Below are 1,125,929 nucleotides of genomic sequence, written 5' to 3'. Positions count from 1 at the left end.
TAGGGTGGTTTTGATTTGCATTTCTCTTATTACTAGAGATGTTGAACATTTTTCCATATGTTTGTTGATTGCTTGTAGATCTTCTTCTGTGAAGTGTCTATTCATTTCCTTAGCCCATTTGTTGACTGGACTGTTTGAATTCTTGGAGTAGAGTTTTTTGAGTTCTTTATAGATTCTGGAGATTAGTGCTCTATCTGAAGTATGATTGGCAAAGATATTCTCCCACTCTGTAGGCTCTTTCTTCGCATTGCTGATAGTTTCCTTTGCTGAGAGAAAGCTTTTTAGTTTGAATCTATCCCAGTGGTTGATTCTAGCTTTTATTTCTTGTGCTATGGGAGTCCTGTTAAGGAAGTCTGATCCTAGACCAACAAGGTGAAGATTTGGACCTACTTTTTCTTCTATAATCTGCAGGGTCTCTGGTCTGATTCCGAGGTCCTTAATCCATTTTGAGTTTAGTTTCGTGCATGGTGAGAGATATGGGTTTAGTTTCATTCTGTTGCATTTGGATTTCCAATTCTCCCAGCACCATTTGTTGAAGAGGCTATCTTTTCTCCAATGCATATTTTGGCCCCTTTGTCTAGTATGAGAAAATTGTATTTATTTGGGTTTGTGTCCGTGTCCTCTATTCTGTACCATTGATCTACCTTTCTATTTTGGTACCAATACCATGCCGTTTTTGTTACTATTGCTTTGTAGTAGAGTTGAAGATCTGGTATTGCAATACCCCCTGTTTCACTCTTCCTGCTAAGGATTGCTTTAGCTATTCTGGGTTTCTTATTCTTCCAGATGAATTTCATAATTGCCTGCTCTATTTCTGTAAGGTGCGTCATTGGGATTTTAATTGGAATTGCATTGAATTTGTATAGCACTTTAGGTAGTATGGCCATTTTGACAATATTAATTCTTCCTATCCAAGAACATGGAAGATCTTTCCATCTTCTAAGGTGTTCTTTAATTTCTTTCTTTAGTGTTGTATAGTTCTCATTGTAGAGGTCTTTCACCTCTTTTGTGAGATTGATTCCCAAGTATTTTATTTTTTTCGAGGCTATTGTGAATGGGGTAGTTTTCCTAATTTCTCTTTCTGAAGATTCATCACTTATGTATAAAAATGCGTTGGATTTATGGGCATTGATCTTATAACCTGCTACTTTACTGAAATCACTTATGAGTTCTAAGAGTTTTCTGGTGGAATTTCCAGGTTCCTCTAAATATATAATCATGTCATCAGCGAACAGGGATAGTTTGAGTTCTTCTTTTCCAATTCGTATCCCTTTAATTTCTTTGGTTTGTCTAATTGCTCTGGCCAGAGTCTCAAGAACGATGTTGAATAGAAGTGGTGAAAGAGGGCATCCCTGCCTTGTTCCAGTTTTCAGGGGGAATGCTTTCAGTTTTTCACCATTTAGAATGATATTAGCCATGGGCTTAGCATAAATGGCCTTTACAATATTAAGGAATGTTCCCACTATCCCTGTTTTTTCTAGTGTTTTGAGCATGAAGGGGTGCTATATTTTATCAAATGCTTTTTCTGCATCTATTGAAATAATCATGTGATTCTTGACTTTAAGTCTATTAATATGGTGAATTACGTTTATTGATTTCCTGATGTTGAACCAACCTTGCATCCCTGGGATAAAACCCACTTGATCATGGTGCACTATCTTTTTAATATGTTTTTGTATGCGATTTGCTAAAATTTTGTTGAGAATTTTTGCGTCGATGTTCATTAAGGATATTGGTCTGAAATTTTCTTTCCTTGATGAGTCTCTGTCTGGTTTAGGTATCAGTGTGATATTGGCTTCATAGAATGAGTTTGGGAGGGTTCCCTCCTCTTCTATTTTATGGAATACTTTGAGAAGTATTGGAATGAGCTCTTCCTTAAAGGTTTTGTAGAACTCGGCTGAGAACCCATCTGGTCCCGGACTTTTCTTTGTGGTAAGCTTTTGATGACTTCTTCTATTTCAGTACTTGAAATTGGTCTATTTAAATTGTTTATGTCCTCCTCATTCAGTTTAGGCAATTCATATGTCTCTAGAAACCTGTTGATGTCTTCGAAATTTTCTATTTTGTTGGAGTATAGATTTTCAAAATAGCTTCTAATTATGTTTTGTATTTCCATCCTGTCTGTTGTGATATTTCCTTGTTCATTCCGAATTTTAGTGATTTGGGTTTTCTCTCGTCTTCTCTTTGTTATTGTGGCTAAAGGTTTATCAATTTTGTTTATTTTTTCGAAGAACCAACTATTTATTTTGTCAATTTTTTGTATTGTTTCTTTTGTTTCAATTTCATTGATTTCAGCTCTGAGTTTAACTATTTCCTGTCTTCTACTACTTTTGGTGCTGTTCTGTTCTTCTTTTTCTAAGGCTTTGAGCTGTAGTGTTAGGTCGTTTATTTGTTGAGTTTTACTTCTTTTATTAAATGCGCTCCATGAAATAAATTTCCCTCTAAGTACTGCTTTCATAGTGTCCCAGAGATTTTGATATGTTGTTTCTTTGTTCTCATTTACCTCTAAGAATTTTTTAATTTCCTTCCTAATATCTTCTGTTATCCATTCATCATATAATAGCATATTGTTTAATCTCCAGATGTTGGAATAGTTTCTGTGTTTTACTCTTTCATTTATTTCTAACTTCAATCCATTATGATCTGATAGAATACATGCTAGTGTCTCTATCTTCTTGTATTTGCTAACATTAGCTTTGTGGCATAATATATGGTCTATTTTAGAGAAGGATCCATGTGCTGCTGAGAAGAAAGTGTATTCACTCTTGGTTGGATGGTATATTCTATAAATGTCCGTTAAGTCTAAATTATTGATTGTGTTGTTGAGTTCTATGGTTTCTTTGCTCAATTTTTGTCTGGAAGATCTGTCCAGTGGTGAGAGCGGCGTGTTAAAATCACCTAGTATTATTGTGTTGTGGTCTATTTGGTTTCTGAAATTGAGAAGGATTTGTTTGACATACATAGATGAGCCACTGTTTGGGGCATAGATGTTTATGATTGTTATATCTTGCTGATTTATGCTTCCCTTAAGCAGTATGAAATGACCTTCTTTATCCCTTCTGACTAACTTTGGCTTGAAGTCCACATTATCGGAAATGAGGATGGATACTCCAGCTTTTTTGCTGAGTCCATGTGCATGGTATGTTTTTCCCCATCCTTTCACCTTTAATCTATGGGTATCTTTTTCTATGAGGTGAGTCTCTTGCAGGCAACATATTGTTGGATCTTTCTTTTAATCCAGTCTGCCAGTCTATGTCTTTTGATTGATGAATTCAGGCCATTAACATTCAGGGTTATTATAGAGAAATGATTTGGTTTCCCGGTCATTTGGTTCATTTTTAAAATTTTGTTTATTTATTTGTTTGACACAACTTGTTTCCTCCTTTATTTGACAATTCCTTTAGGATAATTCCTCCCTTTGCTGATTTGCTTCTTTGTTTTTCATCTCTTCCTCATGGAATATTTGTTGAGAATGTTCTGTAATGCTGGCTTTCTTTTTGTAAATTCTTTTAGCTTTTGTTTATCATGGAAGGATTTTATTTCATCGTCAAATTTGAAGGTAAGTTTTGCTGGGTATAAGATTCTTGGTTGGCATCCATTTTCTTTCAGGGCTTGAAAAATGTTGTTCCAGGCCCTTCTAGCTTTTAGGGTCTGGATTGAAAAATCTGCTGATATGCGTATTGGTTTCCCCCTGAATGTAATTTGGTTCTTTTCTCTCACAGCCTTTAAAATTCTGTCTTTATTTTGTATGTTAGGTATTGTCATTATAATGTGCCTTGGTGTGGGTCTGTTGTAATTTTGTGTATTTGGAGTCCTGTAAGCCTCTTGAACTTGATTTTCCATTTCATTCTTCAGATTTGGGAAATTTTCTGATATTATTTCATTGAATAGGTTGTTCATTCCTTTGGCTTGTTTCTCTAGGCCTTCCTCAATCCCAATAATTCTTAAATTTGGCCTTTTCATGATATCCCATAGTTCTTGTAGATTCTGTTCATGATTTCTTACCATCTTCTCTGTTTGTTCAGCTTTGTTTTCAAGGTTAAATATTTTGTCTTCAATGTCTGAGGTTCTGTCTTCCAGGTGTTCTATCCTATTGGATATGCTTTCTATGGAGTTCTTAATTTGGTTTATTGTTTCCTTCATGTCAAGGATTTCTGTTTGGTTTTTTTTCAATATCTCTAACTCTTTATTGAAATGATCTTTTGCTTCCTGTATTTGCTCTTTTAACTGTCGATTGGTGCGATCAATCAATGCTTGCATTTGCTCTTTCATCTCATCATTCAATGCTTGCATTTGCTCTTTCATCTCCTCGTTTGCTTCTCTGATCATTTTAATTATGTACATTCTGAACTCCTTTTCTGTCATTTCTTCTGCCATGCTGTCATTGGGTTTTATTGATGTAACATCTAGATTTGTTTGCAGCATTTTCTTTCCTTGTTTTCTCATGTTGTTCAGATATCAGTGGACCGCTGAGATATTGCAGATTTCCTCTGTTGATTTACAATGACCCTGAAGATTTCTATATATATCCCCTCTTAGCCTTCAGTAGGCTGAAGTCTTGGAGGAGGTTGATAATGCGGTGCTCCACAAGGAAGCTGCCTCTCTAGGAGTGGTGGCCTTCAGGTGGGGTATATTCCCTGCTAGTGGGCAGAGGTGCCTCCACTTGTTGACCAATGGTCATCCAAAGGGGACCTAGGCTGTGGGCTGAGGCAAGGCCTGTTTGGGCCTGAGTCTCTGGTTTTACCGTCCTTGTGGGAAACCTCACCCAGCAGGGAAGACTCACCCGGTGGGGAGGTCTCGCTGGTCAGTTTCCTCCTAGAGGTTCCCCTGAATTTACAGCTACTGCCTGGGCTGGGCTGCCTTCGTCTGCAAAGTTTCCAGGGGCCCGGCCCTACCTCCTGGGCCTGGGAGCCTCACCCTTCGCAGATGAATCTCCTTAGGCTGCCCCTCCTCAGAGAATTTGCCCATAGGCCTGGAACCTTCGCTCCGCCCTAAGCCTGTCTCTGTGCGGCTCTTCCATCCAGAAGCCTCCTAGATCCTGGGACCCTGTTCTGCACCTAATCGCCTGGCTGCGTGGCCCCTCCTCTGAGCAGCCACCTGTGGCCCCGAACAATCGCTCTGAGTCCCAGAGACCCGCCACAGGCCTCTTCCTCCAGACAGCCGCCCAGTATGCCGGTGCGGTCACTAGGAGTCCACGAAACTCACTTCGTGCCTCCTCCTCCCACCAACCACCCGTAGCCCGGGGCAATCAATCACTCCGAGTCGAAGTGACCCTGCCCGTTCCTCCTCCTCCTCCAGATAACCCCCCGGGTGTTCAGGAGCAGTCCCTCTGAGTGGCTTTGAATCCACATGACCCGCTGCACGGGTCCTCTGGGCAACCGCCCGGAGCTCTGGTGTGGTCCCTCAAGACCAAGCGTCCCACCACGCTTCTCCTCCAGGCAGCCCCCCTGTGTTCAGGAGCTGTCACTTTAAGACCAAACAACTCACCACTCGCCTTCTCCTCTGAGCAGCCGCCTGGAGCGCTAATGCAGTCACTGCGAGTCCAAAGGACCCGCCGCGCTCCTTCTCCTCCTTCTCCTACTCCTCCGGGCAGGCCCCGGGGTTCAGAAGTGGTCAGGGTCCAAACAGCTCGCCACGCAGCCCCTTCTCTGGCAACCGCCTGTAGTTCCCGTATAGTCACCCGAATCCAAGCGGCTGCTCCTCTTCCTCCTTGTCCTCAGGGCAGGCCCCGGGGTTCAGAAGCGTCGTTCTGATTCCAAACAGCTCGCCGCGCGCGGCTTCTCCTCTGGCAACCGCCTGCAGCTCTGGCGCAGTCTCTCCGAATCCAAGTGGCCACGCTCCTCTCCTCCTCCTCAGGGCAGGCCCCGGTGTCCTGAGTCCACACAGTTCTCCCCGCCACTCCTCCCCCGGGCAGCCGCCGGAGCCCCAGTGGCTGCTCCGAGTCCCAGCGCTGTGCCGAGCGGCCTCCTCTATGGCGCTCCAGCGGGGGGAGGGGCGTCTCGCCGGCAGCGATTGAAGATTATTGAACAGTAGCAATGAAATGATTACTCCAGAGCAGACAGGGAAAAAAATATATTGTTTAGTTAAAAACTTGACAGAGTACTTTCAATCATCCATAATATTTCCATTTTCTGCTAATATTATGTTGCAATATAAGATCGCTTATTAAAATAAGATTAAATGCAGTTAATTCTCAGGCTATATAATATACATAATATAATTTTGTACTATCAGACTTCCAAAAGCTCTGTGACTATTTAAAAAATATTTCTTGTGTTATATGCATGAAATAAAATGATAGGTTTTTATTATCATAGAATTTAAAGTGTGTTTACTTCCTTTGCATTGCTCTATATGTATTTTGCCATATGTTTATTTATTTCATTCAGTGGTTATAGAATTTCAATCAGAAATGACCAACTTTATTTTATAGTATAACTTCAAGTCAATACAACACTACTTTGATCCTGTTCAACATTTTTAAATCTTAGAAGTCCGTGGAAGGTTTTTGTTACAGTGGCTCAGGCCACTCATCATAGGATTAGGGAGTGCTATTACTATGGTTTTTAAGATTTTTTTACAGGGGTTTAGTCTAAGGCCTGAATTGCTAGTTAAATGGTTTTATAAATAGATCTGAGAATGGGAACTAAATGGTGGGGGAATTATTTATTGAGGATCCTCTGTATGCTTGATCTTAGTGTATTATACTTGATTCTTAGTTCTCAAAACAGACTTTTGGAAATAGGTTAGTATCTGTATTTTGTAGAAATATAATTGAAGCCATGAGATTACTCCAGAAGCCCTAGTATTTCCATCATACCATTAGGTAAAAAGTATGTTTGTGTTTATGATGAGTAAAGAGAAAAGGCATTTACAAAAAGCAGTGTTTAGAATCAGCCAGTTGCAACAACTTTATTATGAGGTTAACTATCCCCTAGAAGTTTATGTCACCTTATAGAATCAAAAGTGATTACATCATATAAAGAGAGCTGTGGTCAGCAAACCATTATATGAAATAATTCCAGATAATCCTGATTTTAAACTATGCAGTTTCTGGTTATATGAACACCAAGTTAATTTCACTATCTACCAGTGCTTCTCATTCTTATTTAGAATAAAATCCAAATGACTATCATTTACTGTAAGGCTCAACTGTAAGGCTCAAATTTGCTCCTGTGTCTACTACAAGATAACAGACAAAAATCAATTTTACTTTTATGTACTAGCAATGAACACATGGAAACAAAATTAAAAATATAATACCAGTGATAGTTGCTCAACATCAAGACCAGTTAAGTGTAAATCTAGCAAAATATGTACAGTACTCTTGTTGAAAGCAACAAAATACTAATGAAAGAAATCACAAAAGATCTAAATAAATGATCATGTTCATGAATTGATAAACTCAACATGATACTGATATAAATTGAAGTATGGGCTTAATGCAATTATGGGGGAGGGGAAGAATTTGTTGATGGTATGAAAAGACAACCTACTGACTAGGAAGAAATATTTATATACCATATGTTTGATAAAGGATTTGTATCTCAAAGTACTCTCAAAAGTCAACACGGTAAAAGACTTGTACATTAAAGCACACTATCAAGAGGGTGGAAGGACAACCATGGAATAGGAAAAAATATTTGCAAAGCATGTATCTGCTAAGGGATCATACGGAATATATAAAGAACTCCTACGTTTACCAAAAACAAAACACCTCATTAAAAAATTGTCTAGAAACTTGAGTAGACACTCCACAGAAGATTTACAACATGAAGAGATGCTCAACATCTTACCTATTAGGGAGATATCAATCAAAACCACAGTGATATTCCACTTCTTATACATTGTAGTGACCTTTACTGCAAAACACAAAACAATGGAAAATTGTTTTGATATTTGATATAAATAGAAAATTGGCAAGGATGTGAAAAAATGCACTGTTGAGAATGTAAAATGGTGATGTTGCTGTAAAGCATGGTTGGATGGTTCATCAAAAGTTTAAACGAAGTTATCATATGATCCAGCAATTCCACTTGTAGGTACCCACCTCAGATGTTCATAGCAGCTTTATTTGTAATAACCCCAAACTGGAAACCAAAAGGGTTGTCAATAGGTAAATGCTAAACATGTTATTGGTGCATCCATAACATGGCAATAAAAAGAAACTATTAATAGTCACAACAACTTGTATAGAACTTACTACAGAATATCTCTCTGTTTTATATTTGCAACTTTGTGTGGATATAGGCCAAAGTAAAAGTCAAATATCCCACTCTTAACTTATATGTTATCTGTGTATGTAATTAGGTAACTCCACTGTGTCCTATTTTCTCCATCAAAACAAACCCCAGATCCTTAATATTTGGATACTATGATAGCTTTCAGTATCATGTTTCAAAAGGTAACATGTGAATCATGACTATTCATAGACAATGATCTGATTTCATAAAAATTCTAGCTCTTATGTAATTATAAATAAATGAAAAATAAGGTATGAATAAGTCAGAAATATTTCTAGATATTAAGCACAAAAACATAAAAAGTAGAGACTAATATACCAATTGGAGTTCTGTACAGTAAAGATTCCAACATGTTTGCACCTTGGGAATTGCTGCAAGAGATTCTTAGTAAGAAACTATCTCATCTGTGCTGCTATAACAAAATACAGGCTGGGTGACTTAAACAACAGAAATGTGTTTTTCCTCACTTTTGGAAGCTGGAAGTTCAAGATAAAGTTGAGAGAGGCCTCTTTCTGGCTTGCAGTGGACGCTTTCTTGCTGTGTCTTCACATAGCCTTTTTTATGTGGGTGCAAGGAGACAGAAGTCTCTCTGTGTATCCTTATAAGAATACCAGTCCTGTGGGATTAGGCCCCATCCTTATGACCTCATTAATCTTAATTAACCATCTTAAAGACTTTATATCCAAATATAGTCACAGGAAGGGTTAGGGATTCAGCATGTGAATTTTGGGGTTCTGTAATACAGTTTTGGGGTTCTGTATTACAGTTCGTTCTGTAATAGAAACCAAAAATTTCCCCCTGTGAACTATATTCTTGCTCTTATCTAAGAAAATCTCAGTTTTTCTCAATGGACCACCTAAAATTGAGGTGAGATTTGAACTTACTTTCCATTATGGTTTATATCTGAAATGTACCCAAAGGCTCATGTTTGAAGGCTTGGCTCCTAATGCTGCAGTGTCCCAAGGTGGGATTTTGTGTAGTGATTGGATCATGAGCGATCTGACTTCATCAGTGGGCTAATCCATTGATGGAGTCATAGTGTGATGGCATTATTGAGAAGTGGTGGTAACTGTAAGAGGTGGAATATAGTTGGAAGGAGGAGGTAATTGGGGTGTCATCTTGTTCCTAGTCTTACCCCACTCCTGTCCTTCCTGACTACCATGAGGTGAACAGCTTTTCTCTGCCATGAGTTAGCAAGGGGGAGATTTTTAAGACCTGAAGTCAAGTAGTGCAGATTGTTATAAACACTTCAGTTTATACCTCAAGTGATACACTTATTGGAGGGTTTGAGCAGAGGGGTGGCATGATTTGGCTTGATGACTTAAAAATATTAAGCCAATGCAATATTATAAAAGTCAATTCTTTCCCAAATTTTTCTTTTAAATTTAGTACAATAACAATACAAATGCTATCAGGTTCTTTTTTCCCCTTGGTGTTATAACCATCTTGAATGTACAATTCAAATTGGAAAAACAAAACAAGAATACCAAGGAAATTCTGAAAAAGAAGAGAGGAGAGCTAACTCTACCAGACATTAAAAAAGATACTCTAAAACTTACAATTTTGAAAAAATAACTCATTGTAACTTATAATTTGGAAAAATTTTGGTATTGGCACCTGAAAAGATACACAGAAAAGAATGGAACAGAATAGAAAATCTAGAAATTGACTCAATTACATAAGGGTATTTAGTATGTGATCTAAGGCATCTCAAATCATTGACCAGATGATGGGCTGTTAATAAGTGAGCAATTGGATAGCCACGTGAAGAAATAAAATAAAATTAGGTCCATTCTGGAATAAATTCCAAGTGGATTAGAAATTTAAATGGAAAAAATAAAACCATAAAAATAACAATATGGATGAATTTCTCTTTCTAGGACTCAGGAAATCTTGCCAAATAGGATTCAAAGTACAGATACATAAGGGAAAAATGAACAGTTTTGATTATGTGTAAAATAATTGGGGGAAGACGAAAAGTCACAAGATGACAAATTGAGAAAACAAATTTGCATGTTAATAACAGAAAAAGGGGTGTTGATAGTCCAAATGCATTGAGAGCCTCTGAAAATAGACTTCTGAAAGGCCAACAAACCCATTTAAAAATAGGCTAGAACAATATATGAAGAAATGTAAATGGCCCTTGGTCATATGAAAAGATGCTCACCATTTCTCTTGGAAGGACAAATGCAAATGAAAATCATGCTTAAATGTATCTCTCATGTATCAGATGAAAATTTCAACATTTGACAGCATAGTTTGGGTGAGATTGTGGAGAAACAGGCATTCTCATACATTGTTGATGGAAATGAAAAGGGTATAACCCATATCGATTTTATACCATTTTGGCAGTATAATAAAATTACATTCATTTATCCTTTTTATTTGGCAGTCTTACTCATAGGAATCTATCCCAAAAATGCACTTGTCAAAAACATTTACGTCTATAAATGCACAAGGCTATTGTAACACTCTTTGCAATAACAGAAGCCTTTTAAGTAATCCAAGTGCCCATCACTAGGGGACTGACTGAATTGGTACAATGGAGTACTCTATCACAAAAAAGAAAAAGAACAAAAAGGAGTCATCTTCAGAATGTATTGTTAATTTTGAAAAGCATGATAGAAAAAAAAAGTTGGTGTTTAAGCATGAACTGGGAATATACACATACACATATGTATAAGTAATGAAAGAATAAACCATATAGAATAGAGTGTGCAAAGAGGAAGAAGAGCTTAGAGAAGCTTTATTTGGAAATTTCTTGTCTTATATATTTGACTTTAGACCCATGTATATGTTTTACATAATTATAAAACAAAATGAAGTAAAAAGTAATTTCTAAAATAGAAAATGAAATAAATGAGTTTTATCTGTAATACTTTGTAACCATACAAAAGAAAATATTACAAGTGATTTTTAACACAGTAATTTGTACATCTCCAGTTGAATATACTCCAAGAGTAAAAGGAACCATAAAATATTGTAAACTTTTGGTACATTGTAATCATATTATTTGGGGGGAATATTTTATTTTGTGTACTGTAGGAAAAGCCTGTAATACATGAGTAATTATATGTGTGTGTGTGTGTGTGTGTACGCGCGCACGTGTGCGTGTATTTTGGGGTGGGTACTGGGGATTGAACTCAGGGGCACTCAACCACTGAGCCACATCCCCAGCCCTATTTTGTATTTTATTTAGAGACAGGATCTCACTGAGTCACTTAGTACCTCGCTTTTGCTGAGGCTGGCTTTGAACTCTGGATCCTCCTGCCTCAGCCTTCTGAGCCACTGGGATTACAGGCGTGCGCCACTGCACCTGGCCAGTAATTATATTTTTGATAACTGGAGATTTTCATGGTCTTTAAAAGAAAACAAACAGATTTATGGATAGTGAGGTTAAATAAAAATCCCGTTGTTTTGAATTTGAAGTATCAGTATGAATTTATGATGGATTTTATTTTTAAAATTTATCATCTATCTGCCAACTTCTGACTTAGCACTGGGTCAAAAATCAATAGAATCTCACTGATAAGCGGATGAGGACATATGGGGGGGGTAGGAGGGGTTAGTGTTAGGGTTAGGTTTAGGGTTAGGGATAAGGAGGGTGGTAAGAATGGAGGAAGAAAGGAATGTATAGAGGGAAAAGAGGGGTGGGAGGGGAGGGGGGAAGGGAAAAAAATAACAGAATGAATCAAACAACATTGCCCTATGTAAATTTATGATTTTTAATTAAAATAAAAAAAAATCAATGGAAATAAGGCAAATTTAGTAGTGCTCAGAATGCAGTCTTTACTAGATCTCACTAAAAAGAACAAGGATAATTTGGAGAAATAGCTTCTTCCAGAGGTGGAGCAGGATATATTGAAGAGGAACCTAGATCTAGAGATCAAAAAAGGCAATAAAGACTGTCAGGCTCATGTCAAAAGTATTCAGGAGTCAATTTGAATAAACTCACATTTAAAGATGGTAAAAGTTGAGTATCCGTGATATTAATATTATGGTTACATGCATTAATTCATAATAATTTTTTAAAACGCTTATTGATTCTCTCTGGAAGATTGATTCGTTTTAGAAAATTATGGAAAGGAAAGAACCAAGGTAAAATATCACCATTTCATAACTAATGAATTAGTGGATTATCCATGGTTGTTAAAAATCCCAAGAAGAGAGACATTTACACCTTACCTCCTAATGGAAGTACACAGTAAACCCATTAAATAATGTAGAAAATAAATACAAGGAAATCTGGCTCTGATGGAGCTTCTAGATCAACTGATCATTAATTAATGGAAATAAGAAGTAGAGAAACATGATGCCAAAAATGCTATAAAAAAATCCAAACTCTGGTAATCTACAGGATAAACAAGGAGATCAGTTAAATAACTTGTAATAATCCAGAAGATAATTGGTTGTGTCTTGGATCTGGGCTATTAATAGTAGAGATAGTGAGAAATATTAAGATTATGAGTATGTTTTGAAGGTAGCACTCACAAGATTTGTTAGATTGGATAAGGAGTGTGAGAGAAAAGAGAAGAATGACTCCGGAGCATTTTGCAAGATAAGTTTCCATGAACTGAGATGAAGAAGAGAACCAAAAAATGCATATTTAAGAGAGATAATCTTCACTGTTGACGTATTTAATTTGGGGTATCTACTAGACAATCAAGTGAAGATGTTAAATAGTTGAATGTGTGCATCTCAAGTACAGGGAAAGGTTAAGGCTAGAGACAAAATTCAAAAGTTATCAGCACATAGTGATATTTAAAGTATGAGGTGATTAAGACCTGTAAAGGAATTAGTGTAGATAGAAATAGAGTTATAGCTCTTAGTTGAACTCCATTAAGATATTCGGGAGATAAGGGTTATAGTCCATTCAGTGGACTATAACAAATGCCTTAGACTGGGTAGTTTATAAAAGACAAACTTCACACAGTTTAAGAGACTGGAATTCCAAGATCAGGGTACCAGCAGATTTAGTGTCCGGTAAGGGCTGTGTGTTTCAATGATGGTACTTTGTTTTGTACTCACATGGTAAAAGAAGATGGGCCTCCTTCAAGTCTCTTTTATAAGGGCTTTAATTCCAAGAGGGCAGAGCCCTCATGACCTAGTTGCTTCCAAAGGTCCCCCTCTTAATATCATCACCTTGGGGGTTAGGTTCCAAAATATAAATTTTGGAAGAGCACAACATTCAGACCATATCAAGGAGGACAAAAAGAAAAAAGTGTTCTGAAGCAGCAGCCACTGAGGTAGGAGGAACATGAAGAGCAAGTGATACTGTGAAGACATCTGAGGAAGACAGGTATCTGTGTCACATATTGCTAAATAGTCTAATAAAGTGAGGCTTGAGAATTGAACACTATTTAACAACATAAAGATGAGCAGTTGGATGGATAGATGAGTACTAAAGCTTAATTATAGGTGTCAGAGAAAATGGGAAAGAAATTGCAATCAATATAAATAACTAACTCAAGGAGATTTGACAAAGGCAGAGGGTAAAAATGGGTTGGTAGCCATAAAGTGAAGTGTAGGATCAAGACAAAGTTTTAACATAGGAGAAAAATCACGTTTGTTGGCTATTAGATAAAATATCTAGAAGAGAAGAAAAATTGCTGAGACAATACCCTTGAGTAAGTGAGAAAGGATGTAGTGCACAAGTGGAGGTTGGCTTTTGCTAGGGATATGAAGTTCACTCACAGTAACAGGAGAGAGAATAGTGCATGTAGATAGGCGAACATGGTTCTGAGAGTTTACAGAAGTTCTCTGATTCTGTTTTCTCAGTAAAATATAAAGGAAGAGTATCAGTTAAAAGTGAGACAGAAGAAGCAGTACAGATTTTAGGAGAAAGGTGAAGTTATGTCATAGTTGTTTGGGAGAATGGAAATACAGTCTGATTCCTACCCAGCATAAGGGCTTACTTGAAATTGGAGTGAAATGTTTGAGGCAAAATGTCTGCCTTGCATGGGGCACAGGTGGTACCTGAAGTCAGGAAGGTCCTGAAGTTATTAAGGCTCATTATTCATTACCTTTAATAGATATAATACAGAAATTATTTATACTATCTGTGATTTTTATTATCATGATGATTTCTTTCACAAAACTAGGCAAAAAGTTTTTGCCCTCTTGCCTGACAGGACTTTGAGGAGCAGTAGCATCTTTTTGACTTGTAAATGTTTACCTATTGTTAACATTCAAAACAAAATTTGAAACTTGAAAACTGATGCAAAAAATTCCCAAAGATCAAAGAAGTCATAACTTGCTGAACATGAATTCAAACAAAGAAATGATGGTGAGGACTCCAAACCTGAAAAAAATGGACATAATTGCTTATAGACATAGAAAAAAACTTATAGTTCCCTTAATGCTGCCTGAAATTATCAACATGTGACACAGGAAAAACATTGGGTAGGAATATTAATTTTGGGCCACTGTGTTGTTCAAATCACTTACCTGGACCAAATCTGTGTCCCCTCTTTACTCATAACAGGAGCTCAGAACTATCATATCTACTGCTGAATGTTGGGAGGTTTACAATTTTCTTGTTGGAGGCAACCAAGGCGTTGACTGGCTGGCAGAGGGGCTTGCTTGTAGGCACAGGAAGGTATAAGTGGGAATGAGGTGGAAAGCAAGAAATGTATTTGCTATGGCAAGGATTTTTTTTTTTTTTTTTTTGGAAGGACCACCAAAGCTCAGGAAACAGGCAGAAATAAACAAATGGGATTATATCAAGCTAAAAAGCTTTAACACAGCAAAGGAGACGATAGAGTGAAGAGACAAATTGCAGAATGGAAGAAAACATTTCACGCACTGTACATCCAATAATGGGTTGATATCCAAAATGTATAAGAAAACCAAACAACAACAAACAAGACCAAACATCCAATAAAAATGGGCAATAGATCTAAATAGACATTTTCAAAGGAAGACATAGAAATAGGCAATTAGGAATACGAAAAAATGCTTAACATCACTAATCATCAAGGATATGAAAATCAAAACCACAATGTGATATAGACTGACTTTAGTTAGAATGACTACCATCAAAAAGACAAGTATTGGTGAAGATTTGGAGAAATGGAAGGAACCCTTGCACCTTTTGGTGGGAATGTAAATGAGTACTGCATTATGGATAAGTGTGGAGGCTTCTCGAAAAATTGGAAAGACCCTAAGAGGTCTCTATGGCATGGGTGCCGTTTTACTTTTCGTGTGCTTGGGATGTTTATTGTCCTCATGTTTGCTAAAACATGAGGAAGGCTAGATTGGATAGTAGTGCAGAGTTTATGTATAGGTTTTAAAGATTTAGAAAGAGAGAAGGACATTATTATTTAACGTTTAAGTTCATTTTCATTAATTGTTTTATATTGATGCATGATATTTGTACATATCTCTGAGGTACAAAGTATTGTTTTGATTTCTGTATGCATTGAATAATGATCTAGGGTAATTAGCCTATCCATCACTATATGATTTCTTTACATTCAAAATTTCTATTTTGAGAAGTGCAGTGCATTTTCGTTAATTATATTCACTCTGCTATGGGTATTTTAAAGAAGTGTCTGTGTGGCAATTGATATGCAAGATATACTTCAGCCCAGCAGATTATAGAGAGAATAAGTCTAAGATCTGTAAAGGATTTTCTTATAAGAATAGATTAAAACATGCAAGGTGCATAGCCCAATGCTTGGCTGAAGTTGCATTTTCTTTCTTAAAAGTTTTTTGAGAAATTATCCTATTCTTGGGATGTCTTAAAGAAATAAAATAATGACTTCTGGTTGCAATAAATTTCTTTAGCTATTTACAAAAGCTACTTAATGTTGAGATAGCTGTATGCATCCTTTCCCCACCCTCTTTGAATCACAGTATATCTTCTCTACCCTGGACCCTTTCCTGCAGCCTCACTGACTCATTCTTTCAGGTTTCAGCTCAAATATTCCACCCTCTGGGGAAGCCTTACTTCATTAAATAGGCCAATTAGTTTATAAAATAACCTCAGAGATCCTATATTTCTCTCTGGGACTTATCACAAATATACTTTATTTCAGTAATTCTTAAATGTCTTTATTCTGCACTAGATGTAAGTTCTTTAAGGATGGGCATTATGTTTATATTCTCTCCTGCTCCTTACCCCGCACCCAGCACCCAGCACCCAGCACAGAACCTTTTAGTACTCAGGACTTAGCAATTATTAAATAGCCCATCTTAGTTCTAATAAAAATTCTTTGGGAATACACTGTTTAGATTTATAACTATATCTTTAAGAAGTGATTTTTTCATATATCTGTTGATTGTAGATCTTCTGCGAAGTGTCTGCTCATTTACTTAGACCATTTGTTGATTGGGTTATTTGTATTCTTGGTGTAAAGTTTTTGGAGTTCTTTATAGATTCTGGAGATTAGTGCTTTATCTGAAGTACGTGGCAAAGATTTTTTCCCACTCTGTAGGCTCTCTCTTCATATTGCTGATAGTTTCCTTTACTGAGAGAAAGCTTTTTAGATTGAATATATCCCATCCTGTTTTCATTTCTTGAACTTTGGGAGTCATGTTAAGGAAGTCTGCTCTTAAGTCGAAATGATGAAGATTTGGACCTACTTTTTCTTCTATAAGGTGCAGGGTCTCTGGTCTGATTCCAAGGTCCTTGATTCATTCTGAGTTGAGTTTTGTGCAGAGTGAGAGATAGGGGTTCAGTTTAATTCTGCTGCATGTGGATTTCCAGTTTTCCCAGCACCATTTGTTGAAGAGGCTGTCTTTTCTACATTGTATGTTTTTGGCACTTTTGTCTAGTACAAGAAAACCATATTTACTTGGGTTTCTCTCTGTGTCCTCTATTCTGTACCATTGATCTACTGTCTATTTTGGTGCCAATACCATGCTGTTTTTGTTACTATTGCTCTGTAGTATAGTTGAAGTTCTGGTATTGTGATACCCCCTGCTTCACTCTTCCTGCTAAGGATTGTTTTAGCTATTCTGGGTCTCTTATTCTTCCAAATGAATTTCTTGATTGCTTTCTCTATTTCTATGAGGTACATCATTGGGATTTTAATTGGAATTGCATTGAATTTGTATAGCACTTTTGGTAGTATGGCCATTTTGACAGTGTTAATTCTGCCTATTCAAGAACATGGGAGATCTTTCCATCTTCTAAGGTTTTCTTTAATTTCTTTCTTTAGTGTTCTGTGGTTCTCATCGTAGAGGTCTTTCACCTCTTTTGTTAGATTGATTTCCAAGTATTTTATTTTTTTGAAGCTATTGTTCAACATCTCTAGTAATAAGAGAAATGCAAATCAAAACTACCCTAAGATTTCATCTCACCCCAATTAGAATGGCAATTATCAAGAACACAAGCAACAATAGGTGTTGGCGAGGATGTGGGGAAAAAGGTACACTCATACGTTGCTGGTGGGGTTGCAAATTAGCGCAGCCACTCTGGAAAGCAGTGTGGAGATTCCTTAGAAAACTTGGAATGGACCCTCCATTTGACCCAGCTATCCCACTCCTTGGCCTATACCCAAAGGACTTAAAATCAACATACTACAGTGATGCAGCCACATCAATGTTCATAGCTGCTTAATTCACAATATCTAAATTGTGGAACCAACCTAGATACCCTTCATTTGATGAATGGATAAAGAAACTGTGGTATATATACACAATGGAATATTAGCCACAAAGAAGAATAAAATTATGGCATTTGCGGGCAAATGGATGAAGTTGGAGAATATCATGCTAAGCAAGATAAGCCAATCCCAAAAAGACAAAGGCCAAATGATCTCTCTGATAAGTGGATGATGATACATAATGGGGGGTGGGAAGGAGGCAAGAATGGAGGAAAGATGGATTGTATAGAGGAAAAAGAGGGGTGGGAAGGATGGGGGGAAGGAAAAATATCAGCATGAGACAAACATCATTACCCTATGTACATGTATGATTACACAAATGGTATGCCTCTACTTCATGTACAACCAGAGAAACAAGTCGTACCCCATTTGTTCACAATGAATCAAAATAAATAAGTTTTTTTTTTAAAAAAGTGATTTGATGGTAACTTGTTAGCATTATTATAAATTTTTAGGGCTTATGAATGTTAACTTTCTTTACTGTAAAAAATATATATGTAATACATATAATTGAGTGTTTTTTTTTTTTCCAGGCATGGATGAGTGAGGCTTACTTTTGCAATGTACATACCCTTGGCATATTTGGCACAGGAAAATCCTATTAAATTTTCACAGGTTGCCTTAATATAGTAAATATTTAGGTTGACTTTATGAGATTTTCAGATACTAAATTTGAGAAAATGAATAGTTGTCAGGATTTGCATGTGCTATCGTTTGGTGCTGAAAGTCTTCTAAGGTCCCATGTATTTAAGGCTTCATTCCTGGGTGGTGCTATTGGGAGGTGGGGGAACCAGTAGGAGGTGGGGCCTAATGGAAGGAAGTTAGGTCACTGGGGGCCTGCCTTTGAAGGGGACATTGACACCCAAGGGTGTCAATGTTGCTGGGAGGTAAATAGACCTCCTCTGTCATATGCTTCTACCATGACATACTGTAGCACCTTAAGCCAAGGCAACAGGGCCAAGCAACGATAGGTTGACATTTCTGAAATCATGAGTCAAAATAAAACTTTATTTTCTATAATTATTTTATTTCAGGAATTTTGTCACAGTGATGCAGAACTGACCTAACACAGCACACATGATCAAAATCAAATCAAAAGAAAACCAAAGAATAAAACTTTTATATTCTCCTAAATATAATAAATTGCAGTTTCTAATGAAACATTTATTCAAATTTTTTTCATTTTGATTTCCTATTTTCCATTTTATGTTTTTTTGACATTTTTTTCTTTTTGTACCAGGGTTTGAATCCAGGGGCGCTTAACCACTGAGCCACATCCTCAGTCCATTTTAAATTTTTATTTGAGGCAAGATCTCATTAACTTGTTCAGGGCCTTACTAAGCTGCTGAGGCTGACTTTGAACTTACCCTCCTGTCTCAGACTTCAGAGCTGCTGGAATTATCAGTGTGCACCACAATGCTTGGCTGACATTTTTTTTTCCTGAGTATACATTACAAATAATCTTTTGCATTATAGTCTTAATATCACAGTCATTGAGTTTTATCTTAGCTATATTTTTATCATTTAGAGTAGGATACACTTATTAACCCAGTTATAACTCCAGTAGTCTTGTGAATGAAAAACATTAGAGAATTAAGGACAAATAATAGAGTCATTATTTCATGAATCCTCATCTAATTTCAGGAAATTACTTACCTAAAGTAATTCTGCCTGAAAAATTCTTTCCTTGTCTTAAAAAAAAAAAAGAAAGAAAAGTGAAATTATGGGAAATCTATGATAGTTTGCCAATCCTTGTAAACTTTTTATAGCACATCACTGGTAATACTTGATGATAAAAGAGTAATGACAAATTTAAAAAAGTTTAAAAAGTCTAAAGTACATAAACAATTAGGGAAACTTGTGGAGAAGTTGACCAAGGGAAAACAAGTATTGATCTAAATTTTCTGTATTTATTTTTTGATACAATGTTTAAACTATTTAATATGTAATTTGTCACTTGTCACTTTTGAAGTCCTTCATTATAATGACTGTTCTTTTGTCTGATGACGAATTAGTAGCCACCATAATCATTCTGGAGCTCCACATTGAATAAATTCCACTTCTCAAATTCAAGTTTCCTTCTGGATTTCTGAGGCACTGTTTTTATTCTTTCTGTAATGTCTGGTGGACCTGGTGCGTCAGCAAATCTTCTGACTGACTTCCCTTAGGATGCTGAGAAATTGCAGATCTCCTTGCTGATGTCCAAATTTCTGATGCACTGGGTTCAGCAGTCAATGCTATTGATGGGGTATGTGGCTTAACTGCCTGAAGGATCCTGCTGGCAGATACTTTCTTGCTGCCCATCATGACCTCTGAGAAGGGACAGTTCAGTTGAAGAGTGTTTTTTTTTTTATGTTTATGTGGACTTTGTCAACCTATGGGTTATTAAAGATTTCAAAATGTTTTACTATCTTGTTTCTGAGGCTTCGTTCATCCTCAAAGGTATAACCAGGGAGAGGGAGAAAGGGAGAGAGGAAGAAAGGAAGGAAGAGGGAAAGAGAGGGAGGAACAGGGAGAGAGGGAGACTGGATGTGGTAGTCTATTATAAACTCTAATGTAGGGGAAATGTTTGTATCTTTGGATTGAGCTTCAGTCAGCTTCAGCTATGAGGCACTTTCATGTGTAGAACACTTTGGAGTATTTATTTAGCTCTAAAATGTAGGCTGTGGCGGTGGCAAACAAAGAACCAGAGAATTGGGAACAAAAGTCAGTTATCTTCCTGTGTTTTAATATGTTGTATACTTTTTCATTCTGAGTTGTAGATTAGTGAAGAAACATCTCTGATTTTTAAGACGGACTAAACTGGATTGACTACTTTTATTTGTGGCCTTGTATAAGTTATTTGAACTGCAGTATCTGCAAAATGAGGATGGTATTGACTTTTTCCCTAGAGATATTCTATAGGTTAAGAAAATCCAGTGTACATAATGTCCTTGACATCTATGGGCATGCAAGAATACAGCTATCCCTCTGTATCAGTAAAGGATTTGTTCTAAAATCTACAGGTGGTAAAGTTTCTTTCATAAAATGGCATAGTATTTGCACATCATCCTGTGTACTTAAATCACCTCTAGATTACTTCTAATTCCTAGTACAGTGCAAACACAAGGTAAATGGTTATACTGCATTGTTTAGGGAATAATAACAAGAAAAATGTCCATGCATAAAATGCAATGAAAACAATATTTTCAATCCACAGTTGGTTGAATCTACAGATGAAGGTCCCAAGTTCACAGAGGACTGACTGTATTTCTTATCAGTTGGTAGTTTGGTTAAGAAAAAACAGCAGTGTAGGATTTTATTGAACCACATCCTTGCACACTGTAGACCAGGTCCCTCCCTCCCACCCTCCTTCCCTTCCTTATTTTTTTCCCCCTATCTGAAAGGGTAAAGGTTATGGTTTGAATTTCATCTGTAATTATGAGGAAGATCATTAGGGATGAGGAAAATATACACTCTCCCATCTATCCATGTGTATATCTTGGATTGGTTTAGAAAGCTCAGAAAACCAGAGTTGCAATAAGCTTATTGAGAAGAAAATTTCTAGTAAAAACATTGAAGATACTTATGGGTTATTAAGTAAATGTATCATTATACTTGACTAAATAATTTATATGTGTTAATTACAGAGTTTCTGTGTTACAAAGAGGCCCACAAAAAGAGATGAATGGAATTGGCAGGAAAGCTAGAAATTAGTATTTTTTTGATTGGTTGTTTGAGATGAAAAGATAATGGGGGATTTTCATTTAAAGTTTGTAATAGGAACTGTGAATATAATTCACAAGTATATTGTCCCAAAGCTAAAGAAAGCCTGTCCTCTTTCAGTGGCATTTATAGCATAAAATCAGTAATATTATATTTATTTAACCCCTCGAATTTGTCTTAATGTATTTCCTTATTAAGTCCATTTTATTGTACTGGTCAAATTATCTGAAAATGATAACATCACAAGTATAAATTTATTCACTTTAGCTTCCAGTAGAGGCAAATTTTAGTTATTTAAATAATTTATTTGTTGTACTTCATGGTTTGTTTTCTTCTTCTTACTGATGATAGGTACTACAGTAATTTTAACTTCCTATAGATCATTGTGAGTTTAATAAAAGACCTTCATAGAAAGAAGTTTCAGCTGATCAGTAGGCAAAGGCTGCTTAATTAGGCATTACCTAATTCAGTTAAATTTTCATACTTGGATTCAATCTGGTTCAACCTCACAATTCAATTCTCCTACTCCAGTTCTCAGACTGTCAAATATTATTAATACTTAGACTTAAAACTAGACTAATTGGTTATACTACTAATTTTTATGCTCTCCACCCTTAGCTATGGCCTCATTGCTGTTAAGTTTTATATTCATCTTGAAATATTGCATTTCCCCCCAGCACTCAAGTACCCTATCCCTGCTTCTTCTTTGTAACATTCTTCATTCTTACCTCATCGAAAAGATTGAGAACTATCACATTGACTCCCTTAATTTCCCTTTGCTCCAATAGAAAACTAAGTTTCTGTATTATGTTTTTCTCCTTCTTGTTAATTCTGATGTTTGTGCCTTTTTTTTTTTTGGTACTGGGGATTTAAGCCAGGGGTGCTTTACCACTGAGCTACACCCCCAGTCCTTATTTTATTTATTTCTTAATATTATGATGGGGTCTCACTAAGTCACTTAGGGCCTCATTAAATAGCTGAGGCTGGCCTTGAACTTGCAATGCTCCTGTTTCAGCCTCCCAAGCTGCTGGAATTACAGGCATTAGCTACTTGCCCTTCTGTTTGTGCCTTGTATCCCTTCCCACCTGCTGTGACATTTTGCTTCATCAGCCATTTCTTTGCATCATCAATCTCTCTCCACTGTCTTGGTTTTGGTCAATAGACAGACATGCTCCTTCCTTCAGTCTTGTTATCATATCTATTTGCCCTTTTGGCTCTCATAGGACTTCAGCAACACTTTATAAAGTGACAGATTACACTGTCTAAATTGCATGAAAAAGAATGTTCACTTCTGGTGGTTCAGGAGTCATTCCTTATTGAGCCTTTGTGGGATTTTTTAATGCACTTTATATTATTGTTAGAGACAATTTGTGGAAAAAATCTATAAAATTGTTAAATTTTAGAAACATTAAGACATGTTATTTACTTCAGGCTGTCTATTCTGGGATTTTTATTAGAGATTCAGGCAGAGTTTGTCAGTTCTGGGATTTGATTCTGCCTTGCTTTCAAGATATAAGTTAGCCTTTTGCTGTTTCATCAACTGTTTATCCATGGCAATAGGAGACATGTGTCTTCTGCATCAGAGGAAACACTTTATTATTTATGGTACAGGAAGAAGCATAAGCATCAATGTTTGCATTGGTTCAGCTTTCCTCCCATTCCCTTGGGGTGGCGCAGAGGGCCACTGGGAGCCTGCACATGCAATAGCTTGTGTTACAGGAGAGCAATCCTGAACTTGAGATTCCGCTGCTTTTATAGCAGTCAGTAAGATGGCCTTTTTGATTCTTGAAGTTGCTAGTGAAATACTGATTCCAGAAATGGCCTGGGCAAGAAACGTTCAGGGCTTTGCATTCTTGTCATGTGCTGTAACAATTGCAAGATGCTAGGAGCCAATGGCAGATTGACTCTCCTAACAGGTTTCTTTAGTCTGGAATCTCTTTCTAACAATACCTAAGTAGAGAATCTCTTCACATTTGGATTTTTAAACACCACAAATATGTGTTTTCACATATAGTTGACTTATATACAGGTACATATAATTAATTTTAAGTTATTCACAAATAGGATACTTGAAAGCACCCAGAAACCACTCAGGATGTGGGAACTCACACAAGAGATTTTATTAAGCAGACAGGCAGAGTGTCTGCCCCTCCCTAGCTGCTGGGATTACAGGTGTGCTCCACCACACCTGGCTCCACTTCCTTCTTCTTTCTTTCTTTCTTTCTTTATTTTATTTATTTTTATTTTTTTTAAATTTTATTGTAAACCAATGGGATACATGTTGTTTCTCTGTTTGTACATGGCGTAAAGGCATACCATTTGTGTAATCATAAATTTACATAGAGTAATGTTGTTTGATTCATTCTGTTATTTTTTCCCTTCCCCCCACCCCTCCCACCCCTCTTTTCCTTCTATACAGAGCTTCCTTCCTCCATACTTGCCCCCCTCCCTAACCCTAACTCTAACCCTAACACTAACCCTTCCCTCCCCCCATTATGTGTCATCATCCACTTATTAGCAATATCATTCTTCCTTTGGCTTTTTGAGATTGGCTTATCTCACTTAGCATAATATTCTCCAATTTCATCCATTTGCCTGCAAATGCCATAATTTTATCATTCTTTATGGCTAAGTAATATTCCATTGTATATATACACCACAGCTTCTTTATCCACTCATCAATTGAAGGGCATCTAGGTTGGTTCCACAGTCTGGCTATTGTGAATTGAGCAGCTATGAACATTGATGTGGCTGTATCTCTGTAGTATGCTGATTTTAAGTCCTTTGGGTATAGGCCAAGGAGTTGGAGAGCTGGGTCAAATGGAGGGTCCATTCCAAGTTTTCTAAGGAATCTCCACACTGCTTTCCAGAGTGGCTGCACTAATTTGCAGTGCCACCAGCAATGTATGAGTTTACCTTTCTCCCCACATCCTCGCCAACACCTGTTGTTGCTCGTATTCTTGATAATCGCCATTCTAATTGGGGTGAGATGGAATCTTAGGGTAGTTTTGATTTGCATTTCTCTTATTACTAGAGATGTTGAGCATTTTTCCATATGTTTGTTGATTGCTTGTAGATCTTCTGTGAAGTGTCTATTCATTTCCTTAGCCCATTTGTCAACTGGATTATTTGAATTCTTGGAGTAAAGTTTTTTGAGTTCTTTATAGATTCTGGAGATTAGTGCTCTATCTGAAGTATGATTGGCAAAGATATTCTCCCATTCTGTAGGCTCTTCGCATTGCTGATAGTTTCCTTTGCTGAGAGAAAGCTTTTTAGTTTGAATCTATCCCAGTTATTGATTCTTGCTTTTATTTCTTGTGCTTCCACTTCCTTCTTAACAAGCTTTCATTTCTTTTTGGATCCAATCTATATTTTGTTTTTTAAAATCCTCCTTATCTTCTTTTGGAGGGTTCTAATCCCTTACAAATCTGTCATGGAATAATGGCACTCATATCAAAGGCCTTGTTACTATTTATAGAAATTTCTTTCTCTCTGCATCAGTAGCCCATAAATATATGTAATGATTTTCTATTGTGAGTGCTGGCACTTTGTTTTCTTTGATTTGCCTTGTTTTCTGCAGTGGCAGAGGCTATGGTTACTCTCTTTGTCGAGAAAAGCTGCTGCAGATTGATATCTAGACAGAAAGCAGAACTGCTATGAGCCACCATAAAGTTTTCTTGATAACATGGCCACCATAAAGTTTTCTTGATAACATTATTAGATAATCTTCCGTTTACCTGCATCGACTCTAAGGTTGTTGTTGTTTAATCATTTTATTCTCCATATTATGTGGATTGTAAAAAATCCATGGAAATATGATTTAGTATCCAACCTACAGATTTTAAATATGATTAAATATAATCTCAACACTCTTTTACTCTCCCAAATAATATTTTAGACAAAAATGTTAATCTAATTAGTGCTATTGGCAGTTGCTAGAGTTTTGTGTACCTCTTTTCTTTTTTTTTGCTTCTTCCTGTTTTTCTTTGTAAGAAAGCAGTAAGAAGGTGAAATAGCTTACATAATCTGTGATCACAGAAAAAAGAATCTTATCAAAACTCTTGCTAGTTTTCTTGAAACTCTAGTTTTATTTTATTATTTCAGAATTGATCATCTCATGCTCATTTTCAGGGCAGCACAGGGGACTATGCTTCGTGGAATATCAAAGGCTCATTACAATCTGAGAAATGGAGTAAAAATAATATGGAGATAGTTTTCTGTATTTTAAAAATTTCTCCTGCTATTAGTAACTCCCTAGATAAAAGTCACATGTATTTAGCAACTGCCTCAGCATTTTAAGACAATTTTGGTGCTAGTTAGTTAATTATACTTTCATCTTCCTAAAACAGCACCTGGATGGCCATTCCAATGGACAGGATAGTGTAACAAAGCAGTTCGACTTGGCATTAGGAACAACAGCTTAACTGGGAAATTAGATCAGCTGGGTTTCAAATTCAGTGCCACAATTTACTAGCTATGTGACTCTGGGGAAGTTATTCTCTAGGCTTCAGGCTTCTTACATATAAACTGCTAATAAACATAGAACATAGGGCTTTTGGGATGATTAAATGAGATAATCCTTGGGAGGAATTTAATGCAAATGCCTGACATATAATATTTACTCCATAAAGGATAGCTGTAATTGTTCCTTAGGATTATAACATATTAATAAAAGCAGTTTAATGAGTACTTACTCTGAGCTTGGCACTGTTTTAAGCATTTCCCCAAGCATTAACTTACTTAATCCTCAAGCAATCCTCTCAGTGATCTTAACACCAAAAATGGTACTGTCAAGTCACATGAAAATCAGAGATTTTACCCTGCACCAAACTTTGCTAATATTCCTAACAGGGAATCAGAGGGTATAGGCTTAGCAGGGAGAGTTCTAGACCTACCAGTGCTCTTCCTCATGTCCTTTCTTGCTGCATCAGAATTCACTCTGGCACAGATGAACATATGAAGTCTTTAAATAAGTAATGCATGGGCTATCTTACACACAAGGGAGCTTTTTCAGTAATGATACTTTTCCTTTTTAATGCTTGGTTGCTAGTTTACATACTTTCCAGGGCCACATTCAAAAATCCTAGATGCTAGGGTTGCATACCATGAGCCATACACACCAGGCACATCCTCTTGAAAGCTTTCTAAATACTAGAACTCTCTCCCTAGCAAACACAATTAATGTGTTGGCCAGAATATTTGTCATTAGAATGTTCATATTTAACTAGGTCACCTTTTTTCTTTCCCTAGGGCCTCCCTCAAGTAAAGATAAAGGACAGGTTTCAAGCATGCTGCTATACAGTTTCTTCTTAGATAGACAGTACACATTAGGGCACAGAGAGGTTAAGTTAGTTGTATAAAGAGGTTAAGTTAGTTGTAGCTAGTGAACAATGGAACCTAGATTTTTAAAAATTATGTTTTTTGAATACCAGTATAAATGAGGCACTAAGCAGCATAAAACACCCTCAACTGAACTCATGTTTAATATCTCAGTAGTTTAAAATTTGAAAGAAGATATTCTAAAATAAACATACACACATAAAGGAACACATTGAAATAAGGAAAACTACCCCATTCACAATACCTTCAAAAAAACAAAACAAAACAAAAACTTGGGAATCAATCCAACAAAAGAGGTGAAAGATCTCTATAATGAAAACTACAAAACAGTAAAGGAAGAAATTAAAGAAAACCTTAGAAGATGGAAAGATCTCCCATGTTCTTGAATAGGCAGAATTAACACTGTCAAAATGGCCATACTACCAAAAGCGCTATATAAAGTCAATGCAATTCCAATTAAAGTCCCAATGATGTACCTCATAGAAATAGAGAAAGCAATCAGGAAATTCATTTGGAAGAATAAGAGACCCAGAATAGCTAAAACAATCCTTAGCAGGAAGAGTGAAGCAGGGGGTATCACAATACCAGAACTTCAACTATACTACAGAGCAATAGTAACAAAAACAGCATGGTATTGGCACCAAAATAGACAGTAGATCAATGGTACGGAATAGAGGACACAGACAAACCCAAATAAATACATTTTTCTCGTACTAGACAAAGGTGCCAAAAACATAACAATGTAGACAAGATAGCCTCTTCAACAAATGGTGCTGGGAAAACTGGAAATCCACATGCAGCAGAATGAAACTAAATCCCTATCTCTCACCCTGCACAAAACTCAACTCAGAATGGATCAAGGACCTTGGAATCAGACCAGAGACCCTGCACCTTATAGAAGAAAAAGCAGGCCCAAATCTTCATTATGTTGACTTAGGAGCAGACTTCCTTAACTTGACTCCCAAAGCACAAGAAATAAAAGCAAGAATCAATAAATGGGATAGATTCAAACTAAAAAGCTTTTTCTCAGCAAGGGAAACAATCAACAATGTGAAGAGAGATGATATTATGTAAGTCTGGTTTTTATCGATAATTTCCTCTCAGGAATAACCACCCTACCATGGACTTAATGCAAACTAAAAACGTAGGAAATATCCCTGACACTTTTCCTTACCCCCACATTCAGTGCTTCGATATAAAAATCCTGTTTTCTCTACCTCCTAAATAATTTTGTGATTTAATTTGCTCCACCTTTCTCTCATTCCTTAGTCCAAGTACTATCATCCCAAACCTGAACTACTACATTAATTCCCAACTCAAAACATTGTGGTATCACATGCTTGTAATTAATCCAAGCTGCTTGGGAGGTTAAGGCAGGAAGATTACAAGTTCGAGGTCAGTCAACCTCAGCCATTTTGCAAGACCCTATTTCAAAATTAAAAATGACAAGGGTTGGGGCTGTAGCTCAGTGGTAAAGCACTCCTGCTTCAATCCCCAGTAGTAAAAAAATATTTAGGTCAGAAAATATCCTATACCAGCATACTCTTAAAATCTAAGTTCACTTAAAATCTATACCACTTGCAGAATGATGTTTTCAAAATGCAAATCTGACCATGTCATCTCCTAGTTAAATTGTGTTAAGGATTCTTAATGAGAACAGAAATCTTCCTGTCTATGAGGCACAGCATGGTCTCCAGCTCCTCACTCTTTCTACACTCAGTTCACGTGGTGCTGCTCCTTGTTCTCTGTACTCCAGCCACACTAGTCTTTTTGCAACTCATAATTTTAGTGCTTCCTCATTTCAAATGACCTTTACGTGTATTATTTCTTTGAAGTTCTTTCATTTTCCTTTTTCCCTGGTGGTTTGTATTCTTCTGGCCTCAATTCAGTTATTTTTTTCTTCAGTGAAGCCTCCCTTCACCTGCTGGATAGGCCAGATTCAGTTACAAGCGAACAACACATGGGCTGTAGGTAATTTCACTGAGAATCAGCTAACTGAGAGCCAATTCCACAAATGACCAATTTGCTGACAACAGTTTGGCAACAGACAATTTGCAGAAGATTAGTTCATCACCCTGATCTCGGATGGTTCTCTGCAGCTGTCTTTCTGGCAGTGTCAGAGATAGGCAGAAGCTGAAGTCTGAAGATGGCAAATTGCATTTAAGAGAACTCACCATTTGCTTTCATTGGAATCCTGTATCACTGGGCATTCAAGAAGGGCTTGGGATTTGAAATGTGAAAACATGAAATTGACATTCAGCCCCAGATAGTCGAATTTGACTGTCATGAAAGAATGCATCAAAACTTCTGAGAAATGAAGACTTTGAAACATTCACAATCATTCAGTGTATTGGTCATTTGGCAAAATGATGGTTTGGCAGACTGGTTTTCATCAAATTGATTTTCTAGAAATTGGCTTTTGGCAAACTACCTTCCAGTGAATTGTCTGTTAGGGAATTCAGTGAGTCAGTCATTTGGAAAATTGACTTTTGGCAAACTGGCTTTCTACAAACTAATTTTTGGTAAATTGGCCTCCTTATAGCATCATGTACCTCACCTTATAGCATTTTTATAGTTAATGTTTTCTATTTGTTTTATGATATTTGGATTTGTGGTACTTTCTCCCAGTATATGCTAGTACCAAAGGGGAAGGGTAATATCTATTTTTATTCACCATGTATTTTCAGCATCTAGCATAGCATCTGGCACATGGTAAGCACTTGATAAATATTTGTAGAATGAAAGAAAAAAATAACACTTTGGTACAGAACAAAATGGAATAAAAATTGATTTGGGGCACCACTGGGTGGGTCTTAAATGCTAAACATTTAAAGGACTGGAGCATAAGTATCCTGTATGGATCCTGCATCTATATAAGATGGTGCTATCTTAACTTAGTAATACCAACAACAACATCAGCAGCAATAATAATAGTTAACCTTTATATATCACTTGTGCCAGCTATTAACTAATTTAATCCTTGAAGCCCATGGATTAGATTATTGTTATCTTCATTTTACAGATGGAGAAGCTGAGGCATAAGGGATAAGAAATTTGCCAAGGTGATAGAGTTGCCTGAACACAGGCCAGTATATTGCAGACTTCTTAATTCAAGAAGAGTGAAATTTTAGTCAAAAAGAGATGGTTGGTCATGACAAGTTTATAACTTTCAATTTCTCTTAGGGTAGACATTATGGAGGAGGGCATAAGTTTTATATATATATATATGAGAAAGTAAGAATATAAGTATAGATACTAATTTAAGAATGCAGTTTTAAAGAGGATGTTGATCAATGATGGTCTAAAAGATTGCTGAAGGAGATGGGAGAAAGAGGGATTTTAAGGACTTTTATACCTTCAGCCTCCTGAAAAGCCGCTTTCAAGATGTACAATATAGGGGGTTTCAAGATGGCGGCCTAGAGGGTGGCTGCATTTCATGTTGCTCCAGGACTCAGGATTCAAAAGAGGAGATATTGAGAGACTTGGGACCAACTCAAAGCAGCCGGGTGAGTCTCTCCCATTGGGGAGGCGTCCTGGATGGGACGGTACTCCCGGAACGCAGGGAACTTTGTGAAGTAGAGCTGCCGGCAAGACGCCCCTCCCCCCACTGGAGCAGTGAACTCGGACAACTGGGAGCATCGGAGAGGAGGCCACTCAGCATAGCGCTGGGACTTGGAGCAACCACTGGGGCTCCGGTGGCTGCCCAGGGGAGGAGCGGCGAGGAGAGCTGTGTGGACTCAGAACACCGGGGCCTGCCCTGAGGAGGAGGAGGAGGAGCGTGGCCGCTTGGATTCGGAGTGACTGTACTGGAGCTGCAGGCGGTTGCCAGAGGAGAAGCCCCACGGCGAGCTGTTTGGACTCAGAGCGACTGCTTCTGAACACGGGGGCCGGCCCTGAGGACGAGGAGGAGGAGGAACGTGGCCACTTGGATTCGGAGTGGCTATACCAGAGCTACAGGCGGTTGCCAGAGGAGGGGCTGCGTGGCGAGCTGTTTGGACTCAGACCACTTCTGAACCCCGGGGCCTGCCCGGAGGAGTAGGAGGAGGAGGAGGAGGAGCGCGGCGGGTCGTGTGGACTCACAGTGACTGCATTAGAGCTCCAGGCAGCTGCTCAGAGGAGAAGGCGAGTGGTGAGTTGTTTGGACTTAAAGTGACCGCTCCTGAACACAGGGGGGCTGCCTGGAGGAGAAGCACGGTGGGTTGCTTGGTCTCAAGTGGCCGCACCAGAGCTCCGGGCGGTTGCCCAGAGGACGCGTGCAGCGGGTCACGTGGATTCAGAGCCACTCAGAGCGACTGCTCCTGAACAACCGGGAGGTTACCAGGAGGAGGAGGAGGAACGGGGAGGGTCATTTCGACTCGGAGTGATTGCCCAGGGCTATGGGTGGTTGGTGGGAGGAGGCACGCAGTGAGTTGCTTGGACTCCTAGTGACCGCACTGGAATACTGGGTGGCTGTCTGGAGGAAGAGGTGTGTGGCGGGTCTCTGGGACTCAGAGCGATTGTACGGGGCCCCAGGTGGCTGCTCAGAGGAGGGGCCGCATAGCCAGGCGATTAGGTGCAGAGCAGGGTCCCAGGATCTAGGAGGCTTCTTGGTGGAAGAGCCCCACAGAGACACGCTTAGGGGCGCAGCGAAGGTTCCAGGCTGCGGGCTGATTCTCTGAGGAGGGACAGCCTAAGGAGATTCATCTGCGAAGGGTGAGGCTCCCAGGCCCAGGAGGTAGGGCCAGGCCCCTGGGAACATTGCAGAGGAAGGCAGCCCAGCCCAGGTGGTAGCTGTAAATTGAGGGAACCTCTAGGAGGGAACTGACCAACGAGACCTCCCCACTGGTGAGTCTTCCCTGCCGGGTGAGGGTTCCCCACAAGGACGGTAAAACCAGAGACACAGGCCCAAACAGGCCTTGCCTCAGCCCGCAGACTAGTTCCCCTTTGGATGACCATTGGTCAACAAGTGGACGCACCTCTATCCACTAGCAGGGAATATACCCCACCTGAAGGCCACCACTCCTAGAGAGGCAGCTTCCTTGTGGAGCACCGCATTATCAACTTCCTCCAAGACTTCAGCCTACTGAAGGCTAAGAGGGGATATATATAGAAATCTTCAGGGACATTGTAAGTCAATAGAGGAAATCTACAATATCTCAGCGGTCCACTGATACCTGAACAATATGAGAAAACAAGGAAAGAAAATGCTGCAAACAAATCTAGATGTTACATCAATAAAACCCAATGACAGCATGGCAGAACAAATGACAGAAAAGGAGTTCAGAATGTACATAATTAAAATGATCAGGGAAGCAAACAATGAGATGAAAGAGCAAATGCACGCACTGAATGATGAGATGAAAGAGCAAATGCAGGCATTGAATGATCGCACCAATCGACAGTTAAAAGAGCAAATACAGAAGCAAAAGATCATTTCAATAAAGAGTTAGAGATATTGAAAAAAAACCAAACAGAAATCCTTGACATGAAGGAAACAATAAACCAAATTAAGAACTCCATAGAAAGCATATCCAGTAGGATAGAACACCTGTAAGACAGAACCTCAGACATTGAAGACAAAATATTTAACCTTGTAAACAAAGTTGACCAAACAGAGAAGATGATAAGAAATCATGAACAGAATCTACAAGAACTATGGGATATCATGAAAAGGCCAAATTTAAGAATTATTGGGATTGAGGAAGGCTTAGAGAAACAAACCAAAGGAATGAACAACCTATTCAATGAAATAATATCAGAAAATTTCCCAAATCTGAAGAATGAAATGGAAAATCAAGTTCAAGAGGCTTATAGGACTCCAAATACACAAAATTACAACAGACCCACACCAAGGCACATTATAATGAAAATACCTAACATACAAAATAAAGACAGAATTTTGAAGGCTGTGAGAGAAAAGAACCAAATTATATACAGGGGGAAACCAATACGCATATCAGCAGATTTTTCAATCCAGACCCTAAAAGCTAGAAGGGCCTGGAACAACATTTTTCAAGCCCTGAAAGAAAATGGATGCCAACCAAGAATCTTATACCCAGCAAAACTTACCTTCAAATTTGAAAATGAAATAAAATCCTTCCATGATAAACAAAAGCTAAAAGAATTTACAAAAAGAAAGCCAGCATTACAGAACATTCTCAGCAAAATATTCCATGAGGAAGAGATGAAAAACAAAGAAGCAAATCAGCAAAGGGTGGAATTATGCTAAAGGAATTGTCAAATAAAGGAGGAACCAAGTTGTGTCAAACAAATAAATAAAATTAAAAAAATGAACCAAATGACCGGGAAACCAAATCATATCTCAATAATAACCCTGAACGTTAATGGCTTGAATTCATCAATCAAAAGACATAGACTGGCAGACTGGATTAAAAAGAAAGATCCAACAATATGTTGCCTACAAGAGACTCACCTCATAGAAAAAGATACCCATAGACTAAAGGTGAAAGGATGGGGAAAAATATACCATGCACATGGACTCAGCAAAAAAGCTGGAGTATCCATCCTCATTTCAGACAATGTGGACTTCAAGCCAAAGTTAGTCAGAAGGGATAAAGAAGGTCATTTCATACTGCTTAAGGGAAGCATAAATCAGTAAGATATAACAATCATAAATATCTATGCCCCAAACAGTGGCTCATCCATGTATGTCAAACAAATCCTTCTCAATTTCAGAAACCAAATAGACCATAACACAATAATACTAGGTGATTTTAACATGCCTCTCTCACCACTGGACAGATCTTCCAGACAAAAATTGAACAAAGAAACCATAGATCTCAATAACACAATCAATAATTTAGACTTAACGGACATTTATAGAATATACCATCCAACCAAGAGCGAATACACTTTCTTCTCAGCAGCACATGGATCCTTCTCTAAAATAGACCATATATTATGCCACAAAGCTAATGTTAGCAAATACAAGAAGATAGAGACACTAGCATGTATTCTATCAGATCATAATGGATTGAAGTTAGAAATAAATGAAAGAGTAAAACACAGAAACTATTCCAACATCTGGAGATTAAACAATATGCTATTATATGATGAATGGATAACAGAAGATATTAGGAAGGAAATTAAAAAATTCTTAGAGGTAAATGAGAACAAAGAAACAACATATCAAAATCTCTGGGACACTATGAAAGCAGTACTTAGAGGGAAATTTATTTCATGGAGCGCATTCAATAAAAGAAGTAAAACTCAACAAATAAACGACCTAACACTACAGCTCAAAGCCCTAGAAAAAGAAGAACAGAACAGCACCAAAAGTAGTAGAAGACAGGAAATAGTGAAACTCAGAGCTGAAATCAATGAAATTGAAACAAAAGAAACAATACAAAAAATTGACAAAATAAATAGTTGGTTCTTCGAAAAAATAAACAAAATTGATAAACCTTTAGCCACACTAACAGAGAAGACGAGAGAAAACCCAAATCACTAAAATTCGGAATGAACAAGGAAATATCACAACAGACAGGATTGAAATACAAAACATAATTAGAAGCTATTTTGAAAATCTATACTCCAACAAAATAGAAAATTTCGAAGACATCAACAGGTTTCTAGAGACATATGAATTGCCTACACTGAACGAGGAGGACATAAACAATTTAAATAGACCAATTTCAAGTACTGAAATAGAAGAAGTCATCAAAAGCCTACCAAGAAAGAAAAGTCTGGGACCAGATGGGTTCTCAGCCAAGTTCTACAAAACCTTTAAAGAAGAGCTCATTCCAATACTTCGCAAAGTATTCCATAAAATAGAAGAGGAGGGAACCCTCCCAAACTCATTCTATGAAGCCAATATCACACTGATACCTAAACCAGACAGAGACTCATCAAGGAAAGAAAATTTCAGACCAATATCCTTAATAAACATCGACGCAAAAATTCTCAACAAAATTTTAGCATATCGCATACAAAAACATATTAAAAAGATAGTGCACCATGATGAAGTGGGTTTCATCCCAGGGATGCAAGGTTGGTTCAACATCAGGAAATCAATAAATGTAATTCACCATATCAATAGACTTAAAGTCAAGAATCACATGATTATTTCAATAGATGCAGAAAAAGCATTTGATAAAATATAGCACCCCTTCATGCTCAAAACACTAGAAAAAATAGGGATAGTAGGAACATTCCTTAACATTGTAAAGGCCATTTATGCTAAGCCCATGGCTAATATCATTCTAAATGGTGAAAAACTGAAAGCATTCCCCCTAAAAACTGGAACAAGGCAGGGATGCTCTCTTTCACCACTTCTATTTAACATCATTCTTGAGACTCTAGCCAGAGCAATTAGACAAACCAAAGAAATTAAAGGGATACGAATTGGAAAAGAAGAACTCAAACTATCCCTGTTCGCTGATGACATGATTATATATTTAGAGGAACCTGGAAATTCCACCAGAAAACTCTTAGAAGTCATAAGTGAATTTAGTAAAGTAGCAGATTACAAGATCAATGCTCATAAATCCAATGCAATTTTATACATAAGTGATGAATCTTCAGAAAGAGAAATTAGGAAAACTACTCCATTCACAATAGTGTTGAAAAAAGTAAAATACTTGGGAATCAATCTCACAAAAGAGGTGAAAGACCTCTACAATGAGAACTACAGAACACTAAAGAAAGAAATTAAAGAACACCTTAGAAGATGGAAAGATCTTCCATGTTCTTGGATAGGAAGAATTAATATTGTCAAAATGGCCATACTACCTAAAGTGCTATACAAATTCAATGCAATTCCAATTAAAATCCCAATGACGTACCTTACAGAAATAGAGCAAGCTATTATGAAATTCATCTGGAAGAATAAGAAACCCAGAATAGCTAAAGCAATCCTTAGCAGGAAGAGTGAAACAGGGGGTATTGCAACTTCAACTCTACTACAAAGCAATAGTAACAAAAACAGCATGGTATTGGTACCAAAATAGAAAGGTAGATCAATGGTACAGAATAGAGGACACAGACACAAACCCAAATAAATACAAATTTCTCATACTAGACATAGGGGCCAAAAATATGCAATGGAGAAAAGATAGCCTCTTCTCAAATGGTGCTGGGAGAATTGGAAATCCATATGCAACAGAATGAAACTAAACCCATATCTCTCACCATGCACGAAACTAAATTCATAATGGATTAAGGACCTCGGAATCAGACCAGAGACCCTGCAGATTATAGAAGAAAAAGTAGGTCCAAATCTTCACCTTGTTGTTCTAGGATCAGACTTCCTTAACAGGACTCCCATAGCACAAGAAACAAAAGCTAAAATCAACCACTGGGATAGATTCAAACTAAAAAGCTTTCTCTCAGCAAAGGAAACTATCAGCAATGCGAAGAAAGAGCCTACAGAGTGGGAGAATATCTTTGCCAATCATACTTCAGATAGAGCACTAATCTCCAGAATCTATAAAGAACTCAAAAAACTCTACTCCAAGAATTCAAATAATCCAGTTGACAAATGGGCCAAGGAAATGAATAGACACTTCACAGAAGATCTACAAGCAATCAACAAACATATGGAAAAATGCTCAACATCTCTAGTAATAAGAGAAATGCAAATCAAAACTACCCTAAGATTCCATCTCACCCCAATTAGAATGGCGATTATCAAGAATACGAGCAACAACAGGTGTTGGCGAGGATGTGGGGAGAAAGGTACACTCATACATTGCTGGCGGGGCTGCAAATTAGTGCAGCCCCTCTGGAAAGCAGTGTGGAGATTCCTTAGAAAACTTGGAATGGACCTACCATTTGACCCAGCTATCCAACTCCTTGGCCTATACCCAAAGGACTTAAAATCAGCATACTACAGAGACACAGCCACATCAATGTTCATAGCTGCTCAATTCACAATAGCCAGACTGTGGAACCAACCTAGATGCCCTTCAATTGATGAGTGGATAAAGAAACTGTGGTATATATATATACAATGGAATATTACTTAGCCATAAAGAATGATAAAATTATGGCATTTGCAGGCAAATGGATGAAATTGGAGAATATCATGCTAAGTGAGAGAAGCCAATCTCAAAAAGCCAAAAGACGAATGATATCGCTAATAAGTGGATGATGACACATAATGGGGGGAGGGAAGGGTTAGTGTTAGGGTTAGAGTTAGGGTTATGGAGGGGGGCAAGTATGGAGGAAGGAAGCACTGTATAGAGGGAAAAGAGGGGTGGGGGGAAGGGAAAAATGACAGAATGAATCAAACAACATTACTCTATGTAAATTTATGATTACACAAATGGTATGCCTTTATGCCATGTACAAACAGAGAAGCAACATGTATCCCATTTGTTTACAATAAAAAAAAAGATGTACAATATATATGAAAACAGAGTACTTGCTGTGCAAGCACAGCATCAGCACAAAGTTTCCTCTATTCATACTGAAAGTAAAAATAGTGCTTTTGTTGTGTAAGTTCAACTTTAAGACAGCTTTCTTTATGTCTTCCTACCGTATTGTTGCTTCAAGTTTGTTCTGCAATAGTCCTTCCCTATCCACGGTGGTTACCTCCAAGGTCCCAGTGGAAGCCTGAAACCATGGATAGTACTGAACTCTACATATACTATATTTTTTCATACAGAATTCTATGATAAAGTTTAATTTATAAATTAGGCATAGTAAGAGATTAACAATGAGAACTGATGGCAAATGGAACAATTATAACAATAGTATAATAAAAATTATGTGAATGTACTCTCCTTTTCTTAAAACATCTTATTGTATTATTCTCACCCTTTTTATGATGATGTGAGATGACACTTTAAAGGAAATACTTTGGCTTCCTTATGGCATATCTAAATTGTGAGTATCACTACTTTTGCACTGTAGGGCCATTATTTAGTAAAATAAGGGTTACTTAAATACATGTACTGCAATATTATGACAGTCTATCTAATAACTGAGACAGCTACTAAGTGACTTATGGGTGGGTAATGTATACAGCATGGATACACTGGACAAATGAATACTCACGTCTTATATAGAACAGGATGGCGCAAGATTTCATCATGCTACTCAGAACAGCACACAATTTAAAACTTACGAGTTATTTATTTCATGAATTTTTCCATTTAACATTTTCAGACCATGATTGACTGCAGGTAACTGAAACCAAGGAAAGCAAAACTTTAGATAAGGGAGTGGGTACTTCTATACAGACAGTCTCTGGTTTAATGATGGTTCAAGTTACTTTTTTTTACTTTATAATCATGTGAAAGCATACCCATACAACCATTTTGTTTAATACTTTTAGTATGGTATTCAAAATTATATGTTATTCAACATTTTATTATAAAACAGACTCGTGTTAGATGATTTTGCCATAAAGTAGGCGAATGTAAGGATTCTGAGCACATTTAAAGTAGGCTGTTGTGTTTGGTAAGGTTAGGTTTTTTGACTTACAATATTTTTGACGTATAATTTTCAGCATGAGATGGGTATATTGAGCGATAATCCCATTGTAAGTCAAGGGGCATCTGTACAAAAATTCTGGTGCTGACACCTGTTCTCATAAGGCCACCTGGGTGAGAATGAAAGTAAGAGGTGGGAAATGTGTCAGGGACAACTATAGAGAGTGGTAGACAATGATGTTAAACAGGGATTGGAGGCCTTGTTAAAATTAATAGAATAGTAGTGCAAAGCTTTACCTTTCTGCAACAAAGAGAACAAAAAGAGAAAGTGAGAACTGACTGCTTCATCATCAGCCTTTGTATGTATCATTCAGTGGGGAGAGGTTCACTGTATATGTACCATATTTAATTTTTACAACTTACAATTTAGATATTCTTTCTATTTTTCAGATAATGAATCAGAATCATTGTAAGTAATTTCCCCACAGCTCTATATCTAGTGAATGATCTTGTGATTCCAACCATGATCTTATTTTAAAGGCTATGCATTTTCTACTATACCACACTGCTCTTGTAGGATATTGTAAATGTTGGGAACAGTGATGGATAGTGTTGAAAATGGGACGTTTGTTCTCAAGAATATATTGCACAAAATGTGTAGAAAGTGAAGTTAGTGCTAAGAATTGACTGTTGGTGAAAGATGCAAAGGAAAGAGATGCCCGAGGTGAATGGAGCTTGTTTAACTAAATGGAGTGATATCTACCATAGCCATCTGTCAACCCAAAATGGCAGTGTATTAGCAACACAGGCATCTTTGGTTTGATGGGACTGACTGAGAGTTTGTTCTTCAGAAACTCCACTGAATTTCTCTCCCAAGGTTCAGCATGTACTCAAAAGGGACTCAATACATCAAGTTAAAGTTAAACTGCTTCTTGTAAAGTTTCTTTACAAGATGTGGAGCTGATTATTGCTAATTTTTTTCTGAAGAAAGTAATAGCTATAGACCCAAACTGGAAGGTTTAAAATTATATAGCAATCTTTCAGAAAACTTCATCAACAGTTCTTAATTGGTCTTGTGGAGGATTGTTAATTTCTCAAATTCTATAGAGGCAATAGGAATGAATTCTTGTAAACTTCTTTCATCACATTGTACTTGCTATTCTTCTGCTATTGGCACCTATGAGAAATGCAATTGTTAAGCTACAAATTAAATATATTATTAAGCAGATTCATTGTTAAAATTTATTTTGAGTTAAATACTAGGATTTTTCATAATGTACTTAAAAACCTGACAGTCATAAAAACAAGCATACTTTACATTTTTGTGTTTCTTTATTTCTGACAGAGCTAAGGAAATTATAGATTTTGGATTCAGATATTTTTAGGGAGAATCCAATGCATTATTTACTAACAAGTATTGTTTTGAAATAAGATACTTGCTTTTTTTTATTGTAAACAAATGGGATACATGTTGTTTGTCTGTTTGTACATGGGTTAAAGGCATACCATTTGTATAATCATAAATTTACATATGGTAATGTTATTTGATTCATTCTATTATTTTTTCCCTCCCCCCCACCCCTCCCACCCTTTTTTTCCCTCTAAACAGTCCTTTCTTCCTCCATTCTTGTCCCCCTCCCTAACTCTAACCCTAACCGTAACCCTAACCCTAACACTAACTCCCCCCACCCTCCAGGGAGAGACAATTTTGAAAACTACCCCTTTTAGAGTTGTCTTTAGTCTTTAGCCATTAAGAAACACATCTGAACAAGTTTCCTTTTAATGCATACACACAGTGACATAGATTTGTGATCAGGTTTGTTGTGATGATACAAGAATTCTGTATTGATGTACGTATTTTTTTGTAATAGTGGTAAAATTGTACATTTTCTTCTATTTCTGCATGAATAAGGCTGCTTCATTGATTTTGGAACTTCATCTGTGAAAGAACTAATCTGGATCTTTCAATCTTTATTTCTATAACTTTTTAATAACATAGCCTAAAATGGGATTATATGACAGATAAAATTACTTCCCATGAGAATAGCAATGAAGACATTAGTTATTCCATAAGGTATGTTGTATTGCAGAATCATTTCAATGCAAAGCTGATTCAACTATAAAAAATAAGGTGTTCTGAATGTTTTTTCTTTTAGATCTTTTAAGTTGAAAATAAAGTAACACTGCTTTATTTGTTTTTTAAAGGGTGAACACTATTTTTTGTCTGTTTGACTAAACATGTGAGTCAATAAATAATAGAGAAGATGCTGCCTTATGCAATTTTTTTCAGACCATGGTTTAAAAATTGGTTAAAGATTTTCTTATTTATACATTTTCAGGTTAATTCTTTTGCTTTGCTAAAACAGAAGAACCATTCCTTTTGAGTATTTTTCCAGTCTGAGTGATATAGATAGGGGAAGCCTAATTAGATTTTAAGCAAGACAAGACAAAATGTTCCTGGCAGAAGACTATTAGAAGTAAGCTAACATTTAATAGATCAACATTTATGTATACAAATGAAATTAGCTTTTATCATCCTATCAGATTAAGATAAATTCCCTTTTCATTTCTGCTGCAAGATTTTCTCCACTTTAGAATAGGAACATAGGATTCAGTGGTGTGATTTTGCTTTTTAGCTAGTTTTCTATAATATATCACATGATAACTATTTTACTAACATGATTTAAATTCACTCAGCATTTTTATAATTTAACACATTCTTTTTTAAAAATAATATAGCATCAACTAAATTTTATTTTCATGTGCATCCCTTTTTGCCCCCAAAGTTCTTCAGATTGATGACAATTCAGTTTTAAATACTTTTATCAAAAATTCGTAGCCAGACAGTGATGCATACCTCCAGATACTCTGGAGGCTGAGACAGGAGGACATAAGTTTGAGGCCAGCCTTGGTAGCTCTGGGAGACCTGTCTCAGAATAAAATTCAAAAGGCTGGGAATGTAGCTCAGTGGTGGACTCTGCCCCCTCCCCCCAAAAAATCAGTCCTACTCAGTTACTCTTATATTCTTTTAAAAAAAATTTTATTTTATCTTATGTTTTAACTTTTAAAGTACATTTTAGAATCCAGAGTATACAGTAACAATAATCAGAGGTGTTGCATGGGTTAACAAAAATCAAAGGATAGCCTTAAATCTCTTATACATTTATCAAACAGTGTTAATCATCAGAAATTGACTTAGTCAAAGCAAACAGATGTAAAACAGGTCTTCAAATGACAGTGTGGCCCTTCAATGCCGGATGTGATCTATAAAAGAGAGCACTTATTTGTTATCTTGCCAGTAAACTTACATAAACTTTCATTGTATAAACTTTTACATAACACTTAGACAAGGGTTAGAAAGATAGTTCTCAGATGCATCCATATACCTAGTAACATATATTTTGGTTATCAACAATATTGTTATAACCTAAATAATAGCCGTTTGTTTAACCAGTTACAAAGTAATCATTTAAGACTTTAAAACAGGTATAAAACCTACTTCCTTTAAGACTTAATTTCCCCAAGTAATAAAACCTAACAAATGCAAGAAAATTATTGGTAGATAAAGCAGATCAATGTTTCAGACTTTCCTTAATATCAGTATATTAAAGTTCAAATAAATTTAACCATACTAATTATATCCAATTTAATCACAAACACAAACTTTTGACATTTACCTTACATAAACCTTCTGTGACTTACTTAGACATTCACAAATTTACATCCTTAGTTTTGTCCTTTTTCATCTTGGACTTTAGCCCAAGAATATTACTTTACTATATACAAAATACTTTCTCATCAAGAAACATTTCTATTTTAATTTTTCATACTGTTTCCATACCTATAACTTTCTTTCATCTTTTTTTAGTTTCAGACACTTTCTTTTCTTTTTTTAGTTTGAATATCCACATATTTTTTACATATATATTCCTATGTATATTTATGTACATTCATATGAAATGAAGGAAACAATAAACCAAATTAAAAATTCAACAGAAAGCATCACCAACAGACTAGAACACTTGGAAGACAGAACCTCAGGCAGTGAAAATAGAGTTGACCATGGAGAGATGATATTAAGAAACTATGACCAGAACTTCCAAGAACTATGGAATAACATGAAAAGATCAAATTAAAGATTTATTGGGATAGATGAAGGCTAGAGATACAAACCAAAGGAATGCACCATCTTTTCAATCAGAAAATTTCAATCAGAAAATTTCCCAAATCTAAAGAATGAAATGGAAAATCAAATACAAGAGGCTTATAGGATCCCAAATATGCAAAATTACAACCGACATCAAGGCACATTATAATGAAAATGCCCAGCATAAAGAATAAGGATAGAATTTTAAAGGCTGTGAGAAAAAAATATCAGATTACACATAGGGGAAAACCAATATGACTCTCAACTGATTTCTCAACCCAGACCCTCAAAGATAGGACATTCTGGAATAACATATACCAATCTCTTAAAGAAAATGGATTTCGACCAAGAATGTCTTATATTCTTAATAGACTTCCTTTGGTATTGCAGATAGTTATCAAACTGGTATGGACAATCAACAAAGAATCAGGAACTGGGAGCTTGTAATAAATCTTAACCTCCACTTGCTTTGGGTAGGCCAAGCTTAGTGAATATAAATAATATTTGCTGGGGGGAAAGTTTGCCAATATTTGGGAAATGTGATATGTGTCTGAAAGTTGATTATATTGTCTTTGCTATTGACCTGATACAATTTCAGTAGATCCAAGTCAGGGATACTTTTTTCTCCCTCCATGTGTAAGCAAGAATCAATAAAATGTTTATTTCATAGATTTATGCCTTTCTATTCTATGTCAGTGTGTTTTAGATCAGATTTTTGGGCAGTGGTATAATGAATGGGCTGATAAGGGATGGGACTGGACATAAGGAGATAGTGCTCTTGCAGGAAAGTTAGAATGGAACCAAGAAAGGAATTAATGTAATACCAATGGGATGATGTTAACTAAATAATCTGTATATATTGAATACTTGCTGTGTGCTAGGCACAGTGCTATATATACCACGCATAAGGTATTTCACTGAATACTCAGTGGCATAGATGAGATTTGACTCTAGCCTAGGCGCTCAACTACCATACAACAGACAGAGCTGTTGAAGTGGCATAGCTGAGATTTGACTCTAGTCTGGGCACTCAACTACCACACAACAGATAGAAATATTTAAGAAGTAGAGTTTCGTGCCGGGTTGATAATGATTGAAACCTCAGGCATGGTGTGAAGAATTTTGCATTGGGCACCTGGTGAATGGTAACGCTTATCTCTGGGTCAAGAAATAGAGAAAAGGAACATATTTGGAGAATGAGAGAGTAATATATTTAATTCTGGGCATCTTGAATTTGAGGTACCTTTGAGAGGCACATGGGTATAGAGGTTCAATAGAGTACATGGGCTCAGAGCTCTGACAGGAGTTTGGAACAGAATTTTTTTTTTTTTTTTTTTTTTTTTTTTGTACCAGGCATTGAATCCAGGGGCACTTAACCACTGAGCCACATTCCCAGCCTTTTTATATTTTATTTTGAGACAGTGTCTCACTAAGTTGCTTAGAGCCTTGCTAAATTGCTGAGGCTGACTTTGAACTCTTGATTCTCCTGCCTCAGCCTCCCAAGCCACTGTGATTATAGGTGTGTGCTTTGCACAATTCTTTGCTCAGAATAACTCTCACTGAGAAGGAAAGAGAGAGAAGGGAAGAAAAAAAAGAATTCGTAATCATAAAAATATAGTTGGTAGTTGAGACGATAGGAGTTGATAATATTGCTCAGTGGCAATGAGTTGAAGGAAAAGATAGGAGAACCCAGAATGACTTAGCAGCACATCAGTGTTTAAGAGGCAGATAAAGGAAGAGGTGACAATGCAGGATAAGAACTTTAAAAGGCTATCACAGAAGCCAAGGGAATCGAGGGTTCAAGAAAGACATTACTAATAACATTAAGGGACAGAGTGTGGTTGGAGTGGTGTCATTTGATGGTGATGTTTAGACTGGTTAGGTTTTTACCCTTTCTGAGATGTTTCCTGTTCAGATCTTCTTTCATTCCAGGAGCTCGAATAAATTCTTTTTCTTTCCAAAATGTCTCTTGCTTAAATCATTTGTGATAAATAGTCTGTATGACAAAGTCTCTTAAAGGAACTGGAGGAATGAGGCATTGAGTAAACGGGTTTAGGATTCTGAGTCCAAATGGAGACATAAAAGGACTGCTTGGAAACACAAAGGCCCTTCACTGGTGAAGGGAAGTCATGTTTTCACTTGTAATTAGTTTTTTTCTCCCTTGTTTGTTTCCATCGTTACAATCTCTTACAAAATATGGCCTGTAGGGAATCAGGAGATAGCTCCTAAGAAACAGTTGTGCCAATTTTTTGAGGAGTTGCTTTTTGTAAGGTGCCTTAATAAGGAATAGTCTTTGAGGCAAGTTTTATTGTGTTATAATAAAAAAAATTAAACGACTTGTAAGAATTTTTAAGTTAATGATTCTCAGAGGGCATAATTAACGTTTGATTTACTTGGGAGTATTTAAACACTAAACAAAATCTTAACACTCAGTCAAATTCTTCATCAGAGGTCCTTCACACTGTTAAGGATATTTCTCCAAATAATTTATGAGTGCAAATGTGTACTGTAGGCATTCTCCAGAATTTCACATTTAAATGACTAGCTTATCAAAAATAGAATCTGACCCCTGCACATATTGCATTCAGACACATCATCAGTATGCAATTGTCATTTGTTGTTTGCCATTGCCCATAAATAAATTTTCATGATTTTGAAGGTTTTACAGCACATGCAACATTTTATTGTTGATAACTTTCCACATATTGTGAATTTGTAGTGAATTTTATGATTGACAATGTTATGGAACAGTAATAAATAAAAGTAGGTTAGCAAAATAGAAATAGGCTACTAGATGGTTTAATGAATATATTTTCCAATTTCACTTTGAACAGGATTAAATTTCAGGAAAAAAATTCATATTAGACACTTGAAAAAAATTCTTTAACTCCTAGAATTATATTTTTGATATTCTGGAATGTCTTTTTTGATATTGTATGGGATGAGAGACCATACACATAACATAGTCCACAATGGTCAACGTGGCAGGAAGTGTTAAGATGCTTCAGTACAGTCCTGATACATGATCAAAGGCATAGTTTTTCCAAGATGGTTTGTCAGACATCTTTTGATCCTTTTTATGTAAATACCCAGGTATGCCAAAGACATTTTACTCCTGCTCCAACGAAGTTGCCATGAAAACAAGAGAATGTGTCAAAGATGAGTAACAGTATAATAGAAAGACAAAGGCGTGATAGAAAAAAATAGTCATATGCCTACATGGAGGGTGAACCTGACAGTGATGTCTGTTAAACACCAGGCAGGTCTATAAGTGGAGAAAACTGTTCATCTACTGAAATTTTTAAATTATGGACTTCATTAATTCAAAGCAATGTGTTTATCTTGATTTGACTCTGAGTACAGCACTGAGAAGAGGAACAAGATGGTGTCATTTGCCAGCGTTGTTAGTTTTTTGTATCCATTTGCTTCAGAAATCAATAAAGTTGCAGTATTTAGAGGGAATGCATCAGAGATTGACATAGCAGGAGAAAAGAGATCTGTGTTTGCAGGAGGAGCTACCCTGATTCAGAAAATTTTGGAGGATGATATTATATAGATGTTTATGTAGCTGTTACAAAAATAATGCTTGAGCTTCATTAATTAAAGAAGCTGAACAGAAGTTTTCCAAAATTTATTGGAAATTCCATTGGTTAAGACCTTCTAAAATGTTTAAATATAGTTAGACATGAAATTAAGGTAAATGAAGAAAGGAAGAATTTCTTAAAGTCAAAGTAACCAAATAGCTGCCAATCTGCAAGTAGTTATTTATGAAGTTTGTAGTCACAGACCACTTGAGTTGGATGGATCCTTTTATGGTATATACTTTCTTTTGTAGCTCAACAAGTGAAGGTTTCTTTAACTAAAAATTGATCCAATGTTGCCTAAAGAAGTAGAAACAGAAGAACAAAACACAGAAGCTGCTAAAAGTGTTGAATTGTAAAATTATTTCCAGTGAATTCAGAGCCGAGTACAGTGGTGCATGCCTGTGATTTCAGTGACTCGCGAGGCTGAAGTAGGAGGCCAGCCTCAGTAACTTAGGAAGACCCTAAGCAACATAGTGAGAACTTGTCTCAAAATAAAAAAATAGTTCGTGTTCAAGCACCCCTGTATTAGATCCTCAATACCACCTCCCTCCCTGAAAAAAATCACAAGAGAAAATTTCTGTATTTTTTGTCTTGCTATTTCTTGATCAGCACACTTGAAAGTGAATATTTTTTATGTGACTATTTAATATTTATTGAAGTTAAAACCCTAAATATAGCAAAATGTTGGTATCCTTTTGGCCAAGGAAAAATAATGTTTTAAGTATTTCCCAAAGTATCTTTTTTTTTTTTATTAAAAATCATAAATTTACATAGGGCAATGTTGTTTGGTTCATTCTGTTATTTTTTTCCCTTCCCCCCACCCCTCCCACCCCTCTTTTCCCGCTGTACAGTCCTTCCTTCCTCCATTCTTACCACCTTCCTTATCCCTAACCCTACACCTAACCCTAACCCTAACGCTAACCCCTCCTACCCCCCATTATATGTCCTCATCCGCTTATCAGTGAGATCATTCGTCCTTTAGTTTTTTGAGATTGGCTTATCTCACTTAGCATGATATTCTCCAATTTCATCCATTTGCCTGCAAAATGCCATAATTTTATCATTCTTCATGGTGGAGTAATATTCCATTATATATATATGCCACAGTTTCTTTATCCATTCATCAGCTGAAGGACATCTAGGTTGGTTCCACAATCTGGCTATAGTGAACTGAGCAGCTATGAACATTGATGTGGCTGTATCTCTGTAGTATGCTGATTTTAAGTCCTTCGGGTATAGGCCAGGGCGTGGGATAGCTGGGTCAAATGGTGGTTCCATTCCAAGCTTTCTGAGGAATCTCCATACTGCTTTCCAGGGTGGCTGCTCTAATTTGCAGCCCCACCAGCAATGTATGAGTGTACCTTTTTCCCCACATCCTCGCCAACACCTATTGTTGCTTGTGTTCTTGATAATCGCCATTTTAATTGGGGTGAGATGAAATCTTAGGGTAGTTTTGATTTGCATTTCTCTTATTACTAGAGATGTTGAACATTTTTCCATATGTTTGTTGATTGCTTGTACATCTTCTTCTGTGAAGTGTCTGTTCATATCCTTAGCCCATTTGTTGATTGAATTATTTGTATTCTTGGTATAGAGTTTTTTGAGTTCTTTATAGATTCTGGAAATTAGCACTCTATCTGAAGTATGAGTGGCAAAGATTTTCTCCCACTCTATAGGCTCTCTCTTCACATTACTGATAGTTTCCTTTGCTGAGAGAAAGCTTTTTAGTTTGAATCTATCCCAGTTATTGATTCTTGCTTTTATTTCTTGGGCTATGGGAGGCCTATTAAGGAAGCCAACAAGTTGAAGGTTTGGACCTACTTTTTCTTCTGTAAGATGCAGGGTCTCTGGTCTGATTCCGAGGTTCTTGATCCATTTTGAGTTGAGTTTTGTGCAGGGTGAGAGATAGGGGTTTAATTTCATTCTGTTGCATATGGTTTTCCAGTTTTCCCAGCACCATTTGTTGAAGAGGCTATCTTTTCTCCATTGCATAGTTTAGGCACCTTTGTCTAGTATGAGAAATTTGTATTTATTTGGGTTTGTGTCCATGTCTTCTATTCTGTACCATTGATCTACCTGTCTATTTTGGTGCCAATACCATGCCGTTTTTGTTACTATTGCTTTGTAATAGAGTTGAAGATCTGGTATTGGGAAACCCCCTGCTTCTCTCTACTGAGGATTGCTTTAGCTATTCTGGGTTTCTTATTCTTCCAGATAAATTTCATAATTGCTTGTGCTATTTCTGTAAGGTACATCATTGAGATTTTAATTGGAATTGCATTGAATCTGTATAGCACTTTTGGTAGTATGGTCATTTTGACAATATTAATTCGGCCTATCCGAGAACATGGGAGATCTTTCCATCTTCTAAGGTTTTCTTTAATTTCTTTCTTTAGTGTTCTGTAGTTCTCATTGTAGAGGTCTTTCACCTCTTTTGTGAGATTGATTCCCAAGTATTTTATTTTTTTGGACACTATTGTGAATGGGGTAGTTTTCCTAATTTCTCTTTCTGAAGATTCATCACTTATGTATAAAAATGCATTGGATTTATGAGCATTGATCTTATAACCTGCTACTTTACTGAATTCACTTATGAGTTCTAAGAGTTTTCTGGTGGAATTTCGAGGTTCCTCTAAATATATAATCATGTCATCAGCGAACAGGGATAGTTTGAGTTCTTCTTTTCCAATTCGTATCCCTTTAATTTCTTTGGTTTGTCTAATTGCTCTGGCTAGAGTCTCAAGAACGATGTTGAATAGAAGTGGTGAAAGAGGGCATCCCTGCCTTGTTCCAGTTTTCAGGGGGAATGCTTTCAGTTTTTCACCATTTAGAATGATATTAGCCATGGGCTTAGCGTAGATGGCCTTTAAAATGTTAAGGAATGTTCCCACTACTACGATTTTTTCTACTGTTTTGAGCATGAAGGGATGCTGTATTTTATCGAATGCTTTTCTGCATCTATTGAAATAATCATGTGATTCTTTTTTTTTTTTTATTGTAAACAAATGGGATACATGTTGTTTCTCTGTACATGGCGTAAAGGCATACCATTTGTGTAATCATAAATTTACATAGAGCAATGTTGTTTGATTCATTCTGTTATTTTTTTCCCTTCCCCCCACCCCTCCCACCCCTCTTTACCCTCTATACAGTAGATCCTTCCTCCATACTTGCCCCCCTCCCTAACCCTAACTCTAACCCTTCCCTCCCCCCCATTATGTATCATCCTCCACTTATCAGCGATATCATTCGTCCTTTGGCTTTTTGAGATCGGCCTATCTCACTTAGCATGATATTCTCCAATTTCATCCATTTGCCTGCAAATGTCATAATTTTATCATTCTTTATGGCTGAGTAATATTCCATTGTATATATATACCACAGTTTCTTTATCCACTCATCAATTGAAGGGCATCTAGGTTGGTTCCACAGTCTGGCTATTGTGAATTGAGCAGCTATGAACATTGATGTGGCTGTATTTCTGTAGTATGCAGATTTTAAGTCCTTTGGGTATAGGCCAAGGAGTGGGATAGCTGGGTCAAATGGTGGTTCCATTCCAAGTTTTCTAAGGAATCTCCACACTGCTTTCCATAGTGGCTGCACTAATTTGCAGCCCCACCAGCAGTGTATGAGTGTACCTTTCTCCCCACATCCTCGCCAACACCTGTTGTTGCTCGTATTCTTGATAATCGCCATTCTAATTGGGGTGAGATGGAATCTTAGGGTGGTTTTGATTTGCATTTCTCTTATTACTAGAGATGTTGAACATTTTTCCATATGTTTGTTGATTGCTTGTAGATCTTCTTCTGTGAAGTGTCTATTCATTTCCTTAGCCCATTTGTTGACTGGACTGTTTGAATTCTTGGAGTAGAGTTTTTTGAGTTCTTTATAGATTCTGGAGATTAGTGCTCTATCTGAAGTATGATTGGCAAAGATATTCTCCCACTCTGTAGGCTCTTTCTTCGCATTGCTGATAGTTTCCTTTGCTGAGAGAAAGCTTTTTAGTTTGAATCTATCCCAGTGGTTGATTCTAGCTTTTATTTCTTGTGCTATGGGAGTCCTGTTAAGGAAGTCTGGTCCTAGACCAACAAGGTGAAGATTTGGACCTACTTTTTCTTCTATAATCTGCAGGGTCTCTGGTCTGATTCCGAGGTCCTTAATCCATTTTGAGTTTAGTTTCGTGCATGGTGAGAGATATGGGTTTAGTTTCATTCTGTTGCATATGGATTTCCAATTCTCCCAGCACCATTTGTTGAAGAGGCTATCTTTTCTCCATTGCATATTTTTGGCCCCTTTGTCTAGTATGAGAAAATTGTATTTATTTGGGTTTGTGTCCGTGTCCTCTATTCTGTACCATTGATCTACCTTTCTATTTTGGTACCAATACCATGCCGTTTTTGTTACTATTGCTTTGTAGTAGAGTTGAAGATCTGGTATTGCAATACCCCCTGTTTCACTCTTCCTGCTAAGGATTGCTTTAGCTATTCTGGGTTTCTTATTCTTCCAGATGAATTTCATAATTGCTTGCTCTATTTCTGTAAGGTACACAACTGGGATTTTAATTGGAATTGCATTGAATTTGTATAGCACTTTAGGTAGTATGGCCATTTTGACAATATTAATTCTTCCTATCCAAGAACATGGAAGATCTTTCCATCTTCTAAGGTGTTCTTTAATTTCTTTCTTTAGTGTTCTGTAGTTCTCATTGTAGAGGTCTTTCACCTCTTTTGTGAGATTGATTCCCAAGTATTTTATTTTTTTTGAGGCTATTGTGAATGGGGTAGTTTTCCTAATTTCTCTTTCTGAAGATTCATCACTTATGTATAAAAATGCGTTGGATTTATGGGCATTGATCTTGTAACCTGCTACTTTACTGAATTCACTTATGAGTTCTAAGAGTTTTCTGGTGGAATTTCGAGGTTCCTCTAAATATATAATCATGTCATCAGCGAACAGGGATAGTTTGAGTTCTTCTTTTCCAATTCGTATCCCTTTAATTTCTTTGGTTTGTCTAATTGCTCTGGCCAGAGTCTCAAGAACGATGTTGAATAGAAGTGGTGAAAGAGGGCATCCCTGCCTTGTTCCAGTTTTTAGGGGGAATGCTTTCAGTTTTTCACCATTTAGAATGATATTAGCCATGGGCTTAGCATAAATGGCCTTTACAATGTTAAGGAATGTTCCCACTATCCCTATTTTTTCTAGTGTTTTGAGCATGAAGGGGTGCTGTATTTTATCAAATGCTTTTTCTGCATCTATTGAAATAATCATGTGATTCTTGACTTTAAGTCTATTAATATGGTGAATTACGTTTATTGATTTCCTGATGTTGAACTAACCTTGCATCCCTGGGATGAAACCCACTTGATCATGGTGCACTATCTTTTTAATATGTTTTTGTATGGGATTTGCTAAAATTTTGTTGAGAATTTTTGCGTCGATGTTCATTAAGGATATTGGTCTGAAATTTTCTTTCCTTGATGAGTCTCTGTCTGGTTTAGGTATCAGTGTGATATTGGCTTCATAGAATGAGTTTGGGAGGGTTCCCTCCTCTTCTATTTCATGGAATACTTTGAGAAGTATTGGAATGAGCTCTTCCTTAAAGGTTTTGTAGAACTCGGCTGAGAACCCATCTGGTCCCGGACTTTTCTTTGTTGGTAAGCTTTTGATGACTTCTTCTATTTCAGTACTTGAAATTGGTCTATTTAAATTGTTTATGTCCTCCTCATTCAGTTTAGGCAATTCATATGTCTCTAGAAACCTGTTGATGTCTTCGAAATTTTCTATTTTGTTGGAGTATAGATTTTCAAAATAGCTTCTAATTATGTTTTGTATTTCAATCCTGTCTGTTGTGATATTTCCTTGTTCATTCCGAATTTTAGTGATTTGGGTTTTCTCTCGTCTTCTCTTTGTTAGTGTGGCTAAAGGTTTATCAATTTTGTTTATTTTTTCGAAGAACCAACTATTTATTTTGTCAATTTTTTGTATTGTTTCTTTTGTTTCAATTTCATTGATTTCAGCTCTGAGTTTCACTATTTCCTGTCTTCTACTACTTTTGGTGCTATTCTGTTCTTCTTTTTCTAGGGCTTTGAGCTGTAGTGTTAGGTTGTTTATTTGTTGAGTTTTACTTCTTTTATTAAATGCGCTCCATGAAATAAATTTCCCTCTAAGTACTGCTTTCATAGTGTCCCAGAGATTTTGATATGATGTTTCTTTGTTCTCATTTACCTCTAAGAATTTTTTAATTTCCTTCCTAATATCTTCTGTTATCCATTCATCATATAATAGCATATTGTTTAATCTCCAGATGTTGGAATAGTTTCTGTGTTTTACTCTTTCATTTATTTCTAACTTCAATCCATTATGATCTGATAGAATACATGCTAGTGTCTCTATCTTCTTGTATTTGCTAACATTAGCTTTGTGGCATAATATATGGTCTATTTTAGAGAAGGATCCATGTGCTGCTGAGAAGAAAGTGTATTCACTCTTGGTTGGATGGTATATTCTATAAATGTCTGTTAAGTCTAAATTATTGATTGTGTTGTTGAGTTCTATGGTTTCTTTGCTCAATTTTTGTCTGGAAGATCTGTCCAGTGGTGAGAGCGGCGTGTTAAAATCACCTAGTATTATTGTGTTGTGGTCTATTTGGTTTCTGAAATTGAGAAGGATTTGTTTGACATACATGGATGAGCCACTGTTTGGGGCATAGATGTTTATGATTGTTATATCTTGCTGATTTATGCTTCCCTTAAGCAGTATGAAATGACCTTCTTTATCCCTTCTGACTAACTTTGGCTTGAAGTCCACATTATCGGAAATGAGGATGGATACTCCAGCTTTTTTGCTGAGTCCATGTGCATGGTATGTTTTTCCCCATCCTTTCACCTTTAATCTATGGGTATCTTTTTCTATGAGGCGAGTCTCTTGCAGGCAACATATTTTTGGATCTTTCTTTTTAATCCAGTCTGCCAGTCTATGTCTTTTGATTGATGAATTCAGGCCATTAACATTCAGGGTTATTATAGAGAAATGATTTGGTTTCCCGGTCATTTGGTTCATTTTTAAAATTTTGTTTATTTATTTGTTTGACACAACTTGTTTCCTCCTTTATTTGACAATTCCTTTAGGATAATTCCTTCCTTTGCTGATTTGCTTCTTTGTTTTTCATCTCTTCCTCATGGAATATTTTGTTGAGAATGTTCTGTAATGCTGGCTTTCTTTTTGTAAATTCTTTTAGCTTTTGTTTATCATGGAAGGATTTTATTTCATCGTCAAATTTGAAGGTAAGTTTTGCTGGGTATAAGATTCTTGGTTGGCATCCATTTTCTTTCAGGGCTTGAAAAATGTTGTTCCAGGACCTTCTAGCTTTTAGGGTCTGAATTGAAAAATCTGCTGATATGCGTATTGGTTTCCCCCTGAATGTAATTTGGTTCTTTTCTCTCACAGCCTTTAAAATTCTGTCTTTATTTTGTATGTTAGGTATTGTCATTATAATGTGCCTTGGTGTGGGTCTGTTGTAATTTTGTGTATTTGGAGTCCTGTAAGCCTCTTGAACTTGATTTTCCATTTCATTCTTCAGATTTGGGAAATTTTCTGATATTATTTCATTGAATAGGTTGTTCATTCCTTTGGCTTGTTTCTCTAGACCTTCCTCAATCCCAATAATTCTTAAATTTGGCCTTTTCATGATATCCCATAGTTCTTGTAGATTCTGTTCATGATTTCTTACCATCTTCTCTGTTTGTTCAACTTTGTTTTCAATGTTAAATATTTTGTCTTCAATGTCTGAGGTTCTGTCTTCCAGGTGTTCTATCCTATTGGATATGCTTTCTATGGAGTTCTTAATTTGGTTTATTGTTTCCTTCATGTCAAGGATTTCTGTTTGGTTTTTTTTCAATATCTCTAACTCTTTATTGAAATGATCTTTTGCTTCCTGTATTTGCTCTTTTAACTGTCGATTGGTGCGATCATTCAATGCTTGCATTTGCTCTTGCATCTCGTCATTTGCTTCCCTGATCATTTTAATTATGTACATTCTGAACTCCTTTTCTGTCATTTCTTCTGCCATGCTGTCATTGGGTTTTATTGATGTAACATCTAGATTTGTTTGCAGCATTTTTCTTTCCTTGTTTTCTCATATTGTTCAGATATCAGTGGACCGCTGAGATATTGCAGATTTCCTCTGTTGATTTACAATGTCCCTGAAGATTTCTATATATATCCCCCCTTAGCCTTCAGTAGGCTGAAGTCTTGGAGGAAGTTGATAATGCGGTGCTCCACAAGGAAGCTGCCTCTCTAGGAGTGGTGGCCTTCAGGTGGGGTATAATCCCTGCTAGTGGGCAGAGGTGCCTCCACTTGTTAACCAATGGTTATCCAAAGGGGACCTAGGCTGTGGGCTGAGGCAAGGCCTGTTTGGGTCTGTGTCTCTGGTTTTACCGTCCTTGTGGGGAAACCTCACCAGGCAGGGAAGACTCACCCAGTGGGGAGGTCTCGCTGGTCAGTTTCCTCCTAGAGGTTCCCCTCAATTTACAGCTACTGCCTGGGCTGGGCTGCCTTCCTCTGCAAAGTTCCCAGGGGCCTGGCCCTACCTCCTGGGCCTGGGAGCCTCACCCTTCGCAGATGAATCTCCTTAGGCTGCCCCTCCTCAGAGAATTTGCCCACAGGCCTGGAACCTTCGCTTCGCCCTAAGCCTGTCTCTGTGCGGCTCTTCCACCCAGAAGCCTCCTAGATCCTGGGACCCTGTTCTGCACCTAATCGCCTGGCTGCGTGGCCCCTCCTCTGAGCAGCCACCTGTGGCCCCGAACAATCGCTCTGAGTCCCAGAGACCCGCCACAGGCCTCTTCCTCCAGACAGCCGCCCAGTATGCCGGTGCGGTCACTAGGAGTCCACGAAACTCACTTCGTGCCTCCTCCTCCCACCAACCACCCGTAGCCCGGGGCAATCAATCACTCCGAGTCGAAGTGACCCTCCCCGTTCCTCCTCCTTCTCCAGATAACCCCCCGGGTGTTCAGGAGCAGTCCCTCTGAGTGGCTCTGAATCCACGTGACCCGCTGCACGGGTCCTCTGGGCACCGCCCGGAGCTCAAGTGCGGCCACTCAAGACCAAGCGTCCCACCACGCTTCTCCTCCAGGCAGCCCCCCTGTGTTCAGGAGCTGTCACTTTAAGACCAAACAACTCACCACTCCCCTTCTCCTCTGAGCAGCCGCCTGGAGCGCTAATGCAGTCACTGCGAGTCCAAAGGACCCGCCGCGCTCCTTCTCCTCCTTCTCCTACTCCTCCGGGCAGGCCCCGGGGTTCAGAAGTGGTCAGAGTCCAAACAGCTCGCCACGCAGCCCCTTCTCTGGCAACCGCCTGTAGCTCTGGTGTAGTCACCCGAATCTAAGCGGCCGCTCCTCTTCCTCCTCGTCCTCAGGGCAGGCCCCGGGGTTTAGAAGCGTCGTTCTGATTCCAAACAGCTCGCCGCGCAGCTTCTCCTCTGGCAACCGCCTGTAGCTCTGGTGCAGTCTCTCCGAATCCAAGTGGCCACGCTCCTCTCCTCCTCCTCAGGGCAGGCCCCGGTGTCCTGAGTCCACACAGTTCTCCTCGCCACTCTTCCCCTGGGCAGCCGCCGGAGCCCCAGTGGCTGCTCCGAGTCCCAGCGCTGTGCCCAGCGGCCTCCTTTACGGCGCTCCCAGCTGTCCGCGTTCACTGCTCCAGCGGGGGGAGGGGCGTCTCGCCGGCAGTTCTACTTCACAAAGTTTCCTGCGTTCCGGGACCCCCGTCCCATCCGGGATGCCCCCCCAGGGGGTGAGAGTCACCCGGCTGCTTTGAGTTGGTCCCAAGTGTCTCAATATCTCCTCTTTTGAATCCTGAGTCCTGGAGCAACATGAAATGCAGCCACCCTCTAGGCCGCCATCTTGAAAACCCCCAATCATGTGATTCTTAACTTCTAGTCTGTTGATATGGTGAATGACATTTATTGATTTCCGGATGTCGAACCAACCTTGCATCCCTGGGATAAAACCCACTTGATCGTGGTGCACTATCTTTTAAATATATTTTTGTATGCGATTTGCTAAAATTTTGTTGAGAATTTTTGTGTCGATGTTCATTAAGGATATTGGTCTGAAATTTTCTTTCCTCGAAGTGTCTGGGTCTGGTTTAGGTATCAGGGTGATATTGGCTTCATAGAATGAGTTTGGGAGGGTTCCCTCCTCTTCTATTTCATGGAATACTTTGCGAAGTATTGGAATGAGCTCTTCTTTAAAGGTTTTGTAGAACTCGGCTGAGAACCCATCTGGTCCCGGACTTTTCTTTGTTGGTAGGCTTTTGATGACCTCTTCTATTTCGTTGCTTGAAATTGATTTATTTAAGTTGTGTATGTCCACCTGGTTCAGTTTAGGTAATTCATATGTCTCTAGAAACTTGTTGATGTCTTCGAGGTTTTCTGTTTTGTTGGTGTATAGATTTTCAAAATAGCTTCTAATTATGTTTTGTATTTCACTCGTGTCTGTTGTGATATTTCCTTGTTCATTCCGAATTTTAGTAATTTGAGTTTTCTCCCTCTTTCTCTTTGTTAGTGAGGCTAAGGGTTTATCAATTTTGTTTATTTTTTCAAAGAACCAACTATTTATTTTGTTAATTTTTCCAATTGTTTCTTTTGTTTCAGTTTCGTTGATTTCGGCTCTGATTTTAACTATTTCCTGTCTTCTACTACTTTTGGTGTTGGTCTGCTCTTCTTTTTCTAGGGCTTTGTGCTGTAATGTTAAGTCGTTTATTTGTTGATTTCTACTTCTTTTGTTGAATGCGCCCCATGAAATAAATCTTCCTCTAAGTACTGCTTTCGTAGTGTCCCAGAGGTTTTGATATGATGTGTCTTTGTTCTTGTTTACTTCTAAGAATTTTTTAATTTCCCTCCTGATGTCTTCTGTTATCCATTCATCATATAATAGTGTATTATTTAATCTCCAAGTATTGGAGAAGTTTCTGTTTTTTATTCTGTCATTTATTTCTAATTTCAATCCATTATGATCTGATAGAGTACAAGGTAGTATCTCTATCTTCTTGTATTTGCTAACAGTAGCTTTGTGGCATAAAACATGGTCTATTTTAGAGAAGGATCCATGTGCTGCTGAGAAGAAAGTGTATTCATTCTTTGTTGGATGGTATATGCTATATAAGTTGGTTAAGTCTAAACTGTTGATTGTGTTATTGAGATCTATGGTTTCTTTATTTAATTTTTGTTTGGACGATCTATCCAGCGGTGAGAGAGGTATGTTAAAATTGCCTAGTATTATTGTGTTGTGGTCTATTTGATTTCTGGAATTGAGAAGGATTTGTTTGACGTACATGGATGAGCCAATGTTTGGGGCATAGATATTTATGATTGTTATGTCTTGCTGATTTATGCTTCCCTTAAGCAGTATGTAATGTCCTTCTTTATCCCTTCTGACTAGTTTTGGCTTGAGGTCCACATTATCTGAAATGAGGATGGATACTCCAGCTTTTTTGCTGTGTCCGTGTGCATGGTATGTTTTTTCCCATCCTTTCACCTTTAGTCTGTGGGTATCTCTTTCTATGAGATGAGTCTCTCGCAGGCAGCATATTGTTGGATTTTTCTTTTTAATCCAATCTGCCAGTCTATGTCTTTTGATTGATGAGTTCAGGCCATTAACATTCAGGGTTATTATTGTGATATGATTTGTATTCCCAGTCATCTGAATCATTTTTGTTTTTTTGACATGATTTGGTTTCTCCTTTATTTGGCTATTCCTTTAGGCTAGTTCCTCCCGTTGTTGATTTACATCGTTGTTTTTCATCTCTTCCTCATGGAATATTTTGCTGAGAATGTTCTGTAATGCCGGCTTTCTTTTTGTAAATTCCTTTAGCTTTTGTTTATCATGGAAGGATCTTATTTCATTGTCAAATCTGAAAGTAAGTTTTCCTGGGTATAAGATTCTTGGTTGGCATCCGTTTTCTTTCAGGGCTTGGTAAATGTTGTTCCAGGCCCTTCTAGCTTTTAGGGTCTAGATTGAAAAATCTGCTGATATTCTTATTGATTTCCCCTGAATGTAATTTGATTCTTTTCTCTCGTGGCCTTTAAAATTTTGTCTTTATTTTGTATGTTAGGTATTTTCATAATAATGTGCCTTGGTGTGGGTCTGGTGTAATTTTGTATATTTGGAGTCCTATAAGCCTCTTGTAGTTGGTTTTCCATTTCATTTTTCAGATTTGGGAAATTTTCCGATATTATTTCATTGAATAGATTGTTCATTCCTTTGGTTTGTTTCTCTAAGCCTTCCTCAATCCCAATAATTCTTAAATTTGGCCTTTTCATGATATCCCATAATTCTTGTAGATTCTGTTCATGATTTCTTACCATCTTTTCTGTTTGGTCAACTTTGTTTTCAAGATTAAATATTTTGTCTTCAATATCTGAGGTTCTGTCTTCCAGATGTTCTATCCTATTGGTTATGCTTTCTATGGAGTTTTTAACTTGGTTTATTGTTTCCTTCATTTCAAGGGTTTCTGTTTGTTTTTTTTTTTAGTATCTCTAACTCTTTATTGAAATGATCTCTTGCTTTCCATATTTGCTCTTTTAACTGTTGATTGTTGCGATCATTTAATGCCTGCATTTGCTCTTTCATCTCCTCGTTTGCTTCCCTGATTGTTTTAATTATGTACATTCTGAACTCCCTTTCTGACATTTCTTCTGCTGTGCTGTCATTGGGTTTTATTGATATAGTATGTAGGTTTGTTTGGGACATTTTCTTCCCTTGTTTTCTTATATTCGTCAGATGTCAGTGGGACTCTGTGATATTGCAGATTTCCTCTATTGGCTCATAATGTCCCTGTAGATTTCCAGTGTATCACCTACCAGCCTTCAGTAGCCTGAAGTCTTGGAGTAACTTGATAATGCAGTGCTTCCGAAGAAAGCTGTCCCTAGCCCGCTACTGGTTTCAGGGCTTGGAGCTGGCTCTGTGTGTAAAGGCTCTCACTGGGGGGCCTGCTCCAAGAAGCTGGCCGTGTGGGAGGAGCCCACCGCTGGAGTGCCCAGGGCTGCCTGGAGAAGACTCTAGCTGCCTTGCCCTACTGTAATAAGCCGCCCGAATCTGGGCCTGCCACCCGGGCCCAGCTTCACCGGGTAGGGGAGACTCACCCTGTGGCTCTATTTTAGTCTGAGTCTTAATGCCTCCCCTTCTTGAATCCTGGGTTCTGGAGCGACTGGAGATGCAGTCACCCTCTAGTCCGCCATCTTGGATCGCCCCTGAAAATGAATTTTAACACTGAAAGATCTTATTAAAATAAGCAAACAAGGAAGGAAACTATTAATACAATCTTTGTTCTGGCAGTATGCTCTTAAGCCAATTATTTAACTCTCCAGTTTTTCATCTGTAAAATGGGATATTGGCACCTCATACTTTGATCATAAGTGTACAGTCTAAGTGACCCCAAGTAGAATATTCATATAAAATCACTTAAGCTTTTGTTATCCACTGTGAGAGTCCCTTGTCTCGTATCCTAAGAGATTGCCAGGGAAGCTTAAATTGTTTTAAAATACTTTTTCTGGAAGATCTCAGAGGTTCTTCAGGCATAATTTAATTTAATTATTATTTTATAATTAAATTCTTATTTATCAGACATGAATACACATTTTATCTCTCTCTTTCTTTCCATAAAGCTATACCATAACTTTTGGCTAAATGAGCAGTGATTATGTACATACTTTTAAATATTGTTCATAGTTAAGCAATACTTATATTTCCTTTCTTGTACAATTATTGTTTTCCTAGCTGGAAGCTGCTTCATTTTAAAACTTGCTTTGTTTTTATGTTCCTTTTATTAATTCAGCATAAAAAATCTGTGCTTTTCTTATTTTGTATTTTTAAATACTCTTGGTTTACCTGCTTATGATACTTTCTCTAGGTTATATGTTCACATTCATTTATTCCTTCAATGATATTTTAATTATCATTGAAGCCAGAAGGGCAAAAGACAAGCTTTGCCAACCTTTATCCCACTCGACATATGTTTATTGGGTATACCAAATATATAGGTATCTGATGGCCATTTGGATCTTAAATTTTCTCAAGTTTGTATACTGCTGCAGTTTTAGAGTTCTTAGAGCCTACTATGACTTCTGGTGTTTAAAGAATTAAAAACTTAACATTATAAATAACTTATAACTTATTTTTCACTCAAGTATTAGATTGTAAACAAAGCTATGAAACCAGAAAAAAAAAAAAACCGTTAAATAAATGCTGTGATCTAAATTTGTCTCCCATCGAAACTTCATAGCCAATATAATGGTCATAAGAGGTGGAACCTTTGGTACGTCATTAAGTCATGGCCTTCTACCTTCTGCCATGTGATAACATTTGTTCCCTCCAAAGGATACAACACCAAGATGCCATCTGGGTAGCAGACGCTGGGTTCTTACCCGACACCAAATCTGCCTGCACCTTGATCTTAGACTTCTAGTCTTCAGAACTGTGAGAAGTAAATTTTTGTTGTTTATAAATTCCCCAGTCTCAGATATTTGGTTATAGCAGCACAAATGAACTGAGACAATAAACATCTTTTGTAAATATATTTCTCAACTCTGAATTTGGAATATGTTGGCATATTAATTATTATTGTATAAATAAACTGCCACAAATATAGTATCCTAAAACAATAGTGATTTGTTTGCTTATGATTCTACGTGTTAGACTGGCAGTTTTCTTTGTCTTCTTGAGGCTCCTCATTTATCTGCAGTTACTGAGAAGTTTGGCTGAGGCCAGAAGGTACAAAATGGCATTGCTTTCATGTGTGGTGGTTGTCTAGGGTGGTTGGCAGGGCACCTTTATTCTTGTGCGCATGGTCTCCCCATTCAGATAGCCAGATTTTGATATGACAGTGGTAATGTTTCATGAGGGCAGGGTAGAGACTACAAAGTCTCTTGAGGATGATGCTTAGAAATCAAGCAACCTCACTTTTAGCACAATCTCTAGGTCACAGCAAGTGACCATGGATGGAAATTATTATGTGGAAGGTTAGGAATTCCTGTGGACAGATAATAATGCCAGGAATCAGGATTAGACAGAAGGAATGCTAAACTGCTTCAGTGAAGTAAAAGTGGAGTAAAAATGGGGTAGTATAAAGATAGGATGAGCTGGGGAGAAAAGACTGGACACAAATTTGTCAGTTACTAGATATGGGACTCTTAAGACAGATGACTTTGACCGAGGTAACTCTTTTTAGCTATGATCATTTCCAAAGGGGACTGTAGCATAGAGCTGTTTACCAGAGCAGTAGCCCCCAAAATGGGATAATAAATCTTTCATTTCAGATAGGGGATATGGATGGTGAAATACAGTGCCCACTACTGTAGAAAATTGAAGACCCTTTATTCAATTTCAGTAATCCAAGTTGCTTTTAGTCTAAGCTGTATCTATAAATTAGTTTGAGACAGACTTCTTTCTGAATGAAGCATCAGATGCTGCAGAAAAACACCCCCAAATTCTTAGCCATTTGTCTAACTGAGAGTCCACTGGGAATCATCTTAAATTCTTCTCAGGTCTTAGCCAGGCATGGTGGGCACATCTGTAATCCAGTGATTTGGGAGCCTGAGGCAGGAGGATCATAAGTTTGAAGCCAGCCTCATAAACTTAGTGAGATCTTTAGCAACTTAGCAAGACTCTGTCTCAAAAAAAAAAAAAAAAAAAAAAAAATTAAAAAGGAGTGAGATGTTGTTCAGTAGTAGAGTACTTGTCTAGCATGTGTGAAGCCCTGGGCTCAGTTCCCAGCACTGGGAAAAAAAAAATCTTTCTGAGGTCTTAGCAAACACCCTTGAGTCTTCCAACCCTGAGATCATTTTTTACTTTAAGAATTTTTGTCAGAAGAATGATGTATATATTTATATATGATGTGTCAAAATGCATTCTACTGTCATGTATAACTAATTTGAACAAATAAAAATTTACAAATTTTTTTTTTCCTAGTGAAGTTTGGGATAAGAAACAAGCAAGTCCCAAGTCCTCTATATTTGTGTATATTCTAGTTTTACACTGAGAAATTCCTTCTCTATCTAATCTCTCTTATACCTTATCATGCACAGCTCAGCAAGACAATTGACATTCCCAACTTGCTGCCTCATTAGCTGGATTTAAAAATTCATTAGATTTGTTATCTAGCTTCCAAGTTACTTTTTTTTCCTTGATATTGGGGATTGAACCCAGAGGTGCTTTACAACTGAGCCACATCCTCAGCCCTTTTTATTTTTGATTTTGAGACAGGGCCTTGCTAAGTTGCTGAGGTTGGACTTGAACTTGGATCTTCCTGGTATTATAGGAGTGTGCCACCTTGTCCAGCCCAAGTTACTTCTAATGTTTCACCAATTATTCTCCAATTACATACCATGAGTTTCCATTTTTTTAGACTCTAGTAACAATCATAACTATCTCTTAAGTCTTCTAATGGTTCATTTGCAATTATTCCAGTCATTTCTGCTGCTTTTGCAGCCTCAGTCAGCTTTCTGTTATGGTTTAGATACTTGGTCCCAAGTCCAATGAAGCATGTTTTATATTTCTGTTTAGTCTGGGTTCCAATTTCTGTATCAGTTGTTTTGATTGGTAACAAAGCACTCTCAAACTTAGTGGCTTAAAATCAGACCACACGAGTTTGCAGTTTGGTTGAGTTTATTTGGATGATTCTTCTGTTGATCTTTCTTGGAATGGATGTGACTGCAGTAATCTGATGCTCCCCTGGGTCTGTGTCTGTTAACTGGGGGAGTTGACTAGGGAATTTTTCTTGCCTACAAGTCCCCTCTTACAGGACAAATCTGTCTTTTCCTTTTTTTAAATATAGTGGTAATAGAGGTTCAAGAGGATGAGAACAGAGCTCTAAAGGTTGAGTTCAACAAATACAAATCATATGGTATTGCCACATGTTCTGTTGGTCAGAGCAAGTCTCAAGACCAGTCCTGATTCCTTTGGTTGGGAAATAGACTGCACTTCTTGATGAGGCAGTGGTGACCAGAATTAATCTTTGCATTGAAATATGAAATACAAGCTCTCTTTTTAGTTAGCTCTCTGTTATGGTTCAGATATGAGGCATTCCCCAAAAGCTTATATATGAAACCATACAAGAAACTCAGAGGTGAAATGTTTGAAAGTTATAACATAATCAGCAGATTAACTGGGTTTTAATTGTAGGCAAAGTGTAGCAAGGTTGGAGTCCCTTCAGGCTGCTCCCTGAGAGGGCGATGCATGAAGATGTGGGAAACCAGAGCTGCAGTGGTGACCTCTGAGATTAAGAGATGCCAATAATGTAGAATGTCTACGTAGAATGTCTAATGAGAAAAGTGGCAGAAATTGAGCAGAAACAGGCTGGGAGAGGCCATGAGGGCTACAACCAGCAAGGCCATGGGGTTTTCCTACCTAAGCCCTTTAGAGGGAACATTACAATGTCATGTGCCCCAGATGCTGGACTTATTTGCAATAGGACTTATTTGCTCAACTAGATTTTGGTCTTACTTTGATTCCATCCCTTCTTTCTGTGTCCCTGTTTCTCCCTGTGGAATGTAAACGTTACTCTGTGGCATTATATATTGAATATATGTAACCTGTTTTTGATTTTTACAGGGAAAATTTTCAAGAGTTTGCCTTGAGTCTCAGATGAGATTTTGGAATTGGACGTTTGAGAAATGCTAGAACTGCTGACTATGGGGACTCTTAAAAATGGACTAAATACTTTTGCATTGTGAGATGGGCATGAGGTTTGAGGGCCCAGGGGTGGAATGTTATAGTGAATATAAGTTATTCCCCCAAAATTCATGTGTGAGACAATGCATGAAGCTCAGAGGTGAAATGATTAGATAATGAGTTTTAACTTAATGAACCGACTGGGTGGTAGCTGTAGGCAGATAGGGTGTGACTGGAGGAAGTAGGTAACTGGGGGTGTGACTTTGGGGTTTACATTTTGTCCATGGTGAGTGAATTTCTCTCCTTGCTTCCTGGTTGTCACGTCCTGAGCAGCTTTCCTCTACCACATCCTTCCGCCATGATGTTCTGCCTCACTTGGGCCCAGAGCTATGAAGTCAGCTGACTGTAGACTGAACCTTGAAATCGTGAGCCCAAACAAACTTTTCTTCCTCCAAGCTAGCTGTTTTTGTCAGGTCTTTTGGTCACAGTGATGCAAAGCTAAGTAGAACACTCTCTTTTCATATCTTTCTCATTCAGTATCTCTCATATTCATTCTTTCTTTTGTTCACTTCTTTATTCAATGTCAATTTAGCAAATATTTGTAGGATACCTAAAATGTATTGTGCATTGGGATGAATCCTGGATACAAAGCACTAGAAACTGACAAAATTGTAAAATTTTTTTAAAAATTGTAAAATTCTTAGAGATACATATAATTTTTTCTTTCTGGAGTTTAAAATGTTTTATAATTATGAAAGCTTATACATTATGAGCGAATCAAACTACTTAATTGCAAACAAAACATACAAAAGCTGAACAAAATGTCAAGATGATCAATGGCATTTTGTGAATGAGTTTCCCAACTTCGTTTTCAGAATAGCTTACTTTCTGATCCATATAAATTAATAAAGAGAAAAGAAGATTTGTTTTTCTCCAAAAATGAGAAACTTTTGCTTGCTTACTTTGTTTTAAGGAGTGAGGGTTTTTTTTTTTTTTAATTGTGTTTTGTTTTTTAATGTTTCTGAGAAGTCTTATGAAAAGGTACCTTTATTTCCTCGATAGCTAGCATGGATGAGCCATGAAAGAGATTTTTCTCTCTCTGGGTGGAGAATTGTCACCAATCAAGAAAACTTCACTCTCATCTCAAAATATGATTTCTTTCAAAGGACAGCTTTGCAATTTCTTTGTTATTGTTTGGTTATGGGGGAAAAAAAAAACCCTCAAAAGCGAATATGTTGAAGGCTTGGTCCTCAGTGCATCAGAGATAAGAGGTGAGAACTTAGAAAGTGATTGGACCGAGAGAACTCTACCTCATCAGTGGGTCAACCCCTTGAAGGAGTCATGACTTCACGGGCTGTTGGGAGGTGGTGAAGACTTAAGAGACGATTCCTTGTTGGAATAAGTAGATCCCTGGGAGTTTACCTTTGAAGGCTGTATCTTGTCTCAGGTCCCTTCCTCTTTCTGTCTCTCTGTTTCCTGGCTGTCATGAGATGATCAGCTTGTTTCACTATGCACACCCCACCATGATGTTTTGCATCACCACAGGCCCAGAAACCATGGAGCTATCTGACCAGGGACTGATATTCTTGAAATTGTGAACCAACATAAACCTTTCATACTTTATTTTTTTTTCTCACATGCTTTATCATAGCAGTAGCAAGGTGACAATTCCCCTTCCTTTCCCCAGAAGTAATCTGCTCTTCTTTAGTATATTATACAAATCAGCATAGCACTCTGGTATGGCACATATGTCATGTTGTGAACTATTTGTTTGGCATATATAACTTCCTTCAACTATGATCTCAAAAGCAAGGATTTATCTTCTCTGGATCATAGTGCCTCACATATGATAAACATCTAATATCTTTGTTGAACACATGAATAAGTGATGTAATTGCTTGGCCTATATGAATTATGATGGATTTAGAAATTATTCCAATTGTCTTGTAAACTGCTAGAATGTCAGATCTGTTTGTTTATGTCACAGAAATTCAGAATTAGAAAAGATCTTTGTCTTAACCAGATTCATATTTTTCCTTCTCTAAATAGTTCAGTAAAAAGACAGTAGGTTTAAAATACTGCTGAGGTGACACATCTACTTAATTATAGAATAAGCACAAAGTCAGAGTCTTTGATCCTCAAGTGAGTGTACTTTTCACTATACCAATGTATTCCCTCATCCCAGGATCTCTAAATTTTAGGCCTGTCATTTTCAATTGGATAAGATCTCTCGGTTTGTCTAGGCTGATTATAACTTATTTACTTAGAGGAGCATGCGTATATTCTTGTCACCTGGACTTACCCTGATTGACTAATTATCTCCCCAAATCACCATTTTCAATTTAGAAAATCTGTTGTTTTTAGGGCAAGACTCCAGGTATTTAGTGTGATCTCTCTCTCCTATTCTGAACCCACTGTATTCTTGTTATACAGATATTGCTAAATAAATATATGTTGCCATATTTCTGTTATTGAAGTATCACTTGATTTTAAAAAACTAGAAGTAGAAGTGTGGAATTGAGAAGGGAGAAGATTTATACATGTGATTGCTCATTTGGAATGATGAGCAATAAGATTAGGATGGTGGCTATAACTGAATATTTGTGTCCCTCCTGTCATTCATAAGTTGAAGTTTTAACCTTCAATATGACAGGATTAGGAGATGGGGCATTGAGGGTAATTAGGTTTAGTTGAGTTCATGAGGGGTGAGTCTTTTCAATGGAATTAGTGTTCTTCTAATAAGCAGAGGAGGTCAAAATCTCTTCTGTTCTCCTTCCCACGCCTGTCTCTTTTTGCCATGTGAGTACATGGTGAGAGGGCTGCCATTTACAAATGAGGAGGAGGGCCCTCACTAAGAACCAAGTCTGCTGACACTTTAAACTTGTATTTATCAACTTCAGAACTATGAGAAATAAACATTTGTGGCTCAAGCTACCCAGTCTATGGTGTTTTGTTATAAGAGCCTAAGATAAGGCAAATGACATTGTGTCAGTTTCCTGTCACTGTGACAAAATATCCAAGATAATAACCTTAGTAAGGGAAAAGTTTGATTTTGGCTCATTATTTCAGATATCTCAGAGCATGGTTGCTTGAGGCTATTGCTTTGGGATGGTGGGAGCATGAGGCAGAGGAAAGCTCTTCATCTCATGGTGGCCAGGAAGAAAAGAGAGAGCCAAGAAGGACCTGGGGATTCCAATATCCTCTTTAAGGGAAGGTCCAAAATGACATAACATCCTCCCACTGAGCCCCATTCCTTAAAGGTTCCACCACCTCCAAATAGTACCATAGCCTGGCAACCAAGCCTTTAATGTGCGGACCTTCGGGAGACATTTCAGATCCAAACTGTAGCAGATGCAGAGCTAGCTCATGAAGAGCACTGAATGAAAGGAAAGTTGTTAGAACATTGATTGTCTTTGCTTATTATGATTGCTGTAGACTATTGTGCTCTTGGATAGGGTTAAAGAGAATTTTAAATTTTTCAAGAGGGATCATGTTATGATTTACATATGAGGTGTCCCCTGAAAGTACATGTGTGAGACAATGCAAGAATGTTCAGAGGCCAAATGATCAGATTATGAGAGGTATAACCTAATCAGTGGATTAATCCACTGATATGGATTAACTGGGTGATAACTCTAGGTAGGTAGGGGGTGACTGGAGGAAGTGGGTCACTTTGGATGTGACTTTGGGGTTTATATTTTGTCCTTGGTGATCAGAAAACTGTCTGCTTCCTGGTTGCCATGTGCTGAGCTGCCTTCCTTCACCATGCCCTTCTGCCTCCCTTGAGCCCAGAGATATGGAGTCAGCCACCTGTGGACTAAACCTCTGAAACCATGAGCCACAATAAACTTCTTTCTCTAAGTTGTTTGTGTCAGGTATTTTGGTCATAGCAGGACAAAGCTGACTAACACAGATTGGTAAAAGCAAAGTAATATTTCACTAAGGTCAATTGGACTATGTATGTAGAGAAACAGATATCAACACACACACAGGTACATGCATACACACAGTATACAAATATATGTGGTCTAAAATGTGGGTGTGAGGTAATGAAGAGAAAATCTAAGTAATAGGAACACAGGATAAGGCACAGATCTCAAAACTTAAGTACTTGAACAGATATTTTCTAGTTGCCCTTGTGTTTTTCAAAAAACTTCATTTTCTTGCTTTTCTTACTCCACTTTCCTTTAAATATCAGTCATTTCTGAGGCAATTATGACATTTGAAGGAAACTACTATCTATTCCAGTGTAGTAGAGGGGAAATGTGTATTGGAAGCCTTCCTATAGACGAAGTTGATTTAGATTTGCTTTATTATTATTGAATTTTGTCCATCTTCTCTCCTATACTAGACATCTTCGGAGATTTCCTAAGCCTTTTTGTCACAGGTATGTCCAGGTCCGTAAAGAATGAGAGAAGCATACTTTTCATCTGTATAATGCACACATATGTTATATATGTACATACATACATGTGAATATATGCATACAAAATTTTTTTGCCCAACTTCTATTTGTCACTAAAGTGAAAGTCCATCACAACACTTTTGACATCAGATGCGTAGGTTTTCCACACGTCACATTTCCCCATTCTTTGTGGACACCAGTTCAGTTCTTTCATTACCTAAGATTAGCACAAATCCCTCAGGTCAGGGGCTCCATTCTACAATACTGCTCCCCACTCAAGATGTCGGCTGCAAGTAGTAGGTCTCAAGGTTACGCACACTTCTGGCTGACTTGGCTATAAATCCTGGGTTTCCACAAGCTCCTTACCCACTGAAGATAAATTCTTCTGTTTCTCCATGGATATCTCCGGTGGTTTTTGTAATTGATGCTGATACTTGGAATCTAAGTTTCTTCCTCAATTTTATAGTTTTTCTACAGTTAATTTTGAGTGAGAGAACCAGCAGCTTATGCTAATTTGTCATATTGAAAAGTGTACTTTAAACTTAATGAGGTCAAAACCCATTTACTTTTTATAATTCTTGAATGATCAGAGTCATTCTTTTAAAGTGACCTTTATTTTGCTTCTGTCTTTGACCTAGGAAATAGTTCATTCATGTGACACAAAAACTCAGTGAAGCTTTCAGTTTAAAAACAGTTATTCACCAGCCTGTGAAATACCCTATCCTCTCTATTTCTTGGCTTTTATAAAGACAAATGTAGGCCTTTAAAAAATTGTTATAACTTTCTTGCTATACTGGTTAGGTAATCAGAAAACCAGGTTGAGTATCTACTGCTGTGACTTTCTATCTGTTTAATCTTGGACAGATCCCATAAACTTCTAGAACTAGGAATTTGTATCTAAAGATTGAAAGAGTTGACCCATCAGGTCTCTTTCTGCTACGTACTTTTATAACTATCATTTTGTGGAGTTTTCAATAAATTACTTAAGGTATATTCTTTAAAAAGTCTTACTGTATGAAATCCTTGTCAATCATTAATGAAAAGTCTTAGATTATAAAATTAAACATAAATAGTGTGATTGATGCCAATAAAAACAAACTACTAGCCTGCCAGATTAACAGTGAGGCTATAAAGGGAAGACATATGTTTATGAATCAAGAAGCAGGTCCTTACCAGACATGCTGTCTGCCAGCAACCTGCTCTGAATTTCCCTGCCTCCAGAACTGTGCACGCCCTATTTATTTTGTTTATAAATTACCAAGTCTAAGGTGTTTTTTGAATTTTGTTTTTGTTTTTTAGCAGCTCGAATGGACTAAGAGTAGGAGGTAATTAATGATTTAAGAGAAATGGTATTAGGGAAGGTGTCACTGAGAAAATGATATATGAACTTGTCTTGAAGATTTAGTAGGAATTTATGATATTAAAACATTAATTTTGGATATAATATTTCCACTCTGAAAAATGCTTTTAAAATCCAAGAATAAGGGCAACAACAAGGTCACTTTATGACTGAAAGGAGACGTAGTGATAAGATATTTATGACTTAATTAACTATTTTTATGTTTTGAAATTCTGCCACAAACAGAATAACAAAAAATAGCTAAGTATTAAAATAATATGACATAAAATTTAGGAGCTACAGTGATTCAGAGAAGAGGGATATTGATGTGGTGTGTAATGTTTTGAAAGACTTTAGAAGAAACGAAACCTGAAACAGCCTTGAAGATAAGGAAGATCTGGGGGTGTGGAGAAAGGATATTGATTATATTACTGCTGTGTTCCCAGTAAGAAAAGAACGTCAATAAGGAAGGAGAGAAGGGAGGAATGCCAGAATTAAATGTCATGGAGCTTGTACTTGCCAGGGTTCTTCAGAGGAACAAGAACCAGAAGGATCCGTCTATACGTATGTATATAGTCATGCACTGCATAATGACATTTCAGTCACTGACAGACCACATATATAACAATGATCCCATAAGAGTATATTTCCTGTTGGCACCATGGTCATCTTGGTTTTAGTACATTCTATGTTGTTTGCCAATGATGAAATCATCTAATAATGTATTTCTCTGAATGTCTTTCTGCCATTAAACAACACAAAATTGATTATGAGATTTATTATGAGAATTGACTCACATGAATTTGGAGGCCAAGAAGTCCCAATATATGCCTTCTGAAAGCTGGAAAACCAGGAAAGCAGAGGTATAATACAGTTTGAGTGTGAAGGCCAGAAAACCAGGATTCCAATGTCTGAGGAAAGAAGGCCTTGTCCCAGCACAAGAAGAAAAAGAATTTCTCTTTCCTCTATCCTTTATTCTACTTGGTCCGTTGATGGATAAGATTTGATGTAGTTTGATGAGGGCTTGATCTTCTTTGCTCAGATTTCCAATTAAAAAGCTAATCTCTAGGAACATCCTCACAGACAAACCTAGAAATAATATGTTATCAACTATCTAGACATCCCTTATTTCCATCAAGTTGACATATAAAATTAACCGTCACAAAACTCAAATGCGGTAAGGACTGAAAAGAGACCAGTCAGTAGGAAAGCACTGGTGATATTTCAGAGACAGTTTTGGATTGGGGGTACAGTGGATACTTGGGTGAGCAGATATGCAATGAATTAGGAAATAAATGGGAAGTAAAGATAGGAAGTGAGTGAAAAGCAGTAGTCTGCTGCATTTTGGATGACTTTGTTACTAAGGAACCATTGGTGTTAAGTGATAGATTAAGGAGGTGAGCGTTGAACAATGAAAGGAAAAACTGTGTTTTCTTTTTAATCAATAGAATTTTACAATTTGAGGAAACTTCATGATACTTTAGTCTTGAGATGCCTTTTAGCAGCTGATGGAGAGTTTTGACAGGGAATTTGAACTGTATGGAGGTACTAGAATGTCAGTATCAGTGACTGTCAAAGCTTTTGGACTGTGATATTTAGTAACAAGTAAATTTTATATTACAATCAATATACACATGTATGCACAAAATATAACTTGAGACAAAAGTTCAAAAAATTCTTTTTATATGAGAAACACTGATTTGTTTTCTCTTAATTTTGTTTCTAATAATTGATAATCATGACTTGTGTGTGCAGTATAATTCACTTGGTTTCTGTCACTTTGAATTTTGATAACCTATGACTGACTGTTTTTACATTTTTTTCATATGTTCTTTTTAGTCTATAACTGATTTTTGACTATGTAAAGGATTTTAGGTATTTCTAAAACTTCTATTAATTGTTCATTTAACTTACAACTTATTTGTAAAAAAGTTTAATTTACAACTTATTTATAAAAACTTCTAAATCTAATAATTTCTATGTAAAGTAAAATAATCATCTTTCAGAGGACTTTTGGTATTTGGCCATTCAATCCAGCTGAATAGACTAAACACACTTGAACAATAAATTCCACTTATAAACTTAACTCTATTTTCTGAAATATTCTAAACTACATTTAATATATTTGATTTTTATCTTAGGTGCTTCAGATGCTTGACTAGGCAAACTATGTCTTTAACAAGTAAAACTCCCATAAGAACTTCAGTCTTATAAATCTAATAAATTAACCTTAAATGGAGAAAAATCTCAGGTTTTTCTAAACATTCTTGTGATATGAAAAAATTAACTCTTAAACTTAGTAATGTAGTCTAATGACCTCTCTGGAAAACAGTTAACATTTCTGAGTAAATGCTTGAGCAATTTACCTGGTAGATTTAAAAGCCTCTTCTGGGTTACCCATCCTGACTGTCAATCATGGAGGACCCTAAGGACTTTGGACCAGGCTTGCAAGGAGTTTGATGATCTTTAATCAGCTATTCTTTCTCTTCTATCTAATCTCACAATGACTACCTAGCTATTCTTTTTTTAATCTTATAAAATTATCAGGACACTGGTATTTAAATTGGCACTTTTAAAAAATCTCTGTAGCAAATTTGAAGTAAATTTTATAATATAGGAATTTGTAGCTTGCTCATGTTAATGTATAATTTTTTTTAACAGAGGCAAAATCTTGTATAAATTTCAAACGAACATGTGTCAGGCATTTTATTTAATTAGTAAAGAAATTGGTAATATGTCAAACAAAAAAAAACATTTGGGACAACAAAGAGGTCCCAAATGAATTTGCTGATAGATTCAAAATAGGCATCTTCCTTGGAGTGGATATGATGGTAGTGGTAAAATCAGTGATACCTCTGCTGGACAAAATTTGTTTGCTTCTCTATAGATAAGACTAATTTTCATTGCTGGTATTTTTTTACAATTTACAGTTATATTGTAGCTCAACTAGAGATAATGAAAGAGGTGGACCCCTATACGATCAGGTAACATGAAAGCGTTCCATAGACAATGCCTGTCCCATTGAAAAGATAGCCCCTCAATTTTTTCCCATTTCAAAATCTTCTACAGTCTTTCCCTATAATTTATCTACCTGATAAAAATAACTTCAGAAATTACTTTTAAAAATTATACTTATTTTAAGTTGTCAGATAAAATTGTATCATGTACAACATTGAATTTTTAAATATATATATATGTAGAGAAATCTAGTGAATTAACAAATGTATTACCTCACATAGTTGTTATTTTTGCCATGAGAACATCAATCTACTATCTTTACATTTTTCCGAGAATATAATATATTGTCATTAATTTTAGTTATCATACTGTACAAAAGATCTCTTAAATTTATTTCTCTTATCTTGCTGTAATTACATATTCTTTGACCAACATCTTGTCACCCCCTCTTCCCCATACTTTACCCAGCCTGTGGTAACAGTCATTCTATTCTCAACCTCAGTGAGTTTGACATTTTAATATTATAAACATGACTGAGATTATGCAGAATTTGTCTTTCTGTGCCTGGCTTATTTTACTTAACATAATGTCCTCTGGGTCTATCTGTGTTGCAAAAGGCAGGACTTTGTCCTTTTTTATGGCTGGATAGTGTGTATTTGCCACATTTTCTTATTCATTATCTGCTGATGAACACTTGTGTAGATTCTGTGTCTCAGCTGTTGTGAAGAGTGCTATGGTGAACATGTCAGGTGTGTCACTGATGTATGACTTCATTTTCTTAGAACACATACCTGCTAGTGGGATTGCTAGATCATATGGTAATTCTCAATTTTAAATTTTAGAGGAAACTCCATACTGTTTTTCATAATGACTAATATACTAATTTACATTCCCACCAACATTGGGAATATCCTTCCCACTTTTAAAGAATCTTTTTGATAATAGCTATGCAAGTGGATGTGAGGTGATAGGTTTTTTTAATTTATTTTTATTGTAAACAAATGGGATGCATATTGTTTCTGTTTGTACATGGAGTGACAGCATACCATTTGCATATTCATACATTTACATAGAGTAATGATGTTTTTTTTTTTAAATTAAAGTGTTTAATTTTAACACAATATTATTATTAACAATTACAATTACACTATTTTTTCAGGCTGACTTACAATATGTAGACTAATTTTTATTTTATTTTATTTTATTTTTTTTTATTGTAAACAAATGGGATACATGTTGTTTCTCTGTTTGTACATGGCGTAAAGGCATACCATTTGTGTAATCATAAATTTACATAGAGTAATGTTGTTTGATTCATTGTTATTTTTTCCCTTCCCCCCACCCCTCCCACCCCTCTTTACCCTCTATACAGTAGTTCCTTCCTCCATACTTGCCCCCCTCCCTAACCCTAACTCTAACCCTAACACTAAACCTCCCCCCCCCATTATGTGTCATCCTCCACTTATTAGTGATATCATTTCGTCCTTTTTGAGATTGGCTTATCTCACTTAGCATGATATTCTCCAATTTCATCCATTTGCCTGCAAATGCCATAATTTTATCATTCTTTATGGCTGAGTAATATTCCATTATATATATATACCACAGTTTCTTTATCCACTCATCAATTGAAGGGCATCTAGGTTGGTTCCACAGTCTGGCTATTGTGAATTGAGCAGCTATGAACATTGATGTGGCTGTATCTCTGTAGTATGCTGATTTTAAGTCCTTTGGGTAATAGGCCAAGGAGTTGGATAGCTGGGGTCAAATGGAGGGTCCATTCCAAGTTTCTAAGGATCTCCACACTCCTTTCCAGAGTGGCTGCACTAATTTTGCAGCCCCCCAGCAATGTATGAGTTCACCTTTCTCCCCACATCCTCGCCAACACCTGTTGTTGCTCGTATTCTTGATAATCGCCATTCGAATTGGGGTGAGATGGAATCTTATGGTGGTTTTGATTTGCATTTCTCTTATTACTAGAGATATTGAACATTTTTCCATATGTTTGTTGATTGCTTGTAGATCTTCTTCTGTGAAGTGTCTATTCATTTCCTTAGCCCATTTGTCGACTGGATTATTTGAATTCTTGGAGTAGAGTTTTTTGAGTTCTTTATAGATTCTGGAGATTAGTGCTCTATCTGAAGTATGATTGGCAAAGATATTCTCCCACTCTGTAGGCTCTTTCTTCGCATTGCTGATAGTTTCCTTTGCTGAGAGAAAGCTTTTTTAGTTTGAATCTATCCCAGTGGTGGATTCTAGCTTTTATTTCTTGTGCTATGGAGTCCTGTTAAGGAAGTCTGGTCCTAGACCACAAGGTAAAGATTTGGACCTACTTTTTCTTCTATATACTGCAGGGTCTCTGGTCTGATTCCGAGGTCCTTAATCCATTTTGAGTTTAGTTTCGTGCATGGTCAGAGATATGGGTTTAGTTTCAGTCTGTTGCATATGGATTTCCAATTCTCCCAGCACCATTTGTTGAAGAGGCTATCTTTTCTCCATTGCATATTTTTGGACCCTTTGTCTAGTATGAGAAAATTGTATTTATTTGGGTTTGTATCCATGTCCTCTATTCTGTACCATTGATCTACCTTTCTATTTTGGTACCAATACCATGCCGTTTTTGTTACTATTGCTTTGTAGTAGAGTTGAAGATCTGGTATTGCAATACCCCCTGTTTCACTCTTCCTGCTAAGGATTGCTTTAGCTATTCTGGGTTTCTTATTCTTCCAGATGAATTTCATAATTGCTTGCTCTATTTCTGTAAGGTACGTCATTGGGATTTTAATTGGAATTGCATTGAATTTGTATAGCACTTTAGGTAGTATGGCCATTTTGACAATATTAATTCTTCCTATCCAAGAACATGGAAGATCTTTCCATCTTCTAAGGTGTTCTTTAATTTCTTTCTTTAGTGTTGTATAGTTCTCATTGTAGAGGTCTTTCACCTCTTTTGTGAGATTGATTCCCAAGTATTTTATTTTTTTTGAGGCTATTGTGAATGGGGTAGTTTTCCTAATTTCTCTTTCTGAAGATTCATCACTTATGTATAAAAATGCGTTGGATTTATGGGCATTGATCTTGTAACCTGCTACTTTACTGAATTCACTTATGAGTTCTAAGAGTTTTCTGGTGGAATTTCCAGGTTCCTCTAAATATATAATCATGTCATCAGCGAACAGGGATAGTTTGAGTTCTTCTTTTCCAATTCGTATCCCTTTAATTTCTTTGGTTTGTCTAATTGCTCTGGCCAGAGTCTCAAGAACGATGTTGAATAGAAGTGGTGAAAGAGGGCATCCCTGCCTTGTTCCAGTTTTTAGGGGGAATGCTTTCAGTTTTTCACCATTTAGAATGATATTAGCCGTGGTCTTAGCATAAATGGCCTTTACAATGTTAAGGAATGTTCCCACTATCCCTATTTTTTCTAGTGTTTTGAGCATGAAGGGGTGCTGTATTTTATCAAATGCTTTTTCTGCATCTGTTGAAATAATCATGTGATTCTTGACTTTAAGTCTATTGATATGGTGAATTACATTTATTGATTTCCTGATGTTGAACCAACCTTGCATTCCTGGGATGAAACCCACTGGATCATGGTGCACTATCTTTTTAATATGTTTTTGTATGGGATTTGCTAAAATTTTGTTGAGAATTTTTGCGTCGATGTTCATTAAGGATATTGGTCTGAAATTTTCTTTCCTTGATGAGTCTCTGTCTGGTTTAGGCATCAGTGTGATATTGGCTTCATAGAATGAGTTTGGGAGGGTTCCCTCCTCTTCTATTTTATGGAATACTTTGCGAAGTATTGGAATGAGCTCTTCTTTAAAGGTTTTGTAGAACTCGGCTGAGAACCCATCTGGTCCCAGACTTTTCTTTGTTGGTAAGCTTTTGATGACTTCTTCTATTTCAGTACTTGAAATTGGTCTATTTAAATTGTTTATGTCCTCCTCGTTCAGTTTAGGCAATTTATATGTCTCTAGAAACCTGTTGATGTCTTCGAAATTTTCTATTTTGTTGGAGTATAGATTTTCAAAATAGCTTCTAATTATGTTTTGTATTTCCATCCTGTCTGTTGTGATATTTCCTTGTTCATTCCGAATTTCAGTGATTTGGGTTTTCTCTCGTCTTCTCTTTGTTAGTGTGGCTAAAGGTTTATCAATTTTGTTTATTTTTTCGAAGAACCAACTATTTATTTTGTCAATTTTTTGTATTGTTTCTTTTGTTTCAATTTCATTGATTTCAGCTCTGAGTTTAACTATTTCCTGTCTTCTACTACTTTTGGTGCTGTTCTGTTCTTCTTTTTCTAGGGCTTTGAGCTGTAGTGTTAGGTTGTTTATTTGTTGAGTTTTACTTCTTTTATTAAATGCGCTCCATGAAATAAATTTCCCTCTAAGTACACCTTTCATAGTGTCCCAGAGATTTTGATATGATGTTTCTTTGTTCTCATTTACCTCTAAGAATTTTTTAATTTCCTTCCTAATATCTTCTGTTATCCATTCATCATATAATAGCATATTGTTTAATCTCCAGATGTTGGAATAGTTTCTGTGTTTTACTCTTTCATTTATTTCTAACTTCAATCCATTATGATCTGATAGAATACATGGTAGTGTCTCTATCTTCTTGTATTTGCTTACATTAGCTTTGTGGCATAATATATGGTCTATTTTAGAGAAGGATCCATGTGCTGCTGAGAAGAAAGTGTATTCGCTCTTGGTTGGATGGTATATTCTATAAATGTCCGTTAAGTCTAAATTATTGATTGTGTTATTGAGATCTATGGTTTCTTTGTTCAATTTTTGTCTGGAAGATCTGTCCAGTGGTGAGAGAGGCATGTTAAAATCACCTAGTATTATTGTGTTGTGGTCTATTTGGTTTCTGAAATTGAGAAGGATTTGTTTGACATACATGGATGAGCCACTGTTTGGGGCATAGATGTTTATGATTGTTATATCTTGCTGATTTATGCTTCCCTTAAGCAATATAAAATGACCTTCTTTATCCCTTCTGACTAACTTTGGCTTGAAGTCCACATTATCGGAAATGAGGATGGATACTCCAGCTTTTTTGCTGAGTCCATTTGCATGGTATGTTTTTCCCCATCCTTTCACCTTTAGTCTATGGGTATCTTTTTCAATGAGGTGAGTCTCTTGCAGACAACATATTGTTGGATCTTTCTTTTTAATCCAGTCTGCCAGTCTATGTCTTTTGATTGATGAATTCAGGCCATTAACATTCAGGGTTATTATAGAGAAATGATTTGGTTTCCCGGTCATTTGGTTCATTTTTAAAATTTTGTTTATTTATTTGTTTGACACAACTTGTTTCCTCCTTTATTTGACAATTCCTTTAGCATAATTCCTCCCTTTGCTGATTTGCTTCTTTGTTTTTCATCTCTTCCTCATGGAATATTTTGTTGAGAATGTTCTGTAATGCTGGCTTTCGTTTTGTAAATTCTTTTAGCTTTTGTTTATCATGGAAGGATTTTATTTCATTGTCAAATTTGAAGGTAAGTTTTGCTGGGTATAAGATTCTTGGTTGGCATTCATTTTCTTTCAGGACTTGAAAAATGTTGTTCCAGGCCCTTCTAGCTTTTAGGGTCTGGATTGAAAAATCTGCTGATATGCGTATTGGTTTCCCCCTGAATGTAATTTGGTTCTTTTCTCTCACAGCCTTTAAAATTCTGTCTTTATTTTGTATGTTCGGTATTTTCATTATAATGTGCCTTGGTGTGGGTCTGTTGTAATTTTGTGTATTTGGAGTCCTATAAGCCTCTTGAACTTGATTTTCCATTTCATTCTTCAGATTTGGGAAATTTTCTGATATTATTTCATTGAATAAATTGTTCATTCCTTTGGCTTATTTCTCTAGGCCTTCCTCAATCCCAATAATTCTTAAATTTGGCCTTTTCATGATATCCCATAGTTCTTGTAGATTCTGTTCATGATTTCTTACCATCTTCTCTGTTTGTTCAACTTTGTTTTCAAGGTTAAATATTTTGTCTTCAATGTCTGAGGTTCTGTCTTCCAGGTGTTCTATCCTATTGGATATGCTTTCTATGGAGTTCTTAATTTGGTTTATTGTTTCCTTCATGTCAAGGATTTCTGTTTGGTTTTTTTTCAATATCTCTAACTCTTTATTGAAATGATCTTTTGCTTCCTGTATTTGCTCTTTTAACTGTCGATTGGTGCGATCATTCAATGCTTGCATTTGCTCTTTCACCTCATCGTTTGCTTCTCTGATCATTTTAATTATGTACATTCTGAACTCCTTTTCTGTCATTTCTTCTGCCATGCTGTCATTGGGTTTTATTGATGTAACATCTAGATTTGTTTGCAGCATTTTCTTTCCTTGTTTTCTCATATTGTACAGGTATCAGTGGACTGCTGAGATATTGCATATTTCCTCTATTGACTTACAATGTCCCGGAAGATTTCTATATATATCCCCCCTTAGCCTTCAGTAGGCTGAAGTCTTGGAGGAAGTTGATAATGCGGTGCTCCACATGGAAGCTGCCTCTCTAGGAGTGGTGGCCTTCAGGTGGGGTATAATCCCTGCTAGTGGGCAGAGGTGCCTCCACTTGTTAACCAATGGTCATCCAAAGGGGACCTAGGCTGCGGGCTGAGGCAAGGCCTGTTTGGGCCTGAGTCTCTGGTTTTACCATCCTTGTGGGGAAACCTCACCCAGCAGGGAAGACTCACCCGGTGGGGAGGTCTCGCTGGTCAGTTCCCTCCTAGAGGTTTCCCTCAATTTACAGCTACCGCCTGGGCTGGGCTGCCTTCCTCTGCAAAGTTCCCAGGGGCCCGGCCCTACCTCCTGGGCCTGGGAGCCTCACCCTTCGCAGATGAATCTCCTTAGGCTGCCCCTCCTCAGAGAATCTGCCCACAGGCCTGGAACCTTCACTCCGCCCTAAGCCTGTCTCTGTGCGGCTCTTCCACCCAGAAGCCTCCTAGATCCTGGGACCCTGCTCTGCACCTAATCGCCTGGCTGCGTGGCCCCTCCTCTGAGCAGCCACCTGGGGCCCCGTACAATCGCTCTGAGTCCCAGAGACCCACCACAGGCCTCTTCCTCCAGACAGCCGCCCAGTATTCCGGTGCTGTCACTAGGAGTCCAAGAAACTCACTTCGTGCCTCCTCCTCCCACCAACCACCCGTAGCCCGGGGCAATTAATCAGTCCGAGTCGATGTGACCCTCCCCGTTCCTCCTCCTTCTCCAGATAACCCCCCGGGTGTTCAGGAGCAGTCGCTCTGAGTGGCTCTGAATCCACGTGACCCGCTGCACGGGTCCTCTGGGCAACCGCCCAGAGCTCTGGTGCGGCCACTCAAGACCAAGCGACCCACCACACTTCTCCTCCAGGCAGCCCCCTGTGTTCAGGCACTGTCACTTTAAGTCCAAACAACTCACCACTCGCCTTCTCCTCTGAGCAGCTGCCCTGGAGCTCTAATGCAGTCACTGCGAGTCCACACGATCCGCCGCGCTCCTCCTCCTCCTCCTCCTACTCCTCCGGGCAGGCCCCGGGGTTCAGAAGCGGTCTGAGTCCAAACAGCTCGCCGCGCAGCCCCTCCTCTGGCAACCGCCTGTAGCTGTGTTGTAGTCACCCGAATCCAAGCGGCCACGCTCCTCTTCCTGCTCCTCGTCCCCAGGGCAGGCCCTGGTGTTCAGAAGCGTCGTTCTGAGTCCAAACAGCTCACTGCACAGCTTCTCCTCTGGCAACCGCCTGCAGCTCTGGTGCAGTCACTCCGAATCCAAGTGGCCATGCTCCTCCGCCTCCTCCTCAGGGCAGGCCCCGGTGTTCTGAGTCCACACAGCTCTCCTCGCCACTCCTCATCTGGGCAGCCGCCGGAGCCCCAGTGGTGGCTCCGAGTCCCAGCGCTGTGCCGAGCGGCCTCCTTTACGGCGCTCCCAGCTGTCCGAGTTCACTGCTCCAGCGGGGGGAGGGGCGTCTCGCCGGCAGCCCTACTTCACAAAGTTTCCTGCGTTCCGGGACCACCGTCCCATCTGGGACGCCTTCCCAATGGGTGAGAGTCACCCGGCTGCTTTGAGTTGGTCCCAAGTGTCTCAATATCTCCTCTTTTGAATCCTGAGTCCTGGAGCAACATGAAATGCAGCCACCTTCTAGGCCGCCATCTTGAAACTGAGTAATGATGTTTGATTCATTCTGTTGTTTTTTCCTTCCCCCCCCACCCCTCCCCACCTCTCTTTTCCCTCTATACACTCCCTCCTTCCTTCATTCTTGCCCCCCTTCAACCCCCCATTACGTGTCATCATCTGCTTATCAGTGAGATCATTTGTCTTTTGGATTTTTGAGATTGGCTTATCTCACTTAACATGATATTCTCCAATTTCATCCATTTGCCTGCAAATGCCATAATTTATCATTCTTTATAGCTGAGTAATATTCCATTGTATATATATACCACAGTTTCTTTATCCATTCATCAATTGAAGGACATCTAGGTTGGTTCCATAGTCTGGCTATTGTGAATTGAGCAGCTATGAACTTTGATGTGGCTGTATCTCTGTAGTATGCTGATTTTAATTCCTTTGGGTATAGGCCAAGGAATGCGATAGCTGGGTTAAATGGTAGGTCCATTCCAAGTTTTCTAAGAAATCTCCTCACTGCTTTCCAGAGTGGCTGCACTAATTGCAGTCCCATCAGCAATTGTATGAGTGTACCTTTTTCCCCACATCCTCCGCCAACACCTATTGTTGCTTGTGTTCTTGATAATTGCCATTCTAATTGGGGTGAGATGGAATCTTAGTGTAGTTTTGATTTGCATTTCTCTTATTACTAAAGATGATGAACATATTTTCATATGTTTGTTGATTGCTTGTAGATCTTCTGTGAAGCGTCTGTTCATATCCTTAGCCCATTTGTTGATTGGGTTATTGTATTCTTGGTGTAGAGTTTTTTTGAGTTCTTTATATGATTCTGGAAATTAGTGCTCGAGGTGATAGTTTTGATCTGCATTTCCTGGATAACTAGTGATGTTGACCAGTTTTTCATATACCTGTTGGCTATTTATGTCTTCTTTTGAAAAATGACTATTCAGGTTTTATGCCCATTTTCTTCTTTTTTAAATCTATGCATTATAATTATACATTAGTGCCTTTGCCCACTTTTAAATCAGGTTATTTGTTATCTTACTATTGAATCATTTGAATTCCTTATATAGTTTGACTATTAATCCCTTATAAGATGTTGTTTCTTAATAGTTTCTCCCATTTTATGGGTTGTCATTTGCTCAAGTTGTTCTCTGCTTACAGAAACTTTTTAGTTTGATGTAATTGCATCTGTCTATTTTTGCTTTTTCTGCCTGTGCTTTTGAGATCACATCCAAAAAAACCCATTGCTCAGACAAATGTCAGGAAGCTTTCCCCCTGTGCTTTCTCTTAGTTGATTCATACTTTATGGACTTGCATTTGAGTACTTAATCTATTTTGAGTTGGTCTCTGTAAATAGTGAGAAAGGGGTCTGATTTCAATTCTCCTGCATATGAATATCTGTTTTCTCAAAAGATTTTATTGAACAGACTGTCCTTTCCCCATTGTATATTATTGGCATCTTTATAAAAATTCAGTTGGCTATAGCTGCATGAATTTATTTCTGGGTCCTCTATGCTCAAAGATTATTTATTTATCTATTTAAATTTTTGAGGCATGGTCTTACTATATAGCCTAGGTTGGTCTCAAACTCCTGTGCTCAAGTGATCCTGCTGTTTCAGAAGGTACCTGGCCTCAGAGATTTTTCTTAATCTCACACACATATAGGCTAGTCTCTTTGGGTTTAACCTAATTATTTACATAGGTGCAGCATAAGCATTAATAATATGTTCTTCCTTCATTTTGCTTTGCATATCTAAAATCCTGTCTCACATATGCAGAAAATGGAACATTGTAAGAGAATAATCTTTCAAAAAACTACAATAAAATTTCATATGTCAGTTCATTCACTTTTATGTATATCTTGTTTTTCTAGGTCTTGGGTTAGGAGTCTACTTCCATGAATTTATCTACTTCATAGGAAAAAATCCTGAAAATTCTGACTGTCCATTTGTAGTTATCTTAGCAATATCAGCTTGGAAACTCTACCAAGTGTCAGTTATTTGAAGTGTCAGTAGTTTAAAATATCTTACAATTCTTTTTTTTCTGAAGTTCTGAGGCTATCATTTGTCAATGAAGGCCTGGTGGATTTGTTCTTTGTGTGTTTTTCCTCTCTTAAATAATCAGCAATATATAATAAAGTCAACATAATCACAGAAAATTTTTCTGGTAAGAGGCAGAAGTCTATCTAGCACAACTTAATGTATTTAACATTCAATTTTTCATATTTCATATTTCATATTCTCAGATTTTTAGAAATATTTGATTTATGTAAGTGCCTATTTATCTCTATCAACTAGCCAAACAGATTCTTAAGAGGACTTCATATTCTAACTTACATGTTACCCTCCAGAGATATAATCGCTCAAGGAGGAATTAAATCCTTTGACCTAAGTTTAAATTCTCATACATTTCTACTTATAAAAACCTCACAAATCTAAAAATCAGTAATATGTTTTCCATTAGAATCACAAAACCCAATATATTACCTTCCCTAATAGTCCCAATTTCTTTTTTAAACATTATTACAAGAACTTTCTTGTGAATATTTCAGGTTATAGACATTTGAGGATGGAACTTGGGATCTGCTTTTCCCAATGGATAGGTATTTTTTCCACAGCAAACACATATGCCATACTCCTAAGAAAACAGGGTCCTCAAAGTCCACTCACTCTAGATGGGTCTGATTCACAAACATTTTTCCTGACTAAAGTTATACTTAAATTCTTTCTTTTAATTTGAAAAAGTGAGAGGTCTGCATGCCTACTAAGGCTACAGATAACTACTTTTACATCTTGATGGAATTCTGAATTTCTTGTATTATTAAAAAATATTTTAATTCATTTAAAGTATTTTATGATATTTAATCTGTTCTAAAGACATTTTATTGACCTTCTGTTGGAACTTAATTATATCACATATTTTTGACTGAGATAACTATAAATTAATTGAACCTTATATACCCTCACATCTTGGTATTTATAAAACCCAAAGCAGACACCAAAACCAACCCAACTCAACCATTCAAACACCAATAATGACAAAAACCTAATTGCAATAATTTATTGTTAAATGAACATGTCCTTTAAAGGTCTCATGTCTCACCAATATTCTGTTCAGAATATCTACACAAGAAGACTTCCTGAACTAGTCATGAAGTAGATATGATTTCATGAAGAGGGTAAGGTTTTCTGTATATTATTACAAAAAAAAATAACTATTACTTCTACATATCACTAAAATTATCAGAAAATTCTACCGGAAATGACACTCACTGCCAACATGATACACCTTTTAAATGAGAAACCTCAGAATGAAAAGCATGTGTAGCTGAAAGCTATGCCTTCATCAGATATTCTTGCTGTCTTCCCATTTCTATATCCTGCTCTACTTGGGCCCATTGTGGGTGTGTGTGTATGTGTGTAGTATATGCTTCTCCAACATAGTCTAGTCAAGCTCCGTTTCCACTTCCACGTTTTCTCTCAGAACCCACAGTGCCTTATAATCCTGCTTTAGATTTTCTGAACTCCACCTGTCCTTTCAGGTTCTGCTCAAGCCCTAATATAAGACTTCTTGGATTCCACCCAAGAGTGACTTCTGTCTCTGAGATCTTATGGCACGAATACTCCAACTTAGCACTAATGTTAAGAATGTTTATTTCTATTTCACCAACCAGAGTCAAATTCATTAGGTGCAGAACCTGGCATCATTAGTCCTGATTACCAGCAGGGCTCAGTATAGTGCTGAGGACATATAAGGATATAAAGGAGGCCCACTAGAATCAAAGCTCATCGGGATCTGGGCATGGTGGCACACACCTGTAATCCCATTACTCAGGAAGCTGAGGCAGGAGAACTGAAAGTTCTGGGCTAGCCTGAGAAACCTCATAAATCTAAGAAAAAAAAAAAAAAAAAGGCTGGGAATGTAGCTCAGTACACTCAGTAGAGTGTATTGTACACTCAGTAGATTGCTTGCCTAATATGGTGCAAGGCCCTGGTTACAAGGCCCGTTCCCCAGTTCCAGTAAAGGGAAAAAAAAGCCACTCAAGGAGCAGGAATTTTATCATTTTATTCATAGCACCTAGCACTGGATTTGACTATCATTAAGCATTTGTTGAATTTAACAAATGATTGTCAGTAAATAAACTCTCTAAAGATAATTTTGGGCTACTGTCTAAGTAAAAATATAGAGCAGAGGTCTGGAGGTAGGAAACCAGGGTCTAGTCTTGGCTCTTCCACTGACCCACTCATACTTTTGGACAAGTCAGCTTACTCTACAGGAGGGACTAGATTTCTTATACATTTCTTTTAGGTGCTAATATTCCAGAATTCCATGACTCTGTCTGTAGGCTTCTTTGTAGCTAGAAGGGACAAAAAACAGACACATGGTTATGATTCAATAAATACTAATTTATTGAGGTAAAAAATTTGAACCACATTATAACTTGATTTTCAGAAGAATGTGGTTTACAGCAAATTTGACCTTTCCGTAGAACCTCTATCAATTAACTGAAAGGAAGAAAAAACCAACTTAATATCCAATGAAAAGCTCACCTGAATTGATGACTTTAACTAGCTTTTCAAGCAGTAATTTAATACCATTGGGTTAAAAATGCTGAGCCTTACACTCATACATTGCTGGTGGAGTTGCAAATTGGTGTAGCCACTATGGAAAGCAGTATGGAGATTCCTCAGAAAACTTGGAAGGGAACCACCCTTTGACCCAGTTATCCCAATCTTCAGTTTATACTCAAAGGACTTAAAATTAGCATAATACAGTAATGCAGCCACATCACTGTTTATAGCTGCTCAATTCACATTAGCTAGATTGTGGAACCAACCTAGATGCCCTTCAATAGATGAATGGATAAACAAACTGTGGTATATATGCACAATGGAATATTACTCAGCCATACATAAAGAAGAATAAAATTATGGCATTTGCAGGTAAATGGATGGAGTTGGAGAATAGCATGCTAACTGAAATAAGCCAATCCCAAAAAACCAAAGGCCAAATGATCTCTCTGATAAATGGGGCGGGGGAATGGGGGTTAAGAGAAGAATGGAGGAACTTTGGATTGTGTAGAGGGAAATGGGGTGGGAGGGAGTAAGGGAAGGAAAGATAGTGGAGTGGGACAGACATTATTACCCTGTGTACATGTATGATTACACGAATGGTGTGAATCTACATTGTGCACAACCATAGAAATGAAAAGTTGTACCCATTTGTGTACAGAGAATCAAGTGCAGTCTGTAAAATAAATAAATAAAATAAAAAGTAAAAAGTAAATGCTGAGCCTTTCACACAACTTTTTCCTATTTCTCTTCTTTCTTCCGAAGACAGTGTCAGCATCTATAGAGATAGGGATGAGGATGGGGATAGGTGGGGGTTAAAACACCCTTATCAAGGTGGGGATATTCTGGAATCCGTAGGTGCATACCATTCTTGGCGTCCTCTCCTCTGGTGTCTCCTGGCTATATGCTCAGCCTCCCTGGGCCCAGCACGTGTTGCCGGCACTCAGGCTGATGTCTATGTCATTTCTTGCTTGGTTTGGTCAGGATCCACTTGCACTTCCTGAGTTATCCTCTGTCCTTTGAGCTCCTGCAAAGGCCCTTTCCTTTACAGTCCCCTTCTCCTATCTATTATTGCCTTTTCTTCTCTAGGTTCAAGCTTGGAAAGGAAAAATGGGAAAGCTTGTGCATGATTATGCTGTTTTCTTTATTCCCACAATTCTTTGGGCCAGAAGGGTAATCTGCTTTTCTTTTTTGTTTCTAGAGTTCCTTGGAGGAAATCAAAACTGTTCTAATTGTCTTAAGCTGAAGGGGGTCTCCTTATGCTCTTAGAGGATGCCATGAACAAAGCCTTCCACAATTAGCTTTTAATACTCTTAAAGGGGAGATAAAGGATTTTTGGAAATCGTTTCCCAAGCATATAGTCTTGCTTTTAAATCTGAGCTTCCAGTACATTATCATACTTTTGAAAGCCAGTTATAGAATATTAATTCAGTTCTTATTTTTTAATTTGTTCAACAAATTCTAATCTATATTAGGCAATCAGATAAGTAAATATTGTGAGCTCAAGGAAATACTTAAAATATACCATTATTGCATCTCATTCAGGTAGCTATTATAGTAATATTATTGTTCGCTTGTATATTCCCAGTGCCTTGGAAAGTAGTTGACCCATAGTAGGCTCTTTCCATAAATGTAAGGTGAGTGAATGGCTGAATATATTTATGCACGAATAAATGTGTGTGGCAGTGGAAATTTTCATAGGAACTTGCCTTGTAACATCACACTTATAAAAGCTTTTCTTCTCCAAGCTTCTGTTTGCTTAGATCCTGAGAGGTCTGTGTTATTTTTTGGGTCTTTTTGCTGTTTGCACTCACTGTCAGTTTTCCTCTGAGAGTTTTATGTCTTTTTTGGTTAAGCTACAGTCAAGCATTCTGCAAAGAATGTCTCAACTTAATTCACTGAATTACCCTCTCTCTTTTATTTTGTCAAACTATATTTTATTTCCTATTAGAAAATCAGAATTTCATTTGATATAGATCTCTCTAGGAATTACTTGATCTTTGGTAAGGAAGGTAAAAAGACATTATTTGTCTGTTAAAAGCCTATCACTTAACGTTTTGTGGTACTGAATTGAGATCAGGAAAACAAATAATAGCTGCAATTGTCATCATAATGTCTAATATTTACTATCTATTTTGGGCTGGATACTAGGCTAAAATCACTTTACTTACATTATAATATTTAAGTTTTACAGCAACCTAATGGTAGGTACTCGTATTGCTCCCCTTTATAGGTGAGGAAATTGATCCTCAGGTTAAATAACAATAATATGCCTGAGACCCACAGCAGTTGGTGGAGCCGGAATGAACCCATGCCTGTGAGATTCTGCAGTTCGTACTACAGATTCTAATATGTAGTCCTCGAACCATAACCATCATATTTTTCTAAAAATTATCTCAAAAATTAAAACCAGTTTCATGAAAAATTAAATGAAATGCTAAACATAGAAAACTTTAAAACAACCTAGTTAGTTTAAACAAATGAGTATGTAAGGTGAGTAGATAGGTTAACATTTTTGATGAAAATCCTTAGCACTGAGGATTGTTGAAGGGACCAGTGGAAGGCTTCTGAACTATTTAGTGGGTGGGAAAAGGATGAGATTATTTCACATCATCTAAACAGAACCAATTATGGTTAAGGTCCGGTGACTTAGAAGTATACAGCCAGCAAAGTCACCCAGAGAACTTGAATAAGAAAGAAAACTGATTTCCAGAAATTGTGAGTGGAGGTAAAGATAAGATGAAGACACCATAAAGGCAGGAATCACCAAGGGGCCTAGTTTATTGTCCAAGACCGTGTAGTTAGCAGCAGAACCAGGAAGAAAAGCAAAATAATACAATAACAATGGCAATATATTATACTGTTTCTTCTATATATTATTTATTTAGAGCTGGAAGTGAAAACTCAGTATTTATGTATTTGTATCAAGTCATACACACACACACACACACAATACATGCAATTACAAGGATTACAGTTGCATATAAATGGTGGACATTTGGGAATCTGGGAAACTACTTGCTAGACAAATAAGAATGCTCTTAAATTATGTTACTCAGACTTACATGGGCTGGGAATTATAAACACTTTTATAACGTTATCCTACAAAAGATTTCAACTTTTTTCTAAAAGAGTATCACAACAAAAAAATTAAAAAGCTTTAAAACCAATAGCATAACACACATACACACCCCTTGCCCCTAACCCACCCAATATCCACCATAGTAGATTTCTTAGTTCTTACACCTTGAGGTTTAATAACTAGCAACACTTTGAGATTCCCTATTCGTTCCCCACTTTTAGGCCTTCATTTTCCCAGTCATCCTTTAAATTAATCTATAGATATTCATGCTGACAACTTGCTAGAACATAGTATATTAGGCACTGATCCAATCTAGCTCTGCGGAAATATTAGGAGACCAAGAAACACTGAAATTAATCTTCATCCCTCAATTGTACTTCTTCCCTAATTTAGGCTTCTGAGCAAGGTGTCCTATATTGGGACACAGTATTGTCATTGTTTTTATCTTAAAGAAGTCTAATCATAAAATGGACTCTAACACATCTTCATTCCTTTAACAAAGAAAGACTTTAGCTTTCCTAGTAAAGGTGTGTGTGTGTCTGTGTGTGTGTGTGTGTGTGTGTGTGTTGATGTTGGGTAGTGGAAGAAGGGGGAGAATGTGGAACAGAGAGAGGTAGAGACAGACTAGGAAATATAGTTTGACTTTAGTGTCTAATATTTATGCAATTTCTTTATATATTTATATGATTTCTTTATAGTTATTATTAGTTGTCCTACTATAGGAATTGATTCTAGGAATATTTCTACCACCTACTGTGTCTATTAATCTGTTACGATATGAAGATGTAAGACCAGAGGTCTTTTTGTAATTTAAATGTGTTCTGTGGGGCCAGTAATGGAAGTAAATGGTTGGTGAATAAGAAACAAGGATTAAAATATATGGTACTAGAAGTCAGGAGCTAGTTTGTGGGAAAAAATTTCCAATCTTTTACAATGAATGAAACTTGATAGTTCTAAATTTGACAATAAATCCTAAAAATTTATAAGGCATTTCTAATAATGAATCGTGAGGCTAGAAGACAGTTTTCTAAACTAAAATACTTTTAAAACCAAATTACTTTCAATCATGCTAGAGGAAAGAATAGATTATTGTTTAATTTTTATATAATAGGATAAAATTTTTGTCATATGAGATATCAAAGAGAACACAACCAAAAAATGCAGGGTAAAAGCACTATAAAGGATGTTGGCAGTTAAATATATTTTTTAATAGTTTTTGAGAAGTTTGTAGTATTTTCAGCCTTTTAAAGTGATTTTTCTCATTCAAAATAATAGATATGAACCTAATATTTAAGATAACTTGTTTATATTTTTATTTTAAAAATAAGTCTATTACTATTATTAAAGTCAGAATTCTATAATTTTATGTAATAAAATGTTTTGATATGTGCATACAATAGCATAATGAAATAAAACTAATTAAAATATCCATCACCTGGATGACGTATCATTTTTTATTGAGACATTTGAATTTACATTTTTAGTTATTTTGAAATATATATTATTATTGACTGTAGTCACCTTGCTACGCACTAGATTTCAAAACCTATACCTCCTATTTGAAAATTTGTGTCCATAATTAACAACTCTCCATTCCTTCCTTGTCAAACCATGGAAGATCAGGAGGAGAAGATGGTCAGACTTATGCAGGATCTCCAGTCAAACGTAACTTCAGCTCTGGCTCCTATATCATTCCCTAAAATAGAGAGTTTAGATGATTATGAGAATATGTAGCAGGTTGATATGATTTAGTGTATGTGCGTGGATTTGAGCTGACAACTGGGAGACGATAATAATCCTCCAATTTTGTCTCCACTTGATTTTCAATAGATAGAAAAGTACATTAATTTTCTCATATTACATGTCAAGATATCTCTAATATTTCAAATACCTATGTGAACAGAAAAAAATATAAAATTATCATGCTATTCAATTACATTTTGTTTTAGGTGTAATAATGATGAGATATACCTGCAAATAGGAAACGAGTTCTTTCTATTATCTTGTCATTTAAAAAATAATTCTAGGCATGAATAATAAATAATCTGTCACTTGTTAATGGGGAGAAAGAAAAAATTTAGTTTTATATGTCATGAATATTTTTAGTAATGATGTCTTTGTTATGAAGTCAACCTAATATTTAATAATATGAGATCTAAAACTAATTCTGAACTATGTTCTACCCCAAAAATGAAGGAATGATTTTTAAAATTCCCAGGTGGAACTATATGTAGAGGTGTTGTAAGATTATAAATGCTGAAGTTCATAGGGAACTACAACTCTAGATCAGGATTTAATAATCTTTGATTCACAGGCCTAATCCTGCCCATTGTCTAGTTTTATAAATAAACTTTTTTTTTTTTTTTTTTTTTGTGAAGGGATATAGTTCAGTGGTAGAGCACATGCTCAGCGGCATGTATGAGGCCCTGGCTTCAATCCCCAGCACTCAATTAAAAAATAAAGTGAGTTTTATTGGGACACATATCAATTCATTTACATATTTTCTATAGCTGATTTTTGCTATGGGGTGGAATTAAGTAGTTGTGACTGAGACTGTATGTTCTATAGTTAAAATATTTACTGTCTGGTACCTAACAGAGAAAGTTTGTTATCTTTGTTTATGTGATATAAAAGGACAGGCCCAGAAAGTCCCTGACCTTCCCCAAATCTCAGAAAGGTAAAGTGATTATTGCTAGTGAGGACAAATTTGTAAAATTGAGCTCTCTGGGAATGAAAATTTACATTGAGCAGTAAATGAGCATGAGACCATTATGTACAATCGTTCCAAATAGCATCTGGAGATTTTTCACAAAACCATTTCTACTTCTGATTTGCATGGCAGTCAATGGCACTGCACAGTTAGCCAACCTGGAAACCTTGTTAATATCCTAAACTCCACTTATTCTTACCCTGATTTATCACCAATTCACATACATCTTCAGTCCTACTACCGTCACCCTGGGCCAGACCACGTGTAATTCTGCAGACCTGAGTGGAATCCTACAGATGTTTCCAACAGGCTTTCCCACCCCCAGACATTCCCAGTGGAATCTCTGTCACATAGGGTGACCTTTTAAAAGGTCCCCAGTTCCCTTCAGTGGGTTTCTGTTGCCTTTAGAAATAAGTCCAAACAGGAGCATAATTTGTGGAGTTCTTCATAAATACCTTATTTGACTAACTTCTCTTTATCCTTCAGTTCCCAACTCATCGATCACTTCTGGGGATCCTGCTCTGGCATTCAAGTGTGAATTAAGTCATTCTCCATCATTTTCCTAAGGCACTTTGTCATTTCTTGTTATGGAACGAGATGCATTGCATTGTAATTGTTTGTATAATTGTCTGCTGGGCAGTCTAACTTTGTGAGGCAAGGCCCCTGTCTTCATTAATTGGGGAAGGAAACAGACACAGTTCCTGTTGTAAAGACACATGCCTCATGGTATGTGAGACACATTTTTTCAAGTAATTACTCAAATATAAGCAGCAGGATTCTGTTTGGAGATTTTTAACTGAGGTTCCCATTCTTCTGTCCTGAAGTTATTCTTAATGTCTTATAGCTCTTTACCCATTTTGTGATTTGTGAAGAAGACAAAGACAGGTTAGAATAATGAGATCGCGCATAAGTTTTGAATTTAATAATTCCTCTTGGGATGATAGTCTTGAAGGATAGACTTTCAGTGGCAAGAGCTAGCTGCTTCAAGGAGAAAGAATTTAAAAAGATTTCCCTTAATACACAATACTCAGCTTGGAGGACTAGAGGAGACTAATTCTGTAACCTCTAGAGCAGGGAAGATGCAGGATATAATACACAGGATAAAGATACAGGCATGATCGAGGCAGAGAAACCTGGAATGGGAGGGAGAGGACAGAAAAAGAGAAATTTGTTACTGAGAGCTTTCCTATCTTTTCCCCTAGTTGATAAGTCTTTTAGGAACAACAGAAATGCTAAAAATGTCCTTGAAAAATCCTGCTCAGGACTTGTGCTTTGCTTCCCATTGTGTCACTTAGATAAGGTGAGAGCCTCTTAAAGAAGCCCTGAGTTTAGGTGCCTGAGCAACATGGCACCTTGTGGTTGAACACACTTGTGGAGGCAGGTAATGAGGTGAATGAGCTTGATACAGGGAAAGAAATTTCTATTAAAGGCTTGTCCTCAGAGTGGTGGTGTTGTGAACCTTTAAGAAGCTGAGCCTAATGGAACATCCCTTGCCCTAAATAGGGATTGTGGGACCCTGCCCATGGCCTCTCTTTATGACTCCTGACCTGAGACATAATTCACATGCACTCCTGCCATGGTGTGCTGACTTCACTAGAGGCCAGAACAAATGGGGCCTTCCAATCTTGGATTTGAACCTCCAAATTGTGATCTAAGTAAACCTTTCTCTTTGTAAGTTATTTATCTTATGTATTTTATTGTAGTAATGTGAAATAAACGGCTACAGAAGTCTATAGTTCCATAGTCCTTTTAGATTGAAAAAACTGATGGAAAATAAGACATGCAGTAGGAACTGACTGGTGTCTTGTTTATGATTATATCCCAAGCATTTAGTCTGGTTCACTGACATGTAATAGCAGTATATTTACTAAATTAATTGAATGAATGAGGAATGGAAGAATAAGGAGGGAGTGTTTTTATTTATTTATTTAGAAGAAATTGTAAAAGAAATTGTATTTGACATACAGTCTTTTAACTGGGAAATTGATCTTAATTCTTTAACTACAGGAGAGCAACTCTTTCAACTGTGATCTAAAGGAAGTCACAAAATCATAACCTTTGTTCATCTACATTGCTCCAGAATCCATTAATTGTCTTGATGAAACAATGACAGCTTGCTTGATCTAATCTTTCTCTAATCTGTTCCATTTCCTGTATCAATTTCTGGTACTACTATTACTATCTAATGTTTTAGCAGAACATGTAGTAGTACTTAGTGAGCACTCAACATGTATTTGCTGAATGAATTGTTGAAAAATGCACTAATGTCCAGATCTGAAAACTTTTGAGGAAAGAAAGATTCCCTGGTCTTTTAAATCATACCTGTACTAATTGTTTGCTTAGTATCTGGTGTAAAGTAGGCATTCAAAGATATTTGTTGAAGGAACTAAAGGAACAAAGAAGAAAATTTTAGATCATTGTATATTCCTATCAAAGAGATATATGTCAAGCTTATAATCTCTTTTCTTTCCATTCCCTTCAATATTATTTTGTCATGAAACCCTATGTTTAATTACATACTCATATAAGCATTATGGCAGGATATATTTTTAAAATAATTAGCTTTTCAAAATTTCTTCTTTTGTGCTTTTAAGGAAGATAGACTCTCAGGAAGAACATTTGTTTTGCTGAATGAGGCATGTAAGGGTATAAAGAGTAGAAGCAAGTGAAGACTTGTGTTCTGTATGTTAAGGGGTAGAGAGATACTGATGGGAGTAGATTCATGGAGTCTGCATTACATACCAGCTTTGGGGCAGGTAGTCCTCCTCCTTCAGTGTGGGTTGGTTGCTGTGCATTGAGACATACTTGATCTCTAATTTTTATGTTTGTTAGGATCCATCATTCACCTCTGTGCCTGGTAAGCTTGAACTTTACCCTCTTTCAGCATGGTCAAGATTTGTTCTTAATGGCCCTTTCTGTTGTCTTGGCCCCTCTTTAACCTTTCATAGTTCAGAGACCCTTTTGAGTGTCTGTTACATCCTCCATTTGAACTTGGTCAACAGGCAACAGAAGCAGTAGAAATCAGCTTTTTCTCTGCTGTGGCAATTGTCTTGTGGATTCTCATCTCAGCATCTCTGTCATGCAGGAACACGGGGGCAGTCTTCTCTGTCTGACTGTGCGCCGCACCCCATCTCAACCACACAGGTGTGGCCAGGTGTTGGTAAGGGTCACTCTTCATAATCCTCTCAGAGCCTGAAACAGGAAACACTTCTCCCAGCCAACCACATCCCCCTCCTCCCTTGAAACTTGCCCCCCTACCAAACTTCTGTTTCCCTTTTGTCCCCCAAGCAATCAAGTTAGAAAGAATGGGATTCTCATTGCCTCTTCTTCTTGTGTAATTAAATATTTTATATCACTTCCTTAACTTTCTCAAAACAAACAAAAATGTTTGGCCTCTCCTTTTTCTTAAAGTTACAATTGTGAGTGTAACTCAATTGTGAGCGTGAAACCTACTTACCAATAGGAAAAATACATAGGAACCTGTTTAAAATTTTTTTTTTTTTTTTTTTTTTTTTTTTGCAGTGCTGGGGATTGAACCCAGGGCCTTACACTTGTGAGGCAAGCACTCTACCAACTGAGCTATATCCCAAGCCCTAAAGATACTATTTTTGTTACACTCTGAAAATGGGTGATTTAGATGAAATCCAGATATTCTCAGGTTTCTGTGGGTTTGCTAGGTTAAGAAAATGTGTAGTACTTCCTCATGAAATGGCTGATTGGAAATTAATATTTAACCCAACTTCTTGGGATACACAATATCTTTTGTGATTAGAGTTATTATTATTCCTGGAAGTGGGAATTTACCAATTTTATTCTGAGTTCTTTGTTTAATAGCACTTAACTATTCCATGATAAAAGTCCATCTCTCCTTTAGATGTATATGAATTCAGAGCAGGGACCTTGTGTTTTCCTCACATTCTCTATCACTGCATCTTGAGAAGTTAACATAACACCTGCAGCACAGTAAATGCTCAAAAGTTAGTGAATAAAAAACACCTATAGTTAATACAGAGTATTTCAATTTTAAAATGGCAATATTATAAAAGGCCACAAGATGGGCTCATTTCACTGTGAAAGTTCAGGAAACACTCCTGCATATTAACATTTTTTTTTCCTGCAGAAAATGAGAAAGAATTTCATTTATGTTTCTGAAGCTTAAGGAAGAATTAAAATGCTTTTAGTGACAAATACTGGAGACAGCCATTTCTTTATTCATCTAGTTATATTAAAAGAAAAGTCATACTGTTACTTAATTATCATTCCCTCTTGTGGCTTTGAAAAACTTTAAGTTTTATCTTCATTGCTTTTTCCATATAATAAAACTGAAATGTATGTGTTGCTATTTATGAGATAACAAGTTACATATCTTATTCTTAGACCTCAAAATAGTGTTTGTTACTTTTTTCATTCAGAATATTAAGCTTCATTTAAATTGAATAGCCCTTTTCTCTAACCAGTGTTTTTTGAAAATTTACTCTGCCAGGCAGTGCTGACCATAATCCTGAAATGTCCAATGTCATAATTTTAAATGTTGAAATTCCCTAAATCACAATCTTGAAAGATTAAAATCCAGAATGTTGAAATACTGAAAGCCAAAATGCTGAAAACCACAACTCATCTTGTTGGGTGTCGTCAGGAGAAACTGTGTAAGAGGGGTAAAAGGCCAAATTCTAGGGAAAATTGGTATGAACATATTCTCAGAGATCATTGCTTAAAAGAAAAAGTGCAGCTAGTCATTGCAATGTAAGACTTCAAAATATGCTTAATGATCATTTAAGTTGGCCAACTCATGGAAACATCTGTGCAACTGTGTATAATGTATCCCTCTAATACCCTTTTATATGTGTTGAATTTTTTTAGTTTTTTGTCTTTTTTTAGTTTTTCGCACTATTTTAAATTGTCTATTATTTTTTACAATTCATAGTGCTATGTGTTTCACATTTGCATCATTTCTAATCTTGGAAGTATAAATTGTATAAAGAATTTTAGACCAAGAGTTCTAATTTGTCTTATGAGGTTTTTACATATTTGACTCCATGAAAGCAGATTTTCAAAATGTTGACTCTGTGTGTAAGCATTGTGTGTGCATGTAAAAAAGTTGAAACTCCCTCAATAAATAGAAAGATGTCTCCTTTTTGTACATTGGCATTTGAGAAAGATAAAATTTCTTGAGATCTTGGCTGTTTGGGCAACTGCATATGTGATAGTAACCCATCAGAATTTTTGATGGGTCTTATCAAAAGACTTGGGATGTCCATCGTGGTAGTTCAGATGACTAGTTATAAAACTGGGTGCACCCAATTACCAATCATAGTGATAAACATTAATGCATTTCACTTTTTGACCTGTTTCTTTATCAATACAGTTTGTTTGCTTGTAATTGTTACACCTGTGCTACTGTCATTAGTAGTCCTGGGGGTTTATGCTTTTGAAAATATGTATGTTATTAGTTATGTTGTTTTTTAAAGTGGTCTATGAAGTGTTCGTAGTGTTTTTATATGTTTCTCAAAAAATGCCCATTTAATATAAATAAATATTTTTTTTAACAAATTTTAAAAAACTATTCCCCCAGATTTATATTTTAAGAATTTTGATCTTTAGAGATTTTAGAGCTTAGGAATTTTTGATCTTTAAGAATTTCAAGGCATTCAGGACTGTGTCTTTTAGTAACATGGACCAAACTTAATACCTGGAAATTCTAGATTTTTGTTATTTCATTTGACATTTTTCAACTAGATAAGGAAAATGAGACTCAAAATATGATATTTGCCAAAGTTAGCTATGTAATTCATAGTAAAGATGGACTTTAGTTCAGTTCTCGACTACAGATCTCAACAGATTTGTTCCTTCTGCCAAACATTTAACATTTAGCAAATACCCTTCTGGGGCCTCTCATATTCTAGGGGCTCAGACATGGAACTTCATAGGGCACAGCCTCTGCCCTCCAGGGCCTTTAAGTCTATGAAGAAACTCTCCTGCAAACCAGAGAAGGCCTGATGGTGTGTGTAGTACCCCAGGGGTGTTGACAAAGCATGGGGGAGGGTTGGGCTGGGAGAAGAGCATTAGCTAACTGATCAGTCCCCTGTCCTTGTTTTCCTGGCTGGAACTGGGTTCCTGGATCTTTTCCAGGTATTTTAACAGTGTCTATTCCAACAGGTCCCACTAACTCACCTTTGACATGTTCCATTCATTTATTCAACAATATGTATTAAACATATACTATGTTCTAAAAGCTGAGGAAATGGAGGTAAAGAAGGCCTTCTTTTAAAAAGCCCCTTCTCTCTAAAAGCTAAATTTTGGTGGAAAGATAGATAATAATCAAGTAAACACAAAAGCAAAAACAAGGAAGCAAGAGAAAATAAGCTACTGATAAAACAGGGTGATGTGATAAGGAGCAAACAAGGTACAGCATTAGATTAGATGACCTCTTTGAGGAGAGGGCATTTAAGCTGGGCTGAGAATGATAAGTCTCGTAAAGTACGGGGGGAGATCATTCCAAGCAGAGAGAACAGTTGGCACAAAGGCCTGAGGGGGGAGGAGGTGATTGCTCTCAGTTTGGAAAGGAGACAGAAGCTGTGTGGCACTACACGATTCATCCAGTGTCACTATCATGTCTTTGCAACAGTTGATATTAGACATCTAATGTTCTGGCTTCCCTTGGAGATAAGCAGTCACTGGTGTGTGTCTTTATAACACCCACAAGGATTATTGCTCATTTTATGCGACTGGCATGCACTATCAGGCAGGAGGAGGAACTGTTCTGGAATTGACTGTTCTTCAGCTGAGGAATTTCAGGATTATAGTCTATTAGGATGACTCCAAGTGAAACAGGCCCTTGTTGAAGCCATGATGAAATGGAAATGTTCTTATTTCCATTATTTATTGTGTCAAGTGTCTACTGAGTGTAAAGCAGTAAACACAGTTCCTGTCTTCAAGGCGCTTACAGGTGATGACATTATGACCAGATGCTACAGAATGGCTTACGCAAGTTACACGTGGTTTAATCTGATTCTCTTCAGTCTGCCCAACACGTGGACATTCTTCTCCTAAGGACAGATCTGATTCTAATCGTTCCTACTTACAAAGATCCAGAGCATCACTTTTGTCATTGAAACCTGACAGAAGAAGTGGCTTATTTCTACAGTGCCAGTCTCCGGGTGGATTCAGACCTGTGCAGTGTTTCCTTGCCTCTTTCTGCCTTCTGTCTGTTAGAGCAGGGTGGTTTCCTTTTTGCTCCTGTTTGTATGAGAAGCAGGAGCATGCACACAATGGCTAAAATCTGAAATCAGTGGAGATCTAATTATTATAGGCTTAACTGACTCTTTTTGAAATCTTTTCATAATTTAGGCTGCCAGGAAAGAAAGGTCAGGAGAGAGAGGGTGTGTGTGTGTGTGTGTGTGTGTGTGTGTGTGTGTGTGTCTGTGGAGAGAGAGAGAGAGAGAGTGAGAGAGAGAGAGAGAGAGAGAGAGAACGAACTACATTTACACACTGAACTTTTGGCACAGGGCCCATGTTGCTTATCATAAATAAGTTGTCATTTTCACATCTTGCTCATTCTTTGGAAAATCCTCTAAATAGAATTTGAAACTCTCCTAGTATACTATTTTTCAATTTTTTTTCCTTGTCATTAGAAGCAAATAATGTTAACAGACTTCCTTACTGGTGAATTGTGTTAACTGAGTTCTATAAATAGTTACATGCCATCTTATGTTAGTTTTCTAAATGCTGTATTGGCAAATTATCCTAAACTTTGTGATATAAAACAACACGTATTTATCATCATACAGTGCTGTAGGCCAGAAGTCCAATGGTGGGTCTCGCTGTGTTGAAGTCAAGGTGTGTTCCTTTCTGAAAGCTCTAGGGGAGAATCTGATCCTTCCTCTTCAGGTGTCTAGAGAATATCCGTGCTGCCTACCTTCTGGTCCTCTTCTATCTTCCAAGCCAGCAACTTTCTATTTCCATGACTTTCTTTCATCAAGTCTTTATTTCATCAGTCAGGAGAGGTTCTTCACTTTCAAGTACTCATGGGATTAGATTTGGCATTTTCAAAGTCCCTTTTGCCACATAAAGTAATGTATTCATGGGTTTCAGGGATGAGAACATAAGGCATCTTTGGGGCCGTTATTTTGCCTACCACACTTTCTCTAAAAAAATGGGATGCACTAAAAATAGGGTGCACGTAGCTTCTGTACATCCCCAGCATCAAAATCCTGCTATTTCACTTGATATATATGTCTCTGTAAATAAAGGGGGGAAAGTTCTCACTTTGCACCACAAATAAAAGTGGAGAAAAAGCTTAATTTGAACTTTAAAACTCTTTTATTTTTTTGGGAAAGAAAGTAAGATGAGTATTATTGTGTCTACTAAGCTTCTCTTTTCCTGGTAACAAAAATGTTCCCTCTTAGTCTTCAGTGGGGGATATAGGTATTCTCTTAACATCCTTATTCTGATATTCTTGTAGCATTTTAATCTTAGAATTCCTCTACCTCCTTGTCTCAGGGCTGTGACCATGACCCAGTCCTATCATATTTTCCTGGTCATTGTGCTTGGTTCAGTAGTAGGCATTAATTCAAGTTGAACTAATCAGAATACTTCCTTGAGATATTTTCCTAAATGGCTCTATGGGGGAAATTTTCTTTGTTACAGGAAAGCTCAATATATGATTCAGAGCTGCTGGTTCAATGTCTCTCATCTCTTGAAGAAACTGAGAGACTGATGAAGGGCAGGAACAGACAATCCTGGTGAGTCGCTACTTGGGTGTTCAAAGCTTCTTTGGTTCCTCTTTGATTCTATGAGTTATGTAAATTTGTTTCTAAGAAATTCCCCTTTTGTTTAACCTAGTTTATTTTGAGGATTGCTTCTTGAATTTAAGAGTCTCAGTACAGGCGATTTTTCCTCTCCTAATGCCTATTTTCCCTGACTTTGTTATTTATCCTGTTAATTCATTAGGTTTAAAAACTAAATCTAAAGTCAGGGATGTCTCTCATGGAAAGAAACTCCAAGAAATAATCAGAGGAGATTCTGAAATGAGTCCACATGACAGTGCTTAAGTTAATTCTTAGGTCACAACTCTCTGGAAAAATTTGCTCCCTATTTTTGAGTTCATTTTGGATTATTCAGCTCATCTAATTAGAGAGGATTATGTATAGATGTCAGTAATCCTATTAATACAATGGCAGTAATATAAAAGTTTGAAAACTGAATACTTAATTTCTGTTTCTATTATCAAGTTTCCACAGTGAAATTAAAATCCTTAATACGAAATCTCCCTTCTCATTTCTTCTTATTTTGCTTCTGGAACTAATATATTCTCAACAAAATCTTCAAAGGCAAATTATTCTAAACCCAGATCTCTCATGTATCCCATTTTCCAAAGTTCAGTAGGTTATATAAGAACATTTCCACTTTAACTCTGTACTCAGAATGTTCTGACCCAAATAAAAGAATTGCCAATTTTGCTTTGTAATTTAGATCTTCTCAACAGCATAGTTCTGGGACTCAAAAAGTTGTTGCTTGATGTACATTCCTGATACACAGAGGCCCAACATGTACTTCTCAATGCATAGCGAAGTACAGTTCCAGAGGGAATTGGCGGTTAGGAGAATGGCCAACGAACGTGTGAAGTCAGCCAACTCACTTGCTGGTCAATTTCAGAATGGCCTCCTACTGGAGGAGCTTAACAATGCTTGCTGAACAGAACGTCTCTTCTGTATCTCCTGTGAGTGTGGATATCATTCCTCATCTCTAACCTAGGAAGGACCCCATCACAAAACAATTCAATGTGGTCCTCAGGAGGATGTGGTAGCTCTTGCACAGTTACTAAATTAAGGGGTTATCTAGCTTTCCCTGGACAACAGTCATCTTTCACATTTCCTGCAGTGACTCAGAACCACAACTACCTAGCCTCCCTAAGTGGGAATTGTGCATCTCAGCCCTGGGATTTTAATTAATTTATTTGTCTGATTGCTCCCATGCATTTGTTTAGCATAAACTAAAAATATAAAAAGCGACAAAACAGACCTGATTTCTGCTCTTGTTTAGCTCATCGTCTAGTGGGAAATGGATACTAAATAAGTGAAATTAAAATGAATTAAACATTATTTCATAAGCCAATCCCCCAAAACCAAAGATCAAATGTTTTCTCCGATATGTGGAAGCTAACCCACAATGGTGGGGGGATTGGAAGTTCAGTGGAGAAAACAAAGGGAATGAAGGGAAGGGAGGGAAGATAGGGAGAGAAAAGACAGTGGAATGAATCTGACATGAGTTTCCTGTGTTCACATATGAACACACCACAGTGAATCTCACCATTGTGTATATCCACAAGAGATTCATTTTAAAAATTCAACTATGGGTAAATGACAGAAAGATCAATAGAGGGAGGGAGCAGAGGGTGGGTGTAAGGGAGGGGAAGGAGAGGTACTGGGTACTGAATTAGAACAAGATATATTCCATGTTTTATAATTATGTCAAAATGGATTCTACTCTCATCTATAACTAAAAAGAACCAATAGAAATGTCTATAAAAAATTATTTCAAGTGTTATAAAGGAAAGGGGCAGCTTACTGAAAATAAGGTAAAGGGTATATTTTAAGTTGGGTAGCTAGGAAGACCTCTAGAAGATGTAGTCATTTAATCTGAGAAATGAATTCGAAGAATGAAAAAAAAAGGAGCCATTGTAGGGAAAGCTATAAGGAAGAAGGCACGAGGCAGTAAGAGGAGCTCTCTGGACTGAAGAAGAAACAGCCATCATGAAGTCCTGAGTCAACAAATAAGCTGTAGCTCTTAAGGTTATGTACACTGTGCTCTGGAGGTTGAGGGGTGAGGAAGAGAAGTAAGAGTGTAAGTATGTTTGAAGGAGGGGTAGTTAGGGCAAAAAAGTTATGCACGTCTTAATTTGCCTTAAACCAGATCAGTTTTGAAATTGAAAGAGTCATGATCTAATTTACATTTTAAAGAGATCACATATGCTCCTGTTTGGAGAATGGCCCCAGTCAAAGCAGGAAGACTAATCAGGAAATTATTACAGTATACTCCATGGGAGCTAACGTAGCCTAGACTAGAGACCTGCCAATGGAGATGAAGTAAATCAGATAGATTCCAGCTATATATTTGCAAGTACAATCAACAGATTTTAGTGATGGGTTGGATACAGGGAGTGTTGTCAAGACATTTACTTTGAGTAACTAGATAGGTAGTGGTGGCATTTAGTGAACTGGAAAAGACTTTTGGAAGAAGAGATTTTTTGAAGATTGGGCAAGAGTTTTATTTTACAAATGTTAAGCCTGAAACATCTATCATTTATCTATCTCATAAAGACAACAATTAGGCGACTGAATGTACTAGCCTAGAGTTCAGAAGCAAGGTTGGGGATAAAGATTTAAATTTGAGATCCAAAGCACATACAATCTCTCTTTTTAAACTTTTTGAAATACTTGCAGACGTACAAAAAAGTTAGGAAATAGTACAAATATCTGTGTACAACCAGATGCCCTAAGTGTTAATATCTTATATAGCTACAGTGCATTGATCTAAACTAGGAAACTGTCATTAAGAAGTACTACCTAATCTGCAAACATTATGCACATTTTGCTAGTTGTCCTTCTAATGTTCTTTTGTCATGAAGAATCTAAATCTAGGATCACATAGTGCATTTGGGTACCATGGCTCTTCAGTCTCCCTTAATCTGGAGTAATTCCTTTGTCTTTCATGACCATGATATATTCAAAGAGTTTTGACCAGCTGCATTGTACAATATACCTCAATTTGGGCTTGTATGAATATTTCTTTAAGCCTGAGCTAAAATTTCATGTTTTTTGGTAAGCAAGATGCTTCAGAAGCCAAGAGAAGAGAGAAATGCTTATGCTGCTGAAAGAGTGGGAAGATGTGATATGCAGCTTCTATCACTTGCTTAAAAGGAAACTGCTTGCCTTGGATGCTCTCCACTTCCTGCTCCCCCTCCCTGTGAGTTGGCATGCAGGCATGATGGTGACCAGCCAGGAGCATCACAATGAGAACAAAGCTCCTGAGGTAGGAGAGCAACCTGAGTCTTAGACAACCTCATGGAACTAAGCCATCTCACTAGCCTAGACGGCCTGCCTATCTCGGAGGGAGAATAAGCTTATATTTTATTTAGGTCACTGTATTTTAGGGATTATTTTTCATAGCATCGTGGACTGTACCTTGACTAATACACTGAGTCCAGTGCTAGCAGAGGAAAGCTTTCCTGCTCCTAACAATTAGAATTTTTTAACTACTAAACTAGTCAAGTAGGGAGGAGGTAAGAGGGCCAGGAATAGAGAATCAACTGACCACACCTCTCATATGCAAAACAGATTCCCCTTTTGAAGCAAGCCTGAACTGAGATTATGGATGCTTTTGAACCATGAGTGAATTTTAGAGTTTTAGCTATTACACTGGACCAAGTATTTTAATTATTGAAATTAGACTATTCTTGGAACTATAGTGACCTGAAGACTCTTATTATTTGAGGTGATGTTTCCATGATCTCAAAAGTCATCAGTCCAGTTATAAAACTAACTCTAAGGTCAGGAAAGAACCAGCTTAATAAAATGTCCATGGGCAAGAGGGAGCTACAATTACTTTTTATTATATTTCATTTTGTTTCTTCTTTAAATGTTATAGTAACATGTAAATTTGAAAATGAAAGATCAAAAAATAAGATAAATATTCAATTAAACATTTGAAAAAGACTAATAGTGTAATCCTAAAAGATATTAAAGAAAATAGAAGAAAATAAAAATCAAACAAATGATGTAAGATCAACTAAACCAAAAGCTAATGCTTGGAAAAGATATAAAACAGTAACTTCTTCCAAGATTGGACAAGATAAGAAAATGCAGAGAAATAGTCATACAATAGTAGAAATTAATATAGGTATAACAACTTGTAAACATGTTTAAACAAAAGGAAGAATACTATGAACAGATTCATGTTAGTGATTTGGGAAAAACTGAAACACCTTTCTAGAAAAAAAAAAGGTAATTCATCAAAATTGATTCCAAAGTAATTATAAAATTGGAAAAGACAAACACTAAAAAACCAAATGAATATTAAGATAGCTACATAGAAAAATGGCACCTGTCTCTGAAGTTTGTACAGATAAAGTTTTCAAAGAGAAAATTCTCCCAGACTTATAAAAACATGCTCATATAATAGTAAAAGAGGGCCTATAAGTCCAGGAAGTCTGATACACAAAATAGTTATTAAAAGAAATGCAAATTGGTCAGGCACAGTGGCACACGATTATAATTCCAGCAACTTGGGAGGCTGGAGGCAGGAAGATCCCAAGTTCAAAGTCAGTCTCAACAACTTAGTGAGGTCCTAAGCAAATTAGCAAGACCCTATCTTAAAATTTAAAAAGGGTAGGGGTGCTTAGTGGTTAAGCATCGTGGGTTCAATTCCTGGTACAGAAAACAAAAACAAAAAATGAAAATTATAAGCCATCCTCATTTATGAACATAGTTATAAAATCCTAAAAAGAATATTTCCTAACTAAATCTGCAACTGAACGAAAAATAAGATATCCAAGCATGAATCATCTCAAGAATGTAAGGTTAATTTATTAGCCAAAATTCTATAATTTATCATAATTATAGACTAAAGGAGGTTAAAACCCAATATAGCAGCCCCTGTAGCCTGTATTTCTTCTGTAAAGAAATTACCATAAATTTACTGACTTAAGCAACATAGATATTATCTTACTGTTCTGGGGATCAAAAGTCCAAAATCAATCTCAGTGTTCTAAAATCAAGGTGTGGACAGGGCTGCATTACTCCTGGAGGCTTTCAGGGAGAATTTGCTTTTTCTAGATTCTGGAGGATGCCCACGTTCCTTGACTGTGGCCCCATTCTGTATCTTTAAACCCAGCAGTGTTGCGTCTTCCAGTCTCTTTCTGACCCTGGCCCTCCTTCCTCCTTCTTGTAAGGAATGATGTAATTTCACTGGCTCATTCAGATAATCCAGCATATTCGCTCCATCTCAAAATTCTTGTTTACGGGCTGGGGAGATAGCTCAGCTGGTAGAGTGCTTGCCTTGCAAACACAAGGCCCTGAGTTTGATCCCCAGTACCGCAAGAAAAAAAAAAAAAAAAGAAAAATTGTTTACATTCAAAAAGTCATTTTTCCACTTAAAGCAACATATTTACAGGCTCTTGGGATTAGGACATAAATGTCTTTGGGAGCTATTATTCATCTTACTGCACTTTCAGAAAAATAACCTGATAAAAAGCTCGTATGTATCCATAATTTAAAAATGAACAACAGCAATAAAAGTTAGTAATAGGAAAAGGAAGATTTTTAATCTTTCTATTAAGGACTTTCTTTTAAAGTCAAGAACTACACAAAAATTCTCATTGTTATTGTTTCTACTCAATACTTGTGCTGAAGATCTTATCCAATGTAATAGGCAAAATAGATAAATAAGTGTTAAAGGACCAGAGACAAAAAATACTTTTAGATAAAGTGACTTTTCACATAGAAAATAAAATTTTACAAATAAATATTAGAACTAATATGAAAAATCAAGGTTATTAGATACAAATTAAATTTACTGACATTAATATTGTTTTTATATATATCAACAAAAAGCAAATAGAAAATATAAAATGTAATCTTAAAGAATTATTCAATTTCTATCTCACATACAGTTATTAATTCCAGGTAAATTAAGGACTTCAATGTTTAAGGAAAAGCTATGGAACTTTTAAAAGGCAATGTGGTAAGTTAAGTTTATAACATGGAATAGGGAAGGAGGTCCTAAATATGACCAAAAAATGCAACATAAAGAAACAGAAAAAAATTACTTTCAATGATGAACTTCTTTATCAAGAGAAACATAAAGAGAGTGAAAAGACAAGTCCCAAGTGGGAAGATATTTTGCAACAGTTGTAATTGAAAGAATTGGAAATACACAATGCTCTATTATGTACCAATGAAAAAGAAAACACCCAACAGAAAAATGGGTGAAAGGTTTGAACAGGTACTTCACACACACTCAAAAAGGAGATCCAAATGGCTAGTACACATTTAAAAATGTACTCAACTAAAAAAGTAAAATAAAATAAAGTACTCACCTTATGTAAATGAGGGAAACAGATGAAACTCACAATGAGATACCACTCTATACTCAACTTAGGAGCAAAAATGGAAAAGCCTTTTATATATGGGATGCAAGTATAGGTTCAACATATGTATATCAATTGACATGATATACCACATTAATAGAATAAAGAACCAAAAACATGATTACCTCAATAAATGCAGAAAAGGCATTTAGCAAAATTCAATATCTTTTCATGATAAAAACTCTTATCAAATTAGATATAGAAAGAATATATAAGAATAAAAGTCAGTTAATAAACATCACATATGATAAGCCTATAGCCAATACCACATTCAATGATAAAAAGTTGAAGTCTTTTCTTCTAAGATCAGGAATAAGACAAGGATGTTCAATCTTGCCACTTTTCAATACAGTACTGAAACTTCTAACCAGAGCAATTAGGCAACAGAAAGAAATAAGTCTTCCAAGTCAAAACAGAAGTTAATCTGTGTCTGTTTGCATACAATATGACTTTATGCATACATCTAAAGACGTCATCAAAAATTGTTAGAATTAATGACTAAGTTCAGTATCAGTAGCATTTGTATATGCTGACAGAATTATCTGAAAAGAAAACCAAGAAAAAAAAATCCCTTTTATAATAGCCACCAAAAACAAAACCACAAACCCTTGGGAATAGATATTTCCAAGAAAATAAAATATCTGTACACAAAAATTAACTCAAAATGGATCAAAGACTTAAAAATAAGAACCCAAACAATAAAAATACTAGATAAAATAAAGAGAAAACTTCATTATATTGATCTGAGTGATGATTTTTTGAAGTGAGTCCAAAAGTACTAGGACCAATGAAAATAAGAAGTAAACGAGACAGATAGGATCACTCCAAACTAAAAAATTTCTACACAGCAAAGGAAACAACCAAAAATGTGAGGAAACCATCTATAGAATGAGAGAAGATATTTGAAAACCATACACATGGTAAGTGTTTAATATCCAAAATATAAAAGGAAATCAGACAACTGAATAGTGAGAAAACAACCTGGCAGAGAACCTGAATAGGCATTTCTCAAAAGAAGACATACAGCTGACCAATAGATGTGAAAAAAAAATCACTAATTGTCATGTAAATATAAATTAAAAACCTCTGTGAGATATCATTTTACACTGGTTAGGATGGTTATTATAAAAAAGACAAAAGATACTACGTGTTGGTGGGACTGTAAGTTAGTACAGCCATTATGGAAAACAGTATGGCTGACCTAGATGTCCTTCAGTTGATGAATGGATACAGAAACTGTGGTATATATACACAATGGAATATTACTCAGCCATAAAGAATGATAAAATTATGACATTTGCAGGCAAATGGATGAAATTGGAGAATATCATGCTAAGTGAGATAAGCCAATATCAAAAACCAAAGGACGTATGATCTCGCTGATAAGTGGATGATGACACAAAATGGGGGGTGGGAGGGGTTGGTGTTAGGGTTAGGGTTAGGGAGGGTGGCAAGAATGGAGGAAGGAAGGACTGTATAGAGGGGAAAGAGGGGCGGGAGGAGTGGGGGGAGGAAAAAAATAACAATGAATCAAACCACATTACCCTATGTAAATTTATGATTACACAAATGGTATGCTTTTACTCCATGTACAAACAGAGAAACAACATGTATCCCATTTGTTTACAATTAAAAAAATTCCTTTGTAGGGCAAAAAAAAAAAAAAAAAAAGATTAAAAATGGAACTACCAGTAATCTCACTACTGTGTATATATTCAAAGGAACTGTATATTGAAAAGATATTTGCACTCCCATGTTCATTAGAGCATTAGTCACAAGAATCATGATATGAAATCAACCAAAGTGTTCATCAATGGATGAGTGAATGAAGAAAACGAGACGCGTGCACGCACACACACAAGCGGACACTATTCGGCCTTTAAAAAGAGGATAATCCTGTCATTTGTGACAACAGAGATGAACCTGGAGGACATTATGTAGTGAAATACACCAGGCATAGAAAGACACACATGGCAAGATCTCACTTACATGTGGTATCCAAAAAAGTCCCTCATAGAAGCAGAAAGTAGAATGGCAGTGACCAGAGGCTGGGCAGTGGGGGAGAGATTGGGGAGATCTTAGTCTAAGGACACAGGATTCATTCGGACAGGATGATATGTTCAGGAGGTCTCTTGTACATTACAGCAACTATAATTAATAACTGTATTGTACATTTGAAAAGTGATCAGAGTATATGTTAAGTATCCTCACAAAAGGTTAAGTTTGATACAATGCGTATGTTTAATAGATTGATTTAGTCATCTCACAATTATACATATGTCAGAATATTATGCTTTATGCCATGAATATGCCTAATTTTGACTTGTCAATTAAAAAACTAAAAGTTTGTGGATATAAAAATCTAGCCCTACACTGAGTGTTTTCAATAATGTGGAACAACAGAAACTCTCAGATAATGTTGGAGAGTATAATTTGGTGCATCACATTGGAAAACAGCTTTAAACTTGAAAATGAGGAGATACTATGATTCAGCATTTCCACTCTCAGGCCTAGCCCTTAGAAAAGCTAGTATATTTATAGAAGATACATGCATTAGCATTGTTCATAGCAGCATTGTTTGTAGTAGCCCCAAACTGAAAACAACCCAAATCGTCACCAATAATAGAAAAGATAAAATTTGCCAACTCATGTCAGGAAACACACTGTGAAAATGATTGAACAACCTGGCATGCCTCAATATGGCTGAATTGCATAAACATGTTTTGTTTTGTTTTTAAGGAGTTAAAATCATTGAATCTCATCAATGTATTGTTCATGGATAGGTGAAAATATTAAAGAAAAGCAATGGACTCTTTAATACACAATCTAAGTTAGAAGTCATAATGGTGGAGGAGGCAAGGGAATGAGATGAGAGAGGAAAACAAGATTCTGTGAGTTCTATTTCTTGAGGGGGAAGGAAGTAAAATGTTTTATATTACTGTTTTTAAAACTATGATGTTTCAAAGATCTTTGTATAATATATTTCTTCCTCTTTCTTTCACACCCACTCCCACACTTAAGGAATTGCATTCAGGTTAGCAATACAAACTGAAAGTTATTTAGGAATAAATCTACAAAAATATGCAAAACTTTATAAAGAAAATTCTGTAACTTTCTTGAAGGGCATACGATGACAAAATGATTGAGCAATGATGGCATTGGGTGAGTGAACTCAGAATTGGAAAGGTGATGACTCTTTTCAAATCACTTTACAGTTTAACACAATGTTCCCCCCGTCCCTTTTTTTTGGTAGATCTTGGAAAGCTGGACATAAATTTGAAGAGAAGGTAAAGGGTCCTAATTAGCCAAGATACATTTAAGGTACAAGAAAGAAGAAAAATTCACCTTACACCTTGTGGGGCCTACTGCTTCCTGTGAAATAGAGACAGCTCATGACTGAGATAAGGCTCGGGTGTTCTTAACTTTCCTAGTCATAAGAACAGAGCAAGGTGCTAGTTAAAACTGCAGAATCCCTTCTCACATCCCACACCCATTGAATCAGATTCTCTAAGGGCAGGGGTCTGGGGATCCACATTTTCAATAAACCCTTATGATTTGGCAACTTTTTAAACTAGTCACTTCTTTAAAGTATAATCATTAGAAATAAATGTCTGATAAGACACATTTTGTGAAGGTTTAAACATAACTTTAAAATAATAGTGATCATCTAGAAAATTTTTTTTTTTTTTTTTTTTTTTTTTTTTTGTGTGTGTGTGTGTGTGTGTGTGTGTGGATGAGAATTATTTCCACAGCAGTTTTGGGTCTGCTTCAGTTCCTAAATTACTCTTCAGGAAATACATTATAGATGTGCCTAACTTGCCAAGTTAAAAAAACCTTAAAAATATTTATTTATAAGGGCTCTAAATATTTAGTTCTATCAATTGGTTTCCATTTATGTGTGTGTATATGTATATATATATATATATGTATATATTTTCTACATTTTTCTATAGAAGAAAGAGGTACAGTACAAATTTGAGGGGTCTGTCCAACAAGACTGGTGATTCATCTCTTTGCATTTGTTGCAATTAAGACAGAAGCAGGTATAGGATGTGGCAAGTAATAATAAAAGTTTTCTAACTGCTCTGGATTCTTACAGTCCTCAATTTGTACCTTTTGGTCAAAGAGAGTTTTTGATTGTGTTTTTTAAAATCACACATGTAACACATGAATATATTCTTAATGTAATTGTTTCAAACAGTCCCAAAGATTAATAATGACTAACATAAATTTTGTGTGCCTACTTCTTGGAGTATTTTTTTTCCTGGTTTACTTAATTTAATTCTCAGAATTTTGTGACGTGTACCATAAATATTCTACAAAAAGGAAAACCTAGTTTAGTGCATCTGGAAAATAGCAAAACCAGAATTTGAATATATGTAGTTTGGCTCCAAAGCCCATACATACCCACCTCGCTCTCCAATCTGACCATCAACAACACAAGGAGAAAACTCAGTCTCCCTTCACTGCACCTTCTTTTCCTTTTGCAGAGATTAGCAGTCTTAGCAGCTTTGTGGTGTTTCTTTTTAGTTCCCCTTATGCTATTTGCATAAATGAACTACACGTTTTTTAGGATTTTTCTATTAGAGCATTATAATTACATGTAGTAGATGGATTCATTTTGACAAAATCATAAATGCAAGGAATTTGATTTCAATCCCTATTCGCCTCTTTTGCTCCCCTCTCCACTCCCACCATTCTCCTCCCTCTGCACTACTGGTCTTCCTTTGGCTCCTTTATTTATTTTTGATTGGCACTTTTTACATATACATAAAAGGGAAATTTCTTTTGGCATATTTAGATATAACATGATTTTGTTAAATTCATTCCATATTTCTTCCTCTTTCCCTTCCTTCCTTCCTTCCTTTCTCCCTCTTATTCTCCTTCTTCTACTCCACTGATCTTCCCAATATATTTATGATATCTGATCCCCCTTCCCCCAACATACTACCTTCTTTTTCTTATTTTACTTTAACTTCCACACGAGAGAAAACATTTGACCCTTGATTATCTGCGTCTGGCTTATTGCACTTAGCATGGTGTCCTCCATTTCCATCCATTTAGCAGCAAATGCCATTATTTCAATCTTCTTTATGGTTGAATAAAAATTCCATTATGAATAAATACATACCACATTTTCTTGATCCATTCATCTATTGATGGGCATCTGGGCTAACTTCATAATTTGGCTATTATGAGTTGTGCTGCTGTAAACCTGGATTTGGCTGTATTGCTATAGTAGTCTGATTTTAGTTGTTTTGGGTAAATACCAAGGTGTGGGATAGCCAGATCATATGGTAGTTCCATTTCTAAATTTTTGAGGAATTTCCACACTGTTTTACTAATTTGCTATTCTATCAACAATGTATCAGTGTACGTTTTTCCCCACTTTTTCACCAGCATTTATTATTTGTATTCTTTGAAAACTGCCATTCTGATGGGAGATGAAATTTCAGTGTAGGTTCGATTTGCATTTCCCTGATTGCTAGAGATGTTGAACATTTTTTCATATATTTGTTGGCTATTTATGTTTCTCCTTTAGAGAAGTTCTTTTGCCCATTTACTGATTGAGTTATTTGGGGTTCTTTTTTTTTTCTTTTTTGCATTGAGTTTGATTGATTGCATCAATTTCCTTATATAGTCTGGATATGAATCCCCTGACAGAGGAGTAGCTGGAAAAGATTTTTTACTGTTCTGTAGATTCTCTCTTAACACTCTTAATCCTCTCCCTTGCCTTTTAAATGTGATGCCATCCAATTTATGATTCTTGCTTTTATTTTTTTGAGCTTTAGGGGTCTTATTGAGGAATTGGGTGCCAAAGTGTTAACCCTATGTTTTCTTCTAGAAGTTGCAAGGTTCTGCTCTAATTTCTAAGTCTGTGATCCATTTTGATTTGACTTTTGTGCAGGATGAAAGTTAGGAATCTAATTTCATTCTTCTACATATGGATATCCAGTTTTCTCAGCACACCCATTGTTAAAAAGGTTATATTTTCTCCGATATATATCTTTGGCACCTATGTCAAGTATCAGAAGGCTGTAAGTATATGGATTTGTCTCAGTGTATTCTATTCTGTTCCATTGGTCTTCGTATCTACTTTGATGCCAATACCATACTGTTTTTGTTATTATGGCTCTGTAGTATAATTTGAGATTCGGTATTGTGAGGCCTCTTGCGTCACTTTTCTTGCTCTGAATTACTTTGGCTATTTTGGATCTCTTATTCTTCCAAATGAATTTAAGGACTGTTTTTTCTAATTCTGTGAATACTGTCACTGATATTTTGATTAAAAATTGCATTGACTTTGCTGCATATTGCTTTTAGTGGTATAGCCATTTTGACAACATTAATTTTGCTGATCCAAGAACATAGGAGGTCTTTTTATCTTCTAAAGTCTTCAATTTTTTATTGGCATTCTGTAAATTTTATTGTTGAGATCTTTCACCTTTTTGGTTAGATTAATTTCCAAATATTTTATTTTTGTTGAGGTTACTGTGAATGGAATGGTTTTCTTGATTTCTTCTTCAGCATACTCACTGTTGGACTATAGGAAGGCTATTGATATATGGGTGTTGATCTTGTTTCCTGCTACTTTTCTGAATTTACTGACTAGCTCTAGAAGATTTATGGTGGAGTTTTTTGGGTATTTTAGATATAAGAACATGTCATCATTAAACAGACATAGTTTGACTTTTCCTATTTTTAACCCTTTAATTTTCTTCTTGAATGATTTTTCTGGCTAATGTTTCAAGAACTGTATTGAATAGAAGTAGTAAGAATGGATGTGATTGTCTTGTGCCTGATTTTAGAGGAAATACTTTTGTTTTTTCCTCCATTCAACATGATACTGGCTTTATGTTTGTCACAGATATCCTTGATAATGTTCAGATAAGTTCCTTCTAGCCCTAGCTTTTCCAGCACTTTTAACATGAATGGTTACTCTATTTTATCAAAGGGCTTTTCTGCATCTGTTGAGATGATCATATGATTCTTGTTCTTAATTCTATTTAAGTGGTGAATTATATTTGTTAATTTTCATATATTGCACCAACCTTGCATCCTTGGGATGAAGCTCACTTCATCATGGTGTATTATCTTAACACATGTCTTTTGTTAAATACAAATTGTTTTGTACTTTGATGCATAATAACTCAGAGGTTTTAAAATTTCATTACAGGTACTACTTAATATGTATGATGCAAACTTTAAACTGTTACTATAGGAATGGACAGAACCTTTCCAACTTTCCCATTTGTAAACAATGTTTCATCGGCCATCCTTGTATATCTTTGTGCAAGGTATGAATATTCCTTTCTTTTTGCAGGGGTTGGGGGTGTACCAGGGATTGAGCTCAAGAGCACTCAACTTCTGAGCCAAATTTCCAGCCCTTTTTTGTATTTTATTTAGAGATAGGGTCTCATTGAGTTGCTTAGTGCCTCACTGTTGCTAAAGCTGACTTTGAACTCATGATCTTCCTGTCTCAGCCTCCTGAGCCGCTTGGGATTACAGGCCAGTGCTACTACGCATGGCCTGAATATTTCTTTAGGATTGACTCAGTGAAATGGAATTGCTCATAAAGATTATATGAGTAATTAAAATTTTGATACATATTGCTGATTTGCACTTCAAAATCTATGATAATTTACACTCCCAAACTTTTTGAGCATGTCCATTTTTCTTCATTCTACCAGTACTTAATATTCTCAATCTTTGTAAACTTTTGCCAATCTGATGGGTAAATTACTTTAATTATTCCTTCATTTTCTTTTTATGTATCCTGTTTACTGCTGTATTATTAGGGTCCATATTAGGAAAGTGCCTAACCTATAGTAAGAGTCCATAAATATTGTTGAATGAATGGAAGGGCAAATATATTAGTCATTTGTATTTCTCCTGTAACCTGTCTGTTCACATTGTTTTCCCATTTTTATGTTGCCTTACATTGTCTTCTCATGCTTAATAACTTTTAAAATATTCTCCACAGTCATCTTGTTATATATTATGCCAATATTTTTTCCTAGCTTGTTTCTTGTCTTTAAATTTGTTTATGGGAAATTTTTTTATGTACATTTTTTTTCTGATAATCTAATTTATTGGCATTCAACATATTTTTCTGGTAAGTTATATTGATTGGAACTAAAATGACCATTTCAAGATAAGTTATTTTTTTAAATTTTTTTTTTTATTTTTACAGACTGCATTTTGATTCATTGCACACACATGGGGTACATCTTTTCATTTCTATGGTTGTACATGATATAGATTCACACCATTCATGTGATCATACATGTACATAGGGTAATGATGTCTGTCTCATTCCACCATTTTTCACACCCCCGCCCCCTCCTCCCTCTCCTTTCTCTCTACATAATCTAAAGTTTCTCCATTCTTCTCTCATTCCCCCACCCCTCACCCCCATTATATATCATTGTCCACTTATTAGGGGATTTGATGTTTAAAATCTCAAATTTGAATATATTTCTTTATGGATAGGAAGTCCTTCCCTAGCACCAAAAATTACAAAAATATTCTCAAAAAAATTTTTCTAATAATTTACTTCTAGTGGTTTTGTTTTGCTCATAGTTTTAAAATTCATCTGACATATGTGTATGTGTATGTTGTGTGTGTGTTCAGATTAAGTTTCCCTCTATATTTTCCTAAATGGTGTCAATAGCTATCTCTTTGGGGGAAAAAAATGTCCATTCCTACACTGATTCCTAAATACAAACTTGTTTAACTTAAATTTCCCTGAATTCATGGTACTACATCTGTATTCTTATGGAATTTGTAATTTTCAAACTTCTATGTACTTATCTATCTTTGGATGTTATATATTTATTTAGGAAAAAAGACTAATTTTATTGAATACAGGGGTCCCATCTTATTCATTATTCATTTTACTGTGCTTCATAGGACAATGTCTAAGACATGGTGTGCTGTCAGCAAGTGGTTATTGAATGGATCACAGAAATAGACGAGGGAGCTGGGGATCATGGGGATCCTGTTTCCTTTTCTTTATTACAGGCCTCATCTGTTACTTGGTTGCTTTAGGGATCAAGAAACTGATGGATTGGACAAAGTCCTGTTGATTGATTAAAGAAGCCTTAAAAAGTTTGCCATACATCTGAAATTCTACTCCCTGGGCTAGTGCTCTATTTTTAGAAGACCCCTGCTTAATCTGCATTTGTTACTTGGAAGATATAAAATCTGACATTGTGTTGTCTTCTTACAAAAAGCAGATCTACCATGTCTGCCACCATATGAGATCTAAAGCTGTTTTTGAATAATACTTGATTCTCTACCTTCTTTCACAACAGTCATACATTTACCAGCAGTCTCATAAATCTAGGCCAAACTTACATCAGGCTTCTCCCTCTGACACGCCGCCATGGGCTTTGGCTATTTTACAGTGATAGCTTTAAAACATCCATCCCGCTCTTACTTTCGGTATCATTCCTTCACTGCAGTCTTACCAATGTTACATTCTGAAAGCAGCCTTTCAAGAACCCAACTGAAAAAATTTTGCTCAGATAGTGAAGACATAATGAGAAGGAAAGCAGACATTTAGAATAGTCAGGGGACCTTTAGTAAATCTTTTAAAATTTTTCATTGTGTTTCTATCTGTATGAGTACTTTAGTCCAGATTCTTGAAAATTTAGACATTTTATTACAGCCCCATGTGTTCTTTTAGAAGTGACAGAACTAAATTTTTGTTCATAAAGAAATCTATGTCTTGAGTTTCTAACTGCTTTCCTTCATCTCCATCTCAATTTGAAGCTTCTTTGTCCCAGTTGAAGGAGAATCTCTCCTCCCCTGGCTTTGGGCTTTTCCTGAATCAGTCTCTTTCCTTCTCTCCCTCCTTCTGCTTCTCTCTTTGCCTGGGGTTTCTTTTATTCACCCTGTTGCCTCTGAACCAGAGGCATGATCTCCCCTGGGACGGAGGGGAAAAGCAGAGGAGTTTATAGCTTGTTCATATTACTCGTGGTTTGATACTTGGGTTTCAGCTTCTCAGATTGGAGGAACATCCTACGAAAGGGAATTCAAACATTTTCTCTTGAAGGAAGCAGATTATGGGGTAATACACAACTGTTAGGTTATATATTTTTTAAAAAGCATGTGTAGTTAAAGATCATTAGGTTAATTACAAGATGACCATAAGCTGGGTGGTATTATATAATTTTTCAAAAGGAGTTTGAATCTTGTGACAATTTATCAGAAAACTGCTCCCTCATTGTGTCACAAATGTTAGGTACTTCCCAGAAGGTGCTTCTAATCACATAACAACTCAGAATTCTGCTCCAGTGGGGCAATTTTCTTTTCATTCTTTTTTCTCTTATTTTTTTATCAACAAATTATTTTTTAAAGATGCATCTTCATCTAGAAAAATTTTATCTCTGCATTTTTATCCAACTAGCAGGAATATTTGTGCTTATATGGTTTATTATTTCACTAAACCATCCTCTGGTTAATACTTCTGAAATCAGTGTATGTCTTACAAAGACTATATAAGTATTTACACACACACACACACACACACACACACACACACGCACACGCATATCCCCACCCCCCAATGCCCAATGAAGCCATTAATGTATTGATGATGTGTCCTAAGTACATTTAAAAGGTATGGTGTGTTAGTCAGCTTTTTATCATCATGACCAAAATATCTGACCAGAACAAATTAGAGGAGGAAATGTTTATTCTGGGCTCACAGTTTCAGAGTCTCCGTGAATGGTCAGCTGATTTGGGCCTGAGGTGAGGCAAAACATCATGGCAGAGGGCATGGAAGAGGAAAGCTGTCAGCTCATGGGAAGCAGAGGGAGAGAGAGTGTGCATGTGCATATGAAGCACCAGAAACAAAATGTAAATCCCAAAGACACTCACTAGTGGCCTACTTCCTATACCATATCCTACCTGACTATAGTTACCACTCAGTAACAAGTTATTAATTCATCAACTGGATTAATGTGTTGATTAGGCTACTGTTCTCACAATCAGATCCTTTCACCTCTGAACATTGCTGCATCATCTTAACATGAGCTTTCAGAAGACACCTCATATCCAGGCTGTGACAACTGGTCCATCTGATATGTAAAGCCTAATAAAGAGATTACACCGATGAAGAAACAAAAATGGCCAACTCTAAGGAAGCTAACTAGCAAAAGCTGTGTGGACCAGTTCGTATTAATCTGGTTGATGGATTTTTTTCCCCCTTAGGTGGAGAAACAGGGGTGGCTGTGTAGTCTGAACCACATAGAATCCCTTCCCCTCAGATGGGTGAATTCCTGGTTGCTTGGGAGTCTCTTCTCATTATGGAGCTTTCCCCATCCCTGTCTTGGATCTTGAATAGTTGTTAATAAATTGATTCTGTCTTTGGATGAGACTGCTTGAGTGTTCTTTTAATCTTGGGTGGAGGAAGGGAAATTGCTCTCATTAGTCTAGCCTGGTGGTAAAATATTCTGTAATAAAAATCAAGTTTTACTCTGCCAGTGATGATTGGTTCTTAGTAGTGGCCCTGGTGTTACTGTTAAATGACTCTCTCTTTTTTTCCTCCTATCTTAATTATATTGCAAAAGTTTGACTTCTGTAATGTAGTCCCCTGAGCACAGACCAGGTCCTTAGAAGAAGGAGATGAGGGCTGAATACAACCCCACAGTGCTACATAACTGTGCACCCTGAGTGTTTAACACAGTACTTGGCACATAGTGGCCACATTGTTTTGCTAGTGGTGGGTGCTTGTCAAAGTCCTGGCTGGTGAAAGGGCTTCTCCGCAATATCACTGCTGCCAGGAATGATCCCTCTACCTTGTAATTCTAGAAACAGAATTTCTCAGTATACTCAGAGATAATTATAAGCTCTGTTGCAGACTCATTGACTAAATTTTCATGATTTTGGTAGACAAATCACAAAGCAATCTTATTAATGCATAATGGAACACACTTGTTTGTAGTAACTGGAATATGCATAATCTACTCTCCTGGGTACCCTTCTTCCTACTATCGAGGAATCTCAAAGACTGAAGTATTCAGCCACTGCTGAGGCCAAAGCACAACGGATCCTGGTTGGCCTGGGCTTGGACCGTGAGATGCAGAATAGGCCCACACAGAAGTTCTCAGGGGGCTGGTGCATGCGTGTCTCTGTGGCCAGGGCTCTGTTCATGGAGCCTACACTGCTGATGTTGGATGAACCCACTAATCACCTGGACCTCAATGCTGTTATCTGGCTCAATAACTATCTTCAGGGCTGGCGGAAGACGTTGCTGATTGTCTCCCATGACCAGGGCTTCCAGGATGACGTGTGCACCGATATCATCCATCTTGTTGCCCAGCGGCTGCACTCCTACAGAGGCAATTACATGACCTTCAAGAAAATGTACCAGCAGAAGCAGAAAGAACTGCTGAAGCAGTATGAGAAGCAGGAAACAAAAGCTAAGGGAGCTAAAGGCTGGTGGCAAGTCCACCAAGCAGGCAGAAAAGCAAACAAAGGAAGCCCTGATTCGAAAACAGCAGAAATGCCGGCGGAAAAACCAGGCAGCCCCTGAACTCCTGAAGCGCCCAAAGGAGTACACCCTGCGCTTCGCTTTCCCAAGTCCCCGCCACTCAGCCCTCCTGTGCGGGTCTGTGTGGTGTGACACTTGGCCATGAGGGGCAGAAGCCACTCTTTAAGAATCTGGATTTTGGCATCGACACGGACTCAAGGATATGCATCGTGGGCCCTAATGGTGTGGGGAAAAGCACACTACTCCTGCTGCTGACCGGCAGGCTGACGCCGACACATGGGGGAATGAGGAAGAACCACCGATTGAAAACTGGCTTCTTCAACCAGCAGTATGCAGAGCTGCACATGGAGGAGACGCCCGCTGAGATCTGCAGCGGAGCTTCAACCTGGCCTACGAGGATGCGCGCAAGTGCCTGGGCCGCTTTGGCCTTGAGAGTCATGCACACACCATCCAGGTCTCCAAACTCTCTGGTGGGCAGAAAGCCCAAGTTATGTTTGCAGAGCTGGCCTGTCAGGAGCTTGATGTCCTCATCTTGGATGAGCCAAGCAATAACTTGGACATAGAGTCCATTGATGCTTTGGGAGAGGCCATCAATGAGTACAAGGGTGCTGTGGTTGTCTCAGCCATGATGCCGGACTCATCACAGAAACCAACTGCCAACTGTGGGTGGTGGAGGAGCAAAGTGTTAGCCAGATTGATGGGGACTTGGAGGACTACAAGCAGGAGGTGTTGGAGGCCCTGGGTGAAGTCATGGTCAACCGACCCCCGAGAATGAGCTTCCTCCTGGAAGTCTCCTGAGAGATAGGCTTATATAGCCTAGAAATAGCCTGTTGTCCCCCTTTCCTTGGAAGCCTGCCTCTGCCCTGCAGCTGACCCAGCAACCACTTGGGCACACTTAACACAAATATCCATTTGGACCTCAGAACTGGAGGCAAGTTTCTGAGGCCTGTGCTGTTATCTAGCCTAATATTTGGTGCCTGTGGTCACTTGTCCAGTTGGGGACTTGAGGACAGGAAAGGAAAGCTGTGGAACCTGGATTTCCTTTACAAGGGGAAGAAATAAAGGAAAGGAGTTGCTGCCACCTATCACTAGTGATTCCTGGGTGTTGGAACTGTTTTTACTCAATGTTGATTTACTTTATTTGGTTTCCTAGAAGTTTTTACTATCCCCCTTTCCCAGTAATACAGATGGCTCTATCTTGAAGTCTTTCTTCACTTAGAGTCTTGCTGTTTGAGGGTGCACCCTCCCTAACCACCTTCAGAAAAGACAAGCTTTGCCAGGCATGATAGTACATGCCTGTAATCCCAGCAACTAGAGACGGAGGCAGGAGGATCCCAAGTCCAGCCTGGGCAACTTAAGGTTGGAAATATAACTCGGTAATATACAGCACCTCTGGATTCAGTCCCTAGCACTAGAAGAAAACTGACAGTCTCTGCCTTTGTTGAATAGACTTGAAAAATAAATCATGGGCATTAAAAAAAAAAAAAAAAAAGACTGAAGTATTAATGGGAATATGGTTTGTGTACCTGGAATCAGAATGTAGAGTCAATGTTTGGAAGAAAATTTTTACCCAAGCTTTAGTAAATAAAAATTAAAATGTCTCCAGTATCCAGTAAGAAAATGTTCTTAATGATTGCAGTTGACTAAGAAGATTAGTCTTGAGAAAATTAAAAGTAGCCAGCAGATGAAAATGGTTTAAAAAGTAAACTTACAACTGAGAGAAAAATCATAAATGATAAATTTCATTCATGATTGAAATAAGAGTTCAAGATGTTTCTAAAAGCCCAAAGCAAAAAAAAAATATCATTTGGTAGTTGACTTTTAAAAAATCTTGCTGAGCCTTAGACTTAAAACTTATTAAAGAAGTAATTGGGAATAGAAATAAAATGTGACAAGAAACTACCTCTAAAGTATTAGAAATGCAAAGAATTTTAAAAAGTGGTCTGACTAAAAACCATGACAGATATAAAACTCTTTTATTATTACTTTTTTTGTTTCACAAAAATAGAGACTACTGCAAATTAATCTGTGCCAAATTTGTTTAAAACACCTACTTAAATAAGCAGGAATGTCAGTGTGCCTGTAATTACTGCCTCTGAATTTCCTATGGAGTCTATTTTGTGATACTTTTCTTGGAAGTCTTTTGCCAGTTTGCAGAGAGATGAGCAAAACAGTAAATAGGAATAAAAAAAGAAAATTAGAATATGGGAACTGAGTAGCTCAAATACTCCAGATCATTAACATATATACAAGTTCTGTGCCATCGAAGGTAATATCTGAGCAGATAAACAACACAATCTGTTTTCTTGTTTTGGTCTGGTCATGAAATCATCATGGAGTCTAATGAAGACAAACATTTAACCAAAATGTGTGGATCAAATAAAGAGGAAAGAAAAGCAAGACAAAAGGGAAAAATAAGATAAAAATGTGTGCCATAATCTTGGGAAAGAGAAGTTGTATAAACTCCAAAAAAGTTGAACATGCTATTACCTTGGTCTTTTAGACCAAAGGAGTAGTGAGTGAAACCCCTAGTTATCTTTGGTTCTTGTCTATAAAAATAGGAATAAGCATACTCTTGAGAAGTGGAGATTGTATCACATTCCACATTTTGTCCTAGACATCCAGAATAACACGTAGCACCAAGCAGGCCCTCTATAAATGTTTTTTAACTCAATGAATAAAGTTCTAGCAATGAGTCTCACCTGACATCTTCAGAAGTATAGCAGGATCATTATGCTGCATATGCCCAGAAGGATGTACAATTATCGAAATTATGTGAAGGAATTTAAAATATGCAAACAATATGCAAACGAGGAGCTCCATTAGAGATGAAGCCATGGTTCACCTGGAGGGGAAGTGGCTGTCAACACAGCACCAAGCTGAGTAGATCAGGAATTCTCTGTGATAAAAACGTCTGGGCGGGGAGGCCATTGGGGAGATCTTAGTAAACAGGTTCTAGTAGGACTAAATTGTGTTCATGCAGCGTGTAAGGACACTGCAGTGATTCTTTTGTTCTTCTGGGAGTAGAAATAGAGGCCAATAATCACTGCATCACTGTTTTAAAAAACTAAACATCGCTGTGTTTATGGATATCAAAGAAAAACTTCTATGTTTCTAAATTTTTGATTTTATTTTCACTACTCTAACACTGACAAACCTTACCACTTGTACTGGGTTGAAATAGTAATAAAACACAGCCAAAATAGTTTTATTTACTTATTTTGGGATGTATGCAAAGTATATTTTTAGCCTTAGTCAAGGACTAACTTAAAAGCATATTAGGGGGCTGGGGAGATAGCTCAGTTAGTAGAGTGCTTACCTTGTAAGCACAAGGCCCTGGGTTCCATCCCCAGCACCTAAAAAAAAAAAAAAAAAAAAAAAGCATATTAGTTGGTGTGGGGATGATTTGAAATGAAGAGAAAACTAAAGCTTCTGTTTGTTCAGTTAAGAATTAGGAACAGACAAAAATAAGTAACATATGTGTTACAGTTACAGCTTATGGAAATCTAAAAAGAAAATAAATATCCTGGGGGGCGGAAAAGAAAGAAGCTCCCTATGAAGCTGTGGGATGAGGAATAGGAATTTTTATGGCAGAGAGGACTTCCATTGTGCCCGGGCCTGGCTGACAGAGTTGCAGGCAGATCTGGCTGGCTAGACACGGGATGGGGAAGGTTGCCATGCCTCAAAGGACAGAAGCTATTCTGCACAGCTCCTGTGGTACCAGGTTCCTGTGGTACCAGGTTCCTGCGGGGCCAGGACCTGGTGTTGCCAGATCTTCAGTTTGTTTTCAGGCAGCACCTGAAATATGCAACATTCAATCTCACTTCTAAATGAGACATCTGTTTCAGATGTTTATGAAACCAAGAACTTTCTTTGAAAAATCTGTCTTTGAAAGTTGAATTCTATAAGGCAAAGAAAGATAAAAGTACAGGGATTCTGAGGAAAAAGGGGAAAGTGGAAGGCGTCTCGGCAGGGAGAAGTAGAAATGAGAAAGGTGGAGAGAGAGACTAATTCAGAAAAAAAAAAAAAAGAAAGAAAGAAAGAAAGAAAGAAAGAAATCCCTGTGTCTCTTGCCCACCTGGCCTAGTCTCCATTTTCAAGCACATGCTTAAAACCCTCGGTGAGTCCCGCCCTCTGGCTCCTTAGATCAGACCCAGCACCTTCTGCACCATGCTCTTGGGGGAGAATGTGCACCATGACCTTTTAGTGGTACCACCTGTTCCACAGGCAGCACCCAAAGACTCTGCTGATGGTTTTAGACAATCTTTCAAAAGTGCCACGCAATTTGCTTATGATCCGCCTAACTTCTGGGTGTACCTGATCTGACAACCTTCTTGGATTTCCTTGTTTTTTTTTCAAGCTAGCTTTCTCAGCCGTGAGATTCTTTCCTTTCTCTTCTTCCCTTCCGTCTTCCCCTCCATTTCCAGCTTTTCTTCTCTGCTTACTTCCTTCCTTCTTCCCTTCCTTCCTTCCTTTCCTTCCTTCCTTCTTCCCTTCCTTCCTTCCTTTCCTTCCTTCCTTCTTCCCCTCTTCCTTTATTTAAAAAAAAAAATCTTTCTCAATCAGCTCTCTTAAACTGGAAAAAAAAAATCAGCTTCCTCACTCCCCTGCCTGGGGACACACACACACACACACACACACACACACACACACACACACAGGTGTGCCATTTTAAATTTGACATACATTTATCTTGTATTTTCAATGAAGTGTTTACAAATGTTTTTTCAGCTTCCTGTGGGTTATTGAATTTTTTAATACTACCATTCAATTTTTCCCTAACTAATCTTTATAGATTTTTTTCATGCTTTTTCTCCCTAAAATTGAGTAACTGGGATGGCTTTTCCTTTCATTTTGCTTTCTGTCTTCCACTGTTATGCTCAATTTAATTGGCTTTATCACAAATATTTATCTAGGACCAATACTATAATGTATTGGGAACCCAAAGAAGAATATGGTATGGTTCATGTTCTCAGGTTGCTTATAATTGAGATGGGGGCAACAAGATACACATGAAAAGATAAATGACCATGAAAGGTTGTATACTAGGTTACAGAAAAGTAACATGAATAAACACCATAGGAACAGAATGATGGCTATATGCTATGGTTTGCATGTGTCCCCGCAAAGTTCACTTCTTGAAAACTTAATCCTCAAATTCACATGTTAATATTTTTGGAGGTGGAACCTTTTAGAGGTAACTAGATTAGATGAAGTCATGAGGGAAGAGTTCCCATGATGATATCAGTGCTTTTATATGAAGGGAAAAGAGAGACCCAAGCTGGCATGCTTGCTCTGTCTCACCATATGATGGTCTCCACCATGCTATGATGCAGCAAGAAGCCCTCACCAGATACTGACACTCTTGGGTGTCGTAGTCTCCAGGATCTTGAGTTTAATAAACTTCTGTTCTTTATAAACTACGTAGTCTGTGGTATTTAGTTATAGCAACAGAAAACAGACTAAGACAGAACTATTATTATGTCCTGGAATAATCAGAGAAGGAAGGGTAGAAGTGAATACTCATTAAGGGTTCTAAGCATTTCTCATGTGCTATTTACAATTATTTAAAGAAACTTATGTAGTTTATAATGGTACCTCCTTTTTAGGATGATGAATCTAAGATTCTGAGGTCTAAGTAACATTTCCAAGAATACAGAGTTAGTAAACTGCAGTTCCAGCATTTTAAATAGTCATGGTATGTTTGAGAGCTGGAAAGTCCAGAAGTGGAAGTTCTTCATGGAGAATAGTACAGAGAAAAATTTTAATTATAAAGACAGATTATACAATACTTCAAATGACAGCTTTGTAGTATGTACTTAGTGTATACTAGAAGACTGGTCTAATTTGGTGAAATATTATTACTTTAGAAAGGTAACATATCTACTAAAATGTCCCTATTTCAAACATGACAATTAGAAAATACCTCTGTGTGAGTCACTCTCTACCTAGCAATTCCCAGTTTACACACCTCCCCTGCAGAAATGTTACCAGGGTGCACAGAGAGGTATCTAGAAAGAGTTTACTGTAGTATTACTTTTAATAGGGAAAAAACATGGGATTAACTTATGTGACAGAGACTTACTAGGTGTTCATCAAGCCTGTTTCTACTTCCTGGCACAAACTCAACCACATTTCCAAAACCTGTTAGTGGGCACCATGACTAGTTCTTGCCAGTCATTAAGTGGATGTGTTTGACATTTTCTTTCTCTTCTTCATGTCTGCAGGGTAAACTTGAAGAAGAAATAAACCTGATCCCATGTGAAAGACAAACCCATTACTGACCTGGTGGACTGTAACCTTAGTTCACAACTAAATTTTATAGGACGTTTCAACCTTGTTATAATTCTTTTTTTTTTTTTTTTTTTTTTTTTTTGGTAGCAGAAATTGAATTCAGGGGTACTCCACCTCTGAGCCACATCCCCAGCCTATTTTGTATTTTATTTAGAGACAGGGTCTCACTGAGTTTCTTAGCACCTTGCTTTTGCTGAGGCTGGCTTTGAACTCATGATCCTCCTGTCTCAGCCTCCTGAGCCACTGGGATAACAGATGTGCACCACCAAGCCTGGCTTGTTATAACTCTTAACTAGTCTAATGAATGAAATCTGATATATATCTAAGGGAATGATAACTTGTACTTATATCCACATTATGGATTACTATGTGTTAGGATAAAATAACTGGGCAGATATTTGTTAGATTAATGGGAAAACTTTTCATGGAATAGTATATATATTGTCTATATAATGCCACGTCTATAAATTTCTGCCATCCCGAATTGTTTGTTTATGCATGTGCTCAAATGCAGGGGAAATTGTTGAAAAGATACTGGACTTGAACAAGGAGAACCTTCACATTTTGGTCTATGTACTGTATTATTTTAATTTTTAAAAATGAAAATTTATTATTTTTGACTATGATTTTTGTGGTTCTAGGGATTAAATTTAGGGTCTGGTATCTGCTAGCAAGCACTCTACCACTGAGCTATACACTTAGCCCTGAATTAGTTTTATAAATAAAAAGAAAAAATCTGTTCAGATATTTTTTACAGGCTTGTTGTAAGATTCAATTAACATAGTAACTGCAAAATTTCTTAGGAAAAGTGCTAAAAATCTTTGAGGTGATTTTGTTATGATAATGATTCCAAGTGTCTATTACTAAGATATCTATTTCAATAGCTGATCACACTCTATTTTTTTGTACCATAGGAACATTTGTCAAAGTTAAAGTTGCTGGGCCGCCTCAGCCGCTTAGTAAGAATCACAGTGGTTACAGTCTTAAATGTTTCATGTCCTCTCATGCTTCCTTTTTTGTCTCCCTCCTTCTCCTCTTCCACTCATTTCTTCCAGAGATCAAATTGTGGGAGTAGGGGAGAGTCCTCGTTCCTTTAAGAGTAGCAGAGGATATTTTTTTCTCAATTAAATGAAAAGATTCCCAAGTAGGGTGAAGAGGTGACCACGTGGCGGTGATTTCTGCTGTCTGCTTTGGGAATAGAGGTGGTAAGTAATGAGGACGTAAAGATGCCAGAAGGAGCAATAGACACTTCTCATTGATAAGGAGACATAAAGACAAATAGAGGTTGTCCCCATAATTAGCTTGGGTAGATAAATTCTCAGGCAATTTGTAAGTACGACAGAGTGAAGATATACACGAAAGTCTCTAAGGAGACGGAATCGGGAAGCAGTGTACCCTGGCATTGGGAACAGCCTCGGTGTGAATGTTGATTTAGCAAACTGCATCATATGCAATCTGACAGAAGGAGATGTTTTTCAGAATCCTAGGAAGTGTTTAATGCCTGTGAGGCACTCCACTGGTACTTTTAATAAGTGAATTTTGAAGACCACAGCTCTTAAAAATTATTTTTTATGTCACTGTTTAGCCACATTACATTGTTACACTGTGTATATGTATGAAGATGTAACAACACATCCCACCATTGTGTACAACTGTAATACACCAATTAAAAAAATGGAAAAAGGTTGTGTTTGTGAAGTTCATTCTATTGCATAGGAAATCTTAGGAACTAAGAGGGGGAACAGGGACAGTGGGAGATGGAGAAGTAGAGGAGGAGGAGTTGGAGGAAAAGAAAAAAATGGAGACAGAACAGAAGGAGGAGGGAGAGGGGAAGAAGAGGACAGACTCCAGTGGAGGAGGAGAAGCAGTAGAAACAAATGTGATTAAAGGCATTTTCCATTATGTGTCTAGATCACAAAAATGTTGGTTGAAATTAATGAGATAATCAGATACAAACCTTTCCTTTTTAGTGTAAATTTTTTTACCACTGTGATGGGCTGACATATTTGACTCCATGGAAATGTTACAGGTCAGGTTCTGTGGGCAATGACCAAACAGACTCCATTTTACCCTGAGACTCGATGTTATGTAGGAAATGCTTCTCCCGTGGGAACACCCCACCTCTGTACCCATAAACGGTTGCTTAGCACAGCATGTTTGGCAACACAAAATGGCAATTCTTATATAATGAAAAATTGTTCCCTTTTCTATTCTTATTTTTCCCAAACAATGTACAATGTTAACAGTGATGTCAACAGTGATTGTCTATATATTAGTAACCATTCTTTAACTTGTACCCAACTAAGGTCATTTTGACCCATGTCCCCCTTCTGCTAATGATTTTAGATCTCATGATGTTAGTTTGTAGTTTTGAATCATAGCAACAGTCACTTTGATTGATGTACTGACTTATGGTATAAAAATCTCTACAACCCTATTGTTGGGGCTATTCTCCCAATAGCCATTTTTGGGGCACTGTGTGTACGGCTAATAAAGATTCTCAAATTTGGACTTCTCAGTGGTGACTGGTCTGTTCTTAAGTTGCACCCCACAACACCAGTTCAGTAATTTCTGTAGTCCAATTAGTTGATAATTTGTCTCCAGAAAAAAACTATAAGTATTATTATCTTTAGTGCTACATATTTGAATAAAGTCTAAATCTTGCTTCGTTATTGTGGTTTTGATGTAATAATTCCATGTGTTGATTATTTTCTGCCAGAAAGTTTAGAAAAGCCGGGGTTGAAATGAATTAATACGTTGATAAATAGAAATTAGTTAAATTATTAAAAAATTAAGTCTAAATTTAAATCAGAGTAGTTTGTGATAAACTATATACATACATACACGGATTGTAGAGATCACTATGGGACTCCATGTTGTGCAATTGTAAATTGTGTTATTTTTCTTTGTTTTCTTTTTTTTTTTTTTAAATATATATTTATTTTATTAAAATGATTAGTTTGCATACTCCCTACGTACATTTCCTTTACAAACAGCTCAGTAATTCTCAGAAACTCTTTCTAGAGTGTTGTTGTAAAAGAAAGTGCACAACCAGAAAAGGAGAAAGCAAAAAAAAGTTTAAATCATGCACAATAACTAGCATATCAAATACACTTAATAAATTACAAATTCCATTGCAATATCAAGAATTCAAAGCAGAAATACTAACATTACATATAATGTACATATAATGTACTGATACATGTAATAAAATTATTATTTTTTTTAAATTGTAAACAAATGGGATACATGTTGTTTCTCTGTTTGTACATGGCACAAAGGCATACCATTTGTGTATTCATAAATTTACATAGAGTAATGTTGTTTGATTCATTCTGTTATTTTTTCCCTTCCCCCCACCCCTCCCACCCCTCTTTACCCTCTATACAGTACTTTCTTCCTCCATACTTGCCCCCCTCCCTAACCCTAACTCTAACCCTAACATTAACCCTTCCCTCCCCCCCTTTATGTGTCATCCTCCACTTATTAGCGATATCATTCTTCCTTTGGCTTTTTGAGATAGGCTTATCTCACTTAGCATGATATTCTCCAATTTCATCCATTTGCCTGCAAATGCCATAATTTTGTCATTCTTTATGGCTGAGTAATATTCCATTGTGTATATATACCACAGTTTCTTTATCCACTCATCAATTGAAGGGCATCTAGGTTGGTTCCATAGTCTGGCTATTGTGAATTGAGCAGCTATGAACATTGATGTGGCTGTATCTCTGTAGTATCAGCATACTAGTCCTTTGGGCATAGGCCAAGGAGTTGGATAGCTGGGTCAAATGGAGGGTCCATTCCGAGTTTTCTAAGGAACTCCACACTGCTTTCCAGAGTGGCTGCACTAATTTGCAGCCCCACCAGCAATGTATGAGTGTACCTTTCTCCCCACATCCTCGCCAACACCTGTTGCTTGTATTTTTCATAATCGCCATTCTAATTGGGGTGAGATGGAATCTTAGGGTGGTTTTGATTTGCATTTCTCTTATTACTAGAGATGTTGAATATTTTTTCATATGTTTATTGATTGCTTGTACATCTTCTTCTGTGAAGTGTCTGTTCATTTCCTTAGCCCATTTGTCGACTGGATTATTTGAATTCTTGGAGTAGGGTTTTTTGAGTTCTTTATAGATTCTGGAGATTAGCGCTCTATCTGAAGTATGATTGGCAAAGATATTCTCCCACTCTGTAGGCTCTTTCTTCACATTACTGATAGTTTCCTTTGCTGAGAGAAAGCTTTTTAGTTTGAATCTATCCCAGTTATTGATTCTTGCTTTTATTTCTTGTGCTATGGGAGTCCTGTTAAGGAAGTCTGGTCCTAGCCCGACATGTTGAAGATCGGGACCTACTTTTTCTTCTATAATCTGCAGAGTCTCTGGTCTGATTCCAAGGTCCTTAATCCATTTTGAGTTGAGTTTTGTGCAGGGTGAAAGATATGGGTTTAGTTTCATTCTGTTGCATATGGATTTCCAATTCTCCCAGCACCATTTGTTGAAGAGGCTATCTTTTCTCCATTGCATATTTTTGGCGCCTTTGTCTAGTATTAGAAAGTTGTATTTATTTGGGTTTGTGTCCGTGTCCTCTATTCTGTGCCATTGATCTACCTGTCTATTTTGGTACCAGTACCATGCCGTCTTTGTTACTATTGCTTTGTAATAAAGTTGAAGTTCGGGTATTGCGATACCCCCTGCTTCATTTTTCCTGCGAAGGATTGCTTTAGCTATTCTGGGTTTCTTATTCTTCCAGATGAATTTCATGATTGCTTGCTCTATTTCTGTAAGGTACGTCATTGGGATTTTCATTGGGATTGCATTGAATCTGTATAGCACTTTTGGTAGTATGGCCATTTTGACAATATTAATTCGGCCTATCCAAGAACATGGGAGATCTTTCCATCTTCTAAGGTTTTCTTTAATATCTTTCTTTAGTGTTCTGTAGTTCTCATTGTAGAGGTCTTTCACCTCTTTTGTGAGATTGATTCCCAAGTATTTTATTTTTTTTCGATGCTATGGTGAATGGGGTAGTTTTCCTAATTTCTCTTTCTGAGGATTCATCACTTATGTATAAAAATGCATTGGATTTATGAGCATTGATCTTGTAACCTGCCACTTTACTGAATTCACTTATGAGTTCTAACAGTTTTCTGGTGGAATTTCCTGGTTCCTCTAAGTATATAATCATATCATCCGCAAATAGGGATAGTTTGAGTTCTTCTTTTCCTATTCGTATTCCTTTAATTTCCTTGGTCTGTCTAATTGCTCTGGCTAGAGTCTCAAGAACGATATTGAATAGGAGTGGTGAAAGAGGGCATCCCTGTCTTGTTCCAGTTTTTAGGGGGAATGCTTTCAGTTTTTCACCATTTAGAATGATATTAGCCATGGGCTTAGCATAGATGGCCTTTACAATGTTAAGGAATGTTCCCACTATCCCTATTTTTTCTAGTGTTTTGAGCATGAAGGGGTGTTGTATTTTATCAAATGCTTTTTCTGCATCTATTGAAATAATCATGTGATTCTTGACTTTAAGTCTATTGATATGGTGAATTACATTTATTGATTTCTGGATGTTGAACCAACCTTGCATCCCTGGGATAAAACCCACTTGATCGTGGTGCACTATCTTTTTAATATATTTTTGTATGCGATTTGCTAAAATTTTGTTGAGAATTTTTGCGTCAATGTTCATTAATGATATTGGTCTGAAATTTTCTTTCCTCGATTTGTCTCTGTCTGGCTTGGGTATCAGGGTAATATTGGTTTCATAGAATGAGTTTGGGAGGGTACCCTCCTCTTCTATTTCATGGAATACTTTGAGAAGTATTGGAATGAGCTCTTCTTTAGAGATTTTGTAGAACTCGGATGAGAACCCATCTGGTCCTGGACTTTTCTTTGTTGGTAGGCTTTTGATGACCTCTTCTACTTCATTACTTGAAATTGTTCTATTTAAATTGTGTATGTCCTCCTCGTTCAATTTAGGCAATTCATATGTCTCTAGAAACCTGTTGATGTCTTCGAAATTTTCTATTTGGTTAGAATATAGATTTTCAAAATAGCTTCTTATTATGTTTTGTATTTCAATCGTGTCTGTTGTGATATTTCCTTGTTCATTCCGAATTTTGGTGATTTGGGTTTTCTCTCGTCTTCTCTTTGTTAGAGTGGCTAAGGGTTTATCAATTTTGTTTATTTTTTCAAAGAACCAACTATTTATTTTGTCAATTTTTTGTATACTTTCTTTTGTTTCAATTTTGTTGATTTCAGCTCTGAGTTTAACTATTTCCTGTCTTCTACTACTTTTGGTGTTGGTCTGTTCTTTTTCTAGGGCTTTGAGCTGTAGTGTTAGGTTGTTTATTTGTTGAGTTTTACTTCTTTTATTAAATGCGCTCCATGAAATAAATTTTCCTCTAAGTACTGCTTTCATAGTGTCCCAAAGATTTTGATATGATGTTTCTTTGTTCTCATTTACCTCTAAGAATTTTTTAATTTCCTTCCTAATATCTTCTGTTATCCATTCATCATGTAATAGCATATTGCTTAATCTCCAGGTGTTGGAGTAGCTTCTGTTTTTTACTCTTTCATTTATTTCTAACTTCAATCCATTATGATCTGATAGAATACAAGGTAGTGTCTCTATCTTCTTGTATTTGCTTACATTAGCTTTGTGGCATAATATATGGTCTATTTTAGAGAAGGATCCATGTGCTGCTGAGAAGAAAGTGTATTCGCTCTTGGTTGGATGGTATATTCTATAAATGTCCGTTAAGTCTAAATTATTGATTGTGTTATTGAGATCTATGGTTTCTTTGTTCAATTTTTGTCTGGAAGATTTGTCCAGTGGTGAGAGAGGCGTGTTAAAATCACCTAGTATTATTGTGTTATGGTCTATTTGGTTTCTGAAATTGAGAAGGATTTGTTTGACATACATGGATGAGCCACTGTTTGGGGCATAGATGTTTATGATTGTTATGTCTTGCTGATTTATGGTTTCCTTAAGCAGTATGTAATGTCCTTCTTTATCCCTTCTGACTAGTTTTGACTTGAAGTCCACATTATCTGAAATGAGGATGGATACCCCAGCTTTTTTGCTGAGTCCATGTGCATGGTATGTTTTCCCCCATCCTTTCACCTTTAGTCTATGGGTATCTCTTTGTATGAGGTGAGTCTCTTGCAGGCAACATATTGTTGGATCTTTCTTTTTGATCCAATCTGCCAGTTTATGTCTTTTGATTGGTAAGTTCAGGCCATTAACATTCAGGGTTATTATTGAGATATGATTAGTATTCCCGGTCATTTGGTTCATTGTATTCATTTATTTATTTATTTTGAGACGACTTGGTTCTTCCTTTATTTGACAATTCCTTTAGGATAGTTCCTCCCATTGCTGATTTGTTTCTTTGTTTTTCATCTCTTCCTCGTGGAATATTTTGCTGAGAATGTTCTGTAATGCTGGCTTTCTTTTTGTAAATTCTTTTAGCTTTTGTTTATCATGGAAGGATTTTATTTCATCATCAAATTTGAAGATAAGTTTTGCTGGGTATAAGATTCTTGGTTGGCATCCATTTTCTTTCAGGACTTGAAAAATGTTGTTCCAGGCCCTTCTAGCTTTTAGGGTCTGGATTGAAAAATCTGCTGATATCCGTATTGGTTTCCCCCTGAATGTAATTTGATTCCTCTCTCTTGCGGCCTTTAAAATTCTGTCTTTATTTTGTATGTTGGGCATTTTCATTATAATGTGCCTTGGTGTGGGTCTGTTGTAATTTTGTATATTTGGAGTCCTATAAGCCTCTTGTACTTGATCTTCCATTTCATTCTTCAGATTTGGGAAATTTTCTGATAGTATTTCATTGAATAGATTGTTCATTCCTTTGGTCTCTTTCTCTAAGCCTTCCTCAATCCCAATAATTCTTAAATTTGGCCTCTTCATGATATCCCATAGTTCTTGGAGATTCTGTTCATGATTTCTTACCATCTTCTCTGTTTGTTCAACTTTGTTTTCAAGGTTAAATATTTTATCTTCAATGTCTGAGGTTCTGTCTTCCAGGTGTTCTATTCTATTGGTTATGCTTTCTATGGAGTTCTTAATTTGGTTTATTGTTTCCTTCATTTCAAGGATTTCTGTTTGGTTTTTTGTCAATATGTGTAACTCTTTATTGAAATGATCTTTTGCTTCCTGTATTTGCTCTTTTAACTGTCGATTGGTGCGATCATTCAGTGCCTGCATTTGCTCTTGCATCTCGTCATTTGCTTCCCTGATCATTTTAATTATGTACATTCTGAACTCCCTTTCTGTCATTTCTTCTGCCATGCTGTCGTTGGGTTTCATTGATGTAACATCTAGATTTGTTTGCAGCATTTTCTTTCCTTGTTTTCTCATATTGTTCAGGTATCAGTTGACCGCTGTGATATTGCAGATTTCCTCTATTGTCTTATAATATCCCTGAAGATTTCTATTATATCCCCTCTTAGTCTTCAGTAGCCTGAAGTCTTGGAGGAAGTTGATAATGCAGTGCTCCACAAGGGAGCTGACTCCCTAGGGGTGGTGGCCTTCCGGTGGGGTATATTCCCTGCTAGTGTGCAGAGGTACCTTCACTTGCTGATGAATGGTCATCCAAAAGGGAAGTAGGATGTGGGCTGATGCAAGACCAGTTTGGGCCTGTGTCTCTGATTTTACAGTCCTTTTGGGAGAACCTCACCCGACAGGGAGGAGTCACCCAGTGGGGACGTCTCGCTGGTCAGTTTTCCTCCCAGATGTTCCGTTCAATTCACAACTACCGCCTGGGCTGGGCAGCCTTCTTCTGCAATGTTCCCAGGGACCCGGACCTACCTCCTGGGCCTGGAAGCCTCACCCTTCGCAAACGAATCTCCTTAGGCTGCCTCTCCTCAGAGAAGCTGCCTGCAGTCCTGGAGCCTTCGCTCCGCCCCTCATTTGTCTGTGGGGCTCTTCCACCAAGAAGCCGTCTAGGACCCTGCTCTGCACTTTTCGCCTGGCTATGGGGCCCCTCCTCTGAGCAGCCACCTGGAGCCCCTTACAATCGCTCCGAGTCCCAGTGACCCGCCACACACCTTTTCCTCCGGCAGCCACCTGTTGTTCCGTGCAGTCGCTCTAAGTCCAAGTGACCCACCACGCACCTCTTTCTCCACCAGGCAGTCACCCAGAGATCTGGTGCGTCACGAGTCCCAAGAACTCACTGTGCACCTTTCTGTCCTGACTGCCACCCGTAGCCCTGGTGCAGTCACTTCGAGCCCAAGCACCCCGCCGCACTCCTCCTCCTTCTCCAGACAACCCCCCTGTGTTCAGGAGCGGATGCTCTGGGACCAAACCACTCACCACGCTGTTCCACTGGATAGCCGCCCAGAGCCCTGGCGCAGCTGCTCCAATTCCAAGCGACGTGCCGAGCCCGTATTTCTCCTTCTCCTCTGGGCAGCCCCCTGTGTTCAGGGATGGTCGCTTTCAGTCCAAACAGCTCACCGAGCACCTTCTCCTTTGGGCAGCCTCCCAGAGCCCGGGTGGGTTGCGCCGAGTCCAAGCGCTGTGGTGAACAGCCACCTCTCCAATGCTCCCAGTTGTTTGCGATCACTGCTCCAGCGGGGGGAGGGGCGTCTCGCCGGCAGCTCTGCTTCAGAAAGTTCCCTGCTTTCGGGGCTACCGCCCCTTCCGGGACGCCTGCCCAGTGGGAAACACTCACCCAGCTGCTTTGAGTTGGTCCCAAGTCTCTCAATATCTCCTCTTCTTGTGTCCTGAGTCCACTCTGCTCCTCCGGATAGCCGCCCGGTGCCCTGGCGCAGCTGCTCCAATTCCAAGCGACGTGCCGAGCCCATATTTCTCCTTCTCCTCTGGGCAGCCCCCTGTGTTCAGGGGTGGTCGCTTTCAGTCCATACAGCTCACCAAGCACCTATTCCTTTGGGCAGCCTCCCAGAGCCCGGGTGGGTTGCGCCGAGTCCAAACGCTGTGGTGAACAGCCACCTCTCCAATGCTCCCAGCTGTCTGCGATCACTGCTCCAGCGGGGGGAGGGGCGCCTCGCCGGCAGTTCTACTTCACAAAGATCCCTGCTTTTGGGGCTACCGCCCCGTCCGGGACGCCTGCCCAGTGGGAGGCTCTCACCCAGCTGCTTTGAGTTGGTCCCAAGGCTCTTTATATCTCCTCTTCTTGAGTCCTGAGTCCTGGAGCAACACGAAATGCAGCCACCCTCTAGTCCGCCATCTTGAATCCCTCCTTTCTTTGTTTTCTTGATGCACTAGAATATACAAAGATCATTTTGTTGTGCATCAATAATTGTGTCATTTTGTTGCTACTTTTCAATTAATTGTTATAGAAATGTCTGTATACTGTTCAACTTGACTTTACAGGTAATGATTACTAGTGGATAGGTAAAGTTTGACTGTGTAACTTTTAAATCCTTTCCACATGTGTAAGAGAAGTATATACCGATTCTTAACTAGGATAGAGGAAGAAATATTAAAAGCGGTCACTTTTGAAGATAATGTAAATAAAGGGTGATTTAAAGAAGTAAATCTGTAAGTTCAGTTGGGGGGAGGGGACTCTTAGTAAGCTTCACTACCAGAAATTGTTTGGTGTGAAACTTAAACTTCTATCTTAGAGTCAGATAATTTCCTTGCTTAGAATGCATCTGCCGTATCACAGCCTGGTGTCTTTGGGCCAACTAGCATGTGGTAGAATAAGTACAGAAAAGGAAAATAACTACCATTCTCAGTTTCAGTTTTCTCCCTTGTAAAAGGAGGGTCATGGCATCAGCCATCTCAGTTATGGTGAAGTCGAGTAAGACACTGTGTGTGAAATTACTTTATAAATGCAAGACATTATTATAAGCATCGAAGAACAGGGGTGATGGAAGAAGTTTCAGAAGGCCTTTCTCCTAGGCTCTCTCTCACATCATGGAAATTGGATGCCTGGAAACTAAATTCTCAGAAGCCTGGGCAGCGGTCTCTGGGTTATATTCTATCAATGAGAAGCACCTGTATGTGATTTGAAAGACCCAAGAGAAGTTTCTGTTCTCTTGCTTCCTCTGCAGTAGTGGGCAGATGCAAGAAGAGCAATTTGAGATTTTGCCGAGGCCTCTAGGCATTTCCTTGAAAATCACCCCTCTTTGTGCAAGAGCAGCTGTGTTCATTGTCAGCTACATCCTGCAATGCCTGTAGCTTTCTCTTTTGGAAGCCACCACTGACCCGGACAGTTAGTTCTGGATTTTCTGACCTTCATTCTAACAATCCTGTCACTGAGATGGAATCAGACTAATTCTATTGACCTCCTACTAATTATAATCTTCTCATTGACTGTACATAACATCCTATTGCTTGAAACACAAAGAATGGATTCTACTTTTCTGACTGAACCCTGGATAATTGAGGAATGAAGCTTTAAGATCAAATGAAGAGCTATTTCATCCTGTTCTCTGAAGCTGTGTTTCAAATGATCACCGTCCCCCCCGCCCACAATCATCTATCCACTCTATCTTCCAGCATTGTCCTATCAATACAAGGCAGACAAAATATGGGTTATCTATAGTCAGACTTCATGGATATCTTCCCGTTTCTGTTTCTTCTTTTCCAAAGAGAACTGCCTTCATTTTTTTATACCAAAAGTGATTAACAATGAAGACGCCAAATATAATATTTGCTTTTTTATTTGGGAAATTGAGAAGTGGATCTCTTTCATAACAAACCTTCAAAAGTTTCCACAGATATTTTAAATGTCATTTCTGTTCAGTTAAACATTTTTATAATATCTAGAACTGGTTTTGTTGATTTTTTTTTCTTCTGATTTTGAGTCAAATATTCCTTCTTCTTTATACACCCAGGTTTTTTTTTATTATATGCTGAATATTGTAAATATCATGTTGACAGCCTAAATCATGCTGTATATACAGAATGTTGATTCTTTTGTCATTGTTGGCAGGAAGTAAATTTATTGATAATTTGGTTTTGTTTCTTTTGAAGCATCATTTCTAGGTTTGTTTACATGGCTAGATATGCTCTCAGTTGTGACCTTTCTAAGGTCACATAGAAAAATGGTTGAAAAGATATTGAATGCTTAGAAAGTTGTACAGGTGTATATGGTCAGAATCTCAGCATGCTGGGATCTACATTCAGCTCGCAGACTTTCAACAGTTGACTTCAGTCAGGGAATTTCACCCTGTGTTCATACAAATAAGGATTTAGCACGACTCAAGCTAACTCCTAATAGACTTCCTTCTCCCTGGCACCCAGGCTTGCAAATGCTTAGTGTCCCAGCAACTCTCAAGTCCAGCATTTATGTTACGCACTCAGTAAGACTGGCTCAGACTCTGCTTCTCCATGAGGCAGTTTGAAAGTGTGCATAGGACAAAAGCCAGGGTAAAGTAGAGCTTGCTTGATGAGTGTCCCTTGTTGTGAAGACCACAGTCCCATCTTTTCTGTTGAAAATTGCTTGAATATGTCCACATCATACATCTTTCCTGCTCTATCACAATTTATTACAGGAAGGTAAATCTGATACCTATTAACTCATGACTGAACTTCCGGAAACCTGCCAGGAGGGAGCCACTACTTTTCCTTGTGCCATTCTCATGTGTCAATGTGATTCAGGGAATTTCTGCATCTTGTTACTAACATGAAGAAGGCCCTAAACCCGGAAGAGGACAAGACCTACAGCAGCTGAGCTCAAGATAGACCTAGAGAACCCAGACAATGTTGATCAGCCCTACCCTGATAAATACTCTTTCTCTGGATTTCTATTATGTGATGATATAGAATTTTCATTGTTAAATTTAATTTGAATTACATTTTCTGATACTTAAAGGCAAACTGTTTAAATTGATAAAAGCCCATACATATGCTTTTCAACTTATATGTGAGATCATGTTATAATACATTGTGAAAAATACTGAAGTTTTTTATATTGAATCTTTTGATCTATCAAACAATATATGAAATAAATGTCCCATTGGTTGGGGCTAAATATGATAAAAGATTTTTCAAGAAATCACATTTTTACCTAATGAATTCCATAATACTTTTAACATTCCACAAATAATTAACACTCGCAAAACATTAGGGATACCATGGTGAAAAGGAGGGAAATAATGTATGAGTTTGTGTATGTGAGCACGTAAGTACATATCTACCTTGAGAAAGGTCTGAAAAGTTTGAAACAGAAGGTCAAAAGGAATTACTCTGGGTGGCAGGATTGTATATTATTTTCATTTTATCATTTTCTCTACAGAAACTACAACTGATACTAATCATACAATACTATGTTTCTGACACGGTGATGAATGACATGTTAATTTTCTATTTCAATTTTTTTAACAAAAGATAAGAATTACATTGTTCTCATTTTACAGATGGGGAATTGAAGCTTTGATTTAAGTAACTTGTCTAAGTTGAAATAGAAGATTTTACATACATAAATAGAAAACAAGAAAATTCTTAAAAATGTGATGTATAAATGTATTTAATAACATGGAAAAGAAGTTTTTGATATGTTAAGTAAAAAAAAAAACAACAGCTGGATTACAGTTGTCACACAAGACCCTGATAATATGCTGTTTAAAGACGGGAAAATTTTGACACTAGACATGTGTGACTCATCTTTCTTCTCCTGAGAAAAAATAGGGGAACAATAAATTGACACTAGCTTTCCTGGGCTCAGTACAACAGTTTAAGAGGACAAATAATCTTAAGACATGTATTAGAGCCCTTTGTTCTGGAATTATAGTTTATAGTTCTTTTGATGATTTTTATTACTGTTTTAACCAGTTTTTGCATAACTGTAACTGAAATAAATTAATAAGAATGACATAGAGGAGAAAAAGATTATTTTGTCTCATGGTGTCAGAGATTCAGTCCATGGTCAATTGACCCTATAGATCTGGGCCCATGAAGCAGAACATCAAGGCAGAAGGGCATGGTGGAGGAAGGTAGCTCAGGACAAGATCACCAGGAAGCAGAGAGAGCATTCTGTTCACCAGGGACAAAATAAAAACCCCAGAGGCATGCCCCCAATAACCCACCTCCAGCTACCGCTACCTGCCCTTTTATCACCCAGGTCATTCGCATTAGTGGTTACTCTGATGATTAGGTCACACCTCTTTTAATCTAATCACTTCACCTCTGAAATTTCTTGCACTGTCTCACAAAGGAGCTTTCAGGGACACTTCATATCTAAACCACAACAATTGGAACAGAATTCCCCCAAACCCAAAGAACAAAGAATGTCTCCCCAAACTGCTGCTCAGTGCTTCAGTAAAGAAGAAACGTTGTTGGATGGGAATTTTATTTTTCTTTGAAACGATCTCAAGGTTGTGTCTCCAAAAATTATAAGAAAACCCCTTTTTGCCCAAATAGTTATCCAAGAAATGGTTGCATATTTAAAATGGTCTCTAGCAGAAGATATCAGATGATACCAGAGCCATTCCCTACATGACCTTGGGTATAAAATAGATGAGTTAATTCTGATTGACTTTTGTCTCTCGGTGTCCTGACTTCTTTGTCCTATGTTTTGAAAATAATCTGTTAAATAAAAGATGGAATTGATTTTGGTAAGAGTCATGTTGTCTTATTTCTGCTAATCTCTGTTCACAATTTTTCTCTAATGAATGTATATTATGGATGTAATAAGAAAATGTTTTATTATTTAAAAATTAAAGTTATCGTATTAGATGTTACTAGTTCAAACTTCTTTTCCCTCTTATAGATGAGTACACTGAGGGTTATTGAGGGCAAAAGTCTGTTTTATCCAAACTGGTATAGTAGTACTAACTAGTAGTGCTTTGATAAAGGTTTTGATAAAGGTTTCTGCTGACATACTTTAACAATTCATTTATTACAGAGGATCTCTTTTGCATCCTGATTGGAAGGCTTCTTCAATTTTTTTTTTTTAAACATAGGAGGAATTTTTAAAACCCTATAGAAAAAGCATTTCATTTTTTTTAATACTAAGGAGATTACACTATCAGATATTTAACATGGGGTGTTATATTATTTTGTTCTTTCCATTTTAAAACATTGCTGCCATAGTTTTTGCATATCCAAAGATACATCTGACTTTTCCATTCTCGGAGAATGCACTGAAGAGCTCTTTCTGTTCTGCTTTGTGAATGAGATCTTGCAATATAAGAATTGTTTTCCTTTGAAAGAGGATTTATCTTCCTGGTTTACAAATTCTTAAAAAATTTGCAGATTCTGGCTTGTGAAGGTCAAGTACTCTTTGTAAAAATGGCAATTCACTGAGTGAGATCTCTGTTAATTTATTTTGTATTTCTCTTCCTTCAATTCCTCCCAGCAACTTGATCATAATACATAACATAGTTGTCTTCTCAGACCTAACTCACAGCATTCACATGTGGTTTCTTTTTTTAACTAAAGATTTTCTTAATTTAAAAAATCTTTGTTTCACTATCTGATTTTTCATCTTTTATATGTGTATTACTTAGGATTGAAAGAAACAAACAAAACTAGCTAAGGGTTACTTATAAAGTGGGTTTTGTCATAAGAAGAAATGCAGAGGAAATTGTCAGGCAAAACATTACATACTAAGGCTCTTTCTATATTTACATTTCATCAACATTGGTTAGTTGACTTTTTCCCCATGGTTGCATAATAATCATTGAATAAATTCCTGTTAAAAATCGAGCGAAGTTTTTAGATTCGCTCTTCCTTTAAAGAAACAATGAACTTTCAATGGAGTGTGAGTAGATTTCGGTGTTTAAGGGGCAAGAGATCGCTGAGAACCTTCCTCTTTCCTCCATCCGTCCTTTCACATTTTATTTCAAATTAAGTCTTGGACCCAAGTTTCCTATCCAAAAAGCGGTATGCTAACCTCTGGAATATTGATGTCCACTGCAAGGTTAGAAACAGTAATTTCAGTTCTGAATCAGCCATTAAATGGGGGCATGTGGGTTTACACTAGGTAATCACCAAAAGTAAATAAATAAAAATCCTATACTATGGAATACATCAGGAGGTCAATGAGAAAGCCAGCGTTTCTTACCTTTTCCCATTACAGCTGGAGAACATTGAATCATATGACTCTGAAAACTGCACTATGCTCATTAGAATTTCCTGACTCTGAACTAAGTGAATGCTGTTAAAGCTGATTAATTTGAAATCAGAAGAAAGAGATGTCATCCAATTTCTATTTTACTTTTGGAAAGATATGGATTAAATTTTGTAAAAGTTTTCACCTGGAATTGGAAAAGCAGCCACGAAAGAAGGAGAGTAAATCAATATTTATTTGGTTAGAGCATAGAAAAAAAATGACCAAAAGGAAGTGAAAAAAAAATCCTTAAATGGTAAAAAGAATTAAACTGCAAAATTACTAAAAGCACATAATGAGTCTGTGTTTTATTATCTTTCTATTCTTGCTCAAATGTTAATTTGTACCTTGAGTCATTAATACTCAATTTCCTCTGAATTATACTTATTAGATAATGTATCAAAGGTATTAATCTTATTTTTCACTTACATAAAAATCCATTTAGGGATATTAATATAAAAAACAGCATGCCAGGGTGTCATTAAAAGTGTATGATATGCAACAGATAGTACAAGAAGAGTTCTCATCAATTTTGCCAAGTATTTATAAAAACATTTTTTTAAAATGGTTTTTCCTCTAAATGCTGTGTGAATTTTCATTTCTCAGTTGAATATCACAAATTTAATTAAATCTACTTTCAATGCTATGAAAATTGTATGTGTGTGTGTGTGTGCATGTGTGTGTTTCACGGCCGAGCTCAAGCATTGTGGCATGATTACACCTTCTCATCTGAGCTTCCCCCTTGGAATTGACAATTACCTTATTTTTTGTACTGTATCACCTCCTTTCCTTTAAATGAAAAGCCAAGTATTTTTACATCCTCTAACAGCTCTGTAATATATCTCTGAATATCATTTTGTAAGCAGCCACACTTCTCAGATAATCTACCAGTAACTACCGCACCCCCTTTTATTTATTTTTTTAATGAGAGCATTCTTTTTCTTTTTTTTTTTTTAATTGTAAACAAATGGGATACATGTTGTTTCTGTTTGTACATGGCGTAAAGGCATACCATTTGTGTAATCATAAATTTACATAGAGCAATGTTGTTTGATTCATTCTGTTATTTTTTCCCTTCCCCCCACCCCTCCCACCCCTCTTTACCCTCTATACAGTACTTCCTTCCTCCATACTTGCCCCCCTCCCTAACCCTAACTCTATCCCTAATACTAACCCTTCCCTCCCCCCCATTATGTGTCATCCTCCACTTATTAGCGATATCATTCGTCCTTTGGCTTTTTGAGCATTCTTTCTGGGACCTTCGTCTTTCTTTTCCATGATGGTTTTCAGCGTAGGTTTTTTGCATCGCTGTCAATGTGGGATTTGCTTTCGACAAAAATTCACAGAAACATCTTTCAGCACTTTCCTTTATTGGGTCTTCTGTTTCCTGGATTCCGTGTCTTTTTTTTGCCCTGACACTTTGCTTTAGTGAAGCACCCCCTTCAGTAGCTTCCTAAGAAAAGGAGCCTGGGAAGTTCCTGGATTGGTGGAAATTGGTATAAGAAACATTTTAAGAATTCCTCAGCATCTGCTTGTTGGCATGTGTGTAGGTTAGGCAGTACCAGGTAGTGTATCAAGTTAAAAAAGAAAAGAAAAGAAAAACTAGTTCTTGTGTTCTTATTGCAGCCTAGCCAGTGATACATTTTTTTAAAAAAGAGGTTTAGTGGTATGTAAGTATGCCCAGTATATACAAGTAGTTATTAAATGAGATTGCATTTCATGACAATTTTACTTAACATTCTGTAGAAAGAAACTAATACTTATTTTGCTTATTTATGTATTGGACTTGAATAGAATATTTTCTGAGTAGAACACACATACTAGCAATGATAGATAAGAAATATATCGCTTGTGCCAGTTTTATAATTGTAATATCTCTCAGTCCAGCACAAAAGTAAATCATCAAAAATGACAAAGTAGTAATAAGGTCTCACACATCTGAGTGGCATTACAATAGAAAGAGTGAGTGGTGTTTGAAACCATACTTAAGGCAATGAAAAGTCCATTGCACTGATTAAAGGCTCATAGATGAAATATGATTAAAGGGAATGAACATTTTTGTCTTCATATCTGGATGGCAAAGGTAAGGACTCAATGTGAGTTCAAGTTATTAATATTAAATTCAATATTATTTCAAAGAGTCGCAAATAAAAAAAGTTTGCAAGGAGAAGAAATATCAGTTAGAATATAGTTCTTCAAAAATGAGCTGGAAAAATATGTCCCCAAATATCTGCTTGTGACAAGTTTAACTTCACTGACATTGCAATGGTGCCTGAACACTGATTCAGATATCTTATCCTCTCAATAATAGACATTCGTCTTAAATATTTATAACAATAAAAACTCAGGTGTTCTGCACAAGGTTTTGAAATAGTGTCATCTTTAAGCTTAGAAATCTGACATGTGATGCAAGTGGCAAAGAGAATTTGGGGTTGGAGTAAATACCTAGGTAATGTTATAAATATGCATAGAAGCAAATGGCTTAAGTACACTATGAGAAAGATTAAAATTAATATATTTTTGCTCTTTGAAGTAGCAAAGGACTTAGAAACTGAAGAAGATTATGGAATATGTTTGAATTTGGTTGTTTTTAGCATAAGCAAGTGATATGATACCCAATGATTAAATGTAAGGGAATAAAGTAATTTTGTTCCATAGATAAATGCCATACATGACTATTCGAGTCTCACCGCTAAATGCTACTTCTGGGAAGTAAGTACTGGTTAGGTTCTCAAAGAAGTGACATTGGCCCATCACAACAGCCTCAGGCTATTGTGGACAGTAATAGGATATTTATTTCCTATGTGGTTTTCCACAATAATTCGTTCACTGTAATTATACTTTGCTTGGAGTAATATTGCTGGTTGCAACATTTATTTGCTGATAGTTAATGAATTTTGGATGCTTTCTTGTTTATGAATGTCAAAGCAATGTAAAAATCCTATTTGTTCAGTCATCATTAGAAATATCAGGTTATCAAGAAATATTAAATTCTTCTTATCCACATTTTAAAAAATGTTTTCAGTATTTTTGTGCTGGGAGTGAAAAATATATTCACTTTCCTGAGTTAATGGGTTTTTGTATTCTGGTGATCAGCTCTGCACCCAATTCAGTAAGTGGGAACAAAGAGCTACCATATTGGATAATATTATGACACATTTTGTTTTTTGTATTTGTTTTTTTCAGCTAAGAATATCTCAGTGTCTCATTTTCTTTTCTTTATTGCTGCTTTGCATGGGGTGATTGTTCCAATGTTCCTTCCCACAACAACCACATCTTCTCCCTGTTCGCTGTGCTAGATGATTGTCCTCATTTGCACATATTTGTTAGCTTGATTTCTTGTTTCTGGACTAATTATTTTGCAAGGCACACTGGCAAATAGAAGAGACTGTTAGTCTAAACGTTTACCATAGGATCTGTTTTTCTTTCCTTTTCAACAACAACAAACACATTTACTTAAACAACAACAAAATCCAACAGAAGTTGTCAAATCGTATCACACATCTCCATGCTTGGAATATTTCAAACTATCTCTGTATTAACTATGTAGGCTTTGCAATGAAAACTTGTGGGATTGTCCGAGTCATTTGTCTTGGAGAACTCATGTCCCCTATTCACTCAGTCTCCCTGGTAATGAGAACAGCTATGTTAGTGCTGTAGGACTGACCTCCTCAAAGTCTCTCTAGGAATTCAAAATTGGTGTTAATTTTGGGTTTTCTTCTGGCTGGTCTTTTAAAATTTTAATTCTACTATAAGGTCACCCCCACCACCACCTTAGGTGTCAACATGGTGTTGGCCGAGCTTCTCTTCCTGATTTTACTCCTCATAACTTCTTCCCGCGATGTGAACTCGCACCCAATCAGCGCTCAACACCCTACCCAGACCAGCAACAAGGCTCACCCAATCAACTCTCACTCCGTTTCATGCCCCAACCAATCAGCCTCTTCCCGGCCCTACATAAGTGTGTGCATTTTTAAAATAAAACGGAACTTCTCCAGTGATTTGCTTTGGACTGTGGCTCTGTGCGCTTCTTTCATCTACCATTATAGTTGCCATGTTTTTTGCCTTACTGAATTAGAAAATCTGAGAGTCCTGGCCCCAGCAGTATAAAGAAGATAGCAACTAACTTACATTAGTGCTCAGAGGTAAAACATGAAAAAAGAGTCATCTAGGCATTTGATCCTGGTTTCCATCTGTCCTGAGGCCCAGCTGCATCTGTCTTTGAAGGCATTACATTCTTATTATACATACCTTTAAAAAAAAGTTATGCTACCCTCATTTGGGTTTTGTTAGTTGTTAACAAAAGAGTTCTAACCAATATATTTCTCAAGACCAAAGATATTTTTGTGTCACTTTTGTTTAAACTTCTCTCTATTCTTTCAAAACAAAATGAAATGTAAAAAATGTTGGTCTTTCTCTCTGTTGTTCAGTAAAAAAAGATTTTTCTGGGCTTTCAAACTTGTTAGGTGATATCAAACTAGGTTCCAAACCCTTGAAATTTGATAACCAGGTGACATTTATGTGATGACATAGTATTTATTTACCTGACATGTCAGAGATAACCCTTTTTATTATGTAGATAGACTATCCATATTTTATTTGTTCACAAAACATAATATTCACATAGGATGATATTTTCCTTTGATTTTTAAAAATATTTTGGCTGTCTAGTCTCAAGGAAAAAGAGCTACTTTATTTTTCAATATGTACGGATCTATGAAAACACACACATGTATGTGTGTATATGTAAGTATATATGTGTGATATGCATGTATTATGCATACATGTGACATACATATACATGTAATAAAGTTTAGTGAATTTAAAACTTGATCTTTATTACACTTATTTCATTTTATCCAATTTACCTTCATAAAGATGAGTCAAATAAAGTCTTCATCCATATCAAAAAGTTACATAGCCAGGTGCGATAGCACACGCCTGTAATCCCAGCAGCCCTGGAGGCTGAGGCAGGAGAATTGCAAGTTCAAAGCCAGCCTCAGCAAAAGCGAGGTGCTAAGCAACTTGGTGAGACCCTGTCTCTAGATAAAATACAAAATAAGACGGGGGATGCGGCTCAGTGGCCAAGTGCCCCTGAGTTCAATTTCTGGTGCCCCTCTCCCCCAAAAAAGTACGTGTAAATTAAAAGCCAACAAAAATTTTTATTTTATTTTGGTCCCCATTTTCCTCATAAGTCATGACATTTAAGCAGCCCTACAATTCTCCTCCATTCTCTCTCTATTTAATAGGATTCTAATTGAAAAGACTATATAACAATACTTTTCTAAAAACTTTCAGAAAATGTAAGACTTCCTGGATTTGTAATTAAAAGTAAGTTTTAGAGCGATATCACCAAGATGGTGGAATAGGAAGCCCCGACTCCTTCTACACCGTGATGCTCACCTAACAATACACAGACCAATATATGAGAAACCCAGAAACCTATTAAGCAGCCCCTGTACTCGGGTGAGTGCAAAATTAGCTGCATCAAATCCAGTAGGAAAGTTGTTGCAGCCACTGGCTGTAGGTCCCCACCTGGTTGGTGCAGCCCAACTGGTAGGAAAGGTCCATCCTCTTCCACATTGCCACACTAGGGACCCAGCTGCCGATATGTGAACCCCTGGGGGCAAACTCCATCCAAACCAGAGCAGGTTTCCCTAGTGAATTTTTCAGTCAATATTTACCATATTCTTTTTCTTTGAAGATTTATGTTTGATACCTCCATGTCAACATTCTCATTTTGATTATGCATTTCTTCTGTGCTCATTGAGCATCGTCCTGAGTTCTTTTGAATGCTCTCTCAGGTACATCATATATGTCTGCTTAGTCAGAGTTGGTTTCTGGAGATTTATCTCATTTTTGTTGTTGTTGTTTTAAAATCAGTTTCCTTTACTTTTTCTTTTCGTATCTGCACATTTGAAAAAAACACACCTGTCCCAGTCCTCACACTAGCTTTGAATGGAAGAAGACCATTGTCAGTCAGCCCAGCTAGAGATCTGGGAGCTTCTCAGATCTTCCCTGTGTAGGTATATTCTCTGGACTTGTGTGTAAAAGATCTCAACTGGAAAGATTTGCCAATTTCTTTTCAGGAGTTCATAACCTCTTGATCCTCCTGATGGGTCTCCTGATTCATCAATATGACCTGAGCTCTCCTTGCTTGTTTGTTTGTTTGTTTTTATTGTTTTCAGTCATCCAGTCGTCTAGAGTATGTGGGTATCCAACTTGGCACTTTAAGAGGTGAGTGGGAACGTCAAGAAGTGAGGTCTAGTGGGAGGTGCTTTAGTAATGCTGAAGGAAGTTAATGTACTAGGTTTTAGGTTATTGGGGGCATGCTGTTGAAGAGGATTGTGAGACCAAGATCTCTTCCTCTTCTGTTTCTTTTCTATTCTGACCGTGAGGTGAATAAGTTTTGTCACCCCACATGCTACCACCATGATGTGCTGCCTTACCCAAAAGTAACAGGACCCACCAAGCATGGACTGAAACTGCCAAAACTGTGAACCAAAATAAACCTTCCCCCTTATTAGTTTGATTATTTCAGGTATTTTGTTACAGTAATGGAATACTAAGTAGAACTAATATCTTCAAGCATTATACTGTCTGGCCTAATTCTGTATTAAATTCAAAGCTCTTGCATTTCTGACCATCCTCATAGTCCAATTCCAGGCAGGGCCTATGGTTGGAGAGTAGCAGCAAAAGACAAGATCCGCTATTTCACTGCAACCCCACCTTCCTCTATTTGCTATTCTTCACTCCACAGGTTTGGGATGAGTTTCAGGGGCCTAGAGGAGAGTGGTAAGTCTTCCAGCTTTACTGTTGCCATCAATATCTTTGTGGACCCCAGGCTGTAGGTGCTAATTCCCCAGAGCGCTGTGAGAACTTATCTGCCACCCTGGAAGCAGACCTGACTTCCCTAGGAGTCTTCAGGCAGCCCTCTCGAGGAATACCTTTAGGATCACAGCATGTTCTTGAAATGGCCATGTGCAGGCACCCTCTGCTGCTCCTTCCTTGCCAACTTCTCATCACCAACAGGGAATATGTGCCAGGTCTCCCAAGAGCTCTCGTCACAGTCCATTCTGCATTTGGCAGAACCACGTTTCATCTAGTCCATGCTAATCATGCAGATGCAGAAGGGAAGCCAATCTCCTCTTCTTTCTGGCGCAGCCCATCCCTGTGACTGGTTCTCCTGGAGACTCTCCTAGATCCAAGTGGGGAAATGGAGGAGGAGAAAACTCTCAAGACTCCCCATCTGCTGACAGCCCTCTCTGAGGTCAGTTCTCTATTAATTTTCCTTCACCATTGCTTTCTCTTTAAATCAGCTGGAGGTGGGAGGATGGGGATAAAGGGAACAGGTCTGATTTTTTATTTCATTTAATAAGCCCCAGAGTGGATATTTGGCAGTTCCTTGGTTATTCTCTTTAAAGTGCAGTTTCTTTGAACATTTACCCCAAATTCCCAGACCATGGAAAAGTGTAATTTAAAACTTCATTTCCTAAGTTTTCTATTTCTCAATTTTAATTTTAAAATATTTATTTTTTTTTAGATAATTATATATCATCTGTGTTTTTGATCCATCGCAATGTTACATAATTACTTAGTGGATTTAATGTATTTTCGTTTTAGTTCTTCACAATTGGCCCCTATAGCATAAGGAACTTGTGAAATGGGAATTTGGATGGCACAAGTCTGGGTCCAGCACTTCTATGTCACTGTGGCTTTGTTCTTCTCTACCTGTCCGCGATGACTCCGCAAGTGACGGAATGGGTTTCTTTAAGCGAAGCAGTCTTACGGGAAAGACAACTTTCACACACGTTGCAGCACAGCTCATTTACTGGGTGAGGATGTGCTGGGAGTCACGTGACCGCTTACTGAGGTGTGATTTAGAGGAAAACTGGGCTGACATCTAGGTCTTTGTCATTTTGGAGATTCATGGACACCACACACTCTAACCAGAGCAGAAGTCGCAGCTCTTCATCACATACACATTCATGTTCTTGGAGTCTCTCTTACACTTGCTGCTCTGGTCTGTACTTGGATATGCATGCTTTATTTTATTTGTTCATCTCAGAAGGTGTGTGTGCAACCTTTTCTAAGGATCAGCCTTGGTTTTCTGATCTACCAAGGTCTATATATTTTTTCACCAAACTCTTCAACCAGACATTTGTTTGACTTGCTTACTTATTTATTTCAAGTCTCTTTTCAAATGTCCTCTCTTCAGACTAACCTTCCATGACCTTTTGTTTTTTTCACCTGAAATGGCCATTCCTTCCTATCCTATTGTGACCCTTTATCTCTGTATAACACTATGACAAATGCTTATTTATGTATTTACTTATTTGTAGCCTTGCTAAAAGGTAAGTTCCTTATAGCCCCAGTGCCTGCAATGAGCTCAGGAATGTAATAGACCTTTGCCAAAGTATTTGTGAATAACGATTGAACCGAGTGAATGATTTTATGCATTTTGTTTTCCTAAGACTTTTCTGTTATTTTGATTTGATTTGAGTTTATTTATTTCCATTTTATGTAATAATCAGAGTATTTAATTAAAAATACAGTTTTGATTTTTCTGTTCAATCCGGGTCTTTAGTAAGGCACTTCAAAAAATTTTTTTCAAGTTATTTGGGTGTTTTTTGTTTAGTTTATTTTGTTGTTGTGAATTGCTAGTTTTTATTTTCAGTCAGAAAATGTGAATTGCGCAATGTGGTCCTTTCTGGCATTTATTGAGATTATCTTCACAAACCACTACATGTTTTTTGGGGAGTGAATGTTCTCTATAGAATAAAGTTTACTTTATCTAATAAATAACTTCATTAATTGTACTATTTAAAATTTTATGGGACTTTGGTCAATCTTTTTTTCTGTAAGAGTTTCAAATTCTTATGACAAAAATCATTTTTCTCTCATTACCTTTTATAGCATAGAAGTTCGTGACTGTTTTACTTTCACTTTGAGTTGTCACCAATTCAAATGACTAATTTTAAACATTCAATTTTATTTGTTTAAAACTAATGTTACTATTTGCTTTGTTTTGATCTGATTTTGCCTAGTAAATCTATTTTTTTGTTGTTGTTTTTAGCATTTTGATGTCTTTATTTTAGGTGTGAGAAGTTGGATATACTCAGATTTTTGTCTTAATAGGCAACTTCAGTTGTTTTATTTTTTGTCCAAACTCTTTTAGATTGTCTTACTTTTGCCATCAGTCTTTTTTATTTTAAATGTTTGTTGAATTTTTTTCCTTTTCCTTTTCCTAGTGACTGAAAGATAAAATCTTTCATTCTTTTAACTCTAAACAGAAATTAATTTTAAAAAATGCTTGAAACCAAATTTTCTCAAATTAAATAGATGAAAGAGTAAGACTTTTTGAATCCTATATCAAATAATTCAGCACATTTTCCTTTCCATCACCATATCTGGATCCCCTAATGTAATTTAGTTATAAATACGGATTATTATTTTCATGGGGTTAGAGATTTCAATTTTATGTTTCTCTTTCAAGTTTCTGCTTTGATTTTTTATTTTAATTTTGTCATCATATGTGGTGATGATAGTAGTTAGCAGACTGAATCGCAGGATCTGCTGTCCTCTCAGCTTTTTCTTTTTCTTTTACACAGGCCTCCACTGTGAGGCCGTTTAGTCAGCCAGGAGCTGTGGCTGGAGGAAAGACAGTACAGGGCAGAGAGTTACAGAGGAAATCAGATACAAGCCTCACAGACAGGCCAGGTCCCAGCACTGGGGATGACCGAGAACCTGCTCAAAGCAGGCAAGAACAGAAGACTCCATTACCTGGCCGCCCTCATACAGGCCTGGGGAGGAAGGAAGCTCAGCCACACTCTTCTCTGCTCCAGAGATATTCACGTCAAGTTGGTATTGCTAGGGGACAGACAAAAGAGGATGGTGGGAACACAGGTTAAGAGAATAATTCTATAAAATGGGCCCGCTCTGCTGACCCCCACATGCTTTCTTTTCCAGGAAGCAATTTACCTACCGCCCTGCCCAGTCTCAGTGAATAGGGTATGTCACCTTCCTCAGAAAACTACCTTCAGGCCAAAATAATGTTGATAAGAGGAACCCGAGTTACCCTGAAGGAGGAGACTTTCATGACCAGATCCTGAAACTCTGAGAGATAGGATAGTTCCTCCTTGTAAGGCAGCTTGGGACCCTTGGTGATTCTAGCCACCGCTGCACGCTCCCTCTGAACTGCCGCTCACTCGCTCGTCTCAGTTGCGGCTCGCCAATAGCTCCCAGAAAAATGCACCGTGGACATGAGGTCTCACACGAGAGACTTTATTATGTGGACGACTAACACGTCCGCTCCAGGGTGAAAAGAAAGGAAAAAAGAGAAGATATTGGAATCTCATGGGCTGGAAGGAACCAATAGTGGAGGAGAATACTTGCAAGCTGACTGATGAACCAATAGCTATCTAGCATGTTAGGACATAACGTGGGAAGCAGGAAAATGGCGGCAGCATAAGCTGGAAATTCCTGTAACATAAGAGGCAGGCAGAGCGCAGATTGACAGGTGGTTGGGAGGCAGGGTATCAGCTTTATATTACATTCCCCCATTTTTGATTTTTTTTATAAAAAAAAATCTTTTTGGGTACATGGATGAAGGTCAGTCTTCTGTAATTACTTACTGCTGAGTGTGGACGTAGAGCTGATTCGGGGGAGAGATCATTGTGGGAGGAAGAGTTGGGGACTTGATAGTTCGTCTGGGGGTACACCTGTAGCCGGGCTCCGATTTCTGTAAGATCCTGATATTTCTGTAATACAAGCTGATTAGGTGACATGGAAGTAAAAAGACAGGGGGCTCCCCTTTTTTGGCTGGCATTCTATTGGAAAAAAAATTCAGTGGTTAGGAAAATTACAAACAGGAATCCAGTCCTCATGGCTGGGCATGATTGTCTGGTGTTTTGATTCCCAATTTCTGGAAAGGGAGAAAGGGTGGAGGGCTTCATGATCTTCAGTCTGAGACGAAGGGGTCCCACAGGAGTAGCCGAGTATCAGTTAGAAGAAACCTGTGGGTTAGGAGCTGGAGAGGGGTTAGTGGACCGAGAATAGAGCTTAACCCGAGAAATGTGCAGCCATCCTGGTAGATCTTGTACCTTGACAGCTGTTGGGGGGGGGCAGGATCACTGTATGGGGTCCCTGCCACTTGAGAGATAGAGGGATTGTAGCTTCCTGAGGAGGAGAAATAAGAACTTGGTCTCATATTTGAAGAGGTTGGGTAAGGAGGCCAGATAAAGGTTTCGGTAGGGTGGAGTCAGCATAACCCCATAGAAATGCTTGAATGTGATTTAGGAGAGGAATGGATATTTGAGAAGGAAGAAGCGAAGGAAGAGGCACTATCCCAGGGGGCAGGATGGGACGACTGTACATTAGCTCAAAAGGGGAAATATTAGTTGGTTTCTTTGGGAGTGAGGGAAGAAGATCAAGGGGTAGGGGTTTAACCCAGTTGAGGTGAAGTTCCAAAGAGAGCTTGGTTAAAACATTTTTAAGAGTTCAGTTTGCTCTTTCTACTTTGCCTGATGACTTTGGGTGAAAGGGAATGTGGAAATGCCAAGGGACCCCGAGAGCCTTGGCAAGTTGTTGGGTGACTTGGGAAATGAATTCAGGTTCATTATCTGACTGGAAGGAAGTAGGCACTCTAAATTGAGGAATGATTTCATGAAGGATGAAGGTAGAGACAGTTATTGCCCTTTTGTTGGAGGTGGGGATGGCTTCGGTCCATCCCGAGAAGGTGTCTATCATAACCAATAGGTATTTAGATTTTCTTACTCTGGGCATGTGAGTGAAATCAAGTTGCCAGTCTACCCCTGGAATGGTGCCACAGGCTTGGTGAGTTGGAAAAAATGGGGGGCCTAACAGCTGTAGGATTTGTTCACAGGCAGACTTCACATGAGGAGGAGAGTTCCTTCAGAAATGAGATATCAGAGGACAGTTGCAGATGAGTTTTAGCAAATTGTAAGAGTGAAGAAAGGTTGGGGTGGAACAGATGATGGAAATAGGAAAGTATTTCCCTGTTGGGGGGTGGTGGAGGCAAAGGATTATGGAGAGCCATAATAGGGGCTGGCCTGGATGAGAGGGCAGCCCTTTTAGCCTCCTCATCTGCCTTGTTATTACCTGAAGAGATGAATGACTGATGTGTTTGATGGGTTCTGCAATGTACAAGGCCTATAGTTGCTGGGAGGCGAACAGCCTCAAGGAGTTTTAGAATGTAACTAGAGTTGGCGATGGAGTTTCCTTTTGTAGTAAGAAAGCCTCTCTCTTTCCAGATAGCACCATGAGAGAGGATAATGTGAAAAGCATATTTGGAGTTGGTGTAGACTGTGAGGGATTGTCCCTTTGTGAGGGTGAATGCGCGGGTAAGGGCAATTAGTTCTGCCTGTTGGTTGGTGTTGTTGGGTAGTGGTCCTGACTCTATCACTTTTTTAAGAGAGACAATGGCATATCCAGCTTGTTGGATCCCTTTATGGAGAAAAGAGCTTTCATCAGTGAACCATATGAAAGTAGGGTTGCATAGAGCCCCTTCCTGGACGTTAGAGGGGCAGGGGAGTAACTCCTCCAGGGTCTCAAGGCAGCTATGGGTTGAAAAAGCATATATGTTGGAAGGCAGGGGTAAGAGGGTGGCTGGATTTAAAGGAGAGCATGTTTTAAAGGAAATGGAAGAGTCCTCAATAAGAGCAGTTTGCAAGGCCAACACCCCACAGGGTGGTAGTGTTTGTAGACCTTTATAAGTAAGAAGCTCGGACAGATGATGAGATGAGAGCACTTCAGTGGGAGCCCAAAGGAAAGTTTCTTTGATTCCTGAATCAAAAGAAATGCTGCAGCTAATACTCTAAGACATGGCGCCCAGCCCCTTATAGTGGGGCCTAACCTCTTTGACAGGTATGCTATTGGTCCAAAAGTGGGACCAAACATGTGTCCTAAGACCCCAGGGCAAACCCTCTTTTCTCAGAGACAAACAGGTAGAATAGTTTGGTTAAGTCAGGGAGGTATAGGGCTGGGGCTTGAAGAAAGGCTTTCCTTAAGGTCTGGAAAGGGGCTTTCACTGTGTTGAGGAGAGATTCAGTGGGAGTACCCTTTGAAGCCTCATATAGGGGAGCTGCCAGGATGGAAAAATTGGGATCCAGGATTATAAATATCCTGCTAATCCCCAAAAGGAAAGGATTTCTTCCTTGGTGGATGGAGTGGGCATGTCCTGTATTAATGCTTTTCTCTCTACAGTGATGGCCTTAAATCCAGGTGAGAGGCTGGCACCTAAGTAAACAACCTGAGGCTGGGAAAGTTGCACTTTTGCTGGAGAAACCCTGTAACCCCTGTCAGCCAGAAAGTTTAAAAGCTTGTGTCCCTTTGGGAGTCCTCAAGAGAGGGACTACGTAGAGGAAGATCATCAACATACTGTAAGAGAAAGGAGGAAGCAAATGTGAGAGACACAAGATCCTGAGATAGTGTTTGGCCATAGAGATGGGGGCTGTCTCGGAAACTCTGTGGGAGAACTGTCCAGGTTAGCTGAGAAGAAACTAGAGTGAAAGGGTCAGTCCAAGTAAAAGCAAAGAGATCCTGTGAATTAGGGTGAAGTGGGACAGTAAAAAATGCATCATTCAAATCTAGCACTGAAAAGTATGTGGTGGAAGAAGGGATAGAATAAAGCAGGGTATAAGGATTGGACACAATGGGAAAGATGGGGACCACTGCGGTTAATGATGCGGAGGTCTTGCACTAGACGGTAAGATCCATTAGTCCCATCCAGGATGGGAGTGTTATAAGGTGAGTTGGCAGGGTGCAGGAAGCCTTTCTGCCTTAAATCCTGGATGATTGGTTGAAGTCCTATAAGGCTCCTTTGGGGAAGGGGATATTGGGCCTGGGCTGGGTAGGATGTTGGGTCCTTTAGATGAATGAGTACAGGTGAGCACTTAGCTACAGAGGGTGTATGAGTGTCCCAGACCTTGGGGTCAACCAGGGAGGGAGGAAGGGGATTTGAGGACTCTGTTTGAGCTGTATATTCCTGTAGAGTCATAAGGAGAGGAATAGCAGAGGAGTCTTGGCTGAGGCACATGGTGGGTGAGAAGGAAATAGAGGCACCCAATTTGGTTAGGATGTCCCTTCCCAGAAGGGGAATGGGACATGAAGGAATTATTAAAAAGGAATGTGTAAAGCCAATTTGTCCTATATGGCAGCTTATTTGAGGGGTTTGTAAGGGGTTATATGGTTTTCCCTCTACCCCAACAATAGAGGATTTGGCAGGGGAAGTAGGTCCCCCAAAACTCCCGCAGCACTAAAAAGGTGGCTCCAGTGTCTATAAGGAAAGGGATTTGCCTGCCTGCCACTGTAAGGGTCACCCGGGGCTCCTGAGTGGTGAAGGTCTTTGGGTGCAGAAGTCCCAGGCCCCTTCATTCATCCATTGCCAATCCCAGCAAGTTGCCGGAGGAAGGGGCCAAGGATGACCTGGCACTTCTCTGAGCACCAGGGCAATCCATTGGTGCTCAGAGAAGTTGGTGGCATTTTGGACAAGGACTTGGGGGCTGCTGGGGGTTGGGGCAGGCTCATGCCCAGTGGCCCTCTTGCCTGCACTTGAGGCATGGGCTTGGAGGTCTTCTGGGAGCTTGGGCGCCTCTAGCAGTGGACAGTTGGGCAGATCTAGCTGGCTGAAAGGCTTTGGCCAGCATTTGGTATTTTAATTTTTATTTTTTTTCCTTCCCTTCCGTTATAAACCTTGAATGCCACTGCTAAAACCTGTGGCTGTGGGGTAAGGGGCCTCCTATCCAACTGCCTCAATTTAACCTTTATGTCAGGGTAACTTTGGGAAAAGTAATAGGTCATAAGTAGCTGCCGTCCCTCTGGGGTTTCAGGATCCTGGTTAGTGTACCTGAGCATGGCCTCTGTGAGGCGACTCAGAAATGCTTACGGATTTTCATCTCTGTCCTGTATTACTTCTTGAAGTTTGTCATAGTTAATAGGTTTAATAGCAGCCTTTCATAGACCTGCAAGGACGTAGGTTTGAAACCTATCCTGCTGTAGACACCCAGCCTCGGTATTATAGTTCCATAGGGGCTCCCTATCTGGTACTGCTTCAGCCTCAATGGGGTGGGTTGGGGTTGATTTATGAATCTCATCTGCATAATTGCACGCCTGTTCCCAAACTCTCCTGCGCTCCTCAGGGGTTAGGGTGTTGGACATGATCACGTAAATGTCATGCCAGGTAAGGTTATAAGACTGGGTAAGGTACTGAAATTCCTTAATGAAGTCAGCAGGGTTGGAGGTGAAGGGACCTAGCCACTTCTCTATTTGAGACAGATCAGACAGTGAAAAGGGAACATGGACTCTGATTACTCCCTCTGAACCAGCCACCTCCTGTAAAGGAGCTAGGACATGTGCACGAGACAGTGTGGTGGGAGGACTTGGTGGGCTGAGTGGAAGAGCGGAAGGAGAAACAGAATGAGGCAAAGAAGAGGAATGGACAGGGGCTTCTGCAGTAGGAGGCCCGTAAGGAGATGGCTCATCAGCTGGATCGAACTCAGAAGAGAAAGGAGGGTTAAAAGGGGGAGGAGAAGCCAAGAGAACGTGTTCAGGTTTTTGAGGAGAGCAGAGATCAGGTTTAGTATGAAACGAAGGAAAAACATGAAGGGGAAAAGGTCTTTTTCCATTCACCAGGTCGCCCACATATGTACTTAATTATACCTAGTATAATTATGCATATAGTTATACCTAGTATAAAGCTAGAATTTAGGGTGTCATAAATAGACCATTCTGATTTACTATCTAAAGGACAGTTTGGCTCTAATTCAGGGAACAGGTGAAGGTGTTTGAGATTGTTTAATAAACATCTCAGGGGCGAGTTTGCCGGGGTGGAAGTCCTAGATCCCATGGTGAAGACTGAGAAGCACCTAAGTTAGTGATCGGGCGTTCCCACGACCACGTGTTCAGCAATGAGAAGGTAGTACACAGGTCTGGTTGTCACACAGTACCAGTGTCTACCAGGCAATAGCTGAGAGAGTTTGAGGACCTGGCCAGGATTTCGAGTACGATGAGAAAATTAAGCCTCAAACCCAGAGAGAGAATCTCGGCACCGTAAAATCAGGAATCCACCCGGCAGATAAGACTACTATAGAGACCAACCGTAACTTTGAAAGTCGTGGCTGGGGGTACCCCCACACCTCAGCAGCCTCGAGAGCCCTGGATACTCAACAGTTGCTTCTCAGGTCAGCAGAAGTGTGTTTAAGTGGTCTAGGGGACCTGCCTAAGGGGAACTCACCAATTTGGAGTCCAGTGTTGCATGCAGAAAACTGGGCGTCCAGGTAAATGGAAGGTGAGCCTGTGTCCGCGGGCACTGGGGCATTTGGATGGGATTCTGCTTGCTTAGTAAGCGGAAGGACCCATCCTGGGTTTTGGCACCAGATGTAAGGCAGCTTGGGATCCGTGACGATTCTAGCCACCGCTGCGCACTCCCTCTGAACTGCCGCCCGCTCGCTCCTCTTAGTTGCGGCTTGCCAATACCTCCCAGAAAAATACGCCATGGACACGAGGTCTCACACAAGAGACTTTATTATGCAGATGACTAACACGTCCGCTCAGGGTGAAAAGAAAGGAAAAAAGAGAAAGATGGCGTGTGCACTTCTCCCAGATATTGGAATCTCATGGACTAGAAGGAACCAATAGTGGAGGAGAATACTTGCAAGCTGATTGATGAACCAATAGCTATCTAGCATGTTAGGACATAACGTGGGAAGCAGGAAAATGGCGGCAGCGTAAGCCGGAAATTCCTGTAACATAAGAGGTGGGCAGAGCGCAGATTGACAAGTGGTTGGGAGGCGGGGTATCAGCTTTATATTACACTCCTCACCATAAATCTGTAAGAACATATGGTTAAGAATTCAAATAGAACCGGTCAGCATGGGCCAAGGTGACCTAGAGTTGCCATGATAGTGGGGACTTAAAAGTCTGTTGTCACCTTGCTGTTAGTCAAAAGTCAAGAGGTGGACTGGGTGTGACTCTCTCGAAACTTCCCTGGGATCCCCAATGAAACTACAGTGCAAGAGAGGCACATTGTACATCTCCTTTCTGAGAGAACCCACTCTCTCTCTTGAGAGCATCCCCTTTCCCTTTCCCTAGTCTTTCAATATACTCATTCTTGTTACTCTGAGTGACAGGTCTGAAATCTTTCTGACTTGACCACAAGAATCAGGGTTTGAAGAGGGAGTCTTTGCATTGCCACAGTTTTTCAGAAGACCCCAGCTCCATAACAGTAGGAAGGTAGATTTTATTTGAAGTCAGCTTTGGGGGAGGATAGAACAAACTTCATTGTTTCCAAAGTTCTTTTTTTTTTTTTTACCTTCTGTTTTTTTTTTTTTTTTTTTTTTGTAAACAAATGGGATACATGTTGTTTGTCTGTTTGTACGTGGGTTAAAGGCATACCATTTGTATAATCATTAATTTACATATGGTAACATTGTTTGATACATTCTATTATTTTTTCCCTCCCCCCCCACCGCTTCCACCCTTCTTTTCCCTCTAAACAGTCCTTTCTTCCCCCATTCTTGCCCCCATCCCTAACCCTAACCCTAACCCTAACCCTAACACTAACTCCTCCCACCCTCCCCGTTATGTGTCATCATCCACTTATCAGCGAGATCATTCATCCTTTAGTTTTTTGAGATTGGCTTATCTCACTTAGCATGATGATCTCCAATTTCATCCATTTGCCTGAAATCCCATAATTTTATCGTTCTTTATGGCAGAGTAATATTCCATTGTATATATATACCACAGTTTCTTTATCCACTCATCAATTGAAGGACATCTAGGTTGGTTCCACAATCTGGCTATTGTGAATTGAGCAGCTATCAACATTGATGTGGCTGTATCTCTGTAGTATGCTGATTTTAATTCCTTTGGGTATAGACGAAGGAGTGGGATAGCTGGGTCAAATGGTGGTTCCATTCCAAGTTTTCTAAGGAATCTCCACACTGCTTTCCAGAGTGGCTGCACTAATTTGCAGCCCCACCAGCAATGTATGAGTTTACCTTTCTCCCCACATCCTCGCCAACACCTGTTGCTTGTATTTTTGATAATCGCCTTTCTAATTGGGGTGAGACGGAATCTTAGGGTAGTTTTGATTTGCATTTCTCTTATTACTAGAGATGTTGAGCATTTTTCCATATGTTTGTTGATTGCTTGTTCATCTTCTTCTGTGAAGTGTCTGTTCATTTCCTTAGCCCATTTGTCGATTGGATTATTTGTATTCTTGGTGTAGAGTTTTTTGAGATCTTTATAGATTCGGGAGATTAGTGCTCTATCTGAAGTATGACTGGCAAAGATATTCTCCCACTCTCTAGGCTCTCTCTTCACATTACTGATAGTTTCCTTTGCTGAGAGAAAGTTTTTTAGTTTGAATCTATCCCAGTTATTGATTCTTGCTTTTATTTCTTGTGCTATGGGAGTCCTGTTGAGGAAGTCTGGTCCTAGGCCGACATGTTGAAGATCTGGACCTACTTTTTCTTCTATAATCTGCAGAGTCTCTGGTCTGATTCCAAGGTCCTTAATCCATTTTGAGTTGAGTTTTGTGCAGGGTGAGAGATATGGGTTTAGTTTCATTCTGTTGCATATGGATTTCCAATTCTCCCAGCCCCATTTGTTGAAGAGGCTATCTTTTCTCCATTGCATATTTTTGGCATCTTTGTCTAGTATTAGAAAGTTGTATTTATTTGGGTTTGTGTCCGTGTCCTCTATTCTATACCACTGATCTACCTGTCTATTTTGGTACCAATACCATGCCGTCTTTGTTACTATTGCTTTGTAATAAAGTTGAAGTTCGGGTATTGCAATACCCCCTGCTTCATTTTTCTTGCGAAGGATTGCTTTAGCTATTCTGGGTTTCTTATTCTTCCAGATGAATTTCATGATTGCTTGCTCTATTTCTGTAAGGTACATCATTGGGATTTTAATTGGAATTGCATTGAATCTGTATAGCACTTTTGGTAGTATGGCCATTTTGACAATATTAATTCGGCCTATCCAAGAACATGGGAGATCTTTCCATCTTCTAAGGTTTTCTTTAATTTCTTTCTTTAGTGTTCTGTAGTTCTCATTGTAGAGGTCTTTCACCTCTTTTGTGAGATTGATTCCCAAGTATTTTATCTTTTTCGATGCTATCGTGAATGGGGTAGTTTTCATAATTTCTCTTTCTGAGGATTCATCACTTATGTATAAAATTGCATTCGATTTATGAGCATTGATCTTGTCACCTGCTACTTTACTGAATTCACTTATGAGTTCTAAAATTTTTCTGGTGGAATTTCCTGGTTCCTCTAAGTATATAATCATATCATCCGCAAATAGGGATAGTTTGAGTTCTTCTTTTCCTATTCGTATTCCTTTAATTTCCTTGGTCTGTCTAATTGCTGTGGCTAGAGTCTCAAGAACGATATTGAATAGGAATGGTGAAAGAGGGCATCCCTGTCTTGTTCCAGTTTTTAGGGGGAATGCTTTCAGTTTTACACCATTTAGCATGATATTAGCCATGGGCTTAGCATAGATGGCCTTTACAATGTTAAGGAATGTTCCCATTATCCCTATTTTTTCTAGTGTTTTGAGCATGAAGGGGTGCTGTATTTTATCAAATGCTTTTTCTGCATCTATTGAAATAATCATGTGATTCTTGACTTTAAGTCTATTGGTATGGTGAATTACATTTATTGATTTCTGGATATTGAACCAACCTTGCATCCCTGGGATAAAACCCACTTGATCGTGGTGCACTATCTTTTTAATATATTTTTGTATGCGATTTGCTAAAATTTTGTTGAGAATTTTTGCATCAATGTTCATTAATGATATTGGTCTGAAATTTTCTTTCCTCGATGTGTCTCTGTCTGGTTTGGGTATCAGGGTGATATTGGCTTCATAGAATGAGTTTGGGAGGGTTCCCTCGTCTTCTATTTCATGGAATACTTTGAGAAGTATTGGAATGAGCTCTTCTTTAAAGGTTTTGTAGAACTCAGCTGAGAACCCATCTGGTCCTGGACTTTTCTTTGTTGGTAGGCTTTTGATGACCTCTTCTACTTCATTACTTGAATTTGGTCTATTTAAATTGTGTATGTCTTCCTCATTCAATTTAGGCAATTCATGTGTCTCTAGAAACCTGTTGATGTCTTCAAATTTTTCTATTTTTTGGAGTATAGATTTCCAAAATAGCTTCTAATTATGTTTTGTATTTCAATCGTGTCTGTTGTGATATTTCCTTGTTCATTCCCAATTTTAGTGATTTGGGTTTTCTCTCATCTTCTCCTTGTTAGACTGGCTAAGGATTTATCAATTTTGTTTATTTTTTCAAAGAACCAACTATTTATTTTGTCAACTTTTTGTATTGTTTCTTTTGTTTCAATTTCATTGATTTCTGCTCTGAGTTTAACTATTTCCTGTCTTCTACTACTTTTGGTGTTGGTTTGTTTTTTTCTAGGGCTTTGAGCTGTAGTGTTAGGTCATTTATTTTTTGAGTTTTACTTCTTTTATTGAATGCTCCATGAAATAAATTTTTCTCTAAGTACTGCTTTCATTGTGTCCCAAAGATTTTGATATGATGTTTCTTTGTTCTCATTTACCTCTAAGAATTTTTTAATTTCCTTCCTAATATCTTCTGTTATCCATCATCATGTAATAGCATATTGTTTAATCTCCAGGTGTTGGAGTAGCTTCTGTTTTTTACTCTTTCATTTATTTCTAATTTCAATCCATTATGATCTGATAGAATACAAGGTAGTGTCTCTATCTACTTGTATTTGCTTACATTACCTTTGTGGCATAATATATGGTCTATTTTAGAGAAGGATCCGTGTGCTGCTGAGAAGAAAGTGTATTTGCTCTTGGTTGGATGGTATGTTCTATAAATGTCCGTTAAGTCTAAATTATTGATTGTGTTATTGAGGTCTATGGTTTCTTTGTTCAATTTTTGTTTGTAAGATCTGTCCAGTGGTGAGAGAGGTGTGTTAAAATCACCTAGTATTATTGTGTTATGGTCTCTTTGGTTTCTGAAATTGAGAAGGATTTGTTTGACATAAATGGATGAGCCACTGTTGGGGCATAGATGTTTATGATTGTTATGTCTTGCTGACTTATGGTTCCCTTAAGCAATATGTAATGTCCTTCTTTGTCCCTTCTGACTAACTTTGACTTGAAGTCCACATTATCTGAAATGAGGATGGATACCCCAGCTTTTTTGCTGAGTCCATGTGCATGGTATGTTTTTCCCCATTCTTTCACCTTTAGTCTATGGGTATCTTTTTCTATGAGGTGAGTCTCTTGCGGGCAACATATTGTTGGATCTTTCTTTTTGATCCAATCTGCCAGTCTATGTCTTTTGATTGATGAGTTCAGGCCATTAACGTTCAGGGTTATTATTGAGATATGATTAGTATTCCCGGTCATTTGGTTCATTTTATTTATTTATTTATTTATTTTGACATGACTTGGTTCTTCCTTTATTTGACAATTCCTTTAGGATAGTTCCTCCCATTGCTGATTTGCTTCTTTGTTTTTTATCTCTTCCTCGTGGAATATTTTGCTGAGAATGTTCTGTAATGCTGGCTTTCTTTTTGTAAATTCTTTTAGCTTTTGTTTATCATGGAAGGATTTTATTTCATCTTCAAATTTGAAGGTAAGTTTTGCTGGGTATAAGATTCTTGGTTGGCATCCATTTTCTTCAGGGCTTGAAAAATGTTGTTCCAGGCCCTTCTAGCTTTTAGGGTCTGGATTAAAATATCTGATCTGCTGATATCTGTATTGGTTTCCCCCGAATGTAATTTGATTCCTCTCTCTTGCAGCCTTTAAAATTCTGTCTTTATTTTGTATCTTAGGTATTTTTCATTATAATGTGCCTTGGTGTCGGTCTGTTGTAATTTTGTATATTTGGAGTCCTATAAGCCTCTTGAACTTGATCTTCCATTTCATTCTTCAGATTTGGGAAATTTTCTGATAGTATTTCATTGAATAGATTGTTCATTCCTTTGGTCTGTTTCTCTAAGCCTTCCTCAATCCCAATAATTCTTAAATTTGGCCTTTTCATGATATCCCATAGTTCTTGGAGATTCTGTTCATGATTTCTTACCATCTTCTCTGTTTGTTCAACTTTGTTTTCAAGGTTAAATATTTTGTCTTCAATGTCTGAGGTTCTGTCTTCCAGGTGTTCTATCCTATTGGTTATGCTTTCTATGGAGTTCTTAATTTGGTTTATTGTTTCCTTCATTTCAAGGATTTCTGTTTGTTTTTTTTTCGATATCTCTATCTCTTTATTGAAATGATCTTTTGCTTCCTATATTTGCTCTTTTAACTGTCGATTGGTGCGATCATTCAGTGCCTGCATTTGCTCTTTCATCTAATTGTTTGCTTCCCTGATCATTTTAATTATGTACATTCTGAACTCCCTTTCTGTCATTTCTTCTGCCATGCTGTCGTTGGGTTTCATTGATGTAACATCTAGATTTGTTTGCAGCATTTTCTTTCCTTGTTTTCTCATATTGTTCAGGTATCAGTTGACCGCTGTGATATTGCAGATTTCCTCTATTGACTTATAATGTCCCTGAAGATTTCTAGTATATCCCCTCTTAGCCTTCAGTAGGCTGAAGTCTTGGAGGAAGTTGATAATGCGGTGCTCCACAAGGAAGCTGACTCCCTAGGGGTGGTGGCCTTCTGGTGGGTATATTTCCTGCTAGTGGGCAGAGGTACCTTCACTTGCTGACGAATGGTCATCCAAAGGGGAAGTAGGATGTGGGCTGATGCAAGGCCAGTTTGGGCCTGTGTCTCTGGTTTTACAGTCCTTGTGGGAGAACCTCACCTGGCAGGGTGGACTCACCCGGTGGGGAGGTCTCGCTGGTCAGTTCTCCTCCTAGAGGTTCCGTTCAATTCACAACTACCACCTGGGCTGGGCAGCCTTCTTCTGCAATGTTCCCAGGGACCCGGACCTACCTCCTGGGCCTGGAAGCCTCGACTTTTGCAGACGAATCTCCTTAGGCTGCCTCTCCTCAGAGAAGCTGCCAGCAGTCCTGGAGCCTTCGCTCCGCCCCTCAGTTTGTCTGTACAGCTCTTCCACCAAGAAGCCGCCTAGGCCCCGGGACCCTGCTCTGTACCTAATCGTCTGGCTATATGGGCCCTCCTCTGAGCAGCCACCTAGAGCCCCTTACGGTCGTTCCGAGTCCCAGTGACCCGCCACATGCCTCTTCCTCCGGCAGCCGCCTGGTGTTCCGTTCGGTCGGTCTAGGTCCAAGCGACCCACTGCGCACCTCCTTCTCCACCAGGCAGTCACCCAGAGATCTGGTGCGTTTGTCACGAGTCCCAGGAACTCACTGTGTACCTCCTCATCCCGACTGCCACCTGTAGCCCTGGTGCAGTCACTTCGAGCCCAAGCACCCCGCCGCACTCCTCCTCCTCCTCCAGACAACCCCCCTATGTTTAGGAGCAGTTGCTGTGAGTCCAAACCACTCACCACGCTGCTCCTCCGGATAGCCACCCGGAGCCCTGGTGCAGCTGCTCCAAGTTCAAGCAACGTGCCGAGCCCATGCTTCTCCTTCTCCTCTGGGCAGCCCCCTGTGTTCAGGGGTGGTCGCTTTCAGTCCAAACAGCTCACCGTGCACCCTCTCCTTTCAGCAGCCTCCCAGAGCCCAGGTGGGTTGCGCCGAGTCCAAGCGCTGTGCTGAGCAGCCTCCTCTCCGATGCTCCCAGTTGTCCGCGTTCACTGCTCCAGCGGGGGGAGGGGCGTCTCGCTGGGCAGCTCTACTTCACCAAGATCCCTGCATTCGGGGACTACTGCCCCATCCGGGACGCCTCCCCAACGGGAGAGACTCACCCGGCTTCTTTGAGTTGGTCCCAAGTCTCTCAATATCTCCTCTTCTTGAGTCCTGAGTCCTGGAGCAACACGAAAGGCAGCCACCCTCTAGTCCGCCATCTTGAATCCCCCCAAAGTTCTATTTTCAAAAATTCTGGGGGGAAGGGAACTATGAGGGGAATGGAATGCATTAGGACAAAAGACACAGGTTTTCACTTCCAGTAATTATGTAGGTTTCCACTCTGTCATGTCTACGGGCGTGAGACTTCTAGGGCCAGTGTCTGTGTCTTCCAGTTTCAGAGAGGGAGGGCTTCCCAGTTCAGTCTTTAAAAAACCTGGATTTTGTAAGGCCTCCACTGACCTCCCTAGGTGACCCCTCCAGTCTGTCCCAAATGTCTGTATTCTCTATCTTTCTAATAAACCCCAGCCTGCCTTATGTATAACTCCTTTGAAATTTTTCCTGTGAGATTGCAAAAACTGGTGACTGAGAACCACCAGGTCTTCTGGGCCAGGTCTCACTCTGCAACACCTCTACATGCAGTCTGAGTTTCAGTTGGTCACATTTCCACTTGTGGCCGAAAGCCCGGTTCAATTCAATAACGAGGACAAGGTTTGGAGAAAAAAGGAAAAAGAAGGTTTATTACTTTGCTAGCAAAGGAGAAACACAGCGGACTCCTGTCCCAGAGGCTATGATTCTGCCCATCAGCAGGAACAGGAAGAATTTAAAGGAGTTCTTCCAAGGCCACATCCCTAGTGTGCCCTGATGGGGGTCCCAGGAGAATGTTAACATTCACTTGTTAATTTGGGAGCCATTCACTTCCTAGATCCTCTGGCAGACATCTCCTTCCTGTGGAGCACAGGTAACTCAAGGTGATCTTGTTACAGGTCCCAGGTTAGGGAGGGGCAGAGGGAGAATAGGAAAAGGAAAACATGTCCCTTTTAAAAATAAGCCTCAGAGCTACATTCAGAAGGTGAAGTGAATCTCTGTTATATACTCAGCCAGGGACTCTAGTTCTTAATCCTCCCGGGGAGTTAGGTGAGGCCAGCTGACCAAGTTTTGTTCAATTGGATGTAAGCAAAGTGATGCCATATAATTTCCAGATCATTCTATAGAAGGAAATGGCAAGTTTTCACATCCTAGAAAGTGGACTTGCTATCCATGCTGGCTTTCACCATATGCACGAGGAGGACATACTAAGAGACAATTAAGCAATTCATGTGGTCCTGCTGGGCCATCTGTCTCTACTGCCTTTCCAGCTTCAGCCTCTTGAGAAGTAAACTGCAGTCTTGTTCAGTCACTGTATTTTGTTTTAGCTTCTTAACCTGTTCTCTGATGTTCCTTCTTTTCCAGTATATAATATTTTAGATTGTTCAACATAGTCCTTTTAAAACTCTAGTTCCTCATTCTTACTTTTCATTTGTCTCTCAATATTCTGAAGAAAAATTGTTGTTTGATTTTTCAGGTGGCTACACATGTATAGTACATTTGGTTGTATTATCTTGTCTGGATATAAAATATTTGTTGTATCTCTCTTCTTTCCAAATTCTGAAGACAATTCTGGTATTCTGGGTTCAGTGAGACAAACCCAGTTGTTTTTGATTCTCCAAAAGTAATCTATTATCTGCCCGCAGCTTTATAACATCTTACATTGGAATTAAAATTCTGTATGGTTTATATTTAATTTAGCCTATTTTATATTAATTTTGCCTAGAATTTGGTAAACTTTTTTGATCTATCATCATCTATGCTTTTATTATTTTTTTACTTCAGGGCATTAACTTTTCCTAATGAATCTTTATGTCTCCCAATTTCCTTCTCAGTGAGGTGATTATGCATATGCTGAATTTTCTCTTTCACTGTATCTATTTTCTTAAGAGAATTTCTCTAGGTTGTTACTGATGAAATTCTTTTGCAGTCTTAATTCTGTCATTTCCGTGCACCAATGATTATTTTAATTATTCTGTATTTTATGGTGCTGCATGTTTCTCTGTATTTTTTCTCTGCTAGCTAAACTTTCATCTTGTTTTATCTCTTACATCAGAGTCCATGGTTACTTATACTTCATTGATGTAAAAAACCAGAAAGAATATAAACTTTTATTTCTTAGATAAATATTATTGAGGGGTATACATCTCTGTTTTTAGGGAAATAGCTAAGTTATTTCTTACATATCACAGAGTTTTTTTTTATACCCACCCTTTTCCAATTTCTTAAACTTGAATAAGGAAATATTTCTCTGGGCCTGGTACTTGTCCAATAATGTGATAGTTTCATTCTCTTTCAGTTTTTATATTATCTACACTGTTATTGCTAAAATTCCCCTATCAGCTCTTAAGTTGGCAACCAACTTCAGGAGAACAACTTCCAGAAAATTCTTGCTGTCTAGCAGACATTCATTTAGGATGGCTTTGTTACATAGAGGGAGAAATTTCTTCTCAGTTCTTGATTCTTATAGAGTGAGGAGGTAAATTTATTTTGGACATTTTGAAAATTGGATAATATAGATAGTCTATAACCAGTGGATCCGTAAGAAGATGCTCCCCTTTGCTCTTACTGAAGGAAGAACCTACCACCAAGGAGCAACACACCAAGCCTGTCATGTACTCAGTATGCAGCACCAAACCTGACTGCTGCAGGAGAGGACATGGAAGGGGACGAGAGGAAGGTGATGAGACGATGCCCATTGCTAAGCACCTACTGCGCATGCCATGGTCTTCTTCCGTTCTTCTCCGGAAAGCTGAACTTCTTTTCTGAGATCTTGTCCATGAGTGTTTAATGACCTGTGGAAGCTGTAGTTGAGACAGATACTTGATTGACAATTGATTTTTTACTTGTTTCTATTTCTCTCAATAATTCTCATCATTTTTTCCTCTTTTTATTGGAACATAAGGACACGTATGTCAGTTTCAGTCAGCATCACGTGACCTAAATGTTTGTATATTTCACCTCAATTTTGTTTTAAGTCTCCTTATGCTTTGGGGAGAATACTTCTTTTATTGAATTAAACAAAAAATGAATAAATGTGAACTTTGGGCTCAAAATTGCACAGAACTGTCATTCCCAAAGGTGTTTAATTGCCTGTGGGAAAGACTTGTTTTGTTTGAAAATCCTCTGAGTGTTCATGAAAATTCATAGAAGTCTATTTTGTATCTCACTCTGAATGGTGGGACTAAGAGGTTATGCCTGAGAACTTTTGTGAAAAGGAAGTAATATGTGGAAATGGTCACTGAGTGTCTTTAAACAAATATTCCTACAGAGGCAAAAATGCATTAGAAGCTTGTGAAAAACATAAACATTTCAAGCAGCTTAATGCAAATCCATTATCTCCCTCAAACTTTAAAATGCATCTCTCACAACTGTTCTCAGGCATAACCTTTTACAGGATTTGCAGAAGGATTCCCAGGAACTGAGAAGGTGTATTTACCCTGACTTTGAATGTCACAGCTCATCTGATGAATCCAGTCAGCATTTTTCGGATGTGACTTCGGTTTTATAAGTCCTGGACTATCACCTTGTGGAACTGGTTTTCATGCTAGAAGGAAGTGCAGAGGTGTATCCAGTGACCTGGGTCTGGTTCCCCTCCTCATGCTGGTCTCACAGTCTCAGCTCCTGGTTAATCGTTGACAACCACATTCTGGATAAGCCCTAACTATTTATCTGGCTTCTGATCTCCAGTAACAATGTGGTTATCCATTTCCAGCTTCTTCTGGTACCTGACATCTAGCTTTTGTCAAAGCTACACTTTTGGCTGGCTGAGTTTGGTTTTCCTTTTGACTCTGTGATCTCCACTGCTGGAAGTTCTGAGATAACAAAATCATTGGTAAATTCACATTCAAGGTACACATATGTTTGGGCGTGTAAATATGAGTAGATCACAATTTAACAAAATGTAGATACTATAAAACTTCCTAAACTGTATCGGGGCGGGGGGGGGAACCAACAAAACTATTTAAATTAAACAACAGCAAACAGGAGTACTTCTCTGTCATGCTCTCCCCTTTGTGTCTTCCAAACACTCAGTAAATTCTTTAGAAACATGAGCCCTGGAGAGATTGTGTATTTATCAGAATATATCTTTGTTACGTTATGCTATCACTCCACCCATACAGCCTGCCAAGTCAATGAAAAGTATTCCCAAGTCGAGGGAGAAGGGGTGGGAAAGAAGAGGAACTGGCAGGAGTTACATTCATTCTTGGAAAACCAATGTCTTAAATAAGTTCTATTCTTACTGTGATAAGCCTCTTTCACTCTTTAAAATGAGAAGATAAACCCAGTTTAAATGGTCTCTGGAGACTAATGACAAAGTTCTTTTTAGATGACTTACTAATGATTTCTACCCTTCTGACATTTTTTTCAATTCTATAAAAATGTATAAAATCATTTCATCCTTGTATAGTCTCTTTTCTTTTGGAAATGTTGATAATCTAAAGAATAAATGAGTCATGAGTTATTAAATGAATTGACATTTAATAATCAGTGAACTTCATTGTGCATAGTCAGCATTAATCATAACTATAAGGAAAAATAGTCAGAATAGAACTTTAATATTCATGCCAGGGTAATAATGGCTGCTGGCTGATGATGAGTCTGTTATAAAGGGTAACTGTCACTGAGATTTTAATTTAAATGCACCTTAACATTTTTATAGAACGATTTTTGAATTGCTCTATGTTTTACTTTAAAAAAATCATCCTTTGTGTATATTAAAATACTTTAACTTTTTTTCAGAAATAGTAGTCTTCCTTATCTGTATCTGAAACTTCTTGGTGTTTTCTTTTGAAGGTTAGCTACTTTATGTTGGATCAGCTTTTAGCTATTTACATTATAAAATTATCATTTTTTGCTTTAGGGTGTTTTTTTTGTTGTTGTTGTTGTTGTTGTTGTTTTTGTTTTACTTACCTTGTCCTTTCCTTTACTCAGTTACTGTATTTTTATCTGTTTTATCTTTTCTCAGTTATTGCAATCTGATTTGTTTTAATTAATTCATCATTGATCTCCCAACTTTATTACCAGCATTAATTATTAATATGGTGCTGGAAATGCACCTTGTATATAGTCTGTAGTTGTTAAAATTAGATGGCCAAGTCGAGCCAGGTGGCACTTGTCTGTAATCCCAGTAGCTTGAAAGACTGAGGCAGGAGGATAGCAAGTTCAAAGCCAGCCTCAGCAACTCAGTGAGACCTTAAGTAACTCAGTGAGACCCTGTCTCTAAATGAAATATAAAAAGGGTCAGGGATGTGGCTCAGTGATTTACCACCCTTGGGATCCATCTCCAGAACAATAACAAAAATTAGATGGCTATAGCTGGGATAGAGCTTCCTACCTCAGAATGTGATGTTTCCATAGTACTTTGGGTACCCAAAGACTTTTGATAGTTTCTATTTAAGGAAGGTAAAAGGATTTCATGGTTGGGTATATGTTTGACTAGGTCACAGAAAACATCTTGGCATGGTAATAACACAGCCTGATTTTTATTTATTGTAGAGAAGAGGTGATGTAATGTCCTTTAAAGTTTTAGGTTAGTGTGCAAATGAAAGGTACAGGGAAATATATTCACAAAACCCATATATTTCCTCACCAATTAATAGGGTGGTCAAAAGAAAAATCATTATAGCTCAAAACTCCAGGGGCAGCTAGTAAGTGAAACATAATATCCAATTTGTAGAAAGCTTCCAAGCTTGCTTCTGTATACAGTAAAATGTTTTACTGAGCAAAGTAAATCAATAAGGATTATGAAACATAACATGAGATGGAATATATATACTTAAAATTCTTCTTTTCACCCACATGTGGTTTACCTGCTGAGTAAGATGTTCTTCAACATGCAACAGAATCAGACAAAACTGAAATGATCTAAATATATATTATTCTCTACAATATGTTTGAAAAAATTTAATTCAAATTTTGGTTCAGAATTGAATTAAGGTGTGTACACACAGCTCCAGTCTCAATATTCTCTTGAGAGAGCGAATAAAGTCACAAAATAAACCTACTGAGTTATCATTCAGCCAAGCTGTTGCCAAGCAATTTGGCTGAGCTCTTGACCTTCTTTAAGCAGCTGAAACCCTTGTAATTTCAAATCTAAGATTGAAAAAAAAATTTTGGAACTCTTCCTAGAGTGTGGACTTTCTTAGTGTTTTTCCCCATTATCTTTGCCCAGTGACCCTGTCCAGTTTGCTGCTGTAGTCTTGGGGCATGGCAGAGGAAGCCACTAAATCAAGGTCTAATCCTCGTTTTGTAATGAAGGTTGGTCCCCTAATCAGCTCATGTCTAGAAGATCACTGTATTTGCATAATAACTAATGATCTTTTTGTTCCATTCTCAACATAATGGTTTTCAATTTAATATATTCAACTCATAGTCATTTTAGAGGCTGTTAGTACAACAAAGGTGTTTGGGGAGCATAATTAAGCTCTGATTTAATCATATCATACTGTAATACATGCAGTGAAGGGTTGGGCACATTAAGTGGTTTCAGGAGCAAGAAGGGAGATGCATGGAACCTTCCATTCTTGTAAATTTAGGGAACATTTTTCTTTTGGCAAGATTTTGAATGAATTCATTAATTTCCTAATTCTAAGTGAATAGCCTTCAAGTTCCAGACTCCAAGCTTTATATAGGTCTTGCTCTTTGTGAGGGCTGTATGATTTTTCCTGGGCACGCCAGAAGCTCATCATTGACATAGTTCTTAGTTCCTGATATGACCCACTTTGACAGCTTGTAGTGTACAGGAAATTCTATCTGTCTATCTATCTATCTATCTATCTATCTATCTATCTATCTATCTATCTATCTATCTATCTATCTATCTATTCATCTATCTGTCTATCTTGCGTGTTAGGCATGGAACCCAGGGCCTTGCACATGCTAGGCAAGTGCTCTACCACTGAGAAATGTCCTCAGTCATATTTAATTGTTCACAGTGACACTGGCTTGAGCATTCATGTACCCAAGTTACTAGAATGTCTAGCATTTTATTCCTAAGTTTTCTCCCCTTCCACAAACTAAAAAGTTATTCATAACCCTCTGAGTGCTTACTTAGTTCAAAGGCATAGCCATGCTTCTAAACTCATGGAATAGATTTCATTTCTATCACTGCTACATGTTGCTGGAAAAAATGAAAAGACTTGCATTTTTTTTTTTTTTTTTTTTTGTCATTCAATTCACTGTTGCAGGGCCATCATTGCAGATCTAGTAGTAGTTCTCCATTGCAGGGAGAGTATGTTCCACAAGTTTCTCCCCATTCTGTTAAGCCCAATTGTGATTACATTGCAAGAGGCTCCTCATACCAATAATGTTCTTTAACCATGAGTAGTGGAGCTGATGCCAAGAGGCTACAGAGATTCTTTTAGAGGAAATGATCTCACTCTTTCAGTGTGATGTTTTGCAAATATGTTCCAGACTTGGGCTGCCAAGTTCAACTCTGCTTCACACTCACGTGCACAGCTTTTATGCTCAAACCTGGGCACCTCTCAGGGAGCTAGCTCAAGGCTGTCCATCCATGGTCCTAGCTGTGCTGCAAGAAGACTATTACCATGAGCATCTGTCCTGGCGCAGAGCACATTCACAGGCCCAGACGCCTTTCCCCAGTGGTGAAGTCCTCCTGGGGACTATTGTAAGTCATTTCTGCCAGTAGACTTATATTGATCAATAAGAATGTTTCTAATGCCAATAACCTAAAAAAAAAAAAAAAAATCAAGATCTCAATGTCTTTGTTCCCACAGGATTCTTTAACCTTGAACTCCTATGCAAATTCACTCACCTCCTCCATCAAGAACAGCTCTCCACACTAAGGGTGATTAGTAGGCACGGCTTTTATCTGGTCCCATAAATGTCATGCTGCATCCTTCCCCCAGGGCTTGGGGTACCTACTTGTCTTTCGTCTGCATTACTGAGAAGTTCACTCAGTAAAGAAGATATGTTCTAAGTCGGTTTATGTGCTTATTAAAAAGCAAATGTTTGCATTGGATTCAGTATTCAAAGAGTTCAAAATAACTTATTTTGAAAAGGAAATGTTCTTCTTATTCTATAACCTAGTTTGATAACCTAGTTCCCCTTCCCAGCAGTGTTTATTTTCTTTTATGGTATTATATGTATGCACACATGCACATACACTTATATTTAAACACATACTACCATCCTATGCATGCTTTGTTCACTGTGCAATATCTATACCAGTACATATGTGTGTGTATATATACATGCATATATATGTCTATATGTGTGTATATATATGTGTGTTTGTGTGTATGTGTATAACCTTGCTATTTTTAATTTTTTTTTGGTTGGGGGGGGTACCAAGGATTGAACTCAGGGGTACTGAACCACTGAGCCACATCCCCAACACTATTTTTGTATTTATCTTAGAGACAGGGTCTCACTGAGTTGCTTAACCCCTTGCTTTTGCTGAGGCTGGCTTTGAACTTGCTGTCCTCCTGCCTCAGCCTCCTGAGCAGCTGGGATTACAGGCGTGTGCCACCGCACCTGGCAGCCTTGCTGTTTTAAAGGTAGCATATACTCTATCATAATCATGAAGTATAGTTGGCTTATTCATCTATCAATAGGCATTTAAGTTATTGCCAATCTTTTGCTATAATAAACAGTACTGGGAATGTGTATCTTTTACACAAATCATTTAGTATATGTATACCATATGTAGGAAAAATTCCTAGAAGTGGAATAACGGGACCACAGGCTAACTCATTAATTGATTTGCAATTTTTTGTATAGATTGTGAACAGTTTCTTGGTAGCTGTTGAAGCAGTTCTCACTCTTATCCATGATACACAGAAGGGCCTGTTCCACCTTGTTTTACCAACCCCGTGGGTGGCAATTTTTTGGCAAAAATGAAATCTAATTATAGTTTTTGTGTTTCAGATTCTTAGAAGTGAAGCTTGGCATTTTCGCATATGTTTAAGAATCATTTGTACTTTTCTTTCTGTGAACTATGTTTATATTTGCCCAGTTTTTGAGTTATTGGTCTTTTCCCTGCTGGATTCGGATTTTTGGGTCTTTCATTCACTCTCTCTCACACAATCTTTTAAATGAATTATCCTTTTGTTTGTAACATAAGTAACAAATTGTTTTCTTCTTTATTTTTTAATTGTTTTGGGAGAACACAGAAAGATTTGCTTTCAAGATAATTGAATTTTTCAATATTTGCTTTCATGGCTGCTAACTTTGGTGTTATATTTAGAAAGTGTTTCCCCACTCTGGGTCCAGCATAGTCAAACACTGCACCTATTTAATTGTCTGATTGTAAGCCTCCATCCATTATTGGAAATAACATGAGTGAATTTCTGCTCCTCTTGCCCTAAATAGAATAGCACAAACTTGTGAGAGCAAGCCAGTCAATAGAACAGAAAGAAAATGTTAAGGTAAGTTGAATCATGATTTCCAGTTATGATAAAATCTTTAGGCAGGCAAAGGTCGTGTGAGGACTCAGAGCTGAGGTGCTACTTTTCTGAGCAAGTTTGGACTCAGAACTGAGGCTAGGACAAACTCTCACATGGTAATATCTCTGAAGCTGGGCAGTAATTGGGGGAAAATTGAAGGTTTAATTTGGGAAATGTTAACTTGGTATAATTTTTGTGTGCATTGTTTTATTAAGTTTCAGGAATTTAAAGAATTAGTTGTATTTGTATTTGATCTTTTAGAACTTATGAATTTATAAGAATTGAATAAAAAAGCAGTATGAATAAAATCAAAAAATATATTTGTTAGGATACATATCAGCTAAAGCTTTTCATATTGTAGTTACTAAGGTATAGAAGTCACTGAGTTTTTTTAATTTGTTGTTTGTTTTTGGGGGCACTGGGGATTGAATTTAGGGGCATTTGAACACTGAGCCACATCCCCATCCCTTTTTTGTATTTTGTTTAGAGTCAGGGTCTGACTGAGTTGCTTAGGGCCTTGATAAGTTGTTGAGATTGGCTTTGAACTTGTGATCCTCCTGCCTTAGCCTCCCCAGCCACTGGTATTATAGGTATGTGCTACTGGGCCTGGCTAGTCATTGAGTTTTTAAAAGTGAGATGTAGATTAGAAGAGAGAAGATTACACACTTAAAAATTATTATTGTTGAAAGTTTAGGAAATAGACAAAAACAGGGGGAAAACACAACACAGACCAGAGAGATCCACTCTGAGCATACATTTTTCCTTTCCCTCTTCCTCTGATTCAAATTATAGATTATACATACTGTTTGTTAAACTTCTCCCCCACCCTTAACACTAGATTAGGGACATCTTTCCATGTTACCGCATGTTACTCTAAAATGTTTGTCATTGTATTGTAGAGATGTACCATGCTTTATTCAACAAATTCCGTGTCATTGGAATCTTGAGTGTTGCCTAAATGATTAAGATAATAAATGATGGACTAAGGACTATCCTAGAACTAAATCTTCATGTGCACCTTTACTTTGTTAGGGTTCATCAGTAATGAGAATGATGAGTCTAGAGCCCTTTGATATTTATTGCCAAACCTGGATTCAGAGAGATTATTCCAATTTATACTTCCATCACAGCCTCACCAACACTGGATGTCTTATTTATAAATATCTATGTTAATTTGATATTCAGAAATAGTATCTCATTTTAATCTGAAATGTTTGATTTGCTACTGAGAGTAAACACCTTGTCACAAGTATCTTTGCCTTATTTCTGGGGGCAGCTTTTTAAAAGAGGCAAATCTTGAGTCAAGAGGTAGAGAAATAAGTATACTTTGTGGGCATTAAGTGAATTAAAAACTGTTTATCATGTTTCTACTCTGATAAACAATTTTTACTACTCTATCCCCCAAAATATTTCATAGAGATTAAAGAGCGGTTCAATTTTGGTACTTGATAGGTGGAGTATATGCCAGGTCTAAGCATCCACAGCCTCCCAGATGGAAAGAAGCCCCTTGTTCATGTTTTATAAGCTAGCCTGGTAGAGAATTCAGGGAGAAAGGAGGTGGTCCCGGACTCCTGATGCTTATATTCTATTAATGAAAATACATCCCTGTTAAACTTGGGTTTACTCATTTTATATAGAAATTTTAGGACATCCACTTTAGTTTGAGATCTCTTGATTGAACCAAAATACTACTGGCCATTCTGGTCTATAGGATCCTAGGAACAATAAATTCAACCAGGCTAGAAAGTAGGAAAAATGGATAGTCTAAGTCGCCTGTATCTAACTGGAGAAGACAGGTGGCAGGAGAGAGAGGGAGGGGGAGGACGGAGGGGGGAGGGAGAAAGAGAGAGAGAGATTTTATCTCCTAGATGTCCTTCATATTAAAGACTGCAATAGACCGAATCGTGTCTCCCCAAAATTTACATATTGAAGCTCTAACCCCCAGTGTGATGGTATTTTGAGATGAGTCCTTTGGGAGTTAAATTAGGTTTAGACAAAGAATAAGGTCTTCACAATGGGATTGGTGCCTTCAAAGGGGAGACACCAGAGAGTTTGCCCTCCTTTCCCTTAGCTCTCTGAGGACCCAGTGAGAGGAGAATGCATCGTCTGTGAGTCAGGAAAAGAGCCCTCACCAGAGCCCAACCCTGCTGGCACTGATCTGCAACTTCCGGCCACCAGAACTGTGAGAAAGTAAATTTTCTGACATTTAAATCACCCAGTCTACGGTATTTTGTTATGGAAACTTGAGCACAATAATATAAGGGTTGATTAAAAGTTGGCCACCTCTTGGGTCCTGCTCTGTAGAGAACCATAGTCATCTTCTGATACAAATTTGCAATTCATGCTGCTGAGGCTGATGCCTAAACTGACCTTGGAGAGGGCCATGGATGGCTGTTGCTTATTGAAAGGTAGTAAGGAGATAACAGAATACATTTCAGTCACTCCGTTGATAGTGAGCTTAACACTTCAAATCCTGAAAGATTTTATTGTTGTGGGAGTTTTGATGTTTAGTGTTTTCATGGTCTGATTGAGGTTAGAGGATCAACAGCGAGGACATAGTTAAGAAAGACTCATATTTGTCTTGGTTATTAAGATCATACTGCCGAGCTCCCCTAAAGTCATGGATATATTCCTGAGTAGAAAAAAAATCTAGGAGGAGTGCAAGGCAGCAGAATCTAAAATACAGAACTGTGAGGAAATGAGATGCTCATTCCTCACATTGAAGAAATGCTTTTAAAAGTGATTTTAAAAATGAAAATACTTGTGCATTGTCAATATTGCCTTAAATTGCTATTGATATCATCTTACTTTAGCTAAGTAAATATGTTTCATTTTTATAAAAATAAAAATTAGTAAGTTTAAACTTTTCTGAGAAAATCACTAGACCCATAGGAATATCACCCTTTATCCTCTGGGGTTTGTAAGCTTCCATTTGAGAAATAGTGATTGAAAATTGAAACCTGGCATGGTGGTGCATGTCTTTAATCGAGCGGCTTGGGAGGCTGAGTCAGGAGGAGCACAAATTCAAAGCCAGACTCAGCAACTTAGCACGAGCCCTAAGCAACTTATCAAGACCGTGTCTCAAAATAAAATAAATTAATTAATTAAAAAGGGCTAGAGATGTGTCTCAGTGCTTAAGCTCCCCTAAGTTCAATCCCTGGTACCAATAAATAAATAAATAAATAAATCTTTCTAATTCACTTTTAACATATGATATTCGACTTGTTGATTTTTAAAATTATTGTTCTCTTAAGAAACGATGAGTTTTAGCCAAGTTTACCACCCACGTTTCTTCCTGTACCCCTCAGATGCACCACCTTGGGATGGTATTTGGCATTGCTCTCTCCTCCCATCTTTGACCCATTTGACCAGAGACAGGACTAAAGGGAGTAAGCACAGTGGGTATTCAGGAGACTATTCCAAGTGCAACGTCAGGGGGGAGCACTGGCATTTTAAGGAAGAGCAGGCAGAAGGTGTGGCTGAGCTGAGAAGTGAGGTACCGAGGCAGGGAGTGAGACCTGTAGGGAACAGAGGGGAATACCATATGGGACCTCGTAGGCCTTCCGAGGGAATTTCCCTTTCACTATGAATAAAATGAGAAACCGTTGAAAGATTTGAAGCGGAGAAGTGATTGTGGGGGCAAAATTCCTCACGGATGCTTTACACTTCTGCACATCATCAAAGGTACTAACAGACAATTTGCTCTGAAATGTCTTTTTAATAATGTTTGCATAGCACGCAGCGTTGGATGACTGAGTTGCTTTCCTTCCTGGAGCAGATTTTCCCCCCCTGAAGAGGAATTAGATGGAGCTACCTCCACCTGGAGAGGAGGAGAGGCAGCGTGTTGCAGCTGCTTATGTTTGTGCAGGCTTCCTAACATTGGCTCCCTGTGTTCTGAGCACGCCAGCCTGGGCCAGCCACCCCTGGCCCTCCACCTTCTCCTGTGAGAACTGGGGCTTGGGGCAGTGGCACGACAAGGCTATGCTGACTGGCGGGGGCTGTCACTGGGAGTAAATAAGTATCTTTTGTCTCCTCCACTTGGTCTTTTCCTTCTGCGAATCTGAAACTGTTGCAGGCTAACTTAGTTACTTGCTACTGTGAGAAATTGCAAGTGGGACGGTCCATTGTCAGAATATCAGATTTAGCCTTACTTGGATCCAGTTGTAGCTATTTAATCATAGCTCTTCCCTTGCCTATCCCAATTTTAAAATTAGTTAATGGTGTAGATTGGAATCCCAAGCTCCTCCCGTCAGGGCTAAGGGCCGTGCTGGGTTAGGGATAAAAACAGGCCGATTACCTGCCCAGGCGTACCTTGCCTGGATCCCTTGGGCACACACCCTTCTGCAGAAGAACAATTTCTGCCGTGCTGACCCATTTCCTAGCATGTGTCTGATTTCTTGAGGCACTTTGGTATTTCTAACAGTACTCAGGTAAGTCCTCCCAGTGCCCACAGTTCCCGTCCTGACAGTGATCTGATCTTACTTGGATTTTAAGCACCTTCCTGATGTGTGGAAAATATAGTGAAAGAAGCAGGGGGCTGGCTGGCAGGCTCTTGCAGGAATCTTAAAGAGAAAAAACATGATGTCTTGAACCAGAGGAGACTGCATATAGACATATCTACAAAACAAAGTGGGGAACTGAATTGAGGGAGAAAGAGAAGTGCCAGAGTTGGTGGATCTCAAGGTTCTGAGCTGAAGGACTAGGAGGAATGGTGGGGAAGGCTGAATCTTGGGATGGGAATGGAGAATTTAAGAAATCTATTTTGGATATGTTAATTTTTAGAATGACAGACCTGTAATTAAAATGTAAGCATATTATTTTATATATTGTTAACCAGTAATCGAAATACAATAAGGAATGATATGCCATTTGGACACGGAGGTTGGAAGTCCAAAGGAAACTTTTTTCCCTAAGGGGGGAAAAAAGATCTATTTGGCAGTTATCCTTGGACAGGATACTTTTTAAAGCCAGGGGACTAGATGTTTTATCACCTTTGGAAGATAAAAGAGGGAAGAGGTCAGTGGATTGAGTCCTCAGACACTACAATATTATTAGGCTGGGGTGGGAAAAAAGCCAGAGACTCAACAGTGAAGCAGGAGAATCCTGGAAAAGTGTGCCCTGGAAGCCCTGTTAAGAAGTGTTTCAAGGCAATGGAATATTATTCAGCCATAAAGAAGAATAATATCATGGCATTTGCAAATAAATGGATGGAACTGGAAAATATCATGCTAAGTGAAATAAGCCAACCCCCCCCCCAAAAAAAAAAAACAAAGGCAAAATGTTTTCCCTAATAAGTGAGAATGAATATATGGGGGTAGGGTGTGGGGATTGAGAGAAGAATAGGGGAACTTTAGATTATGTAGAAGGAAATGAGAGGGAGGGGTATGAAAAATGGTGGAATGAGACAGACATCATTACCCTATGTACATGTATGGTTCCACAAATGGTATGAATCTACATCATGCACAACCATAGAAACAAAATGATGTACCCCATCTGTGTACAATGAATCAAAATGCAGTCTGTAAAAAATTAAAAGAAAAATTTTAAAGATTTTTTAAAAAGGAAAAGAAAAAAAGAAGTGTTTCAAGGGAAGTGGTCAATTGTGTCCAAGCTGATGACACTCAGGAGAAGAGGACTGGGAATGTACCACTGCATAGACTGGACAAAGACCAATTTTCAGGATGGAAGATTAAGTTGTCTCTAAAATGGAAGGGGAAAAAGACAAAAGAACTGAAGAAGAGTAGGGAAACAAGGTGTTTTTCCAAACAGCTTCTCTGTTACATTTATGTGCTAATGGTAATAATCTAGGAAAGAGGAAAATGTATAATGTTAAAAAGGGAGAAGGGATAGGCATTGAGCAAAAGAGAAGGGTCCTACCTGGGTGCCTGAGTCAGATTTTAGTAGCATAATGAAAGGTGGGAGTTTGGAAATTCTCCTTTTCTATTTCACCGACTTTAGCAAAACAGGAGTCAAGATCATCAGCTGAAAGTAGATGGCTCCACAATCTAGTTATTGTGAATTGAGCTGCTGTGAACATTGATGTGGCTGTATCTCTGTAGTATGCTGATTTTAAGTCCTTTGGGTATAGGCCAAGGAGTGGGATAGCTGGGTCAAATGGAGGTCCATTGCAGGTTTTTTGAGGAATCTCCACTCTGCTTTCCAGAGTGGCTGCACCAATTTGCAACCCCACCAGCAATGTATGGAGTGTACCTTTTTCCCCCACATCCTCGCCAACACCTATTGTTGCTTGTATTGCCCTTCAATAGATAAATGGATAAAGAAACTGTGGTATACATACACAATGGAATATTACTCAGTCATAAAGAAGAATAAAATTATGGCATTTGCAGGTAAATGGATGAAGTTGGAGAATATTATGCTAAGTGAGATAAGCCAATCCCAAAAAACCAAAGGTGAATGATTTCTCTCATAAATGGATTATGATACATAATGGGGGGTGAGGGGAGGCAAGAATGGAGGAAGGATGGATTGTATAGAGGGAAATGAAGGTTGGGGAGTGGGTGGGGGGAAAGAAAAACAATAGAATGAGAAAACATCATTACCCTATGTATGTGTATGATGACGCAATGGTGTGACTCTACTTTTTATACAACCAGAGAAATGAGAGTTGTACCCCATTTGTGTACAATGAATCAAAATTAAAAAGAAAGAAAGAAAGTAGATGGTTTGGAGATTGGAGGACAAAGGGCAGGAAATAATTATCTATGCAAATGTGAGAGTGAACAGACTAAGAAAAAAGAAGGGTTGCTGGGCACAGGCCCCTCTGAGGTTAGGAATTATGAGCTAAGAGGGAAGCAGGTGTGCGTGTTTGTGCCTTTTCTTTAGCTCAGCTGCAAGGTGAAAGGGCTGTGGAGTTGGGCTTAAGGGGTCTTAGGACTTAGCCAGGTGGGCACATGGGAGGGAGAGAGGGGAAGGGGCTGGTCTGCAATCAGAAGTGATTATGACTATGAAGTGTAGAATTTAGTTCGTGCAGGGAGAGAAGGGAGGCCTGGATGGAGACGAGGGGGAATGAAAGACATGTTGGCGTCCATGGATGATAGGCAAAGGATTGATGGCGCATCAGCCCAGGAGTGTGGGAATAAAAGACTGGAGATTTTGGTTGAAGAGTGGAAGGGATACACAGCCAAATGCAAGTCTGTTTTATTTAATTCATGCTTTTGATTCTATGTCCTGATCTTTTCATTTACATAGCCCAGTCTGGATACTTAATCATACCATGCTCATTTTTTTTTTTTTTTAAATCACCTTCTTTGTTTTGTAAACGCTGTCATTCACAGAGCAGTAGGAAGCATCTTTCTGAAGTTATTTGACCTGGATAGTAAAAATTTTAGAAATCTGTAATGATTTCAGTTCATTTTCAAATCAAAAGTTAATGTGCTTTATAAATAATATCCCCTATAGCTTCTTACTGTGACCATCTCTTCTCCATTAGATTTTCCCCATTTTATGCATATGAGTCCAGCCAATTTCCCAGGAATTCTTAAATGAAAGGAACAGCGTTCTCCACTCACCTCCCTCTGATTTCGTTGTTTCAAGGAGAAGGAGAAGCTTCGCCTCGTGGCTTTGTTTCTGCTGTTTCCTTCCTGGCTCTTTGCAGTGCCTTTTCATCACCTCTCCAGAGGGACCGCAACACAACCCCAGACCTTGATCTCTAAGTTCTGACTTATTTCCTTCTGTGATATCTTACAGACTCAAAGCCCAGGGAGTCGGGTTGCTTTTCATCCACACCTGTGGCAATCAGCACCGCGGTCTTCACCCACGGAGGGCCCGCGTCCTCTCCACTCCCTCTGGCTGCAGTTCCCTCAGGCGTGTTGCCAAGGAGTTCTGGATGCAACCAGAGCTCTGGCCTGCTCCTCACTGCACCTTGCTCCAGGCACACTCTTCCAATGGGTCTTTCTTTTTAAAACTACACGTATTAGGGACCTAAGCTATTATTATTTTTCCCTACCCATTGATTATTCCAAGTACCTAGTTCTCATTCTCAGTTAACTGGCCTCTTCTGCAGATAATTGGGACCTTGACTTTTTTTTAATTTATATACTGGATCTTGAATATCTTTTTTTTTTTCTTTCTCATGTCCACTCTCCATCAGTTCTTCAAGGTGTTGAGATGATCCTTCACTCTGCTTCCCATGATGGCTTACAAGGTATCTTCCCTGGTGTTTCTGGGGAGGAATGCAAGTCCAACAACGCTAAGTTCTGGTGGAAAAGGACACTTCTGAGCTTTGCAGGCTCCTCAGGAGGAAGCACCCAAGAGTCATAGGACTTTAGCTCCCTTATTTCCTTTTGGTGGGTATAGTAGTTTTATGCTTTGAAAAGAAAACAGAGAAATGTATTCCCTCACCGTTCTGGAGGCCAGAAGTCTAAAATCAGGATGTGGTCAGGGCTGTGGTGTTGGGGGCTGTGCCATGCAGACATTTTTAGAAGTCTGGCAATCAGCCAGAGGTTGTCGGCAGCGAGGAGGTTAATTGACATAAACACACTCAGGTGATTTATCGTCCACGCACACAATGCATGCGCATGTGTTCTTGAGCACTCCTAATCCTGCCTGCTCGGACATCTAGCGTCTTGCCTAATCTTTGCATAAGAGGTGTGGCTCTACCCTCCGCTTCCTGGAGGGACTATAAGCAGGCAGTAGGCGGAAGGAAAAAAGCAGCAGCTAGCAGAAAGAAGCAGAAAAGCCATTAGCAGAAAGGAAGAAGAAGCGGCAAGCAGATAGAAGCAGCGAGTAGGGGCAGCAGCGGAAGGCAGATCGTAGAGCAGAGAACTGAGAACACATCTTTAGGTTGCAGATCACAGATCGCAGTTTGCGGGATGCATCACTAAGAAGCACCTCAGATAGACGCACCCTTAGTTCACAGGATGCAGGACGCACCTTTAAGAAGAAGCAGCAGAACTAAGAAGATAAGATCTCTGAAAGTGTAGTCTCTGTCTCTGAAGCAAAGTCTCTTCCTCTCTTATGCAAAGCCTCTCTCTCTCTCTCCTCTCAAAGCAAGTAAGCCTCATTTCCTCTATCCTCTATAAACAAGCAAGCAAGGAAGGAAGCAGCTCAGAAATAGAAGTAGCTCAGTTTCCAGTCCACCACCCATAAAGACCTGCGCAAATTGTTGCTGCAGGCGGTGACAAATATCCGCGGATTTGGTACCACAAAGAGCCTGCGACACCGTGGTGCCTTGGCAGCCTGTCGGGGAGGACCTTACTTGCTCTTCCAGCTTCTGAGAACTCCAGGTGTTGGTTAGTTTCGACAGCATAACTCCAACCCCTGCCTCTGTTGTCAAGTGACAACATTCTTCTGCATTTGTCTGGTTTCCTCTGCTTTCTTTTCTCTTTCCTCTTCCCAGCCCTGTTGGGATGGCCCTGCTCCATTCCAGGACTTCTTAACCCTGTGCATTTGCAAAGACTTTATTTCCAAACGAGGTCACACACTGAAGTTCTCGGTGAACGTGCCTTCTGGTGGAGTGGGGAGAGGGAAGAGTAACATTTATCCCAGTACATCGAGCGTAGAAAAAAGATCTGTAAAAATCTCATAAGAGTCATTCTACAGGAAGGTGATAGCTTTGGGATGGTTCTGTCCAATTCAGAGCCTGTTATGGTTTGGATGTGAGGTGTCCCCCAAAAGCTCATGTGTGAGAAATGCAAGCAGGTTTGGAGGAGAAATGATGGGGTTATGAGAGTGTTAACCCAACCAGTGACCTTATTCCCTGCTGGAATTAACTGAAGGTAGGTAGGGTGTGGCTGGAGGAGGCAGGCCATTGGGGTGTGCCTTCGGGGCATGTATTTCCTATCCGTGGAGTCTCTTTCTCTGCTTGCTGATCACCCTGTGAGCTGCGTCCCTCTGCCACACTCTCCCGCCATGATGTTCTGCCTCACCTGGAACTCGGAGGAATGGAGTCGGCTGCTGGAATGAGCCCTCTGAAACCATGAACCCTAAAATAAACTTTTCATCCTCTACAGTTGTTCCGGTTGGGTCTTTTAGTCACAGCAGCAAAAAAGTTGACAGAACAGAGTCCCATCTACCACCCCCACCCCACTCACTCTTTCACCCGCGGGGATAGGGCTAAGGTCACCATTCAAGATGCTTTTCCCTGAAAACTTTCTCCAAACTCTAGGAAAACGAAGCTTTGACAAGAAAAACGGATGTGATAAAATAGGATCAAAGTGGAAATATGAGGAAATAACGCGCTTCGCTGGAGAAATGCCCTTTCCCTGTGAAGGAGAAGCAAACTCTGAGCGTTCCAGGTCCGATTGTGTTCCTCCCTCTTCCCCGAGTCCAGGCCCTAACCCACTGCTTCACTGGAGTGAACTCTCGCACCACTCAGAGCTGCCCTAGTTCTTCAAGCTCAAGCGCCCTTTCTCTCGTCTCCTTCCATGAGGATAGTGCCTCCTCCTGGCAGAGCTGATCTTTTCCTTGCCGTTGGTCTAATTCCCTTTGCTTCCTATGACTGCACTTTTTTCCTTTAAGTTGTCCTTCCCCTTGGTAAATGCAAGCTCTCTCTTTGCCAGGTCTCCTCCCCCTGTGGACAGACAGACTTGTCTGGCACACTGTCAATGCTGTTTTCCTTAGGTCCCAACTCTTTTTACTCTCTAGGTGGCCTTTGGCATCTTGACCTTGTCCTCTTTGAACTTGCCATTTCCCATCTTTCACTTCTTACCTTTCCTCTTCTCTTTCCTTCATAGGCTCCCTTCTCTCCTATTTTGTCTTAAAGGAGGAATTTCCTGAGGTTCTCTCTTCAAAACTTTTTCCTTTTCTTTGATAATTTCTTCAGCCCTCATATCTTCAATTTATATCTCTCAAACCCATATCTTTTGCTATCAGTTGGGTCTGTAATATTCCCAAAAGGCCAATATGTTGAAGGCTTGGCTCCCACACTGGTGCGATGGGGGGGTGGTGAAACCTTTGGGTAGGACCTAACAGGAAGTTAGTTCAACAGGGTCATATCCTTGAAGGGTATTTGGGACCTTGGTCCTTCCGTCTCTCTTTGTTTCCTGGCTGTCTTGAGGTGGGCATGCTCCTAGTATGATATATTGCCACACTGCAGTACCAAAGGCCACAGAGCCAAGTGACCATGGACTGACATCTTCAAAACCATGAGCCAAAATAAGCCTTTCCTTCTTAAAAGTTGAATATCTTGTGCATTTTGTTTTAGTGATGGAGAGCTGGCTAACACACTTCTTGTCCCTGTTTTTTTCCATAATGCCCAGGAGAAATAACAACAGCAGAGTTGACAATAGTACCAGCTACTGTTTAATAAGCATCTACTATGTGTTTTCCTTGGTGCTGGCTAGGTGCTTTTTCTTTTCTTTTTTCAAGATATTATCTTATTTGATTCTCACAAAAAGTCTATGGGTTGAATCTTATTTATTTATTTTTTTTTAGGAACATAAAAATTTATTACAAGAGCCTATACAAATCACATGTTGTAACTAATCTAGTTCCTCCACTATTTCTTTTTTTTTTAAATTTTTTTATTGTAAACAAATGGGATACATGTTGTTTCTCTGTACATGGCATAAAGGCATACCATTTGTGTAATCACAAATTTACATAGAGTAATGTTGTTTGAGAGTTGAATCTTATTAATCATAGTTTTTAGAGAACAGGTTTAGAGATATTAAGCTCCCTTCCCAAAGTCACACAGAAAGTCAGGGGTAATAATAGAGGCAGGGTTCTCTTTATAGATTCCAGAAACATCTCAGTGTGTCCATGCATGCTCCCTACCTCTTACTTTTGTTAAACCTGAGACCTGGCTCCTTATTCTGTTACTCTTAGAGCCTCTTCCCTCCATCTCATCTCCTCTTTCATATAATCACATAATTATTGACCAAGTTCTTCATGACATCTCGAATCCAGCCCTTCTTTTCCATTTTCAATGCTCTAACAGTAGCCCAAACCCACCTCTTGTCTATAACAAGTGTCCTCACTGCTCCTCTTCACACCATCTTTTACCCCCGCCACTAGCTACGTGCTTAGTCTTCCAGAAACCCAGGCAGAGAGTAGCACCACCTGCCTGCAGTTCGTCAACATTTCTATTGCCTTCCTAATTAGACACAGACTCCTCAGGGCAGAGGTGGTACATAGATAATTATTTTGTGGACAAATTGTGAAAATACAAATAAATCACTTAACAATATTTGCATGCAGAAAGAACCTAATAAACATTTTATAATTATAATAATTTGGTGCTCTTTGCAGTGTGGTCTAAACTTACTTTTACAGATTATGTGTTCCAAGGTCCTGCAACTCTACTCTCTTTTCCAACAGGACAAACTAACATGCGTCCACTTTTCTGCTTTAATTTATTTATACTATTTCTTTTCTTCTTATTTTTTTCTTGGAATGGTCCCTCTCCTTTCCTGTTAATGTTTATTTCTGTCTTTGAAATTCTGTCAATTACCGGTTGTTCTCAAAGGCCATGTTCAGGAAGAATTTTCTGATCAATTTCCTGGTTCAAGTTGATAGAATTATTGACCTGTGTAAGTCCAGAACACATTGCTTATAACTCTCAGATGACAAGCAATGTAGTCTATATGGTACTGGAGTTATGTGGATACCTGACTCATCTCTTCTTGATTATAAAGTTTCTGAGGACAGAACTTACCTCTAATTCTGCATCTTTCTAGAGCTTAAAACAGTAACTGGCCCAATATTTATGGTTCGTATGTTTGAATTTAATTTCTACTATCTTCTTTAAGTCTTTTAAGATAATGTTATGCTGCTACAACAAAAAGACTGAAAATTATTCTGACTCAAATGAAACAAAGTAATTGCCTTGAGAGAGGCATGGGATCCAGGAAGAGATACTGCCATCTGCTTCATGTTCTCAATACAGATTGTGAGAGGAAGAAAAGCAGTTTTCTTATAAAGAAGCACAACAGAAGGCACACAACAGATTTCCATTCATAATCAGTGACGAGAGTTTGGTCACATGGCCTCACTGAGCCACCAGGGAGGTGGGGACATGTAGCCTCTGGATACACATGCAGTCATATCCCCCAATACTCAGAACACTTCTATTCCCTAAAAGAAGACTCCATGAAGGAAAAGTGGGATAATTAGCATTCATTGCCACATCTTATGAAATGATTTGCAATGCTATATGTTGTCCTTACTTTGACTATTTTCTCATAACAAGATCACTTAGAGATTGAATCATTTCAAATAACGTGTTTCTTTGATAGCTGAGTAGGTATCTACCATGGCGCAAAAAGTTTTTATTTGGCTATTTTGAACAAAAATATTTTTGTATTGCCTCTTCAATTAAGTTATAGAGCCTTTGAAAATCATTTCTTACATATTCAGTCATCTTTATAAACATCACCTCTCATCACCCAGCTGGAGCAGAGTAACATGCTTGGACATGACAGTTCAGGTTCCTGTTGATAAACTTCCATGGCTGTGTTGTGATGTAATAGATTGACATCCTGGGACCTCACCAGGCTTCTTCCTATACTCAACTGGCTTAATTTCTTGTGTCTATTTTTCAATAAAACCTCTTGCCTTCTCAGGGACATCAGTAGCTCCACTGGCACTGCCATGCAATCGCCTGGAGAAACCCTTCTCCCTCTTCTTCCTTGCTGTTTATGTTTTAAAGGCTGAGAAATTAAACAAAAACCAGGTGCCCAGCACAGTTCTAAATGTTCTGCATATTTTAACTTGGTGATCCTCATAGCAACCATATAAGAGATATTCTTGTTTTCCCCATCTTGTGAGCAATTCAGCAGAGCAGGGCATTGAGGTAACTTGCCCAAGAGCTAGTGAACAGCAGAGTCAAAGATTCAACTCAGTCTAGCTCCAGAGCCTGTGTTCTCAATAATTACACTGCCTTGCCTTTAGGCTTCTTCAAATTCTCTTCGAACTAAGAATGAATATATTCTGAAAAGAAGAGAGAGGCAATCTTATATAAATAAGCATTTGTGGTCTTCAGAACCTTTTGTCTTTGCTCCTCAGCATACTGATTGAATTGCAAGACAGGCAAGTTCCGGAGAGGTGAGGTTTTGGCAGCTGTAGTTGTTCCAGCAGTTGCATCAGCAGTGGGAAAGCTAGTTCTGTGCTATGAAAATTAGGCACATTGCAAAGCAGGGGCTCAGAGGAGAATCCAAGAGTTCCTGATCCTACATCTGATGTCACTGTGATTGGTAGTCGATTGATTCTCTTTTCCACAGTGGGCAAATAGTAGCTCACTCATCGGCTTCTGATTTGGGATACACATAGATGGCTACTTCAACCATAATGGTTCATGTCTTTGGGATGTCAGAGGGAAAGTTTTCAAAGGAAAGTTTAGGAGGCCTACTAGTGTTTCTCTTTGCTTCTGTAACATAGAAGCTAGATACAGACATGACTGATTATAGAGAGAGAGTTGACTTTTGGTCAAGGAAAAGTGTCTGCCTAACTTGGAAAGTCGGACCTTTGGCAGGCAATATACATTTGAAAGAAATGCATTGTGTACTATCCAGACAGTGTCTCTAACTTAAAGAACAATTGCAGCATAGAGCATCTTAGTGCGAGAAGGTGCTATCTGGGAACAATGCCAAAACTCAAGAAAGTTAGTGAAGTGGAAAAAGATTCTGTAAATGCTGATGGTAGGAGAGGCTGTAAGGTTGTTATAACCTCTGCAAGGTGAATATTTTTCAAATGGCTTTGAGGCCTTGCTAGTTTGTTTTGATGACTAACATCAGTTTTTTGGAGTGTTTCTTGGGTGTCTGCTGATTTTTCTGCCTCAGAGACAACCCAGAGCCTTTTCTTTATAGCAGAGGTGACTCCCACTGATTGGAAAGCAAGGATTCTCTCCACTTATCTATGGCTGTGAGTGCTTTCATTATGAGACAACTGCATGTTTTGGAGGTCCACGATTTGGTTTATTACAAAACAAGTCTGATAGTAGAATTTTCTATAAAATTACATACTCCTAGCCTTTTGCACTCCTGCACCTCATTAGCCTGTCAGAATGAATAGCTACTTTCATTTTTTTTATATAACAACAACACATACAATTAGAAGTTATGCAACTCAGACTGAAGCGTGTAAAGGAAATAAACTAGGCTATAGAGCATCAAAATAGGTATGAAGGGTGTAGTGACCTACTAGTAAGAAATGCTGTATTTCTAGAACATGACATTGGGAGACATAAGTAAATAAATAAATAAATAAATAAATAAATAATTCTACTTGAACCATAAGACAGTCATCTCCTTCTACTGCCTCCTACTTCATGCATCCCTGAAAACACCAAGGAGGCCAAGGGAGAAAAAGGACTAGATTGACATTAGTTGTTCATGGGCTGCCAAAGAATCCCTTGTGAGAAAAGATTTTATTTTTGGTTGGCAGGAATTAGTTGTGCAAGTTAATGTGGTTTGGTGTGGTATTTCAACGTATTTCAACGCCTGTGTACAGTGTGCCTGGATCAAATCAAGTCTCCCTTGTCCCCCTCCCTTCGTCACCTGTGCAGACCTCCAGCAGATCCTATTCTACATTCAGGTCAACTTCTCTAATTTCCACATATGAGAGAGAACACGTGGCATCTGTTTCTCTAGCTCCCTTTGTTGGTTTTCTTTGCCTCACTCTTGTCCTCTTATTTTGCCTTGGCATTCTCCAGACTCCGTCTCTGTATTATAGAGTGTTCCCCCTTTCCTGCAACTTTCATTGGTATTCCAGGCCCTGGGGAGCTTAAATTCTACTCTAAGTACTGCTCATTATGTTTTTCCAGCAAAGAGAACTCTCTTCTTAGAACTACGGGGTCAGCTGTTAGACCTTTAAGTGTTCTATAGTGGGTAATGGCTTGGTGATTTTAATTGCTTTCCTCCTTTTATCTTTCTCTCCATTTCTTTTTTCCTTCCTTTTCCTTTCACTATGTTTTTGTCTTCCTCCATCCCGTCTTCTTTCCTTTCTTCCTTCCTACCTTGCACACCTGATGTGTGCTAAACATATTCTAGGCAAAGATAAGAAGGATGAAAAGAAAGATCCTTCCTTTCAGGAAGCATCACCAGCATAGAAGGGGAAACCAAAACACATACAATGTGGCAGGCAGACAGTCTGGGTTTAGGTCTAAAGGTCATTTCAAGGTTGGTAACTTGGAGGCTTGCCTTGATGGAAATGGCATTAACAGAAAACGCTAGAAGAGGAGTGGGTTTTAGGCAGACATGATACATTTGATTTTCAACTGGATGAAATTTTATGTACTGGCAAGACAACAGAGAAGAGAGAAATTTAGTTTGGAGCTCAGAAAAAAATTAAAACTGGACCATAATTTTAGGAGCCATCAGTATATATGGGTGAGAATGCCCAGGAAGGAAAAAGAGAAAAACCATAGAAAAGAGGGTTAAAAGGGAAATGATCTTCAATAACACCCACATTGTACAGGTAGTCAGGAGAAGCAGAGACTGAAAGGGAAAAGAAGAACAGTAACAGCAAAAAATTACATGGAGACTAACTCAGTTTGTTTAATCGCTTCATCTTCTTGTGCCCTTGCAGGACTAGGAAGCTGTTTTAATATTGCCCGTTTGAAAAGAACCATGAGACTTCCTCTTAGGACCATGAGACTGTGGACATCCTGCAAACAGAAGAATGATCAGCAAGGTAGGATAAGAGCAGAGAGTCTTGCTTCAGGACAGGGAGGAGGATGGTCATAAAGCTGGGAGTCGGGGACAGTGCGCAGTCTCAGAACATGAAGTTCCCTGACCCACAAGAGGTCACCGAGCATGCCTACGCCTATTTAAGTGCTGCAGTTGCGTACCATTCGTTCTTGGTCCATTTCCAGTGAAGATGGAGGGCACCTGGTCACTGTCTTGCCTTTCTTCTTGCCTTCTATTTTCTTCACTGTTTCCCATTCTGTTCCATTATTAAATATTATTCTGTGAACCTTCTCAAAAAATATATTTGTCTCTTTTTAACCTCTTTGAAGTTCCTATTGAAACTTTATGTTGACTGAGTTCCACTAATTCTACATTTAACCTGTTTGTTTCTATTAATTAGCTCCTAAATAACTCCTGCAAATTTAGAAACATGCCAAATGCCTGTGATCCCTAGATTTCTTTCTTTCTTTCTTTCTTTCTTTCTTTCTTTCTTTTTTTTTTACATTTCTACATTAGCCAAAGTTAGTAGAACTCAGTATGTTATCATAGCTACTGTTTTCAAACATGAAAAATATGGGAGACATGAAGTTTTTTGTTTGTTTGCATTTGGTTGTGGTGTGAGGGGCAGAGTGTGAGGAGATATGATTGAAAAGATAAAACAATTATTAAAAAGATTTTTCAGTTAAGAAAATCCACGCTGAAAGTTTTTATAAGCATAGTCAGTACTCAGTATTCTTTTCAAATGGGCAATAATAAAACGGCTTCCTAGCCCTGCAAGGGCACAAGAAGATGAAGCGATTAAACGCTTATAAACGGCAGAAAGTTGTTTTTTGCTTAAGTGATAAATTTCTTCGCATCTGACATCTCACAAAAAGTGATTTTATTCTTCTATTTTCTATAAAATATGTGATTGGTTTTATGATCATTTTACATTATTTTATTACTTTTATAAGGATCCTTGCAATAAATTTCAGTGTGTTTTTTACAAGGAGAACAAAAAGATAAAATTGTAATGGGGCTGAAATAATTCTTCTTACACCTAAACATTCATGTATATGAGTTTATGTAAAACTTTGTGAACACAGGGCCTAAACTTTGTAAGTACCAAGTTTAAAGATCTATTTGTATTTTATTTAAAAAAAATTGGGGGGGGGGGAATGTTATTTCTGTTTTTTTTCAAAATTGAATACCCAAGTTCCTAATACAGTGTTTGGGGCATAGGATGAGATGAAGATTTGCTCTTCTACTATTAATAGCAGAAGCCCTTGCTGATGAAAAAGGAAACACCCAGGAAATGCAGAGTAACAGATCCCTGCCATTTTATTTGAAGTAACACCCATAACAAATGCCATCATTTATTCACTCAACAGATATTTGTTGATAGTCTGCTATGTTTTCGGCAGTGTTCTAGGGATTAAAGTTACATCATGCACTAAATACTAAAAATTCTCTCATAGAGTTTACATTTTGATGAGTGGAGACAGACACTGAAGAGAATAAATAGGTAATTATTTGATATGAGTAATCAAATACTGTGAAGAAAAATAATGCATGTTGTGGGTGAAAGAAAGGTAGGTCTCAGTAAGAAGAGAGCACTTAAGGAAATATTTGAGAAAGATTGGGGAATGTGGAAATCTTGATAAGATTAACGCAGGCAGTGGGGACAGTGCCTGGGGGTGCTTTGCAGGAAGAGCAAGAAGACAAATGAGGCTGAAGCAAAGAGAGTGGAGCTCCAGGTAGCCGAGCAGAGCAGAAAGGTGATGGGGGTCCAGACCCTCAAAGGTCTTCTCTGCTGTTTTAAGGACTTTGGAATTATTCTGAGTGAGCTATTTATTCTGTGGGACCATTTGGCCATTCCTTAGTGGCTGTTGTTTAAGTGTGGCCATTCTATCTCTTGGTAGGGAATATACTAGAATGAGTGAGAGTGTTAAGTGGGAAGATCTGTCAACAAGATTCTTCAAATATCAAGACAATAGATGGCTATCGCTCAGCCAAACTATTTAAACTCCCTGAGTTCCAATTTCCCCACCTGTACAATTGTGCTGATGATGGGGCTGTTTCAGAGGGTGTGGGTACTTGGTGTGGGGGTAGGTACCAACCCGCATGCCCATTTCCTGTCCTAGCACTGTTCCTGTGCTAACCACTCAATGAAGTTTCACTGTTTTCCTATTATTAGTGACTGAGTCTTCAGCAGTGTTTGAGTTTGCTGCAAAATAATTAAAAGCAAATTAATATGTTACAACAGGTTCTTTTATGTTGGCTGAATTAAGAGCAAGACAAAGTATCTGGACGAAAATCTTTATATGTTGAGTTGTGTGTGTGTATGTGTGTGTGTGTGTGTGTGTGTGTATGTGTGTTCCTGACAGATGCCACATGGGAAGATATTTGGGTAGACCAAATGATGGGTAGACCTGCCTGATTATACCCTGGATACAAACTTGAGCATGCATAGAAGCTTCCCCATGACTGGAAGGTATTTTGGGTATAGTAGAGATGGAATAGAACAAAAGGGAAGCTACAATTAAAGAGAGACAACTTGGAATTCCTTTGTGAGAAGACTATAGTTTGTGTCTGGTGGGTGTTTACTGAATTGATAAGCTTTTATGAATGTTTATAGTGAATAAATATATAATTGTGAATTTATCTTGCCCCTGAAAATCCAACTCTTTGAAATTTTTGTCTGTACTTCAAATTTTGTCTGTACCTTTCCTTGCCTCAGTTACAGTGAATATTTGCCCATCTGTCTCTGAAGAAGTATTATAACTTTGCTCAAGGACAAAAGCTTCCCAGAAAACAAATAATAATGAACCTGGGAAAGTATGACATTATGGGCTCCTCCAGGAGCAATGGGCTAATGATCTCAGGGGTGTGATACTTAGAAGAGTCAATGGAAATTAACTAAGTGATTAAAAGAGTAAATATTTTATGTCTAAGGCAAATCAGATTTTAACAGTCATCGAGATTATGCAAGTGAAACAAATAATAAGGCAGTTCATTCATTACTCTGAGAGCAGAAGAACAGAAAGATTTCAGGATAAGTGAAATAGGTAGGGAACGGGAAAAACAGCTCATCAGAGTTAACTCTTCCTGAATCGTAGTAGATGATAAAACTGAATAGAGATGATAAAACTGATACGAACAAAATCTTGAAGCGATGGATAGGTATGAATTTAATTTTCTACAGACTTAGGAGTTAAAAAGTCTGATTTTATTTTTTTACAGTTGACATCATTTCTACCCCAACCCATTATGCCTTGTGGCACAAATGTAACTTTGACTCTCAAAGATAAATTTAGTCAAGTCAAGAATTCATTAAGTTGTTCATGATTTTTTTTCCTTCTCATTCCTTCCAGAGAGAGAGGAAAGGAGGGAGGGAGGGAGAGAAAGAGAGAGAGAGAGAGAAAGAGAAAGAGAGAGAGAGAGAGAGAGAGAGAGAGAAAGAGAGAGAGTGTGTGTGTGTGAGTCAGTGTGTGTGTGTGTGTGTGTGTGTGTGTGTATCAGTGTGTGTGTGTGTGTGTCTGTGTGTGTGTCTGTGTGTGTGTCTGTGAGAGTGTGTGTGTGTGTGTGTGTGTGTCTGTGTGTGTAACCTCCTCAGGGACTTCCTCCAGTGCCCAGCACCAGAGGGGCAGAGCATCTACTCAGTCATCACCTGTCCTTGCTGGCATCCGTTACCATCTCCTAGCAGCTGCTTCCAAGTTATTGGTATTCATCCTCAGGCGAGAGCTAAAATCTGACTCTCTCATTCTCCGTACGCTTTGTAATTCCTCTCCTGATGCAGTGTGTGCCACTGACTGGGTGAGGAATGGCTTGGTATAATAAGGAAATGATGGAGTATGACAACATGTCTCTAAGGGGGGTGGCATCCCTGTGTCCTTCCTTGTACATGCATACTATTCTCTCTGTAAGTGACAGTCTGTTTCACCCCTCGTTATGGTTTGGATATCAGGTGTCCCCCAGAGCTCCTGTTGATGCAGGATATTCAGAGGTAAAATGATTGGATTGAGTGTGGCTGGAGGAGGGGGATCCTAGGGGCCCTGGAGGGGTGCATCTACCCTGTGGCCCCTTCTCCCCACCCCCTGCTTTCTGACCTCACCATGAGTTGAGCATCTTCCCTCACTGGGAACTTCCCCCATGATATGCTGCCTCACCTTGGGCCCAGGGCAATGGAGTCAACCATCTGTGAACTGAGACCTCTGAAACTGTGAACCTCAAATAAACTTCCTCTCCTCTGTTGTTCTTGTCAGGTATTTTGGTTCTAGTGACAACAAAACTGACTAAAACATCCATCTTCCTTAATCTGGGTTGACCAGTTGGCTTGCCTGATCAATAAAACAGGCCTTAGTGATGTTCTAAGACTTCCAAGTCTTGGTCATGGGAAGTATAGGAGGTTTTGCCTGGACCTCTTGGAACGCTCACTTGGGAACACTTAACCACTGTGAAAGGAGTGATAGTTACTCCAAGACCACCATTCCAGTAAGCTGAGGCCTCAAGTGGGCATTCTGAACAGTTCCAGCTCAGCCCAGTCAGACTTTAGTCACCCCAGTGAGGGCATCAGACATGGAAGTGAAGCTGTCTTGGACTGTCCAGATGAGCACATTCACAATCTGAATACCACTAAGTTATGTGTGTTGATGTCACATGGAGCAGGAGATGCTCAGCTGAGCCCCCCACGCCCGAGTTCCTGAACCACAGAGTCATGAAAGGTAATAACAGATGGCCAGCACAGGAGTGGGGAAGTGCCTTAATTCACATTTCAGATCTTTATCCTACTACCTACCCAAATCAAGTCAGTAGTGTGACATTGATTTCTGGTTCCTTTGGGCATCGTGAAGTGGTCTTTCCTCTAGAGAATGGGGTCTGCTCTGTAACTGCACTTATCATTATCTTCTGCTTTCACATGTCCCTTTCTGTACTTTCCAAAAAGACTTTGTGGAGAAGCTTGCAACAGGGTTTTGGGTGAATATCCATTCTCTCTGCTTTGCATCCACCCCGTTTCTCTATACCTTTTGACTGTTAAGTATTTTAAATAGTATTTTCACTATCTCTTTTATTCTGTTTCTCAGGGCTCTGAAAATTTCTAAGTCATGTCTATGGGCATAAATCAAGTGGCCCTGTAAGTGGGCTTCTGATAATGGACTTTCTGTTCCATTCCATTGATCTATTTGTCTATCCTAGTGCCAAAACCACACTGAACTAATCCTACCCTTTCCATTCCTTTTTGATATGTAACTTCCTGATTGATTTTTTTAAAAATTGTTTTTGTTAAGTTATTGAAATGTAGCATACATACATGCATACGTACATACATAAATCTTTAGTGTTTTACTCTGAGTTTTCAAAATAAACACATCTGTGTAATTACCACCTAGATCAAGAAATGGAACATCTCATAGCACCAAGAAACCCTTCTTTTTCCAGGCCTCCATCACTAGCCCACAGTAACCAGCATATTGATTTTTTTAACCAATTAGTTTTGACTGTTTTGATCTTTTATGTCAATGGATTCATAAAGTATGTATCCTTTTGTGTTTGAATTCTTTCATTCAACTGTTTCAGATATTTATCTGTGTTGTACATGTGACAATTACTTGTTCATTTTAACTGTTGTACAGTATCCTACTGTATGAATACATCACAATTTATTTGTCCATACAATTACTCATGAACACTTCAACTGCATAGAGGCATCAAATATTAAGTATATCCAAATATGAATATTCAAGAGTGACATGTGCACATTTTTGTCTGGTAGATACCCTGAAGTGGACTCAAGGATCCTAAGATATGTGTACATGCACACATTCACCTTTTTTATTTGTTCTTTTCAGTTACACATGATAGTAGAATGTATTTTGACATATCATACATACATGGAATATAACTTCCTATTCTTGTGGTCATATATGATGTGGAGTTACAATAGTCATGTATTCATATATGAACAAAGGAGAGTTATGTCTGATTCATTCTACTGGCTTTCACATTCCTATTACCCCTTCCTTCTCCCCTACTTTCCCCCTGTCCAATTTGATGAACCTTCACTCCTCTCTCCCCACCGCTTATTGTGAGTCAGCATCCACATATCAGAGAGAACATTTGGCCTTTGACTTTTTGGGATTGGCTTATTTCACTTAGCGTGATATCCCTAGGTCTATCCATTTGCCAGAAAATGCCATAATTTCATTCTTCTTTATGGCTAGTAATATTCCATTGTGTATATGTACCACATTTTATTTATCCATTCATCAGTTGAAGGGTACCTAGGTTGGTTCCGTAGCTTACATTGTGAGTTGAGCTGCTATGAACATTGATGTGGCTGCACCACTATAATATGCTAATTTTAAGTCCTTTGGGTATATCCTGAGGAGTGGGATAGCTGGGTCAAGTGTTGGTTCCATTTCAAATTTTCTAAGGACTCTCCATACTGCTTTCTACAGTGGTTGCACCAATTTGCAGTCCCATCAGTAATGTGTTAGTGTGTCTTTTTTGCCACATCCTTGTCAGCATTTATTGTTACTTGTATTGTATTCTTGATAATTGTCATTCTGAGAGTGAGATGAAATCTCAATGTAGTTTCAATTTGCTTTTCATATATTTGTAGTGATGTTGTACATTTTTTCATATATTTGTGTTTCTTCTTTTGTGAAGTATCTGTTTAGTTCCTTTGTCCGTTTTTGGATTGGGTTATTTGGATTTTTGGTGTTAAGTTTTTTTAGTTCTTTATATATCCTGGAGATTAATTCTCTATCTGAGGTGCAGGTGGTAAAGATTTTCTCCCATTCTGTAGACTCTGTCTTCATGTTATTGATTATTTCCTTTGCTGTGAAGAGGCTTTTTAGTTTGATAAAATTCCATTTATTGATTCTTGATTTTACTTCTTGTACTTTAGGAATCTTGTTGAGGAATTTGGTCCCTAAGCCGACATGATGGAGATTTAGGCCTGCTTTTTCTTCTAGTAGGAGCAAGGTCTCTGGTCTAATGCCTAGGTCCTGGATCCACTTTGAGTTGAGTTTTGTGTAGGGTGAGAGATAGGGTTCTAATTTCATCTTATTACATGTGGATTTCCAGTTTTCCCAGCACCATCTGTTGAAGAGGCTATCTTTTCTCCAATGCATATTTATGGCACCTTTATCTATTATGAGATAACTATTTATGTGAGCTTGTCTCTGTGTCTTCTACTCTGGTGTACATTCATCTTTGATAGGTGTTCTCAAGATACTTTGAGAAGTAGTTGTGCCTATTTGCACACCAATCAGAGTTTATGAGAGTTCTTTCTATACTACAGCCTGACCACTATTTGATATAGTTTAAAAACAATCTGTTAGTTACGTACTAGATCCCTAGTGATTCTTTTGTTAGGGTTAATATTCATTTTTCCTGAAAGAATTAATGCTGTGAAACACCTACTCATGTGTTGGTAATTATTTGATATACTTTCTGTGAAGCTCCTGTGTAAATCTTTTCCCCGTTACAAGATTGAGTTGTCTATGTATTTCTCATTGATTTATAGTAATTTCTTCTAGAGTAGAATCCTTTATCCCTGGAGCATATGTTCTAAGACTTTCAGTGGGTGTCAATTGTGGATGGTACTAAAGACTGTGTTTACTATGTTTTTTCCTATGATGACTTTTTATTTATAAATTAGGTACAATAAGAAATTAACAATAATATCAAGTAATAAATTAGAAAAAAACTGAAACAGTATAATAAGTTATGAAAACTTACAAATTATTTTTGGAATTTTCCACAATATTTTTGAACCAGTCTTGACCTCAGGGACCTGAAAATGTAGAAAGCAAGACTATAGATAAAGGGAAACTATTGTATATTGTGAAATTGCATCCTTTCTTTGAATATGTTGTTGCACATATATATTTTCACACTTTATGGCTTGCCTTTTTACTCTCATGATGGTGATTTTGTTGAGCAAGAAGCTCATAGTTTTATTGAAGCCTAATTTATCAGTCCTTTCTAGTTGGTGCTTTTCTGGATTCTATTAAAGAAATCTTTGCATAAAAGTCATCGTATGCATTTTCTATTGCCATTAAACAAATTGATGGAGTATCAGGAGTCTGAGCATGAGCTTGAACCTCTCTGTTCAGGGTGTCACAAGGCTGAAATCAAGGTGTTGCTCAGGTCTACTTTAAGCTCACTTGGACCATTGGTAGAATTAATTTCTCTGTGTGTATATTGAGTGCTTGGGATTTCTGTTTGGTTTTGGCTGACAGCTACCCAGCAGTGGCTGAGGTCACTTGTAAAGACTTTCGCTCAAGTCAAATCCACATAGGATAACCTGTCTTTTGATAATAATTCTAAACTTACTTGAGAATTTAGTTACATTAGAAATTCCTTCACTTTGCCATATTCTACTGGTTAGAAGCAAGGCGTGGGTCACACTCAAAGGGAGTGGATTATGTATGAGGAGAACTCCTAGGGACATGAATCATGGGGACTGCTACAGAGTCTGACCCCACAGTCTGGAGGATTTTTTAAAATTGTATTCAAGTCTTACTATTGTATATTTCTCATTTAGTTTCACAATCTGTGTGGAATTGATCTTTTTGTGAAACAGAGATAAGATTCATTTTAATTTTATGTGAATGAACAACTGACCCAACACAGTTTGTTTGTCATAATCAAGTGAATTTATACGTTTGCTTCTTTTTCTAGATGCTGGTTTCTGTTCATTGTCCTATTTACCTCAACTGTACTAAAACCTCTTTTCCTCATTGCTTAGGATTATAGCATGTTTTGATAGCTGGGGAGCATGAACCCTCCAAATTTGTTCTTTAAAATTTGTTCTTGTTTTTTGTGTTCCACAGGAATTATAGAATTAGCTTGTAAATTTCTACCAAAATCTCGTGTGGGATTTTCATTGGTTTTCCATTATAGATATAGATCAATCTGGAGGAATTGATAATTTTCAAAGTGAACCTTCCAATTCATGGAAGTGTTCTCTCTTTCTTCTTTCCTTCCCTCTCCTCACTGCCTTTAAAAAATTTATCTCAGGACTGGGGCTGTGGCTTAGCGGTAAAGCATTCGCCTAGCATGCATGAGGCCCTGGGTTCAATCCTTAGCACCACATAAAAATAAAATAAAGGTACTGTGTCCACCTACAACTAAAAAAAAAAAATTATGACAAAAAATTAAAAATAAATTTATCTGAGTTGTGTGTTGTAGTTTTCTGTGTAGAAGCCTCAAATATTTTTTTTATTAGGTTAATTACTCTGGAAAATATACCAGCAATTCTTTATGAAGTTGGAGTTTCTCATTAATGTCAGAAGATTAAACATTGTTGAAGTAGGAGATAGGACTGAGGAAACCATAGCTTCCATAAATTCCTCAATCAGGAACTTAAAGTACAAGTTCATCAATACAAATTGTATATGCTCAGGAACTACAGAGTCTTATATTCAAAACTACAGATAGACTCAACACAGAGAGGTACTGAATTTCAAAACCAAATCTACTAGCAGTGACATTGACAGCAAGAGAATTTGCCTATTTAGAAGTCTGTCAGAATTTGTCAAACAATTTTGTAAAGGGCTAGATCATAAACATACAAAGGCTTTTTTGGCCATGAAATAAATTTTTTTGCTAGGACTTGTAGCATATATGCATTTATAGACAATATTGAAATGAATGAGCATGGCTATGCTCCAATAAAATTTTACTTACAAACAGGTGCTGCCTGGATTTGGCCCAGGAGCTATCATTTGCTGGCCTCATATTCTAGAGCAGTGTTTCGAAATTATTGCAATCTACTTGTAGTCAATCTAATTATGGTAAGGGATGATTAAATGGTGAACTTCCCAAGCCACTGCAATGAGGATGGATGTTTAATGTAGTTCAGAAAGTATAACTACGTCTACATCTCTGCCCAAGGGAGCAATCTGATTTCTGACTTCCTAGTGTTTGTGGTCTACTCTAAAAGAGAAAGAATTCAGGTCAAACAAAGATATTTCTTGGCACCAAAGATATTTCTTCCCACCAATGTGTTTTTACTGATTTTTTTTTTTAATTATAAGGGAAAGGAAACTGACATCCCTAACACACATGCATATTCATATAAAGATGTATATGTATGCATATGTTTGTGTTCACATTAATATGCAATAAAATTTCTCTTACATATTACATATCCTTTTGTTATTGCATTTGTGTAAATTCTTTTAGAGCAGGTTCTTCCCTTTGAATATAGCTCTGTGATGTACTTAAATTTAATTTTACTTAGTTGTGAATATAGATGCTATTCATCAGTATAAATTGAATTATAGGAGTTTTATTTACACATTTTTGGTGTGCAGTCTTTTAATATAATTACACCCAAAAGATACAAAGTTCTGAATTCAAAGGCTATTGATCTGAAACTCTTAAACAAAAGGACAACTTCATTAATTATTTAAAACGCTGTACATGTTTTAATAAGAGATGGATTTGAGTATGTGAAGTACATGTGAGGACGAACAGGTAAGCTAAGATTTCCTAAGAATTTCTAAAACTTTTGGCCATGATATTTGGACCAAAGGAACACATGGCCCAGCCTGTATATGGTGTAAGCTTATTTGATTAGCTAAGGAATCAGGAGTGCCATTTGTAATTTCTATATTTGGAACTAATTATTTTAACTTTAGCACCTTTCTTGACATATTGCGAAGCATTTTGCATAACATGAGCTGTTAATAGCTACAACAGAAAAAGTATTTGAGCTCAAATCAATATGGAATTCTCTGGATACCACCTCCCTCTGTTAGAGCTTTGCCATTTGCCTGGACTTTATAAAGACTTCTAGAAGGCTGGAACTTAAGAAATATGTTCATGCTTAGCCTAGATTTCTTCCAAACTTTTTGGATGATGAAGCAGTTTGATTCCCCTGCAGAACACTTACATTCTGAAGTGCTAGTGTTCCAAAGGAAAAATTTGGGAAACAGCTGTTTTAATCCATAATTTATTATCCTATTGTTTCCCAGAGCTGCTGCTTCTTGTTTCTGACATTTCTAATCAAAATAGTTATATTTGTTTCTGTCATTTCTTTTAGACTTCTAGAGCTGACTTTCCACTTCAGTAACTTGAAGAGAAAAATTTCTCTCTCTGCATGTTTATTCTTATTTAGTTGAAGACATTATAGGCAAGTTTTACTTTGTATTTTTTGTCAGCACTTTTACAAAGCATGTGACAGAGAAATGTATGTACATCATTCCAGTATATATAGTGATTATTAACAACTCATTTGTGTCATGTAGTACTTTTCATATTTATTGTGTTAAAAATTATACAAGTAATCTATGCTAATGCTCTCATTATTAAAAAAACATTTTTAGAATAAATAAAAATATCCTACTCCCTAAAGATTATCAGTGTGCATTCTGTGAAGACCTTTAAAAATACATTTAAAAGTTATGTACTTAGTAGCTTTTGAGTTCTATAAATGGAGAAATGCCTGCCTTATCCCATGGTGTTAAATAAAAACATCACTTACTTTCTCCTTGCATAGGGTGACCAGAAAATCTGGAAGCACAAGTAAATATGCATAATAAAGGTATATCAATATTCTATTAAGATACATATGTTTAATGACATACACGATGTGTTCCATGTGTTGTTCCAACGTGTGGCATTCAATTGGTGCCACAGAGTTCAATGCACTACAAAGTTACAATAAATGTGCATTGGCTCTGTTTCCGTTAGTCCCTGGGAGGGCACTGGTCTGTGACTTTATCTCAGAAGATGTTATCAAAGAGGTTCAGTTGTCTGTCACTCCATCACCAAATCACTCATGACCACTCTGATTTTGTAGAAAAACTTTTGAAAACAATTGTTTATTTCTTTAATCTTTCTAGAATTGAATTTTGTAGGTAGTGTGAAGATGGAATCTACGTTTTAATCCAAATGAATGGTTGGCCTTTCTAACACCCTCCATGAGGCAATTCATTTGGAGTTTATGTATGCCACTCTTTCTTAAAAATGTTGTATTTGTTCTTTTTAGATATACATGGCAGCAGAGCATATTTGACATATCACACATACATGGAGTATAACTTCCCATTCTTGTGGTTGCACATGATGTGGAGTTCCACTGGTCGAGTACTCATACATAAACATAGGGAAGTTATGTCCGATATTTTCTACAATCTTTCTTTTCCCTCTCCCTTCCTTTCATTTGCTTTTGTCTAGTCCAATGAATTTCTCACTCCCGCCATTGTGTGTTAGCCTCTGCATATCAGAGAGAACATTTGGACTGGCTTATTTCACTTAGCGTAATATTCTCCAGTTCTATTTACCTGCAAATGCCATAATTTCATTCTTCTTTATGACGCATGCAAGTCTTAAGATAGAAGGGAAAGATTTTTTAATCATCCACAAAGAGATGAAAATTGAAGATGCGAAGGAGATGGGTGACATCTTAGGGAAAAGAGTAGATATCGGGAAGAAAATCGGGCGTGCGGAACTTAAGGACCGATTCGCCCTTGGAGGAAGGGAGCAAGGAAAGGAGTCATCCAAGAGGTGGGATGAAGTGCTCAGGCCAGTGTCATGAGTTCTGGATGAGGGCAGTCAAGTGACATTTTTAAAACATTATAAAATGTCATTTTATTAACTTTTAATTTGTATAGCACATTTTAAAATATTTTCAGTGGAGATCCAGTGAACACACAACTGATGTAATGCAGATAAAGAAGCTTCTCAAAGAAACAATCTGTAAACATGAACGATGGGATTTGAACACATACTACGAGGTGCCATTCCTCGACCGCTGGCTTAAAACTCCGCGCATACCCATCGAGGCGTTTCTGCATCTCGTTTTCGGTCAGCATCACAATAATGCTACACCTGACATTTTAAGCTTGCTAATTTTATGTTTTAGAACCCAGTCATTTCTAACGCCTGTTCCTGGCTCACATTCTCCAGAGGTGGAAAGAAGTAGTGAATTTGTCCCGCTTTTCATTTGGACATGCTGCTGGATCTGCCTGTGGCCATGCGGCAAGGTGATAAACGCTATGAAAGTACTTAGCTACACAGCAGCACCACTCTCGCCTTTACCAGCTGCCCGGGAGAGCAGCCAGCCGGCGCACGTGAAGCTGTGCGCTCCTCTGCCTGGCTGCGCACTGGCAAGGATGGATAGCAGCAGGAACCCCCGGAGTGGCTGCCCCACAGCCGCATCCACCGAGGAGTCCATCTGGAAAGGTGGCTGGGACACCCGCTGAGCGGGCTGCTGGCAGTTGGTGATGAATGGGGGGGGGGGTCCTCTCAGTGGGTGGACATGGCATACGGCAGTGTGACAGGGGTGGCTCATTTTGATTCAAGGTATTGAGCAGCCTGTGAGACTAAGACAGTCAGCCTCAGTGACAGGCCTTACCTTAGTACCTGCAGTCAGAAAGCCAGGCTTGATGAAATTTTTGTTTAGGGCAGTCTGCAGGGTTTTTTTTTTTTTTTTTTTTTTTTTTTTTCTTTTTCTTTTTCTTTAAAGCTATGTCCATAAATTTGGAAAGTAACATTGCCAGCATCATTAAAATCATATGTGAAGGAAGATGATGCACATCCATAAATCATACTAATGAATGCCAGCTAATGGTGATGTGCTGGATGCTGTGTCGCATAAAAGTCTTCCAGTCATTCTCTGTCCTCTTAGCCTGATTTATTTTCTCCATAGCTCCGTCTTTGCCAGGTATTTTATTATATATATTTATTTCATTATAAATTGTTTCCTTCCTATCCCCTACCAGATGAAGGTTATGGAGGGGCACAGTCTTTGGTCTTGCTTTCTGCTGTATCCCTAGCATCAACCAGAGTGCCTGAACATAATAAGCCCTCAACATGTATTTGTAAGAGGGCAATGTGAAATTGGGTCTGGTGTACTTCTAATGACTTGACAGTACTAAAGAGGCTCATGGCATCAATTTAAAATACGAAATGTGCTCATTTAATGAACAGCAATTTCTTCAAGGAGATTCCCAAATAGTTCAATTTTATAATATTCAAAGTGTGTAATACCATATTATATATTGTCATATTTCCCTTCTCCCTTTTCCATTTCTCCCATCTTGCCCTGGAGAAGATGTCATAACAAAAGAACTTACCTCCAACTCACTGTGCATATATTGACAGCCAAAAACAAGACCTCTACTTCTTTTCCTTGACTGGGTGTGTCTGTGTGCAGAGGAGAGCAGTAAAGTGGTTTTCCTAGATAGAGAAAGCTTTGCTATGTAGAGAAAACAAGACATTAGGTGGACGTGACTTGGGCTCTTGGCTTAGACTTGTTCAAGCAGAGATGGGCTATTAGGGAAAGCGAGGCTACGACTGTTCCTAAACCATCCTGGCCATCAACATTGTCTTAGGAATGTTAATAAACATGCAAACAAGAAAACCAGGTTACAGCTGAGTGTGATGGTGCACGCTTGTAGTCCCAGCAACTGGGGAGGCTGAGGCAGGAGGATTGCAAGTTCAAAGCCAGCCTCAGCAAATTAGTGAGGCCCTGATAAAAATCATAAAAGGGCTGGAGGTGTGGCTCAGTGGTTAAGCACCCCTAGGTTCAATCCCTGGTACCCAAAACAAACAAACTAAAAAACCAAAACCAAGTTACCATTCCTTGGCTTTGTCAGGGTTCTCCAGAGAAACTGATAGAATATATAGAGACACATTGGAAGAGATTTGTTATTAGGGATGAGCTTGCTCAATGATGGAGGCTGAGAAGGCCCACAATATGTCATCTGCAAACTCCACAACCAGAAAAACCAGTAGTGCGGCTCAGTATTAGCTTGATGGCTGAAGAACCAGGAGTTTCACTCTCCCAGGGCAGGAAAAGGTAGATGTCTCAGCTCAAACAGAAAGAGTAAACTTGCTTTTCCTCCACCTTTTCATTTTATTCAGATCCTCAACAGATTGGATGATGGACCTCCTTGATTCAGTCTGATCAAATGCTGATCTCTTCCAGAGATGCCCTCGTGGACAACCCAGAAATAATATGGTATCAGCTATCTGGACATCCTTTAGCCCAGTCTAGTCGATACACAAAATTGACCACTGTACCCCTGTTCTGATTCAGTATCTGTGGAGGATGTATTGGACTCCATTCTGAAACAAAACCAAACAACACTCCAGTTCATTCTAATGCACATGAAGTATAAGGAATCATATAAGACTGAGATTCAGATTTTAGATAAAGTGGCACTGGATCAAACTTTCTCAGGTGTTCCCTGAGAACACAGGTAAGCAGTTAAGGCTTTTCATGCTGGGGATTCTAATTTAGTTACATTGAGTTGGAACCCAACAATATTCTTTTTCCAGTTCTTAATGTTTCAAAAAATTTTAACAAGATTCCCATTTATTCTTATTTTCAGGCACCTAGAGTAAACATCAATCTAGAAGACTCTGATGTCTGATACAGCCCTCAGATTCTATGATTATTCCAATAATTCTCTACTTTATCTGTGTGTAGACTGGTCTTAAATGATTTTTTTTTTATATTCTGGGAGTCATACAACTAAATTCATGGACAGTGGCTTATAAATTGGGAAGTTTATGCTTGACCTAAAAACACATGGGCAAATACAGAGGCCTCATTTCATGGAAACTCACTGTGGAATGACATGCCCTATGGATCACTGGGCTCGGTTACATCTTTCATTTGTTTGCAAGCATGCTCAATGGTCCTGCAGTCTCGAGTGTTCAAAGGTTAAACCCAACAGCTAGAAAAATGATGACAGTAACAAAGTTTAAATAACAAAAATCCTGGTGCATAAAAACCAATCTTCAAATCCTATAAAACTACCAGCACCAATTCCTCATTATATTTTTAACTACATCACGATTATACAACTTGAACTATCCTGCAAGTTGAAAAACAAATAGCCAGGGCTTGAAGCAGTACTTCCCAATGTTTGTTTTGCTTTGCATTTTCTATTTATTTATTTTTTATTACATATTTCAAGTGAATTAAATACAGAAGTTTAATTAAGAAAACAGTGTTCAGAGTCCTATTTGCTACTCAGATGCTGTATTCTATGGTCTACTGAGTACTTTAATGAGTTGTAACACTGCAAGATGTTCCTAGTGCCTGCACATCCTTACCTCCATCAGCATAAATTTCTGGGAGACTTTCAAAATGGATTGTTTTCCCCAAATGCATATATTTTTAAAAGAAGTTAGTGAATTTATTTTTTATTCTACTTTTTTTCAGGTGCCTAGTTTAAGGTATAAGCTATTCTTAACCCCAACTAGGATCAAACAGATTTTTCCTCTTGCTATTTTACATAGATATTCACACTGCAGAAGTCTTTGGACAACTAGTTTATCTTAGTTTCACATTTCCAAATACTGCCGACAATAATTACGGACGTATGAGATCTTGGAATTTAAAAGGGTATTCAAGATAATTTATCACAGCATTCTCAATTTTCAGAATGAGGAACAAAGTTCTAACAGCCAGAGTGACTCGCTCCACGCAGTTCCATTCCTGGAAAGCCTATTCTGGCTTCTGGGAATGTGGAGGCAGATTCTGAATCCTTCCCAGTCCTCACATTGGCTTTAATGCCCTCTTCCTAGCAAGACCCGTTGGCTCTGATTTACTCTTTCAAGCTATTAAATATGATGGTTATTGGTGATTCTGAATCAAAATAGTTCTCCTTACACACTATGAGCAATTCCATATTCTGTGCTTACATGTGGTAGTAATATGCATAGTAACACACTCATGTGGTAATAGATCGCCACTGCCAAGCCAGATTTAGAATTCATTTTGGGAAATAAGTGACTTTTGTGTTCTCTGCTTTCCTTTCTCTCCTCCTCCCCAATCCTTCCGTTTCATTTTGGGCTTCGCTTTCTTTGGGAACCTTCCTCTGTGTGCCCAGAGCAGGTCAGGAATGACTGCTGTACCCCCACGGAACCTTTGTCCTTGCATCGTGGCACTGCTAACAACTTTGATTTTGTGTTTATTGGCGTGATCACTTAATTAACGTCTGCCTCTCCCCAGTTCTGCATTGACTCTAACCAGGCGAAGACGGGGCCACCTGCCGTTGCTCATGGCTGCTGCCCCAGTGACTGGCTCAGTGCCTGAAGCACAGAACATTCTCAGTATTTGCAGAAGGAATGAGGAAATGAGTGGAATATCCTCTAACCTCAAATCTATCTGTAGTTGAGGTTTTTGATCTGATTTCTTTTCCTTCTAATATCACATTTATGAAGATTAACTTTGATTTGTAGTTCTTACTCCTTATTCTAAGCACTACCAGGTGTCCCCTGGCTGGGGCTCTCCAGGGCAGGATAATCTAATGTAATATCTAAGTCATCGTCCTGATATTTGGAAGCTAAACAGATGGAGGGAGGAGACCATGCTTGATGGCAGGAGTGAGATGCTCCACCACATGCACAGCAGAACTTAGCCAGCTCAACATGGTCTAGGGCAGATCTTCAACATTTCTCCTAATCTGGAAAGACTGCCCAACACCTGAAAATCAGAGTTCCTAAGGTTCTTCTTGCACACTTATGAAATGGATATGTCCACCATTTTGTCTTGGCTGAAGGGTGATGGCATTTCCTCAACAATTCTGAGATACTCCATGGAGCCTACGAAAACAAATCAGAGCAAACTCTTAAGCAGACTGAGAAAAGATATAAAGAAAGCAGCATGATAACTAGGTGATCAAGGCAGGCTGGAGGGCAGGGCTGGCTGTGGCCATGCACCTCTTTGAGGGTTGGCAGAGGATATCATTCTACACATCCTGGTCCCACGCCAAGGACCAGATGAAGGTCAGTGAGGAGTGTCCTAAGAAAAATTAGGAGACGTCCCCATTTTCTTGAGGGATTGAGAGAACTCTCCCTGATCAGATCCATGTGCACACACCCTGGAGTGCCAGGAAGAAGTGCCACCCGTGTTCTTCAGACTGCCATATTTTGGAGCCCTGCCCTGCATGCACATGCTCTGTAGATTAAAGACCAAGTTCATATATTGCAGGAGAAGATGAATGGAGGAGGGCAGCCATCTTTGCAAGGAATTTCAGAGATTTTACTGAGAAGATGACCCATGGCCAGGAAGGCAAGTAGGACTCTTCTTCATTCTGGGACTGTAAAATTTGGACCTGGATTTTTATAGCCTAGAACACAAGGTACTCCTGCCACATGGAGGCAGGGAAAGAGTCCCCTCAGGAGCTCGCTGACAACAGTGTTGGCATCACAAGGCTTGACGAGGGAGCTGGAGGACCCACTCCTAAGCATGCACAGAAACACCGAGATAAAACCAGATGAGCTCCAGAAGTCAGTCACTATGTGTGTATAATTAGGAATGTGGTGTGTCTGGGGGTCACTGTCTGGTAGAGAATAACATTCTACTTACATGTGAAGAGACTGGAGCTCAAAATATGAGTTTATTTGTCAGACACTTGGCATCAAAAGTCGGGTACTGCACCTCATTCCCAATAACTGAACACCTGCTATGTGCCAGGAAGTATTCTAATAGCTTCGTACACACCGTCTCATTTAATCATCACTACAATCTTACCGGGTTGGTACTTTCATTACCCCCACGCTGCAGATGGCTCTCTCCAAGCAAGTAAATGAGTGAATGGGTCAGGGAACCAGAATATGGACCCGGGGGGGGGGGGTGACGCCAGCATGGAGTCATTCCCTGTACTTTCCCTCTACACTGACCCTAATGTGACAGTGTAAGTTTCCTTCATGGACACAAGTGACATGCTCAGTTTGGGCTTGGGTGTTGATTCAAAAAGCCCACTCAAAACAGTCCTCCCTTTTGACATGCTGACACCGTTCAACATGCAGATAAATTCCCCATCCCAGGACGGTCGCTCTCACTATGTTAACTGCACGACTGCAGCACAGACCAGGCCGACCCCCATGTGTGTATGACAGGCGGGCGCACACCCTGCCTGTTCTTTATTTTCCAAACGTCCTGAAGATCCTTCTCACCCATCCTGGGTCCTCGGTCACAGATGATTCTCTGCCTCTGTTTTCTCAGTCACTTTTCTTCTCTCATGGGACTATTTTCTATTGAGAGTTCTTTTTTATATCGTTTTGCTGAATTTTATCAGTCCATTTCTCAGGCATCATGCCTTCCTCCTCTTTCTGCTTTCAGATGTTGGTGTCCCAGGGTTGTCTCCTTTCCAACTCTCTTGTCACTGTCTGCACTATCTTTGGGTGGTCCTCCAGGCTTCAGCCTCCAACAGGATGCTCACAAATCCCAGTTTTCTCTTCCTTCCCAGATCTTTTTCCTGTGCTGAGGTTTCTTGAAATTTTACCAAAAAGGATATACAAGATGTGCTTTTTTTCCTTCAAACTACTTGAACTTAGTTCCAATAAATTACTTATATTAATGGGAAACAAATATTGTCCTTAGATTCATCTTTAACTATTCAAAGTATTTTGATTTTTAGTTGAATTTAAAATGATAGCAAACATTTCATAGTATATTTAAATCATAATTATATGTTAGATATTTAATGTGCACATTTAATTTTTATTGGCAATAAAAATTATAATACTGAAGTAAGGATTAAAAGCTACTTAAGGGAATATAGAAATCTTAATTAATTATATTTTAGTTACTTACATTTTAATAGAATTTTTCTTTGAAATTACCTTGTCTCAAAAATGAAAGCATGAAATGAATTTATAGATATTCAGCTTTTAAAGCACTTTTATACATGGAAAAAATTTAGCCACTTACCTAGGACTAAACTTCATTTATGAGGAAAATAAATGTTTCCTTAGTAGCCATTCAAAGTGTAATTATCAATGAAAATGGAAAACTGCACTTTCCTTACTCTCTAGATATAACCAGAGGATATATTTTCTTTTTTTAAAAAAAAAATGTATAAAAATGAGTTAATGCCTTTAGTCCTTTTTGTGTTGCTGTAGCAGAATACCTGATGCTGGGAATGTATTTAAAAAAGAGGTGTATTTGACTCACAATTCCAGTGGCTGAAAAGATCAAATGGCACAGCCCTGCTGTCTGACTGTGTTACAATATGGTGGAGAAGCAGAAAGGGAACTGGCTGGGAGCAGCAGGGGCACCTGTGCCAGCCAGGTAGCAAGATACTGGGGAGGGGCCAGACTTCCTCTTTTACAAAACCCTGTTCTCAAGGGACAGGATCCAGTCCCACAAGACCTGGTTACTCCTGAGTGACAGCATGAATGCATTCAGAAGGGTGGAGGTCCCCTGACCTAATTACTGCCCATTAAGTCCCTCCTCTTAAATGTTCTGTTGCCTTTGACATTGCCACATTGGGGACAAAGCTTCCAACACATGAACCTTTGGGGCACAAACAGACCAGTTCAAACCACAGCAGTACACCTTAGGATGGCTGAAGATAGTCCGTCAGAGAAAAAGTGACTGTAATTATTCAGATAATTCAGGAAAGTCTTACCTTTCCATTCAAGGTATTTAGTTTAAACCATCCAAGTTTGGGTTTCCCCATTCCCCAGTACTTTAACCTTAATTTTATAAGAAAACAGATATCTACAGATGATTTGGGCACAGAAGATTACTCAAGGACAAGGCGCTGGACATAAGTCAATCGTTCTGAGTCAGCATCACCATCTGCTGAAACTGTAGGGTGACACGTCCTGAAACGCTCCAGTCCCCGTCGATGGCATCTTTATAAATTACGACAAATAAGACAACACTTAAGTATCAGGCAAATGTGCAAGATAGCGCTGTTCTGGCTCTCTGAATCAGTGAGGCAAGTCTGTCTGGCTCCAGGTGTCCACAGGATCGCAGCAACGGCCTTGTAAACAGATGGGGATGTGGGCAGAGCCATCTGTGTCGCGCTGCGATCTGCATGGAGGTCGACCCAAAGAGGAGCCGGAGGCAAGTCCACCGAGCATCAGCACATTCACAGGCTCGGCCTCAAGAGTTACATCTATCTGACACATCTGGATGCTTTTTTTAGTCGAATCTACAGGGAAATGGGTTCAGAGATGGTTAGCTGGCTCAGCTGCTTGGAGCAGCTGCAAACTCAGCTGTAACCAGGGAAGTCTGAGAGCATGCGTGGATATTGCCTAGGGGACCCAGACAGGATGATAACCTTATATGAATGGGCTGGTGGTTTATTCATGCAAGTACTGTCGTCATTGTTTGGCTGCGTATACCAAGGCTAGGAAAGAGAAAGAAGAGAGTAGGGAGAAAAAGCGAGACAGAAGTCACCCTAGAAGAGACAGGGAATACTCAATAGGGCAGGAATTCTAGGAAGCCAGAAGGGTAGAGAGAAGAAACCTTTCTGAAGCAGAGAAATGAAGCGGTAATGAACTTGGCATGTTAGTCTAGAGTGCCTGGTTGCAAATCCCAGTTCTACTGCTTACTGGCTAATGACCTTGGGGAAGTTACCAACCCTTTGCCTCAATGTCCTAATTCATAAAATGATGATAATAGCCCTTACCAACTAGGGTTGTTGTGGGGATTGAGTTAATTCATGTGCAGCCCTTAGTGCATTGTGCAGCACATGGTCAAGTATCTCTGGAAATTTTAGCCATTTTTAATCATCGTGATGACCAGCTTAGCATATCACTGCATCACACCGAACGTCAGTGACAGCACACAGTCATGAGGTGCAGAGTACAGGGACCTGCAATAGCCCTTGAAAGCATCTCTGTATTTGGGGAGATGACGCCCTAAAGGCAGCTCATCTTTCAGAGGATGCAAAACTGGGGACCTAGTTAGTGCAGGACTGTATACATCCTATACACTTTGGTAGCATTTTAGGGTATTTTGTGCAAAACACACACACACACACACACACACACACACACACAGAGTTAGCTCTAATTGCATAACATACATTTTGTTATATGTATAATTTCACTTACTCCTCACAGAATTTCTATGAGGCAAGCCCAATTATTATCTTCATTTTAAAAATAAAGACTCTGGGGTCTGTTATGTTAAGGTAACAGGTGATCAAACTGTTCAAAGTGAGAAAACCAAGGTTTGGGCTCAGGTCTGTCCAGGTCCAAAACCAAGGTTCTTAGCTATTTGCTCTGCTAAGGGATCCAGGAGACTGGCCAAAGGACAATTCAGGGCAGCCAAGAACTATCTATCACACTATGAGGAAACTACGACATTTTCTGTAGCATGTTAGCCTCATATTAAAAAGCCACATTCTTTATGTCAGAGAGTCTAAACTTGACAGTTACAAATAAAAGCATACAAACAGTGGAGATTTGTTTCCTGTATCTGAGCTCAATGTCCCTTCACCCCTGTTCCTGTTCCTGGCAGGAAGTGGTGACTAACTTGCCCTAGGAGCCACTCAGAATCTTCTCTTCTGTTGTACAGTCTTGCGTTTGGATATTTGTTTATTGCAAACCTCATACTACTTATAAAAGTTGGTTCCATCCTATTGAACATTTTCTCTTCCTTCTGCTCCATCAGACAGGAATCTCAGGTGTCCTTGGATGGCAAGGCAGTGGGCCCTTTGCTGGATGTTTCTGACTTGGATAGGTTGAGAAGTCTTCCTCTTGGCGTGACTAAGGCCCAAGCTCCCTGCTTGCTGACTGAGCCTCTTTGTTCATTCTCCTGATGTTACTGACCCTGTGTGGCATGGCCAGGGATACTGTTCAATCTCTGGACAGTTTTCCCAGGACACCTGCTCTCCAATGAACTTTGTTCTTCCAAGTGGGACACGTAACCCCTACCCCACAGCAAGTGTGTCAGTTAACATCCTAAGTGATGTTTTCCTTTCCTTGGGGTGCAGAAGCTTCTGCATCTTCTGTCCACCACAAGGACTATAGGAGCTTTCCTCAGCTACTGCCACATTGTGCTATGGAGTATGTGGGAAGATGCACCGCCAAGAAGCTAGGATTTCCCTGAGGGGCTTGTTCGCTGGGGAAACAAAGCTGCCTGCTACTCAGAAGTCCCTCAACTCATGTGAGGGTTTCAGCAACTCTCCCTGTATCCAAGGACTTTTTCTTTAGAGAGTAGGTAGTGAGTAGCGGCAGTGAGGGGGCAGGAAGTCCCTTCAAAATCATTCACCCAGCATTCCTCTCTCTTCTCTTCCTTTTCTTCAAAGGTAGGTTTAGCCTTTGGGAGGGAATTTTTCTTAGTATATATCTTGATTTTCTGCTTAATAATTTGCTAGGAGGTGCACACCTATCATCCTAGTGACTCAGGAGGCTAAGGCAGGAAGATCACAAATTCCAGGCTAGCCTGGGAAACTTAGTGAGACCTTGTCTCAAAATAATAAATAAATAAATAAATAAGTTAATTAATTAATTAAACAGAAGGCAAGGCTTGGAATGGAGTTCAGTTTAGAGTACCCCTGGGTTCAATCCCCAGTACCTCAAGAACAATTTGCTAGGTTAAAAAAAAAAAAAAAAAAAAAAAAAAAAAACCTCCAAACTTTGTTTCTTTATTTTGCTAGTTAAGCTTTTGAAAATTAAGGGATGTATCTGTGTGGCATGTGGGGAGAAAATACCTGGCTTAAATGAACAAGGTTTTGAGACTGTTTTCTCAGTATAATCTTAACATATCTGACTGAAGACTCAAATCTGGATAATTCCTTTTTCTAGGTATTATAGGTTCTTCCACTAAAGCAATGAAAGCCAGTGATTCAATGCCTGAGAAAGCCACAGGGAGTTAAAAATACATGGTTACAGTATTTTCAAAATATTATAGCCATTACACATGTATCTAGTTTAATGTTACTTTCTGAGTAGATTTCCCTTTTGTGATATTCAACTTTCATAAAATTTTTATTTGACTGTTTCAGTGTGATGTTTCCGCTGTGGTTTGGACTACTAGGTTTGGACCAGAGATGAAATAGGACATTATTTTAGGCCCCAGCCCAGGATAGTGGTAGCATTGGAATTAAGAAAAGAAGGAGATGATTCCAGGGAAAACAGATGTGGGGTGTGATGCACAGCTGCTAGACTTACACAGAGCACCTTCTTTTAACCCCAGTCTCGAATGTTCTGGGATTTATTTTGTTAATAAATGAGGTTATTTGTATCCAGAAAAGTTTAATGGCTGGCAATATTTTGACTGTTTTTCTGACTATGGAATGCAAATTATGCACTATTCCACACCATCTAGACTGTTGTTATAGAAGAGATTTCATAGGAAGGTTGATCCATCATGTGGGCATTCTACAGGATTTTAAATCTCATTATATTGTTAAAGGTGACATTTCATTGGAGTTTGTGCCTGGCATTCTGTTAAAAGTCAAACATTAACAAGAACTTGGAGAGAATTGTAGCCTGTTATGTTTGCAGAGGTATGTTTTTCTGATGATGAAAAGAAATTTAGAAACCTTCATGTAAGCAGTCTCCAAAATGCTATGGTTTGCATTTTGTAATGCGTTATGAGTGCTACTCTGCCTTACTCTACCTCCCTTGCTTATTTCCACTTTCCACCACTCCTGACATAGAAGGACAGTGGGTGGTATTGTTTTGGCCTTTTTACTTTGATCCAAACATAGACATACATAATTTCCCTCAATTTACCATAATGAGATGTGAAACAGCACTGACATAGGAATTTTCTCTGTACTAAAGCAGTGATTTACTGTATAAACTGTGCTTTCCTCATGCTCATCTTGGCTTCTGTTTCTTTGCCCTTTTTTGACAGCAATGATTAACAAGAAATCTTAGACTGGTTCTCCAATATAATGAGAGAACTTATTGAAACTGGTGGCAGCCAACCAGGACAGTTTCTGAGATATAGAAATAAATGCTAGAACACACCCATTACTTCACTTTAGCTGTATCTTTAAGGCTAATAGATGAGAATGGAGACAAGCAAGGACATCAAGGAGAAGAAAGGTTCCCAAGACAGAATGGAGTGTTAGAGAGGTTTAATGAAAAAGCAAACCAATAACCATGGGTGCGATGACATTCTGAAACCTTCATAATGCTTATAAATTTTGTTATTTCCTATGGTCCAACACAAGCCTACCTTTAGATCAGAAAGACCCAACATGGAACTAGAGCCAATAAATGTAAATTCTAGGACCTCTCTATGGTGTATGTTTAATGTTCAGATACCTTACTCTAGAAAAATTTTTATAGCTCTGTTCTCCGTTCATATCCTGATTCTACATTTATCTGAGGATGCACATTTAAATGAGGATACTACCTTATTTTCTATTTTGCTTCCTATATTCCTCTATTGAACCTGACAATAATAAGTGTAATTTATTCACTGTTCAAAGCTGGCTTGCCTTTGTTCTTGGATTATACTTATTTCTATCTGTATCAGTATCCAGCACAAGAGGTGGTTACTATCATGGATAGCTTTAGAGAGACTGCTTGGTTTATTTTCCCACTTTGACTTGGCAGTGAGCAAACTCAAAAACCTTCTTCACCTCTCTACATGAATTAGACAGGGTTCTATCAGGAAGAGGTAGCACATTTGATTTGACTAATTTGAGTGTCCTAATTTGCAAGGATGGATTCCGTTCTTCTCCTTAGTTCCTTTGGTGTGTAACTTTGCAGAATGTTTCTGTTTTAGGCAGGGTGGCCTTCCATACCTCCTCAACCTGCCTTTTGGCTCTGGGCTAAACTGTGAAACATGAGCAGAAAAGATACAAGCGGCAGCTAGGAGTGTGCTTGTGTTTGGGGGCTTCCTTTCTTTTGTTTCTACCAGCATTGTGGGAGCAGGTTTAGAATCACCCTCTGAAGGTGGAGATGCATGAGGAACAGAGCTGAGACTGTCTTAGATCATCTGTGTGATCTTGACCAAGGGTTGACTAGCTGAGCATCTATCCCATACTGGACATCAAGAAATATATGTTTATTATTGGGTGCTATTAATGTTTTGTGGGGTTTGCCAAATAGTATTGTGACAATAACATGAGAATTTAATTTGGGGGCTTTTTACAAAGGTGTGCTTGTATAAATGTGGGTATAGTTTAGGGAAATCAGAGTTCAGGAGTAGTAACGGCAGGGTGCGTTTACCATGCCTGTGCCTGAAGTGACAAAAGGAGACAGTGAATACTGGAACTTAGGGAAAAAGAAAAGCATTTGAGGACCAGAAAGGTGAACCTGAGTTAGGAGAGGGCCCTGTGGTCACACTGTGGGCTAAGGAGTTGGGAAAAATACACTAATCTCACTCTCCCCACTGGGCCAATTATTAGAAAAACTTGGGTCAAGACTTCACAAATACCCTGTCTGGACAGTGTGGTGTACAGTGGTTGGGCTTCAGCTAGTCAGAACCAAGTTCTAATAAGCTTCAGAAGGTCTTAGTGCGCAAACTGGTGAAATGGCCACAGGTCCCTCTGGAAGGCCACTGCCTTTGGCTGTGGTACATGGTCCTTTCTCAAGGGCTCTTGCATCTCCATCAGTCAAGAAAGAACCTATGGACTTGAACTGGATTAAGTATGGTTGAGTAAGCGACCACAGATCCCATTACAGTGAGTTGAATTTATGATTCCCAGATTTAGAATATTTTTGCTGATACATGCCTAGAAATAGTTTCATTTACAGCCCATCTGCTTCATTTATAGGGATCTTAGGATCAACTCACCATCCCCACAATCCCCTCTGGGCCAAAATCGTCTGGCTTCATTTTTCCCAGAGGTTTATTGTCGAGTTCAAACACCTTATCATTGATGGTTAAGTGCCAACATCTGGTCTCTAGCCCTCTGGGATTCCATTATTTCCGCTGAGATCCAAAAGCCACATTTGAATGCAGCCTCCTCCATCGTTATCTCTGGCTCACAGAGTGCAGCCAGCTCAGGGTGTCTCAATTGGCGCCCTTTGCATCAGTGCCCTGGTAAAGGAAGCGTTCTCTGGGTTGCCCGTGGCAGATGACTGGAAACAATGAGCAAATCACATGTGGATCCATTCCAACTTCCCCTTTACCATTAGTACTCCTTTCCCTCTAGCATTCCAGCATTTTGACCTCAGTGATGTAGATAGGGGTCAGCAAACTTTTCAGTAAAGGGTTGAACAGTAAATATCTTAGGCAATAAGGGCCATGTGGCTCTGTCTCAACTGCTCAGCTCTACCATTTTAGCTTGAAAGCAACTTCAGATAATAGTGAAATAAATAAATTCAGCTATGTTCCTCTAAATTTTATTTTTAGAAAAGTCAGATGGTAGGCCAGATTTGGCTCACAGGCCATAGCTGGCTAACCCCTGACATTGATAACATTCGGATCCTATTTCCATTAACCAACTTAGCAGACTAAACACCTCTGCCATGCTTATGAGCTCATTCTGAATCTTGAGTGAGCAGATTTGTCAGTCAGTTCAGCTAAGTCAAGTCATATGCTTCGTTCTTGATCTAATACTCTTAGAATCTACTTCCATATATGCTCCCAGCTCTATCTTTTTTAGTGTGTGGACTATCTCCTTTGGAGTTGACCTTGATTCAGTGTGGAATATGTAGAGCTCTTACTTTTGTTTAGGGTTCAAAGTCACTGAGGAGAGGTTGGGGTGAATCCTGAGAATACACATTAGTTTCTGAGGAGGAATCTCTCCCTAGTCAGTCATTGAAAGGTTTTTATTCAGAATTAAACCAGTTGCCTCAGAGGGAGAGTGGGAGGATGCTTTTGAAGAAAAGAGTTCCCTGAAATTTTTAAGGGATTTCTCTGAGGGTTGTGGGTTAAAAACCCCCAGCCTAACCTTTATCTGTTCAAATATCCTACCCCCTATCTGAGGGTCCCATCCCTTTCTCTTACATTATTAGGGCCTTACATTTGTAAGCATCACCATTTAATTACTACTGCAGTTCTGCTAACCAGCTTGGCAGAATTTTTCAAATTACAATAAGGTAGTTGGAAGAACATTTTAAAAAGGATTATCTGAAGATTGGGAAGGGTGTAGGGAAAATACTAATGATAGTGCACTATAAGGCTAATCACAAAAGAGACTTTTTCCCATTTTAGGCCTGTGGTGGTCAGGAGAGGGTGCAGAGAGAGAGTCACACAGTGATGGCCACCTGTGAGGAGCGGGGTCCTTTTGTTGAGGTGACATTCAGTGCACAGCAAACCAGCAGGGAAGGTTTCAGGGAGATAAATACCCAACCCAATTCTAACTGTCTTTTAAATCTTTAAAATGTTTTTCATTAAAATGAAATCAACTGTGAGCCAAACAGCAAGAAAATCCATCGATGGAATCCATTCATGTCAACTACTCAAGATCAATAGCAAAAAGACAGGTAGAGAATGGCTTTGGAAGAGCAAATGGAAGAATTCATTCGGCATGCTAAATTTCAGTTTTCAGGGGCTATAAAATGAGAATTATTGTGCCAACCTATTAAATTTGCTATAGAAATAAGTGTGTGGTAATGTGGATTTCTTAGGACAATGCTTGGCATAATAGCATTTTTTTTTATTACCCTGGATCTTTTCTTGTGCTCCATGTACTGCCCTAGTATCAGACTGTGAACTCTATATCAGACTGTGCTTCCATTTTGTCTCATGGGTTCCCCTTTGTGTTCACCAGCAGTAATTCATAGATTCTGCTCCCCTCAGTGAAAGAGTCTTCTGCATTAAGGAAGGAGAGGAGTACAAATACTAAGTCAATGGAGATAGTAACATCAAGGGACATGCTGGTGCTAAAGGACAGGAGAAGATTAACAGCACTGAAAAGTTGTCCTTGTCTGGGTCTTTTATATGTATGGGTTTTTGAGAAATGGGGAGAGAACGTACCAACTGGGAGGTTAGAGATGATGGTTGGATGTAATCAGGTACAGGTGGAGATTGCTCTAAAGACATATTTCAGAATACTTCTGGAGTCAGATGCAAACTAACAAAAAGCAGAACAGATTATTTATATAACTTCAAATATCATGAAAAATGTGTGAATTGTATAAGACACCCTGGTGTGCACTTGACTCTGACCCAGATTCATCAATGGTTTACATTGAGCCCCATCTTCCCTACCCTCTCTCTCATACACACACACACAAACACATTTTTTTATGAACCATTTGATATTAAGTTGAATCATTGCATTGCTGTATTTTGAACGAATTCAGTGTATATTTCCTAAGAAATAGAACATTTTCTTCATCTTTATTGTCAAAATCAAGAAACAATACAATTCTATTACCTAATCTACTGCCCATTCAGATTTCGTCAATTTCCCCATCCATCTCCTTTATAGTTTTTATTTTCCTCGTCTAGGATCTAACCTGGGACCATGGTAGTACCTCATCTCTAATTTTAATCCTTCTAGAGAGTTCTTCAGCCTGCCTTTGTTTGCCTTGACTTTGATAATTTTGTTATTTGGTAGAATGATATTTAATTTAGTTACTGAATTATTTTGTAAAATGGCATATAATTTGCTATATCTCATTTTTAGATATTTATTTTTGGCAAGAAAGTAAATAAAGAGATGCTGGCTGACTGGCTACTTCTTAAGCCATTGTACTCTGAACGTCATGTCAGTTTGTCCAAAACTGGTGATTAGAGTTTTTTCCACTGTAAATTTACTATTTTTTTGTAATTAAGTAATTGATAGGAAGATATTAAGTGAATATATAAAAATGTTCCCTAGGCAAATTTTCTCTTCCTTCTTTCAGCATCTATTGATAATTTTTACATTCTCTTTTTCTTTTTGCAGGTATCAGTTGTCATTCTGCTACAGGCTAATCCAAAAATCTAAAACCCAAAGCATTCAAACAGCTGAAACTTTTTGAGCACTAACGTGATACCACAACTGAAAAATTCCACATCTGACTTCATGTGATGGGTCAGAACACATTGTATAAAATTACCTTCAGGCTATGTATATAGATGTGTATAGATGAAATACAAATGAGTTTTACCTTTAGACTTGGGTCTCCAAGATATCTCATTCTGTATCTGCAAATATCCCAAAATCTGAAATCTGAAAAACTTAGATTGGTTGAGGTCTTGAGGTCAGGTGAAAACCCTCCTGAAGGATCAGAAGAATGAGGACTATTCTCAAAATGTGTTCAATAAAATTTTTGAAATGAGAAAAATAAATTCCTTTTAGAAAACCACTGATTTACAAAGTTAACCCTCATTTATTCCATTCTCTGCAGTTGATGATGTTCTGTTAACACAGGTCATTGGTATTGCTGCAACCAAGACACCCCAGATACATCAACTCCATCAAAAGAGAAGTTTATTTCTAATGTGATTATCCAGTGCTGAGGAGCACACTGCTAATACAAAAGACTCTTTCTTTCTTTTTTTTTCTTTTTTCTATTTTTATTGTAAACAAATTGGATACATGTTGTTTCTGGTTGTACATGGAGTAACAGCATACCCTTTGTGTAATCATACATTTACATAGGGTAATGGTGTTTGATTCATTCTGTTTTTTTTTCCTTCCCCCCATCCCTCCCACCCCTTTTCCCTCTATACAGTCCCTCCTTCCTCCATTCTTGCCCCCCTCCCACCCTTCATTATGTGTCATCATCCGCTTATGTGAGATCATTTGCCTGTTGGATTTCTGAGATTGGCTTATCTCACTTAGCATGATATTCTCCAATTTCATCCATTTGCCTGCAAATGCCATAATTTTATCATTCTTTATGGCTGAGTAATATTCCATTGTGTACATATACCACAGCTTCTTTATCCATTCATCAATTGAAGGGCATCTAGGTTGGTTCCACAGTCTGGCTATTGTGAATTGAGCAGCTATGAACATTGATGTGGCTGTATCTCTGAAGTATACTGATTTTAAGTCCTTTGGGTATAGGCCGAGGAGTGGGATAGCTGGGTCAAATGGTGGGTCCATTCCAAGTTTTCTAAGGGATCTCCACTCTGGATCTCCAGAGTGGCTGCACTAATTTGCAGCCCCACCAGCAATGTATGAGTGTACCTTTCTCCCCACATCCTCTCCAACACCTATTGTTGCTTATGTTCTTGATAATCGCCATTTTAATTGGGGTGAGATGGAATCTTAGGGTAGTTTTGATTTGCATTTCTCTTATTACTAAAGATGGTGAACATTTTTTCATATGTTTGTTGATTGCTTGTAGATCTTCTTCTGTGAAGCATCTGTTCATATCCTTAGCCCATTTGTTGATTGGGTTTTTTGTATTCTTCGTGTAGAGTTTTTTTAGTTCTTTATAGATTCTGGAAATTAGTTCTCTATCTGAAGTATGAGTGGCAAAGATATTCTCCCACTCTGTAGGCTCTCTCCTCACATTGCTAATAGTTTCCTTTGCTGAGAGAAAGCTTTTTAGTTTGAATCTATCCCAGTTGTTGATTCTTGCTTTTATTTCTTGTGCTATGGGAGTCCAAGGAAGTTAAGGAAGTCTGATCCTTAGCCAACAAGGTGAAGATCTGGACCTACTTTTTCTTCTATAATCTGCAGGGTCTCTGGTCTGATTCCAAGGTCCTTAATCCATTTTGAGTTTAGTTTCGTGCATGGTGAGAGATATGGGTTTAGTTTCATTCTGTTGCATATGGATTTCCAGTTTTCCCAGCACCATTTGTTGAAGAGGCTATCTTTTCTCCATTGCATATTTTTGGCCCCTTTGTCTAGTATAAGAAATTTGTATTTATTTTGCTTTGTGTCCGTGTCCTCTATTCTGTACCATTGATCTACCTGTCTATTTTGGTGCCAATACCATGCTGTTTTAGTTACTATTGCTTTGTAGCATAGATGTAGTTCTGGTTTCGTGATAACCCCTGCTTCATTCTTCCTGCTAATGATTGTTTTAGCTATTCTGGGTTTTTTATTCTTCCAGATGAATTTCATGATTGCTTGCTCTATTTCTGTAAGGTACGTCATTGGGATTTTAATTGGAATTGTACTGAATCTGTATAGCACTTTTGGTAGTATGGCCATTTTAACAATATTAATTCTGCCTATCCAAGAACATGGGAGATCTTTCCATCTTCTAAGGTCTTCCTCAATTTCTTTCTTCAATGTTTTGTAGTTTTCATTGGTTAGATTGATTCCCAAGTATTTTACTCTTTTTGAGGCTATTGCAAATGGAGTTGTTTTCCTCATTTCCCTTTCAGCTGTTTCATCGCTTGCATATAAAAATGCTGTAGATTTATGTGTATTGATTTTATAGCCTGCTATTTTGCTGAATTCATTGATGAGGTCTAGAAGTTTTCTGGAGGAGGTTTTTGGATCCTCTTAATATAGAATCATGTCATCAGCAAACAGTGACAGCTTAAGTTCCTCTTTTCCTATTCGTATCCCTTTAATTTCTTTAGTCTGCCTAATTGCTCTGGCTAGAGTTTCGAGGACAATGTTGAATAGAAGTGGAGAAAGAGGACATCCCTGTCTTGTTCACGTTTTTAAAGGGAATGGTTTCAGTTTTTCTCCATTAAGAATCATGTTGGCCATGGGCTTAGCATAAATAGCCTTTACAATGTCCAGCTATGTTCCTACTATCCCTATTTTTTCTAGTGTTTTGAGCACAAAGGGGTGTTGTATTTTGTTGATCGCTTTTTCTGCGTCGATTGAAATAACCATATGATTCTTATCCTTAAGTCTATTGACATGATGGATTATGTTTATTGATTTATGGATGTTAAACCATCCTTGCATTCCAGGGATGAACCCCACTTGATCGTGGTGCACGATTTTCTTAATATGCTTTTGGATACGGTTTGCCAATATTTTGTTAAGGATCTTAGCATCTATATTCATCAAGGATATTGGTCTAAAATTTTCTTTCCTTGATGTGTCTTTTTCTGGTTTGGGTATGAGGGTGATATTAGCTTCATAGAATGAGTTCGGTAGGGTACCCTCCTTTTCTATTTCCTGGAATACTTTGAGAAGTATTGGAATGGGTTCTTCTTTCAAGGTCTTGTAGAACTTGGCTGAGAATCCATCTGGTCCTGGGCTTTTCTTGGATAGTAGGTTTTTAATGGCTTCTTCTATTTCATTTCTTGATATTGATCTGTTTAAATTGTATATGTCCTCCTGGTTCAGTTTGGGAGGAGCATATGCCTCTAGAAATTTGTCAATGTCTTCAGTAGATTCTATTTTGTTGGAATACAGATTTTCAAAGTAGCTTCTAATTATGTTCTGTGTCTCAGTGGTGTCTGTTGTGATATTTCCTTTTTCATCGCGAATTTTAGTAATTTGAGTTTTCTCTCTCCTTCTCTTTGTTAGTGTGGCTAAGGGTTTGTCTATTTTGTTTACTTTCTCAAAGAACCAACTTTTTGTTTTGTCAATTTTTGAATTGTTTCTTTTGTTTCAATTTCGTTGATTTCAGCTCTGATTTTAATTATTTCCTGTCTTCTACTACTTTTCCTGTTATTCTGTTCTCCTTTTTCTAGGACTTTGAGCTGTAATGTTAGGTCATTTAGTTGTTGACTTTTCATTCTTTTCTGGAATGTGCTCCATGCAATGAATTTTCCTCTTAGTACTGCTTTCATAATGTCCCAGAGATTTTGATATGTTGTATCGTCATTCTCATTGACATCTAAGAATTTTTTATCTCTTCCTGATGCTTTCTGTTATCCGTGTTTCACTCAATAGCATGTTATTTAGTCTCCAGGTGTTGGAGTAATTTCTGTTTTTTATTTTGTCATTGATTTCTACTCTCAGTCCATTATGATCTGATAGAAAACAAGGCAGTATCTCTATTTTTCTGCATTTTGTAAGGGCTGCTTTGTGGCATAACATGTGGTCTATTTTTGAGAAGGTTCCATGTGCTGCTGAGAAGAAAGTGAATCCACTCGTTGATGAATGGAATATTCTATATATGTTTATTAAGTCTAGGTTATTGATTGTGTTATTGAGTTCTATGGTTTCTTTGGTTGGATTTTGTTTGGAAGATCTATCTAGTGGTGACAGTGGTGCATTAAAGTCACCCAGAATTATTGTGTTGTGGTCTATGTGCTTCTTGAAATTGGAAAGATTTGTTTGATGTACAGGGATGCACCATTGTTTCGGGCATAAATATTTACTATCGTTTTGTCTTCCTGATTTATGTTTCCCTTAAGTGGTATGAAATGTCCTTCTTTATCCCTTCTGACTAACTTTGACTTGAAGTCCACTTCATCTGATATAAGGATGGAAACCCCCGCTTTTTACTGAGTCCATGTGCGTAGTAGGTTTTTTCCCATCCTTTCACCTTTAGTCTGTGGATGTCTTTTTCTATGAGATGAGTCTCTTGCAGGCAGCATATTGTTGAGTCTTTCTTTTTAATCCATTCTGCCAGACTGTGTCTTTTGATTGATGAGTTTAGGCCATTAACATTCAGGATTATTATTGAGATATGATTTGTATACCCAGTCATTTGGCTTATTTTTGGTTTTTAAGTTGGCTTGGTTTCTCCTTTGAGTGGTTTTTCTCTAAGGTAGTTCCTCCCTTTGCTGACCTACATTGTTGTTTTTCATTTCCTCCTCATGGAATATTTTGTTGAGAACATTCTGTAGCACAGGCTTTCTATTTGTAAATTCTTTTAACTTTTGTTTATCATGGAAGGATTTTATTTCATCTTCAAATCTGAAGGTTAGTTTTGCTGGGTATAGGATTCTTGGTTGGCAACCATGTTCTTTCAGAGCTTGAAATATGTTGTTCCAGGCCCTTCTAGCTTTTAGAGTCTGGGTTGAGAAGTCAGCTGTTGTCCATATTGGTCTCCCCATATATGTAATCTGATGCTTTTTTCTCGCAGCCTTCAAAATCCTATCTTTATTTTGAATGTTAGGCATTTTCATTATAATGTGCCTTGGTGTGGATCTGTCATGTATTTGTGCATTTGGTGTTCTGTAAGCCTCTTGTATTTGATTTTCCATTTCATTCTTCAGGCTTGGGAAATTTTCTGATATTATTTCATTGAATAGGTTGTTCATTCCTTTGGTTTGTATCTCTATGCCTTCCTCAATCCCAGTAATTCTTAAATTTGGTATTTTCATGATGTCCCATAGTTCCTGGAGATTCTGTTCATGATTCCTTACCATCTTCTCTGTTTGGGCAACTTTATTTTCAAGATTAAATATTTTGTCTTCATTGTCTGAGGTTCTGTCTTCCAAGTGGTCTAGTCTTTTGGTGATGCTTTCCATTGAGTTTTTTATTTGGTTTATTGTTTCCTTTATTTCAAGGATTTCTGTTTTGGTTTTTTTTGTTTTTTTGTTTTTTTTTTTTTTGAGAATTTCTATCTCTTTGTTGAAATGATCTTTTGCTTCCTGCAGGTGCTCTTTCAGCTTATTGGTATTATCATTCATTGCCTGCATTTGCTCTCTTATCTCATTCTTTGCTTCGTGAATCATCTTAATCATGTATAATCTGAAGTCCTTTTCTGACATTTCTTCTAACATACTGTCATTGGATTCTATTAATATAGAATCTAGATTTGTTTGGATCATTTTTTTCCCTTGTTTTTTCATGTTGTTCATGTATCTACCCCTCTAGCAGTGCTGATCTGGGGTATTGCAGATTTCCCCCTATAGGCTTATAGTGGCCCTATAGGTTTCCAAAACCCTTTTTTTAAGGGGAGATCAATATTAGCAGTGCCCAATTCAGACACTATGCAATCCTAGACCAAATAGCCCCTATGAGGACAATAACAAAATTGTCATAATAAACAGAATGAGTTCAAATATTATCTTTAATAAGACAAACAGATTTGTAATAAAGTCTGCAGTTTTTTTTTATAATGAAAAGCTTTTTTTTAATTTTTATTGTAAACAAATGGGATACATGTTATTTCTCTGTTTGTACATGGCGTAAAGGCATACCATTTGTGTAATCATAAATTTACATAGAATAATGTTGTTTGATTCATTCTGTTATTTTTTCCCTTCCCCCCACCCCTCCCACCCCTCTTTACCCTCTATACAGTACTTCCTTCCTCTATACTTGCCCCCCTCCCCAACCCTAACTCTAACCCTAACATTAGCCCTTCCCTCCCCCCCATTATGTGTCATCCTCCACTTATTAGAGATATTATTTGTCCTTTGGCTTTTTGAGATTGGCTTATCTCACTTAGCATGATATTCTCCAATTTCATCCATTTGCCTGCAAATGTCATAATTTTATCATTCTTTATGGCTGAGTAATATTCCATTGTATATATATACCACAGTTTCTTTATCCACTCATCAATTGAAGGGCATCTAGGTTGGTTCCACAGTCTGGCTATTGTGAATTGAGCAGCTATGAACATTGATGTGGCTGTATCTCTGTAGTATGCTGATTTTAAGTCCTTTGGGTATAGGCCAAGGAGTGGGATAGCTGGGTCAAATGGAGGGTCCATTCCAAGTTTTCTAAGGAATCTCCACACTGCTTTCCAGAGTTGCTGCACTAATTTGCAGTGCCACCAGCAATGTATGAGTGTACCTTTCTCCCCACATCCTCGCCAACACCTGTTGTTGCTCGTATTCTTGATAATCGCCATTCTAATTGGGGTGAGATGGAATCTTAGGGTGGTTTTGATTTGCATTTCTCTTATTACTAGAGATGTTGAACATTTTTCCATATGTTTGTTGATTGCTTGTCGATCTTCTTCTGTGAAGTGTCTGTTCATTTCCTTAGCCCATTTGTCGACTGGATTATTTGAATTCTTGGAGTAGAGTTTTTTGAGTTCTTTATAGATTCTGGAGATTAGTGCTCTATCTGAAGTATGATTGGCAAAGATATTCTCCCACTCTGTAGGCTCTTTCTTCGCATTGCTGATAGTTTTCTTTGCTGAGAGAAAGCTTTTTAGTTTGAATCTATCCCAGTGGTTGATTCTAGCTTTTATTTCTTGTGCTATGGGAGTCCTGTTAAGGAAGTCTGATCCTAGACCAACAAGGGGAAGATTTGGACCTACTTTTTCTTCTATAATCTGCAGGGTCTCTGGTCTGATTCCGAGGTCCTTAATCCATTTTGAGTTTAGTTTCGTGCATGGTGAGAGATATGGGTTTAGTTTCATTCTGTTGCATATGGATTTCCAATTCTCCCAGCACCATTTGTTGAAGAGGCTATCTTTTCTCCATTGCATATTTTTGGCACCTTTGTCTAGTATGAGAAAATTGTATTTATTTGGATTTGTGTCCGTGTCCTCTATTCTGTACCATTGATCTACCTTTCTATTTTAGTACCAATACCATGCCGTTTTTGTTACTATTACTTTGTAGTAGAGTTGAAGATCTGGTATTGCAATACCCCCTGTTTCACTCTTCCTGCTAAGGATTGCTTTAGCTATTCTGGGTTTCTTATTCTTCCAGATGAATTTCATAATTGCTTGCTCTCTTTCTGTAAGGTACATCATTGGGATTTTAATTGGAATTGCATTGAATTTGTATAGCACTTTAGGTAGTATGGCCATTTTGACAATATTAATTCTTCCTATCCAAGAACATGGAAGATCTTTCCATCTTCTAAGGTGTTCTTTAATTTCTTTCTTTAGTGTTGTATAGTTCTCATTGTAGAGGTCTTTCACCTCTTTTGTGAGATTGATTCCCAAGTATTTTATTTTTTTCGACACTATTGTAAATGGAGTAGTTTTCCTAATTTCTCTTTCTGAAGATTCATCACTTATGTATAAAAATGCATTGGATTTATGAGCATTGATCTTGTAATCTGCTACTTTACTAAATTCACTTATGAGTTCTAAGAGTTTTGTGGTGGAATTTCCAGGTTCCTCTAAATATATAATCATGTCATCAGCGAACAGGGATAGTTTGAGTTCTTCTTTTCCAATTCGTATCCCTTTAATTTCTTTGGTTTGTCTAATTGCTCTGGCCAGAGTCTCAAGAACGATGTTGAATAGAAGTGGTGAAAGAGGGCATTACTGCCTTGTTCCAGTTTTTAGGGGGAATGCTTTCAGTTTTTCACCATTTAGAATGATATTAGCCATGGGCTTAGCATAAATGGCCTTTACAATGTTAAGGAATGTTCCCAATATCCCTATTTTTTCTAGTGTTTTGAGCATGAAGGGGTGCTGTATTTTATCAAATGCTTTTTCTGCATCTATTGAAATAATCATGTGATTCTTGACTTTAAGTCTATTAATATGGTTTAAGTCTATTAATATTACGTTTATGGATTTCCTGATGTTGAACCAACCTTGCATCCCTGGGATGAAACCCACTTGATCATGGTGCACTATCTTTTTAATATGTTTTTGTATGCGATTTGCTAAAATTTTGTTGAGAATTTTTGCGTCGATGTTCATTAAGGATATTGGTCTGAAATTTTCTTTCCTTGATGAGTCTCTGTCTGGTTTAGGTATCAGTGTGATTGGCTTCATAGAATGAGTTTGAGAGGGTTCCCTCCTCTTCTATTTTATGGAATACTTTGAGAAGTATTGGAATGAGCTCTTCTTTAAAGGTTTTGTAGATCTCGACTGAGAACCCATCTGGTCCCGGACTTTTCTTTCTTGGTAGGCTTTTGATGACTTCTTCTATTTCAGTACTTGAAATTGGTCTATTTAAATTGTTTATGTCCTCCTCGTTCAGTTTAGGCAATTCATATGTCTCTAGAAACCTGTTCATGTCTTTGAAATTTTCAAAGTCTGCAGTTTCTAATGGAGGACAAAGAGGATGCAGAGGGATGTAGAATGTGGCTGTTAACGGGATAAGAAAAGATTATACAGAAGTTCTAGATAATAGAAAGGGTGAGAGTGTAATCAAAAGAAATTGGATGTTAGCATGCAGAAAAGAGAGAAAGAGACTCTGAGGGAACAGAGTCTCTTTTCTATAAGGAGAAAAAAGAAAATCTACAGTATAACAGTCATATAGTAATGAAACCTCCCAGTGTTCAGTAGCCTGATGCATGAGAGGTATGTGACAATGAGCTTCAAGCCTCCAGCAGGTGTCTCAGGATGGGTTTTGCCCCATTTAAAGATCGGAGCTACGGCTTCCAGGATTATCCAAGATGGCCGCTCTGGCTTCGAAATGTGTTGGCAAATGGGGAGTTGCAGCTCAGGGTGTGGATGTGGTCAGCTGCAGGTCCTGGAGGCAGGATGTGGTTGGTCAGGCAGGGGTCCTGGAGGTCGAGTGTGTTTGGTGTGGTTGTGGGCTCCTGGAGGCTCCTGGGGTCCTGGTGATAGGGCGCTGTCAGTTGGTCTGGTGGTCCTGGTGGCAGGGAGCTGTCAGTCGATGTGAGGGCCCCAGAGGCAGGGAGTGATTGGTCGGGCTGAGGGATCCTGGGGCGGGGCTCAGTCGGTCTGGCCAGGGGTCCTATGGGGGTTGGCTTTTGTCTCAAAATGGCGGCAGCCACGTGTAATCAAACCTGCAGGTACTGTGAAAGAGAACTTTCAGGCAACAGCAGGCAGCAGGTGCTCCACTGGCAGTTGGCAATCAGTTAGCACACTGTTGTCGGACGATCGGGAGGTGAACCTTGTGCATTGGGTGATGGATAGGTGTAAGGCAGGCGATGGACAGGCGAGAGGCAGGCAAATGGCAGATGATAGGCGCCTGACAGTGAGCAATCTGCACTCAAAAAAGGCGTCAATATGCTGGCAGACTGCAGGTCATCACAGCAGACAAATGGGGTAAACCCCAGGGAATCGATAAGCAGCAAAAACTGCCTCACAAAGAAACAGATATCCTCTGCTTGAAACTGGAGTTACAGAGCGACAAGGAATGCAGCCTCCCTCTAGTCCGCCATCTTGGATTCCTCTCTATCTTTCTTAATCTGTGTCTTCCAACCTTGTCCAAGTTTTCTCAATCTCTAAGGAAATGAGGAGGGTAAGGAAGCTTTCCAGGGTGAGCAATACTGACTCTAAGGAGGTGAGTTGGATATTTCACTAATTACTTCTGTTCCAACCTCTTCAGCCTGTATTGCTGTTAGTCATGCCTCACTTCAAGGAGGCTAGGCAGATAGCTACTGTCTGGGTGGTTATGTGCTGAGCAGAAATTTTGTGGGTTTTATTACAAAAAAAAAGAAAAGGAGAACATAACACTGTGTAATAATTTTCTGTCGCTCTCTCAAATGAGATGTATTGGGTAGATATTCAGCACCAGTAAGCACAAATGGAAAATATCAGGTGATAACAGGGGACCCTGAATCTTGTATTCTTGGGAGGGTTGATTTGGAGGCTGAATTTGTAAGTTGATTCATGAATTCATTTGGCTTAGTATTTTGATGTGAATTTTAGATAACCTGGGGTACATTTATTGATCAGAAAAATTATGTAGTGAGTACTGCTCCTCAATTATTGAAGACCATTGTGACACTAATAATTTATTTTTCTTAATATGTGCTCTTGTCCAGTTATTATTTATTTCTGTGAGCTTATCTTACATGTATATTAGTCTTTTCAATTAAGATCTGCACTGATGAAAGCACAGAAATTCTAGAGAGTTATTGATATTCTAAGTGAATTTTATTTCTTTCCACATAGGTAATATTTTCAGGCTCTGAAAAGAACTTCATTATATACTTGTAAAGGTCTCAAAGCCCCATATTTTCCTTTAATCAAAGAATGGGGGAATGTATTTACTCCCCCATTCATACAAATCTAAATGCTATTGATGGCAATTCACAATAATTTGATAAGAATTTGAAATGAAGGCAATATTAAAAAATACAGTGTGCCCGATAATAAAACGTGCAATGGTGATTTTGACATTACCATTTCTGGCTAATGTTGGAATTGGTGCCAAAAAGAGATGATTTTGACACTTGAAATATTATTAGGATGATGAATTATATCTACTTGACATTATCATTTCTGATGATGCCTATCTTCCTTAATTTTAACTCTGGAGACTAAGAGAAAAGGTTGGTCTTTCATAGACGATTTAAACACATTTTTTAATCTTATTTTTCTAGGCTAAGTAAAGTGAAAAGTTGGGACATTCTGTGGAAAAGTCAACAATATTTTTGGACCACCGTGTATGAAGTGATACTTTATTTTCTTTTCACATGCTGTCTGGGGAGCATCATTATTACCATATCCAATTTACAAAGGGGTAAAGTGAGCTTTACAGATGTTAAGTAGAGGAGCTCATTCAGTACCAAACATTTACTTGGTAGAAAAACTAGTAATACACCAACTTCTGTTTCCAAATTTTGGGGTACTTTCTACCATCCCACATTGCCTCTCATTATAAGAAAAATAATCAAGGTAATTTGTGTTTAAAATGCAGTTACTTGGAATGGCTAAACCTACCAGTTTATTTTCTAGTGTCTGCTTCATAAAAGAGAGCTAGGAGTGTCAAGTTCTGAGATTTAGCTTCCTGTAATTGTTACAAAAGTGTGCATGCTCATAACTCATGTTGATTCTTTGCATTGTGTCTCCGGAGTTGAGTTTGGGGCAAAAATTATTATGCTCGAGAGTTGCAATGGAGGCCACTACAGGAGGGAGATTTCTCAAGCTGAGATATTTGTGTCAATGTGAGTATTCAACATGAGAAAGTGGGGCCTGCCTATTTTTGTTAAGTTAACAATAACTCATTATAATTAAAAATCAAATTTTAAAAATTGAAATTCAAAATAAAGCATATGATTTCTAAATTTATAAGTTTTATCCAAGTTTAAAGATCAGGTTGCTTTAATTTTTCCTAGAGTAACAATATCCAGTTCAATGATGAATAATTTGAGTTACTGACTTCTAACTTTTTTCCCCTTCTTTATTTCTATAGAAAACTCCAGCCTTCAGAAATATGTCAATAGCACTAGATATTCAGACCAAATGTGTATCCAGTGACTTCATAGAGTTTTCCTAGTGAAGACAACATTCAGAGCCACATCAGATGTGAAGTTATAAAGAGATCACTCTCAGAGGCTGGGAAATCTAGTGTGTCTTCTGTATTGGGAGTTAGAGGTCAGTAGACCTTTAAATGTACTCTCGACTTTCATTCAACTCTGTTCTGTTTCAGAATTTACATGTGGCAATAAAATATTTTGTGACATATAAAATATACCATCTATCTCTGTCACTTGGTGTGAAGAAAATCATCAAGTATCATAAGTGTTAAATTTGTTTTTGGGTGGGGGTAGTGGGGGACCAGGGATTGAACTCAGGCACTCAACTACTGAGCCACATCCCCAGCCTTATTTTTATTTTATTTAGAGACAGGGTCTCACTGAGTTGCCTAGTGCCTCGTTGTTGCTGAGACTGGCTTTGAACTTGGAATCATCCTGCTTCAGCCAAGCCAGTGGCTAGGACTACAGGTGTCCATCACCATGACCAGCCTAAATGTTAAATTCTTGGAGACAAACCATTTGTGCTCTCCCCCGCCCCCACTCTATTTTTCCCCTTAAGAGACCTTGGTATCTTGTCTTTAACTCTGTGTGGAGGAGTGGTCTCTTGTCTTTGCTGATGATTTCTTACGTAGTCTCTGTGCATTGCACACTGGTCTACATTTTGTTTCCTTAGCCCTTCTCTATGACACTTCAGTTTGATGAGCGGATTTTAATCTGGTGGGATTCTGAACAGACCTTTCCCCTCCAGGTGGTGTTTTTGGATCTTGTACAGAGGAATAAAGAAGATTAAATAGTTGGCCTTCTCTCCCATTCCAGTGGTGGGCTTCCACCTGCCTGGTTCTGATAAATCACTACTGCAGTGCTTACTGATCCTTAGCCTCTGGAGCTGATTTCATTCTGCCCATTCCCAAGCCTAATAGTTTGTCTTCCATTAATTCTGTGAGTTCTTATTACTATTCTAATAAGTTTACTTTTACTGAAGTCAGTCATATTGCTTTGGTTGTTTGTAGCTCAAGAAACTTGATCTATTATATTTAAAATGGCTGCTATTTTCCGCAAAACTGAATCAATCACAAAATAATTATAAGTAATGCAGGAGGTTTAACTGATATTTTGGTGCAAAAACTTATTATTACCTTTTTTGCTTCATAGCTACTGAGAGCTATTTAAGTACTGATTCTAACACATCAAGTCTACATTAAACCTCAAAAGAATTGTAGCTTAAGTTTTTGAAAAGGTCTTTTCTCCCATAGTATGAAATGTGTGTTAAATGTTGCAAGACATCAGACACTTACCCTTTATATATCATTCATTTTTATAATTTTTACTTGTTTAAATTGAGAACATTTTAATTACAATAGAATTTTTAAACTTGCCATCTTATAAGAAATGATTAATAATATATATCAATAATTTCATCCAAATGCAAGATAGGAGATATATATATATATATGTATATATATATATATATTTGTGATTCCATATATATTTGTAATTCAACATTTTGTACCATTGATACTATGGGACTCCCGCAAGTTCATTTGATAAAAGGAATTTGCCAATGATGTGTTGTTTTATTGTTGTCCTCATATTTTTCATTAACTTTGGAAACTTCTTGTCAACAATATGATTTGCATATTTCCACTGGAAGGTGTGCAATAATGAATAATGCTCCTGTAGTTTTCTCTTTTCTCCCTCATTAGTATTTAATATAACCAATTTTCTTCATGCAAATATTATTTTGTAATTGTTCTGAAAAAAAAAAAAAAAAAAAAAAAAAACCTATTGGTTCACAAAAAGACCCCTGTGCTTTGTCTGAAGCAGAAGTCTTGACAATGTTTCATAATTGAAATTGCCACTGGGACCAGAAGTAAGTGGATCAAAGGTCCAATAAAATCAGTATCCAAGTTTATACAAAATTATCACAGCTTGAAGATGCAATTGTTCCAATCTATTCAGCATATTCATAGTCATTACACGTCTATTGTATTATTCTAAATTGCAATATTTATGTTAATGTTTTCTTTAGCAAATATTCAGCTTTAATAAACCAACTCTAAAACTTAATCCCTGCTTCTGTTTGACTGAGAAACTTGTCATAAGACAATAGTAATGATAAAGTACACTTAAGCAATAAAAAGTCAATAAAAGCAAATGTAAGTAAAAAGCATGTGAAATGAAGACTCATTAGTTGAGTTTAATTGCATCCTGTGAACTGGATGTTAGCTGTGGTGAGGAATCCACGTCATCCTCATAGTGTATAGTCACACTTTGAGGGCATAATGATTGGTGAGAATTTAAAAGAATTCCCATAAAATTGATAGGTAATATTGCACTTGAGATCTGAGAAATTTTCACAAATAAATTTGTTTTATTGATTTCTTCTCTGATATCACCAAATAGCCTGAACATCATTTGGTAAGCCACAAGGGCATTTTGAAGACCATGTATTGAGAAATCCTAGGTAAGAACAGTGGTTTCCTTAGCCTTTTAAACATATACCTTTTCCAATGAAATCTCAATGTTTATCTATTCATGATACATTATATATATTAGCTTCTCCTCTAACATTTCATGTACATTCAAAACATACCTCAAAGTAAAATTTGAAAAGATAAAGACAAAGTAAATAATGCTTTAAAAATAATCTTATGTTCACACTACACAAAACTTACTTTCTAATGTTTATACATATGTATTCTTAGTTAAATCTGTATTTTTTAAAAATATTTTTTTAACGTAGATGAACACAATACCTTTATTTTATTTACTTACTTTTATGTGGAACTGAGGATCAAACCCAGTGCCTCCAAGTGCTAGGCAGGCGCTCCACCACTGAATCCCAGCCCCGGGCCCTACATCTGTATTTTCAAATATACTTCATTATCTTAAAAATATTGTTAATCCTTTGTGATACAGGGATTAAACAGATCATTCTAATTTCAGTGCACTTTGTTATAAATGGATTATTCTAACATTACAGAAATTGTTTCTTCACAAAAACATATTGATCCCAAAGGAGAAAGTACATCTTTGACCATAGTTAAACATTTTTATCAACATTTTCCATATCTGCCGGCCAAATATAATTGCTGGTTGTATAAAAAATGATTTTTGTTGCTATTTCTTTGTGCTTTCCTTATTATCATTGCCTTTAATCTATGGTTTCTTCCTAGGAATCTTTTCAAGAGATTTAATTGAGAAGAACAGTTTGGTTAGAATTATATAATCTGTGAATTCACTTACCCAGTCCCCCATGCAGTGCAGTGCATAGTGATACGCCAGAGTTCACTGAAGGTGCAAGTGAAGGTACGGGGTGGTTGCTTTACTCATTTCAGGAGATGACATGATTTGGAAACGAGTTAAGCCACATGTCCACTATCAGCAAAACTTACCGAGGCCATTCATTACATCAAGGTGCACCATGTTCAACCTGACAACTTGGTCATCGCGATCTGCTACTGAGATCAGTATTACAAATAAGCATGTCAGGATTAGCAATACCAAAGGAAGCTCTGGAGAAGAGGGCAAGATGGCAGAGTAGAGGAAAGAGGCACTTTCCACCTGTTCTGCTGATTGGAATTTGAAGGACAGGAATGCAGATTTATTACAAGGTGGGTGTCTGAAGAAACAGATTATATATCATTATTTGTCTGTTAGAGATTTGGAGAAACCGGGAGATACTGGAATAGTGAATGGGATGTAAGGAAATACAATCAAGCCCTGCAGGGTAAGTTTCCTTGTGTCACTGCAAGGTGGGGACAACACGGGGGGAAGAGAAACACAGCAGACAAACTTGGCACACAAAATGCACTTCATGTTTTTCAACCTTTAAGTGAAGAAGAGTGGGGGAGATCCTGCTTAAAGACTTTATGCTGAAACTTGTTCCTATGGGAACCTGAGAGTCCTTAGCACATAATTCCACTCTCTTTCAGCCCCAGCTTACTGCGTGACCTAAGGTGCACCTGGCAAATCATGATCCCAGAACAGTTATAGAGAATAGTAGATCCAGGGAGATTCAGGGCAGAGGTTCAGAGGAGCATGCAACCTGCTCTTCCTTTGAGCCCTGCAGTGTGTAAATGATCACTGGGAAAGAATTGGAGAAATTTTGTCCAGGTAGGCAGACATGAATACATTGGGGACAAGAATGCAAACTGATTTCCTTTTGAACTTTGTGGCATGAAGGACCAGCTGAGAAGGATTGGGGAGATAGATCAGGTGAGGGTGATTACATTTGGAAATTCATACTTGGGTGGCTGACAAGCTACAGGAAACCTGCCATGGACCATACACACAAGTTGGTCTGTCACCACGCTCCATGAATAGAACTCCGAGGAGATGCTCCAGAAACCCAGAGAATATTGTCCTCTGCTCAGCCATAAGGGTGCAAGGATTTAAGTAATAACCCAAAAGAAGGTCCAAGGTTCCATTTAAAACTCATCCCCAGCAACTGGAACTTCCCAGATAGATTTCTATATCACTTACAACCAGGAAGAGAAGCAATCTAAGACATCTGGACAAAATCCCAGTAAAAGGTACTTCCAATTACACTATCATAGAGGCTTCACAAGAATGAATTAAAACAGCAGTTCAAGACCAGCACATGGAATCTACAAACCTTAGAAGAGTGAACAATTTGTACACTTCAAACAGGTGACCTGAGCCCTGGGATTAGGAGTCTAGTTGACACTGGAAGGGCAGGGGGAGGGCAGAGTCCTGAGACCAATTAACATCAGGCCAAGTCTGATGAACTCTGAGTGATTTCTTCCAAGCCTGGAAAGTACTAGAGGATAGACTGATGCATTCCATTCTTCTCCCCTAGCACATAATCTGAGAATTCCAGAAAGGGTGGCATCAAAGCTGTCCAGCTCAGAAGGAGTGAAACTCTGCAGTGAAACTCTATACATGGACTACCCTTACAAGTTTGACCACTGTGGGCAGAGCTGAGAATAAACAAATTGCACAGTAACTGAAAGTCCAGAAAGAAAGCACCCTACTTCAAAACTCTGATCGAGAATAATAGCTTAGTAGGCTGCTGAAGATCTTTATTAATAAGTATTTTTAAGATTTATTAGTATATAAAAAAAACTAGTATAAAACATTGTTATGCAGTGGCTATAAGTAATGGGGATTAGTATCTCCTCTCAAATGTGGTGTTAGAGACTGGACATACCAACATGTTCAAACTAAGTAAAAATACTAACATGAAAACATTTGCCTAACCAAGGACACACAGTAAAGAGAAGGCAACTCACTAAAAATCCCTCATATAAAAGTAGAAGAGAGAATCATCCAAGAAAATGTGTAGAAATACTAACAATATGAAAAACCAGGGAAACAAGCCATCCCCAAAGATCACAACACAACTGACCCCATGAACACCACAGTAGAGGAAATACCAGAGAAAGAATTCTAAAAGTTCAAAATTAAAATATTTAATGAAGATCTAAGGAAAAAACTAAGAGAACATACAGGAGGTGAAGGACCATTTCAACAGAGATAGAGATTATGAAAAAGAAACAAATAATAATACTGGAAAAGAAAGGCTCAATAAATCAAATTAAAAATTCAGTTGAAAGCATCACCAATAGATTAGATAACTATGAAGGCAGATTCTCAGGCCCTGAAGACAAGTATATAACCTTGAAAATAAAGTTGAAAATAAAAATTAAAAAAAAGATGCTAAGAGACCAAGTTCTGAATATTCAAGAAATCCAGAATAACATTAAAAAATCAAATCTAAGAATCATTACCATACAAGAAAGAATGGAAATACAAACTAAAGGAATGCAAAATTTTTACAATGAAATATTAGAAAAATTTCCAAGTCTTAGGAATGTGATGGAAGTACAAATATAAGAACCATTTAGAACCCCAAATAGACAAGATAAAGATCCTCTCCAAGTCACATTATAATTAACATGCAGAACAAGAGGAAAATGGGAGGTCACATTTAGAGGTAAACCAATTACCATTTGTACTGATTTCTCAGCCCAGACCCTAAAAGTCAGAAGGACTTGAAATAATATATACTAAATCCTGAAAGAAAATGAGTGCCAACCAAGATTGCTATATTCAGCAAAACTATCCTTCAGAATTTAAGATGAAATAAAAAGTTTCCACAATAAGCAGAAAGCTAAAGAATTCATAACCACTATTCCAGCAAAACAAAACATACTCTATGAGATATTTTTGTGCAGAAGCAATGAAAAATAAATATCAGAGCCAGTTTATGGGTGAATCTTGCTAGGAAAAAATTACTTAAAGGAGAATCAAGTGCGGATGAAGCATCAGAAATAAATCAAAATGGTAGGAAACAAAAATCATCTTTCTATAATAATATTGAATGTAAAATGTCTAAACTCTCCAATAAAAAGACATAAATTGGCAGAATGGATAAAAAAAAAAAAAAAAAACAAGACCCACCATATGTTGTTTATAGGAGACTCACATTACAGGCAATAATATTCACAGGCCAAAGGTAAAAGGCTAGAAAAAGATATACTCTGCAAAAGAGATTGAAAGAAAGTAGGAGCAGCTACTCTCGTATCTGACAAAGTAAACTTCAAGCCAAAATTAATTAGAAGAGACAAAGAAGGTCACTTCATACTGGTTAAGGGAATGGAGCAACAAGAAGATACAATGATTGTAAATGCTTATGCCTCAAACAATGGTGTGCTATGTACATAAAACAAATCCTTCTCAATATAAAGAATCAAATAGACCCTAATACAGTAATACTGGGTGATTTCAACACAGTTCTCTCACCAGTAAATAGGTCATCCAGACATAAGCTAAGTAGAACTTTCAGAACTAAAAAACATTATTAATCAAATGAATGTAACAAACATCTATAGAATATTCCATCTGTCAATAACTGAATTCACTTTCTTCTCAGCTCCACATCTAAAAAGGATCATATTTTCAAATACAAAGCAAGACTTTGCAAATACAAAAAAATAGAGATAATTTCTTGCATCCTCTCAGATTATAAAGCAATAAAACTGGAAATTAATAACAAGGTAAAAATAATTTTAACACCTGGGGATTAAATAATACACTTCTATAGAGGAATGGATCATAGAAGACAGCAGGGGAGAAATGAAAAAAAAAAATCCTGGAAACAAATGAGAAGAGAGAAACAACATATCCAAACTTCTGGAATAGTATGAAGGCAATTCTAAGAGGAAAGTTCATAGCATTGAGTGCCTATATTAAAAAAAAAAAATAGAAAGATCCCAAACAAAAAATCTAATACTATTTAGAAAAACAGTAAACTTAGAAAAGGAAGCACAAACTAATTCAAACATCAATAGAATACAGAAAATAGTTGAGATCAGAGCTAAAAATAATGAAATAAGGAAGAAGAACAACAGAAGTATGAAGGATCAATGCAACAAAGAGTTGGTTCTTTGAAAAGACAAGATTGATAAACTCTTAGCCAAACTAACCAAAAGAAAAGACACAAATGAACAAAATCAGAGATGAAAAAGGAGCTATCACCACAGATACTTCTGAAATCCAGAGGATCGTTAGAAACTATTTTGAAAATCTATACTCCAATAAATAGTAAAAGTTAACATAAATTGACAAATTTCTAGACAAATATAACCTACCCAATTGAACCATAAAGGATATAGAAAACATACAAAATAAAGTCAATACCAAATAATGAGATTGAAACAGCATTTAAAGCCTCTCAACAAAGAAAACTCTAGGACCAGATGAATTCTCAGCTGAGTTCCACCAAACATTTAAATAAGAGTTAATGCCAATTTTCCTTAAATTATTCCATGAAATAAAAAGGGAAGGCACCTCCCAAACTCATTCAAAAAGTCAGGATCATTCTGATACCAAGACCAGACAAAAAAACACATGAAGAAAGCTATAGCTCCATATCCCTGATGAATATAGACAAAATTTCTTAATAAAATATTAGCAAACCACATTCAAAAACACATTCATAAGGTAGTACATTATGATCAAGTGGGTTGCATCCCAAGTGTGCAAGATTGATTCAACATGTGCAAATCAATAAATGTAAATGACCATGTAAGTAGAATTAAGAACAAGAATCACATAATTATCTCAAACATAAAACCAGCATTATGGAGAATGGAGAAAAACTGAGAGCATTTCCTCTAAAATCAGACATAAGACAAGCCCTCACTACTTCTATTCAATATAGTTCTCAAAACACTAGCCAGAGCAATCAGGCAGGGTTACAAATAGGAAAAGAAGAAATCAAACTATCTTTGTTTAATGATGACATGATCTTATATCTAAAAGACCCAAAAACTGCACCATAAAACTTATGGAGCTAATCAATGAATTCAGAAAAGTAGCAGGATACAAGATCAACACCCATAAATCAATAGTTTTCCTATACTCCAATAGTGATTCTGCTGAAGAAGGAATCAGGAAACCCATTCCATTCACAATAGCCTCAAAAAATATTTGGGAATTAATCTAAACAAAAAGGTGAAAGATCTCTTCAATAAAACTAAAGAACACTGAAGGATGAAATTGAAGACCTTAAAAGATGAAAAGATCTCCCATGTTCTTAGATAGGCAAAATTAATATTGTCAAAATGGACATCCTGCCAAAAACAATAGATTCAATGCAATCCCCATCAAAATACCAATGACATTTTTCACAGAATTAAAAAAAAATCAGTGCTTAAATTCATTTGTGAGAATAAAAGACCTAGAACAACCAAAACAGTACTGAGCAAGAAAAGCAATGCAGGAGGCATCACAATATCTGATCTGAAATTATACAGAGCTATAGTAATAAAAACAGAATGGTACTGGCAACAAAATAGGCATGAAGACCAATGGAACAGAATAGAAGACAGAGACAAACCCAAGAACTTACAGGTCTCAAAAAAATGTGTTCAAAAAAAGATAGCCTTTCAACAAGAGGTGCTGGGAAAACTGAATATCCTTATGTAGAAGAATGAAACTACATCTCTATCTTTCATGTTGTATAAAAGTCATAGCAAAGTGGATCAAAGATTTAGACCAGAAATTTTGCAATTGCTAGAAGAAAAGATAGGGTCAACATTCCAACATATTGGCAGAGGCACCAATGTCCTTACCCAGTTTTCTAAAGTTCAAGAAAGAAAACCAAGAATCAATATGGGGGACAGCATCAAATTAGAAGGCTTCTGCATAGCAAAGAAAATGATTAAAAGTTTGAAGAGAAAGCCTACAGAATGGGAGAAAATCTTTTCCAATCACTTCTCTGATAGGGAATTAATATCCAAAATACATAAAGCTTAACACCAAAGAAAACCATACCCATTAAATGGGCAAAACAAACAAAAAACCCAGACAGACATTTCTCAAAAGAAGAAATACAAATGTCCAACAAATTTATGAAAAAGTGTTCACTATCCTTGGCAATCTGGGAAATGCCAATCAAAACTACATTGAGAATTTTTCACCTCACTCCAGTTAGAATGATAGTCATCAATAATACAAATTATAATAAATAGTGGCAAGGATATGGGGGACAAGATACACTTATACTTCATTGGTGGTACTGAAAATTAGTGCAACCACTTTGGGAAGCAGTATGGAGCAGTAAGATCTAGGAATAGAACCACCATATGACCGGATGTCCCACCCTTTGGTATTTACCCCAAAGAATTAAAATCAGTATATTATAGTGATATAAGCACAGCAATATTTATAGTGGCATAATTCACAATATTCAAGTTATGGAACCATTCGAGATACCTGTCAAAAGATGAATGGATAAAGAAAATGTGGTATATGTACACAATGTTAATTTTACTTAGCTATAAAGAAGAATAAAATTGTGGCATTTGCTGATAAATGGATGGAACTGGAGAATATAATGCTTAATGAAATAAGCCAGACTTAGATAGTCAAGGGTTGAATGCTTTCTCTAATATGAGGAAGCTAGAGCAAAATAAGGGGTGGCGGGGGAGTGTGGGAACACCATGAAAATGGAAAGGAGATCAGAGAAATGGAGAAGGGGTGTCCAGGGGAGGGAGGAGGGATGGGAAAGGGGAGGAACAGCGGAATGAGGTTGACAAAATTATGCTGTGTGTACGTTTGAACATACCACAATGAATTCCACCTTTATGCTCCTATAAAATACCAGTTTATAAAAACAATAAATAGGTAGGGGGAAACCAGGGTTGTAGAGAAGGGGGAAAGTGGGGAGGGAGAAAAGGAGAGAGGAGGTATTGGGGACTGAAATGAAACAAATTATATTCCATGCATGTGTGATTATGTCAATATGAAGCCTACTGTTATGTATAGTTATACTAAAAAAATGAAAGCTTTGATTTATGTCAACTGCATCAATTTTAAAGGTTGGATGATTAAAAGAACTCATGAGGCACCTCATGGGATACTCACTAAGCTCTAATGAAGGTAAAGGAGATAGTATAACAGGAGAAGGACGACACAGACGTTCCAGAGGTACAAGACTTTCTGGTTCAGCTCCCGTGTTCCTTTCTCAGTTGCATAGAACTTGCTTTGTCCCTGAATTATAAAGTAGCTTAGATCTCAGGGAAACCATAGTTCCAAGTGGGGAGATGTCTTTTATATTGTTCTGGCCATGTTGCTCAAAACAAACGTTATGACAAGGCTCAAAAGCAGAAACCAAGAGAACCAACAGAAACCAGGTGCAAACCATCAATCTATACTTCTTCTATGAACAATGCTGATAAGCTGGCACAGGTTGCCCTTTGGACCGTTGGGGACCCTAGCTAGGACAACATTTACAACTAGTTAGTACATTTCATTCAAGTTTGGCCAAGGATCAGTAAAATGACTAAAAACATCTCTGAAGATAAATAAAGGGTTGCAACTGATCAGCTGGAATTAACTTTGTTCTACTATCCACTCCTCTGACCCTTAATTACAAATTTGTTTTCATTATTATTTTCTGCATTCTTATGACATTTATAAAGAAATAGCAGAAAGATAAATACCAAACTACTACTCATTTGTATCAATCAATGAGACATAGTGTTACTTTGAGGAAACATTTCAGCTTTTCGAAAATATTCCAGGATAAATTACTGTTCATCATCTCATATAAGTTTGACCTCCCCTCTCTTATCTAGCTATCTATCTGTCGCTTGTCGCTCTCTCTATCTCTATCTCCTACTGACAAATTTTCATGAGAAGAGTTTTACAGTATAGAGACTGGGGAAGTAAGGAAAAGTGCCAGGTCAGGGAAGTAGAGCAAACTCTAACATGTGAGTCCCCTAATAGATGACTGTCTGAAGAAGGTCAGGCGAGAACAATCAAGATTGGCTTGGCATAAGGGAGATGAGGAAGCAGGAGGGAGAAAGTTTCCACCTTGGATCCATAGTTCAGAGACAGTACCTCTTTTTCATAGAACCATTTTCAAGCAAGCAGAACCTCAGCAAATCAGGCACTACATCAAGATTCACTCATTTGAGTTTACATAAAGGGCTATGTACCTAGATCTCACCTAGGACACCAGAGATTTGATTAGTTCTTTCCTTTACTTGTTCATCCAGTTTCAGTCATTCAAATTGTAACTATCAAGTACCCACCATGTGCCAAAAATTAAGTGCAGAGGGGCTGAGGTTGTGGCTCAGTGATAGTGCACTTGCCTGGCATGTGCAAGGCACTGGGTTCCATCCTCAGTACCACATAAAAATAAATAAATAAAATGAAGATATGGTGTCCATCTACAACTAAAAGATATTTTTTTAAAAAATTAAGTGCAGAATACATAGGGCTGAACAAGACAGATGGAATTCATATTCCCACAATTTACTTTCTGCTATGTAACTAATGGAAAAATTACCTTGATTTTAGACTGGTGAATTCCTGATGTACAGCTTCTTTAATTCTTCCTAAATAGGAATAACACCGGTCCTATAGTAGGAAGGATGGTGAAAGAGAGGGCTAAGCATCCCTAACTTAGATGTGTGAGTGGAACACCCAGCAGATCATTTCATTGCCTACCTCTTCGGAACAGGGACTAAGAAATTGTATAATTTGTGTTGAAAATCTAAATTCCTATAGAAAACTCAGGCTCTCAAATCTTCTTTTATTGGCATTACAGCGTTGTGTCTTGATGTAACTAGCTATTTCAACATTCCACTTGACTTTGTTGTGATGGACTTAGATAGCATGAACCAGACTGAGAAAATGCATAAACCTCTGCTCTGCTGATGGTTGTTTTTTAAAGTAGGTGCTTAACAAATGCTGGCTCAAGCATGCAGATCCGCTGTCACAAACCTTAACGTGGTACTTGTGCCTCATCATTCAATATGATAAATACTTACTATAGTTAAGCTCTATGGGTTAAGAGATTTACACTTCAAGATAAATGTCTCCTATCAACTACAGAAATGTAGCTTTCATGCTATCTCACTTCCTGGGGCTTTCAGAAGCTGATTTATTTATTTCACTTTACCTTATATTTAATACTAACCCAGTGAGCACCAATACATGCCATTGCACTTGGAAACAGTAATATCAGAAACCTTACTACCCAAACTTCTTGTTGCTTAATGTTGAGGGAAAAAGCCTGTATTTCCATTTCATTAAAACTCTGACTGCTCCTTCACTCTCTTAAATAAAATAAAATTTCATGGAATTAGCGGGCAGTTTTTAAGACTCTTATGCAAATTGGTAGCAGAGCTTAAACAGTTATAAAAGAAGCTGATAACTATGGGAAATATGAAAAACGGGAGTGCTTTTTACTTATATACACACATGTGACTGCATTTAAAGGTCAAACATGAACTAATAGATTATTTTTAGAAGAAAATGAGGTTTCTGAAGTATGTGGAGTAAGCAGAATGAAATCAGAATATTTGGGAAGAAAATTTAAGTGGGGAAAAGGCCAAAGAAATATATTGGGGCCTGGGGGGGGGGAACTGGAGCAATAGATCATTGTATAATAATCAGAATATGAAGGATAAAAAAAGAAGGCAGCAAGTGAGAAACAGGTTACCCATGACAACTTGGATTGTTCCTGTTTTCCTTTGTTAGAGACGATCTCAGCACCAGGCTCAAATCTATAATAATAGCTCCTTGTCACAAGGAAGTCATTCTATCTATGTTTTAGAAATGGAGATCGTGTTCTCAAAAGCCATACTTAAATGGTATCTTGAAAAACAATGGTATATTTTAAGTTCAAAAGCACAAACAAATCAGAACTGTGCTGACTCTGGAAATCCTTGGCTTATTTTTCATTTGTTTCAATTATAGAACCTAATTAAACAACAAACCCTGCATATTTCATTGTAAGAATTACTGTGCAGCAGATGCCAAGGTTAATTATTGAACAATTGAGTCTGCCATGAGTGGGGAACGTTGAAATTAGGTTCATATACAAAAAAGTGTGAATTTGCACTTTTTGTGATGTGTGAAGACATATCAGAAGTGCATCTGGCTACGAATAAACAATGAGGAATGGGAATCTCTGCACTCAGTCTTCCTAGCAGGGCTTGGCCTGCTCCTGCTGTTTCCCAGGGAGAAAGCTTAGCTGGCTTGTCTCAATGCTAGGTTGAGGTCTACAGTTAGGGGTGGACTCTCGCTTCTAGATTAGAGGACAACAGTGAACAACAACCTACCAAATAAAGCACAACTTGACTACAGCAGATAGGAGAAAGTTTGGACTGGGAATCAAATGAACATGGTTTAGCTTTGTAATTTTAGGTGGGCTTTATACATTTTCTGGATCTTGGTTTCTATAAAATGAAAATGTTGGATTCAACTCTATAAATCCTGCAACTTGTTTCCAAATTCTATAGTTAGTAGTACCCTTTCTGACCAATTCTTTTTTATTGTGAAAGCACAATTAGGTTTGACTTTCGGCCACTGGCACTTCATGAGTTAGGCTGATTTTGGATAGTGATGCTACTATATTGAGATGATTTAGTTTTAATAAAAGAATTGGGTTCAATTCTAATATTAAATTCTCATATAGCTCAATATTTCAAAACAAACAATGCAATTTCTCAGTATATAAATCTTCCTGCTCATGTTGTGGGCTTCCTGAATAATGAGACATTATGAATTATAGTACCATTTTGGAACACCTCTTGTGGGACCACCACAATGATAACTTAATTTGTGGGTTCTTGGTAGCCCAGAGACCTTATTTTGAAAAGTAGTTGAATGAATTCTCTTAGAAAACAAAACAGAATGAAACAGAAGAACAGCCACCACACATAAAACCCCAGCTGGTGTGGAACTCTGTGTTGGGTATTCTTAGACATCCAACTTGAATCATTTCTGCCACTAATGAATTTCACTTAAGAAATGGTTGTTGAATAGACAAATGACCAAGGAATAATTTTGAAAGTTAATAATTTTGAAAGAATAATATATGAAAGTTTCATATACTTTCCAAAATCCATGTTGTAATTTACATTTCATTGAACTGCTACAGACAACTGTGGGAGCATTTGTCCAGATAGAAAGGAACGGACATGTTTATATATTTCCTGAATCAGTTAGGATTTGTTGTTACATTTGATAGAAAATCCAACAGTAGCTGTCCTTTAAAAAGACAACTATGGGTTTATCTCTTGGGTAAATTCTGGAGCAGACATTTTTATGCTAACTTTTTTTTCTGGTCTGACAGCATCTAACCTTTTGTACTATCATATCTGACTTGCATTACAAGTTCTTTTTATCTCCAAGAAGGTTTCTATAGCTCCAGCCATTTTATTTGCATCCCAGACAAAAAGAAGGAAAAGAGAAACATACTTCCCTTTAGGGACATTTCCTATACCTTGTAGACATATTTCCACTTACATTACATTGACCAAATTTAGTCACTTGGCAATATCAAATTTCTATTTAAGATGGAAAATGTCATTATTTATGGTATTAATGTACTCAGCTAAAACTCAGGGGTTCTAATAGGAAGGCAGAATGGGTGACTGAATATCAAGGGTATCAAGGGACACAGACTGCCAACCTGACAAAAAACAGAAGCTACAAAATATGTAAAGTAAACTTTTTCCCTTGATTGTTAACTGGTGGTTTGGGGAAAAAAATCAGCAAAGTGGATAAACCACTAGCTAATGAAAGTGGGTAAACCACTAACTAACTTAATCAAAAAGGTGAGAAAATAAAAATGCACAAAATTAAAAATAATCCAATAGGGAGTAAGAAAGCACAAATATACAAAATAAGAAATGGCATGAAGAGATAACTTTTGTAAGAGCAGAACATAAAGAATGATAAGAGATTACTTTGCATACCTCCTCTATAAAAATATATTTGAAAACATAAGTGATCAATTTTTTGATAGAAAGTTTTACTAATTGTGCTCCCTTAGATATAAAGCCTAAACAGATAAATTTTTATAGAGCAATTAGAGAAAGGTGTAGAGGAATTACCAAACAAGTTAAATATCAGATTCAGATGATTTCAAAGAAAATTTTTATCAAACCTCAAACACCAGATCATTCTAATGCTATAAAAATATGTAAATATATAAAAATAAATTGAAAACTTCACATTATTATTGTAACACAATGCCATAGATTGGATGGTTTATAAACAACAGAAATTTCTTTCTCACAGCTCTAGAAACTAGGAAGTTGCTACAATGTAGATTTGGAGTGCTCCCCAAAGGCCCATGTATTGAAGGCTTGGCCCCAAGCGCAACAATGTTCAGAGATGGACTTTTTGTGAGTCATTGGATCATGGGGGTTCTGACCTCCTTAGCAGATTAATCCATTGATGAATTCATAATACATGGCATTATTGGGAAGTGGTGGAAACTACAGGCTATAGAATCTAGCTGAAGGGAGTAGGTCCTGGGGGGTATACCCTAGGGACTATACCTTGTCCCTGGCCACTTCAGCTCTCTTTCTCTCTGCTTCCTGATGGCTGTGAGGTGAGCTGCTTTCTTTCACCATGCTCTTCTGCCAGGCTGTTCTGCCTCACAACAGGCATATAGCAATGGAGTCAGATGATCATGAACTGAAACCTCTGAAACTATGAGACAAAAGAAATCTTTGTTTTTCTCAGGCATTTTATCATAGTGATGAAAAATGAACACAGGAGTACAAGATCAAACTGCCAGCAGATTTGCTGTCTGATGGAGGCCCATGTCCTGAATCACAGACTGTTATCTTTCTATGATTTCATATGCAGAGGAACAAGGGAGCTCTCTTCAGTTTTTTTTATAAGTGCAATTATTCCATTCATGAAGGCAAAGGCCTTATGATTTAATCTCTTGCTAAAGGCACCACCATTACCTTAAGGATCAGGATTCTGACACAATTAATTTTGGGATAACGTAGACATTTAGCTAATGCTTCCGGAAAAGGTGAATCTATATAGAAATAAAGTTAATGGTTGCCAGGAGCTGAGAGTCAGGGATTGTGGAGTGTAGATTCTAATTTACAGGATTTCTTTTTGGAACCATTATCTGGTAATTCACATTAAAAAGGTGAATTTTATGTCAAGTACACTAGATCTTGACAAAAAAAAATTTTTTTTAGTGGGAGGAAAATTCCAAAAACGAGATTACAAAATCTGCAAATGATATGATGAAAAAAATTCATTTTGCTTTTACTTTATATGTTTTAATTTATATATGTTTAAATATCCATTAATAATATTCTTCTCAATGGGAATAATTTGAATTTACCTCTCTTTTAGAATCCAGTTAGAATCTTTATATATATTCTGGAAAAACAATGAATTCATCTAGTTTTCATATTTATTTAAACTATGGTTAAGTCTGCAACTCTTCTATGAAATATTCTGGAATGTTGTTTTTCTCCTTGAATCAGGTTAAGACTATATTGTTCAAAGTTGGTCCCTAAACCAGCAACAGATCTAGAATCTGGTTAGCAATGCAGAATCTCAGATCCAGCTCACCATCTACTTAGTCCAAGTCTTCACTTCAACATCTGATGTGTAGTCATCTCTTTTCTATTGTTCAAGAGTTGTGCAGTTATAGAGATTTCCCTGGACATTTGGGAAGAGAACATTGACTTCGCAAATATTGTCGAAGTATTTATCTTGTTATTTAGAGTCTATTAACCTTATTATTATTTTTGTTTTCTTGGTCTCTCATAGAATGGAATAGTTAACATCCTTCTATTTTTGGTCTATATTCCTTGTGTTTCCTATAGCTTTGGCTTTATTGGGATTGGTGCTATATATATTTTTGGATGCACACATTCATGACAGCTCATTGTGCATTGTACATTTTGTCACTATAAACTTTCTACCATGCCTTGTTTAAACTACACAATTACATGAATGCAATTCTCACATTCAGTCCTTTTTCATTAGTCCCTTCATCCATCATCAGTTTGGTTGGGGTTTTATCATCAATACTGTTTTCTGGAATGACTCTTAGGTGCTATATTCCTCAACTTCTTTACATTGGAAATTGTTTACCTTTATAAAATTCTTGGTGTTATACATTATTTCTCTGGCAAAATTGTTGAATCCTTCCCTATATTCTGCTATTAATGTTACTATGAATAATTTTGAGGCCAACCTAATTTTCTCCCTTAAAAGTAAGTTGAGTCTTTTGCTCGCCGGCCTACAAGTTCACCATATATCATTCAACTTGCTGCCCTGGGATCCTATCTTATCTTACATTTGCCTCAGATTTTCTATTTTCACAAAAATAAATAAATTGCCTTATAAATAGCTGCATTAGGATAAACCTGGATGAATTTGATAGACATTTACTCTGTACTTCCAGCCTCTCCCTTGAAATCTGCTAGCTATGCACATAGAGTGAACAGTTAACTTGCAGTTAAATCTAGAAGTTGCCTGGCAATAATCCATTTCACTTGTCTTGACTCTTTCCATACATAACCTAATAACACCTGTCAAGTTTAGTATGCAGAACATGTGCTGTTGAAGCACACGTGCATACTAATGGTAGAAATAACTCACTTCATTGATCTCCAGAGGTGGTGGGGGAACATCTACTGCTTCCTGTGCCTGGCTTCTTGATACACCATTTGGTTTTACTGTGGATCATGTTATTGCCTTTGAGATACACAAAATAACTAAGAAGAGAGGTTCTTTTTGCTTAAAACTCTGAGCAAGGACCAATGGGACCTTGCTGAAGAGAGATCACTGGCTACATCAGGTCAGGATTCCTGAAACTTGGAAAAGCCTGAGTGTCACAGTTCTTATATGTCATGATTTGGTCTTTGCTCTCCTCTGGCAGCTGCATTGCTGATTGCCATCTTCCTTCTGTGCTCCACCCTACCACACCTGCTTCCTGCAAAGGTGGCATGCATGCCTGCCTCCTTGTTTAGCTGTGCCTCTTCTGCCACTCTGGACTATGAAATTGGGCTCAGAGATGTTTAGCCTGTCTTCTGCTTTTCCCAGGTACAAGCAAAACTCATGGTTTACATGCCCATGGTTGGCCTATTACTTTTGGAGAGCTCCTTGTGATGCTTGAGATTTTCATAAAAATATGCTCCTTTTCCAAATTCTTTTCTGACTTAGTCTTAAATTTGTTAGGTATTTTAAAAACTTCAGGTTTTTTTTTCTAGTATAACCAAAATCATTCATTTTTCTCTTTTAAATGTTCGTGTTTTTCCCCCCTAAGTTTCAGTGAATTGTAAAGGAGAATGAAACATTTCTATTTTCACTCTTGTTTGGACCCCAAGTGAACTCTCTTGTGACTGATTATTCCTCCTGTACAAAGAATTAGGCTTGTCTACTATTATATTTTCCAAATTCATCCTCCTGCCCGCTACCTCACGTTTATGTGTCTCTGTCTTTTCTCTCTCTCTTTCTCTCTCTCACCATATATACACATACTCATACATATGCACTCACAGCATTCCAATCAGAGTGGAAAATTAGTTTCTTTTATAGCATGAGGTAAGTAGTAAATACTTACAGGTTAACAGCGAAGCACTCTATAATTTGGTGGTGAAACAAAATAGAAGAAATAAACAGTACAAAAAATTGCTGAGATTGTCTTAAGTAATGCTTTTTGAACTGTATCAGCTGAAGTAGGCTTTTTCTCTCTAAATCTCTGTTCCAACTGATTACCTTGCAACTCTGATGTTGCTTAAATAGGGAACAGATTCAGGGTACCTATATAAATGGGCTCACAATATCCTTTAAAAGACACTGGACTATGATTTCTCCAGGAATTTCAAAAAGAAAATAGCTCCCTTTCCATTCAACTGCTTTGATGCAGTCATTTAGAAAATATTGTAAATAAGAAAAAGATATCTTGGATCATTACTAAATTGTCCTGCTTATTGGCCTCTTTTTTAAATGTGAGATGGATTGTAGAAAAGTACAATCCATTTTAGGTTTAGTACAATCAGTATTTTAGGTGCTGAAATCATCGGGTGAATTCCAGGGCAACCATATTTTATCTAAATCACATGTGAGGTTGTGAACCATTGGAAGGACTTGACATTTACCCCGAATGAACTAGGGAACAATTATAGGGTTTTGAGGAGCACATGATATGAACTAACACTATCACTCTCTTGCTGTGCAGAGAAAACGGAGTGCAAAAACTGGGGGATTGGTTAGAGATAATTCAGATTAAAAAATGATGCTGGTTTAGAGCAGGCTAGTAGCAGTGGAGCTGGTAAGTAATAGAAAAGTTAGGAAGATTCTTTTAAGACAGAATTTGCTGATGGATAAGATATAGTATGCAAGAAAGGGGGAGATGTGACTGAGTTGTTTGTTCTGAGAAACCACAAAAGTGGGGTTGTAACTACCTGAGATGGGGAAGGCTTTTGGAGGAACTGGTCAAGAGGAAAATAACAGGAACTGGCTTTTGGACATGTTTTGTGTTAGATGATGATTAGGCACCTAAATAGAGTAGGCAGCTGGAAGATATGGACGTAGAGTTTAATGGAAAGGCTTGGAGTAGAAATATAATTTGGACATCATTAGCATCTAAATGGTATTTGAGTCATGAATCTGGGTGAGATCACAGCTAGGGAGTGAATGTGGAAGGAAAGAGAAACCTTCTTGGGCAAACCCTCCACTGGAGTTCAAGGAGACAAAGAGGGAACATCTGTGGAAATGGAGAAAGACAAAGGGAAAATGAATGTGGGAATCTTGCTTCAAGGCATAAAGAGGGATGAACTGTGCCACATGCTCTTGATAGGTCATGTAAGGTGAAGACTCAGTCAAGCATCAGATTTAGCAATCTGGAGATCACTGGAGACCTTGAGAAGAACTGTTATGACTACATGGTTTTTTTTTTTGAAAAGCTAGTAGTTTATATAGATAGATATATAGATATACAGAGATTGATATATATATATTGTTTACATAGCCTACAAGTTAAATGAAAGTATCTATAAGAAGAGCATTAACAATAAAAATACAATCTGTGTGTAGCCAAGTACAGAGACTTAAAATGGTAGAACAGCAAAAAAGGATCTCACAAAAGTACAAATACACAGTACAAATTGATTTATTTAAAAGTTACAAAAAAGCACAACAAAATAGAGATTATCCTTAGAATTAGTAATGCTTTGTGTTTTTTAAATTAATACCTCTCTTCCATGAGTATCCAAACACCACAAGAACTATGTCTTCCTTGTTCACCAGGACATCCATCACTTAGTGTAATAAGTACTTACAAATATTTATTAAGTGAGCTATTATGGTTCAGATATGAGGTTTCCCCCTAAAGTTCATGTGTGAGACAATGAAAGAATGTTCAGAGGTGAAATCATTGGATTATGAGAGTCTTAGCCCAATCAGTGCATTAATTCCCTCATAAGGATTAATTGGATGATAATTATAGGAAGGTAAGCTGGGGCTGGAGGAGGTGGGTCACTGAGGGTTTGCCTTTGGGACTTCTATTTTTCCTTGCTGAACAGAGCTCTCTCTCTGCTTCCCGATGGTCATGTCCTGAGCTGCTTACGTCTTCTGCCATGATGTTCTGCTTCATCTTGGGCCCAAAACAATGGAGCAGGCTGTCTATTGACTGAGACCTCTGAAACCATGAGGGCCAAATAAACTTCTCTAAAATTGTTCCTGTCAGTTCTTTTGATCACAGTCACAAAAAACTGACTAAAACAGGAGAGAATTCACTAAAGATGACCATGTTTTAGTCTTTATCTCAGAAATACTTCTGAGGTCCTAAAGCATGTTTTAAATATTCAGAGGAAATTCTCTCTCTGCGTCTGCCACAGTCACCACCGATTACTGAGTGACCACTACAGACCAAACTGTGAGCTGGTGTTGGGATTACAAAAATAAATCAGATATGCTGGGCACAGTGGTGCATGCCTGTAATCCCAGAGGCAAGGGAGGCTGAGGCAGGAAGATTCAGGTGCCAAGCCAGCCTCTGCCTCCAAATAAAATACCGAAAAGTCTGCAGATGTGGTGAAAGCACCCCTGGGTTCAATGTCTGGTACCAATTAGATCAGATAAAATCATCCTCTTAATAACTGGGGAGAGAAACCAACGAATGAGCCATTAAAATTCCCTTGCATAAATGTATTGATAAAGTGAAGATGTAGGAGGGACAGGTGGGCAGGAGGGAGGGTTACGGGAGCGTGGAAGGAAAACCCTCTCAGAGGCTGTTTCTTTTCGGGTAGTTGATAGGCATCATCCAGGTGAAGGCATATGGAAAAGGCAAACAGCAGAGCAGCATGTACCAGGTGTGGGGGCCACAGCAGGCATATCCTGCAAACAGATGCATGTATTTCTTTCCTTCTTTCTTTGCTGAGAACCCATGCTCCCATTTCCTCTAGCTTTATTCTAGGATTTTAAATCCTGGTCTGTTTTACTTCTTTTCTTCTGCTCAGTCTCTTCTACCTCTTTGTTATTTGTGACTACCCTTCTTTCCAGCATAGGTTTTTTTCCCCTGATTTTCTATACAGACAATTCTCTGATTTAGCTTTGAGTCCATGATTACCTTCATCCATGTGCAGTTCTGAGTGGTAATGCCTGGACCTTCTCCATTCTTTCCCTTCACTTCAGAGAGGCCTGAGGCTCACACTCTTCCTCCTTCCTCCTCCATGACTTCCTCGGAAACTCTTCTCCAGTTTAGCCCAACTACCCCAAGTTTCCTACTTTGACCACATCCTGTTTAACACCTCTCAGCATCTCCTCTGCCTACCTGGAGCTTCCTCTCCAGCACACCCTGACTTCCTCTGGTGACTCAATCTTGTTTTGCAAGATTTATCTGTGCATCACCTCTACTGCAATGCATTATCAAGATAAGTCAGGCTAGGCTACAGTAACAAACATCATCAAAATCCATGTGACTTAAGACAGCAGATAATTTCTTGCACTTGCAAGTTTTTGCATGGGTTTGGAAGATAATCTGGGGATGCTGTCCTTCTGGTGGAGGCTCAGCATTCAGGGTCTTTTGATCTTGTAGTGATTGCATTTCAACAAAGGGAGCAGCTTCCCATGGCTGCAGGTAAAGACTATGACAACAGGACCAGGTAAAAACAGCATGGAAAATGGTACAGTAGCTATTAAATGCTTCTTCCTGAAAGTCACAAGTGTCACTTCTGAGCATATTTCATTAGCACGTGTCCATGCCTATACCCAAAGAGGAACGTGCCCTGAAGGAAAGGAGAACAAGGAATCTTACTGATTGCCAGTAATGTCCACTCTGGGGGACACACTGGAAAGTAGTATTAGTGAGGCAAGCAGAGTAAATCCTGCTGCTATCAATTATCATCAGTAAGTTACTTATTTGATAAATGAAGTAATTTCTTTCTCCTATTATTTCCTCAGCTGTAAGTTAAGAATAATAAGGACACCTCTCTTTAAAGGGTCATTTGTGAGCAGCAAATATTTAGAACAGTACTTGGCACAAGTTGAGTCATCAAAAATTATTATGAACTCCTCCTGGACTTGTCTGCTTATCTTTCCACCTTGCAGAGTGAAATGTGGAGTCACATAGAATAAGAAATATATCCCCATTGGTGCAAAATACAAAACCCTCAAGTGGTTGGTGGCTTCGAGTGGTGCGACGTGCTGATTGAGGCACTGATTGGATAGGTACTCAATAAAAGAAGAAAAAGCTTCCGCAATAAACGAATCAGCAGCTACTAGCTCGCTTGCTCTTACCTGGCTCCCGGTGTCTGTGTGGTTATTGACACTGCGCCCTTCACCCCCCATAACAGGAGCCCCTGTGGTATACAACAGTTAAATATTTTCTGTTTTTGCTCTTCTTTGCATATAACACAAATGGTTGCCTTTATCTCACAATTCATTATTTGTTTAGATGAGCTCTTGAGTTTCTTCAGCTCACAAATGTGACCTGTTAAATACCGTACTCCTGAATCCAGCACCTTGCCTGCACATAGTCCATGCCCATGATAGAATAAATGCCCATGAATGAATAAATGAAGAAAGAATGAGCTTGTGGTTTTAAGCATCTGCACTGTGGAATAATAATATTGCATCTTCTAAATAAATTCTATATTTTTCCCTTAAAATCCCTCTACTTTTCTATATTCTAAATCCTAAATTGGTTTTATAAAAAATACTGATAGAATGGAAACATCTTCAGCCTCAAGATTTTCATGCTTACATCCTCATTCGTGAACTTCACTGTACTATTCAGTGTGGTTCAAAAACTAGCAGTCTCAACATGACTTGGGAGCTTGTTAAAAATAGAGTTCCAGACCCCACCCCAGACTTTCTGAATCAGAACCTGCATTTCTTCTTAAGAAGATCCCAGGTTATTCATCTGCATGCTAAAATTTGAGAAGCACTGTTCCACAACACGTACCCAAGTTACCAGATAAGCTCATATGCTTCCCCAAGCACATGGCTATGAGTTAGGGACCAAGAAGTTACAGCTGTCCTAAAGTTGTCTTGGCTGACTTTATTCATTCTGGTTCATCTGTATCGAAGAAAACAATTTGATTCCAGTAGATGTAATATTAACAGAACATGTTTAGAGTTTGGGAATCATGGATTTAGAAATGCTTTGATGTCTGTCTCATTTCGGGATTTTTCATACTCCCCTCCCTCTCATTTCCTTCTACGTAATCTAAAGTTCCTCCATTCTTCTCTCACTACCCTGCCATGTACATGTGTGATTACATGAGGGGTATGAATCTACATCGTGTACAACCATAGAAACGAAATGATGTACCCCATTTGTGTACAACAAGTCAAAATGCAGTCTGTAAAAAAATAAAAAAATAACTAATTTTAAAAAAATGCTTTGAGACATTAAAGTGTTTGCCAGTTAATTTAATTATTGTTAACTGATGTATTTTTTTTTTAATCAGTGAATATAGAAAGAATACCTGAGAGAAAGGAAGTAGGATGTTATAGAATTAACAGGTGACTTTTGATAGCTGGTTTATGACCTGTAAAGCTGATCTGTTTCTTCTGTTAATTACCTGGTCTTAATATTATAGAAGATTTTATAGAGTTTCTGTGAAAGAGATCAGGCAGCCACGACTTCATGTATTTTCATGAAGTAGTGGCAATCTTTATCCTGGATAAAGACCTTAAGAACGTTTTTTAAAGGTATGAACAAAGTGTACTTCCTGCTGCAAGCATCTTTCATGAGAATGATTGACAGTGCTGCTTGATATCTGCAGTGATTCAAGGTAGAGAAGGGGCACGCCACAACTGGCTCACATCTGAGTGGAACAATAGGGACGCCAGTAGAATCCAGTCACAGGGTGGTTTGGTATGTCTTACAAGTTTCTATTTCGGGAACATCAAATGACAAATTTTACCCAGAAAGTCTTATTTCATGACCTGCCTTGAAACTTCATGGAGAGGAAATCTGCTATCATCCCTCAAAATGAGCGTACAGTTCAGCATAGTAAATATTAGTGCAGCATTGTACGGGGAATTTCCTCTCTTTGTGAAGAATAGCCAGAAACTTCCCCATAATTTTGGGATGCTTTGACACTGGATACCAATAAGGTTGTGTACAAATGTGGTCCACTTTCAATAGCAGACTCTATTAAAGAATCATCAGGTTAGGCTTGATTCAAAAAATTCTATCTTATTTTTAGTAGCTGTACATTTTGGGGCTGCTGATGTTGTGATATTCGTTTTGCTTTACTCATAGATAAAAAAGGCAATTGAAGATTTATTGGATAATTTATTCATGAGCAAGTGGTAAACATTCAATATTATCTATCAAAGGAAAAAAATACATGCCCTTTTTTATCGTATTTTGTGATTTCCTTAGCATATTTCCTAGAAAATGTATCAAACAAACATAAAAGAGACATATTTACCAGGAGAAACTGCTGCATCATTTTAGCAAGCACAACAGTTTGCACAGCTATTTTAACTTGTTTTGATGGATTAATTGGTACTTACAACAAAGATTTCTTGCGTAGTTGATTATGTTGTAATGTTACCATGAACGATGTTTGGGAAACATCTTTGTGCTTTAAGAAAGATCTGGAATTAATGATGAAATAACTAAGTAGAGGTATTTTTGCCCTAATGTTTCATATTCATGTACTTACCAGAAATATTTCTCATTCTCCTCTTAATGACATGGTACATTTTATAAGATTTTTATTGAAATTAAATTTGTCATGCTCACATATAGTACTTTATGTATATTATTATATTCCTGTAGTTTTCACTTGATCACAGTGCCTTAGAAACAGTTTGTGTGGGTTTTTTGTTTTTTGATTGTTGTTGTTATGTGAACAACATAGCACATGGATAGCTTAAAAAGTTATTAGGTAAATGAAACTTTAAAGGTATTTGTTTAAGTGTTAAGTGTCAATGATAAGTGAAGGAGAAAAGTGTTATGGTTTGGATGTAGGTGTTCCCCCAAAAGCTCATGTATTAGGCAATGCAGGAATTTCAGACATGAAATTGTTAGGTCATGAGAGCTGTAATCTTATTGGTGGATTAACCCACTTGATGTGTTAATAGTTTGAATGGACTACTGGGTGGTAACTGTAGTGGTAATTGTAGGCAGGGGGACATGGGTGGAGGAAGTAGGTTATTGGGGGCATGCCCTTGGGGATTATATCTTGTCCCTGGTTCTTCTCTCAGTCTTTTTCCTGTGTCTCTCTCTTTCCTTCTCTGTTTGCTTCCTGGTTGCAGTAGAATGAGAAGTTTTCCTCTACCATGTCCTTCCAACATGATATTCTGCCTCAGCTCAGGCTCAGAGCAATGGACTTGGCTCACACAAACCAAACCTTTAAAGCATGAGCCCAGAATAAACTTTTTCTCCTTTATGTTGCTTTTGTCAGGGTTTTGGTCATAGCAATGAAGAGCTGATCAACACACCAGGCATAGCCATTTTTTAAAAAATAACAAAGTTGAAGGATGTTTCTTTTCCAATGTCAAAATTTACCAAGATGTTGTGGTGCTGGCGAAGGTTAGACATATAGAAAAAAGGAACAAAGAGTCTAGAAATAAACTATATTTGGTATTCCACAAAGGAGACAAGGTAATTAAGTGAAAAAGGATAGTCTTCTCAATATCTCAACACATGATGCTGGGACAAGTAAAAAGATGGAGCTGGCCCCTACCTGACACAATACACAAAAAATCAACTCAAAGTGGCTCAGAGACAGATGTAACAGCTAAAAATTACCTTGTTTTGGAGGAAATATAGGGGGATATCTTTCAGAACTTGGATGAGACAAAGATTTATTAGTTATGAAGATAAAAACATGAGCCATTAAAGACAAAAAAATGATAGATTGAACCTCATCAAATTTGAAAACTTTTTTGCTTCCAAAAACACCATTATGAAAATGAAAAGACAAACCAGAAAAAGGGAGAAAAAGTTTGCAAATCATATACCTGTTAAAAGATGTATATGCAGAGTATACAAACACTTATTTTATTTCAATAATAAAGAGAAAACAACCCAATTAAAAATGGACAAAATATTTTGACAGACATTTCACCAAAGAAAATATGTGAATGGCTAATCAGCACATGGAGTAATGCTCACTATCATTAGTCAGTAGGGAAATGCAAATGAAAACCACAATGACATACCATTTCATGCCCACTAGTGTGGCTACAATCAAAAAGACTGACAATGAATGTTGCCACGGTCGTGGAGAATTGGCCCTCCTCTTACGTTGTTGGTGAGAATGTAAAATAGCATAGTCGATTTGAAAAGAGGTCTGGCAGGTTTTTAGTATCTTTTTAGTGAAACATAAGCAATAAAATTAGAATGTCATTCTAGCAAATCCATATCTTCATATCTGCTTAAGGTAAAAGAAAAAATATATATTTATGGCTTGAGAAATTACACACAAATTTTTATACATATTTTTTATACATATTCATATAATATTCATAATAGCCAAGTAAAAGTATGATTGTATTTATATTAAAGTCCAGCAAAGGTGAATATAGAGAGGCATAAAGTAGATTATTGATTGTTTGGTACATGAAATGTGGGGTGGAGATGGATGGGGATGAACAACTGATGAGCAGAAGCATATTATTTGTGTGACGAAATGTTCTAAAATTGGGTTTGAATTATGGCTCAATGAAACTTAAATAAAATTAATAAAACAATAAAATTGCTAAGAGTCAAAAGGGATGAATTAAGTCGTATGTAAACCCAACCTGTATAAATCTGTTGAAAAGTGAAAAATAAGTGATTAAAACAAGTAAAGTCTTGTTCCTTGCATCATCTTGATATCCACTTAAAGCCCTCCTGTGATCTTAGCATCATCTTGATATCCACTTAAAGCTCTCCTGTGATCTTAGTATTCTAGTGTCAGTGTTCCCAGCCCCTATGGGAACACATCTCCACTGCCAGCAGACTATTCACAGGACACAGCCGCGGGTGCAGGGCAGATCACACCCCCAGGAACTAGAGGACTTCCTAAAACACCACTGCTGTCCTGTCTCAGCTGCTGGTGGCTTGAGAAGTCCCGGGGTTCTCCTGCTTCTCATTCAGGCCTCTGCTTGAGCCACACATTCTCAAGAAGTCTCGACTTTTGGATCACATACCCTGACCACCTTTGAGTTCAAAAGCCAGTCCTTTGCTGCACTGACTCCCTGTTCTTCAGAGCCCTGCCTTGTTCTGGACGTTGTGGCCACATTGTTACACTGCTTATTGCATGGTATTTCTCCAATGTCATTATGATTAAGATTAACTCAATACTAGTGATGTGGGAAATTGTAAAAAATATATACTTCTATATTTTACCTACAAGACTTCTAGTAAGTGGCTTAAAAATAAGTAATTTTGGTATGCTCCAAAGTTGGATCTGTGTGTGTAGACTGCAGAACACAGTTTTTGAGATTCAAAGATAAACCAAGAGGAGGGAACACATTAGAGTATGTGTATCTCTAAAATCACCAGAGAGTGGGATGAATATATATATGTACATATCATATGTATGTATATACGTGTCTTAGATTTTTTTAACTCACATACATTAATCGTACAAATTAGTGGGATTCATTATAATATGCCCACACAGGTATCTTGTGCTCTGATCATGTCCAGCCTCGGTTGTACCCTCCCTGGTACTTCTCTTTCTTTCTCCCCGCTTCCTTTGACCTCCTTCCCAATTGCTAATAGTCTCGCTCCTACTTTCAGGTCATTTTTTTTTTTTTTTAAGTTTCTGCATATGAGAGAAAACATACAATACTTGTCTTTTTATGTCTGACTAATTTGTTTTTATTGATTTTAATTATTCATCGATGGTGGTGGTATAGAGAGCTGTTACTGGGCATAAACTGTGATTCTTCTTACATTTTTTGGGGGAGAGTGGGGAGGGTTAAGAAACAGTGATTTTTTTTTTTTTAAATTATCCTGTCACCAGCTGATTTCAGTGAGCAAGGTAACCCTTCTGAGATCACAATTTCCTGTCTTACCATTGCATTTCTTTTTTTTTTTTAAGCCTTTATTTTTTTTTCTTTTATTTTAATTAAAAATCATAAATTTACATAGGGCAATGTTGTTTGATTCATTCTGTTATTTTTTTCCCTTCCCCCCACCCCTCCCACCCCTCTTTTCCCTCTATACAGTCCTTCCTTCCTCCATTCTTACCACCCTCCTTATCCCTAACCCTAAACCTAACCCTAACCCTAACACTAACCCCTCCTACCACCCCTTATATGTCCTCATCCACTTATCAGCGAGATCATTCGTCCTTTAGTTTTTTAGGAATGGCTTATCTCACTTAGCATGATATTCTCCAATTTCATCCATTTGCCTGCAAATGCCATAATTTTATCATTCTTCATGGCGGAGTAATATCCCATTGTATATATACGCCACAGTTTCTTTATCCATTCGTCAACTGAAGGGCATCTAGGTTGGTTCCACAATCTGGCTATAGTGAATTGAGCAGCTGTGAACATTGATGTGGCTGTATCTCTGTAGTATGCTGATTTTACGCCCTTTGGGTTAGGCCAAGGAGTGGGATAGCTGGGTCAAATGGTGGTTCCATTCCAAGCTTTCTGAGGAATCTCTATACTGCTTTCCACAGTGGCTGCACTAATTTGCAGCCCCACCAGCAATGTATGAGTGTACCTTTTTCCCCATGTCCTCGCCAACACCTATTGTTGCTTGTGTTCTTGATAATCGCCATTCTAATTGGGGTGAGATGAAATCTGAGGGTAGTTTTGATTTGCATTTCTCTTATTACTAGAGATGTTGAACATTTTTTCATATATCTGTTGATTGCTTGTACATCTTCTTCTGTGAAGTGTCTGTTCATTTCCTTAGCCCATTTGTTGATTGGATTATTTGTATTCATGGTGTAGAGTTTTTTGAGATCTTTATAGATTCGGGATATTAGCGCTCTATCTGAAGTATGATTGGCAAAGATATTCTCTCACTCTGTAGGCTCTCTCTTCACATTACTGATAGTTTCCTTTGCTGAGAGAAAGCTTTTTAGTTTGAATCTATCCCAGTTGTTGATTCTTGCTTTTATTTCTTGTGCTATGGGAGTCCTGTTAAGGAAGTCTGCTCCTAAGCCAACAAGTTGAAGGTTTGGACCTACTTTTTCTTCTATAATCTACAGGGTCTCTGGTCTGATTCCGAGGTCCTTGATCCATTTTGAGTTGAGTTTTGTGCAGAGTGAGAGATAGGGGTTTAATTTCATTCTGTTGCATATGGTTTTCCAGTTTTCCCAGCACCATTTGTTGAAGAGGCCATCTTTTCTCCATTGCATATTTTTAGCACCTTTGTCTAGTATGAGAAAATTGTATTTATTTGGGTTTGTGTCCGTGTCCTCTATTCTGTACCATTGATGTACCTGTCTATTTTGGTACCAATACCATGCCGTTTTTGTTACTATTGCTTTGTAATAGAGTTGAAGATCTGGTATTGCGATACCCCCTGCTTCGCTCATTCTACTGAAAATTGTTTTAGCTATTCTGGGTTTCTTATTCTTCCAGATGAATTTCATAATTGCTTGCTCTCTTTCTGTAAGGTACATCATTGGGATTTTAATTGGAATTGCATTGAATCTATATAGCACTTTTGATAGTATGGCCATTTTGACAATATTAATTCTTCCTATCCATGAACATGGGAGATCTTTCCATCTTCTAAGGTTTTCTTTAATTTCTTTCTTTAGTGTTCTGTAGTTCTCATTGAAGAGGTCTTTCACCTCTTTTGTGAGATTGATTCTCAAGTATTTTATTTTTTTCAAGGCTAATGTGAATGGGGTAGTTTTCCTAACTTCTCTTTCTGAAGATTCATCACTTATGTATAAGAATGCATTAGATTTATGAGCATTGATCTTGTAACCTGCTACTGAATTCACTTATGAGTTCTAAAAGTTTTCTGGTGGAATTTCCTGGTTCCTCTAAATATATAATCATGTCATCAGTGAACAGGGGTAGTTTGAGTTCTTCTTTTCCTATTCGTATCCCTTTAATTTCTTTGGTTTGTCTAATTGCTCTGGCTAGAGTTTCAAGGACGATGTTGAATAGAAGTGGTGAAAGAGGGCATCCCTGCCTTGTTCCAGTTTGTAGGGGGAATGCTTTCAGTTTTTCACCATTTAGAATGATATTGGCCATGGGCTTAGCGTAGATGGCCTTTACAATGTTCAGGAATGTTCCCACTATCCCTATTTTTTCTAGTGTTTTGAGCATGAAGGGATGCTGTATTTTATCAAATGCTTTTTCTGCATCTATTGAAATAATCATGTGATTCTTAACTTTTAGTCTGTTGATATGGTGAATGACATTTATTGATTTCTGGATGTTGAACCAAACTTGCATCCCTGGGATAAAACCCACTTGATCGTGGTGCACTATCTTTTTAATATATTTTTGTATGCGATTTGCTAAAATTTTGTTGAGAATTTTTGTGTCGATGTTCATTAAGGATATTGGTCTGAAATTTTCTTTCCTCGATGTGTCTCCGTCTGGTTTAGGTATCAGGGTGATATTGGCTTCATAGAATGAGTTTGGAAGGGTGTCCTCCTCTTCTATTTTATGGAATAGTTTGAGAAATATTGGAATGAGTTCTTCTTTAAAGGTTTTGTAGAACTCGGCTGAGAACTCATCTGGTCCTGGACTTTTCTTTGTTGGTAGGCTTTTGATGACCTCTTCAATTTCATTGCTTGAAATTGATTTATTTAAGTTGTGTATGTCCTCCTCGTTCAGTTTAGGTAATTCATATGTCTCTAGAAGCTTGTTGATGTCTTCGAGGTTTTCCGTTTTGTTGGAGTATAGATTTTCAAAATAGCTTCTAATTGTGTTTTGTACTTCACTCGTGTCTGTTGTGATATTTCCTTGTTCATTCTGAATTTTAGTAATTTGAGTTTTCTCCCTTTTTCTCTTTGTTAGAGTGGCTAAGGGTTTATCAATTTTGTTTATTTTTTCAAAGAACCAACTATTTATTTTGTTAATTTTTCCGATTGTTTCTTTTGTTTCAATTTCGTTGATTTCAGCTCTGATTTTAACTATTTCCTGTCTTCTACTACTTTTGGTGTTGGTCTGCTCTTCTTTTTCCAGGGCTTTGAGCTGTAATGTTAAGTCGTTTATTTGTTGATTTCTACTTCTTTTGTTGAATGCGCCCCATGAAATAAATCTTCCTCTAAGTACTGCTTTCATAGTGTCCCAGAGATTTTGATATGATGTGTCTTTGTTCTCATTTACTTCTAAGAATTTTTTAATTTCCCTCCTGATGTCTTCTGTTATCCATTCATCGTATAATAGTGTATTATTTAATCTCCAAGTATTGGAGAAGTTTCTGTTTTTTATTCTGTCATTTATTTCTAATTTCAGTCCATTATGATCTGATAGAATACAAGGGAGTATGTCTATCTTCTTGTATTTGCTAACAGTAGCTTTGTGGTATAAAACATGGTCTATTTTAGAGAAGAATCCATGTGCTGCTGAGAAGAAAGTATATTCGTTCTTTGTATGATGGTATATTCTATATAAGTCGGTTAAGTCTAAATTGTTGATTGTGTTATTGAGATCTATGGTTTCTTTATTCAATTTTTGTTTGGACGATCTATCCAGCGGTGAGAGAGGTGTGTTAAAATCGCCTAGTATTATTGTGTTGTGGTCTATTTGATTTCTGGAATTGAGAAGGATTTGTTTGATGTACATGGATGAGCCAATGTTCGAGGCCTAGATATTTATGATTGTTATGTCTTGCTGATTTATGCTTCCCTTAAGCAGTATGTAATGTCCTTCTTTATCCCTTCTGACTAGTTTTGGCTTGAAGTCCACATTATCTGAAATGAGGATGGATACTCCAGCTTTTTTGCTGTGTCTGTGTGCATAATATGTTTTTTCCCATCCTTTCACCTTTAGTCTATGGGTATCTCTTTCTATGAGATGAGTCTCTTGCAGGCAACATATTGTTGGATTTTTCTTTTTAATCCAATCTGCTAGTCTATGTCTTTTGATTGATGAATTCAGGCCATTAATATTCACGGTTATTATTGTGATATGATTTGTATTCCTAGTCATTGGACTCATTTTTGTTTTTTGACATGATTTGGTTTCTCCTTTATTTGGCTATTCCTTTAGGCTAATTCCTCCCGTTGCTGATATACATCGTTGTTTTTCATCTCTTCCTCATGGAATATTTTGCTGAGAATGTTCTGTAATGCTGGCTTTCTTTTTGTAAACTCCTTTAGCTTTTATTTATCAAGGAAGGATCTTTTCTCATTGTCATATCTGAAAGTAAGTTTTGCTGGGTATAAAATTCTTGATTGGCATCCATTTTCTTTCAGGGCTTGGTAAATGTTGTTCCAGGCCCTTCTAGCTTTTAGGGTCTGGATTGAAAAATCTGCTGATATTCTTATTGGTTTCCCCCTGAATATAATCTGTTTCTTTTCTCTCGTGGCCTTTAAAATTCTGTCTTTATTTTGTATGTTAGGTATTTTCATAATAATGTCCTTTGGTGTAGGTCTGTTGTAATTTTGTGTATTTGGAGTCCTATAAGCCTCTTGTACTTGGTTTTCCATTTCATTCTTCAGATTTGGAAAGTTTTGTGATATTATTTCATTGAATAGATTGTTCCTTCCTTTGGTTTGTTTCTCTAAGCCTTCCTCAATCCCAATAATTCTTAAATTTGGCCTCTTCATGATATCCCATAATTCTTGTAGATTCTGTTCATGATTTCTTACCATCTTTTCTGTTTGATCAACCTTGTTTTCAAGATTAAATATTTTGTCTTCAATATCTGAGGTTCTGTCTTCCACGTGATCTATCCTATTGGTTATGCTTTCTATGGAGTTTTTAACTTGGTTTATTGTTTCCTTCATTTCAAGGATTTCTGTTTGTTTTTTTTTTTCAATATCTCTAACTCTTTATTGAAATGCTCTTTTGCTTCTCTTATTTGCTCTTTTAGCTGTTGATTAGTGTGTTCATTTAATGCCTGCATTTGCTCTTTCATCTCCTCATTTGCTTCTCTGATTGTTTTAATTATGTACATTCTGAACTCACTTTCTGACATTTCTTCTGCTGTGCTATCATTGGGTTTTATTGATATAGTATCTAGGTTTGTTTCGGACATTTTCTTCCCTTGTTTTCTCATATTGGTCAGATGTCAGTGGGACTCTGTGATATTGTAGATTTCCTCTATTGGCTTATAGTGTCCCTGTAGATTTCCAGTGTATCACCTACCAGCCTTCAGTAGCCTGAAGTCTTGGATTAACTTGATAATGTAGTGCTTCCGAAGAACGCTGCCCCTAGCCCGCTACTGGTTCCAGTGAGAGAGACCTGGAGAGGTCTCTTGCTGCCCAGCCCTGGTCCCAGATGCTGGTTGCAGGTCAGAGGTCTCCACTGGCTTGGGGACTTGTGGCTGGCTCTGTGTAGACAGGCTCTCACTGGGCGGTCTGCCCCGAGATGCTAGCCTAGAGAGGCGCTTCCCGCCGGAGGGGGCTGGGCTGCTTGGGGAAGTCCCTGGCGCCCTATGCTGGTCTCTGAAGCAACCTGCGGGCGGGCCAGAGCTGGCCGCTCTGCTTCTGTGCAGAAAGGCTCTCACTGGGGGGCCTGCTCCACGAGGCTGGAGAATCTGTCCCTGTGGGAGGAGCCCACCGCCAGAGTGCACAGAGCTGCCTGGGGGAGACTCTATCTGCCATGTCCTACTCTAATAAGCCGCTCGAATCCGGGCCTGCCGCCCAGCTGAGCTTCACTGGGTGTGGGAGACTCACCCCGTGGTTCTATTTTAGTCCGAGTCTCTCAATGCCTCCCCTTCTTGAATCCTGGGTTCTGGAGCAACTGGAGATGCAGTCACCCTTTAGTCCGCCATCTTGGATCGCCCCGTGGAAACCTATGTCTGACTAATTTGATGAAACATGATGTCCTCTAATTCCATCCATTTTCCTACAAACAATTTCATTCTTAGTTATAGCTAAATAATATTCTCTCTCTCTCTCTATATATATATATATATACATAATATAATATATATATAAAATGTATGTTATTACACTATGTACTATACTCCTATATGCTTTACTCTACTATATGTATGCTACATATAGATAAACTCCTAGGTAATATATTTCTATAATACTCCTATATATGTATGTATATACTCTTACATATATTCATATGCGTGTGTGTGTGTGTGTGTGTGTGTGTGTGTGTGTGTGTGTGGTGTACTTGTCTTTATGCATTCATCTGTGGACTTCTAGTAGGTGACCTAGAAATAAGTAATTTCAGCAAGCTCCATAGAGGATGGAACACATCAGAGTACATGTGTTTTAAAAATCATCATAGAGTGGAATGTGTGTGTGTGTGTATGTGTGTGTGTGTGTGTGAAGATGATAAAGATTTTCTCCCATTCCATAGGTTGCTTCTTCATTCTGCTGACACTTTCCTTAGCAGTGCAGAAGACTTTTAATCTTATGGAATCCCATTTGTCAATTCCTGTTTATTTCCTGAGCTATTGCAGTTCTATCCAGGAAATCATAATCTGTGCCAATGCCTTGAAGTGTTTCCATTGTGTTTTCTTATAGTATTTTCAAAATTTCAGGTATTAAATGAAGGTTTCCGACCCTTTTTGAATTGACTTTTGTGTAGAGTGAGGGATAAGGGTCCAGTCTCAATCTTCTACATGTGGATATCCAGTTGGCCCAGTACCATTTCATGAAGAAGTGGTCCTTCTCCAACGTATGTTTTTAAAGAACACAAAGTTGATTGAAGATATGTGGACATGCTTCTGGGTCCCCATTCTGTTTCATTGGTCTACACATCTCTTTTTGTGAGCACACCATGCTGATCTTGTTATTATGACTGGGTGTCTTTTGAAATCAGGCATTGTGGAGCCTCCAATGTTGCTCTTTTGCTCAGGATTACTTTGGCTACTTGAGCACTTTTGTGTTTCCAAATGAATTTTAGGAGTTTTTTTTTTTTTTTTCCCCCTAATTCTCTGTGTTACTTAGTTTTTAAGCACTGAGACCAAAACACCCAATGAGAACAACTCAGAGGAGGAAAGGTTTATTTGGGGCTCATGGTTTCAGAGGTTCAGTCCATGATCAGACAACTCCATTGCTCTGGCCCAGAGATGAGGCAGAACATCATGGTGGAAGTGTGTGGTGGAGGAAAGCTTCTTGGATCATGGCAGCCAGGAAGAAGAGGGAGAGAATTTTGATTGAGATTGCATTAATTCTTCAGATCAAGTTGGAAAAACTGACATTTTGACAATATTGAGTATTCCTATCCATTAACATGGGACACCTCTCCATTTATTTAGTCATTCTTTGATTTAATCAGTTTTATAGTTTTGCTTACATAATCTTGCACACATTTTGTTATATTTATACCCTTTTCTTTTTTTGAATGCTAATTGAAATCATATTGTACTTTTAATTTCAAATTCCACTAGTTCATTTTTGGTATGTTGGAATGACTGACTTTGTATATTAACATTGGATCATGACACCTTTCTGCAATCAGTTTGTAGTTCCAGGAGTATTTGTTGTTTTTGTTGCTGATTCTTTCGTTTTTCTATGTTGATGTTATGTCACCTACAAGGCAATTTTACTTCTTCCTTCCTAATCTGTATACCTTGTCTTCCCTTGTCTTATTGCATTTCCTAGAAGTTCCCATATAATGTTTAAACACAGTGAATAGGAAATCCTTGCCTTGTTCCTAATTTTATTAGGAAAACCTCAAGTTTCTAACCATGAAGCATGATGCTAGATATAGGGGTTTTTTTTTTTTTTTTTTTTTTTTTTTTTTTTTTTTTGAGATAGTCTCTATCAAGTTGATGTAGTTCCTGCCTACTCCCACTTTACTATTTTTTAAAAATCTTTAATGAGTTTTTATTTTTTCAGATCCTTTTTTTCATCTACTGCTATGATCATAGCAGTAGATTAAGCCTTGTCAATGTAATGGATTACATTAATTGATTTTCAAATGTCAAACAAGCCTTACATACATGTAATAAATCCCACTTGATTGTATACATGATAATTTTTCTTTCTTGTAATGTCTGTTTGGTTTGATAGGCTACTTCTATCCTCATACAGTGGCAGGACATTTTTCCCTTTGCTTCTATCTTCTAGAAGAGATTATAGAGAAATGTTTATATTTACTTCCTTAGAATTTGTTAGAACTTACCAGTGAACCTATCTGTGTCTCGTGCTTTCTTTGGGGAAGGTTAATATTATTGATCCAATTTCAAAATAGATGTAGATCTACTTGGATTATTTATTTCTTCTTGTGTGAGTTTTGGCAAGCTTTTGTCTTTCAAGAACTGTTCCATTTCATCTAGGTCATCCAATTTTGTGGTATGCTCATGAGGTCTGTGGTGATGTCACTTGTTTGATAGCTGATATGAGTAATTTCTCTCTCTCTTTTCTTTCCCCCTCCTCCTCTTCACTCTTCCTCCGGTTAGAAAAGCTAGTCTTTTTTGTTTCATTGACATTTTTCCCCCAAAGGACCAACTTTTGTTTTATTGTATTCTCTATTGATTTCTTGTTTTCAAATTCACTGATTTCTGTTTTAATTTTTATTGTTTCATTTTTTTTTTTCTGCTTACTTCAGATTTAATTTGTTTTTCTTCTCTGGTTTCCTGAGATGGAAGCATAGATTATTGGATTTATTCATTATTTCCTTTCCTAATATGTTCATTTATTGCTATAAATTTCTTAGCATTGCTTTTGTTGCATTCCATGAATTCTAGTAAGTGGTATTTTCATGTAGCTCAAAATATTTGAAAATTTATCCTGACGTTTCTTTTTGACCATGTGTTTTTTACAAGTGTGCCTTTTAAATCCCCATGTATTTCTGTTTCTTTTTTTTTTTTTCTTTGTGGTCATCTGTTATTCAGTTTTACTTTAATTCCATTGTAGTATGAGAGCATATATGTGACTTCTATTCTTTTAAGTTTGTTAAAGAGAATTTTATGCCTTTAGAATGGTCTGTGTTGGTGAGTTTCATGTAAGTTTGAGAAAAAAAAGGTGTATTCTGCTGTTATTGGATGATATAGATTTCCATTATATGTCATTGATTGTGTTTTCTACTTTGACTATGTCCTACTAGATTTTCTACCTACTTGATTTGTCTATTTCTGTAGAACAGTATTGAAGTTTTCACCTATGATAGTAGATTTATCTATTTTCTCCTGCAGACCTCTCCATTTTTGCTCAATGTAGTTTGACACTTTGTTTTTAGGTTTATATGCATTAAGAACTGTTACATCTTCTTGGAGACATGAGCCCTTTATCATTATGTGTTACTCTTTGTTACCTCTGATAACTTTTCTTGCTTTAAAATCTCCTTTTCTGAAGATAATATTGGTACTCTGACTTTTAAAAAAAATGTATCATTACCATGGTATATATTTTCCCTTCATTTCTCTGACACGTATACGTATCTTTATATTTAAAGTGGGTTTCTTGTACACAACACATAGTTGGGTCTTGGTTTTCTTCATCATTATTCTGTATAGGTAAGATGTTCCCCGTCCCTTCTGGTTTCTTTCAATTGGTGTGCGCTTAGGTCACCGACTTTTGTAATATTTATCGATGTGATTGGATTAATATCTACCATATTTGATACTATTTTCTATTTGTTATCCTTGTTCTTCGTTCCTTTTGTTGTTTGCAACTTTTTCTGTCTTTGTGAATTTAATTGAGCATTTACGTGATTCTATTTTCTCTGCTTTCTTAGCATATTTGTTATGTTCCCACCCTTTAAATTTTTCTTAGTGGTTTCCCTAGAGTTTATAATATATATTTACAACAAATCTAAATCCACTTTTGAATAACGCTATCCTGCTTCATGGATACTGTCAGTATTCTTTAATAACAAAATCATCCCAATTCCTCTCTCCTATCCCTTTTTTAACTGCTGTCACTCATTTCACTGATATATAAGTATATATAATTGAATATATTCTTGCTATTATATTTGGATCAACTGTTATTCGTTAGGTCAATTAAGAATAAGAAAAATAAAATATCTGTTTTAATTTATTCCTTCTTTGATCCTCTTCCTTTCTTTATGTAAATCTGAGTTTTAATCTGTATTATTTTTGTTCTCGCTAAAGAAGTTTAAAAATATTTCTTTCAAGGCAAGTTTATTGGCAGTAAATTACTTCAATTTATTACCTCAATCTGTATCTTGTCTGAGAAGGTCTTATTTCTTTTAATTTTTTAAAGGATAAATTCATAGAGTGCAGAAGCCTTAGTTGTTAATTTTCCCTGAACACTTTATACATTTTACTCTATTGTTTTTTCTTGCATGATTTCTGGGGAGAAGCAGATTTAACTTTTATCTTTATTCCTCCATAGGTAATGAGCCACCACTCCCTGGCTTCTTTCAGTAATTATTGTTTTCTTTGATTTTCTAGAGTTTGAAAACTATGTAACTAGATATAGCTTTTGTTCTACCTTTATCCTGCTGGATGTTTTCTGAGATTCCTGGATTTGTGGTTTGGTGTCTGACATTAATTTTGGGAAAATCTCGGTCATGGTATTTTGAAATATTTCTTCTATACTCTCCTTTCTTACTATTAAGCAAATGCTACATCTTTTGTAATTGTTCCACAATTTTGGAGTATTCTATTTTTTTCCTTTTTCTCAATCTTTTTCTTTACATATTTGGTGGTTTCCAGTGATATATCCTTAAGCTAGGAGAGTTTTTCCTTAGCACTGTTCAGTCTACTAATGAGCCCATTGAAGTCATTCTTCATTTTTGCTGTGGTGTTTGTTTTTTTTTTTTTTTTGCTGAAAACTAGCCATTTGGTGTTTTTGTTTTTGTTTGTATTTTTTAATCTCTAGTATTTCTTTTTTTTTTTCTTAGAATTTCTATCTTTCTGCTTATACTGCTTATGTGTTCTTGTATAATGTCTGCTTATTCATTAGAGTACTTATTAGTCGTAGTTGTTTAAAATTCTTGGTCTGAGAATTCCAACATTTCTACCATGTTTGTTTTTGAGGTTTGCTCTATCTCTGTAACTTGTGGTTTTGCTTTTGGTATGACTTATAGCTTTTTCTTGGTAGACAGACATTATGTACCAGGAAGAAGAAATTATTTTAAATAGACCTTCAATACTGTGGTGGACAGATCAGGGAGGGTAAGAATCATCTGTTGCCCTGTGGGTTAGTTCTCAGTCTTTCACTGAGCCTTTGCTTCTGGACTGTGGATTTCATGCATTTGTTATTATTCTCCCTTGTTTAGGTGGTAGAGGAAACTACCACACAGGAAGTCAGGATAGACTAGAGCCCCTCACTGTTGTCCACACAGAGCCTCAAGCAATCCATCAATTATAGTTTAGATTTTTTTCCCATGGCATTGCATCTTGCAGCAGTTTCCATTTGTAAGTCTCGGCTCCAGTGTGTGGTGACTTTGTGTCTCTACAGTCTTGGAAGTTATGCTTTTTTCTCACTTCTCTTGTGGACCTTAGAAGAGTTACTGTTTGTCAGTCTGTTCAGCCATTATTTATTATAGGATGGAGTGGCAACTTCAAAGCTCCTCACCCACAGAATTGGACTAAAGTATTTTTTAATATAACTTTCTTGGGGACTATTTTGCACATCACATAATTCACCTATTTAAAGTCTACAGTGCAATGGTTTTTATTTAATTTACCAAGTTGTGCAATAATCATCACAAATCAGTTTTACAGCAGCTCCAGCACCCTGTAATATCTTTCTTGTTCATTTACTGCTAATGTCTATCTCCATCTCATATACCTTGCCCTGGGCAACCACTAATCTAATTTTTGTTTCCATAGATTTTTCAGAACATTTCACAAAAATAGAATTATACAATATGTGATCTCTTGTACCTAACTTCTTTCACTTAGTGTAATGCTTGATAGTATTGTTTAATAACTGTCAAAGACAAGTGACTGAAAAGAATAGATGTGTTTTAACATGTATCTGTGGGATATTCTCTATATCGCTAACTAGCATTCTATTGTAGGGGCATACTACATTTTGTCTTTATATTTGTCAGTAGATGGACATTTATTGTTTAAAATTTTTGGTTATTTTGAATAATACTGCTAACAACATTCATGTGAAAATTGTTGTGTAGACATATATTTTATTTTTTTCTTGGGTAGACACCTAGGATTGGGATTGCTGTGCCATATAGGAAATTTGTGCTTAACTTTATGAGAAGATACTCAACTGTCTTACAAAGTAGCTGTACCATTTTACATTTACACTACAGTACAAAAGATCTTCGGATTCTCTACAACTTGGTTAACACCTGTAGTTTTCTATCTTTTTGGTTATACTGTTCTAGTTGGTATTAAGTGACACCTCATTGTGGTTTCAATTTATATTTTCCTACAAGCTAATGATTTGGAGCATCTTTGGTTGGCACACTAGCCATTGGTATATTGTTCTCATGGAAGATCTATTTGAATCTTTTGTCCATGGTTTTGTTTAGTGTCTATTCAAATATGGAATGAGTTCTTACAATTGTTGAATTGTAGGGATTCTTTGTATATTCTGGCAATACTTTTTTTAAAAAATCTGTCGTGTTTTATAAAGTTGTTCTTCCTGTCTGTGGTATGTTTTCAATTTGTTAGTGGTGGATTTTGAAACACATATGTTTTGGATTTTGAGGAAATTCAACTTATTAATTTTTTATGGACCATGCTTTTAGTGTTGTGTTTAAGGACTCTTTACCTAATCCAATTTTTCAAATATTTTTCCTTATATTATCTTCTTTTTTTGGGGGGGTGGTTACTGGGGGTTGAACTCAGGGCACTTGATCACTGAGTCACATCCCCAGCCTATTTTGTATTTTATTTAGAGAGAGAGTCTCACTGAGTTGCTTAGCGCCTTGCTTTTGCTGAGGCTGCTTTGAACTCACAATCCTCTTGCCTCAACCAAGCTACTGGGATTGCAGGTATGTGCCACTGTGCCCAGCCGTTATCTTCTAAAAGTAATAGTGTTTCAGCTCTTTAAATCCATGGTACATTTTATGTTTATTTTGTTGTGTGGTATGCGGTAAAGTTCTGCTATGGTTTGGATGTGGTTTATTCTCCAAGGGTTTGTGTTTAGGGAGCTTGGTCTCCAATATGATAATATAAAAGGTGATAAAACCTATAGGAGTTGGGGTCTAGTGGAAGGTGATTAGGCCTCAGGCGTGTGTCCTTCAAAGGAAATCATGTTGATCTGGAGGAATGAATTAGTGAGTGCATTCCCAGGAGAATGGGTCGTTATACAAGAATAAAACTGCACCCCCACCATTCTGCCTTCTTGTCTTGCCAGGTGACCCCTCACACCTTCAGTCTTGCCATTGCGATGACTTCTCCCACAGGCCCCCTGCCAGAGCTGAGGTACAGGGAGTAGGAGACCTCCAGAACTCTGATCTAAGTAAACTTCTAATTCGTACAAACAAGAAACCAAGTCTTCCGCGTTTGGTTATATAATGGAAAGTGTACTAATTCAGCGTTTAATTTCTTTTGTTTATTTATTTATTAGGACATCCACTTGTTCAAGCATCATTTGTAAAAAAAAAAGGCAAGTGAATTGTTCATCTATAAAAAAAGAATGTCTAGCTGGGCAAAGTGGCACACACCTGTAATCCCAGCGACTTAGGGGGTTCAGGCAGAAGGATCTCAAGTTTGAGGCCAGCCTCAGCAACTTAGAACTTGTCCCAAATAAAAACAATAAAAAGGGCTCAAAATGTGACTCAGTGACTCAACATACCTGGGTTAAATCTGCAGTGCCAAAAATATGATAAAAATAAAATAAAATAATGTCTATCTTTATGCCATACTACATTGTCATGTTAACAGCAATTTTGAGATTGGAAGTTGAGTATTCTCGCTGTTTTTCTTGTCAAAATTATCTTGGATATTCCAATTCTTTTTCAATTGCTTATTGAAAAAGCAATTGGTATTTGAAAGAAAATGTGAAATGGGTGATATGTGAAAGAAAACATGAAAGCGAAAATCTTAGCAATAATAATTAAAAATTTTATGCACTGCACACATACTAAGTGCCAGGAAGTTTTCCTAAGCACTATATATGTTTTGCCCCACTTAATTCTCTCATTGACCTGGTAAATTAGGTCTATTATTATGACCATTTTATTGATATGGAAAATGAGGCACAAAGTAGTTAAGAACTTTGTTTAAAGTCTCCAGGCTTGTGAATGGCAGCAAGTATTTGAACTGGTTCTAGATTTCATACTCTTAACTATTTAATATTGGGATAAAGTCAAAATATAAATAGTAAATATCTCTCATTATGATGAATGTTTTTAATCAAAACTGTTTTCCTGAATTTTCTGAATGAGTATCAATACTTTTATAACAGCTTTTTTTTTTTACAGATTCTTAAAAATTCGTTCTTTTTAATTATACATGACAGTAGAGTATATTTTGACATGTTTATACTAACATGGAGTGTATCTTATTCACATTAGGATCCCATGGTTATGGGATCCTTGGTTGTACATGATGTGGATATTCACTGTGCTGTATTCATACATGCACACAGGAAAGTTAAGTCAGAATAACGTTTTTTTAACATCACAGGATAATTCACTGGTAGATTCCACCACAAGAGATATTCTTGTTTATCTGATAGATCTTCCTGAAATTTACAGTCACCAATTGTGACTCAATGAGTAGAAATCTTTTATTTTTACTTATAAAAATCCTACTCTATTTCTGTAATAATTAATGCCACACTTAAAACCTGTATTACTTTATCAAAAACAGGTCATTCCGGTAGAAATTTTCAGTAGTATAACAAAAGGTGTACATTCATATATTAGATTAAATATAATATTTAAAAAATCAAAGCAAAGAAAATTCAGATATTTTCAAATAAAAAAAGACATACAACTCATTTACTTTCACTTATATACACTTAAGTGTATTCCTATGTAATATTTAGATTGACATTTTCACTTGGATTTCTTCCGTTTTTGTGTCTTGTTAGTGGACAGGTTTTTTAATGTCCTAAAGTCAGAAGGCCATAAGGAAAGCCTTGTGTCCTATAATTAAAACTTGCTAGCCCGCAAGCTGTTTTGTTCAGCAAAGACATAGGGCATGATGTCTTTTAGAGCCATTGCCCCTGAGATTGGAATAGAAGATTTTGACCTTTTATTATGGCATTCATGAAGAACTTCATTTATTTTAGGTAAAGAGCAAATGGAGCATTGCCTATTTTCAGTAACTCAGGAGTGACTGGAGTCACCTACAGCTTGCCAGTCAGTAGTCTTTTATGTTTTCCATTTAGAAGAACTATTGTTATACTTGTTTTTAAAGCACCGGTGGTCCTTAGCTAGCAACTTAGACACACACACAGCTATGTGACCACAGTTCCTGTGAACTACAGTATAAAGAGCTCTATTCTTTGAGAAAAATGGAAAGTCCAATAATCTGCAAAACTAAGAAATCATTCGGAAATGGACTTTTAAATGTAAATAACTAGAGCTTCGGGCCTTCACCTAGGTTAATACTTAAATGTGAAAAAAAAAATGGTTTAAGATCTATTTGATATTAAATCAACTCTATAGGCATAATGATATAAGCTGACCCAACTTACTCATATATAAAATCAAGAGCATGTAGAATCTCTGCACCCACTTTCATTTTAACTAAAACATTAGGACAAGGATTAGAAACTGTTAGGAAAACATTTTGTTACTTGCATTTTCGTCTCCAAGTCACATTTTAAAACCTTCTCTAAGTGCTAAGAAAGCTACGTTCTCTCACTGGTTTTTGGAACCACATGGAATTACAGATCTAAAAATCATATGAATTCACGAGGTGTTTGGATTATCCTACATCTGTACTGGCCGAGAAGAAGCAGATATTAGTATGGCAAGTTTAGTGACTAGGATTCACCGCTGCCACTCAAAACAATCGATATAAATGGCTGCATAATTAGCCCAGCTGCAGCAACCCATCAATCATGAAGACAAGCTGTGAAGAACCAAAGCTATGGATTTTGCCTGCTGTGCCCCATTGTTAACCATGGAGCAGACCTGGATTTAAACACTTGGGAATAGAAAGCCCACCACGAGGCCTGCATGTCCCCTGGGAAACAGTGTGCCACCATCAAAAAGGAAATTTGGAACAAGTAGAAAGACCTGTTTTCCAAAGTCCAAATATACAGAGGGTGGTCTTGGGAGTAGCATTAGGGGAGGGGCCCAAACAAACTTCCTGTTACTGCTGGCCAGAAAGACAGTCCTTTAATGCCTCTCCTAGTCAGGACCCCCTTAAGAGAGAGAAAAAAAAAAGAGTGACTTAGGAATGATAGTGTTAGTGGAAAAGACAACGTGTTGATTTTATAAACAGCATGGAAAGAAAAATTCTGAGTGATATTAATAACCTGTGAAAATTATGTAATTTCAGAAGGCTAACCTGGGAGCAATCCACAATTTATTTTTAGAAACAAATGTGTCAGACACATTTATACAAAACCAGTTTTCTAGCTCATCAAAGATAGAAACCTGGGAACTCTACATTAGAGACCCAATCTTAAAGAAATATATACTGGTTTAAGATAAAAATGAATATTCTATTGATGGTAAAAGTAACAATTCAACAAATACCTCAGATAGAAATAAGAGCTTCCTACCTATACAATATTTAACTTGATAGGAACTGTGCACAAGATTAAGAATAAATTCCGTGATGTACTAGATATTAGGAAGATTTAACATACTTTGATAAAGCTACCATTTTTCTATAAGTTCCTTTAAAATGCTGCTATGGCGAGCATAAAAAGATCACAGGTTACTGAGAACCCTTGTAATCTTTATGTGATTTTACTGATATAATTATTTTTTAAAAATCTGACAACGGGCAGAAAGAAGTCATGAAATTCATTTTATACTAGATTCTTCAGAAAAATCTCCAGTTCATGACAAGTTTTTGTTTTTTGTTTCTGTTTGTTTTTGCTGTGCTGGGGATCAAACCCAGGGCCTTGGGCATGCAAAGCAAGCACTCTAGAAAAGTCTCCAGTTCAAACAGAGTCATGGGGGTCATAAGAGAAGAGATTACTTAATTAGGGCAAACCTGGTTAACCGAGGATGACTGATCAGCACAATTGATATTCTTTTGGGAACAAGAGGAAATACTTGAATCAGAAAAAGTGAACTGTTTTGTACATGATTTGATTTAAAAAAAAGAGTTCAAGACATTATGCAGCTCCTAGATTTGACTTGATAAACATTAACATTATTGTTAGCAAGTTCATAAGAGATGAAAACGACCATGTTGAGAATTTGTATTAGTAGTCTATTTAGATCAATGTCTTTAAAAATTCTCCATCAATATCTCATGGGACCTGATACAACCTGTTGACGTAAACAGCATCAGGTGAGACAGACTGGCAGCGGGTGGGGTCCTTCTGTGCAGAAAGAGCTCTAAGCAGACAGCACCAGAGTGGGAAAAGCTTAAGCCCATGTGCAGAAAATGACATACAGAGAGTATGACAAGGATCCCAGACAGCAATGCTTCAGGAAAGCTGCTAATGCTGAGGAGTTTTAATATGAAATAAATGGGTGGGGGATTTCAATAAGTGGGTGGAGATGAACAATCTAACAGAAGTCGATATATGAACAGGAGGCAAGACAGGTAGGTGGGCTTGAGGAAACCTGTCAGCAGGCAGCAGTGTTCCATTTACAGTCTCAGGAAACCCCTGTCTCCCAGGAAGAGGACTGTGGTGGATATTGCAGAGTAGTTTGCCCAGAACTGTGTCCCACCTCTTTCTAGTGTGGCTTCCTATACTGCAAAGGCTGGTGAGCTAAAATCTACATTTCCCGCATTTTTGGATGTGACTTATGTTTTCTCAACCCCATGCCTTTATGTAAGACTTAAGTCCAGGGTTGGGAGGTGGCTCATTGAGAGAGAACTTGCCTAGTATGCTCTAGACCCTGGGTATCCCTGCCCCCAAAATTGAAAAAAAAAAAAAAAAAAAAAGATAACAACAAAACCCAACTAAACCCACAACTGAAATAGCAAAAAGAAATTTAACAATACAACAAACAAACAAGACTTATCCAAAAAATGGGCAAAGGACTTGAATAGACATTTCTTCAAAGAAAATGGTCCCTATATAAATGACTGATAAGCAAATGTAAAGAAGCTCAACATCACTAGTTATTAGGGAAATGGAGATCAAAACTGCAATGATATACCACCTCGTCTACATTAGGATGCCTATGGCTGCAAAAACAAAAACAAAATAAGTGTCGATGAGGAGGTGTAGAAATAGGAAGCTTTGTCCACTGTTAGTAGGAACCCACAGTAAAATTTCTGTGAAAAAGAGTACGGTCATCATTCCTCAAGAAAGTTAAAATCAGAATTTCCGTGTGATCCAGCAATTCTGAGTATAGATGCAAAAGAATTGCAAGCAAGGTCTCCAAGAGCTATCTGCACACTCTTGTTCATAGCAGCATTATCCACAATAACTAAAATGCAGAAGTGATCTAATTGTCTACTGATAGATAAAGGGATACACACAGGGTGCTAAATATAAACAATGGAGTATTACTGAGTCTTAAAAAGGAAGAAAATTCTGACATCTGCTACAATATGAATGAACACCAGTCAATCCATCACGGAAAGACAAATGTTGTATGGTTGTGCATATGTGAGGTACTCAGAGCCATCAAAGTCTTAAGAGACAGAGGCAGAATGTTAGCGGGGGAAGAATGGGGAGTCAGTGTTTAATTGCTGTAGAATCTCAGTTCGATAAGATGAAAAATTATGGAGATGGGTGATAATGATAGCTGTAAAACAATGTTAATGTGTGCAACACCACTGAACTATATGCTTAAAAATTTAGGCCATGTACATTTTACCCTAGTTTTATAAATGCAGGGGAGGGGGAGTGGAGGGTAACATGGCATGAGATACCTATTTTGATTCATGCAGATCAGAGTGGAACTGCTTTGAACTTGAGATAGCAAGCTAATCAGGCAGCTTCCTGACTATGACCTGGGTGCAGCCTGGGTGGTCCATTCCTATAACAGTACTCAAGAAATTTTTCTGTAAAGCTCAGTGTCTTCAGGTTATAAACAATTTTATAAGTCATTTAATACCCTCACAGAACAAATTCCTTCCTGTTGACATAATCTAGAATGTGCTTTGTTCTCTACAATTAAACTGTAATAGAGAAGTTGTTAACTTCAGTGGTTATAAGCAATGGGCTCTCAAATAAATGAGATTCTGAGATTGGTTAATTCACTGGTTTGAACCAAAGGCAGCTAATATGCTGTTAGCATCATTGAATAGACAGGCGTGAATGCTGGTGATGTATTCATGTATTAATGTGATGTATTAATTGTCACCTGTTTTGAATAAGAAGTCCATCAAAGGTATGGTTTTGGTGGCTTAAGTAATGCTGATTATTATGGAGAAAATGAAGGATGGAGGAATTGTGTGCGTGTGTGTGTGTGTGTGTGTGTGTGTGTGTTGTGAGTTCTTTCCTCAAAGAACTTACAGGGGGGAAAATGATAAAATGGGATTTAAAACTCAGCTTAAGGCAGGGCGGGATAATCAGGGAACTTCTATGGTGGCCGCAGGACTCTTCTGTCTTGCGGCTGCAGAAGTGACAGAGTCAAAAAGCAGAACCAGTGTGTGATCCTTCAAGTTGCTGAACAGCAAGGGAAGGCGAATTCATAGGCTTTGGTGTCTATTGTGAACAACAGCGCATTTATTGGAAAGAATAAGAACCAGACTGTTGGGACCAGGAAAACTGAAAGCCCAAATAACACTCGGTGTTCCTTGACAGCAGAAGCAAAACTGTTTCCTGTTTTATGAGAGTGCTCCTTTTGTCGAAGGCCAGTAACCTCACTTAAGGGAATTAACTCACCAGGTGTATTGGTCAGGGTTCTCCGGAAAGTCAGGACCAGTAGGATGTAGATGACAGGTAAACAGGTAGATAGGTAGGTAGGTAGGTAGAGAGTTGATAGAGATATAGTAAAAGGTGACTAATTAGAGAAATTAGAGGAATTGGCTCACACAGTTACAGGGGCTTATAAGTTCCATAACAGGCTGTCTGCAGGCCAGAGACCCTGGGGTACCAGTACCATGGCTCAGAGTGTCTGACAGCTCAGAATTGGGGAAGTTGATGTTGTCATTTCTGGCCCAAGGCCAAAGGCTTGAGAACAGTTTCATGTTGTGGGGCAGCTGATGCAGGTCCTGAAGACCCAAGGTCATAGAACTTCATAGTTCCTGAGAGGGCAGGGGGTGGGTAGAGAAATCACCCTTCCTCTACTTTGTGTTTTCTCCCAGTCCCCCAGCTAATTGAAAGGCACCTGCTTACATAGAGGGTGGGTCATCCCCACTCAGTCCCCTGACTCATACACCAATCTCCTCTGGAAACACCTACACACACACACACACACACACACACACACACACACACACACCGTAAAATAATGCTTCCCCAGTTCCTTAGAGTTTCTTAACCCACTCAATTTGACACTTAAAATTAACCATCACCCTAGCAGAGGCCAATCCTCCACCTGCCAAACACTCCAGTGTCACCTTCAGATGCATCACTGGAATCCAGTCCTGGCATGCTGGCATGGTGGCAAACAAAGTCAAAGCTGGAGGGAAAAGGCTTTCCCAGCAAAAAGAATGATAAGATTTTTGCTCATTTGCGATGTCAAAAACCTGGAATACGTGTGGGACTGGATCCTGATGGTTCCACTCCTTGAAGGGAGAGGTATAATTTTAGATTGGGTTGAATGGTTTGCATTGAGTGTACTTGCCAGAGATTCTGGGTTCAATATGTTCACTTGAACAGCTGAAAGTGTTTGAAAGGACTGTGGGTGTAGCACTAGTGGATGCTCATGATGCCAATAACTTCTTGGGATAGTGTGGAGAAATGGATGTAAAGATAAAGAAACATTGCAGTATATTTATGGTGTGAAAATCACTCCGCTTGCCTAGTTACGCCTCACAACAGGAGGCAGAGGGCACTTCCTTCTTTGAGGCACAACTTTCATCAAGAAATACCTTGGGAGTGCTGGAGTGGCTGTCTTCTGCAGCCAGACCTGATGGTAGGAACTGCTGTCTGATTTCTCTGGGAGGTGGGTTCTGAAGAGGCAGGATGCAGAGGACGAGTCCAGTGACAGGACCCAAAGACAGACAAGGGTCTGGATCATAGGCAGTGGGGTTTGAGTGACCATGCCGGGGATCTTTGGCAGTGACTAACTGCCAGAGGCTCCAAGGACTGAAAGAGAATACATAGCCTGTTATCATCCTCCCCGATCTGTATAAACCGAAACCAAAACCAAAAGAAGATTCTAGGTAACCTTAGAATCTACAGTTACGTTATGGCACCTTTACCTACTCACACCCTCAGCTTGTAAAGGAAGGGAAAGCCAGCCTTCACCAGGAAGTGCCTGTCATGTGCCACAAGCATGCATAGCACATCTTCTTTCCAGTCTTCCTCTATAAAGGGCTTGTAGTCATCTCTCAGGGAAGTGAACCACCCAGATCTTAGGGGCATTACTGGTAAGAGCTTTAGCTAGTGTCAATTCTTCTGTGACCAGCTACTCAGAGGAGGCTTATTGGGATCAGGGAGAGTAAGTGAAGGTTTGGTCTGGATTCGCCTCACAGTGGGTCATTGTGGACCCACTGGTGAATTGTCCTCAGGTTACTTTCAGTTTCCTCATATATAGCTGGAAAGGACCATGGAGTGAAGGTTCTAGAAGAGCAGGCAAAGGCCTTTGTGCTAATAGTGTTGCCAAAACAGTGAACCCGAAGCAGCTCTATGTACCTGAAGGGGCAATGGAGATGAACATTGCTACAGAACAGCTGTAAAAGGCAGGGGAAGAAACTCTTATTACAACTCCAAGTTTCCCTACCTTCTCAATAAACTCTTACATCCTCTTTTAGCTCTTTTCTTTGGTCAATGAGAAGATGGGTCTTTGGAAGAGTATTACAGTAGATTATTACAAACTCACAGTAGATTATTACAAACTTAATTAGGGAGTGATTCCAATTGATGTTGCTGTTCCATGTGTGGTTTATTACCTGAAGCCACTGAGCACAGACTCTGATGCCTGATGTAGAGTTATCAGGTGGCAAATGCTTTTTAAAAATACCCCAATAAAAAGAAACCACAGAAGCTTTCCTTGCAACTAGCAGGAGCAGCAATGGACCAAAGGTTAGATCATCTTTCTGGCTCTGCCTGATAATTTAGTTCAGAGATGGGACACTTCTCACGAAAAGGGCCAAATTGACATTTTAGGTTTTGCAGGTCACATATGATCTCTGTTGTAAATTCTTCTTTTTAAAGCAACCTTGCAAAGTAAAAAACACCTTATTCTACAAGAGTCACCAAAAGAGGCTGCTGGCCGAGTTTGACCTCCAGGCTGAAGTTTGCTGACCCCTGAGTTAGCTCATGGGGATCTTGGCCATCTCAGCAATCTAAAGAATATCATGCTGCTCCATTACTTTGGTAACACTATAATGGTAAGCAAAAGTAGCATCTACTGCCTAGAAAGGAAGATGTACCATGTACCCTGGATGTCTTTGCAAGACATGCTTTGATGTCAAAGATGGAAGATAAATTCCATGAAAGCTCTCAGTGGTCCTATGCACTCCCCAGAGCTGATTTTCAGAAAATTCTTTTTAATTCTGGTGTTTGGAAGCAAAGAATACCCCAGAAGGAGAACTAGACACAGGTTCTGGGACAGACAAACAAGTGTGTCTTGAAGCTGGCTCTTCTGGTGTTGTGTGGCTCTCTTCAAGTCCCCCTCCATCAAGGGCCTATGGAACTGAGAAGAGGCTGAGCCCGTAGTAGAGTGTCAAATAGCTCAGCTTCAGGGAAAGGAAGAATGCAGTGGCCAGGAACCAGAGGGCTTAAAAAATTAGGTCCCTGCAATATTGATTTTGAGCCTCTTCAACAGAAAGCCATTTTTGATTGGGAGTATCGTCTGACACAGACAGAAGCTGGTAAAATTTCAACTTTAATTTTAATCCTTAGATTTCCAGAAAAAATTCTGCCTATAGGTAATATAAAAATAGCTATGTACCAAAGGAATTTGAAAGAAAGAAACATTCAGAGATTGCTAAAAACTATGTACTTGTGCAAGCAGAGAGGACGTTTCTTCTTTATTCATTTCAAAAACCATTTAAATTGGTTTGTGCATAATAAAAATTTAGCCTTTCATCAATAGTGGTATAAATAAACTGTAGTGTCTGTGGAATATAGATTGTCAAGAGATGATCAAGCCATGGTTTACTATTTCACATAGTATGCTTTGCCTTTCAGAACTAATAAAAGTTGCAACTGCGTACTTTAATATGAAATGCAGAACAAAGACTGAGCAGTATTTTCCTTATTTTAGAAAGACAAAGCTCAACAATGAACAACATATGAGGAGTTTGACCTGAACAGTGAGAGAGTTGACTTCCCCGTGCTGTGCTGGCTTAACCCCATCTTTTAAGTGTGGTCTGTAGTAGTTAAGTACTTGAGTCTCTTTCTCTGATTCCATGACCTTTAGCGGAAACATATTTCAATGCAAGTGACATGTGTTCACCAAATGCTATTTTCTTTTTTTGGTACTGGGGATTTAACCCAGGGGGCACTTAACCACTGAGCCACATCCCCAGTTCTTTTTTTTTTTTTTTTTAATTTATTTATTTTTTTATTGTAAACAAATGGGATACATGTTGTTTGTCTGTTTGTACATGGGTTAAAGGCATACCATTTGTATAATCATAAATTTACATATGGTAATGTTGTTTGATTCATTCTATTATTTTTTCCCTTCCCCCCACCCCTCCCACCCTTCTTTTCCCTCTAAACAGTCCTTTTGGGGAGAAAGGTACACCCAGTTCTTTTTATTTTTTCATTTTGAGATAGGGTCTCATCAAATTACTTAGGGCCTCACTAATTTGCTGATGCTGGTACTGAACTTTTGATCCTCCTGCTTCAGCCTCCTGAGTTGCTGGAGTTACAGGTGTGCACCACCATGGCCAGCAAGTGCTATTTTCTTCCATCTTTGAGGTGCCTTTGTTTCAGTAAGGATCCCTACAAGACTGGTACCCAATTTTACCAGCAAGTTGAAACCCCAGTTCATAACTCCCCTTTTCTTAGAAACAATGCCAGACCTGCCTTTCTAGGCTCTAGACAAGCATGGACTCCTGCTCTAAGGCTCACCTACCCATGCTCAGCAACTTGTGAGCTAGAGTCTTGTAGGAAGCTTTCTTCTTTATCGGAGAGATGTTAACTACCTTGGTCAATCTGACGCTATCCTTTGCAATTTAGTTGAAGGGGAATGGAGATCATTTGAAGAAAGGGAATCTCTAAAAAGAAGCACACACGATGAGATTGGTTAAGTTTTAATAATCAAAGGGAAGGGTTCAAAAGAGAGCAAAACCTGGTCGTTGGATGGCATAGTCCCCAAGTTTTCTTCATCTTTCCTCTCAAAGCTGTTCGGTAGAAGGTGACCGGGATGCCAGGATCAGCAATGTCAGCAGTATCTCTGACAGAGATTCCTGAGAGATACAGAGAGCCACAGATTCGTGGCATTCCATGCTTGCTCAATGCACCTCTGTCCTTGTAACTATCACTTGAATGTCTGTGACTGCTCCAGACTTTGAAGATCACACCTTCTTTAATGAGCACTGAACAGTTGGAGCTGGCACCCCATTTGATTTTAGGAAGTAGAGTGTTTTTTTGATCCCAAGAATGCTCATATATTCCACCCATTTGTTCCAATCTGGAGAGTTCCCACAACCCATCCTCTTCTGATTCCAGCTCTGTGACTGTCTTCTCTAGATGGCTGTTGCTTTTGGATTCAGATAAGGAACAACATCACCAAGGCTTGGCTAAACTCCTGTGGCTTCTCTTTACACTTCCCAGATGAATGGTGAGCCCAGAAAGGAGTATCGAGTCCTCCCACAAGGGGTAGTTGGGGTGGGGAGTTTTGTACTAGATATTTGTTTCCCTCCCAAATCCATGTGTTCAAACCCAATCTCTGGTGGGAGGCTGCTGGGAGGGCTGGGGCCTTTGGCCAGGAGCAGGGAGTCCTTATGGATGGGATTAGGGGCCTTATAAGAAGAGACATGAACAGATGATCACTGTCTTGGCCACATGAGGACATGAGAAGACAGCTGTTTATGAAACATGAATTGGGCCTTCACCAGGCATCTATCTGCCGGTACCTTGACCTTGGATTTTCCAGCCTCCAGAGCAATGCACGGTTGTTGTTCAGGACACTCTATCCGTGGTATTCTGCTAAAGCATTCTGAGTGAAGACCCAGGGATGGGGGAAGAAAGCGGGGAGAGAGGCGCAGAGGGGCTGCCACTTGGTCTGCCAACACAACTAAGGGAGTACTTTTCAGAGAATTGCCTCTGATTATGGGTTCCCTGCCTGCAGTTCAGTTCTCCCCCAAATCTTTTGAGGTCTAGAAAAAGAGACAAATCCAGCTTCTCTTTCATCTACAATCCCTATTCCCCAGCTCAAAACCTGCCTCCATGATACAAAATCCTCTTCAGAGAATTAATAGGAATGAAGACAACTCTTTTCTTCATAATGTAGAACCGTTTGCCTTCTCCCTCTATTTTTGACCTCCTAATTATGGAATTGTATTCGTTTTGTTTACACCATTACACAAACCCATCAAAGTACCATTTTCAAAACACAAACAACAAACCCATGAGACTGCATAATTCAAGTCAAACCTCTGTGGAGCTTGGATATGGAGTGTTCTCCAGAGGCTCGTGTCTTGGAGCCTTGGTCCACAGCAGGTGGAACCTTAGAATGCAGGGCCTAGTGGGAGGATGTTGCACTGGGGGCGGCCTTTGAAGGGCACATTTTGTTCCCTGATCATTTATTGCTCTTTCTCTTTCCCTGAGGTGGGAGCAGCTCTGCCCCACGATATGCTTCCTGCCACTGTGTTCTGCCTCATGTGTGTTCTGCCTCACCACAGCCTAAAAGCAGTGGAACTGACTATGGACTGAAACCATGTGCCAAAATAAATCTCTCCTTCCCTTGAGTTGATTTCTGTCAGGTGTTTTGTCACAGTGACAGAAAGCTGGCTAACATAACCTCCATTTGGGAAGCTTGATGGAATGTTCACCATGGTTAAATCGGTGCCTTGTACTCTCACTCACCTGGTCTACCCAATCTATCAAGGTTTTTTAAAAACATACTCAACTTCAAAAACAATCATACAGAATTTTGGGGTACAAAACCAGAAAAGGCTAACAATCTTAGGCATTTTATGCTTTAAAGAAAGCATAAAATGAGTCGCTCATTTGCTTTCATTATAACATTCAAGAAACTAAAATCCAGTCCTATAAAATGTTACTTCCTTTTAGACTAAATAAAATGGTTGTCTTTTTCACATTGATGAATTTCTTCAACTTTTCCCTTAGGTTTCAAATGGTTCTATTTACTCATAAGTACTGTATTTCAAAGGAAGAACATTTTTGAGCTGTCTATGATTTCTCAGCTTTTACCTTGGAGAATATTGCGGAGCATTCTGTGTGAGAAGCTTATATTCTATTTACAAAGGAAAATATCTGTATCTTTAGATCTTCCCATACTATATTGTAGAAACAAACATGCCAGTGTATATAAAAAGTTTCTCTGGAAATTCAAAAGTTTTTGAAAGGTTAGTGATTACATACACGTGTATACACACACACAACACACACACACACACACACACACACACACACACACTCACCCATTTGTGCAACATAGACCAATACTTTTGAAATAACCCAGATGAAGTTTCTCTTTGTGGCAACCCATATTCTTTCTTTGTATCTGCTTTGACAATGTGATTCTGAGAAAGCTAAGTGTAGTTGCCACCAGAGAAAGAGAAGAGGGCTATGATGCAGGAGGCTTTGCGAACAGGGCAGGGGAGGAGCAAGCTGGGATAGGGGAAAGAACAGGATACAGGAATGAGAAAAGGGCTGGGCGTGGTGCTGCATGCCTGTAAACCCAGTGGCTTGGGAGGCTAAGATAGGAGGTTGGTGAGTTCAAAGCCAGCCTCAGCAACTTAGCAAGGCACTTAGCAATTCAGAGAGACCCTGTCTCTAAAATATAAAAAAAGGACTGGGGATGTGGCTCAGTGGTTAAGTACCCCCCTGGGTTCAATCCTAAGTACAAAAAAAAAAAAAAAAAAAAGAGAGAGAGAAAAGGGCAGGAGAAGGGATGATGCAATCCTCTTTGTGTCCTCTAGAGGTTGATTGGCAGTGGGGAGTCAGCAGATCACTGAGCTCCATTTTGGGCACATCTCAGAGAAATCCCACACTCAGAGTGGTGTAGCCTGTTAGAGAATATTGGCAGAGGAGGATGCTTTGTTGGATGTGCCATGCAGGGATCCAGAATTCCTCCTGGCCTTGTGAAGAAAGAATTTCTGAGAAAACCATGGATCACAGGGCACCTCGGGACTGGGTAAACTCCCTCTGAGCAGGAGGCCCAAAACAGCTGGTGGTGAGAAGTTCAAACTGGATCTACCTTGACTTAAAAATAAATGTAGCATGCAGGAGACCCTGGGTTCAATCCCCAGCACAGCAAAACAAACAGATAAACAAACTACCTTATACTCTAAATTCTCAGAGTTTTCCAAGGCCTTCACATCTCTTCCAAAAAAAGCCATAAAACAGGGTTTCTGATTTCAGGAGGAGCTTGTGACTCAGTGAAGGAGACAGATGGGTAAACAAAGGCAATTCAGTAAGTCATGCAACCAAGGGTGGTGGGGAGCACAGAAGAGGAAGGATTGGCAGGCTTCTCAGAGCACGTAATGCTGGAATCAGACCTGAGGAGTGAGATTTTCACCTGGTGGTCTTCATTCACTCCTGTGCTGGAATGCCTGGCAGTTATGTTCCCTGAAATCTTTCCTGTATCCAATGCCACCGCCTTTATGAAATTTTTTTTGATCCTTTCAAATAGATTTGGTTTCTCTCATAGGCTGATTCTCATGGCACTTTGGCTGGTTTTATTGACACATAATATCTCGCTCTGTTTGGATTCTGTTTGTATACTTACCTTGTCCTCCCTATTAAATTATATGCTCATCCCTGTGTCCCCACATCCCTGTACCTTATGTGTACAAGACACTCAGTAAGGGTAAATCAAGTAGGGCATACATACTAGAAGGCTTAGGAAAATCAACTCTAAGTTTATTAAATGATGAAGACAGAGTTTATATATTCTTTTTATTCCCAGAGCTAAGCACAATCCATGGCAAACAGTAATTGCTCAATAAATATGTGCTAGAATCGAGTCGAAGACATAGGAAAGGGGGGTGTACAGATAAACTGGGAGTTGGAAGTTGTTTCGAAGTCTCCATAACAAACTCTGGAAAATTCTCTTCCCATATGGCACAGACTTTAGCTGAATTCTCTAGGACTGTGTTACTTTTCATAGGTGCTGGCCAATATTCCTATGACAAATGTTGCATTTTAGGTAATGGTGAAATAATTAGCCTAGAACACATAAATTAGGCTTCTTGAGGAAATTTATTTTGCTCTGTGACTATCTTTTTCAGTCTCAGCAAGAGGATATTGGCAGAAAAATAGAACAAGATGAGTGTCAGATGGTGTTGTTAGGGTACCTCAGGGAATTCTCACACTCTACAAGGTAGGTACTAGTACCCCCATTTTATAGATAAAGAAAACAGACTCTGAAATTTAAAAGTACTTGTCAAAAGTCAGAATAGGAGCACCATGAATTGGGACACAAGTTGTTTGAATATGAAGCATAATTATTGCCCTGATGAACAAATGAAGTCCTGATGGAGAGGAGTCTCCAAGTCCCAGATTTAAGGAAGAGATAAAATGTCTGCACAGCTGTTCTGACTTGCTCTGGTGATCAAACTGGGCTATTCCAGCAGAAATCAGGTTACCAGAAGATGCAAGAGCTGGATTATTCCAGGGAGAGAGATAGAAATGATAATTTGACCAGATGATTAGATGTAAAGAAATTTCTAAAAATAGGGAGGAAGGATCCCTTTATATGCTTAAGCGTGGACAGTAAGGGACATGGATAAACAAATTGTAATAAAATATTCAGAAATAGTCTACTTACTTCTGGAAAGAACCAGTTGCTCCAAACAATCTCCCTGATTATTGCAAACATTTCCTGAAATGTTTATGCCACTTGTGACATAATTAGGTAATAAAAAAAGTGTTTAGTTGAAAATGGGACATCTGTTATGGGCCCAATAGTGTCCCCCTAAAAGTTCATGCATTTTACATATGATTTTAGAAATATGTAAAGTGAGAGCAGAATGTTTATATTCAATAACTGGAAAATCATATCACACTCATTTGCTTCATTTTTAAAAAAGCCCTCTAATTTGCCATGAAAAATGAAGCTATGGTAAAAATTTAATTCCTTCCTCATGGTTATCAAATCCCATGTCAAGAGGTCATAAAAACATACTGATGCTTTGTGCTAGTCAGCTATTTGTCACAGTGACTAAAATATCTGACAAGATCAACTTAGGGGAGGACAAGTTGGTTCTGGGCTCATGGCTTCGGAGGTTCAGTCCAGGGTCCACTAGCTCTGTTGCTCTGGGCTGGAGATGCATCGGATCATCGGGGCGGAAGGGTGTGGCAGAGGAAAGCTGTTCAGTGCCTGGTAGCCAGGAAGCAGAGAGGGAGCATGAATAAGGCCACAGGGATGAAATGTAACACCAAAGGCGTGCCCCCTGTGACCTACCTCCTCCAGTCACACTTTACCACCACCCAGTAGAGTGGGCCTTTCAAATCATTAATCCATCAAATCGATTCATTTGCACACAAGGCTACAGCTCTCATATTCCAGTTATTTCACCTCTGAACATTCCAGATTTGTCTCACATGAGCTTTGGGAGACACCTCATATCCAAACCATGACATACTTCTTCTGGGACAAGTGACCTTAGAGCGCCACCAGCAGTAAGGGACATTCTGTCCCGCTCAGTACTCAGACACGCATGAACATTCTGATACCAGAGGCATGGGATTCCTCCGTAAGCTTTCTTCTTCCCTATCTCCTTCTGCTTTTTGTGACAGTGTTCATGAAACAACAGGCGTGGGAGGTAATAGAAGAACCATCCTTTCATCAGGTTCCTCCCTTCATTTTGGAAATTTCATCCTTTCCTCCTACTTTGACCCACCACTACTACCCACCTGGTGGCTACAGTCACTGCTCTGAGACCGTAACTTGACTGCCTGCCATCCCTGGCTTGGTCGTCTGGGCTTGAGTTTGGTAGCTGTGACAATCATGGTACTTCTGTGAGAATTTGGAACTGGCCTGTTAGTTACGAAGTTCAAGGATTGTTAGTAACCATGTGACTTAATGCACATCAGAGAAACAGAGAAAGTCAGTGTGTGTGGGGAAAGAGAGAGAAGGATGGAGAAAGGGAAGCAACAGAGCAGAGAGTGCAATGGAGGAAATGCCCAGCAGCATGTCTCTGTTTCTGTTTGGCCCTATGCCTGCCTTCCATTCCTGCTCTTGGGTTCCAGGTGACAGTCAAGCACCTTTATAATAATTCACTCCTTTTACCTACGTTAGTCAAATTTTTATTTCTCATAACATCCCGCTTGACTTACACACACATACACACACACACGATCTAAATACATAAATAACATAGTTCGACACTTGCTTTTAACTTTTTAAAAATTGGGATGAAAACAAGGACTGACTTTACAGCATACTGTTGATATGAATGAGCAAATCTGGTTAAGAAGAAATCTGACATCACATGGGTGCTCTATTTTAGGAGATTTCGAATAGTAGAGAATTATGAAAATACAGATACTTACTGTGTCACATTCATCTCACCTAAAATAAAAAACCTCCAGGAACAGTGAATGTATGAAAAGAGTGTTAGCTACCTCATTGCAAAGGAGATGTGACGTAGGTCCTGCAGATCCTAGACTGATTTTATTGCTTCAGACAGCAAGGTAACTACTGGGAATCACCTTCGACTTCCGGCCCTACCAAGATATTTCCAAAGGAAATGAAAAATATTTTGTCCTGCACTGGCAAATGGAGTTATGTTCTGGGGACACAAGTGGCTAAAAGTTCAAGGTTGGTAAAAGTAAAGGCTGAATGAGTTTAATCAACCATAGAAGCAACTGGATCCTCCAGGATTATTCAAGGAACATGCTGCCAAATAACTAAAAAAGGTAAACATTGGACGAAGTTCAAAAAATGCCATGAGGCATATTCATCTGATAAAGTCCTGGTTTCTTTCATTCTCTCCCACCCCACTTAAACTTCCTATATGATGATCACAGGTGTGGTACATATTCCTCGGTGACCCTTTAAAAAGGCTTGGTCAACATGATCTATATCTGGATTTTAGTTATAATAGGGTTTTCTGGGTGTATCCCTTTAAGTGTTCCTGTCCACGGAATCGGTACTGTACCTATTTTACAACTCTGTTCTGAGGAGGAATGTTTTAGTACCTGAGGCATGACTGCAGCAGTCTGCATAAACACACAATCTCCATTTAAAGTTAGAGGACTGATATATTTTCAAGTTAATGGTAAGGCTTTGGCATCCTAATGTTCTGATATTCTTTAGAATAGTCTAAAACTGTTGCACAGTGGGGAGGTTGTACCATCTTTTCAGTCGACCCTTATGAACAGGACTTATGTCTGGCTGGAAGTGGGTGTGTTTGGTCCTGTTCCATGGAGGAACACTCCAGCTGTGTGACTAGACCCCCATCTTTACAAGGTCTGTGGCCAGTTCATCCCTCACCCTCTCACTTTTCTCCACTCAGCTCACCTGGGTTGGTGGTGGAACTCAGCAGAGCCAGAAATAGCTGGGAGAGAAGGAAAGGTAAGGGTTGTAGGAAGACCAGGAGTTTCTGGCCTGTAGTGCTTATTAACTCATCCTATAACTATTTATGGAAACTACAGTATGTTGGGCATTGCCCCATGCCCTGGAAGCAAAGTGGTGGCAACAAAACAAACCGCCCCTTAACCAAAAACCCAAACAACCCAAGTCCCTGCACCGACTGACAAAGCTTATAAGCCAGTGGCAGTCAAATGCTTTTGGAGTGAAAGGATGCCTAGATTCAGGCAGTGACAGCAGGGGTGACAGCTGGGGGTAGATACAGCTTCCCACACTGTGAAACTGTTAAGCACTGACTTAACCTAAATTGATTTCACCATCCTGACTTCGGGATTCCAGGCCCTTGGTATGGCAAATGTCACACTGTGTACAAGCATTGAAACTCTATTTTATTTAAAATGCGAATTTAAAGAGCCCAGAAGAGAGAAGCTGAGGGTACATTTATGGGCTGCTCTAGGCACCTTTACCTTTGAGCAGCTCCGTCAAAGCCTTTCCAAGAGAACCGCCAGGTGGCACCTGTAAGGCGCAGATGGGGATAGTCACTTGCCCCACACCCCACAGCCTGGAACGAGCAGGCGGCGTGCTTTCCCCCGTGGGCTTGTTGGCGAGGAAGTGGGGGAGTTTTAGTCTCCTTCCAGACTGCGTGATTACATACCCCATCTCCCTAACACCCCAAACACGCCGAAGGCGGACTCGGACCCACGCACTCAGTCTCCCTAAGTCATACCACAAGCTTGTGGGGAGCAAGTCGGCCTTTGCCACCCCCTGCAACGTGGGGGACTCGCGGAGGGTGGCTTTGGGTTGCTCTGGACTGGAAGTCGAGCCAGTGCCCAGGTCTCCCACGCCAGACCTCCACCTGGGCCAAGGGGTCGGAGAGGCAGGAGAGACGCGTCCCAGGGTGACAGCAGGCATAAGTCCCCCGAACGTGGGACACGGCTTCACCTTCACCCTATGGCCTCGAGACCATCAGCGGCCGGGGTCTGGGCGCCGCCTCCCGCTGATCTTTTTCTCTGAGGTTTCTCCTGCCCGGGACTCAGCGCGACGTCCCCTGATCCCTCTTCATCACCGCAGCAGTGATCCCACACCCTAGCCTGGGTGATTGTCCCCGCGCGCAGAGGGTCTGGATGCGGGGTGTCAGCACACGCAATCAGCCTGTTTTGGTCATTTCGAGGTGCGCGGCGGGCCACCAACTCCGCTCCATCAGTAGCAGGAGGCAAGCTGCGCCAGTTGCGAGCTCGTTAGCTGCAGCCGCCGCCTCTACTCGGTCGCTAGTGACATTGGGAGGAGACCGCTTGGAGAGAGCAGAGAAGAAGGAAGAGGGGCAGGAAGGTGGGGGAGGGGGGAAGTAGCAATTGTGCCAGGGGGCGTGTGAGCAGCCCAAGCAGCAGCCGCGCTGGTAACAACTTCTCTGGGGCGCGCGCGGCGGGCCGGGGAGCGAGCGCAGAGCGCGGCCCGAGCCCGAGCCCAGGGCAGCGGCGGGAGCCTCGGGAGCCGCGGGAGCCGCGGCCCGCGCCCTGCGCCGCGACGCCTGCTCGTTTCCTCCAGGTTCTCAGCCCCGGGTGCTGAGCTCGGGTCTATAAATAGCAGGTTACAGCTCCTCGGCGCGCACTCGCTCACACGCGAACGCCGGAAAGTCGGGCTAAAAGTGTCTGCTGCTGCTGCTGCCGCCCCCCGCTCAGCCTCCGGGAGAGGTAATTACCCGCCTCGGATCCGAGGGCTCGGTGGGGAATTTCGCAGGGTGGGGTGGGCGCCGGTGGGTGATCGGGAGGCGCCCGAGCGTGTCTGAGAGCGCGGGGGCGCGTCCTGCCTTGGGGAGCCTGCGTGTTTTGCATCAAGTTTCTCAATCCTGCAGCCCGGATCGCCCCTCCAGCCCTGTCGCCTAGTGGGTAGGGTGTGCTGCCTCTCTTTGGCTGCTGGGGTACCCCTGTCCCCGCTTACGGTCTTGCCGAGCGCCCTCCGCCCCGGAGTGCGCGCTTGTTCCCACTCATATTCACGCGCTCACACTCTCCCGGCCCCCCGGGTAACTCTGAGCCCTGGCCTCGCTGACCTTCCAAGGCTGCGCCCACCTGCGCGGTCCTTGAGGGAAGCCGTTGTGGCCCAGGGACTCACTTTCACCCCTAATCCCAACCACAGGCTACCGCCTCCGCCCGCTTCAGAAGAAGGGGTCCTTAAAGCTCGCAAGGGGTGATCGATGCTGGGGTCCCGGTTGCCTGGTGTTTCTTAAAAAGCCCCTCTCAGTGACCATCTCTAGCCCCACCCCCAGCAACTCCTGGATGCATGTCGCCTCTTGGCGACTACCCACGCATCTCTTATCCTACTCCAGAGAGGTCTCATTAAGAGGTTAGCAAGCTGGGGACTTAGCTGAGGGGGTGGGGGGAGGTCATTGGAGTCGGATCATTGCTCTGTAGACTCCTCAACCTCTTCAGGCCCCTCTGGCAGGGCCCAGAGCTGGAGCAAATCTAAGAGTCTGGTTTTTGAATGGACTTACAGGTTTGTAGCTGGTACCAAGAAGAAGATGCTAGAGCTACACAATCCCGCGTTTGCCCCTCCCTGTGCCTCTGAATTCTCCTCCCTGTGGGGTGGTGGTTTCTACCCCTGAGGACCCAAGGAAGGGGGACCCAGCAGTTTCTTTTCGGGGACAAGAGGGTTTATCAGTTGAAGATGTGCATATTAGGTTGTTGCTGCTGCACAAAACTTACAGGGAGAACCTGGTGAGGTTTTCTGTTACTCTTGTGTTAATAATGCAGATTGACTCCTTTTGCTTTTTTCTAATCCTGAACCAGGTTTCTCCTCTCTCTTAAATGTTGTTTGAGGTCCTTACATTTGCTAAGGCCAGGTGTTGCATCTCGCCTCTCTCTCTTCTCTCTGTCTGAAAGAATTTGTTTATAAAGGTGTGGTTCTATAAAATAAGTAAAAGCCTAGAAGAGAGGATAAATTATCTTCCCTGTTTCAAGATGGACAAAAGGTAGCCTTTTTATTACTGTGCACCTACATTTCAGACTTTGCTTGTAACAGGAATTTTCTTAATGAGTTCTGGATCAGAAATGGTAGTAATCTGACTCAGTGCTAAAGCAACACATACGGCGCTGGGAATCAACAGGGCAACTAGCTGATAGAGTGTGTCAGAAGTTGAGTAAGGAGAGGACTGAGCAAGTGGGCATTGTCACCTTATATTGGTATATAAGGCAATGTATTAGCTCATGTTCCCTTGCAATGTACTTCAGTAAAGCATTATAGGAAATCAGTCACTGACCAAGGCTTTGTGATTAGTACTTGGGCATTAAAAATTAAACCTGTTGGATATGTAGTAATTTAAAATGCTTCTGCAACGGAATGCTTTTTTGGTGTATTTCTTTCCAATGTGATTTGGAAGATTGTCCTTGAAAGGTTATGAAATGTGCTTGCAAAGAGATGCTAGATGTTTAGTGTCATTGGGCAACATACTTACTGATTAAAATACTCTCTTATGTTAGAAGAATATTCTCTTTGATTAGGCAAATCAGTATTTATTGGGAATATACTAGTGACCAGTTAGGGTGTGTGTAATTATAGCAGCACTTTGTTTTAGACTTTAATAAAGTATAAGAACAGCCAGATAGACCAAGTTTAGTTTTGTCTCTCCATATGTTTGAAGAATCATGCAAAGTTATAGACAGACAACACTCTTAAAATGTTGGACTTGAGTATCACTTTAGGGATGGAAACTGACTGAATGACTTCATTTCCTATACAATTTTTGTCAAAATTCTAAATGACTTCATGTCATAGATTCATCAGTTAAATTTGATTATAAAATAATGCAATCATATTTTAGTTTTGTGAAATGGAAAACCATTAAACTCCAGATAAAAGCCAGATATTTGTTCTAAAGCATGCCAATTGAAAGTTGTTCATTTCTTTTCTGAGACTTTGGAGTATCTTTTAGTATAAATAAGGCATATCCCCACATGGATAACAGAGTTAACTTGCACTACCTTCAGGCAAAATCCAAGAAGGCAATTCTCTGAGAGACAGAGAGACAACTGCAAACTGATGTTATATCTTTTAGAACCAAATAGATGTCAGTTCTCAGGTAGCACTGATATCTGAAAATAAAAAAGTTAAAAACTGATGGAATCTAAATTAGTAAAATGCTAACTGAATATTTCTTTTTTCATAGTGAGCAATTCCCAGTAGTAGGTATACAAATACACATTTTATAATCTATAGGGAATAAATTCTTGTCTTTCACATGGAACTTTTTAATAAATAGAAATGCCTTATTTCAAATGATCTCAAGTTAAGTGTTCAGTGGAAAACTGTTCAGTCTCTTCTGTATTCTGTACCTTACTTTTTCCACATGACCTAGCTCTCTTTCTAAAGCCCCAAGGAATCTGCTCCAAAGGCCATGTTGTTAGTACTTTTTTTTTTAATGTTGGATTAGAAATCCCTGATCAGAGGGCTTCTTAGGATATGCTCATAATCATATATACTTTAATACTCAGGCTTAAGAAATGATGCTATTAGGCAAATAATTTCATCTTAAGCATTTATTTATAGATAAATCCAAATGGTGATGCTATGATTGAATTTCCTGTGAAAATGCTATAGTCTATGATTCCAAAACTTTATGTGTCCTGCGTGCCTAACAATGGCATTATGATATGTGGGGAAAAACTAAGGGAACTTTTAGAGTCTTAAGCACAGTTGTCATTTGAAATAAGTCATGTTAGTTCATTCATTTTATGCTTTTTCAGTCCCATGTAAATTAATAAATGCATTATAAAAGTGCTTACGAAGGGTTTGGGGACGTGGCTCAGTGGTTGAGTACTTGCCTGGCCTGCGTGAGGTTCTGAGTTCGATCACCAGTACCAATAAATCATGTTTATGAAGGTTTATATCTTATAACCATAAGTTACATACATTTGCAATTGAAGTAGAACTTTCCTTATATAAGGCATAGCTGTATCAACTATCTTCAGTCCTGAAAATATGTTGTAGATATGTGCATAAGACCATATCTAAAAGCTATAATTTTTTTGGTCAATTTGAATTGTACTGAACATTGGTTATCATGATAGTTGTCATCTCAGTACAAGACAATGTGTTTTCCAAACTGAGTTTCTTGAGTTGCAATATTTTGAGCATTAGGCAGCCATTCCAAGTAGGCTTGTCCATTGTGTGTTGGGACCTTAAAATAGCCCCCTGCAGAACTAAGTGAAACAGACAGTAAGGTGGTTAAGCTGATTAAATCTCAAGGAGTTTTCTAAATCATGTGGCTTTGATTGGACTTTCCTTTGGGAATTAATTAATGATTTTCATGGAGTATAGAGAAAGCATTTCCCTTAAAGGGAGTTCTGTCTGTCCGTCCATCCCTCAATTTATCCATCTATCCGTCTAGCCATCTATCTATTTTACCTGCTGTTCTGCTTATGCAAACAAAGCAATACAACAGGCCTACTAGTGAAATTACCCAATGCCTTTCTCTGATGTTTTCCAAGGATAGAAAAGTGTGTGTGATATACAAGCAGCCTTCATTGGCATGCTGATCCTGAATGACTGGAGTAACAATGGCAATGAAAAGCACCTTCCAAATTAAAAATAAAACTATAATTCTTAAAATTTTCCACATATCGGCTATTTATAATGTATCATCTTACAAATTTTTAATACTGTTAAAACAGAATCTAAGGTTTTTGTTTCTCAAAAAGGAGAGTGTTAAAAAAGTTAAGTAATATGATCTAAAGAGAATCCGCTTAATATTTTTCACTTTTAAAAGCTTAGAGTCTTTCACCCTTCACTTTAGTTCTTGGGTATAATTCATGAAGCAGACCAGACTCAAGGCTACCATTTTAGAATATAGTGAGTCAAATAAAATGTGCCCCTTGACCATAGCCAAGTCATTCACCACAAACTTGCCTTTAGTACTTTCAAAATGACTTCCATTTCATTTTTGTGGGTCTTTGCTTTTCTTAGTGCTTCAGAGATGAGCTCAACAAAAACACAAAAATTATTTGATGTGGGGAAAATAAAATAGAACTAAGAACCAGTGGCATCTTGAATTAAAGTTATAACCTGTATGGCAAAGATTTTAGTTGTCTTCAAGAAAACTTTACAATATCCTAAATGATCATTTAACATCCTGTGAGGCCTGTTTGAACATCTTCATGTGCCAAACTAGCTTGATAACCACTGTTCCACTCAGATCAGCACAAATCACACTCATAATACTTTGCCTAGTTGATACACAGTATAAAAAAATCACCTTTAAGTTGTTTTTGTCTTTATTAACAAAATCTGGGACTTGTATACTTACCCATCTAATCAAATCTTTAAGAGACAGATGTGATTTTTATATTATGTGTAATTTCATATATTTGCTCTCATCTTCTCTTGAAATGCTTGTGCATAAATATGTCTCAAACCTGTTTTTCTGAAAATTTTGCTTTAAAATACAGCATTTCCACATTCCCAAAGCTGTTCATTGTGCGGAGGAAGCAAAAGAGACAGCACTAGGTGGCGGTGTGCAATGCTTAGAAGCCTTGGTTCTTTTAATCTCAGCATATTCATTTTTAAGACTTTTAAACAATTTATATCATGAGTGAGTTAATGAAATTAAAGACAACAGGCACATAAATCCTTCGTAGTATATTTAGAAGATCTATTATTTGTAATACTTTAAAGATTTGATTGTAATATTTAACACACTCTGTTTTTATGAGGGGTCTGCTTATGTGAAGAACTGTTGGGAATTAATTGAATTAAATGTGTGTCAGTATTCTGTTTATGACTGAGTAAGAGAGAAAGAAAATTAAATAAACATGATAGGAAGAAAAAAAATATGGGCATTCACAAATAGTGTATTAACCATTAATGATTTGCATCCTAATCTTCTCACACCACCAGCTGAGCAAGTTTTTTTTTTTTTTTTTTTCCCCCCCGGAGGAGTCAGAGGCTGTAAATATTAATTTTTCTCTGATTCATTGTCCTTGGGACAATTAAAAAGTCTAGATTACTTCACTGATTCTTTAACAGACCACAGAATGTTCTCTGTAATAGCAATGGCCTGGCCACCACAAAGCCCAAATTGGATCAGCTATGTAGCACCGTGATTTATTATTATGACCATTTCTTCTTGGTTCATCTGAATGTAGACATCCCTGTCTTTGGTTGGATGATTAAATTATGAGTGCTAGCAAAGCTGATCAATCTATTCCCTCTTCGGTGCACCAGCCACGACTGGAGCATCCACAAGACCAGCGTGACATCTCATGGCTGCCCTCTGATTGTGGCTAAGAAGTACACTGCTAAAAAAACAAACAAATAAAACAAACAAACAAAACCCCTTATGTGTCAAACCTAACAAAAAGAAGAAAAAGCACTTGGAGTTTATGAAGTAAATCATAGAAATTACATTGAAGGACGCATACTGTGACACAGTTCTTTACAAATGTAGGTATCACATATTTGGGCAATTATAGATAAGGGCAATTTTTAAAATAATGACTACAATAAAAACATTACATATTTCATTTAAAAGTCAGAAATATTGGCATTAGATATATTAAGTACTTGAGTTTCTGAAAAATATGAAAGACTTTATAAAATAGATTTCAGTTTTGTTCTGTCATACTTTTTTAATCACTGGAAGTGTGCAACAGTGTTCTTTGAATTTATTATGTAGGTAGAAAATACTTGATAAACTAAAGAATGAATTTAGGCTTCTTAGGTAAAACCAATGTTGACTGTATAACTTGTTGCCAAAGTCCTCCTGTATAGCATTTGACATTGCGGACACGGCCACTAAGAACTTAGTGATACAGGAGTCAAAGCTAAGAGTCTACCAGCCATCTTTAAAGTGCAGCATGTAATCTGTAATTTTACTATGGTGTAAATTTATGTCACCACCAGAGACTGGCCTTTCCAGTGAAGGAGCCCAGTGGGTGGCCGGCAGCCACACCCCAGGGTAACCCTGCGTTCTGGTTGACTCATCACATCACTCTCTGGAGTTATCATTGGTGTGCATGTTGGAGAATTTGAATAATGAGAAACTGTTTGGTTCTCTCCTTTGAGAATGTCAGGGATCTGTTGAAATATACTCTTTAGATGCTGTAGGGTTGAATGAAGTTTTGGATGAGTAGAATTTTTTTCAGATTTCAAAAAGTTGACAGTAACCCCTAGGTATAAATCCTAGTGGCATTGTATACCTAAGAACAAATGTAATTCCATTCTAGGGAAAACAAATATTTTGTATCTAAAAGATTCATGCCATGACATTTTTTTCTTATGCATAATTTGGTTATAGGTCTCCATTGGAAAAAAATAATTGACAAATAGAGAAAAGACTAAAGTGGTAGGAAAAATATCATCCACTGTCAATATTATGAGTATTTCATGTTTCCTGGGTTTCTTATGATTCTTTTATAAAAGTTGAGATTGCAGTATGTTTGTAGTGTGTATGAGAGAAAGAGAAAGAGAGAAATGCTGTCCTTTTTTCTTTTTTTGAACACAGAATTCTGTCTTTCAATTCAGCTTAGATATTGATTGACACCTGCAGTTTGCAAGGTCCTATGGGAGGCTCTGTTCTAACTCAGTGCCATGAATACAAAAGAAAACCACTTTCCCCATGCCTGTAAACACTTCTCTAACTTTTTAAAAGTTGCTATCTAGTGCTTAGGCATATGAATCATTATCAGTTGTTGAGCCATCCTTCTCAGACTTTAAGACTACTAGCAATTATTATTCTAATAATAAATAATATTATTATTACTTTTTTGCTGTTATCAAACTATGATGAATATTTTCCGAATGACCTTGGTTTCTGATGTTCTTTGCATTTTTATTGTATTTTTTCTTTTTCTGACTTTTAAGGAGTGATATGTATGTCGTATGCTAGATAAAGGTATGTACCCTTTGAAAGCTTCTTGCAGTTATTGCTAAACTGCTTTTCAGAAAGCTTGCACCCACTTCCCCTCTCCTGGGAGATACACAAGTCACACCAGCACCCTCCCCACCGGAGGGATGTTATTTCTTTAAAGTTTGTTATTTCAAGAGGTGAAGATGACTGTGACGACAACAAAAGCTAAAGTCGGCGTGTGCCGGGCTCCTACTGAGGCCACCTGTCAAGGCCACGTCCTGCAGACTTGTGTCTCCATCATCTCATTTACTCTTTGCAATAACTCTAAACCGAGGACAGTATTATTACCTATTTTAAAGGCTAGAGAATTTAGTTTTTTGAGCGGTTAAGTGACTTGCTCGAGATCGTATAACTGTTAAGTAGTAGACTTGGCTCTTGGACCAAGATTGGTTTTACTTTAAAATCTGGGCTTCAAAGTACCACATTCTTCTACTGTTATGGTTTGGATGTGAGGTGTCTCCTCCAACCATGTGAGACAGTTGGACAAGGTTCAGAGGGGGAATGATTGGGTTGTGAATTAACCCAATTGGTGAATTAATCCTCTGATGGGATTAACTGAGTGGTAACCGGAGAAGGTGGGCACTGGGATTGTGGTTTTGGGGTTTTTATTTGTATCTGGTGAGTGGAATGCCCGTCTGTCTCTGTCTGTCTCTGTCTCTTTCTCTCTGTCTCTCTGTCTCTCTCTCTCTCTCTCTCTCTCTCTCTCTCTCTCTCTCTCTCCATCCTGATCATCATGTGAGTTGCTTCCCTCTGCCACACTATTCCGCCATGATCAACCTCACTTTGAGCCCCAAGGAATGGAACTGGTTGTCTATTGACTGAGCCCTCTGAAACTGTGAGCCTTCAAATAAACTTTTCCTCCCCTACAATTGTGCTGGTTGAGTCCTTTAGTCACAGCAGTGAAAAAGCTGACTAAAATATCCGTAATTCTTTGCTTAAGGGAGAATGAATGTTTTTGAAATTCTTACATTCAGTGGCACTTCATATTTAATGGTAATATCTTTAACCTGTTTGCATATTAAAACCTTGGTTTTCCTTTTATCAGTTTTCAAGTGCCCTTTATGTATTTATGTATTAGGGATATTGATACTGGTCATTTGTGTTACCTAATATATATTTTTGTCATACAAATTGAAAATATGTGTGTGGTTAAGTTGAATGTCATATTTCTTCCATTGGGTTTTGTGTGTGTGTGTGTGTGTGTGTGTATGTGTGTGTGTAGATGGTACTTTCTCACTTAGAACAGGTTAAAATATAGCAAATTACATTCCCCTTAAAAGATCTCCATCAAATTCTTTAATGAGTTTTTCCCTCTCTAGTCCATCCAGCATTTCTTGCTGTATAAGACAGGGATTAAAATGATATTTCTCCTAAAAATAATTGAGCATTTTTCAAAAGTGGTTTTTGGATAGCCCATCCATTTCCCACTTACTTGTGGGAGATGGATCCTACCACATCACATCGTATCTTATTCTAGGTGTACACACCTGCAAATACGCCTACTCTTGAATTAAGTGTGTTTCTGGTTCTGGTATATTTATTTCATTCTGGTGTTCTGTCAGTTGTTTTATTAATATCACATAGGCTTAAGTGTCCTTGCTATTTTCTTAACATCTGGTAGATTTAATATCCTGTTCATATTAATTTTCTCTATCTTTGTGTGCATGGATGTGTGCGTGTGTGTGTGCTTGCACGTGGTTTTGAAAACATTCTCAGTGATGTTTGTTCCATACTAATTTTAGAGCAATTTTGTAAATCAACTCCCAAGTAATTTTAGATTTTAATTGAAACCTCACCAAGTGAAAAAATGGAATTGAGAACTGGCAACTTTTAAAAGATGGTCTTTTTGTCCAAGAGCCTGGTCTAGTAAAGGTTTGATTTTGGGGAGATTTCATGTCCTATGCAAGTATCCATGCTAGCCATCAGTCATTTTGCCCCAGCGTTCGCCTTTTGAGTCTCTCTTCAGATCGATGAAGGAGTTATGTTCCCGGCCTGTGCTCCACGGCCCACCGTGGAGTTACTTGTGGCTGTTCCCATATTTGACCTCAGTGTTGTGTGGTTCCCTGGGGACGGGGCAAATGCAGCCTGAACACTTCTCTTTCCCATTACTAGTTTATGACCTCGCTCTCAACATTTCTTTTAAACTATTTTACTTTAACCTAAGAAGTTAATTCAATATAAATATTTATACCATTATTATGAATAATAGTTTCATTCCCTAAACACATTACTAATGAGATGTCATAACATTGTCCAAAAATTTGTATTACCTTTGATACCAACAAAATAAAATGCAGTAAGCGTTGGTTGGTGTAAGATTTTGTTTCTTGTTGCAAATCTAACAAAATTACCTCCAAGATAATCGATTTTTGGCCTGTTGCCATAGAGTGGCTGGGTTAGGCATCTAGCCTGAAGCTATTGCTTATTTATGTGGGTCTGTACTCTAGAGATTTTTTAAAGATGAAAATAGTCCAAAATGTTTTCATATATGTGAGTTGTTTATGTCTTTCTTAAATGCTACATAATCATCTATTCTAACTCTCTTCTTTTGACCTTGATATATGAAACAGGAATCACAGGAGAGAAAGTTTGCCTTTATTAACATGAGTCCTCCAGATTTTCTTGAAGCTGAGACGTATTTATTTTAGGCTAGTGCTTATCTCAGGACGTTGTGTGTAGATAAGTATGGGAGGAGGGTGGTCAGGCCTGCTTTTCCATATTCCTCCAACACCAGGGCAGTACGGTGGGCTGGGGATTGTGAGTGTTTAAGTACTGTGTGAGCTGTAAGCATTGGGGTTGTGGAGGAGCCATGTTTTTCTCCCTGCCTGAAACTGCAGAGCCTTTCACTAAGGTGGTCCACCACACCAGAGTCCACAGACATCCACTTTCCATTTCACAGGTAGATAATGGAACCCAGTGACAAATGAAAACAAGCGCAAAGCTTACACTCTGCCTCTGATAAGGTTTTCTAATAAAAAAAATCCTTAGGTTTATGTTTCCTTTTGGTTGAATGCTTGAAGCCACAGTGCACTAGCAGTGATAAAAATCCTCTTACAGCCTCAAGGGAGTTTTTTTTCCCTACTTGTTTAAATTTCCCTGTCAGAATCTCTTGGTGATTTGTTGCAGAGAAAGAGTGCATGAGAGAAGAACAGTGACCAGGGTCGATGCTGCAGAGCAAAGAAATTGCAAGTGGGATTCTCAATCACACAACATTTAACCTGAGATTCAAATGCATATGATGTATTTCTCTAGCACATTGGTCCACATAAACATAATAATAAAAATCACAGATTCTCATTGAGAGTCTTAGTTTGGAAAGTTACCTTCAAGGAGCTCTAGTTTATTTTCATATTCCATTTTGGAATGACTATCATCTTTTTAAAAATTTTTGAAAATTTGTTCTTTTTAGCTATACATGACAGTAGAGTGTATTCTGACATATACATACATGGAGTAAAACTTACCCTAATTAGGATCCCAATCTTGTGGTTGTAACGGTGTGGAGTTTCGTGTATTCACATATGAACATAGGAAAGTGATGTCTAATTCATTTTGCTGTCTTTCTTATTCTCATCTTCTCTCCCTTCCCTTCATTCCCTTTTGTCTAATCTGATCAACTTCTGACCATCCTCTAGATTTGCTTGGAACTGAGAAGTTCTGGTGCTAAAACCAGGAGGGACCTAGGCCAATGGGAAGACTGGGAATAGACTTTGTCTCCACGAACATGTTTGAAGAGTAAAGGGAAAGTAAAGGTAGCAGTTTTCAAATAATCTCTTACAGTCAATAGAATAGAGAGTTTTTGGTTTATGAAAGCTTACTTGAACATTCTACGAATAGTAATCACCCCAGAGATTTTTAAAAAATCTGGGCTCATTGTCCATTGCTGGCAGAAGCTGGATATTTTTTATTTATGTACTTATTTATTCATAATTTATTCCCTGCATATTTTCATAAATACTTTGAGATGGCTTACAGTAAAATCACAAAGTTACCAAGCTTTTATCAGTTTGATAATAATGTAAAAGAGTTTGGAGCTCTGCTAAAAGGAACATGCCTTTAGAATTAAAATTGATAATGTGAATACTAGTCAGCATGATATGTGTACTTATCTAGGTAGGAAAATATGTTGGGACATTCCAAATCACTACCCAGATTCCCACAATTTTTGGATAAAAAGGTAGCAATTATTTGAGCCATTATTTAATGTTATAAAGTTCCCATTGGACAGTGTGAGCAAGCTATGGAGGTGGGGCCTGATGTCCAAGAACCCTAGGCTAATCCAAACATGAATGAAAGCTTTCTTTCACAAACATGTTTTTAATTCTGACTTCACACATTCTAACATTAGACACAATTAAGTTTGTATTAAACAGATTTGTTACATTTATTAAAATGATCTAGACAGAGTCTTTGTTCTTCCAAACCTGGAATATAGTGATTTTGGCAAAGTCATTGTGTTTTACCCAAAGTTATATGTTAGTCAGCTTTCATGACTGTAATGAAATACATGAGATAATAACTTAAGAAGAGGGGAGGTTTTTTTTTTTTTTTTTTTGCTTACAGTTTTTGAGGTTCTAGTCCATGATCAGTTGGCACCATTGTTTTGGGCCGCTGGCCAGGCAGTGTCTGTTATGGGAATGCATCATGGAAGAAGCTGCTCAGTTTGTGGCAGTCTGGAAGCAAAGAGAGGAAGAGGCTAGTGTCTATAATACTCTTCGAGGACACTCACCCTAGTGAACTAAAACCTCCTGTCTCTTAAAGTTTCGCCACCTCCCAGTAACACCAAGCTGAGGACCAGGTTTAACACACCTGCCTTTGGGCGACATTCAAGATCCAAGCGATAGCAGCCGGTTTCTCCGTCTATTAAGTAGAGATCCTAACTGTATCACAAATTTGTAGAGAGAATTAAGTGAGATTATATATAAAATGGTTATAAAAAATACTATAAAAGTATAAGGTTAATAATATTGACATCCATTAATATTATTCTGTTATATCCTGTATTCAGAATGATCATTTGGAGCTTAATTATGAATTTAAATGTATCCAAGAAAACTATATCGATTCATCTTTGCTGAAGATATGTAGCAGAGTATTTAAGAGAGATGCTTATTCTGATTTGCCTATATGTCAAAATTTTGAATTACAAATACAATCAATTGGTTCAACATGTATAATAAATGAAATGGTTATAGTTTTGTAGCATCCAAACAGGGCTTCTAGAAAAGATTATGAAAACAAAAATGTTTAAAAACTGAATTTAGACTGTTTCAGGCAGAGCAAGGATACTAAACATTTTTTAAAAAAATTGAATTTGACTTTGACAAAGCATACCTATTCTGCTACTCCCTATTGTCTTACACCTCACCCATGTCACTTGTGTCTGTTTTTTGCTTGATACTTGTAGGCATTCTATTTGAATCTTCTAAACAAGAAAAAAATCAAGTGAATTACATATTCCTCCCGCCATCTTCTGTGTATGTTCTTATGTAAAACAAGATTCTGGTAAGAAGTATGCAGTGTATACCTTAGTGTTATGCTTTCTGGCAGTATTTTTGTCTGAATATACTCAGTGGTTACTTAAGATCTATAACTTGACTTAAAACAGAATGATAGAATTGGCATTGTTTTGTGAAATGGAAGAACCTAATAAAATTATGATTCAGCTATTTAAACATTTTCTGATTGAAAATGGAGGAGGATCAAGGGGATTTCTGGGGACAAAACCAAAAGAATGTTTTTCAAAAAAGAATTCAGAGTCCACCGTAATGGATTTTAACCCATATTCTCCTTATGCATAAGCGGGTTCATTGATACCTACCTGTCAAAGGAGTTATGAGGATTAAATAAAATAAAGGACGTAAAGCACACCGTGTTAGAACATAATGAGTCTTCAATCCTAAGTCTCTAAGCTACTTTCTTTCTTTACTAAGCAACTTTATTTCTGTGATTAATATTTTTATTGTATGAATGGATGAGGAATTTAGATAAAAGAGCTATCTGATGTAGTATTTTCTAAACTTTGGCAGTAGAGTTTTGAATGAAATCCTATTACATAAAGTAGATATAAATTATCAGTATAAATGCAGTAAGTTCACATTTTTGAAGTATGCTTATGGAGAAGGTCAATTAATGGGAATAAGGAGATTCCCTGGCTGAACACGTACTTGTAAAGTCTGGTTCTAGATAATAAATAGTTATGGGATAACATCAGCTCATGCACTATCATGCAGTTCATTTTGTTTTTATTTAATTTCTCTCTTGATATCTTTATTGGTTTTTAGTTTGGTATTTTTCACTTTGAGTCTGTTTTTTATGGTTTCTTTTCTAGATTGCCAACTCCTTGAGAATGGGCAGGGTGTTCAGTTAATCTTTGGGCTCAATGCCTGGTAGAATGCATGGCACATAGTAGGTCTCAATGAATTTACTTTTCTTTGACAAATGAATAAACAGTAGGGTAGGATTTATTTGACCTGAGAAAAATCACCATGGTTTTTAGGGTCTGTTGGTAGGTAAAGGCATTAGAGCTTGAAAATGATAAGTTTTCTGATACAATAAAATAAATGACCTAAAATTGATGCATTTTGATAACACTAGAAGAATTTCGATCTATTAAAATTTTGATCTCTTGCTATATCAGAAGAGAATCTGCTATTCAAATGTTGGCATATGTACTTGTGTCCTGAGGAATATTCCTTTACGTGTGTGGGTTGACAGGCGTTTGAGTGACGGAAAATTGGTAGGGAGCCTGCATCTGTGGAGGGCTTGGAGAGCGCCAGGCACGTGGCCTTGAACATGGCCTACCTTTCTGGAGGATTTTGCTGCATCAGCATGAGAGCCTGCTGAAATTGGATCAGTGAAATATTTACCACTCTTGGCAGGTAGACGATGGAAAACAATGGCAAACTCTTTGTCAGTAGTGATGTGGCCAGCTTTTGTCCTTTTTGGGACAAGCATTTGTAGAGTTGCTAATCACTCCCATCCATGAGAAGAAGGTTGAGGTAAATGGTTGAATAAATGTGTCCACTGGAACTCGCCCATCTGCACTGTTTTGAAAAAAAAAAAAATAGCTAATTTTTTTTGACACTGAGGGCTTTATTCACATCATTTTTTATTCCCCTCAGTTGTGTGAGGTAAGTACTGCTTATTACCCACATTTTTATAGATGAGAATTGCAGGACAGTAAGGCCCTGCCTCACGCTCCAGCTACAGATTCAGGGAGTGGTGGATCTAAGCTTCTGAGCAAGTTCTTTAGGCATCCATGTCTCAGGTCCTTAGACTATCGTGATAGTCTGTCTCTTAGAGTAACAGCAGCAGAAGTTGAGAGAGAGTCAGTCTTCCTGTCGCTTCCAAGTTGAGTGTTCTTCACATGAGCTTCAGTTGGTGGGAAGGAAATAATTGCCCCTTGGAGTGACTTGCAGCCAAGAGTGCAGAGACAAGGAGAGGTTTCCCTGGTGTGGCCATTAGGGACCTAGGAGACTGTTCTAGTCCAGGATGGAGTCTGGGCTAAAAATAATCTAAGTATCTACCGGATCCCTTTCTTTGCATTAGTCTCTTCTTTAAGTTGGAAAAAGTGTTATTTAGCTCTGACTGGACCCATCTGTTGAATATATACATAATAGTCTGAGGATCTAGTGATGATTATGAGCATAAAATTGCCCAGCAGTTGGAAACCTTTAATCATGCACTTTGAACATTCCAGCCAATTTTTTTTTTTAATGGCCTAAAAGCATCCATAGTTGGAAGGAAACATCTGCTGTGTTGTTCATAAAAGCTTTGGAATCCAATATGCTTCGTTTACACAGTCATTTCATGTGCATTGGGCACACTTAAAAATGTTACTTGTTGCTGAATTTTCTACTCAGAACATTCCACCTAAGTAGAAATAAACATTAACCTCTGTAAAATCTGCTGGCTCCAGCAATCTATAGAAGTTGGTATCTAATGTAGACAATCCACTGTATGTGGTGAACTTTTTGCATGTTTGGAGCACAAGATATATGTTATATTTTTAAGAAAAATCTGTTTACCCCGTATGTTACCAATGCTGCTAAAGTTTATTTGTACCACAGCTACTTATAGTACCGACGTCATGGGAATTCATCTATGCTGTAAGAACAGTATAGTTGGAAACAGTGAGCCCACCTGGGTGACAAATCTCCATTAAGATGAGCACGGATTCTGTCTCATTCTAGGAAGGATCCTCCATCTCTCAACAGAAGGTGAGCACAACTAGCTTTGTGTGATCATGGAAGGTTTGTTCTCTGATCTTTCTGATGAGGTTCATTTGCAGATCACTCAACACAGAAGCTTCATCGTGGGATGAGGAAGAAATGCTTTCTGGGAAAACATAAGAGGAATGTGTGCTTTCAAGCTGATCATAATTCATTGAAAGCACAAGGGGATCTGTGCGTACATGTTCTTTAAATTAATGACTGTGGAGGAATCTTTCTTCACCCTTGTGGATCCTTGTAGAAGACATTTGCAGAGAAATTGCTGGAGCTGCTCCCCATGGGGAGATGAATGGTTTAATATGTGAAAGCAGACAACTCACAATTTCTGTGCTCAATGGCACTCTGAGCTGCACAGTCTCGCTGCTTTATTTCTCCCTTACAGCTTGTCTTCCTGGAAACTTTTGTAGGGGCAAATGGAGCCACTAATGCAAAGCCACCTCTGGCCTAGACTTCTCCAGACTCTGATTGCTATGGGGAATCACTAAGTAATGTGACTCAGATATGGTGGAGGAAATATAGAAACATATTGAGATTTACCTATCCTTCTAACCTTTTAGAATTGACTAAATTATTTATCATAAGGGTAGGGGATGAAGGAAGAGGGCTGTATCCTTGGACCCTCTCATTGATTTCTTCCCAGGGAAAGTAAATCAAAGTGATCCCTTTAATAACTCACCACCCAGTGTGCTGCCACACTGGGTGCATCTCACCCCGCCTTCTCTTCTGCGCATCTGCGCCCAGTCCTGTTTCCTCCAGTGATCAGATGTGCAGAGGGACTTCTGATGGCCGTACTTCCTTGCCTCCTGTGTTTTCCATTTCTCTGCCTTCTTCCTTTGACAGAGAATATACTTAGGATTTTCACACATGAAAAAGACTAGAACTCCTTCCACCCCACACTCCCCTCTAGCTACCCTATTTTCTTCCCAGGGAGAGCCATTCATCTCAGTGGAGATGGTCGACATTTTCCCATTCCATTGTAGTCTGGACTCTGCTCCTGCAGCAGTGTGAAACTGTTTTTGTCAAGGTCATTAGAAAAGATGTTGTGTTACATTTCACAGGTATTTCTCTGTCTTTATTTGCTTGACCCCATGGCAATGTTGGGTTGTGTTAACCATTCCTTTAAAGAATTCTTCCTTTGGCTTTCTTGATACTGAATTCTCTTTTCCTTGCATTTAGTTTTTGAATGTAAACATATTTTGCAGACACACACTCACACACATACTGTACAAGTGAGAAAATAAACATGCCTACGTGTACTCCAACTGCATTTCTTTGTGTGATGGGAGTTGCACTAAATTATTAGATTGATTTGGGTAACTTTGCCCCCTTACACTGTTGATTATAATTTTTGTATCTATGAATATAATGTATCTCTGTCTTCTGTGGTGTTTTTCAATACAGTTCAAACATTTCCTTTGTAAAAATCCTCTATATCCCATGCTGGATTTATTCTTAGACCTCTCATTGAATTTTTTCAGTTATTTCAAATGGTATCTCTTTTAAGGTTATATATTTTTTAATGACATATAGAATATTATTGGTTTTCATGTGTTGATCTTAATGCCAGCAGCTCTGCAAAAATCATCCTAATATTTCTATAACTTTGCTCTTTCCTAAATATAATATTTATCGAGACAGAAGTCTCTTGCTAGTGAATAATGCTCTTGGCGTCTGTTTACCTTAAGCTGCTTTATGCGGAACTTGCTATTGAATGACGGTGTCATGCAATTCCAGCTTGACAGTTTTCCTTTCAGCACTTTGAAGATATCGCTCCACAGTTTTCTGGCTTCTATTGTTACCATCTCTGTCAGTCTAATTGCCATTTCTTTGTAGGTTCTTTTTCTTTCTGGTTTTGATAAAGGCCAACCACAAGGAAGAGTGCAGACTCAGAAATAGCAGCAATAGCCCTGTGAGTGGGAGAGAGGTTACTGGAGACCAGGAGAGGAGGGGTGTGCAGAGCAGGCCACCTTGAGAGGAGCAGTGACCTATCCAGAGGCACGCTCAACCCTTCCTGGGGACCTCACGAGGAAGGGCTCACTCCCCCTCCATGCTCTGATCTCCTGCCTGTGTCCCACATGGGCCACATCCCATCAGAAGCCAGGTTCCATGCTGGTCAGCTCTCTGGATGCCGAGAGCCTGGTAGACAGGGTGAAAAGAATGGATCTGGAAATTAAAGCATAAAATACCTGTTTACATTTATCTTCACATCTGTCTAATAATTTTAGCTGCTTCTTGCCCCTTTTCTCAACTGTCCATCCCCGCTCTCATTTCTTTAGGCATCTCATGCACCCTTATTCTTATTGTGTCTGTCGGGTCTGGTGTTTGTAGTTTCCGGTTGTTTCTGTCGTCCCTTGTTCACAATGGCTAGTTTTCTTGAGTTTATGTTCAGTTTAGCGTGAGCACATTTTTGGATGAAATTAATCTGCACCGTGCAACTCAGGCGACTTGATTGGAGGATCTTTTCCTTCATGGAGGATTTGCCTTTGTTTCTTCAAGATGCCACGGACTTCCACCAACCTCTTGTAGGAGCCCTGTCACTTAATCCCCAAATTTTTGTGAAAGAATGATTATATATACACTGGTTTTTGAAGAGGCTATCAATGTTTTTTTTCCTGCTCGGAGCTCTGATGGAGATAAACAGATTTCCTCATCTGTCCCCTTTGGGAGGGAGGAAGTCTCTAGCCCACCCTTGACAAGTGCTGCTTCCCTTCTGAGTATGGAAGTTCTAGATGGGGCTCGGGTCCCCACGGCCTTCACATTTATCCTCCAATTCCTTGACTTTGAGATCCCCAAGATCTGGTTTCCTGGTTTTTATCATTGGTCCTCTCCTTTCTTGATATGTAGTTCATTTTAATTTACCATTGAAGGATTTTAATTTCTTGAGAACTCGGCCTGGAATATGGTAAGGCAGTTGATCTGAAAACAGGATGGAGGAGATCCTGTGTATTCGCCTCTATTTGTGCCTTATCTTCTGGCTCAGTATCATTTCCTTGGTGAATCTTTCAATTTGGGATTCTTGAAAGTTCTGTCCAGGTCCCCTTCCTGTGTCACCTTATCTATATATAAATGTCAATCCATTGTGACTTTAATTCACAACCTCTGTAATATGTGTGGGCAGGGATTGTGGGTTAGGACCTCCCTCATGTTTAGCGTAACGTCTGGCACATAGCAGGAGTCCTGTTTTTACTTGACCATGAGTGACTGGGAGGACCCTTGGGCATCTGAAGAGAGAATGATTAGTTTGTTGGACTGTGGGCAGGGGACAGCACTCTCATGAATAGATGTTCTCATCTTACCTCAGTTTTCTGATGTTTGTCTCTTCGGGAAATATATTTTTGGCTTTGGATTTGTCTCTACCTTCCTGCTAGAAAATGTTAAGTATTTTTACCTTTTCCTTTAAATACATATGTCTGTACATGGGCCTGTGGAATTCTCAGTGGCTTCTGTCAGTGCTGGGACGTTTTCCTCTCTGCTGCGGGGGATATTATTAAATCACCAAAGGTGAATCGTAATAGGTAGAGGTTGGTCTTTTTTTCCAGTTAATGTAAAGACTTTCCAGTTTGTAGTGTTGTTATTAAATTGGATGGTTGAACTTAGACTTCGAGTGGAACAGATAAAATAAAATTAACTTCTGCTAATATACAGAGCATGCCACACCTGAATATAGGGAGGAGTACTGAAATGCATGGAGAGACAGGCATGGGGGAGATCTGACCTTGTCACTAATGCAGGACTTGATGCTGACAGCACAGGGCAGCTGGTGTCTTTAAGATTCTTCCCACAAAAGACCTTATGGAGAACAAGTGATTTGCTGTGGAAAGGCAAACTGGTGGGGGGCGGGGCACGCAGCTCAGTGGTGGGGCACCTTGCCCCACGTGTGAGGCCCCGGGTTCGAGTCCAGCACTGCAAAAAAAAAAAAAAAAAAAAAGTGACATTCCAAATAGAGGTGACAGGCCTTGAAAGTAAGTGTTCCATGCAGTACGGCAGGACCTGACAGTGAGGCCTTAAGACAGTGGCAGGGAGGTGACTCTTGGAGCAACAGAGCCTACAGCTAGGCACTGGTAGCCCTGCGGACAAAGAGATGCTGCTGCCAATTTCAGGAGCTGTGAGGGGAAAGCTCTTTCAACAACAGCGACAAGCTTCCAAGAGCTTTTTAAAGATGAAAATGATCATTGTACTTTATCTTGGCTATTTTGAAGAGCTTGCTGGGTCATTCATCCTAACTGCGTGTTTGAAGCTGGAGAGTTGAGTCTGCAAAGGCAAAAGTGGAGCCAGCTCTTGTCACAGAGAATGGAGACACAGGCTTGCCTGGCTGTGAGTTCCCACTGAGAAACAGCAGTTGTAAAGAGCAGTCCATTGGGCCACCCGGCCTTCAGAGAGACACAGCCTCTCTGGGAGGCAGGTGCTGGGCACTTGCAGCAGTTTAGAAGGGGCAGGGTTGGGGAGGGGTGTTCGTTTTTGGCTTGTTCATTTGTGTTTCTTTCTTTTTGTTTATTTTAAATGGCACGTAGGATTGTACATATTTATGGGGTACCATGTGATGTGCCTGGTATGATGTTCAAAGCCAGGAAAATATACCTGTCTCCTCAAACAACTATCAGTTCTCCATGGTGGAAACGTTCAAAATCCCTTCTTCTCCTTGAAAAACACACAGTGCACTAGTCATCTGTAGTCACTCCTGTGTGCTATGGAACACCAGAACTTATTTGTCCTCTCCAACTATAAGTCGGGAGCCTCTGACCAATCTTTCCCCATCCTCCCTCCCTGGCCTCTGCTAACTCCTGTTCTAATCCCAGCTTGGATGTCTCAACCCCTTTAGCTTCCATCAATGAGTGAGGTCGTGCCGTAGTTGTCTTTCTGTGCCTGGTTTATTTCCTCCAACATCTGGATCTTTAGTTTCACCCATCTTGCTGCAAATGATGGGGTTCTATTCTTTTTTCTAGCTGGATACTATTCAGTGTGTCTGTGTCCACATTTTTTGGATCTTTGTCAGGCGACGGACATATTTCCATTTCTTGGCTATCATAGATGGTTCTGTGATGAACTTGGGAGACTGATGTCTCATCGGCTGGCTGATTTCATTTCCTTTGGCTGTATACTCAATAACTAGATCATATGGTAATTCTATTTTTAACATTTTGAGGAACAGACATACTAATTACATCATGGTTGTCCTAATTCACATCCCATCAACTCTGGAAGGGTTTCCTTTGCTTCACATTTTGTTACCTGTTGTCATTTTGGTAATAGCCGTTCTAACTGAGGGACATGATATTTCATTGTGGTTTTGATTTGCATTTTCCTGATGGTTGGTGGTGAGCATATTTTCACCTTCCAGTTGACTGCTTGAATGTTCTCCTTTGAGAAGTGTCTATGTAATAGGTCTGTTGTCCACTTTTTAATTGGATGATGATGATTATTTGCCATTAAGTTTTTTTGACTTCCTTATGTATTCTGGGCATTAACCCTTTGTCCAGATGAATAGCTTGCAAAATTTTTCTCCCATTCCATAAGTTGTGTTTTCACTTGACTGATGGTTGCTTTTGCTGTTCAGAAGCATTTTAGTGTGATGTAGTCCCATTTGTCTAGTTATGTCTCCTCTGTTCAGGAGTCATCCTTCCCCATGCCAATGCCCTGAAGCGTTTCCTCTGTGCTTTCTTCCAGAAGTTTCATGTCTTACATGTAAGTCTAATCCATTTTAAGTTGGTTTTGTAACTGGTGAGAGAAAGAGCGAGATTCATCCTTCTGTGTGTACAGATCCAGTTCTCACAGAACTGTTTATTCACAAGATTGTACTTTCTCCAATGCAGATACTTAGTACTTTTTAAAAATATAGCAGTGGGGGTGGGACCCAGGGATGCTCTACCAATGAGCCATATCCCCAGCCCTTTCTGAATTTTATTTTGAGACAGGGTTTCACCACATTGCCTAGGCTGACCTTGAGCTTGCAGTCTTCCTGCCTCAGCCTGTCGGTACCTTTTATGAGATCAGTTGGGTGTAGAGGCATGGCGATTCACTTTGAGGCTCTCTGTTCTGTGGTATTGGTCTGTGATGTGTGTTCATGTGACAGTACCATACCGTTTTGATTACTATAATTCTGTAGTATACTCTGAAGTCGGGTCATATAATGTCTCCTGCTTTGCTTTTTGCTCAGGATAGTTTTGGCTACTTGAATTTTTTTATTAAAGTATTATGATTATACATAGTGTTTGGGTTTTCTTTGAGAAAATAATACATGCAAGAAATTTTATTTCAATCCCCGTTCTCTCCTTCCTTTCTCTCCTCCCTCCCACTGTTCTCTATTTTTTTATTTTGCCATTTTAAAAAAAATAATGTTTATTACTTAGATGGTTTGATACAGAACAGCTTTCTTTGCATTCTGAATTTGGAAGTTCTGTACAACTGAGTACAAACAGGAACAAAAGGTACCAAAAGCAAACTAGTGATTCTCCGTTCATGTGGCATAAACCAGTTTTGCACATAACACATAGCAGCAGTTTTTAAGTTCCCTTTAGAAAAATGTGAAATCTACACATTTGTTACCATTTCCTGTTTAATGCATGGGCTGAAATCACTAGGATCAACTTCCTCCTTGAAGAAAAAGAGGAGAGGAAGAGCCGAATATTGATTTTCTTTCACTCCTTTATTCACTCATTTTTGATTGGAAAATTTTTAATTATACACAGGTGAGATTCTTTTTGATACGTTTATGTATGTACGTAACATGCCATTGTTAGAATCATTCCTATTTCCACCCCTTTCCTGTCTTTCCTTCCTCCTCCTCATTCTCCTTGTCTTAGTCAACTTTTTTCACTGCTGTGACCTAAAGATCCAACCAGAACAGTTGTAGAGGGGAAAAGGTTTATTTGAGGGCTCACTGTTTCAGAAGTCTCAGTCCATAGAAAATCGGCTCCGTTCCTCGGGGTTTGAGGTAAGGCTGAACAACATGGCGGAAGAGTGTGGCAGAGGGAAACAGGTCACATTGCAATCAGGAAGCAGAGAGCGAGAGAGAGAGAGTCTCCACTCTCCAGATACAAAATATATACCCCATAGCCAGGCCCCAATTCCACCTCCTCCAGCCACACCCCACCACTTCAGTTACCACTTAGTTAATCCCCATCAGGGGATTAAATCACTGATTGGGTAAGATTCTTACAACCCGATCATTTCTCCTCTGAACCTTCTTGCATTGTCTCACACGTGAGCTGTGAGGGACACCTTGCATCCAGGCCAGAACACTCCTTCTCTACCAATCTGTCTTGTGATACCCAATCTCGTCCTTGCCACCTTCTTCCCCTTACTTTACTTTAGCTTCCATACCTTCCTCTTGATTTTCTGAGTCTGGCTTATTTTATTTAGCATGATTTTCTTCATTTCCATCCTTTTACTGGCAAATGCCATTATTCCTTCTTTAAAAATTAATCTTAAATTGTTTTTAGGTATATAACAGCATGGTGTATTTTAATATATCATACATACATGGGGTGCAGCCATCACAGTTTTGACCCCATTCTTGTGGTTGAACATGACGTGTAGTTACGCTGGTCACGTATTCATACATGAGCATAGGAAAGTCGTGTCTTGATTCTTTTGGCTGTATTCCCACCCTTCCTCCATTCCTTTCATTCCCCTTTGTCTAATCCAATATACTTCTATACTTCCCTCTCTACCCTCCCTTGTTAGGGTTAGCATCTACATATCAGAGAGAACATTAGACCTTGGTTTTTGGGACTGGCTTATTTTACTTAGCATGATATTCTCCAGTTCCATCCATTGACCAGCAAATGCCATAATTGCATTCTTCTTTATGGTTGAGTAATATTCCATTATATATATATAATATATATATATAATATTCCATTACATGTAACATATATATATATATATATATATATATCACATTTTTTTAACTCCTTTGGATATATACTGAGGAGTGGAATAACTGGGTTAAATGGTGGTTCCATTCCAAGTTTTCTAAGGAATCTCCACACTGCTTTTCATAGTGGTTGCAATTTGCAGACCCACCAGCAATACATGAGTAGACCTTTCTCCCCACATCCTCATCAACATTTTTTGTTACTTATATGCCTGGTAATTGTCATTCTGACTGGAGTGAGATGGAATCTCAGTGTAGTTTTAATTTGCATTTCTCTAATTGCTAGAGATGTTGAATTTTTTTCCCATTTTTTTTTTTCTTTTGTAAAGTGCCTGTTCAGTCCTTTGTCCATTTATTGATTGGGTTATTTGTTTCTTTTTGGTGTTAAGTTTTTTTGAGTTATTTGTATAATCTGGATATTAATGCTTTATATTCTTTTTTATGACTATATATACATGTACCACATTTTCTTGATCCATTCTTCTGTTGATGAGCATTTGGGTTGATACATTATTTGGCTATTGTGAATTGTGCTGCTACAAACATTAAGTGGCTGTATGATCACAGTATGCTGATTTTAGTTCTTTTTGATAAATACCAAGGAGTAGGAAAGCTGGGTCATATGGTGGTGGTTCCATTTTTTGTTTTTGTACCATTGATTGAACCCAGGAACACCTAATCCCTAAGTCACATCCCCAGCCTCTTTAAATAATTTCATATTTAGAGACAAGGTCTCACTAAGTTGCTTAGGGCCTTGAACCTCTAGATCCTCCTGCCTCAGCCTCTAGAGAGCCTCTCAGATTATAGACATGTGCCACCATGTCTGGTTCTACTCCTAGTGTTTTGAGGAGTCTGCATACTACTTTCCATAGTGTTGTACTATTTGTAGTCCCTCCAGCAATCTATAAGTATACCTTTCCCCCCACATTCTCTCCAGCTTTATTGTTTATGTTCTTGATAATTGCCATTCTGGCTAAGATGAAATCTTAGTATAGTTTTGTTTTGCATTTCCCTGGTTGCTAGAGATGTTGAACATTTTTTTTTCATATATTTGTTGGCCATTTATATTGCTTCTTTGAGACGTTTGTTTAGTTCTTTTGACTCATTTACTAATTGGGTTGTTTCTTTGGTGTTGTTTTGGCTTCTTTATATATTCTGGCTATAGATCCTCTGTTCAAGGAGCGGCTGGCAAAGATTTTCTCCCATATTGTAGGGATGGGAGCTCTCTTTTGATTCTCTTAATCATTTCCTTTGCTGTGCAGGATTTTTTCAGTTTGATGTCATCCCACTTATTGATGCTTGGTTTTATTTCTCAAGCTTTAGGGATCTTATGAGGAAGTCAACTCTTGTACCTATAAGGTGGAATGCTGACCCTATGTTTTCTTCTAACATTTGTGTGGTTTCTGGTCTAACTCCTGTGTCTTTGATCCATTCTGATTTAACTTTGTGTAGGATGAAAGATAGGGATCTAATTTCATTCTTCTATGCGTGGATATGGATATCCTTCCCAGCACCATTTGTTATAAAGGCTGTTTTTTTCTCCTAAACAATTTCACATCTTTATCAAGTATCAGATGGCTCTAAGTATTTGGGTTTGTCTCTGTGTCTTCCATTCCACTGGTCTTCAAGTCTGTTTTTATGCCAATACCATGCAGTTTTTGCTACTATAGCTCTGTACTATAATTTGATATTGGGTATGGTGTGTGCTTCCTGCATTGCTTTTCTTGTTCAGAATTGCTTTGGCTGTTCTGGGTTTCTGATTCATCCAAATGAATTTAAGGACTGATTTTTCTAGTTCTGTGAAAAATATCATTGGTGTTCTAGATCTGTGAAGAATGTCAGTGGTATTTTGATAGAGATTGCATGTAGTATGCCTATTGCCTTGGTATGGACATTTTTAATAATAAGATTCTTCCAATCCATGAACACAAGGTTGTCTTCCTTATCATTTATGCTTGATTTTAAGAACACAATTTAGCATGAGGAAAATGTTGACAGGAATGGGACTCAGTGCCCATTAGGACTCTGGTTTGGGGTCAGAAGGCAGGATCTTCAGCAAACATGAAGGACACTCACTTCTCAGGCAAAAGGAAGAGCCAGTGCTCTTAAATCTTGTATGGTATTGTCCTGACATACAAGAATATTTAAAATGAAGATCTTGGTCTGCGAAACTTGAATATGTATATATGAGCCTCCTTCACTATGCATCCAAAGAAATTAAACGTAACGGATTAAAGCTTAAGGAGAGAATCTACTGTGCTCAAATTTTGTCTACCAAATCTGGAAAAAAGCAATAAGTGTTTCATGTATGTAGATATCTGTTTCATAGAGGAATTAGTTATGTAACTTTCACTAGAGCAGTTTACATTGAGATTACATTGGAGCCTGTCAAAGGGGCAAGACAATCAAATTAAAATAAGAATTTAGAAAAGAGCATAAAACCAAAAGGAACATGTGAAAAGGGATTTTTATTTTCCAAAACTGTTAAAACAAGAGATAAGACAAAGGATTGTTGAGATCCCTTCTATCATGAGCATTATGTGATGGATAAACTACATTTTTGCATTTTATCTCCTTTAAAGCCCAGTAGGACACATGATTTACCCAAACACACCCCTACTTGTTCATGGTATTTTCTCATTTTCAGCGTGCTGTTTCTTCTAGCCCAAATTTGTCTCGGAATTCTACCCACATGTTAAGGTCCAGCCCAGGTCACATGTGACATCTCACACCAAGCCGTCCCCATGTTCCCTAGCTGGAAGGGGTCTTGGGGCAGTGCAGCAAAGCCCATGGTCTCTGTTGTAACCCTTCTCACGTGCTTCTTCATTACTGGCTCTGTGCCCACTCTCAATACCCTCCTCCGTTCCAATCTGCTTGGATTTAGGGATTCCAGTGTTGGATTCCTGATGTATAGCACAGTGATTTGCACATAATAGCCATTTCCTATTTATCACTGAGGGGAAAGTCAAAGAAACAATTTACTGGTAGATTACAGCTTTTCAGATAAATTACAGTAAAATCTTCAACCTGTGTAATACACTTAGTCCAGATAGTCGAATTGGGTGACTCAGATCTAAATCACGTGAGTAGAAATTTTCCTGGACTTGTGTACTTCTAAAAGACAATCAATTATATTAGACCCACACAGTAGCAATTTAATAACTATCTCTCTTTTAGGTGCAGAGATGTATACATGTTATCTCAATACTTGGAAGGCAGGGGGCTCAAACCTTTGAGGCCAGCCTGGGGAATTTAGTGAGACTCTGTCTCAAAATAAAAAACTAAAAAGTTCTGAGAATGTAGTTCGGTGCTAGAAACACTTCTGAGTTCAAGCCCAGTAGAGAGGGGAAAAAATTACTGAGGCTTCTAGAAGTCAAAAAAAGAAAAAACCTATTACATTGACAAAATGCAAATAGCCTGCCCTTTAAAATATGTAAAGGGAGCTTGGTTACTAGAGAAGTCTGACATGTACTCTAGCTTATCAAAGAGCGCTAGCACACAAAATCCAAGCTTGCAATTTTGATTACACGAAATTGCCATAGCTTTCTTCCCCTCCAGTGTATTTTCTAGTTCAGATTCTCTGTTGCTAAAAATGAAAGTGACTTTAAAGAAAGTCCTCAACTTTTTGGTCAAGACAATTATCTCCAAATCCTAAGAGTTCCATTTTGAACAATTTTCAGTGTGTAATCCTAAAATCATTTCTCTCTCATTTAGATTGGATCTAGATTTTTTTTTTTAAAAAACAGGGTAAGGAGTCTGTTTTTAAAAAGTCATTTGTCTAAAGTGGGATAATGTGGAGTTGTTCAAACTGTTTGTGAGGGAGGCATTGGAGGGAGGCATTGGAAACCTGTATCTGAATAAAGGACTTGGGGAAATGAATCAGTTGAGATTGGCATGACAGCTCTTAAGTAAGAAATTTCTTTCTTCTGATAGTGTGTGGAGAAAGCTTTTGGATTGTGCCTTTGATGATTCATACCAGAGAAGCTGTAGCTCTTAGAGTTAGTTATGGTTAACTCTCAAATTTGAAGTAATTGCTTCTTAATTGAACAGGATCATGACAACACTTAGCAACCACTCTAGCCTGCCCCTAGAGTGTTTTAAAGCAAATCGGGTATAGAGGAGGAATGGGTGGTTTGGAAAAAGAGTCGAGAGGACTGCATTAGTCAGGATTCTTCAGGAAACCAAACATAGCATTTATATAGATTACACAAGAGGCGGAAAAATTGGTTCACACACAGAAGCCTAGGAGGCCTTCCATCTGCAAGCTGGACACCTGGGAAAGGCTGTGAGTCAGTCGAGTTTCAGGCCTGAGACCACACACAGCCACTGTTGTCCTTTTCAAAATTTGAAAGTCTGAGAACCAGGAGCTCTGATGTCTGGGGGCAGCTTAAGAAGAGAGAGTGTCCCTTCCTCTGCCTTTTTGTTATGTTCGATGAATGGTGGTCGTCTCCATAAGGGATGAATCTCTATTACTCAGTCTACTAGTTCAAATGCTAATCTGTTCTAGAAACTCTCACAGACATGCCCAGGAAAAAAAATATTTCCCAGCTATCTGAGTATCCCTTAGCCCAGGCAAGTAACACATCTAATTAACCATCATAAGAATGAACTGTCTACCATGGTACCAGCTTAGCTTTCTACTGGAAGCTTCCAGGGCGGGAGAATGACTTTTATCCAAAACATTGCCATTCCATGTGGTACAACTAAAAGTCCATTGTGTCTCAAATACAGCATAGTCTTTGTGAATTATTTTGAATGTAGAAATCATTTAGAAGAAAAAAATTAATGATTTATATGATCTGTAAACAATAACAAAGTAATTAAAACAATCTCCATTTAACATGATGAAGATCAACAGAAATCCATTCTCTGCTTTTAAACAGGCTACATATTAAAATTGTGTCATTATCTCTCCTCCAGTGCATTGTTTTGGGATCTCAAAACAATAGCTACTATCCTGTTTTGATAGAATTTTACATCTTAATTGCTTTGTCCTTATTATAAGAAACCTATACTTTTGGAAGAGGTGTAAATACTGTGAAAGAAATAAAGGGATAATGCTATCAGCTATATTATGCTACTACAAACAAATTAATATTTTTAGGGAATGCATTTTGAGAAACCAAGATAGGAGCAGCTTTTGAAGAATACCTGAAAACTTTATAGTGCAAATGTGGTAGTCATTGATTCTGTTCACCAGAACGGTCACAGATGCACTACCAGCCTCTTGAACTTGGGGAACTGGTTCCAACCTGGTGACATGGGAGCAAAAGTGGGATTGTCACTTCTTGTGTGCACAATTAAGTTCCAGTGTGCCACCTTCTGGAGCTCTCCTTTATTCCCTTTGCTTGATGACTGACATCTTTTGAGATGGTAGCTACTCTATCAACCAGACCCACGTGATAAAAGGTGTAGTGATGATGACATCTAGAAGACAGGAAGATTGGGCATTGTTTGTTAACGCAAGCATCACCTCGCACATTGACTCATACAGATGAATTCCAACACTGTAGGACCAGTTTAGGACCCCAGGTAAGCAGAGGATGGAATGTCCACTCCACGGTTATGTTGACAAGTTGATCATTTCCGGGAGGTGGTATGTCCGAATGATCACTGGGTTCAGGTGCTCTGAGGCAGAGAGTCTAAGGCATTATTTCTTCATCTGCGAAGCAGGAGTGATCAGCTCAGCCCCAGCCTCCTGAGGAGGTGATGATTAAGGGTGATGAAGCATCTGTGCTTCACACAGTGCCACATAATAGACATGCAGTGACCTTTGGTTTGTATTGGTCTTCACAGTTCCAGGTGTAAGGAATCTTTTATTCTTCCAGTGAAACATCCCAACCTGTTGAGAAATCACTTTATAGTATTTTTGACAGGTGGTTGTCCTGCTTTTGCTTAAGTCTCCAGTGACAGTGTGCTCACTTCCTCCTGAAGTATTGGGCAGTTTTTCCACATGTGGCAAAGATGGCCATCTTCCCAAAGCTTCCATGGGTTGGTTCTTGTCTCCATTTTTAGGGTCGCATGTAGCACAATTGTATTTTTCTTTCACAGAATGTCTGTTCCTTCAGCTGCTCTTTAGGTGATAAGACTCTGCCAGGGCCCTCTCTTTCTTTGCTGTGTCCATGACTCACTTCTGACATGTATCTAGATCTACACCTGGTACCACCAACACCCGTGGCACTAACAGGAGAGCCCGTGTGTACAGAGGGCTTGCTTCCTGCCACGCTGTATCCTCACCACAATTCTGTGACTGATTTCATTACAGTCTACCATTTGTGTTGAAGAAACTGAGAAAAGTACAAAAAGTATCCTTCTATCTAGTAGTAATATTGTTGAATATAATTTGTGTATGTGGTTTAACTAGAAATTCACAGAAATGAACAGCAAAATAAAAATATTTTAAAACTGTCGTTGGTGTCAATTTGAAAGAGAATATGTATTAATAGATGTTAATCAAGAAAGCAACAATATAATGCAGGAAATGTGTTTTTCATCAGGCTTATTATTAATTTTTGGATTATTCTCAGCAACAAAGTAAAAAAAAAATTATCGTCCTCCCAAAAAAGGCATAGCCACCTTGTGTCATTTTAATTAAGGCTATGTGTATTTTTAACATAATGTGTGAAAATAGAAAACTGACAAAAATATAAATTAAACTTCTCCTTGTGAAAGTAGCATATAAATCAAGTAAATAAATTCACTCAAGAGAGTTTAGGCTCAAGAGAATATCATAAATACTCTATCTCCAGTAAAGTTTTTTTTAATAGTGTTATTACTAAAAAATGTGAACTAAAAATATAAAAAGCAATTGACCAAGTTCTCAAGAGGCATCATAATTCCTAAGAGAAATAACTGACCAGACAGAAGCAAGCCTGCATATTGTGAAGATAATTCACACAGTTTGCTAATAAAATGTAGGAGACAGATTAAATTCTTAACCGACTATAACCAATATACAGTTATAATAGAAACCATGAGAAAGAGTCCTCTTAAAATTCATCAAATACACAAGACCAATTTCATCAGACAAACACAAAATTAAAATGAGAATAAAAGGACTCTGACTTAGCTAAATATATTATTTCCTTAAGCTTCGAGAGCCAACTTTTGTATATCCACAGCTTAAAAACAAAGAAAGCACACCAACCGACTAGCCCTGCAGAAGGGAGCTGGAGGAGGAAGTGTTACAGAGCAGAGCCGCCATTCATCTGAGCAAAGTGTGCACCTTTTTCTTCTTACCTCCTCACGGCATGGACAGGCAATGAATTTGTCAAATGAAATGGATAAAGTCCTGCTTTGCATTCAATCTCTTGTACTTCTGAAAACTTATTCAAAATCTTTTTAAATTCATATGACTTTAAAATGAGGTTGGATTTACTCTAATTTAATATAAGGCCAAGATTTTTTTTGGCATTTGAGTCAGTAACTGCATTCTGAGATGCGCCATTTTGGATTGAGGCTGATTTGGACACCATGATTTATTGGGCCTTTGAAACTGGGCTGATAGGGAGGTGATGCAGGGAGGAGGAGGAAGATGGAGCAAGAATGCGGCTTTACCTTGGGCTACAAGTGAAGTGGATTCTAGGGTGACTGGATGAAGACTCACTGTGGGGCAGAGGACGGGACTGTAGAGGCAGAGGACACACCTGGACTACATCACCCTAGGGCTGTCAGCCCAGTGTGCCTGTCCGTTGTTGACTGTGAGCTGTGTGTGTGTGTGTGGTGTGTGTGTGTGTGTGTGTGTGTGTGTGTTAATTTCCCAGGTGAGGTGGCCCTTGTTGGTACTTGGGGTCCGGACAGGGCATCAACACAGCCTCTGCCACATACATATTTGAATTTTTGTTTTGTCCAGTAACTCTGGCCTTCAGAAATGTCCTTTCAATAGGCCTTGCTAGGGAGAGAAGGGGTGCAGGGAGAGAAGGGATGCAGATAGAATTTGTAGCCCTACACAGTATCCAGTGCTTCACCCAGGTTGGTAGCTAGCTGTGGGTTTGGATGAAGAAGATAACTGTATTCTTTTAGAATTCAGGTTTCGTTATCTGCTAAGACTTCCTGGGACTTTTCCAGTTCCTATCTCCTTCTGCTTTTTGTGACAGTGTTCATGAACACAGGCGTGGGAGGTAATAGAAGAACCATCCTTTCATCAGGTTCCTCCCTTCATTTTGGAAATTTCATCCTTTCCTCCTACTTTGACCCACCACTACTACCCACCTGGTGGCTACAGTCACTGCTCTGAGACCGTAACTTGACTGCCTGCCATCCCTGGCTTGGTCGTCTGGGCTTGAGTTTGGTAGCTGTGACAATCATGGTACTTCTGTGAGAATTTGGAACTGGCCTGTTAGTTACGAAGTTCAAGGATTGTTAGTAACCATGTGACTTAATGCACATCAGAGAAACAGAGAAAGTCAGTGTATGTGGGGAAAGAGAGAGAAGGATGGAGAAAGGGAAGCAACAGAGCAGAGAGTGCAATGGAGGAAATGCCCAGCAGCATGTCTCTGTTTCTGTTTGGCCCTATGCCTGCCTTCCATTCCTGCTCTTGGGTTCCAGGTGACAGTCAAGCACCTTTATAATAATTCACTCCTTTTACCTACGTTAGTCAAATTTTTATTCCATAACATCCCGCTTGACTTACACACATACACACACACACGATCTAAATACATAAATAACATAGTTCGACACTTGCTTTTAACTTTTTAAAAATTGGGATGAAAACAAGGACTGACTTTACAGCATACTGTTGATATGAATGAGCAAATCTGGTTAAGAAGAAATCTGACATCACATGGGTGCTCTATTTTAGGAGATTTCGAATAGTAGAGAATTATGAAAATACAGATACTTACTGTGTCACATTCATCTCACCTAAAATAAAAACCTCCAGGAACAGTGAATGTATGAAAAGAGTGTTAGCTACCTCATTGCAAAGGAGATGTGACGTAGGTCCTGCAGATCCTAGACTGATTTTATTGCTTCAGACAGCAAGGTAACTACTGGGAATCACCTTCGACTTCCGGCCCTACCAAGATATTTCCAAAGGAAATGAAAATATTTTGTCCTGCACTGGCAAATGGAGTTATGTTCTGGGGACACAAGTGGCTAAAAGTTCAAGGTTGGTAAAAGTAAAGGCTGAATGAGTTTAATCAACCATAGAAGCAACTGGATCCTCCAGGATTATTCAAGGAACATGCTGCCAAATAACTAAAAAAGGTAAACATTGGACGAAGTTCAAAAAATGCCATGAGGCATATCATCTGATAAAGTCCTGGTTTCTTTCATTCTCTCCCACCCCACTTAAACTTCCTATATGATGATCACAGGTGTGGTACATATTCCTCGGTGACCCTTTAAAAAGGCTTGGTCAACATGATCTATATCTGGATTTTAGTTATATAGGGTTTTCTGGGTGTATCCCTTTAAGTGTTCCTGTCCACGGAATCGGTACTGTACCTATTTTACAACTCTGTTCTGAGGAGGAATGTTTTAGTACCTGAGGCATGACTGCAGCAGTCTGCATAAACACACAATCTCCATTCAAAGTTAGAGGACTGATATTTTTCAAGTTAATGGTAAGGCTTTGGCATCCTAATGTTCTGATATTCTTTAGAATAGTCTAAAACTGTTGCACAGTGGGGAGGTTGTACCATCTTTTCAGTCGACCCTTATGAACAGGACTTATGTCTGGCTGGAAGTGTGTTTGGTCCTGTTCCATGGAGGAACACTCCAGCTGTGTGACTAGACCCCCATCTTTACAAGGTCTGTGGCCAGTTCATCCCTCACCCTCTCACTTTTCTCCACTCAGCTCACCTGGGTTGGTGGTGGAACTCAGCAGAGCCAGAAATAGCTGGGAGAGAAGGAAAGGTAAGGGTTGTAGGAAGACCAGGAGTTTCTGGCCTGTAGTGCTTATTAACTCATCCTATAACTATTTATGGAAACTACAGTATGTTGGGCATTGCCCCATGCCCTGGAAGCAAAGTGGTGGCAACAAAACAAACCGCCCCTTAACCAAAAACCCAAACAACCCAAGTCCCTGCACCGACTGACAAAGCTTATAAGCCAGTGGCAGTCAAATGCTTTTGGAGTGAAAGGATGCCTAGATTCAGGCAGTGACAGCAGGGGTGACAGCTGGGGGTAGATACAGCTTCCCACACTGTGAAACTGTTAAGCACTGACTTAACCTAAATTGATTTCACCATCCTGACTTCGGGATTCCAGGCCCTTGGTATGGCAAATGTCACACTGTGTACAAGCATTGAAACTCTATTTTATTTAAAATGCGAATTTAAAGAGCCCAGAAGAGAGAAGCTGAGGGTACATTTATGGGCTGCTCTAGGCACCTTTACCTTTGAGCAGCTCCGTCAAAGCCTTTCCAAGAGAACCGCCAGGTGGCACCTGTAAGGCGCAGATGGGGATAGTCACTTGCCCCACACCCCACAGCCTGGAACGAGCAGGCGGCGTGCTTTCCCCCGTGGGCTTGTTGGCGAGGAAGTGGGGGAGTTTTAGTCTCCTTCCAGACTGCGTGATTACATACCCCATCTCCCTAACACCCCAAACACGCCGAAGGCGGACTCGGACCCACGCACTCAGTCTCCCTAAGTCATACCACAAGCTTGTGGGGAGCAAGTCGGCCTTTGCCACCCCCTGCAACGTGGGGGACTCGCGGAGGGTGGCTTTGGGTTGCTCTGGACTGGAAGTCGAGCCAGTGCCCAGGTCTCCCACGCCAGACCTCCACCTGGGCCAAGGGGTCGGAGAGGCAGGAGAGACGCGTCCCAGGGTGACAGCAGGCATAAGTCCCCCGAACGTGGGACACGGCTTCACCTTCACCCTATGGCCTCGAGACCATCAGCGGCCGGGGTCTGGGGCGCCGCCTCCCGCTGATCTTTTTCTCTGAGGTTTCTCCTGCCCGGGACTCAGCGCGACGTCCCCTGATCCCTCTTCATCACCGCAGCAGTGATCCCACACCCTAGCCTGGGTGATTGTCCCCGCGCGCAGAGGGTCTGGATGCGGGGTGTCAGCACACGCAATCAGCCTGTTTTGGTCATTTCGAGGTGCGCGGCGGGCCACCAACTCCGCTCCATCAGTAGCAGGAGGCAAGCTGCGCCAGTTGCGAGCTCGTTAGCTGCAGCCGCCGCCTCTACTCGGTCGCTAGTGACATTGGGAGGAGACCGCTTGGAGAGAGCAGAGAAGAAGGAAGAGGGGCAGGAAGGTGGGGGAGGGGGGAAGTAGCAATTGTGCCAGGGGGCGTGTGAGCAGCCCAAGCAGCAGCCGCGCTGGTAACAACTTCTCTGGGGCGCGCGCGGCGGGCCGGGGAGCGAGCGCAGAGCGCGGCCCGAGCCCGAGCCCAGGGCAGCGGCGGGAGCCTCGGGAGCCGCGGGAGCCGCGGCCCGCGCCCTGCGCCGCGACGCCTGCTCGTTTCCTCCAGGTTCTCAGCCCCGGGTGCTGAGCTCGGGTCTATAAATAGCAGGTTACAGCTCCTCGGCGCGCACTCGCTCACACGCGAACGCCGGAAAGTCGGGCTAAAAGTGTCTGCTGCTGCTGCTGCCGCCCCCCGCTCAGCCTCCGGGAGAGGTAATTACCCGCCTCGGATCCGAGGGCTCGGTGGGGAATTTCGCAGGGTGGGGTGGGCGCCGGTGGGTGATCGGGAGGCGCCCGAGCGTGTCTGAGAGCGCGGGGGCGCGTCCTGCCTTGGGGAGCCTGCGTGTTTTGCATCAAGTTTCTCAATCCTGCAGCCCGGATCGCCCCTCCAGCCCTGTCGCCTAGTGGGTAGGGTGTGCTGCCTCTCTTTGGCTGCTGGGGTACCCCTGTCCCCGCTTACGGTCTTGCGAGCGCCCTCCGCCCCGGAGTGCGCGCTTGTTCCCACTCATATTCACGCGCTCACACTCTCCCGGCCCCCCGGGTAACTCTGAGCCCTGGCCTCGCTGACCTTCCAAGGCTGCGCCCACCTGCGCGGTCCTTGAGGGAAGCGTTGTGGCCCAGGGACTCACTTTCACCCCTAATCCCAACCACAGGCTACCGCCTCCGCCCGCTTCAGAAGAAGGGGTCCTTAAAGCTCGCAAGGGGTGATGATGCTGGGGTCCCGGTTGCCTGGTGTTTCTTAAAAAGCCCCTCTCAGTGACCATCTCTAGCCCCACCCCCAGCAACTCCTGGATGCATGTCGCCTCTTGGCGACTACCCACGCATCTCTTATCCTACTCCAGAGAGGTCTCATTAAGAGGTTAGCAAGCTGGGGACTTAGCTGAGGGGGTGGGGGGAGGTCATTGGAGTCGGATCATTGCTCTGTAGACTCCTCAACCTCTTCAGGCCCCTCTGGCAGGGCCCAGAGCTGGAGCAAATCTAAGAGTCTGGTTTTTGAATGGACTTACAGGTTTGTAGCTGGTACCAAGAAGAAGATGCTAGAGCTACACAATCCCGCGTTTGCCCCTCCCTGTGCCTCTGAATTCTCCTCCCTGTGGGGTGGTGGTTTCTACCCCTGAGGACCCAAGGAAGGGGGACCCAGCAGTTTCTTTTCGGGGACAAGAGGGTTTATCAGTTGAAGATGTGCATATTAGGTTGTTGCTGCTGCACAAAACTTACAGGGAGAACCTGGTGAGGTTTTCTGTTACTCTTGTGTTAATAATGCAGATTGACTCCTTTTGCTTTTTTCTAATCCTGAACCAGGTTTCTCCTCTCTCTTAAATGTTGTTTGAGGTCCTTACATTTGCTAAGGCCAGGTGTTGCATCTCGCCTCTCTCTCTTCTCTCTGTCTGAAAGAATTTGTTTATAAAGGTGTGGTTCTATAAAATAAGTAAAAGCCTAGAAGAGAGGATAAATTATCTTCCCTGTTTCAAGATGGACAAAAGGTAGCCTTTTTATTACTGTGCACCTACATTTCAGACTTTGCTTGTAACAGGAATTTTCTTAATGAGTTCTGGATCAGAAATGGTAGTAATCTGACTCAGTGCTAAAGCAACACATACGGCGCTGGGAATCAACAGGGCAACTAGCTGATAGAGTGTGTCAGAAGTTGAGTAAGGAGAGGACTGAGCAAGTGGGCATTGTCACCTTATATTGGTATATAAGGCAATGTATTAGCTCATGTTCCCTTGCAATGTACTTCAGTAAAGCATTATAGGAAATCAGTCACTGACCAAGGCTTTGTGATTAGTACTTGGGCATTAAAAATTAAACCTGTTGGATATGTAGTAATTTAAAATGCTTCTGCAACGGAATGCTTTTTTGGTGTATTTCTTTCCAATGTGATTTGGAAGATTGTCCTTGAAAGGTTATGAAATGTGCTTGCAAAGAGATGCTAGATGTTTAGTGTCATTGGGCAACATACTTACTGATTAAAATACTCTCTTATGTTAGAAGAATATTCTCTTTGATTAGGCAAATCAGTATTTATTGGGAATATACTAGTGACCAGTTAGGGTGTGTGTAATTATAGCAGCACTTTGTTTTAGACTTTAATAAAGTATAAGAACAGCCAGATAGACCAAGTTTAGTTTTGTCTCTCCATATGTTTGAAGAATCATGCAAAGTTATAGACAGACAACACTCTTAAAATGTTGGACTTGAGTATCACTTTAGGGATGGAAACTGACTGAATGACTTCATTTCCTATACAATTTTTGTCAAAATTCTAAATGACTTCATGTCATAGATTCATCAGTTAAATTTGATTATAAAATAATGCAATCATATTTTAGTTTTGTGAAATGGAAAACCATTAAACTCCAGATAAAAGCCAGATATTTGTTCTAAAGCATGCCAATTGAAAGTTGTTCATTTCTTTTCTGAGACTTTGGAGTATCTTTTAGTATAAATAAGGCATATCCCCACATGGATAACAGAGTTAACTTGCACTACCTTCAGGCAAAATCCAAGAAGGCAATTCTCTGAGAGACAGAGAGACAACTGCAAACTGATGTTATATCTTTTAGAACCAAATAGATGTCAGTTCTCAGGTAGCACTGATATCTGAAAATAAAAAAGTTAAAAACTGATGGAATCTAAATTAGTAAAATGCTAACTGAATATTTCTTTTTTCATAGTGAGCAATTCCCAGTAGTAGGTATACAAATACACATTTTATAATCTATAGGGAATAAATTCTTGTCTTTCACATGGAACTTTTTAATAAATAGAAATGCCTTATTTCAAATGATCTCAAGTTAAGTGTTCAGTGGAAAACTGTTCAGTCTCTTCTGTATTCTGTACCTTACTTTTTCCACATGACCTAGCTCTCTTTCTAAAGCCCCAAGGAATCTGCTCCAAGGCCATGTTGTTAGTACTTTTTTTTTAATGTGGATTAGAAATCCCTGATCAGAGGGCTTCTTAGGATATGCTCATAATCATATATACTTTAATACTCAGGCTTAAGAATGATGCTATTAGGCAAATAATTTCATCTTAAGCATTTATTTATAGATAAATCCAATGGTGATGCTATGATTGAATTTCCTGTGAAAATGCTATAGTCTATGATTCCAAAACTTTATGTGTCCTGCGTGCCTAACAATGGCATTATGATATGTGGGGAAAAAACTAAGGGAACTTTTAGAGTCTTAAGCACAGTTGTCATTTGAAAAGTCATGTTAGTTCATTCATTTTATGGCTTTTCAGTCCTGTAAATTAATAAATGCATTATAAAAGTGCTTACGAAGGGTTTGGGGACGTGGCTCAGTGGTTGAGTACTTGCCTGGCTTGCGTGAGGTTCTGCGTTCGATCACCAGTACCAATAAATCATGTTTATGAAGGTTTATATCTTATAACCATAGTTACATACATTTGCAATTGAAGTAGAACTTTCCTTATATCAGGCATAGCTGTATCAACATCTTCAGTCCTGAAAATATGTTGTAGATATGTGATTACGGACCAATATCTAAAAGCTATATTTTTTTTGGTCAATTTGAATTGTACTTGAACATGGGTTATCATGATAGTTGTCATCTCAGTACAAGACAATGTGTTTTCCAAACGGAGTTTCTTGAGTTGCAATATTTTGAGCATTAGGCAAGCCATTCCAAGTAGGCTTGTCCATTGTGTGTGGGACCTTAAAATAGCCACCTGCAGAACCTAAGTGAAACAGACAGTAAGGTGGTTAAGCGATTAATCTCAAGGGTTTTCTAAATCATGTGGCTTTGATTGGACTTTCCTTTGGGAATTAATTAATGATTTCATGGAGTATAGAGAAAGCATTTCCCTTCAAGGGAGTTCTGTCTGTCCATCCCCTCAATTTATTCCCATCTATCCGTCTAGCCATCTATCTATTTTACCTGCTGTTCTGCTTATGCAACAAAAGCAATACAACAGGCCTACTAGTGAAATTACCCAATGCCTTTCTCTGATGTTTTCCAAGGATAGAAAAGTGTGGTGATATACAAGCAGCCTTCATTTGGCATGCTGATCCTGAATGACTGGAGTAACAATGGCAATGAAAAGCACCTTCCAAATTAAAAATAAAACTTAATTCTTAAAATTTTCCACATATCGGCTATTTATAATGTATCATCTTACAAATTTTTAATCACTGTTAAACAGAATCTAAGGTTTTGTTTCTCAAAAGGAGAGTGTTAAAAAAGTTAAGTAATATGATCTAAAGAGAATCCGTTAATATTTTTCACTTTTAAAAGCTTAGAGTCTTTCACCCTTCACTTAGTTCTTGGGTAAATTCATGAAGCAGACCAGACTCAAGGCTACCATTTTAGACTATAGTGAGTCAATAAAATGTTGCCCCTTGACCATAGCAAGTCATTCACCACAAACTTGCCTTTAGTACTTCAAAATGACTTCCATTTCATTTTTGGTGGTCTTTGCTTTTCTTAGTGCTTCAGAGATGAGCTCAACAAAACACAAAAATTATTTGATGTGGGGGAAAATAAAATAGAACTAAGAACAGTGGCATCTTGAATTAAAGTTATAACCTGTATGGCAAAGATTTTAGTTGTCTTCAAGAAAACTTTACAATATCCTAAATGATCATTTAACATCCTGGTTGAGGCCTGTTTGAACATCTTCATGTGCCAAACTAGCTTGACTAACCACTGTTCCACTCAGATCAGCACAAATCACACTCATAATACTTTGCCTAGTTGATACACAGTATAAAAAATCACCTTTAAGTTGTGTTTTGTCTTTATAACAAAATCTGGGACTTGTATACTTACCCATCTAATCAATCTTTAAGAGACAGATGTGATTTTTATATTATGTGTAATTTCATATATTTGCTCTCATCTTCTCTTGAAATGCTTGGGCATAAATATGTCTCAAACCTGTTTTTCTGAAAATTTTGCTTTAAAATACAGCATTTCCACATTCCCAAAGCTGTTCATTGTGCGGAGGAAGCAAAGAGACAGCACTAGGTGCGGTGTGCAATGCTTAGAAGCCTTGGTTCTTTTAATCTCAGCATATTCATTTTTAAGACTTTTAAACAATTTATATCATGAGTGAGTTAATGAAATTAAAGACAACAGGCACATAAATCCCTTCTTAGTATATTTAAGAAGATCTATTATTTGTAATACTTTAAAGATTTGATTGTATATTTAACACACTCTGTTTTATGAGGGGTCTGCTTATGCTGAAGAACTGTGGGAATTAATTGAATTAAATGTGTGTCAGTATTCTGTTATGATGAGTAAGAGAGAAAGAAAATTAAATAAACATGATAGGAAGAAAAAAATATGGGCATTCACAAATAGTGTATTAACCATAATGATTTGCATCCTAATCTTCCACACCACCAGCTGAGCAAGTTTTTTTTTTTTTTTTTTTCCCCCCCGGAGGATCAGAGGCTGTAAATATTCATTTTTCTCTGATTCATTGTCCTTGGACAATTAAAAAGTCTAGATTACTTCACTGATTCTTTAACAGACCACAGAATGTTCTCTGTAATAGCAATGGCCTGGCCACCACAAAGCCCAAATTGGATCAGCTATGTAGCACCGTGATTTATTATTAGACATTCTTCTTGGTTCATCTGAATGTAGACATCCTGTCTTTGGTTGGATGATTAAATTATGAGTGCTAGCAAAGCTGATCAATCTATTCCCTCTTCGGTGCACAGCCACGACTGGAGCCTCCACAAGACCAGCGTGACATCTCATGGCTGCCCTCTGATTGTGGCTAAGAAGTACACTGCTAAAAAAACAAACAAATAAACAAACAAACAAAACCCTTATGTGTCAACACCTAACAAAAGAAGAAAAGCACTTGGAGTTTATTGAAGTAAATCATAGAAATTACATTGAAGGACGCATACTGTGACACAGTTCTTTACAAATGTAGGTATCACATATTGGGCAATTATAGATAAGGGCAATTTTTAAAATAATGACTACAATAAAAATTACATATTTCATTTAAAAGTCAGAAATATTGGCATTAGATATATTAAGTACTTGAGTTTCTGAAAAATATGAAAGACTTTATAAAATAGATTTCAGTTTTGTTCTGTCATACTTTTTTAATCACTGGAAGTGTGCAACAGTGTTCTTTGAATTTATTATGTAGGTAGAAAATACTTGATAAACTAAAGAATGAATTTAGGCTTCTTAGGTAAAACCAATGTTGACTGTATAACTTGTTGCCAAAGTCCTCCTGTATAGCATTTGACATTGCGGACACGGCCACTAAGAACTTAGTGATACAGGAGTCAAAGCTAAGAGTCTACCAGCCATCTTTAAAGTGCAGCATGTAATCTGTAATTTTACTATGGTGTAAATTTATGTCACCACCAGAGACTGGCCTTTCCAGTGAAGGAGCCCAGTGGGTGGCCGGCAGCCACACCCCAGGGTAACCCTGCGTTCTGGTTGACTCATCACATCACTCTCTGGAGTTATCATTGGTGTGCATGTTGGAGAATTTGAATAATGAGAAACTGTTTGGTTCTCTCCTTTGAGAATGTCAGGGATCTGTTGAAATATACTCTTTAGATGCTGTAGGGTTGAATGAAGTTTTGGATGAGTAGAATTTTTTTCAGATTTCAAAAAGTTGACAGTAACCCCTAGGTATAAATTCTAGTGGCATTGTATACCTAAGAACAAATGTAATTCCATTCTAGGGAAAACAAATATTTTGTATCTAAAAGATTCATGCCATGACATTTTTTTCTTATGCATAATTTGGTTATAGGTCTCCATTGGAAAAAAATAATTGACAAATAGAGAAAAGACTAAAGTGGTAGGAAAAATATCATCCACTGTCAATATTATGAGTATTTCATGTTTCCTGGGTTTCTTATGATTCTTTTATAAAAGTTGAGATTGCAGTATGTTTGTAGTGTGTATGAGAGAAAGAGAAAGAGAGAAATGCTGTCCTTTTTTTTTTTTTGAACACAGAATTCTGTCTTTCAATTCAGCTTAGATATTGATTGACACCTGCAGTTTGCAAGGTCCTATGGGAGGCTCTGTTCTAACTCAGTGCCATGAATACAAAAGAAAACCACTTTCCCCATGCCTGTAAACACTTCTCTAACTTTTTAAAAGTTGCTATCTAGTGCTTAGGCATATGAATCATTATCAGTTGTTGAGCCATCCTTCTCAGACTTTAAGACTACTAGCAATTATTATTCTAATAATAAATAATATATTATTACTTTTTTGCTGTTATCAAACTATGATGAATATTTTCCGAATGACCTTGGTTTCTGATGTTCTTTGCATTTTTATTGTATTTTTTCTTTTTCTGACTTTTAAGGAGTGATATGTATGTCGTATGCTAGATAAAGGTATGTACCCTTTGAAAGCTTCTTGCAGTTATTGCTAAACTGCTTTTCAGAAAGCTTGCACCCACTTCCCCTCTCCTGGGAGATACACCAGTCACACCAGCACCCTCCCCACCGAGGGATTTTATTTCTTTAAAGTTTGTTATTTCAAGAGGTGAAGATGACTGTGACGACAACAAAGCTAAAGTCGGCGTGTGCCGGGCTCCTACTGAGGCCACCTGTCAAGGCCACGTCCTGCAGACTTGTGTCTCCATCATCGTCATTTACTCTTTGCAAGAACTCTAAACCGAGGACAGTATTATTACCTATTTTAAAGGCTAGAGCAATTTAGTTTTTTGAGCGGTTAATAAGTGACCTTGCTCGAGATCGTATAACTGTTAAGTAGTAGACTTGGCTCTTGGACCAAGATTGGTTTTACTTAAAATCTGGGCTTCAAAGTACCACAAGTTCTTCTACTTGTTATGGTTTGGATTGATGGGTGACTCTCCTCCAACCCATGTGAGACGTTGGACAAGGTTCAGAGGGGGAATGATTGGGTTGTGAATTAACCCAATTGGTGAATTAATCCTCTGATGGGATTAACTGAGTGTAACCGGAGAAGGTGGGCACTGGGATTGTGGTTTTTGGGGTTTTTAATTGTATCTGGTGAGTGGAATTGCCCGTCTGTCTCTGTCTGTCTCTGTCTCTTCTCTCTGTCTCTCTGTCTCTCTCCTCTCCTCCTCCTCGTCTCTCTCTCTCTCTCTCTCTCTCCTCTCCATCCTGATCATCATGTGAGTTGCTTCCCTCTGCCACACTATTCCGCCATGATCAACCTCACTTTGAGCCCCAAGGAATGGAACTGGTTGTCTATTGACTGAGCCCTCTGAAACTGTGAGCCTTCAAATAAACTTTTCCTCCCCTACAATTGTGCTGGTTGAGTCCTTTAGTCACAGCAGTGAAAAAGCTGACTAAAATATCCGTAATTCTTTGCTTAAGGGAGAATGAATGTTTTTGAAATTCTTACATTCAGTGGCACTTCATATTTAATGGTAATATCTTTAACCTGTTTGCATATTAAAACCTTGGTTTTCCTTTTATCAGTTTTCAAGTGCCCTTTATGTATTTATGTATTAGGGATATTGATACTGGTCATTTTGTGTTACCTAATATATATTTTTGTCATACAAATTGAAAATATGTGTGTGGGTTAAGTTGAATGTCATATTTCTTCCATTGGGTTTTGTGTTGTGTGTGTGTGTGTGTGTGTATGTGTGTGTGTAGATGGTACTTTCTCACTTAGAACAGGTTAAAATATAGCAAATTACATTCCCCTTAAAAGATCTCCATCAAATTCTTTAATGAGTTTTTCCCTCTCTAGTCCATCCAGCATTTCTTGCTGTATAAGACAGGGATTAAAATGATATTTCTCCTAAAAATAATTGAGCATTTTTCAAAAGTGGTTTTTGGATAGCCCATCCATTTCCCACTTACTTGTGGGAGATGGATCCTACCACATCACATCGTATCTTATTCTAGGTGTACACACCTGCAAACACGCCTACTCTTGAATTAAGTGTGTTTCTGGTTCTGGTATATTTATTTCATTCTGGTGTTCTGTCAGTTGTTTATTAATATCACATAGGCTTAAGTGTCCTTGCTATTTTCTTAACATCTGGTAGATTTAATATCCTGTTCATATTAATTTTCTCTATCTTTGTGTGCATGGATGTGTGCGTGTGTGTGTGCTTGCACGTGGTTTTGAAAACATTCTCAGTGATGTTTGTTCCATACTAATTTTAGAGCAATTTTGTAAATCAACTCCCAAGTAATTTTAGATTTTAATTGAAACCTCACCAAGTGAAAAAATGGAATTGAGAACTGGCAACTTTTAAAAGATGGTCTTTTTGTCCAAGAGCCTGGTCTAGTAAAGGTTTGATTTTGGGGAGATTTCATGTCCTATGCAAGTATCCATGCTAGCCATCAGTCATTTTGCCCCAGCGTTCGCCTTTTGAGTCTCTCTTCAGATCGATGAAGGAGTTATGTTCCCGGCCTGTGCTCCACGGCCCACCGTGGAGTTACTTGTGGCTGTTCCCATATTTGACCTCAGTGTTGTGTGGTTCCCTGGGGACGGGGCAAATGCAGCCTGAACACTTCTCTTTCCCATTACTAGTTTATGACCTCGCTCTCAACATTTCTTTTAAACTATTTTACTTTAACCTAAGAAGTTAATTCAATATAAATATTTATACCATTATTATGAATAATAGTTTCATTCCCTAAACACATTACTAATGAGATGTCATAACATTGTCCAAAAATTTGTATTACCTTTGATACCAACAAAATAAAATGCAGTAAGCGTTGGTTGGTGTAAGATTTTGTTTCTTGTTGCAAATCTAACAAAATTACCTCCAAGATAATCGATTTTTGGCCTGTTGCCATAGAGTGGCTGGGTTAGGCATCTAGCCTGAAGCTATTGCTTATTTATGTGGGTCTGTACTCTAGAGATTTTTTAAAGATGAAAATAGTCCAAAATGTTTTCATATATGTGAGTTTTTTGTCTTTCTTAAATGCTACATAATCATCTATTCTAACTCTCTTCTTTTGACCTTGATATATGAAACAGGAATCACAGGAGAGAAAGTTTGCCTTTATTAACATGAGTCCTCCAGATTTTCTTGAAGCTGAGACGTATTTATTTTAGGCTAGTGCTTATCTCAGGACGTTGTGTGTAGATAAGTATGGGAGGAGGGTGGTCAGGCCTGCTTTTCCATATTCCTCCAACACCAGGGCAGTACGGTGGGCTGGGGATTGTGAGTGTTTAAGTACTGTGTGAGCTGTAAGCATTGGGGTTGTGGAGGAGCCATGTTTTTCTCCCTGCCTGAAACTGCAGAGCCTTTCACTAAGGTGGTCCACCACACCAGAGTCCACAGACATCCACTTTCCATTTCACAGGTAGATAATGGAACCCAGTGACAAATGAAAACAAGCGCAAAGCTTACACTCTGCCTCTGATAAGGTTTTCTAATAAAAAAAATCCTTAGGTTTATGTTTCCTTTTGGTTGAATGCTTGAAGCCACAGTGCACTAGCAGTGATAAAAATCCTCTTACAGCCTCAAGGGAGTTTTTTTTCCCTACTTGTTTAAATTTCCCTGTCAGAATCTCTTGGTGATTTGTTGCAGAGAAAGAGTGCATGAGAGAAGAACAGTGACCAGGGTCGATGCTGCAGAGCAAAGAAATTGCAAGTGGGATTCTCAATCACACAACATTTAACCTGAGATTCAAATGCATATGATGTATTTCTCTAGCACATTGGTCCACATAAACATAATAATAAAAATCACAGATTCTCATTGAGAGTCTTAGTTTGGAAAGTTACCTTCAAGGAGCTCTAGTTTATTTTCATATTCCATTTTGGAATGACTATCATCTTTTTAAAAATTTTTGAAAATTTGTTCTTTTTAGCTATACATGACAGTAGAGTGTATTCTGACATATACATACATGGAGTAAAACTTACCCTAATTAGGATCCCAATCTTGTGGTTGTAACGGTGTGGAGTTTCGTGTATTCACATATGAACATAGGAAAGTGATGTCTAATTCATTTTGCTGTCTTTCGTATTCTCATCTTCTCTCCCTTCCCTTCATTCCCTTTTGTCTAATCTGATCAACTTCTGACCATCCTCTAGATTTGCTTGGAACTGAGAAGTTCTGGTGCTAAAACCAGGAGGGACCTAGGCCAATGGGAAGACTGGGAATAGACTTTGTCTCCACGAACATGTTTGAAGAGTAAAGGGAAAGTAAAGGTAGCAGTTTTCAAATAATCTCTTACAGTCAATAGAATAGAGAGTTTTTGGTTTATGAAAGCTTACTTGAACATTCTACGAATAGTAATCACCCCAGAGATTTTTAAAAAATCTGGGCTCATTGTCCATTGCTGGCAGAAGCTGGATATTTTTATTTATGTACTTATTTTCATAATTTATTCCCTGCATATTTTCATAAATACTTTGAGATGGCTTACAGTAAAATCACAAAGTTACCAAGCTTTTATCAGTTTGATAATAATGTAAAAGAGTTTGGAGCTCTGCTAAAAGGAACATGCCTTTAGAATTAAAATGATAATGTGAATACTAGTCAGCATGATATGTGTACTTATCTAGGTAGGAAAATATGTTGGGACATTCCAAATCACTACCCAGATTCCCACAATTTTTGGATAAAAAGGTAGCAATTATTTGAGCCATTATTTAATGTTATAAAGTTCCCATTGGACAGTGTGAGCAAGCTATGGAGGTGGGGCCTGATGTCCAAGAACCCTAGGCTAATCCAAACATGAATGAAAGCTTTCTTTCACAAACATGTTTTTAATTCTGACTTCACACATTCTAACATTAGACACAATTAAGTTTGTATTAAACAGATTTGTTACATTTATTAAAATGATCTAGACAGAGTCTTTGTTCTTCCAAACCTGGAATATAGTGATTTTGGCAAAGTCATTGTGTTTTACCCAAAGTTATATGTTAGTCAGCTTTCATGACTGTAATGAAATACATGAGATAATAACTTAAGAAGAGGGGAGGTTTTTTTTTTTTTTTTTTTGCTTACAGTTTTTGAGGTTCTAGTCCATGATCAGTTGGCACCATTGTTTTGGGCCGCTGGCCAGGCAGTGTCTGTTATGGGAATGCATCATGGAAGAAGCTGCTCAGTTTGTGGCAGTCTGGAAGCAAAGAGAGGAAGAGGCTAGTGTCTATAATACTCTTCGAGGACACTCACCCTAGTGAACTAAAACCTCCTGTCTCTTAAAGTTTCGCCACCTCCAGTAACACCAGCTGAGGACCAGGTTTAACACACCTGCCTTGGGCGACATTCAAGATCCAAGCGATAGCAGCCGGTTTCTCCGTCTATTAAGTAGAGATCCTAACTGTATCACAAATTTGTAGAGAGAATTAAGTGAGATTATATATAAAATGGTTATAAAAATACTATAAAAGTATAAGGTTAATAATATTGACATCCATTAATATTATTCTGTTATATCCTGTATTCAGAATGATCATTTGGAGCTTAATTATGAATTTAAATGTATCCAAGAAAACTATATCGATTCATCTTTGCTGAAGATATGTAGCAGAGTTTTAAGAGAGATGCTTATTCTGATTTGCCTATATGTCAAAATTTTGAATTACAAATACAATCAATTGGTTCAACATGTATAATAAATGAAATGGTTATAGTTTTGTAGCATCCAACAGGGCTTCTAGAAAAGATTATGAAACAAAAATGTTTTAAAAACTGAATTTAGACTGTTCTTCAGGCAGAGCACGGATACTAAACATTTTTAAAAAAATTGAATTTGACTTTGACAAAGCATACCTATTCTGCTACTCCCTATTGTCTTACACCTCACCCATGTCACTTGTGTCTGTTTTTGCTTGATACTTGTAGGCATTCTATTTGAATCTTCTAAACAAGAAAAAAATCAAGTGAATTACATATTCCTCCCGCCATCTTCTGTGTATGTTCTTATGTAAAACAAGATTCTGGTAAGAAGTATGCAGTGTATACCTTAGTGTTATGCTTTCTGGCAGTATTTTTGTCTGAATATACTCAGTGGTTACTTAAGATCTATAACTTGACTTAAAAACAGAATGATAGAATTGGCATTGTTTTGTGAAATGGAAGAACCTAATAAAATTATGATTCAGCTATTTAAACATTTTCTGATTGAAAATGGAGGAGGATCAAGGGGATTTCTGGGGACAAAACCAAAAGAATGTTTTTCAAAAAAGAATTCAGAGTCCACCGTAATGGATTTTACCCATATTCTCCTTATGCATAAGCGGGTTCATTGATACCTACCTGTCAAAGGAGTTATGAGGATTAAATAAAATAAAGGACGTAAAGCACACCGTGTTAGAACATAATGAGTCTTCAATCCTAAGTCTCTAAGCTACTTTCTTTCCTTTACTAAGCAACTTTATTTCTGTGATTAATATTTTTATTGTATGAATGGATGAGGAATTTAGATAAAAGAGCTATCTGATGTAGTATTTTCTAAACTTTGGCAGTAGAGTTTTGAATGAAATCCTATTACATAAAGTAGATATAAATTATCAGTATAAATGCAGTAAGTTCACATTTTTGAAGTATGCTTATGGAGAAGGTCAATTAATGGGAATAAGGAGATTCCCTGGCTGAACACGTACTTGTAAAGTCTGGTTCTAGATAATAAATAGTTATGGGATAACATCAGCTCATGCACTATCATGCAGTTCATTTTGTTTTTATTTAATTTTCTCTTGATATCTTTATTGGTTTTTAGTTTGGTATTTTTCACTTTGAGTCTGTTTTTTATGGTTCTTTTCTAGATTGCCACTCCTTGAGAATGGGCAGGGTGTTCAGTTAATCTTTGGGCTCAATGCCTGGTAGAATGCATGGCACATAGTAGGTCTCAATGAATTTACTTTTCTTTGACAAATGAATAAACAGTAGGTAGGATTTATTTGACCTAGAAAAATCACCATGGTTTTTAGGGTCTGTTGGTAGGTAAAGGCATTAGAGCTTGAAAATGATAAGTTTTCTGATACAATAAAATAAATGACCTAAAATTGATGCATTTTGATAACACTAGAAGAATTTCGCTCTATTAAAATTTGATCTCTTGCTATATCAGAAGAGAATCTGCTTATTCAAATGTTGGCATATGTATTGTGTCCTGAGGAATATTCCTTTACGTGTGTGGGTTGACAGGCGTTGAGTGACGGAAAAATTGGTAGGGAAAAAAGCCAAAAAAAAGGGAGCCTGCATCTGGTAGGGCTTGAGAGCGCCAGGCACGTGGCCTTGAACATGGCCTACCTTTCTGGAGGATTTTGCTGCATCAGCATGAGAGCCTGCTGAAATTGGATCAGTGAAATATTTACCACTCTTGGCAGGTAGACGATGGAAAACAATGGCAAACTCTTTGTCAGTAGTGAGTGTGCCACTTTTGTTCCTTTTGGGGACAAGCTTTGTAGAGTTGCTAATCACTCCCATCCATGAGAAGAAGGTTGAGGTAAAATGGTTTGAATAAATGTGTGCCACTGGAACTCGCCCATCTGCACTGTTTTGAAAAAAAAAAAAAATAGCTAATTTTTTTTGACACTGAGGGCTTTATTCACATCATTTTTTATTCCCCTCAGTTGTGTGAGGTAAGTACTGCTTATTACCCACATTTTTATAGATGAGAATTGCAGGACAGTAAGGCCCTGCCTCACGCTCCAGCTACAGATTCAGGGAGTGGTGGATCTAAGCTTCTGAGCAAGTTCTTTAGGCATCCATGTCTCAGGTCCTTAGACTATCGTGATAGTCTGTCTCTTAGAGTAACAGCAGCAGAAGTTGAGAGAGAGTCAGTCTTCCTGTCGCTTCCAAGTTGAGTGTTTCTTCACATGAGCTTCAGTTGGTGGGAAGGAAATAATTGCCCCTTGGAGTGACTTGCAGCCAAGAGTGCAGAGACAAGGAGAGGTTTCCCTGGTGTGGGCCATTAGGGACCTAGGAGACTGTTCTAGTCCAGGATGGAGTCTGGGGCTAAAAATAATCTAAGTATCTACCGGATCCCTTTCTTTGCATTAGTCTCTTCTTTAAGTTGGAAAAAGTGTTATTTAGCTCTGACTGGACCCATCTGTTGAATATATCATAATAGTCTGAGGATCTAGTGATGATTATGAGCATAAAATTGCCCAGCAGTTGGAAACCTTTAATCATGCACTTTGAACATTCCAGCCAATTTTTTTTTTTAATGGCCTAAAAGCATCCATAGTTGGAAGGAAACATCTGCTGTGTTGTTCATAAAAGCTTGGAATCCAATATGCTTCGTTTACACAGTCATTTCATGTGCATTGGGCACACTTAAAATGTTACTTGTTGCTGAATTTCTACTCAGAAACATTCCACCTAAGTAGAAATAAACATTAACCTCTGTAAAATCTGCTGGCTCCAGCAATCTATAGAAGTTGGTATCTAATGTAGACAATCCACTGTATGTGGTGAACTTTTTGCATGTTTGGAGCACAAGATATATGTTATATTTTTAAGAAAAAATCTGTTTACCCCCGTATGTTACCAATGCTGCTAAAGTTTATTTGTACCACAGCTACTTATAGTACCGACGTCATGGGAATTCATCTATGCTGTAAGAACAGTATAGTTGGAAAAGTGAGCCCACCTGGGTGACAAATCTCCATTAAGATGAGCACGGATTCTGTCTCATTCTAGGAAGGATCCTCCATCTCTCAACGAAGGTGAGCACAACTAGCTTGTGTGATCATGGAAGGTTTGTTCTCTGATCTTTCTGATGAGGTTCATTTGCAGATCACTCAACACAGAAGCTTCATCGTGGGATGAGGAAGAAAATGCTTTCTGGGAAAACATAAGAGGAATGTGTGCTTTCAAGCTGATCATAATTCATTGAAAGCACAAGGGGATCTGTGCGTACATGTTCTTTAAATTAATGACTGTGGAGGAATCTTTCTTCACCCTTGTGGATCCTTGTAGAAGACATTTGCAGAGAAATTGCTGGAGCTGCTCCCCATGGGGAGATGAATGGTTTAATATGTGAAAGCAGACAACTCACAATTTCTGTGCTCAATGGCACTCTGAGCTGCACAGTCTCGCTGCTTTATTTCTCCCTTACAGCTTGTCTTCCTGGAAACTTTTGTAGGGGCAAATGGAGCCACTAATGCAAACCACCTCTGGCCTAGACTTCTCCAGACTCTGATTGCTATGGGGAATCACTAAGTAATGTGACTCAGATATGGTGGAGGAAATATAGAAACATATTGAGATTTACCTATCCTTCTAACCTTTAGAATTGACTAAATTATTTATCATAAGGGTAGGGGATGAAGGAAGAGGGCTGTATCCTTGGACCCTCTCATTGATTTCTTCCCAGGGAAAGTAAATCAAAGTGATCCCTTTAATAACTCACCACCCAGTGTGCTGCCACACTGGGTGCATCTCACCCCGCCTTCTCTTCTGCGCATTCTGCGCCCAGTCCTGTTTCCTCCAGTGATCAGATGTGCAGAGGGACTTCTGATGGCCGTACTTCCTTGCCTCCTGTGTTTTCCATTTCTCTGCCTTCTTCCTTTGACAGAGAATATACTTAGGATTTTCACACATGAAAAAGACTAGAACTCCTTCCACCCCACACTCCCCTCTAGCTACCCTATTTTCTTCCAGGGAGAGCCATTCATCTCAGTGGAGATGGTCGACATTTTCCCATTCCCATTGTAGTCTGGACTCTGCTCCTGCAGCAGTGTGAAACTGTTTTTGTCAAGGTCATTAGAAAAGATGTTGTGTTACATTCTCACAGGTATTTCTCTGTCTTTATTTGCTTGACCCCATGGCAATGTTGGGTTGTGTTAACCATTCCTTTAAAGAATTCTTCCTTTGGCTTTCTTGATACTGAATTCTCTTTTCCTTGCATTTAGTTTTTGAATGTAAACATATTTTGCAGACACACACTCACACACATACTGTACAAGTGAGAAAATAAACATGCCTACGTGTACTCCCAACTGCATTTCTTTGTGTGATGGAGTTGCACTAATTATTTAGATTGATTTGGGTAACTTTGCCCCCTTACACTGTTGATTATAATTTTTGTATCTATGAATATAATGTATCTCTGTCTTCTGTGGTGTTTTTCAATACAGTTCAAACATTTCCTTTGTAAAAATCCTCTATATCCCATGCTGGATTTATTCTTAGACCTCTCATTGAATTTTTTCAGTTATTTCAAATGGTATCTCTTTTAAGGTTATATATTTTTTAATGACATATAGAATATTATTGGTTTCATGTGTTGATCTTAATGCCAGCAGCTCTGCAAAATCATCCTAATATTTCTATAACTTTGCTCTTTCCTAAATATAATATTTATCGAGACAGAAGTCTCTTGCTAGTGAATAATGCTCTTGGCGTCTGTTTACCTTAAGCTGCTTTATGCGGAACTTGCTATTGAATGACGGTGTCATGCAATTCCAGCTTGACAGTTTTCCTTTCAGCACTTTGAAGATATCGCTCCACAGTTTTCTGGCTTCTATTGTTAACCATCTCTGTCAGTCTAATTGCCATTTCTTTGTAGGTTCTTTTTCTTTCTGGTTTTGATAAAGGCCAACCACAAGGAAGAGTGCAGACTCAGAAATAGCAGCAATAGCCCTGTGAGTGGGAGAGAGGTTACTGGAGACCAGGAGAGGAGGGGTGTGCAGAGCAGGCCACCTTGAGAGGAGCAGTGACCTATCCAGAGGCACGCTCAACCCTTCCTGGGGACCTCACGAGGAAGGGCTCACTCCCCCTCCATGCTCTGATCTCCTGCCTGTGTCCCACATGGGCCACATCCCATCAGAAGCCAGGTTCCATGCTGGTCAGCTCTCTGGATGCCGAGAGCCTGGTAGACAGGGTGAAAAGAATGGATCTGGAAATTAAAGCATAAAATACCTGTTTACATTTATCTTCACATCTGTCTAATAATTTTAGCTGCTTCTTGCCCCTTTTCTCAACTGTCCATCCCCGCTCTCATTTCTTTAGGCATCTCATGCACCCTTATTCTTATTGTGTCTGTCGGGTCTGGTGTTTGTAGTTTCCGGTTGTTTCTGTCGTCCCTTGTTCACAATGGCTAGTTTTCTTGAGTTTATGTTCAGTTTAGCGTGAGCACATTTTTTGGATGAAATTAATCTGCACCGTGCAACTCAGGCGACTTGATTGGAGGATCTTTTCCTTCATGGAGGATTTGCCTTTGTTTCTTCAAGATGCCACGGACTTCCACCAACCTCTTGTAGGAGCCCTGTCACTTAATCCCCAAATTTTTGTGAAAGAATGATTATATATACACTGGTTTTTGAAGAGGCTATCAATGTTTTTTTCCTGCTCGGAGCTCTGATGGAGATAAACAGATTTCCTCATCTGTCCCCTTTGGGAGGGAGGAAGTCTCTAGCCCACCCTTGACAAGTGCTGCTTCCCTTCTGAGTATGGAAGTTCTAGATGGGGCTCGGGTCCCCACGGCCTTCACATTTATCCTCCAATTCCTTGACTTTGAGATCCCCAAGATCTGGTTTCCTGGTTTTTATCATTGGTCCTCTCCTTTCTTGATATGTAGTTCATTTTAATTTACCATTGAAGGATTTTAATTTCTTGAGAACTCGGCCTGGAATATGGTAAGGCAGTTGATCTGAAAACAGGATGGAGGAGATCCTGTGTATTCGCCTCTATTTGTGCCTTATCTTCTGGCTCAGTATCATTTCCTTGGTGAATCTTTCAATTTGGGATTCTTGAAAGTTCTGTCCAGGTCCCCTTCCTGTGTCACCTTATCTATATATAAATGTCAATCCATTGTGACTTTAATTCACAACCTCTGTAATATGTGTGGGCAGGGATTGTGGGTTAGGACCTCCCTCATGTTTAGCGTAACGTCTGGCACATAGCAGGAGTCCTGTTTTTACTTGACCATGAGTGACTGGGAGGACCCTTGGGCATCTGAAGAGAGAATGATTAGTTTGTTGGCCTGTGGGCAGGGGACAGCACTCTCATGAATAGATGTTCTCATCTTACCTCAGTTTTCTGATGTTTGTCTCTTCGGGAAATATATTTTTGGCTTTGGATTTGTCTCTACCTTCCTGCTAGAAAATGTTAAGTATTTTTACCTTTTCCTTTAAATACATATGTCTGTACATGGGCCTGTGGAATTCTCAGTGGCTTCTGTCAGTGCTGGGACGTTTTCCTCTCTGCTGCGGGGGATATTATTAAATCACCAAAGGTGAATCGTAATAGGTAGAGGTTGGTCTTTTTTTCCAGTTAATGTAAAGACTTTCCAGTTTGTAGTGTTGTTATTAAATTGGATGGTTGAACTTAGACTTCGAGTGGAACAGATAAAATAAAATTAACTTCTGCTAATATACAGAGCATGCCACACCTGAATATAGGGAGGAGTACTGAAATGCATGGAGAGACAGGCATGGGGGAGATCTGACCTTGTCACTAATGCAGGACTTGATGCTGACAGCACAGGGCAGCTGGTGTCTTTAAGATTCTTCCCACAAAAGACCTTATGGAGAACAAGTGATTTGCTGTGGAAAGGCAAACTGGTGGGGGGCGGGGCACGCAGCTCAGTGGTGGGGCACCTTGCCCCACGTGTGAGGCCCCGGGTTCGAGTCCAGCACTGCAAAAAAAAAAAAAAAAAAAAAAGTGACATTCCAAATAGAGGTGACAGGCCTTGAAAGTAAGTGTTCCATGCAGTACGGCAGGACCTGACAGTGAGGCCTTAAGACAGTGGCAGGGAGGTGACTCTTGGAGCAACAGAGCCTACAGCTAGGCACTGGTAGCCCTGCGGACAAAGAGATGCTGCTGCCAATTTCAGGAGCTGTGAGGGGAAAGCTCTTTCAACAACAGCGACAAGCTTCCAAGAGCTTTTTAAAGATGAAAATGATCATTGTACTTTATCTTGGCTATTTTGAAGAGCTTGCTGGGTCATTCATCCTAACTGCGTGTTTGAAGCTGGAGAGTTGAGTCTGCAAAGGCAAAAGTGGAGCCAGCTCTTGTCACAGAGAATGGAGACACAGGCTTGCCTGGCTGTGAGTTCCCACTGAGAAACAGCAGTTGTAAAGAGCAGTCCATTGGGCCACCCGGCCTTCAGAGAGACACAGCCTCTCTGGGAGGCAGGTGCTGGGCACTTGCAGCAGTTTAGAAGGGGCAGGGTTGGGGAGGGGTGTTCGTTTTTGGCTTGTTCATTTGTGTTTCTTTCTTTTTGTTTATTTTAAATGGCACGTAGGATTGTACATATTTATGGGGTACCATGTGATGTGCCTGGTATGATGTTCAAAGCCAGGAAAATATACCTGTCTCCTCAAACAACTATCAGTTCTCCATGGTGGAAACGTTCAAAATCCCTTCTTCTCCTTGAAAAACACACAGTGCACTAGTCATCTGTAGTCACTCCTGTGTGCTATGGAACACCAGAACTTATTTGTCCTCTCCAACTATAAGTCGGGAGCCTCTGACCAATCTTTCCCCATCCTCCCTCCCTGGCCTCTGCTAACTCCTGTTCTAATCCCAGCTTGGATGTCTCAACCCCTTTAGCTTCCATCAATGAGTGAGGTCGTGCCGTAGTTGTCTTTCTGTGCCTGGTTTATTTCCTCCAACATCTGGATCTTTAGTTTCACCCATCTTGCTGCAAATGATGGGGTTCTATTCTTTTTTCTAGCTGGATACTATTCAGTGTGTCTGTGTCCACATTTTTTGGATCTTTGTCAGGCGACGGACATATTTCCATTTCTTGGCTATCATAGATGGTTCTGTGATGAACTTGGGAGACTGATGTCTCATCGGCTGGCTGATTTCATTTCCTTTGGCTGTATACTCAATAACTAGATCATATGGTAATTCTATTTTTAACATTTTGAGGAACAGACATACTAATTACATCATGGTTGTCCTAATTCACATCCCATCAACTCTGGAAGGGTTTCCTTTGCTTCACATTTTGTTACCTGTTGTCATTTTGGTAATAGCCGTTCTAACTGAGGGACATGATATTTCATTGTGGTTTTGATTTGCATTTTCCTGATGGTTGGTGGTGAGCATATTTTCACCTTCCAGTTGACTGCTTGAATGTTCTCCTTTGAGAAGTGTCTATGTAATAGGTCTGTTGTCCACTTTTTAATTGGATGATGATGATTATTTGCCATTAAGTTTTTTGACTTCCTTATGTATTCTGGGCATTAACCCTTTGTCCAGATGAATAGCTTGCAAAATTTTTCTCCCATTCCATAAGTTGTGTTTTCACTTGACTGATGGTTGCTTTTGCTGTTCAGAAGCATTTTAGTGTGATGTAGTCCCATTTGTCTAGTTATGTCTCCTCTGTTCAGGAGTCATCCTTCCCCATGCCAATGCCCTGAAGCGTTTCCTCTGTGCTTTCTTCCAGAAGTTTCATGTCTTACATGTAAGTCTAATCCATTTTAAGTTGGTTTGTAACTGGTGAGAGAAAGAGCGAGATTCATCCTTCTGTGTGTACAGATCCAGTTCTCACAGAACTGTTTATTCACAAGATTGTACTTTCTCCAATGCAGATACTTAGTACTTTTTAAAAATATAGCAGTGGGGGTGGGACCCAGGGATGCTCTACCAATGAGCCATATCCCCAGCCCTTTCTGAATTTTATTTTGAGACAGGGTTTCACCACATTGCCTAGGCTGACCTTGAGCTTGCAGTCTTCCTGCCTCAGCCTGTCGGTACCTTTTATGAGATCAGTTGGGTGTAGAGGCATGGCGATTCACTTTGAGGCTCTCTGTTCTGTGGTATTGGTCTGTGATGTGTGTTCATGTGACAGTACCATACCGTTTTGATTACTATAATTCTGTAGTATACTCTGAAGTCGGGTCATATAATGTCTCCTGCTTTGCTTTTTGCTCAGGATAGTTTTGGCTACTTGAATTTTTTATTAAAGTATTATGATTATACATAGTGTTTGGGTTTTCTTTGAGAAAATAATACATGCAAGAAATTTTATTTCAATCCCCGTTCTCTCCTTCCTTTCTCTCCTCCCTCCCACTGTTCTCTATTTTTTTATTTTGCCATTTTAAAAAAAATAATGTTTATTACTTAGATGGTTTGATACAGAACAGCTTTCTTTGCATTCTGAATTTGGAAGTTCTGTACAACTGAGTACAAACAGGAACAAAAGGTACCAAAAGCAAACTAGTGATTCTCCGTTCATGTGGCAATAAACCAGTTTTGCACATAACACATAGCAGCAGTTTTTAAGTTCCCTTTAGAAAAATGTGAAATCTACACATTTGTTACCATTTCCTGTTTAATGCATGGGCTGAAATCACTAGGATCAACTTCCTCCTTGAAGAAAAAGAGGAGAGGAAGAGCCGAATATTGATTTTCTTTCACTCCTTTATTCACTCATTTTTGATTGGAAAATTTTAATTATACACAGGTGAGATTCTTTTTGATACGTTTATGTATGTACGTAACATGCCATTGTTAGAATCATTTCCTATTTCCACCCCTTTCCTGTCTTTCCTTCCTCCTCCTCATTCTCCTTGTCTTAGTCAACTTTTTTCACTGCTGTGACCTAAAGATCCAACCAGAACAGTTGTAGAGGGGAAAAGGTTTATTTGAGGGCTCACTGTTTCAGAAGTCTCAGTCCATAGAAAATCGGCTCCGTTCCTCGGGGTTTGAGGTAAGGCTGAACAACATGGCGGAAGAGTGTGGCAGAGGGAAACAGGTCACATTGCAATCAGGAAGCAGAGAGCGAGAGAGAGAGAGTCTCCACTCTCCAGATACAAAATATATACCCCATAGCCAGGCCCCAATTCCACCTCCTCCAGCCACACCCCACCACTTCAGTTACCACTTAGTTAATCCCCATCAGGGGATTAAATCACTGATTGGGTTAAGATTCTTACAACCCGATCATTTCTCCTCTGAACCTTCTTGCATTGTCTCACACGTGAGCTGTGAGGGACACCTTGCATCCAGGCCAGAACACTCCTTCTCTACCAATCTGTCTTGTGATACCCAATCTCGTCCTTGCCACCTTCTTCCCCTTACTTTACTTTAGCTTCCATACCTTCCTCTTGATTTTCTGAGTCTGGCTTATTTTATTTAGCATGATTTTCTTCATTTCCATCCTTTTACTGGCAAATGCCATTATTCCTTCTTTAAAAATTAATCTTAAATTGTTTTTAGGTATATAACAGCATGGTGTATTTTAATATATCATACATACATGGGGTGCAGCCATCACAGTTTTGACCCCATTCTTGTGGTTGAACATGACGTGTAGTTACGCTGGTCACGTATTCATACATGAGCATAGGAAAGTCGTGTCTTGATTCTTTTGGCTGTATTCCCACCCTTCCTCCATTCCTTTCATTCCCCTTTGTCTAATCCAATATACTTCTATACTTCCCCTCTCTACCCTCCCTTGTTAGGGTTAGCATCTACATATCAGAGAGAACATTAGACCTTGGTTTTTTGGGACTGGCTTATTTTACTTAGCATGATATTCTCCAGTTCCATCCATTGACCAGCAAATGCCATAATTGCATTCTTCTTTATGGTTGAGTAATATTCCATTATATATATATAATATATATATATAATATTCCATTACATGTAACATATATATATATATATATATATATATATCACATTTTTTTAACTCCTTTGGATATATACTGAGGAGTGGAATAACTGGGTTAAATGGTGGTTCCATTCCAAGTTTTCTAAGGAATCTCCACACTGCTTTTCATAGTGGTTGCAATTTGCAGACCCACCAGCAATACATGAGTAGACCTTTCTCCCCACATCCTCATCAACATTTTTTGTTACTTATATGCCTGGTAATTGTCATTCTGACTGGAGTGAGATGGAATCTCAGTGTAGTTTTAATTTGCATTTCTCTAATTGCTAGAGATGTTGAATTTTTTTCCCATTTTTTTTTTTCTTTTGTAAAGTGCCTGTTCAGTTCCTTTGTCCATTTATTGATTGGGTTATTTGTTTCTTTTTGGTGTTAAGTTTTTTTGAGTTATTTGTATAATCTGGATATTAATGCTTTATATTCTTTTTTATGACTATATATACATGTACCACATTTTCTTGATCCATTCTTCTGTTGATGAGCATTTGGGTTGATACATTATTTGGCTATTGTGAATTGTGCTGCTACAAACATTAAGTGGCTGTATGATCACAGTATGCTGATTTTAGTTCTTTTTGATAAATACCAAGGAGTAGGAAAGCTGGGTCATATGGTGGTGGTTCCATTTTTTGTTTTTGTACCATTGATTGAACCCAGGAACACCTAATCCCTAAGTCACATCCCCAGCCTCTTTAAATAATTTCATATTTAGAGACAAGGTCTCACTAAGTTGCTTAGGGCCTTGAACCTCTAGATCCTCCTGCCTCAGCCTCTAGAGAGCCTCTCAGATTATAGACATGTGCCACCATGTCTGGTTCTACTCCTAGTGTTTTGAGGAGTCTGCATACTACTTTCCATAGTGTTGTACTATTTGTAGTCCCTCCAGCAATCTATAAGTATACCTTTCCCCCCACATTCTCTCCAGCTTTATTGTTTATGTTCTTGATAATTGCCATTCTGGCTAAGATGAAATCTTAGTATAGTTTTGTTTTGCATTTCCCTGGTTGCTAGAGATGTTGAACATTTTTTTTTCATATATTTGTTGGCCATTTATATTGCTTCTTTTGAGACGTTTGTTTAGTTCTTTTGACTCATTTACTAATTGGGTTGTTTCTTTGGTGTTGTTTTGGCTTCTTTATATATTCTGGCTATAGATCCTCTGTTCAAGGAGCGGCTGGCAAAGATTTTCTCCCATATTGTAGGGATGGGAGCTCTCTTTTGATTCTCTTAATCATTTCCTTTGCTGTGCAGGATTTTTCAGTTTGATGTCATCCCACTTATTGATGCTTGGTTTTATTTCTCAAGCTTTAGGGATCTTATGAGGAAGTCAACTCTTGTACCTATAAGGTGGAATGCTGACCCTATGTTTTCTTCTAACATTTGTGTGGTTTCTGGTCTAACTCCTGTGTCTTTGATCCATTCTGATTTAACTTTTGTGTAGGATGAAAGATAGGGATCTAATTTCATTCTTCTATGCGTGGATATGGATATCCTTCCCAGCACCATTTGTTATAAAGGCTGTTTTTTTCTCCTATAAACAATTTCACATCTTTATCAAGTATCAGATGGCTCTAAGTATTTGGGTTTGTCTCTGTGTCTTCCATTCCACTGGTCTTCAAGTCTGTTTTTATGCCAATACCATGCAGTTTTTGCTACTATAGCTCTGTACTATAATTTGATATTGGGTATGGTGTGTGCTTCCTGCATTGCTTTTCTTGTTCAGAATTGCTTTGGCTGTTCTGGGTTTCTGATTCATCCAAATGAATTTAAGGACTGATTTTTCTAGTTCTGTGAAAAATATCATTGGTGTTCTAGATCTGTGAAGAATGTCAGTGGTATTTTGATAGAGATTGCATGTAGTATGCCTATTGCCTTGGTATGGACATTTTTAATAATAAGATTCTTCCAATCCATGAACACAAGGTTGTCTTCCTTATCATTTATGCTTGATTTTAAGAACACAATTTAGCATGAGGAAAATGTTGACAGGAATGGGACTCAGTGCCCATTAGGACTCTGGTTTGGGGTCAGAAGGCAGGATCTTCAGCAAACATGAAGGACACTCACTTCTCAGGCAAAAGGAAGAGCCAGTGCTCTTAAATCTTGTATGGTATTGTCCTGACATACAAGAATATTTAAAATGAAGATCTTGGTCTGCGAAACTTGAATATGTATATATGAGCCTCCTTCACTATGCATCCAAAGAAATTAAACGTAACGGATTAAAGCTTAAGGAGAGAATCTACTGTGCTCAAATTTTGTCTACCAAATCTGGAAAAAAGCAATAAGTGTTTCATGTATGTAGATATCTGTTTCATAGAGGAATTAGTTATGTAACTTTCACTAGAGCAGTTTACATTGAGATTACATTGGAGCCTGTCAAAGGGGCAAGACAATCAAATTAAAAATAAGAATTTAGAAAAGAGCATAAAACCAAAAGGAACATGTGAAAAGGGATTTTTATTTTCCAAAACTGTTAAAACAAGAGATAAGACAAAGGATTGTTGAGATCCCTTCTATCATGAGCATTATGTGATGGATAAACTACATTTTTGCATTTTATCTCCTTTAAAGCCCAGTAGGACAACATGATTTACCCAAACACACCCCTACTTGTTCATGGTATTTTCTCATTTTCAGCGTGCTGTTTCTTCTAGCCCAAATTTGTCTCGGAATTCTACCCACATGTTAAGGTCCAGCCCAGGTCACATGTGACATCTCACACCAAGCCGTCCCCATGTTCCCTAGCTGGAAGGGGTCTTGGGGCAGTGCAGCAAAGCCCATGGTCTCTGTTGTAACCCTTCTCACGTGCTTCTTCATTACTGGCTCTGTGCCCACTCTCAATACCCTCCTCCGTTCCAATCTGCTTGGATTTAGGGATTCCAGTGTTGGATTCCTGATGTATAGCACAGTGATTTGCACATAATAGCCATTTCCTATTTATCACTGAGGGGAAAGTCAAAGAAAACAATTTACTGGTAGATTACAGCTTTTCAGATAAAATTACAGTAAAATCTTCAACCTGTGTAATACACTTAGTCCAGATAGTCGAATTGGGTGACTCAGATCTAAATCACGTGAGTAGAAATTTTCCTGGACTTGTGTACTTCTAAAAGACAATCAATTATATTAGACCCACACAGTAGCAATTTAATAACTATCTCTCTTTTAGGTGCAGAGATGTATACATGTTATCTCAATACTTGGAAGGCAGGGGGCTCAAACCTTTGAGGCCAGCCTGGGGAATTTAGTGAGACTCTGTCTCAAAATAAAAAACTAAAAAGTTCTGAGAATGTAGTTCGGTGCTAGAAACACTTCTGAGTTCAAGCCCCAGTAGAGAGGGGAAAAAATTACTGAGGCTTCTAGAAGTCAAAAAAAGAAAATAACCTATTACATTGACAAAATGCAAATAGCCTGCCCTTTAAAATATGTCAAAGGGAGCTTGGTTACTAGAGAAGTCTGACATGTACTCTAGCTTATCAAAGAGCGCTAGCACACAAATCCAAGCTTGCAATTTTGATTACACGAAATTGCCATAGCTTTCTTCCCCTCCAGTGTATTTTCTAGTTCAGATTCTCTGTTGCTAAAAATGAAAGTGACTTTAAAGAAAGTCCTCAACTTTTTGGTCAAGACAATTATCTCCAAATCCTAAGAGTTCCATTTTGAACAATTTTCAGTGTGTAATCCTAAAATCATTTCTCTCTCATTTAGATTGGATCTAGATTTTTTTTTTTTAAAAAACAGGGTAAGGAGTCTGTTTTAAAAAGTCATTTGTCTAAAGTGGGATAATGTGGAGTTGTTCAAACTGTTTGTGAGGGAGGCATTGGAGGGAGGCATTGGAAACCTGTATCTGAATAAAGGACTTGGGGAAATGAATCAGTTGAGATTGGCATGACAGCTCTTAAGTAAAGAAATTTCTTTCTTCTGATAGTGTGTGGAGAAAGCTTTTGGATTGTGCCTTTGATGATTCATACCAGAGAAGCTGTAGCTCTTAGAGTTAGTTATGGTTAACTCTCAAATTTGAAGTAATTGCTTCTTTAATTGAACAGGATCATGACAACACTTAGCAACCACTCTAGCCTGCCCCTAGAGTGTTTTAAAGCAAATCGGGTATAGAGGAGGAATGGGTGGTTTGGAAAAAGAGTCGAGAGGACTGCATTAGTCAGGATTCTTCAGGAAACCAAACATAGCATTTATATAGATACACAAGAGGCGGAAAAATTGGTTCACACACAGAAGCCTAGGAGGCCTTCCATCTGCAAGCTGGACACCTGGGAAAGGCTGTGAGTCAGTCCGAGTTTCAGGCCTGAGACCACACACAGCCACTGTTGTCATTTTCAAAATTTGAAAGTCTGAGAACCAGGAGCTCTGATGTCTGGGGGCAGCTTAAGAAGAGAGAGTGTCCCTTCCTCTGCCTTTTTGTTATGTTCGATGAATGGTGGTCGTCTCCATAAGGGATGAATCTCTATTACTCAGTCTACTAGTTCAAATGCTAATCTGTTCTAGAAACTCTCACAGACATGCCCAGGAAAAAAAATATTTCCCAGCTATCTGAGTATCCCTTAGCCCAGGCAAGTCAACACATCTAATTAACCATCATAAGAATGAACTGTCTACCATGGTACCAGCTTAGCTTTCTACTGGAAGCTTCCAGGGCGGGAGAATGACTTTTATCCAAAAACATTGCCATTCCATGTGGTACAACTAAAAGTCCATTGTGTCTCAAATACAGCATAGTCTTTTGTGAATTATTTTTGAATGTAGAAATCATTTAGAAGAAAAAAAATTAATGATTTATATGATCTGTAAACAATAACAAAGTAATTAAAACAATCTCCATTTAACATGATGAAGATCAACAGAAATCCATTCTCTGCTTTTAAACAGGCTACATATTAAAATTGTGTCATTATCTCTCCTCCAGTGCATTGTTTTGGGATCTCAAAACAATAGCTACTATCCTGTTTTGATAGAATTTTACATCTTAATTGCTTTGTCCTTATTATAAGAAACCCTATACTTTTGGAAGAGGTGTAAATACTGTGAAAGAAATAAAGGGATAATGCTATCAGCTATATTATGCTACTACAAACAAATTAATATTTTTAGGGAATGCATTTTGAGAAACCAAGATAGGAGCAGCTTTTGAAGAATACCTGAAAACTTTATAGTGCAAATGTGGTAGTCATTGATTCTGTTCACCAGAACGGTCACAGATGCACTACCAGCCTCTTGAACTTGGGGAACTGGTTCCAACTGGTGACATGGGAGCAAAAGTGGGATTTGTCACTTCTTTGTGTGCACAATTAAGTGCCAGTGTGCCACCTTCTGGAGCTCTCTTTTTCCCTTTGCTCTGATGACTGACATCTTTTGAGATGGTAGCTACTCTATCAACCCAGACCCACGTGATAAAAGGTGTAGTGAATGATGACATCTAAGAAGACAGGAAGATTTGGGAATTGTTTGTTAACGCAGCATAACCTCGCACATTGACTCATACAGATGAATTCCAAACTGTAGGACCAGTTTAGGACCCCAGGTAAGCAGAGGATGGAATGTCCACCTCCACGGTTATGTTGACAAGTTGATCATTTCCTGGGAGGTGGTATGTCCGAATGATCACTGGGTTCAGGTGCTCTGAGGCAGAGAGTCTAAGGCATTATTTCTTCATCTGCGAAGCAGGAGTGATCAGCTCAGCCCCAGCCTCCTGAGGAGGTGATGATTAAGGGTGATGAAGCATCTGTGCTTCACACAGTGCCACATAATAGACATGCAGTGACCTTTGGTTTGTATTGGTCTTCACAGTTCCAGGTGTAAGGAATCTTTTATTCTTCCAGTGAAACATCCCAACCTGTTGAGAAATCACTTTATAGTATTTTTGACAGGTGGTTGTCCTGCTTTTGCTTAAGTCTCCAGTGACAGTGTGCTCACTTCCTCCTGAAGTATTGGGCAGTTTTTCCACATGTGGCAAAGATGGCCATCTTCCCAAAGCTTCCATGGGTTGGTTCTTGTCTCCATTTTTAGGGTCGCATGTAGCACAATTGTATTTTTCTTTCACAGAATGTCTGTTCCTTCAGCTGCTCTTTAGGTGATAAGACTCTGCCAGGGCCCTCTCTTTCTTTGCTGTGTCCATGACTCACTTCTGACATGTATCTAGATCTACACCTGGTACCACCAACACCCGTGGCACTAACAGGAGAGCCCGTGTGTACAGAGGGCTTGCTTCCTGCCACGCTGTATCCTCACCACAATTCTGTGACTGATTTCATTACAGTCTACCATTTGTGTTGAAGAAACTGAGAAAAGTACAAAAAGTATCCTTCTATCTAGTAGTAATATTGTTGAATATATATTTGTGTATGTGGTTTAACTAGAAATTCACAGAAATGAACAGCAAAATAAAAATATTTTAAAACTGTCGTTGGTGTCAATTTGAAAGAGAATATGTATTAATAGATGTTAATCAAGAAAGCAACAATATAATGCAGGAAATGTGTTTTTCATCAGGCTTATTATTAATTTTTGGATTATTCTCAGCAACAAAGTAAAAAAAAAATTATCGTCCTCCCAAAAAAGGCATAGCCACCTTGTGTCATTTTAATTAAGGCTATGTGTATTTTTAACATAATGTGTGAAAATAGAAAACTGACAAAAATATAAATTAAACTTCTCCTTGTGAAAGTAGCATATAAATCAAGTAAATAAATTCACTCAAGAGAGTTTAGGCTCAAGAGAATATCATAAATACTCTATCTCCAGTAAAGTTTTTTTTAATAGTGTTATTACTAAAAAATGTGAACTAAAAATATAAAAAGCAATTGACCAAGTTCTCAAGAGGCATCATAATTCCTAAGAGAAATAACTGACCAGACAGAAGCAAGCCTGCATATTGTGAAGATAATTCACACAGTTTGCTAATAAAATGTAGGAGACAGATTAAATTCTTAACCGACTATAACCAATATACAGTTATAATAGAAACCATGAGAAAGAGTCCTCTTAAAATTCATCAAATACACAAGACCAATTTCATCAGACAAACACAAAATTAAAATGAGAATAAAAGGACTCTGACTTAGCTAAATATATTATTTCCTTAAGCTTCGAGAGCCAACTTTTGTATATCCACAGCTTAAAAACAAAGAAAAGCACACCAACCGACTAGCCCTGCAGAAGGGAGCTGGAGGAGGAAGTGTTACAGAGCAGAGCCGCCATTCATCTGAGCAAAGTGTGCACCTTTTTCTTCTTACCTCCTCACGGCATGGACAGGCAATGAATTTGTCAAATGAAATGGATAAAGTCCTGCTTTGCATTCAATCTCTTGTACTTCTGAAAACTTATTCAAAATCTTTTTAAATTCATATGACTTTAAAATGAGGTTGGATTTACTCTAATTTAATATAAGGCCAAGATTTTTTTTGGCATTTGAGTCAGTAACTGCATTCTGAGATGCGCCATTTTGGATTGAGGCTGATTTGGACACCATGATTTATTGGGCCTTTGAAACTGGGCTGATAGGGAGGTGATGCAGGGAGGAGGAGGAAGATGGAGCAAGAATGCGGCTTTACCTTGGGCTACAAGTGAAGTGGATTCTAGGGTGACTGGATGAAGACTCACTGTGGGGCAGAGGACGGGACTGTAGAGGCAGAGGACACACCTGGACTACATCACCCTAGGGCTGTCAGCCCAGTGTGCCTGTCCGTTGTTGACTGTGAGCTGTGTGTGTGTGTGTGTGTGTGTGTGTGTGTGTGTGTGTGTGTGTGTGTTAATTTCCCAGGTGAGGTGGCCCTTGTTGGTACTTGGGGTCCGGACAGGGCATCAACACAGCCTCTGCCACATACATATTTGAATTTTTGTTTTGTCCAGTAACTCTGGCCTTCAGAAATGTCCTTTCAATAGGCCTTGCTAGGGAGAGAAGGGGTGCAGGGAGAGAAGGGATGCAGATAGAATTTGTAGCCCTACACAGTATCCAGTGCTTCACCCAGGTTGGTAGCTAGCTGTGGGTTTGGATGAAGAAGATAACTGTATTCTTTTAGAATTCAGGTTTCGTTATCTGCTAAGACTTCCTGGGACTTTTCCAGTTTTTTTTTTTTTTTTTTAAATTTTGATTCATTGTACACAAATGGGGTATAACTTGTTTTTCTGGTTGTACACAAAGTAGAGTCACACTGTTTGCATAATCATACATGTACATAGGGTAGTGATGTTTGTCTCATTCTATTATCTTTCCTTCCCCCCACCCCTTGTTATGGGGCGCAACTTAAGAACAGGCCCATCACCACTGAGAAGTTCAAATCTGAGAGTCTTTATTAAGCCGGCCAGCTAACTGTCTCACACAATGCCCCAAAAAATGGCTATTGGGAGAACAGCCCCAACCATAGGGTTGTAGGGGTTCTTATTCCAAAAATCTTGTCAATCATAAGTGTCTGTTGCTATGATTTGAAATTACAAACTAACATCTTGAGATCATCGACAGAGGGGGAAGTGGGTCAAAATGACCCTTACCTAGGTACAAACTAAAGAATAGTTACTAAAATCCACACAATCACTGTTCACATGGTACATTGTTTAGGAGCAATAGGAATCAAAAGAGCAACTTTTCTTTACATAGGAATTGTCATTCTGTATTGTTAAACATGTCACACTAAGTAACTGATGATGGGTACAGAGGCAGGGTGTCCCCATGTGAGAAACTTATTTCCTACATAACATGGAGTCTCACAGCAAAATGGAGTCTGTTTAGTTATTTCCCATAGAGTCTGGTCTATAGCATACTCATGGAGTCAGATCTGTCAGCCCATCACATCCTCATTTTCCTCTATACAATCCATCCTTCCTCCATTCTTGTCTCCCCGCCATCATGGATTATGTATCATCATCCACTTATCAGAGAAATCATTTGGACTTTTGATTTTTGGGGATTGGCTTATTTCACTTAGCATGATATCTCCAACTCTATCCATTTACCTGTGAACGCCATAATTTTGTTCTTCTTTACGACTGAATAATATTCCATTGTGTGTATATATACCACAGTTTCTTTATCCATTCATTTACTGAAGGGCATCTAGTTTGGTTCCACAATATAGCTATTGTGAATTGAGGTGCTGTGAACATTGATGTAGCTGTGTCACTGTAGTATGCTGATTTTAAGTCCAAGATGCCTGTTTCATGTGCTCTGTTCTTCCCCTGTTGCTTGGTAACTCCAATGTGAGCCTGTCTCTGTGCTCTGTTCTGGTGGGTGACAAGCCTTTATGAGTTGGTTTGAATGAACTGGATCAAACATTGCAGCTCCTCTTCTGTAGGCTGTTTGTGGTAAATACAGGAAAAGAACTGGGAGAGCCTAAGGTGCAGGCACTTAGGGGTCTTGGTATTTGAAAGTAAAGTTGTTTGTTAAAGCGCTCAAGCTGTTACTTTGACCAGTGTCTATTCTTTCCTCCATTATTGATCTTTCATCTACCTTAAAGCATTTCTAGGAAGTTTGGAAACATGAGTGTCTGGGCTGCTCTTTCTTCTAGAATAAATACCACAAAGTAATCCCAGCACAGGGTCCAAGCAGGAGCCCTTCATTCCTCAACAAAGGTTCATCTTGAGCCTATGGGAGCCAACTACTCTAAGGAGGGCTGGTCATATGATCATAAACCAAAGGGACAAAGCCTCTGCCTTCTTAGCGTTCATGTGCCTGTGGACCAAAAACTCATAAACACATCACGGGGAGAGCTACACTATGGATAAAAATAACACAAGATGAAGAGTTGAGGAATGTGGAGTGGCTGCTGTCTTATGTCGACTAGTGAGAGGGACGGGCTCCCTGACACTGGAGCAGTCGAGGCGTGAGCTGATGGATCCATGGAGTATGGCTGGCTGCACACAGGAAAGTATACACAGAGAGGGAATAGGCTGAAGCCTTGGGTGCAGGAGGTGGCCCCAGGGGCTCACCTAGCCAAAATCTGCTTATTGCTAATGTCGAATCGATTTTTTTTTCTTTTGTTTCTTGGTGTTGGATTGAACCCTAGAAACCTCATCTGTGCTAAACATGTGCTCTACCGCTGAGCCAGCTCCGAGTCATGATTTTTGTTTCTATATTGTTAAATTTTTACAATAAAGATTTTGAATCATATAATTAACTTTATTTAAATTTTGAATCTTATACAAATAGGGATTCTGCTTAAATATAGGTAGTGATGTAATTGGAAGTAGACACACAAGCACGTATGTGTTCATATATTTAAGTTGCATTCTTCTTTATAGAAACACTAGGCCCTCCAATAGCCTCTGAGAGAAAAGAGAGCCATGGAAATATTACCGTAGTAAAAGTGCCAGGAATGGTATAAAGAGCTGTCTTCGTGTTTCTGGGACAGCAGGCCTTCTCAATGAAGAAGTGGCAGTCTCTGAAGTTTGGATATCAGAGAGGAAGGGAAAGCTGGCCAGGGTAGGGGATCAGTGAACTGAGAGTCTGTGTAGGAAGTTGTCAAATGTCAAGGTGCTTCTTGGGCCTTTCCAGGTGGTGCCGGAAGGAGCTGCTGGCTTACTGGCTTTTCATTCTTTGGCATTACTAAGGCTCCATGTTCTTACCACTTCTGCCTTGATTTCCCCCATCTCCTGTTTCTTTTCTGTTATTTAAGTTCTCCCTGACCTCCCCTAATCTCCTTTCTTTTTCTCTCTCCCTCCATTTCACTCTCCATTTCTGGATGACCTACAGCTCATTTTTCTACTTCTAGTGAAAGGAAACCCCTAAAAGACCTAGAAAAGTTTATCTAAGAAGTCCCAGTTTCCTGGTGTCTTTTGTTATTTTGTTTCCTTCTCTGTGGCTACATATAGGAGTCATAAAGTAGATTTGGTCTGTTTTTATTTTCTCAGTCCAAATGCATTAATGTGAAGCTGTCGAGAGCCTCGTTCTGCAGGAAAGCTGACATGGCGGGTGATGGGTGATGTGTTCTGAGGGGGTCTTCATCTCTGGCTCTTGGTCATGTGGGTTGGCAGGCCCAGCGCGCCCTCAGCTCCTTGCCATTCTTTTCTAAGGGCCTGTGGTGGCTCAGGCATTGTCCTGAATGTGCCCCTTGGTGGAGAGATGGATTTGATCCATGGGAAGAGAGAAGGGCTGGGAAGTCTGGTGCAGCTCACCTTGAAAGGTGAAAGCCACCCCCTCTGTACCTTGACTCGAAGGACTGGAAGGGGCGGCGGCAGGCACTTTGGAAACTCGTCAGGTCTGTGACTGATAATTTCATTTCACACATCTTTAGTTTTATGTTGCTTTTTAGCTATGGCTGGAAAGCTCACTAAAAAAACTTTAACCCTGTCATCAGAATGATCTACCACCTTGCTAAATGAATGGGTGCAATGCAAGGTATAGGCTCAGGCCTTTAAACAGCAGAGAAGACCATGGAACCCCCTTCCTCCCCATCCCCATCTTCATTGCTACGTGCTTTGTAGTCTGGTGTGTGACATCCATTTTGACACGGTAAGGGCTGCTGTGTAGCTGCATTTAGAAAGTTCTATTTAAAGGCAACCTATTCTAGGATTCTCACCTGTGTAGGTAGCCATCTCATCCCCCGAATTGGTTTCTTAGAGCTGCTGTAACAAAGGACTGCTGATGTGATGACTTAGCACAACAGAAATGCATTCTCACAGTTCTGGAGGCCAGAAGTCTGAATCAAGGTGTCAGCAGGCTCCAGGGAAGGAGTCTGTCTTGCCTCCCTCCTAGCTTCTGGGCTGGCTGGCTGTTGCTCACGTTCCTCAGCTTGTAGTGGCCTCACTCCATCCTCACATGGTGCTCTCCCTGAGCTCATCTCTGTCTCTCTTGCCCCTTGTCATAAGGACAGCAGTCATCAGATTAGGGCCCATCCTAAGCCACTATGGCTTCATCTTAACTTTATTAATTAAATCCGTGAGAACCTTATTTCCAAGGAAGGCCACACTGTGAGGGCCAGGTGGACACTGAATTTTAGGAGGACACTCTTCATCCCAGCACACCCTGCCCCCTCCAGATTCGAGGTTGATTTGAATGGCAGTACTCTGTCTTCCTCATTTATATCTGCAGTAGCGCTTAATAAACGGTCGCCGAATGACAGTTTAAACATTGACATGTTCTACAAAAAATGATCAGATTCAAATAGTGTCTAAGGATGTTTCTGTGAGGGAATAATCATCATCCTTTATTATATTAGTGGACGCACTACACACGTATTGTCGTAATGATCAACCACCTTGTTAAGTGAATTGTGAGGCACCGGAAGAGGTTTGTAAACAATGGAAAAATAATTAAATTGTGTGTGTGTATATATACATATACATATATATGTATTTTTATATGTTTATGATTTTCTAAAGAAAAGTTAGGCACTGTGGAATCTTACTCTTCACGTTTTCAAGATGGGAAATGACTGAAGCCAGGTGTCTAAAGGAAATGACTCAGTAGGTCCTTTCTCCTTCTCACCCCAGCTCTTGAATTTTTCTGTGACAGCATATTTAACATAAGGTCATGGCAAGTATGAAAACATACCCAATGTAAAAGAAGATCACTGCAGTCTTATTAATAAAATAAGTTCTTATGAAATGGAAATTGGAAACTTGGAGTTTAACCTGTTTTAATTCATTTTGAGAAATATCTCTTTCTCTCAGTGTTACAATTCCTGAGGACAGAGAGTGGCAAAATATCCCTGCCATGAGAGATCCCTGGCTGAAGACTAATCCTAGTAGGAAGGAGCAGGCATTTCCCCCGGGGCTGTGCAGGAAGACAAGCAGAAGACAGGCGTTTATCTTCTGTTCTGGAGCCTGCCCAATCACTTTTCTGACATCAGTTTGTTGCCACAGAAACCCTGGTGGTGACACAAATTTAGCATTTTGACTTCATAATAGAAAGCAGACCTTTATTTCATTTTCTTTACACAGTAGGTAGACAGGATCGACCGTGAAAAGAAGAGGCATCTTGTTTGTGTACAAAGCAAGCAATTTACAAAAGTGAAGATAAAATTAATAACTACCTGTGGAAGAAAATGGGTTTTCTGCAGTAGGTTTTCATTTGCCCTTTAAAACAAGACATCTGCATTTTTGAAATATGCTTCCAAACAGTGCACCTGATTTGTAATGAAGAAAACATGTAAACAGAACGAAGCTAATACATATAAAAATATATGTGGAATGAAGCTAGGGTTTGTCAAGCTTTCCCTGTTATTTGTCTTTGTAAAGTTGAAAATCTAATGACAGCTTGGCCCTTGCAGAAAGAGACAGTTTGATTTGCTTTTTTCATCAGAGCTTATGTTAACAAACTGAGTAGCCTTAAAGGTGTTTTGTTAAACTGAGACATATGAATGAAACAACTGAGAGAGATTTGTGCAGTTTTTGTGGAAAAAAAAAAACAAACCATTTATTTCAGAAAAGTTATAGATTTACAGAAAATTAAGGTAATTCAGATTTCATGAACCCCATACCCCATTCCCCTATTAATAATATCTTACATTAGAATGGTACATTTGTTACAATTAATGGACCAATGTTCCTTTTTAACTGCAGCCCATACTTCATATTTTTTTAGAATTTTATCTAATGTTCTTTTTCTTTTCCAAAACCCCTTGCCATACATCATATATTTTGGATGTCATTTCTCCTGAGTCTCCTTTTGGCTGTGACAGTTTCTTGGACTTTCCTTCTTTGTGTGAGTTGGATGATTTTGAGGAATACTAGTCAGGGGTTCTCTAGGATGCCCCTCCACTGGAATTTGATATTTTCACTCGAGTCCACTGAGCTTAAGTGTTCTTGGGAGGAAGACCACAGAAATAACATGCCATTCTGATCACCTTGTGTCAAGAGGGCATCTTATCCCATGACTTCACAGCTGGCCTTCCTCACCTGGAGAGCTGGTGTCTGGCAGGTGTCTCCACCAGTGCTGTCAACACTGTTCTTCCCCCTTCCCGGTTCCATATTGGATATTTTTGAGGGAAATTACTATGTGCTTAAGGAGGATGTGCAGGGGGTTTGCACACCATGTCTTCGAGGGTGGTGTGTTCATGTACGTCATTTTGAATCTTTCTGCTCAGGATATTTATCTTTATTTTTATCATTTACTTATATCACTATGGACTCATGGATATTTATTTTATGCTTTGAGTTATACTCCCATATGACCTTATGATTTTTGTTGCTCAAATTCTTCCAGTTTTGGCCATTGAGAACTCATTCAGGTAGCTCCTGAGTCCTGTATGTAGTTTTTAGGTCAGCCATAGTGAATTTAAATAGTCCACAGCAACTCTCCCTCTTCATACAATAACTCTATAATATGATTTTGGAGAAGAGGACAGTATTGGACCAAGTAGTAGGTAGCTCAACCAGATAATGATATCCATTGTCTATCTTTGTTTAGATCTTTATCTTAGAATCTGGTTCATTTATACTATTCCAAGAAAAATAGACATATTTTGTGATTTATGGCCAATGTGTGGCATGGTTTGGATCTGAGGTGTTCCCAAAAGCTCCTGTGTTAATGCAGGAATATTCAGAGGTGAAAGGATTAGATTATGAGAACTGTAACCTAATCATTCCATATGAGTTTGAATGGACTAACTGAAGGTATCTGGACAGGTGAGGCATGACAGGAGGAGGTGGGTCATTAGGGGTGTGCCCTGGAAAGATTCATCTTCCCTAAGACCCCTTCCCCTTCCTCTGCCTGCTTCCTGGCTCCCCTGAGCAGAGCAGTGTTTCTCCACCACTACCTTCTGCCGTGGTGGTCTGCTGCACCTCAGCCTAGAGCAACAGAGTTGGGCAACCAGGGGCTGAACCACTAAAACCAGGAGCCAAAATAAACCTTTCCTTTTCTGAGTTGTTCTTATCAGGTATTGTGGTCACTGTGAGAAAAAGCTCACTAACAATGTGTTTGAAAATCATTTTATACTTTAAATAGTTTATTACTTTTTTAGCCTTTAGGCTATTGAAGAAAAGACTGGGCATAGTAGGTCGTGAAGGAACCTCCTTATTCCCATTCCCTCCAGCCCTTCCTTGTTGTTTTGCATGAAGATACTGTACATAAAACAGTCTCAAAGGAGGATTTATACAATCTGCCTTTATCCCTCTCATCTTCTTTCTTGCCATTTCTTTCCTGTGTGAGCTTTCTGTCACTATAATGCAACATCTGAGGTAGTCAGCTTATAAAGAAAAAGGTTTTAGGTCAGTCTTGGAAGTTTCAGTCCATGATCAGTTGACCCTGTTGCCTTTGGGACTGTGTTGAAGTCCCAACACACCCTGGCAGAGCGAAACCAGTCACCTGTTGGCCAGGTTGCTCAAGAGAGAAAAGAGAGGAGTCACATAGCCCCCTTTGAGACCTTCTAGGACCCAACTGCCAGTCGATCCACTACTTCCCCCTAGCACTACCCTGGGGAGAAAGTCTTTAACACAGAGAACTTTGTAGGACACTTAAGACCCGAACAATTGCATCCTCTTTGGTCTTTTGCTGTATAATGGGAAACACCCTGATGGGGCCATGATTAGGTCCCATTCTCCAACCACAGTTCCTTAGTAGCCACCCTTAGCCCTGCAGATGTCCACACCAGGACAGAGGGTGAGACTTCTTCAATGACATTTTCTTCCTTTGAGTGGCAACACCAAATTGGGAACAGGCTGATGACTTAGAGCAGAGTGTGTTAGAGTTTGATTAGAGAAACTGGTATGGTATGGTGATGTTTAAAGTAGTTACCACTGTGTTTTATTGGGTACTAGAATTTCAATTCAGAATAAAAATAGTGCCAAAGGCACAAAATGCAGCATAATAAAGGAAGTGAGAGAGAAGAGGTGGAGTTCTTCAGTCACTGTGTTGTTTTGTAGTATGGAAGACACCAGTATATTGTAAATCATTGATTTAGCATTCATTTATTTTGTTGGCGGTACCATGGGTCTTTTAAAATGAAACTTTTTATTAGCTTGGATCTATAATCTGTGTCACTAGAAAGCTTTGCCAACTTCTTTTATGTGATATTGTTTATTTCTTTATCTTCTTATTGCCAGTGACAAGGCACAGAGCAAGGCTCAATTGAGTAACCATAAATACCACCACGTTGCTTGGTAGAGCAGGACCGAAGGAGCGAGATCAACCTTAGAGAGACACTTCACTGCATCAACCCAGCCTACTCCTGCAAGGAACCTGCTCCCTACTCACCCAGAGCTTTTCAGCCCCATGTAATGACATGGAGGAGTTTTTCCTGAAAGATCATTGACTTTCTTTATTTAGTTCTATTAAATGAATGGTGAGAAAAGGCAGAACAGGTTACTAGAGAATTACCGGGATAAGTTATTACTTTCTACCCTGAAATGACATCAGGTGTATCAAGGTTGTAACACTGTGTTACTTTTACTTATCATTGGCTTGGGATGCGAACAGTGGGTGTTTTGAGTCTCCTTGCTGGGTTTAGGAAGAGTCTATACAACACTAGAATGGAGTGGAAGAAACTCCCTTTATAGTGGGACTGTTTTAAAACTTCACTTTCAACATTTGTAGAACTTAGATCACAAGCACATAAGGAGAAGGTGAAGTCAAGCATTTGACATTAAGTCCCTGGATTGTTGGATGTTATGAATATCAATTTGATATTGATCACATAGTAAAGCCTTCTATTTTTTTGTCATTTAAAAGATAGGTAAAAGCTCTCATCTGTGACTAGTAAGATGTTCCAGAAGAATGTTCTGAACATTACAAAGGATTATCTTGCTTTTACATATACAACCTACCAAATCCACACAGCTGAAGAATGTGGGAATTTGAATCTAAAATTGATAGATTCTGGGAGCCTATTGCTAAAAACACTTCATTAACATCAATCTTCATTCCTTGTTTTATTATAAATACATATAAGGCACCAGTGAGATAATATAGTAGTTTCTAGTTTTTCTTCTATGGTTGCCCTTTAAGCGTTCATGTTTTGGTGTTGCAAAATGAACTGCACATGCTCACACCTGTTTCCCTGCATTCGGCAAGAAGACAGACGTGTTTGAAAGAAATGAAAGAAGGAAGTGGAATCCATGAAATCTGTGCCCTTATTATGAGTGTATAATATTCTAAATGTAAAGGGGGAAAAACATGACAAAAACCAAGATGTTTGATGATGAAGCCGTTGTCAAGGTGTGTAGAGCCAGAAGCTAATACAGTGTCTCCATTTGAGAACTATAGCTATTCAAAGAACGTGGTCCTGAAATGCTACACTCTATGTTTGCTGTCAAGTCTAAAGCACCTGAGCATGTTGATAGGCGTGCTATTTCCGGAAGGCCCCCTGTCACTCTATTGTAGAGATCAGCACAGAAGTGTGCAGTAAATATTAGGGGTTTTAACTTTTATCATGAGGGTCTATTGCTCATGAGAGTTGAAGCTGTTTGAGAGCAGGGGCTGGGTAACTGTTGATCTTCACACAGCCATGCAATTCCCATGCTGTCTTACACTGAGGAGGTTGTCAACAATTTTTAAGTGAAATTGAGTTATTGACCTGGATTTAGGGAGAATGAGAAATGATAAATGAAAGTTGAGTATATATTTATTTGATTAAGTAATCATCCAGTGGATAATATTTTTTAGCACCATAATAATATGGTGCTAGTCTATGTGCTAGCACCATGCTTTTCTTTTGGATAGATTGTTAAGCAAACATGGGTTCTAATCCTCATGGGGTAGGGACTGATGAATGTATAGGTAAACTTTAAAAAAAATCCTCTGACTCAATTATTTAATTTTCTGTGTGATTACATATCCTAAGACGGTTTACCAAGCACTATAAATTGTAATGTAAATTGTTGGTCAAATCCTTCCACTGATCACCGGGTGCTTTTTTTTTTTTTTTTTTTAGATAGTGTCAATATGATATTTTTGCTGCGGGACATGTTAACAACCAGGATGCATTTGTTGAATCAGGATGTAGAAAATCGCATCAAACTGTCTAGTGATCTCCTCAGTGTCTCCCCCTAGTCAGCTTGTTCAGCTTGGAGCATGGCTGGCACTGTGCCCTTGGGTGAGGGCAGGGGACACACCCGCGTGTCTGTGATTCCCTGTGGCTGAGATCCAGGGGGGCCCTACTGTGGTCTGTCAGCAACTCCTGCTCCAGTGCTGCCTGCCGTGCTAACTGCACCCCTCTCTGCCTGCACCATGCTCCTCTGAGGCAGTGACAGCCACTGCCCCTCATTCCACTGCCCTGGTCCCTCCTCGGTGTGCTTGGCAGAGGTGTGGGTGGAGCTGGAGGACGCCTTCACCAACATGGCACCTGTTCCATTCTCAGACTCTACTGCTGTAGCAAGATCCTTTTTAAGTTTTTTTTTTTTTTTTTTTTTTTTTTTTTTTACTTTTTTTTTGTATTTTTATTTTTGGGGTGCTGAGGATCAAACCCTGAACCTTGTACATGCTAGACAGACAATGTATCACTGAGCTACACCCTCAACCCTATAGCAAAAACATTTTAAGTGACTCTTTATAAAGCAAAAAAGTCTAAAATTTAGTGATTGGATTGAAAATAGATTAGTAATTTAATAACCAGTGCAGAAAATGTCAGTTACTGCATTTATACAATTTAAAAAAATATATAGTTTCATCTTTAGTAGGGTTATTTATGATCTTCTTGATGGCAGAGGATGCACAGAGACCTGCAAGCTAGGTCAGGGTGACCTGGGAGATTGCAATCTCATGCCTCAGCATCCTTCCACCCACCCACCACCCCTGCACTAAAGAACTTTGTCATCTTACTCTTGTGACATTTCCCCTTTTGATCAAAATCTTTCTCTCAGAATCCTTGATGACTGGCTGTTGGTTTTCAAGAGCTAAGAACTGAAGGCCCCGTGTTGCATGGAAGGCTCATTCCTAGGTAGTCACGTTCCACGGGGGAAGGGAAAAGAAGGTTGTAGTTTTCAGACTGAATCATGGGGAGCACCATGAGGTCTCATGAATGCCTGGGACCTCGGTCACACATGTGGTCAGTTCCTGAATCATATCCTGTCATTGGGCCACCATGATTTTGATGTTTTTCCTGTCATTTTTAAGCCTTGGACTACACAAATGACAAGCAACTTAAAGAGAAAGCAAGGAATGATGAACAGCAAAAGAGCAATTTGAAGTTCTGATCTCAGGAGTGACCCTACAGCAGCTGATACCCAACTAAGTACTGCATTTGAGTTGAGGGACTCTTTGGAAGAGGGGTTGGGTAGAGGGCTTAAGGTGAAGAGGGTGGCACTGGTATCAATTTGGACCTGGTAAAAATGACGTCTAATTTGAGTAAATGTCCTCCCTAGGAATTTAAAGGATAAAGGGAAGCTGACTCTTCCTTCCGTGTTTAAAGTGCCATCAGATTTTATCTTTGGGAATTTGAGTCACTGGATTTAGGTTGGGAGTTAAAAAATAAAAATTCACAGAAGTTGATTACTCCTATTTTTAAAAAAATCAGTTAATTTAGTTTCATGTTAATTTTTGTTCTGCCTATTTTGTTTAGCTTTTTTTTGTGTTAATTTTGTACTGGGAATTGAACCACGGGGTGTTCTAGCAGTAAGCTACATCCCTACTCTTTAAAAACAATATTTTGAGACCAGGTCTTGCTAAGTTGTTAAGCCTGGCCTGGAACGTGACAATTCTTCTGCCTCAGTCTCCTGAGTCCCTAGGATTACAGGTATGCACCACTGAGCCTGGCTTTGCTTAGCAGTTTTATGAACCGATTAGTTTCTTCCCTAGTGTTCTAGAAATCCTTATAGAGTCCTGCATGTTATCTCAAAGTTGCCAGACACCTGTACTAGCCGGAGTTCTTTCCATCCTTTTGATGAGGCTTCTTGAAGACACGACACTTCAGGAACGTTGTTGCTTCAAGATTGGGATTGCTTTCACAAAGCTTTCAGAACAGTGTAAAGCACTCTAAACTGCGAGCAGAACTTTAAAAAAGCCGTGGTCAAAGATCTGATGACTGCTCAGAACTGGCAAAGAAATTTGGTTGTTTCTTCAGAAAACAATAATTTTTTCATTCAAATAGTAAGGCAGGTTTTTAGAAATGTCATGGGTTTTTTTTTAACAACACATCTATATAAATATGTCTAATGTATATCTTTTGGACTTACAGGGGTCTTCTGGGAATCCTGATGTTAGTTCTAGATAGAAATCTTTAATTTTAGAATTTGATTTTGGAAGTTTGTTAAATTGCCATAGCATGGCCTTGATTATCTGTTAATCAAAATGACAATAAATTGTAAGGTCAAATGTGTAATGTTACATGGTTTTAACAAAAACTTAGCTTTTTTAACATTTAAAGACTCATTTCTCTTAAATAATCAGGATGTAATAAAAGAGCACCAAAGAAAGGAAATTTTCTTATTAAAGTACAGAATTTTGTTTCCTAGACTAGTAACCTAAAAAATGAAACAAACATACAAAAAAAACCACAACAACAACAAAAAAAAAACCTTTTCATTATTTTCTGTTACTACAAGCAAAACTCTAAGAAAACCTTGTTATTTTAACACAGCGGACTGTAGTTTTGTATCAGTGTACTTTTTTTTATTTGCTCTTTTTAATTGTACATGACAAAAAAGTCTATTGTGACATATTTATACAAGCATGGAGTACATCTTATTCTAATTAGGATCCCAGTCTTGTGGTGTATGTGATGTTGAGGTTCACTGTGGTGTATTCTTTTATTTTCTCTCCCTTATTAGGGGTTAGCATCCACATATCAGGAGAACATTAGACCTTTGGTGTTTTTGGATTGGCTTATTCTACTTAGCATCATAGACCCATCTATTTACAGGCAAATGTCATAAAGACATTCTTCTGTATGACACAGTAATATTCCACTGTGTTTATAAACCACATTTTCTTTATTCATTCATCTATTGAAGGGTACCTCGATTAGCTTAGTTCACAGCTTAGTTATTGTGAACTGAACTGCTATAAACTCTGATGTTGCTGTGTCACTGTAGTTGTATGCTGATTTTAAGTCCTTTGGGTATATGCCCAGGAGTGGGATAGCTGGGTCAAATTGTATCAGTGAACTTTTGATATTAAAACTTAACCTGTAAGTAAATCCCTTTAATTTTACCCAACTTTATCACACATAATGAAATTGCTTTTATACGATTTATCTTTTGTAAGCTTTTCCAAATTGTTTAAATCTTCAATTCTGTTGTATATTGTTTTTTTTTATCATTTTGTCCATAAGTTTCTCTCTCACACAAAAATTACTTCCTCTTCCAAACTTTCTTCATTAAAAAAAAAATACTTTCTTATACTTGCAACTTTATAAAATGTGTCTCACTTTCCTAACATATGGCTATTTCTCTTTTTTAGTTCTACTACCTTTTATAGTAATATTCAGCAGCTGTGAACCAGCACCCTTAGGACCAACACCCATTTATAATTTCTAGAAATAAATGCATTTTTATAACATAATCTTCAAATGTGGAAACAGACCCATATATATTTAGCCTTTTTAAAATCATGTAAAACAAAATGTTCATGTTCATATTAACTTTAAACTTGTTTAATTGTTGATGTTTTAGTATTTTACTTAGAAGTAACATAGATGTCTAATTAATATCACTTAATTTTTTCTTTAACATGACCTTAAATTTTTTCCAAGTTGCATAAACTTGGAAAAATATTTGAATTGTTTAATTTATGAGCACTCATCTGTTTCTGTCAGTTTGGTATTATGTAGATAATATGCAGGTTCATTTATAGGCATAAGCATACATGCAGGCTTATCATACAATATATACATGTATACATACATAAAAATGCCAACAGAAGAAACAATCTGAGGTTTTCATTTGCTGGCTTTTTTTTTTTAATTTAGTTTTTACTAGGGTTTGGACTGAGGGACACTCAACCACTGAGTCACATCCCCAGCCCTTTCAATATTTTATTTAGAGACAGGGTCTCACTGAATTGCTTAGGCCGTCTCTAAGTTGCTGAGGCTGGCTTTGAAGTCGAGATCCTCCTGCCTCAGCCTCCTGAGCTGCTGGGGTTACAGGTGTGAGCCACCACCACACCTGGCTATTAGCTGGCTTTTAAATAGCTCTTTTTAACCTTTGACCGATTCTTATTGTCCCAAGTGATGGAGACAACCCTAGATTTGCATTTTTAAGGGTATAACTCTGGTGTAGCAAAACAGAAATTTTACAGTTAAGGAAACGAACTTAGCTCTAAACGCCACTATTTGCAGAGGCAGGGAGGGCGTAGGTAATGGCCCAGCTAAGATAAAATGGCCAAGGGTGAGGCTTGTTACGCAGATTTAAGTTAATGTCTTTTCCTATTATTTGGGTTAATGTGCAGAGAGGAAGACACCCTTACAAACAGAAATTTCTCTTATAGAGTTTTTAAAAAGCCAACTGAAACAGTCAGAAAGTCATTGTCAAGTCTTAACAACGCAGCCTGTTTTTTAATTAGATGACTGACTTTAGGGCATACCCCTTTAAAGAATAGGGTAAAGAGCCTTATCTGTGCTCATTTGACTGGAGGGAATACTTGGGAAAACCTCTTTAGAGCTTTGTAAGGCTTTTCTTGTTTTAATTTATTACAGAGTTCAGTCATTTTAGCAGAGAATCTGTGCAGAGGGAATTTTAGAGACCGAAGATTTCCATGAAGACTAAATCGGTGTGTTCTGGTTGTTTTAGTTCCCATTGTTCTGCTTGCTCCAGGTTTAAAACATCTTTCTCCCTCAGAGAGAAGGAAATGTGCACATTATGAGTTTCTGGGAAATCCCTGGGGAAGCTTTGTGTGTAGAAAGGAGTGAGAGCCCAGAACATACTGGAACTGTAAGGGTTGGGACTTGTGAAAGGCCTAGGCCCATCAGGGACCCTCACCTGTCCATGGTTTCAGCATCTGGAGGGAGAAGGCCATTCAAAGTGGTGGGGCGAGATCAGAAAGGGTGGCCCAGCCAGTGTCTGTTACGCTTGGGGCTTGTTCTCATTAGCCGGCATTTACGTTTCCTCTCACATTTCAGTAATGAGGAAAGGAGAGGCCTCCCGTGAATCCTTGGAGCCCACAGGAATTGAGAGGCTGGCTTCAGTTTTTATTTTTATTTTTTATTTTTTTAAGGAAGGGGATAAGAAGGAAGCCACACCTTTCCATCTGGGTCACCAAAGAATGCCATGGTTCCCTGACCATCATCAAACCTGGACCTTTTAAATCCCGGACCACCAGGGGCTACAGTGGCCTCAGTAGCGGGAGGAGGTGTAGAAAAGGAAGCGGCTCTAAAGAAGTTTTAGTCTAGAGAGAGCCTCCTTAATGTTTGGTTTACTGTTTAGAGGGAGCTAAGCTTTTTTTTTTCTGTGCTGCATTTAGAAGCTCTTAAGTGTCATTGAGAACCAAACACTCACTTTTTCGTTTGGCTTCATCATCAGAGTCCTAGACCAGAGGTCATATTCTGGGGGTCCAAACAAATTGGTGTTAGGTTGTAAAAAAAGAGGGTGCAGTTATGGTTCGTCGCTAGCTCCCAGAAACGCTCCACAGATACAGGTCTCATACAAGGAACCCTTTATTTTGCGCAGACGAACTCACGTCTGCACGGAGGAAGGGGAAAAGGAAAGAAGAGAGATGGCCCACGGTTTCTCAGACATAGGAATTTGGTGGGCTGAGAGGAACCAATCGCGGAGGAGAATTCTTACAGACTGACTGATGGGCCAATGACATATTAGGATGTAATGCTGGAGGCAGGAAGATTACAGCAACGTAAGCCGGAAATTCCTGTAATGTGAGAGGCAGGCTAACGCAGATTGACAGGTGGTGGGGAAATTCCTGTCTGGAGAGGCGGGCTAACACAGATTGACAGGTGGTGGGGGATGCCGGGAATTCCTTACAATTGGGTCCAGCCACTCATCCCAAAAGTCAAATGGAAAAGTAATGGTGAAAGGCAGGAAAAGAACTTTAATCAGTATTTTTCATATGGGGAAGGCAACGTGAGATCAAGTGTCTCAGCTCTGTTTTGGGGGTGTGACAGGGATTTTTAGGCTTAGAGGAAGAATTGGGGTGGAGGGCAAGAGGTATGGATGATGAAGTCATCTTGCTCAAATGGTGATCTGGTTGGCCATCATTTCACTTCTGATTCTGTGAGGAAGGCCTTATCCCTTAAGGGGGCAATCTCCACTTGGCTTTGAAGGATGCAGATGTTTACCCATCAGAGATGTGATCTTGGAAGGGGGTGATTTGGTTTCCATGAGAAGATTTCTCCTGCTTCAGGGGGACAATATTATCATTGGTGATCTGCCTGCAAGGCTCTGGTATTCCCGGAAGGAATGGGTCAGTGACTGGAGACTTCTAGGCACCCTCTAGGGGTCTGGAACAGGACCCTGTGAAAGTTGGTTGAATGTCCCTGAAAATCTTGAAAATCCCTTAATTACTCTTAGTGTCCTTCATCTCAAATAGAGATGAGATAGCTTAGGTAAGCTTAGGAGTAGCCAGCCTCGTATTACCATGCCTGCATGCGGAGCAGAGCAACACCAAGTGTAAGGTAAAAAGGGAGCCAGGAACGGAAGGCAGAGATGCCTGGCTTTTATCCTGCTTTTAATTCCCCGTTGGGCATCTGGAGGCTGAAATGAAGATTCAGAGCATTAAGTAAAATCAGCTTTTAATTCTGTTACAGCTTTAAAACAGTTTTCTCAAACGAATATAAAAAAAAACTGATTTTAGAATATCAGACTATCCCTATTTTGGCCATTTGGAGTCTAAGATTATTTTTAGTCAGAGTATACCATTTTTTCTAGGTACTGCCAAGATGAGGCACCATCAGTGTTAGGCATAAAGCCAGCTGGGATTTTAAGGGAGAACTCAGGCTTTGATGTGAAATTTTCCATAATTTAGAATCTTTTAAGATGTGACCAGTCCAGAGCTGTATCTTACATCAACTGTGCTGTTTATAACTCTGCTCTTCAAGGTATAACCTTCTAGCCTATTCCGCTATTTTACATGTCTTGGAAACGCAATTATCCTGGAGTAAGTGGGGTGCTAAGGTGCCAGGTGACCAGCTTTTCTGTGCAGTTCCCAGCTGCATGAATGTCCCTGAGGTGTTCTTTTATGGGAATCCCTGTGAGTCTCCTGCACATCACTGACAGTGACCCAGATGCTTCTGCTGGAGCACTTGTTACCTACTTGCTGGACCAGAAGCAGCAATGACTTAAAATTGGAGCAAGATTTCTTATGCTTTTACTGGGTCAGACTAAAGAGAGGGTCGGTCACAGTCAAAGGTAGATACATATCACAAAGCAAGAAATCAACTACAGTTTATAAAGTGCTTATACTAAATGGGTGGAAACAAAACCCTAAGCCTCCTTACCAGTAAGCAAACCAGCTCTCCTCCTCCTCCTGCAAAGGAAGGTGGAAAGAAGTTCCTATCCTTTGGAGACAGAATTCTGTTCATAATTCTCTTTATGAAGAGTATGAAAAAAAATAGCTCCAATAAAGTCCCATCTTAACTGAAGATCTGGGAGACTTGAGATTCTGAAAGGACTCTCCACCTCCTCCTACTGCGTCTCCAGAGTGGGAGAACATGGTGCTACCTCTGATACCAAGAGCTGAGTCTAGAGACAGTCGACAGGGAAGCAAGGAAGGGTCATTTCAGGGTGCATTCGTGGTCATCAAAAATTGTCAACCCAAAGGACAAGTTGAGGCATATTAAGTGTGAGAACAGAGTTTATTTAAGCCAAAATGAGAATGGTTATCCATGAAGAAAACAAAACCCAGAATCAGCAGAATGTTTAAAGGCAAAGAGCTACCTTCTGTCTGGACATGTTTAATTAGTAAAATCAAAAAGATCTACTGTAAACTAATATATATTTGTTGAATGACAATTCGTGTGCAAGGTAGTTTTCTTTGAGGCAAGAAAATTAGAAGTCTGATATAAGCATAGCATGCATATGATACCCACGAGATTTGGTCTTAGGAAAGTACTTTACTGGCTTTGGGATTACACTGAGCAGTTAATAATAGCCTCACACATGACTAGACCTATAGTATGAGTGTAAAGTTTGCAGGTTAGTCACTTATGTATTGAGATGACAATAAAAGCACCTGGGATGGTCCTTTGTGCTCCACAGGAATTAAATAGATGTGCACTAAGCTACTTTTACAGAGCCTCTGGTACAGTACTAAAACATGATCATATATTTTAGCGGTGGTCCCATAATTGAACTGCTTGCTACTCATATTTATGACAGTAAAATATTTGTATTCTGAGTCAATGAATAAATGATGTTGATGGATCAAAGTATAGTTCAGAGTTATGGGTTAAAAAAAAAAACCAGATACTATAGGAACCAAGGCACATTCAAAGCTGTGTGGATGCACAGTCAAGAGATGTGATGTATACTATTCCAAAATTAAATGGGTAATGGCAGCATCATTGATAAATGTTTTGATAAATTTCTTTTTATTTTTGTAAAGTATACATAAGATACATTTAAAATTTTAACCATTTTAAGTGTGGTTTTTTAAGTGCAGTAGCATTAAGTATAATTCATATTGTTGTACAAGTCGATAACACATTCTTAAGACAAAGGTTGTGTTATGTCCTGTAGGTTTTTAATTATTTAAACAAGAATAAACCAAATCTTTTCCAGAGTCACTGAATATAGTTTGAGTGTGCCTTGCTGGAGCCAGGGAAATCAGTCCTAAGGAGGACACAGGGAAAGGAAAAATGCAGATAATTTATGTAACTTCTATGATTTTGAAATATATCCTAATGAAACAAGAGTTTTGAGGTGAGACTGGATTCCTTGTTTTTCCAATTTCCTTCTGGGTTCTTCTCTTTTAATTTTTGCAGGGGTTGTGGGGGGGGCAGTACCGAGAATTGAACTTGGGCATTTGACTACTGTGCCACATCCTCAGCCCTATTTTTATTTTATTTAGAGACAGGGTCTCACTGAGTTGCTTAGCACCTTGCTTTTGCTGAGGCTGGCTTTGAACTCGTGATCCTCCTGTCTCAGCCTCCCCAGCTTTGTGTGCCACTGGGCCCAGTTTTTCTCTCAAATTGGAAGAATAAAATTCACAGACAGTAGCGGAAGGAAAGAGTAAATGGAGTAGGATTTATTTAAGTTAGAAAAGAGAGAATTCCCCTCATGTGGGAGGGGGCTGGATAGCAGAAAATCCATTTTAGTATGGTAGGTTAGGGACCTGTGTGGTTTTGGGGAGAGCATGGATCAAAATCTGTGTTAAACAGGTGTTGAAAAGTGTCCTGGATGTGGGTCGTGCCCTTTAGCCTGGGATTTGATTCTTCCTGTGACTGCATTTTTGGTTCACTCCAGCCTTCCCTTTTCCTGCCTCTCTGGGACAAAGGAGTTGGTTGGAGTGTTCCCACAGGTGAGCCTCATGGTCTTTCACATTTGAAGCAGGCCTTCAGGGTACCCATTAATATTTCTACTGACTAGCCTTCTGGTGTGGTCTCTGCCTTTGGATAAGACTTTAGTTGGGGCCCATTGCCTGACCATTATCTGCCTTTATTCATTCCCCCTTCTGTAGAAGTTACTCTAGCTGCTGTTGGAGGAAAAAGGGGCCCTGACTGCTCTGGATGCTTCAGACTGCAAAGGGGCATTGAAAGGGAACAGTCTGGGTCCTTCCACAGAGGCCTGTATAGGGCCCCAGGAGAAGGGAGCTTGGTTTTGGATTCCATGTGTACGGCTGTTTGGAAGTTGGGCATCTTAGACCTTAGGGCAGTCCAGAGGTCCCTAATGGTGGTTTGTGAGTGACGGGGCAAGGCATTCACAGGGCGGGGAACATGTTAAGACAATAAACAGAACAGCAAAGCATCATTTTCTGTCAAATGATTAGCTCAAAAGTAATCAGTATTATTAACTATTCCCTGAAAACTATGAGGTTTTAAATCTCATAACATTAAATCTTAGGGTGTGGTCTAACATGCCACTGATTTGTGAGTGGAGACCTGTTGTGGTTTGGATGTGAGGTGTCCCCCAAAAGTTTATGTGTTGAGATAATGCAAGAAGGTTTAGAGGAGAAATAATTTCATTATAGCCTTAACCTAATCAGTGAATTAATCCCTAATGGGATGAACTGAATGATAACTGGAGGCAGGTGGGGTGTGGCTGGAGGGAGTGGTTCACTGGGGGTGTGGCTATGGGGTATATATTTTGTGGTGAAGAGTGGAGTCTCTCTGTGCTTCATGATTATCATGTAAGTTGCTTCCCTTTGCCACACTCTGCTGCCATGAGGTCCTGCCTCATCTTGAGCCCCAAGGAATGTACCTGGCCTTCTATGGACTAAGACCTCTGGAACTGTGAGCCTTTTAATAAACTTTTCTTCCCTAAAATCATTCTGGTCAGATCTTTTTGTTACAGCAGCAAAAAAATGCTGACTGAAGCAAGACCATTTAAGACTTTGGAAACATTAGCAGAGTTGTTAAAAACATACAGCATTTAATTTGTATAATGGCTTAGGGAACATCTTAAGCTATAGTACCATGGATTTCTGTAAAACAGCTTTTTCATTAGTGTTACCTGTTTGGTAGAGTGATTTTCTTTAGCTGTGTAACCTCCTAGTTTTATTCACTTTTGAGAGAACTGTCAAGTGTACATCTCAAGTTATATTAAAAAAACAAAACAAACCTAAATGTCCTTGTAGGACTATGCTTTGGTTATACTTGCCTGCCAGGTGTTTAAGGCTAAGTTGATCAAAATCGATCTTGTTCCTATCTACTGTTAAAAGTCAACTGGGATTTGTCAGTCACTCTTGGGAACTTGTGAGAAGCCTCCTGGCTCCTTTAGCTTTTCTCAACTAGCTGTTCCATCTGCCCAGATGGGTCAGTAGCTTGCTGACCACATATAGCTTCCCTCTGCAGTAACCCTGCTTTTTATAGAATATGCACTGATTGGTTTCCTTTTTTATAGGGTCTCCTGGATCTCCCTGAGTGGTAGATCAGGTGACTCAGTTGCAGGCCTTTAGAGAAGTCCCATTGTCCCCTGAGTTTTGGCTGACCTAAAGGGCAAGGGCCAAAATATTGAGTATTTTTTCCTTAGCTTTTTAACTTCTTTAATTTTGGTCTCCAGATTTTATTTTTAAATATCCAGCAGGCCAATTTCACCATTATTAATGTGGTAGTTATAAGTTATACTTAAATGTCTATGATTTTATAGTAACCCCTTTTGCTTAATTAGGCTCAGTATCAGTACTGGATATTGGCATTATATCTTATGTGTCCTGTAGCTGATGGCTTATTGTCTGAACTCAGGTTGTTGTGTTAGAAACAACAAGCAACAATTATAAGGTTTTATACTAAAAAATAAAAAAAAAATGAAATTAACAAGAGAAACAGTATCAGTGATCAGAAATAGACGAATCTAACCTATACATGCATCTCATTAATATGGTAGTCTTTATGTACTCAGAACAAATAGATGTAAGCCAGGTTTGAAATGTGTGGCCCTTTGATGTCAGACACAATGTATAAAAGACAATACTTATTGAATATCTTACCTGCCTTAGACTTTCATAAGCTTTCCTTTTATCAACTTTTATGTTAACACTTAGACAAAGCTTGCAAATTTATTTCTCAGATGTACACATATCTCTAGTCACACATATCTAGGGTGTCAACTATATTGTAATAACCTAAAGTAATAACATTTATTTAACCAGTTATGGAGTAATTATTTAGAACCTTAAAATAGGTACAAATCCTGATTTAAGACTGTTTCCCAGGCAGGGGTTGTGGCTCAGTGGCAAAGCCCTTGCCCAGCATATGGGATGCCCTGGGTTCAATCCTCAGCACCACATGTAAGTAAATAAAATAAAGGCCCATTGTCAACTAAAAAAGAAAATTAAAAACAGTGATTGATGTTTTAAATAAAAATATAAAAAAAACTGATTCCCTAAATAACAGACATAAGAACTTATCTCGATAGATAAGCATATCAATGTTTTAAGAAATCCTGTTGTTAAATCTAGAGAATTAGACTTTGCTTTGTATCAATACACTAAATTTTGACCTTAGTAAAACTGTGCTAATTTAATCAAATTAGTCACATACAAACATTTTGAGAATTATTTTCCAAAAACCTTTTGTGTCTTATTTAGACATTCTTCAACCAAAACATATTGCCATACCTATGACTTTCTTAATTCTTTCTTAAATTTACATTCTGAAACAATCCTTATAAAACTTGTGAATTTAAACAAATCACTCCTTTTTATAATATGAAACACTTTGCTTTTTTACAGTACTTAAATCAAAACATAGCTGAAACTTTTGTATTCTTTGCATATAGAATACCTGTTAGAATTTTAACTTGTACTTATCTTGCTTTCAGTGAAGACCCAGAAACAAAACCATCTCAAACTGTTTTTCTATTTACCAACAACTTACAAAAACACATTTAGTAGACCCAAATAAATATTGTCCTGCAGAATTTAAGAAACCAAGAGTACTCGAATTTATGTTTAGGAGTTGCTGCTTTAGTATTTTAACTTTGCAAATTAATCAGATGTCTCTTAACAAACACATTTATGAAAATTAATTCCATTTATGTTAAAATGAATTCACCCATTTTTAACTTAGGTTACCCACAAAAACCAAGATATTGGAAAAGTTTGGTTAGAATTTTAAACTAATTAGTCTTGCCAAAGAAAAATCTTTTAAAGCAATGGGCATTGAAATTTTAAAAATTCATGGAAACCAACACTTTGATGGGCCACCTAGAAAAATGTGTGGATTAGTAATTTCAAAGACCTTTGTTCTCTCACCAATGTGAATTGACCCTTTTTTGTTATTTTTACTGAAGTCATGTGAACTGAAATGGCATTTGGATCTGTTAACTAAATTTATGAGTACTAACTTATCTATAAGCAACCTTGATTCCATGTACATGATAGGGACATAAGCACATGTGGACAACTTACAATACAGGTGTGCACATACATAAAACAAACAGGAAACAAAGATCTGGCAGCTCTTTAGCAGGTACTAGATCTCCATAAGTAGGATGTTAAAGTATCTCTTAGACTAGTATATAATCTATGCTGTTTGAGAAAATTTTCTTTGCATTTGAGTCAGCAGTTTGCTCACACAATGACAGAATATTAATAGATTGTAAAGGGAAACTTAGTCGATGAGTCAGTCCATCCTCAGCTGTTCACATTTACATCAAATGGGCCATGCAAGATTGGTTACCATAGAGGTTCATGGAAATGGGCAAGGGATGAAATCTGTCATAGCCACCAGACATTTGTCTTGACTGTACTTGATGGTGTTAGAGACTAGCAGGGTTGTGTAGAGTTTCTTTGAACAGCTGGAGTTTGAGAAAACCTTTGTTTTATCAGAATGTGAAGTGAACACTAATTACTTGGTATTAAGGCAATATATAAAGTTAGGGTAAAACTTCAGCACTGCTATTTAGTCCATTTAAACATCTCTTCTTACATAAATGTAAATTGAATGTGAAGGAATAATTATGTTTTAGTATAATAAGTTTGGTATGTTTTTGTTGTAAATGAAAATGTTGGCCTTTTCTGCCTTTTTAACATTAAAATTCATTATTTGGTGGCTTCTAGCATATCATTTATTGATAAAGATCTACTGACTAAACTTTCATTTCTTAATTAGTTTTGTAATCTGGGATGATTGGTGAAATACTTTATATATAAATATTACTGAAAATTAAAAAGTCCTTGTGTCTTCTTTAATTATCAATTTGAACATTTGATTATTAATTTTTGGAGCCAGACATGGTTGCTCACACCTGTCGTCCCAGCCACTTCCAAGGCAGAAGCAGGAGGATCTCAAGTTTGAGGCCAGCTTTAGCAAATTAGTAAGACCCTGTATTATAATAAAAAAAAACCAAAAAGGACTGGGGATGTAGCTTAGTGACAATGTGTCCCTGAGTTCAATCCCTACTACCAAAAAACGTATTATTGATTTTTGAATGCTGTATTTAAATATTAAAATTTTCACTATTATTTAGGATAGCAATAGTAGCAGTTTAGATACTATCATGTCAGACTAAAAGATATGGATATTTTATCTATATCTTTTATTCTAAAATTTTTTAGCCTTTCAAAACATTAACTAATTAAAGTAGTGGGTCATATAAATAAATAGTCTGGAAACAGAAAAATAAAACATTCTGAGAAAATTATTTCTTTTGTGGCAGTTTCTGTTCTGGTCATGATTTAGTTGAATACACAGAGAATGTGAGGGATCTATGTTTGCATTGTCAAAAGCTGTGTCCAGGTAACCTATCTCTGTGAACTCTGACTTACCTTCTGTATACATACAGCCAAATGTACTCAGTTAGACTAGCATGGGTTATGTATAGATATTATTTAACATACTCTTGTCCCACTGAAAAAGGTGGATATAATTGGAAGTACAACTGGGATGAGGTCCTTTCTGTAAATAATGTCTGTGTGCTATTTTCCTCCTTGACTGGATGATTCCTTGAGTCTTAGAACAGGTATTGTATATCCTCTGAATCTTTCCCCATAGCATTTTGTTATGTCTCTTTATCCAGTTTTCAATATGAGAAGTCTTGTGAATCCTCTGTCTTGTTACTTTCTATTTTGAAATCTTCAAGTGAGACTCCTAGAGGGTCTCACCTGTTCTGAAACCCTATTTGATGATTTTTTCCAGGAATTTCGTAAATGAAAATAAGAAAAAAGAGAAACTACTTATCCCAAAGGAAGTATCTAGTTGGTAGGTGATTGGATTTGTGTGTGTGTGTGTGTGTGTGTGTGTGTGTGTGTGTGTGTGTGTGAGATCATGACACTCAGCAGCAAGACCCATTTTTTGGGAAGATAGCAGAAGTGTAGTAAAGTCTTTTTTATTTTGTGTGGTTAATGGGAGATGATGGAACTTGGCAACTTAAATATTTATTGCAAAGTTGAGAAATCCAGTTATCACCTGTGGTCCCTATAAGAACTTATACAAATAAATCCTGGATAACATAAAAATCTTATTTTTCACATAATTCTAGTATAAATGTTAGGATATTTAGGTCAAATATTATTTCAAAATGTGAGCCCAGATCAAGGTAGATTGATTTCTACACCATTTTATGTTTCAGAGCTAAGGTATTGTCAGGAATAGGTTAAGAGACGTTGTGGACCATCACTGGCTACTGGGTGTCGCTATGAGAAATTTACTGTGCATGCTGCTGGGTGGGACACAAAGGTGAGTCTTAGGGACGTATCACTCTCACCGTATCTCAGTGGACAATTGCATGTTTTGGTCTTTCCTCTTCCATTGCAGCTTCCACACTGCTAACCAGGTAGACCATGACTCTGTTCCCGGGCTCAGAGGACTTGGCTGCACATCACCTGAGAGTAAATCTAAATTTTATAGGATTAACCGTCAAGACTCTTGATAATTTGATCATTGCCCTCTCCCCTAATTATTCCTCTGATTATTACTTTTCATTTTAGTGACAAACTTCTTCAAACTCATCTTTGGGTTACTTTACACTTATATCAGTTTGTACATCCAGTTTCTTTCTCCTGGAACATTCCCCTTCCCTGTTCCTGTTATCCACCTTCAAACGAATGCTAAGACATTCGATCTGGATGTCTTTTGGTTACCTGTGTTTGTTTAAATGTATCAAACACTTCATGCCTGCCTGAAAATTCTTGCCATCATTGAAGATGATGCTCCAACTAATAGCCAGACTCAGCAGTCAAGGTTCATCTGATCATATTAGGTTGAATTGGTGGTATTTACATTCTAGCCCCCACACGTGTGCACACACTCTTAGTGAAGTGAAAAGTATGTAGCAGTTCAATATGCCACCATAATCCAGTATTACAGTCATATATGATTTTTTGTCAGATGACCATGTTGAGAGGCAGGCACCGTTATGGGAGTAAGTGAAGGCCTGGGCTAATATTCTGGAAAGACTTCATATCTGGCTTATCTTCTTCCACTGATTCTTCAAATATTTAAGATTCTTATTCAGATGTGTTTCAGAGATAGGTGCCTCTTTCTTTAAAAATGTTTTTAAATTTTCATGGGAATTATATAGAATCTGTGTAAAGCTTTTGGTACTGTGACCACTTTGACAATATTGATTCTGCCTATCCAAGAACCTGGGAGGTCTCTCCATTTTCTGAGGCCATATTCAATTTCTTTCTTCAATGTTCTATACTTTTCATTGTAGTGGTCTTTGGTCTCCTTGCCTCCTTTGTAAGATTTACTCCCAAGGTTATTTTTTTTTAAGTTTATCATGAATGCAATAGTTTTTCTGATTTCTTTCTTTCTTAGCAGATTCACTGTTGGAGTATAGGAAGGATTGATTTATGAATGTTGATCTTATATCCTGTTACTTTGATCAGCTATGGAAATCACCTGGTGGAGTTTTTTTGGGTCTCCTAGATACAGGATAATATTATCAGCAAAGAGAGAATTTGATTTCTTTTTTTCCTCTTTGTATCCCTTTAATTTCCTTCTCTTATCTGATTGCTCTGGCTAGAATTTCAAGAACAATATTGAATAGGAGGGGTGAGAGTGGACATGCTTGTCCTGTACCTGATTTTAGAGAAAATGAATTCAGATTTTTCTCCATTCAATTTGGTGTTGATTTTGAGTTTGGCACAAATATCCTTTATTACTTTGAGGTAAGGTCCTTCTGTCCCTAGTTTCTCCAGAATTTTTTTGAAAGGTTAATTTTTAATAGATGAAAAATAATCAGGATGTCATGTATATATTTTTATATTTCATTATTTGGACATTTAATTTATTTCCACTCCATACATGTTCCAAAAAAATGTATGACCACCTTGGCGTATAAACATTTATTATCTACATCTCATTATTGAGTTGATCCTTAGAATTGGAACTACTGGTTTATTTATCCACGTAATCATTCCTACAACAAATATCTTTTTGAATGCTAACTTTGTGCTATGAAACATTTTTAAGGTTTTTGATACATACTGTAACATTGCTGTGCAGAGTGATTATACCATTTTATGGTGGTCATGCCAAACATAGCTCTTGGCATTTATGCCCTGGTTTATAATTTTTCCAGCATTATTAATATGAATGCATGCTGGATATTGTCAGAGGCCTCTTCTGCATTTATTGAAGTGATCACATGATTCTCATCCTCAATTCTATTTATGTGTTGAATTTATATATTGATTTGTGTAGGTTAACCGATCTTGCATCCTCAAGATAAAACCCACTTGATCTTTGTGTACTACTATTTCCTTGATGTGTTTTTGAATGGGATTTGTTAATATTTTTTATTTATTATTTTTATACATGACAGTAGAATGTATTTTGGCAGAATATACATACATAGAGTATAACTTATTCTATTTAGGATTCCACTCTTGTGGTCCTACATGATGTGGAGTTACCCTGGTCATGTATATGAATATAAGGCTCGGGAATGTTCTCTCTGATTTGTGGATGCTAAGCCAAAATGAGGGAGGTTGGGTTAGACATAGGGAAGGGAAAGGAGGGACGGATAGGAAAGACAGCCTTGTATTTGTATACATGACCAGGGTTTTGTTAATATTTAGTAAAAATTTTTGCATTTATGTTCATCAGTAATATAGGTTGTAGTTTTTTTCCCTTGATGTATGTTTTTTTTGGTTTTGGTGTCAGAGTGACACTGGCATCATAGAATGAATTTGGCAGTGTTCCCTCCCTTTCTATTTCATGAAATAATTTGAGGAAGACTGGTGTTAGTTCTTCTCTAAAGGTCTGGTGAAACTCGCCTGAGAATCTATCTGGTCCTGGTCTTTGCTTTGTTAGAAGGCTTCTATTGCTATTTCCATCTCGTTGTTTGATATTGGTCTTTTTAGGTCTTCTTTATCTTCCTGGTTCAATTTGGGCAGGTCATATATATGGAGGAATTAGTCAATGTCTTCTGTATTTTTCAGTTTATTGAAGTGTAAGGTTGCAAAATAACTTCTGATGATCCTCTAGATTTCAGAAATGTCTGTGGTGATAGCTCCTTTTTCATCTCTAATTTTGTTGAACTGGGAATTCTCTCCTTTCATGTTTAGTTTGGCTAAGGGTTTATCTTATTTATCTTTTCAAAGAACCAACTCTGTTGATTTTATCCCTTGTATTTTCTATTCTCAATTTCATTAATTTTGGCTTTGATCTTAATTATATCTCTCACCCTGCACAAAAAAGCAAATCAAAGTGGATCAAAGACTTGGGAATTAGACCAGAAACCTTGAAACTTCCGGAAGAATATGTAGGGTCAAAATTCCAACAAATTGGCACAAGCACCAACTTCCTTAACAAGACCTCTAAAGCTCAAGAAATAAAACCAAGAATCAGTAAGTTGGATGGCATCAAATTAAAAAACTTCTGCACAGCAAAGGAAATGATTAAGAGTATAAAGAGAGAGCCTACAAAATGTAAAAACATCTTTGGCAACTACTCCTTACAAGGGATTACTATCCAGAATACATAAAGAATCAAAAAGCTGATCTCCAAAATAATCCCAAAGAACCCAATCAATAAATGGGCAAAAGAACTAAACCAACACTTCTCAAAAGAAGAAATATAAATGGCCAAAAAAAATATGAAAAAATGTTGAACATCCCTGGCAATTAGGGAAATGCAAATCAAAACTATATTGAGATTCATTATTATTTCAGTTAGAATGTCAATCATCAAGAATTCAAATAATAATAAACACTGGTGAGGATATGGGGAAAAGGGTATATCATATATTGTTTGTAGGACTGAAAATTAGTACAACCATTTTGGAAAGCCATATGGAGATTCCTAAAAAAAAAAAAAAAAAAAAAATGCTTAGAAGCAACACATATGACCCAGCTATCTCACTTCTTGATATTTATCCAAAAGAATTAAAATCAGCAATGCTATAGCAATATAACCCTTTCAGTGTTTATAGCAGCATAGTTCACAATAGGCAAATCATGGAATCAGCCCAGATGCCTGTCAATAGATGAACGAATTGAGAAAATGTGTATACACAATGGAGTTTTACTCGGCCAGAAAGAATGAAATTATGACATTTGCTGGTAATGGATGGAAATGGAGAACATCATGCTAAATGAAATAAGTCAGACTCAGAAAATCAAGGGTGGAATGGTTGCTTTTGTATGTGGAAGCTAGAGCAAAATACAAGCAGAAAATAAAGGCATCAGATTTCTTTCAAATAGAAGGAAGATCAGTGGTCTAGAAGATGGAGATCGAGGGGGAGGAAGGAGGGATGAGAATGGGAGGAAATGCAGAGTACATTTGACAAAATTATGCTATGCACATATATAAATACAGTGCAGTGAATTCCACCTTTATGCACATCTATAGAACACCAATTTAAAAAGAAACAATAAATAAACAGAAGGAGATCAGTAGAGTGGAGGAAGGGGAATGGGGGAGGGAGGGGGAGGGAGGGAGGAGGGGAAGAGGAGGCACTGGGGACTGAAACAGAATAAATCAAACTCCATACCTGTATGAGCTTGTCCAAATGAACCCAGTTATCATGTTTAATTATAATACACTAATAAAAGCATTAAAATTCATTTTGATTTTATGAGATTATACATACATATTGTAAAGTATCTGAAAATGAGAAGGAATATGTTGTTTGAAGTCTGTCTTGTTTATCCAGTTCCCATTGACCCTAAGAGAGGAAAGTCATCCAGGGATTTGTTATGCTTATACAAGCCACTACACACATACTTTAATGTTCTTTTTTCTATATTTAGGCAGTATTTCTATATTTAAGAGTATTTCATACTCTTCCATACATCTCTTTCTTTGGCCCAACAGTGTGTATCTTGGAGAGGTTTTCCTACATGAGTGTATTGTTCAGGACAGGTTACAAAGCTGATGCTAAAATTTGTGTGCCTTGACACAATATAGGCTTATATCAAAGCCTTATTATATGTCTAGTGGGCCAGGCGTGGTCCTGGTCAGTGTCATCATCTTTTGAGGATTTGGTTGATCATGTTCTACTGGAACATTGCCAGATAGAACATGATCTATCATGGGAGAGGAGGGAAAGGCACTGGAAGCTCATGCTGTCTCCAAGTCTTGTGTTTGGAAGCCATGCAAGCATATGTGCCCACATTTCATTGGGTGAAGCAAGTCACTTGCCCTCCAATGCTCAAAAAGATGAAGTGGAGGTATCCTCCTACAAGATAGGCATCGAAGTAGGGGATTGAGAACAACTAGTGAATAGTGCCCCACTCTGTCCCAGTCCACACCTAAAGACCGCCTTGTTGGTCAGAATTTAAGTTTTATGGTGGACATTAGGTCGTTTTAAATCTTATTGCAAATAGTCTTGATAGGTATCATTTTCACATGAGTGTGAGTGCCACTTTAGGGTAAATTCTGAGTCTCGGAATTACTAGATTAAAGATGTATGAATTTGTAACATTGGTTGATACTCCTTACTGCTCTCTGATTTGTATCAGCAGCATGTGAGGGCAAGCTTGTGTGTGTACATTCACCAACACGGAATGTCATCAAACTTTCTGGAATTTAACAAATCGGTCAGTTTTGAATGATATTCTGGCATAGATTGTAAAATATTTATTTGTTTACATTTATGGGGTAATGTATTGATACTTGCATAGGATGTGTAATAATCAATTCAAGGTAAATTAACATTTCCATCTCCTTGAACATTTAAAAAACTGATCAGGGTATAATAATTGTACAGATTATGGGGTAAAATGCGATATTTCAATATGTATGTACAATATGTACTGATCGAAGTAGGGTAATTAACATTTCTACCTCATCATTATTATTTTGGTCCCTGTATATTTTTAGTTGAAAATTTTCCAAAAAGGTTAGGTATCTTTTAATGTATTTGTATTTACTCTTCTGAAAACAGACTGTTCATGTCTATTGACTAGTTTTCAACTGGACGAGTGATATTTCACTGGTTGATTTATGGAAGTTCTTCACTGAGGAGGTCATTATTCTAATTTAATCATGACTTTGAGTTTGTCATTTATCTTTTGGGTTTACTCATGAATTCTTAGTATTGGTATATCATGGTATCATATCTCTTTTGTTTGCTTTGAAATATAGAAGTTTTAAAAAAATTTTTGTGTAGTAAAATTTATTAATCTTTTTTCTGTGTTCTAAATTTTGCATGTATTTGTCTTCTGTTCTATGTAACAAGTGGTTACAAATTTAACAGCTCAAAGCAACACAGATTTATTTTCTCAGTTTCGTGGGTCAGGAGTCCAGGCGCTGCTTAATGGAGACTCCTCTCAGAGTCTCACAAAACAGCAATCAGTGTGTCAGCTGGGCTGCCTGCTTTGTGTGGAGATCCAGCTGTGGAAGAATCCACTTCCAAGCTCACTCCAATCATGGCAGAATTTAGTGCTTTGCTTCCTCAGGATTCGTGGACTATTCCAGTTTTGGAGGAGAAGGCAAGAGTAGCAAGATTGTTGTTGCACTCCTACTCTTACATAAGCACATAGATAAAATCACACACATTCCTTCACCATTGTGACATTGCCACATCCTGTTTATCACAAGCAAGCATAGTTTCCACACACACTGGAGGAGAGGGGATTGCCCAAAGTCAGGAATAGGAGGAGGCAGGAGGATGGTGGCACATTAAACTCTGTCCACCACAGTTACCATTAGAAGGGAGATAGAAAATTCCATGATGTTATAAAAAATTCAGCATGCCTTCTGATTTTTCTCAGGTTCACTTATTTGTATTTAAGTCATTTGATTCTTTTGGATTTTTTCTGTTGTAGTATATAATATATGGTCTAATTTAATCTCTCTATGAGACCCATGCTGGTATTCCAAAATAGTTAATTAAAAAGTCCAACTTTCCCCAAGTCTTTTGGATTCCAGTTTTATCATATATAAAATTATTTAACAATTCAGAACTATTTCTCAGTGTGACTCCCCAAAGTTGTCTATATCCTAATTTCTGAAAATATTTCTATAAGTTGTTTTTACATGGCAGCTATTGTTGGTTCCCAATGTGGAGAGGGATTATGAGCCAAGAAGTTCAGGCAGTGTCTAGATTTATAGAGATTGCCTTTGTTTTTATTTATTCAACTTCAGAATCAGCTTGTTCATTTCCAGGGGTAAATTTTGTTGATATTTTATTTGTATGATTTTAAATTTATAAATTAGCTTAGGAAGAATTGACATTTTATGACATTTACTCTTTTACTAATTTTCAATTAGCATTTCACCTTGTGCTTAAGTTGTCCTAATAACGTTTTGCACATTTACTTGAAAAATAATTTCTTGGTATTTTTCTCTGTTGCTTTGTCTTGGATCTTCCATTTCATTTTAACTTTAGTTATTTGTACAAATAAAGTTTATTGCTTTCTGTATATTAATTTCATATTCTCCTACCTCTCTAAATCTTATGTTCATTTTGGTAGTTTACCTCTGGACTTTCTAGTTGTATATCCTCTTATCTATAAGTAGCTATAGTTTATTTTATTCATGATTTTACATTCCATAATTTCTCACTATTTCTGACTTATCTGTTCCACAGAGTGTTAAGTATTAGTAGTGACTGTGTGCATTCTTCTATGTGACTGTAGTGGGATGTCTCCTCTGTTTCTCCACCAAGAGTGCTTTGGAGGGAAATTGTGTTTAGGATTTTGCCACCAATTTCTATTTTGATGAGTACTTAGCAGGCGTGTATATTGCTGGGCATGGTGGCACACACCTGTAATCCCAGCTGAGACTGGGCAGGAGTTTTGCAAGTTCAAGGCCAGCCTCAGCAACTTAATGAGGCTCTAAGCAACTTAGTGAGACCCTGTCTCAAAAAATAAAAAGGGTTGGGGATGTGGCTCAGTGGCTAAGTGCCCCTGGGTTCAATCCTTAGTATTTAAAAAAAAGTATGTTTGTTGATCAACTGGCTTTTTGGTGTCTATAATGAATCTCTTGTGCCTTCTCTAAACATAAGAATTCATTTATTTAAAAGTACTGTCCTGCTGCTGTGTGCCAGGACTTTGGTAGGCATATGGATACAGTTGTGACCTCAATAAACACTCTGCTCTCTTAGTTTATGCTACAGTGATACATAATCATGATACATAAATGGTTCAAGTCTTTTGGAGGAGATGGTATCACAGTGTTTTAACAGAAAGAAGCCACAGGGTAAGGGAATTGAAAGTACCACAGGTGGGTGGGCAGTTGCCACTTTAAGCAGGGTGGTGGGTATAAGTCTTATGGTGAGGGTGACATTTAAACAGATATTTGGGGTAAGTGTTCCAGAAATGGGGAGCAGCAGGGCAGATACGACAGGGCAGGGGTATTTTGGATTGTGGAGTGCCTGCCCAGTGTGACTCAGCTGAGAGAATCAGACACAGAGCCCCAGCTGCTGGATTACATAGATCCTTGAGGCCATTGTGAGAATTTGGGACTTCTCCTCTAACTGAAATGGGAGCTCCTTGGAAGGCTTAGAGGAGAGAAATGTCATGACCTGACTTCAATATCGAAATGACACATTTATTATACTACTAGTACATTTCCTAATATTGGATGATCTTGGAATAAGCCATTTTTGGTCAAGATGCACTGCTCATCTTTTTGAAGTATTGATAGGTTTGAGTTGCTACTATTTTCTTTAAGATTTTTACACAATCGTCACAAATGAAATTGGTCTTGAGGGCTTATGTGTTAGCTTGAGTAATCCCTTATTGAGGATTAATACTTGTGTTTTATTCATTATGAAAAGAATTGAGAGGTTTTCCTCACTTTTCTGTTTTGTGATATTTAAAGAGAATTAGCATTATCTGCTTTTTTATTTTTTAAAGGTTTCCTGGAATTCCACTGGCCAACCAGAGACATTTCTTATCTCTGTTCCTGCATTAGACCACAGAAGGGAAGTCACTTTGTAGGGTTCTATATAGTAATTCAAATGTAAAGCAGTAGAGATAGTTTTTCTTCCCCTTCTTATATGAAAAATGACAAAATGAGGCTTGGGGAAAGTTATTTTAATAACAAAGAAACAATTAAAAATAATTTACTGATAATTTCCATGTAAATTTAATTGATGAGAAGTATTTGTTGAGCATCTACTTGAAATTATGCTATACCTGTTAACTAATTTAGAGTTGTTACAAAACCCCATTTTATTGTATTAGGTATTTTAAAGAACTCGTTCTTGACATTTTCTGTATCATATCCTCCTACCACTTCATTCAATTTCATTATTTTGCTTATGTAAAGTGGTCAATACTATTTTTAAAAAAATATTACTAAAACAGAAACTTGAAGAGGGGAAAGGAAAATCCTAAAAGGTGGAGTCTCTCAACCTTAGTGGGTGAGTGAGTTGGCATAGTGGCACTTCCAAGATAATGTCCATATCATTTTGGTTAGTCAACTGTTTGAGAAAAATCCTGGAACCTATTGGAATGTTTTCAGCTTCAAGAAACAGGATTCTTGACTGAATGTGGAATAAGAAGTGAGGGGTCATTTTTTTCACATGACAAGAGAAGAGATGGGTGATTCTGGACGGCTGCAGCAAGTTGACAGCTGCCTTTGGGAAGACTTGTCTATGATTCCTCCCCTTCCCCTGTCCTCACAACATAGCTGCTACAATGTCAGGCATGATGTCTTCTCACCAGTTCTCAAATTCAAGAAGAAAGGGATAAACCTTCCTGAATATATATAGTTTTTTTTCTTTTTATCAAGAAGAATACCTTAGATATATCATAATTGACGTGAATAGGTCAAAGGCCTACTGAACTTTCTCTGGAAAAAGGAAATGGGATTGCTGTGAATCCACGTGCCAATCATGATTCATTCCCTGGGGCTTGGCATTACTGCCCCAAACCTGAACCAAAGTAGGCTCCTGTTAAAAAGAGGAACATCTTCTGTCGAGCACTCAAGTGTTTCCTTTGATACCCGAAAGCCAAATTAAAGTGACCTGAGTCAGGGGCAATGGAATCATCTATGATCTTTCTATTTCTGTGTTCTCCCATCCACAAGTTACCAAGTGCTGTCAACTGCTCCCACCAAGGTCTCCATCAGTCCCCGTGTTGATGGCACGTAGGTCCATTTCTCCACTCTCTCCGGAGCTCCGTCATGAATTCTTCTAACTGTGATATGTTTTCCATTCAATCTCATACTGATGAAGCTCCTCCATAGGTCCACAGCTGAATTCATCTTTTAGATCATTCTGCCGACTCTTGGGTTTCTTACTTCAGAACATGGTGGTATACCTGTCTCACTACTTATGTCAGATTCTGAGAACCATTTGGCCTTCTGCTTCTTCACTAAGACTCATACCTAGCCACTGAATTCTGTGATCTTTGACTTCTAAATATCTCTCAGATACATTTATTTATATCCATTTCTACTAGACTTCTGGGGCTGCCATAACAAAATGCCACAGACTGTGTGGCTTAAACCACAGAAATTTATTTCTCACAAATTTAGAGGCTGTAAGGTCTAAAATCAAGAATCCAGAGGTTTGGTTTCTTCTGAGGCCTCTCTCCATGTTCCATAGGTGGCAATTTTCTTGTGTCCACACATTCTTGGTGTCTCTGTGTGTCAAAATCACCTCTGAGGACTCCAGCCAGATTGGATTAGAACACACCCTAATCAGATTGGGTTAGGACCTCATTCTAACTGAATCACCTCTTCACAGACCCTATCTCCAAATATATTCACGTTCTGAGGGATTAGGGATCAGGTCTTCCACGTGTGAATTTGGGAAGGCACAATTCAACTAGTACACTGTTCCCATTCTGTTTTCTTAATTGTGACCATTATCATTTCCTGCTTACATTACTGCAACTACCTCTTTTTGTCCACTCATGACTGCTGACAGTTTTTTCCTTGTTTTCCAACTATGATGTTCTTTATGTGTTATTGTGACCCTCCATGTTTACGTATCTCCAGAGCGTTTTTTTTTCTTTTTAATTTATTTTTATTGTAAACAAATAGGATACATGTTGTTTCAGTTTGTACATGGAGTAACAGCATACCATTTGCATATTCATATATTTACATAGAGGAATGATGTTTGATTCATTCCGTTATTTTTTTCCTTCCCCCCCACCCCTCCCACCTCTCTTTTCCCTCTATACAGTCCCTCCTTCTTCCATTCTGGTCCCCCTCCCACCCCCCATTAAGTGTCATCATCTGCTTATCAGTGAGATCATTCCTCTTTTGGATTTTTGAGATTGGCTTATCTCACTTAACATGATATTCTCCAATTTCATCCATTTGCCTGCAAATGCCATAATTTTATTATTCTTTATATCTGAGTAATATTCCATTGTATATATACATACCACAGTTTCTTTATCCACTCATCAACTGAAGGACATCTAGGTTGGTTCCACAGTCTGGCTATGGTGAATTGAGCAGCTATGAACATTGATGTGGCTGTGTCTCTGTAGTGTGCTGATTTTAAGTCCTTTGGGTATAGGCCGAGGAGTGGGATAGCTGGGTCAAATGGTAGGTCTATTCCAAGCTTTCTAAGGAATCTCCACACTGCTTTCCAGAGTGGCTGCACTAATTTGCAGTCCCACCAGCAATGTATGAGTGTACCTTTTTCCCCACATCCTCTCCAACACCTGTTGTTGCTTGTATTCTTGATAATCGCCATTCAAATTGGGGTGAGATGGAATCTTAGGGTGGTTTTGATTTGCATTTCTCTTATTACTAAAGATGGTGAACATTTTTTCATATATCTGTTGATTGCTTGTACATCTTCTTCTGTGAAGTGTCTGTTCATTTCCTTAGCCCATTTGTTGATTGGGTTATTTGTATTCTTGGTGTAGAGTTTTTTGAGTTCTTTATATATTCTGGAAATTAGTGTCCAGAGCGTTTTTTTTAAAAATGACTTTAACCTGGCCCCCAAGACCCATTGTGATTGATCTCTAGTCAACTTTTTCCCTTCATTTTTAACCTTTCTGTCTATATTTCTGGGCAATTTCTCCTCTACCTTATTCTCCATCAAACCATTTTCTGGACATCTGGTCTATTTTCAAATCCTGTAGCGACCTTCTGAGCAGACCCTGAGTCCTCAGACATCCCTTTGTCTGTAACTTATTTCCAATTTGGAATAATATGATGTCTTCTGTTGCTTCTATCTCAAGTCATCACCACCATCCAGTCACCTTTGGTCATTTGACTGAACTGAAGATATTCCACCCATAGTACTAAGGAGGGAATACTGAAAGGAGCTCCCAAGATTTGAAACTCAGGTGTTTAACACAAGTCCCACAGATGAAAGTCAGTGTCAAGAGGTGTTTTCAGGGTTACAAGCTAAATAATATGATAGTCAGTTAGTGTTTCATCTTTAGAACTTAAACAACTAAGTGATCTATGGAAGTCATTGGCTCTTTTTCTTTTCTTTCAGACATCTGCAGGTAAACCTCAGGAAAATCCTAATTCTTTAATATATCTTGAAAAACATGATTCTGTATATTTCTAGTGGTCCAATTTCCATTTGATCAGATATACACCATTACCTTAACTTGATGCTGTGCCGGAATCATTAGGATCAGAGAGGAAGCATGATTTGTTAGGCAATCTTTTGAATAGCCTTGTAAATAAGCATGATGCTTTGTAGTTGACTCAGAATCTTTACCTGCTCTGCTGCTTCCATGGAGATACACTGGCCATAAAAGGAGTGAAACCGGTAGAGCTGTTGGTTTGTCTGGTATAAATTATTACTCACTGTGGGGAGAAAGGAGCTTGCTATTTCTAAGGCTGCTGTATATACGTTCAACCTAAAAGGCATTATATTTTCTCACTTCTTTAAAAGTGCTAGAAAAGAACTCTCATATAGACTCTTGTTTTTCAGTTCATGCAACATTTTATATAAGTGAGAGACTCACCCCTTTTTTATTTACTTAGATTCTAATGCTTTTCCAATTGTATTCAGAATGATCTTTCTATAGTTGAGATTATCAGATGCCTCTTAGATTCAGTATTTAAGGTAGGATATAATCCAAAAGAGGCAATGATCTTATGCATACTGTTTTAGTGCATCATTATTTATAATTTGAATAATGTAAAAACTGGAAGAACATTAAGTACTTAATAGTAGGATGTGAGGTAATTAAAATTTGATAAAACATATAAAAGGTACTTATGAGGAGGTTTATGTATTAGAGAAATACTTTTGTTATAATATGTAGTAAAAAAAAAGGAACAAAGTTGCAGATACATTAGACCAATTATTAAAAACATAGTGTATATAGGGAAAATGGGAGGAAATCTGTGACAATGTTAAAACTGAATATCTGTGGATTATAGAATTATAAAGGATCGTTATTTTTTCTGTACTTTTCTCTTATTTTCTGACCTTTTTCCATTGGTTATTTTTATAATCAAATTTTCTTTTAAATAGCATTTGAATAGTTCCTTTAACAGCATGGGAAATATATTAATTTTTGAAAGTAGAATGCAAAATATTAGTTTTGGTGTTCTTTCAGTTATGAGAAGCAAGAAACATGATTGCCAAAAAATTTAAAAGTGCTTGCTTCCAAAGAGTGGATTATGATCATTTGTTCTATATATTTTTCAGAGTTACCCAGTTTTACCACCATATGTAGACTTTTTTCACATGTCTAATTGAATATTGGTGAAAAATGCACATCACTATTCTAAAAATGTCAAGACCACTGAGCTTCAGATAGTAATGGGGAGAAAATAATTCAGAAATATGAACAGGGAAAAGAGAAACGAGATGTTTCATAAGTTGCCCTTGTAAATAATGTTAGTAGTACAGCACTTTAATAGAGTTTGAATCTGAGAATTCCTTTATTTTCATCTTTTGTGCTGATGTTTCCATGGACATTAAACCCAGTCTTTGAATCGTATATGTCTGTGCTTTTAAATTCCATCCATTCTTTTTCTTTTTTTAATTAGTAGGGTTCATGGGTGAAGTTCAGTAGTATCAAATTATTCATCAAAAATAGCTCCCAGTCTCACAGTCCTATCCTGCTACTCCTTCAAACACTTTCATCAGGTAAACCATTTCTAGTTTGGGTTCTTCTATTAGTTAATTCTAAAACATTGTCATATGTGTACATACTAATTGATTTACCAATTTGAGGCATTGTCTCTGCTTCCCACATGGAAGTATAACAACTTATTGTTATAAATCTTCACATAACAATTCTGTTCTCTTTATTATTTTGAATACTTCTATATTTCAAGTGTCTTCCTTTGTGGATGTCTGTTGCTTTTGACAATCTCCTTCGGTTTTGACTCCTTCCCTCGTCCTTACATGGGATCTAAGTTGTTGCTCTGTTCAAGGAGGACATCTGTACTTCTCCTCTTCCCTGTACGTTTCACCAACTCCTTCTTTCAACTTTTTTAGCTCCAACTCTTATATTATTAAGGTAGATGACATCACATTCTGTTCTGAAACCACATTAATTCTTTCTTGTTTTAAGTAGATTCTGAAGATGACTAGTCAAGATCGGCTTCTTTCTTCATGGGCCAGATCACTCTCATGCCTCCTCACTCTGTCATCAAAGTCACATTTCATCATCTCAAAATCACGGCACATCTTGGTTTGCTTTATGTGAGTCAAAATAGTTTTATATTTTCCATTTTTCCTAGTGTTTCTCTTCTTCCCTCTCCCCCTTCCCTTCAGGAATGGTAAAGGGATATATGCCATTTCCAAACTATCACTAATCTCATTGGAATTATTTAAAAATATTGATTGGATACTAGGTCATTTTTCCTATTTTGGAATTTTCTACTGGTAGTCCTTTGTCTTCTTGTCTTAATTAGGACCAATTTCTAAGCTTGCTGTGTAGTTGAGATTTCCTTGCACTTAATTCTGGTTTGCTTCTGTTTTTACTTGTTTATTTCTCTTTCTTGATTTTCATTCTTATTTTCATGAGCACATCCCCAAGTGACTTCCTCAGGAGAGTATGTGAAAGGTACATTGTTTTCAAATACCTGAAAATATGTTTATTTTATCTCACATTGGAAAATAGACAACCTTGGTTTCAAACAATTTTCCTGTAAACTCTAAAGACATTATTTCCTAACATTTAATGATGATAATAGAATGAGTGTCATTCCTTTGTGAATGACCTGCTATTATTTTCTTTCCTTTTGGAAACATTTAGGATATTCCTTTTTTGTTACTATAGTATAAAATGGCATGAAAGTCTATATAGATTTCTATATCTTTTATTATTACTTGGGCTGGGAAATTATCTTATTCCTTCTAGTGTGAGAACACCTTTCGCGTCCTTGCTTTGTAACTTCACTCAGATACAGTTTTTTTATGTCTCTTCCCTCTTAGCTCAGATCTTCCTTCCTTCCTCCCTCCCTCCCTCCCTCCCTCCCTCCCTCCCTCCCTCCCTCCCTCCCTCCCTTCCTTCCTTCCTTCCTTCCTTCCTTCCTTCCTTCCTTCCTTCCTTCCTTTCTTCCTTCCTTCCTTCCGACTTTATCTTCCATTTTCCTTCTTGGTTATCATGATTGACATTTATGGATGCTTTTGTATACTCTGGAAACCCAGGAGACTGTTGTTTTATAGATGCTATTTCAGAAGAGAGCACAGTGTAAGGCTGAGTTTTGGAGGGAGAAGACTCAGGTGCAACTTGTGGTTTAGTCACTTCCTATGTGATATTAGAGATATGTCTTAATTTTCTTTGAATCTAGAATTTTCCATCTCTTCTTTCATAGGGAAATTAGGAAGGTTAAACTGGATCAAGCATGCAAAATTCTCAAGTTAGAGTTTGGAACATAGTTAACATTAAATAAATGCTAGCTTTTTGTATTCTCGAATCTCATTGGTGAAGATAATGCGAGTTTTGTAATTTGTTTTCTTCTAAAATCAGCTTAAAAATTTTAATTTTCTTTCTATTGTATGTCATCTCTCTTTTGTGAAATAACACATGTAATTATTTCTAATCATTCATATTTAATAGTACAGAACTAGACTGGTCATCTAGGTAGTACGATTTCTTTTTTCTCTGAATTCGTTTGTGTGTGCACATCTACTGTACACATTAATTTCTAAATACAGAAGCTTATTGGAAACTCTGTATGTAGATGATCTTATAAGCTATAAGTCTGTGTTCTTGGAGGAATAATCAGAAAATTTCCTCTTAGGCTGAGCATTTATAAATACCAGGATAGACAGGTGCCCACTTCAAAATCAATAGGCTAGTTTTTATAGCAGTTACTCAGATCTTCAGAATGAGCCCTCTATTCCTGTTTGCCTGAATATAAAAAGCTGCTGCTGGTTCTTCCAGTATGTCCTGGTAAAGCGTGGGCCCTTTGCTGGGGTACCTTCTCCTGCCCTTCCTGTTCTGCATCCTTCTCTACCTCAGTCATCCTTGCTGACTTTGGTGCAGATCCCACTGCGGGTACTCATCTCCTGGCTGCAGCTTCTCCTGTTCTGTTTAAGTCTTAACATGTCGCATAACAACTTTCCCTTCTTAGGATTTCAGTCATTTCTTGAACCCTGATTCCTGTTATAGATTCATTCTTTTTTGTGTGTTGAATTTTGTCATTTTAAGGACCCAGTTGTCTTTGAACAAAGGAGAAGCAAACATTGTGTTCTCTCCTTTAACTTAAACAAGAATCCTCCACATCTGTTTACTCCTTGTTAATTCATTAATTTTACAGACAATCATTGAAAGTGATCAGCATCTCGTGATCACACACAAAAGAACTCATCACACGGAGCAGGATGTTGGGGTACAGCACAGATCCTCTGAACTGCTCCCACTCATTGTACGTGAATATTGTGACTGAGAAGTTATTGCTTTTCTCTTTTCCCCCAGTGCTGAGGCTTGAATGCAAGGCCTCCCACATGCTAAGCAGGTGCTGTATCACAGAGCTCCACCCCAGCCTAATTGAATATTGTAACTAAGTCCAGTCAGGAGGGCTTCATTTTGGGAGGAATGAACTATAAAAACAAAATGAATGTGGGAGCATCATACATCATCCTCATTTTAGATAATATTCTTAAATTGCCAGTAATGACCTAGATTAGGTAAAAACATGTTAAGAGGCACATCAAATAGAGTCAGCATCTATGGAAGTTTTAGAAAGAGAATTTGTGGTGATGAGAATGACAGGGTACGTTAGATTTAAGTAATTTTAAGTCTTAGGTATTAAAGCAATCACTTGTGGACCTACTGCTCAGGTCAAGGAAGAGGGGCGTCGCCTTTGCTGATCCCGGGGACCCATCACATTGCCATTTCTGTCTGCACTGCCTAAGAGGTAAATACTCTTCTGGATTTTGTGATCATAATTCCTTTGCTTTTTCTTCATGGTTGTATCTCCATCTTCTTCTCCCTAGGTAATTTATTTTTTTTGGTTCTTGATGCATTTCAAGTTACACAAATGATAACATCATGCTTGAATTCTGTAACTTGCCTGTCACTCAACATTATATTCCTGAGATTCGGCCACGTGGTTGCTGATGTTGGAGTTCATTCATTTTCATTGCTACGTACTTGTGCTGGTCGGCTGTCCACTGCCTGGGAAAAACACCTGAGATACAGGCAACTTAGAAGGAGGGAAGACTTATTGTGGCTTATGGTTTTGGAGGTTTACAGTCAGTAGGCTCTGCTGCTTTGGGCCTGTGTCAAGGTAGAACATCATGGCGCGGAGCCTGTGGTGGAACCAAGCTACTCACCTCACAGCAGCCAAGAAGTCAAGGAGAGTGAGAGGGAGGGGACCGGTCACACTGTCCCCTTCAAGGGCACGCCTCCAGTGGCTGAACTTCTTTCCACTAGGCCCCATCTGCCAAAGGTTCCACCACCACAGGCTGGTGACCAAGCCTTTAGCACAGGGTCCTTTGGGGGACATTTATCCAAACCAGAGCAATAATAGTTCACAAAATGTATCACAATTTTTCAGTTCTACTCTTGGATTCTATTTTATCTTTAGAAAGAATGCTGGATAACTATTCTTGAGAAACTTTCTCTAAGATAATGTCTAGGAGTTCAATAGCTTACAATAGATACATATACCCTACAACATAATGCCAGCTTGTTTTCAAATTTCATTCCCTAAATCTTTGGGCCATTTTTTTTTTTTTTTTTTTTTTTGATGCTTTTGTGAAGACAGCACCTTTTCTTCCTTGTGTTTTGTGGTACTGGTGATTGAATACAGAGATGCTCTACCACTGAGCTGCATCCCTAACCCTGTTTATTTATTTATTTAGAGACAAGGTCTCACTAAGTTGCCAAGACTGGCCTCTTGCCTCAGTCTCCTGAGTAGTTGGGATTACAGACATGCACCATTGCTCTTTGCTGTCATTTTTCTTATTAGATAGTTTACCATTTTCTGCTTGATTTGCATGTGTGCTTTGCATATTTTATGCTAGTATTTTAACTGATGGTAAATGTCATCTCACAGTTTGTGACTTGAATTTTCACTTTCTTTATGTGGTTTTTTTAAATGAAGAATAGTTTTTAATTTTGATATAATCTAGTTTGTCAGCATTTTCCTTTATAATTTTGGGTTTTCACATTTAAGAAATTGTTCCCTACCCTAGGGATATTAAAACTATTATCCTTTAAAAATTTTATAGTTTTATATTCTATAACTTATTTTTTTTAATGTTTCAGTAGGTGTCAAATGTGGTTGTTTTTCTCCTCATTTTATCTTAATTGCTTTTATTGAAAAGTCTAGTCTTGTCCTATTGACTTTGAATTTAGGTCTATGTAAATGAAATTTCCATGTCTTTGATTCTTGGTACAATATACTGCCCATTTGGTTTGTCTATCCCTGATCCACACCATCTGAAACTTTAGATTGATATTCTCATACCTAATTTATAGCTTAAACCTTACAAGTCTTGTTATCTGGCAAGACAGGTCTTCTCCCTTGATTCTTTTTCTTTAAGTAGCACCTTGGCTATTCTTGGTCGCTTATTCTTCCAATAGAAACATTTTTAGATTGGCTTGCGTTAGACACATGTATAGGTAAATAAGTAGGAAAATAATCACATAAGTAAATAGATATAAACAGCTACCATAAATTGCTCATGGATCTTTGATTGTAACTGCATTGATTCTATAGATCTATTTGTGTAGAACTAATATCTCTTCAATGTATAATCTCTCAGTTCATGAACTTGGAATATCTATCCATTTCTTTATTTCAATATTTTGAATGAAGCTTTGATATTTTCTCATAAAGGCATTGCATATATTATGTTACATTTATTCCTATGTGCTTTTTCATGCTTTTTAAAAGTATCTTTATTACATTTTCTGACTCTTAGTTACTGGTGGCATTTAGAAATGCAATTGAGTTTTCCATGTTGATTTTATATTCAACAACCTATTAAAACTGTTTTGTTAATCCTAATAACAAATACAGTGTGCCTTATTTATTTTGTCTGCTCCACGTTTGGTATCACAGTTTTCTATGCACAATTGATTAGCACACTTAGTATTTCTGCCATTTTCTGACTAAGACATTGAGGCCTCTGCGGAAAATCTTTACAGATATGTTTTCTTACTTGCAGGGATTGAAACACAGCTGCTGGAACAAGCTCATCCTATGCTTTATGTTGCCATTAATTCCTTTTGTTCTCTGACACTTGCATTGAAATAGCCTCCTTGTTCATAGTTCTGCTTCTGAGTTCAGTTTAATGCTCTAGTCAATCCCTGTCTTCTAATTAGAGTCTGGTGGACATTTTGGCACATTTGTTCCCAGTTAATTCTTCCGTGTTGCTAAGGGAAATTTATTTTCTTTGGGAAGTTCCATTTCTGATGGGTAGTTTCTGGAGCAAAACACTCTGTGGGTGTTTCATACTTTTAAAACTTTGGGTATAAACAAATGTATGTTTACATGAATGTTTTTGGTGCATCACTGATTCCGTATGTTTGCCTGCTAACATACTTCAGGAGGCATCTTGGTATAGTCAGATATAGAATGTTAGTATGTTTCCAGGAGAGCAGTGTGACCTTCCAGCTCCTGGGATTGGTTACAGATGTCTGCTCATGGAATCATGGGGGACAGTATTGGAGAATAGACAATGTTTGCATAGCTCAATCCATCCAGAGATTTACTTTTGGTAACTTTTTGTCTTGTGTGACACTTGATTTTCAGTTTTGAAAGTCGGAGCCGTGATTGGTTAAGTCTGGTACTGTTGGCACGGCGATGCTTTACCTATGATGTGGAGAGCATCCTCTCCGCACTTGCTGTGTGGCCTGACATGTCTAAGTTTGCAGTTATTTTTCTGTATAAGATACTCTCAGGACATCTCCATTCTATGTCAATGAGATTATGACCACAAGATATCACTTTTTCTGAGCCCATGGTAATGTTTTCACTTCTTAAACAGTGTCCCTGTTTGACTTCACCTTATAGCAATTTCCATAAGCTAAGAGGAAAAGACCTTAGGGCCATGATTAAATAAATTATCATACACTCATATGATGGAAATTCATGCAGCATCTAAAAGCACTGTAAAAGAAATTTAATTCAGGAGAAAATGTTCTTGATAAAAATACTAAATGAACTTAGCAAAACAAACTATTGCAGTGTGATCTCTATTAATATTCATTGAGAAATTGAGAAATATAAGGATTCTTGAATTTTTGTTTTTTCCCCCCAAAGTTCTCTCAACTTTGTATGTATTATTTTTTTTCCAGTTAGAGGGATTTAAAAAAAAATGAATAAATAAAATTTTATTTTTTAGAAAGGAAAATACAAACAGTAGGATTAACTATGAGGCACTCTGGGGCTATTTACTCCTAAAATTTAAAAATTCAAAGTCACCTTTAGGCAATTCTCTCTTGGCCACTGCCATTTGACATTCAGAGTTTCCTGTCAATCATACCTGGTTGCCAGTGTTGCTGGAAGTGTGCTGTAGGCAGTCAAATCTAGATGACAACAGCTCGGTGGGAAATCAGTGTTTGCAAGGATCAGTTGGTAATGACTGGTTTTAAATAGCAGCCATAGGTGGGAAAGCAGCAGAGCCTGAGGTTCAGAGCCCAGACTTTACCTGAGAGTTGTAACTCCGGAAATAATTATTGATGAAAAGGACAACGAAAAGAAGACTGTTTTTGATCCTTGGGGATGTTGTACAGGGAGCTGAGTTACTAGAGACATCTTTTGTAGGAGGATAATGGGTTGAAATAGTCACTGAAATAGAGATCAGTATCAAGAAGAGTCAAGAGCCATGTTATTTGTGGGGCGTGGTATAGGCTGGCCTGAAACCTTGAAGCAGAGAGACCACTCACAGGCTTCTTCATTTCTATCCCTACCCAACAGGTGTGCCCCCTGCTGGCTGTTCCCTGCACTCATGTCTTATGAAATTCAACCTGAGGTCCAAGCGGTGGACAGTGTGTTAAAGCCATAGACAGACTTCCATTTTAATTGCTGCTATTTTAATTTCTGCCCCTCTAAAATGGAACTGTTTTCTTCTCCTGGCAAATTGCCCACTGAATAGTACACTTGCTGAATTGCTGAAATCAAATGAAATGAAACAAAGGTCTTTAGAGAATAGTGCTATTTAGCAGGCTTTCTCTATACAGAAGTGAATTTCTGAAATGAAGTTTTTGATGCTTTGAAATTAGGCTTTGGTGATATAACCAACAGGTCATGCCCTTTCTTAGGCATCTCTTCTCAGACAGATCATATCTGTATCCCAATCCTGTATTTCCTTTGTATAAAATCATGGTCTGTTTTACCAAGCTGTGAGGTCCGAAGTCAAAAGAATCTGTATGGAAAATCACCTGGAAAAGAGGGAAGTTACATGCAAAATTTAGGTATTTTCATTATTGTTCTTTAAAGCAGAACATTCTTAAATGTAGGCAGGTTTTGAACAAATTATGATAGAGTTTGTTTCTGGTGTTAGAGATTCTGGTGGGAGGAAGTGGCTCATTAACAGGTGAGCCAACTTAGGATATTGGGCTAAATTCTCCCATTTCAAGGTTTTAAAGGAAAAAAAAAAAGGTACACGTCTGGAATGTGGTTTGGTTTTGACCTAAGAAAATAATTAGGATCTCAATCTCAAATAATATGCTATTTTTCATCATTTAGAAAGTTACTTATATAAATAAAATGTGAAAATTAGAGATTAATATTCTATCAGATTAATGATTAATCATATCAGTTTTTGCCCTGTGTGTGTTTCTTCTCCCTATACAAACCTCCTGGTTTGAAAATATATCTGTTGAAGAGGAATGCATAAAGAAAATGTGATATATATATATATATATACACACACACACACACACACACACACACACACACACATACATACACACAATGGAATTTTACTCAGGTTTAAAGAAGAATGAAATTATGGCATTTCTTGGTAAATGGATGGAGTTGTAGAATATCATGCTAAGTGAAATAAGAAAAACCCAAAATCCATAGGCGATTTTAACACACCTCTCTCACCACTGAATAGATCTTCCAAACAAAAATTGAATAAAGAAACCACAGATCTCAATAACACAATCAACAATTTAGACTTAACGGACATATATAGAATATATCATTCAACAATGAACGAATACACTTTCTTCTCAGCAGCACGTGGATCCTTCTCTAAAATAGACCATATTTTATGCCACACAGCTACTGTTAGCAAATACAAGAATATAGAGATACTACCTTGTATTCTATCAGATCATAATGGATTGAAATTAGAAATAAATGACAGAATAAAAAACAGAAACTTCTCCAATACCTGGAGATTAAATAATATGCTATTATATGATGACTGGATAACAGAAGACATCAGGAGGGAAATAAAAAAATTCTTAGAAGTAAACGAGAACAAAGACACATCATATCAAAATCTCTGGGACACTATGGAGGCAGTACTTAGAGGAAGATTTATTTCATGAAGTGCATTCAAAAAAAGAAGTAAAAATCAACAAATAAACGACTTAACACTACAGCTCAAAGCCCTAAAAAAGAAGAGCAGACCAACACCAAAAGTAGTAGAAACAGGAAATAGTTAAAATCAGAGCCGAAATCAACGAGATTGAAACAAAAGAAACAATCAGAAAAATTAACAAAATAAATAGTTGGTTCTTCGAAAAAATAAACAAAATTGATAAACCTTTAGCCACACTAACAAAGAGAAGACGAGAGAAAACCCAAATCACTAAAATTCGGAATGAACAAGGAAATATCACAACAGACACGAGTGAAATACAAAACATAATTAGAAGCTATTTTGAAAATCTATGTTCCAACAAAACAGAAAACCTCGTAGACATCAACAAGTTTCTAGAGACATATGAATTGCCTAAACTGAACGAGGAGGACATACACAACTTAAATAAATCAATTTCAAGCAATGATGTAGAAGAGGTCATCAAAAGCCTACCAACAAAGAAAAGTCTAGGACCAGATGGGTTCTCAGCCGAGTTCTACAAAACCTTTAAAGAAGAGCTCATTCCAATACTTCTCAAAGTATTCCATAAAATAGAAGAGGAGGGAATCCTTCCAAACTCATTCTATGAAGCCAATATCACCCTGATACCTAAACCAGACAGAGACACATCGAGGAAAGAAAATTTCAGACCAATATTCTTAATGAACATCGACGCAAAAATTCTCAACAAAATTTTAGCAAATCGCATACAAAAATATATTAAAAAGATAGTGCACCACGATCAAGTGGGTTTTATCCCAGGGATGCAAGGTTGGTTCAACATCCGGAAATCAATAAATGTCATTCACCATATCAACAGACTAAAAGTTAAGAATCACATGATTATTTCAATAGATGAAGAAAAAGCATTTGATAAAATACAGCATCCCTTCATGTTCAAAACACTAGAAAAATTTGGGGTAGTGGGAACATTCCTGAACATTGTAAAGGCCATCTATGCTAAGCCCATGGCCAATATCATTCTAAATGGTGAAGAACTGAAAGCATTCCCCCTAAAAACTGGAACAAGGCAGGGATGCCCTCTTTCACCACTTTCCTTGAAACTCTAGCCAGAGCAATTAGACAAACCAAAGGAATTAAAGGGATATGAATTGGAAACGAAGAATTCAAAGTATACCTGTTCACTGATGACATGATTATATATTTAGAGGAACCCGGAAATTCCACCAGAAAACTTTTAGAACTCATAAGTGAATTCAGTAAATTAGCAGGTTACAAGATCAATGCTCGTAAACCCAATGCATTTTTATATGTAAGTGATGAATCTTAAGATAGAGAAGGTAGGAAAACTACCCCATTCACAATAGCCTCGAAAAAAATAAAATACTTGTGAATCAACCTAACAAAAGAGGTGAAAGACCTCTACAATGAGAACTACAGAACACTAAAGAACGAAATTAAAGAAAACCTTAGAAGATGGATAGATCTCCCATGTTCTTGGATAGTCAGAACTAATATTGTCAAAATGGCCATACTACCAAAAGTGCTATACAGATTCAATGCAGTTCCAATTAAAATCTCAATGATGTACCTTACAGAAATAGAGCAAGCAATTATGAAATTCATCTGGAAGAATAAGAAAACCCAGAATAGCTAAAGCAATCCTCAGTAGAAAGAGCGAAGCAGGGGGTATCGTAATACCAGATCTTCAACTCTATTACAAAGCAATAGTAACAAAAACGGCATGGTATTGGTACCAAAATAGACAGGTAGATCAATGGTACAGAATAGAGGACATGGACACACCCAAATAAATACAATTTTCTCATACTAGACAAAGGGGCCAAAAATATGTAATGGAGAAAAGATAGCCTCTTCAACAAATGGTGCTGGGAAAACTGGAAAACCATATACAACAGAATGAAATTAAACCCCTATCTCTCACCCTGCACAAAACTCAACTCAAAATGGATCAAGGACCTCGGAATCAGACCAGAGACCCTGCATCTTATAGAAGAAAAAGTAGGTCCAAATCTTCACCTTGTTGACTTAGGATCAGACTTCCTTAACAGGACTCCCATAGCATAAGAAATAAAAGCAAGAATCAACAACTGGAATAAATTCAAATTAAAAAGCTTTCTCTCAGCAAAGGAAACTATCAGTAATGTGAAGAGAGAGCCTACAGAGTGGGAGAAAATCTTTGCCACTCATACTTCAGTAGAGTACTAATTTCCAGAATATATAAAGAACTCAAAAAACTCTACGCCAAGAATACAAATAACCCAATCAACAAATGGGCTAAGGAAATGAACAGACACTTCATAGAAGAAGATGTACAAGCAATCAACAGATATATGAAAAAATGTTCAACATCTCTAGTAATAAGAGAAATGCAAATCAAAACTACCCTAAGATTTCATCTCACCCCAATTAGAATGGCGATTATCAAGAACACAAGCAACAATAGGTGTTGGCGAGGATGTGGGGAAAAAGGTACACTCATACATTGCTGGTGGGGTTGCAAATTAGTGCAGCCACTCTGGAAAGCAGTATGGAGATTCCTCAGAAAGCTTGGAATGGAACCACCATTTGACCCAGCTATCCCACTCCTTGGCCTATACCCAAAGGCCTTAAAATCAGCATACTACAGAGATACAGCCACATGAAATGTTCATTGCTGCTCAATTCACCATAGCCAGATTGTGGAACCAACCTAGATGCCCTTCAATTGATGAATGGATAAAGAAACTGTGGCATAGATCCAAGATGGCAGACTAGAGGGAGGCTGCGTTCCTTGTCGATCCGCAATGCCGGATTCGAGCAGAGGATATCTGTTTCTCGGTGAGGCAGTTTTTGCTGCTTATCGATCCCCTGGTGTTTACCCCATTTGTCTGCTGTGATGACCTTCAGTCTGCCAGCATATCGATGCCTTTTTTGAGAGCAGATTGCTCACTGTCAGGCGTCTATCATCTGCCATTTGCCTGCCTCTCGCTTGTCCATCGCCTGCCTTACTCCTATCCATCACGCAATGCTCGAGGTTCACCTCCCGATCGTCTGACAGCTGCCAGCAGACTGACTGCAGACCGCCAGTGGAGAACCAGCTGCCTGCTGTCACCTGGAAGTTCTCTGTCACAGTACCTGCAGGTTTGATTACACGTGGCTGCCGCCATTTTGAGACAATAGCCAGGCCCTGTAGGACCCCTGGCCGGACTGACTGAGTCCCGTCTCCAGGATCCCTCAGCCCGACAGATCACTCCCTGCCTCTGGGACCCTCACATCAACTGATTGCTCCCTGCCTCCAGGACCCCCAGACCAACTGACGGCGCCCTATCACCGGGAACCCAGACCAACTGATTGCACCCGGCCTCCTGGATCCCACAACCACACCAAACACACCTGACCTCCAGGACCACTGCCGGACCAACTGCATCCTGTCTCCAGGACCTCCAGCTGACCACGTCCACCCCTGAGCTGCAGCTCCCCATTTGCCAACACATTTGGAAGCCAGAGCAGCCATGTTGGATGATCCTGGAAGCCATAGCTTCGATCTTTGAGTGGGGCAAATCCCATCCTGAGACGCCTGCTGGAGGCTTGAAGCCCATTGTCAGGTACCTCTCATACATCAGGCTACTGAACACTGGGAGGTTTCATTAGTCTATGACTGTTATACAGTAGATTTTCTTTTTTCTCCTTTTAAAAAAAATTTTGTTTTTATTTCTTTACGTTTCTTGCTTTCTTTTCCTTTTGTTTACCTGTTCCCTCAGAGTCGCTTTCTCCCTTATTTACTTGCTAACATCTGATTTCTTTTGATTACACCCTCACGCTTTCTATTTTCTAGAACTTCTGTATATTCTTTTATTATCCCATTAATAGCCATATTCTTCATCCCCATCCCTCTGCATCCTCTTTGTCCTCCATTAGAAACTGCAGACATTATTGTAAACGTGTTTGTTTTACCGAAGATAACATTTGAACACATTTTGTTTATTAAGACAATTTTGCTATTGTCCCCATAGGGGCTATTTGGTCTAGGATTGCATAGTATCTGATTTGGGCACTGCTAATATAAGAAACTGTGGCATATATATACAATGGAATATTACTCTGCAATAAAGAATGATAAAATTATGGCATTTGCAGGCAAATGGATGAAATTGGAGAATATCATGCTAAGTGAGATAAGTCAATCTCAAAAAACCAAAGGATGAATGATCTCGCTGATAAGCGGATGATGACATATAATGGGGGTTGGGAGGGGTTAGCGTTAGGGTTAGGTTTAGGGTTAGGGTTAAGGAGGGGGGCAAGAATGGAGGAAGGAAGGACTGTATAGAGGGAAAAGAGGGGTGGGAGGGGTGGGGGGAAGGAAAAAAATAACAGAATGAATCAAATAACATTACCCTGTGTTAATTTGGGATTACACAAATGGTATGCCTTGGCTCCATGTACAAACAGAGAAAGAAAATGTATCCCATTTGTTTACAATAAAAAAAAAAAAAGAAACCCAAAATCCAAAGTCCGAATGTTTTCTCTAATACAAGGATGAGGATGCTAATTCACAATGGGGGATGGGTAGGAAGAATAGAGTTAGAGTTACTTTAGATTAGGTAGAGGGGAAGGGTATGGGGGTAGGAAGGATGGTAGGGTGAAACAGACATTATTACCTCATGTATATGTATGACTGCATGACTGATGTGATCCTACAATATGTGCAATCAGAAAAAAGAGAAATTATACTCCATTTATGTATGATTTATTGAAATGCATGAATGCATTCTCCTGTCATGTATAACTAATTAGAACAAATTAAAAAAAAAGAAAATATATGTTGGAAATTTTCAGTTCCTCTAAACTTTAATGAATGTTCATTGTTACCTAGTAAAAGATGCTGCAGAATGAAGAGAAACCCTCTCTTCTGTCAGCCTTTGAAAACTTAGATTTTAGACTCAAATCTGTCTTTAAAAGCCCATCTTCTTTTACATAGGCATTTTTAGGTCATGCTTTTACTATTGGGAATTATGAAGTTAAGTGAAAGTACATTTGAGAAATATCTTGAGGTCCTTGGGATAAAGATGCATTATTAAAGTTATTAATATTTGCTTTCTCTTAAAATTGATGTTTGCTTTAAATTTCCCAAGTGTTTATTGGCTGGAATGTTATAATTGTGAGGGTCATCATGTTTGGAACTTTGCAAGGAGGGGTGATGTCTGCATTGCTTATGACTCTACACAGTTAAAAACGCTGCATTTGTCCCCATTGCACTCCTGGGACTTCCCCACTGGGTCTGAATCGCTCTCCTGTCTGCACTAGGCTCATTCCTGCCCCCTCTTCCTTCTGCCTCTCTAACTCTTGCATTAGTTTCCCTACAACACATTTTCTGGTTCAAGTCTTGACCATTTTCTCTGAATTTGTATAGGAATTATATTTACGTAGTATTCATTATAAATTACTAGTTGTTTCTGAGTGTGTGTACTTCCCCAGATTGATAGTTTATTTTTTGGGAGGGGGGATGGGGGCAGGGAAGTTGCAACTTCTTTGGGAATTTTTTAACCCTTTAAGGATCAGTGTAGTATTTTAACTAAATAGATTTTGGATGTAGATTTGTGATTGACTCTTATAATTTCCATGACTGTTTTGTAAATGAGGGACAACTGGTTACTCAATGTCACAAAATAAATTGGTAATATGAATAGAACTGGAACCCAGAATATAGGTGTCTTGGTGTGTTTTGTGTTGCTTTAACAGAAGATCCAAGACTGGGTAATTTAAAATGAAAGGAATTTATTCCCATACTTTTGGAGGGTGGTATGTTAAATATCAAGTGCCAGCATCTGCTGAGGGCCTTGCTGCTGTATCATCTTATGATAGCATGTGCAAAGGTAAGAGAGAGAGAGAGAGAGAGAGAGAGAGAGAGAGAGAGAGAGAGAGAGAGAGAGAAGCAAGAGAACATGTGCAGATGAAACCGGAGTGTGGAGAGGAAACCCCATGCTCTGCTTCTGCTGGCAGGCGGGTCTGCACAAGTACAGGCCTCTGCAGCAGACGTGGGGCAGCTCTTCATGTTGGCTGTGCCCTCCAGTGTGGCAGCAGACGCCCCCCCCCAATTCGTCCCAGCAGCTCACTGTCAAGGTCTTCTTGGTTTCTTGTGAATTCTAAGAATGAGTCACAGACCAGGAGGAGTGAGCACAATAGGATTTATCGAGGAGCAGGAACAGAGCCCTTGCAGTGCAAGAGGGGAGCAATAGCAGGTTTTCTCCCTTGAGTATGCTAGTCTAGGGGTTTCTGTGGCACTCAATTCACTGCTATTGGTCCAAACTTATGCTGATTAGGCTTTGGAACCATACTCATGCTCTTGGTCCAAATTTGTGCTACTTAGGGCTTGGAAATGTACTAACACTCTCTGTCACATCTTGCGTCCCAGCTTTTATTCCAGTCTGCCCCACTGCCATTTGCTTGTACCAGGTCAGGAGGCAGAAGGTTGAAGTCCTTGGATGGGGCTGCAGCATTGCATGGAGCGGTTTCTGCAGCAGCCTCAGAATCGTGCCCAGGCCTGCTGCTGAAGGATGTCAGGTCTGCAGGCCTTGGCTTGCCTGGGTGCTGGCTCCTGTGCCTGCTTGGTGGGCTCCATGTGGCCACTGGCAGTGCTTGCTGCCAGTGCTTGGACCCTCCCAGGCCACTGTTCTACTGCTTTGCTGCTGCTTCTCGGCAGGGACCAGTAGGCCAACTGCGTGGCTTGGTGCCCAGAAGTCGTGTCACAAACACATCCTTATAATTGATAAGGAAACTGCTCTTGTGGTAAGGGCATTACTTCACTCACGAGGACAGAGCCCTCCTGGCCTGCTCCCCTCTCATCAGGTCCCACCTCCCAGACTACTTCACTGGGGAGTAAGTTTTCCTCATATGCTTTTGGGAGACACGTTCAATTGGTAGCAATGTGATTATTTTTTTAAATCATCCTGAACCTGGCATCCATTTTAATAGATCTTATTTTTCCACTCTTTCAGATTTACAGCAAAATCGAGAATACGGAGACTTCCTGTATCCCTTACACACTTTCCCCTGTCGTAAGTAGCATTTGATGTCATTAGTGAACACACGTGATTATCAACTTAAGCTCATCATTTATTTGGATTTCTTTAGTTTTTAATGTCTTTGTGCTTTTCCAGAATCCCGTCCGGGCTACCTACCACTTTACGTTTCGTAGTCGTGTCTCCTCTGGTGTCTCTTGACTGCGACAGTTTCTAGCCTCCTCTTGATTTTGATGACCTTCACAGTTTAGAGGATTACTGGTCAGGCATTTTGTAGAATGTCCTTCAATTTGGATTTGTCAGATGTGTTTTTGTGATTGCACGGGAGTGATGGTTTTTGTGGGGGAAGGAGGATGATAGGAGAGGTAAAGTGACACGTCCATCACTTTGAGTTGAGGGAACATGCCGTCCACATGATTTACCACTCTTGACGTTGACCTTGATCACCCCGCTAAAGCGCAGTTTGCCAGGCTTGTTCGGGTACAGTTCTCTCATCATTTTCATTCTGTTTCTGTGGAAGGAAGTCACTGTGTTCGGTTCATACTTAAGGCGTAGGGAGTTATGCTTTACCTCTTCACAGGGGAGTATCTACATAAATTATTTAGAATCTCTCTTTATTCCCTATTTAGCATTGAGAATTAATTCACATCAGTATATACTCATGACTTCTTATTTAATTCTCTGGGTTATATTTCAATCCTATTTTATTTTTTGCTTTAATTGCTCCAGTTTTGGCTAAAGGGAGCTCCCTAACTTGGCTCCTCTGCCCCTTTGGTGTACTGCCCTCAATTCAGAGTTTTTTGTGAACACTTTCTTACTTTCTGCCTCTATAAAGTGCTCTGGGGTAATCTTGTGTGCTTCGTGCCCCATCCTTAGAACCTGCCGTTTCTCCAAAGAGTTCCTTTTATTGGATAAGGATGTGAAAGTGGGTGTTAGATGTGTTTGTTTTCTTTTACTATTTTTTCCTTGTTAGACCCTCATAGTTGACAGAGAAAGAAATATGTGTATATACTAACCCAGAAGTATGAATGCACAAACACTCAAGTGCACATCACTTCTACACGCAAGCTTTTTATATTAAGCTAACAAGACTTTTTACTGATGGCTCAAATCCTTTACCACTGGAATCTGTCAGGTGATTCTTTTCCTCTTTCCCAACACGACAGTGAGAATCCTGGCTGACTCCCACCAATTACTACCCATTTCCTTAACTGTTCATTTCCACTATATTTGGACCGCTGTGTCAGGATTGTTCACTCCTTCTCTTGGGAGGTCTCTAATTCTTCATCAGTCAGAGTGCGGTGCTTACACACAGTGTCTTTTGCCTTTAGTCTCACAGTCTCTATTCAGGTTCAAAGTCACTTATACCAGCACCCCTTCCCCCGCCCCTTTTGGAGAGTTTCAGATTGTAATACACTTAGATTCTCTCATCACAGTCTACATTACTTCCTTGGATACCCTAACCTCCATGGTAATTAATTTAAAAATCTGCATAAATTACCTTTATTCTTGGTGCTATATTTTATACGGGTTTCGAAAATTCATAATGTCAGAATTTTACCCTACTGTATCATACAGAATAGTTTAATCACTCTTCCCCCGCCAAATTCTCTATACTTGACTTGCTCTTCCCTCCTTGTCCCCTTCTTAACCCCAGGTGATCACTGATCTTTTAAATATCTCTATAGTTTTTCCTTTTCTAGAATATCATATGATTGGAATCATATTCATCAATATGCACCTGTGTGTCTGATCATGACCTGAGACCTCCTTTCCTTTTATTACCAAATAACATTATTTTGAATGAGTATGCTAGTTTGTTTACATATGCTTAGATTATTGATTTTTAGATGTTTCTTTTATCTTTTTTTTTGTTTTCCAATGGATGCCTTTGATGATGCCTTTGATACTAGAAATTTCTCTCTAGGTATAGCTAACTGTGTATCCTACGAATTTTGATCATATTTTCATTTTCATTTTAAAATGTTTATTATTTCTCCTAAGATTTCTTTCCTGATCCAGTGTATAATTTAGAAATGTGTTTTTTAATATCTGTATATTTTGGAATTTTAAAAATTACATTTGTTGATTTCCAGTGTAATTTCATTTTCATCTGAGAACATTGTATGATTTCTATTTTTAAGAATTTGTTCAAGTAAGTGTTATGACACTGCAAAGTTGAGAAGTACATATATTCTGCTGTTTGAGACAAAGGAGTCTATAAATGTCAATAAGATTAAGTAGATTGTGCTATATAGTTCAAACATTTCCTTAGTGATGTTCTACCTGCTAGCTCTATTGATTACTTTAGAAGGCATGTTGAAGTATGCAGCTGTGGTAGTGGATTGTTCTATTTCTCCTTGCAGTTCTATCAATTTTTTCTTCATATATTGCTGGAGGTCTGGTGTCAGTTGCATACACATTTAAGGAGTTGTTATGTCCTCTGGGAAATTTTAACCCCTTTGTCATGATGTAATGCGTATTTTTATTATGAATTTTTTTCCTTCTTTGTCTATATAGCTTTGTAACATAGCTACTATAGATTTATTTTTATTGGTGTTTACATGGTATATCTTTTTTTTTTTTACTTTTAATATATATGTGTTCTAAAATGGGATTTTATATGTAGTATATTTAGATTTTTTTTTTAATTCTTTTTTTATTGTAAACAAATGGGATACATGTTGTTTCTCTGTTTGTACATGGCATAAAGGCATACCATTTGTGTAATCATAAATTTACATAGGGTAATGTTGTTTGATTCATTCTGTTTTTTTCCCCTTCCCCCCACCCCTCTTTTCCCTCTATACCGTCCTTCCTTCCTTCATTCTTGCCCCCCTCCCTAACCCTAACTCTAACCCTAACACTAACCCCTTCCTCCCCCCATTATGTGTCGTCATCATCCACTTATTAGCGATATCATTCTTCCTTTGGTTTTTTGAGATTGGCTTATCTCACTTAGCAGGATATTCTCCAATTTCATCCATTTGGTAGTCTTGGTGTTTTAATTGCTACATTTACACCATTCACATTTAATGTGATAACTGATATAGTTGGAGTAATATTTATTTTTGTCTGTAACTATTTTCTATTTGTTGTTTTAGATTCCATCTGTCTTTTTCTCTTTGGTTGTAATTGAGCAATTTATGATTCCATTTTATTTCCTTTCTTAGCTATCAATTATACGTCTTTTAAAGTTTGATGGCTTTCCTAGAGTTTGTAACATACATTTATAGATAATCTAATTGCATTTTCAAATAATACTATACTACCTAATGGGTAGTTCAGGTACCTTGTAACAGGATATCCTCAGTTCATTCATCCTATCCCTTTTAATATTGTTAGCATTAATCTCATTGGTTCATATATAATAATGGATCAAAATATTGTGAATGTTGTATCGAACAAATAGTTATAAATTTAGAATAAGAAAATTAAAAAATTGTATTTTCATTTATTCCTCTTATGATGCTATTGATTTGAATATATAGATTTGAATTTCTAACTTACATAATTTTCCTTCTCCTTGAAGACTTCCATTTAGTCAGGTTAAGTTTCCTGGAAGTAAATTTCTTCTGTTTTTACTGACTTGAGAAATTCTTTATTTCTATAAAATATTTCACTTATTTTCTTCTACATTGCTTGCTTTCTGATAATTATTAGATAATTATTATTCTTGTTCCTTTAAAAGTAATTGTTTTTGTTCTCTGGCTCCTTTCAAAAATTTGTCTTTGGTTTTCTTCTGTTTGCATATGACATGCCAAGGTTTTTGGAGGATTTTATTCTGCTTAGTGTTCTTTAATCTTAGTGAATTTATGGTTTCATTATCCATCATTAATTCTGGAAAAATTTGGCCTTTATTACTTTAAATATTCCTGCAGCACTTTTTTCTTTGTTCTCCTTTTGGAGAATTGGAATACCAGTTGGAATACCATATACTAATTGGAATACCAGTTATGCATATTTTATAACTTTAGAACTTATTTCATATTTTTTCTTTTTTTCTATTTCTTTATATTTTGTCTTTGGAAATCTCTATTGCCATGTTTTTAAAATTTACTGATTCTTTTTGCAACCAAGATGGTCTACTCAATGAGAGTCTGCCAATGGCATTCTTCATTTCCTTTACAAAGTTTCTGATTTCTAACATTTTCTTTTAATTCTTAGCATTTCCATCTTTCTGCTTACATTACCCATTTGTTCTTACATGCTGTCTACTTTTCCCATTAAGTTCCTTTACATATGGTTTTACATTTCCAATCTGATAATCTAATATGTGTTTCCTATCTGATTGTCATTCTGACAGTTGCTCTCTTTCTTGGAACTGTGTTTTTTCCAGAGCATTATCATGACTTGTAAATTTTTACTGGAAGCTAGATATGGTGTATTGGACAATAGTAAATAGACTTAATGGGAGGTTTGTGCTTCTCTGACAAGAAATTGGGCAGTGTTTAATGTTCCTTGAGCTGCAGGTGCAAAAAGTTTAAGTTTCCTCTCATTTTCTAGTTTTTGTCCTCTTGTTTATTGTCAAGCTTTCTTGAAAACTCCTTTTTAAGTAGAACACATGTCTTGATGCTGATTAAGATGTGATTCACTCATTATGTTGGAACCCTGTTGATATTGTGGCAAGGGTTGGGGTAGGAACAATGTTCTGTAATGCTATGATTAAATCTCAGTGTTTTAGTGAATGCATGTCCCTAGGCTTTGACTTCTACAACTCATTCTTCATTTTTCTTTTGTTCTTGCCTTAAAGGAGAAAGGAAATCTACAAGGGCTGCTAGGTGAATAATTGTCCTTCTCCTAGTTTAGATAAGGCTCTTGGTAAAGTCTTTTCCAGGAGATTTTGTTGTGAAAAATGTTCTAGGTGCATTTTAAAGTGGTCACCCTCCTCCTTCTCCTCCCAAAAACATGAGAGGGTTTTTCTAGGATCTTTACTGTGACGACCTGGTGTGGTTCCTGGAGGTGAAATCCAACATGGTTGGGAGCTGTAGACATGGTCTCCAAGAGTTTCTCACTGTAAAGCTAATCTACACTCAACTTCTAGCCGTCATCATGGTAATATTTAAGTGCTTCTAGCAGCTTATGGTTCCACTAGCTTTAGCTCCAGGTAAGCTTTTTTTGTTTGCGATTTCTCTATATTTGGTTATCCTTTCAGATTATGGGGTGGTGGTTTGGCATGTGACCTCAATTCTCTGATTGGCCAAAGAGGTTCTTAATTTTTAGTTTGTTGAACATTTTTTTTTCTTGCTGGAAGTATGGGAGTGATGACTTCTCAGTTGAAAGTTCCTAGCATTTTCTTAGCCTTGAAAGTCTTAAAATTTCTCCTCCTCCTTCTCCTCTTCTTCTTCTCCTTCCCTCCTCCTCCTCTCCTCCTCTCCTCCTTCTCCTTTTTTTCTTCTTCTTTTGAAATAAACACGATTACTAACTGCTGACACTCATGGGACTAGAACACCAGAACTCTTTCCTCCCATCAGACTTGGTACCCACTGGCCAGTGTCTTTCCCTTTCTCCTCTTCTCTCCTTCTCTTCTCAGCCTCTGGTAGCCCTCATTCCACTCTCTACTTCTGTGAATTCAACTTTCTTAAAGTAAGTGATACTCTATGGTTTTCATCTGTCTGTTTTGAAATATCCCACAGTGCCCATTAAATGTGTGCAATTACTTTTTGTCAATTAAAAATTAAATGAAAACTTCTTACAAAGTAGTTTGTCTCATTGTTTATGGTCCAGTGATGCATCTTTATCTGTTCTCCATTGTTCCATTAGTCCTTTCACCCTGCACTGCCCTATTTGAATCCTGATCCGAGTATATCAGAGGCTGAGCCTACTTTGATAACTGGTAAGAAAAAAGCAGGGAGAACTGGAAGAAAGCAAGTAATATACTATGTGAAGCATTATTGCACTCTTTCTAATGTATATTTCTGTCATTTTAATGTTTTTCAGAATACATGGAGTTTTCTAAATTTCTGCTTATCATAATCCCAGTGTAGAAAAAAATGTGGTATTTTAAAAAATTAATCTTCCACAAGGGATATATAAAAATAAAACTAGGAACTAAAAACTGAGAAAAAGCGAAAGGGAACAAGGTCAATAAAAATTGTCTTTGCATGGCTCTTGGTACTCCACATAACATAAATAATGCCAGTAGGGAGATGTCCAGTTTAATTTAAAATAAGGTTACTTTTATAAAGTTAGCAAGACAAAAAGAGGGAATAAGTCATTCCAGCTGAAACAGTGACCAGCAACTAGAGTAATGGCCTTTCTGTAGTAATTCTTTAAAGGGCAGTAATTGAATTCTTATTACTAAGTGTTAATTTTCTAATGACAAATCCACTCTCATGGAATTTTCTTTGATTTTACTGTTATATTTGATATATTTAATATTGTAATTCCAATGTTGCAAACCTTAAATGAAGACTTACACTTTAATTCATAAGTATTAATTCCCACCGAACCTATACATTCTATTATCCTTTCCATAATTTTCCATTCAGTTTCTCACTCTTTATCTTTGTTTTTTGCATACTTCTCTACCTTTGCTAAATTTCAGATGGGAAATGTTTACCAAATTCAACCATAATAATACACTTCATTTTTGCTTATTACTTGGTCAAGAACACCCCAAGTGTTTCTGGTGCCAGAAAAATCACCTCCTCCCAAGATGATTCATTCTATACCAAACAACCCTGACTGATGGGAGGTTTCTTCTCTGCTGTCTTCTCTCCTATTTCATCTAAAAGGAGTGGAGGTCTCTTTTCAGTAGTCCAGCCTATGGTTGGAGTGGCAGTGAGCCCTGTCTGGGAAGAGGATCAGCATTGGGAAACTGACTTACCAGCCAAGGGAAACTTGTGAGGGATATGCAGAGTGTAAATTTCCTGATGGTTTAGAGGGAGAAGCTCCTCTAATTGTCCCTAAAGGATGAATGCCTTAGTCAGCTTTTCATTGCAGTGACTAACATACCCGACAAAAACAACTTGGAGGAGGAAAAGTTTATTTTGGGCTCACAGATTTAGAGGTTCAGTCTGTAGCCAACCAACTCCATTGCTCTGGACCTGAGGTGAAACAGACCATCATGGCAGAAAGGCATGGTGGAGGCTGTCCAGCTTATAGCAGCATGAGGAGCCAAGGACAAGATATAGTCCACGGCCACACCCCCAGCAAACTTCTTTCTACCATGTATCACATATCTACAGTTACCACCTAGTATCCATTAAAATTATTAGTCCATCAAATGGATTAATCTGATGAAGTTATGGCCTTCAAAATCTAAGTATTTCACTTCTGACATTTCTGTGTTGCCTAATGCATGGGCTCTTTGGGGAACATTTTTAGACCCAAACTATTGTAGTGAGTGACATACCTTATTCTGTTCCCACTTTCATGAGAAACACTCCTACACTGACACCCAACTGCACCATCATCCTGTTGAAAATCTAAATTTTAAGACTATCTCACATGCACCTAAAGAGCCAAAGCAGTGATCCTACGCATCATTAAAACACTTTTTAGCTCACAAATTCGGGGAATATTATGAGATTGATTTCTCTAAACCTCTAAGGTCTTGAGATAAATGAACTCACAGACATTTCTCTATATTCTCATTAATTTTATATTCACAACCCAAAAAGAAACAATAACAGAGCTTCTGACACCTTTATGAGAAGGACGTGAAGATCAGATTCAGTCTAGACAGAATCGAATTTTTTGTTTAAATTAAAAATTCTTTTCCTGGACTTTATTAATGCATTAATTTCTTTGTGCTAAATGTGTCCTCAGCATGTATCAAGTTGAGCATAGCTGTGATTTTCTGTCCTATTTCCCTCACTATTTTGCATCTTAAGTCCTATTGATTCCATCTCTGAAAATTCATGTGAATCTGCCCTCTTCTCTCAATTTCCTCGGATATTCAGCTTCAGTTGGAACTCTTATTACCACTCTTCTGGGATTTTTGTTGAAGGTCAGAGATGAGAAATTTTACTTGATTTGGTCATATGTGAAGATACAGATGCTTAGCTTTATGGAATTGACATTAATAAACTGCGAAAATAATGTTCACTTTAAAGAAAAGATGTGATTCTCTCTAAATTGAACCTGAATTTATTTAAGCTGTCATTGAGGTGCCAGAATTGTCCTATTCTTTCTTGGCTATGAATATAAAATTAATGGTATTTATTTAACAAGTATGAACTCTTTTCTCTGAACAGTACCATGGGTTTGGGACACCTCAGATCTGCAAGCTTATTTTCTGGCCTTGACCCCCTTAGAGTTTAGTCTCTTCCTCCCTTTACCACCTTTTACCTCTGAGTCACTGTGACCCTCATCCACTGCCTGGTTTGAGTCTCTTCTTTTGGTTTTCTTTCATCCTCCTGCTTTCCTTATTGAATTCCTTTCCTTAATTTGTTCATTTTTATTTCATTATGATCAAAAGTCTAGTTTTCTGTTCTTAAAAAATCAAATATGCAGCCTCCCAAGATAGAACACAGACCTACATATTATGGCTTCAGGCACCATTTATTCTCTGAACATGGAATGTAGAAATGTTTTAAAAAAGGGGAGCTCAACCTATTATGTCCTCAGTGTACTCCAATGGTTCAAAATAATGAACTGTAATAGCTGGGAATACCGATTTATAGGAAGAATGGAAGGAAAAGTTTTCCGATAGGACAGTAAACATACATCACTAGACCATTGATGTCTGTTTCATAACCTCCTTTGGTCTGTACTTTTGCTGGCTTTAAATGTCATAGATTCATGTAGACTCCAAATTATGTGCAGACCATATTCCAAAAGGCTGTTTATAAGTAATCAACTTGGGAAATTACATAATAAGTCCTAAGATGGTGAGTCCTAAGGTAATCCACACAATACCATTCAAGTCATAATGAGTTCAAGGTAGAATTTTAATGCTTTCAATATTTGTAACTAGCATTCATAAAATGGTCTCGGGAAAACAAAATCCCTGAATCCTATCTCAGAATGCCAGGGACCATTTGCTGTGATTCTGTTAGTGACTGATTTCAAACCAGAGAACCAGCTAAAAATCAGGGCCTTATTAACTCTACTTATGCACAGGAAAAGTTACTTTGGTTGTTTACATTTTAAAAATGTAAACTGATGATTCAGCAAACTCTATAGCAGCTACACTGGTTCTTACACTCACGGAGGTGGGCAAACGTAGTTATGATTTAAACTTCATTTCTCTGATGGTGTATCTAAACAAATCTCACCTCTAATGTGACGTCCTGTGTTACTTGCACAAAATTTTACACGAGATGTCAGGGAGTAGCAAATTATAAAAAGTTGTAGGGCCCCTGCCACCACCACTATCAAAAGAAAAAGAAAACAAAAATATAACCTTGTTTATCCCTAGAAGGAAAACTCTATGGAATTCTTACTAAAAATGATTCCCTACAAAGTGATGATGGTGCTTGTCTTATTAGAATCATCAGAGAATTTTTCAGTGTACCCACCTGATTTAATTCTTTGTAATTCTTTCTCACAAGCTCTAAGATACACCCAGCTGAGAACTCATTGTGCTGAACCTTTGGTGTTTGATGCAAATGTGCCGTGTTGCTCACTTTTACTGGGTGGGGGAAATTCTCCAGCTATCAGTTTATAAGCCTGGGATAATAGATTGAAGAAGATCTATGTTGGAAAAAGCTTGAGATATTTCTGGATCTGTGCCATAAAATTTAATACAAATGGCTGGTTTTAAAAAACAATAAAGAAGAAATAGGATTTGGAAACAAGTAACAATCATCAAAAAAAATAGCCATTTTTGGCTTTACCTGTAACTAGTGTCTCGGGGCAACTCAATTATATTTGCTGTCTTTGGGGGAAGAAAGAGGAATAAAATGGGCTATATGTTTGTTGAGACTGACACTTTGTAATTAATGTGTTTAGTCAGCTTTCTATTGCTGTGACAAATAACTGAGATAATCAATTTATGAAGAGAAAAGTTATTTTTGACTTACAGTTTTAGAGGTTTTAGTCCATGGGTGGTTGGCATTATTGCTTTGGGCTTATGACAGTTCATCCTGGTGGGAATGTGGGCTAAAGCATAACTGCTTACCTCATGACTGTGAAGCAAAAGACAGAAAAAGAGGAGACTGGGGTCTGCAGTGCCCCTTGAGGGCATGGCCCCAGAGCCTAAATATTTCCCAGTAGACCTTACCTGTTAAAGTTTCTATCACCTCCCAATTTCAGCAGCTGGGGACCAAGCCTTTAATGCATGGGTTTTGAGGGACACAAGATCCCAACCATAGCAATAAGTGAAGACTGAAAGGAAGATAAAGAAGTGAACATTTATGAAGTATTGTTAGTTAGCTTCCCATTGCTTTACCAAATACCTGAGAATAGATTACTTTAAAAAGAAGAAAGGTTTGTTTTGGCTCATGGTTTTAGAAGTTTCAGTCCAGGGTCATTTGGCCTGTTGCTTTGGATCTGTGATAGCACAGTATATCATGGTGTAGAGCAAAACTGCTCACCTTATGGAAGCAAAGAAGCAAAATAGAGGAAGGGGCTGGGGTCTCAATATCTCCTTCAGGGGCTTACATCCAATGACCTAACTTCCTCCCACTAGGCCCCGCCTCTTGAATGTTCTACCATCTCTCAACGGTGCTACAGGCTGGTGATCAAACATGGGCCTCTGGCAGACATTCAAGATCTAAACTATAGCAAATACTTATGTCAAGACTTCCACATTTATCATCTCTTCTCAAGTTTACGATTAACTGCTGCAAGTCCAGTATGCCATTTTCTATGTATAAATACACTGATGCTCAGTTTATATAATTTACTCATGGCATATCTAATATGGTGGTAAGATCTGTCCTCATAATTACACCCGAGACCTCTGCAGTCTCAGGGGCCTTGTTCTTAGTTGGGCTTCATACTTAGTGTAAAGCTCTGCTCTCGTCTTGTAACTCTTAAACATTTGAACAAGAATGCTATATTTTCATTTCATACTGGACCTTACAAGTTAGACAGCCAGTCTTGCTGGTAGGCTATGCCAAAACCTCTTCATACATGTTCCCTAAAGACGAATCTTGAAAACTACCAAGCCCTGTAAGGCAGACTAAGAGAAAGAGAAGTAGCCTCAGGGCTGGCCCAGCAAGAGCTTTGTGCTCTGGAAGATGTACCATCCTCAGAAGAAGAATCTTTTCCTCATATGATAGTAGAAGCCATGTGGCTTGAGGCGTTTTATTAGTTTCCTGTTTTGTGTAATAAGGTACCACAGCTGTAACCTCGTGGTTTCTGTGGGTCAGCTTGACTGGATCCTCCCCTCAGGGTGTCTCGGGCTGCATTCCTTCTGGAGATCAAGGTTGTCTTCCAAGCTCGCGTGGTTGGTGGTAGAGTCCAGTACCTTGGGATTGTAGGACTGAGACCCTCAGCTCCTAAAAGCCACCTGTGATTTGCAGACCTGCATTCATAGGTAGTTCACCACGACTGCGTCTTCAAGGCCAGCAGGAGGGTCTCTGACACTCCCTTTCCGTCTCTCCAGTCTGCTGTGATATAGTCACAAGAGTGATGTCACCTTTGCCATCCACGTTGGTCAAAAACAAGTCATAAGGGGAGTTTACATCAAGACTCAAGGAGGGATTGTGTATCCTCTATTTGCCACATGTAAAAGTCCACAGTTGAAGAAAACTGCCTAATTTATTATATTAATTCAAATGGAGTATTTAGAATGAGAGAAATCACAACAAATTTCTTAAACCTTAGAGATCTGGGTCTTTTTTCTCCCTGGTATCCCTAAGTACTTTTTTCCTGAAATTCATATGTAAAGATGCTTCCTGATTGTAGCCTGGCTTCCTTACATTCACTGAAAACATTCTGTAGTTCCCAGCAACTTCTAATACCCTGGGGAACCAGTACAAGTGATTGGCCTGTGGCTTGATGACATTCTCAGGAATGAACCTGTGTTTCTCAGTACAGCCTCATGACTCTACAAGTGGATCACGGATTCGCAGCATTGTGACTTATGAGGACTTGGTAAGATGCAGAGTCTCTGGCCCCATCTACACCTTCTGAAGAAAACTCTGCATTTCAGGAAGACCGTGGGTGATTATATGCACATTAGTGTTTGGGAAACACCACATTCTAGACATGCTGAACGGCACTGCTGTCTTACAGGCTGCACCCAACTTGTTTTTTCTTGGTCAGATCCAGTGGGTAATAGACCTTAGCTCACAGCTGGTAACAGTCTTGACAAGAAACAGTAAGAGCACATCAAACTGCTTTGAATTAATATAAGTCTCCAGGGTCAGACAAATTACATCCTTGGGGTACAGAAAGAATTTATAGCTGTGATTAGAGAAGCACTGCCAGTAATCTAAAGAATCACAGGGAGCCAGAGAGGTGCCATTTTTTTCAAAGAAAGAAAAAGATGAATCCTGAAAATTACTGGGTAGCAAGCCTGACAGCAATTTCCTACAAAATTCTGGAAGGAATTATTAAACAGGTAACTTGTCAGCTTTTAGAAATAGAAATGGTAATCACAGGAATCATGCCAAATTAACCTCATTTGATTTTCTTATAATGTATTTCCAAGACTGTTAGGCCCAGAGGAAGCCATAGGTATGATATTTTTTATTTTAGAGAGGTATTTACAAAGCTCCTAATGATATCCTTATAGGTCATATGCAGAGATACAGTACAAATAATATAGCCAAATGAATTCATGGTTGGTTGAATGATTATCCCCTATAGGTTGCAGCACAAATACTTTGACAAAAGGAGTTTGATGTAGTTTGAAGAGAGGAATGAATCCCTGTATCATTCAGAATTCAATTGTGGAATGATAGGAATGATGTGGAATAAGGGATTAATTATACAGCTTAACTTTGTACAGTTGGGGGAACTGATTGCATGGCAGGAGCTAAGGGGAGAGCTTGGGAACACTGGGATGTGTGAGGAGAGTCCAGATCCTGCCATAGCCTCTGAGTTTCCATTTCTCATGATGCAGTTTCTGGTGAAAGAAAGAGACAAAGTAGTTGTGGCCCTGGCAGCCACCATGTGCCAATGAGGTCAGTTAGTGGATGCAGGATAGATTTGTAGGAGCTGCAGTGGTACTTGCTGCTTTGCTTTTGGCTTCCAGTCTACATACATCTCTCTTGTGGTCAGTTGGTCTTATCTCAGAAGTAGGTAGGAAAGGAATTATGGGAAATGTAGTTCCTGCTTAGCTGAGCTGACACAGTTAGTTCAAAGCTAATACAACAGAGCCCTGTCCTTCACCCTGCCCTGCTCACTGTGCATATTAGTGCAAAGCCATGAATGACAACATATGCTGGATGGCAGAGTCCCAAGGAAAATCTCAATAACCTGATTCAAGGATCACAGCACATCAAATGTGAGAGACCTTTCTTGACCACATTCCCTGAATAGCCTGTCACTCTCCAGCATCGTCAGACTTTGTAGGATATCTGCATGGCACATACTAGGCTCTGTTGGATACAGATTTTAATGTATAATTAAATGTAACAATAATAAGTATAATGTATTTAGGGATAAAACTCAATAGTGTAAGTAGAGAATGGAAGTTATCTAAATTAATTTGAAAGATAACAGATTTGAGGCTTTTGTCAATAGCAAGAACAAATTGGAAATCAGGGTATTGGAAAATTAATGCACATTTTACTTATATTAGTAGTAACGAGGGAAGTAAAATTATTAACATATGCTGCAAGGAAAGACAAAGCTACCATATTTTAAGACATTGTATGATCATATCATTTGACATGGAAAAAGCCTTTGATAAAATCCAATACTCATTTCTGCTAAAAACTCTTACCAACTTATAAATATAGGGGGACTTCCTCAACTTGATAAAGAATATCTACATGAAACCTATAATTAGCATTACATTTTTTAGTATGAGATACATTCTTCCTAAATAATATCTGATAAAGAACTTCTATCAAAAATAGATAAAAAAACGTTCAAACAATCTGATTTTTTAAAAAAATCGGGCAAAATATATGAACAGATGTCACATTAAAGACATTATACAGATTATAAATAAGAATATGCGAAGATGCTTAGCATAATTTTCTATTAGGATGCAAGTTACAACATCTCAGTAATGAGATACTGTTATGGTGCTTGTTAGAATTGTTAAAATCCAAAAAATTTCAATACGAGTTGCTGGAGAGGATGAGGAACATCAGGAACCCCCAATTCATTGCTGGAAGAAATCCAAAAATGGTTGACCCACATTAGAAGAGAATTGGGCAGTTTCTTGCAAAGCAAAACATATGATTTGGCAATTGCACTCAGGCATTTGTTCAATGGAATCAAAATCCTGCCTGTAAAGTTTATAGCACTTTATTCATAATGGCTAAAGCATTGAAGCAATCGAGATGTCCTTCAAAAGGAGAATGAATGAACTGTGGGGTAGCTACATAATACAGTGAAATATTCTTCTTTCCTATAAAGAAATGAGCTATGAAACCACCAAAAGACATGATTGAATTTTAAAGACATATTGCTACATGAAGACTACATGTCATGTGACTCCAGTCGTATGGCATTCTGGAAATGGAAAACCGTAGAGATGGTGAAACACATTAGTGGTTGACAGATGTTCAGGGGAGCAGAGGAAGGTTTGAGTGAGACGTAGGAGGTATCTTAGGGTGGATGAACAATTCCATATGATACTGTAATGATGGATGACTGACATTGTAAAGCAAGCAGTGGCTCAAAACCCACAGAACTTTCCATCATGAGTGGATCAACAAATGCTAACGTAAAAATCATTAATGTGTCGGAGAATTTGCATGATAGAATACAGAATTCTGTGTAACAAAACAATTCAACCGTATTATAAATATAGTCACTGAATGAGATGGGGTAAAATAATGACCTAAGTAACTTTGGAAATGATTTGGGTCTGTAAGAATAAAGTCAAAAGGAACTGTACGTAAGCACTGCGCCCTAGTTGATAAGGTTGTCTCACAGGTGTACTGGTTAACATTTCTGATGTTGCTATGAAAGTATTCTGGCATCCAGTAGTTAAATGGTTGGTTGATGGTAGGAACCAGATTTCTCATTGTTGGAGTGAGAATTTACAGAGAAGCAAGAGAGAGGCAATAGAATGATTCATGTAGCAATGGATTAGTGTTGGAGACATCAGCATGAACTCACATTTAGCTCAATATAGATAGAGGTCCTTAGGTGAATATTTTTAGATATGAATATATACTTACATCTATTTTTGTTTGGCAGCTGAAAGAGCCTAGAAATGCCCATCTCTATGGCCATGAACACACCTAGCTCTCCTTATTTAAAAAAAAAAAAAAAAAAGCAAACAACTAAAAAAAAAAAGGATGTCTAGTAGACATGACTGATTTTAGATTTGGGGCAGAAAATATGCAAGATGAGCTAGACAGAACATCTGCAGTACCTGAACATAAGGAAATAATTGAACAAGCAAATAAACTAACAACAACAACAACAACAACAAAACCCTGTAATGAAATATAAGTGTCAACTGAAAAGCTCCCAACAGTAAAAGTTGGAATAATTTTAGCAAGGAAATTAAGTAGTAGTGAATTATAAACCAAAGTTGAAAATAGGTCTATATGGATACAATAGATTTAATAGATAAATAAGTGGAGTACAAAGACCCATATCCACACGATAGTCATGCAAGTGAATTCCAAACAACAAATGCTGATTCACTACTGTCAGGAGATGGAGCACAGCTTCCATTCTTTAAATAGGAGCTCTGCAGAACACTGTTCTCTCAGAGTGCAGAGTGGAAGTGGGTGGGAAGGGTGGCAGGGTAACTCTTCCATGGAGGGATCTGCCACACTATCCCCCAAGTGGTCAAGCCAGCACCAGCAATGGTGAGTCACGTTGTGTTGAATGGACTGCCGTTGTAATATGGTCCTTTCTCTCCATAAGACAGTAACCCCAGTCTAGCCAGAATTTTTTTTTTTTTAATTAGATAAATTCCATTTGAAGGACATTCTACAAAATGCAAGTATTTCTAAAATGTGTCAAAGACATCAAAAACAAGGAAAGGCTGAGGAACTGTCACAGTCAAGAGGAGCCTAATTAATGTCTTGGACATCAGGAAAAAATGTAGGGAATCCGAATGAAGTCTGTACTTTAATTTATGATCATGTATCCATATAGGTCCGCTAATTGTGACAAAGGTCCTAAAGTAATGTAAGATGTTAGTATTAAGGAAACCCTCTGCAGGGAATATGGGAAGTCTGCCTTTCTGCTCTGCCTTTGAAATAGTTCTACAAATCTAAAAACGGTTTTAAAATAGTTTGTTTTTTAAGACAAACGGGATGTATGGAACACAGAATCAATGAGTGACTCTAACAACCAGATTATAAATGGCAAGTTTGATTTTAAAAAAGAGAATATGTATGAAGTACTTATATACTGAAGTAGTTGTAATCGAAGTACTTATAATTGCTGCCTGCAATAGTTTGGATATTGAAAATAAAGGGATCATACTTTAGAACAAGATCAGACTGATCCTAGTCATATGGAAGCAGATTGAAAGAAGCTGTTTATGAGTATTAAAGTCGTCTAAATATGACCAGCCTGCCTTTGGAGGAGGTGAAACATGTCCCCTTACTGATCTTCAAGCAGAGGCCAAAGGAATGTCATGCACAAGAACAGCTGGGCTGGAGCAAGCCTGAAGGTACCTTCAGATACCATGATTACCCGTGTGTGTTAGCCAACTCCACTGTGACTGCATTGGGTCAGGTGGCTCCAGGCAGACCTCAGAAACCAGTTATTTTCTTATGACATCCAGATGGTAAGATTTTCTCTGTTCATCTTGGAATTACACACTCTAGATAGAAAGGGAGAAATAATTGCTGAACATTGCGAGGAAAAGATGTAAGGGAAGCCTCTGAGAATATATTTATGTGTGTGCACTCTTTTCTTAGAAAGAAAACTAACAAAAAATTAAAACAAAATTAAGACAGAAAGGAAAAACTCCACTGTGGTTTTGATATTGGAAATTATCATCCTGGTTTTAAATGCTCTCTGGAATATGGGCTTTAACTGCTCGAGGTCAGCTCTGGTGAATAGGAGTAGATTTTGGAGGGTAGAGTTAGTACTCTTATCCATAGGACCAGATGGCTCTTGCCCTCCAGAAATCCAGATCAATTTCATTCTCTTCTGGGGAAACAGCAACAGCAGGAGTTTTGGTCTCTTGTGTTCTGATGCTACTGGCAAAACAATGTGTTTTTGCCTCTATGTTTCTACTCTCTTGAGTTTCTCCTTCATGTATCCTTACTTTGTGATTCATGCTCTCTAAAGTTGTGGAACTTCAGAAATATAGAAGTAAATATGAAACTATGAGAGGTCAGCTTTCTAACAAGTATATTACCTTACAGTGCAGGCTTTTTTCCCCTCAAATTTTAGCCCTTCCAGTATAAATAGTTTAGCTAGTATATTTCACATCTAGAAATATCCTTGTATGCCTAGTATAGGAAGCAATATGTGTGTGTGTTTGTGTATATGTATGGGTGTATTAGCTCATGTGATTTTTAATAATAAACTGTATTCAGTTCTGCCCCTTTGGTATATAGACATACAAATACATGGTAAGTAGGCTTTGTATTCCCTGGAAATGATTTACATGCAGTGGTAAATATAAATAAGATAAACTTTTAGAGAAGACTCCAAACTGGTTTTTTTCTTCTTAAAGTCATTATTTATTTACTTATTTATTTTTAAATTTTATCTTTACAGACTGCATTTTGATTCATTTTACACAAATGGGGTACAAATTTTCATTTCTGTGGTTGTGCATAATGTAGATTCACACCATTCCTATAATTATACATGTATATAGAGTAATGATGTCTGTTTCATTCCACTGTCTTTCCTTCTCCTACCCCTCCCCACCTCATTTCCCTCTACGCAATCCAAAGTTTCTCCATTCTTCTCTTACCCCCCAATTATGTCTCATCATCCACTTATTAGAGAAAACATTTGGCTTTGGTTCTTTGGGATTGACTTATTTCACTTAGCATGATATTCTCCAACTCCATCCTTTTACCTGAAAATGCCATGATTTTATTCTTTATGGCTGAATAATATTCCATTGTGTTTATATAACACAGTTTCTTTATCCATTCATCTGTTCTAGGGCACCTAGGTTGGTTCCATAGTTTAGCTATTGTGAATTAAGCTGCTATAAACATTGATGTGGCCATGTGGTATGCTGATTTTAAGTCCTTTGGGTATAAACCAAGGAGTGGGATAGCTGGGTCAAATAGTGGTTCCATTCCAGGTTTTCTGAGGAATCTCCATACTGCTTTCCAGAGTGGCTGTACCAATTTACAACTCCACCAGCAATGTATGTTTGCCTTTTTCCCCACGTCCACACCAACACTTATTATTGCTTGTGTTCTTGATAATAGCCGTTCTAATTGAAGTTAGGTGAAATTTTAGGGTGGTTTTAATTTGCATTTCTCTAATTACTAGAGGTGATGAGCACTTTTCCATATATTTGTTGATCACCTGTATATCTTCTGTGAAGTGTGTGCCCAGTTCCTTGGCCCATTTATTGAGTTATTAGTATTTTTGCTGTAAAGTTTTTTAAGTTCTTTATAAATTTTGGAGATTAGTGCTGCATCTAAAGTGCGTGTGGAAACGATTTTCTCCCACTCCGTAGGCTCTCTCTTCACATTATCGATTGTTTCCTTTGCTGAGAAGAAGCTTTTTAAACTTTTATGTCTGCTTGGGTGCTTTGCTAGACTTTGAATTTCTTTGCTGATGCTAATTATGGGGTACAACCAAGTGCCAGGTACTGTCTGGTTCTGTTTTTAAATTGAGAATTCAAAAGCACAACTCCCCTGATTCAACTGTCTAGTTCCCCTGCTTCACCTGACCAACTCTTCTTTTCTCTAGGGTAGGAGGAGCCCTTAATGTTTATTCTCCAGCCTCTGTTTTTTTCGGAGCATCCATTTCCTGGCGCCAGACCATAAGACCAATTGTACAGCTATATTATGTCTTTAAGGCATCAACTTTCATACTACCAATTTGCTCGTGCATGCCATGTCCTCCTCTCTGACCCGTTGGAGTATCCATGGCTGTGGCCATCTGGTCTCTGAGTGAAGTGCAAGCTCCTTGCCTGCTGGGACTGTGCTGTGTCTGTCTGCTCATTCCTTCTTGCTCCATGCGGATGGTGTTTTTCCTTCACTTCTGCACCTCCCTGCTGCTGCCTACAGTGGACCTTCAGCCCTCTTTCCCACATCCACCCGCTGATATCCACACCTTAAACTGGGGAAACAGAAGACTCCATTGGAATTAATTACATTGTCAGCTCCACTTTGCTTTGTTTTCTTGGGTGACTTTTATTTCCTCCTGCCCAGGATTTTACTTCTTCGTGCCTCACCCCAGACACAGACACATCCTCATACCCCTTGATCAGCTCCTTAAGGACAGGTGTCCTGGTCATCCCAGCACAGATCAGTGTTGGCTTTACCACTGTGGATGCTTTGTGCATACCAGCTGAATGATGCATCTTGTGAAGAGTTTCACAACCACCTTTTCTCTGATGACTCACAGATTTATATCCCCAAACTGGATCACCCTTCACCTCTCTGCACTAATAGATAAGCATCTTCATAATCTGCTGGTTTTCTAATTGGAATGTCATTCTTACCATGGCCAGAATACTCTTGATGTTTTTCACCCTAACTAAGCCTTTCTTATCTTGGTAAAAGTTAATGCCATTCATAGCCCTGCTGAGGCTAAACTTGAGCATAAGCTTCAGTTTCTCTCTTCCCTCACAATACATCTTGATAGCTCTTGTCAGTTTGTTGCTAGAATATATCCTGAGTCTTCTGCATTTTTCCCATCTTCTCCATAATTCTGATCCAGGCCATCATTATCTCTCACGTGGATTAATGCCACCAACTTCTCACCTGAACTTCAGCCAGAGCTCCCTAATTGGTCTCCCTGCCTCCTTTATTGCTTCCTACAAAGTGGCCAGAGAAGACTGCAGTACACACAGACCCCACTGTTCCCATTTGAAAGTCTTATTTAAGGACTTCCACTTGCAATTAAATGTGCATTTCTTACCACATCAGCCTAAAGCCCACATCATCTGACCCTTGAGTAACCTCTGGCCTTCCTTCTTTCCTTGTCCTCTGTTGGCCAGGGTACGGTGGCCAACATTTCTGTCCCTCAGGCAAAGTTGCTCCTGCCTCGAAACTTTGTCCTTGACTCTCTAATCAAATGCTTCCTGCCTTGAGACTTTGCTAATGAGCAGCAGGTGATTTCTTCCTCTTTGTGGCCCTTAGTAGGTGCAGGATGCTTCTGTTCACCACTTCCCAACCGGAGTGTGATCTCCAGCATCCCACACGGTCCCTGCCTTTGTCTGTGTTTATCAGCTGGCAGCTGGGAGCGTGGTGCTGTCTCCTTGGCAGTCTGCCTTGCTCCTCCAGGCTGGGTTTCCTTTTACTGTGGTAAGAATTTTTCCCTGTCTTGTGGCTCTCTGCACACTGCAGCTGTTCTTCGTGCCAGATCAGATCCCTTGGAAGTAGACACCATGCTTGTATCACCACTGCCTCAGAGAATTGATGCAGACCAGCACTGAGTGGATAAGCATGTGTTTCCCTTTAATTCCATGATCACACTTTTCCTCCCTCATTCTTTTTCTAATGGAATTGCTTGCTAGTTATAGGAAACTTAAATTCCTATTAGAGTTCTTTAAAACCAAGATTGGAGAATTGATGAGGCCTATAATTGGTAAAAGAAACTCTGACCTAAGGTACTTACCTAATGAAAGAATGTGGTAGGAGGGCAGTGGGAATAGTTTCCCTTAATGAAGGGGATGAAGATGTGATGCTCAGGGTATCAGTTTATTAGGCAGGAAAACCAGTGCTATTAATTCACTGAAAAAATGATCTGTCAGACAAGTTCATCCTCTCTACAAGCGGAGGGACTGGCTTAGGTCTTCTCATAAATTATAGCACTTTTACTTTTATTAACACGATTAAATCAAGATTTATCTTTATTACAAAATTTTAGATTATATAAGAGTATTATAAACTGAACATTAGTAGTGCACCAAGGTTGCTGGCTGAACTCCCAACCAAGGGAATGTTGCAGGTCCTTGGCAAATTCTAGTGATCAAGAAGCAAGCTCAATGTGGAATAGGGATGACCAGGGGTAAGGAGGGGAGCCGAGGTGGATACAGGGAAGCTGGATTTGATCATTGTCCTCAGTTTGCATGCGTTCAAATAGCACACTGAACCCCATAAATATGTCCAATTAATGCATGTTAATAAAAAGCAAAATATAGTATAAACAGGCAATTATTATTGGTACTCAGCAGAGATGACTGTCAGTTTTCAATATAGTTCTTTCACTCCATAAATCACACCAGATTTAGAGGCCTAAGTTCAAAGAGCTAAAATAATGAAGTTGTTTTTTAATGATTTCCTATTTCCTAAGACGCTCTCCCCCACTCCAATTCACCTTCCCTCCAGACAGGTGCTGGGCCCTGATGATGACTTTTGATCCTGAAGAAAAATGAGTCTCTTTCCATCCTGTCCTCCCCCTCTGCACTTGAAGTGACCCTCTTTCTTCTGGCCCATATCAAAGCTCCCTTTCCCTTGTGCCTTCCTTCCAACTAGATTAATGAAGAAAAACATTGATTTGTCAATGAGTAATAGCACCTCTGTGGTATTTGCACTTCTAAAATAAAAAATTCCCGGAGAGGATAATATCTTAAGAGTAATAAATCATCAGTGGTAAAATCTCAGACATAACATTAATCCACATCATATTATAAAACACCCAAGTGCCATGGCCCCAATGTCTATTCTAGTGATGATATAATAAATTAGTGGAGTTAAAAGGTGATTCTACATGGATTAGTTTATAGATTGCTCAAGTAACACAGGTATGTTTTCTAAGGCCTAGTTTCAATTTGGGTCAGAAAAGTACTGCAAAGCACCTTGCAGAGCATTATGGGAACCTCTCTGTGTCCTTCTCACCTTGACACGGTCCCTTTGGCTGAGCCTTTATTGGAGGCAAGCACCACAATTTCAATCAGCATGCTTTTGGTAGATTCTTCAAAGGCGATAGACCCCAAACGAATTCATTGTTTTCTTCCTTCTTTCTTTAAGACCTCTGTCTCTTCTTTCCTGTCTTGGTTAAAACAGTACTAACAATCAGTTATTTAAGCCGGAAACCTGGAGCTCATCTTCGAAACGTTATCCTTCCTCAACTTCCATCCCTATCCAACTATTCAACTTATTTATTCTTCCTCTTATCCTCATTCACACTTCTGGATCAACAAAGGACTTGGTCACATTTACCTTGGGCTGTTGTAATAGGCTTCTGTGGACTCTTTCGGCAACCAGTGTGATTCCCACCAATCCAACCTCCATGCTTCCGCCAAGTTCCTAAAACACGAATCCTTCTATTGTTTCTGTTGCCTGTACGACCATTCCAAACTGATGTTTCTCTTTATCCTTCCTGTCTATGCCTTTGCCTGTCAGGATGCAGCTTCATTTCCAGTCACCCTGGGGTTAGTGTGCCAGCATCCCGAAGCCCCTTGCTGCTGTCTAGAAGCCCCATATTCTTGCTCCTGTGACTTGCCTCTCTGAATGTTGTTCTCACTACTCAAGATTCTTCCCACCTGAAGTCATTCCTGTGTCTGTCAAGGTATGTGCAGACACTACATCTTGTAGGAAACCTTTATGATTGCTGTGATCTCTGGGCAGAGGGTATTGCTCCCTATTTTGTATAACAATTAAATCCATGTATACTTTTATCATAGCCTTCTCGAGTTTTTTTTTTTTTTTTTTTTTTTTTGCTGCCTCTAGTAGATTATGAAGAGATTGAGTGCAGAATCTGTATTGTTTATTCATTTATTTTATTTTTGTATCTCATGGTACAGCATTTGATGTCTGATAAACAATAAATATTACAAGAATAATCATCAAAACCAACACGAATTGATCTCTGGCTCTCTGGCAGGTTGTTCTAACCACTTTCCATGAATTACTTTATTCTGTCTCTACAATTGTGCTTTCGGTGTCCTGTGGCACTGTCCCTTGACTCTGATTTCAGTCATTGCTGTTGCAGACAGTTTTGTGTGAGTTCAGACTCATGCTGAGTGTCTCACCCCAAGCACACTGTGTGCCAATCTGCTTTGTCTCAGGATCTCTCCAAAGCTGCAGGAAGTCACTCCATCTGTCTGTGAGCCTCACACAAAGTGAAGGGATTTAACATTCTCAGGGCAGCCCTCAAGCGGGGATGCACATGAGCTGGTGGGTAAATTCTTCAGCCTCCACCCTCTGGATGAACAATTCTAAGAGGCATTCTGCATACTCAAGGTCTCCATGGAATCAAACTTTCATTGTTTATAGAAGCAACTTTGACAATTTCCTGCTCTACCACTCTGTCTCACTCTTGTCATTCCCAACTCTTCCAGAGGTTATCTCTGGAGTAAACTTGCACACAAGATCGGTTTCCATTTGGGGGAAACCCAAGTTAAGACAAGTATTATTGTCCCCATTGTATTGGAAACAGAGGCACAGACAGGCTAAGTACCTGACTTAAGATTTACCCCTGGAGACTGGGCTTGAACTCAGAAAGTCTGAATGCAAAACCCATTTACTTGACCGACTCAAAAATAATAACAGATGCAAGAGTCTCAAATTGCATGATATAAGCCACCTGTCATTGTGTTTAAAACTGTCTTGGTTGAAAGATTAAATGTAGGATTAAAATCAAAGCTTTGTTGTTCCTTTGGACTTTTTCCTGTATTCAAATAAATTCCCACTTTTAAATCCCAAAGTGTTTTGCCCCCTAGAAGAGCAGTATAGAAGAACTCCATTGTTAAGATTTCATAGTGGAAGCCTCTGAAAGTGGAATGAGCATAATCTGTGAGACCAATGTCATCTGAAACATAAACTGTTGGACTTTCATGACTTTGGGTGACTCTGTTCCCCAATTTGCATCTCATTTGCATAATCGTAGCATAAGGAGTTGGCGTCATAGTGAATGCTCTTACTTTTTTTGAGTCATTAAGAATTTGCTGAAATCTGTGTATGTCATTCCTGTTTTCTCTCCCCACCTTCCAAAAGCACATGCGCCATTCCTTGTGTAATTGTAGGGGCTCGGGTCATCTGACAACCCTCTAGGTTTAAGAATCCATGGTCTCTAAGTTCCATTCTGGCTCTTCCTGTGTTCTTAAGAAGCACCTGTTGAATTCATTTTGCTTATATGCCTTTTGCTAACTACCACACTCACAATGAGTGAATTATTTGATAGCATCCAGGAGATCTGAAATAGACATTCGGAAGAAAAACAAACATTAATATCTTACGTCTTATTATGCATTACTCTGAATATCTTATAATAAACCATTGCAGTGAAAGATGCATTCTGCCCTAAAAGTAATATTTGTTGTACAATATAAATACAATTAAAAATAATAAGAACTTGATGGTTTAAGTAAATAGGGCTTCCCATGTGTTTCTATCATTGATTCAGTGTCTCAGATTAGGATATTTATACAAATATTACAGTTTTCTGAATTTTTCTTATAGGAGACCATATTGATTCAACATCTCTACTTTTGAAAGAAAAATAACAGGAAGTGAGAATCTAATGGTCTGGAAAAAAAATCAACAGACCAACTTCAGATGAACTAATATGTTTATTGAAAAAAATAGTATCTTGTTAACTGGAAAAAAGCAGTACCTTTGATTTGCATCATACTGTGTTTTGATAAAATCAGTAGCTTGATGCTGACAGTTTCTGTGCAGTTTTTATGAGTTGAAATCTAAGCTTATAAAAGAGAAAACTGATGATCAGGAAAATATTGCTCAATTTTAACCCAGGTTACATAAATAAGGAAAATTACAACTGGCATACATGCAGTTGTCCTAGTTTAGCTGATTTTTTTTTTTTTTTTTTTTTTTTTTTTTTTTAGGAACAGCAGGACTTGGGAAATTAACAATGAAAATACTGTACAGTTGTTTGGCTCGATCAAAAATCAATTCTGTTTATTGATTTTGTTTTGAGCTAAATTTACTGTCAGGTGATTGATTGGAGGAGAGTGAAGAGATTCATCTATTCTAAGCCCAAGGATCATCTTCTACTTATATATTGATTTTTCCACTGCACATCTCCCTCCAAATAATCAAGGTGGTGGGTCCAGTCTGACTTCTGGTTCTGTATTTGGTGAGAGTGTTTTGATGCTGCTTGATGTGCCTCTTGGGGATCAGAGCCTACTCAGGTGGCCCTGGCTCTCCTGCTTTATTCCATAGCCTTGCAGGTCCAGTCCTTCCACTGTACCAAACTATCCACCTTGGCTTCACCCATAAGCATCTGGTAGACCTCAATTGCTTCACTTGTCCCCTGGAGCCGTGAAGAGCCATTTTCACATTTCATAATGAAGACACTCTCAGCGGTCCAGGCTAATGTCCTCTCTCAGGGACATTTCTTGAGGAATAATGGCTGTTCTGAATTCTGACATGTTCCTCCGACAGCAGGGTCCTCTTTGTTTTTGTCAAAATAAGATGGTTAGGTTCACAGGGTGGGATCTCAGTATCAGCAGAGCCCCAAACTAAGTTGTATTTTTGTTTGAAAGAAACCACAATATCAACAACTTCTTAGATGTCAGCCCAGTATGGTGCAGTTTCAGCTGTTTTCTGACAGTTGCCTTGAATTTTTATCACTGTTTAAAGCAAAAGATAACCTTTGAGAGATGCAGTGTCTGTCTGATGTATGTGTTCATTTGTATACTTTCTCAGCAACCACTTTTAAAGGATCCAGAAATTAATCCGATGATTTTAGTGAGAAAAGAGTATTATTCTTTTTTGATTTGTAGGTTCTTACTTACAGAATGCCAATTAAATGTTGTTCATATTTTGGATGCAAATTTTATATTTTTATTGTGTACACAGGTGTAATTTTGTCTGGTATAAAAAGGGGGATGGAAAATATCTTGAATGTAATAAAACTTTCTTTTAGGAAAGAAAATTTATGCTCTCATAAATTAAGTAATAAAATTAGCATTTTGTCATAACTTTTTGAACTTGAAACATTTTAAAAATGAATAAGCTCAAAGAATTTTAAATAGCAGATAGAGCTTTTAGGAAGCTGTCCATGAATATGTTTAATCATTAATTTCATACAGAATTTTCTTTTTTGTTTTCTTCTTGTAAGAACTTAAGTAATTTAATCTTTCTATCTGACTGTTTACATTGCTTCTTTGCAGAATTCTTTTTTTTTTTTTTTTTTTTTTTTTTTAATTTAAAACTTTCCTGTCACTGAAGCAAAATCTGTGCTCTTGTCTTTGGAAAATTTGTTAACAGCAAAAAGACATAAACATATTGGACCTTAATTACCATTGCTTCTGGCATTAGTTTTACTTTGGTGGTATAGCTAACACATTGATTTGCATTAGTTGTTTCCTACTTCCAGATGTTGTTGTTCTTTTATAAATGAAACAAGTCCAAGTTGAATATGTTTATAATACTGAGTTCTCCTTTATGACATATTGTAATTCTCAAACTCAGTTTCCCTTCTTAATCATGTGCCAAGTTTTCAAACTCTCCCATCTTGTGTCCCCCAGGGTGATATTTTGGTGATTTTTTAAAAATGTGTTCTGTTGTTTGTTTCTTGGCATTACATATTTTTATTCAGCGTTAAATTTAATCAAGGAGGAAATTAATTAATATGTATCAAAGTAGTTTTTTAAGTCTGCCTCTTTTATTTCATAAGTAAAATGTGTTAATGATTTTTACAAAATTATAAAAGCTTCTGTTAAGTGTTGATACATTAATATACTTGGAAAAGATAGAATATGTTTGCTTATACTTTTAAAAAATGTACACAATTATATTTAAGGTTCAGTAAGATAATATAGTTATAAGCAGATAGAAATGAATGGTTAGAGAATTCAAATGACTTCTTCAAGGTGACTTCCAGTTCATCACTGCAGGTATAATAGAATTCCTTAGACTGGGAAGTTAATAAATAACAGGAATTTATTTCTCGTAGTTCTGGAAGCTCGGAATTCCCAGATCAAGCCAACTTGCATTTGGGGAGGATTGCCCTGTTCCCCAGATGGTCCCTTATTGCTCGGTCCTCACAGGTGGAAGGACAGAAAGCAACTCCCTTGCACCTGTTTTATGGGATCATTGATCCTACTCAGGAAGTCTTTGCCCTCCTGATTTTATCACTCCTAAAGGCCACACCTTTTTATATTACCACATTAACGTTTAAACTTCAGCATCTAAAATATGGAGAACACATTTAGATCACAGCAATGACATGACCAGTGGCCAAGATTTTATTCTTGTTCTGATATTCTTTCCTATGGTTCACACAATGTGGTTGAATATATGACCTGAGCTTTCTAGCATGTTTACTCTGTATTTTCCTGCAGTGACTAAAGATGACACAGTTTCTTCCCTTGTCTTTTATAATAGTATAGATCTATACTATATGGGTTAGATCTGGTCTAACTGGAAGGGGAAATTCATGGAAAAATTGGTTGTCTTGCTGCAGAGTGCTTATGTAGGATTGCTTTATGTGCCACAGGCAGCTTTAGCCAGACAGCTGTCTTTGCTCTTGAGTAAGCTCACCGCACAGGACTATGGTGGCTCCCAGGATTATACTGAGAAATTTTATCACTAAGATGATCTTCCCAAGGATTTTCTTTGGAACTTAAACTCTGAGTATGTGTTTGTGTGTGAGTGGGTGTGTATATGGGTGTGCACTTGAAGAGTGAGGTGGATGTATTGATGAGATTCTATTTCTCCACTCTAGTTTCAACCAGAGTGCACTGCAGAGCTCTGCAGGATGTGAAATGCTTCCAGAATGCCAGGAGATGCAGAGTGAGAGTTAGGACACTTAATAGACCTACATGGTGCATCCAAATGAACAAATGAGAAAAAGTGGGGGCGAGCATGAGAGCCCTCAGCATCTTGGCATAAGCAGTGCTTACTGTCTGAGGCTGTTAAGGATGGTCAACCCCTGAGCCGTGGGCTCAAGTTATATAATACCTTTTTCTTTTTAAATTTAATTGTGTCAAGGTTTCATATTGGATCTAGGTCAGAAATGATGATTTTTGGCTAATAAGTTGCATCTGGCTGACTCAGATATTTTTCCAAGAGTTTTTGAAATGGTTTTTGCTCAACCTTTGGCTAAGACTGAATTATCTTAACTATCTCTAAGTACAACCCTTTCATATTTGGATGGACAAAAAGTCTAGCAATCCCCAATGGATGTTCCTTTTTAGCAGGGATTCCTAGTGCAACCCTCTTAATGTAACGTTGAAATGAAACTTGATTCTCTGCAACTGTTGGTGAGTAGGACCTGTGCAAGCTGAAGTTCTCTCAGCTGAGAAAGTCTGAGTAAGTCTTTTTGTGTTAGCAGCTAATCACAGCAGGGGATGCCTACCAGTATCAACTTCAAAGATTGCAGCCAGCAAAGCCAGATTCTTCTCCACTACTGTGTAGCATGTTATGACTTCAAGTAGTAGGCTGTGTCCTCCAGTGTCACAGTAAACCCCAGCAGTTCACTGCCAGCTTCTTTCCAGGTTCTTCACAAATATGAAGAATGAAATCCACTGGACAAAGGAGGCAAGAGTGAACGGAATAGGATTTTTTCAAGTGTGAAGAATAGAAACAGAAATTGTACAGGGACAAGAGGGGAACCCCCCCCACCACCACCACATGGGGGTTGCCGCCTGAGTGTGTTAGTCTAGAGGTTTATATAGCACTTGGATCAATGCTTTTGGTCCACATTTATGCTAATCAGGGTTTGGAAAAGTACTAATGGTATTGGTAAATCCTTGAATCTGAACTTCCATTCAGGTCTGCCCACTTCCATTTTGTCCCCACTCTTGGGAAGCTGGAAGTTGAAATCATCCAATAGTGGATGATTGGAATTCCCAGCTATGGCCCTGTGTGGAACAGTGTCTGCACAAGGCTGGGGCTGGGATGCCTCCACTTGACAGGTGAGGGGTTAGGTCATTTCACCCTGGCCTAGCTCGGCTCTGGCCTGCAGAGTCTCAGACCTGTGCAGACATGGCAGGGTCCGTGCATGCTTGTGCCTGCTCTGGCTGATTGATGCTCTGCTCCTCTGGACTAAGGACTTGGAGACTTGGTTTCAACATCCAACAAAAATGACCAGTGTACCTCTCTACCTCTGTCAGTGTGTGAAAAATAGAAACAATCAAATATCACACACTCTTGGAGAGCTTGCAGTGCCTTTCAAGTGGATTTTCCTAACATGGAATGAGCTTTAAATAATCTTTCTTTTTTAATTTATTTATTTTAATTTTTACAGATTGCATTTTAATTCATTGTACACAAATGGGGTACAACTTTTCATTTCTATGTTTGTCCATGAAATCTTTTATAACAAAGATTATGGTAATATCCACTGTAAACTTGTTTTTTGGGGGCAGGGGGTAGGTGGGTACCAGAGATTGAACTCAGGCACTGAGCCACATCCCCAGCCCTATTTTGTATTTTATTTAGAGACAGGGTCTCACTGAGTTGCTTAGCGCTTCACTTTTGCTGAGGCTGGCTTTGAACTCGCCATCCTCCTGCCTCAGCCTCCTGAGCTGCTGGGATTATAGGCATGCACCACTATGCCCAAATTCACTGTGAACTTTGTAAAAATACAAAATATGGATAATTGGACACATTTTTCACTCTTGGCCCCCATGTGCAGTGTGTTCTTCTGTGGAAGGACTCTCATGACAAGGATTTGAACTAAATTACATGATATATATTTTTTCTGTCCATCCTCCCTTTTTTTCCTTTCTTTTTGTGGCACTGAGGATTGAACTCAGGGCTTTGTACCTACTGGGTAAATGCTGTGCCATTGAGCTCTACCCTGCCCCACTCATTTTATTTTGGAACAGGGTCTCCCTAAATTGCCTGTGCTGGCCTTGAACTTGGGGACCTCCTGTCTCAGCTTCCCAGTAGCTAAGATTATGGGTGTGTACCACTGTGCCTGCCTCTCTGTTCTTAAAGCTGAAAATCTACAAGGAAGAATGTCATAAGGAACTCATGCACAAAACTTCAGTCACTTTTCTAACTTGCAGAAGTACTAAAGACTCCTATTAGCAGGCCAGGAGATACAGTGGAGAATGTTGCAGAAGACAGTTGGAAATGTCTTGGTTATTATTTAGCCGGCAACAAAAACAATTACTTCTTTTTACTACATGTATTCATTCAAACATAATATGTTAGATTCTTACTGTGTTCTTGGGAATATACTGGACACTATATTTTTTCACAAAAGTAGGTGACAGTCTCTGTGTGCACGTACATGCTGGAAGATGGGAGAATATAAGTAAGAAATGACAGTACATTGCGCTTTGTGCAATAGTGGGGTGAGGATGGGGTACCAGGCTGGTATTCATTTTATGGGAGATATGTACCAGCATTGGGGAACATGTTCAGGGAAGAATTCTGAAACTTCAAGAATGAATACAATTTAGGCAGAAGAAAGGAACTGGGTGCTGAGAACAGTAATGGGAAAGGATGTTCCTGGATGTGGTACCACATTGCATGGTCAGTGGTGAAAGAGCAAATAAAAGAAAAACTCTGTTTTCCAGTGATTTTGGCCAAGTTTATTATAAGAGCAGTTAGAATCTTTAACACAAGCAGGTTCCCTTTTATTTTTTTGCAATTAGCTTTTCTTATATATTGGACTTCTTTATGACTCTTGCAATTTTTTTTTTTTTTTGAGTCAGTCATTGAAAGTATTTTTAGGATAATTTATTGCTCCTTAAGAGTACGTGGCTCTTCAGCATAATTGATTTCCTCCCTGGAATTGGCTGTGAAGCTTTTGTAAATGTGGACGCTGACTTCAAGTGTACTGCTGGTCATTTGTGTAAATTGCCAGATTGTGTAAAACAATATAATATTTCACAATTTATGTATTTTTGCTGTTTTTCTAACGAGTTCTCCGATTTTACCTTCTTCTCCCTGAATCTCTTTTGTCAAAGACATTCTCTTTGTTTTCTCGTGCATGACATGGCAGAAAAAAGCTGTTAAAATGATTTATTACTGTTTTTTAACATGATGGCATGAAAATAGCATTTTCCAGATTTTTTTCGTTCAGGGAGTATATTCTAAACTCCATGATATGCTCTGTTTAATTGGAAATGTTAGTTTCTGTGTATTTGTGAGCTCTGGCAGTTGTATATTTAGTATCCCCACTGAGGGATTTTGGTTTGAGGTACTTGAGCTTGCTTTATTTATCTCAGGCAAAACAGCATTTAGAAATATGACAATAAACAAATATTCAGTTTTCTTTTCCCAGGAAAAACAATGAACTTACACTTTTACCCTCACCCTAGTTTTTATTTTCTGCTCTGTGAAGAGCTAATTCAATAGTCTACACATTCTTTTTTGTTTGTTTCTCTGTTTTGCTTCTTATTATCTAAGTGTGTAGTAGGAATTGCTTCATGATACAAAATGATTGCTTCATGATTCAAAAATGAAGGACTCTGTAAAATCTGAGGCAGGTTCTGCTTGAAATACAAATTACTTTTGTGATCCTGGACAAATCAGTTAGCTTCCTTGTAGCTTAAGGTTTTGGTTTTCCCCATTAATTTCTTTAATCAAAGTGTATTGGCCATCTACCACATGTGTGGTACTATGTTCACATTTGAAAAGAGTTAGGAGAAATGTAATACATACAAAAATTGGTTTTAGACACAACATACATATAATGCATGCAAAGCAGAAAATATTAAGTCCGGCAAGAGAGTGATTGTAAAATGCATTGAGACTTCTCAGGATGAAGAATCTGAGTTGAGGTCATTAAGGATTGGAAGAGTAAGGATATGGACTGGTCCTGGAAAAGAGTTTGTGGTTAGGAAAAGGTTGAAAAAAGAAATTGTGTTTAAATCAGAAGGACCTCTTTAAGGTAAGGCTTTTTTCGAGAATTCTTTGGGTTTGGAAAGAAACAATGGTTTGATTTAATTGGATTCTAAGGTAAATTGAGAATAATTATGAAAACTAAGTTTGAAATTTAAGTTAGTGACAGATCATGAAAATCTTGAATACCAAACAGAGGGGTTAGTGTTTGCTTTTTGGACCTTCTTCGAGAAGTCCCTTGACTTTGGTAAGACATGGGGTCATGTGCTCTCTTTTCCACTGGTTAATGTTAAAAGTAAGTCTTCTCAGAAACTTGGTTTCCTCACCTGCAAAAAGTGAATAGCTGTATCATCTTTCTTGGTTGCTGTTAAGAATTAAGGATAACAAACATAAAATGTCTGGCACATGCTCACTGCTTACTAAGTATTAGCAGTTGTTATTATACACATGATGGAGACCCCTTGACAGGGGAATTCCAAGGTTGCTTCTTTTCATGTTTCTCTGATCTCTATGTGATGTATTTGTGCAGAGTATAATGGAATCTCAGTTGAAGGTAACCACAGAGGCATTGTCGTCCACCCCTGATGAGATTAAGGGTTCCCATTATACCCTTTCTGATTTCATTTCATACTGTTCTCTGGCCTCTGGGGTTCTTTCAATTATGAGAAAAGTTATTTTTCAAAGGATGTTCCCTTAATGAACATTTACTGGATGACGATTCTTAGATATTGATCTGAGGTCTGTTGTCTTGTCACTTCCCTAATCCTTTGCTTCAGACCTAACAAACGGCAGCACCTCTTACATGTGTGAAACTTGACAAATCCAACCTAAGGATATGACTTCCTTTCATGGCTTCCTACTAAGTCCTTTTACTTCTAGCTCAAATGTCCTTCATCTTTCAACTACTCATCGTGTGACATGATTACAAGACTCCTCGCCCTCCCTGTTGCCTTCCTTTGGTTGCACCTGCATTTTTAAATGTCTTTTTGAAACTGTGGTTCACAGAATTAAGTGATATCCCACTTGCTAATATATATTCAGAGCTAAGTTCAGCTTGATCTAGAGGCTAGACCAACATCATTGACTGTCTCCTCTGGGGTTTTATAAAATATACAAATCCAGGTGCAATCTCAAAATATTCTGATTCATTAGATCTGGATTTGGGTCTAGATATTGGCATTTTAAAAAAGGTTCCCCATAAACAAAAATAATTCATTCATTTCTTGTAAGAGGGTCAAAATACCTTAGAAGCCAGTTTAATAGATTGTTATAAAACTAAACACATTCTTACCATCAGATCCAGTAGTCACACAACTTTTTATACCTCCACCTGAAACAAAAACTTATCTCCACACAAAAACCTGTATGTTGATAAACATTCAAATGTATAGCAGGTTTATTCATAATTGCCAAAACTTGGAAGCAAACAAGATATGCTTTAGGAGGTGAGTGGATAAATAAATTGTGGTAAATTTAGAGAAAGGAAAATTATTTGGTACTTACATTAGTTTTATGTTGTGACCAAAATAACTGACAAGAACAATTTAGAGGAGGGAAAGTTCATCTTGGCCATGAATATTCCTGTATTATCATGGGAGCTTTTGAGGGTCACCTCATATCCAAGCCATAACATTACTAAAAAGAAATGGGCTATCAAGCTAGGAAAATACACAAAGCAACCTTAAAGGCATATTACTAAGTGGAAAAGTCAGTCTGAAAAGTCTACATGCTGTGTGATTCCAACCACAAGATGTTCTAGAAAAAGCAAAACTATGGAGACAGTTAAAAGTCCAGGGATTATGGGGGAGAGAGAACTGAATAGAGAGAGTACAGAGGACTTTAATTTTATTTATTTTGTCATTTTCATTTTTTATTCTTTTTAGCTATACATGACAGTAGAATGCATTTTGACATACATATATGGAGATGAACTTATTCCATTCTTGTGATTGTACATGATATGGAGTTTAATTGGTGGTGTATTCAGATATGACCATAGGAAAGTGATGTCCGATTCATTCCACTGTCTTTCCTAATCCCATCCCCTCTGCCTTCCCTTCATTCCTCTTTGCCTAATCCAATGAACTTCTCTTCTCCCCGCAACTTGTTATGTGTCAGCATCCACACATCAGAACATTTGGCCTTTGGTTTTTGGGGATTGGATTATTTCACTTGGCATAATAGTCTCCAGATCCATCCATTTACTGGCAAAAGTCATACTCATTCTTTTGATGGTTGAGTAATATTCCATTGTCTGTATATATCACATTTTCTTTATCCATCCATCTGTTGAAAGGTACATTAGTTGATTCCATAACTTAGCTATTGTGAATTGAGCTGCTATAAACATTGATGTGACTGTGTCACTGTAGTATGCTCATTTTAAGTCCTTTGGCTATGAGGAATGAGATAACTGGGTCAAATGGTGGTTCATTCCAAGTTTTCTGAGGAATCTTTGTACTATTTTCCATAGCAGTTGCACAAATTTGTTTTCCCACCAGCGATGTATGAGTGTACCTTTTTCTCCACGTCCTTGCCAACATTTATGAAGTGAGATGGAATCTCAGTGTGGTTTCAATTTGCATTTTTCTTAAATGCTAGAGATGTTGAACATTCTTCCATGTATTTGTTGACCATTTGTATTTCTTCTTCTACGAAGTGCCTGTTCAGTTCCTTTGTACATTTATTGTTTGGGTTATTTGTGTGGTTTTGGTGTTAAGTTTTTTTGAGTTCTTTATATATCCTGGAGACTAATGCTCTATCTGAGGTGCATGTGATAAAGATTTTCTCCCATCCTGTAGGCTCTCTCTTCGCATTCTTGATAGTTTTATTTGCTGTGAAGAAGCTTTTCAGTTTGATACCATCCCATTTATTGATTCTTGAGTTTACTTCTTGTGCTTTAGGAGTCTTGAGGAAATCCGTTTCTCATGTGACATGATTGAAAGTCAGATGTACATTTTCTTCTGGTAGGTGCAGGGTCTGCATAGAGAATTTTTAGTGTAGTGAAACTATTCTGTAAAATATTGTAATGATGGATACATGTCACCATACATATGTCCAAATCCATAGAACGTATAGCGCCAAGTCCTAATCTATACTAAGGACCTTGAATGATACGATGCGTCAGTGTGCGCACCTTTTATAACAAAGGTTCCACTCCACTGCAGGCCTGAGGTTGTGGGAGGTTGGACTGTTGATAACGGGGTGGTTGTGAGTGTGTGTGTTGGTGGATGGGTGGTCTGTGAGGACTCTGTTTACTTTTTACTCAGTTTGCTGTGAACCTAAAACTACTGCCAAAAAAAAAAAAAAAAAGTTTACTAATTAATTAAAAAAAAAACTCCACATACAATTTTGACATCTAATTGGACCTGGGAGCCACAGATTTACATAATACACTCAGTTCGTTAATGAAGGCAAGATGCGCCATGTTCATGGCAGCCATGTAACATCATCCATTACACACCAAATTTGGGAATAGTTAAAACCATCTGGGCTCCTTCTTAGACTATCCCTACATTTTTACACTATATTTCCTAGGATGTAAATCTGCAACTTCACATTTATGTTTTATTCTATCTCATGTTGATCATTTCTGGCCATCATTCTTTATTTTTTAATAGTTTTTAGTTGTCAGTGGGCTTCCCTTTTATTCATTTATTTATTTATATGTAGTGCTGAGGATCAAACCCAGTGGCTCACACATGCCAGGCTAGTGCTCTACTGCTGAGCCCCAACCCCAGGCCACTGGCCATCATTCTTTACTCCCATGTTTTCAATCTCATTTGTTTCATCCAGCGGTACTTAAGGATTCATTAATTCTGAACAGGTATCCAGAATGAGAAACAAAAGCTGTGGGGTCAGGTCTGTCCTGATCACTTCTTTTCTCTGGTGAGTGTTGCATGTACCTCTCACGCCTTTATTTCTGTCGCATCCATTTGCCTGATGCTTTGAAGCACTCTTTCCTTTCTAAACTCCTGGAACACGTGTCTGTAAGAGTGGGAAGTTGAGAGGGAGCAGGTCTTGGAATGTAAAAGAGGGAGGAAGCCTCCATCCCTGTCAGTAAAGTTAGGCATCTTGCTGTAGCTTGACTCGGATGATTTTGGCTGCAAGCATCAGGAATTCCCATTTCGATGTCTTACATAATGAGGGCATTTGTAATCTTACATAGCAAGTAGGGCAGTTCCAAGCGTAGATAACTCAGCAGTTTCCTCATGTCATCAAAACCCTGCTTTCCTTCTTTTTTGTCTTTCCACTCTGCCCCCTCAGCATTTCCTCTCAGAGTAACCTCTTTCCTGGTCCCCAAATGGCAGCTGCAGTTCCATAACATGCAGCTGTTACAATGTCTTGGAGCAAAGAGACGCTCTCTATCTATCTTTCAGAACCCTTTCTTTGGATTTCTTCTCTTATTCGCCGGAACTATACCAGGTATGGCAGCATAAAACAATCACTGGCGGGAGGAAATGGACATGTGGAGAGTCGCCCTCAGTTTAGAATGGTGGCCAGAAATGGTCCACGTGAGATATAATAAGCATAAATGCAAAGTCATAGATTTACATCCCAGAAAATGCCATGTGCAGCTAAACTCGGGGTGGAGGGCTGGTGCTGCATCTGGAGATGGGGTCCCCTCCCCTGGAGAAGCTGATGGGGTCTCTGGTACCTGATACAAATTAGGGTTGAGTGAGCAAGACCTGAAGAAAATTGGGATTGTGAGAGCAATGAAGAAGGTGGTTGTGAGGGAATAATTTCTGGGTGAACAACTATCAACATTCATTACACTCCGAAAGCTCAGAAGCATTTCGTGCACATTGTTATTCTGCTGCTGAAAATGTTCTCAAAATCGTTGAGATGCTGAAGGAGTGGATTGTTGCAGAAGATCAAGTGAATGCTTCTAGGGTGAAGTTAACGGTATACACTCCTCTGCTTGACCACATGTTTGCGTTTTATTTCCTTCTAAAGAAAATTAATTAAAGCCTACTCTCAAAAAATAATCCTGTACTGATTATTGGTTTTATGTAGACGTGTTCCATCATTGCCCAGAAGGGCAGACCTTCAGCTCTCAGAAACAACCGCTCTTTTATTTTAAAATTTTTTTCCTTTGGTTTGACAGTCTTCCAATAACTCTTTTAAAAGGAGTTATAATTAAAGCTCTGCAATTGGAAATAATGGAAAAATAGGGCTAATTGAGATCACTGACAGAGAAAGTGTCTGGGAGAGCAAACATAATTTTTAGCGAGCTGGAAAAAGAAGCAAAAATTTGAAATGTATTTGAGAAAGTTCATACAAAGTCAACGTGTTATTACTTCTCTTTGAAATCTAGCGTTAGGAAACAGGTTGTTACAGACACAGAACATCGACTGAGGAGTTCGTGAACTCTACTGACTGCCCTTCAGAAAGAAAAGCCTGCGTGGGCCAGTTGTTGGCGACTTTGTTTGACTTGTGCTTTGCAGAAAAGACTAACAGATTTGTGAAGATGCATGGAGTAGAAGTCTGTGACCCTAGGAAGAAAATGGAATCAGTAATCAGAACAAGAGTTCCCATACATTGTGACATAGTGTATGCGGAGAACTTCCATTGTTTCAGTGAATCCTTGCAACCCTTTGAGGCAGGTGCAATATAAGGTAGGCTGATGGCAGAGCATTATATAATTCTAAATTGTCATGTGTCATACTCTCGCAAGATTTTTCAGTTCACGTTTTTCTGCATGTGTCAGTCTATTGCTGGGCAGACTGGCTTACCTCAGTTCTAAGGTAAATGTTCAAAAGCCCATGGGCCAGGAGTTTAGCTGTGTGAAAATCATTAAGCAATTTTAGTTGATGCCTGGTCTCAAAAGCGCATATTAAATTTAAAGCAGAAATGAGTTACAACCTCCACTTCATAGTCCTGGATCTTTTTTTCTGAAAAGAAGAGATGTATACCTAAAAGCTGGCAAATAGGACAAGACCCCCCCTTCCGTACCTTGAGATAATAACTTAGATGTTTAATTTTTGGTTTTATAAAAGGATGCATTTTAATATGTAATGTAGGTGTGCCTTTCAAATGCTACTGCAAGGGTTTTAAAGACTGGATATAGCGTAACCAAAAGAAGGTAGCCCAGGAGGGTGCACATCTTTGTGGGCATGCAGGAGACAGAAGGAAAGGGTCAGGTCTATTCCACCCAGCAGGCTCAGCTGATTCACATCCTCACGTACTGTTTGGGTTTCAAACAACGATTTTCACTGCTTGTCGCACTTGGGGTCACCATTGCTTCAGCCCAAATAAAGCAGCTCATTAGGAAAAGATGTCTTGGAAAGCAGCATGACTCATTTACTTGAGAAATTGAATGCGAAAGAGATCCCTAACTAATAATATTTTGGAGTTATTTTTGATTTAAGAAGAGATGCAGGGAAATTATTGAAAGGTATAAAGGGAAATTTTGAATGAAAAATTTACATTCCCCTTCATTCCAAATCTGTTAGGTTTGGAAACCAGCACAATTGGCACATTCGCCGTTAAATATGACTTTACTTGGATTGGTACCCGTTGCATTCTTCTGATTTTTCAGTTGCTGATGATGGAAATCAGTCACCTAAATAATGCCCTCCAGGGCTTTCTGAGGAATATTAAGGCCTGGATTGAGTGTTTGTGGAAGAAGGAAGGAAATGAATAGAAGTAGGAGGGGGATGGTACTTGGGGTTCAGGAAGGTGGTAATGAGAGAATTCTTCTGTAAAATGCATCTGATAGGCATTCTATCTTTCCTGTAGCAATTTTCACAAACAAAATGATGTTTATATAGTTCCTAAGTATTTTCTTTGTCATAAGCATACTGACATAATTTATTAAAATATGCCTTATTTCATCTTTGAGAAGCATGTTCTACTATCATGAGGTTTCAACAGTAAAAATTCATCCTGAAAACACATTTGTGAAAGATTTGAAGTTTTCTCTCTCTGAAAGACATCTCGTCCCAAGTGTCCTTAACTCAAAGAAAGACTTGAATCTGGTCAAAAAGAGATGAGAAGAGAGGGGCATAAATATGCAAATGGGTTTTGAAAGATTCTCTTAGGTTGACCTGGTCTTCATCATACCAACTGGACTGCTAGTGTCAAGATAATAATTATCATGGTGACAACAAATCAATTTGGGCTTCCCTGTCAAGTGCTGAAGCTTATGTAACTCAGTAGTCTCAACCTAGCCACCAGGTGATGTTGGATATGCTTAAATATTTTATGATCACAAGAATGTCAAAGACATACTGCATCATCATTATTGAGCACCCCTCCCATGTACAGTTAGGAATTTAACCTAGAGAAAAGTGAGAATTTGGAATAAAGCTGTTGTCACTTTATTGGGACCATTTATTACCATACAGTATAAGGCCAAATCTGATCCTTGTGTGTTCTTATAAAACTATTGCTTTGAATATTTTTTAACTGTTGCATTTAAGTAAAATCTTTATTCTTACTAAAAAGTCCTGATTCATAAATTTGTAGATTTGTCAAAATAAAGACTTTATTGCATGTCTGGAGGCCTGGAGCTCTCCTCTGCACAGAGTTGTTTTTGCCTAGGTAGGCTGTGCCAGGAATTATTCATACTTTTCTGAATGACATCTGTCGATCCTTGCTAAGTGCTTGGTTCAAAGGAAATACTTAGGAAGCCCTTCTTGAGTCACTGAATTCTAATAACTATCTGTTAATACATGCTGTTCCTTCCCCTGTTCATAGAAAAAAGGAAAATTGGCTTTTTTTCAAAGACCCCTCAGAATGTCAGAATGTGCAGGAAAATGTGGCTAGTAAAGGAGACGCATCTGGTCCTCATTTGTTGGGGATTTATAGAAGGTAGAGTCCCAGGTGTCGGGCACTTGGTAACTGATAATGTAAAATATGATGTTATCTGAAGAATTATGGAGGATCTGTAAGACCCATACAACTCTTGCTGCCTGACAGCTGCATTCTGTGACTCTCCCAAGGACGAAAGAAGGACTCATTAAGTCTAGAATTTCCCCAGCTAGTTGCTCAAAATCAAATAGTAAAACAGAGAAAGGACAAAGCCTCCCTATTCTCCTCCAGCAACCCAGCAGGGTGTTCACTTCTGACACATGAAAGATGGCTAGTGCCAAGATTCCTGGACAGGGGCCTGGGTAGAAATTCAGGCTGTGATTCTTGCATCTACAGAAGCTGGAGCTGAAGAGGATCTGTAGATCGGAATCTGAGGATGCTTGGGACATGTGAACTCTGTTCACGTGTGATTTCATGGTGATCTTCAGAAGATGATGACCAGGGCAGCCTCTTCTTGGACCAGAATGTTATTTCTCAGGCCTGCATTTTCCTGTCTGCCAGATTACTTTGGCTTTCTAAATCTCAGCTCTCTACCTGGAGCAATTTAATTTTCTTTTTTAGCTGCATGTGATGAGATTCTCTGATCTTCACCTTCTGTGGCTGGCTTCTGTCCTACACTCTAAAAATGTCTACTTCCTTAAACAGGGCTTGCAGGAAGTGCCAACTTAGATGATTCCACGTGCGGTGTCTGTGTGCTGGCCTTATATCTGACAAGGCAGGCCCCTGGAGGGGAGGAATATAGAATTCCACATCTTATAAAACTATTGTTGAAAACTGAAACTTTTTTTTTGAAAAGTAGATGTCTACAGGATATGATATGCTTTGGGGAGAGTGAAATAACCTCACAAATTCATGGGAAAGTACCTGGCGGACACATGGGAAACAAAATACAATGAAGCAGCATCTAGACTAAGAAGAGACAAACCAGGTTTCTAAATGTCTCTTTTGGCACATGCTCCTAATCCTGCAGGCCTCAGGAACAGTTTTGTAAGGTGTTTTCTTTTCCATATGTCTGAGTGATATTACTTAATGATTTTTAAAAATCAAGTCAAATATGAAATAAGCGATGAGCCTATAGGTCTCTCACACCGATGGCTGATGACTGATTGGAATATTCCAGAGACTTCAAGGGAGATCTCATTCCTCTTAGCTCCATCTACTTTAGGCAGAAACCTGAGCTTAGAAGAAAACCTAACTGTATAAAAGAGGATGAAGAATGACAGAGCATAGCTGGGTGCAGTGGTGCACATCTTGAATCCCAGTGACTCTGGAGGCTGATGCAGGAGGATCGCAAGTTCAAGGTCAGCTTCAGCAACTTAGTGAGGCCCTAAGCTATTTAGCAAAAAACTTTCTCCAAAAAAACAAATAAAAAGGGCTGAGGACGTAGTTCAGTGTAAAGCACCCCGGTTTCAATCCCTGGTTACTGCCCTCTCCAGCCCCCCCAAATAAAACCCAAACAAAAACACCACATAAAAGAATTGCAGAATTTGGGATTAGAAGTGACTCTAGAAGGTCTTTAAGGAAGTTCTTCAAGTGTTTTATAAATTTTATCATAGAAATTGGGTAGAAGATATGTGTTTGGAGATGTTTTATTACTCCCTGGGAAAAATTGTTTTGTTGGTTCTATGAGCTCATTTTATATTGCACAATCCTATATAGATTTATCATAGAAATCAATTAATCAGCATCTTTCTCACTAATGTTCTCTCTTCATAATTGAGATCAAATGTCATTATTAGGGTTTTTTTTTTGTGTGTGTGTGTGTGTGACTGTTACCCCATTCCTTTTGCTCCATTTTTTTTTTAAGACAAAAATCTTCTGGTTTTGCCTCTTAATTCACTCATATTATTCATATATATAACATAACATTAATGAATGAAACTGCCCCATAAAGTCATGGTTATATGGCATATGTTGGCCCTTTTTTATCATATTTCTTCTCAGTATTTCTCAGCATCATGTGATTTTTACAGCTCTGTCCCAAATTTGCTATGTGGCAACACTCTCTAGATCTCCCTACAGTGCCTGTGCTCAGTTCTTTTGTGTATTGTGTCACCCAGGGGCAATTTGATTTCAAAAGAATTTTCCTTATTAAGTTCTCTTACATTTTGAATTTAGCCTCGGTTTCTAGGTCCTTCCATGTGTTTCACATTGAATTAAGTGATTCAAAAGACAATAGTATTGGTCATAACCCGGCCCACCCCAGATCCTTCTGAAGCTTCCCAAATGCCTACAGGGATTAAGTTTAAATTCCTTAGTTGGCCTGGGAGACTGCTTATCCTTGGACCCAATGGTGACTCAGCATTCACTTCCTATCTGATTAGCTCCATCAGCCCAGTACCCTCAGGTGTGGACCCCTCAACCTTTGCTCGGTTTCCATTGCTTCCAGGTGATCTGGAGCCTGCTGGAGCTTTGGGCTCAGTGTATGCACCACCTCCTTGGTGAACATCTCTTCTTCCCCTCAGGCTCTCTGCAACCCCAGCTGTCACCCAGTGTGTGAGCTCCCTGTCTCCCCAGCTCTGCTTCTGCCCTACAGAGCGGTGACCCTCTGTAAACGGTGCAGCTTGGGGTTTTCATCTTTTCCCACCATTTTCCTTCTGAATTGGATATTTTTTTATTATTTTTTTAAATAGGACACTTATTCTGCCCTGTCAAGGTCATTTTAAAATGAGTTTCATTTGTCCTGAGTGCTGCAATTATAAGTGACTAATTTTCTTCTCTGTATACTTTTGTACTTTCCAAATATTCCTTATTAAAAAAAACATCGCAGTGAGTATTTCTAATAATGACAGCATGCCCTTTCTACGCGGCAGGCACCATGCTAACTGCTTTAATAGTACTTGAAAGGCATTCTCCCTTAATGCTCCAACAACCTTATAAGGTAAGTATTACTATCCCCACTTTATATGTCAAGTCATTCATTCGAACCTGCTTAAGTTGGCTGGCTCCAAATCTGAAGCTCTTAACAATGATCAGGAATAAAAGACTTACATTTTTAATATTTTTGAAAGCCTTAGTCATCCCTCTTACTGTAATATCGGCTGCAAGATTACGTATACTGTATGCCATTTCTTTATCCAAGGTCTGTTGCAGATTGTTTTTGGCTACTCCAGTATATAAATCCCATCCCACAAGCTTTTCTCATGTGACTGACATGCTTCCCATTGAAGAGAGGCTAAGCTTCCTTCCTTTGGATCTGGGCAGGGGCTCATGACTGGTCTGACTGATAAAGTGTAGAGAAAGCAATTCTCTGTGGCATGTAGAGCTAAAAGGTTGTGAAGAGAGTGTGATGTCTGTCTGGAGAGTGTGTTTCTCTTTCTCAATATGATCACAGTACTATGAGACCGATAAGACACTAATAATGAAGAGGGACAGGATTCAATCTGGAACTACAGCAGAGTAGGCAATATTTTTAAAAAAGAAAGAAAATGTATGATTTTATGTAGAAAAAAATGTTATTTGGAAGAAATAAGGAATAGAAATAAAATCAGGCATGAGAAAAACTGAAGAAAGAGGAGAATAAAGAGCTCCATAAGAAAATACTCTTTACCACGTTTATTTATGTAGCTCCAAAATGCACTTTGGTTATAACATTGTAGTAAACTATGACTGAGAGTTGGTGGTGGGCATAGCATTGATTTTAGATAGAGTCCTACTCCCAATTCTTGTCATTAAAATATTTATTTATTAAATATATATTTATTATTTATCTATTTATTTGTTTATGTTGCTGGATGCCGTGGTGCATGCCTATAATCTCAGCCAGCTGGGAGGCCGATGCAGGAGGATCACAAGTTTAAGGCCAGTCTCAGCATTGTAGCAAGGCCCTGAGAAACTTAGTGAGACCTTGTCTCAAAATACAGAAAAATAAAAAGGGTTGTGGATATAGTTCAATGTTAAAGTGTCCCTGGGTTCAGTCCCCAGCACCAAAACAACAACAACAGCAGCAACAGCAAAAAGCAAGCATATATATATTTCCATCAATTGATAAGTGATAGGTTCTTTACTCTTTCCCCTGTTATTGGGCAGTTGCGTTATTTCTGCCCACTTCTATTATAATGCTGTTGTACAGATGATTTACAGCTTATAAGATTTCTGTATTTTCCAGTCTATCTACCTTGGTTTACCTGCTTTATGAGTTATCTGGAAAATTCTGGCCTTTGATCACTTACATTTTATTGACAGATATATTGGCATCCTATTTGTCATAATTTTATATCTATTGTGTCACATTTTAATATGCAGTTTCAAGGTGTACTTAATTAATCTCATGTCTAATGATTGTCCTTTCTTTAATGGTCAAACATTTTTATTTAATTCTCAGATATTAAAATTTTTATCTGTTTTTCATATTAAACATGTTTTAAATTATTTGATCCTTTTGAAAAGCATAGCTGTGGAGTTGTGAATTATGCATTTATATCATTTTCCATGGTGACATTTTCATTAATAGTTATTATGTCGGAATTCTTTCATCTATTCTTGGGTTGCTCTAATTTGGCATTTGTTAAGGTTTTATGACAGTTTGATTCACTTTTGACTATATGTTCTAGTCTATTAATTTATTTTTCTGTGTTAAACACTTTATGGCTTTAGTAATTTTTACTTTGTGATAGAACTTAACAGCTCATAAGGTAAGTACCTCTGAACCCCCATTCCCATCAAATTTTATCCTGCTTATTCTTCAAAATGAACTGTATTGCCACTTTGTGATACTGTATGGAGAACTGGGATGTGCCATTGAATGTTTGCTTAGGGATCAATATACATCATAAGTTAATAGTATGTCAATCTTCCTGTATTTATTCTCTGTAGTTTTTTCCATATGTTTTAACCACTTTCTTGAGTTAGGAACAGAATTAACACCTATAGGCTTAATGCCTTGATGCTATTTCTAGTTGTGTGTTACTGTTATTTGACAAGGGCAGATTCTAAGAAGTAAGTGTATGGTATGTTTTAGGTCTGTTACATTGTTTTTATTTTATATAACAGTGCTAATCCTGTGGCATTAGGCATGTTATTTCCAGAGTTAGCTGAAACTACTAAAGCACAGAGAGATTCAGTCCACTTGAACGGTCAGTATTGCACAGTATGGATAGTACTGGTCAATATTCCAGCTCATGTTTGTGTGCCTCCCAGGTCATTCTCCATACTGTCTCTCTTAGGATTACTGGTTCTATTTCTGATGCAACTTGTATATACAATTTTCTAAATTACAGTTTGAGGACACTATCTGGGTTTTTGATCATAAACTTTATAAATTCAAATTTCTCATATATTTTGTCACATCATCCTTTTTTTATTCAATAGGTGTCACCAATGTTTCTTGAAATGTGTTAAGTGGAAATGTTGGTGAAGAAAGCTAATTTAGTTTTTCCTCCTTTAAGATTGTTTTATTTTAGAAATAATTTTAGACCTAGAGAAAAGTACCTCCCTCCCCACCCCCTGCAAAATAGGCATATATTAGTCTCTTACTTAGATTCACTTTGTTAAGCATTTCAATTTAATTCAATTTTTAAAACAGTTTGCTACACTGGCTTTATTATTCTATATACATGAACATATCCTCATACATGTTTTATTTTATGAACTACTTGAGAGTAGTTCATTCCATATGCTTCAATGTGTATTTCTTAAGAGCAAGAATACTCAATTACATTTCTATGCTACATTATCAAATTCAGGAAATTGAGCATTGGTATAAGACTCTTATTTAATTTGCTGTCCTAATTCCAATTCCATTAATTGTCCCAATAATGTCCTTTAAAGCATTTCCCTTCCTCCCCCCCGTTCTGGAACAAGAACCAATTTGTAATCACATTATATGCTTAATTTTCCTGTCTCTTCAGTCTCCTTTAATTCTTTTTAGTCTTTTTATGTCATTGACATTTTTTGAATAGTAAAGGCCAGTTCTCTTATAGAGTGATCTTTAAAAATAATATGGGCCAGTTCTTTTATAGAATTTTCTTTTTAAATAATACAGGCCAGTTCTTTTACAGAATGTCTTCAGTGTGTGTTTTCTGATATTTCCTCACACGGAGGCTCAGGTTGTGAATATCTGCCTGGAGTGATTACATGGGTCATGTTTTACTCTTTTCAGAATATCACACCTAGAGGCAAAGGATATAGATTTGCCCCTTATTGGTAATAATTTAGGCTAAGTAGTTTTCTGACTTCTCTACTGTAAAGGTGTCTGTATTCAGATAATTTTATTTTCTTAGAATTGATATTGATATCATTTTTTACCTCCATGATGAAAGAGTTAGTTTTAAAATTCCATATGATTGAATTTCCCACAATGTAGTCTCACTTTAATTTACATGGCAAAAATATGATTTTAACCATTAATTCTGATAAAATAAACCCTAATTCCTTATTTTTATTGTTATGTATTTATAATTTTATTATCTTGAAATCTAAAGATATTATTTATCAAGTTCCTATCTCTTCCTATTTAAAAAATTTTATATCTCACCCATGACCTATGTTTAAAAATACAGTACATTCTATTTTCTTACTACTTAGTTGTCTTTATATCAAAAATATCAAATTCATTCTTCATCTCTACACAGTCCTTTAATTAATATTTGTCATACATGCAGTGCAGTTTAAGAAGTTGCTAAGAAATGCAACGTTAAACTACCTGGTTAAAAGATGAGTTTTTAAGTGATGGCACACAAGTCAATATATACAATTAGTATATCAATTTTTAAAATAAAAAATTAGTATTTAGTTTTTAAATACAAAACAGAAAACTATTTCCGGAGGCTTTTTTCATAATTGTTTGGATGTCTTTGTCAGTGATCCCTATTTGTTTTTATTGTGATTAGAGTGATAGTCACTAAGAGTAGAAGCTAGTCTCGAGTCAGTGTTGGTGAAAGTATGTTTGCTTGCATGTTTGTCGGGCACAGGGTTCTCTGGATAGTTTTCATTTTCATTGTTCAAACCTTCAACATATTTATTGTTGTTACATCAAGTACTGAGACAAATGCTTTAAATAGGTTAAGTATGCTAAAATTTTCCTCTGTGACACAAAGGTAAATATCTCATTTTGTTATTATCACACTATCAGTTTTTGTTTTATATAGCGAAGTCGACACAGCTTCAGAATTGCTCACTGTTATATGTACAGATGGATTGCGTATTTGGTCATTGAGTGGACTGCAGGTGGACTGGTTATTTTACCACTGAGTGAGCATCTCTTTATGCTCCTTGTGCTGCTTTTAGCCTTAAAATGCATTTTGTCTGATGTCAGTACCATGTGGCTATGACCACTTTCTTTTATTACTTTTAACTGTTTACTCTATTGAGTTTTTTTTTTGTTTGTTTGTTTACTCTTTACTATCCAGAATTCCTTTTGAGTTTGACTCTTTTGAAGACTTTATTGTTAGATTTATTTGGTTATTCTTTGAATTTGGTTATTTTTTTAACTGATTTTATTCTTTTATTTTTTTTATTAGTTCTTCTTATTTATACATGACAGTAGAGTCCATTTTTGTTAAAATTATACAAGCATGGAATATATCTTATTCTAGTTAGAGTCCCATTTTTATGGATGTACATGGTAGTGAGATTTACTGTGTTCTCATATATGTATATGTATATATATGTACATGTCAGGTTCATTCCACTGTCTTTGCCTATCCTCCTTCCCTTCCCTCCATTCACCATTGTCTAATCTACTGCAGTTCTATACTTCCCATCATACTGCCCCCTTATTGTGGGTTAGCTTCTACCTATCAGAGAAAACATTCCACCTTTGTTTTTTTGGGACTGACTTACTTCACTTAGCATGATACTCTCCAGACCCATTCATTTGCTGGCAAATGTCATAAAGTCATTCTTCTTTATGGCTGAGTAATAATCCATTGTGTATATATACCACATTTTCTTTATTATTCATCTATTGAAGGGCAGCTAGGTTGTTCCATAGTTTAGTTATTGTGAATTGAAGTGCTATAAACATTGATGTGACTGTGTCACTGTAGTATGCTAATTTAAACTCCTTTGGGTATATGCCGAGGAGTGGGGTAGCTGGGTCAAATGGTGGTTCTATTCCAAGTTTTTTGAAGAATCTCCATATTGCATTCTATTGTGGTTGCATCAATTTGCAGTCCCACAAACAATGCATGAGTGTACCTTTTCCCCAACATCCTCACCAACATTTATTGTTATTTGTATTCTTGATAATTACCATTGTATTTGGAGTGATATGGAATCTCAGTGTAGTTTTAATTTGCATTTTTCTAATTGCTAGAGTTGTTGAACATTTTTTCATGTTTTTGTTGACCATTTGTATTTCTTCTGTGAATTGCTTGTTCAGTTCCTTTGCCCATTTATTGATTGGGTTATTTGGTTTTCTTTTGGTATAAGTATTTTGAGTTCTTTTTATATTCTCTAGATTAATGCTCTAAGGTGCAGGTAGCAAAGATTTTCTCCTATTCTGTAGGCCCTTTCTTCATGTTCTTGATTGCTTTCTTTGCTGTGAAGAAGCTTTTTAGTTTGACGTCATCCCATTTATTGATTATCGATCTTATTTCTTGTGTTTTTGGAGTATTATTAAGTTCCTGTACTAATACATTGGAGTGTTGGGCCTACAATTTCTTCTAGTATGTGCAGGGTTTCTGGTTTAATACCTAAACCCTTGATCCACTTTTAGCTGAGGTTTGTGCAGGGTGAGAGATAGGGGTTAAATTTTTCATGCTTCTACTTTTGAATTTCCAGTTTTCCTAACGCCATTTATTGAAGTGTCTCTCTTTTCTCCAATGTATGTTTTGGTGCCTTTGTATAGTATGAGGAAACTGTATTTTTGCAGGTTTGTCTCTGTATTCTATTCTGTTCCTTTGGTTTTCTTGTCTGTTTTGGTTACTATAGCTCTATAGTATGATTTTAGGTCTGGTATCATGATAAATCCTGCTTCATTTTTTTGTTTTGTTTAAATTTTTGGCTAAGAATTTCTGGGCCTCATACTTTTCCAAATGAATTTCATGAGTGCTTTTTCTATTTCCATGAAGAACATCATTGGAATTTGGATGGGAATTGCATTGAATCTGTGTAGTGCTTTTGATAGTATGGCCATTTGACAATATTCTGCCCATCCAAGAACATGAGAGATCTTTCCATCTTCTAAGGTCTTCCTCAATTTTTTCCTTAGTGTTCTGTAGTTTTCATTGTAGAGGTCTTTTACCTCCTTTGTTAGATTGATTCCCAGGGTTTTTTCATCTGTTTTATGAAGCTATTGTGAATGGGATAGTTTTCCTCATTTCTCTATCAACTGATTTGTAACTGGAGTGTAAGAATACATTTTATTTATGGGTGTTAATTTTGTATCCTGCTACTTTGCTGAATTCATTTATGAGTTCAAGAAGTTTTCTGGTGGGGTATTTTTTGGGGGGGTCTTCTAAAGATAGGATATTGTAGTTGGCAAACAGAGCTAGTTTCAGTTCTTTTCCTATTCTTATCCCTTTTATTTCATTCTTTTGCTCACTTGCTCTGTCTAGAGATTCAAAGACTGTTGAATAGAAGGGGTGAAAGAGGGGAATCTCTGTCTTGTTCCTCTTTTTAGAGGGAATGCTTTCAGTTTTTGTCCATTTAGAATGATGTCAGCCTTGGGTTGGTTGTATATAGCTTTTACAATGTTGAGGTATGATCCTTTTATTCCTGTTTTTCTAGTGTTTTTATAACAGATGCAGTATTTTGCCAAGTGCTTTTTCTGCATCTATTGAGCTAATTGGATGATTCTTGTCTTTATATTTGCTGATGTGGTGAATTACATTGATTGATTTCCTTATGTTGAACCAACCTTGCATCCCTGGGGTGAATCCCACTTGGTCCTGATACATTATCTTTCTGATGTGTTTTCGTATGGATTTGCTAGTATTTTTGAGAATTTTTGCATCTATGGACATCAAGAATATTGGCCTGAAGTTTTCTTTCCTTGATGTGGCTTTGTCTGATTTTGGTATCAGGGTGATATTGGCTTCATAGAAGGAGTTTGGAAGGGTTTCCCTCTCTTCTATTTCATGGAATAATTTTAAGAAGAGTTATGAGTTGTTCTTAAAAGGGTTGGTAGAACTCGGCTGATAATCCATCTGGTCCTGGATTTTTGTTTTTTAGTAGACTCTTCGATCTCATTACTTGAAATTGATTTGTTTAAGTTTCCTGTATCTTTCTGGTTCAATTTGGGTAGGTTGTATGTAGGACCCCATTCTCATGGATGGGTACAATGGTGGGATTCACTTAGGTATTTTTATATGTGTACATAGGAAAATCACGTTATATTTCTTCTTCTTTCTACTTTGCCATTCCGATTCCCCCTCCTTTTTTTTCCCCTTTGTTTGATAGACGGAACTTCTCTTCTTCCCCTCCCCTCTTTATTGAGGTTTAACTTCCACATATCAGCAAAACATTCAAGCTTTGATTTTTGGGGATTGGATTATTCCACCTAGCACAATAGTCTCCAAATCCATTCATTTACTGGCAAATGTCAAAAAGTCATTCTTCTTTACAGTTGAGTAATATTCCATTGTGCATATATACCACATTTTCTTTATCCATTCATCTGCTGATGGGCATTTAGATTGGTTCCAAAGCTTAGTTATTGTGAATTGTGCTGCTGTAAACATTGATGTGGATGCATGATTGTTATATGCTGATTTTAAATCCTTTGGATAAATGTGGTTCCATTCCTAGATTTTGAGGAATCTCCATACTGCTTTTAGGACACAATAGTTTAGTTTTATGTGTTGTTTTTTTCTAATATATTAGAATTCCTAATTATTCCTATTATTTTGCGCTTTTGATTTGTGTTTTCCCTTTTACTTTTTTTTTTTTTTTTTTTCTCTTTGTACCTTCTCTGTTCCAGTTTTCAAATCCCTTAAAAGAGGGAGGAATAACATTCATTTTTCTGTTTTCCCTAGATTCAACTTTGGGGAGTTATTTAGGGCATATGTCCATTTCACATAGGTCATTCAATTAATTGGATAACGTTGTTCATTATATTCTCTATAATCTTTAGCAGTATCTGTTTTTTTTTTTTATGAATTTTATTCATTTTGGTTTTCTCTTTATTTCCTGGTTAGTTTGTAAGGGATTTATCAGTTTGATTATATTTTTCAAAGAACTAATTTGTGTTTTTAAATTTTTTCTATTTTTCATGTATTTTCTATTTTTGTGGTTTCTGTTCTGATTTTTAATTGTCTTTCCTTCTCTTTACTTTGGTTTAATTTACTCTTCCTTTTTCAGTTTTTTAATTCAGACATAGGTCTTTTTTTTTTTTTTTTTTTTTCCCTAATTGAGACAGTTAAACTACAAATCTCCCTCTAATCATGTGTTAGTTGTGACCCATGAATATCCCTTTGTGGCTTTCTTGTCAATGAGTTTGAAAAACTTTCTAATTTCGTGATTGTTATTTTGTTTCATGTATTGTTTAGGAACAGATTACTTAGTTTCCAATTATTTGGGCTTTTTTTACATCTATAATTGTAGATTTTTAGTTCCAATTTGTGACATGAACATACTGGGGGAGATTTCAATCATTGAAATATCGATGTTTATTTTGTAGCTAGCATGTGTTCATTCATGGAGCATATTCTGTGGGTTCCTGAAAAGCACATTCGTGAGATAGTGTCCTGTAACAGTGAGGCAAAGATGGTTGGGTAGTGTTGTTCATATATTTTTTAATTGATTCTTTTAAAAAATGTTTTTATTAGTGCACTACAGTTATATATAACATTGGGTTCATTTTGACATGATCATACACACATGGAATATAATTCGCTCCATTTCTGTCCCAGGGACCTCCTCCCTCCCCCTGTTCCCCTTCCTATACTCTTCGGGTCCTCTTGGTGCTTTACAGATATACATAAAGGTGGAATTCACTGCAATAGATACATATACGTACAGAGTAGTTTTGTCAGTTTCGTTCTTCCATTCTTCCCTTTCTCTGACCCTCCTCCTTCCCCCTCAATCTCTTTCCTTTGCTCCGCTGACCCCCACTCTATTTTTGTGGGATCTGTGCCCCGCCTTTCCCCCCTTAATTTACTCTAACTTCCCTTAAGGGATCAATATTCAGAGTATATTAAGAATAAAATTTTTTGTTTTCTTAACTATGTATGCACATGCACATAGACATATACATACATACACACAGAGATATACCTATATACACACATGTTAGACATGTATACATACATACATATATGCATACATACAAACACATACATCTATTGTTTTAGTCAGCTTTTTCACTGCTGTGACTTAAAGATCTGACCAGAACAACGGTAGAGGAGGAAAAGTTTGAGGGTTCACGTTTTCAGAGGTCTCAGTCCATACAGTCGGCTCCATTCCTTAGGACTTGAGATGAGGCACAGCATCATGGTGGAAGAGTGTGGCAGAAGGAAGCAGCTCACATAATGATCATGAAGCAGAGAGACTCCACTTACCAGATATCAAATATGTACCCGAAACCATGCCCCCAATGCCCACCTCCCCCAGCTACATCCCACCTGCCTCCGCTTGCCACTCAGTTAATCTCATCAGGGATTCATTCACTGATTAGGTTAAGGCTCTCACAACCCAATCATTTCCCCTCTGAACCCTCTTGCATCGTCTCACATGTGAACTTTTAGGGTCCAAACCATAGCATATATATGCATATATATGTACACACACATGCATGTATTCATATATACATACTGTATGTCTTTCCTCATTCTTCTACTTTCAACGTACTTATCTTTTCACCAATGAATTGAGTCTTCTGTGGGTAGCACAGCATCGGATCTGGTTTTGTCATTCTCAAAAAATCTGCTACATCATTGAAATGTTTAGTTCAAGGGTTGGCAAACATTTCCTATAAGGGGCCAGAGAGTAAATATTTTAGATTTGCTGGCTACTCCATCTGAACACTACTGTACTCTACTGTTGTGGCACAAAAGCAAGTCACAGATACTATGTAAATGAAAACAAGGCTATTTTTCAAAAAATGGTCATGGGTCACTTAAGGGTGGGGTGCATTCTGAGAAATGCTTCATTTAGTGGTTCCATCCTTGTGTGAACATCACAGTGTATTACACACACCTGGCTGGTGGAGCCTGGTCACACCTAGGCTAGGTGGTGGAGTCTCTGGCTCCTAGGCTGTAAACCTGTATGTCTTGGCAATGCCAAAGACTGCAGGCCATTGTAACACGATGGCGGGTATTCATGATTTAAATCTATCTGAACATAGAAAAGTTTCAGTAAGAATATGATGTAAGAGACAAAATATATCACTCCTGTAGTGGGGAATGGACCTGCAGGTCAGGGAGGTGCTCTGGGTCTAAGTAGGTGCAGAGTGAGTATGAAGTCCTGGGAAATTCCTGTACACTACTGACTGTACATTTAAGTCATGCTAAACTTACTGAAAAAAAGTCTCCAGTAATAAATTACTGTAACTTTCTTGTAAAGGTTTTAGGTTTTCAAAACTTTTTGACTCTCAGTAAGATTTAGCTTAAAACACACATTGTGCATATACAAAACATTTTCCTTTGTTCTATGAACTTTTTCTACTTAAGTTTTTCTTTTACCTTTTTAACATTTTCTAATTAAAAACTAAGGCACAAACACATACTAGCCAAGACTTATACCATGTCAGGATCATTAAGATCACTGTCCTTCACATCTTGTCCCCTGGAAGGTCCCCTGTGACTGCAGTGCTTTCTTCCAGGTACCTCCTGATGGGCTTGCCTGAGGCCCTCTTAGAGTTTGCACTCTGAAATAATAATAAAAAGTATAGTATTGTTAATACATAAACCAATCAATGTCACTTACTATCATTATCAGGTGCTATGTACCGTGCAGAATTGTATCAGTTACACCTTCCTGTATCTGGCATGCGGTGGGCGTGTCTGCACCAGGACAGTCACAGACATGAGTAATACGTTGTGCCACAGCATCATGACGTCTGTGGCGTTGCTAGGTGGTAGGAAGTTTCCAGATCCTCTTAAATCTCAGAGGAGCACCCTTATTAGACAGTCCATGACTATATCTAAACATAGGTGGGCAAGGTTTGGCTGCAGGGTATAGTTTTGCAACCGCTCATTTAGATTCAGTCTATTTACATTTCTTTCTTTTTCTCTGTTTACCTTTCCTATAATTATTGATTCAGCCATGTCTAAGTCTACTATTCCCTTATTCCTCTGCTGTTTTCCCTTTATGTTTTTGTTGCTCCTTTCCTGACTACTTTGGACTAATTGAATATTTTTGAATGTTATGTTTACTTTCTTGGCTTCTTAGCCCTTTGTAAAAATTTAATGTATGTAGTGTCTTCTCTAGAATTAATACTATCCTGCCCTTAATTTGTGGAAGTTTATTTAGAGTTGGTTTTATTCCACTGAACTCCTGACTCTTGAGTCCTAATTTATTATTACTTCACACCTGATCTTTCCCGTTTCTGTCTTCCTGCTCCCCATTTCCCACTTGTAATAACCATTCTACAGCAGAATCCCTTCCCCGTAGCCCTTATCCCTTGTGCTATAGATTGCATGTATTTTATTTTTCAAATGTTATAAACTCTGCTTTACAACATCATTGCTTTAGAAATCAGTTTGTCTTTTGAGGAAATAACAAGGAGGAATCATATAATGTCTTATATTATCTTCTATTGACTTTTTCCCTCTCTCATCTTTCTTATAGATAGGATTCTTTATATTATGTGACCTTTCCTTCTTCATTTAGCATTTCTTGTAGATTTTGTTTGTGACAAATAATTTCTCACCTTTTGTGTATAATAAAATGCCCATTTTACCTTATTTTCAAAGGATATTTTAATTTTTATTAGGTGTAAAATTCTTTAAAAATTTTTTCCTTCACTGTGTTCAAGATGTTCTTTCACTATTAGTGGCTTACTTTGTTCAGATCAGATAGCAACAATTTTGTGTGTGTAAGTGTGTACAGATATATTTTTATACATACCTATGTATATATATAAATCTGTATATTTGTAAATAAATATATAAATATATATATGTGTGTGTGTGTGTGTATGTGTGTGTGTATATATATATATATATATATATATATATATATATACATGTGTGTGTGTGTGTGTGTTCCAGAAATTTGACTATGAAATGCATTGGAATAGTCTTCTTTGAAATCATTGCTTTTGGAATTTTCTTAGTTCTTAAGTCTGTTGGATTTTTTTCCCATTAAACTCAGCATATTTTAGTCTTCATTTCTTTAACTACTTTATGTCCTATTCTGCTTTCTTTCTGAGATGACTATTTTCTTTCTGAGTATCATTAGATTACTCAATATTGACTCAGAACACTGAGGTGCTGTTTATTCTTCTTCAATTTGTGCCTCTGTTTTTTGGATTGCAGAATTTATAGTTTTCTCTTCAGCTTCTCTGACTATCTTGTACATTTTCTTTTAATTCTCTGAACGCATTTTATTTGGTCTTTGAATATATTTTAATAGCTGGCTTAAAGTCATTATTGGTTAAATGCAAGGCTCATGCTAGCTCTGGATTAGTCTCTTTTTGGTGCCTTTTTGTTGACTATATCACGTTTTCTTCTTTGTGCATCTTGTGATAGTTGATTTACGTGGGACACTGTATAAAAAAAAATCAAGTTAACAAGTGATCACCTTGAACTCACATATTGTACAATTTGCATCTTGTCGGGACAGATCTTTGGAAAACCTAAGCCATGCTGAGAGCTACTCTAACTCAATTGGACTCAACCTCTGAACTCCATCTCTCCTGCAGACAATGTCAAGATTTAGTGGTAAGCTCTGTGAGAGTGCTTCTAGAATGTACCTTAATTTAGTACATTATGTCTACTCATAAACAGGGCTCAGAGTGCAGCCAGGTTCTCAGCTGGCAGCCTTTGGTATCAGGACATGTTAATGAGGTGTCTCCATGCAGGTGGCATGGACTCCAGTATCCACTACCACTGCTTGACTGCTGATACCTCTAGTGTACGCTCAGCGAACAGGAGCAACGATCTAAAGAGCTTCGTGTATTCTTGTCCTGCACATGGATGGGCGCAGCCCTTGACTGAGGGCTTACAGGGAATACTGCTCAGACATTTGAAACCTCCCTCTGAACACTCCTTCCTGTAGGCCTCTTGCCTCGCCTATTCCCTTCTCTTCACCTCACTTGAATACTCATCTGTCTTTAAGTGCCCATAATTCCTCTGGTGACAGCCCACAGTCAAAGCAAGATTTATGATCCAGAGCCCCATGCTGTGCCTGAATCCCAACTTGCTTTGCTGAGTTGGGAAAATTATCCCTAAGGAAGGAACTGGAACAATTATGGAGCCTTATTTTCACTCAAAGAGCAGTTTTGTGCTGCTTATAGAATTAATGCTCATGGAGAGTTCCCCTATGTGTGTTGTTCTTTTAGGACTGTTTATCTGGAGGAGACTCGTCTAGGACAGGTTAATCCACTGTAGTCAGAATACAAGTTCCTCATACCTCAATTCTGATTGAGATTTTCTGTTTTTCTCTCCTGTTTGCTGGTTTGAAAGTCATACATTTGTTTTCTACTTCTTAGAAATTAACCTTAGAATCTTTGCTTTCATACTTACCATCTAAAGTTGATGAGTCTTTATTGTTTCCTCAACAGTGTGAGATATTTCAACTTAAACTGAATCCCCTCCCTTTTTTGGCATAATAATTTAGTGTTCTACCTTGTTTTGTTATTCATTGAATTCAACATTTTACTAATATTTTAAATAAATTCGTTGTTCAGATTTACCTACATTTACTAATTCTTTTCTTTTATTCCAGTCCTTTTTATGTGTCCTGCTTTTTATTTGGGATTGTTATCTTTCTGTCTGAAATCCTTCCTTTAAAATTTTCTTAGGCATGGGTCTTTTGGTAAACTCTGTTTTGGTACATCTAAATATTTATTTCACTTTTATCCTCAAATTAGTTTGGGAATGGGGTCTTAATTGACACTTATTTTCTTTATCCTCAGATTGTATTATTCCCCAGTCTTATGGTTATCTGTTGCTCGATTGAGAATCTGTTGCTGGTTTATTTGTGATTTGCTTATTTGTAATTGTCTTCATTTGTATTTACTGATGTCAAAATCAAGATGAAGATTCTTAGTTCTGTTAGTGGAAATCAGACCAAATGAAATTAAGAAAGCAGGATAGGACACATCAAAGCAGCCGGTAGAAGATGTGATTTAATGGAAGACCAACCTGATCCCACAAGAATGTGCAACCTGAGCATCCCCTATAACATCCCCCATTGGTGCGAGCCGACTGGTCTTTAATTTCCTTTTATGAATCATACTTTGGCTGTGGACTGTCCCCAGTGGAAGTATGGAGTTTTGAGACATTTCTAGTGGTTGAGAACAGTAATGTAAAGGAGGTTTGTGTGACAAATCCACCATTATGCGAAAGGGAGTCTGTTCAGGGCACCGAGAGTCAATATGTTATTTCTGGCTACTTTTAAGATCTCAGTCTTCAGGTAATCTGCAGTTTTACTAGTGTACCTAGGTACAAATTTCTTTCTATTTATTCCGTTTGGAAAACATTATGTTTCCTTGGACCTGAAATTTCTAATATAAAAATCTTTTAGCATCTTTTTTGGATATTGTCTCTCCTAGAGGGCAAAATTTTTAAAAAATAAATGCCTTCTAAAAGTTTTTGTCCTCTAGCTTCTTCCCCTGCCTGGTCTGAGACCTGAACCTGGCTTCTCCATTCTCTTATCTCTTCTTTGGGGAATTTGATGGGTCACATGTGAGAACTTTGTATTCTGCCATCCATTTTATATGTGTTTTGTAACTTGTTCTCGCTATCGTATTTTAGGTATTATATATTTATAGGTATTTTAGGTAGTATTGAAGTGTATTTTTCAGTTCCATTAACTGTCCCTCTGAAGTTGTGCATAGTTTGTCTCCAAAGTATCTGTTTTGGCTTAGATCTAGATGTCCCTAAGGATTGATTAAAGATGTCCATAACATTTTTTCACATGTAATGTGCTTTTTCAGTGACATTGTGAATACTTAAGAAAACATCTAATTCAATAGACTTATTGGCTTATACTGCCTTGATACTAAAATTTCTTCATTATTGGTGTGTTTTCTGGATTCTATATGTTTCTCTTTCTTTCTTTGTTAGTGGTGGTTCATTTTATTTCTTTAGTGGTAATAGTTTGCACCACTAATTATATTGACGTTTTTGGACATTTCAGCCCAATTTATTTCCATATGTATCTCTAAAAGATAAAAACATTTATCTCACAGAACTGCAACATGGTTATAACACCTGACAAAATGAAAATTAACTCCTTCTTACCATCTAATACCCAGTGTATACTCAGATATTCCTTATTTTCCAATTGGTGAAATTTCAAAGAATTACTCTCCTCAACAGTATATGCTCAAGTAAATTAATATTCTTATCCTACCTAGTTCATGTGTTGGAGAACTGTTCAATATCCAATACAAAAAGATAAGGTGATAAAAATTTTATAGTGTTTTTTCAAGCTTTGGGTATTGGTATTTAAACAGTTAAAAGCACTTATTTTAAAAATTGAAATAGGATTGATTTTCTTTGCATTAATCTCTTATGTTTGAAGTTTACCTTAATGGTTTTTCAATGTAGGTGTTTCCCTCTGTTTGAGGATTTACTTCATTACCTGTTTGGTTTGGGTAGTTGTTGATGATGGCCATTTTAGCCAGAAGCAAGAATCAGAAATTCTGGAATTTCTTCAGGTCAACTGATACAAAAAGCAAGAAACTCCTAGAGTGACATCTAAGTGAATTCCTGAGAACTAAGGAAACCTGAGAAGAATTTACAAAGGGATTGAGATCAACACTGTATTATAGCATAGCATAAAATTGCACAGGATTTTAAGAAAACAGTAGCTTTTCTACTATTGATCTTTTAACTTGAGAACTCACATAGACATTTATAAGGCCAGACATTTACACACCAGAGCTAAAACCTGTCAGCTCTGCCTGTTTCCAGTGGATGCCATTTGTGATCACATGTGCAAAATACAATACCTTGCAAACAGCTAGCTTTTTCTGACAGCCCTCGAAACCTAATGTGTTTATAAGAAGAGAAACTTTTCTAAGTCCTCAATGATTAATTCAGTAAAACGCAGTAACACTGCTGGCAGGAAAGCTGATAGGGATGGCGAAATACTCAATAATAATTTTAATAGACTAGAACACTTAGTGGTAAAATTGATAAGAGAATCTTTCATAGAACCTAGGGAAATAAATTAGTTGGAGGAAGGATTAAGAAAGCCCTTAGTTTAGAAGAATGTATTTTGTAAAGCAGACTTCTTAAGACTTAATATGCCTTCAGATCATCTGTAGTTCTTGGAAAATGAAGAATCTGGCTTGGTCTGGACTGGAGCCTGGAATTCTGGATTTCTAATGAACCCCAAGTGAAGGTGCTGGTGCTGTTTTATGGGCTACCCTTTGATTATAATGGGTCTGGACTCCGAGATTTTGACTTTGGCAATGGCATGAGATATAAGATCAGAAAATATGTAATGAAATACATAAAAAGTAATTCAAAGGAAGGTGTTAGTGTCTATGTTTTTCAGTGTAAATAGAGAGATATATGTAAATTGCTTTAAATTCTCAGGGGATAGTACCTACTCTAAATTCAAAACATAGTATGTTTACAATTTTAAGGATGCATGCAAAATATAGAAGACAGCAAAGGCGTAAACAGAAAGGAATTTGTGAGTACATACATTTAATGTAAAATGGGAGACTTTGCAATATATTTTAATAATATGACATAAGGATAGAATATATTCCAAAATAACAGTAACTCGCATGGAAACAACGAGGTCTTTTAGCTGAGACAAGGAGTCAAAGGGAAGGACTGTTGCCAGCTACCTGCAAACAAATCCCGTCTTTGCTTGCTGGCTCTGTGGCTCAGGCAATACGTGGCAACCAGACTGCGCGTCAGCTTCTCTATCTATAATATAGAGATAATAGAGTGCCCAGCTATGAAGCTTCTTATGAGTATTAATTAAGTAAGAGAGAAACTAAGAACAATGCCTGCCTTGTATTTGACAGTACTAAATGTTCATTTTTTATTATAATAATAATGCAGACTAAGAGATTTTAAAAAGTCGTTAAAAACAAACTCTTTTGAATCCATGCTGCTGCTAATGGCATATAAAAATATTTGGCTATTTAATTGAATAAGTAGCAGGAAGTAAAAAATATGGTCCAAGGAATAACATAGTAAAATCAGAGTTAGCTTTATATCTTTGGGTTCTACATCTGCAGATTGAACCAATGGCAGATGGAAAATATTTAGGGGAAAATTGCATCTTTACTGAAGGTACATGCAATTTTCTTGTCTGTTATTTCCTGAACAATACTGTGTGGCAGCTATTCACATCATATTTGTAATAGGGTGTATGGGAAGATGAATGTAGGTTATATGCAACTACTATGCCATTTTATGAAAGGAACCTGAGAATCTGAGGACTTTGGCATTCATAGGGGATTCACCTGTGGGCTGTCACTTAGAGAAAGATGTTGAAATCAGTAAAGTTCAATATTAAAAAGTACAACATAAGGCTAGATTTTAATTACTCCTATCTTTCAGCTTCTTAGTATCCCTTATACAAAGGACTTGGCTTTGTTGTTTTTATATTATTGCTGCCTCTCTTCTGGCATGGATTAACCATACGTTTCAAAATGCTGGGCCTTGATTATTAACTTTGTGTTTCATTATTGATACTTGATCTAGGCATAATTATAGAGAGAAAACAAAGCTTTCTCTATTTTATTGCTTATAGAAAGAGACAAAATGGTGTTTATTGGACTTAATTTTTCTATTTTTATTTTTCCCCAAATTGAAATGCAGGTATTTCTAAATACATAAATTTCTAAACCTCCATTTTTTTTTCCTGGAATAATTGTTTTATAAACTAATCAACAAGAAAAATGAGATAGAAATCCAATGTGTGGCATGTTTAATAATTGCAAAAGGAATTAAATTTCAGGGGTCAAGTAGAACACAACCTGATTTTAAGTGTTTTCTGGCTCAAGTTGCCCAAATTTTAAAAATTTCTCAAAAAATATGTATTGTTAAGTATTACATGAGCATGCTTTAAAACTGAATACCCATGTATTCTATGTCATGTTATGTATTTAAAAAAAAACAATGAAAAAGCAATTTGTGAAGAAATTTGAGAATGTCTGAAGTATGTAAAGTGATTTTTGTCCTGGGTAAGGACTAATGTTCCATCTCTGGGTTGCCCTGTATCCTCGCTTCTATAGTGATCACCCTTTGGCCACAAATTAAGAACATTCATAGATTGGGATCCGCCCTTAAATTTCTTTCCAATCATCTTTAAAATCAGGCATCATTTAAAAAAATCAATATTTTTTCCAAGTGCTGTGGTCAGATAAGATTGTCAGTGTCATCTGATTTTGTAAGAATAAGATGCACGTGGAAAAGCGAGCAAATCTTAAGTGCCCAGCTTGGTAATTTTTTTGTAGGGGGAACACATTTGAAGATCCTATAGCACATCGAGAAAGAACATTTTCAGAGAGTCTCCACAAGTCTCTTCCAAGTACTGGATACCCCACAAGATTTTCCTCCACATTTTATATCCATGTATGCTGGTGCTCCTGGACTTAAATGGGGTTACGTCCTCGTTCAAGTTGAAAATATCACAAGCTGAAAATGCATTTAATATGCCTAACCTATCAAGCATCCTAGCCTAGCAACACAGTATGATATCATATCATTAGCCCAGCAAAAGATCAAAATCAAAGTATGGATTTTACTAACTGCGAACGTCTTTCACACTATTGTGAGTTCAACAATTCTAAGTTGAACCATTGTAAGTTGGAGGTGGTCTGTGTTAGTTTGCTAGGATTGCTATAACAAAATACCACAGGCTGTATGGCTTACACAACAAATTTATTTTCTCACAGTTCTAGAGGATAGAAATTCAAGGTCAAGGTGTGGCCAGGGTTGGTTCTTCCTGAGGCCTCTCTCCTTAGCTTGCAGACAGAATCTTCTGTGTAGTCCCACAGTCTTTTCTCTGTTCTCATGACTCTGGTGTCTGTCTGTCTGTCTCTCTCTCTTTATAAGGACATCATCAACCATTCTGGATTAGAATGCCACATAATTATCTCACTGGAGGCCTATCCAAATACACTCACATTGGGGGTTAGAGTTTCAGTATTTGAATTTTGAAAGAATACAATTCATCCCAAACAAAATGCTGATGTGTAGTATATGCTTTCATGTATCTGACTTCTTTCCTTTAACATTAGTTATGACATTCTTTAATGTTTTTCATGTTACTGGGGCCTGCTCATTAACACACAACATTTCATGGAAGGAATATAAATTTATTAATCAGATCTGTTGATGGAGATTGGGGTTGTTTGACTTATTCCTAGTGTGAATAGTACTGCTGTGTATACTTCTATATATAATGTTGGCAACTGTATGAAGCCTTTACAAACTAAGAGTGGACTTGTCCAGCCATGTTCGTCAATACCACCAAACTACTTTTCAAATAATTCCACCAATTTCTATACCCACCAGCAGTATATGGCAGTACCTTGTTCTGCATCCTAGCTACCTCTTAGAATTGGTGTTCTTGTTTTTTAAAAATTCAGCCACATTTGTCTGCATGTGGTGGTATCTCAGGATGACTTTAACTTGCATTCCCAAGAACTAACAAAGTTGGGGAACTTTAAATATAGTCATTGAAAATTTAGATGCCCTCTTTGGTGAAGTTTTTATTTATGTCTTTTGTCTATTTTTCTATTGAGTCATCTGCCTTTTTCTGATTGATTTATAGGAGTTTGTGTATCCTGAATGTGGGTTATTATCTGACGTGGGTATTGCAAGTCTGGTATGTGTATTTGTGTTTTGAGCCTTGCCTTTCTTTCTCTACTGGGCGTCCTTTGACGAAGAGAGTTTTTAATTTAAATGCAATCAAACTTATCACGTTTTCCCCTTGATGGTTACCACTTAAATGCTGTTTAAGAAATCATTGTCTACCCCTGAGGGAAAGACGTTTTCTTCTGAAAGCTTTCTTGTTTTATCTTCCACATTTAGCTATGCAACCCTCTGGAGCTGATTTTTGTTTATGTAGGAGTCAAGATCCACTTTTTTCCCAAGTGGGTGTACGCTTCATTCAGCACCATTTAGTAAAGAAATTGCTCTTTTCTCCCCACTTAGCCTCATACGACTCGCTATAACTTACTGCCATACTTTGTGTGGGTTTGTTTCTGGACTCTGGTTCCAAATATCTATTCATCTGTCTTTGTACAAATTAATCAGAGTTTTAATTATAAAAGCTCTATAATGAGTTTTGATGTCTGATAATTTAAGACCTCCAGGTTTGTTTTTCTTTAATATTAACTTGGCCCTTTACATTTCTGCATAAATGTGAGTTTGTTAATGTTTATAAAAATGAAAACAACAACAACAAAAAACAGATTACTGGGATTTTTTTATTGTGATTATACTGAATATATGAACCAATTTAATGAGAATGAATATCTTTATAATATTGAACCTTACAATTAACAAGCACATCATATCTCTCTCCATTGATTTGTCTGCATTATTTTCTCAAAATAATGTTTTATAAGTTTCTGGTGTAGAGGTCGTGAACATCTCTTGTTAGAATTATTCCAGGTATTTAATATTTTATTCTATTTTAAGTGTTATAGCTTATATTTTTATCTATTTATAACATCTATTTTCATAACTTCTATGTTTACTTGATTATTTTCTGATAGAATAATTGATTTTGGTACAATGAACATGAATTCAGTAATTTTGCTAAATTTAATAGTTAAACCCAACAATTTTCTGTGAACTCTTTTCAATCACTAGTATTTTAATCTTACATGCATTTCATTATTCATTCAAATAAATAAATTAAAATTATTTTAATTGTTATTTTTATTTAAGACAGTTATTTTAATTTCTAAATATTAATTGGATAGTAACAAATTTTATAGTAAAATAACAGTTAAACTCTAGATCTAGAGAATTTGGGATGCTACATTATGCTTGCATAGATGCTAGAAAAATTGGAATTGTTGTCTCTTCTCTACCCTCAGATGAATAATCCTCTTGAATAAATGAGTCTGGTCTTTAGTTTCTTCAGCTATAAAATAGTGATATAGTTTTAATTGCTTTTTATCAGGGTGAGTTAAATGTTGTACTTTCAGACTTTTTCCCTTTTCTTCTGCTTTACCTTTTGTGATCTAGTGATTTGCGGGATAACTGGCCTATTTGAGAAGAGGGGAGTAGGTAGGACCAACCCACTCAGTACTTCCACATCCCCTGCTCAGGGGACTTCCATCTGCCCTGGACACCTCGCATGGTCTATGGGGATAATGAGATTCTGTCCCAGATTCATCTCTTCTCACTTCCTTCTTCTCATGCTCCTGACTCCTCCATATTGTGTTAGTCCTGAATGCTGCTTTTCTCTGGGAATCTTGAGTTCTCTCTGGTCTATGCCCTGTAAACTAGTTTGCTAGTCTAATGCTCCTGTTATCTCCATACCGCTTTCTTGCAGGGATTCAACTTAGAATGGAAATGAGGACTTTATGTTTGTTCTCGTCCTCTACTATCACTCTTCCTCTTTCCCATAAAACTTGTGTTAGCACTGTGACAAAATACCTGAGATAATCCACAGGGAGAAAGCAGGGAGGACAGAAGGGAAAAGGGGGAGGGAACAGAAGAATCACAAACTGAAATCAATTTTCATGTATGTTTGAGTTCATCAGGATGGACCCAACTACTCTCCATAACCATATAGCTCTAATAAAAAAAATAAAATTTTTGAAAAAAGGAAAGGTTTACTTTGATTCACAGAGGTTCACATGGTCACTTGGCCCTCTTGCTCTTTGAGCCTGTGGTAAGATAGTACCTTGTGGTAGGATCATGTGGTGGATTGTCTGATAGGGAAGCAAAGAGAGGGAGACAGGAATGGGTCAGGGTTGCGATTTCCACTTCAGGGACATGTCCCCAGTAACTAACTTCTTCCATTAGGCCGTACCTCTTAAAGGTTTTAACACCTCTCAATAGTGCCACAGGCTAGAAATGAAGTCTTTAATTAACCTGGTCTTTCAGGAGATGTTTCAGATCCAAACAGTTGTACAGTTCTTGAGTTCAAGGTAGTTTTTGATATTGCATCTTATACTCTATATGCTGTCTGCTTTCAGCACTTCAAAACTCCATGATCTACTTCTGCAAATTCTAATCTCTTAACAGAAGCTTAATCTTAATTTAAATATCATTTTCTAAGAAAAGCTGATATTGAAGATGGGTTTTGCTATGGATCCATAATTCTTTCCATGTGTCAAAATCTAGTCTGCCTCTTTCTTAGTTTCTCTCTTTTGCAATAATTCTAACCCTCTTGAAAGCAAATGGTATCCTGGTGGAAAGGTACTGTCTAACACAGAGAAATATAAACATTCCATTAGGATACATTTCCAAGTAATAGCATCCCTGTTTTATGTCTTATCTTCTTCATATGTTTTAAGAACATTTTTTTGAAATGTTCTTTAAAATCAGGTGGCAATGGTAAGGAATTGTTATGCAATTTTTATCATAGGATGTGGTAAGATATTCAAACCATTTCAGTCAGCTTTGTTTTATCTACGTGAATAGATATTTAATAGATAGTAATTGGGTGTGTTCTTATTAGGGAACTTCCTATGTGCTGATTGTTGAATTAAGTACTGAAGGAGAGAGACAAGAGACACAAGATACGACCACCCTTGAGGAAGTAAAATATAGATGGGAGACAAGACAGCATGTGAAAACCTGAGAAGGCAAGGTAAATTATAAACATAGACTATAATTGCTGTACAAGGTCAGAGAATGATCCAATCGAGAGTCCACAGTACCTGGGGATCACTTCATGGAGAAGTTGGCATTAAAGCCTCAATAGGGTGGTAAATTTGGAAGGCACCAAAAAGTGAGAACTGAACCACAACCAGAAGGAATAGACAAAGAGAATGAAACTGAGATAGAAAAACATAGCAGCCACTAGGAACTTTGCCTGACTGCATAGGAAGGGTAATAGTGAAAAGTATATAGAATGTTCGGGAAACTAAGGGGGGAAAAAGTTACATCTAGTAGACGATTATTTTTAGCTGCTTTCTCTATAGGTCTCTTAAAGGTCAGATTGTGAAAAACTAATGTCACAGGATGTAAAATGGTTAAATTTTGACCTCGTAAAGTAATAGCTATCAGATATTAATATGATTTCTAAGCTGGATCGCCTTGTAGAAATTCCTTAGAACAAAGATGAGAACTGACTGGTTAGATAATGCTTATGTTCCTGATCTAAAGGGTTGGGAGATTGGGAGATCACAGGAAAATTTATTTAAAATGAACTCAGAGGGTACTGGAGATATCTATACGGAGGGAGTGTGGGGGTGTTTCCCCTCAGAGCTAGAGAGATGTACTTCAAGGAGACTCGGTGAAGAGGTTAATAGGTGTCTTCTGAAGTTTTGGGAGATGGTAGAGCCTGTGGTGAGGCAGTACAGTGCAGTACACTGGTTTCTGGTGAACCTGAGGGCCAAGGGTCCAAGAATTGAGCTAGTGAGCAGCTCTCATAGAACAGTAGTGGAGGTGCTGATCTGCAGTGAGCCTGTTCTTTCAGGGATTATTCTGGAAGACATGAGGGCCATGAAAGCTGTCATGGAATTGACTTAACTCCTTCCCTTAAGACTCAGCAGCCCCTGAACTGGTCTCAGGAGCTGTGGGTGTCACTTGGGGCTGTGGATGTGGTGAGACCCACATTAGGAACAGTCAGATGAATGAGGCTCAGTGAGTGCAGAAGGAGGATGGCTGAAGAATCTGGAATAGCACCCACAGGGAGAGAAGCAGCTCTGAACTCACACCAGCCCCACAGAGTGAGCCTCTTGACTCACTCCCATATTCCAGAGGCATCAGAATACAAAATTGACTAGCTGGGAAAGAGGGATCTTTGTGCGGCAGGGGGATCCCTCTTCACTGACTGTTGGCTTCTACTGCAGATTTTAGCTAGGGGGGTTAATTGTCCATATGCAGCTGGGTGTTCCCTTGACTGTACTGAGAATGTGCTTGGTGAGTGTGAGAAAGAGAAAGTCTGATGGTCCATTTTCAAAATATAGTATTTGGCTTTAATTGGATCCAATTGTAGTCATTTTAATTGTAGCCCTTCCCTTTTGCCAGCCCTAATTTTAAAATTAGCCAATTGCATAGATGGTACTCCTGAGTCCTCCAGTCAGGGCAAAGGGCAACTCTGCATTAGATAGGTAAGCAGGTGCACTGCCTGGCCCACTAGCACCACCTCTGGCAGAAGTAAAGGTTTGCCTGCCCATCCACTTTTGAGCATCTGTTTGATTTCTTGCGGTACCTTCTTATTTCTAACAGTGAATCAAAGGAACTGTAGAATGTTTTTCTTTCATCTCTAAGTGGTCAGAGTCTAGGTAAGGGCCTGTTTCTTACTGGCTGATATGAGGTATAAGTTTCCTATGGCTGCTGTAACACATTACCACAAACCGAGTGGCTTGGAACAAGAGAAATTTCCTACCTTATATTTTCTTTCAGTCAGCTGTTTTGCTGTTTCAGCTGTTTCGCTGCTGTGACTAAAGGATCTGACCAGCACAACTGTAAAGGAGGAACAGTTTATTTGAGGGCTCACAGTTACAGAGATCTTAGTTCATAGAAGGTCAGCTCCATTCTTTGGAGCTCAAGGTGAGACTGAACATCATGGTGGGAGAATATGGCGGAGGGGAGCAGCTCACATCATGATCAGAAAGCAGAGAGACTCCACTTGCCAGATACAAACATATACCCAAAACCATGCCCCCATTCCCACCTCCTCCAGCTATACCCTATCACTTCAGTTACCACTGAATTAATCCCTGTCAGGGGAATAAATTACTGACTGGGTTAAGACCTTTATAACCCAATCATTTCTCATTTGAACCTTCTTGCATTGTCTCACACGTGAGATTTTGGAGGATACCACATCCAAACCACAACATAGATGTCTAGAATCAAGGCGTGTGAGGACTGTGCTCTTTCTGCAGGCTTTCGGGGAGAATCTGGTCCATGCCTTCCTTTTAACTCAGTGGCTGTGCTTTTGGAGCTCCTTGGCTTACAGGTGCAGCATGCTGGTCTCTGCGTGCCTGCTCACATGATGTTCTCTCTGTGCATGTCTTTGCTTCCCCTGACTTCCTCTTCTCTTTGAGTATCCATCTCTGTGTTCTCTCTCTTCTTTTAAGGACACCAGTCATATTGGACTAAGGGTTCACTCAGTGCTAATATAACTTCACCTTAATTACACCTGCAAAATTCCATTTCCAAATATGGCTCCGTTCAGAAGTACCAGGGTAGGATTTCATTATATGCTCTTGGGGGATATAATTTAATCCACAACAGATGTTATACACCCAGAGTTAGGGAATTGTTGGTGTGAATCAAAGTTGCTTCCTAGTTTCCTTTCTAATCCTATGTGTTGCCCTTTTTCAAAAATACACAGGTCAGTGTCTAAGTTTAAAACAGTGTTTCTTAGTCTATTCCTGTCAGGAATGTTTCTACTAGAAATATCTCTACATTTTGTCCATTTTCATTCCAGTTCTGTTACCAGTGTTCCTCTTCTTTGACATCCTCTGAGCAATTTAGGAGAAGTTGAGAAGACACATGGGCACCAAGAGTCACCTGTTAATTGCCTCCATATTTTTTTTTATACTATTAGTTCTTTGTGTTTTTCCATCTCCCTGGAAAATCATGCCAGCACCTACCTGCCTGTTAGTTAGTTTCCTGTTACCCTAACAAAGTATGGGAGATAATTAACTTAGGATGAGGAAAGATTTATTTGGGTGCATGGTTCTGGAGGTCAAGTTCAAGATCAAATGGCCCCTAACTTTGGGCCTCTGACAGGGGGCGCCCATCATGCCCAGAGCTCCTGGTGGAGCAAATTGTTCACTTCCTGATCCAGGAAGCATAGAGGAAGAGAGCAGGCCTAGGTCTGCCATCTCCTTGGGGGGAATCTCTCAGTAACCTAAGGAACTCCTATCAGGCCCCACCTCCTAAAGGCCCCACCACCTCCCAAATGTGTCACCTGGGGACCAAGCCCACATAGACCTTTGGGGGACATTCAACATCCAAACTATGGCAACACTAGCAGACTCGATCCTTCAAGGTCCTTCTGTTCTGTAAAATTTTCTTAGATCCAATAGGACTGTCAGTTTTGTGTACCCGTTCAGCTTTTCTGATTAGTGTTTTTAAAGATTATCTCTTATTATCCCTACCCCCTTTAATTTTGTGCACAATATTGATTTAGTACTTTCTACTACTCCAGCACATTTTATGTTGATGATGACATTTTTTAAAACCAATCACTTGGAATAATTGTCTGTGAAACTGTCCCCCTTGAGTCTCTCTTTGTTGATTGTGGTTCCTCTTAAGTGTGTCACAGGCCCTGACTTGTAGTAGGAGTTTACAAAGTCTTTTCTGAATGGAATTGAGTGTTCACAGAGTAGACAAGGGCCAGGTGCTTTAGGTGACTCTTGAAGTATAGTCTTGGAGGATTTCTTCCAATGAAAATCCTAAGCAAAATCAAGAGGAGTCACTGCAGTGCAGTAGTTGACAGCTCGCTAATAATCTCCTGAAATACTCTTCAATCTTTTTCACTGACCTGCATCACAGTTGGATTAATAAATAGAAAATCAGGCAATGTCCTGTGTGATGTGATTTAATCATTCTACCATGTGGCTTGCCAGGCGTTGATTGTCAGTGGGGCAGTGAGATTCTTTTTTTAAAGGAGAACGGTGCTAATAATAGCAATAATCATGTTGATAGTAGTACTGCCTAACACTTAGCTTGGTGTTATGGTATGTCCTTTATATGTATTTATCTCACTCAGTTGTCATATCGGCTCTATGAAGAAGGAGGAATTGTTCCCATATTACATAGGAACCATGAAATTTTCCATGAGTTTCATTTGCTTGCCCAATATCACACAGCTGCTATGATATGGTAGTGATTTTAGTTTTAAGATGACTGATATAACAATTAATCAATGACCAATTAATCAATGTTGTTAGCCATTAATATTCCTTCCACCAAATAACTTTCTTAGGTAAAAATTTTAGATTCATTCCTTATCTATGTGACGGCCCTTTCTGGAAAATATTGCTCAGACTTGAATTTCTTATCCTCCAATCTGAACATTCAGATAATGATGCAATAAAATCTTTTATGGGATACTCCTCAAGATTGTTATATGCTAAGGGAGGGAATAAGATATATTTTCATAACTTCTGACTTCTGTAAAGTACTTTCCTCCTCGTTGCAGCACTGAAAAGCTTTGAAATTGCATCTCATAAGGAGGGTAATCTGCAATTATTTACAGAGTCATCCCACAATATTTCATCTTACCACTTTTGTGGAAAGACCCAAAATTTCATGAATATTTTAAAGCCCATACCCACTAGGAGAGGGAGGAAAGAAGTTTAGATAATTGCAAATTCCATTTCAGTCTGTTGTATTCTGAGTAAATGTTCAGTCCCAACATGGCTTACATCTTGTCTTTTGAAATGATGGAAGCTAATGCCTTTCCTTGCTCAAGTGCAAATCTCATTCCCATGTGAGAAAAGAAAAAAGAAGCAAAGAAAACAGACTGAGTATCTGCTGCAGTCACCCATGTTCTCAGCTGCAGGGGAGAGAGGACCTTTGGGGAAGTTATTTGGCATTTAAAGCAAGTGGTTCTTGAGGCACCTACTGAATGGAGCTGAATATTTTGTTAAATGATTTTCTTCTCTGACCTTTATTACTAATGAATCTTCTTTAAGAAGCCTTTAAAAAGTAAAAAGAAAGATTGTTTTTATTAATATCCTTTCTCCTTGCCCACAGAACCAAAAGAAATGGTGTTACCTGGCAAGAGATCTCCTGTGTTACATGAGAAATCAGACCAAGGTAGTGATGCTTATTTTGAATGGATATGTTTTTCAGTATGTTTCTTTGATTACTGGTTTTAAATATTGAGTGACTCATCAAAAAAGGAAATCGCTACTGAAAGGTGAGAAGGAAGGATTTCTGATGATGACCATATTCATGAAGGGAACAATAAATTTTTAAATATACAGTAGTTTATGAAAACACTGTGGATAATGGTTAATTTTCTGAGACTGCTTTTTCCTTTATGTTAATATACGAATAGGATCTTGACGAGATGATTGCAATTCTCTTCATTTGGAAATAACTCCCAATTGCTATATCATATTTACAAATGATATGCAGTAAGAGAAAGATTCTTGTCAGGGTACAGTGATGAGTGTTTTTCCTTTGTGAAGCATTAGTCTGATAGCTTTGCATATTTTTGTAAATATGCAAAAAAATTGATACAAATTTCAAGAAAATTTGAAGTTTTATGAAGATACTCTGGTACAAACCATATATTTTCTCTGGAGACTGAGTTATATCATGCAGTTGTTGAATAGCATGCCTGATTATGCTTAACAGATTGCACATTTAGTTGCTAAATTTTCAAATTGCTATCTGATTTATTTACATATGTTGTCCTAAGAATATGAAAACTCATGCAAATATTCTAATGACATACACATGTAAACAAAGTGTAAGCACAGAAGCAATAGGTACATGTTTTACCAACAAAGCTTGCGTCTCAGAGATTTTTATAGAAAAGTCGCAGACAGGTTAGAATTGTGAAGGGAACTAGATGCATCTATTGAGTACTATCTTTTTGTTATAGCTATGATGTCACTGTGTGTACAGGAACATATTTATTAATTAAAAAGTAGAATATGGCTGCATTCTAATTGGAACTGATTGCATTTTGTTTATGATTAATGGTTGAATTTTTCCAAAAAGAATACTGAAACAAAGATTGAATTTTGAATTTAATTGACATCAGGACAAAATTTCTTTCTGAACTTTGATTTGTAGTTGAACAAAAATCAACTGTTAAGTTGAATTACAAATTGGGGCATTTCTTCTTATTTCTGGCTTTCAATGAATGCTTCAAAGCTGATGTAAACCCTTGAGAAAACAGCTTCTCTTCCCTTAAGGGGATTTTTAAAAACTGTAGTTACTTTTTCCAAGTTTCATCTGCTTTAAAATATTAATTCAAACTATAGTTAATGACATGAGTTAAGTGTTCCTCTTGCAAAGGTATGTGATTCCCCAGAGAGGGGTGTGATAATGAATGCTCATATGTAATATGGGAAGAAGCTGCAAGTGAGCTATGTGACCCAGGTGTAGAGAAACAGGTGTTAGAAAAGTGCTTTCTGGGGGCAGTCAGTAGAGGAGAGAAGCCTATGAAAGGAGCAGCCACTGAAGAGGTCTTGGACCCATACTCTTTAGAAATAAAATAAGGAAGGGAGTGAGGGCACACTCACGATGCACTCATGAACTTTTTCTTTCCTCAGAGCTAGGTGTATACTCATAGGTTCAATTATTAGACAGTAATTTGATTTATTTAAGATATGGATAAACTTATATTGAAACAAACCTAGTAGAAGAGAGTTAGGATGAGGAAGGGGAAAATTCCCATCAACATGGTAGAATTTCTAGCATCTTGCTTCTTTTCACCGTGAGACTAAAGGAAGCATTTGTGTAGTGCCAACGTTCAAGTGCTTTTCCATGATAAAACTCCCCAAGAGATTATTATCTAGGATGGGTGTGCATTTGTGTCAGGCTAAGAGCAGGCTGTGGAGGAGAAGCTTGGGGTGGTTGAAGTGGGTCTGTGTTGTTATCTCTCTAGGTTCATCCCTTAGATGCACATAGTGAGGGGGGTTTGCATCTTATAAAATTCCTGTTAATAAGACAGAGTGCTAATGGTGGATGCTTTGCCTCTGTTACCTCAGATGAGATGCTTACATTTCAATTTTAGTGTTTTAAAAGTGGAAGTTTAACTTTCTAGTGAAGGTGCTATTTTTAGATAAATGCTACTGTCCAGCTTTTCTTTCTTTTTTTTTTTTTTCCTAGCTGTACAAGCCCACACTCATTTTGTGTAGGATGATGGCTAACATACTCATTTTGTGTAGGATTAATTCTGGTGGTGGAGTCCAGAGTAGAGTCTGTTGGACTAACATGCACTTTCCTGTGTGTGTGTGTAGAATCTGCAAATTTTACATTCAATATAAAAGGATATTTACGTTACTTTTCATGTAATATTTTATGTGAAGTTATTGGTGTCTGTTAATCAAACTATTCTTAATTCTGTCATCCAAAAATAGAGGCAACTTCAATTAGGTCAACTTCTTATATACCTAGTAGACAATGAAATGTGTGTGTGTGTGTGTGTGTGTGTGTGTGTGTGTGTGTAGAGAAAGAGTCTTACTCTATTCAATTTTTATACAAGTTTTTATTTCTGAAAATATGGAATTTCAATTGAGGAAATTTTATTTCTATACTTGTTTTTATTCTGTAGGAATATTAAATTCTATTCTTATATATACTTAACTTTTTCTATGAGAAAATTAAAATGTTACATTAAGGATGCAGCAATTTTTTGATGTTATAGGTTGGTATGGAGGCTTGGTGGAAAACACATTTTGAGAGTTGAAAATAAACTGGATCCTAAGAGTGGTGTATTGTTCTATTTATGTTCAAGAAATAAGTTACAAATATATTGTGTATGGGTAGGTTTTATTTTGGTTTCTTATTTGATGGAGAAAATTTTGTAGATGTACTTCACGTTGAAATTTGGAAAGATAAATATGTTAAACATTTTAGGAACTCATTACAAATTATATATAATTTGCCTATTATAAAATTAATGGAAACAGCATGGAAACTTGTGGGTTGGTTGATAAGTGAACAGCTGTGAGTTGAAACAAGTGAAATGTCTCTATGGCTTGTGATGAAACGTGATGTAGTTTGCACGGTGCCTGAATTAGATTCCATGTCTGATTGGCACAGCGCTTTACAGAAACAGTTATAGCATCAGGCAAACTTGTTCCTACTACAAAGCAGAGAACAAACCATTGGACAGTTTCATGGAGAAGTGATTAAAACACAATTCTTTAAGGGAGAATTTTCATCAGAAGAGTTATTATAATAGTTTTAAGAATTTGGCTTTTGTGATTTTTATGATTTTTGTCACATGTAGAAGTTTTTGGGTTTTCTGACTCTGGTTGAGTATTAGTTTCTGTGGGATACTGGATGTGTTTACATGTGAAAAATTCTCCCAGGACTATAAACAATAGCATTGTCTAGAATCAGCTCCTGCTAATATTCAGGTTCATTCTTCAATTTTCCACCTGTGGTTTATGTTGTTTCTGTTACTCTGTACTCTAAACATTTATGTCTTTGTCCTAAAAACTCTGCCGTGGATACCCCTCTTCTTTCTGCCATAATCCACAGCCTGTATAACTTTAGAGCTTCTCCTTAAGAATTGGCTCTGAGGCCTCCTCACATGCATTTCTCTGTCCCTTAGCCTTTGCTGACTCAGAACCGTTACTTTATTATAATGCCAGTCGATGTCATTGATTGACACATATGTTTGTGTTCTTAAGTGATTTCATATATGTGCATATATAATTTCATATCATTATATAAAGGTGCACACACAAATATTTTAATTTAATATGGTTGTAAGAAATATCTTTCTGCCATTCACTTTTACTCCCACTTGTGAGTAAAGTAGACACGTTTTGAATGAGTGCTCTCTTTTGAATCCTTGAATCTCCAGGATTTCTACTGAAGGAATATTTGAAAGGCTAAAGGTTTGTTTTGTACTATGGGAGTCAGAATTTAGCTGTTTTTTGTGTTAAGTAGGACTACCTTGAGAACTGACTCTACTGCTTATTTTCAAAGAGAATAAAATTGAAATTCAAATCCACTAACTTCTAAAGCTGTTGTAGGGACACACTTTTCACCAAGGGGAGATGGCCTAATTCTATCACCTGTTGGCTTTGTGCCATTTTGCCCATGTCATTGGAGAAAAATTTAACTTTAGCTCTTCAGCAGTCACTTTCACCTAAGAACAAATCAGTGCTTTATGAGAACACTACCTAACCCATGTTTACCATCAGAATGGATAAAAAATATACAAGTTTGAATTACTAGCTCATTCGCTTACTTATTCATTTATCAATTCAGTGTCTACCTGCTGTGTTCACACGGGCTCTAGCTGAACTGGAAGTCCATACAGCGCTGGAGAATCTTCTGCTTGTTCTCCACACTGCCCTGGTGCATACATGCATGCCACACAGGTCCCAGAACCCCCTTGCGAATTATCTCTGTGCTCCTCATTTTCCACACAGATTCCAATCTCTTTCACATTCTTTGGCATATCACCATAATGTGGATGTTAGAAACTACTAAGGCAGTTCCAATAGCTGCTCTTAAGTCTTTGATAGTTTTTGCATCTCATTTGTAGGAATTGTATGGCCATTCCAAATGTGCATGTCTGTGTGTGAATATGGGGTCTGAAAGGACATATACCTAGCTCTACAGTACAGTTGCCCAGGCAAGGATCCTTAAAGTACCTAAATGCTAGGTGCAGAAATAAAAATAGGGCGATGGTTATTTGGAACATTGAGATAAAATAGTGTTTAATGGGGTTGGGGCAGAGCCTTTGGGAATTGAGGCTCCTAGGGAACTAGTGATTCCTAGTAAAGGACTAATGAACTTGATGGAACTGGTTCCTTTATGGCTTTAGCAGATATATTTTCATTTCTTCTGTTTTGCAGTGTTAGCACAAAGGGAAATCAAGTCATTGAAGGAAAAGTGATTTGGACTGAAGCAAATCATTTGTAATGTGGAATGTCTACTAGGCTTTGCAGGTGTAATCATGAAAAAAATTGTATATAGACAGATATCCCTTTACCTTTCAAATGCATTTGGCTTTTAAAAAATCATGCCACTAGATGTCAGCAGCAACCACCTAGGGGTTCCTCTGACCTTAGTTTGTAACAACAAAAAGTACCGTTAGAGTATTTTATCTGAGAATAATACTTACTGCAAAAGTTTAAGACCAATTTCTGAGGCATTAAAGAGTAGAACTGTTATGAAGTCATTTAAAAACTGCTTTCTGTTCACATGTAACATGCTGCTTTTATTTCCAGTATTCCCTGTACCAGTGAGATGGCATGAAGAATTAAGTGTGAACTGAGTAATTTGTCAGAAATTTCACTTGATGCCAGAGTTCTGCATTTTCCTGTCAACACTTTGTGATTCATTTATGTCAGCATTGCATAAATAACTGGGATTTGGCTTTTTTTTCATTTTGGCTTTTTGGATGTGTTTTTGGTGGAATAAACCATGAGATGATTGTGTAGTATTAAATTTTCAGCATCCACATCTGTGCTCTGTTTACTTAGTAACATCCAAACTTTCCTGAATCTATGTTCTGTTATTGTAAGATTCTCAGAACATTTTGATAGATGCCACAGGGTATAGATATTTGACAGAGAAAGAAATCTGGAAATAATATTTTCCATGAAATATAACATATTTAACATGTATATATTCAATGTATATGTACAATTATATACATATAATTTTTAACCTTTAAAAAGGTAGATAGAAATATTACAAATGCTTTTTTCCCAGAAGTGAATAAGAAAATTATAGTATTAACAATGTTCAATAGGTACTAATAATTTTTAAAATAATGTAGTTAATATCTAGTCAGATTATATTCACATGAGTAGGAAGTTTCAGTCTAATCTGTTGGATTTTAGGCATCAGTTGGAATTTACTGATGGTTGATTGACTATGACTTTAAATAATTATGAGAAAAGGAGTTTTTCCTATTTCTGTCCTCTGGAAAGTTTTTGCTTGAAGTTGCATTTAAAAATGTGTCTTAGGAAAAGATGTCCAAAAAATTATAAAAATATTCCTTTTCCTGAAGCAGATTGTACCAATGAACATACCACATTAGTGAGTTTTGCATCCTTCTCACTTTCAAGATCTGTTTTAGAAAGTGGTTGTTCTAGTTGGTAAGGGTGAGGTTGGGTAACTGGACTTGTGAGTAGGTCAAAGAGAGAATTCCTTTTATACTGAAGTTGTTAGATTTGAGAAATATTGGTTTCGCTTCATAGGAGTAATACTAGGCTTCTCTGCTAATAAATCGGACTTACCGAAATTTTGCCCACCACTGTGGTTGTTAAAGATAACTATGTTCATAGGTGACAAGGCCAGCATTGACATCATGCTGCAGTTGCTTGACTCATGTAATTACCCACATGCAGTAGGTGCAAGGAGCAAGTGCAGTCAATAATGGAAGCACATCATTAGCCAGATGTTCAGATAAGGGACTCTCAACCTTGAACCTGGTGGAAGCACATGGCTTACAGGATCCAGCCATGATTCTGAGGAGAGGTCAGTGCCAGAATCTGCCTGGGGCATCTGTTGTCATCTGTCATTTTCTTCATCATTTATAAATAGTCAAATGTTAGTGGTTCACAAGAGATGTTTGAATAGAGATGCTGACAATTTTAAAGTGTCCTAGCTCCACATTAATAAGCCGACACCTAGTTCCATATGCATAAGTGCTTTTCTTTTTATTGTAATTTTTATTGGAGACATAATATTTGCATATCTTTATGGGGTGTGTTATGATAATTCGATAGATGTATACAATGTATAGTAATCCATCAGGGAAATAAGCATTTCCATCTCTTCAATCATTAATCCTTTATGTGCTGGGAATTTTGTACTCTTCTGATCATTTTAAAACACATCATAGAGTGTTTTAAACAATAGTTACCCTACTGTGCTAAAAAAGAAGTAGAAGCAATTCCTTCTCTCTGTGTTGGTGCCTTCCCTCTTCTGCTTCCTGCCTCCTGCACTTCTTAGTCTCTAGCGACCACTATACCATTGTGTGCTATAAATTTGGCTTATTGGTTTCTATATATGAGAGGTATTTGTCTTTCTGTGTCTGGCTTATGTCACTTACCATACCACCTCCAGTTCCTCCCATGTTGCAGTGAATGACAGCATTCCATTCTTTTCTTTATGGCTGATAGCATTCCATGTGTAAATATACCATGTTATCTAGTGAAGGGCATCTGGGTTGATTTCATATTTTGGCTCTATTGAGAAAAGTGCTGCAATAAAGGGTAGTACAAGTGTTTTATTTTTCCATATTATATTCTCATCTCCTTTACATATACACCTGGTAGTAAAATTGCTAGATCATACAGCAGTTCTATTTTTAGTTTTCTGAGGAATCTCCATACTGTTTTCCATAATGCTACACTAATTTACATTCCTATGAATACTATATAAGAGTTTCCTTTTCTTCACATCCTTTCTAGAATTTGTTCCTTTTTGTCTTTTTGATGATAGCCATTTTGTCCAGGTGGGTGAGATGATAGCTCACTGATATGCATTTCTCTAAACATCAGCACATTTCTTCTCAACATATTAATTTACCTGTGCACTGACATGGATTCAGTCAAAATCTAGAGAGGCCTGAGTTCCCTTTGGGCTATTCAATAAATTCAAACACCTTCGCTTGACGTGTGAAGACCACTTTATTGCTGGCTGCATCCCATTATTCCCAATTTCATTTCCATCCAATTCTTCACCCAGTGGTTGCCTGTAGCCCCTATGACCTGATCCATTCCATTTATCTATGACTTACTTATATCTGTCTAATGACTTTGCATTCATCATTATCTCTACCTAGAAGTTGACTTTTCCCCTCTCCCATGTCTTGGTCTTCATTTCAGAGAGAGCAGCAGGTAGAAGGTGCACTTTTTGTTAGCTGGATGTTCAAGGTTCAACTCCCAGATGGGCAGTTTATTGCTGCCCGACTGACAGGCAAGCTGCCTCTGTGTTTCATGCTGATTTCTTCTTTAAAACCAGGAAAGAGAAATAACTTAAATAATTGAGTTAGTCAAATGAGGCTATTAATAATAACCTGCAGTTCTTACTGGCCCATAGTAGGTGCTTAATATATGTATTAGTGACTAATAATTCCATCAAACAGTTTCATAATTCCTTTCTATAAAGTCTGTTTCAAAATTTGTTGTTCTTTATATAGTCACTAATCTCACTAGTATGTATTTGAAACTGATCACCTCAAAAGACGTTTAAATTTAGTGATTCCTACATTTTAACCACTTGCTGTATTAATTTCCTCCATCAATAAGATGATACTTGCCAGGATATTCCTACAGTTCTTGCGAAGGCAAAACTAGAAAATAAAAATAACAGGGTTGGAAGTGGTTTCACTTATACTACTCCTGTTATGTGTAAGAAATGAAATTAGGGACTTAACTTATATTAGCTTATCATAACACCACACGTGTGTTTGGGGTTATGGACCAGGAAATAATGAGTTCACACTGGCACCTACTAAGGAATGAGATGAGAGAACATTCAAGCTCAAAAGTCCAGCAGAAATGGGAATATAAAACTGGGATTCAAAAGAGAAGTTAAAACTTGAGATATTTGGTAACTATGGACAGAAGTGGACTGAAGCTGTATGAATGAATAAATTACTTATCTGAGGCGGAGAGTGGACAGAAAAGAACACCTCCCTGCCCACCTCCTCACTCACCCAGAAGAATGAGACTCAGTGTCATGTTTTTTTGTGAGTTTTGTAACATAAGAAATATAATATTTTACTGGGGCTAGTGCATGCATCCTTTTCAAATCCATAGTTGAATGTACTATCAGACATAAAACCACAATGTCTGAAAATACTGATAGATAAAATTACTCTTGACCTACTTTTTGACCTGATATAAATATCATTAACAACATCAATTAACCATGTAATAAAATTTTTATTGTCCATTTTGCAAGAAGGAAGTGTGATATTTTGATCTCATTGGTAATAGGATGGCTGGGTATAGCTCAGATATTAGGAATCTATATAGAATATAGGAAGGGCTTTGGGGATCATATAGGGGATAATAAATGATATATTTCCATTATTAGAAAATGCTTTTCATTAATAAATTCATACTTTTTCTTATGAATTTAGTAGGATTGTTAAAAATTCCATAAATCAGAATTTGCTTTTCATTAGTGCTCATCAAATGTGTGGTAAACATATCATTTTTATTTTTGTTTAGTTTTAGAGTTTGGGAAACGTCTTCATTAGGAAGTACTCACATTTTCTGTGGAATTGGTAAATTGTGGACATGATAATAGAGGTTATTTATTGACTGCAGTTGCCCACTGTATCCAACGATTTCATATCCATAGATTTGACCAAGTGCAGATGGAAAATATTTGAAAAAAAATTGCACATGTACTAGACATATGCATACTTTTTTCCCCTTGCCATTATTCCCTAAATAATGCAGTATAACAACTATTTACATAGCATTTACATAGTATTAGGTATGATAGGAATCTAGAGATGATTTAAAGTATTTGAGAGTACATGTTTAGGCTACATGGAAATACTACACCATTTTACTTCAGGTACTTGAGCCTCTGATGATTTTTGTATACAAAAGTCCTAGTATTAATCCACTCTGGGTACTGGGGGAGAATTGGTACTTACTTGATTCCAGGCATTGCTTGACACTTAGTGCATTAGTTCATTTGTATCTCTGTCTCAAGCTATCCTGAGTGCTTTAACAAAATATCATAAACTGGGTACCTTGTAAAAACAATTTTATTTCTCATACTTCTGGAAGCTTGCAAGTCCAAGCTCAGGCATCGGTAGGTGTGTGCTGAGGGCCTGTGTTTTGGTTCAGAGATGGCATATTTTAGCTGTGCATTCATGTTGTGGGAGGGGCAAATGAGCTCCCTTGGGTTTCTTTAGAAGGTGATTGATACCATTCATAAGGACAAAGCCATGATAACCTGATTAAATCCCAAGGCCCCGCTCCTTCATACCATTACTTTAGGGGTTAAGACTTCAACATGTGGATTTAGGGGGAACATAAACAGTGACTCGATTGCATCTCACAACAGCACTAAGAATTAGGGACTACTATGATCTCTATTTCAGTTTTCCTTTGTCATTATAATGCCATGAAACCAACAACTACAAAACTCATTAGCAAAAATCCTGTAGCTTGTGTAGGTGGTTTATGCTTTCTTAGAGGGACTTGGTCATATGTTCATAGTGAGCCGTGAGCTGATTTGCTAATCTTGGCTGCACTCACATATCTGTGTCTTCAGCTAGGACAATAGGGATGATCCAACTTTGCTGTGTGCAATCTTGCAACAGCTTTCTCCAGGGTGGTAGCAGGGTTTAGGGAAGAGACGGGAAAAATACTTATGGTTTCTTGAGGCCTGGGCTCAAAGCTGGCACAAGGTACCACAGTCTATTGACCAAACCATACCTCAAGGCCATCCTGGAACCAAGGGATAAGGAAGAGACCTCACCATTTGATGGAAGGAATTGCCAAACCACATCACAGTCGATTGGATAGAGATGGATGGAAAACGTGGGTCACTGTTGCAAATAACATACCAGCATCTCATTCTGTATTATGAAAAGTCTGAGATAAAAGAGATTAAATAACTTTCAGCTAGGGTAGAGTTGGGGCCTCTACCTGGCCTGCTATGGGACTTCATTTCCCAGAACTCATTGCTTTATGAGGGATGGGCATGTGTGTTAAACAGAGCAATTCACAACTCTAACATGAGACCAGTAATTCAAGAGATAAATCACTGTCTTGAGGATGCAAAACGTCAGGATGTCAACTTACAATAATCTTTTGTTCTGCCACTTGAGAAAGATCAAAAGATAGTGAAAAATTAATATAAGAAAGAGAAAGGGAAGGGGAAGGACAGACAGGAAAGAACGAAGAAACAGAAGAGTGAGCAAGTATTAGGAACTGTGATTGTACCATTGAACCACTGGATTCAGTCATGCTTGAAAGCCTGAGCTCACTAATTTCTTGAACTAAAACATTTGTGTTTTGTCATTAAGCTGGTTTGACTAAGCTTTCTTCACTTGAAGCATAAACAATTTGAAGAATGGCAATAGATCATTTTGCAGAAATGAGCACAGCCTTGTTTCCAGTCTGTGTGCTCTTCCAGAACCTTCTGGGTTCTCCCCACCAAGAGTGAAGATGATTTTCCCTTTTCTTGAGACAAGTGGGTTTGTGTCTCATACTGTAGAATGATGTTTCCAAAGCCAAGTCAAAAGGAAGGTATGGATTCTGCCTGGTATGCTTGCTTGCTCACTCTGTATGTGTGTGTGTGTGTGTGTGTGTGTGTGTGTGTGTGTGTGTGTGTGTGTGTCTCCATCTGTCTGTCTCTATCTTTAAAGACACTTGTTCTTGGAACCTGGTTATCACATGAAAAATTCCAGGCCCTCACAGAGCAGCTATTTGTAAATTGTTCTGGCTGGCAGCACTCTCTTAAGTTCTGAGCCAAAAGCCAGTGTCATCTGCCAGCCATGCAAATCACCAAGTCTTCAGATAGTCTCAGCTCCCAGCCTTTGAGCAACCTGGGTGGTAGTGAGAGGAACAGCAATGAGCTTTCCCTTGGTTCCTTCCCCAAATGCAGATTAATGAGCAAAGCAAATGACACCATTTTAAGCTACTAAATTTCAGGGTAATTTGTTAGACGATCATAGATGTGAATGCCTAGAGCAAGCAGGACTCTCTTACCCTAGAATTCCTTCCCAGGATTCTTTTTTACACCTACCAGACCCTGCTCTACCCAGTAACCACTATTCTGTATTGTCATGTGTTTTTATTTAAGCTTACTTTGATTTATCTGGTAGATGTGGAGATTTTCTTTTTATCATTGTTTACTCCATTGGCTTTGTGATGCAGCTTTTCTGGGATGGAAACAGTGTTGGGGTTCCTCATGTTGCTTTTTGCCCCCTATTGAAAGTCAGGGAATCCTGAGTTGACAAATTCTACTCCCACTCTCTCTTGCTATGCTATCTAATATGGCAGCCACTAGACACCTGTGATTTAAATTTGAATTAAATTTAAATTAAGTATAATTAGCAATTCAGTCCTTTAGGTACACTAGCCACATTTCAAGTACTCAATATTTCTGTATGTGACTACTGGCTAACATAGTGAACAGGGAAAAATTATCATCTCACAGTTCTGTTGGGTCCTGCACTGATTTGCAATTCACCCATGAGGTCCAAGACTAAATCCTTTAGATACTGAGATACAGTGGTATAAAAGCTTTTGACCTTGAGCAGAGAGCTCTAAAGTACCTGGACTCTTTCTTGGGTCTGAGCTCTGGAGAGGACAGAGATGTCAATCTCTGCTCCAGTTAATGGGGTTATGTTTCATTTATATTCACATAAAAAGATTGCTGTTTTTAGCCTTTCCTAAATTCTTTCCTAGCCCCTGGACATGTGGACAATGGTTTATTTTCCTGGGTACATTTGTTTCTTTTTAAAAACTCCTGCCTGACTTTCAGAACAATTCAATTCACATAAGTTGTCCCATGACAAAAGATATCCCTCTGCAAATCATTGGGGGTCCTGTTCTCTCAGCAGAGTGTCCTCATGCACCCCGAGGTTCCTGTGGGCTTGAAAGAGAACTCTGACTGCGGAATGGATATTACTACCTTAAGAAAGAAAAAGAATAACTTCAAGGCAAAGGGGTCTTTATTCTCCCTGGGTGCAGGTTTCTTTGAAATCTTGTTTATTGATTTTTCTTGTAACAACTGAGCTTGCAAACTATGAAAGAAAAAAACAAATAAAAGCAGGGAAATAATATCAATGATCAACAAGTTTATTTATCAGCTTCATCTCATTTGTAGTCAGTCACCAGAAGGCTATGAAATAAAAAGCACCACAAAGCCCCAACCCTAGTTTTTATTATGGAAACCATAGAATTTACTTGATCAAAAAGAAAGTAAACGTTTAAACTTTCGACAAGGGTTCATTCAGTTTTGAGTGGTTGTTTCTGGATCTATGTCAGTGTGTGAGGGGGGTCCGAAAGTGGGTGACCAGAAGAGAACCTGACAGAGGGTACGATGTCTGGTGTCATGTAAACAGTGCTAATCGCTCTGTCACCTTGCCCCAAATACCCTCCATTAACATCGTTCCTATAGCAATGTGTTTTCCTAAATTTCTGACCTATGCAATGGCTCTTCCATGAGGTCATTTAATCAGGTAATACTGAAAAATGCTAAATTTTATTTCTCCCCCCTGTTGTTTTATGATGCACATTAGGATATTAATTTCTGAGTAAGCCCGCCTTCAAGAAAAACCTGCTTACCTGTAACCCAGCATTGCCTGGAATGCATGAATCATGAAATCTTTTTATATTTTAGTAAATATTTTCATGTAATGCTCATTATATCCGGTGGTACCAGGGTTCAGCGTAGCTCACTTTGTGATATGCTTCTTTAGAATAAAACAAACTCTTCCAAGAAGACTTGCTTTGCAAAACAAAATTGATCAGGGAAGTTTTTTAAGTGAGCAGCATCCTAAGATGCTGAGAACAGGGAGAGGCCAGCATAGGGAGCATCCCTACAGAGACTCCTTCGAAGCTCAAGGTGGCTAACCATTTTGCACAAGGACTTTCTTGAGTTGGGAGATTTTCAGAGGTTTTCTGAGGAATCCCTTTGTAGAAGGCATCAAATAGAGGATGATTAATTGAAAATTTAATAGTGCTGTGTGACTTCCAGAGAGTCTTAAATTCCATCCTTCCCCCTTTTAAGTAACTATTTCTCCGGACAGTGAACTTTCCTTGCTGTTTCTCCTTTCTCACCAACCATTCACTCTTGGGTCCACAATGATCTTTCATTTACTTTCATCCCAGTAGACCTCATACTCAGATAATCAGTTGTTTTTTATTTGCCAATTGCAGTGGGCTCTTCCTGGGTGAACTCCTTGTCCTCTATGATTTTGGATTCTATCTAAATGCTTTTGACGTCCATATTTATATCTCCAGCTCAGTCTGCATTCTGAGCTTCAAAATTATATCCCCAGAGGCATCACAAACTTACATCCAAAATCGATCTCGTGAACTTGTACTGTAAACCTCTCCTTCCTGCAGTTCATTTGAAGAAACACGATTTATCCACTCACCCACATTGGAAACCTGAGAGTCATTCAAGATTTCTCTTTAGCTCCGAGCTGCCAGCTCCTACTAATGTTGACATCTCTCAGGCTCTCTCCTCTATCCCATGCTCCCCATTTCCTCTTCTTCCTTAGGCTTCAGCACACTGCTGACCTAAGAGTCAAATCATAGCTCCTCCACCTAATGAAATGACCTTGCACATGGTTGTTATTCTCCTTCTGCCTCATTTTTTCTCATCTGTAAGGTGGCAAAAGCAGTAATACCTAAGAGCGAATTATGATTTGTGAAAATCAAATAGGGATCAAGTGGGGATGTGTATTGAAGATCCAGTTGATTGATTTCTTATATCTCCCTGGGAACAGGGAGGCAGGAGAATTTGCTTCTTCTTGGGAAGAAAAAAATCTAGTAGGTCAGTTAGCATTTATATAGGAAAGAAAATCACCTTAAAATACTAGAGCAATGAATAAGAAAAACAAACACAGCTGTCTAGAATCCATGGGAAGACTGATTAATATTTTTTTCTTTCATTGCACAGTTATGGATTATTGCTCAGAAAATAAAAGAAGGAAACTGAACTATCTTTATCATCCTTTAGCATCACTAATAGAAATGACCATGTATATGATGATGGAGCAGGTACATAGGAGGACCGGATGGCAGCATACCTGGGACATTCCTGTCCAGCCATGAGTCTGCTGCTTGTAGGATCAACCAGCAGGGAAACTGCTGTCACCCTTTAAGACCTGACCATTAATCTCAGTAATTTCATATCAATATCTTATATTTTTGTTAATGACTGTCTTAGTCCATTCCTACTGATATAACTGGATACTTGACTAGGTAATTTATAAATAATAGAAATCTCTTTCTCCCAGATCTGGAGGCCTAGACGGAGTCCATTCATTCAGTCTCTGGAGAAGCTTCCCCTACTTGCTACTGCTTCACCTGATGAAAGGGGCAAAGGGACATACATAGCTCCCTGACACCTTTTTTATAAGGCCCCAGCTTCCATTCCTGAGCTGTGTGCTCATGCCTTAATTACCTGCTGAAGGTCCCACTTCTTCAGCAGTGACTAAAGCCCTTTTAAAACACCATGTCACACTGCCAGGGATCTGTGCAGAGTAGTACACATGGCCGTGTGTATTCTCAAGCCTACCATGATAGGAAGAATCTGTGATTAATGATAGTCATTCATTCTTTTAATAAATGTTATTGGCCTCCTTCTATGGGCCATTAATTCTAGATGCTGGGAATATAGCAGTCTACAAAACAGACAGAAATCCCTACCCTGCTGGATTTTATGTCTCAGTAAGAGGAGACAGACAGTAAACAAAATAAATAATTGTATAGGGCTCTAGAAAAGAGCTATGGAGAAAAGTAAAACTGAAGGGGGACAGGGTGTCTGTGGCAGGGGTAAAGTTGCATATTGCATATTTAAATAGGGAGGGCTCTAAGTCTCCACTAAGAAGATTCCAGGAGCAAACCAGAAGGAGGTCATGGGACTAATGAAAGTTTCCCATGGAGGAGTGAGCTGATTGGACTTTCCCTTTATGGTGGTGACTCTGGCCATCCTTTGAGAAGAGATAGAGGGGAGACAAGTCATTAGGCTATGCAATAATTGGGCAAAAGATGGTAATGGATGGGGCAGAAGTGCTATTTAGTCTTCATGTGTGGCATCTCTAAGGCCCAAACTCCTTTCTGCAGAAATGCCAGGATTGCAGGGTGAAGCCAAAGGAAAGGAACCATGAAATAAAATCTAGAGACACCAGAGAGAAGGGAGTAGAGTCGTTAGAGTGTTGCCACAGGAGCAAAGGCAATGCAAGCTTTCAGGAAGTGTGGACAGTGTGCAGCCCTGCAGAGATTCCACTAAGAATGTATCCAAAGGAGACACTTCATGTTTGACAAATAGAGGGCTACTGGTGACAATATCAAGAGCAATTTTAGCTGGGTGTCTGAAACAGAAGCAGCAGATCAAGACTGAGAAGTAAAGAGGTAAAGATAGAGAATATAGATTATTCATTCATGGAGCTTGATAGACACAGACAAGTGGTTTTCAAAAATTTTTAAAAATCATAATCCACAGTAACAGATTCCTACAGTGATCTGTATATGTGCACATACACACCCATATACATAAATGAAAATAGTGTTGTGTGGCATAATAACTTCTTTTTATTGGAGCCATGTACTCTGATGTTTTTGTTCTCTTCCACATAAAAGTTTTTAAATGTCAAATTCCAACAAATCTATTTCATAGGCTCGGGTCTTGACTCATGATTTGAAGTCATGGTCATGGGCCGTAATTGGCATGAAACATTGACACCTAGAGCCATCGCTTACATTCTCTACCACATCTGTGGGTATCGTATCTTGGCCCTTATGTTGAAACTTTCAGAAACATAATCTTTCCTTACTTTTGGGATTTTTACCTTTGAATCTGTAATCAAAAATTGAAAGTTTGTAGAAATACTGATTTAAAGATATTTCGGATGATTAAGACTGTACAGGGGCTGGAGGTATCATAGCTCCATGGTACAGAGCATGATAAACATGTACAAGGTCCTGGATTCAATCCCCCAGCACTACAAAAAGAAGAAAAAGACTTGGTATTCATTTAAAGGCATTCCTTGTGTTCATAGATAAGTTCCTACCAACGAAACAGTATGAGTGTTTTCCTACTTTGATTTTATTTTGTCTGCTTGATGTCTGAGTTGGAAATCTATCACCTAGAGGTGGGTGAGTTGTGCTGAGGATCGTTGACTTCAGTTGGGATTTGGAATGGATCCTTCCTGAGCAGTGACTGGCATATTATAGGAGGTAGTAAACATTTACTAAATAAAGGCATTAAGAAGTAGGTTTTTTTGAAAGTCATTATAAGCTAATAAAAGTAACCATTTCTTCCTGCGCTATAAATGTATGTTAATAGTAAAACTTGTATAACAGAATGTGTGTTAGCTAACTTTTCATCTCTGTGACCAAAATACCTGACAAGAACAACTTAGAGGAGGAAAAGTTTATTTGGGGACTCAGGGTTTCAGAGGTTCAGTCTGTGGTTGACTAACTACCACTGTTCTGGGCTGAGGTAAGACAGGACATTATGGTAGAAGGGCATGGCTGGGTTCGTGGCATATGGGAAGTAGAGAGAGATAGAGGATGGGCCAGGGACAGATATACTCCAAGGGTACACTCCCAGTGACCTACTCCAAGGGCACACTCCCAGTGACCTACTTCCTCCCACCATGCTCCACCTACCTACAGTTACCACCCTGTGGTCCATTCAAATTATCCATCCATCAAATGGACTAATCCACTGATAAAGTTTCAGATCTCATAATCCAGCTTTTACACCTCTGAACATTACTGCATTGCCTAACATAGGAGTTCTTTGGGGAATATTTTTAGATTCAAATCATAAGAGGATGAAAACACAATTTAAAGGAAATGAGAGGTAGATAGGAGTCCGAGGGGGTTGCAAGAACAAAGGAAAATCACCCTCCCTCTTCCAAGATGAGGCTGTCAAATAAGTTGAATAGAAAGATGTAAAGTTGAAGGAGAGGAGAGATAATTGTGGGGCTTAGTATTAGGGGCTAATGTGTAAGGATTCTCCTTAAAAAAGAGAGAGTCTACTTCTCCTTTGAAGTTGGATGGTTCCCAGTATAGGTACGTTTGGAGACTGAGTGGAAAGAAAAGGAGGTTATTTATTTTCAGTGCTTGAAATTTTCTTTATGGATTTGGAATCAAATTCTGAGAGTGAGGAGGAGTACACTAAAATGGTACTTGAGGATGACGTTGAAGTTTTGGGGTAGTGACTGAGTAGAAGAACATGTTGGTGCAACGTTAGGGCATCAGATATAACAGAATAGTAATCATCTAACTGCACTTGCAAATTCTGTCTCCGTTCTTTGGTTTAAAGCTAAGGTCATGAATTGATAATTCACAGGAGCCAGAGAAGGCCCACAGACTGGTTTTGTTTGTTCTGTATTATTTTAACAAGTCACCTTTTAAGATGAGGAGCTTCATAAGCAGGTTTTTACATTTGCAGTTTTAAATAACCAGTCAGAAATCTGTGAATCATTTGCTGGAGTTGAGCAACGTCTAGACCCCAGAGATGAGGCGTGCATTCTCCGTTCAACTCAGCCTCACAATATGCATTTTTTGATGAGGCCCACATGGCCCATTCATCCTGCTCGTATGGGACCCTGTAAGCTTAGGGATGTGAGATCCCCTGCTTTCAACTTCAGTTGATGGGATTTGTCTTTGAAGTAAGTAGTAAAGATAGCCTTATTGATCTAGCCTTAGTCTACGATAATGGCATGGATGTGTTGGGTTTCTGCCACTGTGACAAATCACCTGATAAAATAACTTTAATGGAGGGAGTTGTTTTTGTTTGTTTTTTGTTTTGTCTCAAGGTTTGAGGGGTTTTAGTCCATGGTCAACTGGCTCCAAGCTTTTAGGTCTGTGGTGAGCAGAACATCATGGTGACAAGGTGTGGCGGAGCAGTGTGCTCCCTCATGGCAACTAGAAGCAGGGAACAAGAGAGAGGAGGGGGTGGGGACAAGACAGAATCCCAAGGGTGCATCCACCAAGGACCCACTGCTACCTTCAACTGGGTCCTGCCTCATATAGTTTCTGCTACCTCCCTGTAGCAGGACTCGTCCATTGGTGGACTGATTCAGGGATCAGGACACCAATGGGCGAGTCCTTTGTGAGGTTAGAGCCCACGTGAACATCACTTCACACAAACCCCACCTCTGAACTTGTTGCATTGAGGACTGAGCCTTTAACACATGAGCCTCTGAGGAACATTCCAGAACAAGCAATAAAATGGATTTACTGATTTTTGATGTCTAGTCATCTGTCTTGGTAACTTGAGTCTTGAGTATTGATTCATGTCAACAAAACACACGAGAAAGATTTATAAACAAATGTCACTAACCAGACTAGACAATGAACAGAGCCCTGCTTCCTGCATATAATAAATAGCAGTCTACACTATTTATTCACCTACTGATATCATCTCAAAATTGTGATTAAGTACCAATCATGGACTAAGAAGTTGTTTTTTTTTTTTTTTTTTTTTTTTTGCCTGACAAAGATAAACAAGATACATATGTCCCTTATAGAGCTTGAAATCCAGAGGAGGAAACAATAGTTCAACCATTATACAGTAGTATGCTCTGGGTATTCCAAGGTGTTATGGATATTCCTAGCCAAAGCAATGGCCTTGAGTGCGAGGGCATGACAAAGAAGAACAGGAAGGGAATTCCATGTGGAATATATTTTTCTGTGAAGTTTGGAAGTGAGGGCATGTGAAGCTCAGGGGAAATTGTGATGGTCACGGAGGACAGGAGTCAAGGTTGAGAGAGAAGGCTGAGAGGGTGACAAGGAGGATCTTGAGTCATCTTAATGGATTTGGATTTTATTCTGTGCACAAGAGGAGCCATCAAGTGGTTTTAATTTGGAAACAGACTTTATTTCTATGTAGGAAAACCATCAGGTCACATGTGAAGAATATACCCATACATGAGACCAGCAACCTGAAAGAACTAACATGGTGTAGTGGGCACTTAGGTATTTACCAGCAGGGTCACAGGACTTTGTGCGGTATCTCCTTTAGTGATTATAATCACTATAAATCCCATGAGATTATGCTTTATAATTATCCCAGTTGTGAAGGTGAAGAGATGAGAGACTGAAAGACATTAAGTCAATTCTTGAAAGTAGTACAGCAAAGAAGTGGCCAAACGAGGATTCAATCTCTGCCTGAAAAACTCCTACTCTTAAAATTAGGCTACCCTACCTCCAACTGTAGCTATCCAGGATCTTGCTGTCTAGAGCAGTAGAATGGGCTGGATAGAAGGTGTCCTTTTGGGAAGCAAGGACAATATGATTGTGTGTGTGTGCACTTGTGTATAGTGAAGGTAGACAGATATGATACTATCTAGGCTTTTGACCAGATAGTTAAGTTGATGATGGCTCTGTTATTCACTGAGATGCAGAAAAAAAGACTAGTTTATGGGAGATGATGATAAATTCAGTGAATATGTGGGATTGAAGGTCCTATAGGAAAGCCTATAGGAGCTATCCTGCATAGAATTGTGATCTGAATTATCAACTGAGGGCTGATGGTCTAAACATCAAGAAAGCCACCTAATCCACAGGAAATGCAGTTATAGTAAGAATAAAAGATATCCTGGGGCCTGGAGTAGTAGTTTAAAAACCCTCAGAGGAAGAGTGAGCCAGTAAAAGGGACTGAAAACAAGGATTACAGAGGAAACGAGCAGGGTGTGGTAAATTTCAAAAAGGGGATAATGACCAATAATATTCAAATGTTTCTGAAATGCTAAATAGTGTAAGAGCTGAGAAATTCATTCGGTTTGGTGATTAGTCAAGTGACTAGTGATAGTAAGGAGGGTATTTTAGGGGAAATTTGGACAAAAACTGGATTACTGTGGATTGAAGAATGAGTCGAGGGGTCAGAAGTATACAGAGAATTGGTATTTATTTCTAGAGGTCTCTGAGGGGTAGAAATAAATGCAGTGGGTATCAGGAACATGGATTTGAGAGAGTTGTTCTCATTGTTTGTTAAGAGAAAAGAAATTTCAGCAGGTTTACCTGGTGATAGAGAAAAACAAGTAGAAAAGAAGGTGGAAGAAGATTGAAGAAGGAAGGATATTACGTGCATGGTGGAACTTTTTGAGCAAGTGGAAGGGGAGATCATACAGCCTTGGAGGAAGATTAATTTTAAATTTGATTTCCCCATGTGTATTAGAAGGAAAGAGTAAAAACTATATGTGTATAAGCTTGTGAATGTTTAAGTTTTTGGCAAAAAGTTAAGGAAATTCTACCTTACAGCTTCTATTTATTCTGTGGATATGCAAGTCACAACTATCTTGGTTATACAGGATTTAAATAAAGAAGTTGTCTCAAGGGATTTTTTTTTTATCAAATTGTATATAATTCTTGTATTATTGGACTCACCATGATACAACTAAATGCAATTAAATGTTTTCAGTGTAAGTGTTTCACTGATTAGTTGTTGAAAATTTAGCACTCTCAAAATGTTTTCAAGGTATCACCTTCCTTACTCTGTACCTTCTCACCCCCACCCCAACAGGTCTTTATTTTGTTTTTAGAAGCTTGCCTGTTATGTGTTTATAACAAGTTCCTGTGGTTTGTCCATTCTGGCCTCCTTATCTTGCCATCTGTGGCATCCTGTGTTGCAGGTGAGACCTCAAGTCCTTGCTCTGTGACGTGCAGCTCCTTCTACTAACTACTTCTGGTGCACTCTCCATGGGAAGGGGTACCACCATCCTTGTCTCCTATGGTCAGCTATTGTTCTTGGCTAGTCAAGTACCAGGTTTTGTATACATCATCTTCCTCCTCAACTTGAAGAAAATGTTCTCATATCCAGCCATCCCTGAAGACACCGTCCCCCAATTTGGTCTTCTTCTTAGCTGCTGGTCCAGTGCTGCTGGAATAAGAAAGGGGAGACCATGTGGCTCCACTTTCTTCTTACCTGGATCAGATTCTTGTCACTGCTAGAGTGTTTCCAGTCTCCTCTGTGCTTCAGGGTTTGGTATCAATGCATTCTGTCATCAATGAAAGGAGCCCCCTCCTATTCCAAGACTCACTAATTCTGAGGCATATTAACAGTGTGACATTCCTTCTTCCAGATAAATGAGATATGCTGTAGGAAACTGAATTGCCACAGAGCAGATGGGCTCTATTCACATAGACCCATAAGCATCAAAGTCGGTACAACGAACCCTGTGCTGATTTATGTCATGGACTCACTAGATGCCTCAGTAAACTTGGGAAGTTGGTTTACTTTTGTTCTCCTGAAGTTCTTGTTCCGCCTAGCCTTCTTAACAATCTGTTTCAAGCGAATCTTTTCATCTTTTCTGCTCATGCTGTCCTCTTAGTAGGACATCTGGCCATCATAATATTATGGTCTAAAATCTCACTCCAACTACCAAATGCATTATTGTTGTTAGGTTCTTACTTGTGCTTTTTTTAAAAAGTGAAAAATCCTTCATAATTAAAAATGCTAGAATTTTGAAGGCAGATTCATCACTTGTTAGGAAGTGTTTGTTTGCAAGGTTCAGTGCTGCAGGTGAACCCCTTCACAAAATCTCTCGGGCTGATAGTAACTGGTTTAGCTGGGTGTGGTGGCGCACGCCTGTAATCCCAGTGGCTTGGGAGGCTGAGGCAGGAGGATCTTGAGTTCAAAACCAGCCTCAGCAATGGTGAGGTGCCAAACAACTCAGTGACACCCTGTCACTAAATAAAATACAAAACAGGACTGGGAATGTGGCTCAGTGGTTGAGTGCCCCTGGTGAGTTCAATCCCTGGTTACCCCCTCCCCTGCCAAAAAAAAAAAAAAAAAAAAAAAAAAGCAATGGCTCAGGCTGATGCAGTTACTTCTTTCTGGCCCTACCTTTTGGAGGTTGAGAACTTTATGAATATCTCAAATACATTACGAAAGGACAGAAATGGCCTTGAAGGGCTCACAAAGAGAGTAAGAGGGAGAGTAATAAATAGGCCCAACACCAAGTTTTGTTGTTTCCCCACAAGTTATCCTTTTTAATCATTATTTATCACTCTCTTTAGTCAGAGCTAGTAAGTGTTTAAGTAACTTGCTAACAAGTTTCTGAAAAACCTACATTTTGATAATTCTAAACCAAATGCTCTTTCCCATTCAAGTACTCTAGATATTTTAATCTTCCTTCAGCATGTGCAGACATTAGTACTGCTCTATAAAACGACCTTCTTGGGGCTGGGATATAGTTCAGTGAGACCCTGGGTTTGATCCCTAACACCAAAAGAACCCCAAAGCAAAACAAACAACAATGACAAAAAGTCCCCAAACTAAACAAAAACAAAAAATAAATGAAAACACTTATAACAAAAATGTCTTTTTCGGTGTCCTCTAACTTTGGATGGAATTAGCACCAAGGTCAAAAATGCTGTGGGACTCAATTATTTGCAGATAGCAATCCTTATTCAAAAATATTTAGAGTTCGTTAATCCAAAGCAAATCCAAATGTCATGTGTATAGGCCATTGTCTGTTGAAAACGTTATATTCTTATACATTTTTTTAATCAATAATTCAGCTTTCTGGAACTTGAGAAAGATTGGCATAGAGAAAAACAGATCATTTTTAAGAAGGTCCCATGAACAAGAATTCTAAGGACCACACACATGAAATAAATGCCACCCAAAGTCTACTTGGAATCTCTCATGTGTAATAGTAACAAATATTTTGAACTTAAATGGATAATTTTAGGAAGAAACTAAAGCTCAAAGAGACCAAAGCTGTGAAAGCAGAGGAGAGGTGACATGCACAGAGTTACAGGTCAGGAAAATCTTGCCTGGGTAGAACTGCTAACAGGTCTCCCAGGCTCTGACCTGAGACTTGGCTTGAGAGAAGCCACCTCTTCCCAAGGACCTCATTTCCTTTAGTTCATTTCATATCAAACTATCACAGTAATACCTAGTTAGTCCTTGTATTTAACAAGTTGTGGGAACTGTCAACCTACCCAGGTGCTTACTCAGTAGCAGTTTAGGAGGACTTGGTGCCCACAGTACCGTATTTTCAATGTCCATTGTCTGTGTTCTCCATCCTTCTGGGTAGAGCTACCGACCTCTGATTCTTGGGAACTTTGAATATAAGCAGTGATTCAGGAAGGTGTCAGTGGGAGAAATAGTAACTTTCCCCCTGGGTTCCACATGAGATCCACAGCTTTGCACCTAACCACACGTACACGTGACACCAAGGCACATCCCTGTTCCTGTCCATGAGACCTTCCCTTTCTCCTGGCCGCTCAGTACTCTCTGATGCCATTCAAAATTTTCAGACGGTTTCTGGTGATCATTCCAGCCTGATCACCCTGTTGTGGAGTGGCTGCCCCACTGTGAATGGATCTGTGTGGCATTTCTAAAGGACGCCCAGTGCCAACCTTCCTCATTTTAGCTATATGACATCATTTCTCTCTGCTCCCCTTTAGAGCATTTCCTGTGTGCAGAGACTGGGTAGAGAGCTGTCCCCTGACTGCTATGGAAATGGACTGGGTGTGACCCCTCTCTTCCTGCTTTGCATCAGCCAGGGGTAATGACAACATACATAGCCTGGCTAACGTCTGCACTTTCCTGGAACTTTCTTGCACAGACCATGTCAGCAGAGGCTTACGACCAGATGGTTCTTGTTGTGTGGACTTTCCTAGGATTCCTTACTCAATTCCTGGGACTCCCTTAATCCTAAAATTCTCCAAGACCATCTTGCCAGCCTCCCCTCAGCTCTGATACCTTCCCAATGAAATCCCTCACAGCTTGAGGCAGTGAGGATCAATTTCCATTAGTTTCATTCTCTAGCTCTCTGACTAATATAGGAACTTAATTTAACAATAGCATGTTCTAACGTAACAAATGTTTAAATCATCTGAGTATCAATCTTTTCCAATGTTTTAGGTGTAATATCAACCAAGTGTTCTTGACCAGCCTAGTTTTCTTTCTTTCTTCTTTTTTTTTTTTTTTTAGTTAAAAACTGGCATGATTATATAAATTGAAGACATTTCACTGGTACATAAACACAAAACCACACGATTTCACAGAAAGGTCATATGACCTTGTTCTAAGAAAAGATTATAATCTGAGATAGGAAGAAGAACCTGCTGCCAGAATATAAAATGTTAATTCAATGACAATAAGCAAAAGAAAAACAAAGGAGTAATAAATTGGGCAAATATGTTATGATGACTGGCTCTTTTTTTAAATAAGAATGCCTTTTTTTAAAAGTAAAGGGGTTAATAGAATTTGGAACAGATATTTAGAAGAAAAGGAGAGATTTTCTATTCTCTCATGAAAATAAATACAGAAATAATTCTACAGAAATCTGATGGAATGGTTTTTCTTCTTTGAAGATGTGACTCTCTCTGGATTGAGCTGTGGATGTACCAGACACTCAGTAAAGAACTGTTATATCCATATTGAACTCAGTATTGTGTATTTATGGGGAAGATAATTCAGAAAATCTATTCAATAAGTGCTACCACTATTTAAAGTTAAATTGGATGCTTCTACTTGAAATAGTATAAGACTTAAATTATTCCACATACCTATTGACTAATACAAATTCCTCATTTACTGAGCCTAACCTTCTCCCTTGTGACTTGAAGGTACTGTGTCTAGTAAATCGTATCCCCTGACCTTTTCATCCAGGTTAGCTGGAGAAGTGGATTACTCTTTGGGTGCTGGAAACTTGAATGACTGCTTGCTTAGCTGTTTGGTCCTGGTCTCTTAACCAGGACTGTACAATAAGGATGCTGTTGGAGATGCAAAAACAAAATTTTTGATAGGGTGATTTTTGATTTGAGTAGTTTTCCAAAAAGGACGGGAAAAGACAATTTGAGGATCGAGATTATAGACAATTCTGTCCATATGTGTTACTGCAGAGGCAGGGAGAGAGGAAGCGCTTGCTGTAGAAAGTTCTTTCTGTTTTGTTTTTAAAGATGGAAGAAACAGCAGCCTATTTGTATAGAGGTTAAAAAAGAACCAGTAGAGGGAAGTGTGTAGGAAAGATACTCTTGAGTAGGAAAGAGTGTTTGAGAACTCACATCCAGTAGAAGGGTTGGTTTGAGACAAAGGCATGTGGAATTCACTCTTAATGATAGAGGGGAGGCGAGTTAGACCCATACAGGTACAGCAGGAGGGTGAATATTGAATACCTTCCGATGGGAGCCGTAATGACCTTCAGATCCCTTGTGTTTTCCTCTGGAATAGGAAGCAAGGACATTAGCGAGACAGGGTGGAGGGGGTTTCAATAGGAGATGAAGGTATTTAATAGACCTGAGGTATTTTTAGAGTGAATGGCCCAGGAGGAACAGCATGATTGTCAGGGGATAGAGACGGTAGGTATGAAATGACACCAGTCAGCAGAGTCCTGGGCTTTTCTCAGATGACATTCTGCACAGGTAGATGAACAGAGTGGGCAGAGAGCTGGTTTTCCCGGGTAAACCACGGGTAGTCTGGGTTGGTAATGAGATGCTGAATGCCGTGAGCACCCAGGACGTGGGAGCTGGGTGAGAATGGAAGTGAAGATGAGTGGAGCCCATGGCCAGGTGCTACAGTGGGCCTAGATTTCAAGGCCCTGCTGAGCTGGGCAGAGCTGAGCTGAGCCCCCAGGTGTCAGAAGAGCTGGTTAAGACAATCCGACAAAATGCAAGCAACAGTCAGGCCTTTCATTTCCTGTGAGCAGGAAGCTAAACTGTAGAGGGAGCTGTCCCTCTCCCCAGCCCTGCTCCGCCTCTTGGAATTGCTGACTGAGGATAGGTGGATCTGCCCAGATGTAAGAAACGCTTTACTGCTGAGGGGGCGGGGAACGAGAGGCTCTGGTAGTTTTGTGTGCTTGGGATGCGGGGAGGAGGGTGAAAAGGAAGGGCTAGGAGTGAAAAACCGAGTCAGAGTGGACAAATGTCTTCGAGGCTCCCTCAGACTCCTCCTGATTAGAGGGGCTCAGCAGAGGTTGCTGAGGATGATCATGACTGCAGTTCCTGATGGAAGAGATCTGTGCTGAGCTCAGAATGCAGGTGTGCATAAAAGCATGCTGGCCCTAGAACTTGGCCAGAGCTCTGATCAGTGATGTCCTGTCTGCACACTGAGTCTGGGGGGAGGGCAGCTTTCTTTGTGAGGCCTGAGGGGCCAAGTCTTTGTAACTGCCCACCATCCCTCCCAAAGGGTCACAGGTAGGCAGGCCTTCAACAGAAGCTGGACTTGATCCCAGTGCAGTCTAAAGATTGTTAGACACATGAGAGTGAGTTGGAAAAATTAGGACTTGAGATGCTTGTAGTTGAGATCTGGGCATGACAAGGTCTGTGAACTGGTAAAGAAAATAAATGGGCCTAACATGTTGGGTAAAAAAATCATTTGCAGGGAGGGGCAGGGTCCTATATGTGAAAATTGAAATTTCAGAGTTATGATCCAAGGGGTTGGAGTGTAGCTAAGTGGAAAAGTGTGTTCAAGGTCCTGGGTTCAATCTTTAGAACCTAAAAGCAAATAAAAAAGCAAAACAAAACAAGAGTTATACCAGGACTACTGCTGTAAAGATAAATGGTGACCTGTACTTTCAGTGATAATATACTTAACTATTTATCACAGATATGTCATTTTCTGTGAAAAATGGTTTATGAAAACTTTATTGATTCATATCAATCAAGAAGATGGATTTGTATCAGGAATTTTTTTTTTTTTTAGGTTGTAAGATCTTTAACTGTGTTGTTTTCTTCTTTTATTGGTAAGGTATGTTCTTGCTAACAATGACCCTGAAAAGATAGCTGTGGTTGCTTATCTTGATTTATGCCAAGATTCATTTTAGACTTAGTGTTTTATCAGTAGCTTAGAATTTTAACATCTGTTTTTCATGCACTAGGCCCTGTCAATTCAACCATATGTCATATTCTAGGAAAGGAATCATATAAAGCCTGTATTTCTTAAGTATTTAGAATTCTTGAAATTTTCATTCTCAAATGGATTTTTTGAAATTCTGAGTTTTTTGCTAAGAATATCATTATCTGTGCAACAATGTGAAAAAAAAATGGGGTTAAGTAAGTCAGTACCAAGAAAGTGATTTGTAATATGTTGCTGATATATAAAAACTTGTACACATGGCTGGTGACCTGGGATTTAGGCTTCAGCCAGTATGCAGATCTTAATAAACTGAACTCAGGATATTGGAAAATTCTACTGGCTGCAACTAGTTCCTTTCCTTGTTTGTTACTCACTTTTATCTGCTGTTTTTCTGGTAGGTTCTTGGTGTTGCTCTGGCCACATAAAGTAATGGAAAGCAATAGGCTTTTGTCATTTAATTATGTAGAACAGCCTTCTAAGAATACATTGTTCAAAGCTTTCTGGTTGAGACTGACTGATGGTTCTATCTAATTGGATGAGATTTTTAAGAGAAGATAAACAGAATATTAGCATGTGATTAAAACCTAGTGCAGTAACAATAAACTTGGCTTACCTCTGGATAAAATATATTTTGATTTATTTGCTAATATATATAATTTATTTTCACATTTGATACCAGATCTTTTTATTTTTTAATAGCAAGTCAATAAACTAGGGCAGCTTTTTCTGGGAGAAAGATTGATGACTTTGGTGTGGTCGGGAGAAAGCTTAACAGAATCAGAAGGGACAGCAGTATTGGGGTCACTCATCCTGTGTTTAGTCACAGATGTCTTTGCTTTTGAAGTCTGCTTTCCTGGAAAATATGAAGCATTGTATGACAGATAATGTAATAACAGCATAACTTAGTCTGCTTACAACTGACATCAACATTACATGCTTAAGAAGTAATTCCAAGAATTTTTGTAAAATTCATCTTTGGGATGATAAATGATAGCTGACATACTTTTAAACTAAGAGAAAGTGAGAGCTTGCCAAGTCTTCCATTGTGTTCCACTCTCCCTGACTTACCATTCTAAGAATAAGTGCATACAATGGCCTGCGCTGGGCTGCACACTGAGGTTTTATTTGCTTCCTTGCTGGAGGTGAGGACTTTTATAAAAACAAGTAAAACATGCAAAGAGAAGTCAGATAATAAGTAATTTTACAATGAAAGAGTGGAACTATAAACCTGCTTTTCCTTGGACACCCTTGGTGTTATCCAATTTGCCTCCTCACTGGGCCCCTCTACTAGCTGGCTGTGGAGGGGTTGGCAAATTGAGAGGAGCAGACGTGGATGGCTGTGTAGAGGTAGTTTTGAAATGTTCAGAGAGCTTCTCGAGTAGTGGCTGATGGGGATGCAGGGGGATGCAGGGGTCGAGGGGGCAATGTAGATGCCAGGGTTAGCTAGTCGGAGCGGCTGTAAGCAGTCAGTCATTGGCAGGGTTGTGCAGGCAGGGATAGTGTAGGCCGTGTGTGAGGCAGATGTGAGAACTAGGAAGGGAAAAGAGAGTGTTTAAGTCATAAAATTGGGCACTGGGCCAATGAATGCCTTGCGCTGGTCTGTGTGTCTCTTTTGACCTCTAATAGATTCTATGTCCTTTGAGGATGGCAGTCTTGTTTTATAATTGCCCTTTTGAGCAGCTGGGCGCAGAATGGAATAAAATTGGGGGGTGCTCAGAGGACCTCTTGTTATGTTTTCCAGTGGTTTTCTGGTCTTTTCAGGAGTGTGTAAGTGCTTGGAGGCCCAAGGGTATTCTGTCTGGCCAGAGGACATGGAAAGAGGCAAGAGGCTGTGTTTTGATTTAGGAAGAGAGTGTGCCTCAGTTTATCTAGTGTGTTAGTGCTGTCATCTGACAGCCTAGGGATTAACCACTACCTTCCTAGGCTCCCAATATCTTTCTAACTTTTTGTCCACTGTTCAAAGTTTCCTGTTCAACCTGGGGCACCTGTCTCGTTCACATAGTCCCAGCTAGTTCTCCTGCACTTGACTTCTCACCTGATCACCAGTGTCTAAGTTGAATTTCTTGTGACCTGTCCCGTCCCTTGTGACCCAACATCTTGATCAGAAACATTGCCTCCATATATGTGAATGATGTGTAGGGGACTACTGATCCCTTTGCCTGACAGCTGAGATTTGGTACCAGTTAGCTTAATGCTCTGCAGGATGGAGCATTGTTTAGCTGTCTTAATGAGCATTATATAACTGATTTAAATTCCATTATGCAGTTTATTAAATCATATCTGTTGGTCTAGCTCCTGCCTTTGAGACGTGCTGCTAACAACACGACACAACAGCTTATTTTTCCTTCAACCAATTATTTCCAATCATAGATTTGTACATAGTATTTTACAAATAAACTACTAATTTACAGATAATTGCATCAGGAAAGTGACAGCTGCATTATACTTGGCCCTTCACTTTGAATAAAACACATGAAGAATTAAGATGCATTTAGATCTTTTGCAGCATTATTAAAATTTGTTCTATATATTTTTAAAAATTTTACTTTTAGGGAAGCAAAATAGCTATTGAGTTTGGCAGAATTGTCTGTTTTGAGATTTCTGGCTAACAGAACTGATGCTTCAACTTTGGCAGGGCTGTTGGAGAATTAGCACCATCTGTGGAAATCTTCAGTTCTTGGGTTGTATCTCAATTTCAGAACCTTACTTTTTATGTAGTCCTGAAATAGGGTCAGTGATTTTGATGTCTCCAATTTGGAACTTATTTCATAAGGTGATTCTTTGAAAAATTTATTTATAATTTTTATAGATATTGGTGTTAATACCAAAATATGAATGAATAAGAAGGTGGCAAAGGTACATTAACTTGTGTTCCAATTTTTGCAATTATCTTTGCCTTTATAGATGCAGAATAATATTCTCCCCAGCTTTCCAAGAGCCTGTTTTAGAACTGGGCCAAGAGTGAAATGGAGTGTTCTTATACAAGAAAGTGGCTTTTGAGTTTTTGCTCCTGGTAGAGAAAACATTTTCCTGAGAGATTTTAGTTGGTACATATTATATAGTCACAGCAAACATATTTTCCAAGAATTATAAAGGAAAGCCAATTTGGTATATTAATCCAAGAACATTTTTATGTTAACTATAAATCTTGCCAGCCAGTAGTAAGTGGATAATTACAGAATGGTGGGAGAAACATTGCTTATAAATATTCTGCATTTTGGTCTTAAATATTTGTTATTTATTTTTGTTTCCAGCAATCTATTATGCAAGTAAGACCCTGATCTGATTTGTCCCATCTTCCCTTCTGAACAGAAGTCTTGAGTGCTACAGAAAAATAATGTCACATGGTCCAATAGGTTTCTTTGATCTGTGATAGTGCGGTGCTGCTCTGCTTTGAGAACCTCATGAATTTATGTTAGAAGGAGAGGTGTCTCAGATTCTATAATTCATCCCCCTTATTTCAGAGGAGACAATGAGTCCCAATAAAGTGAAGGACAGCCTGACTCAGTGGCAGACTCAGACATGGAACCCAAATACTATTTTCTTCCCCTGTGTTTTTGATGTACAACTTTTACATAGATCCTCAAAGCGGAAGCATAAACAAAAGGGTTGTTTTAGTCAGTTCATATTTGCTGTTACCAAAAATGCCTGACAAGAACAACTTAGAGGAGGAAAGATTGATTTTGGCTCATGATTTCAGAGGGTTGAGTCCATGATCTGCTGACTCCATTGCTCTGGGTCTGAGGCAGAACATCATGGTGGAAAGATGTGACTGGGAAAAACTTTCTCAGCTCATAGGAGCTGGGAAGGGAGAGGGTGAAGGGAAAGAGAGAAAGGGGCTAGAGACGAGATAAACCCTTCCAGGGCACACTGCCAGTGTCCTCTTTCCTCCAACTGGGTCCCATGTCCCAGAAGTCCCTTCAGCCATCAGTGGATTATCCACTGATGAGGTCAGAGCCCTCATGATCTAGTCACCTCTCCAAAGTCTCACCTCTGCACTGGGGACCATGCCTTCAACATGAGACTTTTGGGGACATTCCAGATCCAATTCATAATGGGTTGTTGCAATTCAAGGTCAATAGTTTACAGATTTGTCATTGAAAAGTAGCCACCTTCCCATTCTTTTTCCAAAGCTAGTTTGGAAATTTAGGGGGAAAAAAAAAAAAAAAAAGACAGGAGATTCCTCAGTAGTTAGAGGATAGAGTAGGTCGTCTGCATCAGATAACTAGGATTTTGAGTTTGTATTGTTTCCAAATCAGGATTGTTGATAAATAAGTCAGCTTCATATTATTCAGGATTTTGAGATACAGGATATATTTTCTTCAATGGTTTTCCTCCCTCTGCTTGGTTTTTATAAATGTATATCACAGTGTTAATCAGGGTTTTTTTTTTTTTTTTTTTTTTTTAGCAGCATCTGTTTTCTGAACGTGGTCCTTGTGGCCTACATTGTCAATGTAATGTGGATCTCAAGTAACTAAAATTAAAATAAAAAAGGAAGAAAGAATCCTTGCCTCTGTAGGCATTTTGGACCCACTGGTCTTTTATTCTTTTCAAAATGCTTCTGAAGCACATTCTGGGCTCAGTGTGAGAAGCACCATCTTTTGCCTTGGAGTTTTTTCACGGGGCCCTTAGAGTCTGCTGGAGACTGTGGTGCCTGTTGCAGCTAAAGATGATGTTAAGATGCAAAGGAAAAGAGAGACGTTGGCGTGCTGGATGCGCTGTGCCCAGCTCAGCTCTCAGTGATGGAACTCAGCAGCTGGATCCAGCTGAGTTCTTAGCTCTGTGGTGCCTCCCAGGTCAGCTGATCATCAGACTGGATGGCACGCTCTTGGGCAACAGGATTCTGCTCAGAACTTGAAACACCAGAGTGACAAAAGGCAAGTTGCTTTCTATGAGCAGCTTTGGGGTATGCTTGTTTAAAAATAGCTTCGAGGGACAAGGTCCTGGATTCTGTGATTTGGGGCTTGAGGAGGTGGGTGGGGACGGAGTGCTGGGGGTCTCTACCCATTCCTAACCCCTGGTTGCATGGTACAAACAGGTTGATTCCACCATTCCCTGGGATAGACACGTGGGTATTGGGAGCCATTTGAAAAGTCTAACTTGGCTACTCCAATTAAGTTGAAGGATCCAGGGGAGGCCCTTTGGAGGAACGGGAGGCAGCCATTTACTATTCCTTCTCTGGTCCTTTCTGCCAATTCTCCAGCAGTTCTCTGCAGGAGAGCCCTGATTTCTTTCAAGATTGTTTCAATGTTAAATTGACACTAAATCAAGAGCACAGTAAGCCCCCAACCTAGTCTTTTTAAGTGAAGAAAAGTTTGAAGGCAGCCAGGTCTCCTGTGGGGAGAGGATGCAGAAGAAGGGAAGCAGCAGATAAAACCACCAAATAGGTTAGGGAATGGGAAGTAGAAATTAAAGAGCTTTTACATTTGTTTAAAAACATGTTGTCTGTCCTTATTGATCTTTTCCTCACAGCACCCTCTAGTATTATTTGTTTTATATGTGGAATATTTTCCCCAGTCTAAAAAACAAAAAGGATTTTTGCAGCATCTTCCCCATGTTATATTTAGACCAGAACTCCACTGATCATCCTTTATCTACCTGCAGGGCAACTTTTGGCTCAAGATCTCAGCCAGTGTTTGTGTGTTTTGCAGCACCTGAGTCATGTATTCATGGATCAATAAAAGATGCCCTACTGTGTTTTGAAAGGAAGTTAGGAACCAGATCCTGATTTCACATCATGGTGCTAATTGATGGTGACTAGATCTCTTTCCTGCAAAATATTGCTAAGGAGGACACTCACTTTGCATTAAAACTCCAAGGCATTTACAAGACAGTGCATCACAGAAAAGATTATTAAATGTATAAATGCCAGTTCATTTTGTTATGCAGACAGCAGTTGCCATGTATTTATCTATCATCAGTTTATCTTGTAGGATAAAGTTTGACCTTTTTAAAATTGCACAAACTTAGTACTTCCTGGTGAATTTAGTTCTATAGAAAAAGAGGAGGTTAAATCTTGATTTTTAAAGAATTTCTTAGCTGTGTACATTTTTGAAAATTAGAATTAGTTTACTCATAAATGTTTCTAAGAACAAATAAAAGGACTCTTGGCTTGTTCTTGAAGGGGGAATATTTTCCTAAATAATATCATGGGGAAGAATTAAAAAAAAAAAATGGAAAATAATATGCAGGGTCCTGGAGGCAAGAGCTATCTATGGTTGTTTATTTGGGGGAAATTTATGTAGTACTGTAACATTTACTGATGAAACTTTGTTGTCATTTATGTATTCAAAAGGGAACCATCTATATTGATTGTGGCAAGCCTGTTACAGGGAAGGCGTGGACATGGTCTTCAGGAACTACAAAAGAAGATGATTTAGTATTGATTCCACAGTTCACTCTGGCGATGAAGTGAATGTGGAAAGTGTTATGAAGATGAAGTTTAGAAAAAAAACAAACATTAATATTGCTACATTAAAAAAAAAAAAAAGATGATCTAGAAGGGACAGGTATCAGAAGACTAAGTGTGGCTTGGCTATCTATCCATGATCTGTGAGTCTTGGGAGAGTGATAGGGAAGATCATGGCAGAGTGAAGTTTGATCATCTGTCATAGGGTTCCAGAGGTGGAGAGAGGAATGTGAAGGATGAAGGAGGTTCAGGTGGAATTGGTACGAGGACAAGGACAGTATCATCCGGGCAATCAAGAGCCAGAGAGGGATGAGGAATTGAATATATGTGTGATCATCATGAGTCCCAAAGCACCCCATGTTGCTTGAAGTGTCTTAGCAAATATGACTCACATCACTCAAAGTCACCAGGACTCTATCTTCTATTTCCAGCAGTTTCAATGTGAGAACCTACAGGCTCTGGTCTTTTCCATGTCTTCCTCTTGGTATTTCTGCTGTCATCCTCTGGTAGGCTATGTCTTGCTGAACCAGCAAAACAAACAAACAAACAAACAAACAACAAAAAAAAATCAATCACAGGACCCAAGACTTTAGTTTTTCTTCCAAAAGTTTTCACAAGTAAAGACAACGGGTAAAAGGAAGAATTAGCAATCTCACCATCTCTGCATCTTCTTTTGCTTTAGATTAAAGCTGAATTTGTTTCCTATTTCAACAACTTTGTAAAACCTCATGTTAAGTGTTTCCTAATCAGAGCTTTATTTAATTATCTATGGTTATTTTTGTTTTTTCTTGATTTTTCTCAATGCTTAATTTTGTGATTTGGCATTGGAGCTATTTTAGAAAGCTCTCTGAACCCTTTTAGAATGAATTGACAATTAATAAGTAAAAATAATCAAAAATCTTTCTAAGCTCACAAGTTCTCTGGCATAATTCTCCCAGTTCTCTGCTGTTTCTTTATTAGAAGTTTAATTTCCTATCTTTTTGGGTCTGATGTTCTCCTTAAAGAACTCTCAGAATACATAGCTTTCAATAAAAATGTCCCCCATCCTTACTAGTGGCAAAACATCATCACTGTTCTTCATAAACTGGAAAAAATACTATGCCATTTTTCTTCTCCAAATCTATTTTATTTCTAAGAACAAATCTTGGTTGTCATCTCCTATCTCCAGTGACATGGACATTTTTATTCTTCAATTTTTCTTGGCTTGGATGACTTGTATTCTAATCTCTAGCATGTGGAGATAAAGGACAAACATAATCATTTTTCTGTGAGGGTTATTTTCTCTTAATAAAGGTTTATTTTTTAAAATTATAATTAACTCATGAAATTCAAGAATAAACAAAGATTATATAATTTGTAATTGTAGCTGGTTTTCAGGTACAGTGTTTGTGGATGAATCTTAGTAGTGATGGTAGAGTTCAGAATGAGTGGTAGAACGTGTTTGAGATTTAAGATTATTTGGGGACTTGCTGATTTTTCTTCTGCATTAAAATGGTGTGATGAGGTTGTTGCCCCGTGTTTCCGGTTATTGGAGTGGTCCTGTGACCTTATCTGTACTCCAGCCTTGCTGGGGATTCCTGGCCCCTGAGGGTCAGAGCAGTTCACCATAGGAAGCTGACCTGACTCTTGACCTAGCCTCTTCTTGGGCTTTATCTCTTCGTAGGCTTCTCATTTTGTCACTTCCTGCCTAAGCTGGTGGTACCTTTTGTTTTTTATTAGTTGAAATTTTAACTATCCACTGTATCAGTGTAGCACTTGAATTCTGGCATTCTAGAGAACTTTTCAAATCTAAGAGTCATCTAGAGGGTAGAAACCATGGTCCTAGTTCTTGTCGGCATTTCTAGTGCTAATTCCAACCTGTTCTGGAATCTGCACAGTTCAGGTATAGGTAATATGGAGAATAAGCTGCTGGGCCTTTGAGAGCCTGTGCCCCATAGTGAACTGCAGACTTCTGAAATCTTGTTTTACAGATCAAATATTTCTTTATAGCTCATTTAGTGTTCCATTGAGTCAGTCTTTTGATATTTACTATGAGCTGTAGACTTACCTACTAAGGTCAGTTGCCTTAATATAGATTTATTTTAAAGGGCTAGGGGAAAATTTATACATGGAAACCTCATTGATTTTAGAGAAAATATAATTAGTTTGGAAATTTGAAGAAACCTGACTTGGTAGGAAAACTCTTGTCCACTTTCATTTTTCAAGATAATTACAGATAGGGGACTTTGAGCAGAATAAAGGTAGATGATCTCAAAAAACCACACTATGAAATTTGCACTATGGAAGTCACTAAAATATTTATTGTTTATAAAACACTTTTTCCCACCTTGAACAGTCTTTGAAATAATACTCACTAAAAATGTCTCCCCAATGAAGGATTGTTTTAAAGTGCAGTTGGCTTTTTTTTTTTTTTTTTTTTTTTTCCCCTCTCCAGTCAGGGAGATTCTACGAAATGGTAAAAATTCAAATGCTCTTCTTCTTGTAAAGTACTACCTATTTGTCTGTCTCAGGCAAGCATGGGACTAAGTTGGCAGTGACCAGTTTCTGCTTATTAAGTAATACTGCTGCGGCTTGTGAAATTGGGAAGCAGTGTATCTGGGGCCACAGCAGAACTTTAATATATCTCTGACTCTTCTGCCTTTCAGAATTATTGAAGACATACTTAAGTCTGAATCAGGGAATAATGTCAGAGAAAATAAATACTCACTTTTGGGCAGCAGCTTAAAATATATTTAATTTTGGAAATGTTCAAAGTCACACATATGTTCTTTGATTTATTTCCTTTTATTAATATATAACCAGCATGCAATGTTCAGACTGGTCTTTTGAGGTTTGGATTGCTACTCTGGATAATTTTTTTGTAGCCCTGTGCCAATTTGGTTCAATTATAATTTTTCCAAGTAATTAGTAATGTGGAAGTGCCTTTTGTCTTACCTAGGAATAATGTGAACAAGGTATATTTAATAAATGTATGTGGGCTCTTCATTTTAATCTGAAATGGCTATAACTTAATAGCAAGGATAACGTTTCTAAAATAATGTTTCTGAATACTCAGGGAAAATGCAATTAAATTTTAATGGCAGGTACTAAATCATAATTAAGTAATTGGCTTTTTTCTTTTTAAATTGTTAAACTCCTTTTTGACTTCTCCCCTAAATCCTCATACCTTTCTCAGTTTTTGGCTGTTGAGGTATTTGGGATTTACTGGTAGCAGAGTTCTTTTGCCTGAAGAGCAATGGGCATGGGAGGTAGAAGAGACATTTTTATTGAGGATTTCATATTATTAACTTAGACTGATGCCCAGTCTGAAAATATGAGTTATACTTGTAGCTCTTAGAAAAGTTACTTGGGCCTTTTGGATCCTGATAACTTGAGTTCCCAAAAAGGGAGCTTATCCATGAAATACCTTCTGGGCAAACCATTCAGGAAGGCCCAGGTTACCATCTACGAATGTCTCATTTTGTATTTTTTTCATAAAATCCACCCAAAATTTTGGTGAACCTTTCTGGGCAAACTTGTCAGCTTGTAGCAATTCTCTCATTTGTCAACATGTCACAAAAGTCCTAAACCATGTTTTATTATGCATACGAACTAGTTTTGCTGACTTTTTATTTATTTATTTATTTTTGGTCACTTCACGTATGTGTAAGGCATTAGCCTCCCACATGATGACTAGTCCTGAAACATACCATGTTCTCCTTTGCCCTTGTGTATTTGCCTGCAATGCCCACCAGTCCTGTCACTGCTTGGAAAATGTAGACTCATTTCTCCTGACACAGTTCAAATATCAGTTCCTCTGAAGCTTTTTAAAATTTCCCTCCCCTTTTGCAGCACAGAATTTTTTGCACTCCCCATTTTTATCACCCTGTGCTTATTTCCATTGCAATATTTAATAGATAGTGCTAAGTTTTGCCAACTTGTTTTCATGTGCAATTAGGTACCCTCAGATTTTCCAAACCTAGAGAGTAAAATATAGCTTGACCAAAAGGCATTGTCTAGCTTCTTTCCAAAAGGTAGTAGTAGCCATGGGGTTGTCTCATTTAAAGAAACAAAACAAAACAAAACAAAACAAAAACAATAAATATTAAACATAATAAATAGTTCTGTTAGTTTCCAAGTGGTGGGCAGCATTTTCTCTTCTATAGCTTGTTTCCCAGTGCTCCTTGGAAGCCACCAAAGCCCAGTGACCTGTACTTTCTCTTTTCTCCACCGCATGGATGCCTGTTGAGGATTCTTTTTAAATCACAATGCTCATTCTGTATACCAGTGTCCTCTCAAAGCTTCCCTGGTGGGGAAAGTCCTTTCACTCACTCTAGAACTGCGTCTCCTCACTGTCATCAGGAAGGCCTATTTTGTACTCTCAGTGCCTTTACAGAAGTTTTATAAAATAACTGGTCTCCCTGCATTTCTGTCACAGAAATACAAATAAACTACATGGAGGGGGTGGCAGGAAGAGATGACTTTTTCTTCCAAAGCTACAGCATTTAATTGTAGGTTTTTTGAAATATCTAATACGCATGTTCTTTGTTAAAGATGATTTAGGAGTTCAAGGGCAGAATGGCTAGAGAACCAACAATTAGAAAGCTTTGGCTGAATTTTAACCTTCATGTATCTAGGAAATCATCTAGTCCAAATCCTAAGAAATGATCCTTCCAAGTCCTTATTATAGTCATCCTTAAGTGTGTGTATACATGTGCACATAATATATAATCCTTATGATACATTTTCATACAATTTAATTTTATTGTTTCAGAAGCCAAAATATTCATTTCAGGCTTCTTTTCATACCTACCAATTGATATTTTATAGCTAACAAAGTTATTTTTAAATGTTTGCATTAAATTTATTTTAACTGATATTAAAAGCATTATCATATTAAAAATATTCATGTTAATGGTGTACCTGTGGTTTTTTGATACATGTATCCATTGCATAATGATTAAATCAGATTAAACATATCTATGTGAAACCTTTATTTCTTTATGGTGAAATATTCAAAATGATTTCTTGTAGGTTTTTCAGATGTATAGTACATTACTGTTATCAAACGTCACTCTGCTGACCAGAACACTCTGCTGAGAAACAGAACTTCTTTCTCCTAACATAGTACCTATTGACCAGCTTTTTCCTCATTCCTCCTTTCTCTCCCTCTTCTTTCTGTCACAGAAACACAAATAAAGCACATTATTCTTCCCTGCCTCTGTTAACCACCAGTTTCCTCTCAACTTCTATTAAGTATTTTTTTTTAACCACATCAAATTTCAAAAACAGAATGCTTTTCCTTTTGAGATTGAAATTCCAGATATTAATTCTTTGTCTCTCAGAATTCCTTGCTCACAGTTCCTGGGAGGAGGAAATTTTAAATTTTACACACTGATACTCAGAGGAAATATTATCTGCTGTCATGTACTGGGGAAAGGACTTTGTTTTTCAAGGAATTACACATTCTCAGTTCTGAAACTGGTTGTTATTATCAATCAGTGACCAAATTAAGACTCCTGAAAACTGGTAAAACATGGATACAAAAGGAAAGAGATTTGGTCTTTTCATAAATTAATTTAAATTGGTTTAATCTTTTGGAAAGAGTTAAAGGCTCACAAAATTGGTGTAGAAAAGACAACAAAGGAAAAAATATTAAAATAAAGATTTATTCTATATTTGTTTTATAAATATCTTTAAATTCTCATTTTGTGTTGTGGGTTCCCAAGATCACCCTCATATTCAATGATTCACTGGAAGGACTCACAGAATTCAGAAAAGCTGATATGGTCAGAGTTATAGTTTATTACATCAAAATAATATAAATCAGCAAAAGTAAATGGTTGATAAAGTAGTATATTAGGACCTCTGTATCTGTCCATTATCTATCAGTCTATCAAGAGATGTATTGTAGGAATTGGCTCATGTAACCACAGAGGCTGAGAAGTCCCATAATCTGCCATGTTCAAGGAGAATCAGGGAAGCCAGTATGCAGCTCACTCAGTCCGAGGGCCTGAAAGACAGGGGAGCCATTGGTGTAAGTCCTGGTCTGAGTTCAAAGGCCCAAGAAATAGGAGTGCTGATATTCAAGAGCAAGAAAACATGGATGACCCAGCTCAAGCAGAGTTTAAATTATGTCTCTACCTTTGGGTTATGTTCTGGTCCTCAATAGATTGCATGATGCCCACCAACACTGGTGAGGGTGATCTTCTCCAGATCTACTAATTCAAATGCTATTATCTTCTGGAAACATCATTACAGAAATGATGTTTTATGAGCTACCTGGGTAACCCTTAGCCCAGTCAAGTTGACACATGAAGTCAAACATCACAGGCAGATTCCAGGAGAGACTAGGCATGGGATAGAAAGGAAGCTCTCGTAGTGGAATTGTACAGAGAGAGTTCTCCCCATTGGGACTCTGACATATATAAAATATTGACAACCAGGGAAGCTAACTGGAACCTTCACGTCTAAAGTTTTCATTGTGGTTTTAGTCACATAGGCTTGGAAGGGTATCTTTCCCAGATGTCTAACTGATAAAGTGTGATCCACTGATACAGTGTGATCCAGGTCCCCAGGTAAAAAATAATAAACATTCACAACTTCGTATTAACATAAGCTGCTTGAAATTGCCCAAGGCTTTAGGCATACAAAGAGTCTGATCAGCTGGGATATTCCAAAGGCTTTTAGATTTTTAGATTATTTCTTAGGGACCTGTTAAGAACCAGTCATTTATTTGGATCATGGGGGATTTGAATACCCCAACCCTGCCAAATTAATTTTTTTTGGTAAGATTTCACATTGGAGACACTCAAGGCATATTACTTTTATTTAAGAAAGGTGATGTGACTCACAAATCAGAGAAGCTATACTCAAATTATTTCAACCTCAGAAGATTAGCAAATATATATGCATATATATGTCTATATTTTTAAGTTAGTGTGTAAAGCTGTAGATGCAGATTTATTTTTCCCTCTTTCAACTATCTCTTTTAACTTTCTTGCTAACTACCTATGCCAATCTGATCTACTAAAAAAAATTTCTTGCTAACTACCTATGCCAATCTGATCTACTAAAAAATTCTAGTAAGATCAAAATGATCTTAATATCTTCATACCCAAGAAATGAAGTGCAAAATAAGAATGGGGTAAAATAAAAATAGATCAGTTGACCAAGTTATTATCAGCAATTTCAAGTAGAAATGCTGTCAAAATCATTTTCATCAGTATCCACTGTGTCTAAATACCAATCAGTACATGGTACTCTTCTTCACAGATGTGGTTCCAGATTTCACTATCAAAAAATACTGAAGTAGATAGACACAGAAGGAAACAAATAACAGTATTTACAGTGGAGGTGTAGGGTTCTTCTTCTTGTCCTGCCTTGTGCTCCAAAGTATGCTAAAGTGACACTGACCTGTCCCCAACCCATCCCCACCTCACCCCCAAGGCAGATGGAGAATGTGGATTCATGTACAAATCCCTGGGATCCACTTTTCTCACTCCTGCTTCCATCTTGCCAAACACAATAGCACATAACTTCTTTCTAAAGGATCTTTCTCTTGTGCTTGTAGAAAGGGGCACTGCTGGAGTTTTTAAAGTTGGGGGAAAGTATCAGCATGGTGTTGTAAAGATGCTCAGCTGTGCAGTATCCTGGGACACCTGCAGTATTGGCTTTCTATTGGGCAGGGCAAACTCCCTGGCATGGAAACCAAAGGCAACCCATGAATGAGCTATCACTATTTTTATAGAAATTATTTCTATTTTATTAAATCAGATACAAAGAACTACTGATGAATTACTAAGAAATTATTCATTTAGATTGTGCTGTGCTAAACTTCAGGATAATCTGAATTCCACATGCCACTGGTTTAATCTTATAGAAAAAAAATATCCTTAATGCATACAGAATTCACAAATTTTTAAAAATTGTTTTGGTGGTGTTCTCATTAAAGACCTTTGCAAATAGCTTCATAATAATAGTAAAAGTCTAACATTAATTTTCAAAAATATTTTAAATTGTCCCTAAATTCATCTTGTAACTATTTTAAAGCAAAAACAGAAAATATTAATACTCATACTTTTCATCCCTGAGAAAGGTAGACACATTGAATAATGAATTATTGATTCAGTGTTGATGAACCTAAGATTTACCTTGAAACTTCTACCTTGGAATGGGAAAGCTAGAACCTACCCTGGCTTTACTGATTATGAACCCAGGCAAATTGGAACAGCTTCAGGATGTACAGGTTATTGATGTTTCCTTGACAAAGATACGTATGCAGGCAAATGGATGAAATTGGAGAATATCATGCTAAGTGAGATAAGCCAATCTCAAAAAGCCAAAGGACGAATGATATCACTAATAAGTGGATGATGACACATAATGGGGGGAGGAAAGGGTTAGTGTTAGGGTTAGAGTTAGGGTTAGGGAGGGGGGCAAGTATGGAGGAAAGAAGGACTGTATAGAGGGAAAAGAGGGGTGGGAGGGGTAGGGGAAGGGAAAAAAAAAACAGAATGAATCAAACACCATTACCCTATGTAAATTTATGATTACACAAATGGTATGCCTTTACGCCATGTACAGAGAAACAACATGTATCCCGTTTGTTTACAATAAAAAAAAAAAATTAAAAAAAAAAGATACGTATGCAGACAATCTAATTCGTCCAACAAATATTTTTTCCATTTCTGTGTATGGCATAATGCTAAGTGCTATTTGGAAGGAAAATCAATATCATATTGGTTAAAAATACACAAGAGAATGGTGCTTATGAAAGTAGACTTTAGATAGAAAGCAAAGCAATGTATTTTGTTCTCAAATATTAAGTATTTAAAATGTACTCAAAATTATGAGGTGGTCTTTTCTATGAGAAGTTCGATTATTTCCTCTCCAAGCTAAAATTACCATAACATAAAATTACTATCAACTTGGACTACTTCACATTTCATGAATTGCATGAAAGAGTATATTAGTATGCATTGGTATATTTTATGTTAAGAATTTATTTCTTCTCTCTAAAATTATTTCATTGTTGCCTATATAAGCAAAAAAGTTACTTCATGATAAGGCTATTTGGTTATTTTGCTTGAATAACATTGTGACAGTAAATGAAAATCATTTTTATGCAGTTATATTAAGTTCATACAGTTATATTAGTTCAAACTTCTGAGTCAGTCCTGATCTGACCTTTTAATACCATGTAAAATTAGAGTTCATTTCCTTAATTTTACTATATTATTTATTTTGGTGAATGTAACTTTACTTTCATTTTATATTCAATAAGAGGAGTTACTTATTTTGTCATATAAATTGTTGCAAAGCTTGCTTTTGATCTGTCACTGAATCCTGGTTAGTTAGGTGATGAAGTTATTTTTATATAAAAGTGATGTGCATGGAAAGCGTCAGAGTAATAACCCAATTACTTTGCTGCCCGAGTTCTTCCTGTGAGGTTTGCTTTGCAAGTCATCTTGATTTCGTGTCTTTGGATGAAAGTGACACTATCTTAGTGGGAAATGTAATGGGTGAGTTAGTGATGCTATTTTAATGGAAAACATTATAGTTATTTTATCAGTGACATAATTGAATGCCCTTAGAAACATCATTATATTTGAAATTTGTAGAAATATTGCTTCTTTTTGAGTTTATTTTTTAATTGATATTAATTATAGTCTTCTAAAAATAATACTCCTTCTGATGTTTTGAGATGTCTTTTTTACAATCCCTGTTCAAGGTAGAATTGAATGGGTATTGTTTTATAGCTAAGAAAGAGAAAGGGAATGATTCTTGCCAAGTAATTACATTAAATATTCTCTCGGGGGAAAAATGTCAAAAAAATAAAAACCCAAAAACAAAGCAAAAACTAAAGAAGTTGTGTAAATTGATAGAATAAATTAACTTCTTGTAAAATCATTTTCCACATAATTAGAACATTTGTTTTCAAATGTCAGAAGCAGATGAAATAATTTTACTACAGATATTACTTCAAGGATAAGCTGCAAGTCACAGAGCACTTGAACAATGACAGATGCACAGCCTCCCAGAGGGGTGCATTTAGGCTAAATTGCACGTTGAACAGAAAAAGTAGTGCTTTGTATGATTGAGATTTTGAGTTGCTTTGCATGGATTTGGGATAAGTATGCATGATGAAATATTTTCAAGTGTAGACAGCAATCTCTGCCAGTCATTTTTATTAAGGATTGAATATATGTGACCCATTAAAATGTCATATAATTTGTTATGTTGAATTTTAAGATATTTCAAGGCAGATTAAAAAACCCTGTTAGAACACCTGCTTTGTTTCTTTCTATTAATTTTCCCATTATTTTTCCCCCTCTTATCAACAACCTTTATTTCATAGGCATTTGTAGATCTTCACCTCTTGGAAAACCCTTTGCTTTACTTTTTACATCCTCCCTTCTTCCTTCCTCCCTTCCTCCGCCCTTCCCTCTTTCTTCGGTCTCTCCTTCTCTCTCCCTTTCTCTTCCTGCCTTCCTCTCTCCCTGTGTCTTTCTTGACCTTCTGTTATCCAGGTGTTTGCTTTAATGCCAAAATTAATGTCACTTTTAAATTCACTTTCATTTTAATCTTTAAACACCTGACCTTTCCTGCCTATTTAATCTCTTCTATTTTTTCTTCAGCTTTACCCAGTAGTCAAAGATGGCTAATTAATTAGCATCCACAGCAGAGGAGGAGAAAGGCTGCCCTTGTTTCAAATGCCTTTATCTCACTAATGAATTGTATTTAGAATTCTGTGAAGTCTGGTTTGGTTCAGTGAGCGCTTCTCTGTGAAGGCCCTTGGTTGCTCCTGGCCTCCTCAGGTTAAGTGGAGTCAGCTGCTCTGAACAGGGCTGGGGGGTGTAGCTCACTGGTGGCAAACTTGCCTAGCTATGCCCAAGACCCTGGGTTTGATCCTGAGCACTGCTCCCCATCTCTGTCAAAAAATAAGAGAAAAGAAAAACCAGGGCAATGCTGTTCAGCTCTGAACAGAATCCTTCTGTTTTTTACATAATAGGCATATAATATCTGTGCTAGGATAGGACATTGACTTCATGTCCATGGCTCATTAGAAGTCTCTGCAGGGTTTAAAAAAATGATGCTAACATAAATGTTCGTTTTAGACTGTTTAAAGGGCCATGTAATTACAGTCAATAAGAATACAACAGGAAAGTGGTCATGGCCCCAAATGACAATATACTTCACATATTCTTTATAGACTTGGCTGAATACTAAGCCAGTCCAACAGCCTTTCTCTATACATGTGTAGCCTTGAGTCTGCAGGATTATTGCCCTTGGCTCCTGAGAAGAACTATCTGCAAGAGAATTTGCCTTGGGTTTTTCCATTCTCTGGTGCAGCTGTGAAGAGTATCTGGCTCCTGTTTGTGTTCTGAGTGCTCGTCAAAGCCATGTGGTACTTGTGACAGCTACCAGAGTACGACATGCACCCTGAAGGAGGGAAGGCAGCCACAGCCACCTCAGCTAGTTCTGGCTTTCCCAGATGGTTCAAGAACCTCCCCCAAGTCCTCACCCTAAAATCCCTGTGAGATGCCTGGAAGATGGAAATAGGAAGATGGATCGGAGGCCATTTTTAGTAGCGACAGCCCAATCCAGAATTGCATTTGTTGGAGTAACACATCTCTAGTAGAAATAATTAATGCAAAAGGCGCTTTTCTAAAAAGTGACTTCAGTTCCTTGAACGTGTGGGTAACTAGTTTAAAAAAAAAAAAGAAGCTTCAATTATGTACTGGCTGTGAACTGCTTCACACCAGGTAGGAGCCTTTGATTCTTCAGTTTTCTGTCTTTTTATTTTTCATGGTTATTTAGAGATTAATAGCCAGTTATAAATAAAGGTTTAAGTTGTGTAGCAATAGCTACTTTACAGGGGGAGCTAAATGCCTTTTTAATTTGGAAGCAAACGTAAAACAAATGATCATGTTGGTTGAAGTGCTTCCCTTGGGGGATGTGCTAGGTAAGAATGGCAATAGGATTTGGCATGGGCTAAGGTAATTTTGGAATGCAGTGTAGCTGAGAAATATTTTGATTTGCTTTCCTGTTGATTTCTTGGCTGAGGTTCCTGGCTCAAAGGGAGGAAATCAAATTAATAGGAATATGTGAAGTTTTAATATTTTATGCTAAAATGCCATTTTAAAATTAGTCTAAAAACAATCCAGTTAGAGTTCACCAAATAAGACCTGTAATTAGATTTATGCATTGTGATATTCTGGTTCCAAATTAGAACTCAAAGTGAATAAAGGGGAAGACTAGCTAACAGTCAGCTTGTCTGTTGCTGAAAAGAAAATGGAATCCAATAGAAACTAGATCTTCACTACATGTTGCCATTTATTGCCAGAGTTAATTGTTTAAGTCTCTAATGTTTGGATAAAAACAGAGTGTATCTATTTTTTTTTTTTTTTAATATATTGACACAGAACTGTTGAAGGGTGCACAGATCCCTCCTTGCCCACTCAAGAAGAATGCTCTCGAGACGATGAGGGTGACCTTTAGTGTATCCTGAATAAGCACTGAATCCTATACTTATAACTTGAGGAGTTCCTCCAGGAAGTAGCGCTGTCTGCTGGTACGGGCTTGCCAGTCCTTTGTCTTGTAGAACTTGAACCTCTGTGTGGGTTTGGGGCATTGAAGGAGCTACAGGAGGGACTCCCTCCACATGGCTCCTCCAAGGATATTCATTTTAATTAGTGCTTCTTGGCCTTTCTGTAATAATGTTTTGGAATACCTGCTTTACTATCCTGAAACAAAATTCAGAAGCAATACACACATATTTTCAATCTAATGCCATAAATGGAGAATTAAAAAGAAAGTAACCTATCATAAAATATTATGTCTTGTAAATATTCATGTGTAAATTTACCAAAGGGCAAAGCTGGAGAGATGGCTCCACTTGGAGAGCACTCACCTAGCATACGCAAGGACCCGAGTTCGAGTCCCTACCCGGAACCTCAGGCGCGGAGGGGGCAGAAAGACTCTTGAAATTTACCAAAGGGCAAAAATAGTTCCACAGTTTTCAAGATACTCTTAGGGGACTACCCTAATCCAATTAAGAGTCTCACTTTAAACAAAGTACTGAGTCCTGTCAAGGCTTTGAGTGCTAGATAGATGTTTATCTGACTTGGTAAAGCAGCAGTACTCTCCCTTCCAAGGAAAGCATATGTAAGCAATGTATAAAGCACATTAAATCTCTTCCTTATTTCCTATGAAGTAAGACCCATTCTCTCTGAGGCATCTGCGACCTATGGGTCTGGATAGATGATTGTATCAGCTGTTTCTTGAGAATTAAAGTGCATCAAAGTAGGTGAAAGGAAATGTTTTTATTAGTAAGGAAATGACTTTCCTTAAACTTTCTTTTTCTGTTTTCCTTAGAACAGTAAAACAGTTCCCTCAGTCTAGTAAGACTGTAATTATAATTGTAATTCAATAGTAATTGAAATGAATTTTTAAAGATTAGAGAAGAAAAATTAATGTCTCTTGGGAAGATGGCTCAGAACATTTTATAGAATTCTTCATTGCTCAGCTAAAGGAAATAACATGTTTGAGTGGAGAAGACATTCAGCTTGACTGGATGCTCTAAGTTTGTTCTAATTTCAAATCAGTTACTTAGGTCACCTGTGAAACATTCCTTCCAATTCGAAATACAGTTAAAAAATTTACCTGGTTCATAGTTGTGTGATATGTACAGTTTTCCTTTCATTCTTTCTTTCTGCGTGTTTTTTATGTTGAGTGCAAGATGTGTTATAATTAGTCATCTTTTATAAGGGCAGCACATCATACAATCAATTATTTTTATAGCCAGAGGAAACTTTAGGAATTCTTAGTATGACTTGCACATTTTGATAGTTAGGAAATGAGACCTAGAGGTGTAAAGTGATTTATCCAAGGTCACACACAGTCAGTTGTCTAATGTGAACCACATGCTGGCTACAAAGCATAAAACTTGATAAACCCTTCCCAGGAAAAGCTTGAATATCTGTTGCTATTTAGGAATTATCAGATTCCAGTAATTAAATATTTATTCTAGCAAAACAAGATTGGTTTTGTTGACAGGCAGAATCCAGGCATGGTGCAGGGCTAAAGGTCTGCTATAGTTGACCTTACTGGGTAGATTCACTCCTCATTGTATTTCTAATGGCCAGTCCACAGGCCATGTGGGTTTAATTTATCAAACCATCATCACAGTATTCTAATAAATAATGTCATGATGGTCTGCCTTCATTTTATATTTCTCCTGAAAAGATACTGATTGCTACCATTTATTGATTTTAACATGAAAATATTCTTTCCACATATATACACCTTTAAAATCACTTTTTTAAAAAATTGACAAGTAACCTCAAGACTTGGGTCTGAAAACTGCCAAAAATACACTGGCAGCCCTTGAACACCTGAGGATGGGTTAAGACTGGACAGGTCTACACTGCACTTCAAACTTACTCAGAGAAGAACTCTGGGGATAAGGGGCATGCAGGCACATCTTGGGACAGGTTACCCAAACAGCAGATTCAGGAAGTTTATTGGAAAGTACCCTTGGCAATGACCCCAAAGAAATTATTAGAAGCAGACTGGGCAGAGGAAGAAGTTGAACTGAACTGTCCATGCAGCAGAGCTCCATCAAGCCCATGGCAAGAGCCTTGGAGAGTCCCTGAGGTGACTCACCCGTCAGACTCATCCCCAAATCAAAGAAGGGGCACAAGGTCCAGTCATTGGGCATTTCCTGGGTGGATGTGCAACTCTGAAAGAGGCAGCTCCCATATGCCATCTGGTGCATCTGGTGGTGCCCAGAGAGAATCAGCTGTGAGCTCTGAACAGCCAAGACTCCTGGAAACTGAGGAAATGAGCGCCTTGAATCTCATTTCCAGGGTGTGTAGTCTAAGTGCTGGACGATGGCCTCACCCAAAGTCCCTTGCTTTATGTGGTAACTCACCTCATCTAGGAACAGTTCTTGAATATGTTGACTCTCTTCCTGGGGAACATGAAAGAGGGCAGTTAGACTGACTTCAGTCCTGCCCAGCAGCACGACTTGAGGCTGCAGCTAATACTCCTGGTCTCCCTCACCTTCTGCTCTCTGCTCGTTCTAGATACTCTCAGAACCTCTGGATGGCACCTCTGCTGGTCTACTGGGCTTTCCTGGTAGACTGATCTGTATCCCTGAGGGGTCTGAGTCTCTGATTCTCATGTGCCTCTCAGGCCAAGGAATACAACTGCACTTGCCTATTTACCATTAACATGGGGTAGCAGAGTATGAAGAAATGCTGAAGTGATCATCAGGTTGCAAATGTATTGTTCTCGGTCCCCCTTGAGTCATAGCATAGTATCTCTGCTTCCTTGGGATGAGCAGGGCTACTTACTCCTGTTAGTATGCAATGGAGAAAAGATAGCCTCTTCAACAAATGGTGCTGGGAGAATTGGAAATCCATATGCAACAGAATGAAACTAAACCCATATCTCTCACCATGCACGAAACTAAACTCAAAATGGATTAAGGACCTTGGAATCAGACCAGAGACCCTGCAGATTATAGAAGAAAAAGTAGGTCCAAATCTTCACCTTGTTGGTCTAGGATCAGACTTCCTTAACAGGACTCCCATAGCACAAGAAATAAAAGCAAGAATCAACCACTGGGATAGATTCAAACTAAAAAGCTTTCTCTCAGCAAAGGAAACTATCAGCAATGCGAAGAAAGAGCCTACAGAGTGGGAGAATATCTTTGCCAATCATACTTCAGATAGAGCACTAATCTCCAGAATCTATAAAGAACTCAAAAAACTCTACTCCAAGAATTCAAATAATCCAGTCGATAAATGGGCTAAGGAAATGAATAGACACTTCACAGAAGAAGATCTACAAGCAATCAACAAACATATGGAAAAATGCTCAACATCTCTAGTAATAAGAGAAATGCAAATCAAAACCACCCTAAGATTCCATCTCACCCCAATTAGAATGGCGATTATCAAGAATACGAGCAACAACAGGTGTTGGCGAGGATGTGGGGAAGAAAGGTACACTCATACATTGCTGGTGGGGCTGCAAATTAGTGCAGCCACTCTGGAAAGCAGTGTGGAGATTCCTTAGAAAACTTGGAATGGACCCTCCATTTGACCCAGCTATCCCACTCCTTGGCCTATACCCAAAGGACTTAAAATCAGCATACTACAGAGATACAGCCACATCAATGTTCATAGCTGCTCAATTCACAATAGCCAGACTGTGGAACCAACCTAGATGCCCTTCAATTGATGAGTGGATAAAGAAACTGTGGTATATATATACAATGGAATATTACTCAGCCATAAAGAATGATAAAATTATGGCATTTGCAGGCAAATGGATGAAATTGGAGAATATCATGCTAAGTGAGATAAGCCAATCTCAAAAAGCCAAAGGACGAATGATATCGCTAATAAGTGGAGGATGACACATAATGGGGGGGAGGGAAGGGTTAGTGTTAGGGTTAGAGTTAGGGTTAGGGAGGGGGGCAAGTATGGAGGAAGGAAGTACTGTGTAGAGGGTAAAGAGGGGTGGGAGGGGTGGGGGGAAGGGAAAAAATAACAGAATGAATCAAACAACATTACTCTATGTAAATTTATGATTACACAAATGGTATGCCTTTACGCCATGTACAAACAGAGAAACAACATGTATCCCATTTGTTTACAATAAAAAAAAATAAATAAATAAAATAAAATTAAAAAAAAAAAAAAAAAAAAAGAAGTGTGACTCCTTTCCTTCTATACTGGTGTGCTGGCATGAGGAATCCAGAGTGACTAGCAACATTAACAGGTTAGTATTCAGTAGAACTTTCTCCAGATTATACAATGGAATTTTACAAATGTATCACATTTCAATATATGAATTTTATCTCTAAGAATAGATTCAATGCAATTTTAGTCCATGTAACAATATTATTTAATAGAAATTGCCCAGTTGATTTGAAAATGTGAAATGTCAAAGGTAGAATTAGAATAACCAAAATAATTCTTAAAAAGATGGATAAATAGAAGACTCATACCACCTGATTTTAAGGCTAAGCATAAAACTATGGTAATCTGGAGAGGGTGGTACTAGGAAAAGGACAGATGAACAGATGAGTAGAAAAGATTGGGAACTTCAGAAATGGGCTGTCGCATTTGGTTAAGCAACACTGGTAATCAAAGATACAAAAGCAGTTCAGTGGAGAAAGTCAGCCTTTCCAACAAATGATACTGGGAAGATTAGATAACCATTTCCATTCCCCCCCAAAATAAACTTCAGCCTTTACCAGCACCATATAAAAAATTAACTCAATATGAATTATAGACCTACATGTAAATTGTAGGCTATGAAATTTCTAGAAGAAAAATACACAGGCAACGTCCTTATGTCTTTTGGCTATGCAAAGCTTCCTTAACAATATTCAAAGCATTACCCATGAAATTATAAATGAGATTATAACAATTGAAATCTTCTACTCTTCAGAAGATGTTGGGAGAATGAAAAGACAGTCCACAAAAGAGAAGAAAATATTTGCAGAGCATATGTCTGGTACAGAACCTGTCCCTAGAATTTATAAAGAGCTTTTAAAACTCAATAACAAAACAAAACGATCCAATGTCAAGCAAACTACTGAAGGGAAACTTTGCCAAAGACACTGTACATAAAGAAAATGAAAAATTGCTCAACACCATTGATCATTATAGAAAAGCAAATTAAAACTGCAACAACAATGCTACATTTATGTATTAGAATATCTTCACAAGGAAAGGAAGGTATCTATACTGAGGGCTGGCCAGAGCCCAGAACATCTAGAAGTCTCATTTATTGCTGGAAGAAATGAAGAAAGAGAGCAGCCACTTTCAAAAACATTTTGCAATTTTCTTATAAAGGTTAAGATATGCTTACCATATGACCTGGCAATCCTTTTTGTAGGTTTTTACTCAGAGAAGTGAAAACTTAGGTTCACACGTAAATAAACAAAAACCTGTATGTAAATGTTTACAGCACCTTTGTTCATAATAGCACGAATTGAGGACACAGGTAGACATATGTCTTTCAATGGGATAATTGATAAATTGGTACATTGAGTGGACAGCTAACTACTCAGCAGTAAACAGGAATGAACTTCTGCTCTATGCCGCAACATGCTTTATACTCCTGAAAGGAGACAGACTCAAATTCCATGTGCTGTGATTCCAGTCAGAAAGAGATAAAACTGCAAGAACAGAAAATAGATCAGTGTTTGCTGTGTACTCAGGTTGGTGTAGCAGTTGGCTACAAAGTAGTGTGAATTGATGTTTTGGGTTGTTAGAATTATTGTCAGTTGGTGATGGTTACTTAATTATATGCATGTGACATGACTCAAAACTGTACACTGAACATGTAAACTAAATATGTAAACTAAACCTTAAAAGCCTGTTGGGACCTCTACTGTGCTGCCTGGTGGAAATGTCACCCTCTGGGAATTTAAGCACCGAACCCTATAGAACTCACAGTTATGAGGGTGTCCTGCCGGAGTTCCCCAAAGGCCACTGGTAATCTCCCATGTGTGGTGATAATAGGTTGGACCACTCCTGCTTTCATCTCTTGGTTTCTGGACTCACACGTTCAACCCAGTTGGGGTTGCAGTACCACACAATGGGACTGTATCTGAGATTGCAACAGAGTTTCAACGTGAGAGGGAGTTCCAGGAAGAAGAGATCGTAAGAGCAAAATCTTGGAGGCAGGAAAGGGCACAGTGTATGTCAGAGTCTGTCTCATGGGAGCCCTAATTACACGTAGGACCATATTGGGATAGAAGTGGTAAAGGAAAGTTGACTCAGAAGATATTGTGCTGAAATGATTATACGAATTTCTGTAATCCATTCCAGGGCTCGAGAGATGAGTTGGCTGATGATCCTAACTCCCAGTAGAGAGAGAACTGGACCAGAGTCCTAAGGATGCATCTATGTGTTGCGAGGGAAAAGGTGGTTCTAATGGTCCACTTTCTTTCTCTGCATAGATCATGCCTTCAGTGCTCGAATTTTCGATGTTTTTAGCAACATCTATGTTCTCTTCCCCATCTACTACTCTAGATAAGATTGTCTTCCTTGCTGGGTGAAATTTAAGAAGACCTAATCCAGCATTTCAGCCAAGTTTACATGAAGGTAGTCATTCTTCTTCCCTGACACTGACCATGTCCAATTCTGTAAGTTTCTAGCTTTTTAAGTGACCAGGACTTCACCTTGAATCCCGATCATGGTGGTTAGTTCCTGAGTTTGTTCCGACACCCAGTCACCTCTGTCCAGTCGTCTGCTCTGAGGCCTTCTCCTGGGACACAGAGTTGCATGGGCCGTCATCAGTCTTCCTACTTTTGAAGACTTATATTCTCCACTTTCCAAAGATAACCTTCTCTAATATCCACTTACTCAGTGCAGGTCATGTGCCAGGCTCCTAGTCTAGAATCTTAATTCCAAAACCAGCCCCTTAGAGATATTTTCTCGGATGAAGATACAGGTTTAGAGAAGTGATATGGCTCATTGCTCATTTTAGCATCTGGGGTAGAACTAGGAACAGGTAGTTTTGACTCCAGAACCTGTACTCCCATTTCTCTCAGGTAGCAACAATATTCAAACAGGCTAAATCAGTGCATTATCATTGTTGAACTTGGTTGTCTGTCCTCGTGGAGCTAGATTTTTTCAGCATGAAGTGGTACATGATATAGAGATTTTAAAATGTATAGTTGTCAAAATCCTGACCTGGTGTGTCAGAGCTCTAGGAAAACAAACTGGAATTCAGATCAGGCAATAAGAGAAAGTTAAAACATGAGGACTGGGCAGACAGCAGGGACCAGGAAGGAGGGCTAGCGTGGGGTGGGTGCAGGGTTCCGAGAACTCTCCCCTGTCAGACCATGCAGGGAGCAAGTCTCACTGACGATTCCATCTGTAGGGGTTCTGAGTCCATTATGCTGCCTGTATGGTCCACACTGCCTCGGGGTTTACCCTTTCATGGCCAGACTACAGTGATTGATTCAGGCCAAGAAGACAGACGTTGACAAATGCATGTCATGTCCATGATTCCTATTATTTATAAAGTCCATGCTTAACAGTATGAGTGGGCATTTTGGGTGTGTATTTATAGCATATGACTCCAGCAGCCATGAAAATCCAACAGAAAAGCCTGCAAATAGCCTCAGGTGGTGTTGACCTTCCATTCATATAAGATGGCTTGTTTATTGAGCACATGAATATTAAGGGTTATTAGTTTTCATTAAGTGATATTAGCAAATTAAAAAGTTGATAGATTGCACTTGTCTTTACCCTTTTTGTCCCAAGACCAGTGCTGGTGATGTCATTGGGCACTAATATATCCTAGGTGTTCAGCAGCAATGAAATTTACACATGCACACACACATACAGGATGTCAATCTTTTCCTAAATGTTTCTTTATGAGAACTGAATCTTATAATAACCTCAAAAAATGTTAGAAGTAAATTCCTGTGATTGATTTTTTCGTTGCTATTAAAAGTATCATTGTTCTCCACGTTTCAAGGTCCTCCTGAGCAACGATATTAATGAATTCATCATAAAGATGCAGAAGAAAAGTGTAGTTTTTGACTTGCCTTTTATTACTTCTCTCTTCCAGTTTTCTATCTTGTATATTACATAAGATAATTGGTTTCAATAAGCGACATATATTTTAAGTACTTTGTCTGATTCTAAAGAAATAAATTTTTATGCAAGTATAAAAACAAGTTATGATTTAAAAAAAATCATTTCTAACAAATCACCCAGGGAAATCATGGTGTTTTGCTTTATTTCTTTGATCATTTTTATTATGTATGTGTCATAATATGTGCTACATATAACCACATAAAACTTCAATATATGTGCATTTAATATATTAGTTTAATATGTGATATTGCATATTTTAATTGGCTTGATATATATAATTTTACTTAATACCATATCATAAGATTTTCATTAATATAAAATATTAGGGGAAAACATGATTATAATGAATGCCTAATATGTTATTTTTAACTCATATAACTTTATTTTTGTGAAAGTGGTAGCTTTCTCTGATTGCATTTTAATTTGTCTCTAAATTCTTCCTCATCTTTGTATCTTTAAGCTTTTTCATTATTTTTCCTTAGATGGAGCTCTTATAAACACGTTTTTAAAATTTTATTGAACTGAAATTATGAACACTTTTTTAATGCTTTTATTACAAGAGTAAATTGTTTCTTGAAGTATAATTAGGGATTATGGATCAGTCATGTGTATGTACATATATAAAAAATATACATAAATACGCATATTTATCAGTACTTTCCTCTCCCAATTGTTACTCTTTTGATGTATACTTTTCCAAATATATTTGCATACACACATTCATATATGTTGATTTATTTTGAAAGAAGAATAAGCATTTTAAATATGAACTAGTTTAGTGCTACTTTATTTCTTAATAAAATCTTTGGAAATTTTTATACCATTTTATATAGTGTATATAAATGCACTGTTCTACTGTATCAGAGTATCATATATTTTTAAACTCTTTGGCTACATTGTTTCCATTGTTTTGCCATTAGCAAACAAAACTACAATGAAGGCGCTTAGAGCTAAATGTTTAGTACATCAATCATTACTTCTTTAGGTAAACTTCTGGAAGAAAAAATTTGAGACAAAAAATATATGAAATTTAAGTATGTGGGTTGAACATGTAAATGTTTATATTTGCCCTGTTTTGGGGGATTTTTATAAGTTTCATTGCTCTTAAGATTGTTTATTACCTTTTATTGCAACAACACATTTACATCCCTTTTCTGTTAGTGCTTTCCTTTAAGGAAGTTTTTACACTTAATTTTTAAAATTAGAAATATCAAGCATAAAATTATTATTTTACTGGCTTTTGTTGTCTCTCTTCAGGATTCTGCAAGAAAGGGGACGAACTTGATTTTGGCATTTCAATGTATTAGTTACGGTCCAATATCCCACCTTGGGTCCTGTGTTACCTGGTTTATGTAAGCTGCAGTACCAGGTATTGCATGACAGTCATGTAGTTCTGTCCCAGAAAGAATGTCCCAGGGGTAGGTGAGATCTTGGTGGGATGTTAGGCATATGGCTGAACAGGGACTTGCCACAGTGGACAGCAGAGCTGGCCAAAGAGGCCAGCAAGCCAGGCAAGTAGCTGGGGTTGGAAGCAGACACATGGGGACAGTACGGGTGGCTTGCCTGCCACCACCAAAGTCCTGGCAGGGATGACTTAGATGGTGGTGAGCTGAGGGAAGGCTTCTGAGGCAGGGCCCCTCGCCCTTTCTGTTCAGTCCAGGACTAAAGCTTCTCTGTGAACCAGGTGGACCCCTCCAGGAGACATCAGCCATCAGAATTAGGTGTGTGGCATTACTAGAGTAAAGCCAGGTGTCCCTAATTGCCTGCAAGAAAGCATAGATCTAAGATGTTTATCTGAGACATTTTTTAATGCTTTGTCACTTTTTGGACTATCTGGAACTATTTTCCTGAGATAATTAATTCATCTAAACAAAATTTTTAAAAAAATACCTCTCTTCCCCCCCCCCCCTTTCTTCCCATACTGTTTAATTTTTATCAGAGTGAAAATCTTTACTTACTGAAAGGTCTTCCAAATTTTCAATAGATTTGTCTCAAATTCTGAAATCTATGGTGACAGTTGCTATAGAAATTCTTAAAAATGGACCAAAACCCAATTAAAATGATCGTTAAAATCTCATATTGATTAATTTTTCTGTATGAAAAAAATAAGTGGACAATTTAAAGATATTAAATATAATTATTTCAGCAAAGTGAATAGGTTTTTAAAAACCCATGAATGTTTTAAAAAAGACCTACTCCCTGTATTAAAAAGACCCCTAATTGTCTAAGTATTCTTATTCTCTAAACAAAAATGCATTGCTTGCATTAAAATGTCAATTTAGTTCGTTGTTAAATGTATCACCCCCTTGATTTTCACCTCTCTTTTTATTTCAGGATTTTATTTCCTGTATTAAAATGTATAATTGCAAATTTCCTAAGACTTTGAAATGTAATCCAAGAGATAAAAGAAATTAATATAATTTCATTATCCTGCAATCTATAGACCTGTTCTGATTATTCTAACTTATTAGCATTAATATTGATTTATGTGTCCTACTACTTGACAGTTTTTAAAGAGCGATCACATCTTCTTTCTGTCTTGACCTTTTAACAGAAAAACAGAATAAATGTTAAACATTCCAAGGAGGGAAAGATGTAAGTGGGATGACTTGCCTGATCCTGCATCTGGTCTATGGAAACATACCTTGTTCTTTTACCTTTTGACCCTCATGTCCATCCATTTCATTAATGGATGAATGCCTTTCATTTCTTAATGCCTTTTCATTTCTCATTTTCTAAACTGAATTTTTCCTTTATCCTAACAATGTATTTTAATGGGGTACCCTCCCTATAACTTGTCCCAATAACTTTTCAATTCTTACTAAAAATGTAACTATTAGCATGTATTAAATATTCTATACTAATGAACTACATCTTTTTTATTATTATTTTTTTTTTCTCTTTTTTTATTGTACATCTTAATAGCGGTGATTTTTTAATGATGAGACCACCCTTCCTATTTTAAGATTTATTCATCTATCTGACATTTTCCATATTTAGGAATTGAAAGATATTTTTATCAAGTTTTCTTCTACATTTCCTTGGATTAGAGTTACAGGACTATTCTACTTGCCCCAAATTTTAAAGTTTTCCCTTCTGTAAGAGTCTAATATGTATAATCCTGATTGTGGGGAGTTTTCCATCACAGAGTCATTCAGGAAATTCCCACCTTTGGATTCCACAACCTCAGGTCCTTTGACTTCTTCAAGGTTTTGGTGTATAGGTGACACAATCTCTTCTCATGTTCCTCTGGTGGGAATTAGTCACATGGACAGGCCAGAGTCCAAGGCAGTTAGAAAGTGTATCTCTGATTGGCAGCTGCCTCTTGGTCGTAGTATCATATTCTGAAACAGAAAGGGCCAGTGGTTGGTGGACAGTTTGTCATCAGTGCTAAGGAAGATGACAATTGCGTATGCCCTGTTCATAACATGTGATGTTCTTTAACAACAAAGCAACAAAAAGGAGGGTGCAAGATTTTGCAGAGAAGTTTCCAAGAGCACGACCACATAAGTCAGAGGATCAAGTCCTGTCTGAACTCTCCCCCTCTTCTGACTAACTGTATGTGAGGACCCTGTTCACAACAGTCCCTATCTGACTGCTTGGGAAATTTGAATTCAAAGTAACATGTCATGGGATCCATTTACTAAAAGATCATGTCTGCTAAAAACTTCAAATGGATTACTTCCTATTTTGAGGGAAAACCAGCATCTGTAAATTCAGATGGAGAAAAGTTCAGTTTCACTATTCCCTAGTCAATAGCTGGAATAGAATAGAAAATAAAATAATAGAAAATAAATAATAATAGAAATAATAGAATAATAGAAAATAAATGGAATAGAAAGATGCCTGTTTTAAATAACCACCCTTAAGATCAAACTCAGCATGAAAAGAAGATGCAGTAGTGTTTTAAAAGGGTTTTTCAATTTGGAAAGAATTGCTAAATTAAGAATTCCCCTGTATTTAACAATCACAAAAGATACATTATAAGTAGGAAGCTAACTTATCAATTGCCTAGTACAGTAACCTGTTTTTTAAATTCTACCTTCTCTTTTGATATCCATTTTAAGTCTCAGTATTAAGAACCCATACAGTGTCTGATTGAAATTCTTTATGCAATAATTAAGTTCATTTCCTCTTGAGATCTCCTGCAGAATGGAGAAAATAGCTGCTTATATTGGCTGTTAAAATTTATTTTATCACTGCACATGTGTTTTAATTCTGCTATGGATAGATTTAAAACCTCCACAGGACCATGATTGTTTTACCCTCAGTCTTCTGAACTTATTTTACCCCATGTCTTGCATTTCAGAATTAGCAATCAGATATTCTATACGTTATATGATCATTCATATGTAGGGAATAATATCGGCTTTCTAACTGACAGCAGATCTGTTTTTGAAAACTAACAAAGATGGAAGATAGTAAAAGCCCAAGGAAAAACAGAAGATAGATTGGAATACTGGCAAGCAACTCGTGCCTTCATGTGGAGTTTAAAAGGAATAATACACAGAAATGAGAAAACCAAATTAAATTAAGTTTGTAATCTACAGTATGTTGCCACAGATTCCAATTTTTTATACTCACATAATTAACTGTGTCCACTCATTAACTCTACGGAATCCTTTTAAGTCTTGTTACTTAACCATACCCTCATGCTGTTAATTATGGAAAATGTAAGGCTAAGTTTTTTTTTTAGAAATATAATTCATTCAGGTGCCTTAAAGCACTTAACATACAGGGCACAAAATTAGCTGCACTTGTCAGATAATTTTCAAGGCAAACATTAAAAATGAACATATGGTAGGTCTTCTCACGTAGACTTGGGTCAAGTCAGAAAGAGTGTGTGGTTCACTGAAAATGTGGTGTGCTCTATAACACAGAGAGGATTTACTGAGGACAGAAAATGTTAATGTACTCTTCCCTGTAAATGAAAGTTTGGAAAATAAAATGACAAGAACTGTACAACTGTGGAGATAATGGAGCTCACCAGCTGAGCTGGACCACCAGGTGAGATGATTTTCATAAGTATCTTTTTAACCAGGAAAATTGATGCCATATGGCAATGATTAAAGTGTTCTTCAGCGAGATTTTTATTGTTTTTTGAAGAGTGTTAACTTCTGAAATCAGAGTTTAATGCAACGAATTAGGAAGCAGAACATCTGACTTCTAAACCAAATTCATACCTTTTTATTTATTCTGCATGTTGTTACTGTGAGAGTTGAATGAGATCATGCATCTGAGGTGACTGACGCAGGGACTGGATTCAGGAATCCTTTCAATGGTGTATGATCTCTTGGGAGTTCTATAGGATCATACCTGGTGGCACCACTATGCTCCCTCTTCATCTAGGAAGAAGTGTCTACGGATTTGCTGATCTCATGCAGGGTTATTAGAACCCATTGCAAGAGGTAAAGGATCTCTGGAGACTGCTTCTGTTTTTCCACACACAGTAGCCCAGACTTCTGGCCAAATCGTGATGCAGATATAGATCTCTCTCCCCTCAAGTTCATTGTTGACTTCCCACTTTCTCCTAGATGTCTTCTGTCAGTCCTCTGTCCATCTTCTTATACCAATAAAAACAGGAAAGGGTTGGGGCCAAGCTCTACATTAACTGAAATTGGTTCATAAATAATTTTTATTTTTTAAAAAAGCATGCATATAGTTAACATCTACAAGATAAAACAACAAAAAATCAACAGGCCCCTGACCTGCTGCTGCACCCCTCATGAATTATGATTCCCACTTCTTCAAGGCAAGTATGTCAACTATTTTAGCCATTGTTTTTGGTATTTTCTCCATTTTAAAAAAAGTAACAGGCCTACATGGCTACATTTTAACTTTTTCTTTTAATTTAAGCATTTTCTACCAATTTCTGTCCATGAAGATGAAGACTTAGTTCTTAAATTGTCTCCATGCAAAGTCTCCTTCCCATTCTCCAACAAAGTTATAATCACCTTCCTTAGTGAAACTGATGTGTTACAGTTTTGCACACTACCTATAGCTGAGCTGCCTAATGCATTACAATTTCCTCTTTGCATCAATCTTTCCATTTTCCTTGAAGTTAAAAATTGCCCTGTTTGGAGGTTGGTTAATGTTTTAATGCAGCCTACATTTTCAGTAAAATATGAGATATATGGTAAACTGAAGTTCGTTCCTCTTATCTCCTGCTCCTCAGAAATGGCCTTCCTGGAACACTGTCTTGCTCACATCTGGACAGGTTGATCTCTCTACCTGAGACCCAAAAGTCCTGGAATTTCTTCTAACCATCATTTAAGGAATTTCTCCCACCTGGCATACACACACCTTCTCTGCTGAAATCCTGCTCCAGGATCTGCTTTCTTTCTCTTTTTTAAATTTTTTTTTTTTTTTTTTGGTTGACATCCTCATTTGGTGGAGTACATTCTCAAGTCTCCCACCAATGACACTTGGGAAGAAGGCTTTTTGAATTCAGACTTGTCTGAAAGTGTCAGTATTCTATCCTCACCATCAGTTGCAGTTTGGCTGAGACTGGAATGAACATTTTTCACAGACTTTTCAAAGTATCACTTGGTGATATTAGAACTTATTTCTCTTAATATTTCCTAAGTTGCTGTAGGGAAGTCTCATACCATGCCGATTTCTGATCTTTTGTTTATAAACTGCTTTTTGTGTGTCTGTTTTATTTATTTGTCTCGGAAGTTTTAGGACCTTCTCTGTTCCTGAGTGTCTAAAAAGGTTCTAACTATTTCCTTTGATTTAGATCTCTGTTCATTTATCATGTTAGGCTGTGGGTGTTCTGTTGTCTATTGTGGAAGTTGATTTTTTATTTCTTTACTTATTTTTTAGTGGATTTCACTGAGATATAATTCATATATATGAAATATGCCCATGTTAAGGCATCCATTCAGTTCATTTTGATAAATGTAGGTAACCATGTAACCATGACTACAAACAAAATAAGAGCCAGTCCCTAATAAAAAAAAAAAAATCTTATATCTCTTTGCAATCATTCCTCACCCTACTCCTGGTGACAGCCTAACACTAATCAGGTTTCTGTCACTAAAGATTCATTAAATGCACTTTCAATTTTCTTTCTGATTGATAATACAATGAAGGGCTCTGTTTTTTCATTAAAATCTCAACCTATGAAGATGTGCTAATCTGTCCCTTCTTAAAGCAATAAATAATCTTTTTCTGATTTCTCTGAAATTATCTATGTTCATTTGTTTTCTGTAACTATGACAGAATACTCGAGGTTGGGTATTTCATAAGGAAAAGAAGTTTATTAAGCTTACTATTCTTGGTGGTTGGAAAGTCCCAGCAACACTTGTTGGCATCTCACCAGGGCCTTGTAACTGCATTCACTAGTGGAAGAGGAGTGGGCATATTCAAGAGACAGATTGAAGGAAGGTGCCCAGCTTTAAAACAACCTGTGCTGGTGCCACCCATCCCATGGCATGAAACCTAACACACTCCAGGGAGGTGAGCATTAATCCCTCCTGGGGGTGGTGTCCCCATTACTCCAGCCTCTAAAAGGCCCCCCTCTACCTCTCAGTGCCATTACCTTGGAGTCCAAGTCTTTACCACATAAAATATTGTTTGTTATGACAAACGATGTTCAAACCATAGCATTTTCCATCTGAGAACCTCTCTGCATCCTATTGTCAAACCCTGTGATCTCTTTTCAGTCATTAGGGTTTTTCTTTCACTGAAATTTTGTTCAGTTCTATTGATTATGAATTTCCTAAAGCTCACTATCAAATTTCACAGATGTCTTTACCTTTTTATATATTTTTATAGTGACAATTTAAAATTAATGGTCAGTATTTCCTGTATATGTTTTTTGTTGATGACCAGTAGCATATAATATACACAATTTTAAATATTACATCTCGATTCTTAGTAATTACATTGTACAAATATTTATAACATATACTTTTTCTTCCTCCATAGAGTAAATTTGTATTATAAAGTGAAGGTTGTGTTTGGTCTTCAAATACAGTTACAGAATAAACAAAAAACCTTTCCCAGAGATGAGTTTTCTGTGACTGAAGTTAACTAAAACTAGTTCAAAATATCACTTTATGCACTAAGGTTTGGCAAAAAAAAAAAATTCTGCCCTAATTAAAGTTTTAATCATCTAAGTACAAACCATCATCCTTGATTTGATTCCAAATCCTACTCACCTATGATTTTAAATACTTTTGAGGGGAAAGAATATCATCTGATAAATTTTTGAGACTCTACAGTTAGGAAATGATACTGCTATAATCACAGTGAGGTCAGTATGTGAGGAGTCGATGTAGCTTCCTGCCATGGTCTTGATTTTCTTGATCGTGTTCTATTCAGATGTGCCTCAGAATGAAAACAAATGTCACTTAGCAGCACACTTAGGATTAGGTGTTTGGTTGTTTTTCAACTACCGCTTTCCATTTGTGAAATCCTCACCACAATCTCTCCCAATGGGCCCCAAATAGCATTATCCATCCTAAGAGCACCTCTGCCTTCTAGTCAACTTTGAAAAGAGTGCATTCAAATAAGGCAGAGCTGGTTATGCTGTAAATAAAGACGTGAGGTGGACACTGAATTGACCAACTACCACAGTATCCTTTATCGTTCTAAAAAAATTATAGCAAAATACCCGAAAAAGGCACACACAAAAAAATCACCCTTTTAAAGATTTAAAAGAGTGAACACACTTAGGATCACCCTCAGGTCCAGGTAAAGGATGCCAGCCCACCAGAGACTTTTTTGTTCCTCCACTGAGTTGTCATCCAGAGCATGACTTTAATTGCTTATTATTCTTTAGAGTTTTAACACCTGACTGTGCATCCCTAATCAGGGTGTGTAGCCCTTTCTGGTTTTGACCTTTACCTTAGGTGACTAATATAAAACAGTGTTGTCTGATTTCTTTCACTTCACATTGTTGACAATAATCATCTTGCTGTAAAATGTGGGGTGCTGTATGGTATAGTCTTGTATGAACAGACCACATGTTAGCTACCTCATCAACTCTGGTGGATGTTTGATATTTGGGTTCTTTCCGTTTGGGACAGTTATGGATAAGGCAGCTGTCCACACTGTGTGCCTGCCTGTCAGGGCCCATGTGCATTTCTGCAAGTACTGCATCTGTTAGGTGGTGGCTGTCTTCAGTGTCAGTGGATACGGCCAAATACTTCTCCAAAGTGGCACTGATTTATATTTCTGCCAGCAGTGAAGGAAAGTTCCCACTGCTTCACATTCTCACTACTATTTGTGATTAGGAGTCTTTTTATAATTTTTGCCATTCTTCTGAGTATCCAGTGGTATCTTATTGTAGTTTTAATTAGAATTTCTCTTAGGAAAAATGAGCTTGAACATTTTTTGCATACGATTGTTGGCAATTTGGTTATCTTCTTTTTGCAATGTGCTTTTTAAAGGCCCTTGAATCCCTTTCTACTATATTGTGCTTTTAAAAAAATGTCTTAGCAGTTCTTGATCATGTGTGTTATACATATCATCTCCAGCCTTCTGCGTTTCCTCTTCATTCTCTTAATGTGCATATTGATGAAGAGAAGTTCTTAATTTTAGTATAGTCCAGTATATGCCCCATTTCTTTGACACCTAATCCTTTTATGATTCTTTTAAGAAATGCACCTCTTTTTTTGTGTTGTTGATGTTATATTCAAATAAGTTACCTTTTGGGAACTTTATGGTTGTGCATTCCACATTTAGATCATTTTTTCATATGGCTCTCCAACCGTCCTAGTACAAATCATTGAAAAATATCTTTACCCAACTCACAGCTCTGCCGTGTCGACTTTCTCACGATTCAGGTATCCGCATGTTAATTATTCTAGCCCTGGGCTCTCTGTTTCATTCCAGTTATCTGTTGGTCACACTTGTACCAGTATCACATCATCTTAATTACCATAGCTTTGTAATAAGTCTCGATTTCCAATACAGCAAATCCTCTCACCTTGTTGTTGTGCTTTAAGAGTGTCTTGGTTCTTTCTTTGGTATTTTCATATGCATTTTTAAATTAGTTTGTTAGGTACCCCTGGTATTTTCATCAGGATTGCACGGGATTACAGGTAGTGTGTTCTTTTATCCTGGTTGACCTTCCTACAGTTCTGGCAACCTATCTACTTTAGCATTTATCTGAGCCTTTTCCTCTTTTCACTTATCATGCTGGGGAGGATTTGGTAGACCCCTGCTCTGTCATTCCAGTTTCCAAGTGGTCTCATCTTGAAGTGGATGAAACAAACGTATAGCAAACACAATTCTCACTTTTGCACGTGGTTAAATCTAGAAACTGACCGTCAATGATCTGCCTTTTCCAACCCTTTATATAACAATACTATTGATACATTCCATTGAAAGTCAGCAAGCAGAATACTCATTGATAAAACAACGTGAACTTACATGTGAAGAAATATATGTAGGTAACATATTCTGATCCAGGTTGGTGGTGGTGAAATATTTCACTACACTGTCTCTGTCAGTCATCTAATGTGTCTGTGTGATATTTGGAACATTCTGCCTCATGAAAAAAATTATCTAAAAAAGGTGATCACAAAGTATTATGAAAATACTTGTGTGGAATCTTTTTGGTATAAGTGATTTTCTGTTCTCATACTTGATAACCTAAATGAAATAGACCAATTTCTTGAAATGCACAATCTGCTAATGTTCCTCCAAGAAGAAATAGACAATCTGAATAGGCCTATAGCTATTGAAGAAATGAAATCACTAAGTTATAACCTTCCAAATGAAAATGTACCAGACCCATATGGGTTCACTGGTGAATTCTATCAAACATTTAAGGAAGAAATTATAGCTTTTTCAGATGACAGGAGCCAGGGAGGCCAACATTATACTAATATCAATATCAAATAAGAGTATTACAAGAAAATACAGCAAGAGATCATTATCTGTCATGAAAATGCATGCAGAAATCCTCAAAAAAATATTAATTAAATCCAACAATCTGTAGAAACAATTAGACACCTCAATCATGTGAGATTTATTCCACTTAGTTCAGCAATCAGATATCAGTCAATGTGGTAGTAGAATGAATTGGGCATTATTACCCCATGTACATACATGATTACACGGCAGGTATAGCTCTTCATCATGTACAACTACAAGAATGAGAAGTTATACTCCATTCATATATAATGTGTCAAAATGCATTCCACTGTCATGTATAATTAATTAGAACAAATAAAAATTTTAAAAAATAGGGCTGGGGTCAGAGCTCATTGGTAGAGTGCTTGCCATACATGGGAGGCACTGGGTTTGATCCTCAGCACCACTTAAAAATAAAAAGTGTCTGTCTACAACTAAAAATATTTTAAAAAAGAAACAAAGTAAAGAAAAAATAAAGTATCAGTCAAGGTAAACCGTAACAAAAGTCTAACACCTATTTCTCAATAAAAACAACAGCAACACCATTCAGTTAACTAGGAATAGAGAGAAGTTTTAACCAATGTGATAAAGACAATCTACAAATAATCTGTAGCTAACCTCATACTTGTGATAAACTAAAAGTGTTCCCACTAAAATCAGGTAACAAACTAGTATGTCTCATTGCTCCTTTACAATATCACATTGAAAATCCTACTTAATTCAAATAAGATAAAAAGAAATAAAAAACAGATTGGGAAGGAAGAAATAAATCTGCCTGAATTTGTAGACAACATTAACTTTTATGTATAAAATATGGAAGAATCAGCAAAAATCTTCCTGGAATTAATAAATGAGTATGGCAAGTTTGCAGGATATAAGGTTAATATACAAATGTCAGTCGCTTTCCTATGTACCAGCAATAAGCAAATAAAATTTAAAATTAAAAACAATACCTTTTGCATCCAAAAATGAAATATTTAATTTAAATCTAATATAAACACCATCTGTATGAAAGATGTCAAATAATTACATAAATGGGGTTATATTCCATGTTCATGAATAGAAAGACTCATGAAATAAGAAGTTATTTCATAATTTTATCTATAGGTACAATGTGATTCTAATTAAAACCCTAGAAAGTTTTTTTTTTTTTTTTTTTAATAGCAGCAAACTAATTCTAAAGTTCACATGGACCAGCAAAAAACCTAGAAGGGGTAACACAATATTGAAGATGAATAAAAGTGGAAAACGGATACTACTGAACTTTAAGAGTTACTACAGCAATAACACAGTGTGTTATTGGCATAAGTATATACAAATCAGTGGAGAATCAAGAACTCAGAAATAGATCTATGTAAATAAACTCACCTAATATTTACAAAGATGCAAAGGCAATACACATTTATCAAAGAGAGTCTTTTCAACAAATGGTGCTGGAATAACTATATATCTGTATGCAGAAAAATGAATTTAGGCCCAGACTTTATACTCTTCAGGACATTACTCCAAATATACCATAAACCTACATGTAAAATGCAAAACTATAAAACTCTTAGAGGATAACATAGGAGAAAATCTAAAATTTGGGTATGGTGATAACTGCAGAAAAACACCAAAGGTACAATCCTTGAAATAATTGATAAGCTTCATTAAAATTAAAACTATTCAGTTATGCCAAGACAGTATCAACAGTAAGACAAGCCACAGACTAGAGGAAAATATGTGCCAATAGAAAAGAGAGCTATCCAGGATATGCCAAGAATTCAAAAAGCACAACAATAAGAAAGTGAACAACTTGATTTAAAAAAAAAAAAATGGGTAAAAGTTCTGAGCAGACATTTCATCAAAAAAGATATAGGTGACAGTCATATGAGAAGATGTTCAGTATTACATATCATTACCTATGTCATATGTCACAAAACAATGAGATATCACTACTTGCTGTTTCAGATGGTCCAGACACAAAATGCTAGCAAGGAGGTGGGGCAGCAGGAACTCCTCTTCATTGCTGTTGACAATGCAAAATGGTACTGCTATTTTGGAAGACAGTTTGGCAATTTCCCACAAAACTAAATATATTCTTACCATAGAATCCAGCAACCATATTCCTTGCTACTTACCCAAAGAAATTGAAAACTTACATCCACACAAAAACTTGCACAGGAATGTTTACAGCAGTTTTATTTATAATGGCTTAGAAATAACCAAGATATGCTTTAGTAAGTTAGTGGGTAAACTGCGGCATGTTCAGGCAGTAGAATATTATGTGGTGCTAAAAAGAAATGAGCTATCAAGTCATGAAAAGTCATAGAGGAAACTCGAATGCATATCCCTAAGTGAAGTAATCCAATTCAAAAGTCTACATGCTGTATGATTCCAAACATATGACATTCTGGAAAAAGCACAAGTTTTCAGAAACAGCTAAAAGATTAGTGGTTGGGAGGGCTTGCTGGGAGGGAAGGATGAAGAGGCAGAGCAGAAAGGATTTGTTGGCCAGTGAGACAATTCTATATCATCCTACAGTGGTGGATACGGGTCATTATACATATGTCAAACCTCTGGAATATACAACACCTAGAGAACACCCTGGTGCAAACTATGGGCTGGGTGATAAAGGTCAAAGTGTCAATGTAGGTTCCTCAAATATATATTAAAAAATAGTCCCACTCTGGTGAAGAATGTTGGTAGTAGAAGAGGTGGTATATGGGAACTTTGTACTTTATGTTTAATTTTGCTATAAACACAAAAGATTGTTGATTAAAAAATAATAATAGAATTGAGAGTAAGACTTAGCAGAAAACTTACCCATGTATATAGAGTACCATCACTCACCAGAATAGTCCAGTGAAAGTGTCTACAATTTACATATTTTAACCGCAAAATGAAATAGTATAAATACGAGGAATTTTATGAAAAATTTAAAACAATAAGACCATATTTAATAAAAATAATATTTTGGGGGAAGTATCAGTAACATGCAATTTTGACTAATAGAGGGATTAAAACGTGAATATGTAATAAGAATAATTCTGCTTATGTAATTTTAAGGTTAGATAATACATATGAAGTTTTTTTTTTCTAATACATGTTTGCCATCGTATGTTATTGAAATTTTTAAAAAGTAGTGTCATTTAGAAAAACTGACCAGAATTATTTGATAAGTCAACCACTTGCAATAAAACTAAAGTCTCTTGGTCAAGAAATCAAGTATGTGCTTGCTGCCGTTTTTTACTTGACTATGTCCACCTTAACTATGAATTGGCAAGAGCTAATAATGTAATGATACTGAGATTTTCAATTTATGAAAAAGGTATTTCCCTTTATTTACTCAGATTTTATTTAATGCTTCTCAATATTCTATAGACCTCTCCATATAGGTTTTATACATCATTGGTTATATGTGTTTTTAGGTATTGGGTTTTTGTTCCATTTTAATGTAAATGTTATGTTGTCAGAATTACTTTTTATTTTTTTTTTCTGGTATATGGAAATGTAATTATTTTTGTACATTTCATGGAAATCTTGCAAAACTTACTACTTCTCAAATGCATTATAGAATCTTTCAAATATTCTAGGTATACAATCATTTCTTGTCACATGTTTTCATTTTTCTCTTTCTAATTCTTATGCCTCTTCTTTTCTTCTTATGTTTTTACATGGACCAGAACTTCCACTACAATATTGAGTAAAAGTGATAATAATGGGCACATTTTTTAAAGTTCTCAATCTCAAAGAGAAAGCTTTAAGCATTTTGCTATTAAAATGATATTTTATATAATTTATCCATAGATCTCTTTTAACAGATTAATGAAAGTTTCAAGGAAACTCTAATCAGGAATTAATGAGAATTTCTGTCAAAATTTTAGCTCTCATTGAGATAATCATATGCTTTTTATTCCATATATTCTGTTAGTATGATGAATTGCAATACTAATTTTATATGTTAAACTGACATTACTGGTTTAAGCTTGATTTTGTTGTACAGCAATTTTTATATGCTAGATTTGATTCTTCTAGTAGTCTTTGAATTTTTGCAAATGTATTTATGAATGAGATTGAACTGCAGTTTTTATCACAATATCACAAATACTCTTGCTTGGTTTTGGTTTCAAGGATAATAGTTTAAAAAGATGAATCAGTCAGTGCTTCCTTTTCTAGTTTCTGTTTCCTTGAACAGTTTGTATGAAGTGGGCACTGCGTCTTAAGTGTTGAATTATCAATGAAGCCTTTTAAACCTGGAGTTCCTGTTATGGATCTAATCTGGAACATTCAGATTTTCTTTTTTCTCTTTAAACATGAAAGGAACTTTAACCAGAGTAGCTGTTCCTAGAAGACGTGACGAGAGGACCCAAGTGCTTAGCCCTGTCTTTCAGAGGGTGACAATTCCTTTGAGTTTTTACAGGAGGAGGAATGAGGGAAATGGTTGGGGGTCTGCATTGGTGGAGGCCTAACTCAGCTGCAGCAGCAGCTGATCTGGGCTGCTTGGGTCCAGTAAATCATTATCTCAGGATTTGTCAGTCTGGTTCAGGCCAAAGCTTTCCTTGCCTAGGGCATAGTTTTGACTCTTACCATAGACGTTTGTCCATCAGGCCTATTGTTCCTGGAATACAAGGTGACAGCAGAGGAGAAAGGCTCAGAAAAAACCAGGAAGGTAAGATGGCGTCCACATGGAGTCAGGACAACAGCTAGCTAGCCGGTCTTCATAAGTCCTTGTAATTCCCTCTGTCTTTTGTTCATCCCTTAATTTTGAGAGGAGTAAGGTGTCAACCAATCTGGCTTTGCAGGTTTCCTGGCCTGGTGACAATTTGCCTTTATACAGTGGCTGAAGCAAATAACTGAAAAGGGTCTGATGCTTAAGCCTAAAAGTAGAAGTATTATTATAAATTATACAGCAGAATGCAAAAGAGAATCAGAGTCTGAAGATACCCCACTAAATGCATCATGTAGGGGGTTCTCCCTCCTTTTAAGTATTTCTGTGAGTATGGACTACTAAAAAGCATATTTGAGATCAGAAGAAATAGCCATTTTCTTGATTCTATCTAAATAGAGGTCCCCCATCTGAGCTATGAGTTCTGCCTTCTGTGTGGGGATGTGAGCGGAAGGGCTTTAGAGTTGGGCAATCATGTGTGAGAAACCCTTCTTCACAACTTCTGGGCTTGACTTACTTTTGGTAGGCTGAGACAAGTGCACATCTCCGGTCACATTTAGAAGGGCCACCATCTTCTCTTCTAATTGTCCATGTATGATTGTTCTTTGACTTTTCTTTCCCCCTCATATGAGTACATTAGTCTTTGGTTATACATCCCTGCTGGGTGCTCAAGACCAAGCGGATGACCCCTGCATTGGGAGTATTCAGATTTTCTATTCATTCATATGTCAGATTTGGTGACTTATATTTGAGCAATCTGTATTTCTTGTAAGTTGTTAAATTTATTTGCACAAAATATTCCTAATATTCCCCTCCTCCTTTTTTTCATTTAATTCCTCAGCATCTTTAAAGATCTCTTTAATTTCATCTATTTTATTCTATCATTTTCCCCAGGATTTTATCAGTTTGGGGGTATTTTACCTTTTTTGATCATCCATAATGTATATTCTAGTCTATTTGCTTTAATTTTCAGGTTTCAGGTTGTAAAATCTAAGTATGTTTATTACAGTTTAAATTTTATTTTTAGATCTATATTTCTGTGATCCTTCTGACTTTTCTTGCATGCCTTGTATAGATGAATTGTTTTACTTATTCAAAATAGAAGTTGTAGTTTACTGTTTTTAGCAGTTGTTCAAAAGCTTACAACATGCATCCTTTATTTATCAAATTTAATATCAATTGATATTCTCCCCTCATCCCTGATAATGCAAGAACCATAGAATATTTTAATTCTTTAAGCACATGATTTTATTGTTGGGCATTTAATAATTTTATCTAAAAATATATTATTTTTTATTTCAAAGCAACAGTATTAAAGATCCACTTATGCACTATTTTTATTGCTTTTTATTCTTCTTTAGTTTGAGCTTTTTGTTTGCATTTACCTATAACAAGCACATCTCTTAGTGTTTTCATTTGTAGGAGTTTATTCTTCAGTAATTATTTTAGTTTCTATTTGTATAAGATATCTCAGTTTCACCTTTATTCTTTAAAGAACCTTCTATTTTGGTACAGAATTCTAGGTTGGCATATATTTTTAAACAAATTGCAGATACAATTTTATTTCTTCAACTTCCTTTTTTATGTAGATAGCTGTCAGTATAATTACTGCTACTTTGACATTAATCCTCTCATTTCTATCTTTTAAGATATTTAATCATTTTTATAGTGTTGATGTGTTTCGACTCAGATTTTAAAAATAAGTTTTTGCTTCCAATGTTTAAAGTCTCTTGAATCAGTGGCTTAATGTCCTCAAGCAATTTTGAAATGTTCTCAGTCAGCATCTTCTCCAATAATGAAGTTACTCTTTCTTCCCTCTCTCTTACTCTCTCTTTCTTTGCTTCATTTACCCAAAGTGATAAAGCCTCCCACTCCTTTCCTTCCTTTCTTTTCACCATGAGTCCTTTTATCTCTTTGTGTCTCATTCTATATATTTTCTTCCAACTCATTTTCAAGTTTACTAAATAATATGTCAACATTTATTTACTTTTTTTTTTTTTTTAAACATACAGTGAGTTCTTCATTTTAGCTATATTTAGTTTGTGGACTTTCCATGTCATTATTTTTTATGGAACCTACTTCTCTTGACAAATACTCTATCTTTTCTTTTTATTTCTTTGTATAAGGCAAGTCTAGTCACTTTAAGTCTATTCTGCATCCTGGAGGTTAAATTATAACTCCTTTTCTGTTGTTTGTTGTACCTGGAGATTTTTTTTTTTAAACACAAATCATAAACCTTGTTTTTTTTTTTTTTTAAATAACTTTATTTTATTCATTTATTTTTTTATGTGGTGCTGAGGATCAAACCCAGTGCCTCACATGTGCTAGGCAAGTGCTGTACCACTGAGCCACAGCACCAGCCCTGGATCTGGAGATTTTCTTCTCTATTGATTTGTTGTCTTATAATCTTATTTGGATTATATGGTAAAAGAGTATTTAAATTAGGCAAATAAGTTGAGTCTTAGTGTGATGTATCTTTTGTTTGTTTATTTGTTTGTTTTCATCTTTTTCTCCAGAGAGGATTCTGGTAGTTCCCGGTGGCACTGGCAATACAGGAGTGCTTCATTTCAATTCCGGTCATTGTGACTTAAAGCAATTCCAGCAGAGGGACACTCACGTCTGGGTCACCTTCACTCCTAAGATTGTGCCTGTCCACATCTCAGTGCAAAAACGTGGATTTACCTTCCTCCCCGCCTTGCTAGGCTCTGGACTCCGATCCCATTCTTAGTGCTACTGGGCTCCTTCTTCACTGACCCTTCAGATTCCTCAGCAACATGACCCCCAAACCAGGTGGATATTCCTGAACTTCTGCCTTCCTTTGTAATTTGACCTGGTCATATTTCATTCTCTTGCTAGCTTGGCAAAGACATAAAATACATTATTTTTTCATATCATCCAATCCAGATGTTCCAGTTACGCTCAGAAGCAGTATCGATTGGTATTTATCAGTGTGCCATTAACAGAATTAGAAGCCTTGGTAGAGTTTATTTTTGACTTGCCTATTAGAAAACTGAACACTGTTCCATATCCCAAAAGAACATATGAAAGATAATGCATTTTTATAATGTAAAAACAAAGTATCTGTATTTTTTAAGCATTTATTTTGGCAAAAAAAAAAAAAAAAAGCACCAAAAATACCAAAACACAAACTTGCTATTTGGTTGTAACTAGCAGGATTCCAAGTTTAATTAGCTTGGGCATGAAAGTAATGGCTTAGGAAATCAAATTATTAAAAGAGGCTATGACCAGGTTGCCCTTAGACGTGAGTGGATTTGAAGAACAAATCACCATGAAGTGGGTGATTCCTCCCGGGCTTCCATGTCTCTGCTGCTCTTGAGTAGTTGCCACTGTCTTGCTGCAGACAAGCCTTTTCATCACGAGAGTGTTGGGCTTATATTTTTACACCTCAAACCTTGCCATCTTTCTACCTGTCCTTTTTTTTCCAGCAAAATCCAATAATAAGAATCCTAGGAAATGCCTATAAAGTACTTAGCTTGGGTCCTGCGCTTGTCAGTAAATCTTCCTGATAGTCAGCATCTATATCCTGGCTTAGATCCTATGTCCATCCATGGACCCATCATTATGGCCCTTTTCTCTTGAAGGGACTATCTGATTGGCCACAGCAGATACTATCCCTGGGATCAGGGCCAGTACTTGGAAGAGGAATGGAGGAGAAGAACAGTTGGGCAAAGGAAAAGAATGTTCCCAGTACCAAGCTACACAAAACCCTTTGTAAACCAAATCCTGTTCTTTTTCCAGTATCACATTTTGCTATTGACTCTCTCATGCCTAAATTCTTGTTGTGATCAGCATCTCAGTCTTTCCCCAAATAGGCCATCTCTTTTCATGAGTCCATTTTGCTTTCTGACCTAGAAATATGCTTTGTCACGTGACCTAGCATTGCCTAATTATTAGGAAGATCCAGCTTTGGGATCACCTCAGCATGTTCTGTGGACCCACCCTTTCTCTCTCTCTCTCTCTCTCTCTCTCTCTCTCTCTCTCTCTCTCTCTCTCTCTCTCTCTCTCTCTCACACACACACACACACACACACACACACACACACACGCACACACCACACACATACACACATGTTCTGGAGTTTCCTTCAACTCATCTGAAAATAGTCTCTGCTTGAAGCAGAACATCTGCATTTATCTTATTGAAGCTAATCTCATTTTATTTATACTCTTCTATCAAACTGTGATCAACTCCAGTTCAGTAGCACTTTCTTATCCTCATGTATACTGTCTCCTATTCAGTCACATCAAAATAGGAATCAACGTTTGTTGAATGAGTAGATGAAAGCCCATATCCTCCGAGACTTAGCACTTGGCTTAGTAGGCAGTCAATACTGGTTGACTGCCTATTCCCTGGGAAGCAGTTTAATATATGCTCACGCATCTCCTCACTTCCAGCAGACTTGTGCTGAGAGAAGAAACACTGGCTACGCTCTTTACCTGTAATTACCTTTGTTTACTTCCTTAGCTCTGGAAAAGAACAGCAGGTGCACAGCTGGACAGTGTATCTTCTGTTTGCTGGATTATTAATTGCAGGAAAGAGGGTCCAGTCCTGCTTCCATAAACACAATGAGCAAGAAGAGAGAGGAATAAATACAACGTGGAGGTAGATTCTGCCTTCTGCAGACACAGTGTGATGTACGGTGGTGGATTATTTCTTATGAAGTAAAGGCTTTGTGTCATGTCTTTGATACTCTGTTTATGCTCCTCCCCAGAACACTTTCCTTGTGATACTGCTGGGCATTTATTTGTGTTTATCATTTATTTGAGGGGGATACTCCTTTGGAAAAATAAACCTGTCATAGAGAATGAATATATTTTCTCTGCAAAGGAACTGAACATTAGGAACTCTGTAATATAGTAGGGCCACATTTTATGAAATGCCTGTCAGTAGGAGGAATCAAAGATATAAACAACCTGTGTACACACAGCATAATCATGGCAGGAAAAAGGTGTTATAGGAACTGACAGTCAATGGAGAAGTCTTCAGAGAGGTGCAGTTAGTCGGAGTGCACTGTAGTTCTGCAGAGGTGCCAAGGCCGACGTCCATCATCTGGGCGGTACTGAAATGTCCCAAAGAAGGGCTCTTCTACTAGGGACTGGGTAACAAAAACCTCAGTGGTAGCATGTGTATCCTCTAACAGAAGTTTTCCAAGCAGGATTCTTTAGTCATACCTGGTGATGTAGGACTTGCATTCAAATGAGAAACAAATTAGGAAATATAGCTTTATTGGTGTTTGGGGGGAATGCGCGCGCACGCACACACACACACACACACACACATCCATAAAAGAAATATTCATCTTAGAGCATCAATAATATTTATTTGAAGAAATTTCATCAAGTGTTCAGGGCAATTAACTTATTTGCCATTTGGGGGAGCTGGGTATGATTTTTCAAATGGAAAAAAGAAGCGAGAAATTAGTTTTTTTTAAAAAAATTTGTTCTGTAACACACTCAGTGGCTTAAAAAAATGGCCATTTGTTCACAGTTCTCCCAGCCAGCAGACTGAACGTGGTGTAGCTGGGTGCTCTGCTCAGGGTCTCAGGAGGCCGAAATCAGGTGCAAATTGGGCTGAGTTCCTAACTGGAGTTTAAAGTCCTTTTCCAGCTACACATGGATGTTGGGAGAATCCATTTGGTGGTGGTTGTAGAGTTGAGGCCCCTGCTTCCTTGTTGGCTCTTGACTGGGCTTGTCTTAGCTCCTCAAGGATGCTTTCAAGTCTCAGTCGCATGGCCCTTCCATCTTCAAACCGAGCACTGGAGTCTCTCAGTTCAAATTCCTCTGACTTTAGGGGGGTCCCTGTCCTATGGAAGCATTTACCTGATCAGGCCAGGACCACCAGATAGTATCCTTTTGAATAATTCAAAGCCACCTGATTAATAACGTGGTCATGGGAATGATGCTCTATTACACTCACAGTTCTGTTCACATTCCGAAGGACGAGATTGCAAAAGGCAAGCATACCAGGGGATGGGTATGTTGAGGGGCCATCTTGGAATTCTGCCACTGCAGTGGCTTTCTGTCTTTGGAAGGTGGCTCTGGCAGAGTATGAAGGATAAATTGAATTTATTAAGGTATAACCCATTGGTGTCATCCTGTGGGTCAACTCTGGTTACCTGGCAAGGGCTTCCTAGAGCTCAGTGTTGAGGATTCACCAAGCCAGAAAGACCTGTAGAGTTAAATAAAGGAGCAGGGGTGGCAAGAAACTCACTAGGCAGGTACCATCTTTGAGTTTCAGGGGGCATCCCAGTAGTCCTTAGAAAGGATGATGTCAGCCCTCCTTGGAGCAAGTACAGTGGTGATAGAGAAGATGTGCAAACTCTGAAGCTCTGTTCTATAGATCTTAGATTAGGAACTCAGGAGTGAAGACAGTCCTGCTCTGGAGCTACTGCATCTGGGCGATTCCCTCCAGTGACCTCAGGCAGTCAGAAGTGTACAAGAATCTAAGAGGACATTTAGGAACCACCCAGGGTCTCAGGAGCCAAACATTGTGGGCATAACACAGAAATAGCTTGAAAATTGATGCACAGTGTTGGGAATCTACTTTTTATACAAAAAATGGCAGAGTTTTATGGTATATGGGTTATGTCTTGATAAAGCTGTCCCAAAAAATCTGTGATGGAGATGCAAACCACATTCAGTGGAAGAACATTTTTATTCAATTATTTGTTTAAATAGACTCACAAAAGGGAGAGGGTCTCAGATGTTGCCAAGAGCCCATGGTCTCTTCTCTTTTCCACCAATGCCGTCATCGTCTTGTGCCAATGTAACTGCTTCCCTTGGGTCACCACCGATGCGCCTGGTGTCTCTCTCTGCCTCCCTACCTAGACTCTTCTCTAGTCCTTGGGATTTCCTGGATGTGTTCCATCCTTCTCCATTTAGGTGATCTTATCTCCCCTCTTCTTAAAGAAGGACATCAATGCACCAGGTCCAAACTGCGAAAACCTCCACGTGGCTCCTCATTTTATGCCCCATCTCTGTTATCCACTCCATTTCTTCAGGTATGCCGTGCACATGAAGCTGTTTGGAAGAAATTGGGCATCTGGATTCAGAGCTCAGTGGAACAGTTAAAGACTGGGGACTTTCTTTTTCTTTTCTTTGAGTGGAAGCCTTCACTTTGGATTAATATCAGCATTAAAAAGAAATTTCTGTCTTTGTTGCATTCTTGAAAGAACACATCATGAAAAGTATATCAGCGTTCACAAAGTGGTTTTATTTACCTCATTGACATTTGTAGCTCTGGCCAATGTTGAGCCTTCTGCGAGTACAGTGAGATGAGTTTGCCATAAAAAATAAAGAGCTGCAGTTATAGCAGCAGCCACTCAATTGAACATCTACTCTGTGCCAAGTTGTCTACACATGAGGTGATGCTGGTGAAGTTGTTTGAGTAGAAGGTCTCTGGCATCAGAACGTTGGGTTCAAATCTCAGTTTCTAACTTACTACACATATGACCTACAGTGAGTTACTTAATTGTCTGTCTCAGCCTTTCTGTCTATAAAATTAGGATAATAACAGAACTTGTCTTTCAATATTTTCTGCAAATAAGTTATACAATGAAAGCACTTAGTGTCTTGCACATGCCAAACACTGTGTGTTAACTTATTATTTGTATGAATCATCTTATTTAATCCATATAATTATACGGCATGGTAAGCAGAATTTTTCCATTCTCACTCGGGAAATGGATTGAGAAATATATAAAAACGATAAACAACCAGGCACCATGGGTACATACCTGTACTCCTAGTGGTTCAAGAGGCTGATGCAAGAGGATAGCAAGTTCAAGGCCAGGCTCAGCAACTTAGGCCCTAAGCAACCTGTTTGAAAATAAAAGAATAAAAAGGGCAGAGGATGTGACTCAGTGGTTAAGCAGCCCTGGGTTAAATCCCTGGAACCAAGAAACAAAACAAAACAAAAAAACAATATACATCAAATATCTCAGAGCAAGAACAGAATGAAGCCTCAGTTTGAATCCCATTGAGAAATTCTGGTGATTGAATCCTTATCACTCTATGTTGATCTACTGGATTTAACCCTGTACTAGTATTCGGGTTAATTGACATCAAAATTTGTTTCTTTTCCCATAAATGATAATTCTGACCTAGATAGAGTTAAGACCCATTTTAATGAAGAGTCTAGTGCACAAGGAGTATAAACAGAGGGTAATCATTATTTTACCAGGAGCTGTTTAAGACTGACCCAAATGGATATGATTCTCTAGATCTTTAGTTGATCAATATAGTTTATCTCTCTACGGGTGTGTTTTTCACAAAGGATATTCTCTTTTGGGGGACATCTGTGGTCATAACAGGAAGAAAGATTACATTTCATTCTTCTTTCCTTATTTTACATTTTTGTTTGCAATCACATCTGGTAAAGCAAGCCACCAAGTAAAACAAAATCTTTGTGTGAAGGACAAAGGAATTAAAGTGACCTGCATTTTATTTTGGGGTCTCTATTGAAAACAACTAAGAAATTATCATATGAAAAATCAAGTATGTTCCATAAAAAAAAAAAAAAAATCAGCTCTTTCAATAACTTCAAAGGCCGCCTTTTAGGAGTTTTTCATTTACTTGTTGGGGTGTACTGCTCTAAATTGTCCCACATGTATAGCCTTGTGTGACCACCAGTACAATCAGGACATGAGCAATTCCGTCATCCCAGTCAGCTTCCTTAAAGGTTATGTTTTAAGTGAGTTTTTAAAATTGAAAAATAAAAAAGGTCAAAACTCAGATACAGGGAGAAATATGAAAATAGAATTTTTAAAAAGTGGCACAAAATCTGAAGACCTGAGTCCTTCTCCTGACTCTTAATAGTTAGCTGCGTACTCTAGTGGACATCCTTAATTTTGTAAAACCCTGTTATTTTTCATCCTTAAAAAGTTTAGTCTAAACTTGTCCTGTTACTCTTAATTGGTCTCAAAACTTGGGACTATGAGCCTGTGTTAAATCACGTGAACTCAAACATTTCAGAAAGAATTCTTACTTTAATTGCTAAAGAAATAGATTTCTCCCTTTCTTATGATTCGCTCCAGACGTATCTTTATTTCATGTTTTTAGCCATGAATTTTTCCTTTTGTAATTGTGGCAAGAACCTCTTAATTTCTAAGTGTACAGCACAGTGTTAACTATGAGAACTCTGTCTAATGCAGATCTGCAGAACCTCATCATCTGGTGCAACTGGAACTTTAGACTCACTGAGTACCAATTCCCCATGGCCTTCTCCCTCTCATCTCTGACAGCAAGTGCTCTACGCTCTCCTTCTTTATGTTTTTGACTATATTTTAGATACCTTACCTGGGTGGCGGTATTTGTCTTTCTGTCATAAGCTTATGTCACTTAATGTGATGTCTTCAGGGTCTACCCTCATGGTTGTGTATGGCAGGATTTCCTTCTTTTTTAAGAGTTGAATACTATTCCATAGATAGACCATAATTTCTTTATCCATTCATCTCCTGATGAGCATTTAGGTTGTCGCCAAATCCTGACTCTTGCAAATAGTACTGTAGTGAACTAGGGGATACACATCTCTCTCTTTTTAAAAACAATTGTTCTTTTTAGTTATACATGACCATAGAGTGTATTTTGGCATAGCATACATACATGGATTATAACTTCCCGTTCTTGTAGTTGTACATGATGAGGAGTTACACTGGTGTACATTAGTATATAAACATAGGAAAGTTATGTCCGATTCATTACACATATCTCATTGAGATCCTGATTTCAATCCTTTTGGACACTCAGAAGTGGTATTTTCGAATCATATAATAGTTCTATCTTGAATTTTTTGAGAAAAATTCAAAGTATTTTCCATGACAGCTGTACAATTTCGCATTTCCCCCAAGAGTACAAACAGGTCTCAACCTCTGTGCATCCATACCAACATGCACTATCTTTCCTTCCTTTCTCCTCTCCTTTCCCCCCCTCCCTCCCTCCCTCCCTCCCTCCCTTCTTTCCTTCCTTCCTTCCTTCCTTCCTTCCTTCCTTCCTTCCTTCCTTCCTTCCTTCCTTCTTTCCTTCCATTCTTTCTTTCTCTCAACACTTGTGAGGTGAGAACTCATGTGATGTCGATTTTCATTTCCTTGGTTATTTGTGATGTTGAGCCTCTTTTCTTGTACCCGTTGACCACTTACATGTAATCTTTGGAGAATTGTCTGTTCAAATCCTTTGCCCATTTTTCAAATCAAATTTTTATTATTATTTTTCTGTTGTGTTGAAGGGATTCCTTTTACTAACCCCTTATTATAAATATGGATGGAAATACTTTCTCCCCAAGGAAAAATATTTCCCTCACAGGTTGTTCATTTCATTTTGTTGATTGTTTGCTTTGCTGCACAGAAAAGTTGGATCCAGGCCCACTTGCCTGTTTTTGCTTTTGTCTGTGCTTGGGTCAAGACCAATATCATGAAGCTTTTCCTCTCTGGGCATTACATTTCCAGGTCATATTTAAGTCTTTAATCCTTTTGGAGCTGACTTTTTGTGTATGGTGGAAGAATAGGGTCCAGTTTTATTCTTTTGCATGTGTAAAATCTGGTTTTTACAGCACCTTTGATTGAAGGAACTATTCTTCCACCTTGTGTGTTCTTAACACACTTGCCAAAGATCAACTGACTGTGTATATGCAGCTTTATTTTTGGGTTCTCTGTTCGGGTCCATTGGACTATATGTCTGCCTTTCTGTCGCTACCATACTGTTTTAATTATAGGAGATTTATAATGTATTTTGAAATTAAGAAGTATGATGCCTTTACTTTGTTCTTAAGTTGGTTTTGATTCTTCAGGGTTTTTTATGGTTATCTAAGGTTTAGGATTGCTTTTCTTTAGAAAACTTTATTAGGGCCAGGTGTGGTGGGTGGCACATGCCTACAATCCAAACAATTCAGGAGGCTGAGGTAGGAGGATCCTAGGGGCCAGACTGATCAAATTAGCAAAACCCTGTTGCAAAATAAATGATAGTTTTAAGAAAGGGATGAGCAGGTAGCTCCGTGAGTGAGGCCCTGGGTTCAATCCCCAGTACTGAAAAAGAGAAAATGCCTTTGGGATTGCGATAGGTATTGCTTATGAATTTAAAATCACTTTGAGTAAGTGATGTTTTAACAATATCAAATTGTTCAATTTCCTTCTCTTAATGTACCCTATTGGAAATATTATTGTAACACATAAATGTTCCACCATTTTAATGATGTTTTTGCATATTGCTAACTTTATTGTGATACTTTAAATGGCAAACCACAATAATTTGGAGTAGCCCTTTTCAAATAGATAAAACCCAAGGAATAACCAGTGGCCTGAGAAACTCGAACTTCCTTGCTGTTTCTCTAATTGCATTGCCTGGGAGTTGGGTTAATTTGATCCACCTTGGCAAGGCAGGACGAAGGCCAACAAATGCACCCTCCACAGGGCTCCTAGGTTCTATGTTGTGGTTGGCTGTTTTAAGAGATGATTTAATCTGGGCCATCATGCCCGCTCATCCTTTCTGTTTCCATGGGAAGTCGACACTCAGCACCTGGTGTGGCTCCACGATGTGTTTACTGCTTCACAGGTTAAACTTCATGAAACTTGTGGCAGGACCTCCTGTCCTTCTGTCATTAAATCTCACTTCTCTGCAGGCCCTTGAGATCCACTCCAGGTGTGCACATCTGGCTAGAAGGGGGCCTCCAGTTGTGGACCATTGCCCTGTGATGCCCTACTGGTTTTGCAGCTGTGGGGGGAAGCCACCCCTGGGCACAAGCAGTGGTCCCTGCCTTCAGTCAGCTGCCATCACTTAGAGAATGTGGATCTTGGTCAGCTGTGAAAGTGTACGAGCGGGATGCAGGCATGTCAGCTTTCTCCTGTTTCCAAACCAGAGAAGGATGGCATTTCCCTCTTCTAGTGTCTATCCCTGGGAACAGTGGCTGTAGGAATAGAGTCTTCTGGTATGTTTAACATTCCTGGAATTCAGGGAAAGCCACCAAATGGAATGAAGGATCCTGGGCCAGGAATGTGAGGGTTGTCAGTATGAGCATGCTAGGGACAGTTAAGCTCATTTCAACATTTATTTACCACCCCTTTCCCAAGACCATAGCCACTGGGTTTAAACATGAGTTTTTATCAACCAGGCATCCTGAGATGGCACGGTAGGATGCTGTCGAAGTTTGACTCTTTAATACAATAAAACCTTGGTATTCGTAGACTTGGCTTTAAAGAGCTCAGCCTTTTGTAAACCACAATAAGGATCATGACCATGATATTTCTGTGATTTAGTCAAGGTGTGGGTTTGAGTAATATGCACCATGAGAATAATATGTGGGACTAAGTTATTAACCAACAAGTAATCAGCCAACCACTCAGTATCTGAATATTAATGCTTTTTGAACTCTTCATTTGTTATATTATAGCATTTTATGAAGTGATTTAAATAATTTTCTTTGTATATGATGGAAGAATATATTCAGAGAACATGAAACTGAACATAAGTTATGTTTGTGAAAAGTCAGAGGTTATACCAAGATACCTGTGTTATGAATTTTAGATTCTCTAAGGATCTGTAGCCACAGCTCCCCAAATATCAAGAGTCCACTGTAGAGTAATTAGCATTTGTATGGTGATCCTCCTTAACTCCATTGATTCAAAATAGAGATGATACTTTAGTGGTAGGATATAACAGTCCTTCACCCCTGTAACCTCCAAACTATTTTATTGAGCATCCTATGAGAAATAAAAAACATGTAAATGTTATGTGGATATTAATTTATGTCTTATAAAATGCACTACTAATAAATCTTTATGTCTAGGTTAAGTTTAGATTCAATGAATATAATATAAAATTCATTGAAAACAAATAACATTGTCTAAAACTAACTGGAATTTTATTTCCCTGTCTGGAGATTGACAGTCAAAGACTGGTAGCTCTGTGAGGTCATCAGGGGAAAAAAATCCTTGTTGAAATTCTCAGCGTAGGCCTTCTACCTCATAGTACAAAGTAGCTGCTGGATCCCCAGTCTTTACATTCACATTCTAAGCAGCAGGGAGGAAGAAGGAAAGGGGGAGGCCATACTTCCTTTTGAGTAAATTTCCTGGATGGCTCTCACATAATTTATGATTGTATCACAGGGGTCAAAACTTACCTTCAAGGAAGTCCAGGAAATGACAATTTTTTTTTTTCCCCCAAGAGGCAGCTAATTGAACTACAAATGAGGCTTCTGTTACCAAGTAGGAACAAGAGTATAATAGACTAGATGTTTGTATCCTCTCAAATTATATGGTAAATTCCAACACTGTAGGTGATATTTGAGGTGGGCCTTTGAGATATAATTAGGGCATGGGAGTGGGTCCTCAGGACTGGATTAGTGCCCTACAAAGAAGCCCCGGTGAGATCCCCTGTCCTTGTACTGAGTGAACTTATAGCAGGAGCATGTCTGTAAGCAAGGGAGCAGACCTCCCAGACTCCAGATCTGGTGGTACCTTGCTCTTGGGTTTCCCAGCATGCAGAACTTCCCAGCATGAGGAATTCACTTTTGTGTTTATAAATCGCTAATTCTGTGGTAATTTTTGTTATAGCACGTGAAAAGACTAAGAAAGAATGGATATTGCTGTAAGCTGTGAAGAGATTTTAGACAATGCATGTTAAACATTTGTGAAGCCTAATTTCTCTTAGTTTTTATATAAAAGTAAACATAACATCAGCAAATAGGGATAGTTTGAGTTCTTCTTTTCCTATTTGCTGATGATATGATTATATACTTAGAGGAACCAGGAAATTCCACCAGAAAACTTTTAGAACTCATAGGTGAATTCAGTAAAGTAGCAGGATATAAGATCAATGCACATAAATCTAATGCATTTTTATACATAAGTGATGAATCTTTGGAAAGAATAATCAGGAAAACTACCCCATTCACAATAGCCTTGAAAAAAATAAAATACTTGGGAATCAATCTCACAAAAGAGGTGAAAGACCTCTACAATGAGAACTACAGTACACTAAAGAAAGAAATTAAAGAAAAGAAGATGGAAAGATCTCCCATGTTCTTGGATAAGAAGAATTAATATTGTCAAAATGGCCATACTACCTAAAGTGTTATACAGATTCAATGCAATTCCAATTAAAATACCAATGATGTACCTTACAAAAATAGAGCAAGCAATTATGAAATTCATCTGGAAGAATAAGAAACCCAGACTAGCTAAAGCAATCCTTAGCAGGAAGAGTGAAACAGGGGGTATCGCAATACCAGATCTTCAACTCTACTACAAAGCAATAGTAACAAAAATGGCATGGTATTGGTACCAAAATAGAAAGGTAGATCAATGGTACAGAATAGAGGACACGGACACAAACCCAAATAAATACAATTTTCTCATACTAGACAAAGGGGCCAAAAATATGCAATGGAGAAAAGATAGCCTCTTCAACAAATGGTGCTGGGAGAATTGGAAATTCATATGCAACAGAATGAAACTAAACCCATATCTCTCACCATGCACGAAACTAAACTCAAAATGGATTAAGGACCTCGGAATCAGACCAGACACCCTGCAAATTGTAGAAGAAAAAGTAGGTCCAGATCTTCAACATGTCGGCTTAGGACCAGACTTCCTTAACAGGACTCCCATAGCACAAGAAATAAAAGCAAGAATCAATAACTGGGATAGATTCAAACTAAAAAGCTTTCTCTCAGCAAAGGAAACTATCAGCAATGCAAAGAAAGAGCCTACAGAGTGGGAGAAAATCTTTGCCAATCATACTTCAGATAGAGCACTAATCTCCAGAATCTATAAAGAACTCAAAAAACTCTACACCAAGAAGGCAAATAATCCAGTCGACAAATGGGCTAAGGAAATGAATAGACACTTCACAGAAGAAGATCTACAAGCAATCAACAATCATATGGAAAAATGTTCAACATCTCCAGTAATAAGAGAAATGCAAATCAAAACCACCCTAAGATTCCATCTCACCCCAATTAGAATGGCGATTATCAAGAATACAAGCAACAACAGGTGTTGGCGAGGATGTGGGGAGAAAGGTACTCTCATACATTGCTGGTGGGGCTGCAAATTAGTGCAGCCACTCTGGAAAGCAGTGTGGAGATTCCTTAGAAAACTTGGAATGGAACCACCATTTGACCCAGCTATCCCACTCCTTGGCCTATACCCAAAGGACTTAAAATCAGCATACTACAGAGATAGAGCCACGTCAATGTTCATAGCTGCTCAATTCACAATAGCCAGATTGTAGAACCAACCTAGATGTCCTTCAATTGATGAATGGATAAAGAAACTGTGGTATATATATATACAATGGAATATTACTCAGCCATAAAGAATAATAAAATTATGGCATTTGCAGGCAAATGGATGAAATTGGAGAATATCATGCTAAGTGAGATAAGCCAATCTCAAAAAACCAAAGGTGGAATGATATTGCTAATAAGTGGATGAGGACACATAATGGGGGGAGGGAGGGGTTAGTGTTAGGGTTAGTTAGGGTTAGGGAGGGGGGCAAGAATGGAGGAAGGAAGGACTGTGTATAGAGGGAAAAGAGGGGTGGGAGGGGTGGGGGGAAGGGAAAAAATAGCAGAATGAATCAAACAACATTACCCTATGTAAATTTATGATTACACAAATGGTACGCCTTTACGCCATGTACAGAGAAACAACATGTATCCAATTTGTTTACAATAAAAAAAAAGTAAACATAAGTAGCAATATTAGTATTTGCTTTCTATGTACTTGTGGATCATTATGGGTATCTTCCTGAGTTTGGGCCCCTCACTTTGGAGGCAGAAGCGGGAGGGAGGGTGAGTCTGCTCTGCCAGCTAACTGGACATCCCAAAGTCAGGTGTGACTGGGAGACACCTGTTCCTCCCCAGGGTTCTTGGTTGGGCAGATGTGCATCATACCTGTGCATACAGTGTAAAAGAGCCGTGTGTACCTCAAAGTGGTTCGAAGGACAGGTTCTGCAAACCTGTCCTTCAGGAGAGGCTTTCCAGGGGGAAGCAAAAGCACTCAAGATTCCAGTTTATCTTTGGTACTCAAAAACTTTTTGTACAAATGAAAAAAATAAAAGATATTTATTTTCAAACTACCAGGCTATATAAAAGTGTCTCATTCATAGTTAGTTTTTATTATGTGCTTGTCATTACTTGCTGTAAAGAAACAAAACCAAATAATCTGAAATATTATAGGTTTATAAATACCAGCATGTATCTTGTGGTAGTCAGGTTCTCGATAAATTTTAGAAGTGACAAGATCGAATCATATTTTTCTTTAATTATGCTTATATTATTGTGCAGTTTTCCTGATTGCAGACTGTTAAAGTGAGTGTGTTTCATTTAATCCTCAAAAATATTCTCAAGGTAGTAAGAATAAGGAAGAAACCACCACGGAATTAAATAGGTTCACATTTGGTGCTCCCATGTTTTAAATCTTTGAGACCCCAACGAACGAAGCAGTTTTCCCCCGCCACACAACTAGTTAGGGATACAGCTGCAAACATACATCTTCTGACTCCTAGAGAATATTCTTTCAAATATTTGTCTTGTTTACCAGAGATAGCAATTGCAGGTGTGTGAGGCATTTGCTGTTAAAATAAATATTATCTTATCCTCTGCATTTTCATTAAATATATAATATTATGAGAGCTGTTTATATTAGAATAACACTGTTTAATATGGGAGTCACTAACCACATATGGTTATTTAAAATTATATTAACTAAAATTAAAACGTCAATTTTCTCAGTCCCACCAGCCACACTTCCAAGTAGCCAGGGAGATGGTTAGTGGTTACTGTATCAGCCAGTGCAAGTTTCCTATTTCCATCAGTGGAGAAGGTTCTGTTGGCCAGGGCTGTCTTGGAGAGCTCTTAGAGTCAGTATTTCTTGCTGAATTGTAATAACATCCTTGCTTCAGCTGGTGCTTGGGTCTGCTAGGAACAGTGAGCAAGCAAAGCAGCAGTATCAGAAGGATTTAGAAAACGGTTGACTCTTCAAGAAACATTTTTCCTATTCAAAAGAAAATGAGTTTGTGTGAAATTAGAATAATAAGTGCAACTAAGCAGATAAATGATTTTTAGGAAGTCATTGGCACCATGGGTATTTATAGATGGTTCTCTAAGCATTTCATTTTTTTCTTTTCTTTCTTCTTCTTTTTTTTTTTTTTTCCAGAAACAGTTTGGATCATAATTTTTATGAGCAGTAATGCCTTTTGGGGACAATGTTATAAGTGTTCAATTCAGAGCCCTGTCAATGGAGTTTGAGTTAATATTATATCTAGCAATGTGAGGTTGAATATGATTATCCTTTGAGAAAAGGGGAAAGATGAATACCCAGAGTACAACAGGAGAGAAACCTGGTTTTTCTGTTATTCTTTTAGAATAAAAATACACATACACATCATCATATACTTATGGACTTCATTTTGATTGAGCTGAAAGATTCAAATTCATTTTGGCGACTTATTCATTACAATATTAGGCATCTAGTAGGACCTGGCTGATGAATTAAATTAGCCTCTCGGTAATTAGTAGGCAGCCTCAGTGAGCTCTGGCCCTTCCACACACAGCCTTGTGGGCTTAATGTTAATTACATTAAGATACTACTGGAAAATTATTGGGAGCTTTGAGGGGGAATCTAATTGGAGAGACAAACCACAAAACAAAGAAGAAGAAAATAAAGAGGTAAATACTCGCAAAAAGGGAGGAAATCTGAATACAGAGGGAGAAGGGAAAAACCTTAAATGAAGCAAAATTTGAACTTCTTTGCAAAACAGGTAGGACTGTTGGGGGTGTGGGTGTCGGCTTTTCTGAGTCAAGGAGGAGCAGTCCTGAAGCGTGTAATTTGGCAGGGGTGGAGGTTGGAGAGCAGACCCTGCGAGGCCTGATGGGATCAGAAGGTGTGTGTTTGAAATTAGCAGAAGCAGCCTTTGTTAGAGGGGTGGGATCAGGCAAGGACAGAGAAGATCAAGGGCACGAGTGTTGGTATGGGGGCAGATGTCAAAGGCAGCCTTGTTGATTCTTTGTTGGAGTGGACGTAACCAAACTGGTTTTTCAAGATGGTAAGTCCTGGAAGGTGTTGTATAGCATGGGTCAGAATGAGAGCAACAGTGGAGATCAGAGGCCATAGCTGTAGCCTGGGAAGTCCAGAAATACTACTGAGCACCTATTCCCAGAGGGTGAGGGTCGGCTGTGGAGCATCATGATTTGTTCCTTGGCCTTTGGGTGTCATTGTCTAGGATTAGGCAGTTAGCCTCGTGCAGACTCAGAAGTAGACAATCAGAGTTGAGGGAAGATTTATTGCAAGGTGAGGGAACGACCAGAGAAAGTGAGATACCCCCGAGGGTAAAAGGGAATGCCGACCAGCTAAGAACTGGAAGGCACTGAAATGACCAGGCTTTTTCCTTTCCTTAGGATAAGGGATGGGGATGGTGGTGGAAAAGCCTGGAGTGGCTGGTGGCCAGGCCTCTCTGGGCCCAGTGTTTTGTGTAGCTGTTTCTGGTTTGAAGGAAGTCACACACCTGAGCTGTGAAATCTTAGGGGATGTCCCTACATACTTGGGTCATTTTGCCCTTTCTGGCTGAGTGTCACTGGTGGAAGGTCATGTAGGGGTCACCTATCCCTTGGAGCAACTTGTGGGTACATGTGTGACCTTAGGAACATGATGTATGCCTGTAAAACTGCAGCAGACACTGTTACTGGAACGTGGTACCTCTGGGTTACTTTCTGATTGGGGGCCTTTTTATAGTCATTATTCCCCAAACTCATCCTCCTTTTTTCCTTCTCCCATTCCTGCTTATCTCTAGCTAGCTATCTGGGCTAACACAGCTGTCTTCCAGGTGTTGCTCTAGGCACTGGGGATTTTGAGCACAGTGGGTGGGACTTTATAGGGTATTAAGAAAGGCAAGGGTAGCTGTAAGGTATGGGAAACAGAAATCCCTCATAATCCAGAATGTTAGTATTGAAAAAGACATTATTTTCTGTCGGCCATTTATATTATCATGTATGTTTTCTCCAAATTCATTGTGATGTCAACAGTGAAATATTTTTGAGGTGAGAGAGACGAATTGACCTCATTGGTTTTTGATGGTTAGTGGAGAAAAGAGTTTCTGACATTCTGGGAGGAAACTCCAGAAACTTCCACCTCCATTTTCAGGGGATCACTAACTAATGGGCAGTTGTGGCCGTTAGTGCAGCTGCTTATAATTAGAAACCAACAGGACCTTGATGATTCATTCACTTGTTTAAAAAAAGGAAGCAAAACAAATAACTTCTTAATGCTTACCTGTACCCTAAGGATACGGCAGTACAGATGTCAGATAACGGAAGCATTTGGTGTTGGCAGAGTGCCTGGGAAGCAAAGAACAAGGTTCACTGCTGACATCCTAGGAGTGTTTCATAGTGTCCTTGTCATTAGAAGGGGCTGCTGCCGTTTGTCCATTTGCACCCTAGACCTGGCACATGTCCACTTCTGTTAGAAGTCAGACTTTTCAAGGAATCCAGGGCCGCTTGGAGGGGCCTTTTCTCCCTTCACCCTTATGTGACAGAAGCCTCTCATCCTGCAAGCTAATAGGCACTCTTTAAAAATGTATCTCTTCTGTACATATCTGCCTCTTTTCTCTGGAACTGTTCTGTAGAATAAGGCCAGTGAGGACAAAACCTGTCCACAGGGACTTAACACACTATTTGTGTTAAACTTGTTTCATGCACACACATCTGGAAAAGCAACTCATGATTTTTCTACTTGCATTTTGGATCAGATCAACAGACTAGGGTCCCGTGTAAATGTTCTAGAGATAAAGAGATCTGAATGCAGACCATGTTTGGTGTCAAGCTTCATGGCAGCAAGGATTGGAGCAGTATGTGTGGTATCACATATTTTTATATCGCATCACATGTGTAGCTTATAAACACACATCATAGCTTATAAAGACTCCATATGAACTAGGAAGAGAAATCTCAGCATGTGTAGTAATGAAAAACTACCATGATAACCTTTAGTCCACTTCATTTACATATTTGCATATATTTAATTTGTAGCTAATTTCATATTTACATAAAATGTTACCTGCTTTCTGTATATATTCACAGTATACAACCAAAGAAAAACATCAAATTAGTTATTGACAATTATGTGATGGCATTTTTATAGATGATGTTTGTCTCTTTTTATTCTTTCATTTTAATTGAAAGGTATGGTCATATATGTATGCAAAAGCGTTACATAAGCAAATCAGGAAGAGTACTATATTTTCCTTATAATACCACATATGTAGGATTGAAACAATGCTATAAAATATAAGTTAATAGTCATTGAAATATAATGCTCTATAGAGTTTATTTAAATTTTAGACTTACATATTTGTAATTTTAGATTTTTGAATTATTCTACATTGGCTGTATAATCTCTTAACAACCAGAATAAGGGCAAAACTATAATTTAAAAAAATTAATCATCATTTTTATCTTTTTTAAGAATTTGCCTCTGATTTCCAAATACTTAAGATTTATACATGTACCAGAGATAGTTGAAACTGTCATTTTCAGTACTTCTCATTTTATAATTTGATCTGAGTCCAGCGTTATCTGATTTCAGTATTCTTCCTTTAATAAACAGAAATATTGCCGGCAGCTTCCTTGCGGAATTTTAGCACTTTCAAGGCCAGAATGTTGCATGTGAAAAGATTGAAAAATTCCTTTAGGCAAACATTCTTGAGATCTCAACTATTTGAAAATATGTATTTGAACAGCTGTGTTTTAATCTGATATTTTAAAATCAGTTAGCTCTTCTTGAGGCAGGAAGGCTTTCTTGGTCTTATTTTCACAAATTCACTGTGGAGTCAGGGGCATTTGGCTTCATACTGTAAATTCTTGTTTATAAAAGGAAGTTAGCTCCCAGCATGGTGGTATTCTAGCTGCTATTGCCTATTAGCACTCTGGATGTTCTAGGGAGACACAGTAGCCTCAGAGACAGATGAATAGACATTTAACCACAGTGAATAAAAATTGTTAATGAGTTACCACAGATTCTTAAATGACTCTTACCATGGTGTTCATTAAGTTTCCCCAAATGGAAAGATGCTAACAGATAAAGGGATTTATATGTCAGTAAGCCTCCTTTTGAAACCTGCTGACAACCACCTTCTAGAATTTAATCCTCTCTCAGAGGGGATTTTCTAGTTTAGGATAAAGAGAAGTTCTGAATGATTCATGGAGTCATTCAAGTGAAAAATCACCTAGACCTCTGTCATCTAAATCTGCACGTTTATCTCAATTATTTCTTCTGACATTATCTGAAAAGCATGGAAAATTTATTGTGAAATGTTTAAAAAACTGGTCTTAGCCTCATCTGAACCCCACGCCCAGGAAATGGGTAACTCCGTTTTTTCACATAGTGAGAGCAGTTCTGAGTTTCATTGTTGGCTATGTATGGAATCATGAATCTGCAGGGCATACTGGAAAGGTCCTTTGAAGAAGTCAGAACTGTCTTTAATTTGAGCATTAAACTAGATAAACAGGAAAATAAACAGAAAATTCTCAAAATTCTGCTGCCAGTTAATTGTTCTGGTCCTCTCAGCGACTACTTGGGGAAACCTGAACAGGACATTTAATTTCTCCAGTGTCATCCACATCCTGGGGTTGTGAGGTGTGAATGGCACCACGGGAATCCTCTGGTCATTTCTCAGTTCATCATCATAGTTTTTGATGAATGAACAGACGCTGTGGCCCTGGAGCCCAGGCAGGAAACGATGCTTCTTGTTTGGGGGTAACTGGAATGACACAATTTTAGAGGCCAGAAGGAGAAACAGGAAACAATACCCTTTAATCTGTGCAGCTGTGAAGGCTGAAGGGACATGAGGGTGGCCCTGACTTGGTGCAAAGAAGCTCCCTAGTTTATTCATTTCCACAAAGCCCTAGCCAGGAGGAGTGTGCCATTTTAGCTGATAGCAGAGAGGTTGGTTGTTGAGAATCATGGTATTTTCAAAACATGCACAATTTTTTAAACCTGGCTATGCTAAATAAATCTCAAATGACTTTATTGTACTTTTGAAATTATAAGCATGGATTGGAGGGAAAAATAATTTATCATAAGCATTTGTTTCAGTTACTGGCTTAAAAGGAATCATGGTTCATTATTTCTCATGATTCTGTGAGTCGCTTGGATGCTTCTGCCACTGACCTTACCTGGGCTTGATCATTCATCTGTTGTTGTCTGGGGCTTGCCTCTTGGCATGACTGCTGAGGCTTCTCTCCTGAGCATCTTCACCTGAAGCTGACCTTGGGCAGCATTCCCACTGGACAGAGGGGAAGCTGCTAAGTCTCTCGAGGCCCAGGCCTCAGGCGTTATGTACAACATCACTGCCTCCTTGACATGTTATTGGTTAAGGCAAGCACAAGACCTGTCTAATGTCCAGGAGATAGAAATAGACTCTAGCTTTAATAAAATAAATAACAGAACTATACAGCAGACGAGTACGGAAGTAATTGTTGTGGGCATTTATGGGAAAAAAAAAAGTCTACCTCAGCATTTCATAAAGACAAAGTAAGGTAGGTAAATAATGAAAGAAGCACTGGTAAGTGACCAAAATGTAGGAGAAACAGTCTGTTTTTAGTCTGCTGACCCGGAATAACAGTAAAATGAACTCCCCTTTTCTTTCTCAGGAGATCCTACTTTGGTTAATAAATATTGTGTTTTAGTCAGCTTGTCATCACTGTGACCAAAACACTGACAAAAACACTTTAGAGGAAGAAAAGTTTACTTGGAGCTCAGCCCTGGTCTAGGCCCAAGGTGAAGCAGAACATCATGATGGAAGGTCTTGCACAGGGAAGCTGATCCCCTCATGGCAGCTAGGAAGGAGGGAGAGGGAGGGAGAAGAGAGGAGGAGGGGGAAGAGAGAAGGAGAGGGAGGAGACCAGGCACCTGGAAGACGCACCTTCCCAGGGCACACTCCAGTGACTGCCTCCTCCAGCCCACACCCCGCCTGCCTATAGCTACCACCTGGTTAGTCCTTTCAAACTAGGGTGGACTGTTTGGTCACAGCTCTCACAATCTGATCATTTTAACTCTGAATATTCCTGCATTAACAGGAGCTTTTGGGGGCACACCTAAACCATAACCTTACATCTAAACCATAACCTGTTGTATTTAACTATAATGCAGATGTTTATAACTTGATAGTCTAATCACTTTGACCTTGACCTTCTGGTACCAGAGTGGACTGCTTGGAGAAGGGCTGCAGCCACTAAAGAGAAATTAGAGAAAGTCCACCACCCCAGGGCCTTCTCTCATTGACACATTAGTTTATAGCTGTACAAACTGTCAGCACAAAGGTGGTTGTTGAGCTAGACTCTGGGTGAGCTGCCCAAGGATCCTCATCATCTGAGAGCAAGGGTCAGAAATTAAGTGGGTCTGGAAAACATACCACCAAGACAGAAAGTCTCCATTGCCACCTCCCTTTTACTATAAATTAGGTAACAATCCAAACTTACTTTATGACATCTAAGTGTTTGGTATAACATAAGTCACTAATCAATGACGACTGACAGGTAAGTGCCCCAGTGCTTGAGCACAACTGTGTAGACCTAAATCCAACTCTGCTTCTCACTAGACATATAACTTTGGGGAAATTGTTTTCTCTGTGTGTCTTAGTTTTCTTATCTGAATAAATGGGGTTGACATTAATAATTGTGTCCATCTTATAGGATTTTTGTGAAAAACAAATGAGTTAATAGAAATAGAACACTTCTAATTGTAACTGCAAACTAAACATTTGAGAAATATTAACTATTATTTTATTGCTATTGGCATTAGATATTGGCATAAAACTTTTATTTTTATTATTTTGAAGTTTTACAACCCTTTCTTGTTTTTTTCCATGCTTCTAATGGTGCATTATAATTGTACACAATGGTGGGATTCATTGCTACGTAGTCATACACACATTGTAAGAATATAATTTGACCATTAACATCTGCCAGTATTTCCCCTTTCACTCCCCTATCCCCTCCACTGTTCTTTCTTCCAGTTCCGTTTCTCTGTTTTACTGATCTCCCTTTGATTTTCAGGAGGTCCCCCCTACCAGATTCTTTTCCTTGTTTTCCTCTGTAGCTTCCACATAGGAAAGAAAACATACAACCTTTGGCCCTCTAAGTGTGGCTTATTTTGCTTAACGTAATGTTCTCAAGTTCCCGCCATTCTCCTACAATAACATAATTTCATTTTTCTTCATGGCTGAATAAAACTCCATTGTGTATATATACCACATTTTCTATCCATTATATACCACATTTTCTATCCATTCATCCACTGATGGTCACTGAGGCTGGTTCCAGAGTTTGGCTGTTGTGCATTGTGCTTATATAAACCTGGGTATGCATGTCTCACTGTAGTAAGATGACTTAATTCTTCAGGATAAAAACTGAGGAGTGGTGTACCTGGGTCATATGGTGATTCCATGCCTAGTCTTTTGAAGATCCTCCATACTGATTTCCATAGTGGTTGTGTTAATTTACAGTCTACCGACAGTGACATAAATCTTTTCAAATGCAAAACAGTAATGCATGTCAAGCCCTGCAAAGAATGTTCTTTACTTTGCCCCAGTGAACACCCTTCCTAAAATCAGCCTCCTGAAATAATTCAAAAGGAGGAAAACGATTTATACTGGAAAAGTCCACTGCAGTTTTACTTCCTTGCCATAGCAAATATATTACAGGAACATGGAAAATTCAGTGACAACAATAATAATAATAGTTATAAGAGGAGAAAAATACACTTTCATGAAGAAATAGAGAAAGCATCCGAACTATCATGGTGTCACATACTTTCCTTGCTTTTAAGACCTTGGTCATTTGGGCCAGGCATTTTGTGGGACGTGTCTCCATTGGGATTTGTTCAGGACTTTCTTCTCATGAGGTGAGGGTCATGTATTTTCAGGAGGAAGGCCACAGAGGTGAAACTCCCTTCTCATCACATCATATAAGGGCATGTATTATCAGCATTATTATATTTTGCAGTTGAGGTTCATGTTGCTCACCTGGAGGAGACAATGATTGTCAGTTCCTTCCACCTTCATATTCTTTTTTCTTCTTTCCATACTGTTTTCATTGAAATATATCACTAAGCACAGGCCACATATAAGGACTGGGAGTTGTGCCCCCCTTCCTTGAGGGCAGAGTATCTACATCCATTATTTGGAATTCTTTTGCACTGGATATTTGCCTTTGCCCTAATTTGTGTATTCAGTCATTTATTTACATTAGTATTGATGCATGGTTATTTATTATATACTTCAAATTATAATCTATTATTGCTTGACTTGTTTTTTGTGGAAATTCTTCTAGCTCTGGCCATTGGAGTCCTTTCATTTGGCTCCCATGTCCCTTTGACATAACCACATCATCATGTTTTCCTTTTTCCTGGGAATTCCAGTCTTACTTTATCTCCTTTCCAGTTAGAAAATCAGCCATTTCACAGGGCATGGTGGTGCATGCCTATAATTCCAGCAACTCAGAAGTCTAAGGCAGGACTGCAAGTTCAAGGCCAGCCTTTGCAACTTAGTGAGGTCCTGAGCAATTCAGCAAGACCGTGTCTCAAATACTAATAAATAATGAAAAGGGTGAGTAAGTCGCTCAGTGATTAAGCACCCCTGGGTTCAATCCCCAGTACCAACAACAGCACCAATAAACAAACATCAAATGTCTTACAGTGAGAAGAGAATGAAGCTGCAGTTTGGGCTTAGGAGAAAACCTAATCAGATAAAAGAGGATTAAGAATTACAGAACATGACTGGGTATAGTGATGCACACCTGTAATTCCAGCAACTTGAGAGGCTGAGGCAGGAGGATTGCAAATTCTAGGCCATTCTCAGAAACTTAGTGAGGCTCTAAGCTACTTACCAAGACCATGACTCAAAATAAAAAATAAATAAGAAGGACTGGGGTTATGGTTCAGGGGTAAAATGTACCTGGGTTAAATCCCAACCCCCCAAAAGAAAGAAAAACAGTCAGTTCTCTGAGGGACCCTGGTTCTTTAATTTGGAGGATGTATTAGAAATGAAGATCTGACAGTGAATTGTGCTTTGTTCCACCAGGGTGTTGTTGGTTCTGGACCTAGTCCATGGCACAACAAGGAAATGCATGTTTTTTTCTAATCTGTGTATATACACGTATCTTTAAATATTTCCATATGTAACTCATTCAGTCTGTCTATCATTTATCTTTCTATCTTGCTCCCATGGCTAATCTGTAACTTCCCATATCAGCAGTGGGAAAACTGGCTCCTTCCAACAGTCATCCATTTACTTAATGTTTTATTCCCAGCCTCCATGCTTAGCAGTGTCAGAAATGTTAACCTGAACTCCCCTGCTGGGGGATCTTTATCAGCCAGAAAATAGTGCTTATGTATGGATTATTTTGCCTTTGGTCTTACAGACTGTATTCTTTTCCAGAATTACTTGGGTGTGTACCTTCTCCCACCATCCCTTAAAGTTAGGTTGTTTAATTGATTTAAAATACAATTTTATTGTTTTTGACATTTTGCACTTCATCTTGGGATCTCTTGGATCAATTTTATAACAAATCTACATACAGTAAAATTCATTTTTTTGTGCCGTAAGTTTCCATGGGTTTTGACAAAGGTGTAATGCCCTGTATCTGCCTTTATAGTATTATAAAAAATCTGCTGTCTTTCACCTATTCAATCTGTCCTCATCTCACTAACCCCTGGGCAACCAGTAAAGTTTTTAATATCTCTATACAATTACCTTTTCTGGAATTTCATATGTAGTCTTTCCAGGTGCATTTCTTTTACTTAGCAATAGCACTTAAGATACATCTTTACAAAGTTTTATAGCTCATTTCCTTTTATTGCTGAATAATATTTTGTTTTACATTTTATAGTTGTACTAGAAATTGTTGATCCATTCTCCTGTTGAGGGACATTGTGGTTTCTTCTAGTCTGGGGTGATTGTGCATAAAGATACAATAAACATTTGATGCAGTTTCCAAGTAAACATAAGCAAGTTTTCATATTGGTCGGGTAAATACTTGGAAGCACAATTGCTAGGTCACATGGTAAGTTCATCTTTAGTTTTCTAAGAAATGACCAAATTGTCTTTTAAGTGGTACTATTTTGTGTTATCAACAATGAAGGCTCTCATTGTTCTGCATTTTTACCAGAAATTGGTATTGCCAAATTTGGAGATTTTGGCCATTCTATTAGGTGTGTTGAAATGGTATCTTGTGGTTTAAGTTACAATTCACTAATGAAAGATGATGTTGAATATTCTTTCATATGCTATGGCTTTACAATTTGCCTATCATTTTTGATGAGGCCTCTGTTTAGATATTATGCTTATTTTTAAAATTGAAGTTTTTATCCTAATCTTTTTGAAGAGTTCTTTGTACATTTTTTTTACATTGATATATTTTGGATTTAAGTCAGGTACATTTTCTGCAAATGTTTTCTCTTTGTGAGTAGCTTGTCTTTTGATACTCATGATAGTCTCTTTTTGCAGAGGAAGTTTTTGAATTTAGCAAGATCCAACTTATCAGATTTTTCTTTCACGTGTTGTACTTTTGTTGCTGTATCTAAAAACTCATCACTTGAACCTACAGTCATCTAGATGTTTTTTCCTATACTTTTATTTTGAAAGTTTTATAGTTTTTGCATTCTGCATTTAGGCCTGTGTTCCATTTCTTTACAGGCATAACACTGTGTCTAGGTTCATTTTTGTACATATAGATGTTCCCTTGTTCTGGCACATTGTTGAAAAGACTTTGCTCTACTGAATTGCCTTTATTTCTTTGGCAAAGATCATATGGCTATATCTGTGTGAATATATTTCTGTCCCATTCATCTATTTTTAAAAAATTCTTGGCCATTATAACATTTTGTTGATTGTCATAGTTGTGTGTTATGTCTTGAAATTGGGTAATGTGAGGTCTACAACTGTGTACCTTTTCTTCAGTGTGGTGTTAACTATTTTAGTTCTTGTGACATTCCGCATTGTTTTAGTCAGCTTTTGTATCACTGTGACCTAAATAATTAACAAGAAGAACTGAGAGAAGGAAGTTTGGGGCTCATGGTTTCTGAGGTCTCAGTCCATAGACAGCTGACTCCATTGCTCTGGGCTCAAGGTGAGGCAGCACATGATGGGAGAAGGCCCAGAACAGGTAAGCTGCTCAGCTAGGGGTGGGGTTCGAAACAGAGAGAGAGAGAGAGGTTGGGGGAAAGGGCTGGAGGGAAGATGCAGCCTTCTAGGGCATGCCCCCAGTGACCTAGTCTCCTCTAGTCACACCCCACCTGCCTGCAGTTACCACTCAGTCCATTCAAACTGGATTGGATTGATTAGGTCACAGCTCTCATAATCTAATCATTTCACCTCTGAATATTCCTGTATTAATAGGTGCTTTTGGGGACACTTCATATCCAAGCCATAACACACAAACTTTAGAGTCAGTTTGTTGATATCTGCAAAATATTTTACTAGAATTTTTTAAAAATTTTTTTGTTGCTTTTAGATACACATGACAGTAGAGCATATTTTGACATTTTATACGTACCTGGAGTACAACCCTTCCCAAATAGGAATTGAGATTTTTTTAGATCATGGTTTTTTCAATCTAGGAACATGGAATTTATTTAGATTTTCTTTGATTTATTTTATCATGATTTTACAATCAGATGCATATAGATCCTGTTCATGTTTTGTGCCTATTTCACTTTTTTTTGGTGTTATTATAAGTAGTTTCTATTTTTCATTCCAAATTCTGATTGTTCATTTTTAACATATAGGAAAGCGATTGACTTGTATCCTGCACCCTTGCTATACTTCTTTATTTGCCTTATGAATTTTTTGTTTTTGTTCAGTCTTTGGTATTTTCCACAGAGAAGTTACATATTCTACAAAACCAAAACAAACAAAAACAATTTTAAAACCCCCTGACAAATCTATTTCCTGTTTTTTGATCTATATACGTTATGCTTTCACTTTCTGTCTTATTACACTGTCTAGGACTTCCTGAGCAAAGCTGAACAGGAGTGGTAAGTGGAATATTGCCTTTTTCCTGATCTTGGGGGGAAGGGCCTAGTTTCTGACCATTAATTACAATGTTAGCTGAAGGTTGTTTGTAGACAATTGAGGAAGTTCCCTTCTGTTTCTTTTTATCATGAATATATATAGGATTTATCAAATAATTTTTCCATATCAGTTGATACAATCATATGATTTTTCTTCTTAGCTTGTTGATGTAGTGGATTATTTTAATTTTCAAATGTTGAACAAGACTTGCCTCACAGGAATAAATCCCCATTGCTCTATAGTGTATAATTCTTTCTGTACATAGTTGGATATGATTTGCTAATATTTTGCTGAGGATTTTTACACTCATGTTCATGAAAGATATTGGTCTATGGTTTACCTTTTGTGTAATGTCTTCATCTAGCTTTTATGTAAAAGTTATGCTCTCCTAATAGAATAAGTGGAAGTGCCTTTTCTTCTTCTATGTTCTGAAAGACATCATTCAGAATTGGTACTACTTCTTCCTTAAAGGTTTGGTAGCAGACAACAATGAAGTCAACTGGACCTGGTGCTTTGTTTTAGAAGGTGGATATTTATTAAATTTTAGATTTAGATAGTTGAATTTAAAATTTGTTAAATTTTAAATTTAGAAGGCTGATATTTATTACATTTTCTTAGCAGATATATAGCTATTCAGATAGTAAACTCCATTTCTAAAGATGTTTGATTTTTGCAGCACAATTTTAAAAGCACTATAACCTGAGTGTGACTAAATGTCACCAATGGGAGTTTTGTGGCAGTCAACAAAAATGGTGGGTTTTGTGCAAATGAGTCATGCAAAAGAAGTATGACCTTTAAAAATAGAGGAGGGATCATCTCATTTCTTCCTTCTGCTTTTCCATTCTCACTACCCATTACATAATAACCTTCTGTGTCTCCCTATGTTTAAACTGACTTTTATCTAGAAAATCAATGAATTCATAGTGGAAAAAATATCCAGCAACTCAGTGTACTTATTCACAGTTTATTACGTGATTTTCTTTAAAGTCTCCCCATTTTGAAAATAGCAGTCAAGGCCATGTATGCTTTCTGGCCTCACTTCCCAATACACTTCTTCTCATAGCCTGTGTTTCTACTGTATTTCAGAATTTGTAGTCTTACACACAGGCTCTCCCCTTCTTGACCCTCAGGCTATTGTGCATGCTGTATCCGGACCTGCAACATTCAATTGTTTCTTTACTGGCTGATTCTTTTACATTCTTCAGATCTCAGCCAACATATTATTTCTCAGAAGCCATTCTCATCTGCACATTCCATCAATTCCCTGCTACCCCCTCAGTGGATGAAATAAGCTTCTTATTTATTCTTTAGTATTTTACAATCTCCATAACATAAAGACACTGAAACTTCCTTTTTTTTTTTTTTTTAACTAGTAATACAACCACTTGTCTTTGTGTTATTCCCTTATTTATTACCTCAGAGACTAACTCAAAGCCTTTTATGTTGCAGGTGCTTATTAATAAATCAGAATATCAAAATGAGACCCTTTACCTGTTTTCAAAATGCTCTTGAAAATAATGGAAAAGGCTAGACTCTACCATGGTTAAGAGTTGTTGTTAGTCCTTTTATACAGGACTTTGAAAGCATTCCAAACATTCTGGGACTCTTTGTCCTTGCCTTCCTCCAGATTATAGAAGAGGAGTCTTAAAGATTCTGCAAGAAGGCTTTCAGTGTAATTTGGAGATAGTTATATTTTCCATTTCTGTCTCTATGCTCTCTGTCTTCCAACGAAAGCTATGGGAAGGGAGATTTCAAGAAAACAACCACGTTTGATACATGCCCCTACATTGTGGAGGACACAGAGACCACTCCCTGATTCACACCTGGTAAAATCTCACAGGGAGAGACTTTCTGAAATTTCTCCAATAGCATAGCAAGAGGGGGCCATGTTGGACTCCTGAGAGGTTGGACAAGAATATGTGGAAGTGGATAGGATTGCTTGTCCTGTGGGCTTGAATAACTTTGAAAAGACCTCAGCCCACAGGTTTCTCTTCCTGGATTAGCTAATTCCACAGGAAGAGTTTGTGTTGGTCTCCCACCAGAATCAGTTGCTGAAAGGGAACTTGTATGTGTCAGGCTGAGGGAACATCAGCTGTGCTAGGAACGTCCAGTGTAGGTCTCCAGCAGACACTTCTCTGACCAAAGTACTCCACGAGGAAGAAAGTGGAGCAGTGGTCTTCCAAGCAGTGACCTTTGACAGCCAAAAAGAAATCACAGATACCATTAAGGAAATAAAATAAAACTGTTGGTCTTAGTTTTGAATATTATTCTCTAATAAAAAGAAGCAAGATTCCTTGGACAGATGATTCAGGCTGGGCAAAGACATTGAATACAGACTCTGGGCCTGAAAAGCCTCTTTTACTGCCAGAAAGAAAGAAAGTGCTGATATGATCAGCAACAGCACACAGCCCCCCGCTTCCCTGCACCCCCACCTCCACACACAATGCTGAGGAAATGTCAGAGCCAATTGAATGAACTCTTAGTGGCCAAAGCCAAGATAATGTGAGCAAGAAAATAAAATTGTATTGGATTGAAACACCAAGTTTAAGGTAAATACCCACAAATCCATACAGGTATGAATAAATGATTGAATAAATAAGTAAACAGGGAGTAGATACATCTCCCTTATAGATGAATTACAAATAGTTTATGTAAACATTCTGCCCTCTAGGCAGTAAAGCATAACTCCCATGACTTAAATATGGGCTATACATAGAGACCTCTTTCCAAATGTGCAGTGTGCAATGCAAGATGGAACACAGGATGACTTTATAGTTTACAGGAGAGAATCCTGAAAAAATGCCTGGTCCATATGTTTGAGACCAGCATTAACAGAAATCAGCCACCCTATAGTAGTCCTATATATGTAATATGACAAGCAGGGCTCTTTATCTCTGTGGACTTCCTCCCCAAATCCCAGCTTAATCATGAGAAAAACATCAGATGGATCCCCATTGAGGAATACACCACAACAGTGATTGACCTGTCTTCCCCTGAACTTATTATCAAAAACTGGGAAGGTCTGAGAAATTGTCTTAGGCAGAAGGATTGTAAGGAGATAGGATGCTCCTTATAGATGGAATAAGATGTACTTGATGGAATCCTGTAACAGGAAAAGATAATAGTACCTAGAAGTAGAAACTAAGGAAATTGTAATTTAAGTCTGAATTTTAATAATAATCATAAAGTTTTGATTCACTAATTCTAAATAATGTGTTTTCGTCAGCTTTTTGCCACTGTGACCAAAACACTTGACAAGAACAACTTGAAGCAGAAGGTTATCAGGGGCTCACAGTTTCAGAGTTCTTAGTCCATAGATGGCTGACTCTGTAGCTCTGGGCCGGGTTGAGGCAGAATATCATGGTGGAAGGGTGTGGCAGAGGAGAGCAGCTCAGGACATGGCAACCAGGAAACAGAGATGGAGAGAGAGAGAGAGAGAGAGAGAGAGAGAGAGAGAGAGAGAGAGAGAGAGTGTTCTGCTCACCAAAGACAAAATATAAACCCCAAAGGTGACCCAGTGACTCACTTTCTCCAATCACACCCTATCTGCCTACAGTTACCACCCAGGTAATTCATATCAGTGGATTATACCTGTCCATAATCTAATCATTTTACTTCTGAAAATTCTTTCATTGTCTCACACATGAGCTTTTTGGGGGATACCTCATATCTAAACCATAACAAAATGTTCCATACTAATGATATAATATATTAATATTAGAAACTGGGGTATGGGGTACCAGAGAACTCTTTTTACTCTCTTAGCAATTTGTTTAATTATCTGCAACTGTTGTAAAATAAAAAGATTTTTTTAAAAAAATTTTGATATAAAGAAAATAAAATGAAGTGCTTAGTGATTCTTTTCCTTCATCTTTCTCCCTGTCTGAAAAGGAGAGTACAGAGAACACAGAAAAGGAAGTCAGAGGACAGAACATGCCTCCCTTGTCCACCTTAGGTTTCTAAGGCTGAAGGAAGAGCTGGAACTGGGGATGAAGGGCAGTTGGAAACTAAGAGGTTGACATTTTTGGTTTTGATCAGAATAGAAGTGTTTAATATCAAATCATGCAACCTGAACAAAAAACCAAAAAGTCACAGAAACTATCTGAAATATTGTTCAGAGGAAGACAGATTATCCGAAAGAGTGGATTTGAAAGCTATTTTATGAGACAGATAATACTGTTTCTTGATTCTGCTCTACAAAGGCAGCTCATGTGATAAGTTAGCTAAATGAAACATTTGCAGGGTAAACGAGTGCATCTGCACACAAGCAGGCATTTCAGTGAACTGAGCTGGCCCACGGTGCAGTTTGTACATCCCACCAGGCTTACGGTCATCACTTGGATTGTGCGCATTCATGCCTTTGCTAGGAACCCTGTGTCTGGAAACTGGAAAACCTTTCTAGAGGTCCTGGTCGAGGTGAAGCACTTCGTCTCTGTCTAGTTCCTTGAACGGGGTTGATTCCCTATGGGAAGCAAGGGAGGCTCAGAGCTAAGTCTCCCTTGAAGTGACTGAGAGTCCAGGGAACAGGACAGGCACTACTACTGGAGGGTATTCATGGCCAGGTGGACCATTTGCCTCACTCTCCAGGGAACTGAGCTCTGCTTCAGGGCCTTGATGACAAGTTGACTCAGCACAGGACAGGAGTATTTTGAAATCACTTTGTTATTTAATGTCAGGGTCAAATTTCCCCTTTCCAAGCAGGGTCTGTGTGGTAGGAGTGATAAAGAGAAGCAAGAAATGAAATGGAGAGTGACTGCTGTTGATAAATCCCTTTTCTAGACTCTCAAAAAATAATTGATATAGTCCTTGAGAGGGGCCACTTTATTGCTTCAGCAGGTAAGGTCTCACTTTGGAATTTTGGCCTAAAATTAAATATGATCTAATTCATAATGAAAAGTTGCCAAGACTAGCAGGATTGGAAAGACATATTTTATCTGATGCTTGAAAGGAAGAGGTTGCTGTCTTAATAGCAAAATGAGGCTCAGATATTCAGATTTGCTTAAGGTCACACAGCTAATAAACCAATAAAAATGAGGCTATCATTTTATTTTCTGTATCGCACATGTAAAACCCAATATAAATAGTAATTAATCTCTGCCTAGAAGAAATTGTACATTTACTGAACATCAACAACAAACTTTGCAGTAAGCAAAATGTCAAACTCTTAGTGTGTTATGACACAGTCATGTACTCTCTATCAATCATTTCAGGTTCATAGGGCACTTCTGGAGTGAAACTTTCTTGGTTTTTGGTTAGCAGACACAGGTTGACACATGTGGAAAATTCCAGATGGGGAAGCTGTGGCCTGGCCTGTGTCCATTTTATGAAGTTTGACTTAACACATACCAAACTTGCTATCAGCAGAATTTCCTTTCCTCTCTGGCTATACTATATACTTTGTAAATCCATGAAGGTACTATTAATAGCTAGCACCATCCCTTTCAAATGTCGTCTAGTTCCATATGACATAAATAAATTTCAATTTGTGTCTTTTCTGCCCAGCTTCTCTCACATGCATGGGAAAATATTGTTTGAGCATGTTACTTAAAGTTTCATAGACCCTGGGTTAGCTGAGTTTCTTTTTATCCACTTGAACAGGACGTAGGTGGAGCAAATGAAATTGCATCTGCTCCTTTCTCTTCTCATATATCTCTGTGTCTTTGCTTGACAGCTTTAATAAGTATAAGGTATAGATTTCCAGGTCTAGTCTCAGACCTTTAAAAACTCATTAATAATTTTGTAACATGTTTTTTTTTTTTTGTTTTACAACCTGTAGCCATCTCTGAGATTTATTTTCTTTACCATTAGATGATTATGTTTTCAGCAGATTAAAGAAATGAGTGCAGAAGGTCTTCAAGACCACCAGTGCTTTTACAGTAAGAAAAAATTGGCAGCAGCAGGTGTATCATGTTTGGGAAGAGACGTGGCATGGACCACATGCACATGCCAAATTGCTAGATAATATAGCGGTTGCTGGCTCCACAGTGCATAGTTGTAGCATACCTTTTTTTTAAAGTAGAGTATTTTCCCTTGGCATGATTAATATTCTTCCATTTCAACACAATTGCCAAAGACGGTGAGTCTCTCATGGCCGCTGTTACCTATGGTAATTTCTAAGTAGTATCCACTGTACTGTCCCTGACCCCTATAGATTCGGGATTAAGTTATGAAAATAAGGCACTGGAATAATCTCATGTAGAGAATATGCCTATTGATGACCAATTCAGAATAGTTATAGCAGTTTGCCATCAGGTAACTTGAAGGATTTCCCATCAAGTAATCTAAAGGAAGATGAATTATTGGAAATAAATCATGTAGAAAGAATGGAGCACCTATCTATGTCTTTGTCACCTAAAGTTCATGGAGAATTGTTGTTTGCTGACCTTGATGATTTGGAAGATAGCATATCAATCAATAACCTATTAATCTGACAGTAACCTGGGTATTCTGTTTGCTTGCCCTTGATTTCCAATAGGACTTCGGAAACTGGATCTGAGAGATAACAGCTGAGTGGAAATACTTGAGTGTTTTTCTTTGTGCAGCACTAAACTTGGAGGGCAAGTTCCTAAAGCTTTTGGAGAAATATAAAATATGTCCTTATTTGTGTCCTCCTAGATTTCATATCCTTTCTTTAAAGAGTAAGCAAAAGTATATATTTGTAGACTTGATGTATTTTTTCCTGCTTTCTTTTCTTTGGTTCTATTATTTTTACCCAAAAAAATGATAAGAAATCCCCTTTTATCCTGCCCCTTCTAGTTCACAGTCCATACTTAATTCATATATATTTCTTCCAAAAATTTGAAGTGATGCAGTGAGAGAAGAGTCCTAAATTTTTTGATGTAAGGATAAATTTTGTATATATCATACCATTAGGAAATGTCCTGAACTTAGGTCAGGCTCCATATAATAAAATAAAGTTTTACACTAAAGTGCACATATCAGGCCTGATGAGTTATAAAACAGCACCTTCATTTTCTCCAGAAGCTGAAATTGTGTGAGAGGTGGATTAAATGATTTTGTCCCAATTTATTTAATGTGTTCCTCACACTCTGATTTAATTTGATCCTATAGAATGGAACAGGCTCTGCCTTTTCTAGTTCCTTCAAGATGTCTCAGGCATCTGGGGAGGAAGGGGAAATTAACAAGAGAACATTAGATGTGCAATACCTGTCTTGTTGTCTTTTACTGTTTGAACACAAAAATAGACCACATAGATACTTTCTTTGTAACTTATATTGGGATCTTTATTTGGTGGGGGTGGTGGTGAGGAAGCTGGGGATTAACACCTGGATTTTAATCACAGCTCTCACGTGAAGTTTTTAACTCTCAGTTCTTCCAAAATTAGCCCTCTTAATTGGAGCTTCTTAATCAAGGAAAACTTTCTACTGGAATTATCTCTTCTGATGTATGTCTAAATTAGAAAGTAACATAAAAAGAAAAATCATATGTTGGGCTTGCTTCATGTTAAGATTACTAATATTTGCTGAGCACGGGATGTGTGCCAGAAACTAAGTATCTTATATTGTTTAATTCATGTAGTCCTTGCAGTGACCTGCAAATGTAATAACCCTTTGCTGCTTTTGAAGTTAGAAAGTTGAATCTTAGTTAACATATTTAGTTAGTTGCAATGATGGGATTTGAACTCAAGCATTTCATTTATACCCAGACCCTTAATGTTTGGGCCTGCTTCATTAGCCAAATAGTGTACTAGTTAATGCGTGTGCATGTGCGTCAGCTACTGGACAGCATCCACAAGAGCTGGCCTCTTTCACTCCACCTCCCACTCTGTTTTCATGTCCTTAAACACAACACTGTCTGGTAGTCTTGCCTTGGGACTCTGCATTTGTTGGTATCCAGAATATTAGGGTTCTCCAGAGAAAGAGAGTCAATAGAATATATGCCCTCACCACCCTGTGAGAAGCAGATTTCTTCTCCCCAACTCATGAGCAGTATCTCTTTCATAACATTTTAAGTTTTTAATTCACATTAGAATGTGATTTGTATTTATCTGCTTACTTGATTAATCCCTACTCTACCCACTGCTTCCCCTACTTCAGTGCTGGCTCCATGACCAAAGGGACCATGTAAATTTCTGGCATATTTGCAGTTAGTTCTGTGTCTGTCTTTTTTGGTAGGGATAGATTATAAGGAATGCTTACTTTTCAGTTAAAGAGGCCTCAGTAACACATTTCCTGTGAATTTAAAGCTAAGAGGACTATGATTTCTCCCTGAGAGTTAACAGTTCCACACAATAATGTAATGGGTCATTGTCAAGGTAGGCAAAGCATTTTGAAGGTGTTGCAGACAAATGAAGCCCAATTGTAAACTAATGATGCACCATTTCTAAAAGGCCCATCTATTATAGGCTGAAATGTACCCCTCTTTAAAATTCACATTTGTATCCCTAACTCACAGTATCTCAAAATGTGACTAGATTTCAGATAAGTCTTTGAAAGAGGTTATTAAAATGAAGCCATTAGTGTGGGCCATAATCCAATCTGGACACACACCCACCAGGGACATGCATGCACAGAAGGTTGACCCTGTCAGGGCAAAGGTAAAAATGGTCATCCGTGTGTAAGAAGTGAGGTCTCGGGAGAAACTACACCTGCCAATATCTTGATCTTGGACTTTTAACCTCCAGAACTGTGAGCACTTGAATTTTTGTTTGTTTAAATTTTTCCTTTGACAATATTTTGTTAGAGCAAATTAACACAGAACCTAACATTCAAAAGAAAGTTGGGTACCCATGGAAAATGCCAAGTTAGTCACAAAGACAACTATTATCGTTATTCATTTAAATTTTGCTCAAGGAAGAAAATACCACAGAGTTTGTATATTGCCATCCTGTTGGCAAGGTTTTCTGCGATGGAGATAGGGTAAATTTATCAGCTTGCCTGTGTCTGATGCTATCATATATTCCATTGTTTCATCCTTCACAAAGCAGACTAGTAAGTTTGCTCCCATGGTCTTCATCCTTGTTATTTGCACCCTTGTGTGATCCTAGAGTGACTTTCTTCTAACCCATAGAATATGGCAGGAGGTGACAGGAGATGCCAGGTTGCACATTTGTAGCATATTATATAATATTATGTGTTCTTGATATGTAAGTCTATAATCTATCTTGCTGGAATTTCCTCTGCAAGTTTTGAGAAGGTAAGAAGTCATGTTGGAACCCCATGTAACAAGAAGCCGTGGTGGCTTCTTGGATCTGAGGACAATCTCTAGCCCACAGCTAGAAATTAGAGATTTACAATTAAAATAATAATGCAAAGGACTAACATTTATCAAGTTTAAGGTACTCTTCTACACTAAAGCAAACTCAGTTCTAAAGATGGATACCAATATTATACCCACTCTACAGTAGGCATAGGCAAAAAATGTTGACACTGAAGACTAACTTGTGGAAGTTCTCTTGATGGGTGAATGATAGAACTGAGACAGCTGACTGTGTAGACATGTACAAGCTAAAAGTCTTTCACAGTCTGCCAACCTGGTTTTTACCCACAGCTCCAGGAATTATTTTCTGCTCTCTCTTCCCATTGTTTCCTCTGATAGACAGGGAAACTCTTCTAGTACAGGAATTATGCCATGTGATTTCATACAGTTCCTACAGATTAACATGGGATTGGATGCAAAAAGTAAATTGCATTTTTGACAGCAAAGTCATACAATGTCACGCTACTGAGTATATCTTCCCAAGTTGTCCTCCAGGGATTTCGTGTTGGTAGCTTAAAAGTGGCAATTATAGTAGCATTTTTACCACAGAGAACAAAGAGTACCCATCAAGGCTTAATTTATTGTCAATTATGTAGACTTATGAAAGTTGTGGACAATATGGTAATCATACAGATTAAATTACTTATTTTTTCTTTTAAAAAGTTTTTTTAAAATTTGTTCTAATTAATCATACATGAATGCATTTATGCATTTTGAAAAATCATATGTAAATGGAGTGTGATCTATAATTTTTCTGATTATACATATTGTAGAGTCATATTGGTCATGCAGTCATATATGTACATGAAGTAATAATGTCTGTTTCACTCTATTGTCCTTCCTACCCCCAAACCCCTTCCCCTCCCTTCACTCCCCTCTACCTAAAGTAATTCTATTCTTCCCTAACCAGCCCCCATTGTGAATCAGCATTCACATATCAGAGAAAGCAATCACCTTTGGTTTTTTTGGGTTTGACTTATTTGGCTTAGCATGATATTCTCCAAGTCCATCCATTTGCCAGCAAATGCCATAATTTCATTCCATAATCAATTGTCACATCATAGTGAAATTATAATCAAGGTTGGTATGGCTATAAGAATAAGCAAAAACCAGTGAAAGTCTTATTTGAGAAATCAATGGATAAATGGAACTTAAAAGCATATGATGTATTTTATGATCTGCAAATTATATGTAAGATAGAGACTAAATTTATATATTTAAATTTATATGCTGTGTCTCTGTATCTTATTACAAACCATCAGTGTCTTTATAAATTTTTAAGTAAAATGTATACAAATAAAAAGAACCTTGCAACAGAAAATATAGCACAGTTCTCCCATTTTGGAATGATTTGTTAAATGTAGTTAAATTTAGAACCTCTGGCTTTGGAGTTGATGCTTCTGTTGTGGGCCTGGAGGGAGGAGACAGGTTGCAGAGCCAGTGCTGCTTTTGTTTGAAGGGTTTAAGGTATGAACAGGCCCACAAAGTGACTTTTGTGCCTGTCTCTTAAAGACTGATTGTATACATTCTGTTTAAAGCTTGGTTATTTCTATTTTATAACAGTGATCTGTGATGATTATCTTCATTGTCAGTAGATTTATCTCATGTTTTCTGATACGTTATATTCATTTGGAAACTCTGGTGCAGATGAGAAAGTCAAAAAACATTAGGACTCAAATCTTCCTCAAATCTGCTTAGGACCTGACTTCCTTGGCAAGACTTCTAAAGTGCAAGAAATAAAATCCATCATTAAATGGGATGGAATCAAACTAAAAAGTTTCTTCATAGCAAAGGAAACACAATAAACAGGATAGATTCAAACTAAATAGCCTCTTCTCAGCAAAGGAAAAAATAATGTAGAGAGCCTACAGAATAGAAGAAAATCTTTACCACGTGCACATCAGAGAGAGCATTAATCTCCAGGATATATAAAGAACTCAAAAACCATGAACAACAAAACAAAACAAATAACTAATCAATAAATGGGCTAAGGAACTTTACAAACACTTCATAAAGGATACACAATCAGTCACCAAATATATGAAAAATTGTTCAACATCTCTAGCAATTAGAGAAATGAAATCAAAACTAAGATTTCATCTCACTCCAGTCAGAATGGGAATCATCAAGAATACAAGCAACAATAGATGTTGGTGAGGATATGGTTAAAAAGTTACACTCACACATTGCTGGTGGGACTGCAAATTGGTGCAACCAATCTGGCAAGCAGTATGGAGATTCCTTAGAAAACTTGGAAATCAACCATTTGATCCACTCCTCCATCTCTACCCAAAGGACGTAAAATCAGCTTACTACAGTGACACAGCCACATCTATGTTTATAGCAGCTCAATAGCTAAACTGTGGAATCAATCTAGATGACCTTCAATAGATGAATGGATAAAGAAACTATGAAACTATGGTATATATACACAATATTGCTCAGCCTTAAAGAAGAATGAAATTATGGCATTTGCTCATCAGTGGATGGAGTTGAGAATATTATGTTAAGAGAAGTAAGCCAATCCCAAAAAACAAAGGCCAGATATTTTCTCTGATAACTGGATATTGATTCATAATGGTGTGTGGGGGGGACAGGGACAAGGGAAGAATGGAGGAACTCCAGATTGGACAGAGGGGAATAATGGAAGAGGGCATAGGGGGAATAAGGTGGAATGAGATGGACATCATTACCTTATTTATGTGTGTGATTGCATGAATGGTGTGACTCTGCATCCTGTACAACCAGAGAAATGAAAAATTGTGTTCCATTTGTATACAGTGAGTCAAAATGCATTCTACTGTCATGTATAACTAATTAGAGCAAATGAAAAAATTACATATCAGGAAAAACTATTGGTGAGACTGTAGAGAGCCATATCTTAGATCTTACTGGAAAGATCACAAAGTGTCAAGGTAAAAGATAACTTTTTATAAAGATTTCCTTTACATGGAATTTAAGGGCAGCTTTTACTTTGGGATTAGTAGGTGGTATTTCCAAGGAATAAATACTTTTATTTCTGCCCTTTACCATTCTAGATCATTGTTTCATGAGAATGTATTTCTAATAAGTCAGGGATTCTTTTCCTTCTTCATTCACAACTATATTCCAGCAACAGGTAAATGATTGATGCATATTAGAAACTCAATAAATATTTGTCAAATAAATAAATGAATTCAGTAGTTAGGCTACTGAATGGAAATGAAGCTGTGCTGCATGTGGGCTGCTGGGACATCCAGGCTAGTTAAAAAGCACTGGGTCTTCTCCCTACAAGTTGAAGTATTTCTAACAACTATGCAAGGGCCCAGCAAGGATTCAGTCTCTTAAAGGTAACCTGGGTGCACATAATATGTCATTTTGCATGTAGCACTTCGAGTTATTTGAACAACTAGATAGGTGATATAGATAGTAACTGTGGAATTAAGGGTATAATGGTATAGTTGTTAAAAGCTTCCTTTTTGTGAGAAGGCATTGAATATGTCATATTTGTAACTAATTCTGGTTTGATGCTAGCTTCTCAGAGAGACATATTTTGAAACAGGTATGGGACTGAGACAAATGAGAGTATTAGTAACAGTGATATTTATTGTGGTTTCTAATATTCCTTCTTTGTCCTAAGTGCTTTGCACTCGCGATCTCGTCTAGTACTGACAAAGACTGTGTGAGTTACTCATTCTGGTCATTCCATCTTATTGTTGAGGAATTAGGGACTCAGAGGTGTTTTCATTGTGATTGTTGTTGTTTACAGTAGGACTTTCAAATTATGATATAATACCAGTAAAAGTATATTAGAAAGGCAGCAAGGTATGGTGGAGAAAGTAGATGGTTAGTAGAAAACATTGGCTTAGTGAATAAATCTTGGTTGATTCAATTCTGGGGCCTCAGTATGGCAAGTATGAAGATTGAATAGGTTTTAAAAGTCTGCTGCAGTTTTTAAAAAGTTTCTATTATTTGTTTTTAGTTCATCCTTGGGTGTACATATGTGTACAGATATCTGTTGCTTTGTTCTAGTGGAAACTCTTTGGTATGGTCTGGATAAGTGTCCTCCAAGGCTCATGTATAAAAGACTTGAACACCAGTCACTATTGGAAGGTGGTGGAACCTTTAAGAGGTGGAGCCTAGTGGGAGGAAGTTAGGTCTCTGGGGAGGGGCATGCCCATGAATGAGCATCTTACCCTGCTACAAGCTCCCACCATATCCTGCCTTGCCCCAGGCCATTCTTTTTGGAGTGGCCATGGACTGAATGAAATCTCTGAAACTGAGAGCCAAAATAAGCTTTTCCTCTTTTTAGGTTGTTATTACAGTGATAAAAAGCCGACTACACAACTCCCGCCCCTAACCTTCCTCATTTTCTAATTTTTCCCCTCTCATTTGGCTCTCATCATGATTCTGCTGCACCGTGGGTCAAGTGGGATTTGGGGCTTAACTGAGAGTCAGATAACATGGCTAACACTTCTTAAGGGAAACCACCCTCTACAGTAAATTTCTCTTCTGTGCCCTCTACAAGAGTTGAAAGTTCTTTCACCCAAATTTAGGATCAGCAAGGTTTTTGTTGGCTAGTTTTACACTCTTCAGTGCTAACTAAATGGGGTGTAGAGAAATTGTGTTCTGCTTTTCTCTAACCCTGAATTTCCATCGATTCATTTGTTTATCCGTTCATTCATATTATTCATTCAGCTGTATAAGAAGCATGTAATGAAGCCTGCCTCTCTGGAGCCAGTATCTGGCAGATTACAATTAGTGTTACTGACCTTATATCCAGGGAACTGGGCAACTGAAGGCAGGAAACTACTGCATGAACAAGCAAAAGGCTTTCTAGCACAGGGGTAATTGCTGTCGAAGGATGGACTAGTTATGACAGGGATATGAGAAGTCTGCTAAATTCTGACTGAAAGGCTCAGGAAGGTCTTCACTGAGGAAAGAATATTAGAACTGAATGCTGACAACTTTGAAAAGTGCTCTGTTGATCCATTTGTGATTTCCTGTCCCTAGTGACAGACCAAAAGAAATTGACATGAGGACAAGGTGTCTCAGGATCCTCTGGCTCCTTAAGCTTCAGATAGCTTTCTCTGGCCAGGGCGAGACAGAGAGCGATTGTGGAGACAGGAAGGCCTATACATCATGCCCACATTAGAGACAGAAAATAGCTGCACAGACACCAAAGAATGAAGACTGTACTGAGGCAATGTGGGAAGCCGGGATTCCAATGGGACCTTAAGCTTATAGAAGACTGGCTGATTCTGGGTCAAAAACAGCATGAGGAGGGTGAAAAATTTTCCAGCTTGGGAGGACAAGATGAAGGAGGAAATCAGTTCTTCAAGCAAGGCCGGGTAACTGTGCGAGGACCAGCCTTTTACTATAGCAGAAAGGTTATCTGTAAAGAGCTGGGATAAAATGATGGAAATAGACAAGTCCAGATTTTTTTTTTTTTTTGTTCTTGAATGTCACATTGAGACTCTTGGTATTGATGAAACTACTAGTTCAAGAGTAAATGGCTTGGATTAGAAATTTAGCTGAGTAACTCTTTTGACCTCAGTCTTTCTCTTAATTTCCTTCAGTGTCACTTTACCCACTTTTAACAGAGGGATAATACCATGTTCCCTATCAGTTTTTTTATGATAATCAAGTGAAATTATATATGTATATTTATTACATATATTTATGTATATATATAATTTGTAAATTATGGATTTTATGCAAGTAAATAGGTACATGAGTAGCCAAGAAATTTCAAGTAGAGAGACATAAGAAAATTGACTGTAGACTGTCAGGGGATTTGTTGCAGAGCAGATTAAGTCAGGAAACCAGGGGCAGTGGCAGTAGTTAGTCCAATAGGAAGTCCTGTAGTTGGGGATCATCTGTTGCTGGGTTCAAGGCACACTAATTCAATGTGTGATTTAACACAAGCAATCTACAATGGTGTGATAAATTTCCCACCACACACCAACCTTTTCACCAAACCAATATGGCTCAAGCCAAAGATAACTGTTGGAGGATTTTAAAAAATAGGCTAAGAGGCTGGAAGGGTAATAGGTATGATTTTTTTTTAGCACAATGAGGTTTGGAATCAGGCTGGTGGAGATAACTGTTCCCTGAGCTAGGTAGGTGACTGATTTTTGGAATCTCCATCTACAGACCAGATGAGCAGGATGCCATGCCTTAAGAACAGTGTTCCTCTTCCTGCTATCCTTTTTCAAGGAACAAAAGATCGCTGCTGCCCATCCCTGACAGGCAAGATAGAAATGGATGCAGGGCCTTGGATATGGAAGAGAGGAAAGGGTTTATTAAAAGAACGCAGGAACTGTGTAGAACCAGAATGAGCAGACTGAACTGAGATAATAAAGGGGAAGACCTTCGGCCAGCTCTGTGGTGTGTCCTAAAAGCTCAGGCCACCATGAAAGCTCCTCAAAAAGACATTCAAGCTGAACTTAAGGAGATTGTTCTGAGTCCCCCTTCCCCCTGAGAGCTCTCTGTGGATTGACTTATTCTACTTCAGCCTGCAACAACAACAAATTATTCTTCACGTTGCCATGTGTGTGCTTAGCTGACCATCTTGCAGGCCACATCTCACTTCTTGTCACCAGCACACAAATGCATAGTTCTCTTCTGTAGGAAGCAAGGGGTGCAGAGAGCTGTGCAAGGGACAAATGAGCCAGTGGCAGAAGAATGATACTTTTTTTGGTTTTATTGCCCTTCCTTTTCAAGAGAATTTGGTACTGGGTTAGTATTTTCATTTCCTTTCCTTCTGTACGAACTAGAAGGCTTAGTGTAAGGATTACAATGGGGGGAAGATAGTTGGTCTTGGTCTATTTGTGCTTCTATAACAGATTACCTAAGACTGGAAAATTTATAAAGAATAGAAATTTATTGACTCATGGTTCTGGAAGTGAGGAAGCCCAGGAGCATAATGCTTTATCTGGTCAATATGTCATTTCCTGGCAGAAGAAAGAGGGGGACTGAGCTTGCTTCTGTAGCCAATATAACAAACCCACTTTTACAATAACAAACTAACTCCTGAGATGATAATATTAATTGGCTCTCATGATCTAAACACCTTTCATTAAGCTCCACCTCCTAATAAACCTTGTGATTGGGTTTACAACACAAAGCTTTGGAGGACATGTTCAAACCAGAGCAGTTGTGGAAAGATATGAACATACATTTATACAAATAATTTATATGTACAATCAATCCTTGGTATAAGTGGAAAATTGGTTGCAGGACCCCTTACTGGTACCAAAATCTGTGGCTGTTCAAATCCTTATATACAGTGATGTATGATTTGCATATAAACTACACACATCCAACAAGATCCCTTAAATCATTTCTAGATGACGTCTAATAATTAGCACAAATTCTATGTAAATAGTGGTTATACTGTAGTGTTTAGGAATGCTGACAAGAAAAGAGGTATGTACATGTTCAGTACAGAAACAATTGTGTTTTCAAATGGTTTTGATCCATGGTTGAATCTGTGAGTGTGGACCTTGAAGGTACAGAGAGCTGACTGTATTATTTATATACATAAATATTTACATTTATTGTAATACACACACCTGTTTGATGTTTGTCACCATTCATTGGATATTTCTTGAATCTCAACCATGGGACTCACAAGAATTGGACATAAGTATAATTTGCTCACATTTTATGATAAATTTTAAAAATTATAGAAAGCATAAGACTCTAGTCTAAAGTTAGAGAGTTCATATGAAGGAAAACTGGCACATTTTTACCTACATAAAAAAGTCATTCTCAAATCACTAAATCCTTACTTTTTAAATCTGTGTCCATCTTATTCTGACAGGCTAAGAGGACCAGAGGGATCAGGGTCTTTCACTTTAAATAATGATCACATGCAAATTTTTCACTGAAATATTTGGTGTGTGTTTTTCCCTTCCAGAGTTTAGGGTTGTCATGAAGAACAAGGTGCATTTGATGTCTTTCCAACCTTCTACAAGCTTTTCAGTATTCCCATGAGACACTGGTGTTGCTGTAACTTCTCACTTACTGTTGGAGCCACCTTCAGGAATGGACGCACCCCAGAGCTTATCTCCACAGGAGCACCTTGCTTTGAACCCTTCCCTCGTGCACAGTGGTGGTGCCAGTACCCAGGAGACGATGAGACAGGGTCATTTCCTTATAATTCTAGATACGGAGCAGAATTTCATAGTTTTTCTATGAGAAAAACATAGACTTTTAGACCTAGTAGAATTTAACAACAGGGCAGTATGACAAGTAATCACTAAACACAGGAAGGACTTCAGAATAAGAAGATAAAATTAAAGGGAGCGTCTACTAACAGTCCAAGAAAATCAATCTTAAGCATTGACTATGAAGCAGCAATATACAGTTGAAGTGTGTAGAAAATGGTTAAATATTCACAAATTTAGTTGTCCTGGTATAAGCCAGAAAAGCAATTCATTCACTCACTCATTTACTTAATTAGTAAATACTGTGTGCTTCCTTGTATCAGGCACTATAAAGTGTAGCTTTCACAAATACCACTTGGCTGAAATATACGTCTATGTTTTCTGTAACTCACTGGTGTTCTCTTTCTTTTGGAACAGTCTGATTCTAATGAACTATCTGCCATTCCTTTTCCGAATCCCTTAGAATATCAGTTTAGTTAATTCCATAGGTGTAAATACAACTTACTTTCCCACTTAATGAGCAGTGTTTTTAATCTATAGATAGGTATGGAACAATTTTCCTTTGATTTTTCTTTTTACTATAAGGAGATAATTATAGTACTTAAGCAAAAATTTAAAAGAGTACATGTAATAAAATAGTTTTGTAATAAATGAAGCAACAAAGATTCATAAGCATTTATCATTACATGAAATCATTATTGACTAACTTCAGCACAAATGTTAATCATTATATGTGAATAATGGTAAGTTGACTCTTTTTCACATAACCAAACCTACTGGAAGGTGATGTATTAATCAGTATTAATCATTTGACTGTGTATATTGTGGTTTGGATATGAAGTATCACCCAAAAGCTTCTGTGTTAATTCAGGAATATTGAGAGTTTAAAGGACTGGATTATGAAAACTGTAACCTAATTGGTCCATCCAAGTTGGAATGAACTAACTGGGTGGTAAGTCTAGGCGAGTGGGGTACGGCTGGAGGAGCCGGGTCACTGTGGGCATGCTCTGGAGGGGTTCACCTTCCCTGTGTCTGGCTTCCCTTTTCTCTCTCTCTCTGCTTCTTGGCTGCCAAGAGCAGAGCAGCTTTCCCTACCCACCCTTCCTCTATGGTGTTCTGCCTCACCTTGGGCCCAGAGCAATGAAGTGGGCCAGCCTTGGACTAAATTTCTGAAACCTTGAGCCAAAGTAAACCTTCCCTTCTCTCAGTTGTTCTTGTCAGGTGTTAGGGTCACAGTGACACAAAGTGGACTTAGCTCATGTATGTACACAACATCATTGTATATACTTTAGAAAAGTGGGGGCTGGGGTTGTGGCTTAGTGGTACAGTGCTTGCCTAGCACATGTGAGGCACTGGGTTCAATTCTCAGCACCACATTAAATAAATCAATAAATAAAGTTATTTTAAAAAAGCATATATATATATATACACACACACACATATACATGGTACATGTGCATGCACACACACACACATATATACACACACACATACACTTAAGATTTTAAAATTGTGTGAACATTGCTCAGATTAATTTTGTTGGTAGAGTAAGACGTGAAGGTATGGGATCAAAATGAAAAAGAGAAAGAGATGGAGAACAATGAGGAAGGTGGGAGTTGGGAGAGGGACTGGAAGCTTTTCTAAATGCATTGCAAGGCTTTCCGGAAGATTCCCAGGCCTCTCTTCCTCTCTACCTCCTGCCCCAGTCCCTACTCTCCTAATTTTGGTAAGCAGTGAAAAATGGAGTGGGAATTCCTGAAACTCTGCTGCAGGTGGACCGGGCTAGTGAAAAGAGAATCTTTAATGGGATCCAGGTAGAAAAACAGGAGGGTAATTGCAAGGTACCACTTTGGAATAAAAGAGAAGTTCTAGTGAAAGACCGTGTTTTCACCTCGGGGGTGAGAGTGGGGTTGATGAGATGAAGCGAAAGAGAAATTGGGCCTGAAATGAAGAGAAGGAAAGTAAAATTCATGAACAGTTATTTTGAGTGTGCTTGAAATATGCTGTAGGTGGTAACACTGATGGTTGAGTTCATCTGATGTCTGAAAGAGCTTTTCGTTATATGAAGAAATGTTTAAATGAGTCAGATTGTTGAAAAATTGCTGATGCAGTTCTTTTTCTTCTCTTAAATAGGGTTTAAAATGACTTGATCACAAAGTCTTTGGAGTGTTAGGTTTTCTATCAAGTTCAGGATAAACTCAAATTCTGCCTTCATGTAGCAGCTAGTCACTTGTGGTTACTGAGTCTTTTCCCCACTGAAGTTAGCTAAAAAACAATTATTATTTTTTTTTTTATCAGACATTCAGTTTGCATTTCATCCCTCTTCCCTATACTATAACATTTTTAAAAATGCTATCCCTAATTCTTTCTAATGAAAAAATGCAGTAAAATATTACTTAATTAATTTTCCTAATATGTTGAAAATTTTCAGTGGCTGTGGGAACAAGTGCAATGAGAGTTCTAAGTTAATTTTCAAATGGGTGTTCAGGGATTTAAAAAAAAATTGTGCTCCTGCTGTGTGGTTGTTTAGCAAGAGAACCTATTACTAATGTCATTGAAAATCAGTTCTTTTCAGTATGAAACAAAATACATGAAAAAGCAATATCGGTTTCTTTCTGTTGTTCTATGGACACTGAAAAATGATGTGATTTCCTAAGTGCATATTGTAGCTACAGGGAGGTAAAACCTATTGTTAGTTTTATTCATTCCCCAAATTCCTATAATTTATTTGGAGTGGTGGTTGGGAGATTATTATTGATTATTGTATGCAGCTATTTTTCACCAAAACATTGAATCATATTTTAGAGGAGGGAGGGAAGAAAACTCCCAAACCCACCTTTCTTATTGTTCTCCATCTCTTTCTCTTTTTCATTTTGATCCCATACCTTCACGTCTTACTCTACCAACAAAATCAATCTGAGCAATGTTCACACAATTTTAAAATCTTAAGTGTATGTGTGTGTGTATATGTGTGTGTGTGTGTGTGTGCATGCACATGTACCATGTATATGTATATGTGTGTGAGTATATATATATATTTAAAAATAACTTTATTGATTTATTTAATGTGGTGCTGAGAATTGAACCCGGTGCCTCACATGTGCTAGTTTTAGTTTTATTTTATTACCTATGTATTTCCTATATATAAAAAAATTATGTTTGAGAGATGGCATGTGTTAAATATATATGTATAATTTTTTTTCACTGAATCTGATCCCTGTATTCTTTATTACTGGGAGAATGAAAACTTCTTTCATCTTTTGTGTAGATCAATGTTTAAAAGAAAGCCTTTTAAGAAGGAAAGCACATATTCAGTGCTACTGGGATGTGAATTTGGATGTTAGTTATGACTTTGACATTGAAATTAATCTTAGCATATAGATCTTGATTTTTGAGTTACCTTTATTTTAGTGAAAATTTCTATGAGCACATTGAAGAAATAGGATCCAGTCTCCAAACACCACAGCAGTGTAGTGTTTCAGGTAGGGATTCCGTGACGAACGGCCTGAGTTCCAGTCCTGGCTTCTTTGTCCAGGTTCTCCCATCTGTGAGATAGGCAGGTGCCTAGCGTTCACCTGACGAGCTTTGTCTGACTCGTGGTTTAATGTTGATGGAGTACTTGGAATAGATTGGGCATACAGTTAGCACTATATGTTGACTAATAAACAAAACAAAGTACACTACCCTTTGATGGGGTGGGAAGATATTTAAACAGAGAGAGGGACCTGTTCTTTTTAGCAAGAAAATGCCATGCTTATTTGCAGTGGAAGGCGTTTTAGTGTGTTCATTGGCTACACTGCTTTACATGTTCATTTCTAGCAATGTGATAGCTTTCTAATTCTTATATGCCGGTACTGTCTCCCAAATTTCTCTTTATTCTCTTTTGTCGTTGTTTGCTATGTATTTCTAAACCTGAATATGGCAGATGTTTTGCAATAGCACATGAGAAGGACTTTTTTCCGATAATGTTTTCATGAAGGGAGCAGCTCTGCCATGGTGGGAATAAATGGTTAGGACATTGCTGAGAAGCTGATGGTGTCTGTTCCAGAAAGCCATGGGAATGAACAAACAGGGGCCAGAATTACCTTCACCTTTTTCCAAATAGAAAGTCAAAATTGAGATAAAGAAAGGTTGTATAATGTTCCCTTTCCTTTTGCCAACCAGTGGCCATCTAGCCTTTTTAGACAGAGGGACAGAATGTGTGAGCAATCTTTCTCATTCATGCCCACATTCAGATGAAAAAAAATGCCATGGTGTATCTAAATAATTCATTAACTTGATCTCTCGCTTATCTAATCAATATCACAACATTTAGTTTCTTTTAAATTCCAATGTCATCAAAATAGTTATTTTTGAAAAGGGCAAGTCTTCTAACCTTAAGTATTAATCCTTTTGAAATTACCGTTCTCATTTGTCTATATGCGTATAAAATGTTTCTGTGAGCTACTAGATTGTCACCTACTGACAAATTAAAGAATATTGGTTCAGATTTTTCCAATTTCAGCAATTCTGCCCCAAATCCAAGCAGGGTTGAATTGTGTATCAGAGTGTTACCTATCAATTAATAATGTCTTCAGTAGCTGTGAAGGGCATCAATGATTATCTCATAGGATTATTAATTTATTCCTTCTGCTCCCAGCATATCAGTGATGAGGAAGACACCATTTGTTTTAAGTGTTGCTGCTTTTCTAAATTGGTTACTTTTTGGAAGAGTTTACTAAGTGCCCAGTTTTCCTTAACTTCTTTGGGATGCTTAGAAACCTACATGATATTAAGTAGAGAGAAAGAGGAAATGATGATAGCATGGAAGTCCAATGTCCATCCAGATCCTTTCCTTATTCTTCACATAGTTATTGCTTAAACATTTCCAAACCCCATTTGCATATGAGGGAAAACAAGGAGGGTCCATGTCAGCAAACTGGATTTGTAGCTGGGTCAAGCATTCAGGTAGCTCTCGGGCAGACTTTGGACCTTGGTGAGTCACCAAAAGTAATGAAGATTTGAGTCCTACAAAGGCTGGAGGTGGGAACCAGCTTGGAAATGAGAGACAACGTGAGAACAGTGACTTCCTTGGTAAGATCTGACTCCTCTTTTGCCCTAGTTTTAGCTGATTGAAAATAGAAAAAAATAAATAAAAGTTAAAAAACAAAAGAAAGAACAGGAAAGGAAAGGGGGATAGAATTATCAAAAGCAAACTGGAATCAGAGGGAAAGAATGCAGTGGGGAAATGTTCCAGGCAGAGCTCACAGTCTTTCCCTCTGTGGCTCTAGAGCTGTAATCCTTTAATTGAACCTCTGCTCTGTTCCAAAGCATGCAGCTGTTCTTAACAAATCTCATGGACCGCCTGTTTTAAAAATATGGTTGTTGGAGGCAAGCAGGGTCTTAAGTGAATTTTTTGTTATAATTGCAAGAAGGTAGTGCATAGTTTGAGAGTATCTGAATTAGGGATGTTTTTAATTCCTTTTCAGGAGCATAAATAAATGAACAGCAATAATGAAAAACCTGCCTTAGAGTATGTAATGAAGTGTGGTTAGGAAGGATTTAAGAATGCGATTGTTTTGGCTGTGGTCTTTTAAGACAAGTGCTGTATTTATGTGGGGGATATACGTCTTTTATGTTTACTTTTTCCAATATGCATAAATCTATTTCATTGTTATTGTAGGTATTGCAAATAAGACAAATATTTAATGAGAATAAATTTACTTATTTCAGCATATAGTCTTTCCATCTTTTAATGTATTAGGTAACACGAAAGAGGTTTTTCTCTTTCCTTCTGCCCTTGCTGCAGAGAGATGGAACCACCTCTCGTAATGGAAAACTGAAGGGGGAAATTCTGGGCTTTCTTCAGCACCAAGAGGGAAGTGCCACATGAAAGACCGGTTACAGTTAGTGATCAGCAGCTTCTTCAACGACCCTCATTTCCTGTTAAGTCTGTCTTGGGATGGGTCCTCGCTCCCCTCAGGTGATGCCACTATGTAAGGGTTAAGATTTGTTTAAAGGATGATACATTTCCTTGAAGTAGTCATTCAGGATGAAACACTTTGCCAGTTATATAGGGAATTGAGACCAAGAAGTCTAGCTCCTGACTGCTCTTAAAATAGCCTGAGAGACCTAGTGGAAATTAGTTTACTTACACCAGTGTCTTTCCCATCTAACTTACATACAAATATTGGAATGTGCAGGGTCAGATACCCAATCTGTGAAATGATGGCATTTAAGCTGATGGTCCTGAGGTCAACTAGACTCTGACAAGTCAATCAGGGTGACTATCAAAATCCCTGGGAGACACTGCACATAGTCCTTATTTTGGTATGAAGCCCAATTTATAATCTCAGATGAGAAGAGAATATCACTTGTTCTTTTTTTAATGAGTTGTTTATAATTTTATGCATAAGTCTGATATTTTGGTGCACTTAGAAACTGATAGTTGGAGAGTTTTATAATTTCTTTTTACCCCTTGGGGAGTCCCAATATACACAAGAACTTCACAAGTTCCACAGAATCTTCTGAACCTGGAAGAATTGCTTTAAATATTGGTTTTTCCATTTACTGGCTTTGTAACACTGGACCAGTTATGTATTCTCTTTAAACTCAGTTTCCTGTTAAATGTAATCATTACTATGTGTGATCCTTCTTCCCCAGACTGCAGTTTCATTTTCGCTGCTGCTTGTTAGACACTCTCCTTAGAATATCTCAATGATACTTCCAATATCTATCCAAACAGAATCGTCACCTCTCCTTCCCTCCTTCCCTCCTGCCTCTGCTCCCACGTGCCGAGTCTAGTGAGTAGGAACCTTCGTTCCCTCCCTTTCCATCTCCTTCACAGTCAGTGAGTGGAAAAATCATTTTGATTATTCTTCATATTATTTCTCGGCTCACTCTCCTCCGTTTCTGTGGCTATTACCCTGGTTGAGATGATTATGACTCTGTGCCTGAAATAATGTAATAGATCCCTTACAGGCATCGGTGCCTTCCATGGCTTTCATTTCCAACCCCTTCACTTTGTGTCCTACCCTCTGCTGCCCGTTTAATCTCCTTCGGGCACACTGCTCATCCTGAAATTTTTCTTCTTAAAAGTCCTTCAATGAATCTCTTCGTGAGCTGAATGAAGGCCAAACTGAAAGTGCATCCAGCACGTACGAGTGTAGCCTAGTGTGTCTAATACTAGGTTGACCAGGCTCTGCCAGTCAATAAGTTATCTCTGATGGTTCCTCTTATTTAAATGAAGTTTTGCATTTTTGGCAAGGATACCAAAAAATGAGGTCGTGACCTTCTCAGTACATCATATTGGAAGGCACTTGATGCTGATTTGTTCCATTACTGAAAATGTTAGCTTTGATCACTTGATGACTGGTGTCTGCCAAGTTTATCCATCACAAGGGTATTGTATTTCTTCATGCTTAATAGGTGTCTCATGGGGAAATAATTTGAGAGCATATAAATATTCTCTTATTTATCGCAATTTTACCAATAATTGAAGCATATCCATTGGTGATGCATGCCTGAAACAATTATTGCTGTGTTGGTTTCCAAACGGTAATTTTCTGATTTGAGTATTCCTTATCTATATAGATACTATTTAGAATTTGATCATTATCGATATAGTATAAATACTAGTTAGAATTGATCCTTTACTTATTTATCTGCTTATTTGTTCATTTGTTTGTTAGTACAAGCACATGAATCCTTATGCTATTCCATGGGTTACAATTCATTACAATGATGATTCGTTTTGTTATTCAGTGTTCCCAGATTTGACCTTTGGGATCCCCATTCAATTTGACTCCTGCATCTTTTTGGAATGTGTTCATCTTTCTTCTCTTCTCTTTCTTTCTTATTTTTAAAGCACTTCTAAATTTTCTGATACAGATATCAGTGCCTTGCTCTTTTTCTTCCCTAGTCCTGAGTTCAGCTGTTTTCCCAAGGAACTATGGTTTTCTTTATTGGAGAATGGTATTTAGAAACCAAGATCTGAGCATTCAGTGAGCTCATTGCTACTAGGGTATAATAACACATGGCCAGTATTCATGAACATGGTCAAGGTCATGAAAATCACAGGCAGAGGAACTGTTTCATATTAAAGAAGACCAGTGAAACATGACAACTAAATGCAAAGTGTGTTTGTGGATTAGATTCCAAACCAAAGAGAGCATTTGTGAGAAAATTGGAGAAATCAAAATAAATTCTGTAGATTATATAATGTTACAACATATGATAGTAATATATTTTTATCCTCCTGTCTTGATCAAGGAAAAATAACATAAGCGTACAAGTTATTTTGATTTATAAAAATTTTTTGTCTAATTACTGCATTTAAAAAAATTTGATCTGAGTTGGGGTCAGGATAATTCAGGAAAGAAATGAAAATGTACTTGAAGTTCTAACTTCACCAGTTAGGATAGGTTTCATATAATTTATGTAATATATAACATTAATTCCTTTAGATGAACATTTACATGTTTCTGTTTTTCCATGATGGTGTGTGAGTCTAAATTAAACGTATTTTGGAACATTGGAAAAGTTCCTTTGGATATATTTCTTGAAGTCAGGTTGGTTTAATAATTTACAGTGTAGCCATAAACAATATGAAATCATTCAAAACTGGATATGGATCAGGGTTTGGCAACCACATCCTGTGGACCAGATTACCACACATTTGCCTGTTATCCAAGGCTGCTGCGTTCATTCTGCCACGCCCAGGCAGAGTTGAGCAGCTGAGGCAGAGACGGTATGACTCACACAGCCTACAGTATTTCCTCTTTGGCCCTTTACAGAAAACTTTTGCCATCCTGTTGTGGATTATGAAGATGCAGGATGACAACATTTTGGAGTAACTAAGGAAATTATTATTATGTATAATTGTACATATGTATGATATTTAGCTTATCGAAATCCTATTGATTTAAAATTATCTGTGAACAGAGACTCTGAAAGGTCAGTCACCAAAGTGTACAAGTAGTGGTATGTTCTTAGCATTCCAATGTATAATTTCCTGCATACCTTGTATTTTCTCAAAAGGCTTGTATAAGTTTTGCTTTCATGATTCTACTTCTATGTAACTTTTCAATACTCTGTTGAGTCTTCTGCATCCAAAACTCTGGGTGCAGCTGGATGGACAATGATCAGAAGAAACTTGAAATGACACTCTATGATTTTTAAGTAGGGCAACCATACGTGGAAATTTTCCTGGAGCAGTGCTGGCTCGTAGTTGCTAGTACTGTAATGTCACTGTGCGCATGTTTTTCTCTCAACTCCGTGGTAGTTTCTTCCAGTCTCCTAAGCTGCATTTTATCTTCAACATGTGCTTTAGATTTTGATGTGCCTCTGGGTTCTGTCCTTGTTCCTGTTGCTTCTTGCTGTATTCACTCTTCCAGGTGTCCTCCCAGACCCTGTGGTTGATCTCCACCTGGATGCTGATGACTCTTGCAACTCTTTACTGAACTTCCAAACCAGAGCTTTCCAGACATCTTCAAGATATTGCATATCTAGTTTCATCTGGCTGCTATCTTTGCTACTTCCCCTCCCCTTCCACTCCTCCAGTTGATGACAATTCCTGGTGAAGGCGGCATAACCTTCTGGATATTGTACATACTGGTCCCTATCTTGCTACCACTCTACTTATTCAGGGATTCTTCTCCTTCTACCTCTGTCTCTAAGTGTTTCACATTTAGCTACCAGACTACAGCCAGGAAAAAAAAAAAAAAAAAACAAAAAACCAGCAGTCTTAAATACTGACCTGAAAATAATTTCATAATACAAGAATGTTTTAAACAGACGCAGTCTCTATTTTAAAACATTTTAGAAGACCTCTCATTTCCTACAGTGATGATTTGCAAAGGGTGGTCCATGGACAACATGTATCAGAATCTTTGAATGTACATATTGGAAATGGAAAGTTTAAAAACTCTGAAGTCCAGATTTTGGACTGCACCAAATAATTACTGAATTGACAATTCTTAGTGATAGAGTACTCAAATTTTCTATTTGTAATGATAGCACCAGATGATTTTCATGTGCACTCGAGTTTGAGAACTATTATCGCACGATGCTTCCATCCAGGGTGCTCATGGGAGTGAACAAGGGCTTCCATGGTCTGGTTTGCACTAACTTATGGAATATCATTTTTATCCATTCCTTGACTAAAACCATACTTTCTGCTACTATAAATCCCTGCTCCTCTCTGCTTATCCTTGGCTAGTTCGTCTTCCTGCCTATTTTAGTCATCCTTTATAGCACTGTGACCAAAAGATCTGACAGACAAAAACAATTTTAGAGGAGGAGAAGTTTTATTTGGCACTCAGGGTTTTAGAGGACTCAGTCCATAGATGGACAACTCCATTTCTCTGGGACAGTGGTGAGCAGAACATCAGGGTGAAAGGGTGTAGAGGAGAAAAGCAGCTCAGGACATGGCACCAGGAAGCAGAGAGAGAGATAGAGCTCCACTCACCAAGAATAAAATACCATAAAGATACATCCCCCTAATGAACCACCTCCTCTAGCCATACCCTATCTGTCTGTAGTTACTATCCAGTTAATCCCTGTCGGGTTTACTGCATTGATTTGGTTGAGACTTATCATAACCCAATCCAGTAATTTCAGCTCTAAACATTCTTCTACTGGTCACACATGAGTTTTTAGGGACACCTCATAGCTACGCCATAACAGTACCTTTGCTATTCCATTTGCCTAAAACTCCCCTCCTGCCTCACTTCATCTGGCCCACTTACAAATCTCTTTCATCACTCTGGTGTCTTTGCTCTAGGGCTTGCTGTCACCCCCAGGTGGATTTTTTTTTTTTTTTTTTTTTTGGCCACATCTTGTGTACCAGAGGATTCTCTCTCCAGAACACTATTATCAAGTTTTGTCAGCATGTCTGGCACCTAGTTTACACTCCATAAAGGTTTAGCATATTGAATTTAATGATGATACTTACACAAGCTTCTGGGACTATATGAATTCTATCCATTATCTTGGATTGTGTAACAAATCATCCTGAAAATTTGTGTCTTGAAATAACAATGACTTCTTTAGCTCATAATTCTATAGGCTGATCATTGAGCCTAGAGACAGCAGTTCTGACTCAAGTGGTCTCACTCATTTTTTCTGTGGTCAGCAGTTGGTCAGTGAGGTGGCTCAGCTTCTGGAGATTGGCTGGGTTGTGTGGTGGAACCATGGTGATAGTTAAGCCATGACTTGTCTTCTGGAAGGCTCATCCAGGTGTGGGCCTTATTCAGATGGAGGTGGCAGGTTCTGAGAAAGAGAAATAGGGAGGGAGAAGTCGGGGGAAACCTGCACGTTCTTTTGAGTTATGCTGAGAATTGGCATGCTATTATTTTTTCACTTTCTGTTAGCCAAAGCAAGTCACAACACCAGGCCAAATTTATAGATGGGCAAATAGGCTCTATTTCTTGATTGGAGGCACTAGAATGTATTATGGTCATTTTCCCAATATCCTCCTGGGGTCTAATGCATATAAATTGAGGATTGCTATTTACAACATATTGATTACCTGGATTCTAATTTTTTATCACTATCACTGCTTTCGCCTTATATAGGCGTCATTTTAACCTTCATACCATTCTGTTGTGAAACGTTGCTGCTGTTTCTAGCATTTCCTTCAATTTGCCTATTCTGGAGTACCCTTTGCATCTGTTCAAGGGAAATACAGATAAAGATGTGCTATTCAGTTAATTACTAGGATTAAGTCATTAAAGGAAGCAAATATTCTCAGGCACAGAAAACCATGCACTCATATAGTGAAGAACTTGCTGCTCAGAAGAAAACACACCACTTTTGTACATCCTTGAACTTTACCTTTCTTTTTCAGCATTATTGCCTTAAAAATTGACAAAGTCCTGCTTTCATTCTGTCATATCAGTTGACCTATTTTCTTTTAAAAGTGGCATTCATCTTTCTGCCTGCTGGAGGGATTCTTCACTGCTAAACAGAGTTTCCTTTAAAGGGCAAAGCCGTCTTAGGGGCATGTCCACTGGCCTCTTTCCTAGGAAGGTGAGGGGTGCTTTGACTTAGAGCTTGCATGTTGCACCTTAGCACTCATTATTGGTGCCTGTACCTTCTTATCCTAACTCCCATATATAGTCAAGGATCTTCAAATATGTTGGCATTTAACCTAATTTTCTCATCAGACTTTAGAAGGAAATATAGCAATATCTAAGATTTGCAAATAGCGTGAAAAGAGATAATGGCATAGAGATTAATAAGTAGGCTTTTAGGGTTTTTATATGAAGCACTTTTTTTTTTTTTTTTTTTCTTATTGCCTCTAATTTTCTTTCTCATGGATTCTGAACAAAACTCTCAGAAATTCTTTTTTTTCCCCTTTAACACAAAATGGATTTTATGCAAGCATTTGAAACTGAAAATTTCTGTTTTCAAAAAGCAGCAGGATTTCTTTCTTATTTTCAAGGGTACTTTGGTCACTGTACTTCCTGCTGCTTCACCTTGAGGCTTGGCATCCAATCCTGGTATTCATCGAGGGGAAAATGTCCTAGAATTTGCTTTGCAACCTGGGATATATGGGATGTAAGTGTGTATTGCAGAACTCAATGCATAAAGCTGCTACTTTTGATACAGTCTGGCTCATGGAGAGATGGGATTTAGCGGCTTGTAATGAGAATTTGATGTGACTGGAAATTGAACAGAAGCATCTTTTTATTGAAGGTGCTGAGCCTTATAACAATCATTCAGTGGCAGGAGTTATTGTTTTTCACATTATTTTCAACTGCAAAACCTTTCAAAGCATCATAAGAAAATCCCCATCCTTGTTCAAACTACAAAAACTTGGTAACTTTTACAGCCACATAAAGCAAAATGATAGAGTGATTTCCCCCGCCCCTTAAAGATCTGTTAGTTTTTTTCATGTTAAAAGTTGGTCTTCTTTTTCTCTTTCCAGATCAGAACTGACCTCTGATGAAATTTCATTCCCCCCCCCCACACACTCCTCTCATGAAAATCTTAAGATAAAAAAGTGGGAGAGAAAAAGAAAAATAGAAATTTTGATATGATACCACAGACTGCAATGTACATAGAAACTCTGCAAAAAGATGTCTTTAAAACTTTACATGAAAATTTCTTACAATATACAAATAAACAAATATTTCAATCTTTATGGATCTGTAGGCAAGTATCAAGAAAATCTTGAATCAGTTATTTGAATTGATGTTAGAAGAAAAATACATCTATTTCTTGCTCCATTCACAAATCAACTCTGGAAACTTGAACAAGTCATATAATCATTCTCCTTCAGTTTTTCCATTTACAAAATGGGTATTCAGTCAAGTGAGATAATTTTGTGAATTTATTTCTGTTTTAGAAGGATATTTTCATCTCAAGTCTTTTAAAATTCAGTATCATATTTTATCGTTCCCTAACAGAGATATATCAGCAAAATCAGTGAGCCCAGAATTTTAAAATTTTTATTTTGTGGTCTTTTACGATATCAGATAAAATATGATTAAAGTCCTGATTTCTTGCAAATTTCTGAATTATGCTATTAGTGACATGTATAAAATATATATGTACTATCTGTTAAACATAAGTGATATTTCTTAAAAACTTTTGGGAGGAATTTATAGTGTGGGTCTGGCAAAAAACAGGTTATATTAAAGGGTCACTTGAATTTTAACCAAAATTGCAGTCATGATTTCGTCAACCTTTGAGATTCAGTTTTAAAACTCAATAGCAGCATTTACAAGCTTTCAGGTTTAAGAAGCATAGAAACCCCCTTATCAATGATTTTGTTTGCTGTGGTTTCAGTTACCCATGATCCAAAAATATTAAATGGAAAATTCCAGAAATAACTTACGTTATAAATAGCTTTTATTATTGCATATCCTTGCCACTGTTGTGTTTTGTTATCAATGGTTGTTATTAGTCTCTTGCTGTGCCTGATTTACGAGGGAAGCTTATCATGGTGATGTACGTATGTATGGGATAACACATAGTATGTGTACATACTCAGGATAGTATTACCTATGGCTTGAAGATGGACTGGGGATCTTGGAACATATCCCCGCAGATAAGGAAGGACTACTGTACCTTGAATTCCACAGACAGGGCTGATCGCCTTGTGCCCCTGCACTCTCATGTCTGTAACAGACAACCATGCCATGTCAGAGACAATCTGCAGGTGGGCTTCCGCTTGCTTAGTCTTCTATGTAGGCACGTGGCTGAGGCTGAGAGACAATATCTTAATGCCATGGGCTCCTAGTGTTGAGGATTAGATCTTGCCAAAGCACTTCACTTCTGTGATGATCTCAACAGAGAAAACATTGTCTGATAACATTTGTATATTTCCTGCTATTTATCTGATGTGATATCTTGAGATGGAATGAGGCCAGTTCTAGGCCCTGAGGTGGACCGAATGGCATAGCTTTCTTCTTACTGTAGACTTTTTGGGGGTCTAAAATCCATGTTTGTAAGTTAAATGAAAACAAACAGCCCTCAAACTTTTTTTCCCCAACATATGAGGAAGAAGAGCAAGCAATAAATAGAAGGAAATTAAAAGTTTTCTCATTATTTTTAGTGTATTCTTGGCATAATATTCAATTTATATACTGAGAATTTTAAGTACTTTAATGCCAGGTCAGTACCCCTGGCATAATTAACAGTGTGTTGGGTTATGGGTTTGTCTGAAAAGGGTTGTGATTACAACTTAAATATGTATAGAAGTGTGGGTAATACTCTAGGATTAAATCACAATATGAATAAAAATTAATGCATAAGATTTTACTATTTGTCAACTTTCTATCATGAGAATACTGAAGTTGCTTGGAAAAATACATCCTTGCTGTTTTAAGCTTTTGAATATTATATGCTGTTACATGTAAAGATGAGAGGTAAATGTTCTATTTCATTTTTGGGTTGGTTACTAGGGATTGAACTCAGAGGCACTCGACCACTAAGCCACATCCCCAGCCCTATTTTGTACTTTATTTAGAGACAGGGTCTTGCTTAGCACCTCACTTTTGCTGAGGCTGGCTTTGAACTCGCCATCCTCCTGCCTCAGCCTCCCAAGCCACTAGGATTACAGGCGTATGCCACCATGCCTGGCTAAATGTTCCATTTTTAATCTTGATCCACAAACTAGAAGGCACATCTTAAAAATTAACATTAGATAATTCTCCACAAGCTATGAGAATGAAACCAGCAAGAACAGAACACTGAGATGAAATGTAAGAGCCCTTTTGTTCTCTGGCACCTTCCCTGAACATGCGCACGGTCATTTCATCCCCCTGTTGGTGATATTCATCATTCGTTAGTCCATGGCATCACTGTAGACGTCCTGTGACAACTGAGTGTCAGCCTTTAGCCAACACAACACTGCAAAAATCTGAGAGTCAAAGAAGGTAAAATCATTGTACCCCTGACCATTATTAAGCTTTCTCCCTCACCAGTTCTTCTTTTTGGACACATGGAGGAGTTGGGTCTCTAGGGTCCTTGCAGATGGGCAGGGTTTTTTGTCCATTTAGTTGGTTGCTGAACAAGGGAGTAATGCCTGCTGGTTCCAAGCTGAGGCACTGAAGGCCCCTGGGCTTCTCCAGTCTCTCTTCACCTACTAGAGAATTGAGAAGGGTGTGTGTTCTGGGTCAGGAAGCTTTAGGGAGATGAGGCCTCCTAGAGGCCAGGTCCCTAGTTTCTTCTTAGAGCAGATTCTCCACCACCTCCTGACACCTGGTGAGTATCTACAAAGACGAGTGGTAATTTATGTTGATCCACCAAGATTTCCAGGAAGATTTAAATCTAGCATCCCCTGGATGATACCTATGGGTTATAGACATCTTTCAGCTTTCTGCTTCATATTGAGGCATATTAGTAATAATAGTTTCAAAATTGTCTTATTTCTTCCTTGTCTTTTAGTCTCCATCTTTCTTCCTTTCTTCTTTTATACTGGCAAACACAAATCGTCAGTTGCTATCTTAGGACAGGATGATGAAATTTGAGAGATATCGAGTGCATAGGGAATGGAGTGTAGGACAAATAAACCTGAAGGACAGAGAAGAGTCAGAGAGGAAATCATACCACAGTCAGCAGAATGGACAAATGACCTGAGCATACAGACTGGGCTCAGAACTTGGGGGTCAAGGTTTTGCAAAGGGCTGAACAACGCCCTGATTGGAGTCTGTGACTCATGCAGAGGTTTGAGGTGATAGGTGGGGGTAGAATTCAGGATGAAAGACTCCATTAGTGTCTCAGGATTGAAAAGGGTGGCTCTGGTTGTCTTGGTTGGCATGAGTGACACAGGACAAGACCTTACCAAGAAAGGAGCTCCTCAGATCAGATAACCAAGGCAAGGAGCCATAATCCAGGCCTGAGTGCTGCTTCAAACACAGAAAAATAGAGGAGTGACGTTGTGCTCAACAGCTTGCTTCAAGCAGGAGTTTCTTGTGGCTCAGGGAGGCAGGCCAGAACCGAGACAAGGCAGAGAGGTACTAAGCCACATGAGACCAGAAGCTCTACAAGAGAGCAGAGCAAAGACCATTGCACTGGAGAAGCACTGCCATTTCAGATGGCTCACCACACCTGCACTGAAAGATGCAATGGCGAGATTTGGGCTCTCTAATCCACTTTTGGTGGAATGTAAGTTAGCTCTGTGTCATGGTATATTTTATCACAGGTGTTCCGTGTCCTTTACCTATTCTGTTTTTAGGTACCTAGAGCACCTCACCACAATTGTGGCGTTTTTGTTTACTATGCCCTTATCTATGCCCTGAGTGTATTCACTGGTTCTCTCACCAGTACCTGCCCGTGGCACAGCCAGGAGGGCTCATGGTCCCCCGCCTCAGTTCCTTCTTCTTGGAGTTCATGTGTCTGTGTGTTAGTAGAAAGAGGGAGGATATTGTCATTGGAAATGTCAAGGTCTTTGGGTCCCCTGATTCTCTGCAGTACTTCTCTGCAGTGAGTCTGAATTTCATAGAAGTTCCATTTTGGGGAACTAAAGATTTGTCCATTCCTCTTGTCCTCATCCATGTTGATCTTAACATCTGAACCTAAATTCGGATCCAGCTTTTATTCATTCTTTAGTTTCTCCTCTCCACAAGTCTCCAAAATTTCCTGTCAGCAGCCCTACCCTGGCAAGCGGCCAGTCTCCTCCAGCTCCGTCAGCAGCCATGAGCACTTGGAGGGATGTTCGCCCTTGTATCAGCAAAGCTCTCCAGGCAGCCTCTTTGAACACATCTCTCAGGCCAAGCAGCTGGGTAAAAGCCTGATTTGGGGCGTGATATGGGAGGCTGGCTGCTGGGCCCCAGTGGTCACAGCAGGGCAGTTTTGAGGAGCAACTTTGTGCTGTATCATTTTTGATTCATCAGAAGAAGAGAAGAAAGAGCCCTTTTTGACCCTCTCTATTTTTTTGCCTGAATATTTGAGGAGACAGTGCAGGTTTCCCAGGTATCGGCTTAGATGATAAAAACAGCAATTGATACTTTCTCCTGCAATTTGTGCACCTCTTTCAGGCCCTTATCCCTCGTACTATAACTGCCGAGCTTGACTTTCTGACTCAGAGTGGAAGTAAAACTGACTCAGGTGATATAAAACATTTTACCCAAATAACACATCAGCAGGAAATCTCCACATGTATATCTCACCCTCTTTCCTAAGTTAACTTACCTAAGACTGAACCAGTGGTTTCTGTTTCTCTTCCTGTTGTCTGTGCTCCCTCTCCTTCCCAGGTGACCCTATTTGGGCCATTGACACTGGCTTTCTTCCCAGTTTCAGTCTGATTTTTCCTATGTGCTTCTTTCTCCTTTGTCCCTTATACTTCCTCAGGTATTAAATGCTTTTCACAAAATTAGCTTCAATATTTGTATTTTCTTTGATTTAACCCTAATCTCTGTTTTGTAAGTAATAGTTGGTTTTTCTCTACTTAAGTACATCTTAACTCCTCTCTAGTGCCAGGGACCCAGCAATGACCTGCTTCAGTAATTGAGGGGTGATGTGGTGGTGCACCCCTTCCCATAGGTGATGGCAGTGGGGACAGAGCAGACTCAGGCCAGAGAAGTTTCTTGATCTTTGTCATATGGAAAGAGGAGGCTCACATGGGTCATGCTTAGAAATCACATCTTTGGCTGTGCATGGTAAAAAAAAAAAAAAAAATCCCTCTATCTGGCCAAAGACTGGGTTCTGATTGTAGCTTTTGTTCTTTTTGTGAGACAATGAATTTCTCAGTCTCAGTTTCTTTGTCCATCATTAAGAGTTTTAAATATACCCCATCCTACAATCCTAACTCTGTATCCTCAGTTGTCACCCACAGCCAAGAACTTTCCTGCATCACTGAATGGGAAAAATTGGGTGTGTGCATACTTTCTGCTAATAGGCAGAAACATAGGAATATTTAAAATGTTTTTTTCGATTGCTCTCAAGGCCCTTCTCCTATTAAACTTGACCCTGGAGTCTATATACATCAACTGTAAAAATGCCCATTTACAGTTCTTTATTGTCTAATAAGTACATAAGTCAGACTGCATTGTGATCAGGTCCTTGCTCCTTAACAATCGCTCAGGTTGGCCCCTCCTGTCTAGCCCCACAGCTGCTGTCTTTCCAGATAGGCCTGCTGCCTCTCACCTGGCCTGCTGACACAGCTTTCTAAATTTGACATCCAGGCCTTAGCTTTGTTAGCCTCCTGTTTGTCCTTCACAGCATGCCAGCTTCCTGTAGGGGGTCCTGTAGGCCTTACTTGGATGGCCTGGGGAACTTCTGCAGACTCAGCTTGAGACCCTCTCTCCCAGCCCATCTCCTCTGGGCTGACAGGCTTGGTAGACCTCCTGCCGCCTGCTATTTAAATTTTTCATGGCTTTGACTCTGAACTTCCCCCCATTGGGTATGCTGGATTATTTTCAATGAATGTGGAGCTGCCTGGGGGACAATCTTTCAGATCCTGATCCCCCGACATCCCTGAGGCTTTCAGGACCACATCATGGACAAAATTGATATCAGGAGGGTGTGTAGCGATTCCTAGGCAAAGGGCTTGGGGCACAGCTTTCCAGGCAGAGGAAGGAGCACATGCCGAGCCTCAGTGGCAGGGAGAACAAGGCCTACTTCGTTTGTCATTTTTCAAACTCTTTAACTGTGATCTTTGGTTACCAACATGGTTTCCCTTAGGATGCTGTGTTCATGTAATTGAAAGACAAGGTCTGACAAGTAGCACTCTGATGTGTTTTTCTTCACATTAAAATACAATTCTGACTTTGACTAACTAAGTGGTCCCCCCTCACCTCAGTACTGGGGATTGAACCCAGGGCTTCACACAGACTAGGTGGGACTACCACCGAGCTACATCCACAGCCCTCTTCATTTTATTTTGAGATTTGAGACAGTCTTACTAAATTGACATGGCTGGTCTCCAACTTGTGATCCTCCTGCCTTATAATCCCACCTCACTAAAATGCTTAAACACTTCTTAGAGAAGATGAAGGTCAGATATGAGGGATATTTTGATGAAACCGAGAAAGGAAAATTGAATCCCAGAGTGTCTTGTCTTCTAGTTAAACTTGCTTATCCTCAGTCTGAAAACCAGTAGAGGGTTTAAATGAGGAGTACTTGAAGGGAGAGGAGTGAGTAGGCTTCACTAATTTTCAGTGAAAATTAGTAATTTTATATGGATTTGTGGAGTGAAGAGTGGGTAAGAGACCAGTTAGAGACTTTTTTTTAAAAAAAACTATTCCACATGAGAAGTGATAGTGGTTGGACTAGCCAGTTGGTGGAGGAAATGGAAAAGTAGACAATTGGAAGTATTTATTGGACAGAATTTGTAGGCCTTAGTAGATCTGGCATAGAAGGGAATCAGGAGGAGTCAAACATGATGCTGGGATTCTAATCCAGTGGAATTAGATGGATGATTTACCTGTTCACTGAAAAGAGAACACTTAGTCGTTCAGGAGAAGGATCCATCTTGGTACAGTCTTCTTAGCAGCAGATTCCTACGTAGCGTTAGGGCCAGCGTTTATTTGGGAGTTGATCCCAGGAATCATAAACTAAGGGACAAACAAGTGAAATGGAGAAGGGAAGGTGGGAAACATGTTGCATTATCATGCTATTGGCTGCTGTGGAATACAGGAGTGTACGCCTGTTGGGGAACTCTAGGAACCTGCATGGTATATGTGCTTCGGTTTTTATACCTGAAGGGAATAAGAGCTGGGTATTTACTCTCTAGCTTGCCTCCTGTCAGCCATTAGTTCACCGGCTGGCAACAGATTTCCAGACCTTCAAATTAGCTTATGGAATAAACACTGTTCTTCAATGGCCAGGGAAAACATTCAGATGCTAGCGGTTGGAAATTGGAGGCATTAACTGAAATAATAGTCAAGGGGACATGGATAGGGTGTAGTGACCTCTGTAACAGGTGATTGGGGAGGAGGAAGAGGGAGCAGCAATCTTGGACTTAGTTTTAGCTCTGTTTCATTTGACCTAAGTTTTCAGATTTATAAATCGAGATGCCCAGTTGAATGTAAGTCAAGATTTGAAAAGGGAACAGGGAGGAGGAGTCTTCTGTGTAGAGGGGATCGTAACGCAGGGGTTGCTGTTGTCTACTGAAAGAACCACAGAGGGAGAGAACAGAAAATCTTCTGTCTCAGTCTTCAGAAATCTCAGCATTGAGAATGGTCCTGGAAGGCAAACTGAAAAGAATATTCTAGAAAAATAGAACAGAAACCAGGAGACTTTAGGCCCTGAAAACCAGGGAAGATAATAAGATAATATTTAGAGAGAAGTCTACAGCCATGAGGGTTCTTCAGCAACCCCAGCTCCCTTTAACGAACATTCTAGTTGATGAACATTCACACTAAAATTTAAAAAGTGCTGCTCTTCAGAATTCTTACCTCTTTGCATACACTTGGTTTTCTGCTACAAGCATTCAGTATTGAAATTCCTTGCCTAAATTCTGGAAGAGTGATTTCAGAATACTTTATACTACTTCCCTTTGACTCTGTGGGCCATTGAAATTCCATGACCTTTCTAGCTGAGTCTCAAACAGGCTCCACAGGGGGGCAGTCACAGCTTCTGGATCAGAACCAGGGAGGGGGTTCACACAAGGAGGAACTGTCCATCACATTAGAGTTCACATGCACCGGAGCAAGACCTAAAATCAAACCCTCATATCACCTAGGATATCCCTTTCCCCCAAAGTAGATAAAATTGGCCTAAATCACTGTTCCATGCCTTTAGGGACGTCCTCTCTCCTCTCGCCATACAACTTTTCGAAGTCTTCAGGGCGTGTGTCATCTCAGCTTCTGCTTCACTGAGTTGATTTAGTTCATGGATCACTTTGCTAATCCTTCCACTCCATGAGAGCTCTTCCCTCACTTTCCAGAAAAATAAAGGGCCGCACTCAAAGTAGACCTGTGTGTGTTAGACGAATTATAATAAGTTTGAGGAGATGGAAGGGGTTTACATCACAGAAATGATAGTAGCGTATTGGTCAGTAATGCCTTAAAATTCCCCGTTGGACGGGTTTCAACTTGGGTTCTAGGTTCCTGCCTTTCTCCCTATCATTGATACAGGTGATGACCAGTTCCATTTCCCCAGATGTGAAGATTGAACACCTGAGAAATGCAGAGGCAAGCGTCAAAAGCAAGTTTTATTTAAAGGATAGAGCAGAGATACACTTCTCCAGGAAGAAGAAGGGATCCAGAGCTGGTGTCCAAAGAAGTGGGGGTGTCCTGCCCTTTTATAAATTTTAAAATTCCTTTGTTCTCATGCTCTCCTCCTCCTCCCATCCTGCCTGTGTGACAGGTGACACAAAAGGTGGGCCAAAGGTGGAGTGATCCTGGGCAGGAAGAGAGCAACCCAGGAGGCATTAACTAACAACTGATTCTATTCCTTATAGGGAAGAACAATTCCCAGGAGGTCAGTTACCTTGGCAACAGTTTGGAGGAGAGGGGGGAAGGGCTCTGGAGGTATTAGCATCTGATTTTCTTTCCTTTCAAATCAACCCCCATCTCCTCAGGGGACCCAATTATTTATCATCTACACTGACTGCCTTTTGTCCCCCTGGCTTCACAATCTTATTCACTTCTGTGCAATCTCAGAAAATAAATCTCAGCAGCCCAGTTCACAATAGCTAGATTGTGGAACCAACCTAGATGCCCTTCAACAGATGAATGGATAAAGAAACTGTGGTATATATACACAATGGAAGATTATTCAGCCATAAAGAATAGTAATATCATGGCATTTGCAAATAAATGGATGGAATTGGAGAATATCATGTTAAGTGAAACAAGCCAATCCCAAAAAACCAAAGGCCAAATGTTTTCCCTGATAAGTGGAGAATGATATATAATGAGGGGAGAGGGGGGAGTGGTGACTGAGAGAAAAATGGAGGAACTTTAGATTATGTAGAAGGAAATGAGAGGGAGGGGGTATGAAAAATGGTGGAATGAGACAGACATCATCTATGTACATGTATGATTACATGAATGGTGTGAATCTCCATCATGTACAACCATAGAAACGAAATGATGTACCCCATTTGTGTACAATGAATCAAAATGCAGTCTGTAAAAAATCAAAAAATAAATAATTTTTTTAAAAAAATAAATCTTAATGGAAAATGTCTCCACTTGTTCTTTCCATTTTTAACACATTATAATTGAGGGTTTAGGCTCCCCTTGTCTGCCCAGACTCTGATAAAGCTTTGAAAAGGCTACTTGCCATGCCATGTAGCCAGAAATGGAGTGAGCCCCCTCAGGAACATGTGAACTAAATAGGAAACAGTGGCCTCATCCAAGGAAATTGGATGGTGTTGCCAAGGAAGGGATGTGTGCTTGCTGGGCAGCCATGGAGCAACAAATGTCCCCTTCATAAAACAACACATGTCACCTGCTCTGGGCAGAATCCCCACCTCTTTCCTTGTGTTTCCATGACTCATTGCCATTCCTTGGTTAGAACACTTGCTGGGTTTTGCTATTGCGTCTTCGTTTGTTTTAATCATCTAATATGTGCCCAGCACACTGCTCAGTGCCTTATACACATTCAGTCTTGTGCACTCACACCCCCAATGGCAAGGTCAGCATGAGTCATTTCACCCTGAAGAGACCTAAGTTTTACTCATAGTGACACAGCCAGATAAGTACCCAGGTGATTGATTTCTATCTGTGTCTCCCCAACTAGTCTGTGGTTTTTTATGAAAGCCAGCACCACGCTATCTTCTTACGTGGCTTTGAAGTGCTTGGTCCTTTGGTCACCGTAGGTCCTCAGTAATTGTTTGGATCAAACAAATACTTCAAAGCATAATGGGTGAGAGATACAGTTTGTTTCTTGGCATTAAAATAAAAAAAAAAAAAAGATGCCTTTTTTTTCTGTGTCACGATGGAAGCAACAGATCAAGAGGTAGAGGAGCAAATAGTTGAAAAGAATTTCTATTCTCGGTAAGTTCCCTTACCTCAGAGAACCTGAACTGCCCTACCTCAAAGAGATTAAAATAAAGAATAAGGTACAGCTGCCCTCTCAGGCCACTCCTCTACCAAGATGACTAACATCCTGGTTTGCTCATTTTGAGTTCACAGCCCTTAATTATGTACCACACAGCATGAATCATCCTGTCTGTTCCTACAGAGAATACCAATTTGTCTTCCAAATTGTGCAGTCTTCTGGCACTATAGGAAGGAGTGAGAAGAAAGCACAACAGAATCTCCTCTGCCCACCACACAGGGAGCCTTTTCCTCTGAGATGATAATAATCTGACCTCGGACCACCATTTGGAGCCTTGGTCTAAGATGGAGAAGTGGACAGTTTGAGGGCACTTAGTGGATAGAATTTGTAGGACTTCATCAAAATGGATCTGGAGCAGAAGAGCTTGGAAGAGGTTTTAATCAGGGGCAATTGACCTTGCCACTGTGTGCTACTGCACAGGTCATTTATCCCGTGAGAGTTCTGGTCTTTCATTTAAAACAAAGGGGGTGGGCAATTCCTGCTGAGAGCGAAAAGTCACCCTCCTGCTAGAAGAGACTCAAATGCCCCTGGTTTTTCTAATGCCATTTCCTCCTTTTCCTAACACACTGGGCTATGGTTGCCTTATCTGCTTACTGACATGGAAACCAAATCACAAAGGAATAGTCACCTACCTGGAATTTAATTGTCCTGAAGCCTTAGATGGCTCTGGGACCAAGCCAGGAGAAGCTGTTTATGAGGAAGAAGCAAATAAGACTTGTGAACTGCCTCAGCCTCCAGCCTCATCTTCTTGAGACCCCCCAGGTGGATCAGGCAGATCTCCATAATACCATCTAACTGTCCAAGAAGTGGGCTCTTTTCTAAGCTAGGTTCAAATTTTGAAGTTTGAGGGAGTGGTTTAAAAAAAAAAAAAAAAGCAATACTCTCCCTCCCCCACTCTAGTTCTTTCCATTGTGTTTGTTTTCTTTACGTAATCACCCTGGAATGGACTTGAAAGAAGGTGCAGTCATTGTATCTTAGTCATTGGAATTTACCCACCCGGCTTCTCTTGACTTGGTCTTTTCAGTACCTTCTGCTCAGCACCCTGGGCCTGTACCCCTTCCTCACCTGGCTTTACACATAACTTCAACTCCAGCATTTGGTTAGGGCCCTTGACTGAGATCCAGTTGAGATTACTCTGTAGGCTTTAGATCACTCACTTAAATTTCATCTGGGGACTCTCCGGAGTCTGCCTTCCCACCATCTTGAGCTTCCTGTGCCCTCATCCTCAGAGTGCACAGTGGTGGGAGGAGGAGGGACTCCTGCCAGGAGCAGTGGGGAGGTGGCAGAGAACACACCCAGGGAGGAGAGAGGAGAGCCACCCAGAGCCGGCCAAAGAACTCATGGAAAGTGTGGGGGTGTCGTAGGGTGTAGGTTAATCCATAGGACTCTGGTTTAAAAGTTGGAAGGCTGAGGGTGGGTCATTGTTTGTGTCCTCTTAATTAAACCATGGTGCTCCTCTCTTGACACTAGTGTCCTCATCTGTAATTGAGAAGGCTGGACGTGTGCTCAAGTCCTGTTTAATTCTGACATTCTGTAATTCTAAGGGCAGTGGAGAGTATACATTTCTGAGGGCCTCAAAGACATAATTTTATTACAGCATAGTACGATAATTAATATTCACAATGGTGACTTTGGGTCATCAAGGAAAATTACATTATGCCCAATGTGCTTTTAAGGAAGGCCTCATAAAGTTTAATACATTTTAGAATGATTTTCTGTCAGACTGTTAAATGAACACACACACACACACACACACACACACACACACACACCATCATTTTATTTGTTACTGAGAAAGGTAACCTTTCTGTTATTCTGAAAACATGTCATCTTGAATGATTTACATTTCAAGGATTCTGCAGAGGGAAGCTTTTTGTGCATCTGTAAAGCATTTGATCAAAGTGATTGCTACATACTAAGGTGTTTGTCGATCCAGAAAAATGTTCCATGTTAAACACTTTAGATAACTTTTTATGTAGGCAATTAAGTTTGCTTTATCATATTATGCATTGTACATTTTAATATTTTGTCTTCAAGTCACATTTACTCCTAAGAGAGGACCAATCGAATTAACCTCCCTTTCTGTTAATTTATATATTGATCTTATCATTATTTACTCCAGGAAATAGAGTTTTTCCTTGATGACTCTTTTTATTTCTGTTTGGATATTTATATCCTTTGAAATACTTTGGCTCTTGTTCCATCAGTGAAAGAGAGGCTTAAAACACTTAGGTCAGTACTGATAGTTTCCCCAAGCACACCTTCAAGCCAGGACCCTCCCATGCTGGAAACATTGCTTGGTGGTGGCTGGTACTCCTCTATGATTTAATCATCCCAGAAAAGAAGTTTGAGATGTTACTTACCTTTCAAAGATGTTGTTTGGGCTTCTCTCCAAGCTTACCATTGACCAGAGATGTAGCCTGTTTCCCTGCTGAAGTGTGTGCTATAGCAATCCTTAGCATGAAGTGCTCTCTAAGAAGAAGAGAGAAGCCTTTCTGTCAGTCTTTAAAGTTTGAGCCCTGAAATAAATTTTGGTGACTATAAAAGAATGAAATTGGGCTGTTGCTTCCTGAATATTAAAGGAGCCAGGATTTCTTATTATGGATTCTCATAGTATTTTAGTCTCAAGGAGAAATCAGATATGATGTAGCAGGTTCCAAACTAGACTCCAAATTTGTTCTCCCCAGTAGGGAAATATGATAATAGAAAATGAGGAATCATTTTTTTTTTTCCCAATATAAATGCTTCGGGAAGACCATTTACCTTTTAGGAAATGCAAAAGCAGTATTTTTTTTTTTTTTTCTGCCAGCCCTTGCATAAGCCTCACTCAACACAGTCACATCAGCCAAGTCCCTTAACCTTCATGGTCTTTAGTTTTTTCCTGAGATATAAAATGGAGACTAAACGTGATGACCTCTGATGACCCATTTGGCTCTTTTCACTCTCTGATTTGCTAGTGATCCACAAGATGAAGGGCACTTTCTTTTGCCAAATATTGCTAATTGGGTTGCAGAAAATTAGTGCAGAGTTTTGAAGTCAGTTACAAGTATTTAATATTTAACTCTTGCCTAGGCAATCCTGTAAGTTTTAGGGGTTCAGATGCTGAAGCATCCTTTGATACATCAGAGAGATCCTGGATTCTGCCGAGGACTGGGAAGATCCACTATTTAGTCATGCTTTATTATTGTAAAGGTTCTGGCTAGAATTCTCAGAGACCTCTGAGATGCCAGAGATACTGCCTGCACACAAAATATGGATTTGTAGGTAAGTTTTCTGAATTCGCAGATGTAGCTTTTTGAGAGAGTGTTTACTGTCCTGGTTGCTTTGGGAAAGTATACAAAAAAAATCACTGTAATCAGGAGGGGAGGAAAAAAGAACATATGTGTTGCTATATAATTGGAAATATATAAAGAGGCAAAAGAATGATTTTGAAGAATCTTGAATGAAACAAATGTGCAAAATATTGTTAACTAAAATGAATATAAGCAAAATGATTGTAATATCTAATTTTGAAAAAAGCATACAATATTAATAGTGTTCACAAGTTTGTGGTTAAATAATAAGTGATTTCTATATTCATATTTGTCTATAGATTCTTAATATTATTTAAGAAGCATGTATTACTTTTATAAACTGGAAAATTAATTGACATGGAAATTGGGCCCCTCTTGCACTGCTTCTTTTATGTCCTCAGGGTTATATTTTGTCGAAGTTCCATTACTCTTGAATGCTGTTAACCTTTTTATTTAGACCAACAAAGGACTGCTCTTTGAAATATTGTTATAGGATCCCAAATTCCTAATTAACAAGATTAAACAGCTTTTTAGTGCTTCTCTTTTCACTATCCAGTTTGACTATTTGAACATTTTGGTGAGGTCATGATATTTTGATTCTCCTGACTCAGACATGGCAGATCAGGGTAGAAAAACTGGGATTGTGACTTTTGACCTTCACTTGCTGTTGAAGACTTCTAGGTTTCTCAGTTCGGGACATGCACCTTGGTCAGAAGTACTCCGTCAATGTATTCTATCTCTCTCACAACAATTTCTTGATAATATAAACTGATTCTTTTTTTTTTTTTTATAAACTGATTCTGAAAGATGAATGCCTTAGTCATTTTACCTGAAATATATATCTCAATGATTTGGACTGCAAATCATTTTGTGTCTCTATATTGTATCTGATATCTTATGTTCTTTGCACAGATGAGATAAAGTAGTATGTGAAAATTGAACATAATCACAGTAAAGGAGCCTTCCTAAGAACTGGGGAGTGGACAAATAATTGCCAACATAGGAGCTTGCCTTTGGGTCAGTGCATGGGCTTTATGCTAGTCTGATAGTCTGTTTTTTGCCTCTATTTCTCTTTGGTTTTAAGAGATACTGGTTAAGAGTTTTATCTCTGGACCCATCTGTCACTTAGTACTAAGTAACCTTGATTATCAGTTACCTTCTCTATTCCTCAGTTACCTTCTCTTTTTAGTGGGGATCATAGCATCACCAAAGGCATGGGATGAGGAGACTAGTATACAACTTCTTTCTATAAAGTATCCAGGACAGTGTTTTGCACAGAATAAGTACAGAGCACACATGAGCTCTTATTAAGTATAATACTGCTGCAGAGAATCATGTTGAATCTTCACCTCAATGTGTCCTGAATTAATAAAGATGTTGTTTCCTTGATACATTCTTATTCTAATACTATGTATCCATTTTTTAAGATATAAATACAGATAAACTTACATAAATCTCTTCCCTACATGCCTATAATTAGGTTCTTTCAGATTCAAAGTATAGATTTGTATAAACAGTATAAGTGAAAAAGTACAGTGCCTGGAATGTAACCATAAAATCCATATGATTTTTGTTTGTGTATTCATGTAAAATAGACTGAGTAGAAACTTTTTCTCCATTGCTCAATGAACAGATTCATTCAACAGATTCATTACTCTTGGGTAATAGAAGTCCTAAGTCTACACAAAATACAGTCTGAAATCAGAAAATAGGTTGTCCAGTCCAATGTATTAGTCAACACTCAGTCTTTATTCAGGCCTCTCATTTGGCCTGGGCAGTTTCTGTTGGCCACCTGTCTGCAGGGAATCAAGTATGGTCAGCCCCCATCTTCACCCTGGTCACCTCCTCCCTCCTTCCCTCTCTGGAGCTGTTGTTCCCAACCCTGGCAGAATCAAAACAGGATGGTAGGGAAGAAATATGAGAGCATGCTGTTCTTTCTTGAGTGAGTACTTCATAGTTTGTTGTATCCTTTCTTGTCCTACAAGGGATTCTTAAAAAGTTTCTTGTGGATGCTTCTGTGGGTTCTTTGGAAGCTGTCCTCTGACAGTGACCCCCATGACATGGGGAAAGCATTCCATCCAACTCTCTGCAGCAACCTGCTCAGCCTGTGGTGGAGGCCTCCACGTGACCTCTGGGTTCATTCTCTTCTGTCCTTTTCCCTGGAGAACACAAAGGCATCTCAGCTCACTTGCTCTCCTATGGATTCCCCCTTCTGAGCCACAGGACATACTCACAAGTGTGTTCTGATGATTGTACCATAACAGTAATGCCTCTGCTCATGCTGCCAACACAGTTAGGCCGTCTCTCACTCTCTGGACTTGCAGGAGGAGGTCAAATCTCATTCCACTGTGTTCCTACTTTGGTTATGGGGCCCCACTTTTTTCCAAACCAAACTTCTACACAGATTTCTCCCCTTCTCCTACTGTAATAGAGATACAGCAGGCTCTTGGTATTGGTTATGAAGCTTCCTCCTTGGTGGATCCTCCCACACTCTTTGATATCTATTATCTTAGTATCCTTGGTATCTCAATTGAGATGCTGGATTTAAAATTCATTTCATAAACTTTGAAAATGTTCCAGAAATGTTCCAGTGATTGCATATAGCGTATAGTCTATGGAGATTCCAAGTTAAAAATAACTTAAACTGCATAAAATCTTATGCAATTTAAACTTTGGGTAATAGTTGAAAACTTAAGGAGGAAAATATTTCATGCAATGAAAGAGAGCAAACATTACTGAGAATCATTAGGAGGACTTTTCCTTAAATGCTGACTTTATGATTGAATTCTAAGATTAAAAACAAAAGAACACTTATTTTACAATGAAGTAAAATGACCTTTTAGCTACACAGTTCAAAGTTTCACTAATGGATTTAGCTCCATCAGAAAGAGAAGTTCCATTTCATTTTCTGCCTATCATCCACACATATAATAGATTATAATGCTAATAGGGAATTAATTGTGTGACAGTGGAAATAAGTTTGCATAAAATTCACTTGCTCAAAAAGAGAAGCAATCATATTTACCAAATTTTCGGTTAGCTGAGACATCACGCCTAGTAGCAGCAGAGTTAAACCATGGTTAGAACAAAGTGCACTATTAAGCGTAATTGGAAATAGCATTTCATTAGTGACTGCAATTGAGAATTTGAAAATGTGACAATAGTAATGTATTCTCTTGGGGTTACCACATTTAAATGTAAGAACATTCTTCAATTGGTTTAGTAAACAAGGTGCACTTTAAATTTTGCACAAATGCTCATACTTTGAGAAATGGGCTTCTCATTCTCATTAATGTAATATTTACCCCTCAGAATTGTGATTTCCAGAGGACTTTTTCACCCATATGGTGAGAAGAATACTATGTTGAGCTGGTACATATGCATTTTTCCTTTCTCTGAACATCTGCTGTCTTTTTTTACTTTACTGTAAAACCAATTGATGCTCATTTTGAGCAAGGAAGATTTACAGTGTCTGCACTATATAAAAAAAAAAAACCTAATTTATTCAGTGAATTTTCATTGATATATGTAGTATCTTATTTAATGTTACTGAGTCATGTGTATTAGAAGGCAACAATCTAGTTATTATTGATTTGGCAAAATGGCTTTATTGATTTTCAGTATTCCCAAATTCAGAAGGAAATGAGCTTCATATGAATTTGGTTATTGAAGAAAACAAGTTTCAAAGAACTATAGCTCTGGAAGCCAAAATTATTTTGTAGCCCAAGAAGGGAACAGTACTTCATAGCATTTTATTCTTTAATATTTGACTCTGTTGTCCTGAATGGAATTTCATATACTATCATAAGCAATTGCTTTGTGTTTCCTAATTAAGCAAGAGAAATAAAGATTGGCAGAAATTTAAATTTTGCATCAGACTTGAATCCAAGTTTTTCTTAGTTTCCATACATGAAAAATTAGATACTTTGTTCACTTTCTGGTAAAGATTGTCATTATCCTACAATAGGGAAGAAAGTTTTTGAATATTCTATTCAGTCAGGGTCTAATCAGAAGACAAAAATCATACATTTATTTGAACAGAAAAAACTTAATACAAGAATTATCAACTGTAAGAGAAAAATGGAGTAAGAAATACAAAGAACTCTAATAAGAGAATAGTAGATATAAGAAACAACCAGAACCTCTAGGAATGAGGTAGAACATCCAAGGAGGGTTTCTTCCCTTCCTAAAATCTAGGCCTGAGATACAGATGATGTGGAGAGACAGTGATCATAGATGGCAGTTGTTCTGGGACTTCCTGAAAAGCTGGCTGTAAAGGTGTTCCTGAAGCTTGCAGGAGATAAATCCATCTTCTAGAGTTCTGGGGGAAATTGTTTACGGGAAGGTGTACAGAGATTCTGTTACAAAACCACCTGAGAAAGCGTGCTGGGGAGGCTACTGGGTGTCGGTGGTTCTGGTCATTACGATCTTCTGGAGCTGGACACTGGAGAAGTAGCCAGGAATTCAGTTCCTGGATATTTGAGGAACTTGAGCTTTAGTAGCTGGGCATCGGGGAAGGCCTGCACACTGGAGAAGCTAGAGGCTGGGGACACTACTTGTGCTTCAGGAATTGGGTGCCAGGGGAAGCCATGAATGTTGTAGGAGTTGAGTGAGAAGCCAGCATTCATGCTGCGGAAGCTAGGTAATCAAGCACACAGGAACCACCACCATCACCACCACCACCATCACCACCACCACCACCACCACCAACAACAACAACTACTACTACAAAACCTCTTTTTTCTGGCGATGCTTCTACAGTGCCTTCTACTGATGAAGCTTAATATTTTTGTTCCCAAAGAGAGAAAAAAATATATTTGAAGGGCTCAGCTATACTTTTACAAAGCATGCATTAAAGGGTAGATTTGGGAGCTGTGAGTTGATAAATAAACAACTTCTTCAAATATTTAAGGAGAAAATAAAGCACACCTGTGGTCTTGTGTCCCTGAATTAGACTAGCTCTGCAGGTCACTAGAGGTATATGCCTGAGAGCCAACCTACTATTCTAGCCCCAGTCTTTTCTAGGCTCCTTCCTACAAATCTCTATTCAATTCAAAGTTGGGGGACTTAGCTGGAGGTGTTAGCCACCCAGAACCCCTGTAGATGTTTGAGACTACCTAACATCTTTCTTTTCTTCCTACCACCAACTACTTGAGTATAAATCTGACAGATATATGAAGTGTCCTCTCTGCCTCAGTTTCCTTACTTATAAAAGCAATACCAATGTGACCCACCTCCTTTTTATTCTCTTTTTATTTCTTTGTTATTGTTCTGAAGATTTCATGAGCTAACTAGTTAAAGCTAAGTATTTTTCAATATATTTTGTACTTAATGCTATTTAAAAATCTATAGCAATATCAGTATTTGTTCTGAGTAGTAGCTATTTATTTCATTATCTTTGGCCTGAAGAGGTGCTGGCTCTAGTAATCTCTCTAAAGGGCTCCATAGGATGTGGACTGTTAGCATCATACACAATGAGTATTGTGTCTTGCTGTCCAAACTACTGGACATCATCCTTACTTTAAATGAGATATAGAGAAAAGTATGAAAATAAAATGGAAACATATTGGCTCTGTGGCCAGAAATTCAAATTTGACACACTGTCAATTATTACCTGTGTGATTTATCTTTATCAATTTACTTAACATCAGTTTTCTGATGTTAAGTGAATCTATGAGTTAACTATGAGTAATATACTTTGTCACGTACGCACATACATCTTACAGTGTATGAAATAAATTGATATATAAATACATATGTGTATGTATATGTGCCATTTAACATCATTCCTGGAAAAACAAACATTTTAAAATCATGTTAGATACTTTTAGCATAAACTAAAACTTCCCGTAAACATACAGACTAGCTGAGATTTCATCAGGATGGCAAGCAAGTATTTATATGCCCCAGTCATTGTTGAATAGTTAGGGAAGACACACCAAGGAGCGTAAACTATGGGTAATTTAACTCAGGTTCAGAATCCTCACACCTGCTCTTCTGTAGTCCCTGTACTGTTCTTCTCCGTATCACCCCAGTAAATCTCCATTCAGAGGCTTTCTTGAGTCTGAATAGAAAAAAAGATATCCTTTTCTACACACAAATTTGACAATACTCTGGAAATCAAGTAACTTGGCCACTATAAATGAAAAGCAAATGTCTTCTTTGACCTCCCTTTCTTTTTTTTCTTAACTATTCAGGTTCTTGTTCCCATTTTTTCCTAAGACTTTCAGGGTATTTTGATCATGTATTTTTTTTTTTTTTTCCTGATTCTCAAATGATAAAATTATTGTGACATTCTTTTTATTCCATCCTGCTTGTATCAAAATGATAACTGTGGCTGTCTATTAATACTAACTGGGGAACAGTGTGAAGTGATTTGAAGTTAATAGGGATAGCAAACAAAGAATCCAATGTTGAAATAGAAATGTGATAAAAATAATAATAATTCTCATTATCATTAAGGTTTATAGGCTGCTTATCATATATGCCATGTTATAAGCTATTTAATAAAAAGAAATTTTTTTTATTACATTCTGGAATTTAGAATCTAGAAGAGCTATTATCTCAGACTTATCTGTAATTCTGTTTTAAGCTACTAAATGGGTATAAATCCAGGGAATTGATTAAAAATAAAGAACAGGTCATGATAAAAATTCTAAGTAAACTAGGAACAAAGGGAAACTTTCCCAACTTGATAAAGAACATCTAAAAGGAAAAAAAAATCAACAACTAATCTCACACTCAGTGGTGAGAATCTTGAAGCTGTTCTGCAATATTGGAAGGAAGGAAGAGAAATCCCTTGTCACTACTGTTTTTCAATATTGTATTAAAAGTAGTATGTAATGCAATAAGACAAAATAAAATAAATAAAACTATCTTTGTTTGCATGCAGATGACATATCTATGTAGAACATCCAAAAGAAAAAGCAAAGAACATCCTGGCATGTAATAAGTGTTTATGGCAAGTTTGTAGTTTATAAGGTTAATATGCAAATGTGGATTTCTTTCACATAATCCAGCAATGAACATATGGAATTAGGTTATAAATACACATCACCATTTATATCAGCATCCAAAAATTAAATCCTTAGGTATAAGTCTAACAAAATATGACAAGATACATGTTTGAGGAAAATGATAAACTGTATTAAAGATAAACTTATTAGATGAAGAAATATTTCATGTTCATGAATAGGAAGACTCAAGAATGTTAGTGTCTGTTCTCCAATTGATCTACACATATAATCCCAGGAAGGGATATCTTGTGGATATCAAAAATAAAAACTAATTTTAAAGTTTATATGAAGAAACAGAAGATCCCAAAGAGTCATCTCAGTTCTGAAGGTGGAGAGAAAAATTAGAAGACTGTTACTATCCAACTTCAAGTATAAAGCAAGAGCAATCAGTACAGTGTGGTATTAGCAAAATAATAGACAAATAAATCAATGGGGCAGATTAGAAAGCTCAGAAATAGAACCTCTATAGTCAAGTGATCTTCGACACAGTAGCAAATCCAGTCTTTGACCAAGACTTTTCACTGTCATTCATAACACTTAATTTGAAATGAATTATAGACTTAAATGTAAAGTCAAAACTATAAAACTCCTAGAAGACTACAGGAGAAAATCCCTTTACCTGGGTTTAGTGATAACATTTTAGCTAAAACACCAAAGGTACAATCAATGAAAAAAATAATGGACTGAATGTTGTAAAAATTAAAAACTTAGGCTCTGAGAAAGTTAATGTCATAGGAATGAGACCACAAGGCACAGAGTAGGAGAAAATATTTGCCTGTTCTCCAAGTGATAAGAATATTCTCTTATTAGAGAAAGAAGTACTATCCAAAATATACAAAGAACACTTAAAACTCAACAATAAGAAGATGATGACTTGATTTTAAAAATTGGCAGGATACCTGAACTTTATCAGAGAACATATACAGATGTTCAGCATCATTTGGCTTGGGAAAAGGGCCAACGAGAACAGCAGTGACATTACTGTACACCTCTCTGAATGGCCTGAATCCAACACATTCATACTATCAAATGCTGGTGAGGCTATCAAACAACAAGAATTTTAATTAATTACTGGTGGAAATGTGAAATCATATAGCCACTGGGGAAGACAGTGGCTTAAAATTAATAATATTCTTTTTAAAAAAATATTTTTAGTTATAGATGGACACAATTCTTTTATTTATTTATTTTTTAATGAGGTGCTGAGAATTTAACCCAGTGACTCACACATGCTAGGCAAGTGCTCTACCACTGAGCCACAACCCTAGCCCCCAAAATACTCTTAATATTGGATCCAAGAAAGGCACTCCTTGCTGTTTCCTCAAATGAATCGGAAATTTCCATTCACATAATAACCTGAAAACCATGTTTATAACAATTTTAATAATTTTCAAGACTTGGAAGCAACCAAGATGCTCTTCAATAGGTTAATGGACATACAATGTGTGGTACCTACCGACAATGCAATATTATTCAGCACTGAAAAGAATGAGCTATTAAGCCATTGAAAGACATGGAGGGAACTTAAATGCATATTACTATATGAAAGAAGCCAATCCCAAAAGACTAAATACTGTATGACTCTAATTGTATAATACTGGAAGAGGCAGGACAGAGACATTGAAAAGATCAGTGGGTAGGTTGAGAAAGAGGTGATGGGCAGAGCAGAGATGATTTTTAGGGCTTTTTGTATGATACTACAATGGAGGATGCATGTTATTCTGTATATGTCATATTTCATAGAATATGCAGCAAGAAGAGTGAACCCTGATTAAATGATGTCAATGTAGGTTTATTGATTGAAATAAATGCTCCACTGTGGTGCAGATGTCAATGGTTGGTGACAGAGTTTGAGGGAAGGGGAGATGGGATATATAAGAACTCTCTGTACTTTCTGTTCAGTTTTGCTCTGAACTTAAAATTGCACTAAAAATAAAGCTTATTAAATTAAAAAAAAACATAAAGGACAAAGCTGGGCTTGCTTTCAAGTTGGAGGGTCTAAATTTCACAGATCTCTGAATTTAGGGGTGCAAAAATTTAACTTTGTATTTCTATACTAAATTCATTTCAGGTCCCTGTGCTGCTTATGATAGTAAACTTTCCATTGTCAGTTTCACATAAAGACTGTTTTAGTTTGGTTTTAATCAGTTCAGGATTATCCCCTTCTCCAATGTAGACAGCACTAAGTTGTGGAGGGCTTATATCATGTTTTAGAGTAGAGCGTAGGGGAACATGGGACCCCTTCCTCATTTAGCCTCTTACACTGACCACTTACAAAATCATCTAGTCCTAGGCCATGAGATTGATTCTGACATCTCTTGATCATTTTTCTGCTGGTATGGAGCACATAACCCAGGTCACTTTTTGCTATCGTGTCCATTGTCATGGCCCCAAATCCCTTTTTCTGTTTGCCAGTATTCTCTTTGTCTCCTTCTCCCTCTCCTTCTACCTAACATCTCAAATTCTTGGGACACAGAAATATTTGACTCTTCTTCTTCACTATTCTCTGCCATGGGCAATTTTGGGGGAGGGGGCTTGAGGTTACCTTGCCAGAGTTTTTCCTGGTACCCCTAGGAATCTTCTCCACCAACAGCATCTGAGCCAGTCCAGTATAGGTATCACCCCTGCACCTGTCATCTCTCCCAATGATTCTGGGTAAGGTGCTGGCATAGACCTTCTCTATTTTCAGTTTCCCAAAGTATTTGGAACTGGGTCAACAGTTTTCTTTCCCCAAACCTTCTCTGATTTATTTTCCCCACTCTTTGTTTTCTATCCTCAGATTAGGAATAATTTTTAGAAGTTAAATTTAAGCATTTTATGGCTTTTCCTTTGGCTCCTCCCTAAGGCAAGAGAATCTCCATAATTTAACATATTAAATATAATTTAACTTATTAAATATAATCCCTGTATCTCTTTTCTTCTTGATTTTTCTCCTTGATCCCCAGCTCTGGCTTTTCAGCACCCCTCTAAAAATCACTCCACTGAAGCAAAGCCAACACTCCAGATAGAGTTTGGAAAATGCAGAATTGAGTGAATCTAATAGCTCATGCTTTGGAGAGTACACATTTATGAACATAACCTAATTCTGCATCAGTGTCAGCAGCTGCCTCAGATATTGACTCATTAGAATTTTTGAGAACTAACACTTACATATATTTTCCATATAAATTGCTTCCCTATTCTGTAGGTACTAAAACATCTTAGAACCAAACTGTGGAACAGAATTTTAATTGTTAGGTTACCCACGATGATATCTTTAAAAGCCTTTTAAAATGTGACTCAGTCATTTAGTGCACATAATACCTTCTTGGCAGAGACTAAATTGCATCCAGAGCATCAGAGCAAGGGAGTTGAGAAAGTTAGATTTTGCTTTCTATATTCAGCAATTCTGGCAAGGAGTAGACCATAGGAAGAAGGTGGAAGTGGCTATTGTATAACAGGCTAACACAAAGGTTTTATTTTCATACATTGCTTGTTTTTCTGGAATCACTTATGTCATTAAAAGTCTAGTAATTATTGTTTTTCTCAACATATACTATGTTAGCATTTCTCAAAGTCATCTAAAACTTACTCATTCATTTTATCATAATTCATAGCCCGCTTTTCCCTTATCATTTGCCTCTTCCCCCAGGGAACCTTTTAATCAAATAATATCTACAATAAAAGAAAAAATTATAGAACAGACTCCAAAGTGAAATTTCAACAGCAAGACTGAGGAATGATGTGGGATTTTATGCCATTTGGTCATTCTTGGCACAAGGGCCTTATGGTCAGCCGTGGGGGACCAGGGGAGAGACTGAGATTCACTGGTCTACGTTAAATCATGAAGATCTTGTTCTCACAATAGGGAGATTCAGGGTGAGAAAGAATAAATTAAGGAAAGAGACGGGGGCGAAAACAAAGTATGTGATCTGCCAAGACTGATCAAATGTTTTGATTACCAACTGGTCAGTTGAGCGCGGATTCTGTGACTTCCGCTTGCCTTGATTTGCTCTCAGAATTGACCCCATTGCTAGTTTGGTTGACTTCATGCGAATAGACCTTGAAAAGAAGAATCATTTTGCTTGGTAAAATTCGTCATTCACATATACTTTGAAACATGTCCTGTGTCAATAGGGCATATTTTTGTTATGTTGTCATGTGGATATGCCATCTGGCTGACATGACTTCCTCAGATGCTCAGGTATCTGGGTAACATCAGACATCTAGCAGTTGGTGTGAGCAGCCTGAAGCAGGTCTTGTGTTTTCAATCTGGAGATCATCCAGACTTTCCGATTTGAAAAAAAGGAGGACAATTTCTGGTCCACATTTGCTCTCCGGGAACTGTGATTAACAAATGAAGTTCTACTCAGTGCAAAATTTGTGACTTAGAGTTTATTTTTACATCTACAGAGAAAGAGTCCCAAAGAAGGCTAAGGTCACATTTCTTTTTCTTTGCTTTCTTTTGCATTGTTTTATAAAAATATTTGTTGTATTTTTAAACTTTTTTGAGGCATAGTTGATCGCTTGCTTTTTGGTAACTGATTCTCTTTTTTACTTCTTTGGCAAGAGATTTATAGCTCATAACTGTAAAGTTCTTTCAGCAATACTGAGGTTGAAGAAAGTCATAACTGGAGGGGGAAATTGACTGAAAGAATTCTGGGGAAAATATTTTAATATTCTTTGACCTTTATACCCTGGCCTTCAATATGGACAGGTGAATAGACATCATTCATCTTGGAAATATTAGAATCCCAAAGTAGCTTGTTTTCCAGGGTACAACTTATGTACTTCTCAGTGTTCAAAATAAGAGAATCCTTCTGATTCTTTCTTTCTTCAAGTAGCATATCCAAAGTATCCTTATAGCACATCACAAAGAATTATGATACCCAGTTCTGTGAGCATTTAGTTAAAATAAATACGATTTTGCTTAACAAATTATGGCTCAAGTACTTAACTTCAAGATGATGGATTTCCATTCTTATATATCTGTGTGTGTGTGTGTGTATACACACACACATATATTTACACATACATATATATATTTTTTCCTTATACATATAACTCCTGATGACTTACTAGATCAATTAGAATGTCAACATTATTATAGATTTCTGCCTGTCACAGAGTTTACAATAAATCATTTTTAACTAATTCCCATTTTTAACACACTCCAGATTGTTGGCTGCCCTTCGTGGCATGTGGATTTAACCAATTTCACAGTGGGTGTTGAATATGTTCAGTACTGAAAAAATAGTGCTCCCAAAGAAGGAGCATGGGAAGCCACTTACATAAGGGTGAAGTGGATGATTAGCAATCAAAACCAAGCTGTGCTGTTTGGCTCCTATCTTAAAAAGGTCATGCACGAGGACCATGCTTGTTTTCAAAATCTTCAGGTTTACGTGAGGGTTTTTGCTGTTGATGTTTCCGTTTAAGGAACAAAAAGTTATCCAACATTTTTTAAAGTTAAAGGATTACATGTTCTTGAAATAAGAGTCTTTACATCCTAACCTCTAGCCTACTTTGGTTTTCCATGTACTTCCTCTGAAACCAAGATTTGAAGGATTCCAGGCAAATTTTAGAGTAACGTATGTACTCCAATTTAGAACAATCACACAATTTTGGAACAGCTATTAATTTCTGGGGTACCTGGGCGAGATTTATTTTTTTCATTCTCTCTCTCTCTGATTTCAGAGGACTGTTTTTTCCCCTCTTCTTTTTGTTTAGGCAGTGTCTTAGACGTGGGTCCTCAACCTGGGGAAGGTGTGCAATTTGACTTCCCTTCAAGCACCCTGCCCACTCACTCAGACAGTCTGCCCAAGACTTCTTTGTCCCACTGCCCCTCACCACGCCTAGACATCTACATTTACTGGTCACATAGGATTTAGCAGCTTTCAGTTTAAAAATGTGCCACTTGAGATTTTCCTTGCTATCTATGAATCGTCATGCTAATTAAGCACAATGACCCTGATCATCCCTGATTTCCTAGAACCTATGCCTAGTAAACTCCTTGTAAATTATAGTCAAAGTGACAAAGTACAGATACTTGAATGATGAAATGAAACTGATACCATTCATTGATTTCCTGGGTATAGGATAAAGTCTACTTAAGAAAGTAGGTAGATGTCGCATACCAGGTTTTGATAATCTCTAATGATTTTCTGTAAAAAAAAAAAAAAAATATCTCAGCTAATAACTGTGTACTTTCCAAGATACCTGTAGAGTAGTTTATGATGAAGAATGGGAATAGGATTGGAAAACCACAGCAAGGGTCAGATTTCTATTGCCACACTCATCCCAAGTGAACTCCACTGCAGCTCCATGTGGAGATGGGCTGAGAGCCAGCTGCACCTGCCCAGGTCAGATGCTTGCAGAATATGCCAGAGATGGATAGTGTTTCATTTCTTCACTTTTCTTTTTTTGGTAGTTAGCATAATCAAATTCATGGAATAATAGAAGGATTCCACTCTTTTTAAGGATTCATTTAGTACTGGGGAAGTGGATCATGACTTCTATCTTAAATCTTAGGTTATAGCAGTGCATTTGGCTTCAATAAAAATATATGTTCAGGTGGCTAGTGATTGTTAACATTTAGAACAATTAATCACTTAAAAATATACTTGCTAGATTGTAGTTAATAATACATTTACTAGATTGCTGAGTTTATTGAAGTACCTTCAGCTTGGTCTGTGAAATTTATCTTATAGGTGTTAATGATTGACTTTTGTGACCCATGAGTGCAAACTATGAACGTTGATTTCAATTCTGACTAAAAATGGTCATTGGGTATCACATTTAGTTTCTTACTAGCATGAGAAATAAAAAGTCTGGGTGGTCCATTTTCAGAATACAGTATTTAGCTTTAAATGTAAAATGACTTGGGATTTAAGATAGGCAGCTGGAGAGGAGAGTAGGATGGAAAGTGATAAGTTGTTAACACCAGAGCGTAAAAACTCACAGATGAGAAGTAACCCTCCCTACACCTGACTCAACAGAGATAAACTATGAACTTCCAAAAGACACTCAATCCAAGGGGACTTTCCTGCCACAAGAGAATAGTTAAGGGAGTTGGGGACAACTAAAGGTATGTTTCTTTAAATAACCCACTAGGAGACAGTAAAACCTAGGACATTCTGGAAGATTGTGCCACCCATAGTACTCAGCCAATGAAGAAGCAAGGGAGGGATCTTTTGCTCTAGGGATAAAACGCTGCTTGTACCCAATCTGTGTGTCCCTGACCACCTGGCATGCAATCTTACAAGATCATCATTAAGCAAAGCCTCACTTTTCCTGTCCTTTGTGTCTCTTAGTCCCTTCTTTGGACTTGGACAAGTGAGTGTATTTCTCAAAACAACGACATAGGATTCACAGGAAGATGCTAAACCTCAAGTGTGGCTCCACTCTGCTGGGTGCTTTGGCCAACACAGACACACATTAGATAAAACTATTGTTCACATCCAACTCTTCAGATGAAGTAATGCTCAGCTGCCTGTTGTTGGTGGCAGCAATGCAGTTTCAAGATCATGACAGCAGACAGGAGTACAGACACAGTGGGAAGTTAACCTTTTGAAATTCCATGGGATGGCAGAGAAAGTCAAAATATAAGAAAAAGCAAAAACAGAGTTCTTGGTTTTTAAAAAAATATTTTCACTAAGACTCAGCATATTCTTTACTAAATTTATTAAGTTTTGTACATAAGTTTTATATGTGTGCCTGACACTGTGCTAGGTCTGGGAGCAGATCCATATGGTGTAGGCGTAGCAGGACAGGCAGGCATAGGAGCAGTCAGCCACCAAAACAATACACACTGTTATTTGTGTGCTGAATTATTCCTGGGCACCGACAGAATAGGCTTTTCAGGTTTTAAACAAATGGGGGCAATTCTGAAGAAAAATTAAATATTTAGAAAATTGTAGATGAGAAAGAACGTGGGGTATCCTGGGAAGTACGAGTTTATTAGTTGAGATTTAGACTTTTACGGAAAGTTACTAGAGATGATGGAGACCTGGCATGTCACATATGTGTACCTTCTCGAGTAGAATTTGTTCTGTAACACAGGGATCAAGGAATGGAACCGCAGATCTCATTTCATCCTTTAAGTGATCTACTTTGTTAGCTGTTTTATTCCAAAACTGGGTGGCCTCATGAATAGTGACACATCTGTATGTAAATAAACAGAAGCATAAGGAACACTTGTTCCTGAAAATGAGATTTGTAGTGAGTTTTAACTCTCCACAGTGACACGTCACATATGTGGGGGCAGATTTTTAGACGTGAGGGGCCATGCATTTGAGAGATGGGGGAAAGTGAAATTTCAAGTTCAAATGACTTGCTCAACTGACCTGGCCAATCCTGGCCAGAAGCAGAACAGAAAACCATGGCGGTTCCCATCCTTCATCATTTTGACGGCTGAGAGTCAAGTTCATTGGTGGAGGAAGGGACGGGGCTATCAGGGAAGTTCCCACTCTTCCAAGTGTTGAGATGGCTCTTCCCATGTTCTGTGTCATCACCTGGATTCCTAATTTCTGGAAGAAGCTGTTTGGTCAAGTGCAGGCAACAGTCCCAGCTCCAGAAATGGCAGGGCACACACGCTACATGCAGCTGCCACTTGTTTTTCTTTGAGAAAATAGTAATTGTGTGTCTTAGCGGGAAATAAAATCCTAAATCATTAGAAAGGCAGCAATTGCTGATGATGTAATCCTTTGTTCGTTTTCAGGTGGTTGATTATCCATTGAATTAAGGGTCACTTATCTTTTCCCACTTAGAATTTTCTCAGTTCAGATTTTTAGAAGTTAAAACTAGAAATGCTTTCTGAAGTAGAACACGGAGAAAGGGAGGGCAGCTAATTATCAAGGCATATGCAGAAAAGAGAAATTCACATCAGTCAGCATTGTTTATGGAAATACTAAATATAAGACTTGGATTTCACGAACCAAGTACTGAATGTTGATTTTTAGGTCTTATACAGAGAACTGGAAATTTTAATTTTATACTGTTAATCTACCAATAATTTTACTTTCCCTGAGAAATTGGACAGTTGTGAAATATCTCTTAGTCCTGCAGAATCATTGCTCTGAGAGTAGTCAAAAGGGGCAAGAGTACAACTTCTCATTTCTCTGGTTGTACACAATGAAGAGTCATACCATTCATGTGATCACGCATGTACATAGGGTAATGATGTTTGTCTCATCCCACCATCGTTCCTAACCCCTACCCCTCCCCTCATTTCCCTCTGCACAATCCAAAGTTCCTCCATTCTTCCCTTTGGCCCCCACACCCCCATTATGTATCAGCATCCATTTGTGTACAATGAATCAAAATGCCTTCTGTCATGTATAACTAAATAGAACAAGCAATTTACAAATAAATAAAAATAAAATTAAAAACTTTAAAAAACTCTGAATTTTAATCGGGAAAAAATGAATAAAGGGTTGCTTTATCATACATTAAAAAAAAGAAGGGCTAGAAGAGATCCTTTTCAATAGAGCATGAATGCAAGAGCCCTCCTCACCCAAATGCAGTTATTAGGCATTACGTAGACACATGGAGCTTGAGAAAATGATGGTACATCAATTAAAATATTTCAGAGGATTGGAAATCAGGCGTAAGAATGGAATCTTAGGAATCACATTTTAGATAATAGAAGACTAGATATTGAATGGAATTTCCAAGAAAGACAGTATGTTTGGGGGAAAAAAATAACGATTGAGAACTTATCTTGGAAAATACACACATTTATTGATTTGGATAATAATTATTTTATGATTCCAGTTTATGAGCTACTACCATGTGCTTGAGAATGCATACAGATTTGCTCATCTGATACAATCCTTTGGGTTAAGGAATATTTTAGCCCTATATCACAGAAGAGAGAGCTGCTATAGCTCTATTACTTTCTTTGCATTTCTTCTTGGTCAAGAAGAGTACTCAGGCTAAGTAAACAGCTCATTTTTGCTACACTGACAAATCTCATTTATGTATAGAATCTCCCAGGAAAAGTCTAAAGATCTGCCATGGCACAGAGATAGGTAGTAGCTTGCCCAAAGTTTAGGATTAGTAAACTTTTATTTGGAATTTTGTTATGGTTTAAAGGACACAAAAAGTGTTGACATTTATCTGGAAGCAAGAAAAACAGATGCACTCAGTTCTGTGTAGGTGGATGAACTAAACTCTCTCAGCTTCTCTCTCCCTCTCTCTTCCCCTCTCCCTCCCCCTCCCCCTCCCTCCCCCTCTCCCTCTCCCTCCCCTCTCCCTCTCCTTCTCCCTCTCCCTTTCCCTCTCCCTCTCCCTCTCCCTCTCCCTCTCAGTTGTTACTTAACTCAAGGGACATCTTGAGACAAGAGACAAAAACTAACGTTTCTCGGTGGGTAGGGAGTTTTTGTTGAATCATCATCTGACTCATGAAGTTCTCAATGTTTGGCACTGTTGAGCAAATTGTGCAAAAGTGTAGTCATTTGTACAGCCCCTGAAGATGATGTGTACTTTTATTCATGATGTGTACTTTTATCATAATTTTATGATAATTAGTTTTGCTTAAGATATTGGTAATATGAATGTAGGCTGGAAAATACTACATAATGAACTCTTATATCCCCAGAGAATATATATTTTAATAGCAGATGGTATTGTTTCTAGAAGAAAGTAAATTGTTCTGTACATATGAAAAAGGGTAATTTTAGAAATTCACACAATTATCCTTCCTTAGACCAAAAAACTTCAATGGACATTGAACCATGTAAAGTCAGGAATTCTAATGCATTGAAATGTGAGGATAATCTAAAATCTTTGCCTTCCTTGGTCTCTTCTATTTTATCTGTTATATTCCACCTGTGCTGCTATAACAAAATATACAGACTGGGCAATATAGCAAGGACAGAAATGTATTTCTTACAGACCCAGAGGTGGAGAAGAGTAAGGCACTGGCATTGGTGCTTGCTAGGGGCTACTATTCCTCCAAAATGGCACCTTGTTATGTATTTCCTCACAACAGAAGGTAGAAGCATACTCCCTTCAAACTGAACCCTTTTATAAGGGCGGTGATTCCATTGGTGAGGGTGGAGACTTCATGACTTATTTCTCAAAGGCCAACCTCCTAATATTCTTGCACTGGGGACTAAATTTCAACTGAACTTTGAGGGGACACTATCATTCCAGTACAGTAGCATCCAGCACAATTCAAAATTATTTTTGATGATTCGAAGTCACAAATGTGTACCACTCAGGATGGGCTAAGCTGGGCTAGAGGAATGATCAACTCCAACATTTTAAAAGCATAAGTGATGAACCATATTTCTCAATTAAGATAGATATCCACAGTAAGTTGAGTGGGGCTCTGATCCATGTATTAAAATTGAAGACTGAGGATCAAGGAGTCCCTACCCTTCGGCAGCAATGCCAGTGCAGGGTCCATGGGAAGGGAACCTGGTAAAATGTGCACCAGTTGTTAGAAAGTTTACTCAAAATGTCATCCATCAGTGCTAGCAAGATTTCATCAGCCAAAGCAAGTCCATGGATATACCAGGCTAATAACTGCAAATCTACTATGTGCCCAGAGTGGGAAAGAATAGAAATATTTGATTACTTGTACTGAGGACTATGACACTATCTTTTGGTGTGTTCGAAAAAGGAATATATGGAATCTGGATGTGGATTTTCATGAGATGCTTTCATACTTTTAAAGGTGGCCATATTCTTATGGATATATTATTTCATTTATTCAAGCATTTTGCTAATGTATGTCAAGGTGACAATTTTATTACATTTTACCTGGCTTCATCTAATATTTTCCCTGAAACTCACAATGTGTTTCTCAATCCAGTCTTATAAAGTGTGATGAGGTAAATGGAATGAGTGACTGGGAATGTATCCCCTCCTTCTTACAGAGGCTCACAGTTCTTGTTATGTTGGTGGAGACTTGTTGCATCAACTTGGGCTACAGAGCTCAACATTCTTCTTGACATTTGATTTTACAAGTGTACATTTTATAATCCAGGGTAACATTGATTTTTATTTATTAGAAATCGAAACAAATGGTTGAGAGCTTGTTGCACTGAATCTTTAAACCAGGTTAAGATCAATTGAGGAGACACCTTGCAGTCTCCCTAGTAAGAGGCCACACTGACTTCAAAGTACACTGTCTCTTATCAGAACTTTATGATTGCTGCAGAGTAGTGAGAATGTTTGTTTTGTACATATATTCATAAAACTGTAATAGAATTCATTCAAATTGTGAAACTAATGATATATTTACAATTCAGTTTGGACACTGACCTCCAGAGAAAAAGGGTAAATGTCACGGCCACATTTCAGACCTATAATTTTGGACATGATTTTACTGAAATGGTTTTCCAATTCACTTGTCTTAACTTAAGGCTATCTTTTTGTCTCGTGTTTCATTTGCTTTCTAAGCGCATTAACTAGTGGCATCTAAATCTTTTTTAGCATTGATCTTAAAAAGGCAAATATTTGACATTGTGGTTTATAGCTGCTAAAATAAAGCAAAACAAAATTGTAAGGGGTTGTTAAAGCCCAAGGGGCAACAGGTCCGACAGATGAATGGCCTCTGAGTGAAATCAAAAGGTCTGAATTTACCAACCTTAATTTTTTTCCAGTGAACAATTTTACAATTATAGTTTATTATTTAAATTTCTAGGTGTTTGTGTATATCTTTTTGCTTTTACTTATTTTAATGTATTCCATTTTATGTTTTGTATTAAGTCTTTTATTCTGTTTTTGAACAATTTACATATACATTTGCTGTTTATCAGATATCTTATTCTCTGGTAGCCCATTGAGCTTGAACTGACTTGGGTCTTCCTTGTGGAAGCTGAAGTGCCATCCCTTGAGGGAGATGTCCATTTATCAAATGAACAGGCATGTTAGTTTTAGAGTTGCTGTGAACTACAGGAGCACAGGATGGTTGGAGTACATAATAGGGATATTTGACCTTGTTGAGGTGGAGCAGTGTGGTTAGGAAAATGTTCCCTGAGGAAGCAGAACAGAATAACAGAGACCTGAAGACTAAGGACCCAGAGAACCCCAGGAGGAAGGCTTTCCAGGCAATGGCCTGTGCAAAGACATGGGGGGGCTGCAGTGGATTTCCTAGAGAGGCAAGAGGGAGCAGTTAACAGAGCAGAGTGATCCTGCCACGGAAGAGGGTGGCGAGACCCACCATGCATCTTTGCAGGCCCTCACGTGAGTCTTCACTATCCTGTGAACATTGGCAAACCTTGGAGAATTTTCAGTTAGAGGAAGAAGTTTTAAGAGTGTCATTCGTACCATCCTACAAAGAAGGCTGAGAGCTGAGTAAGAGTGGATGCAGAGATCAGGGTTGGAGAATACATGGGCCTGTGACGACATGGATCAGGATGATGGTGGCAAATAATGGGGACAAATGACCATATTTTAATAATAGTTAGATAATGAAATTAACATGGCAATGAATTGAAAGTAGAAATTGGCCAACCAAACAAAAATTTCTAATGTCTTTCCTCAATAAAGCCTGACTCAGGATTTAACATCTGGCTATTGAAACAATAGGAAAATTCAAATGAAAATATCATTTATGTAAAATGTTCTAGTGCATTAGAAAGTAGATAAATTATATTTATCAGTTATATTCAGTTTATTTAATGCTTTAATATCACTGTTTTGAAAAGAAATTGGTAATTGGCCTTTTATAGATGGTAACAGTAAATTCTGGTACCTCTGTTGAGAACCAGTCCCTCTGACTAGTGTCTTGGTTTATTGGTAGGGTCTTTTTGCTTAGTGAAAGACTGTGGAATTGACAGCAAATGTGACCTTCACACAGCTTTTAAAAAATCTACTGGAGAAATTTTATTCTATTCAGAGGACAGTACCATTTTACTCAAGTGTGGATAAGATAACCATAAATCATGTAATAATGTTGAAAGCTACATCATCAACTTAGACTCATAAAAGAAAAATTACTTCTCATAGATACCACACTAATGTGCAGAGGCAGCTACGTAGGGCAGGTTTGCCCAACACCATTTCCAGTTTTTGATACTAGATAAGCTTGTTTTGCTTACCTAAGATTCATCATTCTTCTGACGGATATTCAAGGACTTTCCTAAGTCACAGAATTAATTTTCCAGAAAAACCTCCTTGTTCTGGTCCCAGAATGTTCCAACTGAAAAGCTGGACAGGAACTGCCTCCCTCTTTGTCTCCCTGACTTTCTTCCATCGGTGTTTCTCTTCCTTCCTGTGTTGAAGGGTCAGCATCTTTTTTGGTAAGGACTTTCTTGGTCATGGCTCCATTACCGTTACACCATCTAATTCATCAGTGTATCTGCTGACCTTATTTTTAAAGTGCATCTAGAATCTCAATGATTCACCCCCATAATGCGGCTCTAGTCCAGATCAGCACCACCTCCTTCCTGAGGCATGGTATTTAATTTCTTCCTATTCTTCAGGCTGTTACCCTTACTCCCCAGGGGTCACATTCTCTCTCCAACCATCAAGGACATGTTAAAAATACAAACCATACCATAACATTCCTTTAAGTAAATGGCCTCTGTCTGCAGATCTCAGAAGGCCATGTCCTTGTCACAGTCCTCATGACGCTCTATGACCTGCATTTCAACGCTCTGACTTCATCTCCTCCAGCTCTCTCCAGCCACACTCAGGCTCCTTGCTCTTTCTCAGACAGACCAAGCATCCTTCTGCATTGAGGTGTCTTCAGTTGGTTTGTTTTTGTTTTGTTCTTTTTTTTAAATAATTTATTTTTTTGTTTTTACAGACTGCATTTTGATTCATTGTACACAAATGGGGTACATCATTTTGTTTCTATGGTTGTACATGATGTAAATTCATACCATTTGTATAATCATACATGTACATAGGGTAATGATGTCTGTCCCATTCCACCATTTTTCATACCCCTCTCCCTCTCATTTCCTTCTACATAATCTAAAGTTCCCCCATTCTTTTCTCACTCCCCACTCTCCCACCCCCATTATATATCATTATCCACTTAACAGGGAAAACATTCGGCCTTTGGGTTTTGGGGATTGGCTTATTTCACTTAACATGATATTCTCCAACTCTGTCCATTTATTTGCAAATGCCATAATATTATTATTCTTTATGGCTGAATAATATTTCATTGTGCTTTGATGTCTAAATGCTCTTCCTCCAGATACCTTGATTTGTTTCTTTACTTTATTCCGGGATCTACTGAATTTTAGTCTGATCAGGGAGACCTTTACTGGCCACCTTACTTAAAAGAGCTCTTCTAGTTTTCCCAGCACCATTTGTTGAAGAGGCTATGTAAAATAAAATTTAACTCCTATCTCTCACCCTGCACAAAACTCAACTCAAAATGGATCAAGAACCTTGGAATCAGCCCTGAGACCCTGCATCTTACAGAAGAAAAAGTAGGTCCTAATCTCTTATCATGTTGGCTCAGGACCAGACTTCTTTAACAAGACCCACAGAGTGCAAGAAATAAAAGCAAGAATCAATAAATGGGATGGATTCAAACTAAAAAGCTTTTTCTCAGCAAAGGAAATAATAATGTGAAAAAAGAGCCTACAGAGTGGGAGAAAATCCTTTCCACACACACTTCAGACAGAGCACCAATCTCCAAAATTTATAAAGAACTTAAAAAACTTTACACCAAAAGTACAAAGAACCCAATCAATAAATGGGCTAAGGAGCTGGGCAGACACTTCACAGAAGAAGATATGTGATATGTAGGCCATCAACAAATAGATGAAAAAGTGCTCATCATCTCTAGTAATTAGAGAAATGCAAATTAAAACCACCCTAAGATTTCATCTAACTGCAATTAGAATGGCTATTATCAAGAACACAAGCAATAATAAGTGTTGGTGTGGATGTGGGGAAAAGGTACACTCATACATTGCTGGTGGAGTTGCAAATTGGTGCAGCCACTCTGGAAAGCAGTATGGAGATTCCTCAGAAAACTTGGAATGGAACCACCGCTTGACCCAGCTATCCCACTCCTCATTTATACCCAAAGGACTTAAAAGCAGCATATTACAGTAAAGCAACCACATCAATGTTCATAGCTGCTCAAGTCAGAATAGTTAGATTGTGGAACCAACCTAGATGTCCTCCAGTTGATGAGTGGATAAAGAAACTGTGGTATGCATACACAATGGAATATTACTCGACCATAAAGAAGAATAAAATTATGGCATTTGCTGGTAAATGAATGGAGTTGGAGAATATCATGCTAAGTGAAAAAAGCCAATCCCCAAAAAACCAAAGGTTCAATGTTTTCTCTAATAAGTAGATGATGATACATAATGAGGGGAGGTGTGGTAGGGGGCCAAGAGAAGAATGGAGGACCTTTGGATTATGTAGAGGGAAATGGGGAAGGAGGGGCAGGGGAAGGACAGATAGTGGAATGAGACAGACATCATTACCCTATGTGCATGTATGATTACACGAATGGTGTAAATCTACATTGTGCACAACCATAGAAATGAAAAAGTTGTACCCCATCTGTGTACAATGAATCAAAATGCATTCTGGAAAAATAAGAAAATAAAAAAAGAGCTCTTGTAAACATTGTTTTAAATTACTTTTTCCTGCCTTAATTTTCTTCCTTTTCTGTGTCAATTTCCTAATAACTATGTATATTTGTTTACTTGGTTTTTTATTCTCCTTTCTCTAGAATCCAAACTCAAGGACAGTTTGGGATTTGCACTTTTCGATCAGCTCAGCATCTACAGCATTTAGAATAGTGTCTTCTGCCTGGCAAGTGCTCAATTAATATTGGTTTAAGGAGTGGATATTGCGAATTGGTATTTTCTAGAAGCTAGAAAGGGCAGAGAACTAAGTCTCTCCTGGAGTCCCAGAGGGAAGGTAGAACTGGCAACACCCTAATTTCAGGATTTCTGACCTCCAACATAGTAAAATACAGCATCTGGATTTGGACACAACGTTTGTGGCAATTTGTTTCAGCAGCAATAAGAAACTAATACACCTTCTGAGTTAAGATGCAGCCCCAGAATATTTTTCAGCTCAGTGCTTCAATTATCCATGCACTGGAGTTTGCATATGTCATAGTCATTAGTATTATTCACTGGATATGTCTGGTTTTCCTTGGGGTCAAGTGGCAGAATTGTATGTTCTCGCCCACCATGTAGCTTTCTTAGTTACAATGATGGTGACTGACGAGTGGAAGCAACTTATGTAACTTCTACATAAAGCTTAATGAACCTTGGCAACCTTACCAGAGTTTTGTTTTTTCTTTTCTTTTCTTTTTTTTTTTTTTTGAGTATAGAACTTTGATGAAATGTGGTCTTCATGATCCTGGCTCCCTTAGAAAACAGAGAACACATTTTCTCAAACAACCATAGTGGATACAGAGTATGAATGAGAAATAGATTCATTTGTTGAAGCTGCTGAGATTCTGGAGGTTGTTTTGTTAAAAAAGCAAAACCTAGCCCAGTGTTTTGTTTTAAAATTGTTCTACTCTCTTAAAGATTATCGAAGGTTCCTAAATAGTTTTATTTATGGGGATTATGTAAATCAATATTTAAATGCTAGAAATCAAAATAGTTCAAAATTTTATCTCAAAATAAAACACATTTCATGTTCACATAAAATGTAATTTAATGAAAATAAATATATTTGCTGGGCCTGGACAACACAGGACTTGGGAAGCTGAGACAGGAGGATTGCAAATTTGAGGCCAGACTCAGCAACCTAGTCAGACCCTGTCTCAAAATCAAAAATAAAAAGGGCTGGGATGCACCTGTCTGAAGGTAGAGCGCCCCTGCAAAAAATAAAAAAAATAATAATAATAAAGAAAAAAAGAATTATATATTTTCTTCTCATGAAAAGAGTTTCATGAGAAGGATATTTTATACATATTTATAAATATTGTCCATATTTGGCTTAATGGAAGGTAGTAGTGTTTCCATATTACTGCTCCTACAGTATTCAAACTGTTGCCATTTTTTGATGTGGTTGAAGTATGATAAAAGATTCAGCCTCATATAGTTATGTGGTTTTATGGTTTGAATTTGGAATGTCTCCTAAAATCTCATGATAAAGGTTTGGTCCCCCATGTTAGGGGTCAGGCATTTAGGAAATGGTTAAGTCATGAGGGCTTAAACCTCTTTAGTGGATTAATCCATTTGGTGGATTGATAGTTCTAGTGTATTTTTGGGAGGTAGGACCTAGTTGGAGGAAGTAGGTCAACAGGGGCATGCCCTGAAGGGCTTATCATGTCCTTGACCCCTTTCCTCTTTTCCTCCTTTTCCCCTTTTCTCTCTTTCCTCCTCCCTCCATCTCCTCCTTCCTTTCCCTTTCTCTCTTCTTTGAAGGGTAAGTGGTGATTCATGAGAAGAGAAGCTAGCTCAACTTGTATCACCTTATACCACCATTTTTCCTGAAGATGCTGATCCTGGGAGGCACGTTCTGACTTGGCTCTCAATGACTCTGGCTTCTTGGAACTGGGGCTTTTATATAATTTCCTTAACTTGATTGTGGGCAGGGCCTGGTGACCTGCTGATAATAAACAAAGTGAGGAAGAGTCACTTTTGTGATTAGATGATAAAAGTCTTGATTTCTGTTCTTCTCTCTGAATTTTCTCTCATGCTTGCTCGGAGAAAGACATCTGGCAAGGAATGGAGAGTGATCTCCAGCCAAAAATCCTCAAGGGACTAATTCCATCCAACAACCAACCATACCTATAAGCTTGGAAGAGTATCCCTCCCCAAGTGGGCCTTGAGATGACTTGACCCCAGTCAACACCTTGATCACAGCAGTCTAAAAACCTGAGCCAGTTAAGCAGCCCATGACTTCCTGACCCTCACAAACCGGGATGATAAATGTATGTTGTTTTAAGCTACTAAAATTTAGAGCAATTTGTTACTACAGCAATAAATAACTAATACAACCCTCTACTGCACTATGTAGAAGTGCTTTATATGCACTTTCAATTTCTGTCACACACATTGACTATTAAAGTGTGTATACCAAGACCAAGACTTAATAAAATTAATAATTTTCCCGGCTTCATCCAAGACTCTTAAATGCAACTCGCATTTTGGTGCATGATAATGAAGCTTCCAAAGTCTATAGCTTTGTTCTACTGCCTTGATTTTTTTTTTTTTTCCTAAATCACCAACAGTCTGACCCATCTCACTTGTAGCATCAGTGTAAATGCCAACATAGTGAAAGAGAGGACAACACGGTAAAAGAAGAGAAAGAGAATGAAAAAGATAAATAATGTAGTGGGAATTGCTTGGACTTCACAGACCTCCTGGAAAGTATCCTGGGACCCTGATGGACCCAAGGATCAGAACTCTTGCCTCTCAGAACTGCTTGCCGACCCTCTCCCAATCATTGCATTTGATAAATTGTTAATTTGCTGACCCTGCTCTACATGTTACGAATAGTAAAATTATTCTAAGGAAAGGCAATAGACAGTTCTTTTCTTTTAAAAAAGAAAACTGGGTTTTATAAAGTTTCGAGATTCTTCCTGCTGGGTACGTGTACGTCAGTGTCTATCAGTTCACGGCTTCACTTCAGTGCTTGGTGCCCACTAGTCCAAGTCCCTGCCTGCAAGAGAAGAGTTTGAATCTCTTACAGCTGCTATTTGTGTCTGATTTCTTAATTACCAAGAAAGACATTGAAAGTATGTTTTTGGTGTGTGCATGTGTGTGTGTGCATAAGTTCATTTTGTTTTGTATGAATTCTATAAAGAAGATTCTGGTACATATTTGAATAACCTTCATACATATTTCTAAGTACATATTTCACGAGTACCTTCTTAACATCAGTGCTAAAATTAATGATAACACTTGCTATGATAGGGGATTTAGAGAGTAAATATGTATTAATGAAAAGATTATACATTATCTTTCCACTTAGACAAAATCATGTCTAGTAGTTTTGTGTATTTTCTGCCTTTTTCCTGCACTTAATATTCGCTTAAGGGATATTTTAATTTCTCTTTAACAAAATTAAAGGGCAATTTCCACACTATACCTTGTCTTAATTCTCCTAGTTGTGGTTGTACATAAATTAAACACATGAGTAAGTAGATTTTATTGCAAAGAAGCAGAATTTTCTAGCATAAATACAGTGGTAATCAACTATCCAAAATATTGGAAAATTTAAAACTTTTTCAATGTAAGTTAATTTTGTCTAAATCATCAAGTTGTTACATAAAGTTTGAAATATTTTATTGATTTTCTTTTTATATACTTTCTATATATTTTACAGATTTTTAAGTTCACCCATATTCATGCATGTGACATAATAATTACAAAGTTAAAGGAAAATACACTAAGAAACAGATCAGAATTATCCTGAGTTTACAAATAGTAAAAGTGACAGGTTTCAAGTCCCTAAAGATTGATCTTGTTTTATTAAACATGGGTCCACAGATGTTACAAGGCAATCATTACTAATTTAAAATCCAGGAATCCAGGTGGTATCCTCATGTGCGTCTTGCTCCAGAGCATGCTGTGGTTGATTGACTCATCTTAGCTTTCTCTACAATTGATCCTGGTAGCCACAGCTGAGCTGAATCTTTGCAACTGGAAGTGACACTTATTATGGGGAAAATTAGAACACTGCTCAGGTCTCTGATAGGTTATTGTAAGAACCTCTCATTATTTTTCCACTTCTATTTCCATCACAGAATCAATAAAACTTATAAACATGCACACACACACACACAGAGGAGAAATCTAAAACTACACAAATATTTTCTGTGACTGGCTACTGCTGTAGTCTTCTTGCACACTTATACCTAGTGAATACAAGATGAAATTTATTTTTAAAATAAAGGTGCTTCTAAATAGCACTGATGTGTGTATTCTTTGCAGAATGCTGTCTTTCAGGTGTTGGAGGTGGTCAATAGCTACACGTATATTGATCACTGTTTTATATTTAATGGCCAGGGACTCCTATTATTAAAAGCTGGTGCATATATTGATGTCTGCTGTACATTTAAAGACCAGGAATTCCTACTTTTAAAAGTTGGGTTCTAGACTATTCCCACCTTCATCCATTATTGATAATGTTCTGTAAGTGTGTGTGATACTTAATGTTATTTGACACTGTGCCAGGCAAATTGCCTTCCCTGAGGAGCCTGCAAGCTGAGAGCAGGAAGACAGTGCAGGAGCGAGGTCTTGGGAAGAGCAGAAGACTGATTATGAACCAGACATTGCTTTGCAAGTAGGTGAAGTTCAAGGACAATTGGAAAACTCAGAAATGATTCTGACATTGGCAAGTTGTTTGGTAAAATAAAACCAATAACTGAAAGCAAGTAAAGGAATCAGAAAAGAATAATTTTGGCTCACTTCTCTGTGGTAAGTCTATACCCACAGCTCTGGTTTTTCCTTGTATGTCATGTTCACCTGGCTTCTGAACATCAACTCCTACTCATCATTATCCAAAGTAGTGGTCCCAGCCTTGAGCATGCCACAGAATTGCTTGGGAAACTAAACTACAGATTGCCAAGTCCATATAGGAAAGTATTCTGGCAGGTGTGGGGTCCTGAATTTGCATTTCTAATAAGTGGTACAGAATGACTGCTGTTTCTCCTCTGGACCCCCACTCTCGGAACCTTTGTTCTGAACCAGTGTCTTCTACTCTTTCAACCTGTCCTCTGAAACCCAGCCTAGGGTCACCTTTGTGTTATACTCAGGCAATGGCCCAATTCAAACTTTCTTTTTCTAGGAATTCTTTCAGATTTATCTTTCTTTTCAAACTCGCAGCTATTAAACTAATCAGATACTACTATGAACTAGCAACAATAGAACTACAATTAATACTACAGACTTTTTTGAATAGCTACCATGTATCAGGTAGTGCGGTAATTACTTTTAAGTGTATTAAGTAATACTATTACATAAGTTACTGTCCTGATTTATAGATGAGGGAATTCATTAGTTGCAAGAGTAATTCACCTGAAGTCAGTATTACAGAAGGGACATAAATGATTGTCTGTCTGATACTAGAACCCACGTTCTTATACTGTGTCCATCTTGTATTCAGGTCCCACCTGCAGACTGCTTCTTTCTTGAAGCTCCTCTTAGCTATGAAATGGACACCTCCCTTCCTTCTCTCAATCCCTAATGACCACTGTATTTCACAGAATTCTTTATGAGGAAGGGGCACTAGAAATCAGTGCAGATGGTATAGATTAATCAAGAAACATGACCGGGGCAATTAGGCACCTTATGACACATGCACAAATAAATAGCAGATGGGAGAAAATCATCAATGTGAAAAATAAAACCTCCATCATTTTGGAAGAAAACATAAACAACTCACCACAAAAATTGATGAGTGTGTGAGAGATTGTGTATGTCAATGAAGTCGATTGAGCCATTCCACATTGCATGTGTATTTCAAGACTAGTGTTTGTATATGATAAATGCACACAATTTTATTTTTCAATTAAAAAATCAGTTTCCACCCCTTGAACTGAGCTGGGCTCACATCCCAAACTGGAAGGTTATGGTGCCAGAGGGAAGGGGTAGGATGGTAGAGTGGATGTTGGGATATTGGAATACAGTCACAGTATCCTCTGTCAACTACCAGCCTCTGCTGTCACATCTTACGTTTATCATCTCCTTTAATCCTCACCAGGGTTTTGGGAAATAGGTTTCTTGGGAAAGCGTCTTTTCTAATATTTGATTATCTCCCATGCTTTAAATGACATTGTTTTAAAAAATATCTCCTGAAAGTTAACCTTTTATTCTCTGTTTTAATGTATAATAATTCAGGAATTTAGGAAGCATAACTAAGAAAACAAGAACAAAGGCTAGGGATATAGCTCAGTGGTAGAGCACTTGCCTAACTTTGATCCCCGTTACTACACATCAAAAATAAATAAATAAATAAATAAATAAATAAACAAAGACACCAAAAGTACACACTTACAAAATCGATAAATATAAAAGCTTGCAGAAGCACAACAAAAAATCATTATGAAACTATGAAAGGCAAACCATAAACCAAGGAAAATTATTTTCAGCAAATAACACCAATGAAAGATTAGTTTATAAAAAATATGTAATCCAACTCAATCTCAACTCACAGGAGAGTAAAATAAAATCTCTAAAACATTTATGAAAATATGCTCTGATTTCCAGTGTAAGGGAAATCAACATCATATGTCAACAAAATGCAAGTTCGTACTTACAAGACTGGCGGAGAGAAATGTAAGCATGCCCATGGAGATTTGTGTCCCTGAAAACTTCTGGGTCTTGGCTGGAGTGTAAGTTTGATTACTTTGGAGAGAACTTCAGAATATTTACTTAAGTAAATGCTGTAGGTACCTGTGACTTGTTAATTCTTTCTCTAATTATTCTTAATAATTCCTCCAGACATCTTAGTAGACACACAAGGACAAAGGTGTGAGGATGTTCACCACGTTGTTTGTGGTAGTAAATCACTGGAAACAACAATATCCTCAAAGCTTATTGGATGGTTAATTCGTATGGTTCATTTGCTTTGATTTTGAGAATGTTTCAATTTCTGGGCACAATGAAACATTTTATAATTAACCATGAACATGTATTCACATAATGCTTAATACAATGTGTTAAGGATGAACTTTCAGCACAATTAGAGAGCAAAAATATATTCTGTGTTTAAGTCACTAACGTTATCTTTGTCTCTTAATTTTTTTCTCAACAAATAGAGCATCTCTTACAGGATGAACATTATTTTTATGTAATAGAAAAAAATTTAATAGAGTGTCAAGATTGCAATAAAAATTAAAATGCTATCTGGCTATGGTAGCACACACCAGTAATCCCAGATACTTAATTGCTGAAGAAGGTGATGAGTTTAAGGCCAGCCTCCTCAACAAAGGAAAACCCCATCTCAAAAAAAAAAAAAAAAAAAAAAAAGAAAGAGAAAAAGAAACAAAAGCAAACTAACTTAAAATGCCTAAAGAGATGTGTGTAATAAAAAAGAAATGCAATAATGGGATAGTGGGTATAAAGACACAACAAGAATACAGTATTTTCATAGATTCACTTAGGATAACAACACATTGTGCAAGATAAACCAAATTTACCTAGCTCTGATTGTATGAATATGTTACATTCTCTCTAATTTAAATCTCACATCTGCAAAAAAATAAAAGTTGAGTCATGGTTTTATATATGTGGTCATTGAGTCTAGCAGGGAGAAGCAACTTACTCAAAGCACACAGCCCAGCAGTAGTTAGCAGGACTCTAATCCGCCATTATTATGTGGGAATTATGGAAGAAACAGCAGTAGTTAATTCACCTATTGGATTTTTTAAATTATTTCTTAATTAAAAAACAAAATTATATTTGTGTGGTCTGTTTATACATAGAATATAAATAAATACACTAAATTAAAATACACTAAATCCATATGTTTTATCATAGCTGTATATCTCACAAGCATAATGTTAAATGAAACTAGTAAAGTCACAATAATACACAAATACTTTTATAAATTTAAAACAAATCCTATGAGTTATTTTTTGATACAAATAGGTGAATCGAAAGTATGAATCTCTGGACAAGAAGAATATCAGTTTCAAAATGTTGGCAACATCTGGGAAAAGAGGGAGGAAAAGAAGGAGGTTCAGGTGTCATTAAATGTATAAGGGCTATTTTATTACTCTTTAGATTAAAATATCTGAACCAAATATGACGAAGTGGTAACGTCTGTTAATGTGGCAAGAATTGAGTTATTTTTTTTCTCTTCACTTTTCTGCTGCATTTTGAAATTTCTCATGATTAGAAAGAGAAAATTTGGACAAATGCTTCCCTGGTCAAAGGAATTCTGGGCATTCTAGGTTAATCAAAAGTGCAACCATTTTCTTTGCTGAAAAACTTTGTACTCATTAATATGCTAATGGAAAGTGTGAATTGCCAAGAGGGTAATGTCTTATGAAATATTTCCCAAACTTATTTGACCATGGAAACCTTTTATTTTTTTCACAAAACATCTATTAACATCTCATGGATATTTTGGGAAATGCTGTTATACATCAAAGCACTTAATTTTCCTAATTGTTTTATGTAATTTAACTTAATTTCCTTGATTATCTTTTCCATCTCCTTGATGTCAGGACCTCAGTCTTATTTCTTTTAGCTAGTAACACTTTGATGGTTTATTTGATTTTTCTTAGAAATTATTGTGTAGTTCATTATACTAAATGTAGATTTGGGGCAGGAGGGTAGTAGTAAAAGGAGTCCTTCCACAGTTTTAAATGGGACTAAAAAGCAAAGCCAAAGAACACGAAGATCAACATAAGGATAACAGTGTTGTGCCAACAAATGTTTTGTGCCAAAACACTGCAAGAAACAATGGCTGGGGACTACTTTCCCTCATTTATGTGCTCCTTTGTATTCAACAAGTGTTATAAAAATCTGATGAAAAATGGTACCTTCATAATATCTAGGAACTGGATATATTCCAGTGCATACAGTTTCTCAGAATTAAATCATCTGTGATTTCTCAGAGCAAAACAGCTCAATCATTTTGAAGTAACATTAAGCATAAATCCAATTCACAGTTTTATTTAAATAATCCATTTGTTTGAGGATTTGTGACTACTAGACATAACTTAAATACCTTGATTAGTAAGGGTATAATTTTGATACAACAATAAATAGAATTGATGAAGCGAAAATTTGTTGATTTGAGACTATATTTTGTATTGCTCCATATCTGAGGCTTTCTCAGCCAACTTAATTTCAGAAGTAAATGTCCCTCATTTCTACTCTTTCAATAATTTATAAATATACTAAATATAGGTATTAAGTGAAATATCAAACAAAAATTTTAAGTGATATGGAAAGATCTAGTACTCAGAGTGAATGAATTACCCCCTGTCCATTTGAGTGTTTTAGAAAAACAGTTTTGATTTTCATTCCCAAATCATTACCCTTTATGCCATTTTTATTTGGTAAAATTTTGCTGCTTTTTATTTAAAAATATAATATTTGAATCTTATTTCTGACATTTTTAATTTTGTTGCAATTCTTACACCTCTGAAAAAAATTGGTGAACATGTACCAAAGAAAACTTCTGTGCTTTGGAGAAGCATAATTTACACATTTAAAATCTCATTTGAAGTATAATTCAATACCTTCAACATTATCTAGGTTAATCTAGAATCCTAATTTCCCTAGAAGGGATTCATATCAATACTAAGAAAGTTATCTCTGCTTTCAGCCTATTATTGTCCTGGAATATAACAAAACAATTTTAAGAGATCTTAATAAAGAAATTCTATAAGTACCCAAAAGTTTTCAGAGATGGGATTTTTCACCTCCTTTGTTATTTTAGCCTTGAAAATATAGTGACACCAACAGTAAATATTTACTTCTCTAATTTTATCACATTTTAATATTGATCTGAAATGTTAGTAATAAATTGATTTTTATGTAAGATAGAAAGTAAATATCAAGAAGGAAGCCATATCTGCTTTGGGCTCCTCTGATGTTTGTACTTTAGCACTTTTAAAATGTCATCATGACTCATGGTAAAGTTGCACTTAATGATAGTTTGAAATTTTTTGCACCTGAAGAAACTACTATTTGATTTAAATGCACTGCTAGAATGGAGCAGTATTTCAGGAAGATGTCCCTCTTCACAGTCTAACTCACTTGTTTCACTATAGCTGAGATAGGATGACTCAATTCCTCCAGTTAACAGGAGCAATGGCAGGATAATAACTCACTGCTTGTTAACTACTTGGGCAGTAAAGTGATATCACCAATATTCCATTTTAGCTCCCAAAATAAAAGAGAATAATCTATTGTGGTACAAATAAATTAGAGTATACACAATAATGAAGTGACATTAATATGCTCAGTGTGTGATACTTTGTTTTATAAACATTTTCTTGGATGAGGACATTTTCCAGATGCACTTTCATGTCATGTACAGATGCAACTCTGGGCACCTCTATCTTAGGAAGCTAATTTTTTAAAAGTGCTATTATCAAAGTGTACTTGTTGTAGATTTTTGCCATGCTACTATACAGAGGGCTTGCTTGAAAAATAGGGTGTGTATCTATACACAACATACACCTTGTGTAGGCAGGGAGAGAAGCATGAAGAATGTTTTGGGTAGCTGATCCTACATAGCAAATTACCCTCACACTTTGTGACTTTTAAAAGCAAACATAATACCTCACATAATCTCTGTGGATCTAGAATTTAGGAGGGAGCTACTGGGTGATTTGTGCTTGGGAGTTCTCACCAGATTACAGTGGGGAAGACTGATGTCAACTGAGGGCTTAACTGAGCAGGAAGGTCCCCTATCAAGATGGCTTAATCCCATGATGGTGGTGGGTGCTGACTTTCTAGAGAAGCCCTCAGTGCCTCAACATGTGGATCATTGTGTCCAGCTACTTGAATGCCGTTTACATATGGAAACTGGTTTCTCCTGGAAATAGTGACCTGAGAGGACAAGGTAGATGCCCAGGGAGTTATGAACTAGCCTTGGAATCCACACAATGTTGTTTAGGTAATATCATACACAGGTTGGCACTGATACTGTGGAAGAATGGGCGAATAACAGAAGGTGAAGTCCTTGGCCACCTTAGAGTTTTGCCCTTGGGAGAGAAAGAAACTTCATATGTAATTTTGAAAGAACCACTGAAGTTTGTTTCTGGACAATGAGAATCTAAATCACTGAAAATAACTTATGAATGATTTCTGCTAGGTGAAGCATTACAAGGCTTTTTGTACCATTTATGTACATGTAAATCACTTTTTTATGCTAATGACTTTGTGACTAGGTCATGCAGACAAGTTTGTCATTTGATAGGGAGTTCCAGTGTCACATATCAAGATGGCGACAGAGTTAGGATTAGAGGCACGAGGCCCAGAGTTTCTGACTTTTAATCTTTGGTCATTGCTTCCTGCCAGTCTAGGAATGCCCCAAGAGAGTCTGAAATGTTATTTGCTAAAGTAGGTCAGGGTCTTATGCATTTATTTCCAACCATTGTTCCATGAAATCGTACCTAAGGTAATGTTCATTTGTTGTGTCTATTCCACTGGTACTTACACATGCTGTGACACTTTCTGTTGATAAAACAATGAGGCTCATCAGAAAAAATGTAAGTAGTTTATTGGCATACACATTGAGTTTTGCAACTATCCAGATATAGTAAAGGAAATACATCTTCAGATACCAAAACAGATGACTTTGCAGCAGTGAAGCTAGACTGACAGTTTGGAAGCCAGGAATGAAAGAGAGGAGTTGTCAGCACTCTTAGGTGGATGAGGGTTAGAAAGGGATGATGGACTGTGTTTTTTTAAAATTATGACTCAGGGAATTGTTTTTTTATCCCTTTCAGTGGGAAAGCCTCCTCCTCCTAAAACTACGATGGGAAATGCCAAGAGCAAGTTTTAGGTGTTTTGAAGAAGAAATGCTATGTCGATTGAGATGCTCACTCTCTTTAAGAACAAGACATAGTCTCACATGTGCATTGTTTGTGATGAATGACTAGTTGAAGGAGGAAAGATAAGAGAAGGAAGCACCTGGTGTGTCTCTGCATCATGCGATGACATTTCCTGGATGTACTTTACTACCTGGTTCCAGGAAGTCAACTGTCTAGATTCTCAGCTGCATAACATTGGATATTTTTGTTTTTAATTAAGTTGAATGTCTGATTTATGACATCTGAGCCAGGACTTCGGTAAGGTCATTCATTCTGCAGCCAACCCCCAGCCTGAATGATTCTGCCAATGTCCTGTTGCTTCACACTTATGGTGCTTTAATAGGACAAATGACTATTATTAGAATATAAATATTCCTCTATTTGCAGACCTCACTTCCTGGCCTCTTACAAAATCCCAGAAAATTGGACAACAGTTTTCACATAGCCTTGTCATGGGAGTAATGGAAAGCTGTAGAATTTATTTCCTGGGCCTGGTGTGCAGGGAGTGGAAGGTGAGGATAGTGAGCATGATTCTGTCCTTTTTGTCTGGTCATATGTAAAGTAGATTAAGAAACAAATGCACTTCTCAGATTCTTCAAAGAGCAACCTGAGAAAAGTTTGATAAAAAGTTTTACAACGATTTGGTCAGAGTTTAGGGAAAATAACAGATAGGGCATAATGCTCCAGTGAGTGTAATGGTGGAAAGTTATTTTTAGGAACAGAGTCCAGAGTGGACTGTGTCATTTAACAGGCAATATAGCTTTGCACCAGAGGGATGCAGCCAACTAATAATGACCTGATGGGGAAGAATAAGGAAAATAAATACTCTGACTTCATTCTCCACGTTACCTCTAATCTCGAGGTAGCATCAAATACAACTAGAACTCATTGATGCTGTTGACAGGTGCCAGAGTACAAAGCAAGGTAGAGAAGTTTGGGAGGTGGAAACAGAGGGTCAAAAAGAGACTACCCAGCACACAGGCATACTTAAGATTGGTGGAATTTATATCAAAATAAATCCTATTTTTCCTTATTTTACTGAAACTAAAAACTAAAATATCGTATAGTGATCTCTGCAATTGGATTCCTGGGCTTGAATGCTAGCTGTAATATTGACCTTTGGGCCACATTCGTGAAAGAATTGTAGGATTAAGTCCTCAGAGTGGATGTGAGGAATAAATGGCAAATGTTTGACGCACTTGAACCCATGTCTGGCACAGAGGAAGCATTTACATCTTGACTATCATTTAGTTAAGTCCTTACAGTACCCTGTAGTTGTTTTCTGCTGTTTAAGACAAATAATATACATTGAATTAAATTGGATTCCTGTGGTTAGTGAGTAGTTTTCAGTATCCCTTTGGCATTTGACTATAACCTAGAATTAAATATCCAGGTGGCAGTAATCAAATGAGATCATTAGGATTCTCACTTCCAACAAAAGAAGGCAGGCAGCACTTTCCTGAATATCCTCATAACAACCAGGAAATCTTTTGAATTTCTTTTCTGCAAAAGATGACTGGCTGGGTTGACCCTGTGTGAATTAGATTTGTGATGGGAAAATTTAGTCTACTGTTTCTGCTTCCTTCACTGAATGAGTTCCTTGAGAAACAGCATTTTAAATGTGCTTATTGCACAGAATGTTAGGAAAAATGAATCTTTGGTTTGGAACAATGCCGATTACTGAGATATATTATCTAATTAAGCAATTTTCCAATGAAACACACATTAAAATTTTCATAGGAATAAAGAAACATCCATAATAATGTTTTAAACCAGCATTAGTAAATCATAGTGCAGTTTACAAAGGGCATTCACATTTATTGGCTCAGTGGGTTTTCAAACATAGGTTTTAGTTATGGGACATCCCACACACAAACACACCCCACTCCACATACAACATGCACACACATACACACATGAATATGGGGTTTTCTGACTGCAGTCTACCTAATCAGACCCCTTTTCCCTACTCTCAGCTGACTTCAATTGAGGGCTGCTGGTTTCTTATTTGAAGGCTTCTTTAGTTTTCTTCTAGATTTCTCTCATTTCCTTGGGTGTAGGTGTTCATCATTCTTCTGTCATTTGGAGTTGTATTTTAAAGACAGAATGCTGAGCTTAGAGATAGTCTTCCATGAAAGTATTTATATACTGTAGAAGAAGTCACCTAAGGCTTTGAGAATAGAAGGAAATACTGAGGAGAATCAAGGGAAGATGTTTAAAATCTCTTCTTCGTGCCACATGAGGACTGTGTTTGAAAACTGATGTGAACTCTCTGGTCAAAAGTTAGCATAGTTTAGGATTTCAAATTCCCTAAACCCCATATTAAGTAATTCACCCAAATAAAATGCTAGATAGATGACCATGCACACAATTAAATTATATCTCATTTTCACTACTACTGAGCTCTTTATAAATGTGATATTTAAATAATCTCAAACTGGGGTATGTGTGATCTTATTGTTTTCTGTCTTTATTGAAAGCTTGCGAGCATTAACCTTTCAGCTGAGCTCTGTACATTATCTCTTTTAAAATTCATAGTACTTTTATTGTGACAAGAATAGTGAGTCTGGACTAAGTATCTTGGGTAAGATTTTGAACTAACATCTGCCCATAATCCCTGTTAATCTATGGTACTAAAACACTTGTGTCAGATTGACATAGTTCAGCTCCATGATATATCATGAACAACCATAGCAGCTCCTATTGGAAATGTCAAGAATCATTATACATTTATGGTAAAAAAAATTATGGCAAAAAGAAAGGACATCACAGATTTTAATCAGATTATGTGATACCTTCTAACTTAATCTTTGGTTGGAAGTTCAGGGAGGAATTTGGTGATATCAATTCTCATTGTGATTGGTGAGTGATGTAACAAAGGCATTGGTCTCTAACATGGCTTCTGAGGAAGGATGAATTAAGATTGGGATGTGCTTTAGGGGAATGAGCAGAGGATTGGAGAGGAAGGACATTTTGAAGACTTGTTTACTCTTTGCCTTTTCTTTCATGCAGGTAATGAAAAATGTCTAAGAAGGTAGCATTATTCCACTCTTCTCACATTTACATATATCAAGAATTTCAGCCACATATTACTTCAAATAATTTCCCAGTTATATTCACATGATTGAGAAATTATTATTTATTCAAATCTCAGATCAAGCACTGCCTACTTACCTTGTATCATCTTCCCAAATATGTGCCCTGCCCAACCAGTCCCCTCTCAAGAGGTCAGAATCGCATGACTGTTTTCCTCTCTTTTAAATAAGAATCATTATCTGAAAACTATCTTATTAGTTTACTTTTATTGTCTTTTTCTCCTCACTAGAGTATAAATTCCACAGAGCAGGAATAGCATTGTTATGTAGTTTATATTTGGGACTCCCCCTCAATTTATACTTCCAAATAATAACTCCAATGTAATGGTTTTAAGAATTGAGGGAAGTGGGTCTTTGGAAGGTGACTAGTTCAGAAGGGCGGAGCCCTGGTGAATGGGATTAGTGCCCTTAGAGGCTTCAGAGGGCTGTTGTGTCCCTCATACCATGTGAAGATACAGGAGCAAGGTGGCCATCTGTGAACTAGGAAACAGGCCCTGACCAGACACGTTGTTGACTATGGACTTCTCAGTCTCCCAAAACCCTGAGAAGTAAATTTATATTGTTTGTAAGCTGCAGTTTATGGTTTTTTTTTTTTTTTGTTTTGTTTTTTTATGGTAGTCAAGGTGTACTAAGACACTTTATTCCTCCTGTGTCCCTAGAATCTAGAATAATATTTGATACATAGAAGGTAGAACATACATATTCACTCATTCATGTTTGGAAACTTTTGAAGTCCCCTATCATGGTAAGACTTTCAGCCACTTTCTATTTCAAAGGGAATTTTTATAAAGTTCTTAAGGAAGAAGGAAACCTAGGGAGAGGGAGGAAGGAGAGAAAGGGAGAGAAATTGACCAAATTATGTTATGTACATGTATGAATATGTCACAGTGAACCCCACTATTATGAATAATTGTAATGCATCAATAAAAATTAATTTTAAAAAATTTGACTATTTAAAAAGTCAAATTATTCAAGTTCCTATGATATTCTGTGAATTGTCAATGGAGATTAATGGCTCTTATAGCATGTTATAGTTAGGTTTTCAAGATAGTTTAGATCATTAAATATTATGGATTCAGAATTTTTTAAAAGTTCTTACTGATATTTTATATTTCTTAATATATACTGTGGAGAAAATTTTAAAAATTGTATGTAGGATTTTAAATTCAGTGTGATATGTAAAAATTTGATAGAAGATAAGTGTGTAAAAATGTCAAAAAATGGTTGTCATGGTAAGTGGGTTATGAGTAATTATCTCATACTTTAGAGTATAATTTATACACATTTTATAGGACAAACATAAAATAACCAAATCTAAAACATTTTCAAAGTAGATTAACAATTTTCCAATGCCATAATTTTTACTTTTGGACACTTTTGAATTACACATTAGAGACTACCCTGGCAGTTGTGATAATCAGCAGGGTAAAAGAGCAATAAAGGAACAGAAAATTTGGGGGAGGTGAAAATTGTCAATTTTTTATTTTTTTGCACAAACGTTCACAAACTCAAGGAGTAATGTTTACGTTAGCACTCTTTTCTTGATCTTTCAGAAGATGAAGTATAGGAAAAGGCATAGAGAACCATCCAAGACATTGTGAAAATATTGTATAAATAAATGGTAGTTCATTAGAACTTAATATTACTAATGATTTAATGATATCTTGGGCTTATGGTAAATGTGTAGATGGGTTCATAATCTTTGCCTGATTTATAAATCAGCCAACTGGGCTGAGTGTCAAGTAGGGTAGGAATGGTGTCTTTTCCTTTATTGCTATATCCTCAGGAACTAGCATGGTGCCATATACCTTAATATTTTTAATGAATAAATTAACAAACTGGTCATAGTATTTTGTTATAAGACAGCCTGCAAAAGTTTTTTTTTTTTTTTTTCTGCTGGTTCATGGTATGTCCTCGTTTTGAGGAAAGAAAATTGAAAAGCCAGTGACTAGTTCTTCTCTTTTACCTGTAGTCAGTTGAATAATTAGCAGTGTTTATATTTCTATTTAGTAGTCTCATTAATTGCTATGGCAAGTCAGATTGTCTCAACTTAGATACACATGTATAAAAGATCTTAAAGTTTGGTTGTTGAACTCTAAAAAGTACTTAAAAATTTGAAATATATTTCAGTAGCAACATTAAACTTCATTTTCAATATTATAGGGAGGGGTAAAAAGATAATTTTTTCCTTGTATTCTAGCCATCAATTATGAAAATATATTCAAATATCCCTTTTAGCTGTATTGTATCTTAGCCACTGTTGTGAATGAAATCTTCCACCTCTCATCCAGGTGAATATTAAAACAAAACTGATGTTTGGGGCCCAGTCTAGATGCTCTTGTTTAATTGGGTTGGGGACACTCTGAGCACTGGATTACCTAAAAGCTCCAAAGGTCTTCTGTAGGTTCTGATGTGCCACTAGGGTTGAGAACCACTGATTTAAATTGTGAATACCCAATCTACTAAGATCGTAAGCATTGTTTTCCAAATTGTCTAACCTGCTGACTTTGTTTAGCTCAGGATCTATAATTGGTCCTAACTGATTTACAGCAAAGTTCCTTCCAAGCCATGTGCATAGAGGATTTCTAGATGTTGAAAATTTTCCCTTTTAGGTGGAGTGTCAACCAGACCATTTGCCTTCATTTTAGGGTTATTGTAAAGGGTAATTCGGTGGCTTTGCCACTCTTTATAATTCTCTCTTTTCTTAAAAAAAAAAAAAAAAAAATCCTAGCATTATGTCCTGATTTGTACCTCATTGAAGTTATATCTAATATCTCCCTTCTGGAAAGTACATTAGGGAGGACAGGCACTTCAGAGATTTTATTCTTTTGCTTGAAATTTTTAGGATAAAAATTGAAAAATGAGCATATAAGAAAGTTAAAGTAGCAATAGCATATTGAACTAACCAAAATGTACCCTGTGGAACTCATAAAGAGGGAAAGACCTGAATACACTTGCTTCACAGAGGAATCGAAAATGAAGTAAGGTATCCTGCCTTTCCCAGGATTTCAGAAACCCAAGTCACATTCAATTTGGAACTGACAAGTCTATCTGAAGAAAAGATTAGTTTAGAAAATTTGGAGGAAGAGAAATCCATTGTTTTTGATCTTTAAGTTTCTTTTACTCTGGTGGTTTAAATACATACTTTACATAATGATTTAGTAATGAGTTATTGAGTGGAGACTGAAGGGATTTCACTCTTTTGCTTCACGTAGACTAATGTGTTTTAAAATCCAAACTATTGAGCATGAGGAAACTCAGGTAATCTTGAGCATATACTAGTAAGAAGGCATAAGATAAATAAATCATAGAAGCTCTATATGTGGAACAAATAAAAATAAGGGATGGTGTTTATTGTCTGTTACTCAATACGTAGTTGATGAAAGTACAGTAGAGTCCTGTGTTACAGGCCAAACCAAATTCATTCCCATCTGAGCTACATACCATTACCTTAAACAAGCTTGTCCTGATTTTTCAAGCTGTAAGCAAGATGAAGGAGGAGAAATGCTTCTTTCTTTTATTGAGTTTTTGCCAAATAATATGAGATCAGTGTACCACAAGTGAATTAAATTTGTTTATATTTTATTATCATTACAATAACTATGTTTTATGTAAATGAAAAGAAAATCGAGTAACCTGCTGGGGTAACTTGCCAGATATGGAGATAGCTTCTGCAAATTTAAAACTTTGTCTGAGGTTATCAGCTCACTGAAAAGTCACTGCTTTCTCAGTGAGGTATTGATAGGTGGAGTCATCCTGAGTTGGATTGATCATAGTTCTTATTGATTAACTACATTGACTAAGATGAACCTCTAAAGCAGATAATGGCAGAGTCCTCATTCATTAGTCACTCCATATTAATTAAGCATCTAATTGGATTCTTACTAGGAAATACCTTTATGTGTATTATGATTTTAAAGTGATTCAGCATACCACAAAGTGAATTTCTCAAACTCATAAAAATAAATGCATTGGAAGAGTTACCTTGATCTCAAAATGGTAAATGATTAACTTAATTATATGTCATGTATTTTCTCATTTATTTCATAATCGATTTGTAGATTTCCTATTTTCTTTTTTTAAATTTAATTTTACTTTTTAAAAATTTGTTCTTTTTGTTTATAAATGAGAGTAGCGTGTATTTCAACATACGTTCATGGAGTAGACCTTTTTTAATTAGTATTCCGTTCTTGCAGCTGTAAATGATGTGGAGTTTCCCTGGTGATGTGTTCATGTATGAACATAGGAAGGTTATATTGGATTCATTGTACTGTCTTTCCCATTCCTATCTCCCTCCCTCCCCTTCACTCCCCTTTATCTAATCCGTCTTCCCTCCCCACTCCCTGTTATTGTGTATAAGCATGGGTATATCAGAGGGAACATTTGACCTTTGGTGTTTTGGGATTGGTTTATTTCACTTCGCATAATAGTATCTATTTCATCCATTTACAGGCAAATGCCATGATTTCATTCTTCTTTATGGCTGAGTAATCAAGGTTTAGTATTAACATAATAACTTAATATTCTCTAAGTTTCCTTGATTCTGCTCATTTTTCCAAAGATGTTCTACAGAGCTATTTATAGTTATTTCTCAGATGCCTGCTTTTCTGTGTTTTAGGAGCTATCATCTATACTGATCTGAGCATTTTGGTACAGCGTAATTTTCCCAACCAGGCTAAGACTACGAGAAGAGTGGTTTTAGGATCCTAGGTATTTAAAACAGTTTCCCAAACATTTAGTTAGCTAATTGCTCTTTGTGGTGAGGGGTTCTCCTGTGAATAGGAAAATGTTTAGCACCACTCCTAGTCTCACCCCACGAGATGCCAACAGCAGACTTGCCCCTTCTTCTCCCAAGAATGTCTCAAGACTTTGCTAGACATCCTCTGGGAGCAAAATTGGCCTTGGTAAGAACCAATGCTTTGTAATATCATGAAATGCTATTGAATATATATATTCAATATATATATATATACTTTTTTATTTTATTTATTTTTTCACTAATCACAGTATTTTTATCATTATTCTGTGGATAAAATGCTGTGAAATGTTGTGAAAGAAGTACAAAGAACAGGCAAGGAAGAATGCAGTTAGGAATATTGCAATAGAGGAAAGAGATTGAACACAACTCTGCCTAAAGCAAAGGCAGAGGAGTGATAAACACGGGGGATGAGTTAGTGGAAATGTGCTAAAGATCTCAGGATCAAGATTGATCATGTGATTAGGTCATCTGTGAATCGAATTTAGGCTCCTCCCCTTTATAGAGACTGGGAGAATGACTCTGTCTTTCTTGATGACTACATGTCAATGGGAAGGCCCCCAGGTCCTTAGAAAAACATTCCTGGGCAGTAAACATGACTAAAGGCAGGGAGGAGATTCACAGCTCAAAGGATATCTAAAGAATTTGCAATAATGAGTTTTCTAGAGTAAATGCCTTAGGGAAGTCCAGCATATGGTCAGAAGGAAACCTGTCTCCAGCTTACTCAAGAAATTAAAGGCCTTAGCTAAGTAGTGCTTTGCTGAGGGTGAAACTGGAATGCACCATTATTAAATCAGTGGGTAGATAGGGATTTGTGCAACCCCCACACTCAGCAGAGAAGGTCTGTGGCATGGTCTGGTGTTGGTGCCAGGGCCTGCGTTAATGTCCCTGATTGTGCCCACTTTGTTGCTGAATATTTAACTTGCAGAGCTGGCAACGCACATCAGAGTTCCACCAACTCCAAATTTAAGCTGCTGGTGCTCTCAGTCAAGGTTAATCACATATTTTCCAAATAAAGTTCTGTTTTGTACAGTCGAAAGCTGTTCAAAGGAATAGGACAAGTGCTGTGTCCTCTTTTCTCTTCATTCCCAAGGCCTGACATGGAGTAGGAGCTTAATAGTTGTTTGCTTCTTCATGGGTGACACCTACATCTAAATTTTCTGGAGTGTTTACCTGAGTCAGAGTTGTTTTAAATCTTCCTGGTAAGTCCTTAGGAAAGCAGAAACGGAACCTGGGTATGTGTTCTGTGATTTATCCTCCATAGGCATGTGTATGGTTTGTGTATGTGTACACATATACATGCCTCTGGAGTATACATACATACATGTATATAGATATATGAACATTATACACATATATGCATATACACATATGTGTATGTATGTGTATTACACATATATGCATATATACACATGTACACACACAGCACGTATAACAAGGTCCTGGAATCTGTGACTGTTTTCATTCATCAATTCGTTCCACATCAACTTATACAGTTAGTGATGAAGTTTTAGCCTGAGCATGATACTGTGATAAGCTCTGGAAATAAAAGACTAGTAAGACCATGCCCATGCTGAATTGATATCCCTGTTTCTGAGTAGACTGACTGTACTTGTAGCTGCAAGACTGTGTGATTGTTTGGGTTTAAAGAGTTTGGGAATACAGAAGAAAATATTAATTCATCTAGAGTCAGTATAAAAGACATTATGGAAATGGGGTCATGAAAGATGAGACTTCAACAATGGAAAGATTTCAACAGAGAGCAACATCAACAATGTCAGATACAGCAGAGGGAAGGAGTAGTGGTTGCTTTGGTCACCAGACTGTAGAATAATCATGAAGCAGGCTTGTCCCTTCTCCCACCACTATCCTACAACAGGATTTGTGGAATCTGCCTTCTCTGCCCCTGAGGAATATCTCAGAAGGATCTCAGCTTGTCCAGAAATAATATTAGAACAGCCATTGGATATTAGGACTGTCATTTTCTAATATTAAAAGTACAGTACATATCATAATTGACTTCTACTCCTTCTACTTCAGACATCTATCTCCCTATTTTTCCAGTTCAGACTTGGCACAAGAATCCCCTGGACCACAGGCCAGAGGCAGGAGCATTGTCTGTGTTTTTACTCTTACACCCTTTCCCCCCTATAGCTTAGGGATGCCAACAGAAGTAAAGGGGAAAGTCTCCCCTTTGGCCACTCATTGCCCTGTGGCTCATTGCCCTGTGTCCCGGATGCCCAATAGCTGATCTTTCTGTAATGGGATGCTTCTTGAACACTGTGTGGAAGTGAGGAGGTGAAAAGCTTGACCTCCCTCTTCCAGGCCAACATGTTTTCTAAAGAACCCATTACCTAATCTACTTTATATTCATTATGTGTGGAGCTGGCGATGGGGAAGGAGGTGAGGACACATTTAGATTTATCTCAGAAGGTCTAGGTAGGAGTGTCTGGCACCTCTTTTTGTAATGTGTGAGCATTTATCACCTGCCATCCTCAATTTTAGGACCTCAGCCAAGACTCTTAAGGAAACTGAAGCCTCCCATTAAATATCCTGCTACATTTAAATTTTGTAGAATATTTGCTGTTTTTAGAATATTTATATACCTTGATGGCAACAGCTTTATTAGAGCCTGCCTGAAATTTGTAGACATCGATCATGTCAAAACAAACTTTGACATTCATTTGATCTACAGTCACATTAGTTCTATTATCTGCAAAATGGGGAAAATAGAACATATTTTTCAATGTTATTGCATATAAAAGTTACTGAAATGTAATAGGAGATCCTAAAATGTGAGTCAACCTCTTTACTATGTCATCCTAAAAGCAACTTTAGAGTAGTAGGTATTGCAGGATTTTTTTGGGGAAAATAAACAGAATATCTAAGCATAGGGAAGTTATTGAAATTTTGAATTATTGAAATTAGCTGAAAGACAGATTTTGAGGATCCTGAATGTCATACTAAGAGGTTTCCTGATTGCAATGTAGGAAGGAAAATTTTTAAATATAGCAATGTGATTTCAAATCACTTACAGTTGAACTTCAAGAACATCTTACTCTCTCTTCCTCTTCTCCTCTTTAATCATGACCCAAATATGGCTAATTTGCATTAACTTTAAGACCGATAGTGTTATTTGCTATGTGCAATGTGCTGAGCAGTTTAATTACATAGTTGAAATTTTTCTCATATCTTTAGTTCATGACTGAGGAAACCGTGAGCCTAGAAAAGTGAAAAATGCAATTGGAATCTCATCTCCAGTTGGTGGCAGGGCTGGGATATGAATTCCAGCTGCCCAACATCAAAGATTGTGGACCTGCTGTCCACACTGCCATTTCCTACACACACCCAGAGAAACTTTCCTTGTCACTGAGGAAGAGGCTAGGAAAACAAAAATGATGAAATCATGTTTAATGGTGAACAATTTCTTTTACATATGCAATCAAATTCACACACGTAATTTTGATATTTGAATAGTTATCAATTTTTAATAGTCCACTTTATATTCTGTTTTTGCTGATTCCTTTCTGTTCTACATCTTTAATACAAATTGCACTTCTAACCATCTCCCAAAGCAGGGCAATATTTGGTGAAGTCCTAATATTTGCCCTTCCATATTTCATTTCACATGATACTATAATAATAAAAAATGTTTATGCTCTTTGTAATTATTGACATGTATTTGTAATCATTTACATTGCAAATATGGTGATGTCTTCAGCAATTTTCTGTATCTTTGGTGATTCAGCAGTGTAGTATGAACTAGTGCTAGATTAACTGGTAATACTCTAATTCATTGTCTTTAATGGCCCAATAATTTTCCATTTATTCTATACCAGAAATAGGATTATTTTCATAGTACAGAGTATTTATTTATTTTCCAGTAGTTGTTGCTAGACTCTGTTCCAAATAGGCTGTGACACTTCATATCCCAGAAAGATATTCTCCCACATTCCTGTCACTATGTAGTGTTAGAATGTTTTTATTTTTGTTGTTTGGAAGCCTGATATATATAAAGCCATATTTCATCAATTTTTATTTGCATTTTTCTGACCCCTGGTAAATTTAAACATTTTTCCTCTGTGAACTTATTTCATATTTCTACTGAGTTGCTTATCTTTTTCTTAATAATTTTTGTACACTACATAATCTTTAGTCAGCCATTTACTTGGCAAATATGTTTTTCTAACTCATTTGTCTTTAGGCATGATTGCTTCAAAACTGGTTTTATGTCTGTCTGTCAGTCTCTTTCTTTCTTTGTGTGGTTTTTATTTTGTCTAGATTTTCCTACCCTTTGACCATAGACATATCTCCTGTTTTTCTTTAGTTTTGTTTACAATTGAGTCTATAGTTGATAAGGGATTTTTTGTATAAGATAATAGGGATAAATCTTAATTTTTTGTTCATAGCTAATTATGCCAGATTATTAATTTGATAATCTTTTTTTTAACCAATTATGTGTGAGATCCATTCCTAGGTTCTCTCTTAGTTCATTGCTTACTTCCATTCTAGTGTATATCAATTTGGTAATAATACAGTTTCTATTATGTTTGTAAGTGCTTATTATTGTTCGATTACATGCTTTTATTTGCTATCGTTGGGCACCTGTTCTTGTAAATCCTTACTTATTTTATCCAATTCTATTTAAAGTCCTGTTGGGATTCTATTTGCAATCCCATTAAATGCAGGTACTAATTTTGGGGAGAAATTGTCATTTTTATGACATAATTTCTTTCTACTTAAGGACCTTCCCATTTGGTTCAGATGCTGTTTAATAACTTTCAATATAGTTGCATGGTTGACTTCAGATACAAGATGTCCCATGCCCTTTTTCCTAAGTCTCTTAGTATTTTGTGATGTTTATAACTATTATGAATGACATATTTCTCTTATTTTAAAGCGTAGTATTGTTAAAGAAGATAAAAAAAACTGCTTTGTAATAGTTGTCTCACTTCAAATTAACCTGTTATCCTCTTCCATTTCATTAGCTGTTATTTCTGCTGCCCCAGCATTCATAATCTGGTACACATGACACAAGTGTTTCCCCTGTCCATTAGTTGTCTGACTTGAGCACATCTTCATTCATCTAGAAATTTCTGCTCTGGTGGTTTAGTTGCTTTTCTAAGTATCTTCTCACACTTTACAAGGGTGATGCTCCATATAGCATTTCATGTTTTGAACTATTATTCTGTTTTTCTTAACTGATTGAAAAGCTGATTGAAACTCAATTAAAAAGATTCTAATGTTGCTGACTTGTTTCTCAGTTAACTCTAAGTTTTATTCCACTGCCTTATAGCTTCGAGAGTCTCCTATAGATATCTCAGTCTGGTTCTTTTCTCTTAGGTAACTTTTTCTTTGTGTTTTAAGGTCGTATGGTATTTTCTTCATTTTCAGACTTGCAATTTCCATTACACAGGTCTAGAAATATGTATTTTCTTATCAATGAAATATGCAACTTAGTAATTTTAAACACTTGTTTAGATTTCTTTACCTCAGGAAAACTATCTTCTATTCTTGTTCAGTTTTTACTTTTCCTTCATCAGTTTTTTTTTCTCTTTTTGGAATTTCTAGTATTTATATATTAGGCCTGTTTATCATCAAACTGTCTTATCTTTTATATTACCCAGTTCCTTTTTTTTCCCCTTGTTGTTGATTTTCTAACAAAACTCTTGATCGTTGAAGCCACCATTTTTGTTCTTGATGGTGACAATTCACTCTTTTTCACTTAATTAAATCTTTCCTTTGAAAGTCAAGTTTATTAACTGCATGTGTATGCATGCATTGAACTGAAGTTCAAATATAATGGATATCATTCAAATACTATTTGCTGGGCAGATTGTTCTTATTTTTCTTATTTTCTCTGGCTGCTAATCACCTAAAAAGCATTGTAAGGGAGTTTCTGGTAACACATTGGAACTTGGGTCTCCATCATTGACTGTTCCACAGAAGGTGAAAGGGCACTGTTTCCTACATTTGCAGCCCCATTATAGAGAAGACAACAGCTGTCTGTCCTTCCATAAGCTACTGCATATTGGCAGAATTGGTTCAGAGTAATGGGGCCATCTGTGTTTACTAGTTGGTGCTAACTTGGCTCTTGTCGTCCGACAGTGACTGCAGGATTAGAGCACTATTTTAAAAAATTACTATTTACTGTGGCTAAAAAGTAAACATTTATACATAGCCTCTTAACAAACTTTAAGTGTACTTTGCAGGATTATTAACTCTAAGCAGAATGTTCTATAGCAGATCTCTAGAACTTTCTCATTCATATAACTAAAACTTCATAATATCGGAGAGTAAATTCTCATTTTATTCTTTCCTTAGCTCTAGGCAACTCCACTCTACTTTCTGTTTCTATTTGTTTGACTACTTTAGATACCTTCCATAAGTGGACTCTGTAGAATTTGTCCTTCTGTGACTGGTTTATGTCATTTAGCATCGTGTCCTTAAGGTTCATCCTTGTTGTTACAGGACTTCCTTTTCCTCATGTAAGGAGCGCAAAGAGCTCTTGGTGTGCCATGTTCATTGCTGTGTTATTCACAATAGCCTAAGTGTTCCATGTTCTACACTGACACATGGATAAAGAAAATGTGGTATATATTATTAGGCCTTAAAAAGAAGGCTGATACTATCTTTTTCTTTTTCTTTTTTTTGGTACCAAGGATTGAACCCAGAGGTGCTTTAAGCACTAAGTCACATCAGCCCTTTTCTTTTCTTTTCTCTTTTCTTCTTTTCTTTTTCCTCCTTCCTTTCCTCCCTTCCTCGTTCCCTCCTTTCTTTCTTTTCAGTAGGGTCTTACTAAGTTGCTGAGGCTGCCTTTGAACTCTCAATCTTCCTACCTTAGCTTGCCAGGTTCTGGGATTATAGGAGTGCACCAGCTTGCCCGGCAGTACTACTTTCTTAAGACTTACATTTAAAGCACTCCTGAGTTGATTTTTCTATGTTTCCTGAATGTTTTCCTTTTCTCTCTTCTCTAAGACTACTGGGAAGCCTGAGACCAGGCAGAGGATTTGGCCCTCTGCTTTCAATAGCTTGTTAGTGGTGTTCATACTAGGGAATGGTGAAGCAGACTGGTTTTAGGGTCCTCCTGTCTGAAATTGGGAATGACTTTCTCATGCTGAGAGTGGTGGTAGGGGAGACTTCCATACTAGACCCTGACACACATCAAAGAAGCCTGGAGCCATGGGGGCAGAGATTGCCCCCTCAGGCCTGCCTGTCCAATGCAGGCTGACCCTCTACATACACACTTCCTGTCCTTTGTTCTTTCTAGGCCTCTTCTCTTTTTAAAAGTTCTGCTTAGTTTTGGAGATTTGAGAGATAAAACCTTTGGAGCAATTGAATTTTTTCCTATCTTCCTTCACAGCTGGCTTGGAGTAAAACCTATTTTCCTACCAATTTGACTCCAAATATTTCTGGAACAATGAGCTTATGGCACAGCCTCTTTCCTCCCTGGGAGTCATGAGAGCTGCGTAGTACCAAGAGGGCTTTGATCAGATTGCAGGGGCAGGATGAGGAACAAAGAAATAAAGGCAGAGTTTGTGGATTATTCTTTCAGGATATAATAGGCTTTCAATTATTACTTAACAGCCTGGGAGGCTTGATCTTTTTTATTGGTTAAAGGAAAGAATATTTAGAGGTTTGTTACATTGGCAATTGGTCTCATTCAGCAATCATGATCCCTGTGGTGTGACAATGACAACATTGTCAAGAGAGCTCTGATTCCATGGGATGTCTGAACATTCACATGCAGTTTCCTTGTAAAAGAAATTCCTATCCCTGCTCAGTATTTCTTAGACAAAAGGCAGCTTGTAAATCACTAGAGGAAGCAAAATTATTTTATAAACCCAAGAATAATGAAATTGTAGCTTCCTTTATTTGCTGGTCAATAAAGCAAACTGTAGATTCTATATACACATTTAAGTCAACAGAGTTTTAACCTGTTCTAAATTTTGCTTTCTATTATGTTATATTATTACTAGTTTCCTTTTAAACTCTCTTTTAGCCAAATGGGATTTGCTAACCACAATTCCATATTCTTGGGCATTTGGTTTTCATTGTTTTGCATGTATGAGGCCTTGATGAAATATTTTTCCTCCTCTGAATGCTGTATTGCTTTTTGAAATTCAAGTAAACAAGCAGAACTGTTTCCCAGTGGTATTAAACTTGTATTCCAGTCCCCCATATGGACTGGTTTCTATGGAATAGGTGTTTTTTCTTTATTCTTCCAGATCCAAAGCAGATCATAGGAATCAAGGAGTATTTTCTACTTTATCCAATTACAAAGAGTCTAATAACCAGTTCTTACATGGAAAAAAGTTTTTTCCAAATAATTTTTCAATATATTTTTTGCATTTCAGAAAATTATAATCTCTTAAAAATCAAACTGTATTTTTTTAAAATTTATTTTTATTGTAAACAAATGGGATACATCTTATTTCTCTGTGCATGAAGTAGAGGTCAAACTTATTTTTAAGTCACACAATTTGCCTTTGTAGTTGACAATTACAATTTATACTTGTAGCTTTTCAAACTCAGATTATCTTCTCATTTAAACCAGAGGATTGCAAATTAACTCCTCCTTAAATAAGACTTTTTAAATTGGTAGATTCTTTGTCATACAGTTCATGTTCCCACAAAAATCACAGTCATCTTCAACTTTTAAGGTAGCTATCTTTAATTCTCTCCATTCCTCTCTCTGTCACATTGCTCTGTGGGAAGTGACTTTTACCCCTTAGAAGAGCATGTGGTGGGTAGAGGCTGGTGGGTCTGAGTTGTGGTGGTGCACGGCGTGGATTGGCATTTTTGAACATTGACTTAATCCCCTTTGAAGTCACTCAAGAGAATTAATGTACAGATGAAAAACAAGCCACAAGACAAAAGTGAAGTAGTTGTATCATGGTTTCAAGTTCCTGAAAGGACTCATAAAAGGAACTATATCACATATTCATAATATTTGCTTTGACCGCAGTTTTATCTTTGCATTTGTAAGTGACCTTTCTCATTGTCTATGCCAAATAAGGCACGGATCACATGTTAAACTTCTTTTGAAACTTATGCTCGTTTTCTCTGCATATTTCAGATGGTGGTAGTGGACATGTATTAATGACATTTAAGGCATTGCATATAGTGTTTGGCAATGTGCCAAGAATAAGGCTTCCCATACCCTGACTAAAGCTGGTAATAATAATATACTGTAACTACTGGGAAACATGTTGTTTTCAGATAATGTTGAAAAAGTCAATGAAATTAAAAGCAGACCAAGAATTCAGACAGTTTTGTTTAAGTGGAGCTGTTCATTGATTTAGTTATTTACAACGTTGACTCCTTAGTTTATTTCACTCATGGTTAGCCAATAAAGCATTTGCTTTCAGTATATTTTATGTTAGAAAAAGATTAAACACTGCAAAATATTTGTGGATTTATGTATGAGTATTGAAAGTCTTGGAGCGATAATCTCTTCTGAATAAATTTGGGATTTTCATCATTAGCAGACATATCATTGATTCTCTTACACCTTTTTTTTTTTTTTTTAAATACCTAGTTAGGGGAATACATTAGACTGAAAATTTGTTTCACCGTATGTCAAAATAAATATAATTTGGCTGCACTGAGTTGCTGGTTGGTTTGGCATTGTATGATTCTAACAGTTACAACTGTGCCAGGGAAGATGTGGCTGGACACTGTTTCTCCTTTCATATTACTCACAACTGGAATAATGGGATGTGATGTGGCTAATAATGTCTCAGGTAGAAAGGCCTGTTTTACAGGGGCATGCTGGAGAAACCCAGTAGCCATGAACCCTCATACTGTAGCCTTCTATGGGGGGCAAAGTAAGGAAAAACCAAACAACTAAAACCATCACTCCCACCAAAACTTCATGTCAGCATCTATTTACTACAGATCTATGTTACTCTGATTATATAGCTTAAAAACTTTTCATACAGAAATCTTCTCTTCTTTTTCTTCTCCTCTTTTTTTTTTCTTTCTAGTTAGTAGTTAAGTCTCCCCAAAGAATGAGAGTGAATCTGCCTTATTCCTAATTTGCTTTATCATTACCATTCTTAAAGTGGTATTTCACAATAGTGCATTAAATATTGACAGGTAAATCTGATGAGAAAGAATTCATTGTCAAGACTTAATTATCTGCTTTAATGGACTGAAGTGGAGATGTGAATAATTCAAAGTATGATTAATCCAAAATCATTTACATATAATGTTCACATAACTTTGAGTTAAAACACTGAGAACGGAATAGGCAGAAATATGTTTGCTGTGAACAACAGAGATAACGTATTCATTTCATTAAGGATTTTTCTAAAATAATAGGATAACAATACCCTAATAAAGAAAAGGAGAAGAGCATTTTTTAAAAATGCAGCAAATTAAAAATAAACAAATGGAAACTCTCATACCCTAATGGAGGTTCTTTGGAAACCTATTTTATAATAGTGCCTAAAGACAAGTTCATATGTGTACCCCATGATTTGGAATTATGCTACTTACACTTACCAAACATGTACTACACACTTAACAACTATGTACTCATATATTCATGAAAATACATGTATAAGAATGTTCGAAACAGCATTATTTGTTATAACCAGAAAGAAGAAATGCGTCCAACACCTGTTAACAGCAGAATGTGTGAATACTTTTTAGTACAATCCACAGCAATGAGAGTGGATATGCTGAGGTATGGATGGACAGCTCAAAAGAACACTGTTAGGCAAAATTAGCCAGAAAACAAGAGTATATACTGTATTATTTTATGAATAAAAGTTTAAAATAGGCAAAACTGGAATTGTGTTTCAAAGTAGAACTCGGTAAATCACAAGAGGCCAAGAAAAGTGTTAACAGAACCAGAAGAATTGGGTAAATTACAAAAGTCATATTTTCAAAGATACCAGGAAACTCTGGAATCAAAGAATATTAGATGCACTATAACTGCTGCTGAGAAAAAATTTCAGAACTTGCTGAGGATCAGTAACTCTGTGTCCCTTGGAGGACTCTCCTGCGAGGGAGGAAGACTGAGGATCAGGTGTTGAGCCAGGAGCAGGAACAAAGCTTGAATGGTCACTCTGCAGATCAAAACTAGAGAGATTAGGAGTGTGTATCACACAGCTGCCTTATAAGTCAATATATTTTGAGATTTTGAATGAAAGTTAAAGCATTAGAACAAAAGCCTTCGAAAGTCAGAGTAAAATGATTTTGTGTTAGTCAGCTTTCCATCCACTGTGAAAAACTACCTGAGATAATCAATTTAAAAGAAGGAAAGATTTATTTTGCTCCTGGTTTTAGAAGTTTCAGTCCATGGTTGCTTGACCCTGTTGCTTTGGCTTGTGGCACATCAGGCATGCAGAAGAATCTGGCAGAGGAGGCTGCTCACCTCAGAGTACCTATGAAGCTGAGAGGAAGGCCCTGGGTCCCAATATCCCCTTTAAGGACGTGCCCCAAATAACTAACTTCCTGTGGTTAGGCCCCACCTCTTAAAGGTTCCCCCAACTCCTAGTAGCACCAGAGGCAAGGGAGGAAGCTTTTAGCAGTGGAGTCTTTGGGGGACATTCCAAACTGTAACATACCCTGACCATTATAGCAATTAAAAATAATTGAAACCCTAGTGGTTAAATTGGTAATGGTGAATTGGAAATCCAGAGCTACTGGCATCTTATTCCTAAGGCGATTTCAGACTTCTAAGGTTAGCTGGATGTTGAGAATACAAGTTAATCAGAGACTAGGTCATCTGAAAAAGAAAATATGCCCTATAACTGGGAGAAAAACTAGCAGAAACAGGTGCCTTGATGACGAAGAGATTGAAAGTAAAATAGCAAAATGAGCCTTTGTAACAGGACTTTAAAATACCTTCAATAAATATGTTAAAGATTTCAAAACAAATACATAAAAAAGCATGTGCATTGTGATTAATAATAGAGGAATGGAACCTATAAAAAGCATATTGAAATTCTGGAACTATGAGATGTACAAAATATGAACTTATAAAAAATACTGGATAGGATGAGTAGCAGATTAAAACCATAGAGAAAAGGGTGAATGAACAGGACAGGTCAACAGAAATTATGCAATTTGAAGAACAATAGTAAAAGTGTTTTAAAAAGACAGTCACCATGATGTCTAAAGTGATTTCAAAGGGTATAATATGTGAAGAATCCCAGAAAAAGAAGAGAAAGGGATGAAGCAATAAAATGTTTAAATAAATAATGTTTTACAAGTGTCGAACATGGTAAAAAAACAAACAAAACAATATATGGAACTAAGAAACTCAAAACCATAAGAAGGAGGTATGCAAAAGAAACTAGCCATATCATATCATATCATACCAAACCATATCATACTAAACTGCTAAAAATCAAAGATGAAAAATTTTTGAAAGAATGCACATTGCATACAGGAGCACCATCATCCAAAATATGAATTTTTTTTTTGCAAGAAATAATAACAGCCAGAAGATAATGGAACCCTATCTTTAACATGTTAAAAAGAAAGCAAAAACTATTAGAATTTTATATTTGATGAATGTATACCAAGAAATTGAGGGTGAAATAGAAGATTTTCATTTTGAGAGAATTATTTCTGTGCAGAATTATACATAAGGAAAGCTAAAGTAGGTTTGCCAGCTGAAGGGAAGTGATAAAGATAGGGACTTGTGTCAATGGGAAAGGATAATGAGCTCAGAAATGTTGTGTTGGTAAATATGAAAGCCTATATTTGATGCTTTTACGTTCTTTAACTGAAAACTGTTTAGAACATTTAAAATATCTGTGGGGCTTATGACATACGACAGCAACAGCACAATAATAATTAGATCTATGGTAAATTAAGGATGCAAATTTTAATCTTTAGAGCTATTTAAAATTACACAAAAATATATAAATTAACAAAAGAGCAGAAGAAGAAATAAAATAGAATATATACTTCTATTCTTCAAAATGCTCTATCTTGTCTTTTGATAATGGCTGCCCTAACAGATGCGAGGTATGTCTTGGTGTGGTCTTAATTTGCATTTCCATTGTCACATAGCGATGTTGAGCATTTTTTCATTGACATTTACCCTCTTTGCTTCACATCCTTCGCCCATTTTTAATTAGTTTATTTTTTTCTTGCTATGGATTATGTGAGTTCCTTATATACTTTAGATGTCAACCCTTTAGCAGCTGTTTGGTTGGCAGATGTTTTCTTGTATTCCACAGGTTTTGTCTTCACTCAGTTGACTGTATCCTTGGCTGCGTATAAGCATTTTAGTTTGGTGCAAACCCATGTGTTTAATGTTGCTGTTTGTTGCCTGTGATTTGGGGGTCTTTTATAAAAAATATTTGTCCAGAACAATGTTATGGATCTTTTCACCTGTTCTCATGTAGTAGTTTCTGGTCTTACATAGAAGACTTTAAAAAAAATCTGAATTGATTTTTGTGTTTGGGATGAGATGTGCTCAATGTCATTCTTTGGCCTTGTACACTTTTGGTTGGAATGTAAATTAGAACAGTTATTATAGAAAATAATATTGAGTTGCCTCAAAAAAATTAAAAATAGAATTACTACCATGATCTGTCTATTCCACTATTAGGTAAATACCCAAAGAATATAAAATCAGTATGCCCAAGAGATATCTGTAGTTCCACCTTCATTGTAGCCTTATTAACAATAGTCAAAATATAGGAGCAACCTAAGTTGTGCCCATCGGTTCATGAATGGTTAAAGAAAATATGACTCTTATCTGTACAATGGAATACCATTCAGTCTTTTTTTTTGTGTGTGTGGTGCTGGGGATCGAAACCAGGGCCTTGTGCTTGCAAGGCAAGCTCTCTACTGACTGAGCTATCTCCCCAGCCCACCATTCAGTTTTAAAAAGGAAGAGATTCCTACAATTTTGTGACCCTATGAAAGAACCTGGATGACATTATATTAAGCAAAATAAACCAATCATAGAAAGACAAATACTGTATGATCTTATATGTGGAATCTAACAAGCACTAATAGAAACAGAGAGTAGAATTGTAGTTACCAGGGGCTAGCACAGTGTGGTGAGGCAGTGGAGAATTGGGGAGAGGTGGTCAAAATATGCAGGAAAGGGGGGATAAGTTGAGTAATTGGTAACTATATTTAAATAATAATGTATTGAATATTGCTGAGAGTAAATTTTAAATTTAAAAGTCTTCAGAAAGAAAGCAAGTGTGAGATAATGGATATGTTAATTATCTTGATTTAGCCATTCTGCAATGTATATGCATTTTCAAGACATTATTTTGTTCATCACATATATAATTTTTATTTGCAAAAGAAAGGAAAAAAGAAAGTTACAATAAAATGAAGTTCCCCTAAAGAATGTGTTGTATATAACAGATGCATTGTTAATACAAAGATACAGATGTATATATTGAAGTCAAATCATGGAAAATATGTAACATAAATAGTAACTATTAGAGAGCAAATTTAGCTAGATTAATATCAAACAAAACAAATGTCAAGAAAAAGTATTATTACCTGAAAAAAAGGAATATTTCATAACAATGAGAAAATTAGTATATCAGTTGAAATAACTATCCCACATATGTACATATCTGAATAACAACTTAAAAATGAAGGAAAAACGGCTACAATTGAAGAATATACACAGACGCTCAAACATAATTTATATTTTTAACATCCCCTCTCAACAGTCAGACCCACTAAAGAAATACATACATACATATGTTAAAGACTTGAATGCCATCTATGAAATTGATCTAATTTAAATTTGCATGTAATATTCCCACCTTCTGCAGAAAACACATTTTTCTTAAGGACAAATGAGGTACTCACCAAAATAGATCCCATGCTGGGTCATTAAAAAAAGTTTAATTCAGGTTCAAAAGACAGGCATTTTATAGGATGGTTTCCTCTGACCACAGTATAGTCAGCTAAATTAAATTATCTGAAAATCATCAAATATTGGGGAATTGAATAGCACATTTCTAAAAAAAAAAAAAAAATTCATGAATCAAAGCAAAAAAATCTCAGGGAAAATTAGAAAATTCTTTAATATAAATTGAAAGCACATAAATAAAAGCTTATGGGATACAGCTAGAGAAGTATTTGAGAAAAAAATGAACACTTTTACTGGTAAATACTTAGGAAGGAAGACAACACTAAAATTAATGAGCTAATTTTTCATGTAAAAAACCTTGGAAGAGTAGAGTAACTTACAAGCAAAGTGAGGTTGAAGAAAGAAAGTGATTAAAAAAAAAGAGAATCAAAGAAATAGAAAATGAAAGTTTAAAGAACAGAAGTGGTTTCCTTTTTGTTTTAAGGATTAATTGATTTAGTCTGATTAAGAAAAGGGAAAGTATAAATTATTAATATTGAGTTTGAAAGAAAATAACAGTATATATTCTAAAGATATCAAGAGGCATATAAGAGAATATTATGAGCAAGGAAAAATTTTAGGAATTTATGAACAAATTCTGCAATTTAAATGAAAAGAAAATTTCTTTAAAATTTTCAATTTGTCAGAATTGACATGAAAAGAAATAGAAGTCCTATATCTATTAAATGAACTACATTTGGAAATCCGAATCTTTCCATAGGCTAAACTCCAAGCCAACTTGGCTTCACTGGTGTATTTAATCAAACATTTAAGGAAGAAAATAATCCAGTGTTCTTCAAACTGTCCTAAAATGTAAGAGAAGTTAGCATCTTAAAACCAATTTTACAAAGATACTCTGACTTCATAACCAAATATAAAAGAGGACAGTCCATTCCATATTCCTCACAAATGAAGATGAAAAAGCCTTAACAAAATATTGGCAAGTCTTCATTATATGGAAGGCGATAATACATAATGACCATTTGGAGTTTATCCCAGGAATGCAAGATTGACTTTAATTCTAAAATTAATCATGTTTGTACATTAGCAAATAAAAGGAGGAAACTATATGATCAACTGAAGGAACACAGAATAAGCATTTGAAAAATTAAACATCCCTTCATGATAAAAAAAAAAACTATCAAAAGATTAGGAATAGAAAAGAATTTACCTTAATTCTCATCATGTGCATCTTTAAAATTCTACAGCAATCATGATTCATAGTAGCAACGTTGAATATTTTCCAGCTAAGAACAGGAACAGGAAAAATGCTTTATAGTTAATGTTGAACTGGGTGTCCTAATCAATGTAAAAATACAAGAATTTGAGAAAAATTCAATTCAATTCAATCAATTCAAAAGGAATAAGAAAAAAATCTTTACAGATGATATATGTACACAGAAAATTTTGACAAATCTAAAATGCAACTACTATAAAAAGTTAATATAGAATAGACATGATACAAGGGGAATTTTATATATTATATTATATATATAATATGCAGAAACAATTAGAAATTAAATTTTAGATAAGTTATTTGTACATAATACATAAAATGCTCAGGTAGAGTTAATAAACATGAGTGACATTTCCACAGAGAAAAGTATCAAACTTTGTCTAGAGAATTAATTATTTTGGTGTTGATAATTGAACCCAGGGCTGCTTCACCACTGAGCTACATCCCCATCCCTTTTTATCTTTTTAAAATTTTGAGACAGGTTCTCACAAAGTTGCTGAGGCTGGCCACAAACTTGTGATCTTCCTTCATCAACCTTCCAATTCTCTGGGATTACAGGCATGTGCCACTGCACCTGGCTTGAATCTATGCTTAATCCACCCTGAAATGATTCAATGTTATTAAAATATGGATTTTAAAATTTGTATCTAAGTTCTATAAAATCTTAGTCAAAAATCACAGACAATTTTGGGAGGTAGGGGAGCTAGATATTATCAACCTAATTCTAAATTTATGTGGAAACACACATAACTTAAAATAGACAAAAGATCCTGAAATCATATCCTCTAATTTCACAATTTACTGTAATTAAATTTTAAACCAGACACTCATTGTGGCTTATTTTTGGTTAAGTAGGTTAATGGAAAAAATAGTTTTCAGAAATAGACCAACATATAATAGGCAACTGATTTTTAATAAAAGTGCCAAAACATTAATTGAGGAACTTCTTTGCAATAAATGTTTTTGAAACAACTGGATACATCTATGTGACAAAATGAGTACCAACTGTTATTCTTACTAATGAATCATATTCCAAGTTTCAAATACAAAATATAAAAATTTAAAAAGAAACAAATCATTCTCATAAAAAATGCATGAAACATAATAAAAAACTGATAGGTTGGACTTTGTAAATATGTAACACTTCTCTTTGAAAGACACCAATAAAGAAATGAACTGGCAGATCCCAGATTGGGAAAAATATTCCTGACAAAAAACATTATAACAGAAACATATTTAACAAAATATGTGTCTAGAATATTACAAAAGTCCTATTAAGCAATAATACAATGATAACATTTCAATTAAAAATGGGAAAATGTTTGACTAGTTAACTGTCAAATATGTAACAAATGATAAACCTAATTAAGAGCTTAAATTACAAGGCATCAGGAGAACGCTAATTAAAACCAGAAATTATTACTACATGCAGTCAGACTATCTAATATTAAGAAGACTAAACATCTCACTGTTGGTGGGAATGTGGAGTAACTGGAATTATCATACTTTCCTGGTGGGAGTCTGAAATGGTAAAACCAGTTTAAATGTTCCAAAGTATTAACAACTTGTGGGAGTAAAAGTTTATTTCATGTTCATATAAATTCCACTCCCCATTGCTGATAGATGGAAGACTTCAGATGTGGTCATGCAGGGATCCAGGATCCTCTTGGTCTGCACACCTCGGGTCTTGCCTTTCAGCTAGTGCAGAGGGAAGGGGAATATGAAGTCCAGTAGAGAATTTTATAGGCCAGGTCTGGAATAGCTTATATGAAGTCTGTCTACACTGTACCATCAGATCTCAGCCACCTAATTTCACAGAAGGCTGGGAAGCATCAAATAGGTGTGTGCAGAAGCCAGTGGAGAGGGTTTGATGCATGTCTACCAGTGCCAGCCTCGTTCACATTCATATTTTAGTGACGGATGGATGTGGGCATAGTTTAGGTACTTTATATAGTGAGGAGAATGCTAGCTTCTGAATGTCACTCGCCATTCTAGTAGTAAAATAATGTAACCTTGGACAAGAAATTTTAAAATACATGTTTTAAGGGCATGGTCTTAGAGTCAGATTTGTTCAAATCCTGATTTCTTAACTGAGCCCCCAAGGAAACCACTTTGTGCACTGGATCTTATTAGAAGCTATTGATATATTTTCTAGTTCTTGGGAATAGTATTTTTACTTTTACAAATTAGAAATCATGACACCTGCTCTTATTCACTCTAGGTTTATCCTAAAGTTTAAATTAGATGTGTCTCTGAATTATCTGAACTATTTTTTAAAAACAAATTATTTTCCTTCTTAACTGACAAAGGAGTATTATTGATCTATGTGGTATTTACCTAAACTCTGATTTTGGAAAACAGAGCCCTCGTTAAATGAGCATCATTATTTATTATAATTTTTGATTCTGAGATATAGACTATCAGTCTAAAACCTGAATGCCTAAGGTTGGTTTGTTTTTTTATGAGAAAATTTTCATGTCAGTGAAGTACTCCAAAAACATTTAATGAAAATTGAGACTATGCCTGGATTCTGATTGCTTTGTTCTCTACTCTCAGCTTTGTAGCCTGAGATCAAAGATTCCTCTATCAAAGTACTTCATAGCTCCCTTAGTGTCCGATTAAAAAAAATTATTGGTATATGCTGTCAATGAAGGCAATTTTCATTCCTTAGAAAGAAACAGACTAATCTCCTGACATCCCATGTGAAACAAGGAGTCTCTGGTGAGTGGTCACGTAGATCTGCTCGAGTACCCTGGGTGGCACACTTACATTTGGATAATTTTAGGTTCCTCTTTCTTACCTAGATATTCCTAAAATAGAGACCATTATTAGACAAAAACCACGTATAGGACCCCTAAGTGCAATTGTTTTCATAGTATCTGAACAAAGAGATCTTTTTTCTGAAAATTCCTTAAATTATCCCATGCTTTATTGCAGAAAAATGTTTAAAGTGGTTCTTTTAAAAATATTTTGGGTTTTGGGGGGTATACTGGTGATATACCCAGACCCTTCTGATTCTAGGTTTGATCGACAGTAAAAGCTTTAAGAGATAGTTATGGAGGCTGGAAATATGCAAGACTTCCTTTAGTAGCTCTCTATGACTTAGTTTTTCATGAATTTGATACTTTTTTGTTATGTATATATGTTTACAAAATATATTTCTAATTTGTACTAATAAAATACTGGTGATCTTATTTCCTCATGACATTCCATTGTCCTCATACTTTGAGAGTTGTTTAATATATATTTGAAAATAAATATTAAATTTGTAAGTTATATTGATTTTTAAGTTGCTGATTTTTAGGTTAAAGTACTTCCTGAGCTTCTGCTTCTGGTTTAGTAAAGCTATACCATTTTAATCTGGCAGTGTATAGCAGTCTCCCTACTTCACAGACTTGATTGTTTTTTAGGTCGTAGTTTCTGAACCCTCTTAAATTGTAAATATTATTCTTTGGATACAGTGATAAGAGCTGTATTTGATATCCCAGGACAGGAAAATTGTTCTGATATTTTTAAATTAAACTTCTCATGATGCACAAAAATCTCTGGTCCTTATCAACTACTCCATCACCAAGATGCATGTTCCCAAGCAGCAATCTAAAGATTCTTAGGTTCTTTTCACCCCTTTCCAATTAATTCAGAGTGCTGAATTCCATAGATAAGTGATCTTCTTTCTGGTATCTGGTTTTCCTTTAATATCCAGGCAGCCATAGCCTCAAGTCCTCATTCTACTCAGTGGTAAGAAATCAAGGCCTGTCCCTAAGAATTTCTGAGCATCTCCTGTGAATGGTTTTGAATTCCACAGATCTGTTGTTTGCTGCTCGTCATTTGAGAGCAGGCATTCCCCACTGCCTGTGTTTATATGGCTGCATTCATCCTATCTTTGCAATCTGCCATCCAATTTGATATAAAATATGCACACTGGCTTATTAGTCAATAAACACATTAAGTTTACAAAATCGTCTCTAGGACCGAGAGAACTTATGATGCAACAATGAAACCTAAAACTGAACATCAGATATCACTATTCTTAGGTCCATTAATAACATTAGTTTGCAGAATTCCTACCAGCCTTTGCTTATGTGCCTGAGAAAACAGTATGAACTGGGAGGCAAACGTGGTAAAGATCCCAACTTGGATTGTTCCATACTGACTCTATTGCTTTTTCTAGAGTGCCCCAGCCCAATGTCTGAACACAATGGCAAGACATTAGAGGTTGCTGCCATGGTCTGAGTATCATGAATGCTGCACATTGAATTATGTAGTCAGCTCTATGAGACCCGGGTACTGACCTTCTCAAGCAAAATCTAGCCTAAGTCCAGTCACTATTTTTTGCTTTCTATCATCATGACTGCTCTTAATTTTGCCTTCCTGAGAACTATATCCAAATCTCCAAACAAGATTTATTTAGTAAACTTCTTGCTTCTATGGAGCATAACTAAAGAGAAAAACAAACTTGATTTTAAATTGCTTTATAATCTCTGCTCATAACCAAAGATAACTTTTATGTCATTAAATAAATATTGCATTATTATTTATTAAACATCTTATATATCAATATTCTAGGTACTGGAGATACAATGATTTAAAAGTTTACATGGCCTCTGATTCCCACAGAGTTTAAAATCAAGTAGAATTATAAACTTCTTCATTAATAATTCATACAAATATTTGATGTGATACAAAAGAAAAGTTCTACATGGTATAGAAACAAAAATGGTGAGTTGGATCAAGTCAACCAGGTCAGGAACAACTTTAATCAAGTACAAATCACTTTTGTCTGATTTACTTCTCTGGTTTATGGCTGCATTTATGATTTAAATGAAATAGACTTATTTTACCTATAAGTATTAATCGGGTATTCGTTCTCAGAAAAAAAAAGAGTCACCACAAATGCAAATACTGCCTTTTGTTTTGTAGTCATTAAATAATCAGAAATGTTAATATTGAAGTTCTGAGGAGGATAATTGGTCAATAAACTAGGGTTTTTCCTTATTTTCTTTTATATTTATACAGACAATAGTGTACATCCTATTCTAATTAGGAACCTAGTGTTGTGATTGTATATGATGTAGAGATTCACTATGGTGTATTCATAATTCATATATGTATGTAGGGGACTTATGTCAGGTTCACTCCACTGTCTTTCCTATTCCTGTCCCTCCTCCCTTTCCTACATACCTTTTTGTCTAATCTACTGAAATTCTATTCTTGCCCTTCACCCTCACCCCCGGTTGCGGGTTAGCATATATTATCAGAGAGAACAGTCACCATTGTTTTTTTGGGGATTGGCATAATAGTCTCCAGATCCATCCATTTGTTGGCAAAGATGATAAACTCATTTTTAATGGCTGAGTAATACCCACTGTGTGTGTGTGTGTGTGTGTGGTGTGTGTGTTGTGTGTGGACCATATTTTTTTATCCCTCTGTTGAAGGGTGAGGAATGGGATAACTGGGTCAAATGGTGGTTCCATTCCAAGTTTTCTGAGGAATCTCCATTCTGCTTTCCAGAGTGCTTGCACCAATTTGCAGTCCCAACGGCAATGTATAAATGTACCCTTTTCCCCACATCCTCGCCAATATCTGTTACTTGCATTCTTGATTGTTGCAATTCTGACTAGAATACAGTGCAGTTTTAATTTGCATTTCTCTAATTGCTAGAGATGTTGAACATTTTTTTTCACGTTTGTTGTCCATTCATATTTCTTCTTTGAAATGTCTGTTCATTTCCTTTGCCCATTTTTGAATTGGGTTACTTATTTGTTTGGTGTTAAGTTTTTTGAGTTCTTTATATATCCTGGAGATTAATGCTCTGAGGTGCAGGTACCAAAGATTTCCTCCCATTCTGTAGGCTTTCTTTTCACATTCTTGATTGTTTCCTTTGCTGTAAAGAAACTCTTTAGTTTGATATCATCCCATTTCTGGATTCTCGATTTTACCTCTTGTGCATTAGGAGTCTTGTTGAGGAAGTCTGTTCCTAAACTGACAGCCATATTGGAGTGCTGTGCTACAATTTCTTCTAGTATGCACAGGGTTTCTGACCTAATATTACTTTGAGTTGGTTCTTATGCCGGGTGAGAAATAGGGTTTAAATTTCATTCTGCTACATATAGAGTTCCAGTTTTCCCAGCACCATTTGTTGAAAAGCTATCTTTTCTCCATTTTATGTGTATGGTACCTTTGTCTAGGATGAGATGACTGTATTTATGTTGGTTTGTCTCTATGTCTTCTATTCATTCCATTGATCTTCATGTCTGTTTTGGTGCTGATACCATGCTATTTTTGTTACTATAGCTCTGTCGTATAATTTAAAGTCTGGTATTACAATGCCTCCGGCTTCACTTTTTTCACTAAGGATTGCTTTGACTATTCTGGGCCTTCTGTTATTTTTCCAGATGAATTTCATGATTGGCTTTCTATTTCCATGAAGAACATCATTGGAATTTTGATAGGTATTGCATTAAATCCATACAGTGCTTTTGGTAGTATGACCTGATATTAATTCTGCCTGTTCAAGAACATGGGAGATCTTTCCATCTTCCAAGGTCATCTTCAAGTTTTTTCCCTTAGCGTTCTATAGTTTTCAATGTAGAGGACTTTCACCTCTTTTGTTAGAGTGATCCCAGATGTGTGTGTGTGTGTGTGTGTATGTGTGTATTTTGGTTTTTTGAGGCTATTATGAATGGGATAATTTTCCTAATTTCTCTTTTAGCTGATTTATCATTGGTATATAGGAACACAATTGATTGATGGGTGTTAATTTATCCTGCTACATTTTCAAATTCATTTATGCGTTCTAGAAGTTTTCTAGTGAAGGCTTTTGGCCTTTTAAGTGTAGGGTCACGTCGTCGGCAGAAAGGGATAGGTTAAGCTGTTCTTTTCCTATTTGTATTCTCTTAAAATTTCTTTTGTCTAATTGCTTTGTTGAAATTTCAAGAAATACCTTGTATAGAAGTGGTAAAAGAAGGCATTTCTGTCTTTTTCCAATTTTAGTGGTAATGATTTCAGTTTCTCTACATTTAGAATGATGCCAGCTTGGGTTTTAGTGTATATAGCTTTCAAATGTTCAGGTATGTTCCTACAACCCTGGGTTTGTATAATGTTTTGAGCACGAATGGATGCTGATTTTGTCAAATGCTTTTTTTTTTTTTTTTTTGCAACTAATGAGATAATCATGTGATTTATGTCTTTAAGTGTTGATGTGGAGAATTATATTTAATGCTTTTCATATGTTGAACCAACCTTGCATCCCTGGAATGAACCCCACTAGATCATGATGCACTATCTTTTTAATGCTTTTCTGTATGCAGTTTGCCAGAATTTCATTAAGAATTTTTGTATCTATGTGCATCAGGTATATTAGTCTGAGTTTTCTTTTCTTGATGTGTCTTTGTCTAGTTTTGGTATCAGGGTGATATTAATTTTATAGATTAAGTTTGGACAGGTTCCCTCTTTTTCTATTTCATGGAAAATTTGAGTAGGATTGCTGTGATTTCTTCTTTGATGGTCTGGTAGAATTTGGCTAATAATCCATCTGGTCCTGGTTTTTTTTTGTTGTTGTTGTTGTTGTTGGTAGAGTTTTAATGGCATCTTTAATTTCATTGCTTGAAACTTATTTGTTTAAATATTCTATATCTTCTTGGCTTAATTTGGGTAGGTCATATGTATTTAGAAATTTGTTGATGTCTTCAAGATTTTCTATTTTATTGGAGTATAAATTTTCAAAATAGTTTTTAATTATTGTCCATATTTCAGTAGTGTCTGTCATGATATATCCTTTTTCATCATGAATTTTAGTAATTTGAGTTTTCTCTCTTCATTAAGTTGGCTGAGGGTTAATCAATTTTATTTATTTTTTCAATGAATCAACTTTTTGTTTCCTTGATTTTTTTCTTGAAAATTTTTGTTGCACGTCATTGATTTGGGCTCTAGTTTTAATTATTTCTAGTCTTCTGCTTTTGGTATTGATTTGTTCTTTTTCTAGGACTTGGAGATGTAATGTTAGGTTTTTTTATCTGGTAACTTTCTGTTCTTTTAATGAATGAACTCAATGCAGTAAACCTTCATCTTAGAACTGCTTTCATAGTGTTCCAGAGATTTTGATGTATTTTGTCACTATTTTTACTTACCTCTAAATATTTTTTCTTTCATCTCTGATTTCTTCTGTTAACCATTGGTTATTCAATAGCACATTGTTTAGAGTCCACATATTAGAGTAGCTTCTATTTTTTATTTTGTCATTGATTTCTAATTTCATTCCATTATGATCTGATAGAATGCAAGGTATTATCTCAATTTTTTGTATTTGCTAAGAGTTGCTTTGTGGCATAAGATTTGATCTATTTTAGAGAAGATCCACACACTGCTGAGAAGAAAGTGTGTTCAGTCATTCATTGATAAAATATTGTGTATATGTCAGTTAAGTCTAAGTTATTAATTGTAATTTTACTACTTTAGCTTCTTTATTTAGTATTCATTTGGAGAATGTTAAAGTGATGAGAGAGGCATGTTAAAATCATCCAGTATTAATGTGTTGTGGTGGTTTATCTGCTTCTAGAAATTGAGACAGGTTTGTTTGATGTACATAGAAACTTCATTGTTTTGGGCATAAATATTTACAATTGTTATGTCTTATTGATGTATAATTCCTGGAAGCAGTATGAAATGACCTTCTTGGTCCCTTCTGATTAAGTTTTGTTTGAAGTCCTCTTTATCCGATATGAGGATAGAAACCCCTGCTTGTTTATGTGATCAATGTAAATGATATGTTTTCACCTATTCTTTTACCTTCAGTGTGTGGATGTCTTTGCCTATGAGGTGAGTCTTTTGGAGACAGTTTATTTTTGGGTCTTGTTTCTTAATCCAGTCTGCCCATCTGTGTCTTTTGATTGATGAGTTTAGGCCATTTACATTCAATGTTATTATTAAGAAAGAATTTTTATTCCTTGTCATTTTGATTTATTTTTGGTTTTTAATTTGAATTAGTTGCTCCTTTGATTGACTATTTTTCTATTGTAGTTCCTCCCTTTAATGGTTTTCAATTTTCTTTTTCATTTTTTATGAAATATTTTACTAAGTATGTTTGTAGTGCAGGCTTTCTAGTTGTAAATTCTTTTAACTTCTGAATATTTTGGAAGGTGCCATGTGATCATCAAATTTGAAGCTTAGTTCTGCTTGGTATAGTATTCCTGGTTGTTATTCATTTTCTTTCAGAGCTTGGTATATATTATTTCAAGACCTCCTAGCTTTTAGTGTCTGGGTTGAAAAATCAGCTGAGATCCATATTGGTTTCCCTCTAAATGTTACAAGTCCTTTTTCTCTTGCAATCTTTAAAATTCTATCCTTATTCAGTATGTTGGGCATTTTCATAATAATGTGCCTTGTGGTATAGGTCTGTTGTAATTTTGTATATTTAGAGTCCTGTAAGCCTCCTGTATTTGATTTTCCATTTTATTCTTGAGGTTTGGGGAATTTTCTGATATTATTTCATTGAAAAGTTTATGTATTCCTTTAATTTGTATTTCTGAGTCTTCATTTACCCAATATCTTAAATTTGTTCTTTTCATGTTATCCCATATTTCATGAAAGTTCTGTTCATGATCTCTTAACATTTTCTCACCATGGCCAACTTTATTTCAAGTCTTTGTTTCCTAAAACTCTATCTTCCAAGTGTTCTGTTCTGCTGCTGATGCTTTGAGTTTTTCATTATTTTATTCATTCCTTTATTTAGAGAATTTCTTATATGATTCTTCTTCAGGATTTCTATCTCATTATTGAAGTGATCTTTCCTTTCTTGGTTTTTCTCTCTGATTTCACTCCTTACATCATTTTTCTAACCTTACAGCTCATTTTAACTTCAAATTTTCTACATTCTTTCTCTGACATTTTCTCCAGTGTGATAGCATTGGATTCTGTTAATGAGGAATTTTGGTTTGTTCCCTTGCTTTTTCATACTGTTCATGTGTCTACCCATTTATCATTAAGAATATGAGGAAGCAGAGCTTCCACCCTATAAATTTATCATGTCTCTGAGGGTTTCTAGTACCTCATGGTTTATGGGGAGATATATAATAACAACCAATGCAAACAATATACAGCATTAAATTAAGTAGTTAGTTTCTATTTTGACATCTATATTGTTAATTGGCATTCTGCACAGAAATGGTATGATAAGCAATTGCCAACAGTAAAGACAATATGGGTTTGCTGTTTCAAAAAGCAAAAGGAGAAGAATGCAGAGGAGATATAGGATGTAATAAATGACAGGATGAGAAAGAATAGTACTAAAGATTTCAAGAGTGAAAGAGAACAATAGAATCTGGCTCTTAGTGAAAGAAAACAGAGGAAGAGAATCAAGATAAATAGGAGAAAAACAATATAAAACAAAAAATATATATAAAACAGAACCAAAGTGTACATCAAAAACCCTAGTCCTCAAAAGTCAGCCAAGAAAGTAACTACCTTTGAGGAATGTTGGAAATGTGAAGAGTGAGACAAATATGCATAGATGTCCATGGATCATTCAGCATACAAGAATTAAAAAAAAAAAAAAGAAAAATAAAAAATGACAAAGGTTCTTGACAGAAGATTAAAGAATTGTTTCCATTGCACATGTCAAAAAATGTCTGTAATATTAAAGGTTGGCTGTCTGTTCCCAATTGTCTGTCTATTTTTCTTGATGTATGTGTTGCATGCAAGAAGATAGTCAGGGGCTGTGAATTCCTCCTCCTTTTTGTGGAGCTGGTCTGGTTGCCCCTTCCTTGCTTCCCTTCCCAGCTGTGTGTAGTGGGGCAGGTTGAGGGAGGCTGTCCATTCCACTTACCGCCAGGGGTCGCTGTGAGAGGAGCCCCACAGGCAGAGCTCCTAGGGGTGGGGTTTGGGCCTCGCCGAATCAATCACCTGCTTTATTGCATGACCATTGGTCTGAAGGTTTTAAATCGGCACACCTCCAGATCCTGTTCGTGCTGGGAGTCTTCCCTCAGGTTCACTTGGGCAATGGAGGAGTCAGTCCTTTGCCCCCTTGACCAGCCACAACTCCCCTATCTCCACCTCCTGGGCTCAGTGCCCAAGTGCACATTCACTCCCCTCCGACCTGATCAAGTCCCTGCTTGTCCCCAGCTGGTCCTGTGAACCATGAGACTCAAAAAGAGATACCCAGGATCTCTTGGGTTGGAGTGTCCCAAACTTGCCTGAGTACAACACTTTCCATACCTGAATTTCACCTGGTTTTCTAGTCACACTCTGGGTCATGTGGCAGGCCTCGGCCAGATCAGGTTTTCAGGCCAAGCTGGAATTACACAGGTCTGGGCACTTGGGTTTGGACCCATACCTGCTGGCTGCCTGGGAGCAGCAGGACAAAATGGTGACTGTCCTGGTTCTCTGTGGGCTACTGGGAGACAGGCACTGTCTTTCCCACACCACAATTTACTGTAGCTCACCCACTGGATCTGTTCAACAATGTCCTTGATCACTGATTTCTCTGTCATCATGCCACCTAAAATGCAGTTTTTCTTAGTCTCTGTCTCCACTTTGCTTGTGGTGGGTCCACATCTGTGGCTGCCAGTGCCGTTGGTGAGTTTTTCTTTCTTTTTTTTTTATTAATATTATTTTTTCTATCCAACCTTCTGAGTCCCAAGGCTGTTCTGAGAGTCCAGTATAAAATCCCAGTAAGGTTTCTTTTTTCACCCACCTCAAAGAGAAGCTGTTTGTTTGCTTTCCTGGTCTCATGTTATGGAAGAGCTTGGAAAGTAACCTCCTCTACTCTGCCATCTTGACCAAATTCTATGCTTTTCTTTGTTCTTCATGTTTTGGATGGAAGTTATTACAAGGCATCAAAATCAAGTAAATGGAGCTGTAACAATTTATTACTGATAAAATCTTGATTGGATGATATGATCTACTTCCTATCAGATTGAGCTTCCTAATGTTTCCTTCTAAAATTACCTACTCAGGTAGACATAGCTGGACAAATGCAGGTTAACTGTCTGGGGCAGAGCCCACCCTTGCAGGCTCACCAAGGAGAAACAAAAGAAAATGAAGTTTCTTCAGATTCCAAACAGAGCAGGAAGCTTGAATGAATGAGGAAGGAGGAAAAAAGTGAGAGTATTTTCTAGCGCAATTATTTTTTGGGGGTGAATGGTACAGGGGATTGAACTCAGGGGCACTTGACCACTGAGCTACATCCCCCGGCCTATTTTGTATTTTATTTAGAGACAGGGTCTCACTGAATTGCTTAGCACCTCCCTTTTGCTGAGACTGACTTTGAACTTGTAATCCTCCTGCCACAGCCTCCTGAGTTGCTGGGATTATAGGCGTGCAGCACCATGTCAGTCCTCTCCAGTGCAATTCTATCAGAAATGATAGTCCTGGGCTGGGGAGATAGCTCAGTCGGTAGAGTACTTGCCTTGCAAGCATAAGGCCCTGGGTTCGATCCCCAGCATGGTAAAAAAAAAAAAAAAAAAAAAAAACAAAACTAGAAATGATAGTCCTGAGGAATGGAAGACGCCCACCCCCGCCGCCAAGTCATGCTCTTTTTGTTCCTTTAAACCATTAGATTTAGCAGTCAAACCAGTGATTCATCAGGTTAATCAGTGGTTCACTTGAAAAGATTGTTGATTACCTGGGAGTTCTACTCTTGGTTCATAAAGTTGAGGATAGCACTGGTCTTGTGTGTATTTAGTGAGCAGTTTAATTTTCACTCCTAGAACTGCATTGCCCAATAAGATAGCCACCAGCTATCTTGAATTCAAATGAATTAAAATCAAATAAAACATAAATTCAGAGTAGGCACATTTCTATGCTCAATATAGAGTGGAGGACTCCAGGATAGAACAGACTAGAACACATTTGCATCATCATGGAACCATCTTTAGAATACATGAAAACATTTTGGGGTAGCACATTCATGAACTTTAAGACCTGCTGTACCTCACCCCAAACTCACACATCCAATATGTCTCCTCAGAAGTTAGTTTACAATACCTTGCAAAAATGCTCCGGTAATTCAGTGTTGACTAATTATTTTTCATGTTACAATATTCCTAACACAAGAGAAATCATATCCAAACATAAAGTCCAAATCAATTAGACTTCCCAATTTCCCTCTGCTTGGTTTCTGATTCTGTTCCACCTCAGCTGGACTGGTCCCTCAGAAGTTTAGCTCGGGTGGGGCTCCTCGGTGGCAATGGGCCATCTCGCCTTGTAGCCCAGTGAAGGCCCTGTGTCCTGCCTGACAGTTTCTCTAAAGCAGAGGCTCCATCTCAGGGATGGGGAGATATCTCACCCATCTCTAGTGCTGATTCTCTCATACTCCTCAGGAGGCTCCACAGAGGTTTCTCTGCTTCCTCAGTCGGTTCTTTTTTCCTCTACCTCTTGGGGTACAGATAATGTTTGCTGCACTTGAGTACTTTTTTTCTTTTGGCTCGGAAAAATTGACTTTCTAACATACTCTTCTGAATTTTTTATTATATAGACTTTTGTAGTGAGAGACATAAAATCATTCATTTCTGAATCTACCAAAAGCATCTAATATTTATACAAATTTTATTTATCTTCGCCTCCCTGACAGACAACATTACCTCAGATGTATTTTGTCTTTAGCACAACTTACCTAGTCTGGACGGTCTTTCTCATCTTCCTTCTTGGATTTTCTTTAGTGTATCTCCTCCAAATTGTTCCTTCTTCTGGAGTCTTGCTTCTTATTTCTCCAACATGTCCCTTCAGGCAGTGGTGTGCTGGTAAACTGAATCTCTAGAAAACAAAACCAAAAGCCCTGATTTGAGGCATTTGCCCATTTTCCAGGTGTAAATACTCCACCATGGCTGATTGCAGGCTTCTAATGGCATGTTACTAAGTGCAGATTTGACCAAGATGTGTGTCTTATGGGCTGAACCAGCCACCTATGGAGCCACTCTGAAACTAACTCAAAAATATTCTGAGTTTTTGACACCAATTTTTGTGTCTTCGAACCTCAAAAAGAATGCAGGTTTCTGAAATTCCTTTCCAGAGCCATTTGGGTTTTCGAGGTGTGATTTCCCTATCGCTCACATTATGGACTCTGTAATGAACAATGAACTTGTATTTCAATTTCTTTGCAGGTCTAACATCATGAGGAGAAATCTTTTTGGTCTGGTCTATTATTATTATTTATATTATTATTATTTTTTTTTAACATTGATGGTTTGAGCTTCAACCAGCCTTTCTAATGTGGAAACAACTAAAACAAAGATGATCAAGAATTAGTGTTTTTTTAGCATATGACCTGAATATAATAAAGCCTTAAAAAAGCAAAATCCTGTGGTTAGATTTTATGTTTATTCTGTCTCCTAACCTGTTATTTTGGGGGATAATTTGTGATATCCCTTCTCCTGTTGGTCTGTTTTTGTTTGTTCTTGAGATCCTGACTGGTCCTTGTAGGGTCTCTAACTGGCCCTTTTCTTCTAATATATTAAAAAAAAATGTTTATATTTGCTTTAATCTTCCTTGAAAGGTAACGTTGCAAGTTGTTTTTTGGGGAAAACATTTATTCCCAGATAACGCTCAATCTGTAGGCTATTTTCCCTGTCGTTATTACTCTGCCTGGCTTTGGAGACTCTGAAGGACAGTTTTTAAGAGGTGACAGTTGATGGCATTTGATTGGTAGTATTTACCACTGTACCAGAAGCTACTTGAAAGAGACGAAAACTCAAAACTATGTAGGATTATCTCAAAATTGATAAAGATAGCTGAACTTTAAACAAATAAACTCTATACTTTCCCTTACAGTGATACCTTTGTCTCCCTTTATTAGCCATGTCTGTGGTTTTGAAACTTGAATACATATTTTTTCCTGATTTTATTGTAAAGAATTTCATAAACAATCACCAGAATTCACTTAATTCTGACATTTTCTACTTTAATTTAAAATGATTTCTCCACTGACACCCATGTATTACTGCTGTGTCTTTTTTTTTCCCCTAATATTTAATTATGTCTTTTCCCTCTCCCTCATAAGGGTACAAAAGGAAATGCTATTGTGACGATAATTATTTTGGGACTCACCCACAGTCTTCCCTTCCACCACTTTCCATGCACTAGACCACAGAAAATGGAAGAGAGTCGCCTTTCTTGGGAAGTTTTAATTGCTTGTTCTAGGAAATAGTCTCAATCCTATTTAAACTTTTTGGTGCTAAATCATATTCCTATCAGTTTATGTCTGGGTAATTAAAACCACTGACCTCATTCTATTTTTGTCTGAAGTGTGACTTAACAGGTTTAGCTCAGATTCAGCAGAATTACTCATGTTTTCCCCTCAAAGCTGATGAAATCAAATCATCTGGGAGCTTTTTAGAAATGTAACATATGATCCCATTTTACTGAATGAGAATCCATATTCCCTAAGTAATTCTGGTATGCAATATGTTTAAGAAACACTAATTTAACATATAAATCTGTTTTTAACTTTTTCAACCAGTCACTGAATATTTTAACTCCTTCCACATACAAGGAGATATGATAGTGTAAGAACAACACAAAAAAGGTAAATTTACATAACATTATACCAATAAGCAGCCCCACAAGGAGTCACCATATAACAAACAATAGGAGAATTCCCAAGGAAAAGAATGGAAGCATTTTTCTGGGCTATGTGAAGGACTTGTTGGGTTGGTGAAGTTCTAGCAGGTAGCATAATTATGAAAGGGATGTCCAGACCAGAAGTTTGCAGAGTTGTAGAACAAGAGAACCCAGAAAGGAAGAGAGACTGGAAAGGGACAGATTAGGAAATGACCTGATTATATTTCTGAGGAGTATTTTCATGTTTTGTTGCATGATGACTGTAGAAACAACACCCTTAGAAATTCTCGTTCTAATATGACTTATGCCTCCAAGATCTTTCTATTACTTCTCATTGGGAACCTTTTCTTCCTGGTTCCCTATTGTCTGTTCTCCCTGAGGTGATTGCTAATCTGATGATTGTAACCATCACATTCTTCTGATTATCCTCCTGTCTTCAGCTATTTCAGATGCTAATTTTACCAAAATCCTTATTTACTACCTTTCACTATTTAGATATGTAGCATTGGTATAGACTAATGTGTGCTACCTGCTTCTGGCCAGTTGGACCTCATAAAAACTTAAACTACAGTGGACTGTGATGGAGGTGGCCAGCTGCCCATCAGACATTATTACCTTTGACTTTAAATGTCTAAATTTTGAATTGGGATTCAAATTTCTTTTTAAACTATGTCCCACTTTGTTTTCTTGTTTTGGATTCAAAGAAATGATGAGTCCGTGATCTGAAGAGATGAAAGTTGGTGCTTCTGATTTGGCAATTCCCCGGTCTGCTCTGGAATGACAGGTTAATTAGGGAAGTCTTGGACTGACTGTGTGTGAAGGTCTTTTGAGTTGGGGAGCTAGGTGGTGGTTATGAGGACTGATACTGGGTACCTAACTTGGAGTATAAAGAATATTCAAATGTCAGAAATATACTCAGGGAAAAACAAATGTTTCAGGACTATGTAGTAGCTCAACATTAAAGAAGAACATTGTCTGGTTTGCTCCCTGAGGTAGCGATTGATTGAGTTCCTTATCACTAGAGGTGACAATTTGGTCAGGGTACAGTAGGGTAAAGGTGATTCAAATGGAAATTGGAGACATGTCAAATGTGTCAAATGTGATTGGACACATGACATTTTTTTTTTCCACAGTGGTCTTTGCAGTACTTGTTTAACTTGAGTTCAGAAATATGCAGGGTTTTCCTTTGCTGCTATAAACTACTGATTATATATAAATTGGTTAGACTTGTTTCTTTTCTTTTCCTTCGTAAATGTATTATTTTCCCTTTAATAAACATAATTTTTTCAAAGAATTTGAGAATTTCTGGAAAAGTGAAAAAAATTTAAAAAAAAATTCACCATTGTTTTGCAATCCGCACAATTAGCTTTCTTAGCTGCAAACATAGAGGTAAAGAGGAAATGAATTTATTTGGGGGCATTCAGCAGAGTATACTTACCCAAGAGCCACAGTAGGCATAATGTCAAGGCCCCCAATTCATTTAGCAGCCCATGACAAACTTTTAATTTCTTTTTAAAATTTGAATAAAAAATGAGTTTTTAGATTGAAAAATTACTGTGTAATATAAATATATTTTTTTACCACTGCAATCATCAAATATGATATATAGCTCTGTGTGAGAATTTGTATGTCCACGTGGAAAAAGGAGTTAATGAATGCAGAGTGTCTAGGGTCTTCTCAAATAAAGAACACAGGCTGAGACTTGGAGGCTGCCCTCTCAGGAGCTGCATCCCCAACCAAATCCACATGAGCTCTGTTCCAGGAAAAATGTTCTATTGCTGCTGCTGGCCCTGGGATCTCCTTCCACACTGCTGGCACTGGGCAGAGGGTACAGCCTCTGCCCCCATTGCCTCTCAGAGCTGGCAGAGGTGTCAGCTCTCAGAACAGATTGCCAGATGGCTTCCGTGAAGCATATGTTTCTGGGCTGATGCTTTGTGTGGTGACATCATAGGAGACTTGGCTAAACGCTTGCATAATCTCAGTAAGAAAGATTGAGAAGTGGATCCTGGTGTCTCTCTTGGTGATGGGTGAACTTGTTAGGTGGGACATTTCCCAGACATAGGAAAGGTGTTCCTGAGGTTCCAGACAAGCAAACCACCACATCAAAACCCCAGCACATTGATGAATTATCCTCTAAACTTTCTGGCACACATAGATGTGACATTTGTCTAATAACTCACATAAAAGCTGCCATGTCTGAATATATATAATATGAATTTTATAACTTAATCATTAATTTAAAGTATAGCATTTTGAGATAGGCATTATTGTTGATACATTCCCATTATATTAATGAAGAAACAGGCTTAAAGAGGCTCAGTTACTTGTCCATGAAGATCAGGTTGAGGACTAGTGAAGATGGAATTTTTATTATGAGTCTTACCTGTTACCCTACATAATAGGCATAATTGAGATGTACAGCTGTAAATATTGCTTTTTACATTTAGTGTTTTGTTAAAAATCTTTTCAATTGTGGATTTTAAACTCTTTGTGGATATCTTTATAATGGTGTGACAGAATATTCCACCCAATTAATATAATAATTTATTCAAAGATTTCTATATTGTTAAATATTTAGGCTGGTTCTATTTTTTTCTTACAAAAGTCATATTGTAGAAATACTTTGCATGTACTTTTCCCCTACATTTATATTTCTTCTCTAGAATAAAGACCCAGAGTTAGAATTACAAATCAAAGGGAATGGAAATGTATTTTCTAATAACCCAATGCCACACTTTTGTTTAATAAAGAAACAAGCTCCTTAATAAATCTATTCATTTAACATATTCATCCCATGCCTCCTTCTTGCTATTAGGGTACTTTTAAGACCATACTGAATATTTGACATTTACCTAAAATGAAGTATTATGTTTTCATGGGCCTGAAGTGAACATCTCAACTTGTATTAACTACATTAGTGAGAATGTACCCTAGATATTCTGGGATGGGTTAAGAACACTTTTAAAGTTCTGAGGAAATACTCTAAGGATGCAGGAAAGTAGCATTCAAACCAATCTCAAGTAGCATCAAGTAGAAGTGATTTTTCTTCTTCGCCAATGAGTTAGATGAAATATTTTCAATCACCATTTTAATGGTTATTTCCTTGAGTACCAGTGAGGTCCAGCAGTTTTTCATATATTCATTAATGAGTTATTTCTTCTTTGGGAAATATCACTTGACTATTTCTCATTCAGTATTCAGTATTTGTATAAAATAGGTTTGGTGTATTGCATTTGTTGCAAATAATATCATTTCTACTTTTATTAATTTTTAATCTAGTGAAATTTTTTACATAATTTAAACTGCCAAGCATTTTCTTTATAATTTCTTCAAGTACTGTAAGTTTCAAAAGTATAATTGATTTATCTCAACTTTATCTATATTTTTTTGTGTTGTATCTTATTTTTATTTATTCCCATTACACATTTGGAATTTCTGATATGTCTAATGGAACATATTTCATTCCCCCAAGTTAGACAATGATCACAACAATTATTAAACCATTGCTTTTTGCATTCATTTGTAGTTCTGATTTTATTATGTAATGAATTTGGGTTCACTTTCTCTACATATCCAAGAGGCCTATGCTTGCTTACATCAATTTTTACTGTAATGAAAATTAGCTATTAATTTTCTCCCACCAAATTTAATGGGAGGGACAGAAATGTGTTGTCCTTTGATAACTAGCACAGTGCTTGGCATGTGACAGGCATTATATATCTGTTGAATGAAAAATGCATAAAATAGGACATTTCTGGCAAAGCCATATTTTCTCACTAATTACATCCATTCCAGAATCATTTCTGCACTCTGGTGAATGTTGTGTCACAATAATACATTTTATCATTAGAATAAAACCTCTTATTAATATTCATTTTCTGAATATTCTTTTGGAGCCACAGCTCATTCTTCAAATGAACTTCAGAAAATTTCAACAGGCTCTAAAATTAGCCACATTAGAATTTTTGTTTAAATTGTGTTAATATATAAATTAAGTTTTGGAAAAATCAATGTTCATATGGTAAATACCTTCCTACTCACACACGTTATAGCTCCTTATTTCCCTTTACAGCTTTCAATAACTTTCTTTACAAAGTCATTCATAAACTTTTTATTGATTTTCTTGTTACTGCTATAGTGATTCAGATTATTATTACTGCTGTTGGGATTTGTATTCATTTATTTTGGAAAACTTACTGTTTACTGCGATTATATAGAAAAGTTACTGTCGCATATTTACCTTGCATGCTGGGAGCTTGCTTGAATAATTTTATTAATTCTAATAGAGAAAATTTTATAGTTTTCTAGTTGAACTAAAGACCACATTGAGCATAATGTCAACGCCAGCTAAATTCTATTTTGTCTTTACAATTAGAGATGGGAATTAGGTAACAAAAATATGATTTTTAAAAATTTGCTTTTAGAGATTGCATGGAACTTTTACACCTGTTTTAGAGACAGTTTATAGTAATACCTTCAGGTACTAACTACATTCAAATAATTTGAGCAGGCATTTAAATGATGGACATTTTAGGGGACAAACCTGGAGGTTTTCCAGAACCCATGAATACTTCCATAGTGCCCAATTTCCTGACTTACACAGCATGTGCCCTCTCTGATCTCTTCTAAACTCCAAGCTTCTCAGCACCAGGCTTTTGCATAATATCCAAAAACTCTTAACTGAGGAGACCCTTGGAGTCATGCAGGCTGTTTTGGGTCAGCATAAGATCTCTAAAGCCTAGGTTTGTTTCTTCCATGGGGTAACATGAAAAGACAAATAGTCAGCCTTGATGCTAGCTGCATCCTCTTTGCACACACTCTGAAGCAGGAGGAGAGACCTGTGTCTTTCAGGACCACAGAGGGAATGAGCACAAGGACCACAGAATTCACCAGCTGCATCATGTGAGGTGGAAGCCCAATGGTGGTCACTTCAATCTCCTTTTTGGTTGTGCACATTCTAATACTGAACAACCATGCTGAGTTCAACCTAACATCCAAATATTATTTAAATTAGAATTCTATTTAAAATAGCATTTTTAAAAAACTTTTATGACCTGATTAACGCAGTATCCTCTTGGGTCATTTATTGTGAAGGTAATGATAAGTGTTAAATGAGGCTTTTTGTTTGCATTAGCTCTGTGGGATGTTTGTCTAAGGTGAGCATGCACTTCAGTAAGTTTGAGTAAATATTGGTTCTTGCTATGTGATGGGAGCTGACAAGTGACAAACACCATAAGGAGGACAAAACCTGTGTGAAAGACAGGTTCATATAACACCATCGATCTTTCTGCATCATAACCTTTTGTTCTTTAGACTTGCACAATTATTCTTTTTTATTCGATATATTTAATCATGATTGTATGAGAGGTTGCCCTTCCTCTGTATGCTTAACTTGTACTTTTAAGAGCAACTATGAGTAACTTCCACTATTCAGAGCTGGAGATGTAGCTCAGTTGGTAGAATGCTTGCTTTGCATTCACAGGCCCTGGGTTCAATTCCCAGCACAAAAAAAAAAAAAGACAAGAATTATCCAGTGACTTGTTTGGGCACCATATGAAATTCTGTTGCCCTCTGTACAATCACATTGTATCTGTAAGGCAGACTCGTCACCTCAAAGTATCAAGAGGGACATATAGTCTCTTCTGGTGATAGGGTGATAAGGACAGGACACTGCCATATACTCTACATACAACAGGGCAAAATGTTAAGCTTTGGTTGGATTTGAAAAATATAAGCGTTAAACTATGGCTTGTATTAAGTGTTAGAATAAAACTACTCTTTCATATACCTGATGACCAAGATTGATTAGCCCCTAGCATCTTTTGCAAAGTCTATCTGAATAAAAACTCAATATAGCAAACTTAAGACTTTTCTATATAACTGGTGTATTTTGTTTTATGTTTAGTAACCAATAAGTGGTTTGCGTTTTCTTGAGTTGCAATTGGGTGACCAGTTTTATGTTTTCTCTTATTATAAAACTTTTCTTTCCTAACACCTTAAAAGCAACTTTGGTTCTGTCAGACTCAAATAATGAGATATGTTAGGACAAATTTTAATGAAGTATTTTGTTTTCCCCAAATGAAATTGGATCTGATGTGATTTATAGCTTACTTGTTGTAGTTTCCTCTTTCTAAATTAAAAACCAAATATAGCTAGCCATCCTATCTGTAGGTTCCACATCCTTAGATTCAATGAACTGCAGATCAAAAATATTAAAACATTTGTGTCTGTGCCAAACATGCACAAACTTTTTTCTTGTCATTATTCCTTAAATAATACATTATGGTGGCTGTTTACATAGCATTTATGTTATATTAGTTTTATTATAAATAATCTAGAGATGATTTTAAGTATAGGGAAAGTTATGCCTAGTTTATATGAAAGTACTACACCTCTTTATAAAAGGAATTTGAGCATTTGCAGATTTTAGCATCTGTATGAGATCCTGGAACCAATTTCTCAGGGATACTGAGGGACAACTGTAGAATTGAGAGAGAGACGTGATAAAATGAAGGAGAAAATCTGATGTGACATCTACTTTTTATGTGATTGGAGGAAAGTGCTTTGAGTAAAGTACAATAGTACTTTAAGTCAAGAAGTTATTATTCTCTTTTGACAGATAAAATGAAATTTTTGTAATTGATAATAATAAAATTACAATTTGAAAATTATAATTTCTGACAATAAAAATAGGAAAAAAGGTCCAGGTATCATTTTTTAGACTCATTTGTATGCCATATAGTAAAAAAAAAAAAATATTTTGATAAATGATATGGGAGAGTGATAAAGTGCCCAAACTCTGGGCCCAGATGTTGGATTCAAATTCACATACTGATTGATTCTTAAACCAGCTGTGCCAGCTGATTGAGCTATCTCATGTTTCTTGGCCAAATTCTTTACCTGTGAATGGTTGTGTTGGAGGTCTCCAAGCCCACCCTCAGTTTGGTGACTTGTTAGAAGACTCAAAAAAACCATATAAGCATATTTATAACAGTAAACGGATACAGAGTAAAATCAGCCAAGGGAAAAGGCTCATGAGAACCAATTTCCAGGTATCCCTTCCAGAAGAGTCACATGCTTACAGCTCCTAGCAAAAAACATGACATGTGAGTAAGCCAGGGAAGCTTAGCAGAACTTTGGTTGTTAGAATTCTACTGGGAATTAGTCACATAAATGTGCAATACTGAGCAACCGACCTCAACTATACAGACTCCAGCATCCCCTGCCTTCAAGCAAAAACCAGGTGTTCACTATAAATCACATTTTAGAGTAAACTTATCTGGTTGGATTGAAACAGCATAGCCCAAGGCCTCATACATATAAAAACATTCTTAACCACTCAGACTATTCCAAGAGCCCAGAGTTATCTCCCAGGAGCCAGCCAGAGGCCCATCTTGGAGACATGCCTCTTTTTTTTTTTTTTTTTGAATGTGCAGGGTCTGAGCAATGCAGGCTAGATGCATTAACCCTTTCTTGCCCAGGGGGTTATGAGGATAAACAAGTTAATCCTGTCACTGAGAATAGCATTTGGCACAAAATAGTGCTTGGCACTTGGGAGCAGTCCATCAGGGTCAACTATAATTCCTTCTAGCGGAGCTCTGTGAACTGAATGAGGCAGATTAATTTGAAACAGAGATGAAAAGTTGTGTTCTATGGATCTTACAATGATAAGTCCTCAAGTTTATAATGATACTGGCAGTATAAGCCTATTAAATATGATATCTATGGTGCTTTAGTTAGAGAAGTTTCCTGTAAAATGCCAAATCCTAAAATTTTGTTTTCTTGTCTTTTGCAGAGCCCTGAACCCAGCAAAACAATAGTCAAAGAGCAGAGCTGTTGAGGAATACAACATAAATAAGGTACAGAAGTCATTCTCAACAGTTGACACATAAAACTCATTATTATTGACAAATAAATTGATGATTACTTCAGGCTTATTACTCCATTATTAACAAAATATTTTCAGTAACACCAGTCTTAGAATATGTGAGACTATGTGTTATAGGTAGCTAACCATATTCTAGAGGGAAATTGATTTCTATGTCTACATCACACCAATTTTGAAGTTGGTTAAACTAGTTCTAAACAGAAATGCAAAGGAATCAAGTTATTATTATTACTTTTTTTTTTTTTTAGTATTTCAATTTATTATACTTCTACTTACAGTTATTACTCAGGGAAAGTAATTTTAAGAAGTATATTTTCTTGACCCTGCCCCCTTAATTTTAATACTGTATTTCCCTACATTCTGAAAGCATTTGATTTATTTAATTTTTTATTATTATTTTAAAAATTATTTTTATTTTTTCTTTTTGGTTGTGCATGACAGTAGAATGCATTTTGGCAAATTATATACACAGATTCTATTTAGGATCCCACTCTTGTGGTCGTACATGATGTAAAGTTATCCTGGTTGTGTATTTAAATGAAGGCTAGGAAAGTTATGTCCAATTAATTCTACTGTCTTTCCTTTTCCCCTCCCCCTCCATTCCCTTCATTTCCCTTTGTCCAATCCAACTGATTTCTATTATTGCCCTCCACAACCTCCCTTGTTTTGTGTTAGTATCCACAAAACAGAGAGAACATTCAACCTTTGGTGTTTTTTTTTTTTCCCAGTATATATCTATGAAATGGAAATTCATCTACAAAGTGATTTCACATAATTGGACAAAGCAGCCTTCATGGTACCTAAATTCGCTGAAGGGGACATTAAGTGAGCAAATAACATATGCGACTGGAAGTTGTGATACATGTTATTAAGGAAGTGAAGAGAAAGCATGCAGAGTTCTGTGGGAGAATATGGGGAAAGAAGGGAAGAGTCTCTGTGGGTTGTGTAAGTAGGAGGATGTCTTTAGAAGATGACTTTTAAGCTGAGGTCTTAATTGTGAAGATAAAACCAATAGGACGATAGTGAATAAAGAAAACAATTTAAAACATACAAAAGAAGAAAAAAAATGAACGAAGTTTGTGTGGCTATAGCACAATCACAGAAGTGGAAACCAGGTTGAATGTAGGAAGTAGCCCAGTCCCACAAGACCTTCCTGATCCAGTAAGGTGTCCTGGGCCCAGGCTCGCTTGTTCACTCCTTGCCTTGGCAATTTTGTGTGATGTCACTTGTCCCCTCCCCCCCTTTTTTATTGTAAACAAATGGGATACATGTTGTTTCTCTGTTTGTACATGGAGTAAAGGCATACCATTTGTGTGATCATAAATTTACATAGGGTAATGCTATTTGATTCATTCTGTTATTTTTTCCCTCCCCCCACCCCTCCCACCCCTCTTTTTCCCTCTGTAGAGTCCTTCCTTCCTCCATGTTTGCCCCCCTCCCTAACCCTAACCCTAACCCTCTTTTGATCTCTTGAATAGAGATGATTTCAAACCTATCACCAGACTCTGCACTACCCTACTGCATCTCCTGGGCAAAGTTCTACAGTAAAAAACACAACAGAAATTGTGTGTGTGTGTGTGTGTGTGTGTGTGTGTGTGTGTGTGTGTGTACCTTTATTTCATACAGTACTTCCAAAGCTATTTTCAGAATTACAATAGAAATTATTTTGAAAGATGCTCTCTTGAAAATATGCATTTTAAGAGGTTCCTTTTGCTCCTGGGATTGGCCCGCTATTAGGTAATGTGGCCTATTTTGTGTCTATGCACATTAAACTGTATTAGATAATTTCCTAGAATCAAGATAATTCAAGTCAGGGAAAGAGAAATCTGTTTGCCTTGGTGGTTTAGCTTTTTCCAACAGAGAATTTTTCTAGACCTGACATATATAGTTAATTGCTTCAATCCCTGATTATATTTTGCACATGAAAATATATCCTTAGGTTCCAATACAGAGGTCTATAGTAAGAACTTAATAAATAATTTTTAATATCAGCATTAGTCATATTGGTTTTCTTAAGTCAAACACACAGAGGAATATCACAAAAAATTGTGTTTGCCTCTCAGCTAATCTGGCTCATATTTCTCCTTTCCATCAAAAATCCTCCTTCTTCTTGATTTATAAAATTCTCATAATTTGGGCTCTTAAAGAAGTCTTAAAGATGAGGCAAATGACCTGGGGGTATTGCCTACTTGAGTACTTTAGAGAATGAGTTGATATTGCATGAAATATAGAGATTTTGTACTTGCAACAAGAAAGATCCTCAGGACCTAGAGTATTAAACCTGACTTATGCTTGTTCAAGAAGAGAGGATTTTGGCATGCATGTTAGAAGTGGCATCTGTTTTCTTAGACCAATTCAGTATATTTCAATTAAATTAACTGTTATTTCAAAAGAAGAAAATCAAGAAAAATTCCCCGGGATTTTAAAAAGTTTGAAACCCAAAGCTTTGTTTCATCCCCAGAAAGACAAGAGACAGATGTCTTTTAATTACTACTTTTCCTATTCGCTCTCTAGCAGGGATATGTCTCAAATTTGGAATCTAATTAGAAATCGTAATTGAAAATGGCTTTTACAAAAAGGAAAGAATAAAGATCAACATGGAAACATAAAAATAGGGAGAAAAACACAAATGATAATATTCCAACCAAATTGAATAATCACCTCTCTGAAATTGAGTTGGCCTTTGGGGAAGACGGTATCGGCTCCACATTGAAAATTTACTGTTTCCTCTTTCAAGAGGAATTTTACTCAGTCAAAAGAAGAGTCTTTCAATCTCTATAAATTAATTTCAGATATTTTTCTCACTATAAAAACAATGCTTTTTAATATTTTGAAGATTGAGTTGAATGCCAAGCTCCCTCATCAATTCTCTGTGTCATCTTGGGCAGATATTTTTGTAACTATTTACAAACTCATAATATACTCATCTCTAAAACTGGGTTTTCAACATTTCTATCTTATTTCTCTCTTGATTTTACACACTGGATGGTATGTAGTAGCAGATCTAGATATACAATATTAAGTTCCAGAAATGAAGGAAAGAAAAGGAAGTAAAACAAAAGAAGATTAACTTTTAAAATACACATTATACTATGTAGCACAGATTATTTCAAATAAAAATATTGGCAAAGTGCTTATGAATTCTATACTGGAGGCAAAAACTCAAAGGCAGGTTGGTTCATCCTTTTATTCAAACTCTTTTCCTGTAGATGTTCTAGACTTTGCCATCCAGATTGTAAACTCTACTTAGAGGTAGCATTACCTCTTTCTGTATTAGGCATAGCACTTTGCACGGTACCAGGTAGAATAGATAATCAGTTAAAGTTTGGTTGAGTGAAGCTAGGAACTAAGGGTGCCAGGGGACACATCACCCAGATTGCCACACCCCCCAGCTTATACATGGCAAGTCTCACATCAGAGCAAGTGTGTATGCCTTCCTGTGGATTGTGTCATTCATGGTAGTACAACCAGTTCTTGCTGCTTCTCTAATGTTCTACTCCCTTCAGATTGGCCACTTTTCCATTATTTGTGCACATTCCACATGCTTAGCTTTTGGTCTTTGCCTGCATTCCCAGTATTCTTGTTTGCATTCTTTCCTTCCCTACTGCTCTCACAGCTCATTTTTCTCTCTTCTCTCTTTTATTTACCCTCAATGTTTATATGCAAATCTCTTTAGTTCATATCTGATATCATGTCTTTCATGAAGTCACCTCAGGCATCTCCTAGGAGATTATCTTACTGCCTTTGCTTTGTTCTGGTTTGTTTGCAGGCACTGTCCCTTGTTCCCTGTTGGTGGAAACTGAGTCTGACACAGCCAGTGAAAGCCAAGGCAAATAATGTGTTAACAGCTCTTACCCTTCATTCTCTGCTCTGTCCTGCTTTCCTTTACTAGCAAAGGAGAGAACCTCAGCTCAGTTGGTGGCTTGCTTTCACACTGATGTTTGCATTACTGGTAGGACGAATTTAGGCTATGAGCCACCAGTGTGTGGAAGCTCCAGGCTGAAGTCACAGTTGCCTGAGTCAAGATGGCTTTCTGAATGGGTCCTCAGTTCTTGACCCTGTACCCCCAGAGTCAGCAGCCAGACTCTGCAGTTCAGTGACCTAAAAACCCTGGTTGCCAGGACACAGGCCAGCATCTCTCTCCCTGTGACTTGCCTTTACCTCAGTATCTGCCCCCTCCCCCCGATTATTGGATACACATATGCTGAGAACCACCCTCCCCAACTGCTTCCCCACCCCTCATTCCAAACCCCTGGGCACCCCTTACTTACTGATGCATATAGAGATGTAACTTGAGTGGATTGGTTAAATCTTGGTGTCATGGACTCTTGTCTTCTCCATGGGTGAGTCACGATTTCTTTTGCACATTACCCTTCTTGACTCCCTTATTAAATGGATTTCCGTTTGCTTCTTTTCATGTCCCTACATTTCTTTTCATTGAATTCACATTGTACTTCCCACTTGCCTGGTCATATTAATAATATAATTAAATCAACAATGCTGTTATGTTTACTGACCATTTCTAAAATATCATTTGTTTTTATTCACTCTGTAAACTTTTACATAAGGTAAACTTATATGTTCTTTAATTTTGACAAAGATGTATTTATGTAACCACGGGACAATCAAGATTCAGAGCACTTGCATGTTCCCGAAACTTCCCTCCCACCATCCCTTTATGGTCAGCCTCTTCTGCCTACCACAACCCTTTAGAATCCACTGATCTATTTCTGTCTTCACAATTATACCTTTTCCATTTATGCCGCATAAATGGAATCATACCGTATAGAGCCTCTGAGGTCATCTCCTTTCACTTAACATATTGTGCTTGCAATTTGCCCATGGTGTTGTAGTTATTAGTATTTATTTCCTTCTATTGCTAAATAGTATTTCATCTTACAGATTTATCACTGTGTGTGTGTGTGTGTGTGTGTGTGTGTGTGTGTGTGTACACATATACCATTTGTGGAGGGCAGACTGTGATCTATTCCAAATTACTCCATGAAAACAGCAGTTTTCAGGCTGTGCCTAAACCTGACTTACTCCATTTTGTGCCTAAATCTGACTTACTCCATTTTGTAAAGCAGTAGTTTGCCATGAGCTATTCCATTTTGAGTTTAAATGCTGAGGTGGAATAACTCTCTACCTTGTTTGTACAAGTAAACAGCCGCCATCTGCCTGACACAACCACAAGGCACAAACTGATAGATAAATTAATCATGCTAATAAAAACAACTACCTGGGAACTTATCAAATTAATCAGAAACTCATGAATACATGGACTTATCAAATTCATATCAGAAAAACCAGGCCCATGAGCTTTTCGAATTCAGCAGATCACCAAATGAAGAAACACCCTCTCTCAAGATCCAAGAAAGTAGGAGTACCCCAAGACTGGACACACGGTGGCACCCTGACCTGTCTGCTGGTCACTCGTTGCAGGCCTTGCCTAGGAAAATTACAACAGGGACAAACCTCTGAAACTCTCTCTTAGGGTTTAGCAGAGCGTGATTTCCCCTGCCTCTGACACTGTGAAAGTGCTGTCCTCAGCGCCTTGGCCTAGAATAAGTCCCTTGCTTTGGCAGCCCTGTGCCCTAAACAGGTTCTTTGGCTGGTTCTTAATCCTATCTGAACACCTCAGTGACTCCCTGCGTGCATACCTGCTGGGTGCCTTTGCCCCTCAGTTCAGCCTGCTGAGTCCCTATGACAGCCTTATCCCATCCCTCGCTTTTCTGTATATTTGTGTGAAGTGTGACTTGTGACTTGAGTGTTACAGAAATTAAGGTTGAAAAAAAAGAACCTGTGCTCGCCCAGTTGATGACTTCCAGGTAACCTACAAGTATTCAGAGAACTGCCACCGACGACAGTGGTGTAGCCTACGAAATTACTGTTGTTCAATAAATTCTGACATTGTGGAAAGACACAAAAGAGTCTGGGCTGTCTGGCCTGGCTTGCTCATGACACCATTTGAAGAACCTTTGGGTTGTTCCAATTTTTATTGATTTTTTTAAAAGCCACCAGAAACATCCATATACAGACTTTTAGTTATCAAGAGCTGTATTTCTCTTGGGTAAAAATATAAGAGGTGAACTTCTGAGTGGTATAGTAGGTATGTGTGGGCCTTTGTAAGAAACTACCAGCCACTCTTTGAAAATGGCTGTGCTAGTTTGCATTCCTAGTTGGAATGTCTGAAAGATACTGTAGGTTCACATGTTAACCAGAGACTGTTATTGTTAGTCTTCTAAAATGAATTTGGAGCTATTCCAATAGTGTGTAGTGATGTTCTTCATAGTGTTAATCAGTGAAGCATAGTGGTGATCAGTGAGGCAATGTTTTCTCATGTGCTTATGTACCATCATTTTTATCATACATATCTTCTTTGGTGAAATGTCTACTTAAATCATTTGCCCTTTTTTTTTTTTTTTAGTGCATTTCTTCTTCTTCTTCTTTTTCTTCTTCTTCTTCTTTTGTTTTTAAATAGAGTTTGAGAGATCTTTAAATATTGTTTTAGAATTTTTAATCCCATATAAAATGTGCAAATATTTTTTTCCAAGGGGCAGCTTGTCTTCTTCCTAGTCCCTTAGTGTCATTCACAGAGTAAAAATTTTAATGTACATGAAGTCAATGTACTAACCATTTTCTTTTATGGATTATGACTTATGTATTCTATTAGAAAACGTTCATGGCAGGGGGTGTAGCTCAGTTCTATACCTGTGTTTAGCATGTATAAGGCCCTGGGTCAATCCCCCAACACCAAGAGAAAAAGAAAAAGAAAAATCTTTGCCAAGATTAATAATATTTTCTCCTAGTTTTTTTCCTAATACCTTTATAGTTTTAGATTTTATAATTAGATGATCAATATTTATTGTATAAAGTTCAAGATGTATTCTTATTTTTTTCATCTTATTTTTGTATTCAATTGTGATAGCCTAAAATAATTCTCTGCATCTTGCCAAAAATATAACAGACCATTTATGTATGTATTATCTGTTTACTGTTCTGTATCTGTCCTTTTACTGAAGCCTTATTATTTTTTAAACTAGGTGGTATAATTTTCTATTTTTTTCTGCTTTATCAACATTGTTTTGGCTGTTCTATTTCTTTTGTCTTTAGATAAAAATTTTAAAATTAGATTCTTGTTGACATCTATAAAAATCTTGTTTGGATTTCGATTGTAATTAGGCTGAATCTACAGATAGCTTTGCAGAAATTTGACATTTTTAACGATGAGTTTTCTAACTCATGAACATAATCTACCTCTCCACTTAAATAGATATTATTTTATATCTTCAATCAGTGCTTTTATATTATAGCACACACACACATTCTTTCCATATTTCTTCTCATTACTCCTAAAATGTGATTTTTTTTTTTTTTTTGGTGCTATGATAGATGGCTCATTTTTTGAAATTTGTGCTCATTTTTTCATTGCTGGTTTATAGACATAAAATTGATTTTCATACATTGATTTTTGTATTGTGTAACTTTGATAACCTCACTTATTCTTTTTAAACAGCTCATTGAGATATAATTTATATATCGTAAAATCGAGTCATTTAAATTGTAAAGTTAAATAGTTTTTTGTATTTACAAAGTTCTGTATTCAGCAATACAATATGGGTTCATTTTTATTTTCTCAAAAAGAAACTCAGTATCCCTAAGCCATCTCCTTAATTTCCCACCAACCTCTCCAACCCTAGGCAACCCTAGTCTATCTGTATAGACTTGTGTTCTGTGGACATTTCTTATAAGCAGAATCACACAACTTGGACACTTTCACTTAGCTTAATGTTACCAAGGTTCATCCATGTTGCCACATGAATTGGTGCTCCATTCTCCCCCAACCTTCATTGATATCTTGTTGACAACTTAAAAATATATATATAGTACATTTGTTTAATATCCCTGGTTATTTTTGTAGCAATTTTGGGGAAATTTCTATGTAAATAGTCACATTGTCTACAAATAGAAACAACTTTATTTTTTCAGCTCATATGACTTTATTTTTCTTGTGTTACTGCATAGGCATCCTACTTCTGATATAATGTTGCAGAGGAGAGATGAGAATAGATGTCCTTCCCTTACCTAATTTTAGAGGCAAGGACTTGAGGCTTTTATCATTCTGTGTTCATGTTCAGATTAAGAAACTTCAATCTCTAAATTACTGAGAGGTTTTTTTTTTTAGGGATTAGAAGTTTAAATATTTTGCATCTTGAATTTTGTTAAGTGCATTTCTTGCATTATTGGAATGATAATATGTTTTCTTTTGTAGTCTATTAGAATAATAAGTTGTATTGATTGATATTTGAACGTTGAGTCAGTTCTGGGGATAAACTCTTCTTGCAAATATTTCTTTTTTATATACTGTTGGATTACATTTCCTAATGACTAAAATTTGGTTGCTGATTGTCTTGTTTATCTAAGGTCATTAAGAAATTTTTTTCTGTTTTTTTTTTTTTAATAGCATCTTCAGTTTTGGTATTAGATAATGCTATTTTCACAAAATGAGTTGGGAAATATTCCCTCCTGTTTTCTGGAAGAGTTTATATTATTTATAAAATTTGTTTTTCAAGCTTTTGGTGCAGGTCATCAAGGCCTGCAGTCTTCTTTGTTGATTTTAACTATGAATCCAGTTTCAGTAATAGACCCAGGATTAGTTAGGATATCTAGGGTTTTTTTCAATGAAATTTGCTTATCTCATTAAAAAATTGATACATTTTATTTATTTTATTTAGGTTCTCTGTTTATAATTATAATTATGTCATATTTCCTTTTTATCATGGTTTATCAGGATGTCCCTTATTTCTGACATGGAAATCTTATCTTTCTCTGATCTATGTGGGTAGAGGTTTATCAATTTTATTAGTCTTTTCAAAGAATCAACTATTTATTTCACTGATTTTCACTATTACTTTAGTTTTCAGTTGCACTAATTTTTGCTTTTCTTTTTACTGCCCTCTTTCTACCACCAGCTTTTAGTTTAATGTACTATTTCTAATTTCCTATGATGGAAGCTTAAATTATTTATTCACAACTTCTTTTCTAATATAAGCATTCTAATTTCCTGTAAGCACTACTGTAACTGCATCCTACAAATATGATATAGGAGTATGTTGCCTAGTTCTGAAAAATCTGTACTCTCCAGATCTTGTTCTGTGATTGAATTCTGATTTAATACCATTATGATTTGGGAACATAACTTCATTATGATTTCATTTTGTTTAAATTTTTCATAACTTGTTTTATGATCCATGTCAAAAATTTGGAACTGTCCTCAGATCAAAACCATGAGAAAAACAGAAAAAATGAAATATTACCCTTATATGGTTATCTTCTCTAAATTTTAATTCCTTGTAACAAATTTCCTGCTTTGTTTATTTTCAGAATTTTTAGGAGCATGCTTTTTATATATACCCCCAGTCAGTAGGAAATGTGATCTTTAATTGTCTTGGTTTATCTTGGCCAGAAATAGCATGCCTAAAAACTTTGCGTATGTCAGTATATTAAATCCCTCTCAATTTATTAGATGGGAATTAGCATTTTCATAATTCATGATGAAGAAGCTATGTTTGAATGAATTGTCCAACATCCCAGAGTAAGTGGAAGGGCCCAGGAAAGCTGGGTCCACACTTGGTGCATTACTCTTGCTGAATTACTGTGATGATAAGCATCAAGTGAAAGGGGTTAGGATATGCATGTTAGAATAATACACTATCGGAAGAATAAAGACTTCAGAATAGCAAGAAAAAATAGTCAGATGAAGGCAACTTTATAACTGAACATGGAAACAAAAACTAGTGAAGATATTCTTCTAGTATTTCCATAAGAGAGTGAGTCAGGGAATTTTATGATAAAAAGTACTGGGATAGAAATGTATAGAGGGAGGGGGCAGATCAGGCTGTTATGTTGGTTATGCTAATTAAGGATTGAAAACTAGTATTCTGGCAATGTCAGCATGCAAAAGGCAACTTTTCTACTTACAACAGTATACTATATGTTGTAGATACTCAATAAATGCATATCCCATGAATGAAGGTTATGGTGTTTCCTTACCTCACTTCTCCTTACACATAGGATCAAAGCAATCCTGAGTTGGAGGTCTTCCACCAGAGATAAAAAGCCTAACGTGTTTTCTAGTCACTATTCAGGCATACATTAATGACATACTTTGGCGTAACATTTGAGTTCAAAGTCCCCTAATGTCTCAGTGACAGTCCTTTATGTGTGATCACAGAAGATTAACTTGTGTTATAGAGGGGATTTGTTAAATCTGCCCATGGTTTTCTCTAGTTCCATGAGAGAAATGCTGGAGGAATTTGCAGGTGGTATAGTGTTCTGGAAATTGACTGTTCATCCTGGTTCTTTTTGTAGATATGCAGCCCAATTTGTGTTCGGCAATTGAATTTTTCTTTTTTTGCATTGTGCATTGCTTACTCTTATTCTCATTGTGGTGCAGTTTTACTCAATAAATATTTTAAGATGGAATATGTCATTGGTTCCATCTCAGAGAACAAGGAAACTCTGTGGTGAAGGATGCATTAAGATGCATTATCTGTATGCAGTAGGCAATGGGAATAAGAGAACTTAGTTATGCCATTTTTATATTCTTTGCGGATAACCTCAGGCATCTTCTGAACTTCTCTAGAGAGCTAAAGTGAAATTATAATAATCATATATATACATTTATTCTTGCCTGTCATAATAAAAAGCAGAAGATAAAATTTTAATTAAATTCGTTATCTGTTCTTACTTTGAAATTTTAAATTTCAAAAGAAAATGGGTAATTCATCATCAGAAACTACAGATAATTTAGTCAATACTAATTTGAACCTGAACTGTATCATCATAAGCAATTCAATCAGCTCTGTGAATTAATAACATCTGATGATGTCTGTATTAGTAATGTCCTGAGGATATAATCAAAGCTTCAGTTTTAGTTTTACTCTCACATATGAAATTTAACTGGCCTTGGATATATATGTGGGGCCGTGTTCATCTGCTTCTGCTCAGACCACAATTCTGCAGTCCTGTTTAATGTGTGTGAAATAAGAATCAATTTCTAGACAAATTACACTTTTTTTCTGTAGAGTTCTGCTTCTTGATGTGGACTGGAGATAGGCTATTAAGAGACCTTATATTTGGAACATGCAGTTTGTTTGAAGACAAGGATCAGGAAAGGAAAACCGCGCCATCTATGTGTGGACAATAAACTCCTATCCTTTACTTAATTTTTTTCAGACGATGACATAGAAAGGCATTTAAAAATCTAAGCATCCAGGTCACTGCTCCATGACCCTCATGTTCCTTTTTTTCTTTACTTTAAACCTTTGCTTTGTGATAGCATTTTTTAAATAACTGTATTTGGGGCTCCTGGTTTTATGAAGTTTTGATAAGTAAGCAAAATCCAATGTGACACATGAAGTGTTTATAGAAGAAAAAAATGTCCACAAAATTTTAGTCTTTTCTGGAACATCTAATGGAAGTTCCTAGACTTTGAGAGGCCATCTGAGAGGCAGTCAGGAAGTCCACAACCTCCACACCTCAGAACAGACCTGCTGCCTGATCCTAGTGTGGTCACTGGCCAGCCATGTCCCCCGTGGCCACCTGTCGGTCTTGGTGCTCTCATCTCTTATGTGAGAATGGCCCCTAGTTTCTTTAAGGCTCTTCAATTTTATGTTCTGCTGAAAGATTTTATTCCTGTATTTTTAAGAGTGGTGGACATACTAAACCTGTTTCTAAGAGAAGGTTGAGGTGCAACCAGCATGTGTTCACGTCTGTACTTTGTTATTTTTCAGGTTGCTTTTTCATTTTTGATGACACAGAACAAAATGGAAATAGTCTGATGGCTGACTCCCTCTATTCCCAAAGTTGCCTTCCCCTTCAGAACACTGCGTTGCTGTTGGATACTATTTAAATTCTGATTTAGATTTGATGCCTTCTGAGTCATTGGGATCAAGGCTGCCTTGTCATGGGGATTGAGCGAGCCTTCCTCTTTTGCTTTGTATACATTGGAGACCATGTTAGCGCTTCATCACTAAGACAAAATACCTGAGTTAATTAACTTGTAAATAGGAAAGGTTTATTTCAGCTCATGGCTTTCCAGTATATGATTAGGTGGACCCATGAGATCTCTCTATGCGTGCTGGATGGCTACAGCAAGGAGCATGTGATCAAGGAAGAATGCTCAGTTTGTGACCAGGAAGCAAGAGAGAAAGAGGCTGGAGCCTGGGTGTCCCCTTCAGAGGGATACCCCAGGCCCCACCTCTCAAAGATTCTGCCACCTCCTGATAGCACCACCTGGACATTGGGTCTTTAATCCACAGGCCTTTGGGGACATTCAAGATCCAAACTATAGCAAAGACCCAAATTGTTCTTATCCTAATTAGAAACAAGAAACAGGCTGACCCGATTTACAAGGAACTAAAAGTACCTTCTGGGGTGGAGCTGAGGCCTCTGCATTGCTGCTTCATGTGCTGGGTTTCTTAGAGTCAAGATTATGCTGGTTTCGGTGGTTACCATCACCCACTATACTTTGGGATTATTTCTTGACTGGGATTATGATCTCCAAAAGAGAACCTGTGATTCAAAGTGTTAAAAATGAAAATAGTATCTCTTCATTAAGTAAGCAGAATTCTGGCTTTGGCGAATGGGGTATATTCCATCACTAGATTCTATTTTCAAACTTCAGTGACTTTAAATTTTGTGCTTGGTTTTTCTCATGCTGACTTGTCCACTGAAAATATATTCATATCAGGACCCAGCAAAAGAACCAGAAATGAGTATGCTTCAAATGGACAGAAGATTATGAACAGAATCTAAAAAATACTATGCCCTGTTTTTCTTTTTCCTGCCTCTGGGTTGTGGTACTTCAGCATTAAATGCTATACTAAGAGGTTATAGATTTTTCTAGAGGTTTTTATTCTTAAGAATATTATTTTTGTTTACTACTTATTATAATTGTACATATTTATGGAGTACAGTATGATAATTTGATAAATGTATACTATAATGATCAAATCAGTAGCTGACATTTCAGACTCTTAAAACATTTAATAACATTTTTTTGGTTGGCATGTAATAATCATACATACTTGGGGAGGGTACGGTGTGACATTTTAATGCACATATACTGATGACATCAGAGTAAAATAATGTTTCATCTCTTAAGAATAACAAATAAAACACAGAAAATATAAGCTAAACATTTTCTAGTCCTCTCTCCTGTCAGTCTCTACCACTCTGCCTTAAAATCTTTCTTAAGGAATAATAAAAGGTTAAAAAAAATAGTTTTAGTAGGCTTTTCATCACAGTGACCAAAATACTGACAAGAACAAGTCAGAAGGAAAGTTCACTGGGGGCTCGTGTTTCAGAGATCTCAGTTCAGAGATGACCACTTCCATTGCTCTGGGTAAAGGGGTAAGTGGCACATCATGGGGAGAGGACCCGCAGAGGAAAGCTGTTCAGTTCACGTGAAGTCAGAAAGTAGAGGGGGGTCGAAAGGCAGGTGCCGTAGGGAAGAAGACCCTCTCCCAAGGCATGCCCTAGTGACCCACCTCCTCCAGCCATGCCCTACCTGCCTACAGTTACCACCCAGTCCATCCATCCAAATTAGGATAGACTGGTTGTGTTCAGCATCTCACAGTTCAATCATGTATCTTTGAATACTCCTGAAGAAACATCGCAGCTATTGGAGTACACCTCATATCAAATCCATAACAATATTTGAATGTTAAATTTAAAAACGGGGTGGCAGATAGAATAGGGAGGGGCTCTATAATCAGAGACCTAAGTTCACAGCCCAGTTTATCAACTAGTAAGTAGGTCCTCGAACAAATCATCCTTTAACCTTCAGTGTTTCAGTTTCAACTTGTAAAATTGTTGTTACTTTATAAATGTATTGCGAAGATTAATACAAAGTGATAGACAGCATGGCACATAAACATATCAAAACTTGTATTAGATGAAATGAATTTTAAACACAGGAGTGAAGATAGAATTCTGTGGTGACTATGGGTAGATATTAGTAGAGACTCCTTTGATTTGGTATTTGCAGAGAAAGGGAAGTGTAACCTGTAGTCATTTGTATCTTATGAAATTGATTCTATTTCTTGTCTCATTCTGTCTTCCTTTCCTTTTTCCACTTACACAATATTTTTAACTACTCTGTGCCTCAAACACACAGTCCAGACTTTTTTATTTTCTTTGTGAATGACTGGATGCTAGATGGTCCTGCTTTGATGACATTAAAGCATTAGTTCTTATTGTGAGCTGCTGCAGAACTGTCCTTGCCAAATCCCAACACATTCCAAGATTTAGCCACGGAAGTACCTTGATCTGTCCTTGCCAAGATCAAGCGGACTGCCAAGAGTCAGGCTGCAGAGCTGAGACTGGGAAAAGCAAAGATGAAAGGGAGTCAAATCTGGGGACAGAATTTAGGCTCAGTCAGGACTGATCACTAGCAAGAGTCCATCACAAAGAGGCCAGCTTACAGGAGGGTAAAAGGGTAGGCAAGGGTCAAGCTCCAGAGAGAACTGGGGCCATGAAATCCTAGCCATTGCTGATGGTAAGTCATGAACCAATGGCTAGAGTAACTGAAGTCCAGGCCAGAATCCACGACCTCCTGGCATGACTCTAGAAATGCAGTGAAGGACATGGATTTTAACCTACAATGGCATTTTATCCTGCAGTACTCCCTGTTCCCCTCTTCCAATTCATGCGTCTGGAACCTGGGTGGTTTTCTGTGCTTTATAGTGGTGCTTCTGAAGATTAAATGTGTGTCGCAGTCACTTTTGCTAAAATGAATGTTCTAATTAGTAGATGAAGATGGGACTCGGGTTCTGTATTTCTCTCAAGCTTCAAGCGAACGCAAATGCTGCTGATAAAATGCCCATCTTTTAAGTAACAGAACCTTTAAAGACTATTGCTGTGTGGTCTTGTTGGATCTATGGGTCTTCTCTATGTGTTTGATGTCGATGGTGCTTCCTCAAAGTAAAAGGGAAGAGGATAGTCATCCACCAGTTGCTGTGCCTGAATTCGGGGGGACTGGTTGCCTTCAAAATTTTTGATCAAACTGGAGTCCTAACAATTTTCATCTTTATTCTTCTGTGACAAAACAGGTCTTCACTGAATTTAAGACCAGTGGAAAAACCATACTGATAGCATGCGAGTCAGCTTTATGTTGTAGTAACAAAATACCTGAGATTATAAAATTAGAAGGAAGAAAGACTTATTTTAGTTCTGTGTCAGAGGTTTCAGTTCATGGCATCTTGACCTCTTTGCCTTTGGTGGTGAGCATGTGGTGGAGGCAGCTGCTCACCTCATGGCAGTCAGGAAGAGAGAGAGGGGCAGGATCCCAATCCCCTTCAAAGGCACAGCCCCAGGGAACTAACTTCCTTCTACTAGGCCCCACCTTTTTTATTTTTTTATTGTTTGTCCTGTTTAGTTATACATGACAACAGAATGCATAATGCATTTTTATTCATTGTACGCAAATGGGGTACAACTTTTCATTTCTCCAGTTGTACACAATGTAGAGTTACACCATTCGTATAATCACACATGTACATAGGTAATGCTGTTTGTCTCATCCCCCTATCTTGAAAATCTATACACCAATAAAATAGAGAATCTCAAAAACATCAACAAATTTCTAGAGACATATGATCCACCCAAACTGAATCCGAAGGACATACACAATTTAAACAGATCAATTTCAAGCAATGCAATAGAAGAAGTCATCAAAAGCCTACCAACCAAGAAAAGCCTGAGACCAGATGGATTCTCAGCCAAGTTTTACAAGACCTTCAAAGAAGAACTAAACCAATACTCCTCAAAGTATTCCATGAAATAGAAAGGGGGAGCCCTTCCACACTTAATCTGTGAAGCTAGTATCACCCTGATACCAAAAGCAGACAAAGACCCAACAAGGAAAGAAAACTTCAGACCAACATCCCTAATGAAAATAGATGCAAAAGTTCTTAACAAAATTCTGGCAAATCACGTAGAAAGACATAATAGAAAGATAGTGCCCCATGATCAAATGGGGTTCATCCCAGGGATCCTAGGTTGGTTCAACATCTGGTGTAATTCACCACATTAACAGACTTAAAGTTAAAAATCATGATTATTTCAGTAGATGCAGAAAAAACGTTTGATAAAATACAGCATCCCTTCATGCTCAAAACACTAGAAAAAATAGGGATAGTAGGAACATAACTCAACATTGTAAAAGCCACCTATGCTAAAAACCTTTTTTAAAAGAATTATTGAATTTGTTCTAATTAGTTACACATGACAGTAGAATGCATTTATGCATTTTGATACCTTTTAAAGGTTCACCACAACTCCACAGTGCCATGGGATGCAACCAATCCTTTAGCCCAGGGACCTTCAGGGGACATTCAAAATCCAACCTGTAGCAGATGGGTTGCAGGATTAGGTTGTCCCCTGATGTAATTGGTTTTTCTGGGCAGAAGCTTTCCCCTTGCTGTTCATCCTCTGATCTGACAGGAGATTTCCTCTGCCTTGTTAGGTCCACCCTACCTGCTCAAGAACCCAGGAATATCTTTGATCTTTAAATACAAGCTTTGTTGTTTCTTCAGGTAAAACATAGAATTTGACAATAAACACCATCTTCCTCAAAGTGAACCACTTTTTCTGAATCTTTTTTTTTAACCCCATTATTACTTTTGAATAATGTCACATCAGAAAAAATTCATACTGCTGAGCACAAGTACCTAGTTGCAAAACTGAATCCAGTTGTCCTACATTCATGGTTGTCTTCAAAGTAGCCTGATGTTTTCCAGGAGGGGAAAGAAGAAGGTAGAGACAAAATTCCATCTTAATCATGTTCTGGTCCTACTGGTTCTCAGCACAATTTAGTATTTGGCTGATCCTTATAAACCCTGTCTATCTCCAATCCACAAATATTAGGTATTTGGAAAGTTTTAAGAGTAATTTGGTACTGTGAAATTTTTTTTTCTTTTTTTGTTTTTCTTCTCTCTCTCTTTCCCCTCTCTCTTCTCCCCCCACCTCTCCTCTCTGCTCTCTCTCTTGAACATCATGCCTACTTGGCAAGCTCTCTACCACTGAGCTACACCTCCAGCCTTTTTATGTGGTTTACCAGAATGAATGAAGTTTTGAGAAACTGCTGAGAAGTGAGCAAATGGAGCTTTTTAGCTATTAAAAGAGGACATCATCAGCACAGCAGAGACTTGCTATTGTGTTTCATTTTGAGATGATGGGAAAGAACAACTCATTCAGCACTTCATGTAAGAGCACACTTTGGAAACCTTAGAAAAAGTCACAGATAAGTAGCACTATCAGCACTCCCTGCCCGGACCTCAGCCTGTCTGGGCCAAGAAGCATCTTTACCAGAGGTCTATTTAGAACGGCTCGTCACGTAATGGCTCACATGCCTGTTGTTCCAGGGTACTCCCCAGAACCAAGTGCCTCCTGACTTTTATCCTTGCCTACCACATTATCTCCTTTCGTTGTGGGCTTAGTTGGCCATGATTCAATCCATACCTTAACGTGCCACTTTTGAAATATTGCATAAAGTCCATAAGATCTTCTGTTTCTCAAAAAAACAGGCTTTTCTACCTTCCACTTCTTTAGAGAAAGTTTCTTCTTCTTCTTCTTTTTTTTTTTTTTTTGTCTTAATGGAGCCTGGCTTTCTTGTGAGGCCCAGCTTCTCTGTTTCCTAATCTAATGTGGACAAGGCACATACCACAGAGCATGGAGACAGGCTTATCATTTTTTAATGTCATAAGAGGCCCCTTAAATTGCTGTGACCTAATTTAAGATTTGCCTGGCTATACCACACTTTCATACCCATGTATTGTGTTTTTTGTCCAAACTCCTAGTCTCTCTAGGCTCTTCTATGAGGCACATTGTCTTTTCTTGGCCTCCAGATCATATCTGCTGTCCTTCTGAGTGATTTCAATTTCCATGGAATTAACTCATAATTGAACACTTTTGATGTATCATTTCTTTGCCTTACTGATTCTACTTACTACCAACCCCACTTTATTTCAACACTCATTTGTCCCATGGCTGTATCCTGAACTTCTCCTTACTTAAAAATGAATGCTTCTCTCATCTCCCAAATATAATGTCATTCCCTTTCAATGACTTCTCTGTTTAGGCCTTAAGACCTTCAGTCTCTTTATTAGTACCACATTATCGACTTCACCTTTCCCTCACTGAACTAGCAGGCAGAATCCCAACACTGTGCCAACCAGACAGTCTTTGTTCACCAGGATGCTGAGCGCCACTGGAAAAAGCCATATCACAGTCAGACTGCAGGTCTATGGTCGCTAGCCCCAGCTGTGTCCCCCAAGCTGCCCCTGCATGAACTTCTTTGTTCTCTCATCCAGTGCTCAAGATGGCCAGTTCAAAACTCCATTGCTCTTCTCAGAGTTCCTAGGCACTTTCTTGTTATTTCCTCTCAATGCAGGATTTTGCCTGTTTTAGCTTATTGAACTCATTGTTTTAGTCAACCTTTTCACTGCTGTGACCAAAAAAACCTGATGAGAACAATTAGTGGAGGAAAAATTTATTTGGAGGCTCAGTCTCAGAGGTCTTAGTCCATAGATGGCGAACTTCATTGCTCTGGGCCAGAGGAGAGCAGAACATCATGTCAAAGGGCCATGGAAGAGGAAAGCAATGGAAACGTGTCACCCAGAAGAAGGGAGAGAGAGGGAGGAGGGGGGAGGGAGAGGGAGGGGAGAGAGAGATGTCCTCTCACTAAGGACAAAATATATACTCCAATGGCATACCCCCAAAAGTCCACCTCCTCCAGCCACACCCTACCTGCCTATAGTTATGACCCGATCATTCCTATCAGAGGACGAATGCACTCATTAGGTTAAGGCTAACCCAGTCATTTCACCTCTAAGCTTTCTTCTCATTGTCTCACACATCAGCTCTTGAGGGATACTTAATATCTAAACTGTACTATTCATACTGAATATATAGAACTTAAAAATATGTAAAGAAAATATATAGTGGACATTACGTTTCTGTTACTCAGTGTAAGGTGTAAAACGTCCCCAGCACAGTTGAAGACCACTGTGTTCCCTTCCCAGATCGCATCCCCGATGCCCATCCTTCCTTTAGACATTCTAACTTCAGTGCTCAGTTTGAATTTCCCTGTTATGGTACCTCATGTGTGTACTTCACACAATATAGAACTGTGGAGGATTGCTTTACATGTTTTACAATTTTCTATAAATGCCAGCTTGGTTCGCTTTGTCTTTCTACCCCTACTCACTCTTTCTACTCTTTCCTCAGTACTTTTTGAAGGTTATCTATATTGCTAGTACAAATGAAGATTCATTTATTCTCACTGCAATACAAAACAAATATACCATAATATATTTACCTACTGTCTTGTTGGTGAAATTGAGCCTATTTTCAACATTTTTTTATTACAACTTAATTAGTTATAAGCATCCTCCTAATTGTTTCCTGATACATATATATGTAAGAGTTTCTCCAGAACATAATGCTTGAATGTCAATTACTTTTCAACTTTATTGGATATTATCAAATTATTTTTAATATGGTTGAGCTCCATTAATGTTTAAAAATTTATATTACACTAAATCCTCATCAGTATTTTGAGACTGACAGTTTTACTTATTGATGACTATATGATTATATGTCATTTGCTTTTTGTTTACATTTCTGTGTTTGCAAGTCAAGTTAAAAACCTTTAAAAATGTTCCTTGGCAATTTATGTTTAATATTTTTTAATTATTTTGTTTATATATTTTGAAAACTTTGTTTCCAGTTGGGTTGTTTTGCCCTTTTTCTTGTTTGTTGACATTTTTAATATATTCTGGAAATGAATTCTTCATCAGTTGTATTTATTATACATTATTTTTACTTTTCTGCTTATTTTAGACTTGATTTGCATTTTTTGCTTATGAAGTATAAGCTTAGATTATTACATTGAGTCCTTCTTCTATTATGTGCATATAATACAATGGATTTTCCTCCAAGCATGTTTTGATATGTAGTAGAGTGATTTTATTTTTTCAAATATATATCAATTTTCCTGGTGACTTCCTTTTTGATTCATGGGTTATTTGGAAATGCATTAATTAATTTCCAAATATTTGGGAACTTTCCATATATCTTTTAGTGAGTGATTTCTAGTTTAATTCCATAGTGATAAGAAAATGCCACTTTTTGAGAAGAATTCAAGATGGCAGATTAGAGGAAGTCTATGTTCCTAGTTGCTATGTGACTCAAGATTCGAGCTATAGAAGTCTGCTTCTTAGAGAGGTGGGTGAAAGAAGCTTTTCACTAAAATTTAATAGTGGACAGTAAAAGCATCTTACAGACTTAGAAATTTGAATACCTTGAACAAAGGCAAGCACTCTACCAACTGAGCTATAACCCAAGCTCACAAAGAAGAAAAAGTACATTGGAGCCAAGCTGGTAGCAGTGGCATTGGTTCACCTCAGAGGAGGCAGATCACAGAGAAATAAATTGACAGGCAGATTTGGTTAGAAAAACCTGAGTTCAGAGAAGCATCCTGAAATTAGAAGCTGCACTATGAAGTGGTGTTTGAAAAGTGGTCTGTTTCTCAGAGCACTTAGAGAGCTGATGTGGAGCCATCTTTAGGTGGTCATGCTGTCCTGGCAAGCACCTTCCATGTGGTTTAGGGTGTATCTAATAGGACATGAGAGAAACAGACATTGTACCCAGGGAAATTCAAATTGGATAACTGAAGGGGATCCCAACTTGCTTCTCTTTTGACTCTGCTGACTCACATTACCAACTGAAACAGGTCAGGAGTCTGAACAAGTGAGTGTGAATATACTCAGGGACTAAGTGTGGGAAGACTCTGTTCATGAGATTAGTATGTGTGTAGGATTGGCTCCCCTGCCCCACAAATGGAATTCTTAGAAGACTCCTGGATGCAGACTCCTGCCAGAGATCAGCGACTGCTGGTCCCTAGGGGTGTTTTGATCTAATTTCTACAGATCAGATACCACCCAACAAAACCCTTGAAGCCTGATTAGACCTAAGTCTCAAAATCTGGATCTCCCCTCATAGAACTCTGCAGTGGCCCACCCTGGAAGCGCATCAATCTTGTCTGTATGGACAAAACTCCAACTGACAGTACTGCTCACTCTGTCCTGTTTCAAACAACTTCAGTCTTAGGCCACTCCAGCTAGCTTGGTGAGCAACACAAAAAGAAAAAGGAGTTAATGACCCCCAACTCCAGCCTCTGCCAGTGTGTAGCTCAAGAAGAAACAAAAAGGAGAATAGTCGAGTATAGTCAGTGAACATCCATTCTTGTTGACTATTTTGACCAACTCGGTGGAGGCAATTTCTTCATTTTCAATTAAAAATCTTTTGTTTTTTACATCAATTTTGATTTTGTTTCTTGGTGTTCTTGCCATGCTGATTGGTTCATGAACTATATACATATGCAAGTTTCTTTTTTTCCTCATTTTTAGCATTTTTTAAATGTAGTTATTTTTCCTTATCTTTTGAGAGGGTTACAGTTTTTGGTTTGTTTATTTGGGTTTTGTTTTCATTTGCTTGTTTCTCTTTTTCTATTTCTCTTTCCTCTTCTGCTGACCTCCAAATTCTCTTTTTTGATCTTTCACTCTCCCTTTACTTTGTTTTTCTAGTTTTTATCTTCCTTTCTTATAACCGTCACTTGCTTTGTCTCTTCTGTGTTCTCTCTGTACACCAGGGATTGAACCCAGTGGCACTTACTCACTGAGCCACATTCCCAGCCTCCCCCACTTTTTAAAAAAATTTGAGACAGGGTCTCACTAAGTTGCTTAGGGACTTGCTAAGTTGCTGAGGCTGGTCTCGAGCTTGGGATCCTCCTTTCTTAGCCTCCCAAGTCACTGGGATTACAGGGATCACCACACCCTGCACTTTTAAAAAATGCAATCTTTCGTGCTGGTGGCTCATGCCTGTAATCCCAGGCTAATGGAATGGATAAACTCCGCAGGGAAATAATAACTGAAAAATTTCCAGACCTTGATAATGAGACGGACATCCAGATGCAGAATGTATTCAGAACCCCGAATAGACAAGGTCCAAGAAGACCCTCTCCATGATACAATATTAAAGAAAATGTACTTGGTACAATTTCATTTATTTTAATTTTGTTAAGTTTTTCTCTGTGACCCAGGATATAATGTTTCCTAGGGCATATTCCCTATGCACTCTGAAAAAAAAATGTGAGTTCTGTTTTTAGGTAGACTATTTTATAAATGAGGATTGTCTGACTCTTCTGTGTCCTCACTTATTTTTCTTATCTATTCCTTCTGTCAGTTATTGGGAGAGGAATGTTGGTGACCCCAGGTATGACTGTAGATTGTTTTTCTTCTACCAGTCCTGTTGGGTTTTGTTTTGTGTATTATGAAGCTCAGTTGTTAGATTCATGCACATTTAGGATTATTAAGTCTTTCTGGTGAATTAACCATTTTATAATTAATCATGCCCCTGCTCATATTTCTTGATGTGAAATCAAGGTTAATAATCAATAATCAAAATCTGGTACTACTATAGTCATGCCAGCTTTCTTCTGACTGCTCTTGACATAGTATGTATTCTTCTATCCCTTTGCTCCCATCCCATCTGTGTGATTATATTTAAATACATCTGCAAAGTACATAGCAAGTTGTGCTGTTTTTATCCAAGCTGATTATCTCTGTTTTCTAATTGCAGTATATGTGTTTATGTGTGTGCACATGCGTGAAGACTGTATTTAATATAATTATTGATATAGATGAATCAAAAATATTTTGGTAGTCGGTTTCTAGTCATTCCATCTATTTTTGTTCTTTTCCTTGCTTGTAGGTGAATTGTAGAATTTTATCTTCCATTCTGTCTGCATTATTAGCTTATTATATTTTTAAGGTCAATTGTGGCTACCCTAGGTTACCACATATATTGTTATTAATCACAGTCTACTTTAAACATATTTGTGGCATAATTGCATATTGTATTTATAGTACACAACCATATAATATATTCCATATTCCTTTTTGCTGTTTACATGATCTATTTTCATTTGTGTGCCATAAACACAATATATTGCTACTGTTTTAGTGCTAGCTAGTGGTTGGACAACTCTGCCCCATAGGTCAAATCCAGAATGCTGGTTAGTTTTGTAAATAAACTTTATGGTAACATAGCTGTGCTTGTTGGTTATGTATTATCAGTGGCTGGCTTAACCTGAATTGAAATGGTGTGACAGACTAGATAGCCCACAAAACACAAAATATTTGCTACCAGACCCTTAACAGAAAATGTTTGCCAACCTCTGCCTTAGGCAGTTCTCTTTAATAGTCACAAAAGCAAGAACAGATGAAATTAACTTTTACTTTCCTTTTTACCATCTGTAGAGCCGTTCATTTCTTTTATAAATCCAAGTGTCACACTTGAAGAACTTCCTATAACATTTCCTGAAGTGCTGATAATGAATTTGTCATTCATTATTTCTGAATAAAAGCCTTCATTACTCCTTAGTTTTTACAAATTATGTTTGCTTTGTATCGAGTTCTGAGTTGACAGGTTTTCTTCCTTCTGAACTTTAAAGATGTCGCTCTGCTGTCCTCTGGATTACACGGTTTAACAAGAAGGCCATTGTGCTTCTTACTTTGATAATCTATATGCAATTTGCCTTTTTGCTCCATTTGCCTTTGTACTTATTTTCTTACCTTTGGTTTTCAGTGGTTTGAATATGATATATGTTGGAGTTTCTTTGTTTTCTCTTTTGGCTTGTTGGTTTATTGGTGTGTGGGGGTGGTGGTGGTGTAATCTTCTTGGTTTTCTGACATCCTTGGATCTGTGTTTTGATGTCTTTCAACCCCTGGAAAATCCTCAGCCATTATCACCTCAAATATTTATTTGGTCCTGTAATTCCTCCAACAGTCACATAGCACACATATTAGCCTGTTTGGTGTTGTCACAGAGTTTTTGGGTGCACTTTTGCTCTGTCACTTTTTCCTCTTTTTGTTTCAGTTTGGGTGATTTCTATTGGCCTGCCTTCAAACTGACTATTTCCTTGACTGTTTTAAACTTATGGATAAGCCTGTTACAGACATCCTTCAATTCTGTTACAGCATTTTACATCTCTAGTATTTCCATTTTGTTCATTTTACATTTTCTCTTTCTCTGCTAAAATTTCCCATCTGATCATGCAGGCTGTCTTCCTTTTCCATGAAATCTTCAGCATGTTCTTTTTCTGATTCTCTTCCTGACTTTCCAGTACTGGCTATAATATCCAAGTATGGCCCTCTTCATTGCTTATCTGCATTTTTCTCTCAATAATATTTTTCTTTCTCCTCTGCTCCTCCTGAGTCTGAGGTAAAGATTACTTATGCCTGAAAATGGGCATTTTACTTTTTCTGGTAGGCCTTTAATTTGCATGTTGGAGAGTTTGACTCAGTGTAGTCAGTAATTTAGCTGAGTTTGGGTTTTCTTGTTGCCAGGGCCAACTTCAGTGCCTCACTGGCTACACATCCTTCCAGCATTAACTCATGCTCAGGAAGGGGCTGAGTGGCAGGGACTTTGATCTCCACTCTCCACTTTAGGCTTTGCCTGGGGGTTGCTAACCACAGAGAGGGTCACTGCTTATGCTAGTTCCTCTTTCAGTGGTAGGCAGTCTACTCTGGCCTGTGTTTTGTTGTTTGCTGGCCTGGAGGTAGGAGCCAGAGGTACTCTATGGTTCTCTTTAAATTGGATTCTTAGGCAAGCTCCTTGATCTTAGATCACAGCGATAGAAGGATCAGTGTCCTTCATGATCTGGTCCCAGGAGAATTTCCCATTCCTCCCTTGCTTTCGTCTCCCATTCTAGTGAGTCTTTATCTGTGTCCCTACAGCAACAGGGTTTGTCATTTCTCTTCTGGAGGGAGGAGGATTCAGGTGGTGCTTCTTGCTTTCCTGCCATGGCTCTTGTCCCCTGCCACAAGCATATGTCATGGAGGGGCATTTCCACCAGACGCCCACCTGCTCCTAGTTTTCTCATAAGCATGCGCGTGAGGTCCGTGAAGAAGAGCCTGTTAGACTGTGGGGAGGGCCTGGGGTGGTGGTTCTCAGCCCCTCTCTACTCTATGCTAGCCCAGTGCTGACCTTCATTAATTCATTAAATATTTTGTCCGGATTCTTATTGCCAGCTTATTTTGGGGTCTGACATCTCTTCTTCCCATTATCAGTTCTATAGAAGCATCTGTCTTTCCTTTTAGTCAGCATAGTTAGTTGCCCTAAGACCTTATTTCTTCTTTTAGTTAAGGAACAGTTTTGTTTTTATACCTGATTCAGCGTTTTACTGCAGCTGGGGTAGGAGTGATATTATTTACATCTTTATATATCCTAAAGGTCAGCGGGCACCATCTACTTTGCCAGTATATAGTTTGTTTTCTCATTTTTAAGGTATCTTCTGCTCACAGGACACTTTTATTGTAATGTAGTCAGCTATTAATATTTTCCTTTATGGTCTGTGCTTTTGAAGTTGGGTTGAAAAATTTTCCCCTAAACCTAATTTATAAATATGCCTTTCTTGAAATAAAAAAATAAATAAATAAATTTAAAAAACTGAGGCAATTGAGGAGACACCCCGGCTTGTCAGACATGCTTCGCTCTCATTTCACCACCGTTCTTCGCATTCCAGTGGACTGTATATTCTAGATTTTTCCTAGCCCTATCAATCATCCCCCTTTCTCCTCAACCCTCAATTTCTCTGTTATTCTGACTGTATCCCTTCAGCATTTGCGTATGCTTACAGTTCCCTAGCATTAACAATAAGGAAATAAATAAATGTGTAAATATATAAATAAAGCCATCTCTGAACCCAATGATCTCCTCTCCTTGAGAAATACCCAAGTCCAGGGAGAACACCATTCCATTGGTTACTCCTTTCTGCTGCTTCTCTTTACTACTGTCCATGATTTTTCTAAGGAATTCCTTCTTATCTCCTTAAATATTTTTCGTGCCTTAAGGTGGCACAAAACCCTCTCTTCTCAGTACATGTATTTTCTTTCAGGAACTTTATACATTCTTTTGACTTAATTATAAGCCATGGATTTCCAAATACACTTTTCTGGCCTTAATTTCTCTCCCAAGAATCTTAATCCATCTGTGTTCAACTACTGTCTGAATATCTGAAGTTACCTCAAAACAACATGGTTAAAACTATATTCAATATAGTTAACTAAAATTCTTCACTTTCCAGATGGTTTAGTCTCCTATAATTTCCACCAAGATTTTTATCACTACAGCCAGTAAATTCTAATTAATAACTTTCTTTGGAATCTTGATTTTCTTTTCTAATCATCTACTTCTATCTTGGTTTAGACTCCCATTATTATTTTCCTAGAATATTTTATTTTTCTATAATATTAGAATAACCTCAAGTAAGGTTGTTTCGCATGTCATTACCATCTTGCAAGGCATTACTTACTTTGATACCTGGTGGATTTTCTAAAATTCAAACATGATCATGCCACCCTCCTGCTTAAAGAGTATTTAAACCCGTGTTCTTTCTACTCTTATAAGTACGCTTAGTCTCTCTAGTCTGACTTGCAGTCTCCTATACTAACTGATCTTATCTCTGTAGTTTTTCTCTGGAGGCAATTCTCATTTAATTACAGAAACAATGACCACAATAAAAAAATAAATAAAATGGGAAGACTCATGAAAGCTTCAAACTGAATTCCAGGAAGGTATTTCACAAAATCCAAGGAAGAGGACAAGTAAGGCCAGGAAGTGAGTAGAGTCTCTGTTTTCCAGTCCCAACTCAGAGTAGCTCTGCTTTTATCTGTTTTATGTTATGTTACCCATTAGATTTTATATGAAAAAAAATCTATTGCAAGAATTTAAAAACAAAAGCTCTGTTTTATATAAATATATACACACACCACATTTTCTTTGTCCATTTATCTGTTGATGAACATCTAGGTTGATTCCATAACTTGGCTGTTCTGAATTTTGTTGCTATAAACATGTATATGTATTTACTTATAAAGTATGTGGACCTTAATTCTTTTGGATAAATACCAAGGATTGGTTCAACTGGATCATACAGTAGTTTTATCTTTATCTTTTTTTTTTTTTTTTTTTTTGTACTGGAGATTAACCCAGGACTGCTTTACCACTAAGCCATATCCCCAACCCCTTTTATTTTTTGTTTTGAGATAAGGTCTCACTAAGTTGCTGAGGACCTCGCTAAATTGCTGAGGCTAAATTTGAACTTGCAATCCTCCTGCCTCGGCTTCTAGAGCTACTGGTATTACAGACATGTGCCCCGCCCTGCTGTTTTTAGCTTTTTAAGGAACTTCCATACTAATTTCCATAGTGGCTATACTAGTTTACCTTCATACCAATTGTAAGAATTCCTTTTTCCCCACATTCCTCACCAGCATTTATTATTGTATTCTTGATGATTGCCTTCCTAATTGGAGTGAGATGGAATCTCATTATAGTTTTTATTTGTACTTCCCTTATGTCTGAAGATGTTGAACACTTTTTTTCATATAATTTTTGGTGATCTGTACTAATTCTTTTGAGAAGAATCTAGTCAATTCATTTATTCATTTATGGATGAAGGGTTTGTTGTTGTCCTTGTTTTTCTGTAGTGTTTTGTTGCTTGAGTTCTTTATTTGGGATTTTAGCCCTCTGTCAGAAAAGTGGTTGGCAAAGATTTTCTCCCATTCTGTAAGATGTTTTTTCTCTCTGCTAATGGTTTCCTTTTCTGTGAAGAAGTTTTTTAATATGATGCCATCCCTAGTATTAAGTCTCGCTCTTTTCTCCCATACGTAAAAGCTTGGGGCAGTGGTGGGGAGGGGAGAGAGATAGGAAAAAGAGAGAGAGATGCCTTAAAAGTGGAAGGGAGGTCTGTAGGGTAAAGGAAGGAGGCCACTGAGAGGGAGGCCACTGAGAGGGAGGCCACTGAGAGGGAGGCCGGATGAGAAGATATTTGGGAGTGAAATGGATCAAACTACACTTCCATATATATGCAAATATGCACAATGAAACCCAACCAGTGTGTATAAATAATATGCACCAATAATAGACTTTCTTGAAATAAGCAAAATTAATTTAAATGAATAAAACATAGGGGAAAGGCAATAAAACACAGTATCTCATATTCAGCCAAAATGAACTACTTGCAGTTCTCTGACTTGTCTAATTCTTTTTTTTTTAATTTTTTTTATTTTTTATTTTTTTTATTGTAAACAAATGGGATACATGTTGTTTCTCTGTTTCTACATGGCGTAAAGGCATACCATTTGTGTAATCATAAATTTACATAGAGTAATGTTGTTTGATTCATTCTGTTATTTTTTCCCTTCCCCCCACCCCTCTAATTCTTATCCTCCCACATCTTCCTTCCTGGGCTCTGTTGGTCTGGAATGCTAAGGAAGCACTCCTTTACCTAGTTCATCCTGAACCCTCTTCCTTGAATTCATTCTTTTGGGTTTTTTAAAATTTTTCTTCTAGTCGTAGGTGGACACAATACCTTTATTTTATTTTTATGTGGTACTGAGGGTCAAATCCAGGACCTACGTGTGCTAGGCGAGAGTGCTGACACTGAGCCACAACCCCAGCCCTTGCATTCATTCTTGATTCATTCTTGATGACCACAACCCAGTGAGCCTCCATCGGGTGCTGTTGATTGTGCTCCTTACCTTGATGGCTCCCCTTTCACAACATTGACCACGTTTCTTTATAAATAGTCACTTTACTTTTCCCTCTTAAGACTGACATCTTTTAAAGGAGCATCCTAAGTCATTTATTTTTTTTTTCCTAATGTTTTTATATTCACAGATGATGTGCTTAAAGAGAGAAATATGCTGAAATTGAAAAAATTCCATGTAAAACATGATGTCAGTTAATAAAAACATTTCAATTTGTGGCAGGAGTGGAGGAGTGGATCTTCTCTCTTTTGTTGAAAGAACCTGTTCTTTTTTTTTCCCCCCTCTTTAACTTCATAAGCACCTACTAGCTGAGAGTAGGAAAAGAAAAGAAAAAATAAATAAATAAACCCGTCAACATTTAGATCATGTTATGGTTTAGATCTGTTATGTCCCCAAGGCTTAGAGTAAGATTCAGAGGTGACTTTGTGGAAGTGATTGGGTCATGCTGATGCTAACCTAACCTATGGATCAGACCATTGATAAGTTTATAGCCTGAATAGAATGTTAAGAGGTAGAATAGGGTCCAGTTGGAGGAAGCAGATCCTAGGAGTGTGCCCTTGGGGGTCACTCCCCCCTCCCCTTCTCAGCCACCATGAACTAAGTAGCTCTTCTCTACCATGCCCTCCTACCATGATGTTCTGCCTCACCACAGGCCCAGGAACAATAAAGCCAGTCAACTATAGACTGAAATCTCAGAAGCCATGAGTCAAAATAAATCTTCCCTCCTCTAAGTTGATTTTCTTTTGCGACAGTGACCAAAAGCTAACCAACATGCTCCACTACTGTTTAAATCTCGGTTTGATGACACCATGTAAGCCATACCAGAAAGAGCTTGTTCTGTCTGTGTCTCCCAGCTAGCCTGTCTCTTCTCTGCATCTCCTCCAGTGAGGAAATGGGTCTCACGTGCTTGTGTGACATTGGATAAATGACACTTGCTGCTCTCATGCTGTTCCTGGGTGGATGTTTTATATTGTCCACTGAAGCACGGTGACCCATCTCCATCACTGCTCACCTGCCTGGGAGGAGTCACCCCTAAGCTGTGTTCTCATAGCCTCGTCAGTAAGTTCTGACTAACTAGGCCTTACCTTGGGTCTGGATGGGAAAGAAGGCCTGTTGCATTTTGGCTGGATCTTCTACTTGCTTCATGCCCTTGGAAGCTAATATCTCAACCTCTGCCACAGGGTTCTCATATCCCTTTTGTCAATAACCCCCAAGGCTCACCTGCTAGGTCTCAGTTCTGCTTTCTTCTGTACCCACTTTGAGGTCAGATAGTCTTTTCTTGGGTCCATGCGTACACTAGAGAAGCAGAGGGAATCCTGAGTTTTAACAAAGGTCCTGTACCTCTGCCCATCTATATGAGGGACCCTCTTCCACCTTTAGGAGAAAGCCCTGCATTGACACAGAGGCATCCTGGAAGGCGGCTTATCCCATATTTACAATGTGGGGCAAGAAGACCACCTGCCATCCACCAAGGATCTTCTCCACACTCCAGGCCTTCAAGTCCCAGAGAGGAGTATGGCTCTCCCACCCTCCATCCTGGTCTCACTCACCTCTCCTTGTCTATCTCTGGCTTCACGCTCACCAGTGCCAGCATTACCTTCAGTCGACTATGTAAATATTCTAGAATTTGGCCAACCAGGTACAACCATATAGTGTAAAAGGAGAAAGGATTTAGTGCATCCTGTTTCTTTGAACATTATTGTTTTGTTCTTTCTTGCTCTGGATTGACAAGTGTTGTGGCTCTACAGACAGATGTATGGAAAAGACTTTTAATTGAGTTGTAATATTTAATATTTGCAAAATATTTGCCTTATCACAACTTGTTACATGTAATCACTAAGAGATCTGAGTCTTCTTTTCCCTCCATTCATCTTCTAGATTTTTTATCAAAATCCCTTGATCTTATTTCATTCATCTCCATTTTATTTTAAAAATATTCTCGAATTTGATCGTGAGTATGTTCTCTGACACTGGAGTAGAGTGTGGTGTCTAATAAAGCATGGCAGCCAAGGGCATGCTCGTTAACATCATCTCTTGTACCCCCAGAGCGCTCTGCCACAACATCTTGATGCTGTTTTATTTCTTATCACCAGTAAATGGCCCACATCACAGTGCAGGGTTCCAACATTGAACACATCACATTTTGTCCTTCATTGCACGGTGTTACTAGTCTTCTTTCCTAATTGTGTGTTTCGACCTGCATGTCAGAGTCTTCTTTGCAGTATACAATGTACAAAATATTAACAAATGCCTGATATTACAGCAGTCAGTGAGAAACAGTCCTCTGTTACACATAAATGAATGGTAGCTCTCAATCCTTTCTCTTCCCTGGTGGAGCAGGGGGAGAAAACCAAGAATATTTTTTAACTATTATGACCATTAGCCTGTTGCTTTTCTGAGTAGGACAAGAGATATGAGAACTGGACTGAGTAGTCACTATGCTTAAAAGTTGTCTTGTAAAGATACTCGTGGTGTGCAAAAACCATAGCCTGTTCTTGTGCATGATCACCAAACCAGAAAATTTCCAAATAGACACAGAAAAGGAACTATTGTACCAAACCACAACCATAGGCAAATGTGCCGGTTATCAGCTAGAAATGCAGCTCTTTCCTGGAGCTCAGTCACTGATTCCTTCTCAAGAATGCTCTTTAAATCTTCAATTAGTCCTCAGTGCATCAAAGGAGGAATGAAAATGAATAGAAACTCAGAGGTGTCCACATAATCCTTGTGTGGTAACTTTGGCTCAGTTTTCTCTAAATTTGCAGTTATATTTACTTAGAGAACTCATTTTAAACGGTTGATATGCTTACAGTGGGTCCTGGCCAGGAGTCATTGCAGACATCTTGCTTCAGTCACGTCCTCTCACCCCCAAATTACACAAGTGTGCACAATCACACACAGAATGGACATTGATTTTAATAATTTTCCCTATTATTGTACTGAGCTGTTATTTTATAAGGATTCATTCATACTGCCTCATGTAAATCTCCTTTCACATTTTTAAGATGACTTATCAGGATTAAGATTTGAGTCTTTGGTAAAGGAACATAGTGAAGTTAGCAAGGTTCTTATATTCAGGTGTGAATACCTGAATATACCTCTGTGGGTATAATCCTACTACTGGAATTTGTCACAGGCCCTTGGGAGTGCAGCGAATGTGTCTTTCCTGATCAGAAAAGACTTCTAAATTTCATAGCTGAAAAAGAATTTAGGAAGCATTATCTTCATTTTGAAACATTATTTTTAAATTAACAGATTTGGTCTAATTAATGGTGCAGTAGCACTTTGCACCAAAAAGTGTTTCCTTATATTATTAGAAACCAATATGTATTTATCTGGAACTTTCTTGTAATGTTTTCTAAGAATTCAAGATGCTTTCTGGATTTAATTTGTGCTAGATGATTTTTAAGAACTAGCATTGAATTATAAATGAAGCTGCTTTGTTAAGAACAACAGAAAGTGAGGCTGTTGATTTGTAAAGTTTGAGACCACATCAGTATTCCAAACCACTCGATTGCTGCTATCTCATTAAACAGTGCTGGGTAGACACTTAAAGATTTTTCACACATTTTAATTCAGCTGGTAACTTGATTTAAAACAACATTGATTTTTTTTCAATTCATTCTTGGTCATGTATATCATGCTAAGTATCAAAATGAATTTGTAACTATTTGAGACTGTCTGAGTAACAGGGTATTAAATTTTTGGAGAGACTATCTTTCCCCGGTGCTAATTTTCATCAACTTGTTATTACTTTCATTTCCCCTTGAGTTTTAGCTTTTTAGAATTATTATTCATTCTCTTCACCATATACCTCAATCATTAAACAATTAAACCTTTATCAAGCATAACATCAAGAAAGTTTGTGGACAATAATAAGGTTGGAAACTCCCCTATACAACCTGTTGGCCCACCTCAGAAGCAGCATGTCATGCCAGATTACCTTTTTGTGTTCATGAATTCTAAGATGGGCAGATGGAGAGATGAGCAGAAAGGGCAATTTTAATGGAAGGAATGATAGTAGTTCTCACCTTGACAAAACAGGCTAATGCCTTGATATGAAGCTGCCTGACCTTGCTGCTAAATTAGGCACGTATTACATTAGCAACCCCTGTATCTGTCTGCTCTCGGAATTAACCTGAAGAGAAAGAACATACCTTTCAGAATTTAGAAGTCACTCATGTGACCATTTAAGAATTGCTTGGAAAACTCCTATTTAACCTAGAACTAATGGTGTGTTGATCTCGTGGATGAGTGTGATAATTTTATGGATGAGTGGGATGGGGAGGAGGGAAGTTTATTTATAGGTAGTTGTGCTCTACTTACCTTTAATTCTTAGCTTTCTGTTGAAATCCGAAGTAAATGAGATTTTTTCACTCCTGTGTGCAGAATTTTTGGGTGAGACATCAGACCCTTAGTGTGAAGATAGATCTACCAGAAATCATTGACTGGTGACATTTGGAACAGAATACTTGGCAAATTAAACAATTGCAAAGGACAATCATGGAAATCAAAGAGGAAGGAGCATCAGAAGAAGGCCAGCATTTTCTTCCCACAGCCCAGACAAATGAAAGCAGGGGCACTCAGTTCACAAGTAAGTGTTATTGTGCCCCTCCCTGTAACTCTGAAGAAGCAGATTGGGTCAGCTAAACACACATACCAGTGTATTCACGGAAAGGCGGGTTTTAGTAAATGGCATGAGATTGCACAACTTTTTCTTTTGCACTATTTACTTAGCATGTGAGTGTATAGTATGCTTCATGTCTTTTCTCTTGGGAAAGGTAGATGATATTCCATGAAATGGTTAAATATCAAATGACGAATCACAGTAATTTATTGAGTATCAGCACTAGTTAATACTCTTTAAAGATATCTTGTACACACTAAGACTTAAGAACATCTTATAATTGGTATTTGTATATTCTTACACAGAGTTATTTTTTGACACATAGAGATTTTCTCTTTAAAAACAAAAAACATTTAAGTTGAAAGTCTTAGTGAAAAAATGTTGCACAAGGAAGCTAGACTGTTGCTGCTCAGCCAGAGAGCACTCATTCACCTCACTAGAGCAAGCTCAGAGATTTGGCCAAAATTGCATTTGAGCATTAGAATTGGTTTTTGTGCTACTCAAGTAATTAAAATCATTGGAAGAATTGTTTGTTTTCTCTCATGCTTAAAAATCTGGGGTTTGCATTTTATAATTTAGTATGAATTCCATCTTTTTTCTTTCAGAAGATTTTTGTTTCCCAGTTGTTTAACACTGGCAAATATATTCCTAACATTCTCCTTTAATTTACATTATAAAAATTATCTTTAGAAAATGGTGTTGGTTGGATGCATTCTCAAGAAGTATGATTGTCAAAGCCTCCAGCGGAGTTAATTATTCATAACCTTTTAAAAAATCCAGTCTATTCGAATTTCACAAAGACCTACCTAATGATTGTCCCTCTAACCTCTCTTGGAAAGTCTAAAATTATTAACCACAGCATTGTTAAATGTCAGCAGGAGAAAAAAATAAGTGGTTACCATGCAAAAAAAAATTTAACTCTGTGAATAAAAATATTATTTTTATGAAAAGAACATGGCCTTAGAGATATATTAGTGACAGTCAATTTGAATAGTGTCTCATGAATGCACCACCAAAAATAACCAAGGAGAGTATTTTTTTACTCTTATTCTTACATTTATTGCCAAGTGGTTGCCTTTTCCATGCATTTTACTTTGGTGTCTTGAGCCACCCATGAGTTGTAACAGATGGCATCCCGCAGCCAGTCCTCACTGGCTCTGCCTCAGGAGGACCCTGTCCTGTCTGTCTGTGTAGCATTCACCTTAGCGTTACCACTTACTGACACCTAACATTCCATTTCCAACCATTAAATGTTTTCATTTCCATTCTTTTATTTCTCAGACTCACTTTCCCTCCTATTTCATCATAAAGTCATTTAGCCATGTTACATTTTTTAAACATTGCTAACTAAAGGAATGGGAACATTTATAAGAATATTGGATTAAGCTCTCAATAAATGAGCAGAACAACCAGCATCATGATTTATGCCCATCATACCCTAGTTGGAGACTTCCTTTAGCTAATGATTTCCTATTTGCAGCCAGCCAGAGCAGCCTGAATTTAAAAAAAAAAAAAAAAAAAAAAAAAATCAATTTAAAAGAGTGCTTTGGTGAGGTGGTTCCTTTTAAAGGTTTTACTTCTGTCTGCATGCTTTCCAAAGAAATGGATCTCCAGTCACATCTAGCTTGGCTACAAATAGTATGCCCTCTTCTGAGAACTTACAGTGATTGAGCCTGATTAGCTCCATGAATATATTCTGTCAAATAATATTTGTACATTCTGGTCAGAGCAAAATACAGTAATATATACTGCCATATTATTGATAATGAGTTGAATTTTTTAAATCTGAATTTACACCTATTATTTTTAGGTATTCAGAAGTTTCCAAATGAACCACAATTGGAATTCATCCTTGGTAAGGAATCTCATTTTATTTATACCAATAAATATAGTACAAATTTGTGTAGTGGTCTAGAAATTATACATACATTATATATATCATTAAATTTTGAAAACTTTAATGAACTTCGTTGTATTAAATATGTATTCCATAAGGTAGGTGAATTTTTAAGTAAAGATTCCTGGATGCTACACAGGGTACTTTACTGTCCAAGGGTAGAGAGTTCAGTGATGGTACAGTTTTACCTCTCAGCCAGGTACAATGACCACAAATCCCTTTCCCAACATTCATTCCAGTGTAGTAACTGCTTTTTGTTGCTGGAAATCTGCTTGTCTAAGTTTTTTATTCTTTGGACCGGAGACTGGCCCCGTAAAGTTTCCTTTGGATTTCTTTATGCCTTTATAGGATTCTTGCTCCCTTTTTGCCTTTCTAAAGAATATTCACTTATTCTTCCATATTGATTTTGTGGACAGATCTTTGGCCCTTGACAATGTAACTTTAAATCCAAGTTCAGACTTGTTTAAGACATTTTCAAGTTCTGTCACATGTTGAAATTTGTAACTTTGTCCAAGAATGAATTAAAAATGTTCACTGAGACGAGGCTACCCTGTCAGTGTGGAGAGGGAACTGCTTTGGACTTAATCCACATATAACTGCAAATCTATCTTTAGGAAATTAGCTGCAGAAAGGTATTTAATGAGGGTTAAAAATAGTTTGTATGAACTATTTAGAGAGTTAATTTTTTTTCCTTCCTAGATGGTATTGAAATATTTTGAAAGGGCAGCAATATCTTTATTTTAAACTAAGCTTTAAAAACTTATATAGGTACATATTTAAAACAGAGATCAGACACATTTTAGTACGCAGATCTTTGCATATAAATACAGGTATTTTCTTAAGTTTGGGGGCAAATTTAAATATGTACATATACTGGTCTTTAGGGGTTTAAATCCCAATTATTTTAGGAACATACATTTCTATTAATTATGTTGCAAATATGTATCCTTTGCTCAAAATATTTCACTTTGAAGCATAAATTTTGAGATAATTATTGTATATAATTTATATCTTGAATATTTTTGTTACAATATACCTAAAAGGTACCCTTACCTAAGGATTCTAGATCCTCCTCCTCCCCCAGGAATTGAGAAACAGGGAAAAATGTGAAAATTCTAGAAACTTTTGTGGACTTTGTTTTCAGAAATGCAGCTGAGTGGCAGAAGAAAGCCTAGGTACCCTACAACTCACTGACTAGACCTACTTGGTGTCTATCCATCTTTCATTTTTTTTGAGAAGGAACTCCTTTTTTACCTCTTCGATAGACCTAGTGAAAGGTTAAGATATGTTAGATTGATCTGGTGTGTTTTAAAGCACAAGCAAAGCCTTCTTGTTTGTGTGCTAGAGAAAGGGGGGAACTGGAAGAAGCCAGAACCAACTGGAGTGGAAAGTGTTCAAGAGACATGGTGGCCAACAGTCCAGAGACAGCTACCTGGGCCATACATGTGTCTACTGCCCTTAGAACAGTGTCATCTGTTCAAAGGGCTAACCAGGCTATTTGTATGAAATCCTAGTCAGGTCCAGTAAACCATTCTGTCCTCACTCACATTTTTGGTTTTGCATCATAGCTCTAAATTCACAAATGAAAAAATTTATGGGTAATAATGTTCTTCCAGTTTAAGAAACTTCATTTTTCTTTTTTCTGTATTTATTCAAAAATACACTAAGTCTTAAGAATAGATAATTTTACCATTACAACTGGCAAGAAATGCCTGAAAAGTGAATACCAGTTTACTACAGAAAGTTATTCAGTCTTCATGGAATTGTATTGTTGACTGTGGAAGGCACACTCTCTAGACTGTTAGGCTTCTTAGCACTTTTAGATCCTCAACCATACCACTTCTTGAAGAACTTTAAAAACACAAAGAAAAAAATCTACTTTTTCAAGAATAGCACAGGTAGTTCCTTGGAAGTTTTCCTATAGATATCTGTCAGTATTTTTCCTTGGAATCTTTTTTTTTAATTCCACAAATTCTTCAGCTTTACCCATTACATAATTAACTTGTATACATTTCATATTGAATAGTGAGAGAATGATAGTTTCCTAAAATATTTTGATCATCGTTTCATTGTTTAAGGATGTGCATATTTATTTAATCAGAAGTAAAAGAAGGACAAGTTTTAGAGAAAAAAAAATAGAGCAAGATAGAGAACTGTTTGTCCATTGAAAGTTTTATATTTGATTTTCTCTACTAAAATATTCAAATTGTTTGAGAATTTCAGGGGCCTTGCTCCTTAAATTGGGGAAACAGCTGTACTAATCATGTTGCCCGGTATCATGTTGCTTTGCTCAAGTTATTTTCCATGAGAACTCATTTCTGTCTTGCCTATGAGAGGTCATAGAATCATTGCATCTCAGTGAGTTTCCTCTGCTACATCTTTATTCAGAATTGAGGTAGGAGATACTAAGTCAATTGAGCAAGCTAGTTGGTCTGAGAGGTCTTGTTAGCACTACATACACGTGCAGGAAATGGGAGTGTCTCATGTCCACTGTTGATGGTGTTTCTGATGGGTGAATTGTACTCATATTAATTTACCCTTGTCCGTTTGCAACTGTGCATCCACACTTCTTATTTCTTTGAGTGTACTGATACACTTTGTATTATCACACAGAAAAAATAATTGCAAACACAAGAGAACATGAAGTTTGTTTATGGCTTAACAAAATTCATTTCAACAAAGTTGGCTCTCAAAAAGACAGATCATTTCTTAAAAATCTGGGTATTTTTGCTTATAGAAATATGGAAGTGGGACATATATAGAGAAAACTAATCTTAAAAAGATCTAAAAGAATTTTCTATGAACTATTTTAAGTTATCCTTCTTGATTATACTTATAATGTTGTCAGGTGCCTCCATTGATTATCTCCAGTCAACAGAATGTTTATATTTTCATATTTTACAAACACATCAGTAACCTTATAAATTGAAGTTGATAGATAGTGATGCCTATTGAATATACAGGAGAGAATGGCGTGTGTGTGTTTGTATGTGATCCTTGTGTTCTTGATTGGACAATGAAGTCATATTTTGAATTTAATTTCTTTCTTTCTTTTTTTTTTTGCTAAGGAAACAGCATTTTTATTGACCCCCTACTTAAGCATCATCAGTACAGTGTTCATACAGAGAAACAGGAACTACTTTCTCAGTATTACAAAAATAATAGCCTTCACCTTGCACATTCCTTCACAAGATCCCAGGGATACTCAGGGCATTGAAAACCAGACTTTGAGAACTACTGATCTATCTTACTCCTCCTTTCATCCATCTATTAGGTGTTAAATTTGGTAAGAGTTATTTCTTGTTGGTGGGATCTAAGGTGTCCTTTTTTTTAATTTGTACTTTCTTATACTGCTGTAGTTGAAAATAATATGGAACATTTTAATAAAAGAGAATATCACATTCTTAAAAACAAACAGAAAATTAGAAAGTCATTGCTTAAAATTATAAAGGTAAATAATAAAGGCAAAGATACAGTAGGAAATTTGAGACTTCATGGAATTAATTATTCTAGAAAAGAAAAACTTGACAATACTTAAACAATAGGAATGAACATAAAAGATATCAATCCAGAGAGAACCTAAAGTCTTCTTTTGTACATACCAGGATGGTCCCTGATTTCTTGTTTGTTTTTAAATTTATTTCTTGATGGTGGATACCCAATGGAAGCAAAGTGGCCTGTAACGAAGTACAATAAAAGATAGATTTTGTACATGTTTATGAGTTTTGGGGTTGATTGTGATGCATATGAGAACAAGAAAGCTATAGGGAAACCCCTAACAAGTATTAGTCTTTCATTTATTCAAACTGTATAGTGAGAAGCATAAAATATTTATAAATAAAATGATTCCAGCACATGGTTCTTGGAACAAGATGAAGATTCCAAATTCAGAACATACCAAATAGATAGTTATTATGCCTAACTACAAATAGATGTGTAAGTCAGTTTCCCATTGCTATAACAAGACACCTGAGAACATGAAATTATAAAGAGAAAAGTTTATTTTGCCTGACAATTTTAAATGTTTCAGTCCATGATCATTTGGTCCTGTTGCTTTTGGGCCTATGATGAGACAGTACATCCTATCATGGTGGCAGCTGTGTTGAAGGAAACCGCTTGCCTCATGGCAGCTAGAAAGGAAAAAAGAGATGGGAAATGGACCAAGGTCCAAATATCCTATTCAATGGCTCATTGACAACGACCTAATTTCCTTCCACAGACCCCATGTCTTAAAGGTTCCCCACCTGTCAGTAGCACCACAGGCTGGGGAACAAGTCTTTTAACACATGAACTCTTGGGGTCATTTAAGATCCAAACTGTAAGTAGCAGGACAGCCATCTTTTCTTCCTAGAGGAGAAAATGCAGTGTTCTTAAATAGAATTCTTGATTCATCTAGTTCCTTCTCCTTTGGGAACAGTAGTACACATGAAAAAAAAAAAATAGTGCCTTATGGAGAATTAATTTTTTAGCATGAGTATATAGATGAAATGCAGTTCTTGTAGGAACTCTGTTTTTTTCTATGCAAGTGGATAATTAAAACAGAAAAGTCTAGATGTGCAACCCAATGTGTGCCTGTGCTGGGCAGATGGTCAGTAGCATCCTGGAGTTCAGTGCTGATGATTCAGTTTCATCAAAATATCAAGTCCTGGTATAATGACAAGATGTCCTTAGGTAGGCTGCAGCAAACATCACAGTTATTATGAATCAGGAGAGAGTATGCCCTTTGGTTATTAAGGCTTTGTCCATAAAAATGCTGATTCTAAATACTTAGTTTGTCCCTTATTTTATGTATTAAAAGACACGAACCATGGGATTTTATAGAGAAAGCCACTGTATTTCTTGTTTTGTTTTAACTTCTTTTTATTTCTTGGACGTTCTGGGGATTGAACCCAGAGGTGCTCTACCACTGAGTTACATCCCCAGTCCTTTTTGTTTTTTTTCTTTTGAGACAGGGTCTCACTAAGTTGCCAAGGTTGGCTTTGAATTTGTGGTCCTCAGCCTCAGCCTCCCAAGTTGCTGGGATTACAGGTGTGCACCACTGTCCCCAGCTAAAAAAAAGAGTCACTATATTTCTAACAGTTCAGTTAGGAGAAAAAAAAATCATGAAATCATGTGAAATCAGCGTTCAGTATGTGCAAATGCATGGAATTGTGCCCAAAATGACGAGCTGCACCTCTTAAAAGACCCATCTTTTACCGCTTGTTAGGGCCTTTATTAGCCCACATGTCAGATTCATTTATACTTTATGAATGGCTCTAAATCAGGGATTGTTTTATGTATCTTAAAAAAAATCTTAGAAGGCCCAATTTACCAATTCTTTTCTGTATTCACACTTCTTCTCTCTTGCTGGTTTGTGTTCTATAAATGATTATAAAGTTTTGACTTTTTAAAAACTCCAGTGGGGGAAAGGAAGATTTTAGTACATCTTCCTTAGTATTTTTACCTTTTACAGGGTACGCTGAGTCAGCTGAAAGGGATACTAAGCCCAGAAATATATTCTTGTATTTAATCTAGTGATAAAAATATTCCTTCACCATATACAATGCAAGATGATCTTCAGAGCAAGAGAAGCAACTGCATTAGACAAGATTTTGTACTTGCTTTATTTTGTTGCCTTATTACAAATGGATCATCATTTTATTGATTCTTACATTATACTATGATTCATGTAAAATATTGCATTCTGCTAAATATGGTTTTCTGGAAATCTTCTAAAGTGGGGCGTGTGCAAGGTCCTGAGAGATCATGTGTTTAGTTCTTTACAAGCACATATGCCCTATCACAATTCTAGTAGAAGATAATATTTAATAATAGTAAAAGTAGCCAACGTTTATTGTGTGCTTACTTGTCTGCCATATGGTGTTCTAAATAATTTATGTAGATTAATTCCTTTAATTCCCACAGTTTCATTTTTGAGTCGTGCTTTATTAACATCCTTGTTCTACAGTTAAGAAAAATCAGGCATCAATAGGTAATGAACCCAAGAGTTGAACCCAGGAATCTTGAATCTTGAACATGTTCTCATATACTGTCTCTATCTGACAGATGAAGAATCTTAGACTCCCAAAGATCAACTTCCCAAAGATCTATGGAAGAGGAGTGATAGGGTCAGGATCCGAGCTGAGTTCTAACTCCTGCATTTAACCAACAGACCGACATACCCACATCCATCTTGATTGCTGCTTTCTAGGAATTTCCAGGAAATGGCGGGGACCAAAAAACATAATAATGCCTTGCAGATTTCCATAAGGGAGAAACAAAGACTTAAACCAATAACTGTGGAAGTGCTGAGCAAGTAGTGATTAAAAATAACTATGGCATTAGAGACAGCGTCTCTGAGGAAATGGCATTTGGACCAGGTCTTAAAGGATGAACAAAATCTCAATTCGTTTAGAAGCCCTCATGAACAAATTCAGACAAAAGGAGTAGAAAGCTACCTGAAATATAAAATCATAGAGCTCATTTTCCAAGGTGATGCATTTAATGCTCATTTACACTTTTCTTTTGCTGCTTATAATGCACTCTAAAATAAAGTTCTAGAAGTCCTCTTGCAGTATTTTATAATTGTTGCTTGAATATTTGAACCTTGTTTTAAAATTCTAAGAGAACAGTTTTAAACATTGCTTTATGCTAGTTAATTATATCTGGGTATGGTGAAAATGTGGGTCTTACTACCACTGGGCTTGTGCTGGATGAAACTCAGAGAAAGCTCAGGCCTTTCTGAGTGGGACAGTGTGGACTAAATTTAATTGCTCTTCCCTTTCTCATTCTTGTACTTTTAATAATAATGCAAAGAACATGGCCTTTGGAGTTAAAATTTAGATCCCTCCCTACCCTAGACCTAGGTCATTGTGCCAGGGCTGAAGTTATCTGTGAAACATGAGTAGTGAGGAGCACCTGAGGGCACACTGTAGGCTCAGGGTGGGGTTGCTGTGCCCCAGACAGTTTCCTGCTTATGAGGGATCTGCATATGCAACAACCTTTGTAGTGAGTCTGTGAATTATCTCAATTTTGTCAACAGCAGGCAACTAGCAATACAATTGAGGAGATATTTTTTAGAACTGTCATTTATCAAAAGCAAAACAGCCATAAGAACAAAATAAGGAGAGCGAATAGAAATGAATTTGCATTTTAGGCTGCAGTAGAATCCAAGAGAGAAGGCTATTTAGCTCTCCTAGTGAGCGTCATGGGTGTGCAGGTAACTTGCTTGCATTCAAATGCTACTAACTAGCTATGTGGCCTTAGAAAAATTAACCAATGTCTCAGAATTTCTGTAACATGGGAAGGATATGGTCATTCACGTTAGAAGTTTCTCATGAAGATTAAATAAGTTAATGTACACAAAGCACATATATGACATATACTAAATGCTTAATTGCTATTATGATAATATTGCCTTAGGTGAATCACCTTATCACACTCATAGGTACTTCTTGAGTCGAGAGTCTTGGCTCTGCGCTTTTTGTGCATAATGATTGCTGTCACTTACTGAACACCCGAGTGCCAGGAGTTACAGGCTGTGCACTTGCACCCTGAGCCTACAGTGTGCCCTCAGGTGCTCCTCACTACTCATGTTTCACAGATAACTTCAGCCCTGGCACAATGGCCTAGGTCTAGGGTAGGGAGGGATCTAAATTTTAACTCCAAAGGCCATGTTCTTTGCATTATTATTAAAAGTACAAGAATGAGAAAGGGAAGAGCAATTAAAGGTTATCTAAGACCTGCATAATTGTTTCTGTACTGCTGAAATAATTAGAGATTTAATTGAAAGAAGAGAAAATGAACCAATTACAGCATTTTAACAGGTCTGTCATGTGCTAGTGGTTTCTGGAGACCCAGCATTTAATGGGTTCTGCAGCTGGATCGTAGCCTTTCCTCATTGACACTGGTCTAAATTCTAGTTTGGCACTCTGCAGATATTGAGATGCATGACATCAGTCAACAAATGAGAAACACTTGGGAAGTCAAACTTCTCACTTCTCTTGCTGTGACTTTTTCACTTAACTGAGTTGCAGTGCCATAATGTGTGTGTGTGTGTGTGTGTGTGTGTGTGTGTGTGTGTGTATTCTTCTTGTGGCATTTCTTTCTGAGTTATATATTGTAGGATGTTTAATTAAGGGATGTCTTTGACCATGTTTAACTCTGCAGGCTTAAATTAATTGTTCCACATTGTTAAACAAGTTATTTGTGACTTTTTTCCTTCTTAAATGTTCCCTTTCTGTCTTTTTTATTTGTGTCTTTCATTCATGATCAACACATCGCATCCAGTTTCTTTCTCTTTCTGTGTGATTTACCTAATGACTTTCTTCCTTCTGTTGTCTAATTGCTGAGAGTGCTGGTCACTGGAATGGTCTACGTCTGCAGCATCTGTTGCTGCTTATGAGTAATTGAGAAATTGGGGCTGTGGTCATTGGGTGCTTTTGCTTTGTGTAAAATTGAAAGCCACTGAGGCTGTGGATGGAGCAGGATCCCTGATGCTGTTGTCTATGTGGTTAAAAGATGTCAGTCCACCTTCTTGTCGAGCAAATGGTTGCACATGTATCCTGGGCCACTGGGGAACCATGCCGTGGGCAAGAGAAGAGACCTAGCAGAACACAAGGCAACAGTTTTAAGAAGTCCCTCTGCATTTCCATGGAACTCAGCAGTTTTCCCCACATGCTTCTTATTGGAGCTTTCAATCTCTTACAGCTATAAAAGGTGATAGTATTCCCATTTTCCACTGGAAGAAACTAAACCTCAGAGAGGTTACGCTGCTTCCCTGGTAGGGAGAAGCCCAAAGCTTTTCTAGCATTCTTCCCTTTCCCTCCATCTCTCCACATTACCCAGGACAAAGCGATGGCTCTGGTAAGGTGGCAGAAGTCATTTTGAATAAAGTAGTTATTCTCAAGCTAAAACTTACTCAAATTCAGAACATTAGTTTTATCTCAGTGCAAATCTTCAACACCCTCTCACTCTAAGCAATTTCTAGACCCATGACTTTAAAGTAATGTTCCTGGGACTTTACCAACCACTAGCTATCTCCACTTGCTTGTCTAGGAGGTATTTTAAACTTCAGATGATTAAAATTTGACTTCTCAGCCCCCATGCCTGTCCCTTCAAATGTTTTATACCCCACGATACCCATGTCTGCAAAATATACCTCCTGCTCTGTTTTTCAAGTTCCCACACCACATCTCCATCTCAATTCTTCTCGTTCTCTACCTTTGCATCAAATCCACAATCAAGTTCTGTATGTTCTGTATTGAAAACATGGTGGTCATCTTCTGACTTTGACTACCTACCACTCTCCAGAGACACCACGGCCTTTCATTTCCAAGCTGCACAGAGCTCTGGCCTGGGACAGCCTGGAGGGTCCTCAGGGGTCTGTTGGGGCTCCATTATCCTCTGACAGAACAGCAAGAGCAGTTGTTCACAAATACAAATGTGATAGCTTCACTCCCCTAGTTAAAATCTTCTGGTGGCTCCATTCCTAGGAATATCGCAACTCATACTGCCTTGGGCCTGGGGTTTAAGGAAGCAGGCCATTCTTAACTTGCTAATCTAACTCACTCTGCATTTACTGCATTGGTTTTCTTTCCACTTTTTAAACAGGCCAAATATTTGTTGCTCCTCCTCATTTAGCTCCTTGGAATGATCTAGGTCACAGCTCAAATGATACCTCCTCAGAGAAGCTTCTTCTCCTAGTCCATCAGCATCCAACTCTCTTGAGTTTATCACCCTGCTTACAATTCTCACCACAGTTTATTAATCTTCTTTTCTTAGCAGACTGGGAGAACTTGATTTTTCACTTTTTTAACAGCCTGGAATCCTACAGGACACACTTTAGACTTTCCATAAATACCCATGGGCTGAATGCATGCATGAATTCCATTGCTTCACTTTCACACATTTCTTTGTCCAAATCAATTGATATATTTTGTAATTATTGCTGACACATTGGTTAAAAAAAAATCAAATCCCTAATGAAGGCAATTATTTAATTATTGATATTTCTTTGTTCATAAATTCTGTAAGATATAGTCTTGTTGGCCTCAGGGTTCTTCTAGAAAGAACGGACGAAGAGACTCAATTCTAGGCTGAATACAAGAAGTTAGTTCTTTACACACAATCCGACAGTGAAGTACAGAATTACCTGTTGGATTTGATAAGTACAATTCTTCACAGAGGAACTTTGGGGTCCCTGTATTAAAGAAGTCTCCAGAAGCACTGAATCCTCTTGCTGAGGTGTATATACAAATAGAAGCAAGAATAATGGATGTAATAGCAACAGGCCAGTCAGAAGACCTGAGCTGGCACTTCAGCCTGTAGCATAAGGCAGTGTTTGAGGTCACAAGCCAGGTGCTGGCCTGAGAGCCTTCTGTCCCCATTCTGCCACTGGCTTCCTGTGCATCCCTGAGGAATCCTCCTTTACTGTGTTGTTTTGCAGATTAAATGGGACAGTCCACCTAAAGCACTAAGAATGGTGTTGGTGTAGAAGTGGTAGATTTGATATTATGGCTCTCATTAGTATTTGTGTTATCCCATTATTCTCCCCGACGCTCCGATTCCTTACCTGCAAGTTCCACAGAATAGTTTCTATTTCACAGAGTGTTTGAGCTAAATATTTCCAAGTGAGAAATACATCATTAATATGTTATTAAGAATTTCCTGACTCTTTTCCCCCACTTATTTAATTGGATCTTCATAAGCATCCAGTGAGAATAAATATAATCATCATCCCTGTTTTCAGATGAGGATTCTGAGACTTCATAAGAAACCCAAAGGCACAGAGTCAGAGCTGGGGTCTATGACCTTGGCAGTTTGGCTATGTACCTTGCACAGGGAGCAAAAATTATCAAGGGAACTCGAACAGAAGGTGCCTCTTAGTCATATGTAGTCTACCAGGAGTCCTGAAGAAGCCAAGAAGATTGTTCTTCTTTTTTTTTTTTTTTTCTTCTTGTATTTTTTAAATTTATTCTTTTTTAGATGTGCATGACAGTAGAGTGTATTTTGACAAATTATACAGACATGGTGTATAGCATATTCTAATTAGGATTCTATTCTTGTGATTGTACATGATGCAGAGTAACCCTGGTCATGTATTCAAATACAAGGCTAGGAAAGTTATGTCCCATTCATTCTATTGTCTTCCTTATTTTCATCTCCCCACACTTCCCTTCCTTCTCCTTTGTCTGCTCCAGTGAACTTCTATCCCTCCACTGAATTGTGTGTTAGCCTCTGAATCAGCGAGAATATTCGATCTTTGGCTTTTTGGGATTGGCTTATTTCACTTAGTGTGATAATCTCCAATTCCAGCCATTTACCAGCAAATTCCATAATTTCATTCTTTTTTATGGCTGAGTAATATTCCACTATGTATATATACCACATTGTCTTAATCCATTTATTTGTCAAAGGAACCTAGGTTGGTTCCCTAGCTTAGCTATTGGGATTGAATTGCTATAAACATTGATGTGGTTGCATCACTGCAATATGCTGATTTTAAGTCTTTTGGGTGTATACTAAGAAGTGGGATAACTGGGTCAAATGGTAATGCATTCCAAGTTTTCTGAAGAATCACCATACTGCTTTCCAGAGTGGTTGCACCAATTTGCAGTTCCACCAACAATGTATGCACATGCCTTTTTTCCCACATCCTCACCAACGTTTATTGTTACCTGTATTCTTGATAATTGCCATTCTGACTGGAGTGAGATGGAATCTCAGTGTAGTTCTCATTTGCTGCTTTCTAATTACTAGAGATGTTGAACATTTTTTCATGTATTTGTTGTCCATTCATATTTCTTCTTCTGTGAAGTGCCTGTTCAGTTCCTTTGCCCTTTATTGACTGGGTTATTTGATTTTGGGGTGTTGAGTCGAATTCTTTGGTGGTATGAAGGACTTCTTTGCTCTGTAGCTTCTGCATATCTGGGCTCTGAAGGATTCTGCATTCAGTTAGCTGCTCTGCCAAGCTCTAAGTTTGAGATGTTTGATCCTCTTGGAGATCTCAATATTCTGAGAAATATGCTTTGTTTCATTAAAACTCTAGTTCTCTTGGAACACTGTCTCACTTTAAAATTGTCTGATCTTCATGGTTTCCATGAACTATTGAAGTAGTGGGGTTTGCTCCAAATAATTTCTGCCCTCAAATTAGCTGTTATGGTTTGGATGTGAGTTGTCTCCTAGAAGCTCACATGTGAGACAATGCAGGAAGTTTCAGAGGAGGAATGATTGGGTTGTGAGAGTCTTAACCTAATCATGAAGTAATCCCTAATGGGATTAATTGAAGTTGCAGGGTGTGGCTGGAGGAGATTGGAATTGGGGTCTGGTGTGGGGTATATATTGTGTATCTGGAGAGTGGAGTCTCTCTCTCTCTGCTTCTCGATGATGCAAACTGCTTACCTCTACCACACTCTTCCGCCATGATGTTCTGCCTCACCTTGAGCCCCAAGGAATGGAGCAGGCCTTCTATGGACTAAGACCTCTGAAATCGTGAGCCCTCAAATAAACCTTTCCTGCTCTATAATTGTGCTGGTCAGATCATTTAGTCACAGCAGTGAAATATCTGACTAAACCAGTACCCCTGTTGGCTTTCTCCCAGGCTCTGACTCCTCCTTTTTTTCTTATTTCTAGATCACTAGCTTTACCTTATCTGTAGGGTCTGTTTTGTTTCCTGTCAGTCAACATCTCATGACGGGAATGGCCACCCTCAGAGCCCTGTTGTTCAACACAGTACTGAGATTTTCTTTTGTCTCTATGTGACCGAAGACTGGGTTGAAATGGGGAGTCGACTTCCTCAAGCTCTTCAAAGCTTTCCCTTCCCCAGTGAATGATTGAGATGGAGACAATAAAAACAAGATACTAATTATCCCCCTAGAACCATCTTTTTATCCCATTTCTCCCTCTCTCCTTGATTTCCTAAATATGTCAATTTGCCTGTCTTTGGTTTTGTGTTTTAATTTTATCTGTAAATTATTTGGCATTAGAATGATAGCAATTTCATAAAAACTTCATGCATACTAAGCCCAATGCTTAGTGGGAAAAATGCACTGAAACAATTTTTTCACCTTTGAGTACTGTCCCATATAATTAAACCTTAAACACAATATATACAATGCAGTTTTTAAAAAACATTTTTGTTTAAGAAAGCATGCCTCAAAATTGCCTTGTTCAGGATTCAGTGATGCCCAGACCGATGAATTGGTGTATAATATGAGAAATCATCTGAATTGAGAGGCTGCCTTTTCTGCAGCCTGCTTCATCCGGGGGACCTCAGATTCCCTCAGGAGACCATCAACTCATCAAGGCGACCTCAGAGGTCCCTGTTGCCTTTATTCTTCCTCAGTTTCACAGATGCCCCCAGATGCCATCGCATGTCCTCAGCTGAAGGTCCACCAACCTGAGCACATTGGCCTTACCCATCCCCCTTTGCTGACTGAGACCCTGAATGTCCCTCCTGTACCCCTCTTTCCATCAGCCACACTAGCCTCAACTTTTAGTCTGGAGGTAGAACAGGGAGGAGCCCTTCCCTTTAATCCCTTGGACTCCTAGATCCAATAACGGGCTGTGTGCTTGTCCCAAACGGGGATCCTTTGGCTTTAATGTCAGAGTTGACATCTTGGCTCCTGCAGGAGAGTCAAGGGTTTATGCAAGAGCATTCTCTGTTTTTTTCTTTCTTTCTTTCTTTCTTTTTTTTTTTTTTACTTCTCCAATTCTGGTAGTTACACTACAAATTTCCATTAACTGACTCACAATTTTTCTTTTAGTATTCAGTGGGACCTGCTTTCCTTCTTGGAATAACATTTTCCTCCTTACTGAAGCAGCGCATATGTTCTTGCTGAAAAGAACAGCAGAAAGCTGCAAGCGTTTGCTCTTTCCAACGTGGAAGCGTGAATTCTGAGCCAGCACGGAGCCAAGTCTGTGTGCAACTTCAGATGATGTCAGGCCAGTTTGGGGTTTACGGCCTGTAGCGTGGGATATCAAAATTGGAAGAGACACGGGCACGGAGTTGTTTTTAATTCAGTTGCTTTAGGATGGAATCGTAGCCACCGAGGTGATATTCAGGAAAACAAGACAAAATAGGATTGTCTAAGGATTGACATGAGAGAAGCTCAGGGAACAGGGGACAGACTCAAGAATGGAAGTCTTCTGGTACTGACAACAGTGATTTGAACAAAATTTGTTCTTTTCATATGCAAATAAGCTGTCTGCTGTACAGCTGGTGTCTTCCCTGCTCCCAGGCACCATCCAAGAGTGTTTCCCCTGAGCACCATTGTTCCAGCCAGAGGTCGCAATTTTTTTTCTTTCTCTCCAGATTCTACAATGATACTTAGATTGAGAACTGGGACCGAGCATAAGTTTATTTGAACATCAGTCATGTTCCCAAGTAAAGGAATGAATTTTATCTTCTCAGACCCCCGTTTTTTTTTTTTTTTTTTTTTTTTAATAGACTAACATGTTTCTATTGAACACACAGAGATACATGTGAAATATGGTGAAATATTTTTATACTATTCTGTCCTGGGAAAAAGTAAGGTTTTTATTTCAGGTTCTGTTTCCCAACAATCTAGCTTTTTATATCAAGGAAATATGTTTAATCTATCAGTGAGTGGGTTGTCACAAAATTTAGGAGCCGTGGTACTCAATTCTCAGTGTGGCCGCAATATCAAAGCAATATTTCTGTAACAGAATCTCTTAAGTTCCCTCTTGTAAATCATGGCCCATATTCCTCAAGAGCTCCATCTTCTGTTTCCCCCCTATGGTATTAGCCTCAGCTTCTCGTCAAGTTTTATTTGAATTCTATTATCTGAGTGTTGAGAGTCTTAAATTCTCCTGACAAAACCAAATCACTATTGTAAAGGCAGAGGACTAGAGTGGGCATATTGATGTTATTGCAAACCATGAACTCAAGACTCCTAATTACTGTGTTGTTGGTAAAGTGAAAATAGTATTCATTCTTGAGCTAAATGCCGTCATCTGTGAACGTTGACTAAAAAAATATGCATCTAGAGCTGATGAGGCAGCAAAAGGTACATTATCAATCTGGATGCATATGAGCTGACACAAGCCAAGGATCTGAGCGAGTACTGGCTGGACATAGTAAGGGCTCAGGATATTTTGCTCCTGTTTCCATCCCCACCTTCTCTGCACATTTCTTGTGTTATTTTAAATGACAATAACCCTAAATTGTATATGATATTAGAATTCTTAGTTGCAATATAGGAGCAAAAATGTCTAGCATTATTTTAGTATGCCTAAGGTATTCTTGCATTAGAGTGACTTTGTTTACTCATTTTTTTCATTCATTCATTCATTCATTCATTCATTCATTCATTCATTCATTCAGTGTGTGTGTTTTGATTCCTTGGATTGGCTTCTCATTTTTTAACCTTGAACATTAAATTGCTTTGTTTTCCCCTGATCTTCTAGATACCTAGCATAAATAGTGTTGTTACAAGTTATGAGCGTGGCCTTCTTTGAATAATAGGCCCAGGTTTTGAATTAGGGACATGATTTTTTTTCAAACTCAGTGCCAGAGAAGGCAAAATAAACCAAAACCACAAACAAATTTAAAAAAATTGGAAAGAAAAATGTCAAATTTTCATTTTTTTTAAATGTTAACTTGCATGTTTAATTTTTCTGACAAGTATTACTTATATTGGTGGCTATGCATTGTTTGTATGCTCTTTAGTATGTGGCAATTAAATTACAACAGTTAAGAGAAAAGTAACACAGTTTTGTTATGTTTGTATTAAGACTTTTGAATTGGCTAGCTAACTCGGGAGAAGCTCTTTGGTACACTCGATGAGTTCCTGACCCCTAGACTACCAGGTCTTGTGTTTAGGAGCGATGACTTCCATAATCTGTCTTTCAGAGTCATGAGAGCAAGAAACATGTTAGGAAATTTGAGAGCGCAGACAAAAGGACAAAAAAGATTAATACTAAAAAAGAAAAATTACAGAAAGCAGTCTTGCCCAATTGAAAATAAGCTCAAAGGAACAGAGAGGGCAGGCAGAGAAGCTACACTCAATGAATTAAATACTTTTAAAGGTGATAGAGAATACAGAATGAACATGGAAGAATTAGTGACCATAAATTAGCTCAGCGTGATTTACAGCCACATTCTTCTGGGAAGTAACCTGAAGCAAATAATCGAAAGTGAACAGTGTGTCCCAACGACTTGGGTAATTCCCACTGGGTGTTAATGTGAGGCAGGGGCATAGTGCATGATACCATCTCACTGGGCACATTTGAATTGCCCTGGAATGCAGTTCACTGGGAACTAGGCCCTACTGTCTTCTAAATCTACTCAGGGGATCTGAACTGTAGAGATCCAAGGCTTCAGAAAATTGCTGTCTTAAAATTCCTCAGGGGAAAGAAGAATAAAAAACAGACAGTCAGTGGAAAAAGAAAACAGAAAAGCATATTATACCAGCAAAGTAATTAGAGAAGAGGGGTTATTAGACTCTTAAGTATTCCATATATCTTTTCATGTATGATGCAAATTGATTTAATCTAAATGTAATCACTGGTATAGAAGAGGGTAACTGTGAAACCATATCATGGAGTCCAATAATTTATTAGACTGGAAACATAACCTAAATTGGCTTATCAGTTGATTAGTAGAACCTAATGTTCTGTAGTACAAGGAGAAAGAATATATATGTAACATTTTGAAGAAACTCAAACAAACAGTAAGAATTTGAGAAGTGAATTTAAAAAAAATATCAACTATTGTGGTCTATGAAAATCTGTCCTGCATTTTCAGGGAAGTGGCTGATTTTCTTAGCAAACATGGCAAGATAAGAATGGTTATTAAGGGAGGCCGGAAGCCAAATGGTTATTTCTCTAAAGTTCTGGGAGTGCAGGTGATACATTTCTATTCTAGAATGTTCTCTGGCCTCTTTGGCCCTTCATGGGCAGGGGTTACTCTCTTCCATTTTCTCCATGATGAGTCTGTAGAAGGGACAAGGAGTGCTCTCTCTTCAGAGACAAAATCTCCTCAAAGTGTAGCTTCTCCCTGGCTGTAAAGGATTCTACCTGTAATTCCGATTTTTAATTGCAAGATTAAGAAGCTTCATCAGCATCTCGTGTCTTCCTTTCTGATGAAGGGAACCTGCAGAATAAGGAGCAAGTCCATCGCCCTGGCGTATCTCAGTGGTTGAGAGAACGTCCTTTCATCCCATTCCACCCAACATCCTCTCCCGCGAGCCCCCAGTGTCTCCCCAACTCAGAGGCTGAGTTGACCATTTCCTTTTACATTATCTGCCTGGAGATGGGGAATAAGGCTTTTCCTGTGGGCTTCTCATCTGGAAGTGCCCAGTCAGAAGTGAAATTAAAAAGCATTAAGAGTGCTCACCTGCTTTAACAGGTGTGAGGCATTAATACCTGTCTTTTCATATTAACACACAATCCAATAAAGGGTTTCAAAACGTTTATTTAAGCATATGGAAATAAGTAAGTACAAAAAGAGTCACAGATGTATATTAACAAGCTTTTATTGGAAAAGAGGATATTTACATAAACTGAGGAGTAAATGAATTATCTTGAGCATTTAATTAGCATTTTGTATAAAAATGTGAGATAGATAAAACCATTTTATGTTAATGAATGTTCTCTTATTTTCCTGGTACTGGAGATTGAACTCAGGAGCATTCAACCACTGAACCACATCCCCAGCCCTACTTTGTATCTTATTTAGAGACAGGGTTTCACTGAGTTGCTTAGTGCCTAACTTTTGCTGAGGCAGGCTTTGAACTTGCCATCCTCCTGTCTCAGCCTCCTGAGCTGCTGGGATTACAGGCTCATACCACACTGCACCCAGTGAATATTCTTATTAATGTCAATAATAAAAATGCGAAAGGCTTCTTATATGATTAGCAACCTATACATATAATCTTATGTAGTCTTTATAACAAATGTATACAGTCTGTTCTTCCACCATTTTGTGGAGAAGAAAATAGAGGCCCCATTTTATAGAGAAGAAAATAGAGGCTCAAAGAGATTGAGTAATTTGACCAAGTCACATAGCTTCTTACTTGTGATTCACATCAAATACAGTTTTATCTTATGTAAAAAAAAATTATCCTCCATATTAATGTACTATTTGGTCTCTTCTAAGCCAAAATGCCTTCAGCTAATTTTGAGTATAGAATTGTAGAGATCCGGAAATTCTTAACAACTGGCCCACCTCCCACACATGCACAAACACACTCCTCCTTATCTGCTTTGTTCTGGAAGGAAAGAAGATAAACTTAGCTCCATGTCTCTAACGCTGGATGACTGGAACAGAGATGAATGTCAGCAAAGCAAGAAAAATGACCCAACGTCACAGAAGAAAAAGTCCTTAGGGTCCAGGGCTGTTGCTCGGGGCTGACCATGAACTCCGGCTGTTCAGGGCTCAGGCCACCTTTCCTTCTGATTCAGAACTCCCTGTCCTGGGAAGTGCTGCTGAATTCAGGAGCTCCCAAAGGTGCAGCTGGCTCCACTTCACACTGTCGTTGCTTGGACAGAGCTTTCGGACGTGATTTAGGAGACATTTTTAGGCTACTAGCCAAAGTTGGCTAGAGAGATGGAAAGCCTCTATCAAATCCGTAGACTTAACATGATTTAGAAATGATTGCCAAGTGGGGTGAAACCCAATACTTTATTTAAAACACTTGCAACCCAGCGTTTTGAAGTAGGTGGGCTCTTTGACCCAACAAGAACCTCAAAGACTTCGCCTTTTAGATTCTGGACCCTCAAATATGAGAAGAACTGCTAGAAGATAAGACAATCTGTTTTCTTCCTAGGGCAGGTTGCAGCTGCAAGCATCTAGACCAGAGGTTGGCAACTTCTGGCCCTCAGGCCAAATTTAGCAAAGGAACATTTTATGTGACTCTTCTTAGTGTTGGCCCAACAGTGACTGGGATTTTAAACTTGGGACAGATTCTAAAATCAGGCCCCAGTGGGTCTTCATTCATCACAGAGAGGTTCCCTGGGGGATAGGCTTTCTGATGGCTCAGTACTTAGCTCTCCCTTGAGAAGGGAGGCTTCATTTATTTTTACCATTGCGCTTCCACTGAGGATTCACTTCCAGCTGAGAGCCGCCTGGCTCCTGGAGAAATCTGAGCTAGACAGGCAGTTCACTCACCGTGATGGGTAAAGGAAAGTGAACCCCTCACATTGCTAGTTACGATGATGGTGGGATTAATAGGCACCATAGTTGCTCATAGCTTTTATTTCTTCTCAAGGAAAATTTCAAATTATAACTTAAAAAAGTCATTACTTCTCCATTATTATTTTCCCCCCTTTTCAGTAAAAAATAGTCAATCAGCTGGGCATGGTGGCGAGTGCCTGTAATTCCAGTGGCTCGGGAGGCTGAGGCAGACAGGTCCTGAGTTCAAAGCCAGGCTCAGCAAGGTGTCAAGACCCTAAGCAACTCAGCAAGACCCTGCCCCAAATACAAAAAAGGGCTGGGGATGTGGCTCAGTGGTTAAGTGGTTAGCATTTGTTGCTACTTGATTCAAATAGTTAGATTTCTTAAATAAACAAAACAGAAGCAAAGTCAAAATGTTGGCATTCTTTTAGTCTTCTAAGTTAAAGAAAGACACTTATGTAGCGTTCTCTTGGATAAAATTTTCTTTGGGTAATGGATGTGGTAAGTGTGACTGGAAGATTGATACAACATTTTTTTTTTTTGATTTTTGAAACAGTTTTTTTTTTTAAGATCCTCTATTGGCTACTAAATAATTCCCATGAAAATCAGATTTTATACTTTCCAATGAGTAATATCTCCTTGAAGCAATCCACTCATTCAACATTTATCATCCCTCTAGGGGTACAGTTTCGGTGTGTTGAGATCCATGATGTTTAGGGTTTCACTTTACAAAATGTCATGATTCATGTAGTGACTTCACATTTATAAAGAAATATTGGATGTGATAACTGCTTTTAAGGAACTGAGTAAGATGAACCCAATAAAAACCGTTTTACATTATAACAACACACCAAATATCAGTATCTCTTAGAACAATGATATTAGTGAACATTATTTGTGCATAGAAAAGTCTGTTTGTAACAGGCCTAATTTCTTCCTTGCCTCCACCCTGAGAGGTAAGAAGACAGAGGAATTAAGTGCCTGAGGGTTTGTGACTTAGCCCACAGAACTAGGAAGCCGGAACCTAGGGCTGTATCTCAGAAGTTTTGTCTGATCTCAGGGTCTTGCATGACATTTTGCCACCTAAGCCCTAAGGAACTGTCAGTGCTTTGGGCTGTTAGGAAGAAAAGAGATAAGTGCAATCCAAAAGATAGCTATTGTTTTCTGTGCCTGTTTTTAGGTACAAAATATAACGAAAGATGACATACCACTATTGTTTTTCTCCTGCTTGGTACTGGGAGATCTGCAGACCAGGCACAGAACATTTCAGTTCAGTAGAGATTTTCTCTGTCCTTGTGGGGAGTGAGGCTGAGAGTTTTCTCTGATGAAATGCAGAACAGCTGCTCACTTCTGGGAAATAACCACAGCCCACAATCAAGCCTGATAAGAACTCAAAACGAATTGACTTATTTTGAGCAAAGGTGTCATGAGCTCACAAGATAGAGGTAAAACTACCACCAGAAAGTGGGTGACATGCATGTGTTGAAAGCGCAGTGGCCCCAGCTTTAAATACCGAAGACAGATATATGCAAATGCTAACTGGGAACAGAAAACCAAGAGCAATAAAATTAAACACCTTCATCAGGCAAGTAAAGGAAATGATCAAAATAACCACCAAAAACAGTAAAATCTAAATCTAGCTTTTTCTTTCCTTCCCTTGACATGCTGATGTTATTGAAACCTTGTATCAGTCACTTATGGAACTGTAGATCTCTTGGGTTGAGCAATTGAAGGACCATGACAATAGGTCTTCCAAAGAGAAGTTCCACTGTGCAGGAGAGCAAACGTGTAAGGCCAGGAAAGAAGTAGAGATAGTGGGGTTTGATGTAAGCAAGATGCTAGGGGATTCTAGTCATGTAGATGTGAGCACTTCATGTTTCTGAGCTCTAGTTCTTAATATGCAAAACTGCAATACTAATTCAAAGCACCATTTTGAGGAACAAAGAGATAATGAGCGGAGTGCTTTAAAAAATAGGGTTAAATAACTCTGGCTATTAATATTTCCAAAACATGAGCTTTCCTAAAGCTCTCCTGTATGGCTAGAAGCATGTGGTTTCAATAAGGAAAACACATGACAAAATGCCAGATAGGAATAAAAGGATCCCAAAGTCTGGCAAGAAGAAGTTAAGAAGTTAAATAATTTTTCCAGCATTGCTGAGCTACTAGAACTGTACTAAAACCTGGCCTGTTTCATTTCAGAATGCCTGCTTTTTCCCATCTCATTATGCTCCTAGAAATGAGATTATCTGTAAGCAATTGAAAGGTGATAATTACATCTATAATTTCCTTTGCTTTCAAGTTTCAAATCTCAGCTACATTACCTTCGTCCCCGTGGATAAAGGCCTGCCAACTGCAGCAGTGCTGTGAGGAGCTTGAATACTCCCATCCTCCCCTACCTTCAGGCTTTGGTCAGACCCAGGGCCACCAGGCTGAGCCTAACTTGAGCCAACTTGAGCCAGCTCTGGTGAGGGCACTTCGCATTACATTTAGCAACACACTTTACATCATACCTAGGGTGGAATGAAATCACTATTTCAAAACCAGTGGGGAGAATGTAGTAAGGAGAAGGGATATAGGACTTGCTCTAAAGGCATATTCTTCTGGATGTTTTCTTCCCCAGACAGTGGGAGGGACATGTGAGAGGGAGAAAATATTCAAGTAAATATGGTATGGTGGTAAGAGGCTGTAATATGAGACTGGCGTCTCAAGGGAAAGTTCTTAGCATGCACGTGTGGCCCCTGGGCAAGAATTACCCCATCTTTATCCTGGATGCTCTCTCCGAGGCTTGGCTTGGAATTCCAGACAGAGAGCTTTTTTAACCCCTCCTCTGCTTCCTCCTCTGCTTGAGTGCCGCTGCTGCCGCTGCTGCTGCTGCTGCTGGCAGCAATCACTCTTCCTGTTTTGGTTGGTTTGGTGCCTCTGACTATAGGAGGGAAGTCCTAGAGAATAGGCAGGAAAGGACCAAGAGTGCATTCTAACACCTGAACTATCCACCCACTGCCAGTAAGGGACATCCTAGTTTTCCTGGAGATGGCCCCAATCATCTTACTTCATCAAGGAGTATAAATTAAAGCCCAGGGTTTAATGACTAATTAAAGTCACCCAAGTCCCTGAGCAGGATGTGCAGAGTCACACATTAAAGCTGGGATCCTCCGAGCAGTCAAGACTTGCATGAGTTGCAAATGTGGTCAGTGGAAATGAACTCTCAATTCGGCTCCGCAGCACGTGACTTCCTACTTCTGTAAGGTACTTCCAAGAGACTTCCTCTGTAAAACCAGCCTGAGTCCCGGGAGGTTTCCTTTAGCGCCTAGCTAAGTTTACTTTCAACCAGGACAGAAGTTTTCCCTGAGATACGGTGTTAGTTTCCTTTTTTCTTCTTTTTTCTTTTCTTTTTTTGTTTTTCTTTCCTCTGCCGTTGCCAGCATGCAAGGATCTCGTGGCTCCTGTCCGTGATCGGAAACTGAACACAGTGGTGCAGATCTCTGTAATCCACCCTGCGGAGCAGAGTCTGATAAGATACTCCAGCACTGAAATTGTGGAGGTGAGCATGCTGTGCGCCTGCCTGCATTTCTCTCTCCCTCTCTCTCTCTCTCTCTCTCTCAACTCTCTCCTCTTTCTCTCTCCCTCCCCACTTCCCCCTCTCACCCTGCCCCCTACCTCCTTTTAAGCAAAAGGCTGAAATGAGTTAGTTCATGGTCTGTAACCATGCTGTTACTGACCTCTGTCATTAAGGAACACATACCTGAGGTTACTAAGCCTGCATTGGTAACTCACCAGAATAAACACCATGGGAAAACTGAACCTCCTTCAATGAACGTTCTTATTTTTCTTCCATAGATAGGAAAGGTTCTCCTTTGAATCCCCAAATTGAGATTAGAATGGAGAGAGGGGGAAATAAGAGAGAGATTTTAAATGGAAGAGAATGAACATTTATTTTAGGGAAGGAAGAGTTATAAAGTACCCATAGAAATTCTAAATATGTTAAGTGTTTTTGCTCTTTTTTTTTTTGCCCCCTATATTCTTCAGTCTGATTGTGGAAACTTTACATTCTTTGCTGTGTGTGTGTTTTTCAAAGTCCAATGTTTTTCCAAGAAAGGTAGGTGATTTGTGAAACTGTAATGTTTCCAGGCTGAAGGTGTAAATATTACTCATCTGATGAGAGATTTCCTATTTACATTTATTGTTACTAATATGGCCTTCAGAATGTGTCAAGAGGAAACTCGTTATTGTGCTGGATTGGATTCAAAAGAGGAAGTGTTTCCCTTTTGATTATTTTGTTCAGATTGCTTATTTCAGGACCTTAGCAAGAGAGGTACTTAGGTACCCATCTGGGGCTGGGGAAAGCAGACTCTAAACTCCTTCACATTTGCTTGTTTTTCTTAGACTTGTGAGCTGCGTCTATTTGGAAGGAGGAATTTCTCTGTAAGAACTTAAGCAGCCTGCCCCAGACCTGGCTGGCTCAGTGCCGCCGGCCCGTCTGCTTTGATGCAGTTGGCGGAATAAATGATTCAGACCAGTCACTTCTATAATGGGAATGACCCAGATACGCATGCAGTTCTGAGTCTGCCCTTTGAAAATCTTAGGATTCCGTGCCAGAGTAATGTATAGTTAGTGCTGCACTTGAATGAACAGAAATCATCTTATTCATATAAAGACAGCTTGGCTAAACTTGTAAAACTGTTTACATTCATTTTTTTTTTCAATCATTATTCTAAATTAATAATTCTCGAAATATTACCAAAAATTTAAATGAGTTTATTTATGAAATTCTCTCCTCCCTATTTTTTTTTTTTACCATGGTAAAACACACATATCACAAAATGTATCACTTTAAACATAAAAGGATTTATGTTTGCAAAGTTCAAAATTTTATATTTGAACACATGTTGCTATTTTGGGCTGTTTTATTCACTTAAGTGTTTGACACCATACCAGGCAAAAAGTATTTGTTGAGTAAAAGAATGAATAAGTAAACGAATGAATTGATTGGGCTTTCAGAAATTTCTGTAGAAAATTGCTTTGTAGACCCTGAGCAAACATTCCTATAATATTCAGATATGTATATGTATGTGCATATATACATAATTTATGTTGGGTGTTAGCTCCCTTGGGGGGGAATATCCTGTGTACTGCTTCCTGAGCCAGTTATTACATAGTCCCAAATTTGTCATATTTAAAGTTTCTTTGAATAAGTTTTTAGGTTGGTCTGGGGAGGAAAAAAAAAAAAAGATAAAGAAAAAGGTCACAGCTGATCATCCCAAAACAAGTAAAACAAGTAGATCCTCTCAGAGCATGGCGTTGGCTGTCAGTTGAATCATAGTAAGGGAAAAAAATGGACAGCAGAAGATTACCACATGGCTCTTTTTGAGAAAATAACTTTGCTTTTGTTTCATCAGTCTCTATCTTAGATTATTCGCATAAATTATAGGTTATAGCTATTAAATATATTTTAAATGGACTGACTGCTGGCACATTCTGCACATAATGAAAAAAAAACTGTTTTTCAAGTCTCATTGTTAGTAGCTCTGACAGTAATACAAGTCTATCTACCATCAACAGCTGTATCAGTACTTGGGGGCCCTGGGTCTCCTTGTTGCCCAGGAGCAACATTTGGCAATTCAGATCTGTCTTCTAATAGAACTGTTTCCTAGAAAAGAGCCTCAGACACACTTTCTGCATTCTCATGTGTCACCGCATGCTGCCGACTGCAGTTGCTGCCTTACTGAATACAACTTGTCTGCTTGTGCTGTTTCAGGGGACAAGAGACCCACTGTTTCTGACTGGTGTCACATTCCCATCCGAGTATCCCATCTATGAGGAGACCAAAATAAAACTAACCGTCTATGATGTCAAGGACAAGTCTCATGACACCGTAAGTACTTGCGCTTCTTTCTTTAGTAAAAGGATGAGTTAGTTATGCTTTTCCAAACTATTACACTTTAGATGCAATTGGCATTTCTCAAAGAGGGTGTTTGTACTGCGCTCATGCTTGTCTGATGTTTATAGTTTGCTGGGTGTTTTTCAAATTTGCTTGGTTTATTGCTAAACTGGCAATTGGCTTCAGAGCAGAAGCTTTCAGAACAGATTTTTTTTCTTTTTTTTTAGGAAAACTGACTTGATCTCTTGGTTTATATTTTTGTTGTCGATGTTGTTTTGGGCTAAATGGGCAATAATGTGGGCAGAAAGCAAAGAGAAAAGATTAAATAATATCTCAAAATTTTCAAGATATTGTAATCCAAAAGCAGGGGATTGACAATATACCCTGCTTTTACTCTTTATTATTCTTTTAAATACTGTAGATAAACTCCCTCTATTTTTTCTAACTTCATTATTGTCAGCAAAGCCAACAGAGAAAGTATTGGGAAGCACTAGGCAGAAGATTTAATTGGCCTCTTTGCATCAAGGCTGTGCAAAGTCCCAATGGTCTTTTGTCCCAGATACTTCAATCTTCCACCTGGTTTGAATTTCCTTCCAACTGAATCGTCTCTCCTGGTTAGACAACTAGGTACGAAGGCACTATCCCTAGGGGCTACCCTTAAAATTTCTAGACAGGAAAGAATGCTACTGGGAGATATTGAAAAGAAGGAAACATACTTTCCTTTAAATCTCTCCTCTGAGTATGAACTTTGGTGTTGTCAGGACAGGGAACTATGGGAATCATCATGGTCAATAGTGAAGCTTGAGACAAGCAAGGTTTTGATGGCAGGGGGGCTGGTAGGTTCCAGGAGGGTTCTATTTGAAGCTGAGGGATGCTGCTGAGCCTGTAGAACACAGTGCCTCATTCAGGGAAAATTTGATTTAAAACTGCCCATACTTGGACATTTCTACTCATCTCATGATGACTTTTACTCTTCTTTCCATTCTTCACTGGTAGGTATATAACACAGGTAGAAGGAACTTACATTCTGTACAATGCTGGGGATACTTAGTAATCTTTACCTAAGGGATTTCAACTCATTTTAGCCCCAGAGACGATGACTTCTTCAAAATGGTAGAACAGATTTCCATTTCAGTATACCATGTGGACATCGAGTGAAGAGAGACATGATCATCTGGTGGAGTTTTTAAGAGGGCAGGTTTTGCAGTGACACCGTGTGGTTTTATGTCACTTAACTAGCTCTGTGACTCTGGGAGAGTTCATTTCCAGTGCCTCTGCTTCTTCTTTTATAATATTCACCTTGTGGGACAACCACACAGGTGAAACAAGTTCATATGTACAAGCTGCATAGGACACTGTCGCTGCCACTGCTGTTGGTACTGCTGTTGGGCTGCTGGCACATAGTCCCTCCTGAATAGTAAAAATCTAACAAGGGCCCATCCACCAAAGTCTGTTCCTGTGTTTACTAAGTTGGTCTCAAGTGGTCCACATTTATTGTTTCTGACATCTTTGAAAAAAGAGGTAAGAATTTGGGTCAAAACCACAATTGAAAAAATATTTGCTTGGGAGCTTTGTCTTTTCTTCTCGATTTCTGAAATAAATGTGGAAAAGTGGTCAACTATAATTGGTACTCTGGACAAAATGTGACAGAATTTGCACAAAGCCCCCATGCATGGCCAGTTTTGAAACCTCCAATTAGAGAAGAGAGAAAGGGAGAGAAAGAAAAAATCATGATGTTGGGGAGAAGGGAGATCTGGGTCCTCAGAACAGGTGATAAAATGTGCAGAGGAGGAATATGCAGGAAATGGCCAGGAGGAAAGGGAAAGCAAGCAGAAACGACAGGGTTTTATGTTCTGCAAAGCTCATGGTTAAGTGCGATCCTTCATCAGCTCCAGGGTACAGGCAGGACAGAGAATGTGGAAGGGCCAGAATTATAGGAACACCATGCTACCCAGCTGATGATATTACATTTGGTTTTGGTAAGGATTTAGAAATGTCCATGCTAGAAGTATTAAATACTGAAGCTATGTATTCCCTTCAAGTCCCTTCATTTCAAAATGTGCATGTATATTAATGCTTTAGAGATAAACAATTTGCTGACTCATTAATTATGCTTTTTGTTGACTCCGGTTCTGGAAACTAATTATTTGGGGTCTTATAAAGACTTTTTTCCTTCATCAGAAGTGTTATCACATGAAAGTATTGGATGAACTGGAATCCCTGCTGTGAAATAAAATTTTTGAAATTTGAACATACTTAAGAAATGCAGCTGGCTTTCATTTACCAAGTGCTGTTAATTAAGGCATAACCTCTTCCTTAAAATAGCTAACAGTTAGCACCAGTGATGGAAGTGTAAATAGAAACACAGTTCATTGATATGCTAATAGTCCCTGTGGGCTGCTTGTCTTTTTCCTAGCATTTTTTTCTCATTTCTTACTTTTTCCTTGGAGGTGGGTGGTGGGGAGAGGAAACAAGGGATTTAAAATGCAGCTATTAATTGTAAGCACTTAAAAACCCAAATACCTGACTAGCAAAATACTTTTAAGGTACAAGAAATGAGACTCTGAATATTTATATGTTTTGGAAACGTAATGTTACATGCATGTCTTTAAATGTTGTTTAACTGGCTCGTTCTAGCAAATCATCACTCATGCTAGACTGACCCATAACAAATAGATCTTCTCTACCACTTGATTGCTAATTCGTTAAGTCTAGTGACTAAGTTGCTTGTGTTTTCCTATTGACCTTATGATTACTTGGGATTAACTAGTCAAATAAATATGTTACTCTGCCCTTTCAAATTCACTTACATACATTCTAGTCTTAGATATTTTAAAAGAAAAATAATGACCTTTTCTCTGTGTCCTTGATAGAGCTACTACTTTGCTGTTTGTTGTTCTTGTACTCTTCTACAAATCCAGACCTAGATTGATTATCTTGGTGACTTTAGTAGAAATGCAATTAATCATCATAGCAAATGAGAAGAGCCTAACTGTTGATTTAGAATGCCTTTCCTTTCCTCCTCCTCTATCCTTCTTCTTTCCATTCTTTGCTCTCAATGAGGCAGATGGATGGGTAAGGCTTGGCAGATGGGGGTGAGTGGGGTTATAGGAGCTATTAGCATCCTTATTAGGATTCCAGTGACATTTTGATTATTTTCCTCATTATGAGGGAATCCGTTTTTTGCAGGATGGGCTGTTCTAATATCCAGCTGCTTGGTGGGGACTTTAAAGCCTGAAATTGAAGCCCATGGCTGGGAAATGAAAGCCCAAGTTCTTTCAGTGAAATTGATGTCTTACGGATATTTACCAATTGTATGTCCCCCTTCAAATATCCTGAAACTAAAACATGGACAAAAGTGTTTTGAAAACACTATTTACAGTCTTAAGGAGTCAGGCTGAGAATCTGAGGCTTTCATATGGCACAGTGGAAACTTCAGAACAAGGAGGAACTTCAGAAGCAAAGAATAACATTATTAAAATTTGCCTTTTTCCCTCTTCCTCCCAAATGAGTAGGTGTTTTGGAAGGTAGGACAAGGCTCTTTCAGAACCCCACTGAGGACAGCCAGCCCTCAAAACTGCAAACATATGATTAGGTTACAAAGTCGTTTTTGCTCATGGTCAAAATTTGAAATTTTACTCTATTTTGCAGAAGTGCACATTGACCCTGTTCTTTCTACTCTGGGGGTAAATAAATGTTTGCTCTAGCCTCATTAATTTACAGGAGAGAATCTAGACTCTAGTAGACACTAAACATTTCTCAGGTGAGCATATACACTACCAATTACTAGCAACCCCCATTAGAATCTTCTAGAAAAAGTGACTTTATCAAGATTGGATGTAAATTTATTGAATTATGTGTGTTATATGCCCAAGGCAGTCTGGTCATAATATAATTTCCTAGACAGAAGTGTCAAGTTTGCTGTATTCATTTCTTCTAGGGAAAATAAGAGAATTTTGTGTTTAGAATAATTTGACTTCACTTGTTGATCTAAACTGACTTCTGAAGAACTTTCAGTCTTAACTATACTTGTTGAGGCTTAAATTCTGCTGGTTGGCCTTCCTCTTGATCTGCAAGACAGGAAGCGGTGGGTAAGGAAAAAGAAATTGAGATTTCCAATCACTAAGTACATACTGAATGCTATGTTTAATAGGTGATGCAGGTCCTCTCTAACCCCCATGTCACTCTTTTGAGGGAAGTGTTGTTATGCCCATTGTCGAGATTAAAAAAACTGATATTCTGAGATATTTCTCAGAGATCCCGTATTTTTTCCAGCCTATGTGATGGCACATACATCCTTGACAGGTCTCCCTTCTCTTTCACCCCATGGTACAGCACCTTTACTTCAGCTGATATTTTGAAAACACTCCCTTCATTTGGAGTTTAATAATCGATTGAGGGGAACAAAAAGTCAGTATTCGAGTGTAGGGAAAAAGAACCATACCCTAAATTTCTAAGCTCTTAAGTATGTAAAACTAATTGCAGATGTTCAAATAAATTTTATGATGAAGTGGCCAACTCCAATTGATGAGAAAAATGACTGATAATATTATGAAATGTCTGAGTTCATGGCTCAAATTTGCTTTCCTCTCCTTGGCTTTGTTTGTTCCTTCTCTGTGTTCTGTGTGGTCTCTGAGCTTGGTCATGTGCCCCGACTTTGCCTTCTGGAATGCTCCTGTCTCTGTTGTCCCATGATTTGTGATGGGAGTTATAGATTCCATGTGGAAGGAGCTCAGATTTCTTAAATGTTACTTGGTGACATTTGAGTAAGTCCACTTCCTTTCTACCTCCTAAAAAGTAGTATAGATTTACAAAGGTATTTTTTTTTATTGAGGCATAATTTGCATAGAATAACAGAGAGAGAGATCCAGTGTTCAGTTTGATGAGTTTGACTGTCACACATGCCCAGGTAGACGTTTTGTTTCTTCCAGAAGTTCCCTCCACCCCATTCAACTTGAAGCAACCACTTTCCTATGGACACATTTTGCTCCTCGTGGATATTTGCATGAATGAAATCACGAAGTACACACACTCCCTGTGGCCAGTGTCTTTTGCTCCACTGGTTGTTTTGATTTATTCATTTGTTGCATGAATCAGTAGCCCATTCCTCTTTATCACTAGCTGGCATTCTGTTCTAGTGATATGCCACAATTTGTTTACGTTTTTATTCAAAGACATTCAGATTGCTTCTGCTTTTTGATAATGATGAATGAAGCATCTATAAACATTTGTGCACAAATATTTGTTTGGATAAGTGCTTTTATTCTTTTGGGTAAAAACTCAGGAGTATAATTGTTAGATTATAGGGGAGATTCATGTTTAATGTTCCTAAAAACTGTCAAAGTATTTTTCAAAGTTGTCGTATGATTTTATACTCCTACTCATGGTAATGTATGAGAGCTACAGTTGCTTGCTGCACATGAAATTGCCAATCATTTGCAGTTAGCTTTTCTAGTGAACTTACAGCAGTATCTCATTGTGCTTTGGATTTGCATTTTTCTGATGACTAATTATGCTTAGTATCTTTCTTAATGCACATTGGGCAGTCATCTATTTTTTTTTTAATCAAATCTTTTGTCTAACAAAGTAATTTTCTTTTTATTTTGATTTCTAAGAGTTTTTTGTCTATCATAAGAGTGCTTTTTTTGAATATATGTATTACAAGTTTGTTTTCAGACTTTGACTTGCCTAATCATTTCCTACGCTGGTATATTTCATTGATCAGAAGTTTTAGATTCTACATTTCTTCAGAGGGTTTTTGTTTGTTGTTTTCTTTTTTTGTTGTTTTTTTTTTTTTTTTGGACTCTCAAAAGAGAAGAAAAAGGTATTTATTGATCCCTCCTCTCTTTCTACAATAAATAATGATGTTTGCTTGGTGAAAGACTGCTATTTGATGGTATAATAATATAATTAATTTAATCATGAATTTTTTAAAAAATCTTTTGGCCATAACATTATAAAACCACTAACAGAATACATAAGGAGAAGTCCCTGTGATATTGGTCTGAGCAAGTATTTCTTGGATATGACCCCCAAAGCACAAGCAACAAAAGCAAAAATAAACTAATGGGGTTGCATCAAACTACACAGAAGCTTCTGCACAGCAAAGGAAGCAATCAGTGTAGTGAAAACACAACACGCAGAAAAATTATTTGCACTCTGTATATCTGATAAGGCGCTGATATACAAAATGCATAAGGAACAGAAACAACTCAATAATAAGAAAACAACCTAGCTTTAAAAAATAGGCAAAAGGTCTGAACGTTCTCAAAAGAAGATTGAAATGTCCAATGAGTATATGAAAAACTGCTCATCATCACTAATCATCAGGGAAATACAAATGTAAACTACAGTGAGATAACCTCACACTTACTGGAATGGTTATTACCAGATAGACAAAAGATAAAAGGTAGGTGAGGAGGTAGAGGAAAATTGAACTACTGGTGAGATGTAAATTGGTACAGTCTTTATGGGAAATAGTAAGCAAGTTCCTCAGAAAATTAAAATGGAAGTAGCATATTAGCCAGCCCATCCCACTTTTAGGAATATATCCAGAGAAGTTAAAATCAGAATGTCGAAGAGATATTTGCATTCCTATATTCATGGCCGCATTATTCCCCATAGTAAGAAATGGAACCAACTTGAGTGTCCATGGACAGATGAATGAAAATATGAGATATGTACACAGTGGAATCTTATTCAGTCAAAAAAGAAGGAAATTCTGCCATTTTGGGCACCATGGGTGAATCTGGAAGACATCATGCTAAATGAAAGAGGCCAGACACAGAAAGACAAATATTACATGCTGTAATAGGTGTGGGACATAAAGAAGTCGAATGCAAAGAACTAGAGAGCACAGTGGTGCTTTCCACCGGTTGGAGTGGGTAGTGAAGGGGGAGATCCTGATGAATTGGCTCAAAGTTTCAGTTAGAAAGGAGAAATAAGCATCAGGCTCTCTTGCCCATAAGGGTGACTATAACTAATAACAATGCATTACATATTTCAGAATCACTAAAAGAGTAAATTTTTAAATGCTCTAGCCATAAAAACACAATTGTCTGAGGAGATGGATTTATTAACTAGGTTGATTTAGTCATTGCATAATATAAAACATTCATCAAAACATCACATGACACAGCACAAATACATATAATTATTTTTAATTTCTACATTTTTAAAATTAAAAATGATTTCTTTTCATAGATAAATCAATAAATAAAATCTTTTACCTTTGGGCAAAGGCCTGAATTATCAGATGCTTGACTCTGAAGTAGCCTCATTCTTATTTTATTCCCTGGGGATCCACAGAGCTGTTGTCTCAGCAGATCTGAGCCTTAGTGCTCTCACCCGTGACTGTACACAAATGTGAAAGTTTCAGAAAAATTGTTTAACCTCATCTGACATTGCAATAGGTGGAATTAAAATCACCTTCTTTCAATTAAATAGAAATCGTTGGGTAAGGGCCACTTGCTACTCTGTTTCTGAAGGTGGGCAACTTCATTACTACTAATCACCCCCAGTAGAGAAGCATAACCTAACCCACATTTCCTGAGGGAGTGGATGTTGAGTGGAGGCACAGCTCAGTGAGAACTTGGGCCAGCATTCCCTATTTAATGTAATTTAAAAAAAACTCAAAAGTTATTTTTATGGGACAAAGGAATATTGGGGATAAAATTTCCTTAAAGTTTATGGGAGGAAAAAGGTCATATCCAAGAAGAGTCAACAGATGTATATACATACACACACATGCACATGTGTGTGCATATATATTATATATTTTAATAATAATACTTAGCTGATCAGGCATCAAAACATAACATAAAACTACAGCAATTAATTGTGTACAGTATTATGGCAAGAATGGAAAAATAAATAAAAGGTAGAATATAGAATCCAGAAGCTGATTCCAGAATACTTGATGATTAGCTTTGCTTTAGATAATTTTAACTCAGCAGGCAAAGAATGGATTATTTAAGAAAACAGTGCAGGTGAAATAACTGTTCATCTGGAAAAATAATAGTACAGTTACATCATATTCCATGTATGGAAGTACGCTCCAGGTGGCTTAATTAAGTGTGAGAATGCTAAATTACATTAAAATGTCCAGAAAATAATCTGATTAATAATCTGGGAGTTTTTTGTATAATTATCTGCATAATCCAGGGGTGAGGAGCAGGGAAAATTTTCTGAAGAATGGCAGTCCAAAAAGACGTCTATGATAATTTATGACTCTATGGTAATCTATAGGGTTTCTTCCACATCCAGCGTGGGTGAGGGAAAGGGTTTCTGTCAGAGGGATGAGTTGGCTGTAGATTAATCACTAAGAAACTTACTTAATAAAGTAACCACAGGAGACAATTATCTTTTTCAATCAAAGGAGACATGACAGATTGAGCCATGTTAAGATCTGGCTTCTAACAACAATGGAGGTGCCCACCTTCCCTTTATTTATAGTTATACAGGTAAAGGGGGGCCAGGAGAAGCTTTTCTGTGAGAAACAGGATGGGGTGGAGTTAAGGAAGCCATTTGCTTTAGTGGGTTATCCCAGCAGGACCAGCCTATTCCCAGTAGTGAGCCACTGCATGGATATCACATACTTCAGGCAATCTGGAATAATCACTCAGTGATTGCCAGTTCCTGAAAGCCAAATCTCTTGTCTGACAGCTCACCAAGCCTGGTTATAATCGCTGGTCATAAATGGTTCCCCACAGTAATCTAAACATTTTTATGGGAATATATGGCATACAAAAGGAAAAAAGTAGATATGGAATATTATTTGAAATATTCAAATTGGTGGGGTTAATCCCTGTAAAATAGAAAAAGTTCTACTTTGGAGAAAAATGGTCAAAAGATCCAGCAAAGGATTTGAAAAGATGGTCTTGAGAAAAATGAATTCAATTCAGAAAAATAAGAGGCATGGAAAATGTTCCAATTGCCTTTTCATGAGAACACACCATTAGAATAGCAATGGAATTACCAAGTTTTTTATAAGACTGGCTAAAATTTTAAAGATCCGTTGCAGGACAGTTATGAGGAAAAGTATACTGTCATATGTTACTGATTGAATATAAATTTTTGCATCTTGTAGAAAATAGTGTAGTAGTATCTCTTAAAATAACAAGTATCATTCTGATGTATACTCCTGGTTACCAACCTCATAGAGCACCAAGATTTAAGGAAAAATGGGAAGAGCTCGACACAGGGGCACATGTCTGTCATCCTTGACTACTCAGGAGGCTGAGGCAGAAGAATCTCAGGTTTGAGGTTGGCCTCAGTATCTTATGAGACCTTAGCAACTTAGTAAGACCCTGTCTCAACATAAAAAATTAAAAGGACTGAGAATGTAGCTCAGTGGTAAAGCACCCCTGGGATCAATCCCCAGTCCCCCCATCCCCAAAGAAAAGAATATATAGAAAAGTGTATTTGAGCATGACTCATAATAGTGATAAACCAGAAGCAGGGTGAAGGCATGTCAGTGAGGGAATGTGAGAATAAACTGTGGTGCATCCAAAGAAGGATGGACTAAATTGAATCTCTAAAAGCGTCCAGAACATGCCATTGCATAATCGAGAAAAGTAAGATGTTTCAGAAAACATTGTATCACTTTGTTTTTTAAGAAACTAATAATGAAAAGTGCCTTTATCTATGTATGAGAATTGTGTTTAGATATTAATATAGTAATGGAATGGAGAAGGAGAAGAGTGAACGAGGAAGTGACAGAGCATGAGATAAATAAGCTGATAACAGGATAAGTTGTTGTCTAATAGGTCTTCTTAAAGATTTCCTTACTCCTAATAAAACGTCACTTCAAAAGGTAAGCGCCATTCCCATTATTTGTACATGGAATCTGTTGGCCTGAGAGGAATGTCACTTTGGCATTCTGAAGATTCAGCACATCAGGGCTGTCAGCAGTCCCCCATGAGAGGGACTGTCCTGAGCAAGTGGCAACTTGGGAGCGTACTGGCAGGTGGGGGCCTAGGAAGACACGAGGAACCGCCTGTCACTGATCATGATATGGAATGAAGGCAGTCACTGAAAATATCAGCCGGGCAGGTTCCTGCAGAGAGGGGGGAATATTCCAGTCATTGGCAATACTTCATGAAGACCCTGGGAACTCCCTGAAACAACTAAGAGGAAGTTGAAAAGGGGTTCTGTGTTCTCCACTAGCAAGTGGGAACACACCATTGTGCTATGTTACAGGCAGTAAATGGTGTGACTTATACATACTCAAAGGAGACCTAGAGGGTTGATCTTTTGACCTGGTAACACCAGTTAAATAATCTGATAACTGACGACCTCTGAGATTTGTGAGTGATCCTAAAGCCCTGCTTGGAAAGGCAGTTGATATCAGCTTCAAGTTATTTCCCTTGATAGGATGTAGACTTGCTTCTTAACTTTTAAGTATGCTGCAGTTGCTACCATTTGCCTGGTGGCTTAGGCCTTTAGCACCTGCTGGCTGGCTCTGCTGTCTTGTCTCCACTGTAGCATTCTTGATGCAGCTGTACATGCAGGTGGATGCTTTGTGAACTGACCGTCTGATGGTGGGGAGCACACCTGGTGGTGGGTGCTGGAGACGTGTGTCTTGCATTGACTTCTCATTAATGCTTGGTTTTGCAAAGCTGAAATGTGATGTGTTGGCAAAATATTTCTTCTGCTTAGAAAGGAGCAAAAGCTAGTAATATAAAAGGTTATTCTGCTTTGGCTAGGAATAGCTTTTAATTACCAAAAGTTGATATATGCTGCACAGTAGGAACAAAAGGAAATTCTGAAGAAGCATGGGCTTTCCTTGGAGTCATTTGAATGGAATGATAATGACAACTAGTTTGGATCTGGCCTTTAAATTCAGGTGCAAATTATTTTTAAATGTAGAAAAGTCACTTTCTGCCACAGCAGAAGATGATGTCACATGCTGAAAAATGTTAAGGACATCTGTTTCCACATCACAAAGATTTTATTCTCCTTAGGTTTTCATGGCATTGAGTCAGACTGTCTTTGAAGATGCATTTATTGAGGCTGGAGCTAAATGCTGAGGTGACAGCTGCTCCTTATACACTGTCCCAAGGAATTTGTGTGTGAACTCACAAAGATAGTAGTCTTTCACACAAACTTGGGTAATTGTTTTGAGTTGTGCTTTAGACAGCAGCTTTTGGAAGGCACCATTGAATTTGTTGAATCAATGATACCGGACATTTTATATAATATTCTGATTTTTTAAAATTTCCACTTTTTTTTTAACAAAAAGTCACTGATAGTTATAATAGCGCTTTGCAATGTGTGACAGCAGTTTCTAAGAAAATATTAACTGCATAGGACCTAAGTGTAAACAACAGCTCACCCACCACAACCCCCACTCCCATCCCTACTCAGGGAATCTGAAGCATATGTTCTAGCTACCACATTTGCTTTTCATTCTTGAATTTCAATTGAGACACAGTGAAACCAGCAGAGCAGCTTGTTCTGGTCTCAGAGAAACAAAGAAACTGGAGCCTCATCTTAGACACTCTGGTCTTGTGGTTGTGGATTCACACACACAATTTTAAATGTGAGCTTTGTGCAGTGAGTAATATTCACAAAGTTGTGCAGTAGGTAAGGCTTTAAACTTTAAATTCCAGGCTCAAGTTCATTTGTAGCTGTAAAAAGTTCAGGCAGTGTTGCTAATCAGAGGAACATTCTCCATACACTGAGACCCTCTTCAGTTAGTGCAGGTTTGGGGCAGAAGCATGTCTTCCAGGTTTTACTGTCTTTGTCTTTTGCTTTCCCAGAATAGATGTAGAACAGACACCTTTCCTTCTCATTAGTTTCTTTGACTTTGAACTTGCAACCTAAGCAAGTATCTGAGAAAAGACATTACCAAACTGGAAATGAATAATTGCAATAGAAAGTGAGAAGCATTTGAAAATCCAACCAGTGGATGTGAGAACAAGGTTTCTGAACACCGCAAGGGGAAAAACAGATACCCAGAGTGTTGAAAGCCACGCCAAGGACATTTGCACATTTAGGATCAAGGATACAACTCTGTGTTGTCTCATAGATTCATTCTCAATCACAATGCCATGTTGAGAGCAGAGGACACAAAGTTTTGGTTTTATTTTTTTTATGATTTCACTGTGATTTTATTTGTACTCACATAAGCACTGGGGGAGTAGGAAGCTGTTAATCTACCCCCAGGGATCTCCCCAGAAGTCTTCATTTTAAAGATTCTATTCTGTTTGCAGCTCTATGGACATATTTTCATGTTTCTATCTTGCTTGCTAATTCCATCACTCCATCCTTGAAGATAAGAGCAACATCTTTGTATCTTCAGCAATTCTTTTATTTATTGCTCAGGAATATTTGGTCCTCTGATTTTTTAAAATTCCATCATTAATCCACTGCCATTTTCTTGAGCAACCAGGTTGGACCAGGTACATGGACCAGGTTCTTCGGCTGACTGCTATTGCTATTGCTATTGCTGTCACCCCAGGTGCTTGTGACTTGGTCTGCCTTTCTCTCTGATATTCTTAGAGGGTGGGAGTGCAGCCATTAGCTTTTATTTCACATGTGTTTTCCAATAACGCTGCATCAGTTTACCCCATTGTTAATTGGTTTTAGAGGTTCAGCCTGTGTTCAGCCACATTGCCCTGGGCCTGAGGTGAGGCAGAACATCATGGTGGAAGGCTGTGGCCGAGGAAAGCTGCTGAGCTTATTTCAGTCAGGAAGCACAGGAGAAGACACAAAGTTTAAAGTCGAAAGCTGTAGTTTTAGATCTGTTACTTAACGGTCTGACTTTGGACAAGTACTCTCGTCTTGGGTCTTGGTTTCTGCAGCTCTGAAATGGAGACTTCAATATCTGCTCTGTTCGCCACTGGAAGGTAAATATAAAACTCATATAAAATTGCTTTGGAAGTAAAAAATGCAAGAGAAATGCAGGTTTCAGCAACATTTACTACAGATATTATTTTTGTACTTAGGGGTTCTTTCCTGAGTGACACTGTTTATTTCTAAGAGAAGGATTAGTGGTTTGATGGTATCAGACTCCACAAGGTTGACTATGTTCCCAGTGCATCCATCAGTCTGCATCTTGTCTATGTTCTTGTCAGGTGATTTGCGTCTGGGTGCAGAGCCTGTGCTGATGCACCAGAGCTGATTCACTTTGAACACAATGGATAAGAAGCTATTTTATCTGTTTTTATTTTAGTATTTCATTACTCTGATACTTAGTTTTCTGATTCTCCAACATTCATTTCCTGAGTGAGTATTTCTTTCCCAAAGGGGAAAAAGACCTGCAAAGTATAATCACTTCATAGACATGCCCACGCTTTCCATTGTCATAAAGTCATTTTGATACCTGAGTCTCATTTCTCTTAGGTTACAAATGGAAGTGTGTCTGTGGGTCTCCCTTCTAAAACCACACATGAAAAAGAATGACAGAGAAGAAAGAAAAAAACACCCTTTTCTTTCAGATTCACTTTTCAAATCATACTTGTTCCTGATGGGCTGACCAGCAAGTCACCCTGTCCCTCTTCTTCACCCTTCTGATTCTCCCATCATCCAGTTTGATATTTGAGACATCATTCCCACTGTCCAAAATGAAAGGCTTTTGTAAGACTCTTTGACCTTGAACATGGCAAAAAGTAAAAGCAGCAAATAAAAAATCATTTTCTGTTTCACACAATCTTCCTTTGCTTTCTTTAAAGGCATTTGTTAGAAAAAGATTAGCAAAATGTTTCTTCTCTAGCTGACCTCAAGAGAATGTTTAAGTAGGTTAGATTGTTTGAAGCAATGTCTGAGACCATAGCCACCTAAAAACTGTGCAAAAATTACCTCCCCATGGGGAAAATGGTTTAACCAGTTAGACTCTCAGAAACATCAAAGATAAAATAGAAGAAAGACTTAAGTGCTATTGCTTAATCACACATTGGACCAGAGTACAAGTGGTGTTAATAATGAATGGCAGATTAGAGAGAGGAATGTCTTTCTGCCCTGCTCTATAAATCACTCACCTTTTACAGCATTGCTAATTCTGCTTGGGACATTAAAAAATTAACAAATAAATGTCATAGCATTTCATCAGGTACAAAGAGTTTGTGCATATACCATCAAATTTGCTCCTCATAGGGGTCCCCTCCATTCAGAGTGTCACTATATAGAAGAAGGAACTAGAAATTGAATTTAAATAATTTGCTTAAGTTCATATTGAATTGCCAGAGTCCAGGTCTTCTGACAGTGAATCCAATGTACTAAAGAAGTTTCCAAGGAATTATATTAAGGCACCTAACTCTGTTAAATCATTTTGGTTTGATGATAATTTCCAATCAGTTCACTGCTGACGACAATCCCCACTTATAAATATGGTCTGAATCTCGCTTCTTGAGTGGAAATCTTCTGTAGACATCCAGAGTAACTGGGTAGATGATACCTAGTGCCCTAGGAGCCAGTGGATTTGAACACACAAGCAAAAATATCTTTAGTCCATTTTAATCCTGGTAACCCTGTTTTACATTGCTGTATAATAGCTGTGATGATTATAAGAAGTCAGTATCGTTGGTGCCAGTCTTGGGTTTGCTGAGTTCCAGATGTGAAACTCTGGTACAGATGAACTGACATCCGGGAAGAGCTAAGCCATGTTGCCCTATGATCATGAGATCTTATCCCAGTATGATGATAATTTCAAGATGGAAATAGTTAAGCGGGGAGATGAACTGTGTATCTGAAGGCTGTTTCCTCTGATGGGAAATTCTTAGAGATTATATTTGTCCACCACGGTTCATTCTGTCACAATTTAGTATACACTAATTCTTTATAAAGTGCTATGTAGTAAGAATATAAAGCAACTATATTTAAGACTTCTTTCTATTAATTTAATTCTCAATATGATATATTAGACATGCAGATGGGATGTCCATGTGGACTATGTAAGTGATCATGTGGAAATAGGTGGATGGAATTAAGAAATAGGGATAAGATTTATGTTGTCGAGAAGTATCTAATAGTAGCTTAAATAATTAGGCATTATTTTTTGCTTACACTGCAGAAAGTTCAGCATCCAGGCATTTGCTGATATTGGTTCAGATGCCTCATGCTATGATCAAAGGCACAGGATTTTTCTCTTTCTTCTTTATGACTCTAATCATCCTGACCTTTAGTACACATGTTTGTCTCTTACTGCATGGATAGGAGATAAAATGCAGTAATTCCAAGGCCTTCTGTTTGTTTGAGAAGCCAGGAAGCCAAAAGGAAAAGCGTTATACCTCTGATTTTGTCCCTTTTATTCAGGAACATAAAGGCATTTAAGTCTCATTCTAGAATCTCCTTGGCCAAATTGTGTCCAGTGCATCTGTTCTTCCAAATTCTTTGTACTGACATATACGAAGAGGAAGCTAGTTGGAAATGACTTTTGGATTAAGCATGTGGCCACTCGATTTAAAATAACCATTCAGAAGAGAGCCTTACAGATGCCATCTTTGAAAATGAGAGATTCAAGAAAGAAAGAAGGAGAAAATGATCCAAAGTGGTACCCTGGAAAGTACTGACAGTGGGTCTGAGAGATGGTCAGCTTCCGATAAAAATGATAAAGAGCAGTAAGAAAAAAGTGGAGGAAAGCAGATAGTGCCCGGGGCACTTTTAAGATGGAGAGAAAGGGTGGTGTTGCCTGGTTCTACAAGGATATCCAGGAAGATGGAAAACAAATTGGACTCAGTGATTAGAAGGCAGGTCACTGGCCCTGAGAAAATATTCAGGGGCTGGGAAGAAGTTTGGAGGCTAAGAGGTGAAAGAGGAGGCTTGTAAACACTGAGTATCAGAAAGAAGAGAGGGTAGCAGTGCCAGCAAACACACAGAAAGGTTGTTTGATGATTGGGTGTGTTTGGCCACATTCGCAGATGTGATCTAGGCCATCTCTGCACACAGTGGTGAGTCACCCAGAATCCTGGGGTAGAGGGGTGGTGGGGGTTGCGGAACAGAGAGATGCAGATGTCTTGGTAATTTGTTTAGAGTAATTACAGAAACCAGAGTAATTAAAGAAAACCCTCATGCACGAGTACACACACACACACACACACACACACACACACACACACACACAGATAGATATAGATATATGTAGATATTTAAGTTCACACTGTAAAATTTCTTCTTTGTCATTACTTATGCTGCAGTCCTTTCCTTGGATCAGTTTACCAAGTAAATAATAAAATAATAAAATGCCTGTTTTGGAACTACACCATTCGAATAACAAGTAGGAGAATTATTTTTCATGATGCGTCTGGCAATTCTGGTGGGGAGTAAATTGTATTATGAGATGCTCACCAGTAATATGACTTCCCTGAGGACATAAGGAGATTAGTGTCATCTAGTCATTCCTTAATATTTATAACAAGCTCAATAAAAAAGATTATTTTGACTGGTTTGACAAAATCCAGAATAAATATGCTAAAGAGAAAATCATGTGAAAGAATGAAAAAACGAAGATGTCAGAAATTGTGTTCAGCAATAACCTATATGCTGCTTCTCTGCACCATCTCAAAAATATTGCAGCATGCAAAACTCCCCCTTTTATTAACATATCCTCTTTATTCTACATCTTCCAAACTGTGAGTGTTGCTAAGAGATCCAGATCACTGCAGAAAGTATAAGCACAAAATATGCGTCTTTGCTTAGAACAAGGTCACTGGCATCATGGTTAAGATTGTGAGCCTGGGCCCACTTTCAACAGATGTCTATTCGGGTTCCCAACCTTTTAATCCCATAAGCATCAGCCAGTTACTTAACCTCTCTGGACCTCAGTTTACTCAGCAAAGAAATGGGGGACCATGAGCAGAGTGGCTACTGGAGTGTTAGTAAGGGGATCAGTGCTGCAAAGCTCCAGCAGAGTGCGGCACAGAGAAGGCTACTTGCTCTTGCTCCTGGTCTTAATATTACTACATAATCTTTATTTAAATTTTACTACTACAATTAACCTTGGAAAATTTTGTTTTCTGCATGTTTTAACAAAAACCAAAGAAAAAATTCTCACCTGGGAATATAATAAAGAATAGCATTTCCTAAATGACACTTTACCTTACATATGTATGTTCAAATATGTATTATTTATTACATTTATTTTAATTTTTTTAGAAGGGGTTTCACAGTGTTTCCCAAATTGGTCCTCAATTCCTGGGCTCAAGCAGACCTCTCACCTCAGTCTTCTGAGGAGCTGGGACTACAGGATGTCACCAGTCCCTGCTGTTTATGTTTTAAATGTGTGATAATACTTATCATTTCTTTGAGTAATTATACACTTATTTCGCACTTACCAATATAACAGCAAATTCTTTTTTTGGGGGGGAGGAATGGGTACTGGGGATTGAACTCAGGGGACTCAAACACTGAGTAACAGCCCTATTTTGTATTTTATTTAGTGATAGGATCTTACTGAGTTGCTTAGGGCCTTGTTAAGTTGCTGAGGCTGGCTTTAAACTCGAGATCCTCCTGCCTCAGCCTCCCGAACTGCTAGGATTACAGGTGTGCACCACTGTGCTTGGCAACAGCAAATTCTTAATAGTGCTGTTTTGTTCCAGACAGAATTCTCTGGAGTTTATGTATTTCCTCATTTAATCTTTTTTTTTTTTTTTTTTTTTTGTATCAGAATTGAATCCAGGGATGCTTAACCACTGAGCTACATCCCCAGCCCTTTTTAATATTTCTTTTGAGACAGGTTCTCACTCAGTTGCTTAGGGTTTCGCCAAGTTGCTGAAGCTGGCTTTGAACCTGCCATTCCTCTGCCTGGGCATCCCAAGCCACTGGGACTACAGGTGTGTACCCCTGTGCCCAGCTTCATTTAATCTATATAAATTTTTATTAGGCATTAGAATCTATTGGTATCACCCATATTTCCTAGACGAGGAGTTAGAGGCACAGAGAAGGGAAGCACCTCTCCCAAGACACAAAGCTACTGAGTAGAACTTTTCAGATTTCAACCAAGCCATGTAGCTCCAGAGCCTCTGCTCTTCTTAATCACTGTATTCTAAAATGATCATAACTAACTTGGTAAATAATTGTCCAGATAGCTTTTATATCTTGTCATAAGAATGTTTTTTACTTGTTTATTTTATGTCTCAAAGGGAGCGATTCTAACCATGTCCCTAAAACATATTTTTCTCTTAAGTATTTGAGATTTATTATCTTAGGTTTTCAGAACCTTAAAAGGTCAAACGTTGTTACTCTATTCATCTTCTCAAACACTTTCTACTTTATGAAAGGGCACCAGTCTATTCAATATAGATGCAAAAAATAGAATTTATGACACATACAGCACTTGGCTCTTCAATCAGGGCTCTTTCCACTATGCTGCATCACATGGAGTCAGATTTTCAAAATAGTAATTGTTAGCGCCTGCAGCTATTTGAAACTGATCCCTGTTCTGGCAAAGAAGAGAAATGATTCAGGTAAAAACCATCTATATTTCAAGTCCAGACGAGAGGTGCACTCATGCCCCTGTGCATGTGCATATCTGTATTTGTTTATTTTGCAAACAGGTGCAGAGGGTGAGCTCTCGGTTCAGAGTGTAGATGGAGGTAAAAACCTAAATAAGCAATCATGTGAGACCCTATTTGTGGTGACATCAAGGTAGCAGGAGTCAGTGTGGTGAACACTTTTGGGAATTCACTTCCAGGAGACTCAGCTCATTACTCCTTCCTGGAGAAAAAACTACTTCTGCGCACGATAGGAACGGCAAGGTTGTCATCAACCTTATTTTTTTTTGTCCTTGAGAATGTGCCAAGCTTCTCCTTCAGAGGCACATATTTCTGTGACTGTCAAGTCACTCTGGAAATGAAGGACAGACTTGGGAAGCAAGATCTGCCCCTCAGGGACATGTCTTCCAGTCTCTCTACCATTTGGTGTTGCCATGAAACATATTATTTTCTGCCTCTGTTATTACTTTCTTAGTGTTTCCTTTTTTCTCCAAATGCACAGCATTATATTACATAGAAAATATACAGCATATATTACACAGAAAAGATGTGGGAAATCACTCAGAGTCTGAACTACTTTTATTGGGGTGATTTATTTTAAGGGAAAACCTAAAAGAGTTTTAGAACTCTAGACAAGTTCCACTGGGACTCATTGTGCAGGGTTTACTGTGCTTCATAAGAGTGGGTAGTTTTTCAAAGCAAGTGCTAGACGTTGTCCCAGGCTGGTAATTGACTATTATGAAGGCACTTATTTATATCTGGAAGAGAGAGACTGGAGATGAACAGACTTGGGTGTGAGTATTTATAGGCTCTGATCTTAAGCATTTCACTTCTCAAACTGCAATATTGTTTAGACATTTAATGTGTCTGGTACTCTTGGTATGTCAAGAGGTTGCCCTCAGTTTCCCAGGCATGTGAGCTAAGCCAGGTAAATGAAACATCATTGGAACTACTGGGATTTTTTCCCCCTTTCTGGAAATACTGGGGAAATAATCCCTCCTTAGGATAAAAGGTAGTTGGCTCTCAGTAGTTAGCTCTTGGGACAAATCTGGCAGTGTCGTCAACAAAAATCAAAACCTCAAGGGTATGGATGATAGTTAAGCATCAGCACCTACAGGTACCCATACATGAGTAACCCCTGGGTACTTTATGTGAGCAAATAAATTCCAAGTTTCTTTATTTTTTAAATTTGTTCTTTTTAGTTAGACATGACAGTGGAATCTATTTTGATATATTTATACAAACACGGACTCTATCTCATCCTTATTTTTTACACTTTTTCCCCCTACCTCTGTTTGTTTCTCCAGTATTCCCTCCTTCCCATCTCCTTTCCTTCCTTGTGACTCCCCGCTTCCTCTTCCTCCTGCCTATCTGGAGAAGTGTCCAAGCTCCTTGTCCTGCCACAGGGGTCTTCCCAAAGTGAAGGACAGGGACCTTTGTTGGAAGGAGTTGTTTCACATTTGTAAATGATTCCTGTTGTTCAACTTAAAGAGCTTACATGGTTGCTCAGGTGACGTGACTGGGTAGAATTCACTTTCCACGGTGGTGCCTTTTTTGTGTATCTGGATATCTTAATGGACAGTTAGTAATGAAGAGCAGGAAGTAGGCACAAGGAGCCCTTGGGCAGAGTTCATGACATGCCTGGAGTTCCATGTGTGGAATCCTTTTTATTACTATTGTCCACTGTCTGACAGTACTTGCCCGAAATTAGTTTATAAAAACTAAGTTAAAGAATTAGGGAGTTCCAGGGAAATTGTATCCTAAAGAAAATTCACATATCCACCTTCAGCCTACTTCATGAAGTCAAATTAGACTTCTTCTAATGACAGAAACACATACACACACACACACACACACACACACACACACACACACAGATACATACAGATCCAGTATGTTAATCAATAATATAAATAGGACATTCATCCTAGAGAAGCAGATTAGAAACATACCAAATGTTGATAACTCCATTTTATGATGTACAACAAGGGAAAAGAAAAAAAAAAAAAAAAAAAACATTTATCTCCTCTTGGTTTTACAGAAGAAGAAATAAATAGCATTTGTTGAAGGTGAGATCAGGGCCTTGACAAAAGCATTGTGCAAACTGAGTTTTCTCCAAAGGGTTCAAAAGCAGAGCTTGTTGAAGAAGGCTATCAGTTATCCAAACAGCACTTCCCTGAAGGAAAGCATAAAAAGGAGGCTCCATTTAATAATGGTTCCAAAAGTCTCCCCCACCCCCATTTACATTTACTCCATTTACATCTTTGGATTTCTTTGAAATTGTCCTGGTAATTTTAGGTAGTCTATCAATACTTTCCAGATAAGATGATAGCAACACCCCAAGGCCCAGGAATGCTGGTAGGATTGAGGGTAGGTAAATAACCAAAACAATAGATCTTTCCCCTCAATCTTTTAAGCAAAGTGAATGTTGTTTGTTTCTAAATGTACTTCTATAATATCTCTTACCACTGCAAAAGATGTTCTTAACTCTTCATGAAATTTTGAAATTACGCTGAACTAATGATTAGACCTCATTAATTATAAAGACCTCCAGAAGAATTGGTCAGTTGATATTGGAATTTTGTATTTTTATGATGACTTGCACTTAGATTGAAAGACCTAAGAGAGAGAAATTTCTTTTATTCTTTTTTGCCTTCCTGAATTATAATTCAGAGCTAATATTTGTAACCAATGTCAAGGTACCAAGAGAATGATTTATCTCCATGTGCCTTTTTAAATTTCTTTGGACATGTACACATTATCCTGAGGAGAACATCCTATGTTTGTCGTTTCTGTCAGATGAAGGCTCAACTCGTGCCCTTGCAGAAGTCCTACAGCTTACATCACGACATTACTCATGCTTTAGTACCAGTATTCTTCATTCACAAGAAGAACCAAGGGCCTGCTCATTTCCCACTGGAGAAGTCCTCACAGTTTTCTCTTTACAATTAAACAAGCAGCCCCTGCTGGCTGGTGGCACAGGACTATAACCCCAGCAACTCAGAGGCTGAGGCGGGAAGATCAAAAGTTCAAAGCCAACCTCAGCAAAAGCGAGGCACTAAGCAACTCAGTGAGACCCTGTCTCTAAATAAAATACGAAATAGGGCTGGGGATGTGGCTCAGTGGTCTAGTGCCCCTGAGTTCAATCCCCAGTACCAAAAAAAAAAAGAAAAAAGAAAAAGAAAAGAAAAAAAGAAAGCAGTCCCCTGAATTGAATGGAGTCATGAAAAATGAGAATGAGAAGTTAGCTACTCATGGGACCTGTGCATATCAATTCTAAGGAATTCAGTGATACAAAATGGCAAGAATTATTGAGAAGACTATGTTTATGACCAATTGTTAATAATAAAAATCTCTCAGGCTTTCAATTAAAAGCTTTGACAATTTACCCTGTACACCAGATCTTCATTAATAATATTTCCCTGCCATGATTCACTTCCATTTCCCTAGCCCACAATATCTTTAATCATAATTTGTCTTTAATATAAGCATTCTATTTGCGATTTGCTGTAGTCTGAATTACATTATATTTTTAATCTTTCCTTCCTCCCTCCCTCCCTCCCTCCCTTTCCCTCCCTCCCTCCTTTCTTTCTTTTTCTTTCTTTCTTTCTTTCTTTCTTTCTTTCTTTCTTTCTTTCTTTCTTTCTTTCTTTCTTTCTTTCTTTCTTTCTTTCTTTCTTTCTTTCTTTCTTCTTTCTTCCTTCCTTCCTTCCTTTCTTCCTTTTTTCCTTCCTCCTCTCCTCCTCCTCTTCCTTTTCCCCACCCCTCTTTTTCCTCAGAATTGCTAAAGGTATGTGGAATTTTTTTCTCATTTAAGTGCCTTCACCGAGTGCCTATTGTGTGATAAATTCTTGAAAACTAAGGAAAGATGGAGGCATGGACTCCAGACCTGCATAAGAGAATGTGCCTTTCCAGCCAACACAGTTTAGATGTGTGCTTCGTGTTCCTAGGATGGCCAGCAGAAGGACACGTATGTTGTCCAGTACTTACTTCTTTCATTGATGATCAGTGATACTGACTGTTAGGATGTCACATGCCTTAGGATTAGAGTATTTTAGAATGTTCTTCAAAATCTGTTTTTCTTTATTTAATTCTGTGCCTTCAGTGTGAGGACTGGTTTTTGAGACATTAAACTATTGATTAAGAGAAGTCTGGTTTACTGTATTCTAAATTTCATTTTAGCATATGTGTGTTTTGGTTGCCTCTTCCTGCCCCACTTCAGCCCAGTCCTCCTTGGGCCTCTTTAATCATAGTCCCTGAAATCCTCGGCTTTCAGCTTTACAGAGCATCTAGAGATGAGTGGGAGACCCTACCAGAGATCAGAACATGGAAGGAGAGAGAGATCATCCAGCTCTTTGCAGCCCTCACCCTTTAGTGAGGTTCTGGATCTGGCTGCCCTCCTCCCCTGCCACATTTTGTTGGGTCCACCAAGCCTCCTCCTGGCTCCATCTCTCAGTAGGCCCCTAGGAAACAGGTTCCTTCCCACAAGCAGTAGGGAGAATTGACCGATGGGTGGGTAGTGTTTCATGGGTTCTTCTTGCATCCCTTGACCACACCCCCCCTACCTTTGTAAATGGTCCCTTCCTTTATTCCTTTTCATTTAAACCATTTTGAGCATGCCATCTGTTTCTTATCAAGTTCTGATCGATAGAGGAAAGAAGATGTGCTTTTAGTCAGTAAATACATTGGTTCATTACACAGCATTTGACTGATAGTGATACCTTCAAACTTCCGTTCCTTCCTTCTTGTTGACTATATCTTACTTATCTTTGCAATTCTGTGTTTCTATCAATCTTTCACACATTTACTTATTCCTATAGGATGCTTTAAAGAAATCTTTGTTTTGTTGAACTGAATTAAATTCAAGCTGGATTCTCCTGTTTTCACTGTATCAGTTCATGTGCCAAACTGCACATAACTTACTAAGTCACCATTTGCTCGCATAAACTAAAATAGTCATTTCTATAATTATATTTCAATTTATTTCCCGTTTTTCATTTTTGTGATTTACTTTAGTTACCCTCATGCTGAAGCTTAATTAATGAGTGTTTTAAATTAGAAATAGCAACCTCTAATAATATTTTATTAGAGCCATTTACTTTTTAATATTTTATGCCAAATTTATGGGCGTCATTTCACAATGGTGGGAAAACACTTTTAAAATTATTGTTGAATTAAGCTAATTAGAGGGTCAATTTGTATAATCAGGATGGAAGGTCAAATGGAAGTTACCCAGAATAAGTGAGGAGAGGAGTTGGTAATTTTGACCAGCATTAATAACTTGGAGAATAAAACCACTGCAACAACTTAATATATTTTAAAAATAGTGATGTACAATCCATAATGATGCTTTGTGGTTTTTATGCCTCACTGAATCGTGGCTGCTTTTGCAAGGCTCAAGCAATATAATGAGCGGCTGTGTGAAATGACTAATGTGAATACACATGGCGTTTAATTGATGTAGCAACATGCCCGAAATAAATGTTCCTTGCAGTGTCAAGTATAAACCTCTCTACATTTTTCAGTGTGCAATGCTGCCATCCAAGTGCATATAAGTGGGAAAGAAGGAATGGAGAAGGAATCTAAAAACTGCAAGTAGTACCAGAGAAAGAGGCATGAGCGTCTGGTTCTTCCCGTCCCTTCCTCCCGGGCCTCGCGGGCTGTTTCTATTGCAGTAAATCATTTCTGTGGAGAAGCAGAGATAATATTCTTCTCTCTCTGCCGAAGCCTGCCCTTCCTCCTGCACTGTCTCAGTTGATACTGGCATCTGCATGTAGCTAGTTTATTGAGCAGGCTCAGCTCAGCAGGGAACAAACATGAAATGGTTTTATTTTTTACCAGTCCTTGCTCCCCTATTGTGTGATGTCAAATTCCTCTCCCCAGTTGGATGGCAAATCCCTTCACAGCATCCCAGGCAGATTCCACGACTTTCAAGTCATTTTCCATTACTCAAATTCCGTCCAGTTGAAAACTCCAATTTCATGTGTTTTATAAAACTTTGCTTTCTAACAGCATGGGGACAGTCTCAAGGCCCCTGGATCTAGGAGAAGGAAATGTGGCTGGCTTATCTACTCCTTCTACTTGAGAGTAGGATTGGTTGGTAGGCACTTGGACACCTGCTTCCTCTTATTTTGCTTGTGCGGTTAAGGTGGGAAGAAAAAAATCAGAGTAGTTGTCTTTTACATGATTGGTGCTGTTGTAATTTTTGTCCATTGCTCTGCTAACCCAGTTAGTCCTTACTAGCATCATAGCTGAGTCTCTTAAAGGGGACATGCAGAAGATTGTTAGAGGGCTTCTGGGAGCTAGGCATCCCTTCTGTGGAGTCTCCTGCACCTGATTCTATGGACATGCCCTGTAGCTTCTTGCTCTGTGAGGTCCCTCATCTGACCAGATGTCCTCCATAGTCACCTGGTAAGGTGATTCTAGTCCTTCTCGCTTAATCATGGAAATCAGATACAGGAACTACAAGGTGCAATATTTAAAATCACCTGTTCTGCCTTTTTTCTTTTTATCAATTAGTTTTCTCTTGACTTAGGCAGACACAGGAATGATCAAGAATTTTCTGTAGAAATGGAAATCAATGAGCTGCTGGAACCCCAATAACTATTCAGGTTTCTCTTAACCTGAACAGAAGCCTGTTGAACAGAAGGTTGGTCTTATTTCCCATTAGGTTAAGAATTTGCAACAAGAATGAATGACCTCTTTGCTGTCTCTTTTTCCATTTTTATTTTTCATAGATAGGAAAGGGAAAGCAGGAGCCTGAAGTGGCATTGAGTTCACTTTAGCTACCTTAGAATATTCTGAAGATGAGGAGCCCCTACTGTCTGCAGTTCTGTTTAGGGTGGGGTACTAGTATTCATTTCTTCTTTGCGTTAAACATTAACAATCAATTTTGAAGAAAAGGACAAGTTCCATTTAAAATCCTGTTGCCTAGAAAGAGAGATTAGGAAAAGTAACAGTGGAACAGAAGAGTTATATCTGTTTGCTGAAATTTCCCAACTTCACCCTCCCAACCCCTGTGGACATCACGTGATTTCATTACACAGATCAGCAGAGAAAGACTGAGGTTGGAAGCAGGCGGCTTAAATTCTGGTCTGATCACTGTCTGAGCTCCGGAGTCACAGTGACTTCACCCTACCTTGCCTCAGATAATCCATCTTAGGGAATGCAGATGAACCTACCTGCCCTGACTTATCTTTCAGGGATGTTGGAAGACAAATGAGATAATATCTGAAAACCCTTTGGAAGAAATGTGATGTATAAATCTAGGGCGACATTATATATGAGACACCATCTTAATCATTCTTCCACCTGCTACAAGAGGCGATGTCTTTGTGCTGTTCAAAATGCATTAGGGGGATCACTGGACTCAATGAGTTTTGAAATCTTGGTTCCGCTTTACTTTCTGCATGAACTGACTTATTTCTTTAGGCAAGCAATGTCATCCCGTTACATTTACTTTCATATCTAAAATACATGTAGTAACATAATATTATTTACTCCTCAGAGGCACCACAAGGGTCAGATAACGCAATGAGGAAGAGATGTCTATGAAACGTGTAACACGTTTCGAAATATGTCTGAGCTTCTGTATGCACGAATATGTATGCAAATTGTATTAGTCTTCTTCATATTGCACCAAAACATTTGAGCAATTGACTTATAAAGAGAAAAGTTTTATTTGGCTCATAATTCTGGAGCTTCCAGTCCATAATCCGGATAGCTTCATTGCTTTGGGCCTCTGCCAAGGACACTAGATAGTAGTGATAGGGAGTGAGGGAGGTGCATGTCAGAAGAAACCACTCACATGACAATCCAGGAATCAGAGAGAGTCTGGTACCAGGGCCCCATAATCCCTTTTAAAGACACAGTCCCACTAAGGAAAGGATGTCCTGTAAGATCCCATCTCCGAAAGGTTCTGCCACCTCCCAATGCCAACTCCTGGGCATCTAGCCTTTAACACAAAGAACTTTGGGGGACATGCAGCAACCCAAATAGAGGATGAATAAAAAATTATAACTATATAATTATATATCATATATATGCATATGTGTACGTTTCCTTTTCATTTGTCTAATTGCATGGCCCCATTGCAGAAGCAGTCCTTAACAATTTTTAAAATGACATATATGAGTAAATAGTCAATTCAGTGCTAGCCACAGTGGCTCACCCCTATAATCCCAGGGGCTCAGGAGGCTGAGGCAGGAGGATCTCAAGTTCAATTCATTGCAACTCATTTTGTATAATAATTCGAAAATTTGTCATTCTTCTGTGTGTGTGTGTGTGTGTGTGTGTGTGTGTGATCAGACTTTTGCAAGTAACTGAAACTTCACTCTTCTAACTTTTTCTGTATCTTCCCTCTGGTGATGGTGCCATGGCTAAATGGGAATAAAAGGCATTTAAAAATAAATAACCACAGTGAGATCACCAACATAAACAGCTTATTTTCTGGGTTCTTGCCTTCATAACAGATTCCTTTCCTTCCTGTCTTGATGGATTCTCCATTTGGGTTGATATATTTTTAATGAACTTAACATCCCCAGCCCCTGAAGATTTTGAAAGGACTCCACATCCTTTTCCTCTCCCTCCCTCCCTCCTATCAACCTTATTAAATGACAGTTCCTCCTGTTCATCAGGCCCAGCTGGGTCATCCTCAGGATGACCAACGTAAGTAATTAAAGGAAATGAACATATAGGAATGATATATTTGTGTGCATTTTTTCTCGGTACTAGGAATTAAACCAAGGGCTGCTTAACCACATCCCCAGCTCTAAAAAAAGCCCTGATTGTTTTTTTCTTAATTTTGAGATGGGATCTCCCTAAGTTTCTTAGGACCTCGCTAAGTTCCTGAGACTGGCCTCAAATGTGAGCCTCCTGTGTCAGCCTCCTGAGTGGCTGGGATTACAGTCATGTGCCACCACACCCAGCAGCACATTTGGATTTTGATAAGCTGTTCCCAGTTACTCACACACAACCTGAACTTCCTGAAAGTGCTTTTTGAGTTTTCCCCTCAGAGCAGGTATTTCCCCACCTGCTCACCCTCCCCTCCCACCATCATTAGGATGATATCGAACTTAGTAATTCTCTCACTGTCTCTTGCCAACACTTATCAATCAGGCTTCCTCTCTCCTTTGAACTTTTAGCACCTGTGCGTCAGGCTTACAACACCTGCCATCCGTTACAGATGATCATGTCCGTTTCGTTTTTGCAGTAGTCGATGTCACTTTTTTATTATTTGTTTGTTCTTTGAAGATTCAACCCAGAAGCCCTCTACCACTGAGCCACACCCCCAGCCTTCTTTATTTTTTATTTTTAGAGACAGCATTTCACCCATTTGCCCAGGCTGGCTTGGAACTTGCCATCCTGTGCCTCAACCCCCCAAGTGGCTGGGATTACAGGTGTGAGCCCCCTTGCCCAGCTAGTAGTCTGTGCCATTCTTAAGGATACAAGCTACATGATCTTAACTGATACATCTCCTCACCAAGCTTCTGCCTTAAGCAAAATAAACATGTGACTAATGTTTATGAATATGATGGACGTATACAAGTTATAGTGTTTCACAGCAAATAATAAGATAAATTACTTTATTCTCTTGCCCACAAATATCTATCTAGCACCACTATTGTGAGAGGTGACAATACCCAGTTGTAAATAAGGCACAAATGATCATCACAGAACTTGCAGAGGAGTTGGAGATACAAACAGACCAACAAATATGTAATACATTTTCAAACTGCCGTCAGTGTTGTGAAGAAATAGAATTTCATGACACAGAGTAGCAGCAGGGAATCTGATTCTCTGTAGGATGCTTAGGGAATATCTCCACACGCACTTGGAAACTAGAAGAAAATCCCTCCTCATATACGTCCATGTACACATCCTTGACTATAAACTGTTAGCCAATCCTCACTATAAGGAAGACTGGGAAAACTAGGGTAATAGCTAGAAGGAAGAGGTGGCACATTCACCCAGGGAGGGCAGATGTCAGTACCTAGTTTACCAAAACTAGTCCACACCCTTGTTAGAGATCAGGCTAGGGATTGCAGGTAGCGCCAGCTTCTTGCAGGGTCTTGAAGATATTTTAATTTCATTTTTCTGATTTAGGAAACTACTGAATGACTTTAAGTAGGGAAAAGACGTAATTCGTTTGTACTTTTGAACGATCACACTAGTCTTTCTGTAGAATATGGACTCTCCAGGATACTGGAGAAGAGGCAGATAGATGTTGGTGAATAGACCAGCCTACTGACCTTAGAGTGGAGAGAAGTGGCTTTATGCAGTCTTAAGAGATAGTAGGCTTAGGGGACATTGAGAAAATAGCTGAGGTCAAGATAAATCACCAAGGGTGACACAGGAGAGCAAAAAATAGCTCCTGCATGCAGACTATAAAAATAACAAGAACGTAGGTGTATGTATAGTGTAAATATGTACCCTTAATGAAATCTAGCTCCTACAAGCAGAAACACAGATTTTTAATCATTTGGTAGACTTTTTACACTATTTGCATGAAGACTGGAATACATTTTTTTTCCACCTTATACTTTACAAAACACAATTACTCTTTGCGGGGCTGACATAATTAAAAGGCTTTCCCTCATTGTAGTCACCATAATCATCATCTTCAACTGTCATCTAAAATTATGTTTTCCTTTCCTGCAGTACGTAGATCCCTGACCTGGATCCTGTGGGATTTGCAGAATTAACATAGACATTATCCTTTCCCTGAAATGACCTAAATTCTTCACAGCCTCGAGAGGGGTTTTAGCATTAATTATTTTCAGTGTATCACAACTACACTTGGCTTTGCCATATGAAGGAGTCCCGGGAAATAAAAAATGTCTGAAATGTATTTTCAGGGTAGTTTTCTATGAGCTTCCCAGGTCTCAGCTCTGTTTGCTTCATTGCAATGACTTTGAAACACCTTGACTGTGACATTTTCTATCCAGCACAAAAGACCAGATGGTTTAGATGACCAGCTGCTTCCCGGGGACAAGAGACAAAGTACTGAACAGTATTAAAAACCATAAGTGAGCAAGTTTTAGAATTTGACCCTGCTACATTGTCTGCCTATTAAACCCCTCCAGGCCTTGGACCTGAAATGGTTCGTCATAGTGCTGATTACATGTGTTTTGTTTATATTAACATAAGTGTCAGAATTCACAGAGATGATGTCAGAATCCTGGTCTCATGTCTATATTGGAATCCACTTTATGGTTAAAATTGCCTCAAATAACATTTGTTTTAGTATATAATAAAAGTCCCTTTTATTCATGACATTTAACTTAAAAGGAACCATATTGTAATATTCTAGTATAATTTTTTTAAAGATTTGAGGTTCTTTCTACAATAAATACTATATAATAATAGTTATCACAAGTCCTAGTTTTTAAAATGGGCACAAGAGCTAAACCTAGAGAAAATGGGATTGAAGTTCAGCATGACGAAAAAAAAAAAAAAAAAAAAAAAAAAAAAACTTTGACATAAAAATGAATTTCCTGCCTAAAAGGTTTATTTTAACTCAACAACAAGTTACCAAAGTGGGTTATAGGATACCAAAACCTAGATGTCTCTGAAAAATATCGAATCCAAATAACACAAAGCTTAAACCACAGTAGACACTGTATTGTATTATATTAGAATTAGTATCTCTCAACATTATTTGTCAATGATTGTGTCACATTTATTTTTTTAACAAAATATACCCAGTTGGTTTTTTGAGAAAGGTTTAAGAATTTTGCTTGCTTTTCCTTTACTACAATGAAAATAAAGGAATAGGGGTTTGAGTGGGTGAAAATGGGAAGAATTCTAGAAAATAAATTTAAAAAATACACTCAATGAGACAACTGGGAAGTGTCAATTTATATTAGGAATAGTCTAATCTTTTACTGAGCACTTAAATTCTAGGCAATATAATTATTTTCTTTTTACTGTGCATGACTGCATCATGACAGTAGGTCCTATTTATTGTGACGGTTTTTCCAGAACAGGGAACTGAGGCACGGTGCCGTTCAGTGTGCTTCTCAGGATCACAGAGCAGCTGTTGGAGGAGCCAGGAGTTCTCAGGCATCTGGCTTCAGAGACTGTTTTTCACTAGCATTCCTTCCAGCCTCTTAAAGTAAGGCAAGAGACACTTGTGTGGTAAGACTCTCGAAGGCTATTTCCAGGAGAGCATGTGGAGTGGTGTGACAACCCAAGTGCACAGCCATCCTACCCAGCCCCTCTCAGGGCCAGGCCTCTTTTCTGATGGTTTCTGAACTCATCTTTCCAATTCCAGCCAGACTGACCAATGCAGTCGGAAGGTCAGAGTGGCCACTCAGACATGGATGTTATCTGGAAAGTCCAGATTACTTGCTTGAATTGATTTCTTCGACAAATGAGGGCTTTCAAGTGTCTGTCAAGCAGCCTTCTCAGCACTGTTCATTTGAGAGAGGGCAGTTTTGCTTTTGGGTATATACCTGAGGCATTTTTAAATGTACAGGTTCCCAGCCTGGCCATGAAAAAGTTTGGGGGATGAGGATCTGCATTTGTAACAAGCGCAGCAGGTAATTCTCATAGTCAGGAGAGTTGAGTAGGTCTCTGTGTCATTCTAAGCTTTAGCACTGTGTTGGAATCACCTTTTTTTTTTTTTTTTTTTTTTTAAAGAAAGCACAGATGTCTTGATCCTGAGTATGGTAGATTTTTAAAAGTTCTCCAGCAGATTCTCATGTGCAGTCAAATTTGAGAATCCCTGCTCTAGTAAGAGCCATTTGGTCAGTATTTCTGCCATGTTGACGTGCTAGAAAATGGGAAAAAATTTCAATCTATTGAGTTTTGATTCATTATAGTCTTGGGGGTTTGGTATGAGGCAAAAGGGCCTGTTCCTCATCTTACAATCTTTGAGTAACCTCTTCTGTTTACTCCAGTGCACCCTATACAAATTATTTTCTAGGTCTCTCATGATGTAAAATCAAAATGGTTTGCAGAGATATAGGATAGAACATCTGAATTTTCAAAAAATTTCCCTAGATAATTGTAATGTTCAGACAGTGTTGCCACTAGTCTCCCAGAATTTCTTTGCAACATTTTCTTTGTATTAGTATAAAGTTGCAGGAAATCTAAATGTCCATTAAGACAGAATGGATAAAAAATCTGTATATTCATACTATGAGAGCAGTAAATGGGAATTAACTTCCAATATACATTGTAAAAAGCAAAAACATTTTAAAAGAGAAACTTACAGATGCCTTCATGTTTATTAAAGATGTAAGATGTGCATGGTGATCATGAACAAAATTCAGAGCAGTTTTTAATTTTGAAATTGTAAGAGGAGAAATAGGATCAAGAAAGGGCACACAGAAGGCTCAACATGTTTCTGTGTACACATCTTTCTTTTGAAAGTAGAATTGATGCAAATATAGTAAAAATATTTTAATTGGATTAATGGTAGGTACAGGGATATTTGTTACATTATGCTTTATTTTTCTCTGTAGCTTTCTATATGTTTGGAAATAATTACAGATTAGTTGAGAGGTCATGGGTTTACTGTAGACAAAATAATAAGGTTTACTATAGAAAAATGCTAATGCCAGAAGGAACTGCAAGGAATTATCTTCAATATTATAATTATTATGTATAATATATATTATATTATTATTATGTATAATAACATTATATTCACTACCCATATTGTGTTCAATAATAAGAGAGTTTTTTAAAGGAAGGGGAGGCTTCCTCTTTACAGATAGGTCACATTTTTTTGAGGTTTGAGAAGGGGGAGGTTTGAGGCCCCCCCCCACAAGAGTGGGGAGATTGCCATGTCAATATAGGGAAAACAAAGCATAATTTTCTTCAGTGTGTTCGTGTTGAACAGTTCTGTGATCAGATGTGTGGGTTTTCCTTACCAAGCAATGCTCTAAATCTCTGTGAACTTCAGCTGAATGACCTGCAATTTCATTCTGACACTAACAGGTGCAAAGTCAGCACAGACCCAGCCAGTTAAGGGCACCATGCCACAGGACTATCCCCCACTGCAGATGCCAGTCACAACACATCTGAGTTGTGACTGGGTCTCCAGGTTACCCACAACTTCTGTCGAAGTTGGCTATAGATCAGAGGACCCTGTCCTCCTCCTTTCTTCTTTTCCTTTTTTTTCCCCCTCAAAACTTCTTCTTATGTTGGAGAATTTGCTCGAGTAGTTCATAGAATCCAGGAAAGCAGTTCACTTACTACTGATTTACTACAAAGTATATTTTAAAGGCCACAGATGAACTGTCAGATGAAGAGGTGCATAGCAAGAGATGGGGAAGGGTTTCTGTCCTCAGGGAGTTGGGGTGCACCCCTTCCTGACACATGAATGTGTCCACCAATCCCCAAGCTTTCTGAATCCTGTAGTTCAGTGATTTCTAGGAGCCTTTCATCCAGTAGGGAAAATCAGTTATTAATTCAATCTCTAGCCTTTCTCACCATCCTTGAGGACTGGGGTTAGGGTAGCTAAAAGGTCCAATGATCTGACCATGACTTGATGTTTCTGGGGACCAGCCCCCATCCTGGAGTTCACCAAGAGTTGCCAGGCATTCCTGTCTCCCAGGATGTTCCAACAGATTAGACCTGTATTAGGAACCTGTAAAGGACAAATATCAAATGAGATGCCCTCAGAACCCCTATGGCTCAGGAAATTAGAAGGGTTGTGGGTTCTTTGCCACATGTGGAACTCTGCTTCCTCCATAGCAGCAGGATATCCACCTCATTACCTCAGTTTCAACTTTTGGCTTTGCTGCTGACCAGGATCCAGAGACATTCCACCCCATTATCTTTGTAGGACTTTACCTCTCCGTCTGGCTTCCATTACTCAGCCAGAACCATGGGATGCAAGGTCTCTAACATGTCCTCAGCAGAATCCTAGATTCTCTGCCTCATTCCCCTGATCCATCCTGGGTTCCAGCTCAGATAATTTCCACTGTGCACTTACTTTCATCTTCTGAGGTTACTGAGCATGGCCGGAGAAATGTGCAAAATCAGACTAACTAGAATCTCCTGCCAAGTGTGTATCTCTTCTCAGCGGCTTCCTGAACCCACATTTTGAATTTTTCTCATGCCTTGTTACTGCCCTTTCTGTGTCCATACTGGAGAAGTCCCCAGCTCCACAAGGGTCCCAGTAAAGCCCAACCTCATTGTCCAGGAGCTGGTCTAGATAACTGGACATACTAACACCCTCCATGTTTTCCTCACATTCTCGTCTCCTCTATCAACACATATGTGAGATGTAGATTTCTGTTTAGTTTGTCCCTTCTCTGAAGAGGGAAGGACACACATCACCTTAGAGTGCAAACTGTCTGGCGGTGCTGTGGATCTGTCTTCTTCGTGGTTCTGACTTTTAGTTTTCTCATGTACTTTACTGGAGTAGAAACCCAGCTTCTCTTCCTGATCGCTCATTTCTTCCATTTCCATTCATTGTGCCCAGAATAAGCTTCCACAAAGTACCACTCTGGTTATTTTATTCCACTGCTTAAAAACTTTCAGTATCTCCCCGTGACCTTCCAAGATAAGATAACTCCTTTCTCATCCGACTCCAATCTACTTTATAGTCTTGTTTCCCACTGATTTTCTCTTTGTAGACTTTTTTTTTTTTTTTAACATTCACTGTTCACTATTCTCCCTTTTATCTAGAAATGCCTTCCTCCCTTTTTCTGGCACAAATTTTATCACTACAGTGCAATGACACCACCTTTGTACATTTTCTAGATTCCCTAGTATAAATATCTTTTTCCTTTAACCTTGGTTTCTAATTTGTACTTCCTCTTCACTCTCATTTTATACATTATCCATTAATTGTTAGGATTCTCCTATTTTTTGTCCTGATTACTAATCTAAAAAATTCTGGAAGGAAAAAACTACCATTTTCTTTTTTTTTTTTTTTTTTGGTAGCCTGATTTGCATCTATTTGAGCATGTGGCATTAAAAAAAAAATGGATGCATTTTATTAAATCACATTGTCCGTTTTTCTTGAGGTTGAGAAAGGACCCAGTAGGGAGAGAAATGATCAAGGCTCACCTTATGTAAGAAGGATTTCTCTCCATTAAATTAATTGGCCTATCTGAAGATCAAAGCTTTGACTTCATATGTTCCATGCCCTGATAAGCTGAATTGCTTTACAAAATTTGTGTGATTAGAGACTGCCTGCCTTGGATGTTGTAGTCTTGCCAGAAACCTGTAACTTTTGGAATCTCTTTGTGTTGTTATATAAAGATCCTCTGTACAAAAGTAATTGCTTTCCTCAGTGGAGAAAGCAATGACTTTTCATTCTAGATAAGAATATGTGCTTAATAAACTTACGAGCCAGGCACAGTGGCTCATGCCTATTAATCCCTGTGGCTCAGAAGGCTGAGGCAGGAGGATCTAGAGTTCAAAGCCAGCCTCAGCAAAAATGAGGCAATAAGCAACTCAGTGAGACCCTCTCTCTAAATAAAATACAAAATAGGGCTGGGAATGTGGTTCAGTGGTTGAGTGCCCCTGAGTTCAAACCCCAGTACCCTCCCACAAAATAAAATAATAAAATAAAATAAATAAAAAAATAAAATAAAAATCTCACCAAATATAATTTAGTTTTTGTGAAACATTTCTGTCCCTGCATATGTCCTCATTGTGTTTAGATTGTGGCTTTATTGTGTGCCAGTGTGATGTAGACCTTACAGAAAGGCATAGCACTAGCATGGTTTCTGTTTGTTAACAATTTAAAATAATTATCTGGTGCAATGACTGACTGACCTCTAGCATCTCTTTGGTCCCTAGTACACAGTCTATTGAAAGGGAGAGAGGGATGCAAATATGCATCTCATTCAGCCTCCTGACTTCTCTGGTGTGTATGTGCTAGATCAGGTAGAATTACAAATCCTTTGCAGCTCCTCTTATAAAGAGGTGGAGTCTGTTTTCCCACCACTTGATTTTGGTCTGTCCTCATGATGGAGAATATACCAGAAGTGATATTTGATGACTTGGTACTTTTTATTTAAAAGAGCTTACAGATTTTATATTTGCCCCCTTGGAAAACTTCCAGCATTACATAAAAAGCCCAGACGATAGATTGCAGAGAAAGGGTCCCAGATGTCATGACCATACCAGTGGTCCTAGCTGACGCCCCAGGCTTGAGAGGGAAGCTATCTCAGGCATCTAGTCTCCTCCAGCCATGAGCTGACTGAGCCTTACGTGTGAGTTGAGATGAGGCAAACAGAACTGCCCAGTCAACGCATGGAAACAGGAGGAATAATAAATAATCATTAAGCCCCTCACAGGTTGCTTTGTTATGTTGAAAAGTGTAATGAATACATTAGCCATAGGTCAGGTATATTTTAACTTGATTCTCTCAATTCTGGAGTGTGCAAAAGTGGAATTCTCCCCTTACCTTTCCCCACTATGGTGAGACACATAATAGTGTGTAAGCTAAGCCCAAAATAAAAATCATCACAATGAAGGCATAGACTTCTCTAAATTTGCAGTTTAAGTTCTTTCTTTGTTCTACCTTCTGTAGTAATATCACATTTTGCTCTTTGATTCCTCTGGGAAAATCGGGATTCCTGATTCTAATTTTCTTTTTTGTCCTTTACCTCAACTGTTCTGGCCAGTTTATTTCTTGAGTACCCAAGAAACATGAAAGACAAAATGAGAAAGGATGGGCGCTACAAGTCTGTAGAAGTGTTATGGGGCGCAACTTAAGAACAGACCGATCACCACTGAGAAGTCCAAATTTGAGAGTCTTTATTAAGCCGGCCAGCTGACTGTCTCACACAATGCCCCAAAAAATGGCTATTGGGAGAACAGCCCTGACCACAGGGTTGTAGGGGTTCTTATACCAAAAATCACATTAATCATAAGTGTCTGTTGCTATGATTTGAAATTACACATTAACATCATGAGATCATCGACAGAGGGGGAAGTGGGTCAAAATGACTCTTACCTAGATACAAACTAAAGAATGGTTACTAACATCCACACAATCAGTGTTCACATGGTACATTGTTTAGGAGCAGTAGGAATCAAAGGAGAGCAATTTTTCTTTACATAGGAATTGTCATTCTGTATTGTTAAACACGTCACACAAAAGTAACTGATGATGGGCACAGAGGCAGGGTGTTCCCATGTGAGAAACTTATTTCCTACATAACATAGAGTCTCAGAACAAAATGGAGTCTGTTTAGCCAATTCCCTCATAGTCTGGTCTGTAACATTCTCATGGAGCCAGGTCTATCAGCCCATCCCAGGAGAGGGCCAAGAATCCTCCTCTGCTTTTCCTGTGGAAGTCCTGTGCCTCCTACAAGAACATGGGCCATGCCCATCCAAACCTGATCCTGATTTGCCACATACTGATTGAAAGAAATGCTGCTGGCACAGTCAGGAGGATGGTTTATGGAAGGTGTCTGTGCATCACTGAATTTGTAGGTGTAAAAGTCTGTGTGTACATTTGCTGAGCCTGTGTCCCAAGGCTCTGGGAAGACTTGTAGCACATGTTACCTAATATGCTAGATTAAATCTATGCAGATGTGTCTTTGCTGTTGAGATTGGCCACTCAGGTGGTTTCTGGCTGTGGTCTTCCAGGTTCCTCAGCCAACGGATCACGTGGATTGACTTGAGTTCTTATATGCTTGCTGGGTGTTTTAGTTTTGCTCTGCGACCTTGAGTGGAACTATGTCAGTTAAATCAACAGTGGAGAAATGTGTAGACTGCCAAGAGTTATTAAACAAAATTTCACTTGGCATTGGAGACATTATTGAAGAAAAAGAAAAAAAATAGAGTTTGGAATCAGAAGGCACATTAGAGACGATCCAGTGAGGAAAGTGGAATTCGCAGAGCAAGGGGAGATGCCCAAAGTCACAACGTTAGGTAAATGGTATTCTGTACAATTTTAAAATAGATAATGTATTCTTGCATTTTATTAGGAATCAGAGAAAGATCTTTGGTGTGCTAATATTATGGCCAGTGAACCAGGCTTGATAAATGTTTCTTTGGGCAATATTTACCCTCACCGGCATGGACATGACTGGCTGAGCAAAGTCAGTAATCAGATAATCTTGGGCGAAGCTGCATATGCATATGTGTTTGTATATATCTATATCTAGAGAGGGAGAGGGATTGCAAATTTGCCAATTTGCCAGAGCAGTGATTTAGTCTGGTACCACATGGAGGGAATGGAGAGCTTGAGAAGTAGTTGCATACTGACCTCCTGAAGTCTCTGAAAGCTCCAATCCTACCAAACAGGGTTCATTCAGTCTCCTAGAATCTGATGCATCTGATTATTCCCTCACATGGGGATGAAGTTTTCTCTTTTCCTGTTTCAGCCTTTAGAAAAATTAAGGAAAAGAACCTGGAGTTCCCCCTAGAGGCTAATATATATACTTACAACTTTAAAAACCCTGCAATTGAAGAATCTTAGTGTTCTTACTCTTAACAATTTCCTGATGAATATTTTAATGTGATCTCTATTTATTACCTTCACAAATTTTAAAAGGCTGAAAGCACAATTATTCACAATTGTGCTTCATTCGCAGAAGATTTTATGATGGGTATGTTTAAAAAAAATAAGCATTTAGTGATTTTGACCTTTAAATATGCGTTCATTGGTAGCAGTTTGGCTTCAGTGATGCAATGCACAGATAATCTCCAGAGTGAAGAGTCAGGGGTTCAGTTATCTGAGTAGTGAACTGGGAACACACCACCCTACTTCTAAGGGGCTGTGTTCCTAACCTAGTAGTTGGCACACAGTTGGCCTCTTGTGCAGCAGACTGAACTCAGCAATAAGAAGAGGCAACTTGGATGCTGTCATTTACCAGTAGTTTCCCAATGACAAATTCTGACAATATTGGGATTATGAAAATGAAACGTTGCACTTTCACAGGTATTTAATTAACAGAAAGTAATGAAGGAGGTGGGAATGTTGGTTCTGTTTTTCATTTCTTACTTGGTGCTCTGTTGGTGATGAGCCACCAAGCACCACAAGGGAGCTGAAGTCTGATCCTAGCAGGTGGATTTGCTCAATACTTGGTGTGACATATAGACATATGGTTGGGAATATTTTATTATTATGTATGTATGTAATAAAACTTCAAATTAAAAATTTTATTTTTGTATCCTACAGACTATGTGCTTCAATAGATTTACAAATTATAGTATAGCATAGATTCTACAAGTGTAATTGTAGTTTTAGTTTTCTATGTTTTGGTTCTAACAATGAGGAGAGAAGGAATAAAAGGTGCTGTATTGTTTTCATCTCCTGTTTTTCACTTTCTTAATTGTCTTAATGTTGATGGTTGTAGAAGTAGGCAGTTTGGGACGTGTTTGTGGTACTTTCTTCAACTTGATTAGTCTTTGCTGCCGGGCTGTCCAGTTACATGTAATTTATGAGAACACAAAGCAGCCTTGAGACACACCTCTACAGAAAAGGCAAGAGGGAAAGGCACTCTGTTTGGCCAACCAGAGTAAGGAAGCCCATGTCTGGAAAATTTTACTTTTATTTTAAATGGCAGCTTCCATGATCTGTGATATAGATCATATATAGACTATGTGGCAGAAAGAAAATATAAAAGGGAGCTACCTTTTAGTTAGCATTTTGCTTTTTCAGTTTTAAAACTATAGGAATAATGATCTTGTAAATATTATTTTGGCCTTCTTTGAGGTGTTCACATTGAATGGATCACGACTGTTTATTATACAACAGGAAAAGAATACATCTTAATCCCAACTCTCAAAACTGTTAGAAATGATAGACACTGCAGAGTCTTGATGTGAAAATTAACCTGAGACTTTGTCAAAAGATCTGGCTTAGCATAGCTATGCTCCTGTGGCCACTTGATCCGCTTCCTACGTAAGGGTTTTGATGGAGCACGTAGAGTAGCTATGAGAAGTACTTTACTCACTTTACATCTGAAGCAATTTCTGTGAAAACCGTGCTGGAATTGGATTTTAAATATTGGATTCAAGTCACATGTTTTCCTCTCACCCATCAAGTGGAATGTTACTTAACTCTTTGTGAAGTGGGGACAATAATGCTTGTTCTACTGTCCCTATAGGGCGACTGAATTCACAGGGAGCAGTCAGGAGACAGAAACCACACTCATTACTCAGACATAGATATTTAACCTAAGTAGTCATTAACAAGGCATAACATTGCTATTGCTAGGGGAACTGAAAGGGTCAAAAGAGAATTCCAGATAGTCACAAAGGTGGACACTGTGGAAGATGGCTGTTGCCCTGGAGCTGGAGGAATAAAGGGAAAAGTTTGGAGCTGAACTGAGGAGCAACAGCTCCAGGCACAGGCCTGAGATCCGCTCTGCAAAGGGAACAGACCAGGCTGGCACTGATATTTCTGAAAGGTGTGCACAGGGTGGCAGATATTAGAATATTGCAGGCTGGTTTCAGATACTGCTCTGAGAAGGAACCACTGTTCTTAGGGTAAAGAAAATAACTAGGGTGGTGCTCAGGAATAGCAGGCAGACATCTGTCCCATAGGAAGAGTATGTTCCATTTTCTTCCTTCACCCTTTTCTGGCTTCATGGGGGGCTCCTTGCTAGAAGATTCCAATACAGAGCCAGCTGGAGATAGCAAAAACTGATTTTGAGAGTCTCAGGTCCAGCTTCGCAGAGTAAAGGCAACTGGGTTTTGAGCTGAGAGTGAGTCACTGACACAGCGGTATGTCTATAAAGTACTTTACAACATGAAATACAGGGAAAAGTATAATTTTGCAGTAAAAAGCAGAATTTTATAATCATTAACATTTTCACTGTCTTAAATCTTGAAAAAGAATCATGGTTTAGATAGTTTTAAATGTCTTCTGTGTTTCCAAGTATCTCCCCCAAAGCAGGGTAGTTAATCAATATTTATACCACACGGACCCTTCTCATAGTTGAGGCTCAATAGCTTATGAATAATATGCTCATTCCCTATCTTAAAGTAAGGATTAGAACATTAATGAAGAATTAAGTAAGCCTAGAGTAAGGGGGAGGTGTGCCGAGAATTTGAATTACGTTGGTATTGGTGATGTGTAAGGCAAAGTGATTTAGGTTTTAGTTTCTTGTTTGTTTTGCTGAAGAAAATGCTTGGAAGAAAAGTCACCAACAAGAAAGATGTTGACTGGTACCCATTATGTGCTCTGATTTATCTTGAAATTATCCACTAGAAATGGCAATTGAAACATGGACACCAACTATTGAATAGGGAATGTGACAACAGTGATTCAGCCTTTATTCATTTGCCTACATGAAGAAAGGGCATAGGGATCCTGCAGACCCTGTACCTGAAAGCTCAGAGCCAGGCTAATGAGCAGTGTGTGTTCTTCACAGTGGAAGGCAACACTCATCCCAAGTTCAGCCTCCCAGTTCATGTAATAGGATTAATTAATTTATTATTATTTGATACTAGAGATTGAACTCAGGGTCACTTTGCTACTGAGCCCTGTCCCCAGCCCCTTTTTATTTTTTATTTCGAGACAGGACCTGGCTAAGTTTCCCAGGCTGACCTTGAATCTGCAATCCTCTTGCCTCAGCCTCCTGAGATGCCGGGATTACAGGAGTGTGCCACAGCACCTGGCTATAAATATCTGTTTTTTAAATACCCTTTACCTTTGTCCTATGTTGAAGGAAATAAATAAATACTTAGTGGTCAGGTGGTGGTAATGATGATGGGTTTTTCTTTTGCAACTTCTTTGACATACTGATTTCAGAAAAATCTGAACTTATTTGAGCATAAAATTCTTGTTTTGTCTTAAAACTATAGCTGAAAAAATAAAGAAATAGGGCTTGTTATAGATCAGTCGTAGATCATTTGTCCAGCATGTGTGAGGACCTGGTTTCAATCTCCAACACAGAACTAAAAATAAAAATTATATTAAAAGAAGTAATTTTTCTATTCTTTCATTCCTTGAAAGGCAGAAAGTTGTGGTTTTTATGGAGAACAATTCTTGGTATTACCTTAATGGAATGATTAACATTTTTCCAACAAAATTTCCCCTTCAAATGTGTTTTACTATTATTTATGGAATCTTTATGAAATACTTTTTTTTCATGAATTATTGATGTTGAAATAGTCCTGTGTTTCATATTTCCAGAGAAAAAAATCTTATGCCACTGCAGGAAAATGGGAAATATGATCCGTGAGTTTCTTGGGTGCAAATTACTTTCCAGTTTTAAACTATTTGCTAACATAGTAGTTTGACTTTCACTCTTTTAGAGAACCATGTAGTGCTAAGTTTCTATGACAAAGTAGATCTTGATTCCTAAGAATCTAAGTAACAAAGAGTGTAACAGACAATACAAAAATAGCATCTCTTTCACATTATCTTTCTTTGGTCCCTTCATATGGAAGTGATGCACAAATCCCTCTTGTATATCAGTTCTTATTCTCTGGGGAGAAATAAAGGGGGTCAGCTGAGTGTGATATCAGAGTTTCCATCTATGTTAACATATCTTGCTGCTAATTGACTCAAGTTAATATATTTTAATTCGGGTTGTAAACAAATGGCTATAGCCATGACAATCTTGGCTACTAGACAGAGTATGTAGAGAGAGCTAATAAACAGCCAAGCGTAGTCAAAATTTGGTGGAGGAACAAGAAATCTTTCTTTCCAAAGAGTGTAAAAACACTAGAAAACTCCCATCTGCTCTGTGCTCCTCCTCGCTGGAGCTGGCAAGGCTGAGCTGTAAGTACGGCTTCCCGTGGTGGCACCCTCGGGCTCCCTGCCTGAGCAACATGAAATGCTCTGCAGCCACCCTGCTGGCTCACAGGACAGCTCTTGGGAGGAGGCATTGAGTGGAGTTGACTTCGGGGGATTCTTAGGACAGAGAAGGCTTTGCTCTGGTAACCACCAGTGCTACAGAGGGAAGGGCTCTTCCTTCAGACTGTCCACTAGGGACATTTTAGACAATTGTCACCCCGAGTCAAGCCAGTTCTCCTTTGCAGTCCTGAGGCAATATTACTCTAATATATCACCCAGCTCATAGAAAGAGGTTCTTTTATTTTCTTATTATCCAGATTTCCACTTGTAAATTATGAGGACGAATAAAACAGGAGAGAGCAAAAGGCCTTCCACATGCTGATTTCCAGTCTCTCCTTCAGCCTTCTCTGCAGGGAAGAATTGGGGCCTGGGAGGTTGGTGTTGGGGCTCAGGAATGACTCTGATTTGAATTCTCAATTGATGGGTTCATCATTTTTCTCTATAGTAAAAATATTCCAGAAGTAAAATACTAATGAAGAACAAATAGAGGCCATCTGAATGGTGAATGCCTTGGGTTCGTTGACATGGCGAATGTTCCATTTCTTATCCTCTGCCAAGATCCTTAGTAATGAAGCAGTAGGTTTGGGGGCTAATGAAAACAGACTGTCTGGTGATGTCCCCAGTACCCTTCTTCAGATCTCAAGACTTTATCCCACCCCATCCCAGCATCATAAACAAAGGCTACAAGGTGGAAAGATTTTATTCCAAAGACGGAGCTTCTAGTTAGCCTTTGATGTGATGTTCATTTTGGCCAATCTTGTGCCAAGATCCCTATAATCCCAGAATGGAGATGGACCTTGGTCTTAGAAAAGCATAGTAGCTTTGAAGATTTATCATGTTTGCATGTGAGGTTAATGTTTGTAACAGAGTTTTCTGTGTCTTCATCTCTTCCCCTCTGAGTGTCAGGAAATTATTGTGACTTGGGTTGGGGATATTTAACTTCAGGGTTGGAGAACCAGGACTTTTTCTACTTTTTGAGGAGATGGTTCGCCAATTGTGAACCTCCTCCGTTGTTACAGATGTACCTCAAACTGGAAGGAAATATTCACCCTATATAATCTTTCTCCATCTCATAAATGCTTTTATATTTTACTTTCAATATTCTATATTATGATATCAGAGAGAAAAGTTATGAGAAAAGTTCACATAGAAATTATTTGCGCTAATATTTTAATTCATGGATTATTTTTAATGTTTTTTATTGAAATTAATATTTTCCACTTTTATTTTTCTAAGTTAGAAATTAAATGAAAATAATAGCATCTTCACTAATTTAACCGAGAGTGAATGAATTTACTTGTTTTTCTTCAGCCTTCACTTTGTATGTCAGCCATTGTGTTAGTCAACTGTCCACCACTGTTGAGAAAATGCCTGAGACACTAAACTGAAAAAGAGAAATGGTCTTTTTTGGTTCACAGTTTCAGAGCTTTCAATTCATAGTCTGTAAGTCTTATTGCTTTTGGGTCTGTGGTAAGGTAGCATATCATGGTGGTATCAGGTAGTAGAGCAAACACTCGGGATGACTGGAAGCAAAGAGAAGAGACTGGCATCCCCAAACCCCCTTGAAGGCATGCTCCCAGGGACCTGGGGCTGCCCATTAAGCCCCACCTCTTAAAGGTTCCACCACCTTTCAATAGCACAAACCTCAGAACCAAGCCTTCAGTAGATGGGCCTTTAGGGGACATTCCAGATGGAACTGTGGCATCTGTGATGTAATATTTGAAGTTTCTCATCATGATAATGGTTCCCCTATTCCCCAGAGCACTGGCCAAATCATAATCAGGAATTTGGAATGTATGTAGCACTTTCCTCAGAAAAATGATTTCATCGTAGCCCTGACTGTTTCAGACTTTCCTTAGGTTATCATGTTAAGTGGATTGTTGAAAAACTTTGGTCACAATAGCTAAAACGTAGCAGATATGCAGTAGATATTTGTTGAGTATCTATTAAAGTTGAAATTGAAGTGATATCACTTTTATTTAATTCTCCTGGGTTAATTTGAAAAGAAAATTATTTAAACATGATTTTACAATGGAACGGCATTAAATGTGATGAAATCAAATATGATTTCATCTTTTCCTTATCATATGAAAGATGTGGCTGGTAATGCAGGCATTCCATGACTGCACATTACTTAACAGAGAGTTTATCTTGATGTTCTTATAAGGAAGGACTGGGCTATATGTACACAAAGGGAAATGGAAAATTAAAGCAAGTATAGAATTCAGTAAGACTGTCATCTTATTAAAACCTGAGTGAGTCATGAAATTGAACCTGGTCAATGAGAGGGTAGTGGGATACCAAGTCCTCTCTCCTATGTCATTTCAAATAGGAAGGCCTTCATTTATGGAACTTGTTCCACATTTTAGAATGCCAAATTCAGCCACATGCAGTGGCAGATACCTGTAATTCTTATGACTCAGGAGGCTGAGGTAGGGAGATCACAAGTTCAAAACAGCCTCCACAACTTAGACTCTGTCTCAAAATTAAGACGATGAGGAGGAGGAGGAGGAGGAGGAGGAGAGGGAGGGAGGGAGGGATGAGAGGAAGGGCTTGGGAGGCCTGGTAATATGGATTAGTGGTTGAGCACTTACCTAGCATACATGAGGACCTGGGTTCAATCCTTAATTCCCAGCAACACACATACACACACACACACACACACACACACACACACACACACACAAAAGGGTTGTGGATGAAGCTCAATGGTAAAGCACCCCTGGGTTCAATCTCCAGTAATACACACACACACACACACATATACACACACACATACAAATGTCCTAATTGAACACTTTTAAGCTACTCAGTAGCTTTATGATTTAAAATGTTGATTATGGGATCCAAGATGACAGACTAGAGGGTAACTGCACCTCCCATCGCTCCAGAACTCAGGATTCAAGAAGGGGAGGCATTGAGAGACTCAGACCAACATAGAGCCACGGGGTGAGTCTCTCCCACCAGGTGAAGCTTGGCCTGGGCGGCAGGCACAGACAGTGGGCAGCTTCTCAGAGCAGGGCAGGGCAGCGAGAGTCTTCCGCAAATAGCCCGGCTCCCTCCGGTGGCAGGGGCGATCCACAGCCAGGTTCTCAGAGCAGGCCCACCCAGTGAGAGCTCTTCTGCACAGAGCCAACCCCAAGCCCCAGACCCAGCGGCAGGCCCCAGTCAGCAGGCAGCTTCTGGGACAGAGGCAGGACAGGGAGCAGCTTTCCCCCAGCAGCCTGGCTCCCTCAGGCAGGGGCAGGCCCTGTCTATAGCCATCTTCTAGGAGCAGGCCCGCCCAGTGAGAGGATTTCCACGCAGAACCAGCCCCTAGCCCTGGACCCAGTAGCGGGCTAGGGGCAGCTTTCTTCGGAAGCACTGCATTATCAAGTTCCTCCAAGACTTCAGGCTACTGAAGGCTGGGAGGTGATATACTGGAAATCTACAGGGACACTATAAGCCAATAGAGGAAATCTGCAATATCACAGAGTCCCACTGATATCTGACCAATATGAGAAAACAAGGGAAGAAAATGTCCCAAACAAACCTAGATACTGTATCATAAAACCCAATGACAGTACAGCAGATGAAATGTCAGAAAGGGAGTTTAGAATGTACATAATTGAAACAATCAGGGAAGCAAATGAGGAGATGAAAGAGCAAATGCAGACATTAAATGATTGCACCAATCAACAATTAAAAGAGCAAATACAGGAAGCAAAAGATCATTTCAATAAAGAGTTAGAGATACTGAAAAAAAAAAATCCTTGAAATGAAGGAAACAATAAACCAAGATAAAAACTCCATAGAAAGCATAACCAATAGGATAGAACACCTGGAAGACAGAACCTCAGACATTGAAGACAAAATATTTAATCTTGAAAACAAATTGACCAAACAGAGAAGATGGTAAGAAATCATGAACACAATCTACAGGAAGTATGGGATATCATGAAAGGCCAAATTTAAGAATTATTGAATTATTGGGATTGAGGAAGGCTTAGAGAACAAACCAAAGGAATGACCAATCTATTCAATGAAATAATATCAGAAAATTTCCCAAATCTGAAGAATGAAAGGAAAAACCAGGTAGAAGAGGCTTATAGGACTCCAAATATACAAAATTACAACAGCCCCACACCAAGGCTCATTATTATGAAAATACCTAACATAAAATAAAGACAGAATTTTAAAGACTACAAGAGAAAACAATCAAATTACATTCAGGGAGAAACCAGTAAGAATACCAGTAGATTTTTCACTCAAGACCCTAAAATCTAGAAGGGACTGGAACAACATTTACCAAGCCCTGAAAGAAAATGGATGCCAACCAAGAATCTTATACCCAGCAAAACTTACTTTCAGATTTGACGATGAAATAAAATCTTTCCATGATAAACAAAAGCTAAAAGAATTTACAAAAAGAAAGCCATCATTACAGAACATTCTTCGCAACATATTCCATGAGGAAGAGATGAAAAACAATGATGCAAATCAACAACAGGAGGAACTAGCCTAAAGGAATAGCCAAATAAAGGAGAAACCAAATCATGTAAAAAAAAAAAAAAATGAGTCAAATGACTGGGAATACAAATCATATCACAATAATAACCCTGAATGTTAATGGCCTGAACTTATCAATCAAAACACATAGACTAGCAGATTGGATTAAAAAGAAAAATCCAACAATATGCTGCCTGCAAGAGACCCATCTCATAGAAAGAGATACCCATAGACTAAAGGTGAAAGGATGGGGAAAAAAATACCATGCACAGGGACACAGCAAAAAAGCTGGATGAGTATCCATCCTCATTTTAGATAATGTGGACTTCAAGCCAAAACTAGTCAGAAGGGATAAAGAAGGACATTACATACTGTTTAAGGGAAGCATAAATCAGCAAGACATAACAATCATAAATATCTATGCCCAGAACATTGGCTCATCCATGTATGTCAAACAAATCCTTCTCAATTCCAGAAATCAAATAGACCACAACACAATAATACTAAGCAATTTTAACACACCTCTCTCACCACTGGATAGATCTTCCAAACAAAAATTGAATAAAGAAACCATAGATCTCAAAAACACAATCAACAATTTAGACTTAAAGGACATATATAGAATACACCATCCAACAAAGAATGAATATACTTTCTTCTAAGCACATGGATCCTTCTCTAAAATAGACCATGTCTTATGCCACAAAGCTAATGTTAGCAAATACAAGAAGATAGAGGTACTACCTTGTACTCTATCAGATCACAATGGATTAAAATTAGAAATAAGTGACAGAATAAAAAACAGAAACTTCTCCAATACCTGGAGATTAAATAATACGCTATTATATGATGAAAGAAAAATAGAAGACATCAGGAGGGAAATAAAAAAATTCGTAGAAGTAAACAAGAACAAAGACACATCACATCAAAATCTCTGGGACACCATGAAAGCAGTACTTAGAGGAAGATTTATTTCATGAAGCGCATTCAATAAAAGAAGAAAAAATCAACAAACAACCTAACACTACAGTTCAGAGCCCTAGAAAAAGAAGAAAAGAGCAGCACCAAAAGTAGTAAAGACAGGAAATAGTTAAAATCAGAGCTGAAATCAATGAAATTGAAACAAAAGTAACAATCGAAAAAATTGACAAAATAGAGTTGATTCTTTGAAAAAATAAACAAAATTGATAAACCCTTAGCCACACTAACAAAGAGGAGAGAGAAAACTCAAATTACTAAAATTCAGAATGAACAAGGAAATATCACAACAGACACGATTGAAATACAAAACATAATTAGAAGCTATTTTGAAAATCTATACTCCAACAAAACAGAAAACCTTGAAGACATCAACAAATTTCTAGAGACATATGAATTGCCTAAACTGAATGAGGAGGACATATACAACTTAAATAAACCAATTTCAAGCAATGAAATAGAAGAGATCATCAAAAGCCTACCAAGAAAAGTCCAGGACCAGATGGGTTCTCAGCTGAGTTCTACAAAACCTTTAAAGAAGAGCTCATTCCAATACTTCTCAAAGTATTCCATAAAATAGAAGAGGAGGGAACCCTCCCAAACTCATTCTATGAAGCCAATATCACCCTGATACCAAAACCAGACAGAGACACATCAAGGAAAGAAAATTTCAGACCAATATCCTTAATGAACATCGATGCAAAAATTCTCAACAAAATTTTAGCAAATCACATACAAAAATATATTAAAAAGATAGTGCACCAGGAGTAAGTGGGTTTTATCCCAGGGATGCAAGGTTGGTTCAACATCTGGAAATTAATAAATGTCATTCACCATATCCACAGACTTAAAGTCAAGAATCACATGATTATTTGGATAGATGCAGAAAAAGCATTTGATAAAATACAGCAACGCTTCATGCTCAAAACACTAGAAAAAATAGGGATAGTGGGAACATTCCTTAACATTGTAAAGGCCATCTACGCTAAGCCCATGGGCAATATCATTCTAAATGGTGAAAAACTGAAAGCATTCCCCCTAAAAACTGGAACAAGGCAGGGATGCCCTCTTTTACCACTTCTATTCAACATCGTCCTTGAAACTCTAGCCAGAGCAATTAACAAACCAAAGAAATTAAAGGGATACAAATAGGAAAAGAAGAACTCAAACTATCCCTGTTTGCTGATGACATGATTATATATTTAGAGGAACCTGGAAATTGCAGCAGAAAACTTTTAGAACTCATAAGTGAATTCAGTAAATTAGCAGGATATAAGATCAATGCTCATAAATCCAATGCATTTTTATATGTAAGTGATGAATCTTCAGAAAGAGAAGTTAGGAAAACTACCCCATTCACAATAGCCTTGAAAAAAATAAAATACTTGGAAATCAGTCTCACAAAAGAGGTGAAAGACCTCTACAATGAGAACTACAGAACACTAAAGAAAGAAATTAAAGAACACCTTAGAAGATGGAAAGATCTTCCATGTTCTTGGATAGGCAGAATTAATATTGTCAAAATGGCCATACTACCAAAAGTGCTATACAGATTCAATGCAATTCCAATTAAAATCCCAGTGATGTACCTCACAGAAATAGAGCAAGCAATTATGAAATTCATCTGGAAGAATAGGAAACCCAGAATAGCTAAAGCAATCCTTAGCAGGAAGAGTGAAACAGGGGGTATTGCAATACCAGATCTTCAACTCTACTACAAAGCAATAGTAACAAAAACGGCATGGTATTGGTACCAAAATAGAAAGGTAGATCAATGGTACAGAATAGAGGACATGGACATAAACCCAAATAAATACAATTTTCTCATACTAGACAAAGGGGCCAAAAATATGCAATGGAAAAAAGATAGCCTCTTCAACAAATGGTGCTGGGAAAACTGGAAATCCATATGCAACAGAATGAAATTAAACCCCTATCTCTCACCCTGCACAAAACTCAACTCAAAATGGATCAAGAACCTCAGAATCAGACCAGAGACCCTTCATCTTATAGAAGAAAAAGTAGGTCCAAAATCTTCAACATGTCAGCTTAGGATCAGACTTCCTTAACAGGACTCCCATAGCACAAGAAATAAAAGCAAGAATCAATAGCCAGGATAGATTCAAACTAAAAAGCCTTCTCTCAGCAAAGGAAACTATCAGTAATGTGAAGAGAGAGCCTACTGAGTGGGAGAAAATCTTTGCCACTCATACTTCAGATAAAGCACTAATTTCCAGAATCTATAAAGAACTCAAAAAACTCTACCCCAAGAATACAAATAACCCAATCAACAAATGGGCTAAGGAAATGAGCAGACACTTCACAGAAGAAGATGTACAAGCAAACAACAGATATATGAAAAAATGTTCAACATCTCTAGTAGTAAGAGAAATGCAAATCAGAACTATCTTAAGATTCCATCTCACCCCAATTAGAATGGCAATTATCAAGAACACAAGCAACGATAGGTGTTGGCGAGGATGTGAGGAAAAGGTACACTCATACATTGCTGGTGGGTTGCAAATTAGTGCAGCCACTCTCGAAAGCACTATGGAGATTCCTCAGAAAACTTGGAATGGAACCACCATTTGACCTGCTATCCCACTCCTTGGCCTATACCCAAAGGACTTAAAATCAACACACTACAGAGATACAGCCACATTAGTGTTCATAGCTGCTCAATTCACAGGAGCCAGACTGTGGAACCAACCTAGATGTCCTTCAATGGATGAATGGGTAAAGAAACTGTGGTATATATATATATATATATATATATATATATATATATACACATAATGGAATATTACTCAGCCATAAAGAATGATAAAACTATGGCATTTGCAGGCAAATGGATGAAAATGGAGAATATCATGCTAATTGAGATAAGCCAATCTCAAAAGACCAAAGGACGAATGATGTCGCTGATAAGCTGATGATGACACATAATGGGGGGTGGGAGGGGTTCGTGTTAGAGTTAGGGTTAGGGTTAGGGTTAGGGAGGGGGCCAAGAATGGAGGAAGGAAGTGCTGTATAGAGGGAAAACAGGGGTGGGAGGGGTGGGGGGGAAGGGGAAAATGACAGAATTAATCAAACAACATTACCCTATGTAAATTTTATGATTACATAAATGGTATGCCTTTACTCCATGTACAGAGAAACATGTATCCCATTTGTTTATAATAAAAAAATAAAATGTTGATTATTGTTTAAGCCAAATATTTTAATTATGTAGATAGCATAAGTTTGAATTATTTGATATTTGTCTAATTTGGGTCCATTTTGCTGAGTTGCTTATGGCTGTGACTACATTAAAAATTTTTTGTTTAAACAGCACACAATTCCTCTCTTTTAATTTTTTAAAACATTATTCCTTTCTGTTCTTGGCTAATTTATAATTCTTGATTATCACTGTTCAGTCAGATAATGTCCCTTACCTCCTGTCTATTTTGGTGCTAGTCTGGTTCATAAAAGTGTCTTTTATCCTGTTCTACACCCTTAATATACCTCCTTTACCAAGCCTTTTTTTTTTTTTTAGCTTATTATTTCACTTTATTTCGTGTTTGAGAACATTTTGCACTTTAGATTCTTTCTCTGTGTCTTTTTATTCCCAAGATTCTCCTTAAATTATGGAGTGATAGAGGGTAAGAGTCAAAAAGGAGAGAAGAGGAAACAGAATGGAGTAATGGCCAGTTGGTCTTAGAGTTCTGGTGCTTGCATTTAATTAGGAAGCTCAGGGGGCAGATCCTCTTGGAAGGAATGAGAACGTGTTGTTGATGTTTTAGTTCATAAATTCATAAGTGGCGGAGACCATGCCTATTTAAATTAAGTGCCCAGCTCAGCACTACGTAAGAAGATGGCAATGATTTCTGATAAACTAGAGCTGCTTCTGCCATGTGTGCCTTCCTACCATACCACATCCTTGCTGTTGTGACTACATGTGCATGACTTAATGACAGGTATGTGCAACTGCATGTTCATACCAGCAAATGGAGGTGGCAGCTGAGATGAAGGACACTTCCTCCAAACTGCCACAGTTGCCTAAAGGGAAGAGGAGGAAGATCTAGATGCCAGTGTCTCAAAGGTTCACTGATTAGACCAGGTATACACTGAAAAAGGTGAAATATTAGCAATTGTAGGGAAAATGGGCACTTTTCAGCCTGAAATTGATGGAGACATAAACCCTCTATTTTCTTTGATTAATCAGGTTCTTTTCATCATTGTTAAAATAAGTCAAATGTAAATTACTATGAATCATTTTTTTTTTAGTATTGAGACCACTGCAATTTATTGCATGAGTTAAATGAATTGGCTGTTTCTGCTCAGATTCTATGTTTATTTATTAATGTAGCCATGGTCCATGTTTCACTGTCCTCGTATGTTTTGTATTGCTATAACAAAATACCTAAGGCTGTATATTTTATAATGAAAAGAGATTTCATTAGCTTAGTGCTCTGGAGGTCCAAGACCATGGTGCCAACATCTCAGCCTCTGGTGAGGGCTTCATGGTGGTCAAGTCATTGTGAAAAACTGGAAAGGGGAAATAGGTATTTGAGGAAAAGCTTGTGTGCAAGAGACTTGGGTGGTGCCTGGCTCACTTGGTGCACTAGGTCACTGTCATAGTGATCAACCCAATAGTGCAATAGCTCACTTTCATAACAGAGAAGAGCCCTAATCTCTCTTAAAGGGCTCTATCCCTCTCAATACTGATGCACTGGGGTCCAAGCCTCAACATGAACTTTGGTGGGGATAGACTATATGTAATAGTGTTCCACCAAATGTGTTTGCTTTCCTCCTGGTCTATAGCTATGCATATTGACTGACATAACTACATGCCTTTCTCCACACCTGCAACGTGAAAACCTCTGTCACACCTGAATGCATTAGATATACTTTTCTCTAACTACTTTATCACTGTCCTTTAAATGCTTTATTTTTCTATAATATTATTCCCCAGGACCTTTAAAAATTTTTTTAAATCAGGAAATCTGATAGTGAATATAGATCCTTCTCATCAAGAAATCAATTATTTTTCTAGATATCTGGCATCTTTTGTGTGCCTTGTATTAGAGTTTAATTAGTCACACATGTATCTGCTGCTATATAATGTCTCTCCACCTCTAAACAATAATAATATGCCCTGTAATGCATAGATAACTCCATAAGGATCTTTTTAGTGTACGTTTCCCAAATAAGAGGGAGTTAGGTACACTTCATTGTTATTAAATTGTGAATTTTAAGACTGTAAAGAAATAATCAGAACCAAGCAAAGTTAACTTGGAATAATTTGAAGAGAGCTATGTAGCATTTCTATATAAATCAAATGAGATGACAGAAAAACAAGGGAACTATGTTATTTTAATGTATGAATCTAGAGAAAATATTGTTTTCTTCTAACTGAATGACACAAAATGGCAAAAAAGTGGAAATAGGGAGTATTTGATACTTTCATATTTGAAAGAAAACCTATCAGCATCTTAAGTGGTGAGCCTTTATCACGTTGTCACATGGAGTTATGTCCTTGTTTTAGATGACTGATGAGTATAGCAGGGAAAGGAGTTGATTTTCTGACTGCATCTAGTATCTTTCTCTTTGTGTAAATTTTCCCTTGGTAGAAGCTCCATGATTGTGATCTGTGATCACATCACACTGGGCTACTGGAGAACAGGTATGAATCAGGAAGCAAGAGAACTTACCACAGACACATTTTCCACTCTCTTGCTGTCCTCTGACTTAATGATCCTTATAGTTTCTTCAAAGTGCCTTTTAAACTCTACAGAAAAATACATAAATATTATGAAGTTGTATGTAATACATATATTACATAAAATATATATCATACATCTCTACGTCTTTAGAAGTATTCATTAGCCTGTCCTGTCTGACAGCCTGGATCTGTCTGAAGCACCTTAGTGCTAAAGAGTCTAGTGTCCTCTTACTTATGCAAAGATTTCTTGTATTTCTGTGGTTATTTCTTTTTAAATGCATGCTATTCTTTATAAGAGAGCGGAAACTATTTTAGACAGTATGAATGGAATAAAACTAATTTATGGCCATTATTAAAAAGATAACCAAAGTACACTCAATACTAAAGCAGCTAAATGGTGACATCTGGAATGCACAGAAAATATCATTGTTAATAAATGTTATGGGATTTCAGCTTATTACTTAGCACAAGTGATACTCAATGAGCAATCGAGGGCCAGAAGTGGTCGTATTAATATTTATAGTAATTTTATGTTGAATTTGCATAGTGCCTCACTGTTTTCTAATGTGCTTTCACATAGTATTGCTTCTGAGGCCCTCAACAGAGAGGAGAATAGAGAAAAGGATCCCTGACTTTTATTAGGAGTCAAAGAGATTAACTGGTTTAACCAAATTTACAATTAGTTAGTGACTGGGCTATCAATAATAGCTGACCATTGAAGTTCATTAGCATTCGGTTGATGAGGTAAATAAACCAGAAGATAAGGCTAATAAAAATAGACATAAAAGGCCTTTGGGGTGGTTTGGAGCTCTTAGTCATATTCTTATAGATAGCTAAGCAATTCTGAATATGGAACTCATATTTTTTAAAAAATAGGCAAAACTCCAATGTCTCACTTTAGTGAGAGGCCGATTTGTATTTGTTTGATTTTTTATAAACTTTCAGGTTTTTTCATGCCTTCACAGGTATAGGGATTTATGTGAACTCAGAAGCAAAGAATATTCTAATAATCCATTAGATAAATGTCCTGCACTTGTCCATTCCTTCATCTCAAGAACATCAATATCTTTGTCACCATAAAATATGAAATATACCCTTTAGAATAGGTTGTAAAGTCTACTTAGTTTTTGAGATCCCTGGTTAATTTACCAGGCAGAATATCAATTTCAGTGGTTCCTCTTTGGATTGTTGTATTGGAAAAATCTTCTTGGCCCCAGAGAAATAAACAGAGCACAGAACTGTTTTGCATCAGCTCCTATGTTGTCCTATTCAGATTTCTTCTAATTCCCATGTTTGAATGGACAGGATATATATGAAATTCTTCATCTCCTCACTGATGTTTCTCCTAATGAAATTGAGGAATGAATGAAATTTACGCTTTCAAGCTAATGATGTTGATTTATGCTTGACACATTTAAAGTTCTCATTCTTTGCTTTTCTCCACTTGTGATAGGGTTTCTATCCACTTTTTTTATGATAGCATTCACTTATAAAAATGGTTTATAGAACCTTTGGAATGAAGCCACTAACTATCCTAGCTTTAAGCATCCACATAAGTAATAATCCATTCAGTGTTGGTACTTGCTTTTTATTGGTAATTAAAATGATCTGAAATCAAAGTGAGAGTAATAAATAAAGCTCAGTTTCAGAGATTAAGGCAGTAAGCAAGATAGTTGAGACCACTATTAAGAAACATGAATGCCTTTGCAGCAGAATTTCTCTATGCAAAATGTATGAAGTCTATTTTGAAATTGTTATATATTATGAAAATGTTTGTATTCTTATAAATAGTTCCCTGTCATTTTCATTTAATGTCTTGTGCAAATGTGGAACAATTCTTATATTCTGGGAGAAGAGGCAAATTGTGTTTCCGGTATGGCTCAAGCTGCTATAAGATTCTCTTAAAATGGGTTCTCTCATCTTTAATATATGCAACTGCTGGGGGAAACTGAGGACTGACCTAGAGGTTGGGAGATTGTGCAAGAATGTCAAGGGCTTGCATGGACAAGGAGCAGGTATCCATGACCAATTCCTTCTAATTCTTGATTTTGTTGAGGACTGTTCTAAGCATTCCCTATAGTAAAATTGTCACGTTCTCAGTCAATCAGCATTCTTTTTGATTCCATCTTCACTATTAACATTAGCTGACCTCATCTCTTCCTAAGACGATTATCTTATATTTACCCTTCTGCAACTTAATGTTCTGCTGTAGTTATAGGAATAACATTACCAATGATGTTTGAGAGTTTTCCCAGAACCAGGTCCTGTGTGCACTGAAAGCAGGATGCCATTTAATGTTCACAGATACTATGAGAGAGTCAATCATTTCTATTTCACATAGAAAGAATCTCAGGAGTGGAGAAATGTGTAATGAATCACCACAAAGTTAGCAGCTTATCCCAACACATATTTACTATCTCAGTTTCCCTAGAGGAATTGTCCTCTGCTGAGTCCTCAGCCCAGGGTCTCACAAGACTAAAATGAAGGTATTGGACAGGCTGTATTCTCATCTGCAGACTCCACTAGGGAAGAATTGTATTTCCAAGTGTCTCCAGTTACTGGCAGATTCGGTGCCTTTTGGACTGTGTGACAGAGGGCCCCAGCTTTTTGCTAGCTTTTGACTTGAGATCATTTCAGGTTCTAGAATGTGCCTGCAATTTCTTGCCAGGTGAGCATCTCCAAGTCCATAAAGAGAGTCTTTGGGTCCAGTCTGCTAAACCAGAATCTTAGGATATGCAGTAAGATCACATGGGGACAGTCTATCACCTTTGCCATGTAACATAACCATCACAAGAGTAGTGTCCTGTCCCCCCTGCCACATTCTAGAATAGAAGCAAGTTACAACTCCTGTCCCCACTCAAGGCAAGGAAATTAAACAGGACAAAAATGTTGAGGGGTGGAGGCAAGGAGGGGATCCTGAGAGATCTTAAATTCTGTCTGCTGCATTAGTAGTTAACCAAATCATAGAGCTACACAGATTCATAGCTGAAGGTTACGGACTGAATTGCCTGTGCATTAGCCATTGTATTTTCCCTCTTCCATCGAATACAAATAAATTAAATATACCTCTGTAAGATTTTTTTCTGTATACCCTTTGAACAGGTTGTTTTAAAGTATAGCTTAAGTGATGTAATTTCTAGATGGGACCCTTCTTAACAGTAAATTATCCCTTAAAATGAAATATATGTATGTTGTTTGATATCTGTGTCCAAACCTAAGTATAATGTTGAATTAGACACCAAATAGCATCAACATAAAGAGACTCACTTTGACTCTCTATAAAATGTTAAGTGTTGTCCAAGGAGATTGGAACATGGATTTTCCAGTCAAATAAGTATATTTATATGTTCACTAATTAGTAAGCACAGTCAAACCTGTGTAGTGTTTTCTGTTAGAAAACGTAACATTTTTTGTCCTCAGAATCTCCAGTAGAATAATGGCAAATGCATCATGACCCGCACATTAAGTTCCTGTAGTATTGACATTGTAGCTATGCCTGGCTTAGAGGCCTTCAGATCACTTCCTGTCTGGTCATGTCACTGGCTGCTAAGAGAGGGGGATGTGTGAAGCCAGAGGTTCTTCCAGGCTGGGAGGCAGAAGAGAAGGATCATCATGGTGTTTGTAAGGAAGGGTTTGTCATTGCACACAGGGTAGACAGTGGCTGTCTCTCATCTCTGTGTTTGCCTGCTGCCTGTCACAGTGGCTACTAATTGGGGGAGGAAGAGGTCCCCCCACTGGGCCTCCCTGACTCTATACATGGAAACTAGGCCACCAGTCTATAGGAAAACTGAGAGAGCCCCCAGTGCTGTTCCCCACCCCAGAAACCCTTAATGTACTTCCAGTTAGAAATTTAATACTCTCCACTTAATGTGCTTTTTGTGGTATTAAATATGTTCTAACTTGAGGATCTGTAACTCTATAGTGTATACACAATAAAACATGTTCTTAAGAAGACCTGTGGCTGAGAAATGAAAACATTTTCTTGCAGCATCCTGAGGTATATGTGTTCATGTTGCTAATTACAATTTGCTTCCGTTTTCCAGCTTTATAATTGCTTTTTAGTTTTGCCTGAACCATAAATAAAAGGTGATCTTCTAACTTTTTAATTCTGTATCAAAGCATGAGGAATAAGAGCTATATAGGGAGGTATACAGGGATAAAGAGGCACCAATACTGCCTTTTCTTTTAGAAATAGAGTGAAAAAAATTTTAAAAAACAGAAATGGAGAAAATTTCTTTCTTTCTTTTTTTCCTTTTTTTTTTTTTTTTTTTTCTTTTTGGTACTAGGAATTGAATGCAGGGGCACTTAAGCACTGAGCCACATCCCCGACCCTATTTTTTATTTTATTTAGAGACAGACTGAGTTGCTTAGTACCTTGCTTTTGCTGAGGCTGGCTTTGAACTTGCAATCCTTCTGCCTCAGCCTCCAGAGCCTCGGGGGTTACAGTTGTGTGCCACCATGCCTGGCTGGAGAAAGTTTCTGAATATCATTCACAGTCAGGATTCATTGGATCACTTGAAATATTATTCAGTGTCCTGTACTAACTAATGTCCCCTTTTACTTCCAAAACGTGGGTGTGACAAGGAAGAGTTAACAAGGGTCATAAAGAATTGGTGTGTGAAGAAAGTGTTTTCCACCAGAAACACTTTCCTGGGATGCTATCCAGCTGGCAAGATACTGACTAGGGCCTACAGCCTAGACCTGGAAGAAGAACCCATCCTTCCAAAAGGAAGGATAATTTTGTTCTTCGTTACTTATTACATTCCTAATGTCCAACACAATGTGCGTGCTGCCAATCATTCTCTGAGCTCCTTAGGAGAGTACTTGTGCCTCTCTGTGCTTCCTCTGAGCGTGGAAGAGCAGCACTTACAGTCATCTACCTAAATGCTTTGTTTTGCTTCTCTCTTTGCACACAAGCATGGCTATTAAGTCTGTATCAGTCAGAGTCCCAAAAGAAAACAGATGGCACTGGCAAATTAGGATAATTCCAGGAGGGTTTATTTACAAAGGGACTATTTGCAAAGCAGAACCACAGAGCAATGCTGTAACCTGGTTTAATAATGATAGGGCTATTATTACTTTTAGGTCTGAAAAAAGGGAACTATTTTCAGAAAGCAGACAGAGAGAATTAAGTAAAGAATACTAGCTGGGTTGAGGGACTCAGTCAACCAGAAACTACCTAGCAGGAAAAGAAGCAGAGCTAGGTGTCCAGACCTCCCTTTCCCTCTGGGCCTGCTATTGTCCAGTTTGGGTCCCCAGTGTGGAACTCAAAAAGTCAGAGGAAGTCCCTTGATGTCATCCACAGTGGAAGAAGACAGATGGAAGAGGATAGAACCTGGGATCTGGAGGTGCAGGAAGAAGAGTTTTAGCACAAATGCTAATATGTGGAAATTAAAATCCTGAAATGCAGGTTATTCACAGCTGGTGATAATCATAATAGTTGAGGTAGGAAATAGTACTAATGAGGAGTTCAGGCTCTAAGAGCCTTTTTTTGTTGAATTCGAAATGAATGAAAACAAAATCCAGCCCATTTATTTATTGAGTGCCAAGGCAAAGGAGCAGGCTTCCATACACAGGCCACTTTATAATCTTTAAGTGCAGCCTTTATTTATAAACTGCTAGGACAGTTGGATGGCTAGTCTTTCAGTTGGCATTTACCTAAACTTTGGAAAAATTCATTAGATGTAGGTCAGCATCTGGGTGTTGGGGTTTTGTGGAAGGAAAAGTTTCAGAAATCTTTAAAAAGCATTTGAAAAGCAAAGCATAGGTAATTCTGGGTTGATATGGTTGAAGTCAGATGTGGAGGTGCCAACAGGTCACTTCTCAGCTACAGAACTGGAGATGATGATATTGGAGACATTTTGAAGAAGTCGTATTTTAGAGGTGTATGAGCCTTCAGTCCTTTTTTCTCACCTGTTCCTTTCAAATATGAACCTCTGAGTCAGTTGGAGAAGGTATCATTAAAATACCAAAAGACAGAGTGGGGAAGACGTGTACATATAGATCACAAGGGACTGTAAGCCATTGTGCATAATAAAATGTATGAGAGGCAAAACAAAAATGACACAAATAAATAAAGGGCAATAAAGAGCAAGAGATTCAAACAGCATTCTACCAGAGAGGAAAGTCAAATGGCTAGCTAGTACATTTGGGAGTCAGCCTCTTTAGGAATCAGAGAGATATTTATTAAAACCACAATGAGATTATAATTATCAAGTTCACACAAAGTTTAAAAATCTGACAATTTCGAGTATAAAGATATGAATATTCATATGATTGAAGGCTAAATGAGACCACCATTTGGAAAGCAGCTTAGCATTCCAGCCCCGTGGAAGATCCGCTCACTAAAGATCCAGCAATTATTCTCCTGTCTGTACCCTAGAAAGTGATTTATACATGGTCTCCAGATCCTCGTACAAGAATTTCATAGCAGCATAGTTTATTTTAGTTCATTCCAACCAATTCACAGAAGTAACCCACATATCCATCAAGAGTAATAGGGGTGAATAAATCATGGTATAGTCATGCAATAAATTAATATCTGACAAGGAAAATAAATGAAAAAGCTATAAGAAACAATGTTAGTAAATCACAAAAATGTTGGGTAAACAAAGTAAGACAAAGGGACATATACGATATTTATGTATTTTACGTGAAATCTCAAAGTTGTATGGGGGAAAGGCGCAAAAAGGTTGCTGACCAACGTGGGTTTCATCCACAGGTAGCAGTTTCATACTGGTGTTACTTTGTATGTATTCATCAAGCTGCATCTGAGCAACAACTTTTGCAGTCAGTTGACTCTCCTTTTCTCTGTTCTGCCATTTGATACTGACTTTGCATGTCTCCCAAGGGGTTTAGTGGCACCGTTTTAAAATCTCAGGTTGCATTTCAGTGTTTGAGCATTTGAACATCAGAAGCTTCACAGGAAAGGCAAACAGACAGTAACCATCCATGTGACTGGTCTTTCCTTGTGGAGGTTGGAAAGCAAAGGCATCCTTAAGACACACGTGGAGGCTCTGGGTTATGAGGAATGATACCATTGCTGAGTTCAGTGGCTAAAGTGCAAAGAGGAAGGTGACTGAGGGTGTGAGATGAGAAGCAAGGACAGGGCACTTGGACAGGGCCAGAATTGAAGCCAGGGAGGAAAAGCGTCCTGTACTCCAAGCACATGTTAGGAACCAGTTTGCTAGACATTTTGTTTTTATTGCTGCAAGATTTAAGCTGAGTCACTGTCAATAAAGAAAATGAGACAAGTGAAGAAGCTCCCATGGAAATGGTCAAATGCCTTTCTTTTTATAACTCCTCCGGCTGCTTTGGGAATTCATGGATTCTCAGAGAAACTTCTATTTTTTTTTTCCTGCTTTTTTCCCAGGAAGAAGTAGGCTGAGCATTAGCTGGTCTGCTAGAGTTATAGCATTTATTCTTGGGAGGTTTCAGAAAGTAAAATCTTCAGGGGAATATTTGCTGTAAGTTCAGATACTCCATCTATCCATTCAGTATTTAAAGGCAGTTCATTACCAACAAAGGGAAAAAGCAACCTGTGGAATGGAAGAGAATATTTGCAAACTGTATACCTGATAGGGGATTAGTATCCAAAAATAGAGAAAGAATTCACAACCCAACAGCAAAGCAAAAGTAAAACCCAAACCAAGCTAACCCCCAAACCCTTGAATTATCCAGTTTTAAAATAGGCAAAGGACCTGAAAAGATATGTGTTTAAAGATAGCACGCACATGGTCAACAGGCTATAGAAGGCGATCAACTTCACCAGTCTTCAGGGAGTGCAAATTAAAACCACACTGAGATATCTTTTTCTACAAAGATGGCTATGATCAAAAAGATAAAAGATAACAAGTGTTGGCGAGGATAGGTAGAAAAGGGAACTCTTACACATTGTCACAGGGAATGTGAGTGGGTAAAGCCAATATGGAGAACAGTACGAATGTTCCTCAAAAAGGTAGAAACAGAATTGTCATCTGATGTAGCAATTCCACTTCTGTGAATATATCTGAAGGAAACAAAATCTCAAGAAATCCACACTCTTGTGTTCATTGAAACATTAAATAATATATCCAAGATGTGGAAACAACTCGAGTATCTTTTGATGGATGAATGGATAAATAAGTTGTTGGGTATACACACACACACGAATATTATTCAATCATTAATGAAAAGAAAATTCTGTCATTTACACCAACATGGACAAACCTTTAGGGTATTATGCTAAGTGACATAATTCAAACAGAAAGACAAATACTGTATGACCTCATTTGTATGTACAATCGAAAAAAGTCAAACTCACAGAAACAGTAGAATTGGAATAGTGGTCGCCTAGGGCTGGAGGGGGAAATGGGGAAAATGTTGGTCAAAGGGCAAGACTTACAGTTATAAGATGCATAAGTTCTGGGGATCTGATGTCAACCTGGTGTCTACAGCTAACAATACTGCATGGCATATTTGAGCTTTATTAAAAGAGTCCATCTTAAATGTTCTTACTATCCTCCCCAACACACACACACACACACACACACACACACACACACTTAAAAGATATTTGTGGAGCTATGGTTAGGGTAAAAAAGCTTGTTTGTGATAATCATTTCGTAATGTATATGGATATCAAAATATGTTGTACATAGTAAATGTATTTATTCAATTTTATTTTCCAATTATACTGCAATAAAACTGGAAGAAAATAAAGGTACTGGACCACTGTAGAAATGCAATATGTACAAAACCAGAAAATAAACAAAAGCTAGGTGAATTTAGTTTTCTAATACAGACAAGTCCTTGCAGTTAACTTATGCATTTGAATTAGATGGTGTTTAGGTAGAAGCCTTCCTTCATGCATGTGAGAATCCTCAAGTGATGTAACATCATAAAATGTTTTGGACTTAGAGGTGTAGCTCAGTGGTAGAGCACTTGCCTAGCATGTGCAGGGCCCTGGGTTCAAACCTCAGCACCACATAAAAATAAATAAAATAAAGGTATTGTGTCCATTTACAATTTAAAAAATTTTAAAAATTTTAACCCATATCTTAACTGAGTTGCTGTTATTTTCCCTTTCTTCCTGATTTCTGCCAGTTAGAATTTGAGGAAGGATGGAAAGGAAAGGTCTGGTCCTTCAGCAAACTCTCCTCCATTTTGAGTGAGTGGATCCCCTCCCAGACCTCTGTGCTTGGGAACTGACTCCCTTAGGATCTTGTGAAATGCAGATTCCAACCAGGGGAAGGACCTCAGATTCTGCATTTCTAACAAGTTCCCAAGTGATTCCAGTGCTGCTAATCCAAGGTCTTCACTTTGAGGTGCAAGAACAGAGAGAACAGACAGGTGGGCCCAGCTAAGCAGATCAGACAAGTCCTTCACACCCCTGCTCAGCACCTGTGAGCAGGATGCACTGTAGTTGGGTTCTTTCAAGTCAGTCAGTGTTTCACAGACTCACACTGTGGTACATCTTGGTGGTTTTGGAAGTTTTTGAAGGACAAAAGAAAACATTGATTCTAGATACAAGTTTGTTATGAACTAAGAGTGAGACCCAGAACAATTAACTTACCCACCAATAGCTTTGGTTTTCTCAACGTTAAATGAAGGGATTAAATTACTTCTAAGTTTCTTTTTCACCCAACACCCTTTTGCTAATAAAAGATAGAACAACTGTAATGTGGATTTTCCTGATCCTGAAAGTGATCATATATTTTCTTTTTTTTTTTCTTTCATTTTTCTTACCAAATGTGATTTTCTTCCCCCACCCTTTAATTAGCTTAATTAGCTTAATTCACTTCCCAAAGTCATTGAGAAATATTTCTCTTTTGTTTTAAAAATAGCATTGAATACTTTTCTGTTTCATTGCTCTTTCCATTAATATTGATATGTCCATGAAGGCTACTAATCTAATTATTATTACAAAACCTCTACTAAATGTCTATTCATAATTACCCTCTTTCTGTTTTATTTTATAGGAGAACCAAGAATAAAGAGTCTCATTATGGTGTTGTAAATTTCTTTCTCTATTTTTGATAAAATCATCTGAGGTCCCTGAAACACAGTAATATAAGCACCGATTGCCATAATATATAGCTTTATTTTAAATAAGCTGTGAAATTAAAACAATGTAAAATAGCTGTCCTAAAGATTAGCTTTTTTTTTTTTTTTTTTTTTTTTTTAAGGAAACAGGACACTTAAAGAAATCTCTTCTTAATTGGGGCAGATTTTTAAAGTAAGATTTTTCCTGAGATTTTAGACTTTAATCTAGAATTCTTGGTTATGAGCCTATTTTTGGAACATGGGATGCTTTGCTAGCCTCAGGTTTCTTCTAACTTTGTGGGGGTACTTTTTAAAATACTGATGCATAACATGATTTGTGGCCTGTAAAGACCATAATTAGAGGTTCCAAAGATGGAGAAAATTTTAAAGCATTCAGTACAAACTGCCAGGGCATTTAACACTGACCCTGGAGCTTCCAGGTCACTTAACACTGACCCCAGAGTCAGATATGTCTTGAGACCAATTTTGGTTAGCCAGATTCTTAATGTGTGTGTGCATCTTTCCCATGACCAAAGTTTCCACTGATTTTTTAAAAAATTCCTCAGCAACTACTAGGGATCTGATTGAATAGATAGTGCTGGGCACCTCTTTTAGATGTTTAAATTCTGTTGAGTTTTAACCCAATTAAAATTATTTGGTTTAGAGACATGGTCTTACCTGTCCTCTGACATATCAAAGGTAAGTTTGTTTTCAAATTATTGACTGGAATACCATGGTAGGTTAAGTTCCTTCTGCAAGACACACCTGTGCTAGCTGCTCATGATAACCAGGATCTCAGTAGAATGAGGTACAGAATGTCTACCCTGTGCTGACTTCTCCACAGTGGTCCTATGGTGGTGTCCTGGAACCTGCTTGTATTAGCCCTGGAGACTTGATCCCCACATCTCTACCCATGGTCACTGATCTCAAGTTAGTATCATGGAATGGACCTGGGTGGGATATTTATACCACAGAGACTGGAAGTCACCATAAGTGACAGCTGTCTCCCACCCGTCTCCATCCTCTGAGAGCCGAATTGTCAAACATTTACCTGTATACCACTGTCCTTAAAGGCAAAATCCCATTTGGCATGGTTGCATTAAATCCCTTGAACTTTCTTACCTCTGGTTTCAGCTAGTCAGTGCAAATAAGGAGCTCTCTTAGCTGAGAGTATTTTAAAGTTTCTTTTTCTGACAGCATCACAGAAAAATTCATCTTAAGAAGTGGAAAAGATGAAAGTACAGCTTTTGATAGGATGAATTTATGACAGTGCTTCTTGTTTCTCTCCTGAGTGGACATTGTTTAGTGCTCTTAGTTTTAAAACAGTTCCTTCTAAAATGCCTGAACCTGTTAGCCCCAACTTAGCCAGCAACTAAGCATTGAGGCAGCAAGAATACTGAGAATAAATTCACTTTAGGCACAAAACATGCATTATAAATGACAAAGGTACTCCAATGTTAAGAATTTTAAATGTAAGGATTCTGGTTTCAGAGTTTTCTTGAGATATTGAAGTCCTTAAATATAAAAGAAGATATATTCTTTAGGTTTTTGGAATGGTTTGGGGTAGCAGGAACATTTTGGCATTGGTTGAATAATTGCAACTTAGTGGAATTGAACGGTTTCACAGCACGTGCCTGTGTGCACACACGCATTCCTGGATCTGACTTCCAGTTACCCTGTAAAACATGCAGAAAAAAACACTGATTATAAAATAAAAGAAGCATTTCACAGGCCTCTTCTGGTCTAGCACAGATGAAGAGTGTTTCATAATTCTAACATTCAAAATCCAGAGATGGATTTGAATCCAGGTCCAGTGATATGCAAAATGGTGCCCACATGGAAGATGCTTTTTAGAAGTCCCCATGAATAGGCCTCTTGGTGCTAGAAATAAGTGGTTTCTTTAAAAATTAAAGGTGCTCTTCTTCCTTCTCGTATTCTCTGCATGCATCATTGTTTGCCAGTCATGGGTCTTTGAAGTCCAAATACAAAAAGTAACAATGAAGATATTTTCTATGTAGTACTGTCAGAGGAGCCTGCCAGAAGAGATAAGTCCATTCATAAATAATCTTATTCATTGGCTTTCGTTAATAATTATGATCATTATTATCACTCAGTGTATACATGTTTCTTAGTGCTTTCAGGTCCCTCATGCTCTGAGTTAGCAAGCTTCTTTGAAATATCCTATTTTAAGGGCTGTGCTATTTCTAAACATTCACAATGTAAATAGGGAATGAATAGTTCAACATTTATTAGCCAGCATTAGATTGATATAAATAATTTTTAACCCACAAATATCTGTGTGACCAGTCGTGCATTATTATCCTTATAGATGAATGCAATTATACTTACAGGAAATTTATGTATTCACTGTGTTTTTCTGTCAGTATCAAAGTGCTTTCTATAAATATTTTGAAATAAATGAACTCAAGGGAACTCAATGATTATTCCTCTAAAACCTATATACCTGGCTTTATCTTGACTCTAAAAAAAAAGTAGAGTTATGGGGATAAAAACTCTAATTTGTAAATGGCTCCTATTGCTTCTCCTTCCGCTCTTGACCTCTTACCGTCTGTTCTCCACATATTGGATGCTATTTTTAAAGCATGAAAATGATCACACCACTTCTTGGCTCAAAACCCTGCGAGAGTTTTCTATTGTAATTATAATATGAACCTGTGTTACTGGAACCCTGCCTTTCTTTGACCCTGCTTCCTACTTCTTTCCTCTCATTTTCTTTGATTTTTTTAGCCACTTTGGCCTCAGGCCTTTGCATTTGATGTTACCTTGGCCTGAAACATTCTTCCTTCTTTTCTCTCTCTGGCTCTTCCTCATTATGCAGGTTTTAATCAAGTCACCTGCTTAGAGAAAACCTGCACCATAGAAGAAGTACCTGGCAACTATTTACATTTTTTGCCATTACTCTATTTCACTATTTTCCTACTGTGTTAGAAAGCTTTTCATGACTGTGACCAAAATACCTGACAAGAACAACCTAGAGGAGAGAAAGTTTAATCTGGTTCACAGTTTCAGAGGTTCGGTCCATGGCGGGCCCGCTCGTTGCTCTAGGCCTGAGATCGTGATGGAGGAAGGGTGTGGTGGAGGAAAGCTGCTCAGCATGTGGCACCTGGGTAGCGTTGACAGTGAGCACCAGGAGGCAGGGACAGACAGTTCAAGGACACATCCCAGTGACCTTTCTCCAGTCATGCCTCACCTGCCTACAGGTACCACCCAGTAGTCCCTTCAAAGTATTAATTCATCAAATGGATTAATCCACTGATGGGGTTACAGCTCTCATAATTTAGTCATTTCACCTCTGTCCATTCCTATCTTGCCTAACGTGAGCTTTTGGGAGGACATGGAAGATCCAAACCATTACACCTTTTTTACCCATCTTGATATTTCCTGTCTCTTCCTGATGCTAGGATGTGGTCCGTGCAATGACCCTTCCTTGTTCACAACTATGTCCCTTGCATTGAAAGTGAAAGACCAGCCCGTGCAGAGGCTGGCACAGACCTTTTGTATTCCAGGGTGACCAGACTATCAGGTGCCTCAGTAAGCATCACGTCTGCCATTGATGGAGAGGCTGAAGCACAAACCTTCTTTAAAAAAGGTAAAATTGATCCAATATTGAGACCCGCTTGTAGCAGTGTTTCTCTAATGTAAAGGATCTCAGGACCCTTTTACAATCTTCAAACATACTGAGAATCTTGAAGGGCTTTTATTTACATTGAGTGACTCTGGATATTTCCTGTATTAGAAATTAAAACTCAGAAAATGTAAAAATTATTTATTCATTAATATGAAATCACAAATAAGAAACCTGTCATATTAAATAATACATGTATTTGAAAATCATGTTTCAGAAAACCAAAAACATTTACTGAGATTGCGATTGTCTTAGTTTTGAAATGTCTTTCATGCCTGACCAATAGGGGAAACCTGCCTTGTGACATCTAGTCTGCTTCTGTATGCAGTCATTTGTGGTATCACATATCTTGTAACCTCTGGAAAACTCCACTATACCCTCCTGAAAGAATGAGAGTCTAAAAGAAAATTGTCATTCAAGTATTATTATGAAAATAGTTTTGACCTTCCAAATCCCTCACTTGGATCACACTTGAGAACTGAAGACTGAGGGTTTGAATAGATATGAGCTGCAGGCATCTTGCAACCAGATGCTGTCCCCATGGCCACCAGCACTCAGTGTGCACCTGGATTATTACAGGAAAGGAACCCTCACCCTACTGAAATTCTTTGAAAAATTCAAATATACTCTTCCTGTGAAGACATTGTTGCATATTCTTATTAGCTTCCAGGAAAGAGCCACAACCTTGAATGTAACATCTTTAAGGTGACACTGAGTGAAGAAGTAGACTGTGGCCACCATGGTAAGGTGTTTCCTTGAAAAAAGAAATGGCCCTCATCCCTATCTGGGGTGCTGCTAGGCCCTCGTGATACCCTCTGTTGCAGGGAAACTGGGTGCTTTGTTGCAACTCGTGCCTTTGGTGTAGTGGGCTGCTACTGTTATTTATTCCCACGTTCAATGACACAGCAGAGGGTCTAAAAGCACTGGTTAGCAAAAACAGCAGATTCAAGTTGAAATACTAGCTCCACTGCTTATTACCAGCCACACAACCTGGGGAGAAACTTAGGTTTGAGTTTGTTCTTACAAGTTGAACGTTACTTGAAGTTCGAGCCTCAGTTTTCTCCCAAGGTTGTTCTGCAGATGAAATTGAACAAGGAAGCAGTACAAGAAAATTCTGTGTGATTAGGAATCCTCCAGTTAAAGGAATGGATACAAGTAGCTCAATGGCATCAGTATTAAAAAACTCCAGATGATTCTAGTGTACCGCCAACGTTGAGAATCACTTATCAAGCCATGGGATAAAATTCCACAGAAGAAGCAACTATTGTGATGGTAGAATAGAGTCCTGTGGTGGCTCTCCCATTTGTGCCCGGAGGTAAGCACAGTACTTCTCTGGGTAGCTACACCAATAGCTTCTCCACTTCATGCTCACCCACATACGCCGCACCCCAATTCCAGGAAAAAAACATACTTTGTTAAGTTAATATCATTTAAATCAATTGATCATTGTGCAGAACTTCATGATCCTTTGACAAGAATAACTCAAGTCCAGGTTGTACATGATCCATCTTCAAATACTTCAGCAATATCACAGTAGTTTTGAAGCTACCTAGAAATTATTTAGCCTCATATCAGTGGGACTAATGATTTCCAAGGAGCAACAGATTGATAGACATGTGCTTGTGTTGATATTGCTGTTCTCTGTCTAATGGCTTGTTCATTAACTCATGGCTGTGGTCTTAATTGGGGGCTGTTAATACATAAGATGGTGATTTTGAGTCTGGCAGTGTGATGAATTGTGTCTGTTTCTATTCCCTGAGGCTAATAGATTTTTGGTTTTTAAAACTCTCATTAAGCAACCCTAGGGAAGACAATTAAAGTCACCATTAGTCTGGGTTCAGAAGTGGCATACTGCCATGCTAGGGGCACAGCCTTCAGCAGCAGACCTAGTGTCAAATCTGCAACTTGCTCATGAAGTAACCTTGAACAAGTTACTCTGACCTTCTGAAACCCAGTGTTCTCTTCTGTGAAATGGCAAATCAATAACATAACACAGAACTATCAGAATTAAATTAGATAATACAAGTAAAATAATTAACATACGAGGCCCTGAAATAATTTAACCAAAGCTAAAGTCAGTTATTGTCATTTTCTTTGCACTTGTTATCGTTATTTACCAACTATAAGCTTCCCATTATTTCTCTTGAGGGTAGGATGTTTTTAGAATAGTCTAGATTCCACTGAGGTCTAGTGCTCTGGATGAGGAATCAACCTACTGATCCTCCTTCCACTTTTCCAAATGATGGTACAATGATATTTGCATGTTAACGTGGTGGAAGGAGGAGAGGAAGGGAGATAAAGGCAGTTGTCAAGGTGTGACCTCATAATATTCTACTGTTGTAGAGTACTTGGGATTTGAATTGAGTTCTCTCTATATTTCATATATTGATAATATCCACATAATTATCTCTCAGCTTCTCATCACTACATAAGTCCCTGAGAAAATCGAGTTATAAAGAGAAAAGGTTCATTTTTGGCTCATTGATTTCGAGGTCTGAGTCCATGATTGGTTGGTCCCCTTGCTGTGGCTGAGGCTGCATGTCATGGCGGGAGCATATAGCATAGCAAAACTGTTCCCTCATGGCCAGGAAGTAAAAAAGAGGAACAAGAGAGGCTGGGGTTCTACTCCCCCTTCAAGGCACACCCCCAATAAGCTCTAAAGACTTCCCATGTAGTAGGGCTTCTGCCACTTCTCACTAGCACTAAGAGGGGAACCAAGCTACATGGGCCTTTAAGGGACACGTCAGATTCAAACTGTTGCAGAGACGGTGTCTTCCACTTACACAGAACAGATACTTAGCAAGTTGTCTACTGTTCTCTTATGTGCCTGGAAAGCACATTCTTAGCTTGTATTTTTGCAACATATGGTGTGCCATTGTTCTTTATTTATGTTTTGAAAAGATCTGAGCATATCTTAACATTTAAAGAAAATCTTTGTCTTAAATGATACAGCTCTTTAGAGGATTGTCCTTTGTGCTTTCGTAAATGTGTGGGACAGGACTTGGCTTATAGGTAGAGTGCAGGAAAGCTGATGGGTTCTGGATGATGCTTGCTTTCCTCATCTTGTGCTTCTTTTGGAAAGGTTCGGGAGTAAGCAGTATGGAGTGTAGGAGAACTGGCTCTTAGAACACAGGACTTCCTTCTGACTCATGAAAACGCAACCTCAGTCTTGTCATCTCTTATTTTTAGCAGAACCTGGATCTTTCAGGAAGGAAATACCTACAGATATTTTTGTTGTTCTGGGTTTTTCCCCTGCCTTCAACAGATCCTGTAATCTTGGAAAGGGAAATTGAATAAAATGTGGGTAGCGGCAGGGATGCTCGGAATGATGGGACTCTGGAGCCACATTTGCAGTCACCATTAACCTAAAGAACCACATGACTCCTGTATGACCGGTGGAATTTAGTATAATGGTGTATTCACAGACAGAAATTAGAACTCTTAAAGAGACACCAATTAACATAAAGGGGCCCATGTGACTAGAGAGCTGTAGTGTGAAAATCGCTGCCTTAGATGGAAAACACTGAGATGAGATGCATCCAAACCAAAACCGTGCTTAAATCTGCCTGAACTATTATTTCTTTTTATGTTGGAAGTCTATAGAATGTTCTGTGTACAAAATTTGGCATAGTGTGCGTTGACATTTGAAAGATGATCACATTTACCTAGTCGAGTCTAAGACAGCACATCATCCTTCTGGCTGGTGTTTAGGCTTCAGACTAAAAGCTGTTTATCAAGAGAACCACTTATAGATATGCATTTGTAACTGTTTTACCAAAGACTTAAAAGACAGACTAAGGCATAATGGCATTTTCCCCCTTTCCAGTCATACTTATCTGTGCTCTTTTGAATATCTTTTTTCATCCCTTAGACACGTTTGGAAGATTCCTTAGCTTCCCTATAATAACTTTTGGATATTAAAAAGTTCAGGGACTGGGGGCATAGCTCAGTGATGGAGCATAGGATTAGCATCCATGAGGCCTGGGGTTCAATCCCTGGTACCAAAAACACATATGTGTGTGTTCATGGTGGGGTGAGACAACACTCAGAAAAAAGCCAGACAGATTACACACATGTGAATGCCTCATTAAGCTGTGGAAGCAGAGACGACCAGAATAAGCTTCTAGAGGAAAGAGGACCTTTCAGTGTTGAGCTATGAAGAGCAGTGATTTTTCATCGAGGGACCTATTCTAACTTTGAGAGTGAGCAGAGGCATAGGCCATGGAGAAGAGGGCTACTTCTGATTGGAATAAGAGAGATCAGCAAAGCTTTCAGCAGTGGTGTTGGATGAAGACAGAAATGGAGACTTCCTTCAGAAGCAGTCCTTTTTCTTAGAAGAAGCTTGCTGAATTCTCATGCTTTGCAAGAGTTTCAAGTACTAGGCAAAGACTTATAAAAAGCAGAGTGAACCTCCCACAGTTTCACAATGCTTAGGAAAAGAGGAAGAAAAAAAGGGGGGAAAACAAAAAAAAGAACAGGCAAGAGAGGAAGCCCTGGAGTTGACACCGAAGGATTAAAAACTATTTCTCACCTGGTGGCCTTCTCACACTCTCCCTGGAGCTAGAAGTCTTAAGATCAAAGAGAAGGAAAGAGCTGGCAGAGAACTCCTTACAGATTCCCATTTGCGTGTATAGCCAGAATGACAAATTTGGAGTCCAAAGCAGGCTCAGACTCCTAGCTGGGTTTCCTCTACAGTCTTTTGACAGATTTGGAGGCTCTGTTTAGGGCACAATGCTAAAGAGCTACACTGAAACCTCTGAGAATCGCCTGTGTTCTTTCAGGGATGAAAATCTATGTCCATACCTGCTCTTAGTTAAAATCTGGAAGGCCACGCTGCACAAGAACAAGCATCTTCCCCAGGGCTGTGCATGAAACATGCCTCAGAATGGGAATTTAAATAGAAATTAATTTTCTTGCAGTTCTGGAGCCTGGGGAGTTCAAGGTCAAGGTATAGGTGCTCCCTCCTTGTCTTGCAGACGGCCATCCTCTTGCTGCCTCTTCCCATGGTCTTTCCTCTGTCCGTGAGCTCTCCTGGTGTTTCTTGTTATTGTAAGAAAATCAGTCCTATTGGATTAGGGCTCTACTTTAAAAGCCTCATTTAACTTGATCACCTCACTCAGAACCTTTCTCCAAATTGTCAGATTCTGAGGTACTAGGGCTTCAACCTGTAAATTTGGGGGAAACAATTCAGCCCAGGATACTGAGTCTTAATAAAATTCCAACCCAACTCTGTCACAGCTCAATCTCTGACTTGATTAAAGAGTACAATCCTCCCACCCTGCCTGGCAGACATTTGCTCGTAAAGGAAGATTTCACCTCTGTGCTGGTAGACATCATCGGGAGCTTTTACAGTTGTCAGTCATTAAAAAATACAAAACAAACAAACAACATGCTAAATGCCTTCATAACCAACTGCATTCCTTGTTTCAGGCATGCTTGTATACTAATGATCATCTCCCATTCTCATCTATAACCCATTTCATTCATGCACATTCTTCTTAACCCAAGCTTTTCAAACTTTTGTGTGAGAATGACTTGGGAACCTTTTAAACTGAGGACTCTGATTTGGCCTGGCTGAGGTAAGCCTGAGCTTCTGCATCTCCAACAGGCTTCTACAGAGTGGTCTTGAGACAACCCTCCCAACAGCTGCAGACCAGCAGGCGATGGATGAGAATGCACACTCAGGTTTAAGAAATGTTGCCTAAAATCATCCCAAACCCCTTCCAGCTCTGAGATCCTGTGAACGCCTTTGTCTGTCTTTTAAAAATAGAGCATAATTTATGGCTTAATCACTGCACAACACATTTTTTGAGATTTTTTTTTCCCTTAGGATTTAGAGCTAGTTTTACAGCATTCACACGCACACAAAATCTCACACATTTACAGCAGTGATTCTTTACATGAACTTTGGCCGTACATTGGAATTAAGTAAAGAGCGAGCTTATACGATACTAAAGGCTGGAGCCTACCATCATGTATTTTGATTGAAATATAATAGGCTATGCCTTGTGAATAGACATTAAAAAAATAACCACACAAAAAACACATTCGAGCTGATTCTAACATATTGCTGAGTTAATGTGACGGCATAGATCTTGAATTGAAGGCCCGTGTGTGGAAGGCCTAGTTCCATGCCATAGTGCTATTGGGAGCTGGTGGAACCTTTAGAAGGTGGAACTTAGTGGAAGGAAATGAGGTCAATGATTGTATGCCCTGGAAGGGAATGTTGGGAAGTACTGGGACCCCAGCCCCTTCCTTTCTGCTTCACAGCCACCATGAAGTGAGTAGGCCTTCGCTGCCATGTGCTCCTGCCATGCTGTACCTTGCTGCTACAGGGCCAAAGCAAGAGGACCAAGAACCCTGCACTGAAGCCTCTGAGCCAAAATCCTTCAAAACTGATTGTCTCAGGTATTTTGTCACAGTCAACAAAAAAATCCAACTCTTTTAGAGTAGCACTTCTAAAATTATTTTCACTTAAATCATAGGAGACCTGCTTTGATCCATCCACCTCATTGACTAGCCACGTTTTTGGCAAATGTCAGTACATACAAATAATAGCCGACCTGTAAAAGAACCAGGATCTACTCATTGTTGATATTTGAGTGAATCTTTCTCAGGAATTTCTTTTAGTAATTTAGAGCTAGGTAGTCGCTGCTCCATATAGACTGGCAAGATGATTTGCATTTCTCCACAGTCCTCTCCAGTTCCTGTTGTGTCTTATACCCAGCCTACCTCTTCCATTAATGGCCTAGAGCCCTTGGGAATGTTAGTTTGCACACTACATCTAAAATACTGATTTGTGAGATAGAAGCTAGACGTAAAATGTTCAAGAAGAAATTTTAAATGTACCTCCCAGGGATATTGCAGATAAAATTTTTATATCACATAGGACTTAGGTTGTGGCTCAGTGGTAGAATGCTTGCCTAGCATGTGTGAGGCACTGGGTTCGGTTCTCGGAACCACATATAAATAATAAAATAAAGATCTAACAACATTTAAAAAAAATTAAACGATTTTTATATCACATAGGTGCTTTTTCTAGGTTTACTCTAAGATGCCTTCTATCTCTAACATTCTGTGTATAAGTCATGCAGGTTTGCTTATATGACATTCTTTCCATCCAAGATAGAAATTAAACAATTTCCAAATCATTTTCTAAGACTCACTGATAACTTGTAGAACATTGAAGATTCTTAGCAATTATTACTAGAAGTTTCAACTCTCACCACATCATTATTGTCTGAGGACAACAAGCAAAACAAAACAAAGCAAACAACAATAAAAACAACAAGAAAACCTTTTGTCTTCTTAATTCTTTAATTTCTGAGGTTGCCAATGTTTATAATGGTGTCTGAGTCATAAGAAGTGCTTAATATATGTTTGTGAGCTTAAAATAGTGAGTTACGATTGAATATGAGCTCTTTTGCTTTATTTCCTCTTGACTATAAACTGAATTGGAAATTCCATTTAAAACAAATGAGAGGCCTAAATCATGCTGGCTGCTGAAACAAATGTAAACATCCAGAACAGTGTCTTAGCGAAATGTATTTATTTCTCAATCCCTGTGGTAGTCAGAATCTTAAAATGGTCCCTGAGACTGCCACCCCCTGGCGTACCTGGCAGCGTGATCCCCATGACCATGGTATTAATGGCATTTACCCCCATGATTGGGTCTTGTTATAAGGCCCAGTTGACTTACAAAAGAGAGATCGTCTCTCCTGGAACTTGAGAGTAGAACGGTGGTTACGAGACGGGGAGGAAAGTGGAAGGAAAGATGGTGAAAGGTTGGTCAATGGAAACAAGTTACAGTGGGAGAGAAGCAGGCAGTGCTAGTGTGCTATAGCACAGTGCGGTGATGGTAGTTAATGATTATGTACTATATCAACAAACTAGAAGGAAAGCATGTGGAATGTTTTCAGTGTTGATAATATACATTATAAATGATAAATGTTTGAGAAGATGGGTATGTTAAACTTGATTTTAAACATTGTGGATGACCAGGGATTCAGCTGAGAGGTAGGGCACTTGCCCAGCATGCATGAGGCCCCGGGGTCAATTCCCAGCACCACCAATAAATACATAAATAAATAAAAAAACATGCAACGTCTAGGTGTTTGTCACATGGTACCCCACTTGTACAATTTTATGTTTTTATGTTTGGGTTGAAAAATAAATTAAAAAGAAAAAAGAGAGATCCTGAGGCAAGGTTGAATGACTCAGGTAAGCCTTTTAAAGGAAAGGATTCTTCCTGCAGACTGAGATCTGAAGTGCAAGGGTTTGATGCAAGGGAAATTCTCTCTTGCTGGATTTAAAGGTGGAGGAGGCCACACCCCAGCATCCCTACCTTGTGGCCCCTAGCAGTTCAAAGTGGCCCAGCAGGCAGCCATCAAGAAAAAGAGAACCTTCTAGATTTGCAAGAAACTGGAGTCTAATAACAGCCAGAGGGAACCTGGAAGCAAATCTTTCCCTAGCAAGTTCTCCAATCAGGACACAGCCATCTGGCATCTTGATTTCAGCCTTGTGGGACTTTCATGGAGAGCCAGCCATACCATGCCTGCTTCTGATCCACAAAACTGAGCCAATAAATGGATGTCGTTTTAAGCAGTGGGCTGCTATCCACCATAGTAAACCAGTACAGTAGTTTAATTGTCTAATATTGCTAGTAGTCATTGCCAGATGACTTTCTTTCATGTGGTCATTTGGAGACCCAGTTGCAGCTCTGTCATTGCCCAAGAATTGGACCCCTCTACTTCTCACCATTAGGAAGAGAAAGAGACAGTGTAGAGAGCATACTATATCTACTTCTGGAAATTCCTGGGTGTAGCAAATATCACTTATATATATACTTTATTGGTATGAATGAGTTATAGGACTGTGCCAGGGTAAAAGGGGTCCTGAAATACATAATCTCAACTAAACAGCTTCCTTCCAGAAAAATTCATACTGGGGAAGGAAGCTAAATATTTCAGTCAGGTTTTCATGTGTTCAAATATGAATGTAGATCTGTGTCTTATCCAGGTGAATGTGATGATAATCATATATTTGAATTTGAGATACATCGACAATTGAAATTTATATGGGGTGGAGACAAATGTGTTTTGATGTTGCATTCATTTTCAGAGATACTCTCAGATGTGACAATACTCTGGGCAGAGACCTGGGTGCTCTCCCTGCTCAGGAGTGTCCCTCTGGAATAAGCCACCCTTCCCTCTGCCTTCCTGCTGAGTCTTTCTAGGGTAGGCTGCTTCATACTCACCCCCATTAGGTCATGAAGCTGCATATGCTCCAGGCACTGCCACCCTGATGTGCTGATTCATGGCCATGTGACCCTCTCCTTCTCTGGATTTGGATCCCCAATAAAGCTCTAGCATTTCCTGCAGCCACATTCTTGCCTACTTACCCATGAAATCCATAGCAGTGTTCACCTTAGCCCAGTAGAGCCACGTTTCTAGCAAGATTGACTAGTTTAAGGAATGTTTAAGTGTTGTCCACCTGCCAGAGTCGTAGCCCAAGCTTGCTTGGGAGCAGTTAAGGTCAGTGAAATAGACTCCAAGCTGTTGATGGGAGACTGTGTGTAACTCACATGTACTATCTGGCTTTGTCTTGTTTTGTTTTCAGGGTGAATTTGGTTAGTAGAATTTTGAACATCTGAGGCTTATAGAGAAGCAAATTAGTTTGTTTCTTATGAACTTAAGGCACAGTCAAGATGGAATGCATAACAAGATCTCCTACAGGGTCATTCCTATTAACTGCTCTGCCTTGCTGAAGCAGAGCAGTGAACAGCAGTGTGATATCAACATCAAGACCAAAGGATGCTGCAAGAGCTTTTGGTTGTCAGTCAGGCAGACATTCTTCTGTTCCAAGAAAAGACAGGAGGGATATGGTGCAGACAGACAGGGAACTTCTGATGAGACCAAAAAAGGGAAAATGAATTCCTGAGGAAGGCCAGTAATTCTCAGGAGGCATGACATTGTCAGTGAACCAGAATATTCCAAATATTATTATTCTCTGCCATGAGAACCATCGCTTCACCCCTTCCTGGTCAAGAGGCCCCATCTAACTTTCTTCAGAGTTTAGTGTTTTTCGGTGACATGTTCCCCCCCTGCTCCCTACTGCCCATCCCTCCCCAACTTCCCTCCTCTTCCTTCCCTTCCTCCTTTCTTTTCTCTCTTCCCTCCTCCTCACTCCGTCTCCTCCTCTGTCACTGCCTGCTGCCTTCTCTCTCTGGGTCTGGTACTGTTCTGAGGACTGAAAAAGATGTAAGAGAACAAGGTTATAGGGTCTGTTATTAATCCCCCATTGAAGAACTGACCTGAAGACAGAAAGGCAACTGGCCTACAGAGGGTGCATAACTCTCCCAAGGAGACGGGTGTGATTCAAGGGAAGCTGCTCATATCATTCTTTTATCCAGCACCTTCCCTAATTTCCTGTTGCATCAAATAAATAAATGGAATGAAGCCCCAAATCTATAACACAATAGGGAACCTTCTACAGCACATGAACCCCCCGCCCCCATTCCCCTGAGTATGTTTAGCTTGTCACTTCCTCACAAGTCCCTATTGCATCACCAGAATAGGCACACTTTTCTGAACACCACTGGACTTTGGCAACTCCATGGCTCATGCCTGCTAAGTGGCTTCTTGCTTTATTGTATCCTTCCTTGACTAAACCTCCAACTCACCTTCAAAACTCAGACCACCTCTCCTGTGGAGCTTTTATATCACTGACAGGCTGAATTACTCTTCTCTTCAAATGCCCAGAGCAAATGCCCTTATCTCCATTAGAGTACTCACTATCTTGTACTGGATTGATTTACTTTTATCCCATCCACTAGACTCTCTAGGCCCAAAGACCCTGGGCCCAAAGACCTGGTTTGCATTCACTGAAGCAAGGGGTAGATTTTACATAAACAAAAAAAATCAGTGATGTGTAACCTATGTACCAAAATATAAGTAGTACTAACTTAAATATAAAAGTTTTAGAGCTGTACATATTTAACTGGTTTAAATAAATGTTTATATGAAAATTTAAAAAATTTGGAATTGGTTTCCAAAATTTTATCTTTCAATTCTATGTCAGGAGCTTGACTGGTGATTTAAATGTTCTTCCTTATAGGAAAATGTGAAAAACTTGTACTCATGCTTCTGCTATGTAAATTGAAGAAGTAGTTCATTTTCTCTTTTTCCCCTTCACACATAAAAACATACTCAGAACATGCCAAACTTGTCCATGAATTAGAATTTGTTTTTATGTGTATGAATCTTCTTTTTTTCCCCCTATGATCTAATCATATTTATAAGGAATGATAAAATTCATATAAGCATTTTATGGTCCCTGTTGGCATTGTCAATATTATTCTACCTTTGTCTATCATTAATCACAGCTTAGTACACACATATTAACACACATACATAATCCAGATACTTCATATTATTTGATATATATTGAACCTGAATTTTTGACTTTTTGAATTTTATTAGTAAATTCAAGCATACTGCTATGGAAAGTGATTTAAAAAATAATGTACGTATGCATGTGTGTGTTATGTTACATATGTGCATTTATTCACTACATATATAGTTCATTTTACCATATTAGAGTTATATATGTATATGTATTATATGTACATATATGCATATATATGTATATGTATGTGTATATATATTATATATATAATTATATATATAATTTTATATATATATATATATATATCTACATGGGCATGCACGCCGTATATAGAGTTGCTGTATTCACATGCACTCTGTAGTCCATACAACCCACTACTCATATAGTTCTCTTCTGCTCCCAGACCAGCCGATGACTTTCAGATAATGAGACTGAACAGTACACCTGGGTAAAGAATGTGACGGCAGCTACTCAGCTAACTGCAAATGCTCCTGGCAAGCCAGTGCTCTATCACACAATTCTAAGTCAAGTGCATTCTATAAATTGTGTTGTTTACTCTGTTGGGATCTCTCCTGTCATTTATTTGGTGCTCTGGTGAACAGTTTGGAGCCATAATGACTGACAAATCGTGCAAGCAATAGTGCTTGATCTGTCATAAAGAAACTAAAGCCGAGTGTTCAACTGAAAATGGAGAGGCACATTTTGCCCTGGCTTGCACCATTTTTTTTAAGGAAATGGAAACTGTTTTAAAGATCAGCAGGCCTTTAGTATATGAGTCAAGACTTTTGACATTGTTAGAGGTATTAAAAGCATTCCTGCATCCTGACCTGGTGTGGTCAAGTGTGTCAGAACTTAAGGGATTTGAGGGGAAGTATGATTTGAAGTGCTGTACCTCCAAAGGGATTTCATTAAAGTGACCCCTAAAATACTGATCCATGGAATCCTTCTGTGTGCTGCTCCCCATCCCTCTCTGCAGATCCCTGCTCCCCAGTGCAACAGGCTGAGCTCATATAGTGCTCTGTGGTCATTCAATTGGTTTATCTTATCTTCAAATGAAGTCATCCTAGATATAAATTTTATGTTTTTTTTTCTTTCTTTGACTATCTTTTTCTGAAGTAAGAAGATAAAGATGATCATGACTTTTTTATTTTCCATTTGAAACATTTTTTTTTAAGAGAGCCCTAGACTCAATAGCTGCACACTAAATTCAGAAAATCTGGGGGCAGGGAGGAGCAGCAATATTTTGCAAAGGTCTCCAGGTGATTCCAGTGTACAGCCAAGACTGAGAATTGCCACTCAGTAGAAGATATATGTCCTCTCATTATTCAAGGGGTTGACATTTCACATGGAATGCTGATATCAAAACCTCCCCCAGATGACTGGTTATTCAATCCTGTTCCCCCTTCCCCATGTGAGAATTATTTTCAGATGAGTTCCGACGGCAGTGTCTGATTATTTGACCCAGGATGGGGTATCCTATAAGGAGCATGGGTTCTGGAACACATTCAAAGAACATTTGTGGAGCATGCGTGGAATTACTTTCTCTACACCAACTCTCTTTCCTTTGACTGATGAACGAAGCTTGCTTTTGGAAGAGATTACAGGCAATTCTCCTAAATCCTGGATCTAACTATATTTGACAAGGAGGCAATGGGGCAAGGATCTGTCCACTTAGGAAAATCAGGAAGTTTAAAAACTATAAAAGGACAGCTGTATTGCACTGCATTGGGAATTGAGTGCAGGCACCTTCAGTAATGATTAACCAGAGTCTGAATTGACACCAGAAGAAGGAAATTGAAATCCAGCACCTGTATGAAGCTTCTGCACTAGTTTCTACTCCAAAGTCATGTAGAAAATATTTGTTTTTCTCCATAGGTTCGAACCAGTGTCCTACCTGAACAGAAAGATTCCCCACCAGAAGTTGGGGTAAGTGTTTCTTATATTTCCAAAAGGTGCACACATGGTTTGTTAGTTAATCATTTGAATTTTCTCTGGCCTCCTGCCTGGTAGCTGAGGAGTGAAATTGAGTTGAATTAGCAGGGTGTGACCATTCAAAGAGGCACTGTAACATATTTTTTGAATGGCGTGGAAATCATTCTTTGTTTCCTGAAAATCATCCTCAAATAAATATATGTAGTTCAGCTGGCTAGAGGTCAGCACAGAGATCGCTCTGCAGGTAGCTGAAATGAAATTCGTAGCCAATATTCCTGGACCATCAGGAGACTAGGGGAATTACAGTTGTGAGGTACACCTCCATAGGAAGAGGACAGCTTTGGGACTTTGTTGTTTTCTGCTTCCTGCCACTTAGACATGTAAGGCAGGTCAAAAGAGGGATGACCTTTGATGTTCAGTCCAGTGTTGGCAAACTCTGCTGAGATTTTCCTGCTGCTTCTGGACCAATGTATCTCCAGCCTTCAGATTTAGGAAAAGCAAGAGGATAGCAGATGCTTTCGGCTTAGACAAGGCTAAAGTTGGAGATGACAGCTCCTGACAAGATACAACTCAGCAGGCTGATTCCCTGCAACCTGTGCATTCAGAGAGGAGAAAAAAAGTCCAGAAGAAAGTTGAGTCTCGGAGGCCCTGGGCCTGAGCCAGCTGAAAGGCCTATTTTAAATCCTATAAGCACTTGACAACTTTCTCCCAGTGAATGTGTAGAGCACTGTATTAGATTCATTTTTCGTCACTGACAACAGTCACTTCCAGACCTGCCAAGGGAGTACTCCAAATATATGCACCAACATGCAAGTTGAATTGGCTGAGCAGAATGTCGGTTATCTGAGCATCTGCTAGTAAGGAGGGAGTAGGAAGAAGTCACTGGAGACTGGCCTAACAAAAGCTTCCAGTTTCTTTCTGGGGATGGGATGAGCAACTTCCTTGGCCTCAAGTGAGTCTCCATAATTTGTTTCCCACTTCAACTGCTCAGACTGATCTCCCCACAATTCTCTGTGCTCACACTATATAGGCCTTCCTTTAGTTTCCCCAGATGCCCCAGAAGGTTTTCTGAGCCTCAGCTCCTCACAGCCACAGGTGCATGACCCTCTTTCTCCCTGTGATGCTGCAATTCCAGGAGAAATTTTTAAACCAGCTCATTCTCCTTGAACCTGAATAAATGAATGAACCTCTTGATAAGGAGTGTACTGTATTTCTTAAGCAACATTTACTGGGTGCACACAAGCCTTTCGTGATGATCTAATCAAACAGGTATCAATTTGTGCTCTTAGGCTTTTGAGAGTATATTCAGAGGAAAGATTCATTTTATAATAAATGGTTGTACCATAAAATGAATTTTAATGTTTTCTTTGGGTGGTTCATCAACTTCTAAGAGATTTCCTCCCGATTATTTTCCTTTCTGGTATGTTTTTTTCAATGTTAAGAGTTCATGTATTCTTTTCCCTTTTTCATGGGGTTGGAAACCATGTAACCGAATTGATTATAGTTGGCAGTGAAGAAAAGAATATTTGGGCTTTGAAAAGAAAAACTTGTCCTTTAAGTTATATGTATAGGATGTCGTGTTTCAGCCTTATATCAACTTTGGCTCTTTAAAGACCTTCTATAACTTACTCCATATATCCTGCATATGGTTTTATGAGAACAGGTCAAGTGTTATTGAGATACTCCTTTAAGCTTTAAACTAACTGTGTTCAAAAGAAATATAAGTGTGTACCACAAAAATGCATGCCACATATGTAATTTAAAGTTTTCTAGTACCCTTGTTTAAAATGAAGCGAAAAGAAACTTGTTCATTTTAATTTACTATATGCAAAATATCATCATTTTATAATGTAATCAATACAAAAAATTAACATTGTGTTTCGTGTTCCCTTTTTGATGCTAAGTCTTCTAAATTCAGTGTGTATACTAAGAACATTTTCAACATGTAGCAGACACTTTTACATGCTTAAATTAAACTAATGTCTACCCATTGTAGTACAGCTCTGGACAGTAGTAGGAAAAATTTTAGTAGGATCATTCCAATTGTGCTATAAAGGAAATTTATCCTTTGAATAAAGACTTTGTGAGATGAACATGGGGAATGGAGATTTGACCACAGTGTGGCATAAGCTTGGGGTTGTACCTCTTTTAATGCCCTTTGAGTGACCAGGGTGCCATAATAGACCTGAATCACCTAATGAGCAGTTGGGGTCTATGTGACTTGCTCTGAGTCCCTGCAGTTGCTGCCAGCATAAACAATTTTTACACTTCCCTTAGAGAAATCCAGAGGTGGTGACAGGCTCCTCCCATACCCTTCACCCCCTGTTTTTCCCCTGCTTGACATTACTCTCCACCCAGGTGAATGAGTGAAATCATGCATTGAGCAGTTTAAAGATCATCAGCTTTGGGATCTGTATACCAGATGATAATGGTGAGTGTTTCATGGTCACATAAGCAGGCAAGAAGGGTCAGAGACATGTACTATGCAGGCAGAGAGCCTGTCAGAAGGGAAGGGAATTGCCACCTCTCCTGGAAATGAGACACAGCATGATAGAGATGAAAGAAGGCTAGACATAGAAGCAAGAAGCCTAGGTTCTAACTTCACCTCCCTGCATTTTAATTCAGTTAACTGTCTTCCTTTACTCACTGGTGATGCCTTAAGAAAACTTACTGTCCTTTAAACAGTCTGCATAAACTAATTCTGCAGAATCCCAGGTTGCATGTTCTTAACTGTGATAATTGCACAAGACCGTGTAGACTTATCTTCATTTTCTCCACCTTTTATCTAGATTTTCTTCTCATTTACATTTCTCCTGAATCTAATTTTTAATTTTACACACATCTCTCTTTTTGTAAGGAAGGCATTTCTCATAGACTTTATTTTTTTCACTTCCTTTTTTAATTCTCTACCTTTTCCGGAGTATTTAAGGTGGACGGAAGATCATTCTGAGACATCTGACTCTGGGTTTGTTATTACAATCACTGTGCAAGCTCATATTTATGATGTGCTTCCTGTTTTCCTGTTAGTGTCCTAAGCGCTTTGCCTGGATTACCTTGATTTTCAAAATAATAACTATGGGAAATATACAGTTATATGTACATTTTTAAAAAGGTAGAAGCTAAGGCCCAGAGTAGTAGAGCAACTTATCCAAGATCAGAGACTTCATAAGGAACATGATAAGACCTGACAGTGCCCACCACGGGAGAAGGAGACTGGGAGAGGTGATTTAATTATCTAAATTTCCAATTCATAATTTAGGACCCCGCTCCCACCTTCTAAGTTCCAACTTCAATAAGGCTTTTCATTTTTTGTTTGTCTTTATTCTCTACCCTATAGAAATAGCACCAAAAGAGAGATGGAAAACCTCATAACTTGAATTATATTTGAAATATAGCTAAAATTAAAGAACTCCTCTTAAATTCAGTGATTATGATCACAGTGACAGCAAAGATAAAATAGCTTTTTCTCTCCATGGAAATTAAAATCTTAGGAAGAGAAAAGACTGATTTTTCTCTCATTCATTCTCTCACAGTGAGTCCAATGAATAACTGCGTAGTTGTAGGATTTGTTTTCTAATTTGGGAATGGGGAAGATTCTGGTTTTATTTAAATCAGTCAAGGTGAAGTAAGCAAATAAAAATCTGCTCAAAAGTAAATGCATAGGCAATTCCATTTTTTTGGTGTTACAGTGTGAAACAAGTATATATTATCTTTAAATCTGGGGATTTCATTAATGCATTTTATCTAATACCAAGTCCCCAAATACAATTATTTTTAGAATAAACAAGATAATATTTGTATCTAAATTATACCTCCTCTGGTTTGAAAAGTTTTTGTAATGTAATTTCATGACCAATGTTAATTTCAACAGGCTGCATTATTTCTGAAGGTTTATACTATCCTGAGATCAAGCATGTGACTAACAGTTGTGGTGGAAAAGCTTGACTTTTGCCTATTGCCCTGGCCCACTGGGTGAGCTCTCAGCACAGCAAAAGACACAGCACACAGCCCCTCTTTTCCAGACACTGGGCTTGGCTAGGAGATGAGCAAGCAAGGCCTTGCTTGTGCAGGGGCTTCTGGGCTGATGGACAGGAGAGGCATTCTGTGGCTTGTGGTCACAGGTTTTCCTGCAGCTGTGCCTTATGGTGTGTCTGTAGTTTGTGTCTGAAAATAGCCACTCCACCTGTCTCTAGTTGCTACATTCCAGTCTGGGGTGTTTGTGCCTTTCTTGCTGAAAAAACCACAATAATATCATGACATGTGCAGTTTGTTTTATTAATTCTCAACTCATCCTTGTCCACGAAATCTCAAAAGGCAAACAAAATAATTTGAAATTTGGGGTTATGAAATTTATGATGTGTTAATTTTTCCTTGAGTGTGAATAATGAGGGAGGGTAGTAATTTAAATTTAAAATCCTGATTTTCAGTGAAAGAAAAAGTGAGATAGACACATTTTTAAAATATAAAATGCTGGAATGAAGTTTACTACAATATTAGAGAGTCTGCACACTATAAAATTGTTTTGTTTTTCCCATCTCAGTGAATTACAGTAGTTTATAAGTAACTGCAGAATGAGTGTTTCTCCCACATCTAATAAAATAACTTACTTGAAAGCTTGAGTCTCTGCCATTTTTTCATTCATTTTTCACAAGCCTACTGGGTGCTTGGCAGGCAAAATTTATCAGAAAGCAAAATAAAGCTCTTTGTGGCTCTTCTAATCTCAATTATTTGTAGAGAGTAAAAATAAGCAATTAAATATATAATATGCCCAGTGGTAATAACCCAAGGAAGAAAAATAAAATAGGGTAAGAAATAGTGAAGAGCAGAGTGTGTATGTGGAAGAGAGGTGGTCCCTTACGTGGGAGTGTTCTGGAAGGTGTCTCTAATGACACGACCTGAATGCTTTCTTAGGCTGGATGTTTCCTGAGTTTTCTGTCCTTTGCTGAAATGTCACCAATTTCATTGTTCATCAAAGCCTCTATATTTGCCTAATATTTTGCCATCCAATAATATAACCTCAGCTTTTCATGGCTTTGTTGAGTTGGTGTCTAAATGAGTGCTTTGAGTTTCAAATTAATGTATTGGGTTTATCATTAATAAATAGCGACATCTCCAACTTCAAAACCGAGTTTGTTTTCGAATGTCTGTTTTAAACCTTTGTGAACCGCCTTTCCCAAGTTGGAGTTTTGAAAGAGGTATAAAAGTGTTCACCTGCAGATTTTCTTCCCTAACTCTGCTTAACAATTGCTTCCTGTAGACTATGCCTTCTACATATGGAACAACTTCCTATTTTCTTCTGAAAAATCCACTTAGCCTCAGACTACTTAAATTCAGCTTCTGATTCAGTTGTAGTCTGGCAGCAGACTTAAGATGAGGGAAAGTTCTGGAAGAAGTGGCCTTAACCTCTTAGAGAGTGGCTGGCTACATAGTGCTTGGCAGCAATAGCATAGGTAATGGTAGGACTGGGTATTTTCTTGCTTGCTTCTTGATCTTGAGAAAAGAGAGATACTATTTATGTTATTATTGTATAATATGACTTTCAAGTCAGAAATAGTCAGGGGATATTAAAAAGAGATGGGAGATTTTTATCCTGAAAGAGAGGGAAAAAATAGGTTTTATTTATTGACAGTGAGTCACAAAAAGTAGAAAGCATTCGTAGGTAAGTCAACAACCCTGTGTGATAGGTTTAAAAAGCAATTTTAGAAAATGAAATGGAAGAAGCACCATTTAAGTGTGTGTGTATTGGAATGAAATTGTCCCATGCCAGTAAAGAAATAACAAAGGAAACAGATACTTTTAAATGTTTCTGTGATGGGGGAGAAATATAGCATTTCTATTTATAACTTGCTCAGAGTCCCACATAAAAATAGCTCCAAGTAACAGATTTGCTCATATCTGGAATACAAAGTTGTTGATCCCAGTGATGTGAGGAAGTCTAATAGGAACTGCAGCATTGGTAAATATTGAAAGTTTATGATCTTTTCTTTTACCCTAGATTTTTCTTACAGAGAGAAAATTACAGTTCATGGAAAAGTCACGGCCGCTGTGTTTCACATCTTGTTATTTTCCAGGCCATTGGTCTCTGTTTTTAACCAAAATGAAGCTTTTCCCCCTTCACTTACACCTCCAAGGAGGTGTATGCTATAGGTAATGGTGTTTCTGTCAGTGAAATTTTTGTTAGGCTAATAGATTCAATATTTTTTTTTCTTCTAAAGACTAATTTTGTGTGATTGGTGTGACATCAAAAAATATTGAAAAAAACCCAGAAATTAATGAAAACCTTTTTTTCTTTCTCATTATCAGCGAAGCTTCTTGGGTTTTGCTAGTTTTAAAGTGGCGGAGCTACTGAAGTCGAAGGAGCAACTGCTGTCCCTCAGCCTGAGGTAGGTCTCTTCGTTCACACGACACTGGTAAAGTTAGTAACCTGGGGTATTTATTGATGGCTGGCTGCATTTAAAAGTCATAATTCTTGCAGATGTTAAATGTCAACTCTCAAATAGCTTAAGTCTCCACTGCTACAAGTTATAGCGGCACAGTAATTATTCAAGTTCACATTCAAGTTCATGTTTCAATGTGGGAAATGTTATTAGACCTTGTTGGAAAGGCAATATTGCATTGTTGTTAAAGTGACAGAGTGCTTTGAAACTAAAACCATAAATATAAATTATGACCATGTTATTAAATAAAATTTCTGTTACTTATGAAAATGTTGCTTTTCAAATCAAGTAAGTTGTTTTTAGTTTCAAAATTTTGTAGAGGCAACATTGCAGTTTCACCATAGCAGAGAATGAATTGATAGTTTTAGCTTTTTCTTTTTGCCACTGTGCTATTAAACATAAAATACTTGTAAGTTACAGCAGCCTCATTGAAACAGCAGAGCATAGCTAATTCTGATTATGAGTACAATTTAAATTTATTTTGATTGCAAAGATGATAACAGTTTTTAGGTAGTTGCAGAGTATATCAAATAGGATAAATGTGTCTTTTTAAGTTTACAATAAATTTGAAAACAATGCTGTTTTTTTCTGTAAGGAACTTTTGTAATTACATGTACATAGAGAATACTGTGTAGAATATATAGCATGATGGATACAAAAATTTTATAGAACACCATTTATCAGTCTTTCTTACTAGAGTGGAATTGACAACTTTGGGAGCTTAGACAGTGTCTTTGTTTGTCCCCTCTTTCCGCAAGAACCCACTTGCAATCAACAATTTATTTCATTCAAGATGCTATAGCTTAGGCTGGGATCCCTACTCCTGGATTTCTCTTTCTCTGATTTTTTCTTAATCTTTAACTCTGCATTTTGTTTGCTTTTATATAAAATGAGCCATCCTCCAAGCAGGAAAACTACATGTTGGTGGTTTCTAGTAAAGCCTCCTTTCAGCTCTATCTCTGAAACATTTGGTGGTGTGTTTTATTCAGGAAGTCATATAAAAATCTTTAGAGTTTTGTGATATTGTCCTCCAACAAAAGTTGTGCTGTCATTAATTTCAGTTCGGGGTATGAAATGGCTACTTAGAAAGGCTAGCTATTAAGAGTTGCAGATACCCTAAATTACATCAATATCCTAGAATGTTCCTTGAAGTGACGCTGCTTCCCTGGATCCACGATGGAATGTCCAACCTTGAGCTAACCTGGAACCACCAGCAGCACTCATGTTTTCTAGATCAGATGCACAGCTTCTGATCATCCTGAGACTCATTAGCACCTGAAGCAAAGCATAATAGTGCACCATTGACAGTCTGGTTTGAAACCAAAATCAAGATGAGAAATTATAAATGAGATGAAAATCATGAACACATACAGTACCTCAGAAAGAAGATCAGAACAGGGCTGGGTTGTAGCTCCGTGGTAGCGAACTTGCCTAGCATGCGTGAGGCACAGGTTTGATTCTCAGTTATCACATACAAATAAATAAAGGTTCATCGACAACTAAAAAAATTTTTTAAAAAGGAAGATCAGAACATAAGGGTCATGTGTAGACCACTATTTTTGGAAGAAAAATGAAATATAAATTTTCAGATTTTGATGAAAATGACAAATTTTCACTTTTCATTGAATAACCTTGATTCTTAGTAATTCGATATTGATTTGGAAAAGGAAAACAAATTTAGCATCAAAGAATTGAGTTTTCTAGATAAATGTTAATTTTAGAATACCAATATCAAAATGACTAGGTTATTATTTTCCCCTTTCTGTGCTTTGCTGAATTTGTGGACTGTTCTCCCTAAGAACCAGACAGATTATAAATTTATCATAGCCTTTTGGCTTCTGGCACATGATTTAAAAAAATATTTCTGATGTGATCTATCTTCTTTTTCTGACTGTCTCTGAGGTATTGAGTTTGAGAGAACATTAGGTCAGGCCTAAGAAGCAGTTTTTTTTAATTATTCTTTTGTGATGCTTGTTCCTTTTATATTTCAGTCATCATTTTTAAAACAGTAGAATTAAAGGAATTCACAGAAATGAGGACACATTTGTAGGTGCCACTTTACATGATGAAGTTCCTTACCTCCTTTTCCCCAGCTGGTGTTTCTGTTTCTCCAGAGCAGACAGTTCTGCTTGTCTTGACCCTTGGTGCTTCTTACTATGTGATTCATATTCTAAACCTCTCAACAAGTTCCACGAAGCACCATGGTTTAACGTGGCCACCCAGGTTGTGTGTGCTTTGAACTGGAGATCAGGAGCATAGGGCTTTGCTTTTTCCTACAGAAAACTTAGAGGGACAGGGCAAGAAACATACCTCTTGATTTTTAGACTTAGGTTTACATTTATGAAATATGATACGGTATGTTTTTGAGGTCGTTGAGTATGATTTTTTTATTATGCTAGGGAAAATGACTCCTATGTATAAAGCAGTTTCTATGCATACAAGTCATCTTCATGTAAATGTCTGTTTTTCTGTGTTTCTGTCAGAATGTTCTAGCATCCCAAGTGGAATTGGTTTCTTTATTTAGTATTAACCTCTTTACCTTTGTATTATGCCTACTTTTTTTGCTACTTTATGTTTGGTGATTCCTATCTCCTCTGACTTCTTTTATATGGTAATCATATTTTCCGTTCTTGCCTCTAGGTCCTTGATGTGTAGTCCTGACTTCTGTGCTATGATATAAATAAGGTAGAGTTATTATACAGAGGATGATAATTTTCAGTACGAAAGTAGTAATGATAGTGAGAAAAAGAAGAATGGCAACAATAGTGTACTCTACTTTGTGCTTTTATAATATTACAGATATGTGACTAACTCTTATCAAACTGCCCTAAGATGTTATTATTTTCTTCATGTCACAAATCAAACTGAGACATAGAAGACACTTAAGTCACTTGTGCAAAACTACAATGCTCTTCAACAGGAAAGGGAACGTGGAAAGCCACACATTTTTGGCTGCAAAGCCTGTGATCTTAATGACCCACTGTGCGTCTCCTTCAATAAAGGAGAAAACAGAACCAGTTGAAACATATGTCTCATGTCATGTCACTTAGTGGCAGAGCAAAGCAAGGACGTGGGTCCAGGACCATCTGTTCCCTCTTTTGTTCATGCTTGATTTCGTCAGCATCTGGTCTTATAGTAGGTGATGACTCAATGAGTCAAGCCAAGGACGATTTGGGGATATTAACCAAGAAGGCAGGAAGTGGGTACCAGCCTGCTAGTTTAAGGGGAATTGATTGGTGCCTGAGGAAAACCTGAGACATCTCTTCTCACTCTAGAACCATGACATTAGCCAGACCTTGACAGGGTTTTCTGCCTAAGCACCTAGCCCTGGAGTACTCTACCAATGTGACCTGAATCTCTTGGGACCATATAAGCAGAACTTTGGAGCATTACCTTACTTTCTTATGGTTTAATAACAGAATGGAAATGTCAGATCTGTGACTGGAGATGGTGTATTAGCAGTCAGGGGGAAAAGCCCATTGCTCTTAAAGTATTCAAATAGCTAGCAAGGAAAACCCATAACAACAGAAGCCATCAAAAAGGGTGAACTTCTTTCTATCCTAGGAAATCCTTCTCAGAGGGATGGAGTCATGGGGAGGTGTTTCAGATGCCTCCACACAGTGTGGATTTCTTCCAGTGTTCTCTCATTTAGAAAATATATATTAAGAATTTCTTATGTGCTAAGAACTGTGGCAGGTTCTTCATGAAATTTTAAAAATGGCAGCAGAGTTAATAGTTTGCACTTGATGTTACAAATAGAATGTTTAATGGAAAAAAAATCATTATTTATTGAACAGCTATTGGCATGCAAGGGATACATTAGATACCTTTAATGCATTATTTTATTATTTAATTCATGTAGCATTATCATCTCTGTTTTATCATAACTTGTCTAAGATCCTACAGCTGAAGAATCTACAAACAAGGCTGGTGTTTAAGATTAGCCTGACTCCAGAGCCTTTTCTTTTTCTTTTTTACTATCTCCTAGGAAGCTCACAACCTAATAGAAACTTTACTTCTTTCTACAGTTTTCATTCCATCCCCTGGAGAATTTAGAGGCCTTCCTTTCTTAATGCTTTATCTTAAGATTCAGATTTTATGTGCGTGCAACATAGTAGAGCTTCAATAATAATTGTTGGAATTTTGATTCATGATAATGAATTCCTTACATTTTTAGAGATGCTTTAAGTAAACCTAGTACTGAGAGCTTATTTCTAGGTGGAATCCATCTAAATTAGTAAACATGATGCAGTGTAAGCATCAGAGTATATCTGGAACAAGGAACTTTCAGAGCAGTAGTGATTGATAGATTGTGATCTTAAAAGCTGGGAACTTCACTTAGAATTCACCTGTACTTCAGAACAGGCCACTTTACCTTCAGCTCATCTCAGTCGGTACTCTGTTATTTCTTTTGTAATCTCTATATGTAAACCCCCAAGTTAGGCAAACGTTTATATCATTTTATCAAGATGGATTTGATAAAAAGTTTAAAAAACAGATATGCAAGCATTTATTATACAAAAGAGAATTTATCTTATTTTCATTTTCTACTTCTTCCACCTTTATAATAGTGCTTTCACCAAGCAATGACTCCACTCATCCTAAATGTGGTGGTGTTGTCTACAGAGAAGAGCTGTGAAGAAAAAGAACATTCAACTTGTACTGTTTATTTAAAAATAATTCCCTATTTTATGGAGCAATTATAAAGGTACATAAGCATGCATAAACATGCTAGCCAGTGAGTGTCTAGATGGATATATGTGTGTGTACCTATATTATTTTAGGATTATTTTGCTTTCTCAGAAACCATGAATACTGCCAGGCTTGGTGGTACACTCCTGTAATTCCAGGGACTCAGGAGGCTGAGGCAGGAGGATTATGCGCTCAAAGTCAGCCTCCACAATGGTGAGGCACTAAGCAACTCAGTGAGACCTGTCTCTAAATAAAATACAAAAATAGGGCTGGGATTTGGCTCAGTGCTTGAATGCCCCTGAGTTCAATTTCTGGTACCACCCCACAAAAAAGAATACTTAGTTTTGATTATTGTCAAACATTTATGCTCCAAAAAGATAAGATCAGACTTGTGAGGTTTAAAGTTCTTTCTGATCTTTTGCTTAATTTAACCTTCCTAATCACACAGGAGTTCAAGTGTATTGTTTCTAAATATCAAAGAACAGCACCAAAAAAAAAAAAAAAATTTTAACTGAATCTCCCAAGGCCATCTTCTTAACTTGGGAGCTGAGAAGAGTGAATAGTGAATGGGAGGCCCACAGGCTGTGATGGACAGTCCCCTAAGCCAGGCTCCCAGGCGGGAAGACAATAGCACTGTTTGTCTCCTCTCACAGGCTGTGGGTGGACAAGTCCCATTGCAGTAGATCAGAATCCACTGGTTCCCGAATTCCAGTAAGCAGTGACCTGAGACCAACCTGGCCATAGACTGAAAATAGGGTTTTACAGGAAGGGTTTTAAAAATGATGTTAAACATCTCCAGACTTTCAATTGCCCATCACTGTTTTTCTTGCACAAAAATAAAAATTATGTAGCTCTTCTTACTTTACGCATCTGATCTAATCTTTACAGTATGAGTAGGAAGAATATTTGTATAGTACATCTATTAAATATTTTATTCTTTTTAGATATATATGACAGTAGAATATATTATATGACATATTATACATATATGGGGTATAACTTATTCTCCTTAGGATTCCATTCTTGAGGTTGTACATGTTGTGGAGTTTCACTGATTGTGTATTCATATAAGAACATAGGAAAGTTAAGTTTGATTCATTCTACTGACTTTCCTATTCCTGGCCCCCCTCCCTTCCCTCCATTTCCCTTTGTCTAATCCACTGAAATTCTATTCTCTATCTGCCTTGTTCTGTGTTAGCATCCACGTATCAGAGAGAACATCCAGCCTTTGGTTTTTAGGGATTGCATGATTTCACTTAGCATGATAGTCTCCAGTTCCATTCATTTACCAGAAAATGCCATTATTTCATTCTTCTTTATGGCTCAGTAATATTCCATTGTATGTGTGTATATATATATATATCACAGTTTCTTTATCCATTCATCTGTTGAAGGGCACCTAGGTTGGTTCCATACCTTAGCTCTTGTGAATTGAGCTGCTGTAAACATGGATGTGGCTACATCACTGTAGGATGCTGATTTTAAGTCCTTTGGGTATATACCAAGGAGTGGTATAACTGGGTCAAATGGTGGTTCCATTCCAAGTTTTCTGAGACATCTCCATACTGCTTTCCAGAGTCGTTGCACCAATTTGCAGTCCTACCATCAATTTATGAGTGTACCTTTTTCTGTACATCCTCACCAGCATTTATTGTTACTGTATTCTTGGTCATCGATAATATTTTCTTATCAATATCTATTTGAACTTCAGATATAATGTAAAAATTTACATTCAGCCACCTTAATCATCATGTATTATTTGCATACATTTCATTCTCTTTCACTAGTCTTCCAATTAGCTTTCTTATTTTTAGGTTCCATAAACTAAGATTATGGCAGATATTCTTGATGGTCTCCAAAACACTGTTATATGTGTCCAAAACATTTTCTATATTAAATAACGTCAACAGAAATTAATTGGCAGCCAATAGCTCCTCTTTAGGAGAGAGTATCACATCTGTGATTAATTATAAAGCAGAGTAGTTGGATGCACCAATGGAAAGGTGGGCGATTAGAATGGCATACAAATAGCTAATTTAATTAATGCTTTTTGCATAGAAAATTAAAAATTTATACCCTGATCCATGGAAGCAGTGCATCAGAACACCACATTTTTCTCTTTGGAAGTAAACAAGCAGGGAAATGTGAGAATTAATAGCAAACACTCTGTCAAGAGTGATTTAGATGCACATAGGTGGGAGAGAGCCTCACAGGCTTGGAACATTCTTCCACTGGCTTTTGGCAGGATTCTGATAAAGTGACAGGAAGCTCCTGCATGAAGCTCCTGTATGGCAGCTCTGACATGGCCTGGCACCCCTCAGATATGTAGGGAGGGGTGACTAACACTTGCTGAGGTTTGAAATGTATTAAAGGTTTCAAGTGTTTTATCGTACTTAATCTTCTAATAACCTCCATCTTCTACTGGTCTGGGAAATGATACTTTTCCTGTTTTACTGATCAGCCAACAGAGGAAAAGTTGTTTGACTTTTCAGGGTCACTCAGCTGGGACAGGATGGCCAATGGAGATTTTTAGAGAACAAGAGTTCTTGGTAGCAAGTTCCCAGAGAATATCTATTTTATTTAGAATCATAGGCATTAAGTTATTTTAGAGACCTGAAGGGCCTTAAAAACTGCTTATTGAATAACTTCTTGGTCCCCATTAAGGAGCAGGGAACTCAGACTCGGGACTCTCCCTAACCCCTGAGCCTGTCCCCAGACAGGTCTAATATTAGAAAGCTCCCTATTGTTTTTTCCCAAATTTCATCTCCTGGCCATGGTTCTTACTCTTTGTGGATTAAGTAGAAGACGTCTCCCTTTTTCTTTGACACACTTGAAATCAGCTCTTTCATCCAACTCTAAATCTTTCCTTCTTTCTTCTCAGGAAGAAACATGAGGTCATAGATGGGGGACTTAATAACAGATCTGAGTTCTCGTGCTCACTGGGTTTTCTTGGCATGCTGTCTGCTCATGGAAGTGGTAATGACTTCTCTCCCAGCGTGGTTCTGGGCAATAATAAATACTAAAAGATTCCAACCACTGCTCTGCATTAGAGGAAAACACTGTAAATATTGTTTCCCTTGGTTCTTGATTTACCCTTGCTAATTCTGTCAGCCATTCCTTAATCTCTTGCTTAGTTTGTTGAAGAAATCCTTTCCTAAAAAGTGACAGCCACAGTCTTTACACATGGTCGATGCAGAGGGATTTATTTAATGCTTGTTCTGGGTATAGCATTTCTATCAACCAAGGAATTGATTCTTACCTGAAACCTAAAACCTAGTCTTGGCATCATATTTGGTATTGAAGGCAGCAGATCCCAGCAAGAGGTGTAGGAAGAGCAGTTTGGCTGAAGAATACCAATAGAGTTGAAGCAGTATCAATAGGAAAAAATAGAACATGTTTTGACTAAAAACCTTACCAATATAGTATCAAAATCAGGACAGAGATCTGGAAGTGTATCACGGGATATCAATTGCTGTTAGAATTATGAATGCATTTGATGCAGTATACCAAAAACTGTCCACAAAAATAAATCCAAGTGATGTTATTATTCTGGGCTGGACTATGAGAAAGAAAGGAGACATCAAACACAGAAGTATGGAATTTGCTTGCAAAACTGATGATGAGAGCTTTGATAAAGGCTCTTGGGGACACAATTGCTTAAAATTACCAAAATGCTCTCCCATGAGTCACTTTATAAAGACTGTTAAAATCCCATCACTTTATCATAAAATTAAAGGAGAATGCAAAACATGTAAATTTGGGACTAAGACAGTAAAGAAATAGAGTACATGAATTGGGGACATGTCTATGCCTTTTTCCATGCTCTTCTAGAAAATAGCAGAAAGGTCCTTTGCTGAAACTGTTTCCTGATCTGTGAAATTGGAATACTAGTGTATATTTTTCCCATGGTTTGCCGTGGGCGCCACAGGAGTTATAATGTGAAACATTTACAGTGGGACTGACACAGTGCTTGGTAAGTGTAGGTTATTATTTTTATTTTTTCTTTATTGAGTAGCTTTTCTAGCCCCAGTCTTTTATTTCAAGAACTAGATATCCTGTTTATAGACTATCTGAAATGGTATCTGATACAAAGGAGGTGTTCACCATACACCTATTATTTACATTATCATCATCAATATTATTATTTTTTGTTTCATTCAACTAGACTCTCATTTATAATGTAAATGGCCCTGCAGTTATATATTCTGCATTCTTCATTCTGTTCCTAATCCATTTTTATGAAGCTGTAGTTATGACCATGGAAACCAATTAGCGCATTCATAGTTTGCATTATTCAAAAGATGTCGGATTCCTCAGATTGCAAACTGGTTTAGAGTTCCCCACCACTGAAGGGACAAAACATGCTTAGCAAACACTTAAATTGCTCCTCAATTTGAACAGAAAAATCCTTCCTCTTTAAAATGCAAATCACACAAAGTTAATATCTATATACAAAGACCTACCTGCTTAAGAACTTTGAGAGCTAATATAGCTTTGAAGATAATTTTCAGGAATGCCTATACCTGGAAGGAATTATATTTGACCTGAAAATTTTGTGTTAGATTTTTCTGTATTTACGAAAGTTAATTCATCATTATTATTGTGTTTCCGTGGCTCTGGTCACATTTATGATAGCTGTTTTTAAATGGTGTTATTTGTAACACTATATCCTTTAGGTGATTGATACATATTCTTCCCCTAAAGGAATTGGGTCAAATATGTTTGAAAATTGAAAATCCTATATTTAAAAGAAAATGAAAAAGGGCAGTGAGTTTTTTTCCTGTTGGGACTCTCAAAGGGCCTGTGTCCCTGGCAGCTCCCCCTTTTGTTTTTTAAATTTTGGTCCTGAGGATTGAACTCAGAGGCACTTAACCACTGAGCCACATCCTCAGCCTTTATATTTTTTTTGTATTTTATTTAGAGACAAGGTCTCACTTGTCTCTTGAGTTGCTTAGGGCCTTGCTGAGTTGCTGAGGCTGCCTTTGAATTCATGATCCTCCTGCCTCAGCCTCCTGAGCCGCAGGGATTACAGGCATGCACCACCACACCCGGCTCAGCCCTTCTAAAATTGACTATAAGATACTTTCTGTGTGGAACATCTGTGAACAGCTTAATAGATTCTATGTTCCAAGAAAGACAGCTAAACAGTTTAGAAAATTCTGATTTAAAACAACAGGAACAGTAAAGCATTTTCCAAAGAAATAGATGAATGAATGTTTTTATGTATTTATGCACTTTTTTCTACCATCAGTTTGATGTTTAACACACACTACTGTAAGCAGGCATTGGGTCTACACCCACTAAACACACTCTCCTACCCCCACCTCCCACACATCCTCTCCCCACGTCCCAACCACAGTCACTGACAGCCTGTGGCTCTTCAGACCCTTATCCCTGGCCTGTATAGACACCACTTCCTGAAGCTTGGACTAAATGAATGGTGAAGGAACTGCGAAATACAGAAAGTCTCTTGTCTGTTCACTGGCAGATTCTTTAAGCTTAGATAAATGAACACACAAGTATTTTCACAATAATGCTTTAACTACCCCAAGCTGAACTTCACTCTTCTGAGGGCCCTTCCTTTTAATGCTTTTCCTTTCTTGGTTAAATGAAGAACTACCAGATATTCTTTTTTTATCTTAATTTATTTTTATTGTAAACAAATGGGATACAACTTATTTCTCTGTGTGTACATGAAGTAGAGGGGTACCATTTGTGTAATCATACATTTACATAGGGCAATGGTGTTTGATTCATTCTGTTATTTTTTCCTTCCCCCCCACCCCTCCCACCCCTCTTTTCCCTCTATACAGTCCCTCCTTCCTCCATTCTTGCCCCCCTCCCACCCCCCTTTATGTGTCATCATCCGCTTATCAGTGAGATCATTTATCCTTTGGATTTTTGAGATTGGCTTATCTCACTTAGCATGATATTCTCCAATTTCATCCATTTGCCTGCAAATGCCATGATTTTATTATTCTTTATGAAGGAGTAATATTCCATTGTATATATTTACCACAGTTTCTTTACCCATTCATCAATTGAAGGGCATCTAGGTTGGTTCCACAATCTGGCTATTGTGAATTGAGCAGCTATGAACATTGATGTGGCTGTATCTCTGTAGTATGCTGATTTTAAGTCCTTTGGGTATAGGCCAAGGAGTGGGATAGCTGCGTCAAATGGTGATTCCATTCCAAGTTTTCTAAGGAATCTCCACACTGCTTTCCAGAGTGGCTGCACTAATTTGTAACCCCATTAGCAATGTATGAGTGTACCTTTTTCCCCACATCCTCACCAACACCTATTGTTGCTTGTATTCTTGATAATCGCCATTCTAATTGGAGTGAGATGGAATCTTAAGGTAGTTTTGATTTGCATTTCTCTTATTACTAGAGATGTTGAACATTTTTTCATATATCTGTTGATTGCTTGTAGATCTTCTTCTGTGAAGTGTCTGTTCATTTCCTTAGCCTATTTGTTGATTGGGTTATTTGTATTCTTGATGTAGAGTTTTTTGAGTTCTTTATATATTCTGGAAATTAGTGCTCTATCTGAAGTATGAGTGGCAAAGACATTCTCCCACTCTGTAGGCTCTCTCTTCACATTGCTGGTAGTTTCCTTTGCTGAGAGAAAGCTTTTTAGTTTGAATCTATCCTGGCTATTGATTCTTGCTTTTATTTCTTGTGCTATGGGAGTCCTGTTGAGGAAGTCTGATCCTAAGCCGACATGTTGAAGATTTGGACCTACTTTTTCTTCTATAAGATGAAGGGTCTCTGGTCTGATTCCAAGATCCTTGATCCATTTTGAGTTGAGTTTTGTGCAGGGTGAGAGATAGGGGTTTAGTTTCATTCTGTTGCATATGGATTTCCAGTTTCCCCAGCACCATTTGTTGAAGAGGCTATCTTTTCTCCATTGCAAGTTTTTGACACCTTTGTCTAGCATGAGAAAACTGTACTTATTTGGGTTTGTGACCGTGTCCTTTATTCTGTACCATTGATCTACCTGTCTATTTTGGTACCAATACCATGATGTTTTTGTTACTATTGTTTTGTAGTATAGTTGAAGTTCTGGTATTGCGATACCCCCTGCTTCACTCTTTCTGCTAAGGATTTCTTTAGCTATTCTGGGTTTCCTATTCTTCCAGATGAATTTAATGATTGTTTGCTCTATTTCTGTGAGGTACATCATTGGGATTTTAATTGGAATTGCATTGAATCTGTATAGCACTTTTGGTAGTATGGCCATTTTGACGATATTAATTCTGCCTATCCAAGAACATGGGAGATCTTTCCATCTTCTAAGGTTTTCTTTAATTTCTTTCTTTAGTGTTCTGTAGTTCTCATTGTAGCGGTCTTTCACCTCTTTTGTGAGATTGATTCACAAGTATTTTATTTTTTTAGAGGCTATTATTAATTGGGGTAGTTTTCCAAACCTCTCTTTCTGAAGATTCATCACTTATATATAAAAATGCATTGGATTTATGAGCATTGATCTTGTAACCTGCTAATTTACTGAATTCACTTATGAGTTCTAAAAGTTTTCTGGTGCAATTTTCTGGTTCCTCTAAATATATAATCATGTCATCAGCGAACAGGGATAGTTTGAGTTCTTCTTTTCCAATTCATAACACTTTAATTTCTTTGGTTTGTCTAATTGCTCTGGCTAGAGTCTCAAGAACGATGTTGAATAGAAGTGGTGAAAGAGGGTATCAATGCCTTGTTCCAGTTTTTAGGGGAAATGCTTTCAGTTTTTCACCATTTAGAATGATATTGGCCATGGGCTTAGCGTAGATGATCTTTACAATGTTAAGGAATGTTCCAACTATCCCTATTTTTTCTAGTGTTTTCATCATGAAGGGGTGCTGTATTTTATCAAATGCTTTTTCTGCATCTATCCAAATAATCATGTGATTCTTGACTTTAAGTCTGTTGTTATGGTGAATGACATTCATTGAATTCCAGATGTTGAACCAACCTTGCATCCCTGGGATAAACCCCGCTTAATCGTGGTGCACTCTTTTTAATATATTTTCGTATGCGATTTGCTAAAATTCTGTTGAGAATTTTTGCATCGATGTTCTTTAAGGATATTGGTCTGAAATTTTCTTTCCTCAATGTGTCTCTGTCTGGTTTAGGTATCAGGGTGATATTGGCTTCATAGAATGAGTTTGGGAGGGTTCCCTCCTCTTCTATTTCATGAAATACTTTGAGAAGTATTGGAATGAGCTCTTCTTTAAAGGATTTGTAGAACTTAGCTGAGAACCCATCTGGTCCTGGACTTTTCTTTGTTGGTAGGCTTTTGATGACTTCTATTCCATTACTTGAAATTGATCTATTTAAATTGTGTATGTCCTCCTCATTCAGTTTAGGTAATTCATATGTCTCTAGAAACCTGTTGATGTCTGAGATTTTCTATTTTGTTCGAGTATAAATTTTCAAAATAGCTTCGAATTATGTTTTGTATTTCACTCGTGTCTGTTGTAATATTTCCTTGTTCATTCTGAATTTTAGTAATTTGAGTTTTCTCTCTCCTTCTCTTTGTTAGTGTGGCTAAGGGTTTATCAATTTTGTTTATTTTTTCAAAGAACCAACTCTATTTTGTCAATTTTTTCGATTGTTTCTTTTGTTTCAATTTCGTTGATTTCAGCTCTGATTTTAACTATTTCCTGTCTTCTACTACTTTTGGTGCTGCTCTTTTCTTGTTTTTCTAGGGCTCTGAACTGTAGTGTTAGGTTGTTTATTTGTTGATTTTTTCTTCTTTTATTGAATGTGCTCCATGAAATAAATTTTCCTCTAATTACTGCTTTCATAGTGTCCCAGAGATTTTGATATGATGTATCTTTGTTCTCGTTTATCTCTAAGAATTTTTTTATTTCCCTCCTGATGTCTTCAGTTGTCCATTCATCATTCAATAGCATATTATTTAATTTCCAGGTGTTGGAGTAGTTTCTCTTTTTTATTCTGTCATTTATTTCTAATTTCAATCCGTTATGATCTGATAGAGTACAAGGTAGTATCTCTGTCTTCTTGTATTTGCTAATAGTAGCTTTGTGGCATAAAATATGGTCTATTTTAGAGAAGGATCCATGTGCTGCTGAGAAGAAAGTGTATTCGTTCTTTGTTGGATGGTATATTCTTTATATGTCCATTAAGTCTAAATTATTGAGTGTATTATTTATTAAGGTCTATGGTTTCTTTTTTTTAATTTTTGTTTGGAAGATCTGTCCAGTGGGGAGAGAGGTATGATAAAGTCACCTAGTATTATTGTGTTGTGATCTGTTTGATTTCTGGAATTGAGAAGAATTTGTTTAACGTACATGGATGAGCCACTGTTTGGCACATAGATATTTATGATTGTTATGACTTGATGATTTATGCTTCCCTTCAGCAGTATGAAATGTCCTTCTTTATCCCTTCTGACTAAATTTGGCTTGAAGTCCAATCAGCAAAGGGAGGAACCACCCTAGAGGAATAGCCAAATAAAGGAGAAACCAAGTTGTGTCAAAAACAAAAATAAGCCAAATGACTAGGAATACAAATCATCTTTCAATAATAACCCTGAATGTTAATGGCCTGAACTCATCAATCAAAAGACATAGACTGGCAGATTGGATTAAAAAGAAAGATACAACAGTATGCTGCCTGCAAGAGACTCATCTCGTAGAAAGAGATACCCACAGCCTAAAGGTGAAAGAATGAAAAGAAACATACCATGCACATGGACTCATCAGAAAAGCTGGACTATCAGATATTATAAGTGTAGCACTGATCAGAAATTTCAGCTTCATTTTCAATTTATCCTTCCTGAAATCCTTGCCTGTTGTTTTCTATTTCCTTCTTGAAACTTTATCTTCCCTCTTCTTTTTGCTCACACTGGCCTCCAGCCTCTACAGGGAGCATGAATAGGCAAACTCTTCATCCAAGGTACAGCAATTTCTTTACAAAGTCAGGTGTGGGTCTGCTTTTTCAGCTACATACATTGCCCTTGACACTGGCCACCCCTTCCTCCCTTTTATAGTGGCTTATGGCTATTTGACATCAAGTGTGGAGTCAGAGTTCCTGTACTTCTCTGTAATTCTCTCTTGGGCTCTTTGAGCTTAGTTTCAACTTCAGCCAATAACAGAGCATAGCAATGTATGTGTGCATGGTACACTGTATTTTCTTCCCTAACCCATGTCCATTTTTTTCACCAGTTTTTGGTATTCCTTTCCCAAACAATAGGTTTTATCTATCTAGAAAACTCTGATGTTCTCTAACTGTACTCTTACTAAAAAACAAGACCTTCCAGGCATATCAGTGCAAATGTCTAGCCTCAGTGCTTCTCCTCGATTTCCTGCGACCTGATGACTGTGGGGAATATCATCATGCTTCTGAGTAGAGGCTGGGAGGAGGTCAGAGCTCATCATTCCTGCTCCGGCTAATAGAGGCCTCATGATCACAAGGTCATATGTTTAACTGTGTTTCCAAAGAGGTTTCTTTTTGCTTTTCTGTTTATAGATTGTCCATTCTCCTTACTACATGGGTGTGAGAGGCACTGGAGGTCTTGCTCAGAGGGCATATAGAAAGTGGCCTACTTCTGGACAGTACCTTCCCCCAACCGCTTGCTCTAGCCCAGGATTCCCAACGATATTCCTTAAGTGCAATTCACGGATGCCTCTTCTGAGCCACAGTATCATGTGCTCATAGTAAAACTGTGGCTGGGAAAGATTATCTGCAATCAGGCTTCAGTGAAATAAAGAGAGAAGTCAAAGAGAAGAATACTACTTTATTCACGGAAAATAGGTGAATGGAAAACACATGAAAAATAGTAAGATAAATGAGATGCCAAAAAAGCAGAAGAGAAGGATGAGATCAAAGAGAAAATGTCGGAAAGGTGCAGAATAAGAAAGAGAGAATATGCAAGTTTATTTTGTTTTATTTCAATACAATTAGTGTCAATATAACCAGATTGTTTTCTTCAATGATATACTGTAGTGGGGGATGGTTCCTTTGGGGGTGATCCACTGGATTCTCTAATCAATGTACTTAAAAGCTTATTAAATTTGCATAGAAAATGTGAGGTAATTAAGGGTTCTTTTTTTTATAACATTGTGTTGCATTGATGATTTTATTACATTTTAGGACAGTTTTACTGCATAGAAAGAAAGCTTTTAAAATTAACCCAAATCATTGAATGTGGGTTTAATTGGTCTTGACCTAAATGTTACTAGGCATTTATTACTTTGTATAAGAAAAGTAAAAGATCAACTTTTTGCAGACAAATAATGAATATTACTTCTTTCTAATGTTGATACATGTAAATTGGGAAGTAAACAAACAGTCCTTTAGAGCTTAATATAAAACTTGATCAATAAAAACACATTTAAGGTATACTAATAAACATGTTCTAATCCTTGTGTGTTCATGGAAGACCAGAGCAGATAAGTTGAATTTTATTTTATTATTTCTCCCCCAATATTTTTCTGATGCAGTCTTTCTTACTGAAAGCAGGCTGAAACATTTCCAACCTAAACTTAGAAAGGGTGTTTAGTAGAAGTTATTTTCTCTTATCTAAAATCAAATGGAAGATTTTCCAGGGTCTCACACAATAAATAGGAGAGATGGTCTCTAAGCATTCTTGAGAGTTCGCTTGTTTTTTGAGCAAACTTCCAGCTAACACAAAATTTCTTGATTATTGAGACTTGCCTCTCACACTAGTAAAAAAAGGAGTGATGCTCTGTCCAAGCGCAGGGGTCTCTAAAGCACGGAGGGTAAGCCTCATATTGTGACATTGAAGGAAGTCAGAGCTCCCTTGTTGTCACCAGGAATTAATGACCTTGCTTAAATTTCACAATCTTTCTAGTAATGATATTAATGCCACTGAGATAAGCTTAATTTATAGCTTCATAAGCCATATTTAAAGGATCTTCCAACTTCAATAGAAAAAAAGAAACATTTTTCTCCCCCTCTTTCTTTTATTCCATCTCTCCTTTCCCAGAACCCCCATGAGTCCTTGAATCAAGTGCTATTCAACGGATGTTCTCATTCCTGCCAAGTTCATTTGAAATATATCAGAGACAATATTAGATATACGAAGCCCCAGGGAAGGAAAATGGTAAAATCACATAGAATTGGTTTTATAATATTTGTTATAAAATTGTATTATTTTTCTCAAAGATTGTCTTTGTAATATCTTTAAATTCCTTGAGTCCCCAAATACTATTCATGGATATGAAATGATGCAGCAAAAATTTCTTTGAGTTTCAGGGCCAAAGTGAATAAAAAATGGGAATATATATCTTTTCTGGAGAGTGTTTTCCCTTTTTCATATCTTGCAAGTCCATTCCTCAAAGAGAATTTTTACAGATTTTTCCACCTAATACCTTCTCCATAGGGAGATGGAGTCAGAAAGCAGGGCTAATGTGTTTCTAAGTGGTAAGGAGGAGCTCTTCTGAAGTTGATTTTAGGCATAGGATCTTGGTACCCATAAAACTGGAAAAGAGGCTGAGAGTGGAGAACAAGTAACTTTTTATCATAGCTCATGAATACTCATTCTAGGAAAGGGTCACACATATTCATAATCAGCACATAAAACTGATTAATGAGGTTCCATTGCAGACAGTAGGACCACCAGGTGAATGTCAGCCTGGACTGGAAACAACCACATTACTACTAAGAATTGTGGTCCATGTCCTGCCACTGACTGGACATGTAACTTCACGATGCAGACTTTTGTGCTTCAGTTTTATACTCTAAAATGAAGAACTCCAATTGAGCTCTAGATCCCTAGTGTTAATTTCCTGGGGACTGTCTCCCTCTATGACTTACACGTAGGGAATAATGGGGAGGGTGTGCAAAAAGTAATGTGTGCATCGCTTGGAGAACATGATTAGTAATGATTCAAGGAAAAGGGTTTAATCTTTATTAGAGAACCTCTGTGTTCCTGGAAGATATCCCTTGCAGCATCAGACCTAAAGAGGTCTAAAACAGCAGTGCTTGTAGGAGTTCTTGGGTATTTTACCATCATCTGTAACTGGGAATAAGAGTAGCGTGTGCTTCCTAAGGTTGATTTGAGATATTTAAAAAGGAATACATGAAATTCAATTGAAATAGTGCATGGTGCAGAGCCCCCAATAAATATTGGTCACTATTACCAGCATCAGCATCAACCTCAATGTCTTATAACCCCGAGCCCTGAGCCCCAAAGAGAAGATACACATCTTCTAAGTTGTTTTTGATCACAAACTCCCCCGCAACGACATGGCTAGCCTGGTCCAGTGGGTGATTAGTGCCAATCTCATTGGGAGGGTGACTTTTGAGCATATTCCTGAAGAGGAGAATAACCATGCAGATATTGGTTGGGAGTGATGGTGTAGATGGTAGTTATGGTGGTGATGGTGGTGTAGATGGTGGTGATGGTGGTGATGATGGTGATGGTAATGATGGTGGTGGTGCTGGTGGTGATGGTGGTGCTGGTGGTGATGGTGGTGATGGTGGTGTAAATGGTGCTGGTGGTGCTGGTGGTGATGGTGGTGATGATGGTGTGATGGTGGTGTAGATGGTGTAGATGGTGGTGATGGTGGTGATGGTGTAGATGGTGGTGCTGGTGGTGTTGGTGATGATAGTGGTGCTGGTTGTGATGGTGGTGTAGATGGTGGTGATGATGGTGGTGATGGTGGTGTAGATGGTGGTGCTGGTGGTGATGGTGGTGCTGGTGGTGATGGTGGTGTAGATGGTGGTGTTGGTGGTGATGGTGTTGATGGTGGTGTAGATGGTGGTGATGGTGGTGATGGTGTTGATTGTGGTGTAGATGGTGGTGATGGTGGTGCTGGCGGTGATGGTGGTGTAGATGGTGGTGATGGTGTTGATGGTGGTGTAGATGGTGGTGATGGTGGTGATAGTGGTGTAGATGGTGGTGTTGGTGGTGATGGTGGTGTAGGTGGTGGTGATGGTGGTGTAGATGGTGGTGTTGGTGGTGATGGTGGTGTGGGTGGTGGTGATGGTGGTACTGGTGGTGCAGTAATGGTGGTGGTGCTGGTGGTGGTGGGGTTGTGCTTCAGTCAAAAAAAAAGTTAGTACTAAGCCCCTGAAGAAGGAGTTTTCTTGGTGTATTCAAGGAATAGTATTGTCCCATAAGACAAGAGTTGGGTGAGCAGAGTGAGAAGGAAAGTTAAATAAATGAGGCTGCAGAGGTGCCAAAGTCCAGTTGGTAAAGAGATGAATGCCATCTGCCTGCTTCATCTTTTACTCTGGTTACAGCTGAGAACCATTGCACCATTGCAGGGTTCTGGACAGAGAAGTGGCATGATCTGATTTACACTATGACTTATGTCGTAAATGGACCAGCTGTAGGAGGACAAGAGTGGAAGCAGAAAAAAAAAAAAAAACAGGTGGGAAGCCCTGTCCTAATGCAGTGAGGGGCACTGATGGCTTGAACCAGGGAGGTGGTTTAGAGGTGGCAAGACAGAGTCACATTCTGGATTAATTTTGAAAAAGGGGCAGGCAGACTTTGATGATAGCATGGATGTTTCATATGAGAGAGAGAAATGAAACAAAAATGAATCTAAGAAATTAGCTTGGATTTTTGGGAAGAAGGGAGCTAATGCTGAGCAGGGGGAGGCTCCAGTGAAGCTGGTTTTAAAAGAAAAATTGGGAGTTCAGTTAAATTAAATTTAAGTGAGTTCAGGTTTTAAGAAAGAGCTAATGAAGAAAACGTTGAAGCAACTCTTTGAAGCCTAGAAAAGTGTTTTAAATTATCATCAAGAGAAGTGCATTTCTGAATAAGTAAATAGGGAAAAAATCACCACTGAAGTTTTAAAATCCATTAATGAAAGACTATCTTAGAAAGTGCACAGTGGTCTCAGTAAAGTCCTGGAGCACATCAGTTTAGTCACTGACAATAGGAAGGAGAAGAAAGCGGATAGTGAAGGTAAAAGCATAATGGTTTACATTTAAATTGAACACCTTGAAAATAAGAAATAGTCTTTTTAACACTGCAGAAAAATTGATCAGCAAGGCAGAAGACGAACCCAAGCAATTCTCCAGGATTCAAAATAGTGGTATGCTTGAACCCCCTCACGTCTGCTGCTTCCACCAAAGACTCTACCAGGAGAATCGTTTACAGAGTGTGTGTACCGTACCTTATTTAAGTTGCAAAATATCTTATAAGAAATGTAATATAATTATACCCATTTTATAGGTGAGGAAATTAACTTAGGACTGTTAAATTATCCAACTCTACATTGTTGGTACCTTCCAGTGAAAGCATTGTTAAAAAAAAAAAAAAAAAAAAAAGGAAAGAAAGTAAAAGAAAAAAAACAAAAGGATGAGAGAAGATAATGTATGAGCAGAGGGATTTATAAGACTGCAATAAAATGTTTCTCTGCAGGAAGATGGTCCCTGTTTGGTAATCAAAGTCATATTAAGATTAAACTTTCCAGATATCTATAAATATAATTTATGGGAAGTCTCAATGAAGCAAAAATAATGAGTGATGGATATTTTGAAGTTATAGTCTGCTAAATTTTCAAATTTGAGGTTTTCAAATATTTGGACTGGATGTTTGTGGCCTTCCAAATTTATACTGCTCCAACCCCCGGTGTGTTGGTGTTTGGAAATGGGCCCATCACAGTTGGCAAGGGTCAGACGAGCTGGTGAGGATGGGGCCCTCTCATGGGATCTGAGCTCTTGTGAGAACAGAAGACTGGGGGCTTGTTCTCTTTCCCTGCTGGGAGGACCCAGCTAGAACACAGCCATCTACCGCCAGAAGGAATCCTCACCAGAACCCAGCTATTCTTGTTTCCTTATCTCAGACTTCCAGCCCCTCACAAGTGTGAGAGTAAATTTCAGGTGGTTAAGCCACGCAGTCTGCGGTATTTTGTTAGGCAACCCAGGCCAGCTAAGATCAAGAGGAACTACATTCTGATGCATTTCTCTGAATAGATTTTTACACTCAAACTCTTCTTACGTCAACAGTATTTTCTTGTTATTGCCAGGAAAAATTAAGATCTGAAAGTCATACCATCGCTGTGGGTCTGTGCCAAGCCACAGATGTGGGACTCTGTTCAGCAGAATGGGGTTCCTTAAAACTTTCAAGTGCAAGACCTCATTCAAGAGATAACCAGTGAAATTTAAAAGGTGAAACTGATGAGTGTGCCTGGAAATGTGTAATAATCCAGGAAAAAAAAAATAAAGGGACATGTCCAAATACAGGATGGTGACAGACCCAGCTATCCTTCATCAGCTTCCTCATGCCTGTGTCAAAAGGTTCATGAGAGTCTGGGCAGCTTATGCCCATTAGCTCTCAGAGGATATTGTGAAGGTGTTTTGTATTTGTGTGCGATCCTTGCCAAAAATACCTTGGAAATCAAGTTTTTGAGGCTGTAAAGAGAGTTATGAAGGGGAACTTGTCTGTTCCTCCCAGTACTGAATGCTTCCCCAATTTTGATTCAGAAAGCAAAGAATGCAATGTGAAGTAATTTGGAAGCATATTATAGATAGATGAGAACATTCCAGATTATATGCATTATCTAATGGAAGAAGATGAAGATACTCATAAGAAACACTTCTCTCACTGCATAAAGAATAACTAAACTCCAAATTTGGAGGAAAGATATATATGAAGGGTCATGCTGCTATGTGAAGAAACAAAGGAGGAAATTAAAAAGAAAAGATCAGAACATCCCAAAATGTCTCTTGCCTGTAAGGAAGATCAACTAGTTTAGCACCAGGCAAGTTTTCTCACAGTTTAGGAGCAGGTTGCTGATAGCTAAACCAAGTTCTTTCCATTTTCTATGAAGATTTAAAAATTTAAAAAAATATATTGACCAAGCAACAAATAAATAAGTTACCACCACTTTATGTTTTGGTCTTCAGAAATAAGTGTTAAAAGATTGGGTGTGGTCATCTGACTGTTTCTGTTTTTGGATAAGGCCTAACACTGCAGATGACTCAGTTCGTACAAAATAGACTGGGTGATGCTAAAGGTTACTCTGGACTTGTACATTCTCCGATTTTCACCAAACCTAATACTGAGTTCTGAGGAATCTCTCAGAATAAAAAAAAAAAAAAAAAAACTGATTACATCCAGGGTTATCTAAAACCAGCAAATCTTTTATTAGGAACACATTTTATTATGCTTCTTGAAAATTTACAAAAGGATACATAACAATCCCTTTTGAATTGAAAATTTCAATCCTATGACTCTAAAGTTTTATATCTTTCTACTTCCTGTTAGAACCTCTGTCTGCGAAATTCCAAAAACATATTTTTGTCTTATGCTGATTCTTTCTTAGAGATATGATGAAGACCTTTGAGTTACCACAGATATATCTGCTTATAATTGGAAATCATGGAATAATGTCTTAAGAGAGTCAGAAAAAGAAGTAGATAACTTTGCTGAGTACTCTAAGTTGAAATACTAGTAGAAGACGATTTAGTTTTGCTGATCTTCAGAATGTACTTAGCATGAGTAAAATCAATATACTGTTTCTATATAGCAGAAATATTGTACTTCTCTTTAATTACTTTTCTTCCTCTTAGCAACAAAATAAAATCTTCTGTAGGAATCTTTATTGTTCAGTATAGACTGTTTGAACTATGGATCAGCCACATTTTAACCTCTAAAATAATTACTAGATGATTTAGTAATGCATCATATAGTAAAACAAGTTAATACCCCAAAATGGGAACTTTCAGGTCTTTATAGCCCCCTTTTAAAATTGTTTGTTCTAATTAGTTATACATGACAGAAGAATGCATTTTGATTCATCTTACACAAATGGAGTACAACTTTTCATTTCTCTGGTCATAAATAATGTAGAGTCACACCATTCGTGTAAGCATACATGTACATAGGGCAATGATGTTTGTCTCATTCCACCATCTTTCCTTCCCCCTGCCCACTCCCCTCTCATTTCCCTCTACATAATCCAAAGTTCCTCCATTCTTCCCTTACCCCTGCCCCCGTTATATATCAGAATCCTCTTATCAAAGAAAACATTTGGCATTTGTTTTTTGGGAGATTGGTTTGTCTCATTTAGCATGATATTCTCCAACTCCATCCATTTACCTGAAAATGCCATAATTTTCTTCTTCTTTATGGCTGAATAATATTCCATTGTGTATATATACCACAGTTTTTTTATCCGTTCATCCGTTGAAGAACATCTTGGTCAATTCAGCAATCTAACTATTGTGAATTGGGCTTCTATAAACATTGATGTGGCTGCATTACTGTAGTATGATGATTTTAAGTCCTTTGGGGATATACCGAGGAATGGGATAACTGGGTCAAATGGCGGTTCTATTCCAAGTTAAGGAATCTCCATTCTACTTTCCAGAGTAGCTGCACCAATTTGCAATCCCACCAGCCATATATTTTTTTCCCCACATCCTCACCAACACCTGTTTTTGCTTTTTTTTTTTTTTTTGCGGTGTTGGGGATTGAACTCAGGACCTTGTGCTTGCAGGGCGAGCACTCTACCAACTGAGCTATCTCCCCAGCCCTGCTTGTATTCTTGAAAACACCCATTCTAATTGGAGTGAGATGAAATCTCAGGGTAGTTTGTATTTTCATTTCTCTAATTGCTAGAGATATTGAACATTTTTTCACATATTTATTGATCAATTGTATATCTTCCTCTATGAAGTGTCTGTTCAGTTCCTTAGCTCATTTATTGATTAAGTTATTTGTATTTTTGCTATTAAGTTTTTGAGTTCTTTACAAATTCTGGAGATTATTGCTCTATCTGAGGTGCATATGGTGAAGATTTTCTCTCACTCTGTAGGCTCTCTCTTCACATTATTGATTGTTTCCTTTGCTGAGAAGAAGCTTTTTAGTCTGAATTCATCCCATTTACTGATTCTTGGTTTACTTCTTGTGCTTTGGGAGTCTTGTTAAAGAAGTCTGGTCCTAAACTGACATGATGAAAATTTGGGCCTACTTTCTCTTCTCTTTGGTGCAGCGTCTCTGGTCTAATTCCGAGGTCCTTGATCCATTTTGAGTTGAGTTTTGTGCAGGGTGAGAGATAGGGGTTTAATTTCTTTTTGCTGCATAAGGATTTCCAGTTTTCCCAGCACCATTTGTTGAAGAGGCTGTCTTTTCTCCCTTGTATGTTTCTGGCTCCTTCGTCTAGTATGAGTTAACTCTATTTATGTGGGTTTGTCTCTGTGTCCTCTATTCTGTACCATTGATTTACCTGTCTAATTTGGTGCCAGTACCATGCCGTTTTTGTTACTATTGCTCTGTAGTATAGTTGAAGGTCTGGTATTGTGATACCCCCCCTGCTTTCCTCTCTCTGGTAAGGATTGCTTTGGCTATTCTGGGTCTTTTATTTTTCCAAATGACTTTCATGATTGCTTTCCCTATTTCTATGAGGTACATCATTGAGATTTTAATTGGAATTGCATTGAATCTGTCTAGTGCTTTTGGTAATTAGCCCTTTAAAACTAGTGCCACCCTGTCTGCTGTTGCATATTTGCTTAGCTAAACTGAGTGTCTTTATTGTGACTGTCAGTGGCTCTTCATTCTCAGGTGCTTTGCTGTGACAGAAGTCTGGATTCCCGAGTCGTCCTTCATCTCCGTGGCCAGTCACCCTGCCACCTCTTTGTCCGCCCCATGCCCTGGCCACAGCAGCCCGCGCTCCTCAGCTCTGCTCTGACACCTGAGGTCCACCCTCAGCCCGTGCCCCTCCCTCGGTCATTTCTCTTTATTCTACTGGAAGCTGCCCTCTCTCTTCATCCCTGGGGTAGGGTAGGCATCTCCAGAAGTTGTCCTGGACTGTGACTCGTGGTCTCAAACCACCCAATTCTTCACATTACTGAGGTCAACCCCAGATGTCACCTCCCCCATTTCGTGACAATTTTAGTTTGTGACACACGGGTCTCTTGTGAGCACTACTCCTTTTTCTTCCTGGATTCAGGATCACTTGGGCGACCTTGTCAGGTCATTGGCCTCTCAGTATTTTCTCTATCCTACCTTGGCAACCCATTCAAGGTCATTCCTGGGTCTCATCACTAATGCAGCCGCTCTGGAGTCTCTACTCGAAGCATCCTACTTGCTGACTCCCACCTCCCCACCTGTGATACACAAGTTCTGGCTGTTCTTAAACTACACAGACTCACTGATGCTGTGCTTCTGCTCTGTCCTCCACGACTCCTCCCCCATATCCTCTCTCCTTTTTTGGAGGGGGAAGGGTAGGGGTGGTCCTGGTGATTGAACTCAGGAACACTCCAGCACTGAGCCACATCCCCAGCCCTATTTTGTATTTTATTTAGCAACAGGGTCTCACTGAATTGCTTAGCACCTTGCTGTTGCTGAGGCTGGCTTTGAACTAGCGATCCTCCTGCCTCAGCCTCCTGAGCTGCTGGAATTACAGGTGTGTGCCATCATGCCCAGCTCCTATCCTCTTATCCAGATGATGATTTCACAGTCCACCCCTGAGAGATCACAAGACAGCTCCCTCACATATACCCTGAACTCCTGTGCCTCTCTTTCCTGTTCCTATATTCCCTGAGAAAAATGTAACATCATCAACTTGTTAATGAAAAATAAAAACTACAGTAACAAAATCTGGCTAAACCCAGTGTTTAGCTCACCTACTCTACAGTACATTCCTGTAGTCGAGGCGGCTGAGTTACCTGACTTCTAGGCTTACAGGTTGCATTTGAGCACATGACCCCTGACCACCTGGCTACCCTAACCCGTGGACCCACGTATTTCCTGGTTCAGTCTCCCAATCTCTGGGAACATTATCTTATGCCACCTCATTGCCGAAACCTCCCAAATCTCTCTCCTTGTCCTCTTTCTCAGCTGATTGATCTGGTTTCTGTTCCACTGAGAAGAGGAATCTGACAATTGCCCATGCCCAATTTACCAACCTGTCCGCATCTCCTCTGCCTTCCCTCCTGCTTCCAAGATGGACTCTGGCTTCCTTTCTACAATCAATGCCTCCATTCTTGTTGTAGATTGCACCTCTTCTTACCTACCCAGAACACTCCTACAGCAGTTACCTCCTCCTCCTCTGGTGTCATAAATTATCACCTGCTAGACGTCTCTTAATGTAAACACAATGCCACGCGGGGCTGCACATCTCCTGACTCATGCTCCATTCCCGGCTGCACTGCAAGAGCTGTCTCTATGTCCCCTCCTCTGATTGTCCTCTGAACCCGTCCTCCTCAGCCTCTTAGCCCTTCCATTTTACCTAAACGGCACTGGTCATGATCAGCAGTGACTCCATGCCACTAACTCCAGAGGGTAATTCTCAGTGATCCTCTTAATGGCCTGTGGACACAATGGATCGGTTGCTTGCTCCTTCAGACACGTTCTGTACTTGGTACTGGGACACCAGGCTTTCTTTTTCCCTTCCTACCAGTATGTGTCTTCCTGTTTGCTCCTCAGCACCCTGAAAGGGTCCTATTTCTCACTTTAGTGTGCGTTCTTCTTCTCCTTCCCTCTTCATTCATCCTCTTCTACCCAGTCTCCACGCTTTTAATAGCACCTGTGCTTCTGCGTGGGTATGAACTGGGACCAGACTCAGGGGCTCACGCATGCTAAGTGCACATTCTACCACAGATTTCTTCCCCAGCCGCTGGCATCTATGTTCTGAGGATGCCTCTCTTTGCATCTCTAAAACCTCTGAAATCTCTCTCCTCTTCCTCTCTCTCAACTCATTCATCTGGTTTCTGTTTCAACAAGAAGAGCAATCTGACAATTTTCCACAGCAGTTTCTATCCAGTCTGCACCCGGTCTGTCTCGCCTCCTCCTGTAATGAACCCTCACTTCCTATCTAAAATCAACACCTTCCCTAGTGTGGATGGTTGACCAATTCCAAGAACTCCTGATCCTCACATCCAACTATGCTATGATAATTCAACTTTGAGTAAGTGCTTCAAATCTAAAATATGCAAAACTGAGGGCCTGCCTCCTGCCCACTGCCCACCTCTCCCCTTGAAATCCTGTTCTCCCCACAGTCTCCCCTTCCAGGAAACTGCTTTTCCCCCTTCCCATTTCTTAGGCTCAGATCCCTGTGGTCTTGGAGTTCTCTTTCTCTTGTCCTTTCCAACCAACCTGTAACAACAGTACATTATTTGCTCTCCCTCAAAAGAAAACTAATCTCTGACCCACCTCATGCGCCTCCAAATTTCTGCTGACTCATCTTAATGATCTTCACTTTGCCCCCAACCTCCTGCCAGTTCATTTTCTGTACTTGCAGCCAATGTTCTCACCTTAAAACTTATTCCAGTTCTCTATATTCTATTCTTTTTTAACTCACTCAAAGTAGTTCCCACAGTGGGCTGTAGGCTTCACATCATACCATCTACTCTCTGGCAGGGAAACTGCCCCGGGTGTCTGAGATGTCTGACCCTGTGGTACCTGCTCTTTAGGACCCTTCTCTTTCAGTTCAGAAATGCCCTGAATGTGACAGGAAATTCACTCTCTTCATCAGCCTACCTTCTAAGCCACAGGTGGTGAGGTAGACACTCCTGTAATTTCATATAGGCGACTGGGGTAGCCATGTCTGCGACACAGTCCTGGCAGACTGAAGAGGAAAGTTCTCCTGCTGGGCCTGAAGAAGTGAACTTTGAGGGTGGCCTCAGAATCGAGCATCATTCTGGCTGATAACTTGAAAGAAAACAGGGACCTGAGTCAGACAGCCACAAGGAAATCGATTCTACCAGTCACCCCCAGGAAGAGGGTTCCTCCGTGAGAGTTCAGCCCATCCTGCATTTGAATTTCAGCTGGTTAGACCCTAAGTAGAGGACTCTGGCTGAACTTCCCTTCTACAGAAACTGTGAGATAGCTAATGGGTGCTGTTTTAAGACTGAGTCTGTGGTAACTTGATATGCAGAGATAGAAAACTAATACATGCCTCTCTGACTTAGTCTTCCTGGTACATCTTCCCTCTTCCCCACCTACCTAGCTTTAGCCACGTTGGCATATGCCATTCCTGGTTTAGGGCAACCATGGTCACCTAAAGACCTTTATATCATCTGTTTCTTTCTGGAAAGATCTTGCCCCAATTAAGTTATATGGCTCATTTTATTCCTTTCCTTAGGGTGTGTCCAAACTTCATCATATGAAAGAGGCCTTTCTTTCATTAACCATAAAGTAGCAGCCTCAGATCAACTCTTCTCTATCTTTTTACTCTGCTTAATTTTTGTTCTAGGCGTTTATCATATTCTGATATATTTCACACTTATTTACCTTTAGAATGTGAATTCCTGAGGGTAGGAATTTTGGGGTTTTTTTTCTCTGTTGTTGTATTGTGCGTGGAATAGTACTTAATAGAACAAGTAGTTGCCAAATAAATGTTTGCAAACTAATATTTTCTGTAATTTTTTAACTTATTTTTATATTTCTATGGAGTTGATACAGTTGTAAGTATTTTTGGTGATATCAGATTAAAGAAAATAAAAAATTTGAAAACCGGAAGATTTTATAATTGACAGAATTTAAAACAAATCAAAATGCAATTAAGCATAAAACTATAGGCAGTAAGAGTTGTTCAGAGTACATGTATCCTTGAATTTCTGATTGAATAGGCTTGAAATACATTGTACTTTAAAATTACAATCATACAATGTATAAATTTGACCTTTTAATACTAGCTTTTCTGTTGGTATATTTTGTGCTCTCCTATTAAAAACTGACTTAAAACTCAAAGCACAAGAAAACCTGATAGAAGTGTGCAATTGAAAATCTGAATATTAGCGTTTCCTCATTTGTATTTAATTGATCATTTACTAATTTAATCCTTCAGTTCTCCATGTATATTGTCTATGGATGTTTAAGTGTCTAAGAGCATTTTGATTAGTTTTATTAAATTTGCAATCAATTTATGTAAAAAACAATATCAAAGGAACAAAAGCAAAATTCCTTACCTGTCAATATTGTTTGCCTTTTGCCATAAAGGCTTTTATACATGTAAATTTTTTGATATTAACTTTCTCCCTGCTATGTGCATATAATCTCATATTATTCCATCCCTTCTCCTATTTTTCTTCCTTTCCCAGTTGCCTCTGCTAATGTGGAAATTCTCTTCCTACCTGTCTTTCCCTTTCTCTTGCTCAAAAGTAAAAGTGCAAAGAAAATAAATATAATAAGACAAATTCAACAAAAATCTAAGTAATGGTTCCTTTTTCTAAGTCTAAGTGTGAGAGATTTCAGGCAGGAAGAGGCCAGGATTTATACCATGGTGGAGAGTCACTGATTTGGTAAATGTGTTGCACTACCTGAATTAGCATCTTCCTATCCGTTCTGATGAAATACTTCCCATTGTTCAGGTGGAACTTTTTCTTTCCATACATGAGATTTCCAAGGGTTTTCAGATATTTCAAAATCACAACAGGTGGGATAAAATTCACACTTGGACTCTGGCATCCCTACCTAGTAAATGTCAGAAATCAGGTTTGGTTGACATGGAAAAGGATCGCCTTTTAATAAATATGGTTTTTATATTCCCAGACCAAAATGGATGTTTTTATTGTCTATTAAATTATTATTACAGAAAATGGCTCTGTCCTTTCTCATTTCTTTGATTTCATGAACTAATATAAGTCAAACTGACCTTGTGTTATTGTACAGTTCTAGAATTGTAACACATGAAATTTTTATGAAATAAATTGTAACACATGAATTATTATGAAATAAATTCTCATAACCACCAATATAATTAAGATACAAAAAACTCCTTTCTGCTGCTCCTTTGTTTCCTATGTCTACCCACAAAACCCCTAGCAACCACTAATTTGTTGTCCATTACAAATCATTTTATATTTTGAGAAAAAAATGAATAATTGGATTCCTAACATTCATTGCTAGACGTTTGTGTATTTACCATGTATCCTGTAGAGCCCTCTGGTTTCAATCTCATGGTTTCCAGAACCATGATAGTGTTATTTGGATCTGTCCCTCACATTGTCACATTGTCACATTGTCATCCAGGTGATTCTGGACTTTTCATGGTACTCTGGCCCTTGGGTCATTTTTCAAAATTTCTTATACATATACTTGTATCAGAACCATGCATGCCCAGCTTGGTTGAGCCTGAGAGCTTATAAACAATATTAAGACGTCCTTTTCCTGAACTTCATTCTCTCTACAACCTCTCTGGCACTCTCTTGTTTCTTGGGGTGATTCCCTTCTGGATCCTCCAGTGGGTTTTGGTTTCCCACTATGCTGTGTAACTCCACCCCCTTTCTGGGACCACATAGCAGGAGAATGGAGGGTAATAAAAGATAAAGGGTATTTTGCCACAACCTTGGGATCACAGTTCCTCCAGTCAGAGAGGAAGCAGTCCCTCTCTCATAGTTTTATAGGGAACTTTGAGTTTTTGCAGCAACCCGTGAGCCCTGATTGTGACCATATTAATTGTTGCCACCACCATATGCAAAATTACATGGTAGTTGGGGCATGAGGGAGTGGAGCAAAGAGATCTCTTTTCTTTTTTCTTTTCTCTTCTTTTCTCTTCCTTCTCTTCTCTTCTCTTTTCTTCTCCTTTTCTTTCTTTATTATTAGGAGACCTCCTTCCTTCACCTCCAGAACTAGAGGACTTTTCCTGGATCGCTGTCTGCACTAATGCTTATCTCTACATTTGAGACTGTGTTGAATCTAGGTCCAGGGATACCAGAGGGGAAAATTATAACCTCAGTGCTGACACCTTCCCTCAGTTTGCCTGGTGCTCTCTTCAAATCTCTCTCATACTATAACTGCTCCACATCCTGGTTGTGTCTTTGTGTTCCGTGTGTGTGACAGGCTACAGTGTGCTGCTTCTCTGCTACCTGAAGCCTTCCTGGCAGATCAAGATGTCAGATAATTCTACTGTAATTTTAGTTGCTTCAGCCTCCTGACAATGGCATTTCCAAGGAGCCAACCTTGTTTTCTCACTTTTCTGATGGATACTTCTTCATTCAAGGAGACAGTTGACATTTCACCTTTATTATTGAAAGAAGTTTCAAAATATAATTGATAACATTTGAATCGTGTCTGATGGGGGTGAATTTATGTTCGTAGAATTCCTACTTTTGGGACAGTTTCATTTTCAGCATTAAAAGGGGACCTACAGGCCTAAAAATGTGATGGTGATTATTTGTACTCTTGAATTTTTGTGGTCCAGGTTGTATAACTATGTTACGCATTTGTAAAAGCATTTTTCCATGTTTAGACCTAAGATCTGTTACTTTGGGTTACGTAAATCTTACGAGATAAGTGGATGGTTTACAGTTTTCGAATTGTATAGCTGGGAGACCTTTATGGAGGCTTGCCTGTTCCCAATCACAGAGCTGTTTACTGTATAGGGAATCAGAACAATGGCTAGGAACTCTGCTACTCAAAGTCCTCGATGCTTTCCACCACTTCATTCGTCATTATTTAATGATGTGTGATGAGGTAGATCAGTTTGAACCAAAAATATCAAGCTGTCCATAATAAACTTGACAGATCCTGATATCAGGCCTTGAAAGATAGGTGCTATTTAGTCCATCCTTTCTGGGTAGGGATTGGACAATATCCTAAGACTTTTAACATGAGAAAAATAAAATAGTGAAAAAGCAGAGCTTAGGCAGAGAATTTGGCATAGATAGAATGCAAGGGAAAGATACTGGAGAACAGAAGTAGATTCTCTAAGTGTAACATAAGAGATGTGATCAATCTGGATGTTGTTCTTGGGAAGAGATACATGTGAGAGATGTCATGGGGGAAGAATCAGGGTTTAGTGATTGACTGGAGTATAAAGACAAGGCAGAGGGAGGAGAGGAGTGTTTTTGGTTTTAGTTTTAGAATAAAATGCTCTTGCATGAGTTTGGGTTTGAAAAAAATGAAGGGTTAGTTTCAAGCTTCTAGAATATTCAATAATGACGTAAGGACCAACGGTATTTGGAAATAGAAATTGGAATTGAGCTGAGAATATAAAATTGTGGTAGATCTTAGAAGAACATTGGAATCCCATGATAGTGGGTGGAATTTCTGGAGGTGAATCTATAATGCGAAAAGATCAAAAATCCTAGAACTAAACCTTGGTGTATGTAAGCTATTAATTATTAAGAACTACTGAAAGGTTTTTTATTTTCGTTTTGACTATTCATTTGACAGAGTTTTATGGCTTGTAACACTCATGAATTTCATCTAGAATAGAGGTGTTCTCACCTCCATGTACTTACAGAGATCCCTCAATTTCATGAGTTTAGCCCTGCTGTGTAAATTTGTGTGCCAGAAAGATCATCAGGGTATGCTCACTGACTGACTGGCTCTGTTTGTTTATTTATGGCCTTTGTTTATTTTCCTGTCCAGATGAGCTTTTCATTTTCTAGTTACACATCTAGATGGTTTCAATGTAAAGCACGTCTTGCAATTGCAAATTCCTGGGTATGTACTGGTGCTACTTCGTATTCACAAAGACAGACAGTGCTAATGATGCTTTTCCCTGGATGTTTAGAGTCATTTGTTCGTTTGCATCTCTGCGACATTTCCAAAATAGAAATGTTATTTACATGTTGCTTTTTAACATTTCTGGAAATATTTTTCTTTTCTCTCTTATTATTTTGTTTTTCCTTTTGCTGTAATAAGGATGGCGGAATAGATGAGAAAGAAGTTTAGAGGATGAGCTTCATTAAATTGTACTTGGTTCGAAGAACATTTTGCATATATACTTCTAAAATACATGTGTACACGTCAGCCTATGAGATTAAATATATTAGAAAGTGTCAGAAAGTTATTTGAAAAGCATTTTTTAAAAAGCTTTCATTACCAACTTATTATGTATCTGAAAAACCTAGGTGAGAAAAATGTATGTAGATTTGTGTTGCCCAAATCCCCCATTCTTGTCTTCCACATCTCCTTGGCATGGTTAAATATTTAAGTTACTACAAATGGAAAGAGGACCTTGACGTTGTGATGGAAATACAGCAGTGACCATGAACTATCCACTTTGTATTTTCTTATGAGACTCTGCTTTCAGCAGTGATGATGATCCAGCAATGCACTCTCTGAAATGACAGTTCTTTTTCTTTTCTTGGTGTAGCTGAGGTTTTTCTAACTGCACCTCATGTTATTGCCACCCGAATTGCTAGGAAGGGATCTGAAGATTGCTTCTGTTTCGGGTTCAGTCAAATGTGTCGTTCAGTGATTCCCCAGGCTTGGCACACACTTGGTTTGTTTTGGTTTCTTTGGGCTGAAAGTGGGAAGGGAAGGTGGGGGATTAAGGAGGAGAGGCTATCATGTGCCTGAGAGTGCCCCTGAGTCTATATTAATCTGTGATGGCCTATGATGGCAGTCATGAAATCGTAGAAGAGACTAAGGATGGGGTTCAAGTGCTGATAGTGTGGAATAGCTGTTAGAGACCAGCTCTGTTTTGTAGTAAAAGGAACTGAAATGCAGAGAAATGAAATTATATGTACGTGGTCACATAGCTGATTAGTACTGGGTGGAAGTAGAGCTTGGATTTCTTGATCGCTAGCCCAGAACTTTCTTAAATGTACCTTCTCTGCAGATGTGATGAATTTCTGTTGGTTAAAACCCAATAGAATTTCAGTAGTGAATAATGGTTAAGTTATTATTATTAACCTTCCCCAAACTGATGGGTGATAGGTAATTAATCATTTAAGAGTAAATTTGTTTTCTAAATCTCTGTGATGTCATCTTTGAATGGACCTTTTGGAACACGAAATAAATATTTCTTTTGTGACTCTCCTGATTGAAGAGAGAGGTGTTGGTATCTGTAATTTTTGTGCATAGTAAATTGTTATATCAAGAATCTACTTCTATATTCTATATTCTAATTCAGTTACAGGGTGCAGTTTGGGTTGTTTTGGGTTCATTTCTAACCTGGTTTAAATATTTCATCTTCTACAAATCTGAGATGAGGAGATATACTTTAGGGTACTCAAAAGACCTGCCTATCTAAAATGATTTGAGGGGAGGAATTGACTCTAGAATTCTGTGGTATCACTAGATTAAGCAAGCTCCTGACTTTGATTCTACTCAGGGACTAAGCAGAAGCCAAGAAGAGATAAACCTGGAAACCCAGAAGGCAGACAAATCATTGAGCAAGTAGCCAGATAACTATAAAAGAGGGAATAGATAGAACTGTAGTTCAGAAGTTGACTCCCATTGTGTATTACTTTTTCATCTGCTGGAGGATTTTGAAAGGTTCACTTGTATTGTGATAGTTATAGATTTATGTACTCTGCACTACCAGGAATGTGGGCTTCATACCATCATCCGTTATCACTAAGTCTTATATCTCCAGTGATATTCAAGCACTCTTGAAATATATGTGCCATGAGATCCTATGCTCTTTTTACTGTTGTCTTAGATATTTTTTTGAGTGACATTTCTGAGGAGAATCACATTAAATATAATTTGATGCATTAATGTCAGTGGCAATTGTGTTGATGCTGATGCTCTACCAGTACAACTCCTAGGCACTGTGATGAGCACAGAATTCAATCCTTGGGAGAAGGACTGAGTTACAAAGGAGGAAAACTTAGCCTTATGTGGTCATGTTACTTGCCCAGCTCGGTCCTTGAATTGACACTTGTTGCCATTATGGCAGAGGTCATTTTAATTATTGCACAACCCTGGAAGAGGCTGCAAAAAGTCTACCTACTGTTTCAACTCATTAGGTATGTTATTTGGATTAGCTTGTTAAAAAAAAATTTAGAATGTTACACGTAGGATTTACATTCCTGAAAGTTAAGCTAGCTTAGTTTGCTTAAGGAATCATTTTTAAACAATTCCTTTTGAGAAGAAAAAGATGACATTATTCATTTAGATAACTGATTTTGGGTGGGGGAGAGGAGTCTGCAAATCTCTATTTAAAAAAAGCCTTCATAGTATCAATGAGGATTTTTATTATACTACTCGGTCTGGAAGACTCATGCGGAGGTATGCCCCACAATGCCTGTGATAAGTCGTTAAGTCATATTTAAGTGGGAAATGATATAATGAGTTCTTTAAAGCTATCCCAGAATTGGAACTAATATAGTTTTCTACAGTATCACAAACCATAATGTCTCCAGTATGTGTACCTTCTTGGTGGTGAACATTGATTTTGTATATTAATGTCAAAAATTGAGTCAATAGTAGGATGGTTGCCACCAATTTTAAAATGGCCAACAAGCGTTTTACTTCATATTTCAAGATTCATAAGAATCTTTAGCTAATAGTTAACAATAAACCACTTCTTTTTCTATCTGTGTCACCTTTATTTTATTGCACTATGATATTAATTGTGTACATGAATATTTTCCTACTCTAGGATTTTCCTACTCCAGTTTCCTAAAAAGCGTAATTCAGAAGATACCTTTTAATTTTTACCCTTTACTTTCATGATCTAGTAATATAGTCATGCTTCCTTTCACTTAGTTTACTCATTATTTTAATTAGTATTTTTGGTCAACATACTGATTTTTTATTCCTCTTTTCTGATACCTCTTTATAATAACATAGCAACATTTAGAAGGAATTGGTTAAAAGAGATACACGATTAGTTCTCAGATTAAAGTGAAAAGCAAATTTCAGAAAAGAACATAACTCAAAACGAAAATGAAGTGTCGTGATCACTATCATTCAGTCAGGGTGGCTAGCAAGAAGGTACAGCAGCATGTCAGACCTGTTGGGTGACATGCTACCTACTTTCACCATAGGCCTGGAGGGAAACATGTAATTATGGGTCACAGTGTTGCCGTGGTATAAAGGCAGCACTTTTTCTAAAGATTTTCTTGCTGAGAAAGAGAAACAAGAGAATCTTAAAATGTGGTAGTTCATTAATGTATCTTTAGTTTTCATGGTGATTGCCAACCATAATGCTTTTATGGTGATGAAAAAAATGATATTAAAAATCTAATAAAGTTATCGCCTTTAAGCTCAGCAGAGTTGTTCAGTGACCAATAGACTTGAAGAAGATTAGCACAGGGGCTGCTACTTTGTTACCTTGGACGAATCTTCCCATCCCCTGAGTCTCAGCTTCTGTGTCTGAAAAATAAGAGATTATAGTAAACAAACTCTAGGTTGGGTTCTGCTTTGCATGTACCTTAACTAATGTTTGCTAGGAGAGTTTTTTCTTAATCTTTTCTCTTAGGAGAAAAAAAAGTACTAGAAAAAAATGTACAAAGTCAGATTTTGTAACCAGTGGCTTAGCCATTGATGGGTACATGGTCATTTATTTTCATTCCCTTTTTATTCAGCTGGAGTTGATGTGATAGGTCCTGAAGTTGGTATGGTGGGACCATGGTTTATGCCCTTGTTGACATTTGATGACCGCAGGTAGGAGGCTGATCTGTTCCACTGGCAGTGTTCCCTCCCAGAGGCTGCTCCTGAGGGCTCTTGAAGTAGTTTTTGATGTAATTTATCTTATAAATTCATGTTTAATTTTCATTTGAAATTAAAAATACCAGCACAAGTAACACGATTTGCCTTTTTTAGCAGATATGTTTAAGACAAGGTAAACAGCAATGTTACTGGTTTTCAGAAACAACCATGATTTGAACCTGTTTAGAGAGAGAGATTCTCACTTCTGCATTTCACTGATTTCTGCTTGCAGAACTTCAGATGGTGGCAAAGTGGTCGGCACCATAGAAGTCAGTGTCGTGAAGATGGGGGAGATCGAGGATGGAGAAGCCGACCACATCACAACAGATGTGCAGGGACAAAAGGTAGGATCGCAGTCAGCTCGTTGCACAAATTAAATTAGAAATGATCAGCTTTGCCAGATGCCTGTATCACTGACACTCTGTGGGGTTGGAAATCTCATTATTCAAAAGATAAATGAGAAATCGGCTCTGGAATTGGAGTACAAGATGAGCGTTTCATCCTCTGAACCAGAGGGTCCACTTGTATGAAACGAGGCAAAGCTACACACCATTCAGAAACACCTTTCTCTTCACCGCCAGCTCCCTTGCTGGCACTGCCTCTTCTCAGTTGGAACGAAAGTATTGATCATTGTTGCATTCTGTCATAATTAACCCTGCATGAGACGCACAGAAGATTCTGGGAGGGCTTCTGCCAAAAAGTAACCTCTCTCTCCTCCCAGAGCTGTCTTTGGAAAGGGATGCAATTTTAATTTGGATTTCCTTTTTGTATGATGGAAGGCAGATTTAACAAGAACTTGGTGCCTTATGAAATTGTACAGAGAGAGGCAGGAAATAACATATTGCAGAGGGACAGCTCTAGAAGAGGGACAATACCAGCCAGAAGTGAAGCAGCTCTTTTGAAGCCCATGATAAAGGTGCAGTGCAAATAAATATGTGCACAGGATTTTCTCTTTCTATTGCTTCCTTTTCTCTAAAAGAGAAAAACCTGATATAAATATTAACCTGAATTCCTTTGTTAGGAATGTAGTGGCCTATTTTATGGAAACAATTGAAGCACAGGCACATATTTAAAAACTGCCAAAAGTTTTTTTTTTGGAGGAAAATGGGTTCTTTTATATACTTTAATTTCTACCTTCACATAATTGAACATTTTTAAATGATAAGGCCACTGTGACTTATTTTCTAGTTTATTGTTTCTTACCTTTGTACATTTTCAATTTTTGGTACTTATGAAACATCAACATGGAAGATGTTTATCCAACACTTAATAAAATAAATGATTTTTATAAAATATCTAAGACTTTCAACAAAATATTTTTCTTGTACTAGAATTGGCTAGCATCTTCTATGCTGTTCCAGACTTTTTCTTTATTCCCTTATTCTCCCATTGGGACATTATTAATATATCATAAAAATATTCCAAGGAGGCCTAGAGTTTAAATCAGGTCACTTGCAAGTGTCAGGGCTAGGGCAGAGTTTTGCCGGAGATCCTCATTGGGTTTCTGCATTCGAGCACTCTGTCCTGGGTTTGGTCCTTTCATCCTAGCATCATTCCCTTTGGAGTCTCATATAAGACTCATCTGGGTCACCATCACATGAACCTCTGTATCAAGTTTAGGGAAAGATGACTTGGATGCTAAGTGGGGAACTGGATTCAGGAGTAGACAGATCATCATATCTGGACCTGGACCCATGAACCAGGAGGCCAGTAGCAGAAATTCTTCCCATTTCAAAGCAGATCTGCTTTCCTCAAAGCCACTTCCCCTATCTCCTCCAGCTCACCCACTCCTCGACTCCAGACTGTCTCTGTTAGGAGGTAGTGCACATTGAATCATACTCTTTTCATAGAGAGAGAACTTGATATCTAGGAACTTGCCCCACCAAAGTCCTATATAATGCTTTTGGCTCAGTCATCTGAATTTTAAAAAAAATTGTAACTGAGCTATTCTAGAAATAGAAGGTGGTAGTAGACATCCTGGGTGAGTCATAGGTTGACAAAGAGAGGAAACAAACCAAAGGTTAGCAGCATCTCTGTCATCACTGGATTTTTAGAAAAACTGACCTTTTGTGAATATTTAATAAAGTAACTATCAAGTCTTTTGGTAATCCATAACAAAATTTATTATTGAGTGGAAAACATATATTAAGATCCAATATGCATGATATTTAGAAGAATATATGGAAATATTTTTTTTTCTCATTGTTTTCAAAATGTGGCCAGAATTCGTGGGGGTGGTTGTTTTTTTAGAACTGCAAACGATCGACCCTTCTGTAGATCTGCTAAAATCCATAGGAAGTGTATTAACATAGTTTTTTATTAATGGTGATTTAGATCTTGAATGTGAAAAGGGAAGGTAACTGAAATAAAATATATCCCTAAGATAGCATCACTTTTACTGCTTTGCTTAATTTGAGGATGAAGGAGTGTATTTCTGTTGGCTTTGCAGTTTTTGTCCTGAAAGTAACACATGTTATCTCTCATGTAGATTGAAGCAGGTAACAGTGAAGCCTATATTATTCAAAATACCTTAAGCTGGGTGACTTGAATAGCAGGAATTGATCTTATGGTTCTGGAAGCTAGAAAGTCCCAGATCAATACGTCTATTAGTTCAGTTCCTGCTGAGGAATTCATTAGTATTAATTTAGTAACTATTTTTGGATATTTTCTATTTTGTGCTATGAATTTTAATTTTGAGAGCATTGTAAATAGAATTTTAAAATACAGTAAAATCTCAATAGAAGATGGCTCTTTAGGTCAAAATTGTCCTAAGTATTTGCCTTCCAGTTTGGATGGGAGCTATAAGTATGGGAAGGTCACATTTTTGTGTCCACTTTGTAAATAATACAGACCTTCCATTAGGAAACATGAAGCTGTCTTTTATTACGAGAAGACAGGCTGCTTCATATAGGAAAGCAGTGTCAGAATAATGGCCTGGTCTCAATAAATTATGGACTTTACTGGAAAGGTTCGATCTCACCTTTCCTGTAAGTTATGTTGATAATGTTCTTCTTTTGGAAATGAGGATGTCTTATAGGTATAGATCTAGTTATTACATGGAAGGGTGTCAGGGACAAATCATGGTAAAATGTCCAGAACAGTCTGAGAATATTAGGTTTGATTGGTCTGTAAATACCCATTATACATGCTGGAGCAGAACATTGATATGATGAATATAGTGTTTATGAAAGATTATTTTAACAGCCCTGTATAGTCTGAAAGGAGTAGAGGAAATATTGGAAAGAGGAAAAATAAAGAATTTTAAGTATGCCCAAGCATCATTGCACATTGCTTCAGTGATTTGAAAAGTACGTTTCCAAACAAGCTATGGATTAAAAGAAGAGTACCACCTTTGACTTTTGATTGGTCAGAGGAATGATTTAGAGGGCATCAAATTTTAAGAGCTGTTTGTGGTTTTTCATTCTTTCAGTTAACTAGGACCTCAGTAAAATAGTCAGAAAAGCTCCTGTTTCACCCACCCACGGATTTACTGTGTTACGTGATGAACAATACAGCAGAGGAATAAGTAGTAGACTGTAAAAATACAGAAAGTAACATTTGAGTCAGTGCTTTGATTATATGCCTTCCTCCTCAAAGTGTTTAGGGAACCTAAACGTTCCCTCTTTAACAGGAACCTCAGTTTTCATGATTCCCAAGGGGGACCAGGCCCTGGGGGCAGACAGGCAAGCGGTGGGGGGAGTCAGGTGTGTTGGAACGACTGGGAAGTCCCCAAGGAATTCTGGTCTAACCTCCTAGGGAGGGTGGTCTGAGCCTGTGCATTCTTTTGAGCATGGCCAAGCAGAACCTACAGGAGGATGAACGCTTCCCTTAGTTACTCACCTAAAGAACTTTCTAGGTTTTTTTTTTTTTTTTTCATTTGCTTTGTTTACATTCTCTTGTTTATAGCTGGTATATATTCTCAGAAAATTCACTTTCGTCTTTCCCCTGAATCCCTCCATTTTGGGGCCAGATAGAAGGAAACTCATGAGAAGAAATGGATTCCAGATCTGCCTATGTGAAAACTGCTCTCTTCTCAACCTCCTGTTTCCTCTGTTAGTTATAGTTCCATAGGAAGCTGAGGGAGAGTTCCATCTTAGTGACGAATTGCCTGGGACTTTCTCTCCCATCAGGGTTCATTCCCTAGGAGTAAGTCCATGAGTCCTTCTGTGTCTCTTCCTTCTCTCCATCCAGAGAGGTGTCAACTATGTGAATGTCGGGAAATTGATCTAGTAATCATGGGCCCCGGAGATCATCTTGGTTAGAAACGGTCCTCATACTCTAAGAGCAAACATTTGCATTGTTTTCCTAGAGACAAAATATCCTTTTGTCCTATACACTTAAATGTTTCTGTATTTTAGCCCAGCGAGGTGGCACAAACCTATAATCCCAGCAGCTTGGGAGGCTGAGGCAGGAGGATCTCAAGTTCAAAGCAATCTCAGCATAGGCAAGGCTCTAAGTAACTCAGTGAGACCCTGTCTCTAAATAAAGTACAAAATAGGGCTGGAGATGTGGTCAAGTGCCCTTGAGTTCAATTCTTGGTACCCCTAAAACAAACAAACAAAAAAAATTAAAGTTGCCTTTACTTCAAATCTGGTAATTTTTTTGCTTTCTATTGTTCTAAAATTAACCCAGTTGAAAAACAATTGCAAATAATTCTGCTAGTAAAATATGATTTATTCTACTAGAAAAATTTCCCTAGCACATTGGGATTTTTCTCAACTCTTTCTCAATTCTTCCCCAAGTAGCCTTCAGCCAGAAATGAGATGTATTTCATAATTGTGTAATACAAAATGTCTTACATATAAATATAAGTAAATAATCACAAATTTAAAACAAGCTGCATGGTAAAGAAATGTTTTCATGTTTTTACAAAACATAATTTCATTTCTCATCTTGATTTTTTTAATATATTTCTTTTCTCTTTTATTTTTTCCTAGTGTGCCCTGGTATACGAATGTACGGCCCCAGAAAGTGTGAGTGGAAAAGATAACTTACCTTTTTTGAATGCAGGTATGTAACTCAGTTTTGGATACTTACATTAGTGTCATATGAACATAAATTTGAATGTTATATAAAGTTAACTCTGAAACTGGGCATTTTTCTCAAGGAATGACTTCTGAACACTTAGTAAATGAACTGGGAATCAGGTGCAGAGGACAGAATGGGGGAAGATCGTACAATTCCATAGAAAACATAGACAAACACCTTAGCTATATGCAGAAGAAGTAAATTCCTCTTGGCTGTTGGAATATTATATGAAACAAGAAACACTTAAAGACAAATAGAAAGTGAACCTCTTATCTAGTTTGGCTTTCTAATTATATACTTTATAAAATTAAGTTATTAAAACAATGGACAGGCTGGGTGTGGTGGTGCACGCCTGTTATCCCAGTGGCTTGGGAGGCCGAGGCAGGATGATCATGAGTTCAAGGCCAGCCTCAGCAAAAGTGAGGCACTAAGCAATCAGTGAGACCTTGTCACTAAATAAATACAAAATAGAGCTGGGGATGTGGCTCGGTGGTCAAGTGCCCCTGTGTTCAATGCCTGGTACCAAAAACAAAAACAAGAACAAACAAAAAACAATTGACAGATGAATTCAATAGGAAAAATTCATAACCACATTGGAATATTCCTAGGCCTGTGTCTGTTACTCATAGTAACACATTTTAATTTTAACAAGGCATCAAACAATGTATTAAAGGAATTTATGAATAAAATTGAGATGGATGGTATGGTTAGGATATACATGATAATATTGAATATGTTCAATTCAATAACCTTTTGAAGGGTAGTGTAAGTTATGTGATCATTAATGGCTACTCTGGTGACAGGGAGTAGACCTGTTGCCTTGGTCCTCCACCAAGTGTTTTGGGGAAGGTGTTACCCTTGGCAACACTGTGCAGCTGAAGAAATCGTTCCATGTCCCCCACCTGGTAAATAGTAGTGGGTACGGCATTCACACGAGTTTCAGTACCAGGGCATTTATTTTTGAGTCCCAGGCCATGCCACTACTTCCCAAGTTGCTGTCACAGTAACATAAGTCTTGCTGCTTTTTCTTGCCCTGCCATGTTATTTATATTTGAGTAACAACATAGATAGTGTGAAAATCAGATTAATGAATGGAACAGAACTTCAAAGGCTTCTTAATACATAGCCTCTAAATTATTAGCCATTTATTAGGGGCAGCTAATAATAGGGACTGGAGAAGGAAATGTACCGTTTGGCTGTATTTATACATACAGAGAAATCAAATTAAATTTAACTGATAAATATGTAAAAAAAAATCAACTCTACTTATGCAAAATAAAGCATTATGCCAAAAAAGAATAGCTGCTTCTCAACCTGTGAACACATGGTATGGGAGATTTTTGTTTGGATGGTTATTTTTTATTGAAGATTTAATCTCAGAAGGGACATGAATTTCAGTGTTGAAGGCTCTACCCAGACAGCTAGATCACCCATAGACCATAAAATATCTGATAAATTATCAGCATGGTTAAAAGATCTGACGTGTTATCAAAGGGTCCTGTTCATGTTTATTTTTTCACCTGGAGGTTTTAATCAACCTTTAGTACTTTATTTTATTATGTTCATATAATCTGTTTCATTTATTACATGTTCTCCTGAAAAATGAGTGTGGTAGATATTGAGTTCATGTTAAATATAATTCAAATGACTCATGTTATCATTCAAATCTATACTATGATTATAATTTAAAGATTCATTCATGTAAAACCTGTGCCTTTCTTAGACACACAAAAAGAAATGTCATTTAAAGATACCAATTGGTTAAATTTCAAAGTAAAAGAAAACTTACTCCTAAGTGAACAAATATAGGACCTGAGGAATAAGGTACAGAGGTAGAGTATTGGAAAATGAATCCATACCTCCTAATACCTGGGTCTAGATTCTGTACATCTTGGAAACCTTACTCTTTGAGATTACTAGACCACTGCTTGCTATGTGTACATTATAAGACAAAGACAGTAGACATGGAATTCGTGGGAATGGCTGAATTCTACACTTTAAGTGCACCTACTTGGTGGAGTGAAAGACCGTGGGTTACTGCTTTTCTCTATTCTTGGTGGTGATGGTGGTGATATTCCATGTTGTTCTGAAGATATTACTAAATGTCTTTAGTCCAGGGGAAACCAAGGAGTATTCTGACCCTAGAATATTTATCACGAATGTTTTCCAAGTCATTTTATATTAGGGAAGATCAGCCTGAAAGAAGGAGTGTTGTAAAGGTGTTTAGAAAGTTTTAAAAATACAAGCTAAGCATTATACATAAAATATCTCTGTTCAAAATGAAAAGTGCATTGTACAGGCATAGAATATGTATGACTTTGGCCTGTGTGTACCTTTGTCTTTTGTTCTATTTATTTATCTATATAAACTCAGCAACTTTGGAATGAATCCATTTAACTCCCATGTGGTATTTTTTTTTTTTAATCTGTAGGCAAAGGGAGCTATTGACATTCTTCTCAAGGTTTTGTATTAATGTATTATATGGAACTTGCCAGTCTCAAGTGAGTTATGAAGTACTTTCTGAGTGAGTGGGAGAGAATGTCATATCTTGGTGTACTCTTCAGTATTCTATTTATATCTCCAGAGGTTTCATTTCTAACTCAGGAAATTCTCTTATCTATTGTAAAAAGAAAAAGCTCTTCACCCTAAGGTCTCACCCTTCTTATGGCCTGTTTACCTTGCAAGTCGAATGTTTAAGTTGGGAATTTGGGGAATTGAGGGCAGGAGAGGAAGGACAAGAAGGAGCAGTAGGGACAGAATTTATAATTTCATAAGAATGAAATATCAGTACCTTAGCTTCATGGGAAAACAAACCAGACCCAAACACAGTACATATCAGATAGAAGAAGCTCTTACATAGTCTGACTTTCTCAATATAGAGCCTATAAAATAAGGTTGTTAAAACAGTAGACTTATCTCTTTAATTATTTACATATTCACTTAAGCAAAATGGTAGTAAGAAAGCTTAAACATATTTGATTTTGGGAGATGGTGAATGGGGAGTTTGTTTTAACTGTATAGAAGTACAGAGGGTCAGGTCCCTCACCTGGACATGGGGTTGGGGGATCCTTTTAAGTCACATCAGGCCAAGCTCCTTGCCCACTGCTGGCTCTTGTGGTAATCATGTAAGAGCACAGCCCAGGCTGTCTTGAGAACGGATGCCAGCCCTAGGTTTGCCACCAAGCAGGTGACACTGATGGACAGACTGAGTGGCCGCTTTGTACATCGGTAGCCAAGTTAACCTCATGGGTCCTTGACTTCTCTTTTGGCTCTCTCATGTGTGAGGTGAGTGTAGTATAGTGAACTCTTGCTTTGTTTTCCTTTTGAGAAATGTTTCATGCAAGTATTCACTTGAATCACTTTCACGTGAAGCTCACTTACAAACTCTTTGACACTTACAGTTTTGTTTCTCAGGAGTTGTCATTTACAGCACAAACGCCTGCGTGGAGATCCAACTTCTTAAACTTTTGTCAAGAAGACAGTTCTCTCTAGATATCTCAAATTCTCCATTTTGGGGGGGGGAGTGGGGTAAAATTATAAATTTGAGAAATACTTCAGCTCACCGATCCTTATATCATGATGACAGATGAGAGGAGTCAGTGGGCCCCATCCCAAGCTCCCTGTTAACATCCTTATTTGAGTGAGTTTTCCATTTCAGCAAGCATTAGATTGGATACAGCATCTTGCTGGGTTGAACCCCATACTTCTGGAGTCATGACTGTCCTGTATTTTCACTGAAGACCACTTTGATGCTCTACGTTAATATGTACAGTGTTCCTCCTATTCAAAGAGGGCATCTCTGGTGGGCTGTGATTCCCATGACTGTGTTGGTTGGGATCCAAACAAAGATGAGGGACCGCCTGCTGTCAGTCATAAATACATGCAGTTTGCCTTTCTGTTTAGAGATTTTGTTGGTGTTTCTGTTTCTTTCTTCACATAAGAACCATATCTTTCCTCAAATAGATCCCTGTGTCTTTGACTCTTTTTCCCCAAATAGGGTTAAATCATCCACTACTGTTGCTTCTCAGGAGATGAAGAAGTATAAATTATTGAAGAAGAGATATTGCTTCTTTCTTTCTTTTTTCTTAGATTTAGAGTATGCATTTTATTTTAACAAGCATTGGACCTTAAATCTTATACGTTGAATTTCACATTGTCTAACATGCACCCTTTTCCACTGACCTAATGAAAGTTTTCTATCATGCAGAACTTGATCAATAATTTATGGGTAAAATAAAAATTTATTATTAAGGAATGAGAGTTTTCAGCCCTGTTGAATGTGCACCTTTGAAATTTCAAAAAACCAGATAAGATAGCCGATTCCCTTTAGATAAAGGCAATTTCTAACCCTAAACATACAGAGAACCTGGGATTTTCTTTCTTTAATCTCATGGAGAACAAGCTCTACAAATTGAGGGACTTGGAGTCCAGAGGTAGATACATTCCTCTTACTGAGAGCCTCTTATAAGCACCAGGGACCACCCTGATCTTGTGATGGGGTGATGATCAGCCAGTGATGGACGCAGGCCTGGACAGAGCAGTTCCTGGGAGCTCTAGATTGAGAGGAAAAGCAGAGTTCTGGGAGGGACAGTTCAATCCTTGCCTTCTGAATACCCGGACAATCTCCAGTGCCAGAATACTACAGAAACTCAACAAATGCTTGTTCAGTGACAAATGACATACGAATCTTCTTTGAATTTATGCTTCAAGTCCCCTGAAAAAGATGTTCAAATTTACTTATTTAGGTTTGGAATCAGATAGTTTACTTTCCTTAAAAATTACAAGAAAATTCTCATTTAAAATTTTTTCTGCTGCATATAGTACCATAAATTTTAAGTACCTTTCACAATACCATGCAACTGAACTAAATATTGAGATAATGTTCTCACAAACTCCACCATCTGTGATTCATAATACTTTAAGAGATTGTCAAAAATATTTCCTTCTGTATTCATTTTGAGTTCTGATGCATTCCAGCCAAAAAATAAATCCTGCTTTCACCTTTTTTCTTTGTATTCATGTGGTACTAAATCTATTACCTCGTCAAATGTCAGATGATATCATTTTATATTAAAAAAAATATCATTTCCTCATACAAATTTAAATAGATTTTCCCCCTTATAACTCTCTAATTATAAAACTTGTGGCCATTTTGGCTCATAATCTTGGCCCTTGCTCCTTTTTAGTTGCCAAATTTCTTTGCCCTTTGCTGTTTTAGTAAACATGATGCAACCGATTCACCTTGCTCTTTTGGAATTTCCATATATTTTCATTACTGTCCTGCAATACAGAATGGTAAGTAGCTTTAAATGGAAGAGTGCATTTCACTAACAGCCTGTGGAACCCTCTTGTGGATGCATTTAAAGGCATCAGCTGAATGCTTCAACTCCGTTCATGTTCTATCTCCTCTCTTGGCCACCTCAGGTGAACTAGAAGAATAGTAATAAAGGAAAGATGATGACATGGTCAAAAAGTTAACATTCTGTGGAGGAGTGGGAAGGGGACTTCTAACCATGGTTAATCTTTCCCTCCTTCTGAAATCTGTGTCCTGCCTTAAAGTGGGGCTTTTAATTATGTCCTTCTGTCTTGCCTTTCCCCTCTCCATTTAAACAATTATTGGTGCCATGTCTGTTCTTTTCATGGGAAAAGTAATGATGGGAAACATCTACATTGCAAAATCTAGGCTCATTTCTGTGCAGGTGCAGGAAAAGAGACAAGGACAGTGAGGAAAACAGCTGCACAGGTCCTATCCCCCTCCAAAAAAAGAGTTCATATTCTTATGGGGGACAAGGACCAGTGTATTAGTATGCTTTGCCTTGCTATAAGAAAATGACTGAAGCAATCAGCTGATAAAGAGATATTTGGACTCACAATTTTGGAGTTTCCAGTCCAAGATTATGAGACTCCATTAGCTTAGGGCCTCTGACAAGAATGGCATATCATGGTGGGAACATGTGGTAAAGCAAACTGCTCAACTCATGTGCCAGAAAGCAAACAAAGATGAAGGAAAAGGAGACCTGTGTGCACATTCCCCTCGGAGGGTGTGCCTCCAGTCTCCCAAGGACCTTCCATTAGGCTGCCCTTCCTGAAATTTCCTTACCTACCACCTTCAGCACCAAACCTTTAACACATGGACCTGTACAAGACATTCAACATCCAAACTATCCCATGTAAGACTGGCAACCATAGCATAGTTGGTAAGCAGTGTGATAGATGGAGTAAGAGGAGAGACGTCTGATGGAGGGAGGCAGAGGAAGCTAAGGAAAGCTTCCTGGAGGAGGTACCATTTGAGCTGGGTATATAGCATGCAGCTCAGAAAGAGGGGTTTCTTCTGAGATCCAGGGAAAGCAGCAGAGGCATGTTGGCAGAGAACTTGGTGAGCTCAGTGGACTACAGGCCATTCTAGGTTTCTCAGCATGAAATATGAACCCTCTAACAGCTTTTCTAGTTATACCCTTCACTGACAGAAACAGAAGCAAAAGAACTGAAGCAAATTCCTTTTACTGTCCACCCAATATCTAAATCCAAATTCTGTAAAGTAAATTCACCAAGTGTCACCAAATGGAGACAAATATTACTTTCATATTTTATTATGGCATCTGTTATAGTTTTTCTTATTCTTGGCCTTAAATTTAAGATGGAAGGCCAAGAGCTTCTGGGTTTGGCTGCATTAGGAAAGCAGTTCTTTGTCCAACTTAGAGTGTATTCCATTTCTACTCTATTTTTGATTATTTAAAATAGTAATATGTTTGGAATTTATAATATACATAAAGAAATGTCACTAAAAATTTCTTGTGAATTCAATTTTTCACCAATTTATTTTTCCTGTATCATTTAAAAAAGATTTATCTCTTTGCTGTATTTTCTGAGGTCCTCTCTTGTTTTTCTTTCCCTCTGTTTGCTTAGAGCCAGACCCAGGATGGTGTTTTTTGGGATCTTTGTTTAGATTTTTAAGTTCTCATGTAATTTTAAAAAACAGCCAACCTACATTTCAGGTGTGTGTGTGTGTGTGTATGTGTGTGTGTGTGTGTGTGTGTGTGTGATATTTTTAAGCTTAAATGAGGGTCTGCCAGTATCTAATTGGATTACAAGGACTTACCCTGAATAAGTGTAATATAGCATTTGGAGAATAGGCACTATACGCACATTCAGCTGAATAATTAAACAATTAAACAACTGCATAATTAAAACTACAGAATGAATGGATTCTCTCTAAGAATGTACAGCACATTAAACTAGTGATTTTTTTAAGGCCCTAAGCCTATAAAGTCAAATTCCATTTAAATATATAACTTCTGCCTTATCCTGAAGGCAAGGAAGTACATGAAGACAACCACAGATGAGCTTTCCCTGGAGCAGTGTATAAAAGATAACCTGATGAAACAAGTGTTCCTGCTTTTTGATGATACCTGGGACCCTGAATCATATTTCCAAATTCCCTTGTCCAGTCAATCCACCGTTATCCCTAGCACTCCTTTGTTATAGAGGAGAGAAACCATCCTGGGATAACGCTGGTTTATTTTTCCTGCCCCAGGTTGCTTGAGCAGCAGTCTTTTTTATGTGTTATCTGTGTTGGTTTTGTTGAACATTTCCTTGGCATCTTTATTTTGAATTATTCAGAACTACTGCAGCTTGGCTTTCACAATTGCTGAACCCCGTGGAAAGGCAGGTGGCATGCTACCTTGCTAAATGTTATTTCTGGGAGAAATAATATAGACATTTGAGTTGGAGTTGCAATTTTGGAGAAAACTTTCTGTACTTGTGTTCATCTCAAGGGCTGAACTAAAGAGGAGTGGATCAATTAAAATCTGGACTGGTTGGGAACTTTAACCCTCATTAAGTCAGCACAAGACCATGGTGTGGTCCAAAATAACCCTAAACTACCTTTCTCTTGGCAGAATCTGGCACATGATATTCTTAGCCGCTGTTCTGGCAAAAAGCATTGTAAAAATTGGAGATGGAGAATATGCACAGGATTGTCTTTGGAAAGAACATGCACTAGGTGCTACTTACATATTGTTTTTGGGATGAGCCTAGTTACGTGGTCAAGAAAGCTGCTCCTACATAAAACACACTTGGCACAGTGGAGAACCAGAGCTGAAAGTCCTTCACACAGTTACTTACTCACATAAACAGCTGGAACATGTACAAAAAATTGCTGAAATTGTATCTCTGCTATAAGGTAGAAGTATTTTAAAACGTTGGGCAAAGCATTTATCATTTGTGAGTCATTGTTCACTATTGGATGCATGAATACCATGCCATTCTTTTATGTGACAATGACTACCTCACCACCACAGCAAGAATTTTGAATTGAGGCATGTTATCTGGTCTTCTTGTGACTAGTACAATGAACTTGCATGGAGGTATAAGGTCAGATCATACCTCCTCATTTTTATTATTATGTCCATCATATAGTATTTTATGATAAACACTAGGTCTCCTTACCTCAGACATAGCAGGTACTCAAGAAGGAACACTGGTGGATCTAATTGAGTTGCAAAGTAGATCCTACCATATCTGCATTTAAATCCTAGTTAATATACACAATTTAGTACCAAGGTTTGAAGACATGAGTCTCAAAAGATCAGAATCCATGGCATGAAAGTTGGGGAGAAGATTTTTTGGGGGGGAGCATGATTAAGTTGCCTGATGTTTTGATTATTTGCCCCAGGTATTTCTTTCAAAAATAACAGCATTCCCATGGAATGTTTGGATGGTGTATGCCTGGTGTCCAAAGGAGCATCCCCAAACTCATTAATCAAACTGCTTGTGATCTGCTGTTTCTTTTTAGAACATTAAAATGAAAAGCCAAAAATATGTGAAATTTAAGGGACATGTTTTGAGATTAAAAAGAAAATATTTTTCTACTTTCTGACATAATTCAAAATATGATTTTTTTAAAATTACTTACCTATAAAGGGCAAGAAAATCCAAGGATTCTTCCTGACCGTGTTTAGGGAGATAAAAAAAATTCTGTGTAATTTAAAAAAAAAGAGAGAGATTAAAACACAGCACGTATAGCAATTGAATATTTACATGTTATGCAACAATTTGGACATTTCAGAGATTGAAGGTTTTGTTTTTCCATAAAAGGAAGCATTAACATTTCCTAACCATGTGATATATTTTAGAATTCGTGAGATCTCATCCATATGATTTAACCTGACTGACACTATATTGAATTCAATACATATTTTCCAACTCTAGAGATATGTTAATAGAAGCAGTAGTAAAATTTTTACATCTTTGAAACATTGTCACTTTAAAAATGAATGAAATCATGTAGTTCTTTTATTGACTGACTGCAAGTTCTTCTATTTTAGATGAAAGGAAATAAATATAATGAAGGCTCTCTATGTATTTGTGATAGAATCCAATTGAAAAAACCTAAATGATCATGAATATATTCAAAGGATAATCTCTTTGGGCACACAGCTCTAGATTTTAAAATATTTTCTCTCAGCACACTGGAAATATTCTACTGTTTTCTGGTCTCTGTTGGTCCTGTTGAAAGGTGAGCCCTCTGTCTCATTCTTGACAGGGGTATGTAAATATACCAGAGATTTGAATCTGTGGGTTGAAGAATGAGATGCTTGACATCAAGGTCTCTGCTGTAATTGATGCCAATTGTGATAATGATAATGCTCAGAGTATACCTTTGAGAATGGATGGTTGCAGAAGAATGAATAAATAGATTCTCATTTCAATGTTCAGAAAAATATTATATGCTTACCCAAGTAGTGAATGAGATATTGTAGTCTCACAGAGTCCCAACATTTGAAAGAGTTTTATGCCTATACGTTGAGGAGACCTGAGCTACCATGTACCATGCTTGATATTATTTAAAGCCTTACATCCACTTCAGTATCAACTATATTTTTAATCAGTTTTATTGGTAAATTGGAGCCAGCTAATCACAGATGCTTGACTAGTGATTGATCTGAAGTTTCGTTGCCTGTTAGACTTCAGGACATGAAATCAGGAAGCAGACAGAGAGACAACTCCTTTAACCAAGGACCATATGTACCCAAAAACATGCCTACATTTACCTCCCAGTTAAATCCCCATCAGAGGATCAATGTACTGATGAGTTAAGACTCATAACCCAATTATTTTGCCTCTAAACTTTCTTACATTGTCTTACACATGAGCTTTTGAGGGATACCTAATATCTCAACTGTAACAACTCCATTGTGTTATATATATATATATATATATCTCACATATTCTTTATCCATTTATCTGCCAATGGACACCTAGGCTGGTTCCACAGTTTGGCTATTGTGAATTGTACTACTACAAACATGGGTATCACTATAGTGTGATGACTATAATTCTTTAGGATAAATAATGAGAAGTGGTATAGATAGGTCACATGGTGGTTCCATCCCTAGTCTTTCGAGGAACCTCCATACTGATTTCCACAGTATTTGTATTAGCTTACCATTCAATCAACAGATTAGAAGTATTCCTTTTTCTCCACATCCTCTCCAGTATTCATTGTTGTTTCTGTTCTTGGCTGCCATTCTAACCTGCCTGAGATGAAATCTCATTGTAGTTTTGATTTGTATTACTCTAATTTGCTAACTATGTTGAATATATCTTTATATATTTGTTGGCTAACAAAGACTGTATGTTTTCAGATGCTCCAGAAAAAAGAAAAACACTATATAAAAATAAAATTCTTAGAAATTCAAATACACTAATGAATTCTAGTAAATACATTTTTGATCAAATAAATAGAATGTTACCCTGATTAACATTAATTTTGCTTCATCTGATGTGAACTTATTTGTAAATTATCAATTACCTTTATCTTTTTTCTTCCCAGTGTTAAAGAATCCAGTGTGTAAATTATACAGATTTCCCACATCTGACAATAAGTGGATGCGCATCCGAGAGCAGATGTCAGAGAGCATACTTTCTTTTCATATTCCCAAGGAACTGATTTCCCTTCACATAAAAGAAGATTTGTGTAGGTAAGAAAAGTATTTAATCACTGCCTCTCACATTATTTTTCTCTTCACATCATTTTTAAATTTTTTAATTAACAAATTTAAAAATTATGTATGTTTATCATCTCCAACTTGTTTTGAAATAAACATATTGTGAAATACATGCATGCAATATAATAATATAATTTGGCCATTACCTTATAGAAAAGGTATTGTATAAAGCACAAGTGATATAAAACAGGCTGGTAATCACTGTTCCTAGTCAGTATTCAGAATTTAACAGGTTGTTATGTCATAATTGACATAGATTGACATATGTAATAACTCATATGCTTATCACTAATTATCTATTCTTTTTCTAGAACTTTTAAATTTGATGATAACATAAATATTTAGACCTTCACTGTCTGCTATGGTGGTATTGGGTCTATAGGCTATTGATCATTTAAAATATACTTTCCATTGGGTTGTTTTGTTAGGTATAAAATACACATGAAATCTCAAATTCTTAGTGCACCCACTGTACACACACACACACACACACACACACACACACACACACAAATAATTTAATAATGAAGTATTAACAATTGTGAGTATATTGGGATTAAATTAAATTTATTATTATAGTTCATCTTACCTGCCTTTTCATTTTTACTTTTTAAATATCTCAAATATAAAATTTTAAATTACACATGTGCTTCTCTTTTGTGACTTGATCCAACTCAGTTTCTTGTGGACAGCTTGGTATCTAGTCAATAAGTTGAGCTTTGACCTGTACTAATTCTTTTGTCTTTACCTCATCTACTTATGATAACTGTTTCTTTAATTCCTATTTGAATTAAAGCAGCGTAGACCTCCTCTTTGGACTACTCATCTGTAGCAAGCCTTTAAGATATTTTTGGTCTGAAAAACCATTTAAGATAATGGATAAAATTTGCTATGCAAATGGACAGTATTGTACCATGGAGTTAAGTCAGTTACTATAAAAAAAGGCAGGAGAACTTAAGAGCTTATTGGTTGATTAGAATATCTCTGAACCATGACTAATTAAATAATTTGTTTGTTTGCCTTTTAAACAAACCTGTCCTGACTTTTAAAATGTTGAATACTGTGTTATACTGAATTCCTTTAAGGCTCTAAATCTCAGATAATTTTCATTTATTTTCATGGGTAACAGTCTGTACTTGCTGAAATACAGGATCATATGCCTTTGGTAGACACAAAGTCCCTGGGATTCCTGTTGACCTATGCCATCAAGGGAACCATAGACAGGGCAAGTTAAATCTGCCAGGTGTTGACAAATTTGGTTAGGGTTCCTATAACCACACAAATACTATAAACCAAAGTGGGACAGAAAGAGAACAGAAACTGACTTTTAGGGGAAATGGGGCAGAAATCTGGATTAGAAGGACATCTGAATCTAGGGCAATAAAGGTTGAAAGGAAAAGAGGAATACAGCAGAGCAAGGAAAATCAGACCCCAGTAATCAGGCAGCAGGTATCAGACCAATCAGACGCAGGTCAAGAGAACCTGTGACTTGTCCAGGAACCTACATAGACTACAGAAGATCCAGCTGCAAGAGTAAGTTAATGTGAGCCAACATATTCTAAAATGGGTTTTCAGTGTCACCTGGAGCTAGTGGCATGAATAGGTAGTGAGCCAAGACAGTTCCCAGGAGAGAGAAGGAAGTTCATAAAGTAGAGAAGAGCAACATGGAGTTCAGGTCTTTAAGGTCCTAAGAGAGTCATCCTCCTCAACATTGTTGTGTTCAGACCATTAGACACCAAGAACCACCCCTACTAAGGTCCTAAGGACCACCACTAAAGTGGAGGCATCAAGTTCTCACAGGATTAGTAGACAAGAAAGGACCCCTCAGAAGACGAGCATGAATCTCAGGTGCCAGGCAGTAACTATCTCCTTTGTTCAGCTGAGGGTCATAGAAAAGGATTTGTCATATGAGGTAAATTTAAGCAGTGACTGTACTTTACCTTATAAATGGTAACTGAGTAGTTGCACCTAGCTTAGCCAGTCCTAAATTCCCACCGAGTCATACACAGAGACATAGAAAATGGAAAATTATGGCAGTTCAAAAACCACTGAAATCTACTGACATGATATATATACTATATTCCATATAGCATAATTAATTTTAGGCTAATATTTTGTGGTTGAAAAATCTTGGTTGATGGACCACTGATGCTATTTAATTTAAAAAATGTAACAAGCTAGTAAGACAGAAGATAAAGGGAAAAACCTACGTTCTGTCCCAATATCCCTTTGGTCATCCATTTGGAAACATCTCAAAGGCTGAGCAGCTGGCCTTCTGGGGCACATCTTCTACTTCTGAGTCCACCACTGTGGTATCTCCAACCCCGAATTAGATTCCACTCCCATGAATGTCTCTCTATCCATTCACTGATAGGATATCCTGGGGAGAAATAATGAGCAGGGAATATGGAGACACTACTAAACTGTTGAATTTTAGTAGGTAGAGTCCTACCAAAATTTGCTCATTTTTTTCTTTTAACAATCAGGTGTTGTCCACCTACTCTGCTTCCTTGTCCCTCCACCCTGCCCCTCCATTGCATTCATAGCAAAATATTCACTGACGCATGGAAAATGCAGGTGGGCAGTTTTGGTGGAGAACAAGGACCCTTGCCTCTAAATATGAGGTTCCATTGCCCGAGAGAGAACTAGAAACTGGGATTGTTCAGAGCAAGTCACATTTCAATCTTAGGAAACCAAACAACATAACAACCTGTTAGATTCTTAATTCTGCCTAGGGACAGTGATGACCAGCCTGTTCTAGAACACTTTTGCTTTATTTGATATTTTTTCTATAAATTTTCTGTCACTAGAAAGTGTTAAAAAATTCAACAATGAACCTTTAAAACATTACAAAGGGAAGAGGAGGGAAAAAATCACCCCAAAGACTCGAAGGGAAATTTAAAAAAGGACAAAAGTTGACTTGCCATCTGAGTATAATGTAGGAAGATAAGATTATTAGGAAACAGAATCAGAAACTCACAGGAAAGTAACCATTGAAAGGGAAAAGGACAAGAAGGAAGTGATAATGGAGGAAGTAATGAAATTTTAAAGGGCAGCAGCCAAATTAAATCCACAGAGCCAGCAGAGAAGATCTGATGCCAAGAAATCATATCAGTAATGTGGAAGACAAATATGATAAACTCTCCCTAAATGTTAAACAAAGGTGAAGAAAAACTCAAAAGGATGAGAGAGATGTTTGATGTGCAGTGCAGGAGCTGGAAACTGCTAAATAATTTTAAATAGTCTTGGGAAAAAGTCGTGTGTGCAAAAGCTTGAAAGGAAGCAGTGGCTGGGTGTCTGTATCCACAGGGGTGCCTTTTTTCCTTTCCGGCCCAAATCGGGCTCACCTTGTACTTCTCTGCATAACCAAATGGCAGGAGCCAATGGAATAATGTCTAATGATTTCTGAGAGGGAAAGGCTGTGACCCCACATTATTATTTAGGGTCAGGTTATGAATTTTTTATGAATGACAGCAATGGAAATGACGTACTTAAATATGCAGGAGCTCAGAAAATGTCACCCACAAGCTTTCTTGAAAAACCAACTTGAGGATATATGTCATCTAATAAGCTAAATGAAAAATTCTATTTATAGAATATTCTAGGTGAGTACATAAATTGTGATACAAAATTAATAAATAATATAAAAAATAAATTGCTAATGTAAGAATAGGAACTCCTTCAAAAATACTTGCAACATATTTCTTTGTGTGGCGGAATCCCCAGCCTGCACCAAACGTCTCTGAAATACTTTTCTCAGCGGCTGTTCCATTACTTTTATTCTGATTCCAGAAAGATCTGGTCCCACTTGTCTTCCCTCCCATCCCCACAATTAGATAGACTCTTACTGAGTTGCCATAGTGCTGTTCTCTTTCAGCACTTGAAAACGATATAAAACACTTCGCAATATAAAACACTTCATTAAAGTGCTTGGAAATCTTCCCTTGGAGAATTATTAATCAAAAAGCTTGAGGTTTCTCTTCAGGAAAAAACAAAAGAAGATCATTTCCTGGGCAGCTTTACTTAGGAGCATTTCCTTTGCTGGGGATGCATGACATTTTCTGTATAACTATGTTTTTTATGTAACTAGTTTTTGAGCCTTTAAGATAAATATTGAGTGAATCATTTTATTACATTTTTGGTGAAGGATACACACACACACACACACACACACACACACACACACACACAAATACACATACCAAGGATTTAACTGAGGAGCACTTAACCACAGAGCCACATACCCAGCCTCTGTGTTTTTATTTTTTATTTTGAGACAGGGTCTCACTGAATTTCTTAGGGTCTCACTAAGTTTCTGAGGCTGGCTTTGAACTTGTGATCTCCTGCCTCAGCCTTCTGAGCCTGTGGGATTGCAGGTGTGCACCACCACTATACCCAGCTCTTTTCATATTTTGCTTTGTGTAAGACCTGTAGGTATAGATAGATAGATGATAGATTGATAGATATGAATAAAAATATACTTTTAAAAATCTCAGTGAATACAGCATGAGCTCAGTCATGCCGTACTTACATCAGAAGTCAGCAAAAACTTTTCCTTAAGCGCTGGGATTAGATATTTTTGTCTTTGCAAGGCATATGGGTATTTGCTTTTGTAACCCAAAAACAAGTGTATCCAACATTTGAATGAATAATGATAGCTGTATTTCAACAGTGCTTAGAAAACAGGACTTGCCTCTTAATTCCAATGCTGATGAATTTGCTAACAAATCAGCCCTTAATATCTATTTTGAAAATCCTAGACTTGCTTTCATGATGATTTCACTCTTTAAATCTCCTTTTTTATCCCAGTTTTGAACTTTTATGTAATTAACCCATGGCCAAAGAGTCAACAGTTCTGAGTTGGTGTGTTACCATCTCTCTATAGGAGGGTTTAGGCATTTATTTGAATAAGTTTCTTATATTACTGCCCTTATTTTATTTACCCAGGCTCTAAAAATTGGGAAATTAAAATGACTGCAATGATTGATATAGTTTCAGAAATTCATAGACAGATATTTCTTGAAGTTTGATTATGGATTTAATTGGAAAAGAAAATAGAAGGAAGAAAATGAAGGAAAATTTAGGTCTATATATTCAAAACTGTGCCTTTAAGACAAGACATATTAGTAGTTTCATAATTTTTTAACTTAGTAAGAATGAAATCGTACTCATCACAGTCAAGCATATTATTAACTTTCATACACGGGGATTGTTAAGTTGTTGTGGGTCTGTTTGCAGGGGCCAGGTGTGTGTACTGTGGGCCTGTTCATGTAGTGTGCACATACGGGGTTGATGAGGAGAACTGTGCCCTTTGTGGCCAAGCCAAGCTTGACACTGAGTGTAAATGTTCCGGCAGTGACAGAGCTATGCTGCAGCTACTTTCACATCAGTCAGACACAGTGTCTATCCTTGCCTGCAGATGCCATCCCAAAACACCCTCACTATTAGTCTCACAGTTAGTGTGACATTTGGACTTCACGTGAACTACTTCTATTAAATTTGAAATTGTTCGCAGATCAACTCTTAGGGCTATGGCAGAGTTTAAGTCCCTTGGAAGATCCTTCTGATTGGCCTAAGCATAGCACCTTCTGAGTTCATGTTCACATATATAACAGCTTTTGAATTGGCAGTGAAGTGTTTTCATAACATCATGCTTTGAGTTTTATATCGTGGTTTAGGTCCAAAAAATTTGCCATCAGGGAGCTTAGATATCACTCGAGATATGTTTACTGCTATGAAGAAAAGCTCATATTGCATCTAGTAATTTTCTGATTTCTTGTTTCTGAAACCAGGTTTACAAATATGTAGAATATATATTGAAATTTTACCTTGAAAGTAACACATGCCCATTATAAAAAAGTAAAAATACAGAAAATATAAAAAAGAAAAAAATAATTCTAAATTCCCTATCAAGAAGGAAAATTACCATCTTTAATTTCTACATTCTCTTTCATCTTGTAAGCTTCATTGTGGTAAATAGAATTTGAGCCTCCATGACCATCACACACTGGCAGCAAACTTAATTTCCTTGCACATCTGAGTTGTATTTTAAATCCATCTGTGATTCTACTATATCATGTTAGATGAAAATATGGCTAATCAGTTAAAATATTTCAGTAATCAGTTAAAATATTTCATCTTAATTTTGATTAAAACATTTAAAAACTAGAAGAAAATATACTAGCATAGTCACATTGATTGTTCCTGGGTGGTGAATTTAGAAGGACAGTTGTTTCGCAGCTATATAACATTAATACACTTACCTTTGCAAATAACATAGAAGACTTAGACTTGCAGTTAACATAGCTCCACTTCCTATAGTTTAAAAGCTTACCTTCAATCTAATTATCAAAGTCCATTCAAAACTTAGCTCGTCTCAGGCTTGATTTTAAAAATTTGGGGGTGACTCTTTTTAGGAAAATTACTAGTCCTTTAGAACTTCACTTTGCCTCTTCCCTGCCCTAAGACAATATCTCAGTCAATGAGACTGGGCTTGCACTGTATACCCAGCATCAATAACAAAGGGCTTCTTGATTCCTCCTGGTGTCCTTTGGATGCCTACTGGTTTCTGTGATGGGGTGATGGGTAATCACTGAGATGCATGGGTGCTGCCTGGCCTTTTAGGTGGTTTCTTGTCATCCCATCGGGATCCTCTTGCATCTGATATTCAAATATTTACCCTTCATACTTTTTTCCATCCTGATCATATACTCCACCAAAACACTGGCCTTTGCAGCAATTTTACCATTGTGGATATGTGGAAACCTTTAGATTTCTCATGCACCAGACACAGCTTGGGGGAGGGAGCACAATATGCATCTACCATCTTTCCACCATCATTTCCAAGCTACTAGGTTGTCAAAGCTATGGGTCGCGAAGTCCTGTATCCTTGCCTATTTTCTTTTTTGAAAATGATACTATATCACATATATCATTTTCTATCTTCCATTTCTTCCTGTGTATTATTAATATTTTCATACTTTCCTAAATGTTTTCTAAAGTATAGTCTGCATAGTTACATGATATTCTGTCATAGAACAGGTCAATAAAGTGCATATAAATTGTTACTTATATGCTTTTATATATTACACAATATAAATTTAATGAGAAAATCACCTAAACACGTATTCATATATATCTTTAGTATCCTTTAAATACTAGGAGTAAAATTGCTGAAACAATATGTGTGTGTGTGTGTGTGTGTGTGTGTGTGTGTGTGTGTGTGTGGTGGTGGTGGCAGCTTTGATTTCATATTTCCTAATTATCTTCAGAAAGTTTCATCTGTTTTCACTTCTATAGTGCAAACCTTGAACTCTTATTAGTTTTCAAACTTACTTTTTTATTACTTCTATGGTTGAACATTTGTCTGTATTATAGATACTCATACAAATACACATAACAGGCCTGTGTCGAAATAAGCTATTCATCTTTTCTTTTGATTTGCAAGAGATACTTATGTGGCTAGTTTGTTACATTTTTAAAGTAGTGTTTCTAATTTTATACTTTATATTATGTAATTATTTTTATTGTGAAATCGTGTGTAGAAAACTTGGTTTATTGTCAGGTCAGTTCAGCCTCAATAAAAATTTAACATTTTTTTTATTATTCTACATTTTTAAATTGTATTATCAAGAATTTATTTAACATGTTATAAAATGTTGGCTACATTTCTGAAAATTTAGTCAATTTTCATTTCTTTCTTACTTACTTATAATATTTGCCCAATTTCCATCCCTCCTCACCATCCCCACTAAAGTAATTAGAAATATTAAAAAGTATTAGTTACAGCAAATTTACCCTAAAAATGGATATCTTCGGAGTATTGGTTCTTTACATTCAGGAGTATGCTCCTGTCATACCTTCTCTTAGACATTCAAAAGCAAATTTGTAGTTTTTTTCATTGGGCTTTTATGTTTCTTGAAAGAACTAATGTTTGATTTTTTATTGGTAATTTAGAATAATTCTTATGGATTTATTAATTCTACTCTTATTTTCTCAATCAAATATTTGTTTTCATCAAATTCCTTTTTAAAAAATTGACTTCTTATATGAACTGCATGCTACCTTTATTTCTATTCTGTTTGTTTAAAGGATGAAATGATCAAAAACTTTTGACTTTGTGTTGAATCTTCGGCACATGTATGTTGCCTGCCGTATATGTTGCCATTTTTTAGTAGCTTTGAAAGTTTTTAATTCTAGTTTTATTTCATTCTTGTTATTTAGAAAATTATATCTTATTTTAAAGATATTATCATTTTATCCTCCCCAGCCACACCACGCTTTGCTTAGTTAGACATTTTGAGTAATGAGTGGCTTCTTATTTGTTTTCCTTATAACCTTTTCCTTAATCCTTTTATAGATATATGAAAATACATTATATTTTATATCTGAGATGTACGAATTTGTAATAATTTCTTTAAACTTGAAATCATCATTGTTATTATTATATTCTCAGTCTTTTATTGTTTTTTTTTTTTCCCATTTTTTTTTCTGACTACTTGATCTGCCAAAGGTTAAAAGAGTTAGATGATAAGATCTCCTAATGACACCTTTGTCATTACATCAAAATGAGTAGACATTATCCTTAGATTTCTGGCCTGTCTGCAGCATCCGCCTGCTTCTGGCAGCTGGAGTCAGGGTGTCCCCTGCCTTGCCGGCTGCATCTCCTCCATGGGCTCTTCTCATGCGGAGTTCTGCACTGCCTCTCTCATGCTACTTGTGATTTGTCACCTTTACTCCCATGGAGTCCATTGTCAGCTCTATGCCATTGTTTCTCAATCCTTTAACTCCCACTTATCTTCCAAGCTCCAGATACCTCTATTCTACCACCTGCTGACTATTTACATCTTGCAGTTACGCCACATGCCTGAAGCCTAATTCTTCTCTCTCTGTTCAAAATCATTCTTCCTCCATTAGTTCCTGCCTCCTTACCTGACTCCACACTATGCCCACCATCAGCTCAGTTCAGAAGTATAGAACCTATGCTTTTGTCCTATCTCAACTACACTTACCCACATTCAGCTTCCAGAATCAGTTTCTGATCATTCTCCTGCCACAATTTCTTCCAAACCCACCTGCTCTAATTGGAATATCCCCATTTCTTTTTTTATGATAGTGTGAAGTCTACTAATGACTTTTCTGTCTACCTACAACCTTACTTTTTTTTTTTTTCCTTAAAATCCATGATTCACTTGCAAGCTCACAAAATGTGATTTAAAATATTTTAAAAATGCAGATATACAGTGGGAATTTTGGGGTGATATTTTTGATATTTAACCTTTCAAGAACAATGTTGGGGTTATGTGCTGGGAAGGGGAGAAGAGACAAACTTCTGCTTATAAAGTACTCAGTTTAACACTTTCTTTTTGAGAACTTTATAAGTCATTCCATAATCATGATACATAGGGGATTTGGTATTAAAAAGCAAACCACTTCTTCTATCTGGTATAACTGAAAACTGGCAGAAATGGGAACTAGTTTATCATGGAGTAATTTAATGGAAGGAAAAGGAGAGAGTATGTGTTAAAAATTATATGTATATATGTGTGTATATATATATGTATATATATGTCATATATATGTCATATAGTGTGTGTATGTGTGTGTGTGTGACTATATAGAAATAGGTTTGCTTGTGTTCATAGTACTTCAAGCTTTATTTTCCTTTAAGCTTGGGTTGGGTTCAGACAAGTTATATAGATCTTCCCAAACTACTACTGATAAAATTTTTACAGGTTGTTTTTATGTTTCCAAATATTTGGTTTATGTTGTGTGTTTTCTCCAAATTTGGTATGATTTCAAAATTTTGCTATGCCCAGCCTACATTGAAATATGCTAGTTACTCTACAGAATGATGGTACCTATATAGCTTAAGCTTCATACAGGATACAAATGTATTCAAACATGGTGTGCACGTGTGTAGGTTAGGTGAGACACTCATGGCCATGGCGTAGTGGCTTTATCAAAACACCTATATTTCTAGGCAAAAAAAATGGTATTTGAAAACCTTTCATTATACAAAAAATTTTAGTGAATTGCATGAAAATATTTATAATCTTATACACAAAGTATTTAAAAATATGAACCAAAATTTCATTATGGAAAACTAAAGAAGAGTTTCAGATCTATAAATTTTAAATATGAGATTTTATGGGTCTCTCTGAGAATGTTTTGTTTTAGATATCTCAATTTGCAAATGCTGTACATACACTAGACCCATGATGATAAAATATTTTGTATCAATGACTATCACATATATTTTGTTCATCACTAAATGTTTCAAATATTCTACATTTTAAATATATATTCTATCGCTATGTTGAGCATATCTATTTCGGTATACATCTGTATCCTAAATCTACTTCTTGAATATAATGTACTTTTACATCTGAAAAATATGGCCACTGAGATCTCTTAGAATCCCCCGACTTTGGAATCATAGATGCTACACAGGGCGTGTGTTAAAGAGACATGTTCTATATGTATACTTAAATTTTATTTTCCTTCACTTGAGTTTGTTTTCTAAGCAGTAAAGCTATTTTGGGAGAAAGAAGATAATTCTCTGACATTGCACATTATCTTTTTTTTTTTTTTTTTGGTATGTAAGGGATGGGACTGAGGGGTGTTTAACCACTGAGTCATATTCCCAGATCCATTTTTATATTTTATTTAGAGACAGGATTTCCCTAAGTTACTTAGGGCCTTGCTACATTGCTGAGGCTGGCTTTGAACTTGTGATCCTCCTGCCTCAGCCTCCTGAGCTGCTGAAATTACAGGTGTGCACCACCAGGCCAGGTCCTGCACATTATCTTACAGTATTTATGACTGTCGTTTAAAAAATGATTCATTGTATTTCAAAATGATACCACTTTAGAATTCCTTTTAAAGGGTTAAAAAAATCTGTCTTTAATATTAAAATTGAAGCCAGGTTTATTGAGGTAAATTTTATTTCTAAAACATCTTCACTATATAAATAAATATATTTAGACTAGGATTTTATTACATAGCAACCCAGCCTGTCCATTGAGCATGAGGTGACTTTCTGAAATCAGTTTATATACTTTTGTCAATATATTTCCAGTCATAGTTATTCCTTCCCATGGCCTACAAGGCAAGCATGATCTTATGTCTCCCTAATTCTCCAGCCAGGTCACATGCCTTGTTTTCTTTTGCACAGCTGAAGCAGGGATGTTTTGGGATGTCTGTTGACATTTGCACACTTGGTTAAAACAAAAGGCACAATGAGAATCTTTGATGATTTTAAAGAAATATTGGTTAGTGGGAAAAGCAATGGGGAGCCAGCCACTGTATTTAGATCTCATACATATCAAGTAAACCTCAAACTGTTGAGTCTAATAGAAGTTTCTGTAGTATCCTGTCTCTTCCTCTGTTTTCTTTGTGTTTCTTTCTCACTCTCTCTCCCTTTCTTGCACTCTTTGAGAATAATGAAGTCCAAAGAATTCACAGAAGATGCATTAGAAAACTTTCCATCAGGACTCTACTATCAGCTTATGCCTGATTAGTGTTATTTCTTCTGTTCATTTTTCTTGATGTAATGTTGATGCACAGTTAGAATACCACGTGGTATGTTGTTTATCTTGTAAAGTGCTTTCGCCCTACTAAGTCCTAGTATGGAGGGCAGATGCTGTGTGCCATTAAGTTCATTGTTATGGATTCTTGGCATCATTTAATGAGAGGTCCTGTAGAGCACTTAGGAACTTCAAGCTGGTGAAAGAAATATGGTTTTATATATCATTGTTTGGGTATTATAATATCCCCACAGGAAAGAATAGGGCAAAACTCATAAAGAAACATTTTTTTCCTATTGTGCCAAGATTCTTTATGTCAAACAACTTGAGTATGGAAAAGTGAGTTGTAAACATAAAAGCACAGAATTGGAATTTTTATAGATTGAGCTCAAAATCTATATCTGCTACTTGGAACATACTCAAAATTTGTAGAAAATTAATTTCTCAATTTCCTGATTTTCAAACTATTTAGGTTATAAGATCATTTGTCTTGCAAGACTAGGTGTTAGTTAAATAAGCAATCACAAGGATCTAGCATAGACTACAGGGATTTGTTTTGTGTGTGTGTGCGTGTTGTGAGTTGTCTTGCAAGACTAGGTGTTAGTTAAATAAGCAATCACAAGGATCTAGCATAGACTACAGGGATTTGTTTGTGCGCACACACAACACACACACATACCAGGTCTGAAACTGGGCTCAACCAACCCCTCTGAACAGCTATGTGACATGGCTTGACCAATCTGATTGCTTTAATTTTCAGTTTCTTCAACTGTAAAAATGGGCCCAAGTGATATATGCATGTAGTTATTGTGAGATTTCAAATTATGGATAAAACACGTCTAGTATATGGACGCACATGACTTTTATCTGAAGAAATCTTTCCTAACATTCATGTAAAGAATCATGTTCTTGGCAAAAAATACATATATCAAAGCTACTGTTATTTCTCACCCCAAGAGAAAGTTTGTAATGTCTCAGACACAAAACTAAGTCCATAATTTATTTTAATCTCCTTTGGCTTAATAACTCAGTCTGGCTGATGTCTACATAAGATACAGAGAGAGAAACCAGGAGTCCATGTACACAGAGGAATAACATTGTAAGAGCAAAGAGGGGTTCACCTTCAGCCAAGGATTGGAAGTCTCAGGAGAAACCAAACCCACTGACCTCTTGATCTTGGACTTGTAGCCTCCAGAACCGTGTGAAAATATATTTCTATGATTAAGCCACCCAGGCTGTGATATTTTGTTATGACAGCCCTAGCAAACATTATAGCCCCCAAAGCCAAACTGTCTGGGCTTCATGCCAGCCCTAGTACTCAGCAGGTAGCTGACCATGGGTGAATTACTTAACTTCTCTGGCCTCTGTTTCCTCATTTATAAAATGAGGATGATAATAATTTATCTTCTTCAATGGGTTATTATGAGTATCATATGAATGCCTGTTTGTCAAGTTCTCAGACAGTACCTGGCACAGAGTAAGTACTGCATAAATACTTGTTAAATAAAAAGAAAATAAATAATATTTTGCTGTATTGATTGACTTTTCAGCAGCCAAGATTGCCTATCACATGATAGACAATCCTGATTTTGCACACTCACAGAAAACTATTTGAATAGCTCTCTGTGGAGCTGGATGGTAGTGATATTCAGATGAGTCCCTCAGATGGGAGAGTCAAATCTTGGCCTTTTCTGGAATTCTTTCATTAGGAGAAACTATACTCACCAGGAATTAAATTACAGAGAATAGAGCCAGACACAGTGGCCCACAGCCTATAATACCAGTGGCTCAGGAGGCTGAAGCAGAAAGATCTAGAGTTCAAAGCCAGCCTCCTCAGCAAAAGCAAGTTGGTAAGCAACTCAGTGAGCCTCTGTCTCTAAATAAAATACAAAACAGATCTGGGGATGTGACTCAGTGGTCCAGTGCCCCTGAGTTCAATCACCAGTACCCACAACCCCCCCACCAAAAATAATTACGGAGAATAGGATTTACATTGGTACGACCTGGGTACAAGTCCTGATTTTGCCACTTACCAGTAATGAGGCATTCATCAATTCATCTCATTCTCAGTCACATTCTTCTCATTTGTCTGGAGTAACCCTATTCATTCACACTCTCCAGGTAATGGAAATGTTCTATTATGTTCCTTACATTAACCTTGTGGCTACCAAGTACTTGAAGTGTGCCTAGTGTGACTGAAGTGGGGTTTTTGTTGTTGTTGTTGTTGTTTTTGTTTGTTTGTTTGTTTAAGCGTCAAAGAGATTTATTTAGGAAGGCAGACCCACATTCAAGGAAAAAAGCAACTAGAGAGAAAAAGTAGCCAGAGAGAAATTGATTGATTGAGAGGGAAATAAATGCCTTTTGAAGTAAAGCAAGGAATCCAAATCCTTGGGAGAATGAAGGCCATCTCCAGAGGAATAGATAACACCAAATTTTTAGTTCTGTTTGGTACAGCTCTGAAACAGTGAAACCTGGGGATTGTGAGGATTTAATGGAGAGATACATTTTATGCAAAATTAACTCTGATTATCAAAAGGAAGAGATAAGGACTAATATGGGAAGGGTCATGGTATCCCCCAACCAGCCCAGTGTGATGTAAAACAGCCAGTGAAGCCTCTGAATTTCGTCTGCCTGTCTCACTGTGCAGGGAGACATCCTCAGTCCAGGTTCAGGATGTTGGAAGGGACAGTATCCAGAAACGTCTGCAGTTTCTGAAAGCGTAGGCAGAAGTGTGAGAGGGTGAGGAGAGGGTGCTGAGAGCCCCAGTAAACTTTCTGGCTCTGCTGGTCTTTCAAGTACAGTTTGTAATCCTCGTGACTCCTGGGAGCGGAAGACATGTCATTAAGGTGGACTTGAGCAAGACCTTACTCTAGGCAGTGTGCCACTGCTCTTAACATAAGTGGAGAGCTGAGCTTTGAAATATTAAAAAATACATGTCGTCCATGTCTTTAAACTTTAAAACAAACTACAAATGGTAAGCAGGATGTTATTTAGAAATAAACACCAGTTCACCTTTATCAGGAATAATAAATAGACTCTTTGGCTGGGATAAGGCATACTTATTTTTCCTCATTTTTTCTAATGCAGTTACCTAAAATTAAATTATAGAATCTGGCTGTTTATCAGATACAAACAGATTCTGTGATTACAACTAAATCCTGTAATAACTGTGTTCCAATTCTTAGTCTTTGCATATAAATTGAAACTTTATTGAGTGAATAGTACAATAACCACTTATTTTAATGTCAAGTGAAAATCAGAGGGAATGACCACTCAGAAATATTCCATCGTTTTTCATTGAAATAGTGGCTCATGGATCGTAGCACTAACTACATTGTCATTTAGAAAAATGAATTTTTTGAAAAATAAGCCTATAATTTATAGATACAATTTTTATCCCCGTATTGGTTAAACTACAGACATTTTGAATTAGGTGTTGAACATACTGTGAAACTTGACATCCAGTTGAACTTTGCTCAGTTTTATGGTGTCGCCCAACCACTTTATGAAATTGAAGCCACCCACCAGCCATTTATGTGGTCTATTCTTCACTGACTATTTGGTATTTCATTTTTTCCTAGCTGATAAATTTTTTATGACTTCTTTGGGATTTGATTTAAGGTCTAATTTTGCTTAATGAATGAAAGCAGCTTGGCTGTTAAACTTTCCACCCGTGTACACCCACATGTAGTTTTACTATGTGATGATTACCAAAAGGCTCTTTTAAAATTTAGAGATATTTTTATTCTACAAAATGGTATTATAAAGCTCATTTTGGGAAAATATTTCTATTTACTTAAATAATAACAATCTCAAAAAACATTTTAATGTTTCACATTCGGCTCTATTCTTTGGTATATAAATTTTTTTCCAGATGATTTTATTTGGACAAACTACTTTCTCATAAAGGAAGTAACTGTTATTCTCAACTATTGTTTGTTATAATAACTATTTTTCTTAATTCCAGGGATATTTGATTTTATGTACTCAAAATGTTAAAGTTTATCATTCTAGGTTCCCCATCTAATAAAATGCATATTCACATGCAGAGTTGTGACTTCAAGACTTTAGAGATTTCTTGTCCATGGCCCTTACACAAGTTGAACATCTCTGTAGTCATTTTTCCTTTGAAGAAGTCAAGAGGGTCTTTGTGAAATGGGGTGTGTGGATTACAAGTCCACGGGTGAGTCTAAACTAAATTCCAGATGTTTCCCTCCAATTTCCATCTAGCCTAGATCCTCCCACCCCTGGCTTTTTATGCACCAGAGAGAAATCTATGTGATAGAATCCCAGCAGGGTGTATTCCTCAAGATTCCCTAGAGAAACAAAATAGTGTGTGTGTGTGTGTGTGTGTGTGTGTGTGTCCCTGTGTATTCTAAGGAATTGGCTTATGTAATTATGGAAGCTGAAAGTCCCAGGATCCACAGGTGAGTTGGCCAGCTGGAGAGCCAGGGGAGCTGATGAACACGTTTCAGTCTGAGTCAGGGGACCTGAGACCCTGGAGGAGACAACGATTCAGTCTGAGTATGAAGGCAGGAGAAAGCCAAAGTTCTGTTTCCAAGGTTGTAAGGCAAGAGAATTCTCTCTTTCTTGAGGGAAGATCAGCCTTTTTATTCTCTTGAGGCCTTCTGATGCTTGCTTGAGATTCTCCCAAATTAGGGAGGGCAATCTGCTTTACTCAGGCACCAATTCTGATGTCAATGTCATCTTAAAACAGCATCAGCAGACACACCTAGAATATTCCACCTAATATTTGGGCACCTTGTATCCCAGCCACATTGACACATAAAATTAATTATCACAGCAAGAAATGCCATAAGAAGATAAAATTTCAAGTCTGTATCCCTAAGGAAGACTTGCCTGATCCAAAATTTCAGACCTAAATCGTACAAGGTTAGAAGGTTCAACAGTGTGTTAGTTCAGCACTGCAGATGGCCACAGCTCAGCCCTCTACTTCGAGGTTAATCTATATTATAGCTTTATCCCAAATTTTAGGAAAATCTAAGAACAACAGTCTCCAAGTGTACTTTTCATTCATTCACTTAACAAGCCCATATTGAATACATCCCAAGGATGGGGGACTATGGTAGGACACTAGATGACTAAAGCAAGTCTCTGCCTATTACAGGTTCAAAGCACATTTGTCCCATGTTGGAATCTCCCTCATCCTGTGCTGTAGGCTTTAAATAGAAGCTCATTTTTTTTCCTCTTTTTACTATTTTTTATTTTGTTGGTCTTAAAACTTCCTATATTTATTTCAGCAGAATTTTTCTCCCCAAACACATTTAAATACAGAATTACAGTATAAATAAAAGAGATACATACAGCTGGACAGATGGGTGTATGAAATGAGGCCTGGGGCCTGAGGGCTATGCCTTACTGGACCATGCCCAGGCTCTCTAGCCCCAGAAGAGAAGAAAAGAAGTTTAAAAACTATTCATCAATTTAATACTCTTGCCAATGTTTTATGTATTATAGGTAAAACATTTAAAGCAGGTTTGGTTATTTTCTTCCAGGTACTCTGCCATAAATTCTGTGTTCAATTATTTCTCTGTTTGTTTTGTTTTTTTTTTTTTTTCTTTTTAATCTTATTTTCTCATCATGTCTTTCAGTGGTTTATGTTTGAAACATTGTGCATGAGTTGTAGGGTATTCCACCTTGTGGACCTTCCAGGGGATTGTGATGACCTTGAGGAACTTCTATTTTACTGAAAATAAAAAGCATGTGTTTTTGAAATATTTAAGCAATGTAAAAACAAAAGAAGTCATACAGACAAAAGGTACTTCTTAAGCTTATTTCCAGACATCCATATGAATATTTTATCAAGAATCAAGAATGTCACACTCCACAGTCGCAATACTCAGATCCACAGCACTGAATGTTTCCTGAGTAGGCCTTCGCAATCATCTGTCTTCTTTGGAGATTTGTTTTGTATTATTTTCCTTTCACCTCTGTAGGTTGCAGAGGGAAATGGGACAGACGGCTAAGTGACAAAAAGTGTTTACTGTGTAAGAGGCCTAAGCTTATTAATATTTTATTAAATATTTTATTCTCAATTTTTTTTTAACCTGTTGGACTCCTAGAGAATCAGGAGAAGTTGGAGGCAGGCTAGAAGATGTGTTTTAGAGACAGATCTCTAGTGAGAAAAGGAATGAATGTATGAGATGGTATGTATTTAGCAGGGTGGTAGGTTTTCCAGGGAGAATCATTTGGGTTGGTAGTTTTGCAAAATCACAGTTGAAAGAGAGAACTTTTGAAAGTAGAAACTGTTGTTACTGTGAATAAAATTAGAATGTTTGTAGATGGGGAAGGAGTATTTTTTAAAAATATTTTTCTCTGAATTAAACATATCTTTACATAATCATCTGCTTTGCATATACTCCAAAGGCTTAGTAAAAACGTGTAATAATTTAAGTCTGATTTTAATACGTGATTGCCATTTGTATGCATGAGACAACATGAAGGGATGAGACCCAGGGTCCTCTTAATGCTGAACACCTTCGTGCCCTTGAACTTAATATAAATGGACAGACACAGGCCTTTTCCCTTAGTCCACCCACCCACCCCTCCATGTACAACTAAAATATCCAGAAGTAAAAAATCCCATTGTGTAATTTATCCTTTGTTCATATTTATCAGTCAGATGTTCATTGCTGTGACCCAACACTTGACAAGAACAACTTACAGGAGGAAAAGTTGGGGTGCTAGAGAAAGCTGCTTGGCTCATTGAAGCCAGGAAGCAGAGGGAGTAAGTGAGGGACCAGAGAAAAAGTATAACCCTCAAGGACACATCCCCAGTGACCTATTTCCTCCAGCCAATAGTACCACCCAGTAGTCCATTCAAATTATCAATCCATCAAATGGATGAATCCACTGATCAGGTTATAGCTTTCCTAATCAAATCATTCTACCTCTGAACATTCCTATATTACCTCATGAACTTTTCAGGGAGAATTTCATATCTAAACCATAGCATCAGGTTAACTTTTAAAAGTACTTGAAAATGTACTAGTTCCGGAGGTCAATAACTCACAACCTAAATCCCACTCATCCAACATTTTTTCAGTCTGTCATCTTTTTTTATTGTGTGTGTGTGTGTGTGTGTGTGTGTGTGTGTGTGTCCTTGTTTTTATAGCGGGGAATCACATGAAGTAAGGAAGGAATGAACATGGGAATTGTAGTCTAAAGTTTAGTGGTCCTCTATGGACTCTAAGACTACCAAGCAATTTTACCTGGGCTTCTCCACCTGTGAAACAACAGATTTCAAACTATTCTCTGAGTCTCCATCCCAGTGTACCATTCTGTATGATTCGGTTGTTGTTTTTATTTTAACAGACAGGTTTTATTGATTCTGATATCCTTATAACTTGAATAATCTGATATTTTGAGAATGAAAGAAGATGCTGATAATACAGTGAAATAACTGGTGTAAATTGGCATAGTTGCCCTCCCACTTTTAACATATTTCTGGAATGAGGAATAGTGGGGAAAATCAGTATAACTTAAAAAACTTTTTTCATCTATGCATATAAATAATTGTACTCTGAACTGTATTTATGAACTGCACAACATTAGTACTTTTCATTTAGTGCTTATTCAGCTATTAATCATCCCGTGAGTGTGTATGTGTGTTAAACTGTGAGTGTAGAAGCAGACTGTGGAAGGAGGGCCACCAGAGAGACATTGCAGAAGGTAAGGACTATATTGCAGGTACTGGGCTAAGTCATCCAAGGAGATCCAATGGGGCCGAAAGCAATGCTGCCAGGTGAAGTCTGTGGGAAATGCAAGTAGGAAAGTCTCAGTGTAGACCTTAGTTAGGGTCCTAGCATGTTCCAGGTGGATAGTAACCTATCCAGTGCCTCCTGTGTCAGAGAGTTACTTTCCACTTGAAAAAATAGCTCTTGTTGTGAGACAGGGCCCTAGCAGAGACTGAACCCAGGCTGGTGGGACACAGAGGGACCGTGACCTGTCCACTGTGAACTGGTATTGACTTGAACCTATGGTATGATATGATTCAGGAACAATGTGTTATTACATCGGAGTGATACATTTGGAACTAGACTCAAGCAGATCCAGAAGGTATGAGCATCTAGCATGAAGAGGTGTCACAGGGACTCATGTCACCTACCTTATTGGCATTGATGTTCTTTCTCAACACACATCTTATGCCTGCCTGGGAGTTCCCCCAAGGAGGAGGAAAGAATTCAAACAGATATGGATCAGCCTGATATACATTGGGTAGATTTTATGATCAGTAGTGAAGGAAGTCTCCCCTGTGGACACATCAGCAAACAGTTTGCTTATTATTCCCTTCATTTGGAGAAAGAAGTGGCTTGAGGTACAGATGTATATGGAGTGTTGATAAAGTTCATGGCCTCCTGGACCTGGAAGAGATAAGTCTAGGCAAATGAGATACAATGGGTGTGGGCAAGAGCTATGTGGATGTATCTGGAGGAGTGAGCACAGAGAGTCTTTATGCCTATAAAACAGTAAATGCTACTGAGGAAACTACTACCAGGTGGATAGTAACTCCTGTCCAGGAGATAGAAGCCAACCAACTTTCTCAGCTACCCCAGTGTTTGTGCAATAGACCCTAATAAAAAACAACCTTGTTGACAATGTTAGGAGCAATGTATGGACCCAAAGACATGGTCTCTCTGTCCAAAGCTGATATAACCATCGTTGCTGTTGACTCCTAAGTGCCAGACTGACAATGAGCTACTAAGTTGATGCCACGGAGCCCACACACTATTTGGTGGTGGCTTAATTAGCAAGCAATGAAGTTGGATCCCTTCTACCTTAGGGGGATAACAGTTTGTTCCAAGTGGGTAACATAGAGTCTATCTCTGCCTGTCCTCTTGCAGTGTCACTGCTGGCACCTACATCTGACAGTTTATAGAATGCCTGATCCAATGATATGGTGCCCCTACAATATTGTTCCTACCAAGGAAAACTTGTTTGCTGCTATTTCAAAAATTGCACAACAGTGAGCTTCCAATCATGGCATGCTCTGTCACGCAAAAGCCACTGACCTGATGGAAGAGTGGAACAATGTTAATCATGAATAGCTCTGTTACTGTACCTACATTGGAGTAAGGGAAGCAGAAGCAAAGAAACAAAATCATCCTGCAAAATGGATTATTGCCTTCTAGGATGAAGCAACATGCTAGACTAACAGCTGACATAGGATGCTGCATTCATCAGAGCTAAAGTTTACAGTTCTGGGATAAGGGTGGGCCCTTTTCATAGTCAACCACAGTGCCCCCTTTGTAGTTTCCATGCTTTCTTTCTCTATAGTCTTAGACTTTGCTAATTTGAATCCCAGTTCTTGTGGTAGAGGTGGGTTGGGGGCGGCAGTTCTGTCAGATGACCCAATAAGAGTCCCACTCATATGGAAGCTGTGATTGGTTCCATATGTGATCTGGTTACTAAGTGTGTTTCCAAACTGTGAGGTACAAAGATGGAAAGCTTACTATACTCATGCTATGAGAAGATAGGACTGCAAAAAGACAGGAGTGACAAAGAGATGAAGGTCTGGAACTCAGTTGCTCCATGCCCAGAAAAGAATTGGGAAATTGCAACAACCAAAACTCTGTAAGAGCAAAGAAACTAAGAGCTTAATCCATCAGGATTAAGATCTACAAGTTCTTCACCAGGCAGTAACTCAGCACCTGAAGTGTTGGTAGGGTACTTGGAAAATCTTAAATGTGTGGTATGAGATGGATGATGGACATTCTTTAAGGTCCCAAGGATCAGCTGGAGCATGGACTACTGTAGCTTGGTTTGCTTCCTCTCTTTGGGTCTTGAGGGAATTGCAACTGGCCACCAATTTGAAGCATTGTTCTTGATAATATACTAAGGATCTTATTTTATATGCTATTGGTATATAACAAAATTGTACATGTGCATCTGATTGTACAATGATTTGCCAGTCCAGGGTCCAGTTTGTGTATTTTTCCATATACTAGCTCAACCCAAGTGTGCCTTTATGTTTTTGACCAGTTGACTAATGGTGAACCCCCATCTGTAGCCACCATTAACACCTCATCTTCTCAGGTCCCTAGCTGTACAGCCTCCTGGAAGATATACCAGGCTCATCTTAGCATGACCCCCAGTGGCACCTGCCATGGTAGGATCCTCAGTAGTTCTGGTACTCATGTCTTCCCAGACCAGAGCAGGAACTTTCTGTCACCAATGGGATTTTGCTTTCCCAGTGGCTACCCAGAAGGGACAGAATATACAACTGGAAGTGGGAAAATTTAATGTCCTGTAGGATGAATCTTTACTGCTGGAATATAGAATGTGGTATGGAACTAGCATCCAAATGTTTCTTTGTCCATTTAGCATCTTCTAAGGTGCAGAGTTTCCATGTGATGGCTCTTGGTTTATTCCACATGACCAAATAACCAGCCATGTTTGCTTGCAAAGTTCTTCCCAGCTCAGTCAGTAATATACCGCCTTGTGTCTGCTTTCTTCGTATATGAAGAATATATATATATATATATATATATATATATATATCTCCTCCCTATTGTCCTGAGATTGCTTGATTTCAGGACCTGCAAGAGAAAGTGTATTGAGATGCAACGCCGGATTTTTGAACTCAGATGTTCCTGTTCACTGAATGACAAATACACTTAAAAATAAATAGCACTCGAGTTCCTGATGGAAAAGTTCACTGATTTTGGTGCACCCAACAGTCTTCTCTCCTTATCTATCTTTAATGTTCCAATGTCATTATTTCATTTTTTTAAAAACCATGGCTACTCCCTTAGTCGTCTGCATTCTGTTTTAGGGCCTCTTCACTGCTCTGTTATGTGAACTTTTCTGAAGGCAGAGTGATGGTATGTTGGCTGGTTGTCTCTTTCCGGCTGTGCACCTTCTCAGTACCATCTCTGAGAACAAACAGACCCACTGTGTACTTCTCTGTATGAACTGTGGCATATTGGAGGTGTTCAATAAATTTAAAACAACTGTTATGGACACTTCACAGCCTATCTCAAGTCCCTTGCCAACAGAGTGCTAAGTTTTTCTGGTTATAACTCCTAAACTTCTTGGGCAAGGGGACTGATTATATGTATCCCACAGTGAAGTCCTGGCTTCACACCTATATCCTCTTCCTCATGATCCCTCTTACTCATTATTTCTGATTAGGATTTAGAGAACATAAATTACAAACCTAAAGCATATCTATTAGTATTAAACAGGAATAATTAGCTAATATTTCTATTATCATTATATATTGGACGCAAAGCCTGAATCTTTACCAATTAAATTGATATATCATACTGGCTGTCTATCTCAGATTTGACCTAATTTCTGGGGTTCTTCTGCAGTGGGAGAGGTGTGCTTGGGCTGTTATTGGTGTGTCCTTAAATTAAACACCCTACCATTTGAGTGCAAAGAAGTCAACTACCCCAAATTCCAACCTTCTTTATGCCTCCCCATTGATCATGAACTCCTATTACTCTCATTGTCTACTGATGCATTTTTTTTTCCCACACATTTTGTGTTATAAATGTTAATTTCTGGAAAAGTTGAGAATGAGATTAATGTTCACAAAGATTAGCTAGATTACGGAACCAGCCTAGATGCCCTTCAACAGATGAATGGATAAAGAAACTGTGGTGTGTGTGTATATACATATAATGGAATATTATTCAGCCATAAAGAAGAATAATGGCATTTGCAGGTAAACATTTGAAGAATATCACGCTAAGTGAAATAAGCTAATCCCCAAATACCAAAAGCTGAATGATTTCTCTGATAAGTGGATGATGATGCGTAACTGGGGCAGGGAGATAAGAATGGAAAAAGGATGGATTGTGTAGAGGAAAATGAGGGGTGGAGTGGGAGTGGGGGAAGGAAAGATAATAGAATGAGATAAACATCATTACCCTATGTACATGTATGATTACACAAATGGTGTGACTCTACTTCATGTACAACCAGAGAAATGAAAGTTGTAACCCATGTGTGTACAATGAATCAAAATAAAAAAAAGTAAAGAAAAAAAATCTCAGATGAAAGGTACAATAATACCATACCTCATACCCATCAAAATACAGCCAAGGCAGGTATCACATTTGAAAACAAGTCACATTTTTGCACACCATCCAGTATTCTTGCATTTGAGAGTATGTTAAAAGATTCTACATCTTTCTTATTTATTAGCTTGGTATTTAGCATGTTTCATAGCCAAAATAGCAAAGAAGCTTCATTATTGCTGGTTAAATTAGCCTCATGAAAATGTTGTTGGTAAAAGGTTACAGAAATGAATAAGAGATCTAACCAAGCAGCATATTAGATCATTTATCACTATAATTTAAAAAAGGCATTCTTATGATTTAAATTAACTTGGCTAAAGGGTAGAGATTTAGATAAAAGTTAATAATTAAAACCTAAATGGCATGATTAGCTCTTCCTTTTGATTTAGAAGGTACAACGCATATGCATACAGTATTGGAATTGGACTCTTGAGAGAAACTAATGCCAAAAAAAATTCATACCTTGAAATATCATTTATTTCTTATTCAAGCTGTGAAAATTTTATAGCTCCATTATATCTAAACTGGATTACCTGTGTTTCTCATGTTTCCTTCCGTCCTAGGCAGATAACCTTTTCCAGGTTCTTTGACTTTGGATAATTGAAGCCCAAACTTAGCTGTAATTTATATTGAGGTTTGCGTACTTGCTCTTCAATGGGATGTTCTCTCCACATATTAAGAATAGTCAGTCCTCCATCCGTGAAGATTTCATCAAGGAATTTAACCTTTTTTTTTTTTTCCTTTTGACATGTTTTTAATGTTTGCATAGACCAACATAATATTTTCCTTTGTATTAAATTAATGTTTTAAAATTTCAATAGTAACCTTATACAAATTTCCTGATAAGGATAATGATGCAATTTCTTATCAGCTTGACAGCCTGGTTAAGGGTCTGCATCTGTAGATTTAAGATAGAAATAAAAAATTCCTGCTTTTTTTTGCACAGAAACCAGGAGCTGAAAGAGCTTGGTGAGCTGTCCCCACACTGGGACAATCTACGGAAGAACGTTCTTACTCACTGTGATCAAATGGTGAATGTGTACCAAGACATTCTGACCGAGCTTAGCAAGGACACAGGTATGAAAACAGCGAGTTTACTCAAACTCATTTGCATTCTACAAATGTCATGAGAAAATAATAGTAAGCATTATTATTATAGAGATGAGAGCACAATAGATTTTTTAAAATTTTATTTCTTATACATTAGATCTTAACACAAGGAGGAAAATCTGTGCTATTCTATCCCATAGTATTACCATAAGAATATGTGAAATAATTTCTTTCAACAAATAGACTTTCTGAGAAGAAAACTTATAAACACAGGACATGTTTTTCTTCCTGAAATTTTTCTGTTACAAGCATCTCTTATACTAATAATGTTCCATATTTTTCCTCCTAGGGTCCTCTTTCAAATCAAGCAGCAACAAAGGAGAGAAAACATTAGAATTTGTTCCAGTGAATCTACACCTGCAAAGAATGCATGTACACAGCCCTCACTTGAAAGGTACTATGGATTGTATTTTTAAAATGGCAAATTATGTTACAGTGCAAATTTATTTAAAAAGCTTCACTGTTGGTAGAATTCAAAAGTACACCAGTTATATAAGGAGGAAGATGCAACTATTACTGCTGGTAATGACTCTAAATAGTCTAAAAGGGACTGTGATATGTTTATTGCTTTATCCACAATGCTCTGTGAATATAGCACCAGAGTTGTTTTAGAGATACAAATGCGGAATATCAACTTCTTGAAAAATAGTATTTATGGTGGAAAATACCTATCATGCTACTGCTTGATCTAGGAAAGAAAGAAAAAAAGACAGAAAACTAAGCTTGTTTTTCATGTGTCTTTAAGAAACCAAAGAGCAAAAGTAGACAAACAGGCAGTCCCTCTAACAGTGGTGACCACCTACAGAAATACTATGTCCCATGGGAATCGGGGAGGGGTGCCAAGATTAATTACGTGGAAGGTGGCATTTTGATGTACTTAGTTTGTCAAGGAGAAATATTAGGTTTTCTTCTTTTTTTTTTTTAAATCTTACTACTTATGACAGTAGAATGTATTTTGACATATTATATATATATGGAGTATAATTTCCCATTCTTCTGGTTATACATGATATGGAATGACATTGGTTGTATACTCATATATGCAAACAGGAAAGTAATGTCCAATTCATTCTACTGTCTTTCCTAATTCCCTATTCTCATTCTCCCTCCTGTCTCTTCATTTCCCTCTGTCTAATTCAAAGTACTTCTATTCTTTCCTATTCCTCCCCACCAGCTTATTGTGAGTTAACATCCGTGTATCAGAGAGAACATTCAGCCTTTGGTTTTCTGAGATTGACTCACTTCACTTAGTGTGATAGTCTCCAGTTCTTTCCATTTACTGGTAAATGTCATAATTTCATTCTTCTTTATGACTCAGTAATATTCCATTGTTTGTGTTATATAGATGCACCACATTTTCTTTATCTATTCATCTGTTTGTTGAAGGGCACCTAGGCTGCTTTCATAGTTTAGCTATTATGGATTGAGCTGCTGTAAACATTGATATGTGTCACTGTAGTATGCTGATTTTTAAGTCCTTTGGATATAAATCCAGGAGTGGGATAACTGGGTCAAATGGTGGTTCCATTCCAAGTTTTCTGAGGCATCTCCATAGTGCTTTCCAGAGTGGTTGCACCAATTTGCAGTTTCACCAGCAATATATGCATATATCTTTTTCTCCCCACATCCTTACCAACATTTATTGTTGCTTATGTTCTTTCTTTTTTAATTTTGTAATTTTTTTTAGTTGCAGATAGACACAATACCCTTATTTTATTTATTTTTATGAGTTGAGGATCAAACCCAGTGCCTCATGCATGCTAGGTAAGTGCTCTACCACTGAGCCACAACCCCAGCCCTGTTGCTTGTATTTTTGATACTTGCCATTCTGACTGAAGTGAGATGAAATCTCAGTTTAGTTTTAATTTGCATTTCTCTAACTGCAAGAGATGTTGAACAATTTTGCATGTATTTGTTGACTGATGGTATTTCTTCTGTGAAGTGCCTGTTCAGTTCATTTGCCCATTTATTGACTGGGTTATTTGTTTTTTTTTTTGGTGTTAAGTTTTTTGAGTTCTTTGTAAATCCTGGAGATTAATGCTCTCTCTGAGGTGCAGGTGGTAAAGATTTTTCTCCCTTTCAGTAGACTCTTTATTCACATTCTTTCTTGATTGCTTCTATTGCTGTGAAAAATCTTTTTAGTTTGATTCCATCCCACTTGTTGATTCTTGATTTTACTCCTTACACTTTAGGAGTCTTGTTAAGAAAGTTGATTCCTAAACTGACATGATATAGGTTTTGTCCTACTTTTTCTTCTATTAGGAACAGGGTCTCTGGTCTAATTCCTGGGTCCTTGATCCATTTTGAATTAAGTTTTGTGCAGGGTGAGATATAGGGATTTAATTTCATTTTGCTACATATGGATTTCTGGTTTTCCCAGCACCATTTGCTAAAAAGGTTATCTTTTCTCCAGTGAATGTTTCTGGTGCCTTTGTCTAGTATGAGATAACTGTATTTGCATGGGTTTTTCTCTGTGTTTTCATAATTGTACTTGAGTACTGTCCAGAGTGACTTATATGATATCATATTTATTACCATTCTGTATACTTGTTATTTCTTAATGAAAATGTTTTAAAAATTATTCTCATACCACCCTTGAACTGATTTCTCTATCAACTTTCTGTGTATTTCTAGAAGGACTAGAAGTCCTGGTTTTCCAGGAAATGCCCCAGGTTATTATGTCTTTTGTCCTGGATCTCTGTTAATGGTGCCTCCCCTTACCCTTCCCTTCTCAAAAGTTTCTCTTTTTATAATAAGAAAAACTGTGTTCTGCATGACTTAACCCTAACCAGCAGGGTCTTTTGTCCTGGATCTCTGTTAATGGTGCCTCCCCTTACCCTTCCCTTCTCAAAAGTTTCTCTTTTTATAATAAGAAAAACTGTGATCTGCATGACTTAACCCTAACCAGCAGGGGTGAGGGGAGATTAAGAAAGACACACAAATATTTACAAAGAGAAAGCTGGGACCAGTTGGGACATTGACCTCTGAAGGGGGGACAGTGACCAGAGCTCGCACAGCATATTTACCATAAAGGTTTTATCATCTAAAGATTTTCTGTGGGAAAGTGTCTGCAAAGCAGGCAGGCTTGAAGGTCTCAGCACTTGCAAGCTATTGTGGTTATCTTGTTACGCTCAGAATTCTGTATCCCCACCTGCTGGTGTCGAAGCTCAAGTTCAAGACTGATACAATTCTGTGTCTTTGCACAGAACTTCCTCAGGCAGGGCGTTGCCATAGCTCCTGGGCAATCTTGTCCTCCACCTTCCCACAGAAAGTTCCCAAGGCAAAATGCGGCCAGAGCTCCAAGGCAGTCAAAGATTCATGATCCAAGTCACTGGCGTCCACAGCTATGGACATCCTACTACTGCCCATCTTTGAGGAGGCCAAAAGTTACTCTGGGGAAATCACATCTTTAGGATAACCATATCAGCACACATACAAACGTGCATGCACAGAGGCATCTAAAGACACATTCCTGCGACCTGTACTGTAGCCACTGTCCACAATACGACGGTTACAATTTAGAAATGAAGATGAATGAATCCTTGTGCACTATTGGTAGAAATATAAATCTGTGTAGACCTTGTAATTATGTGAGTTTCTCCAAAAAATTAAAAATAGAATTTCCATATGATGTAGCAATCCCGTTGTTGGGTTTATATCTGAAGAATTGGGAGCAGGACCTCAAGGAGCGATCTGCACCATGTTCACTGTAGCATTGTTCTCATTTATCAAGATATGGAAGTAACCTAAATGTCCATTGGTGAACAAATAGATAAAGAAATTATACCACATATAAATAATGGCATATTGTTTAGCCTCCAAAAGGAAGTAAATCCTGCCATTTGTCAACAAGTTAGATGAATGTTGAGGGCATCACACTAAGAGAAATAAGCCAGATTCCAGAGGATAATACCACATCATACCACTTCCATAAGGAAGCCAGAGTCAGAATTATGTAAGCAAAGAGTAGACTGGTGTTTTCCAGGGGCTAGAAGAGAGGGAAATAGGGAGTTATTGGTGAAGGGTACAAAGTTCTAGTGATGCAGGATTAATGGGTCCTAGAGATCTGTTGTACGCTGTGGTACCTATACTAACGAACACTGTATTACATATTTAAAACTTTCATAAGAAAGTAGGCTTTATGCAGTGTTCTTATCATATACAGAAATATGTAAAAATAATAAAAAGGTGGTAGGAAACTTTTAGAGCTGATGGGTAGGTTTATGGCATAACCTGTAGTGATGATTTCAGAGGTGGATACTTTTATTCAAACTCATCAATTTACATACATTAAGTATGTACAGGTTTTGGTATGTCAATAAAACCTCAACAAAGTGGTTTTAAAAGAGTTTAAATGAAATCTCTGTTCCATTTTAAAGTTATCTGAAGTTTTATAAATAGAAAAATTAAGTGTTTGCTGTTTTTTTAGTTTGAACATACTAATCACATATACACAACCAGCTTAAGTGTGGTTATACTTATTCTGATGTATAATTTTATTTGGCAACCTTGATCAATAGCTAAAATTCCTAATTTAGGTCTTTTTCACCATATATTGTTTCAAATGAAATAAAATCAGTTAGATCAGCCAAGGAATTTAGGAACCCTTTCCTGATCATGTCAGTTTGAACACCACAACATGAATGGTCTTAAAAATCATCAAAACCCAAAGTATCAACAAGTAATAAAGAAACTAAATCCCTTAAGAGCTATCAACCAACATCCTTTTCCTCATGGCCAATGTGAAAAGACATTTGCAATATAATAAAAAGTTGATGAATCTTGGAGCATAACAGACCTGGGTGTGAATTTCATCTCTACCACGTCTTATGTATGGCCCAAGTCTGTTGTTTAATCCTTCTGAGTGATGCACCCCTCATTTCTGATGAAGTGTGAGGGTATGTCAAACATCCAAAATGATACAATAATGACAGTTTTATTATACATCTGGCATTTGCCATCACTGGAACAAAATGGATCTGTCAGTTTTATTAGAACTATTATAACTAAAAAACAGTAATCAAGTAAGACCCTATTCAAAGACAATGGAGATTTGTACCAAGGAAATAGCTGGGTTTAGAGAAGAGATGATTTAGAGAGGCATTCTGGAGAGTCATCACATGTGAGTACTTAATGACTGATGGAGTAAGGTAATGAGGGGAGAGATAATTTGGGTTACAGCCACTGACGGATGGCAGTGTCATCAAACCACAGAGACTATTTGGGACCAAATTGATATGAATTCGTATTTAATTATGCATTCACATATTTGGTAATGATCCTTAATATTCTTCCACCAAACAAAGAAAAATTATTATTCAAGTGGCCTTTTACTTCATGTTTCTTCCTTCAAAATGAAAGAACTACATACACTGTCCTGTTTTCCATTATATGATCTGAAAAATACATGAGCGCAAATAAGGATGAAAACAATACTTTAGCTCCTGATTCTCTGATTTGAAAAGAAGAAACTGGGAACTACTATTTGGCATTACAAACAGCAGTTTATCTTAAATCTTTTGGCTTGTGACGTGTATTAGTTTCCTAGGACTGTCGTAACAAAATACCAAACTGCAGCACTTGTAACAAAACTTATCATCTTGTACTTTGTGAGGGTAGAAGTCTGAAATCAATGTGTCAGCAGGACTACCGTTCCTCTGAGGCTTTTAGGGAAGGCCTCATTTTTTTTTTTTTCTTTTTTGTGGTGCTGGGGATTGAACTCAGGGCCTCGTACATGCGAGGCAAGCACGTTACCAACTGAGCTATATCCCCAGCCCAAAGTCCTCTTCTAACTCCCTGATGTCTGGTGACTTTCCTTGGCTGTGGATATACCTGGCCAGTCATCCATTGTCAGGTGATAGTGTCCTGTCTTCAGTTGCCCTGTCCATGGTTTGTCCTGTGTCCAAGCTTCTCCTTTAAAGACACTGGATATATTGGACGAGGGCCCACACTTGTCCATGACTGGATTTCACCTTGATAAAGTCACATTAAAGGGCACAAGCAAACCCATTACAGAATACCAAAAGGAACTTCTTACTTGTGATTACATTTATTAAGAAATTCAGAGAAAAGCAAAATTATAATATGATTGGTATGGCAGCAAGCCATGAATAAAGGGGATTCTTAAAAAGGCTCTTAGCAGACAGACTAGTTTTTCTCTTTAACAATCGAACTAGAAAATAGGAGATTATTAAATATCCTAAGAGCCAAGTGAGTGGAAAATGTACTGATTTGCACTGTATGCTGACTCCCATTTTTCATCTATAATATACATACATGACATATTCACACATATATATGTATGTGAGCAAATGTACATAGCATGTACAGATCATATTTAGCTTGTTTTAAGAATATTTGTACAATTAAGTTTAGAAATTGGAGTTCAGATAGAGTAGGTGCTTTGGACTAGGGCACAGCTCCATATGAAGAGAGATCAAAAACGCTACTTCCACACAGTTCTTTGACTTGGACCAGGTTATTTGAACTCTCTGTCAGTCTTCTTAATTATAAAATAAAAAGGTTAAAAGTTGTGATAGGTAGGTAAACCAAATTTTCTACTTGTTTACATAAGATATTAAAGAGCTTTTGAATTGCAGTTCAATCTACTTTAGATTCCAGGTTACTGATTTGAATGTTTAACTGAATCCAGAAAACATTTTGCAAGGTAATGATACAAGTAATATTGGCTAAGCCTTGGTATTTTGCTGGTGAGTTATTTGGATGCAATATATAACTGTGATATATATATTCACATTTGATTAATAGCTCTGCTATATTTAAAGAAACAGTTTTGCAAATAGTAGCAGGCAAATTCTCAAAATACAAGTTCATGTCTAGCTTTTGAAACAAGCAACAAAAAGAGAACTAATGTGATGTCCCATACTGAAAAATGAAATAAACTACAATTAACTTTGGGTGCCCCCAGACCCATTATGTTAATTTTTCATGCATATTTACTACTTAAATGCAAAAAATAGATTGTCCACCATATTAGAGACCTCAGCAATGACAACAGTAAAATCAAAACCTATAAAATTAAAAACATGAAGTCCTCCTCCAATATATGTAAATAAGTGTTTTTCTGTTATAAAAAGTTGTGAATACTATAAAGCATACTAGTATTATATCGTTTTGATTATTTGATTTGTTGTAGATATGTAACAGCAAAGTATTATATTTGCTATAAGATTTAATGAATTCAAATTAAAGCAGCTGTGCTTCTTTTGCAGTGAAGTAGTAATTTAGTACTAGTCTATAGAGCTAGTAATAGTTCAGGTTAGTAGTTGTAGTTTATAAATCTGTTGTGATTTATAAAATTAAAGCTGTCGCTTATGCAACTGTGTATTGTTAGTCATGAGTAAATGTAAGTGTTCTGTAAATGGTAAATGAACGCTGTAGCTATGATGTGGCATTATGGGTCTAGTCTCTTCGATACAGCTGGCTGGGTGATGGCAGTGTCCACACACAGTGTGTGAGAGGGAGGAGAGAAGGAGGGAGATGGGGTGAGCACTTGTTCCATGCTGAGTCAGTTGAGTTTCAGGGATCCAGTTTGAGGGTCCAGAGGCAGGATCTGCTCAGATCTTAACTCATACTGTGTTCTAGGAACAGAAAACTGGCCATCTTTACTGTAGAAAGGAAAATCAAAGATACTAATGAAGCAGACCACCAAAGAAGAGGAAGGAGTCTTGGGGCATTTTGGTTCCTGATTTTCACCCATAGGGAATGGGCCTATCCATAGTTTATGTGAATGAGCACCTGCCAAGCACACACACACACTCTCATGCACACTCATTGTTGCTCTTGTCTGTGTGTTGTTTCTCAAGTAGGGATCTATGAGCTGCAACGGAAAGAACCTTAACCACTGCATGTGTAAAACAACACTATTTTATGTCATAAAGCTACAGTGACATCAGGTTCAGCATTGGGGAGGCTGATGTGTAACTGGATGTCGGCTAGCCCTTTGGCCCCTCATTTTCTAACCTATACTGAGGAAAGGACCAAAGGAGAGACCTGCTAGAATTCCCTGAGTTCTGTATGTCAAGGGCTGGGTTGTCCCTCCATCAATGAAGCCTGGTTACCTTCAGACAATGCCAGTTGCTGGGACTATTTTAAAAGAGATTTTCCTAAAGAATCCCTAAAGCTTTATGATTTGTGTCTAAGGACTTTGCAGGCCATTTGAATGGCAGGGCTTATGCTTAAATTGTTTCTTGATATGAGATAAGCTTGCCTACATTTTATGTCATTGGCACTATTTTATAGTTGAATGAATTTTAAAGAAATGTTTTTGGGGAAAAAAAAGTTATCTCATTTCTTTTATTAAATGACTTTTAAAAAGCTGCAAGGGATCACTGTTTCGTAACCAATCTGATATCTTTACCTTGATGAGATTCAATGACGTAAGATCTATTTCCCTTTGACATTGAATACTTTTCCATTTTCACAAACCCAGAGACAATGTTTTAGATTCCATAAAATGTCAAAGGAAGAAGACAAAAAAAATTATTTTTCTTAAAGACAAAAAGGCCTTTAACTGTTTTTGCATAAATTTTTTATAAAATATTCCCATCTTGATTTTTATGATTGTCTCTTGGTATCAAAATCTGAAAACTTTTGTTATACACATCTAAGGACTATTTGATTCATATTGATACACAATTTAAAAAGTAGGATGAAATGAGAGATTTAAAAAATGATTTCTGATTAGATTGGATTGTTACCATAAAATTTAGATTTTGTTGTCTTGTTAAATCTATTTTATATATCTGTTCCATCCTAGAGGAAAATAAATTGCAGTGTATTGTAAACTTTGAAGAGTACAACTGCCCAGATAAAATGAACATAGTATTTTAAGTGCATGCAATTCTCCATTAACTCAAGGAAAAGGGAATAAGTCACCTCTATAAGTTAATCTCCTAGTTTTGTAGTAATTGCAAGGAAAATTCTAGACTGAAATGGTTAAAGAAACACCTAGATTTTACAACATTGAGATATTGGTAATTGATAATTATCAAATGACTATTGCAAATTAATAAGATTCTCTAAGACAACAAACTTGTGATTTTCATAGAACATGTTGGATTTTTGAAAACTCTCTGGATTAAGGTGAAGGATTACACAGCTGTACACGATGCATTCTTATTTCAGATCATTTGACAAAAGTGAACATCCCCATAGCAGGACAGGCTATTCCCTGCGGCTTACATTCACCCGTCAGGTCTGAGAAGAACATTCAGTAGCTATTTCCCAGTTGTCCTCAGAGTCACTCTTTGGCTATCACAGTTAAACCTTTAAAACTTCAAAGCATCGTTGACCTGAATGTACAAAGACCTGAAGTGTACAAAGACTATTTAAGCCCAGGTTCTTTGAACTTCTGCATAGTGGGGGCATAAGCAAGTGTTTTAGGGGTGATTCTGGGTCAGATTGGCAGAATCAAAAGTAATTCAGAAAGGTGAGGTGAGAGGGAGACCTTGTTTGCTTCTTTGACATCCCAACATGAACTCTGTAGAAAATACTTCTTGATATTAATGGAAGATCGTGGTTGGGCTGGGAGATGAGGTAGAGAAAGCAATTCCATTGCAGAATTTAGATGAGGTGCGATCCTTCTGCCAGCTTGCTGATTTAAAGTTTATTCTGTGAAGTTCAAAAGGGAACAGGGTTGAGGGGACTTTTGTCCTGTTTTTTTCTTCTTTTCATTCACTTTAAAAACATATAGCTGTGCCTATTTTTTTTTTTTTTTCAAACCTTGATCGTTTTCATGCTTATTAGTATGGAAATATTCTCTAGAATTTGATACCCTCATCTGTTTTTATTTTTAACTTACTTTTATTGTATTGTTTAAAATGATGATAAATGATAAGTAAAATGAGAAAAATGATCACTTATTGAAGAGTCAGAAAGGAAGGATCATTCGTAAATAAACCTTGGAAAAGACTGGATATTTATAAGTATAAATGAGCAAAACAACTATAAACTTTATACCTTTCTTGATAAATTTGTTTCTTACAGGGTTATAGATTAACAGTGAAGTTATTTAATTGGTTTATGAGGGTTAACCAGATATGTAAGTATAATGATAATGAGTTACATTTTTTAAAGCCAGAGAAAATAAATAAAAAGAAAAGCTGGATTGAATCCTGAGTACTTCTTTGAAGTCAGAGATACCAAGATAGTCTCATGATTTTGTTATTGTGCTAGTATAGATAAGTTGCTAGGATAGATGTGTGCATGACTTAGTTGTGAGCATGATTTTTTTCTCCTAGCTGTAGCCACTTAAAGAGATAGAAAGAAATGATCCGTCAATAGCAATGAGCATAGTGAGTCCTCAGGGCTTGATTTCTAAACACTATTCTTCAATTCAAAGATCAGAATTCCTTGAAAAATTGATTATAGGGCAGGTGAGATATAACATCTATCTGGAGCATCTGTCACACCAGAAAATAAGAAAGTGCTTTCAAAAAGAAAACCTTGAGAAGGAACATCAATGAAAGTCATAGAACAAACCTATATTGAATAGACAAACTTGGCACAATTTGAACAACACAATGGGATCATAAACCAAAGAGAAAATACCCATGATTCCATGTGTTAGTCAGGTTTCTGTTACTATAACAAGCACCTGAGATAATCAAGTTATAATTAGAAAAGATTTATTTTGGCTCACAGTTTTGTGGATTCCAGACCATTATCTACTGGCCCTGTTGGTTTGTATCTGTAGCAAGGTAGCACATCATGTGTGGCAGTGGACATTGATCATCTCAGGGCTGAGAAGCAAAAGAAAGGGAAGGCAGGAGCCCATGGTCCCACAATCCTCTTCTAGGACAGAGTGACCTAAGACCTCCCACCAAACCCCATCTCTGAAAAGTCCCACCACCTCCTGCTACTGCCAGCCTGATGGCCAAGCCTTTAACACAGGGGTCTTTGGTGGCTATTTATCATCTGAAATATAAGCAGTCCATATTGATATTAATAAGTAAGTGAAGGAATAAATGAATATTGGACAAAGGTTAATTATTCCTCAGGATATTTCCAATAAATAAATGTAGGGAGAATGAGATAAACAGATAATCATTATTCAAATGTAATATTAATAATTGCTAAAGACAATGTGCATGGAATTTAGTAGGATGCATCCCATTAATCATTACACCTGTAGACTAAAATCAATAGGTAAAAGTTTAAGCAAAAACAAGATATTTTTATAGTCTTCAAGTATATACCCCTGATCCAGAAACTTTATAGGGGAGAATCTGCTGTCGGTAGTGGCAGAGAACCCAATGCATCAAAGTGAACCTGAACTCAACACTCCCTGGTGTGGTGCCCTGACAAGCACAGGTTCCTTCCATAGTAACTGGCACCATGGTGTAGAAGTCAGTCTAGTCATCAGAAAGCAGGAGAGAAGCCTGACCTGAAGGACATTCCATGAAATCACTGATCAGCACTCTTCAAAAACAGCAAGGTCACCAAAGACAATGAGAGACGAAGACTATCCTCGCTTGGAGGAGCCTGAGAAGTTATGTCAACTAAATGACTGCTAGAAGGGAAAAGGGGCTGTAGCAGAAAGAACAATGTAAATGCATTCTCCTCTTTAATAGTATGGTGTGAAGATTAATAAGTTAAAAAATAATCTGCAGTTACAAAAGTTATTAGCAGAAGAAGAACATGGGTGAAGTTCATATAGAAACTCTGTTCTAATTCCTCAACATTTCAAAGCCCTAGAAAAAGAAGAACAGAACAGCACCAAAAGTAGTAGAAGACAGGAAATAGTTAAACTCAGAGCTGAAATCAATGAAATTGAAACAAAAGAAACAATACAAAAAATTGACAAAATAAATAGTTGGTTCTTCGAAAAAATAAACAAAATTGATAAACTTTTAGCCACACTAACAAAGAGAAGACGAGAGAAAACCCAAATCACTAAAATTCGGAATGAACAAGGAAATATCACAACAGACAGGATTGAAATACAAAACATAATTAGAAGCTATTTTGAAAATCTATACTCCAACAAAATAGAAAATTTTGAAGGCATCAACAGGTTTCTAGAGACATATGAATTGCCTACACTGAACGAGGAGGACATAAACAATTTAAATAGACCAATTTCAAGTACTGAAATAGAAGAAGTCATCAAAAGCCTACCAACAAAGAAAAGTCCGGGACCAGATGGGTTCTCAGCCGAGTTCTACAAAACCTTTAAAGAAGAGCTCATTCCAATACTTCTCAAAGTATTCCATAAAATAGAAGAGGAGGGAACCCTCCCAAACTCATTCTATGAAGCCAATATCACCCTGATACCTAAACCAGACAGAGACTCATCAAGGAAAGAAAATTTCAGACCAATATCCTTAATGAACATCGATGCAAAAATTCTCAACAAAATTTTAGCAAATCGCATACAAAAACATATTAAAAAGATAGTGCACCATGATCAAGTGGGTTTCATCCCAGGGATGCAAGGTTGGTTCAACATCAGGAAATCAATAAACGTAATTCACCACATTAATAGACTTAAAGTCAAGAATCACATGATTATTTCAATAGATGCAGAAAAAGCATTTGATAAAATACAGCACCCCTTCATGCTCAAAACACTAGAAAAAATAGGGATAGTGGGAACATTCCTTAACATTGTAAAGGCCATTTATGCTAAGCCCATGGCTAATATCATTCTAAATGGTGAAAAACTGAAAGCATTCCCCCTAAAAACTGGAACAAGGCAGGGATGCCCTCTTTCACCACTTCTATTCAACATCGTTCTTGAGACTCTGGCCAGAGCAATTAGACAAACCAAAGAGATTAAAGGGATACGAATTGGGAAAGAAGAACTCAAACTATCCCTGTTCGCTGATGACATGATTATATATTTAGAGGAACCTGGAAATTCCACCAGAAAACTCTTAGAACTCATAAGTGAATTCAGTAAAGTAGCAGGTTACAAGATCAATGCTCATAAATCCAACGTATTTTTATACATAAGTGATGAATCTTCAGAAAGAGAAATTAGGAAAACTACCCCATTCACAATAGCCTCGAAAAAATTAAAATATTCTCACAAAAGAGGTGAAAGACCTCTACAATGAGAACTATACAACACTAAAGAAAGAAATTAAAGAACACCTTAGAAGATGGAAAGATCTTCCATATTCTTGGATAGGAAGAATTAATATTGTCAAAATGGCCATACTACCTAAAGTGCTATACAAATTCAATGCAATTCCAATTAAAATCCCAATGATGTACCTTACAGAAATAGAGCAAGCAATTATGAAATTCATCTGGAAGAATAAGAAACCCAGAATAGCTAAAGCAATCCTTAGCAGGAAGAGTGAAACAGGGGGTATTGCGATACCAGATCTTCAACTCTACTACAAAGCAATAGTAACAAAAACGGCATGGTATTGGTACCAAAATAGAAAGGTAGATCAATGGTATAGAATAGAGGACAAGGACACAAACCCAAATAAATACAATTTTCTCATACTAGACAAAGGTGCCAAAAATATGCAATGGAGAAAAGATAGCCTCTTCAACAAATGGTGCTGGGAGAATTGGAAATCCATATGCAACAGAATGAAACTAAACCCATATCTCTCACCATGCACGAAACTAAACTCAAAATGGAATAAGGACCTCGGAATCAGACCAGAGACCCTGCAGATTATAGAAGAAAAAGTAGGTCCAAATCTTCACCTTGTTGGTCTAGGATCAGACTTCCTTAACAGGACTCCCATGGCACAAGAAATAAAAGCTAGAATCAACCACTGGGATAGATTCAAACTAAAAAGCTTTCTCTCAGCAAAGGAAACTATCAGCAATGCGAAGAAAGAGCCTACAGAGTGGGAGAATATCTTTGCCAATCATACTTCAGATAGAGCACTAATCTCCAGAATCTATAAAGAACTCAAGAAACTTTACTCCAAAAATTCAAATAATCCAGTCGACAAATGGGCTAAGGAAATGAATAGACACTTCACAGAAGAAGATCTACAAGCAATCAACAAACATATGGAAAAATGTTCAACATCTCTAGTAATAAGAGAAATGCAAATCAAAACCACCCTAAGATTCCATCTCACCCCAATTAGAATGGCGATTATCAAGAATACGAGCAACAACAGGTGTTGGCGAGGATGTGGGGAGAAAGGTACACTCATACATTGCTGGTGGGGCTGCAAATTAGTGCAGCCACTCTGGAAAGCAGTGTGGAGATTCCTTAGAAAACTTGGAATGGACCCGCCATTTGACCCAGCTATCCCACTCCTTGGCCTATACCCAAAGGACTTAAAATCAGCATACTACAGAGACACAGCCACATCAATGTTCATAGCTGCTCAATTCACAATAGCCAGACTGTGGAACCAACCTAGATGCCCTTCAATTGATGAGTGGATAAAGAAACTGTGGTATATATATACAATGAAATATTACTCAGCCATAAAGAATGATAAAATTATGGCATTTGCAGGCAAATGGATGAAATTGGAGAATATCATGCTAAGTGAGATAAGCCAATCTCAAAAAGCCAAAGGACGAATGATATCGCTAATAAGTGGAGGATGACACATAATGGGGGGGAGGGAAGGGTTAGTGTTAGGGTTAGAGTTAGGGTTAGGGAGGGGGGCAAGTATGGAGGAAGGAAGTACTGTATAGAGGGTAAAGAGGGGTGGGAGGGGTGGGGGGAAGGGAAAAAATAACAGAATGAATCAAACAACATTACTCTATGTAAATTTATGATTACACAAATGGTATGCCTTTACGCCATGTACAAACAGAGAAACAACATGTATCCCCTTTGTTTACAATAAAAAAAAATAAAAAATAAATAAAAATAAAAAAAAAACATTTCTGCAAGTCTAAAATTAACCTCAAACAAAAATTTTAAAAAGTATTTAATCAACGATAAATGTTTTATTTATTTTTATTTTATATAGCATATGAAAACTTAATTAAAATTCTGTGGAAATATAGCCATTTAGTCATAAGTCCTTTGTTCCTATGTAGAATATCAGATAGATAGATAGATAGATAGATAGATAGATAGATAGATAGATAGATAGATAGATATTCTCATGGAATATATTCTATATCATATATGATATCATATATAATATATTCCATATGAGATGTGCCATATTATATAGAATATATTCCATATATATATATGTATATATGTATATATCTGTATTTGTATCTCTATTTCCAAATTCTAATAAATGTTGCCCTAATAGTACATCTAATTTTTTATTCTTCACTTAGGAATAGTAATTCCCTTTATGGTTTAGAGACAAAGAAGCAGCCAGGCTTGAGCTTCAAAGTATTTATATTTATTGACTTTTTTTTTGTACAACATGCATGTTGCTGTGATCCGTGTTAAGGGGAAGATGAACACATTAAATTCATAATGCCTACACTTAAATTGTTTAAAATTTGGGGAAAAAATCAGTTTTCAAAATTATTTTATGCAATGCAAAGAGTAAGAAATGCTACAATAAACATATGACTCCAGACTGTGATTGCACATAGGAAGAGGTAAATACGTTCCGCTCGAAAGATCACATAAGGTCTCCAGTTGGGAACTAATTCAGGAGCCAGACCTCAGTGTGGAGCCTTCAGGTGTGGTGAGGGGAAAGAGAGGGAGGCAGAGGCAGTCGAGGTAGAAGAACCTCTGGATAGTTTTAGAGTTGCAAGAGAATCTAAGGAAAGACATGGAATTAGTTGTGCTATTTAATTTTTACATTCAACTTCTTTAATAGAATATGTAGAATATTTCTCCATTAATCCTCTTTTTGTGTTTTAGACATTTTATTTTTTTATTTTAATTTATTTTTTATAGACTGCATTTTGATTCATTGTACACAAATGGGGTACAGCTTTTCATTTCTATAGTTGTGCACATGTAGATTCATACCATTCATGTAATCACACATGTACATAGGGTAATGATGTCTGTCTCATTCCACCGTCTTCCATACCCCCACCACATCCTCCCTCTCATTTCTCTCTACATAATCTAAAGTTCCTCCATTCTTCTCTCACCTCCCACCTCTCTACCCCCATTATATATCATCATCCACTTATCAGGGAAAACATTCAGCCTTTGTTTTTTTGGGATTGGCTTATTTCACTTAGCATGATATTCTCCAATTCCATCAATTTATTTGCAAATGCCATAATATTATTATTCTTTATGGCTGAAAAATATTCCATTGTTTATATATGCCACAGTTTCTTTATTCATTCATCTGTTGAAGGGCTTATGAACTGCAGACATGATTTAAATTAAGAAAAAGTTGCGATAAATGCACATGTTAAATTTGCCTCCATTGTGAATCTATAAAATAAAAAACTTGGAAAGATACTAAAATGATGAAACAGACTTGGGAAATTATGAGTAATTCCATTGGTTATAAATAAGACACTTGGTCTCTGTGTCAGAGGAACCCTGCTGGGAACAGAGAGAAAGAGAGAGAGGTGAGTCCAGGACTTGTGAAGAGGAGGATGAGCAATGGCGGTGGTGGGTGTGACTCAGCCGCACAGTTAAGCAGATGCAGAGGTAGAGGGAGAGGACAATGGGAAAGGAAGGTGAAAGAAATAAGAACCAATTTTATAAAATGAAAAGAAGAAAGATGTGTGTGAAAATACAAATGATGTCAGGAAAGAAAGCGTAATCAAGATCATACACCCCAGTCACTTTCTTTGCAACTTGAGTGTGTCTCTGTGAGTAGTTCTTTATCGAATTCCATATAATTCCTCCTATAGGCCTTATTCTTAAGAATTGCATCAATTCTAATACATAACTTTTCTGTTCCAGTGTGAAAATTTCACCTCAAAATCATGTGCATGCAGTGGGTGTTTGTTTAGTGAATCAGTAAATATTAGGATAATAGAGTTGAGTCATATTTTTTGATGTACTCACAAAAATATCTTCATTTTAGAAATAAATATCTAGAATCTCCATGCAAGCAAACTTTACCAAACAATTCAGTGTATGTACCTAATTACTGCAGCTAATGGAAAATTTAACCATTACTAGACACTGAACATTGAATAAAACAGAACTCATTTTTTTTTTCTTTTCTTAGTGAGACACTGGAAATATATAAAATTCAAACTTAATAGTGTGAGATTACAAGTTATTTAAACTTGTTGATAATCTCTATTACTATCTGTAAAGCTGGGGAATAATATTTATCTTAAAAGTTTATTTTGAAAATTAAATGAGAGCCTGAATATATAGTGTGTATCATGATCTCATGGCAGCACATTCAAGCACTGAATAAACATGGGCTATTGCCACCAATATTCTCTCACCTAATAAATTTTCATTTTTCTACTATATTTCAGTCATTATTGTTATTAACGTTCTTATAATTCATTAAATAAATGCACTTTCTAGTCACAAATAACATATCCAGTGGAGAAAAGAGATAAAAATTCATTTATAACAAACTTTTATATTCATATTCATATTACTTGGCTATAGGGGCTAGCTTAAAGAAGAATTAAATAAATCTTCAAGGTATAAAGACAAAGCAACATGGAAGTGTGGATTGAAAGAACTGTTACTTCTGACTGGAATATTCAGGAAGATTTCAGTAAGAAGGTAGAATTGAGCTTGATTATAACAGTGGAATTTCAGTAGAATTTCCATCCCAATAAAGAAATAGGAGGGATGGAAGTGAGGGTGGAGAAAATCTAAACCAGAGAATACAAGGACAAAATAAAAAGACTTCAAATACATACACAAATTAAAGAGACACAAAATATGGTTGTAATCAGATAAGAGGCGTGCAATAAACGATGAATTCTTTCCATGGGCTAAGCGCTTAGGAGATATCTGTGAGTATGGCTACAATAATTTTGACATTTGTGGCATTTACAGTACATGCCAGACAATGTGACCAACAAGAAATTGGAGATAGATGACCTGAATATGGTATTGCAGTGTTTGATGTTCTTCTGTCAGTGTTTGAAATTGTGGAGGAGGGATTAAGTGTTGAAGCCTGTGCTTCAGGCAGTGTGACTGACTGGCAACCCACATAGAAGTGAACTTCCACATTGCAGATGCAGACTGCGAACATCAAAGTTGGGGTAGTAATCCTGACAGGAAATGATATCACCAGGAAGGTGAAGATCATCAAAATGGGCAAGAATTAAGACCTTTGTAACAGAGTTATTGAAATTATTCAGATGTAAAGATGAGGGAAGAAAAGTAACCGAGGACTCTGCCAGCGGTGGAGATTTTTATAGTCCCCAGTAAATATGATGTATACTGATGTGGCTGCATCACTGTAGTATGCTGATTTTAAGTTCTTTGGGTATAAACCAAGGAGTGGGATAGCTGGGTCAAAAGATGGGTCCATTCCACGTTTTCTGAGGAATTTCCATACTACATCCAGAGTGGTTGCACCAATTTGCAGTCCCACCAGCAGTGTATGATGTTTTCCCTACATCCATGCCAACATTTATTGTTACTTATATTCTTGATAATTGTCATTCTGACTGGAGTGAGATGAAATCTTAGTGTAGTTTTAATTTGCATTTCTCTGACTGCTAGAGATGTTGAACATTTTTTCAATATTTGTTGACTGATCATATTTCTTCTATGAAGTGCCTATTCAGTTCTTTTGCCCATTTGTTAATTGGGTCATTTGACTTTCTGGTGTTAACTTTTTCAATTCCCAATAGCTAAACTATGGAATCACCTATGTGCCCTTCAACAGATGAATGGATAAAGAAAATGTGGTACATATATACAGTGGAATATTACTCAGTCATAATGAAAAATGAAATTATAACATTTGTCAGTAAGTGAATGGAACTAAAGAATATCAAGCTGAGTCACATAAACCAATCCCAGAATACCAAAGGCAGAATGTTTTTTCTGATAAGCAGATGCTAACTCACAATAAGGGGCTGAGAAGGGCTAGAGAAGAATAAAAGTACTTGGATTAAAGAAAGGGAGGGAGAATGGGAATAGGAAAGATAATAGAATGAATCAGACAGTACTTTCCTGTATGTATATATGAATACACAACCAATGTCATCCTACATCCTGTCATAACAGAAGAATGGGAAGTTTTACTACATGTATATGTATTATGTCAAAACATATTTTATCATGTGTAACTAATAAGAACAAATGAAAAACACAAATTTGATGTACTAGCCTTACAAGGGATGAGTTCGTAAATAGAAAACCAAAAGGAAAGAATCAAAAGTCACAACAGATTATCAAAATCTTAGGCATTATACAATGAATTATTTCAAGAAACATAAACTCCTTCGTTTAGATTTTAAATACAATCAACTCTTAATTATGGGGAGATAAGATTATTCAAGCATCTTGCTTCTCTTCCTTTACCTGGGGCTTCCGAGTCTATTGGTTCATTCATAAGTGGCTAGAATTCCCATGAACAGTGAAGTGGATGGAGAAAGAAAGTTTCTGTTCCTCAAAAGTAGCTTTGGATGATGGTGAGGTCATGGATGAGTTGAAGAGGCAGATTCACCACAGGACCAAGAATGCTGTTTCTCAGGGCCTCTCATTTGCCTAGACCTCTTAGACAGCATTACAAGGAGCCCAAGAACCACATTTGCAGTCAAATGTTTTTGAAAATTTAGCAAAAGTAAGTAATTTTTATCTCCGTCATTGAAATATTTCCTCTTTCTACTAAAACTCCACCACCACGCTTCATACCTCCCTTCTGAATTAGTCACTTTTTATTTCTATGACTGAAGGACCTGACAGCAACAACTTAGAGGAAGAAAAGTGTATCTGGGACTCACAGTTTCGGCAGTTCAGTCCATGATCAGCTGACTCCATTGCTGTCGGCCTGAGGTGAGGCAGAGAGAGCATCATGGTGGAAGCTGCTGGAGGGAAGCAGCTCAGCTTAGGGAAACCAGGACACAGAGAGTGGGCAAAGGAGGCACCAGGAACCAAATATAAAACCCAGTGGCACCCCCCCATTGACCCACTTCCTCCAACCATGTCCTACCTGCCTATAGTTGCCCACCCGTGACCAACAGGTATAGTAGTCTTTTCAAATTGTTAATCCATCAAATGAATCAAGCCACTGTTAGTTCACTGCTACTGTAATCTAATCATTTACTTCTGATCATTGCTGCGTTGTCTCCTGAGCTTTTGGGGGACAATTCATTTTTAAACCATAATATCCTCTTGTTGATTGGTACTAGAAGGGGCCACAGGGTACAGGTAATTAATTGTTTAGGAAGCTGAATTAGGAATCTATTTAATTTGGGTTTAGAGAGATATATGGTTTAAAACAAACCAGCTATATTGAAGTACACTTGATTTACAAAATACTGCACATATTTAATATATACACTTGATGAGTTCGGACATAGGCCTACGCCCGTGAAACATCACCACTTGTTACGACTTGGATGTGAGGTGTCCCCCAGGAGCTCACATGCGGGACAATGCAGGAAGGTTCAGAGGAGAAATGATTGGGTTGGAAGAGTCTTAACCCAATCAGTGAATTAATCCATGGTGGGATTAATTGTAGTGGTAGGGTGTGGCTTGAGGAGGTGGGAGATGGGTTGGCTTTGGGGTATAAACTTTCTATCTAAAGAGTGAAGTCTCACTCCGCTTCCTGGTGATGCAAGCTACATCCCTCTGCCACCCTTTTACACCATGATGTTCTGCCTCACCTTGAGCCCTGAGGAATGGAGCCAGCCTTCTATGGACTAAGACCTCTGAAACCCTGAGCCCTCAAATAAACTCTTCCTCCTCTATAATTGTGCTGGTTGGGTCCTTTTAGTCATAGCAGCAAAAAGCTGACTAAAACACCACTCAAGGCAGCAAACACATTCATTATCTCAAAGAATCCTTGTATCTCCTCTTGAGTCTTCTTGTTGTTAAACTTGTTCTAAGAACATGTAATTTGAGACCCTCCCTCCTAACAAATTTTTAAATGTATAACACAATATATATTGTACAGCAGCTCTGCAGAACTTGTTCACTTTTCATAACTGAAACCTCTGACCATTGAATAAGACCTCCCAATTGCCTCCTCCCCATTGCCTGACACCCACCTTTATGTCCTCTCCTTCCATGACTTTGACTGTTAGGACACTGCAAACACAGGAAGTAGAGCGTCTGTCCCTCTCTGACCAGCTTCTTTCACTTAACAGTGCCTTTTGGGTTCGTCCCTGTTGTCATAAATGACAGGTTTCCTTTCTAAGCCCAGGTGGTGGTTTTCGTGGTGGTTTTGTATTGGTGTGGCTGGTTCCCCAGTTTTGGGCAGACATACAGCACATTGCGTTGGAATCTCATGATGATTTGTCTTTTTACCTTTCACTCAAATTAGTGCAGGAGCTGATTCTATTCAGAAGAAGACTGAGCCTTCAGTCTTCATTTTCCTTTATAGTACCATTTTCCTTTACAGACTGACATGCCTCCTTTTCTAGGGAAATGAGTGAAAATTAAAATATCACCTTTGTTTATTCAGTAAGATTACTTCTTGTAGAGAAAATAATCATAGATAACATTTACTGAATGATTGTGACATTTAACTCCATTTTTACTGGTGAGGAAACTGATACATAGAGAAGTTAACTAATTTTCCAATACCATACAGCTTATAAATGTCGGGACTGGAATCTAAATTCAGGGACTCAGGTTCCAGCTAGTATCTTAAATTCCCAGGAAACACTGGCTGTCCATTCTGATTGAGAAGGCAGAGCACCCTGAGGGTAAGGTCCTTTGAAACTTAGACAAAGCAATCAGCTTTTCATAGTTCCCAAGTTTCTCCTCAGATAAATGAAGGCAGACTAGAATTCATCATAGGTAGCTGTGTTAGTTAGCTTTCTATTGCTATGACAAAATGTCAGAGAAAAGTAACTTAAAGGAAGAAAATTTTATTTTGGCTTATATTTCAGAGGTTTTGGTCCATGGTCACTTGGCTCTGTTTTTTCTGTGCCCATGATGAGACAGAAAATCATGGCAGGGACTATATGATGGAACAAAGCTCTCGCCTCAAGGCAACTAGGAAGTAGAAAGAAGAAGAAATGAAGGGGCCAGCAACAAGGCACACCCCAAAGTCATGGCTCCAATGATCCACTCCCTTGAACTGGGTTCCACTTCCTACAGTTTTCACCACCTCCCAGTAGTTGATTCAGCTATGAATCCTTGAATGGATTGATTCATTAATGAGGTTAGAACCCTTATGATCCAGTCGCTTCCCAAAAACTTCACCTGTGAACAGTGACATGACTCTTTAGAAAGCTGTGATCCCTTGCTATGGACTAGAACAGATTCACTTACGCAATCTGAATATCCATAGACACCCTGAGCTGTTTTCTCTCAGCTGTGGGTTAAATTTTCCTGGTCAAAGGAATATTTAAATTTCTCATAAATCTAAAATTCTGCTACTTTAGGATAAGTTAACTTCTAGTAGTTTGTTAGCGACTTTTCAAAGGGCACAAGATTACCACCACAGAGATCCATTAATTGATTTTTCAGCATGTGCCTTATGATGGATCGATTTGGGTGGCGTTGTGTTTCTTCTGACCTTGCATTTTTGAAGTACTGCTGAAGTCTTTCATTTAAAGACATTTTGTATAAAAAATGAAATTCAGATGCATCTGGATTGAACAATTCTGAAGAACTTGCAGTGTTTACCTGAGGCTAATAAAATAATTTATGTTTTCCCAGTAAATGAGATCTAAAAGAACAACCATTGCATCAGTATCAAAATCAATTTGAAAAAGATCTATTATGAAATGAGTTTTCTCAAATAAAATGTAGTTTAACAAGAGGGCCATCACTCTGTCTTCTTTTTATGAGAATACTTTCCATTAGAATGTAAAACTGATGCCATATTTTGAAGCCATACTTAATATGTATCAGACCTGATGACTTTCAAGAGCAAAGGATTGAGTTTCAATTTAAATGTATGGATTTTTACACTAAAACAAAGTATCTGGCTGAAAAATAGATCAAGAGACATTTTCTTGTATTCTTTCCATGTCAGGTAAGGAAATTGCGAAAGTATACATTCAAAATTGTGTAAGATTTAGTATATACTGGCAAAAAAAATGACTCTGTATAGATTTTTCTAAAATGCACTCATTCTGTTCTGCCCTTGAGCCAAAATGAATTAATATTTTGGTTCTTCTCTGTAAAATGTGGTTGAAAGATTGTTCATTATTGTTGAATTTCAATATGATTGCAAATTAAATGATGCAAAACTCAATAAAGTAAAATACACAAAAGACCAATTAACATGTTTTCTCAGTAAGTATGTAGAAGAATGAGAGAACATACTGTTCTACAGTGTAGCATATAATTAAGATGTAGTCATAAATCAGGGAGACATTATAACTTGTTTAGGTGCACAGGTGGCTTTTAGAAAGATTGATTAGTTTCTCTTGCCCCCGTGAGATGAGAGTTCATAGTTATTCCTACAAATTTAAACAGAATAATTTCTCAGACTTCCCACAGTACATACGCTTCAGTGCAAACAGCATGAGGGAGATAAATGTTTGCAGGGTCTTCATCTCCTTGTCTGTTCCCGTTCCAGATGCTGTCTACGATGTCATCACTGTGGGAGCCCCAGCTGCCCATTTTCAGGGATTTAAGAATGGTGGTCTTCGGAAACTACTCCATAGATTTGAAACAGAAAGGAGAAAGTAAGTAGAGACAACATCCTCATCTTCCCTTTGAGCAAATCTATAGACAAGTTTCAGAAAGACACCCGGGCCATCATAACCAATAGTCCTTGACATTTCCAACCCACTGGGTAACTTCATGTTTTCAAATTTCTCCAAAATACTTGAGAAGAAATTAGAGCAATCAGAATGTCTGAATGAGCTGCTTATTGGACACAGTGCTGTGCTAGCAGACAAATATCCCGGAAGCCAGGCTGCTAAGAGGTGATATTCTAGGACTAACCATGGCTCACTCAAGAAATGACATTCAGAGATTTAGCTGGATAGGTCCTGTGTTACGATTCTGTCAGTGACTTCTGTTGTGGCCTGAGTCAGGACACACAACTGCTCCATCATTTAATTTTGCCATTTGAAAAGGAGACATCAGAACAAAACTCTATTAGTTAAGTGTGAGATTAACTGAGAAAACTTCCTGTTCCTTGGGGAAAGGCATGGCAGAAAAACTGAAGGATCACCACAGTTTATAATTTTATCGTGCCTGTGCTAGTCAACTGCTTTTCATCATTATGACCAAAACATCTGACAAGAACAACATAGAGGAGGAAAAGTTTATTTGGGGCTCACAGTTGTAGAGGGTCAGTCTGTGGTTGACTGACTCCATTGCTCTGGGCCTGAGGTAAGGCAGAACATCATGGTAGAAGGGCATGGTGGAGGAGAGTAACTTAGCTAATGGCACATAGGAAGGAAAGAGAGAGAGAGAGAGAGAGAGAGAGAGAGAGAGAGAGAGAGAGAAAATGAGAGAATGAACAAATGAGTAAATGAATACAGGTAAAAGATAACCCTTCCAAGGCAGACTTCAGTGACCTACATCTTCCAATTACATCCCATCTCCCGGTAGTCCTGTCAGCTAATAACGTCAGAGCCCATATGGTCCTATCATTACCCAAAAGCCCCACCTCTTAACCTTGCATTGGGTACCATGATTTCAACACATGGGCTTTTAGAGGGTATTCCAAATCCAAATCATAACAATGCCCTTCTCTATTTTTGTTTTTTAGCTACTTTTCTTTATAAAGCTTTTGCTTGAGTAGTTTATTACCCTCCCTCAAAGACCCCTCCTCTTGAGTTTACTCAGTAATATTCTCCAATTATGACTGCACTTAGGCAAACCATAAAAAGCATCATGCAGGTGTGAAGAACAACTTCCTTTTTAAAATAGTTACTCTCCTGGGATTAAGAACCTAAATTTAAAAACAGTAGGGGGAAAGAATCATTCATTAGTCACACTTGATTCAGTAATAGTATCAGAAGATCTATTTGAGAGGAAAAAGGGAGCTGTTTTGAAAGTTTGATCACGTTTGTCACATATAACACTTGTTTTTTTTTTTGATGCCCAGATGTTCAGGAAGAAAGCATTTAAAGTCAGTTTGAATTGGCTATCTGACTTCCTATTACATAAATATATAAACTAGCAATACATATGTATTTTTTTTCTTTCTACATTTTAGAAACTGACTTTGGTAATGTGCTGTTAACTCACCTATAACCTTTATTGTATTTCTCCAATTTCTTTGGTTTTCTGTTTTTCATTGAGAAAGGTCTATCCTTCTGTGAAATTGTATCACATGTGTAGATTGAAGTAACCATTGCCATAATTTTACAGAACTATTTCATCAGCATACAGAAACTCCCCCTCCCTCAGGTTTCTCCTCAGTATTCATTCCCTTGCCCCAAACCTTTCTGCTATAGAAAGTGGTCTTATCAACCTCCTGAAGTGGGGAGGGGAAGGGAGGGTTCTAGCAAGAGACTCTGCAGATGAGGGGCATCTCTTATTAATGTCATGGGTGATGGAAGTCAGTCCCAAACACAGACTCCATGAGGAAGGGAAACTGTCTAAGTGGAAATGTGAGTGGAAGATAGATTCTACCGGTGGGCTTTATTGAGGGGGTATGTTTCTAAACTTGGCTTTTTGTGGGTTACTCAACCCTAAAATCGACAGGGGTGGTTAAAAGATGCATGATCCATTGGGTTACCCTTCTCCTAGTTATTTGACTTTTCTTGGGTGATGATTGTGTTCATGGTGGTAGTGGTGGTGACATTCGACTTCACTGAGAACTTCTCTGAAATCCAAATTGAGACATTTAGGAGGAAAAAATCATGGAGTTTTCACTGTCATGTTATTTCTGAAGTCCTGAGGATAGCCAATACTTTTCCTCTCTCCCTCTTAGAGCTTTTTGATGTGACTTAGGTCTTTTGTCCAGAGGGTTTTATTGTGAATATCAGGAAAAGTGAAATAGATTGTGTTTACTCCATCTTGTCTAAGACTAGAAGTCTCTAACGTGAGACAATAATTTTGTTTTGTTTTTCAAGCAAATTTTAAAGTGTATAACATAATTAGAAGACTCAAAACTATCCACAGGGTATCCAGAATCAATTTTAATGTGAGACATGGAACATAACCCTATAATTTTATAAAATATTACTCTACACTGTTAGCAAATACAAATACTGGGTTATGTGATTGGACCCTGAATAATATTTGTTAAGTTTGAAATATATGTATTAATACCTGAATTATTCACTATTTTTATGTTCTTAATGGGTGTCTGATCTAAACACGCAACACATAGAGCTGTAGGGTCAATTTAAAATAAAAGTAAGAGAAAAGTGTGCTTGATGTTTGTAAACATTGATCGATGTCTTATGTGTGTTATATATCCCACTGCTTCATTAATTATTTATAAAATTAATCAAATTGTTTGAAAATTAGCAGTGTGAATCTTAAAACGCCTCTTCATAGGGTAGTATATGGGTCAGATATGACATGCTGAGGCAATTCAGAGTTGACCATGGTATTGACCTGTCCTTTAAGTTGAAAGCTAACTCCAGCAAAGACGTAATACCTAAAAAGGGTGCACCCTGCCAGTACTTTTTATGGAACCCTTTCTAGCAGCAAATACTGCATTTGGCATTCAAAGACAATGTGGCAAAGTAAACCTGTGTATATAAAATTAGTATACTGCACTTAATAAACTACATATTGAAGGGCAAAGAATCACATTAAGTGAAGGAAAGTTTCTTTGCCTCTTCTTTCCTGTGGTGACTGCCCCAAAAGACTCAGGCCTTTTTGGCCTTGTTTTTGCAGAACCCACCACCACCCTTGTGCTATTTCACCTTCATTTATTTTCTTCTCAGTTAAGCCAAAGAAATATTGTCATCTGAGAACAGATGTAATTTACGTTTCTATTCCTTAGTGATCTATTTTTTGATGAATATATAGACCACATAATGGAACGGGTTCAGCATAAGAAAATCCTTCCTCATGGTATTCATGTAGTACAAGTCTGATCACGTACAAATGTATTTTTAAAAGCTACAAGATAATTAGAAAGACTGATCTTTCTAAAGCACAAATACCTGAGCGCATTACTCCAGTGCTCCAAATCCTTGAAGGAGTCCATGCTCATCCATCCATCAGGCATTCTGAGCCTCCATGATTTCACTCCATGACTTTCCACCTTCATCACTTCCTTCTCCTGTGTTTGTGTCTTAAATGTTATGCAAATTATTTCCCAGTGGGCTTCACACATTCCCACCCACCTCTTCTCCTTTCCTTGTTCTGAATGTTTCTTTACACACACACACACACACACACACACACACAATCTGTACTTCTTATCTCCCTATTATTTTCTTTTCACTCTGTCAAAACCATCTAAGTAACCCTGTTCAAAATTATACTCATGATCTAGCCTGATATTCTACCTTCATCACTAGACCTTCCTGATACTTTAAGTTGATTTGATTCTCTCTTATATTTTATTTTTACTTCCCTTGTAGCTTTAATTTACAAGGGCACAGGAATGGCGTATTAATATTTTTCTTGCCTGATATTTTCACAATAGGTTTTCTTTTCTCCTTGAATAATAATAGACAATGGTCTTGAATTTTGGATCTTCCTGAGTGCCCTAAAAAGCACTTTGTTTATAACTTTTGTATAGATCAAGGTCAACAGGCATTGGAATTCACATATGAATCAGATATAGCCTCAGACTTAAAAGTGCAGAAAACTCCAGGAGTAGGAAAAATTTCACAAATATTATAATGCAGTAAGATCAATAACACACAGACAATGGGTTCTCAACCCTGCTGGCATATCAGAATCAACTTTGCAGCTTTGAAAGATTTTATCTGTGACACAATATCACCCCAGATAAATTAAATCAGAATCTACAGGAAGGGGCCCAGGCATTGGTATGCTTTAGAAGCTTCCCAGGTGAGTAATTTGAAGCAAGGGTGCAAACCACTTATATAACTGTGAATGAACAGTGCTGCGGGAAGACAGGTGGAGGGTGTGGAGAAAGGAAATGGGACTAGCTACACAGGTGAGTTGAACTGGAGAGCTACACAGACCCCTTCTGAAACAAAAGCTGTAAGAAGGAATATTTGTTAAACCAAAGAAGAAAAGTACTGTAACCCACTTATTGGAAATCTTCATTTAGAGAATCCCAGGCAGTTGCAAAATGGAACTATATTGAGAATAAAGGTATAAGAATGTTGATGTGGGAAAACTTGGCCCTGAATAACACACAAATAAAATCAAACTTATTATAGAGGTTTTCATGTTGCAAACTTGAGACTTTTATAGAACCAAAACCTTAATTACACATGCATTTGTTGAAAAAGACCTATCAGTGTATTTGTGACCTATGTATTGTAATAACAAACATCTAAGGCTGGGGATATAACTCAGTTGGTAGGGTGCTTGCCTCACAAGCATAAATCCCTGGGTTCAATCCCCAGCACCACACACACACACACACACAAATCTACCATTTTGAATGTTTTAGTCAGTTTTTCATCATGTGACCAAAAGACCTGACAAGAGCAGCAGAGAGGAGGAAAAGTTTATTTTGGCTGTTAGTTTCAGAGGTTGAATCAAGGGTCAACAGACTTCATATCTTTGAGCCCAAGGTGAGGGAGAACACCATGGCAAAGGGGCCTGGTGGAGGGAAGCAACTCAGGACCTGGTGACCAGGAAACAAAGAGAGCTTTACTCATCAAGGACACAATATAAACCCCAAAGGCACAACCACAGTGACTTGCTTCCTCCAACCACACCTTACCTGCCTACAATTGCTTCACAGTTAATTCATATTAATGGATAAATCCACTGATTAGGTTATACCTCTCCCAATTTAATCACTTAATCTCAGAAAATTCTTGCATTGTCTCACACTTGATCTTTTGAGGAACACCTCATATCTAATCTGTAACACCAGGCATTGATGATTTACCTAGATACTACGTGAAACTAATAGGTTTATCACCTACAACATGAATAAATTCTTTCTGCCTTGTTTAAATGAAAGGGAAATTGTCCTTTACAACAAATATTTTTTTCTCTCTTTGAACATTTTAATTTCAGCAAGAAGATTAGATTGAGCCAGAACTATAACTAAGTAGGTTCATCAACTGAAAGTATAACCCTCCCATTAAGATAAAAAGGTACCTCATAAAAACAAGAACCTTTGTAAAGAAGAAGAAAATCCAATGAGGGACTCATAACTCCTTATGAGTATTTTAATTCTTTATGATCTGTTAATTTTGGCTACACTCAGATCTGGGACCTTTCAGGTGATCTTTTTTTTTTTTTTTCCCGGGGGGATAGGGGTGGTTACTGGGGGAACTCAGGCACATTCAACCACTGAGCCACATCTCCAGCCCTATTTTGTATCGTATTTAGAGACACAATATCACTGAGTTGCTTAGCCCCTCACTTTTGCTGAGGCTAGCTTTAAACTCAGGATCCTCCTGCCTCTGGAGCTGCTGGGATTACAGGCAACGCGCCCTTGCAGGTGATCTTAATGTCAAATGCCTGCCTGACTTCTACCCTAGCTACCACAGACTCTCCCTCAACATGCTCCAGATGCCCATCATCAACATTAACTAAGCCAAAATTTGAAAACGAAGAGGGAAAATAAAAGGTCTTAAGAAGCATGAACTAAATTTCTGCTGTTAGGAATATTGTAAGTTATACTTGAACCTGTAAACATGCAGTTTGTACTAAAGTTTGAGGAAATTTTCTGAAATAAATAAAACAGTAGCTTAGTCTGTTCCTGCTGCTGCAACAGAACAATTTAGGCTGGGTAATTTATAAAGAATAGAAATGCATTGCTCACAGTTCTGAGCTAAAAACCCAAGATCAAGGCACCAGCAGATTCAGTGTCTGGTGAAGTCTGTTCTCTGCTTCTCAGACACTATCTTCTAGCTGTGTCCTTACATGTGGAAGGGCAGGGCAGCTCTCTGTTAGTTATAAGGGCACTAACCCCATTCAGGAAGTAGAACTCTCGTGGTCTAATCACCTCCTAAAGATTCCACCTGAATTCTGGAGGCACACAAACATTCTGAAAACAGTGAGCAACACACAGAGGGTTAAACCGGTCTTGCCTTCTTTGAGGTCAGTGATCAGCCAATCACCAGGACAAAAATTCTGGTGCTGAGAATTTATTAGTACAATAGTAAGGAAAAATGCCAATAAAAATGTCCTCATTCCCTATTATAAATAGGAGACTTCTTGTATAAATGGGGGAAAAAGACATCAGAGAAAGAAGTCATCTCCAACTAATAATATAGCAGCTATTGGATAAACCAGGAATAGGAGAACTGGATGCAAAACTTCATACCACCACCTTTCACATACATTTTTCTGACGCAATCAGTAGCCACTACGTAATTTGAGAGAGATAAAAACATAAATTAACATTTTCAGTTAGCATTTTCATGCTTGAATGTCTAAGTAAAACCTTCAGAAACTTTTCTCTATTTCTCTATTTTCCATTTCTCTATTTTCTGTAGTGACAGATGAGCAGACTAGGCATAGTTACAAAACTGTTTTAAAACTGTTCACTTCCATGCTCAAGATTAAAATTCTTATTCATTTGTATAAAAAGAGAATGTGTGATTAAAATGCATTTGGGAAAGCTATAAGATCCCATCCGTGATTTGATGGGAGGGCAAATTATTTTGTGCTAGTCGAAGCTCTTTTCTGTCTCTTGCTTGATCTCTGGATTTCTTGCACACATTTGTGTTGTGACTCATTGACAAGCCATTTGGAGTCTGAGTTCCTAATTCCACTTGGTATTTTATGTGAATCAATAGGGTGTGTCATATATATTTTAAGTAGAAATAGTTTGATATTTCAATGATATATATTCTTAATAAATAATTTTATTGATGCTTTTCCAGTTTGGGAAAGAAATGTGTTTATCAGAAAATACAGAAAAGTCCAAAGAGATCAGAAACATCTGTATTCCCCCTCTTCACTAAGACAGTTACTGGAAGCATATTTTATAGTCTCTTCCAGTTATTTGTCCCACATAAAATCAACATATTTATAATTTTTCTATTATAGATTCAAAATTGCAAAACCACCTAAACTAATTCTCTCACTTCATATTTTTCACATATACATGTATATATAAATATAATGCTCTTCATTTTGTAAATAATTTATGTTTTTGTGTTTCTTTAGCAGTCGTGTCCAAAACACCAAAAAGCTGATCTATTTAAACATTTCCATTTTGAAGCGATTAAAAAATTCATCCCTCACTCACTTTCAAATGCTTCTTTTGTTTTTCCTTTCAGAAAGAACACTTTGTATCACAAATTTTCTTTAAGCTGTATGAAGATATGTCAGTTCCTCTTTGTTTTTTCTTTTATTATGTGTCTAGTTGCTAAAAGTGTGTCGTTTTGGAGAAGATGGTGATTTAATATTTGGTGTTGATTATAATTTGACTCTTTGCAGGTATATTCTTTTTCCTCTCATGAGTTGATTTTTCTTTGGCCACTGACAGCTCCCAGTTCAGTCCGTATTTCAGCAAATAATAACTGGGTCTGACAAATCTGTACACCAGACTTTTCTTCCCTACACATACAGCTTCTTGTACCCAAAACCAGATCTTCAAGAAGAAATGAGCCTTGTCTCTTATCTACAACTTGGAACAGGGAGAGAACAAAACTTCTGTTAATTAGTCTAGCAGTCTAGACTAATTTGTGAAGGGTTGGACATCCTTCACAAAGTGATGGTAAGACTGGCAAAGCATTGAACTAGAAGGAACAAGTCAAGGGAAGGATTTTTGTCCATTGCATATGATCCTAAGTGAATCTGCACTGTAGATCTTCTCATTCCTAGTTGTACACAGAGATAAGACTGGCTTGTATCACACAAATTCAAACAATCAAGGAGCAAGTATAGTTGAAAGACTGCCTTTGTCAATCCTTTCTCCAGAATATAATAATCAGAGTAGTTTAATGCTGAAAGATGTATTTTAGGCATGTCAGATCATGAAGATTTTAGCAGTTATTATTCCTCATTCACAAATTCTCCTCATGACAGTGTAACATTCTTGAATTTTCTATGACTCTATTTAAGTTTTATTGTCTCTATACTGGGGCAAGTAGGAACTTCCATCTCAGACGATTCATAAACTCCATTCCCTGCATGCATTTCAATCTTGACTTCCACATTTTCTGGCTTCATGACATTAATCATGTTACATCACCTTTCTACACCTTAGTTTCCTCAACTGTGAAGGGAAAGAAATATCATTCACTCCATAGGTATTCTGAAAATCTGATGAGTTAATATATGTCAAGTATTTATAAATATACCTGGCATATGGTGAGGACTTAATCAATAGTGTCTATTTATGTAAAATGTATCAATAAGTATGCCTTCACTCAAAAATGTTTTGGAAATCTTGGTGTGTGTATCTTATTCTTTCTAAAAGCTGAGGAGGATTTTGTAGATTGCATGTAGCATAACTGAACAATATACTACTGAGAGTTGATCAGATGGTTTCCGACTGTCATAACCACTTGTACTTGAAAATTCATCCTTAATTATAAATTTCTGAAAATACGTTTGTTCTTGATAAATTCCTGACAGTGGAATTTCTTAGTTAAGAAGTGGTTAATTTTAGAGATATTTTCATATCACACTCCAAAATATGCATCTGATGTCTAATTTCCCAACTTTGAGTGCTTAACTTCAGACATCAGCCCTGCATTAAGTCCAGATATGGATGGAAGGACCCATGAGGTCCAGACATGTGTTTACTCCCATCTTCCAGATGCCTTCACTTTACCATTATCTCCCATACACCTGGAGGTGAACATGTTCAGTAAATTCTCATCCTTGTGACCTTCAAACTTGATTCTTTTGAATATTCTTTTTCTAATAAGAGACACTGTCATCTGCTCAGCTCCACTTAGAAATCTGGGAGTTCTTGACAACTTTATCTATTTTGCTTATACTTCAAAAAATAAAAATGATTGTCCGTTCAACATTAATTTCAGCAGTGAATTATGGAACATGATAAACCTAGCCCATAGAACAGTATCTCATAAGCATTCTGTTGCCAAATCATGTAATCACTCTCCTTCCATCCAGGCTGGCTCTCATCCAATCCATTTTCCTCCTTTTCTCTATAATAATATTTCTAAACAGCAGATATAATCTTGTGATTTCATAATTTTTAAAATTTTTAAACTAACTCTTACTTGAAGGTAAAGTATAAGGTGCATAATATGCAGTAGTTACCCCTTATACTTGGGGGATCAATTCTAAGACTCAAGTGAATGCATAAAACCTGGTATAGTACCCAACCCTACAAATGCTCTTTTTTTTCTTCTATACATATATATGTCTGATAGAATTCAATTTGTGAATTACTTATAATAAGAGATTAACAATAAAAACTAATAGTAAAATAGACCAATTACAATAATATGCTGTAACAAAGTTGAGAGCTTCATTATTTTTGCACTTTGGGGCCACTATTAAGTAAAATAAGGCTTACTTGAAAACAAGTACTGAGATATCCTGATAGTCAATGGATAACCAAGATTTTATCCCACCAAAGTGACCAACAGGTGGGCAGCATATACAGCAAGTATACGCTGCACAACGGGTGATTCATATCCCAGGCAAGGGGAGAGCGGGACAGCACAAGAGTTCATCACACTTCAGAATGGCACAAAATTAAAAACATAAATTCTTCTGGAATTTTCCTTTTTATATTTTCAGACCATGATTATCCACAGATAACTGAAACCATGAAAGCAACACTTGAGATGGGGTACTGCACTCATGTATGGTCTGGCTCTGCTGTCTTATTTAGTTTCATATCTCACCACTTGTATTTTTATCTCTCCCTCTTGTACTGCCCTCCCTAGTGACCTAGCATGAGCTTCCTCACTTGCTACCACAGATCTTAGCTTAAAATTCCGTTCTGCCCAGAGGCCTTTCCTAACTGCTTGGCTAGACTATGTCTGCGTTCAATCAATGTACAAGCATCCCTCCAGGCTGCCATTACTTTGAGGACGTTGACTAAGTCTGTCTGGACCACCATAGTATCCCCAGGAACTCACTGGATAAGAGTGTTTTGCATGGATAAGCATATTGAGCAAGTGAGTAAATGAAGTAAAAAGATTGCCTGCCATGGGATTGGAGGATAAAACAAATTCCTCTTCCTGAAGAGCCTGATGGATCTGAATTAGGGAACAGACATAGGGATATTCTGAGGAATTTGGAATCAAAAACAGAAACAGAGGTACTTCTGAATAATGTCATATAGGTTAAAAAAAAAAAAAACCAGATATTTAGCAAGAATTAGAATGTCAGTGTTTACTTACAACTTCCTAGGAAGGGAAGTGTATTCTTTTCCACATTCTGCAAGAAGAAAAGTGGCCATATTTTGTCAAAAATAGCCTACTTAATACCTGAAACAGTGTTAATAATACCATGATGACTTTAACATGTGAAAGTTGGTAGCATGCTTCCAGTACCTTCCGTAGGAACTTGTGAGGCAAAGCCTGATCTGAAGCTGAGATAGCACTGTGTGCCTTGGCAAGAAGCTGTATGGCTATTCAGGATTCTGAAAATCTAAATTGCTGCTTCAAAGAAAAGGACTTATTTAATTGACAATGACAATATGTTTGCTAAATGATCCCAGAGTTTATAGTAATACTCAATTTGCCAAAAAGAACAATATCTGGAAATAATCAAAGACATGAGCCTTCTGAGTTGTAGGATTTCAGATAACCCCTATAATGCCCATGCCTGGGTTTTCTCATCTGCATTACAGATGTGCCTGATATATCTTCATTTGCTTCATTGTTGCCACAGCCACATTGTTGCAAAGAATGGTTAAAATCTGAGATTTTACAAGGAAAAACTTAGTATATAAATCATCACTATTTCTCTGGAAGGTAATTTGGATAATTTGACTTTACAATTAAATGTTTTCAATTTCACACTGCAATTAAGATGACTCAGTTTTGAATACGCACGCACACATATAGGAAAAGAGTGAGATCAAAAGAAAAAGCTAATCAGCAGGAAGATTAGAACTTAAAAGTCAGAATGTTAAAAGTCAATAAGTATATTGCAGGGAAAACAACCTTTTATTTTGCTTAAAAAGAACTGTCAAAAGACAATATTGTTGGAAAATGTATTTTCTGTACATCGGGAGTTACACATCTCCTCTCTAAACTGAGATGATACTGTAAACAGCACACACTCTGTCATCTCAACCAGTAAATATCAACTCCCAAGAAAACCCTTTAAACACCAAGTGATCTCCAGGATATTTTTTAAAGCTCTTTGTTAGTCTAGATATTAATATCCATGGTCCCAAAGGTAGCAAGTGGTAGAAAAGAAAGTCATCTACAAATAAATTACCTGAAAACTAAAACCACTGTATTTTTCATAGTTACTCACTTTTTGCAAGATTATTGTCACTAATTGTATTTATTCATTCATTTATTTTTTTTCTTTTTAGAAATGTACTATTGGGATTCATGTCATGGAACAAAAGTTACACAATTGGCTTATATAACATGAGATAAATTGGGTAATTGCAAAATCCTTATTAGATGGGGCTTTGCCTGAAAAGTGCCAACGTCCGGTCAGGAGGCTTGCACTTACAAGCTGGTATTGCAGTGACCTCATCAGGAGAGGAAGTCAGCCCCAGCATACGTGGAAGGGGATGACTCTAGGAGGGCTTGGCCATTATTTGGAGTTGGTGTGTTGTTAGGTTTTGGAGGTGAGAACCCAGGTAGCAGGGAAGTCTCCGAGCTTCTGTATAGCACACCAGGGGATGGTGGGGCTGTTGACTGCACCTGGCTCACAGACTCCAGCCACTTGGAGCAGTTGGTGGAATATTGGTGAGTGTGAAGGGATGTGAGGCAGAGCAGCAGGCAGATGTCAATCCCTAAGGACATTGTTTTACCAGCTTGTCATGGCCATGGGGGCTCTCAGCAAGTTTAAAGATGAGCATTGACATGACCATGTTTGCATTTTGAGTGACAGTGTGCAGAGAACTGATTGGCAAACAATTAGTTCTTGTAGTGATAGTGAGAGGGAATGGGTTACCATGGATGATTTAAGGAAACATTGAACAGAACTTAAATCCAACTGGATAAAGGTTTGAGGGAGACTGAGCAGGGCTGAAGGATTCTTAACTTCCTGGTTTACACTGCTGGGTAAATGCAAAGGCAGCTGGGAAAAGGAATATGGGAAACAGATGGTTTGTTTCAATTGCTTACTTAATACAAGGTCAGTTGTCTATATTTGATATGAAAGAGTTGGGAGATAAAATCATTTTTTCAAGTCTGTTTTTCTTTTTTCGCATTAAAAAATCTTTTAAATTTTAGAATTTACAGGGAGTCTCAAAAATTGTGAATTCCCCTATTAATTATTTTTAATTGTAAATGAACAGGGTACAATTGTTTCTCTGGTTGTACATGAAGTAGAGACGTACCATTTGTGTAATCATACATTTACATAGGGTAATGATGTTTGATTCATTCTGTTATTTTTCCTTCCCCCCACCCCTCCCACTTCTCTTTTCCCTCTATAAAGTCCCTCCTTCCTCCATTCTTGGCCTCCCTCCCAACCCCCATTATGTATCTTCATCCACTTATCAGCAAGATCATTTGTCCTTTGGTTTTTTGGGATTAGTTTGTCTCACTTAGCATGATATTCTCCAACTTCATTCATTTGCCCGCAAATGCCATAATTTTATTCTTCTTTATGACTGAGTAATATTACATTGTGTGTATGTATATGCGTGTGTGTATATATATATATATATATATATATATATGTACACACTACAGTTTCTTTATCCATTCATCCATTGAAGGGCATCTAGGTTGGTTCCACAATATGGCTATTGTGAATTGAGCAGCTATGAACATTGATGTGGCTGTATCTCTGTGGTATGCTGATTTTAAGTCCTTTGGGTATAGGCCGAGGAGTGGGATAGCTGGGTCAAATGGTGGTTCCATGCCAAGTTTTCTAAGGAATCTCCACACTACTTTCCAGAGTGGCTGCACTAATTTGCAACCCCACAAGCAATGTATGAGTGTATCTTTTCCCCCCACATCCTCACCAAAACCTGTTGTTGCTTGTGTTCTTGATAATTGCCATTCTAATTGGGGTGAGATGGAATCTTAGGGTAGTTTTGATTTGCATTTCTCTTATTACTAGAGATGTTGAACAGTTTTTCTTCTTCCGTGAAGTGTCTGTTCATTTCCTTAGCCCATTTGTTGATTGGGTTATTTGTATTCTTGGTGTAAAGTTTTTTGAGTTCTTTATAGATTCTGGAAATTAGTGCTCTATCTGAAGTATGATTGGCAAAGATTTTCTCCCACTCTGTAGGTTCTCTCTTCACATTGCTGATAGTTTCCTTGCTGAGAGAAAACTTTTTAGTTTGAATCTATCCCAGTTATTGGTTCTTGCTTTTATTTCTTGTGCTTTGGGAATCATGTTAAGGAAGTCTGATCCTAAACCAACATGATGAAGATTTGGACCTACTTTTTCTTCTATAATCTGCAGGGTCTCTGGTCTGATTCCAAGGTCCTTGATCCATTTTAAGTTGAGTTTTGTGCAGGGTGAGTGATGGGGGTTTAGTTTCATTCTGCTGCATGTGGATTTCCAGTTTTCCCAGCACCATTTGTTGAACAGGCTGTCTTTTTTCCATTGCACATTTTGGCACCTTTGTCTAGTATGAGAAAACTTTATTTATTTGGGTTTATGTCTGTGTCCTCTATTCTGTACCATTGATCTACCTGTCTATTTTGGTGCTAATACCATGCTGTTTTTGTTACTATGGCTTTGTATTATTGTTGAAGTTTTGGTATTGCGATACCCACTGCTTCACTCTTCCTGCTAAGAATTGCTTTAGCTATTCCAGTTCTATTAATCTTCCAGATGAATTTCATGATTGCTTGCTCTATTTCTGTGAGGTACGTCGTTAGGATTTTAATTGGAATTGCAGTGAATCTGTATAGCACTTTTGGTAGAATGGCCATTTTGACAATATCAATCCTGCCTATCCAAGAACATGGGAGATCTTTCCATCTTCTAAGGTTTTATTTAATTTCTTTCTTAGTGCCCTATTAATGTTATTGATAAAGATAATGAGGATTAAAGATAAATCAACTTTAAAGGAAATAACAGTGGCTATGCTAGAAAATAGACTTCTGTCCTTAGTTTCAAGTTCTTCTTCAATTCTTACCCACCCTCATGCAGTCAGTAGATGTTCAATACACCATATATCTTTAATAAATGAATAATGTTAGCTACTAATGTTCCCTCCAGGTATTGATTTTGCTACCCACAAGATAGAAATAAAATATCATTGTACTATTTAACTCCTCCCAGGCTTTTGTAAGAATATAATTTTAAAAGAAACTTATCTTTGCTATTAAAAACTTATAAATCCATATGGTAATTTATACTCAGACTTCAATACTGTTTCAATCCACTGAACATAGTCTGAATATTAGTGAAAATATTTCTAAACTTTAGCCTTATGAGATTTCTATCTATATCCTTTGAAAATACACCTCATACTACAAAATAAAAAATAAAAGGCTGGAGTAGAACACAGTGGTAGAGCTCTCCCTCTGAGTTAATGCCCAGTATCACTAAAAAAAAAAAAAAAAGGTAAAAGATGTCAAATTATTCATAGTAGTAAAATGTCAGAAACAAAACTTGAAATTATATATATCCTGAAATCATAAATCTAAGCATGTTGATGAATGCATGGAAAAATTAATAGGTTTACTGAGAATGCTATAAATAAATACAGAAGTACATTTATTTTAGAATAGTTTTGTTCTCTCCCTCTCTCTCTCTCTCTGTCTCTCTCTCTCTCTTTCTTTCTGTCTTTGGTTGTACAATAAGAGAAATGTCATTGCAAAACCCTTTTGCAAGTTCTACTTTTGGCACATATGGAAACTAGGTATCACAGAAAAAATTCTCCAACTACAAAGTACCTAGAAAATTTGGATGCCACGTGACATTCTTTTTAATTCTTCAAAGAAATGTAAGGAGCTGTGGAATCTAAGGGCCTTGGAGGTTTGCAAGGTCTGATGGAAGAAGAGTCAGGCATGCTACCTAGCCTTGATGTGGCAGTTGTGGGCAAGCATGTATCAGTCAGCTTTTCATTACTGTGACTAAAATTACTTACAAAGAACAACTTAGAAGAGGGAAAGTTTATTCTGGCTCAAGGTTTTAGTCCTTTCTCAGCCAACTCCATTGCTCTGGGCCTGAGGTGAAACAGCACATCAAGGTGGAAGGGCATGGTGGATTAAAGCTACTCATGTCATGGTAGTTGGAAGACAGAGATTGACCAAAGAGCTAGGGACAAAATATAGTTCCCCAGGGCATGCCCAGAATGAACTACTTCCTTCAGCCATACTTCATCTGCCTACAGTAGCCACTCAGTGATCCATTCAGATTATTAATCCACATTGCCACATGAACTTTTGGGGGACATCTCACGTCCGAACCATAACAAAGCAGCATTTTAAGCTTCTACTGACTATTTTGCTGCTGACTCTGGCCTTTTGCTTTCCTCGATTAATTGACTGAAGAACAATCATTAAACATTTGTTGAAAGCAATTTTCTATGACATAATTCTGAAATTCTTTCTTTAACTTATCCATGTTATAAAATAGAATCATACATCTTCTCTAATAAGTTTTGCTTTAGAGGGTGAGAACCTCAGTTATACTTTGATATTTATAAGCTAAACCTACCATGATGTTGTTAAAGTTGTTGCCCAATATTTGTTACAGTTTTATAATTTTTTTCAAAGTTAAAATGGGTCAATATTTTGTTCAAGAGTTAGTAAAACATAATTAGGAGTTAAAACTGTATAATAATAAAATCTGAATTTGAAGCCTGGTTCTACCATATATACTAGTTATGTGACCCAAGACAAATTTCTCAGCCCACCCAGGCTTCAATTTCTTATAACGGAATAATATTTCTTCCTCATAGTAGTCAAGATTAAATAATATAATTCTTGGAAAGCATTTAACATAAAGTTAGATCCACAGTATAGATCCAATAATTATTAAACATTAAAATGATTGAGAAATAGGGAGATTTGGATTGTGAGTATAGATTATGTAGAATAAATTATTGGCTTTATTAGTGACCCATTTAAAAATACAATCAGATTTAACACGGAAAAAAACGAAATGGCTCATAAATGCACCTCCTGTTTTCTTATATTTTTATTTCTGAATCATGATCATCAGTACTATAATATCATACACTAGAAACATTTGCTTTTTTAAGAAGAAATTGTAGTATAATTTTCATAAAATAAAAATGACCTATGGTAAGTATACAATTCAATGATTTTCAGTGAATTTTACACTGAAAATCATCACAATCCTATTTGAGGACATACCCTTTATCCCAAAAAGGTCTCTGGTTCCTGCTTGCAATCAAGAGGCCATGCACATATGCAGCATACTCGGGGATGGCTCCTGTTCTTGAACCTTGCTGTCTCCCTTGGTGAAATCTAAGAAGTTAAGAGCCAGGAGGGAGCAGAGAAGTTGTTGAGGTTAGTGGGAATCATGGGACCTGGTTTGGGTTATTACTCCATCAACCTTGGCAAAAAAAAGAAAGAAAGAATGTGAAGATGGCAGAAGTCAAACCACATGGAAATAGAACTGACCAGAACCTTGGAAGTTGGCAGAGGAAATTGGGGCAAATGAATTGAGAGACAAATGGAAGGAGGTAAAAACACATGTTAGAATTTGTTTATTTAAAATTCATATGATGGTGCCTGGAAATTTTTGTTATAGCAAGAATAAGGCTAAGTAAGGAAAGGACATAGATAGAAGAGACATCCCAAAGGTCAAGAAATTACAGAATAGGAACTTAAACATTTAAAACGAGATAGTAGGAGCCACTGTGATCAGTCAGCAAACAAATTTCCCTTAGGAAGACAAATTGAGCAGAAATGAATATTAGGAGTTTTTTTAATTAGCATCACTTGTCCCAAAGGTAATAAATGGCATCAAACTTTGATCAAAATGTCCTCTGGTTTTAAAATTTCTATGAAACCAGAATCTTTTTTAAACAAGAGTAGATTTAAAAATAAACATCAATTAAAGCACAGATTATATAATTCATTTAATTATGTAAGTGAAATCCACAAGAGAGAAACAAAATAAATACTCTTTACCTTCTAGTTCTTTTCTCTAAGCCCCACTTCTAGCAGAAAACGGAAAGGATGCGTGGGGGAAAGCAGACAGGTATGATTTTACTTTCTACAATTTCATGAAAGCACGTTGTTAAACCCCGTGAAGCCAGAAGGGTATGTTTAAGTGCAGTAAGGTGTGAATTTTCATTTATTATCCACATGGTTTTCTTCTCAGTTAGAACTAAGAGCCTGTCTATCCCTCCCTATGGATTCAAGAGACCGTTTTTTACAAGTAGTGCTTGATTTGTGAAAAAACAGATGGAACTTGTACTGAGATTTTTCTTTGGTTTGAGCTGTGCCTCAGAAGCAGAGGCACACTACTGGAAAGCACTTTTTCTTGTGAACTCCCATGCTTGGTTATCACCCTGCCCTTCCTCTCTCATGTATTCCTTCCCTTTCCTTCTTGCCTATTCGTTATGGCTCATCTACATTTTTCTTTAACTCCACTTCCTAAAATAGTATTTTGGCTGAGCAAATGGGATTGGAAGGAGGAGGAGGCGTTGAAAATAGCAGTGAGAGTCTCAGGATATGGACTTGTGATCAGGGACCAATGGAAGAACCGCTTTCTCTTCTTGCCTGCCTCCTACCTCCTTCCATTCCTAAGCATAAGTCAAGAATACCAGTGTCTTAGAGTTATTTATCTCCAGATAGGTAAGTATAAGGCCACCGGTGGGGAGACCAGTTTGTAGGTCATTGCAGTAATTCTAGTAGTAGGACATGTAGCATCAGGATATTTGCAATGAGTTGGAAACAAATGGTTGGATTCTGGGTATATTTTGAAGGAAAAGAAGGGCTTTCCTGAAAAATTGGACAAAATGTAGGCAGGGGAGAATAAGGTCATTGACCACATCCAGTGGTATGCCATAAACTGTGACAGAGAAGACAGTGGAGCTGATGGTTGAAAATAGGAGCTGATCAGGAGCAGCATGGAATTCTTAAGTTCCAGCTGTCAAAGAGGAGAGCTGTTATTTTAATTGAAATTCAGGAAACATGTCCAGGTTGGAGATATTCATTTGGAATCATGAACATAATTGATACATTTAAACCACAAGATTAAATAAGCTTACTTAGGAGAGATATGTAGATCAACAAGACAAGAGTTCTAAGGACTGAATTTTGGTATATGCTGACCCTAGAAAATGGGAATAAGAAAGACCAGCAAAAAGGTATGGAGGAGGTGGATGGCATAGTACAGACTATAGAAGTCTTTGTTTGAATTGTATTTTGGCTAGCAATTAGAGTTTATGAACATGATTTCACTATGTGCCTTATATTTCCTTACATCTTCAAAAATTAATATACCTAGTTATAGTTGACATACACAGGAGGATGGGTAACTATTTGTGTTCTACTTACATTGATACTAAATATATGTTTTAGTCAGCTCTTTCACTGCTGTGACTAAATGACCCAATCAGGCACAACTGTAGAGGAGTAAAGTTTATTTGAGGGCTTACGGCTTCAGAAGTCTCAATCCATGGACAGCCAACTCCATTCCTCAGGGCTCAGGGTGAGAGACAGAAAACAACATGGCAGAAGAGTGTAGCAGAAGGAAGCAGATAGACCTCACTTGCCAAAGGCAAAGGCATACCCGAAGCCACACCCCAATTCCACCACCTCCAGGCACACCCCACCACTTCAGTTACCACACAGTTAACCCCTATCAGGGAATTAAATCATAGATTAGGTAAAGACTCCCAGAACCCCATCATTTCTTTCCCAAACCTTCTTGCACTGTGTCACATGTGAGTCTTGGGGAGCACTTCACATCCAAACCATAACTATATATTAAAGTTTTAGGTAAATAGATAAATTATAAATGCATACTTTAATTCACTGTTTAGTCAATAGAAAAATGATAAACTAATTTCAATTTTCAATATCCATGATTTGCTCTATTGTATATAAATTTATTTTGTCTAAATAAATACTTCTTCTTTCTTCTGATTTTACCTGATTGATAGTTGATTCAAGTGTTTGAATTCAGTTTAACTTTCATACCACTGCAAAATAGAGTTTAGATATATTCTTTTTATCTAGATAATTAAATTATACTCATAACTTTCCATTTAAGAAGCTGTAACCGTTAAAATATATGACATGTTTAAGGAGTAAAGCACTGAATAGGTACATGAAATTCATGTATACTTAAAATTATTTTGTGGGTGGTGATATTTTTCTCCATACCATACTATTTCATTCTGGACACCAATCTTGGCTTTTATCGTGGAAAATGAATCTTTCAACCTCACTAGGTAAAATGCTCATCTTTAAAAGACATTAGGCAGGGAGCACATTGGGAAGGAAAAGATGAAAGGGTGATGGGAAATGTCCCGAGAGGAAACACCAGCAAGGAGAAAGGAGCCAAAGCAAAGTGTGCAGAATAAAGATGGACTGTCACGGTAGCCCTGTATAAAATTCCAAGAAAATTAGAGTAACTTAAGAAGGGACTTGGGTAAAAGTAAAAAGGAATAAATGGAGTAAGGGCATGGGGGCCAGAAATGATACAGTGCAGAACGAGGAGTCAGGTAAAGAGGAAGATGGAGACCACGTGGTCTGAAACAGGGCAGCTTTCCAAGAACTAAGCAGTGGGTGGCTTCTGAGTACCCATCAGACCACAACAGGAAGCAAACTCTAGTGGCAGACCAGCAGGCCAGCCAGCTGCATTGGGTTTATAGTCCCTCTGGCTCCCTGAGGTCAGAGCTGGGGGAAGGGGGTCAAACCTCTACCTCACCCTTGTGACACATCAGTATCTTCAGATAACTGTCACCAAAATAGCATGGAATTGTCTGAGTTAGGAAGGACCTTGGTGGGTTGACTTTTGTAGACTCTCTCAAGGAACTAGTTCACGGTTTTTGTTCTATAGGCCTGGGTCCCCACCACAAGATGAACCAGGAATAGACACAAGTCATCCGCAGGATCTGTTGCTTCCTTTCTCCTCTCTTTAAGTGCTATTTGTTACTTGTCTTAATTAGCATTAAAATATATAATAACTTGTTAAGGTTTATTGTAACTGCTGACATTTAAAACCTTCAAGTAGGAAATGAGAGCAAATCCTTGTGTCAATCAAACTCTGCATTTCTTAGCCTTTGTAAAGCTGTCATTCTTCATTGACTCTTTGTTCCAGCTTCTAAATAGCTGAAGCATCCAAGGACATTTATTTTCATCATTTTGTAACAAATGAATAGTAAATGAAATATGGGGAATATTTCTTATATGTTCGCTAAAGAATATCATCTTCTTAAAGATTCTGTTATTTCCCCCCTGAAAAAAAATTAGTAGAGAAGGTTTACATGTTAATTTTTTTTATTGATTTCTAATTTTTCAAGATGAGAAATGGAATTATGGGAATTTTAGTAATTTACTTGGGAACTGTAGGGAAAAGAGCTAACAAGTACTCAACATAGGTTGCAAATTATTGTGCAAGACTACTTTAAGAGTCTGGTAGTCAGGTGTAGCCTAGCATGGTGGTATATGCCTGAAATCCTAGCAACTAGGGAGGATGAGGCAGGAGGATCTCAAGTTCAAAGTCAGCCTTAGCAACTTAGTGAGCCCCTGTCTCAAAATAAAAAATGAAAAGGGTTAGAGATGTGACTCAGTGGTTGAACACCCCTGGGTTTAATCCCTGGTGCGAAAAAAAATGTTGTAAAGACACAGGCAGATTTGTACCAACCATGATTCTACTCATTCCTGCTGGATGGGGTTTTGCTGCTTTACTCATTTCTCTGATGCAATGCTTCCTTTGTCTTTCCTGCTGAAACTGACCAAAGATATCTTTGCTTTATGAATCCCTAACTCGCATGACATTCTCCATCAGTTCCTACATGATGGTAATGAAAATCAATAATTGTTCAGTTAATAATCCATTTAAAATTTCTTTAAAGGTCAGATGGGAAACCATAAGGAACAAAAAGGTGGTGATAAAGTAATAGAATAAAATTTTTATGCTATAAGATTCTTCTTCTATTCAATAAAATTAGCCATCTGCCCACTTGGCATTAATTTCTTTTCTTCCTATTTCTGTGTTTTAATACTTATTCCTTCTCCTCCTTGACCAGTACCATAGGGAATATAGAGGTAGTGGTTATTTGAATGCTTACTCTAATACCAAACACCATTTTAGGCACCTCACATGAATGATGTCTAATCTTACCTACCTCATAGAATTGTTTGGATAATGATTCCCATTTCCCTGATGAGGAAGCTGAAGGTTGCCCAAGATTATCAAATTAGTAAGTGGCAAACCAGGATTTAGGATGACAATGGCTTGAATATAGTCACACACTTTTCTCTCTGTACTAGGTGGCCTCAAGTCCATTAGTAATTAATAATAATAATAATTTTTGAATACTACTATTTGATATATATATCTACATATATCTACACATCTTCACATTCTTTAATATGTATATGTAGATATATGTATATATATTCATGTGGAATCTTTCTAGTGGTTGAACATGGACTAGATGTATTTAACCTAGTCTTAAAATAATATGTGTTTGCCACCTTACTTAAAAACTTCTAGGAGTAATAGAGCAAAGGAAGAGAGAAAGTGAAGGAAAGAAGTAAGGACTGGGAAGTGAAATTGACCAAAACCTGTTTTGTGCATTATGAATATGTAACAACAGATCCCACTGTTAGGTATAATTATAATGCACCAATTAAAAAAAAAAAAAAAACAGAAAACTGTTAGGATATCATAAAATTCCCTTAGAATAATTCTTATCTCTTCCATAGGGAGTAATGCCATTTGGAGTTCTGTTTATCATCAACCATCTGGTATTAAAGGTTACAAATCCTTTTTGCTTTGGGTGTAATGTGCCATTATCTTTGCTGTTGCAGTACTGGGTACCAGTTTATTTACTATTCACCTGAAAATACAGCAAAAGCAAAAGAAGTTCTCAGCAACATCAATCAACTACAACCTCTGATAGCGACCCACGCGGACCTGCTGCTTAATTCTGCCAGCCAGCGTTCTCCAGACAGCTTGAAGAATTCGTTAAAGATGCTTTCAGAGAAAGTAAGATCCCGGTCTTCTCTACAGTGGGGAAATGAAATCCACCCAACCCCATTGGCGTTGATTTCTGCATACATTGCCTTTCATAGCATCTGGAAATGTAAGAGACTGGGTTAAAAGGGAGCTTCAAAGTGTTGCCACAGGATCAAAATGAATTGGCCTTATTCTCTTTTCAAATCTTACTGAGCATTATTTTTCTTTCCTAGTAGGAAGTGAAACCTGTTATTGGTTGGTGTACACTTTCTCTTTTCCTTGGCATCTTTTATTTTCTTTGGCTTATGGTCTTGTTAAGTGACTTAAGTTAGATTTTGGAAAGTATTTTCCTCTGTTGATCATCTAATTTTTCAGCATGTAAAGCTATGCTTTTGAATCAGAATGTCACTCCTTTGAATGCAGAACTTTGATGTGGCTTCACACTAGTTGCATGGGGATAATTCCTCTGCTTTCCACAATATTACCTACTGGGAGAAGATTCTAAAAATTTCTACAAGTATTAGTTATTGTTTAAGACATACTAGAACCTAAGTCTGGATATTTCCAAGAATGACTTGCTCCTATCTGCAGAAAGGAAGGTTGATCTAGCCTGGGACGGACACTTCCTATCAACTTTCATAGCTAATTAGGGCAGCGGTGTGACATAGAGCCAAGACAGAAAAGGACAAATTGCAGCCTGTCTTTAAAGGTAAAACCAGGTGTCATGGAGTCTAATGCCAATGTGCTCATCCAGCCTCTCTGCATTCTGACATCTTATAATTTACTATGAAATACTTATAATGAAACTGACCAATGGAAACATTTATATTGCAATTCTAGAGTAAGGAAAAGTATACTTCTTTTACCTCTTTTTGAAGCTTAGATTCATAGAAACTTGGATTTTATGTATATCTATAATTTTACTCAGATAATTGAAAATTTAATAATAGTTCCACCTTGCTACCTGTGTAGCATTTTAGTTTAAATTTCACCCTTTTCATACATTTTCTCATAGGAAAAAACAAATATCTATTTTAATGAAAAATTAGCTGATATCTGTGCAGAAAGATCAAGTGATGTGCTTTCTTAGTTTTTTGGTTAATTTTTTTTTTGTTTTTTGGTATCAAGGATTGAACTCAGGGGCACTCAACCACTGAGCCACATCACCAGCCCTATTTTGTATTTCATTTAGAGACAGGGTTTCACTGAGTTGCTTAGCACCTCGCCGTTGTGGAGGCCGACTTTGAACTTTCGATCCTCCTGCCTCAGCCTCCAAAGCTGGTGGGATTACAGATGTGACCCAGTACACCTAATAAATTAAAAAGACAAAGATCAGAAACCCAAACCCAAAATATCTAGTTTGAAATGTAGCATTTTTTCTATGCCATAACAGGTGCCTCCATTGTGAAAAGGGAGGAAAATATTGACCAAATTTTACAAGTACATACTTCATGTCAAAGCAAGGGCCTACATGGCTTATGCTACCTTATTTAGTCTTCACAATTGTGGGGTGCATATTAGCATCATTTTTTTACTCCAAGAAGTCCAAAATGTTAGAAATCATGTAACTGGAAATTATATAACTAGAATAAAACCTAGGAATCCAACAAAACCAGGGGTTCAAACCCAGGACTTTGCCCTTTATGTAATATATATGTTCTGACATTTCCTTATTTAAAATATTCAAACTTCCTTTTTTTTTTTGGACAAAGTCCTTAGTGATAAGTACATATTCTAGTAGTCAACAAATACATCTTTAGGGCCAAGGGAGAAAAGAAGAAATAAAAGATTGTTGCATACAGTAAAAGAATATAATCTCATTTTGGTTCATTTCTCTTTTGGATTTGTAGATGAGGTAGGGTTTTTCTGGGCTCACCTAAGCAGAAAATTTTAGCAAATAGCACATCACTGCAGTGATTACAGAGCAGTATCTATATTCTTCCTGTGCGTTGGGCAGGGATTTGCCATCTCATACATCATTTACAACTTGCTGCAGTGATGGAGGGGGGCACTTTCTGCTTCTTTAATCCAGTGCTGCTCCAACGTTTCCCCCTATGTTTTCAACAGGGTAGATAAGCTTTGCCTACTAATAAATCTCTCAGCCCTTGGAACGAGGAGGATCTTTTCTCAAGTTAATTTTGCAAGCCATGCATTCTTTTAAAAATTCATGCCTCGAATTTCAAAGAATTATCTCAGTTAACAATTTTGCATAGTCTATGAAGACTGTGAGTAGCTCCTAGTGTAGAATAAAGTGTGATCCACAAGTTCACCATGAAAGGAAAATGGTTTTAGTGATATCTCAAGTTTAAATATAATTTAATATTTTTGGAATGTAAGTTTTTAAAGTTTCATTTTTCTAAGTTTGAGGGGTTTAAAAAACTGGATTAGAGAATATTTTTTCTTCATCAATAGTCCCAGATTTAAAAAATAAATCTTACTATGTATATTTAAGATATACAGCATGATCTTATGGAACACATACAGATAGTTAAAAGGTTACCAGGATGAAGCACATTAGCCTCTTATACAGATATCCTTTTTTTGTTGTGTTTGTGGCTGGAGCAGCTAAAACTCACTCATTTCATGTGAATTTCAAATACAAAGCAGTTTCATTAGCTATTCTCATGCCATATGTTAGATCTCTGCACTTGCCCGTCTTACATATCTGTTAGTCTATATCCTCTGACCTACATTTCATTATTCCTTTTATGGATTCTGAATGGGTCTATTTGGAAAATGATTTCTTATTGTTTTTTTTTTAGGAACTCATTTATAGAGCATATTTCAGAAGTAATAGGAATGGTTTTATATTCGTACTTGGCAGGGAACTCAGAAGGTTTTACAGTCTTTGAGCATCTGTACCTGGATGAGGTCTCTGGAGTGGACTCGGTGTGGCTGGGAAAGCTGAGGGCAGCCCAGGGGTAATGTGGTAGGAAGTACTCAATTAGTTTGTGATGGGATGTCATCTCTGCTCTTAGGTAAGCCAGTGCATCTGGAGATGATAGAAATGGAGTCATTATCAATTAAACATATACTCAGAGTCCGTGGAAAGACAAGAGGTGACAGGGGAGCCTAACTTGCTGACATAGTCAGTGAAATCGCAGAGTAGACAGTACTTTTAGGTCCTAAAGCAATTCATAGCTTCTCTGCTGCCATAGAGCACCAAAGCATCGGTCTGAGGTTCCAAACAAAATTCCATCCTGAACACTCATTGGTAGAAAGAAAGAAACACACACAACTTATAAAAAGTAAAAGTATTTCCTGGATTCATACAGTTCACCAGGCACTGTGCCTGACACCAGGGACCCTGGCAGAATAAAAATAAGGCTGGATTGTTTTTCACAAGAAATGCAGAGTTCTTAGTGGTAAAGTTGTAGTGGTAATGACGATGACAAGGTTAGGTGGCGTTTAGCTGAGGCTTAACTGCTGTACGGTGTTCAGTTTTCACAATTCCATGAGGAAGTTGCTATTTTCTACACTGATTCCTCCTAATCCTATGAGGTATTTTTTGGATTCTCATTTCACACTGTTAAGGAAACCGAGGCACAGAACCATTAAATAATGTGCTTACAGTTACACCAGTTGGTTTTCTGGCTCCAGATTCTGTGAGCTTAACTACTGTCCTGTCTTTGAATGTCCCGTGAGTTTTTGATAGACATTTGTACATAGGACCAAGGAGACAAGTAAGCGTGTGCTAAAGAACATAAGTGAAATTTTGCAATAATGAACATTTTCTGTAGTTATCTCGTGTCCTAATATGCACCAACTACATTGAACTGAAACCCTTAGTATATCTCCTGATGGAGAATTGAATTTGTTTGTTGCATATTAGTTCTTGGAAATATTAAATAATTTTATAAGATTCTAATACTAGGCAAGTTCTGAGTTTATCTGAATTAAATTACAAAAGAAAAGACAAAGAAGCCAAAAGTTTAACATGCAATATTGAAATGTACTATTAGAGTGGGATAAAAATGCACTTTTCTTTTCCTCAGATTAAATTTATGATATTTCAGGAAAATATACCCAAGGAAAAATGTTAGTAAATTCAAGCTGAAAAGAATAGAAAAATGAATGTAGGTAATATATGTTGTTTCTCATAGTTCAGAAATACATGTGACGTTAACTTTCAAATGCCCACTGCTTTCTCTTTTCCATAGAGAGTGACGGGCCTTGTTTACAAAGTCATTATTACCTGCTCATTAAAAAGCATCAATGAGAACTTAATTGTGTATGGTATTGTACTCAATGCTATATAATAAATACTACATAGTCATGGTCCTTAACTTTTATAAACTAAGACTTTAAGAATGGGGGTGTTTCCAGTGTTAAAATGGTTAAATGGTTAGAATTGCAAATATTAGAGTTATATTACAGTATATTTAAGAAATTCTGATTACTAGTGTTCTTGCAATTTCAGTATACTAAAACATTCTGTGTGTTGAAGGAAAAATGAAAAGCATTTCATTCTAGAGCTCAACTCCAGATTTTCTTAAGAAATATTCTGTTTCTCTGAGAGTAATGCTGGGAAAACACTGTGGTAAGAAATTGAAGATACACATAATATAGAGGAGACTTTTAATTATACTGATTTCTTAGATACTGCAAGGAAATTTCTTATTGTTTATTTGCTTCAACCATTCCTAAATCTACCTCAGCCCTAAACTTTAAGATCGGATTTCGTGAATGAAGAGTTTTGATTTATTATCTATGATTATAGCCTGTACTTATCAAGGGTCTAGAGGGAACTTTAGAATAACTGGTTTAGATGAAGATTAAATTTTAAGATTAGAATTTAATGCTTTGGTGTTCATAAATCCTTCCAAGTGGTAAATACTTAATTTATGAAATAATATTATACAATCAACAAAATTCGTGTTTATTAGGAAACTGGAGAATAGGTCAGAACAAAGATAAGAAAACATGACAATGTCAAGGATGAAACTTGCATATAAAAAATCAGAATGGTCTGTTTTCTCCATGATGGAGACACATGGATCCTCCCACCTTAAAAAATGCTAAGACTGGACAAAATGGTTACCAGCCACTTGAAAATAGGAAGCACAGAAAGGTAACAGACTATGTGATCCTCAATTACTGAGCTTACTTTTAAAGGCATTTTCCAGGCTGTAGCATTTGGGAGTGGGAACACAAACAACAGTATGTTCTCAAATTGAGTAAATAGGGATTAGAGTTTAGGAAATCCAAGACAGCTAGAAATAACAGAGCAGAATCAGAAAAGAGAAATCTTCATATAGATAGAGCCTTGTAGTCCTGTAAATGAGTGCCTTTAAATCTTTTACTTGAGTTCTGATTTATGTTTGATTAAGAATAAACTAGCCATAGTTAGAAAAGGAAATACCAAACATACACCAAAAACAATATTTCCTGGTGATTACACAGGGCTGATAATAATTTATCTTTCTGCCAATAGCACAAAAAGAGATGTTCAAGGAATTAAGTAGCATCATCACAAGAACATGGCCCTAGTAGTGGAGCTAAATTAGTACTAAAGATTACTCCTAATCCATCCTAATAAGGCTTTAAAATAAGGATTGAAAGAATCCTGCTGATTTTGAGTAACTTAAAACAAAACATTATTCTTTAATGGATTATATTAAAATTTAGAAACCAACAATGCAAAATCAAACATGTAATGAAGCAGGAAAATATAAACCATAACTGGAAGCAAAAATGGGATATAAACAGATCCAGCAACAGAGATGTTTACATTAGCAGATAAGGACTCTAAAACAGGAATTTTGTATATTTTTCATATATTTTAGATATTAGAGAAAAAACAGAATGAGCAGAATGATAGAAGATTTTTAAAAGAATCAACTAGATGTGTTGGTGCATACCTGTAATCCGAGGTACTTGGGAGACTAAGGCAAGGAGGATCACAGATTGACGCTATACAACTTAGTATGACTCTCTCTCAAAAAATAAAAAAACCAAAAGGCTGGGAACATGGCCCAGTGATAAAGCACCCCAGGGTTCAATCCTTAGTACCACAAAATAAATAATAGATAAGTACAAAAATAAAAAAGAATCGCAAAGAACTCAGAAGTATAAAGCAGTTTCTGAGATAATAGTCTATGCTTGGTGAATTAATAGTAAATTGATCACTGTACAAGTTTAGTGAATTTGCAAACATAGCCTTAAAAACTATTCAAAGGAAACATAGGGCAAAACCGCTGTAAAACATGAGCAGAACATGAATGACTTAAAAAGCAATGTCAAGAAGGCTGATATTTGAGTCCAAGAAGAAGAGGGTGAAGGGAACATAAAATTATTTGCAAAAATAATGATCAAAAATTTTCATGATTTGACGAAATAGAAAATGAGTAACTCAAGGAACTCAAGATACTCCGAGCAGAATAAATACAGAAAAAGAAACTCAGGTATATCATAACCAAATTACTGGAAAACAGAGATAACAGGAAATTGTATGTGTGTGGTTGGGGGGACGCAAGCAAAAAGGGGCACATACAGAGAACATCACTGAGAATGACAGCCAACTCTTATTAGGCACTATGAAAACCAGAAGACAGTGGAGTAACGTCTTCTAAGTACTGACCAAAGAAAAGATGATAATTTACAGTTTCATTTCCAGAGACGTTATATGCCAACAATAAAGGTAAAGAGAAGACAGATAAAGGATTTTATAGCAGATGTGCACTACAACAAGTGGCAAAGAAAAGCCATCAGGGAGAAAAAATGATACCAGGGAGATTTGGATATACACAAAGAATAGAGAGAGAGACAGTCAATATGTGAACAGATAGTTCAAAAACTTCAACTTTTTAATTTCCTTAAGTACATTTACTTTTAAGCAAAAAATACTAGTGAGGATATTGTGGTTTGTGAAATATCAGTGTAGCACAGACTTGTAGATTAATGGAATGGCATAGAGAACCCAGAAATGGACTGATACTTTATGTCCAAATAACTTTAGACCAAAGCACAAATTAATTTTATTCAGCAAAAGATATCTTTTTACCGTACTATGCAGGAATGACTGGGCATACAGATGCATATATAAAAATTAACTTAAAGTAGATCATAGGCCTTTATATATAATCTAAAAGAAATTTTAAAAAGAAACTTCTGGAAATTTTATATAGGAGAAAATATGTATCATCTTGAGTTAGACAAATATTTCTTGCATACAAAACTATGAGTCAAAAAAGAAAAATGATACATAATACTTTCATAAATTTAATTTTTTTATATTTCAGAAGACACTGTTAAAATTAAAAGACAAGCCATGAACTTGGAGAATGTATCTATAAAATATATATCATACCTTCTACCAGAATATAAGAAGTGTTTACACAACTTAATAATAATAGATTGAGTTAGGACAAAGAATTTGAATCATTAGGTCTTATTGGGCATCACAAAATGTCTGTAATGGTCCTTAGGGAACTTGCTAAATGTACAAATTCTGATTTAGTAATTTAGGGCTGAGACTCATTATTTGTGGCCTCTGGGTAACATTCTGAGAAAAACAAAGTTAGCTTATAAAAGTAAATCAGCCACTAAGAAGGATGTGGAAAGTATCCATTGGTATGTAGAAGGATCTTAAATGGAACTAACTTTGGAATTGTAAAAAAAGAGTCAGTCTTTGAAATTCTTGAAAAGAGTAAACTAGAGGAAATCAGAGACAAATTTAGACTATTGGTATCACTGAGGATATTCCAGAGGTTTAGATTCCCAGTTGGTGGATAGTAATGATAACACTCAGAAGGAAAATCTAAGAATAGATTTAAAAAACAAAACAAGCAAACAAAAACCACTTGAGATCAGACTGGGACTCCTAAACTCAAAGGACTTTAAGTGGAAACAGATGATAGAGATGGTTCAGGAGGTGGGTAGAAATGGATTTTAGAGACTTTGGCAGAAAGATTCTAGTGGAAGCTTTGAGGGAATGGATTATATCACCGGTAGGGAAAATAGGTTTCGAAAGAGTGATTTAGGCTCTTGGGGTTCGCTTTACAGCATTTTGGGTGAACGGGATGATGAGTCAAAACATGAAACTAAAGAAGTTCAGTCAAAAAAAAAAAAAGTAGCACAAACAGAAGAGTATAGTTTATAGTGAGCTCCATTAAGAGTTTCACAGACACTGTAATTTGATACAAACTAGGAAATGGTTACCTGCTTTGTCTTAGGTCAAGTGCATGATACATAGCTGCCCAATGTCAGGTAAACTACTGGCTGTTAAATATTCATTCCAAAGACAGCATATAAGAATATAGTTATATGAAATAGTGAAAGCATATCACATACAAAGTAAACAGGATTCTTTCCTGCTGCATACATGATTACTAAAATCATAATCACTTGTTTATGCCATTGACTGCTTCTGTATTACAGGTGGAATTGGACATCATCTTGATATTTTTTTCAATGAGAATGAAATTGTAAATAGAACAATTTAGTTGAATTTGTTGAGATATCTACTAAAAAAGTGTTCTTAAATGAACATAGCCTAACAATTCTGCTGTCATTCATATTCAGAAAAGTAGGAAGTTATCTCCACTCATCCCCAGGAGAAGTAATTCTAAGTGGTTTTAAACTTACAGATATTTTTGTGTTTTGCTTCAAAGAATAGTTATATGGGAATATGGTTTTGAAAAATGTCAGTATAATAAAAAACATTTCATTTTGAAGATAGCATTATTTTTAAAAATTTCAGACAAGTGAATTAGATTTTCCTTGGTTCTGAGTTTATTATTTTTATTATATTGTTGAGCTGGTACATTAAATAAATTTTTATTATAATATTTATACAGCTTTTCTTCTTGCATTTAATGTAGTACAGGCTGAGTCAGAAAAGGAATAATGTTGGTACAGGCCAATGTGCAGTGGATAACATGTCTGTATATAGATCAGAAGAGGAAAAAGGATTCAGAACCCTCCGGCATCTACTCAGAGACATGGCCACAACTTTCTCTTGACTTTACTTTCCAATTTCATCCAGTTGTAGGGATACAGCTGTGTTGAGTTTTAATGACTATATTAATCTCCTCAAACTGATTTATGTTGACTATAAAACATACTGAATTCTTCATTGGTCTACATTTAATAAATAGTGCTAGTTCAGAAAATTAAGATTTTTTCAAGGTCACAGAGATATTGCAATGGATTTGTTAATAAAATATAATCTATACACAGTATCCTGGTGATCCAGAGAATTCCCAAGCAGCCTGATATATTAGTCAGTATAGAAACAAAGTAAAAACCAGCTATTATTATTTTAAAGATTGTGATGCATTATATTCAACTATCCAAAGAAAATTCTGGGTTGTAAAATTGCACGAATCTTCTGAATTATCTTCCTTCCATTTGGTGGTAAATCAACTCAAATGAGATTTAGATAAATTAAGTGGAATCTCTGCTTGTGCATGCTATGGGAAGGAAATGATTACATGTACTATAGAAAATTTCATTGGGTATGAATAAATATTCTGCTACATAGTAATTATATGAATATCTGGGGACTGGAGCGATAGTAGCAGGAATTCAAAGAAGGCAAGCTGTTTTGTTCTAAAAATAAAGCAAAAGAATTTATTGAAATTATCAACACAGAAATAGTTTGGTTAAAGCTGAATGGGAGTAAACTCGCATTTTTAATATTACATTCACATTGATGGATATATCTAGGCTATGTGAAAAATTATGCAAATAACATGTCTCCCCATTTTCCTGTAAATACACTGACTGGTTTGAGTACTATCTAGTGATATTTTTCCATCAGAATCTTTTTTATATCTTCTATTCCCATTTGAACACCTATTTGAAAACATCAATGGACATTTATTGTTCCTTTCAAATATAAACTGAACTTTTATTTTATTTTCTTTATTCCAAACTATTTTTCAGTCGAATATTATCATAGATCTATCTTTCCATATTTCTTGTTTTCTTCTCAAAGTAGATTCAATATAACTAATATATTACCAGTATTTTAAATAGTGAAATTTAGCAATGATTATGTGGGCATTGTGGGTACATTTGAGAAATGGTAGATGTTGAAAACATGTAGGGATTTGGAGTTAGGGAAGAAGGACAGGAATTGTTAGATCAGGTGATAAGTGGAATGGAATAGGAAAATCTACTGAATTTTTACACAACTTGGAATCTATTCCATTTGTGCCAACATAAGCAACTTGTAGTAAAACAGATTACCACACTTACTTTCTTAACTGATTAACAAAGAGGTCAACTTCAAGGTCCCTTCCACCTTACAATTTTATGATCTATTGCAAAGACGGAACTATGAAGATAAGACAAAATCTTAGGAGGCACTTGTTTTGCACAAGATTTAATGGATTTTAATTGCTGACATTCACAACAGGAAGATTTAGAGATCATTTAGCAACCATGAGTTCTACATTGCACTATTGACTGCATATTGAGAGTGCACCAAGAAATAATTACCTTGAGTTAAGGCAATATTGAAGTCGGCTTTATATCTAAGGATGCTGCATTAAGTGGTGAGAATATCAATTATTATTCAAAATAACACTGTACATTATAAGACCCCTTCCTTGCAGGTTGCAAACTATGACTCTATTAACAATATGGATCAACTCTTGACTTATGAGTGTACTCCTTCAACAGATTGGTAGGCCACATGCATGTTAAGTGTACTATAATACAGAAAATCAATTACTGCACCCTCCAGTCTGTTACAGGGTGAAGCCGTTAAAACATTTCATCAGGAAATTGCAAAGTACAGCTGTAAAGTTCTTTATAGTTGGGAAGGTGTCATTACTGCAGTACTTACTAGCTATTTACCACTAGCTTGTAAAATCTACCATGCCAAGTTTCACAGTAACCTCGTTAACATTGAGCATTACTGAAACCATTTGGTGGAGGAGACAGTTCAGGGAGGGGGGTGATAGAAAGCAGTAAAAAGCAAATGTTTTCATAGGGAAGAGTGTTATGTCACCTCTACTGCTGAGATCTGTTCATGATGATTAAAACATTATTCAATTTTTTAAAGATACATCTTTCTCTCTTTAGCCTTTAACCCTATTTAAAATATCAATACATAGTCTGATCACATTATGTCTTAAGATGTGCTTGGAATGACTTAAAATGTTGTAGATGTTGTTCAAATGATTATCCCCAGTGAAACTGATCTCCAAAGACAGGGTTTGGAGCCAAAAGAGAGGAGGCTGAGGAGACAGCTGGTGTTTATAGTGCATTTTAAACCTCAGCATTAACTTTAAAACAGGAGGACTCAAGGCCTTGGCAACATCCCAAAACCGAACCATTTTCCATTGATTGGTGTGAATCATTTTCTCTCCTTGGTGCCTGTACTTTTTCCACCATACACACCACTTAAGTACCAACAAATCTGCAATTGACCTTTCCATAGCCTGTACTGTGCTGCCTACCATGGTGTTTCTAATCCTTGTCAATTTCTTTCCAGACAGAGCTTTTTGTACATGCCTTCAAGGATCAGCTGGTCAGGAGTGCGCTTTTAGCACTCTACACTGCAAGGCCAGGAGGCATCCTTACTAAACCACCCTCTCCTAGGAGCAAGGCAGAGGAGAGCTCTCCCCAGGACCAACCCCCACGGATGAGAAGGCAGGACTCCATACCACATCATTCAGATTACGACGAGGAAGAGTGGGTAAGTCTTTGCACATCACTTGTCCCTTCACTGTTCAGACCTGAGAAATAAAGAAAGCATGATAAGGAAGGTTTGCTTTTCATCAAAAAATATTAAAGAACAGTCATAGTATGGATTGTGGAACAAGAAGTCACACTTTGTCTTAGGGGGGCAAGTTATATTTGGAAGTTGTGTTACTGATCAAATTTATTTGATATAGAAGTACATTTGTTAGCAAATAAATTATATGTCTAACCAAGACTATGTCATGAAAGCAAAGATACCCATAATTACAAGACTCTATGCCACATTTCCTTCTTTATTGCAAAGCTATAAGAAACTATTGAAAATGTTTTTCAGAAGAAGAGTCAAAAATCATCCATATTACCATGACTTGGATGTAACAAGAACTTCATTATTACAACCCAGTGTTTTACTTCTGGGCATCCTTTTAAAAAATAGATTCACATTTAAGTGATAGTTGACATAAAGATCTTTTAGATCCTTCTCGCTGGCGATTCTATAATTGAATGGAAGATGTTGCTGCAGGTACTTGAAAATTTATATGCCCCCTATAAGCATTTGGAAAAAAAGATATCTAATAAAGGTAAATGAGTAAAAGAAGCAACTGAGTGAGAAGAACTCCAGTAGAGAATAGGACAGGAGGAACATGAAAGAACACGTGGCAGGAGAGAAGTAGTATTATTATGTTATCATTGAGTCAAAGCATATTGATTTTCCAAAAGCCTTCCATAGTGCATGCATAGTTGTATACACGCACACACACACACATACACACACCCACACACACAGAGACCCTAAATCATATGTTTAACAATTTTTTAAAAATGTGCTAGCTGTAATTAGGTGTTAAAGTATTAGTTAGCAATTAGTTTTCTTTCCAGCCTAGAATTTAAGTGTTTGAGGAATAATTATTTGAGAGGCCATGATCTTCCCAAAAAACTTGCTACCTGAGGGTCCATGAGGTGATGCCTGCTCTTTCTTTGGAAAAATTTCTGTCACTGGAAACACAGAACTTGGCTCCAAGAGGTAAATAAATGCTGAATAAGTGTTGTTGCTGCTGATTAAGATTGCGTTTCTCCTGCTGCAGCATTTTCAAAAGAGCAAATCTAATATTTCTCCCTTTTATCTGCACTTTCTTCAATTTATTCACAGCTTCAAGGCGTGCATACCTCTTAACCTCTCTGAAGTTCAATTTTCTCAACTGTAAAATGAAAATAGCACCTGTTCTGCTTAGCTCTCAGGATGGTTGTGAGATAAATGGTTTACCTGGGCAATGATGCTGTGTTACCTGGATAGTTCCAGGAAAATGCATTGCATTATTTCAGCATTATTATTATACATTTTCTTTTTTTAAGAAATGTAAATTATATAATCCTATTAGGAGAATCAAATTTATCCTTTGAGGGAAGTGGGGAGACTGGGTACAGATCATAAAATGTGGATTGCGAATTTTAAACAGTAATTTTAAAACAAGTAAAACAAGTTATATTTCATTTAGTTAAACAGTGTTAACCTTTTGAGATAAAAATTACCATTTTATATTAAATCAAGTGAGGATTTTGAAACTGGGTAGTTTCATTTTTATTGTGTTACCCTCCTCGTGATATACAATCTCTCTCCCACACGTCAACTTCTTCCTTCTGTTCTAAATCATTCCTCTTCTTCTTCCCTTGTTTTCTATTCTTTGCATAATTTCTGAGAATGTCAGTCTCCTAGGTATTTCAAAAGGGAAGGTAAGTAATACTAGTTTCTTACTTCTTGGAACTCAGAGTCCAGTGATAGATTAAAATATATGTTAACAGGTGGTACAAAACATTGGAACAAAAGTTGATGAAGGAGAGATTCAAGAAGATAGTCTTTGCTCATAGGACTTCAACTGAGAATTTTAAATTCAAAACTGTCTAATGAAAGATCAAAAAGCAAGAGCGTAAGATGCATGTCATTGGTTGATGAGGTTTACAGAGAACCATTTCCTGCAGACAATATTACTGTTCTATGTCACTCACTGCTGCATGCTGGGGCCACAGGTGAACACCCAGGGCCTCTATGTCTCCACAGCCCAACAGTGCTCTAGAAAGATCAGTGGTTCTTGCCATGCAGCTGTACAGCAAGAGTGTGGCAGTCATAACAGGATTTCCAGAAGTAATTCTGGACATTAAATTGTGAGCATAAGTTAACAATTCAAGAAAATATGTAAATATGTAATAGCAAAATCTACTACTGTGTACAATTATAATGCATCAATAAAAAGTCATATTAACTCACAAATAAAAAAGAGGAGAAGGTGTACTTTTAGCCAGGGGATTGCAAGAGCTGCCATGTGGAAGGTGGTTGGCGTGTCTGCGTGAGTGTGATTATTACTTAATTTTCTTTAAAATTGCTTAAGGCTTCTGGGAGACAGAGAAGTAATGATTGATGGAGCAGGATCCTTATAAGAGAAGGAAGAGAATCAGTTCTTAGTGTCCTAAGTGGAGTACTCTCTTCTGCTGAGGCTGCAGGGACCATGTGAAGGAGGACTTTGGTGAGGGTGGGTGAGCAGCTTTGTTCTATCCACAAAGGGGACTCATGTGCTAAGAGAAGGAGATGGAGAGAGTGGGGAAAGTTTAAAGTAGGCACCAAAAAATGGGGGGATGAGTTTATCAGCAATATTTAGAAAACTTAGAAGAATCCCAGTGCTTGGGAAAGGCAAGCCAAGGCTGAAGAATTGTTCTGCTTTTGATTGCTTCCCCTTCACCCTTCTCTTGGGAATACTTGGGTAGTCCTGGGTCTAGGAAAATCAGTTTTCCTGATTTTCTTCCAGTTTATGACTGATTGACTGGTTTCTCTTGGTTTTCTTCAAAGGCAAAACAAATAGAGCAATAATGAAGGTCCCCTTTTCTCTCTGCACCTTCCTTCATATCATTTCTGCATCCCTTTCAGAACCCAGTTTTTCTAGAAAGCATATAAATGACTTGTCTGAATTAACCACAATTATAAGGAAAATCTTTCCTGCTCCAAAAAAGTTAATCATAACTCTCTCCTCTTAGTATAATTCGCTTTATTTACAAACAATACTGTTTGATTGTTACATAACATTCTTATTGATTTCCATAGCAACCACTTTCTATTTTTAAAAAATGCCTTTGCCAAGGGATGGAAATCCCTTTTAAAAAGATAGAAAAATTTTGCCAGAGTCACAGTCATGTTAACATTATTTTCAAAGTTTTATTCAACTTTGACACAATGAGTAAATCTAAAGAAACTGTAGCTAATTGAAAATGCCTTTGGAGACATGTGCCATGAAATGAATTGGAGATATAGCTTTGTGTATTCCTTTTCTTAATTAGTTGTTAGAAAAGTTTCAGCACTGATTACAAATCTAGTCAACTTCTAGAAGTAATTCAGTGTTTTAAATTAATGTAATTGGGTTTCTGTGATGTATGAAAATATTCTCTGCTTATGTTGGTTTAGGTTTATACAGTAATTCCATTTTTATAATTCTTCATTTTACATAATTTCTGTTCCTGACTATAAAAATTTCCTAACTTGAATAACTGCCTTTATTCTTACAATAAATATTTGGAAATTGAGCCCATGTTAATAAATAACTCTTGAATCCTATCCTCCTTATACATCTAACAACCTTTCTTTTGCAGTCAGGAAGAACATTGTTAACTCTAAATTGTTGTGAGGCTGCTCTGTTCTCAATTTGTTTTATTGACAAAATTGATGACATATGAATCTGGATAATAATTATGTAGTCAATATTGTAGAGATCCAAACTAAAATGAGCACTTACACAAAGGCCTGTTATTTGCTGAATTTTGCTTATTAAATGATTGGGTGCTTTAAAGGTTTATTTTCCTTAAAAAGTTAGTAAACAATTAAACCCAAAGGACTATTTGGGATTCTCTGACAATCTGTACCAGGAAATAGGCGAGCATCGTGTTGTTCATCTTTCAGCCGGTAAAGATGAAATATTGCATTTCTTTCTCTTCATCTCTACACCAGATGCTTCCAGCAGCTGGGATTCCGAGATTAGTTTGTCCAAAGTATGAAGGCATGTCATCCAACCAAACTATTAGGTTGACCCAGTTTTTGTGGCTTCTAGAAATTATGCTATTCTCTGCAACCTAGTGATTTAATTTCAACATTACATTGATGGACTTGGGGCTAAATCTTCCTATTCAAATAAGTTGTTTAAAAAATAAGCTTCTGATCCTTTATATTCTGATCCATTTCAGCCAAGTGCACAACTGTGAAAGCTATTCTTATTATTCAGTCATATCTCAAACCCATTTTTTAATTGAACTGTGTTGAACTGAGCATCAGGCCACGGTTCAACGTCTCAATTACCCAATTAGTTCCCTCGTTTATGTTACAAACATGAATCAGACTGTGAGTTTCAGTCTCCATTCTTTGTTTTTGGTACTAGGAATTGAATCCAGGGGTGCTTAACCACTGAGCCTTATCCCCAGCCCTTTTTAATATTTTATTTAGACACAGGTTCTCACTAAGTTGCTCAGGGCTTCGCTAAGTTGCTGAGTTGGCTTTGAACTCATGATCCTCCTGCCTCAGCCTCCCAAGTAGCGGGATTACAGGCATGTGCCACCACACCTGACTTAGTCTCCATTCTTGAGCAAAGAGAACATTTTCTCATTTTTATTATAGTAAATGTGTTCATGTCACATAAGGGAATGGATAATCCATATCCACCTTTAATAATTTTTTCAACAACTGTATCTAATTTAGAAAAATAGCATAAACTCATAGTAATATTTATATCAAACATCTTGTTAATGAAGTCCATATATAACCTGGACATGCATGAGGCTTTTCTGTAATCACTTTCCCCTTCAGAAAGGACAGGCAGAGACAGGGAGAATTAGGCCAGAAGTTCCCTATACGACAACTGAATGTGGTCTATCATCTATTTTCTTGATGAATGAGAAACATTCCTGGACTTCTCCAGTCCATTTCACCCTGAAGAAATGTGCTTGGAATACTTATCCAGTATTAGATTCCAGAAAAGGTGATTAAGCAAAGTTCATGACTGTCCATTAAAATGCACAAATGTTCTATTAAAGAAAAGAAACCCCAAATGAGATCTTTATGTGCATGCATATTCATGAAATCCTGCCTGTTTCTAGATTTCCCACATGCAGTTAATACTTTCACCTTCAGTTCACTGTTTTATAGCACTTAACACAGTGTTTCATACTGTCTCGTTCAATGTATTTTTCAGTTAATGTAGGAACAGGTGAAAGGACAGATTTGCAAAACCAGCAGCTCATTCTCCAAGTCCACCTGTGTTTTAATAGAGATATTTTATTCCAATAAGGCAATGGTGAATTTCATGTGACTTTAAGTTGAATACCATCCTCCCCCTTTGGACACTCTCCTGTCTCTTACAATACCTGGTTCAATGTCTGATATTTTGATAACTGTACAAACTTGCATATGAATACTTAAGAAATGTACAATTGCATTCAAATCAAGCACCCTCACATTTAATACATTCTATTGTAAATAATGAAATATTACTTTCTAAATAGACATCTTCCAATGTCCAAATTTGGTGACTAAGTAAAGGAAATGCTGAGGTATGTATAGAAAGACTATTGACTGAATATAGTAGGATACATTCAGTTAAAAAGTCAATTTTTGAAAAGTGGTTGGATGCAACATACTAACTAATAACATCACCTGAGTCTACCAGTTGTGCAAGCATATAATGATGGGCTGATAACATATTATTATCAACTTAAAATTAAAAGCTTCAGTTGATGAGTAGAGTTTTCCCACTTGTTATTCAACAAATTTTCACTAAGATGAAACCTATAGTGTGATGTGTCATTTATTAGGATCTGCTCAGCCATTCAGAGAAGGAGCTTGGTTCCAACTTTAATTTGAAGATGCCTGTAATAAGAACTTCTTATGGTTGTATCATAATGTCTTTTTACTCCCAAATAAGGATATTATTAAGTCAGTCAACAGATGCTAAGTATAAAGTGTATGCTACAACATAGCCACTTCAATGGAACCTGAGCTTAACAGCAATATGAAATTTAAGTGAGATGACTAGCAGTCACAAAGCAAGCAGAGATACTGAAATTTCTTCAGAACTGCATATGGTGATGTGATCACCATTAAAAATGTCAAAAATATTCAGAGACGTTATTTGACAGTTGGAAGGAATGGAGGATTCATCCCTTCTTTTCGTTCTCTCTTTCATTCATTTGTTTATTCATTTTTCTTTCATTTACCTGCTGGTGGTAGGACCTGAAAATAAAAGGACGAATGAATAATCCTTTTCTTCATTCTTTATTAGAAATGAGTAGCATGTTATGCAGAGAGAGAATAATATGAACAATTCATGAAGATGGGTGGGACTTGAAAGGGAAAGAATTTAGATTGATAGAAAATAAGGGAGAAGTTATTCTAGGTCTAAAAATTAGCATCTGTCATGATAGACTTCTCCAAAGTTTCCTTCAGTCTTTTGATGAAGACACTGAGCAGGCATACAGCAGATACCTGGCAAATATGGGGTCATCTAATTTAAGAGTATATCTTTAGGATGGTGAGGGGACTGATCTGAATGAAGGGAGATAGGAATTATCTAATTTCACCCTATGAGGTAACTCTTGGCTGAGAGAAGAATGTGGTAACAGCTGCAGTATTAAGACTACTTTTGACCAGGAGTGATGAAATATATATGGCCATCAACGGAGATGAACGTGGCACTTATTCATAGACTTGACGGTGTGAAGCTAATAATGTAGGTGAGCAGGACCCAAACCAGGAGCTCACAAGGAGGTCACCACTGGACAAACAGTGGCTAACTATCCAAGTCCATTTATGTGACCAAGGACTGAATGTCAAAGTAGGAGGAGGAGATTTAAACTGAGTGTGGTTATTGGGAAGTGAAGGTCAAGGCTTTTTACATGAGTAACTAAGTGAAATCAAAGCAAAAAGATGACTAGGAAGCAAAAGTTGGAAAATCTAATTTAATTCTGATAAATATCAGAAGTCTGACTTTATTAAGTGAATGTATTTGTGTTTGTATGTGTTTGAGTGCTATGTTGCTTGGAACATCCATGTACTAACTGAATCATAAAATATTTTACATGCAACTTCTTTTACCTAAGTCTGGATAAAGTTAGGATTCAGAGAGAAGAGCTATCAAGCTATTGAAGGAATAAAGGTTTTCAATGTTAAGGAACTTAACCAGTGTGGAACAAATTATTCTCATTCAGCTCAAGGATAAACTGGAGCTCCTTTATAAAGATGGGATCAGCTTTGTTAATTCACTATTTCTAATCAAAGACCTCTGAAATTGATAATGACAAGTGGGAAATTATTCATGGAAATACATATCTGACAGGGCTATTTTGGATCTCCATATCAGCTCTGGTTGCTTCTTCACATTCTTGCTGATCAAAAGTTGTCCATAGAAAAGTTGATCAGCTAAGCATTACTGAAGTTTCTTTTTGAAGTTAACTGCTGATCCAAAGCATTCAGGATTTCTCTTGATGCCACCAAGTTCATCAACATGTGGCATGCTGAGTAAGCACCATGGCCCCTACCCTAACCAACTTTGCCAACTGTAGGGTCCCCCTGGCTACTCACAGTGCATCCATCAAACTCTTGTAACTGTGTCATTGGACTTGACCTTAATATTCACTCAGATCCTAACCAGGAAATAAATAAGGGCCCAGATCACACCTACTTAATAGAATAAATACTGCTACTAGTTCCCACTCACTTTGTACCCTCAGTGACCAGAAAAGGTTTACAGCCACTTCACCTAAAGAGGTGAAGTGAAAGCTCTATTAAGGTTAAGGACATTGATTAAAATTAAGGCTCCAACAATGAAGGTAAGACTGGGACCTACCGACCTTCCATTACTCCCTTAGCACAGCCAGAGACCCAGCAGGTGGTGAAAGGGCCACCAATCTTTGAGTGTGTGTATGGTAGGTAGTGGTCATTTTTGACCCTCTCATGGGACATGAGAGCTAAACAGGATGTGGAGGCTGTTCCTACTTCCTCAGGCTGAAGAGATGGTGGGGGGCTAGTTGCCCCTTGTTCTACGGCCAGGCTCCTGTGCTTCCATTGTCTTCTCACTCATCGACCTTTCTTCATCATGGTGGCAGCCTCACTGTGTAGACCCAACAAGTCAATCGAGAAGAATCTGCCTCTTGGAGTGGCGTTGTGACTCATTAGAACAAGGAGGTGTGATTGCTGGTTGTTGTCCTCTGTGCATGTTTTCACAGAGAAACTCAAATATTCAAGATTCCCCTTTAAGAATCTTGCCTGCCTCTCCTTGATATTCTAGTGTCAAAGTAATTGACCACCTTACACTTACAGCTCTTAGTAACTGAGTTATCCTCTTTCCTCCTGGAACTTTTAATCTATTTTCTGTCCCAGTCAGTTGACTGAACCTGAGGCCGTGATCTTCTGTAAATGTTGGCCATTTATATTTCTTGGCCCATGCTAGTGGGCCCTGCAGCCATGTCACTGCTCCATCCCTGTTTCCGTGACACTATTGGTGTCACACTTAAGGGTACATCTGACTAGCATGTTCATATTGTAGAGTCAGTGTTTAGTCTCTGATCTCCTAGTGGACTCATTTTCAAGTCTCAGATGACTGAAACCTCATCTTACTCCTGCAAAATGACACTCCCTTCTGTCTGATCCTTCCTGGAGCCCTCCTTCTGACTTTTCCCGTGGGAGAATCAAGTCTTTAGAGTCCAAAAGAATGTATTTCTAGGACATTCCTAACATTCTGATGTTGAGAATAGTTATTCTACATCTTGAAACGAAGTCTCTTCATCTCTAAGGACTAAGTCAATAATATTAAGCTTGTTTGGCAGTTTTTGAAGTTTCAATTAGCCAATATGCTTATGTCAGATGAATATAGATACCAGCCTTTCATCTCTGAATTGAAGTCTCCCCACTCCTCTTTCACTTGCTCCCTCCCTCCTTCTCTGCCTTTTTTCCTTCTTTTCTTCCAACAAAAGTCATGGAGAACCAGGCCCTTTGTCTATAGTGTGAAAAGAATTTTCAAATAGTTCACAATCTAGCTTTAGAGACAGAGGCACAAATCAATAACTTTAATCTACTCTGTAGAGGCCATAAAAGAGAAGGAGGCAGTGTACCAAAGCTGAGTTCTCTCACCATCTCCTCTCCAAAGATAAAGAATAGGATGAGTGTCAGTGTATAGGCGTGAATGTCACATTATCTTTTAATTCCTTTATGTTCAGGCTCTTCAGAAACATCATTAAGAGCAGGTGATCTATCCTTGATATTGCTCTCTATCAGGAAGACAGCATGAAACCTTACTTTTGATCTTTGTTCAAAATATAAAATTCCTTTCAACACAGGCAACAGAAAGAGGGTTGAGAATTTATCTCATGTACAAAGCTAACCTGGAAAACTGAGAAGAATCTGCTCCCCTTTTCTCCCCTCAGTGTTTATTCCCAGAATTAGCTAGAACATTGCTGGATTTTTCAATGGAACCACCTTAAAGATGCAGATGGTGGTAGTAATGCAGGCATGTTCTGAATAAAGGTCAAGTTTGTCGTTGGGGTTGGAACATTGAGAGCCCAGTGTTAGTGCTATCTAGCCCTTCAGGCTGCCTGCCTTCCCTCCCAGCCTCTCCTGCACAGGTGAGCTTCCTTAGCCCTCCTGGCTCTTGGCTCAGAGATGTCACCCCCTCATCTTGTCAGACAGCAGGAAGAGGATGATGTACTCTACAGATGTGTTCAGGTCTTAATTTCCTTGAAGGAAAGTGCCTTTCAATTTTTGGAGGAACGATCTCCTTTCAAGGGAAAGATTTTTATAATTATTTGTGATTCATAGCATACTTGCCATTCAGGATTATAGGATGAGGGAAAGAAGCTTGACTCATTTAGGAAAGCCCATAAGGCTGGATAAAATTTTGTGAAAATGTGATAATTTTCCCACTTTCATAGAAATCATAGTATAGTACTTGGCTCTCACTGCAAGCATGATGAGGTAGGTGGAGCAGGAAATTTTCTTACCAAACTGTAGAGGAAACAACTCTGGTTCCCCAGAGATGAAGTGATTGCCCCTGTGTTCTAGTAGCATCTCACAGGAGGACCACAGAATTACCTTTTCTAACTTTCTGCTGCTTTTCTACAAAACCCAACTACTTCCTCAGCTCAACTGTATGACTACCCAGACCTACGTTAGTTTTAATATAGTTGAATTATTCAACTAACTTAGTCATTGCAAAGGACAACCATCAAATAATGTAAATTCAGCTGTGTTCTCTCTGCCTAGATTTATCCTCCCCCAAATTAGTTTACTTATTTACAAACTAACAAAATTAACTTGGGTGATACATACACATTTGGGGGTAAAATATACAAGCCACCAAGGAAGTACTATATTTGAGTATTGTCTTCATATTTGATGGTACTCCTGGTGCCTGAAATAGCTCTATGACAGAGAATGCACTCATTGAAAGATTACTCTGTGGCCTGATGCAAGAAAAGCACCATAAATCCATTTGGATCTTTGGTCTGGAGAGAAAAACAGGAGAGTCAGTGCCTTCATCTAAATCAGGTGGGAAGAAGGGTGAGCAAGGAAGCCAGGAGTGATAGACTTCCATCTAGATAATTATATTCAAAACTTTTATTTAAAAACTTAATGCAACCAGGCATGGTGACACACACCTGTAATCCCAGCAGCTTGGGAGGCTGAGGCAGGAGGACCCCAAGTTCAAAGCCAGCCTCAGTAATTTAGTGAGGCCCTAAGCAACTTGGTGAGACCCTGTCTCAAAATTAAAAAAAATAATAAGAAGAAGAAGAAGGGCTGGGGATGTGTCTCTGTGGTTAAGCATCCCTGAGTTCAATCTCTGGTACCAAAAATGATAAATAAAAAAGTTAGTGCAATTTTTATGAATCAAAGCATTCACTTTGATGCATTACCTTAAACAAATATGGGTACTAATCTGAACTGGGAAGGTTAGTGACCTAGAGACCTCTTGGTGATGTGAGTCACTTCCCAGGAAGTAAATCACACCAAATGACTTAGTGGTTCTGAGACTTGATGTGGTCAGAAGTATCTGGTAATCTTGTCAAAATTTTAATTTTGTCCCCAGTGCTTCTGACTGACTTGGTAGACCACAGGGATCTGCTTGTTAATCCTCTAGACCATTCCATTAGAGGTGGTCTGAAGACCATACTTGTAGGATTTTGTAGTACCTAGAGTAGTCAAATTCATAGTTACAAGAAACTTTGATGGTTGCCAAGGCTGGGGAGGGCAGAATGGGGAATCAGCTTAGGCAAATGTAAACTTATGGAAGTGAATGAGAGATCATGGTCACACAAAAATGTGATCATACTTAATGCTATTGAACTACAGACATAAAAACAGTTAAAATAGCAATTTTCATGTGATCTATAAGGTACCACAGTTTTTTAAAAGAGGATTTGTAATGCAAGTGGTATAACTATTCTTTAAAAATTTTGTTGTATCTTTGCTTTCTTACTAAGTGTTGATAAAGGTAGTAGATACCTCTGGTTTCAAGTTTCATAACTTGTACTCAATTACCGATTAATATTTCATAGCAGTTCATCATCTCTTGATGACAGAGCAAAGATAATGGACTAACCAAACGTGATTGAGGAAAACCTTTATTTGGGCTTTATCCAGAGGAAACAGATTTCTTTATATCCACAATCTGATCAAATAAATGGGAGAATCCCAGCTAGTCAGTCAACCTGCACCACTGCTTCTCTGAACTGGATGCACCTGTTTTGCTTTTTCTTGTTCTTGCAATCAAAGCATGTAGTGATACTCATGCTCTTTTCAGGATAGGGTGTGGGCCAACGTGGGGAAGAGCCTGAACTGCATTATTGCTATGGTAGATAAACTGATTGAAAGAGATGGCGGTAGCGAAGGCTGCAGCGGAGGCAGCAAAGATGGAGAGAAGGACTCTTCACTAGAGGACTCCATCACCTCTCACCCAAGTGGTAAGGAATCATTTTTTTTTTCCCAATCATTTACTGAGTAAACCAAATGAAAAAGTTAAGATAAAATGAGGTAGACGAAGGGAACTCAACAGTGCCTTTGATGAAAGTGCTGATAGCAGACCTTTCCATTGCTTTGGCTTGGAGGATGGAAGACTTTATCAAAATGCATCTTAGTTTTGTTTTCTGAATTGTTTGCAAGGTCTAATCAAAATGCATCTTAGTTTTGTTTTCTGAATTGTTTGCAAGGTCTACTTTCTTTTTCTTTTGCTACAAAGACACACTTTCTCCTAAAGGGTCTGTCAGAGTTTGATCTACTTTCACACATTCTTCCAAAGTTTTATTAGAAAGAAAAATAATGATTGCTTTTAATTCGTACAAATTTGAGACCAGGACACAGTTATCTCTCAGAGTTCTTGAACAGAATGCAGTATGATAGAATGCTTTTTGTCTTATTCTGGGAATTTTTTTTTTTTTTTTTTTTTGTACTGGGGATTGAATCCAAGGGCACTTTGCCACTAAGCTACATTCCCAGCCCCTTTTATTTATTTATTTATTTATTTATTTATTTTCTTTTTTGTTTTAAGGCAGGATCTCTCTAGGTTGCTTAGGGCCTCATCAAGTTGCTGAGGCTGACCTTGAACTTGTGATCCTCCTGCCTCAGCCTCCAAAGTCTCTGGGATTACAGGTGTATACCACCTTGCCCAGCTCTAAGGCATGCTTTTTTGTGAACATATAAGGTTTGAATATGAAGGCTGTTTATGCATTATTCCAAAAATATGTCATGACAATAGATTTTCACACATACACATACACACACACATGCATGCACATGTGAGAGAAAGAGAGGGAGATACGATCAAATGCATGTCATATTAGCAGATTGCTAGCAAATCTAATAAAATATTAACCGTAGTTGAATCCCCATAAATGGCTTTTCATGATTATTTTTGTTAATTTTCTTAAAGTCGATACAAAATATTTCATTTCTTTATGAGAGTAGAACTACTATTAGAGTTGACCTAGCTTTTTTTACTCAGTATCTTGTTTTGGAGAGAGTAAACAGTATTTTCCCGAAATTTGTTCTTTATATACTTAAAGAAAATGAGTCATAAGAAGGTATAGATGTCTATACGATTAAATTTGTGTTTTTCCAATTTGTCTTCCCAATTTCCATTACTGACATTTTCATCAGGAGTTTAATTATGTAAAACATCCATCTCTCATCACTTGATTAACAGCAGACCCTTTTCTTAATCACATTTGTAAACCACAGCTTTCCAAAATCGCCTTTTTAAAGATGGTCCCTCTTCCTCTATTACACATTCACACAACTGAAGTCTACAGAGGATTGTATCTGTATGATGATTGTGTTTGGCATTCTTCATGTTCATACTTAATTGATCTCACTGTATATGGGGATTTTCTTGTTTAATAATATCACTTTGATTAGCTAATGAATCTAGTACAGTTCCATAACTTCACATGAATCAAAATGAAAGCTTGTCATAGCTATATCATCAAGAAATAGTGTGCTTCAATTTTCTTTAATTGAACATATATTGACTAGGAACTGTGAGCCAGACACTGCTATGCTCTGGAAAATCAGGTAAGTGAGCAGAATTTAAAAATGAAGGGACTTATTTTATCCATAGATGGATTTTCAAGACATAATTTTTTAGTAGAAATGAAGGATACCAGCTATTACCACATTTTTTGTTTGATGCTCCCCAAAGTCTCTTGAAAAATAATAGTATTCCAATATTTGAAATGACATATTTTATCTACATCTTATATTTTATCAGAAGATTATACATGTATGATACAAATTATGTTTTTAAAAAGTCAAAGTACTTGGTAGACAAATCATAAGATTAAATGAATAGATTTTATTTGAATGTGAAGCATTGTGTGGACATCATCTAAAACCAAACAGTACTTGCTGCAAATATAGATATCACAACCAGATCACTGGTGTGGATGGTCAAAATCAAACTACAACATATTCTGCCCTAACTGATTTTTAATTTATCTTGTTATGTATATTTATTTTACCCATTGTCCATTCTTCTGTTATTCTAAAAAATTTTTAGATGTTACTCTTTAAATGTGTAAGATAGACTATTACTTTTGTTTGCAATTACTTAATGTAGTAAATATTATTAAATAATTCAGTTAAAACATTAAATTTTTGCATGCTAAACAGTTGCATACAGAGTGCATGTTCTAGGGAGAAAATTGACACATAAAAGAAAATGCTGAACATATATAAATATTTTACAAATGAATGATGGGCTCAAATCTGTACAGATTCTGTAGATACATGCAAATGTATCTATAAATATTAATTCACCCATAGATATACTAAAGATCTATTAGATGCAGTAGCATCTATAACATATATGAATTCAGTTGATTTCTATAGGTACATGAAAATGTATCTATAAATGTTAATTCATCCATAGATATATTAAAGATCTATTAGATGCAATAGCATCTATACTATATTTGAATTCAATTGATTAACTCAATTAGTTAATAAAATATTAATGTCAAATATTAAATTAATACAGTTTATCTGTATCTTATTTCATCAGAAATTGTATCTGTATGATAAAAGTAACATTTTAGAAAGTAAAAATATTTGGTAGAGAAATTATCCATAAGCTTAATCACTTTTATTCAAATGTGAGGTGTTGGGCAGACATACTCCAAAACAAGATATAATTTAATAATAATTTATAGCATTCCTCTTATATTAGGGAGAAAAATCTGTCTAACTTTTTTCACATAAAGTAATTCCTGAGAGAAATATGTGGTGGCCTTTTAAGCTAATGTAAAACAAATGAAGACATTTTGGCCCAAACTCTTTCTAATTAAAATATTTGAGGTATGCATTCCCTGTCACCAATCTACCTGTATTTTAAAACTTTTATTCACAAAAGTGATAACTTTGAAAATTTGTAAAGAATAGCAAATATGGTTGTGTATGATTTTTTTTCCTTATTTCAACCAGACATTACCATTTTGAACATTGCCTGCGTTAATAAACCCACATACTCCCACACTCACATGCACAAACACTTACACACATTCACACTCACACATTTTAACCCAATTGTAGTACAAGTTATTAATACAGATGTGTGTTTTTTGCTATTTTGCATATTAACATTTCCTCAGACATTTCCTGGAAATAAGATTTTAATGATGGTAACTAATTTGCCTAAAGGGAATCCACCATTTCAGGTATTCAATTATTATAATGTTGTAATTAATGCACAAGCATTTTTGACTATGTAAGTCTTCAACCACATTTCAAACATTATCTTTTACCATGGTGTACTAGAATTGGGCTTATTTTGTCAGGAAGAGTTGTCCCTCTTCATTTATCTGTTTATGTTATGTATTCATGGATACAACTTACCTATTTATATCAATGTGGGATCATTAATACTTATTTTAGCCTATGGTTTATAATCCATTGTTTTATTTTGGACTCTAATTGTTCCAGATTTTGCATCAGGAGCTCTTTGCTTCAGTGTCTTTTTGATAAGTTCCTCCCTCCCACGACGAGTTCTTCACTTTCAGTCTTGTGTTTCCTCCCTTCCTAACTGTAGCTGCTCCAGGCTCATCTTGCATTTCCCAGTTCCTGGTGCACCCACTTTGCAGGGAACGCTGGTTTCTTTCAATGATGAGAAACCAACACCTGAGATTGCAGGCATTTTGTTACTTCTTTGAAAGAACCGGTGCTCTAAGTGCCATGCCTACAAGCACCCTCCTAACTATCTTACCAGATTAAATAGTTTCAATGATTTCATGCTATTTTTGGATGAAAGTAACCTTATCATAACTTCTGCTTATCTGTGAAGTTGACATTGTATAACCTTTTTCATTGTATTTCAAAATACTGTTGACATTGTATTTCAAAATACTGTTGACATTGTATTTCAAAATACTGTTCTTATGAGAAAATCTGTTTCTTTAATAGTATTTTATGTATCCTCATTCCCTAGCTGTGGTGGAAGAACCTTTCATGTTTTTCCCTTCTTTACAATTAATTACTGAATTGAGGGAGTGATCTGAGTCATCTAGTACTTATTATAATGTACAATGTGATAAGTGATAAATATTGTTAGATTGTATGTGTGTGGCGGGGGAGGGGGTCCTCAGCATTAAATCCTGGGCTGCTCAACCACTGAGCTGCACCCCCAGATCTATTTGATTTTATTTTCATTTTATTTAATTTCATTTCATTATTTCATTCCATTTCATTTCATTTATTTCAGTTCATTTCATTTCAAGACAGGGCTTCACTAAGTTGGCAAGGCTGGCCTTGAGTTTGCAATCTTCCTGCCTCAGCCTCCAGGGTCACCGGAATTACAGGCATGCACCATGGAACCTGGCATATTAGGCATTTTTGCACCATCGTTTATTAGTGATTCTTCATATTGTATCATTTTTGTTTTTTTCTTTATATATTAAGTTCTGCAAGTAATTCTAATAAATTTCTTGAATTTTATTGTTACATACAGTTAAACTGTCTTTTGTATTGGAATATATTTTTAAATTTCATGGGGTAAATCAAACTGATGCTACTTTTTCTTTCTTCAATCCCTCCTTTATTTTCATGTTTTACCTGTTCTTGTGTTTGTTTTGCTCTTTATATTTCACATAGCTACGCGGTGGTCTTATGAATTATCACTATGTTTATCTATTTTCTTATGCTCCTCTCTGACCTATAAATATTTCTCATCAGGGTGTAGATTTTTCTTGTTATAGTATATTCATTTAATAGTATTTTAAATTTATAGTTTGAAGGATTTCTGCTTGTTTATTTTAGAACCAGAATCTGATGATATATCTTTTGCTGGTTTTGTACAAGTAATGCTGAGAGAAGTAAAGCTTTCCCGACTGTTTTGAACACAAATAATGGAATAGCCATTCCAAATGTCTGTTGTGTGTGTGTGTGTGTGTGTGTGTGGTGAACACAGATTGTTCCTTTATTTTCAGTACACGTAAACATGGGCATCTGTATGTGTAGAACCACTTGCCTTCAATGTCACAATAAATTGAAAACTCAGATTAAATCAGAGAATATTAAAATCTTAGATCTGATGTGGCCTTAAATACTATGTAATTAAACCTCCTAAATTACGTTAAGAAGCTGGCCTAGAGTATCTCTGCCAGTTTTCACCCAGCCTATGAGACACATCTCCAGTCCTGAGGCCACTTTTATTTTCTAGACAGCAAGCTTCAGACATTGATCCAACTCTATTTCCTTTCACTTCTCCCAGTAACCCAAGTTATCAAAGGATTATTTGAAATAAATGGGATAGGTTTACTTTCCTTTTCCCTCATTAAGCCTAACTCATATCATGTCCTTTTTTGAATTTTCAGTGTTTGGGGGATTTTTTCAAAGGAATAGCCTCAAAATACATCCAGTAGTTGCTTTTTTCTCAGAATCCTTCAGAGTTTGAGAAGTCCCCAGAATTAAACCCAGTGGCCTAATAACAACAGAGCAACCCAGGAAGTCCACCTCCCTATTTTAGATACTATTCATATTGTAATAGCTAAGCTCTCATTAACTGTTTGCAAAACCACATTTTGGTAGTAATTCTGTTAGTGTTCATAATTCTGCTAAACTTGACTCATCCTGCTCATCCTTCATTACTCAAACAACACATAAGCACCACTCTATGCAAGACACTGTGAAATATTAGTGGCACAAGAAGATTAAGATGGCTTATCTCAATGCTGCTGAAGAGATGGATGTCTAAACCCATGGCTACAGTATAAAACACTTTTGAGTACCCTCTATTAAATACCTGTTGCTTTCATCCATCATTTCTACTGTCCTATTCAGGCCTATTTTATTCACATTTTATACACATTTCCTGTCCATTCATAGAAGTAATAGATAAAAAGGATGGTAAAACAGCTAAACACAAGTCCTTGAGGCACAACATGAAAAAGAACTGTATGCATTCAAATGTACTTGTTAATCCCTGCCCTTCGGGAATGTGTGTTCAGTCAGCTGTGTATGCATCCATTGGTGCTGTTGCATGGCCTGGCTTTCAACCATCTTTCATAAGTGTATCATGATCTGTTCTATGAAAGGCCAAATACCTTGTGCTATTAAATTCTTCTTCCTAATCTACCCAGCTGTAAGCCCTGTCAGAAAGGAGATGAAACTCCTGTGACATAATTTTCATTTATGAGCTCACACTGGCTTCAAGTCGTCACTGCTTTCTCTCTCAAAGGAGGTAAATATCCATGCAGATCACAGAATTAATTCACTTCTCTCTGCTTAGAATTCACTTCTAGTTCCAAGGTACTCGTGTTCTTTCCTACTTCATAATTCTCTTTTAACTTGTAAAGCACATTGCACATTCCCCCTGGGATCTGAGATTTCACTATATTTACCACATCTTTTAATTTTATTCTGGCTGACTCCAGTTAACACAGTTGTCTGAGAACTACCAGGGACTTGGCAGTGATATATCAATAGTCATCAAGAGCTTATGCATGCCAAAGATTAGTCATTTGAAAAATGTATCCCAACTGCAAGATAGGGACAAATTAAAGGTTTAAGCAAATCACTCCTCTATTTCATACTTTGTCTTTGATTGCACAGGTGAGCTTTCTTTCTTGCAAACTTGAAATAATTAAAGGATAGATTAATATGTATATGAATATATCACTTTATATTTACATATTTCAAGCATTAAACCTCATGAAAGATACACACTAATTTTTTTTGAGTTTGAAGAGAAAATTGAAGATCCTTTCCTTCATTCAATAGAGAGTTGTCAAGCATCTGCCCTATTCCATGCACTGTATTCAGAAACATATTCAACCATAACCCTGTTCATGCGGTCTCCTGTGTAAGCAAGTTGTATTTCAAAGAAAATATCCCAGTTACAGATCTTCTAAAGATAGAATTTATACAATAAAGGACTTTGGATAGGAGGATACATTTGAGAGGCATCAACAGGTAGGTAGAGTAAACCGAATAAAATACAAATAGAAAAAATAAGAAGCTATGAGCAAAGTCCATAATAAAGAGCCCAGGGTTTGGGATCACCCTCAGCTCAGGTGTGGGAAACATCAAGGGATGAAAACCAAGTGCAGCTTGGATATTACACAAGGGAATAAAAAGAGCTACAATAATCATATTTATAGTTCACACTTCCTGTGCTCACATTTGTGAGACAAAGCACTTTGCTAATTCTCTTATCCCTTCATTCTTTCTCATGACCCACCTGTGGGGGAGGTTCTATTTTATCCTCATTTTGTAGAAAAGGAAGTTGAATAATTTGTCTAAAATCATAGAGCAGGTAGGCATCTCAATAAGAATTCCAATTTGGATAGAGTGATTCCTGATAGAATTTGTCAAAAAGAACCTAGAGTCTTCATATGTCCTTTGGGAAAAGGAATGCTTAAATTTCAAGAGCACTGTTGCTTATGGATGACTTGCCTTTATTTTGACCTTGATATTTTCATGGATTTTTTTCCTCAAATAGTCACCTCTGTTGCTTCAGTTGGTGGTTTAATTTTCTTACTTCTGATAAGCCCTGACTTCACCATGCCTTGACATCTTCTGCTACTCATCTTGCCTCATTCTTCATGCTCATTCACAGTGACCCCTTTAGATCTCACCTTGGGGTTCTTACCCATAGACCTTCCAAAGTTGCCCTTCTCTACCTCCCATAAACCCAAACCTCCCATCCTTGTGGCATCTTTCCTGAGCTGGCATTATGGGACCAAGGTAGTTGCCCATGACCTCTTGCTCAGAAGAGCTCATTGCTCTGGGCATAACGCTCTGAATTGCCAATTTGAGATTTGTAATAATTCTATCTTTGTATTTGTTGGTGAAGTCCAATAGCATAATAAAGCCTGGGCCTGGGAGTTAGTCTTGACTCACATGCAGTTCTACCCCTCCCCACAATTGGAGGGGTTCTCCAATATCTGCCCAGTCTCTCCATCCCCGTTCCAGCCAGTGACTGCTTCTCACTCCCACTTACCATGGAGCCTTGGAGTTGGTACTGGAGAGCCAGAATCAGGCTGGAACTCTTTGAGACGCTGCACTCACATATCCCCATGCCCAAGGGAATGTGACATGAAATAGTAAACTAAAACCACCAACCACCATGACAGGTTGTTAGGTATACCACCAAGAAAGGAAAAGGCTTGTTTATTGTTTTTTGAATAGAATTCTGCACTTTTATTTTTCACTGAGTTCTTCCAATTCTGTAGTCACACCTTCTGCAAGCAGCATGCAAGAAGAATGAGTCCAGGAGAAGATGGAAACTAGAGTGAACTAAGGAATATAGATCCCTCAAATGAGGTCACCACCTCAGCCCCAGCCCATCATTTCCACAGGGGAATATGGATCTGAAGCTATCATCCCTTCTGATTTTATGTGAAATATCCCAGTTTTTAAAAGGTTAAATTTATCATAACATGATGAAACTCAGACCAGAAAAAGCTGGTTTGGGGACCATTTCTTTGAAACCTGTGAATATGATTTATCATGCATAATATTTTCAATGCTATCTCCCCTACTAGATCTGGCTCTCTGAGAAAATATGCCAAGTTTTTGTGACTTGCTGTTGAATCTCCAGAGTCTAATATAATAGTTGGCAAATGATAGAGGCCCAACATTGTGAAATAAAAACCTAGTCAACTTGACGGAAGGCTGCAACCACCAGAATGCCTAAGCAGCTTGTCCTGATGTTATCAAGTGACTTCTTCAACATGTGTGCACATTTACGCATACATGTGAAAATACTAATATCCTCAGAACTTATCCTTAACACCAGATAATTTTTTCAGTGGTTTTTTAAAATGCAAAGTTGAAAATATAAAGCATCATTTTTCTTCAAAGGGCTTAGATGTTAATACTCCTGAATTCTATGAATTTCTACATGTTGATGTTTAGAATTTTGTGGGAAAAGAAAGATTAATGGGTTAGTCTTTTAAAATCTAACACTTTACCAGGTGGAACAATTTTAAAGTGTATTTATAAGTTTAAAAAATTGGTAAATAGATAATCCACAGGTACCATATATTTTTATTAAAAATGAAGAATTCCAATAACATTTTACATTATGACCCTTTTGAAATTTTTTTTTCCTGAGAAAATACCTTTATTTTCTTTCTTTTTTTTTTTTTATTGTAAACAAATGGGATACATGTTGTTTCTCTGTTTGTACATGGCGTAAAGGCATACCATTTGTGTAATCATAAATTTACATAGAGTAATGTTGTTTGATTCATTCTGTTATTTTTTCCCTTCCCCCCACACCTCCCACCCCTCTTTACCCTCTATACAGTACTTCCTTCCTCCATACTTGCCCCCCTCCCTAACCCTAACTCTAACCCTAACACTAACCCTTCCCTCCCCCCCATTATGTGTCATCCTCCACTTATTAGCGATATCATTCGTCCTTTGGCTTTTTGAGATTGGCTTTCTCACTTAGCATGATATTCTCCAATTTCATCCATTTGCCTGCAAATGCCATAATTTTATCATTCTTTATGGCTGAGTAATATTCCATTGTATATATATACCACAGTTTCTTTATCCACTCATCAATTGAAGGGCATCTAGGTTGGTTCCACAGTCTGGCTATTGTGAATTGAGCAGCTATGAACATTAATGTGGCTGTGTCTCTGTAGTATGCTGATTTTAAGTCCTTTGGGTATAGGCCAAGGAGTGGGATAGCTGGGTCAAATGGCGGGTCCATTCCAAGTTTTCTAAGGAATCTCCACACTGCTTTCCAGAGTGGCTGCACTAATTTGCAGCCCCACCAGCAATGTATGAGTGTACCTTTCTCCCCACATCCTCGCCAACACCTGTTGTTGCTCGTATTCTTGATAATCGCCATTCTAATTGGGGTGAGATGGAATCTTAGGGTGGTTTTGATTTGCATTTCTCTTATTACTAGAGATGTTGAACATTTTTCTATATGTTTGTTGATTGCTTGTAGATCTTCTTCTGTGAAGTGTCTATTCATTTCCTTAGCCCATTTGTCGACTGGATTATTTGAGTTCTTGGAGTAAAGTTTTTTGAGTTCTTTATAGATTCTGGAGATTAGTGCTCTATCTGAAGTATGATTGGCAAAGATATTCTCCCATTCTGTAGGCTCTTTCTTCGCATTGCTGATAGTTTCCTTTGCTGAGAGAAAGCTTTTTAGTTTGAATCTATCCCAGTGGTTGATTCTAGCTTTTATTTCTTGTGCTATGGGAGTCCTGTTAAGGAAGTCTGATCCTAGACCAACAAGGTGAAGATTTGGACCTACTTTTTCTTCTATAATCTGCAGGGTCTCTGGTCTGATTTCGAGGTCCTTAATCCATTTTGAGTTTAGTTTCGTGCATGGTGAGAGATATGGGTTTAGTTTCATTCTGTTGCATATGGATTTCCAATTCTCCCAGCACCATTTGTTGAAGAGGCTATCTTTTCTCCATTGCATATTTTTGGCACCTTTGTCTAGTATGAGAAAATTGTATTTATTTGGGTTTGTGTCCGTGTCCTCTATTCTATACCATTGATCTACCTTTCTATTTTGGTACCAATACCATGCTGTTTTTGTTACTATTGCTTTGTAGTAGAGTTGAAGATCTGGTATTTATTCTAATTAGTTATACATGATAGTAGAATGCTTTGATGCATTTTGATAAGTCAAACATAAATAGAGTATAATTTCTCATTTTTCTGATTGTACATATTGTAGGATCACATTTGTCATACAGTCATATATGTGCATGTGGTAATAATGTCTTTCACTTTACTTCCTTCCTACCCTATACCCCTTCCCCTACCTTCACTCACCTCTACCTAATCTAAAGTAACTTTTCTTCCCTAGCATACTGCACATTGTGAATTAGCATCCACATATCAGAGAAAACATTCTGCCTTTGGTTTTTTGGGTTTGGCTTATTTTGCCTAGCATGAGATTCTTCAAACCCATCCATTTACCAGCAAATGCTATAATTTCTTTCTTCTTTAAAGCTGAGTAATATTCCATCATATATATACACCACATTTTCTTTATCCATTCATCTGTTGAAGGACAGATATGTAGGTTGGTTCCATAGTTTACCTATTGTGAGCTGAGCTGCTATAAAGATTGATGTGTCTGCGCATCATTGTAGTACGCTGATTTTAAGTCCTTTGAGTATAAACCAAGATGTGGTTCAAATGGTGGTTCCATTCCAAGTTTTCTGAAGAATCTCCATACTGCTTTCCATAATGGTTGTACCAATTTGCAGTCCCACCAACGATGTATAAGTCTACCTTTTTCCCCACATCCTCACCAATGTTTATTGTTGCTTATATTCTTGATAATTGTCATTTTGATTAGAGTGAGATGAAATCTTAGAGCAATTTTGATTTTTATTTCTGTAATTGATAGAAATTTTGAACATTTTTTCATACATTTGTTGATCAATTATATATCTTTCTCTGTGAAGTATCTGTTCAGTTCCTTAGCCCATTTATTGATTGGGTTATTTGTTCTTTGGTGTTTTTTGAGTTCCTTATTTATCCTAGAGATTAATGCTTTATCTGAAGTGCATCTGGTAAAGATTTTTTTCCCAATCTGTAGGCTCTCTCTCTTCACATTATTGATTGTTTATTTTGCTGAGAAGAAGCTTTTTAGTTTTAATTCATCCCATTTATTGATTCTTGATTTAACTTCTTGTGCTTTAGGGATCTTGTTAAGGAAGTCAGTTCCTAGGCCAACATGGTGAAGATTTGGTACTACTTTTTCTTCTAGTAGGCGCAGGGTCTCTGTTCTAATGCCTAAGTCGTTGATCCACTTTGACTTGAGTTTCATGCAGGGTGAGAGAGATAAAGGTTTATTTCATTTTGTTACATGTGACTTTTCATTTTTCCCAACACCATTTGTTGAATAGAATATCTTTTCTCCAGCAGATGTTCTTGGCACCTTTGTCTAGTATGAGATAACTGTATTTATGTGGGTTTGTCTCTGTGTCTTCTATTCTGTACCACTGGTTTGTGTGTCTGTTTTGATGCCAGTACTGTGCTGTTTTTATTACTATAGCTCTGTAGTATAGTTTGAGGTCTGGTATTGTGATGTGTTCTGCTTTACTTTTCTTGCTAAGGATTGCTTTGGCTATTCTGGGTCTCTTATTTTTCCAAATGAATTTCATGATTGATTTTTCTAGTTCTATGAAGAATGTCATTGGGATTTCAATAGGAATTACATTAAATTTTTATAATGCTTTTGGTAGTATGGCCATTTTGACAATATTAATTCTGCCTATCCAGGAGCACAGGAGGTCTTTCCATCTTCTAAGATCTTCTTGAATTTCTTTCTTTAGAGTTCTGTAGTTTTCATTGCAGAGGTCTTTAATCTCTTTTGTTAGATTGATTCCCAAGTATTTTTTTTTTAAATTGGGTACTGAGAATGGGGTAGTTTTCCTAATTTCTCTTTCAGTGGATTCATTACTGATGTATAGTAACACATTCAATTTATAGGTATTGATTTTATATCCTGCTACTTTGCTGAATTCTTTTACCAGTTCTAGAAGTTTTCTGGTGGAATTTTTTTGTATCTTCTAAATATAGAATCATGTCATTGACAAATAGTGGATAGTTTGAGTTCTTCTTTACCTATTTGTATACCTTTAATTTCTTTCTTCTCTCTAATTGCTCTGGCTAGAGTTTCAAGGACAATATTGAATAAAAGTGGTGAAAGAGGGCATCCTTGCATTATGACATTTTTTAATGACTGGTCTTATCAGAAATCTATATTTTTCCTTAAAAAATCAGTCAATGAATTATGATGGACACAACAGAGCAGTGTGGGCCTTCGAGGCATGATCTGGACACATTCATGATTTTGTGCTTATTTGATTGCACAGCCTTTAGCAAGTCACTTAAAATAGCAGAGCGTCAGTTTCTTTTTTAGTAAAATAAATATTATCTAAACATTGTTAAAGGGTCTTCCAGTTCTAAACATCAGTTGTGATGTTCAAGGAAATGCTAAATTTTTAACATTAAGTCTATGTTTATTGTTCTTAAAACAATGAACAAAATAAATTATCTTACCTTCCTGAAGCATAATTGTTTTTAGCAGAGAGACGTTTAAAAATAACACAACAGGGCATTATATAACATGTTGATGGTGACAGATGCTTTGGGAAAAATACAGAGTAAACATGAGAGTTTTGGAGCCATGATGTGGGCCAGTGATTGCCCATTAGTAGAATAGTCAAGGTAGGCTTTGTTTGAAAGTTGGCATTTTCAGCAGAGAAACCAAGAGGTGAGTAAGTGAGCCACGTAGACATCTTGGTGAATGATGTATTGGATATAGAAAACAGCTTGTGCACACATGTTCCTGCCATATTCAGGAAACAACAAGAAAGCCTGTTTGGTTTGAATAAGAACATGAAGGTGAGAGAGAAGAAGATGAAGTTAGGAGGTAGTTTAGGGGAACAACCATGTAGGACTCTTGTAGAGATGTTGGCTTTTACTCCAAGAAAAATGGGGAGTAATTGGAGGACTTGGAGCAGAAGATTAACCCAATTTAACTTCAATATTAACACCCAGCCTATTGTGTTGAGAGACTGTAGATGGAAATGGTAAAATCTCAGGCATGGACCAGTTAGAAAGCGAATGTAGTGTAGGTAAGCCCAAGAGGGCCATGGCCTCAGAACGAGGTGGTGAGATCTGTGCTTATTTTGAGGGTGATTCCAAGCCAGTTTTTCTGATGGTTTGGGTAGGTAAGTGAGAGAGAAGGAATCAAGGACAACTCAACAATTTTTGACTGGCACATGGAAGGAAGAGATGGCTACATATTAGTTGGAGAAGACTCTGAACAGAGAAGGCCTTATAAGAAGCAACTTAGAAACTCATTAGGAACAGGTTAACTTTGACACAGAGATCTCAACTATCCAGCTAGGTTTAAAAATCTGTAGTTTCTGAGAAATGTTCAAGCTAAAGATATTGATTTAGAAATTCTTAACCAATAGATGGTAATTAAAGCCAAGAAGTTGAATAATATCAATAAATGATTAGATATACATAGAAAAGGTAAATCACCTATAGATTATACCTGGTAATATCTCAATGTTAAAAAAGTCAGAAAGAAATGGAGGAACCATCAATTATTTGAATAAGGAACATCCAGTGTGGTCGGAGGAACAACAAGAAAAATTATATCCTGAAAAGCAGGGTTAGATGGGGGAGTTAAAAGAAACCCGAGGGGTGAACTTTGGATTTAGCACTGTGGGAGTCTGGTGACATTGACAGGAGTGGCTTCAAACCCCGGGGGAATGAGCTGAGAGGAAGACAACGAAAAGGAACCTGAGACAACAGGTAGGGGCAACTCATTTGAGAAGTTTGATAGTGAAAGAGAACAGAGATAGGGTAGAAGTTATGGAGGGAAATAGGGTCCACACAGAGTTGTTTTTAGAGATATGGAGATAACAGTCTGCTGATGGGAAGGATCCAATGGAAAAAAGTATATATGGAATAATGTAGGAAGAGGGGCAGAATTGAAGGAGTCATGCTTTTAAGCATGTGAGAAGGGCTGGTCCCAGCTACAGAGCAAGTAGTGCATTGTCAGGAGCAGGAGAGAAGCAGGGGCATAAAGGACCAATGCCGGCAGGTAGGCAGATGCAGGACAGAGTTACTTCCATTTTTCTTAACATAGAACCTAATATATATAGGTTGCTTACGGTATGCTAAATACTGTTTGGAAATTACTGCCTTATTAACTCATTTGATGATCACAGCACTCATAGGAGTAGTTCCATACAATTAATGGACAGGAGGGAGCAATAAAGTCCCCTGTGCCCTGCCATCCCTACTCCAGTGGCAGCCCGGATCCTGACCCTGGTGGTCTGGCTTCAGAGCCAGCGCTTCTGACTGCCCCTCTTCTTCCAAGGGAGGGGGGAAAGCTTCTTTTATGGGGAGTACTGGGGATTGAACTCAAGGGCACTCGACCACTAAGCTACATCCCCAGCTCAATTTTGTATTTTATTTAGAGACAGGGTTTCACTGAGTTGCTTAGCATCTCACTTTTGCTGAGGCTGACTTTGAACTCGCAATCCTCCTGCCTCAGCCTCCCGAGCCACTGGGATTACAGGCGTGGGCCACCGCACCTGGCAAAAAAGAAAAGAAAAAAAAAAAAAAAACTTCTTTGATCTTCCTCCTTACAAAACACCTTTGCTATCACCTTTTTAACAAGATGTTAAATTTTACCGGGCATGGACTTATGATACTCTACAATAATGTCATGAAAATCAGTTCCCTGGGTACCTGCTGAAGTTTACTATAGAATTGTATGCATGCATTAAGATTCATAATTACTCTTGAAAAATTGCTTTGCTTTCTCATAAACATGGGAATGCTCATGGCCACAGAGAAATGGGGATAGTTGGAAAACAAGGGACATGATGCATCCCTCTGGGGGACTTTGGCAACCTAAGAAATGTATTGTGCATGTTCAGTTACTTGCCTACCTATTAAACATTTAAAAATTAAATCTATGCACAAGAATTTCTATTGTATTTGTAGGAATAAAAAAAATATGGTGCACTGTATCCCCCTGGTCTTGAACATTATTGGGAAAATATTGCTTTCCCTTCTTCACTTTATAGTGGAAATGTAGCCATCTGTCGTCCTCTGGCTGCCTGTACTTCAGTTCTATCAGGTTCTTATCCACTGCCTCTCTGTTCCAACCTCAGATGCTACGTGGTATTTAAATGACAAGAGCTATCTGGTGCAGCTATATTGGTGACTTCCAGTTGCTCTGTAACTTGTGACCCACAGTTTATTCTCCAATACCCAGCCTGTTTGTGGGCCAGAGTCCTGAGGTTACAGTTTATTTAAGGTCCACAGGAAAAATAAGCCCAACGAATGTGAATCTTGACTCCTCCTGGCCCAGCACAACCTGAATTCAAAGCTTTTGTGCTCCAACAAATATAGAGCTTGTTTGATTAATGGATTTAGTTCCTGGAAACTGTCTTAGCAGAATTTACTAAAGGCTTTCAACTTTGTGCTACAAAATGAGGAGTTCAACCAGGATATCACTTGATGCATTTCCTTTACAATTTTTCTAAGAGCAAGACTGGAAAGTTTTATGACAATGTGTTTTCAGACTGGCAGGGTTTAAACCAACAAGGCGCCCTTGACATGAGGAAAGGTCGTCTCTGTTTTTCTCATTGCAGTCTATCTTGGGTTGAGCAGTGCACTCATTTATAATCCATCTGTAAGGTACCAAGAGCAGCCATGTACCCCCATAGACAGTACAATGATTTTAAGATACAACTTTGTCCTTTGTATGAGACTCTTGTGGCCTCTGTAGTAGAGTCAAAGGAAGCACAGCATTCCTTTGACTGCGCTGCCTCCTCCCTGGGCTACCACAGCCCTTTTGCCACTTGCCGGCCTGATGTCCATTCTTTCTAGGTCTGTCCTTGCTTTTTAGCTTGGGCTCTTTTCATACATATCTGCAGCATTCTCCTTCTGCTCACGCCTAGCCCTGTCCATCCTATTCCTATGTAGTTACTGTCCACACCTCATTTTCTGTCTGGTTCCCTTGATGACGTGCTCAACACCGGCTTCCATTTCATTCCTGCTTTCTCTGAGTTCTTGAGTCCTTGAGTCTCCCTTCCAGTGTCCCTTATGGCACCCTCTGCTCAATTTCTGGCATCTACTTATGAGACTTGGCATCGCCCTTCCAGGCACCTACCCAGACCCTCTTCTCACAGAGCCTCACTCTGTGGTGTGACCTCACCACCTTTCCTGAGATTTCTCCCCACGTGGCTTCCTTTGAGGGACCAGCAGATGCCACATGCGTGAGTGTGGACTTGATAGACCAGTGGTCTTGCCTTCAAACTCTGAGTCTTTGCAACTTGTTCTCTGACCCTCCCCGCTGCTTTGGTACTTGTTCCACCCCTTAAGTTGTAGGTATGACTTTCCAGATCATCTTCCCTGCTATTTAAGTGACTCAAGGGTAGGGGCGTGAGTTCCCCACATCAGTCCCACCATAGGACCTCATAAGTGAGACATTCGGTTTGTCCAGTGAATGACTTTCTCATGATGGCAGTGTAAGAGAAAGGAGCTGGATGCTATGGTTTGAATCTCGAATGTTTCCAAAGGTCCAGCGGGAAGTCCTTAAGTCACTGGGGCTGTGCCCTTGAAGGGGATGGTAGACATCTGGTCTCTTCTCTTTCTGGATATGAGATGAGTTGTTTTCTCTGCCACACACTCCCTGTCATTGTCATCTGGCAGGCCCACCAGAAGTCCAGAGCGATGGATCTGCCTGATCTTGACTGGAACCTCCAAATTATGAGCCAAAATAATCTTTTTCTCTCTATAAGTCAGTTACCTGAGGTATTTTATTGTAGTAATGCAAAGCTAATGAAAGCAGTGGGCTCTCATTTGTTAAAATAGATGAATGCACGTTGTTTTTTCAGTTCCCAGGAGACTTGAAGCAGGAGATGGAACATGAGGATAGGGAAAAGGGCAGGAGAGCTTGGCGGAAGGGGTTCTGAGTGAGCAGCAGAATGTTCAAAGCAGCCAAGCCCAGCAAGTGCTTTCCTTTCCCTGATCACTGGTGTGTACTTAGCATAGTTTCTGTGTTCCATTTCCCTGGAGATGTCTGAGTATTCAGAGACCTCCTATGTGCAGGTATCTAGCATCTATGACCAAAGGTGGGCCCAGGCATTATACCCACACAAAGAAGTTTAGCTCTAAACTATCTACGGAGGAAGTCGTATCAGTAATTGACCCTTCTGTGTTCACATTCATGAATTTTACAGTGATTTTTCACGTTGTAAAATTATACCTGCAAGAGAGGGCTGTCACTCAGAGCGGCACTTACATCTCTGGGTAAATATAAGGCATAGACTCTTTCGTCAGAAGAACTCCCCCCTCCCCAGCCCTCAGACATGAACGTTTGTCATTCTGTGCTGACCAGGGTTTGGATGTACTGTAAAACCCCTTCAGCTGTGGATCTGGTCTGTGTCCACCTCAGGACATTGGGAACATTCTCAACCTCCTCTAAGGCATTTCTAATGATGACTTCACAGTTCATCATCCCCTTACCCAGGTGAATCTTCTGAGCTGGAAGCATTGCTTCTCCTATCTCTTTACATAAAGCCTAACGGATGTGCGATCTTTCAGCTTTTCTTCTTCGTATGTCTGAAAAGTTGTGATAACAAAAATAACAAGCTTTTGTGGAGTTAATTATTTTAAATGAGGAAAGAAGATCAAACACCTGAGAAGAAAATGGCTTAGAAATTGGAAAGAAAGTATTACGCTCTGCTACAGTTGGTTGATATTTGGCTCTTTTATTTTTCTCCTGAGCAATGTAAGAGCCATTGAGCTCAGAGGACGGGAACATCCTGTACAGAAAATAGATGGTGTGTGGAGGAGAAGAGGGGGCACCCGGCAGTCATTCTTTGAATCCTTCAGCGAGCTTCACTTGAATATGTTCGAGCAGCAAGGAAAGGGCTGGAAAACAGAGCTACTTGGATGACTTCCAACTCCCTTTACAAAGCTCAGGAAGAGCTCAGCTAAGCCACATGCATTTTATGTTTTCCTGAGGAAAGACTAGGCTTGTTGGTCTCAGGGTTAAGGAGTCTCAGCAAGTTTTTATAGAGACACTAAAACATTCTCTTCATATTTTCCTCTGTCACTGAAAGGAGCCCAGGGGAGAGAATCACATTTAAGTGCCAGCCAGGCCGATGAGCTGTGTGAGAGGTGTCAGTGAGGGGCAGTCCCGTGGTGTGTGCGCCTTTAGCTGCCACATCACAAAAGCCTGTGTGTGTGTACACACATAGGCACAGAGTCTTGGCTGAAACTGGAAGAGACTAAACTCACAAGTGCGGGCGAATATGTGTTCCACAATTCCTGACTTGGATGAGATGATGCAAAATGAACACCATCTTCATCCTTACCAAAAAATGTCATGACCTGTTCACGTGTGACAGTACAGCAGGAAGCATCCAGACGTGAGGGACATGTCACAGCAGTCTCAAGACTCTGGAGAGCTGGTGCTTTCTGCTTTCCCCAAAATGGTTTTTAAAGAGAAGCTGCAGCATTTGGGGTTCTTTGTGCGCATGATTTGGAATGTTCGCTGGAGCAAGAAGACCATTTATGAACCGACTTCAGCTTCCTTGGCCTGTCAGACCCCATTGTGTTTATTTCAAAACCTTGAGATTTTAAACTCGTGAATGTTGCCAGAGAAGAAAATCTGTAGTTGTTGTAATTGGCATGTGTTGGTGCAGTTTTCTTTTATGCTGTTTCTTTATCTAGAAAATTCTCATCTTTGCCTTGCTCATTTGCAGGAGACTTCTCCATAGGAGGCATCGTACTGTCTGGGAGACATTTTATCTTGCTCACATACATGTAATTTTCTCATTCACAATTAATGTTGTCCTCTGTTGTCATTTTCCTTAAACTTTAGCCATAAAAGTGTATATAATTATGCCAGATGGATGCCAAAATATTACTTATATCAGGAGTATCTAACATTGTTTATAGGTTTAGAATATCAGTTGGAATTTCTTTTTTCCAGGTTTTTACCCCTATTCTAGTAGGAATAGAAATCAGAATCAGTTGTGCTCTCTCTCTCCTCTCTCTCTCTCTGTCTCTCTCTCTTTCTTTCTCCCTCTCCCTTTCCCTTTGGTTATCCGATGGCAATTTGTGATCAAGTGTCAACTGGCTAGAGGAGCATGATGATGAATTTAGGAGTGAGGGAAGAAATCATCCTAATGCTATCAAGGAAGTCTGTGAAGCTTCCTCTTTTAAAGACCTTCAAGAAAATCCAATGGCTCTGTTTATTTTGAATTGTCAGTGAATATTTTTCAAGGGGAAAATACTGGGCACCTAAGTTAATGTTTTAATTTTCAAACTAGAAGGAGCATGTCCCATTCATAATCAAGTTACTGCCCTCCAGACACAGGACAGTATGATGCTAGGTGCTTCAATAAAGGATCATGTTGTTCGGGGACTACGCAAGTGTCCAAAACAGTGGCAATCACTTACTTGAATGGAATGAGTAACCAAGTACTTCTCCTTCAGCCTGATAAAGCAGCGCCACCTACCGCACAAAAGCCTGATTTTATGCTGAAGCAGTTTTTAGTAGAAACTGATCCCTACAGAGCCAAGCACACACACACACACAAATTGGTCCAGAGGGGCTGGAGTCGTGGCTCAGTGGTAGAGCACTTGCCTAGCACGCGTAAGGCACTGGGTTCCATCCTCAGCACCACATAAAAATAAATAATAAAAATATAGTGTCCATCTCAATTAAAAAAAGAAAGTTGGTCCACAGTCTGTCCACAGTCTGTTATCTTTTAACATCTAATCTGGGTCAGTTTGTTAAAGTTTTTTTCCCTGCCGTGTCTCTCTGTGTGTGTCTTAGTGTCCTCATTCATTCAGGAAGCAACATTAGAGAGAGTGAGAGAGAGAATGGGAGATACAAGAATGCAAACAGGAAAAACATAAAAATGCAGGCTGTTCCTCCTTGGTGTCCACTGATGTCTTTTCTTCTGAAAATAAATGATGGAACTCTCATGTTCCATTTTACACGTACGGTCACTTAAGAATTAATGGTCAGTGTTTGTCTGAATTGAAGTATTGTTCATATTCCATCCTAGGTTCCATAAGAGTATGTTCTTTATTAAATGGTTACAGATTTAATAGGCATTTGTTGAATTCCCCATTCTCTGCTGGTTGTCATTCCTAGAATAACATGAAATCTATGAGGTTTTAGCAATAGTCACCCCTATTGTTCCTAATATACTTTATATTATGGCATCACACAGCCGTTTCCATAGAGTGTTAATAAGAGCACATCTTTTTATTAAGTTGGAGTCATTAATTATCCTTCAACTACTTTGGTTTATTTCATCTAGTCTATTATGCCATAACATAAAATAAGTAAGTGGCAGTAGACATGGCACATCAGCGATGGCAATTCTTTTCATTGTTCCCTGTAACTCTTTCAAGGTCTTAACTGGTTATCGACCACACACATCACCCATGATGACGCTTCTCCTTTTGTGCTGAGAAGATCATATCATCTCAAATCCTGTTCCATAATTAATTTTGCAGCATGTGCTCCTTCCTATTAAATTGTATTTGTCATCCTGGTGTTAATTTATTTATATGTTAATGGGATGTCACACAGCCCCAAATTTATATTTGACAATTGTCAGGACTTTGTTCTCCAAACAAATTGAAATAGAATATAACTGGTCTTTACATCATAGACCAAAGTCATGATTGCATAATTGAACCATGTTAGAAGTAGAGACCTACAAATAGTACAGATGGTTTCAGTTTTGATCCATACTTGAAGAAGAGATGCTTGAATCCCTAATAGTGTCAAAACTTGACCTTCTCATACTTGTGTACATGTTGAGAAACTTTGGTTATGTTTATTGTAACTTTACTCATTCAACTCAAATGCAAGCATCTGCTCCATGCTGGTCACTGTGCTGGGTTCTCAGGATTCAGTGATTACATGTAAATTCCTTCTGTGTGAACTCGCTTTCTTGTAGAGGAAAACAGTGTGCAAGTGGTCCCAGCTGGAAGGGCAGGAAGCTGTGGGCACGAGAGGAAGTGAACTCCACCCAGACTCCAGGGGCATGGGCAGGGGAGGAGGGGGAGCCCGGATTACAATTTAAGGGGGGAAAAAGTACTTGTCAGGCCAGTAAGTACAGAAAGTGTTCTAGGAGAGGACAAGGGTTTTGCAAAATCACAGAAGGGAGAGTCGTGCATGTTTAGGAGAATGTGTTTTTCAGTTCACTAGGGACTCAAGACAGCATCTGAAGCTCTTAGAGGTGGGCTTGGGCAGGTAGGCAGAGATAATGGGGGTGCGGGTCTATGATGAGTTTGGACTCTTTTAGTGATTTGTTTTGAAGTAAGGAGGCAAGAGCGAGTGATGGAATTAACTTCAAACTGACTAGAAAGCTCCTTGCAACACTGTAAAGAGGGGATTTGAGCAGACTGGCTGGAGGAAGGGGGAGCAGTTAGAGAGTGATCAGGGGAGGGTAAGGATTAATGTAGACGAGAGGGGGCAAGGGGCAGATGAATCTCTGTTACATATTTCATAGCTAATTGAATGGCCAACTAACTGTGAAGGCTGCAGAAGAAGTCTAGTAAAATTCCTATTTCCCACAAAGGAAGAGTCTGGTGGCACCTTCCACTAAGATACTAGCAGTGCCCAAGTTAGAGATGAGCAGACAGCAAAGGAAGCCAGTACCTCCAATGAGGGAGATCCAAAGGGTGGCTGGTATAGACTTTTGGAGTTCAGGGGGGCAGTCACTAGATTTAATCTTTAAAATTTTTATAAGTCCTTAATAGTCTGTTCTACTTTGCTGAAAGAATCGTAAATGGGCTGTGTACACCGAGACCTTCCGTCACAAATCCACTGTTCTTGCTCCCTGCAGAGGACTGGTATGAGCAGCTGAGCCCCCTGGTCCTCACCCTGAAGGACTGCATGGGAGAAGTGGTGAGCAGAGCCAAGCAGTCGCTGACCTTCGTGCTGCTCCAGGAGCTGGCCTGCAGCTTGCCCCAGTGCCTGACGCTCACTCTGCGAAGAGACGTCGTCTTCAGCCAAGCCGTAGGTGCCCGCTTTGTTCCCACAGAGCTGGGCCACGCATCCACATCCTCTTTTGGATGAGGATAGAATTCTTCCTTCAGCAGTTTTATTTTTAAACATCCTTTTCTTAAGACGTGGGCACCAGGTTTTGTTTTTTGTTTTTGTTTTTTTTTTTTTCTTGTGAGAGCTATGTGCAGAAACTCACACGGACGCAGCTGCTGAAACCTTCGGTATTTCTTTCTGAAGAGAGATGGCCAAGTCTCTGAATTGTCCATTCCACTGGCCAAGGCCTGGAGTCTGTGAAGAAAGGGGGACCCACCCTTGTGTTGCATCCTGGGGTCTACTGACCTGTCAGGAAAGGGACCTCTCTCTGCTAGGACTGGGCAAAGGGGATCTCTTTCCAAGTTTCCCTATAAATCCAAGGACAGGGTTTCACAATAATCCTTATTTTTTTATTATTTATTTTTAATTTAGCTTTTAATTTTTTACAAAGTGCATTTTGATTCATTGTACACAAATAGAGTACATCTTCTCATTTCTATGGTAGTACACAATGTAGATTCACATCATTTGTGTAATCATACATGTACATAGGGTAATGGTGTCTGCCTCGTTCCACCATTTTTCATAGCCCCCTCCCTCTCATTTCCTTCTACATATTCTAAAGTTCCTCCATTCTTTTCTCATTCCCCACCCCCATTATATATCATTCTCCACTTATCAGGGAAAACATTCAGGCATAAAGAATAATAATATTATGGCAATTGCAAATAAATGGATGGAATTGGAGAATATCATGCTAAGTGAAATAAGCCACGCCCAAAAAACCAAAGGCCTAATGTTTTCCCTTATTTTGTTTATAAAATAAGTTTTCAGGGCAGTAAGGCTTGAACTGGAAGTTTGCCAGGACTAGCTCTTTTGCCTACAGGACCCCACTACTCCACCATGCTGGTGCCTCTCTTTTTCCCACCTGCCTGCACCCCCAGGGTTGAGTTTACAGACAGAACACATGCAGGGAGGAGACAAAAGGACTCCCTTTGTAAGCATTTCATGCAATGGGAGTATTTTAACCAAACTGCCTCTGTCCACTATTAAACAATCTCATGGCCAATGGAGCTAACCACGTGTCAGGAAGTATGCTCTACTTAATATATAGTTCTTGTGTCCTTTCAATGACTCTGTAAATAAGTGCCATTGCCTCTATTCTGTATGTAGAAATCATAATTAACATGCTTTGGAAGTGCTCAGTAATTTTTGGTGGTTTCATTGGTAGAAATCTTAGACATCCATTTGAAGATAAAGCCCAAACTTTGCAAAGGCCATGTACTTTTTTTTTTTTTTTTTACCCTTTTGCTATCCTATCTTCCCCAAGTCTTTTATACACAGCCTAGCTGGATCAAAGACTGCCAACTTATTTTAATATGTATGGATGAAGACTTGTAACTTTGTTGCTTATACTTGAGAATTTTTAATTAAATCTGTGATGTCTCAAAAGTCTAAAAATATTTAAAAATTGAACTGATAAGCTTGCTGACCCCAGTACATTTCTTCAATGATTTTCTTTTTTAGCTTGCTGGATTGGTTTGTGGTTTTATCATCAAATTACACACGAGTTTGCATGACCCCAATTTCCTGCAGCAGCTTCACACGGTGGGGTTGATTGTCCAATATGAAGGACTGCTGAGTACCTACAGTGAGTACTGCTCAGAACATGTTGCCATTCTATCCCTTTCCATAATATTTAACCATCAACTTCTCAGGGAAGTGTAAAAACAAGACGTAAATCTTTATTGTACCAAATATTACAAGAATAATGCACCTTTTAGTTTTTGCAGTCTTTCACCTTGTAACTTACTTTGACTTCCCATTATGTTTTGAAAATTAAATTATAGATTATTTCAGAATAGACTCTGGAAAAGCCTTCTAGCTTTTTTTTTTTTTTTTTAATATGAAAGGCTCCTTGCCCACATATTTTCAATGAGTAGATTTGAAAATCCCAATACTAATGTCTAGAATTACACTATTCACTACTGGAGGCTCCTGTGGACATGGAACCCTTGAAATAGGCCTACTCCAAATCAATATATTCTAGATGTACATCCCAGTTTCAAAGATTAGTAAAGAAGGGAATTTTATATTAGTTATTAATAATTCTATATTGATTTATAGTTGCAATGGCCTTTGGGATATATTGGGTTAAGTAAAATATATTATTAAAATTATTGTTTCCTTTTTAAATTTTACTCACTTATAAATATGACTAAATTAAAATCTATAATTCTATTTGTAATATTATGTTTTTATTGGACAGAGATGATCTAGAATCCTATTTAACTATCTCTTTCTTAGGCTTTATTAGTTAGTATATAGAGATACAAACCTATCAGGAGCCTCGGTCAGTGGTGGTCAGTTCAGTGATCTCTGCTTACAGAAATCAGATATCAGTCCTGCCAATAAAATGGTGTCTAAACGAGTTACAATCTCTCCAGCCTCCAAGTAAAAGTGTGTGACCTTCTTTCCTCAAAGGATACATTGCCTTCCAGAAAGTTCATTGGAACAGTTCTTATTTCTCTGATGAAAACCTTCAGCATGTGAGGACCAACCAGTGGAATAGATGTACCACATTCAGAAACTCTTTCTCTAAATTGTTAGAACAAATTCCAGCAGGGAGGGGTAGTAGCTCCTGACCTTTCCTTTATATGTGTGTTTGTAAAGAGGCACCTTTTTCTTTGTTTAGGTGATGAAATTGGAATGCTAGAGGACATGGCTGTTGGCATTTCTGACTTGAAGAAAGTAGCATTTAAAATAATAGAAGCCAAATCCAATGATGTCTTGCCAGTTATAACAGGAAGACGGTGAGTGTGACCATTTCTGACAGGCTGTGCTTTGTTAGTTATATTGTATTTATTCCTGGCAAAAGAGCCTTGGAGAATTCAGGTTTGTTTGAGTTTGGTTTTCCTTTGTTATCTTTTCTTTTTTGGTGAGAAGTAAGTACCTGTGATGTGACAGGGTAAGATCTTGAAAAACTTGTAGAGTCTTAAATGTTTGTAAATTGTAGTCAGGTGAGTCTGGTAATGCTCCTCCATGAAATGTGAGAAATTTACAATAATATCATGCATGTAAAGAACATTTTTCTCTTTATAGCTATCTAGTCTAAAGCTCTGGATGTTTTTACTTTTGCGGGAATCATTCAGTTAATAGCTCCATAATTCTTGAGATGACTTTAAATTAAATTCAGTTAAAAGCAGCAACATTTTAGGGAAGATATATTCTTATGGCAGGGGCGTATACCACCATTTTTCTTAATTATTTTTGACAATTCATTCTCAGGCTGTGAAATTTCCGAGAAATGTTTTAAATATATAGCTTTGAAGGTCAGTATATGATGGGCAAAGTATCAGAAATAATTAAGAAAAATGAATGTGTATAAAATAGACCTCTGATAGAAAACTTATATCCTGTAGTTAAGTTGTTGCAATCAGAATTCCTCCAACTTTCAACTATTCTAGTGTTAGCCATTTTAAGTGCTGAATGAGGTTATTTAAAGATTAAAACATTCTCTGATCATAATGAAAATGTGAATGTATAAAAGGAAGAACACCTTTCAAGCTGGAAAAAAATGAAGAAGAGGTGAAGTCTAAAAAACAAAAACAAAATACATTCATCTTCCTATCTGTGATAAACATATAATATTTGTTTGAAGGATGTGGAGAGCCACATGGTTGAATGAAAGGTGACTGTTTTGCACATAAAGAGAGGAAAACAAACAAACCAACCCTCATCCTCATAAAACTGAACATCTCATTTGAAGATTATGCTTCATTTGCTTTTCATTGGAAGAAAAAGGAATAAAATTGCTCATATACACACTGGGAAGTACTACAGCTCTGTCTATTACTGTGAAGTTTACTGTCAAAAGTGAGAACCTGATATTTTTCTCACAATTTATAAGGGGTGCTTACCAGAGCATTTGCAAATCAAGTGCAGGAGACTTTTTCTGAGGAAATTCCTCAAGTAGTACCTAAGTTCTCATGTCGTCATAAAGAGGGAACAGGATTTCCAGAAGGGCAACGTGAGCAGTTTGGCAGAGTCATCTCAAACCACCAGGTTAGGACTAAGGGACTCCATCAAAGGCATACGACGATTTTAGAAGCAGTTATTCCTGAAAGCCAGGGAACACTGGACAGCAGCCGTGGGGATTTGTGGTGCTTTTCCTGAGGGCTGCTCCCACCAAGCAGAACTGTCCTCACAGGTCTCCCAGGACAAAGCTCCTCACTAACCCTTGCAACTTCACTGTCCAGGGGACCGACCTGATTTGCCCTGGAGAGCAGGAAAAGCCACAGTCCTGAAAGTTGTCAGAAATTTAGACGGTGATTTAGACAATTCCATTCACAGCAGAATCAGAAAGAATAAATAGGAATAAATTTAACATGTTGTCTAGGAAGAGTATGCCAAACACACAAAATAGTTGCTGAGAGGAATTAATAGGATCCAATAAATGAAGAGACAGTCTGTGTTCATGCGTTGGAAGACTCAATATTGTTTAGATGGCACTTCTCCACAAATGGATCTATAGATTTAGTACAATTTCTGTCTAAATCTCAGTAGTCTTTTTTGCAGAAATTGGAAGGCTAAACCTAAAATTTTAAGTAAATGAAAAGGACCTAGAATACTCCCCAAAATTTGTATGAAGGATTTATATTTTCTGGTTTCAAAATTTGTGATAATACTACAATATCAAAACAATATAGTACTGGTCTAAGTATGCATATACATAGGTCATCAGAACAGAATTTAGAGTTCAGAAATAAATTCTCATATTTAAAGTCAATTGATTTTCAACAAATATAACTTAACGATGAGTACAGAATCTTTTTGAAAAATGATGCTGTGGCAATTGGTTATCTATATGCAAATAGAAGAATTTAGACCCACATACAAAAATTAATTCATATAGATCTAAATATAAGCTAAAACCATGAAACTTCTAGGGAAAACATTTATAAGTTATGTTAGATAATGAGTTCTTTGGACACAAAAATCAAGATACATAAAAGAAAATGTGGATAATAGGATTTTATCAAAATTGTAAACTTTTAAGCATCAAAAACATTATTAAGTGAATGTAAATATAAGTCACAGATTGAGACAAAAACATGCAAATCATATATTGAAAAGAGCTTGCTCCTGGAACATCTAAAGAAGGCTTGCATCTAAATAACAATGAAAAAAAAAAAAAAGAGACCCTAATTTAGAAATGGGCAAAAACCTGAATACTTTACCAAATACATCTTATAAGTGACTTATAAGCACATGAAAGCATATTTAACATCATAATCATTAGGAGAATGAAATTAAAACCACAGTTAAATACCAGTTTACTCACACTAGAATCATCATAATCAAAAAGTCAGAAAAAAATAAGTGTTGGCAAAGACATGGAAAGCCTAGAACTTTCGTATTTATTGGTGGAAATGTAAAACAGTACACAATTTTGGAAATAGGCAGTTTCTTATTAAGTTAAATATGAACTCTTAGGTGTATATACTCATGAGAAAATAAGGTGCTCAAACAAAAAACTTTTTCTGGAATGTTCACAGCAGCATTATTCCTAGTAACCAAAATCATGAAAAAAATCCAAATTTCTGTCAACTCATGACAGCATAGGCAAATTGTCTTATAGTATATCTATAAAGTAGAATGCTAGTCATAATAGGAAACAGACTGCTGGTACGAACTATGATACAAGTAACATCAAGAACGTTATGTGAAGTGAAAAAGACAGGCAGAAAAGTCTACCCATTGTATGAAACCATTCGTATGAAATAAGCAGAAAAGTAAAGTCTGTAGAGACTTCCTGAGGCTGGCGATGGGAGGGGATTGACAGGCATGAAAGATCTTTTTAAGGTGATGGAAATGTTCTAAAACTGGATTATGGTTATGGTTGTACCACTCAGTAAACTTGTTAAAACTCTGGATTATACCATTAAATAGATGCATTTATGTCAATTATATCTGAAGGTAATACAAAGTTATCACAGAGAAATTATGTAAAACATGTCACCTTCCAGAGCAGCTTTTACATGTGCACTGACTCATTGATTCTTAAATATTCTTGAAAGATGTGAAATAAACCTCAGCCCTCTGTTAGCCAGGCTTATTGTAAGAAGGGCAGAGAGCAATTAAACAAAGAGCAATAATGTGTCCATCTGAGGGTAATGTTGACACCTATGTTTGCTGTACTGATGGTGCTTCCCAATTTTCTTCCATAGCTAAAAAGTCTTTGCAAGTCTATTTGCAATTCACACTGTATCCAAATATCAGGAGCTTTAAAGTATACAAGGACCTACTCTTGCTAAACATATTTGATGAATACTGATTTCAATTTTCAACTTTAAACATTAAGAGTTATTTTTAAAAACTTTTTATTGGTGTGTTGTAGTTATAAGTAATGTTGGGATTTGTTGTTACATATTTGTACATGCATAAAATTTAACAATATAATTTGGTCAGTTTCATTCCCTAGTATTTCCCTTTTCCCTCCTCTACTTCCTCATTCTGGTCCCTTTCCTCTGCTCTACTGATCTCCCTTCAATTTTCATGTAATTCCCCCTCCCACCTTCTTTGTCCCTCATCCTCTCTAGGTACACATATGACAGAAAACATTGAGTTTCTGAGTTTGGCTTATTTCACTTAATATAATGTCAAGTTTCATTCATGTTTCTGCAAATGACATAATTTCAGTCTTTTTTATGGCTGGGTAAAACTCCATCGTGTACATACACCACATTTTTTTTTTTACCCATTCATCCACTGACAGGCACCTAGACTGGTTTCATAGTTTAACTCTGGAGAATTGTGATTCTATAAACATGGATAAGCATGCATTACTACAGTCCAATGATTTCAATTCTTTAGGATAAATATCAAGGAGTATTATAGCTAGGTCAGATGATGGTTCCACTCCTACTCTTTTGAGGACCCGTACTGATTTCCATAGTGGTAATGTTTAATAAAAATTCCCAATGAAAATATGCCTGTGGTATGTGAATGTTGCAAAATGATCAAGACTCTCAAAGGTTGCACCTTAAGTAATTAAACCATTCATTTTCATCAGGATATCACAAACAGGGTGTTCATCAATAATAATCATTATTGGACTGTGCCAAAAAATATTATAAATGAGTTGGTTCATCAGACTTCACCATACTGAAAAAATCCATTATTAAATTACTTTTTTCTTGGAACTGATAGGATTTTAAAATTAACTCAAGAAAACAAATACCAAGGCCATATCTATGCACATGGCCCTGGGTGTTAAAAAATGAACTAAATATTCTTCCTTTCCTGTCAGGGTTGGTGGCACACACCTGTAATCTGAGCAGCTCTGGAGGCTAAGGCAGGAGGATTGTGATTTCAAAGACAGTCTCACACTTAGCAAGGCACTTAACAACTCAGTGAGACCCTGTCTCTAATAAAATATTTTAAAAGGGTTGGTGATGAGACTTAGTGGTTAAGCACCCCAGGTTCAATCCCCGGTAATATGTATATATCTTTTCTTTTCCTGATGGAGCTCAGAGTAATATAGAAAAATCAAACATGGAAACAAATCTTTGCAAGTCTTTGTGCCAAGCAATTTAGTAAGGAAATGAAGGAATGCTTCCTGAATGAATGAACAATAGAAAATAAGCATATAGCAGACAAAACCCTAAATCCATACTACATTCCAATGAAACTAAAATAATCTGAAACACACAAGGTAAGCCATGCTTCTTCCCTGTCCTTTACTTTCTGCAGTGAACACTATGTGGTAGAGGTCAAGCTTCCAGCTGGAATGTTTGAGTCACTACCTGCACAGATTAAAGAAGGACAGTTACTCCATGTGCATCCAGTACTTTTTAATGTTGGGATCAATGAACAGCAAACTCTCGCTGAGAGGTAAGCTTCAGGTACAAGGTTGATTTCAGTTTTTCTTTTTTCCTTTTTAGGCTATGCAGAGAAACCCCCATTATTCTGCATATTGAATTTAGATATATTTATTGGTGGTATTCTCCTTTTTATTAATACTAAGTTATTTGATATAGCAATGTAAAATAGATGTATCCAAGGAAATCTGGCTCAAATCACAATTTAAATGTGTCCCCAAAATTGAGGAAAATGTAGAGGCTAATACCAAAGAAGTCACATGGATTAACTTTATTTATGCTTCCAAATACAATGTGTATATTAAATGTTAGAACTTTTTATGTTTATATATATAGACATTGTAAATCCAGTTAATGTGTTAAAATTTTCTGAACACAATCTATTTATCTTTTGCTTTATTTATTATGATAACTATAGTGGAATAATGTTAACACATCTTTTTTATAATGACTTTCTCAAATAGTAAATGATTGTATGCAGTCCCATGAGGCATTGTCAAAAAACACTTCTTCTTTTTGAGTAGAAAACTTAATTCTGCACATTACTTAATTTACATGTAAAGATTATAGAAACTTTAGATTAACAGTTAAAAGTTCATGGAACACAGGTGCAAAAGATTTTAGAGAAAGTGGATCATCTTATTCAAGACCTGGCGTGAGCCAGGTGCAGTGTTGCATGCCTATAATGCCGGCAGTTGGGAATCTGAGGCAGGAGGACTGCAAGTTCAAAGCCAGCCTAAGCAACTCAGTGAGATCCTGTCTCTAGATAAAATACGAAAAAATTAAAAAAGGATTGGGATGGTGCACTTGCCCTGTTGTGTTCAATTCCTGGTACCAAAAGAAAGAAGGCCTGTCTGGAGAAGTCTGACAGGCAAACTTCGGATAATTTGAGAGTCTTTGGTATTTAAAATGCTTTCTTAATCAACTATTTACTCTTCAGTGTCTCTTTCCTCACAGGAAGCTGTTTTAAAGTGCCTGGCATATTACTTTCTCTAACTTTTTAAATATATTTTAGGTCTTCATTACTGTCTTTTACTAAACTAACATATCTGCTATAATTGTAGTTCTCTTGAGTTTCATTGACACTTAACATGCCTCTTGTTAGCTATTACTTTCAGGGACTCTGCTTCGCTCTCTTACTCACAAGATGTTTCCTGGAAAACACAGGTTTTCATAAATTTCATTTGGCAGCTAACAAGTAGATGATGAAACTTTGTATTATATATTTGATTCTAATCCACGTGGAAACTATTAATCTCTTTTTCTTATAGTATGCACATATCAAAATATACTTGTATTCATAGTACTGTACATGAAGTTTTCTTTGATAGTTAAACATTTTTGAAAATCAGTATAAAAGTTAGATTGCATTCCAGGTGTGTATGTGCATGTGTGTGTGGTGTAATTTTTTTCCTCACAGTAAAAACGGTGTTTGTGGCAAATGATATTCCTGAATATAAATCACATGACTTGGGATGAAAAGAACCAGCCTGTTTAACGGTGTCTTTTTTGGTACACTATAGACTAGAGTACGGTATATTCATAGATAAGGTAGATTAAAAGTTAGAAATTCATTTCTCACACTTCAAGAGACTGGGAAGTCCAAGAGCCAGGTCCCAGCTGTGTTGGTCTCTGGTGAGGGCAGATGACTGCTCACATTCCCCGTGTGCTCACGTGGCCTTTTCTTGGAGCACCTGGTGCAGAGGGTATGCAGAACTCTCTGTTGTCACTTATTATAATTGAGATCAGAGCCTACCCTCATCTCCTCATTCAGCCTTACTTACTCCATCACTAAATACAGCCATACCAGGATTAGGGCTTCAGCACATTAATTTTGTAGTCCAAAACACTCATCTTACTTCAAAAAGGAAGCCATTTTCGAAAACACCAGTTCACTCTGGAAATGTTAGAAGAGTGTATTTTCAGTCTGGAGAAACTCTCCTTTAGATTGTCCTATGACTATATTCATGTTCTCCAAGTTCAACTCATACCGATATTGAAGGTTGGCTCTGCCAGGCCCTGCTGTGTCCAGCTGTGGGACAGAGGGAGGCAGGAGACGTGGGTCCTGATACCTGTGCTGAAAGAACTACAATCGAATAAGGAGAAGTCAGCAAACATTGCACTGCGTGTTTGACTTATGCAACCATCAAAGGTGTTGAAAGGACAGAAATCATGTAGGAAAGAAAGTGCTTCGTAATGGGAGATGAACCAGGTGAGATGGCACATACCTGTAATCCCAGAGGCTCAGGAGACTGAGGCAGGAATTATGGCAAGTTCAAAGTCAGCCTCAGCAACAGTGAGTAACTCAGTGAGACTCTGTCTCTAAATAAAATACAGAACAGGGCTGGGGATGTGGCTCAGTGGTGGAGTGCCCCTGAGTTCAACCCCCCCAAAAAAACTTAAGTAAATAAATGGGAGATGAGTCCATGTCAGAGGTCTCTTGGAGGACAAGAGTCTTTCCTGCTTTGAAGAACAAATATGAATTAATCAAACCAACAAGGAAAGTTAGACATTCTGGTCAGAGAAGGACTAGCATGTGAAGCGTCTCAGAGGTGTTAAGATACTGTGGGCAAGGAAGAAGGGCGTAAGTACATACATTCCCACAAATGTGTTTGAAAGCTTTTGTGTAGAGTTCAACGCTGAACAAAGGGACCAGACTTTGTCATTACAAGGAGAAGAGAAGCATTGAAGTTCAGTGAACTGATGGGATGAAATTGATTCTTTCAGCATTTTATTTGTGCATAATGCAATGCCAGATACATAGCTGATACTGAATAAATATTTGCTGAATGAATGAATGATCTGATCATGCTACAAAATAGATTAAAAGAGAAGGAGGCTGGAGGCTGGGGCATTTTGGGGGACTTGAGGAGCGTAATTAAATACCTACCATACCTACTATATAGTGATAGTGGAAAAGAAAAAAAAAAAAAAAAAAAAAGGAAGGGACACCAGAGATGTGAAAAGATCAATGAATAGTGGGTAGGATGGGGACGAGAAAGAAAATCCAACATGATGCTTAGATTTTTGAACTCCAGTTAATGAGAGAATATGGGGGACAGGTTTAGAAACAGTCAGTGAGGAAGAAGTGAATTCAGGTTTGGCTTATGTTGCACCTGAGGTCAGTATGGGAGGAAGACAATTCACACTGAAAGTTTCAATCTAGAAATACAGATTAGGATGTAGATACATACTGGGAGCCATTTATACAATATCCTTTTTAAAAAGAGAGACAAGTGGACTTTTGAACCTGGGAAATTCTCAAAGAGAAGACAGAGTCAGGGACACATGGGTAGAAAGATTTGTCTTGAAGAACAAGTGAAAGAGTCCTAGTGCAGAGATGTTGGTCTTAAGATCTGGCAGAAAAAAATGTCTGTAAAAGTGAACTCCTTTCTGTTGGGGTTGTAGGGCTGTACATGTTCCTGCAGCAGTTGGCAGATATAAGACTGCATGCAGCACAGGGTCCTGTTCTGTTCCAAGCTGCCATAGGTAATGAGGAAGATTGAGTGGATAAAGAGAGCGGGGGTGGGGAGGATTTTCTATGCATGCAGAGATGCAGTCCTAAAGAGGAGGTACAAGGTAAGGAAAATTAACATTAACTGGGTATTAGTTACCCACATGCACAGGGGTGGGTGAGGCTTAGCATTATGGTATTTCATCAAAGTTTACGGTTGATGATGTGAGACTATTTTGGTGTTGTCAGAGTGATTGGGCAGTAGAGAATGAATCAGGAGTGAATCAGGGTCAGTGGAGACTAGAATATGTTTGAAATCACCATTGTGCAATGTTGCTTTAAAAATGAGCAAGACACTCCCTTAGGAAACTATTGTCATCTATTTATAAAGCAGTGATTAAAAATGTTACTTTTTAGTACTCTGTAACTACTTTTTATTTTTACATTTAGGTTTGGAGATGTCTCTTTGCAAGAAAGTATTAACCATGAAAATTTTGAACTTCTAAAAGAATATTACACAATATTTATGGAAAAGATGCCTCCTGATTGTAAGTACAAGAGAAAACAATAACAACAATTTCTTGATTAGAAATCTTCAGGGGAGGTCAGGCCTAGAGGTTAATGACTAAAGAAGCATGGGATGGGGATATGAGAGTGATTTTGAGATTATGTGTACCAAAAGGACTGATTGCCAAGGTGGCCTGGCTGACACCTGCCTCGTTACCTTGATTGCTCTTCAGAATATCTCCCACAGCTCACGCAGGGACATTAACTTCAGTGCCATTGGAAAATGGCAAAAATTAAAAGTATGGAACTTAAAATTAGAAACCTCTATTGAGTCCCATAAAATTTGTACATAATTCTTCACCCTACAAAACACTTTAGTAAATCCTGGAGTCTCTAATTTGTGAGATACGTCGGACATATCACACACTGCTAAGAGAAAATCAGAATACAAGTTTCACAACATAATGCCAAGTAACATACAAGAAGGAGCCAATTTATTGAATATACTTATTGCAACATTTTACGTGAAAAACTTAAAGCATTCAAGCTGATAAAAATGTGTTTTGCATTTTTTGGAAAAGGTTTTGCCATTCTTCAGTTCTGCACCTCTTTTTCCCACACCGTTAAGTACGTGACACTTAAGTAGTCTAACATCAGAGAATTAAGAATGTATTTGGAGTTCATTTGTAAATAAGTATAAAAATGCTAAGATATTGAGGTCTTCCCAATGATAAAAAACTAATAAAGCAGGAAATGCTTTAATACTTTAAACCAAAAAACTGTAATCTAAATCTACCTGTCATCTAATCACAGGTCATCTGTTCACTGATTTATAGACTTATACTGGTTTGTGATATCTTAGGTGGAAGAATGTTAAAGTCTTCATTAACCTGGTGAATGTTGAATCAGATTTCTTCTGTGGGCATATTCAGGCCCATGTGCAGATAGAAAGTTTCACCTGTAGATTTATACTGTAATTTTTATATTATTTTATTTTAAATCAATTTTTTTTTTTGGAAAAAATGAAATTAAGCAGGTGGAGATTATTTTAGCAACCAGCATACTTCAGATTATAAATTTGCTAATTACCTGAAAAGTTACTATATTATATAAAAAACCATTTTGCTTTAGTCATTAATGAAAACAGAATTTACTGTAACTTGGATGTTGCTGAGTTTTTGATCTGTTTATAAGTTACTTATAACTTGGGAGTAATTCTACAAATTTTTATCAACTTTATTTCTGTTTAGCTTGTTCTTAAAAAGTATGTACACTTCCTAGATTAGCAGCATCAGCCTGACCTTGGGACCTGTCAGCAAAGCAAACTCTCAGGCCCCACTGCAGATCTACTGAACTCACCCTGATCCCACATTTTAATAATCTTTCCAATTGGTTTCTGATCCACATTAATTCTTGAGAGCCATTTATGGTCATTGATATGTCATATTTATTCAAAACAAATATTAAAAAGTACTTGTTTGCAAAGTCCATAAATTATACTAACAGTTGTGTCACCTGTAAAAGAAACATGTAGAAGTATTTGCTGAAATATTACCTGAGAGATGAGTACAAAATAATGCTATTTTCAATTTAACTTAAACTGTTCATTAAAATAAATGTTAAAAAATTTAGGAATATGAAACCTCATATACTAGCAATTCCATAGTCGTCCCTTTGTATCAATGAAGAATTGATTTCAGGACTTCCTGCAGATACCAAAGTCTGTGGATGCTCAAGTGCTCTATAAAAATGGTATAGTATTTGCATAAACCCTGGATACATACTTCTGGACACTTTAAATTATCACTAGATTACTTATAAAACCCATACAACCTAAAGGCTATGTAAACAGTGGTTGCACCATATTGCTTACAGAAATAATGACACACGAAAACATCTGTACATGTTCAATACGGTTTGCAGTGTATAGTTTTCTGAATATGTTTGATTGGTGGCTGCTTTCACTTGAACATAGAGAGCTGACTGTGTAACCAATTGTTTTTAGAAACTTGAAATTTTATTCTTTGAAAACAATGACCTTTTGGTTCACACCAACTTCATTAATTAGACAGTTGTCTTAACATACTGAATTTTCCTATTTTGATCCCTATATTTCTGAGACAATGCTCATAGGTTCATGGCAGAATGGAGTCATGGCATGACTGTGGTACTTCTGAAACCACAGAGCAAACCCCATCTGTGTCGTAACGCTAACACCTGTGGGCTAGGCTTCTGGTAGAAACACGGTAGGCCAAAGCATGATTTGGGTTATACTCCATTTAAGGACAAAACCACAAAGCTTGTGAATAGAGGTTGGGCCATTTGCTAAAAAGGAAGGAACTATGATGCTGGGTCATATCCACAATCCATAAACTTTATTATTTTCTCTCACAGTAAAATCATGGGATAGTTTCTGTCAACATTTAAGATAGACTAATTCTTTTAACATTTTCACTTATTCATCCATTATGGATATACTGTCCATTAATTTATTATCCTTGTTTTAAAATGATTTGTGCATGAAATAGTTGAATTCTATAAGATTTTGAGGTAAAAAATAATTTCTTCCTCAAAGTTTTTCTAACCTTAAGAGATGCGCCCTGCTTTTCTGATATCAAGACAAAAAGATACGTCCCATCCCACCCAATATATCCACTCTCAAAGGACTCTCATCTTTTCTTATTTTTATTGGTTCTTTTTAGTTATACATGTCAGTAGAGTCCATATTGTGAAAATTATACCTGCATGGAATATATCTTATTATAATTAGGGCCCCAGTATTGTGGATGTACATGATGGTGGGATTCACTGTGTATATCCATGCATGAATTTTTACTCTTTAGTGTATAACATTTTTTGGACTAAAAAATATTTTTCCCCAAATAGTCTCTATTCCCATTATGTATATAGTAGATTTAAAGAACAGCCTCAATTTGGCAGTCTACAAACGCAGAGTAGTTTTATTTTGGTAACTGTTACCAGCTTTACCGAACATTTAGCCCTCAGGAGTTAGTAATTGAGAGGGATGTTGAATGAAACTTGGACATTATCAATACCTTTCAATATGTGCATCATAGTCTAGAAATTTATGACTCATGTATTTTAAAATGCTAAATGCCATTAGAATAAATATTTAATCAAATTCAGATTATTATTAACTTCCACCCCATCTTCTCTCAGCTGTGGAAAGGCCATCCGGGAAAGGCTTGGCACAGCAGGTGGCTCCTGTGTCTGTTGTGGAGGATTCATGGATCTTGAGGGACATCTCATGGAATGTCTCTATTACAGAGAGGCAAGCCAAGTGTAGAAATCCCAAGAAAGGGCATTCGCTTTCCTGAACCTTCATGTGAAGCAAGTAATACAGACCCGAAATTGCCTCCAGAGAGACAGAGCCGCTGGTGACTGCCCCTTCTGTGTGTTGAGGATTTCCCCCTCACAGTTTTTCTTTTGCAGTGATGCAGCTCTCTGGCAGCTGCCAGCCCTGCACTGACTGAGGCAGAGTAAATCTCTAGGAGCTGCTTCCCCTCAGGCCCTACCTGTGATATTCACTGGCCCCTTTGATCAACTGTCAAATTCCGTGGAACCTGTATTTATGCTTCTCCTTCCTACTCTGATCTTCCCATTGAGCTTGATGGTCTCAGACACCTTTCAGACATCTTTCAAGTCCCCTTTCTTTCCTCCTTAAAACCTGAAGACACTTAATTTTGCATTATAAATAAACTAAAATGAAAAATAAAGCACTTCCATAAATTGCCAGCACAAATGGTTCCCTGGTTCAAGATGGTTATCATATCTCACGTATAATCCAGAAGCTTTTGTAGAAGGAGCGGATTCAGTGCTGCTGCCTCTCTGCTTCAAGGTAGGAGGGACCAAGTGTCAATTGTTCAACTCCAAGCATTTTCTCTCATAGTAATGCCTGTATAGTTTGTCCTGCATCTGAAACAGTGAGATTGGAATTATAACATAGGTTTATTGGAATTTCACTACTTATTGACTCCTTTATTTGAACAATAAGGATGGATTATATAGCACTTTTGAGCTAAGAAGGAAAAACAGGCAAGGCTTTTTATTTTTAGTTTTTAGCTATTCTGAACTATTTGTATATTAATTGTCAATTAATTGCCAATTGAAATACTATGTATATAGTATTTTATCCACTATAGCATTAAGAATTCCGCATGAAATGTTTTTTTTAGAAAAAAAACAAAAAAACTAAGTTTGCAACAAAAGTGGGTGTAATGTCATGTATCTCGTCATATGTATGTGATTTTGCTGGAAGTCTCGCATTCAATGTAGCAGGTGCTGGTGGAGCTCATATGATGTGTAAAACTCTGCCAATCACTGTGGATGAGGAAGATGAATAGGCCTGTGCCCCTAGTAGCATACAATTCAATGACTCAATGTCATCAAAGAATAATCTGCATTAACTCTGAACCTCATTCCAGAAAAATAATTGCTATTACAGAGTGTTGATCCTTTTTCTGAATAATTTGATTTTATTGTTTTTGCTTCCATTGTTCAAAGAGTTTTACTTTCTCCTTGATTGTTTCTGACATTCATGGTCTGGTTATGCATTGTCATAGCTTTCATTTCTGCACAAGGAAAAATAAAACATCCTGTGTATTCATTTCATTTACAAAAATAGGAGAAGAAAATGCAAATCTAATATTTTATGGATAATTAATTTTAGATGAATTATTTAAACAGTTTTCTCTATAGTCTGCTCAGAAAATGACACTAGACTTTGTGGAAGGTAATATCTGTAACTATAAGAAAAGTAGGGCTATGGAGCCCACAGAGGATGGAGGAATTATTTGACATTGAGGCCAAAAAGAAGCTAAAATGAGAGGGATATAATCCAGGGAAAGGTAAGCAAGAATATTAGATGTGTTGAAGAGAAAAATGAGGATTAAAGAGAAGCTGTTGAATTTGGTTCTATGACTCATTGATGGTGTTTGATAGACTAGTTTTAATTATCAGGCATTTAAGAAAAGAACACATCTTGTATAAGTAGAGAGAATAAAAGCCACACCTTAGGAAACTCACCACTGAATACCAAGAGAGAAATGAGAAAATAGGCTGAAATCATAGAATCACATGAAAAAGGTTTTTTGTTTTTGCTTTGATACTCTTTAGTTTTCCAAGAGGGAAGGTCAATGTGTGTTCAAAGACAGATGGAAATCTCCCAGTGCCAGCTATGGGGTGAGGACCTGTTCTTGGTCTGGCTGAGAGGTTCTGGAGAAGTTAGCAGTGGTGAGTCTCCTCAAAGTAGCCCAAAACAAAATACAGAATCTCTAAGAGAGAGCAAAGGACTAGACCTCCCATGGAAAGTAGAAACTGTACATAACTCAGCAAGGATGAAAGTAGTATTCTAGCTTCATTCTAGATAATGAATAGCTGCCATGACTGGCTGAGGCCCCATTAACACCTGAAAAATTGCAGCAAGAATTCATAGTCACTCTGTAAAACTGGTGTTCTACTCATAAAAGGTTTGAAAGATTACAAAGAGGAGTTTGGAGTTGGTCTTCAAATCCCTGCTGGTTACCACTGGCTCTCAGGTTGCATAGTCCTTTGGTGAGTTTAGAAGGAAAAGCCTTGGGAAAAGGTTTTATTCACATCTACCTTGCCAATTAAAAAAAAAATCAGATCAATCATGGTTTTCCTTGATACCTAATTCTTAAATCAAATTCTTTTAATAGAATTATTGAAATATACTTCAATATAATTTGTAAAAAGCTGTGCATGTTAAGAAGTCTGACATCAATTTTACTGAACTAACATTTTGATGGCAGAGTGCAATTTAGACTAAAATATTCTGAGCCCTTTGGATTTCTATTCTTCCTTCCCTCCCTCCCTTCCTTTTCTTGCATCCTCCCAGTGCTGGGGACTGAACCCAGGGCCTCCCGTGTGCTAGGCAAGCAGTGTACCATGGAGTTGTTCCCTCAGCCCCTCAGTTAGCAGTTTCTATTTTCACTATTTCAATGTATCTTAACTCTCACTAGAAAAATTGATAAATGGAGTAAAGCTGGTTCAAGTCGAGATAAAGTTAGAACAATTTAATAAACATTAAAACTTAAATGAAATTTATGAAAGGCAACAGGGTTCCTTTGGGACAAGCAAACCTACAAAGAAAGATTTCACAGAGGCAGGTAAAAAAAGAAGAGCTTATCTATAAAACATAATATAGGTATATAAAATTGGGTTTATGAGCTCAAGGAATTGAACAACTTCCTGAGATATCAAATACTTTGTCATTTTGGACATTGCCATATAGCCATCAAAAATGTAGTTTATTTTTCAAACATGAGCCAGAACTCTCTAATAAGCGAAGATCATTTTCCAGACTAAATGTGTGATAATATTTTCCTGAAATAAATTATTATTTTTGTGTGTCCAAAAGGAATGGAAAGAACAGAGTTGCCAAGGGATTATTCAGAATTGTATTCTGTGTAAACTAAACTTATAAACTGATACACATAAGAGTATTGCTAAAAAAAACTAACTACAATATTTGTAACACATATTTTGTTCTGGAAAAAAATCAGCACGAGGTTTTTGTCACACTTTGTTCACAAACCATACTGTTGGACTCAGCATCCTGTTTAATGCCATGGAGTCACTGTGGCATGCCAGTGGGTACCCTGCACTACGAATGAGTAATAGCACCGAAGAAGAGAGGGTTATTCAGCTCTTGGTTGGTACATTTATCAGAGAGGTGCTTTGCATTTGCTCTGACAATGATGATTAAGGCTACTTAATTGGATTTTTCCTTCAGTTAGTGGTCATTCTGTGAGTTCTGTCACAGATCAGGAAATATATGATGAAATCAATTCTGACAGCCCCAGCTACGTGTGCCTCGCAGATGGGCAACATTCCATAAACCAAAAGGGCGCATGTGAATACTAGCCCTCTTAATGGAGCCACATTTATATTTTGCACATGAGTATTAAAAGGCCAGAATTGCCTACCATATTAAAACTGCTAATCATCTTATTTATTTGCTGTTTAGTTGATTGACCTATGTTATATATATATATGTATAACATATATATATATGAAGCAAATCAGATGAAATGATGTTTCCATTCAATGTAAAATTACCTTGATTTAATATGTCATGCTAAATTAAAGTGTCTAAGTTACTACAAAGAATAATCCGAATAGTACAGATTTTTAGTATTTCTAACAAACTGGAAGATAAAAGATATAAAAAGATATGGATGCTAACTCACAATAAGCAGGAGGGAGGGAAGAACAGAAGTTCACTGGAATAGACAAAGGGGAGTGAAGGGAAAGGAGGGGAATGGGAAGAGGAAAGACAGTAGAATGAGTCAGACATTACTTTCCTGTGTTCACATGTGAATACAAGACCAGTGTAACTCCACATCATGTACAACCACAAGAATGGGACGTTATACCCCATGTATGGATAATATGTCAAAATACATTCTACTGTCATATATAAGTAAAAACAACAATAAAAATTATTTTAAAAGTTTGTGTAAAGTTAGCCTGTGAATGACCCACTGAGTCTCAGCAACAGAACCCAGAATAGAATAAAATGTGAAAATTAAAAAAAAATGATATAAGGATTTTCTTAAGTAAATATGAGTTGCCTTTCAACCGGAATTATACATTGATGTATTACATAACTAATTTACATTAATAACTTTAAAGGCATTTCAACTTTGATACTATGTAGGCATCCAAATATACAAAAGAAAAATCCAACCAGTCATCCAAATATTTTGCTTATTTTGTTTCAAACATATGTATATTTGGAAACATTCAGATGGCTGTGGAAATTTTCACATATTAGCCATATGTTTGGCATTGCATAGATATATAAAAATGTTAAAAGGAACTGGCAGTACAAGGGAAATTTATATATCTTTATGCATAGATAAAATTGTATGATATCCATCTATCATATACTTTGAGGACAACCTCAAGGTGGAGGAGCCTCAAAGTTGAAAATGTCCAGAAAACAGCAGATGAAAGTAAAATTGGAAGATTACTAGCTGCCTGCATTTTTTTCTACACCAATTTTTCTTCTAAATCCATTCCAGTCAGCCTTCTGTTCTCATAACTCCTCTGAAATGGTTTTGTTGGGAGTTGAACACTGTTACACCCAGTGCCTAGTTCTTCATCTTCATCTTACTTGACCTAGTCATTGGTTTGGCATGGTTATTTACTCCCTCTCTCATCACTTGGCTGTTGGACCACCACACATTTCTGTGATAGCTCTTCTTCTCTGGCTGCTTCTTTAGAATCTCATTGCTGATTCATCATTATCTTCCTGACTCTGAAAGTTGCAGTGTCCCAGAATCCAGTCCCCGGAAGTCTACTCAGCTCCCCTTTTGAACATGGCCTCCCTGCCTTAAATATGTCTATGAACCATTGACCTCCATGTTCTCATTTCTGGCCCATCTCTCTTTTCTGAACTCATGTTCTGCTCAATGCCTTAAAATTGGTTCCTGATACACCCTTCAAAAAAAGGTGCTATTACTACAATTTTCCTTGTCCAAGTTTATATCAATTCTAACATTTTAGTTGCTTTGGGTTAAAGAAATGGAGTAACTCCTGAGTCTTCCTTTGAACTTCTACCCTACTTCTAGTCCATTGGAACATCTCACTGACTGTACTTTCAGAATATATGAATATACCGGAGTGAATTTCACCTCTATGTACATCTGTGAAGTCTCTTCTATTGCTACCACCCTGTGCAAGCCATTTAGTATCTCTTCGAGGTTACAACTGTTAGCACCCTTGAGTTCTCCTGTTTTCTCTCTCAGTCCTTGTTTATTCTCTTATCATAATAGCCAATGCGACCCTTTAAAAGTGGTACTTGTTGACTTTATATCTGAACTTCCAAAAGTATTGTCTGGCACATGGTTCCTACTTTATAAATATTTGGTTAATGTATGAATGGGATAAATTATTATTATTTGGTTATTTAGGTATATGTTAAAGAATCAGAGAAAAATAGAAAGCTACTGGATCTTGGAATTAATGGAACCTAGACAATGTCAAAAATCATTATTTCTGTTAATAATTGCTGAGTGATAAAAGAATTATCTAGTCAAATTATTTTGGAATTATATTATCACATTGAATGTTCAGAGGTCTATAGCATGGAGGGTAAACTTTGTATAAAGGGACAGAAAGTAAATACTTAGGTTTGTGGGTTGTGTGATCTCTGTCATAAGTTCTCAAGTCTGATATTGTGGTGCAAAATAAGCCGTGGACAATATGTATGCTATGGACATGGCTGAATTCCAATAAAACTGTTTAAACAGCAGAGAACTGGTGGGCTTAGTCTGCAGGCCATAGTTTCCTGACCCTAGTTTATAGCTTCTAAACCTATTTAATTTTGTTTAAAAGAGCCTTTTTGGCATTATAGAACCATTAAAAATTATATAGGATACCCATTAGCATTTTGCTAAATAAGTGCTCCTCAGGACATAATTGAAGAAATACTGATCTGTTTCAGCCATATCATTTATTATGAGGGACTTAGGGATCCACCATAGATTTTGTTAAGTACATACACTGAGCTAGTGGGACAACAGGGACTAAATCCCATGTACAATGACTCCCGGTTGAGTGTTCTTTTCAGTTTTATACCAGTGCTTTCTAGAGGTTTCTGACAACAGTGAATTTAAAATTATAAGTTACCTGAATTTATAAATTACCTGAATTTGTAATTATAGATTTTCAAACTGCATGTTTTACTGAATCACACCATGTTTTTATTGTCTGATTTTAATTTTTATATATTTCTAACTATGCATTTATTTTCAATTTATTGTAAAAGAAGCTCTGGTACACTTACCTCTTGAAGTTTTTTTTTTTTTTAAATTAGTATATTATGATTATACATAAAAGATCAAAATGGGATTCATTGTGATATGTTCATACATGCAGATAACCTAATTTGTTCAATTTCATTTAACTCTTAAAGTTTTAATGCCTTTTTCCTGACAGCAAAAGCCCAGAAGCTTTTCTTTTTGTCTGCTAACTCTTGAAGTAGTTTTGTAAAGAAAAGTTATGGTAGACAGTGTTCAATCTTAATTTTCTCAATGCACATGAAACCATAGACCCGAGACTTACAGTATCCATTAACTTGTAGATGGGATTGAAGAATGAAGTACAGATAGCACTGCTGTCAACATGGTAGGACACACATATACAAATGGCCACCTGCCTGGTCACCTACACATTGATCTCTGCAACTTCTGCCTTACCTGGTGGTCATGGTGATTTAAATCTATCCATCTTTTGGTTAGCCACATTCTGCTATAATATGTGCAGACACAAAGTCGGATGCCTGACTTTCTCAGTCATCCTGACAGTTTTCTTCATTCTTTCCTTCTCATTGGAATTCTCTTCTCTTTAAAATGGTGAAGCTTTACATACCAGATTCCACCACTCATCAAAGACTGACTTGCCTTCCTGTAGACCAGTCTCGTACATCAGCACATCTAAATGGTATCAAATCAAAAGACGTGAATTCAGTTGAAAGCTCACTTACATGAGACATTTGATATGTTCAGTGCCTGCATTTCATTGTCAGCCAAATGAGAATAGTTAATATGTATATACTTTGTACTTCAAAGTACATTCTACCATTATCTCACCAGGAAGGACGTTAGTATTTCCAGTGTCAGTTTCTGTGACAGAAGGATGTCATGCTACACTTATGAATGTTAAAGAGATGGATAAGATAATGATTATGGTGCACTTTGAGTTTCTCAAGAGAATTATATTTCTCCTTTATACAAACAAACCAACCTACCTGTCCAATTTAATTTAATTGTGAAGTCCTTTCCTTAGTTTAAACCAATTAGCATCTCTTTTCTACCCAGTGACTTCTTTGCTTCTCTCTTTTGTCTGCACTATTTCACATTTATGTTAACTTTACTAATTTTTTGAGTAATAACTAATTCCCTTGTAATTAAAAAAAAATGTGTGTGTGTGTGTGTGTGTGTGAGTGTGTGTGTGTGTGTGAGTGTGTGTGTGTTTTCCTTTTTGGAATACCCCTTTAGATGAGCTCCTTAAAACATTACCAGTAGGATTCATTCTTTGGTCCTGACATGACGAGTAAGCTGGTCATGAAAAATCTTAGTACTCATCATTTCTTTTGGATATAAATATCTGAATTTGTCCTGAGTTAATTCAAGGGTCTTCAATGACTCAGTTTCATTATGCTATCAAATAAGTGGACCAACAAAGATGACAGAAATTAATTCTAATCTTTAATTAAACTTAGACAACTAGCAACTTCTCACCTTTTAAGTCCTTTTTTCTGACTTTCATTCACTCAGCTGTATAGCATACCACTCTCCCAAATATTCACCCTTCAATTAACATTCTACTTTTTTAAAAACACAGGGCAAAACCTTTTGTTTCCAGTCCCTCTTTCTGTCCACCTTTTGTTCTTCATGTTCTCACTTCTACATCACAAAACTCCAGAAAAATATGAACCTTTCTGGGAAGTCACATAAAGGGAGAATTGAAAATTATTTTCATCAGATGAAGCAGAGAAGAGCAATCTAAGAACACTCGTAGAGGAATAATTGTGTTACCATTGATAAACTGCCACTTTGCCAATGTCCCAGACTGCCAAACAAAAGGCTGCTTCAAGTCAAAAGAGTGGAATAAAATGTAGCTTTCATATTCTCCTTACCGCTTTCCTTTTCATTTTGGAAACTTCCAAAGCAGCTTTTTCTAAAATTTAAAAAAATAATTTGTTCAAATATATTGTACATGAAAGTAGAATAAATCTAATATTTAGATAGATCATACATAAACGGAGTATGATCTTTCATTTTTCTGATTGTATGTATTGCAGGATTACATTGGTCATGGAGTCATATATGTACATGAGATAATAATGTCTGTTCCACCCTACTATTCCTTCCTACCCCCAGACCCCTTCCCCTCCCTTCACTCCCCTCTACCTAATGTAAAGTAACTCTATTCTTCCCTAGAGCCTGCCCCCACTTGTTGTGAATTAGCATCCACATGTCAGAGAAAACATTTGGCCTTTGGTTTTGGGGGTTTGGCTTATTTTGCTCAGCATGGAACCAAAGCAACCTTATTCCATCATTCTTTCTCTACCTGACCTCTCCTGTGTCATCCCTAATGTGCCAGGAGTTGCTTTATTGGCTGGCCTCCCAACAGACCAGCCTTGTAAGTCAGCACATATAAATGGCCTGAAATCAAAAGACATGATTTCAGTTGAAAGCTGAATAGCAGGGACTCCTCACTTATTCTGAACTGCCTCCAAGGTCCTGGAGAGACCATCAACCACCTCCTTTTCTGGGCACTTTCCTGCAGTTAAGGAGTTGGTTCTTTCCATGCTTTCAGGAAGAGGAGGGGCATGGAAGAAGCTAGCCGTTCTCTTTCATGAGAAGTTTTTTTGTGCTTCTGCCTTTCTGGGCTGCATTTGAGCTTGTTCTGTCTCTCCAGCAGCCTGGCCCTTACCCTCACCTCCAAGTCACATTCCTGGTCTGCCTATGCTTTGAGAATTCCTCTTTCAGACTTTTGTGTAAGCCTAAGAGATGAGTATCTTTGCTACTGCTGTCATTGCTTTACAATGCAGGGCTTTGGAAGCTGGCCAGGGAGAAAAGATGATTGTTCAGTTCTCTTCAGCACCGGGATCTCAGTCACTCGGGTGCGGTCTAAAGTAGTTGTCCACGCAATTCAGCCCAATTCCCAAGACTGAACTGGTCTTTCATTTAAAGCTTCTCCTTCTACTCAAGAATTCTTTTGCCCACTCATCTCTATTGTTGAGCATTAACCTATAGCTAGAGGAGAACAGAATTTAGGTGTTAAAGAATCTGAACTAACCATTTCCCAACTCTTTAACATGACTTTAAATTGTTTGGAAATTCTGAAATCAAATCATGAATGATATTTTTTTTAAAATTGACAGTAGAAAAAGATATTAAAATGTTAAGTTGTTTTCTTCTTCTTCCTACTCAGCACAAGCCATGGTCCCCAATATGCTAACAATAATGAGGAAATGCTGAAAGTATAGCTCAAAACCTGGGTTCTGATCAGGTTGGAATTTTGATATTTGATATATTAACTCCTTCATAAACTGGAAATTGGTAATATAACTTTAAAAAAAGATGGTTTTAGGAAGCATTTTTAATATATTTTTTATATTTTTCAAGGTTTTATGACCTCCAAAAGTATATAATTTATAATTTTAATATGTAAATGCAAATGATTATAATTCATAATTTTAGGATGTAATGTTCTCCAAAAGAACATAAGTTATAATTTTAAGATGTAAAATTGACTTTTACCAATTGTATTTGTTTGCTAGTACAATCAACTATGATTATTACAGAGTTAAAGAGGAGACTTGCTGCAGAGTAGAATACTCTTTGAAAGCATTATCCCCAATAGAAGTACAGGCCCTTCCAAGTTGTTTGATTGTGGTTGTTCTAGTTGCTTACTACCAAGGAACATATTCTCCCAAGTGTACTTACATAAAGTCAGGATCATTTTATTTATACTCACATTCTGTGGGTTAGGTAGTCAGACACTGAAAGCAGTGTCTTTGCTTCATGACATCTGTGACTTCAGATGGAAAGAAGAAAGGCAGAGGGTCACCTGAATGGCTGGGAACTGGAGTCATCCAGAGGTTTCTATATTACATTGTGGCACCTGCAGTAACTGGTCTCACAAGCTAGGTTCTGCTGGAACCATAGACCCTCCTAGTGCTTGGGCTTCCCCTGGCAGTATGGATGAATTCTTAAAGGGAATGTCTCAAAAGAAAAACAGAGACAGGTAAATTCCAAGAGAATAATCAGTTGGGAGCTGAATAGTCTCTTGTGACCTGGCCTTAGAAGTTAGATAGCTTCATGTCTGCCATACTGTATTGGTCAACACTGTCCCAAGCCCATCCAGATTCAAGGTGAGTGGCCATAGACCCCACCTCTCAGTAGAAGGTATGGTAGTTTTAAAACCATCATTGTAGACTTAGTTGATCTCCAGAAATAATCTTATGTGTCTTTTCCTCACTGTAAATCTACAGTACACATTTGCAATATCTCTGGTTGATGTTAAAAGTGCATCCATAGCCATTTATTTGCTTTAGAATGCTTTAGGTTGCAAGCGACAGCAATCCTGACTCAAATTGTTTTGAACAATAAATTCACTAATTAACATAACTGATAATTCCGGGAGCAAAGCAGATTTCTAGAGAGGGTTGGTTCAGTGGCTCAGGACTAGTGAGAGGTACTTTTTCCCCTATTTCATCACTATACTGTTTTTAGTGTGTTGACTTTATTCTACATCCAGCCTCCTCATGACTATCCTTAGCTACCTACATGCTCACTGGACTAGAAGAGCATGGGTCACTTATATACCCTTAAAATAATTGAAGAGATCAGGGTTACATTCAGCTTGGTGTACATCATGCCCATCCCTGAACTTGTCTTGATTTTAAGGGGTCTAGATTTTACCAACTCATCAGAGTAAGAGTGCAAATGATCCCATGTAAATCTGGTATCTGCCACTCAGTAGAAAATGAGTGGAGATGGGCTAGGAAGCCAGCTCTAATTTTCATTTCATCTTCGAACGCCCTCTGGCAGCAGGAAGTCATTTGACCATGACAGAATGAAGCGACTGTCAAGGAATCATCAGCACCACAGCTCCATCAGCTGAGAAGTCGTCGTCTCATTCCCATTCACTTGCCAGGACCCTGCCTTTGACGCAAGTCAGTGGCATAGCTAGAACATTTGTTGTCGAGGAAATTCTGTTTGACAAAACCAAGAAAATGTAGGTACAAACATATGACTCGACATGGCTCTTCTGTTCCTTTGGAGAGTAGTAGGACAGTCACTGGATTTGTGAATGCTCACAAGGACTGGCTGTGCCCATAAGGGTGTGAGGAGAATATTTTCTGCCTTGAATAGATGCTGACTTTTCCCTTCTGAGGCTATGAACTCTTTCTTCAGAACAATTAATCTTTCCCTCTGTTTTCTAGGGTTGACACAGAATTTAATCATGTAGCCTCTTCTACCATAACTTTTATTAATTGTTTTCCACTTCAAGTCGATGAAGCATGACAGGGTGACTGTCCTTATTTTGCAGTTGAGGAAATAGGGACAAAGGGTTAAGCAACTTGCCCAAGACCACACATCAAAGCAAGAGTAGAGTTGACATTAGAAATGATTTTCCTGGAATTTTGGTTCAGCACTTTCCTTTAAGAGAATTATGAAAATTCAAAACAAAAAAAGGACAAATCATAAATAACATTCCCTTGGGAATCTATTACTCATCTATTACTCAGCTTTGGAATTTTTGTAATAGATGAATATTTATTTAGATAGACATGAACTCTCCTTTTGTACCATCTCCCCACCCAGGTTCCCACTGCTGACTCTCACCTCCTCTGATACAATCAATGCTTTGCATTCAGTGTTGTACAATCTCATATATATTTTTACCATTCATATGTAACCATAAGCATATGATGCATTTTCGTATGTATTATTGTTGGTATCTTGTATGACTGCTGTAATTTTTTCGTTTTTTTTTTCTCAACAGATTTTATGATATGTCCAGGTGGACACATGTGGCAATTGCTTAATTATTTTACCTATGACAGTATAGAATATTACCCTGAATAAATACAAAACAATTCATCCATTCTCTTTATGAATATTTACATGGGTTTTTTTTTTTTTTTGCCATTTAATATTATAAACAATAATGCAGAGAACATTCTTGTGACTTTCCATTTGACTGCTTTCTTAAATCCCATTTGAAAGGAAAGAAAGAATATGCTTATGAAGATGTACAGAGAGACTAATTATATTGTCTGTTTTATTCAGCTTTCTTACTGCTGTGACTTAATGATCTGACCAGCACAATTACAGAGGAGGAAAGGTTTATTTGAGGGCTCACAATTTCAGAGGTCTTAGTCCATAGAAGGCTGGCTCCATTCCTTGGGGCCTGAGATGAAGCAGAACATCATGGTGAAGAATGTGGCAGAGGGAAGCAGCTGGCAACATCAGGAAGCAGAAGGACACTCCACTCTCCAGATACAAAATATAAACCCCAAGACCACACCCCAATCTCCTCCAGCCACACCCTACCATTTCAATTAATCCTATCAGGGACTAATTCTCTGATTGGGTTAAGACTCTTACAACCTAATCATTTCTCCTCTGAACCTTCCTGCATTGTCCCGCATGTGAGCTTTTGGGGGACACCTCATATCCAAACCATAACAGTGTCTAAATTCAGTGTTAGAATAATACAGGAGTAAGTAAGTAGCTTTAGTAAAATCTTTTGGGTATATTTGTATTTGAGGAGACATGGTATAAGACTAAAATCAATATAAGTTCTATATATGTTATGATTTTCAGTTACTACATTAGGATCTATTATTACATCTTAAAACTTTACCTGTTAACAAATTGATCATTAATACTGAATTACTAATGATGCTCCTTTCCTGAACCAGACCTGAATTTCTATGACTCTCAGGATTTTTTTCCTTTTTTTTTTTTTTTAATTGTACCAGGGATGGAACCAGGGATGCTTATCCACTGAGCCACATCCCCAGTCCTTTTTATGTTTTACTTTGAGACAGGGTCTTGCTAAGTTGCTACAGCTGGCTTTGAATTTGGGATCCTCCTGCCTCAGCCTCCCCAGCTGCTGGGATTACAGGCATGTGCCACCATGCCCAGCTGCCTCTCAGGATTTGTATCAGTTTAAAAATGTTGGCAGCAACCAAAGCATTGGATGGACAGGCATGTGCTTTTCATATAGAAAAAGAAATAGAGGGCTGGGCATGTGGCTTAGTGGTAGAGCACTTGTCTATCGTATGCAAGACCCTGGATATGTATATGCTACCCACAAAAGCACCACAATAAAAAAAATGAGAAGAAAAAAATCTTAAGGCACTATGAGATAGAAGTGGACAAAAGAATGATTTACATTTAGGAATTATATAGTCTCTTTTCAAATGACTTTATTAGGAAAAAATATGCAAAACAATGAAAACTAAATGATTTTGATATGTATGTGGCTTGGTTCTGAAGTCCTAGCATTCTGAAGAAGTTGCCCTGTTGCATTAATACTATGGCTGTTTTTAGCCCCAACTAACTGTGAAAACCCTAATACAGATTTGGAAGACATTGCTGGCAATAGAGCTAGCAGATTAGGCCTGACTCTTCCTTTGACTACAAACTTTGTGAAAAAAAAAAATCACTTAAATACTGTTAGTTTCACTTTACTATAGCAAAATATCTGAACTAATTCACTTACAAAGTCATTTTTGTCTCTCCGTTTTGGAAGTCCCATGCATGATCACTGTACCCCATTGCTTTGGGTCTGTGAGAAGGAGTGTGTGGTGGAGAAAAACACTGACATCATGCCAAGAAGAGAAAGAGGCCAGTGTCCCACCAACCCCTTGAGGGCATGCCCCCAATGACCCTAGGACTTCCCACAAGCTCCCTCCTATATTGTTGGGTTGAAAATGGAATAGAAGAAACTAAATTAATCACCATGATTAAACTGTTAAAATATATCTGTCATTTCAAATACATATCATTTTTATTTTACATATAAATACTTATGATCTACCCTCTTAAAAGATTCAAATACACAATAAAATCTTATTAATTATAGTCAGGTTGTTATACATGAGAACACCAGAACTTGTTCATCTTGCATTAAATTAAACGTCTTATTTTTGTACTTTAAAAAAGTACTTAAAATCCCTTTGTGGGATCTGACTTCAGAAAACATCTTAGGGACCTCCCAGATATGGTTAAGTCACTATTTGAAACTCACCAGTTGCTCCCATTTTCTAGTATGAACCCCAGGTTCCCCAGCACAGCAGAACAGGCTTTTAGTGCATTCCGTCCCAGGGCCCACCCTCTCCAAGGACATTGTGGACTGCAGTTTCCTAGTGCCTGCATTTCTGACTCACATCTCCACACCTTCGTTGATATTTTCCCTTTGGCTTCAAATGCTCCCAGAACCCACAAAGCATTATCTTTGCTCGACGTCCCTTCACACCCAACTATTCTAGAAATTACCCTGTCCCTCCCTTGGGCCTCATGACTAGTGTCACCGCCATGATACATTTTTCTTCACTCAGTATTGTCTTACATATTTATTCTACCTTCTTAGATGGAGATTTTGACACTGACTCCCAACAACCCGAAGATGATTCCTGCTAATGTGTAAACCAAAGTCTCTCTCTGTTTGTATTACCCACACTTGCACACACTCAACATTTCCTGAATAAATTCATTCTGCAGTCGGATCGATTTCTCCTTTCAACAATGTCAAGGACACTCTCTATGTCAGTGACATACCTGTATGTAATTTTTAATAGCAGCTAATAATTTTAATGTATGGATCACTCTAGGTTTGTTTTGGTTGCTATTTATCAACATATAAAAAAAAGTTATGGTGGACCTGACTTCTTATTCCTCACATGCCATGAGTATAAAACACTGGTATTGTCCTTAACTTCAAATTAGGATCCTGGTGTTATGGTTTAGATAGTAGGTATCCCCAAAATCTCATTGTAAGACATTGCAAGTAAGTTTAGAGGTGAAACGATTGGATAATGAGAGCATTAATCTAACCAGTGCAGTAATCTTCTGATGGAGATTGATTGGGTGGTAACTGTAGGCAGGCAGGGTGTAGCTGGAGGAGATGGGTCCATGGAGGTGTGCCTTTAGAGAACCTATTTTGTCAGTGGTGAGGGGAGCTGTTTGTGTCTCTGTCTCTCTCTCTTTCTCTCTGCTACATGGTGGCCAATGTCCTAAGCCACTTTCCTCCACCCAACTCTTCTGCCATGATGTTCTGCCATACCTTGGCCCCAAAGTAGTAAAGCTGGCTGTCTATGGACTGAAAACTCTGAAACTGTGAGCACCACATCAACTTTTCCCCTTCTAAAATTGTTTTTGTCAAGTCTTTGGATCCCACAGTGAAAAATCTGACTAAAACACTGGGCTGCTTTTTTAACTCTTTTCAAGACTTCCTTTCCTTTTTCTTTGGGCTGTGTTCTGTTAGAATTCCTGTATATCTCAAAGTCTTCTGCCTCGGATGCAATATTTTTAGTCAAACCCCCTCTCTTATGAGAATCATCTGTAGTTACATGGTAAGGATTTGATTGTTAGAAACTAATACAGTAGAATCATATATATATTATACTTGCATATTTTGAATCTCACTTCCCTAATAGGCTATTTTTTTTTTTTTATTGTAAACAAATGGGTTACATCTTGTTTCTCTGTTTGTACATGAAGTAGAGGCATAGCATTTGTGTAATCATACATTTACATAGGGTAATTGTGTTTGATTCATTGTTATTTTTTTTCCCTTCCTGGCTGAATTCTGAATTTCATCCAACTTTCCTTATTTTGTGGACATGAAATCCAAGATGATGTATGATCATTTTCGATGTGCATTTCCACTTTACCAACCATTTCTACCTTTTTTTTTCTCTCTTTTAAAATTATTTCTTTATTTTTACAGCCTGCATTTTGATTCATTGTACACAAATGGGTGCAGTAGACATTGCTAGTATAGATCATTGGAACACTTCCTCTATTCTCTGGAGTTAATGGAAGAACTACTCAAATATGTTGTATTGCTAATGAAACATCTGGTACAAATTTGAAAAGTTCCAAGTCTCAACATTATTAAAGCAAATTTGTGTTTTTTTTTTAATGTGAATCAGGATTATGTAATCTATTTGTTTAGTATAACTAGGTAGACTAGTTACACTCCACAGTTCTTGCTTGTGTTTCCTTTCTTTAGCCTCAGTCAAAGCTCTCAGTAATTCTTCATACCTCATTTTGTGGATTCACTAGTACAGTTTTATACCAGGCAGTATCTTAGAAAACCTCTTTGTTTCCATCTCTATATTCTAACCTTGAATTCAATCTCTTCAAGTCTCAGGGACAATTGTTTCATAATTGCATGTTGCCTAAGGATTGAGTGTAACATGTGTCATTTATTACTTAATGCTTTAGTTAGTAGAGCTCTGAGCAACCAGTGTTACTTTCTGCTCCCTATAAAATTACCTCATGTCATTATGTGTCACCTCCTGCTGTTCTTTTTTCCCTACCACACCTATAGTGGTGATTCTCAACCAGAATGGATGTCCCCATTGAGGAAATTTGGTAATATCCAGATAAAATTTTTATTGTTATAATGTAAAGGGGGCTTCTTGCATTTGAAAGAGAGCTCAGGATGGTGCTAAACATCCTACAGTGGATGATAATCCACCCCATCCAATAAAAATTTACCTGATTCAAATGTCAGAATTTCAAGACTGGGGAGACTTGCTGTATGGCAATTGACTTTATGCTTTTTAAATTGAAATTTCAGATTTCACTCACCCCGGAAATGTTCAATTTAATGCAGTCTCTTAACTTGGAGTAGCTTCTCAGTGGGAAAAAAAAGAAAAAAAAAAAAAAAAAAACAGGAGGTTATATCGCAGGACATCTGTCTTATGCTTTGGTTAAAGTTAGACAATGGTCATCATCTGTATCAAACCTTTTTCCTTGCAGATAAAATGTACTTTATGTCCAGTTGGCATTATCATAGTTTCACAAAATAGGGAAGGAAAATGAAAGCACATTTCCAAGTGAAGAATAAACCTGGAAGGATTAGTAAGCGTGATTATCCTCACTTACTCTCAGCTCCAAAGGGCATGTGTTGTTTCAAAAGTTGAATCTACAAATAGATTGAACAAACTCCGGGGGTAGCATAGTACTAACACAATTGCATTTTTTTCTCTTCCCTTATTTTTCCTCAACAGACATTTCACACTTTCAAGAACAAACCGATTTAAAAGGATTACTAGAAAATCTTCACCAAAATATCCAAGCCAAAAAAAGGAAGAATGTCGAAATCGTGTGGCTGGCTGCAACGGTAAGCGCTGTCATGTCTGGTCTACTCCCTGTCACATCAGAGCCAGCAGACGTGGTGAAGCATACACTGTGCCAGATCCAACCTCTACACTTTTAGTTACCAGCTGCTGTGAGCCCCCATCCAGGGGATGAGGCCTTGTCCTTCCTGTTGATAGTTCTGTTAATAGACTAGAACATAAGAAGGAGGAAGGCACACTCACCAAGAGAGAATCTTACTCATTAGCTATTCTTATCAACCCTGGAGGTTAAAATGAAGCACCTGTGATTTTGTTGGTGTTGCAGGTTGCAATGTTGATTATCCATATCAACTAGGATTTTTGAACTGGAACTCTGGAGACATATGGTTTCAACAGAATGTGGTTATCAGGTCTCTGACTCACAGTTTTAGTAAGGCCCCTGGACATATTGTTCAGTTAATGAGCTTGTAAATGTGTTTGTTAATTTAGATATTGGCATGGAGATTTTTACAGATTGATTGCTCTTGGGGTAATGAACTGTATTTTGTATTGTTCTTTTTCACTTAATGGTACCCCTTGGGTAGAACAGCCTATTTCCTCACCCCAGATTTCTAAAACAGAGAAGGGATTGTGCTCATATTTTTAAAACTCTTATCTGGTCATTTTAAGGCATAACTCATATGAGATTTATGAATTGTGCTCAAACTTCAGACGTAAAGTTCCTGTCTTTAGCATCCTTCAGTTAGGAAAGATGCGCTGGAGATGCCTATGAGGAGTGCCAGATTTGTAGATGCTGCAGTGCTGCTCTTATAAACTGGAGTCAGCAGCCTAACCAAGCTTCTAGCACACTCTATTCTCCATCATTAACATTTAAAACAAAGCCTTTTCCCCACTTCCAAGTGCTTCAACTATCATCCAATATGACTCACTCCCTTTTCGAAAAAAGGAATAGATAATTTACCATGAGATTATATAAAATAATTTACCAAGAGCAAGACAGAGAAAAGCTGCTATAGTTTGCTTCATGCCTTCTTAATAGTCCCAGGCAAGAACATCGAAGGGGGGAGACAGTATGAAATCTAACTTTTAGGAAGCTCATTTACACTGCTCCCTATTAGCACCATGCCGAATTACAGGAAGGCTGTCTGTAACAGCCCTTCCCCAGCGTGGCTGCGCTTAGCCAGACTACCATAGTCGTTAATTCTTACAAAAATTTCACAGTGATAGGTCACGAGTCATTGTTTTGATTTTGCTAATAATGTAAATAGCATTAGAGTATTCTGATCATTTGCATAGGCCTTCTGGCTACTTAAAACCATAAATAAATCATATACACACACATATTATGGAAGTTACATATATAGATAACTTAACACTAAACAAATGCAAGTGTGAATACATAATTTCTCTCAGTACATTCAATTTTCCCATTTGAATATAAAAAAGTTTTCCTATAGATCCTGCACAATTCTAAGGTATTTTTCTGAAATATATATGCTAGTCAAATATGGCTTCTGTTTAAAGTAAGATGGTTAGCAGCATGTCTGTGGGTGGAAGCCTCAGTTCCAATATCTATTTGTAAATAAAATGAAGAAATACAGGAATTTCTTTTGCTATTTTTCAAAAAGCTTTTATTTCTCTCTCTATCCTTTTGTCTTTAAATCTGTTTAATGCAATAGTCCTTGTATTACTGTTTTACATTCTAATTGAAGCATCTAAAATCATTTGCTTTTTCTTGTTTAATTTAAATAATAAAAATGAGAATTTAATGAAGTCAAATACTAATCAAGTGAACTAAATCAAACTTCCATAGTTCAAGGGTTGTAGAAATACAGAAATCCAGACCCCAGTTGTCTATTCTGATGGACTTGCCCCCACTTCCATTTGACTTTGAGTTTAGAACACTAAATATCCTAAGTAGGAAAGGTACATAAAGAATATTAGTTCTCTTTAAAAATCATATCTCAAAAGTAGCCAGTAAGGTCTATTTTATTACTGTGAAAGTACTTAGCTTTTAAAGTGTGAACTACCATTTATTTGAAAGGATTAGAATTTTCTAAGTGAAAAAAGATTATATGGTGAAATCATGCTCCCATATATCTCTAGTCTATTTTATTGGAAATAGAAGGTAGTGAAGGTCCAAATTAATAGGATCTATAAATCCTAGTTTAAGTATCAGAATCACAATTAAATTATGGTAAAAGCCCTAAACGATATTATTTTCTTCTCAAAGCAGGCAACTTTTAAGAACTCCTTGACAACAGAGACTGAAGTAGGCATTTATTATATCACATTAAATTTAATTTAAACAAATACTGATTAGCATTGTTGATGCTGTGGTTAATGATTGGTATCTTATATCCAAAGCCCATCATGGGATAGAAGGAAAGGATGGAGTGATTTACCTATTAACCATAAGGTAATGTGCTACTTAGAAAGTCTTCTCTGACTTTAGTTAGAATAACAGAAAGAAAGAATTATAGAGGGAATCAGATTATAACAGAAATTAAAGACCTGATCCTTGGACTCCAATAAACTATATTTGCATCTTGGATCAGCTCTGTTGTGGGAAAAGTGCTTAATCTGCCTAAATTTCAGTTTCCTCATCTGTAAATTAAGAATAATTACCTTCATGTGAAGTTCATTAAAAGAGCAAGTCCATGTGAAATTCCACAGTGTTATACTGGTACACAGCAGACATGCCCAGTTGGGAACCACTTTTGCTGACTGGTTCTATCATCTCATAACATGAAGATTTTTAAAACATCGTAGCATAAAACCAGTCTAGCAAAGGTTTCTTAAATGTAAAATAAGACGAGATCAGTGAAAACTCTGATTAGCTGTCAGATCCAAGGAACAGAGTGTTCTCCATTTTCAATGAGGTTGTTGCAGCTGGGCTGGGATTATCTTAATGAGCTACGGCATATCCGGCTCCGTGCTGGGTACCATCGCCTGCTCTGTTGCATCTTTTACATCTCATTTCCTTTCAACAGCCCCGTACCTCACATGCAAAGAGCTAAATAAGTTAAATCTGCTCCTCTGGCTTTCGGAATGAAGAGCAATGATTTTGCTTTTGATAGGGCATATTGTACCCATTGACTTGCACGCATCAGTCTAAATGCAAAGTCTAAATGCAAAATGGTAGTTGTTGTGCTCAGGCTGGTAGTGTTTACAGGAGCCCGATGCTAAGATGACACACCTGGACAGTAAACTGTTTGCACATGTGCCACAGATTTGTCGCAAGCTAAATGGTATTCGTTTCACCTGCTGCAAGAGTGCCAAAGACAGAACGTCGATGTCAGTAACGCTAGAGCAGTGCTCCATTCTGAGGGATGAGCATCAGCTGCACAAGGACTTCTTCATCCGCGCTCTGGACTGCATGAGAAGGTATCCCATGTGTCTTGGGGTCTTTTCTTCTTTTAAGGTCATTTTGAGTTTTGTTTTTTGGTTTTTTTGTTTCATTGTTTTGTTTTTTCAGAAAAACATGTATCTTATTGGAGAACCAAACATTTAGTAACTCCCCTGTATTCCCATGGTTTTTAGCTCATGGTATGAGAGAGAAAGTAACTTTAAGTATTCCCTTTACTCATTTTGGGCAGTAAAAAGAAACATGGCCATGCCTGCATTTGAACATATGCATGGGGGACTATTTCATTAGCTCATTGGCTCAAGATAAAGGGTTTTGAACATTCATATGTAACACTTGAGGAGCCCATTTTCTTGATGTCTCTGTGGCCATGAATATGCACTAGATAAAACTGTCAATTTAAAAAATGTTTCCAAATTGAGACTGGTAGGACTAGGAGACCTGCAAGGTCTCCTTAAGGATTTGAAATGGTTTTCACATCCTGCATCCTAAAGATGGAACGACACTGATGCTTTAAAACGCAAAATTAATAATGTTAGTCAGCAGGCATTTAAAATGCTGTGCCCCAAGTCATGTGTCTTGATTCATTTCCACAGTAATTAAATCTAAAGTCTGAGCCATAATGCGAAGGAAAAAGTACCTCATTCACAATGTCTATCAGCAAGGACACACGTTAATTTAAAAGCTAAGTGAAATTGTCCCTGCCACAAAGAGCTCAGAAGCTCTTAGAAGGTGTGGGGCAGGCCGGTGCTCCCAGAGAGGAGTGTCCTGTGGCGCTGGACAGACAGGGCAACTTCTTATCTGCGTGCTCCTAGCCTGCCCTGCCCTCTGACTGCTGCGCCTTGCAGCGGGGACACTGATGTGTGCTTGGGCTCCTCTCCACCTGTGTGTTTTCCCACTAATGAGAGAATTCTGGAGTCCTTGACTTTGTACCATGTCATGTCTCCCGGCATTTTCATTGTTCAGTGGATCTCCATCATACTTTTTGATAAATGTATAACAATGTTTTAGAGGCCTGACATGAACATCTCAGCCATTTAAAACACGTTTGGTTGGAATAAAAAATGCTTTCAGAAATAATCTCTCAGCACTACCAGGGAAAATTCTAAATCCAAGTATTAAATCCTCTACAAGAAAAGAATACAAATGTTACCATGCGTGGAACAAAGGTATTTGGGGAGGAGATGAAGATCAGATGATACTATAGGCCAGGGACACCAGGGCACTAAAGGGATTTGACTAGCAAATTATCTGGAGGGAGAAATTGTCACCTGCTTGCTTAAGCTGGAGAGAAGACAAGGAAGGATCCTTAAATTAGAAAAAAAAAATTCTTCAATCAGGAAAATAAAGGGCATATCTGGCATGCACATAAAACTATAAAATTACGTATTACAGTATATACTCCTGTTCAGAATCAACTTTATTTATACAACACAGTTGATCATGACATAACATCTTTGGAGGTGTGTTTTTGAATTGTTAAAAAAAAAGGGGGGAATTGATCTTTAAGTCTTACATACATGAGGGCTACCTAAGAGAGTGAGAATCTGTGTGTGTGTACGTGTGCATATATTTCAAGAAAATAAGACATGCTTGTTATAACTGTCTGCATTTCTCTCTTTGGGATTCTCCCTTACAAGACATGCTTACAAGTTTATAATCTCTGGCAACATAACAAAGTAGGTAGAGTGTGGGACTTCGAGCCAGCTGACCTGAGTTTGAATGCAGGCCATTGGCCACTTACTAGCCAGTGAATAACACATCACCTCTCAGTGCCTTAGCAACTTAGTTGACCTCTTAGTGTCTCAAATTCCTCACCTGTAAAATAATCATAACAATACTCACTTCTTAGATTTATATTGAGGATTAAATGAATTGCTCTCTGAAAAGCGATGAGAACAATGGTTGACACAGTAAGTTAATATTTGTTAAATTAATAAAAATAAATATCCAAGTTCATAACGTTAACATTCTCATCCTCCAAGTTCAATTCAATCTAGGTTATTATGACTTTTGTAGTTTTATACTTGTGAATACATTGTGACATAGGTTTAACTCCAATACCATATAATAAAGTGTTCTTGCAACACTTGCAAATAAGTTTTCAAATTCAGTGTTTCCTTTACTTGTTTAAGAAAACCAGCTCTTTAAATAGCACTTTAAAATATGCTTGTATTTGCAAATGCTGTGCAAATTATGGAAGGATTGCATTCATTAAGCCTCGGAAGGTTTCGTAGAAATACTTTTTGATGTTAATGTGTATTATTTTATGCTCTTACAAATAATCATGGAATTTGAGCTCAAGGAGTCACCTTAGAAGTTTTGTCTTATAAATAATAAAACTGAATTCTAGAGTGTTTGGGTAGACTACTCAGGCAGAAAATATTGGAGCCAGCATTGGAACACAGGTCTCCTATCCTTCAGTATTATTTTCTTTGTACCAAATAAAACGAAACAGTATCACTTGAAATGATTTGGTAATGTGTTTAACACAAGTTGTGCAGTAAGGCTCCCGCCCTCTGCGGATGTGAGCTTGAGTGCACCAGATACTCAGTTCTCAAGCCTGCCTCGCCTTCGTTTGCACGGGGCCCTGTTAGGTCACCCTTGTCTACCAGGAATATGTGGAAGCTTATCCAGGCCCTACGTGGCTCCCTATTGCCTTTCTGGCTGATCCACTGGTCTGAGGAGTGGTGCCATTAGAGCTGCAGCCTCAGGCTGGCTGTGAGGTTGGCTCTCAGCAGAGGGCCATCAGGAGCACTAATGCTGACGACGCTTGTGGGTGGGTTTTTTTCCACACTCCACTTCAAACCCTATTAGGTCCCAAAGACAGTGAAATTGCTGGTTTCCACCATCGTCTGCACCCTGATAGAACTAGGTCTCACCTCCCCGTGGTACCTCCAATCATGAATGGATTCATCCACTTTGAAGTCAGGACCTTCATGATCCAATTATTCCCAAAGCCCCATCTCTAAACACAGCAGACTTTGGGGGACATTGCAAATCTGAACTGTAACACTGGGCCTTATTAAACCAATTTTAATTTAAATCAGTAACCAATTGAATGTCTTAATAGGATGAGAAACCTGGCATTTCTATCCTTTTCTTGAGTTTTGAAATGTATGTGTATGACCAAATTTTTTCTTAATTACAGTGAAAGTTTACAAAGTGGTTGACGAATAATTGATAGGGCATTTTTTATCATTTTATGGTTTTTCACTTTAAGAATAGTTGAATGCAATATCAGTGCTCAGTTTTCAATTATAAAATCACCTTTGATTGCTAAGAGGCTTCTTTCTGCAATGCGTTTTGAGAAAGCAATTTTAGTACCTACTTTAAAACTTATATTTGATGAGTAGAAAGTAAGAATTGGACTTTTAAAAATACAATAAATGAGGCTGGAGTTGTGACTGTGGTAGAGTGCTTGCCTTGCATGTGTGAGGCCCTGGGTTTGATACTCAGAACCACATATAAATAAATAAAATTAAATGAAAGATCCATTGACAAACTAAAAAAATTTTTAAATAAATTATTAATTAAAAATAAAAATACAATAAATATGTATTTATTTATGATATCATAAATATATATTTATGATATCATAAATGTATATTTATGATATTTGAATCATTTTGGGATTGAAAATCATCATGTCCCAGCCAAAATTAATTGTGTTGGGAAAAGGGATTATCACTCTAAATTTTTAACAAATACCACTGCATGCGTGTTTCTTTTAACAGGAACTCTGAGATTATGCATGGACACAATGTAACATGTGACACCATATTGCTTAGTTGCCTGTCTTCTATTTGTCTAATGTTCCATTGCTCTGTCAACCTGTCATTTCATGATGGCTCCTTAAGATGAAGATAATAGATTTGCCATTAGCAAGATGGATCAGGATAAGTTTTAGTACACAACCTACTTTTCACCTTTAAGATACAGAATTCTAATTATTCTTTAGAATTTACTTCAAAAGAGAGAGACTAATGGCTCATCAGCCTTATTGAATTTTATTACCTCATTGCATGTCACATTTGTGACACGTTGCAACTGAAATTTACGTTGGAGGAGTATAATGCTTTTCTTCATAAATAAATGACAAGTGTCACCAATTGATGCCAGTAACATTGTGCTCATGATCACTTATTCCTTGAAGGGTTCCCTCTTTGGATAGTATAATTCATGTTTTGCTGAAATAGAAAAGTTTTTTTTTATTCCTTTCTTAGTCCTGCTTCCACTTTTAGCTTATTTTTCTTAACTTTTCTTGATTGTGCTAGTTTGAGAAGAGTCTTATAATAATTTCATATTCTCTCCTCTTTCAAATGTGAAGAGTCATAAGCATTGCAGACACAGTCATTGAAGTTTGTGGCTATTTATTGGCTGTTGGAAAGGGATGTGTTGGTGGAGAACAGCATGACCAGGGACAGTTTTTCCATTTTTACTATTACCTGCTCTCTTGAGAATCTCACAGAGATAGGGTCTGACTTCAGACCCTATCTGTGGGAAATAACAAGAATCATCCCAGATGAACTCACCTACATCCTCGATAACAAGTTCACAAAAACTGGCCCACTGAGGATGCTTTGGCTGAGCTGAAATTGGGGGAAAGAATACATTTCCTTGAAAATCATGTTTGGGCCAATATCTTTCAATGAGAAATTTGCAGGGAAATCACCAAAAGAGAATTTATTTTACTGGAGAAATCAAAGAATGACCTTTGAAGAACTTTCAACTTCCTGAACACAAATATATGTGCTAATTTTAGGGAATCCTAGAGTCATTTTGGGGTGACAAGATATATTATCTTGTTACAGAAAAGTAGTGGTTTCAAAGTCTCTCTTTTTTTTATCTTTTTTGTTAATGCATTTGTAAATAAAGTATTTGTTTTCTAGTACTAGTGACTTGAGATGCTGGAGCATGGAGCCATCAGCCACCAGATCTCCACACATCTTCCCAAGGAAATGGCTTCTTTTAATTTTTGAAGCCATTGGCTAAGGCTCTATCTGTTTTTAAATTACTTCAAATAAATTGAATTATATATATGAATTTAATTAAAATAAATAAACAAATTCTGCCACACCCATAGAATTTTAAAGTCAAAACCTGAAATCCTTAAACTAACATTAATGAATCATCACTGCTTTGGAAGCTTATCCAAAGCCTTGGTTTCCTGATCTCTAAACGCATGATAATACTCACTCTCTTCCCTGTGGGTAGTGTGTTAAATGAGATAATTTATTTAGTCTCTGCACCCAGTGAGTGTCAACATCTCCCACTCTCTAGCCACTTTTTATTCTGTGTTTCTCTATATTCCTAAAATTAGGGACTTTTCTGCTCTTCAAGAAAAATCCCCACCTTTTCCCCCCAAAATAGCTTCAATGATCTCTCAGTGCTTTGGGGTTACAAGATTTAGAAGTCTTGCTAGAGGCCTTCAAATAAAGGATTCTAGAAGCAGCTAAGCATGAAGTAGGGGTTAGTGCTCATCTGTGTTTTCAGAGAGCAAGTCCTCAGCACTCAGATGATGAAAGTTATGTATGTTCAATGCTTGACTGTCCACAGATTTTATTGACAAATTAGGATCTCCTATAAACAATGTATAAATAGGAACTCCACCTTTAGAGGTGAACTTGGCTATTGAGCATTAACCAAAATATGTCAGTGTTATTTTCATAGCCAAAGTAAGCATTTTTTAGTGTCTGCAACAACAGAGTACCATGCTGTATTAGTTAGCTTTTCATTGCTGCAACAAAATACATGAGACAATTGAAAGGAGGAAAGATTTATTTTAGTTTCAGTCCATTGTCAGTTGGTTCCATCACTGCTTCGGACCTGGGGCAGCATAGTATATCATGGTGGGAAAATGTGACAGAGCAAAGCTACACAACTCTTCATTGCCAGGAAGCAAAGAGAGAGACCAGAAGGTGTCAGGGTCCCAATATTCCTTTGAAGAGCATGCACTCAATACCTACCTTCCTTCCACTAGACCTTACCTTCTAAAGGGTCCAGCAACCCCAATAGTGTCACAGGCTGGCAATGAAACCTTTTATACTCTATACCCAAATTGTATGGAGTACAATTCTACCCCCAACTTGCAAAGGTTCAAGGCCATTTCAAACTGCATTTACTCTCTCTCCAAGAGTCCCCTAAATCAGTTGTTACTCAAAAGTCCAAGACCAATCTCCTCTGAGACTCAAAACAAACCAAATCTGTGAACCTCTATAAAAATCAAAAAGAGAGTTGTATACTTCCAATATACAATCGCCCTGTGTAAGCCTTCCCATTCCAAAGGGAGGAATATGAAAATAGTAAGGAGGAATTGAGGCAAACCAAGACCAAACTCCAGTGGGGCAAGCATGAAGTCCTATGGCTCTGCATTCAGCACCCAGTGCACACAGTGGTGTGATACACTCTTAAAGGGATTGGGTGGCCCACCAAGGTATGTTTGCTGGCTATGGTCCACCTGGCCACACCTGTGGGCTGACTGTGTCCACTGTTTGCAGCTTCAGCTTCACTAATCCTAGCTTCATGCATCACCCTGTCAGTGACAATGCAGGGCCTCTGATGTAGATGAGGCCAAAGACTGCAGGTAGTCCACTGGAACCATATCTATCACAGCCTCTGAGTGTCCTGATGGCTGAAAATGAATCCCAGGGAACCACTGCCCTAGGAGGCCTTGTAGGAGCAGGGCATCCCAGGGTTCTCTTCTCAAAAGAAAGTCTTTGAGTTTGCACTTCTACACATGAAGCTTGTCATAGGTAGGGTTCTGCTGATTCCTAAGATGCCATTAAGACATCTTTCTCATTGTCCGGGTCCAAAGTACTTAGATTCTTTGTGATGGTGCTAATCATTTTTAGCAACTGCATCTTCCCTGCAAAGACTTTTGAACATACTCCTTTCCCTAGTCAACTTGCAAGTATTCTCAATTTTTCTGCTTTGTTCCTCTTTTCTCCTGTTTCTCTGGCTAAAAGCAGTCAATAATAGCCAGGCTCTTCCTGAATGCTGTGCTATCTTGAAATTATTCATGTGGTTCAGGCTGAGAATGGTGGTTAATCATTCATCACATTTTTCAAGTGTTCATGTTTACATAAATGGTATCATAATATGTGTGACATTGAACAACTTATTTTCTTTACCTGATATTTTGGAGATTACATGTACACATAATATCTAGGATTTCCCATTTAATGACTGTAATATTCCCTCATATGAATAGATAATGATTTGTACATTCCCTTATTGAATTTTAGATAGTATCTGATATTTTGTTACTATGACAGTAAGGGAATAGACATCTTAATACACATATCCATGAATACAATTATGAGTTTCTCCAATATAGACCTCATTAATAGAATGAGTGCTAAGGTATTTATATTTTCAACATTACTAGATGCTGACAGATTGCTTGTCAAAATAGCTGTACTATTTTAAAGTCTACAAGTCATGTTCATGTGCTCCTGTTTCTATAAAAATTCTGGCCAATTTCATGGGTAAAAGTTCACATTCTTTTTTAATTTATATATTCCCAGGATTATAAGTGGGAGTGAGCATGTGTTTGAACATTGATTTATCCATTCAAGGTTCTAATTTTTTGTTTCTGATATGAGAATTTTGTATATAATTGTAGGTTAAGAGGATTCTAGCATTTATACACCTCTGGCCTATTGTGTTTAAGTCAAGTTCTAGAAAAGGGTTTCAAAAGTGGCAGTTTTAAGAAATATTTTTATTTATTTATTTTTTAAATGAAAGCACAGTGGAACAGGAAAAGAGTTCCCTTGAGTTTGGATCAAGAAATGGCACAGTGTTTTGACAGGAGCCTGTGACAGATAGAAAGATTTTTAGCAGGGAGGGGACATAGCTCCAATTTAGACAAGGGAAGGAAACTTCCAGCAGAGATACAAACAAAACCTCTGGTCAATTAGGGAGATGATTGATGCCTTTTGCACTTGGAAAGTGAGGTGCAGCAGAGACTCATCTTGGAAAGGGCTGGCTCTCATTAAGGAAACTAGAGATGAAGGCATCCCAGGTCTGAATGACCTGTGGGATAGACCAGTAATGACCTGTGGAATAGGGTCATTACCGCAAACCCTACAGAGTCCATTCAAACCCACTGCAGGACTCAGGAGAATCAAGGATGAGATTCCCAAATCTCACCCATTTAACCAGGGAATGATTTTTGCCACAAGCACCATCTGAACAATTATTTATTTTAGCTTTGTCCTAGGCAGTGATATCCATGAATTGATGCACTAATGGGCCTGTTAACATTTGTCCTCACACACGTGAAAATAAACCCAGGACCAATAAACCCATGTATCATCAGTTACTTTCTCAGAGCTCTTGCTTTCCACAGGATGCTCATTTTACTGATGAACACTGTCATGGAAGTGTTTTATCCCCTTCTCAGCTGGTTTTTGTTTATAGTGCTGGGAGTCTTTGCAGGCCAGTGTCTAATGAAAGCTGTGCTCAAAAACAAGTGTTTATGGAAGAGCAACCAGGCTATGGCAAATCGCCCTGATGAGAAGATCACAGACCACAAAGAAGTTCAAATTCCCAGCATAATACAATTATGCCTCAAAGATAATGGCCCAAAGCCCTATGGACAAAAAGAAAAAGAAAAAAAAAAAAAAACATGTCATGCGTGATTGAACCCCATTCTTTTCCACTCAGTGAATGTATTGGCATTCATGTGAGTGTGAATGACATCATTTCGGTGATCAAGAATGTTATTTTTAAAGCGTGTTATTTGCAAAATTGGTAGTTTATTAGCTGTAACAAATCACATGTGATATTCTCAAGTATCACAGCACTGCTGTTTGGGGGCATCACTACACCCAGTACTCTTAAAATCTAATCATTAAGTCAGCCCTGCAGAGAGCAGCTGCCTCAGGGTGGCATATGAATTAAGCACAGTGCAGTGGTTAGAGGAGGGATTTTAGAGTCATTGTCCCTGTTTTCCACTTCTTAGCAGTGGGAAGAAAATTCTAAAAGCCCTTAGGTTGGTTATTTATTCATAAAAATGAAAGTAAATATATAACTATAAATATATATGTAACTATAAATATTTGTGTGTGTGTGTGTGTGTGTGTGTATAGTAACTGGGTCTCATAACTGTGTGATAAAGTTGAACCATCACTGTGGCACTTTCACCAACGTGCTCATCTCAGCATCCAACATCCTCACAAGGATGTTGCGAAGGCTAAAAGAAATGCACTGAGGCACCTAACTCAGTGCTTGATCAGTAAGGATTCAGTGGCTGTCACCGATGCCTATGGCAAGAGTGGGTTTTCTTCTCATTGCTTCTTTGTCATCTTGGCTTCCCATAGGTGTGTTTTTATTAAACTGTGAACGTGTGTGATATCCTCAAATGGTATTAAGGAAACTAAAGGAAACAGTCCTCTTCTCATTCGTAACACCTATTGCCTTCATTCTTAAGGAGTGGCCCCTGGCCAGCAGCATTTGCCTCCCTAGGAGCTTGTTTGAAATCCTTACTCTCAGGACTTCCACCAGACCTGGAAATTCCTGGCATTGGATCCAGGAATCAGTGTTTGAATGAGCTCTTCAGGTGATTTCAACACACACTTAAGTTTGATAACCACCAGTCTAGTGTAAGAATAGTGTTACATTTTAATGCCTTGCTGAGATATTATTCATATACCTTTCTTAGCCCATACAATTTAATTTTTGTTCAGCAGTTTTTACTGTACACACTGAGTTGTGCAAACATCACCATAATAATTTTAGTATTCTTCACCCCCAAAAGAAACTCCATATCCATCATCATAGTCTCTCCATTGCCATAATTTGTGTCTATTCTGGACATTTAATATAAATAGAATCATGCAATCTGTGGTCTTTTGTGAATTATTTTTTTATTTGTTCTTTTTAGTTATATATGACAGTAGAATCCATTTTCATATCTTTATATAAGCATGGAGTATATCTTATTCGAATTATGATTCCAGTCTTATGGACATATAGATGTTGAGAATCAATTTGGGGTATTCATATATATACATGGGAAACTTTTGTCCTGTTCATTCTGCTCTTTCCTATTTCCATCCCCCCTCCCTTCCCTTCATTTTCCTTTGTCTAATCCACTGAATTTCTATTCTCCCCCTACCTCTTGTTGTGGGTTAGCATCTATGTAGAAATTCAGAGAGAACATTCAACCTTTGGCTTTTAGGGATTGACTCATTTTACTTGGCATGATAGTCTCCAGATCGATCCATTTACCAGCGAATGTCATAAAGTCATCCTTCTCCATGACCGAGTAGTATTCCATTGTGTATATATACCACAATTTCTTTATCCATTATCTGTTGAAGGGCACCTAGGTTGGTACCATAGCTTAGCTATTGTGAATTGAGCTGCTATAAACATTGATGGGACTGTGTCACTGTTGATTTTAACTCCTTTGGACATATACCTGAGACAGTATAACTGGGTCAGATGGTGGTTCCATTCCTAATTATTTTTTAAAAATCTCCATACTGCTTTCCAGAGTGGTTGCACTAATTTGCAGTCCCATCAACAATATATGAGTGTATCTTTTCCCCATATCCATGCCAACATTTATTGTTACTTGTTAATTGACACTCTGACTGGAGTGAGATGAAATCTCAGGGTAGTTTTAATTTGCATTTCTCTAATGGCTATGGATGTTGAACATTTTTTTCACATATTTATTGACCATTGGTATTTCTTTTTACCTAAAGTATCTGTTTTTTGTTTTTGTTTTTGTTTTTGTTTTTGTTTTTGTTTTTTTTCAGTTCTTTTGCCTTCTTATTGATCAGGTTATATTTTTGTTGGTATTACGTTTTTTGAGATTTGTTTGTATATCCTGAATATTGAGGCTCTACTGAGGTGCAGGTGGCAAAGATTTTCTCCTATTCAATAGATTCTCTTCATGTTCTTGATTGTTTTCTTTGCTGTGAAGAAGATTTTTAGTTTGATACTACCCCATTCATTGATTCTTGATTTTACTTCTTCTGCTTTAGGAGTCTTGTTGAGGAAGTTGATTCCTAAGCTGACACCACGTCGGAGTGTTGGGTCTACATTTTCTTCTAGTGGGCACAGAGTCTCTGCTGTAATACATAGGTCTTTGATCCACTTTGAGTTTTGTGCAGGGTGAGAGATAGGTATTAAATTTCATTCTACTACATGTGGATTTCTAAGTTTCCCAGCATCATTTGTTAAAAGATACTATCTTTTCTCCACTATATGAGTTGGGCGCCTTTGTCTAGTATGAGCTAACGGTATTTATGTGAGTTTGTCTCTATGTCTTCTATTCTATTCCACTGGTCTTTACACCTGTTTTGGTAGCAATACCATGAATTACTTCTTTAGCATATTTTCAAGGTTCATTCATGTGTCAGACATTTTTCATTACCTTGTCAATTTCCCTCTTTGGAGGTATTTTTTGCCATCATTTTCATTTCTATTTCTAAGGCAATCTTTGGCATTAGGTGTATTTATAATCCTTTGCAGCACAGGTACTTTTGCGCAAGCATGTAAAGCAGATTGCCTATCATTTTGTATGTCCATGTATGCTTTAATTTTGTGGTTTTTCCTTTGTAGATACTACTAAAATGCTCAGGGCCAATTTTGTGATCCCTCTACTTCAAATATATAGATTGTTTAATGTGTTCTTTTTTTTTTTTTTTTTTTTATGCTGACCTCATTCCTAGTTCCATTTTATGGCATTACCCTTACATTTACTATTTCTTTCTCCCTATTCATTCCTGATCTTTTCCTGAATTTGATGTATCCATTTAAACTGCCTTATTTTTTTTTTAAAAGGCAGGGTGTAAATCCTTAAATAACAATAAAAAATCACATAATGCATTCACCATATCCTATGCTCAAGAGTCTTTCTAAATCTAGTTTTAGCACTCTTCAATCTAAGCTGAATAATGCTAACATATTTTTCAAACTGTGAAAAAATCTTGCCTTTTATACCTGAATTTATGTGTTTTCAAAAATGATGAGTCTTCCCAACTATTTGAGAAAATAAGGCCATTATATTTTACATGCTTTAGAATTTACAAATCACCTTGACTATTCCTTTGCTCTTAAAAACAGAAATACAATAGATATCATCTTTTGTTCCGTTTCAATTCTATAATTTAATTTTGTGACATAAATTCACAGAAAGAATTTTTATAACACAGAATTATATTTGATTTTGTGATAGATTATTTTTTCTCTTGAAGAAACCAAAACAAAAAAGAATTAGATCTATTGAGATATTATTTTTGCCTGAAGAAAGGGGGAGAGTGACTTCCTCTGTGTAGAATGAACTGATTTTCCAGCAACTCTTCTTGAAATAGATTCATGTATCAAAAACTCCTAGTGTCTCTAGTCACTATTAAAAACAAATGAAAACATCTTTCCCAGAAAAATAACAAAACCCCCACACCATGCATAGACACCCAGTGCACTTGATTAAATCTTACACAGTCATAAAGTTCAAAGGGAACCCAGGCAGATGTGCACATTTGCTGTGGGCTCAGTTTGACCACATGAGAATCTCTGGAAAGTCCAAATGCCAACATATTTGGCTAATGTAATCTATTTTTCTCTCCAGTTTGAATACATTCGCACAATTTTTGCATCCATATTAGTAATTCAAAGGTTGCTAATAAGTTGTATGGTTTCTGAACAGAGAATTGAGTTCATTTTCTTTGATAAACTTAATGATAAATAAAAGCTGGAAAGTATTGGAAGAAAGCAGAGACGATCCAGTTCCACATAACTGCCTTACAACAACCTTGTAAGGAGAATTAAGTCTTGAATGCTGAATTCATGTGGTATGTGGAACCTAACAAGAAATTAATTCTAAATTAGAGGGCTGTGGGTGAAGTAAATAATTCTATTTTCAGAAAATGATGTATTTTGATATTTATATACTCAGTTATAATGTCCCCTTTAAGTTCTTTAAATTTTCAATTGTGGATGTTATGGTTTTAGACCATAATGAAAAATGTCAACTCTGTATTTCACTTCTATTTGTGACATGTACAAGTCATGGTTCCTTTCAGTCTGGTTCATATGGTTTTATGGTAGCAGCTTTATGTTTAGTTTGCTACCTTTGCCTGGAATATCTAAAGAAGGACACACTTATAACCTGAGTACAGGTGCTGAGATGGAAGAAAAATTTAAAATATTATACTCTTTTAAAAAGTCTTGGGAATTTTTGGATGACGACATGTTAGACTAGTAAGTGACTTTATATATTTATATATTAGACTATAAGTGACTTTATATATATGTATATATGTATATATTAGACTAGTAATTGACTTTATACACACATATATGTACATATAAAGTCACTTAATAGCCTAATATGTATATACATATATACACACCTACACACATACATATATATGTAATTTTAAAATTTTGAACTCAATTTGAAAGTTAGTAGTTGCCTTTTTTGATTATCCCTATTTCCAACTAAATGTTAAAATAATATTTTTTGCCCATCTGGTGCTGAACTCTGCTGATTTCTTGCTGAAGTTTGATAAGGAATCAGAGCAAAATGTTGATTTAACTAATTTATCATCAAGAAAATATAAAATAAATATAAAATAAAACTATCTTAGAAAAATCTGGACATAGGAGAATAAGCTGCTTTCCGATGTATTTAGGGTTTGATAAGGTGAAAGCCTGTGTGAACTTCCTATCACTCTGGTGGCTGGGACTCGAGGCCGGGGGTTGGCAGGAGTCATCCACACAGGTGGGGCTTTATTTCCCCGACAGAGGTGAGTCTCCTGCCTGAGCAGGTAATCTGGGCTAAATACTTCTCCAGCAACTAGAAGAGAATATTGCTAAATGATGGTAGTTTGCACTCTTCACAAATGCTGATTTCTCCACTCTGAAAAAATGACTGCACTCTGATATCCTTGCTTTATCCCTGCCAAGAGAAGCTGTTTTGTTTTGTTTAGATTTCTTTTTAAATTTTACGAACTGTATTTTGATTCCTTATACACAAATGGTCTACAACTTTTCATTTCTATGGTTGCGCAGGATGTAGGTTCACACCATTTGTGTAATTATAATGTACATAGGGTCATGATGTGTGTCTCATTCCACCATCTTTCCAACCCCACCCCCTCCCCCCCTCATTTCCCTCTATGTAATCTAAAGTTCCTCCATTCTTCTCTTACCCTTCCATGCCCCCACCCCCATTATGTATCATCATCCACTTATCAGGGAAAACATTTGGCCTTTGTTTTTTGGGGGATTGGCTTATTTCACTTAGTATGATATTCTCCAGTTCCATCCATTTACCAGAAAATGCTGTAATTTTATTAGTCTTTATTGCTAGATAGTATTCCATTGTGTATATATACCACAGTAAGAAGCTAACTGTTGAAGCACTGTTTTTACTTACATAAAAGGAAAAATTCAGGAGCAGCAGCATCATGTGGACTTTATGTCCTTGTTGTTACCATGGTGCCTAAAGTTGATATATGGCATTTCAACTCCTGGAAAATCTTCACTGAGGAACCTAAGCAAGTGTAGTTAATGTTTATATCCATTTCTGTCAAAATATGCACCAGGGGTCTACCAAGGTTTCTTCTTGTTGAATCAGTATTGCAAAGGAAAGTATACATCTTTCATTCCAAAGCCTCACAATATCTTACCTTAAGGAATGTATTCACCTACTAATGTAATTCTTTTGTAATCTAGACATAGTTCTTAAATATATAGTAGCTCTTCTACATTTTTTCATTGAGGATTCTGTACCTTGCACCTAACTGAAAGGCTCGGTGCTGTTCCCGGTGTGATGGCGTGAGAGTGGTCAAAAGCAGTTGTGCTGAACACCGTAGTATGTGTCCTACTTGTGTCTGCGTAGACCTGATTCCCCTGAGCCATAGTGAGAATTCATACAGAATTACTAGAGCAGAGTCAGAGCTCTGTGTTTGAGGAAATAGTCCAAAGCCGCTTCAGAAAATCTTTTTTTTTTTTTTTAACAAAATGAATTTGGCAGCAAGACTTATAATCCAAATAAAGTAACTGAAATTGAAAAGTAAATTGGAATGAACTTTTTTACATGACTCTCAACTTGCTTTGGAGACTGCAGTTACAGATGTTAAGCAATATATATACACACATAATTTTATGTTATACTAATAACAGGAGTAAAAATTAAAATAGAAAAATTATTTAAATGCTCCCTTTGATCTTATTTATAAATTGCATTTCATTCATACAACCCAGTCATCATGACTTCTGAAAGATGTGTTTATTCTTATTCTCTTCATTACTAAATTTAATGTTGATTTTAAAATTCCCAACATTTGCTTATCTCATTAAAGTAAGATAAATTGAGAAGAGTAATTTTAAATTGATGCATTAACTTCCCCCAGGTATGCCAGACTGATTACTCTTTATGCATGGGTTGGTGAAGCACCACCAACTTTTGGTGATAAAGTGTCGTTCATTCACACTTCACTTGTTATTCTCCTAAAAGTCAATTTTCAAACTCCTTCCATTTCTGTGCACTTGCAACTTTTCATGCTAATGGTATTTTAAGATCGCAGCATTTAGAAAAGACCTTAGTGATTACCTAGTGACCTTGCCAACCAGAGTCAGAGTTCTTCAAACATGTCTGACAGACTGTCAGCTCACCTTTCCTTGCGTGTGTCCGGTAGCAGGGAGTTGTTACTCTGCATATCAACCCATCCCATGATTAGACAGCTACAGGTTTCATAAAACTTACCTTTGTCTTACACTGTGATCTGATACCTGGTAACTTCCAATTATTGTTCTACTCTCTGCTGGATCAACACAGAGAAAGTCACTATCTTCTTTTTTAGGTTAGCTTGTCAAATATTTTGAAGATGGTTTCTGTGTTATTATTAATTTCTTAAACTCCTTAAAGATGTGAAAGTAGGTACAACTCTTCCTAAATGATATTACCATCATCCTTCAAATGCATGCTTTATTTTATTTTGATTCCTTTGTAAACAAGTACAAATTTGATATTATATTCTAAATTTAATGTGAGGAATGAAAAGTAAAAGAAAACAGGGGAACAAGGCTCTGCCCTCTCTTCTTTTTTTCCTGGTACCAGAGATTTCAACCCAGGGGTGCTTAACCACCGAATCATATTCCCAGCACTTTTTATTTATTTATTTATTTTGGGGGTCAGGGTGTTGCTAATTTGCTTAGGGCCTCATTAAGTTGCTGAGGCTGGCTTTGAACTTGCAGTCCTCCTGCCTCACCCTCCCAAGCTGCTGGGATTATAGGCATGTGCCACCACCCTGCCCCTCCCTCCCTTTTGTATTTCTCTCTTCCTTCCTTGATACATAGAGTATATGATATCTTTAAAGGAACTTCATAATAATAGAAAGAATGGTCCTTCCTCATATATACACTATTTAGCGAGGTTTCTACCAAGCTCCACTGGGGTAGTTAACATTTTTCAGTAAAATGTAAATGAATATATTCTTATTCTTATTGGTCCCAGTAGTCACAGAAGTACAGTCGCCAAATGGACATTATATATTTCTATGGCTTAAGAAGTGGGGATCATTTTATTTAATAAAAAAATACTTCTTCCCAATGATATCTAATTAATAGGTGATTTAGGGCTCTATAATCTAAAAGATTTTAATAAATAAACAAATGCAATAATTAATATTAAAAAGAGAAATCCTATAGGGCAGGTTCTTTGGGCATGGTAAGGTAACCTATGTTGAAAAGACATGATTGGTACAAAAGTAAAAAATTAGTCATATGTACATTACATGTAGTCACTTCTACAACCAATTTTCAGTTGATTTAGTGTTAAACCAGACCATATAGTCTTGACCAAGTCTGCAAGTCAGTGAAATAGATCATTTGGAATTTGGTTCACATTCCTTCAGTTCTTCCCTGAACCAGCAGGAAAATGAAGTCAAAGGAAGTAGGATCTCACTAAGAGACTTCAGTTCCCTGGCTCCTTCTCTTCCCCATGAAGATCTACCCAAAGCTTGAAAGTGGGAAGTAAGTTGGCCAATCAGAATCCTTTGAGCTAGCTGTGTTTTATGCCATTGGTAGGGTAACGTCTACATTTTCAGGGGTCCACCGACCTACAACAAGGACAAATTCAAGCATCATGGTGACCTATTTCTGTGCCCTGTTTCGTTCTGCAACATAGAGCCTAGCAGGCAGATGTTGGCTGATATCATGGACTATTGCTTCCATAAAAAGTGTTTCATTATTTTTCCACACTGATGGGAGACATCGACCTTAAGGAATAGATGATTCCGAGCGCTTGCTTATATCAAAGAAACAAGCAACTTTTTGAGTGACTATTATTTACCAACAATCCTGCTTCATTTTGAAAATACATTTAAGAATATGTTGTGTTCCTTCTTATAAAAGCTAGAAGCCTCTTGGGAGAAAATCACAAACAAACAAATGAAGATAGATGGAGTCTTCTGTGATATTATGTACCAATTGCTTTTGGAAAGATAAGGAAACAATTATGGCAGTGAAGGGTGGTAAAATGGGGGGCAACATCGGGGGCTACAGGGAGAGAGGGTGACCTATAAGTTAGGGTTGTTACAGAGAGGTACCCAAAGAAAGAACATGTTCCATCACAAGAAGCTTGGATGATTCTTATTCTTAAGAGCAATTACTTATTACATAAATTTCAGCATGATTTTGCTGGGGGAATGTGAATTGAGACATACTGAAAATATTAAAGTGAATTGCTTTATCAAATTATGATATCAGAGTAAGTAATGTCAAAGAGACACGGAAAAATGACTTCTATAAGTATCCAGGTTTAGCAGCCTTTATCTCTCTGTAAATACATTGGTTTTCTAGGTGATTTCTAACCTGAGTGAATTTTCCCCCTTTTCAACTGGTTAGAAATCTGTAAAACAAACAAAATTCTACTCTCTTCCACTAGTTGCCCTCCTAGTTGACCTCCTGTCAATACTTGGAAACACCATTACTGCTCAACCCAAACTACATCCCTACCTTTCTTCTTAGCATTAAGAAAAGTTGTGTCAGAGCCTGTCATGCTGAAGCAGATAATCATAGATTGATTTTGTTCCAGAATCCTCCCTAATATTTTTAATATTGGATTTAACATTTTTCAGTCATATTAAAAATATTACTTAGGCAAAATAGAATTTCATCTTAGTTTTTTTAAAAGTCTGAACCCCTTCTCATCTCTGAGAATTTCATCTATATTTGCTAGGCAAGAGTGGGACATGATTTCTACAATACTTGGAGCATAATATCCAACTACGGCGGCCTGAGTCTCTTGTACAACTGCAGGCCATTGGGGCAGAGAACAGATTGGACTAAATAATTTCCTTAATGATGTTCTAAGGGAAGAAAACAAATACAATCTGAGAAATAATAGGCCAGGGACACTACATCATTTATTGTAAAGGCATTTATGAAAATGAGGGATTGTTTTTATTGAGTGAGTCCAAGAGATTAGTATTAGTTTTCATTTGTAAGCCTTTTTGATAGTGTGAACTGAAGAAAATTATAAATTTGTATACAAATAACTGTTACTTTCAGTCTTGGTGTTGTAGTGATGAGCTTTTGGTAGTTACTAAAGCATAATGGATTTTAACCATCTGCATTTATTTGAGTAACTGGCCTATACATAGAGCCCAAGTACAGCCTGCTTTAAAATACCTGGCTCTCTTGGAGGATCTTGACTTACTTGGCATTTTTAGATACTGTTTTTTAGTGCATGGCCTGTTAGGTAGAAGAAATATATCCCTTACCCTAAAATAACTTCAGTCTAGTACAGGAGACAAGACATACAAAGAGAAGGAAAATGGAGACGGAGGCTTCATGGTAGGTGGCATCTGCCTGGAGCCAGAAAGTACCTAAAAATACCTAGGAGGAGGGGACACACTTCCATGCTGTCTTTGCCTAGATCATTTGAGTTCTGTCTTGAGAGGAAATGAACTGATTCGTTTTTTAAAATTCCTTGATTTTTACTAAACCTTAGGCATTGTGGAGTCAAAAAAAAAAAAAAAATACTTCAGAAGTAAAAAGAGCACTGGACAAGGAGGGATTGGATCTGTACAATTTTTTAGGGAATAATTTTGCTATAATTTAAGCATGAATAGCTCAAGGAAATAGAATATTACTGGTTCCAGATTTCATGCCTTCCTCTTGCTTGTGGAAGAATTTTCATAGTCTTTATACTGAGGCACATTTATTTCTGGTTTGATCTGTGGGTTACTGTTAATGTTCATGTCAGTACCGACTGACCTCTTAATTTCAGGTCCAAGCCTGGGAGTGCATGAGTCAAACTGTCTTTTACATGAGAAGTAGCTACTGAGATTTTATCTTTTTAAAATCTTAAGTGGAAGGAGATACTTGTAGCTACTTGCTTGAATGAAGCTTTCCTTTATTCTCACCTTCAATCACTAACCAATCCTGGAGAGTGAGTGGCAGCCAATGAAGAATTTGATTATAGATTAAGTTCCTGTAACATTAGAATAACAGATAAAGAGATGCAGATAGAAAAAAAAGTGCATGAATGATTTTTAATATCCTTATATTAAAGTGGAGTGTTTTTGTCATTATGAAAATTTTTCTGAAATATATTATTTCTTAATTGTCAATTCGGTACATGATGATGTATTCATGGATTCCTTCTACTCCCACTGTAATTGCTTATTTCCATGGCACCTGTCACTCTAGAATATGGGTACCTTGCCATCCTAAAGAGTTTAATAAAATTGTCTCTTTAGCATTTTCCACCTCTCAATCATTTGTGTGGTTGGTAGATGAGGGGGACACTCTCTGATCAGAGCTTTTCCATTTTCCAAGCATCCAGGACAAGAAAGCTGTATTTGAGTTGCAGAGTGGAACTCCAAGTGGACCTGACTCCTTCATTTCTTCCTATCACTAGTATTGTTCAGTTTTCCAAAGGTGAATGGAGGGCAGTAGACCCCTAACTTAATCAGTATATCTTGTTATAACCCAGGACTTAACACAGTAATGTTGCCAACCCTTTGAGAATTTAGATTTTAGAATGTTAATTTCCTTGTAAAATATGTTGATGTTTTTAGGCTTAGCTGCTTACTGTCATTTCAGGCACTTTGTTACTGCCCAAAACATTCACATAGTAGCTCAAAACATACTTGGGGCTGAGGATTTTCTGGAATCAAAAGTCCTTGAAACTGACTTTCTTCATCTTCCTACCACTTACTTCTGAGGTAGATTATGTTTTTACAAGTACCACACTATTTTTGTTTTGTTTATTTAGTCTCTTCTCCATGAAAAATTGTGTTTAATTCCCTGATAAAGCTTTCCCTGAAATTCAATATTTTGAAGAAAGGAGATGCCACTTAACATTTATCTTCTGTAGCTTGAATTATTTTTATCATCAAATTTGTTTAAGATAGCAGTGTCCAGAGAATTTTAGTCTCCCTCACATAAAATAAATAATTTCAAATTCACAAATTATTCGAATATTGATTGCTTTTGTTGTTATTATCTGGTTTTGTTTAGGAGATCCTTTATCACATCTCACAGAACTTTTGTGTAAAATAATTATTTCATAGAAACTTAAATAAGATTTTTACATTGAACAAATGCTATTTTGTAACACTTAAGACAACTTTATGATTACTAATCCTTAAAGTTCAGTATATTACATATATAAAAAGTCCTTTGAGTTAACTGAAATGCCAGCGACACTCTATTGCTTTTGTACAAATTTAATGGGCAAAATCTCATCTCGCCATAAAGTATATAACATTCCTATTTGACAAAGACTCACTGTACTTTATCAGTTTGTAGTTGATGGCTATGTTCCATGGTCTGTTCCATATGAGAACATCAATGCCTAACTGTACACAAGATCATGTGTATACATGACAAGAATGTAGAGTTTGAATCTCTTTTCAGGTGCTTCATAGAAATCAGTGATCATCATAGTACTGTATCAATAGTGTTGTTTTTTTTTAAAACCATCAAACTAACGTTAATGTACTCTGGTATTGAAAATGCTATTCTTGTAAATTAATTTCATGTGGTTCCTGTTAATTTAGAATTATAAATTCACAGAGTAGGTCACCAAAAATATATTTTGAATTAATGAAGCAAAGTCAAGAATCTAGAAATAGTGATTGGGGTCTTATACATTTACATACTTGACCCTTCTTATATCACTTAGACAATCTTCAGCTAATGATGACAGTTGAAATTAGTTGATCTAAATTCCATAGAACAATTTTGAATAAGGTAACCCAGATATGGAGATCATCTGCCCCTTTTATAAACAGTACACAAGAAAGTGCTCCGTATGTGTCTTGTTATCTCCATTCTCCCAAAGGTTTACTGCCCAAAAATATCATTTTCTGTCTGTGGGTGTATTTAAACATGACTTAGGAGTCTTTTGTGACTATCCAGCCTTCCATTATCACAGCACTCGTTTTAGTAAGAGATCAGAAAATATTAAAATAAATGTTGTAGATCCCCAGCTGAGACAAGCAGACACCCATGATTGAATCAGTCCTCAAGAAAGAAAAAGAAAAAAAAAAAAAAAAAAAAAAAAACAGGACCCTGTGGACTCTCTGTAGAATTATCTCATTTTTCAAGTATGGTGTGTGTGTGTGTGAGCGCATATGTGGAGAACTAACGCGCACTCTATTTTTGGCCCCAGAGGCAATCACTCTCCCTATCACCGTGAAACATCTTTCTCTAAGCAGCACAATGGGGATAACAAAACCCATTTCAGTCTCAATTTAAGTTTAATTCCCAGCTGGAACTTGAGATGAGGCTGTAATGAACTTGAACTTGCAGCACTGATTATCTCATACATGCGTAGAAAAGTCTTCAGCTACAGCAGTGGAGTTTTCTGATCCTATTCTTCAGGTATTTGTTTCCTCAGAAAGAGATAACAAGCAGATACCATTGGTCTGGTCTGACGTATTACTACATTGAGCATGGGGCAGTCAGCCAGGTTTTGGGTTATTTTACTTTATACATATCAGAAAATGACAAAGCAGCAATATAGCATGCTTGGATATTTTTATAAATGACCCACATAACACTTCCATCAGAAGTTTCTAAATTAATGCATAAAATGTAAGCAATACTATCCAAAGAATACATAAAGGCCAGGGTCGATTCCAATTATAAAATATTTATAAGAAACAGAATAGATCTCCCCCAGTATCCTAAGATTTCCTGAAAATAGGCTTTTATAGAGATGCATTCAATCCTTCATCTGTCCTGTTTATTGCTGAAATACTAAATTATATTCTGTGGACATGAACACATGATTGTGGACCAGAATTTAAGTGGAATAAAATAGTCAAGTAGATTGAAGAATCTCTGTTGCAGTCAGTGTCAAAGTTAAAACTCCAGACAGGAAATCAGGAAAGCCCTGAATTTTGGAATGTATTGTAACATTCATACTCTCTGGGAGACATTGGCAATTAGGAACTTCCTACCTTCCATACTTTTCTAGATCTGGGTTATCTTTTCCATATTTTTTTTTCTTTTTTTAAAGAGTCATACATAGGATTTGGGCTTTCCATAATCTCAGAGAGAAAGGAGAGATTTAGATAAATTCTTAAAGTACTCAAGCATACCTGTAGTTGTCCTGAGCTGTCGTGCCATGACTGCAGGTACACTACAAATCTTTTACTGTGTGAGAATATGATGGAACCATTGGGACAAAAATATACAAGTCATCACATCCAATTTTCCCAGCAAAATGGGAACATCATCACCAATATCACTAGGGTCTGAAGCCAGAGAGATTCCCTTTCTGTTGCTAATACAGAGGGTTAGCATCCATTCAGTGTTTGCTCCATGCCAGCCTTGCCATCTCAACAGATTGCCTCTTTCGACTGCCTTCTGGAAGCCACTTTCTGATAAGGCTACACAAATTCATGTTGTAAAACGCATAGTGGATCTGTCCGCCATCTGCTCAAAAATAAGTCAGTGGCCTCTCACCGGGTCCTTCATCTCCCTGGTTGTTTCCCTCTCCACTACCTTCTCCTACCAACCAGGAGGTGCTAGAAGCCACGTGTCCTTTGCACAAGTCCCTTTCTATTGTATCTCTCTTCTTCTGTGCCTAATAAACTACCAGATTTTCACAATATCTGCCCTGTATACTTCTTCTGCAATGGTTCATTGTTCTTTGTCTATGCTTGAATATCCCTAGAGAACATTCATCATGAGATTCAGGTGTTGATATTGACTAGTTTTCTTTTTTTCCTCTAACCTTGGGCCTTTTAATCTAGTGCATATTTATCCAATCTTTCCAGCACCGTCTTCAGTACCAGATTTGTGGTTCTTGACACATTAGTAATTCAGTTAGAATTCAGCAGGTAAATCATACAAATGTTGTGATAGAATTGACTTTTGAGGTTTCATGACTCTCTAGGTCGATTTTCTCCAATATGTTAGTTAATAAGTTTAGGTAAGTTTACAGATGCACCACTAGTTAGTGAGTGTAGCAAGTCTATCATCTACTTGCCCTGCTATATCCTCTACTGTTCTTTTCTATATACTAGTGGGATTTGTTATGGCTTAGAAAAGAGGTATCCCCAAAACAAGAAAAGTGTGAGATAATACAAGAAAGGTCAGAGGTGAAATGATTGGGTTATGAGAGTCTTAACCTAATCAGTGCATTAATCCCCTGATAGGGATTAACTGGGTGGTAATTATGGGCAGATTGGGTATGGCTAGAGGAGGTGGGTCAATACCCATTGGGGGGTATTCCTTTAGGGTATATATTTTGTCTGCAGTGTCTCTCTCTTTCCTGGTGGGCATGTCCTGAGCTGCTTTCCTCCACCACACTCTTCCACTATGATATTCTGATATACCTTGGGCCCACAGCAATGGAGCTAGCCATCTGTGAATTTAGACCTTTGAAACCATTAGCCCCTCAAAACACTGCACCTCTCTAAAATTGTTCTAGATAGGTCTTCTTGTCACAGCAGCAACAAAAACTGACTAAAAGAGTTTCCATTTGCCGAATTCTTCTTTTTAATACTCTTCCTTAAGAGAAGCTTTTCCTTCCAACAACTGTATTTAAATCTTACCAGATGAGTTCTTACATTTGTTAAGAAACTTTATAATGACGACGTAGAGAGTTTTATAGGACACCTGGGGAAAATTAATTATTTGTACGTGTCTTGTCTCTTGAAAACGTTTTGTATCTGTAACTGCTTCCATGTTTTAAAATATATATCTGAAGGATAACAAATTATTATAAGACTTTTTAAAGTGAAATGACAGTTAAGACTTTAAATATAATGAGCATCTGAAAAGAAATAGTCTATTCTTGATTAAATTGAAGATTGGTTCCAAGGAAGTCAGAACAATGAATGATTTATGTCAGTATAGAGCATCCTTTTATACTTTATTCAAAGTAAAGTCATTAAAGAAACATGAAGAGATGAGGACACTATCTTTTCTTGTAATAATAAGGTATCCACATTTTCTTTTAATGATAGAACCTGGATCTACAAAGGTTTTAATACATTCCTTGATTTATCCTGTACTATGTGAAAGAGAATCAAGACATTTTTCCAGATTAATTTGATGAAAAAATGATATCTAATTTAAGCATCTATAGATATAAAATATTATCAGAATTATTTTAATAATTTCATTGATTGTACCCCTTTCTGAGTCATCATGACATTGTTATGTGGGTATTATTTGAATAAAGTTTTTATTTTCTAATTTGTGACTTTCATAGGGCAACATTTCCTAATTCATTCTCTTCTAAACACTAATTACATTTCTGATGTTAACTAGATGCTCTAAGAGAAAGAATTTCTCTTGTCTGTATATCCTCAGAATATCACAATGTATATTATAGAATATAATTTTAAAATATCATCAGATCTCTGAATCTGTGGTCTGCATCCACCTATTCAGCCAAATGCTAATTCACAATTTTTCAAAATATATGTGTTGAACATTTGCAAACATTTTTTTTTTGTTATTCCCTAAACAGTGAAGTATATACTTAGTATTTACCTTGCATTGGGTTATTATAATTAATCTACAGATGATTTAATGCATGCAGGAAAATGTGTGCAAGTTACTTCAGCTCAGAAACATGAGCATCCTCAATTTGGTACCCATGATGGATCTTGGCACCAGTTCCCCCAAGGATACCAAGGGACAACTCTGTTTATATTAGCAATAAAGGGAATAAATCATGAATGTACATTTCAAAAATAATTGTAAAGTGAATACCTGAGACACAACTACCCAAGTCCAAGAAACAGCGTGTGCCAGTTCCCAAAAGTCCCCAACATACTTATATGTTAGAACCTTAGGAAGACTCTACCATAAAGAAGCACTTTTACTAGCCCAGCTGTGAGCACCATGGAACACAATAGAGAGCTCTAAACAATTTCAGCACTGTAAGTTTGGGCCAGGAGATGAAGTAAAGGCATTATTTTGTTCATACTGAAGAAAAATACTCAGTGTATTCTTGGCTGCAGGATTTTTCAGAACATTAATGTTATTTTGTAAACATGTGCCTATTTATGAAGGACTGTAGAGGAATCTGCATATTTGTTTTAACTTATAACTGCATGCAATTGCTCTAGTTTATATTTATCAACACAGAAGTGCATGAGTTATGCTTAAGTAATCAGGTAGTACTTTCAGGAGAAATAAATTGTAAATAAGTAATTCCTAGGGAATTAATAAACTAGCTTATTAATAGAAGAGCAACAGCATTTCTCTTTAGAAATTATTGTGCATGTTAATAATTTATTCTGCATCTATTATCTCTAATTATAATAATCTAAATTATAAGAAAATTATATGCTTATACTTATTAAGGGTATAAATATTTCAACAAATATCCCAATATTAATGATTTCTGGTTGATAGTATTATAGCAAAACATTATTAGAATTTAATGATTTCAGGTAGACCAAGATAAATTACAAGACCCAATGTTTCAGTTATTTTTTATAGATATAATTATATTACACATGGAGTAGGAAGCATAAAGGAAATAAGCACTATAGAAGGTGTATAAGAAATGCAAGCAAGCAATATTTTTCAAATAATCCTTCTTTTTTTTTTTGCCAAAATGAATCAAACTGCATCCAATATTCCATCAACTTTGGACTTGTAAATTCAATAAAAACATTTAGAGAGATTAATGTAATATGTCTTATTCATATATATATGTTAAAAGAAAATATGTTATTAGGATAAGTTAAATATGTTTTAGGTCATTAGTTTGGGCTATAAATTTTATAGAGACTATTCCAATTTTAATGTACATTGTATGTATAATGTATGTAATGTAATTAAACATTAATATAAATATCTCATGGATTCTTTCATTCTCATCTATTCAATAAACAATTGTCAGTACTTATAATGACCCTAATAGCTTCCAGCTACAATTTCTTGAGTATTTAATATATGCTAGATATGCTTAATTATTTACATGTACATTTATATGTACATGTACATGAATGTACATTTCAAAAATAATTGTAAAGTGAATACCTGAGAAACCACTACCCAAGTCCAAGAAATAGCATTTATATGTACATGTATTTGTGTGTGCATCTATTTTTAGTTTTCACATTAACCTATGTATAATGGAAGTATTATCATCCCCAGTAAAAATAAGACAAAATAAATGTCTAGCAAAATTACGAACCTTGTCTGAGCAATACAGGTAGTTATAGGTAAAGCCAGATCAAACCTCGGCTTCTCTGACTCCCTGGTCATAAATACCATGCCATACTGAATCACTGTGCACTCTGTGTGGTGTTAACTATCAGGAATAAAAACACACTGACATTTATAGAATTACAGGAACATGTAAACTAATTGCCTCTATTTTAGTTTTAATCAACTATTGCCATTGTACTAATATTTCTCTAGTGGGAAATATTTTAAGGTAGTGAGGAAGACAGATAAATCTTCTTGTACTAGAATGCTGTCCATTAGAATGCAGTTCTTGAAAAGGATTCAAGTCCTGGTAAATTGTAATCTCATATGTCTGTATAAGAATGTTTTAGGTCACTCCTAGTTTAACTTTGGAATCTCATTTGTATAAATTCAATTCCCCGTGATCTCCCAAGCAACTAATTGGAAAAGGTTTTCAATACATTATTTGCTTCTATTTAGAAAAAGGAATTAAAAGAATACAAGTATTTTAGCCACATTATTCTGGAGCTCACAATAGCAATCTATTATTTGATAAAAGTTGTAAAATCTCCTGCTGATATCTATGACACTTCGTGTGGATATGACCCACAGACCTTCAGTTCATTGATTGGTGGTTTGGGAGAAATGAGAAATGGTATCTGAATAGACTTTTGTGCTAATACTTTGTCTTTTAACATCTCTTGAAAATTGCTGTTTATTAATTTGGCTGTAAGATGAATTCCTGCCTATTGATATTTTCACCTTTCTGAAAAAAAATACATTTAATGTCTACCACGTACTGCCGAACTCCCATTTGAGTGAACTGCCACTATTGAACCAAGTCTTGAGTACCAACAATAGATTCCATGGATGGTTTTATTATTTGTATTTCTTCATTCCATGTTCCTCCTTTGGAACTTGGCATGCACAATGAGCATTTCTTGGTACATACTTAACTACTCTTGTGACCCTTTAAACCCATATTTACTTGCTCTCTATTTGCATTGTGGCTTCCAGCCCATTAAATGCCGCCAGCCCATTAAACTGTGAAGTTATGTATCACTAAGAACTACTTCCTTGCCAAAGCCAGTGATGTATGAAGCACTTTACTCATATTAAATTACTTGTTTTTTACTTGACTCAAGTGTGGGCCCTTTTTAAGAAAAGATAATCATCATACACCTACTTTTTATAATAAGCTAATTTTGGTATAATGTTACTTGTTTATGCCCAAACCTAAAACTTCCTATACCTTGAGTTCTTACACAAGTATGAGATAAAATAGTTGCACAAATTACACATAACATAATTTGCATTAGCACAATTCATTTACTAGGACACAATACTGTTTTTCTGCAATTAAACTGCATGTGACAGCAGTTCAGGTAACCTATGTTTTCTGTGCTCATTCCTCTTTTTAAAACTACTATCAAAACCTTTTGGGAGATTGTTTCACAATTTCTCGTACCTGTGTGCTGACCCTTGGTTCCAAAGCATCATGAGAGTAGAAGCCAGTCCTTCCAGTTCTCTCTCTGCCCCCAAGAATAGCATCTAGAAGGTGGAGCCATGTAGTTATAACAATGATGTTAATCACCTGTCTGTTGCTACAAATTCCACTGTTTTTTCTCCTCAGAGTGTCATTTGGCTTTGACAAATTCTTCCCAATATCATAGTGTTAAATCTTAACGCCTTGATTACTTCAATATTTGTCTTACCAGATTCCAATCTCTCTACTCTAAACTGCCCTGTATAATATTTTTAAACTTATGTTTTAAACCCAAGTACCCATGATCCCTGACCTAGGGTAGCTCATGTTATGACTTTTTTTCCATTTTACAATGATATGAATGCAATATATGTTCAGTAGAGACCATATTTGAATTATGATCTTTTCTAGGATTAACAACATGTAGAAGGATCATTTCTCTCTTTTATTTATTTGTTCTTTCTAAATATACATGATAGAAGAGCATACTTTGACGTATTATACATACATAGAATAAGTATGACTTGTTCCAATTAGAATCTCATTATTGTGGTTGCACATGATGTGGGGTTACATTGGTCATGTATTCATATATAAGGATAGGAAAGATGTGTCTGATTCATTCTACTGTCTTTTCTGTTCTCATCCCCTCACACTTTGCTTCATTCCCCTGTGTCTAATTCAATGAACTCTTCTAATCTTCCCCTCCCTTGTTGTGTATCAGCATCCACATATCAGAGAGAACATTTTGCTTTTGGTTTTTGGGGGATTGGCTTATTTCACTTAACCCAATAGCCTCCAGTTCCATCTGTTTACCTGCAAGTGCTATAATTTCATTCTTGATCCTTTCCCTTGATGCTGAGCAGCAGTGGAGAGTGACAGCTCACCCTTAGCCAGGTGATTTCAAGGGGAGACCACTGATATTCTGCAATGTGCTGTGTTGCTAAACTGTGATGTTCTGTAGGGTAGCTGCATCGAAAGCATTTTCAACACATGGTATTTACAATTCAGAGGGTTTTATAGGGACATAACCCCTTGGTAAGGTGAAGAGCATTGCAGATCATGTAGTATCATGTGGTCTTCCAGTGGCTCTACTTGTCTGACTGTCAACCTTCTCTTGCCTCTGCTCATCACCTACCTGTTCCCTCATCCTTTCATCAGATTACACTTCTCCATTTCTGTCTCTCTCACTCATCTTTCATCCTTCTTTCACATAACTACCTGTACCCCCTTCACACTCATATAGAAAATATGCAACACACAGAACACCACAACTTTTTGCCTGTATTTTTCTTATTTTTCTAATGCTGTACCCTTTTCCTAAATGCTCTTCTCCATAGCTTCATGTAAATCCTGCTGGGTAATACGTATGAACTGGGGCTGCCCCAGGGTACCCTAAAATTCTACACCAATAACTGTTTAGATTCTTCTTTTTTGCTTTAATTTAAAGATAGTACTACATACCTTCTCTATTCTAGGTGTGTACTGAGTTGTCCTATGTAGACTGGAAGACCATGGATGCAGGTACTAGTATCTCTAATGAATGTAGAAAAACAGTACAGCACAGTTTTTGAAAACAGTACTCAGGAGTCAGAAGGAACCAGATTCCATTTCCACCTGTGCCTCATATTACCAATTTAATCTTGAGCCTGCTACCAAATATCTTGGAGTTTTCCCATTTGCAAAATGGGTCCTTGTACCTGCCTCACATATGTCATATGAAGGCCAAAGGAGAACACCTGGGTGAATTGATAAGCACTAATTACCATCTAGGAGACTTGGGTTCATTGTCTCCATTCAGGAAAGAACTGAAGAACAGGACACAGAGATACAAGCAAGCAGCAGGTTTGTCGCAGAAGGAGAGTAACGATTTCTCCAAAGGGAAGGGGCCCTGGAGCCAGAAGTTCAGTGAGGAAGTTTGGGCTTATTCCTTTTATGGACCTGGAATTTCCTCCTTTCCCATGGCCCTTCCTGTCCACACTCTCCTCACTATTGTTCATTGATGCCCCCCATGTCCTCATGTCTATTTTTCTGTTGGATCTCCTGCTGAGGGGCACAAGAACAGAAGTGTCTGTCTGATTGGGCCCCCACTTGTGTCCCTAAGCACTTTCACTAACTAGAAAGGTGACCTCCTTGGAAGACGCGATCCAGGCTCCTGTGGTCTGGCCCTGCCCCTGACCTCCTCATTCGCCATCTTGCCCTGGCTGCCTCTGTCCTTCCACATCTGCCTCACCCTTGTGCAATAGAACTCATTGGTAACTTTTACTGTTAACTGCTTGAGAGCTTAGTTGATGCTTTAATAATAAGCCTTAATTTCCCTTCATCTTAGTGGCTTGTGAGTTAGTACAATAGCAACAATAGTGACAGATTCAGAAACACTAATTTCATGGCATAATTATTTAGGAAAAGGAACCAAGAGCCACGGGGATTGCTGAGGAACAGAGAGAACTTGAGTCATATGGTATGTTCTCAGACTCTGCCCCAGTGCCCCAAATCCCTGGGAGCATTTCTGCACAGGAGTGTGCTGGACTAGTTGTCTTCCCAATGAATAAAACCAGAGGGGAAGAAGTTACTCCTCTGTTAGGGATGGGGCATGGAAGGAGAGATGCTGTTTCACTGTGTGAGAGTTGAAGACTATCATTAATCCAGTTGTTCTGCACACAATCCTGGCTCTACACCCCCATAGACTGCTAATGAGAGCTGGGTTCTCCTCTGGAGACCTCTGCTTTCTCATTTGATAAATGAAGAGGTTGGACCCGATCATCTCTAAGGGTCTCCTCTAACTCCAGCAATCTGAGTTGAAGAAAAACATTAAGCAATTTAGAGAGAGGCTAAACAAAAGGGAAAAGTAGGGGAAAAAATACCCCTTTTCCAAGCTCTTGTGTCTTTGTGTTTTACTCAATTGAATAGAATGGTCGATACGGAGTGTGATTTCTGACTGATGTGTAACAAAGCACAAACCAATTGCAGAGAAAAAGAAACTGCTGTGCCCTTAGAATTCTCCTGGTTCTACTAGAATCTAACTCCTGAAACACTTTTTATTTTAATCTCAGAAGTTAACTCTGAGCAATTGCCACGATCGGCTCCGGGTGATATTCTGCGCTCTTCCTGATAGCCATCTGTTTGGCAAACAACAGAGCCATTTCAGGAATTACTGCAGAGCATTGTTGCAAGTGTCAAAAATGATGGCTCTGTTAGACACAGTCTGATCATCTGCTTCAGTGTAGTTACCAAAGGGGCTGGAGAAGGAAGAAAATCTTACCTGAGATGAAAACACTATCTCCACCTAACAGTTCATAATTGCTACTTTGACCTATAATTGTTAGAAGGTAGGTTCTGCAAGATGTTAAGTCACCCCTGTTCTTGTCTTTCACCGATTGTCTCATCGTGTCTATTTCTTTTGATTGATTCCAACTTCTGCTGGTTTTTGCCTGGACCACTGCAGTCGCCTCTTAATCACTCTCCTTGGCCGGATCCTTTACTCTCCAGTCTACTTTGTACATCCACCAAAGAGTTGGTTCCTAAAGTTCAGGGTTGATCATGTTCCTTCCCACGACATAAAAAGAATGTTAAAGCTGCCTAGATTTCGGTGCCTCTGTCATTTCAGGATGAATCCACCTTTCTTCCCTCCTCTTTCTTCCTACTCTGAGACTGGAGTCCTTTTGGACTGTCCCCAGTCCCCAGCGTATGTCTTTCACAGTCCCCCCTCTGTGTCCTCGCTCCTGCTGCTGTTCCCTTCTCCTGAGGTTACTCCCCTCCTCTCTCCACTCTGCCACCACCTACCTCAGTCTGGCACCAGCTCGGTTCCACAAGAGCCTGGGGGATGCCCCACGAATCACCAGGAAGACACCATCCCGCTGCTGCCAGGCCAGCACCTGTCCCCTCCTCTTGTCTTCGAAGGTAGTTGCTTTTAATCGTAATGAAACTTGAAAGCGTCTTTTATGCTCAACAAATATTGTTTGTAAAATTAAACTGTCATTCCTGGTTACCTTGTCAAGATGGTTGCTAAGCTTATAGAAAATAAAGTTAAATTGCCAACTATCACACTATTACAACAATTCTTGCTAGAACCTAGATTTGGACAGGGAGGGAACACAGCCCTTCTCAGGGTTCAGTGTTTTTTTTTTTTTTTTTTTTCAATTTTATAATATTGGTTCTTAGATTTTTTTTTTTTTTTTTTTTATTGCAAAACTAAGTTGTAGGGTAAAGTTGGTCAGCTTCTCCAAAACGTTCTCCCTGCCCAGGCTGTCTGGATCAGCCTGCACCCTGCCCACCCTGCCATGCTTTTCCTTGGGGCTACTATTATTTCCTAAAATAAGACTTGTTTTTATGTGCTTATTACCTGCCTCCTTATCTGAGTATAAATTGCATGAGGGTAGGATATTTATCTTCTTTTTCTTTGTATTTATAGTACTTAAAGCTTTTCATAATGTATGCACTCAGTAGTTCTTGAATAAATAAGTATATTAGTTCTTTTAGGATTTCCTTGACTTATTTAATCACACATATCTTGGGAAATACCATTTTCATGGAGTTGTAGTCTGTATCCTTAAGTGGGCTGAAAGGTAGAAATCAAAAGCAAGAAAGGTTCATCCAGACCCATGTTAAATCAACTGTAACCTATAGTAAGCAGAACAGTCTCAACTCATTTGAAAAAGAAAATAAATTCTTAACATTCAACAGAGAAATTAGAGGAAGTATCTGTCTTGTCTATAGAAAAGACATCTTTTAAAGGCCATTTGTTAACTTGGAATAGTTTTTAAGTTCTAGGAGTCCAGATGTAGGTCTTCCCAAAGATCGTGATTGAAATAGCATGTTGCAAATAATTAAAGGTCATTAATGGTTATTAGAAATTAAAAGAGAAGCAGAACAATGCACTCTAACTGTCCTTTCCATTGTTATTTGTGTTGATACGTTTAGATGTTCATTGACAGACTCTAAACCAAATAGCCCTATGAAAAAGGAATCAGTTTAGGAGGTATAAGCCCTGCATCGAAAGTCATGTGTGTACATACCTATAAACTCTTGGGAACTAGATAACATTGTACTTCAAAATTATACGTGATGATTCTATTTAATAGACACAGTGGGCAACTTGGATGCTCTTCCTTGTTTTGACATTAATGGTTAGGTGCTCAGAAAATCAATCTTGTTTCTTTTTCTTTTTTTAAATAGTACTAAATTTCTTTTATGGAAGACAATTATAATAATATCTTCTTTCAAAGTTGAGTGAAAAAGAAGTAAAATGGCATAGAAGTGAGGAAGAGGAGGTCAGAGTTTAAAGTGTTTATGGGTTGTTTAGGAACATGGCAAATGTATTAATGAATTTTAGATGTTAAGCTTACACTCATATTTAAAAATTGCCAGATAACCATTGAAGGCATGTAATGTGTATATCCAACAATGCTACTCTTAGGAATTTATAATGATAGTAACAGATTGGAGAGGTCATAAATGATTATTAATAGAGAATTTGTTAAAATTATTATGGTACATTCAGACTGTAGAATACTATGCAGTCATTCAAAATGCACAAGATGCCTTTATTTTCGTACTAAACCACTACAGGTGTGTTGCAAATATGTCTGATTGTGCCCCAACGTGGAGAAAAGTGAATTTTCCAGTTAGCTTACTTTTCTACGTTCCCCTTCTCCCTGCCCCTTGTGACCTTTGTCTTTGGTTTCACATTCTGGTGAAGCAGGGAGGCCATGAGGACTTTATGATTAAAAGTGAAATTTATGACTAATTCTCAACCCATAAATATCTTTTGTCCTCTGAAAACAGAAGTGATGGTCAGCTATTCCATATCCTTCTTTAATCTTCCCTGTTTACCTTTCCTTTGTGATTCCCGGCACACTCACCTCACGTATCCTAAAACAGTTCCATCCATCCCTTTGGCCTTTTGATAGTCTGAGCTCTCTTTTTCTTCTTTCTCTGCCAACGCTGTAAAGACAGAATGCCCTCTCCTGTGCTTCACCACTCATTCACCAGCTGCCTCTAAATTCCTGTTTCTAAAATTCCTAAAATTCTTTTGAACATCAAAGCTACAAAGGCACCTGTGACCTTTATTTGCTTTGTAACCTCCTTGCTCCAGCCGGAGAGTTCTTCACATTGGTCATCCTTTCTCTGAATTTGGGATTGTTTTCAAGGTTCCTGAATATAGTAGTCTCCCCTCCCAACCTTCCAGAAGCATGCAGTCCCCAGAGTTTTGCCTTCAGCCCTGTTTCCAGTCATCTGTGTGGGTAATTAGCTCACTTTTTACATGAACTGGTAACAATTTAGGATATAGAGCCATGTTACAGATCCTGTCCAATCATAAATATTCAAACAAGAATTATGCAACATAGTATGTGTATATAAAATGCATTTTACCCTGAATTTTGAAAATCATTTTAAAAAATATTTTAGTTGTAGATGGACAACATGCCTATATTTTATTTATTTATTTTTATGCGGTACTAAGGATGGAACCCAGTGCCTCACACATGCTAGGCAAGTGCTCTACCACTGAGCTACAACCTCGGCCCCTCATTTTTTTTTTTCTTTTTTTCTGATCCTAATTTCCCTCCATCAAAACTCAACATCCTGTTTTTCCAGTTACTTCTGTTACAGGAGCTGTGACTTCCTCACCCTTCTCTTTCCCTCCCAGTTCAAGCACTTGTCATTTCTTGCCTGGGCTATTGTAAGAGCCTCCTAATTGGTCTCCATGTCTCCAGCTTCTTCTGTCCCTGTCGCAGCCGTGGCTGAAGCCATCTCACTTACTGCCGGTTGCTGCGCTGGGCACAGAGCTCATCACAGCAGTCGGCTGCTCATGAGTCCTCAGGGCTCACCCACTCACCCACCTCCTCCTAGAAAACAAGGTCCAGGTTTTGTGTTGCCGTTGTCAACACAAAGGCTTGCAACACAGCCCGTCTCCTATTAAAAATCATCGTTGAATTATTTTAAAACATGTATTTCTTTTAGAAAATACGTAAAATAAATAAGCAACAAAAAAGAAAATGCCCTCCCATTTAGTTAATTTTCCTGTCTTCGTTGGTTTCTTTGTTGCCCCATCATTATAACCAAGGCAGACTCTGGATCATTCTTAAATACATCTGTACGGTTTTCTTGTTTCCATGTCTTTTCCATGTTAGTTACATTCCTCCAATCCCAGCCAATTTCTAGGCATTGAAACTCTGTTCAGCCCTCACTATCCAATACAAAAATCTATTTCTCTAAGAAGCCTTCCCTGATCTTTGAATCCCTGTCCAGAGATTAGTGATGATATATTTAAAGCACTTGGAGCTGCAGCTGAGAGTTATCCTTCACGGGTGCATTCTGTTCTGCCTTCTTTGTAGCTGTGTTACTGTTGTTGTGGTTGTAATTAGTCGTGGACGTGTTGAATCAAAAAGCTAAGCCATAAGATTCTTTGATTTATCTTATTCTCTTTCTCTTGGATTTACATCAGCCTTTACTCCTAGGAGTTGATAACAAAAAAATAGTAATACAATGATGTTGCAATGGTTCAGTGGGACTAAAGGGAAAAGTTGGAAGATAGAAACAGAAAATAGTGGGAAAGCAACATTATCCTTCTAGGAGAGAATCAACCCTTACTTGATTCTTTTGATGAATACAATACTAAGCATGGGTCAAAGTGAATGTTTGAAAATATTCAACCCTGGGAATGGCGGTGTCCAATGTTGAACTGGTTCCTACTTCGTTCTATCCATTTCAGATGCAGAAAGAGCAGAAATGAGATTCCATTACTAAGAAAGGTGGATAGGATTCATCTAGTGGATTTAATCCCAAATATGTGGTAGTGGTGGGAAGTAGTTAAAAAAAAAAGAAAAAGAAAAACCCTCAGGAAACCCAAGAGGTAGTACAGCAAGAAGATATACATGAACTTCCTACTGGAGACTCAGAAGCTTTGGTCTCTGGGTGCACTTCTCTGCAGATGGCTAAGCACCACTGCCATTTTGACAGGCTTGACCCCCTGAGCTGGGTTGTAGCTGGATTCTCATTCCAAAGCTGCAAGTAGGATAGCACATTACTGGTTTTTCTGTGTATCTAAGTGGAAATGCTGGGAGTTACTGAAACTTAAGAGAAAGAGGTAAAAAAGGAAAACAGCTTCTGTTAGCTTGAGAAAAAGGTGACAGTGGATTATATCAGGTAGTGACTGTGGAGATGCTACCAAGTGACCTGACTTGTTGATGGATGGACGTGGGGTGCAGAGAATACAGAAGAAACAAGAGGACTGAGGTATTTCATGTGGATGTCTGAGCATGGGTGGAAGTCCTTTCCTGAAACAGAAAGAGAAGCAGGAGCTGATAGGGGGCAGCAAAGAGTAGGTGGGACCCAACTTACATTTTAATCTTGTTACTTTAAAATGTCGATTAGACGTCTAACTAGACATCCAGAATGTGTCTGTAATTCAGAGAAAAGGTCTAAAGAGTTAAATGTAAGACTTAACAGCACAAAATTACACTAAAGTCTTGGGACCTTTAAACCATAGAAGGATATTGTAGAGAAGGGCAAAGGGTGCCATCTTGAATCTTGGGTGGCTCAACATTGGACAGAAAGAACAGCTACACGTCTGTTCAGCTACACACCACCTGCACAAGAACCTTTACATAATTGTCACAATCATCCTGTAGGACAGATGTTAACATTCTCATTTTAAAGGAAAAATGTTGGGACTTAATGGAGTTAGGTAATAGGGAGCAGAGCTGATTTTCATCTGGGTTATTCATGCGTAAATATTTATTTGTCATTACTGATATCTGATACATTTCTCAGGCTACTTCTTGAATAAACTTGGCTATAATCTAATGGCATGTGTGGACTTCTTCTCTGCTAGCTTTCCTGCTTCACCAGGGAAGCTAGGTGATGACGGGGGGACTTCATTGTTCTCTGTCTAGGCTTATTAGAGATTGAAGCAGAACCCTTCGATTTTTGCATGTTTGTTTCCTCTTAGCTGAGGTGTAAAAGTTATTCCACACTCCAGGAAGTTATGAATTAGAGCAATAAGACAATGACTGTTTACTTGAGCAACAAACACACAGAATGATTTATTGACTAGTTCCTTTCTTTGATCTTGCTGTTGCATTGACTCCAAAACAAGATATCTTGTTGGAATTCTTTATTTAAAAAAAAAAAAAGCATAGTTATAATGTATAGGAACTAGAAAATGAGTTCTAAGCCTATGTCTAGATCTGTGTACCCATTTCTTTGCAGAAGTTTCGTGCTTATCTGTTCACTAAGGTACGTAAAATGTGGCATATTTTGATTTGTTTCTTTGAATAAACTTCTTTCCACATGCCAGCTCCTAGCAGGCCCAGCCAAATGAAAGTCAGTCTCTGTGATTTCATGTCCTGCCCTGGCCACAGGTCTTACTGGGCGCTGAAGCTTGAACTTGTCTGCATCAGTCCCCAGCCCTGTCGTGCCCCTTGCCACTCCTCTGGGTACCGTCAGGCCCCTTCCGTTCACGGCATCCAGGCCTCACTCAAGACGGGAATCTTTGGCAAAGCTGGTGATGTCCTGGGGCCAGCATCCTCCCCTGCATCCTGGCTCACAAGATAGTGCACAGGCTTCACACTGTGGCACCAGCCTTTGTCCCTCTGTCCCCTCCCCCATCCCTGTGTGTGTCTCTGTGGAATTGCCTCTCCCCCTCCAAGCTTTCTTCCCTCCTTCTTCCCTCTTCTGTCCCCTTCCTCCTCCCTCTCCCTCTTTTCCTCTCAACGCTGGCCCTTCCCAATGGACACTTCAAATTTACTGTCGTGGAAGAAGGGTAAATCTTTTTAGCAGAGGCCACTTGTGTTTTCAACACTGCTGAAATCCCTGGGGCACCTGCTTTAAACTCAAAATCTACGAGGGAGAAGAAACAACAGCCAGCACACCACAAATGCATATGTCAAACTTATTTTACCAAAGGTCTTCCATGTATTTAAAAATCACTCTCATTATATTTCATATTAGCCTTCTCTTGTCCTAACAAAGCAACTTTAAACACCCCTCATATGGGTTTTTTCCCTCGGTCTTTTAATCATTTTTGGATATTTCTTTCTGGATCTGATCCAAATATTCTCCTTTCTAAAACTCAAAGATCAAAACTGAAATGTGTTCTCTGATAATGATCTGATGGACGCAATTATGCTTTCAACTCATTATGCCTTACTTTCTTTCTTATTTTTTTTAATAATAAAACACCTTTAGGTTTTATACCAGGCCATTTATTCTGTGTGTGTACTTTCTTTTCAAAGCACTGTTTAGACACCTTCTGAATATGTCACCACGTGGAGCCACTCTTCCTCTGATGAGGAGGTATTCTGACTTTCTAGATATTTTATAAACCAGAACATTTAAAATGGGACGAAAAGCACAAAAAAAGTAATACCAGGAAGAAATCCAATGAATACAATTAAATACATCAATTTTCTTTTATTTTGTTTTAATTCTCAAAATTGAATGTCAGAATAGATGAGAAAGAAGAGGATAGCTTTAGAGACCAGATGGAATATCAGAATACTTTCTTTTTCTTTTAATTTCCCCTCAACGCCAACCATTTCTGAAGGCAATAATTCTCTTAGTGGAGAAAATATGCATCTGTGGAGTACAGCAGTTAGGCATGAATAGGATCAAAGGATCACGGGAAAATAGAGATGAAAGTGGGCTTAGAGGTCAGTGACTCTAATCTTAAAACTGGCAATCAACTGTATCTTCCTGCTTCTGTGAGGTAGCAGGAAACCTGTGCTTAAGGGGCCCAAATCCTAATGTGAAAGGAATTTTTTCCCCCATCGGACAAACAGGAACAAAGCCTCTCCAACTGTTACCTGATCATGTCTTGAAACCCTTTGAAACCCATGGAGGTAGTAATGTCCAAGGTAGCCCAGATGTTAGAGCACAAGCATTAGGCTAAGGAAATCAACAATCAGTTAATCATACACTTTTCTCCAGGCCAGTGAATTCTTCTCACTTGCAGTATCATCAGTCTTTTCTGATAAGCCAGGTTCCCAGACCCCACTCTCATGGTCTTGGTACCCGTGCTCTGGTATTCCCTAGCTTACAGCATCCTCCCCTCAGAATGCCATGTCCAGAGATGCACACAGTGTTCCATGGGTAAAACACAAGACGACTTTTGTAGCAAACTTGTCCTCACTTATTGAAATTGTGTATGACCTGGACTTCCAAAGCAGTGACGCTGTCCTACGTTTTCTGCATAATTTCATCCTTTAGAGCTTTTCTTGTGGTTAGCATACTACCTTCTGAGTTAGATTCTGACATTCAGTTAGAAAAAGAAGGAATTTTTCATCCTGTGGCCATAAAGACTACTCACTGGGAATGACCTCATCCTTGAGGTTCTTTCATTAAATTTCTCCTACATTTAAATAATTGTATAGTTTTTTTTTAAATTTTTTTTAATTTGTTAGTATTTAAATTCCAAATTAAGTATACCAAAGGTTTTGGATGATCATTTGTTATCAAAGTGTATTTTCAGTCATCTAATTCATAGGCTGATGTCTTGGACCTGGATCTAAACTAGAAAAACTCTTCTTTCTTCCTTTGTCTTAGACTGTGATATATGAAATTATTTAGCCAGGGCAGTCACGTTCTCAAGTGTCGTTACTTGCTGATGATTGCTAAAGATGCATCAGGAAGACTTTTAAGTTTATTTCCTCAGCTATTAAATGTATACATATAATTTGAAGATTTTTTAAAGTCACTTTTCTTATTCATAGGAGAATCTCTGATCCTCTGTTTTCCATACCACCCTCAAATCTCTCATTGACACCAGACCTGCATTGTATGCATTTTACACAGATCTGCCAGTTTGATTCTGATATGCTTTAGCAGTCCAGGATCCAAGACGTGGTGTTCTGTATATTGACTCCTAAGATGAATGTTGTGTCAAATACAGCTCTGTAAGGTATTGGCTTTAAAATCTTGGTTCATAATTTCAAGATGATATACCCATAGCCCCAGACTGGAAGCATGTAATTAAATATGAAGTGGTTCTTATTTTAGCATGGAAAGAAATCAGCTTTCTGGTCAGAAGAAAAAATTTTTTTTAAATTCAGTTTTAATTGGTAATATTCCTTTGGGAAGCTTGAAAACCTCTGGTAGTTAAGAGAATAAAATATCTAATAAAAAACTATTAATAATTGTCTTGTAAGGAAGCTGGGAGGGGTCTAACTTTGTATTTAAAGATCTGAATAATATGAGAGGGTATCTCAATGGGTGACTTATGACCTCTAGGATACAAAATAGTCACTGACAGGGAAAAAAAGGGGGAAATAAACAAATATCAACAAGCCACTTATATTGGATTTTATTTTAGGATATGTCTCCTTGTACAGGCAGTGATATATTTAAAAGTGAGGAATTTCTTTGTACTTATTTCTATTTTAAGTGATTACTTTGACAGGCCTTTCAAGAAAAGATAGTTTTCTATCTTGAAGGTTCAGCAACTGACCTTAGACATCTGATCTTGTCACATTTCTACTGGAGACAGCATCATTGTTTGCTTCCATGGTGATCGGCCAGTCAGTGCCAGCTAAAACTAATGGCATTAGTCGGGGAATCTTGTAAGGCAGGCACCAATAAATTATTTGTCATAATCTCCCGGTGAAGAAATTGCTAATATTATTTAATGCTTCCTTTGTATTTCACTCTTAAAGAGTGCTTTAAAAATCACATGTGGCCTTGAAGAAGAAACTGGTTGTGCCATCCTTATGGGGAAGCAAAGAAGCACCTGTCTGTGGCACGGCTCTGGGCTTCCACCTTTAAATCCTGTGGCAGCCTCACAGGCCAAGTTGCTTTGGATTCCAACTGAATAATAGGATGATTACATGTGAGGCATTTTTAATGTGTTACTCTCATCTCCAGAGATGAAAGTTAATAAACAACAAATTAATTCAATTATAAAACTGCCCCTCGAAATCCAGAAACAAAAACCTTTTACGTAGTAATATTCACTTGGCATAAACTACATCAGACTGGAAAATTTTGAATGTGCTTTGGCAATTGTAGAAAAAGAAAGCCATCTGCCATGAATTAGTGCTCTCTATTAGACAGTTTCAACTTACTTTCCAGCCTTATTTTTGGTCTGAGCACTCTAGTCCTCAGCTAGGGCCTGTCTACCGGGTGACCTCATTGGGAAAGAGGATTTTTGTACTTTATGTTGATAAACTGTGGCTAATATTTTAAACTAAGTTTGCCATGAGCATGCAATATGTATACTAGGATGGATGGATGGGTGGATGGATGGATGGATGGATGGATGGATGACTATAAGGATCATTGGAGAAGAATCAAAGTTTAATGTTGTTATGTTTTGCTGTAGATAATCTTTACTTTAAAACAGAGCAGATCAAGAGGAAATGCTAACAAGGATGATAATGATAAAAGTTATTACATTTAATATTAATAGCTAACATTTCAGGCCATATTTTATGCCTGGTACTGTACTAAGTGTTTTTCATGTGTGATCTCATTTAATCCTTTCAAGAATTCTACAGTTCTGGTGTGTGTGAAGAAATTGCAATGGAAAGAGATTGTTCACTAAAGTTCACGCAGCTAGTTGTTGCCTTAGCTGGAATTAAAAAAAACAGAGTTTCTCTTTTTACCTTGTACATATGAAGATCAGGTAAACTTGAGACATCTTGGGTCACCCCAGCCTTCCCTGGCCCCTTATCCCAGCCCTTCTCCACCCACCTCATACAGGTCTGCACATGCATTCTGGGGCTGAACCCCATCCACAGCTGCCTGTGGGTGAAACAGACCTTTGTGAAAAGTACTTTTCCTTCATTCGCAAAATTGTTCAAGCATGAGATAAACCAGTAATTCTCAAATATTCTTTTCAACCAGAGCACAGTGTGGTGGATTTGGTGTTTGGGAATTGATACACATTGCTGTGTGATCTTTTTGAAATAATTGTGACTACTGTTTGTTCAGATGTGATCACTGGGGTTGGTATACACATAAATTAAAGGCATTTTATTGATAAATAGCTATCATTGACCCTGGGCTTCTCCACCACCATCCCACAGGGTACCCGGGGGCTAGATCAGTGGCTTACAGTCCTGTTTGGTTACATATGCTTCCCAGTTAAAAAGGTTCTAGCTCTACTACCATGTGTATATTTATTGACCTTCAGAGAAGAATAGTAGCTATTATTGATTGCTTGCTACATGCATTCTCTGTTCTAAGAACTTTCTAAGCACAGTGTTACTTCACAGCAGTTCTGTGGTGTAAATATTGTTACTACCACTTTCCAGAAAAGGAAATTGAGATAGGGCAAGTTGAGTGAAGGCCACTCAACTAGCATGTGACAACAGAACTGGGAACAGGTGGTCTGGCTCCAGAGGCCACACTCTGGTCTACTGTATCAGAGCTGCTTCTACATGTGCCATGCTACTGATTAATATGAATTATGGAATAGAGAGAAAAGTGAATGTTTTAAAGAATGAGGTGCATATTGGTAATGAGGAAGTTCTCACACTTTTGTCCTCTGCCCCCAGTGTATTGTCTGGAACCACCCCCCGTGATGCACATGTCCCCCTTTGGAGATTACGTTGATGGATTATTATAGGGGAAATTAGAACTACTGCCCTCAATAGCCTTAATGTCCTTTTCTGTGTTGGGTTCTGTGGTGACAGTGAGGTCCACAATTGTGGAGACTCTTCTTCAGTTTATCTGTCCACCAATTGTTTAGACCACTTTCCTCCCTATCTCCTCTCAGATCCAGCCAGGCTGGTCAGGACCTGCAGGCATTCCCTCATGTCCCTTTGTCCTCTAGCCTATAGGTGCCACTCCCCTTATGTCAAGAAGCTACTAGGTAATACACTACGTCACATAAAAACTAATCTGAGCATCCGCATGTCTCCCTCCCTTTTCTCTTCAGTTTTGGACTTATGGTGAGAGTTCCTCTTCACTGTACTTAAAATACACACACACACACACACACACACACACACTTATCCTCTGCTTTACGTTTCTCCCTCATGTGTTTGCCACATATTACTGTTTTTCTATTCCCCCTTCTCCAACTCAAAAGGTAAACTTTATGCAGGCAGAAATTTCCATCTTATCTATCCACCACCGTATCACCCAAGTCCATAGTAGTGACTGACTCTTACTAAACAGCTGAGAAATACTGGTTTAACAAATAGATGATTTCTCTGGGATTAGTCAGTAATGTAAGGATTTTAAACCAATAAAACAATATTACCCAAGAAGCATATCATAGTCACAAAGTTATTAATACTTTAAAATCTGCATAGTCAGGCATGGTGGCACACACCTTTAATCCCAGTGGTTCGGGAGGCTGAGGCAAGAGGATCTTGAGTTCAAAGCCAGCCTCAGCAAAAGCAAGGTGCTAAGCTACTCAGTGAAACTCTGTCTCTAAATAAAATACTAAATAGGGCTGTGGATGTGGCTCAGTGGTCAAGCACCCCTGTGTTCAATCCCTGGTACCCGCCCCCCAAAAAATCTAATGCATAATTTCCAGCAAATATGCAGGAGAAAATTGAACAAGTATCAATTGACAGCATGAATAAATCCCTTTTTGCTCAATGAACAATTTGTTTTCCAGATAACCTAGTTTATTACTGGTTACATAGTCCTTAGGTCTCAACCAAATAAGGAAACACCAGTTCACAGCACAGCATGGTTGATTTTGGTGTTTTAAACTTATTCAAGTCACTGAAATAATAACAATGGTGTTTGTCCAAAGGTAGTCACTCACATTGTCAGTACCTGATCAAAAATTATTGTGTAGGAATTTTTTGGGACTGCATGTGGTTGGAAAGAGGCCATAGCTAAGAGCTTATATAGAAGATTCCTTTGCTTGCTACCCTTTAAAGATACAACCCATATTCTGCCACAAAATGCAGAGGAGCCTATGGAGCTTAAACCACCACCTGACCATTGAATGTAATTGAAATTCAGAGTACTCTGAATATTGATGAAATATACCAGAGAAATAAGTTTTACTTTCAATGTGTGTATTTCAGACTTGTCACAACAGAAGCTGTTTCTGAGCAGAATTGGAAAAGCCCATTTAAAAAAAAAATTACACAGACAATGCACACTCTTAGAATTTGAAGATTTTATTTTCTGAAGTGTGACTCTGCAGATATGGATCTCTTTTTAGATCAGGAGTCCACAGGAGCTAGGTTTGGCTCTAAGAGAGATTAGCAGGAGACAATAGAATTTACGAGCTGAACCAACAGAAGAGCGCTGAGTTGGGTTTTGCTAAACTAATATCATGGCTGGCAAGGATGACATGTCAGATGTTTCATTCATTTTAAAAGACCAAACCATGTCAATAAATCATTTTTACAACTTCACATTACATAGGTATCCTATCTGGGGAGGGCGTGTTTAAATGTGCCAGACACATCCGTTTGTTTCACTACATCCTGTGCTTCATTCCATCCTTATTTCATTTCCCAAAGATATATTTATCAGATTTTTGAATGAGCACATGCATATTTTAGTTTTATTCATGCAGTCTTGTCTGCTGGTGCTCTTATGTGTATTGGACTCTTCCTTGCCCGTACAGACTTCACCTCCAGGAATGTCTTCACACTGTTTCCTCCTTATGCAAAAAGCAAAAGTATTTCTCCTTTTTTGTTAAATATCTCTGTCAATGTAGTCCAGTGAGAGCACAATCTGTAGATGCATTTGGAGCTATTTAGCATGAAAGCTTGTCTGAGACAGCTATATTGCACAGGATGGTGTGTTGGGTTGTAGAGTACTTAAGGTTGAATTTCTTTACTGTGCCGATTCTACACTGTTTTCTTTTCTTCCCTAACTCCTCCCTGTTTAACAGCAGACAAACCCAGGGAGCACTGAATGACTCCGATGATCCTGAAACAGGCTGTCTAAGTGACAACAAGCCAACTTCTCGACACTTCTACCCTGTCGCCTTGCTGCTAGTCAGCTCACACCTGCTAGTTGTGTGGCTCATTTTAAGTCTCGCATTACTATTAGCCAAATACCAATAAATTCTATGTTGTATTCCTTTTTTTTTTTCTACAAATGACAATGGACTTTAAATTATGGGGACAATGCTGTAATATTTCTACATTTTCAGATTCATAGAATTTAAAAAATGTTTGAATTGTGTTCCTGTTCATTTTTCCTAAAATCTAAAAAGACAAAAACAAAAAACAGAAAGTACTATGCATTAAGTGAATTCTTTTGCTCTTTTGTTCATGGAAAAGTGTTTTCCCACTGTTAACCATCTCAAGAAGAATTTTTAAATTACTGTCTTTGGAATAATACAAAGAACAGAATCCTGAAAGCTTGAAGTTCTGAACCTCCTCTTCCTCTTCCCATTCAGTTTATTTAAGAAATGAAGACTGAATTTGCACAACCCACTGAAACCCCGAAATAAGTCCCAGGGATGTGGGAGGTTACAGACTTGATTTCCACTGTGCTAATAACATAGTTGCCATCAGCTGATAGAACTTCTATTTGTTTGGTTTTTTTTAACCTGTTGTTTATTTATTTATTTTTGCTGCTTTTAACCTTTTCTGTCAAGTAACTTAATGGAGAGAATGGCGATTTATGTTTTGTAATTAAATCAATCAGTTTGTTACTATTGTTTGGGTTGCTTTGGCTTCCAGAGTACTTTTCTATTCTTTTTAACAAGGTCTCGTGTGTCTTGATGCGTCATTTTTCTGCACCTGTGACTTTTGTACTGTCCGTGGACGACCACTCTTCCCTTACAAAGCTGAGACTTGGACCAGGCTGTTCAGAAAGCCATTTTCTCTCTTCGTTGCACAGCTAAACTAATGAAGTAAAATAGAGATGAAACTTTCCTTTAAAAATCTATAGGGCCAGACTTAATAAATTAAATGCCTTATTCCTAGAACCTGCATCCTTAGGGCTACATATAGATTTTAATGTGTTTTAAAGAGACTGAGAAATTAATTTGTGGAAAAGTTATAAAAAGACAGATATATTTATGAAAGAAAGTGAAGCTGTATTGTGGAGCGAATTATATTTAAAGAGTTTATTAAACCTTAAATGTCTGTTAAGAACAGAGACTTTACTCATCTCTTTCCGAAGGCAATAATGGTATTGGGCCTGGCCTAGGATTTAATTTTGTAAGATGTATCATCACTTGTGAAAAAAAAAACAAATGTAGAGTTGAATCTTTGTTATTTTTACTCGGACTGTTGCTGCAACTCTGCATTGAACAAATAAAGCATATTTATTTATTCTGTGTTTCATGAAGTTGTACTTTTTCCCCTTTCACCAGAGAAGGATGCCGCATAGAGAATGTTCTGAAGAACATCAAATGCAGGAAGTATGCTTTCAACATGCTGCAGCTGATGGCTTTCCCCAAGTACTACAGACCTCCAGAGGGCACTTATGGAAAAGCTGACACCTAAGAGTGCCAACATGTAAATAAACAGCAACACAAACATGCTCAGTTGGATGATCTCCACCTTGGTCTTTTATTATTATTATTGTTGTTATGAATTTATGGGGGAAAGTGACCATGGATGTTTGCCCAAATCTAGGAACTACTTAAACACCCATTTGCATATGACTGTGAAAGGAATCCATTTTAAAACTCCTAGGTAACGCTGCCATTTCTAATTGCAGGCACCTTGTTGCTGACCCTCACAAAGTGGTTGATATTAATTCAGAAAGTATAAATTTCAGTCACAGATTATTTAAATGAAGAGCGTCTAAGAAAACAGAGGTTGCTTGGATAGGACCAGAGATGATTCAGAGTGACGTTCTCCATCCAAAGTGAAGAAAGGAGAGAGTAAAGGGGAGAGAGAGTTCAAGTTATGCCACTTCATAGCCTTGATTGCAGACAAACTTAGTCCCCTTAGGTAGTTATTAAATATCTTTCTAGCAAATCAAAATCAGGTAAAGTTAACTCATGACACTGACTACTAATATGGTACGCAGATACGTTTGTAAAGACCTTCGTCATCCAGACAAGAAGTGACTCCTGCCCCTAACCAGGTAGATAAGCAGGGTGAGCACAGCAGTATACACACCTTTCCAAACTGTGGCATCTTTTCAAAGCTCCTATTTGTGTTGTGTGACCCAGCCTCAGAAGTGGTGATGCAGAAAATTTAATGATATAATAGGCAAGACCCTGCAAGGGACTGAAATAAATTAAAAATGAAGAGCCTGTTGATACCCACGCTGAAAATCCCCATCAGTTGAAATTTATGCAGTGAAGTTCGTGAACTTCATAAGAAGTATCTTTGAGATGCTTTCTAGCAGCCATCTTGGTGGGAGTGTGCATTTGAATAGGTTAGTTGGGGTAAATAAACCTTCAAGGCATGTGCAACTATAACTAATGGTAAACTAACACATTAATTTTCTGTTAACCTGAGTTTTAAATTTTTAAATGTGATATTTGTAAATTTTCCAAATTCCAAAGTAGAAACTCGCCTTAGAGATCATATTCTATAATACCAGTATTTGAAAACTTGGTAAATTAAGGAATCATGATTACAGTCTCTTCTTACCAGTAGTCCTACTTTTCTTCATTTCCTGGCTTGTGGCTTGTCCTTTGTCTACATTCCTATGCTAAACATACACCAAAATTAAGGGAGAATGCTATGCTATTTAATTTAAATAGAAGTGAGGATCTATCGCTGCAATGGAAGTTTAGAGTATAGAAATTGGAACAAATGAAGTCGATTTTCTCCAGATTTTAAGAATTACTTTTTTCCTTACTCATCCATGGAGCATGCCACCCACAGCAGGAATCCTCTTTGGGAACGCTGGGGTCTTATCACATAGACACCTCTCAGCTGTGACCACATTCAGCAGATGACATGGTGGGGCTTTCCATAGCTAATAAGATACCTAACCCTAACGCTAACCTAACTCCTTGGCTAGAGTGCAAGGTGAAACTTAAGACTTCAAACAAATCTCCAGTCCCATGTTGCATTTCTCAAATTGCTACAAGTGTAAAATAGCTCTTTGATGCTTCTCATACTTGAATTTTAAATTTATTATTTTAGCTGGTGACCAAAGGGAGTTACTGAAGCAGTTGCCGAGATGTTTACAGCCTTTTTAATGAAAATGTGCTGTATACTCTGGGCATATTCATGGGTAAAATTATCCTGGGAGTCTGTCCTACCTCATTTCCATTTTAGTGATTATTAAATATGATCTTTGAATTATTTGAATGGATTTCAAAATGGTGGGATTCATAGTTCTTTTTTTTTTTCCATCATCCCTTTGGATTTAAGATAAAGATGTTCAGATGGTGTAGGTCTCTTTGGATACTATAAAGCTTCATTTAGTATATCAAATGGCAGTCTTAGTTCTAAGATACCTTACATGAATTACCAGCCCATAAATTTTTATGTGAAATAATTATTTGTTTTTAAAAACAAAACCTCTTACATATTGAAAAAATATTAATTATCTAGAAAGCCAGGCTTAAGGTTTTCTATATTTAGAAGTCATTTCATAGACTTTTAAAATTAAATTCTAACATATGTGTTGCAAAGGATAGAGTTTGATGTAATGCTAATGCATAAAAATTTTCATTTATCATTAGCATAGTCATCAGCATATCCTTATAAAAACCCATATATATATATATATATATATATATATATATGTATATGTAAAAGTTAATTTCACCAAGAAAATTCTTATTTCATAAACATTCCTTCTCCTTTCTGATAGTGCAAATATCCTGGGGAAGCCACTTCACTGTTTCTATTATGAAAGCTTTCTGATTAAATGTTAAACAAAAAATGTTTTTAAATCTCCCTTGAACACATAAACAGTCATGTTTTTCTATCTATATTTTCATTTAAAATATATACAGCATGCCTATTTGAGGAGATCATATTGTGCCACACATGAACAAAAAAAAAAAAAATCACATTTCCAAACAACACAGTTATTTGGCTAAAAAATGTGTTTCCCTTCTACTCTCATTAAATGTGGTATCAAAGTTGAACTGACCATTTATAGAGCCCTAAGATAAACAAGGAAAGGTACGATCTTGATTGTGGTTGACCCAGTGACAAATGTCCAGAGTCTGAAAATGTTTCCCAAAATCGTTAAACACAAATTTTTGAAATATTTGATTGAAGCAGACTCACACTTTGGTATACCCATTCATTTTATTTCTCATATGGTTAGTTTTTTCTCATAAATATTGCCTCGAGTTTAATCTACACATTGCAGGACAGCTTTTTGTTGCATGTAGCTTGGTAAATCCCTTAATCCAGTGGATCATAGCAAGCACCTGATCCAGGTGATGAATTATACTAAAATGGCCATCTCCCTGTTTAGGGCAGTATTCCATGTCTCTAGCCTCCAGTCATTCATAAGACCACAAAACATCTCCAACACCTCTTCTGGAAAAACTGTAAATCCCTAAAATTTACCATTGGACGGGGGATACTTTTTTTTTTTTTTTTTTTTTTTTTTTCCTTCAGCACAGTATTGTGCATAAAGTAAGACTCAAGGTGGAAAAGGAGTCCTTTTCTTTTTTTGGTCCCAAGCAAATCAAATTGTCTCTATGGAAGAGTAGAAACTGTGCCAAGAGATAGATTCCAATGTTGTGCTGTGCTAGAACTGCCTTTTGTTGACTCCTGAGAGTTGATCATTAAATTTTCAAAAATTTTGTAAGCTGATTGCTAAACACAACCACAATTAAATATTAAATTATGAAATCCAATTGGATACATTTTACCAAAAGTGAAGTTGATTATCAAAACTTACCAGTTGCTAACTATTTTACTAAATTTTGTTATTTATCTGTATGCTTGAGATTAGTTAGGTCTACTGTGTCTTTATTGTTGAAGTGCTATATGAGAGTATGCTACCCTGAATCTCCTCCTGACCCCATATTCAGGGGCACCATATTGGTATCTGAAAATCTGGCACTGTGAGAATATTTACACGGCAGGAACTGGCAAATGTTACACACTAAGATGCTTGGTTTCTGGAATGCCACTTGTCAAATGTTTACCAGCACTCAGCTTAAAGCCACCACCAATTTTGCTCCAGAAAGTAACACATTTTGGGGAGCAGGATAAAATTATTAAAATGGTATTAATTGTTAAAATTATTAAAATGGTCATTTTCAGCTGGCTATAATTTTGGTGTATAACTTTTTTAAAGATTCCTATAGGCTATAATTTATATTTGATAGTTATGTTTTATTTATAATGAAAATTATTAAATTATAGAGTTGGATTTATAAACCCATCTCTCAATAATGTGCTACAAGGGGAACCTTAGCAATGCAGCTTTGGTGTAAGCAGTAACTCAGGACTCAATTCAGGAAAATGTTAGCCTAATCAGAGTATCATTGAAAATGTGCTTCAGTATCAATTTTTAAGCTTATAATTTTGGCATTTGCTAAAAGTGGAAAAAACAGTAACATATTACTTTGCCCAGATTCTAATAAATATAGCTCAATTGAAACCCAAACTGTTAGATTAAACAAATTAAACTCTGGCAGAATGCTAAAGCACCACAGATGTTTTAAGTGTTTGATTTCCAAGCAGGATGGAATATCATTTTAGTTCAGGGCACGTTTTGCAATATTTTAGGAAATAAATTAACTTTTATCACAGATTTAAGAAACTGGTCTGAGAAGAATTGTGAGCAGTTATCGAGGGAAGCAAACATATTGGACACAAAGCATCTCTAATAGCTGGAAGCTTTACAAATTATGCACTAAGAATAATTTGCTAGAAATTTGTGTAGTTGATTGATGATTTTCGCATAAATTCACATTCATTTCACCCAGCTGCAATCTGTATAAGCTATGTATTCCCCCCCATATTTAAATTTCTTAGCTTTGTAAAGTCCAAATATATTACATCTTTTATTTCTTTGGCAGTTTGAAGTTAGAACTTTGCATCCAAAGTGATGCTACCCATAGCAAAAACTGCCTTTTAAAATAAGAAAATAAAAGCAATGTTTTAGATAAAATATAGCAAGCCAAGGATGGAGTTAAGGGATACAAAATTGCATTTTTTTTTCTTTCTGAGACATGGTGCACATTAATTGCTCTTTGAATTTTATTTCTAAAACAAACTCTAAAACATTTCTGGTTTAAAAGAAACAAATCATAACTAGCGATTCGGAACAAAGGTAAAAATTTTAGGGCAATGTTAACCCCCAAAAGGTACATGCAATCACGTTTCTGAGCTTGAATTCTTATTCAAGCATGTGTACTAAGAATTTTAAATTAAAAAAAGACAAACAAAGTCACAATTAAATATAGTACCCAGAGAGAGTAGATATTAAAGAAAAAATACCTAACAAAAATGGCTTTGCCTGCTAAACCATCTGTAGGTAGTGCGTATGCTGGTTAAATACATCTTTTAGCAAATACAGTTATTTAGGGTGAAGGTGTTGTTCTTTTACATTCGTGGTATGAATGCATTTGCAATATTCCTAAAATCATTAAAAATTTTTCCAGGTCATGACAGGGCATGATCCAACAGCACATCTTGAATGATGACTTAGTATAGTATTGATTACTAGCAAGCATTAGTGATTCAAGTTTTGCCAAGATTGCTATACTATCTGTGTCACTCTTGTGATGTTTTTATATCACCATTAAGTAATATTTCACGCTGAAGAGCTCTCACTCTTACAAAAGGCAAAGTGCACGTGTCTGTACTATATAGATCACTTCACACATAACAGCCCCTTGAACAAATAACTGCTCATGTGAATATTTTATTATTTTATGTAACCTAACATTGAATTTTCAGATTCTTATGGTACTCATCTGGAAGGCTGACATTTGTTTTCTTTTTGTGCTAAATATAGATACTTTTAGGTGAACCAATAATGTGCATTATACAAAATGAGCCACACATAGATTAGATCATTTTATATTGACATTTGTAGAAATATCATTTTTGTTTTATTGTTCTGTGTAAACCATATTCATTGTACACTGTGTGTATATTTTTGTTTAAATAAATATTTTATTTTTTATGTTTCTGTCTTCCTATTATGTTTTTTTCATTTTCATTAGTGTAGTAATGTGTAAACATTCATTAAAATATTAGAATATGGTTACATAATTTCCAGTTACATTGGAAATATTTTGAGGACACTGGGTAAGTCTCATTTTCTCTAGTAGAATATACTTTTCAGGGTTGCTCTTCTCTAGAGCAAATTTACCTACACCTTTACAAAAGATTCAGGAACCAGGTGTCAGTGTTTTAACAGTGCATGCAAATTATTGATCATTTTTGTCAAGATTATGTGTAGTCCTTTGAACACAAGATAATGTTTTCTTACAGATTGAATGTGATTATTTATGATATTTTTAGCAGTTGATAGTAGAAGGAAAATTCCAAAGAACTTAGTAGATCTCATTGCAAAGAAATTTAGCCAAATGAGGTCCCTATGATTATGTAAAGAATGGACTTTTGCATCCCAGGGAATTTCAAGGACATATCTGATCTGACTACAAAACACAGTCTCTGTGATGTCATCACCGTCACAGTATGTGTCTATTCCCATGAGTCTTTCTGTAGCTGAGCAGGAGGGATGCTGGATAGTCCAGATGTGAAATGCTGCAGTGAATTACAGCAAAATGCTGCCCACCGTGAAATCAGGGGGTGATCTGAATGAAGTGGTGGGACTCTTAACTATCCTGCAAAGTCTCTGTGAGTCTCGAAAGGGAGTGATATTCTCACGCCAAATCAGAATACAACAAGGGAATCGAAACTTTTGTTTCAGGGTTATATTCTGGTTTCACGGGAGACTGGATTCATGAGGGTGAGATGTCAGGGGAACTTCTCAAGCCACCATGTATTCCAAGCCCTAGTAGCCCTATGGTCATGATTCCAGAACTCTGGCCATTCCATCCACATGAAACCATCTCTGAGTTATCTGATTTTTCTGTGATTTTGAGGAATAAGGGTGACTCAGGAACAAGTCTTTTAGTAAACTCTAAGTTAAAATAAGTGTTGAGGGAAACACACTTGGGTAGGACCAGGAACTTTCAGCAACACTAACCTGCTGAAAGCTATACTTTATCTTTTAATCAATATGACTTTATTTTTCACCTTACCCCTCAGTTTCAGATTTATAAAAGAACAGTGATGGGCTGGGGATACAGCTCAGTTGGTGGAGTGCTTGCCTCACAAGCACAAGGCACTGGGTTCAATACCCAGCACCAGAAAAAAAGAAAAAGAACAGTGACAATAAAAAAGAACAGTTACAATAGTGGCCTGCCTTTTGACTGGTGTGATGACTTCTCGATTCCTGTCACCCTCTGACTATGAATGTGACGCGTTCTTCTAACACTCCACTTCCTTTCTAAGCAGTTTGTAATCTCAGCTACTGCTTTTGCTTCCTCCTTTTATTCCTTACATTTAGGAACTACCCAAAAGTCTAGCTCTGAATTTGTCTTTGCTCAGTTAGCACGAGGTCTACACCTATTATTTCTAAAGGGAAAACTCCAGGACAGAGCTAAGGAATCAGTATGCCTGGATATACGTCTTGGTCCCCCTTCTTATTAGAGGTGGACAAATGTCAAGTTACTTAATGATTCTATGTCTTCACATTCTAATGTATAACATGAGATCAATAATATGATTCCTGGTGAAAAATGAGTAAACGTATATATAGCTCTTTGCTCAGTACTTATTGTGCTAATTCACAATTTTTTGGCACTCAGCATCCAGGCCCACTCTATTTTATGTCCCTGTTGTCCTAGTACTTCAAAGATAAAGGCTAGAAGACTAAAAGCTACCTTTCCCTGATATACTTACCGTGATGGTTCAGGATATTACATAAGTTCTGCCAATGAGAACTATATCATATTTGGAAGACAGGGTAAAGCAGGAAGCAATTCATCTTTTCTGTACCAGTGTAGGTACATAGGCATAGTGCACCAGAGTATAAGCAGCAGTTGTACTCATACCTAGTACCGACTCACCAACTTGCTGTATGTGGGGGGACCTTCAACTTCAACAATGGTGGAAGCCAAAGAAGCAGCATGCTCATGACCTCTGATTGGCTGGCCTAGCTCCTGTAACATAATCAAAGCTACAAAAATCCATAAAGTTCCACTTATGACATAAGTGAGATTCCTCTGGATTTCTCAATGATTTTACAAATATCTAATTCCCTTTTTAAAAGGTACTAAGTTATTTTCTGCTAGAAGTAACTGGGTTCTCTTGACTTGAGCCCTTAGCCTAGAGCATGGACTCAATGAATTGCTTTTTGACAGGTATTGCAAATTATCCTATTTAATCTTTTTTTTTTTTACCTTTTTATTTAGTCTTTTATTATTGATACATATTTGAATTATTTCCAGTTTGTACATAAGAATGTAAACATTCTTGCACATGGTGAATATAGGTAGGCATTTTCACTAGGTATATACCTAATCATTTTTTTCTTTTTTTTATTTGTTGTTTTTAGATATACATGACAGTAAAGTGTATTTTGACATACCTACATAGAGTGCAACTCATTCCAAGTTTGATTCCATTCTTGTGGTTGCTCATGATGTGGAGTTACACTGGTCATGTCTTCATATACAAGCAAAGGAAAGTGATGTAGGATTCATTCTACTGTCTTTCCTATTCCCAACCCTACTCGTTTTATTCCCCCTTGTCGAATCCAAGGAACATCTATACTCCCCCTCCCCACCCTCCTTTGTGGGTTACCATTCATATATCAGAGAGAACATTCAGCCTTTGGGTTTTGGAACTAGCTAACTTCATTTAGCATGATATTCTCCAGTTCCATCCATTTACTGGCAAATGCCATAATTTTGTTCTTCTATGTGGATGAATAATATTCCATTGTGTATACATACCACATTTTCTTTATCCATTCATCTGTTGAAGAGCACCTAGGTTGGTTCCATAGGTTGGCTATTGTGAATTGAGCTGCTATAAACATTGATGTGTTTGTGTCACTGTAGTATGATGAATTTAAATCATTTGGTTATAAACTGAGGAGTGGGATAACTGGATCAAATGATAGCTCATTCCAAGTTTTCTAAGGAATCTCCATGTTGCTCTCCAGAGTGGTTGTACCAATTTTCAGTCCCACCAGCAATGTATGACTGAACCTTTTTCCCCACATCCTTGCCAATGTTTATCGTTACTTGTATTCTTGATAATTGCCATTCTGAGTGGAGTGAGATGGAATCTCAGTGTAGTTTTAATTTACATTTCTCTAATTGCTAGAGATGTTGAACATTTTTTGTTTATTTTTGACCATTTATATTTCTTCTTCTGTGAAGTGTCTTTTCAGTTGCTTTGCTCACTGATTGATTGATTGATTGATCGATCGATCGATTGGGTTCTTTTTTTTTTTTTTTTTTTGAGTGTTATTTTGAGTTCTTTGTATATCCTGGAGATTAATGCTCTATCTGAGGTGCAAGTGGTAAAGATTTTCTCTGATTCTGTAGGCTCTCTGTTCTTGATTGTTCTTAATTGTTTCCTTTGCTGTGAAGAAGCTTTTGAGTTTGATATCATCCCATTAACTGATTCTTGATTTTACTTCTTGTGCTTTGGGAGCCTGATTAAGGAAGTCCATTCCTGAGCTGACATGATGGAGAGTTGGGCCTACTTTTTCTTCTAGTAGGCTCAAGGTCTCTGATCTAGTGCCAAGGTCCTTGATCAAATTTAACATGAGTTTTGTGCAGGGTAAGAGGGGTTCAATTTCAATCTACTACATATGTATTTCCAATTTTCCAAGCACCATTTGTCGAAGAGGCTATCTTTTTGCCAATGTATGTTTATGGTGCCTTTGTCTAGTATAAAATAACTGTATTTATATGTTTCTGTGTCTTCACAAGACAGGGATGCCCTCTCTCACCATTCCTATTCAACACAGTCTTTGAAACTAGCCAGAACAATTAGACAAAAGAAAGAAATTAAAGGGATATGAATAGGAAAAGAAGAGCTCAAACTATCCCTATTTGCCAATGGCATGATTCTGTATTTAGAAGACAAAAACTCCACCAAAAAGCTTCTTGAACTTATAAACAAATTCAGCAAAGTAACAGGATATAATATCGTGTTCCTATATACCACTGACAAATCAGTTGAAAGAGAAATCAGGAAAACTATCCCATTCACAATAGCCTCAAAGAAAATAAAATACTTGGGAATCAATATAACAAAAGAGGTGAAAACTATAGAACACTAAAAAAAAATTGAAGGAAACCTCAGAAAATGGAAAAATCTCCCATGTTCTTGAATAGACAGAATATTGTCAAAATAGCCATACAACCAAAAGCACTATAAAGATATAATGCAATTCTCATTAAAATTCCAATGACATTCTTCATAGAAATAAAAAAGTCATGAAATTCATTTTCAAAAATAAGAGATCCAGAGTTCTCAAAATAATCCTTGGCAAGAAAAGAAAAGTATCACAATACCAGACTTTAACTTATACTACAGAGCTATAGTAACAAAAACAGCATGGATTTGCACAAATAAAGAATTGAAGACCAATGGAACAGAATAGAAGACCCAGAGACATACCTATTAATCTTTGATTTTTTTGAACTGGGCTCCAGCACCACCTTTCCAAGTATCCACTGGCTCTTGGTAAATGTTCATGTCTTAGTGACACATAGCTCCCTAAGTCACACATGGCTCTCCCAAGTTTTCTGCCTATTAATGGAATTCATATCCTAGAAGCAAAATTTCCCAAGTTTGATTCAACTTTGACTCTTACATCTCTGTTAACATGTAATATTCCTTCTGTGACTACAGTTTGTAAATGTTACCGCCACATCACATCATAACTATTACCTCCTCCTTCCATTGCCAAAGCAATTTTCTTTATACGCATCCTTCATTATCCCTCTAACTGTAGTTCCTTTGGAACTTAATAAAGTTTAGTAAGCAAGAAATTCCACAATTTGACCTCACTTCCCCTATTAAGGATTATTTCCCACCCGCTGCAGTTCATTCCCCATTTACATCCACAACAGGGTCTGTGTATGTAGTGCATAACCCTCACCCACAAACTCAGGTTTTCCCTGAGGCCATTTCCTTTCTTCCCACTATTCTCAAAACTACTGCTCAAGGTTAAATTCACATAGACTTTTTATCCCAAAACAGTCTTTCCAGTCGCTGTAAACGTGATCAGTTTCCTTTGTTCCAATTCTCTATTATACCCTGTATAATTCATACATTCCCTCGTACATTCATTTGTTTATTCTTTTGTTCAGCAGATTATTTTGAGCATCTGTGTAGCTGGTATTGAGTTGGATATGGGGTGTTTAGTGGTAGACAGTGTTCTGGTTCTCCTATTCATGGAACTTATACTCCAGTCTAGTGCAGGACAAAAAGAAAACCAACTAAATGACGAATAATTATCAATTATCATGTCTGATATTAAGTAAATGAACAAGAACTTCAATCATGGGGTTGATCAGGAGCTACTCATTTTGGATTAGGTTGTCAGAGTTACCTCTCTGAGGAAATGTAATTTAGACTGAACCTTAAAGGAAGAAAAACATCCTGTCAATGGAAGAGAGGGGCAAACATAGGGTCATTGTATGGGAGGGGCAGTGTGTGTATGAGTCTGGAGATATAGACAAGGTTAGAGTTTTCAGAAGTCTTTTAGACCAGAAAAAAGGGATTCAAGACTTACTTTATATGCAATGGGAAGTAGGTACAAGTTTCCAAGGAAGAGACTAAAGTGGTCTCGTTTATATTTTTCAAGTCTTTTTCTAGGTGTTGTGCAGATAATGGGGTACAGGGAACCCAAGGGTGAGGCAGTTGGAAAGATACTGCAGTGCCTTGAGAACATAGCATTGTCCTGGACTGGGATGGAGACAGTAAACTGAAGAGAAGCGGAAAGTTTCCTTTAACATTTGGAGAGCAAGAAGGGTGGGTCTCCTTGATGGGTGGAGTTGGAGGTAGTGAAAAGAAGTAGGTAATTGGGGTGAGTTTAAGTTTTCTGACTTGAGGGACAGAAAAGTGGTGGTAACATTTTGAGATGCAGAGGCATGAAGCCAGAATAAGTTTGGGGAAGGAATCAGATGTTTGGCTTTGAGCATGGTATGTTCAGCTGCCTCTGAATCATGCACTCCAAGCTGAAAGTCAAGCATATTCATAAATATGAATCTGGAGTTCAGCATAGAGTCTAAAGTAAAAATGTAAGAAAGTAAACTGTCAGCATGTGGAAATGAGTAAAACACTTGAAATAATCAACACTTGGCTGAAAGTGACCCAAAAAACCCTGTCTTGAACAGAAAGGCAACTTCTTAATTCATAAACTGAAAAGGAGCAGTAGTTATCTGATGTTTAAAGGAGGATGTAAGTTCTCCCTTCATTTTTCTGTATCTCTGTCTCCTCTCTCTCTCTCTCTCTCTCTCTCTCTCTCTCTCTCTCTCTCTCTCTCTCAATATAAACATTGCTGAGTTTTGCTTTTGGTTCTGTTTGCCTCTCTCTTAGTGTCCTTTCCAGAAAGTTGCTGTCAATTCCAGGTTCACATGGTAGTTTCAGCTTTAAGTCTCACAAGAAAAATAGATCTTTTCTCTCCTAGCAATCTTATCAATCCCCATATGGGCTCTGTCCATCACTGTACCCTGGAGGGAGACACTGAAGGGCCAGACTGGGCCTCCTCTGCATCTCTGTGGCCGGTAAAATAGGGCACTTTGATTGACAGCTGTACCACATCACATGGCATTGAGAAGGAACAATCCCCAGAAGGAAAGGACATGGAGAAAACAGACACCCACTACATCTAGGGAGTGAGTGTATTGAGAAAAACCTGACATCAAGCCCTAGGACTTAAAACATTAAGGTGGGTTATAGAAATAGCACTCTACTTCTGATAATGATACTTTATTAAATTTGCATTTTACTTAGAGTTTTATTCTAAAGTCACTATTTAGATGATCATGAAATTGAGAAGAGAAGGTCACTAAGGAAACAATTACTATGAGAGGCAAGAGGTCTAATGGTCTGATTTTGCCTTTAATCACAAATGAGTTAATTCACTCTTATTTTCCATTTTCCATATGTAAACAGAGGATAGAATAACTCTTTCCATGCCTGTCCCTTGATGGCTTCAGGAACAAATAGTGAATCTACCTAAACTTAAGGATTTTCTGAAACATGCATTATCTCTAAAATATAGTTTGATTTGAGAGATCTTTGACTCATTTCTACAGAGAAATGTGGACTTAGGTTTATTTTATTCTTAAAGAGAGAAAGAAAATATAATGATGAACATCCCTCTACTTTTGTTTATGTTTTAAAGTGGGAATATCCTCTAAGATAATATTGTCTCACACTGCACACCTTGTTATTCACTCGATTACTTATTTGTTTACTGTGAGAAGAGGAACTGAAAATGCATGGTGTGACCACTATCTATCTTCTTTTTTTTTTATTATTTACCTACCTAGAAAGATCACATTTCATTTTATGAAATTGAATAGGATGGACTATTTCCCAACTCATTCCACGAGGCAAATATAAAATAAAATATATAAAATCAGGCATTACAAGGAGAAATAAAAATTGCAGAACACAAGTTCAATCAACATACAACATTTGTTGTATTTTTACTTTTCTAATGATAATTCAAATGAAATTTTAAAATGCTGTTTACAAGGTATAAAAGAATGTCAATGAAAAAGAGATATTTTTCAACAAATGATGCTGGAACAATTGGGTGTTCATTTACAAATGATCAACTTTTACCAAAACCTCAACCCTTATATGAGAGTTCACTTAAAATGTAAGAATAAAGCATATTACTAAAAAACTTCTAGAAGAAAACATAGTGAAAATATTTTTGACCTTGGGTCAATACTCAACAAAAAGCAAACTACCCATTAAAAATTTTTGAGCAAAACTTTTGAACAAACACATTACCAAAGAAGATAAATGGTTAGCAAATAAACATATGAAGTATTATTAATCACTGAATAAACGCAAATTTAAACCACTAGAAATATCACAGGAGGATCTGGAGCAACTCATATTGTCCTAATTTACTGCTAATGTGAATAAAATACAGCAGAGTCCATTGGAAAATGGCTGGACCATTTCTTACAAGATTAAATGCCTGTTTACCATGTGAATCTAGCCATCTCACTCTTAGGGATTTACCCAAGAAACAAAAATCTGTGTCATATAAACTTGTGCATACATATTTATTGGTACTTTAGTTACAATTGCCAAAACCTTGAAATATTTCAAATGTTCTTCAGTTAGTGGATAAAATACCATAGTTCCTACATGCCTTGGAATGCTATCCAGAGACACAAAAGAATGAACTGTCTCTATGATGAATCTCAGATTCCCTTTTGCTACAATAATTGCCAGACCCTAAAGGCCCCATATCCTGTGCTTCCATTATATGACATGTTGAAACAGGAAAACTCTAGGGACCATCAAAGGTCAATAATCTGAGGGCAATGGAACTGCCCAAGTCTTGATTGTGGTGGTACCCAGAGTCCCCTATTGCATTTGTCAAAGTTCACAACTGTCTATATCACATACACAATATGCATATATATAATACGTATGTTGGGATTATATAACTAATTCCTGCAAATCATTTTAAAAAACAAATAAAAATAGACAATTTAGTCAGGGGTCAAAAGACTTGGTCAGTAACTTCACAACAAAAGACATTCAAACACATCTATGGTACTCAAGTACTTGGTCATTTCACAAATGCAAATCCTGTTCATCTATACCTTTTGATTGATCTCTGCTGTACCCTGCCCATCAGGGTAGGTGAGGCACATCCCAGGGAGTTCACAGCAGCCATATCCCCCTGTGTTGGACCTGAAGCAGTACCCTGATTCCTGGGTGTAAAATGAATACATTTTACTGTCAACTTTAACATGGTATGTTAATTTTAATTAATTTTTAAAAAAACAAAATTAACAAAATGTAAATTAGAAATCACAAAGAGATACCATTACATGCCCACAGCAATCATTGAAATTGAAAAGATGTACTATAGCAACTGTTGACAAAGACATGGATTAATTTCAAAAGAATTATGTTGCCTGAGAGAAGCCAGACAAAATAAGAGTACATAGTGTTCAATTGTGTTTACATAAATTTTATGAGAATGCCAAGTAATCTATAGTGACAGAATGTGGATCAATGCTTGCCTGGGTTGGAGTTTTCTAGTTATAAAACATAACTAGGAATCTTTGGAGCAATGAAAAACTTCATTACTTTGTGCTAATGAATGAAGGAAAGGAGGCGCATTCATTAAATGATACAAAGGGAACTGGATTTCCACGGTCAACTCTTATCTTGCCCCATATTTAAAAAAAAAAATCTTAGCAAAACTTAAGTCCACATGTACAGATAAAACATCATTGTAACCACTGGTAGATAAAGAATGATCAAACACAACACTAGTCCTAACATCAAGGAAAACAGGGATAAAAGTGGTCTGCACTAAAAGGAAGGACTCCTCTTAACACAAAAACACAAACCATTAAACAATGTTAACAAATTATGAGTATTTTAAAGTGAGGAACTCTGCTTAGCAAAGACATCAGGAAGAGATTTTAAAAGATAATCCCTGCATGAGAGAAGGTATTTACAATATTTATAATAAGCAACATACATATACAGGGGTTATGTAACTAATTCCTGCAAATCATTAAAATGAAGACAAATAAAAATAGACAATTTAGTCAGGGGTCAAAAGACTTGAACAGCAACTTCACAACAAAAGACATCCAAACATATCTATGATACGCAAGTACTTAGTCATTTGACAAATGCAAATCCAATTAGTCTACA

The 1,125,929-nt window shown here is 37.7% G+C and overlaps 1 protein-coding gene and 1 pseudogene across 10 annotated transcripts; both read left to right on the top strand.

The window, feature by feature from the left end:
- The first annotated feature begins 102,821 nt into the window (after positions 1–102,821).
- LOC306669308 (ATP-binding cassette sub-family F member 1-like) lies at positions 102,822–119,371 on the top strand (annotated as a pseudogene). The gene is made up of 2 exons: positions 102,822–102,866; positions 117,989–119,371. The product of its transcript is annotated as an ATP-binding cassette sub-family F member 1-like (transcript).
- Positions 119,372–328,940: 209,569 nt separating this feature from the next.
- INPP4B (inositol polyphosphate-4-phosphatase type II B) lies at positions 328,941–1,110,606 on the top strand. 9 transcript variants are annotated; one of them, XM_079154814.1, is made up of 27 exons: positions 328,942–329,273; positions 415,266–415,325; positions 485,842–485,904; positions 711,717–711,780; positions 744,878–745,082; positions 746,926–746,970; positions 769,552–769,670; positions 771,885–772,001; positions 852,293–852,343; positions 858,653–858,732; positions 894,998–895,109; positions 899,703–899,775; positions 910,628–910,775; positions 935,324–935,454; positions 935,777–935,881; positions 959,034–959,142; positions 981,547–981,724; positions 993,141–993,344; positions 1,005,169–1,005,328; positions 1,027,766–1,027,938; positions 1,029,487–1,029,610; positions 1,030,655–1,030,772; positions 1,035,715–1,035,855; positions 1,039,747–1,039,844; positions 1,060,622–1,060,734; positions 1,063,923–1,064,077; positions 1,109,000–1,110,402. In XM_079154814.1, the coding sequence occupies exons 5-27, from the start codon at positions 744,992–744,994 to the stop codon at positions 1,109,172–1,109,174; spliced, it is 2,820 nt and encodes a 939-aa protein (XP_079010940.1). In that variant the 5' UTR covers positions 328,942–329,273; positions 415,266–415,325; positions 485,842–485,904; positions 711,717–711,780; positions 744,878–744,991; the 3' UTR covers positions 1,109,175–1,110,402. The 9 variants fall into 9 exon arrangements, with proteins under 9 accessions (XP_079010947.1, XP_079010940.1, XP_079010943.1 ...); XM_079154820.1 differs by lacking the exon at positions 1,109,000–1,110,402 and adding an exon at positions 1,110,437–1,110,606 and having other exon boundaries at positions 328,947–329,273; XM_079154821.1 differs by lacking the exon at positions 852,293–852,343 and having other exon boundaries at positions 328,941–329,273.
- The last annotated feature ends 15,323 nt before the right edge of the window (positions 1,110,607–1,125,929 follow it).

This window comes from Sciurus vulgaris (genome assembly GCF_902686455.1).
Source record: "Sciurus vulgaris genome assembly, chromosome: 9".
Taxonomy (NCBI): domain Eukaryota; kingdom Metazoa; phylum Chordata; class Mammalia; order Rodentia; family Sciuridae; genus Sciurus; species Sciurus vulgaris.
This window is presented reverse-complemented; position numbering and strand designations above follow the sequence as displayed.

Excerpts from the sequence above, each read along its gene's own strand:
- INPP4B (XM_079154817.1), top strand. The coding sequence starts at position 744,992 with ATGGAAATCAAAGAGGAAGGAGCATCAGAAGAAGGCCAGCATTTTCTT. Across the intron at positions 935,882-959,033 it reads ACACAGCCCTCACTTGAAAG|ATGCTGTCTACGATGTCATC; the intron begins GTACTATGGATT and ends TTCCCGTTCCAG. Across the intron at positions 1,030,773-1,035,714 it reads CCAGTTATAACAGGAAGACG|TGAACACTATGTGGTAGAGG; the intron begins GTGAGTGTGACC and ends TACTTTCTGCAG.